The sequence below is a fragment of the Anser cygnoides genome, chromosome 13, assembly GCF_040182565.1.
Source record: "Anser cygnoides isolate HZ-2024a breed goose chromosome 13, Taihu_goose_T2T_genome, whole genome shotgun sequence".
NCBI lineage: Eukaryota > Metazoa > Chordata > Aves > Anseriformes > Anatidae > Anser > Anser cygnoides.
In genome coordinates, this window is record NC_089885.1 from 1,524,520 (window position 1) to 2,630,818 (window position 1,106,299).

General features: G+C 38.8%; 2 protein-coding genes and 2 long non-coding RNA genes across 24 annotated transcripts; 2 read left to right on the plus strand and 2 right to left on the minus strand.

The window, feature by feature from the left end:
- Positions 1 to 35,443: 35,443 nt before the first annotated feature.
- SH2D1A (SH2 domain containing 1A) lies at positions 35,444 to 51,534 on the plus strand. Of its 2 annotated transcripts, XM_013185225.3 has the most exons (5): positions 35,444 to 35,644; positions 36,018 to 36,285; positions 48,514 to 48,577; positions 49,976 to 50,111; positions 50,423 to 51,534. In XM_013185225.3, exons 2-5 carry the CDS (start codon positions 36,149 to 36,151, stop codon positions 50,479 to 50,481), a joined length of 396 nt encoding a protein of 131 aa, XP_013040679.1. In that variant the 5' UTR covers positions 35,444 to 35,644; positions 36,018 to 36,148; the 3' UTR covers positions 50,482 to 51,534. The 2 variants fall into 2 exon arrangements, with proteins under 2 accessions (XP_013040679.1, XP_066861351.1); XM_067005250.1 differs by lacking the exons at positions 35,444 to 35,644; positions 36,018 to 36,285 and adding an exon at positions 36,292 to 38,509.
- Positions 51,535 to 53,959: 2,425 nt separating this feature from the next.
- TENM1 (teneurin transmembrane protein 1) lies at positions 53,960 to 902,237 on the minus strand. Of its 18 annotated transcripts, XM_067005240.1 has the most exons (39): positions 902,057 to 902,237; positions 876,100 to 876,171; positions 832,683 to 832,751; positions 800,163 to 800,260; positions 766,899 to 766,955; positions 747,989 to 748,090; positions 747,056 to 747,145; positions 571,148 to 571,252; positions 302,161 to 302,439; positions 273,865 to 274,125; positions 212,992 to 213,232; positions 199,606 to 199,844; positions 188,542 to 188,694; positions 183,085 to 183,284; positions 181,422 to 181,632; positions 177,834 to 177,935; positions 176,502 to 176,696; positions 172,965 to 173,165; positions 157,052 to 157,237; positions 155,818 to 155,841; positions 153,314 to 153,460; positions 141,360 to 141,576; positions 134,386 to 134,505; positions 132,368 to 132,629; positions 128,937 to 129,204; positions 122,945 to 123,088; positions 118,006 to 118,255; positions 117,051 to 117,071; positions 112,654 to 112,886; positions 101,708 to 101,862; positions 84,124 to 84,490; positions 81,825 to 82,335; positions 77,187 to 77,359; positions 73,944 to 74,179; positions 67,592 to 67,888; positions 63,087 to 63,474; positions 61,193 to 62,413; positions 60,541 to 60,683; positions 53,960 to 59,184 (listed from the first exon to the last, which is right to left on the minus strand). In XM_067005240.1, exons 9-39 carry the CDS (start codon positions 302,375 to 302,377, stop codon positions 58,426 to 58,428), a joined length of 8,142 nt encoding a protein of 2,713 aa, XP_066861341.1. In that variant the 5' UTR covers positions 302,378 to 302,439; positions 571,148 to 571,252; positions 747,056 to 747,145; positions 747,989 to 748,090; positions 766,899 to 766,955; positions 800,163 to 800,260; positions 832,683 to 832,751; positions 876,100 to 876,171; positions 902,057 to 902,237; the 3' UTR covers positions 53,960 to 58,425. The 18 variants fall into 18 exon arrangements, with proteins under 18 accessions (XP_066861341.1, XP_047926533.1, XP_066861342.1 ...); XM_048070576.2 differs by lacking the exons at positions 747,989 to 748,090; positions 766,899 to 766,955; XM_067005241.1 differs by lacking the exons at positions 747,989 to 748,090; positions 766,899 to 766,955; positions 876,100 to 876,171; positions 902,057 to 902,237 and adding an exon at positions 834,286 to 835,874.
- LOC136791881 (uncharacterized) lies at positions 103,028 to 118,161 on the plus strand. The gene is made up of 3 exons (XR_010834866.1): positions 103,028 to 104,199; positions 109,945 to 109,998; positions 118,028 to 118,161. It is a non-coding gene; the product is annotated as an uncharacterized lncRNA (long non-coding RNA).
- A 152,712-nt stretch (positions 902,238 to 1,054,949) lies between the features above and the next one.
- On the minus strand, positions 1,054,950 to 1,100,196 carry LOC106038607 (uncharacterized). 3 transcript variants are annotated; one of them, XR_010834823.1, is made up of 7 exons: positions 1,100,037 to 1,100,196; positions 1,099,712 to 1,099,844; positions 1,064,712 to 1,064,825; positions 1,062,930 to 1,063,033; positions 1,061,632 to 1,061,719; positions 1,057,688 to 1,057,943; positions 1,054,950 to 1,057,368 (listed from the first exon to the last, which is right to left on the minus strand). It is a non-coding gene; the product is annotated as an uncharacterized lncRNA (long non-coding RNA). The 3 variants fall into 3 exon arrangements; XR_010834822.1 differs by having other exon boundaries at positions 1,054,950 to 1,057,943; XR_007165814.2 differs by lacking the exon at positions 1,064,712 to 1,064,825 and having other exon boundaries at positions 1,054,950 to 1,057,943.
- Between the last annotated feature and the right edge of the window lie 6,103 nt (positions 1,100,197 to 1,106,299).

Below are 1,106,299 nucleotides of genomic sequence, written 5' to 3' on the forward strand. Positions count from 1 at the left end.
TCAGTTGCAATCATTGAATGTGTACACTACTTTCCATTCCTTTATCGTACATCTGATAAGCATTCTAAGCTTAATTGGCAAAACAGTAAAGTAATTGGGGGGGGGGGGGGGGAGCGGATCTTGACATGTTTTTTTGCCTCCCACCCCACATCCCCATAGCTGCTGTGCAGCTCTGGCTGTATGTTGAAAACTCCTTTCTGTTACAAGCCTTTAAAGGAGTCATGTAAAAATCTTACAGGTAGTTTTTCTAATTCTTGCTAGTGTAACTCTGGATGGGGTTTTCCATTTCCTCACTACAAATGTTCATTCCTGTCTCTAAATTTTGTTGTAAGATCAATAATATCTTGTGGAAAATGGTTTTAGTATGTCTAATTTTTATCACAAGAAAAAAACCTTCACTATTCAATGTAAAATCTGTTCTAGTTGGACCCCTTAGTACAGATTGCCTGTAAATGAAAGAAATATGATTTTTGAAAGGATATGTGAGAAAAATGTAAAAAAACAAAACCACTTAAACAGAAATAAAGGCTGTCCTCTAGTTTACCAGAGAGGCCACAGAGAAGGTATTGACACAATGAAATTCAAAGGAATAGTCTTTAGATGTTCTGTTAAAAAATAAAGTATTTCCTGATATTAAACAACCAAAGACAATATGTAAGAGGGTAATGATTGCTGCTGTTTTTTGTTTTTCCCCCCTCTGGATGGTGCGTTGCTGATTCATACAGCTTGTTAGGGCCGGTAAATCCCTTTCTTCTCTAAGCTCTGTTTAACTAGATAATAGCCAATTTAAATATATACTCTTCTCTGTTTTCCAGATTGCTTACATGTATATTCATCCTAGCACAAAACTTCAGGGTACCAGTACTGTTAACTTCCCACTCGTAAAATATTTACTGCTGTTTTTGAGATGGTTCAATTGATGATGGCTTTTTTGCTGCTTTTCAACCTATAGCTACTTGACTTTTTTTTTTTTGGCCTGCATAATGTCATGTGCTACTTTCTTTGAAGCATTTGTCAAGCCTGTCATTTTTTCAGAATTATTTTGCTAAAATACAAATTGGTTGGTTCCTTTAAAAATATACTAATTCCTGCTTAAATGTTTTGACTGCTTTAGTTTAACTTTCTTTAATCAATTTATGATACTGAAATACAACTTACACTATTCACTCATTTTACGTAACTCTAAGTGGTTTATAGTACTGAGATTGTTTAATTTCTGGTATTTATTGGCATTTGAAAGGGGTCCTATCTTTAGAGGAGAAAGATGATACATTCTTGGAAAACAAGGTAATGTAGGACAATATCAGTAACGAATTTTCTATTAAAAAAAAACAACACACACACAAAACAATACTGGTCAATAGTGTCTGTCATTTTCCTTGCCTGTCTTTTGTACTGCTCGGCTTTCCTGAATTTCTTAGAGCAATCAATAAATAAAAATAAATAAAAAAATAAATCTTAACAGATGAACTGTTTGCCGTACCAAAATGGTAGGTGTGTGCCTTCAAATTAGAGATTCAACTGCTTTATTGTTCTGGTTTTTGTTGCTACTGCCAGATTTTATAGATGGAAATCATAGTAGCAATACAGTGGTAAGTTATAAACTGTGCACCCAAAATGATCCAAAGCTTGTTAAAGAGTCTTGGTAGTTGTCTGACAGAACCCCACATTAAAGCTTTTTTATTATTTTAGAGAGTATGTACACTACTTTACAGTATAATCATGCTTCCCAAAAATGTGTAGTTCCTGCTAAAGAATTTCAGAGTGTATTTTGTCTGGAAAAGAAGAGGAAAGCCCGTGATATTTTGCTAATATTATTTCTGTCTTTACAAAAAAAAAAAGCACTTGAAATTTTAAGAGTGAAATAATAAATCCTGTGAGGGTACCCTCAAATACAGAAGGGGATGTGATGTCAGTAGTAGCTTCATTAAAGCATTCAAGTTACAAAACAGAAGAGTTTGGAGGAAATGCTTACTTAGCCAGATGAAATTGTTTCCTGTGTCAACACACAGGTTGGTGCTGGCAGGGCTGTCCTGTCAGCAGCTGCTTGTTTCAAGTTTGATAGACATATGTGGAGTGCTCTTGAAGAAGCAGCAAATGTCCCACTTCCATTCTGTAAGAGTGTCTCTGAGAAAGCTTTGTGCTGGATGTTGTTAGCGTTACAATGCCTTTGTCGGAATTTTAGCTGGGATGATGTGCTTGTGCTTAGCCCTTCTCTAGACTGCTCATTCAATCCCTTTGAGCTCAACATCAGTGCCTTTCCTTGTGCCTTTCTCTGTGTTGCGTGCAACAGCTGCCAGCGGTGTGGACTCTGTACCATCATTACTGCAGCTTCTGGCTGGGTCAGTTGGCTCAGAGCTGTGGTATGGGTGCTGGGGCTCCATCTCAGCTTTCTGATCTTGCTGCTCAGCCCGAGTATTCGATAGAGCGCCTTAGAGTTCGAGGACGATGTCAGCAACTCCATGTGAAAGCTCTTGTTATTTTACCACACCATATGGCCATTCCAGGAAGCCATGCAATTTGCTGCTGCTTTTTAAATAGCAGTTAAACCACAGTTCTTAAGTGACTTACAGATCTCTTATTATTTTAACACGCTCTTCACAGGTTTATATTCAGTTTTCTTCTTAGACTGTTGAGCTCCACCGAAAGGAGAAAAAAAAAAAACCACATCCACTTGTTTTTCATATCATGAACAAAAGCACTTAAAGATGTGGCACATCTTATATTTAGTCTGCTCTTTGTATTTTTCATCTTAAAATACTGAGCTTTTACACAACTGTTCTTACATACCAACTGACAAAGCCCGTCTATTCATTATTTCTGTTGCTGGCTTAAAATCTTCTGCATCTTGAAAAGCAGAGTTTTTATTTTTTTTTTTTCCCTGATCTGTTCCATTACAGCCAGGAATTGCAGTACTTTATGAAGGCCAGTATGGATTAGGGCAGTGGCTTTGACGCTGAAACGCTGTCTTGTCATTTTCATCCTGTTGGAGGTACTGATGGGGTTACAGTTGGAGGGCATACTATGTAAATACTCATAGCTGGAGAAGCCTACATGCATGTTTGGATTATCAGTAGCTTTCCTTGTTTAGGATTTTTTTGCTCATTTCAATAGTTTGTACGTGGTGAAAGCAGCTTGTTTGAAGTGTCACGAAGCTAAAAGGAACAGATGTTCTATTTAAAGTTGCTTTCATTACAGATTCTTTTTTTTTTTTCTTCTACCCTTGCAACACTTCATCTCCCACTTCAGAATGACTTTTAACTTGCATAGCTCCCTAGCTCACCTGGGCTGGATTTGTAGATCTGACAAGCAGCGGCACTGTGTAGAACAGTGAGACTCCTGAGGAGAGAATTTCAGCAGTTTGCATTGCCTTCCTTTTTCTGGGTTTTGTGCTGCATTTACCAAAGAGAACATCTTGTTAATGTTTGCTGTGGTGTGATACTCTTTCGTCACAGATTGTGACAGATCCACAGGTACTGTGGATTTACAATTCACATGCATCATTTCTTCATATGCTGTTCTTTTTGTCTGCAGTATTAGGTTTTTAGGTTAAAATCTATTATTAAAGTTCAAAAGACGACATTTAGACATTTGTTAAATCCATGCCCACAGGGAAAGTTAGATTTTATATTATTTTTTAAAATTAATTAGGTTGTTGTTCATCTCTTATTCATTAACAAAGGGATGGTGTGTGGAGTGATCGATGTAACGAAACCACACCACTCAATGGTGTATAATCAAAAATGTGTTGGCAGGATGGATCTTGCAGGTGGATAATGATTCCTGTTCTACAAAACACAAACATATGTATGCACAAATCCCAGCATCACATCTAGCTTAACCAGTGCTATGTGGATCCAGAGAACAAAATACTCTGAGCAGCCACCACGCTGGGGCCTGGCTGACAGCGTAGTGATTTCTCCTCAGGCTCTGCCTTGTACATGGTATCAGATGTGTGTGTGGTGCCCACCCCGGCTCTGAAGGGGCAATTAATTTATTATTCCTACATTAGTTTGGCACCAAGATGCCAGTGGCCTTGCCAATCACGTTACCCTGGGTCAGCCACCTTCTGACTCCCAGCAAAATGATTACCGATAAAGTTGCCTCTGCTGTCTAGCTCATTCTAAATTGATACGGGTGGTCAGCTTAGGTGGACAAATGCAGACAGGTCTTATGTGCCTGCACAGTGAGATAATTCATTTTTCATCATAAAAGTGTATTATGGAGAAATAACGCTGGTTCTGGGCCAAGACTTTCAGAGTATTATATTTGAGGAATAAAAAAACAAAGTTTGCTGCATCAGCACAAGATCCACCTCTTACCCATGCAGAGGGAGAGGAGTGAGGACACTTCCAGTAGCGACATTTTACTTGAGGTATGTTTTCCAGAAAGCTCATAAGAGTAAAGTCACCCTAGCTCATTCCAATTTAATTTTCAAAGAGGTCCTCCAGCTTTTAAGTGTCACTGCTTTCATTCTACCCTCCCAGCGTGAATTTAGAAGGGCCCTCTTACTCCACTTGTAAGGTGGTGCTGTAGGTAATGGAAAGTGCACGAAAGTGTTTGTCCTGGGGTATTCAAGAGAGACATTCAGAGGAATCTGCTTTACCAAGTCACCCTCTTTAACCTGCATACATTCCACAAAATGATTATTTTCTGAATTTAAGAACAGTGATGCTTTTAATGATAGGCTTTTTCCTTACAATTTTAAGGTACAAAGGAGAGTGCACCAGGAATGTGGACTGAATAATTTTGGGATTTGGACAGAATGATTTGGAGAACTCTGTCTTTCAAGGCAGATGCGTGTTATTAGGTAAACTGATGTTCGTGGTACAGCTGATTACAAAGAATTCTGCTTTCAAAAGATGATGCTAGCAATTATGCAAAGTAAAGCTCAAGTTAGAAATACCATGCAGTTCAAATCAGTGCAAAGATATTTTCAAAGTGATGGCTTGCAGCTTTTGAGGAAGTCAAATGGAAGTCTTAATTCTGTTTCCATTCTAGTACGGTTTAAGGGTGAGATTCACATGGCTCTGAGCATCGGATATGGATCAATAATTTGTGATAACTTATTAATTGAACTTGGCCTCTTAGACTTTTTCAAACATTGGGTGTTTTTCCAATTATTTATTTCCAGTGCATCTATCCCTTGCTGAGCTTAAGGAGTTTTTGCCACTGTTCTGAAATCCAGGGAGTTTTTCTAGTTATCTTTGGTCACCATTGAGGATGGTGGTGTTTTTACATATATATATATATATGTATGTATGTATGTATGTATGTCCTGTTTGGAGAGTCAAGGCTTTCTAATGATGTTTTGGTATAGCTTGTAATACCTAACACAGTAATGAGTGAAGATAACCTTCATATTAGCATCTCCAACCAGACTCAGTAAAGCTGCAAGTATTTGTTTACAACATCCAGTGTTGTTACAACAACAGAATGTTATACAGTAACAAGATTTTTTTGTTATAACATCCAGCCTGCTTATAATTTTTAATAAGATCAGAGAAACATTGGTTTGAAAGGATCTCCAGAAGTCATCTTGTCCAGCACCCCTCTGAAAGTTGGGCTGTCACATGCACCAGTTTAAGCCAGCCTACATGTAGTGACTTTTTCATAGCTGAGCCTTAAAAACTGCCAAGGTTGGCAGCTGCACCTGCTCTCTAAGCACAGGGCCACGCTGTTCTCCTGGTTGTCTTCTAATATCCTTGCTGAGCCTCCTCAGCCTCAGCTTGTCTCTCTAGCCCTGTTGATATTGCTTGCCACAGCTGGGAGGAACTTGACCGCATTGTGTTTGGCTAGCTGAGCTGCTGTAGGCTTGACCAGTGTGCCGGGCCCGGTTACGTTCGTCCTCCCCCCATGGCGCCCTCCCAATGCCCTGCGTGTGCCCTCGGTCTGCTCCGATGGAGAGCCCAGAATCTGACGCTCCCTTCTAGGCTCATGAGACCTCACCAGAGCAGGCAGGCCACTGCGAAGAAATGGAGGATCGTATTTAATCTGCTCAAACCAGGATCAAGCAATTTTTATATCCAGCTGACTCTCAGCAAGCACTTCCAGAATTATGAGGCAAATATGCCTTATTGTATGTCCTGTTAATACATGACCACTTTAGGGAGTATTTAATATGCTGTCTGTGCTTGTGTAGTCACTTAGAGAGTTGCTGTGGTGGGATGAGTAAAGTGTAAAAGATGTGGTGTATTCCCTTAAAACAAGCTGATAGTTGGAAAAGAACTGAAATCAGGAGATTTTCCAGCACAAAAGTGGCATGCAGCACAGGAACTTCACTGGGAATTCCCTAGTAAGTAGACTAAGGTATAGATGTAATCCTGCTGCAACCGTATCGTGGTGGGGCAACTGTTTTCTCAGTGGTAGTGGTGGTTTTAACTTTTGGTTTCACGTGGGAAGAATGTACTCGTGGTAAAGGTATATCTGAGACCGGGTAGGGAGTCAAGATGCAGAATGCATTTCGTCTGTCTTTACTGTTGTGGGGTTCTCACTGTTGCTGTTCCTCACTTCATGTCCTTCTCAGCCTTTTCTTAATGTGCTGCTTCCCCCAAGCTACACCTGGTGATCGATCCCATGCAGTTGTGGGCTGGTAAACCCAGGCAGCTAGTGCAGAGCCCCTACACCTCCACGCAGGTGGTTCGGGTCTCTGGGCAAGAATTGCTCCGTCCTCCTGGAGCAACTATTGCTGCTGCACGTGCTTCATAGCTATCATAGCCTCTCGGACAATCTCTCCTTCTCTGTCACGTGCCTGCAAGTCTCCACAAATCTCCACAAGAACATACAAATAAGCAGAGCTTTTCACGTTGCTTTCTGGTTAAAAAATAAATAATATTTTTTTGAAGAACGGTCATCATAAGCCACTTCAGGGTGAAAGTAAAATTGATTAACATGGCTCTTTATATAGAAGAGTAGTAGAGATGAAGAACATACCCTTCTCAAGGTATACGTCAGGGTCTGCACAGTGAGAGCAGAGCTGAGGCTTTTCATCTGTTTTGCAGACTGTGTGCATGGACTTTCAGCCCAGGGAATTGTCCTGGCCAGAGGACAGCAGGAGGATGTGTGTGTAGGTTTCTGCCCAGTTCTGGAAGGGCTGGTTTCAGCACAAAGTGCTCGATGCCCTTCTCCCAGAACAGAGCTGTGGTGTGCTGTAGCAGCCTGAACCTCTGCCAGAGGCTCTTGCCCTTCAGCTGGTGGAGGATTACTTCTGTGTTAGTGAACAAAACGGCAAGTGCTTGCAGAGCCAAAAGGAATTAATCGGTCAGTTAAAGTGGGCCAAATTCTGTGTATTAGGAAAATATTAAATTACAGAGCCTCTAATGGAAATAAAGAGTGAGCAGAGTATAAAGATAAATGTTTACATGATTCTAGTGGCTAAGAAATTTCAGAACAGGTTGTACTTTTCTATACTGTCAGGATGTGATTTACAGATGTTCTGGTTTAGATGTGTAATGGAAAATGTTTTAAGTGCTGGACTGTCACTGAGGTGAAGACTTCCTTACTTACAGCTGGAGATAAGGCCATGTAAGTGTTGTTTGGTTTCTGGGAAGAGAGGACTTCAAAGTTTCTCACATTTAGCCAGAAATCTGGGGAAGAGAGAAGTTTTTTTCAGGCTAAAGTGCAACGTAAGTGCAGCTTAATTTATTCTAGGGCTCACAATGGCACAGAAATGTGAGTGGTGATGCATTACACTGTGCAGATATTCTTTATCTCCCCTTGTAGATCCTCCAATTGCCTGATAGACAGACGCCTGTGCTCCTGCAACATAAAATGATCTACTTCAGTATTGTGGTCATCTTGCTGGCTTTCAAGAGACCCATGGGCACCAGAATGATTCCTTTAAGAGACCTGAACCAAACTATTAATTCCATGCTCTTACTGTAACGCCTTCTGGGGAAGTATTTGGACTCATTTCAGTTCCTTATGAACACACATTGTTATGGATCAGTGGGTTTTGAATGCTTGCTAAGCTTCCACTTCCATCATAGGGAGCACTCTCACTGTTTCTTCTACATGTTCAGCAGGAATTTAGGACAAAAGTTCTCCAGAAGCCAGCCAAATCCAACTTCTAATGTCTTAATTTCCTTTTTCTTTTTCTTAATTTCCTTTTTCCTTTTTTCTGAGGTGTCTCATCATGGCTGTGTAATTTTTCAGCCTGGAAGATACTGATTTTTTTATTATTATTATTATTTTTCCTTCTGTGTCACTGGCTGGGACATCTCTGGGCAGCAGGCACTGCAAGGTGGGGAACATTTTGGTAATAAAGAACCTGCAAACCATTTAAAGCAATAACATGAGAAGCCAGGTGGCTAGTGCTATATATTAGATGATGAAATAAGATATACAGGTGTGTTGTTTCATTAATAACAGTCACTCAGTTCTTTTGAGCATGTGGATGAAGCTGACAACCTATCCAAAGAAGTGTTCTCCACTCTTACTGCCTTACTTGGACATTTCTTTCCTTAAAACTGTTATAATTTCTTAACTCATTGGCATGTTGTCAAAAATGTTCTTGTGTTCATAATTTGAATACTTTTAAGCTGGAATTCGACTTCACATTCAGCTCCTGTGCTGTTGTCAGGATCTACCTGATGCCACCTCCTGCCCCAACTTCCAACTAGTCACAATTGATCGGTAGCATATAAAAGAAGCATTTGGCTTCTATCAAATTTGGTATGCTTTGCACTAAATAATAAATGTTTCTGTCTCCATCCCCTCTCAACTGTAGTTAAAGTCTATTTGGTGCTATAGGTGGATTTGTTCTAAGCCAGAAAAAAACTAGGCTGCTCTTCCTCTCAGTGAGGCATCGTTGCAGCAATGAAAAGTAATGTTAAGGGAAGCCAGGGCAAAACCATTTCTTTCTGGGCTGGCAGCATCCCTGTGTACGCAGGGAAGTGCTGAGGAGGTGGGTTTGGGCTGAGGAGACGCAGAGATCACTGTGCTGGAGGCGGACCAGGAGCAGCTGATGAGCCGTGATGGGGCAGCAGTGGGCATCCTTAGGGGCAGCAGGGAGCCTGAGGCCCAGGAGAGCCCTGGGAGGACATCTCTGGTGGAGGTTGTCACGCTTGGGGTGTGTTCAAAGAGCTCCTCTTGGTGTCCATCCTATGCAAGATGGTGGGGAGTGCACTAGGAAAGGTTCCTACTAATAGTTCCCTAAGGATGGGCTTTCAACCACCCCACTACAAGGATGAGTTTTATCAAAAATAGGCTCCTCTGTGGTTGAAGTTGCTTAACAGAAGGCTGAGCTGTGAGAAGCACAGGGCAGATGTCCGACTTCCAGGCATCTCTGGTGACAGGATGGTGTCTGAGCAGTTTGACAGATTTGCCTGAATTGTTACAGTGTGCTGCAGTGTTAGTCAAGTCTGTGATTCTCAGCAAGGCTGATGAAACCACATGAAGCATCTCACCTAAATTGTGGTTTCCTAATCACCTCTTTCAGTGTATCACAAAAGACCACTTTCTGCAGCTTTTAAAAGTTTACGTGTAAATTTAAGTCAAACCTCATCATTAACAAGTGCCACACGTGTGCATCTGAGTAACAACACCATGTCTCACAGCCAAGCTCTAAATTTGGATTTTGCTTCCCAAAATATGGGTACATGCTTACAAAAGCAGTGGGTGGGGGGGCTTGAAGTAGATGCTTTTTAGAGGTTCCTTCCCACCCAAACCATTCTGTGATGCTGTGGTGCCCGTGGTCCCCCAGTCACTGCTGTCATTGCCCCAGCCTCCAGCAGCCCCCCTGGCTGGAGATGTACAACCTGAGGACAGATGGACATGACAGAGGGGCTGAGGGCAGAGGGAAAGCAGAAAGTTCACCTGGCAAGCTTCATTTATGAGCCTTTGGAATCCTCATTGCTGTTTTCCAGTGAGGCTCTGTGAATAGCCTCTATAAATAAAAGAAGGGAGGAGCCTCATGGGTTGTAGACCTGTACAACCAACAGGTTGTACGCCTGTAGACAATGTGGTGTGAAGTGCGGGACTGCAGGGTGAGCTGTGGCCTCGGCTGTGTGTGTGTGTGAAGGTCTGGTGTGGGCTGGGGTCTTCTGCAGAGTGTCTGGGGGGAGCTGGAAGTGGAGAAAAGGAGAGATGGGAGCCAAGCAGGGGGAGACAGTAAGGTATGGGTTAGAAAATAACATCATGGAACAGAGGGAGACAAGGGGGATGTGTCAGTGCCAGTCAAGCTGTTTGTCTGGCCATGGAGTGGAGCTGCACAGGTCCCGGGACAAGAAGCCGTAAGAAAAATGAACCTGCCAGCAAGCGGAGAGAAGCAACTGAGGCAGAAGCCGCTGATGCCGCTTATAGTCTGGGCTTTGGAGGAAGCTGCAGTGCTGGGTAGAGAACCTGAGGTGGCGAGGAGGAGGAAGTGGCAGAGCTCCATGGACACCTGCGCCATGAGGCAGCGGGAGCTGCTGGTGGGACCTGCGGCTCCTGCCAGCGCCAGAGGGTCTACGCTCGTCATGGCTGATCAAATGCAGCTTTTGGAAGCTGCGCCGCCACAAAATGCTGGCTCTGCAGGGCCCTTGGTGTCGGCGTGGTGGTGGCTGAAGGCCCTGATCCTTCCAGCAGCAGGCAAATGTGGGGGGGTGGCCTAGGGCCATGGACAGCTGAGGAGGCCGTGTTGTTGTGGGCCTGGCAGGGCCTTATCAGTCTGCGCGTGGCAGTGAGGCCGTGGTGGGAGCCCCTTGGTAGGGTGGAGGTGGGCAGGTCAGCCCCTGCCTACTACCAAGCAGGCCGGTACATCACCCTTCACCCCACAGGTGTCCATCTGTCCATCCCATGTGATCCTCTGCAGGTGTCTGTCCTGCTTCTTGTGCCCCAGCATGTGAGAACATACAGCCTTCTCAGCGCAGGGTCCTACTCACCTCTGTGGGCACTGCCCCGGGAGGAAAACTGCTGTCCTCTTGGGCTGTCACAGAAATCTGCTCAAGGGCTTCGTGGCCCTTCCAGATGGGGCTGGGAGGAGGGGGGGGAAAAAAAAAAAATCTTTGGGGGAAAAGCATTTCCATCTTGGTACGGAATACTCCATCCTTCTCAGGTGTTTGCATAAATGACGTTTTTTCTGTTGCAATAAACCTGCTGTATCTCTGAGATCTAACTGAAGTGGTCTGAGCTGGGTCACTCATTTAAAATATATATGTATATATATATATGTATTTATATATGTATATATATGTTTGCACTTCTGTTTCAAACTGTGTTCAAAGCAGCAGGCTATAGTGATGGTAATTTGTGAGCGATTACTGTGTTTCATCACTCAGAGCTGTCTTGTGCTTTTATACCAGGTTTTCAGAAGGACCCAGAACCCACTTGAGGACGGGTTTTTAGAAGTGTATCCTCTAATTCAAGTAAAAAGCAGAGGAGCAGTTGTATAAAGATTATCAGTTCAGTCATGTGCTTACGCCAAAGAAGCATCTCTTTGAAAACCCAAATACCTGTTCATCTTCAGTCAAAGCTGGTAGTTACTGATTTTTTTAACTTTTAATTATTTTAGTATCTAGATGAATATTTTAATAATTATTTCCTGCCTTTAAATGCTGGGAGAGAAAACACGCACAACACTGCTGGTGGGAACATATTGGGAAAGAAATGTGACTTGTGTCTGTGTGCCTGGAGAGGCCAAATTGCAGTGTGAGTAAGGGTTTGGGGTATGTGAACCTGTCCCTACACTCAGGGCTCTTCCTGGTGGGTCTGAATTTCTACCTCCCAGGTGGGCCACGGTGAGGCCACATGCATGGGGGCCTTTCTGTAGTTTAACCAGTTTCTCCTTGCAGTAATGCCCCACGCTGCTATTCTGGAAGGAGCAGAGGTGTCCTTACCTTGCACTCACCTTGATGAGTATGACCATCACTCCAAGATCTGGTGTCACAGGGGTTTTGCCCCATTGTGCTTGTGGTGGTGTTTCTCTTTTCATGCTCTTGGGAGAGGCAAATGCTAAAAGTAGGAAACCAACCTTAAAGCTAATCTTTAAAAATGAAGTGAAGGATAGATGGTCCTGACCCAAAGGAGCGCTGCACAATGTCATCCTGGGCACATCCCTCAGTCCGAGCCAGGCCTCTGGCAGCTGACCTTTCTGCCCCTTTACTCCACAGACAGCAACAAATGAGAACCCAAATGTGGGGACCACTGCTTCAGCCCCTTTCACCCTGACCGATGCCCTGGGGGTTACCACCCCAGTCTCGGTGCCGTCTTGATGCCACAGTCACAGAGTGAGCAGTGCTGGGCTCCACAGGAGTGCTGAGCACGAGCCGCTCCCTGCCGCCAGCACCCATCGTGGGGCTGGAGCACGCAGCGGGACGCAGGGTGTTTCACAGCACTCCTGCTCTGACTGATGGCTGCAGATGCACGCAGGGGGAAGATCAGCAGCTCAGCTGTCTGATTAATATGTAAATGTACCCAGCTATGTGTGAGTGCTCTTAATGAAGTAACTCACGCTTCTGCCTCCATATATCAAAGGTGATTGATGGAAAAAGCACTTTAGGTGCCTGATGGAAAGCACGAAAATTGTTTTTGTCGACATCTTTCCTTTAGAAAAAAAAATCTGTAGACCTAAGGCTGAGATTTCCTTAGGGAGAAAAAACAACCCAGCCTGGGTTTAATCTAAACTAATCCAAATTGTTGGCCGCACTCCTGCCGTATCTGTAAATTCTCAGATAGGGATAATCCATCAGGATCTCATACAACAATCCACATGGTATCTTAAATAAACCTTCTCTTTGGCTGTGGCTTGCAGCTGACACCTCCCGTAAGTTACGTGGTGGTGTTTTATGAGGAGGGCTGCAGGCTGAGGCAGGTGCAGTGGGGAGGATGGGAGGCCCAAGCCTCGTGGAGGACATTTCTTCTGCATGGCTTTCCCAACCCATTGCACATTGCACGGCAGTTGCTTGCAGCAGGCCAGCCCTGCATCCTGCTGGGCAGTGCAAGGGCTCTGTGAAGTCCAAACCCAGCAGCAGCGAGGGGTTTAGAGCAAAGAGCCTCCAGGCAGGGAGGGAAATGCTACCGCAAGGATGTCACCTCAATGTGTGCCCTGTTCCTGGCCAAGAAGGTGCTGCTGGAGCGCAGGGCAGCGGGGCTCTCCTGCGGCAGCCCCAGTGACAACATGTCCTGGTGAGGACACCCCAGGGACATCCTGCCAGCAGCACTCTCAGACAGAACGCCCTTTCGTCCTGCCCTAAAAAATGCTGCCTGTGTTTCACAATCGCTTTTTGCAAAATAGAGACCATTAGCCTGGAACTAGCTGCAGGGCCAGGGGGAGACTTTGCAGTGGCAGTAAAATTTGGCGAGATGCTGCAAGCTGAGAACTGCATAACATCTGCTCCCCGGGATGGAGCTGTAGAGCTCTCGATTGCTGCAAGATCTCACAAAGATAAAATGCATTATGTTGTGCTGCCGTCAAAGGAATTTCAAATACATTCATCGTGCTGTAGCTCTGCGTGGCTTCCTCCCTGCTGCCGTGGCAGGGGCTGGGGGCTGGTGCTGCCATGCTGCACCCTTGGCTGGGTCGGGCTGGAACCCTGCTGGTGGTGTTGGGTAACTGAGCACCATCGCTCGCTCAGGTCTCAGTCCTATGACTAGCTGTGCTGGTTGCTTTATCCCGTCCAAACGCAGCAACCTAGATGCTCACTCCAGCATTTCAGGTATTTCTGTTTTGTTTTCTTCCAGTTCCTCTGACATGGGAGAGTCAGCTCCTCGTGAGCTGACAAATAATGGTTTATTGTATTCTGGATGACAAATTAGTTTAAGATAACTATTAGGCAGATTTTAAAACTTTCAATGCAAATCAATTCAACTAAACATGAAATAACACTTCATAATTCACACAGAGAAATATCTGCTTGTGAGGCTAATGTTTTTGAACAATGCTCCCTGTGAGGATCACTTACTCCATGCTACAGCAGTGCACGGCAGTTATGTGCTGTCCTGGGACTGCTTGGGCTGGTTTCTCTCCCTCAAAGCCTGGAGGGTTTTCCTGGTCTTTCCCCTGTGCTTTCCCTGATTTTTCCTGCAGTGCTTCTCCAGGCCTTCCTCCTCGCTGTCAGCTTTTTGGCGCATGCCACTGGTGCCATTCATGTTGTGTCCGGAGGGCGTCTTGGACTAGGCTGCCCGAGGGGAGACGCTGGTGGTACAGCCACTGTGTGAGCGGGTCCCCGACACTGAGACAAAGGGTCAGGATTCTTCTTCTGCTTCTCTGTAACAGCAGGAGGAGCTGGCAGCTTCAGTGCCTTGATCCAGACCCGCATCCTCCCTCTGTATGGTCCCGTACTGCCTGCTCCCTCCCACGACAGGTGAGCAGAAAAACCAGCCTGCGCTCCTTTGGGCTGCGTTTGCTGCATGCAGGGCTGCTCTTCAGTATGGAGAGGAAAAAAGGCGGGGGAAAAAAGTCAAAAATCATTCATCTCCCTGACAAATTGGTTAAAATACAGTGAAGGATACAGCTTGTGCTGGACAGACGGAGGAGGCTGGCCCACCACAACATGCTTTTGTCTGCCCCAGCTGGGAGACACCTGCACGCAGTGCTCCCATCCTGCCCAAGGAGTAGGAAGGCTGGTGAGGTGGGAAGGAAGGCTCACGGGGTCAGGAGGGAATGGCCACAGCTGGGGGGCTCGGGCTGGCCTGGAGGAAAGGCAGGCTGGGCCCCAGCCTCTGTGTCAGAGCTCCTCACTCATTTTCTTCCAGTGGCTATTCAGTGTTTCTGTGCAGACTGAACTTGAAGAATTTCAGAAAAAATGCTGTTATTTAAGGTTATTGTAGCTCTCAGACCTAAAAATATATATATATATGCATATAAATATATACATGTATATGTATTCACTTTGCTGTCATGTAACAGGCTATTTGTGTAATAATAATTAACCAAATTTTGACTCTCTCTGCTATTGGTATTCAGCCTTTTACAGCCATACCCAGATCTTTTATGGTGTGTTTTTTTTTTTTTTTTTCGTTTTCCAACCTTAACCAATTTTAAAGCCTTTTAATGGCAGCAAGCATGCACCTCATCTGCTGTTTTCAAGCTGCAATTTATGTTGTCTCTCAGCAGCATTAATTCCAGCACCCGAGGTGGGAGAAGGGCTTACTGCTGCCAGGCTGATGAGCAGGACGGATCCGCGCTGTTTAATTAGGAGCAACAGCCGCTCCCCGCAGAGCCGCTCGCGCAGCGCCGGGAGGCAGCCTGAGTATTTTCCTTTTCCACTCTCTCCATCCATGGTATTGGGGGTGGGACAAACACTTCTCATAGGAAGGGGAAAAGAAGACAAGGAAGAAGATGGATGGAGCTCGAAACAGGAGGACGTGGCAAATAATTTGCATATCATTTAGCATTTGTGAGAGCAATCATAAACCACTTACAGGAAGATGACGTGCAAGGTCTGCCTTGTCAGCACAGCACTTTTAAAACACTTCTCTCCTTTCCAAAATAAGTTCTCCACAGTTATTTTCCTTTGTAATCTAGGCACATCCAATCTCCTTCCTAGGCTTTATGAACTAGAATTTGGCATAGCTCTGTTTCATCTGTTCTGCTAAAAGATGGATAAATAAATACAGCCTTATGAGGTGGGACTGGAAACTCTGGAGTAACAGGCTGCTGATGAGAAATGAGTCTAAATGGGGATGGAGGCAGCGGTCAGGTGTGGGCTGGATCCAGCTCGCCTGCCTGCAGAGACTGCTGGTGGCAGAAATCCACCTAGCCCTCCTCTTGGACATCTCCATATCCCAAACTCTCCTATATTTGAGAAACCAAGTTTTTCTTTCTTATAGAGAGGAAAAGGATGCAAGCAGAGCTTAGTGCTTTTCAGAATGTATTGGGAAGAAAAGGCATTTTTGGCCAATTACCAGCTGAGCACTGCAGAAAAGCCGTCGTTAATGCAGAAAAAGTATTCAATAAATGCAGAAATATGCCATAGATGTGTCGTGTTTGGGGATATGTGTTTTGGCCATGGTCATACCATGGGATGGAGAGTCCCACAGTGACTTCAGGCATATGGCATGGCACAGTGTGGCCACCACTGACCCCTGTATGGGGCACCGGCACCAGGACTGGTGCAGCTGCTCCCCAAACCAGTCCTGCTGATTGTCAGTGGTGCTTGGGTCATGGCTGGGCAGCGAGGAAAGCACAATGCTGCTGTGCTGGGATCTGGAAATCGGCTGGGGACATCCCAGCTTGACACCACTGCTAGACAAATATGCGGCAGCGCGTGCCAGGGTATGGCTAATGAAGGATGGAGAGTTATTCCATCACTGTAGAGTTACAGAAAAGAGCTTGATATCTTTTTAATGAGATTGCAAATTAGACTGCTAAAGCTAATAATGTTGTTGTAATTTACACAGATATTTGGTTCTTCGAAGTTATTGATTAAGGATTTAGAATTATATGAAATTAATACAGTATGGGCTGAGCAGATTTCAAGGTGGCTGGCTTATAATCCTCGCAACACAGCTGCAAACAGGGGAGTAGGAGGGCTTGTTTTGTCCTGGTCCTGAGGGGGCTCAGGCCTTGCTCTTTCATGATTTAACATGTCTGTTGGTGGTTTGGGGGAGAAAATGGAATGGTCATAGATGTCATTAAGCCAGAAGAAAGGTGGAGAACAAGGTAGTAAGTCACCAAGGCTGAGCATCAACGGGTTGCATCTTGGCACAAATAAACAAGGTTTGTTTTTTAATAAGGTCAAACATCAAGTCCCTCATCTTGGAAAGCAGCAGCCGGCTGGTTTGCAAGGCAGGGATTTCTGCCCAGACAAGCAGGGATCAAGGGAACAGCTGGGAGATTATGGAGAATTAAAGCTCTTCGTCCAATGTTGTAGCCTAAAGGTATAGGAATAATTTTGTCTGGATAAAGAGGGTAATTGCCACGTTAGGAAAGAAACACAGTGAAAATATGACGTGTGAACATTCCTGGAACACGTCCACTTCTGGATGTGCTTCAGCCTTGCAGGGGAGGCAGTGCTGGGAGCAGGGGAAATCACAGACACCAAGGGGCTGTGCCCTCTGCCCCAGCCTTTTCCTCTTCTGTGGTTGCTCTGTGAGAGCCTGCTGCAACTTTCAAGCATCAGAAATATTTTAAAACCATCCTCTTTCCTTGGGGGAAAGGGGGCATCGCAAACAGCCACCACGTTCCCTGTGAGATCAATAACGCCCTGCAGGAAACTAAATCGTCCTTTATTAATCTGATGAATTAGCCTGATACAGGGAGGAACAGACCAACAGCATGGAAAATAAATTCATGCCCCGCAGCAAAGCTTGTCAGCTATGGAAATGGAAGCATCTTTCCTTTTATCCATAACAAATAATCTTGAAAGTTGGGCTGGGAGACCAGAGTGACTACTGAGGTTTATCAGTGCTACGTGGACAGAGAAACTTGCTTCTCTTCAAAAAGCAATTACACAATCATGCAGAGACAAGCAGTTCCCCGCTGTGCTGCTGGATTAGAGAGCTTGAATGTCTTCCTCCTCTTGTTTTAAGAGGGCCTGATTCAGCAAAGTACTTAGTACTTGTTTTAGTATCAGAGTCCAAGGGAGCTTGGCTTTAGCCTTGCAGAATCAGGATCATGGAAAAAGAGGAAATGAAGTGGCACCCCCTTTCCATCTGGGATTGAAGAAAGCACAAGCAAGGAGCAACCAGCAGCAGCGCTGAGCAGGGGGGTGCAGCCTTGGCTTTCTGTGAACACGCTGCACACCAACACAAATTACTGTCTCTCTCTGAAAATGGCATGATTGAGCTGTCCCTTGCAACACGTGGACAGCTGTGAGAAAGTCTCTGCCTTGCTTTCAGTTGCATCGATTTAGCCAAATCAGGGCTGGCTATTCTGCAAGCACAGGCTTAGTCTAGAGTTTAGGAAGGTATTTTTGAAGGAAAAATATTCAGTTTGACAACGTGGAGAGACTCTCACTGTGAATCATGCCCCAGTTTTTCTTTTGGGAAGGACAGAGGACTTCTCCACCCAGCTTAATTTGGCTGCTTCCTCACTTACAGCTTTTAACACCTCACACTGATGTGCTGGCTATAATCTCCATAGCCCCTAAAAACAGACCAGGTCTGCAGCCAGCATCAGGGCAGGTTTGTGCGGACAAAGGGGAGTTTTGCTCCTGCCACCGTGTCGCCTCTGCAGTGCTCACATTTGCACACCTACTGGTTCCCTGGTAAAATAAGGATCAGCTCTTGTGCCAGAGCCAGGACTGCTGAGATGGCAATTCTTCCATCATTTACTATTTTCTTAGAAATAAGAATTCCAGATTTTATTTAAAATGACAAGATTTCTCAGTTAAATTTTCAGAAAATACTTCAAAATTTTGATTAGGTTTGGAGGGTGTGTCCAAATTTGAAAATGGTTGGACATGGCAGCCTGGATTGATGGATTTGTATTTAAAACTGCCACCAAGTGTGTGTGTTTGAAGGCCTAAAGGTGCCCTGGGAGATTTCCAGGCAGGGAGAAGTGTCTGGATCATGGTGCATTTCCTCAGGAGAGCTAGGGGCTGCATTTGGCCCACTGAGCTTCAGAGCCCGAGTCACAGACTGAAATACCAGGGTCTCTATTTCAGCTTTTTTTCTTTCCAACTCGCTTTTAAATTCTGTTTGGTAGAAGATACAAATACACAAATGGTCCCCTACAGTCACTGGGTCTGCAGATGCCCATAGACGTTACTGCATCGGAGGAAGGCACTTTTGCATGTTCAAAACCCAATTCGAATGATTAGCCTCCTGCAAGGGTGATGCTTTGCTCATTTCCCAACCCTGTGGGCAAATATGAATTTTTTCAAACCTTTAATCCAAACTCCCTGATAAGATTATGTAAATCTGGTGCGATTAGGGAGGTTTTTAAGCTGTGATGGGGATATCATGGTCCTCTCCCATTCTGTGAAATTGCTTTACAGCCAGGCCATAATAGCAATGACAGACATGCTTGATTGAGATTTGTCTCTCAGTTAATATATGGAGTCATTTGCAAGTGAAAATGAAGAGCTGTGTGTATCTGTTAAACTGGGGGTACACTGAAAAATTATCCTTTTAATACTGAGTGTGGAGATCCCAAGATGTTGCTATAGGAGTGTACTTCAGGGTTAGAGTCTCTGGAAGCTTCTCATTATAACGGTGATTTATTTTTTATTCCCCACCCCCAAAGTAATATTAGAGATTTAGGAGCATTTATTTCAGGTGATAGTGAAAAATGGAAGATTAAGGCAGGGTATTGAGAAGGGGAGTGCATCAGAGACGGGGAAGATGACTCATTTCTCTGATGCACGGGGTGAAAGCTTAACTGAAAGGGTGAAGCTGGAGTTTTATTGTCAGATCCTGAAAAATGACATTTCAGCCTCTCAGGGGAATTCTGCCTGGGCTCTGCCATGCCAAGAACCATCTGCATGTGCAAGAGCAGTGAGGCAGGGATGGTGGCCCTCACAGCAGGACGGGGAGGAAAGCAGCACGATACATGTCCTGGAGGACCTGGATATTCCCTCACAGGTGGGGATGAGCCAAGAAGTGGTGTGGAAGCACAGGGAAGGGTTGTTGTGCCTCCCTGCCAGGTCCCAGTGCCATGTGTGAGGCCGGATCCATTGCTGTGGTGCTGTCGGGGATTTTCTCCATGCAGGCTGCGTGTGAGGGCTCACGAGGCCTCGGTGCAGCAGGGCGAGGAGCTCTCCTGCCTGCCAGGCTCCCCTCCTGCCTGCCAGGCCACTCACGGGCAGCGCGGTGCTAACGTGGGCCCCAGCACCACTCGCTATCGATGACGACAACTGGGGGTGATGACTCAAAGCGGAATATCACAACATGAGGCAAGGCCGTGACTCCACCACCAACCTCGCTGCCCCTGCCAGGAGCGCGGATCTTGCCCGTGGGTGCTGGGGATGCCTGGTGGGCAGGTCGTGCCTTGTCACGGGGCGATGAGGGCTCGCTGTGGGGCCTGCCCTCTCAGGGCACACCCAGCCTGACTGCGTCTTGAGAAAGAAGAGGAAGAGGAGGCCAAGTAAAAGAAGATGCATCATGATATATCGACTCATTTTCATGCCCAAAGCCCGTGTCCTCAGGCTCCTCGCTCTCTCTCCTCATACTGTACTCAGTTACGTGCTGAGTGAGACAGTGACTAATGGAAGATCTGATCACTGCTCTGTGAAAATCAATGGCGAGCCCTCCCCGGTGCAGGACCAAGCTTTCATGAGGAAACTGCTGCTTGTGAACTAGCAAAGTGCGTGGGAGAAAAAAGAAAAAAAAAGCTTCTTAAAAGTTCTTTGCAGTGATCATTTTTTAAATTCAGAGGCTTGTGATCCAGTCCAAGTGGAAAACCATAACCTTTGCTGAGGAGCAGGCGGTGGAGGGTGCTCGGTCCCGGGTGAAGGTTTGTGAGGTCTAGTGCTGGCCACGTTCCCCTCATGAAGGGAGAGCAGCGCTCCTGTGAGGGACGGTCTTTGGATGATCACTGCCCGGGGCTCTTCAGAAAATCACCACGTTTTGCATTAAGGGCAGCCTTCCTCATATAGTACATTGCTGCAATTAATTGCCTTGACACATGATTAGTACCTGGGGGCAAGGACAGGTCGCTCTGTTGATGGGGCTGGGATGCGTTATTAATTGCATAAACTGGCTTGGCATCAAAGGACACGAAGCAGCGGCGGTGGTGGGTGCTGTGGTATTTGTGAGAGCTCAAGAGATTTGTGGCTGTGCCATGCTCCTTTGCCATCCCGGCATTATTAAGATTCCCTCACTTCAACTGTTAAGAAATTAGCCTTTAAACCTGCCCCCCAGCATGTCAAGTCTCTATGTTTCTGTGCAGTAGGTCTTTGATCTGTTCTCCTTTGCACAGAGAAGGTATTCAGCAACAGGCACAGCATGGGGAGCATCTCACGGGTAAGCAGGTAGCAGAGGAGGGGTTAGGACAGGAAACCTGAACTGGCTGACCCGGGCTCGTGCTGATGGGACCTGATGTTCTGCTTTGAGGCTTGGTTCTATTTTCTGCTGAGAAGTCATTCTGAAAGGAACTAAGTTTGTGAAGGGTGTTACAGGATTTAGCAGAGAAAAGTTAAAAATAATAATAATGCTCATATGGTATCATTTATTCTCTCCGCATTCCATGTAGATGAAACAATTTTATAGCTATTGTTACACTGTGCTGGATCCCTTCGTAGTATTAATTACCAGAAAATATAATACAATTCAAGCCTCACATCCTTCACTAAAATGAACCCTAAAGTATTTCACTGCTGATTATCACCCGTACATACCAATAAGGCTGCTCTGGAGGGCACTCAGGAGGCAGCCGTAGGCGGGGAGGGACGGCAGCATTACGGGGGGGGGATCACAGCACCTGTAGGATCCTGATCTCCTGTGGGTGGGGGCCAAAGAAAAGTCAAAAGAGGCAGGTGGGTATGTGCACTGTAATACAGCATGAAGATGGGGCTAAATCTTAAAGTTTTTTTCAGACAGCTGTTATTTGTGCTACGGGGCACCTGCAGCATCTCTGCTAATCAGGAGGCAGCCCCATGACCTGCAATTTATTAATGTGACTTCTCCTTTTGTCTCCAGACTGCACCAGCTCTGTTGGCAGTGGTTGAGGCTTGCACACCTCTGTCTTGTGTGAGTAGCTCACCCACCCTTTCCTAACCCCGTCTCGCACATCTCAGCTGCTGGTGGTGGGGTCCAGCACTGCCCTCGGCCTCAACACAGTGATGGGAGGCTGGCCTCACCCCTGGCCAAGCGGCACAGCCTGCTAAAATTCCAATTCCTCATTTTGACAGCATCGCTCTCTGCTCTTATTACATTAGCACTAAAGATTGTACGTACAACTTTTTAGAGTGACACCTAAAGGGAAATATGGGTTATGCTACACACTGTTATTAAGTGCCTGAGGCTCCAGCAATCTTTTTTCCTGTCAGAATTGATTCATTAAGCAGCATATGGAAGTATAGAAGTGGCTTGGATTAGGTTATATTCCCCTTGCTAACTAGATTCTAATTTTTCTTCTTTGTTTTTACTTCCAGTGTTTTGCGTTGTCATAATAAAGAACAAATTGTACAGGAGAAAAAACACCAGCTGAATTTTAGTTTCTTGGCTCATGCATTTCTAGGGACCTGTGCATTACACTGGACTGACTTCTATATATTTGAAATTCAACATGAAAAACTTCCGTCTGAAATTTATCTTGAGTTATTCCAAATTTCAAATGGAGAACAAGCACCACAAATTTAAGCACATTAAAGAGGGGCAGGCCAGTGTATTGTAGAAGGTGCACAGATGTCCAGAGACTAGAAAACTTGCATGGAAGATTAGGAAGGAAAAGTAGAAAGATAAGCCAGATATAGAAAGAAAATGGAAGGAAAAAAGCATCATAGGAAATATTGAACCATATACTCCCTCCCCGCTCCAGTGAAATCATGCTGCAGATGTCCAGAGCAGCCCTGCGTTGGTTTAGCTGGTTTAGCTGGTTTATGCTGGGTGTGTTTGGAGGTGTTCACATGTTCTCTTCCACCCAAAGTGCTAAAAGGTTGCAACACCTTGGTTTTCACGGGGCCAAGCTCTGCACGCTGTCATGTAGACGTGCAGAGCTCTGTTTTTTTGGTTGAACATCTCCACGTTTGTGTCAAACCTCATAGCACCAGAATTAAAAGCAAACCAATATAAACCACAACACATAAGAACAAGGTGTGCGAGCTGCTGCTGCGGGTGGCCAGGGGCATGCAGTGAGAGGAGTGCACGGGTGGTCACAGCACGTAGCCAAAATGTCATCTGGCCCTGTGGTCTTGGGGTTTTTACATCTCACTGAGTTTCACTCAGCAGAATTTTGTACAGAATTCCCTAGGTTTCTCATTTCTGCTCTCCATTGTACCCTTGGTAACAGTGCAAGGGGAGAAATGACCAAAAACCTCATCCTACCGAGCAGTTCCTTGGGGCCCCACCACATGAGCTCTATCATGAAAGTCTTTTTTTGTTATTTTGTTTTAAAGCCGGGGCTTGGGGAGCTCTGCATAGTTGGAGTTTGGCTGGTCACCGTGGGCAGGTCATTGTTCCGGCTGCTTGAGGTGCTGCAGGTGTGCCGTGCTGCATGCAGCAAAGGGTGGCCTGCTGGTGGTGATGGTCCCTCTGCTCTCAGGTGCCTGTGTGAGGCCATCTGTGTGCAGGTGGGTGCCTCGGCCTCCCATGGCAGTGTGGGGGCTCCAGGTTTGGGACTCAGTGGGGAGGGAGGGCAGCAAGACCGGAGGGAAGGAGCCAGGTGGGGTTCTCCTGCCCACATTGACTACGTGTGGTCTTCCTTCCAGCAGAAGACTTGCTCTACAGCTATCGCAGATGAGTTCTTCCTTCAGCTGAAGCCCCACGTCAGACCATGCGGTGCCTCTTGCTGGAGCGGTGAGTGGCTCAGAGGGCATGGCACGCACAGCGTGTGCCAGAGCCTCGCTAGTGAAAAACAGCAGCCCCGGGGGGGTCACTGGTACAGGGCACCCCATGACACTTCATCACCCCCCCTGCTTTTACTCGCATCCTGAATTTTAAACACCCCCAAGTACTAATGACTTCAGGTCTGCTCCTAAAAGAAACCTGAGAAGATTAAAACTGCAATAGCAGTGATAGACTCATCTGTAATAAAAGTCAAGGGCCCCGTTAACCAAATACTTCATTTCTTAATTCAATTTAAACCCTGCTATGACAAATTCAGTCTTTTGAAGCAGACAAAAAATATTTTCAACTGATGATGTATATTTTAATTTCATTTTAAAAACATTATGTAAAGATACAGTAATGACAAAGAAAAGACGTGTGTGGGTGCTCGGGGCAAGCCTAGTGCAGGCACATTCTTCAAAGTGAATTTATTACCATTTTCACCTGTTATGTTAATCATCAGTCATGTATTTTATTATTGTTAATAGTTAATTTGCATACTAATATTTATAGTTGCTCTGGCCCTCAGAAGCGTGCTGGGGCTCTGGAGAGCAGAGGGAGCCACCCGCACACCCACTGCAGCCACGATGTTCCTGGCTCCATGCGGGCAGGGGTGAGCTCTGTGTGCGGGTGGCAAATTCTGCTGACATCAGAACGGGAGAGTCCTGAGGGCTGGCAGAATTCCCTGTGTCAGAATTTCCTGTACCATTGCTGGTGCTCTGGTTGCAGATGACCCCTACTTTATTAACTTGTTGTAGGCATTAATTGGTGAGCAGTTTTCTGGTTAAAATAGAAGTTGAACCTTTGAAGCAAATGTATGGGACGTGACCTTTATATCTCCTAGTCACTGTCAGGATGTGCTGAGTGCTCTGCACCTTGACATTCAATAAAGTAATAAAGAAATGAAATGTACTAATGTAACCTTTACAAAATAGTTAAAATGATAGTTTAATATTTAATCTCCCAATATAGTGTTAAAGTAAGCTCAATAAACCTTGGCAGTAAATTACATTCAGAAGGAACTCAATTTAAATAACATTATGGTTATGATAGTTGGCAAATTATGTCCTAAACTGCTGCTTCAGGGAAAAAAAAAGAATCCAACCAGGTTTAGGGTGGGGCTTTTGACTTTATTCAATTTTTGTATACTAATGGAGCCACTAATCAACATTTGATAGTTGATCTGGAACCTTAGGTCCTTTCTCCCCATATCTCCTGCCTGGACAATCAAGAGGATGTTGTAGACGAACATCTTTTAGCAGCCAGAGCAGATGAATCTTCTGTATTTGAGGCACAATCTGGGTTTCAATTTGTCTTTACAAAAGATGTGCACACAAAAAGGACCCAAAACGCACTGTATTAGGGGAAGGTGAACAAATGAAACAAATGAATGGGTTCAGCAAGATCATACGTTTGCCTGAGAGCTGAAATAATTTCTTGTTCTTCATGTAAAACAGCACGGGTTGCTGGATGGGCATCATGGCTCGGGCTGTAAAATCAGGCTAAGCTTGTACTTGTTGCAAACTGAAAGTGCTGCAGACTCACATGTATAAATGCGTGCTAGGTGCTGGAAATATGGAGTGACAGTGCTATGGGATGATTGAAATCTGTATATGAGCTTTAAGTTCTTTAGAAATGTGTATACAAGACTACATGTTGCATTTCACATGGAGGGATCTTAAACTATTTCACAACACATTTTTTAGAATTGTTTTACCGGAAGTGTGTTTCTTCTGCATTTAGTGGTGATATAGCAGTCTTTATCCACTGGCCTGGATGCAGTTTTGATCTTGGTTTTACCTAACTAGACAAAACGTGCTCATGAAAGTGAGGGACAAGCGCCCAGCATTGACTGGGCTGGTTGCTTCAGTCCATGGATGATATCAGCTTTCTACTTGTTCTCCTGCAAAATTAAACCCTTCTCTGCTTGAGCTAGCCTTTGATTGCTTGTAGTGCTGAGATAGTGTTTGGACAGAGACCATAAAAGTACTCTGATAAATAGGTAGGGGTAGAGAAAACACTCGTGCCTCCGCTCTGCTCATCTGGCTGCAGGGTGTCATGGTGGAAAGGGACATGTTGTCTGTGGCAGGGAAGTGCCAGGGTTGCTAAACATCAGGAAAAGATGCACTGGTGCCGTCATCTCAGGTATTGCCGGAGGACTGGCTTTGTTTCTTACAGCTGTCTGGAGGTTTCTGTTTCTTTGAAGCTGAGGACAGCACAGTGAAGGTGTGGGAGGTAATGTTCCGTGAGGGGAAGAGACGGAGGAGAATCAGGGCTGATGCTGAAAGGGAAAATGGGCTGAAAGGAAGGAAACAGATCTTAACTTTGGGCAGTGAAAAGTGGATGCACATTGCATACTGGTGAGTGCCATTTTCCAGAGAAATGGTGCTCTCTACGAGCAGTTGATCTGGATTGCACTACTAAAGGTTCGTTGTGTTGTTCCTGATGCTGCTCTAGGCTTAGGTAGTTTTGTATTTTCTATGGAAAGAAATAGCCTGCTGAATGAGTTTTACTGTATAATTTTCACTGAATGTAATTTAAAAAGGTTTCAGTATAACAGCTTTTTATGCCTCAAAGCGAACTGAGAACCAAGACGTCAACAATTAGTGGTCTAGTTTCATGTTATTAGATTTCCACCCATCACGGCAGCAGCGGTTATACTGCACTAACAGAGCACCAACTGTATAGAACAAAGCAAAGATAATACCTTTTTTATGGTGGTACCATAAATGCTTTGTCTCTGCATACCTTTACCATTGGAAGTGAAGAATGACATTTAAACACGTGTGAAGAGAGCATAATCTTACCTCCACAAGGGTTAATTTCACCTCCTTGTGACTGAATAGGAAGATGGAGACTTTTGTCAAGCATCTGTACTTTCTTCTCGATTAAGGCAGATTACAGACGCTTAATTGGAAGGGGTTTCACACCTATGGTGATACTGTTATTACTGTAAAATTAGCCAAGTGTAAGGCATGCCTGCATTCCTACAGAAGTAAGACAAACTTGCTCTTTCAAGGGGGCACAAGTAATAAGAAAGGGGTGGGCTAAAAATGTGATTTACCAGGAAACTCTCTGGCCCCAAATTCCTAGAGGTTCACTGGTTTGTAATCCAGACATGGCTCAATCAAGGGACAAGTACACATCTTGATTTTCTTTTCTTCTCCAGGGGCTTGCCCCTTTTTCTGTTAAGTGAAACATGCTGAGTGGTATCTAGAGTTATCTCATTTCTGTTACTTTTATTTGCTTTTCCTTTTTTCACTCAGTAATTTTTCAGCTTTTCAGTTAAAGTATATACATGCTATCACAGAGTAAAGAAGTTAGTTTGACATCTCTGTAATTTTAGTAAAAAAGGCAACAATTTGAAAAATTTATTAAAAAAATATGATGACCTAAAATCTGCCAGGAACATCCCAGTGTTTTTTAGAACTGCTGGGTGAAAATATTGCAGCAAGAATGGTGAAGAATGAGTTTCAGCAACAGAAAAGGCAAATATTTAATGAAATATTTATGCAAAAATAAACTAAATGAAGATAAAATCAGAATATATTTTGCTTAAAAATTTGCTCTAAAACACCTTGGTGGGGGAAAAAATATCTTATTTGATGAAGAGCTCTCTAGGGTAGAAAAAAAAAAAAAAAACACGGTAGTTTTCTGCTGGTTTTAGCTGTCAGATAAGAGCAGGAAATTGAAGTCAAACACCTACATTTAGCAGCAAAAGAACAATGTGCTGAGTCCATCTGTAAAGGACCACCTGACACGGTCTGAGCGGCAAAGGACTGGCACCCTGTCCTCACCATGTGCCAGCGTGGGTTTTGGCTGCCCTGCTGCTGCTGCGTTGCTCCTCCTGGTGGGCCGGGATCTCTCTGGTGGGCTGAGGTCTCTACAGCAGGCAGGTGACTGCAGCCTGGTGCCTGAAAAATATTCCAGAACACATTCCTCTGTAAGCAAGGCCCTAACGTGTTTTTTCAGACAGCCCTAAGTGTGTTTATGAATAGCTCGTAGTAAAAGCTTCCATGGAGAAAAAGCAATTAAATCTTACTGGCCCGGTGTTTATATTTTATGGACTACAGGTTGGAAAGTCTGAGTGCAAATCATTCAGACACGGCTAACATCCTTGCAATAAGGGAATTTTTGATAAGCACTGGGCAAAAAAAAACATTTTTTTTTCCTGTACTGCCAGAAGTGAGAGGACTCAGTTGTGTTTTAGAGGGCAGTTCCCTTGGAAAAAGGCATGAGGTCCCAGGGAGCAGGGAGTCCAACCTCATCCAAGTGAGGAGCTCAGGATGAGGCTGATGCCCCCAAACACCATCAGGGTGCGTGGCCACCATCCCCACGGGAGTCATGATGACTACACACAAGTGAAACAGGACTCAGGTGTGAGGTACTTCATACCCTGCTTTTAGGAGCTGGTCCCACAGGGACAGCGGCCTTGCAGGTGCTCTTTACCTCAGTGGGCACTTGGTACCTATGTCAGGTAGGCCTGCTAGCAATTTCTCATGGGTGTTATGCCATGTCAGGCAGCAGGTTTCATCTCCAGGTTCCACTTCTGCTTTGACACTAAGGAGGATGACACCTTTGGTGCCTTGAGCCTTTTCCTACTCCTCCTGGCCATTGCCACTCCAGCTTGGGTGTGAGCTGTGGGCCACGAGACCCATAAGAGAGGCAAAGGCTTTCCTTTCAGACTCTGCATCTTGGTGCCAGTGGCATTTTTATTTATCTTAAAATAGAGTAGCAATCCACCACACACAATCTTCTGCCTCTTGTCCTGCTTGTTTACCTCAGCCCTGGCATGGGGGTGTTCAGCCATGCTTTTGGGCCACAGCTTCCCAACCAACAAGGCTGCCAAAGCATGCCAGTCAAGGGGGAGCAGCTTTCTGCGGGCACTTGTGTGACAGTGCTGGCTCTCATCTGGTACTGATCGAACGCAGTGACCTGGATGTATGTGACTCCTCTGCATCATCTGGCCTCCATCCTGTTAATGTCCAGCCTTTGGAAAACCCACTTGTGCCTTACAGAAAGGCCTTAAAGAAAGGCCTTAAATGCACAGAGCCATGATAGGAGGAGGAAGAGCCTCTCTTGGCTTGGCCAGCTCAATTCCATTTGCTCTTTTCTCTCGCTGTATTTGATTTAGCCTGCAATCAATAGAGAAATTAAAAGGATGTGGGTTTAGTCCACCCACAGACTTTCACTGTGCTGCTTGGAGCCGCTGGCTCTGCAGGGATCTGCTAACCTTTGCCACAGCATGCAGCATGGGCCGGGGCTAACCAGCAGGCAAATGCTGGGTAGTCCTTGCCTAAAGATCGCTGTTCTCCAAAAACACTCGCTTCCTGTTAACTGCCGAGAAAAGTTTCACCTGCACAAGCTCTCGCTACGAGCAGGACAGTTCTGTTGGTTTCAGTCAGAATGGGATTAGCCCTACAAATCATTTCACTAACAATGTGGCTTGTGATATGATGATGCAACCTGGCAGTGAGTCCAAGACAGGTCTTCTTTCCTGGGCTGAAGTAAAGTAACTCTACTGCAGTCCTTCATCGGTGTGAAAAGATACAGATTAATGAGGGAGTTTTTCAGGATCTGTTAGAAAAAAGAAATTTTATACATGCAGGTATTTTAAAATACATAAGCACCATGTATGTGTGTATATACTCATGCCATCAGTTCTGTTTTTTTAAAAGTAATTTTTTTTTTTTTAGGACAGAAATGTTGTTGTTAATTGTTCTTGTTGTTGCAGTCAGTGATGTAGGCCAGAAAAGCAATCTGTGCCCAAAATACTAAGGTAAAACTTTCAAAGAGTAGTTAGTATAACCAGAATTTGTTTTTTTTTTTTTTTCTTTTCGTTGAGATTGTGTCTGCTTTGCTGTCAGCCTGGCTCGTACCATAAGCATGCAGTGAGATGCACGGCTCGTGTGCTCTATGCAAAGTGCTTGGAGTGGATGTGTGCATGTGTTTTTCTGTACTGAGAGCAATACAACATCACTGCTATGGATTCTGAATGATTTATGAAATGAAAAATCTCTCAGTGCAAGGGCGAACAAATGCAGGGTTGAACTGGACTATTTGCTTTAACATTTAGTTTAAAACTGGTTAATAAAGCACCTAGAACCAAAGAATTTAAGAGAAAAATATCTATTTGTATATTTTCCCTTTGTGCTGTTATAAGTAGACTTATCGCTTGAATTTCAAAATACTATACAGTCCAGATAGAAACAGGAATGTGCACAAAGCAGTTTTATTTTGCCATGAGCAATGTTTGGTTTCAGGTGAAACAGTTTGCAAGTCACCAAAATCGGTACTAGCGTATGAGGAGGTGAGCACAGTTGTAAAAGAAATGTGGATTATACAATAAACCGGTCCCATTGGGATCAAAGGCTATGTCCTGAATTCTGTATTTATGAAACTTCAGCACGCTGTCATTTCCCTCACCCTGTGCGTGCAGAGTGGTGCACTGGAAAGGAGAGGCTTCATTATAGACCAGAGGTTTATCCAAGGAGAGCAATTCAGTGTGTGCCTGCAGCTCCCATGTTCCTCGTTGGCATCACGAGAAGCGGTTGGGCACTGCTGAAACAGATACCAGACAAAATAAAAATACACAGACAAGATGGGCAGAAGACTCTTTACCCTGTGACTTTTAAGAGTTCAGCAAAGCCTATCAAAAAAAAAAAAAAAAGTGAATATTTGAGAAGTGACTTGACTCCAGAGAATAAACACTTACAGAGGGGAAAGAATTATGGGTACCAAAGGGCTTTTTAACTTAACTCTGAAAAGTATAACGAGAACCAGCGGATAGAATCTGGAGCCAGACAAATTCAAATGGGAAACATGACCTACATTTTTAATAGTGAGTGTGATTAACCATTGGAACAAAGTACCCACAAAGTAGTGGATTTGCTCCTCCTGATGGCTTCAAATCAAGACTAGATGCCTTTTTGGGAGATAAGCTTTAGTCAAAAATAGTTATGCTTTAGTCAAACACATGTTAGGGGGCTCAGTATAGAGGTAATTGGAGAAATGTAATGGCCTGTGATATCCAGGAGGTCAGGCCAGATGGTATAATGATCCCTTCTGGTCTCAAACTCAGTGAATCTCAGAATGAATATAAATGCTATCATCTGGATGTGCATTTGAAATAATTGCAGGAAGAGATTAGACACGCAATTGCATATGGTTTGGAATTGATAAACTTTCCTCCCCTCCAGAACAAAAGCCCTTATTTATGCCTAATTACATGGTGCTGTTGTAATTCAGATAAATATCCATTAGGAACTAGGGTAGGATGTCAGCAAATCAATTTTAACTACTGTGCATGTGTGTCATGTGGAAATCTAGTTTTTAAAGCTTTTATTCAACTCCAGACTTGCTCGCATAGGAATATATCCAGGAAGAGCTCCAGAGTGGACATTTAGTCCACCCGGAGAGTGTCATTATGTGATTTAGCCCTGTCGACTTTGAAGTTGGTTCAGCTAAATCATAAAGACGTGGAGGTCCTGGTCCCCAAAGCAGCTGGGTGCCTAATCCTCATGACTACCCGTGCATTGCCGAATTTTACGGGAAAGGGTTGTTGAAAGAGTAATAGCGGAAAATAAAAAAGTGCAAGCTTCTATGAGTAGTGCTGTTCATGCTGACATTATCGTAAATGGCATCTCTGCTTGGGTAAGGCACATGCACCTGCAAAATAGCCAGCTGTTGCACTGCTTCTGGAGAAAGAAGTACGAAATAGTAACTGGTAAGAGAAACCGCATTAAAACACAGATAACTTTTAATATGAATTTCATCATGTTATGTAGCTTTCAATTTTAGTGTTATCTTGCTCAAAAAACAATCAGAACAACAGCACAGGTAAGCTGTGAGGCCACACAGAGGAAATAGCTTTGTTAAAGTTCACTGAAATGTCATCATTTATGGTATGTGTGTGTTTACCTGTGCTCAGAGGACAAAAATTGATGAGTATAAAGAATTTCATTCATAAAGGTCCATAATCTTTCGGATTCTCAGTCTCCCCCATAACCAGCTCCCACCGACAGCACCAAACATGCACTTCCCAAGTGATGAGAAAAATCATTTTTTCAAATTCTGAGCTCTGTACAGAACTCTACACAGCACCTAATGTTCCACTGCAGGAATTAATATTGCCGGGTGAGGAATGCTCCCCTGGGCTATCTATTTATTTTGAAGGGGGCAAAAGCCTGGATCTGCAACCTCCCTCACACTTACCCAAACATTTGGGTAGTTCTGTGACAACTCAGTTTTATAGGCTGGCCTTTCTCTAAAGTGAGTGAGATGTGTCCAATTTATGCATCCTGGAGTATAAAGCTTGGAACCTGCACCTGAATCCAAACTTTATTTATTATAACTCTCTAACTTTTTTTTTTTTTTTTTTTTTTTTTTTTTTTTGTCCTCCAAGCAACACATATAGAATATCACAAGTAACATGAAGGCTGCAGAAATGTATGCTAATGTGTAAACCTTAAGTCAAACTTTCCTTGGATTCTCCTTCTGTATCGATGCTCAGAGACCTGTAACACATTAGTTAACTATAGCCTGCTTTTTTCAATTTCTCTTATTTCAGCTCAAAAAGGTGACATGATAATGGTGACTCTGCAGGTACTCTGTAGTATAACCAATGTTTTACTGAATCTCAGTATTACTTTCTTATTTGAATAGCAAGACTGTCTGCAAGTGCTATTCTATACAGTCATTCTGAATATTTTGTTAGATTACACTAAAAATGAAAGTGACACGAAATAATGAGAATCACATTTAAAGTTAGATGTGTTTTAATGTGGCTTTTTGCCAGTTAATTCTTTTTAAAAAAACATTGCAATAGCTAGTGATTCTGAAGGTGCTTTTTCAGTACTTCTACAGAGATGGCATTTATGATAATACCGCTGTATCAGCAAAACTACCAATATAGATATTTTACTTTTTATCTTGATTTAAAGGTCTTTATACAAGGCTTTCCTATAACAGTACTGCAGCAGCATTAATTTCGTAAAGGTCCTGAAGGTCATTCTTATTTTCAGGCAATTAACAACATCCAAGAATTTTAATGATGCTTTGCATTAGTGTTATTATATCCAGAACTGTTACAAAATTCAACAATCTATGAAAATGTCACTGCTAGGTATGAAAGAAGCAGCTCATCTGAAAATGAAAACCAGCTCCAGTCTTTGCAGGTGTTCAACAAACTTGAAGTGATTTAATTTTGTCTTCTCTACCTCCACTTCTCAGGCACTTCTACAAGTTCCGGCACCTGAAATACCATCATATTTGATTTTTCTAGACAAAAGAAGTGGTTAGATCTAATTATTTAAACTTAAGTACAGCATTTGGTACTGTGCCATATGGAAAATTATTAGCTAAAATAGGAGATGAGTACAAAAATTGAAAAGTGGATAACAAAGTGAGTAGTAGGAGGAGAAGATCAGTTCTGAGGGAAGTAGTGAGTTTCCCAATCATCAGCCTTGGGACTGATACTATTTAACATTTTTTTTATTAATGATGCTGGCATAAAAATAAGTGTGTGCTACTGGAATTTACTGATGGCATAAGGGAGGGAGGTACTGTCACTGCAGAGACAAATAAATCTCTCATTTAGGAAGAACTGAGTGACCTTGAGGACTGGGATAAGATAAATTGGATGAGATTCAGAACGATTGAGTGCAGGATCATGCAGCTGGATCTTGTTAACCAGGTTTCTACTACACCTGGGTGCTCAGGGGAAAGAAATGACTAAGGTGGGGAAAGACACAGACCACGCAAAGCAAAGGATTTTCCCTGGGGTAATGAAATGCATCAGTAACACTGTATGAAGCACAGGTTAGATTGCAGCCCGGATAGTGTACACTGTTTGCAAATGATTCACTTCACACCTGGGAAGCTACCAAAAAAGACGATTAGAGTGCCCACAGGAAGGGAGAGCCTTAAGTGTGACAGGAGCTTGGCAAAATGAAGTCTGATGGAGGCCACTCTAAATACTGCATAGGCATAAGCTCCAGGCAGAGAAAACATCTATTTAAACTAAAGGACAACATTGGCACAAGAACAAATGAGTATAAATTGGTCATGAATAAATTTAGGATGGAAATTGGAAGCAGGTTTCCAAACAACAGAATAGTGATGTTCTGCAATTGCTTTCCAATGAGAACAGTGGGAAAAACAACAACAACAAAAAACCCTGAACTACTTTTAAGACAGAGTATAATGAGTTTCTGAAAGGGATTATATGATGTGTTTGGCTAAGATAGCAGGGAACTGGACTTGATGGCCCAAGAGGTCTGTTGCAGTCCTGTCTTTCTAAGCCTGTTTTTCATGGCCAAGTAATTCAGAGCACTGTTAAGTGCTTCCTTTCCTTCATGTCTTTTTTAGATAATTTTTCACAGTGTGCTGCAAGCACTGCTGGACTGATTTAGTCAAGGACCAAAACTCTGTTGTCCAGCATATGCTGAATACTCTACAAACCAAGCAAGAAAAGGGAGTGTCCAGCATCCTACAGGGCCAGGCCTGGGGTGCTTAAAGAAATCACCAGTACCTTGTCCCAGAAACCAGCATTTCATTACATCTTAAAGCTGCATATCCCCATAGACAATATAGCTATAAATGGATTTGTACAGAAACCCTGGCTTCAGGGTTTGGCCAGTGGACTTCTGTGGGTTCCTTACCCACAAAAGCAAAGTTGGGTGTTTACAGCTCTTTATTTTTCAGTAATAGCTTCATCAAGCAGCTGGGAGGATGTAAGCTGGCCTGGTAGTACAGTGACTCCCTTATTAAGAGAGTTTCTCGTAGTCAAAAGTTTTATGATTTTCTACATATGCTTCAGTTGAAATCTGATGAGTGGGAAAATGAGACCTGCAGCACTGGGTGACTCTGGCTGTTTTTCCTTTCCAGCTAACTACACACAAACTTTTTATGAAATCAGCAATTAATAACAAAAATAGGTTAAGAAATTGAAAAGTTAGATGAAATCCCCAAAAGTACAGGTAACTTAGAAAATGAGAAAAAATAGGCAGTAGATTCACAAGGGAACAAGTTCTTTGCTTACACCTTGTCACTATCCACATTAATCACATTTGCAGTAGGCAGTAGCTCTACTTTGTTGTGCAAATACTTTAACAACAGATTTTAAAAAATGGGCAGGATAGCTGAGTCCCTAGGTTCACATCAATGGGGTAATGAGCACTTGTGTTACCAGCCCGAAGAGCCATAAACATGGCAGTGGAAGTTTTCAGTCCCTCTTAGGCTGGGTTTTTCCAAAGCTGTCTCAGTCCTTTGGTATCAGGCAGGGAGGCTCGCTGGGGTGCCCCTGCAGGGAACACGGTGACACTGGAGCTTGGCTGTAGGCGACTGGGGTGCAGCACCCACCCACAAGCTGCCCAGTGACACAATGGCTGCAAATGCCCATCCCTCGGGGGGAAAAGCTAAAAGTAATTTGAAAAATGTATTTTTAAGGGAAAACAGTATCAAAGGTCAGAAATGAAAGACATGAACTTCGAAATGGTCAAAGAGAAAATATTTAAATTGATTCAAACTTAAAAGGAGCAACCCTTATTTTATTCTTTAACTATTGTTTCTTGTTCCTTAAGTGTGTGCGGCTACAGAGAGTTTTTTTTTTACCTATCCTAAACTTCAACCAGGACACACTGTTTGGTGAATACCTCAGTAAGATGATCTTATTTTACCCGGTCCCGTCAGCAAGCTCAATTCAGAATGAATCAGTCACAAGCAGCGATCACAAAATCATTGTATTTTTAGTTTGGTCATCCTCATATGCCCAGCTGTGAGGACATGGCCAAACCAGGGATGAATTCAGCCCTAAGTATGTGGCAGCCTGGTGGGGCTGGCCTGGTGGAGGGGCAGGGCCACCTCAGCACTGCTCAGCTCCAGCAATACACTCAGTTGGGTGGAAATTGCTTTGGAATAAAAACTCACGTTTTCAGCCTGTTTGCAAACAGACCCGTGTGCAAGCCCAAGAGTACAGGGGCTCTCAGGTGACAAGCACGCTGAGGAATATATGTGTGACCACAGCAGCTGAGATAAATAGCTTTTGCTCAGAGGTGTCTGGATTTCGGCTGCCTGCATGTGCGGGTGACAGCAGTGCCGATGGCATCAGGAAGGATGTGTGGGGCCTCCCTGCCCACGCTCAGGCTGCCTGCCTCCGAGCAAAACCAATGAGCATTAGCAGTGGTTAAACACCACCAAAGCCTACGAAAATAACTCCTCATTAGGTAAATCAGTCAGGGTCAGCCTTTCTGGACACCAGGCCGGCCGCTGTGGAGCAGCGTACCTGAGGACTGAGGTGAGTGGCCTGGTGGGGCTGTGAGGCCAGCTTGCCGCCTTTGGTTTCTTACCCTTGTGGATTTCACAAATAAGAGGTTAAAAAACACATCCCTGGTTCGCAGAGGGCCTTCAGGGTCCTGCCTCGCTCCTCTTTGCCCCTGCTTTTGTTCATGCTGGTCACTGCATCCCATCTTGGCCGAGCAGGGAGCCGCCTGGGAAGAGCAGGCCTTGAGACGGTCCCTCAGCATGTGGGCTGCAATGCTGCAAGGATGTCACAGCCTGCGAAACAGCAAAATAAAATAGGGGCAAAGGAAAGAAAAAAAAAAAAAGCCATACAACAACACGCCGACAGAAAGCAAAGACAACGTGTTCGTTCCTCACTCTTCCCTCAGAGCTATCTCGCCCTGTGCAGAGGCTGCAGAAGTGTGAACACATCCTGTTTACATCTGCCGCCCGGCTGGCGCGACGGAGGGGAGCGTGCGGCGGAGGAGCCAGCTGAGGTGCAGGGAGAGCCGGCCCTGCCATGGAGGCACTGCCCATCTACCACGGGAGCATCAGCCGTGAGGCCGGGGAGAAGCTGCTTCTGGCGGCGGGCACTGACGGCAGCTACCTGCTGCGGGACAGTGAGAGCATCCCGGGGGTCTACTGCCTCTGCGTGCTGTGAGTGCGGGTGGACGGGCAGCGGTAGGGGTGCTGGGGACACTGCGGATCCCAACCTGGGCATCCTTGGCGTGGCGTGGTCCCATGTAGTGAGTCAGAACAGTGTCTGAACATGGAAGGGCGGGTGAGGTGCCATGAAGGGCTGAGCAGCTCGCCTTTGTGCCTGCTATCTTCTGCTCCTCCAGTGCGCTCATGGGTGCACCCACAGCATCGCCAGCATCACCACTTATCGGGGAGAGCAGCGCAAAGCGTTTTGTCACACAGAGTGTGCCTTTGCTTTGGGATCCTCTTGGTCAGGCTGGGTGTCCCGTGAGCCATTGGGCTTGGAGTGAACTACCTTTAAAGTACGCAAAATACGAAGTGGTAATATTTCATCATATAGGGTGAAAGGTAAAATATTTAATGGGATGGTCTGTCAGAGTGGGGATAGAGAGGTTTGCTCAAGAGAACTGGGGTCTGTAAAGTCATAGAACCTCATTTTAATGAGGCATTTTAATTACCCTACTTTTGGCATAGGCAGAGGAATGAGAAGTCCTGAGAGAGACCACTGTACAACAAATCACCATAGCACCAACGGAACAAAGATGTGTCTGCCAGAGCTGCACAGACTGATGAGTGTCGCGTTAGTAGGAGAAGAAAAGCAAGAGAAAACTGTGTTAAGGCCAGAAAGAAAATAGCTAATGGTGAGCAAAGCGAAAGGGCACTTTGGTACTTCGAGAAAAAAAAAAAAAAAAAAAGCAGAGGAAGAGTCCTAAGTCAGGTTTTCCCCAAAGGTCTTGAATACATTTCCAACAATATGCAATTAAGCCCTGGGTGAGCATTATTATTCCCCTGTTGTAGAGCAGTAAATGGAGAGATGCAAGAAGGTAATAGGCAATCCAAAAATACACCACCTTCTTTTAGTGAAAAGTCTTCATGGCAGAAGATGTATTCTTTCTTCTCTCATGAAATCAGGTGAACCAAGAGAGGTGCCTCTGCTAACAAATACCTCAGCCCTTAACAGCTAGCTGAAAAATGGGACATAAGAAGCATCTTGAGTTAAATGAAAATGCAGTAGACATAGCAAGAGGTAAGGAGTGCTATGATTCCAGTGATGGCAATAGGCAATAAAAGCAGAATCTGTTTTAAATAACCATCAGAGGAAATGGTGATATATCTCCTTTAACACTCAGAACTCAGTCAGTGCAGGTAAAACACCAAGGCATTAGAGAAAGGGTCAGGCAGAATGTTACAATGCCGCATAAAATAGAGAATCCTAAAATTAAATCCACCGTTAGTCTAAATCAGGCTGTAAGTATATAACAAGGTTTTTCATTTGTGCGCAACAGTTAGGATTTTTTGCCATGTTAGTGGTAATTTATATCTTTAGGATGAAATTTCATGAATGAATTAATATATATATATATAATGAAAATAGGAAGAACAGAAAGGATTGCTAACTACAGCAAGCTTTGGAGAAAAAGATAAAAGACCAACCTAACTGTTTCTGGAAATTATGGACCACTCATGTCTTCATGTTATGTCACATTCAAACATATATATGCTAAGCAAAGGGGAAAAGCAAAAAATATTACTGATGAATGCTATGCAGGTTTCTTCTGGAATGTAAAACTTTTTTATTTTTTTTATATAAGCCACAATGTATGAGGGAAATTGTCAATATCATCTTGGATAAATCCAGATTTAAAAAGAATAAATGAAAAATATTACAATGAATATGGTCCAATACAGACAGTAAGGTGGCTGAAAAATGGTAGAGTTAAGCCTTGGCTTGAATGCTCCCTAATATTTCAGTTTAGAGTATTATGTAAGAAATAGCGGATACAGTAAGCAACGTATCACACAATAACTTTGAAGACAGGTATCATAAAAATATCAGGAAATGGTCTCACACTGGAGATAGCAATGACAGCTTAGAGAAATGTGTGCCATAAACTACAGAAGTGCTTTAACAGGCAAATTTACTAAAGCAAAGCACTTCGGTAGAGAGTCTGGAGGAGCAAGTACAGAAGGCATTAGAGATGTAGATACGTATTCAGTGGAGGATGCTAAGCCTGGTGTTGGCAATGGACCAAATCCTCCAAATTCAAGTCTGAACAGCATGCACAGAGATGAAACAGGTGACAAGCACATACGTGCATGAGAGCTTTGGTAAAAACCAAGAAGGAAACAAGCAGTTGCTGTATTCACTCTTTATTAAAAAGAAAAGAAAACAGAAGAAAGCGTAAGTACCTCTCTGCTTTTTCATACTTCCTAATAGATAACAGAAATTACAAGGAATAACAAAATTATTCAGCAATTTACATTTCTGTTCAGAATCTATGCTGATGATCACTCTAGAAATACCTAGGTATATCAAGTCTCTGCAAAACATGTGTTTACTGGAAGTACTGAAGCAATTTTAGAAACCTGAGAAACAAGCCTGGTGAACCACTAGGTGTATTGCAAAAAGTATCTCAGCTAAACAAAAAAAATAATATCTTCCCAGTGAAAATTTCTAACAGCAGTGAAAATGTTTCATACTGACGGTGATGTTTCTATTGTTCGTAGAACAGAAAAAGAGAAAACTGTTCCCACTTTCCAAAACCAAAACGCTTTCAGTCTGTCTTCTTTCACCTCTCCCTGCACTTCCCTGGAGAAGTAAGACAAAACAAATCTAAGAAACCCCAGCTCCCCAGACCCCAACCATCTTAAGCATTTTATTTTATTTTATTTTATTTTATTTTATTTTATTTTATTTTATTTTATTTTATTTTATTTTATTTTATTTATTTTATTTTATTTTATTTTATTTTATTTTATTTTATTTTATTTTATTTTATTTTATTTTATTTTATTTATTATTTTATTTTTACCATGGGGAAGGGAGAAGGGACTTGACAAAACTGAAATCACAGTTCCAATAATGAGAAAAGAAATTTTGGATGACAATATTTGATCAGCTTGAACGACACAGGTGGTTGCCCCGCATGTCCAGCTCCAGGTACAGCATTTAGAAAGTCCTGTGATTGCCTTTGCATTGCTGTGGCTCAAGCAATGCCTCCCCTTTCTGAAAGATGGTGTAAGTTTGTGATGCCAGCCCCCACTGGGCACTCCCAGAAAGCCCTAACATATTTTGGCAGTCTTTGAGCCTCCTAACACATGTAATAAGGGCAGCGGTGTTCACAGTCAGGTTCACTCACCTTTTGCTTTTTCAATTAAAAAGTGGAGCCCTGACCTTTAAAAGGGAGAAGAGTCAAAGACTTCAGGAATGCCTTGCGACTGACGCTGATTTTACAGGGCAAGCATAAAAGGGACAGGTGGTAGCATAAAACCTGACCTATAGAGATGGGTAACTGCGGCAGCAAGGCCCCTGTTGTCAGCACATTTATCTAGAAAACTCTGCTTTCTCTCTTCTTTGTTTCTCCTGAAGTATTCTTTATCTTCCTTGAGTGCTGCTTTCTGCTGCCCCAAGTCACGGTGTGCCTGATAGTCTTCAAAGAGAGAACAGTTTTTGGTGTGGCTGTGGCAAAACATAAAGAACCCACTTTCAGAAATATTTTAAGACCACAGTTAAACTATGCATGGAAGAATAGAAGGGTTTTGATTTGGACTAGGGTCCCCTGGGGCTCTTGCAAACAAAAATGCTGCCTGCATCCTTTGGCAATGCTTTTTTGGCAAGACGCTTCCAAGATCTTTGTGGTATGGATACCACTATTAAATTGATAATACATACTTTAAGGATGTCATTCATTAGTGTTTGAAAGTGTCAACGGAGGAGCAGGATCATTTCCTGAAATTTGTTTAGAGTTGAATAGAAAGAAGATTTTTGCTGTTCCTTACAACAGGGATAGAAGAAACGTGTATTCTTTAAAAAAACAATGTACACATTTTACCTGTAAACATGCTACATTCAGCACTCTGAGGTTTTAATAACAGCATACAATTGTTACGGGAAGCTTTCTTTACTGGTACAGTTTCCTTGTTGCTCAATATCCCCCTTGATGTTTTCACCACCCTCAGAAATCCCTTGTGCATGTTGCTCCTAATGAAGTCAATGGGGGGACACAGGACACGATAACAGGGGCTAGGTTGGGAAGCAGCCTCTTAAGCTGTGCCTGAAAAATGCATGAATAAAATGCCTGAGAGTACCAAAAGCGCCACTTTCCTTTACAGATATATGAGAGCACATGCAGAAACAAGCAGCTCATGCCTGAATTGGCAAAGATAAAGCAGTTGTAGTTTGGGTCTTAAGATTCATATACTTGAGCATGCTTGGCATGTTAGTAGTTGTTTCAGACCCTTAAATATTTCTCAGTGAACGTTCAGCTAAACATGACATACTTGTCAAACTGTATGTTCAGATCGTTTGTTTGAAATCAGCCATTCATGTGCTGTGCTGCATTCAATTTGCAGGGAATAATCAAAAGCTGGAATTGAAAACTGTTTAGAGCTCTTGAAGCAACGGTAATGGCAGTGGGGATAGGCTGCAGTCCCATCAGACTTTTACGTAAGCTATTTTTTCTGTCACCATAACCGCAGTGCACAAGTTCAGGCAACGTGCTGAAACTTTCTGATGCGGCAGATGTATCAGGTGTACAGCATGAAGGTGTGATACAGGATCACGAGTCAGCTTTGGCTTAGCATTTCTTTTGTTTCCCATGTAATATGTTTGATAGAAATGGCAGAATAATTGCATTTATTATAACACTGCACATAATAATCATCATCATTTAAAATGTAATTTGGAACAAAAGCTTCTATCCGAGGAGGAGCCTCTCAATTCAAGGTTGCTGGTGTAAATACCATGCACTATTTTCAGCTTTGAAAAAAAAAATTTTACAGCACAGTGGAGGTATTTCAGCTCCCTGCTCATCAGAGTGAGCTTCATCTTTGCCGAGAAAAACGTGTCTAATGGCCTTCAGGTATTCCACTGATTTTCCTGGAAAGATTTTAGAAAGGTAGACAGCCTGAAGGGTGGGTAGTCACTATGCTAACCAATCAGTAAATGACAGAATGAGTTAAATTGTTAGATGACAAAACCTAGATTAGCTCTAGCTTGATTTTCCAGGCCTGAGTTTTGAAGATTTAGTTCAAGCAGTGATTTCAGGTCCAGGGATTTTATGGTCAGAACTGTGCCTACCTTGCTCGGAGAGAAACAGGAAATCTAATAATGAGCTACACTGAATCACTCCCAAGCAAACCCAGAAATGTTTTGTAGAAATATGAAACTGTCATTTGCAGTGCTATCAACAGTGTTTTATCTATTGCAGTTCTTGTGAGTTTGGTCTAAAATGAAAGAATTTTCACCAGAAAACCTTTTATCATAATTTTTTTTTTTGCCTTGTGAGGTACTGTTCTGGAGGACATAATTATTCATGAAGCTTAGCTACTGGCTAACCATAAAATAAGCTCCTTCCTTTTACTGTCTCAGATTTGAATCAATTCTTATTTTATTTCCAAATTTCAAGAAGCTCCTGTTTGAGGCATTGCTTTTGGCTGGACCACCTTCTACCAGAGCATCATACCTGCTCAGCAAGGCTGCACACTCTCCCAGTAGGTAAATCAGCAGCTCTTCTGCCGATTGTCAGGAGTGCTCGAAAGGTGAAGATGCTGACAATCTTCCACAGAAAACTGTGTATACATAAACTCGCAGGCATTTCACAAGACTTGACATGTCCGTTCAGGCTGTTAATTTCAGAAGAGAAAATCAAAAGAATGCGTTTCTTTATCATGCCCTAGCATCACGGTAGCTCACCCTAGTAGCAGATTCAGTATCATGGGTAAATACCAGAAAAGCATTGGTAGGGGAATCAGAAGTGTAAACTCAGGGGGGTGTGTATAGAGTGCTACTGTGAGTTAAGCTACAGTAACTCTGTCAGACTTTTTGGACCGTGTAAACACTGATTTAAGCTATTTCATTCACTCTTGCTGACATAGAGCTTGGGTCTTGCATATCAGCTCAATGCGAGTGCTATTTCTTCAGCTTGGGTTAGCTGATGGGTGGTAATTGCTAAGTTGCTGTACCTTGATTGTGTGTCTGAAACCTAAATAAGGCAGGAACCAGGCCGCTTGTCAACCAGAAAATGCAAATTCCAGGACAGACTGAGGAGCTACAAGTTTAAACAGGATTTTCCCCTACATTAACTAACAAGACTCTTTGGCCTTTCCATGATTCATAAACCAAGCAGAAACATAACAATTAAAAGAGGAAAAAGAAAGCACTTTAAGTGGACGGCTGACTTCAACTGTTTTGTCTTCTCAGTGGCTGCCGCCACCACCACAGCAGGGAGGCCGTGCAGTATGGGCTGGGGGTCCCCGACGAGTACATGGCGAATACGCACAGGCTCCTGACACTGACGCGGGGCTCCCCTGCTCTCAGAGGTTGGGTGCTCTGGCAGCCATCTCCCACCTCCGCAGCTACTCCCATTGCCCATGTGCCCACACCAGGGTCACCCCCTGGGATGGGGTCACCTGCCTGGGCTTGGTCCCTCCAAGCAGGAATTCAGGAGCAGATCTGCAGCCCAAATACTCTGGGTGAGGCAGAAGCAGCCGTAGCCAGACCCTCTCAGGCTCTTGCATGCTGTTTGCTATGTGCTGCTGAAACCCTGCTCTGAATACAGGAGTAGTGATTCCCCCATGGGCTCTCTTGCAGCACTCATCTCCATAGTATGACGTGGTGTGTAAACATTATCTCAATTTGTGAGATGAAGAGTTTGTTAACTCTGTTTCACACATGAGAAACTGTGACACAGGATGCTAAGGGCTACAGTACCCTTTGGGATCTCAGTGCGAAGGTGACAGGAAAGCATTTTGATAATACCAGGAGTTCAGCTGTATGGCCTGCAGACTTCGCTTGCATTGCTGAGGGCTGTTCCCTTGTTTCTTCTTTTGCTTCCAAATCACCCATCTTCACCCCTCCTCACCTCTGGCTTCTCATGCGGCTCCCAGTTGAAGTCCCCTGAGGCTTCACCTCCCTTCACCCTCTTCCTTACTCAGACCGACTCACTCAGGGCTTCAGTTTTCATTGCTGTTTCCCTGTCCAGCTTGCACAGAGGCAGCTCCCCATCTTTCCTTCCATAAAGCATTGCTTCTCCTACCATGTCGCCTTTCCTGGCACTTCCCCATTCTCCATACCTTAGAGAAGTCTGAGGCAAACACCCCAGAGACAAAATTTCAGCCTGAAGGGCTGAGACGTGACAAAGTTATAAGCTGAGTTTGGGCAGTATGTAATGCTCTGGACCTCTGTTCATAAACCATACCACTGGCTTGTCCCTAACCAATTTCATAAAGGGAAATTCTCAGGTAAGTCCAAGACGCAAATGTGCCAGGTAAGAGGAGTTTACTAGTACAGTGCAAAGACATCAGAATAAGTTATGTGAAGAGGGAGAAATTGATGCCATTTATTGCTGACATGGCTTTCCCCCTGTCTCTCTGTCTTTCTCCCTTTATATTTGTTCCATTTTGGAACCAGAAATGAATACAAATTAGTTTAATAAAATTTCCCAACTGAGATACAAAACATTTGGAAATGATTTTAAAATACACCATGCAGCTGAAATGTCATGGTTAATTTTAAGATGCAGCATGCAGCTAATAACCTCTGGCTATTTCAATGGTGCAGAAGATTGTAATTATTCACCTGTTAAAGCAAATGCTGCTTTATCAAGTCTGATCACAGTTGAAAAGGAGGAGTGGAGAGGACAGTTAGACAGATGCTGTCTCAGTATGTCATCTGTGAATGATGCCTTTGTAGCTCTTTGGGAAGAATTATCTAGCTATGAAGAAAAAAGCTATCATACAAAATGGACTGTTTCCTGTAATAGCAACTTTTTTGAGAATTTCCTTTGACAAAGTTTTCCCAGTTATGGTATTGCAATGGGGACAGTGCTAGAAGAGTTCCCAGCTGGTATAACACATCCTTTCACATGGGGAAAGAAAAAAAATGTTAAACGAGTTCAAAAAAGTCATTAATGGTAACCAAATCACTGTTTCCTCAGTGCTATCCAATATTATTTTCATAGCAATGGATGTTTTCTTCTTGCCCTCATCACCATTTTGGCATTTTTTGCCTTTGATCAAGAATCTATGGGGCACCATTCATCATGCCGTTAATTCATGATTGCTCCCATCCCTTGTGTTTCACTGGCGCATAGGAGGAGCTTTGCAATTGTGAGTGAGGCTTGTGGCAGTCCTTGGGCAGAGTGAAGGGATGTGGGGAGCCTTCTGCTGGATCTTTCCTGGCTGTAAGGAGATGCTCATCGTCCAAGAAATGCTGGGAAGCAAGTGTCACCGTGAGAGTGCTCTCTGAAATCCTTTTCTCAATTACATCTGTCCACCTCCTGCTGGTTTTCTCCAGCAAGGAGACAAATTTAGGTCACTAAACTCAGGTTGAGGTGGATCTGGCCTGCATCTGACCAGGCAATGACCTCAAAGCAGGTCTGTGTGAGAGGCCCCAGCTGATGAGTGCCACCCAATGCCCGGCTTTTGGTTATAGCTATGTCTCCACACCACATACAGGAATATTGTGTCACACTAGAAGCCTTTATTTCTGTCATGAATTGACTAAAATAAAGAAAACGGAGCTGTCCCCTAATGGTGGCTGGGGATTTTCTTGTGTCTAAGCTCCAGTAAATGCTTTTTCCTGATGTATTTTCCTATTTGGAGGCAGTGTTCTACACAACCTCAATTTTAATATTTAATTTTTGTTTTTAAGAAAAACAGCTTGATCTGCCTTCATCCCACACTGATCTCAGTAAATGTTGGGTAATTTAAATCATAAAAAGCTTTTTTGCAGGAGGCTGTGCCCATGTAGCACTGAAAAGAACTTTGTATACCAAAATCATGACGCTCAAGCGTGGAAGGTAGAAAGCACCTTGAAGTGGTAATGAAGTAAGTTCCTGCTGTTTAACAGAAAGTTTTGATAAGATCACATTCGTTAGGAGAGTACTTACCAGAAGAGCTGCAACTCATTTTGTGGAAAGAAAGACACCAATGGAAAGTAGCAAAATGGGAAAATCTAGCTGTTCATGTTCTTTACAAAACGCATCCTTTGTGCATTTCCTCAGAGAAAGCAGGCGTGGTGGGTGGTGGGCCTGGGCCATCACTGTTCTATTCTGTTCTGGCTTTGTTTGCTGATGGCTTCAGAGCCAACAGATGATACCATTGTGTTTTTCAGCTTAAGTGCAGTAAGCCCCCTTCATGCCTCACATTCTTTCCTCTTCTGGGAAAAAATGTAGATTTGTCAGATGAGTGCAGAGCTCCCACTTGTGCTTGCAAGGCCGTGATAGGAATGTCATACCCCTCCCGTATTCCATGCAGTGCTCAATAATTCCATGTTCCCAAAGTCTTGCTCCTTTCTCTGTATCTCAGGGGCTTTTATCTGAGATATTCTTTGAGTTTTCTCTAGGCTTAGTTGAGTTATTTTATAGTTGGAACTCTTTTTATACATGATAGGTGTCTACTGCATAGCTCACCCGTCTTTGTCCTGAATGTTACTTAATCTGGCCTTTATTTTTCAGCTTGTCTGGCTTACTAAACCCATTTGGCAGAGTGCTAAAAGCCATCAGACATTTCAGAGTCAGGGCAGCACCCCAGCCCCTCAAGCAATTCAAGTTATGCAATCTCGTAGGAAGAGAAAATGAAAGAAACAACAGATGGCAGCTTTCTGGACAACTGAGCCATTTCTGGAAAAAAACGGATTTTAAAGAGATTGAAGCAGTTGGCAGGCTTCAGGATAACCAAGAACAAGGCCTGGTAATATGCAGGGTATTATAAAAACAGGAGGCAAGAGAGTGAGGTTTAGATTTTTTACAAACTGATCCTGTTTGTTTTGAGGCTTGAAAGAAAAAGATTGTGGAGCTGGTCAGATAGCTGCTTCAGAGAGAAGGGACAAAATGCCAAGGTGCCTCTGGTATTTCCCAGCACACTGTGGGCTGTAAAATCCTAGTTCCAGTAACCACGGCTTAGCTGGTGATCTAAGTGCCCAGATGAAGGAAAGACCCTTGTCATTTTCAGATAGATAGGGCTGCTCTTGAAACACTGAATACATAGGCTCCCAGAGGTTTTAAGAAAGGACATGATAGTACAAGGTTGTCTAAAATGGGAGACTGAAATCCCAGAATTGTAGGGGTTGGAAGGGACCTCAAGAGATCATCATGTCCACCCCCCCTGCCAAAGCACGTTCCTTAGAGCAGGTTGCCCAGGTAGGCGTCCAGACAGGCCTTGAATATCTCCAGAGAAGGAGACTCCACAACCTGCCTGGGCAGCCTGTTCCAGTGCTCCGTCACCCTCACATGAAGAAGTTCTTTCTCATATTGTTGCGGAACTTCCTGTGCTCCATTTTGTGGCCGTTGCCCCTTGTCCTGTCCCCACAAACCACTGAAATGAGGTTGACCATATCTTTTTGTCTCCCACACTTAAGGTATTTATAAACATTGATAAGATCCCCCCCTCAGACTTCTTTTCTCAAGGCTGAACATACCCAGGTCTCTCAGCCTCTCCTCATACGGGAGATGCTCTAGGCCCCGTATCATCTTCGTTGCCCTCCGCTGGACTCTCCAGGAGATCCCTGTCTTTTTTGTGCTGGGGAGCCCAGAACTGGACACAGTACTTCAGGTGAGGCCTGACCAGGGTGGCTGCATTGCCATGGGACAGATGGGAGAGCAGTGCCGTCCTTCTGTATCCTTCCCTCATTCTGCAACCCCAGTGGGTTTTTCACACCAAGGGCTCTTTTTGGGCCCCTACAAAAGTCCCCAAAGGGCTGCAGCAGCTGGGCTTGCTGGGGGAAGCAGAGGCAGCTGCTTTCTTCCATAGGTTCCCAACAGGTGAGCACAGCCAGCCAACTTTCAGGTCCACATGGCAGCAGGCAGAAAGCCATGTCTGTGGGGACGCAAGACGAATTGGTGCGTGAGGTGGTGATGTGGTCGCACCCAGAGGAGGCCGGCGCCTCCGCTGCTGCACGGGGAGCTTGCCCCCGCAGCAGCCCTGACGGGAGGGAGAGGCGGCATGTCACATGCCTCCGAATGTCATCGTGCTGGGAGTTGAGCAGTGGCGGGGAGAGCTCACAAATCATGACAGGGATTTTCTCTCCTGCTTTGTGGGGTTATAGCAGTGTGACAACTGTTAACAGCTTCCTGCTCAGGTAAATTATACCAGAGACCGCTTTGCAGAGGTTGCTTTAATGACTTTTTAATAAGAATTTATCCAGGAGCCGTGACATGGAGCGTAAGTAATTGCAATCATACGCTATCTGTGTCATTGATGGTTTCTGCTATTTTGTAATAACTACTACAATACTGTGTATAATTGGAAAGAAATGTATTTTGTTGTTGTTTTGGTTTGTTTGTTTGTTTGTTTGTTTGTTTTCTAAAGAATAAGAATTGATCCTGAAATAGTGAACAGTCCCTAAAATCCTGCTGTGTATTCATGTAAATCTATGTAAAATAATACATGGTCTTTTTTATCTGATACCATCTAAACTAATGTTGCACCCATGGAACTACCGTCAGTTCTCTCTGCTTCTGAGTTAAAATTTGGTTATTGGTATAATAATCTACCATATAAATTATTCACTGTATTGGGTTCTTAAAAGAAGCAGGACTGAGTCTGGATGTCAGTATGCCTTATGCTGTTAATGTATGACTCCTTACTCTTGAAGGAGTCAAATTAGATTTGAAAAGATAGAAGATTTCACACTCTTATAAAACTCTTGTCAGTGTTTGAGAATTAGGAATGTACTCATAAGGCAAAAAGTAATTTACCTGGATTTTGTGGTTCTAGCTTTCCAAATAAGTTACATTCATGTTATTGCTTCTGGGAACATCTGCATTTAAATAAATCATAGACCAGCAAGATTATATGCCAATAATTCACATTTTCTTTTTCCTGGCAAAGTATGCCCGGTGTTTGTCCGTAAAAGGAGGTCACTGAAAAAAATAAAATAAATAAAAACACTGAGGCAGGAATCAGGGCATTGTCACTTAACCTGGAATAACTGAATATTGCTAAAAGAGATCTGAGTCAGACCAATTCCCTGATCCAAAACCCAAAAAAACAAAAAACACCAAAACCCACCAGTGCGATGAAGATCGCATCTGGTCTGTGTCTCAGTTTTCTATTGGCCTAGAATGTTTATGGGTGAGTTTATTGTTAAGGAAAGGTTAGCAGATGAACTGATTCCCCCTAACAGAGTGAAACCTAGCAGTAGAAATGAGTAATAAATATCTGTTTTTTGTTTGTTTTCCACAGGCATCAGGGTTATGTTTATACCTACAGAGTGTCCAAGACAGAAACTGGGTCCTGGAGTGCTGAGGTGTGTACTTCTCTTTTTCTCTTCCAAAAACTTCTCTATCCTGTTTAGTATTAGTATTGATTGAATGAAATATATTCAAATTATTCATGTTTCTGCAAAGTCTGATTTTCATTGAAGGTAATGATCTTGAATGAGCCCATCACTAAGATGTCTTGGTGCCGCTTCTGACAATTTTGAACTCATAAATTAATTCCCTGTTACTTTTCAGCTATTGCATAATGCATTAGTGCATTATTTTGCATCATTTTAAATTACAAAAATATTGTGTTTTTATAATTTGACAAGCACAATCAGTATTCAATTCCCTTCTATCTCACATACCATGAACACCAGCATATTTAAAGAAATGTTTTTCAATGTGCAGTTTTAAACTTAATTTTTCTTCAGATTAATTTATCAAAGGTGCAATATGGTATATATGGTAGCCAAAACTTGTTACAAAAATCTATTTTCACACATACGATAAGAAACTGGTAGTGCAGGTGCAGCGTGACACTATTTGCGATAGAGAGAACAATTGAGGTTGTTGGAATCTAGATGCTGGCCTTATTTCTTTTATGAAAGTCTTGTTCTTTGTATGTAGTCAGCGTATTACTCCATAATTATATTTCTGTTTGCACCTTAATGAACACCGATATACAAACATAAAAAGTTGCTAGACAGGCATAATGCCTTGGCCATTGTGATAACAGAAATGGCTGTAGTGCTCTGGTGTTACACAGAATCAGGTCAGGGAATAAAACCAACTCACATTACTGCAGAGTACCTAATGATCCGCCTCGCCCTTGGGAGCGGGAGGAAGATTTCACTCATTTATTCCTGTAAGGCCTTGGGAGCAAACCCTGAGGGTTTGTGCTGCCCAGGAGGGCTGGGACAAGCAGTGGTGCCCAGACAGGTGCTGGGACCCCCAGGGCTCTCTGACTGCCCGGGGAGTTCCCTGAGCAGGGCTGCAGCCTGGCCCTGTCACTGCAGTGTCTGGTGTTTGGCCTGCTACAGCTCCTCCCATGACCTCTACTGGCTTTCTGCACATGAGTCTTAGGCTTTTCCTGGTTGTGTTGAGGAGAACTTTATCTGTGTTTCACAACACAGGTGTCCAGAAATGTGCCTAACAAGCACCACAGGCTCTGGGTTTCTCTTGTTGTGGTGATTAGAAAATTATCCCTCTTCCAGCCTCCTACCTCCATGGCGTGAAACCTCTCCTGGTGTGGGGAGGCCGCTGTGCACTGGTGTGGGAGGAGAGCACCCACTGCTCATTAGCTTGCTTTAAGCTGGCAGGCAGAGGGGGCTGAGGGAAGGGCTCGCTCCATCCCTGGATGTAGTTGCATTTCTGAGGACAAAGCTTCTGCATCAGGACCCTGAGCACCGCCGTCCCCTCATCTCTCGCCTTTGGCTTCACAGACGGCACCTGGGGTTCACCGGCGGCTCTTTCGGAAAGTGCACAACCTCATTTCAGCTTTCCAGAAACCTGACCAAGGCATCATCACACCCCTGCAGCACCCAGTCGTCAACCACGCAAAAGTTGCATGTCCCGCAGGTACCCACAGGGAGACTCAGCTGAGCAGGGCCCTGTATGGTGGGGATGGAGGTCTTGGGCCTGTTTGCATCATTGGCCTAAAGGAGCCAGCACCAGGGCACTGACAAAAATGTGACTTATTAGGGGCTGTCAGTGTGTTCAGAAAAAATTTGTATTTGAGTGATACTCTGGTGTATGTATTCCTGAGTGATACTCAGGAGGTGGCTACCTGCCCTCCCCACCACTGTGGCTCTTGTAGGGATGGTTCATCTGATCTGTCCTTTCTCTTGCAGTGTTCATCCTTCTGTATTTTTGTGATTATTTTTCTTTAGGGAGAAATGACAGCCGTGACTTCTACCTGCAGCCAGCACGAAGCCATTTCCCAGAGTGACATGACTGTACCTTCCAGTACTGCCTCTAGTCCATGCTCTAGAACAGAACAAGCTATACGATAGTAAATACAACTCCGTGAGTTTTCCTGTAACATTTGCAGAAATGTGTTTCATAGTTTTTCTATCTCAAGGTTTAGAAGTTTTTAGTTTCAAAATGTTTTGATTTTTTTTTTTATGAGCGAGAAGACAAAAAAATCAACTACTAAATGGTGTCATATCTTTTTTTTTTTTCTCTTTGTAATCCTAAGTGCAAAATATTTTCTCACCTCAAGACTATTTCCTCTGTTTTACATGACTTGACTTTGGACTCTTCTGTGCTTTGTTCTGGTTGAAATTTATGCAAAACTGGGCAACGCCCCTTCTGTAGGCTTAGAAAAATGGCTTATATTGAGGTGTCCTTGCCTTGAACACAGACTTGCTGTCTGTGTGACTATCATTCATACAGGGCCAAAAATATTCTGGATGTGGCCCCAGGAGGATCCCCACTTCTCCCATCATACCGGGCATTCTGTAACTCACCAGAACCAGCCAGCACTGCCTCCATATACAAAATTTATAGTTTGTGCGGACACTTGAAAGCTTTAGCAATGTGCTGAGTAGATGAGAACGAGTAGTGAAGAACATAATTCTTTGGTTTTTAGATATTCTCTGCACTTGAAAAAAAAACACCCACTGCATATAATTTTTAAAAAATAAATTATTTTTGCATGATATTTTCTTTTCTTTCCATATTGTGTGTGTTTGTATGCTGCTGCTGCTGAGCTCCTGTGGGAAAGGTTTACATCCACAGCACTTGTCAGCTTGCAGAATTGGAGCACTTGCTGTTTAAACTCAGTGTCCTGCCTGAACTGTCAGACAGTAGGCAACATTTGTAAACAGACTTGATGTCCTACAACCCTCTTGGTTTGTGTCGTTGTTAGTCATGCTTTAACTAGCTCAAATGGTCCTAACTATCAAAAAGTGTGATTCTCCTGCACTTCTTTCCAAAGCACAAGACTACAGTGACTGCAAATGGATGACAAAAATATATATTAAAAAAAAAAAAAAAAGAACCACAACCAAACAACATCTGTAAACATTGTATAACCACTCATAGGGTGCTTTGGATAAATGTTTCATGCGTATACTTCCAAGTTCTTCTGTGCAGCTTAGAAGACTGGAACCTTGTGCTAATAGGTAAAAAGGTTTTTACCTATTTAGCAAAGAGCTAAATGGGCTGCCGGCATGGGCATTCAGCAAGGTTTAGCTGCTCCATGCAGCATTTATGTTTGGATTTGAGAAGGTTGGAAGTTTTTTTTGTTTGTTTGTTTTTTCTTTTTATTTTCCCCTTCCTATAAGTGGCTGCGTATGAGAGAGAGAGAGAAGTGCAAGCAATAAAACATTCATTTGAAGGACAAAATGCTCCTTGTAAACCCTCAACGGGAATAAATGCAATAAATAAACAGTCCTGTGATAACAGGAAGCAGTGGACAATGCTGTTGCAAATTTGTGATGCTTGTAGTTCATTACTCAATGTCTGTCTAAATTAAGGCCACATTTCATTTGTAGTGAAATGTCCTGCCTCCCCTCCCCTTCAAATCATATTTTACAGTGTGTGTATATGTTTTGCACTGTGCCTCCTTCTTACATATGCTGGCTGGTTGAAGCAAGGGCTTTGTCTTAATACAGGGGCAGATCCAGAATTCCAGGATGATTTACTCTTTAATAAAATATTTAAAAGCTTTTTTTTTTTTTTTTTTTTTTTTTAAAATTTGTTACATAATTCAGCAGATGTCAGCCATGGTGATTCTGAACTGAACATTACCAGCACTGAGCGCAACATCCAGCACCAGCTGGTTTTCTATCGGGTGTGCTGATTGAATGTTTTACTCCTTTTCTGTGCCTTGAAGGTTTCTGGGCTTGCTGTACACCTGCAGCGGATGGTCTGTGGCTGCTCCTGGTTCTGTGCTCCTGCAAACCTGATGCAAACTGACCTGCTGCTGTGTAAGCAGAGTGCGTGCCCCTTGGGCTTCCTGGCAGAGCCCCTTTGCTTTCCAAGTGCTGTGTCTGGACACAACCTGGTTCAGGCTGGCCTCTCTTGGGACAGAGGAGCCAAGAAAAGTGTGCTTGGAAGTGGCAGATGATTGTGCCATGGTGATAAATATGGTGGGGAGCACCGTGCCCAAGGGCTGTTTCCTGTGGAAATGTCACAAGCCAAGGCTGTCGGTGCTGCATGGTGCAAATCCTGCAGTGCAACAGCAGCTCTGTGGTGCAGTGAGCTAAGGCTAACTGTCTTGACTATGGGTGAATCCAGAAGTGCATTGTTATTTTTAAAAAACTACATAAAATAGGCCAGAAGATGCCATTTTTTTGTTTAAAGCTGAGAATGTTGTTTCAGTTTCTGATGTGAATTATTAAGACAGAAGCTTGTTTGTATTGTTTCTTTTGGGTTCCCAGGAGTCTGGAATTGCTGTAGGCTTAATCAAGGTGCAAACAGTCAGAGAAGTTCATGCTACCCATGGGACAAGGAGTTGGCATTTGGTTATAGGAACAGTAATATGGAAATTACTGAGATTTCATGCATTGACTTTAGTATGAAAATCTACAGGTCCTTTAAAAAGCAGCGCCCCATTTTGTGGACACGATTTAATTGGGAAACATCTGTAGCACCTTTTTCCTTCCCGCCAGCTCCTCTGGGCTCCGCGACACTGGGACGCAGCTCCCTTGCTCTGTCCTGTCCTCCTCCAGCCCTTGTGCTCCTGCCTCTGCCACTGGTTTGGTGGCTTCAATGGGGGCTCTGTGTCCTGGCCTGCCCTGGCACAGGTGATGCTGCTGCTACCTGCAGGCTGCTGCTGATCCCCCTGCTTCAGCCTCTACCAGACCCTCCCCTGCTCCCTGGCTGGGGCAGGGACAGGCTGCCTGCAGCACTAAACCAATACCATTGCCCGGGGTATTATTTTTTTTTCCATGTCCACTACAGCAGCCCTTCAGCCTTGCTTCTTCCTCATCCAACACTGCCCTCACACTGGATTAGCACCCAGCCCAGCTGCTCCAATCTGATTTTCACCATGTACCTTTTCCTTTAGCCTTAAACACTCCTCCTGCCCCTCCAGTTTGATCTCTCCTCCTCTGGGCTGCATGTGTTATTTAAATTTTAATTTATTTATTTTTTCTTATGTGCGTACACACAGTCATTCATCACCACCTATTTGAAGGCGGCCAGGAAATCAGAGCTACTGAATGTGCAAGATGCTTCAACTGTGCTGCTCGTCCCCTACCACCACTGCCACCTTCACCCACGCAGTTCTGGGGAGCGCAGAGGCATTGAGCAGCATTTTTTTAATGCTCACATTTACTCTGATCAAGTTTAGGAACTTGTATGCAGAAACAGGCTGTGATTTTGCAGGCAGTGCTATCAGCGTTATATGCATGAACTTTGGTGAATCAGAAGTATAATTAGATATTGCTGGCAACACCCTTGCAGCTTTTACATCAAACAATGCTGTTTGAAGCCCTTATTTTACTGTACGCTTTTTAATGACACACTTAGAATATCCCAAATACATGGTGTCAACAGAGACAATGTCACGTGTTATCAGTTTGCACCTTTATTTTTTAAAAATGAAATAGTCAAAGTACTTTCTTTTTCAAATATCGACACATAATATATTAACTTTCAATATTTACAGCGTGTTGCTGGGATGTTCTTGTAGAAAATGCATGCTTCTGGCCTGAAACCCAGAGCAAAATGCATCAGACCATTTAACTGCAGCCATGTAACATAAACCTGTACAGTATCCAGTCACTATTCAGCACAGGAGTTAGAGCAGGAATAAAAAAATTGGGACCTATTGTTTCCTAGCAACAAGGCTGAGGCTGTTATAACACAATTTCTGTAAGATTAGAACCTCTAACTGGTGTCAGACAGAAACTGAACATCTTGGCATACATTGTAAACATTTTACTGTTCATGAGAAAGCGAAAAAGGAACATTACTTTGACATATATCGTATGCTATGCTTCTCTTTCTCTTTTATTGACACTTCTGCCTGAAGAGTATGAAGACTTTAATGTGTTATCATGGTTCATACAAGTAAAATACTGTCAAGGACACAATCTGATATACTAACATTTATTAAAAGGCTAAAGTCCACCACGAGATCTAAGGAAAAACCGGTAACTGTCGAACACGTTTCCTTAGACAAAGAATGGCAGGCGATGAATGCCCGGACACATCCACATGCGTCGGACGCCACCGTTCCCCGTTTCTGCTGAGAAGTGATTCTCCTTAAGGTTGGGACGCGTCTGACCTGTTAATGGTTTGTGTCAAGGACAGGTTTGAGTAACAGTCAGCATTTGCCGGGGAAACCCTTACGGCTGGCTGCGGCAGCCCGAGCCGAGCACCACTGCCTTGGGCAGCTCCCCAGAGCAAACTAATGCCTCGACAGGACTCTGCCCATCTTGTTTTCCTTCCGCTGAAATTGCGGCTCCTTTGCCTAAATGCTTTTCGCCTCGGGATCTGTGCCTTGGCTTCCAACACCACCAACCACCCGAGACAATTGGCAGGGACTGCAGGGCAGAGAGTAGCCGCCACTGAGAGGACCTTGAGGAACCCAAACTAAACGGCTAGAATGGGTATACCCGGTTGCACATTGACCAGTTCATATACAGTTATTTGGCTATGCTCTACATATATATCTATATATATATTTATACCTTTGAAATGTTATAGACTTGCTAAATAAATATGAAAGCAAAGGAAACATTACGTGTACACACATTTTGGCTGTCATAAAAAATATAGCATGTATTTCTCATGGTAGGTACTTTGCTACAGGATAGTGTGCAATAGTGGTTATTTTATTATTTTAATTTTATTTTATTTATTTCGTTTCATTATTTTATTTTTTTCCACTTTCAGAACCTTGTTTGCAGTGCAGAATGCTAGCATCAAATTATCTGATCTAAAGAACAATACAAATTTGCATGCCATTATTTTTCCTTTTTGCTTTTTCTCACTTGGGTCTCTAGGCTATAGTGCAAAATAATAATAATAAAAAAAAGCAAACAAAAAAGGAAAACAACAAAAAAGGGAAACTACAAAACAACAACACTCAGAAATTATTCTAACTACTAGAAAAAGAAAATGGAGACTGAAATATTCCCTGCCTCCATCTGAGGTTGTTCAAGAACAAGATGGTCCAAAGCTATTTGCTATAGTTACAGTTCTCACAACTCACTGCTGGCTGGCCCACATGGAGCTACAACTTCAGTCTCCAGTGCTCGTTTATCAATACAATTTCTTTAGCATTGTCATCTCAACACAACATTATTTTTAGCTTCCTAAATTACTGACACTGTTATGATGAAAGCCCTTTTTTCTTTTGTAACAGGGCCACGTAATATCATGTAATTCTTTAGACATCCATATTCTTGTAAGAAATATTGTTCAAAAATGTCCACCCAGGAACTGGAAAAATGCCGAATTGACTTTCAGAGACAAACACGTTTCACTCTTTGACCTTTTGGCATAATATGAGAACAACAGTAATCAAGGCAGTATTAAAAAACACAGCTGTAGGTAATACAAAGTGCATTTCCTGCATATAATACAAATATAACTTTCAGAAACTAAAGGCACAAGCTAACTAAATATGTATTACATACTAGAAATGCACAGTTCAAGGTAAATCTAATAGCTTCAAATATTTGTTTATAATGGATATTTAAAGCAGTTTGAAAATGATACGTCATTAGTGAATTGCAAAAAAGTATAATTGCTTAAAATATAAGTAAAATAGACTCTAATATTTGACATCTTGGATCAGTGATAAAATACATCATCACATTTATGAATGCACTCTCTATATACAATTCATAAATTATTTTTCCATTGATTAAAAGCATATTAGAGGCTCAAGGATTTGAAGGTCCATTTTTAGGCTGGTGTGGAGGTATTCAAATTCTCCATGATTTTTATGGAAAATTGTGGCAATCAGAGCTGTCAAAACTGGATGTCATCAGCTCCAAATTCTGTACAATAGTTAATGATGAGCCTGAGCAAGGTGTGTACATGCAGGTTTTGGTCCGCAGGCCCCCCTGGCTGGGGGCAGAAGGTGGTTTTGGGTCTGGCTCTCACCCAGCCGCATCCTGCACCCCCAAAGCTGCTCTGGCTCCCCGGGGGAACAGAGGGAGTTGGGGAAGAGATGCTGGAGGCACAAGGCTGAGACCTGAGGCCAAGCCCTGGAGGATCCAGGTCTCAGGTTCCAGTTCAGGCTCATCCCTAACTTTGGTACAGTCTGCTCCACCTGCCCAAAAACAAGGAAAAAAAAAAAAAAAAAAAAAAAAAAAAGGAAAAAAGAGGAAAGAAAGGAGGAGAGAGAAAGAACGCACTTTGTTGGCTTCAGGAAATCTGAGCAGAAATTGTTTCAATATATTTACTATGTCTGTTTTGTTAGAAATGTGCAATAACATCACTGTTACGGATACACAGGCTCTATAACAAGACTTCTAGCTTCCTTGGAAAGTCAGTAAAGGAAATGTGGTTACCCATCCCTCCCGTGTGCCCGCCCCCCACCCAAGCTAATCAGGTCTTTTAAAAATGACAAGCGAAAAGAAGGATCACCTACTCTGCTATGAAATAACTGTGCCAGCAGCACATGATACCTTGGGAAATAAAAATTTCTGCCCATGCAATATAATGCTTTTCTATGTGCTCTAGATATTGAGCTGGAAAGTGAAGAGTTATCCCCGAAATGTTCTACATTTATCAACATATGTACTATCCACACTTAGATTCATCAACTCCCAACCCACCAATCTTCTTCAGACTCCGAAAAATACAACGGGATTATCAATTTGAGATGAAAATAACATGATGCCTAAACCCAACACCACTACAACTTCCAAATGATCTGTGAGAAGAAGAGTCCTGGCCCAGTGACTACAGGCAGGACTGATCCTGCACAGCTGCATATTGCTGCACCACGCGGATCCTCCCAGCTGAATAACAGAGGTTGTCCCAAAAGCACCGAGATGAAGCCCAATCCAGAGCATGCCGACATCAGGGGGAAGACCCCTGTTGACTACAGTGCTCTCAGGGCTGTTTTGGACATCTCTGGTACCTGGCTGAATCCCAGCTGTGCAGTGTGACCCCACACCCCTCTGCAAAGAGGATCTGCAGCTCCACTGTGTTGCTGGACTCCAGCACAACCCCCACACCAAGGCAACCAGGAGAGAAGCCCCCGCGTGTGAATGGAGACGCAACATGGTGTTCTTCACTGACTGAATGAGAGGTGGCCATGGCCCAGCAAAGGCAAAGCTCATATGGTACAGCCTTTATGTGCTGTATCCATAAAAATACTTACAAACTGTCTAATAAAAGTTGGGTTTTCCAGGTTAGAAAATCCCTTAGATCACAGCTGTGACAGATGACACGCGCAGGGTTGGTGAGCAATGACAAAGTTTCCGTACACAGTCTGGGTTTTGTATGCAATCCCTTGAACCTATGGGAGATCTCAATGGGATGAAACTACCCAGTAAATACAGGCTGCAGAATCGGGCTCTGTAACCTTTTAAATAATTGGTGAGTTACTAAATCAACAACAACAGAAAAGAAGTGGTGTTTCTTTAGAAGAAGGCAGAGCACGCTGCGCTCTCACCTGCCCCGCTTGGATGCGTGCTCTCACCCCGGGCTGTTCGTGCTCTCATGCAGCTATTAGCTCTGCTTCTGAAAGGTTTGAATACTGCCACACAAGAACTAAAAATCTCCACTGTCATCTCTCAAAGAGTTAAACGAACAATATTAAAATACCATCTTCTGTCACATTTAAAGGCAGTTGGATATGTTTTTTTCCTCTATATTTATATATACAGAGTTCTGATCTAGAAAAACCAATACAATAAACCATTTTACGTTTAAAAACAGGCAGTCTTTGGTGACGCAAAGGCAGAGATTTTCTTTGTTACCTTCTGCCTATTTCACTCTGTCTCATAAAGTGAATATTATTGGCACTGTCAGAAAGTTCAAGATACTGCTCCACTGACAAAACAAAATATCCATCGTAGCCTTGTACCCGCCCAGTGCTTAGAAGCTGTTGTTTCTCTCCGTCTGTCCATGCCCTAATCCCTTCTTCCCCTTCCTGCAGCCGTCTCTGCTCCTTAGTCCAGGCCTGAGCCACGGCTCTCTGCCTGGCTATCTCTAAGACATGGTTCTTTTCTTCTTCTACAGTTGTTCCATACCGAACGTTAAAGCACAGCGCGCCGTGCTGGAGCTGTATGTCAGCAAAGCGTCTAGTCCTCCCATTGATCACAGAAGTCATCTGCGACACTGTGACGTTGACGCCATTCTCCAGGATGCGTCGTCCTCCGGTGTTGCCGATTACGGCCAAATCTTCCTCCAGAGACCCCAGCTTGATGAAGTAGTGCGTGTCTCGGCCCTCTATGGTGAAGTGCAGGTTCTCCAGATAGTGAGCGTTGTTGAGGATGGCAGCGATGCGCCGGCTGTCCTCGTTAGCCACACCGATAATGTCCGCTGTCACTATACCATCCTTGATAGCAAATTTGATGCCTTTTCCAAACACTGAAGGAATAGCTGCAAACCTCAGTTGCTTCATGCTCTCATAGCACTTGCCATCACTATACCTGGGTGTCATAGGAAGTTGATCCAAGGATATAAAGTTTCGGAGTTGCTTTTGTAGCTCACACTGAATACCAAGGATAGTCTGGAAAAGAAAATACAAACAAAGTTTGCAGGAGAGGAATATTGTAGTTCTTCATGGTGTGTCACAGTTCCTACCAATATCTCAGCTGCTTAAAATGGATCTCCAATTATTTCACAAAACATCTTGCACATCTACAGAGCCTGGGTATTTGCACAGGCTTTCTAATCACCTACGGTACCACTTTCTGTCTCTTGGACTCTTTAGTTTCTAGAAAACAAGTGGAAAACGTGTTTATCACAAATGCTGTTGTCACACTTATCCTTCCTTTTTTCTTCCTCCCCTTCTTGAATTGTCACTCTAATGGCTGGTCTTTCAACTTATAGGCAAGGGGAAACCTGAATTCAAATCTGTACTCTCTCACATGATTGTAGGCAAATCACTAGGTCTCTGTGTGTCTCATTATGTCTTCTGTAAAACAGCAGTAACAGTTTTATAGCCCATTCTTTAAGGAAAGCAAGCTGTGAAGGTCTCAAGATACTAAAACAATAGGAACAAGGGAAGTTCATCAGATCTGTACATCTTCCTTTCCATTGTGGCTAAAAAAAAAATCTCCCTCCAACTGTCTATTTGTCTTTTAACACTATACCTATCACAATAATCTTCCTGTGCCTTTGTAATAGCTCCTTTAATATCTCAGTGATAATTTTGCCTGGACATGCTCCTAAATCTGGAACCAGCTCTGACTCCCCAACCCTCTGCACACTCTTTATACTCACAACTCGTTATACTTCCTTTTCCTGACTAAATTAGAAGAAGGCATCTTTTCTCTCTCTCTGTAAAATTATAGTTCTTTGTTAACAGATGCTCTTATGGTTAAATGCAAAACACAAACACCTGCTCAGAACATCCATAGTCGGTCCTGTTGCAGTTACATTGATTGCTAGACCCTGTGAGCTGCTGCATGTCTCGTCTTAGTGAAAACAAGCTCTGGGGTTTGAGTTTTACAGACTCCTCCACAAATCCACAGCAAGGTTTCAGTTTTCCTGCAAAGACTATGCAGAGAAACAGACTTGTAAAGCTGTTTCTACTCTTGGTGATTTTGGCTTCTTTGCTACCTATGGCTTCTTTGCTATCAAAGACAAAAAACTGGTGTTTTAATTCTTTAATTCCATAAAACTTTTGCAGTTCAATTTGCGCACAAATGTTTTATCATTTTGCTGTGAAGTTTCTTCACTGTGTTCCTAAAAGCTTCTCTTTAAAACTCTAATCTGATGCCAGTAAATAATGCTTAGTTAGACTATTATTTGCCTTGTCTATCACGTTGAAAATAGTCACATTGTTTCCTTGTTAATCAGCATTTTCTAATCAAATTGTTTACTTCAGAAATAGAAGCAGTTGAACAGAGTTTATGCTAACCTTTCCAGGATCCCACTCTTGGGTTTTTGTTTGAAGCTGTAGAAGTTCATATGTTGTCCCCAAAGCTTCTATCTCTGGTTTTGGGAACCCAGGTAGTACATTGTGCAACTGGAAACCGAACAGCTCTAGCCAACTTCCAATGTCTACAAAATAAATGAATAAATAAATAAATAAATAAAGATTCAGGCAATGAGACATGTAAGTCCTAGAAAAAGTGAGTGTAGTCTACAGAAATTCAAGCTATGCAGAAATAATGATTTCACATCAATTTATGTTTTTAGTACTGGTTATAGCATTTATTTCAGAAAACAAATTATCCGATTACAAAGCATAGCAATACTCTAATCGATTGTGTACCCACTTTCTACTTATAATGGAAAAAAAAATAGAATTATGCTGCCTCCATTCTTCCCCTAATTTTAGCATCTAGAGAAGAAGCAGATGCAGCTATTAATTATTTTAGTGATTACTAAAAGACTATAAAAACAGACGAAGCTCTGTAAGTTGTTAGCTACCAAAGAAATAACTTTAATATATCTAAGACTAGAGCCAAATACTAACTTTGGATGTATATAAAGGACTTCTGGAGTATTAAATCCATATCAGAATCTGACCAAAACCTGTATTTTTGTAAGAAATGTGTTACTTTTACCTGTTGTATACTTAGCGACATCTTGGATCCTGCCAACTGGGTAGTTATTTTCAAATGAGTAGAGATTAAATGGTTGTGGGACAGCATTCAGGTGTTTCCATATGTGATGGTTTGGAGTTGTCCACCGACCAGCAATGACATCATAGTCCCGCTGGCCCAGATGAACCAATTTAGTGAGAGAATCATAGAGCCCTCCATGAAAACCAATGATAACCTGGAAATCTGGATTAGTGTCCTGGTAGATCTCTCCATATGGCGTGTACAGAATTTCTTTTATAACTTGGCCCCGACTGCTAAACACTGCTAGAGGTGTTCCAGTGTTATCACAAGCAACGTAATATTCTTCCCCACTGCTTAATTCCATTGCAATGAGATGACCTTGAAGATCATAATATAGGGATGTTATTTCTGAGCTAGTATGATTGTACAAGTGAGTAACTCTTATTGGGTTGGAGAGATCAGCATAAAAGAACTGTAGGTGTTGTCCCAGGCTTGATTTGCTTGCAACTCGTCTTCCAAGACCATCATAGCAGTATTGCACAGTCCAGCCAGACACTTTGTTGTATGCTTTGTTCAACAGACCATTAGAGTTGTACTCAAAGATCTCATTGCCTCTTTGCCTGAGAAAACCATCTTCATCCATTTTATATTGAATTTCTCCAAGTCTGGTAATGCGATCTCTAAGATCGTATCTCAGAGGAGTGAGGCGTGCGCTGTTTCCATGGCTCAGCAAGTTGATGTTGCCGTTAAGGTCATAGCTGTAGCGCCACTGGGTTTTATCATTCACAGACACAGTCTGAAGTTGACCATCAGCATCATACTCGTAAAAATATCTTGTTATATTGGCATCCACACCTACGCGTATATCGCAGATCACCATACGACCCATATTATCATACTGAATGGTCATCCAGTAGGCAATAGACTTGAGAATTTCATACTGTACTTCGATCACCTGACCGTTGGCACTAAAAATTTTGGTATGCTTCATCACAGTGGTGGTTATAACTTGGTTTAAATCATAATTAATCACACTGAATTTCCCAAATTGTTCTGTCCTGCCAGAGACATCAACATAACGGTACAGATCAATGGGCAGAGGTGTCTCGTTTATCATGGCCTGCATACTCGTGACACGGAAATTGTTGTAGCTGTAGTCAAATCTGGCATTTACAAGCCCTTCTTCACTAAACCTGAAGATCTGGCGACTTATAAGTGGACCTGTCCACAAGAAACAGAGGAAAGAGGAAAAGCAAGAAAAGAAATGAATTATGTCCATAGTACACTTTACAGAACTAGCACAGAGAAGCTATGAACTCAAATATACCCTTCTCTTATTGCTACTTGACCATCTCAGACAGTACATTAACTAAGAGTATGTTAGATTATTCTCTCACAAACCTTTATTAATGTTTGCTCTACAAAATATTTGTATTTTATTAACATTTGTTTAAATGAATGCTATTTTATTCATAATTATAATTCCTTTTTACTTACAAGATAATTCTAAACTGAATTTATTTTACATGGTGATTTCCTTCCTCATATAAATAGTCCTTTTGAATTTATGTTACATTATGGTATAAACAGGGAAACTTGCAAACACAAACAATAAACCAACTTGATTTAGTATTTAGCAAATATCCACACAGTGGAATAAAAACAATCAAACATTGTAAGCGCTATTCCAAACCAAGCAATAAAAAGAAAACTGTATTTCAAATGGGACAGCTATATATGCCTGTGGACACAGACATAGACATATACACACATTTTTTTTCTATTGAAAAATAAAAAATAAGATCTTGTAGACATAAAAATAATGGAATTTCATGCCAGGTAAATGCAGGATCAGGACCAAAAACTTTAGCAAAGTAGATACAGTTACACAAACCTGTTTGCCTGTATCTGATGGTACAGATGAACCCATCATGCATTAAGTGTATGGTTTTAATAACCCCAGAAGATTCCTCATAGGTAAATGTGACTTGAGTAGTATCATAAAGGATCTCGGAAAGCCGGGACTGCTTGGTGTACTTGTAAAGGACTCTGCGACCTGTCCCGGGATACAACGTTTGCAGGAGCTGTCCATCTCTGGTGATATCCTGGATGAAAGCCGCGGTGCTGTCCGGCGGGGTGTAGATGTTGCGGTAGTACCCAACAGACAGCATGGTCTGCAAGGCATGGCGCACCATGCTGGGCATGGTGACCGAGAGCAGGTAGTCTGACTGGTCGTACTCGAAGATGTAGCGGCGCTGGCTGTGCAACAGGAGCATCACGGACTGCAATCAAACAGGAAGGGCAGTGTAAGTGGCTGATCAAGCAAATTATTATTCATTCATCTGGTGAGTACCTGAAGATTAAGGAAATGCTGAAACAACCATCCTCTCTTGTAGGTTGCTCTTACTGTCTGTGTAGCTCTGGGTAAAGCTTTCAACTTCAGCAGACCTGGCCAGCAAGGTGGCATAAAGCAGAAGGAGAATGATAATAAGGCTAGAGGTAAGGACCCCCAAACTGGAAGGCAGATGTGGCTCTCAGTGCCATTTCAGCCTCATGCTGACTTGCCATGTTGCTTTGAAATATTTAGGTCATCCTCCCAGGAAGCTAAAACAGAGGGAACCTCTTCTTCAATCACAGGTAGAGCATCTGTACCAACAGATGTTTCTACAGGAGGTGGAAAGGCGAACCGTTCAGTGGTGTGTACATGGTGTTTAGCTTTTATTGGTATTCTGCATGGCTCTAGCACAGACCTACCCCTTCTTCTGTATGTCTTCTATGAAATGTACACCACCCCAGAGGCCCCAGTATCCCTGTGCTTACAGAAGGATGAAAATGGTCTGCAGGTTTTTTGGTGTGACTACTTCTCTCTCTGTTTTTGAATGTTTAAAAAGAATAAAATTTCTACACAGGTACTTGATATTTTGCCCTGGGTTGGTTAATTGTGGCTGGTCAATGAAATATGTTTTTCTTTCCTTTTTTTTTTTTTTTTTTTTTTTTTGCAGATGAGTATGCAAGCATGGCAGACATTTTTCTTTGCAAATGTTTCTGTTTGGTTTCTGTAAACCTCTCCACCAGTCCCGTGCAAGGTCACAGCATGCAGCATACAACCCTGCTGGTGAACAGTCACTGTTGAAACAAGCATAATGAAAGCACAGAGTGAAAATGTATGGGAGAGCTTTGTGGCCTTCCTGCATCCCTGGTGAGTGGCCTGGATGTTTCAGAGCGCTGTGCATCCTTGCCCCAGTGCCTGAGCTCAAATGGAGAGTACATCCTGAGGAGTTCTGAGCTCACGGCCCTGTAAGCAAATTTGTTGGGCTTTTCTAAACTGAGACACCATGCAAAACAAAGTTTTACAAGGAATGTGTGATTGTGCTTTTTCTTAGAGCATTGGGAAAAGAAATCAGGAAAAAGGCTTTTTTTTTAATTTTATTTTTATTTTTTCCTTTTGCCTCCAAACTCCTCAGCGGGAAGAAAATATCGAGTGCTCAGCCCTGTGATGTGTTAAGCAACTTTGTTTGTAAGGCACTGTGCTCTGACAAATAACCAGAATGCTCATTCAGAGGAGAGAAGACAGGCTAAGCCCGGACCAGCCTCTCTTGCCCCCTGACCTGTAATGTGCGTGCCCTCCTGCCCTCCTGCCCTTGCTGATGGGCACCCGCCACCTGCACTCCAGCCCAGGAGCCCCAACACATCCCAATGTGTGCCAACAGACCTAGACACCAGGCTTTTTCCTGATCGCTTTACTGCTGGTCTGCCAAGCACTTCTAACACACACGGAGTTTATTTTAGCTTCACCTTCAGTCTACAGTCCCCAGCCTGCAGTAAACCACAGGCTGAACTCTCTCCTAGCACTGATGTGACACTGCTCTCTATATACTGCTCCCAGGCCTATTTTTAAACTGTCTGCCATTGAGAGAGTATAAATAACAAGATCAGAAACATCTCTAATATAATTTTAGTGCCCCTGTGTGCCATTTTACAGCACTTTGTGGCTTTTCCACTTTTGTCCAGGATAGTAAAAGCCTAGACAGTAGAAGGGTTGGAGACTTACTGTCCTATCTAGCCTACTAGGGACACTATAGAGAGAAAACAAAATTAATTCCCTATTCATCCTAATAATATTACAATAGGTTTTTGCACTATCTGCACAAATTGGATCCTAATCGTTTTAAAGGATTTCAGACGGGAGCTGGTAAAACATCCAAAGAGCTGTCATGTTATAAGAGCAGCCAAAGCCTGGTCAGCCACGTAATGACTGAGGTGACAACATCAAAGCCAGTGGCAAGAACTGGGGGCTCTGCTGGAAACAGGCAAGTGCTGGGCACGGCCACTAGATGTCATTTCTGTCCAACACACACACACAGCTGCTCAGCGAGTTTGTCTGGAGGTAGACAGCGGGATTTGAGATGTAAACTGGAAGTATTCAGGTTTTATAATACCATCAGCTAATTGAGGAGAGCGACCAAATCAAGAGAAGCCCAGTGTCATCAGTGAGAATTAATTCCAGTACTACCATCACAGGGCTCTTGAAAACTTACTGGGACTAACCCTGGAAGGAGGAGAGCTTTTAGAAGACATACAATTAACTCATCAAGTGGTAATAAATGGAAAAGTAAATAACTAGGAGTTGGAAGTGAACTATATAATTGATTTTTTGATAAAAGGAATTATTGGGTCTTATGAGGTTTCAGACAACATTTAGCAATCATTACATAATTAACACAACGAGCTATTGACTTTAATGGGCCACAAAATGATATCTCAATGTCTAATTTTGACAGTGAATTCATCTTTCTTTGGCACAAGTAACAAATTGTGAGGAAAGCACATTAAATAGCTGGGAGATTATGTCCACGGTGTGTATGGCTTTCAATAATTTAGTGACAAATTACAGTATAAATCAAGCCTGACGCTACCTGAGTCAGTAGGCTTTTGTCATTTGCTCCTACAAGATCAGGATTTGTCCACTTGTGCAGAATTCCAGAATGACAGGTTTAAATCATATGGCTTTATTTATAAGCTCATCATAAGCTATGAGCAAGCAAAGTGTTTGGAAAGATAAAATGCATGCATCTTTCCAAAATTACGGTCCATTAGGCCCAAAGAAAAAATAAAAGATTCCAAAAGGCACGTTGCCCAAATATTTGAAAGCTGTACTAAATGCCTGTTTACTTGCAATTTGAAGAAGAGCATACAGATAAAAGGAGCCCTGACAAATTTATCTGAACCAAACTTCTGAAGCTTCCAGGGTTTGCCAATCTTGTTAACAAGTGCAAGAACCATACTGCATGCAGACAAGGAAGGAATCACATTTTTATGGATCTTTTTTTTTTTTTTTCTCTGGGTTAGATTTAAGTTGTTTTGAGGATCAGGCTTACAAACATTCAAAATAAGTATAGCAAAGTTTATCTTAAAAGTACACATTTGGAACTTTAAAATATATAACTAACTTCAAAGTCACTGGATTTCTTGTGTGTAACACCCCCTATCAGTTTTACCTCACCTGCCCCCTCCTATCCTTTCCCTGTGGTTAACAGGTGCAGAAAAATGTTCTGCAAACTCAGGGTATAATGGATAGTCACAGATGTTGCTATTTAAAAAAAAAAAAAAAGTTTTGAAGGACACTGTTTGAATATAATTTCACGCTGAGTTCTGGAAGCTTTAAAAATACAGGTTGGCTTTTTGGATTTGAGAGACGAAATAACAAATGAGATGCTTGTACAGACAAATGAGATGCTGTTCCTGAGACACAGCATTTATGCCGTCATTTCATGACCACACACATGAATGAAAATTAGAATACTCAGGTAATTTAGACATGAAGTCACTATAAAAGCAGGGCAATAACTCATTTCATATTACTTTATGGTTTTTCCCCCAAATGGGCATCATACATACTAAAGTAATCTGTCTCCTCAAAGTATCAGTCCATTTTTTACAGCACAGCACTAAACAGGTGCTAGCTTGCACTCACTGGTGCATAATTTTCGCTTAAAAGTGTGTTTTTGGGGATGAAACAGTTCCATTTTGATGACTTATTTCTTTGACTACTTTATACAGAATGGCAAAATGTTTTTCAGTAGTTGGGAGTGTCCTTTGTTCACTTGCACTTGGAGTGAGACAAAGAAGTCATTTTACCTACCGATTAAACAGATCCGAGCTGCTAATAACTTTCTTCAGAATTAAATTATGACAGGTTTGAAGTGATGACTATAGGTCTAAGCACCTCCAGACACATTTTTCTCTGGTTATTGTAATTGCATGCATTTTCTATAAATCTTATATACTATTGCACAAGATAGCATCATAACATAGCTCACAATATAGTATCTCTTAGTAATTGCATGAAGAACAAATATTCTTGCCTTGGTAAAATGATCCACTTCTAAAATGACTTACCTTTTCTAAATACGTGTAACTCCATATTTTGCCATCTGCCCATGTTCTGGAAATTATGTTCCCACTTGGATCATACTCCATTTTCTCAGTCCAGGTTCCTCTTTGGATATAGGTCACTAATCCAGAGTGTGAATAAGTGATATTGACCTCATTGTATTTGCTGATGGGCGACCACAAAACTGGGCGGCCTGTCTGGTCATACATAATCCGAAGAGTGAATTTTCGATGATCATCATAAATCTTTCCTGTTCTGGTTACATGGTCGAAATCAATGGAGAGCAGATTTCTATTGTGGGCCTAAACACAAAGATACAGGAAGGTAAGAAGACAACGTACCTTAATTACATATGACAGAAACATTTCTGTGTCAGTTCTAATCAAGATGTGCAATGGCTTAACAGTAGGACTGAGAATTTAGGGCATACTAAAGGCAGAAAAATAGAAAAACATTCAGATGAGAAACAGGACCAAGAAACAAAATGCTGTCTGCGTTCAGTGTTACATCATATAGCTGGACACTCTCTATGTCCACACACTAAACTTTCATCGCCACTCCTCTTTTCCTAAGCTTTTCTTCTTTTTTCTCAAAATTCATCTATAGACAGACTTTGATTCCAGCCAAGGACATGTAGTTAAACCCCAAAATTACCAAAATTAATCCTAACTCACCTTCTCTCTCTTAAGCTCCATTAATATCAATAGGTCAGCTGCTGCTGTGGGATAGCCCACGCTAGGTCGCATACTGATGCCGAAGAGGGAAGAGCTGTGCTTGCAGCTCCCAAAAACCCTACTCACCAGTGTCCTCACACTTCTTCCCAAAAGCAGCCTACTCCCAGAGCTTGTGAAAGGCAGTGGCAGAAGTGCCTGCTGCCAGCTGTACTCCTTGCTGCAGCTCTCGGAGCACATTTGGGACCTGCAACATTTGCTAACGTTATTGTGTCCTTTGGCAGTGGAACAGGCTGACTGCTTCGACCTGCTAGTGCTTGTGGTCCAAAATTCTCGATTAGAAATGAAGCTCAAAGCTGAGCCATACTTCTGAAGACAAAATACGTTTATCCAGTGCTTTCATCATTCAGTCACTGGGCAGTCACTCTTAAACTCCATTTAAATCCAAGTTATAATTTAGAAAACCATATAACATTGTTCACTGACTTGTCATTTTCAGATCAATGCCCAATGTGCTCATTGTATTAATGGACTGCATTTTATCTAATCACTTGTATTAGTCTATTCCAATTAATACATTCCTTACAGCAGAGATGATGTTAGTTCAGGTGTTAGCACTGCACAGCACAGCGCTTGCTCCTTCCTGAGACCTGGAGGCATAGCAGTAAAGTAAATGGTTAAGAATACCTGTTTAATAATTCAAGCTGTGATCATATGGTGGTTGTGAGTAGAAAGAACTTTATTTTTCTTTCCTCTTTCTGTTTTTAGATACAAAATAATTTAAAAATCTAGAAGAAGCAGGTGTTCTTTCTTCAACTACCATTCCTGTGGTTTTATATACATACATGTCTAACTCTAATACTGTTCATTTACAATAGCTGTAAAATACCTATATACCCCTGTAGACTGCTGTAACTATTACAATTTATGCTCTAATGATAGCTAAGGAGCCCAAGTAAAATGTGATGTTCAGCTCAACTATATTTGCTTGTATATATGTTTATGATAATATATTTCTTTGCAAACTTATTGCAATTTCTGAAAAAAAAAAAACAACACAACAAACCATCAGCCCTCTTGGTGGTAAAATAACTGAGAAGCAAGCAGAAGATATACTCTGGCTCATATTCATTTACTGTCTATGTACATATTTAATGTTCTTATTGCTATTATTATTATTGCCATAGTATGCAGCTAGGAGAAAGGAAAGTCTTGAATACAAATTGCTTGCAATCTAATTTTCAGGAATGATATAACAAATATGAACGAAAATCACACAGAGGCAGAATTAGCAGTAAAGAGGATAGCAGCAGTATTTAAAGGCTCATGCAGTTAAAATAAGGTTTTTGGGGACACCATTACTTCCTTTATATTCCATATTTTATGTCTCATTTGTTTACTTTCTTATATTAGATTTAAGTTCAATTTAACACCCTTCTTAAGGCAAGATGCAATGACACATGGGTAGCAGGCTGCATTTCAATGCTGTCATTGAAATGCTGATTTCAAATTCCAGTGGCTTCCTAGAGATGGCTCCTCCAATGTACATGCAAGTCAGTAAGGAGCCCCTGTGACAGACTGGAGCTCATGTGCTCAGTTACAAGCCAGTAAAAACTGGTTCTGAAAGCAATATTGGGTTAAAATTTCAGCTGACAAAAATAGGGAGAAAATTCAGCTGAATTCAATAATAATGTTAGTAGTTCATAAAAAGATATATCTATTATTTATTTTTAAACATCCTTTGGCTCTACTTCCATTGATTTTATGGCCAGAAATTTTGAAGATGTAAATAAACACATAAATGTGCACTTCTCTTGACTTTCATTCTCAAACGTAAACTGTCTAAAATGTGAAATCAGATGAGCTGATTGTGTATTTCCCTGTCTGTGTTTTCACTTGAGTCAACGTAAACTGATACATAGTGGCTGAGGATTTGACCCTATCATTAGAACTTGCTGCAAGGCTGGTAAATAAAGGGAGATAATTTACTAAATATGATAATAAATAAAGCTGTCAAAGCCTATATCTACAGGACTTCTGACTTGAATTGAGGCCAATGAGTTACTTCCATTTTTGTTATTAAAAAAAAAAAAAAGGTAAAAACAAGACTGGCCAAGCATTCAAGCTTTCAATTTTGTAGATACTCAGTTATAAAACCTGGATGGCATCCAACACCAAGTTCCTCTAAGTTATGCAAAAGACAGGAGGGAGCAGAGCTGAATTCCAATCAGTATATTACTATGCATCATGCTCATTGATTTTAACAACAGCTTTGCTTCTTTTTTAGAAGTCAATTAAAATAGCAGTTCAATTGATAAAAAAGAAGTCTTGCTAGATTAAGATTGATGTTAAAATGCCTGATTGTACACAGATTTATTATTAATATAAAATGCATACATGCCTACAGACTGTTTTATATACTTTCAGAAAGCGCCAGGGCTGGCAGTTCTGCACTTCAAGGAAAACTCTGATTAATTCCTGTTTCCCACATTGATTTAGATACTGAGATAAAGTTAGATGTCTTTTCTAGCATTTCCGTTAACTTACTCATTTCTGTTCGATTTAAAGAGTAGGGAATTCACACCATGCAAAATTTCAACTCTTTAAAACACAACATTTACAGCGTTATTCAGAACATGCTACCAGTGGCTTCTATCCAAAAATTTTAGACATTTTATACTAATACAGTGACATGACTTTAAAATGGTTGTTAATTGCAATTAAGAATTAAAAATGTTAGGAACTGGCAGAGAAAGAAAAGCTTTCATCTTTTCAACTAGGTCATCCTTCATCTCATCCCCAGTTACCTGCCTTCTAATTTATACCTCTTAGCATTCAAAGCCATTTTATTTCAGTGACGGTATCAGGACTGATCTTTAAGCGACATCTTTAAACTAGATTTCTATTTTTTTCCCCAGAAAACTCTTCCATTGTGCTTTTTTTTCCTTTTTTTTTTTTTTTTTTTTTTTTTTTTCCCCTTTAACTAAGGGCTCCTAAAAGTCTGCTCATTTCCACTGAGAACTGGTCCAATCCCCGGAGCTTTCCTTTACATACATTTTCAAAGTTCAGCATAATTCTTTTTGCCCTACATTGCAAGCTTTCTAACACACGTCCTATTGGGCCAATCATGGCATATTAAGTGCTTAACAATTTTATTTCTAAAATATAACTCGCTAGAAGTTTTCAGAAGGTATCAGCAGAACCTTATCCAGGATAAGGGCTGCTATCGACGCTACATTTTTTTTTCCAGCAGTACTCAAGGATTCGTCAACAGCAAGCATTAAATCCCCTTCGCTATTGGCTTACTAATTCAAACAGAGAATAAGATGGTATTTTTGCTCCTGATGCCCTGCATAGTTATTTTAATAACCAAGTCACCAAGGAAAGACGGTGTCTCTGGGTACATCCTGCTGCTCCTTTGTCTTCCTCCCCAGCTAGACTGCCACAGCTCCTTACACCTCCACCAGCTCCCCACTCCATTAGCATCCCATGCAAACATCTCATTCCTAAAGCTGAACTCCAGGACCCACATATCTCACCTATCCTCCAAGGTCCTTTTTATTGGCAACAGCAGCCTCAAAAGTCCATTTCTCCCTTTCTCTTGTGCTTATTTGCATGGTGTATCCCATGCACAGAATACTTCTCCTCCTTTCCACTATGAAATCCTCACATAATGTTATCCCACCAGGTTCCCTCCATCTTTTGTCCAGGGGATTTGAAAACACTGTAATGTGGGCAAGCTGACGTCCTTCTGGGTAGGCAGGTACACTCCATAAAGCTCCTTTGATCGTGGTAGGCATGAAGGTTGGTTTCTTTCTGGTAGGTACCAAAAGAAACTTACAATTTACAGAAATAACGATGCAATGATCAACTCCTGTGATCTAGTGGATACCTTTGGAAGGACAGAGAATATAGGACAAAGGCACACCAAAGTCATTCCTACACTGCATACCCTCGCTGGATGGAAGGTGAAGGGGGAGGAGGAGGAGTACACAAGTGCTTTTATGCACCAGCAGACTGACCCAGAGGCAGGTCAATCAGCAGAGCTCTGCATAGCTTCAGGTTTGCAATATTTCACTGAACATTTTAAGCCTTCAGACAGAGTCCATCTAATCCTGACCAATTTGTGCATTTCCTCCCCAGGAAATTTTTTTTTTTTGGCAGGCAATATTAAGGATCGTGCAGAAGCAAGTGAAAATGAGTTAAAAGATCTGGCAATCAATTTCAACAACAGAAAATATAAACTGCATAACAGGAAAACTGCAGGATGAAGTACTTTAAAATGTAACTGTGATGAACCACTTGGCCCTGGCAAGGTAAGCAGAATAGATGACTGACTACGACCTTTCCGTTTAAGACTTTTATTCGGCAAGACCCTTAAAAAAGTATGCACCGTACAGTTACTTAACCATAAAATCATACAGAAGTCAATCGATTAGGTAAAGTGAACCATGGAGGTCACAGCTTGAATCCTGCCATTTTAACAGCACATCTTTGCCATTGTAATAAGTTCAGCAACCTCTCTGGACAGGGCTAAATGTGTGTGAACTAGGATAGAAAGGAGGCAGTCAGAGGATGGGAAAGAAAAAACCCACAGAGCTTTTTTGCACTTGCAAGATCCTCGCAAAGTAATTGTGACTGCCAAGTCTGAAAGATGTCCTTTCAAATGGTTTCTTTACACACGGTAATCAGTCTGGCCATATCATCCAAGCCTTGGGTTTCTGATTGATAAGCACAGTTGAAAACCAAACTGACACACTTTTAAAATAAAAAATACATGAGATATGATAACCAAAAAGAAATCCAGAGATTTAAATAACTATCTCTGTATTTTCAGAGCTAACAGATGTACCTTCAGAGATAATACTTATCCAGACCTGCTGTAGTTAATAATGCAATATTTTAAAGGCCAAAATTCGCATCTGTACTACTGGTACAGACATTTTATGGAGTATTCATGTGAAAAACAGAATGGATTTCATAAAAAACTGTTCTGCAAGGTAGCAGTCTCTTTGAGCCTTAGTGTTACCTAAATGCTGAATGTTGACCATCTGTCATTGTAATCTGTGAGTTCTCCTGAAAATAAATATACACTACGTATGCACTGTTAAAATCATTCTTATTAGAGCCATACGGTAACCCAGCCAGAGGGTGTGAGGGTGTCTGAACATATGCGGTGCAGGGCAGAATCCACAGCCTGTCTGGATACATGCAGAGGCTCTAAAATACCATGGCTTGCAGGAGATGCCCTGGCCCAACACCCAAGGTGTGCCCCAAGAGATCCTCTGCACTGGGCAGAGGCTGGCACCTGTTATTTCCCCCAGCACAAAGAGGGTAGTTAGATCTGAGAGGCAGAATCTGGCTCCAAGTCTGCCGCTGTGCTGCAGTAACTACACATTGTCCTTTGCTCACAGCTTCTTCCTAAGACATACTTAAGTTCTTAGTTGAAAAAGAAGAGGAAGAAAAAAAGCAATTATGTCTTGAGGTCAAGTCTAACAACCAAAATCAAACAGAGATCAAACATCCTGTCAAGCGTTGGAGGAGTTTGGTTTTGAAATTCATGGCTGGGGCCCACCATTGATACAAACTTTCCATCGCACTTCTTACAAAGTAGAACTTTTCAACCCAATTTTAGTTCAATGGCTTTCAAAGAGAACACTGCACTTTACACAAGAGGAAGCCTTACCCTTAGCCTTCTCTCAAACGTGGAGATATTGCCTTTGGTCTGCTCCCTCCTTTGCCTCCATTCAATGAGGTTTGAGTTATGCTCTCCAGGAAGGGAGATATTGCACTTCCCCAGAGTGGGGCTGACGACTCCTGCTAGGATATGAGGCTCCGTGTTAAGTGTGATTTCCATTCCGCTGGCAAAGGTGACTCTCAGAGACCCATCTGGGCTGACCCGGTAGATATTCTGCGTGTTATCTGTCAGAAAAACAACAACCCGAAACAGGGAACAGAAAATTTCAGATCTCCAGCTTTATGAAACAAACGTCAGGTGCAATGTCAAGCCTTGTTTGCCCCGAGTATACAGATCACTGACCAAACACCAACAGCGGTGTGATTTTTGGAACCTGGAGGTCTTCACGTGTCTTAAGAGCTTTTTATTACATCTGTCCTGATGATTTCCATTGTGAAAGTTCCCTGCAGGAGGAATGAAGAGTTTTTGCTTTTAGCCTAACAGTACATAAACTCACGGGCTGGGTTTTGATCACCGATATTCTGATGATTTTAACATGTTAGGATCTGTTAACAGAATAGCTCACTGCTTGAATGAACGTAAGGGGTATCTTGAGATCAAACAGGAAAGCTGTTTTCAAAATGTCTTAAGATGATGGCCAGGCTGCTGTTCTGCCCCTTTTCCCTGTATCACTGTACTAAAACCTTCTCCCATTCCCTGTTAGCAGCAAGACCCTGAGGCAGAGGCTCAGTGACAGCCAGCCACGAGCCCGTGGGCTGGTGTGAGAGACCCTCTGGGAGAGACCCAGTCGTTGGCAGAAAATTGAATGGCCCAGCAAGGGTGGCACAGCAGGCAGCTCCAGAGGCTCAGCACTGTGCTGCAGAGGGCAGCTGGGATGACAGCTTATTCCTCCTCCAAACACGGCCAGAATCACACTGAGGGTCCACAGCAGGTCTCCAGTGAAATGATGCAAAGCCACACAGTCACCATACGCTTCCTGCCTCTTGCCTGTGCACTGTAATGCCTTCACTGCAGGCACAGCTCTGCCACACCGCCTTGCATTTGGCACAGGGAAGGGACATGCACACAGGAGGCTACTGTGGCTCAGCTGCCGGGGGGGGGCACTTCTTTATGAATATGTATGTTTAGGGTTAAGGGACAAAGCCAGTCTCACCTTTAAAATGTAACTGAGCACCTACCAGCTAGCGACTTTTTTTTTGTGATGCTAAGAAAAAGCATCTTTTTCTTAGCTGTTGCACACCAGCTGAAGTAATTGGGCCAGACCTTCAGGCGCGAATATATGGACAACAGTTGGGTATGTCAGAAAGTGAAGATAATAGATATTGCATTAAAAGAGACTTTTTGACTCAGAGGTAAGGATACAATGCCTGTTGTTTATTCACGGATTGCTTCACAGTAGTTTTACAGAGATATGGAAATATGCAAAGTATATGAATTCATAAATAGGATAGGTATAATAACAACTATAGCTGTTCATTTCTTGCTCTGCTGGTAGTGTGCTAGCTCACTGTTCTGAGACACAAAGCAGTAATATCCCTTCTTTGAGAAGCTTCGTATTTAAGACAAACATAATTGGGCAGTCAGCAGATGATGCAGAGAGCAGGTGGGATCACTTGGACAAAGCCTAACAAGTGATGCTGCAATATAATATAACATAATTCTTTCCATTTATTCAGTGTTGTCTCTGCAATGCAGTAGTGAAGAGGGATGAGTGAATATCTTGTGAGTTCTTCCTATTTTTTCCTCATACAACTAAAGCTGAGAATGAAACACATTAGTGAATTGCTCCGAGTTACAAAGCAGACCTTCTCTATAACAGGCCTGCAAGAAATGCAGACCTATTTCCCAGCACCAGCTCCCAAAGCTTCTTCCCTTCTCGTTGAACAACCCACTTGCTACAGAAAAATTAACACAGAGGAAAAAACAGATTGATTAAACTATGTAAACCCAAAACTTAGGGGATGAATCTGCACAATCTGAAGGAGGACACTGCGGCACTTCCATTAGGCAGAGAGCAAGTTCTTCTCAAAAGATCCAATACACCAGCAGACTGAAGCTGCCAGGGAAATACATGTGCACAGGGGTTGAGTTAAAATCTCAGTGCTGAGGCAGCCACCAGCAGACATTGGTCATGCCTTCCTCCTTCCTACGAGCACTGCCACCAGGTCACAGCACTACCAGAAAGAATGGGAGAGGGTGCATAGTGAGGGAGGAAGGCAGGCCACTTTCTTCTATGCTGGGAACAACAAGCAGCAGCTGTCTGCTGAAACAAGAATGGTGTCCACCCGCTGCAGCTGCCTGGCTGAGGCTGAAACCCAGACAGAGGGGCAACAACCTCCCCACACAGACACCTACACCCGGACAGACCTCCTGAGGACTGAAAGAGCTGCCCAGACCCTCAGTTGCAGGGAACTCCAGAATCTGGAAGTTCCTCTAGGGCCTGAAGACAGAGGTGGGTGTCATGGGTGACAGTGTGCCCAGCTGGACAAATTTTTTAAGCAAGTTCCCATGCTGCAAGAGGAGCTCACCAGGCAGCATAGGATCCAGGAATCCAGGTGAGAGACTGATGCATGGCATCGTACTAAAAGAAGGGAGATTTACATTAGATGTTTGGAGGAAAGTCTTTACGCAGAGGGTGGTGAGGCACTGGAACACGCTGCCCAGGGAAGCTGTGGATGCCCCATCCCTGGAGGTGTTCAAGGCCAGGCTGGATGGGGCTCTGGGCAGCCTGGGCTGGTGGGAAGTGTCCCTGCCCATGGCAGGGGGTTGGAGCTGGATGGGCTTTAAGGTCCCTGCCAACCCAAACCATTCTGTGATTCTGTGAATTCATGGCGTTGGCCAAACAAAGCATTTCAGTGCTAAAACAACAGCGGAGCAGGACACTTTTTGGTCAGTATTTCTCAGAATAACAAAGCTCAGTGTATTACGGGTCGGTCCAATTCCCCTGAATACTGACGTGGGAAATAGCGCGTAAAGCATGGAGCCTTCAGTGATTTTAGTAACTGGAATCTACCAACGGGACTTTTCTAGGAGGAAAAGCATTCACTGGTGGTTTGTTCCTAAAAGGAACCCCAGGAGAAATGTAAGCAGTATCTAGCTATTTGAACTGAAGCAAGGAAGAAACAAATGAACTAATTTTAGTGTCTTTTTGTCAAACAATTAAGAATGCAATAATGTTCAGAGTTTTAAATGTAATTGTAAGGGAAGAAATAATAGAAACGCCTTAATTACCTTGTTTTAAGGTATATATTGTAGAGGTAGCTGAGAAGTTTGTGGCTGTGATCACGTTCTCTCGGTTTGAAGTATCAAGTTCCACTCTTGTCAGTTTTTCAGCATCACTGTGGAAACTGCTGACTTCCCCAGTTGGGAATGTCGCGTTGGTCAGGTGGCCATTGGAGTCGTACCTGCAGCACATGATGTTAAAGTGAGCCACAAAAATACATCACTGTTGTCTTGTATATGCTACTACAATAAAAAAAAAAAAAAAAAGAAAAGAAAAGGTGGGGGGGAAAGTATTGTCAACACGTTATGAAAAAGTCAGTAAGTAATTCAAAACCTCTGGAGCACTGTTTCTAACGTGTCTCTTCAGTTCCACAGATAAACAGTTCGTTCTTTCTGATGGTTCACAGAGAAAACAATGCAGAACAATGGTTGGTGCTTGATACTGTTCCATATTAATGCCTCCGATCTTCAAAATCTTATTGATCCAAACACATCTTTACTCATCCAAGAGAGCTCACTGATACTGCAGACGTATTTGCATGAGTAAAACCAACCCATGTTCATAAAATATAAGCCTACTTGTGCAGGTAGGAAAGCATAATTAAGTTTTCACGTTTTATTAACTGTCTCCCCTCACTCACAAAGCATTCCTCAGCTGGTGTATCAACTGGCAAAGCCCCACTGCCTCCAATGGGGAGCTCTTCCAATTCACATCAGCAAATGAGCTGGCCATGTCTTTCACTTTCATGTGCTGGCATCCTTTCTTTGGGACCCTTATTTACCCCTAATTACTCATAGAAAATCTGTATGCCACAAAAAGTATTGGTGAACAAAATCAGGAATTTTCTTTTCCACCCGATATAATGAAAAATAGAGCAGCTGTTCTTTTCAAATGAAACACTGGAGAATGAACGTATCGAACATCTTGCATTTTTTTTTGACAAATAAATTCATTAAATGTTAAATACAATATAATCTTTCTCTCTTTCACCTCTTCCTGCTGTCATATATCACGCGATTTCCTCGCATTCCTCCCTCGTGCCACTCTGTGCCAATTGACTGGGTGCCACACCCAGTGATTAAAACTGATTCAGAGCACTACTTTTCATCGTAAGAAAACTCTGTGAATGTTGGGCAATTATATTTCATTTACTGCTTGATCAAACAGATATGACAGCTTGCTAAGTTACGTGAGTCTTCTACCATACCACAGAAAAATCCTCAAATCATGCATTTTTAAGGTGTAAATGCAGACAGTTTATTGGGATGTAGCTGTGCTTATGAGTCAGGATGCACCTCTGCTAAGGACCCACTTTTGCTGCTGGATGCTGCTAATAATGAGATACACAACTCCCCGTGTAGCTGAAAATGGGAATCATAAGAATCACACAATATCCTGAGTTGGAACAGACCCACAAGGATCATTGAATCCAACTCCTGGCTCTGCACAGGAGCACCCAGAAATACAGAATCATAGACTAGATAAGGTGCTGAACAATTAAAATGAGGCTGCAGAGCACATGCCAAGATGGTCCCACTAACTTCAAGGAGAACGCTCAGCTAAGTGTCTCAGTAACAGTGTGACCATCTACAGGGCTTTTTTATTCCAGATTGCTCCAAGAAACCAGCCCTCTGAGGACAGATTCTGCCACCTTTCACATGATGAATAGTAGCACACTTGGACTCTGTTCTTATAGGGAAATGTCCTACCCATACTAATAGGGGCAGAATCATGACATATTTCTTAATGTTAATTTGGTGCCCAGTTATGCCACTGTTAATCATGCCAGTGACTCAGATAATTGCATTGATTTCAGTACTCACATGAGGAAGTGCTCACCAATATTAGAAATGCACGTTTGGGGATAGAGCTTCACAATCTATTTGCATTTCTGTGTGTAGAACAGTTAAGAGTTGTATCATTTCGAAGGGAAAGTGGTCTAATTAATTTTTTCAGAGAGGGTTGTTTCTTGCAGGTGTTTTCTTGTCCTTGATTTAATAGAGGCCCAGTGCCCCCCTCCCCTTTTATGGCTTTAATGATATAATATTAAAAAAATAACAACCTAGATGACTGAAATTGTACATTAGCTATAATTTTATGCAAGAGCTCTTTCAGTACTTCCATTCCATCAGATTAGAGTAGATGGATGACAAGTACTTTTGTAGGTGGTTTTCTACCTCTTAATAATCTCCCTCTGTGAGTGAATCTGACATCTAGGTAGATGTTCTGAACAGTCCATTATCTTTGCTCATATTCCCAAGTATGTGTGATATGTGTTGTTAAACAAACTCATCCCTATTTCAGCTTGACAGTGCTATGGGTTGAACTTTTGGATGTGAATGCAAAACTTGTTTAAACAGAAAAGGTGATTCTAAGCAATTGGAGAGTTGCTCATACGTTAATCCTCTTGGCTCCAATACTATGTTTATACATGACTTGAAGCAATTCACATCTAAGTTACCCTTACCAAAAAAATCTAATTTTTAAAGTGAAATCAGGTGTCAGTTCAGAATGCGACCTGTCTGGAAAGAAATGTTTGCTTAAAGGATGACTAAGGACCATCATCCCCTATGACCTATTAACAGCAAAAAGGGAAAACCAAGTCCTGAAATCCCATCTATTCAGCACAGCATTCGTTATAGTCAATTGTCGCTCTGACTGCAGCAGCTTGGCTGACACTGGTATCTCAACCACTCAGGAAGTTGTAATATATTACGAAGATGACTTGAAATATTGGCCTGAACAATAAATATTAATAATATGACTTCACTATTTAATCTTGCTGTTATTTTTGTAACGTTAACAGCTGTAATTCTGTTAATTCTACCGACTGATCTAGATTGGTAGAAGTACACGGTCACGCAGTCGGTACAACTGAAAGGACAGTGTCTTTCCAAGTATCTCTGCATGAAAAAATCAGTATTACATACAATGGCAGGCACCTGCAAGCAGGCAAAATCCTTTAAAAGAAAATCTCACTAAGCATGAGTCCTACTTTAACAAACTACTTGCCAGAAGACAACAGGCATGAGCAATAATTGTCTGAAAAGGTTTACACTCAGGGTCTGTTGGACAGAATAAGAGTACTGATATTAAAACCACTGAGAAGCACATGACTGCACATAATCTGCTCTAACAATCAAGGCCCTGCAACAATGCATGTTGTTCAGCATTTTAAGAAGTAATAGATGTGACTTGGAGCTACTGTGAAAGCTTTTTGAAAGTGTCATTGGTCCATGGTCGGGACTGATCCCATCCTCAGGTAGGGATTTAAATGGATCAGTCCTGGTGCTGAAGTTATTCCAAGGAAGCACATATTTGAATTAAGTTCTGCATATAACAGGTACCACTCTTCAGTCAATGTTTAAACAGCACCAGCACAACAGTGAGCTTTGTATTTTTGCACAATACTTTTAACTTCTAACAGTAGGTGCCTGATAATGAGACGGGAACCAGGAAGGCCCTGTATGGTTTTGTTTTCCTGCTTATTGTCAAAAATGGCCCTAATTGCTTATACTTAGATCAACTCTGTCAATTCAGCCTGCTTTCGGCAGAATAATGGAAGGCAGAATAGAAAAACATTCCCTTGAATAACAAATCCCATACTCTAGGCAGCAGTTTTCTCTGCTTTTATCCTACTTGCAGTTTAATAAAATGTAATTCTAAAAAAAATGTAATGATGGTGACTCAGCTGCCTCTCCAGGTGACTTATGCAGTAACTTATTTCTCCTCAATGTGTGTTCTGTTCATATCTCACCTGGACGTCTTTTCACTTTTGTTTTTGACCATAAACTCCCATGCCCTACAGAAAGCCGGCATAATTCTCCTGGAACTGTGAACTGATAGTGCAATGTTAACATATGACTTCCATCAATCACTTGTCACATCCTCTAACAGGGATAATGACAATTAATTATAAATAATGAGAAATACTGATACTTCACACCTCTTTACGAATCAAACGTGAATTTTCTCTTGGGTTGCTCTCTCTTTGGGACCAGTCTGTGATGTTCTGACTGTATCTTTACTGTCTTGTCTTGCTCTTAAGGAGTCCTGTCAAATGTCTCAACCTCTTGCTTGTAAGGCCACTCCTGACACATATCCTTTTGCTATTACATACCTTTTTTTTTTTTTCCTTTTCATTACATATCCTCTTCCCCTGCTGACAGGACAAGTCCACTCTTGTGTTTGAACATTCCTTCCACTGAGATTCTAAGTTTCTTTTGTAACACTCCCTTCTCCTATGAGTATAGTAATTTTCCCTTTTTTGCCTTCCTCAAGAATTTTGCAAATCTTTGATTCATATCACAACTTGCCTCTTCTTCTTTAGATACCAAAAATTCCAAAACCACATTTGCATTTAGAGAAACAGAGATTCACAGTAATGAAATATGAATGACGTATAATTTCAGGCAGTTTTTTGCTACATATAATGGGCACTATGCACAGAGCTTTTACATATGACAGGCACTTAAGAAATGATAGTGTTTCATATTGTAAAAGCTTGTACAACAGCACTGCTTGTCCTTTCTCATACAGTGTTAGTAGCAGGGCGTCTTCTGAAATTACTAGAACTGACTCAAAAAAATTCAATGTTTGTTTAAAACAGTGTTCCTTACAACAGGCACTTAATGTCATGGACTTACTCATACACAGTTGTCCATCCATTTTCATCGCTTTTGGTTGCTAGAAGTCCTGTGTTTCCGGGATATGTCATCAGAGCCAGGTTGTAGCCTTGGGCATAAACCCTTTTCAGAACCCCATTGCTGCTTATGGTCAGCCAGTACACCTGGCCGCCCGGCACCACGACCCACAGGGGTAAGCCGCTCGTGTCTCTGCGGATGTGCACTGAATTCCCATTGCTGCTGGTGATCGTGCCGATATCCCCTTCACCGCTGTAGGTGAAATTGTAAATATAGTCCCTCGTGATGAGGTTCAGTGTGTGCAGGTGGGTGCCATTGATGGTGAACTGATACAGTTCTTGATCTGCCGGTGAGGCAATCTCGTACATGTTCGTGTCACTGAGGTGAGCCTTGTTCCGGCTGACTGCACGGATGCGAACATTTCCAAGGTCTGCTACATACAGCGTGTCATCAGGAGAGACTGCTAGGGAAGAAGGTGCTTTCAGCTTTGCATCTTTGGCATATCCACCATCACCTGTGGGAAAAAATGGCAGTTTCAGTAATCTGTAATGTCTGTATTTAAGCTGAATCTCGAAGCCTGCCACACTGCTTCTCCTCAGGATCATTTACTTGTCAATAAAATAGTATCTTCTTCCCATTAACTAAACCCCCATTGTCTAAAGTTGGTGCAATTCTAGATCAGTCTAAATAAAGACAAACTATAAATTATCTAATTTACATCATTTCTGCTAACTCCAAAACCCTGTTGCTCAGGGAAGTATTGCATGGCAAAATGTGAAGGAAAAAAAATTATGACAGGTAAGTTTTGTTTCCTATTTCTTGCCTGTTGGTATGTAGTCTGAATAGAATTGTGATATAAATAAAACAGAAAATAAAAATCAGTAATTTGGTTAAAATGACAGTGAACCAAAGATTAGTTTGTACTTATTAAAAGCTCACACTACAGGAAAATAAATTATAATAGCCAAAAAGGGCCTTCAAAATCACCCCTTCTGATATTACTTGATAATTTACTTGGTATATATAAAATACTGTGTATTTCAAGGTTCAGGGAGGATATTTGCATGACTGTGGGCTGTATATGCATATCTAAATGACTTTACATGGCCAGGATTTTGTGTAACTAACAAGAAAGCATATTAAGCCTCACTCTTGGAGAACAACATGTTACTGTTTCTATTGCTCCCCTTCTCCTGACCGAAAAATGCAATTTGATGGAGATTTTCAGCATACCCTTTGCTGCCTTGGAAACAGACAAATTAGCTGGTCTCTCTGCCAGCCTGACCCTGCCTTTCACCAACCCAGCACTGGCACAATCATTAGATTTGCCACAGGTTTTATTTTTTGAACTGAGGGGAGATTCCCTCAATAGGAGCACTGGACAGCATCCTATTCAGCCCCGGTCAAACAGAGGCGTAACTGAAGCTGGCAGCTTGTGGCAAAGCTCATGAGACTGATTAGGAGCTCTGGGTCAGGAACTCACCTCCCGTGGAAGACCGCTGACATTTTTTTTCTCTCATTTCTTGACATACTTAATGTTTTCTTGTCAGTAATTTACCTTTTGCTTGAAACAGGGGGCTTAAGAATTATGATGGTATTACGAAACTGAACAAAGTAGTTCTTGGAGATGACAAGATGATAACATACCACATTCCTCTGTAGATGGGAACACTCTCCTTTGTTCTATCATTAAATACATTTGTATGAAAAAAAAGTCAAAATTAGTTTTGTTGCATTTAGGGGAGAGCTGTGCTGCTGAGAATGCCCAGGGGCGTGGTGTGGGTCTGGGACTGGTGGGCCCAGTTTGAAAAGCACAAGGAAGCAGACATTTTGAATAACATGTGCTTGTATCATTTAGCTAGGTGTGCCGTGGGACACGAACAATGGGAAGGTGTGAGCTAGTGCTTTTCACTGGATGTGGAACATTCTGGTACTCTCTGTGGTGAAGAAGGCTGCCTGATCCAGTAGCATTTAGGTGCAATCTGCACTGGGGCTGATACCATCTTCAGCATGAGTAAAGCTGACACAAAAAAACATACTTGGAGATCATTTTGAATTGTGTGTAATCTCTGTATTCAAACAGGAAAATCTAAACCCACCCAGAGGTTCCAGTGCCAACTGAAAGACTCACATCTCTGCACCCAATGGATTAAACAAAGAGCTGCTGATAAGGTTTTCAGTTTTCCAAGAAAACTGAACTATTGCTTAGTTCTTCTTCCTTCTGTCACTTTGCTGGTCTGCAGCTGTGCTGGAAGGTCTCAACAGACCAGGGACAGGAAAAAAAAAAAAAGTGTTGTCTTACCTGAAAAACAGTCACAATTAGGATCAATCTTGCAGTCACAATCTGATGGGGCTCCAGCGATTACGGAGATCTCACCGTTGGTTGTGACCTGTTGTATACGGTTGATCTTTCTTTCATCTGTCTCTGCAATGTAGAGGATCCCACTATGAGACACAGCGATGGCTCTGGCTGACTCCAGGGTGGAATGGATGGCCACCTTGCTGACAATGAAGTGGTCGATGCCCGGCACCTGGCAGTGAATGGGGCGCCCTGCAATGATGCGCACGCGCCTGTTCTCAGAGATCTGCAGGACGATGTTGTTGTCCAGGATGTACAGTGAGTTGTCTAGGGGGTTCACTGTGAGGTCTGTTGGCCACTCTAGCCGCACCTGGGAAAACAAATTGAGGGGAAGGCAGGGAAAAGAAGACAAGAAAAAAAAAATGATTACAACAATAAGACAATTGTGTTCAACCATCTCTGATGACCATGTCATCAAGGCACTCAGTGGATTTGCCCACTGCTGCTATGCTACTATGGGCTACTAATTGTGTTTGGCAGAAAGTTCTAAAAGCATACTCTTTTCTGAGATCCAGCACCAATATGAAACTAAACTTGATTTCAAAAGTAATTTTGCACCCTCTGAAATGTATTTGCACAAGTCCATTAAGGACGGAACTTTATTATACCTTGTGCACTCATGCAAATAAAAGCATACACTTCATGTCACGCCGTATCAGCCAGAAAATTCTCCAGGTCTGAGTGTTATTGTTCCAAGGCTGCAGTCAACACTGGCAGAGTGGAAAACAGTTAGAGGTTGTCAATGTCCTAACACTTTAATTGACCGTTAGCACAAAAGGAAAATGACATAGTAGGAGAGTACGACACACTGCCACAATTTAGTTACCAGGCCAGAAACGTTAATAAGACTGATGTGCCATAAGAAATACAAGCTCATTAATTCTTTGTAACACAGTAATACACCAATATATCAGACTTCACATAATACAGTAGCTGAGCCATAATTACTTATAAATGATTTTGGTTTGTCAATTCAATATTTCAGTCATGGATTAAGGAAATTCTTCATACTTAAGGTGAGCTTTTTGCCTTTTTCCATGCAAGTGAGAGTACCAACCAAGCAAAGTTTCCAAACTGCGTTGGACGAGATGCTAGAAGAATGACCTCACTCGCCTGATGCTTGTTGCATCAGGATCTGGAGGAATATAGCATGTTCCCAGTTAGAGGTGGGGCAGTCTGTCACCCTGAAAGACAACTGGTAGGGAGGCTGCTGTCTGCAGAGCATGCTTGCCACAGCTTCAAACTCCTCCTATTGAGAAAGCTCAGTAAGTGGTGGACTGGGAAACAGCAACGGAGGACACTGGTCCCACTCCCCAGCTAATGGCTGATGGAGGATTTGGGCTGCAGCTTGTCTGTGGAAAGGTCAGAGAACAAGTGAGTTGCAGAGATTGCAAGACAGTCTATTTTTGTCTGAGGGTGCTTTGCTTGTTATCCTTTGTGAAGAGATGGCTGCTTTTATCTGAGTGGAATTTTTCTGGACTAAATATTTCAGCTATCAGAAGAGAATAAATGCCAGGCTAAAATGCAATGGATTTATATGCAGTTGTCACAGAAGCTTCCACTATTTCATTTACCGATTTGGTTGCTTTTTTTTGTTAATTTTTCCACTGCACTAATTAAAAGATCTATGAACGTAGAGACCGCAGATGCTAATACAATGCTCAGTGCTGCGGAATAACATATGGCGGAGCGTGTGGCCATTGCAAGCCACCTGCTCGCCTGGGGTCAGCTCAAGCACCAGGCTGAAGGCCAAGTCTTTGCCTTTCGCGAGCATCGGTATTTCCTGAACAACCTCATTTCCACGAGTACATTGCTGGTTTGATAATTGATGCTTTAATAAAGTGAGGGCACTGTGGCTACTGTGTCTTGCCCTGCGTGGTTACATGGTGCGCCACATAATTACGAAGGCTCACGGAGTAATCAAACTCCTCCTCGTGCCCAGTCCATTTTACTAGACAGCATAATAACTGGCATTAAGACTAATGCTGTTGGGTTCAAGATCTCTTCTGAACCAGGTGGTAGAGTCATTCCAAATGATGATAAATGTGGTGAAACTGTTGGAAGCAGATTCCTCCCATAAAGGTGCTGAATTCTGGGCGTGTGAGATTGCCTAGATTTCACCCAGTGTGTTAAGGCTGCTGTACACAGAGCTGCTAGTTAGTGTTTTCCTCGCTTCAGCTGAGAGCTCACTAGGAAGCTGAACCCTCTGCAAGGCTATTTGCAGGAAATTTGGAAGAAACACATCTGCAATGTACCTTTAATGCTGAACATTTGATTGCTCTATCAAAGCAAATGGATTATTTTTAATAGCAAACAGACATCCTTAACTGCAGTGCCTCCTTCACAGATCACTTTGCTGTAAAAATAATCTTTGATTAACCATAACTAGATTAGTAGTGAGAAAAACTTCGGGCTGAAACTACCTATTTTTACCATAATGACTCTGCATAACACCTGCCATGTCTTAATACCTGGTTTTCCTTCATGGACCAGGCACGTTGTCTTTGCCCCAGTGACTAAATTGAATTCCTCCCACTGTGAAGGTATGTCTGGTGTCTTGCAGATAAACAGAGACTGATTTGGACCAAAACAACTTTTTCTCTGATAGATTTGAGGCTGATTTTGTTTATTGAGGTAGAACAAGCTTTTATGGAAATGTCCATTTCACTTGCAGCGTGGTGCCTACAACCCACGAAGAGGTTGAGCCGTAACAGCTGTCATTATCTGCAAGCACATTTGCTTTCATACTGATCACTTCTGTAAATCTAGCTGCATTATGATAAAAACAGGTAAAATTTGAGCTGGGGACATGTAAATAATTCTGGTTACTACACCTGACCTGTCACCTAGCTTTTTGCAAAGCTTGCAGAAGGATGGCTACAGCTTCTCACTCCTAGGTTTAAAGCAGTCATGGATGTATTAATGGTCTAATCCCAGGTGAAATATTAAAGCTAGCATGTACCTGTCTGGAGGCTGCAGCATAAAAACAGCTGCTGCTCACTGCAAGCTCATGCTAGTGCAACCGGAGGGAAAAAGAGGCCAAATAAAACAATCAAACATAGAAACAAATACAAAATGCTGAGCATTCTCAATCTGAGAAAGAATTTCACAGATTTAGAAAACCATCTGTATTGCTCTTGTCGGGATGTAGCTTCATGGCATCTTAAGCCTGTGTGAGCTGGGGCTGCTGCCGTCTCACCTAGCCCTTCTCCCCCTGCAGCCCCCACAGCAGGACTGCTCTTTAAGTGCTCCTGCCGTCTGTGGTCACACGTTGCTGGCTAAAAACTAATCACCTCAATCAGCTTAAGCTGAAGTGTAAGTGCACCCTTAGGTTCACTGTTACCTTAGGAAGTCACTGGTTGTTTCTTTTCTTTGCGAGCAAACCGCCCTCTGGCAGATTTCTGTGACCAAACCATCAGTTGTGCTTCATTCAAAGCCAATAAACATATTACGGAGAAGCACTTAAATTCTCATCTGATATGACTGTGCCTATTAAAAAGTTTTTCCAGACAAAAAACTCAGTTAGGGTTAGAATATTAAATCAGTTAATGTATGTTTAATCTGAAGCAGAACTTCACAAGCCCCCGTAGAGAGCCGTCTCCCATATATGTATTTTTTTTATAACTAAAAATTGTGCCAACCACGAGTGTTTTTTCTGATACATGATGGCTTCTTTTTTTAAGCAGTGTACAGAAATGGCATTGCGGATTACCCCGTTATAAACAAAGAGACAAGATTTGTTCAGTAGCAGTCAGCACGTTACTTCACAGATCGAAATTTTCAGGTGACAATCCTGTTTTAGTTCACCGGAGATTGAGCATATGCAATGGAAATCACTGCGGAAACAAGTGAACCCTTGAGCAATGAGACCTTTTGCATATAAGTATTAACATGTCAACTTTTCTGGGAATTCAGCATTTAACTGTCAACATAAAGGTTCCCGTTATATCTAATAATCAATGTCTGGTTTGAGAAGTGCAAAATTAACACCTACTGGTCTGGCTTTCTAATACATTTTTTCATGTCAAGTGTTCTGGAAAACACAAAGTGCACTAAGATGATTTCAATTTAAATGAATTCCCTCTGGGAGATCTACATTTAGGGAGATAAATAGCTCTCAGACCTGATTGATATTTTTTCCTTTCTTGCAAATATATTCATGTGTTTGTATAACTATCTACCTACCTATCTATCTGGTTTTGAAAACTTGAAATATTCCTCCCATAGTAAAGGATTAAAATTAAATAAATAATGTGAGTTTTTTTTGCAAAGCAGCATTCACTAATATACTTCTTGAACATACACAAACACAGGCAAACATTTCAGTGTTAGTTTGTGAAGAATACCATTTTGCTTTTGGTTTTGACCATATGGCTAAAACTTGTGCACGTTTTTCACAATAATTTACAACTGTGGCATTTTTGGTGTTATTTGAAAGAAATCAGATCAAACATACTCTACAGTTCATATCAAAGTAAGAAAAGTAATGAGGGAAAAATTTATCCTTGTACACAGATGCAGATTTCAAGAGCTTAACTGTTCGAGGTGCTGGGGTAAATTTCACTAGGATAAACTTCATTTATCGTGGATTAAAAGAAGCTGCACAAATCCATAAAAAGGCTCCACCATTGCTTTGATTTCTTGCCATGCATTGCTTGTATGTTTTGATTCAACGTCATGTAGTAGCATGAAATTCATGCCAAAATTTTTTTGATAGTCCTGACTGATGGATTACTTCCTATCTGTACTGCTCAGCATCAAGCACTTTTATTTATGCTTTGTGTGCGTTCAGCTCTACGATATGCATTCGCAGACCTGATCACCACCTCCTCCATATTTCTCTGTTGCTGCTAAATTCGTTTTCTCATCTCCTCCTATATATACTCACTTCAGCTGCTGTTTCCAGTCCTACCCGTGTTTCACACCACAATGTTATTCTAAATGGTGTTTTACTGTTTTTCACTTTTCTGTCTAACCCCTTCACTTTTCTTCTCCTTCCCTACGTGAGAAAAGGCTTGGAGGAAGGACTTGCCCAGGTGGTCCATCAGGGATGAGCATGTAGTTTGCAAGGCTGAAGGAGACTGGTTCTGCTTCCCTGAATGTTTTACAGGATGTCTCACTACATATATTTCTCTCTATTTTCTCACAGTTGACAACCACAGATATTTTTTCATCATCTTCTGTCAGTTTGATCTCACTTCTGGGCTCTTTCTTTTGTTGACACTGACACTGTCAGCTCCTCTCAGCAGCTTAGCTTCTTCCTTAATGGCACACAGAGCCACAATTCAGCTCATGCGGTCTGACACAGGGGAACACTTCCCCATGGTGGGATTACAGCTTCCTCCCACGCTGAATGAGCCTTTGTTTCTCATGCTCCTGATGCTGCATATTATAAAATTCGGAATTATACAGTTCAGCTGTAGCAGCCCCTGCTCTAAACTTTACAAATATTGCTTTCTCTGCGTTCATCGTTCCCCAGTGCAAAACCCAAATAAATGAGTTTTGCAGCCCAACGACCGCTTTTTTCTACCCTAGGCTGGGAAAGCAGCTGTGGCACATTTACAGATGCAGCTCAGAGGTTTAAGGCCACCAGCTCCCCGGGATCATGGCCCGGGTACTCTGCCTGCCAGCCTACCTCTGCCGTTAATTATTTCCAGTGGATGAGGGAGCAGCGGAGGAGCGCAAATGCAAGGACCACACCACCGGTTTTCACTGCTCGTCTTCCTTTGCTTGCCACAAGCTTCGCTGTGCTCTGTTTCCAGCTCTCTTGTTGTTTCATAATTTCTTATGATTTTTTTTTTTCTGTTTCACAACTTCAAAGACTGTATGAGGAATCTTGGGTCTACTAAATTGATAGGAAGAGTTGATTTCTATGGGGACAGGTTTCACGCTGCCTTTATTTAGTAACAGAAGATTATCCAGAAACACATAAGCCCATTGACTATGAAAATCAATGGGACTTAGATTCCTAAGCCATTTAAGTCTGTTTAAACATGGTATCCATGGTTTATACAGGTTATGAAAAAAATACTTTCTTAAACACCCAGAAGGAATTTAAGAAGTATTTCTAGCTGGCTGGTACCTCTGAGAGGAGGAATCTGAGACTCTTCAATTAAAATGTCTGAAAATAGACCATGAATTTAAATCTAACCCAAACGTGTCCTCAGTGCTGGAGTGGGAATAGCTGTCCTCCAAACACACCTCTACAGTTAATTTGCATGACCAAAAGGAGGGAGAGGGAGTAGCTGGAAATCCAGCTAACAGGACTATCGCTGCTGTCGCTCACTTTCTAACTTGCACTGCCAGGTACTGTGCTGGGAAGATGAGATGGCACAGAAGTAAGATTGCATAAATCTCAATACCTCTCTCACTAGTTTTGGCCTCATCTTTCCATTCTGGGTCCAGAATTTATGGATGCAGAAAGCCATTGTGCTGCCAATGCAGAAAAGGTGGGAGAAAGATCTTGAAAAGCTTAAACTGAGACAGTAATTAAAAGCTGTTTGAGAATAGTGAGAGGTGGGACCTAGTATGTTGCAATGTCTTTTGCTTTCAGTAACTCCTGAGGTTTATGAAAGCATCTAGCCTGAAAACTGAGAGGAAGAGAATATACACCGAAATGAAATTTCCAAAACTGAAAAAAACTCCAGCTCACAAAGAAAGCAAAAACCCTCCCTGAGAGCAACACCAGCTGCTGTGAACACATCGCCCAAATATTCTGGCTCTGCCCTGAACACTCAGTCAAACTCAAGACTTTTTTTTTTTTTTTTTTTTTAAATTAAACCTTCCTACAGGCTTGTGCCCAGAATTCTGTGATTCTGTCTCTGCAGAATCGTGAGCTGTGACGGCAGTGCTACTCCTTGGGCAGCTCTCCCCTGGCCCTGGGGATAAAAAAATTTCATGGATAAAAAAATTCTAGGCATGAAAAGCAATTGAAATAATTTGAGTCCTTACTTTTTCAGAAATTATCATCAAGATTAATTGTTATCATAACATGATTTTCTGCCATCGATTTTTCACAAGTATTTACACAATAGATACTGAAACTGAGCAGAATCAGTGTAATCCAACTAGCTGTCATCTTGCATTGAAAGCAAATGCATACTGCTCTTAGGCTTCAAACAGCTAATAAAAGTACTTAGGCATCCTGCATTTTGCAGAACAAACAAGAAAACTGTACGCCTTGCAGAAATTCTACGTAACTATCATTTATATCGAGTAGATACTTGCATGAAAACTCACTGGAGAGTATTTGATCCTTGTCTGAGACTATAAGCAGGCATTCTGTTTTAAATTTTTGTCAGCTAAGGGCATTGGTTATTGCTGTGATGCATATTTGGATTTGCATTATCAGATTGTGCCAGAAAAGCATACAACGATAAAGTTTAGAATGATAAAGTTTAGTTCTCAAGAAAAATCCAAGATGTATTCAGAAAGGCTTTCAACTTCTCTAGCAGATCCTGGATCTCAGGTTCTCAGTATTTTCTAGATCTAGAAAGCAACAGGAGTCTCTCTACACAGTGCTAGATTTAGATACTTCTAGAAACTGTTTTATAAAACTTTTATTTTCCTTTATTCCTTAAAACCCAAAAACAGTGAAACAAATAGTATATGTTATGAATCCTCCTGGATGGGAGCATGCAAAAATCATTTCACAATGAAATGACTGGCTTACGACTAGGCTACTTATACCAAGTTTCAATCATCTGACCTCTCCTGATTCCCTGAATTTTTGACATACCCTTCATGAACCATTCAACGTGCTTATTATAGTTCATGCTAGGAATAGCAAAAAATGTTGGCTTTGTTGTTACCATTGATATGGACACAGAAATCTAACTCTGAATTGGCAAGAAAAATTGAAGAAGAAACACATATGGATGGAGGACGTAGAGGGTTTTACATCATATCATCACTTTCTCCAGTTTTCACCAGAGATATCTACATGCTGTTCAGTTTTCCATTTTGCTTTGAGCAGTTGATTGAATGGCTACTGAGTGATGTTCAGATGCTTATGATTTTCCTGCAGTGTGACCTACATTGCTGAACTTCATGAATTTATCCTCCAAGGCAGTGTATCATTTTGCAAGCCGTTCCTGTCCCAGTGGAATCTATCAGCAGGAGATGAGGCCCAGTTTGTAAAAGCTGCATGTCCTTCAGACATTTTTAGCTAATTTGTTTGCAAATGTGAGCGCTATTGTCAGAGTAACATATTGCATAAAGTGCTGCTCTCTGTCATTCTGTTTGCGTCTCTCTGTGCCCAAACTTGAGAATGCACAGCTATAAATGCAACCTCTGTATGGCATGCTACAAACGGATACAACCAATTTCTGTCTTTACATTTGCTTTTTTTTCACCCTCCACTAACACAGTGCCTATTCATTCATTTTTACTTGGCAGAAACAATGGTAGAAAAGATGCTGAAGCCAAGCCAGCACCATGAAGAGGAGAAATCAGGTGTTCCTCACTGCCATCTCCCAGGCACAGCCCCTTACTTCTGTGGTTGCCACAGCTTGCTTATGTTTGACTTCAGCAGCTTGTAAGGATAAATCAGTCCTAACAGTAATACTGGAGATACCGCTAATACCTCCAAAGCAACACTTCTCGGTACTAAAACCTTTTCAGCCTTTGTTTATAACTAGCTTTGAGACCCAACAAGTACCCAGACAGCAAGGGAACACCACCCTCTAGAGTTCCTTCATGCTGCCAGGCTTCAAAGTCCTGCCCTTTGTAAGCAGTTATTATTACAGGGTTGTTTTGACAGGATCTACAGACTTTCAGGTTCCCCTTAGCACCTGGAGCAATTTGCAGGCCAGACTGATCGCCATGCTGGCTTTTCTGAACCCCCTCCCAGCAGCTGCTGTGGTGCAATGCTTTCAGTCATGCAACCATTCCCACACTTGCTTTTATAGTTTCAAATGCAGCAGTTTGCAGCTATGTAAAATTTCAATGACCTGACAATAGAATTAAATGCCTACGTGTTTTTATTTTTCACTTACACTGGTTTTATTTGTTTAATTTCAGTAAGCTTTCACCTGACCTGCCACGGAGAGACCAAGAGTACAAAGCCCAGCTCTCACTCTGGTAGGACAATCTAACTGACTTAGTGCAATAATTTCTTTCCCTGCAGCACAAAACATCTCTGAAGGAAGCACACCATCACCTTTGGTGACTGTGGGCCTCAAAGCTCTCTTGTATTCAAGCTCCAGACTTATTTGGTCTCCCTCACCCTAGTTCTGCGCAACATCTCAAAATGCCCAAAGCAGAACACACTGGGCAACCTGAAAGATTTGGAATAGAGGCAATAAAGCCAGCTCCAAGTGAAGTTATTCACTTTATAACACACAAAACCTGCTGCATCTGTGCCTTTTACTCCACAGATTGTGTTGGGTTGATTGGTGAGAGGACGAGAGATACACACACTCAGTACCAGCCCTGACAATCTTAGAAAAATGGCTGAAGTAGTAATCACCTCCATCAAAGCACATATTTCTTAAATTACAGGTAGGCATTATTACTAGTGGATGTGGATGAACAACTGGATTGAAAGAAAAGAAGGGACACTGCCTACTTGGCTTGCCTCCACATGCTTCCACCAATACCTACATTCCCTTCTCATCAGTGGGCTTAGGCTCCTGGAAGACAGGGACTGGGCTTTCACTGTCTGACTACTACTCTGCAGGACACGTGAAAACACATATACATACATGTATGTATATAGACATAGTTATATGTGCATATATAGGTATCTATTAAGTATAAATATATTCTTCATGCATACATTTTGTCCACTATGTCTCCTCAACAGATGAAAAAATCAGATATAGTCATGAATGTATCTCAACCATAGTCATGAATGTATCTCAACCCACCGCAGATTCTCACCAGCCTGGCAAAGCTGCACTAAAAATTTACAGCAGCGTAATTCAGCAATGCAGATACAGGACCTCTGCCATAAATAACTCATCACCAGACTCCATCATGCTGAAACCATATTAATCAGAAGATATAATCAAAGGCTACTTGTGCATACAAACTAAAATGTGAAGCAGCCAGAGGAACTGGGTGCTTGAGAAAGTGACAGGAGAACCTCAGAACTAGCCAGCCCTGGTTGCACCCAAGAACACTGACACAGGGCTGAGCTGTTACCTTCTTGCCAGCCATCTACTTCTTGCAGGCATTTCTTCTTGCAGTTTGTCATTAGGAAAAAAAAAAAAAAAAAACCATCTGTGAATAGCAAAAAGTCAGATAAAAATCACAAACAGCAGTCTGTCAGGTCTTCTCTTCACCTTGGATCACATGGAGTGTACAATGCTCCATTTCTCAACAGTGAAGAAAAAGAATGCGATTGCTGAAAGAGCTGATTAAAATGTACATAGTATTTTTACTCAGTAGTAATGCATTATTTATGGCAGATAATTGAAATAAATTGCTGTTCTACAGGTGACCAATAGAAGAAGAGCACTTGGGACTTTAAGGAAGAAACTGCAGCATGACTTCATCGCATGGTATCTCGCTTCTATAACTAACATTTCAAATTCAGTGATAGAATAATTTGATTAGAATATAAATTAGCTGTGATGAAATCATCCTGCTTTCTGTTTGATATTCTAAAAATCACATTATACACCTACAAGTCTGATTCATGAGCTCTCGCAGGTTCTTTTCCACCTTAGGTCCTAATCCTATGAGCCTCCTTTCTCTCAGTTCCTGTTAAAGGGAGGGTACTTAACCTCTCCTCCATCCCTGGGAAAAGATTATTTCATCTTCTACCTGAAGATCCTTTTTTAAAAAGGTTTTCAGCTTGTTTTTTTCTTCAAAGTATGGATACTAGTGACTGCTTTTTCCTGCATATGCTATTATCACTGGAATTATTTTGTACAGGTTTCTGGTTACCAAAGACTGACTACAATTATTCGAAGGGGGCTCATTTCAGAAAAGGTTTGAAAATGCCTCCATAGAGGCTCTGGCCCTGACCTGCTTTGGTCTGTCCTTCAGAAGCACATACATCCTCTTAGGATAGTTGCTCCCTGCTACTCACTTGCCACCCACTACCCTTTCAATTAAGCTTGGCAAAGCACCCAAAGAGAAGCCCTGGTTCCACTGAAGTCAGTGGCAAAACAGCTGCTGATTTTGCTGGGGCCATGACTTCCACTCTTGTTAGTTCCTCTGGTACTCCAGCAAGGCCAGAGAAGAAAGGACAAGAAATCAAGCAGCGGAGTAAAAAAAACCAGAGGATAGGACAACTTTATACTGGAAAAAAAATAACAGCTTTTCTGGACTACTTGATACATCAAGAATTAGAAAAAATAACAATAAAGCTCTGGAAGTCTCCTGTGAGGAAGACCACAAATAAAGGGCTAATAAATCATCGTTTGTGCTTTGTGTACTTTCTGTTCGGCGATTTCAAGCATACATATAAAACATGCTTCTGCAAAGCACTGAGATACACAGCGCAAGGATTCTGAATATTTGAGATGCATTAGTTATGCTTAACTAGAAGAGCGTGGCAAACAGCCTCACCCAGGTAGAGGACTAAAAGCAAATGAAGAGCAGTAGTTTTGCAATGCTTTGGTACAGTGAGAACCAAGCTGCTGCTTTTTGATGGCATGTAGCTCTCTAACACAATGACAATACTAAGTACCTGGTGTTAAAACAAGACAAGAAGAAAGCATTTTTTGCTTTCCACTTTTACAAGAATGCAGTTTAAACTGTCAAGTTTGTAGAGAAACTCCTAAAAAGACAGCGTGTGGTCCTCCAGCCTGTAATACTAATGAATTAATTGGCTCTCTGTAATCCTGCAGTTGCTTTGTGCTAACCTGCTCTCACCCTGGCTTGAAAGTACTTCAGCCTAGAATCATTTGGGTTTTCTGCCGGCAGCTCACTCCCCCTTCTTCTACCCACTCATCAGATCATGTTTCTGTCTTCACATTTTCCTTTCCTGTCTCCAAATGCACCCAGGGAAAGTCCTGTTCAGGCTGCTTGCTCCTATGAGCAGCCCCTCACCACTGCTCTCAAGTGAGGACACCGTGTCCTGGCAGCTTTTTGTTCTGCTCAAAAGGCTTCCACAATGCCACTGAAGCATATTGTGCCTGCGCAGATGCTGGTGGGTAATGCCTGCAGCTCTTGTGACTGCGGGAGCAATGTCAGTGTTTGCTTTGTTGAGAAATAAACTACATTTTAAAGCGATTCTGCTCATCTTAACTACCATTTTGCAGCATTCTGTTGCTCACTTCACTATTTCATGGAGGTCTTCAACAGAACTACTTACTGCTCTCTCCTCCGCACCAGTCATTCAAGGCAGGCTGCCCAGGACATGGCATTCTTGCCATGTGTGTGTCCCTGTCCAGTCACTCCCCTTTAAACCCTACTCTAGAAATGTGCCTTTTAATTTGACCTATGTAAGCAAATTGCCCACATAAGTAACGCTGTCACATTTTTACGAGGGAGCAAAACATTTTGCAGTGTCACTGAAGTTTATGTGAAGCAACACGATATAGATGGTTCCCTCACATGGCGAACTGCTGAACAAAGGCTGATGAAGTGCAAATGTCAAGAAAAAGTCTTCAAACCAGACCTTTCATTTTGGAACACAGCAGTGACAGTTATTAACACCATCAATCAGGCTGGAGCTATTGCTTTGGCACAGACTCATGCCTAGTGGGACTGACATCAGCTTGAGAACAAGGCTGCGGTTACAGGCTAAGAGAAAGCTCTTGGGATTCATTTTCTGTTGCCTTGCAAATGTTTAGTCTCTCCATTTGCAGGGAATGTGCTCGAGATTGGTTTAAACTATTCCCAAACACTAACTGCGCAGATATAAATGACTCGAGGTTCACAGTGGTGGAAATTCAGCCCACATATTTCTCAGGGGAGGAAAGATAGGGGACAAAATTGCAAGATGGTCGAAATAGCTCCTAATTCCCTCCTCAGCTCTCACCACAGCAATGGAGGCAGAAGAGAAACAAAGCTTATCGCTCAAGCTGAGGTGAAGTGTTTTTTCCTTTCACACAAAGACTCCCACAATGTCAATATAACTTCTATGATCACTGGATCTAATGAAGTCCGTTTTCTTAAGGACTTCTGTCTCATGGCTGACTGACTTGGGAGTTTAATAAGATCCAAGCACCAAATGAAGCTTCTCCTCCGAATGGGGCATTTATTAGATCCCGAGTGGAATCTCTGGAGTTTAATAAAAGAAAGCTCATGCTGCAATATTTCCTTTTGAAAGGGCAGTTTAGGTCTTTCTCCTGCAACTGGCTTAATATTTTTTATGGAACTTGTAGGAATGTAATTGCTGTGAAGGCTGGTATTCCTCTGCAAATTTGTTGGAAACCAGCCAAAGATTTTGATTTACTGGGAGGAAAAGAATACTGACAGATGGACAGACAGACATTCCCACACAAGCAATGCATTCTCATTTGTTATCAATAACTAGGCTAAAAATTGTTATACACCCTAGGGATGCAGCAAACACTATGAAAGTGGGCACATCTGTGGCAAAAAGCAACCCCTTTGCCTTTGATCTAGACCAGAACTGAATCCAGATTCATCAGGCAGCGAAACAGACTGAGGATCCCCTCTCTTCTCCTTCTTTCACTCTCCACCCCAGTCTCCTCCCTTAGTACGTCTGCCATGGCTTGTGCCCAGGAGGCTCCAACACAGGTCCTGCTGTGGGGTGACCACCCCCAGCCTGCCCATCGCTGGTGCATGTTCAGAGACCAGCCAGCAGGGCAACAATGTGAGAAGTCAGTACGAGTATTTCAGACCAAAACTTATGTCTGCGATTTAGAGTGCCTCTAATAGTCTTTCTATCCAAAGGGAATTGAGAAGTTAGGTGCTGTAGCAGGTAACTTTGTTCTCTTTGGTTGGGCTTCTAAAGGAAATTTTTGGTAGAACATAAAGCTATGAGATGAATCAATCCATGGAACCTCCAGATTAGATGCAAATATATAAGGTTCAACACGGGTTTACAGTTCACTTAACTATTCACTTAACCTACAACAAAACAGCTTTCAAAGAACTTAATTTGTTCTTTGGGAGAATGGGAGCCATTCCTAGAAGAAGCCAAGGACCAAGCTGCAGAGGCAGTCATGTGAAAAGTCCAGCATTCAGATTCTGGGTATAGATAAGTGAGGTGAATATTTAAATTCACAAATCAAATGAATACCAACATCCCCTTTTGATATTCTTGAAAAATGTTTTGCCTTTAAGGTTTAGCTCTTGCTCATGTGATGGTATTCAGGGTTTTGTGGACAGCATTTACACATAATATGACCAGCTCTACCACGAAGGAAGCTACTGGATAGCTAATCCTAATGTAAGTGACTGCCAAAATCCTGGCACCTATGGTGAGTGCTGAGGATATACACACATGTAAGGCATATTCACAGATCTGGTTCTGAAAAGCCATATTCTTTCCATTTTCTCCTTATTAACTAACCGAAAAACACTAAAATAATTGGACTTGCATGGCGCTGAGAAGAAAAGTCATCCAAGTTTTGTACATGCAGAAATAGCACTGAGAACACTAGCATACCATATAAATACCTCAACCTAATGTCCTTTTCCTTCTAAATTCAGATTAACACCCTCACAGTGAAATATGAGATCAAAGTAATTACTCAGAGTTTGGTGCTTTATTTGCCACAACACATAATCTTTTCAACCCCAGCTGTCCTTACCCCCACCCCTCTCCTTTATGAATGCAGAATACTATGCTTAAGAATGAGAAGGCAGTGAATAACAAACACAGAATGATTAATAAGAAGTGTTTCTGTCAAAACTGATATTGGAATAAATGATTAAACCCGTCATAATCAACTCATATATTAAACTGAATGCCTTAAAGTGAAAGCTTGTCATTTATAGTAGTTTTCGCAATGGGCAGTTATTCTATGTGTTTACTTCAAGAGTACATTTTTGTATTTCAGTAAATCAAGAAATATTGATTTTGAGCAAGTCATTGATTTTATTGTCAGAGCAAATTTAGCTTTGAGAATTGATTTTATTAACCTATTTCATAAGTCCCTCTCAACACACAATTTGTGAGCAACCCACATTCTCTTGATGTAAATGCCACTTGTAATTTAGCCAAAAAACAATTTAAGTGGAGATGGCCAAACTCATTTTTCATTTATGTTTATGCCATTCTGGAAAAAACTCAGCAGTCTTGCAAGGATATACAATTGTTTCTAAGTGAAAATATCATTCCCTTATTTTCAATGATATAATTTCAGATTAACAAACTTGACTTCAATGGGATGTGGTTATTTCATAGAGTTTTCTGGTTATCAGCAACAATTTTGGAAAAAAACACTACCAAGCGAATTTGATATACCTACTTTTCAGAACATGCATTCTGGACATTTATTTAGCATCTGTGTTTTACTGGGTACGTGTAAATAGTCAAAATTCTGTATTTTGTGAAAAATTTCAATACAAAGAATCACTAAAGAACCCACAAAAGACCCTATCCCAACTGAATGCTGATGTCCTAAGAGCAATATGAAGAATTTGTTTTATGACATGCTTTTTCTTATCTATGATTTTGCAAAAGTTCTTTCTCCATGGCATTGGAACTATGTTGTAGAGTAAGGTAAACTAAATCTTTTTCTGGCAAGTAGCCAGACCACCATAAAACAGGATTTTAGGGGACAGAGAGATTTAAAACTTTGGTATGTTTGATTTCAGCCCCAAAAGTTTACCTTTTTAATTTCATTTTCATTTTAAAAATAAAACCATTTTATTTCCACATTTGCCAGACCCCCTGTTGTAAGTTATTTGCTAAAGGGTGTTTGCATTTTTTAAAAGGCATTGAAAACCATCAAAATGAAGCATCACATTTCAGATTTAGTGAGACATTTTGTTGCTGCACAAAATGAGGAAAATGAGCAACATTTGCACATAAATTGAGAGTCACATGTTATATGACCAGGAAAAAAATTACGTGTACAACCCTAGATACAGATCACAAGGAGAAGGCAGGGAGCAGACATTGCACCTGGCACTACTTCTTGCACCTCAGAGATCTCTCATCTGGTTACTGATGCCCCCGGCAGATGTTATGTGTATCCAAGAAGTGAGTAAATATGCTTCAGGCATCTCTAAGTTCCATGAAGCATCACTCCTGCCAGCAGGACTGTAGCAATGGAGCTGAGAGTCACAGTGCCTCCATCTGAGGAGCACGAGTTGCTTCACTGGGTTCCTGCTTATGATCTGCAGGACTGACTATCCTGCAAGAAGAGGTGCCGGAGCAGAAGCCAAGGTGCCCAGAAACAATATCACCTTAAAACAATTAGTAGGCTAGTGTGAGATTGGGTTTAGCACAGCTAATCCACTTGACCCTGTTCTGCTTTACATGGAAAAATTACATATCTGCTGGACCAGAGAGAATAAGGAGGCTTGTCTATCAGTTCCCCTCCCTGCATTTCCAAATACTTAGTGACATGTGAAGTGGAACGAGGACATTATTTTCAATTTTGACTCTAGCAATACAATCCCCAAGTGCTGCTGTGATGGTAGCATCATATTCCATTGTTTGTCCCTGTGAAATTTGATAAAAACTACCCAAAACATTGACCCTGTATTCCACATGTATGTGATTACAAGATCACAGTAAGCTGCTATTATTCAAATACTACTCAGAAACTAGGAACAAGACCTTGCAATTGTTATACAGCATATTTTAAGTGATTTTGCAATTGTGAAGGATTGAAGAAAGGGCAGGGAGAAAATGAAATGTAAAATAACTGGATCCTGGTTATTAGCTTACACAGTCCATAATATATCTTTTGTATGCTACATGAATGCTTAAAGTTTTCTTCAAGTACAGCTTTTCCCTCATTTTGAGTCTGATCGTTATTGGCAAAGGCCAACCCCTTCCTTGTGCTATCTACAAGCATGGCTCACTGACTAGTCAGGAGTACCATTTATGTTTCTTCATGTTTATCTATATATCTTTTTTAGTATAAACTAGAGAGGCGGTAAGTGTGTTTTAGTCCAATTTCTTTTACACTGCTTTTGAAATAAGAACTGAAAAGCACTTTGAGAAATGTATTGAAATGCAGTAGCTTCACTACAGTACTGCTATTTTGTAATTACTTACTGTAATGCTCTTCCATGATTTAGAATAGACTTAGATGTCAACAGAATATATATTTTTTCCATTTAGTAGTTCAAGCAAATAAGTCTGAATGCTGGACTAAAGGAAAGCACTCTAAACTTCTCATAAACTCCTTGGAAGCTGTATCTCAAAGTAGCAAGCAACTTTCTAAAGCAGTATATATTCATTATATAAGCACCTCTACAAATTCACATGCAACCTCCTGGATAAAATCAAGTGTGTAGTTTTGCATTTATATAATACACCTTATAATAATAGTGCGAATGGAAGATCCACTCCATACTGCGCGGTTCAGAATAATCTGATTCATCTGGCATATTCTGATATATAACTGTTGTATGAGAAACCAATCCATCTGTCTCCACAATGCAGAAAAGTGACAACACATGAAAACCAGGTGTCTACCTGAGTGATGTCCATTCCAGAGTCACAGCTCAATGGCTGGGTTGATGTGAGGCCGTTCGAACCTATTATTGTTGTGATCACACCGTTCTCATCAATTTTCCGAATCATGGTACCGTCAACGAAATAAATAAATCCATGCTTATCCACAGTGATACCTGGATGAAAGGGTAAAAAAAAAAAAAAAAAAAGTGTGTTAACATCGACATTTGCTGGATTAAAAAAAATGTTTCTTCTCTTAAGGCTCTGAAAATGTGATGATTAAAAAAGTATAAGTCAATTTTTTTCTACCTATTACTTATTTGAGGCTTATACAAATTGTATATGGGAAGATCCTATCTTTCCAAAGATCAGACTCTCTTTGACTCACGTAGAAAGAGGGAAGGTGCAAGGAAGAAACAGAACAAAGCAGCAGATGCTTTTCTTGTAATGTATATACATAAAATTACGCTCTTCAACAACTTCATGGCCATCATCACAGAGTGGGAAAAGATTAGCTTTTCTAAAAGCTTATTTTCCACTTGATTTTTCTTCATTTTAACTTTCTTCATTCTCAAGCAGAAGCAAATTTTTTGTATTACTGTATTGCGTGACTTACTGGAGCATTTGAGCAAGTAGGAAGCACCCACAGAAAGCGAGAACAACTTTTGCAGTCTGGGGGTTATACATACCAGTGGTACAAAACAGGCTCTGCTTACCAGGCGGAAGGAGTACCTGTGCTGCAGAATGAATTGCGGTGCAGTGTTGCCCAAGACACAGTCACGTACTGAAAACAGTCTCATGGCAACACCAGGCTTCAGCAGGAGCTAGTGCTGCTCTGCCACTGCTGGGTCTGCAATAGCTTTAGCACCACTGCATGGCAAAGGAGAGGTGGCCCCTGAAACAAATGTGAGGGCTCTGCAAAGGAAAGTTATTGGTCTTCTGTATTTCAGTGGGGAAACTAAGGCACAGAGTGCTTGCTGTCTCCCACTGGCAGTGCATGGTATCCGCTGTGTCACAACCTGTGCCTGACCCTGGTCTGTCCTAGTCTAGCACTTTCTCCCCAGTTCTTCCTGAATTCAATATTTGTCAGACTTTTCTATATTGCATGAAATGTAAGATCTTTTTTTCCCTGAAACGTTGAAAATAGCTAGAAAAGCACTTCTATTCATGTTAGGTTTGTGAAATCTTTTCTACTGAACCCGTTCCATTTCTTGCTTTAAACTACTTCATAATTTCCCATTTAAAGTTGCATAACTTTGCAATTATAGCAGCTGCTGTGCACAGCCAAGCTATTTTAATAATGAATTTATGTTCTGCTACACAGAAATGAAAGGCAAAGGACTTGAACAGATGGTTTGGACAGTGGCTTATATGGTTCTTGATTTTTGTCCCCTGCATTTACCACAACTGAAGGCTGCATGTTCTCTGAATTTACAAAACACTTGTCTGCACGCCAGTTTAGGATATCACACAGCAATTCCATATGACATTATATAAGAGAAGAAAAATAAATAAATAAATAAAAAAGAATTCCCCCACCTCCCAGTCCCATTTCCTTATATTTAATTTAATTTCTTTAAGTACATAGGAGCAGCTGTACCTCAGGATGAGGGGGAATAAGCAGTGCAGGGGACAGGGGCAGGACCAGGTAGCCCTGATGGGCAATACATATCCTTTTGGGGCTGAGAGGGGGACAGTGTCCCCAGACCCTTGTGTACATCTATACCCAGCAGCTGGAAATGCGTTTGAGTCTATGGGCTGTCTCTTAGAGTGTTACCACCCAGTGGCAGGGCCCCAAAATAAATTGACCATGGCCACTTTTCTAACAGAGAGTGTGAATAATGTCAACACCAGGTTCTACAGAGAGGCCAGTAGGATAGCGAGAGCTTGCCTCTCCCCCATGACAGACGGTTTCCCTCCCTTGCTCTGGACAAGGGGGCTGACGGTCTTGTGGGGCCAGGCCTCAGGCGCTCCCCACCACAGCACCCCGCTCAGGCCCTGCTGTGCTTGGCGTGATGTTGAGGCAGCGTGCAAAGGCCTCCTCACGAAAATATCCAAAGGCCACAGCTGTTAAGTTTTTAGTGCCTAGCACTCCTACTAGGTCCAGTTTTCAGGCTATCAGCATAGTGCTGCTAGTTGAAATTAATTGTTTGAAATTGGGGATACAGTGTATTCATCTGGCTGCAAACTGCTGTGAGAAGACAGATACTCATTGCCCTATCTCCTTCTCCTCCCTGGACAAAAAACACCTCTGGACTGCTGAAGCGCCACAGGATACAGAGTAAGGCTACATCAGTCTGTTATGTTAAACTGCTGATCAGTGAAACATCAAATTCTTCAGGAACAGAGATCACCTGGGGGACTGAAATCACCTGGGGCCATTCAGTTGGAAGGTTATAAAAAGGAGGAAGCAAGCACTCACATTTTAAGGGCTGGCTTCCTGTGAGTTCCTGAAGTGTCTATCTGGTGGTGGTGCCCTCAGGGGATTTTTGCTTTTTCATCAGAAAGCTAGGGTATGTTTAGAAACTTCTGGGTGACTGGCAAACTTGTCTGCAATCTGTTTCTAAAAAGTTAAATCATAGCCCAAAAGGCTGAAGGTTTGAAGGTGAGCTGAGGGAAAGGGTGTGTCTGAAAACCAAAGGGGTTTGTTCTGGTGTGTGGGATGAACCATGTGTCCCAGTTGCTGGGAAGGGCTGCACCCCATCTGTCTCTCCCTCGTGCTTAAGAGACCCATGTATACAGAAGGCTAGGCTATGAGGTGCCAGTGGGTTGGGGCCTAGGAGCCAGGTCAGACACAAAGCCTAGATATGCAAAATAAACTGTAAAATCTCTTGATGCAAATGAGTTGCAAAAACTTCCAAGCTAAAACTCTGACTGAAGCAAGAAGAAATCCAGTCTTATTAATGACTGTGTAAATAAGGAATTGGTTTTACAAATCAACCATGTGAAAGTGACTGTACCTTCAGAGGTGGTCTGCAGAGGTTTTCCTGACAATTATTCCTGAGGGCTCAAATTATGACTTGCAGTTTAGCTTGTACATTTGTAAATTTTCCCTTTAAAAAATGAGAAGGGTTATGTTGACACCCCCAATGCAGTGTGGGGTCACAGAACAGGCAGAGCCAGGGCTCTTGGGCACCTTCTGTGGGGACACTCCAGGTCCTTGCCATCCTGCCTGGACTCTGCACTGCTCTCAGCAGCTCTAAACAGTGAGGCTAAAGCACGCTAATGGATGAAATGAAAGAAAATGCAAAAGGTGCTAGTAAGCCATGCTAGGGCTTCTTGGATGTGAGGAGGTTGGTGACAAAAATCTCTTCAGACTCAGCCTCCTAACTCTTAGTACTTTCTTGGTAGTCTCTTCAAGACTCCTTCTGAGGGAAGAAAGAAGTAGTCATGCTGGATTACTGTGATGTGGATGGTGTAAGGAGCAAGGAACACCTTATGTGAATGGAGCTATGATTGTTGGGGGTGTTTTCAACCTTAGTGATAATGCATTGTGGAGCTATATCACATGGGGTATATCAGACATAGCAATACTTGATGGGATTTGATTTGCTTCCCAGTGTAGCTCACAAGTTCAAGTGAGAAAGCTGATGTGTGTGGGACCTACAGCACAGGTGTTGTCTTGGGGCCTTGCCCTGCAAGGGGAGGGAGCTGCATGGGCAGCAAGGAGCTATGCTTCTCACCTGGGCAGCACAGCCAGATCCATGCCACAGATAACACAAGGCAAGTGCATCTTGTTGGATGCAACTTCCCTGTGAACAGATAGCTATATTGGCTTCAGACCAGCCATTATATAAAAGTCAAAAATTAAGCAGCACTGAAAGATGCTTGGTTGTGTTGCTGAATGGATTTCAAATACCGACTGTATAAGAAAACCACAGATCTAGCAATAAGAGTACATATTTGCCTCTCCAGCCATGGCAGAAAGGCAATCTATCTGCAGGGGAGTATATATGCCAGTGGGGCATAAACAACTCCAGGTCTTTAGTGTTTGAACTAAAGGCAATAAATATCTGGTACTTCCTAATTAGCTAAGTTTCTTCAAGTACCTGAGTATATATGTTCAGCAATGAACTAGTGCTTTCTCGTGTATACTAAAATTTTATCCATTTGAAAAAAATTACTTATGTATTTAAGTCCTGTTGACAAATGCCAAATATGTCATCTGTTAGAAAACAAAATACAGATTCGTGGCTGAACTGTCCCAATTTATTCATTATTACAGTTGGGTACATTAATGTTCCTGTCACATCTTGCATGATGCCTCATATAATCTGTACTCCAAGAGCTTATTTTAATCCTTTTCTGATGTACAGTGTAATACAGAATTGAATCACATGCAGCATTTCATTGTGTTTAATCACTGGGGAACTTGGAGAGGAATCATGCACGTGCCAAGTGTAATGAATAGCTCTGAGTGCAAGTTTCAACACTGCTCACTCACTGAGTGAGTGAAAATGGTCTTTTTTTAGTTATTGCTTTTGTTTGCACTGAGAATGAAATGTGGTTTGTATTAGGTTCTCAGTCTGGGTCCAGTTTTCTAAGGAACTGTAGCACCAAACTATGTCCACCTGCTCCTGTCTCTGGGCACAGATGTGGCCTACTGCACAAATGACAATTAGCTTGCTTGGATGTAAGATTCCTCCTTAAACACTGATACCTGAGTCATGGCAAAGTTAACAGGTGCAAATATTTAGTCTTGCTCTTTGATTCAGAGCTGAGCACAGCCTGTTTTTGAGTAATGTGCTTGTACTGAAGTACAAGTTCTAGTCATGTTTAGTCACTGGGACTGTATTACATAAGACCATAATTTGTCCGTGAATTTAAAACAGTAGCTCTTATGATGGTTATAATCATTGATTACAAATCATAGCTCATTGTAGATTCGTAATTAAATTAGAAAATATGGATTAAAATTAATACAGCAAGTTCCCCATTAAAACAGATTATTTTTGCCCCACATCATAGCCCACACTCGCATTTTAAGAGACTTTTTGGGAACAAATCTTTTTTTTTGAACATGTTAATGAAATGAATAGCAGAGCTATATGATGCCCACTTGTGAAAATCTACACTTTCTTCTCGGCTAAAAACTGCAAATGAGTATTTTACATTAAATTCTTCAGAAGTTTATTTAGAAGTTTTCATATACGAACATCTAAAACTACTGTTGAAGATGGATAAAAGAGAATGCCACCTTCTGCTGAAGAAAGACTGTATTAAGAAAAGTTGTGATTCTCATAAAACTTTTAATAGGAAGAAGTGAATCAAATTGGTTAATTACCATTTTATGGTTGGTAAAAGGGCAAATTACATGCCATCTATTTCTAAACTTCTAAATGTCTCTGGTGCTTTTAATTAAAGCTGCCATCTAGAAACTACTAAAGCAATTTTATGCAATTAGTTATTTATAGGTTACCATAATACACCACTCAAAATATGATTCAAGTGATTTGCAGTCTGGTGCTTTGTGATCTTTGTCATCTTTACTTCGTTACTGTCTCAGTACTAGCAGCAAAATGTTTAACAATTCTTTGTTGGCTGGAACATGATTTCAGTACTAGTGCTTCAGTGTTGTTCTCTTTGGAGATGCCTAACAGCAGAGCTGGAGCAAACAGCATTTTAACTACTGACTGAAAACATCCTGCTTCTGGTCTGAGACGTGATGACTAGGGTCATACTTATTGCTGACGACAGTTAGCAGAAAAGCAAATAATGTATGCATTCAGATGAAGGTTGGAGGAAGTTTAGGAAAACCTACTTTCCAAAGAAAGTTCACTTATGTTTTACAGGCCTCTGAAATCATAGGTAACTAAGGCAACTGGGGGAAAAAAAAAGGGAATATATTTTGCTGAATCCAAAATTGCATGAGATGAATTTTTTGTTGCTTTTGATGCACAAATGACAATCATTTGAGGCTGAAAGTTGGTTTATTCTTCTTACTTTACATGGTACTACTGAAACATCTCACCACATTTTGCTTTCCTTTTTGAATTGTATAGGAGGATTCAAAAGCTCATGAATTTGTAAAATGGCAAAGATTCCTGAGTGAATAGGGGTTTCATTACATGTGGCAAGGGCGTCTTGTTTTCATGAAAGGCTATATTAAGAATTTGGTGTGCATCCTATTGAAGCCAACAGAAATCTTTTAGCTGAGTAGGATCAGGCCGTAAATGGCTTACTGTCATTTGAAAAATGTAAAGGTTTAGTCTGAGCAGTTTTCTTGCAGCTTTATTTACTTTAGCAAGAAGCGCTGCAGATGGTGAACAAGAAGACTGATTATTTCAGGATGTAAGCTGCTGGGGTGAACGTGTTTTTAAAACCATGATTTTTTTTAGTAGTGTTTCTTTAGTAGAATAATTTCAAGCAAAATGAATAAAGCTGTGTTGCAAAACTGATTTTTAGTTTAAGCTTCTATTTGTGTTGCTAGTTCATGGTCATACATTTGAGTGGAAAAAGCATTTTATGCGTGGGATTTAGAACTTCAGCCTTTTACATTTCCCTTGTGCTTGCTTAAAGGTCACTGCATCTGTAGTGAGGTCACTGCACTGTATTCAGGTAGTCTGTACTCAGTGTGCAATTCTTAATTTCTTCTGCAGGAGTGGCTCTCCACATAGCTTGCACAGATGTGTGAGCATCTATCTTCCAGGCCTAGAGTCTGGTTTGGACCCAGGAGTCAAAAAGCAGACACTGCAGGGCTTTAGATGCTTAAATCTTCAGATTTAGTGCTTGGGCTTCCATATGTTCTAAGTCACTTCTGTACCTTAAGGTTCAATCATTGGAGGGACTTGGTGGTTTAAGAAAAGTTACTTAGCTTGTTCTTCCACACTAGCTTTCCTGTGTGCATGTTCTGAGGCTGCCTCAACATACAGTAATTTAAATCAGATGTTAATCTAAGTCACTTTTCTTGGTGTACTGACTGGAAAATACTATCTCAGCAAAAATCTGGTAACTTGTTTGTCTCAGCCTCTCTCTGCCTCTGTCAGTTAAGCCTGGAAAGTTACAACTATTTATGTCTGGTTTCAGAACTGGTTTCAGAAAGGCAGGGTAAGTGTTTAATGCCTTTGATCCAGGTATTGGCTTTTCATTGTTAAGCAGAACAACTCCCAGGTATTTCTATTAATTGTAGTGCTTACTGCTCCAATATTCAGTGACTAATCTAGTAAAATCAGGACACTATCCCTTAGTGCCTTATTATAAATATTAACGCAGACTGTTCAAATGATAATGTTGGTGACTAGATATGCCACAAATACTTTTTAATCAAAAAAATTCCCCTACACACCAGAATTCCCCATCCCAAAATTAAAATCTGTTGCTTAGTAAAGTTCAAGATATTAGAATTCAGTCAGTGATTAATATCTTGTGTAGTTACTTCTTCATTTTCAATATCTTCTTGTGTAATAAATGTGTTCAGCTTGTCACAGCTCTTATTTTATGTTCCCACCTTGTACCATTTCACATTTTGCTTAAGTACTTGGTCATCTATTACATGACTCATTAGTCTGAGTTCTATACAGAATTAAAGGAAGTTGCAGTAAAAATAATATATTGAAGTTCAAGTTTCAACTACATCACCCATGCATGTTTAAAAGCATCTTTCAAAGTCAGCTCAAACACAATTGTGCAAGATGGATGTTCGCGAAGCCCCATCTCTAGTCCTTCATAGAGAAGTGGGAACAGACCGAACAAAGCCCCACACATTTGTTAACTGCAAAATGAAAGCTGGGGTAAGATCAAATCTTAATTGACCAGTGTGACTTCACGATGTTTTACTGTCTGGTATTCAATCCTGGTCACTTGGCAAAGACAGCCTTGCCAAATAATGAGAGATGAAAGCAGCTGAAAGCCTTAAATAGTCAAAAATCTATGAGACTCTAAAAACAATACTCCAAATAACAAAAAACAACCTACCTACCAAAATAGAAAAATCCGAGTTCAAAAAAGTTAAAACAGCATTTGAAGCAACTTTCATTCAGAAAAATAAATATATGAATTTCCAATTGCAGACTTCTGAGGACTTTACCAAACAGGATTAAGTTTCACAACAGTGTTACACAGTAGGTATTTCTAATCAATTTTACAAATGGATAAACTCAGTCATATAGATAAGCCTCCATTCAAAGTCACAAGCAGGCAGGAGCAAAAGTAAGAATACAACTTCTGAGGAGTAACTAACCAAGGTGAGACAGCCACTAAGCAGTTCCTTCTCAGATACCAACCTTTCTACCACATAACACAATTGTTATTTATTGCAGAAAAAGGGAACGTTTGGAACAAAAATGAGGCAGATGGAAAAAATGGAGCCAAAAGTAAGTTCTACATCAGCTTAAAAATAAATGTTAATGTTGCATGGTCACTGAAGAATGCATTTGAATATATTAAATATTTTGACAATTACTTTGTCTTTATCTGCATTATGAGGTATACACTTTTGGATCATAAAAATCTCAGATGAAAAGTTACATTAATTCATTTAGTCCTGTGATCAAATACTACATAACGCTGTGTTGCTTTGTGTTCAAATATCTTTAGATGTGGATAAGATGTTGCTGAATCTCTGGACTCACCAGAGATTCTTTGTCAGTTTTTCCTGTCTTCTAGAAAAAAATATTTGCATGTACATTTTGAATGCATTTTCAGTAGAAGTGTGACATCTTCTAAATTAATAATTACTCCATTAACAAACAAAATAAGTGATGCAAAATAATCACCAAAATATATTTAAGTATATATACGAGTTTTTAATTTTTTTTAATAAATACCTAAATCTATAGGTACCAGGCAACTACTTCCTACTGCTTTCAAGGTTACCCAGTGTTTTAGTGTAGAGGCAAACAAGGATGTGCATTTGTAAGGCCATCATGATAATGCACAATTAATAGTTTGTGCTCTGCTGGTGGCAGAGTTGGTGCTGCATTATGCTAGGCCCTGCACAAAAAGGGAATGTGCCAGTCCACAATTCCTTGAAATTAAATCTAAAATCTAAATCTAAAACCCAGAGCACAGAAAATGACAAACAATTTCAATTTAAACTGATATAATTTAGATTCTTAAATCAGCTGGGAGCCATTACCTGAATTTGCCAATGTACGAGCCATTGTTAGCTTACAGTTAATTTTTTAATTTTTGCTGGCTGCCCCAGCACTCATGAATTGTACTTTTTATTCCTCTTAATGTCTCTGTGATTAGCACCTGTTGAAGAAGCCAGCTATGCATGAATATTTTAAAAGTAGATAGCATATTACGAATTTTCAAAGATATTTCCCCAGTAAGAAAGATGAAACCACTAATTATATTGTAATTTGATATGATCAATTGTAATAATACGTTGATTATTTTCCTGATAAAGGATCCGAAAATCTTTTTCATCTATTTTTATAATTGATTCATAACATTAATAAGCTTCCTGAAGATCAACATTTATTTGCACTTACCTCTCACATAACTTCCATCATTAAAGACATGTTGAGGTTGTTCTACCAATAATTGTGTCACTTGCTAAGCCTTAGAACAGGATTATTTGCTTGTCCTAGAAATGTTTGTTTGTATATATACATTTGAACTTCCTACTGCTACACAGCCTTCCTTCATTAGCTCAGGAAAAACAATCAAAACTTCCTTAGAGCCAGTCATTAGGAGTGAGCAGTGTGTTAGAGGGGGGGCATGTTAAAAGCCCACTTAGGCCTCTGCCACTGGAGCTGTTGTTTACCCTTTGTTCCAGGGATATTACTGGGAGCTGATCAGCTGCTTTAGAGGACGGAATCCAGACATTTTATCTCAGTTCTAATTCAAACTGCAGTTCTAATGCACACTACAAGGAGATTAATTGTGCTGCTAGTGAGGATTCAGGCTTCATGTGCATTTTGCCTGTGACAATATAGGATGTACTCAGAAAGGCTTCAGCAAAATGCTTACTTCAAATGGAGCAGGTGAGATGCTCGTATTTTAGAAAGTGAACTTAATGAGGAAGGACAAATGAGATTTCTCAATATACTTGATCTTACTAGCTGTTTGATTTGAAGAGCCCTGACTTAAAATGTGTAAGCCCCACTAACATTACCACAGTCATCCAAATACATAAATAAAAAAACGGACTTTACAACAACACTATTTGCTTAGAAGTTAAATATAATTAAATGCTGACACCTTGCAACAGAAAGTTAATTAAATAGGAGTGCTGCCATACAAGAAAAGAGTATTTATAATCACAGAATGGTGTGGGTTGGAAGGGACCTTAAAAACCATCTAGTTACAACCCCCTGCTATGGGCAGGGACATCCTCCACTAGATCAGGTTGCCCAAAGCCCATTCAACCTAGCCTTGAACACTTCTAGGGATGGGGAAACAAAACTATCTGGAAAATCCGTTCCACTGCCTACCACCCCATAGCAAGGAATATCATTCAGTTAGAATCCCACCTAGCCCTCCCACAAAAAGGGTCCAGGACAGAATCGTTTGGGCAGCCCTAACCTTATTTTGGCAGCATCACTCAGGCTGGGTGTCTGCGTTTTTTCTTGCCCTGAACCCTAACCTTACACACTGCCCAGGTCCAACACAATCCCACGTAGGGCTCCCAAAAAATTGGCCAGGACTGAAAGGTTTGGGCAGCCCTAACCTCACTTCAGCAGCCCCTGTCACACTGGTGCTCTGCTCTTTTCCTCTTTCCAAAACCTAACTGCAGCTCTAAACTGAACCCTAGACAGTACTCAGGTCGAACTCAAACTCCACTTAGGACTCTCACAAAAAGGGAGTGAAAGAATTTGCATCCCACTTCAGCTGATTCTAGTCAGAGTGTTCTTCATATTCAAAAGATGAATGAGCTTTATAATATTATTTAGCTTTACTATGGTTAATCACATCATATCACCTGAGATCAGTTTTTGCATATCCAGTTGCATCTGAATTTCTAAGTAATGTAGGAGGATGAAAGCTGATTCCCCAAGAAGTTTAAATACTTTTCTTACCTCTTGGACTGTTGAGAGATGCCTCTGATGCTCTCCCACCGTCTCCACAGTGACTCTGGTCAAATGGAAGGCACTGATCACCTGTTCCTGCCACCACATCAGCATTTTTGGCCAGATCCTTTGTTTCAACAAGTGATTTTGCTTTGTAAACTTTTCTGGTGTTGGTATCTGACAAGTAAAGGGATTCTGACACTGGGTCAACAGCCAAGTAATATTTATGTGCAGGACTTGTACTAAAAGAGAACAGAAGACCATCAAAGTTAAATTGTTTTCCTTACTCATCTTTGGTCATGCTAGCCGGGCACTTGTATTCTCCTACTTATCTCCAGGTGTCTTTTCAGTGATTTGGGGATGGGAAGGTGTAAGTGACACCAGCTATCACGGTGCTCATCCGAGCACCACTGTTGAGGAAGAAGGAATCAGCAGTGGCCGTAGGGCTTGCTCAGCCAGCTTGGTGTCAGGTAGAGAGTTTATGCAGAGAGTGGTATTGCTGTTGTTGGTCTGGCCAGTATAATGCTAACTGGATTGACTTCAGCTTATTTAATAATTACTACTTCCAAAAGCAATGTCATTTTTTCTATATTAAGTCTTAGTAGTCTTGGCACTGAAAACAAATCTATGACTTGCAGCAAAGTGAATCACTGACTGTTCTGCATGGGTACTAATACCCACTCTTGGTTATTTTTATCTGTTTCTAAACCTTAGGAAATATGAAGGTATGAAATATGGTGCCTTAATTCATGCTGACTGTATTGTCAGGAGCGAGGCAGAAGGCCAAGCACTGTCAGTGCAACTAGGCATGAATTAATGCACCATAATTCATGCACTGAAGTGCCTTATTGAGCTTATAAAATGTTATTTAAAAAAATATTTACATACGTTAATTGAATGGTGAGGATCATAAATTCTAATCAGAGCACTGGGCTGCATCTTATTAGCAAGTAAGACTTTTTGTTTCTTTTAGAGTACAGAGTTAATTTCCATTTTGAGGAAATCACCTAGGCATGTGGCACACCACACCAGTGCCCCAAAACTCATGAGCCTGTGCTGCAGTCCTGGTTATAAAATAGAATCAAACCCTGGATAGGTGTAGATCCTTCAAATCACTCAGTCTGTTACTGAAAATGGAGGAGATGGGCAGAGGCAGAGATGTGCTCGCTGCTTGGCAGAGCATCCAGGTCTCAGGCAGTACTTTTACCACTGCAGAGTTTCTTCTGGGGAAGGAGGTGATTTCTGACTGTTGGCTGTGTGTGATGACCTTCCTGTAACTCTTTATGGAATTGTCCTATACAAATACACTCAGGTATTGCTATGCAGATTTGTAAGACTGATAAATTGCTATCTTTTTGTTACTGAGTTGTGCAAATGTTAATACCTTAACACTTAAGATTGCTGCAACAAAGTTAAGAAATGATATTTACTTCTCTCATATTTGTCAGTCTTGTTGTATGCTAGGTTTGGCAATGATCTTCTGCAGACCCAGGTTTTTGTGCCACCACAAATCAGGAAAGGAAGAATTCAGACAGTACAGTGCTGAAGAACTGGTAGAGGCTCCAGGACAGATATGTAATGCCTGAAGTAACACTGACTTATTTTGCTGACTAGATTCCAGGTTGATGTAGTCTCTTTAAATATGAAGCTTTTGCTCGTTTGAAGCAGATACTAAGCTTTATTAGTCATCTATTAGACAGCTCTACCTTGCTAAGCAATGTTGCAAGCAAATGTAAAATACTCAACGTATCTTTTTATTTTATCAATATGAGTACTCTCTCTATATAGCTAAGAAAGAAACCTCTAATGGACAATCAGTTGAAATCTTTATTTGATTTCTTAGCAATCAGGCCAATGTTGTACCATGGTAAATGTGACAGCTTGGGCCTATTTCATTGGTCATTCTCCATTCAAAAAGGGACAAACAGCACCTCTGATGATTGGGTCACAAGCTAGACTAGCTTAAAACTGACCTTAGTCATAAGCTTCTACAAAAGATGGGGATATATAAGCAATGAGGTATTTCTACAGTTGGGGAACAGATGTGACACCCAGTCCAAGGAAATTCAGGGAATGAGAGAGGACCACAGTATGATGCAAAATGAATAAGTGGATGAGCTAAAGGCAATTGATGCTGAATTGCATATCACCATTATTATAAAATTGTTTGTTAAAAACACTGAAAATCATTTATGCTCTCTGGAGTGATCTCTGAAGAGACTGACCAGCTAAAAGATTACTCTTTAATAAAATACTCCCATGGAAAAAGTTGCAAGGAGAATTCACAATGTTAAATAAACATCTTCTCTGTCATGCAGAAACTGTAGGGAACCAGGGGTCATTATATACCCTCCTTGTAGACACATTTTCTGTCACACTTGCCATTACATTTAATAGACTGTTTGTTAAAAAAAAACAACTGTTATCTATGCTTAAAAGCCTTGAATACTGAAATGTTTACAGAATTTTAGTAAAAACGGAAAAAAATCAAATTCTCCTCATCTTTGCAGAAGTTTGCAATCAAATCTAAATCAGAGCCTATTTAAATTATCCTATTAAAAACTACAGGAAGTAGCCTAGGATTTATGATGAATCTTTCCAGAAAAAATGGTAACAGGCCTGTAGTACAATTTATCCCTGTAACCTCAAAGTCTAGTTTTCCATTTGACCAGTTATCAGATGCCTTTCAATGCCCCTAGATCTTATTAAAATCTTGAAGGCAATAAAATTTAGAAAACCACATAGGATGAGTCGTTTTTTAAACAGTCAAAAAAACAAGATCAGTGTCTTCTGTATCCCACTCTCCAAACTACACTTTTTTTTTTTTTTACAATGTTTTCTTTTTCCTGGCAAAGCCTTTTTTCCTGCTTTTTTGGAGACTAAAGATTGTGTTGAGGATTTGGATTTTGAGCCTTTTCTTTCTTGGCCTGTTACATAACAACATCCAGTTGTTGCTTCCATGTGTTTATGTGAGCACCCTAGAACTCTCCAAGACGTGCATAACCCAGTATTTATCCTTGCTGTGGCCTTTACAGAACAGCACAGATTGGGACTGATGAGTGCTCCTCCGTACCCTCAAAGACTGCAATAACTTCAAGTTATTTCCTCAGGTCTTCCATGGATTTTACTTGGGTAGGATATGGATAGAGGCAACTATGATTTTCTGGTTAATAGGACTGGGGCACTTGTATATTTTCACAAATAGAATTAATTAAGGCTTAAGCTTATCTAAAAAATTATCTAAAAAAAAAACCCAACAATTATAATGTGTAGTTATTTAAAAAAAAATCTACTTTACAAAAGAAACGCCCAAATTAAAAACCTGACTGAAGTTCTGAATGCATTACAGAGTAAGTACATTCAATTTGCTTCTTTTCATTAGTGTACAAAGATACTGATCAGGTTAGTATAAAGGCAAAAGGAAATGATCCTTCAGTTAAAATATAAAACCTTGCACTAGGAATTATTCCATTTTTATTAACCTTTCATTGTAAAACATATGAAATACATCTTCTATAAGCAGGCTGGCAAATAACCTATAGTATTCAATAGCATTCTAGTGGTTACACCAAGTAATTCTGACCAGTAATCTCAGCCCGCAGAACTTATGTTCAGTCCATGCAGCACCTCCTGCTATGCCATGCAGTCATTAGCTTAGCTCATTTATCTCATTTATGTACTTAGATGCCAAGAAGTTTGTTTCTAAGGGTACACAGCGTCTTGGTGCTTCGCTGTCTCTTCCTAGCCATCAACGTCATTTCTGCAGGTGGACTGTTACAAATCCCACAGTCTATTGCAGAAGCCTCGTGTCCAACACTAATTCTTACTTTTTTTTTAAACAGCTTGCATTGTAATGTCAAAATGTTTAATAGAAATGGGAAAAGTAACTTGCTTATGCTGTAGCTGGAGGAAGCAAGGACCAAGCTGCGATGTGCTGCCCTCAGCTTTGGGACTGTTGTGCTCTTAGAGCACCCCTCCATAACTAAGGCAGATTTTAAAGTTCAAGTATGCTAGAACCACTAAAGCACAGGCTCTTGGGGGATTCAGAAACCATTTTCTTATTCCTTAGTTGCCAGACCCCAGTTTGCTTGGCTGGCTATATCTATGATCATATGAGCATAACATGAAAAGCATAGGACAGCTATGAATAGCATTCCCAGCTTGCAGGTTCAAACCTCTCCATTGCTGCTTGGTGATCAGCAAACAGGTTTTTTAGATCAATCAGTTGATCAACTGATTTGATTCCCTCAAAGGGAACAAACCAGATCACCTTAAAGGTGAATTTGATTTACATTTTTATTTATGAAATTCAAAGTGTTTTCCTAAATAAGAACTTCTACTAGTCAGGTCTTTTGTAAGACATGTTCAACATGTTTCACTTATTACTGTTAGCGTTTTTTACTCACCTGTGTCTTGTGTCTCTATTCCTAGTAAGACAGACCGGTTCAGGTTTAAAAAAAAAAAAAGACAAGAAATATTAGTACTCCACAACACTATGTTCTTTGTCTAACTGCTGTATACAAATAAAACATTGTTTTTCCTGGCATTTGCTTCTTTCTCTCAAAATCTGTTTCCTTTTCACCACCCACCACCTTCACATTTTCAAGTTCATTCTGAACAATCAACCCACAATTTCATTGCCTGCGATGTTAGCTAGTTAGAAATTCATGGGTGCTAAGTAAAAGAAATTTAGTGCATCGGTGTCCAAAATCTTTCCTGCCTTCCCCTATGCCCTGAAAGGGAATCCAAAGCAGGAGTCAGTTGCAGGGCAGTTGTTAAGAGTGGCACTGGCCCAGTCTGGGACACATCAGTCTGCAATGCCAGGTTTGCTCATCTGCTTAAACCCAGCCAGATCCTGTTACAGATAAAGAACAATTTAATTGTATTAATTTCAAACACGGTAAGTCTGTCTGCAGCCGCAGTGCTGTGATCTGATGTGACACTGTGAATATTTGCTATTGAATAGGGGTGGGGCATTTTTCTAAAAGCTTCATGGAATTTGAAACCTTTTTGGGGAAAATTGCAAGAAAAGCCCATATGAGAAGGGGATTTTCAACTTTTTTGCGGGATTGCATGAAAATCCCAACAAGAAGAATAATTAGCTTTATTAATTCTGTACTCTGTAGAAATTCATTATGCAAAATCTGTTCTAAGCGCCTCTTAGGATGCCTTTTTAAACTGATGACTTGAAACAATGCATACATTTTCTGATGACCAGGTTTGACAGTCAGTGAGACACGTGTTCAGGAGGCAACCAAATGCAGATGCCTCTTTAAAGCACAAAGAAAAAATGTAGTTTTCATAGGTGTATCATAGCCAGGGTAGGGAACACTAGCCAAAGCTAACCATATTTTTTTTTACCTTAATTCTAATATGCCTATAGAGTTTCCAGAGGGAAAGATCCGTCTGACAAAATTGAAGTCTCCGATGTACAAACTCCCGTCAGGCCCAGAAGCAAGAGCAACTGGGGCAAAGAGTTTATTGTTGAGTGCAAGACCGTTGCAGTTGGAGCAGGAGACACTCCTCTGGTGTCCATTGCCCATCACAGTGGAGATGACTGGCGGCTGCTGGGAAATGAACATGTTTTCACCATTTCCTTTGTGTACAATTCCTAAGGGGGAGGAAGGGGGAGAAAACAGGAGACAAAAAAAAAAGCAGATGTATAGTGCTTAAACTATTCTGCAATTTGGGCTTTTGAAATCCTACAGAACAGCAGATTGGCAAAATTGCAACAGCCATCAGATCTGTTGAAGGCTGCGTCACAGGGCTCCACTAATCTCTTCCAATTTTGTTCAGTCCCAAGTTTCACCATCGCTGCTTTGTCGATTAGTGGTGAGTGGCTATTTTAAAAGCCAACATCATGAGGAGAACTCATGGTTACTTAATGCTCTAACAAATTGACTGTTAATTGCAGTGCTGTCTGATTTCTCAGGGATTACTACTTTAATATTCATTTTATTCATAAATTTTTATTAGTTAGCAGAGGAATTTCTGAGGCAGTTTGAATATTTAATTAAAGGAGATTAATAGCAGGACTACTATGCATTTTTCACAAAAGAGCACTGAGTGGCAGTACAAAATCAATATTCAAATGTAAATGTGAGTCCTTCATGGTACATAAAAATGGTGCAGACTGCAGCAAAGCCAAGCTAGAAGTAACTCTGAGGTACAAGCAAATTTCTTACCAATAGGAATATATTACGTGCTGCCATAAAGTTTAAAACAACTTTCCAACATGTCAGTTATTTCAGTACTGCTCTGGGGCATACATTATTGACTCTTCCCAGCTTTTAGGTTGTTAGCACCAGACCCAGTGCAAACATGCATTTTCTCAGGTAGATATCTGCAGTGTTTATTTTAAACAGCAAAGTAATAATATATTTAAGAAGTACCTTTTCAATGGCATATTATTGTAAAATTTTGACTTTTTCTGAGTGAAAGTTGAGCATTAAAATTTTCATATTTCCCTTAGAAATCCCAGCATTTCATCAGGAAAAAAGTGGCATAATTAAAGGAATAAACACAAGGGAATGTACTTTTGGAGGACTCTTCCTGATGCTCTGAGATTTGGGGTGCTGCAGTAAGGATACATTGAGACACTTCAGTGTTTTCGTGAAGTACAGTGGATGTATCTGTGTGTGTGCTGTCTCTCTCCACTTATGTAAAACTCTTTTTGTGGCTCTCAAGTAAGCCAAATTAAAATTCTCAGTGGAATTATATGTGTTACCACAGCTGTTTTCAAGAGAGTTCTATTAAAAAAAAATCTGAACAATGAAGGACAGAATATTTGTATTTGGTTGAACATTGGCTTAAAAAAAGGGCAACTTAGAAATATGCCAGCAAAATTAATGGCAATATCCTCCCTTACGCGCCAGATAAAAATACAGCTAAATGAAGATGCTGCCCTTTGTCTGAAATTAACAATGTAAAGGTAATCGTTCAACTGCCTCATACAAATGCCAGTAAATAATTAGGGCTCTGGAGAATATCTTTTGCTGTCAATAAATGTAAGCATGTACTTAATTTCAGGCTCTCGAGCTGCTGCTTTAATTTTAGCCAGTGCTGTGTTGCACTGGGGCTAGAATTACTGTAAAGCATAAAGTCCCTTTAAAAGTACTCCTCCTTCCCACAGATAAATAAAAATGGAATCAATACACTTGCCCATCAGAAGAAAAATTTAATTCAGAGAATACTCTGAAAAATCGGTTAATAGTGCATTTGCTTGTATTCAGCTGCGTTTTTACAAGGACTTCATACAGGAACTAGCATTTATGGTATGTGTTCTCCTCTGGATTATGAGAAATACCCTGAAGATCTTCCAAACTGACTGACGCCTTTCTCTTAGAAAACATTCAACTCAGATCATGTCATGAATTGTAAGGGATCGACCCTCTGGACTGAAGGAAAAGTAGAAAAGGAGTTCAGTATAGCTGAGAAAAGGATGGGATCCTCTGTCAATGTGAACTTCATATTGATGCAAAAAAGTATACATTTAAAATCTTTAGCTTGCGGTGACAGCCATGCATCGGAATACATATTTTTCACATCTAAACTGCAAGAATCAGATTTTTTTTTAGCTAATTAACATGTAGCACTAGAGCATTGTTTTTAATTGGTACGGTTTCTGCACGTCAGTTCTTGTCCCTCCAAAGCTTAGACTGTGCTATGAAGTCCAACTCTGTATAATTGTATCTATTTATTCCACAACTTTTCTATTCTATTTATTTTGTAACCTCTCTAAGAGGAATAGCTTTTATGGAGAGGGAGATAAGCATAGCCACCTCGCCCCTGAGCAGAAACAGCGCACACATCAGCAGAGCTGCTGGAAGCAAGGCTTAGTGGCTGAAGTTAAATATAAGTTCTTCAGGACTAGTTAACTCAGCAAGCAAAGTGGTTTTAGTCTGAAAGCAAAATTGCAATTTGCAACAGAGAATTTTTAGAAAGACATTTATGTTATCGTCCAATGCTATTTCTGTAGTTAATCCAGTGACAGTGTTTCAAAACTGGATAAATTTCATGCTTCTCAGAAGTGCAGCTCTCCATATGTACAGAGAAATGCTTTAATTAAAAATGAAAATCTCAATATATTCATACTTGAGAAGGCTCTTCATGCTTTTCATTTCACTCACAGCTGCATGGAGATAAGTCTGAATTGTGTAATTCTAGGTTTGAATCATATTCTTCTCCTCATTATAAGTATGGTTTATTTATCTGAAATCAACAAGCAGTTCACTAGTTTCAAAATCAAAAGTGCACTAGTTACTTTTATCTTTTTTTGGTGATAAAGTTGACTATTTAGTTTTGCTGATTTACTATGGGCCTGCAGGCTGCTCTGTTAGGTGTGTACTAGCTATGATAGTCATCGTTTGTCTGTTCCTAACTGCTTTTCTAATTCATATATATCTGAGCGAGGTGTGCACTATTATGCATAATAAAGCCTATTATGGTCATGAGAAACAGGCAAGACACTGCTCTGCCTGGGCTTTGTGCTCCTCGCTGGAGATGCCTACACATGCAACCTGTGCACAAAGTGAGACTCGCTGACTGCAAATCAAGCGTGTGCTTACACCCTGCCCGGCTGCATCTCTGTGCATAATGGATGAAGATCTGAACACCTTCCCTCCGATTTCAGCCTTGACCATGCCCAGCGCACTGGGAACACATGAGGAAGAGGAGCGTGTATGAGAGGCTGCACGTTCGCCATTCTCGCTGTTGGGCTGGGGAAGAGGGCACAGGCTTCAGATTTCAGAGGAGGCGCTGTGTGGCTGACAGGTCACTGCTCACCAGATTTCCTGAGAGGCTGTGCCACACAGCTGCGATGGGCCAGTAAGCAATTTGTCACCACACACCCCGTGCTCTGGTTTAGCCTCACTCGCATTATAATTGTCTGTTTTACAGAATCTGAGAACATGCTAGTGCCTATAGGGTGAATGATAGTAGTAACCACTGCAGTTAGCAGATAGTCATATAAACTGGACTTAGTGCCAGCAATTTATTCTTGAAATTAAACTATGCAAGTGGTAAATTGGCACTAAGGAGGAGGCTATAGGGCACACAGTTGGGGGCTGAGCTGACTGAGGTCAGATTTCTCTTTGTGTTAAATGTCAATAGCTGGCATTTAAAAGAGACAATCTATACAAACCAATAAGACAGGGCATGAAAGAACTGCTATTTAAAATGTCAAACTATTTTAAATCAAAACAGAAATCCAGATAATTTACAAACTAAATCTGACCTTTTGTATTTGGAATATTTATACTGTAGCTGTGCATTCAACAACAGAACTTGTAAAAACCTGGCAGACATACATCTGTACATGAATCTTCATTACAGAAGTTTGTAGGTGGAAACAGATTTCAGTGGACAGACTCCCAGTAGGAAAAAATTGAGAGAACTTCACTGAATCCAGCACTAGAATGATTTCTGTGATCTGAAATCTGACCCCAAGTATCACAAGCAAAGTGAGTTATCTGTTTATCTGCAAAATCGTATTTTTTTCTAGTTAGCATCATTTATAAGTATTGTTTTAATAGTTTAATCTCACTAAGACTTAATTCCTGATTAAAGAAGTTAGGGGAAGAAAAAAAAAAAAAACACAACAAACAAACCAGGAATAAAACAAAAGCGATGAAAAAACAGATTCAAGTCTCCATGCTTGAAGAATCTGTATGCAGCATTAATGGTGTGACATAAAAAGCATTTGCAGATTTTTTTCTAATGCTTTGATTGGATTTGAATGGATTGCTTGTCCCAAAGAGTAACTGTGCTTCTCTGAAAAGTGGGCAGCAACAAAAGCTTCTGCACAGTGGACTGGCAAGGTGGTTTTAGAGTGCCACCTCTCACTCAGCTGTTCCATTTCCATGCATGTTTTGTCTCCCTAGAGCTGTGACCATCAACACTGCTACTAACCAAGGTTAGTCATAGGATGAATTAGGAATGTAGGCACTTCACTGAGAATATAACACACCATAAACTGACCTAAAATGTAGTACTTCCATACCAGCAGTGTGAAAACAAACCTAAACGAGCATGCCCTTTTCCCATCCAAATGACCAAACTGTCCAATCACCAAGCTAGTGATCACAACAGTTAGGGATATTAGTGTTTAATACCTGGGAGCCAGAACATTAAAAATATGCTTTCAGATGGCATTTACAGTTCATTTCTCAATAAAGGATGGTGCACATTCAAAGAAAGAGGATTAAACATTAGAAACAGTAATACTGAAAATCTGAACAATTAATTCCTTTAAAATTTGTATTCTTCTTCTGTGTGGCCAGTTAATAAAGTAAGGACTTACCACTTTGTGGATTTAATACATGGTGTTTGTTTATGGACCAGCCTCCCAGATTTGAAGCATCCATTTCAAAGCCTTGAAGGATTACTGTTCTTTTCTCCCACAGAATAAAATCAGGACATGTTTCATATTCATAACCCACGGACACTGTAAACAAATAATTAAAGATCTATCAGTTTAGTTTTTTCTCTGTGAACTACTAGGTAATTTTCATTCTAGGTTTTGATATTCACCGTTCAAGTAATGATGTCATTAATTTACCTCTGCCTGATTGCTACTGTCAAATGGAATTTTTAAACAGAGTTTAAGAGATTAGTATGTTATTACAGCTATGGTTACTACAGTTTCAAAGCAGAGAACTTTGTGTTATCAGTTATAGATTGTCTTAAGAACATAAATCTCCTCCAATGACTTCTGATTCGATAGTTTATTGTATTTCTGTGAATTATCTGAGCAGTAGCCTAAATAGAAAAACAAAATCCAGGTTAAAACAATCTGGCTTTCTTTTTTGCTAAGTGTGAGCATATTGATATTAAATTCTCATAAACTGGATATTTTTGAAATGTAGCAATCTTTAACCTAAAGATCATGCTGTAATTATAAGGGCTGTAGTTGGGTAGAAGTGGATTGCCAAACTGAAAGTTATGTTTTGACATTAGATCCCAGAAGTTTGATCTAGGAAATATTAACACGTTTTAGCCTTTCCAAAATAAAAATGCCTTCAAAAATATTTTAAGATGAAATACAGAAATATTTTAAGAAACACTCTTTTCCAACATTTTCAATATTTTCATCTCATCTTTTCTACCTAGCAGTTCTAGGTATGTTTTACCTGAACCACAAATAGTTTTAATATCATCAAAATTCTCTTACTGGATTCAATTAAAATATTTTGACCAGCTCTATAGTATGGAGCATTTTTGTTTTTAAGATAAATCTTGTATGCAAAACTGAAAGCTGTTCCTTACATCAATTTTACTAGCAGAGCTGCTTCATCAATTCAGCAGAAAGAACCTGCTTTTGCAGCTAAACTTTGACTTGTAACAATCATATCTCAAGTACTGTACATACTGTACATTTAAAACTTATAGGTTTCAGTCTGGATGCTCTGTTCAATTTTTCACTTCCAGGAGCGCTTTTGACTAAAATCTGCAATCTTTCTAGGTGACTCCCTGGTCTGAGTGCCCAGCTGCGGGCATGGAGCCTCCTCCAGAACAGCCACTGACCTCCTGTGCTGGGATGAGCCATCAAGGTTCAGTAACTGAACATGCTATTTTCTAGGTGTTAATGCAGGGAGAAGATAAAGGGCAGATTTTTCCTACGAAGCAACTTCATGCTCACCTACACGTTAGCATCTTTACTCCATTCATGCACTTAACACGTTCAATCCTGGGTCAGCTGTATATACTTGAGAAGAATAAAGACCTATAATACAGTGTCACTCAGCCTTGCTAAGTGAACCATCACAGACCCACAGGACAGACCTTCAGCTGCTGTAAGGTACCATGCTTTAGGTCAAGGGAGGCATAACAATTTTCACCAACTGAAAATCTGTGCCAATGGATCTACAGTGGCACACTTACCAGCACTGCAGCTAACGCTGTAAAGTGCCTGCTATTCCCTGCCTATAGTGCCTGCTATTCCCTGCCTATAGCTGCTGTTTCTGAGCTGCCAAATACCCTCTAGAGATTACAGTCCCCTTTCTTAAAAGTTCCTTCTTCCATGCTCGCAGTTAGTGTAGCTGCCTTTTTGTCCCTTCCCATCAGTAAGCGACACTTAGACAAACATTCACTTCGTATTTACAAATATGTTTCTATGCATACTTATATTTAAGAACAAAATCTATTCTGCACACTAAGAATTTTTGACAATTTAGGCTCCAAAAAGGAATTTTGGAGTAATTTTAACACCGGATGTCCCAAACCATCTAAAGGAAGGCACTGGTCTGCCATCCATGAAAATTTCCTATCAATTGTTTTGCATGCAAAATAGTCAAGGTGAAGTGTAACAATTTTAAAGGCAGCTAAGCAACTACAGTGCTACTAGAAAAATAAATATTTTGTGTCTGGCAGGTTTTGAAAAACACTGTGATTTTGTAAGTGAAACGACAATCTCTACTTAACCTCATTGTGCGGTGTTACTTTCTGGTTAAATTCATTTATAGCCCTTTTTTTTAGTTGACTGAGATTTTACTGCATGAAGGAGAAGAACTGTACTAGTTATCTCTTTGGACGTTAACAGCCAACAAGTGCAGTTGCAGCCTTAAAATGGATTTCAAAAGATTTACTGAAATCATCTGTACCAAAAATCTACACTTTTCACACAATTTTTAGAAGAATCAAGAATAATCTGTTAGTAGAGCCAGCATATCATGGTTTAAGGGCTGTTGCTGTTTCTCCTGCTGCTCTTCCAAAATACAGGTTAAAAATAAAAGACATGATTAAACACGACAGTGACCTCTACTTCAACTTCTCCTGAAGTATTTGTACTTATCAGCATCTTACTCTGAACAATGAATATAAGGAACTCAGCTAAAGTAATAAGTAGAATAATAAACTGAGAGGACCTAAGACTATTCTCCTCAAGAGTTTATATTTGCATCCGGAAGGGTAAATCCTTGCATTCCACTTCCTCTTGCTGTGGGGAATTCAAGGACTTTCAGGAGAAAGATTGAGCATGTAGGGAGTTATACAGGAGCATTTACTGAGGTTTCTATTGAAATCTCTCCTTTTTCTATGTTAGGTTACAACAGCATGCAAACTATACCATGAAGATTTTGTGGCAACATTCACGAGACCTTATTTTTACTTAGAACAAAAAATTGATACTTTATCATTTCTCCTGTTACTTTGAGAAAAGAAAATGGCCATGTGTTAGACTTCTGGAATAGATTAAACACCAGCTAACATTTTCTATACAAATTTAAACAAAACTATTTTTGTGTTGAAATATGCTCAAACTCTCCTTTTCTGTAACTGGTTACACGATCATTTCTGTCAGTAATCCTGAAGAAGAATAAAGATGTTTATAGTAGTTATAAAACCAGAGGCAGATGGTTGTAGTCCTGAGTTCCAAGACTTCAACCTGCTGCAATTTAATTTAATTAAAATGAAAATTTGAACAGAATGCATTATTAAATATTGGTAATATACTGGAAGAGAAAATTATTTTGACAAAATTTATATAATGGGTGCCGATAAAGGTCCCTGAGTACTACAGTGTGTCAAATTAAAGCTTTATTAGAATCTAACAAAGCATGCTAAAAATGCACTTAAAATATAAGGATTTTTGTCTCTATTTTGCAAGAAGCATGGTTAAACTAAACTAAGCAAAAGAAAAAAAAAGCACCAATTAAATAATTAAAAAGTTGTTACCCAGCACCATTGTGTAAGCTTTATTCATATTTAAACATATAACTCACCTGCTTCTAATTTGGGAATCTACAAACATCTACAGTCTACTATAACTACAGTATCATTTAGAAGATGTTATGTATTTGATTTGAGTTGTTTCGAATTCCAGGCACATACTGGACCTGATGATCATAAGAAGACTCTTAAATGATGGAGAGGGAGCTGGCATACCTAACTTTTCCATCTCAAAAAGGTTAGTGTTAACATGTATTGACAGACCCTGAATACAGGGCTTGTGTAAATGAGACAAAGAAAGCTGCAAGTGGCTCCTGTGACATTGCTGGTCCTGCCTGATCACCAGTGGGTGTCCTAAAAGGCATGCTGGAATTTTGCTGTATTTCTGGATTTGCAGAAATATGTATGTACAAGTCTTACGAGGAACGGCTGAGGGAGCTGGGCTTGTTCAGCCTGGAGAAGAGGAGGCTCAGGGGCGACCTCATCGCTCTCTACAGTTACCTGAAAGGAGGCTGTAGAGAGGTGGGGGTTGGTCTATTCTCCCACGTGCCTAGTGACAGGACAAGGGGGAATGGGCTAAAGTTGCGACAGGGGAGTTTTAGGTTGGATGTTAGGAAGTACTTCTTTACCGAAAGGGTTATTAAGCATTGGAACGGGCTGCCCAGGGAGGTGGTGGAGTCACCATCCGTGGAGGTCTTTAAAAGACGTTTAGATGTAGAGCTTAGGGATATGGTTTAGTGGAGTACTTAGTGTTAGGTCGGAGGTTGGACTCGATGATCTTGAGGTCTCTTCCAACCTAGAGAGATCTGTGAATCTGTGAATCTGTATATGTGAAGGCAACAACTCATTTAATACCTTCCGTCACTGCAAAGTACAAGCAGAAAGCTGTATCTGTAATGAGCTAGGGCTGGATTTGCCCCCGAACAATGAGGTTCCATGAGATGAGCTGAAAAGGATGCTTCTGTTCCCTGCCCCATACCAAACCCAGGGGTCCAGAGCGCTGTGTCAGTGCCAGCACCTACTGTCCCCTTTGTAAAGCTGTCCACCCTTCTGCATATGTGATCTGGATGTGGTAGATTGGAAGCAGGTGGGATAATGCAGCAACTCAGGATGCCTCGTGCTAAAGGTGGATTTGATCTCTTTAGGCCAATTGTAACGTGTGAGCTACAGCTGAAATGAGAAGACCCATGCTGCTCCACTAGCATTCAAAGCAGATCAGGAAACTAAAGAAGCTGAAAATTTATCAATTATTTTCTGGTTGCTTCAGTTTTCAGCTGAATTTGTTCCTGATCTGGCTCATTTCATGATCAAATGTATGTGAATGGTGGCCCAAGGGAGAAGGAGGGAACACAGGAACATCCCCTCTGGCAGCAGCCTGTGCTTCTGTCTGTTTAAATAGGCTGTGGGACCACAGCCCATAAAATAAGCTCCTTGTTTTCTGGTATATTTCTGTGTGCAACTCATGATGTAAATCATACTCTATTTTTGATTCTAACATTATCCTTTGCTGACAGCAATGGCTACATCTGCACCATTCTCTAGGTAGGAAAGAAAGTACTATCATCCTCCTTTCTCCCATCTCCTCTACGCACAGCTGCTTCACAGCCTACCTGTCTGGGAGCACATGATAACAGGCAAGTACAGACGTGCTGGGAGCTGCCAGAGCTAGCACAGCCTGGACGGCACCTTTTGTCTTTGCATGGGCCAATTTGTAGGCACACTAACTGCAAGGATGATGCAACAGGTCCTTAACAAAGCTTCTGGCTGCCCCTCAGCACTTAGATCTCTGGAATGAGGTGCATTCCTTGTGAGGATGGTTGGCTTCATGTAGCTCTTGCTATTCTTATTTTACAGCCTGATCCTGCCAATGCTTCTTGCTATAATCCCTCTGACTTAAAAAGCAAACCAGAACTGCTAAAGAAGTGAATAAGGCTTATCCACAGTACTAAGCTCCATTGATAAAATAAATAACCTTGATAGAAAGTATCTGTAGAATTAGTCCATTAAGGAACATAACCCCAGAATCAATTAAAAGAAATAGCAGGTCTTTTAGAGACCAAATAATGAAATTCATGACAACAATGGCTGGCTAAATAGTATTTTCACAGACAGCTTTTCTGTTGCAATTCTCAAAATTGATGCTTGTGCTGCTTGCTAAAAAATGATGAAACGTGGTATTTTTCTTAGAAATACTTTTAAACAACAAATCAAGAAGTCTTAACTGTTGGGGATATGAAATGTAGAAAGAAAGGATGCCTAAAAGTTAGAATTTTGTAAACCCTAAGTGGAAATGACATTTTAAATGTCACAGCCAAAAAATGACAGAACCAATGACACATCAAAGGTCATATTCAAAGTAACATTCAAAAACAAAGACAGCTGAATATAATGCCGTTAGTACATAACCATTCTCAGAGGGAAACGGGGATTTGCAAATTGATTAAATTGGAAAGACGACATCAGAGGAACAAGAAAATAAATGTTCCTAGGAAATCACATGGGTCACCTTAGCTAAAGAGGCATTCGATGTAAAAACAATGCAAGTGTGGTAACAAAATTTATAAGCTCTATTTTCCTGGCTTTGTGCATGTTAGTGCTTCTGCTTATATCAAGGTAATTCTACATACCCATAGCCTCTGCCAGACCAGAAACCTTCTGTCCATATATATCTGTCTTATTCCAGGCAAATGTGTATACCAAATTGGCTGCAGCAGGAAACCATTTCTGAAGCAGACGTCCTTCAACAGCAACTATCAGATGTACTTTTGTCATTCCAGAAGGGATGGTTGCGTGTGTCAGAATAATGCGCAGCAAAGTTTTATATCCTGGTGTTCGACTGCTCAGATAACTCAGCTTCACAAAACTCGAAGGGATTGGGATTTCCTCCTGGACCACCTTGGGAAAAAAAACAACAACAACATGAAAACATCATTATATCTATAGCCAGGAAAAAAGCACAATTATGTTTATTTGTAATAACAACAGATGCTTACTTTAGTTTTCACAATCACGATGTGAACACAGTACCACTTACAATGCTGATCTCTTTTGTGTTTATTTGAGCAATGCAGTAGCCAGGCATATTACAAAATGTCCAACAATGAAAACTTAATGGATGGCAGTCCATCTATTTCGATAAAGAACCTCTTCCTCTAATTCTTTATGTTTATCTACTGAGGAACAAATACTACCTCTGCGGTCATATAAGCATTACAGCTCTTAATGCTCTCTATTATTTGGTTTACTTGATGAGCGTTGTAAACCCAAATGCAATCAAAAACAATTATATATATATATATTTTAAATATGCACACACTTCATACATTACTTTGTGATTTGAAGACACTATCCTGCTTTGGAGGCAATAACTCTAACCTGGGGAGAGCTAAGAAAGAAAACAAACCTTCCTGCTACAGCAGTTTCTGCACAGAAGTGCTGGCAGTAAGGCTAAACTCCAGCCAGAAGGGGCATGGTCTAAGAAGGCACAGCATCGGAAACCTAACGAGATAACTGGTGACACACAGCAGCAAAGATGAAGCAGCATGGGCATCCGTCATCTCGCTAACAGGTGAATGCCCAGGGTGTGCAACGGAGTTCACATCCTGCAGCACTGCTGTCAGTGCCATTGTCTGAATCACTTGGATTCAAGCTGGCGTGGCTCGGCCCACGGTCGGGTAGTATCAGTTCCTGGCTGCAATGAAGATAAGCCCTCGGCAATGAGAGGCACTGCAAGACTGTGAACTTGTGTGGGAAAAAGAGAAGCTCGGCCTTGACCTTTTGAATGATGGACCTCGGAGCTACAAAAAGGGAGCTAGCTCTTGCGATCTCGAGAGAAAGGAGCTTTTATGGGGATGACTGTGATGTGGAACAGACAGGAGAAGAAAGCGGCTTCTAGGAGGATGCCAGCACAGTCACTCAAAACCCACTGAAAACCTTAATAAGGTTAATGATTTTAGTCTATTTCAGTAATAACAAGCCAACCTGTCACAATGTTACATTAGTCAAGCTTGGAAAAACACAAACTGTTTTGTTTATATTCCCGTTTTCCTATCATTCTTGTTTAACAATATATTTCTTCACTTTCCAAATACTCGTATTTACATACTGCAACAGTATCACTGTCATAGGATTGCTGCAGTACAGCTGGAGGCCTGCCAGTGCTTGTTGTTTCAACATATGAAATGTAGTGTTGCCAGGGAAATCCTGCTCCCTTTATTGTTCCTGATTTGCAGTGTTCCCCTTCTTTCCTGCTGACATCCCAGCTGCCCCCTCTGTCATGCATTTGACATCTCTTCTTATTTTTAATAGAAAAGCAGGAAGAAATATTCATGCATTAATACATGTTAATGTGTCTCCTTCTCCTATTATTCTAGGTTATTTTTCATTCTTTTCCCAGTACTGTACAATACGAGCTGACACTCTAAGGACCCTCCAGTGCCAAAAAAGGGACTGGGATCAATTTCTCTCTGAGTAGACTGCATCTTTGGGTACCTCACTTTTCAAAAAAAAAAACAAAAAAACAACCAACCAAAAAAAAAACCACAAGATGACCTCATGTGAAGGAATGTAACCCAGTTTTTTCTTACTGATGCACATCAGTTATTCTTAACTAACATTCTTAGTGCCACTCAGTATGTTCTGTGAAGCAACCCTGTGGCCATCAGCTGGCTGAACCACGATAATGTTTTTACAGGTACACAGATGTTTAAACATCACGGAGTTCAATCAGAGGTCTCTTACATGTAGAATAAAGACCCTTCATTGTTTTCTCTTCAACACTTTGAAGAGAAAAAAGTAACAAGGATGGAAATATTCATATCTGTAGATAGCCTAAAAAATACTCTCCATACTTGCTTAGTGAAATTAAAAGAGAAATCAAAAGTGGTCTTATTGCTTGAACTCTAACTGTTCAAACAACATATAAAAAACTGTTGGGACTCACGTGATCTGAAACAGGTATAGTTGTATTGTGTTGGGCATACCACTTACATAACCTCTTTTAAGTCCCAAATAAAAGACCAGTTAAATGCAAGGTTAATTACAAAGTGGTTCTAAACACTCAAGGGAGTCTCAAGAAAAAAAGACATTTAAATATATACAACCCAAAAGATCATGTTCAAATTGCTTTGTGTTGGTGTGTAGAAAGTAGTAAAGACAAGCAGCTAACATATAGCTGGAGATGCTGTTGTAAAGAACTAGCTGTGAATGGATGAAAAATCCCTTGGAGTCTTCATAGGATATTGGGTCACGTCTCACACTGATGTATGGTGAAGTTGCACTGTTTATCTATAACTTAGGAATGGTTTTGTGCACCACTATAAATGAATCGTGATTTCAATAATAAATCATGATAGGATTCCCCACCTCCTCCTTCTATTTTGAGGTAAGGTATAACGTATCTTAAAATATTAACAAAATATAAAGTAAGTGAAAAACATCTTGCATAACAGTACTAAAGAGATCTACATTGGTGTCATTGTGATAAGTGCGTAACATCACAGCAGTTAATTGCTCACTATTTGCTACCATCTTTTTCACAGCAGCGCTTTCAGAACTTTCTAGGAACAAAGGGAAGACAAAGGGATACATCACGTCTACAGTGAATACTCATCATACACCATCTCTACAATTTAGTTTTAAAGCCTGAGATTGCAAATTTTGAATTCAAATTGTAAACACTGATTTCAGTGATTTTTTTTTTTATTTTTTAGCATGTGTGCATTTGGTGTCTACGTGTTTTTGTGTTCACGCATATGGAATAGAAGTCTACATGCCTTGGGCAGAAATGATGATCAAAACTGTAATGATACCACGATGATATGAATAATTGGGGGATATGAATAATGGGAGGCAAATTTAACATAAATGCATTTGTTTGACTTTCAGTGTCAAAATTCATTGTTACTTGCATTATAACCAAATGTTTCCATGCTAGAGATGTTTTGTCACCATTACCAAATAATTTTGTAGGTTTCATTAATTAAGTCAATAGTAACTTTTAACATTGTCTAGAACTTGTTCAGCAAACAAATTGTTAATTTGAAAGTAATTTCATTACCTGTAGCTCTGGAATAATGGTTCCTCTTTCTGGACAGGATCCTCCAAATGCTGTCAAGGGTGAAGGGAGTACAATCGGATTTGGGCTGATAAAACCACTGATGTCACAAGATGGTATGTCTGACTCCGTTCTTTGCATCACAACTTTGTCTACAATGATAAATCTATTCCAAGGCAACCAAAGTGTCCTTTTTTCAGATATGAAAGGAGATCTGTCAAAAACTAGAGTGACAGAGATGCCTCCAACAGCCACAAGGTCAAAACTGGAAAAGACAAAACAAAATGCTTTGTTTCTTCTTGTTTTATCATCACATTTCCACAACTTTCAGTGCATCACAAAAACATTATATTGTTCATTATGGCCCTTAATTTACCATGTAAAATCATTCAAGTATATCTTCCTGATGTCCCCTTAGTATTCAATGAAGAAGATTTAGCTCTGTGCTTTCTCCCTGTATGCATCAATAGCAAGGTATAGTACTTCACTGTTATTTTTCCCCTCTCTCCTCTATTTACCAACCAGAACTGATATTAACAAGTCATCTGTAACAAAAAAAGTGTGGACCCAGTCACTTTGGATTATACAAAAAATTCCTGGCCAGGAAAGAGATGTTTATAATCTATGAAGGTACAATACACAGGATAGGTCTAACATCCTGGTAGGACTTTTCTTTCTTAACATATTCTTTTTCCTTTTTCTAAAAGTTGCAGGAGAAAAAGGTTGAGTACACTGAGCAGGTGACCCCTCTGTGCAGGACATGAAGAATTTTGGGAAAGATGCCGATTAATTGCAGTGAGCACTGAATCACCTCTTGTAAGTAAGGCAGGTGATCTGGGAGCTACCATGAAGAACCTTTGCAAATATGGGCTGCAAAGCAGTGAGACACAGAAGGCAAGATATACATGGTCTCAATTTTCTGAGCTTCTGACATCCACAGTCAAGCAACAGAAGGTAATATGTAAATAGATACTTCACCGTCTGTATTATTGGATGCATCTATTATGGAGACTTTTGATGGTAACAATCTGTGATAAGAAGTCAGACCTAATTATGCATATCTCATCGCATTTCCCAAATGACACCGATTATATTCACAGCAAAATACAGGTAGCATATTTTAATGCAACAACTATTTCCAGACTAGAGTAAATAGGAAATGGTAATTATTAACTTTCAGTAGTGCGATTTGAAAGTCAAGAAACTAAGGTAAAATAAATATGCATGCTCTTTACGATTATAAACTAAGGCAAACAAATAAACAACAACAACAAAAAACCCTGTAGAAACAGTGACAAATTATACTCTTTCCCTGCTGGAAGATAGCTTCTGACTTCTTGTCATTCACAACACAGCCAAGAGAGATGAAGTCTTACGCAGCCTTTAGCAGCTTAATCCAACTGAAGTTCAGGAGCAAATCATGACCCTACTGCCAATGGATCATGAACCCTGGAGTGCAGTACAGAACATATAGGAACTTATCTCTCTGAGAACTCATCTCAGTCCTGCAAGGTTGGGGAAGAGAAAAGAAGATGGAATTGTGCAGGACTAGCTGCAGAGCAGCAATTTAACCATTCTGGCTCTGGGAGGAGTCTGTTCCCACTTTTACTTGTATGGCTCGGGTGATCAGCTAAAGGAGTTAACTTTGTTGACACCTCAATAAACTACTTGCAAAATTTACATCTGAAGACAGAAAAAAAGAGGGAAGACAGGGAGTTCTCTGGAAAATTCAACTACTGAAAATGTCAAGGAAGTGCTGGTACAGCAGTACTGTCAGAATTTGACTCCAGGTGTTTGAATGTCACTAATCTTGTTGCTGTACATTTTTTTCTCTCTTCCCTTTCTTCTGTGGTTCCTTTACCACACCAAGCTCTAAATAATTGTGCTCCCAGAGCAGAGGGTCAGATGCCATCCTGAGTCCATGCTATGAACAGTGATCTCCATGAGAATTTGGCACATGCACATGTGGTGGTAGATGGCCCTAACTATAAAAACATTACACAGTGACAAAAACATCTCACCTTCCATCTTGTCGACTGATGGTGTATCCATACTCATTGTGGTGTAGGAAACTGACATTCACTCCAACCAAAGGTGTTCCATCTATTGCTACCACCTGGCCTCGAATGACGCATGCACGCCTGTAACAAAAAGAGTAGGGGGCAACATGTTAGACACATCAACAGGGTGAGAAGGGTACTGACTTCAAAAATGGTGCTACACTTTCCCAAACAGACAGAACTACTGTGATTTCATCATGACTTGATTTTGAAAGAAAATTCAAACAAGCCCAAAAGATTGATTTGGAAAACCATTATCTCATGAAGAAGACACACAGGCTGTCCTATGAATCGCTGGTGTATCAAGAATATATTTCCATTTCTAGCCATATTTCAGGACACCATTTGTTCTGCCACTGAATACCAATGCAAAGGTTTCACTGATAGCATGATTTAGCTTGCTGCAGCTCTAGTGGTGATGATTTGTGAAAGAAGAGAATGAAACCTCATTCTCTGCTGCTAAGAATAGGGCATTACTGTCTGTTAGAAAAAAAGCTGAACTAATGCGATAAGGCAGCAGTGAGACACATGGTCTTTGTTGAACTTCAGAAAATTATATAGGTAAATCTAAAGAGCGCCTAAACAGGCGTAGCATATTTTCTGAATCCCCCATCACAGGTTGTGTCCTTTTAAACTTCCTCTAGGACATATCAGACTTGTACACTCTTTCCAGCATAAAAATCTTCCCATTCTAGTATAGAGGTTGGAACACGGCAGCACAACAGAATGCATCAAAATCAAGAGGCAGGAAAGTGAACTCATTACTAAGTGGGTCTAATTGAAGGCTGACAGAATCATAGAAAATAAGAGCTGAAAGGAAGTACAGGACTTTATCTTGTCCATTCCTTTGCCTCAGGTAAGATCAGCTATACCTACATAACTCCAGACAGATGCCTGTCTAACTCTATATCTTCACCAAGTAACCCATTCCCATGCTTTTGTGCGAGTGCTTTACTCATGGCAACTTTTTCATACTGTCCAATCTAAATCTGAACTGTTGTCCTTCAAAACTGTTACTTTCACCCTAGAATGGACGTGGTGAAGAAATTATTCTCTCTTTCGCAGCTTTGGCATTTTATGTATTTGAAGACTGAAACATAAAGGAGACAAATCTCACCAAGGATGAAGAATAATAAGTGAAATACTCTCATGGTGCAGATTAGGACCTAGGGGGATTTTCTAAGGGCTTACTTACACAGATACATTCCACTAAAATACCTTTCAGCATTTTGCCCCATGCCCTCAGGTACTCTACATTAGTACACTTCTGCTGGCTGCAAGGATTCAGGTTTTGGGAACTAATGATACAATCGTATCATTTCCTGGAAATATGGTTTCAAATAATGAAGTGAGCAATGTAGTCAGAATCCTTTTGATAATGTTAAGATGTGTAGGGTTGAAAACATTAGGATGCCTATAGTAGCCACTGTTACTAATTACTATAAACAACACATTTAAACATCGTTATGTTGCCCTCTCAAGTTGAAAGTTCACATTAGACCTCAATAGACACACCCTACCTTTGTGGAGTGAATATGTATTCTAAAGAAAAAACTTAACAGCTCCTCAAATGAAAATTATTTAAGAGTCTGTATGTAAACTTAAGAAATATCCCTTGAGAGACTAACTGATCATGAAATCATGTACACAAGTTGGAGACCATAAATTTCTGAACGTTTTGACTTGTTTCCTAAGATCCAGAGCCACTTGACAGAACATTAATTTATCACTATGATATCACCAAACGCAACTGATGGTGACAAAATGTAACCGGTACAAATTAACCCCTTTGTGAGTACATCATTCACCACAGTCGCTAGTAGGAATTCTGTGCTCCCAAGACATCAGCAAAGGTGCTGAGAATTCCCAGAGGAATGGGAGAAGCTGCATGAACACAAATATGCAAAACAGAGCTCCGATGTACCACCTTTTCGTCTTCTGCATTAACTAAGTTGGTTGTGCCTCTCTTTGTGGGCAAAACTTGCTGCTCCAGTGGAGGCAATGAAGCTCTTGTGCATCTCAACAGACTCACAAGACTCACTGAAACAGAACAGCCAGGTTCAATTACTCCTTGATTTATTAGAATAGAAACTACTGATTTCTATTTTTTTCTCATGCTTCTGTCATCAACAGACCTGCCTTTCCCTTTCTAATCCCTTTAATTAGTGCACTCCATTTGTTTAAAAAGCGTATTGGTCTGAGAGAGCCCTTAGAGTCATCATTATTTAGTATATTATTCTAGAACTCCTGTTTGTTCATTCACTGATTCTTATTCCACACAAACCTGTCTTCTGGCTCTACTCCTTCCTCATATTTTATCAAGCACACAGATTTGTGTGATAACAACTCATCAAAGTCTTCATTATTTCATACACGGTCTCTTTTCTCTACTTACTCACTTCTTGTTATTCATAAATAATATTAAGAGACTTATCTTTCAACTTTCTTGCTCTTTATTCGTCATATTTTACAAGCCACACACATTTACAACATGTGATAAAGACTCATAAACCTCATTATTCTACATTTATCTGTATAGAACTGTCTTTCAAATTGTTTAGCTTTCAAATGTTCCAAGCCTTCCTGTGTGTTGCTACATTTGTCCTCATTATTTACTGTCTTTTTACTACCCACTCAAGTCGAAGAGTCTTTACTCTTTGGCCTCTTCTTGAATTACCAGCACCTACTAAGTCTCCAACTAGGCATTTGATCAGAATTACTTTTATTTTTTGCATTTACTGCAGGCATTAAAACCTTTTTCGGTTACTTTACAGCCGGCACTTATCCCAGGGGCTCTGGGAAGTAACAAACCACCCCCAGGTTGCAGCAGGCTGCCTCTCCTTTCCCACTGCCCTGATAGCTCACAGAGTGGACAGCCGGGCTCTGAAGGGGAGGCACACTGGCTTGCGGAGTCCCTGCAGCTTTGCTGCTTGCAGAAGACTTCACTTCATTCCTTTTCTTGCTAGAGCTTTTAGAGCCCTTTCCCTGCAGTGATGTCACTTTCAACTCAACCTCCATTTCACAGTTTCCTTGCTTCATTGTTCACCCATTTTCTAGATGAGCCTTGGACCTTTGCTACTGCTCACTGCTTTTCTTAATTTTAACAGAGAAACCTCTTAAGATCATTATGTCTCCTTGATGTGCTGTTTTTTCCTCTTTTATTCTCAGCCTCTAGGACTTACTCTACATACTTGTGACTGGCCTGCTTTTACTTCTCATGTGTGATAACAGCTCATGCTATCTGTCCAACAGTCACTTAACTTGCATAGACTGCATAATCTTGGACTAAGGCTGCCCAAATGTTTTAGCTTTATAGTGAGTGCAAAAATGTCTTTTCCAATTTAGAGCATCTGAGAAGGAATATGTCCCTTATAAACTGCCTTGGTGCTTTCAAATGTATTAAAAATGTTTCTAGTCCCCTGGTACGTTGTACTAAGCCTGCAGCTCCAGAGGGAGCAGTCAGCTTTTTGAGAGAGAGCAGAAATTCCTCCGGGTTGCAGGTGGCCTAAAAAAAGTAGGATTTCTCTGTAAACACTTCATGGGTCATTCCACGTGTAACTGAGGAGCTCAGCTCTGCGAATGTCTGATCTCTGCCATCAGGCAGTTTGTTTGACATCTCTAATTTAAAACATAAATAGGAGTTTAAAATTCTAGATGCATTCTTTCACTGCTTGTAAAGCATTTTATTATTCCGCCACCATCCTGTCTTGCTCTACTACTTATTTGTTATTTTTCTGCTTTTGTTTTGTGTGCTGAGTTTCCAATATTCTCTGAGCACCTCAGGCTGAGACATTAGGCTCAGATGTGGAACTCTGTCAAGCAACTTGTGAATTCGCAAGTGTCACATTACCAGAAGATGTCATTTACTGTATTACATTTCTGATTAAAACCTTCAATCAGAGAAATTAAGCTAAAGGCTAGTAAGGTACATTCATTTCTTCCTGCTGACAATGTTGCTGAAAGCAGCCTTTGAAGGGTAATTAATTCAGTACCATGCACTGGACCCCTTTTGTAGGCAATTTGCAGTGAGTCAAATAGCTTGCCAGCAGCATGCATTAAAAACACTCGGCAAAGAAACAAGCTGAAAACCTTCCTGAGAAGGGAAGTTGATAAAAACATTTTAATCCGCTACACTGTGCTACATGCAGTGGGTCAAAATTATTCCTAATAATTCCTAACAATTAACAATATTAACAATTCCTAACAATATTAAATGTTTCCATTTATTCAGAATTTGTCTAATCTGCCTTTAAGCATGTTACTGTTTAGGTTGGGAGCAAGTCAAAAACCCCATACAAATGACAGTTTTGACCTAAAAAAAAGCAAAATATATTTTGAAAACATTCAGTTCCTTAACATTAATTTTGGTCTATGCATTGAGCCAACACACTGACTATGTTGTAGAAGACAAGTGTTTAAAAATTATATCTAATCTAAAGTCTAAGATGCAAATGCAAAAGGATAGATATCCCAGCAGTTGTCAGAACAACTAATTTCAGTATGTCAGGTGATGTTGAAAATGCCAGGATATGGCAGAGACCAAACACGGTCTGTCTGAAGGACAGAGATATCTTCAGTGTTTTTTTGATAGCTTTCCCAAAGCCATTCAGTATCAAATTGGCTTTATCTACAGTGAGATTCATGCAAACATCACCCATATTGGAGTTTCACTGACATACGCTACAGTAAAACGCTGCACAATGTCATTTGAGTCAGAAGACTGAAAACATCAGATAGATGCTTCTTCTTTAATCCTCCTAATGATCTCAGAGACTTGCAAAGGAGCTTTGCAAAATTCTGTAATTGAGCACCAGTGGGAATGGATGCCAATGCTCCAAAATAAATGAATGGTACTATTTCGTCTGATCCTTCCAGTGCTTCTTGTTGAATCACCAGTCTTTTAAGTGGCATTGCAGGCAGCCAAGAGTTAATATTATCTGCATGGAGATGACTTCTTCAGCAGTAGCCAAAAGGAGATTAAAAAACCCAAGCATTCTTTGGTCTTTACCAGATCAGCAGGATCACAGATTTCTGACGTAATTACTGTAGTAAATGTTGTCTTCCTATGTTTTTTTTTTTCAATAATCTTAACTCCCAGGAGATGAACAGACACTAGATGACAGCCAGATTGACTATGTCAGAGTAAGATTTCTGAACAGAGACAGCACAGCTAAGCATTGCCTCCTTCTGAGACTCTGCTTATCTGTCATCCTTAAGGAAAATTCTAGCTGTTTTAATAATGTTTGACTTATGGATGAGCAATTTTTCAACAGCCTGGAAGGCTTGAGGATCAAGCGAAGTGTGGACCAACGAACTCCTTAGGGTGCCCAGTACATTGCAGATTACTGTTGACAAAACCCAGGAGACATGGCACAGTGCGAGTCTCAAGGCACTGTCCTCATTCTGAAGATACAGACAGCCCCATTTGAATCACAAGGATCTTTTCAGCAAACCAACTAATTTCTTTTCTGTGGGAGGAAATTATATCTGGGGTGTGAACAATGCACCAACCCAACTATAACTTGTATTTCTTTGTATTATAAAGTCTGAAGTATCAAACCATGGCGAAGATGGGCTGCTGCTCACACCCAAGCCTTCAAAGCTCTCGATTCTCCAAAAGCATGCCAGACATAAAGGTAAAGAAACGAAATACTCAGAAAAAGCTTTTAAATCCAAGTTAAATCCCATCAATGATAGCTTTAAAAGATCAGTTCCTTATATCCATAAAAGCACGCTGATGGGATTACTTGCAATCTGGCTGCTAACATTTGCAGTGTCACAGAACACTGTACAGGTGACTTGAGTGCTCACCTCCTTTGCGAAAACACCTCACTGGAAGGCATTTTGATGAGGGAAATCTTTCACTGGTGACTTGTACTTTAAACTGCAGTCTGCCGTGCAGCGTGTACAGCCATCCAAGAATCTTGTACCAGGTGCAGTGGCACCATTCCATTAGCAATGTACGCTCCGAGAGACCCAGCATTGTCAGGTGGGTGCTTTTTGTGTAGTTCATTTTCATGCCCTATTGTTCTACATATTTATAATATCCTGTTCCATTTTTAATAGTGATTAAATGGTTAGGTATTTTAGACCAATAAGGACTGTTTACATATTTACTAAATTAAAAATGAATAAGTTACGAAGACAGAGTGCACTGAATTTGTGCACAGCTATGGAATGAAGTCGAGGTTGCAACCTAAGTGCTATCTACTGTGCTGTGAAAAAAAAAATCTTATGCCCTTATTACTGGAACATGGTTTATCTAATGTATAGGCCTAGTTGACAGGGTAATAGTTAGGTGATGTGGATGATTTGTAGATCTCTTTGTCAGCATGTAAGTTAGAGCTTCCCAGGTGAACTACAGCAGAAAAGCTTATATGTCCCTATATTTCAAATGTTCAAGAAAATAGGTGTTTCCAGGTTTTCGAGCAAGTAAATGCCCCTTTCCTATTGCAGTCTTTTCCTGTTAAAGGGCACGCCAATTACACACTCAACAATCACACACTACTGTTTGCATGACAGTTTAAGAAAAATTTGCAGCACAAAATGGTAAACTTCACACTGTTCTATCCATATACAGTTAAAAAAAAAGTTTTTTAATTAGATAACCAGATTATATGTAAATAACACGTTAAATAACACAAACTCTGTTGGGCAGAAAGGTGACTAAATACAGCATGTATGAATCTAACTCATCTTTCTGCTTCCTGCCCTTACACACATCTACAGCACAAATACCTGAACTTCATCCCACTTATTTTTCAAGTACAAGATGGATTACCTTCCACAGCAGTCAAAGTTTTGTTAATGAGTAGTAGTGTTTGTTACCGTGACATTTTTATAATCTAGATGGGTGATAATGGGAATATGATATGTAAGACTCTCAGTAGCTGACTTCAATATTTCATTGCTTTTATGTCTAGAACAAACCTTACCTGCTCTCAAATGAGATATCTCCTGGGATCACATGAGTGCTTTCCTTCCCAATAAGGAATCTGATTCGATCATAAAAGAGCCTTGGAGGATGCTGAGAGAAAGGCGGTTGGCTGTGTTGTATAAGGTCAAGGGGATCAGGCGAACCCTGGCAGAGAGGACTTGCATAACAATTGTTTTGCTGACAACAGTCAGGGTCTACACAGTCTGTCAAGCCATCTAAAACAGAGAGAATAGAAACTTCAGGAAATTGAGTGATTCTGAGAACAAAGCACAGTGTTTGCTACTGGAAAGCACAGGAGGTATTTAATCAATTGGAAGGCATGCTGATTATGACACATTCAAATTCAATAAGGCATGTATGTACATGCTTAATTCCGGGTGGGTGTTTCTCTCTAGTCATTAACACTGTATCACCTCATAAAGTCCCCACAGAACAATGACAAAACAGAAGCTCCGAACTAAGGGACTATGGAAGAGCAGGACTGCACTACACACTTGTTAGTCCACCAAGTGCATGACCCACCCTGTGCAGCTGATCTCTCTAATAGACCTTCACTACCCCTACTGTCTGTTCACACCTGTGAAGAATATTCGCTAACCAGTCTGCAATAACGCAGTCTGAAATGTTGTCCAAGTCTCTTAAGCATCCTTACTGTAGTAATAATGATAATAAAAAAGATCCTTGTTGCAGTTTTCTGACTTTTATTTTAAGAACTACAATAGTTATATATGTGCTTTAAGATGTTTATTTTCATTTATTGGTCGCGATACTAGAATGATCCAAAAAGGCAGAATCATGACTATAGTCCTTTTGCAGCTGTTGATAAACAAACCCCCACCCTGATGCAGGCTCTGTCCCAGTGACCTGACAGGTACAGTCTTCTCCATGGATGTTTGCCCAAGGAAAGCAAATATGAGAAATGAAAACAAACCTATTCCTCCTCCCTCCATTCTTCAAGCATGAAAAACAGGAGAAATAATTGATTTTTCAAAAATCTACATTTCTTCAGGGACAAACTTACAGCTCTCTTTGGGGGTGAAAGTAATTTACTTAAACATCCAAATTTTGTGATTAGAAGAACAGTGAAGCACTGAAGTAAATCTAAATTAAGCACCTAAATAAAACTTAAAATTGGACTATTGGCATTTAATTCCATCTATCGGCAGCTTAGATGTCCAAATTGCCTAAATTACATACTCTACCAGAAACACTCAGACTTAATAAGGTACGTTGAAATGCCCAACTATCTCCTTAAACATCCATTTTATGACTTACCAGTTGCTAACTTCCTTGGACTGACAAGCACACTAATGCATATAAAGCAAGATTAAGGCATCATATCCTTTAACCTTCAAAAAAAGACATCTCTTCTTTGTATTTTTAACAAGGTCAGTCTGTATGAGTGTGGAGTCATCATATCACTGTACGGATTTCCCTTGTGTTAAAATTGGAATGCTACAGCATCAACATACTGTCAGACATTTTCACTTCAAACTTTGACTTTTCCTGCTCTGTTCATACCAGTGCTTTGTGTCTATAAAACCCTACCTCCTCAGGGCAAACTGCATTATCAAAGAAGCTTCTGTAGCTTTGTCATTGACTTTAATGGGTGCAAGACCAACCCTCAGACAGTTCTGCTCTTTTCTCAACAGAGCACACTGCCCTGTGTGAGTACTCAGTAAATAACAGCATAAAATATTCACTTCGAAAGGAAAGAAAAAGCCCTTCAACTGAACAAACAAGTATAATGAAATGGGCTTTCCTGGAATCTGAAAATCCTTGCCTGACCTTGAACAAGGTGATTGTTTGGCTAAGCAAAAAATATTAACAGATCTGTCCTACTGCAGCTGGGAAATCAGATAGAGCAGGCTAGTTTGTGTAATGACGAGCCAAGGCAACCGTAGATAGCTAACAGCAATAATCTGAGCCCCTCAGGTCTAGCAAAGCTGGCATAGCTACAGGTCAGTGCTTCTGCATTCCCCCAGTCCTGGAAGACAACAGGCATATGCCAGCACTGGGAGAAGAGCTTCACAGGGTAATGTTGAGTTTATTGACTTTCAGTGTAGTAGTCACTTTATATTCAAGAAAACCTAAAATACTATTGAGATCTGTATGAAATCAGGAAGCTGAAACAATAAGGGACCTCCCGTTTAAACAAAGCCATACATGAAGCAGATGGAGTTAGCAATATAAACCAGGGGGCTTTCATTGTGTCCTGACAGGAAAAAAAAACAAAAAAAGTAAAAAAAAAAAAAATTTTTTTTGGAGGTTGAAACCTCAAAAGCAAGCTTGGAACTGCAAGGAAAAAAAAGTCCTCATTGTTTCTCCTTTTTTTTTTAATCCAAGGAATGAGACACAATATTCTTAACAAGTGAACTGAAAAACATCAAATTACTACTATGTTCTCAAAGTCTGTAAATATTAAAGATTTCTACCAGACTTGAAAAGACGATGAAGGAAATAAAATCCTTTGCTTTTACTCTGTACTTATAAAGATCCCCATGGAAGCTCTGATGTGGTTAGGTGTAGCCACTCAGGATAGATCTCTGCTGGTGGAATGGAGCAGTGACAAGTCTTCTTCAAGGAGCCCAGGTACTTTCTGGAAGGAACTAACTTCTAAAAGCTGACTGCTGTCTACCTGGGAAATTTGAAAAACATTGGTCGGGCAGAATAAGTACTAATCATGAAAAAGACATACTTATTCCAGAATAACAGCATCCGTGGGGAAGCTATTTTGGAGTAATTTATTCTGCTGTAGCTACTCTGATTAATTTTTTCCTTGTCAACAAGCTATTAGATGTGGGAACTTAGCTGACCTGATTCTCTCATTTATGTAAGAAGCAGAAGTGAAAATTCACAGAAGTATTAGAATCTGAAGATTTCCTTAGAAAAGAAATAGATATTGAAATGACAATTAAACACTTTACAGTAGCTTCCTCTAATGGAATCCTCATTGTCTTTTGCATTGGTCAACAGCTTACATGCTTGGCAACAAGCACTCTGCATACATGCTGTATACATAAAGAAACCAGGCAAAGGGGAAGCAGTTTTCCATTTTCCAGCCAGGCTCTATTTTCATCTTTTCTTTGCAAAATGACTATCTTACAAACTCATACAGATTCTGCTAATGGAGTTATTTTGGCTTCAATTACTTGCACCTGGTTTCATCTGCCTCTCCAGGCTCTCAGGGCTATGAAAGGGTGTTTCCCTCTAGTGAGGGTGTGAAGTCCCAGAAGCCTTTCTGAATAACCCAGGGTGGTACTTGTCCTAACAGCACCATGAATTTATGTACTGCAGCTATTTAAGAATTTTTAACTAGAATTGTCACAATAGCACAACTTTAGCTTTTTTTCCAACAATCAAACAGAATTTAGAAAAAGAAAACAGGTTGTGTAAAACTGAAAAATATTTTTCACACTTTGCTGAAGTAAAAGAATAAAACACCTACTTTGGGGCCAATGTGGAACCCTTATTCCAAAATAAATTGTTTGTTCCACTTTAGGCTCATTGAAGCCTTGTTTTAACTTAGAGGAATTAAAAAAATCTAAACCCCCCAAACAAACATTTCACCTTGAACACATGCACATGAACTGTTCTGAGATTTCTGAACAGAACTATTCCAGTACAAATTATTGAGGGCATCTTGTTCCAGCCTTCGCACATACATAGCTTGTCTTATTTGGATTGAGTAATGCAGAAAAGTGAAGATATACAGGTTTAAGCCTCCGGTTGCAGAATATTTCCTAAATCAGATATTCCTGCCTCCTATAAATGTTTTCTTTAGCCATTATCGGGCTGTTTACTACCATAATTCAGCATGATGCCCATTAAAAGAAACTTGGTAAACAAACTGGTACAGAATCACAAGTTACATATGGAGGCAGTTTATGACAACACAAATCATGCTAGTAAGTGCACGTGAGGATACCATTTCCAACAAGCCAATCATATTTAAAATGAGATTTTTAATCCAGTAGAATAACCCAGAAAAAAAAAATCTTGTTTATAAGCTATAGAATCAAACTCATTCACTTGCAAATGCTACAAATGCCTTATTTTCAATTCTCAACCAATGGTCACATTTTCTTTTAGTTAAGTTTTCATATCAGGAACCAACTATTAAAAGCTCAGTGTGTTAAGAAAACAGAAGGGTTGCTATTAAATCTCAGGAGACAACAGTAAGGAGTATGAACAAACCACTACAAACAGCAAAAACTGTAATTCATACAGCAGGGGAGCCTGCATGCTGGAATTTTTCCTGATGATTACAGACAGTGCATCACAGCATAGGTGTAGGCTAAAATTATTACAGGGGTGTAAATGACTTAGGTTTGTTATTACTGTTTTTAAAATTTATTTTATATAAAAGGCACTCAGGGACCTTCACAGTGATTATATAATAAAGTGATTCAGATTTTGGTGAAAAAATTTTCAAATTCATGGGACAGCAAGTGTTACAGTTTCACAACTTCCAGGTACCTTGTTCTGTATGCAAGAGGTAATGACAGACCTTTTTCTTTTTCTTTTTTTTTTTTTTACAGTAAACTAGACAATCAAAATATTTTTAATATTACTGCTAAAATCAAATCCACAAAGACCAACTTGAGGATAAAAAGCACTTCATAGAACTCTTAAATAATTTAAACAACTTCAAAGAGAACGCAGAGCATGCCAAAACAAGCTGCTCTCTTTTCAGTCACAGCACTCCTCCCTGCACTGCTGTAGCAGTGTTAGGAAAAGATTTTCCCATTTCCTTGCTGGTGAAGAGATCCTTTTGGGAAACTTTCAATAAGGAATTATATTATTATTTACCGTGTCAGGAATTCGTGTCAATGTAATCACACAATGTTGTTCAACAAACAATATAAACTTTCTTGGTTACACAGGTTTTTTGGTATTTAATGTGGTGGGAAGAAGACACAAATGTGATGAAATGAACTGTATGGAGTTCTGTGGATCCACTTCTTCCTTGGTTACTCTCCAAGAGCCTAACTATTTGCTGACCAGATTTGGGCAAATCACAGAGTCACAGAGTCACAGAATCACCTAGGCTGGAAGAGACCTCCAAGATCACCTAGTCCAACCTCTGACCTAACACTAACAAGTCCTCCACTAAACCATATCGCTAAGCTCTAAATCTAAATGTCTTTTAAAGACCTCCAGGGATGGTGACTCAACTACTTCCCTGGGCAGCCCATTCCAATGCCTAAAAAACCCTTTCGGTAAAGAAGTTCTTCTTAATATCCAATCTAAACCTCCCCTGGCGCAACTTTAGCCCATCCCCCCCCAAAAAAAGAAGCATTCACACAACCCCTGAGAATTGGCAAGAGCTGTTTTATTGCCGGGACATCTTGCAGGCAAGCCTGCAGGATGTCTGTGGTGTTTGGTTGCTCCAAGCTAATGCTTGCGATGGAACCTGAGCAGCGAGTAGGGGGGCTCGCTGGGCACTCCTGTGATGCTGTTGCTGCTCTCGGATGGCAGAGCACAAAGGCATGCTGCAGGAGTCCCAGGTCTCTTCTGGCCGAGGCGGATCCAATTCCATCCGTTCCTCCACATCTGGTGGATCCAGCTCCATGGGCTCCATGGTGTTGGGCAGAAGGCTAAGCCAGCCCTTGCCCGAGACTGCCCAAATGGGATGTCTTCCATCAGGAATGTTCTCAGGCCAGGGTGCCGAACCAGGGGGTCACCCAGTTCCACACCTCGGTCCCATGCCACTGTCGGCTTGATTTTCATGCATGGGTCCGAGGCTGCCATTTGGCTTATGGCCATTACTGGGTCCTGCACTGTGTCCTGGACTATAGGCACGCCTCTGCTCCCTGCAGCTGTCTGCCTGATGTTCCTGACTTCGCCCCACATCACCGTTGCTCCTATGGTAAGGCCCAGGCTCTGCAGGGTCCCCCAGGCCATTTGGGTTGCCAGGGAGAAAGGCTGCCCCTCGGTCACAGGGACTGCCCTGCACCTCCCATCCTGTTCCCTGGGTTTATTTTTAACACTGTTTTTTAAGTAATTTCATTCAATTCTTTACAGAAAAGAACAGAAGCAAGGTGCATCACAGTAACAGTATTTTGTATGAGAGCTTTCCATGCACTGCACAATACTTATATTAAGTCCTCAAGAAATTAAAATAACAGTTGGAAAAAGAAAAGGTATTTTGTTAGCTGTGGAGTCATCCTATTTGCTAACAAAAAAACACACTAAGAGAAAGACCATGGAACAAGTCAAATATTTACCTGGTATGAATATCTCTATGCCACCTACATCTCAAATCCTGGCTTTCCTAGTCTGCTCATCTACCCTTGAATTACTTGCAATTCAGGGCTGCAAATACAGGGAATGTCACAGTAACGCACTGCTGAAAACAAGTCGGTGTTCACAGTCAGTACAGGTTTTCTAGGTGGTGGAACACCACGAGGACATTGGAGAGGCACCAGGGAGATCACCAAGAAGGAAGCAAAGAACAAAGCAGTTCCCATTGCAGCAGCATTACCTCCCCCAGCTCACCAGTGCAGCCTGCAGCAACTTTCACCACAGCTTCTTTTCTACTAAACCACCGAGACGCTTTATTGACCGGATAAGGAAATGATAAATTCAATTGAACTCTACCTCCCACATTACTGGCTTACTTCATTTAATAAACTACCCCTATCATCAAATGCTGGCAAGCAAAACGTACATAGGAGTAATATTTAAAGTTGCCATTTTTCTACTGTAAAGTTCAAAGAACACACTTCTCACCTCTTCAGGCTTTGTCACATGTGGAGAAGGCACTGCTAACTAACCTACTATTAACTACAGTAGGTTTGAAGTTCTGTAGTTAACACCAAAACCAGAATGCTACAAGTAGCAGCCTATATGCTTATGCTTTACTTGCATATACATATATGCAGACATATTCACAAACACACGTTACTAAGAAACACACATGCTCACTCACATGATAATTAGAACCATCCCCAAGCAATATATTGTATTTAGTTTTAATAATACCAATGCCCTTCGCTTTCACTGCTTCAGAGCGACCCAGCAGTGCCCGTGTCAGTGCTGTATCTCTCCATACAGATCCCAATGAACGCAAGGTAGGGATGGAGCTGTGAGAATGAATATCTAGAACATTTTCACAGAAAGCAAAATGAGCTGTAAGTTTCTCCCTTTGGTAAGCAGATTTTGTTCTCTGAACTCCTTATGCAGGACAACATAAAAAACTCAATACCAGAACTCTGAGCTCTTGAGGGATTTGGGCTTTTCAGTAGTTACACTCACACAGTCAATTGCTGAACACTACTGTGATTTGTGGAAAAAAAATCCACAGGAGTCTTCAACTTATATTTGCTTGCTTGCTTTTACAGTTTTCAAATAAGCATTAAACAATGCCTGTGCCAACTTGTTTCACCGCAGGCTCAGTTAAGCCCAATTAGGGTTGCCAGGAATCTGAGCAAACTGAATCAAAGAGGAACTTTGGAAGAGACTAAGCAACGGCAACATTAATGAGACTCTACTGCTTATTTGTATGCATTAATCCAAGCGGCTTCTCAAATTTTAGCCGTAATACACAACATGCACCAAACTGTGAAGCTGTTAGTGGAGAGCGCTGGTGTTGTCTAAGGACAAACCCACCGTTGGGTCTGTGGAAAGGCTGCACAGCTTTTTGTTCAATGGGCACTAGTGGTGTTTGGCCTTCCATACACAGGAGACTGCAAATATATCAGGGTATGATTTTCAGAAACTAAGCATCCCTGGGGAGCTCTCACTGCTCAGCAACAATGAAAACCATTCCCATCAGTATTATTTATATTGTGTAATAATAGCATATTACTTATATATGGACTCAATATCCCTGTGATGGATAGGTTATTAAAATGCCAATGGATAGGTCAGGAATACATCAATATTTTAGCAGCGCTGGCTATCTACCAAGGCTATGCTGAATCATATGTTTTCTTGTGCTTGGAAAAGCCTGGAGAAAGCTGCAATAACTGTCGGAAGTGACTGAAGGGATATTTGGAAGGGAATTCAAAGCCTGCAGTAAATAGTATTTTCCTTAAAAACAAACAGTCAATATTGATTCATGAAAGAAAAAGAAGATGAAAAGTGATCCAAGCAAACTTAAAACAGAGACCAGTACCAAAGAAATTAAAGGGAATGACAGGCTGCACCTTTGAGCTTAAGACAACAACCTGTACGTGCAAGAACAATGTAGGAAGAGTATCTGCAGGGGGGTTGACAGGGCGGTGGGCTCAGCTGCACGCTGGTGCCCAGCACCCTGCACGTCCCAGTGCTCCGCCTCTGCAGCCATGGGACATGGATGCTCATGTGCACAGAGCTCAGCAGAGCATTTCCAAAATGTCTCCTTCAGCTACTGAAGCTACCAAAGAGAGTCTAAATAATGGCAGAACAGGAGAAATGAGCTGCTCAAATGAGCTGAATGCTCATCTTATAAACTGAAAATGAAATCACGTCAGTCATGACAATGAACGACTGAGAATAAGAAATGGGGAATCCTGCAAAGCTGAGGAAAGCCATGGCGAGGGAAAGGCATACCCCACTGCAAAGGACATCTTCTCGACATCATGGCATTATTTAATGGACATCACCCTGCTAACAGACTGCAGATGTACTCCACGAGAGCAAGTACAAACCATGTCATCGTACATCTGTTATAATTCTAAGACCTTTCCAATGATATTTGTACTGATATTTGAGCAGGTAAACATGCCCTTAAGTCTGCAAGAAGGAAAAAGCTAACAGAGAGTTATGAGAGGGAATGGCAAAGACAGCTCTGGTACAGTCAGGGCACGAGTACTGTGCATACTAACAGGGCTCTGAAAGAAACAGTGCTCTCTCTCCCTGCTCAGGAAGGTGTTTCTGCATGTGTTTAACCTCACCACCACGGATAACTCAGTGCTTCAGCATCTGCAGAGCTGGGACCTGTGAATACGCTTGTGGCTGATCTTTATAGTAGTGCAGCAGTCCTTGAAAGAAGAAATCAAGACTTCCTCCTTCACAGAGCTTTTGTGCTGTTGCTACAGACCACACAGTAATGCTAACACTTCCTCATGCCAAATAAACGACACTAGTTGATCCCTGCAGTTGGAACTGCTAGAACAAGTGTTCTTCTGTGTTTCTATATTAAAGTTACACATTTTTTCTACCATGTATTTGAATGTATTTTTAAATAGTAAAAATGTTAGGGTTCCAGTCTCTGAAAGTAGCATATAATAAATCAACTGGAAGCTACAGAAAATTATCATGCTGCCTAACTCCTGGAAGTAGAGTTTGTTTGAAGTTATATTTGTTCAACATTACAACAACTTTGTTCTTTGGTTATGACTTCCTCCAAACAAACTCAAAGCACAAAACACCTCCTAAGGACTGATACACAAAAGCTTGATTTAAACATGATTGGAATAAATAAGACCTTTCCTAGGCAAGAATACCATGAGATGGACTGTACGTGGTGCTAAATTAGGTCTGGAACATGACCTTTTGGGCTACATGCTGCTGACTGTGATCACATCGTAACAGCTTCAGCAGCAACTACCTGTCAGCGGAGTTTCGGTAACTCAGCTAAGTGCATGCTCTTAGTTCACCACAACTGCAGGCAAAAACTTAATAGCTTCCATCTTTATAAGCCTAAACGAGTTATGGAGCTTGATGGATGGGAACTCGTTATGCCCCCATAATATTCTCCTAGTCTAAGGCACAACCTCCCGGCAAGTAGGGCTTAACAGATAATGTCATGTCTCCTTCCAAATTTCTGTTTTTATGTATGTATACAAACTCTGAAACACTAGGAATCAGCTTCTGATTTCACATTAACTTAAAACTGGTATAACTCCAATGACTTTAGGGGAATTTTTCTAATTTACACTTATGCCAAATCAGGTCCTATGAACTTCATATATAAAGAGAAGTGGTTTTAATATTTAGATATAATTTCCTTTTCTTATATAAAATTGATTGCGAAGGAAACTTAATTACATTTAGCCCATCTGTAGTTGTCAGATTAATTAAATATTTCTCTCTGCACTTATCTCTAATTGTAATGTCAACAGAGCTGTCCTAGTACATTATGTTGCCATTAATAAAGAAAAAGAATATTACTTTTAAAACCTGCAGTGAAATGATGTTGAGTGTCTGCCTTAAACTGACAAATTCAAGGAGATCTAGAGTTAAGACTGCCAGCTCTTTCAGTAACTCACTGTTACTGCAGAATATAAAGCATAGAAAATCACAATACAGAGCTGTTTATATACAGCCGGTTCAGAGTGTATCAGAAAATGGTTTACACACATTACAGAGAAAACAGAATTTTTGTGGGCAGGTTTAAGAACGTACGCAATTGAGTCACTGGCTCAGACAGCAGGGGAGAGCACGAGACAGATGGGAAAGCAGGCAGGAGGGCAGCAATCCCAGCTGTGGGACCTTGTGTGAAAGGGATACACAGCGGCGTAGAGGAGCCGGGAGAGTGGGCAGAGACATGGCTGTCAGCGACCTTGGAAATAAGGTGAAAAAGGAAGGATGAGAGAGGAATAAGGCAATTTTGAATGGGATTCAGAAAAGAGGATGCTTCTGCCAAAGGACAGCGTGGTATTACAGCCCACAGGATACAAAATCAGAAGATCTCAAAATATATCTGTAAATGAGGAATCATCACTGAGTCAGAGTGTTTCTATTGAGGTCCCATAGTGACCTCAGCTCTTGGCCCTCAATCAAGCTTAGTTTATCAATGACCTAGAAGAAAATAGACAATCATTGTATTAACTTTTGACACGATGTTGGGGCATGAGATCTCACCCAAGACACTGAGATGGTCTGTAAGCGTGACACAGTAAAATAGCATACATTTCAACACATTCCAGTGTACAGTCTAAGGAAAAAAAACATAAGCATGTTTGGGGCAGATGCATTTATACACTGAATGAGAAACCTGCACAGCTCCAGGTAAGGGGGCAGGCCCGCTGTAAAGGATGGTAACAAGTAAAGGACAGGAAAGCAATAGCCCTTCTTGACTGTCCAGTAAATCAAGTGTTCCTAAAAAAGATTGGAAGACTACTTAATCTAAGAAGAGCCATCGAGGAATATTGTGGCTTTTCTGCCACTGGAAAGTTTGAAATAAAGACTGGATGTTTCTCCTGAAAAAATGCATTAGAATGTACTACAATGAACTGCTGGAAATGAGGCAGAAACTAATTCATGAAAGAAATGTGTTTTTCCCACTAATCCTAAAATTTACACAGCTCTGGAATGAATCAAGGCTACAGAGATCTGAGGTAGGGAGCACCTAGCAGCAAATGACCTGGTTCAATTGGTGGAAAAGAGTGAGCGATTATTTTAGCACAGGGCTCTCTTTATAGTGCTTTCAAAAAATTACTTTGCGTTATCTTCTGCACTAGCTTATTCATTGGTCATTCAAATATAGGTCCGGATAATTGCAGGAACTGTGCTGTGTCTCAAAGGTAACATTAAGAAACAGATTAACAATAACAAAAATAATCTCTGAATGTATGCTTTATGTTTGCAAATATATTCACTTATATTAACATAAGAGTAAATTGCGGATGCATTTTGACAGGCATGGAGTATTAAGATAGAGTGTTTTTCATTTGTGTATCCATTGGATATCTCTGTACATGAGGTATAGTGGGTATAGTGGAAAGGAGGTTAAAGAAATGACTTGTTAAAAGTTTTTTTTTTTTTTTTCCCCCAGAAAACATTCAAGTGCTAGAATGATGGGTATGGCATATACATAAATTCTGCCTTGAAGAACACCTAACACACGGGTATATTCCCTCACTGCACTGGTTCAGATCAAGTCAGTGGAGCAACCATCTTGTGTAAACAAACACAACATTGTTATTCTGTGATAAAAAGGAAAACGTACACCAAAACTACAGACTCAGGTGGGAATTGAGGATGTGACAAATAAACAGAGACATGAATTATGTATCATACCTCCATCATTGTCCAGGTTATCTCCACACACCATTTCCATGACAACGTTACATCCTGAGCCACTCCAGCCCACTTGACAAACACAGTGCCATCCGTTCTGATCAAGAGTGCACCTGCCATTTCCATAACAGAGACCTGGGCAGCCATCTATAAGAAGTAAAAAAAGCAAAAAGCAAAAAGCAAAAAAAAAGCTCCTTCATCATGGAGGAGTTTTCTTCTCATTTTCTTCTCTTCTTTTAAAGTTGCAATTATTCAGTAACACTCTTTAATGTAGGATTACACTTGCTGCCTTCCAACAACAGCTACACAGATCCTTTGCAAGCCATTCATACTCTTAGCTAAATATGGAAAAATCCCCATCCTGGTCGCTCTTTTTGCTTGCCCAGAAATCACTTCTCATTGAGAAATGAGGATTTTTTTTTTGAGGATTTTAGCATGTGCACATGAAAAAAAGTATGTAAATGTGTAAGAAGTTACTTAACAGCCCGCTGTGTCCATCCCTTTCTCTGTGTATGGAAAGATGTTGTATAACACAAGAGAATGTATATACATACTATACTCAATGTTGCTATCAAAGGTATACATGGAAAATATTATTTAAATGACAAACTGGCATTTTGGAACATAAACCTATACACTGCAGGGAGTGGAGGTGATCTTTTTATTCTCATCATAAAGACTGAGCTGAATGAGAAAAAGGCAACTAGATTTATTCTACAATGCAGTAACTCTTCCTACAGAAGGAAAACAAGGGAGCATTTCCTTTCGAAGTCCATTTCTACCTCCTTCACGTTACAGCTGATTCAAATATGACAAACACTTGCCCTTTAGTGGCTCTGGTTCTAGATCAAAACTGGAGCAGTGACTGCAGCATCCCCTGGATTGTATGCCTTTAAACTCTGAATTAATAGTAATTTGGACGTTTTCAGCTAGATCTCTTGCCTTCTCACTGAGGAATTGTCTCTTGGATGTGTACACTCATGTCCTGCTTTCATAGATTAATGCCAACACAGACATTTGTCAAATCCTTGCCATATCACACATGGAGCCAAAGGACAATGGATAAAGCCCAGAAATAAGCTTAACAATGCAAGCAGCATCCCTCCTAAGTGTTCTCCTCTCTCTTTGGTAGCATGGATTTACAGGACTCGAATGCTCTCATGTACTTGAGAGTGAATATTGACACTTCGGTGTTACCAGGGGGAATTTGTTTTGAGGAAGAAAGAAAAGGCCTCAGAGATGCTCCCACAGGACTTGGAAGAAGCTGACCAGAGAGTCAGAAAATATCTGCAAATGATCTGGTGGGTTGCAGCTTAAATACCAGAATGTAGCACATTTCTTAGCAACTTCACACCAGACACATCATCTCTCGCCTCCTCTGGACAGTTTATCTACCACATCTGCAAAGAAGGAGAGAGGGGAGTCTGAGCCTCCTGCTAGGAGGAGCTGGAGACAGGTGGCATCATTTTGTCATGCTGGAACTCTGGAACTCACTGCTTTAAAACAGCATGAGGTTGGCAAGCACCTGATATACCATAAACCCCTATTATTTGCCTCTTTTGTGGAGCTGGGAGAAAGGATGGGATTTGAAAACTGTTCTGGGTAAAGAGGATGTTTTTCCACTTCAGTTTACTGTCCTGCTGAGTTAATTTATTTCTTGTACACAACTATATTTTGCTGCTGTGTGTGGTTGTCATCTAAGACTATAAATGTAATCAAATGAATGCCTACATGATTTTATTATCATCCTCTAATTCTGAAGAAATGAATTAATAAATACATAACAAACACTCAGCTCTTTTTGGAATATTGGCTAGTTTGATATTTCAGCTCGGAGCACTTTGGTAAGGGGTCAGTGTGCATCATTGCTCTGCACAGCATGGCTAGGATGGAGGGACTGCTGCCAGGCTTGGGGAAGGTACTCACACTGACATGACCAAGCAGGACCTGAGGCAAGGCACAGAAATTAAATGAACAGCACCAGGCACAAAACAACATAAATTTTAACTCTTGTATCAAATGATTCGAAGAGAACTATATCACATCTAGCCCAGCTAGCTTTAAAAAATGTGTCCTTCTCTATCTGTGGAAACTTCAAACACCACTGACAAAAAATATATATTTTTTTCTTCTCACAGAAGACAGGATCAACATATTTTTTTCTAGCAAGTCCTCAGGTCTGTCATTACTTTGGAATGGCAAGTAAGAGCAAAAACCTGATTTACCTACCATCAGATGGCCACATGAAACATGCTTATATTGCAAATATAAGCGTGCTTGTACTTTGCAAATGAGTTGAGCACTTTATTCGTTAAAAACTACACATTTTTCTGTAAATCTCTCTCTGTATATACATATATATATCTTCATGAACAAACATTTGATCTATTTTGGCAAGTTAATAGTACAGAAGCTTGGACAAAACAGATAACACAAAACATTCCATTCCCAATACTTTTGTAGCTTTTCATTATTCTTTTGTAATGCTGATATGAAAAACTTACCTCGAACAGCATCTAAGTAGTGAGCTTAAAAAAGAAAAGAACAAAACTGAGATGGATTGAACTTCTGTATCAAAATGAAAATATAGAAACCGTTTGCTTATGGCTTGCCACCTGTTGGTTAGACATAAAGTGTCTCCCTCGTACTGCAGTCATACCTATTCCTACCACTGTGATCAAAACACACTGCGTGCAATGTGATTGTTCTCCATTTGATGACAAGCATGCAGAGGACAGCTTGGACCCCTCATGGCAGAGCCTACAATGTGAGTAATAGGGACGGAGCTCTTTTTCTCTTATTATAGATTTGTTCTTTCTGGATCTGCTCTACACAACCTCTACAAAATTATGCCATTTCTTCTTCACAGATTTAAATCTATCTAGATTTATCTATCTTTATCTATCTAGATATCTATCTAGATATCTATCTAGATATCTATCTAGATCTTTATCTATCTAGATTTATCTATCTATCTAGCAAATCTGATTTTGTTAATTCTAGAGCCATAATGGAAAATTAATTATCTTAATTATTAATTATATTAAAATGATAAAGATTAAGCAATCTACTTTATTCAAGAAGCAAGCCTGAAAGCTTACGCTGCTTATTTCTGAAAATTACATACCCTATGTGTATAAACACTTAAAATATTAACAAATAATATTGCTGTGGGCCACTTTAGAGAGGAACACTGTTAGATTTTTGCAAAAAAAACCCAACTGTTGCATTTCATTAGAAATATAACTATTACATTTGTACAGTAGAGAAATTACTTTTGAAAAGATTTGAAAGTTTTACCTTATTAAGAGTATTGTTAGAAGCCAGCTATAGAAAAACCACCTCTAGTAATATGTAAAATATGTAAATCCTCAGACATGAAGGCAAGAGATTTAATGCAAGACTTACTTAAGCTGAATAACAGCTTCATCCCCTCACACCTTCTATTTCTTAAACATTTTTCCCTTTTTCATCCATGACTCAAGTTTCCTATAATGAGCACAACCCAGTGATAGGTTACACACCTAAACTTTGTGTGCTTTAAAAAAAAATATTATTAATTCTTCAATGTTAACTCCTCTAAATAGAATGCTGCACTGAGTTGCCACTCCGTTCCCGATTCTGGCTCTCTGTTTTTCCAGAATGTGACTTAACTCACACTGGTGGCTCTTGCAGATCTTTGTATAAATGGTTAAGGCTTTATTAATTTTATTTCTAGAGGTAAAGGGAAACCCTTACCGATGGTGCAGTGGTCCCCTTCCCATCCAGGGCTGCACTCACACTTCCCGTCTTTGCACTGGCCATGCTCAGCACAGTGTGAGTGGCAGGTACGCTCCTCGCAGGTGGGTCCCACCCAGCCCTCTTCACACTGGCATATCCCTCTTGAGCAGACCCCATGGCTGCCACAGTCCAGGGTACACAGCTCTGCAGAGGATTACAAAATACATAAACAAGCAATTTCATATTGCAAATATGCTTTGCACTGACACGAAATATAATCACTTCTATATTAACACCAATCATCGGCTGGATCAAACAGGGGATTTTGTTACCTGGTAGAGACCTTACACAATCTGGCTGCATCCTTCTTTAGCAGTTACTTGTCAGGTCATTTATTTGCTTGGGCTGGGGACTGCAAATGATGGTTTTGCGCATAGGAGGGCAGTGGTTCTCAAACGGACCATCAGTGACACATTCCCAGGACCCACTGGCTCATTTCTGAAATCTCTTATAAACTCAAACACCGCCAGTAGGATGAGTTAAAGGACAGAGTGGCCTGCTAAACACATAAAAGCAAAACAGTCTTTGAGGTATTCAAATGTCTATAGTGATGGTAAAATGGAGTTCTCTTTCAGTAGAAAGAGCTACCAGGAAGGTGCCAGCACCCACAACCACGGCAGCGTACCGCATCATATGACTTGCAGGCCACCCACAGCTCTGCCTAGTTCTGAGACAGCTCTCAAGGTCTTTTTCTGTCTTTTTTTTCCTTCCAGGCTGTCACCAGTCACCTGCTAGGAAGGCCAAGAGGCTGTTTCAGGGAGCCAGGAGCACCTCCTGCACTGTGCTCTGAGCAATTCCCCTACCTGGGCAGAGCGGAACGGCGCCTACAGCGAAGTGGAAAAAAGTCCTGAATTGTTTCAATACATCACCATATGCCAATTGCGATTCTACTTCCACTTAGACTAACGTTGTTCTGCGAAAAGAATGGCTTCATTATAAAAGGGTTCTGTGCAGTTTGAATTTATTTAGAATAATTAGTGTCAGGAGACAGAATTTGCTTGTTATTCTGCAATTAACCTGCCACAGAAACGTTTCCTCCTTCTTCCTCTTGCAGAGCAGCTGATAGTACAACAAGTGTGAGCCAAATAACTGTGTCTGCTCTGATTTCAAATGTCAGCGTTACATATTTAGTTGTGGAAAGATTCTTCCCTTGCCAGATCTTAAACAATGATCATTTATATCGTGGAACTATTGTATATAAACATTCTTAAAAGCATTTGTAGTGACAAATGCTGTCACTGAACATACCAAGCCAAGTTTTTAAAGTTGAAATTGAAATCTGATCAATTCTAATCATTTCAACATAAAGAGGAAAGCAGCACAGAAACTGAACCACACCATGACACCACACCATGACAGCGCAAATGTGCCTGGGCTCTGTCTCGAGTTAGGTCCTGGCCCCTCTTTTTGTTACCAGCCTGGGCGATGCACGGAGTGCAATTGAAAGATTTGTGAGGGGCAAACTGGCAGAGCGAGGTCAAACTCAAAATCACTTTCAGAAGCTCCAGATGTGGTAAAGAACCTGAGATAAAATACAATGAAAGCAATTGCAAAGTAGTGTGCCTGAGGAAGTCATAATCAACTACATAAAAATAATTAATTTTACTATTCAGACAGGGACCCGAGTTATATGGGAGTGCCAGATAAACACAATTATCTGTTGCTATTCCCACAAAAGAGTAAATTATATGCCCTTTTGTATGTAAGACAAGGAAAGAGACTGCTCTGCTACACTCCGCTACAAAGATGCCTCAAACGAAAAATCTCTGCTGAGGCTGGGGAATTACACTCTAGAAAGACTTGATTGCTACCTGCTGATCATGTATTAATCTAATCCGTCCTGTCTTGGGCCATGTGCCTTCAGGTACCGGGCAGGATTTCTTACCCCTTGCTGCATAATTTGGCTTGATATTTTTATTTTGTTACTTGTTTGGTCCATGGAAAGCTGGGAGCGTGCTCAGAGGGCAAAGGACTGCAGAGGAGGACTTGCTTTGGTACTTTCTTGGTATTAAATTCACTCAAACACTTCCTGGTCCTAGGATCAGGAAATAAACTGATCCCATGAGGTCTGGGATCACAAAAACATCTGCCCCTCGATCCCTGCCCCTTGGCCAGCCTGGCAGAGGACCACTGGCATTACTTTGACTTACCTTTACAGCACAGGGCAGAAGCAAACTCCTGAGAATTAAATCTAACAAATTACCAGCTGCATCAAGGATTTAGACTGCTAGAGGGATGCCTTTGATCTCTCCTGATCTCCCTGTAGTTCATTATAATTATAGCTTTTGGTATTTTACTCTAAGTGGCACAGATTGTTAAGAGGATTTTAAGAAATGTTCTGTGGCTTACACTATAAGTGGAGTAGTGGGTTTTTTTTTGACCCTTCTGGATTGAGTGCCTACTAGTGTTGTGCAGTTGTGGGACTGGCTTAGTTCAACCAATGCCAAAACTCCAGCGAACACTCTAGGCATCAGCGCATACACATGTATTCATGGCAGTGTAGGCTGGAAAGGTTGAAGTGGAGCAACTAAGTGATACACAGGGCTTCTGATCTTGTCAGCAGCTCGAGCAGCTACCTCCACTTCTCTAACTGTACATATATCAAAGAACCAGCTGCAGAAAACCCTGAACACGTTCCCATACCTGGCATGCACACCTGCCTTCCCTCTGTCTGTCTACCCAGCAGTCTGATCATGACATCTGCATCGTCCAAAGGAACCAAAGAAATAGCAGCGGGAGGAGATGAAGGCACATCCCTACTATGGGGATGTAGACCTTGAGCACATTTCCATTTTATAATCCAAGGAAATGGACTTTACATTTTCTTTACACTTTTCCATTGTTTTCCCCGTGTTTTCAGCCTAATTTATCTACTTCACACAAGGAATAAAATGTTTACACACTACTTAAGCCCATGAATTCAATTAGATTAATAAACTGGAGATGAAAGACTTCCTCTCTCTTCAAAGAACATCCTAGACCACTCAGTACATACTGTAAGCACCAGATTAGAAAAAAAAAAAAAAAAAAAAAAAAAAGAAAAAAAGAAAAAAAGAAGTGTTTAGTTTCTTAGTTTGGAGCAGACACTTTTCTCAGTCCCCCTAGTCATCCAGCTGCTCATCCTTTATGGTCACCAAGGCCAATTTTGAGACTTGTTTCAATGACTTAATACAAGGTTTTAGAAATGCTGTTTACTGTGATAATGCTGTCTTCTGCCAAGCAAATCCCAGATTCTCCCCAGACTTCCCATGAAAAGCAAGGAAACCAAGCCTAACATCATTCTATTTATGCCATGGTAGTACACACAGCTTTAATTCACAACTGATACAAATAACTAAGATTAAAAAAAAAAGTGTTATTAGTTCAGGTTGTCCTGTTTTTAAATGCAAAAGAATTCCCGTAGATAAACAAGTACAAAAATATCTGCATAGTAGGGAGTCACGTTAGCATCTGTGTTTGTACCGAGAGACTGGGTTTCCACAGTAAACTAGACACAATGAGACACTGAGTGGATGTTTACCATGTAGGAAACAAAACAACAACTTGAAATAGGTAAATGGCTTCAACATAAGCTGATGAGGTAAAAATTCAGACAGCATTGAAATCAGACAGTAAGTCAGACATCATGCAGCTGCTCTGCTTGTTGGAGCATCTTCCTCTTTGTGTAGCAGTTAGCCCTATAGGATTCATAAGCACCCCAAAATGCAGTGGGTGCTCAGCAAGGAGTCAGATCAGCAAGGCAATGGCTTTGAGCAATGGGTAGGTGCAGCAGCTGAGCCACTCAAAGATTCCACCTCTGCTGGAAACAGTCCTTGCACTCCCCCTCCTCTCCACCCATCTTCTGGCTCCGTGGGCTCTGTCTGGAACTTATTATCTGAAACTGTGGTGAGCTGATTCATATCATCGTACTGGCAGATAATTATTCACTTTATTTTTATGGGTTAATACCTGACAGCTTGCTGAGCTGAATCAGCCCACTGAGGGATCAGAAGAGCAGCACAGGTAGGGGAAGGGAAGAGATGCAGATCCCAGCCTGGATGGGGACTGCCCTGCTGAGAGCCACAGCTATGCCCCCAGACAAGACTGCAATGGACAAGAGCAAGGGGGAGGTGACTTATTTAAGGTAACGAAGGAGGCAGATGACAAGAGATTACAATTCGGATTAGTAAAGGGGACTCTGGGGAATATTGTATTGCAAGCCTTTACTTATGCTTTTAGATCAATTGTCAATCATTCTCACAGTGCATGGTGCAACACACAATTGGCAAGTCCCTCAATTGGTGGTCAGGTTTGTGGACTTGTGTAAAAGCCTTCTCTCTTCTCTCCTGCTCCTGCCCGATGCCTGCCTGAGCTCCAGGCAGATCTTGAGCGCTTGCAGAGAGCTGGAGGCTGCTCTGTGGCCTGGAGACCAGCTCTGCCGTAGCTGTGAATTTTCTCTGCTCTCATGAAACCAACAGAGTCACCCTAATTCACACTAATTAAGGGCCATGTTTCAGTTTTTGTACCTGTACGCTTGGCAATCAAACCCAGGTTCTCTAAGTGTAGAGCTGGAAAGTTAATTTCCTTATTTAAATAAACCTCAGCTGTGCAGATTGACTGCGAGCAACGTGCTGGCAAATTGCTGGAAGCTGGCCTCAGCCGACCCCTGCAGTTTCTTATAGACTTTCATGAAATACAGTATTTATCAAATCTAAAATTCAGATTCCTCAGACTTAAACCAATTAATGAATAAGACACTTAAAAAATGTTCAACTCAAGCAGTCTGGAATCTTTACTGACATGTCCCTAATTCTGAACGTTCATTAATTTTCTTGGAAGAAGGCAAATGCGAGCTGTGAAGCATTATTTGTACATATTCTTGAGAATGAGACAAATATGTTGATCATTCCTGAGCTAATCGAAAAAGCATTAAAAATTCACTCCACACTCATCATTTTAATTATGTAAGTCAACAATAAGTTCTTTTAAATGTGTTTTATAATAAGTTTCTACTTATGTGATATGAAAAGGGAAATTAAAGCTAAATATTTTATAATTTGCAATGATAAGGGAAGATTTTAATGTTAATTCAACATGTTTCAGGAATAACTCAGAAAATCATGCTACGAATACCAAAATATATGTAAACAAAAGGGGTCAAATAATATGAAAACACTTTCATTTTACTTTTTTTCACATTCAATGGTGAGTCCTGTCTAAACCCTTAAGTATCATATTCATAACCTTGCTATCCATTTTTTAATAAGTGGATTTCCATAAAGATTAGAAATTAATCTAACATGACTTTCACCCAATATGCTTGACTGCTGGAGGCAGCAAAAATCACCTATCCAGACCTAATAAAGAAAGTTTTTTCAATTTAAATATACATTGCATTTAATAAGCTTGCATGATAATTTCAACAATGTTCCTGAGCTTTTTAAATTACCTTCCCACTGTGTCCTGGAGACAACTCTGTTCCAGCTTTCATTTTCAGCAACTGACTTTATTAATATAAATTTTTACACCATAAAAAAGTCCCAGATTTTCAAGTTTTGAAAGTTTCAGAAGCACTCGAGCTATTTTTTTCCAGCGAAACCTAATGGAAAGCTGTCCCCAGTGGTTACCTGGCAGAATGCAGTACAGAGGTTTAATGTGGATACCAAGTTTTACAAACCTGTGATACGAAAACGTGCTATTTTTATGGCACAGAAGGTGCTTCCTCCAGCGAACAGAAATAGGGTTTCTGCATGCAGGAGGCAGCAAACGTGCATTCCTGAGCAACTTCTGCTACATGTTCTCCCTGTCCTTCACACTGGCAATCAACACCTCACAGGAACTTGTGTGAAATTTGGTATAATCAAAAAAAAATCAGCATGACAGGTCATCGCTGAATGATAGACAACTGTTTGTAACAAAAAATAAAGCCTCTACTGTCAGAATACTAAACTAACACGCACAGTCCCGACTTGTATCTATGCACGCAACACAGTTTACCTATTTTAATGTAAATTTAAAGATGATAGTGCTGCAAAGGACTTCATGTGATAATCTCTAGCCCATCCTTTTTCCAAATTCAGTCATAACTGGCATCCCTTAAAAAGCTCCCATCAACAGAGGACCTACAACAGCACCGAGTAATCCATACCATCACCAGACTGCCCTGACAAATATTTTCTCTATCTAAATTTCACTTTTTTGCTGCAATACTTCTTGTCCTTTTGTCCATGGATCATATGCTTACATCTGATAATGGAATTAAATATTAAAGGTCATCTCGTAATATCCCAGCAATTTGTCCATTTTGAATTTATTTTATTTGAATGACTTCAAAGCAACACATTAATATTAATTATATGAACACTAAAACTATTCCATGGAATTTATTTTCACACACACCTCCAAAAGCATTTCCACAACCATTTCCAAGGATTCTGCTCTTGGACTAAGTTTGACATGTGTCCACCCCAGTAAAAAGCACAAAGATGCAGATTCACCTTACCCAACTTGCGACATCAGTATCTGAAATAGTTTTCTATGGAAAATCCAGATCAAGTTCAAAACAGCAAAAATATATCTTGCCGGTAGTTTTATTAACACATTAACACACAACGATGACATATTTCTACCAAAGGTTAAACTTCTCCACACATTGTTTCATTTCAAACCTTTTTACTGTAAGCTTTATGCAGTGAACCTTTTTGGCATGTTGCTTCACAGATATCCAACTCCCTTTCTTATCTTCTTAGCACAGCCCACAACACACAAAATTAAACCCCTGGAACTAAAATGCCATACCCTCGCTGTTTGTTACTCAGGATGTTTTGCCATCAATCTAGTGCTGATTTTAATTGCTTTCTGGAAATAATCCTACCATCATCTCACTGAACTTGGGTCTAATGCATTAAGTACTCTATAAATAGCGATTCTGGCTTTGAGTATGAATGTTGCCATTAACATTATTGTGTACCTCCAAATATATGAATGTAATTTGATTAAAAAAAGCCCCGTAATGTAACTTCTGATAATATTACACCTATTCTGAAAGTATCTTTTCCGCACTGGGGATCCTCAATGTGCTTGAAAATTTACTTCTGTGAAAAGTAATCAGCGAGCAGATAGAAAGGTCCAAGAGGCAGATACAGCAGAGGCAGGGGGGAAATGGCAGAAAAACTTTTTCCCTTTCTTGGATCTTTTATCACATTTCTTTTTTTCAGCTTTATTTTTCATCTGATGAAGAATATTTTCTTCCTGATCCAAATCCAATTTGTATATATAAAAAACCTCACCCTTTATCGATTTCACTGTGGTTAAAAATGGTATTTTTACAGTGCAAAAATCTAATCAATACAATCTTATGAATCTGGATTGGTAATGGTAAACACACTAACAGATATTTCATTTCAGGGAGCCAAAGCTCTGCAAATTGATACCACTGAAAAGAATTACTCATTTGCCACTGGGTATATCTCTGTTTACCCAGCCATAGTATTGGTGTAAAGCAGAATACAATTACACTGTGCTTGACACACAGGGGACTTGAGCTGCAGAACCTGTCTCCTCCTTAGAGATGATACAGGTTGGCAGGTCAGATAAGGCCTTTGTGGGAAATGTTTAAAATAAATGAAGAGAAGTGCAACCTAATAGCAAGGCAGATTAGACTGACACAAGGGTGAGGAGAACCACACAGTACTCTGACCAGCGCTCTTTTTTTTTTAATACCCTGTTTCCCAAGTAAATGTTTCCTTGTCAATTTTGGTCCTGTTTTATAATTTGTCTCCACTATTTGACGTCAACTTGTACATGTTGTAAAGCAGCGAAATTACAGTCGTCACTGGAGAATCATACTCTGACTAATAAGCTCTGAGATCCTTTGCAACATACTGAGAACCACAAAAGGAAATGCCTCGCAACATCACCTTGTCTGATATTTTATTTGATCAGGAGACTAGTAAGAAAAAGCAGTCCAGAACAATCTATCCTGAGCAATAATGAATGAGATGAAGGCTATGAAAGCTGTGCCTTTGTGTCCACTCACAGAGGAAAATGCAATCCCCACTTCCTTGTGCTATAAAGCAGTTGTATAGGGAAATGGGAAACCTGTAGAGTAAGTAACAGACTGACAAGAAACAGGATGGGCACAAGGCAATATATGATAATGATGAGAAATATGGAGAGCAACCAAATGGTTTTGTAGGGAAAAAGGAAATGAGCAAAGAGATTGCTCAGTAGGTACATTTAATAAAGCTTCTTCACAGGCACAGCCTGAACTAGTACAGCACCAAATGAAAACACAGATTTTGAGACAGCTATTTTCAGCAAAGGTTCATAAGATTGCGCGAGTGGATCAGGGTACATCTTTATACAAGCACCAAGTCTTTCATGATAGACAGAAGTATTAACACAAAATATGGCTCTGCTCACGGCATAAAGTTTTCACAATTATTTAATTAGTAAATTTGATTAGTAATATTCAGTGAAGTAGTAATGATTTATTTAAGCACTGTTTGCAAAGAGAAGGCACCATCTTTAATTCACTGGCTTACAGGCCGACCTTTGAATATGAGTCAACTCACAAAAATTGCCCCAGTGAGTGCTTGCCTCACCCAGGCCACGTGTTCTATATGGTAGATATATCTGCTGACTTCAGTAATGAAGATATATTTTACTTATAATACCGCCAAAAGGTTTAAAACACTGAAAAGTTGGGCACTGATCCTATTTCTCAATATATTGCAGGAACATCTATCTTGATACACCTGTGTAAAGGCAATGGCAGCTCAAGAGCAGCACAGATGCCCTTGTTGACCAAACCAGACACAGAGCTGGCCACATGAAGGAAAGGGGACAATGATTTGCATAACTGAAATCAACATGTCAGGATGGGTGTTTCAAAAGGACATGCATTCATTTTCACAACTTCTTTTGCAGTGAAGAGCCAGATTTTATCAACAGTCAGAAATAATAGATTGAGTAAAATAAGCCTTAGGAATATTGTGTTCCCAACAAACAATTTGTACCACAGTAGAAGATTAAGAGGAGAAATCAAAGGCCATTACCAGCTTCTGAGCAGCACCTCAGTTTCACAATCACAAATAGAAATCAGCTGAAGAGGCTGGAATTGCCTCCTCTCTTTTTAGCACAAATGAAGAGTTTCTTGGGCATATTCAACAGCCAAGTGTACCAAGTCCTTCCAACAGACGCCGGGAATGCAGCCTCAATTAGCACAAGTCATACAGTGCTCGACAACTTACTATGAACCCTGCTTACATGGGCAAAGAGGAGACAATTCTACGTTCATTGCCGTGTTTGTGAAGATGAGTACAGAGATGAAGCAACTCCCAGCAAATAAACCGTAACTTTCTCTGTGTCAGCAGCACACACAGAAATAGCAACATGCATCTGGCAGCTGCTGTTCTGCTTTGTTGCTGCTCAAGCGAAGACGCAGCTCATGACTTGCATTTTTCTGGCACCAGGGAGAAGCAGCACACTGTGCGTGCAACCCTGGATTTTAAGGGAGAGCTGCCATCCTACTCAGCATCCCTGGCACAACTGCAGTAGTGCTTTGTAGATTTTAAGAAGTGAAAGAGTGGCCTTCATTATTTAGCTCTCCCCTCTGTGCTGCACGTATTTTTCACTAACTCACCACTTCTCCCCCTTTCCTCCTCGGCCATGCAAACACAGCTTTGCTGAGGCAGCCCCGTCATCCCCAGGCACAAGGAGCTCCAAGGGAAGCAGCCCCTCCACTGCGGCTCCTCGCTCAGCACAGCTGCCGGGCACACAGCCTGGCTGTTTGGTAGTGAGGAGCATGGGTGACCAGAGGTGGAGCTGAAAATAAAATGTGTCCTGTGAACAATTTGCTTTCTGCAGTCCATCAGAAAATGATTTTGGATCACAAGGTCACAGATAACATTTTAATAATCTGTTTGTAAAATGGCCAGAGCTTCCTAAATTGAAGAGCAACGTACCTGAAGGTATGCTGCAGCTACAACACACAAGGAGTTTTTGCTCTATCAGCCCTAAAAGGGTCTTGCATAATTACAGCAAGCCTAATTTTATTTAAAAAGTGTTACTTGAGCCTAAACATTTAAGCAAAAATCCTTGCTTAAAGAGGGCAGAGACCAGGAATTCCTTAGACGTCTACATATATTAACCTTGCAACAATCTACACAATCAGAAAGTTTAAAAATGCAATATGCAGGAGAAAAGGTTTCCATGATTTTGACTTTTATCAATAGCAATTTCTTATTTTCAAAGGTAAGTGAAACTTACAGAAAGACTGCTGGATAAGTGTATTGAAATGCAGCATCTATTTTTGTAGAACTCTTACCATGACAATAAAAAAACATTTTAAATATCTGCTTTTCAGGGGCCTATGCAACACATTTTGCATAATAAACGTTCTGAAATTCACTGAAGGACAAAAACTCTAGCTGTCCTAGTGCGTTTTTGTGCTCTTGCTCTAGTAAATCCCATCTGTGCTTTTCCAGCTGTGAGGAAGAGAAGCTGTCTCCTGCTATGAGCTCCTTTCTTTCAATACTAGTGGCATGGCTAACTTGTCAGAGTTTAATCACCGGACTTAGCTTAGCAAATCAAAAGTTGAAGATTTTGTAAGAGATTAGTGCTCTCTTGTCCACCTAGGCCTTTTTTATTTTCCCTCTGCTATAGCATCTACAGCACGAGCAGAAGCTTCCCACAACTTCCCTACTTTATAAAAGGGTTTTTGTGGAGCATGATTCTTTCATATTCATAATCTCCATCTTGATATTTTCTTGCATAAAGTGTTCTCATAAGTCCTTCCCATATGATATCCTGTTAGTTGTTTTACCACAAAATAGATTTTTGTATTAGATGGACTACCATGTAGGTGATAAAGGTGAGATGCACAAAAGGATGCAGGCACCTAACTACAACTTGAAGTGTCTAAATCCAAAATTTAGATTATTAAACCCTTTGCTCAGTTTACCTCAATCTGGATGTGCTTAAAACACTTTGGCACTTGAACTGCTACTAAAATCCCACATATTTTCCATGTTTTCCTACTAGATGAACACCTAACTGAGATCATACAGCCTTGTTTCAATCTCTCTAGTTTCACAGTCCACAAGATCCTTACAAAGTTGTTATCTATAGCTCCTAATCAGCGTTACCCTCAAAACAGATCTACTGGATTAGGCCTAGCACAAAACATACTGAGGTTGAAATTTCCTGCACACAATGGACTCCCTATATAGATGCTATGTTAAACACAGAGAGGAAAAGCTCTGCCAGCTACCTAAAAGGGAGGACAGACAGGGCCATAATGTTGTTGCCACAACTGTTCACGTACCTTGCTCCTGGACAAGGGAAGAGCTCCTGGGATAGGAGAATCCAGACTTAGGTCTGGGGATGCCACCCAGGGGAATAAGTAATACCTGCCTGTGGACAGACCAGGTTTCACAAACCTGATTTAAGTAAATTATGCTTACATTTGAATGAGGAATATTTCTACTAATTGCTGTACAAGATGCAGACAGCAATAGATTACGGATCTTAATTTTCAAGAAGGAAAAGGGAAGGAAAAAGCCATTATTTCTGGCATATCCGCAAAATAAGCAGCAATCAGTTGAAAAACAACCCAGGCTTCCTCACTGTATCTCTCATACCCTTGACTTACCCTATTTCTTAAATCAATACATGACTACATCAGGTCTTTCTGGTTCCCACTGGACTGATTTCAACATGTAGGAGAATTAATTTTTATTGGAGTGCTTCTTCACTGCCTTAAATTTCTCATGTTTTAAATTCTCCAGTAACACATATTAGATGTTCCAATCACTAACTACTAAGTTTTTAATAGAAATCTTGCTCACCAGACATCTTTTTGCAAACTCTTGCAACTCTACAGGAGATACAAATCAAACTAGTCACACATCGCTTTTTTTGTTTTAAATGAAATATACAGTAGTAAGAAGAGTCTTTCTACAATGTCAGACAACATACAGCAGGGGAAACTTCAATCATCCTTTTAATTAGCTGAGCAGTAATAATCAAAGCTCCTCACAAATTAAAGAAAGAGGACAGTTAGATGAAATCAAGTAAGTCCATCATTTCTTCAGAACACAACATCAAAGGATGATTATAGCGTAATTTAAAAGTTCTTGAGATTTGTCAGAAATAGGGAGTAAAAGTGCCAACATGGAAAAGAACAGTCTACAGAAAATGTAGGATAGGTTACCTCACATATGGAAGAAATTTCAAGGATACTTTCACTACTGTGAGTTGTTTGTAGTGAATACCCTTGGCCTTGGCAAATCAGAATGACTGACACCCATAATTTGCAATTTCCTAAACCTGAAGAGTTTTCTGATTGCGATGAAATGGTTTTACCTAATTATTTTTTCAAGTTTCAGTTTTTGATGTTTAATTTTGAAATCAATTTGAGATGTCTTGAACTATATTAATACACTGTATTATGCCTTCATTTCTTTTTGAAGCACTTCACTTTAAAAAATGCATACTTCTAATGATTTTTAAATTACTCTACTCTGCACATATCAATTTACAACAATTACAACATTTTGCATTTTTCAAAGCACTTCAGTTTTAAAGAGGTTTTATGCTTTGCAAGATACTGAAGGAAGAGGCTGCTGATCCATTTTTACCCTTTGTAAAATTACCACCAATCTTACTAGAGAGCTTAACCAAAAATAGATATGCTAAATATATACCATCTACATATAATCATTTTAGGATGAATGTTTTTGTGACTAAGAACTGCCAGTATTCTTTTCCTGATCATAATTAGGTTGCTTCAGCGGTATAAATGGATTCAGTGGAATTATGACAAATGTCCTAGAGTAACGAGGACAGAAACTGGCCTACTTTGGCTGAAGAGTCCAGAGAAATGAATACAGGACAGGATGTCAGAGGCATCAGCTCTGTCACAGATCTGAGAACAGAGGGTGAGTTTTTTCCTTCAATTTGTTGATGATGCTCCTTCAGTTTGCCAGTTTCCCTCTTCCACCTGACAATGAGTAGTCAGTATTCTCAAGCTTGATTTTGTCTTTCTGAAACATACTGCCTATTTTCCTCAAAGGGAAATGACTCATTAGCATCAAGGGATTTTGGATGACAGTCTATAAATAAAGCAACAAAGACCCACAGACAGTAAGTAGTAAGTTGACTATACTGATATGCTGGTGAGATTAAAATCGTGTACTATCAGTCTTCCATCCTACTATATTATTTTGCCCTGAAGTCTCTTTTGATCACCCTCTGACTTCTTGTCCCAGCTTCATCACTGCCTACATGAAAAAACAATAATGGGTAAGAATGTGGGGGCAGTACCAGGCTAGGAAGTTTTCTTGTAATATTTTTTACCAGGGTCCCAAGGAGGCAGCAAAATTCCCTATACAAGGTGGGTCTGGTCGGCATATCAGGCCCTCTGCTTCCCTCAGAAGAGTCACCGATGACAGTAACTCACCTTTTTTTTCTCAACAGAAGTGGTTGTGATGTGAGGGTTAGGCTGACCACACTTTTTTGATGCCTCCAACATAGATAGATCATCATCTGCATCACTGTTTGACTGTCCACAGTCACATATCTATTGTATAAGGGCACCCGGGAAGGTGAGGTAGGCCGGGAGGTGTTAGGCCTGCTGCTCTGAGCACAAACCTGTCTCCACTTCCCACCAACTCTTCAGTCACTGCCTTCTGCCTAGTGGCGAGAGGGCAGAGGACCCTCTGTGTTGTGTGTCGTGACTGGCTCATACCCTGTCCCAGGGATGGCAGAGTACAACTCCACCAGCTCATCTTCTCAGGTTCTCTGACCCACCTGAACCAACTCGCCTCTGCATGGAGCTCTGCCATGAGGCTAAACCGCTCTTGTGCCTGGGTGCACCTCCTCCAGGTGTGTTCACTGCTGCCCTCAGACACTGACAGAAAACCCGGGCACGCCCTGACCCGAGGCCTAGATGGCCACCTGTCCCCTCAGGAGCTCTGTCTGGGCAGCTGCATTGGCTCCTGTGGGCACAGGGGATGCAGAGGACACTTTCTGCTGGGTGGACACCATGACTGGAGCTCCTTGAGAGCATACGGCAATGGCTGTCTGAACTGGCCATGCGAGGCTGCCCTGCTCTGCACCTCCTGGACTGACACCCCACGGTCCCTAGGGCTGTCTGTGGAGGTGCATGGGTGGCTGTGTGTCCCCCAGAGGGGCTCTGTGCTCCCCAGGGGCTCCTGACTCTAGAAGCCCTGGTAGGCTGTGATCCCCACGTGAACATGCCCGCCCCAGGGCTTGTTGTGTGAGTTGCCATAGGATGCCTAAAGTACGAATAAACTAAAACTGTGTGAGGAAACTAATGAACAAGATAGTATGAGAGACATCAACATGCCTGCCAGTGGTCACAAAACCCCACTTCTCTGATAACACAGAAGACAGTAGGCATGCAGAGGGGTATTTTCCCCACTGGTTGATGCAGGTAAGAAAAAATAAGTCACTTTTCTTCAAGGACTTCATCAAAACAGCTTTGAAAGTAAGACAAACGTGAGAACTGTGATCCCAGCACACAAGATAAAAGCTTCTTTACCACAGTTATTTATTTTAGCTTTGTTCCCTTACTTAGTATGTAATTGCCCCACACAGCTGACTCGACAGAACTGTTGGAGTTTAACAGCTCTCTTTGAGCTACAGTAACTTCATACTAGAACAGAATTAATTTCCATATTTTTTGAGGGAAAAACAACTAGTAAATTGCTAGCACCTTTCCTAATTATTTGCTTCATCAATGGAAGTACTATAGTACTACTGTCCTTTAGGGAATATTTTTAACAAATAATAAAATACATGATAAAAATGAAAGTAAGTGAGGTTCTGCTGAAAGCCAGTACAAAGTCTGTTCTTATTAGAGCAGTACCATATCTAACAGTTGCAGACTGAAATTACAGGTTTTAATTTTGGAGTAGGGAATGAATGCAGGGTCTTTGTAATAAACACTCAAAATTATCAGCAGGTCAATATTTTGTTGCTTAAAATGTTGTCATGAGGTGATTATAATTATGGATTGTAAATATCTGAAAGGAAATTTATACTGGTACAAGTGTTCCTTTGAATGATGATTTCTGAGAAAAACTGATGACTTGGACCACTAGTTGTATTTCACAGTATTCAGCAAATCTGTCACTCGGATCTACTCTGTACTGGGATGTGTTACTCATCATCTGAGATTCTCATTTTGTGGGCTTCAGAAGAAAAAAAGTAGTACGTACTTTAGTAATGATATGCTCCATTACAGAGTAAAATGTCCTGAGTGCACTCATTTCAAGAAAACAAAATGTAAACGTACAAAGCACATAAAAAATCCATTTCAACTCTTAATCAAATTCAGTGGGATTAAACTTTGATGGTCCTCTAAGAAAGAACAGAGTTTTTATCTCAGCATGAGAGAATGGTTGGCCATTCCTGTTTAAATATTTTTGACAGAGGTTTCTTACTCATGAGTCACTGGATTTTTTTATATCCTCCCAGTCTCTCTCAGAGTTGTGGATTCCCTCAATGCATGATCCTGATAAATGCTCAACATCTCATGAGAGAATCCTGCTTAACTTCAATCGAAGCTAGGAGCTACTTGCAGACTTGCAGGACTACCGTTCTTGCTGTCACACATCAGGCAGTCGGCATTCTTGTTGCATAGAAAAAGCCATTTTACCCTTGTCAACAGAAAACCAGTTGCTGCCAAACCCATAGGTATACCTCCGAAGAAATGGGAGTGCAATGCCATAGCACCCCTGCTTCATCCCTGTGTTGTTTTTCAAATTAACACCAGCACAGCAATAGTAACTACTTTCACAAGCCAAACAGAAAGCCTAAGCTTTTAATAGGCTTTACTGAAAAAGGAAAATCTCCAGCATACCTGTTGAGCAGTCTGAACCCGTCCACTGCGGCTCACAGCTGCAGAGTCCTGCATCCAGGAGGAAGGTGCCGTGCCCTGAGCACTGCTCCTGGCAGACTGGCAGTGACGTCTCGCAGTTCACACCGCCCCAGCCCGCGGAGCAGTGGCATTCCCCTTGAACACAGACACCGTGGCCCGAGCACATTGGATCCAAGCAGTCCTCTGGAAAGCAGTGAATATACAGTTTAGAGCATTAAATTTGCACCCTTACAGGGGTTTCCTAGTGACATACAGCATCAGGGATTCAGATTAATTTGCTGATTTTTGTGCAAATACTCCAACTGAAATGATGTTAACAAATGCACATGGAAAAATAGTCCATGCTAACATCTCTGCAAAATTATAAGCTAGAAACAAGGCAAAAAGCAAGTGCATAGACTGGTGGAGATCATATGATTCTACTTATCTTGGATATTGTCTAACTGTTAAAAAGCAGATTCCCTGGACAGGTCTATCGATCTTAGTCAGGGAAGTTTGTGTTTCAGTAGCAGAGCTGGGAAAGAACTGGAGCAATTAACAATTAAATTTCTACAACTGTACATTGTGTTTCAATTCAGGTATTTGTGCTCTATGTTTTATTCACATCTGGGAAAAGATTTATTCTTTCATGTTTCTCTGCAAAACTATCACTACAGCTGGGAATCTAATACAAAAAAAAAATAAAAATGGTCATCCACTAAGCCCTGAATCGTGAGTCTCTGAATACTCACTGTAAAGAAATCTCATACACTCATAAAAAGTATGTGCTGGGCAATTGCAGATAATGAACAGATTCATAAAAGTCATAACGTACTGATGAACAATTTGCAAACAGACAAAGAGCTAAATTTGTTCTCAATTTGGATTAAACTATTCTTAGTGAAAAATTCAGGAGCTCTGTAGAAGAATTTAAATCAGATGGTTAGTCCTGCATAATCAGTATATTCCTTCATCAAGATCCAGCATTTCTTTAACAAGACAGACTTTGAGGAGAACACAGCCTGCCTTCTCTGGGGGCTTCAGTAAGACTGCGGAGGTGGAGAGGAATTTGTGGGGTGTTGGAGCATGCAAAACAATTAGCCAAAATCCTATTCGTGTTAGATCGTGCTTCAAACTAATGTTAAAAATGCACTTTGGAAGTTCTTGTATGATTTTTTTTAAGTATTAGCCCAAGTACTGTGTTAATAATTAAATTGTAAACTTAACAAAGTGTTCTATGTTACACAAACGAAGAGATGTTCTGTTTCAGTAACAGCAGGCTAAATACTTCAGACTTAGAGATTAAGAGCATCCAGTTTACAGCACCTTTTGACCTAAGAATAAAGAAGAGATGCTTTATCTTTGAGCTGCTATGCCACTAGTTCAAGATCTTATTTCAAGATTTATTTTGTATCTTTTTCAGCCTTCCAGGCTTGTGCACAGCACAATGTAATTCTGAAAAAGAGGAATCAGTGTTTCTGGACAAAGTATATCTTGCTAAGCACAGGCCAAAAATACTTGGCAATTTCCTCTTATCCTGAAAGACAGCTCTTGATTTTGGCGATCTTTGAAAACTGAGTGACTCTACAAACAGGTTAAAAAGCATCACTTCTTTTACTAATGATAATCTGACAAGATGAATTCAAAGGATGCCCATAGCAGCGAATACCTATAGCTACTGGTGTTCCCTGGATAGTGCATCTGTTACTGTCTGCTGTGTTAACAATATGGCTATAATATTAAACTTATATTTACACACAATAATGTAATTCCAATCCCTGACAGAATTACTTCCAGTAGTGTACAAGTTACATTGCACAATACAGTAAACTAAGCATTCGTGTCATTGCACACACTATTACAATAAAAATCCTCTGTACAGGTTTGTTTCATTCACCCTGTTTCTACATGATTCCACTTCTATTTTTAAAGTTTAAATACTACTTTTTTAAAAAACAATGTTTTCATGCTCTTAGTTTCAATAGCTGTCTGAGTACATTTATCTCAATTATTTTTTCAACCATTTTGCAGGACCACATTATCCCAACAAGCAAAGTAACTGTAAATGGCAGTCAGCTTCTCACCAGCTCCAGGCTTGTTCAATATCATGGCCTCAGTGAGTAAATCTGTGTATTACTTGCTTTTTCTCATTTGGGTTTTCTTGGTTTTGTCCATTTCTGAAACTACCAACAGCTGAGAATGTAAGAAACATTCTCTTGATCCTCCCTTTAAAAAACATATCAGGTATGTCAAATCCATCAAATCCATCCTGGGCATTTTTCTGATTAGAGAATTCAGGCCACATAAGAGCTTCCTTTGTGTGCTACTCAGAAGAATTACCTAAAATCTATATAGCACGAAGCACAAAGTATGCTGGCACTAGCTTCAGGCTAAGGGGACTACTGAAAAATCATCAAATCAGGGCAAGCATGAAGAACCGCTCTGCTTTCTGAGGCTATGCACAGGGGAATAAAGCCGTAGCTGATGAGCTACCTCAGAAACGCTAGCAGCCAAATAACAACTGTTTCTTTCTGTAGATGAGGGCAGAGACACATCGGTACTATAAGCAGCTGAAGTACAATTACTTGTTCTCATAATTTCCCACTTTTTATTAGCCAAGCTTTAAAGGACACTGGTTTAGTACCCTGAATATAGGCTCACAGTAAAAATGACATATGACAACAGAATTACACAGCATGCTCTGCTAAATTGAAACTGCTTGCTGCTCTCGTGGCTTCATATAGTCTGTACATTCTTCGTGGAAAAATCTAAGATGCAACAGAATGAAGAAAGGGAAGAGATGATTACGGTCTGCTGATTACTTCGGAGAAATCCTAGATCTTATTTTGTTTAGATGATCTTCTGACTGTCTTACCCTTAGCTTTTGGCCAAGTGAAAGAGTCTTTGACGGTGCACACTTAAATGACTGAGGTTTCTGGCACCACGAACCTGGTGATGCCAGCCACCCCTCCTGAAAAATGTGTCTGGGGTCTGAGAGACAAAAAGCAGAGAAGAACCAGGATGGTCTCACAACTTGCCCCCAGACAGGGAATCCTTGCATGCTGATAAATTTTTCCTTGGAGGACTGAGTGCACTGTGTGCTGGAAGTTTCAGCACTGTGTGCTGAAAGGCAAAAAATTCCTCCTGGTTCTTGCCATTGAGATTCAGTGGAGGGAGGAAACTGAAAGCCTCCTGGACTGCACAAGAAACTCAGCATTTCAAAGGACTGCCCTACTGATATTACTAGATATTCTTATTAGCCAATGTTAAACACTTCTAATCTTTTAGAATAAAAATGTGAATCTTGGAAATTATGTGATCAACTCCCACTGACTGTCACTGAGATCTGAAAGCCTTTATCTTTGAATATTTTCTATCTTAACATTCCTTTCACGAGGCTTTAAAAGGTGCTTGAAAAGCAGTATTGCTTCACAGTAAGTTTCTCACATCCATGTGAGCTCTTAACTACCTTAAAAAAGGTTAGGAGATTAAAGGCTAAAATCAAACCCCCCCAACCATAAAGAGGGAAACTTCACAAACCTTCCTCACAGATCTCTCCTTTGTATCCAGGCACACAGATGCAGACTCCCATGATACAGGTGCCATGGCCAAAGCAGGTTGGATCAATACACTGTTCTTCAGGAACATCACACTCTGGTCCTTTCCACCCATTTCGACACACACAGTGACCTTTCTCATATTCTCCATTTCCACTGCAGAGCACTGGACAGGAATCTGAAGAAGGTAGATTGGCCTTTTTAATGTACTTACATACTTATATAGATTAACATTTATTGCATTTATCATTCTGTAAAATCACTTTTCCACTCCAGCCCTCCCAATCCTTCACTTGAAGGTTGTGACAGGCTGAAATCTTTGAACTAGATAGCACAACAGTAATATAGGCATCCTAGTGCCCTCAGCCTGCTTTATTAACATACCTTAATTTTGACATGAAATGGGACATCTTGGAAGACAAAAATTCCTCTCCTTGATGGGCCTTGGGAGAGAGTTTGCAGAGTGATGCCTGCTTATCATTTTCTGTAACATTAATATTTGTTCCCTGTAACCTGAAGCAAGATACTGCCCTTTTCTTTTTCTAAGCAGACCTATCACTACTGAAGTTTTAGCCATTACTGATCTAACCTAGTGATGCAGAAGGTTAGTTTTACAATCCAGTACATATTTCTGAGCTAATCGATCTTAAAATATAGACAATCCAAAACCTGAGGAAACACCAGAAAAGAATGAGAACCTCCATATATAATATTCAGTGGATGATGGATAATACTAATAAAAATAAGCTCGCTTATAATCTTTTTAGCAAGATTTTGCCCCAAATGCTGGAAAACTCCAGTTTTCTCTAGAAAAAACACTAGTTTTCATTAGAAAATCTCTAGTTTTCTCTAGGAAAAAAAAAAAAAAAGCCTAGTCTCTAGTTTCTCTAGTTTTTACTAGTCTCTAAGTTGCTTTAGTTTTCTTTTCTAACCCTTTTCAATTTAAATCACATTTTACTGACATTTACTGAGATGTGATGTATTCTGAAGTGAAACGGATTGTCAATTTTAAATAACTGTAAACACTACACTCAACTGACACTTATTAAAAAATATTTTAAAATCACAGAATGGGTGCAAAGAGGGATGGAGAAATCTCTTGACTAAAAGTCGGGGAGAGAGAAGTAGTTGAGGCATCTTAACTAAGTACAGCATAAAAAAAACTTTCTATGCCTGCACTTGTACTGTATTTGCCATCTGTCTGGAAAAAGGAATTTAATCTCCTTTAATCACTTTGAATCTTTGTAAGCCCAGCAGTCACACACCATAATAACGAACCCTGTCCTGTACATTAGGTTGGCTGTTATGAGATTACCTTTTGCACAATCGGGACCAAGGAATCCTGGGAAACAGTGGCAGTGCCCTGAGATGCATTCTCCATTCCCATTGCAATTAGTAGAGCAGTCATCCAAAACTTCTATTTATTCAGAGAGTTGTGCACAAAGAAAAACACAAGTTGGTTGAATTTGAAATGAACGGCATCTTCACCCCGCTCTGCAGGACACACCTCAACATACAAATAGATGCAGAAGCAGAAAAAGGCCCATTTCCATTCATAGGGAGAATAAAACAAAATTCCTGTTCAAGCAGCTTACAAATATTAGATTTTGTCTTGACAGCTTTGAGATAACAAGTGCATCATTTATATTACACCAGAAAGCTTTTAAAGTAAGTGTTCATGTAAAATTTACCACCATTAAAAGCACTGCAAGAACCAAAGTATTTGCTGAGAAATGTCCACCTTAAACACTTTCTTTTATTGTTGAAGCAATTTGTTGGAAACCTATTTATAGAGTAAATTGTCTTCCATGGTATTTGTTTGAACCATGTGAATTGAATTCTTTGGGGGAGGGTAGGATTTCCACTTCTGTAAAATAAGATGAAAAAAAGTCTTTTATAAAGTGATGAAACTCAATGCAATAATGGCCTAAGAACAAGATTTGAAGAAAAAAAGAACATCTTTGATTCAACTTCTTGATCTTCAACTTCTGCATGTTTCATCGTACGGCTTTGGATAGCAAACCACTTAACCTTACATGTTGTGGGGCCGGCTCATGTCTGTATATTTGTTAGCTGTTCTAAATCTACATGCATAATTCCTACAGGAATTCAGTGGATTCACTGATTTAGATGGATTTCATGTAAAAAATGTGAAGTAAATTCAATGCTAGGATGCTCCCATGCAGAGTAGGTTAATGTCATGGCAGCATTTGGACTGAAGATGCCACAGCACCAGCAGGTTCTTTGCAGGGTGGGAGCAGGGCTGAAGAACAGTGGGAACTGAGCAGCCTATTTTACGGGCATAAACACAAATAGGCATGTACAAGTACCTTTGCCTATCAGAAGATGGGAAACAGCTCATTTTCCACAAAATAAAAATTTGGGGGAAAAAAAGAAAACATAGATCCTTGTCCATGGCAAGTGATTTGGGAGGCAAAACTTTTCTCAGGGAAGTGCATACCACTGGACTATTTAATCTAATCAAATCTGATATACTTTTAAACTCAAACTTTTCAAAGGATGGGTTATAAGCTTATCCTACAACTAATATGAATAACCGAAGTAAGTTTATTTTAATCTTATTTATGGGCACTTGGACAGATAAGTACTGGTTCCTCTTGAAAACCTCTACTGATAATTAAAAACATTCATTTCCTTTCAGACTATTAGTTTATACCAAAGAACAGGCATTTGATATATATCTGTTCATCAGATATTTACAACCTAGACATGGATGTTTGTTTCAAGGTCAAATAATCTTTTTTTTTTATTTTTTTCCCAGAAGTAAGTTTTTTCACAGATATGCTGCTCATTATTAACTTTTACATATTACTGTTCATTATCAGCTCTTCTCTTTTCTATGTGTACACTTGCCTGTCTTCTCAGTTTTTTAGAATCACATGATAAATGATCCCTACACTGACTTGAAATGGAGAATTAATGGTTTGAACAATTCCCCCGGATGCAATGTCCAGTTTGGGCCAGCCTTTATTCAGGCTCTAGACATACTAGAAAATACTCTAGACACGTTAGATTTTGCAGGCAAATAACCCCCCATCAGGGAAAGCGTGATCAGAGGTTTAGTTAACAGGTCAGCAAAATCAAACTAGTATGCCACTGACATCCAGAAACTGAAAAGACTACCTAAGAGGTGCTCATCACACAGCCCACACCGACATACAGCAGAGACGCATGCAAGCTTTTGCTATATGCTGACTACTTCAGCCTGTGTTCCTGGTTGATTCCTTTGTCAGCAGGGAAATAAACTACGACTCCAGCCCTAGACACTCCCCAAAGTCTGGGGTAAGGAGCATTGCTCAAGGATCAGAAAATGATCAGTTTTTGTTTTTGTTTTTAAATTTTTGTAGTCCCCCCCAGATAAAAACAAGAACCAGTGTGCAAAGAAAAGTATAAGAAAATATACAGGCCATGAAAACACAATAGCTAGCAGTATTTTCAAATCCACCAGCAGTAGGTTGTTGCAGTATGAAACCTCTTTTTGCTCAATATGTCTTCTCATGGACATTTCTCAGATTAAACGTAAGGATTCCTGCCTGCCCTGTGGCCCTCACTACTTCCCTCCATAAGACCCAGCTTGTTCTGCTTATTGGCTGGAGAAGGGATAAACACCTTCTTCTTCACCAAATTTAACAGGAACCTAACTGAAACATTCAATTGCATTTAGATATATATATTTTTTAAGATGGTGTGCTACTTAATGATGAAATACTGTTTATACTCCCTTGTATAAATACCGCTACAGTAGAAAAAAAATCTGCTGTTACAGTAGAAATAAACAAGGGGGCAGATCTTTGGATTCTGATCTGGACTGGAGTTTGGCCAGGTTTTATGCTCCTCATAGAGCATCTGTGAAGATGCTCCATAAATTGCTTGAATATTATTTTCTCACATGACGTTGAATAATGGTATTTCTCCCACTTGTAAAAGATTTACTTTTCTACACAAAGCAAATACGAACTTTTAAACAAAATATTCTAATTGCAATTCTACCTCATTTTAAAATATTTTTCCTGCAAATCCTGCACCAGTGTTGGTATTTGAATCACTGTCCTGCTCCGCAAGGTGTTTTTACCATCAAGTAAAAATAGCATTCAATTGTTCTCAAGAGCAGATGGCATGTCCATTACTAGTAAAGACATCCTGCTAAACATATGGCAGAACAGGTTAACTAAAGGGCAAAGTGGTTAAAGTCTTGCAGCAAACCAAGACTGTCATAAATACAACACTTCACCTGAAATGAAATTCCAAACAAACCCTATGTGTGAGCACTTCTCCGCAACAACACCTAGAGTTGCAAACATTTGTCCACCTTTATTTATTAACGAGGCAACAGGGAATTGATATCCCACCAGGGCAGCCTCCCCTGTATGTGCCTTCTGAGTTCCAAACAGAATGGTGCAGTTGAACAAGTGTATAAAACAACAGCAAATACCCATCAAACAACAACAACCAAACCCACAAAAGCAGCCTTTTAATTTTCTAACTGATTAAAATACTGAAATATGGACCAAAAGGATGGATAATTTTTGTAGGATTTATGGTTCCTGTGTAAATAGAGAGGGCAGACATATTCTCTTTTGCTTTGAGCGAAATAACACCAGAAATTACTCAGGCATTTAAACTATCACATAAAGATTTTAAAACACATGACAACTTCACACTTAATTAATTTGCTAACACCCATCTTTAATACATGAATGCTGCTATTTGCCTAATATTGGCATAAACATGAAGATACTCCACTGAGGTTAATTAAACTAAACTGAAATAAAACATATTTAAGAGAATATTTAAGAGACACTGTAATCAACATCGATATCTTTCCAAATGCAGCTTTCCAATGCAGTAATCAGAATAACAGTTTTACTGTAATTGTTCTTACCAATCGCTGTGGTTAGTACAAACACTTGCTCCATTTTCTTTCCATCGTTGTAAAATGCCATATGCCAAGCTCCTTGATCCATGTACTCGATGAAGCCTGTCTCTTGCAGTGAAGTTAAGATCAGATTCCTGGGAGCTTGCTGTGGCTCCTCTGAGTTTTTTGGTTCCTGTTTAATTAACTGCTTTCCATCCATCAATTTTACAAAATCAAACTGAAATAATAATGAGCAACAATTAACCACCTAGTAAATTTTTATGGAATCTACACTGCACATCTCGTTCAAACAGCAAAAAGCAGCTGAAATCTTGAGAGGAATTGCCTGTCTGACTAAGAATGCATCAACATGGATAGCAGTTGCATATAACCTGGTCCATGTAGTTTCAGTTCCTTATTCCATATAGAAAGCGTTATGGTAGGTCAGAAATCCGGCATCAAAACTTGCTTTTTGCTATGGCAGGTTAAATTCAGGCTTGTTTCACTAAATGCAGCAGGTGTACTTCGACATTATATCTCTTTAATGGGAATAATTCCAAAATTCCCAAGCTGTAGTGTCTTGCTTTATGCAGTGATTCATCTCAAATGCCAAAAACAGATTAAATAAGCTATTGTTTCATACCAGAATTTTCAGTGTTTGTTCCTTAGTATCACTGTCACATATCAAAACCTACTTACACATTTTATTTATATTTAATTTTATTAATGCGATTAAATGACTACTTTGTGACATGGAAACAAGTAATACTTAATCAAGTCGATGCCAACAACTTCAAGAACAGTTAACTTGAAAGCATCAGAGAAGACATAAACCTTTCTAAAATTTCTGTTTAAGAAATGTATATATTTCTCTCTTTTTTTTTTTTTTTTTCTTCTCCAGGCATTCTCCAGACTGATTTTCAGTAAAGTTCAAGTTCAGCTTGACTGAATACCCAATCAAAGCCAACGACAGCTAGAATCGCTTATTTCTAAGATCAAACCTCTAGTAAATCATTGTTGAGATTAGACTAGATGACCTCCACAGGTCCCTTCTAAACAATCTTTCCATGATTCTGTATACAAGTTTATCACATATGTTGTAATCCTGCTATAAGACAGCATTTCAATCCATTGAAATGATAGCTTCATATGCCAAACACAGCAAGCAAAAAAAAAAAAAAAAAAAAAAAAGAAAGGTTGAATGTGACCAGCAATACTGCATATTCTTAACACCTAGCTAGGTTTTCTCCTGCAATATCCCCAGCAGTAAATGCTCTGAAATAATCTTTGTATCAGAAACTAACAGGTTTTTTTCTATTATCTCTTTATACTGACTGTAGTCTGTAATCTGTTTTGATGAATTCCTAGAAAGACTAAAGCATTTTCAAATGATCTAGTATTTCACCCCACTGCCCCCCAAAAGACAGCGTGCAGTTGTCCTGCCTCCCACAGCCACATGGCAGTATGCAGAATGGCTGATCTTGCTGGTACGACACTGCCCCTCCACTGGGGAGGGCATGGTTTGGGGGTGTAGCTAGACCTCAGTATAAGAATGGGATAAACAGACTGCTTTCTGTGGTTACAGCCAGTTCCTTCCTTCCTCCCTGCTTTAAAAGTGTGTTGTGAACATTAGCATCCACTGCTGTTTGAAACTGTAAAGCATGATGCAATTAGCATTATCACTAATTACCTGAGTGTGAGTAGGTGGAATGTTTCTTCTGCCATAAATTCCCAGCAGAGAATCCTTCGCCAGTGAAATGTTGAATTTCAGGTACATGGGGTGATGTATGGTGATCTGAAAGCGCCAGAATAAACCGGGCGGGATTGTTTGCATAACTTGTGCTCCAATCTCAACTTCTCCTGTGTCGATGGCCCGTCCCTTCTGAAACACTAATTTTCCAGAAACAAAGGAAACAACATGTTGCATAATCACAGTTGGTGAAGATACCGGGTCATGTATAATAAATAACCTCTAAACTGAGGACATTTCACTGAAATCATTGTATTTTTTTATTCAACTAATTGAAAAATATAAATAAACTGCGTGCAATATTTACCAAAATAGGTGTCACAGAGCTTTTTTTTCCCCTGGAAATCTTGGAATGCTTTACTGACTGCAAAAAGGTATTGGTGCTGCTGTGGAAACCACAGACTTTACATCTACACGTATCAGCTGTTAAAACAAACCCCATTCGACTGTGAGTGCAGAGAATACACAGCGGGACAGCTTCCTCTGGCACGGGTCCCCGGCCACCGCCGAGCAGGCATTGCATAAGCTACACAAATGGACACCGGCGAAGACAGAAAATCCATCAAACCTGGTAGGTCAGAGCCCGTGTCCATGCCTGAATTTCTACTAATCACCATTCCCAACAATCATATCGTGGCAATGAAAATCTAGTCCTAGAGAAATAAAGAACATCTGTTTTTGCTTGGACTTTCTGCATAAAAGCCTAACAGGGGCATAAGGATAGGGAGAGGCAATCTAAAGAGAATACTGGCATCGTTTTGTAGTGCCTAACAATACATCTGCAGACATCTACAGCATATAACTTCAACCATGGCTATGAGAAAGCTGAAAGAGAAAGGGAAATGGAATGTGTAAAGAAGCCATTGCCAAACTAAATCGGAGCTGGCTTGCTTTGCTGGCATGTATCACTATCTTTATCTATTTTAATGCCTGCCTGTGATCAGCATCCTGACATGCTGCAAGCCACAGACCCAATCCTGCTAACGTCTGACATAATTCCACCCTAAGTTCTGCAAAACCCTCAAGCCCATTTGCAAACTTTCTCTCAACTAGAAAAAAGAAGGAGAGCATGCTACAAAGGAGGAGGAACCAAGAGAAGAAGATTGAATTCAGCAGCCATAGCCATTTATGTGTCATTTCATTCCATTATGTGGCGAAGGATAAAGAGGAGCAATCAAAGTGACTGGAGCCTCACCTTTCACAATAATGCATAAAAATATCCAATGCAACATAATGCCCAGGAAATTTTATAAATTGCCTTTGGAAATGAAAACAGCAGTAGCAAAGCTAGGGCCAGATTTTTCCTAAACATATTAATAACAGAGATCCTCAGTGGGATCCTTCATTGGCTTTAACTAGTGTAGGGAGTACTTAGCATTCTTAATGAATAGAGATTTCGTTTATGAGGCAGGAGCAATTCTCAGGGTACTGGATCTTACAGCTTTACAGCTGCTTTGTGTCACCAGAAACAAAGCTACAGCAAGAACCAGGAGCTGACTTTTAACACCTTACCGCATAAAAGCATACGTTTTTAGAGCACACAACTTTTCTTAAACTCTAAAAAACCACCTTGAACCTTAGCACATAAACTATCTCCAAATCACTGCTTTAGCAATGTTCAAGGTGAGACTACTTTTGTCCAATTTTCTTTGTGATTCAAGTCTTCCATGTGGAGTTTTGAGTAGAAATTTAAACTTCTAATGTAGTTGGGAAAAGGAAGTGGATCCCTCCCACCGTGTGCCACGCATCAGATCCCGTTGGCTGATGTAAATTTAAAAACCTTTTCCCCTATTTCCAGTACTCCAGAGATATTAAATCTTAATGATTCTTTGCAAGCAATTACCCCGGGTTAAGTAAAACACTAAGGAACTTTTTGGTGATATTGACACATGGTAATTAATGTGATTCAATTACAAGATGGTAGAGCACTAAGTAAAAAGTCAAGGATACAGTATCATTTTGGAAGTTAATGGCATTATTGGTCTGCGTTCAAGGTCCTTTAAAATGCACTAACTGCTTTTGAGTTTGTTGAAGTGAGAAGGCCTGGTTCTTATTTGAAAAGAAAAAGCATCAGGACTTTAGTCGGGGCATACGCGTCCTTTGAGGAAGTATTTTCATTAATTGGTGTTATCGGATTATGCTGAATAGCACGTTACTGTTGCTAGGCTCAATACAACGTATCTCTGAGAAGTTTTTCCACATTGGGATGAAAATTTTGTCTTAGTAATTATTTTATGTAATCTTAAAAAAACATACATATACTTAAGATTTCCTATTATCTCATTATATCTGAAAGAAGTGCATGCTGCTGTTCACAATGTTGACATGAAAAAACACGTATTATCTACCACCTACTGAAAGTAGTACTCGCAGCACCCCTACCTTTCAAATACTATTTTTTTCAGGTAACCATACAGCATGAAAAGCTGACTGTAAGCACTGTGTCTGAAGTGCATGCTTTCATATTCAGTGAGCCATTGTGACTCCTTTATAGAAAAAAATAATTCAGCTCTGTTTCTTTGCTTAATTGAATCAAGCAGGTATTTGGCCATACAGGTAAGTCATCTGAGGATATGCTATTCACAGACTATCTCATATACTTTCTTACTCTTTCTTGGAAAAGTCTTATATAAGCTTTTAAAATTACAGTGTTGCAATACAATTTCTGCACTTGCTCTAAAAACCTTTTTCCTATAACAACATTTTTCCTATGACAAAGTCTCATTTAATTACCTACATTCAATTCCTAGTACAGCTCCCAGTCTTACCAACTGGTATTAATTTCTCCCCATTCTTTCTAAGCACACTTTCTCTGCGGTTCTAAAACAGAAGATAGATTCCTAATCACAGGTTTCTTTTGGCTTCAAGAAAGTAAAACTGTGAACAGCATGGTGCCAATTATCTTCACAAGGAAGTACCCATATGCTGATTATTACTGATCCTGAAACAATCAATCTCCTTGTACTCCCCTGGTAAATATCAGCATCAATAGGACGTCTGAGTTTTTAATCACATTGCTACATATTAAAATGTTAACTCATAGCCATGGGTCACTGTGTCATAACATGACTTCTTAAAGAAATCTGACTTGCTGGTTTATAAACTTGATTTCCATTAAAAGATAAGTTAAAATACATGCTTTCAAAGTCTGGGAAAGCATCTTGTGCTGCTGCATAGAGTTGGGAAAATGGGAGGTCACAATATCTGACAGTACTTATTTATCCCTGTGAAATCACATTAGAGGCTTCAAGTTTACAGGCGAAGTATCAACTTTCCATGGTACGCTGCTGAAGTGCCATTTCCAAGTCCTCCTTCCCAGCACATTAACATGGAATATTTGGTACAAACACGGGGAAAAATGACTTATGTATATTAAAAGGGATGGGAAGGAAGCAAGGAAATAAGGGAGGCAGGGAGAGAGACATCAGAAGTTAGTCAGATCCAGAAAATGCACATACCAATGCCTGGTCCTAAGTCCACATTGCTTTTCTTATGTTTTCTCAAGTGTATAATTCTTATTAACATACCCTGGATTAGCATACCCCAGAAAGTGGAAAATGACAAGTCAGACAACAGGCTAGCTATATTCAAGACTGATCTCTGAAACTGCTGGATAAGCCCTCAGTGAAGAAGCTCTGGCGTCACAGCTCTCCTTGTTTTAGTGCTTTGGGGGAATCCTGTGGCTACGCATGACATTAGGATTTCTTGGGGTGAGGGAACTGTTTTTTTCTGTTGTTGTTGGTGGTGGTGGTGGAGGTTTTTACCTGCTACATTGAGTTCTCTATTGACTCACATATGCTCTTCTCTGTTCTCGAAAATCTAATTTTTAGGATCATGTTTTGATGTTTTTCCTGTACCTCCTCCTTTGGAAGCCAAATGCTTTGGATGAGCTTTTATTAAATCTGTAATATATTGACAAAACGATTTAATGCAGTTTAGAAGAACTACTTGAGATAGTTTAGACATTTTCCATGGTGTACCAGGACAGAAATACAAAAGCGTGTAAAACATTTACTGTAATTCACTATCAATCCATTCTAAGAGAAGAAATAATGGATAACAATATCATTGCCTCCTCACATATATTTCTGTTGCTTATTTATCTAATATGATCTCTATCCAGCTGTGCCACATTGATTTGTAAGACTATTGACTGAGATGCAATTCTCCTTCTGGAGGGACTGGTACAACCACGTCCCACCTTGTCTCATATTTAGAGTCATAGATCTTACCTGGCAGACACAGAATCATCACTGCTCTGCTACAAAAGTTGAAAACTCTGGAAATCTCCCATCATTGCAGAACTCAGTAAAATTTTACTTTCCTCCTAATAGCTGAAAAAGTAGAGTTCACGTTCTATTCCCATTCACTTTTCTCTGATCTAATCCATTTGATTTATCCACTTTTTCTGCATACCATAAAAAGAAATGGGATGGCTATCTGCTTTTTAGGGTCAAAAATCATCGTTGTGGTGTTATGTGGTGGTCAACGGGAAATAGGTGTTATGTCTTCTAGCTAGTATTGGGGTAGGTGAGCTAACAGCATTGAACAATGGGACTTGAGAGAAAGGAATTGTGAGTCCTCTCAGCAGCCCTGCTCTGTTTCACGGTGCTGGCTGTACAGTCCGCTCCTTTCCTTTGCCAGCTCTGGCATGTCTCTGCCCCTTCAGAACAGCTGGTTCATCAGCTAAGACAGCAGAAAACTATTCACCATTTCACCAAAGCCATTTCCTGCCAACAGTAAGCTGAGGTGCTTTGCTCACTCCTGAGACAATTCCTGAAGCAGGCACGGGGCCACAGGGAGAGGTGTTGTGGGCTGTCCCCCACTGCCAGACTGGCTCAGACATTTTCTGAAACCCCAGGTGGTTCCTGCAAGCTGATTCAGTACGACTGGTTATGGCAGGATGTGACAGGATGCTGTATTTTAGCTTACGCCTTCAAGAACTGGATGTCTTTAAAAGCATTAGGATTTCTACCCTTCTGCATATTCTGAGCTGTCAGCACAAAGATTTTCACTTTGCTAAGAGTGACTCTGGTCTGCAAGACACAGGCACAGCAATGAGCCCTTAGCACAACTAGGGGACATGGCAAATATGCTCTCATCTCTCCTGTCTTAAGACAAGAGGCAAGCTCTTTGATCTCTCTTCTCTACAAAGGAAGGGCAGTTATTTTGCTATTGAACATTACCTCTTCAATGGCTTGGGCCGGTTGCTCATTTCAGTGAGACTTCTGCTAAACGACACGATCTGGATATGGGATTTTAATACCTATTTTCATTTTTTTTCTAGAGAAAATAGATCTTGAATTCAAAATACTCCCAAACTTTAGCAAATACAGAATCTGAACCGTAGAAATGTTTAAATATTCCTGCTTTGTCTGTCTGCTTCTTCACACATACCTTTTTTTTCTGTTTTATCAGAAACTTTTCCTCCAATTGGCGAGTAAGTAGTATCCACGGATTCTGTTCCTCTATTTCCTTTGCTAACTCCATTTTCGTACAGCTGCCCTTCAACAGGCTGTAGTTGCCAGGTTAAACCAAACAAGTGTACTGCTGCAAAAAATGAAGACCAATTAATTGATGTCTAAGCTACAGCACCTTCAGTTACACTAAGAAAAAAATGCTACGACCCAGTTTCTGCAAAGTCAAGTATTATTTAGTTCTGTTAGCAATAAATCAGAATTTCAAGCATTCTAATGAGCAATTTACTATTTTACCTTAAAACTCAATGTTTAATTAGTTTCCACACTTTCTTTTGGAGCTCAGCCAGGTCACGGTGATGAATTTCTAGAGCAATTAATGGAAATACTTGCAATTAAAAGGGTAACAGTTGACTGCCTTAAATATTGTGTGACAGATTCTTATGCTGCATCAACCTCCCTCAATTTTCAGCTGTCACGGAGCTCAGAGTTTGTTGGATTAAAGCACAGCCACCATGCAAATCTTCCACCTTTCTAACCCAGTTCTTAGTGAAATTGTGCCCACTGTATTCCCAAACGTTATCACTTAGATCAGTTTGAACATTAGTAAAAACACTGACTTCATAGATTTGCCCTAGAATTTCGTTGCAGACTAAAAAAACAAAAACAAAACACCTGGCTTCAGATCTAAAATATATGCAATTAGTTTGTAACACGTTATTGGAAATATCATTTTTATTTATGTATGCATTGGCAAATCTAATAAATTAATTCTTTTACAAATTTATCTCCATACATGGGGGCTGCTGACTCCATTTTGGCTATACAGCCATTCACTTCTTCTGCTTGCCTTTCTGTTCTTTCTAATTTGAGGCATCGAAACCTTGTAGGAGAAAGACAGCAACAGAGGATCTTATTTTAAGCATACTATGATAGTATTGCAGTCATTCTAGACAATTAGACATTCTAGAGGAAGGCTTATTCTTCCAAGGAAGACATTGCCTTAGCACTGAAGTAACTCAGCAGGGAGGACTGATGACCCACTAAAAGGATTGAGGATACTCCCCACAGAGGAGCTGAAATCATCACAAAAAGAGCAAAAACTGAGTAACAGACTCTTTAGCCACACACAGCATTTTGCACTGAGTAGGATCTGCCCACAGTGGGAGCCTCAAAGGCAATAAATCTGCTCTTCCTGAATTGGGTATGAACCTCAGAGACTCTCAAGAGAAGTAAGTGGGATCTAGAATGAGGTCTTGCATTGAGAAAGTACATTCTTTTCCTTTGTACTATTTTAAGAAAAAAAATCTTGATATAAATAGGAAACCTACAGTTCATTATCTATTTTCTATGTTTGCTCCCAAGTCTTGCTTGCACACTTAAAAGATAAAACTATAATGCAAAAAATCATGCCTTCAATGGGTTCCTGCAAGGCCTTGCCAAACTACTACAGGAATGCAAAGCTGCCAATCTACAATCATTATATTCAGATCTGTGCACTCCTGGATCACCCAGCATAGATACATGATCCAAATCAAGCAAATTACAGCATTTCTATTGCATTAGTGAGGCGACACTGTCAGAATTTGTGCCACATTTATATTTGTATTTAGCACTGCCCCAGCACCAGGTCTGAAAGACGCACCACGGGGCTGTAAATTCCCAGTCCCCAGAAAAGACGCTAGAGGCTTACTCCAGTGTTAGTGGAGACTTCTCAAGCTGGACACTTGCTGGATTGCTTCATATTCCATGGACTTGAAACGATCAAGGGACTGTGCTTATACTTTGAAAAGGGGCTTGCAGCCAAATCACACAGACCTAAGCTCTGATAGTCAAGCTTATTAATGCAAGACAGATTACTTCTCCTTACAGAAGGTACAACAAAAATCTGTATGCCTTGACATCTCTAGAGGAGGCAGCTCTTACTCCTGGCTTGAGCTTCTGGGCATTATTATGATATAAAGAGTTAATAACAACAGAAAGGAACAAAGTGCAATGGGACTGATAACTAATGAATGTACATTTCTTTATACTAATGCAAATAATTACATGAGCACTTGAAACAGATCAACACCAGGTGCAAAACATAACATAAATAAGCTTTTAGTGGTTATACAATCATGAGCATGTTCTAGCTGCTTTCTTATGTTATTTCCATTATCACTATTATTCATTTCCTAAGACAGTATTTGCATGTGCTGCAGAGGGTATGTCACCAAAGCAAGGGCTGAATATGTAATGCACATTTTTCCTTACTATATGTATTTTCCAGATTACATACACTATGCCTTTTGTCATCCATTCGCACCAATTCGAAGAGTTCCTTGCTTTGCCTTCCCTTCAGGCAGGGGAAGTGCTGTTGTTTTTATAGCTCGTGCCAAAGCTTGGCAAGCTAGCAAAGCTGTTTGTATGCATGTTTGACAGTCTGTTTTCTCCCTGAGAAACACCAACTACATTGCGGAGATGGTGGTCTCTGCCAGCCTCAGACTCTTGACTTCCGGTCTGCGGGAGATTACATGTGATATTGGTAGTCATGCTTCACATTAAATTACGTTCAAGACCGAGTATTTGAACAACACAGCACATGGCTGTGAAAGTAAGATCTACCTGAATTAAACTAAGTAACTACTACCACTGCAGAAACCTGGTCATCTTGCAAAGTTAAAATAAATCTGACTTTCATTACGTTAGCTATCAAGTTGGTATGTATGCAAACTCTAGCTCTTGACAAATTACCTTTGGATCCAAGTATAACTCCAGCAGTAAAAAGACCAGGTACCACAGTAAAGCCATTAATTCTTAGAGTTACCTTTTTCAGAAGTTAACTACAGGGAGTGATACATTTTTATTTAGCAGACACAGAGGCTTAGCTTGCCTCTTCTTTTTCTCTGATACTTTTCTTTTATATAAGGTAAATATTATTTATACAAAGCCCTGTTTCCTACAACATACATACATCGTACTTTAAATATATAGATATTTCACCAAATAAGATTAAAGAAAATTTTCAAATCTCTCTCTCTCTCCCAAATCTCTTAAGAAGTAAGTAGGCATGTACTGAATTCCATTAAAACCTCAAAAGATTTCTTTTGAGTCATTCTTTCTGATTTTTCCAGTACATTTCTGGCTTTTGCTGTTTTCCCTTCACCCAAAGGGGCACAGATAGAGCTGTGGAATTGAACAGTGGGCCACCGCATTATTTATCACAGCATAAATCCATCTGTAAGATGCTCAGCTCTAGTTCCCATGTGTAGCACACAGGTACAAGACCCTACTCCATAGACCAATTAGAAGATGACACCAGACCTCTGTCTGAGATTTGGTTTCTGATCAAGGTATCAGTCCTTTCTTCAAAGTTTAGTCTTCTGGACTGATGTTTATATAAACAGAACATAACCACAGTATTTTTAAGGGTTGGTTGCTGACTAAGAGCATCAAAATCCATCTTTACAACTAAAGATGCGTTACTGGAGGCAGCTCAATCTCCCATAAAAACCAAAAACAACCCTCAAGGTATGATGAAGATACTGATACTACAGAAAAAGCAACAATTGCTTTGACTGTGGCCACCTGGCATTCCAGAAAAATTCTACCATCAGATACCCTGTATTGTGCATCACCTAAAATACCTCAACTACTGGTGGGGTGCCTAAGACCACTGGTGAACTGCTACAGTTTCAAGCAAAACCAAAGACTACCAGGTAAGTGGAGATTTAACCAGCTTGTTAGCAGCATCAGTATGCTTCACAACTGCAAAACTCCTACTTAAAGCTAGGAAGGGCTTCAGTGAGTCACCAGGAGAATCAAACTATAATGTCCCCTCATCCGGACCTAACACAAGCCTCTCGTCTGGAAACTGAGTACCAACACTGTCACTGCTGGTAGCGGCCACACTTCTTTACCTGGCATTCCTGAACATCCCACTTGACTTCTGTTTCCTTGATTGTTCCATCTTACTGCAAATCTCATCTGAAAAGATATTCTTTCCTGGTTGCTTGAACCTCCAGCATATTCACCCCTCTGCCATGACTTGATCCCTTTGGTATTTATGAGTTGCATTCTGCCACAAGCAGAGTTGTACACTGCTCTCACTGAGGTGATTTGGAGGCAGGCAAATATATCTGAAGGCAAAATCTGACCCTCTTTACATAATGTTTGGAGATAGAGCTTATACAATGGATGCCACCATACCTGTGTTTTATTGGATAGTCCTGTTTAATTCAAGGTTTCAGATGAAATTGTAACATAAGAGTGGACATATACTTTTTTGTTTACAGCATGCATTATGGATGTTAGTCTAGATGATAAATTTGGAGGAGTCTGTATTCAGTGGAGCTAAAGAGAATGGAGGATACCACATGAACAGCATGAAACTAAGCTTCTCCCTCAGTCAGCCAGCTGCAAGGGGGAGATGCTCAGGGCAGCTTGAAATGGTCAATCTCAAATACAGAAGGCTCTACCTGCAGTGCAGAGCTTTTCTTGGCTAATTTATTATGCTTCTTAGATAAAAAGTAATTATTAGGTATAAAACAGATCTCTTGCAGAAGAAGATAAATTAAAGACCTGTATCTTCCATCCTACCTATAATTTTCCTTCATAGAACAAAGACAAGAAAGGCTAATATGGCTTTATGCTGTCTAAGGGATTTTCTTTGTCCAGGGGCAGTTTCTGGTTACTTCAGGTTGCTGCTGTAATTGGAACAGTTGGGCTCTGTTTGGAACCAAAGCTTGGGGCTTTACCTCTGAATTAAATGAGCAGGTTGCTTATTTTGTTCATCACCTAAATAAAACCAACTGACGCTTCCAGATAAAGTAACTCAGTCCCTGCAACTCCGCAGCATACTAAGGTAAATATTCACAAATTTATAAGCATTTCTTTTTCTTCAGAACTCACTTTGTAAACTGGATTAACCCGCCATCTGCTACAAACCCAATGATCTAATTTAATTTATTCTTATCTACCTTCTGTGTAAGCACAGCTTGTCAACTCCTGTGCTACATGTTTGGCAGAATATGAATAAGAGGCTTGGCTCCAGTGCAAAACAGACTCTCAGTAGTGAGGAGATGTTAGAAAAGTCCTGTGCAGTTAAGTACTTATCAACCCCCAAGACGAACTTCAGAGGACAAAAATCCTACAAATGTGAAGTCTCTCCAAATTGCTGACCTCTACTAAAGACTTCTGTTTAGCTTTCTGTGCTGTTTCCAGTTATTTTGGAAAATCTCAGTAGATCATCCCCCTGAAGCCTACCCCGCAGAAGAGCTGTAGTACAAACTATCTCAGCAGCTGACTACTCTTTCTGCACCTGCTCTGACGAAGTGCCAGAGAAATATTTATTTTCTCTAGCTGCTAGCAGGTTCAGTTTATAAAACTGGATTTCGCTGTGGCATGAAGCCCACGGTGCACAAAGTTCTTCAGTTGCAGCTGGGCACTGTAAAGGTGAATTGGTATAAAAATACCCGAATACAACTAAGAGTCAGAATCGAGGTTCTGATCTTGACCTACAAAAAGGGAGTTCTTTTGCACGTTCATTTTGTAAATAAAATGCTAACGTCATTCTGCTCTAAGCAAATCTGAAATTTTGAGACCGTTAACATTTAATTCAGCATAAGAATCCTTGTTTCATTTTTATTTTTTTATTTGTGTTGAGGCACTACATTATTCTGGACCATCTACATATCCTTTCACAAGGTAAGGATTTTTCCACATAGTTGTTATATCTGTCTCAGCTCAGGAATTCTCCTCTATCTCAAGCAGTCTTCTCTTTATACACAACATATTTTTATACCTGAGAGCAAAAATAACCACCCCCCCTCTCCTGCAGTCCTCCTACTCAGACATATAATGACCAGCCTGGTTTCACTTTTCATTACTAAGCCATCCGTTAGCCTTAGGAACAAACAAAACCTAATCTCAGACAATAGTACAATGCTGTCAGACTTCCCCCTCAGCGTACTTAAAGACCTGTGACAATATCAAGCTCATCAAAAGGACCCAGGCTCCCAGAGAACAGAGGCCATGGTTTCCAGCTGTGAAACCCTGATGGACCTGTCTCACCGAGAGCAATCTCAGTGATGAGCTCAGCAGCATTACAAAGAGTTGCACATCTGCGTCATGGCTTTTACTTAGACCTGAACCATTTAGCAATGTGTACCATACCATGATACTTTTCAGTGTGAAATCAGCATATAACCCCTTCAGCCTTTCCCACATAATTTCTAGTTCTCAGAGTTAAGGATTTATATTTTTCCTACTGTTTTATATTGAATAAAGCTATGTAACCGATATTATAAATCTATGCTGTGAGATACATACATCCCCTAAATTTGGCCTAGCCTTTCCCAGTGCTGAAGCCATCACTCTTCTGCCTTGGACAGTGCAAGAAATGGTAGGTCACAATGGAAAACAGCAGTGAGGTTTTAATTTCTTCACCCTCAGTATGAATATAATTTAAAACCCAACACCCATCTCCAGTGCATACTCAGAAATAGAGATAATATCACAAAGGATAGGGACAACTTCACTTTCATACTTGAGAATTCATTTGTGTATAAAATAGTCATTTTGTAGTCAGGCATGGTTACACCTAAGAACATGGCATCCGATTTTCAGAGGCACAGAACATTTGCATCTCCCGCTGAAATCAATAAGAACCATAGGAGTTCAGCACCTTTAATCAATAGGACCAGTGATTTGCAAGTTCAAATCAGCAGCTGATAAAAAAGTAAGCTATCATGGAGAAAAATCCTACTTACTAATGAGCTAAAAATGACTGACTAGATGAGCAGTCACATCATCAAACACTGTGTTGTTTTTTTTTAAAGAAAATGGCATGGTATGAAAACTGCAAAAAAATATTGTATTTCTTATTTTATCTCTTGTATTTGCCTTGTATACTTTTAAATTTCGGTTGAATTTCTTCTTTAATTATTGATACCTTCCTAGGCTTTTATTACAATGAGATTAAAAAAAAAGAGAATATTTAGTACACCACTCCACAACGGTAACCTATTTTATACTGTTTATACTAACACAGACCAATAATAGATGAACAGAGAGACAGAAGTATTGACTGCATTGAATCAAACAGATATGGTCTCATATTTTGTGAGATAATTAGGAATCTACGTTATAGACTTGACTATAGCCTACAGTTTGCTAGTCCTCATTTTACTTACCAGATTTGAACGCTATTTCAAAAGTACTTCCTAGTACTGTTAAAGAAATTTCACTTTTCGTTTCCACACTGCCCCTTTGCAAGGTGTCATCTCCATAAATATATGTGAGCCTAGACTAGAGACATGTATCCATCTCAGTCCTTTGAAACGCCTCATGCCAGAGAAATACACATCAACAAACAGCCAGAATTTATCTGCTTCTGTTTTACGATCAAAATAGAAAACCTTTAAGGCAGCTTATGTAATATGAATATGAAATACTTATGTATTTCAATAATTTTCCCTATAGTAGTCAGATTTTTTTTCCAATATGAGCACTGATTTGCAGATTTGCATAAATCTTTAAAACACACACAGCTCGTATGCCCCCAGACACAGCGAGTGCTAGCAGGCAGACTGCCCATTCCACATTTCCATTGCACGAGTAGATAACTTGTTTTCCCTAGTCAGTCTTTCACTCCAGTGGCAATTTCACTCTGCCTTAATCCAGTGCTCTGCTGGCTTCAGAAAGCCCTGGATGGGCTCCTGGGAGCCACAGGTGAAGCTGCCACAGTGCCTGGACACACCGAGGACGTGCCCCAGCATCCCCCTCCTGCTGGGTGACACAGCCCTCACCTGCCTTACTGACCTCTTTGTGGGAAAAGTTGAGCAATGGGCCCCAGGTTGGCATGAATGCATTAAAGTTGTCAACATATATGAAAGTATAGAAGAAATATAAAAGCATATATGCTTTTATTTAATAGAAGATAATTCAAGACATTTATGGTGAGGAGACCAAGCACATGCACTATGAAATGAGCATTTCTTGTAGTAACTACTATAACTCTAAAACCTATTCACAGAAATTACTCTTACTGAAGTGAAAATGTGTTTTACTTGATAAACTAAATATTATGACTACAGATTTTCAATAAATCAGCTGTTATACAACCATTTATGAAGTTCTGTAATTTCCTTACTGTCCATGTAGTAGTCAGATTTATTTCAGCATGTAGCAAATAATAAACATGCTGATTATAGAACAAAAATGGAAACAGATTTTTTTTAAACTGACTATTACTTCAAAGGAGAGAAAATACAGAAGTATGTGTTCTCAAGTAAAAGCTTCTCTACTGAGTCTTGCTGATAACAGCGAAAGGCTAAAAAATAAAATAACAAAAATATTTTGATACTTCACCTTTTGACTGAAAAGAAATCACAGCTTGGAGCACTTTGGTGCAGGTTTCAGTTCATCACAAATACAAGACTACTTGCAAATTTTTGATCTGGAATAAGGACTGGATTTCCAGGACTTTGTGAATGCTCTAACTTGAGGCTGAGATCTGGATTTATTTTTGACAGTATCAAGTTATTTGTTGCATCTAGCAGCAGTGCGAGATATTTTAGAAAGTGCATTTAAGTTACCAGGTAAGGGGAAGAAAAATCTTAAATTTTGATCTATGTTCAATTGGCCAAAAATCACAGATCATTATTGTTTAATGCAGACTATAACATAAAATGTAATGTTGAAAACAACTCTGCCTTTACAAACTTGCCCTTATTCTTCCCGTAACAATGATGGAGTTGATCCCAGGTAAGTCTGCCCCTGGGATTATTATGAGTTCTGTTTTACAACTTAGACCCAAGTCTGTAGTATTGCTCAGACCTAACTCCCTTTGTCATTAAGGAAGCCCTCCTGGAGGGAGGAATGAGGGGTCAGACCCAGTGGAAGCATGGTGAGCAAAGTAATTGCTGGAGTGAATTTTAACCTCGGTGTTACATACAGTTTGATTTTGTATATTCAGCTACTCTCATTTGAAACATTCACATTTAAATTCTGGACATGGAAAAATATGCAAAATATGAAACCCTACAGAGCAACCAAACTTTGAAAATAGTTTATATTCTGTTCTTCATACCTAACAAAATTGAAGGAATTAAGGTACCTGACTCATAAGAATGGACCATGAACACAATTAAGTATTGCACCAATCAGAACTGGAACAGAAGATATTTAATTTGCGAGAAGCTAGCTAATACCTGCATTTGCAGAAAAACTTAGTAAACTGAATAATTTCTGGGGCAAATAAGGGCAAATAACTGCATCTTAGAAAATCTTTTAAATTAGAATTTCCGGTTCAGATATTTAGATTATGCTATTAAAAAACCCCAAACACTAGAACTACCAATAATTTGTAAAATTCAAAAGTACATTAATTTTACCTAGTTCTGCCTAAATCAAGAAAACACGTTATACTTTTATGTTACCAAGTTAAGAGAAATACAGACGTGTCTACAAGAAGTTCATATAGAGCTTTTTAAATTAGTGATATGGAGCACCTGCAGCTTTCTCAGGCTGATGACATATAGCAGAACATCTCAAAAAGTTACAATTTTTTCAGTGGCAGGCAATCTAAGCAGGCAATGCTTCATCCAGGTAAAATTGAAATGGCGTGGGTGGGACATATACGTATCAAACAGATGAGGCTGCAAAAATTATATAGCCAGTCCTAACTGAGGGCATATGCTCACCAGCTGTTATGTAAATCTGCAATTAATGTAGCTTAATAGATCCTCAGGTGCTATCTAATAATCATACACCAGAAATGATCAAATCTGCTTTCCCATCTGCATTAGATCACGATGTCAGGAAAAAAAACCCTCCTGATGAGCATCTCACTGAGAATAACAAGAACTTTGTCACTATGGGACAAAAAGTACAGTGGGAAATATAAGTGACTGGAATTTTCATAATTTTAATCATAAAGATGTTTATTCAGGGAATACAGAAAACCAATGGTTGCTTTTCTGTTTGGAGGTATACCTCAGTATCTCCATACCAGTTTTACCAAGTATGACCTTCCATGTAAGCCCAGAGTTATTCCCACCCAAGTTATAAGGTGTTGGACAGATACTTTGGCTCCTGCTCATCTGAAAATTGGCAACTAAATCAACAGAGTGTGTGTGTGAAAAAATGCATCACATTAGCAAAAATTCATTAGATTTTCACGTTTATAGAAGCCACAGCCACACTCTAAAATTCAACAAAATTAAAGTTCCATAATATTTTCAATTCAGATAGAAATTAATGTTCAGCCAAAATGCCATATAGTAAGTCAAAAAGATTTGCTCTTCCACGTACTATTTTAATCACAGTGACTGCAAGCCCACCTTCAATATATCTACCTTCCAAAAAAAGAAAAGGAAGGAGTTTCTAGCTATTGTGATAAATCCTGGCAACCTATCATGATAACAAAATTGCAAATTTACTTACCAAAAATGAGCTTGAAATTAAGTTAATGCACTTCAATCTACGTAACATTTTTCTGAAACATAAATTCAATACAGGGACAGCAAAATATATTGTAGAAAATGTGGCTTAAAATGCTACATAATTTTAGAGCTAGTTGCAAGTCTATCCAATGAAATGCATATTAAAGGGAAAACAGGAAAGATTTAAACTGTGACCAGATTGAAGAAATGAAATAAGGTAGCCAAACAAAAGACAACGTAAAGTTACCAATATTTTTTCAGCATAATTATATAAGAGCAACAATGTTGTAAGCCTTGATATGAAAATCAGATGTTTAATTTAAGAAAAATATCACAGCAATTAAAATCAGTAGGAGTCCTCTATTAGTATAAACATATCATCTTGAATAATATTTCTTTCTCTAGTAGACAGTAGTGAGGTTAACACAGTAGAAAGTTATTGAGAGCTCCACATTGTATTCAACCTCTGGCCAACATAGCATTTCGCTTGCCAGAATTTACAAAGGACCCACTGGCAAACACCACTGGTAAATCACAACGTGTGTTAGTGTAAAAACAAGCATGACAACAGAGCAGAAAAGGTAACAATTCAGCGTAGAAAAGAAACAGAGGCTTACCGATAACATAGGCTAGCAACAATGCCAGTGTAACTGTAATGGCAGTAGCACTCAAAGCAGTGCACTTCCAGTTGCAACACCTGTAAGGTTTGTTAAAAGTGAAGGCAGGTCTGGAAAATGTACTTCTAGGAAGAGGCCTAGGAGGTGGAGAGTAAACAGTATTGGATGTTAAAGGGTAGTTCTGACTGGCTGCACTGAAGATAGCTGAAGACCCCGATCCATGTTTAAATAGGAAATGCCTACGAAAAGAAGACAAAGAACCACATTGTAAAAACCAGTTTGCACTGTAAGAAGTGAAAGGAACTATTAAGCATTGCATGATAAATATTGCATGCAGCATATGGAAAATATAAAAGACAGGAAAAGGTATATTTGAACATCCTCTGTCCTAGAAGTATAACTTTCAGTGAAACAACACAAACGCATCCTAACGTCCCGCCCAGGATGTCCAGCAGCACGGAGGACTTGGCTTTTGGCAGCACCGTGCCCAGGGCTCCTCCAGGACCCGCAGCCCTGTGCACCTCATCAAGGCTGTGAGCGATGGGGGGACTTTGGCCAGCAGCACCCACCCTGCCCACAAACACAGCCAGGGGTGTTCATCTCACCAGGAGGACACAAAACATGCAATGCCACCACCTCTTTGAGTATTTGTTTTTTACTGCAGAATCTCTCCAGAGAACAGTGATCCAAAAAATAAAAAAAAAAAAAAAGGAGACTACTTAGTAGAAAGTCAAAGCTAAATTTGAAGGATTTTAGTTAATGTATAGGCAAGTACAATTTCTTTAGTATTCTTAATTGAGCTATTTTGTGAGCAGTTTTTCTTCAAATATTTTTGCTTACTATGGTGACTCTCATCATACCAAGAAAGAATTCATTTGGGGAGCTATTTCAGCATGGGCTGCAGAACTCATTGACTTCAAGGAAACAAAGCGAACATCTCCATTAGCACAAAAATAAGGCACAGAACGTGCCTTGCAGTACAGGCACTGGTGCAGAAACACAGAGTGGTTAACTGTAGGAAGATGGACGATATTTAGGACTGACAAGTGCTCCCCAAGAGGATTAGGGAAAAATATTTAACTTTAAACAATAATTTACAACATCGTGTGCTCAGAAATTGTGGCAGAAAGAGACACATCCAGGACTGATCACACCAAACATTCTTTTGAAAACCAGTATTTTTTTGGCCCCTCTTTCTTTTATGTAAGTGGTCAAACTTCTTGAGCATGCTCTTTTCTGACAGATGTGCATCTAGATCTCCTGCCGTCTAGATCTAAGCCTCTCTGGGAGCCTGTTAGCTCACTTCTCTGCCTCAACCCATGAGGTCAGAGGTGAGAAGTGAAGGGGCAGAGGCTCTACACAGCTGGCAAGAACAGCCCTGGCCATAGAGCTGCCACTGGAGTATTGCTTCCGCCTGAATCTCCCCAGCCTTTCTGTTTAACCAAGTAGCTCTGACTCAGAAAGGCATTTCCTAGAGAACAGAATTCAGCTCCCTGGAGCTTTGCTGTGGAAGCGAGACGCTGCTGCGAAACAGCGACCCATTTGCAGGTCAGGTGTTTTGAGCTGAGCCCCGTTCTTGCGAGCTCCAGGCTGAGTAAGAGCATCTGGGGCTGCTGCTGCTGGTTCCTGTACAACCCATATCCCCATTCCTCCATCAGCAGAGGAACGTGGAGGTGCTCTGTGGTCCTGGGCAAGCACCACCATGCCATATGTGCTGGGGCTGCCAGGAAACATATGTGGATCAATCAATCCACGCTGGTCGAATTTCTCTGCTGCATTCACAGTGGGATGTACACAGGATCAAACATTTAAGAGTATGAAACGTGATTACACTGTGACATTTGACTTTAAGAATATTGTAAATACATGTTCCTGGAAAGGTAATTGCCAAAAAGGTGTAATGAGTATGATATTATGTATTTCCATTAGAATATTTTAAAAGAAAGGTTACAGTTCTCCAAAATGCCAGATTATAGAAAATAAAAAGGTATTACAGGGCAGTTTTATCTTTTAAAAGGCCTTTTATTCAGGCAGTTGCATAAAAAAGAAAGTAAACGAGAACAGTGGTAAGCTTGCTGTTCACAGTGCCTACATATCAGGATTGTTCTGATGAACCACGAGAAGGAAATTTTGCGTTACCTGTGCTGAGTATACTAGTTATTCCTGCTTCATACTTCTTGCACAAGGAAACAGCATTCAGTCAAAAAAAAGAGGACAACTGCACTTGGCTGAGTATAGCACCCTGCAGTTATATTAGGCTCATTCTAATTTCCTCTCCTTTTTCTATAGCTGTAGATACATATATCATGACCCTTATTTAATAGATGGCAATGCTCTGAACAAAGTAATGTTACCTATAAACATTTGAGTTCAAAAATGCTAAATTCTAATACAGGAACATAATAAACTCCAGTGAAATACCCTGTCTACAGGACTGTATAATTCTGTTTCACTCCTATCAGGCCATCAGAATACAGTTGGCTATTTTGGTTTCAATGCTTCATTGTCACACATGAAGGCTTTTGCAAGTACATGAGGTCTTTTTAGTCAGCAGTTACAAAATATGTAGTCACTTAGACGTTCAGTAGAAAAGAACATCACAGCAAAATTCCTACTAATATTTGAGGGAGCAGACTCATCATATAAAGTAGAAAATGTATTATTATGCATACACATATAAAATATATATACGTATACACATACACAAACGCACACATACAGATTAAAAAAATCATATATTAACCAGTCAATATTCTTTAATTGCCTTCTGAAGACGTAATGTAAAAATCCTTACTTATTTGATAATTTTTCCTTTAATTTTTTTTGGAAATTACTGCAATATGGTCTGATATTGGCAGCACTGATTGTCCTTTATGGTGCATAGCTGAAAGGTGTGAGAGTAAAGGCAAGGAAATGCTGAACTGAAAGTTATCAAGTTACTATTAAGGCTCTAATAGACTTGCAATCAATAGCCAGGAATATTTTCATTCTCTTGCACAAGGATTTATAAATGTGGCTTCATAGCCTGATGGTAAAATACTAGGGTGCAGATGGATTACTTTAATAGCAGAAGAGTACAAACAAGCTGGATCCAGCTCATACCCTTGTAGATAGATGACTACGCTGACACAGAGGAGAATTTACACTGCTCTAACTTGTTCTAATAAAACTAAGATTATGGTGCAATGCTACGCTGATAGTAAGCTACCAGTGAAATAATGTTGAGAAAATGTTAAAAATCACAGTTGTTTATGCATTTCATTTTTTTTCTAGGGGAGAGTATATCGAGTACCCAAAGACATTTCTATAGAATTTGAAAAACACTAGTGGCACAAAGACAAATTTCCAAAGCTAGACTACGACTATGTTCTCATAAACACAGACGACTACTCATCTGTCTAAGCACACCACTGTTCCCAAAGGACATTAGGACACGCTAAACTGTTGCTATCAATTCTATAGAATCAGGCTCTCTAAAGAGGAAAACAATAAAAATCGCAGTTCAAAAGTTTATATGTGACTGGTATGTGCTTTAATACTCGATCTAAGAGAAAAGCTAAGGCATTTTTTTTAACTGAAATACAAAAAAATCATAGAATTTTTAAGAATGATTGATAAGACTATTCATTTTAAGTGAGGAAGTTCTAAAATATTCACAAAAACATCAAAACCATTCATAAAGATGAAGACAATATTCTTTTAAAAAGAGAAGTACAAGACATAATCTGCAAAGCATCTGTTCGTGAAATAAAGTCACTTATTACACTGATAATTCCAAGACATTAAAATATTCAAGGCTCAGTAATAATTTCACCATCTAAAAAACACAGTTGGAAAATACTAATTCTTTTTAAAAGTAACCACAACGTCTATCTACCTATCTGTCCATTTGTTCATCTTGACAAAAATTCCAAACTCTGAACTCTTTCAAAAGCAAAACTGACAGAAAGGAAAAGACTCTCCCAGACTCACAAAAATCATCAACTTGATCTGGAGCCAAAGCCTTAATGAGCTGCTTGCAAACTTGGGTCATGCTCCCTAAGACACTACAGCAGCCATCCAGCCCCTTGTGCAGGAGGCATCGACTGATCAATAGCGAGGTGTAAATCTGCTACGTTGACATGCCCAGTAGAGAGATAGGGACCAAGGGACGGGAGCTGCTGGGTAGTTCAGGTGACATAAGGCATGAAATCAGACCTCTTAGTCCCGCTGATCACAGAATAGCTTGCTTTCTGTGAAGATGAATGTTCATGGGGCTCATCTAAGTGCTGTTTTTCAGCAATAAGAGGAATGGCATATAACTCCAAGAGTAAAACTCATAGAAAAATGATGAATTCTCAGCTAGGAGAAGGTGAGAGAATGGGAGTTCATTTCTTTCTTTACATCCTTCTCTATCTGGATGTTTTGTTATATACTTCTGGCTTCTTCTCTGGAGTGGTAATGCAAGTCCTGTAAAAGCTACACATGAAGCAGCATCCCAAACAAATTTACGTAAATAAATAATTCTATTACAGAAACTAGATTAACCCCACACAGAATTCCTTAATTAAATTCTGAGAAAATATTTTGATATCCCAGTACTGTAGTAATGTCCCTCAGCTTTGTCGAGGGCTTGATACCGCTTCTCTAAGTTCTATGCATTTGCCCTGTGCCTGGCACCTGTAGGCCTAGAAATCCACTTTCATTTGGACCTACAACACGTTTTCCTTCATTTTCATTAAAAGTTACAGATTTGTAAGAGGAAAAATGAAGAACAAAATAAGATTTGAAAAGCAATCCACTGCAGGAGTTAGGAAAAACACAAATGCCAGAAATCTTGCAATACCAAAAAATTAGTCTGCATTTCTCCTGGGTAAACCAAGTAGATACACATTTGTACCTGTATCACATCCAAGAAATAGTTACTAAAGCATAATATATTACTACTTAGCTAAGTGATAGGAAAGCTAAGAAGCCTCCAGTTTGATCATGTAAATTTTTCAACTTCTTTTCAAACAGTTCTGTAACTGTGTGTTTATATATATATTTAATTGTATCTCTATACCAATGCTTAAGTAGGCAATTGAAATAAAATTTGATTTAGATGTCAAAAGAAGTGCAAAGGGATTTTTTCAGAGGCGTAGCTGTTGAAACATAAGAACAATTCTGATTTTTGTGAAATCCAGAAAATATGTAAAGATGGTAGCCAAAAGGAATTTGGAACTGAAACAGTTGTCCTACTTTGGCAAATATCAAACAAGCCCACTGTTAGCTGACTCTTCTAAAACAGTTAAAACTTCCTGTGACACTGGCAAGAAGCAGAAACTTGCTCTTTACTGATTTTTTATCTATTCTATTACATACAAGAAATGGGAAAGGGAGAAAAAAAAACCACACAAAAAACACATGAACATCTAAACGTAGATAATAATCAGATAGTTAGTAATAGTTAGTAATCAGATAATTAGATAATAAACATCTGTTTATAAACTATTCCTTTATCTCCCATACTCAGCAAACCATTTAGCATAAAAACAAGGCAGCTATGCTAAGGGAAAACAACACACCTATTTGGCAAAAGAAGATATATGAACCATACTGTCTTCTTTAAAATCTACCCAGCAAAACTGTATGGAAATTATAAGACATGACTTATAATTATAGTTAAAATCAGACCCATAATTTTATCCGGTGCAATGCTATGCCCTGTTTTATCTTTCTGCTTACAAGAACCGTAGGAAAAACAAAGTTCAAGTGTGAAAGAAGAGGGAAATGGCCATGAACAATATTTATCTAACTTATTTTATCATTCTATTTTTATGTATATAATTGAAATACATTTAAATCCCACCAGGGCATTGTATTTGTGAATACAACCGCTTTGTTAAAATTTCCTCTTTTGAGTGGGACTTGTCTTTTGAATCATTCACATAGAGTTGTTTCCCTTTATTCATTCTTAGTTACTTTACATAGTGTTTGAAAACCTAGCCCCGTGACTCTGGACGTGAAAGGATGTACAGAGAACCTGTATCCCTTACTTAGTACTTCAGTACAGCGCAACAACAGTGACACGATGATGACTCACTGGTCTGTCGTTGCTGTAGGCAAGCTAAGTCTGCTAACCAGGTGACTAAAGCTCCTGGCAGAAATCTGGAACAATAATTCTATAAATACAGGATGGTGCCAAAATCAATCAAGAACAGCTTCTAATACGGAACAGTTGTCTAAAGTACAATTGTCTTCTGGTTTCATTGACTGTTTAACAAAAAAAGATAAAAACTACCACACTGAAGGCAGAAATTACTCTCGTATAGATCAGTATGTGCTTTATCAGTATGATACACTTTGACGCTGTTACATTAATCTAGTATTTTTAAAAAATGCTTTTCTGTGCCTTAGGACTTTCCTTTTTGCTACAATTCAAGTGACCTCTGAGTGAAACTGATCTAAATACACAGATGTTAGTGAGGCAAGGAAGGAATAAGGGAGCTTGTGGTTTCATCTATATTTTCAGTAGTATATTAATTTTTGTCTTGGAAAATCAAAATAGTACTTACAATAATATTTACATAGTTTCTATAAAGAATAGTATGTAATACTTGCAGAATACTGTAAAACCATGAAACAAGAAAGAAAAATTACTAATATTGTGATTTTTTTGCTTATATTCTGTGGTTAGAAGCATGGCTTAAAACAGATAAATGAACATGAGATAACTAAAGTAGACAGAGCTGCCCATAGTTCTCTTTGCCATGAATTTCCTCCTGTGGGTATTCATGCATATTCCAACTGAATTTATTACCAGAATTTGAGTCTATGTCCAAATACCTGCACTCCCATGCACATGGTCAAAAGCCAAGGTGTAAAGTGACAAATGCCACTCACTCAACAAATTTTACTGGATGACAGGAGCATATTTCCTATGGAAAATACTATCTAGTTATCCAAAACAGATTTCCTAGAAATAGCTATCCAGAGAACAGATACACATTTTCAGGCAATAACATTTCACATATACTTTTTTATCTTAAAAATAAAAAGATAAGGTACTCTGCAGATCTATGACCCTTTCTACTACTATAGTCTCTGTTTTCCAAATCAGCCTAGACCTGTTGTATTAATATGTAATTATTTTTCTCTTTCCAAATTTATACTCATTCTCTTTCAGTTTTTGTAAATGAAAATACTGGTCTTTACAGAAAGCTAACAGGCCTACTTGCTTATTGCTGGCCATAAAATAACAACATGTCTTTAACTTTTATTTATCACTTTCTATACTATTCCATTACTCAAAATAATGAGCAAAGACTATCTGCAGCATGATGACCCAGGTTACTATAAAGCTGCACAAAGACTTTTATACGTACAAAAACATTTATACATACGAATACTATCACACTGTTCCAGGGAAAGCCAAACCAGAGCTTTTCCCAAAGAAAACTAACAGTTATACACAAACAATTTAAGTCGCCTCATTGGCCAAAGTGACTGGATCTCAAATTATTCAAAAGAAGGACCCTCAAGTACCATAGCTGCCGACATTAAAATTGTAATTCATTGTAGCTGACAAATGTTTACATTTTTATTTCCATACAGGATGGTATCTTTCCTGCATTATTAAAGTTAAGGTCATATTTACAGCTTTTATTTTAAGTTCATTGTCATATTTACCGTTTTCAATTCATCTTTTACAGTTTAGAAGTCTTAATTTATTTTTTTTTTTTCTGTGTAGTGGAAACACATGGGACTTGGACTGGATTTAAGCCCCTTGCCACATGTTTGTTTTTTAATATGATCAGCTTCTCTACAGGCTGGATTTATTGTTTAATTAGGTAGAAAATGACTAAATACAAGAGAAATGTCAAAACAGCAAATACTGAACAAGACTGTTGGAAGGAAGGATCATAAATGAAGCTCCCCCTGCATTTATATTTTTGGAATAACCACAAGTGTGGTTATTTAACTCAGGAGAAGGCTCCATTCACAAACAAGTTCCTAATGAATTGCATTGCTCAAATAGTAATTGTCTCCTTGCTTGGTGGTTTATGATCATCAACACCTGTGTGCCTCGGGAGCTATAAAAGCCATTCTGTTTGCTATGGAAACCTTGAACTGGGAAAAAAAAGGAAGGCACAAAAGTGCTTTCTGTATCTCTGCATTGGGGGTAAGATTCTCAGGATGCTCAAATAAGAGTGCAAGGAGAACGAATAAATCTTCTTCAAGAGCTCATTCTCAACTGCTTTTGTGCGTGCACATTTATATATATGTATTTTCTGTGATTATTTCTGCTTTTAGCCCTACTTCAGCTTAGACCGAGAGTCAATATGCACAGGTTTTTGTAGTTTGAAAGCCCATCAATGTTCATTTTGAAGGGCACAAATAATTATGAGCTTGATTAAAAAAGAACAAGGGAAAACCATACTACTGGAAAACCATACTACTGAATGTATCTCTTGCTAAGTGATAGTTGCTAAGACCTCCCCGGTTCTAAAAAGTATCATAAACAAGATGATATCTTTAGGAAAACAGAAACCCAGTGCCTTAAATAGGCACCTTAAATAACTATATAATACAAAAAGGAAGGACCTCATCTATATGAGGAGCTAAATACACTTCTTAACTCCAAAACTGTCTAAGTCTTTAAGTATTTAAAGACATAATCAAACTTTAGGGCTCTGAAATATTGCTGAAGAGTAACTAAAAATCACAACTGCCTTGAACCCCAAATACTTCTCCTATTAATCTAGTATTTTAGTACTTCAAAGTTTTATAGAAATTAATGATAATTGAATCTCAGGTTCATGGTCTGGTACCTTACTGTCCCTTTAGAGGAGCTATTACCATGGTGATAAGATTGCTTAAATTAAGCTGTCTTCTTCACAGTATTTGGCTCATCGCCAGTGCATTGAAGGGAGATTTCAGTCCACTCAGCACAGCATTAACCTTACTGCCAACACTGCTAAATGGGTTAGGGGAACTAGAAAGAAATTTGATTTAAAAAAGGAAGGAACAAGCAAATATGTAAAACACTGAAGCACAAAACAGGACTAAAAATGAACATATTGATATAAAATCAACATGAGGGAACTTTTGATATTTAGACAGAAAAAATAAAAGATCTAATGGTTGGGTGATCTAAATGCAAAACTTAACTTTCCTCAAAATAAGCACATCCAATGGTTTATCCATGAGGGGACTGTAACATACTGTAAGGAGCATCAGGAGTAATGCCAGATAATAATCCATATTTGATGTTATATTTTTTTTTTCCTAATTTGGGAATTAGATTTAAGTGAAAACAAACAAATAGCAAGCACCAGAATAGACAAATGCAAAAATGCGAGATATATGGAAACAAACACTGAGTCAACTAACAGGGCACAGAGAAAATGAAAAACACTGCTTTGAATTGTCACGATTTAATACATACTGCATAAAATGCAGTAAGCTACGTTCAGATGGGGCTGTCAGAGATAATGACAATGTATTACACTGTAAATCATAAGATTTGAAACATTAGAGCAAAGTACCTATGAAACCTGAAAAAACAATTATTTTAGTGGAAATGGAGAGAATAGGCAATAGGTTGCGAGTACTTTATTCTGGGGGCGTAGAAAAAAATCAATTTACATAAGAGCCCAATAGCATTATCCTAAAAAAGAGAATTGATGTTTCCTGTGTTTTTATGTAGTGCGAGAGATCCTTGCAGTCTTTTTCCAGCCATACTTACAAATTAGTTTTCTGTGTGACACAATGAAATTACTGCATTCTCGTAAGTCATTTTAATAATGAATAAGTTGTTTTCAAAACTGTGTGCATGGATACAGACAGAGCCTGCATCTGCATTTGTGGGCACGTTGCAGCGCCCAAGGCTTCAGCACAGTCAGCCAGCAGCATGAGCTGGGACATATCCTGCAGATCCAGTTTTTCTCCAATTTCTAGAGGTACTCTACGACTTGTATTCTGAAGTTTTAAGGTGTTCCTAATTCCTGTGTTCATTTAGGTTGTTTACAATCACCACCAGGCCGAGAACTGGCCTTGGCAATGACAGAGCTCGAGACTGGGCTTGGCTTTACCAAAGGCTTGTGTGAACTCGAACAAGCCTTTGCCACTTTCCAAGTCGGTATCCTCAGTGAACAGTTGGGCCAGAAAGTCGAGTCCTGACATGACTGGTTTGTGGATCAGTCCATGCATATAACACCTCTAGATGAAGCACTGAACTGAGCTCCTGATTTGCCCTTTTCAATTAAAATATAACCAGGTTTTACTCTACAAAAAACCTCTTAGAACACAGACCTCATTAAACATCTCTACTACAGCCCCTTTCACCTAATGTAGGTTTCAAAAACCAATTGTGCACAAATACATCTCTAATCAGAGTATGTTAAACATTTTCAGAACTATAGAATTTTCTTTTACATAAATATGATGCATTATCTTCATAAGCAGCCTCATAAACTTGCTTCACTTCTCATTATCTGGGGTGAACAGGATTTACAGTCACACGATTAGTTCTAAGGAATCTGTTCCTGCCTGGAAAGTGTCTCATACTACGTGGCTGGAGCTAAACCATGCAAACACATGTGCAGTTTGTGTATTAACAGGAGATACAGTTGGATAGAAAAGCTGAACATGTGCATTCTCATTTTTGCCCAGTTATTACAGTAGGGAATAAATTACTGTCTCTAAATCTTCTTTTTGATTGCAAATGTTCCAAATTAAAAAAAAAATCTGCTTGGACATATTAGTATGCACATATTAGGTAGATTTTGTGCTATTAAAGATTTAGCACAGAAATACAGCTGCCATTGACATGTTTCCCTTTATTTTGCAGGATTATTTTTAACGGACAGCTAAACATTAATGCAGGAGGAAGGCAAGAGAATCCAGATATTAGGCCAAAGTATTTGTTCAATTCTGGCTGAATCACTCCCTGTTAAAGGCAGAAAAAACAAACAGCGAGCCCTGCTTTTTCTCTAAGGCTATGCCATGTACTAGAGACTTCTGAGAAGTGTTAATCACAGATGTTCTTTATTACAAAGCTCCCGTGCTGTATCACTTGTCTCCACATACACTGCAGGTACATCTTGGGAATGGTCTTGCAGATTCTACTTGCAGATTATGCAGCCTTTCAGCCAGCTTCAGGGGAGGCTGCAGCGAGCTGCTGGAGGGTGCATGAAATCAGCTGAAACAACCACTGAAGGTTAGGAACGTGGAAAATTCCCAGTTAGTGAATTGCCAAAGGGTTGCCCCTACTATGGTTTCCAGTCTGAAAAACGAATCCACTGCACAGCCCTTTCATCAGTATCCAATTATATAGATTATAGAATCAAGTAGATATACAGATATTACACTAGAAAATGTACTTTATGAGAAGTTTCAAATCTGTAAAAATAATAACAAACAGAAAAAAAAAACAAACACAGAAGTGAACACTTAAAATTGCAAAGTATTTTTCCCAGCAAGGAGGTTTGAAAAGAAAATAGTGAATAGGGATGCAGAAGAGCTAAATAAGATCTATTTTAGTGTTGTCTGAAAACAATCAAAAGGTACTTAGTGGGTACAGAATGCCTAAGGAGTAGTCTTCTGTGTAGCAGACAGTATAGATAGATAAGCTTGTGACATCATGAATGGCAGACATTTATCTTTATAAAGATTATGTAAATAGAAGCTCTGATTCCAACCATCTATTCAATATTGATTTTTTTAAAGTGCATTTAATAAGAAATAGAATTTCAGTGATACTTGAGTATTTGCATTTGAAATTTGTACTTTTTATTATTTTCAATGAATATTATTTCACCATTATTCTGTTATCTGATTTTTGTTCTTTTTGTCCTTAACTTCTCAGTTTAAATAAGTTAAATATATTCTCCTTTGACTCAATTTTAAATGACAAATTTCTGTTCTGAAATCTGGACAAATGTAGTTAAGAATGAATGTAATACAAGTATTTGCAAAATTACTTTCAGTTTGTCTGTCTGATTTTATTTTGAATAAACACAACGAGATGAAGAACTAGCTGAACTAAAATTTTGTTCATGTTCACTTTTGGAGGAAAAGTTTCCATCCTCCTTCATTCTTTTTGTGATTTGTCCTTAGGACAAATAAAGAAAGCTTTATTGCAGAATGAATCAGCTTATTCCTGAATCCCAACTTAACAGCCTTCAGAGAAGAAATACTTAATTTGACACTTCTAATTAGCAGCAGTTAAGTGTTTAAAGATGTATATTAAAATTAAATTATGTAATAAAATAAAAACAAACTTCCCATAAAAGAAAAAAAATTAGGTCCCAGTGATTAATTGTGATAAATGGCCACTGGACGTGTGCATTAACAACAAAACACTTCTATGCATATTGCCTTACATTCTGTAGTTCAGATTAGTTGAATGTCAGACATTCATCTGTGTGTCACCAACCACCACCTTAACAGACAGTTATGCACCTCCTATGTTTGACAGTGCTAAAAGCTAAAGGAAACCCTAGTCCAAACTTGAAACTCTGCTCACAATAAAGAGGAAGAAGGTTGTTCAAGGGCTTGTTTTAGGGATAAAGTCAGCAAACACAGCTGTAGTTAAAAGCCATCAAATTAGCTAATACTTCACAGGAATGAAAAAGCTTATGGTCAAAGACTCAGAGGAAGCTGTGCATGTACCTCTGCAGGCAGAATTTTGGGTTCTGAATCACAGGTTTGCTGAATACATAGCGTATTTGCTTTCCATTATTTTTCAGAACAGAGTATTAGTGTAAATTGTGGCTGATCCTGCAGTTGAACCCTTCCTCCCTAGTTCCCAAATGTAAGGCTCTTCATGCTCCATACATCTCTTGGACCTGTATCACTTCTCTATTATCAAATGATCATCAAATGATGTTCTTTGTGTACACGTGCAATAACATGTTTAAATATGCCTTGAGGGAAATATTATTTTAGTATTATTTAGTATTATCTTAGTATTATTTTTATTACATCATTTCTTATCAACAGGAAGCCAAATCCTGAACAGTGACCTACTCCAGGAGTGTCAGAACAAACCTTCTGTTTGTTGATTACAAAACGTCCCTGGGAGAATGTGGGATGGTCATACAAATAGAGGAGTACAAATCTTTGCTGCACACACCTCTAACATACTTATGTAACCTATGCACCTTAAGAAAATCAATCTCTTCCCAAACTTTGCAAAACACATGCTTTTACAAGCATTGACAATCTAGATGAATCAATTAAGAACGATCTTGCATGGCTACACTATATGCCTCAAATCTAAATGCTTTGGCATGTCCCGAATGACGACCTTGCATTCCCCACCATCTTCACATACCAACATCAGGCCTCCAACCCTTTTTTTTTTTTTTTTTTTTTTTTTTTTAACATTTTTAAACCTGTATAGAGCAGGTTGGTACATACCTGGTTTCCAGCGGTATGTTGCTGTTCAAGACCCAGCTGTTATGGAGATGCACCGAATCTTGTGTACTGGTGGGGGGAGTGGGGGCAGCAGGGCTGGGCTGGCTGCGGGTCGTCATTGACCTCCTCTGAAGTGTGTCGGCTGCCGGCGGTGGTTTCCTGGTGCAGGTGCATGCATGCGGTGGCGGAGGCGGCGGCGGCAGGGGTCTGAACGTGAACTGGTTGTGTGGGCTCCCCGGCATGTCTGAAATGACACAGAAGGGAGACCCATAGGCTTATTGTTTTGAAAGGACGGGGAGAGCATGAGGATGATACAGCATTTGATGGGATTAGAGCATTGTGCAACTGATCATGTTATTAACTCAGGTGTCTGTAAAATGTTGGTGTGGTGCGAAATAATTTAAGGTGCAACACTTTACTGAAATGATGAGTATTAGACACAGATGTACCCTCCAGCACTGAAGTTAGAGCAACAACAACAACAACAAAAAAAAAAAGTAGAAGAAGATATAACCTTCACTCAATTTGTCATAGGATTTTTTGGGGAGGAGGTTAAAGAACAAATAAATCAAGTTGACATTGAATTGCTGCACAGATACCAACTGATTTCATCGGGTATAAATCTCATTTAAGAAGAGCTGCAAAAGAAATAGACACAGTACAAGAATTATTCTCTCACTTAAAATCAAGAAAGAAAATAACTGAATAATTCCTACCGCCTAATAAATACCTTCCATAAAATAAGATCAATGCATTTCTACTACTCTGGTACTGCATTTGTTAACTGAGCGCTGGGAAAAGGCTCTCTGAACGACTACCTGAATGATCCAGATACCTGGAGAAAAGGGCTCGTGGCAGCGTGCGGGCTGGCAAAGAGCTCCAGCCACAGGAGAGGCTGGGATGGGTGATGGGTATGTGATGAGCAGTGCATGGGGGGCACCCATGGGCCTGCCCCATGCAAATACAGAAGATGCACATACCGTGCAGCGGAACTTGGAAGGGACGATGAAACCGTGTTTGTCTCCCACAGGAGTGTCCAAGACCTCTCAGTGCAGCATGAGATGCGGCTATGGAGAATAGAGGCAAGAAATCCCTTTCTAAATGAACAATAACAAATAATTTGCAAAGAAGATGCTGATAAACATTACTGCTGGATTGGGTGAGCTGTGAAGCTATTAACCTGAAACTCCTCCGGCTAATTTCCTCCAGCCTAGTATGTCTTAATCCCATTCCTACACTCACCCTCGCTCTCCCTGTCCCCTCAGCCAACATCCAGTTGCATTTGCACAAAACCAGCTGGAGCAGAGCTCTGATGAACCTGAAAAAATTCCCTGCAAGGAACTACTGCCGCCCTCCATTACAACATGTGCTTTCTTCAAATTATGACATGGTTTGTCTTCAAGGTGAAAGATGAAAGCGTGCCCTTTCCCTTCTTGGAATGGCTGGCAGGAAAAAAAAGGAAAAAAAAAAAAAAAAAAAGCACTTTTTTCTCTGTGACAGCCACAATTTGCCCCAGCTGGAGAACCAAGGTTGTTTAGTGCTCCACATAAGCTCCTCTGTGCTGCAGTAAGCAAAGCTGTCACGGATTTGGCCCAGACTTAATCCTTTTAATTTCATTGATCTTTTATCAAGGCAGTATTCTTACAGTTGCATTAAGGTTTACACTGCAATATTAGTTTGCATATACCAGAAAAGCATTTCTAAGCATATTAGAAAATTGGAGACCTCAGTAAATTAAATCACTGGAGTCAACAGTCCAGAGCTCTGAAATAATCTGCTAAGGCACTTTCATATAATAATCTCAGTAAATCCTGTATCCTGCTATTTTAGAAGGGAAATCTACCAAAATTTTGGACATATTATTTGATGTCCAGCATCCTCTAGTATGTGATCAGTGACTTTCCCTTACTTAGCGGTATCAATCTTAAATGCACTCTACAGAAGATTTGCAGGATTACCACACATCCTATCATTTGCATGACAAACCATTTTAATGGTTGTACCTCTGTCCCATCAGTTAGAAAATTACTGATCTTTGCCAGGAACACAGTCAGGCACTGCAAGGTACTTCAAAAGCTCTGTAGTAAATGTTGAGCAGCCAAGGTGGCTGCTTCTCTAGGTAAATGGGAAAATCTCTAGGATCTGTATGGCAACACACCTCTTGAGTTCCTTTCTTCTCCTTTTACTGTCCCTGTCCTGTCGATAGCGTGCAATTACCTGACAAATAGTCTAGTTTGTTCCATGCAATAGACTGGTTCTGCTTTGTGAACCATGAAACATTTCTGGTCAGTAGGGTACCTTGTATCTCTCAGTGCTATTTCTCACAATACTTTAATGCACCAGATTTCCTGGGGGATTCCTTTTTAATTATCACACTTGTCACCCCTTCCTGCAGCTCTTGGCATCGCAGGAAACCTCACATCACATTCTGAGGTATTTTGGTGATTTAAAGACAGGTCTTCTGCATCAGCCCTTCACTTCAATGAAGCGTAGCAAAGTCGTCAAGCAGAGAATCTGGCCTGAGTTTCCAATTAGTTCTTACGGACTTTCTAATTTAGTAAACTTATTTTTATTTTGCTCGAAACTAAGTCTACATCCCATTAACTTTATTTTTATACCACAAAAAAATGTTGCTTGGGATATAAAACAGCATTGTATCTAAATCTGCATGCTCACGATTCTTCAGGGCTCCGAGTAAACAGTAGACTGTAAAATAACTTCATGCAAAATCATTCAAAGACCAAAAAAGAAAGAAAAGAAGAAAAGAATTACAGAAATTTGTCTAAAATTTCCAAATTTCCAAAGTGCACAGGAGTGCTACAGAAGTTAACTTAGCTGTGAATTTTTACCCCACTGCAGCATAACGCTACCTACCCATGACAACACCTGCTTTTACGTGGAAAAGCTGCTTACAATGTTCAGATTTTATTTTTTTAGACAAAAAAGTTTATGTATGTTTGGCAAATATAACATTATTTATTTTCAAAGTGTTTATTGACACGTTAGAAGTTTCCATTAATCTAAAATTCTAGCTACTAACAGGATTTCAGCTCAGAGTTTACATTTACAATAATTTGCTACAGATCAGCTTCTTGGCTGAGCAACATGCAAAGCCAGAAGAGATGCTCCTGGGCCTCAGTGTTGGTCTTCTCATGTGGAAGGGGCACTGTCCCCACCCACACTTGCATTTAGCCCTCAGCCCCATTTTTTATTTTTTTTTTTTTACAGTCAGGAGGGGCAGTTTAGAAAATGTCTAAATTCATTCCCCTAAAAGTTGATTGTTTTAGAGTTCTCCCATCTCCACAGAGCACATCCAGAACTGTTAATGCTTCCTGAAGAGATAAATAGGACATTTCTGCTTTCTTTGCACTTCTTTATTGTATATCAGATCTGCTTTAACTCGCACGTTGCCCATCCACTCCATAAACTCCACTTAAACTTCTTTCAATTCATTTTTCTAGGGGTTTTATTTCATTCTTTGGTAACAGTGTTAATTTGTTCAGCTTTTTTTCTTCCGAGACATCTCTCAAACGCAAGGTACTCACCCCAAAGGAGACAATGCTGTACTGGTGCTAGCTATAAAAGACAAAAACATTTCTGGTAATTCTGCTCATTTGAAGGGTTTCTACTTGCTCTTCTTTCTTTGAAGCTTGAAAGGGGGAGTTGTAGTTTTGTCCTAAATGTTTTTCTTTGGTTCTGCCTCATTCTTTTGGAAGGCCCTTGATCGATACTGAACACAGGCTGCTCCATGGCAGTGGAATATTGCTTGGTACCTCCAGCTACGGGGCACAGACCTGAACAGCCCCTTTTCAGCTGTCAAGTTCTGCTCTTGCTTTTTCCTTCAGGGGAACACAACTACTCAGATCCTTCTTTTCTCCTAGACACCCGCTTCTTAGTGAGCACAACGGTCACTGACTTGGAAACTTCCCCTCCTCAGCCCCATTTGGTTGAGTGCTGCCATTCTCTTCAAGAGCTCCTGGAGGCACAAACCAGTGGACAACATGAGCATTAACTTCTCATTCTCCTTAAGAGTCATGCTAAAATGCCTTCATAAAGATGCAGCGGAATTGCTTTATAGCCTGACAAAAATGAAGTAAGAAGCTTTATCAACTAGTTAGCTCCCAATAAAATTATTTTTGAAAATAAGCCAGGACTTTTGCTAAACCTTTTTCCTAGCAGTTCTGAAGCACACTTTACTATACTTTTCGGATCCACAAAGAAAGGGTAATTGAACTGTTTTATCATTCACTGACAAGTCTACAACAGCCTGCATCAGTACTAAGTGAAGTATATCAAAGAGAATATATTAAAAAGTAATGAACCTTAAAAGGTTTGCATCTAACCTATAGTGCTTTTGAGATATTTTAATTTTTTCAGTTCCTAAATTCATTATTTATTGGTACGTTTTTTTCTACCAGACTTGTCTCAGCTGAGTATGAATTAGCTTGCAAGCTGTTATTTAATGAACTAAATAGCAGCACATGTTCAGAGATTTTCATTTAGTTTACTATTCTATGGGCATACTACTACTCAGTTACAAACCAAGAGGAGAAGGATCAAGCCAAGAGCACTGTGCACAATTTACGTAAATGGGCACTGAAGAACTGGAAAACGTTCAGTGCAGGGAAGACAAAGGATCTCAATGCTTAAGACTACAGCTAAAAACACAGAATAAAAAATATATATATATCAAACTTACAATGAGGGTTATGTACTGGGTTTGGGCAGACAAACTGAGACTTACATGCAGGTCCCACTGTTGCAGAGTGCTGGCTCTGCTACATGTTAATACACTTATTGATCTTTACACCCTTTCCTTCCATTCTCAATTTGATTTTATGAGACTACATCTTTAGACTTATTTTTTTTTCTATGTATGCCCCAATGACCTTTCCAAACCATAATTAGTTGTTGTCTGTCTCTGAATTCCTTTTATTTTTGCTGTGACATATTTTGAGAAAAGGTAAATATGAAAAATATTTGTATATGGGACTGCTCTGTTGATGTATAAATTTTTGTTCCATTCAATAATCCGTTTTGCACTTGCTCTTTCTGACATAGCTCAGTATTTAGCTGGCTTACCTTACGTGTAAAATGCTTTGCTTCTAGCACTTTGCCAGACCACTGGGATATGAAAGCATCCAACCAGTACCTTTAATACCAATTTACCATTATAGTTTTGCTACATATAATTTCTTTTTTTTCCACTCAGTCTTTTGCAGAGTAAATCTTCCAGAACATAAAATATCAAACATCCCTAAAGAATTCTACAAACCACATGGTTTTGTGCAAAATAAAGGTTACAATTCAATGAATGCTTGCAAACTAAAGGTCACATGGACTCAAAGTTCACATACTAAGGAAGAGAGATGTAGAGACCTTCAGAGACCAGCCCTACTGCCCACCACAGGCTGCTGCCTTGCACCCACGTGCCCTGAGCTCACCCCCACCAAAGCCAGCTTGCCTGGGTGAGATGGCTGGGACGGTGCCGGAGAGCCTGATGGAAGGAGGGAACAATTAAGCAATGTGGATAACCAAGGGGCTCTGGGCCCCTATCAGTACAGATGCAACTTGAAATAGCCAAGTATACAATTTTATACCACACCACCACTGTAAGAGTAGAATGAACCCTACATATCGTTATTTAGGGGCTGTGCTGAAAATACAGCACTTCACTTCCAAGGAGAAATTAATGGAGGTCTTAGACCATGTATTTTGAACAGCATCAATGAGCATAAAATACATCTGGATTTACATTTTATGATATCAAACAACTTTATAATACTATAACACTCAGTCCAATGTGTTCATATGGATCCCATTAAATGTTTCCATGATGTTCTTAGTACTACATATGTTCAATTCACTTGAATCCCTTACAGTTATACAACATACATTAACAGCTTCCAGCTTATCATTTGTGGATCATTTTAACACAAAAATGGTAAAATAAGAATTCTAACAGTTTCCTAATGCTAATTCACTTCTGCTACTTTTCTTCAGGATATTCAAGTTGAGCCACATTTAGAAATGAAATACAATGGCAATTCAACACTTTACACATGCAAGTAACATTTATGTTGAATGATGTATGGTTTAACTATACAGCAAAAAAAAAAATCTGTATATAGGCTATGAGGAAGATAAGGACTTCTTATGAACTATTTGCAGCACATCTTCTTCTATTTTTACATGAATACAATAGTCAAAACTTCTCGTGTAAGACCTAAGTGGCTATATTTTATAAACATTCATAATGAACTTAATTCTAGCAAACTTTATGAAAACATAATTAACCAGTTTTGAACACCAAAGTAGAAAGAAAAGCTTGGAGCATTAGCAGCAGATCTCTATTTAAAACTTTTTTGCCTTACAGAAGTAACTATTTCCTGTTTCTTTAATTCTGTTTAATATACTCTCTTGTGAAAACAGTGGTATATTCAACTAAAATTCTTTCTGAAGTCCATATGTATTTAGGAAGATCAATATAAGCCTGATATTTTCCCATTATTATAATTTTCATTTTTGGGCTACTTCAAATAAACAAATGCTGCATTACTTAAAGTTTACTAGGAAATCTTTGGAAGCCAAACAGTATAAATGACTTTCTTATCTGCATATAATATTGATATTTAATATCAATAACTTAAAACTTGTAGCAAAAGAGAGTGTAAGGAATTTTCATTAGCAGGTCTTCTGTATTTGGGCAATTGCTGTTGCACATCAGGATGGTAATGCTGCTGGGCTCCTTTTCTGGTAAGACATCAATTAGTAACATGACAAAAGCAGGAAAAAAAAATACTGGAGACTTCACAGTGTTTTGGAAAATAAAAAACAGCTTCCTCAGAAGTGTTTCTGCAAACAAACTGTTCCTTTGCATAGCTGCAGAAAGACGTAGGAGATTTTTTCAGGCAAAAGAATGGAGGTTTGAACTCATTAGGGAAGGAAAGGCAGTGATTTATCTCTAGGGAACTGTCACATGGCAGCTCTTCCTAACTTTGCTGATAGGACGCATTTAATAATATTCTGCCTTTCAAGATTCAAAAGATTCTGGCATTTGTCTTTTTGTCTACCATATGCTTAGCTTGTCAATTTTTACTGTGTAAAATTCTTGAAATAAAAATAAGACTGATACAGTTTTTTTTTTTAGGTGTGTGTGAGGAATTGTTTTTCTTTTCTTTTTTTTTTTTCTCTGATGATACAAGTGTTAATATACTCAAACCAAAAAGAAGGGTTTGTTGGCTGAAAGCAATCTTTTTTTTTTTTTTTTTTTTCCCAGCTGTATCAGCTGGTGCAATAAAAGACATTACCTTTCCTGACAAACTTTCCCTCACTTAGAGGCACTTATATCAGTAGACCATTAGGGCTCTAACAGCACTACTCCTCCTTAATTAACTCCATCATTCAGTGTTTTAACTTGGGAGTCTGACTGCTGAAGTAGAATAATTTTGGACATAAACACTGTGCTGTAAGATGCCATCTCGGTTCTGTAGTTTGTAACCAGCAATGAGCTCCATGTTATAATGCTGTGTACTGTGGACAATATGCAAGTTTTAAATGTTTTCATGCAGAAGCACCTGACAATATAATCATGCTGATGTGTGTTCATAAAAAACATAAAACACACACAAGAAAACAACATTGCCAAAGGGAAGAGTAGAACCAGAGCTCCTGATGTGCTTTTATTCTGCTGAATTGCCTGAATTACAGCTTTGCTCTCTAGTACTTCATATATCTATAAACACCAGCGTACTCTGTAATATTTATGTGAAAAACATTATCACATTTATGTGAAATGCTTGCGTATACATCAATTAATATGACAAGCTAGGAATGAAAATCTCTTACTCAGTCCCTTCATCTCCTCCATTGCAGGTGGAACAAGAGCGCACCTGAATGGATCCATCAGAGTCTCTCAAATCCACGTCCAGTTCAGACAGGATTTTTTTTAAATCACTACCGCGAGTTCTGACACAAGACAGGCCCATTGGTGGGGGAGTCACAGAGGTCAAGGGAAAAACGTGGAGGGAGAAGAAGCGAAGTGCTGCGATTATGATGGAGACCAACCAAGAGAACAACCTAAACAACTAGCTAGGGCTTCCTGTAGTTTGTTTGGCAGATGAAGCAGCTACTGGTACAATTAACATCACACCGCGTTCATAGCAGTGCAGACTGACAGCTCCCAGCCAGCTTAAAGGCGGTATTTCAGGAGAATGCATAATTCCTGCCTTTACTTAAAAGTGGTGGGTTCAGTCAATATCCCGAGTTGTACCTTCTGTCAGTGGCAACTCATGGGGGACAGTACAATCACTATCCTAAAACTCTGAACAAAGTGAAGGAGATTATAGCTTACACAGTAACCCTATCATCCAGGTTTACAAAAGCCAGACAATTACAAGTAGTCTGGCAGCAAATTTTGATGACCTTAGAGGTGAACAGATTTTGATTAAAGAGCAGTTTATGATTGGTAAAATAGGCTGCAAGCAACCACGGCTGTAAAAATTAATGTTTCCCCAGTTATTGATGGTTTTCGGCAGTGATATATATTCAAGTTTTGGCCTTTGTGTCATTAAATTCATTAGCTGTGAGGGCTTTTTAAAAGGGATCTGTGGGTAATGGAATTAGGGAATATAAATCATACCAAATACACAATGTATTTAGCCCAGTGGTTCAGTGGAAATATCATAAATACAGACATATTAAGCCACTTTGTTAACAACCTCTCCACAAGAGATGATAACCTTGCCCGCCTACCTCTTTCCTGCTCCATATGTGTTTCTGCTACTTTGCAGTGTTTTCAGGAAACTCGACTGCTTGTGGTCAAGCCACATTACAGGCCCCAAAAATGTACAAATCCCTGCACCATTTGAGCTCATCGCACAGGGCTGGCCAAGGTGAGGACTCCTATTTGACTACTTGCCTCCTAAAGCCTGAAGTGCCTGAAGACTCTGGATTCATGGACAAATCCCAGCTTCAGCTTCTTCTACCTCGATATACAAAGGCCATGAGACACCTGATGCCCTGCACTCCAGATAACCGCATCAAATCCAGATTCCCAGCATGTCTCCTGCCATTATTTTGCAGAGCATAATTGAAAATACTCAATCTGTTTTTATTATCAACAACACGTTCAGACACAGAGGCTTGAAGCTCTTCTGGCTCACTCAGTAATTGTGCTTCTATCCCCATGTACTTACTTAATTTTAAAGACAATCCTTTTAGAAATATATTAATAAGGGAGCATTGGGAGAGATACAGACTAGTTTCCACATTCATAATATTCTGAAGAACACATTTGTATCTTATACAAGAAAATGAACTTGTCTTGTTCTATCCAATAAAACAGTACCCCCATATGTTTTTGTTATGGAGTTCACACTGACATCAAATTGCTTGATATGAACATCTTCACAAATATGTTCAGTGACTATTTTATGACTATTGGGAGTATTAAAAAAAATATTTATCTGTGGTTATATAGAAACCCGGGGGGGGGGGGGGGGGGGGGGAAGAGCTGTCAAATGTATAGTATGTAAATATGCTTCATGTAACTGTGGCTTTATATGCCAATGTGCATATATCTTAAATTCAACTTCATCAAAATAATATTTAGTAATATTTTTATAAATAAATGCTTTTATCTCTTCCTGAATACATCCATATACATTCAAACTAGTCAGATAAATTAGGAATATGATCCATTACTCTTCCTGAAGGTAAGAAGAGACTTTGTCTTAGTAGAGGTTAGTTTTAAACATAGCTGACGAATTTACAAGCATCAAATATGTGTGCTTATAATCAGATAAGGGATATTGATGGCGTTTTTTTTTTTTTTTAATCGCAAGTACATGTGGCTCCTCCCATCCTACCCTATGAGCAGTATAATAGATAAAATAATTTGCAACTAATATATAAGTTGTAGTAGGACATCTTTTGGTCAACAACATTATCAGTTCCCTGTTGGTCAGAGCAGAGGGCTCACAGGAAACCCGACTGTTTCCTTCAGCTTCACTTTTATTTTCCTTCACATATAATGTCTGTCAATGATCAGTTGACAGCTTTCTTAAAGAAGAGTTAAGACAAATTACAGTTTTAGAATATATATATGCTCCTTTGAAGTTTCATGACTGAAGATGAAGAATTTTTTAAACATAGAATAATTTTAAATTTTCTTTTAATTTTAAATTTTCTTTTAATTCTTAATTAAATAGAGAATTATTGTTCCAAATAAGAGAAACATTTTTTTTTCAATACAAGAAACGTGAATCCTTAGCTGTAGGATAGTTATCAGTGTCTTCTTAGTTACCCTTAGAAGTATGGGGAAGGAAGTACATTTAAGAAGGAAGTTGCATGTAATTGCCAGACAGCACAACAGAAAGGTATTTGTCACTCACCTAAGGATTTTACATGGCATCCAGATTACAATAAATTAGTTAAAGAATATACTTCTGTGCAGAATGACCTGACTGACTACATCTGCCTTTTATCCCTAGAGGTAGCTAGCAAGGTCCTGTCCCTCTCAGCTTAATCCATAAATAAAAGAATTACTTTTACAAAAAGATCTATTCCTGCCATTGATGTTTGCTAACATTTTATTTAGGAATGTTGACACTTCTCCTATAGTACTAAGCTTGCTTGGAGGAAAGACAATGTTACATGTGTAACTGACAGTAAACAAAAAATCGATTATTTTTTTTAAAGAAAAGAAAAACCCCTGTAGGGAAAGACCAAATCACAACACACAAACACTGAATGTAATGCCTGAAAATGAATGTAGCAGCATAGGCACAAAACCACAGCCTTCAGGTCAGTCTCTCTAATGTATATTTAGGCTTTTGCAAGCAAGCACGTAGGATTTCAGAAACACCAACAGGCTGACACCGCTCCACTGAAGCAGAGGCTGTGCCCTACTTCTCCAGAATGGTTTAGGACTTTTAACGCCCCCCCCGCGCTCTTAAACACCTTGGAAGATCTGAGGTGAGCATTCACCAAGTACCATTCAGGCCACTTCTGTATAAACTAATTTAGACAGATAACTTTAGGAAATGAGCTTTGACAAGCTTCTCCCGTTACTCATGCTCAACTTCAAAAGGAAATCTGGTGCAATTCAAAACTAATAAAGATGACATTATTTACTGCATTAATAGGTTATAGAAGTTCTCTGTGGCCATTTTCTTGGTTAACCTCGATGCATTTCTAAGGTGCTTTTCATTCAAAGCTTATCTATATGCAGTTCTTTAAACTCTTTGTAAATAAGACACGCATTTTTGAATATTACTAGAAATTACACCTATAAAATATCGAATAAAACCTTCAAAACAAAAGCATAAAGAAGTATCAAGGGTAACATACTTTTTCATATGAATCTAACCAACAAAGTATTTTAATGAGTGCACATCTATTAAGAGAATTCTCAGGATGCTGTAATTATTATTCATTTTCTAGAATTGTTTCACCATGAAGCTTTATGCTACTATGGGGACTTTAATGTTTATGTTTTGTGACGGCTGCATTGACTATTAAAAAGCAATTTGGCTGACATTTTAAGTCTTTTGTTGCCAGTTTTAATTGGATTGTTCACCAAGCATCAACTCCCCCGTCAACTGCAAAAATTACAGGCCGACGTCAGTTTATAGTAATGACTGTTTAATGATTTTATCCTGTCAGTATGCCAGCTTCATATGGATGCATGCATGATTAGTTTCATATCAGGACCTGTAATTAAATAATTGAAACCTAAACAAAACAGAATACCAAAGAGGAACACATATTTAATAAAGACTCAAAGAGTTTTCAAGACACTTGTTATTAATTAAAAAATAATGTTTTGAGGACTAACAGTGCAGAAGTTGGTGGTAAGGGAAGAAGTTTTCTGCATCTTTTCCAAATCCAGGGCTACAGAAGAAATTTCCCTTTCTGTGATGCAAAATTTGAAAGCTCACTGCAGTAAGTCTTATGGTTTTTAAAATTGACTCAACATTGTTCAGTATTCATTATTAGTGATTTGTATTGGCTTTCCAGACTACGCAAAGCTGCTTTTATAATAATAATCCTAAAATACAACAATAATTATACTTCCACTGAAACTTACAGTGCTTACAATCAAAGAAAAACAAGCCCAAAAACATCGCAGAAATGCAGATTCTTGAAAGAAAAACAACTATTATTTTTCATTCAGTTCTGAATCCCATGCCAAACTCCTACATATTTCAGAATTTCTAAGAGTTAGAGCCCCAAATAGCTTTACAAAGATAACTCTTTGAAAAGGATAAATATCCATGGAAGTGAAGCCAGACTCGATGACTCACAGAGCAGGGCTGTGCCTCCTCGTTCTGCTGAAACAGAGTTCAACAGGCTGGGGGCTTTCTGGAGAACTCCACCGCTTATGGTTTTGGCCATCTGACATGGATAGTAATTTTCTGAAGGCATTTAAACTCTTCAATGTTGAAAAGAAGTTGGTATTTCACACGTTTTGACATCTATAAAGTTGAGGGAAAAACCACCATCCAAGGAATAGATTTTCAAAGGGTTTTCACTGTCTAACTAACAAGCACATCTCTGGTACAAAATTTGGGATAGGGTGCCTACGAAACAGTGGCTCCATAAACTGAGCTGGTAAGTTTATGGATTCCCATTAAACTTAGACCTCAAAGGTCAAATACCAGACTTTATCGTGTTATGCATTTGGTAAGTATTCAGGAAAATTTCAGCAATTTATAGCAACTTAGAAGAACTTGCGTTCATCTGTTTTCAGGCTTGACTTTTATAGGCTATAGCCACCTACTAGAAAATATTAACCTACTGGAAAGTCAATAGATTTTCAAGATTGCTTCATTTTTATGTACAAAAAGCTGTATTCCTCACAGAATCATTCATTTTCCTTTTATTGCCATGATGATGGCCTAAAACCTGTTCTGACCAAACTTTTGAGCAGATGGCTTTATTTGTAAATTTAGGGGTAAATTGAGGACCCATTTCTTTTCCCAGTTACAACAGCACGATATGGGATTAACTCCATTGATTTCAATGGTGCTATTGTGCCTTGGGTTTGCTAGCTGTAACCAGAGAAGCTAACAGCCCAACACTGATAGGGCATATCCATTTTTTATATAAATATATGTTTCATATATAATTAGAAACAGGAAATTTGCCACTTCAAACCCCCAGCTGTGGAGCACCACACGACTCTATTCCATGAATGGGGCTATTGCATTTGTGATTCAGAAAGGGATGACCACCGAACCACTACAGGATAGGTTAGCACAAAATTTTAAATCTATAAATATCAGGAGGGCCAGGAGAGGTCTGAGAATGGACCATGCATCAGCAGATGAAAATTTACACTGACAAATGCAACGTACCTCAAACTGATTGCTGAGGTCTACAATAACTCTACGTACTCAGAAAATGGACCTGTGTTATGTCTGTGAGCAGCTCTGTGACAACCTCTTTGCTGTTCACAGCTTTACTAATAGAATGTAACAGCATGGAAATTAAAGCAAATTGGACAGAAAATAAAAAGACAAATAATGCTAAATTATTACATATACATGAGGCAGAGTGTGTTGTTCTATTCCTGACACTTTTTTCAGAACGCTTTGGTAAAAATAGAAGGGATTTTACAAACAGGTGACTGGATTAATGATGTGGAAAACCCACTACGTCAGGAGACACTAAACTGACTGTGTAGTTTAGAGACAAGCAAGATGCAAATGATGGAGAAACAAGAGAATTAGAACTCAATAGGTAACCAATTATTCACACTCACGAATAAAATATGATGGGTAACTAAAGGAAACTGTTAGGAGACATTTAAAACTGATAAAAGGAAATACTCTTTTTTTTTTTAAAAAAAAAAAAACAACATTTAATCTAGGAATTTGTTGCTACAAGCTATCACTGAGACAAAGAGGTTGTGAGTATTTTATGATTTTACGTGTAAAATTTTATACAGATAATTATTCATCCACACAGATTAAGCAGGCAATATACACACAAACCTAAGTATACCTAAGAATAAAACATAAGTATAAAGAGGAAGCAGTTTTATGTGTATATTATATATACGTATCCTTTGTGCATACAAAAAAATTCCACTGAATTCAAATTACAATGGAAAGAATAAAATTTAGACTGATATTTGCTCAGTTTCTTTACAAGGCTAACTTTTTATCACCTTGAAGGATTTCATTTCATAGACCTTAATATAACAACACGGAGCAAAACTGCACTCACTGCTTGCTTCCCGTCCCAGCCAGAGAACAAGAACCAAATTCCAGCCATTGGTGATTTTTCTTCCTATCTGATCAGGTCAACCCTGTTCTACTCAAAAGACATTTGGGGAAAACAAGAAGAGTATGTCATTTACTCAGCCAACTGATGAAAAAAGTTTAAGGCAATCCATTCTCGTGGCTGAAAAAGAACAGTCTTAAGTCTTCTACCACCAATAATGCAAAACCTAGGGATGCAATACTTGATTTGCAGTTCTCAAAGTGAGCTAGGTATCGATACTTACAGTAGCACTTTGAAATTCACCGTACATAAGGAACCTACGAAACCACTTCTATAGGATTTATTGTCCAGAACAGAGAAGCAATTCCAGCCTCGTTCTGTTCCTCATTCTGATGTTTCAATTCTGATTTTGATGCTTACTTGCAGCCTTCTGAAATATATGACTCTTAGCAAATACTGTAAAGAACCTAGCACAGATTTTGTGAACGGTACCAATGGGAATACTGCACTCATACCCCAATGATGCAATAACCATGTAACAAAGTACTCTATGACAAACTCATCTCCCAGTACTGAATAACAGAATAACCAAGGAAACTAGGACAGAACAAATAGGTTTTTTTATACATTTCCAGTGTGCTCTGTCCACCTGCCTTTCCCTGTTACAGAATATGCAGGCTGAATGCAAACAAGCAAATGTATCACGGGGGTGGAGGAAGGCCTTAGCAATAACATGCTATAGTTCCCTTTTGCTAAGGAGGGTGGATAGAATGGGTGAAGATCAGAAGGTAGTTTCAGCTTATGCAATTTCAAAATGACCTTTTAAATGTAATTATTAGAGCAGAGTTGTAGCATTCAGCTGAAATTGAACTCTTTGGAATTCCACACACTTATGAAGCAGAAATAATGAAGAAAACTGCATTATATATATCAAAAAGCAAGAACCAGTCAGATACAGTTTTCTTCCTCCTCCTCCTGTCTGGTTTTTACAATTTTGCACTAACAGAAAAGCAACACACCATATATCCATCAAAATAAAGCATATCCTATTGCAGGAAAAAATACCCTGCTGAAAAATGTACGAGTAAACATGTCAGTAAATCGGTTCCAAATGAAGAAAGAAGTACTGAGTACAGAGATATAGGATAAGACATCTGTATAGTACTTCATGGTCCAAATTGAGATCCTTGGGATGAAAATTTTGCCTGTGGTAGGAAGGAACACCAGATGGCTTGCAGAGACACTCCAAGGCTAGTTTACAGCCTATAGTGATCTCCAAAGCCCTAATTCTGTCCTTTTGGTGAAACAGCAAAAAGGAGAGAAGGGGAAGGGCAAAGATCTGTCACCAGCTCAGTTCTGCAGCGCATGTGCCAGCACCCATCCCGGCCCTGCTTTCTGCAAAGGAACAACACTGGTGCCAAAGGGGCTGTGAAGACAGAATAGGGACCATTGGCTGGGACCATTTTGTTCTGCCAAGCCAAAATTCACCTCATCCTTGAGAACTGATAGCACAAATATGATTATATTGCTATGTGATTTACACTAAAAACATTGCTATATGCTACACATGACAACACAGCTAATGCAAAAACAACTTTTACTTCATGAGACTGAACTAAATGACCAAACCTGTAGTTGACATTTATTGATCAGACTCCAATGTTAATACAAAGTAAAAAGGCTTGGGAAGTTTATCCATTTACTGATCAGTGATTCATCTCCTTCCAGATGATCTCTGAGTGTGGCAGCACTGTGTATGTTTGCTTTCCTTACCTTTCACTGTGAAGTATTAGCTCCATTTAACATGCCATGAAGGCAGCACTGAAATTACTGTGCTTTACCTGTACAAAACTACTTTCTGCTGCTTTCAGAATGACTCTACTGCTCTGAAAATGAAACAAAACAAAAAAGCAACAAACCAACAAGAAACACCACCACCAAAAAAAACAGACCCCATAACAACAGCCACAAACTTCATGTCTTTTAATTGAGATGAGACCTCCTAAAGCTTTAGTCAAAGAAGAATCTGTTCTATTAGGTTGAATTAGCAGAGAATCCTTGAATGGCCAACGTTAAATTTTGTCCATTAAATCACTGAATACATGAAATCACCTGGAAGATTTCTGGCACAGACTCTGTGAATGATGAGAAAATTCTGCTCTGCAGGCAGAGCAGAACCACACGCAGCTGCTCTGTGAGCACATACAGCGAGCACAAGCACATGAGGTGCCAAAAACAGGGTCAAGCTCTTGTCCCTGGGGCACAGCCAACTCTCTGAGATGCTCCCTTCCCAAAAGTGAGATGCATGGATGAAGTGAAACGGTGCCTTATTTTGCTTTCATATAAGGCAGCTGAACACAAGGGAACTGCAAAGTGCATTCTTGCTGGGCACAGCAACACCGTCGTTCTCCCCTAGTCTCTCCCGGTGCTTCCACTGGCGCAATGAAGCTCTTGATTTTCTGTCCTGAGTTCTTATTGTCAAGCAAAACTGAGCAATGAATGAGGACGTACTTCAGCTGACAGGAGAATTTGATTTAATATTCCTGTAACACTTTGAACATAAGAATGCACTACGGAAGTCCCAAGTCTTATTAGGCTTGGCAATAGCGAATGCAAGGTGACAGCTTTCCTAGACTTGACAGTATTGCTCACCAGAAGACTCCAATGCATATAAGCATAACCAGGCACCGCAGATAATACTTAGGGGTAGAAAAGAATGGAAGCGCTCAGCCTTACAAAGCTAGAAATCTTACAAAGCTAGAAATCCCGTTCTTACGGCTTTCATCTGAGCACGGGAGGCTCAGCTTTATTTGCTCTGCCTGACACAGAAATGGGACTTGGATCCAAGGCGCTCATATCAGACACCTACTGCTGAGATGCACCAGCCCGCATCCTTAAAATTTAGTTAGCGGAGGGATTTGAACTTGTGTCAGTCACATAACATAGGAGTCCCTGGCTACTGCGCTACTGAGCAAGTCAGTGTCTGTCTCACTGGTCCAATAAATATTTGATTATTTATATGCCCTGAAGTAGCTCCAAAGAGATCAGGAGAGAGAATGAGAAAGACAGATGACTAATTGCGTACCAGGTGCTGGGATATCATTTTCAATCATCTTCTTCCCCATTATTTGACTTTCCAGGTGAGTACCTTGACAAGTGCCTTGCCTCTGTGAAGCTCGTGCTCAGGTGAGGAATTTCATTTCGAAACAGAGAGCACTTCTTTGGGGAAATGTCGTTGGAATTGACACATTTCCTGAAATGTTTGGGTTTCAGCACACTTGCAAGGATATCTGATTTTGGATTTTAAAGCTCTGCCATAGAAATACAGGCAACCCTTTGAGGCGAGCCTTAAGTCACAGTGGAAGTCTTCTTTTTCACAGGCAGCAGCCGGAGTCGCAAGCAGAGAGGACTTCTATGGTGAGATGAAGTTGGCCTCATGCCTGCCCATCTGAGAAGGTCACCAGCTCTTCCTCTTGTTGTGTCTTTACCTACCAAAACCAATGCAAATGAAACGAAGCCTTAAGATAGCCAACAGGATCTTGTTGATTTCAGTGGAAATTGAGGAAAACTTGGAGTGTGTCATCTCAAATCCATTTAGAACAGTGAATAACTAATTTACCAGTTTTTCTTCATATATAAGAGAAAGACTCCATGAATTCTGAATGTATCCACACACTGCTGATGCTAAAAGACAGGCTAATCTACTACAGAGCCCAGTAAAAGTCAGATACCCGGCAATCTGTCTCTTTGTCAAGCAGTGCTCCCTCTAATCTCATATAGGAGAGATAAGAGAGAGCATGGAAAACTAAAAGGAGAGCACTTTAGCCCTTTGTTTGAAAATTTCAATAGAAAGCATTTTCAAAAAAATTAAATGGGTTCTATTCAAATGCAGCACGAAAGAAAATGGTGTCTAGTTCAGGCTGGGCACGGTGACCTGCCCCAGTTTGTAGCTGAACAAAAGCATAAAAGCAAATGATACAAGTTCCATTTTGTTATCCAATATTTCATTAGGGAACTAATTAAACAGGCTGCACTCAAACGCAGCATATAAACAATATTACACATAAAGGGGAGCGTTTCTGGGAAGATATTAGCTTATAGCACTAACATAATTTTTTTTTTTTTTCCAACAGTTAGGAACAAAAAGCTTTTTCCCGTTACCTCATCCTAAGTAGTTTTTCAAATCAAGCCCATGTTCACACTCACGCTGTCACTGATAATGGATCTTGTGTCAAATAAGAAGAGAGTAAAGGACCTGATAATAAGTGCAATTATAAAACATCAAAAATGGTAGATCAAAGTGGGTTTCGTTTATTCCACTGTGTACAGTCACTTCACAGCTTTTCTGTGTTCCTGTCATGTGGTCCTGACAGGACATATTAATTTGCTCCATTATCATAGCAGCAAGAATGGCACACTTCAGAAAGCAGCTGACAAATGCAGCTCCTCATTATTACTCTGTCTTACTTTTATTTATTTTGTTTATAAAAACACTTTTTAAATTTCCTTCTCCTGAGACTCTCAGGCATGACGATAGCCTTCAAATGGTTGATAACCTTGTGATAAACAAAAATCAGGAACGGTCTCAAGCCTTCTAAGTACTGCCACTTTCCAAAAAAACAACTGAAATTTACAGCCTGCAACAACTGTCAAACCCAGTAGTGAGTTAATATTAGAAGAAATTGAAAAATTCACCTAAATATTCCCACTCTAATTCATTTTAGAAGAGTATCCATTTTCTGAATATTTACTAAATTCTGTGTGGGAATTACAGCATAGATTGGTAATTTAACATACAAATTGCGTTTGAAGGAGTAATAAAGCACAGGAGAGAAGCAAAGCTCAGTTTCATTCTTCCTGGCTTGCCCCCACGGGTACCGTGATTCAACTCTTAGTGTGGCTGCCCAGGTTGATCACGGCCGTGATACTTAGAGGCTTCTCAAGTGAAATGTGCACAACAAGAAAAAGGTTTTACAGCACTTTTCCATGGGGACAGATATGGATAGAGGCTTTGAGCTGGTGCTCTCCTCAATAAATTATGCTTAACTTCCCAGATATTAAAGCTCGCAGGAATGTTTGCTTTTGAGCCTATCACAAAATGTTGCAGCTGCTATTGCTAACGTGCAAAGGAATACACAATTGAGCCAAAGGAAAGCAGAACAAGAATCAAGCAAATTGCATAATATAAACAATCTTATGCAAAATCAAGTCCTGAAGCAATACACTGTCATACAAAATTGCACACCTCTGCTGAAGTGGGTAAATTATAACAATTTGCACTAAGTGAAAACCTAATATTTACACTAAAAAATGAAAGCTATTATATTCAACATGTACAATTTCATAAGAAAATTCTGCTACCTTGAATTTAAAGTACACTCGCAAAGTATTGACTTTCATGACTAGTTTGAAAGGGTAACTCGAAATTCACTAATGCAGTTGGCTACAAGGTGGCTCTACACAGTTGGAAATAAACCGAAGTATTATACCATGCCGCCGTCACAAAGAATAACTACCTTGAATATTAGTATAAAAGTGGATGCAGCAGTTTCATATCCTATCATGAATATTATGGCAATGATGCGTAGAAGTGATTTACATCTTCATTATTTCTAGACTGTAAGAATCGCTACTGTGAGCACTTTGTAGAGTCATTTGCTAACATTTAAGCAAGTTATGATTAATGCAATTTGAGTAGAACGCATATTGGACAGATAGATTATAGCCCTGCTGATATTGTATGTGCAATAATTAGTACTGTGACAACAGCTAATTATTTTTAATTTAAAAGCTGAAGGATTTTATCTGCAAATATTGCGCCTGTAGTTAATAGATCAGTCCTTTCCACACCCAAAACAAGGTGACAGAAATTATGCATTAAGTAAATGAGTAATTTCTTATCAATATTTAAAAATAATGTAGTGCCAATCAATAACAGCACTAGACATTTAAAGCACTGCTGCTAAGTATTACTGAAAAAAATAGTATATAAAGTACCCACATCATCAACTCACCCAGGGTGCTGCTCAGTACAATGAAACTCATTAAAAGACAACTGAAAACATAAAAACTCCCTCCTTTAAATTCCAGAGAACTAAGATACTAGCATGAAACACTGCTCCAGCTATATGGAAGACCATCTGTCTGCATAAGAACTGAAGAAAAAGATTCTCAGATGGACTCAAACGGAATTACCTCATTGATTTTCACAGTGGTACTCAAGAACAGCATGTCTAAATAGTATGGCCTGCAGTTAGCATCAGGACCTTACTTCCCTCCTAATAGCCAAAGTAATGTTCTGTATAGCATGAACACATACACCGAAGAATTTAGATAGCAGAACACCAAGGAAACTGTGACAAGTCCATTTAAGAATGAGCAGCTGGTTTGTTTCAGACTGGAAGTTTTCAGTTTAAAATATTTGAACAACTCTGTGACTTTAGGAAAGCTGATTTGGAAGCCTCCGAGAGAAAATTCCTAGAAACTGAAAAAGAAAAAAAAAGGTGTTTCAGTGGCACATGCAGATGCTGCACAACATGCAGCAATCCATAATGGGCAATGAAGTACCTATTCCAATACACCACACCATTCAGCTGCTGGTATAATACGGGAGAGGCCAATAGCACTGGGGAGACTGTTTCAAGCATTAATACCTGCTTTTTCTGCCCCTGGAGAGTCCATCAATCACCAAGCAACTGATTTGTGCACAAACTATAGCTACTGGCGATAGTGCTGCTTAGCAAAATCTAAGGCAGCTTGCCTCTGCACTAAAAGACTCCAAGGTGTGGGCCTGAGATGCTGCCAAACTGGTCAAACCCAACATTTTGATAGCTTAAATCAATATAACACCGAATGCAGTAATGCAAACGGTATTTTTGACCCAACTGTTCAGAAATAATGAAAAAAGCCCCAGTAAACACGTGGTAAAACTAAATTATAAGATATTCTCAAACCCATTTATCCATCTCCCTGGAAGCTCTTTGAGAACCAAAGAGAACCATTTCATGCTTTTGCACAACTGAGATGAACACTATTTTACTTGAGAAGAAAGCCGAAATCCTCACATCATCATGAGTGTCACCTCCACATGTTCCTAGGGGAGCAGGCAAAGATGGGGAAGGCTCTGCTTGCAGACTGGTCCAAATTTTAGAAGAATCTTGGGCATACTCTACCTATATCATTCTCTGGGATTGGAGCAGCATACTGATTTTCTTTTAGCCCTTCCAGCTTTCTGGCAATACAGAACATTAATAATTGATGTTCCATTGATTTGGTTATTTTCTTTCAGAAGTTGTACAGTTCTTCCACAGCTAAGAGTTGCAGAATGCTCCCCAAAGCATTCGTTTTTATCATTACTCCTCTGACTCACTTCAAATCAGTTTATTAGTCTTAATTTGCACCCTTGTGTTTAACATCAAGGAAGTTACTTTTTGATTGATTCTGAAGAAACAACCCTTAAAAACAGAAACTAGCAAATCAAAGCTTTCCCAACAGAACAATATTTAAAACTTAGTGATACTAGAACAAACTTCTTGGTTTCATTTACTTGGGTGGTAATTGCTCAGTGCAACAAAGAAGGCATTTCTAATAGAAGACTCACATCCCCAGATCCTTTAAGTGCTTTTGGTATCAGATTAAATATTAATACAAAATAAACTGTACTACTATTCAACTACTTAGTGCATTACTTTCCTATAAGGGATCACAGTATGAAACAGACGTAAGACTGATGTCAATATTAAACGTACTCAGCTTTTCTGTAAGTTAGTGTCTTTACACAAACAGAAAGGGACTCATCTTTTGGCCCCTCAGATTTTCTGGAACACCTACATCTCAGAATCTTCTGAAGGTGGAAGAACTGGTCAGAAATGAAAATATTGTGTTTTATTAGATGGAAGTTCCATTACATTAAGAAGAGAAGAACTTAAGAAAGCAGTCAGATAACTGCACCTGAACATCAGTCTATTGAGAGATCTGAAAAGCCAGCAGAAGCAGGCTTAATTTCAAGGTGCGCTGTACAAGTGAGAATACAACTCTTACAAAAGATGCACATCTTAATTGTATTCCTGCCACAAACATGTATAAACTCGAACATCACAGCAAGTACCTTCATCTGTTTTAGTCAGAATCCACTGTCTTTTGCCTCACGGGGTGTAGAATGAAGAAACTCCAAGATTTCAGATACTTGAAATGAGTTCTTGAGAGCACATACCCAAAGAAGTAGCAAAACTTCCTGCCACAAGTAGAAAGTGAGACCTGATATGTGAGATCAACAGCAGCTGGAGAGGTCCCAGGGTCAAAGATTCTGAAGCTGTAGAAACAGGCGGGACAATACTGGCGCACCACTGCCCAGAAGTGGCATCCGGCTGCTCAAAACTGCATGTGCCAGTGCTTGCACTGCCTTACATACTGTTTTTTCTCTGAGAAGTGGCACCTGATAAAAAGTATCTTCCTTCAGCAGTTTGTGCACAATTTGGCAAACACCTTGCATGCAACATTTAGACAGCATGCTACAAAATGCGCTTACACCTCAACCCCAACTACTGCTGGGCAGGGAAGAGCTCTGTGGCAATGGAAGAAGGTTCCTGGAGGACCTATGAGGGACACCAAGACCATTGCAGAGGTTTCTGTGATGTAGCCCAAGCAGAGTCCTATATAGTTTAAAGAGTGCTAATCAGGATAAAATCAATATTAACTTGTCTTAAGCTCAAACGTGCATACTAAATTAATGGGACAAAACCAGGGTATTGCAAACTGACAGGACAGCCTTAGCATGAAGTACACTGTCAATGAATAAATCTAGTGAAGCTTTGTTTTGAAGACTAAAATGGACTTACCAGAAGACTTACCAGGCTTCTAAATAATCTCACCACAGTAATCGAATTCCCTAACTGATGAATATGTATATGCATATTATCAACTGCATAAGAGAGGACCCCAGTTTCCCTGTGATCAGTGAGTTTTGGAGCATGCCTCGTGTCCTTTAGATATACAACATACAGACCTGAGTCACACAAGGTGATTAAATGCAATCTGACCAGAGTTCCTGTTCCTGCATTATCATCCAGTCTCTTCTCCACACATCTGAGTATTCTGAAGCAAACATCAGCTTGAAGCCCTGTAGTAATCAAGCCTGAAAGTGGTAACAGATGCCTAAAAAAGGAAGCTAAAGTAGTAAAACTCACAAAAAAAGTATGGGTGGCACAACTGTATTCCCTTAGATTTTAACGTTTCTTTTAAAATCATAACTGGCACTAATTACACTATTTACATGTTAATGAACAACACCTGGCTTCAGCTGGATATAAAGAGGTTGATAACATTTTCCTCTCACCTTAGGAACAAAGAATCGAACATGTACATTTTTGCAGAGATAGGCTTGCCAAATTTAAGGCACCAATAATTAGGGCAATGTAAAAACAATTTCACTTATTCACATACTCCAACCAAGTGCAAAGTTACATTCATTCTGAATTATTAATGAACTGGGCTGAAACTAAGTACGAAACACACAGGTATAGGATGGAAATAAAATCAAGAGACAAAACTTGATTAGAGCACCTGTTTTTCAACCTTTTAAAAAAAAGGACAGACTTATCTTGTAGATAGGATTTAAAAAAAGTATTAAAACAAACAAACAAACCCAATTCTGGCTGAATAGATAATCTCCTATATTACCCTTATAATAAAAGCCAGTATACTGCAGGATTTACAACGTCAAGCACCCTCAGACAACTTCAACAGTGAGAATAACAGAGTAGTGATGAAGCTCAAAACTTCTGTCTACCTTGTTTTTAACTGAAGAACCATCTTCATACAGAGTTGACCTGGACCAACTGAAAACCACATTGCTTCTTACTTTTGTTTAATCAGCAATCCACTTCCAAAACAGCTACTCTAAAAAATATCCAACTTAATTTGCTTTCTCTCTTTTAAACACGCGCTTTTTCAACAAAATTACAGATGCTATACAAGCACTGCTCCTGAAAATGCTCATTTATTCTTGCTAACGACCACATCTCTGGAATTTATTTCACAACACCAGTTCTTCAGCATCTCACAACTTGAAAGCACAACAAAAGCCAGACAACTAAATGTTAACGTATGCCTTATCCAATTCCAACGAATCCATCCTTTTCCAACTAACATTCACATTATAGGACAGCCTGAAGGATTCTACCTGGCTTCTGTAGATCAGAGAAAATACAGTCACTTGGATGTGATGTAGGGAGCTGTTTGTCCTGACTGATTCCTTAACCATTCTAACAGCATTTATACAGTAAATACATTTAGAAAGTATTTAGCTGAGGTTTAATTTTTAATTTTGTTTTACTTCAAAAACATAGACATATCCTCTTGAACAGAAATATAAGTAACATATAATTAGCTACATGTTGTTAATTTCATGTTGTTTTAAAAATACTGCTTTAATTGTTGATTTTTCTTAATGTTCTACTTAGTAAAACTCTAAGCATTATTATAGCTTAAATAACTATTGTCCTATATGGTATTTGTCAGAAAAAAAATGCAGAAAAGCTAAAGCCCTTCAATACCAGTATTTGGTATAAACAACCCAAACCAATCTGCTATTACAGACATGCAGATAGCATTTATATGTTAGAAAAATATTTGCATATTATAAAAGTTAGCTTATGTCAATTTTATTGAGAATAACTAAATATAACTTTATTTAACAGTATTGTATGCCACAGAATAAAAGCAAATTCTGCAAGGCGTAAGTCTCACAAATGGAACATAACCTGAAGGACTTGCTCTGATCAGGCTTCGAACGAAGGACAGGAAAAGAAGATACAGTTAAAAGAAAGGGCCAAGCCCTGATGGAAGAAGAATTGCCATGTTTAATTTAGAAAAGATGTGTCACAAGTCCAAAGTTACATTTTAATAGATATACTTCAATTGGGGTTTACTGATAAGTTTTAAGGACCACAAATCATGATGCATATAAAAGAGAGATAGACAATATGGGAAAAACCATGGCTCACTCGCTCTTTCTACCAAACTACTAGGAAATAGTACGACCTGTAAACAGGGCTTATGATACAGTAATTAATAAATACACAAAACGACATAGATGTTGGAGGGAAAATAAAGACTGCAGGAGCAAATGGAGAAGGCATAGGAAGAATTTCTATAATACCAGCTTTAGTAGAAGAAGATGGAATGAAGATGGCTTTGGTAGAAGAAGAAAAAAAGAAGAAAGAACGAAGATGGATGAAATAAGTAACCAAATGGTAGATACACCACTCACACGCAACATGAAGGAAAGTTCCTCAGCTCTTACCAGCCAGAGCGATCAGCTTTCCTGGATGCTTCTCCAAGGGAGATGCTTTTAATGCCACAGGTAAGTTTGGCTTTAGGTTGTACCTGGGACACTGAGAGTTGAGTGTGCCTCTTAGTTTTCATCCTAAAAAGCTGTGAGTAGCCTTTTATTGTCTCTGCAGATGATGAGGTGAAAGCAAGGAGAAAACCGAGGACACTTGTGCAATTAATGTAATACCTAATGAGGAAGGTCGCTGCAAAGTCATCATTACAGGGACAAAAATACACATTAGCAAGTGAAGACCTACAGTTGAAAAAAAAAAAGACTGAAAAAAACACAAGCAGTTCTGACAGTCAAAATTATCTAAATTTAGCCTTTTAACAACGAAAAAGGCCACTGATTCCCTATGTACATCCTTCCCAAAGACACTTAAGACTTCAAATTTTGCAGCTCCATTTCTCTCCAATGATGAGATAAAGAAATTGTGCGCCCACATGAACACCTGAGTGAGACCTTTGTGCATACACAGAGTGACAACATCACTGACTCTTCTGCATCAGTGTTTCGTTCCTCCTCTGGCGTGCACTGGCTTTCACATCAGCTGTTTCCTCTCTCAAGTAACAAACACATCCCAGCTCAGCTCATGCTGATCAAAGCTTTCCTCTTAAACATGATATAACCTTTACACCAATAATTTTTCCAATAATTTCATATGATAGGGAAGTTATTTCAATCCTGTTGCCATTTAACACAATAAAACGTATTATTGGCTGTGAATGTTCATTTACAGAAATACAGACATATTTCATAAAAAACAAACACAAAAAAAACCCACTTAATTTGCAAGTAGCCTGTTCTCCAGTTGTCTGTTACATGATTTGTTGCATATTACTGAGTACTTGCTAGAAAAGCAAATTAATGGGCCTGATTCCTCCACACAGATAAACATACAGACAGTTCTAAAAAGTACCAGTAGAAGAGGTGTAGAAACACTAGACTAAGGCAGGGAACAATACAAATTGTATACCATGCTGCTGGAAAAGGAAAGGACTAAAGTCATTTCTCAGCCAAAGGTTAATTTTAAATTTTGTACAGATATCTCATAAATACATGTACTAGATACACGTGCAGCCATACCCTCTATAAAATAACGCTGTAGAAACTTATGCATTGTATGCATGGGATAATTAAATTGTTGACAAAAAACCCTTTCATTCTTACTGTGATTTTTAGTAACAGGATTTGGCAACAACAGCAAAAAATATGAAATGCAATCTTCATGAAACTCAGAGCCCCATCAATCAACCAAGAAAAAAAGCCCCACAACTTTATGAGAGTTCAGGAAGAAAAATCTAAGGCTGCAGCAGAACATCAGAGGCATTCTAAAAGGTGTGCGGTTCCCCCAGGTTTGGGGGGAGAAAAGATTGAATGTGAGATGAAAGGCAACATTTCATATAATATATAATGACACAAAAAATAGTAGTTATGTTTGTGAGAAATCAATAGGGAAAAATAATTTTGAAAATAAATAGGAACTTAAGCATTCATGACAGTGAAACAGAATGACAGAAATTAATTACAGTTAAGGGTGACACTCTAAAACGAATGCCTTTGCAACTCACATCTGAATCTACCACATTTTATAGGAGAGAATTTTTTTATCTGGACAAATAGGTACAGATTTAGCATTTGAACTGAATTTCTCACTTTTTGTCAATTTAAGTTATTGCTCTTTTATTTGTTTGAATTTTAAAATCATGACTCATTTTGAAAATTTCTCTTTTTTTGAAAGCTAAAATTGTATTATACTTATGGTTACTGAAATATTGATTTGTAACATAGATCAGCAAACGCAAGTGCTGATGCAGCTTCTTTCCCAAAGGAAACTAGAGCCAGCAGTGGTCATTACATACGCTTAAATCTGACAATGGGAGAAGTACAATTTTAATATTGAACCAAGTTTCAGACTAACTGGGGATAGTTGGAGGCCATCAATTTTTCTTCACTGTGAAGCGAACTGTCTTTGTTAGAAATTCTCTTCAACTTCTTCCTCTTCATAAACAACAGACCTTGCTGGATGTTGTTTTATGCCCTAAAGCACCTCTACTTATTTTTCCAATTGATACTTTACAGAGTACAGCATTTCTTTTTCTTTGATTACTCAAGTTATTTTTTCTTGCTTATGTTGTTTAAAGTAGATTTACATTTGGAAGAGAAAACTATGTTCCTCGCTTCTGTACATTACAATTTTCTTATATCAGAAGGAAAATACAACTCAAAACCATGAAATATGTATGCTCAACTATACAAGAACTGATGGAATAAGGAAAAAGATCCTATACAGCAGGAGTTAAAATGTATATATTCAATTTAAAAACCAAAACCAACAACAATAAAAAAATACACAACAGGATCTTGCTTTGGCTCTTTAGAAAATTATTATTATCTTAGAAGTCTAGATTTTGTAGCAATCACATTCAACTAATACCACCAAGGTGATTTAACTGTTCTCATTATCTTGCTCAAGTCTACCATTTCCTAAGAATGCAAATCTTTAAGAAATTAGGTTAGCATTTTGAAATAAGGGCTCAGAGCAGCCTGACAACCCGTATACCTAATAGATTACTAACTGTAAATCAGATTAGATGGGTAGTATTTTCCATCTTGAAACCCCAATTTTCCTCTTATGATGTTAGTCATGATGTTTTTACAGCTGTACCTTTAATTACCCCTTCTATCACTTTACCTATTCATGAAATAAAGCTTGCATCAGTAAATATCACGAAAAATCCTTGTCTGACATTTTAAAGTGACTTTTGAATTTAATATGCATTTTTTTCCATTTTGTTTATTAATAAGGATTGAGGTAACTTTCCTGTTATTAATACGATTTGCTTTGCCATAGCATAAAATTGCATATGAGGTACCTATGTACAAGACAAATGTGAATCAGAGATGGTTTCATGTCCCGGAGCTGCCATGTTCCACAGAAGTAAGGGACAAGCTGGCAGTGCTCCAAACACCGTCATATCTGTTTTTCCCAACTGACCTTTTAAAAAACCACATCAGAATAGAGGCCTCATAATAGTTAATCTTGACGATCTCTCATGGCAGCGGCAGAGACAGTTCCCAGCTTCCCAAGACTTATTTATATTACATAGCATCTCTTCCCAAGTCAGTCAGGTGCACTTGCATGGCTCTGTTCACTACGAAGAAAATATAACAGTTTCTTTGACTTGGGTGATTTTAGTGGGACAAATATTGGATAAGCTATGGCCAGAACTTAGTTCCATGGATGTTACCCATGTCCTGTCATACATTGAAAGCAGCACTATTGATTTCAGATGTATAAAACTTTATGCAAGCTTATCTCGCTTGCAAAAATAAAGGCCTGAATCTGGAACGAGACATCAGAGAGGAATTATCCAGCAAAACTAAAATGTATGTGTGCAGTAAGTGCCAGTGAGGCAATGACAGCCAGCTACAGAAAGTGTCCAGCAACTATCTGAGCAGTACCAGGGAGCTGGAACTCTGCACTCAGTCTCCAGTAGCCACTTCCAAACCTTCGGCCCTAACGTGGTTGTGGGGGAGGAGAAAGGCCGAGTGCATCAACGAATGTAACTGTTGAATATAAGAGAAAAAAAAAGTTAGGTTGATCCCTTCCTTTCTGTTTCAATCGTGAAAAATAACCTTAATGAAAATAATTATGACAAATGTTGAACTTACAGGGGCAAAGCCCAACTTGCATCAAAAGCCAAAGATAGGGCTAGATTCCTCCATGGTCCACCTCTCAAAAAACAAAGGGAATCCAAAGTAATAAGCTGATCTTAAAAATGGTAACATGGCAGTATGAAGAGTAAGCTTTGTTAGGGTAAACTGTATTTAAAAAAGAAACTTCATTGTATGCAACTTACTAGTAAGGAACACAGTCAAGCCTGAAGGTGCTGCATGAGCTTCAGATGCCCCAAGTGAACCCGCATCTTACCGAGAACAGAGCTGCCTGCACAGGCAAAGTGCAGTCAGGACTAATGCTGCAAAACTGAGCCTGTAACGTTTTACACCTTGAGGATCTATTAGGCGAGTCAAATCTTCCTTCAAGTGTTTACAATTTTATTAGCTGTGCTAGAATAGAAATAAATTGAAATATTCAACAAAACAATGAAATGCAAATCAAACCCTGTTGAAAACAAAATCTACTCTGCCTTCCAAATGCAACTTTGTCAGTACATGTTGCTACAACTCTATTTTTTTTGTTTATTTAATGCCTGCCAACTTTTCAGGATCCATCAGCAGGTCTCCAACGTGCTATCAGCTATCACATGACAATTAATAAGCCTGCAAACAAGCTGGATGCTGTAAATTAATTTAGCATGAATAAGAGAAGTTGGTGACATTGCTTTAAGCTCTTACACCATTCACCCACCTTAATAGTGAAGGTTTAGCTGCCTGGCAATTTAAGCAAAAGCGACTCAGAGAAGCCGTAATTCTTGCTTTCCCCTCTCTGCTTACTCTGCTGGTCCTGGCCCCGCTGTGCAGTTGCATTGCAAACAGGTTCAGGGTGCTGCATGGAGAATCAAGCTAGAAAAAACACTGATTATTTTTGTGTAAGATGGGGACACTGGGCTAGCATCAAGGAGATGGCAGGACTGGAGCAGTCAGCTTTATCTATGGTGTAACTGCATTTCAAGAGCAACAAAAGAACAGCCTCAGGGAAACGTAAGAGCATCCTTCCCACCCCAAACCACCACCACCCAGTGGTGTCAGTCAGAAGCCTGCAAACACCTAAGAATTGACTTCTAATCATGTCACAGTAGTTGAAAATGTATTTAAGAACTAAAATTGAAGAAAAAGCATCAAAGTCAGCTGGCACATATGTATGTGATTATTCAACTTCATGATGTTTACCAAAGGAAAAAAAATAAATTAATTTAACTGAACCACAGACTACCTGCGGAATAAAGGCTGATAGAACCTGAACCACAATTAATTACTATGTGAGGTTGTACCTTTTCTTTTCCCTTTCCTCCTGAGCCTTCTCTGCTATCCCATTCACTATGCAAATACAGACGGAAATAGGTGGCCTCATCCTGTAAGTGTTTTACATCAGCAGAACACCCGCTGAAGTCAATCGCAGCTTTCTGTGCGTGAGCTGGTGAGACAGGGACCCTTTGGTAGAAATAGTTTCATAAAAATGCATTTTAAAGGAAGATGATTTCTCTTTATTTAATCATCTCACTACGTATTCTTGTCATCCTGGGCAAACAGCCAGGAGCAGATTAGGGAAAAAAAATTCTGCAATAGTAATAAAACACATGAAATTGGTAATGCTATGATTCAGCCATTTTTCCTACATTCCCCAAATACGAAACAACACATTTTTAGTCTGAAATGGGCTCTGTTTTGTGCTAAATGCAGGGAAAGCCCTTAAGACTTCTCTCTTAAACAAAGACTAAAAGTTGCAGCTATCATTCCTATTAATATGCTGTAATTAAACTCCAGTTTTGCAGACCTGTTTGAGAAGCCTGCAGTGCTTAGGGGCCGGATCTAGCTGCCAGCCCTGGAGCCGCAGCTGTGCCCCTGGCCGAGCACCTCCGCACGTACACAGCGAATCCTCCCTGCTCCCTGCTCACGCCTGGCCTGGGGCTGACACTGCCAGCTAGGGCACCCATTAGTGCCAACTGTGGTTTTCTGATAGGGAGCCCATATGGCTAATTACGAGCACTTAAACGCCAAGATCCCTTATTAACCAATTCACTTTAGAACTGCATAACAGCAAAATTAAGGTAATGTATTTCTAATGCAACAAAGTCTTCCTCTCATGTCCTGACCTTTCATTCATTTGGGAAGATGTTCTGTGAGAACCAAGTTCACACTGTATGTCTTCTTGGCAGCATCTCTAAGTATGCTTGTGAATATTCAGACAGGTGTCAGCTCAGGGAAGCTGCTGCTTGAGCAATGTTTGGTGGTTGAGCAACGTTGTTTGGTAAATGCTGGGTGGAACAAAAACATTTCCTATACGCTTCATAAATGAAAAAACAGTGGATCACTTTAATAGCTCATCTAGGATCAAAAGTGCACAGCATAAGAGAGTGTCTTGTTTCCTACAACATTTTCAGCAGCAGCAGCAGCACTAGTTTCCTTTAAGGCTGGCTTCCAGAAGCTCCATGCTCTTCATAGAGCATGGAGCTCTTCACTCTTCATGCGTCTCATAGCAACCACTTTCCACAATTATAGATTGAATCTACTTAATCATTTGAGCATTAAAAATTTGGGGCATCAAAAATACCCCTGCTCCCTCTGCCATGTACCCACAACACATCTTCACTGCCGTTCATGCTGTGTGTGGCCACTCACTCTAGCATGGCATTGAAAAGCATCTCTGTGCTGCAGGGAGGGCAGGCACACATGGCTGCATGGCTCAGGAGCTGACCACCCAATGCAGTGCTGGGCTGCTCCTACATACCCGTGTTATCGGTATGAGGCAGCAACACGTGGGAACTGTGTAATCTGTGGGTCACCTACAAGATTTCGGTGGATCACTGCAAAAAATTGCCGCCAACCTTTGTTAATTCTTATTTTAAAGCTCGCATTACAACTTTGAAAATGTACCACCTCCAAGTACGGAACTTTATTAAAAGTTATTTTTGGTATAAAACTACGATGCTAGTTCCTAACTATTTTACCTTTGCACACATACATACATCTAAAAGTGTACTCCAGTAACTCACTACAATGCTTGTACAGCTCCTCAGACAAAGAAAGAATTCAGAGTACTATCACAATTATTTGAAGCTGGCTTTTAAATAACAAAGACATTTGAACTACAGCTTAACCAAACAGAATAGTTTGTGCATGATGAATGCACTCTACTTGTGATGGAAACTGTGTGGTAAGGGAAAACAATTGCGTGTCTGGTGACAACAATTTCTGAAATGACAACTTAGTAAGAGAAAAATTTCTCATATTCTAAAGGCAGCTTCTCCATGAGTGCAGAAGTTTTTCCTATTCACAAATATAGAGTAGTAGTATTTAAAGTTAGTCTCCAAGTGTATACAGGAAGAATTTTCCACTTCTTAATTAAAATAACACCAATATATGGACATTCACATACTTGATTCAACGGTTTTGAATCTAATAAGAAGTCTTTTCAATTATTAACTTAATCTCGTTGAACTACTTTAAAATATGTTAATTTGGTTTATAATCAAAATGCATAGCTCTTGGTGAAGATCATCAGACTGTCTCAAGTCTGGTAACTTCTTATCTACCCAGCTGGAAGCCAGGATGCCCTCCAAGTCAAGAAGTGCCCATTTTCCCCTGCAGGCACTAGAAAGACAAGCATTTCTAACTCCAGTGGATCATAACAGATTACAAATCTATCACTATGTCACTGGAGTACTGTGTCTCTTGTACTTAAATGGCATGGGAGAAAAATCCTCAGGCAGAGGAAGAAGTTTTGCTTGTATTTATAGATCTTTTTCTGTTACTTTTACAAGAGCATTAACTAATAAAATTAAGAGAAGTGGTGTAGATAGACTTGGTGGTAGCCCCATCTGTTCTTCCCTGATATTATTAATGCATCACATCCAACCTTTAGGAAGACCTCAAAGTTATCTGAAGCCCCTGGAGTTCTGTGAGAACTGTATATTGAAAACCTCTTACAGGACACCTTTTAAAAATTATTTCAGCAGTCTGGAAAACATAGCAAAAATTACAAACTGAAAAGATTTAAGCACTACCATGAAACTGTTAAGTTGGAAAGCTGCAAAGCAGGTTGGATGGAAGGAAGCATTACAGCTGATAAATTTCAATTCCATATTCTAGAGGAACATAAAGACGCCACAATCAACTTTGAGCATGTGTTCAGAAACTGTATTCCTCTTGAAGGAAAGTATCACAAAACAAAATGTAAAATCACAGACCAGCAAAACAGAGGTGTGAAATAGGAGAACCTCTCTTTTCTTAAATAAACTGTGCAGGAGAGGAAGGAAAGAGCCTCAAGGTTGAAGGAAGGCCGAAGACAGAAATACAAAGACTGGTTACTTCCTTCCTGAAACCTGGACACTGGGGAGAAAACAAACCAGTAAGAAAACAAATTCCCCTCCAGACCTCTTTTCAAAGGTAGAGAGATGTCAGTGGGTCTCTGCTCTTCCCTCCAGGACCATGGCTGCGTGCCAAATAATGGTGGAACAGTTGTTGTGAACCCTAAGTCAGCCCCTTGGATGTATGCTAAAACCTGCAGGAGCAGTATGCATTTGTTCACTAGGGTATTAATTTGTAGCTTTTAGTAACCACACAACATAGTGAATGAAAGATTTTCAATTTCTAAGAGCATAACAACCAATAAAACTGAAGATCAAAGATGTTTTCTCCATTTGTCTGGTCACTAAGTGGTAGCACATGTTTATTTTCATTAATAATTCAAGCTAATGGAAGTATTAACTTTAAAGAAATTATTAGCAAAAACGGTGCTTTCTATAGGAAGCACAGCCAGTAGTATAAAATATTAGTACTCTTGGGAATAATTACATTGATATTCATTAAATGCATCTTTTCTGAGGGCATCACTGTAGATAAAACGGGTTATTACATAGCGTTCTTTGCAATTTAAGTGTGACACTGCATGGAAAGATAACATTTAGCTGAATCACAATTTCAGAATGGGAGCAGGGTAGGACGGGCTGCAGCTGAACTACAGGTAAGTTCAGATGTCTTGGAAATACAAATTAAAAGACAGACAGTTGTTTTCTTTCATTTGATATCACTCTCCTCCATACACCTATAGAAATTTTATTACACCAAGAATGAACTGTGTTTTTTTTTTTTTTTCCCAAAAAATGTTAAGACAGGTTCTACAGGATACTGTATTTCTCTAGCCATCAAACACATATTGAAACAAATTAAGATAATGCAAAAGAAGGATTCATAATCCCAAAATTAGATTGTGTGTGCCATCCACACTCATTAATAAAAGAGATCTCTTCGGTGCACTTTGGATAATATCCAATTCAGAAGGAAGGAAATGCCGGGCGGGATTTCATGTAATGCTCCAGCAGAGCAGCTGAGTTATTTGGTGTGCAATCAAAGTGACTGTTTGGTGAATGTTTTTAGGCTAGCAGAATATTTCAAGTAGCAGACACTAATGAAATACATTGTAATACGACCGTTAGTTCACTGACTGTTATTTAAAATTGAAATTATGGCAAACCATAACAACCACTGTGAAGCTGAAAATAGACAAACAACAATCACATTACCTGTAAATTAAATATGCCTCAGGCTGCATATCACATCTTTTACTGAATCAAGATCTATATGTACACACACATTCTTAACACTGTCAATCAATTATTACGCACTGCATGCAGAAATTACATCAACCAATGCAAGAACTTACAAAGCAAGTCAAAACGAGCTTCCGAATGCAGTACTGCCCAACTGCTATGGCACAGGCTTTACTCCAGAACTAATCAAGCATATCCCTCCAAATCCAAACCAGACAAGGAAGACAAAACAACAACCAGCAAAACCTGCATCACTCCCAGAGGGAACATCCACCTGTAAATCCCGCAAGGGGAGCCGCTGCCCAGCTGCTCCTACAAACACATCCTCAAGCTGAGCACCCAGGGACCGTAACCCACAAACACATTTCCATTGCTGAAGCAAGCAGAATGGGAAAAGAAAGAAAAGCTTGCAAACTTTCCAGAAAAATGCCACAGTGGCATGGTAATTGCACATATATAGCAGTAGGAATGACAATACTATCTTAGGAAACCCTAAAAAACTCACAAAAGAAGCTATCCTAAAGAAGTTTCAATTTTATAATGGACAACTCTAAATATTTGCTGACAAAAAAAAAATTCAAACTTACAAAGTTTACATTTGTTAATATATTCTTTTAAATTTGATATATAATGAAAATTTAAATCCATCCTCCTGTAGCAGGAAAAAAGAAATCCAGAAAATACTCCAGGGTCTTCCTTCATAACTTCCTTCACACTTCATTTACAACATTAACTGACTGTCTTTGAAAAATGTTTTTAGCAGGGCAAGCATAAAATCTTTGTACAACTCAAGGCTCTGTTATCGTGTAGAGACAGATACCCATCTTTTGCATACATGGTGATCCCATGTAGTCATATCCCATGACTGGAAATGCCAGAACTCATGAGCTGACATACATATGCATTCAGCATATGCCCAGGTGTGCACAAATGACAGGGCATGAATCCATCATTTTGATCAAATCACAAATGTCACTCAAATCAGGACCATGTAACAGTGATTAAGCTGGAAGTTTTGGGCCAAAAGGGTTGCAGAATAAATTACTTATTCAGGGTGGTATGGTGCAGACCACAAATTTGATGTTATGGAATGTAAAATATCTCGGATTGTTTTTGAATGCTTTATTTCCAGTGAAAAATTTTAGGCAGCTGGTTTATTAGGCTCTTATTCTAACCTTCTTGAAACATTCCTTATTGCAATATGAATTTGTTTTTGTTTTTTTCCCCCCGGAAATTTCAGCCATTCAGAATTAACCTCTCCTACAAGGTATCTACCCCAGGGTGTTCAGGGAAGTGGGGGAGGGTTAGTCAGATTCACCCATCCATCTCTGAGAACAATGTTAGGGACAATGTGTTTTACATATGTTGCTGGATCCTTTTCCTCCACTATGTTCCAAGGCTCCTAAGCTGTTGTTAGAACAAGAGCTTTGCAAATTGTCATAGCATTAGCCTTTCTGTCAGTCTCGCATCCAAACCAAACGCACAAAAGCCCTCAGAGGCCTCTGGGTGACCAGAAAGTGCTGGAACCACATTGTAGAGAGGCTGAGAATTCATCAGCCCAGGGCGACAGCAGTCAGACAGGGGTCTCTGCTCTCACTGCTACATCTCCTTATCCAGCAGGGACAGCGCTGGGGAATGAGTCTGAGAGCCAGAGGTTTCCTCCTCCTACACTTTTAAAGACCTCAGCTAAATGGTGCTTAAGCATGATGGAGAAGACAGGCAGCTGAGGCAGCTGATGTGAGCTCCTGCAGAAGACAGAGGATGTGATGAAACCATCTGGACAGGGATGGATGGGAACCAAACCAGGGAAAGGAAATGGTTAGAAACAAGAAGCTTTGGTAATTTTTTTTTAAAGTAGACAAATGCAAAAGGAGAGAAGGTGGGAGAATATGAGAATTATTTTAGCAGGAATAGTGAAATCAGGCCTCTTGGTTACTGCTATGGTAAGAGGACTAGAATCTGAATGCAAAGCCCAGAAAGAAGAAATTAATATTAAGTGGGAGAAAAAGCCTGGGGTAAAGCTCAGGCTTCGGAAGAAAGTGATTGGGACCAGACCAGGGAAAGAAGCTTCAAAGAAGGGGGAAAAAAGCAATATATCGATTTCTTTTCCTCTCAGTGTTGGTTTCAAAGAGATGACAGCTTGCTACTGCTATCAACAGTTCTTCAGCTCAAGTAGTGTAAATCTTTACATTGAACCTAGATGTTAGAAACTGCTTAAAAACCAACTGATGCCACACAATAATTTCTTATTTTGCCTTTTTATAAACATAACCAGCTGTAACAATTCAATATGAATTTTTAGTATTATATTGTACTAGTGTTTGAAATATTCTGAAAAAAGTCAGGTGTTGAGCATTTCTAATTAGATGGCCAAGTTTAGCAGGTTTTTTTTTTTACTTTTATTTGTATGTATGTGAATTCACCATCCACAAAATGGAGGTAATACGCTCATCATTTCCCAGTATCATTACAAATAGAAATACATTAGCATTTGTGAAGTACTTAAATACTACAGTGATAAGCACCACAGAATTGCCAACAGGAAATTAATATTGTTGTAAGAACAAGGTCTGAATAGTGGTAATAAATAAGGCAACTCTATACATTGAACAATGAAAATACATTAAAATATTGAATGGCTTGTCATCACATTGCCATAGTCTATTCTGTACACTCAATATGTGAAGGATGCTGAGGGAGAGGGCAGGAACAGAAAAGACAAGCAGTGCCTGAAACACATACACATACAGTGCATACACACCTTTAATTCTGACACTAGAAATTTGTTGACAAGTAGACTTGCTATTCATAGAATAATGATCAATATCATCACTGAAAGAGAGCATAAATACAGAAAGGCAGCACTGTTCACAAGAAAAGGTAAACAACACCAAAAATGTACCTTTGGGCAGTGAGCAATATTCAGTACTGCTGTAAAGATTAAGGTTTAACAAAGGTGATGACACATGGTAAAATTTTTCTTGCTTGAATCTCTTAATTTATATATGAACATTTCTTATAACTGATGAACACGGGAACACATGAGTTTCCTCTATTCCAGATCCTTTTCTCTCTGCACGTACATCTCCACACAACTACAGAAGATCATTTCTCCAGCTTCTTCAGGAACATATTTTGTTTAATTTCATAGCATAATAAATTGCACAATAATGCACACTCCTGCTCATTCACCTATTCACTCCTCTGTGATCTTTGTCTATATGAAGAATAAAAATAATTAAGTATAGATTTCAGTATTTGCTTTAACAACATGATGAAACAAATTCTGCTCTCAAATAATTAGGATTTATAGAGCAGGACTGAAACCTTCTCATTCATAAAATGTATGGATTACCTAGCATACAAGCAAAAGCAATAATAAATTAATTTAGTCATGTATTTACAAAGAATGAGTGCCTTTACCATGATTTATTAGTAGCACATTTAAGCTAATTCATAACAAGGCAGCCACACTAAGGACGACGATGCTAGCAAAGTGCTTGCCCTCTGGAAGTAACTTCTAGAAAACTGCAAGATCACGTTGGTTCCTATTTTGGCGGCTCACTCACTACATGCTCAATCACATAGGCATTCCTTGGGTAAAAACCCCAGGTCAAACAAATGTTTTCTCCCAAGGAAAAAGCCAGAAACCAAATGAAAGTAAGGCTAGTTTCCAAACAACAAGTCTCCATCGGCTCTGCCACTAGCTCAGAGCCGGACGGAGCTGCTCAGCAGGCTGCTGCTTCCAGCTCGCGGCGTGAACTGCCTGTCTCTGATCGCTGCGCTCCGCAGACAAAACCAGACTGACGTCTGACTCGAATTGTGGACCTCATTAAAAAAGTTCTAGGCCAAGGGTCATTGTTTCATATGATTTAACGTTGATAGGGCAGTCATGACGTATAACGCTCCTGCGTTGGGTAACAAAATGCCTTTGGTGCATTCCTCTGCCTCACTGGACTCAGCTATGACAAAAGAAAAGCTGCCTATGAGGGCGATGGATAATTAAAGGAAGGTAGCCAGTTACATACTCCAAATGCTTGTGTAAACTCATTTAAAACACTGACCCGTGGCAGTAAAGTTAACGTACTGTTTAATACTCACATTTCAGTCCAGTCCCTCTAGCTCTCAATTAGCAGTGACAGCACCTGATTTACAACGTTTCACAGCGATTTAATTTTTTTTTTCACTGCGATCAAACTAGTCACATATCAGGTCACGGATAAGAAACATTGTTAGTTTCCTTCTAATGAAATACTCTGTAAGGCTTAGATGAGCAGAACTATTTCTTCACATTAGTTTTAGGTTCAAGGTTTTTTGTTATGGAGAGGTTGGTGCCAAATTTCTGAAGTAAAGACGGAAAGGATAACAGAAAACGTTCATTGTCTGTATCAAATGTTTGGCAAGAAACAGAGAAATGCCCAAGATATTTACAAAATCCCCAATTCAGATTTTTCCAAAGCTAGTATTGGGCAGAGCCTGGTTCTGACAAAGGAGGTGAAAAGTAATCACAGGTGAGACAAACCGCACTGACAGACATGCTGGGGATCAGCCACTCAAAATGCAAAGTGGGTTAATTAGCAGTGTCCACTCTTAATCAAGACAGAAAAATTAAATCTGCTTGTATCCACCAGACTACAAACTCCAGCTGAGCTAGAAGAGCCAGCGTGCTTGAGGAGATGGAAAACTTTAATAGGAGACAGAGCCTGCCAAATATGAGAAAAGGAAACCGTGATTAGTAGTACCTCGTCAGGGGAGGGCAGCGATGCAGTAGGATAATGGCAGGAAGATTTTGATTTGGTCTTGGTACAATTCAATTAGATTTGTTTTTCTTTGATTTCTTCACTTACACCTGTAATAAACATTTGTCTACTTGGGATATCCCAAACACCTTGACCCGCATTCTGCCTGAACTCCCCTTCCCTTACAACTGACTACTGCACAAGTACTTCTCTGCTGTTTTGGCATTATCATTTTACAAATGGATCCTACCAGCTCATTCCCAGATGTAAAGTCTTCAGATTCAATAAGCTTTATGTGTAAACAACAAACTGAATGGCCTTTATCCTTCTTTGCCGATAGAAAATTAATTTCTTAGTGTTAATTTTTGGGGTTTGGGCCAGTTGCCAAATGTATAGGGCAGCAGCTAGAACTATAGACAGTATCACACAAGTCAGAGATGGAAAGATCTATTAGGTTATTTTCTTCAACTACAAACTGATGAAGAACTACAATCAATGAATCACATGCCTGTCATGTCCTCTATCGTATATACTCAATTGTGTTGGCTTGTTTTAAACAGCTGCAGCCACAAAACCTCCACCACTTCATTTATTGCTTCATACTACTCTAAACAGACATGTTTGAAAAATGTAAGTCAGTAAAAACATAATAGCTTTGACAGAGCATGAAGCAAAGGAAGAGCCGATGTGCCCATCCGATCTCATCACCTTCACTATCAGAACCACAGCTTCACATAGTGACCCCCACATTAGCCCTAACAATGCAAGGTTTAGCTTACGCATGTTTTGAAAAACATTCAGTCCCTAAGGGCTCCAAGTGTTCTGCTTGGCAAATTATCCCCATGCTGAATGACTAAATCATTCTAAAACTAGATTTTATTTCTTATTTAAATATCTCAGCCTGCAGATTACAGTTACCAAGACCGCATTACTGGTCTTTGCCTGCTAGCAGACACATTCTCCCATTTATTCCGTACCATACTCTACGTGTACCTGACACCATTTGCCTCTTAGTGACCTTCAATATTCTCCTCCCTCACAGTCCATACCTGTTTCAGAGTTATTACTGCCCCCTCTTAGGTGTCACTTGGCCATTCTCGATATGTTCAGAGCTGTTAAAGATGACTAACAAATCCCGAAGACGTAATGATATTTTGCACTCCTCTGAAAATCTCTTCACCATGATACACGCCTGGTGTTGAAATGCTCAGCACTGACTTCTCACAGGAGTCTTAGCAGCATCTGCCATATTTCACAGACCCCAGACAAGACCGACATACACAGGCAGCCCAAGGTAGCACTTGACTTGTTGGCTCCAGTTGTTTCATTTACTGCCCCTTAAGGTCCCTTTCAGCATTACAGCTTTTGAAACGAGATCCTATTCGATGTTTTATTTTTGGTTACTCTCCCCAGCACTGAATCCCATTCAATCTGCTGTCTGTCCTTCTGGATCTTTGAAGTCTTCTGCATCTACTTCTGTGTCAGCAATGATGTTTATAATATCTTCAGTTTAAATATCAGGTAAAACGCACATTCCTGATATCTTTCACTATAATTTTTCATAGAGATCTACATCCCTAATATAGATACCGTGGCATGCTACAGTTTTTTGCCCAATTCCAATATTAAAGAAGCAGCCAACTAAAATAACAGTATTGTAAGAAATATCTGTATTATCTATGCCATGATTGAAAAAAATATAATAATTTCAAAAGTCAAAGTATTATATTTAAATATTTGCAGTAATTAATATTTCTAAACACAGACAACAGCAATACAAAGAACAAACATCACTTTTAAAGCCGTGCTCCACTTCCCCATTTTAACTGCTATAGCTTCTAGGCTGCAAAAGACTACATGGGAAACAAAGATATAAAAAAAATAAAAACTTTAAAAAAATCAATTATGCTTTACATAATTAAAGTTTTCTTATACAGAAACTAAACTTTTGTGCAAATTCTGACTTGTTACCATCTTAGGAACAGATAAGGAAAGGATAATAATGAAGTTCACAGTTAATAACCAAGTCCTGTATCTAGGAGCTTTATGCATATTATATGAGGCCCAGAATGAACCTGTGCAAGATAACAGAGATAAAATAATCAATATATGTGTACTGCTTGGGTTCTTCAGAGGACTGTCTCATATTTTAACTATGTCTGTGTAACGTGAAGCCAAATAAGCCTTGATTTTGATGAGAATCTATTAGCATTCTTGTAATACAAGGAATAAACATCGGTGCCTGGAAGCAGTGTTTAAGAGATTAGCGAACTGCCAAATGATAAGGTCATCACTGCTAACTAAAACCTTTTCTCATGACCTGTCTCTATGACAGTCTCCTATTATAATTAGGATTTTGTACTTTTTGTATTTTTTCCTACTATTTCATTAACTGATAAACTTCATTGTGTATGCTGAACACAGGTAAACATTTCCAAGTAATACTGTACAAGCTAAAAAGAAGAGGAAATCCTGTGTTATGAGGACAAATACAGTATTTCCAAATGCTTTAAATTCCATCCAGCAGAATTGAAGTAAATATAGCTCTCTCATCACTACAATTTGTCATGTTTCAGCCTCCAAAATGACAGCTCAGTGAGACTGGGCATTCTACTACTACTCTATTTTTTTTTAGGATGACTATAAATTTCAGTCACACCAGCTTATCATGAAACTGAGGTGACCCAGAAGCACGTTACTAACCAATCCCCCAGGTTCCCCTAAATCTGCAGAAACAAGCAACATTTAAGAGGAAAGTCCAGGAATTAATTCAAAGATGTGAAGTTAAGAAATGTCATTGCATTTGATAGGCATTAAAAAACCAATCAGGTTAAATTAGTAGAATGTTGTTCCTTGTTATCCTTAAGGAAATAAAATGACGGATCAGGAAAAAAAATGCACAGAAGTATTTGTCATCTGTTTTCAGGTCACTATCTCCATTTAAAGCAAAGCTAAAGAAAGTATTTGTAGAAGTGATTTGATCAGCTGAATAGTGAGTGAGTCTGTAAGAAAGACTTACTTGTGGCAGAGAATTTCTAGGTAAATTTATCTTCTTACTGTTTTAGTCACTCATTTGGAAGCATCTAAAGACGGGTCCAAATCTGAAATTACCAACACACAGGCTGCTTGACCTCAGTCAGCTAGAGAACTCCTCCAAATACAACTATTCTTCATATGAACTGGAACAAATGTTCAATCACCCAGCCAGCTGCTCTTTGGGGTGTTTGCTTTTCTTGTACCTCCACAAGGATCAATATATATGTTGTTGGGATTCATCCCAGGGTGCTTAAAGAGCTGGTTGATGTCATCGCAGGACCTCTCTCAATTATTTTTCAATGATCTTGGGAGTCTGGAGAGGTCCCAGTAGACTGGAAGCTGGCAAATGTTATGCCAATTTTCAAGAAGGGTAAGAAAGAAGACCCTAGCAATTACAGGCCTGTCAGTCTCACATTAGTGCCTGATAAAATTATGGAGAGGATGATCCTTGAAGTTACTGAAGCACACCTGGGGGACAATGCAGTCATTGGTCCCAGCCAGCATGGGTTCATGAGGGGTAGGGCCTGCCTAACAAATTTGATTTCCTTTTATGATAAGATCACCCATCTAGTTGATCAAGGGAAACCAGCTGATGTGATCTTTTTGGACTTCAGCAAAGCTTTTGACACGGTTTCCCATAGGATCCTACTGGACAAAATGTCCAGCATACAACTTAACAAAAACATCATACGATGGGTGAGCAATTGGCTGACGGGCAGGGCTCAAAGGGTTGTGGTAAATGGGGCCACATCAGGCTGGCAGATGGTCACTAGTGGGGTCCCTCAAGGCTCCATTTTAGGGCCAGTCCTCTTCAATGTTTTTATAAATGATTTGGATGTAGGACTAAAAGGTGTTTTGAGCAAATTTGCTGACGACACCAAACTTGGAGGAATTGTGGACTCAGCTGAGGGTGGAAAGGCCTTGCAGAGAGATCTGGACAGACTGGAGAGCTGGGTGATCACCAACCACATGAAGTTTAACAAAAGCAAGTGCCGAGTCCTGCACCTGGGATGGGGCAACCCTGGCTATACGTACAGACTGGGCGACGAGACGCTGGAGAGCAGCTCCACAGAGAGGGATCTGGGGGTTGTGGTTGATAGCAAGTTGAATATGAGCCAGCAGTGTGCCCTGGCAGCCAGGAGGGACAACTGTATCCTGGGGTGCATCAAGCACGGCATCGAGAGTCGGTCGAGGGAAGTGATTGTCCTGCTCTACTCTGCGCTGGTGCGGCCTCACCTCAGTACTGCGTGCAGTTCTGGGCACCACAGTACAAAAAGGACATTATACTGACGAAGATGGTGAAGGGCCTAGAGGGGAAGACATATGAGGAGTGGCTGAGGTCACTGGGCCTGTTCAGTCTGGAGAAGAAGAGGCTGAGGGGGGACCTTATCGCAGTCTACAGCTTCCTTGCGAGGGGGAGTGGAGGGGCAAGTGACCTCTCTCCGTTATCACCAGTGATAGGACCCGTGGGAACGGTGTTAAGCTGAGGCAGGGGAGGTTTAGGCTGGACATCAGGAAGAGGTTCTTCACTGAGAGGATGGTCGCACACTGGAACAGGCTCCCCAGTGAAGTAGTCACTGCACTAACCCATCTGAATTTAAGAAAGAAGAAGTGATTGGACTGTGCGCTTAGTCACATGGTCTAAACTTTTGGGTAGACCTGTGTGGTGCCAGGAGTTGGACTTGATGATCCTTACGGGTCCCTTCCAACTCGGGATATTCTATGATTCTATGATATGCAGATAAGGCAAGAAGGGAAATATCTGAGCAAGTCTGATTTTTGAAACACCCACTTTTCAAATTAATTGAAATTTTGATGTAACAGTTGTGCAAGTCAGACAAAAAAACAACAACAAATCTATCAACTGAGATGCACAAACTCCATGCTTTTCATCTACTTACCTTTTCCTTTGAGTAGCAATTGATTTCAGTGCAACCACTCACGTTTGTCACGCATATAAATGTTTCCAGGACTCTAACTTTTTAAGCTGCTACAAATGGCAGATGTACTGAGCTAGAGCACATGTATTTGCCACCTACCAAAACCAGCAACACAACCAGTCCCAAAACTCTCTTCCTAGAAGGCCATGCAGGAAAAGTTTGACAAAACCTTCAGGAGATCTCTCTCTACAGGTCCTCTAGTTCTCCAGGGATGATTGCTTCAGAAAATTGATACATACTTTTTAAGAACTAATTTAACACCTCATGCTCCCACTTCTTGACTTGCATCAGCTTTTTTTTTTTTTTTTTTTTTTTTCCAGCTTTACTAGCACACTGGTACTAATGTTAGGATTCAAGCTTGAGAATATTTTCAATCACAGACTTTACCAAAACCATCACAGGAATGCATTTCCCTTACAGGAAGTAAGAAGACTTTTAAGAAAGGTGAGGAACATGAGAAGGAGCAAAAGCAGCAGGATGAGAAGCTCCTGCCATGTATTTTTGGCAGCTCTGCTCTACATCTGAACTAACCAACTACTCTTCAAAGAGCATTCAACTACTATTTTTTTCCTATGGGCATAGAAAACTGCAAATTACATCATTATATAGTGAAAGGACAGCAATGACAGGGATAGCAATACAAGAGACTATAGATTTTGGTGATGGGGATTTCTACAGGGAACTGATGTCAAAGACTATCATCAAAACATGATCTGAGCTGGCAAAGCTAGCAGCCAAACATCTCCGCTTCATGGAATGGCCTTGCTGGCTTCCAAGCTGGCTGCAGGTTCTTCATGTTTTCACATTCTGACTTCTAGTGCACATTTCCCCAGAGGGAACCTACAACCTGAGCCTGGCTGGATGTCTAGAGCCTGGATCAATTTACCTGAGTTCACAGTCAGGAATTATGTTTTGTTTCATGACTGCACAGACCTAAAGCCTTGGAAAAAAATGATCTGAAGCCATTTGAAAGTAGCAATTCACTGCCATTTTTTCTTAACAGAGGCTTCTTACCACAGATTTGATCATGATTCAGTACCTCAACAATTCCTACCAAGCATGACAGAGAAACCTAACTAAAACCACAGGTTTCTGCAATGTGAAGGGATATGTAGTTTTTTTCTTCTTTCTTTCTACTAAACAGAAGATAATCAGTCTTTCTAATCTATTATAGAAGCTAGGAATGAACAAATAATTCAACAAAGACTTACACAAAAACAAAACAAAACTGACACAAAAAAGCAGTTGATTCGGACTATTTACTTATTGTGGCTCTTTATTTAACATTAGTAAACATTGCTTAAATTCTAATGTAATTGCATATACATGTTTTATTGTGTTTATAACTGTTATTTTTTTTAAAAAAAAGCATTCAGTATAAAACAGTCTTCCTACTTCTTTTTTCAGATATTTCTGCTTTAGATTTTTTGATGGTATTAGTCACCAACCAATTTATAAGTTACCTACGAGAGAGCTCAAAAAAATTCAGCTAGAGTTGACTGGTAAAGTACCGAAAATGCATTTTGATTCTTTATTAAAAGGAAATTGGGTATCACAAGAGTAAAATGGTGATGCCAGCCAGGAAGATATTTTGAGACAAAATGCAGGAGACTGTCTGCAGAGGAAAGATGTAAACAAAAATAAGTGACTGAAATAATGTGGATCACTTCAGACACGGATAAGAGGTACTAGGGATCAGAAATGAATTATTATGCTCTAAAATGATCCAATAAAAATCGAACTGTAGTGTAGTAATCAGAAAATGTATTGGAAAAAATATAGGTTATAAAAAGAAAAAGGAGCTTTCAAGTACTGCAGGTTATTAGCTACTATAGCAAAATCTGTATCCAGGCGATTATAGTCCTAGCAAAATATGCACGCAACCAAACACAACTGAATTTGCTGCTCAGGAGGAAGTGAACTATAAAAATCATAAAGCTAGAATGGAGACAGAATCACAGGCTAGAGAAAAATAATCAATGCAATCATCAATAGGACTTTCGGGATAACCATTGAACTGACTGAACATGCAGCCACACAGGCTTGAGGAAGAAGGACTCAATTATATATTTCCCTACGGGCAAAGACAAAAAGATAGTTGTAGCCACACTGAACACATGACAACAAAGCACTTGGGCAGTGCCCCCTTTTAGAAAGGATAAGCTGCAATTCTAAATGTGAATAATTACAGACACAGGCAGAAACATTTGGGCTCTGCTGCCTTCAGCACCATGCCACAGGCAGGCTGCAGCTGTGATGCCAACCTTCACACGGGGTCACCTGCGCTTACTGCCTACACCTGCTGGTCCAGACACTTGTACCAAATGGGAAGCAAGGTCTTCCTCTACTGACGTAGTGAAGAAGCACTGGAACAGCCCTGTTCTTACCGATTTCTGAGCTTGGGATGAGATGTACTGAGGATTTTTGAAAAAGGCACAATCCCCCTTCTAAAATATTTTGATGCTTAACCGGTGCACAGAAGAGATGGGATGCAAGGGCTTCCCCATGGAAGATCATCTCTCATATTCTCCTCATATCAAAGCAGATCTCAGAGGGCTGCAGCATCCTTTACTGCACTGGCAGAGACACAACAACAAAATGCAGCAGGGAGTTGGCAGAACACCAACAGCTAACTCCAAATGCACTGACTACATACAAGTAAACACACGCTGCTTCCAGTGGAGGGGGCATCTTCTGCAGACCTGCAGCTTCCTCCTCTCTCACTGCACTGGAAAAGGCTGGCTTTTTCAGTCACATTTAGGCTATGACGATAAGAATGTTTCTTGAGAGTCACAATAGCACATGAAACCCTGAATAAGTTGACCATATTGTTGCACCATTCCCCTAAAGGGAAACGTGTATTTTAACACAAAGGCATAGCTTTTCATTTCTGCTGAACCACTCTGAATGAACTGCTACAAGCTGTACATCACCTTATCAAGATATGACCCCTGGCTGGGCCTAAATTAAGCCTTTTACAATTATACGAGGAAGGCAACCATCATTGTAAGCTGGGTGTGTATTCTCCACCTCTATTGCAACCTTTCAAAAGAAGTCTCTCTGACTATAAATCACTACCACTTCATCACTTCATCATTACCACTTTTCTCACAAAAGGGAATTAGGTAATATTCTGGCCTGTTTTTTTTTAGACTTCACAGCAAGCATCCCACCCCTACCTGGGATTAGCAGCACAACCTAAACCAGTAGCCGTTTCTGGCAATGGGACGAGAGAATGTGATCCATTGCCACCCCTGCGATGTGGTGGTGCTGCGATCAGTGAGATCTGGCTTGTCCAGACCAGCAGCCAGAAAAACCACTAAACACACCACTAACTTGTGAAGGAGTTTGAGAGTCTGCAATTGCAGCTGTCACTTAGATACAATCTGCTTCTAAATTTTCGTGGTTAAAATTTTCTGGTAATCAAAAGTGCAAGCATTCATAATTTGTTTTATCATAAATATAAAGAAAGCAAATTAAAAGCCTCTAGTGCTGAGCTATAAATACTGTATAAATACAGATCCCATTAACTACTACAGGTCCACTACCAGCAAGCAGCTCTGTTGTGTGATCCAAGTATCCTAAGTTCAAGCAGATTCAAATCACATAAGATTCAAGTAAATTACATCAGATACTTTCTGACTGTGCAGCTGGATTTATCTGTTTATACCAAATATAAAGAAAAAGCATAAATTCAAAGCATGCATTATGATTCCCCCATTTCAACAAACAGTAAAATACTCGCTCTAAAAGAGTTTAACGCAACTGGGCAATAATAGAAAGTTTACTGTCTCAAAAGCACTGTTTGGGGAAAAGTTAGTAAGGGGGATGTTCTCAAACCAGAAAGGCCACTTGTAATTGATGTTGGACAGAGCAATGAGAAGGACACTTAAGTCTAAACAACACTCACCTTGTCACTTGCAGCAGAGTGACAGTGTGGTGGAGATGAAATCATACAGTCATAGAATCATCCAGGTTGGAAAAGACTTCTAAAATCATCTAGTCCAACCTTTCGATCCTATGAGCAAACACACCACACTGCAAGGAAACCATCTCTTTTAACTTTTGTTTCATTAAAGAAATAGCTTCACCCACTCCTACATGAAGCATACCTTCGATTCTACCTTGGCCATGGTATGTGTTCAACAGGAAGTGTAACGCTATTTTGGAAAATATAAAAATAAATCACAACAAAATATTTCAAGCCCATTTACAAATGTGATTTCATTCCAGCTTCAAAACAAGTGGCATGCTTACTAAATCGATGTAAACAAGCCCAAAGCAACATTCAGTAATGCTCATTATGATGACTGGATTCAAAAGCCAAAAGAAAATTAACAATTCATCAATAACATTCAGCTGTTTCAAAATATAGCCCTAAAATGAAACTACATCGGCTGCATGAAACTAGAATCATACTCTGCAGTATTATTGGACAACCAACACTAAAACTGTATGGTATTTTCAGTGAAAGATAAACAGAGAAAAAGCCCAGTGGCTGGAGTCACAGAAATTCAAAATCATTGATATTCATGTGTTCAAATTTGTATAATGTGCTTATCATTTGGGGATAGGAGGACGTTTAACAGATACAAACATTTCTCTCTTTTAACTTGGCTTTTGTTAAAATAGTGATATTTTCTCTTCTTTTAGATCTAGTACACCATGCTGTCTTGATTACTTTTCTAATGGTGCCAAAGGAGATATAACTGTAGGGCATATATAACTGAAGACAAACCACACTAAACACTATATACAGCTTAGGAGCAGCCTGAACTTTTGTCCCTTGGGTTTCTTACATTCTTTTGGTAGCTTTTATAAAGGATTCCAGTGGATAAAGCTGAGCAACTCTGACCTGATCTCCTAAGCCATCCTCACTTGCAGTCATCTCCTCCAGTATACAGGTCTTTTAGCAAACTTGGTATCACAGTACATGAGAACCTCAGGATCACTGACTTCCCCCAGCTCCTTTTCTGGAAACCACCCAAGGTGAAGTAACACATTTACTTTAAAACATTTGGCTTCTGCTGCCAAAGGGCTGCTCCTGCTCCTCTGTACAGCCACCACATCCCCTGTTGAATTGTTATTCAACAATCAGATGCAGACACGTGCTGCTCAATTCGGTGTCAGCGCTGGGAAGCACTATGTAAAATCTCCATTGCAAATCATTTGGAGTAGAAACTTAAGATAAAGAAAAAACACTGGCAACATAATTAGTCATCAGAATATGTGAATCTAATTAAAATATTACTCAAAAACATCTGTTAGGGAGAGGAAGCAGCCTGCAGGAATTATTCAGTGCTCCTAGACCTATATTCTAGAAGAGTTAATTATTCACTTTCTCTTATGCTCATATTACAAAATAAAAAATGGGGGAATAGAGCTAGGTACACTTGAAGAAAACAAAATTAATATCTACAATACTTCATTTCATTTCCTATGAGCTGCATACAAAAGCAAGCTGAAACAAGCAGTATTCATCTGCATTATTCTGTATAAACTAACCGTAATTTCATATACAACTTCCCATTCTTATCTTATTCTCTACTACAGAAAGACAAAATAGTCTAATACGTTTGTTTTATCTTTCATTTTTAGAAGACTGTGGAGGTTACAACCACAGAAAGCAGCCACTTTTTCCATTTTCTATGTTTCTTCGAGATGGTCTGACCAAAGCTATTTGCTGGTATTAATAATTCCCATTTGTAAGATGAAATATGCTAATATTTTTGATTTTGAATAATACAGATTTATGCTGATCTGCATCATACTCCCCAACAGGAGATGAAATACTAGCAAATTTGAAAATTGAAGATAAGAGTTTCCTATGTAATTTAATACACAATGAATTAAATGACTAAAAAAATTAAAAAAAAAAAAAAAAAAAAAAAGCCTGAATAGGAAGAATGAGCAATCTTTGTCATCCATGGTAGGACAAAATAATAAATTCTTAGAAGTTCTCCTATTATCAAGAAAAAAATTCTATTTAGATTAAACCTTGCTAAACCCTAAAATGATAATTTGTCAGTATTCCACTGTTCTACCAATGCTGTACTCATTTGCTAGATCCCTTACTTTTATCTGATGGTATTACAATGTGAAATTGCTGAAAAGCATCTTGCTAGGGGAAATAGAAGCTCTAGATATCTCTGTATTGAAATCCATGTCGGTTGAGGGTGTAAAGAACCACACAGAAGTAAATTCATTTTGTTTATCTAGTAGCCTTAACTATAATCTCCTCTGATCGGAGTTCCCAAGTTTTCTTGTTAGCCTTGTTTTGAACTAATGATGTACAACTTGCAGCTTTCAGCACAACATCCTAAACCTTGATTAAAACCAGGTTTCAACCATAAGGAACACTTGCATGTTAAGACATATAAGCAAGAATTGCTTATATTTCCAAATAAGTACATAAAAGTGAAAGTGCCAGCATTAAACTGTAATAAATATTTTACTCCAAATGAAATACAGATAAAATGACTGCAGGTTGTTTCTGCAAAGCAGCCTTCTGATCTTCAAATACATTTTAAACTTTAACCAAAAAAGATGAGAAATAAAACATTATAAATTTATTAATAAAACAACATGAATAAACCATTGGGATAGACGTGTCTATTGTGTAGAATGGAACTGTTCCCAGCCCAGAGCTGCCCTCATGTAGAATTCATGAGAGATGTTCCAACCCAGAAGTATTTGGTTTTAGGTCCCCTTGTTCTCACTCAGGGTGCCTAAAGGAGGGGTCAGATCCTCATGCTTCTGCACTGCAGCTCCCCGACAGCAAGCAGGGGCAGGATGCCTCTCCCATCTCCCCGCTTCCCTTGGTGGCAGCCTAGATAACTGGGTTCCCAAAGAGCAACATCATTTTGCATTGTAAAATATTTGTGGAAATACTTCCCCTGCATTCTCATTTCCATCCGAGAAAGTCAAAAGGATTTAAAAGAAACAAGGAGCAATAATTTATATCGCTACAGGCTCCTTAAGCCACATTCACTGTCCCTTCTGCATAACACAGGAGGAAAGCCAAGCTTTTTTTTTTTTTTTTTTTTTTTTTTTTGAGCTCTACAGCCAAGTTACTCATCTCTGGGATAAAAATTAGACCTGACTGCTCTCCTCAAGCTTCCCTCCCTCCCTGGTTTGAGCTACCATTGAAAGAAAACAAAACTGCAGGGCTAAAAATATTACACAAGCTTGTGCAAATGCACAGCTACATTTCGCTCTGCTGTGGGCAAAGGTCATCTGGATTACAGAATATCGAAAATACATCTGCTACATTCTATATATTGTTTCATTATCTTTAATGTAAAATCATTATCTTTAATGCAAAATACTAAATACTGTTTGATATTTGTCTTTAAATTAGTTCATTTTGCTTATAAGACAAATACAATAAAGGGAATGTTTTAACAACACTGTGTCCTGATTTTAAAATACCATATGTGTAAAGATTAAAACAACAGATAGGCAGATGCAATACCCATGTCAGTCAGCGAAAGCAATGAAGACAGTCATTTTAAAAGGCAGAATTTTCCCCACAACACTGACAAACAACAACTCATCATTAGCTAAGTTTCAATACACAAGCAATTTCATAATGGGCTTAAATACCAGGGGCACAAACGCAAGAATTCCACGACAGTGCTTACAGAAGCACCTCACATTATACAAAACAATTCAGATGACTTACACGCTTCCTCTGAGACAGGAACATTCCCAAAGGACCCACTCTGAGGTCAACAAAAGCATCTTACACTCTTAACAAGTCCAGCAAAGCAGCTGCAATGTCAGAGTATACTGACTCCAAAACTCCTGCAAAAAGCACCGCTGTGCTACTGCAGAGATTCATGCACTGCCTTTGACACTGAGGAGGCTTCTTTGAAACAACAGTAGAAGCAAGCAATATAAATACTATTTAAACGCTAAGAGAGAAAAAACATGACAGAAGCAAAAGAAATCTTTTATTAAGGGAGGATCACTGGCCTGTTTCTGTCAAACATCCAAGAGCATCATATATCAAATACGTCACAAGCTATAGCAAACTCTGAAAACTCAAGGAATTTCACAATGGGGCTTTGTATTTTGTGCAAGTTCTGTGGTTGCACAAATCCAGTAGGTGACTAAAACGATCCAACAGTCATCTACAGCCACGATTTCACAGGCAATCCTTGCCACAATAGAAAGGCAAAGTAAAGCACACTAGGAGTGGAGAGGAAAATATTAAATGACATACACACAGTGGGATTAAGACTGATGTTTACCTTTATATTTTCAAGGCTATATGCACGTATTTGACCTAACTCTTCTACCTGCAAATTAGTAACTCCATTTCCTAATTGCACCATTGTAAATAGAGAGTGGCAGGACAGCAGCTAATAGAAATACTTCAGACAGCCTTTGTTATTACAAGCAAAATTCCTGCACAGAGAATCACATGGATACCTCTTCTCAGAGCAGGCATTGTTATTATAATGTAGCTGTTGGTACTAATTTCCCGGAGAAATGAGAAGGTGAGCGATCAGCCTAATGACTAGCTTGTTTACAAAATACCAGTAAATAACGGCAACATTAATCCCTATGCTCTCCATTTCTTGCATTAAAGTACAGGACTTTTATGAAGAGCTAAATTCAGGTTTAATTTAAACAGGTGTGAATTCACAGTAGGTCTATTGACACATGCTATAAATTAAATCAGAACCTTGTCCTTAGTTAAATCCTCCCCATGTCTGAGTAACTACAGTAATCACAGAGCTGCTCTTCTCACACAGCAGCAGCAATTCCAGTATTTCTTTTACTAATTGAGCATCTTTACCCCTTTAACAGACACAGGTACTGAGCCTGAAGTGCAAAGAGGTGACTTGCCCAAAAGTCAGGCATCTACCCAGCCATCAAAGTGAAAGACCCACAAAGATTTAGGCAGAGGCAAAAGCTCTATTAAACGGGCCACTGCTCCCAAGGTACAAAACACACACTTGGGTGACTTACAAAATATTAATCTTACATGTTTCTATGTCATTAAACTCAGCTTTGATCTGTAGCCTTGTATGGATTTATAACGGAAAGTGCGTGTTATCCAGCTAGAATAGAGGAAACGAATTCTGATATCATCAGAATTGATCTATATTGACGCCAGTGAAGCTGTGCACGATTTAAGCTGGCATATTTCAAATCAAAACTTAGTCCCAGGACTGAGAATTAGGGACCATGTGACACTTACTGATTCGCTGTGTGAACACGGGCAAATACCTCATCAGTGTTCCCCATTTCCCTTCTACTTATACATGGCTAATCTTACTTTGCCTTTGCAGTCAGCTGTTTAAAATTATTGATATTATTAAAGTTTATCACACCAACTAGAATCTGATCCTGGACACTGACGTTGAGAAAGAGCCTTCCCAATAATTTCTGTGGGAAAAAGGAAACAATTTTTTTCTTGCTTTGTTTTTAAAAAAACAAGTTATTAAAAAAAAAATCCCCTGGCCTCAAGCATTCTAAAGCTATATCCCATGATCAATCTAGTGGTATTTCAGCATGTAGTAACACCTTAATTTCTAGCCTGCAAATCTGAAAGACGCTATCATGAACTATAGCCAAAGTCAAGGTGTCATAAAATAATGCAGCCACAGGAATTGAACACGAACCCAGCTCCAAGTCAGAGGGTGCATTTCACACTACATGGTGTGGGAATAAAAATGTTGTTTTTGCAGAGTTACATTGTTTAAAGGTAAGGAATGGAGTATTGAGATATGCTTGCAGTGATAAGAAAACTTAGCAGGCGACCTTGTAAAATGCAGACAACCAGACTCCTTAGAACAATTAGGTGAAAATCACGGTGTTAAGTCAGATAAGTGAAGAAACATTACCACTTCAAACAGTAAAAAAGTCAAAAGAAATCTGAAATTTAACAGGCCGGCAACTGAAGGCCAGGCATTGTCTGTGAAGCATCAGATAGCTTGTGAACGTGGATTACCCACTCAGTGGGGAAACAGGGGAGGGTCCTGTCATCAAAAAGTGTATAAACTGTGTTTTGGAACCAGTAGGTGCGCTCCTGCTTGTGGGACGCCCGCCACTGCAATCGCGAATAAATTACTACTTCACTGAGATCTTCGCCTGAGCCTAAGTTATTGGCTACGGAGTGTTTCTCAGAATGGGACTCCAGCACTCTGCTGCTGGTTCTCTCTACTTTAGAGAGAAAGTCTATCTAATTGCATAAACACATCTAAGTCTGTTTCAGGAGTAAGCAGAACCTAGCACCTTATAGCAATCTGACAACCTGAAATAGGCTAAAAATTGTGGTGTTGGAGAAATGGCTTGAGTTTCTTACTAGAGTTCAACTGAGATGTGGCAAAACAAAAACAAAAAAAAAACTTCTTTACATCTGCACAGACATCCTGTAAAGCAAAAACCCAAGAACTGCATGAGCAATTCAGTGGGGAAGAGGATAGAAAATGGACTTGAGTCTTCTTTTCAGCTCACGAGCTAGAGAGGGATGCAGTTCCCTGTCATACCATGTAGTTTCAGCTGTATGTTCCAAGACCACCCTTTTTGTAGATCACGGTTGTGTCCTCTCCCGGACCTTCTACACCAGAAAAAGGAAATAAAAAAAAGAAATATGCCAGCTCAGTATTCTGGCAGACTAAACCACTGAACTGAATGTTCTGATATTCTACAATGACAGATACCTTTGTTTTAGTGAATTGAAGGTAAATGCACTCTTCTTCAATGGAAGAAAGTAACTGTTTTTAATATTGTTATTTTGAAGCATTTCTGTCCAGAATTTATATTCACGTACCACAGAGTAGCACTTTTCTAGTTAAAATAGAAATATTTATACTATACCACAGATAAGCAATGATCCCCATGAAATTGGTCATTCATTACTTGCCGTTAATATATATTTTGCTTAGCCTCAGGCAAAGCCTCAGGCAGTTTGTGCACTAATAGGCTATTATTAGTTGCCATTAACTTTGACAACACTAATTTAAATGGGAATGTTGGTTTTTCACACAATCTGTTCAATGCTTTCAAAACAACCAGAATATGTTTAAACAGTGATAATGACAAGAGTCAGTATGTCTATGAAGGAAAATAATCCTCACATAAATTCTCTTATTTGAATAGTCAGAAAACATGATAAAGCACACCGATTATGATCAAAGTGCATTCAAGAGAAAAGTGACAACCTCTATTAGCTACTTGGAGTAAGAAGGCACTGTGAACTATATAGGCCAAAGACTAAAAACCAGAATTTTTTGACCCAGTACCTCAAATTTCCTAATGGCACTAACTATTGGTATAGTATGCTTAACTTTTTCCACTAGATCTGGGTTCAAGTTTACCACATATAACATTTTTAAGTAACCTGGTCACTGTTCATCTTTCTACGTTAGAAATATATGTTCTCAGAGTAACAGGCTTCATGGAGGAGGCACATACCTTGATTACTGACACGTGGGGCTTGACAAAGATTTAAAAAAAATGCATCAGGTCATTTTTATACCTATAGGGATAAAGATCCTAGTTACACCCACTCAAAACACTGGTCTCACAAAGACCAAGGATTTGAAGCAAGGGTTGTGTTTTGTCTGTTCACCTGTTCTTTAGAACACAATTGTTCTGCAGAACTACAAGTATTTTCATCCGGAATGATGTAAGTACAGACCTACTGGCATTCTGCACCTCCGGAATAAAAACAATCTGTCTTTGATGACCTCAGGTAGATTAAAAAAAGAAAAAAGTTAAGCTCAAGGCAGTGCAGGTCAGCTTTTGTCTCGTCTGGAATAATTCCTATTTATTCAATCTTCCGATTATGTCTGCACAGTAGTAACAGCAATATCAAGCAGATCTATGCAAATAACCATTCAATTATCTTATTATACTACTTTTGGCTCTCAAACCACACAAGAATTTTGGTCAGTCCATGCTACCTCCTTATATCCTGATTAGCTTAGTCCTTTTAAGTTAGTTCAGCTTGTCCCTTTTAAGTGAGTTTGATCTTTGCTCTAAACAGCACTGCAGGTACAGATATATCTTGCGTCAGGTAATGTGGGAATAAAAATGTTGTTTTTGCAGAGTTACATTGTTTAAAGGTAAGGAATGGGGTATTGAGATATGTTTGCAGTGATAAGAAAACTTAGCAGGTGACCTTGTAAAATGCTGACAACCAGACTCCTTAGAACAATTAGGTGAAAATCACGGTGTTAAGTCAAGTCAGATAAGTGAAGAAACATTACCACTTCAAACAGTAAAAAAGTCAAAAGAAATTTGAAATTTAACAGGCTGGCAACTGAAGGCCATGCATTGTCTGTGAAGCATCAGATAGCTTGTGAATGTGGATTACCCACTCAGTGGGGAAACAGGGGAGGGTCCTGTCATCAAAAAGTATATAAACTGTGTTTTGGAACCAGTAGGTGCGCTCCTGCTTGTGGGACGCCTGCCATTGCAATCGCGAATAAATTACTACTTCACTGAGATCCTCGCCTGAGCCTAAGTTATTGGCTATGGAGTGTTTCTCAGAATTTGGGAGCTCGTCCGGGATCCAGTCACCTACCGGGGAGCCCCACCGCCGCAGCAGCAGGAAGGCATGCCCCGCTGATTTCAGCGGTCCTGTGCATCGACGGTGGCGGTTCTGCGGAGAGCTGACAGAGGGCCCGAGACTGATTAAAGAGGCAAGATCCATAAAGTAGTGGGAAAGGGAAGAAGGTAGGCACTCCGGGTTTAAGAATTGATCCGGTAACTCTGTGCACAGACCAAGGTAAGAAATATTAAGTATTGCCTTCGGGGTCGGGTGAGACTCTGTGTGATGTGTGATGTGTGATTGAGACGTACTTTTGTACGAAGCGAGTGTGGAGTCCTGATCCACGGTTCCGTAGCTCCGCAAGGGGCTTCCTTGCGTGAGCAAGGAAGCTACTTCCTTCAAGTAGCTTCCTTGTGTGATAGCAATATCAGGGTTCCCCCTGCATTCTCTACAGCTATAGGTAACCGTACAGCTTGCCTCTCACGGCAGGTTGTGAGTGCTACCCGGCATCTGGGAGAATTTGCCTTGTGCACGAGGACCTTGAATGCTACCAAGGACTGGACGGGAAACTGCTCAAGACTTGAGATCCCCAGGGCAGATCTCTGGTGGTACTGTGGAGGCAAGATCTTACGGTCCACCCTACCATCTAACTGGGGAGGCACTTGTGCACTTGTACTGGTTTTGGAACCAGTAGGTAGGCTCCTGCTTGTGGGACGCCCGCCATTGCAATCGCGAATAAATTACTACTTCACTGAGATCCTCGCCTGAGCCTAAGTTATTGGCTATGGAGTGTTTCTCACAGTAACATCTGCCTAGAGCTTTGAATGAGTAAGAAAAACTCAAGGAATATCTTAACAGAATAAAATTTGAGAAAGTATATTTGTAGATCAATGTAAAGCAAAAAAAATCCTGAGAACAGGTTTACCAGAGTCTACACATTTGGCTGCCCTAGTGTCATCACAGAGAAGCTATTCTGCATGTGTACCAGACACGTGCTCACAGAGCAAAAAAATAACACGGCAAAAATCAACAGACCTTTTCAAAATATAGACAGTAGTAGCAATTAGTTTTCTCAAACAATGCAACAACTGTATCTTCCTCGTTAATTTTACTCCCGTTTCAAGTTAACTGTCTTCACATGCCATTTGGATAACCGTTCTAAAGCCAGAATTTCTGAACATCTATTTTTACAGCAATGGCATGGTATCACGGAATCCAGCATTTTGTGAGTTTCCAGCAACTGCTCTAATGTGCTCAACCAGTTTCACACCACAGAAGTTGCTGGTTGGCATAAAGAAAAGTCTACTTTCACGGCAGTAGCTGACAGGGATAAATGTAGCACTTGTGGCTCTCTGCTAAAGCACTTTGTACAAATGACTGCATAAAAAGAGAAAGATTTGTCATTTATTACTTCATTTAAGTAGAGATTTAAGAATGTCTGTGCTCAAAGAATGCTTTGTTACTGAGTGCCAGTCCAGATGGAAAACGCTGCTCTCTGGATCAGAATTCTTGACTGTGAACTTACCTGTGAAGGTCTACACAATATAAATGAATATAGCTTGAAATACTGTCTTCAAATTTATCCACATTAACTTATAAGACTATAAATATAATTACTCAACTCCATAAGAAGCACTGATGCCCACTCTGTTTTTATCCTGCCCCAAGACAACTAAGATTTCAAATAAGCTTGTGGTCACAGTTTCTCTCTCTCTTCCAGCTTAATTTTGCATTCACTTTTCTCTCCCAACTGCTTTGTTAAAAATTATATTCAAATACCTAACCCATAGAATCATTTTAATTAAAAACTTGTTATAAAGCTTACAAAGATCCAAACAGTAAAGCTACATGCAGAAACACCACTCAGTTCTATTCTAGGTCATGTAAGAAATGTGTTTAAATTGATTAAATTCATTCTGTAAGAAAAGCATTTAGAAGAAACCACTCCATTCTTTGTTGATGAAACCTAATGCTTATGTCTCCATCTTAACAACCCTTAACCCACGGATCCTGCAATGCACGATGAGGAAGGTAACAAAAGCATTTCCTTTACTACCTACAATAATTTTCATCTACAGCAAGATTGACATACTTAGTGCAACTTGTATGGCTAGCAAAACATCATGAATACCCAGCTGCACCATTGTATTCAATACTGAAATACATAACTTGGTTGTATGCTTAATCCTGATTCAGTATGTCAAATTCCCAGCCACCTGAAACATAAATGACCATGTGCATTTCTTAGTCTGAAGAGTAAAAGCATGCACATTCCTTTCTGAGATAACATTCCCTTTAACCATTTCCATAGTCCAACTGATTCTAGACAAGCCAGATTCAATTCCTTCAACCGTCATCTAAAAATTAAATGCCTTAGGAAAACACAAAAATAAAAGTAAAACAAACAACCCCCCCACACAACAACACTTTACAGAGGATGACTCCTACACAAAATTTTACAGAAGCAGGATGCTACAAGATGGCAGGCATCTGCTGATCTTCATGCAAATAGGGGGTGCCATCTGAAGATTAACTGGTTCTTGCAACATGATACAATGTGATAGCACAGAAAACTTAATCCTCAAATGAGTATTTCATTAAAAAGGAGTTGTGCCCTATAACCTTTTTTTTTTTTTTAATAAACTCATGCTGATAATCTACTGTCTTTGAAACTCTATTGGACATTATCATTGGTATTGATATATAAATGAAATTATATTTCCAGGTTCATATTTAACAAATGAAAACCCCATATTGTAACTACAGAATGGACATTCATGAGTGAACTCTTTCATGTTATTACTACAAACTTACTAAAATATATCACTGTCAACACTGAAGTGTCATCTGCCACTTTCACTGTTTCTCTGGTCTCTTAACCAGTAAAAACAAACAAACAAACAAACATACAAACCAAACTACACTTATTTAACTACATTTAACTATTAACATGGTTAACCACTTAGTTAACTACATTAACTACACAGAACCATAAAATATCCTGAGTTGGAAGGGACCCACAAGGATCCTTACGTCCAATTCCTTATCATCGAGTCCAACTCTGACATTTAGCTACTAAACAGAAATTGAGAGATGAGCTAAGCTTGTTGATATCAAGATGATAAAATTGTTTACATATTCTTACTATTACAGTTAAGGAAACATTGAGAGCAGATTTTCATTGATTATGATGCATTGAGATAAATAATTTGACTCTTTTCCCCTTGTTACTCAATTTAATACATGTTTTGCCCTCCTAAAACATAAGTCAAACAAATAAACAAAAAAATCCCGAAAGAGAATGAATACTTGAAACAAACAAACAAAAACTAAAAAGTACTACTGACCCAGAAATCCCCCCTCCATATCCAGAGGAACATAGAACTGAGATTTGACAGAGATATGCTCAGCCTGCCCTGTTGATTAAGGCATCTTAGGGCTTAGCCTAACTCTTGAGACTTCAAGCTACAACCAGAAGCCAGCACATGCAGGATGGATTGCACACAAAACGTGTGATTTAAGCATACAGCATAGATTTATTTTAGAACCTAATGCATAGGCCACTAAAATAAAGTGATAATCTCCCTGTTGCATAAAAACAGAGAATATAGGAAAGTAATTGCTCTTTAGAATAATGCATTTTAACAAAAATTTGATCTCATTTTTTGTCTTATTTTCCATCTACACTATAAACACAATCCAAATACTAAACAGTCTTTTCAACTTTCATATAATATATAAACCTAAGGAGGAAGGAGGGAAAAAAAAGAAAAGAAAGGAAGAGAAAGGAGAATAAGAAAGTTTCAATGAATTACTACTTCTAATCAGTACATTTGATGCATTTCTTTATTACCATTCTCCCCATCAGACTTCCTTTCGTGGTCAGTGTCAGTCAGGGACAATGCTGAGTTTGCCCGGCTTGACAAACAGGAGCTGTGCTCTGATTTCACCCCCCTCATCCACATCCTCAGGGCATGATCTGGCGATGCTCCACCTTCGGTTTCAGTATCCACATCTGAACCCACCTCTACTGGGTAGCTGTGCTCAGATACACCATGTAAATCTGTTTGGTAGCCAGAGCACAGAATATGGGGAGTCTCACAGAATTCCATGTCTGGAAAAAAAAAAACAACAACACAGAGGTGTTTAGGAAAAAAAAAGTGAAAAACAATGTACGTTTGGTGTTCTTTAGGAGAATCTGTTTTGAGAATTAATATTGTTAACACTATTAGAACCCTTTTTTGGTCAATGACTCACTCTGCTATCTAATCTACTAGAACATAATTCTTTAAGAGTGCAATTCTAAAGTATGTAATACTGTACTGCAATTGTGTCTTTGTCAGATAGAAATATGTGGCAAAATGTGTACACGCCCACACACAGATAGCAACATATCAATTTACAACTGAAGTGAGTTAATATCAAAACCTTAAAAATACAGATACTTTTGTTTTTTGTCAGAAAAGTAACAGTTTTAAAATTAATCTCACAAATCAGAAAGCTAACAGGATTTTATCATAAGATAAAAGATATCATAAGCACAGAGAATTTACAAATATAGAATTTACAAAATAATGTCAGAAATATTTGGTTAATCACAGAAAACAAAGAAAGGCTACTTACCATTGACTTGCTCTTTGAGAGTGCTGTCCTTGCATATTCACACCAGTGGGTTTTGGTTCTCCAGTGCTGGTGAACTACAGGAACTTCCTAGAAGAGCAGTGACTACTAGGACTGTACAAGTGCCATCTCATGACACCAAGTGATCAGAGATTTGGGAGAGTTGTACAGTGCTCAATACTTCAGTTATTCTCATTAAACACCACAACTGTAGGGCAATCCAAGGAAAAACAGAAGGTGGACAGGAACCATAATGTGAATATGCAGAGGAAACATTCTCGAAGAACTACAGGTAAGTAAGACACATTAGCAAATTATAACTTTCCTTTGAGGTGGCCTCTGCATATTCTCACTTGTGAGAATCCAATTACCAATGCAACTCCCAGGGAGTCAGACAAGGAGTCCTAATTAAATAAGGATTACAGAACTGCACTCCCTAATTGAACATCAGACCTGGGATGCCATCTTGAGAGACTAAATACAATATCAGACACACATACAGTATTCTTTCAATTTCTAGAGAAGAAACGTCAGAGACGAGGGTCATTGAGAAAGACTGAGGACAAATATTTGCTTCTACTGTCATCCTAACTAAAGCCTCAATTTGCCAAACTAATCCACTTACCAGCCAGTGAAAGGAACGGTTATTATTTTAAGCATGCTCTCAGAAATAACTAAAAGCCCTGGTATTTTCTTGAAGGCGTTGACCAAACCTACGAACCAAATGCTAAGATATAACAGACTGAAGTGGCTCAGTTTTCAAGTCATCTACCTCTGTACATGGGCTGGCTTTGAGCTTGGGCAATTGCAATGTGTTTCCTAGACAGCAGGGAAAGGGCGGACAGCAAATAGAAAGAAGTAGCCGTGGCCTCACTTTCCTGTGCAAGAGCCCTGAAGGTCATCCCGGCTCCCTGGTGTTGCTACTGCAGGGGCCAGCCCATTGCAGCAGCACTGACCATTACCGCTCCTGCTCCTCTCACGCCCCAGGGCAGCCACGGCACCCTCCACAGTACCCGCATCTCTTCTCCAGGCTCACAGGAGGAGGACTTGATCTCAGATCTCCACTTGGGAAGCTGCAAAATCCTTCACTAGCTCTGTCTCCAAGTCTTTCAAACGCCTTGACGCGGGCTCTGAGGTTTGATGGAGATGGTTAGGAGAAAGCAGCTGAGATGCTGGGAGGTGGCTGCACAGTTTCTGCACTAGAGGGAACAGCTGGCATTTGAGCAAGTATCTCTTGATCTACGTCTCCAATGCCATCCTCGTTCATGTTGTCTGGGACCTGTCAAAACTGTCCCTGGGCTGCCTGGCAGAAGGAAGGAAGAAGAGTGTTTCAAGGCAGAACTTGGGGATGCAAATGCAAACTGAGCAGTTGGGATGATACTCTATGCTGGATGCTGGTTCTCGATCCTATCCAGATGCCTGCAAGAGAGATTTGAACCCCACTGAGACCCTCTGGAAAAAACTCTCCTTCCCCTGCGGCTACGACAGTAAACACAAAACATTCAGTCTCCAGAAAAGCCTTGCTTTTCTGAGATTTTTGAAGCTCATTGGGCATTGGAGACACATACACAGAGGCCATCTCAGAGCAAGTTACTGGATATAACTAAATGCAGCATTGTTCATATAATAACTTGTAACTCTCATTTTAATTATGTATTATATACACAATGAACTAGCTCCACTTGGTTTAATTAGACAGCATGGACCAATTTTTTGTATGACACGAACAGTGCAGATATTGATGCTGGACACAACTATCGCAGCTGAATTACATTCCTAGCTTTTGCTTTCCGTCTGAGAACATAAATGAATAAAGCCACCTTTATACAAAGTACAGTTCCAAATGGTATGTGGTCACTCTTATTTTTCTTGACCAAATCCAAAAAAGGACATGTATATAACCCAAATAAAAACCAACAAAGGTGCTAGATGACTAACCCAGCGCCTAGTATCAATGCAATAAAGAGTGAATCCCATAAACAGGCTGGTGCTGTTCCACCCTGACAGGACTGAATTGTTTTTTTAAGAGGAGGTTGTGGACACCACTAGTTCACAAACATTTTCTATTAACAAAAAGTGAGTGAATGCTCCCTTGTAAAATAACTGATTTAAAGTTCTGCTTAAATGAGTTAAGCTACTATAAAAAAGTGACAGGAGCGTCACTCCACATTCTGCCCTCTAAATCGTGCTGGCCAGTGGCTGGCACCAGCTTGTCACACGTAGGGGTCACGTCCACATCGTCCACTCCAACAGAAAATTCTGATGGTTAGCACACGCTTTAGCAAATAACATAAAAAGGAGGAATAAATGGATACTGCCATTTAAAGAAGTATATTATAAAAAAAAAAAAGGTAAGATTTATCTGCTGAAGTCATATAAAATTCAAAGAAAGTAAATTAGACTAATGCATTTGGACAAGTGTGTTTAAGAAGACTAGCAGGTCTGCAGTGCTCCTCATAAGAACTGAAGGGAAAGTATTCCCAAAGAATTATGGTTTATTGATGTACCTCAAGAAATACTTATATTGAAAAACACACTTATTTATAACCTCATGGATGGAATAAGAACCAAAAGAATTAATTACCAGACTTAATATTCACTTACATTTTGGTCGAGGCCCATACTGCAGAAATAACCTCCACTGGAACAATTCCCTAATACTTATTTAATTCTCTCAAAAAGCAGCCTTATTCTCATTTTCAAACTTAGATTTCTGTGATGCACTACAGCAAAGCAGCTTTCTCAGGTTATGTCTCTCCTTGTCAACTAAATAACAACATGTGATCTCATGAAGCACCTTCTGAACCTCCTTCCCCTTCAAAGCTAATTTTTACTTATTTTCAGCAGCAAAGAAACTTTCATGTAATTGCAAATACTCTGGAAACTTCATGAGCCATGTCAGCTGATGCCAGGCCCTCAGGGAGCAAGGATGCAGGCACTTCCCTCCGTGGATGTCCACCAGAGGCAGCCTGCCTGCCCCCAGCAGCCTGCAGCCCACAGTCTTGCCATTTGCAATTGCATATGCCAGTGGGAAAATTCATCCCAGTGAATCTCACAAATGCTAATTAGATCACACATGTTTAAGAAACACAGAATTTACCCTTCAGTCTATATATTCAAAATGTAGCAGCTAGCATTTTCAGTATTTAGCTATTTTTTTGGCAGAGAAAAATAAAGTGACTTTTTTATGCTACAACTCATAGCCAACCACAGTCCAATCAATATACTGCCTTAATAGCCTATTCCTTGAGTATACAAGCCTTTGTAGTATTTTAACTCCCATGGGCTGCATTTTCTGAAAAGCACTTAGTGTGCCAGGAGTGTCTGGTTTAGCCTGCATATCTAACCTTGTTACCTAAAATACTACACATTTCCACAGGAGATAAAGTTCAAGTGGATTTATGATAAGATTTAGTCTTACCAAAAAGACAGTCACAAGAGAAATGAAGGAACATTAATACGAAATTCAAGTTTTTGCATGAACTGTGGAAAGAGGAAAAAAAGGCTTCTGTTATGAATGTATATGGAAGATCACATCAGAATATTCAACTCTTGAGCTTTGTAGCCATTGTAGCTGAACTGTTAAACGCAGGTATTTTATCCCTGACTTTCATTAAGAGAAATTGATATAAAACATAAAAGAAATATAAAGGAAAACAAAGAAAATATAAAGAAATGTCAAATATTTTATGAACAGAAAATGGAAAGAAGGCTGGGTACATTACAAAAACTCGTCAGCGTTTCAATTAACAGATCCCTTTCTTTCTACTTTTCTACTTTTACAGAACTTAGTTTTCCTGGGGAAAAAAAAAGATCTTTAGAGAGGAGCAGTTAAAGAGAAGTTTGACTGCATTAGACAATGGGGCCTTTGCTCTTCTTTAAGAAGTTCAAGTTGAAACAAGAATGATGTAGCTGAACAGGCAGCCAGCTCTAACACTGCTCCTACCAACCAAGAGCTACTGAAAACTTCTGCCTTCTCTCTCCAGATACACCCACCCACTATTTGGGATCTTACTACAGCATTAATTTAACTTCCAGTAGAGTTAACATCTTAACTGGATTTTCATGTGTGTACAAAGCACTTATCCCAGGGCGCCTTCAGGATAATCTCACTGTCCTTCATACCTGCCAGGTGCACGTACCAACAACGTGGGGCTCCACTCTTCACTTGAGGATTTCTGCAGACCTTAGTGGACTTGCAGGACTTGTGGAATTTCCACATTGCTTCCGTTTGCCAAGAATTTTATTAATTTCAAAAAACTAACTAGGGGAGTAGTTATTTTTTTTTTTAATAAATAAATATTTAAAATGATAATTAAAAAAAAACAACTGTTCAAAAGGAGATGAGCACAAAGAACCATCCTTTCAAATTTCCATGCTCCCTTATGGAAAAATATAATTTAGTATAAATAACAAAATGACAAATAATAATACCTATTTAAAATATTTGATTTATCTGTTTAACTAGAGAAAGAACTTACAGAAAAATGGACAATTATTATAAACTGAAATAGTTTGACCAGTTGCTATTGCATGCCTTGTATGAACCCAAATAAAGCCATTTGGATTTCTATATTTTAAAAGTCTCCTTGAATATCATTGATTCAGAAATGTATTTTATCCTTAAGTCTTGGTATAGGGTTCTTCTTATTCTGAGAAATCTCCCCACCCAAATGCACACAAAATCAGTTCTCCACATGGAAATGTACAAATTGCTCTATGTTTGCTAATGCAAAACTATAAAGGAAATTTTGTGCATTAACTTGGGGGGAGCCTGAGTAGCTCTGAGGGACGGAGAAAATGTCAAAAATGTCAGTGTATTGGAAGTTTATACTATATATGCTAGTTATATAATACTCATCTGATGCCAGTCTGCTTTTTTTTTTTTTTTTTTTCAACACTAGAGGTTATTTGAGAATACCAGGAATGTCACTCTAGGAAGCAGATCCTATGGGAATAATCTGAACCAATTTGGAAGCAATTCCACACAGTCAAGTCAAATAACATACATTAACACAAATAGCATCACAGTCACAGAAGTTACCAAGCTAATGTCTGAAGGAATGATAATACGAATGCAGGGGAAAAAATACCCCAAACATGCAGTAATTGAGGTTGCTGTATGGCATGGGATTTTCCAGTACTACGTGGTGAATTTCACACTTTGAACTACCACCAACAGTTTAATCAGCGAGTGCATTTCATATGCTTCAAAATGAGAAGGCAAGGCCAGCTAATCGTGGCAAAAGATACTCAGGAGGAGGAAGGAGAGAGGGGAGGAGAAAGTAAATCAAATGGGGAGAGAAATTCACGTCCAGTTTTTGGAGCAATACATATGCACCCTCCTAAATGAGAAATTTTGAGGGCTATTGAGCACTCTGCTAAATTCAGTGTGTTCAACAGCCCTGAAAATTTCTCATTTCTCACTTCAGCACCATGGTTTACTGGCTGTACACTGGACTTGAGAAGTAAATGTGCAGACATTTTTAAGTCTGTTTTATAAAGTCATTCATGTGACATAACCTGCTAGACAACTCAGTGAATGTTTTTTTCTGTGTGTGTTCACATTTGATTTAGTCGAAGTTTCCATGTTGAGAACACACTACTTCTTTCCTGGGACAATATTATTTAAGGACATTAAACTTCAGTAACCTTTCATATGAAAATCATTGAGGAAGAAGTAAAAAAATCAAATAATTTGCAAAAGCACTTTACACTGATTTTTAATTTTTTTTAAACCACTTATCACTTGCTACACTATTATCACAGTCCAAAACATTCAGCTGCATTTATTTCAGAAAAAAAATAATCACATAAATAATCCGCATATAGAAGATATCATTTGCGTTTTTATACTTATATCAAAGGTACAGTATTGCACATTTTATATTACTGTATTTCAACTTTTCCTTACATTCCAAGATCAGGTTAGATGAGGCCCTGAGCAACCTGATCTAGTGGGTGGCGTCCTTGCCTATGGCAGTGGGGTTGGAACTAAATGATCTTTAAGGTCGCTTCCAACCCAAGCCATTCTATGATTTTATGATTCCCTTATCTCCATGCTTTATTTTCTTATATAAATCTCCAGTTACCACCAGAGATGCTAGAAAGTTAAAAATAAAAGTAATAACAAATATGGAAGAATTAAAATGGGAATCAGAGTCTGCTATAACACTGAGAAATTTCATGAAATTTGTAGATTAGGCAACTAAGGGATTACAAAAGAAGTTTGCACTTTCACAAAACTCTTAGGCTTGTAAAATTTACGAGAAGGAAAGAAACTATTTCTCAGGTCTTTCCCCAGAGGAAGCAGAGGATGAGGTTCCAAGCCATGCCTCACAGCAAACACCCTTCGAAGTCTCTTCAAACTAATTCTTCAAACATAGAAATAGGGCAGAAGCAGACTGGCAGGAGTAGACTGCACCAATTTTAAAAATGTGCCTGGAGTTCTCAGAGTGGATTTTTTTTTTAATTACTATTAAAATCAACACGTATAAGGAAATGTAGTTCTCAAATTTTGCATAGTAATCATCCTAATTTTAGGAAGACATGGACAAACTTTCTTTCTTCCAAGAAGTGGAAAATCTTTTTTGTAGACGACTGGAAATCTACAATGTTGGAGATCGCGTTTTCAAGAGTAACTAGCAAAATGTCAGAGATAAGGCTTTTACAGATACAATGTGGATGCAGTAGGTCTCAGTTTAACTTAGAAAGAAACATTATAATTATCAGACAGGCCAGGAATTTAATCCTTCAAGTTCAAATACATCTTAAGTATTGCTGGCTAATGCCTTCCCTGTTCTTAAAGTGCAGCTTTATGATGTAAAATACTTCCCTTTACACAGAGTCTGTTAAAGAGAAATTTCTATTGCAGGCACTCATAAATATATCTCCTTTAATGAATTTTGGAGTTATAAAACCATAGCAAATGCCAGGAGTTAGCATTTAACCTAAATTTCTGATAAAAGAAATGTACTTAGTCTCAAATAATGACCACACTAACTCTACCCTATTAAAGGCAAGAGGGAAAAAATCTAATTATCACAGACAAGAAAGAACCTCAGTATCATTTGTGAGAATAAATGACGTTCTTATAATGCTAGAGTTGAAATAGATTTTGGAAAAGTTGCCTTACAATACATTCAATTACAATTTCATTTTCCATATGCAAAAATATATTACAAAAGAAAGAATTTTCAAGAAAAAAGATCTGTTGTTTCCAAAAGGTGCATTATAAGAGATGCATTTCTATTTTCTTTCACGAATTTTAAATAGTCTCCTCGGTTCTGAAATCATTGGTCACTTACAAGTTCTGGCATTTGTGTATGTGTTTAAGGGAAGCAATTCATAATAGGTCTTCTTGTCATTAAATTTTCAAAATTAAAGCTGGTTATAGTCTTAGCCTGTAGTTTTATTTATTTATTTATTTTACTAAAAAAAAAGAAAAAAGACAAGACTTTTATGAAGTACAGCAAAACTATGAATCAAGTAATCTAAAAAAAAATAACTAATGTTTCTCTTTAAAAGTTTCGTATGAATTAATATTCTTCCTCACGATTAACAACAGAAAGCGAAGCAGTGGAGTACTGATAGCTTTAGTCCTGTCTACTTATAACTTAACAGGCATAGATAATGCAGAGGTTCCAGCTTGGAAGCCTCTTTCTCATTTAAGAGAAGAAAGATTGACAACTTTTTTTAACAGAGTATAAATTGTATACTACCAATTTTTAATGTGAAATTATCCTCAGATTGTTGCTACATATCTACAAACTTCTGGAAGTAATTTCTGAACACAATTACATTTAAAGCAGAATCACTTTCATTCAAACATCAATCTTAGATTTCATGACAGGTATTGCTTTCTAATAGAACTCAGGATGGAAATATGAAATTAATTTCTACCAACAATTTTGATTCTGGTTTGTAAAACATTTTAAAAATACAAGTTTTGTTTCTAAAAGTACTTAATTTGTTTCCTTTTAAAATTCGAGAAGAACCATTGATATGCTCCGTGAGCATCAAAGCCTTTTTTGAATAAAAAAGTGTAGATATCTGAACAATTTTAATTGGCTTAGAAAGTGTTAGAAGACAATATATTAAAAATGAAGAAAGCACATCATAACTGATTTCCTTTACATTCCTGTAAATCCAGAAAAAATGTCTGTGATGCCAGTGGGTCACATAAAGAAGATAGTATGTGGGCTTCAGGTCAGCACAACTGTCTCACCTTGACTTTCACCAAAAGGTACAGAGGTCTATCGTCACTTAAAATGTGCTTAAAAGAGAATCTATCACCCATTTTCCTTTTAAGTTAGAGGTCTGACAGTGTCCAGAGGCAGGCTGGAGTGGAGGAAGGTGGTTTGTGTCACCCTGGGTCACCCAGCGAACACACTTAAGAGTTATTTCAGGTCTGAAACAACACAAACGGGAGCAAGGGTTCTGTAGGACTTTCATCCGCTGACAAAGTTCATGTTCCAACTGACAAACCTTAAAAAAACCCTGAAAATTAGGAAGAAGTATTTGCAATAGAGGGGGGGTATTACAGTAAGCATCTGGAGGTAGAATCCCTTGAAAGGAACGGGTGAGGCGTAAGGCTCTCCCCAGCACCGGGCTCTGCGTTCAGCAGACAAAAAACAGGAGATCATTCACTGCTGTCACAGTCCTGCCCCCACAGGAACAGGAGAAACAGAGGAGCAATAGCTCCTATCACCCTCACCCAAACAAACAAACCTCTGACAGGATTAGCATATGTATCCTTTCCTTCTTGTTGTGAATCTGCTGGAAATTCAGGGCAGAGAATTTACCAACAAATCATAAATGAAAAAGCTGCTAGTGAGAGAGAAAAGACAGCAGCATCAGGACAGCTTTGTAAATCTTGACAGACACTTGCTGGCTCTGAAGGGTGAACTATTTGTTGTGATTTTTGAGAAGTCAAGAAACATAACAAACCAGAACAAGTATTACATAGCTCTTTAGAGACATAAATATTTGTCTCTTTCTTTTTTTCTTTCTTTTTTTACATTGGTAAAAGCTTGACAAACTCCAGCCTGCAAGCTTCCAGCATCACCAAGTGCGCTGGTCAGAGGACTTGCTGCCAACCAGCCCCTTTGTACCTTAGGAATCAGCAGTGTAAATGCTGTAAGCTGAAAGTACATCTGATTCCTCTCTCAAGCACCCACAGCTGAAAAGACTGTCAAATGGTGACAAAATTTGAAATTTTCATCCACCCTTTTCTTGGTGGAATATCAAAGATTGGCAGAAAAATATACCTAATTTTGTACTTCTTTATATATATAAATACATGAGTGTGAAATATTACATATACATAAATACTGACACAGAACTATATAAATATAGAATTATACGACCTTAAAATAACTAAACTTGAAAGGATTTTTGGCAGCCTGTTCCCATTCTCAGAGCTAGGCCAAGTTAGATCAGGTTGCTCAGTGCCTTCAATGAAGAGTGTCAGAGCACAACAAAGCATTTTAAAACCATCTCCTAGGTGAGGTTTTCAAGAGACACCAGGTTATGCTCTAACAATAAAGCCAGAAAACCAACTTTATTTTCATGATTTTGAAAATCCAATCCACACTGATTCATTTTTCACTGTTAAAATATCCCATTTCCCTGTACATTCACTAACAGTTTTTAACGTGTGATCACTAAAAATCAACTCAAACTGTGAGACACTTCCTACTTCTGAGTTTAGAACAGTGAAACTTTGAACTATTTAGGATTGCGAGTGCACACATTTGCACTTTTCCCCCCCCTTTTTTCCAGATCTTTGAAAAATTTACTTGTGGTGTACCTGATCTCAACACATGAAAATCTACTAGGGATGCAGTATATACCTTTATTTAGATTAAACACTTAAGGAACATTTAGACCAAAAAACACACTCTTCTGATTAATCCTGGAACAAGAAAGGGAGAAAACGTGCATGCAAGCTCTTCAGTACTTCCATTCACGTCCAATTACATCCAGCTGCCAACCTGACATCGATGAGAACATATGAAAGACAACTTGGCACATCCATTGCATTTGATTAGCCAACTGGGGATACAGATTGTAAGTCAAATAACCCCTCTTTCCCCAAAAAGATCTTGAAGGGTTTGTCATCAAATGTTCCATCTGATCAAGAAATGGGAGATTAAACTCCCTTCAAAAAAAATCTGACCATTTCTGCTCCCTTCTTTTTTTGAGCGTTCAGTTTACCATAGGGATTTCAATAACAGCAGTTCAGATGTGAAGGTCAGCTATGCTGCAGTTTAAGTAATATTAAAACAATTTAAAGGAAATAATTGTTTTTGTGTATCTCATTTTAATAGGCATGATCACAGAAACCATTGTCCAACTGTTTAACTCATATCCCTCCATGATCTTTATTAGATTTTTCTAATATTTCCAGATATTATTTCTTTACACTACATTCCATTAGTAAGTTACTTAACTTAAAAAGACTCATATTCTCATATTAAGATGAAATAAGGTATCTCAGCTGAAAATGGTGGAGTTATTGCAGGTGTGCACACCCAGAAAATACACTGTGGTAATCCTGCTTAAATATCACCCAGCATCATTACTATTTAAGTTAAATAAGCTGTTCTTAAAACATATTTCACCCTAAAATGCACATCACGGTTATGAAGAAAAGATGAAAATCTCAGCCATTTATGTCAACATAATAAAGCTCCTAAGCATATAATACCAGATCTACAAAATTCAGGGTCGTTAAAGTAGAGAAATTTATCACAGAAGGGAACAGCGTACCTCCAATAACATTTTTCAAAATTATTCCAATAGCATTTGTCTTTATGCTGTTAAGCTATTTAAATAGGTACTACAACATGCCCAATTCCCTGTATGTTAGGAGGGATATTTGTTTAGAATACCAAGATCTGTTTTCATCTCCTTTTTCCCCTCAAGATTTCACAGTATCACAGTATCACAGATTTCTAGGTTGGAAGAGACCTCAAGATCATCGAGTCCAACCTCCGACCTAACACTAAGTACTCCACTAAACCATATCGCTAAGCTCTACATCTAAACGTCTTTTAAAGACCTCCAGGGATGGTGACTCCACCACCTCCCTGGGCAGCCCGTTCCAATGCTTAATAACCCTTTCGGTAAAGAAGTACTTCCTCACATCCAACCTAAAACTCCCCTGTCGCAACTTTCGCCCATTCCCCCTCGTCCTGTCACCAGGCACGTGGGAGAACAGACCAACCCCCACCTCGCTACAGCCTCCTTTAAGGTACCTGTAGAGAGCGATAAGGTCGCCCCTGAGCCTCCTCTTCTCCAGGCTGAACAAGCCCAGCTCCCTCAGCCGCTCCTCGTAAGACTTGTTCTCCAGACCCCTCACCAGCTTGGTCGCCCTTCTCTGGACTCGCTCGAGCACGTCTATGTCCTTCCTGTAGCGAGGGGCCCAAAACTGAACACAGTACTCGAGGTGCGGCCTCACCAGAGCCGAGTACAGGGGCACAATCACTTCCCTAGACCTGCTGGCCACACTGCTTCTTATGCAGGCCAGGATGCTGTTGGCCTTCTTGGCCACCTGAGCACACTGCTGGCTCATATTCAGCCGGCTATCAACCAGTACTCCCAGGTCCTTCTCGGCCAGGCAGCTTTCCAGCCACTCATCTCCCAGCCTGTAGCTCTGCTTGGGGTTGTTGCAGCCCAGGTGCAGGACCCGGCACTTGGCCTTGTTGAACTTCATGCAGTTGACCTCAGCCCATCGCTCCAGCCTATCCAGATCCTCCTGCAGAGCCTTCCTGCCCTCGAGCAGATCGACACACGCACTTAGCTTGGTGTCATCTGCAAACTTACTGAGGGTGCACTGGACGCCCTCATCCAGATCATCAATAAAGATATTAAAGAGGGCCGGCCCCAGTACCGAGCCCTGGGGGACTCCACTAGTGACCAGCCTCCAACCAGATTTGACTCTATTCACCACAACTCTCTGGGCCCGGCTATCCAGCCAGTTTCTAACCCAGCGAAGCGTACACAAATTTGTAGAGCTCCAAAAGAGGGAATAAGTACCATCATTCCTGTACTTTACCAAAGGGAATAAAGGATGAGAAGAATTCCAAAGCACACCAAATCAAAAGACCTTGGTACATTTTCACAAAGTTTGAGGAAGTGCTGCAAGTCTCTGCCATCTGTTGCCAAAAACATATCCAAGCTTTGGGAACAATGCCACTGCACTGAGAAATACCTCCAGTGTTTTTATGGGGGTAGGAGCACTTGGCTGCATTTTTCCTAGCTCTAGACCTCCTAGCTCTAGACCTCTTCAATTCCCTTGCCCTTTCTTAACATAAGTTCTAATTGTTTTGATATACTAAACGGTTTATTTGGGTACATAACACTCATTTTAGCAGCTATTCTAATCGCTGACTTTGAAAACACCAGCCCGGGGTTTAACCACATAGCATCTTTACCTTTCACAGAGACACAGCCATCTAATTGATACCTAGCAATAACAAGCCACTGACAGGTAAGCATTAAAATGTGATTGCTCTCCTTTGAAAATGAGCAGGCAAGCACCTGCTCTTCCTAATGCAAATCGCAGATAATATTGCCTATCCAGGAGTAAAACAAAGTCCCCGTTATCAGCAAATAAATGGGCACATTTGTATTGCTAATGTCTATGAATGGCTGGAAGGCTGGCTCCCTAACATGGGAGAGCTAGAAGCTGGTAACTAAACAATCTTGTTGGACAAATTTCCCAAAAAAAAAGGAAATTAGAAAATGAAATAATTTGTTTGGGTCTTAACAGGCTGAAAAGTACAGGAGGAACAACCCACAGTATTGGCGTTCTGCATAGACAGAGCTTCTAAAGCTTCCCGGCATCTGCCTTTGAGACGTTTTTTGGGTGGAACACAAAATGCACACCAGTGGCCTCCATCCCTTGTGCTCTGCTCTCAGGGCCCACAGCTCAGCAGGGGGAAGCAAAGTCTGTCTGTGCACCACAGTTCCTGGTTCTGCAAAGCTGCTGCCTGATCGATGAGCTTGGGAGAGCTAAAGGTAGGAGCCTCCCCAGCAGCTGACAGTACTCTAACCCAGGGAAAGTGAATGAAACCAAAAGAGCAAGATAACTCACTACCAGATTAGCCTACAGCAGCCCTGGAAAGTCTTCCATGCCCTGAAGGTAGGCTTGCCACAGGCAGATAAGCAAAGCTCAAGTTCAGTACTGCTGGAAATGCTTTGTGCCTCCTTATTAAAAAATTCACACAGTTGGAGGTGAACTAATTGAGGTGGTGGAGACAGTCACACAGAAGGCATTTAAAATGTAATTAAGCCACGATCAGAAAAGGGACACAGAAGGGAGAAAGCACTCAAAATAGAGACTCCAGGGAAATACCAGATTCAAGCACAAATGAGAGCAACTGTGTATTGAACCACAAAGACATTTCCATATACAGAGAAGAAAAAAAAAAAAAAAAGGAAGTGTGCAGTCATTTTAGATAACTTTCATTAGCTTTAATGTGCCCCATAGAGATAGGTGTTCTGACTCGAAAAGGACCCTATCCTGCACCTGAGGGATTCTGAACCACACAGGGGATCGCAGAAGAACACTGCAGGATCAGTGTCTTGATTCCTTTGGCTTCATTCTGTAGAAGCGTGCTTTGCTTTAGCTCTGCTTTTTGCTGCTCTGGAAGGATTGCACCAGCCACTGTTTCATGTAGTGAAGAGCACAGCTCATGCGTATACAACTACGATATAAAGGAGGGGAAAACAAACAAAAAGAAGAGTAAAAATGTGTAATTATAAATATTACAATTTTGACCTCAGACATACAACAAACATCCCTTTTATGACAAAATCTGCAGAATAGAGAGGCTTAAAGTGAAAGCCTACAGAATTTAGTCCCTATTTCCCTTCAGCTTTAGCTGTTTTACAGAAATAAACGCATCAGAAAAAACACAAGCTACTACCTAGCCTTGTAACAAAAAAGGAAATGCTTAAACATCCTTTTCTACGAAGCTTTCTGTTATCTAACAGTTTTACATTTAAATAGACCTTAAAGCTCCTTTCCATTGCTTTTTCCTAATAAATTTGTTTCATGCAAACCTGCTGAGTTCAGTCTTCATGAGTAACAGTGTCCCTATAGGGCACAAGTCCCGTGTGGGTTTTGCCTTTCTTGGTGTTATCTACCATTCAGTACGGTCTCATTTCCCTGCCAGCTGCTTCACTATTTCCCAAGCTGTACCACCTCGTACTGTGCCTGATATGAGACATGGCAGTGACAGCACAAATAGGAAACAACCAGCACAGCCAAGCAGGACGACTGGCAAAGGCTGCAAGCAGTATATCGAGAAGTGGCTGTGAGGAAAAAAAACACCACACATTTGTTTGTAGAAGCTTAAATCACTTCTCTCTAAAAACATAGCAAGATCCTCTCTGACTGTACTGGTCTTGCAAAGCAGTCTGACTTATTCTGGTCAATACACGAAGAACTGATCAATGAGTTAGGATGAGATGCCCTTTAATGGCAGAACTTACAGTGGAGAGGGGAAGAAGGAAGAAAAGGCTTGGACTTAGTGGCTTTGAACAGGAGGAAGACTCAGTACCACCAATGATGAACAGGGAGTTGCAGTGCTGTAATGAAGAAAGCGAGCACAGTACAAAGAACCTTTTTCTCCGTGCTAATAAAAGATACTCCTCTGAACCATCTTTTCTACAAGTACATTCAGAAGAGTATGTACATCATGCATCAATGAAATCTTCCCTCATCTCTCTGGTTTATTTCACTTGAAAATGGGCAATGCACAAACAGCAAGGAACAAATGGGTGGACTCCATGACAGAAATTAGAACATCAAGTGAAAAGCAACCTGATGATGCACTGCTACAGAAAAATTTAAGAGATACTGGCCAGAAAACTTCACAAATCAGTGTTTTTCTGTTTTATAGACCTGCCTTCTTGCTTAGGCTAGTTTGCTAAAATTACAGTAGGCAGATTTGTTAAGCAAGTTTGAGGATTTTTTTTTTTTTCAAAATGATACAAACACTGTAAAATTATCTTGCATGTTGCCAAAGACGCCAAGTCAGTAAATACATCACTTGCAAAGCACCTATTACTGAAGTCTGACCATTTCAGACACTGACTGATCTCTTGCCACTGCTGCTGCAGCTACTTTTAAAGTGTAATATATAATTACACAAAAGAAAGACAACAACCTTTATATTCATTTTTTTTCCCCTCCTTGAGCAGGACTTAATAGCCATTAAAATATATTTTATGTATATAATTCATTTAAAGAGACCATAAAATTAAACTGAAACATAGGTACTTGCTAGCAACATTATTCCAACTGGAAGTCCAGACCAATCCATTCCTATAGCCAGTTTAAAGACTGACTTTTCTTTTAGTACCTATAATCATTGAGAAAAACTTGAAAATATTGGAATATTATGTCTGAACACTCTATTGCAATACACATTCTAAAGTGGAGCACCAAGTTCCAGCAAAGCATCACCTTGTTTCTGCCCACTGCACTCTTTCTCCCCATTCCGGTGTGCAGTTTAAGGTAGCACGTGTAAACATGAGTGGCAGATGCCTCTTTTTCCTTTTCCTAGAACATCCACAAGTGTATAAAGGCAGTGTTTTTTAATCCTCATCATGGTCATCTGACCCCATCTGATACCCTGGTGCTGGAGCATTAGTAAAGCATGAGGAACCATAAGCTTCACGCTGCCAGAACAGTGCCAGAAATGACTGGTGGTGTGAGAAGTTTGGTTTGAGTGGAGCTGTTCGGGGATGATGATAATTATCTGTCAAATGAATATTCATCACACGGGCAAATCCAAGGCTGAGTAATACTTCACTGCAGAGCAGGAACAATGCTATGGAGAAGTTGGCCAAAGCAGACATGGCTCGCTCTGCACTGAGCTCTGCTGCAGCTGTAGGATATACAGATGGGTGCCAGGAATTCATGAACTGGAGAAACAGCCTGCAGTAAGCAGACCTGTCCCCTACGTTAGTCTTACCAACAAAGCAGAAAATACAAACCAGAAAATTAGCTAAATAAGCTTTTATATCCCTGAAGGCATGCTCAGCCCTACTGCAATAAATATGTTGCTTCTGTTGTTTCTGGAAGAAGTAAATAGCATGGAGGTGTCCAATGTCACCCTCTCCTTTTCTCCCCAACTCCAACATCTCCTGTCACAGACCATCTTGTTTATTTAGAGTAACAAAAATTTTCAGAGGCAGCCATTTCAAATGTACAGCCTGTCTGCTGATGTCTTTGCTAGTGGCACAACCCTCCGGCTAGCTGAGGGAAACACCTGGCAACTGACTCAGAGGAACAATAGCCACCACGGTGTGACTGAAGGAGGAGAGTTTATTTCTATTTATGAGCATTAAAAAAAAAAAAAAAAGTTATCAGATTCAAAAAAGCTAGAAAAGGTTTGTGTGCCAAAAATCCACTACTCTTTTTTAAAAGAAATTGCATTGTGCTATGCCGCTACTACACACATACCCTTCTGTATTTATACACACATTCGTAGTAAAGTATTTGAAAACTATCACAGAAGCGAATAATAGGACATTATTGACAAAAATTAAAATTAATTCCTGCCTCCACCACCCGAACAGAATAATTCAATGCATGTAGGGCAATATATGATCCTTTGATTCCTACTAGAAATAATTACATAAACATGAACTTCTTTAATTTCTTTACTAGGTGGGTTGAATGTCTGTACCAAAGTTACATTCCAGAAGATCAGATTACCAGTGTCCTGATCTAATTTTTATTTTTATTTTTTAAAAAGTTCTATTGTTTTGAATACAGCAGCATAAGAAGTTATTTTTTTCTTTTTCTTCACGCCAATGGATGGTGAAATAAAGAGGTCAAGCCAGCAAACATCATTAATTTTATGCAAGTGTTTGAAAGGAAGGAAAAAATATGTTCAAATCTAATCAAATGTAAATATTTTAAACAATATTTGGAGATTCTCTTTGATCAGAATTCAAGAATTCTCATCCCTTAGAAAACTGAATGCATCTTTCACAGGCCATAAAAAGATGTCTGAAGAAAGAAAACTACATTATTTCCTGAACTTTTATTGTTAATTATATTTCTAGTTATGAATGGTTACCTGTATTATTTACCTCTTTCAAACAATATTGAAACAATTGTGCAAGCCCCTTGATCAAATGCCAGAGGTACAGAATTCTAAAGTTAATCAGTGTAAGTGCAAGTAAGCTTCTATTTTTTTGGAATCAGAAAAAGAAAACAAGAAGCTACTACCTAAATCAAATGAATTAAGAAACGAACATAACAGTGAATGATCATTCACTATGTGATATGAATTTCCATTTCTAGAACTTTTATATGTAACAAAATCTACTTCTGGGCTACATTTTATTAAATTATGCTATGTAGAAAATCTCACATGATTTTTTTTTCTGTAATTTCAAATGAACAGGAATTCATATTTTTACACACTTCTAAACACCAACTGCTTTCATCCTTTTAAAATATTTGGAAGCGAGGGAGCCTTAAGCATTTCTGGCAATTATTCTGCTGCTTATGTTGCTGTCCATACGAACTGTAAGCAATGAAAGCCAAAACCATCAATAATGGAGAAAAGCTAGAAAGCTTAAATAAAACTCTCCCATAAATCATGTAGTTTAAGCACACTGGGCCATATTATTCTCTTATTTTGGTCACTTTTAGACCAGTGCATCTTCATTTGTATAATAAAAGTAATCGTAAATTGTGTCTGATCAAGTGAGAAAGAGTGCAGCAAATCCAAAGAATAAAGAATTCTCCATTCAGTGGAAGAATTGAAATAAATTTAAAAATCAGATGAAAATAAGAATAGATTAACCTCAGTGAGCTCAGCTAAATCCAACCTTGTCAACAGAAGTTTTGCAGACTATTTCATGATCTACAGCATTTTTTTCTCAGTGTTTGAGAAGACTACATTAATTTTTCATTTTGTGGTAGCCTTCTAAAGGAAAAGGCTACATATTTTTTGCAAGTGCAAGGATTCAAGCAGGGCCCCTCTATTGCCTGGCTACTTGTCCAAGAGGCAGCAGCATGTCCTTGGGTGCATATCATGCATACATACTTCGTGATGCATAGGGATGGCATCTACAGGAAAGTGTAATGACCCTGGACATCTCTAGGATTTTAAAGGTGATTCGTTGTTCTTTATTATTTGATTTCTATTATTTTAATTCTACTGTTAGGAAGCATTCTAAAAATTCCAGGAAAGACACTTTACTAAGTAAAGTACTTTAAAGACTGTTTGATCATGAAATATAGCACTCCCATTTATCTGCTTTGCAGGGAAAGCTCTGCAGAGTTTGTACCACACTTCTGTGTTAAGAAAGTGCTCACAGAAGGGAGGTACAGAGTCCTCTCCACTGCCAGGCCTGCAGGAAGGATGTTTTTGGCACTTTGGACTCAGAGACAGATTTGCCCCGCTTCCAGGGACCATGGGCAGCACAATCTGATGCTGCTTTTCTGCTCTCAGACAGGCTACAGCTGGAATTGTCAGTACTCGCTGTTTTATTGTGTAACTGATGCTTGGGGTGGTGAAAGAATCAATCTGTGGTGTTCAACATTACCTTATTCCTTTCATGCTGTTTTTTCCATCAGAGCTAAAGACGCTTCATCCACTTGCGGAACATTCCTAACGAGTGGCAGTCAGCAGGAAACTGATTTTTGAGCAGCTTCCAATAAAACTGAAGCTTTGAAAGAAGAACCTTAGATTTTAAATCACATCCACAATTTATTTCACATATAATGCCTTTAGAACAAAGTTCAAAAGTATTTGAGTCTAATTCTCAAAAGAAAAACTAATTCAAGCTCTAAATGAGTTAGAATACACCCATCCTGCTGCTTAACCACATTCCCAGCAATGTTACCAACTCGCTGAGCTACTTCTTGACAGTTCTTTATTTCACAAAATCTTCTGACAGATATGTATGAGAAACCCTAGGAAGAAATGTTATTTTGTTTCAGCATCTGCTCTATAAATGAACATAAGCAAACTAGACTTCTCGTTCCAGAAAATAAAATGGTTCTTTGTTTCAAGAGTGACATAAAAGACACAGCAAGAGTACCTACAATAAAATGGCTTGCAGGACAAATGCAGAGCTGTTCGCTTGCTCCCATGTTCTGTAATACTTGCTTAGCCATAAAGTCCTTATGTTTGTTCATATCTTTTTTTTTTTTTTTTTTTTTTTTTTTTTTTTACCTTACAACAAGTCATGGACACTTAAGTGTTACAGGAAGAGGTACTATTAATATAACAAGAGCGTTTTGCAGGTATCATTTCAGGCTCTGAGAAGCAGAACCCCAAGCCAAAGTATGCAACATATTAACTCAAAAGCTTAAGCCTCTACTGTAGGTATTCCAGTAGTATTAGGTACAGGTTACTGTAAGGATTGCTATATCTTGGTTTCTCTTACAGTTACTCTCCCCTTCTGAGTTTTATTTCTATGATTCCTGGCATTTTATACCATGGAAAATTGGTGATTCAGAGAAGAGAATGGGAATTAGGATTGTCTTTTGTATCTGTACACTGACAAATGGATTGTTAAGCTTGTGTAATGTCTAGAGAATGCTTTTTTATTCCTTAAATGAGATTTGTTAGCAGGGGATTGGAAACGCGCTGTGATCCTTCTCTCATTTATTTCTTTTCTCAGTAGTTTTCTCTTGTTTTTCCCCTTTGTCAGATATTCACTTTTAAAATCAAAAGAATTACTGATGAGAATGAAGCTACTTTTGATACTACAAGGCATTTTTTTTAACTAAAATGATGGTACACACTGTGAGGTTGGAAGCAGCACTACAGGAATGGTGCCAGCAGGTTACAAGGTTTTGTAACACATTTGAGATCCTGTAAGGGAGCACCCACTCCAGTCTTGGGGGAAAACTCTCTTTGTACATTGAGTTTTGCTTGTGTACTTTGATTTGATGAGGGGAAGGAAAAGTATTCCCTCCATAAGGTTTTAAATGAAGCCTCAAAATGCAGTTTCCTCACCCCAGTTATTCCAAGGAGAGAAATTTCCAATTGGCAAATCAAGAAAGACCGTCCTGAAGAGGCCTGAAACTAAGTGCTTCTTTTCCTTTCCTTAGAGTCTGCAGATACTCCCCGTGCAGAAGAGACTGCTGAAGTCCAGGCAGCCGCAGGGAAGTGCTCGTCACACTGTTTTTCTCTGGGAGACAGTAACATCATCATCATTAGACCACAACAAGCCAAAGAAAGCACAGCGCAGCACAACAGGAATCCGTATTTTTGGGAGGGAATACAGGAGGAGACAACGGGCTAAAGCTTTAGGAGTGTGGATTCTTTTACTCTGCCTCACATGTAACCTTTTTTTGGGGAGCTTGAAGCTCATAAACACTCAGACCAGATGGTGTAACACAGCAACACGAGATGGAGCTTATTAGCTATCACTTCTGTCCATTAGTGTACAGGCCAGAAACCTGCAGGACCTCTAAACCACGCTCTGCTGACAGCTGAGTCCCTTTCACAAGGAGAGTGCACGGTACAGGCTGCGTGTGCATCATCACAGACACCGCTGCTGTGCTGTGCTTCAGGTTGCTGCTCTGAAGTGCGCAGGTACAAAAGCTGCTTCAATTAACTTCCCAGGAGACTTTCTAAATTACTGAAATAACATTGCATACAACATTAAAAGGCTAAAAGTTATATGTCTGGCATTTACAAACAAGAGACCAGAACCTGATGATACGAAGTACCTAGACGTTTTTAATACAAGACCTATCTAATAATAATGTATTACCAAATAAAATCTTCTCTATTTTCTTAAACGATGGAGTTTCCAGGAGATTGCTCACAAAAATAATTGGTTTCCTTTGTAGTTAACCTGTTCCTACCTTCTCCTTCCAAACCTTGGGAATGCTTCGTTCCATGATAACACAATCACCTCCCACAACATGTCAATATGCAGCTCTAAACAAATTACGCACTTTAAATTAAAAATAAATAAATAATTATAAATCCCGCCCTTCAATAACCCACAATTCTCATCATACAGAAATCACTGGGAGCAGAAGTAAACTAGCACCCAAGGTATTCAAAACTACCTCACTTCTACAAGATTGCGTAGCAGTGATTCTTCTAAGGGAGATTTTTCCTTTCCATTTTACATTTTTCCTTCTCCTTTTCAAAACTACTGATCTCCCCTCCAAGTGCAAACATTACCATGTCCTGTCTACATGTCAATAACCATTCTGATGCTCTATATTTTGACAGTCTTTATTCACTGAATAATACTGTCAAGGGCTCTAAAACATGCAACTAGCAGGTAGGAGCTTTATTGAACTCTTCTATCCTGCTCTGTCCAACACCAGCTCAGCATCGACAATACTTGTGTGCTGCCTTCTTAATACCAACCAGAGTTTGGGAATGCCCCCGACACAACATTTTCCCTTCTTACACTGCCTTCGTGGAAGTTTCAAAGCACCAAGTCCCGTATTCATGCGGATAAGACTCAGCTTTCCAAGTTTCAGTAAAGTTATGCCAAATTGCACAGGCTGTAAATATGAGTGTCAAGTAATCAACTGTTCCAAATGTCTACTAGAAATGCCAAACCTCACAGCCATTCTGCTGGCATCCATCTCGTCCCAGAGGGCTCCTGAGACCATGAACTTAAGCTATGCTTAACTATTATTCTAGTGTTTTATAGAAGGGAAAAAGCTGATAAAAATTGGCTTCTTTATCTTTATAGGTCATTTAAAAATAAAGTAATAGAAACAAAGAGCAAGTGCTATATACAGCCCAAATTCTACTCTCCATGGCTCTGGTACAAACACGAAACAGATCTGCAGGCCCAAACGGATTTACATAATTCTTAAATCAGAGAATAATATGGGTATTATGTAAAAAGCTTTTGCTACTTTGCAGATGAACAGAAAACACCATGACATTTTCCTGACAGGACAATTTCTACCCATCCTTGTCAGCATGCCTTATATTTATGTCTCTGATGGTAAATAAAAGTGTTTTGACTGGTCACATGAAGTTAGAAGTAGCATGTGTTTAAATCTTCCTTCCTGGTAAGCTTAAATTTGCTGAACTGTGAAGCATAACAAAGCAGACCACCGGTTCCTGCCCTCCACATGTAGTTTCTCCTTCCTAGGGAAAGAAATTGCTATTCAGCACCAGGACATGTCTGTTGCCTACATATCCGCATCTGAGCTGCAATGCTACGGAGTGCAGGAATGAGAATCTGATGGCAACAGCAGTGAGCTAAAAAAAATAAATCGGGGATGAAGCAGAATTGGGCTCATGCTGAAGAGACATTTGTAACCTACACCTCTTCGTGAAGCCCATAGGCTTCGTTCAAGGAAGATTTTGAACATCAGCTTGACCTATTTACCTCTTGCTCCTTAAGACAATTTCATATAACTTCTCCAAAACATCTACCAGCCTACAGCTCTTGTCCTACAAAGATGAGTTTTCCTCAGTTCTTGAACTAAAAGCAGAAAACGTAATTCTTTTGTGAAGCACTCTAAAATGTCCTTTCCCAGAATACAAGCAATGCTGACTTTTTCCAGACAGATTTACCGGAAAATGTTTGCTGTTGGATTCTCTTCCTAGGAATAAATCCAGTTTGCCTTGCCCATAATGCAGTTCAATGTATCTTGCCAGGAAATACACATTTGTCTAACCAGAAATTTACTGCCATATGCTCATTTTGTTAACGATCAATAAACTTGATCATGCCAATGACTCAATCCCAGATGCTTATCCTATCAGGGATTCATTCCTCTAAACCAGTGTTTTCTACAAATCTATAATTAGCCTAAAAGCAATAAAGCCTTTGTAGGGCCAATATTTGTGGAATACAACTCCTTTCATATTTACTTTGATGGAAACACAGAAAGCTGTAGAAGAAAACAGTTTTAATGATGTAAACGTGTCACAAATAAGCTCAATGTGAAAATGTGTTTGGTACATTTGTGAGAACTTTTTTCCTCACAGCCAGGTCCATCAATGAGTTTTCTAGCAAGAACAACATTTCTGATGTTTTTTGCCTTCTCTACCCTATCTCTTTCAAGTACAAAACACTGTGTTACCAATTCTTCCAAGAGTTAATTTACTATGTTTGCCAATAACCACAAGCTATATGATACTGGGTCTGCCAGGAAATCACTTCATAACATCTTCTTGCCAGGATGAGATACTGTAGATTTACATATCTTCAGATAAACAGGAGTTTGAACATTCCAGTGATTAAAAAAATGTATTTTAAGATGCTCTCATTATACAATTAGCACTGACTCTTCAGGAGAGAATGACACTGTTGGGAGAGTTTTGTACCTGTTCGTACGGAGTTCTTAGGCCAGCAAACCTTAACTCATCTTTGAACAGTCTGTGGTGTCATTTGTTAGGTCTAAATTGTCTGCTAACTACAAGGTTCTGACACAAATAACCCCAGAGATGCAACTGATCTTGTAACGCATGCTTCAGGATGGACATCAATAGTAGACCTCAGGAATACCATATAGAAATCATTGCTTAAATGATCAATAGATTAGATTAAGATCTAGATTAAGCTTGTGATAGATTAATTCCATATTGGCTGCTGAGTTTTTCTTTCATATTGCTATCTATTAGATTTGTGAAAAATGACTAAGAAATCTTTGAGGAGTTAAGATTTGAGATAAAACTTCAGGAATTGCAAGGAATATAAGAATAGTGCAAAAGTTAAGTATTTTGTATTTGGGTATTGTTTGCAATGTTTAAAACCAAGAAACTTAAAATTTCCAAGATCACATAGCTTTTCAAACAAAACTTTTGACATGAAAAGATGTTTTCAAAAATACTAGCAATGTTAGTCAATACTGCAGGATGTATCTGAGACCTCTGTAAACATTTCCTTTGAGTTCACGCTATGCAGAGTTCTGGTTTATACAGATTGTCTATATATGCAAACACAAATACCCACGCATCATAAATTTACATAACCTCAGATTACAATCAAAAGTTTTCATAGAAATAAGTCCTGAATATTGGCAGTAACAATGAAATAGTCAAACTGCTCGTAAATGAAACGAAACAAACAAAAACCTTCAAGAAATTGCTGAGCTGTATCAATATTTTGAGCTACAAATCAATGTAATTCTGAAGCTATTTACTACGTTCAGAAGTGCCCAGTCTATTCCATATAAGCTACTGTGGTTAGGTAGCAGAATACAATGTCTTTATGGACATTAATACAGATACAAATTCTTCCAGTTTCCATAAACATTTAAATTAATGATTCTTTTCACAAAAACAAAATCAGCACAAACATGTACACCTATGTTTGTTCCTGGTACAAGCTTCTCTCTATTAATTTTTTATTCTGAAGTGTTCTTCTCACATTCCATCATTAGAATTCATGTTTGACTGCTGTCTCACTCATCACCATTATCACTGTATTCATGACTGTTACTATGTGCCTGTTTTCTCAACTATTCTCACACCTTTCATGCATGAAGTTCATGGATTTTACCCTAATTTTGCAATCCATTAGTTCATCAATTACTGGGTACTATTTCAACTGCAGCTTGCAGCTACAGAAGAATACCTGCAGATAAATTGGGGGTGCCCCTTTAACTTAAAAAAAAAAATAGAATTTTTAATATTTAGAATTTTCTCAGCCTTAAGTCTTTCTTCAGACAATGATAGTCTGAAGCAATTGCACGCTATAGCTTTCTCCTTGCAGAACAATCCTTTTTGAAAAGAGGGACCATGGGTTTTCTGGTTTTGTTTTACATTCCAAGGATGTGCCAACCATGAGAAAAAGTTTGCTAATGATTCTGAGGAGGAACTTTAGAAAAGAATGCATAGAAAACAAATTCCATATACAATTTAATGGATTTGTGCCAGCTGCATAGTCCAAAACAGAACTTTTTTTTTTTTTTTAAACCTCTCAATACTGACTGAGCAAATATCAAGAATCACCAGGAACTCTGGCTGTCCTTTTGGAAACAGTACATTAGAACTGCAATTAAATCAAACTCTGGCTGCAGTCTGAAATTTTACACTCAGCTTTACAACCTTCTTTGCTTTTGCCTGAATTTTGAACTCAACACATTTTACATTTCAAAGCAATGATGCTTGCCAGGCCAAACATTTGGGTTCAATTTGTGGCAGGACAAATCTATATGATTTAAATCAACACAGAGATACAGAGATGAATTTGTGGGAAGCTGAACAGATATATCTAGCAGTGCAGTTAGTAACTCGGTTGCAACAAACTGAATTTGTCAGAGGACAAAACCATGACTTCTAGCACAGCAACGTTTGACTGCATCCTCACAAACCAATATACAGGTGTATGTTTTAAAAAAGATCTTTTGTGCTCAATAAATATTACTTAACAACACACAGACCTAGACTTAATTAAGGTAAGAAGATGCCTCAAGGTAAGCAAGTATTTAAGCACTGCCCTATGTATTGACAAACTACTGCACTCAAGAGCTTTGCTGCAAAAGTAGGCATCAAGCTTCATACTCTAGTTTGAACCGGTACAATACTGCATTGCTTCTAAAAAGGAAAATACAAATGCTTGTAAAATAGAAGACTTGAAAATTTGTGTGATATCTCCTAAAAATTAATTTGCCTGGAAAAATCTTGGCCCATATATTTCCAATAAAATCATTTTACAACGTGAGTGTAAAATACTTAGTATGCTAAAGCATCCATCTGGTTCCTAACACACCAGTCCTGAATAAGTGAGGTAAGTTCATGCCTGACAATTTCTTGCAGAAATGCACACTAATTTGTTCATTTCTCCAAAATTATTAACATGATTGCTTTCAGAGGCACTGTTCTGGAAGAATAAATTCAGCATAGGCCGCACAGACTGGTTTCCTATGCCTGAGCAGAGTGATCACGACCCTTACATACTTGTCCGAGCTGGTGGAGCTACAGCTAGCACGGGTCCCAGCAGCAGTAAAGCTCTGTCCTCAAGGAGCTCTTCAGAGGCCTGACAATGCAGAGGCAATGCTTTCAGTGCTCGAGTTGTCAGGAACAAGGTAGTTGCTTTAAGTAGGTCTACAAGTACATTTGCATCATCTCCAGCACAGCAGCACAGACACATCTTAGTTAACCGAACTCTCCTGACAAGTGCAAGATCATTTGTCATGAGCCAAACATGATGGTGAAGTTTTCTACAGAATACTTTGTTGAGATTTGTATTCGTGACTTCTTCCTTCTCAATACTGCAGTTTTGTAACTCTCTGGAGGGACCATATATACATGTATGGAGGCTATCTCTAGCAGTGAGCTATCATTTCTTTCATGAATTACAGGTACCTTCAGACAACATCAGCACTACAAATGTAGCTTGATTCAGAATATCTGCCATAAAACCAGAAAGACTATAAGAGCTATGTAGCACAATCATTCTCATTTTTTGCATTAATTTACACATCACAGAGGAAACAATTTTTTCCATCTTCAAAAGCGTATTTGTGATTTGCTTGTCAAAAAAAATAATTTAATACTCAGAAAATTTGGGAGAGACTTGGCTGCCTGAGGAGTGGAAGACTTTTTTTTTTTTTTTTTTTTTTAAAGTAAGTACAGAAATTATTAGCTGAGAAATAGTGGCCACACTAAAATGGATCAATTTAACCACTTCCTTGAAGAGCAGGCAGGGGTTGCTCAGAGATCTTTTATCTTTAAGGGGACAGACTGTCTGCTTCTGACAAGTACACCAATTCCTAAAAATACTCTTCTTGCACCACCACCCTGCCTGAATTTGTGATGGAGCTAAAGGCAACAGATAAGCCACTTGTCTGTACAAAGTGTGTTAAATGCAGCATATGGGTTACCACAAGAAGCAGTCTATCAGGGAGTGCTGCAGTAAATTCTTCCTATTTCCTTCCACTTCAGTCAGTTTTCAGCCTATATCTGTATCTAAATGGTAGCTTTTCCTAACCTTGGCTGCAACATCAGAAGCTCTCAAATGTTTATTCTAGACTTCTGTCCATATCATGCAAAAGGCTAAAATCAACCAACCAACCAAAAAGAACTCAACCACCTGCTTTTTTCTTACAGGACACAATAATTATTTTCAGTTTTACTCATAAAGCTTTATATATTTCAGGTTACTTATAAGATTACAGATTTTGTTAAGAGGATTGTTGCATATGAATTCATTGCAGACATAACGCAGAGATAACCTACAAAATCAAAGTTGATTTTGTACCCAAATCCACACAACACATGCAAAGGTAGTAAATAATTAACCAGGCAATGCTAGTGAGAAGAGTAGCCACTCCTAAAGAAAAATTTATCTGTAGCTATCACGTGATGGTCTGCTGTATGCTACTTGGTCCATACTGCCACAAAAGCACTTCTACTTGAAAAAAACTCCTATACTTCTAACATTGCAGTATGGTTAAAAAAAATACAGTAAGAAGTGTGTTATCACCACATGCCTCTGAAAACAAAATGGCTCCTTGCCTGCTGACATCATTATATTGCTTCATAGTGAGTAATCAAAAAGCCATTATTGTAATTAGTAGATAAAATAAACGATTTACCTTGCGTGGATTGGTCAATGGTTTTTCTTTTTCTGCTCTGACTGTTATAATTAAGTCTTAGCTCTTGGCTATACTCATTCAGAGTTTCTCTTGAATCGTAAGATTGTCTTTGCTTTCTGCCATCTTCGCTTTCATCTGAAGAACTTGTGTAAGTTAAATCCACTTCATGTTTAACTTTTGACAGTGGCTGGTAGGGTTTGCAGTCCATCTGCTCCATCTCTTATTAAATAGGCTCGAAGTCATGAAAACGAACAACTGGAAATCCTTAAGGAAATAGTCCTGGGGAAAAAATACAAACAATAATCAGTTTCAGATATCACATATAAATATTTAGCTCTCAAAGGCCCAATTTTATTTTTAGTAGATATGAACCAATTAAATTGTATTTATATCACCACAACCAAGGAAAGAATCTGCATATGTCTGATTTTACTGTCTTGCTCTTTAAAAATGATATTAAAACAACAATAACTTCAGAAACAAACAAAACCCCCATATCTTAAGTACTATCGCACTACACCAAGCAGTAATCGTGCAGTTATTGCACAGAGTATGTTACAAAACCACCGATTAGGTATTAAAGCTAGGATGGAACAGTTACTACTTCTCTAAAGAGGTGGATGTTTCATCAAGTGAAAATAACATCTTAATGTCTTTTAAAATATGAAGTATAGAAACCAGGAAGTTCACTGTTTTGAAGTACTCTCCTGTAAATAAAATGACATTTAGTGAAGAATAATAGGCTTCACAGTTTAGAAAACCATCAAGACTTAGTAAAAACAAGTATATGCCCCTCTGCTACTCCGCGAGAGCACACAGTAGTTCAGAAGGAGGACACTGCCTTTTCAGATTGTGTGGACATTTCAAGAAGAAGCTTCCGCCCTGCAGCACAACCCCCTTTTTCCTCCACATACCGTCTGAACCCTTACTGACGTGGGGGCCACGCTGATCCTCAGTGAAACCTTCCAAGATGCAGCTTGCAGTTGGGAATGTCATTGAAATGATGTTCAAATCCAATATCATTATAAACAAGTGGGCTGCAGATGCACATGCAACCTGTGCACTTGCTCTGCAACCTTGCTTTCATGAAGCTGTTCCTATCTCGCATTTTAATGTCAACTCTGCGATGAGATGACAGGAGTGCATGGAACACCTTTTACAGCAGAAGTACAGTTCACAGACAGTTAGCTCTGGTAAAGCAAGCTTGTATTTTTTTTTTTTTAAATTTTATTTTAACTGATGCTATTAACTTAGAAAACTAAACATAACAAGAAAGGCAGCTGTAAATATCAATGCTGGAGGACCAATACCATAGAAGTTCAGAGATTTTGCTTAACGAAAAAGCAATTGCTGACAGCTTTGTAATGATTATAATATCAGTGGCAGAGAGAGGTAATTTAATGCCTGATCTGGTACCAGCCCAACTGCCCCCAGGTGCACCAGGGACCTGTAACCCCACAAGTCCCCAGCTGCGAGCGTGCTACCTGAAACTCCAAAAGTGACCACAGAAAAAGAGAAGAGACAACAGAGAAACAAAAACATTACAGAAAGCACATTTTGTTAGAGGACTACAGAGATGAATTTAACTTCTGAAATTGACTGAAGTCTTGGAAAACCACTGATGGCAGCTGTTACTGTGTTCCAGCACAGCAAAAATTCATCTCCTGCTTGCGTGGGCTCCCAGTGCTTGTGAAAGGATTGGCACCCCGAGCAGGAGTGGCAAAAACACAGTGCATAGAGCAAGGAGGGAATAAATAAGGCTTCTGACACAGCAACAGGAGCACAAAAGCCAGGCGTGCTGATCCTGGTGGCATGGCAGAAGGGGAAAGCTCTGCAGTGGGGTCAGTGTGGTGAGCCTGCCCTGCTCTTCCACCCGCCACGTGCAGAAAGAGGTTAAAGACATGGCTTTGCTCAAAACAGACTCTCGGGGAGGTTTATCCAGTTGTTTAACCTGAGATGGAATAGCTCTCCAGAAACAAATGCAACACAGCATCTGAATAAAGAGTAGCATGTATATATTGTACATATATACATGTATATATAAAGTTCAGATCTCTTACACAGCAAAGTCGGTTTCAAAGCACCCAAGTCAATTAAAGCTCCTCAAGAGAGAAAAGGAGAACTAAAGAGCCAAGCTGAGCAAGCTGCCTGACTGCCAGAGACAAGCTGGCGGGCAAACGTGCTGGGGTTTCAACAACAAGCTCAAGGTTTCATGCTCAGGATTGATTGCACTGTATCAAGTTGGTGTTAAGATGCTTTTGTAGACAAGTTCCTACTAAGTGCTATTTGCTTTTCAAAAGCTATTTGCCTAAATAATTCACTGTTATTTGCCAACATTTCCCAAAGAAGTACTTACTTTATGAGTTGCTTTAATACTCCCACCTGCGATAGAAGAGCGCAAAGGTGCCGTGACTTAGAGGCACAGGGTTGGCTTAAAAGATTACCTGATGGCTCTGTAGAGATGGTTACTGACAGGGAAAAGCCTCCCCATACATCCTGTCTGACACAACACATGGAAAAGATGCTGGAGAAATCAGGGAAAAATGAGGAGGAATTATAAGGGCCTCTACCAAGAAGATGCAGGAGACAAGAGAAATTTTGCCATGGAGCAGCAAGCGCGAGGTGCCTCAGACACACGCAGTGCGTCCCTTTTCGGAAAGCACAGCAAACCTGACAAACTGAGCTCATCAGGGCAGTTTTAGAGCACACTGGTGTAAAATAACAACAATACAAAAAAAAAAGTCAGAAGGAAGACCAACTGCAGCCTGTCCAGCCAACTCTCCTCTTCCCACCCCATGCCAGTGCCACTGGCACCAACAGCCCGGAGCCTCGGGTGTCACGGGAAGCTCCAGCCTCCTTCCACATGATGACTGTGCTTGTGCTTCTTTTAGTTTTCTTTAGGGCATTAATGTGCCATAAAGCCACAACTACCTGGCCTGATGTGAAAGGAGGTGATAAATCATTTGTAAGAGCTGGAAAAATACTTCATAAAATTTTTCAACACAAAATGCTTTTACAAACCAGGAACACGCAGCAAAATACTGACCACGTCTTCAAGCTTTTCCACAGCAAGAGATTCCTTTAAATTTAATGAATGATGGTGAGTTATGGTAAGTTGAATTTAAACACTGGCAATCAAATACTTGACCTTATTCCGTATTTTGTTTGGAGAAAGACAACTCAATAAACAACAACCCAAAATGCTGGAGTAAACCAGGAATTTAAAGAATATTGCCTGGATGTTTACAAGGGTTTCTTCAAATAACTGGCCTTCAAGTAACTAAACAAAACACCCAGATGATCAATATCAAGTTGACCTTGTCAGCAAAATAATAAAGTCTCATCAAAGCTTACAGTTCCTCTAAGTGACCTTTGAATGAGCGTCTTAATGCTCTCCTCCTCACAGACCACTTTTTTGATCTTTTCATTAGTGTTCTTTCATTGAAATGCTTAACAGAATATTTAACGAAATATAGTTTTTATAAAGATACGTAAACATGTTACACTTAATACATAAAATATAGAAATAATGCATTTATTTAGGCGCTAAAACGCAGATAATACTCAACCATACTTTAAAACAGATCACACAGTTTACAATTAGATTTATGGAATACATAACTGATTTTAATTCCCAATGAAACATTGTTTCCAAAACCATCAAAAAGCTCTATTAGATGGGAGAACACCACATTAAGTCATGGAACTAATACAGATGTGTATATGGATTTACGGTTTTAATGTATGTTTTATGCATATGTTGTTTTAAAGACATGTTGTACGTCTGTTCAGAAATGATTTTCACATTCCACTTGCATTAAAACCCTCTTACACCACCTGCCCATTTTCACGTTCTCCGCAGATCAGGATCACAGAATCACAGAATGGTTTGGGTTTGAAGGGACCTTAAAGACCATATAATTCCAGATCCTACTTGCTTAGAAACACAACAAAATCAGGACAGCTGTGGCTTACCAGACAGCCTATGCCGAGGCTGTTTGCACATACTGATCAATAGGTATTTTATGAGAAAACTCAGGGTATGCATCTATACTGCACAGAAGCTCTGCACTCAAGCACAGGAACGCCACAGAGATCACATCACTTTAACAGAGCTTTGTATAAAATCCCATCGGGATGCTCTGATCGGGTGCCCATTTCATAAGATCTCCATACTGACTACCCACGACCAACCCCGTCAGATCACCAGTGGTATATCCAGATGGCTACCAGTAAAGCCAGACTTATTTAGAGATCAGGAACAAGAATATGAAGCACTGTAACCTGTTTTGGCCTCAACTGAGCATTAGGTCCAATACTCACATACTCCAAAATACATAGAATTAAAATTAAAATTAAAAGGTAATTGCAGTTATGATGCTGAAATATAACCAGGAAAGAGTAATTGTTTGCAACCTAAATTCAGAAGACAGCCTCATGTAATTCCATTTCGCACTCTCAGAGGGCTGTTCTATCAACCCCACCTGCACATTTGCTCAATTCCCTCACACATTTCTTTCCATTCAACATATACTGTTATCTGAAAGTTAGCATTTGCTTATTACATCTTCAGACCACTGATTTCTGAAAATGAACAACTAAGCAGAAATTGCATCGCTGTATACCTGAAGGCAAAAACAATAGTGCTGTTATTCTGCAAGTCTATTCTGATATATAAAACTATAAAATACAAAAGGCAAAACAAAAGCAAACACTCCTGATATAAATCTTTGAGAAATGCAATACCAAGAAGAAAAACAAACAAACAAACAAACAGCAAAACAACAAAGCAAAACAATCTTGTGACCTTGTGCAGACCATCAACACTATATCCCTCAAATATTTGTTTGGGTATTACAAACAAAGGAAGTCCTTTCATCCTTCAAGTTCTACATTTTACAGAACAGTTATACACATAGAGAAGGATACCAGTCAAAATGCCCGAGCAGCAATAGAGTAGGAACAAATCAGTATCTAGATGGTGTTTGAAATCAGACAGCAATAGGAAGACATCTGGAATGCAGAATGGAAGCAGATACCACTTTTCACTGGAAGAAAAAAAAGTCATACACTAACCAAGAAAAAGTAATTGAAGCAACCCGCAAACAACTGAAGAAAGACTCAGAGGAACTTAAAAAACAAACAGAACAAGAAGCAAACAAAATTTACGCAAACGTTCTTAGTGGATTGTAAAATAGAAGCACATCAAAAGATATTTGAAGGCAATGTAATGACATACGAATCACTGAGTATGATGTGGCCAGTATTTCTCTGTGTATAAGAATTGGAAATATTGAGACAATGAAATATTCCTGCCTTAAAGTGGACTACATCAGACATGGAAGTTCAAAAAGCAGCTTTCAGGGAAATACCACAGGTTAAAAACGCTCCCTAGAGGGCATGTAGTTTTAACGTATGGATGGATTACACTTCTCCATACATTTTTATGTCGTGACAGACACTAGAGGAATAAGGTTCATTTTCACATCTAATGGTCTTCATTTAAAATTAGTCAAAGTCTAATTTAATTCTAGTTAACAAGGTGGTTCAGAGAGTTCTTCATTTTATCAAAAATTTCACAGAGAAACCACTAGAGAATAAAATCATAAAGAAGGTAAGTCAGGTTGTGGCAGAATGTGACATACAGCAACCCTGACAGTGAACTGAGAAGCATACGTTATGGCAGCTACTCAAGTGCAATACCCAACTCTTGGCCAAGACGCGCCTTCACTTTACTTGGAGAATCACCACTGACTGGAAAATGACACAACTCCCTCATGCTTGCTTTCAGAAACCAGCCCTTTGATGTTAGCAAGCTTAGGTCAATGGGGGTTCAAGCACAAAAGATCAGGCTCTGCTGCCGAGGGATGAAGCACATCCATGACTCAGGGCAATACATCCTGGCCGGGTTCAGAATATCCTCTGAACTCTAAGTCTTTCTGGAAAACTGTGCTTTAGGTAATACAATTCCCGGTCTTACCGCGGGATAACTCCTGGTGAGAACTTTCAATTTCAAATAATGAAATCACCATGAGAAGTGTTGTAAAGTATCTCTGCATCTCGAAGCTTCATCTGGGAATGCTGCAGAATGTAAAGAAAGCCTGTGTTTAAAACTAACCGAGTGCCTGATGTCTGCTGATGCAGTACAGAACACACAAGAACATCACCTAATGCCTTTGCAACTTTCTAACTACTTCCTAACTGCAAAGCGGGGATGATACAGGGAAAGAGGTAAAGGAAGTTTACCCTGTATGAAAGTGTAGGTTGAGTTTATGGCATCAATATTTCTATATGGATTCTGCAAAAATCATTTTTCACTCCAGGGAGTAAAAAACATATGTATGGTCAAGGTTGTATTTTCTTAGTAAAAGATGTTTTAAAACGAGACTAGAAAAGGGTCATTGCCTTTCACATTCAAGTATGCTTGGGACAGCTAAGCTTTCTGCCACCACACAGGATATTTCCAATATACACCAGACACTTGTTTGTACTGAACGTATCCAGATGAAGTAATAAAATTCTCCTCAGTGGAAGCTCTGGTTGCTCTCCACTGCCATGGTTATTGTTTTGCAGTCAAGGGCAAAATTTTGCATTTTTAAAACATGAAATTAGGAGACTCCTTTTAATAACTGAGTTCTATGAAAATATAGTTTCACTTGGATTTCTTCTGAACTAGAGGTTAAAAAAAATCATATTTTTAGTGTGTATAAATATATGCTATATACATTATATACACATGCACATACTATGCAAGTGCTATCATTTCTCTAACAACAGAACACAATAAACTGCAGTGTACATGTACTTATGTGTATGCCAGTAGAAGAAATGGCATCTTAACTTAGTAAACAAGTATTGTCTTTTGTGAGGCATGCTGTTTTAAAATACACAGACATAGAGGAAATATTGTATTCATTTACATGTGACAAGAAAAACGGAATTATTTTTTGGCTATTTGATGATAACGAAAATTGTATGGCCATCAAATTGAGACAATTATTGCTGTGTCTCTTTTCCAACTGTGTGCTTAATTAAGAAGACCCAGTAAGCCCTAATTAGCAACAATGTAATTTTTAAAACCCAATTTAGTATCTGTGAGATTACAAAAACTGAACATAACATGTTCCATTCAGATATTATTAATTTCTTGAGATACCAATTTAAATTTTGTAGTATAATAAGGTCAGCGCATGAGGATAATTTACAATGCATCAATACCATGGACCATCTAAGAAAACAATTAAAGCATTAGATTGTTTGTCACTGATACTAGTTGCCTTGGCAATGGTGTTTGAAATATCAAGCTGAGAATTTTGTCTCCATTCCCATTTTTCCTGTTTTAAATTAGAATAAGGAAAGAAGCCTTAATTGAACAAACAGACATATTCACCAGAGTACTTATGGACATATCAAAGCACAAGGCCATGTTTAAGCATCATCATACTTGATGAAACAAAAGCTTTGATCAGTTGACATCACAGTGAACAAAAGCACAAAAAGGGAATTTTACTGGTAGAGGTTATTTCTTTCTGGCACTGTTCTTATGTTTTCTTTCTCCTGTCTAAGAAAGATCCTACAAGACGTCATGGAACATTCCAGGGGGCCTCAGAAATTTTCTTTCCCACTTAAAGAACCAAAAAAACCTACCAAACAAAAATCTCTGAAACAAAATGCTGAAGGTTCCCAACTCAATTTTGCCAGCGGGACACAATATCTTAAATATTATCAGAAATCTCTGTAGTCTTGCTTACTCCTCAGCTTTGTTGTGGCTTGCTCATATCATTGACAGTGTTTTGGGGAAGGAACTGCTTCTTCATTTATTTTTGCTGCATTAGGACTTCAAGGATTTCTAGAAGCAGCACTGATTTAGTGTCAGGTTTGTTTCCAGTATAGCCTAAAATGTCAGAGCACTTAAATTAGGCATGTGATCTACACTTTAATGTCTAGCAAGTATACAAATATTCAAACAAGTTATCACAGCAGCTGTGTAAGAAGAACTACTTATGAAGCTAACACTATTCACTACACACAGAAAATTAATTTTTCACTCTTTTCCTAAATACTTGGTTTTCTTAACTTTTGCTCTTCTAACTCTAGGAAGAAATGCCATGAATTACTGTGCAGTTCTGACATCATCTAAGTTAACGCTTAAAAAGCTATTCAGGCATTTGAAGTGTGTATATATATATATATATATATATATATATACGCACCACCTTCATTTGAAGTATCACTCTGGTTGCTATTTGCATGCCTGACACCATCATGCCTGTGAACTCATCTTACTGCTCCTTTTCTTCTTGCTTTGATGTCTGCCAAAGTATTCAGTGTCTTCAAGTGCCACGGTTCTGACAAGCAGACCCTCCCAATGGACTTGTAATATATAGTGTGACTTCCAGAAGTGCTATTATTTGAGCTGATGTCAGATCGATTTTCCTCCTGTTCATGATAATGCTATGATCTTGCAGGGTTGAAATTACTGCTGATTTATGCCTTGACGCAACCCCTCGAGAACTGGCTTGTATCAGCATGTCACCTATGAAAAGGTACATTTGAATCCTCTGAGATCTTTCAAGTGGAACCTTTGTTCTCATTTCAATAGAGAATCTTTTGTAATGGATGTTTGCTAGAAATTTCTCCTGCAAGTACCGAGAGTCTTCTGTAGTGCAAACTGGAAATATATTATGCTTCTATCCATTTTTACCACTTGTAAGTGTTGGAGTCTTCTTGGCAGAGACAAATTTAAGATAAGTTCTCCATCCACAACCTTATGCTTTTTGCAAATTGATTATACCATTTTCTTCAGCACTTCATGAAGTGCAGTAAAATATTCTGCTGGCCCTGGAGAGTAGGAACGTTCCCCATCTTTGTGTCTAAAGGTTCACCTCCACAAGGAAATGTCACAGACTAAAACCATACAATTATGCCTCCTGTGTTCTTGTGCAATTCAATCCCTTTATGTCACGGCATTCTTTTATTTGGACTTAAGAACAGGAAATAATTTCCTCTGTTACTTGAACATTGTTCACATTTTTACATATTCTGCCTTTCAACATTATGGACATTTTTAACTTTCTCACTACAAGTAGCCCCTTACCTGCATCTTAGTAAGCATTGTTTTCCATAAAATGTAGCATCTCTTCAGGAAAAAATCATTAACAGATATACAATGATTTCATTTTTAAACAACTAACCTTGCAAATTGCAATTGAAATCTTCTCACCTGTTTTTAAAATCAGTTTCTGAAATTTTATTTATTTATTTTTTTTCTTTCCTGTTGGTAGAGTTAATTTAGCTAAACTAATTTTTTTCTTTTTGTGTTCAACTTTACCTCCGTGATGGAAGACAGAAGACAGACATGGGGATGTAGCCATTTTTCTTATGGCTTCTTATAAAGTACAATACCACACTAGGGAAAACATTTCAGGTATATAAAGATACAATGATAATTCAGACAGAAGTTCAATGTTGAACATGAATTTGCTCAACTATCTGTGAAAAATACACTGCAACTGCATTAAAGCACAAGCAAGTTAAAAAAAAAAATAAATTCCTCAGCCTCACTAGAAACTGGTCATTTCCACTCAGAAATACTTCTTCAAACCAGGTGGCTGTTGTATTTACTAAACCATCACTACATAAAGCACCTTCTCAGTGGGGCCTCTTAACACTTCTAGACAGGATAAAAAGCTTTTCAGTGAGGAGTTACTGGCCAATTCCTGTTTGCCATGTCTTTTTTTCAGTGTAGGTGCTGCTCATATGGATATTGCCCTTTCTCCGAATTTAGGCACAGCTATCAACAATAGGCTTTTCCAGAACACTAGAGGAGGGACTGAGGGCAACAAACTGTTTGGAAACTGGTATTCTGCAACAACTAATTTTGATGAACCTCCAAAAACACAGTCAATGGCCTCTGTGTCCCCAGGGACAACCCCAGGAGAGCAGGATGACCACAACCACCCAGGTCCACCAGCTAGGAGGAATGAATCTGTGCCACTCTTCGCTTGTTGGAATAAGCTCTCAAAAATCTGAGCTACTTAAGGCCGTGTATCATATACCTGATACACGAGTATCTCCGGTGATTACCCTTCCACAGCACTTGCAAGAACACATTCTCCTTAGCCCTCACGTAACCACTCCATTTAGCTCAGCTTGCTTTCTTCAGTTGAAGAATCATACAAAGAAAAAGGAAAAATGGAAGAAACAGACGTATGTGGCTTTTATCTGTTGCCTTTACACATATCTATGCATACACACATACACACAGATGTGTGTGTATGTGTGTATATATATATATATATATATATATATATATGTACACACGCTAGCAGCCTTTAAAAAAAAATCAGAACCATTATCCCTGCCTTAATATTAGGATCTGCTATTGTCTTGGTGAATCATTTTTCCTTGGGGACGTTGTGTGGATAACAATTCAGCTCCTGTTAATTTTATTTACATTGGGAAAAGTAGGAGGACTGTAATAGACGTTTAATGTGAAGCTCTGTTTCTTTCATGAGCAAGTAAAATGTCACTTCCCTTTCCCAAAGCACCAAGAAGCTCCTTTTACTGTCACAGAACACAATTATATGTTAGTCTGCTAACTCTGCTGTCTCTTTCCAGCCAACAAGGCAAGAAAATGACCTTTCTTTAACCTATGGCTGAATTGCATTATATTCAGTTCAGTGAACATCCTTTTTTATATTCTCCCATATCAAGTGCCTTCTTACTGAGGTTAGGAGATGGGCACCTGCCTTTCACAACTGCCAGTGATCTCATGCTTTCCAAAAAAACCCTTTCCTTTCAGGAGGGATGTTTACTCTCATCCCACTCTTCATTCCCTGTTTAGCAGTGTTTGTAAATACCTGAAAATGTTCAGAGCTGGTAAGAAGCCTCTGCCAGAAGGATGTGGTTACTGGCTGCTGCTCTAAAATGTCAGGAAGAAACAGCCCACGTACACTTACTCCACATCTTGCAGTGGTCTTGTGCAGGATAATGGTGCTCTGAGAGTCCCCACGTTCCTCCTCCACTCTGCAAACTGCATGTCTTATCTGCCCAGTTTTATGGGTAGCTCGGTAGGGAAAGGAAAGATGGTCCCCACTACACAGGTATCTCAGCTGCGCTTGGGTTTACGTGCACAAAATGCTTGGGGAAGCAGAAGAAAGTAACTGTGACATTAATGAAGTAAGCCACTGCTGATCTGCACAAGAGAGCAAGTCAACAGCGAAGGATTTGCGAACATGATGCTGAATGACAAATATCATTGCTGAAGAAAATTGCACCGTACAGCTGTAATGGAGTGTGCTGCTAGAAAATTAAGAAAGTTCAGAGACAAAAGAACACCGCAGAAATTATTATATATACACAGAGCTCGAGTCGCAAGTCGCCACAGAAATAAGCTGCCCTAGAAAAGCACTCAGCATCAGTAGATCTGCAGAGAATTCCCTGCCTCACATGTTGTAAATATTCATGTTAATGCTTCTAGGTGAGCAGCTTGAAGGTTCGGCAATTTGGCATGTGACAAGAAGTTTTCTGTCAACTGTTATTAAGGATGACTCAGATTAATCTCCCCTCTGCCTAAGAAGGAAGGTTGAGTAGCTTAAGGACACCTTCCTAAACGTTACCATTTCACCAACATGCTGTTTGTTATGTTAACACTGCAGGCACTATTAACATGGAGGTAAAATGTGACTGCAGATGCCAAAGGAGACAGGCCAGTGACATGCATTGCATCAATCTCGGGAAGATCTCTGGCCTCTTACAAGCTGAGCCCTCAGTTACTGCGATTGCACTGCACTGAAAACAAATGGGAGAAAGCAAATGCTCAAAGTAAGATGAAATGGTCATTTCTTGTTCCCTAGTAAAAGACATCTCAGTATATAGCAGAAAGACCAAACGAAGTCCTGTGCCTACATATGGAATCACTCCATGCCCAAGTAGTGCTGCTTTGTGAAATGCCTGGGGCTACACATAGCTAGGGCATTCCCAGAATCCCATGAATAGGAACATCGGTCTACATCAGCAATACAAGGAATACTTGCATGTGAGATGGATGTCCTATGCCAACCTTTAAAAGGACAAAACTTTTTTTTTTTTTTAGTGAAAATACAACGCAGAATTGTCTAAACATTTGCCTACATCAACATCTTTACCTGTCAAGATGTTTTCTTTGAAAATTGACACTGGCTTTGGAATTTGATGTAAATTAAGGTTAAAGATCTCCATTATCAAAAACAGGGAAAAAAAAAGTGAGAAATAACTGCATTAATTCCTTTTAAGATGACCTAATAAAGTACAGGCTTTATGGCCACCTACAGTACACTGTATAAATATGGAATAAAGATGCACTGTCCATAATAAACAAAACAACCAAACAAAAAACCCACCAAACCCCACCACTGTAGATGCAATCCGTTTCCTAAAAGCACAGGTCTGAATATGCTCCTAGAGCGCGACTCCTGTCACTGCATTCCCTTAGTAAACATCTGGCTCTCAAAGGGTGTGTTTTGTTTATGGTTTTTACAAACACACGCATATTTTTGGCTTCAAAAATAGTACAAGTAGAATTGTTTTAATCTATGCAAATTTTTACTTTCTAGGGAAAAAATGCAGAAATTCCTCCCACACATAGAATCTAGTTATATTTTTATATCTCGGCTTTATAGAATTACATGGAACACAAACCTGCAGGCTGAACACTAAGCATTAGCATGAAATTTGCTACTAAAGCAATCATTAAAGGGTCTATTTCTCATTTCAGCTCCAACAATTCCCAACCCCATTATTAACAGACTTCCAGCTAAGCTTTGATCAGGACTGGAGACCTAATCATAGTTAAGATACACACAAAAGAAACCCTTATTCTTTGCTGGTACATACAGCTCTTACAACAGCTGACTTTGAACTACGCGTGGTGATGATGTCTCCAGAAATAAACAAGGATAGAAACGAGGAGGTTCTGATTCTGCGCTGCTCTGTGGTGCTCTTCTGAGAACAGCAGGATCCAGTCCCTGGGTGGACATCCCAGCCAGAGCACTCTGAAGGAGCAGCAGTTATCTTTCCAGTGGCTTCAGCTGATCTGTATTTAGGGAATGAGAGCATTCCCTAAACGAACGTGATAGAGTGAGTATCATATCTACAAAAAGAATGCAATAGTCAACTTATTACTGGAAACAGCTGAATAGCTGGAGGAAGAAAACCTTGTTTAGCACTGAGAACTGTTGAGAATGAAGCACCATTTCCATCCAGCTCTTGTCAAACAGCACAGCACAGCACCTACCTAATTCTGCCCATCTCACACTCAAAGTCCTGCTAGTAAGTGAAATGCATTGGGATTTTTTCTTGCCTGAAACAAACACGGGTATAAAGTCTAAGTATTTAAAACAACTTTGCAGAATTCATCCTCTTTTGCTATGTCAGCATTCTCAGCCCAATAATCATTAATAAGTATGTGCTATGCTTGTCAGCAAAAAATGTCTACGGGAAAGAACAAAGTAGAAACTTTATACTTTTCTTTCCTCTTGTGTTTCAGTTTTATTACTTTTTAAAAAAAAGACAATAAAAAGCAAACAAATGAGTTCAGTTAGCATTATTGCTAACCACTGAACGTTTGGTAAGCAGACAATTATACTCCATGTGACACACTGAAAAGTACTGCTCTTTGGTTAGACTTGTTTAAATATAATGTATGCTTTAATAAAAACAGAAACACAACAACTCCTGTTCCAGACTACATTGTAAACTACATATTTGTAACCTCCTCACATCCACTGGTTTATTACTTGATAGTTTTATAATTTATGATTGGAAAAACGAGCTCACTAGAATTACAAACGTATACTGTACAGTAAAGGTCATCCTCAGCATTACCATCTTAATATTGAAAAATTAAGTCTGAGCAAATGCAGAGAAACTCCAGGAGCTGCAATATTCACCACCTTACTGACTTCGGAAGTTAGAGGCACGTTTCCTTTTGCTGGTGGGAGCCTGTGCCAGTATGGAGCGTGCGTGCTCTGAACTCTGTCGGGAACTGCGCTGATGCACAGCGGCATAATTGAGCTCAGCCTCCAACTGCACACGTTTAGCAATGTAATGTGATTTCTTCTGTTCGAGTTAGAGGGCTAAGATAACCATTACAAAAGCACTGAAACACTGACAAAACCTGTCTTATTAGCAGTTTGAGCGGGTCCATTTTACAACCACAGATGTTTGCAGGCTGAACTACTTCAATAGCTTGACTTCAAACCATCTTAAGCTGTATTTCAGCTCAAAAGTAATTTGGATAACAAACAGCATTAGTTGAGTTTGGAATTAAAAATCCTCCTTAATCTATTTGTGACAAGGGAAGGAAAAGAGAAGTTCATATTCTAGTGAAGGCGTGGGGCACACAAGACTTTAAAAAGTGAATTCGGAATTTATACGTTATTAGGATAACATCCAAATGCTGGAGATCTCAGATTAATCAGCTGACCAAAACACCGAGTAAATTTATCTCCCTGATGAGTTTAAACAAAAAAGTAAACAGGAGAAATTGAATACTTATAGCATAAATAGCCAGGGTGAAATGTGGAAGGTAATCAACATTATCATATTTACTGAAAGTTAAAGACTTAAATTAGTGAGTACCATGTGTTTATCTACCTAATTTCAGCTTGCTAACAATCTAGCCCAATCATCATTTTCCACATCAAATGGTTATGAGAAGTAGTCAATAAATGTTTAATAATGAACAAACACCTTTTTACATCAGACAAGCAACAAAAACATCACCTTTTTACATCAACAAAACCAAACCAAAACCAAAACAAACACCTTTTTACATCAGAACAAACAACCAAAACATAACACAACATACAGTTTCATTAGCTTCACACACAAAAAAGGAAAATGGGTCTGCATGGGATACTGCTGCTTATAATAAAGAATAATATTTTATCATAAAATTGGGTTGTTTGCATAGAAACGGTAAGAAAGCAACGGTAATGGCCATTTAGTGATCTCTGCGTGGCTGATTTTAACAGTATTAGTTTGGATTTTAGCTAATGAATATTAATTTTATTATCACAAATTTAACTGATAAACTGAGAAAAAACATTTGTAAAAGTTATCTTACGCATTTAAGCATCATGCAAATATTGAAGCACTCTGAGAAGTATCCTGCTCAGAAAGCACGAACCAATAGAGAAAAAGCATAAGAAATGATGACAAAATCTGGAGAAATCTGTCACTGACACACACACGCAGCTGACTCCCACTGCCAGGGCCATTACCATGGGGACACCAGTACTGCACAGCCTGTATCGTGGTCCCTTTTACCAGGTCTCTATTATTCCAAAAACATCATTAAAGAAATGAAGAACAGTTCTCCCAGCTGCCAGTTTTTCAGTTCAGCACCCGCTCCTCTCAATTCCCAACCGGTGTAAGATTATTTCTGATTGAGTCACGTTAAGCGCTGAACTCCACGGTCGGTTTAGATTGTGTAATTCAGAGCTCCGTCAGCAGGATTAGGCTGATCTCAGCAGAGATGCACAAATTCCTAAGAAGTTAAGGTCTCCCAGATTTAAAATAAATAAATAAGGAAGCCCCATTTTTTAATCAACAGAATCAACAGAAACAGCCTAATCAGATTAAGGTTGTGAACTCTGGACTACCACAGTGTTTTCCAGCAGCTCAGCAAGCTTAATCCACAAGTGGATAATACGATACAAAGCATTGCTATTAAATATTCCCTTGGAAGACACTAAACCTATCATTTCGGTAGCGGAAACAAATATCTTTGTGAAATCTAATAAGAGATTTAACCAAGATCTTTAAGCAAGCTATCAAGGGCTACAACTCTTGCCATGTTAATCCTTTTTCATTCCGCAAACATATTTCTTTGGGTATTCAAGCTCAGTGTCACTTGAAATAAGATAACTAAATATTTCACTGGGAATATATTAAAGTCTTCCCTTCTTACAGCAACTTGAACTAACAATTAATTTAAGAAACTATATTTCAGCACCCACATTTCCAAGACAGGCCAATTATCAAGGGCACAAAACTGTTTCTCCTCTGCCATGGACAGTTTGTGATTCACGCAAATTTCTCCAGAATTTCATGCTCCATTCTGCATCTCTCCTTTCATCCCAAAGATACCATAACCCCTTTCCTCCCACTTCACAGAAGGGTGCTCTGCCTTTGAGACTGCTGATACGACACCGAGGTCTGACCATAGGTCTGTTTGAGGTCTGACCACAGGTCTGTTCGACGTCTGACGATTCACAAGTATACAACAGATTTTTCAAAAGTATGTGCATGAAATGTCACCTGTCACATATTACCAAGGAATGCTAAATTTTTCCACTTATTTTTATGGGTAACAGTAAATTATAATGCTGTATATTCCTAATAAACAAAATCAATTCCCTGAACAAGCTGTGTTAGAAGCCAAACAACTTCGGGGCATACAAGTAGCAAGGTTTCCCACTACTGCATCCACAAACCATAAGACAAGACTCAATGTAAAAATATTGTTAGTGCCCAACAAAAGAATTCTTTCCATGTTAACTCTTCCTTGAGTCACTTTCTGTGAAACATTACTTTAAAAAAAATATCCTTACTTATCCTTACTTGTCTTTATCCATACTGATTAGTACTGGGGTGAAATAGTACAGAATCATTTCAAAATACCCTTTCATTACAAGTGGCTTAGTGTACACCAAGTGTGATATAACTTAGATTGCCTAATTAGCAAAGGTCATCCCCGTAGTCTAATCTTACTGGGTACGTTCTACTTGTCAGTTAAGCTTGGATGAACACACACAGTTAACAGATTGAGCAAGGCCTGCATATGTTTCCTATTAACTCCTGACAAATGAGAGATAGATAAGGCCATACAGTTCTCATGAGCTGTGGATTTTGACATACTGGTACCTGTACAACAGACTGTTCACATCGTCATGCAGAAATTAAACCTCTGCCATATGATTCAATTCAGTCTGCAGCTAAAAAGCTGCAAATTACAAATAATCACAAATGCAAGGCCATTCTAATACGTGACATTTGCCATACAAATAAAGATTTAGGGCCACCTAAGTAGTCCAAAGCTATCTACCCATCTATTTTACAATGAATACACAAAATCATACTTCCCTGAACTGAGTAGCAATCTCTTTCACCCACAAGTTTATTTTTTGTAGCTCTTTACCCAAAAACCTAGAAGTGTTCTTCTCAGTGCTGCGCTCGTGTTCCTCATTTGGCTTTCCATGCCAATGCATGCTCTAAGTGCCTTCCTGTTCGCGCTCAGCCCAACTGCTGGTACAGTGCCTGTAGATAGCTCAAACAGCTGCATGCTGCTACACGTGTTCAGAACAAGTGCTAACGTTCCACATTTCAGCTACCATACTCTATAATAGAGGTTAATTTTTCCTTATGCTTCACCTGAAAGAGTGACAGGAACTCTTGTCTACCAGCCCTGAGATTTATCTCAGCCCCCTGCAGAAAAGCATTAAAATTTCATGGCACTGAAAAAAGCTAATCAGACCATTCAAGCATAATCCTGCTCAATTTACAATGAAATAAACTATGTCTTGAGAACATGCAATTTTGGAATAGAAACGGATAATCTTTGAAGGCTTCAGAGTTTGCATTTTGGTATTTGGATATTGCAAAATACACGGTAGTCATTGTTCCTAAAGTACTCTTAGAAACAATACAGTCCTCCCACCACAAAGTTCAGGGGACGGAGAAAACTCACGTGTGGCTGTGTTTTCTTACCCCCTAACCTGGGGACATCCTTAAACACAGAGCCCCAGGTGACAGGAAAAAGAAAGCAAGCAGTAACAGAGAGGTATCATGGTCGCTGTTTCCCCAAGGGGGCTTTTTAGAGAGTAATTGTCAAATAAAAGCAGTATTTAATATAAAGTTGAAAAGGTTTAAGATGCTACTATCCAAGAACTGTTCTGGGACAGACTTCTCCCGGGACTGATCCCTTGGAAAGCAGAGGTCTTTATGGACAGCAGGACAAGGGCTGCTGCTTTTCTGTCTGCACCTCCCTGAGCAGAAATACCATGCTTATGCCACACTCATGCAGTGAGCCTGAAGCTTCTGGAAACATTAGACCTATCCTACCCACACCACACAGTCAATCCATGCACATGCCATGAATCCAGCATCTTCAGATGCGTCAGGCTTGCCCGCTGCACAAACCCCCTGCCTGGGACATGTGCTGGAGGCTTGTACATGCACAGCAGAAGCATCAAGGATTCCCCAGTGAAACCAAACAGAATTTCTGCAAAGAAACAGGAATGTGGCAGGGACATAGCCCCAGCTTGTCCCTGCTCCCCCACTGCTCTGGGGTTTTCAGACTGACCCCTGCAGGGGAAGAAGCTCGCTCATACCTGAGACATCACGGGCTGGATTAGTCATATGTTTCACTGCACACCTCCAAAATCTGAGGGCATATCCAAGAGACGAATGATAAATAATGAAAAGAGCCCTAATAAAGAATAAATGTGGATAGCAAATTGCTTAAAAGAATGACACATAATTGCCCATGTGTATTTGGAGGTAAGGGCTATGCAAATGATACTGCATCGGTCATTTTTTTTTTCTAACTGTAAGACAGTACTCACATTCTCCCATTCATTTTTCACAGAAATGCTCTGAGTATTGGACAACTTCTGATTAATTTTCCTTTGCTTTCCAAAAAAAAAAAACAAAAACATTTTTCTTTTGAAAAAAACAATCCTCTCAAACAGGAATGTAAATTAACCAACTTCTTATTCTCCAACACTACTCCATAGACCAATGCAAGTATCAGATTTAATGCCGATGGGTATTTATTATCCAAATAAATTTGTATCAATCCTCAGTACAATTAATGGAGAACAACTTGACTCTGCACACATTTTTGAAGTACAGCTCAAGCAGCCATACATTTATAAATCTTGTCTCAATTTATTTAACTGGTTATTTCACTGTTCAAATCGTCCCTATGAAAATTACATAGATAAGCTTGAGATGTGCACACCAGACACATTCACTCCTTCGTTCATCAAAGAGATGCCACTGACAATGGGCTCATACATCTAAGTTATGTAAAAGCATCAGCAGCTTTAGATTTCTTTGATAATGTTTATCCTCTCTTGATTTCTGAAGAGCGCCCATCACTTTATAGCCCCGTGCCATTACCAGAGCCTGTAAGAGCTACTCTTCTTCTTAACAGTACTCTCAGTTCCTTCGCCAGTCTCACCAGTAGGAGGAGACCTGAGTTATATTGGAAAAAAAAACCATACCCTGAACATCTGTGTGAAGTCTGAATTTCCAACAATAGGTGGCAATACTGTTGTGTGACATATGAAACATACATGTTTACGTGCATGCACACGTCCAGACATTTTCTACCCCACTATGCCATTTTTTTGATACCGTGCTTCATTTTTTTTCTTTCAAATGTTACCCAATGCCATTTTTCAACACCATACAAGTAAAAACTGTCTGGTTTGTCTGCTTTTTACAGAACAGATGGATCATCTTGACACTTTATTTTAGTAATTCTCCCTGACAAACTGCAAACCACACCAGTTGGACAAGGAGGCAACACGTGAATTGGTATATGGTCAGCTGGGTAATGTGTAACACGACTGCTCCATGGGAATCTGAAGATTTTTCAGGCAGACTGAAGAGTTCTTCCTGGCCCTGGTGGAGCCTGGCTGTGGGGGCACGGGTGGGATTTCAGGGGTCCAAATATATCTAAAATTGCAGTGGCATGCAAAAAAAGTCCAATTTCTGAACAGAAAAAACTTTAAACACGGCTCTTCTTTTGGTGCGTCTTAGGTTGAATCTCAAATCCAAAAGTGATCTGGAGGGGCACCGTGCCAGTTGGGGGTATAAAATTGCTGCTTTATGGAAAAAGCCCCTAAGGTAGCATCAGGGCATGGGATTTACTGGAGATCAGAGACCAGCTGTGGGAAACCAGAAAGGGAACCTGTCCCCCGACCCTGCTCCTGCCCTGCCAGAGCTCCCAGGAACATGCAGGGGCCACCTCGCTCCTCACAACGTGCTCTCCGGCCAGTAAACTGCACCCTCTGCTTGTGCCCTGACACCTTCACAGCAGCTCACCATCCCTCAGCACAATGTGCTAATTAATTCTCTTTCCAAATGATATATATATATTTTTAATTTTATCAGACCAAACACGAATAACACTTTAAAGCCTAGTGCTGCTAAACCTACATTTCTGTATATGCTGTTGGTCTATAGAGTAAAGCTAAAGCTTCAAAGAGACAGGATTATACAATGAGATAGCAGCTCAACACACACAGATATTCTTTTGTTATTTTCTGAACTACATTCATCATCTTTTTCAGCAGGAACTTCTTTTTTTTTTTTTTTTAACTAAAGAAAAATCCAGCAGTGTATTCCCGACTGATAAGAAATGAATTTGGGTGTCAGTGCAACAGGGAAGCTGTAGAAATTTTGATAAAAGCTCTTTCTGGGCAAAAAAAAAGAAAAGGCATCAAAGAGGTTATGTCGGACAGTGTTTCAGATACCATGGTTACAGCTGACCAGAGAAGAAGGCTTTCTGTACTACTTATCTTTGGATACTCCGTTAATTTTCAGTTTAACAGCAATGTCACATGCTGGCTAAGGTTCAAATATGATAAAAGAGTCATATAAATGAAAGAGAGGTACAGATTACTTAGATAACATTAAAAGCGGTATCATAATTTAAACTACTTCTAATATTATGAGGACAGTTAAAATCCATCAGGACTAACATCTGAATATTGTACAAACTCATGCATTCACGCCCATACATACAGGTATATCTCAATACACACATGCCTAGACCCACAACCCAATTTTTGTCTCAAGTGCTGTTTCTGCAGTGCTGCAAAACTCTCATATGGGAGAAATGCTTTTGTTCTAAGACAATGCAATAAGACTGAATAAACGTTTAATTGATACCATAATGCAAACATCTCCAGACTAAATCACTAAACCTCAAAACACACATATGTGCATACAGCAGCAATATTGCTGGTCAGCTTTAAAATGGGGGTGAAGGAGGGTGTTATTTCTAACTGTCAGTGATCTGCTCAACCCCACTTCCATCTGGTGAGAAATATTTTGTTTGTTCATTTAAAAAATGCCACCAAATTTAAGTCTTTCCTCTGTCTTTTCTCTTTTTTCACTTGTTTTGTAAACACTGATACGTATGATACACATGCTGAGATGGCAGCATTAGCTGGCCCTCGGGCCACCATCTTTATTGAAGTTATTTCCATGTTTGCAAATAATGAAAAATGATGGCTGTAGGACAGCAATCGTGATACTTTGTGAAAACAAAGCTTGGGTAAAACACATCTGTCACAGGGAAGCCATAGGGGTTTTTTGCAGTCAGTCTGCAAAGTTCTCGTATTCCTTGCAGAATCTATTCAGATTTATTCAGTTTTAGTATGGCCATTTGTTTATTTTTTGCCTCCTAGGCAAAACAGCCAGACAAAAATCAGCCTGTAGAATAAAAAACACATCTACATTTTCCCCACAGGACATATTTGTGTTCTCGTGCACCCCACCTTCCAGCATAGGCAGACTGACCTATCTAGTTATTCCTGACCAGAAAGCTATCAGTGGTAACTTATCAACAACACCTAGTAACAACCTATTAAAGTGACCCTACCGGATTATCATTCATGAAGGGCTAGTAAATTCACCATACACTTACAAATATTTTCCCCATCTTATTTCTTGACTGCAGAGTGAGAATTACGCATTATCCAGTTATGAAAAACATCATTAGTACCCATTCAGCAACTCTCAAAGAACTACACGTAGTTCAGAGGTGTCACGGTAAAAATAAAAATATTCCTCTATACAAAACATTTACAGAGGTGAACCACATCCACGAGGTGACTGCAAACTAGTCACTATTTTACAAAAGAATCCAAAGTTTTCTAAGCGTGCCATAAATCTACATAATGTCTTAACTGCTAGACTTTCCTTTTTATATTTAATTTACCTGAAAATGCATAAAATAACGTATCACTAGACAGCTCTTTACTGGCTATCCACCTGAAGGTGCTCAGGAGAGTTAGCCTAGCAAAAAGATAGCAGTAATTTACAGTCAATAAAAAGACTCAATAAATTGATCATCTTTTTTCAGAGTGATCCAGGAACTAATCAGATGTGCTAAGTCTCCATTTCTGCAGGTCTGCTAACACACATTTCAGGATGGGATGAAGATGGGCAAAACAATTCTGCAGAAAATCTGCTATTAAGACCAGGCTTGTGTAAAATATACAGAAGCACTAAAAATACAGGTGAAACACTACATACATACAACCGAAGGCAGGCACAGAGAACAGCTCTAGAAATAAAACAGTGATTAGAATATCTTGACATAAACAGAAGTGTAAAGAATAATCACCTTAAAATACTGCATGCTCATATTTACTCTTACAAAATGAAGTCTCAAGCTCTTGGAACAGAAGACAATATTCACAGTCCTAACTCCAGTAAAATTTCTTACAGAAATGCCATCAACGATCCTGCTATATAAACTCAGATTTTGCAAATGAAGACAAGTCTCTTGGAAAAAAAAAAAAACAGATAGGAAACATGACAACATTTCTATGCAGATTCTAATATACTGATTTGATTTTATCCTGACATAACTGAGCTGCCCTCTTGTTCCTTTTCAATTTGATTAATCTAGCAAGATCTGCCTGTTTAGAAATAATCACAGCTAGATTTCAATTGATGCACCTTGCATGCCAGATTGTCAGAGCACTAAAAATTTAATTGATAATAAAGATAATATCATTGCCTTGCATTTATATAGCACCTTTCATGGTGAAAGATCCCAGAGGCACTGTTGACTTACAGGTACCACCAAGGTGGAAATGTGATTGCTGTTTGCTGCCACGCAGCAAATGTGCTACAAGATGGAACACAAAATGAAATCACCCCCCAAAGTCCAGGATTCTCCTCTACTCCCTGCCCTGAGAGCTCTGATCCCACTTCATAACTGGCATTAGACAAGCAAAAATAAAATTTAGCATTCATCCCTTTTTTCTGTCAAGATATTTTGATTGAGAGCTGGAAAAAAGTGCAAAAGGGAAAGATACTTGACTTTTTCTTCACAGTAGTTTGACGACAAAGATCTTCCAAAGCACAAGATACCAAGATGAGGAAATTTTCAGGGCGTGTGCCCACCTGGCCTGGGTTTCCGAGGGCCTGGGTGAACGGCTGCACCTGAGTCTTCACCATTACAGCTTCTGGAGGTGGTGACAGGACCAGAGCCTCTCAATTCCCTCCCTGCTCAGCCCTGTCCATGTGCAGGGGAGAAATACAGCTGAGCTGTGCTTGTCACAAAAACTTCGAAACAGCTCCTCAAAAGCAGGGATCCTCTCCACATTCGAAGAAAAACACAAAATCTTCTGAACCCGTTCAATGTGTTTTCTAGCTGATGGAAGAAGCACATTCATCTCGTCTCTCGTGGCTGAAATACTCACTGCCTCAAACAGGGTAGGAGAACAAGCAGCCCTTTTCCCGTGTTCTTCGGGCATACCTTAGTCCACCAATACTGAAAGCAGTATCAATGTCTCCTGGAGGTTTCTATCTACTATCGGACAGCAACCTGCTATTCAGAAAGCAGAAGCGCCAGCCAAAGCCTGATGACCAGCTGCTCTCCCAGACAGAAACAAAGCCAAGATTCTGCTAAAGTCATGAGGGAAGAAATGAGCCTCAGCAACACTGACGCATAAATCTCTCTCCAGCGATGAATGGTAAACAGGCATCTGTTCTCGTGCTCCTAGACCTCCCTACAGCATTTAGCATTGTGGATCTGAGAGATGGCAAGGATCCAAAGAACTGCACTGAAGTTATTTAAGTCCTTTCTGAAGGCACATACAGAAAGTAAGGATGCAAGAAAGCAATCTCAGCAATGCAAACCTCTCCTCAGAGGAATGACAGAGATACAGTCTCTCCATTTATATTCAGGACAATACGAACTCATGCAGCAGCAACAGACAAATGGCACCGAAGCCCAGGTTGTATTTATCTCATGTAAGTACACAGACATCCCCCAAACCAGAATTCTGTAGTGTTCAGCTGCAATCAGAACTAGAGATTGAATCTGAACCCAGATTCTTTCCAAGATGAAACACCGAACAATATGCAAACCTCCGTCCTACAACTGATGGCAAATGTCAACCACAGGCATCATTGCTTGGCCAGTACAGTTCACAGCTTCTGCATTCCTCACGATCTTCTTGTTCCCAGAGTGCACTACTGAGAAGTGATGCTTCTAGTTTACTTACTCTCACCACTTAGCAATAAAGTGTTTGGTATAAATAACCTAAATCCAGTCTGATTTCAGACAGGGTGGGAAACCTTCCAGGAAGAGCACAAGTAGCTGAAAAGTCAGCACCTACTGAATCTGGCATCAAATAATTTAATTTTACCTCTCAACTTCCTAAGTATGATGAAGAAGATACTTTTCTAAGCTCATGACCTTGGTCTACACACATATGCATACATAAATTGTTCTTTGGATTACAAGGAGAGCAAAAGGCAGACATCGCATTTCTTGCCACCTTGGAGCATAACATTACAGAATACTTCAGAATATTTTTGTAGTTTAAGAAATTGTTAATTAAGCGACCATGATTAAATTTCTCTCATATCTGTCTGTCAAGTCAGCTTGTTTTGCCAAATGAAAGAAAAAAGAAAAACTATTTTTTTTATTTGCAGTTAAAATATCAAATTGTGTTTTTCAAAGGAAGGAACTTGTTCCTCTTTAATTTTTTGTAGGTTTTAATGTATGAAGGCTACAGCAGACACTGTTTTTTTTTTTTTGTTTGTTTGTTTTTAATATCCAAATTGGATAATTGGATCCACTGGATCCATTTCATCCACAGAATTAGCTTCCACCTATATCAAAACTTAGCAGACATGCCAGTGCTCTCATCTTCACTTTCTACGTTGATACAGTCTATTTCAACTGAGTTACTGTGGATGCTAAACATGAGCCCCAGAGTGGATCCACTCTGTTTTCAATGGAGACAAACAGCCATTCAAATTTACATCTTTGTTGCTGAGATCAGAACACATCTTCATTTTCTATTTTGTGTTTTGATATTTTTCCATTTATTTGTTACCACCATGTATGTCATGGGGAAAAAAATAAAAGAAAAAAATACACAAAAACTTTGTTATTCAGATAAAAGCAACATATGGATATATTTTCTCATTTATGCTTACAAGAGCAGATGTTTCTGGCAACAGAAATACTTTTATGGACAAGCTGGATATTAAATTTGGAGGAGAGGGAAGCTATTAGTAGATTCAGATTAATTTTATTGTTGACAAATGCCAGGCAATGCATTTATACAACTGGGCTCTAAATAACATGCATTTACTCAGGAGAAAGACCTTACTATTACCACAGACAATTTAATGAACATTGCTGCTTTCATATCCTGACAATGAAAAATAACACAAAAATACTAGGGTGCACTAAAAAGTGAAAGCACAAAGTAAATGACTAAATATTCTGAGTGACATGAAGCATTCAGCTCATGCTATGCCTTTTCCTGCAATACTATCTTACTTTTTCTATAGCAAAAGGGAGATGGATTCAGAAACAGGTAATGAAAATTACGATTACAATAAATATCCTTCAGGTTTTGAACCTGTGTGGGTGTCTTAACTGCAGCTATCAAGTGAGGATTCTGGATTTGTGGGACTGTGCAGTATTGATCACAAGCTAGTTCACTTTTCTGTTCAGCCATAAATCAGACCTGTGGCCCAAAAAAAAACAAATAAAAACTGAAATGGAAGTCTAGAACGTCACTGAAAGACGATGGCAAATTTCCACCCAGATCAGTGTCTCACAGTTCAGAAGTATCTCTTTTGCAAAGAGAGCCCGAGAACTCGTATCGCTTACCTATTCTCGTTTAGATATCTAGAAAGGACAAAGTCATTGAAATATCTCTTGGGATATTCTGAAAAAAGTAAAAGGCTCAGCTTCCTCTTGGAAGCCTGTTATTGCATGTGCTGTGTTGTAGAGGACACTGGAGGCTTCGGCAGACCCATTTTTCTGGAGCTGCCCTGAAAATTTGCATCTTATGTCTCTCCTTTCTCGGTGTATTTCCACAAGGGAAGCTCAAAGGCCTACTTCATTGTGCCAGCCCTGAGGCCTGATCGCGGCCTGTACCTCAGTGCGCCACGGGCTTCTGGCTCCACAGCAATGAACCCCTCCTACAAAACTATGGCTTTTTCCTCACAACAGCCACTTTCATAGGCATTTCACTCAGCTTGAGTTCTTTTAAACATGTCTGAACTCACCACAGTTTCCCAAACTATAACTGAAAAGGTTTTCTTTGCATGCTTTAGGCTTACAATTTTCTCTCTGAAATGCTCTTTCCAGATCAGTCCTCACCTGTATTCGGCCCAAACATGCACATACAAAAGCAGGCAGAGTGCACCTCAGGCACCCCGTGCTGAGCATAAGTTCTCTGGGACTAAACAGAATGAGCACGAGTGTTCCAGAACAACCGAAATAAAAGCATCTCTAAACTAGTTTGCTTCCAAATATTCCATACGCAGAAAGTAAACACATGCATGAAAACAGGAAAACCAAACTGAACAAAAACATTCAGAATTTCTTTCTCTCTGTGTGCACATATGCATGGAAAATGTATATGAAGTTTTCCTCCTAGACCAGATATACCTGAAATATCCACCTAAGAGCATTGCAGTATATGAACTTTTAGTGACAAAATCAGAAAAAAGGAGTTTGCCTTAAAATTGCTATGTCAAAGACTCACTGCATAAAATCCAGAGGTGGTGTCTTCTTTCCTTTATTAGCTCAGGAGCACCAACAAGTCTTCACACACAAATAAACCTGTGTGAACAATAACTTAAGATAGTGTATGTACAAATATGAAAGACTGGCTTCCATAGTTGCTGGCATTTCCAGTGAGAGGAACCATTGCTTCCCTACCAACAAGTGCCAAGAAATGAGAAAGAGCAATACATTATTTATAGGTAAAGATAGAGAAACCATGGAGATACCTGGCCGAATAGTTCCAGTCATTTGGAGGGAAGCGAGAAGGTTGCAAAAATTAAACAGCTGCACAAACAAAATTCACTCAGGTGACCAATAAGGGCTCACAGAAACATTCACCTAAAAACCTGAAGATATTTTCACAGATTCTGGTAAAATGCTGATCCCATTTCAGCTCCAAGAGACTATAGTGTCTACGTTGACTAAAGAAAACTGCCTACCACGACCACAGGACTTGTTTGACTTCAAACACTGATACAAATATCTCTAAAACAGTAATGCAGCATTACTTTCATTTTTATAGGAGTTACTAAAAGGAATTATTTACAGATCAAAAATGATTAAAAATAAATCCTTAAATAACTGCATGCTAACAAAAAAGTTAATGTTTTGCTTTATTTTTTTTTTAATTTATTTAGAAAATGTTTTAATATGCCACAACTTGCAACTTCTGTGAAACACAGATTTATCAAACACTTGGGCAAGTAGGAAAAGCTCAGCTCTGCAGTTCAAATAAGAATACATTTTGGTGCTTGTTGTAGAGTCTGACTGAGAATGGACTGGAAAGGATGCTTCCCAAACATAACAGCCTCCAGCAGAAAATACTGTATTACACTGTTGTATATCTATTGCACATTTCTTTTAAGTCATGAGATATATTATAGACCAAAGACTCTACAATAACATGTAGGCAAAAACCAGCTCCTCTTCTAAAGCTGCACTGTTAGAAACTTTGAGCAACAAAAGCTATAAATTTGAAAAATCAGCAAAAAGAATGTTCTGAAGTTAAAACCTGAATATGAGAAATGACAATACCCAACTATCAAAAGCTCAGAAAAAAAGATCAATGGCCAACCTCAGGAGCTATATTTAGCTCCACATCAAACCTTGCTTAGTCTCCCAATCCAAGAACTCTTTTGCAAAGAAGAGTAACAAGAAATTGAAATCTTCCCCTCTTACACTACACCGGTAAGCAAAGACATATGCCAGGTATAGGTGCACCGTGCATGCATCTGCAGCATTTAGAGATGTGTAAGATTAAGGTACACATAAATAATGTATTCAAGAGGCAAGACAGACTGAAATCAATGGGCTAGATGCAATTCTGGGAGTAGAATGCAATACCCTTGCTCCATATTTGAGTAACAGAGGGGGTGTTGTGTAAAACATTGGCAAAATGTAACATCTTGATGCTATGGACTTTGAAACCTTGCTAAAATGCCAAGGAAAATTCTACTTTGTAAGCACTATAGGGAGTCTGAGTAGACTGTCTGTGAGGTGGCATCTAGGTCTATATCTCAACATTTTATGGACAGACACCTGAAAACCTGATATTTTAGAACAGGGAAACCTACAAGTGCACAACCTGAACAATTTTAGTGTATTCTGCAGTCCCTGTCAAGTTTGCAGAAAAAAAAGGTTTCAGTCTAAAAACATTTATCATTATTTCAAAATAATGTCAAGAAGTTCTCTAAAACTCCTCAGTCATACATCATTCTGTGTCCTACAGAGGATTCAGGTGGCAAAAATTGAACAAAACAAAAAAACAAATCCACTTTTTCTGATCTGAAAGATTCTAGAAATAACACTATATATCAAAAAATGGAAACTTTAGAGATGGTATCATAAACAAACAAACAAACAAACAAAACAAAACCTTTATTCACCAAAAGTGAATACTTTAAAATATGATGTATTTCATGTTGCTTCATCTGGGAGTGCATTTTGCTCTGGGATTTTCAGTTCTTTCTGTATATCTTCACGGCCAGAACTCAAATCCTGACTGAGCTAACAATAATTACCGTGGAATAGTTTCTGTTTAGCTGTTTTGCTCTCCTTCAGAGGCAGGGCCTCTGCCCAGCCCTTTGCTTCAGTTTCACCCCAGTCTTTCCATATTGCTCACTGGACACTTACAGGCATCAACTCAGACCTCTGCAATCCAACAGCCTCCAATTTCTTAACCATGGAGTACAGATTAGCCGTGATGGCTCTAGCCCTTCAGTTACGCTTCTCTTTCATTCTCCATGTGTGGTACTAGATACTCACATTTGAGCATAAAGCGAAGCTGGGAGATGCATATCCTGAAAATACTGATATACTTTACCTTCTCACTGCACATAACAAATGCATATATACACAGGTACTTATATAGTAGCGATGTGTCTATGCATGCTTCAGCGTGAAGTACTCCTTTTGTCTACTCCATAAACTTTCAGCTCTACTCCACACAGATTTCTATCCAAACAAGAAAATGATGGTCTGAAAGACATCATGGACTTCTACGTTTCCTTAGCTGCCATATTATCTTGTTTTTGAACCATAACGTGAAAATCAAAATGATGGTACATAACTAGTATGCACTTAAGTTTTCTCCTTATAATGTCACCAATCACTGTCCGAAAAATAAACCTAATCAGAAAACTGATCTCAAAATCAATACAGGATTAAGCTACTAAAAGTCTTTAACCTTAATTTTTCAGAGAAATCAGAGGCAGACCATCGAAGTCATAATGGTACTGAAAGTCACATGTTATTTGGCTCTCTTGGAAAAATCTTTCCTTCTTCCTTTATTTCTTAAAAAGTAACACATTTTTAAAAGATTGCAGCCCCTTTGTTATACACAGCATCTAATACTGAAGCCTGTGTTTCACAAAGACAATAATGCATTCAGGATAACATCCATTCCAATCTGTTGCAGAAATCTCAAAAGCTTTCCATTAGGAGAACCACAGAGGTGTCAGAGCTCCTACAGCTGTCGTGGTATCATTTCCTGCTGAGTGCTCACCAGTCTTCTGCCTGCTTTTTCCGATGATTTCCCTTCTGCCCAGGTTAGCTGTTAGGGCTGATAAATCAGATCACAGTTGCTCAGCTACTTTCTTACAGCTTTAGTATTGCTTGCAAGGCTACGAGACTGGAAATTAGGTTCATATTTTTATCTTTGCAATAAGGCGATAATATTGTATGCATTATAGGATTCTCTTTCACAATTACAACCCCATTAATGTTGTGCTAAACTGAAAACCAAACAGGAACCCCTTCACCCAAAACCCATAGCTTGATCTCTTCCAGAATAACTTCAGAATTCTCTTATTGGGCGTGACTACAGAGGAAGTTTTTCATGGTCAGGCAAAGGACAGGGGATTCTGCTCTTTGTACCAGGATAATCCTCCTATATAAGCCTTGAAAAGATCTTTTATATTTCCACCAATAAAACAGGAAAATATTTGTCCTGATCCTCCAGAGCGGCTCCATCCCTTCAACCACTATTTACAGCTCCTGGATGCTACAGTTGTAAGCTTCATACAGGTGCCTATTAAAGAAACCCAAATGCAGGTTTTGGAAAAGACAGGTGCAATGCAACACAAAGCTCATCAAATCAGTTGCTCTTGGGGAAGTTCACACAGTGATATTTCAGGGTGTTCAAACTGCACCAAGAACTCAGCAAGTATCCTGAGCTATCTGCAAACCTACGGAGTAAATACTGCCCCCATATAAACAGTAAATATTGTCTATTTATTAGTGACATCTTGATTTTAATTTAAGAATCACCTTGATATCCAGTTGCTAAATGCATTTGTTGTTCTGAAAACATTTATCTAATTAATATTTTTCCGACTCCTGTCTGAAAAAGATTTAAAAAAAAAGATTTGAGATAAAGCTCTAGAAAAGAGAGTAACTCTTTGAGAGAATTTCAATACAAAGCATCACAAACAATTCTCTGGTAATTCACGTGTGCACAAGAGGAGAGAACTTCTCAATTTTCTTTTTAGCCAGCTGTACTAAACCTTACACAGACAAACAGAAAACTCCAACTCCGTTGCCTCTGGCAGAAATAATGCCTCAGCTCTCTTAGCACCATCATCCCTTTGGTGTCTGGATTCTAACACGGCTCCCAAAAGCCGATCTCCTCCCCGCACATTAGAGGCTTATAATAACAGACAACCACAGCGTGACAATGGTGGAGGGAAGCGTGTTAGATGGGGCAGAAAAGAAAGACTTCATTGAATAACATGGATAAAAAGCACCTCTCATACAATGAAGTAATTTTTCTTAATGTTTTAAATAAATGCCGCTTTTCATTCCTCCCAAATTGCATTTATAATATAATTAGATGATTGCTGGGGGCTTCATATAGCTGAATTATAGGGTGTCTCTTCCACATGAAGGTTTGTGAAAGAGTCTCTGTGCTTCCCTTTATATTTTTCTAACCACCGACAGGGATACTCACAAGGCATTCTATAATTCAATTACAACTATCCTCTGAGAAACATATAATTTTATAGAAAGAAGATTTAAGCCATCATGTATCCATTTTTTTCCTGTTATGAAAGCATTTGTCTAAAGTCTGGTATTAAATTTAAATAGGTCTGAAACAATCTTAACCCAATAGTTTTCAACTGTGTCATTTGACAGCTGTCAGACTGGCACAGCCACCCCGGGCTTACTTTTAACTGAACTTCTGTATGGGCTACGTCCACATAGAGCATTCCTGTATGGAAAACATCACTCGTGGAGTTAATGACGGGTTGTGTGTGCGTGTAAATATAAATATAAGCGCTCATTTCAACCGCTATGAAACTAAATTTTACATACACACACTGAACTGATGCAATGCAATTTAACTATAACATCTCGTTCTTAGCTGCTGTGCTAATATGATACCCTAATTATAATAATAAAGTCTGAGCCAGTAAGAAAATATCATTACATTATCAAAATGCTTCCACATCATGTGCGTTTTTCCAGGCACAGAAGTATCAGCTTATAACAAACCAGGAAGTACTTCATACATTTTTTTTTCTTTAAGGAGGGAGACAAATGTTGATTTTAGCCTAAAACTAAAATAGTACTAAAAGGACAAGGCCCACTCAGTTTTCATATGCTTAGCAGCAAAGGAAAGCCTAACTAGTGCAAGTAACTAGCCCAAATAAGGTCTACATGCCCTGATATACTAACAAAATATCCAAAAACTTGCAAATCATGGGGTATTTACAATGACTGCATAGCCTATAGCTATGCTAAAATTTAAGATGCAGAAGGAAAATAGGTTTAGATTTGCAAATCATACCCAAAGTTACTATCCATTATTTTTACTCAGTATCAGCTAAATGCCAGGACTAAGTTTCTCACGTCTTTTATTTGAAACCCATAGCAAGCATTTAAAAATAAATCGTATCAATGTACTTTATATTACTGTTTAAAAACCTTAATCCAGAATTATTTTCCTAAAAAATCAATAGTTTAAGATATGACTTATATTTCATAGTACAAATATTCTATGCCTCACAAAGCTACTACAAAATTATTAGAAGAAAACATTTTAAACTTGATCTTCAGCTTGATCAAATAAAAGAGGATGGAAAAATGAGTAAACTGTGAAGTAAAAAATAATGCAAGTATTCATAAATACACAATTCTGAGAAGAGCAAAAGAGAGCAAGAAATCTGCTCCCAGGTCTGTAATGCTTTGACACTGATAAATCTCATCCCTTTAGTAGGGACGGGACAGTTTGCTCACCCCAGAGTAACCAGGGCTCTCTAATATCAGGGACTCCTTGTGGCAGGCATTTGAATTTTTTTCCAAGTTAGAAGGGAAACTACGCTCACCTGGCGCTTATTATAAAAACCACAGATCTGGAAGGAAGGATGCTCACTGTTGCTCAGCTTGTGCAGTATACCAATGGACTTAGAGCCAAATTCCAGAAACAGGTAAATAACATTTGTGTTCTTGACAACGTGCCCTTGGTAAAGTCTTTTCTGATCTAGTATCTTGCAGTTACTTTAACCATCAAGCCAGAGAGCAAGAATTTTCACCATTAATACAGACTGTTTTGCTTAGACATAACAAAAAATACTTTTGTGTATTTAAGCAATCACTTGTGGTTTCTCAGATGCCACCTGAAATGGATTCTGAAAGCCTCCCTGGGGCACAGAACCCCAGCTGTACCATGCAGGGAAAACAGACCCCATGCATTTTCAAGTCATCTTTGCTTTAAGTTTGTTTTAGCACTTTTGAAATCTGCAGCCTCAAAGCAATCTCTGACTCATCTCTTTCTCCAGCAAATTCAAAACAAGCCATCAGAATAATTCAGCTGCACCACGGCAGTTATTTTCTATTTCCTAGAATTTCAAGCATGACTGCATGGCAGCCAATGCCAAATGCTGATTTTTGTAAGGGTAACCACTAGCTACCTAGGGAAGTGAAGAAAGTTGCCAACTGACATATCATATTTCATCTATCATAATTTTTCAGCTAAAGCCAGGAAGGGTTTCTAAAAAGACAATCTAGACAGTGCTTCAAGAGCTTCAGTTTCACCTAACTCTCACAGTTGACAAAAAATAGGTCTTTAAAGCTCTTTCAGACTTCTGATTAAATCGAGCAGATACAGTGAGCCAGCCCACAATTATTTATCCATGAGGATGTTTTCTGGATCAAGCCGTCTACAATGGTGTTACAAATGGCACTGCAGTAACATTGGATTGATACTTAGAATTAGAGGTGAATTTATTTACCGTCATTTCGCAAAAGAGACTGCATTACCATAACTTTCAGCACACAATACAATTGTTCTGTTGTAACAATCTCAGCAATAAACATACTTCTTGTATGTTTTGTGCAATTCAGCAATGAAAACATCCAGAGTTTTGTGCAAATTCAACAAACATAATATCCACAATAACTAAAATATTGACCTAAATCAAAATAATTCCAACAGAAAGGCATTTGAAATCTACGATGCAAGCATAAAGAGAATTAAAACCTTTGCCAACCAATCCATATCTGCATATTCCAATTTACACTGAACAACAAATATCTCATGAACTTCACATGAGTAAACAGAGAATAAACCATTTCACAGGTTCTGCAGTGAGTAGCTACTGTTGCACTGATTCTCAAACAGAGATCAAAAAGCTTTATAGAGAAATAAGAAAAAGTCAATATTCTAGTTAGAATATTAACGCTGTACCTGCAGATGCAGACAGCTGTCGATATTTTACATTCTCTTTAATTTGGATGATTGCTGTTCATTAGCAAATTTGGGTGGTATGCAGTAATACTCAGTTTTGGTATTGCTTTCCACTTTTTTTTTTTTTTTGCATTGTAAACCAGTACAAAATATCACATTGATAACAATCTGAGTTGTAGTTTGAGCTGTACATAGAAATAATGTTTATTTCTGCAATGAAGGCAGTCCTACGTAGTTTAGCTGCAAATACACTTTCATCTGAATTTTGTCATTTAAGGAAAGCTGTCCAGGATGCACCCCTCTAGCTTCCGGCTCAAGCAGCACGTTCGTCTCTCCACTCCGTCACATGCTGCCCATGCGACCTTGCACAAATCACTTTTCAACGTGCGAGACGGAGATAACAGCCCTTCTCTACATCATAAGAGTATTTGGTGGATAAATATTTTAAGGAGTACAAATTGCAGGGAAGCTACAATCAGAAAAACTTTTGCAGATTAGTCTCCATTTACACAACAACCCATTGTCAAATTCAGGTATAGCAGGAACAGGCAGACGACCAGGAAGAATTATTTCTTTTCTTGGATTTCCAGGTGCCTCATAGCAACAGCAACTAGTTTAATTTTGTGAAGATAGATATTGTTTTGACACTTGTGTACAAATCAATTTGTTGATGCCTTGAAACCTGACAAGGCCAAGCAGTAAAAAGGGAGGCAGACTGTCCCAGGTGGACCTCCGCTTCCCACTCCCCTTTGCTCAAGGACTGACCAGGCTATCAAGTGCCTATCAGGTTAGCAAGTGCCTTTATTGGCCTCGATTTATCTGGGACTCACTTATTTCGAATAGGTCCAACCTCCCTGCACTTGCAGCTGGGACTGCACAGAGGAAACACAAACACACACACACAAACCAAACAACAACAAAAAGATATTTCTCTGGATTCAAAAGGTAGCATCGTTAACCCAGGAATGATGGATTTATGATGAATCCTTGGATTTATCTTTGCAACTGGTCAGAGCTTGGCAGCCATGTCAGGCCTAATGATAACCCAGGTCCAGTTTTGAATAATTAACATAAATAAATTTATCTGAAGAGCTCTAGTTAGATCTCACGGTCTACCAACAGAAAATAAGCAGGAGTATCCCAGATTTTTCTGGGGCATAGATGTATCTCTAGATCCATGGAGAACAGGTCTTCACCACCTCCAGTTTGTGATGACGATAACAGACACAAATGGATTCTGTCACCATCCTGCCTCCGGCTGCGGTCCAGAGGGCACTTGACACATGTAACAAACCTTAGTATTTCACTTCCTTTGCTTACATGACAGGGTCACAGATATGCTGGGCATTTTCCACTGTGTCAGTACTATAGCATACGAATGCCTCCTTAACAGGTGACTGCTTACCCCAAGATATCTTACAGGCCATCCAAGTCATCTGTGTGAACACCAAAGCAGTCCATTACAACGACTGAAATGTCTTTAAAGATAAAAATGCATTTGAGAAAGATGTAAAAGACGTCAAAACCATGCTCCAGATTTGCTACCAAATGCCCTCCCGTGGTTCCGCATTTCCTCTGTGCCGGGCCCCATGACATGGAGAAGCATTAGGTTGGATGTTGTTGGCGAGCTGCCTGGAAATCCACTGCTAAGAGTAAGGACTTGATCGCTTGATGCTGCCAGAAAGAACCATGGGCTAACATAGGGAGCCAACTTGGATGGAGGGAAAAGATTAGTACGAGGGAAAAAAAATAATGGGATAACTCACCATGCTACAGGCCTTTAAAGAGAAACTTGCTGGAAAGAAAATACCACATCAGGTTTGTTTCTAATAAGAAAGTGAGATTACGCTGGGGAGCCCTGAAGAGGAAAAACGCTAAATCTTTGTGACACTGATCCTTGGAACACAGCAGAATAATACATTTTAATACGGTGTTGAATTTTAACAAACTGCAAAGGCCTTGTTAAATGTTAAGTGAAGAAACAAAAAATTATCATTATTTTCCAGTTTGTGAATTCCTCATAACTGATTTTTAAGAGGGAAATAAAATACACTGATAAAAATGTAGTAGGCAAGTGAATCAGCAAGGATCCTGACAGTTAATGAATAACCAACAAAAAGGCATAAGCATGCTCAGATTGCTGTTGTGACAAGTCATATCTAGGACCAAGCCAAACTAAACAGAATTCCTCTACTTTCTATGTATAAGATGTCTTAAAGAGATAAGAAAAGATAGTTTTATTTCTGTGTAAATTAAAACTATTTTCAAGGGCAAATCTCTTACATGCTGTAATACTTCTATGAATATCACACTGGCTATGTTTGCAGAAAAAAAAAAAAAAGGAGTATACAGCATTTCTTTTAAAATTCCTCATTTACAATTTTCCTACAGCTTCCAAGAACGGTCAAAGACTAAGTAAAAAATAACTGCTCTTCTATAGCAAGCATACAATTAAGGCAGTATTTGTAACTCCAAAGATGTCAGTGTCCGCTGTGCTGAGTCTCATTTACAAGCCTTTCCCTTCCCAGAACACAACAGCCCATTCTGATTGCGTAGTATCCACAAAAATGACTAAATATTTAACCAAATTAAAGCAGATTATTGACAGAACAGATTTTATGGGGCTTGACACAGCTAAGGGCACTTAGCTTATCAGGAACCAGTAAGAGTGGGAGATTGATGCTAGGAGAGCAGCGTTAAATGTGGTTAGAAGTCAAAAAGCTGTGTGGATGCTGTGGGCTTCCTGGACACCTCGGTGGAGAAGGCACTAGGTGGTGACACCACACCTACCTGCCCAGGGACACGCTCTTCCCATGGGAGCCCACCAGACCCACGGTGCTGACGTCTTGGGGCTCTCCCTGCTCCCCCAAAGCTCTGCCGAGCACAAGCACCACCATCGAACCCACTCTCACAGCCATCCCTGCCCTGCTCCTTCCCCACCACCTGCTTGGCCACCCAGGAAATAAAAATCATCAAGATACCTGAACTGAGCTTTTACTCAATGATAATCAGAAATCTCAGTACTGCTGTACGTGGTTCGTAACAACCACATACATTTTTATTTTGCTGCCAGTGTAAAAATGAGATAAACTTTGCAATCTACCTGATGACAACAAGGAGGAGGTCTTTGAACAGGACTACAAAGTAATCTTCAAATAAAACGAACAACAAGGAAGCATGCCTCAAAACAGGTAGATCAAATGCTTTCATTAAACTCACACTAGTATTCTTTCACAGATTCATTTGTTTTTGACAATTAGTTGATGATAAAAGCATCTTCCAAATCTTTCAAGGAGTAAACATAAGAATAAAAAACTCAAATGAAATTCAGTAAACTTCCCTGCCCCACCATCCACATATGGTTGAATCTATGGCAAGCACCATGGCACCTGGTCTGCAGCAGTATGGGCTCGCTCTACGCAAACAAAACAAAATGCTTTGAATCCAGCAAGCCTCCCACTCACTTGTCTCCTTTTCAGTCCCAGAGGTTCATCAAATCAGTCTATGACAGATAAGCGAATCTAGGTAGGAGGAAATCAGGGCCTGTTTTCATACAATGAGAACAAATAAACACAGGACTGGCCGGCTAAGAATCCGGGGGCAAAAACTACGATGAAACCATAGAAGTCAGTCAAACAAGGACTTCAGTCAAGCTGTTACGATGTTGTTATCAGCATTCAAGAAAATATTTGTGGAAGTCCAAGGCAAGGCTGCATTTACAAGGAACTAAAAATTATGTTTTTGTAAGAATGGAACAAAATACTTTATTCTGTCTCTATTCCCAAATTTACCAACTGTATCTAACAATTGGACATGTAAAACTAATAAAATACATGCCATTTAACATATGTCTATCATCAGGTATAAAAGCCCATGAAGTTAACACCCCACAAATTTGACTGTTCCCAAAGACAATTTCCTTAGCAAATATTAATAACTTTGCCATCATGAATGTCATGATTATCACACTCACAAATTCTCTTGGAGAAGATGCTGGAAAGCATTACTATAACTGGGAACACATTGACAAATACACATTACATTTTGGAATGGAGATTTTTTTCTGTTTGTTTTACATTAAGCAACAACCTTTGTAGTCTGCCCAGAAAAGCAAGCCTATAAAGATAAGAGCAAATAAGCTGCATGCTCCCTGCTTGCCACCTCATGCCATCTTTTTGACTATTTAAAGTCCTTGAAACGCATGGCCAGACTGAAGAAAATGACTTCTTTGTATTTTTCTGAAGATTTAAAATAAAACCAGAAGTCTAGAGAAAACGTGGGGGAAAAAGTCAAAACAACTACTGACTACTACTGCTACAACCAGCCATTTTAATGATTTCTTCCCAGCAGCAGTTAGATAAGCAACAATTTGAAGAGTTTGTTGAAAAGAAAAACTCAGAAGAGGTAATAGGGAACAGAAATGTTTAGGGGGTTAGATCTATCATACTTTCAGAGTGCTTATACTCCTTCAATACAAAACCTGACTGGGAACATACGCAGGAAGGAAGATATCAGCCATGAACATCCAGCACTCTCCTCTCAGAAGCTTGGACTGGAGCCCCAGTCCTAAGCCTAAGATACTAGGGGAGGGAGGATGGATAGGCGGAGGGAAAAAGTTTCATCCAACTCATAATGAAACCAACTGGAGTGCTGATTGTTGAGTAGAGGGTGAGTAATTTCATACATACGTAGCACAAAAGTAACACATTAACATTACAAGGCACTTCTGGGTGCCGTGAGCTCCGCAGAATCCATCCCTAGTAAGAACTGAGCTTATCTGTAAACACTTACGGGAATATTCTGGGACTTGTGCTCTTCTGAGTTAGAGAAAAAGCACCCAAAATGGGGGAGAAAGACCATGTGCCTATTGCACTAACAGTAAAGCAAAGCACAGGCCTATTAATGACAGATAAAATAAAACACAACATCATTGTTTAGGATGGCCATTTTCCCAGAAATATGATTGTGAAGGGAAAATCAAGTGTTCTATTTCATGTTCATTGTCACTGTAATATATTGTAATCACATATATATATATATATTTATCACTGAAGCTTAAATGGAAAGGAGACAAGGAAGAACTTGGTAGAGTTTTCATTTCAAAACTATTCTTCTTGGCTTTCAATTACTCTGGAAATATTCCGTTGTTTAATAAAAGAAGTAAAATAAATACTGATACATTATTCTTCAATAGTAGAAAAAGAATCGGTTAACCAGCCTGAACCCCAGCTGGCTGGATTTGTTATGTATTAATGAATTTCAGCTAGTAACACATGAACACGGTTGTAAACTTTCCTTCAACCCTCTTCTGACTCTTACCCAACTCAGACTCATGCATTTATCACAAGATTCCTTGAAACTATAATCACAGCCTTCACTGTTGTTCAAATTTACCTCCTCTTCTCATTGTTATCAGCCTTTTCCCATTCTTTGCAAGTTTTTGAACAAACTTTGACATTCACAGACTGCACAGCCTTATAATATTAGTAGGAAGATGAATAATCCCCAGTTCTTTTATTCTTTAGTCCTCTGCCCCACTGAGGGGCAAAGAGAGCAAGGCTGAGGCACATCCTTACCAACAGATGCTGTCTCCCATCTTCATTCTCACTCCACAGTTACAACACGTAAATTCCTAAGGCATGAAAGCAGCTCAGACCTCTGATCTCTTTGCCCTATGTACCAAACAGCAACACTGCATTTTCTAATTCAGTGTTTCGATTAAGGTATTCACAACGTTAATTACTTAAAATAAGCACAACTAATTCAGTGCACTCAATAAACACACACTTTTCTAACTGTTAAGGCCAATGAGAAAAAGACAACTGGGCCTTTCAGCTGTATCCCAACAGCTCAAATTTAACTCAAGCATCCAGTGCAAGCTAACACATAAAACAGCAGCGATACTGGGATTTAGACGACCTTTCTTTTATTCACAGCACTGCTGTTTAATCAGAACATGACAAGGATCAAGGCACTGATTGGTTTTATCCAAAAGCCTTAACTACCAGCGAACAAAGGGGCACAGACACCTGCATTAGCAGTCATCTCTGATTTAAGCATAGACATGGGGGGGGTCAACAGACAGGCGTCAGCACTGCTAATCTGGTTCTTCTTCTAGATGCAGCAAGTCTACAAGTGGGCCGAGGTGACTCAGTGATGTGCCCACAGAGCACACAGGCTGGGCCCGTGTGAGGCCCCTCACCTCTGTGCTCCACCTCCTATGCGTGCCAAGGTGGAGCTCTGGATTTAGGTACTTTCAAGAAATGCCCCAACTCAAAATGCTGCTGGAAAGATAACTAATATTTATGGTTTTTCTTAGAGAAAATTATTAGCTGCAGCTGGGTATTCTGGAGGGAGAAAGAATCCTATGAGCACTGAATGTGGGTTTAAAGTATAATGAAAACACCTAATTTTGATGTTAAGCTGGCTGGTCACTAATTTAAAAACAAAAAAAACCCAACCAACCAAACAAAAAAAAACCACAACTCCCTACAAGAAAAAGCTTGACATAAAACATGTTGAAAACTGACAGGGCTATTCCCAGAACAATTATATATATACATAAAGCATTAAAGAAAAATATAAACGAAATAAAAAAACAATGACAACTACGTAATACAAAAGCTGTAACATTTTTTTTGTTTGGAAGGGGCCTCTGCAGATCCAGCATCCTACTCAAAGCTGGCCCAACTTCAAAGTTTGATAAGGTTCCCCCCAGCCTTATTCAGTCCAGTTCTGAGACTCTCCAAGGATCCTACAGCTTCTCCAGGCCGTGGGTCCCCAGCTCCTTCAGTGCCCTCAGGAAGCCTGTTTTGCTCATGTTCCTTGTGGCCACCAGCCCTTATCCCGGGGCCGTGCACCTGAGAGCCACCATGGCCAAGTGGGAGGCTGCACGTGACAGCCGAAGGCAGCCTTCCCTCTGTCCTTCCTCACCTGCTTCACACTGCTCCCACTCCTGAGCTACCACCGGATGCTTATGGAAGTTCCTGCCTACCGGTCTGCTAGCTGAAAATACTATTGAACAGATCAAAAATGTCTTCTTTTGCTGCTTCATATATTGCAGGCCCAATCTGTTGTCTACTAACTTATTAGTTATAAGAAAAAAGGATGAAGCCTTCCTTGCTCTGTGATTCCTGGCAGGCTGATTATTTTTGTCCACCTGAATGATTTTCTTTCATTTTTTAAGTAGGAGTGGATGAAGGTCTGTAAAGTATTTTTATTTCTTCATAACACTCTGTGTTGTCAAAATGTCTCTTCTGATGAAAAGGACAAAATCAGGTATATATCACCAGATCTTGCACCTAACAGATTTGGCCTAATAATAATTAGACACAAGTGTGTATTTATAGGTGCATATATAAGTACAAACATGACTCATTGCATATGGGTGAGATATCTGTTATCTCCTCTTTGACTATCAATCTTTTTCCACAGAAATACAATAGAAGAGTGAAAAGAGTAATCCAGATCCAACTATGTAAAATAGGAACTTATTCCTAAAAAAGACTGACTATTGCAGTCAAACCTGATAAAATATCTCAGCCCACCTCCTCCCGAAGCAGAACCAGCACTGCAATTAGATCATCATTTCCAGCAGCCAGTAACCGCACTGGCATTAGACCTCCTGTTTACAGAGTAACCTGCCTGGGGAGCAGCTCTGGGAGAGCTCCCAGTGGATCCACAGTGAATCCTACAGGTCCACCAACTTGAATCACTGTACGACTTCACCAGTGAAGTCTAGAGCATACAGTAAAAGCAGGTTTTCCTTAGTGACTGAGAATTACCGTAATATTTTAGCTACATTTCAAGACACACACAGAAATTTACTGGTCAAAACCATAATTAATTCTAATAAAATGATTATCTAACAACAGTAAGGTTAGGAAAATGCTTAAATAATGTTTGCAAATAACAAAGCAAAATGTAAGTAATATGTTAGAAAGAGTATTCAATAATATAACTGCAACTGGGACAATCAGTAGGAAGCCCTGAAAAACTTATTTCAGTGTCTACAACCAACTAGCTATGGTGTTAAGTGTACAGTGCAAAGAGCTGTTGACAAAGAATAGCTTTTTTATTTTAAATTTACAGTAAGGTAAGCATTCAGCCAGCAATGAAATCCCATTACCAGCAGAGTTACAGAAACAGAGCTTGCTGCCACAGTGAAGGGCCAGAGGTGCCACGGGGCAGCCCTGTGCCCTGCTGCTCCCCTCCCCAGGATGTGGCCCCTGGTGATGCTGCTGCCACAGCATCTCCGAATGCTTTAGAGGTGACTGGATTCCAGCAGGTTTGGAAACATAACATCACACTGCTAGGAATGTTTATCAACCTCAATGAGAAAAATTATTCTGGCTTGTAAAAATAGTTAATCTTTCTTTTTTAATTCACTAGAGCAGAGTATGGCAGAAGATTTTGCATGAGACACTAATGACAGACTAAGAAAACTAAACGAAAAACTTTCTACCTCATCTCCTCAAAGTACCTCCCTGTATTTCCCTTCATTTTTTCCAAGGAAAAAATAGGCATCTGAACACAAAAATTGTTTTCAAGCCACTATTTATATCATCTTGTTGTTGTAGAGAGAATGCCTTTCATGTGTTTTATATTCCATACCCTTTGGACAGATGGCTGCAGCCCCGACTGCAGGGCCATGAGGATAACAGGGGGCCAGGAAGACCGTACAGGTGCAAACACAGCACACAAAACACAAATTTAGCCTGTGCTAACGGGGATGTTATTGTGTCTTTCACAAGCCTGGAACAAGGTCAACCCACTTCAAATCCCCAAGAGCACATTAATAGCTGTATGTATGCAATTTACAAATAGAATTAATAACGTGTGCACTAGAGAAAACACAGTGTTTATAGGAAATGTAATGCACTGCACAGGCTTTTCACACACTGAATGCAAACACTGCCTTACCAACCAGGAAAGTGCTCTTTCCCCTTCTTGCATTTAGATGAGCAACTTGTTAACGGTGCAGTGAAGCTCTAGGACTTTCAGCAGTGCTGCAGGAGGAAGAGGCTTAACGCTCCCTTCTAATTAAATTAATTAGTAAAACCTGGAGAAGGGGAGAGGACAAAATTTTAATCTCTATAAAAACCTAAGCAGGGGTTAGGCATAAGAGAAGTTGATACATCCAAATCAACAACCCCTTCCCAGGACAGCAAACCTGACAGGCAGGGCTCCAGTTTTCATAAGGTTATGTGGCTACTAACTCATCAGCTGGGCAACATCAGGAGAACGAATTCTCTTCCCACAGGAGGCCTGGTTTTCTGTATTCGTGTTCACCCCTCCATAACAACTCTCTATTTCTGTTAGTATTATTGGTGGTTCTAGCAGAAATTTCAACAGAACTGGTCCAAAAAAAATGGTAACCCACCACTACAAATGCAACATTCCTTAAATGCAACATACTTAGTAACTGACATTGATCAATGTTCTGAAGGATCCTGCTGGAATTTAGATATGGAACAGAATGCTTCTCTGCAAAGTCACCCTGACTGATGAAGCAGTCAGAAAAATATGGCATGTTAAGGGGATGTTTCTTTGACATCCGGCGGAAGAGGAGCTCCCTTTCACATCTTAGCCCCTTCTCTCCCGAACCAAAATATATTCAAACAATTCCTGCGCTCCGTTTCTCACTATCAATCTGGCAAGCTGAGTAGTAAATGCCATGGTACCATATGGTAGAAGACAGCTGAGATATAAACGTGTTGTGTAATGTCGGTTCTAATGAGTGATAGAAATAAAACTCAGAAGAGCTAAATATCTGGCTGAAGCATCAAAAAGCATCGAAAATTCACAGTTAAAGATAAAAGCCTATTTTGTAGCCAATGCCAAATACTTCTGAACTGTAATACTGTACCTTACAGACATGTGGTACCACTTTTGCTCCCTGAAGCAGCCTGACTAAAACAAAAGACATATTCCCCAAAACTCCCAGTGATGAGCTCAGTAATGCTCTCAGCTGTGCCTAATTGCTCAGTGCTGCTACAAGAGAAAAGGAATATAAACACATACATTTATCTTTCTCCATGTGAGCACAGAGATGAATGGAAGAGAGAAGAGCTAGAAGTTATTTTCAGGCTCTTCAGTGCAGTTTATCACATATATAAAAATTCAGCTTGAAAAAACAGATAAAGAGAAACAGAGAAACACTTAGCATTTGAGAAAGCGTAGGTTTTAAGACATCTCAAACATTGTAATTATACTTTTGTTCAACATCGAATATATCACTGACAATCCAGGCCAGAGTTTCTTCCAGTGCTAAAAACACAGCAAGGAAAGTTCTGTTCCCTCTCCACTTTTTTTTTTTTTTTTTTTTCTATAGCTCCAGCTTTCTAGGCTGGTGCATTACATGCAGTGCTGAAAGAAATCACTCTTGGCCATCGTGTGCATTTAGCTGGTAACAGCAACTCGGGCTTTCAAGCCAGCTCCCTGGCACGGCCCCCTCACTGTGCTCCGTGCTGCAGCTGGGCACAGCATGGCACAGCCCAGGCTGCTTCTGCACGAAGCTAAGCTAGCAGCTAACCTGAACGTGTACCTCCATGCCAACATGGGCACAGCCATCATGAGCTCTGACACCATCCACTACTTCAGTGGTTGGATCTGACTTCTTAGGAAATACAAATATTTAAGACTGGAATACATTAGATTTCACCCTCTGGATTACTGACCGACACTTTATACAAAATTTTTGCAACTTAAAATCATAGTTTCAGTCCCAAATGTGTGCATTTACTGTTCCTGTTTAGAACAAAGTCATAAAGCTTATGTAAAGAGAGAGTTCCTGTGTCAGAAACACTACCATGGACAGCAATCTTGACTTCATGTTCTGGTACTCAGAATTTGGCCGTTCATTATTTCATTATAAATGACACCAAACACAATTAGCCACACTTTAAAATTCAGTAAATTTCAGTGAAATATCTGAACTGTTACAGCTTGGCTCAGAATCACTAAATAAATACTGCTGAGGAGACGTATCCCTGCAGTTTTGCTGCCAGGTAAAAAGTAGAAACAAGTTTGGAGGATCCTGTGCCACTGGGAGAAGAGCTTTATGCTCTGGCCCTAAGCTCCAAAGAATGTATCAAGCATAACTGCAGAGTGAAGGGGCAACAAGGAGAAGGCAAAAGAGTAAAATAAAAGCAACAGCTTCTCCACAACATGTTCTCTTCAAACACCCCGTATGCCTAGATTAACGATGCACCAAACAGCAATAGCTTTCCCTTAGAGCCATCACTTGAGAAGAATTTGCAGACTCCTCTCCTAGCAGACACTGCACATATAAAGTATGAGTGATCTGAGTCAAACGGTTTACAAATCAAGAATGAGGCAAGAGACAACAGATGAATACGGCAAACAGATGGGAAAAGAAAAAGGAAACAAATAATGAGACAATACTGATTAAAGGCAGCCTCGGAACATAATCTGAAGTGACTGGGGTTAAACATTTTGTAGATATTTTGAGTGCAGAGCTCTACAAAGGCATTCGAGGATGATGAACTAACTTGGCAGACATTCATGGGCAAAGTTTTTTGTTGAATAAAAGTGACAGAGGTGATTTTCTAAACACTTTACTAGAGGGAAACAAAGCTTTGCACAGGTTGATTTGGGTATGAGTTGTCTCCTGTTCTAGGCTACAGAGACTGAAAAAAGAGAAAAGTCAACCAACTTACATGTGATGAGGCAAAACAAGTGACTCAGAGTAGATGCTGGAATGACAAGCCAGAAACCTAGTTTTTGTGGAACAGCTTTCAATGGCCATAAAGGGAACGTGATAAGGGAAGCCTAGAGAAAATGGCCACAGCGGTCAAGAACAACAGAACAAGGTTGAGATTTTCCCTTTCAGATGAGTGATTTTATCTCAGAACGCAACTACAACAGCACACTCACTTTGCCAGTGTGGGTCAACCAGAAGTAATAAAAAAAGGGCCTGCTGCAGTGCTGAGCCTGAGCTAGTAAACTCTGCCAGATGCCTTTAGGCAGAATGCAATAGCAGATAGGAAGAAACAACTGCTGAACCTGTATTGTCAAGACTGCCTGGATAAAAGTTGTTTGAGGAGAAACAACAATAAGAGAAGTTAGGGAAGGCAGTGAAAACTCAGCTGTAAAGGTAAGAGGAGGAGGGATATCAAAGAAAGGATTAGAGACAAGCAGATGATCAGGAAAGGGCTGAGCCATGAAAGTCCAAGGAGGAAAAGGATTTCAGGAATGAAATGTGGTATGAAATGTTAAGGGCATGCAATGGCTTTCAGAGGATAAATGGGTTTTGTTCTGACCTTTTCTTTGGTATTACTGCCTAAGCAAAATAAAAGTCACTCAGCATACCACCCCCAACTACCTTTATAGGACTCCTAACGAACTACCAAAACACTCGGTCACTTGAAGTCCTCCCAATGATGTTTCTCCCAGTAGCTCCCTACTTCCAAAAAATTTTAGTAATTATTAGACTTCACAAAAACAAGCTTGAGAATGTATTTGTATTCGTACTTACAGTTCCTAGGAGCACTAACGTGGAAAAACAGCAACTGACAGGACATAAAGGCGCCCATCCCATTCAGCTTCCAGTGACCTCAAACACTACAGAACGACTACACTGGTCCTCCACCATGGGAGGATTCAGCAGGAATTCCACACGACACTGACAACTATATTCTGTCACCTGTATAGGCTATTTATACCCAAGAAGGAGTAAAATAAGTGAAGGCCAATGATGTTGCTACATAAAAACTGAGGAGCAGTATCAGCCCATGTTTTAATGTTTTAAGATATCTTTTTTTTTTTTCCTCTCCATACTGTGAACAGTGGGAAATAGACTTTGAATTAAGGGAGTGGAGAGCAAGACTCAAACTACGAGATGCCTTTGTTGCTTGAGCTGAATTTTATTTTTTTATATATATATATGTACATACAGATATGCACACACATGCAAATAGATGAAGCTAAGTTTCTTTTCTTTTTTTTTTTTTAATAAAAAATATAATTAATATTTTATTTTCCACCCAGTTACTCTCCTATAGGGTAGGAGTGCAATGAAAACAAAAACACCTAACCCAATACTGGCCTCAATATCTAATTGTCCAACCAATTTGTCAGGAGTGACTTGACTTTTAAAGGCAAGAAGACGCTGAACCTTATCCAACTTTGTTAATTAATAGCCTCCCTAGATAAATTCCTTCTTACTGTTGTACTTGATTACTAAATCTCTCTGCTTCAAGGCAACAGATGGCTTGAATACTTCCAAAATTAAAAAGTCCAGGACTGTCTGCGTTACGACAATCTAAATTTAGTCAGATTCTTAAGTATCAATATTATTTTTTAATTGAGAAACGAAAAAGCCATGGATAGCTGGAAAATTCACTCTTGCAAATTTCTGAACAGTTACAAATTCAGAAAATTATTTTTATTTTTTAAATTATTTATTTTATTATTATTATTATTTATATCAGAAAGTTTCAGGATAGTAATTTGTTGACCAGCACTCAGAATGTAAACAAAAGCACCAGATCCTTGACGCCAAATCTGAAACCGCTAAGAAAAAAATGGGCCAATCACAGCCTTCTGTTAAAATTGTTCATCGCACATTCTCCATCATAAGAAACTGAAAACACTACAAACCATCAAGTTTTCAGTTCGGTATCTTCAGTTGCACGTCCCACTTTTAACTGCTTCGCAACAGAAGGAGACAGCCCTTCTGAACTGACCTAGATTAACTGTATGGTTTAAACGAAGGCTACAGTGACCATTTTCTTTAGGTGACTGTACCCTGGAAGACTGTAAACACACACCGCTTATTTTCTCCCATGTCAATGGCATTGTGACCTAAGGGTCACCAAAGTCAGCACAAATCTTTTAATTGATTTGAAAGTATGTCTTCTGACCCTCGTGTTGCAAAGATGTGCACAGACAGATCCTTGCTTCAATGACTACACATTTTTTTTTGTAGAAGTAGGGCTACTAAATACAGTGGCTGATTCTTTGCAGCAATTTTGTACTTCATTGCATAAAGTAAAAGGTTTCTTTATCAAATTACACTAACCCCATAAAAGAAAAAATCGAAGTTTCACAGGAATTAGCGTTTCAGAAGCCAAGTGCTAAACAAACAGGTAGGGTATGAGAACTCCTGGCACAGAACGAAGGTCAAGACTGCTCATGATAGCAGTTTTGAATATATCACCTCGACTCATTTATTAATGATTTTATAATAAACTTTAAAGCAATATTCTTATAATGCCTGTTTTTAACTCTGTTCAATTTTCCTCTAGTGTTTCTCATATCCCATGCTTTGTATCACGTTTTAAAATGTTTTCAAATCTTTGAAATCATTGGGCTTGAGACTTTTCCGATCACTTCATTTTTCACTACAGTGTTGCTTCTGACTGCATTGTGCTTTCTCCAAGATTAAGGCACAGCAAAGAATTCATCAACATTTCTATTACACTAACTTTTTTTTTTTTTTAATTTCAATTTCCAATCCATTCAGAAGTGGCTCTTCTAAGAACTGAATAGAAGGACCATCAGACCTTGGGGAGCTGAAACTCAATTAGAACTGCGTGTCCACTGCTGTTGGGGGAGGAGCTGATCTACATGTGGAAACCCCAACATAAAATCCTCCATTGGTTTATGGAAGAAAAACAGCTTTAGTCTGTTGAGATAGTCACTGTGAGAACATAAAACTTCTAATCTGGATTTTAATTAAAAATGGGGAAAAAATGCACTTTTTTTTTCCCTTAAATTTTCCTAGAATGCACCTCGTTATCCCCAAAAGCATGGTATAAAATCTATCATAAAATAAGAGTATTTATGCACTGCTGCCAAGAAGAGTGACAGTTTCCTGACAGTTTTACAAAACAGATTCACAAAAGAAAAAAAAAAAAACAAACACCAACACTGAAATTGAAATTTGGGAAACCAAATACAGGTACTCACAGTTACCTATCTGACTACTAAAAAAAAAAAAAGGTAAAATATTTGCCTAAAACATTACCAAATTCTTCACATGCAGTTATTTCCTTCCCAGAAGGTGCAGCTGTAGAGTTGCCCTCGACATGCAGGGTGTCCTGCCAGCCACATGTAAATACAGACACGCTGGAGTCCCACTGGCACCTCGGGTTTCACCGTGCTCCTACGAGCACGGGCAGCATTGAGACACTTGGTTTTCAAGAAAAGCTTGAGTGCTGCAATAAGCGATCCCGATGGGATAGTACACTCCTGCTTCCCTTAAACTCAACTGTCTACTGAAAGCGAGTCTAACATTAAAGGGACTCTGGCACTCTGCAGGAGAGCAGGGATTACTTTTCTTGTAGGAAAAAACATCCCAGCGCTGGGCAGGAACCCCCCTAAGTCCTGCAGCTCCTATTTATAGGAGCAGCTCCCCTGAAATGTGGGAAATCACAAGAGACAAAAACACAGGCTCCCTCCCACAGCTATGATCAGAGACTGATCCGTTAAGTTTGCATGCATGAAGTTACCCACGTGCGCTGAAGGTTTGCCCTTCATTTAGAAGAGTGTATGAACCCTTTTGGGCTAAGTTTACTACTTACAACTCTTGTTTTGATTCAGAAGTCAGTAAGCCAACAAAATTACTTAATTATTTGATAACGATGTAGCTGTGAATTAAAGTAATAGCAGCTCTAGATAGTTTGCTATAAAATAGATGCTCAGAAGCCCTGACATGATTTATTTAAACATAAATTCCTAAGTGCATGCATATGACAAAGTATGTAATTCAGAAGGACACTAGATATACTCAGTGAAATTATTTCTCATTTCAATTCACTTTCTGCTGTCCACATATTTAAACATATTAAAACTTACTTCATTTTATGTCTGCATGCTTAATTTTCAGAGATAATTACTGCACACAAAACTAGTTTAAGTATAATAACAATAGACTATCATAGTTATCTTGCCATTTATTTGAAAATACATTATTCCAGGAAGACTCCTCCTGTGTCACATTTAATTGCCTTTGAAGATCCTGCCATTTGAATCTGTCTTCTGGAACATGCATTTCATCATTACTTTTTAGCCTTGTTACATCAATCACCACAACTGCTACAGAAGATTTCTGGGCTGTGAAGTGATAATTTGTTCCAGCGATATTAATGAGGCAAGCAGTGGTCTTGAGGGAGGTGACAGCCCATTGCTTTACCGACAGTAGCAGATTAAGGTGTTGCACTATACGTGGTTTCAAACATACACCGGAGCCTTCCAAACATCGGGCGTTACGTCTCACGGTACTTTTGCCAGCCTTAGTACCAACTACCCAGGGGGTGCCGGGGCGCTCCAGCTCAAGGAAGCCGCACCAAGGGTCGGTGGCACGGGGCTGGGAGCGCCACCACTGAGCCAGAGGGACATGGGCTGTTGGTGCTGCGACGGCATTCCCAGCGTGTTGCTGCAGGAAGCAGTGCATCTGGAAACAACAGATGGTCTGCGTTTAAATGGGAGCGAATCGAGTATTTTAATACCCACACATCTCTAATTCAGTTCTACGAGTTTGATTTCTGTGTTTTCTCAGATTATGGAGTGTTACAGGACCTGTATGACAGGCTTTATCCATATTACTGTTACTATCAACATTGCCAGCTAAAACCCTAATGTTGTACTATCTTTATCTGTGAACTCTGACTTAGCCATATGTGCACTTCCAGAAAAGCAGACTTGCTCTTTAAAACAAAGCTTCAACCAGAAATTTATATGAAATAAAATGCTATTCATTACAGGCCAGATGCTCTACCACCCTGACTCATTCATGATCACCTATTTAGCCTTTTGCACTTACTTTATGGTATACTTCCGCAGGTACACACGGTTCTACAAATACAGTTTTAATAAAAGAAAAAAAAGGAGAGAGAGAGAGAGAGAACGACTCAGGAATCCTTTACACATATCCTTTTCATATAAATGCCTCAAGCTCTTAACTGATTTTTACATGAGAGCTACTTACAGGCTTTCTAAAGAATAATCCTAACCGTGCATGATTTACATTTACACATTTTGACTCAAAGGAGGAAAGAGGATATGGCCATCTGTGTAGCTTCAAAGCCTTCTGTGGATAACAGCTAGAACTACCAGCTCTCCCAGTTACTAATGCCAGATTGAACCATTTGTAACTGGTGCATAGGGAATGGCTGGCTAACAGCTGGAAGATAAGCTTCTAGAAATAAGACTGCACACAATTTTTAAGCAGAAAGCACAATTATTTTCTTGATTATTAATCTCCAGCAGATTCACGACATGATAAAGATGAATGAAATGCAAACCTTTTACAAATGCTTGAGTTCTCAATTCTGTGCATTCAAGGTATTTGACTTTTGACCATGACACAACCTAAAACAGATTTAACAGGTATGTTATACTGCAAATACTGCTATGCATATTATACAGATCTAACAAAATATGTATTCCCTTGGAAATACAAAGACCAGCTTCTTACAAATGGCTGAAATTGGAAATTTGTTCAAGCATAATTAGCCCTTATGCCTTGGTAATATAGAGGTCAGCATCTGTTTAAAGTAGGATTTGACATCAGCTAAAGCATACGGATAGGAATCCAAACTCTTTTTCTCGTTAAAAATACACCATTTAATTTGGCTCAACTCAGGACGATTAGCAATATGTGCTCAAAGAAAAGCTTACAACTGGAGCAGGCAGTGTTGGCTTGGGCAAAAGTGCATGCACAGAAGAGAACCCAGAAGCTCATAAAGATGGCCTCTATACACCATGCCAGACTCCTGCTAATGCTATTAGCTCTTCATTTTCGTAAGCACTCAGATATATTAAGTAAAACCATTCTGCCAATAAGAAACATTTAACAACAACTGCATATAAATAAATGAAACATCTTATCTCTCTAAAATACCCAGAGCCCTATTCTTCAAGCTTTCTAGAAATAACCGAACTCCCCAAAATAAAACCTCTGTAATGTTATTTACACCTAAACATTACCAAAAGCAGTTAGATAAAATACTCAGTTGAAGATGAAAGACATACGGCTCTGATTTGTGGTTTAGAAGAATATGCAATCAAATGCATTGCCAGATCTAAGGTTTATACAGATACTGAACTGTAAGGTTCAAAGAATGCTGCAGAGTTCAAGACGGATGTTAGAGAAGAGATTTTAACATTAAGTCATAGCCTTTTCCAGCAGCAGTCTTAATAGAAATTAAAACAGACCCAAAACCCCAAGCCCCATTACCTTAACATTCACCTCTCTAAAGAGAAAGGGTGTATGCACAGAAGTTACTGCACAGAACGATAATTCATCGGTTTGTACTGATGTACAGAAGGTGCTGCAACCAACATTTTAAAAATAACATTTTTTTTTTTATATATTTTTTTACATTTGAAGAATTTTCAAAATTTTTCTGAAACCTAGTAAGATACCGAAAACAAACTGAAAACTCATCTGGTAGCCAACTATTACCATCAGAAGGAACGTTAAAATAGCATACATTTATCTAAATATCTTTTCCCATAAAATTGGGAAAAGGATATCAAAGGAACCAAATACAGCACATTTTTCCCATAGTAATATACAATTTAAAACTTGCAGGAAATCAGGAAATACACTGCTGTAACTTCACGTTTCAATAGGACTTCAGTGAAGTCATCTGGAAACAGGAATGCAGCGGCTTGAACTTTAAGACTTCAAGATTGGATTTAGCATGAACCTTTAAACAACAAGCAAAAACCTCCTTTCATCTAACTGCCTTGCATATCCTCATTTTCTGTGCTTAATATTTTATGTATGATCTCGCTACAAAACAAACAAACAGAAACCTCACATCCAAACAGAGCGCATCAGTGCCTCCTGCTAGCACACAAGTACCTTCTGTCCAGTGAATATGACCTGGATGCTCTGATAACATCAGACAGCCAAACATCTTCCAGAGTACTGTTACTCTGTCATGATATAATAGCACATTTGCTCACAGCTTTCCCTGCTTCTACAGAAAACAACCAAGAAATTAATTCTCCGTGCTGGTGCTGGTACAACGGAGTGCACAGAATCCCTCCCAGTGGTCACAGATGTACAAGTTCACATGTGCTTCAGTTTTAGGTTTGATTTAGCAGGACCTTCTTGGCAAGGACCTTGCCTTGCCTTGCCTTGCTTTTGCCAAGGCAAAAACCTTGCCTTGGGGCTCTTGATAAAAAAACCCTTTCATGCTTCCAGGGCACAGTGTTAGATATAAAAATGCAAACATCACCAGTTCTACAGAGCCTTCCTCTTCCCAAGAAACCAGTAGAAACAAGGTGGACTTTAGTACATCTTCTCTTCTACTATTAACATATTCATATAATGCTTGCACATAAAATTTACCTTGTTTTCTAACGTGCTTTTTATTAAGAGGCTGGCAAGATTTTGTTTAATTACAGACTCTTCTTTGTCTATTCAAATAATGATTCAAATTTTGGAAAAACTGCTTTGCACTGTAGCTTGCTTCTGGTTAATTTAAAACCCCATGATACTCTATTTCTTTGACTGTCAGTTTGAAAAGCAGCATAAGCTAGCCAGATCTTTCTTCTTTCTTAATAGGACAGTTTGCATGAAATATGTAGAAGAAGAAAGGAAAACAGGTGCTTTTTTTTTCCCCTTTGGATTTTTCATCTGGGAAGAATATACTTACCAAAAGGTTTGAAGAATATCAAAGTAAAACTTAGATCTTCAGCTGCATAATATAGTCGTTTTCAGAGGCTATTGTTTCATGGCGTGCTGAATATAACAATATTAAAATGTACTTAGAGTGGCACTGCAATTCACCACTGGTTTGAAGGCACAGTAAAGCAACAGATGTGGTTACACAACGTGGAACTGTAATCTGCCTAATTCTGAGAATTTGCCAGCACAACTTCACCTCAAAATTCAGGAATCAGCATAGCTTCTAGGAAAATTATTATTATTATTTTAATTAAAAAAGGGGGAGGGGAGCAAAAGAACTCCTACTCCCCTGTATTAGACCTATTATTCTACAAGACACCTTTGAATCAGAGCCATTGTTTCCCAAATTCAATATAAACAGAATTTTGATATATGGAAATTTGTAAGGATTCAAGTGACTTAAGCTGATGTAAACAGACATATACATGATTTCTAAAGAAGTGCTGTATTACAAAGAGATAAACAAAAATAACATCTATTGCATTAGGAGACATCCCACATACACTCACTACTTAGTGTGCTGGGACTGGCTTCCTAGGACATGAAAGGGACATTTAGAAATTCGCACAATGATAATTACAACTCTCCCATTATTTTTCAAAATGGTGTGTTTGTAAAACTACCATTAAGTAGTAGTGTACTACTTAAAGTGTCTAACTTTTCAATCTCTCACAAAGCCGAACTAGAACACTGAATTAACCAAGACACGGTCACCGAATTTAGGCTTGTTTCACCTGCTAGATCTGTACACAACAACAACAACAATAATAATAAATAAACACTTGAAAATAATCAATATGGTCACCACAAGAGGAAAAAAAAAAAGGGGGAATTTGACCAGCTCATAAAAAGGCTGTTAGCCTGACAACTCCTAATGGAGAGAACTTAGTATGTGTGGATCCTTCTGAAACTGAAAAAAGGAGTGTTTTTCTGGCTAACCACAGTATGCTTGTCCATTAGCAAATAAGATTAGCCTCCAAATCAGAAACACAGCCATTCCCAGCAGAACGTTACACGACTGCATATTGGAGTTTTCCAGTATTTCTTTTGTTCAGGCTGGAGCAGGATTCTCATCACAAGTGAAGGTTAACAGTAGTATTTGAATATGCTAATTAAATCTTCTCCGAGTGGTGATGTTATGTTAATTATTTCACATTAGAGTTAAATATTTGGGGAAATAAAGTTTTTATTTTTACTGCTCTGCTGTAGTATCCTACTGTAACTTAGCATGGTGGTATAGATACGAGGACTTCATACACAGCTAACCAAAATAATAAAACAGAAGTTTTAAAGAATTTTTTTTTGACTCTTGCAAGTTTCAAAATATTCCTCAAAACTAACACAAAATTATGTGCAAAATTATTGATAGCTCTTCATGCTGAACAAAAAAAGGTCAAATACTAAGTACAACTAGCAAATCAGTCCCATTCCTTAGCATTCTTCTAAAGAAGCTACTTACATACTGACTAATGTTTTTTTTTACAGATAAGCAGACTCAAGTGTTTGTTTCCTTTGTGCAATATTTAAGGTTTGTTTAGTCTAAACAAAACCCGATGTTGTTACAACACACCAGTTTCTAATGCATATGTATGGTTTGCCTCCCCTAAGCACTCTGTAATATTCGACTATAATGTATTGCACAAACTCATATTCACCCTATACTATTTCATTATATGCAATATTAATACAACTCATCTTTTCATTAACAGGACTGATAAACTGATGCAATGTCAAGTATTTTTATATACGAAAAGAGAAAGGAATTAAAATTTGCCATCCATTTTATTACAAAAGCAAATAAACATGTAGAAGCCATGAGGTATGCATGCCTTCACAAGACAGAGTATTGGTCCAGCTTAAATTACGTATGGCTCAGTAACTGAAGTAACCTTGCACTGTATCTTGAATCTATCTTAAAGGGGGCTTGAAAGGAAGCTGCAGCACTTTCCTCTGTGAAAAAATCACTGTGGCTACTACAAAAGTCTGAGAAGATCTTTCGAACTTCACGCTGGAGCCACAGCACTGGGTAGCAATTGCAACCAGAAAGAGCACTGCTATGAGAGCGAAAATACCGTTACATTTTGCCTCATAGTCTTCAACTGCTGCTTAAAGTCTGGGTTACAGTAGTTCCACTTACGTTAATCTATAAATAAAAAATAAATACAAAAATATTCCAGTAGTCAGTTACAAAACAAACCACATTTTGAATAAGAAGAGCCATTGACAAAGTTATTCTCAATTCATGTCTTGGGGAATAATTCCATTTTAACTTTGAAAGCTTGGATACTTTTGGACTAACTGAGAGCATCTGAAACGCTGGGTGTGTTCATCAGAACTTCCAGCAAACAGTGCCTGGAAAGAGACAGAGCAAAGGGCTGTGGGGGCACCACCTAGAAGCACCGCAGCACCACACCTGCCCCTCGTGCCTCCTGCAGAGTGAGGGCGGCTTTTCATGCCCTGACACTGCACACACAGTCCTCCCCGGGTTTCAGCCAATTCTCAAAGGTCTGCTTTAATATCCCTTCTCTTCAGAGGAGACAGCAGGAATTTAACAGGTATGGGAGGTTTACAAACTGGAAAGCAAAACATCAGCAAATCCTAACACCCTTCAAATCCTAAAACAAGCTTCACCTCTTTAATAACAAAGCAGTTTAAGTACCCAATGCATAATAACAACAAAACATTACTTCTTTTTCAATGCAAAAAGTTTCTTAATCCGAATACTACAGGAAAATAGATTTCCTTTGAACAATTCTTTCTTTTTGTATACTCATTACAATAGAAAGGCAATAAAGAAGATTTCACACATCCTCTTATAATCACCACGAGAAGATTAACAGCAATGTTCTTTTCCTCGAGACAAACAATTCACCTGCAGAAGTTTGTTTAAGGAAGTACTCTTTATGAGAAACCATAGTTTGAAATATATGAATTAAAAAGTCCTAATTTTCTTCTGCTGGAGTAAATACATATTTTATATGCTATATTTGCTCAAAATAAAACAGTCATATCATACCCTCTCATTACAGAATGAGAGATTTTGCTAAAATGTGTCTACAAAAAATCAGATAAAAAATACTGCTGTACATTGCCTTCAGTCAACAGGGATGATTAATCTAGCAGCTGTTGGTTTTTACCAAAAACTAAGCTGGGAACATATTTCAAAGACAAAAACTTCCACTGAAGCACAGCATGCACATGGAAAGCATTCGAACCCACCTCCCATCCTCATTTGCAGCCATTTCCTGTGTCACTGATAAAACTGGTGAGGTTTCCGTAAGAATTGAAGATGAACATTACAACAGCTAACAATAACAAGTCATTCTCTGCATCCCACTCAACTGATAGCAATCTGCTTGGCTATATAGTAAAGCTACATATAGTAAATAAAGCTGGACTTTAAGCATCACCTATAAGAAGACCGCAACATTTTCCACTCCTTGAAGTTAAAGCTAATAGAGAGGCATGACCACTTTGCCTTTGCCATTTTAGAGCAGACTTAAAAGAGGCCAACACAGCAGCGACAGGAGAGGGAGGCCGGGAGGTCCTACAGGTCCTCTCCTAACCAGCACTTCAGCTGCAAGGTCCGAACTATGAGTCAATCAAATATCTAACCTAGAAGAAATAAACAAATTATTACTAGAAATGATTTCAGGTCTCATTGTTACTGTATTAATTGAACTATTTAAATACATAAATACTTGGACTTCCAGATATGGCAGACTTACTTAAAAGAATGGAAGATTATTGTGATTTCTTTCTTAGTTTTTTCTTAGTCTCTTAGCTAGCATATGTACAACCAGTATAAATAGTTTTGCAAGCAGGTTTCTTCTCAAATCTCAGTGAGATCACTATTTCTGAAAAACTAATTAACTTCATTCTCTGCACAAGTTCTATAAGGTACTACTCTTTATTAATAAACATCTTAATCATGGACTAGCACAATGATAAGAAACAAGAAGAACATTGCCACCTAGCTGTTTCTACAGTGACCATGTAAGATGGCATGTTCAGCTCAAGTCCCTCAAATACTCCAGAGAAAAAATGCTCTGAATCAGCCATGTGTGAAGGGCTACCTAAAAACAGGGGCAGGAGTAAGGCTCTGTCACTTTTATCTTACCAACTCTGGAAGCAGCTGGTAACAAAACATGTGCAACAAAAGCCTTTAAAAAAAAAAAAAAAAGATTCAGTACAATCACGATTTGGTGTCTGACACCATTATTTTTTATCAGTTCTCGGCACAAAGTCAACCAGACAAACGTACAGGTATGTACAATGGCATTTGTAACTTAAACAGCGCTGTGAAGTTCATGCAAAGCCTGGAATATCCATCTGTCTGTAAATAGCTCAATAGCGCCAATGGCCAGATGTGTTTCTCCAAAATATATTTCCTGGCTATTTGTTTTAAATACATTTAATGAAGGTTACATTCGAAAAGAAGTCCCTGCACGATTTACCGAGCACAGCTGGCTCCACACCTGCAGCGTAGTGGCTTCCCAGGCCGTTCAGAATAAAGCAAGCCAGCCGTAACCAGCATCCCAGCTGCCCATGCCGTTATTTTCTGGGTACGCTGGTGTAAGAAGTGACACAGCAGGAGGGCATCTGTGGTGAGGTGAGAAGGCAGCAGCACAGAGCTGGCGGACTCTGCACTCTTCCACAGCCTCAGCTGGTCTGCAAGAAGGAGCTGGTCGGATCGCACACAGTAGCTTCTCTGAAGCTCTTCAACCTCAAACACTAATTTTGGGAAGCTGTGGCTCTGAGTAAACAGTCAGAGAAGTGGGTGAAGCTTCTGGACAGCTGCAAGGCTTCAGACTGTGATTAGAACCCCCTCCTATGCACATGTCCATCATCTTTCATCTAGAATTATGCCGTTCTCTGAGGGATAGGCTTAGGCTGGACCTTGTTAGGAAATGAGATGTGGCAGCACAAAATGTAGAATTTTACAAAGTTTGCCATCAGAACCTGACAAGTGAACCTCTACCAGCTAGCTGCTGGTTACCTCTAGAGCTGCTCCTCAGCCATGCCAACCACCCAACCCCCTCTTGCCTGACCTCCCTGGGGCAGGCCTTGAGGCAAACAACTGCAGATTTCAGGGTGTGCTCCCCCCTGGCCGATCCTCCTGTCCTCCCAGAGGGGCCCCAGGCACACAGCCTCCAAAGGAAGCCACCGGCTCGGTGACTCCGGTGGAGCACCTTCATTTCCAAGGTCTTCCCTGCCCATCGGCACCACGGCACGGCGAAGTAGGATGCAACAGGCTTGCATCCCCTCACCATGTATCAGTTAAATGTGAGCTCTTTAATACCAGTATTTTCATTATAATCTAGGAGGAAATAACCATTTCACAAAGAAGGAGGGTGGGGGAGGACATTTAATACTTTGTACTTCATTTGAAACACAGGAAAATAGAATATTGACTGGGATTACATACATTTATTACAGGCCCAGCTAATTATCAACTCTTGCTAAGCTAGCACACTAAAGACCTCTCACTGCAACTGCTTCATTAGCCCGGCACTGCAGTATGACTTGGGGCCGCTACGAGGATGCATGTGTCCATTATTACGTTCAAAACTACATGTAAACTTGGCCAAACCTTATTATTACATGCCAGTGGAAGAAATAACTATTCAACATGAAGATCACATTGGCACAATAAATATTTAAATATGAAAACAATCAATCCACCTGGAATTACTAAAAATGGGAAATTAACTCAGCTGCTGTATAGCTATGCCACATATCTAGTGATATACAGCAACTGATAATCATCCTGATACACTTACAGAGATTAACCCAGAAATTATATAGAAATTAATACAAGGTTTTCAGAATACGTATCTTTTTACAACAACCTGTACAAATGGATAACAATATTCTACCAAATAAGGTGAATATGTATGAAAATCAAATAATATACAAAAATATGGATACTTTATCCAGTGGATGGATACTTTTTCCTAAACAGGAAGGAAGCGCCCACAAAAAGACCAAATGGCCTAGGCAGACAAAGCCAAAAACTTTGCTTTGAGCTGCCCAAAGGACAGCACTAATTTGGAAAAAGAAAAAGCGTGTCCCAGTAATCCATGTGGACGCTGTTTTGGGATGTTTTGGGATGGAACACGTATGAAGAACTTGAGCACCTTAAACAAATAAAAGTTAAAGCACTCGGTATAACTATCACATGCACAATCTTCTTAACAGGAAAACTGCACTGTTTTCTCCTCAGTGTCACTTGACTGAGAATTTATACCTTCATCAGAAGAATACATATAGAGTGCCATTATTACGTAGTAGAATTAGCAGCAATTATTATTTGTTTGACAATGGCTCAAGCTCTACAGAGCTTAGCCTGCAATGCACACAACCCTCCACCCCAAATTTTGGTTAATGTTTCCCCCCCAGTATTTACACTCTTTATTTAGAAGTTTATCATTCACATTAGCCATCAGATATTTCTTTCTGTGTTTATCAGACATGAAATCAAGGTAATAACTTACCCAAATAAAGAAGATTTGCATGACTTCATTGGACTATCAGTCCCAGTATTCCCTTATCATACTTACGAGTTTATTGAGTTAAATTTGGTTGAAATTATTCAAAGATTTCAACCTGAAATTATTCCATCAGGTGCCCAGAACTTCCATGAAAAAACTCCCACCTGGATGTAGACAAGTCTAACCAGTGCTCCCACACCAAACGCTTCTCTCTAGCCAGCTTGACAAACCCATACATTCAGAGCAGCCACTAAAACCACAGTCACATCTGGCAAGTCCGGACCAAGAGAGGTAAAGGAACAACAGAAGAGCAAGGATTCCCTGGAGACCACAGGAAGAAACTCAGCCTGCTCTTGGGTATTTTTATGATGAGAAAAAGATCATAGAATATCTGTCAGTATCAGCCGTAACAGAATAAGACACAGTTTTCAGGAAATCACTCCTATTTCTTTTGTCTTCACAGAGAACAAGTTTTAAGAATTTATTAAACTGTATTTAGTTTTTCTGCTTCAAGACAGGAACCTACAAATAGCTGAGCAAGTGTCTCACTTAGCCCAGCACACAGCCTTTCCCCCTCACAAGTACCTACTTATTTCAAAAGGACACAGGAAAAAAATACACAAATCAAAGTTCATGTCTTTCAAACAAACGTGTATATACTTGAATATATACACACACGCATGTATTATCAACCAAAACAATGCAAAGAACATTGTGGTTTAAACTTCTTTCCCAACATGACAGAAAAAATGGGCACTAAAAACCTGACACACTACTCACGTAATTATATTTATTATCACGTAATTATATATATATTATATTTATTATTTATTATACTCACTAGTTATATTTATTAAATCTTTAAGACCACCCATGCAGTATTGTTACTGATTCATAGTTTCTCTAGGCCACATGGCCTTATTTCTTACAATCATGTCAAGTTGGTTGAGTCTAAAAGTAAGGAAAAAATACCAGACCTTAAAAAAAGCAAATAATCTGAATTTCTAAAACTGGTAGAGTATTACAGTCTCACACAAAACCATATTTAAAACTTTTCAGTAAGCTCAACCCTAAAGATAAAAATTAAACACAATACAATGTAAGGTAACTCTGCCATTCAGGACTGAATTTCGATATTAAAGTGTTTCATTTAACCAGAGTCCTGAGACACAGCTGGAAGCACCCCAGGAACTGTCACACTCCTGCTTTCAGGTTTCCAGTCCTTCTCAAGAGCTCTACACAAACAGCAAGAAACAGCACAGGGGGTTAGTGGAGTTATCTGTTGATACTTCAGTCATTCTGTGGGATTATTACAGTAATAGTTTAGTGGTTTGTTTGTTTTTAAGACATTGTTCTATGATGTTTTCTTCATCAATTTTGACTTAAAATAGCTAAATGCAGATAGAATTAAAAAAAAAATACTTGTGTGTGCTGCTATGTTTGTGGATGAGTGTGCATCTCTATCTGTTTATTTGTGAATATGAACATATGGGTAATCCAGTGCCATGAAGGAAAAAAAATCCTGAAAGATAGAAGGGAAGCAGCTACTTGCAGTATCTATGGTACTAAGATGCATTTTGCAGAAGCTGCTTTCCATCAGACTGAAGTACCCAAATATTTTCCCAGAGTCCAAGACTAAAATGCAAGACATAATTGTCACTGCAGTCCGCTACAGCAGGAATCTTAGCAGCCATACATCTAACATGGGTGTATCCAGAAAACAGGAGTCACTGTATGAATCCTAATTCTTCCATCCATGAAGCACAGTATAAAACTGCTGAAATTTTACTATGAGTTGGAAAAAAAGAGCAGATAAAAAGGGAGGCTCTTGCATTTAACTCAATTTATGAAACAAAAAAGGAAACAAACATCAGGTATAAAAAACTACCAGTAATCTCCTTCTATAAAAACAATATTATTGCTGACACAAAATGGAGAGGAATAGCAGCTGAGAGATGCTCGTAAGCAAACAGAAGGCTAATGAGAACGTGGGCCATTGTCACTTGTATAACATACATTTAAAAGCTGAAAAAGACTGAGAATACCTTTTACAGTTCTGTAGGAGGGCTTTTTCTAATTAGAAGTGAGCCAATGTCCTTCCCACCAAAGTCTGCCAGAAATCAGAACTAAATATTTGCTTATTTACCAAATATTTATTTAGTAACATTAAAAAGAAAAGGAACTTCAATCTAGAGGAAGACAACTGCTTTGCATTTGTGTTCATAAATTTCAGTCCTAATGTGCAAGTGGTAACAGAAGTGTAATAAGTAAATTCTCTCTCCTTTTTTAAACCACATTTAACTCCATGTAAATGAATCTTTTCTTCACTTCAGGAAAAAGTAATACTTTATTGAAGGCGTACACAAAACTTCATTTTCCTTTTAGCTTAAAAAAGGCTGTTATCTTATATTCTTTTTCCTCTAAAACCAAGAAATAGGAATGAAACCCCATTTGAAGAACACCGCTTTCCTAAAATTTAAGCCTTTGGAGTTGTAAAGAGAGGGTCAGAATGGACTACAGACAGATTATTTCTACAGAAACAGAAAAATGAGGTGTAGGTGAATGAGATGGAAAAGTATAAACTCTTTCCTTCCATGTCACCCAAATTTCTAGTACATAATCACTACAATTTATACAGCAAAGACAGTAGGGGAAAAGAAAGTCATAGGAACCACATACACTTTGTGGGAAAAGGACATTTCGGTCTTTTTGAAAACAAGATCCAATGAGATGACACAGAAAAGAGAAGAGCCAGACGGAGCTCTGGCTAGAGCTCCTCCTGACCAACTCCTCCTCCTGACCAACAATCCCAGGTGCCACATCCAGCACCGGGCTAACAGCAGAACCAGCCTTGCTGCAATCTGAAGGAAGAGGTACGAAAGCATCACTAAAGGACTGTCACTGTACACAACCTGGAATGAAAAAACTGATTGTCGGACTTCTGATGATCCCTGTTAGTCCAAAGTACCTTTTGTGTTAGTTTGCTTGTGCCCAAGTTTAAAAAGATGCCAGGCAAATACCTTGGGTAGTGTTCCAGACAATTACAGAGTCCAAAACTTCTGGGTTTCTTTTAACATCTACTGATTTAAAAATAATGGTTCTTTGTGACACTGTCACTAAATAAAACACAAAACACACTACTGAAAATCAGGCACCCGATATTGTTTTAGTTATTCCTACATACTCTACCTAGCCACCAACAAACTGTACTGTTCAACACTCAGCACAAAGGTTTCCCCAAATTAAAAGGCAAAGCAGAAAGCAAGGAAAAGTTTGCCTTTAAGATGGGGCTTAAAGCACAAGTGATACATGAAAATAATACCAGGATGACTCAAAATGAGAGTATGAGAGTACAAATGACATTTATCATTGTCGGGTGGTATATTTATTTTAAATTGGAATATTATGACAACTGAAAATAAAGTCTGTATCTATTTCCAAATTATGCTGGAAAATCATTTCAGCTGTTGTTATAAAATCAACATATCAATCATTTCACAGTAATTCTGAACTCAGTTCAGCACCAATGCCAGCTATATTATTGATGGTAAGTATATCAAAGTGCACACACTTTCACTTTGTGATCACAAATCTTCACTATTTAGCAGAAGTATATCCAGTGCCCACAGGATATGCTGTTTGAATACCAAACTACAAAGTTCATTACAGCCTAGGAAAAAACAAGGAAGCAGTTTGACAGACTGGTCTTCCTCTGTGAAACCGTCTGGTGAACAGGAGTTAGACCATGATGAAAAATCTAAGAGCTATATTCAGAGCCTTCCCCTAACTTCTCAGAAATTCTTGAACAAAATATTTAAAGACAGATTATTTTTAAGGCATGTAAGTGCCTAATTCCCATTAACCTTTAGGTTCCTTAGCCTCTCCAGAACAACTTGCAGGTAACAACATGACTGGCATCCAATTCAAATTATGAACACTCCAACAGCTCATTAGCATTTGTAAAGAACACTAAGCTTGTCAAAGAAAAGTTGCCACGGATGGAAGTGCAAAATATTACTGTTAATAAAGCAACACAGCTCTCTCATAAATAGCAATGAAAATAAAGAATTAAAAGGAATCCCGTCTACAAGATTTGCAAATACTAACACAAGTGCCAGAAAACGCAAATCACAAATAATATGGTATTTATTGTTTTTCCACAAATATTCAATACAGGATTCCAAGGATGTTTGTTGTATTCCATTGCAAAGTGTCAATAACCTTCCTTCCTGTTGAAGAGAGCCTCTTGCTCAAACTGATCCATACAGTGACTAGAACATCATGGGGGGAAGCATACAAGATACCCCAAAAGTCCAGCTTTGTAAAGCTGCAAAGACAGCTATAATAGCATAAGTCAAAAATGCTAGTAAAATTTTAGGAGTAACAATATAGTAATACAGAGAAGTCAATTAGGTGGACAACTATGGAAAGAAGTATAGAAATTAAAGGAAAAAAAACTGACTAACAAGATGGAGGAGGACAAACCCTGAGCAAGACTTGCTCCTCACAATCACTAGCGTGGGACTGAAATTGTTCCTTCCACATGCCTTCCTGTGTTCATAACGGCATAAGAATCATTTAGAGTATTCCTCCATACAAGTTGAAGCTATTTAGTGCTTGTCTTAAATAATTACTAACCTCGTTTCAAACGCTAATGCATGAGTAAGTAGTTACCACACAATCCCTAACGGGAGTTTTGCAGTTCCAGCAGAAATACCACAAGACCAGCCCTAAACTGCCTTCGTGACACCCATAAAGTCCCTTTCGTTTTAAGATGAGAAATAACAGCACCAGACCCTGCAACACAACAAAGCCTATCTGCAGTCTTAGAGTACACTGGTATCAAAACAGCAAAAAGGAGGAAAAATAAATGTCAAGGTCCAGCATAGCCATATGTATACTCAGTAGGATTTCCTCCCATGTGCCCCCCCTCCCCAGATAAAATTGAGGTTGGCCATTGAAATTGGCTTCAAGAACCATAACGCAGCCATTACAGAGTAGATTAGAAACAGAAATCCTAATGCAGTGGCTTTGGAGAGGTGATGCTTCAGAGACGGGCCTTACAACAGTGCACTGCTTACCACCCCTGCTCCATGCCACACGAGTGTTAAGAGGCACTTGCCACATGAGAGGGCTCACGCTGAAGTTGAACAGAAGGGCTTGAAGACAAAACAGGACAGAGCAAAGGAGCAGACAAGCTGAGGGAAGGCTTGCAAAACCCAGAGGCAGAGGTAGCTGGGCAACCCTCAGGGCTGCTAATCCTAGGAATGCACAAAGCAAGGAATCAGCGACACATGCTTTTAAAATTAACTGCATGAATAATTGTGAAACGGTCTAGATATCGTGTGTGAGAAACACTCCGTAGCCAATAACTTAGGCTCAGGCGAGGATCTCAGTGAAGTGGTAATTTATTCGCGATTGCAATGGCGGGCGTCCCACAAGCAGGAGCGCACCTACTGGTTCCAAAACACAGTTTATACGCTTTTTGATGACAGGACCCTCCCCTGTTTCCCCACTGAGTGGGTAATCCAGGTTCACAATCTATCTGATGCTTCACAGACAATGCATGGCCTTCAGTTGCCAGCCTGTTAAATTTCAAATTTCTTTTGACTTTTTTACTGTTTGAAGTGGTAATGTTTCTTCACTTATCTGACTTAACACCGTGATTTTCACCTAATTGTTCTAAGGAGTCTGGTTGTCTGCATTTTACAAGTTCGCCTGCTAAGTTTTCTTATCACTGCAAGCATATCTCAATACCCCATTCCTTACCTTTAAACAATGTAACTCTGCAAAAACAACATTTTTATTCCCACACCTGTGCTGAAACAGCAGCAAATTCTGGTGATGATGGCACAGGTACGCCAACAGCACTTCCTGCTGGATAGTTCCTCTGCTGAACAAGATGTTTGGCAACGTAAGCCTAAGTTTCTGGCATAAAAAGTATTTTCTGTGTTGCGTGCTAAATACTAGGTGCTCAAGAAGAATAATGGGAGTAGTGTCAGTGACCCTCAAAACAAAGAGCAGAAGTTCTCTGGCATTTTTTTAAATATATATTTTTTTAATTTACATAGATGTGAGGCCTGTGAGCTGCAGTATGTTGCACATCATGTAAAATCAAAAGCCTGCAGAAGTTAGGGCTATTTGCCTGGTGTACCTCTCAGACAAGTTACTACTGTGTTCCTGAAGGCTCAATACATATTTTTTTCCTCTTATCCAAACCTGAAAAATATATTGACATTCTTTTATGTTAGAATAAAAAGTTGAAAGTCTACTGCCTCAAGAACTACGCAGATAAGTCTTACCTTTAAAATTCCCTTAGAAAAGGGGCTTTAAATGCCAGTCAGTCACCTTATCATTACCAACTGCAGCTTCAGTTCTATCAGGCAACTTGAAGAAAAGATGAAATTGTACTGCAGCAACCAACCTCCCCATGTCTTTCTTATTTATTTGTTTTATAAATGTTCAGAACCACTCGTTGCTAAGTTCCCTTCACTCATCCTACAAACAGCTTTCAACCTTTTACTATGGAAACATTTTTTATCTGACATCCACTGAAATTCTTTTGTCTATACAAAGGAGAATGAACTGGTTTTAATTAATTTTTCAGTGAGATAAAATTCCGGGCAAATATCTACACTATCTGGAATTCAAACTGACAATTGTCATCTCAAACACCATTTGTTAAAAAAATAATCTCTGGGGGAATTATAGTCTTTAGCCAATGATATCTATCCTTGGATTTATCATTTAAATACATGGTTGTTTATTTAGGGGTATGTTCTCTAAATGCATGTATTTATATTTTATAAATACGTGCTTGTTCAGAGCAGAGGTGTATTAACAACAGGGCACCCGCATTAAACAGAGCCCTGGTGTGTCTGCCATCACCTCTACAGTCAACCCAGCAGTAGGTAAACCAACCACCCCCCCGCCCCGATCCTGATTTACAAAAACAATTGCCTGAGGACCTATAGGAACTTGGAAGAGATCCACTGTAACATGTTACCATCACACACAAATACAGATTCATATACCTTAAAGGACATAAGAGTTCATATAGACATATAGAGTCCAGAGCCTGACCCTACAAGCAGCATTGTTAAGATTTTCATTTCCATAGAGCAGCATACTCCATCTGCTTTTCCAGCCATTTCTTGTGTTTCAGTTTCAGTGACCATGTCAGATAATTGCAGTCAGGAAGCACCACAATGAACTAGATCATGTATTTTTTTGATCTGGTATGGCAAACCCTACATCTGACCCTAATTTTATCCCCCTACCTATGCAAAACTGTTTGTTTCCCTGGAGCAAAGAATTTCATCTAATAGCTCAAAGCTATCTGGGAAATGGTTAGGGGAAAGAATTAAAATGGATCTCTTCAGTCTTTCAGTCACGACTACAAATGCAGAACTGGACGCCTGTTCAGTACTGCAGGTCTCTGGCCCTAAAACTACTCACACCACCCCAATCTCCTTGCAAAGGTTCACAAGTTGTCCCAAGAGCTTCAGGCTTCAACAAAGCATTTACATGTTTCTTTTGTTCTGTTTATAAGCAAAGACTCAATGTGATAGTAAAATCATGCACTGAGTAGATCTTTAAGTAAGCCTTACTTCCTTGGAAGCCTAGTAGGGTAAAAACCTACACAGTAGTAGGGTAAAAAACTACGCAGTACACAGTTGCCCATATACCTGCCTGCAACAGATGATGCTTTACAATCCTGCCACCTCAGAATCCGCTCCTACCCTGTATTTTTACTCAAATCTACCAGCACGTTCAGCTCCCAGGATAACAATGAGGAGCAGAGCTCCTGCTTTGTTCTGCAGACAAAGCGGACACCATATTTAAGTTTTTTTTTCCTTAGGAGCTGAAACCATAACAGAAGACAAGCTTTGTTAACAGTTTATGGAAATAATCTTTTAAAAGTTTGCATGCTATACAATTATGTCCTAAAGCATTTTGATTTGAATTTCCTGTAGTCATAGTCTTCTTCATGGTACTTAGAGCCATCTTCTCCTCTATTAACAGCCTTCTCATCCCACAGCCCTTTTATGCTGCAACACTAATCACTTGTGCTTTGGAAGGGCATTTTGCTCAAATGCGAACAAACAACTTCTGTTAATAGGAGTGATTCCACTTGAGTCTTCCAGTGCCACAATCTGAAGGCAGCAAAGACATTTCTGCCCCCCAGGCGAGGCAACAGAGACGAACTGAGAGAAAAACTTCGAGGTTTACTTCTTAATTATGATGAGCTGCCTGTAAATTCAAGGCATGATAGTCTTGAATTGATCCCATTCTTTGTCACTGTAGGAAATGAGTACTGAAGTGGTTTCCGGGTATCAGTTTATAGTATGAACAGACTTACCGGACTGTAGCACTCTCTTTATTTCTAAAATCCCATTTCCACCTTTAATTATTTCCAACTTTGTCACTTATAAGATTCCCATTAGTATATATATATATATTTTCTGAGGAATATCATCATTTAGTCTTGAACTCATGCTCCAAATAACAATGCAGAGCATTGGTAAGAGATTTGCTCTCCTCCTTCAGACTCCCTCATACTCTTCATATGAAATCTGTGAAGCAGGTCACACTTCATTTAAAACAAACAGAACTCCTGCACTTACCAAAATGTAGTTTTTCCCTTAAAAATCACAGCAATCTCAGCTGATGATGGATAGATTGTCCAACATACCTTTGTAGTTTTCACTCTAACAGAAGACAACAGTTGCAACGAGACTCGGGAAATCTCAAGCCCTCAACGACAGAAAACAACCCTCACCAGAACACACAGGTGAGCCATCAGCTCAAGGAAATTGCTCTCATTTGTTGTGAAAAACTGGAATTACTTTCCTACCTACCTAGCTACTAGACTGGAAGTTATTAGCAGTCCTCTTACAAAATACGCCCATGTGTACCCATAAGTAATGATGTTCCAGTAAACAAAATAGAAAAATGCCTTCCACTTCCCCTTTCGTCTTCAAGTTTCATAGCACTTCTAAGAGCAAAAAAAAGTTGTTTAAAATGGTGAGAATTTGTGACACTGAAACTCAAATGCAGAATCCAAGACAAAATGAAGCCACCTAAAGAAGAGAACAAAGACCAGCACAACTCCAGCTGGAGCAATTCACCGTTGATTTATCAATGCATATCACAATTTAATGCTAGTTCCAAAAAAAGCTGTCAAGTTTGTGGATGTCACTGACACTGTTGCCACGAATCTTTCCATTAGCTTTCACAGACACAGAAAATACACAAAAAATTATAGATCACACTGTTACCCAAACTCAAGAGCTAGTGGAAGAGCACATACATGTCACTGCAAACAAGCAGTTCAGCGTTTGATTACATCAGTCAAGGCAAATTTGGAATTGTTCACATCTGCCAAAAGCACTTCTCTATCAAGAGACATCAGCAAACAGGCAGCACGGATCTGCCTGCTGCAGCCCATCTGGAACACAGCAGCAAAAGCCACCCGCCCTTTCTACTGCTCCAGCTCTGCTGCTGCACTCCACAGCCCCACCTCACCTCTCCTCTTCCTTCTGCGCTGTTTTCAGATCACCTTCAGCATCTTTGCTTTTGCACAGGCCTACAAATGCAGCTGTTTTCCTTCCCTTCCAGTCTGTTTCTCACCGCTCCTTTCTCCCCCAGGCTCCTCTAACTGATGCCCAACCTGAGCCCACAGCTCTTCTCACAAATAAAAACAGGAGGTGGTTTCAGAGGACAGACAGCAAGCAATAACACTCTTCTACGAGCATTTTCCCTTTGTGTCCCATGATTTTCACTCCTTAAATCTCACCTGTTATTTCCCTTGCCTTTTTTTTTTTTTTTACCTTACAAACACTTAGGAGAAAGGGCCACTGTAGATTTTTCATAAAGTACTATCACATGCAGAAGAGGAGTGTTATTTCATTGAGGCTTTTCATTTTGAATACGTACCCGTTTGTGGTACACAGTGCCAAAAAAAAGCATTCAGCCCTGATTTAAAACTCTTCCTGAAAGGTACCATCTTCATTTTCACATGTAGGAAGTACAAACATACAATAAAAATAATAATAAAAAAGAGAGATCTAGAGAATTTTTTGTTCACTTTTATTTGGAACAAAAGACAGCTACTAGGGGTACCCTGGTAGCACTGCTGTGCCCCTTCATACAGAACATTAGGTCCCCAGTGACTTCATTTGGGAGTACAAGCCAGATCCCTAATATTCTTCTAATGCAATATTTTTAACTGATATGGTGCTTATGCTTGCAGAATGTTTTGATGCATTTACATTACATTTCTGATTTAATCTGCAGCTCTACACTTATCCCATAGGTGTGTGGTAATCCCCACTGTTAAAAAGGCAAAGCAAAACAAAAAAGCTGAACACACACTATTTAAGCAATCTATTTTAAACAGATGTCAGAGACATATTTTATTATTCCTAAATTAGGCCATTGATCAGCAAGATGATGAGCAAAGAAGAAGATCTGCTAACCTAAAATGTGTGACTCTTATTTACACTGCATTTCCAATCAATAAGGTAAAAACATTACTAAAATATGAAGTCATGGTTTAGATTTACTGCTCCTTTCCATGTTCTGGAGTCCACCATCATTTCGCACTACAATTGTTTATACTTCATAATATCCTGCCTTTTTACGGTAACAGATTAGTACTACATTACATACGCAGAAATGGTTCCTGTATGGTCCGAATTAACAAGGTTCAACATTTTAAGCTGTAATAAAGGTTCCAGGCTTCTCTGGCTGGCTGACAGCTGTATTCTTGGTCATTACCCCAATACTAGTTCACCCTGTATTCAGGCAGCTGTTGTTATGATGAAATAAAAGCTTGCAAACACTTGCTCACAGTTTTTTTCTTTTTTTTTTTTTTTTTTAAAAGAATAGGTCTGCAACAGAAACATTTAAAGTCCTTTACTTATCCACAAAAAAGCACATGTGGAGGAGGAGTGGGCAATACCAATTTCTCTTGCATCATTCCTGCATTTGACCTCGAGTAATTTCTGTTAAACATAACTTGTCTCCATCTGATAACAATAAAGACAGTACATCTAGCATCCAGCATGATGATGTTCACTGAAATGTCAACAGTTACTCATGAAGAATGGGACTGGAATGACTAACACTTCAAGGCCCCTGTTTGTACTGCCTTGACGACTTAGAGCACTGGAGGAACAACTAATGATAAAACACAACGCAGCCAGAAGTCTGTGAAAAATTCTGGGTGCTGAAAACTTCAAGCAAATTTTAACATCAGCGACACAGATGTCTATCTTGTAGTACTCGCCTTCTGAGAATTCCGATATAAAATCACTTTTGTATTTGATTATTCTCATCAATTTGAGCTTAAGGCCTCAGATTAGTGTAACAGCACGTGTACATACATACAATACTACCACTACTGCTGAATACCCAAACATCAGGCTATAGGTAAAGCTATACAGCTAAAAGCCCAAAGTGCTACACGGGGAACATGTGATGGGGCTTGAGAAGCTGTTCCTTTCACTACTCACTCAAACTCCAGAAATCCAACATTTAAATAATTCAGAACATAGAAACTGTCTTCTACATCTCAGTTCCCCTCCATAACGCCCCAACCTCATTCCCAGCCGTTGAATCTAACCATCCCATTCATTCTGATTTTGTTCTGCTCAAGAGAAAATGGAAACAAGTTCAGTTCAATCTAGAAGCTTCAAAATCAAGAACAGACAAGGCTTTAGTGCTATTGGCCAGCAAATTTGGCAGAAAACAATTTCTTCTTTCAGTCTAACTGGAGCTTTAGCCGTGAAACACTGAAAACACTGGTAACATACTGACATGCAGTCAGGATCTAGCAAGGCTGGAAAGAACTGCACCCAACTAACAAGCCCATTCTGTGCAGAAGGGCAAACTTCCTTGGCTCAAGAAAAGAAGGAAAATGAAAACTTACTTCAGACAAGAAAATAAGGTCTGCTCAGCAACATGAAGACGAAAAATGTCGTGTCTTCTCGCACAGCAAAACGCTCATCACAAAGTCGTCTGTCATTTTTTCCCCCGGGGAACTTTTTATGGAGATTAATTTCTATGCCTCATTTCATTATTATTCAGGAAAGTGCTTTAGATTTCCTACCCAAATATAACACTAACAGTTAAGTTACAAACTACATTCTAGGATGCATTTCCCCCACCATTTTAGAACTCATTTCAGCTTTTTAAACACCTTGAAATTGCTCTCAACACACAAGTTACAATAAAGGAGTTAGCATTTTTCATCCTTTGGATGGTATTTTTTCCTGACATTTAATTAACCTTGTATCGTTAATATTTCAATTTCCACTAAAGTTACATTTCTGCTGTTTTTTTGTTTCTCAAACAGGTTTTTAAATTTATTAAAGGGACGTTAAGGTAAAACCAATGGCATTTAATGCAGTGAATTAACTGAACATGTAACACCTACAAGCTATTTCAAAAGCAGAGAAGCATCTAAATTACATCTTCTGTCAAGTGTAAATACTGGTGACATTACTGTGCTACAGAATGCCAACTGCAGCCATAATTTATACACAAAGATTTCCACATTATATTAAACCAAATTTTAAGTTGGATAAGAGCTTTCAAGCAAATACCTTTCAATAAACAGAGGCCAAAACATCAACAAAGAAAAATACAGAGTTTTTCCAAAGTTTGACAGTGATAGCAGACATTAGCTTCATCCATGTGAACTAGCTTTGTAAGCCTACCAGTAGAGATGTATGTATATTTTAAAAGGACTAATATTTATGTAGTATTTAAATGTCTTAATTAAAGCATACACTCTCTCATCATAAAATGCAATGGAAAATTCTCAAGAACAGACTTAGCCAAGATGCCAAGATTGGAACATGACTAGGACCTTAAAAAGCCTCTCTGTTTTACTTAAGCAGCATGAAAAATCTTATTGTCCTTCCAGTAGAAGAACCATTTAACATAATTTCCCTCTTATTTTATTCATGGAGACCCATTTACACTTTGCACTTTTATGTCCCTGTCTTAGCTAATTGTTTGACTCATGCAAAGCAGAACCATAGTGCGATGCAGCGAGGCTGGTGCACAGCTTGCAGAAGGAGGCATCGCAACATCTCCAGCACAGTGGCTGAAACACGCTACAGCAGTACTGTGGAATAATTGCACAAATATTACTACACTGTACCCTCGGCCAAGAAATAATAGAAGTAGTTGGTACACTGGGGGGGGGGGGGGGGGGGGGGGGGGGGGGGCAAAGTCCATCTCTAACTGATTTTAATAACTTTGAATGTGCCACTTACCAGTGCTTCAATGAGACTTTTGACCATTCAGAATAGCTCTCTACCTAGGAAAACCAAGACGGAGCTCTTGGTGTACGGTATCCCAGCATGGTGAAGGTGTAAAGGCACTCAATAACCCTGCCCTGGTCTGGCAGAGCTACCAGGGAGGCTGACATGCCAGTGGCTGGCTGATCCCATGGCACTGCAGAATCGCTGACATGCCTTTGGCTCAAGTACTGCTGAGACTGAAGCTAGAGTCCCACCATCCTGTTCTCCAGAGGGATCTCCATTTAGTCAACCACAAACTGGCATCATACCCAACATAAGCACAGCACTGGTAATGAGTGATGGACTTCATAATCAGCTACATCGTTTTGAGATGTAAATCAACCTCTGTAAGGGAACAACAGTGTTAATTTAAGGTGAGCACACCTAGGATTCTAATTGGCCCTACACAATAAAAATCCCCCCAAATTCAAAATGTAATATTCTATTCCTTAGCCAAAGCCATCACAAGTCTCATCTTCAACACGATTTCTCAAGCGCAGCAAACATTCCAGTTTTTCAGACAACAACCTTTCTTCTTGTTCTCGCTCAGTAGAGCGGGCTGAAGTCAAACACCGGAATCAACACAAAGGGCTCAAATTGACTCTACAGTTTTTACATCGTGGCCTGTACTGGTAACCTCTGCATGGCTTTCGCATGTGCAGTGTGTAATAGAGCAAGGCCAGGACTTGCTAAGAGAGGAGCACGCAAATGCCAGGAATGGGAAGCTGCCGACTGGTCTCAGAGGTGAGGCAAAGCCTGGCTGCACCTCCCCTCTCAGCCCCGCTGGAGCTGCAAAAGTGTTTCTATGCCCAGTGCGTTTGTCACCTGGTGACGGTGACTACTATGCGTAAAATTGCTTACACCAGTCTTTCCTGAACCGCAGTATGTCTTTATCCCATTTTCACTAATTTCAAAGGCAGAAAACCCTTTAATTCAAATCAGTGGGACTGTGATTCTGGCTTTAGCAAGAAAGCAAAACTGTATTAAAAGTCTGTTTGGCTTCATGAAAACAAACTTGGTTTTCACTACTTGTCCTGCACGTCAATATCGCAAATGGAAACAAATAAACATAAAACATGAAACAAAACTCTCTCAATGATTCGGTAGTACAGCGAAAATAAATAATATCACATACAGAAGCACTGACTTTTTTTTTAAAAAAATATTATGACCAACAATTTCATAGCAATAACTAAGCCATTAAAAATATTTTTAGAATTACAATATATCCGCTTCCCAAGTCTTCTATGATTGGCTTCAGTTACTGAGGTCCCAAGAAGCCCAGAACCATTTACTTGAGGGCAGTGGTTGGGATGCTGATTTACAAGCTACCGCTTGCTGCAGTTCCATTAGATTACCGCACCGGGCTACCACGCATTAGGTGTGGTGACAGCTCCTGTACACACTGCTAAAGGCAGTAAATACAGTTTGTACTAAGAATAAAACACGCTTCCTAATACCTACGAGATTCATTCTGAAGCTGTATCGTGTTCCATCACAACATCGGGCTGGCTGGCTGAGTCGGGCAGCTGCGTCACTGAATGGTCCCAGCACTGAATTCTGCAGTTAGGTACTGATAAAAACCTCTTGGTAAATTCTGACATAATTTGGGATTTTTTATTTTATTACATGTATATATATTTACAAAAAGATATTACTTCTTTAGATATTGGCCAAGAAAAAATTTAAAAATGCTTTTGAAACTTTTCTAGTTTTTCATTTTACATCACCACCAAACGTGGTGTTTCTCAGTCCCAATTTTTTTATTTTCTTAATTTGTTCATGAAATAAACTTCAAATCATTCCTGGTTTTGGTTCTATTCTCAATTTTCAGGTAAAGAACTGGCATTGGACATAGGATGCCAGATCCTCCTCCACACAAAAACAACAACAGAAAAACAGGAAGAAGAGGAGGAGGAAGAAAAGAGAAGAAAAAAAGAGAAAACAGAACCTTTTCCCTTAGTTTTACCATATGCACTGGACAGTTATTTCTCTGACCTGGAGGTAAGTGCTTAAGATAAGTCTTGTTTTATACCACTTGTTTTTATTAAGAAAAAAGACAACCAAAACAAACAAACAAAAAAATGCAACCTATAGCTTCTATGCTTACCACAAAAAAAGTAAATTGCCAAGCAAAGTAAGAAAACAACAAATGAACAACAAATAAATAAAAAATAAGAAACCCAACATAACTCAATTGCTAACAGCACTGACCTTGTTGATATATTATCTAAATGAAGGCTCAAAATAGCAGTACAGTAATTTATGGTCATCTCTTGCATACTTTACAGGCTTGCATTCAGGAATGGAAACATCGACATATAAAACAATTTCTCCTGGTCTGTAGCTGATACTCTAGAAAGCTTAGTATGAATTGCTCAGAGTAGCTCAATACAGCTCACATATGCTTTGTGACTCCAAAATTCAATTTTCTAACTCGTAATCAACTACAAAAATATTACAAACTGAATATGAGCAACATTAAAAAGCAATTTCTTCTTACTATTGACTACTTATCAACTGACAACTTAGTCTGTTGAAATTAAAACAATTGGTATATTTTATGGTGATTGCTAAAGCTGCTGACCATAAGTAGAATTATTGTGCTTTATAGACTTAAAAGTCGCTTAATCTAAGCAGCCAATTTAATCCAACAGTTCCAAAGAAAGACGGCATAACTTTAAATAAAGTGTGCTAATGAAACGCTAAAAGGTTGCGCAATTGAATTATGGTTGAATTATGTCCACATTAACTCTTCCCTCCAGTATGTCTGCAGAGATAAGAATCCGCTCTGGATCCCCAATGAAACGGCACAGCACGTCACAGAAATGACGGCTATCTGTCTGCATTTACAGAAGCTCCGATGAAAGCCATCTCATCCCTTTCCTCTTGCTCCCTGCTCAAGCTATTAATTAGGGAAGCACATCGGGATCAGATCCTCAGCTTCACACTCGGTACGACTTCACCAGTACTCTGTGGACATGTGCCTCTTTACACCTCTCACCTAATGCTTTAGCTAATAAGCACCACCAAACTATTAATGCTCCAAGCAGTGTGCAAGGTTCAAACAGCAGCCAGTGGTAAAGGTAAAGCTCCCACCCTCATCTGCATGTGCTGCATCTTTGGGCATTTTTAATAACCAAAATAGCTGCTTACTACTAACCTTTACTCTTTTACACATCAAAGACGTTAGGTCCATGCTGACTCTGATTTATTGAAATCTGTGGAATTTACAGAGATCTGGAGTACAGCTAATGGGCTGACACAAGCACAAGTGTTATAATGCAATAATTACACTGTAATAGAGGTTGGCTCTCCCACGCTAGCAAGCGTGCACGAAAACGCACTGTGCAGATAAGGAACCCTTCACAGACACCACATTATTGGACAAATGCTAGAGGCATCTTTTACAACAATATGCTGAGTAACTTGAGAAGATTTGCTGTACCCCAGAGAGTCCCCATGTACCTAAAAACTTCAATAATGACAAAAATTCTGTTCTGTGCAAAAACCAAAAAGGTCATCTTTGCCGAGAATAGCAGCTAGCCTATATGCTCTAAAATCCGTCTTGTCCTAGAAGAGGAAAGATCCAGGATTTGACTATTACTTTGACTACAGGGCTTTTGTTCTGTAACTAATCGGTCACTTCCATTAAAGGGAGAATGAAGAAGAAACAATACCAGGCTGGCCACGGGTAAGATCAAAGTTGTGAAGAAAACAGCTGGAAGTGGAACTGCGTGGATTTCAATTTGCTGAAATTCATGAAAGACCAGCGGGGCTAGACAAGATGATACAGAGCTCTGCAGAAGAGCTAACGAGATTTTGGATAAAGTGGGAGCTGTGAGAAAAGAGCTGGAGAAGCAATTGAGCAAAATGAAAAGAAATTAAAGTAAGGTTATAGGTGCCTCTATAGCACGGGCGTGCAGGTGAGGGATATTCAGTGGTTATGGTTTAGAAAGCACGTCAGGTAGTTACGGAAGAACTAGAGCTGTGAGCATGGTTCTGAGATGGAAGGGATCAGAATTTTGTGATGATAAAATACATAGAACAAAACAAATGCGAACAGGAACGGATAAGCACTGTGCAGAAGTGGGAGTAGGAGGAACCTGAAAAGGATCAGGAAAATGCCTCTGGTGTGTTTTCTGATTTTTTGCTTCCCCCTACTCAGCACTGGTTGGGAGCAAGGAAGCAGCTGTTGAAAAAGAAGCACCAGGAGCACCTGTCTACAGGAAGGCAGCATGATCTGCAGGAGGTAGGAAAGGCCCTGCAGCTGGTGCTGCATGGGTGTTGGACAGACTGAAAGAAGGAACATGTGTATGAGGAGTAAGGTATTACTGCTGGGGACGGCTCCAGGAAGCAGCAGGAAGGCTTCTACCTGGCCACTGGGAAGCCCACGATGAGCAACGCCTCCTCTGCCCCGTGCCTTCCCAGGACAGCCCCTGCTCCAGCTGCTGCCTGACGCCGTCCGTGCAAAACGAGCCCCCAACCAGGCAGGGGCCCACAGCTCAGTTTGGGTCCCACAACTGCCCACCCATCACCTGTTACCACGGAAATGAGAGAAACTTGGGAAGTTGGGTTTACAATAATTAATATCTTGATTTAGCAGGAGAAAAACTAAAGTAATGGTAGCATTTAATTGCAGCACTCTTGGAAGGAGTGGTCAAGTTACTGACACATTACTCAAAGTGAAGTCAACGCTCATGGACGCCACCCAAGGATCTTCACCACCCAATCGCCCAACTCTCAGAGTGTCTGCAGTTAAGGTGACCCAACTCCGAGGTCTTTGGCAGACCAGGCACATGCACAGGCTGCAGTCAGTAGTCCATTAAGGGCTACTTAAGCCACAGGAGACCTCTCTTTCAGTAGATGTTTCTTTAGAGGTCACTTTGATGCGCAGCAGCCTCCCCTGCAACCCAAGCATCGTCTCGCAGCCTGTGGGCATTCACACGAATTATGCTTCAACCAACCAGCGCTTAGAGCGCAAAGTGATGCAGGAGTAACTGCATGGAAACGTCATCCAAAATTGCATTCCAAAAACTGTTCCTCTACCTACAGTCCTGAAACCGAGCTACAGAAAGGACTATTTGCTCACCACCCATTTCAGATTTAAAAACTAACATTTCCGTAATAGAACCATGAACTCTTCAAAACACGTCAAAACGCTGCCAATTGTTGAAGACGGAGATCCACTCAGACACCACAGCAGAATGTCACACCTAAGACCCCAAATGCCTTTGCTACACCTCAAAAAAAAAAAAAAAAAAAACCCTAGAAAAAAGATGAGTTTATGGACTCTTCATAACCCTTGGCAAACATCTGTGTGCACTCAGTGAAATAGATACACCCAGTGCCCCACCAAGCTATGGGAAAACCAGAAAAATACATCTACAGTTTGGAACAAGCAGCAATATCTACTTAACAGAGTCTCTGAACTGGAAGGGTGCAGTAATTGCTCATCAAGGTTACAGAAAACAAGAACTGCTGGTTGAAGGCTTCCAAAGCAAGAAGCCAATACCAAGCCCAACTCAAAATGGTCATTTTGATTTCAGCATGCTTCAGACAATGTTTAACCAGAAGGGATCTTTTCCCTCCAATCTCACACACTACTCACTTTCTAAAACTCAGAAACGAGGAGAATTTTGTACTGGAAAGTAGAAAACAACACAATAGCTTTGCACGGTAGCTTCAGCTGAAGAGATCAATACTCAACATATATCTTTGCTTTTTCTAAAACATAAAAATAAAAAATAAAAAAAATCACTGCAATAGAAGGAATGCTTGTTGTCAATAATACATGGGCTGAAGTTCAAATTTGTAGTGTAGAAAAAGTATTAAAAAAAATACAAAGCTGCAGCTTAGAACCCTTTAAATACTGTTCATAGTATAAATAAAAAGCGGTAACAGAAGCACAATAGAAACTGACTTGTTTTCCCAGCACTGAGTATTTAGTAAACTTTTCTGCAGTTGAGTTTTTGTGTGTCCTCAGTATTTTACTGAAAAGTTTAATGAAAGACGGGTTCTCATTAAAAAAAACACCACTACTTGTATTCAAGTTTTTATAGGAATATATATGCATATATGTATTTCTCTAAGTCATAAAGAGTAGTTGCAACAGATCTTGTTCTTAAGACCTGTGAACTTCAGGTGAGGTAACACCACTGCAGATTCTCAGCCTTCCTCGGCCCCAAATGCCCTGTAAAGTGCTTTGGACACAGGACCACCCAGGCAGGAGGAGGCGACCAGCAGGATGTGGCCCCTGCGGCGGGACTCGCCCTGACTTGGTGCTTTCTGCAGTTGTGCGGTGCCGAACATCAGCTCTGTTCTGCTGAAACTGTGAAACGCAGCCAGCAGACGACAGACTCCAGATGAGCAGGTGGCAGACGAGAAAGCAGAAACGCCTCAAGCTCCGGCACAGGCCATCGCCTGTTTCTTATTCAGTCGCTAAAGCATTTAAAGTCCCGCTAGAACCATAGTGAGGTGCTGGCAGACACACTGAGGGATGCCAAGACAGGGCACACTGTTCCCCAGTCTGTAAAATGGGGACGGGAAATATTACTAATCACATGGAGATGACTGCTTTTCCATAATCAAAGCCCTGAGCAAACAATTAGGTAGGTGACATTATTGCTTCTGCATTTTTCAAGTAGTGTTTTCAGATTACAGTCATTTAAAAATCAAATTTGTACCATTTGGACCTGACGAGTGACGCTGAGCTAACGTCCTGCCTGCTGCAATCAGCATCGATGCCAAGGCTCAGCATTTCCTACCTCCGTAAGAAGAAAGTAGGCACTTACCTGGTCCCGAGACGACAAGGCACAGCAAAGCCGCTGCGTGTCTCCGCACACGCGTGATGGCAGGCACATGTGTGTGCAGCCGAGCTGTGCCTGTTTTTAAAACCAAGCCCTCTCTGTTTTTAAAAACTACCATTCCAAATTGTAATACCACATCGGATGAGCAATAATACATTTCCTTTGCTGCATCTTTTCTCATGTGATGCTGCCTTTATAGGGCTCTGAATACATTTCAATAGCTTTTTTATATATAGCCATCAACACAATGCATTCATTTGCTTCCACACCTGACTGCTCTGAAGAGGAAAAAGCAGTAATTGGCATTCCCACGTTCCTAAGAGAAGTTTTCTTTTTTTTTTTTTTTGATTTATATGCATCATTTACATGTTCTCAAACATGGCAAGTGGAACGCACATCTCTCTTTAAAAGGAAAGATCTGTACTTAAGCGCATTAATTGTAGTTATCTACCTCTTTTGAAAGACCAGCCATTCACAGCCCCAAACCCCTCGGGAACACGTTATTCGGAAAACTTTTAATCATTCCCTGAAACACACCCGTGCCACAACACGCGCAAGATAACACCCACGGCGATTCCTGTATCCCCAAGCCGATACGAGCTCCTAGAAGCGAGCTGGATCGCAAATACATCAACCCCTGTGGACGATTTGCTCGATACGTGCCGGAGAGGGGAAAAACTGATTAAGTTATTAAGGAGCCGCCGCTTTCTCTGAGGAGGGGCGCTCCGGGGACAGCCCACGGCTCTGCCTGGCTCCGTCCTCGCAGCACGGGGAGGCCGCGCTCGGCATCCCCGTTCCCCTGCTCACAGCCGGAATACGGCCACAGGGGTTCGTCACGGCCAGAAACACTCGGAGGGAGGGCGGCTGGGTCGCCCAACCCCACCGGCATCGCCCTCAGGCACCGTCCCCGCGCTCCGAGCCCGGAGCGGAGCCGCCCCGCGGTCCCCGCCCGCCGCTGCAGCACCGGCCGGGGGCGGACAGCAGCTGCCGCCCGCACCGCGCCCCAACCGCAAAACAACCCCAAACCCACACCGACCCCAACCGGCACCCCCAAAACTCCCCCCCTTACCCCCTGAGGTTCCCCGCTCCGCCGCCGTGAGGCGAAGTTGGGGAGCCCGCGGCGCCGCTCCCGCCTCTCGCCCGAAACTTACCGAGCGCGGCCACCGGGCTCAACTTTCAGCGGCGCCCCCGGCTCAGCCCCGCCGACGGCTTCTCGCCCCCCATCGCCTCTAGGCGCGGTGCCCGCGTCCCGCTCCCCGGCGGTAAATCCTCATTGCCATCGCCCCCCACCCGGAGCCCGCTGAGGGGGGCAGCGCCGGGTCCCCCCGCCGCGGCTCCGCCCGAGGTGCGAGGGGAAGCGGGGCCGGGCGCAGCCCCGCTGCCGGAGCCGCTCCTCTCAGTGTCAGCGGCACCGCCGCTCGCTGTCAGGGTGATGGATTTTTTTTTGCCTTTTTTTTTTTGCCTTCCCCCTTTTTTTTTTTTTTTTCGGCTCCTTCGCCGTTAATGAGCATGCCCGGGGAGATCCGCGCAGGCGCTTTCAAAGCCGCCGCGCCTCGAGTCGCCTCGCGCCGACCGCAGCCGCGGGCTGTGAGGGGAGGTGGCGGGGCCCAATGCGGGGAGCTGCCGGCGCCTCCTCACAGCCCCTCAGAGCCCCCTCAGAGCCTCCTCTCATCCCCTCGCAGCCCTCTCACATCTCCCTCACAGCCCACCACAGCCCCCTCACAGCCCGGGAAGGGGGTCGAGGGGCTGCCCCCGCCTGAGGGAGCGGAGCAGGGCAGCGGAGCCCCCCCCGGCGGCTCTCCCCGCCTTCGGCAGGACGGCGGCACGCCTCCCGCTGAGGTGATTTACCTTGCGGGGCCGGCAGCGGCATCAGAGGTCGGGGCGGAAGGAGAGCTGTCGGTTCGTCGGTGCTGCTGCCGTTTCCCTAGCTGAGCTGGTGAACGCGGGGGTCCCCGGCGGCCGCCCCCGGTCCCGGAGCAGGGGAACATCTCCGTGCTGTCACCATGTAGACGCTGGGTATCCTCAGGAGGATACACACAGGCGTTAAGGTGATTACCACCTGCTTTTTTGACATATAACAGTCAAATCTGCATCTGCAGTTATTGTAAAGGTTTTTCTTTTTCCAGAAGAATCCAAGGGACTGGGAATAGTGCGCTTCCCAGCCTGGACCCTGCCTATCAGGCGGTCTCCAGCCTGAGCCCATGTTGCATCCACACACCTGTCAACCCCTTAAAAAACCACTATGGTCACCTATGTTGCTTAGCCTGTGTATTCAGCAACAGGGGACACAAGAATAAATCTGCAACTCCTGTTATTTCTTTTCGTATAAAGAAGGCGTAGGATGTCCGCATAGATAACTTTAAGTCCAGTTCCTCTTCCTACTCTGGTCCAGGGATATATTTCACTTAGGAAGTTGGCTTATGTTGTTTACATAAATATTTGTAGGAAAAAAATTATAAAGGGAACTTAAAAACTGTTTTTTAAGTAAAAAGAAATTACGATTTTGCCAACAGAATGTGTTGCAGTGCATACATAAAATAGAATTAGCCAGGTAAGGCCATCCATGATTCCAACATACTGCTAGTATGGAAATTTTCTGTCATTTTTAATCTTTGCTCTTGGACACAACCCTGCTCTGAGTTTGCTCCATCAGAGAAATAACATTCAGGTGCCTACAAGAAATCTTACTGAGTCATTAATGTCTTGGTCCAACAGGTAAAATGCCTCCAAGATAGGGTTTTCATATACAAAACAACTTTCTGCTAATGTAATTAGTTTCTAGGGCACACTGAACAGCATTAAAAAGATGATGAAGAAAGCGGCTCAAAATACAACCCCCTTTCCAAAATGTGTATATTGGAATTTGCATAAATATGAAATGTAGATGCGGTTTGGAGGCTGTAACCCAATTCTGAGAAATCTTGTGAGGTTATTATAGTAATTCCAAAGATAGCCTCCTTGAAAAACAAAGGATGGAAAAGATGGGAAGAAGGATCAAGTCTTCAAATCTAGCATCAAAAAATGTTGTTTGCATGAATAACAAGGTTAAATACTGACTTTGTACCTTCCTTTCTAGAAGATAAATATTCACTTTTATTCTACAGATTTCTAAAGATGCAAATGCAAACTATGTAAAATGAAGAAGTTGGTCTAGTCCTTCAGAAGGAAGTCTCCTTTGAAAAACATTTCAGAAATCTAAATCTGCCTCTCCCTAAAGAAAGCACAGCTGTAAAGATCCTGAGGTAAATATAGCGTACTTTAGGAAGTACATTTTCTCTTTCTTGGATTAAAAGTATCCTACGCAGCAGAAAGGAAGTCTTGAACTACTGCCTATACATTACTTCCTTAGAAAGGCCAAAAGTAACAAACCAATGCATTTCTTGTGAAACCTGAAGCCCTTAAACAAACGTCATTATGAACTGAATCTGAAAATCATCCATTTCAAGTCAGAACAGTCATCTGTCAAAAGTCTGTCTCAAATGTCTGTGACTTAGTTCCAGTAGGTGGAATAATTCTTCAGCAATATAGAAGAGTCACGAACAATTCTGAGTCTAGAGGAAAGAATAAATTTTCCTTCCTAGGAGACGTGGTTGTTTTGGTTTCTTCTCTCTTTGGATAGACTTTAACATTTGCTTTTCATTAACACAAAAATGAGATGGTACAGCTTGAACACAGAAATAGTTCAAATCCAAAACCAGAAGGTGGTTTAGAATGAAATTGATGTGTTAGTCAAAGAAACAAAGCAAGGCAGCTGACCAGTCCAGGAATTTTTTATTTTTATTTTTAGGTTCTATCTTATTCAGCTAAATATTGCCTCGCTATTAGTGGACATAAAGATCACAAATTACTATTAGGGCTTCTGCCTGCAGTGCTTTGAAGTTGCCCATTGTACTCATTAACACATGGTAGCCATAAAAAGATTGTAGTTTCATCAAGAAAAGATATAAAAAGACTAACAGTGAAGGTGGACGATCAGCCATACCTTTGTCTCCTTAAACCACTACTGAGATAAATGAGCCAAAGTTGATAGTCTTGATAGTGTAAAATCATTGCCAGATATCAACTGGAAGATCTGGCATATACAGTAATTTCAGATACACATGGGATGCTCCCTAGTGAGTTAGATGTTGGGAAACCAAAAAGGTCTACTTTGAGGACCATGCAGGTATTGCATGTTAGTCCATGAGAAAGATATATTGGAAGGTGTGGTGGTTCAGGTTTGCTATATGCATACTCCAACAGAACTAGGCGCAGATTCCAAAGAGAGATGAGACCAACTGGATGATGAGAGACTTTCTTGTGGAGGAATTATCCCTGTAGAAAGAACAGTCACAGATTGTTCCAAGAATCAGAACACTGATATTTGTAACTGGAAACAAGGGCCCTTAAGCACATAACACTTTAATGTATCAGAAGTGCATTGAGGGGAAAAAAAAAAAAAGTATTCTAAGCTGGCTGAGAAGAAGATGATAGATAAAAAATGGTTAGATACACTGGTGCCGAATGGAACTCCCTTGAGTGAAAATGCATGGAGTTTTTTTAGTATTGCAGCTCACTGCACTAAAAGTTTTCTTGGAGTGGCAAAGGATAGTATCTCTAGTGCACAGCTGCAGTAATATTCAGTGCTCCACTGATGCCTAGGACTGGCTTTACACCTTCTGGCTAGTTCCAGTTCAGAAAAGCTTCCAGTGACTCAGTCTTTTGCTTTATTGGTAACAGAGTTATGCTGAAGCACTGGTTTTAAAGTATCATTGTGCCTCCTGTGGGAATAGAGATTGTTGCCTGCATTACAACAATCCCTGGTGAGACCTGAGACCCAGCTGCTGGTCCCACTGCTGAGCAGGACCTTTTCACCCCCCCCAGGATAGGGTGTCACCATGCTTAGAGGGGTTCTGTAATGTGATTCTGAGAACAATTTTGACAAGCTTCCTATTTTTGGCATCTTATTCTTACAATCAGATGAAGTCCTCAAAAACTTATCTGTGAACTTTTGGGGAATTTTCCTAGTCTACGTGTCTGTTTTCTGGACACAGTAGACAGAAAGGATAAGTAAAAGCTTAAGAAAGGATAAGATACTTCCCCATACAATTGAAGTGGTTGTCTGGTGTGCCATTTATGGAAATCACTCCTTCACACAAATAACAGGTTTTAAAAAACAGAGGTGTGAAGTCAGCCGGATTCCTGTACTGTTTATGCTATATAACAGTTTGTTTGAAATACAAGGATTGACTTGTTTTGGTCTTTTCAACTAAGAGTAAACTACTCGGAAAAGGAGACAAAACATTTACAATAAGTCCCCTCATACTGGTAATATACTGATAGAAAACTATGCTAATATGAAGGGCATTGAGATCCAAACTATCTGCCAGAAAGCGACAGAAGGAGCTGAGTAGTAGTAACGTTGTCCTGCCTTTATGTAACAGGCAAAACCAAAACAAAACCAAAAAAGAAAAAGTTATTTGAGACTGACTCTGAAAGGACACCACTGAGGAATTTCTTCTTTCTTGCATACATCAATGTGGGATCCCAAGCATATGGTAAAAGCTTAAATTATTTTTAAAATCCTGTTGTTTACACCTGATAAAGCTAATGAGGTTGATTCATCATTTGTAGTTGTGCACGGTGGTTTTAGAACATTGCCATTTTTTTAAATGATACCTTACATCTGTCTGATGTAGATGTTTATGAGATGTGGATAAAAGCATGATCAAAACTACAAAATTCTAGCTGCACCTCGTGCTCATTCACTGTGAGAAGGCACAGATCATTACAGAAACTGAAAAGTAAAGGAAAATCAGGATCACTTTTTAATAGTTTTGAATATATGATTATATATTTTTATAGTTATGTTCCTATTGAACAGGAAAAGGATCCATTCCACTGAAGTGACACACATGCACAGTCTTGCCCTTAGTCTGGGAGTAGTCAAATTTGTAAAAGATTAAGAAGGAGAAAGTGATGTAGGAAACAGCTGAAGTTTTTACTTTCTGGACCAAAAGAAGGGTCCAGAAAGGGAAATTTGTTCTGCTATTTCACTTTCACTGAGAAGAATTGAATATTTTAAGCCAGGCTAAATAACATAGACAGAGAAAAATATATATGAATTGCAATCCTGTATTATTACCAGCTCCAGGCAAGAACAATTTTTGCCCCAGACTGTCCACCAGAAACAGTGTGTCACAGTAGAGCTAAGAAAGAAGTAATTGCAATTTTTGATGGAATACCATTCTTCAGAAATGTTACCCCAAGAGACAAGAAAATGACTAAAGAGACATTGATATTTTGAAAAAGAAATGTAAACCAATGTATTTTGGAAGTCATCTTCATGAAAAGTGTACCAGAACAGATTTGTTTACAAAACATTTTCTACCATGCAAAAGACTGAAGAAAGAAAAGCTGCCTTGTGCCATGTTTACAGGCTTTGGAAAAATAATGCGTACCTACGATACTGACTACCTCTCTAAGGCTTTCCATCATTGCATGATGCCTGTCTCCTTTGCTCACTTTTTAAATTTTCAAAGAAAACACCTTCATAGTTTTAACAACCTCGTCTCTCACATTCAGAAAGAACTCCTGTACACAAGTGCAAACCTTTTTTCCAAATTCACCTCTAAACAAACTTGTTCAAAAGATGCCTACCAAAAACCTGGCAATAATTAAGCTGTTTGTGTGCTATGTCCACTGCCTAGCATGTTGACCAAAACTGCAAACTTGTTTCTCAGTAATTTCCCATCTATATGGATGTATTGATTTTTGGTGGTTCTAAACTTATGACGTCCAAAAATATGCACCTTTTCCACAAATATGGCTCCCTCGTTAATATGCACTAGAGAGAACAAAAGTGTTGCGATTTTAATGGCTGAAGAGGGGTGTTACTTATTATTTTCCTATCACATGAACACAAGGTGGTGCTACTGCTCCTGTCACCAGTACTGATTCTCCTCTTGCCCACTAAGACTTACCTGAGCGATGGTAGCTGGTGCACAGCAGGTCTACCTGATATTTTCTTTAAATGAATTAGAAGTAGTAACGGCCAATAAAATAAAAGAACTCGTTTAAAATTAGTATAAACACTTGTTTTTGCAAACTGAAAAAAAAAATCAATTTCCAAGTGAAATAGAGAAATTCTTTGTTGATTTGGCTTGAACTGGACAAACGGACTGGTTGTATGTCCTGTTTCACTTCACAGACCTTAATGAAAATGAATTCTAGGTCAAGAAAGAAAGAAGAAATCTTAAGAGCATCAGTATTTTTTCAGTTCTTAAGAAAGAATTAAAAAAATATACATGAAACTAACAAATATATAAACAAGTATTTTCCCAGATCACTGAAAAGAGCTATAGATGAGAAAAGATCAGTTTAAATGCCTTCCTGCTTTTAGGGGGAAATCCTTTGGTACTGCAGAAAGGTGCATCTAACCTAGAAATTTAAACAAAACAAGTGATGAAAACTATTCAATAAAATTTTTTATCCCTGAATATGAGTACGTGCTAAAAGAGGTTTGAGTCTATCAGCCTACTTGTTAGAGTGGAACTAAGGTAAAGCACTTTTCAAGAGAGATTAAACTTCCAAAAAGCAGACATCATTTCCTTCCTAAATAAAATAATAATAAAACTTCTCATTGCATTGAAAGCTGACACTGAAGAAGATAAGGAGCATAAAAAACAAAGTCATGTTTCACAGAGGATTTTGGATTGATTGTTTCAAACTCATGGTTAGTCTACAGTGTAATTCATTTCATAGGAACGAAATCATAGGAGGAGATTTTTCAGATACAGTGTACAAAGTCCCTTCTTCCACATTTCTTGTCAGGTTCATATGATAATTACCTAATTATTGTGTTTTACATAATTATCATGTTAGAGAGCAATTCCGACTCAGCATTGTGCAGTATTTTTAAGGCATTTGAAAGTGAACATACTTTATGAAATATCATCTACCCAACCTGCTGCTTCCTTTTCCCATTCCTTTTTATTACATAATACTCCCCAGTGTTCCTTCTGCTTTTATTTTTTTCTTGTATTTTTGTGCTGATCTCTGTTGCTCATGTATTTACTTTTCCCTTAGGAAAATATACAAAAAGCAAGACCTCGATATCTTAATCTTTGCAGCTTAATTAGACATGAAAGTAACTCTGGCCTCATTAAGAACTGTCCTAAAGCAACAGGTAAAATAGAATCAGTTGAGTTTGAAATCGTATCCAGAGATCGGCTTGTCAGGCAGTCCTAGTTGTTAAAGAAGCCTGGGACATAGCTAATGCAGAGAAGAGAAAACTAAATGCTTAGTAGAAATCTCAGCGGAAGAGACAACTAATTAGAGATAATTATACACAGATTTCTTGCATTAAAAGTGCTTTGAAACATAAACATTCAAATTTTACTTAGACTCCCCAAGTGCTTCCCAGGAGGCAAGCTTGCAAAAAATACCTTTAAATGATGTCAAGCACTTTTAAACTAAATGACTAATTTTTAAGGGCCATCTCACTGAAAATTCTTATGCCTTGAATTTTCTTGTTTGCCTCCAGTTTAGCAAGAAACAGTAATAAAGTTTATGGTCTAAGTTAGTATCCTAAGTGCCCTATAACGAAAGTAATCAAGCATCACAGTCCTGATTTGCTTCCATTCACTAGCAACTTCAAAAGCCAAACCCAAAATTTACTTGATGTGAAGACAGAACTCTTCAGAACTGAGGCCTAAACTATCAGAGCATTGATAAGTGACAAGAAAAAAAAAAAAAAAAAGGATGCTACACTGAAAATGTATCATCTATAAGATTAAAATAAACAACTTTATAAAAATCTCTATTAAAAAGTCTATAAAATGGGCAAATTTCTGGAATATTTGTGGAAAATTTCCAAAGTCACTGTAGTAAATTGCACCTTAGATGTCTTCATCCCTTAGACACCACTACGTATACTGGAGCAAACAATCTCAAATTGTACAGAGGAACTCCATTTTTCTTTCAATTTTATATCCATTATCAACATCGATTGCCTGACCCCCACAAAATCCTCAGGTCAATAATATACCTGTGTGACTGGTTAGTATACCTTCTTTAAGATAGTATCTTAAGATACCATAATTCACAGCAAAAACTTGTTTGATATTTTGCTTAGTTATCATTCAGGTGCCTAGGAACTTCTGCATCTACTGATTTATTCAAGATTCATTGAGAAGTTCCAGTTTTTCATCTTTTTAAATATTGACAATTTATACAGTTCATTTTGGAGATACAGAAAAACACAACATTCCACATAGTTGCCTGTCAGATTCTTTACCTGATTACTGAATATTCATGGCAGAAGAACATTTAATGTCTATTAACAAACCACAAAACGGCCAAGAGCATGCACTCGGCAAGTTTGCAGATAGTACCAAGCTATGGTGAGTGGTCCTTACATGTACCAGGGCTTGCAGGAACCTTGTCAAGTTCAATAAAGGAAAAAGCTCCCCAGTACAAGAAAGACATGGATTTACTGAAGTGAGCTTAGAAAGATGGGAGCAGACAAGAGGGAATAGTCTCATATTGGGACGTGAGAAATTCGAATGACATATTAGGAGGAATTTTTTCACCATGGGATCATCAAATATGGGAACAGGCTGCCTGAAGAGACTATGGGTTCTCCATCTTTGGAAATATTCAAACTTAATAGGACAAGGCTCCAGTGAGGGTTGGACTAAAGATCTTCAGAGATGCCTTCCAATTTAAGTTATTTTATGATTCTAAAATTGATCACTTTTTTCATTACACCAAAAAATAAAATAAAATTGCAAAAACACCTGCATATAAAATCTTCCACAACCTCTATATTTACAACAAACTATTCTAGACAAATTTAAAACCAAACCAAACCTATCGTTTCAACCCATTCTTCTGGTGAGATAATCGTCCTGAATATCCACAAAAACAACAACAACAAAAATTCATCCGGAAACCTGAACTTCAGCACTTCACTTGAACTTCAAAGGGTACAGTTTACATCACCACCACCCTTTCAGTGAATTACTGTCTTCCATTAAGGGTCATTACTATCAGTGTACATTTAAAGAGGTGGACCACTCTAAATCAGTACAAATTAAAACATTTAACTGGCCATAACAATAATGCATGTCATGGCTTAAAGCTTTAAAAGGAACAGTTCCTTTGGAATACAAATCTAAATTGTTATTCACAGATTCACAGATTCACAGATTTCTCTAGGTTGGAAGAGACCTCAAGATCATCGAGTCCAACCTCCGACCTAACACTAAGTACTCCACTAAACCATATCCCTAAGCTCTACATCTAAACGTCTTTTAAAGACCTCCAGGGATGGTGACTCCACCACCTCCCTGGGCAGCCCGTTCCAATGCTTAATAACCCTTTCGGTAAAGAAGTACTTCCTAACATCCAACCTAAAACTCCCCTGTCGCAACTTTAGCCCATTCCCCCTCGTCCTGTCACCAGGCACGTGGGAGAACAGACCAACCCCCACCTCGCTACAGCCTCCTTTAAGGTACCTGTAGAGAGCGATGAGGTCGCCCCTGAGCCTCCTCTTCTCCAGGCTGAACAAGCCCAGCTCCCTCAGCCGCTCCTCGTAAGACTTGTTCTCCAGACCCCTCACAAGCTTGGTCGCCCTTCTCTGGACTCGCTCGAGCACGTCCATGTCCTTCCTGTAGCGAGGGGCCCAAAACTGAACACAGTACTCGAGGTGCGGCCTCACCAGAGCCGAGTACAGGGGCACAATCACTTCCCTCGACCTGCTGGCCACACTGCTTCTTATACAGGCCAGGATGCCGTTGGCCTTCTTGGCCACCTGAGCACACTGCTGGCTCATATTCAGCCGACTATCCACCAATACTCCCAGGTCCTTCTCGGCCAGGCAGCTTTCCAGCCACTCATCTCCCAGCCTGTAGCTCTGCTTGGGGTTGTTGCGCCCCAGGTGCAGGACCCGGCACTTGGCCTTGTTGAACTTCATGCAGTTGACCTCAGCCCATCGCTCCAGCCTATCCAGATCCTCCTGCAGAGCCTTCCTGCCCTCGAGCAGATCGACACACGCACTTAGCTTGGTGTCATCTGCAAACTTACTGAGGGTGCACTGGACGCCCTCATCCAGATCATCAATAAAGATATTAAAGAGGACCGGCCCCAGTACCGAGCCCTGGGGGACTCCACTAGTGACCGGCCTCCAACCAGATTTGACTCCATTCACCACAACTCTCTGGGCCCGGCCATCCAGCCAGTTTCTAACCCAGCAAAGCGTACGCCAGTCCAAGCCCCGAGCAGCCAGTTTCTTGAGGAGAATGTTGTGGGGAACGGTGTCAAAAGCCTTACTGAGGTCAAGGTAGACCACGTCCACAGCCTTTCCCTCATCCACCAAGCGCGTCACTTGGTCATAGAAGGAGATCAGGTTCGTCAAGCAGGACCTGCCTTTCATAAACCCATGCTGACTGGGCCTGATCGCCTGCTTGCCCTGCAAGTGCCGCGTGATGACCCTCAAGATAATCTGCTCCATGAGCTTCCCCGGCACTGAGGTCAAACTGACAGGCCTATAGTTCCCCGGGTCTGCCCTCCGGCCCTTCTTATAGATGGGCGTCACATTGGCTAGCCGCCAGTCAACCGGGACCTCCCCTGATAGCCAGGACTGCCGATAAATGATGGAAAGCGGCTCGGCCAGCTCCTCCGCCAGTTCTCTCAGTACCCTTGGGTGGATCCCATCCGGCCCCATCGACTTGCGCACATCCAAGCTCTGTAGTAGGTCGCCAACCATTTCCTCATGGATAGCGAAGGCCACATCCTGCTCCCCATCCCCTTCCACCAGCTCAGGGCACTGGGTGTCCGGAGAACAACCAGTATTGCTGCTAAAGACTGAGGCAAAGGCGGCATTAAGCACCTCAGCCTTTTCCTCATCCTTAGTAACTAGGTTTCCCCTCGCATCCAGTAAAGGATGGAGATTCTCCCTAGTCCTCCGTTTCGCGTTGATGTATTTGTAAAAGGATTTTTTGTTGTCTTTAACGGCAGTAGCCAGATTGAGCTCCAGATGAGCTTTGGCCTTTCTAATTTTCTCCCTGCACAGCCTCGCTACATCCTTGTAGTCCTCCTCAGTGGCCCGCCCTTTTTTCCAAAGATTATAAACCCTCTTTTTTCTGCTAAGCTCCAGCCGCAACTCTCTGTTGAGCCAGGCCGGTCTTCTTCCACGCCGGCTCATCTTTGGGCACGTGGGGACGGACCGCTCCTGTGCCATCACGATTTCCTTCTTGAGGAGCGCCCAGCCTTCCTGGACTCCTCTGCCCTTCAGAACCGCCTCCCAAGGGACTCGGCCAACCAGCGTCCTGAGCAGCTCAAAGTCAGCCCTCCGGAAGTCCAAGACAGCAGTTTTACTGGTCCCCTTCCTGGCCTCGCCAAGAATAGAGAACTCTACCATTTCGTGGTCACTCTGCCCCAGACAGCTTCCGACCACCACATCTCCCACCAGTCCTTCTCTGTTTGTGAAGAGAAGGTCTAGCGGGGCACCACCCCTGGTAGGTTCACTGACCAGCTGCGTCAGGAAGCTATCTCCCACGCTCTCCAGAAACCTCCTAGACTGCTTTCTCTGTGCCGTGTTGTGTTTCCAGGATATGTCCGGGAAGTTGAAGTCCCCCACGAGGACAAGCGCCGACGATTTTGCAACTTCTGTAAGTTGCCTATAAAACTCCTCATCCGTCTCCTCATCCTGGTTCGGCAGTCTATAGCAGACCCCCACCAGGATGCTAGCCTTGCCGGCCTTCCCGCGGATCCTAACCCACAGGGATTCAACCTTATCATTCCCAGCCTGGAGTTCCACAACATCAAAAGATTCTCTAATGTAGAGAGCCACGCCACCACCCCTTCTGTGCTGCCTGTCCCTCCTGAAGAGCCGATAGCCAGGCATTGCAGCACTCCAGTTGTGGGAGCGGTCCCACCACGTCTCCGTGATGGCAACCAAGTCGTAGCCTGCCTGCTGCACAATGGCTTCCAGCTCCTCCTGTTTGTTACCCATGCTGCGTGCATTAGTGTAGATGCACTTCAGCTGGGCCATCGCCTTCTTCCCTGGCCTAGCCATTGTTTCCCCCGGCACAGCTCCAACAAGCCTTGTTTGAGCCCCGTCCCCCTTCTTACCTAGTTTAAAGCTCTCTCTATGAGCCCCGCCAGCTCCTGGCCTAGGATCCGTTTTCCCCTTGGAGATAGAGACCCATCTGGGGCCATCAGGCCGGGTGCCGAGTAAAGCTCCCCATGGTGAAAAAACCCAAAATTTCTATGCTGGCACCAGCCTCTGAGCCACCTATTAACCACATGAGCTTTCCGTGTCCTCTCCGTGCCATCACGTGCCTCCGTGCCTCTCCCTTCCCCCGTAGGGATAGACGAAAACACCACCTGCACTCCCGCTCCCTCCACCAATCGTCCCAGCCCCCTATAGTCCTGTTTGATGGCCCTGAGGCTTCTCTTTATAACTAGAAGTGACAGCTTGGTACTACTCATGACAATAGTTTGAAGCTAATAATAGCACCCGTAACAGGTTCATATTCTCACTGTTTATCTTATTCTCACTTGCTAACCATCAGAATGCACTAGCTGCAACAATGGGGTAGAGTCAAGCAAAGAGTAAAGTGAAGCACGGACACCCAATCATAGAAATCGTACTACAATGAAAATTAACATTGCAGTGGCTATAGGAGTGTCAAGAAGCAGCAATGAATTTTTAGGATTTGTAGTGCCAGTCAAAAACAAAATAGGAAGAATATTGCGGCCACCTCTGTTCTGACAATGCTTTTAGAGCAGAGAATATATATATATATATATATATATATATATTTCTAAGAGGCAAACTTCAAGACGGAACTGAACTGGAGAGCTAGTATTTATTAGACAGCAAATACTAATTGGTCATCGGAAGCTGCTTGGGTCTTAAAGCGTTATAACATATAGATGATAACTGATTGCAATATTTAAGCTGTTTGGGGGTGCCAGGTGCACAACACTAGTTTCCACAGTTTTCAGTACTTTTTTTAACTAAAGGTAACGTGATGAAAGTGTTAGTATTCAAGGCTGCTAGTTCTTCTCTGCTAATTTACATTTATATTCTTAATGTCTAGGTTGAGCCTAGGGAAATTTAATACGTTATTTCATTAATGCTAACTTCTACAGAAATCCCAATATGCACAGAAGTTCCTAGATTGCAAGACTAGTTAGACGAGAATGCAGAAGGAAAACATAATTGCTGGGTGGTTATGATAGTTAAATATGTACTGTCAGTTTTGACTTCTGAAATCCCTATAGACATAAACCTACTATTCTAAGAGTTAAAAATATAAAATAACAGTAATGAATTAAAATATCTTTCCAACATGTTTTAGAAAACATGCTTGTTTGCAAATATGTTTTAAATTGTTAGTGCATAACAATATCATGTGGCTTTTTCAGGCAATGTTTCTGTAAAATGTTAGATAATTTAATCTCTCTTCTTGGCTTGTGAGTGGATGGCAAATTACCAATGTGCATTTTAACAGTTCGATTGGGTTACGTTCTGGCAGGCTTTTGTGAAGTGCTGCAGTTTTACAATGTTAATGCGGCATTAACGTGCACCCATTTACTGACCGTCATCAGCACTGTGCAGAAGGTTCTGATACAACTGCTTTAAAAACAATCCATTTAGAGATCTGCATGCAGAAATCTTGGTCATAGGCAGAAATCCCAGCATGTGTGTAAACACAGAACTGGAGTCACTGACATCTGTCTAAATTGGCTATGTAACTCTTTTCCTGCAAAGCTGAACACAACCTGTTTTTAGTGAAGTCATACCAAATCTACACACCTGGATAGGCACTAATTAGCTCGGGATGAATGAGATTTACTGCTTTTGTTATACAATGATGTAGCGCTATTAGGTTTGCAATTTATGACAGTACATAAATACAAAACACAAACTTAAGTTTTGCCTCAACCCTATGGAACCTACCTAAAGCAAATCTATTCAAAAATACATAAAGCATGTTTGTTACAAGTGATCAGAAAGTTCTGTTTTGGTCCAGTTCATATTCATCTTGCACAGATAAGACTGCACCAGTACAAGACTGTAGAGAATCAGACCTAGAATAAATTAATTAAAAATTATTATAAAATATGCATGGGGCATTTATATAAAACCATATTTTCTGCAAGGTAATCTCTTATGAAATTTATAGTACAGTATATCACCAAAGAGAGAAACTGAAGAAAAGGTTAACCGCTGAACTAATTATAAATCCAGATATATATAATTTAGTCTCCTAAACAGCATCATGCCCTTGCGGTTTAAGTAAGAAGTTATAAGGGAAATACTCTTTTGGAACCTATTGGTCTTTTTTGTAATATTTATGAGTATACTAGTATTTAATTCATTATTTATAGGTTTCTGACATGCATCTCATTTGTTTGATATATAATTTTTATCAGCAGTACTTTGCAGACACACAAGTACTTCAAGAAAGCAGACCGTAATGTAAATCTGCAATAGCCTTTGGGAAAATATGTTAAGTATGTAAACCTGACTAAATAATGTGCGGAGATATGGGACACTATGTTAAACTTACAGTTTTGCTGTAGCTGAGGTAAAGTTTAACCTTTGTGTTATTCATCCTAACTGCAAAATCTTTAATTGTAATTTTCACTCTAGAGCAATGGTTAAGAAACACAGCCTCTTGAGAAATAGAACTGAAATACTCTAGAGCTCCGCATGGTCCTTTAACCTAAGGTTTCATTACATTGTTTGCACACTGTTTCACACTGATTCTACTGTTCCTAACCAATCCAGCTTAATATGTGGTATAAAAACTGATGACTAGCTGAGAGGTCAGTTTGGGTGAATTACATTCAATTTACCTGTTCGTACATTGATATGTATATACATAACAGGTAGCTGTAAGGTAGCGTAGAATTATTACTGCACATCTTATGGTCTACAACTAGAATATACATAAAGAAGCTCTAATAGCTTTGAATTATAGAATTTGGGATGACAGGACCTTAAATTAAACCTATATACTATTTAAAAGAGACTAATATCTGTCTGTGGAAATGCATAGGAACTGTTTTTGGTGTGAGCATCAATCAGATATATCAATTTAAGTAGAAAAATATAGAAATACTATGACTCATGAGGAGAAATAATAGTGAGATATAGTCCTAGTTGAAAGATAAATGAAAAAAGCACAGTAATACTCTTTGAAATTGTGCTTTGCAACACCACATAGCTAAGCAGTATGCATCTGACCAAATTTTTACAACTGAAGATTATACCTTCTGGTTTTAAATGCATTTTCTTTCTCCTTCACATATCTTGCATTACTCTGTCATGCTTCTCCATTATTTAATAACTTCACAAAAGTTGTTGCAAAAATGGAATAAATTTTTTTGAAGACCTCATCAAAGATAATTATCCTTTTGCTGGATAACCTATCATATGCAAAAAGAGTTTCTCTTCCATGAATCTCTCAGTGATTGTGGAGAACAAAGAATTACAGGCATTTATGTACTCTCAAAACTAGTATAAGTGACAACTAGTCAAGCTTTTCAGTAACTGCAATGGTTTTCAACCTTTTTGGAGCAAGATTCACTGCTGACAATCTTCCTGAATCCTATTCCCTCAGTCCTTGATGGAGGTGAGAAGCAGCAACACCAGGACTGCTTGGGATGCAACCTGCAAGGGTCAAGGGAGTTACTGCCCTGAGTTGTGCTGGAATCAATCTTGGCAAGAACAGAAAATAGGAAAAAAAAAAAAAAAGGAAAAGAAAAAGTCTGACCTGCCCTGTAGCTACTTGCTTTCTTCCTGACTGATGATGTGGGAATAATGCAAAAATGAGTAAAGTCACTACGTCACTGGGATGCACTGACTTGGGAACAAGCACTAAATTAGGTCTCTGCAAATTAGGTTCTACTCCCACTTTGAAAACCAGACCATATTCCGGACCTCATTTTTTCATTTTTGAGAACAACACTGACCTTTACAAAGAGCATTAGTCTCTGCTAATGAAATGTACGTAGTATGACTGCGAAAAGGCTCTATTGGTATTGTGTGGAAGAACAGTGGAGAAAAATGTGATTATCAATCATTCTAGAAATTTAGAAAAAACGTTTGGTGTATTTAGCTCTATGGATATATATATATATATGGAGATATATATATATATATATATAAAATGTTTGCTGGATTCTTTTGAACCAAGAAAGTAAACAAAAAGCAATTGACAGCAAGCTATTTCTGATACATTAAAGTTTTTACTTTCCGACATGACTGGAAAGATGCTTTAAGAAACCGTCAAACAAAGCCAAACTTTGCCCCTGTTGATAAGCTCACACAGGCCTCCCATAAACACGAGCATTAAATCTTTAACTCATTACCTCTTTCCTTGTTAGAGGCTAAATGATACTTTCCATTGTAAGAGGAATGAAGAGCATGCATTTTCTGAGCTGCTGAAGCTTGTTATTGAAATTAAGCTTTATGACACTGCTGTTTTCCATACTTGGCCCCAATCTATTGGATTTGTGTGGGTACTTCCAGAAATAAGAAGGGCAAATGTCAATGCATTTTCAAAAGCAAAGGGAAGGAACTGGTTGTTAAATGGGCTGAGTGAAGCAATCTTCTAGAAAGGACACCTACTAAAAGCGATATGGAGAAGAGCTTGTCCTAATGTGCTCCTCTGCTTCTGTTACAATGCAGTCCAAGCTCAACCATGTCCTTTCCTCAAACATTTAATACCTTTGCATCTCTGTGGTTTTCATTAAGATTGATTCCTTTGAAAAGACTGGGTGGCAGGGAAAGTACCAGCCCCTTCAGTGTTTATGAAGTAGCAAGGAAGTACTGCCTCTATTTTCCAAAGAATTCTTGTCAATTTTCCTTTCAACATGTTATAAACCATATTGATGTGAATGCCTGCTGAAGTTACTCAGTCAAAAAAAGTAATTCATTTCAGTAGAATGATTTCTGAGGCACATCAGTGCCCTGTAGACTTTCATCAGATTCCTTTCTTCACATGAAAAATGAGTACATTTCTAAACTGCAATTCTAAATATTGAATAAGGCTACTGATATCAATAAGTTTGATCATTCAAGACGTGAGCTTACAAAGTGTTGAACACTTCCTCTGTTGTCATCAAGGTACAAAGTGAGAGCGTGTAACCCTTTCTATGTAGCATGCAGCACTTTGGAAGATTGGACCCTAAAGAAAGTGGACTGACTGTTCACAGGAATTAATGTAGAGACATAGAAGCCAAGATGTTACATAAACCCACTATCTGACCTTTTATATTATTTAGATATCTTAACTTAGAAAGATATATTTAATTTATATGAAAGGCACTTTCAAGCCTACATCAATAGACATTTTTTAATTTAGTTATTGTTGTGGTTTAACCCAGCTGGCAGCTGAACACCACACAGCCATTTGCTCACCCTCCCTCTCTGGGATGGGGGATAGAAACAGGAAAGTGAAGCCTGTGAGTTGAGATAAAGACAGTTTATTAAGACAGGATGATAATAATGATAATGATAATGATAATAATAATAATAATAATAATAATAATAATAACGTGTACGAAACAAGTGATGCACAATGCAATTGCTCACCACCCGCTGACCGATGCCCAGCCTATCCCCGAGCAGCCGGCCCCCCACCCCGGCCAGCCACCCCTATATATTGTTTAGCATGACGTCAGATGGTATGGAATACCCCTTTGGCCAGTTTGGGTCAGCTGTCCTGGGTCTGTCCCCTCCCAGCTCCTGCTGCACCCCCAGCCTGCTCGCTGGCAGGACAGAGTGAGAAGCTGAAAAGTCCTTGGCTTGGTGTAAACACTGCTCTGCGACAATTAAAACATCAGCATGTTATCAGCGCTCTTCTCATCCTAATCCAAAACATAGCACCCTACCAGCTACTAGGAGGAAAATTAACTCTATCCTAACTGAAACCAGGACAGTTATGTATCACATCTGTTATATAGTGTTCATATTCCCTTAGATCAAGGAGTTTGCAGCTCTGGATATTTAACACTTCATTAACACACAGTATTAACATGTAATATAATAACCACAGACTATATTAACAACAATGTATACTTTATAATTTGTCAAAATTCATTTAGAATTAGCAACAGAGGATGAGCTAGGAAGTAATTATATTAATTATGGCATGGCAGTGAAAAGCAGACAAATTTTAGTTTATATACTTTGAAGTCCTGAAAAACTAGTACATTAGCTTCATATTTTCACATGACTACAATGGAAATATAAGAAAGCTGAAATCAGGTGTATCGTTACAACCCTAGGTAGCTCTGAAGTTTCTCAATATTTTACTGTGTGCTAATTCTAGAGTAAGAAAGAAAAAACAAAACAAAAACAAGCAAACAATCAAAAAACAAAAACCTAATTTAGTTTTGAATCCAATCAAGTTTTGTTATTTAAAAGCCAAGTGAAATTCTGATGGGGATTGGCCATATATTTATCTATCTGCCATAAATCTATCATCTTGGAGCATTAATAATTCCATTAAGAAATACTCCATATTTGTTCAGCACTTTGATAAATGACAAGCGCACGTATTTGTGAATTAGGAATTTTCTTCTGTAAGTTGATTTTAACATACATAATAAGTACTTTGATTCCTACAATTATTTATCTCGCTTCTTGATTTTGTAGAGTTTTCTTCTTCAAGAAGTACATGCTTTCAGATGGACGTTTTGCTGTTTTGCCTAGGGTGTTCTGATTCATCTTATTCTAGTGTGTTTTCTGTTCAGATGGTTGTCATGAATCAAAAATTTCTTTTCTTTTTATCAAGAGCTTTCTCTTTCCATAAGGTATAATTTTATTTACTTTTCCCCCTTTCTTTTGCCCTTTCTTTCTGGTTCTTTCTGATAATTCATTTAAAGAAAGCAACATTTTATTTAATGACATTGTAAACCATCACTGAATATATTATTTCAGTGTAAACTATTTCTCTTGAAATAGAAGGAGAATTGTAATCCTAAAAATTCTGTAAAGTCAATGGAATAATTTGATTGATTGAGAAAAAAAAATATCCTCTCATTTCACTAATCTAGATTGTACAAATCAGATAACAACACATCAGGAAACATTTATGAGCCTATTTTGCAGGTGCATAATTAAGGGCCCATAGAGAGCTAAATCTCCAAAAATCTCATCTTAAATCATTTGCCTGGGTTGCCTGTTCTTGCTGGACAGCATTTGAAACCACATGTTCCACAGATTACAGTAGCATTGGCTGTGCAAAACCCCTCTTCCTCTCTGCTGTCCTTCAGAATCTTCTACATTACAATTTCCAGATACTTAGCAGAAATCAGTAATCACTTTGCTCATCTTCAATGCCTGAGATTTCAAATGTAAGATCAAAGTACATTTTAGGACACAATGGACTTTTCTTCTGAGGTGGTGTTAGCACTGCAGCCTTTAATCAACAGCATCTCAAGTTGTTATTGTCTTCTACAATTTATATTATAAAATATATTATACATACAGATGGTATGAGTATATTTTCCACAATGAAAGCATAAAAAGAAGGAAATATTCTACAAATGTGATAAAATTCCCAATTTACATTAGAAAACATACCATTTCAAAATCTAGCATGTAGAGTATCAGTAAAAGATTGGAGTTATCTTTTCCAATCCCAGGTGGAAAAAATCTTATTTTTCCATGCTGCACAGGCAAGCTAAAGGGAGTCATTCATAACTGCTTTATAAAGAAAAAAAAATGATGAAGTTGGGAAAAGGTGAAAAACTCTATGGTTAAGTAAAGGACTAATGTATTTGCATGACAACTATAAGATTTTAAAATGCAAACATTTCAGATCAGTAATGTCAGGTGCAGCTTTTAAAATAAGCTGATGTTATGTATGTATTTTTAATGCAAGAGCGTTACAAAAAGATGGAGGAAAAAGATGAATGAGTAGAATAACAGAAAAGATAAAGTTCAAGCAAAATCCCCTTTGGCCCCTTTTCCCTGTACTTTACCCCCAAGCACACAAACAGAGATGAAAATTCCAAGAAATTCTAATAAAAATGGCAGGAGTATCTCTTGTAAAATTAATATATTGTAAAAAGGTAACAGGAAAGAAGGCTATTCACAGAATCATAGAATATCTGAGTTGGAAGGGACCCACATCGAGTCCAACTCTTGGGTCCCCAAAGGACCACCCCCCCAAAAAAAAAAAAATCAGACCATGTGTCTGAGAGTGTTGTCCAAATGCTTCTTGAAATCCAGCAGGCTCAGTGCTGTGACCACTGCCCTCAGGAGCCTGTTCCAGTGCCTGACCACCAGAAAACATAAAGAATGAAACAGAAAAGTAACAGAAAATATAGTTTTAATAAGTGTTTTTAAAACAGACAGGGTCTGTAAAGGGAAAGCAAGATGACTGTTCGTGTAAAAATAGCTGTCTTTCTTAAGGGACTGTGATGGAAGAGTAGTTATAGACACACTTTTCTATGAGCATCCAACTTTCACGAGACTTCTGAGCTATGACCTTTAAAAATGTGACAGTTACTACACTTTCTACTATATTAAGAATAAGGAATTTAAAAAAAAAAAAAAAGTTTATTGTTTCCTTATGTATTGTTAGAAGTCAAAAGGGTGTATTTGTGCATGACAAAGGCCCCAAATAAGAATTTTTTTACTTACATAATAATATTATGTCCCAAAGTATTATCAATTTCATTCTCACTTTAGCAATACTAACCTTTATAATTTCACCAAATTCCAAACCTTCATACAAAGGAATTCATTGGTACTACTATGCGTTATGTGGAATTGATTTAATCTGGGCATCTCAGAAAGCAAGCAACTCTGAAAAAGGTTCCTTAAATAACATTGTGGTATTTTTATACTTCCACAATGATTCCAGATTATATTCCTTTATTGTAAGTAAAATGGTGTATGTTTATCTGGAACAAAATTAATTTTGTGGTCCAAAGATCAACCTCTCAAAACATCATATCATAATCTACCCAGAGATTGTAGAGGAAGAAAATGACACATCATTTATTATTTTATAATCCCACTGTTTTAAAATTATATCACCAATTTAATCTACCCTTATGGAACACTATTAGGAAGGAAATATTTTATAATGAAAACGTTTAATGTAGTGCATGTATTTCTGTTACTAATGTGAGAAGTACCAAGGCTTCTACTTCAGCAGGAAATTGCAGAGCTGCACATGACGGCCTACATTTTGAGAAGAGATTTCAGAAACATCTTTATATCTTGGATTTTCATTCTGTGAGTTTCTGTGTTTTACACAGAACTCTGGCCTTCGCATAACTTTTCAGCTATGAATTATCTGGAAAGAATTAAGCAAGAATCAGCAACTACATTTCTAATCCAATATCCAGAATAAAATTCAGTTCAATCTTTGAGCTTTTGTTGTTCTCCTAACTAGGAGAAACGTGGCAAGAAAATTATTTTTGTCACTGAGATATGCACAGAAAGCAGTACTGCTGAGTAAGCAAACATCACATTTGTAATGACCTGGATATGCTCCTGGATTCATAAGTGGCACATAATAAAATGTATAGCTCACCAAAACAATGGTTACTTTTAAAGTGACATTCTTGCATATACCACAGTTTCCCTTTAGTTTCTGAACAGTGCTTTGTCTTGCAGTTTGTGTTCCTCTTGGAAAACCCTGTTGATTTGCAGTACCTCTGCAAGTTCTATATATAACCCATGTATTGTTCACACTGTTTGCAATTCTACTGCCATGGAAGATCTACAATATGCAGATCTCCGTCAAGTTCTCTACTACTTACTCCACTTTTCTTTTTTCAAAGTGTTTCTCTTATCTGATAGGATATAAAAAAGAAAAGGCATAGCAGACAAGGAAAGCTTTATCCTGGCATCCCTTTACAACACATGTGAAAATATATGCTCTTTGATTATTTAATTTTATACAGAAGCTGATCTGCTTATTACAGAATTTTCTACTACCATTCTCTGCTTGCTGTCTACTGAAGATATCCAATAAACTATTATCATTCATTTCCATGTAGAAAGATACTCTTCGTAGTGTGGCTTCAGGTATGTAGACTACATCAAGAATAGGAATTTATCAGTGTAAAAAAGGAGCCCCTTTCTTCCTAAGAACTGGTGAACCTCATCTCTGATAACATCTTTCAGTTTATGGCTGGGATACAGGCTCATTTTCTTCTAGTGCTGAAAGGAGCCATCCATCTCGGCTCTGGGAGCTGCACATCTGCACCCTCAGGTGGAACATTCTGTCAACTGGCTGAGGCAGCTGTGATGGAAATTTTTATGCAGAGGACATTTCAAATACAGAGAAGCAGCACCATGCTAATATCAGGCATAAGCATGACTAAAGCCACATGGCTGGCATAAACATGCCTTGCTTCTACGTCTAACAATGGTGTGCCACCACCTCAGATAAAAAGAGCCCTCCACATACAGGTTCTTTCTGTAGGTTGAAATGTACTGTATTCCTTTTGCTGCACAGCAGAAGAATAACTGAGAAAAAAACAAAACAGCTGTTACTGTAACATGCAACTAAAGTTAGGAATTCAGCAATAGTCCAAAGCTCCATCATTCTCACTGCAACTATGCCAGTTGACCATGAGCTGCCCATATCACAGCAATGCTTGGAGATGTAGATATCCACATCATTAACAGTATAGTAACTACTATTAAAGAGGCAAGGATTCAAAAGGAGATAATGAGAAACTTTATCCTGATTTGTAAATAATGACACTTCAAGGTCCTGGCATACTAGTGTTGAGAAAGCTCCACTGCTGCAACCTGTGCTATGTCAGCTCTTCAGAAAACATGCCTTTCAGTGCTGCAGATATAGACTTCTCACAGCATTAAAGTTTACTTTTAGAAGATAACTATATCATCTGAAATATGCTTAAATCTATAAATATAAATAAGTCTTTTAGCCTGATATGGTGCCAATGAATACTGAGGAGTGAATATCATTTCATTACTCTACTCAGCTTATTCCTTTTTGTTATCTAAGAATTCTGATCTGTACTCCTTTACCCTTACTGAATGGATGTTCCAGGATTCACAGCATTTGATGACTCCTGCTTTAAAATCTATTTGTTATATCTATTGCTTCCCCCCCTAAATTTGTCATCCATGTCATTATCATGGAAGATATTACACTGCAACCCCAAGGTAAAAAAAGAGGACGAACAATACTGAATTGTTTTGCAGCAATATATTTACATAGCTTTTTCTCCAGTTGGCCAATGAATCACCCAAAATTAAGGCCCTATTTTGCTGCATGCTGAGCACAGCAGAATAGTATCTTGGGCCTAGGACAACCTCAGGCAAACCCTTCATGCAGGTATGAAATGAACAACTAATAAGGCATTTTCTGCCTTTTATTATTATTATTATTATTATTATTATTATTATTATTATTATTATTATTTACTGGTTTGGAGGCATGGATCTCTATGTGTAGACATGAAAAACACAACTGAGATGCTCAGCATAGCATCTCCCCTTCCTCCATTTCTAGCACTCCACCTACGTCTCCAGGCTCCCTCTCATGGTGCTTTCTCACCTCTTGCCTATCCCAGCATCCCATAAGTAACATAAAGTTAACTGACAAATTAATTACATGCCAGAAAGCTGAAGATATCTTCACACACAACGAAACCTTGTCTGCAACGCTCTTTGAGAATAGCCCTGTCTGCAGCACATACTTCAGACTTTCTCCCAGTCACCTCAGCAATGTCTCTCCGTCCATCAAAAAATAAGGCATTTCTGAAACTGTACCTCTGTGTATACCTCAACTGCTAGCATGCTTTTGATTGATTCAGTGATTTTGTAAGGTGGAAGATTTGGTCACAACTGTTTGTAGTCCAACATTACAATACTAAAAGTGTCAGCTGTATAAAAATGGATATAGAAAAACAATGAATGAATTCACTACTTTTCGAAGTATTTGAAATATGATTACACTTCTTAATCAGCATTATTTTTTCTAGAAGCTTTCAGATTTTGATGATATCAGGAGATGATCATAAAATGAAGAGCATCCAATATGAGGAAAACTGCTGCAAAATAGACTTCTCCATAAGGACATTTCACAAAGAAAGAAAAACAATTTCTTTTTGTCCATACTTTTCCGATAGTTTATTTTTTTTAAAAAAAGATTCCAGCACAGTAACAATATCTAAGATGGATGATAGTGACTTAAATTTTGATTTTTTTTATTAAACTACATCTCAACATTAATTTATTTTGTCCTTAGCTTACTGCAAGCTTTGTGGATTCCTTTTAACTCCATCTGTATACTAATGGTGTCACATCTGTTTTCAGGTTTTCAAGCTTGCTGTTAATGGAGAATTTTTCTGACAGTTTTGTACAGCATTTTCCATTTTAGTTGTAATGCTACTGACCTAAGACTTTCCATCATGCACTAGAAAGGTATTACTAGTGTAGATCTCTGTTTCTTTAGAAAGATTCATAATATTCCATGCCAAAAAATTCTCACAGCTATGGAAAAATTACAGTTCCTATTACAAAAGACAAAATCTTTCGAGAACTGCTAAAATTAACATGGGTTAACTGAACTCTTACTAAAATATTACTGGAGTATTAGCACTAGCATTTAAATAGACTGAGTTTTATGGAATAACTAAGGGGTACTTTTAGATAGCCAGCCTTCTAAGCTGGAGCTTTAATAACTCACAACAGAAAATTCATGTTCTTGTACTATAAAATCTGTTATTAATAGTGAGAAACAGGGATTCAGGAAGGACTTCTTCCATTTAATCCAAATACTCCAAAAGGTGATTTTAGATTAATTTTGACAAAACATTTGGCATTTAATCTAAATGCAAAATTAACAATGAAAACTTTTATGCCACTGCAGACTGAATATAAGATGTATATGTGCATTGTTTGAATCAAGTTACAGGGGACATACAGCAGTAATACCTATTAACACTAACATTTGGATTACATGAATTCTCATGAATTGTCTTAATGGGGACAAAGCTAAAATGTGCCTTCTATTTCACATTCTACCATAGAGATACATTGGGGACAAAGCTAAAATGTGCCTTCTATTTCACATTCTACCATAGAGATACATAGGGTCAAGACCTCCAGTTGAAATAAAGTGTTGTGCCTATTCTTAACCTCTAAGGAATCCACTGAGGCTTGGTCACTGAATATCTGGAAAACATACAGAAACAAGCAGATGCCAAAGATTCGTAGGAATAAACTCACTACCCTGTCTACAAATCCTAAAGAATATGAAAGAAAAATCAGTGAGTAGAAACAGAGTCTCAAACTTTTTATGTTGGAAAACCACATGCAAAGATCTAATTCAGCTCCAAGTGTCAGGCTTAACTTTGAATGACCTGATTTTGGCCAAATGTGTCACAGCTTTAATGTTATTTAAATGTACGGTTTCTTTGTCTGTGAATATTAGCAAAGTCCTTGCTGCTTTAGATAAGCAGATGACATTCCATTCCTCTTCGTTTCCCTCATTAAAGCAACGAAGTTGAATATTAATGAGTGTGGAGAATTATGTTGTCATGCATGTTAGTCTAGAAAATATAAATTCATCTCATAAAAAAGTCAAAGGATCAAAGAAGGTTTTTACTGTTAATTGGAAACAAAGTGTCAATGGTGTCCTGATTTAAAGGGTGTTCAAGGATGATAAAGCAGTTTTTGTTGTTGGTTGGTTGTTTTTCAAAAAGAAAATATAATTAAGGTAAAAGTTATTATTAGTACTTCTTTACTAAAATCCTTTACATTGCCTGTGGCATTCAATGTGGCATTCCCAATGTTCAATCTAATTTCAAAAATAAAAAAATACATTTGCAAACTTCCTTCAAAATTACTAAAAGTAGTATTTTTATAGCCAAAAGCACTTTAAACATTGTGGCTGAAAGCATTTTAAATATGGTAGTTTTATATACTTCTTTTAAATCTACACATTTAATGCAACTACCACATTTTCATTTTTCTGTTGGTAAGTAAACTTAAACTTAGTGCATTTCCCTCATAGGCGAACTAATTGTTAGACAGAAAATAAGAGAGGATCACCTCCCCATTTTGGATCCTATGCTCAGCCCTAATTGCAGCAGTAAAAATTAAACCTGGGATGTGAAACAAGCACAGAAACACTGTATTTCTTGCACATACTAAACATACCAGCATAACAGACTGAACTTATACTAGCATGGAATATAATGTTAGTATTTCCTCCGGTTATAAGCAATATTACAGTGAACACACTCAGCACTAGTACAAACATATCTTGACTGTTTATACTTCACTAAGTAACTTATATGAAAGAGCAAAAGTCTTTTACAGGTCAGAGAACAGACTATCACAGGAGTATAGACAGAATAATTTTATGTTAATGTTCTCTCTAATTAAATGCAAAAACTGTAAACTCTATGGGACAGATCTCTAGCTTTTCTAACTATGCCTTTATACAATGTAAGGTCATTTGTATGCCTTTCCTTTAGCATTGTTTAATTGCAGCAGTCTTCAGCTATGTCTTGCAAAAGACTTCTATTTATTGTAGCATCTGTAACTACATGCTAATTCTTATTTCCATATAAACAGAAATTTGCTAAAGAAACTGAAAACCTGTTATTTAAACTAACACTGAAAGACAATGATGAAGTCAAGTGAATATTGATAGTACTATCTGAAACTCTTCTGGTCATTTTATATGATCTCTAAAGTTACACTTAAAAGGTTACAGAGTCAAATACTTTGGACAACCAATTAAAATGATTTTTTTTTTTTTACAGTGACCAAGCTATAAAATTGATTATCATCAAGACCAAGTCCAAATAAAAATAGTCCATATGTCCCTCCACATGCATCAACTGAAGTACTGAAATACCACTATTCCATATTACTATAGTATATATTACTATATATTAGCATGCTAGTTACTAATACCAACAAATAAGAACTGAAATATAAGTGAGAGGTGATATTACAAAACATTGCTGCTCAGAACAGACTTGATTTTTTTTCCCAATATTAATAGAATTTACATGATTACAAGTACAGTGGGTACCATTAAAATTTTAACATTTGCCACACTCTTGTCATTGTAATTCTGTATATATCCAAGGGCAGTGAATTTGGAGGTCTTTAAGCACCTGCTGCATCAATATAAATCGTACATTATATTTCATCATAAAATAATTTGAATGTTCTGCTGACAGGATTATTCAGCTGGCTGAATGTGCTGCCATTATTATTCTTTGAACATAGATCTTCTAGGGCTACGTCAGCCCAATGGACGTCTGCATCACTATTGTTAAAACACAGGAATTTGTTTCCAATTTTAAAACGATTCAAGTCTACTCCTTCCATTTGAGACCCCAGCAGGAATCCTTCCCTTCATTGGTAGCCAGACTAAAAATGTTTTCTAACCAGCCTTCAAGTCCTTAATTTGCAGCGTATATTTATTATCATAGTTTGCAGGTGCATGAACAATTCTTAATGGTATCTTCTACATTTTACCCATCTATATCTTCTTTCCCAGCTGCTGCTATGCTGTACACCACATCCTCCAGGAACTCTCCCCAACAGAGGCACATATCTCTGTCACCAAAGCCAGAGGGGAATCTCATTATGTCTTACAGGAGAGGAGACACTGCCTGCCAGGGAAGGACAGTGGCATACACACATACTTGCCAGTTCCTTGCAGTATGAAGTCACATTTCTTGTTTGCCGATCGAGCAATTCCAGGAGACATTAATGTTTGGCACTACAGTTTCCACAGAATCACTTTAGATTATCAAAGCCAGAAAAGACCTCAAAGCTACAGAAAATCTTACCCTTATTTAAAGCTGTCAAGACTGGCCAAGTCTTCTGGTCCTCCAGTTCTGGCATTATGACCTGCCTGTTTGCCTATCCTGTAGTCTGGTGAGCAAGACATCATCCCTGCAGACTGGATCTCCTTAGATTGCATAGAAAATGTAGTCTAGTCTCCTATTATTTCTAAGTGTAACAGCCTCACCATGGTAAGAGAGACCCAAGGAATCTTACCAGGTAGAAGCTGTGAAAGCAGCTCGTCAGAGGTTTCTCAAACACCTCACCCTGCAGTTGCAGCTTTGGGGTGCTGGCTCAAGGCTGACCCATGCTCTGGCTGTGCTGGCAGCTCTGCCAAATCGCTTGAAGCCAGCACCACAGCGTGCTCCCAGGAGCAGGGCCTGAAGTTTGCAGAACGACAAGTCAGTCAAGAAAGTCTCCCCTTAAAAACATCCATATGTGGAGGATATTTTAGGGTATGTATACATGAGCAATCCTCCCTTCATCTTATAGGAAACTAGACATGAGCTACTCACTCAGCTCTCAGAAAGAGGACTTCTGTGTCCATGCTTGGGTGGGGAATACCCTTGTGCCTATAAAGCAATTCAACAATGGTCATTAATCCCAGCATGACATGAAGTAATATCTAATATGGTTTCAGACTGGTGAAAAATTAATCATTTTTTCTCCTCCCCATTTGAGATGTGAAGGGCAAATCCAAATTGGAGAGCTTGGGGAATGCATGCTGGGGAACAGAAGCTTTTAGGTTTCTCTTTCAGTATGAAGAGCACTGTTGGAGTAAGTCAGGGTTGTAGAGGGGGCAGGGATGCTCACCTGGCTCAGGCTGGGTGAGGGCAAAGCCAGTGAGACGTTGTAGCTCAGACATGATTGTTCTGCCCAAACAACCCACTTTGTCATGTAAGAAATGAGGCAGAAACACCAGCTTTCTGATAGTTGCCACGTGTGCTGCAGTTACATCTAGATTTGTTAGGATCCCTGTAGGTCTACCTACCCAAGTAGTAACAAAGGTTTCAGCACTGATGTCTGATCCTGCTAGGATGTGCAAATTTTCTGACTTCTCCAGGAGGGCACTGCTACCTCCTTCTAAAAGGACCAGCCTAGCTGCAATCCTTTGCTGGAAATGCTTTAAAAGTTTTGACCTCAAAATGACATAAATATACTTTTCTATTAAGCTCCAGTGAAAAAAGTAACAAAAAAGATAGCCATTACCTGAACAAGAATATTACATTAACTTCTTCAATTACTTCCTTTCATATGCTTGCTTAGATTTAAATATATAATTCATAGGACAGTGCAGTTAGAAATGTAAAAGACCTGTTTAGGTCACCTAGTCCATCTTTGCCAGCACTGCATTATTTTCATCACTATTCTCAATCTTCTCTTTAAACCTTGATAATCTGTAAGTTACGTAGGGTTTTATAAACGGGGTGCTTAGCAGAAACATTATTTGCAGATGATAATCACAAGCCAAGGAAAAACAACACTGCAATGCACACGGAATTTATTGATTTGCTTTTGTCCGGTGCAAAATGGCTATAGCTAATGGTACCAAGCTATCAGCAAAGTCAAGTACAACACAAGTATACAATTCATGGGTTTTATGCATTTTGACTACAACATGCTACACAGAATTACGATTACTATTTGAACTGGGCCTAGGAGAACTAATTCATGCCGGTACACTGAACAGCAGAATCATGCTGTTGTGAAATTCATTCTACAAATGTATCTTAGAACTCCCCAGCACAGATACTTTGCTATAGAAATGTGATTCGGGATGCGTGAGTGCATGAGCACACAAAGGAAGGCTATTTTTGGAGATACTTATAACAACAGAGGGAGCCTCTGCAGCCAAGTAAGACTGCCTGTCTGTTACGTTAAACTCACTTAAGGTGAATTCAGTGCTCACTTCCTTATTTTTTAAAGTGAACATAAATGTAAGAGCCCCCAAATCTGCAACTGAATGACAGAAAAGCAACTTCTTTCCCACCCCTCCCCCCCCCCCAAAAAAAAAGGAATACAACAACACAGGAAATATGCTGAGAGCTGCTACTTAGACTGAAGTGAAACAAAACTATTCCCCGTGACTTGCAGAAAACCAAAACCACCTCTAAAAAACTCTCATGGATACCACAGGCTTAAAGTGGTGAAGCAGGACTCGGAAAACCCTAAATCAGTTGTTTTATATTCTTACATGTGTATATATATGGGTATATACACATATATATGTATATTTAAGTGTCTTGTCTTATTATGAAAGAAATGTTCGACCTGGACCCTAACATTGGTAGACTCTTTTGTTCAGTCTGAAAAGCCTGAAACAAATGCCTCAGAGCTTTCCGCACTTCCTCAGCGTAGCAAAGACTGGAACTTAATGAGAACATTTAAAACATCGACATTGTCAACTGCTGTACCTCAGAGCATTTTCAGAGACCTGTGACTATGGAGTTTGCCTGCAGTCAGACAGAGTGACAAGTCCTACAGTGAGGAAAAGCGAAAAAAGTGCTGTCTGGAAAAGACTGCCTGGACAACATAAGCTGTGTAGAATATAGATTTAACGTTCAGTTATTTTGGTTACTAAAACCTCTACCTTTAAGAAAACAAAGAAAAAAAGACATTTTCCTACTTATTTTGAATACTCTAAAAACCTCCTTTGCCTTTTTCTCCAAGCCATAATAGTCTCTAGCCAGCTGTCAAAGACTCTAGCTACAAATTTCCAGCTTTTATCTATCTTTTTGGAAACAAACACCTCTCCAGTTCTCTGTGGAGCACTCTAATTAATGAAAGCTCATGCATTTTTATTCTGCATAGTATATAAACCTACTTACAAAACAAAGCACAAGAAAGTTCATCACTTCACTCGCAGACTGAATTTTCCAATTCTGGAAAGCAGAAAGGGTAAGATCAGTTGGCAGATTCAGGGCACGGGTTGACAGTCAAGGAGGGGAAGAGGGGCCCAAACTGATTGTGCAGTTTCTGTCTCAGAGGTTTTCGAGACCCAGTGATAAAGCTCTGAGCTGCCTGGCTGGTCCTCATAACTGACCCTACTTTGGTGGGAAGCTGGACTCCGTGACTTCCCGAGCTCCCTTCCAACCTGGCCTATCCTATGATCCTTTGATTTTTTTGCTTCCATATTCAAACTTGCTTTAAAACAAGAACCACCAAACCCAAGAAAAACAGAACAATTAAAAAGAGTGATATGCAGACTCAGTTATTGAGGGTTAATAGAACTCAGAGATTACCTGAATACCCTCTTGAACAGCTTTGATCACCCATGCCGTTTCTAGGTCTTTTCACTTCGTGATTACAAAGTCCTTCAAGATGTAAAGCACTCCATTAATTGAATGTATATTTGTTTTTCCTGTATTTATAAGCTACTTGAGGAATCAACATAGACACAGTTTACTTTCATGACAGTTACCTGTTAATTTTGTTTTGCTTTATGGAGACATGCAACTAATTTGAATGTTCTGGGGTGATTCATTTCCTTGTTTTATCACCTCAGGCAAGTCCCTCCTATTAATTCAGGACATTGAAATCCCAGCATGCAAGGGATTCAGAAATGCTCCACTATATATTTTGTGTGCAAGTCTACAGTCTGAAGTTAAACTAAACAACCAGAGTGCAAAGATACAGAGTTAGTGTGCAGCAGTAATCAGGCTTGTAACTGGGATTCTAAACAGAGATGAGAATTTTCAAAACATACAAAAATGTAGAATTCCCTCCAGTGTATCTTTTATAACTTATGGTACAATGTCATTTATTTTAAGTTTATTCTATCATTTCAGTTTTAGTTCAGGAAGAAGAAAATACTTAGAAAGATGTAGTCTCTTCTCTAGTCTTTCATTTCATTTATTAACATACGTTCATCAACACCAGTTGGTATGCTTCCTGAAAAGTGCAAAATTTCCCAACTGAACACATGCCTCATTCCCACTGCTGAACTGTATCTACACTTGGGTATGGATATCCTGGCAAAAAAAAAAAAAAAAGCTGAATTTGTAAATTCAGTAGCATTGTTTTTCCCCCACTTTCTCCAATACTACTACCTATGAGATGAAATGCATCCAACAGTATCGAAGTCCATGACAACAGTTCTGGGAAAAAGTAAAGCAGAATACTACATTTGATGGAAGAGCAAGAAAAACTAAACAGCATATTGGAATGTGATGAACATACCTAGCTTAACGTAGCTTTAGTAGTGAAAAGTTTCAGTGGTGCTTTACTGACTGCAGTTGTTGAGAATCTCAGCTCTTCCACCGCCCAAGCCCTCTTCCCCAAAGGCAAGACAGAATTCTTACAGAAACTTTTTTTCTCCTTAGTCTGTTTCTTGTAAAATTACATTTTGCAGCCTGTCTATCTGAAGTGAGAAAAAGGAAACTGTAACAGAGGGAAAGAAGGGAGAAGATTGCCTACATGTAAACTGATTTTTCTCCCAAGATTCTTGCAGTAACTAAAATAATTGCTTAGTTTTATGAAATCCAGAAAATCCTCCAAGTAACAGTTTATCCCTAGCCTCACAGCAATACTTGAGAAGCACCGGTGGAGGCTGAGCCAACTCCCTTGTAACTTCTCCTGATGTTACAGCCCTGAATCTTGCACGTTACCTCATATGAGTTTCTCTTCAATCGAATACTAAACTGACTCACATTTACACTGTGAAATCACACGAGACTTGCAGGTCAGGATGGCAAGTCGTATACTCTGATATGCTCTTCTACATTTATTGTTTCAGAAGCAGACCTTCTGACACTCGTCACAGAACTAAAACCTGTTTTATAGAGAGTGAAATTCTACCAAAGACTGAAAAAAATAACATTTTTATTTCAAATGACCTCACCCATAAGGTTTCAGATGAGATGCAAGAAGCAGCTACAGTTTTTACTAATTAGTTAACAATTTTTCAGTTTGCTTGTTACAGTCAGACTATGACTTACTACCTCTGGGCAGCTACCAGATTAAACTAGATGATACATTTGAAAAAACATGTTTTAACAAAGGTAATTTTATCTGATAATTTTATGCTTCATGAAAATACATAGCTATGTTAATGCACATAGATTGATTTAGGCAGAAATGTTGTAACATTCAATGTTTGGTAGATACCTAACATAGGGGCAATGTGTTGCACTTTCATCTCACAAGTATAAGAGAGTTAGTGCCTTAAAAGCATGTTTCTCTCATAAAAAAATGATCCAGCTTAACTTGGGATACTGATGTTCCTGTGGCAGATGATATCAAAACACCTTCTTGGAAAGACTTCCAGACCTTATGACGTTGACTTGAGGACAGAAGAGATACCTGAAAACAGCAAAGCCAGGTACAAGACCACCAGACTGCAAGTATGCCCTTGAATCTTTTCTCAAAGAGAGGTTGCACCAAGTTTTCTCTTGGAATGCACCAGGAGAGCTGACTTACAGAGCACAGGATATTAATGACTCAGTAAAGAATGTGAATGGTGGGATGAACATGGTCTTGAGCACAGGCTCAAACCAGGTCCTCTATCACTTTGAAACATTTAGCTCCTGAACTGCTTCCTAAAGATATATTGTGCATGCTATCCATGTGCTGATGTGCTTATTACTGATGTGCCTGGATTCATATAAGCAGAACTAATGTAGACTGTGTGCCTTGGATTTGACAATCTGTATAAGAAAAATAAGGTTTAACTAAAAACGTATCTATTTCTGACAAGAGAATGATGGATAGAGCCACTTTATTTACCTCAACAGAAATATCTCTGTTGATTAGCTTTGTGTTCGCAAAAGAAAAGGAGCAGTGCACATCTAGATTTATAAATGTGAGGTGAAATATTGGATTTTACACTGGAATGTATAATTTCATAGATTATGAGTTTTGTTTAATGACTGACTGCAAAACTGATATTTTGGTGTTTAGCATTTCAGTGATTTATGGTCTTGTCAGCAAATTTTTAATATGCTTTATGTGCACAGATGTTTCTGCAATTGTGACATGCTATAAAAATTCACAGTGGTCAAAGGCCCTCTGGTGCTTTTCATGTCAGGTCTGTGGCAGAAAAGTCAGAGGACTGTGTAGCAGAGCTGCAATGAATAGCAGGTAGGGATTGTTGGTCATTAACTCAAAGTTTCTTATTGTTAATTACTTATTGTTAAAGTCATCTGACAACAAAAACAAACAAACAAACAAACAAACAAGAAAAAAACACCTGTACAAAAAAAAAAAAAGGTACAGACCTTGCTTTCTCATACCTAATTTCAGGTTAAATTGCTCTAGATAAATGGAAACAGTTTTAATTAGAGGGAAAAAAACAATCACTCAATGTCTCCTTGTAATTATTTTCTCAATAGAAAAAATCTCTGATTCCACAAAACAAAAAGGCAGAATTGGTTGGAATAAGTGGATTTTATGGGATTCACGAAGATTTCATAAGGTACTGGCAGTGTTGCTCTCCACCTGGTTTGGGGTCCATCAGGATGGTGTGGATGAACCCACATCCACAGCAATGTTGTATAATACGGAAATATCTGTACAATCTCTTGACACACATTTCTGTAAGATCTGAATAAAATTAAACATCAAAGCACCCTTAGCTCTCAAAAGCAGCATTCACTAGATCCCAAGACTCCTATTCTAAAAGCAAAATATCCAGTCCTTATTTTTTTGTTTGTTTGTTTTTAGGTTTATTTTTATCCTTCTATTCCATTCCGTTCATATAATTTTCAAAGTTGTCTTCACTACCTATAACTCTGTTTGTGTTAAGTACTTTTGCCTCATCCTAGGCCTAAAAAAGCAGCAGAGAATTGTGATATTACATTGTAATGTGGTAAACTAGGGACAATATAGTTAGCTTAGGTACCTGATTGGGAATTTATATCTTTCCTCTGCCTTCCTTTAAACTGTTTTTCAATCATCAGTTTCATGTTTTGTTTGACAGACCTATTTTCAGTCTAACTGAGCTCATTGAATTGCAAAGGAAACTAATGAGTATGAGCATTGCATTGCAACTCCCACAGACAGGCTCTTCCAACTGGATGCCTAGCTGCCACACAAAACCCTCGCAAAACTCTACCAGATTTCTTGAATAACAGCAGTGTATCAGAACAACAATAAACTGAATTAAAAAAGCTCTTCCTTCACATATATAGGTGAGAAGACAAATAAACGAAGCTACATTTAAAAAGTTGAGAACTATTCTTGCAGAATGTTTGGGAAACAAAGCCAATATACATCTAAAATCAGCATGTCTGCTATAATCTGTTGTTAGTGTAGCTGCTAGGAAGCAAACAAAACAAAACAAGAATCGCATCATTTTCCCCCCCTACTGAATTTTTTGATTTATCTAACACAGTAATATCAAAAGAACATTTACAAAAGAAAACACTGGTGAATTTCATCATGATCCTACTTACTGCACAGCATCAGCGGGTCTGACCACTGCATCTCTGTCCATTCCCTGCACTTCCACACTCCTCCCTGGAATGTGGACCACACACAACTCTAAAGCTCAGCCAGATCTAAGGATACGTGAAAAATCAGCTGTTAATCTCAAGAATATAAGAAGTCAATGGCTCTGGGATATTGCAAGTATGGCCACATCCGGCCTGCCTTGTAATTAGTTGAGTGCATTAACAGTGGATTTCAGAAAAAGTAATTATTCCTGCTTCTGAAATAGTTTTTGAAACTGGTTATATAAGAATATTAGAGAGAAGCAATACTGTGAAGTAAGGAACTTTTCTTTTTACTGTCCTATCATTACATCTGACTTCATCACTTATCTTTTATAAAAAGAAAAAAAAGCAAGAAATTAAGCTCAAATTTAGCTGTGAAAAACAGACAAGCCTTAAAAAAATACTATGAGTAGTCAAACACATGGCAATAGATTTTAGCTCAACTAGAACATGAACAAACTCCCATATGGTAGCATGAGCAATCATGACCAAAACAAGACTATACATCTTGTACATGGAATAACAAACAACTATGTTTTAACAAAAAAAAAAGTCACTGTTTTATTTGCATTGAAAATATAACTGTTTTGCTAGAAGTTTAGCTACAGGAATTGCTGGATTACTAAACATAAAATGGCCTTAACCAAGCTGATTCCAGGAGCAAGAGATGATCACAAAAAGCTTATATTCTTACTTTCTGTAGAAAGCTATTAATTGAAATGGTGTAACAGAAAATGTTTTCTGTGCATTTCACTCAATACAGACACAAGAATAGTGCTAAGTTGGAATTTGGAGAAAATAAGCCAGACTGTAGGTGAAAAAGGGTATAAATCAACACAAATTCTGACATTTTCCCTGAGTACATTGAATATTCCTCCAGAAGTCCAGGCAGTGAATGATATATGCTGCTTCTACAGAGTTTAATACTCTGGGTCCTCTGATAGCTGTCCAACCACAGCAGGGTTGCAAAGCAGAGAGGTCCAGTAGAATAAGCTCAGAGCATAATACCTGCTTGCTTGCTGAAGATCTAATTTGCTGGACAGCCCTAAAGAAGATATCTTTATTTCTTATATGCAAAAGAGGAACGGGATGGCTATCTGACCACTACCAAAAAGCTCCCTTACCTAGCAAGCCTTTACAAGTTTCAATACAAATGCATTTATACTCTAACACTATGCTTAGTGCACAGAAATTGAGATGAAAATATTTTTTTTTATTTTTTTTACAAATGCTAACTTTTCTGATTTTAATGTTATGGCAAATAAACACTAACACAAAAAAAAAAGTAAAAAAAAAAAAGAAAAAGGCAAGAGCACTTATGTGATGTTCTGTCCCCACAAAAGAATCCTCTGCAATTTTGGTGTATTTTCCCAACTAACTTCTACATTGCTAGCCAGGTGGCATATCTGACCTTAAAGTCTCTTTCCAAACAGCCTGCTGTTGCTAGTGCAGTAGAAATTCAAATTATTCCTTATAGAGAAATAGGTTGAATCAACATTCAGACAAGGTACTACACCTGTATTTGTTCAATATTAATGACAGTTCTGCCTAGTTCAGTACTTTACATCTGGCTCAAAGCCATTAAAAGGTAAGTCAACTGTACAGAGTATCACCATGCTAACTAAAGATGTATGCAGACCAACAGGGCTCAGCCACGGTGTCAAGCTCCTACCTGTCAAGCAGCACGCATAATCCATCTCCCTTTATCAGGGCATAAGATGAGTTCACGTAATTCTGTAGTTAAAAACGTAAGTTTCCTTAAAAATTATCTCACTGTATGCTCATACATTCATCAATGTATTAAAAATACATAACTCAATATTTTTCCTATGTTCTGCATTATTCTTACACTGTATGAAACATCACAGAGAATTTCTGAAGTGCACATAGATAGAAAACTGCATCCTTAATTTGCACTGTAATCTGCTACATACTTTTTAATTCAATAACCAGAACTGCATCTCCTCACTGAATAATGGTAATACCATCCACTAGCTAGCATTTGGAGGTTTTCATTTCCTCCATCTCAAAGAACTTTGCAAAGAGATGAGTATCAGTATCCTCACTTTTGAGGCAGGCACATAGACGTCTCAAGTCCTAGTTCAGTGTTCTGTCCATTACATGAGCACTACTAAAAGTAGCTGGGTGCCAAACAACAGCACTTATCTTCCAAGGAAACATATACAATGCCTCTTATGTACAAGAAAGGACAGCTTCAATCAAGCCAGAGATCTCACAATGTGTGTTGTTCCCAGTATAGAGCTCTAGGTAAGAGCTGCATGAGTTTGAGTAGCCTTTGCACAGGCAGTGCATGTTTGTAGGCTCACAAGGTATTAGTGCATTTCCAGTGGAGCTCTTATTCTGATACTGTACAGTCAGGAGATGATTATGGCATTGATAATTATACCAGGAAGGGAACTAAAATACCATAAGACTGCTGGTCAAACTCACTCTTCATCCTACACATTGCATTTCAACCGTTGGCAATGACTATTAAAATCAAAAAGTGACCCTTGCTGACAACTCATGCCAGCCATAAAGAATACATTGAATAAGTGGATTCATAATAACCATGGAATCTCCTCCTTTAATTTCTCTGACCAGTATCTTTCGAAGTTGAGCACAGGAAAACTGCATGCAATAGGTTCTGAATTTGTTAATAATTGCTTACAATCAATTTAATTTTTCCTCTCCCGCCCTTTTTTTAATGCTTTAAAGGTCATTCTAAATGACAATCACAATTAGAGAGATTCCTATGGGAGCTTTACAAAATATGTATTTTTCTTTCTACCTGCCACAAGCTGCTGTATATTAGATGTGATTTAGAGAAATTGGGCTGTTTGCCAATAACGAACTGGAAAGAACATCTGGACATGTGCAACACATGCAAATTCACTTCTAGCAAATCAGTCTGGTGGTGGTGAATCTTAGTTCGCTTCTAGCTAGTTTTTGATTTGTGGCCAATCACTCTTGACCTCTGCAAAAAGCCAGAACATTCCTCTACTTGTAACTTTTTCAGCGTACACTTCTTGTTTACCCAGTCATATCAGATTTTAACACAGTTTAAGTTCCACTATAGATAAGATATATAGTTATTTACACTAGTTAAATATAGTTTTTCTATGGATACATATATATATATATATAATATATTACTCACAATATTAACATCTACATGACCACAAATCAAAATAGATAGTTAATGTAAAGTATGGCACTTTGTAAATAAAATAGCTCAGCCTCTGGAATTCATTGTTCCTTTTTGGAAATCACGCAACACATCTGAAGTGGCTAAATTCATCCCCACTGTCAGTGTCCTGAGATCAATTGTGTTAAAACTGCACTGAAGTATAAAGTTGTACCTGGGAGGCTGTGAACTCCATTTGGATTTCACATTAAAGACCTAATCTTTCATGGTTTTTGAGGAGTCCCATGCCATGAGTCCTAATGAAAGTGCTCAGCATCCAACAGAAGAACTCAGCCTGCTACAGCACTGAACCCTATAGGCAGAAAAAATGCTTGTTTTACTGGAAGTGAACTTCTAATCCACAATATACTTTTGACAGGTACTATGTTTATGTATGTTTAGATCCTTTCATAAATTTTGAAACAAGACCATAAAAGAACCAAGTCAATGTGTATGATTTTGGGGGTTGTGCCTGTGTATCTTCCACATCATTTAGTCATCATGGGTCAATGGACAAAGAAGAGCCATGCTATCCTGTGAAGGTTAAAATATACACTAATACACATAAATATTTCTGAGGCAAAAGTATAAAATACAAGGATTTGAATATAGCTAAAAGTATAACTCCATGGATATGAGCTCACTGAGCAGTATTTTTCTTATGGGATATTTTGAGTAACAGCAATAAAATTGTAAACCATGAAAATACAGTATCTTAATCTATAAAATTAGCACAGCTAAAATTGATATATTTTTTTTTCACGCCGTAACATTATACAAGACTGGCAATTCTAGAAAATATAAAAGGAAGTAAGAGAGACTTTGATCAAACTTAAGAGTTTCTATTTTTATATTTAAGAGACAGCACTTGTGATACTGCCCATAGTTTATACAGAGCACTATGCTGAGAAGTATTGGGCAACTGCTCTCCAGACTCTTTCCATTTCTTTGAAAGGCAGAACATCCTAGTTGTCAGAGACAGAAGAAGGTCTGCCACCTGAAATCTGTTCCAAACAACAGATACAGTGATGCCCTCCTGGATTTGCCTTCATTTCAACAATGCTTAAAGCAGATGCTAAAGATAATTTAAATGTGAACATTGTCATCCGTTTTGCTAAAATTACACAATTCTTAAGGCTAAAGAGTGGCTGGGCATTTTTGTTTCTTGAAATAGGATATCTATTTATAAATTTCAGAAATTCTACAGCCTAGCAAAGTAAGAACATCTAAAGCAATGTGAACATCTTAAATGTGTCCACGGTTCTCTCCACTATAGGTTTAATTCTGCAGGAAGCACACAAGATTGTTATACTCTCCCAGATGTGCACAACATTACCCTGAAATTCCAATAACACATCAGAGATGGTAGCATCAAATCAGTGTTCACTAGCTCCATTTCTTCGTGAACACTTTCTAATTAGTAAGAAAATAATGCAGGCACGTGCCTTTGATGTGTCAACACAGCTGACTCTGAGATCAGGGAGAGCTGAGATTATTCCCTACTTTTGATTTTCAGCATGACTGCAAATTTTCCATTTCAAAACTGGAAAAGCTCCTTCTGTGTTGCACCAGAGCAGAAATAAATTTGCCCTTCTGGTTCTATATAAGCATCAGGGCAAATCATCAAATTTGTAAGATGTTAAAAATCAAGTGCAATCTTTATACCAGCAATATTTTTCTCATGACAGAGAATCGTAATGCTGCTAGTGGAAAATATACCATTGAAAGTCCCGGTAACGATTACTGTCTGATGCTGGAGAAGCTCAGATCTGTTCTTATGGTCTTTATATTAGGTCTAAACACTCAGCTAAAACTTTTTTCCTTTCCTTTCCTCTTTTTTAAAGCACATCAACTGAGAAAATGCAAAAATAGTTTTGTTTGTCTGTATAAGTGACTTTGAAAATGCACATTTTTCTGCCTTACACAGTATAAGTAACTAGATAGATGAAACAAGAGGTTAGCAAAAAACAGGCTTTGAAGAGCTTCTCACAATACGCAATAGGCTGCAAAATTGTATTCTTGATAACAGTAAAGTGTATCAGCTTGAGCTCATTTCTTTTTTCCTGTTCATTATCTGTCTACTTCCCAAGAGAATATTTCAGAGATTAGTGTATAATTATAATCAACAGTTATTTTATGAGGCCTACAAGACCTCCCTGAACTAAATGACTTTTCCCTTTTAGTTGCAAGCCTTTCCATAGCACTAGCAATTTTTTCTAAGCGGTCAATCATACAAATTCAGATAATGAATAGCAATCTCTGTTAATACTGGGTTCAGCTGCTTTATCAAGTGATGAACATATCTTATGTAATATGTTTTTCCATGTGCTGTTACTTCTATTTTTGATATTTTGTTATTTTTTATCTGAAGTGAGAAGTTTGTCTCTGATGGTAATAGATTTTGACCAGTACTGTAGCTGTACTTTCTAAAAAACACAAACACACTCACATGGAAACAAACAAAAAACCAAACTCTTCCCAAAACAGAACAAGAAAAAGTCCTGAAACATTTTGTTACTTCTGTGAGCATTGTATCTTCCTTTTCATTATTTTCCTCATTACTTGAAGGCTGCATGCAATTCAGTACTACGTAATGGCAAAGTGGAAGGAATATTTTCAAAAGAATTTTCAAAGTTATTTATAGCTGCAACAAATCAGTGTACTTTTAAAGGAAGTGCTAGCAGGGGACAATTCCACTCACAGCCTCAATTTCTTTTTACAATAGTTCACATTTTTCTGCCTTAACCCTCTGACAGAATATAATAAAGAATACTCTAAAATAAAAGAAAGAAGTGATACTTCAAGCTTTGCAATGAAAGACATCAGTTACAATGCTAAATGCAATTGTATATTATATAACTACTGGACATCTCTGCTTTTCCCTGTGAATATATAGTTCACAAATTTCACTGATACCGATTACACTTCATAAACCAGACAAGTTAATAATTCCCAATTTAAAGCTGGGAAGCATGTCACAGCCTTGTTTTTTTAATTTCCACTTGGAGGAAGATATGCAAAGAGCTAGCACTCTGAATATTAGACAAAATACAACAGATGGTCACAGAAAAAAAATGAGGTCAGAATAGGAGTAGGTGGTGGATTTAGAATACCAGGAGCCAAAGCACTCCAAGGTTTTTGTTGTTATTGTTGTTGTTGTGACTGCACAATACAGAGCAGTAAGGATCTGAGGCAGAATTACAATGTGGCTTCACAGATGTTTACAGAAAAAAAAAAAAAGCTCCGCCCCAAATTCAATAGTGAGCATGAAAGAGAGCACATAGCGGAGCATCCCTTAGCAATCAGAGGCAGAAGCTGGCATCCCAGTAACTGAAGAAAGATTATAAGCACAGCTCTGGATCAGCCATCGCTCTACCTATCATGCTTGAACAAAAGCACTGTGCAGCTGCAAGGTGGGAAATGAGATGCTGAGCTTGAAGGTGTTACTTGGAGCAGAAGGGGCTGTTAAGTAGAAGGTGGATGGAGAAACAAAAGTTCTCCGAGCATTTCTAGAGCTGAAATGGATCAGAGCAAGTGAAGACTAAGCATGGGGTAAAGTTGTACTAGCTTCCCAGCAGCACAGCACTTGGGGCTTTTTTTTTTTTTTTTTTAAAATACTTAGATACATATTTTATCTTTTTTTCCTCTCTCAACTTCAATTCCCTGAGGAGAGGAGAGTTTCTTTAACTGCTGTGTCTACACTTAGATATATTTATTTAACATAAATATTAATGAAGTTTGTGCAAGCATAGACTTAAAAAAGACAGTATGGAAAAGGTAGTAAGAAGAAATCACTAGAAAAAAAAAAGTGAGCTAGGTAAAAGCAGTGTATTATAAATAGTACTTGCTCCATATAAGCACAATGCAGCTGGTGAGATTTGCTCATACAGTGAGCATTCCTGCCAAGCTTCTGTGATTATCTCTAATTAAGAAACATTTCTTTTTAAATTAAAAGATTCCCATGATCACATTATTCACCTTCTTTAGTTTGCTCTGTACACAAAAAAACTGTTGGACTGGAAACATCCATCATTTACTTAAACAAAAAACCCACAAGGTGTGTGTTAAAATGAGATAACACATGCCCCACTAGCCTCAAATGATCCAATAAAAGGACTATCTCACAATACCACACTCTTGGAAATGTCTTATTGTGATAATGAAACGGCACCAAAGTTCATTTTGTTAAAGAAAAGCTGTTTTCATCTACATACTCTATTTCTGCATGACTGTAAGTGAAAAATATCCAACATTCCTATTATTCTGAGGTGCAAGCAGAGAAACACCCACTGAATTATTTAATATGAATATTAACTGTGTAATGTAATAATATCTGATAGTTATAAAATGCATTTTATATATATATTGACCACATTGCTGTGTACCAGCAAGACATTCATTGCTCTGTCAGTTTCCAGTAAAATTCTGGACAGGAGACTGACACTCTTTCTGTATTAGTAAAATTGGTAATACCACGGAAGGAGGAAAAGAAATCACATTTATTTATATGTCTGTAAACTTTTTTCCAGAGATCCTTTCTACTGTTATTACCAAATTCTTTCTACTGGACAATTACCAATATTAGCGATACTAAGTTTTCTTATTGTGCATAGTGTTCTAAAATTAATACTTGGAGACAACAAAAATATATTCCCTGTCTAGACTATTGTAACTAAGAAGCTCGGAAAGTAATGAATCACTGCAAGACAGGAAGAAGTTTTGACATTTATGATCCTGCATATTTTAGCCATTCATCAGAGTACATATCAAGGGCATGTGCCTGTACAGTAGTGGTGGAACCAGACATGAAAGACTTAACTCCTTCCAGCAGAAGGCCAACCACATTATTCCCTCCTCTTCCTTTCTTCTCTGACAGGTGGCTAAAACTGAGAAACTGATGTTCTAGTCCAGCTCTATTGCCACTGCCAAAGATTACTTCTTAAATCTTTGTTTCAGCTTCACAATTAAATAGGAACGAGTAATTTTTCATTTTTGTAAATGATTTTCCTTCCAATAAAATTCCAGAAATTAAAGTGCTTAAATTGCCTACACTTCTACCTAGGGAGTAGAAAAAATATTAAGTACTTTGGAGACTCAGTAAAGGCCACCTTCAGCTTCTGTCCTTCAAAAAGTAAAAAGGCTGAGAGGAACACCAGAAAAAAATAGACTGGAGGAAATTAAAAAAAAAAAATCTGAACCCACTTCAGTGCTATATCTGAAACCAAAGTAAGAAACAGTGACCAATAGCTACAAATTTTCTTTACCAAGTTTTATTTTTTCCCCTCACTGTCTTCATATCTGACAAAGATAGTCATTAGGGATACCATTAGTTCTTTATTTTGTCTGTGAATATTAAGATAATGGAAGAAATTGGCTAGTCAGTTGTGAAATATTATAGCAATAAAAGTCTTTGGTGGAGTATGAATCTTCTTCAAAATAGTACAAGAGTGTCAATAAATGAAGAGTAATGTGAAGATCGCTTATATATTTATTCAGATTGCAACATTTATCAAAGTCGTCAACATTTAATTGGAGTTAATATACTTGCCAGCTCTTCTTTCTACTGTACAAGTTTGTTCATATATTTAGGGACAAAGTTCTAGACTTACTGGTTTATATTTTAACTCTTTTTGGCTTTTATCTGCCATCTTTAAATGTATACTTGGACTATACCTGTAGCACTCCTGTGGTGGGCCAGCTGAGCTGCTTCGTTAATGCACTGACACTTGCCATAGTGGGCCTGCATTTTAACAAAACCTCTCTTACGTCTTAGAAGTAATGCAAGTAAAAAAACCTAGAATTTTGGAATTTTAAGTCAGTAAAAACACTTCATCTACATATGTTTATGGACCATTGCTTTATGTTTATGCAATAGTTAGACAATTAGCATACTGGCTTGAGATACAACTCCACTCAGAGTCTTTTGTCGAGGCATGAATTTGAGGGTTGTTTGAATTCGGGAATAAATCTAAGTGTCTCAGTTACCCCAAGCACCACGTTAACTGATGTTGGGACACATCCAGCCACTCTGCGGGGAAGGGACTGAGGAAACGAGGCTCCCCCAGAAAATTTGGGAACAGTGTTTGGTGATTGCTCTGGCTGTTGCAACTAACCTCCTCAGAGCTCCTCTGAGACTGCATTGAGGAAGGGTGGCACCTGGATATAGGTGATAGAAATGTACACACGTAGCAAAGCCAGGGACTTAAACAGGTACAGCAGGGCTGCAGGCAGACCAGGAGCTGTCTGGAGCTGCTCTGCAGGCAGTGCTGCTGTGCTGTACGAGGGGAGCCTGGTGTGCAAAAGCTGTGGGGCCCACAGCTGGCAGGGCACAGCTGCCAATGGACAACAAATATATGAACAAATTATTCCTGAAAAGACATTACAGAAAGATGACTTGGTGACTGTATTTTACGGGAATTCACAGACCTACTGGGACACTTAGATTACTGATTTTTTTCCGTGGATAGATTCCTTTTAGAATGGTAAAACGAGTGATTGGGCATTAATGTATGCATGCAGATTTCATGAGGCTCCCTAACCAGCTGTCATGAAATAGTAATGCCATTTTTGAATAAGGGAAATGGTGAACCTAGTGGTCATTTTAACTGCTGTCAAATTGCTTGACAAAAAGTACCTACATGGTACTACATAAGATGACTTTTTACAGCAGTTCATATTTCAAGCCTGAATTTGTAGTAGTGGGAGCAGGATTCCTAAAAAATCCTCAAATACACTGTAAGTTGTAAATTCCTACTACACTGTAAACAGGATGTGTTGTTTACAGCTGTTTAGATCCACTAAGTATCTGTGGATTTGCTTCCTCAGCTCTAGCAGGAACTTACTGGTTATAACTCCCTGCCTTGTTCAATAACTTCCAGTAATTATCATGAAGAAAATGCAATAAATTTATGTAATAGACTGCCCCTTTGCTATAATATACAATGAGAAGCAATCAATGCTCCTTACAATAAGGAGAAGAAGTACAGCTGTGCTTTGTTTTTATAGCTTTGGTAATGCAGCTTTGGAAACCACCAGAGGGAGTCAAGTGAAAATCCCGTGGTCAGAGTCCAGCCTGGCAAAGAATCGCTCAGGGCTGACGTTTTACAAACTGGCAACACAGCATTGGTTGCACGCTTCTTAGTAGACTCCTTTATTTGTTCACCCATCCAGCAAATACAACGCCCCCATGACTTGCTGCTCTTATCTCATACGCTTGGAAACAAGGAAGCTATAGGAATCTTTAAAGTAATCAAACTTAACCATTGGAAAGCGCTTACAAATAAAAGATGTAGGAAGATGATAGCAAAGTACGTACTTTTGCAGTTACCAACAATAATCTTGGAAAACAAGATAGCTATATTTAATCATGGTTTTAATATATAGCTTTACTGTAACTTAAATCAAGGGGCATTTCTGAGGCTTTTCTAGTTATGCTTAAAGTATAATTACATGCTACATATCTCAGAAAGTAAATGAAAGCCATTTCTTGGTGATTTGTTATACATTTCTCTTTTTTTGCCTCTGGCTAAGTGAAGGCCAGGCCTCTAAAGAGTTTCAAGTATAATGCACAGTGAATATAAAACAGTCCATTAATTGGGATAATAGGTCCCGGCATGTAATTGCATTGCTAAGGTACTATGGATAGCTGCTGAGTGAAATGGTATTTATTCAAGGTTGTTAGTCACCCGTGGATAACTTTATTTGTCCACTGGTGCTTAAATAAATGCATCATCCATCAGTAAGAATTCTTAGGAAAAAAAATAATAACAAAAATCATTATCATGTTTCAAATTATAAAAAGAAACTGTATATAAAAATTGTTGAACAATAGTAAAATAAAGCCATATCATGCTGCAATTCACTTGTTTTTCTGCCAGTGGACAGTAAAATGTCAAAGAATCAGAGCTGAATGGTGAGTTTGCATGCTTACAATATTTTTCCTAGCCACTGAGCGCATTAATGATATCTTAAAAATATTTTTTCTAATAAGTAATACTAAATATGTTGTAGATTGTTACTATCTAAATAGAAGAAATACATTCAAATAGTACGTGCAGCACTAACAGAAAAAAAAAGTAGATATTTAACAGTGCTGCATATATAAGTAAGGCAGCACATTTTGTTCATGCTATCATTTTGTAATGATCACTAATCCCTGAGAAAAATCAGGAAAACCAGATCAGACATACAAAATAGTAAAACATAGGCATTGCTTGATCACAGACCATCCTCAATAAAGCTTAAATAAGACAGAAAAGACCTACAAAGAATTCACATTGATACTGCCAACAGCTTACCTCAAAACACCTTCGTATTTCATGTAGTCAAAGGAAAAAAATATTATTTAGCATTTGATTTTATCTTGAGCTACATAGGCAAACATTCATTTTGAAAATCCTATCCTCAAGATCTTATCTTGTCATACATTCCTTCTGAACAGAACTAGATTTCTAATATACAAGGGATACAAGTTTCCAAACAAGGTATAGAAGGAGACAAATAGATCAACTGAAATAACACTGCCTATAGCTGCAACAAGTGTTTCATTAGTCATACTCATTTTTTCTAAGTAATTGTCATCATAGTTTGACTGGGATCATGATGCTTGATCTCTTGGGTCCACAAAGATATTCTTTTTAAGAGTCATTCTCAGCTTTTTAGACAGCTACAAAGAGAAAACCTCTTTTGAGTTCAGAAGCATAGCATAAACCTACTTTGCTGTTCACATCATGAGACAGCTTTGGCCACGTCTGATCTCTGTATCTCCCATTGACTGCAGGACACCAGCCTCGCTGCCTCCCCGCCTGCATGGAGAGGATGGTCTCTCTCTGTGGGAGACCATCCCATCTGTCATGTGGCTAACCCTGCCAGGTTCACCCGTCTCCCAGGGAATTAAAGTCAGAGAACGGAGCAGTTTGATAAGGAAGAAACCCATTTTAAAACTAGTTTACGTTTTTAATTGCCTGCCTTCCTGATAGATACATCAAATTCCACAGGCAGCGGGAAAAAGTCCTCCCAGCTCACAGAAAGGGTTAGTGGTTACATCTAAATACAATGCTCATCAGTGACACCTGATCCTGCCAACACATAGGCGTGCCAGGAACTTTAGATATACAAGTTGTGGCAGTAATCTTAGAGAGGTAACTCATGCATTAAATTAAACACATATATAGTAAGGGGATTAAAATGTAGCAGCACTGTCTTTTCCTTGAGATTCACATTCGAGGACTTCAGGAAGGTGTGAAGTTTTGTCATAGAATATAATACGACAGAACAATAGGTAGAAAAAAAAATATCCAGTCCTTTCTCAAAGACTCTGTCCTCAAAGCAAGATTTACAATTGTTCCTATTAATTCCACAATCCACATGGGACCTCACTCGACCTCACTGAATATTAGTTTACTTCCACCTCCTAGACCAAATATTCCCAGGTTTATCAACTGCACTTCTGAATATGCTTCTATGTTATTTCCTGATATTTCGGCTTTTGTTAGATGACCAAATTTGGAATTTAGGGAAATTTGGCCTAATGATTATTCTATATGAACTGGTTTATAAATTTCTATTTCATATTAAATGTCCATTTGGATACTTTAGCCTCTATTGCTGCTACACAACGAAGTAAGCATTTAACACTGAATCTGTCAGTAAGCATGTATTGACCATAACTTCCTAGCTATCACCTAACTCAACATCTAGTTCAACTACACTTAACTTGTGTAACACTCCAACCCAGGAGCACCACTTACCAGTTAGATGTATTGCATTTAATTTTCCACCTCCTGGTCCGTTCATTTAATTTATCAAAATTATACTGTAAAGCAACTACAACCATCTGCCATTTAAACAATCTATTTACTTTTGTATCGCTTGAAATATTTATTGTCTTACATGTTTTGACTTCAACTAATAATTGAAATACTAAACTGAACAATTCCAACAAAGAACGCAGCTTTCTGTGCCATACTATATGGTTACTTATCACTATTCCGTATCATAAGCATCAATCCCATGTTCAGACAGGTTATACAAAAAATCTGTTGCTTTCTTTTTCTGAAGTTTCATACTTTCTCAAAATTGAGAAATATCAAATCTTGCATTTTCTCTTTTTCTATTCACTTTTAAAGAAGTAATTTACTTGCTTAATATGATTCACCTTTCAGAAATCCTTGCTGACTCATGCCCTTTAAGATGTAATTTTCTAAATGTATCCTTTTGGCTATTTTTATTGGCTATTATTATAAAATAATATATATATATATTTTTGCTAGCATACTAAACGTATCACACTTAACAGGGCTCTAATTTTCAACCTGTTGATGGATGCTGTCATTTTAAGAACAGTAAGTAAATTGACAGTTTTTAACCTCCTGGAGACTTTGGTATCAAAGATGCATTAGAACAGTAAAAATTGCATCAACAATTTACTTTTACTATAAAGTATAAAGGATAGGTATAGTCTGTTGCTGTACTATACTTAATTTTAGGTTGCCTTAATATATATATGTATTTTTTTTTCTAACACTTCTTCAAATATTTGACATAATACTTTTCTATGTTAGCAATGTTACACAAAACATTAAAAATTAAACTAAAAAAGCACACCGTCACCCCCAACCACCTGAGAGAATACCATAAAGAGAACACTTATTAACACAACTATCCTTATTAAAATTTTTGGTAGTCCCTCCGATGTCACACAGTTTTCTGGCTTACACTTACTGTACTAAGTTAGATGGAGCCCTGACTTGGGCTTCTGCCTGGAAATGAGGTGAAGAACAGGTGGTAACACCTGTTTCTTTCCAGGATACTTTGGAAATGCATGGTGCTCTTCCAGCATCCAAAATATGTTTCTGAAGGACTTCTGACACTTCCATTTTACAATCATTCCTGCCAGTATTTAAGTATGTATTCAAGTGCCAGCAGTATCCTCCTCTCCTTCCTTGTGTTTAACCCTTGATTCTATTTACAAAGATGGATTGTGTAATTCTGCCTTCATTTTACTAGGCTAAACAAGTACATACTATTATATAAAACGCTTTAACTTCTTTTTATAAGATAGATTCAGTTTGCTTAATCATTGTAATTGTGCTTCTTTCCATCTTTTCTGATTTAAATCCATTTTTCTTGAACAAGGATGACTAGATTGTACTCACTATTCTAAATAAGATTAATGCCCTCAGCAGCCCTCATTTCTCTCTATCTTTTGGAAAGACTTCCCATGATCTTAATGGACTGCATTTATTTATTAATATCTATCACACAGCTACAGAAGAACTGAATTACCAGAGCAGTCTAGATTAGCTACCACTTGCAACTGAAAAATCTCCCAGCATTCTAATGTCAAATTCTACTCAATAAAAACTGTTACTTTGGCGTTTTGAATTTAATGAGGTATCCTTTGATATAATCATACAAAGTTACACTAGGCATCAGTTTACATCTAAATTTTTAATCTTCAGTAATTCAAACTGTACAATATTCTGCAAAAGATAATCTCCTTTCAGAATTAATTTCACTTTTTTTTTTTTAAGGTCTTTGTGTACAAGTTTGAAATTTGCTATGAGTGAAAGGGGGAAAATGGCCATCATCGCAGAATTTGGTATCATTTCATTCTCTGTTTTTCTCTTTCATTTCCACTCATTTTTTTCTCCACTTTTTCCCAAATAACCTGCAGCAATACTAGCTGTTAGAAAACTAAAGACAAAGCAATAAGGCTGTGTTACTGTTACACAGAGAGAAATTTCAAGTCAAAGGTAGTTAAATAAATCCCTTTTTTCTCTCCTTTTTTTTCCCCCCCAAATGAATTACTAACATGGCTAGTACTATCAAGTTTAGAGTGAGAGGAATGAAGAATTGTTATTGAAAACCATATATATTTAATACGTGACATATACACAGGAGAAAGAAAAATTATAGGTTAAAAGCTTCTTTAATTTATTTGCCTAATTCAATGAGAAACTTATTTATTCTTTATTCTGGGCAAAAATATTTCTTTAAAACATAAAAAAGGTCTTGAAATGGTGAAATTCAGAAATAAAAAGCTGTGTATGTTCATTATGAAAGCCAACAGTATTTAGCAAAGAAGCAAAACATTTGTTCTAAACACCACTGAATAAATTAGGTTTTTAAAGGAATCTTCAGAACTGAATTCACATCATAAAAGAACCATTCTCTCTATAGAACGCTACACCCTTATCTTAAAATTTCAGCACTTTTAATTATTTGCCATTTATATTTATACCAAGAAATACTAGAGGAAAACAAACACATTACAGGTCCTATTGTATGAAATTGTAGTCCATTATGGTCCACTCCTTCTGAAGAATTTCCTGTTTAGCATACAATATAGCAAGCAAAAAATGCAAATGGAAAAGGCAGCGTTGTAAAAGAACCCAACTATACTATTGCATAGTGCTGCTAAGTTATTCAATGAAGTTAACTATTTCTGGAATAGAACGACATAAAGCAATTAAGATTCTTTTACACCCCTCTATTTTATTGCAACAAAGAACATACTGAACATATTACTAAAAACTGCTAGACTACATCATGTTATAAGAAACCTTTATCACAAAATAAGATTAGAAGTGTCCAATCGAAAAAAATATCACCCAGAAATCATCCTATCCTAGAAAAGCCTGGCTCACAATTCCAGGACTGCACTGTATTCTGGCTGTTCTGTAATTTGCATGAACACAAAACACATAAAATCATTCCTCTACTTTTCCAAATACACATTTGAACAATTGACATCAGTAATCACAAAAGAAGAAAAGGGTAAAGTAAAAGCAAGTGATATGTTCAATCAGGAAGAGAATTTTCATTCATTTGCATATAATTTTCACATTTAATGCTCTCTAAAACAGAGTTTATCCTTTGACAGGGTAATGTCACTTCATATTTTTTGAAACCTGGCAAGGAAATAACTCAAAGGAAGTCTTTTCCTATGGCATTGCTTTTAAGAAGTCATCCATACAGTTTTAGAATTCAAATATATAACACAACATGCCTCCAGCTGCTGGGTTTGCTGGGGGTTTGCTACTTTTGGTGGGGTTTTCCATATCCTCACAGGAGAAGCACGTAGCCCAGAATTTCTAGGCACCCTATGAGATATTAAAATTCAGCTAAAGACTGCAATAAAAGCTAATCTTACACCTTAGACTAACACTTAAAAGATAATGCCTTTCATATCTCTATCCTGCTCCAACTTTCCTATCACAGTTCATTTAATATAAAGAGAATAATTCAACTTAGAATTCTTGAGCATCAAGCTTAAGTCCAGCTATTAGCAAAGGAAAGCACTTGCATAACACACTTATGGACATTAATATATATATTTCTGTCTGTAGAAACCACATTTTTATGATGATTCTCATGATCACGGCCAACCAGGACGCTGTCTACACCTAGTAGTAGAGGAAGCAAAAGATAGAGCTTCCTCAGGAAGAGGACATATATATGAATGTTAAGGCACCTCTGTTGACTTCACTCAGGCACTTCTCATCACTTAATGATGGTGTACAGTCATTCAACACAGTTGTTTTTCTTTCTTTCCTTTTTTTTTTTTTCAATTTTTATTTATTTAAGGGAGTCAGCTACATCTCTTCCAGAAAATACTGTTCACAAAATACAAAATAATATTTCAGATCTTGGGATTTACTTGTAAAATGTAGTAACATTTTTTTTTTCTATGAAAATGTGTTGGATGCACAATAAATAATGGACTTAAATTGTTTGGGTAGATGTGAAATACTAACATGCAGGATCTCTCGTTTCGAACAAAATTTCCTTTACTTGACAAGACAAGAGAATAATTACACTGAAAAAACCTCGTGTATGGAACCATTTTAGTTTAATAAACCCATCACATATCAATAGAATTAGCATACACATCATCCTGTATAAAAATCACTATCAAGTGACACGTTACAGACTTCTAACCACAGTTTTTGAGTTTTATATCAGTGCAGCTGAATGCCAGCTTCCAGTTTCAGATGCACACATACACACACACGAGGCACAAACCCAGCACCCTGTACACAATGCACCCTTGTCCCTGCTATCACACGTGTGCAGGAGGCACAAGCAGCCTTTGGGGATGCACGCTGCCTCTAGCCTTTTCTTAGTTGATGAAAAGTGACACCCCACCCACCCCTAAAATTGTCTCAAAACCCCCGAGAATGTAAACTGCCTGCAAGCCACCTTTGCCCATACTTCCCTCTGTTTCTTCAGCAAACAATGACATGAGACAATAGAGAGACTTGATCCAATAATACGACCTAAGTAGAAATCTCTCCAAAGGCAGGAAATGAACATAAATGCACAGATGTCTTATAGATACCTGAGAAAACATGTCCCTTAGTTCTTTTTTTTTTTTTTTTTTAAAACTGATTTCTAATCTTTCATGGTGCAAGCATACCTATTCTCTCAGCATAAGTAATTATAATAGCATCAAGAAACAACGAAGGGAGTACTGTATTCCTCTGTGCTGCTTTAAGCATATTGAGAAACCTATTTTAAACAGTGCAGGAGCCCGTAAAAAAATTACTGGTAAACTTATTTGTGGTAGGAATTTTAGCAGTTACAGGGATTCATAATGGTTTCCTTTTGTTTCAACAGTTAACTGAAACTGATAAACATTCTAAAAATCAGAAATACAGTTTATTCAGTTGAAGACTGGACATAAAAAAAATACCCATCAGGTGTCAAAAGCATGAATTTAGACTGGAAGCAAAAAAATCTGGAGTATTCCAGATGCTAGCGAGCAATTTTATGTATACATGAGGGCAAGCAGCACACTAAAGGGCATTTCAATTTTAGCTCCTAGATTTGAGTGAAGTAGTTGGGAGCATCCATTACACTTGAATGGGCTCATTGCAGCTAAGGAGAAGCCAGTGACACATGTAATCCCCAGAGTAACTTTGACGAGGACAGATTACACGAATGTTGGTTTCTATGTAGGAAACTGAACTGAGATACGGTCCTGCCCTCTGATACAAGGAGACATAAGCACAGTACAGGTTTTTAGTTTATGAGAAACAAACGTAAATCTTGTTTTGTTTCTACAAATTTTTGCACTGTATTAAAAAAAAAAAGAGGTTTAAGGTTGAACTCTGCAATGCAAGCTAGAAATTCACAAGATCAAAGTATGTGCGCATGTATTTATAAGATTTCATAATTAGGTCTATGAACTGTACATGCAAGGTCTTTCCATCAAGTTACTGCCTCCCTCTCTTTACCTAACAAGTGTTAGAGCAGAGATGAACAAACTACAAAGGATAGTAAGATTAAGTATCAGACAACTATTGGAAAAAGCTGTATTTCATCTTTGTTACATATAATGAATAACAACTAAAAGTGAACACAGGGTTTGTTATTCTTTTTTTCTTTTAATGACAGAGAAAAAACAGACATGACCCTGACATAAAAGCATATTGCATTTTTTTTTTTCACCTGTCACAGCAAACAGTGTGGGAATGAAATCTCTGCTCATCTGCAGCACTCCAGCTTTCCCATTGGCAACCCACTGGATCCTCTCAGGCCTTTTCTGGTTTACACCAGAATGCACAGCTTGCTCTGAATCCTTGATAATGCATACGCTAGCTTTCTTAAGTGCTAGTTAGCTATGGGTTAGCTAATAAATTCACATGCTGATTAAATGCGGATTTAGATAAATCTGTTAAGTACTGTTTAGATGATTCAGGAGCTGCCTAGATGACCCAAATGGATTTTGGTCTCAGCACGGTACTAGCAGCTAACCACATTTTACAAGGAGTGTAAGGTATACGCTATGCTTGAAGAAAAAAACTATTCCTCACTATTTTTGCTTCATACTGGATGGAAAAGAAATCACAGGGGAGGTCTGTGGCATATCACATGCTTTTGATGTAATTTTTCAAGGATTTATTATCACAAAAAGCTGGAAGTTGTATCTCCTTCCCTAAAACACTTGGACTGTTTATACTAACATTAATAAGTCACCAGCAACTTTGTTCTTTCCCTCTGTATGTCTGTAGAAACTTCTTGAAAAGTCTGAGTAGCAATACGAGCCCAGCAATACGATTACTGTATTGTGCCTTGACATGATATATTCTATGTTTTCTTAATAGTAGAACTACAATATGCACTTAAACAAGTTGTTTGTAAAAACTGATATCAGTTTTACTACAGAATGTCTTTCACGTGATTACAAAAGCATTGATTATTTCTGCTTTTTATCCAAAGACCTGCCTGGTGTCTTTTATGTAAGAATATAAATATATTTAATGTATTTAATGTCATAGTAGTCCTCAAGGTAACAGCTCTATTTTATGGGTGGAAACTAAAATACAGAAGGGATAATTGATTTGGTCAAGGTTCCCACAGAAAACAATGGCAGTGTATGGACCTGAACTCAGTCTCACAAAGTTGTAGCCTAATGCACCGACCGCAGTTACGGATGGCAGCATAAGAAAATGGCATTAGAAAGAATGCAACATAAAACACATTTTAAGGTTCTCTCAGGAAAAGTACATTACATTTTGAAAAAGGTTGTTTTACTCCTTGTAAGGGTAACATATAAATTTTCATTGGTTGTAGATATTTAAAAAATGTGTTATTATCAGTTGAAGGGCATTTCACTTTTGCCCAGACTGACTTCAACACAGAAAAATCGCTAGGAAGCCCTCAGAAAGTTTCAAGATTGCCTTCTTTAATTTTCCCTGTTAAAAAGTCTTCACCCCGACCACCAATACAGCCTACTGAAGTATGTGTGCTATGAGTTATATGGAGAACCATCTTCCCTCCCTGCCTCTGCATTGCAAGTGCATCCATAGCTCAGTATGAAGTCTGAGAAGAAGAGAATCCCCAAACCAATGTTATGGAACATGAAAAAGAACTGTTTTCCTCACTTTTTGAGCATCTCTTTGGAAAACATGACCAGCTCAACAGCATGTTGCACTTAGGAGCAACAGATTGGAGGTGAAATATGGCCAATCGCTTGATGGAAACTGGAGCTGGGCAGTGTTAGGTAGCAGGAGTTGCCCATGGCAGTCAAAGGGGAAGCTTCAGAGCCGTGTTTCCTTTTCACATCTAACAAATCTCTTCTGAGCATGTGCAGAAACTTTTCAAAGCATTAGTATTTCACCAGCTATAGATGGATTTTCACAGAAATAGCAAAACTTATTTCTAACACAAAGATTTCCCTCCTCCTGCCAAATTTCAAGCCTCTGCTTTGTAAAATGTAAATCAAAGTGGAGTCAGACCTTCCATTTTCAGAATCTCTCTGAATTTGCCTTGACAGTTTCCTGCTCTTTAGTGAAATAAAAATGAATCATCTGAGAACTCCTGACCTACACTGCAAGTTTATTTTGGTTATTAGCTGTTTTTAAGATACCTGTTTTTTGTTTTCCATATGCAGTCAGTCTATCAAAATTAAGAAACTATTTTTCCAGCTGTATTAATGCAAATATTTGTTGGAGAAGAACATTTAGAAACAGGAAAAAAGAAACCTTTCTACAGCATTTCTGACAAGATGCTTTCACAGTAAAGTTTTTGAGCAAATTTAAAGTCAAATCTTTCAGAAAAAAATCCTTCATTTACAAAAAGGCATATTTATGAAAAGCAGAGATGTTCAAAGATTAAATCAAGTGTACATTCATTATGGATAAAGAAAATATGCCCATAAAGACACTGATGAATGAATTCAGAAGGCAGGAGAAAAGGACAGGATACAAAGTCTTTCTGGCTTTGAGATCAAACACTTGGCATAAATGGGATTAAAACAGAAAAGGGATGTAGGTGAAAAACATAGAATCACAGAATATTACACGTAGGAACGGATAATTAATCCCTTGATAAGGATCATTGAGTCCACCTCCTGGCTCCACACAGGACCACATGGTCAGGTCATGTGTCTGAATACACTCCTTGAGCTCTGTCAGGCTTGGTGCCGTGACCACTGCCCTGGGAAGCCTGTCCCAGTGCCCGTCCACCCCTCTGTGAAGAATCTTCTCCTAACACCCAGCCTGACCCTCCCCTGTCCCAGCTCCATGCTGTTCCCTTGGGTCCTGTCGCAGTCCCCAGAGAGGAGAGCTCAGAGCCTGCCCCTCCGCTCCCTGTGAGGGAGCTGCAGGCCGCCATGGGGTTGCAGCAGGGCTGAGCGGAGCAGTATGATCACTTCTGGCCAGCCAGGCATGGTTGGCCCTCCTGGCTCGTGTTCAGCTCACCTTCAACCAGAACCCCCAGGCCCCTTTCTGTGGGGCTGCTCTCCAGCATCTCACCCCTGAGTCTGTACGTATGGCCAGGGTTGCCCTGTCAAGGGTGCAGAATCCAGCACTCGCTCTTGTTAAGCTTTATGCATTTAGTGACGGCCCAGCCCTCTAATTTGTCAAGATCTCTCTGCAAGGCCTCTCTACCCTCAACAGATCCTCGCAATTTAGTGTCATCTGCAAACTTAGCATACTTTCAAGTCCTGCATCCCAGGCAAGTATGAAAACATTGAAGAGAACTGGCCCTAAAGCGGAACCCCACTTGTGACTGGCCGCCAGCCTGATGTAACGCATTTACAGCTGCCCTTTAAGCCCGACCCGTCAGCCAATTGTTCACCCATTGTGTTATCTATTTGCCCAGCTGTCTGCTGGACATTTTCTCAAGAAGGATTACTGTGAGAAACAGTATTGAAAGCTTTGCTGAAATTCAAAAACATTCAAGAAATATTACGAAGTGGATGCATACAAATAGATATAGATAACCAAAACATTTAGTGAGAGTTTCTGTAAGGGAGATTTTTTTTTTTTTTTTTTGATTTGTCATATAAAACAGCAAAATATTTTTCCTGTGTTTTTATTATGCATTAACTCACATGAATTAAAAACACTAATAAAAGGGAACAGTTAATTGAATAAAATAATGCTGTTTATTTCCACTTCACATTATAGCAGCGTGCTCTCTTTTGCTGTAGGAAAAATATGGAAAAGAGTCTATCTTTTTTCTAGGTTTGGGAATACAATCAAACAATAAACAAGCATTCTTCTAGCAGTTTATGCTTTTCAAACCACTGAACAACATTAATATTTAATGTATGAAACAGCCAAATATTGTTAGAGATCCAAGACAGGAGAGGTTATTTTGTTTGCTAAAGACCACATAGCAATTTGGAAAGCTAAGCTGCAACTTTGGATGTTTTTGTGCCTTTTTTTTCTTTGTGTGTGTGTATAATTTAACATCTCAGTTTTTGAGGTTGGTCCACTAATTTTCCCATGGTCCTCAATGTAAATTGAGGTATTTGTTGAGAAATTTTCTCAGCCATCAAACTGAGACTGTTGAATCTTACTCCTTCCTGCCTTGCTTCAGCCCGAAGTGTACACCTCAACCTCGCCGCCCTTCTCCTGTCTTTTCTTCCATTTCCCTCTCTTCCATTTCAAAACCAGGAATGATATTTGAAAATACTTTATATTTTTTCCCTCCTTCTTTTCATACTAACGTATCTGCACTGTCAGTATCCTTCCAGTCCACTGTCTTTTCTTCCACAATCACCGTATTTTCCTCTCTTTTCCTGCTATCATTATTTAACTACTTCTGAGGCTAATCTAGCTCCTATTAAAGTTAATGGATGCCTCACCATTAACATCAGTGGAAGAAAGATTAGCCTCTAACCTCTCTACTCTGTTTAGTTCTTTCAGAAGAGAATTCAACTCTTATGGCTCTTTATTCCTTACTTATATAGCTGTCAAACATATGCAGTATATTCCCCCCATTTCCTTCATTTCCTTTCCAAGCTTTCTTCTAGTTTCTTTCTCCATATTAAAAGTCCTTTTTTTGTTTGTTTGTTTTTTTTTTTTTTTTTTTTAAATAATATTTGGAAATGACTGTCTGGAAACACCTAAACATGTTCTTGCCACAGTTGTTCATTTCTCAGTGCTTGTATATGATATATGATATTATAGAAACTCTCAAGGAATATAAGAGAACTCTATGAACTTCTAGGGAATTGCACAGGTACAACCAAGGGCAAAATTTTGGGCTTTAACAGAGCTGGAAGCCACAGCAGAATACTTTATGGCAAATACAGCATAGTCACAGATAGCATTACAGTACAGCTTCAGTATCTCTCATTGTATGTATCCATAGCAATTAATACCACAGCTGTCAGATAAAATTGGCCTGGATTTTTCCCCTATCAATAACCACAGTGGCATGCTCATGCTGCTTCATTCTGTCAGTATATCTTACCTAAACTTTTTACCAGGTACTTTAGGGACAGTCTTAGCAATGTGCCAAAGGCATCAGAGCTAATCTTACTGATGTGTAGCACTGTCTACAGTGGGCTGAATTCACATAATAAGTAAAGTCACTCGACTGTGTGCTTGGAAGAGCTGGCACTAAATTTTACTTTCATAATAGCAGAGCAAAAACAAAAATAAAAACATTAAAACAAAAATAGATTACAATAGGATTAATCATGAATGTAAATACATTTTTGCAGCTTTAGGGTTTATTATGTAGTCTTGATTACAGTTCAGTTTTAGCTCTGTTTCTAAATTTTAAAACATAAAAGAGAGATTGACATCAAAGTCAAATATATTTTCATAACAAGGTAAGGATTTCTGAGTGTAAAGAAGCAAATCTGACCATTGAGCATAACTGGGCACATTTGCAGCAAAGTAAGATGGTATGGTTGAGTTTTTTTTTTGTTTTGTTTTTTTTTTTTTTTTTCCCTTAATGCACTTTAGGGATTTCAGAGAACTTACACAACAGTTTCCATTATACAGATCATGTTGTGTGTGCTGCAATACCTATTCTAGAGATAGCAGCAGAATTTCTAAATGAACACTCAGGTTTCTTAGCACGTTCATCCTTAAATAGTATTTAAGAAACCACAGTTATTCAACAAGTTAAAATTAATTTTACTTTGCTTTAAATAACAAGTAACAATCAGGAAAATCTTTCCCATATATCTACAAACATTATATTTTTAAAGTTTTGAAATAATTGATACAGAGATTAGAGTTAGGTAGGTAAAGCAAAGTGGGCTGGTGAATAAAATAAGGCTTGAAGATGAAGTAGGCCTGGCATTACCTCCTTGATGAGCCAGTACTTTTGCAAAAACAGCTGGAGAAGCCAAGACACCAAAATTTGAGCATCACAACCAACCCCCAGAAACCCTCTATGAGAACTAGCTACAGCTCTATAATACTGTTTTAAAGCTATCCGCAAATGTCCCTCTGCAGTTGGAAATCTCTGCCTCTGGTTTTCAATTGGCTATCATTTCCTTGTAACTATGGAATCATCCATCTCTTTCTGTTGAGCAGGTCTATTTATAATTACAAACTCATGGCCTTTTCTGGATGAAATATTCATGTAAACTCCAGTGCCAAGCTGCACTTATACAATAGTAAACTGCAAACATTATCATATTAAAAGCAATTCAGCAACATGCTTCATGCCAACTTAATAAAAATGTCATTTTAAATATTGTTTAGGAGGACTAGTCTAAAAAATTTTACAATGCAGGATCCCAAAATGTATTCAGGAGACAGTATATCTTGAGAAAATGAAATCAAAGTAAAAGGAAAAAGGGTTGAGTTCAGATAAATAATTTCCAGGTACTGGCAAGGTATTGTATTTGGTGAAAAATATCTGCTGTTCTCAATTGCTAACAAAGACCCAGTACAGGTAATCTACACTTCTGTATGTTTGGCAGACTTCTAACTAGTCATTAGATATACAAAGTAAATAAAGGTAATTTAGGATTATTTAGATGGCAATTGAAAAGAAACGCCTATAAACTTATTTGCTAATTTGTATGTATACCGATTTGAAAGATTTGTAAAGATTGTAGAAATCTTTTAAATCTGGTTGTTACTCAAACTGAAAAGCATCAAGTATTTTTAATTAAGTAATATGTAAAATTAATTAAAGAAGTACGTATGCAAAAATAAAAATCACTTACATAGTGCAGACGGATTCTAAGATTGATACGGTCACATATCTAGCTTCATTAATGAAATGTTCAGAAGTAGCATCTTATTTTTATTCCTATTCTGAGCAGAAGTGTTTAATGGCAGTAAAACGTAAAGTGTTAATGGCACTAACATGCAAGCAGAAATTCTAAAACTGAGGACTAAACCATTAGATTGGCCAAAGGGGGAAAAGGCACTTGGAAATTGTATTTCTAAATAATAAAGGGTTGTCCTGTCACTGTGAAAAATAGGGTAAATTTGAGGGAAACCAGAATGATTTTTCCTCCTGACAAAATAATAAAAAAATAGATTAAATGAAATATGTCATTTTTGACACTATTAACAAAACTAAAAGTAGTTCAAATGAATCTAAAACACCATTTACAACATGAAAGTAAAAATGGTGGCCCTGGGACTTAGTTTTACTTAGTACCTAGTGGATATGGTCCTGGTTTCTGCTTTATTAAATATTTAAGTATTTTATACAACATAGCAGAGTATCAACAGTAGAGACTGAAAACAACTTGATGTGAATCACTCCACATATTCTCAACGAGCATTCTATATTCAGATTTTCCTGTGAGATTACTGCTGAAAACTTGAATGCTTTTTGGCAGAAGAGGAAACTGAATCTGCCTTTCCCCTCCAGGCCAAGTAAACCCCACGTTGTTCTGCAGAGTACCTGGGGATATCTCCAATTCTTTATTCTTGTTCACCCTGCTCACACCACACAGTACACCTAAATAATCTCTTCAACCACAGGTACTATTTTGTGCTATTTTGCCTTTCCTTGTTATCCTCACTCAGCATCTGTCCCCAATATCAAAATTTGCTTTCTTTTTATCACTATAACACAAGTGACATCCATAGAGCTTCCACAGATCTATGCAGGTGTTAACAAAACTGGAAATAATCTTTGTCTATCTTGATAAATTCTTTTCTCCTCTTGGAAAGGGAAATTAGAGGACAGTCAAAGTAAGGAGGAAAAGAGGAAAAAAATTATTTTCCTCAATTATCCCTATATTCTTCCAATGGGAAGAATGTAAATAAACTCATGTCCAGGGGGAAATAAAGCAAGGAAATTAAAGGAAACAGATTACTGACAGTAAGGTCCAATAAGCTTACTATAGGGCAGTGTTCTGCTCACATACTCCAGCAATTCTGTGCTTATTTTTGAAAACATTTTCTTTCGAAGCAAGCAAGAGCTGTACACATATAACCCCTAATTATTTGTTGGCAGGGCAATTATTTGTCCACGGGGAATCCTTTCCTGCTCAAGGTGGTGCAGAAAGCCTGCAATGTGTGCTGACATATATTTGCCAATATTCTAAAATTATTTTCATAATTGCTGTGTTCCAACAGGTTTTACCTGTAGGAATTTTATTTTCAAAATGTTTAGACTATTCAGGCTTAGTGGATACCTTCTGTATGGGAAGAACTTTAGATGGATGATAGAAACTCCTTTTTACTAGTCAGCACACCTTCCTAATTTATGATTAAAAATTAATAACTCCATCTTTTCTCTCCTTTCTTCTTAAGAAAAAGATACAAATCACTGAAGCTTTGCTACTGAGATTTTATTATATAACAAAAAAAACCCCATAGACTAATATTTTGTAAATATACCACTTTCCACTTAATTTCTTTAAACTATATACTACCATTGCAACATTCAGCAATGCTCAACACAGCTTTCTCTGCATCAGTCACTGAAATCGCTGTATAGAAATTCCTTGACAGCAGAAAGGGTTTACTACAATTATAAAGTAGCTCCAAGGATTTCCACATATTGCAGAGTGCTGTAGAGTTTTGTTGAGACAAATGCAATGCAAAAGGTTTATAGTTCTGGGGTATTGACTGAATGTCTTTTCAGATCCTCAGAAGACATTATAGTACTTAATCAATAGAGAGAGATTATATTGGCTATAAAATCCAAACAGCGTGGTCTTCTAACTACTGCCACATGCTATGTTTATTACTAAAAAGGCAAAATATATTTATTGGTACTGCACATTATATAGAGAAAGAACGATTCACAATTACTATAAGACATTTGGACCATTTCATTTAATCTGGAATACCCTAACTGGGTAACAGTATCAGTATATGTACTATAAGGGGAGGGGGGGCATAAATAGGCTAGGTTAATTCATACTGCAAGGTATTTATGTACATGTATGTGTGTGCAGGTGTGTTTGTCAGCATTAATCTAAAAAAATCTGTGGACAACTATAATTCCACATCTAAATTTTTCAAAATAATTTTCACCCTATATTCACAAGCAGCCATCTGTTACATGCCATTATCAGTGCAGCTAACAGTTATTACGCTGTGGATAGATTACAAGCAAAGCAACAAAAGATTGAGACTGAAATCTACACAAGTTTTTACAGGTTGTCCAACATACTGCATACATTTGAACCAAGAAATGCAACAGCAGTTATTTAGACCAGGATCATGGTGTCTAAATACAGAACTGAAAAATAGATTACTGCCCATACTCGTCGTATGCAATACCTGCCACCCTGATGCTATACCATTTTCCTCTTTGCATCCTTTGCTCTGGGTGCTTGGTAGAGGAGCTGGCTCTGCTGTGAACAATTGCTTGTGATACTAATTGTCAGCATCAGCAGGTATTGACTCAAGCTGCTCTGATTCAATCCCAGGTCTTATAAAAAAAAAAAAGTATGTGATTTTCACAGTCATCCAAAAATCAGCTTAAATCCTCATTAACTTGTTAAATAAATAAAGTGACAAATACGCATCAGTTTTACTTGGGCCATAATGAATAAAGCTGTTCACACTGAGCTCTGGAAAGGCAACTTTGGAGGCAATATACTTTCACTTGGAAGGACTCAGAAGTGTTTAGGGGGAAATTATTGCATAGTGCTCAAGCTTCACATCATTTTCAAGAATACTAAAGGAGCAATGCCCAATGAGGTCAACTTAAAAATTGTTTACTTCACTGGGTTTTGAACTAGGCTTCAATAAATTCTTTTTATAAAAAGTCTTATCACACTGAATGTGTAAGTCGGTAACAAGACGAGAGGGAAAATTTTATTATTAAAGTTATGATCTTTCAAATAAAGCAATGAATTATTTTTTTTTTTTTATTAATCTCTACAGTTTATTTTAGATGGCTTGGCAGCTTCTTTGAGTTTATCAACATTATTATGACTCCAAGGAGCTGAGTATACTTTGAACACAAATTGATCTGTGTATATTCACTACAGGTTCTTGACTGTTGTATTAATAAGAAGTGTTAGCTAACATAGTTTAAAAATCAACTTACGGGCTTGCTGTAGGCAAGACCCAAATGAAATGCATACAACTTTGTATAAAATGCTTGGTGGTGAATACTGAATTTCTGTATTGTTTTATGAACAAATCTGTGTGTGGTGAAAAAAAAACAAAACACCACAAACAACACCATACCTCCCTTCTCACTGAATTTGGCTTCAGAATGGTAAAAAGAAATACAAACTGCAGGTCTGCAAACCCTGCTGAGTTCCACACTGAGAGCAAATGGAGACAAAGCCAATGGCTGGTACCTTCTGGGGACTTTAATGTGCATTTTATTGCTTTTCTTTTCTTCTTTTTTTGACAATACAAAAATAAAATACTGCAGCTCTAGAGGTCTATTCACCAGAGAAGTGAATTTCAGCAAATAAGCTCCTGAAACTCGTCAGCCTCCTCACTTTCCCACAGAAAGCTCACATTTTACCTGGGGCCTGTCTGCATGACGCAGACTAAGTCTAACATAATGATAAGAATAAATCTAAATAGTGCCTTCCAAATCACCAGGCCGTTGGGAAATTCACACTTCTTGTATGAAAAAGCCAACAGACCTACTCAATAAAATGCCACTTTACTGACAATACCAGTAAGTTGTCAAGTTCTCTTCCCAGGCATGATTCACAGAGAAAGTCACTTGTCTACATACAGGTAAAACATCTTCTCTTCTCTTCTCTTGTTACTGCTTGAAAACTCTTCTCTTGTTACTGCTCGACTGTAACAGAGTCATAAGAGAATAACTGGGATCTTCCTGCTCAAATTTGACCTGTTTCCCATTTTAGATTTTTTTCCCCCTTGACTGAGAAGAAAAACTGGTGGTGGTGATGATGTCAAAGTTGCTACACCATCTAGTACGGTCTTTAGGACTTGCATGTCCATATCATCTCCCAGTAAAATTGTTCTATAGAGTTTTAAAAGATTTGCTTCCATAGGTGATAAAAGTAACAGCTCAAATAATAAGTAATAGATATATGTCAAAGCATATAAAATGATTGCATGCTCCACAAGATCAGATGAACAAAAGGTATTCCTCTTCTAGAAATAAATTATGTGCAAACAAACACACATTACTAAAGTTTCAGAATCAAGCACTCAAAAATTAGGAAGCATCATGATTTGGATAGGCAACTTTCATATATCCTACGCAGCTCATAGTCTCCTTGTGATAAACCCCCAAATTTATTTTCCTGCAGAAATAAATGCCCTCAATCAGTGCACAAGATGGGAATAAATCACCTTGTGATACTTGTTCAATATTATGTTTTTATCCCCACTGTTTACTGTATGGTGTCATGCCTTGTTTGTTGTATACTATTCAAACCCCGTAGACTAAATGATTAATTTCTTCAGAGCCTTTCTGTGACACTCATCAATACAGTATTTAGGTCCTTCACAGCACATTCATAACAACCATCTAAGATAAGTGCATATTCTTATTCTAAAGAGAGGTAATGCCAGAAATCTAAAATCTGATTTAGTGTTATATTCTACATTATATGTCTGAGGCAGAGCAATTTACTTCACTCGTAGACGTGAGGTCTCGGCACCGGTATATATTACAGTCCCAAGTCAGATGTCCATAAAATACACAGCTAAGGTAAACTCCTTATCAAGCGTTGGTTTAGTAACCAGCATAGCATTACTGTGTGTCAGGAGCACAAAGAAAACGAATTCTCCAGGTCACTAACCATGAGGCCATCTTTTTTCTTCCTGTAACACCCTGCCTCATTCACTGAAACCTATTCAACTGCTGAAATAAATGAGACAAGGGAACCAAACAGTTTTTACTTCTGCAGAAATCACTGGGCCACAAAACGCTACAGAACTGGAGCTTTCTAGAGGAGCATCACTGCATACTCCTGCTCAGCTCTTCCCTAAACACCCCTTTGCAGAGGATATTGGCCAAGATCAGCCCCTTCCTTGACTCAGAAAGTACTTCCTTATGTTTTCTTAAAAAACAATCAATCAAACAAACAAAACTTCCTTATTGGGCCAAAACTCCCTTAAATTCCCTTATTACAGGCCGCCATCTTTGCAACCATATAATATACCAGTACTTGTAAGGAAGTATGTCCATCACATAAGTCCAAGAGCTGTCATGTTCTCTGTGGACCAGTTCTGGAAAAGGATCCAAAACTACCACGCTGGGTTTCAGGCATTTGCTGACAGCTGAAGAATGGGAAAATTCAGCTATTTCATTCACTCTGCTTAGGTGCTACTGAGGACACAGAAGGGAGAGTTTTCCTTACATGCTCTATCTCTCTCCTGGCAAGACCTACACAATCAAAAGCTGCAGTTATAAAAAAAAGTCTTGTTTGGCTCCAGGGCTGGATCATACCCACTGTAAATAAAACTTCTACAAAGTTAGCTGCAAAAATGAAGTCTGAGAAAACAGAATTTACCAGAAAGTTTTAAAGTTGATTTAATTTTCAGAGTTTCATATTAAATATTCAACAACAACACCCTGGATTTAACAGCCACTCTTCCTCCTGCCTCCTTCTAGGAATATTTGAGGATGGCATTTATGAGATGTCAGATTATCTTTTAGTTGAGCAAACCAATATATTTTCCCCTTGTCTCATTCTGGACATGTATAGTATTTTTTTCTGACATTTTTTAAAGCAATTTCAGATGGAGGCAGACAGTTTCTATGTACAAATTCAGTGTGAGTAGTTTAAGAGTGATACAGATGCAAAAACTAGGTCTGATTTTGGAGCTGGGTAACACTGAGTTGGGGGGTGCTTTCTGACCCACTTACAATAGAAAAATGATGCCTGTACATTTGTCCACACACTTGGCTTCTCTTTAGATTGTCACTAAATTATACTGAAATTGACATTTAAGCTCTTGTTTATCAATATTTAAATCGTTTTATGGAAATTTGCAGAAAAATATATGCAGCGAGTTGTGTTTGAAAATTCAACTACAGAAAAAATCCTGGAATACAAAGAATTCTGAAAAGTAGTAATATTTTACTTAAAATGATGAATATTTCAGATTAGTTAGTGCAACAGATGAAAAATGTATAGAAACTATTTGAACATCACCAGGGAACATTTATAGAAGTACAATTTGTCAAATCTGACTGAAAAAAAACACAGGGGCAAGAAGAGGGAGAAAGAGGAAAGGAAAAATTTGCAGTTTGGTTTGTTATTTAAAAATGTCAGTTATTTTTTCTTGTCTTTTTCATTATATAATTAATAAACTATTCCCCCCCCAATAAATAAGTTAATAGACTCCACATTTATTTCTCTCCCTCCCCCCCCCCCCCCCCCCCCCCCCTCCCCCCCCCGTTTTTCTTTTACTCAGAGTGTAAAGTTAGGCAAATATTATTCAGGAATGAATGTGGCACAGTTGTTCTTAGGATACCAGAATCAACTAGAGGATCTCTTGAGACCACTTTCAGGTCTAACCTTCTATGATGAGCACTCGGAGACATCTGTAATGTGATGCATCTTATCAATCATAAAACAAATGTGCAGACCGCATAGCAATCATTATAGCACTATTTCTCGGCACACAGTCACTCTAGTACTGGTATGTTATTTAATTGTAATGTGATTGTCACTCTAAAAGAAAAAATGACACACTGATGCATGAACTTTTTAAAATAAAGTGCAGGAACACAGTCTAGGAATCCCTTACTCCACAAGCCTACTGCTTGCTATTGCCAGTATTGCCAAAGCAGACATCATTATCATCTTACAAAGCACTAAATGTTTGAAGGACTTAGATTTAAATATATGCCCAAAGAGAGCATAAAAGAAAATCGTAAGGAAAACAATATATGAAAAGTCTTGCATCAAGCAGTAAACAACAGAATTTGTATAGACTAGCATGCTAAAGAGAAAATTCTTTTTTTTTTTTTTTAAATAATTCCAAGTATTTCCTCACATGTTTCACAGTTCTTGTTGACACAAAGAACAGTATTGTTTTATCTCCTTACCTACCCATTCGTTCATGATATAAAGCTTTCCCTACCTCGGTTACACCAGCTCAATCCATCACTTTGTCCTAATGCTGTCATCAGAGCCATGCAGTCTCACTCCATTTCTACTTTATGGTACGGCACTGATTCACGCATCTTAACCAGGCACTTTCCTCCAGAGCTCGGGGAGTGTTGCTGGATCTGAGTCCAATGATTTCAATCATTACACAGGAAAACAATGCATGCTATGCAGATGCCACAAAAGAGATGCCAAACTGATCTGGCACTGACCTAATTTGCTTACATTTACCTTATGATTCTTTACTGACTGTAAAGTTGTCTGTCTGTAGCATATTCTATATTAATCAGCCTATTCATTACGGCCAGCCCAACTTTAATTACCCACTATATACCCAGAACCAATACAAGGCATGTGTGGAGTCTGAAAAGAAAAATCTAAGGAATGTATTTCAATAAAACCCAGAAATTAACATTGATAACAAACTTTCTCTCATCTATCTGCACTTCTGGGAAATGGCAATGAATTTTCATGCACACACAGTTTACAGAGCAAGAAAGAACAGCTCGTAAGAAATGTGTGGCTAATTAACATCAATGAACAGCTAATTATGAACAATAAACATCAGATAAAGAGAATCAGACTGCAAAAAGAAGTGGAGGATGCAATCTGATCACATAAATCCTTGAACAAATATTTTAGGGCAGCAAACACTAACAGAAGCAATTAACTATATGCTGCAAATTTTTCTCAGGTCTGTACACATTTCTTTCCTACAGCAGCATCTCACCTCAACCCTGCATCTTCAGCAGAGTAGAACATTTTTTTTTGGAATGGTCTTTCAAAATAACTTCTAGCAGACCTAATGAGTGTTGAATTATATCAATGGGTTTCAGTTTCTACATCATTAGTCTGGGACTATTGGTGGAATACTAAGCTGTACACTCACTGACTTATTTTTAAAGTCAGTGAATTAAAAATAAAAAAAATGTTTTATTCAGGAGAGTGTCCCTGTCAACCAAAACCATCTTTCAACTCAAAAATTTATGCTTTTCTCTTCTGGTGAAACTGCACATTCATGTGCAGTTTGGTTAGGTGGTTAACCTCAACGTATGGCTCACGAAGTAAAATAAATGTATTACGAAGCTAGTAATGGCTTAATACTCAGGGACTCAATGATACAAGACACAATCAAAAGACAGAAGAAAAGCTGCATCTATTTTTCACTAAGAATCTAAGAAAACAGTGTAAATGGCTTTGTTGTGACCCAGTGAGCCAGACACTGTCATAGTAGGATGCTTTGGTAGCTTGATGTGCTGGCAATGGAAATGCTTCACTGCAAACTGTCTGGATACCCACAGTAACTTGAAAAATATGCAATCTAAATGCTGTTTGCTGAGCTATGCAATGAGTTTAGCACCTTTTTTTTTTTTTTTAAGAATACATGCATTAATGAAATAAAAACATAACTGATTTGTGTTTTCATCAAGATTTCCAAAGACCAATGAATATAGACACTAAATATGTACTTTTAGATATGCAAAAAGATACATTGAAAATAGGTTGTTATTATACTTATCCATATTGTATGAGCCTAGAGAAAATTCACTTTTACCCTTCAATAAATATCTTTCATGGGAGCACTGAGTATGCTAGTGCTAATTAAACTGTTTTGATATAGTTTGTGGTAAGACCAGTAGTGGTAAAATTAGCATCATCTTCCAGCAACCACCAAAGACAGGCTGAAGAGGTAAAGTATTTTTTTTTCTGCCTTTTTTTCTTTTCTTTTTGTAATTTGAACTGCTATAGTTTTACCAGTAAAGCATACTTGTTACATAAGGTCAAAATGACTTATTTATTTGACTTTGGTTTTGAAGTCAGACATGAAATACGTACCTACTGAAATAAAACCAAAACTAATTGCACAAGGGAATTACTAAAATATTCTGTAGTTTTCATCTATGTATGGTGCTGACCCTATTGAAATCGTAAGCTAATAATATCATTTGGGGCAGGCACAAGTGACACCAACAGAGTTTATCACTTCTGTAAACTGTGGGCCCATTACCTGAACAATCCCTGTTATCCCTGGAGAAGACACCTCACTTGCTCTCAGGTGAGAACATTAAAGCCATTTCCTACCCTTAAAATTTGCATTATTCCAGACATATCTCACCTTGTCTAGTTAGCTGATGACTAAAGATGTCATTACATTTTCTGTTACAAGGACTAAATATTTCTGTTCAGGCCAATAGTAACAGCACTACTCGTGTGCACATTGACATCTGAGTTTTCCTCTCGTGACTTAAAAAAGTCTTTACAACGTTAAGTATTTTCTGAATGCAGATGGGAAATCAGAAGTGAACAGAGTTTATACAACTTCCTCCAGATCATCTGTAACTTAATAAGAAAAATAACACCAAGACTTGACCAATTTGTGCCTCATCCAGTGTACTAACACAAACTAATTGCTGTTATACAGAAATGCTTAGAAACCATCCAAAGACTAAAAAAAGTGGAAAATAAAAAAGAAAGGATTTGGGCAGAAATAATGATAAAAATAACTGAAATTAAGATGGATTTCAACTTATTTTTTGTAGTTTACATCATTTTGTAAGAAAGAAAGAGCATGAAAGAGCATATAATACTGCCTTGTATTGTCTCTTTTAGCATTAAATGGCACTGAGAATAATTTATCGATTATAGGGATTTTCATTCAGTTGTTTATACATCCAGTTTTTGTGATGCTTTAATCAATTCCATAGTAGCTATTTTTACTGAAAGAAGGTATCAAACATGACACTGCAAAGTGAGCAGACACAGCAAAAAAGGTCAGTCGTTTAGGAGGAAAGGTTATGTTTATATCAAAATATTGAAATTACAAACATAAAAGACCAAATTAAAAGAACACCTGAAACTGCTAAAAACCTAATATTGCTATGGATCTTACTATGGTGTGCTGAGGTCTCTCCAGGTGCTGTCTTATATCCTTGCCCAAACCCTCTGAAAATGTTTTCTCCTTTGTGCGCGTGTGCACGCACACATGCATTTCAGTGTGTTAAGAAGCTCCCTTTCTTAGTATTTCCCCAAATACTCTAGAGATATTCTCCAGACTACCTTTCTTTCAGGGTATTTGAAAACTGCCTCTTTTCCCTTAAGGCAGCTGTAAAACAGAACACTTGAAACCTTATCCAAAAGTTTTGGAGGACTGAGCAGATCAGAAAGCAATGTTTCATTTTCATTTTGTCTTAGTCCATTACGAGATTGCTAAGGCAGTAAGCTACATGTAGCCAAATTGCTGATTTTTTTCCGAATTAAATTCTTTTTTTTAACCTCTTATTATTACTTCTTTTAAATGTCCTAACATGTAACAGTTAAGAAGAATCTTAGACAAAGAAAATGAAGAATAAAAGAAATGATCAACACTTTGCTTGACTCAAGAACAGCAAAACCCTTGAGTCAAAATGGCCTTTAACGCAATATTTGCAAGTCATGACCATGTACTACTCCATTATTTCTGTATTTCTACCATGAGATAAATACTTCATATCTATAAGCATGTTAGCTAATGTACTTACTTGAAACATTAAAATACTGTGGTCACTTGAAAGAGAAAGAAAGCTACTTTTTCAGGTGTTAACTTGTAGTAAAATACCGATAATATTTATTTATAATTTAATCAAAGCACAGATATTTATGGTGTGTAAATGCTGATGCTAGTTACTAAATACATAACGGTAGGGTTGATGCCCACAGCAATTCAGATATTTATAGAAAAAATGCAAGCCAGCTTGGCACATATAAATGGACACACTTTCAGCAGCTGAAAACCATAAATATTGCTGGAAGTAGCATTCCACGGGATTCTAAATAGCTGCTAAGCCATTACTACAGGTCAAACACGAATGCAATCAGTTTGAAAGCTTTTCTGGTAGAATTGTTCTGTGCAATGATTGGGATCTGAAATAAGGATCCCCCAACTTTTAATTAGTTTTAACAATTTAAAAAAAAGTGTCAAAGTCCCAGTTACCAATTATAATAAATAGTCATCACTGTTCCAGGACGTTTGCAGGTTATTCTAATGTAAATTTTTCTCACCTCACACAGTCTTACACCCTTCCAGCATTATGATATGTTCTTTTTCACTTTTTTAAGTAAAGATTTGAAAATTTTGTCGGACATTTTTTTAGCTGTACATATCAATTCTTTAAAGATGTGGAACCTATTTAAAGGTGTGTGCAATTGTTTAGTGTTACACTTCAGGGAGATGGATTAATTGGCAGATTGAATGCAAGACTGTCAATACTGCAGTTAGTGGATTGATATCACTCCAGCATGCCAAAGACAGGAAAACAGGAAAAACTTGGAAGTGTAAAATTCTAGTTGTAAACACTATTAGCGTCTGAAGGCACAACTGCACACTGCACTCCTATCCCCAGGATCTCCTCACATCCTGCTCCATTTCAGCAACAAACTGAAAGTTAACTGCAAACAGAAACCAGATCAAAATTGCATGCTAAATGTAACTGCTTAGCATTCAGCTGAAATACACAATAACTCAAAAAATAATCGAACTGCACAATATTGAGAATAATTTTATCTTCAGCTTTTGTCTCTTTATATGGATGCTTAAGAATGTGTGTAAATATGCAGAAGGTGCACAGAAAACTTATCTATGAACATCAGAATGCTCATGCATTAATTATAGATGTATATGTGCTTAATCCCTTCTTGGTAAATAAGAAACTTGACAAGAAGCATCAGAAAAAATCATAGCACCCTCGATGTGCTAGACTGCTGTTTTGTTGCAGGGTACTGCAGAAATATGTACCACAGGAATTATAAATGATATGTGCGGTGCCATAAGGCAACTGTCAATCAATTTCAGGGACTTGAGAAAATCTTGCCTTTCTTATGCTATTGATAAACCCTGACCTTCATATTGACTCTTAAGCTACTGTAAAAGCTCTCAGTAAAGAATTGGCATACGCTCTAGAGAGTGGGTAGGTGACAAGCTATTCAAGCAAACTGATAGCGTGGGAGCTAATACACAGAGGTTAAACCATAAACTATTTCTTCGAAAGTAGCTACTCATTTGCTCATGTTAAATACAAGCTTAAAGGCCTTCTTAAGAAAGTACAACAAAGAATATTTTAACTCATAATGCAAAACTGGTGAAGTTCTGTATTCTAGTGTTTTTGCTTAATCAAAGGTTGTGCTTATGCTATTGTTACTGGCAGCATTACTGCTTCTCACATGCTGTATTTAGTGGAAAAAAAAAAAAAGAAAAAATCTTCACAACAGCCAGAAGCAACTAACAATATGTGAAGCATTACTGAATGGCTCTCTGATTCATTTTCAAATGGAGACAAACTTAAATAAGCTTGCTGCTGATCCTAGGGAGTATTGCATAGTAATCCTCGAGCAAGCATAGCCAAGTCAATCCACAGCAACACCCTGCACAATGCAGAGCTTTTACCTCCCTGAGCAGCAAAATGGGTAGGCAGCCCGTGTGGCACGGGGTGCTGCAGCTCTCCGGGAAATTCTCGTCTGCGGTTTAATACTCTAAATACCTTGGGAACCTCTATGGCATCAGACAATAAATACTTTATGTCTAAATTCATAAAGCAATGCAAGTTCCTGCAAATGTAAACATATGTGTGTGGACAGTGTTTAGATGAATGAGTCCCGTATCTGCCCACAACACCACTCTGAATATCAAATAGGTTACAGAGAGGCACACATTAAAACACAAATGGCTTACCCACTGCCTCCAGTGCAACACTACATTTCACCTTCCCGCTCCTCCACCTGCTCTAGTGCTCTAAAAGACATTTCCTGGCAGTCAGCAGCCACAAACAAGCCCCGAACGCTGTGCCGTTGTCTTAATAACAAGCCCTATTCCTGCCTGGCAGCCTCTGATAAATAAATTGTTAGAAGCCATTGGAAGTTGGACCAATACAAAGAAACATCACCCCAAAGACATATGCACGTTAAATTTTGCAGAGCAGGAAACTGCTGAGAGAGAAATGGCATTGTTAGCATAGCACAGCATCCAAGCAGCTGCGCCTGGGCCTTGGCAGTAGCAGTGAAACGTCAATAGAGTTACTCAAAATGTTTCAAAGACTCTTAGTATTGCAAAAATAACTATGAATACTACCATCTAAAAATACAGATGTAATTCGTGCTTGCTCCCTTCACCCTCACCCTCAGCTCCTTAAGTTGCATTTACATTTTCCGTTTGTGTTTTATAACTTATGGTGCCAGCAGAACCTTTGCTGTGAACCATAACCACCCTGTGTTCGCAGGTCAGATTTACGTGTCCTTGTATAATTAATTGTATAGTGCAATTAATTAAAAAAAATGCAAATTAGTAGACTCTTATTTGGACTATATAGCAGATAACATGTACAAGCCCTACAGATTTGTCTTCCAGTGTGCAGTCACTGGATCATATCAGAAAGCATGTGTGCCACATTGTTATCTTAAATTTGCTGATTTTGTGCTAGGGGTGTGTGGAATCAAAACTGTTCAGATCAAGGTATATGTTCCCTTGAAATACTGTGAACTGAAGCACAGGACTCTGTCTGTTTAAAATTAGAAAAAGTCATGGTCAAGCGATCATATAAATGAACTAAAAGTTGAATGATGTGAAAATCACTAAGATCTTATTTCACTCCAGGCTTCCAAATTCTGCTTTAGGAATAAAATACCAGGAAGAGAAAAAAAAAATGAACAAAGGTAAAAAGTAAGATCAAAGTTTTTGCAACAAAACACGAACATTTTCTTAAGATGTCACACATTCTTTTACTAAGATAGACTTCAAAATCCATCTACTTTCAGGTCTTTGGTTGATAACTGGAACATTTTAAAGAATTCTGAATTACCCTGCAAATATTCCATGCAGCTCTAACCAGAATACTCACCAGTTCTGATTCTCTCTTCTATGGCAGATAGCTACATAGCTTTTGGCAAGTGACTAAGAATGAAACTTTGTCTACTAACATCAAAGGGTATTTCAGGGCTACTTTAAATGTGTGTAGTACTTCGTAATCTGATTCTTTTTTTTATCTACAGAAACACAATCAGAAATGTCTCAAGTGTAAGGTTTTGTAACATCATTTGTAATTGACATATAAAATCATATTATAAAATGCCATCTTTTCAGCCCCAAATTCTAGTTGCTCTAGTAAATATATACTTCGTGAGCATTAGAGATCACTAGATTTTTTTTCTAATTACATTTGCAAGTAATTAATGCCATTGCTGCATTCCTGGATTTGTAGTATTCCCTAGATGTCCCTATACTGAGTAAGTGGGAAATGCTGTGATAACATAATCTAATTGCAAAGTCAAATTGTAAAGATTTTTAATAGCAACCACTCTATAGCACTTTTAATTTTCTGTCTGCTTCATGAACATTAAATAATTATTTCTCACATCACCCATGTGAGTAGATTACACCACTTCTGTCTCTAAGCTTGGTACATTCTCATTCTACCGTAATGTCGAACACGTTACGCTTGAGAGGCATGTATTGCAGAAGCAGAGGCTGACTACCAGTGTTTCAAATGAGTCTTGTTATTGAGTTGTATACCTTCCTAGCATCATCCACGGAAATTTATGTTACAAGATCTAACTGCAGTACCAAATCTGATTTCTGTATGCAGAGAAGGTTTGAATGAAGATCTTTTCAAATTAGCAGATGAAGACTGAGTGGCAATCTGAAGCCATCTGCTATACTCTTTTTAAATGTTAGCTGTTCCTATTCTAAATACCTGCTATATATTTTATAGTGTTATCACTAGGAGCCAAATTAGGGTCAAAAACCTGATGGCACAAGAAGAAAGGAACGCTGTAGGACATACATGAAATAATTGTCACCATATGAAACCCTCTCACCCTCAACTTAAAATATATTCCTAATAGGAGAAATAAGGTTGTTCTTCTCGAAACCAAGTAAAGGATGGATCTTTAATCTTTCACAAGTCAATGACAATTTTATCAGCAAAGGGAGCTATGCAAGACTACCCACTTTTTCAATGGAGCAAAACCTTTTTAAAGCAAACTTCATAACAATTTGCTGTGAGAAGGGCAGATAACAACTACCACTGGTTGCCCAGGATCTCAAAAGAAATGTGGGCCATCGCATCCCATTTTGTGTGGGAAGAGGGAGGAGACGCACAATGGATTATCTCCAGGAACTCCGAAAGCTTTCCTTCAACACAGCTCATTTTTTTTCCTGACAAATGTCTCACAAGCAAGTAAAATTTCCTTTGCAATTCTACCTGTTTCACTTCCTATATAACTATCATCGATGTAATTCTTTGATTGCAAAATCATTGATATATTTTCTAAAATGACAAATTATAAATAAAGGGAGCCAGTGTAATAATTTACTTTGATTTCCTGAATGACACAAACATTGGATTCCTTGAAGTATTCTTTTTGTGAATACAGTGAGCTTTACAAAAATCTTCCAGTCTTGATTTAAAGCTATCGTGAGTTTTGGAAAGCTCTTCCAGTGCTTAATTCTTTTACTGGTAGCATTTTTATTTTTTTTTGCCTGTTTTCTCCACTTTTCAGTTCAGCTAAATTCTGTTCCCCAAAGTTCTTACTCTTGCTGTTCTTCTGTGAATGCTGAAGAGGACAGAACTGGACCCCTTTGGAGCCATGTGAATGAAGTAACTGATTTGTTAAGAATTTCCAAAGGAATATATTAATCTTTCACAACGAAACTAATAAAGAGGATGGAAGATGTGTCACACACATACAAGTTAGGGTTACATATGACTTCATAAATTGCTTATAATTTAATGGTAAAATCCAGATCAAGATGGAAGTTAATGGTATAAGAGAAAGTTCTGGTTGAGGTTAGTACACTTTTCTCTGAGATCTTACAATATTTAAGTCAAGTATATCTTATGGTATGGATAGTTTGCTTTATATAAAATGCTGCAAGCACTCAGTCTTTAACATTGGCTTAGAAGTCTTTTGTTTCTGTCCATCAAAGGAAATTTTCTTTCTGAAAATTACCTGGACAGAAGCCTAGTGAGCCTTGTCTGGTGAAACATGAAAGATTCTCTGTCCATTTAGATAACCATCTCTTGTTGTCTTTCAACAGAGTTCAGACAAACATAAATGTATCAAGTTAGGAGGGAGAATAAAGTGAAGTCATAATGAAACTAGATTTATAATGTGTTCTAGTCCTTTCAAAGAGAAACGCTTGAAAAGGGAACTTGAGGAAATTTTTATTAAGAGGTTAATGGGTTTGTCAGACTCTTAAACCACTTTGCCAGTAGACGCAATGAAATGACAAATTGAACTATAAAGAAACATGCAAGAAATCATTCTTCACGCTAAGTAGCGAATCAACAGTTCTCATCAGTTTTTGCAGTGTTTTGTAGACTTGGAATATTCCAGTGTATGTTCTGGACCACCAGTATCCTATGAGAGTTTAATAAAAGAAAGGATTTTCTTCACTTTTTAATGCTTATCTGAGACGACTTTCTGTGCTGACCAGCCATTTTATCTATCCATCACATTTTTCCAACAGCGATCTATATTAAAGATGTGGGAGACCTCTTCAACAAAATTAAATCAGAACAGGAGGAATGCAAGGGGGGGGAGGGGAGGGAATGGAGTGGTGGGAGTAAAGCTCCAAACTGAGTCATTGTAGGTTTAAGCAAATACGTAGAATTTGTGTATCTCATATATGTGAGATACATGGGGAGTGCCTGTATGCAAGTTATACAATAGGAAGATTTAAAATATATTATACTTTTATGTCTGCTATTTCATTTTTCTACAATTATTTTAGAACAGAAAACTTCAACATATCAATACAGCAAAATTAAGCAAACTAACCTTATTACTCAAAACTGTCTGACAAAGAATAACAATAATCTATTCAAACCTTAATGCTTAATGCAATCGAAATCTTCTGAGCTCATTCAGGCCATCTGTATAACACCACCTCTTCCCTCATTCGTGTTCAATGATTAAGTCTTTATTTGTAAAACAAGCTCTTCAGGTCTCTCATTCAACTTCTGCCATACTTACACTGCCCTCTGCCCTTTGGTTGTCCTTTCTCTTTGGATTCTCTCCTATGTTTCATTTCTGTCCCATTTCTTCTGTGCTCTTTTTCCTGCTCCCAATTCTGTTCATTTTTCTGTATGTTTTCCTCCTCTCCATTGCCAAGTCCTTTCTGATTCCACAATTTTTGCTAATTAACCATCACAAAATTCCTATGAGACTCACACTGAATGACAGTGTCTGATAGATAGGTAAAATTAAAGGAAGAAAGTCTAATTAGTTTGACCAGGCCCCTGGAGGATTCAAAACCTGAGGTGCTATCAGGGCATAGATATCCCTTAACAGTGTTCCTCATTCCGTAAGTAGAACAGTCACACAAGTATATACAGCTGCTGCTCTGGGACTCTGCTATTCTTGGCGGCAGCTTGACAACCATCTTCTACAAAACTACCATTACTCTGTGGTTCTCTCAAACCTGTACAAAGCCATAGTGTGGGGAATTTATGATTTTTTACAAGGAAATCAATATGAAAACATCTTGTGTGATTATATTCCATACTTAGGGTTTTCAATGGAAGGACTGATAAATTACTTCTAAAAATGGAATTTCAGTGCCAGGGTCTGACTACTAAAAACCACAGCAGCAGAAAGGAGGTCGAGTTAAAATAGACATAGACTGTGTGCAGGCCAACTTCGCTTACACATCTGCTATCAGAATAAGCTTTTAACGAACTTTCACTTGCATGGGAATGTCATAGGTTTGATATGGATAAGCAACAGAGAAGCCAAGCAAGAATAATTTCATGGAGGAAAGACCCAAAGCTTACCAAGTATTATTCACATACCCACCCAACGTGCCCATGTAAACATTTCTGCAATTGCTTTGTCACTTTCCCTGACTGCAGGGAATATGATGTATAACAAAGGGACTGATTTCACTCAGCAAATCCAAAAGATTATGGGATGGAATGAAACACATTGTATAGCAGGTGTCATCTTGTCTGGCAAGGTTAATTTTTAATGACAGTATAGCAGATACAGGGAAAAAAATACTAATTTTTATCTGCAGTGTAATGTTTGTCAAGTTATGATACTTATTGCCTGTTTTCCTCATATTTTGGGGACATAGGAAAACAAAATAGACTGAACCTTTTATTCTCTCAAGAGTATGAGAAAGATAGCCAGTGCTTGTACCTTCATTTCAGATACCCCATCAAATGGTTGGTTAGGGAGCAAAACTCATAATTTCATAAGGGTAATTGGATACATTTTCTTCTGTTCAAGCAAATTGCCCCCTGGCACAAGAATTTTAAAATCTTTTGGCAGCCGACCTCCCGACACCCATCTGTGTTGGAAATTAATTTTTTGCTTTGGGGTATACTATATTTACATATTTTGTTTTTATTTCTCAATATTTAATCTAGTGAGAAAAGAGACTCTTCAGGCAAGCACTAAAACTTCTCAACTGATTTTTTTTTAAAGGTACTTCTCCAGAAGAAGTTGACCATACTCATACTATATAGCCAATAGGCAAAACTGGAACAGGCTTTACTTTTATTTATTAGGTAGGCAAATACTAATTTTAAGACCACCTATTTTTAAACATCCATTATTTATGACATTAAGCTGCAGAATATCTGATAGTATTTGCTACAAGCACAAACTGATGACTGTTATACGCTTGTAATTTGTGCCAGAGGAAAGTTTAGGGAATCTGCATGCATGGTCTCCTAGCAACATTGAATTCCTGTTGTTTTCACCTATTTTCTTTGTTTAATATAAGCAATTTATAAAAGCGATCTCAGCTACCATAGCACTGGATATGAGCACATACTTATCCTGCCTAATTTCATAATTTGGTTCCCCTGGCTCCCTCTCTAGCAATGGCATGAGGGACACTCCAGATTGTAAACCCTAAGGTAAAGCTGTAGTTAAATTCAGTTGGGCTGATTCAGCTTTCTTGGGTTGCTTCTGGTCAACATTCATCTTGCAGTTGCAGGAATATAATGGAATATAAGGAACAAGTTTTACTTTTGTACTGGTGAAATTAACTTTTAAAATTGCATTTAGTGCTAAAAAAAGTTTTTTTTTTTTTTTAAAGCAAGAAGTGCAAATTCTTTGAAAGTAAAAGCATGGTTGTCTAAATCAATAGTGTGCTTGAAAGGATTTGCTACCATGAAATGTCTTAGGCCCCCCACACTTCTTAACATAGAGGTACGTCAGCATGCAGAGAAACTTCTTCATATTAAGTGCTACATGCACAAGAGAGAAACACACACTGTAAAAGCTTGACCTGTGTTGTAGGAAAATTGCACTTTAACTATTACGGCTAAGACAATAACCACTTTAAAAACTAACAAAAAGTACTCAAGGTTATGAAGGGCGCAAACTACGAAAAACAAAGGTTATTATGATTTACAGAGCTGACACAACTCTAAAACCATAAGTAGAGAAAGCAAATGCGACATTTCAAAGGACACATGTTGTGAAAATGATGAACTTCAGGGCATAAGCTTGTTCCCAGATGAGGTTTGGAACAAATTATTTTCTTCTGCAGCATCTGGCACTGTCTACTGCCAAAGAAAAGGATACCCAAGAAGCTGAGCCACTGTTCTGCTTGGCAACTTCTATATTCTGACTTATTTGAGGAGGTGATACCTGCATACCCTGTATGAAGCATACGTGACCAAGGACAAAAGGAAATTCTGCCAAAGGATGCACATCAGAAATTACCCATTATTACAGACACAAAAGGACAGAATAATTCAAAGTGTTATAAATAAAACATGCCTGAAAAATAAATTGCAGCTGTGAAATACATGAGCACTGTGAAGTTGCCTATGCATATGTGCATTGGCTGTCTAAATGATACTTATCAGCCGAATCTTGCATCAGCCTCCCCAGGCACACACAGATGGACGTAACAGCCAGCACTCATGTGGACAGGAAAGCACGTTAGCAATGTCTGAAGTGCATTTCCTGCAGTGTGCCATCACTGAAGTGTGGTATGGTTCCACTCCAAAATTCCAATCAAAAAGTGTGAGAGGCATTAAAACAACTGTCCCCCAGAGAAGACAAGGGACAGTGTCCACAGATGATAACGCAGTCTTGACAAGCTCAACAGAAGGACCAGGAGGTAGGAATCAAAACTTCCACACGATGGCCAGACCTGGTGGGAAGTGACGATGCTCCTTTTGTGAGTTTTAATCCTTTCTCCATCACCTCATTATTTCCTAAAGGGTTAACAATTAGTTTCAGCTCAGCCATTTGCTTCCCCAGTCCTACAGAACAGGAGGTAGAGGGGACATAGATGTCTTGTTTCAGAGGTGTCAGGGCTCAGAAGAAGGTGGTCAGGGCCAGGCAGGGCTGGGCTCGGCACCACCAACCTGTGCCTGCAGCAGTGTCACAGGCGCAGCTTGCCCTTGGAGGCACAGCTCTGGCATGTGAAAAGCATCAGATGGTAAAATGAATGTTCCCCACCAATTTCTCTTTCTATTTTTGTTTGTATTGGATATATTTTAATTTCCCTCATTCTCTACTTTCTGGGTAGCGTGCCAATACTTCACTCTTTGTACGTCATGTTTCTGGCAGTCCTCATCCAAACTTTAACCCCTGTTAGGCCAACAGTGAGCCTTTAAAAGTGGATCAGTGAATTTGCAGGAGACAGACATACTATAGGGTCTTTTTCAGCCTTCTTCCACAAAGCCCTGAGCATGTAGGGGGATAAGATAAATTACTGCTACATGTCACGTGTGTGAAATGTAAGGGTATATCAGTAACTCTTTGCTGGAGTCATTGAAGGTTGAGCAATAACAGAATGGAAGCAAACTTCAGGCTGTTTGGACTGGTACTCACCAGCACCTAAGAACACAAGGTAAGCAAACAGGGAGAGGATCCTTCTCTCCTGTCAAAACACATCCCTGAAGGAGTTGAAAAGGAAAACCAGTTTCAGTGTCAGTTCATCTAGAACACAGCTGGAATGTGACGCAGAGCAGGAAGTACTCTGCTAAGCTCTATGATGAAAGTAAATTCTCTGCCACACAGCGAGAGCAGATGTGCTCATTTTTGGATGAAGAAGAGAAGAACAGTTTCAGGATAGCCAGAGCAAAGCATTCCAAAGGTTTTCTGGTCAAAAGGGTTCATTACAATTACTTGCTGTTTTGCATAAGACAGGCCATAGCATTTTGTTGGGTAATTTCCACATCAGCCCCTGAAACATGAAAACTAAACAGAACAGAAAAAATCATGACCTAAAGAGAAATTTCTAGTTATACACTGGAAAAAACTCATCTTATGACATATACAATTGCATGACTGCACCATATTAGTATTTTTAATGAAGTAACAAGGCTGGAATTCCTGCTTCTCATGATAAGGGAAGCAGAAAGAAATAAAAAAGTAAATACACCTTCCTATGTAGCCAAACCAAAGAAATATTCTTTGTAATATCTTCCCATGCTGGCATTATGCTAGGACTCCTAAAAGAGGGTAGGAAAATTCCTATTTTCCAAAAGATGAACTTCAACAATTTCAGAACTGTAGATGCGTTTGGTTTACGAATGAGATGTTCAAAAGGCATTTTATACAAATCTTAAACAAAACTGTGTAGAACAAAAAACAGATGTGTGATGAGGAATGAAAGCAAATTTCCCTCTGAAAGAATAGCTGTATGCTATGCCTAACTTAAGTACTCTAGTAATTCATTTGCATTTTCATAGCATTTATACCCATAGCATAAGCCCCCAAAATAATACAGAAGGAAATTACCATACCTGCTGCTTTTTGCAACATTTGTTCATGAAAAAGATTAGGCTTTTACTAATTCTTCAATATTTTAACAGTCCCAACACCCTGCTTCTTTCAAGTAGGAGAAAACCATTTATTTGGTTTTGCTGTATTGAGTATTTTTTTAAAGAGGAGCAGTATACGCTGCCTGTCAGTAACATAATTATTAGATAATATTCCTGAATTTTAAAGTTATGAAAAAGATTGATTTTTTGACCAATCTTCACTGAAAGAGATAGAACAGCTTCTTTGAAATAAGCCACATAATCAGATTTGCTTTAGAGCACCGATTACTGTACTTCACACTCAAATAAAAGCCAAAGAATAATTTATTTGATGTACTTGTTAAGCTAAAAATGCAGAATTGACAGAATATGGAAGTTCTTTGATCTTTTGAAGGTGTTCAATATAATCTCAATGCTTCCTGATGAGTGACAATTCATAATGTTCTAAAAATAAACCTCTATGCAAAGATTTTTATTTTTTATTTATTTTTTAGCTTTAAGCTTTATGCTTTCATTATGTAACTGCTGCTTTGAAGATTTTATTTTTCTTATTTAAGCAACATACTTTATTCTGATCTCAGAATGCTGAAATAGGTTTGTGAAAGGGGAACAAAGTTGACTCAGATCCTTCTTACAGAAGATAACATTCAAAATATGACTAGCAGGGTAAAGTTCTCATTTACTTTCCTTTTCAAAGATGATAAAAAGTGAAAAGAGTCAAATTGGGTTCATTGTTGTAGTGTGTAGGTACATCTTTCTGAATGTCAGGTTCAGAGTCAGGCCTGCCTTCTAATTTGTCTCCCATTTCCTATCCTCTTTCACCACAAAAGCAAAATTGTGTGGAACGTGAAGAGAAATTACAAATGGCACATGAGCTTCCCCCTCACTCATTTCCCAACACATACACCGCTAGTTCTTGGCACCTCCTAAAAACAAGTCAAGATTTTCTTAAAAGTACAGATACTCCAGCGTCAAAACTGACAGGCAGATTCACCCTCACAAAATTTTAACAAAGCAGCAAATTATTTTTGCCAACTAGAAGAATTTTTAACTAAGAGACAAGCTGCTTCTATCACTTTCTGTATGTATAGAATTGAATCAAGTTTACGGTGTCTCTTTAAACTGCAAGACCATTGCTGACTTCTAATCTGCAGTGGACAAAAAGATTGTTTATTTCAGGTTGCCCCTAAAAAAATCAGCAGTAGAAAAGAGGAATCTCCAGTTGGTATGCAGGCTATACTTTCTATCTCAACAAAGTCTGCATCAAAACAATTTGTACAGAGCAGCCGGGTTAGCAAGATAATGGGGGCAAGACATTCAGCCTAGCTGAAAATCCATTTTCATGTTGGTAAGAAAATGGAGAGAGATTGTATTTCACAAACTATTCTTTATTTCTTTAACTACACTTTGAATTTATCCCCATAGGAGTCCCTGATATGAAACAATTCTGTTAGTGCTGCATAGTTGGAATATGAAGATTAACTCAAATAGAGTGGAGAGGACCAGGCCATTCACATTCAACAGTGAAAAAGGTTTTAATGAAATGATCTGAACATAATTTATGGTAGGGGAGAGAGATTTCCCTGCCTGTAGCAGGGGGATTGGAACTAGATGACCTTTAAGGTCACTTCCAACCCAAGCCATTCTATGATTCTGTGATTTTCATTTTCAGGACACAAGATTTTCTTACTCTTATTTACATAATTCCTAATGTTGTTTCCCAGAAGAAAAGAAAGGAGGCAAAAAGCTTTTACAAAATTTGAGGATTTAGTTATATTGTAGAGAAAAAAAAAAAACAACAAAAAAAAACAACTGATCAACCATGTGTACACAAGCATATGATTCCAGACATATTTTACATGCATGTAAACAATTCTCTCAACATCTAAGATCACGATATGATATTGGTATTTAAAAACAAGTCAGCGTATCTGTTTTTCCCCATCTTCTTGGATGCCTCAACTCATATATAAAGACCTTTAAAATATTTTCATTACATATTTTTTTAAATCAACACTAAAAATGGCTTTAAGCAAGTCATATTTCTGGTTGGTATTATTATCATTTAAGCATCAAGAGATCGGAAGATACTTTCAATCTACGATTGCAGCAAAACACTGAGTTAATTAGGGTAGGGAAAAAAAAGTGATCTGGTATGTTTACTGCTTTTGACTTTGCATGATTTTATTCTGCAATTCCAACATCTCATGGAAGAGGTAAAGAGGTAACAGGGATATGATTTACTTAAAAGAAGGTGCCTCAGGAAGCAAGTAGTTCTGTACACAGTTGCGCTAATGAAACCCATTTTCCTCAGCCTATTGTACACCTAGCAGCTGAGCAGCAGCTCTCAGCTTCTCTTCCTTTCCTTGCCCGTACTGCATTATGCTCCAGCCATCCCTGCTCCATCCCTGCCTTCCTCCAACAGGTCACCATCCCCAGAACCATGATACCTGCAAGCCCCACTCACTCTGAAACCCCTTCATGGTGTCTTCGGGAAAGCCTCTCTCCGAGATGTGCATCCCAATGGAAATACACCCTAGAGATTCTTCCTGGCTCAGGCACAAGCGTGTCCCAGGATCACCCCCACAGGCTGGGGGACAGAAGGCCTGCCCCAGTAAATGGGAGTCAAGTCAACACTTTATCTCGCCATCTCCTCGGGACACTTTTCTCTCGGACACCCCAAGCCAGGTGATCGGCTTGTAGCAGCATCACACAGCAGCTGGCCCCCGGTACCCGCATGTCCTGTAATTCATTTCATTCTGACTTCTGTTGAGACATAGCTTTCAGAAGCTGCTTCAACTGCACCATGAAAGGACACATTAATTAGATTCCTAATGTAGTGTCATGCCATATTATATCAGCTTGGCTGTGCTTTCTATTCAGATAATCTTTGTATTTGTATTTTTTATGCTTTTTGCTCTTTGGCCTCCTTGGCATTCATGCCAGAGCACCAAAATAAATGTCTTTTTCAAGTTCATACTAAAACAAAAACTCAGTCTTTAAGTAAACTGTAAAAGGGGCACTGGTGGCTTAAAGACTCAGCTGCACATCTCTGCATCAAACATTAGCAACAGAAACAATCTCTTCCCATGATTAAGTGCTCTCACATGACCTTGTAAGCTGAGCTCATGAGGGATTTTGTGAAAAACTGTAGTCTTGAGCATGCAACAGTGACTAAATTCCTCACAAATCACATATGATTTACATAAATGAGTGTCTCAGCTCTCACACAGCCAGCACTAGACCTAGTTACTAACACATGAAAAATGCACTCCCAGACTTGGCACACAGCTTCTGCAGCTGCCAAATATACCCCCTGTGAGATGAGAGCAGTTGATGAGGAGGGCAACACAAACATTTTCAACACTGCTAGCGACAGGAAGAAGAATGAGAATTCTGTTTATGTTGTTAGAGATTTTCTGATCATATTAGTAATTTCATTATGCTGTTCCTAGAGACCAAACCTTTTAGAATGGTATGGAGCTCAAAAATGCCTGATGAAAATTGCTGCTATAAATCAGACTCACATCATGTTAACAGCACAGGAATTATATGATGTCACAAGAATACAGGCACACCCTGTAGTTAGCATTTGAACACCCTTTTGGACTCCAATTCACACAGGTGAACCTGTTCACATCCCATGATTTTATTCTAGAATTTGTTCTGGTGTTTGACTTTTCCAGGAGACCACCACCCCATGGGTGCGCTGTGCTTGTGCTTCAGGCACACCCCGAAACAGGGTGATGGAGCAGTGGTGGACAATAAGGACATCAGAGTGAACAGGACAGCTCAGTCACAACTGGGAAAGGCCCAGACTCTTTGAAAGCTCAGAAAGTTTCCAACTAGATAAAGGAATATCCAAAAGGGAACCTCAAAAATCCCAGTGGAATAAGAAAAATCTAGGACAAATATTCTTTGACTATTCAGACGCAAAAAGTCATGATGGTGTCTTTCCATAGTCAGGTTGAGAGAGGGCTGAAGCAAGGTTAGAGGAATGTTAACAACTAATCAGAATATGTTTCTAAGACTTTCTTGTGCCTTTTTTTTTTCCCACTTGTCCATAATAATATTTAATTTCTTTATTTGGATTCATTGACATTCTCCTCTATCCCTCTCTTTGATATAATTTTTTTTCTGCTATTCTTGTACATAGTCTCTCTGCCCAGCTTCAACTGCCAGATGATCTCATCTCCTGTTTATCAAATCCTTCAAAAATAAAAATAAAAAAATCACCTTTTGGAGGCATCCCAAACCACTTTTCCTTAAATGACTTTCTTTAACAGCAGAGAGCTATTGTGACTTCCCTACATCTATGGGCAAATATAAATCCAACCTGAGTAGCAAAAATGACTACAAAAAACTATGTACCATTAGTAAGCCTAAATAAATTCTGAGAGATGCATATACATTTAGAAAATTACCTGCTTGAGCTCTTTCAAAATGACTTCTCTTGTGAAGATGTGAGCTAAGAGCAGCTTAATCATTAATGAAAAAAAAAAAAAAAACAAAAAAACTCTACCACCATTTGCACCATTTGTAGCAGAGTAATCCAATAACTTGAGTAAAACTATGATAAGAAAAAGTGTGATGACAAATACGCATGTATTGTTTACATACTTGGACACTGAATCTTCAATAAATGTATAAAAAGTACTTCTACCAATTATCACTGTAGCTATATTTTTCTCGTCCTTACCACAATCTTTGTTTCTACTTCAATTATAAGAAAATCAAAAAATGTGGGTTATTATGGCTATTACAAACTCTTATTTGACACTTGTGCACTCAACTTCAGACTTCCAGTTGTAAAAGCTGAGAGAAAAGCTCTAAGATAGTAAATAATTTTGATAACATTGTTTGTTGTGAACGGACTGTGAGAAATAGATGGTGTTTGTTTCACTTTTGTATCTTTATCCACTAAAGGGTAGAGAAGAGAATAGTAGGATATCAACAAAACAGCATAAGGAAAAATAATGTTTAGTTTTACAAACATATCTTGGATTTTACTTGGAAAGCACACACACATGCACACAAAAGTAATGAGGCTTGGCATCCAGGCAGAAGTCAGACTTGGGAGGGTAAGTCTGAGTCTTTTCCTTTGTTTTAAATGGAGTCTCACAACCAGACTCCAGGGATTTCAGTCTATGTCCCAAATGCAATTACGAAACCAAGGGACTGTGTCCAGTGCCTTTAACAGAAATTGGAGCAGACCTTCTGTAAAGTGAAATACAAACTGTTTGCTGACCTCTCTCTTTTAAACCTTAATGTTTTCACTCAGACACATTTTTAAAAGGGAAGACAAAGTGAGGTTTTACTTTATCTAACTAAACTGTGCTGTCTGCTCCATAATGGAGGAGAGATGTCAGAACTCTGTATGAGAAAAGGAAATCTCAGTTATCAATACTAACTCACAAGGCACGGGAAGATTCCATTTGGGATTTTCTTTGTATTGGTTGTCCTAAGAAAAAACATCCAATCATCCCAAGGGAGAATGAATTGATTTCTTTTTGAGATATCCAGAATTCCTTTGTGGTACAAGATGGGCAAAGATAGAAACAGACATTTGGCTTAATCTTTCCTGTATTTTGACAGTCTACAGCAAAAGTGGCAGACAGGATTTATCTGGAATACAAAATTCTCTCATCCTGGACAGGTCAGAAGTACCACTCTTTGTTAGTTTTCTAACTAAACCCTGTTTTGTGGATGCTATTAAAAGAGAATATCTACAGCAGGAGGGTAGGGAATAACTGCAGCACTCAACACAGGAAGGGAAAATACAGACTAGCTGATACACTGAATATTATTGCACAGAGAACATTAATTAGATTTGTTATGATACACAGGAGCTGTTCAGTAGTCTTCTCTCCTTGAATTGATGAACTGGGACATCATTGCTGAAATGCAAAACAGTCCCCAGCATCTCTATGATAAAAATTGCTATAGCACATCCCAGAAACTGAACATTTTAGCATGGCACCTAAGCAGAATGCATTTGAGTGTGCTTCAGTTGGCATGCCCAGATGAATCCAGGTAAGCTTCCCACAAAATACAGAGAAGTATTTAAAAGATTACAAGAATTTTGTAGAGGAGGAAAATAAAGAATTTACTCAGTAGTCTGTAGAAAGTCTCAGTAGTCTTACATACGGCCCTCCTATCAAAACTTTTTATTTATTCATTTTACCTGTAGTATTTCCTAATTACTGGGTGCCTGAAAATTCACTTGGCCAAGGACCGTAAATGTACTGTAGGTGTACTTCAAACTGCTTTAGAACAGTCTGAGCAACGCCTCTGTTATAAGTTGCAGTAAATACAGCAGGGATGCATCCACTGTTTGTCAACCATTACCTTATTTTGGTGTAACAACGACTCTGGTTTCTGCTACTTCTTCAATATCTCTCTCTGTGGCTAGCACTGGTGTAATTTTTCATGGTATTGTCTCATTTTACTTTCCTCCTTTTCTTCAAAATCACGAAAATTAAAGGTCTTACCAGGGTATTTGTACCTTGGTTTTATTCCCAGAGCCACTCTCATAAGCATGGCGTACTGTCTCTTCTCTGTGCTGTGCCTTAACCTTACTTCTTGACAGCAACAGATTTCTCACTACAGTGCTGTATCACAATCAGCAAATCCTTGATTCTGGTATGATGCAAATCACTCCGCACTTGCAACACAAAAGGTGCCCTTGCAGCTTTTCTTGTCCAAGCAATTAACATCCCATGATACTGCCAAATTATCTTGGAACTCAACTTTTCGTGTGCAAACAGAACAAGCAGATTGTCTGACGTGCTCTTGGTTCAATTCCTTATAATAAACTCCCTCCCCCTGCCTCTCTCTTTCAAAAAAAGGTTAAGATAAATGAAACATCATAGAGAGAGAAGTGAAAGAAAAATATAAAGAGATATTGCAGATATTCTGATGTCATGGATTATTATGGTATTTTGAAACTATTATTATTCATCCTAATATAAAAACAAAATACATGGTGGATAAAATGTCCCAATGTTATCGACTGTTGCATGGTTTATCCTTGTCCTGGAATGATTCTACGACTTTGCAAATATCATAGCTATATACTAAAATCATACACAGAACTATTTGATCCAAAGTTTAATGGATAAAAAACAGCTTACTGAAGTGAAACGTTTTTACTTGTCAGCTTGTGTGAATAATACACAACCCATAAACATTGTAACACTGGTGATGTAACCCATTAAAATAAATGCCTTTAAAGGTATACATCAGGTAAATAGCTATTCCTTTGGCAACAAATATAGGACCAGACCTTGGCAATTTGTATCATGTAATTTACACAACAGATTCTTCTCCTTGTTACATTTCAGTCTTCTGTTGCTCAATGTGAACAGTTTCTGCTCCCAGCCCATAAAAATTAATCTGGACTTTTCAGAGAAATACATCGTTGACGCTCTTCAAAAAAGAAGAGTTGCTTTTCAGGCAGAACTACATAGACCCTTGGTTCAGTTACTACAGGAGATATCACTACAACAGATCCTTCATAATACCGGTTACTTATTTTGATTGTCAGACCGTCATATTCGTCTTATGTTCATAATCTAATTGTGTATATACCCCATTTTATAGAGAGGCTACAAAGTAGCCAAGCAGCTATTTAGGACTATGCAAATATATTCTTTATCAGTTTTACAAAAGTGTTAAGGATACATACAATCATGGAAACAGTTGACATGTAAGATGAAGTAAAAATAGGGACACCATATGTCAGCACGATATTGAAAAAGTATTCCAACACACAAGAAAGTACTGACATACGTAAATATCAGAATACAATAATATCTGAGCATGCAAGACTGGAAACACTAACTGCAATTGCTAAGCTAAAGACTGGGTTTAAAAATCCAGGTTTGTACATGTATTTGGCCATCAAGTACCCTTCACAGAAAGTACACTGGATCTGTCAGCCTCACAAATCCTCCACTTCTACCCTGTGGAAAACTGATTGTCATTCTTTTGACTATTTACAGTCCAAAAGCATGTGGAAAGCTTCATTACTGCCTTTCAATGACACTTTAGCAATAAGGAGCAGTGAAGAGACAGTAGATTGCTCCAGCTTGAAGAGAAAAGATAAGTAGATTTATGTCACACTTTGTTTTTGCAGCTTGCAAAGAGTTATATAGCCATATAGAGTTATATAGCCAATCATTAAAGAAAGAAAGAAAGAAAGAAACAAACAAACAAAAAAACACCCTTAATTTTATTACAGAGGCCTCGATCGAGATAATTTCTTTCAAACACAACGAGGACGTTGCAGGGTCTTGAAATGCCTCCTTTTTCTCCATTATTTTTTTTAAGCTTCTTTCTTTCATCATGTCAATTTGTCCTTTATATCATGTATAGCAAGCAAATATAATAAGCTTCTTTTGGAAAATCAGGCTACTATAAATTCAAGCATTCTTTATATAATTTTAGGAGGAAAATGGTTAACATGTTTGCCTCATGACTTGCAAATGAAAGAAAATAATAACGCTTAGCAAAAGACATTAGAAGAACACATTCACCATGAATCATACTGCCCTTGAAGGTGCAGCTTAAAAAAGCAGAGAAATAGATTTGACACCACTTGGACTTGCAGCTCGGACATGCTGCATTAAACTGTTCAAAATTAATTTAATCTGAGCATGGAGAATAATAGCCTCTCAGTTCAAGGTTTCTGATAGCAGTAATTTGCACTCGAAAGTACTTCCAAAGGGAAAGAATAAATGAAGGGCGACTCTCCAAAACTGAGTGAGCAAATGTATTCACTAAATGAAAGCCTCTTGATCACCCTGTAAAAGAGCATTCAGGAAAACGACACATTCTATATCATTCTGTGGGTTAGGAATTTTTTCTTCAAACTGCTCAGCTGCTACAAGGATAGACACTGCTCTTCCTGGGCTGATGGTGGGATAGGAGCCTACTTTCTTAGGATTCTTGCATTTTAACTCAAAAGCCACAAGACCCATTTGCCTAAGAGACAAGCAAGTAATACTGGTGTAATCTAAAATCCTCAATTCACATTTGTAGTAAAGCACAGGCTACCTGCATATAGGATATTGGCAGTTCACCTTGCTTTTCCAGCAGAGGATTAAGAGCTTACTAACAAAGTGTTAACACTCTAGCCCTTTGAAAGTTATTTATCAACCCAAAACTTTGTTTACGTTTCAGAAAAGCCATATTCTCCACATTTGTATGTTCATAGCTTTCATTTCCATTCACCATGCCTGTTACTGAAACCTCTTGGTACCTGCTTCATTTCACATTCAGTTCCCAGGAGGCAGTGTGATCTGATGGAAGAGGGACAAGACGTGGTGGTTCTCTGCTCTGACATAAATGTAATTGGTGTTTTATAACAGCATCAACACAACAAAAACCGCCCAGGTCATATGCGGTAACACACCAGGCAACAAAATGGGGAGAACTCATTGCTTTCATAAATATACCCGTGCTGATGGATACCCACCCAATACAAGAGATCAGGCAGGCAAGTAAGACAGTACCTTGCTGTTAGCTTCTGGCCTTTGTTATGACTTCTCCAGCCTAAAATGACTGTTCCAACATGCTCCTTAAGTACAAGAGCAAACTCTGACCTCTCTCAACTCTGAGATTGCTGGGGGAAACTGCGAGGGTAATCACTGGGGTCAGAAGTTGACAAGCAACCTTATAAAGATAGTGCTATAGTGGAAACAGGGGTGAGGGAAGGAGAGGAAACTGATATTGCCAAAAGATGTAGAGTTGGCCCAAGCGAAAGATTTTACAGCTTTCAAATGTTTTAGCTTTAATTTATGGGTGGAGAAGAGGAATAAAAGAAAAAAAAAAACCACTAAAAATAAAAAAAAATCAGCTTTTCATTCAAACTTCTGATTCTTTCTAATTTAATGTTCCCACCCCATTTAATAATTAAAAAGAGAGAAAAAAAAAGTATTCAACTGCTGGTGCCAATTATCTCTATACATTAGTGAAGCAGACAAGCCAAATTCTCTAACCCCAGTAGTTCATTATGGAGTTCTAGCAAGGAAGCAGTGAAATGAATGTATGTGAGAGCCTTGGCAGGCCTGGGAGCAGGTAGCAATGAGGAGATGACTCAAAGCCCTAAGCCATGTGTTAGGGTTACCGTTATTCTGCTGCCTTTCACTCTCATGTGTTTTACCTTTTCAGCTATGTTTCTGAAGGAAAAAGACAAGAATATGCTTAGGTCTTCACACGCATGCACCAACATCTTGATTTTCCTCCAAATCTAGCACTCCTAGGAGCCATATCCTATGTAAGAACAGCATAAAGCAAACCCTGGGCTTAAGCAATAGTCAGTAATAATAATTAATAACATCCTGGCTAGGCAGAGAAGCAAGGACAATGGTTTGCAATACTGTGCACTGACAGCTTGAAAGACAAACTACAGTCAAAGAAAAAAAATCTCCAAACAAGATGAGTTCTTGAGTATCTTTCCATTCATTTAATTTCCCCCCTCTTTCTTTTTCCTTTTTATTTTGTAAGAATCCACTTTTCTGCATGGGCTTAGCGACTATAAGAAACTCTTAGGAAGAGACACAAAGAAAAATTTTCATCAAACACTGGGAGAGTAAATAATGCATCAGTATTCAAGTTTCATTTCCAGTCCCACAGTTGCATTACTTTTGCAAATTTACAACAAAGAAAGCCAAAAGGTCTTTTTAAATTCTCTGGTATCGCTTAATTTCTTCTGAATAATTTACCTGCCACTAGCTGTTTGTTCTATAGTAATTCAAAGAAAACTGGTTATATCAAAAGTCTAAAAAAATGAAATGGGCTTCTACAATATATTTAAAAAGTTAAAATAAATTGAAAGCCTTCAGGATATTACAACTCATACACAGCTGGCATGAACAGCATTGCCTTCAGAAGGCCAGAACTAGTCTAAGTATGATGCTTCTTTTATCTCTTATCGGATCAAAACTGGGAACTAGACTGTGAACTTGCATTATCTTTATGAAAATTATTCTCTGAAGAAAATGCAGGATGCATTTCCAAGTTATTCAAGTCTTGGAGTGCTCATACCATCCAACAGATTTCTTCAAGTGTCTTATTTTCTAATTCTCCAGGATACTTAACGCCGAAAGCTCAATGATTACAAAAGGGAAGAATATCTCAAGTTTTAAAATTTTGCTCTTTTGAGCACACGGCCCATTTTGTTGGCTAAGTCAATTTTATCAAACTCCATTTGAAGTACAATAGTATTTAACTCTTGACTTTGCAATGAATAGCATACCAATAGTTAAGTGTGTTTATGGAAAAAATACCTTGCAAGCTAACAACTAATTGATGTTAGGAAAATAATGAAGTATATTATCCCATAGTTTAGTTCCTTAATATTGATAGCAGAGCACATCAAGAGAACAACAGATCAACAATTCGACTCATACCTGTCTTACAAAACTCAAGTTGGGTCATTCAGACACTACATTTAACAAGGGAGAAGCACTTTACCACTAACTTCAAATGGCTTTTCGAAAATAAAAAGGCTTGCCTATGATAAGAATTAGTGCATAAAAGAATGTGGGTTGAGGTCAGGAATACACCTTTCAAGAAAAGAAGAATGGAACAATAGCAACCTACAATTTTAAATTCAATTTAAGAAAATATCATGAGTTACAAGAGGAAGGCCAATTTACACCAATCCCATCTTCATTTTGACACAATGAATGAGTTTGTAGAGTTTGGAATATCTCTAGGGCAAAAAAGTAAAAGTGTTTGGTTTTATAACATTTTATAATATAAATGGATTTTTAATATTTACAGTTTGCAGAGGTAAAAAAAAAAATCAGACAATGACTAGATATGACACTTCAATTTTGTTAGGCCATAAAGTTTCATGGCACTAGTACATTTGGAAACTAAAAGCTCTAACACCTTTGTGAAGAACTGAATTTTATAAAAGGGTTTAGTTTAAACATTATGTCTCTGCTTTAAAAGGTAAGTGCAGGCAATTAACCCGTTCAGTGACCTCTGACTGCACATCCAGCTAAGGAGCTCCCTCATGGCCCTGTACGATTACATCACATTTTTTAAAGATGAACAAAGGAACCTGGACCCAGGGTTCACACAAGGTTTATGCAATCAGGAGATTAACAATTTTTGCTTCTAGAAGAAAATCTTTCCATGGGAAAGCAAGATTATATATAAAATTTCTGTATGTTTAATTCTGAGTCATCAGCTTTTTCAAAACAGTCGTGCAAGAGGCTGCATTCCTTATGCTAGGCACAGTGGCAGGGGTGAGCTGCTGCCCAATCTCTGCCCCACATCCCTCCCATTGCACTGGCGTAAGTACTTCTCATAAACCAAAATCAGAAGCCCCAATATGCAAACCTTTAACAAAATCCTTTTCTTAAAATGAAGAGATGTTAATTGATTTTCAGACAGCAGCTATCAACCACAGCATTTGAGGAAGCCGAACTATCAACCCTTAAAATGTTGGTGTTTTTTTTTTTTTTCCCAGTAGAAAAATATTCTGGGGGCTGAAAAAATGTATAGACATTTACTTTCTAAAGTATAAGATGGAGAAAATTAAAATTCCTATCATGATAATAATTCACAATGGGATAAGCGTCTTTGTGGAATAGCACATCAAGCTTTCTGTGTTCATAAGCTTACTAACAAGCAAGTTGATATAAATTTTAAAAGTTCATGATCCGTTAAAAAGTAGGCATCCGTGCAGAATGAAACCTGGGTGTGGGAACTTGCCCAGGGAACTTGAAGAGTTATATCCCTCTGTTGAGAGAAATATCAGATCACCAGTTACCTACTCAACCAAGACCAGACAGAACTGCTCCAATTTCTGGTGATTCCACCCAATCTATAGACCACTAAGTATTTCCGTGAATGAGCAGTGAAAAACAGTTTGTTGATATGGTAATAAAGTCACAGAGACTGACGCATGCAGGAGGAAGCAGAGAAGCTGAGGTGAGAATGAAAATTTACTTCTGGCACGGAGTTATGCAGAGAACTAAACAATCCACAAACCTCTAAAGCCCAGTCAGGCTTGTACCCATATATCTTACTATGCCAAAATTTTCACAGTTGACAGAAAATTGATTTATTTTTTTTTTAACGCACTGCAAGTATTTCTCATATGAACTGCTAGTGAGCACAAATTACAAAGTTAGAAATAATTGAAAATAATATAAAATTCTGCTATCAAGTGACAAACTACTATTCTTCAACTTGGCAAAATTAACATCTCTATGTACTGAAAGCCAATTGACCACTTCCCAGTACCACTCCAACAGCAGTGAAGCCCCTATTTTTTAAAATAGTACTTGGGGGTCTCAGGAGCTTTGGGGCACCTCCGGGCTCGTTTCTGAATCACAGAATCACAGAATCATCTAGGTTGGAAGAAACCTCCAAGATCATCTAGTCCAACCTCTGACCTAACACTAACAAGTCCTCCAATAAACCATATCACTAAGCTCTAAATCTAAACGTCTTTTAAAGACCTCCAGGGATGGTGACTCAACCACTTCCCTGGGCAGCCCATTCCAATGCCTAACAACCCTTTCAGTAAAGAAGTTCTTCCTAATATTCAACCTAAACCTCCCCGGTGCAACTTTAGCCCATTCCCCCTCGTCCTGTCACCAGGCACGTGACAGAATAGACCAACCCCCACCTCGCTACAGCCTCCTTTAAGGTAACTGTAGAGTGTGATAAGGTCGCCCCTGAGCCTCCTCTTCTCCAGGCTGAACAATCCCAGCTCCCTCAGCCGCTCCTCGTCAGACTTTTTCTCCAGACCCCTCACCAGCTTCGTTGCCCTTCTCTGGACTCTCTCGAGCACCTCCATGTCCTTCTTGTAGTGAGGGGCCCAAAACTGAACACAGTACTCGAGGTGCGGCCTCACCAGAGCCAAGTACAGGGGGACAATCACTTCCCTAGACCTGCTGGCCACACTGCTTCTTATGCAAGCCAGGATGCTGTTGGCCTTCTTGGCCACCTGAGCACACTGCTGGCTCATATTCAGCTGCCTATCAACCAGTACTCCCAGGTCCTTCTCTGCCAGGCAGCTTTCCAACCACTCTTCTCCCAGACTGTAGCGCTGCTTGGGGTTGTTAGGCCCCAGATGCAGGAGCTGGCACTTGGCCTTGTTGAACTTCATGCAGTTGACCTCAGCCCATCGGTCCAGCCTATCCAGACCCTCCTGCAGAGTTTTCCTACCCTCGAGCAGATCGACACATGCACCTAACTTGGTGTCATCTGCAAACTTACTGAGGGTGCACTCGATCCCCTCATCCAGATCATCGATAAAGATATTAAAGAGGACCGGCCCCAGCACTGAGCCCTGGGGGACTCCACTAGTAACCGGCCTCCAACTGGATTTGGCTCCACTCACCACAACTCTTTGGGCCCGGCCATTCAGCCAGTTTTTAACCCAGCAAAGCGTACGCCAGTCCAAGCCACGAGCAGCCAGTTTCTTGAGGAGAATGTTGTGGGAAACGGTGTCAAAAGCCTTACTGAAGTCAAGGTAGATCACATCCACAGCCTTCCCCTCATCCACCAAGTGTGTCACTTGGTCATAGAAGGAGATCAGGTTCGTCAAGCAGGACCTGCCTTTCATAAACCCATGCTGACTGGGCCTGATCGCCTGGTTGCCCTGCAAGTGCTGCGTGGTGACACTCAAGATAATCTGCTCCATGAGCTTCCCTGGCACTGACGTCAAACTAACAGGCCTATAGTTTCCCGGGTCTGCCTTCTGGCCCTTCTTGTAGATGGGCATCACGTTTGCTAGCCGCCAGTCGACTGGGACCTCCCCTGATAGGCAGGACTGCTGATAAATGATGGAAAGCGGCTTGGCCAGCTCCTCCGCCAGTTCTCTCAGCACCCTCAGGTGGATCCCATCCGGCCCCATCGACTTGCATACATCCAAGTGCTGTAGCAGGTCGCCAACCATTTCCTCGTGGATTGTGAGGGCCACATCCTGCTCCCCATTCCCTTCCACCAGCTCAGGGTACTGGCTATCTAGAGAACAACTGGTCTTGCTGCTAAAGACTGAGGCAAAGAAGGCATTAAGCTCCTCAGCATTTTCCTCATCTCTCGTCACTAAATTTCCCCCCGCATCCAGTAAAGGATGGAGATTCTCCTTAGCCCTCCTTTTTGTGTTAATGTATTTATAAAAACATTTTATCTTTAACAGCAGTAGCCAGATTGAGCTCCAGATGAGCTTTGTCCTTTCTAATTTTGTCCCTACACATCGTTACAACATCCTTACAATCCTTCTGAGTGGCCTGCCCTCTTTTCCATAGATCACAAACCCTCTTTTTCCTAATCTCTAGCCACAACTCTCTGTTCAGCCAGGCCGGTCTTCTTCCACGCCAGTTGGTGTTTGGGCATGTGGGGTCAGACCGCTCCTGAGCCTTTAAGATCTCCTTCTTGAGGAGCGCCCAGCCTTCCTGGACTCCTCTGCCCTTCAGAACTGCCTCCCAAGGGACTCTGCCAACCAGTGTCCTGAACAGTTCCAAGTCTGCCCTCCAGAAGTCCAATACAGCAGTTTTACTGGTCCCCCTCCTGACTTCGCCAAGAATAGATAACTCGACCGTTTTGTGGTCACTCTGCCCAAGACAGCTCCCGACCACCACGTCTCCCACCAGTCCTTCTCTGTTTGTGAACAGAAGGTCCAGCGGGGCACCTCCCCTGGTAGGCTCACTAACCAGCTGCGTCAGGAAGCTATCTTCCACGCTCTCCAGAAACCTCCTAGACTGCTTTGTCTGAGCTGTATTGCATTTCCAGGATATGTCTGGGAAGTTGAAGTCCCCCATGAGGACAAGAGCTGACAATTTCGCAACTTTTGCCAGCTGCCTGTAGAACTCCTCATACATCTCCTCGTACTAGTTTGGCGGTCTGTAACAGAACCCCACGAGGATGCCTGTCTTGTTGGCCTTCCCACCGATCCTAACCCATAGGGACTCAACCTTATCATTCCCAGACTCAGTCTCGCGTTCCACAACATCAAAACACTTTCTAATATAGAGAGCCACACCACCACCCCTTCTGTGCTGCCTGTCCCTTCTGAAGAGCCTATAGCCAGTCATTGCAGCACTCCAGTCATGGAAGTGGTCCCACCACGTTTCAGTGATGGCAACCAAGTCATAGCCTGCCTGCTGCACGATGGCTTCCAGCTCCTCCTGTTTGTTGCCCATGCTGTGTGCATTAGTGTCGATGCACTTCAGCTGGGCCATTGCCTGCTCCCCCAGCCCTGACATTGTTCTCCCTGGCACACCTCTAATGAGCCTTATTCCCTCACCGTCCCCCTTCCTACGTAGTTTAAAGCCCTCTCACTGAGTCCTGCCAGCTCCTGCGCTAGTGTCTGTTTTCCCCTTTGAGACAGGTCTATCTCCCGCTCGCACTCCCTGATGGCCCTCAACCTCTCCAGCCCCTCCTTGAGCTCTGCCACCAGGCTGAGCAGGTTGTCCACCTGCTCCTCCTCACAAACCCATAGCTGCTGAGACAATATGGTTGATAGTGTGGTGTACGTGGATTCCTTACACAGATGAACTTATTTTAGAAGGACAGAGAAACAAGAAAATAATTTTTCTATTTCAGGAATATCATCAATAATATAAGAAACAGAGGAAATATACCTACTTTTATCTCCATGTTACCTACAGATAGGGTAAGAGTTGGGTTAAAATATGCAGATTAAATAAATGAAATAAAAAAGCAGATAGTACATGTTTATGCCTTCAGATAGTGTTTGGCCTTTCTACCAAAACCAAGCAAATTTTGTTCTCTGAAAATGACACAGCTGATACGGACTACTTGGCCAGACCAAGAGTTGTAGAGTGTCAGTACTGTGGACTACTTAAGAAACTAAAAGGTAATGGAAAAAAATATAAAAAATAATCAACTCTCTGGTAATATCATAGCAAAACAGTAATGTTACTTTTGCAGAACCTCTCAGTTTAAAGAAAAACTGAATGAAACCAAAAACATGAACTATGAAAAGTATTAAACAAGCAGATGGTGTGAGAATAATTTGGGAAGCTGATATCCAATTAAAAACACTGCCTAATGACTGACAATGCAAGGGATTGGTGGCATTTGTTATGTAAGTGGATACACTGTGTGTTATGCTAGCTGAAGACCAGCTGCAATGTAAAATTGCAGAAAGGAAGCAAAAGGAAAAGAAGCAAAAGCAATTATTGCAGAGAAGAAATAGAGCAGAAAAGTGGAAACATGGAATTGAAATGAAAACATGGCAATCAAGCAAAAGTAGTAGGAAGCAAAATGAAAATATTTTGTTTCCAAACAATTAATTAGAAAACTAATTTAGGATCTTTATCAACCATATCTGAAGTCTACTGGATACGGATCACAAACTCATATTGCTATTATTGTGTTAGTCACCACTCTTTTATTAACTCTATTACTTTACATCATCCTTTGTTCATGCGCTTACCTATAATTAAGGACCTCTCTTATGCTGCATCTTTTTAACAGTCCAAATCACCTTGAAAAGGCTGCAAGCTGAAATACTGACATGGCTCTCAGCACAGGTATCAGATAAAGGTTTAAGAACATCAAATTAACTGTGACTGATTTCAGGAAGGATCTTTAGAGAGCACATCTGTACTTGACATCATTCCAAGCCTGGTTAAGATCTGACAACGTACGTTTACCTTGCAGCATATCTGGCAACCCTTGTTAATCTTCCCAGGGCATATATGTCACCACATTGGTGATAACACATGAACTGCATTTTAAGAAGCCAAATGTCATCTCTCTAGAGGCCTTTTAGCTCTTATGAGAATGCTGATGGACAATCCTGTCCTCTCGCTCTGCCCTGTCTTGCCCTCTCAAAGTCATTAGCACCTAGAAAGCTCGGAGAACTGCAACTCACAAAGTTTTCTATTCAGAAACTCTCCCAGTTGACCAAATATTGGTGCATCTTTTGTCAGGGCTTCTGCAGAAAAGCAATCTTTCAAAATCTTTCACCTTCCTACTATCTCAAAAGAAATATGCTATAACATATATGGCCAGTAAGGGCCAGTAATTACTTGTATAAAACATTGCCTTTTACTAGAGTTGCTCTGTTTTTTTGGATTTACTTCCATCTTTATTTAGTCAACATTTACATAGTAAATATCACTCCTGCACATTCAGATTTATTACCATCATTTTTCCTTGCAACTATAACAAAGATTGATTTAATCTCAACAGCATTAGCCCCTTGCTAACTGAATACTGTGCTGTTTTCATAAGTCAGTAACAAAATTCTTTATGATAGCACTGTTTACCATTCTGCTTTCTAAAATACTGACTTTCATAAAACATAGCTCATTCACTTATAGTTAACACATCTCTTACGCTAAAGGATCAAAGATGATGGGAAAACAAAACAAAACAAAACAAAAACAACAACAACAAAACAGAAATATTTTTGCCGCTTCTTTGAAGGATCATCTAGTGAGTTATGAGCATCCCTCTGCTAAGAACTCTAAGGAGTTAAATAATTTATCTTTTCAAGTGCACCTGAATTAAATGTCACTTTTCTCATTCAGGTCATGCAGTATCAATTTCATCAAAATTAGAGCATGCACTCAACAGTGTGTTGCTAATGACTGCAATCATTACGATCCTTTCATGGAGCATCGTGTATAGAAGTGGCTTTAGACTGCAGCTCTCAGAATGAACAGGAGGTCCCTTTTCTGTCTCTCTCTTTTAAATTTCTGTCCATCTGAAAGACACAAATCCATCTATTAGGGTACTTAAGGAGAGAGTCAATTTTTTGTTTCAAACATGTTTCTCACTGCAGGGATCATTAAATGCTTGGATTCATTGATAAGATGGAAGGATTTATCAAGTTTTCCCTCCTGAACTTAGATCATCATTGAAATTCTTTTCAACTGTTTTAATTACGCTTTCCTAGCTGAACCTTAACCACAGGACTAAATCACCATCCATTTTCATCTAACCTGCTTTCTCAGGACTTTGAGAGCAAATGCCAACCCACATATTCATATTTGACAGAACAGGGTGAATACAAACACATCCTAAGATAAAGACAGGAAGACGTTAATGGTGTGGAGGTTTGACTCTACTAATACAAGTGTTCCCAGAGCATCTTTAGATCTTCACTGAAATCCCAGATAACAAGAATTAAATAATTCTGACAAAGCTGGCATGTGATTTATGGCATATGCAAAATACTATCATATGCAGGGGTAGGCATATGGCAGTATTTTGAGATCACTAACTGAAAAAAGACTGGAGAAGCACGGTGAAAGAATGAGAAAGAAAATTGTGTTTGGTTCATATTACTGTAGCATATTAGACTATGGTGACTTCTCAAACTATTAAGAGCTGATTGAGTTGTCATACTGTGTCCTCCACGAAAAACCTAACTGTAAAATTGCATGGTATTTACTTTTATTTATATAATTGACATTTTTCAAGGAGTGTAAAATCATGTGTTGGGCAGAGGTTTATACCCCAGCAAAGACATGAACTGAGTTTCCTGGAGTCTGTCAGATGATTCACAGCGTATATATTCAGTTCCTCAAAAAAGGAAAAATGCATCTATCAAGGAGTATGACAAGATGATATTGTTCTAGTTTGGAATTGTCATTATGGATCCCTGTTTAGCTCAGCTACCTTCTTCTACACAAGTTACTTCTACCCTATTCTTCAAGATAAAACAAATAATATATCCTATTAAATACTGCCATAAAGTGCGTTGGAATCTACTAATACAACTGTCCTGTCCTGTCAGTAGATTAGTGAGCAGTGAGGACAAATCGCTAGTCTGTGGGAAACAGTTTCTGTGCCTTTTAGAAAAAGATTGGGCCTAAAAGTGGACAAAATCTTTAAATAATTGACTGAAAATAAAAAGCAATTGAGGTCCAGGTTTAAATTTTGTGGTGTTCCCGATAGCCTAGAAACCCTCAATTTCAAGTTAAAACACCTCTTGCATCTCCATTTCATTTTGAAAGTCAAAAATGAAAATATTTCTCATCTTGATTCTCTGTATTTCTAACCATTTCTAAATCTACAATTTTATAGATCACCAGAAACACCCATCAATATATTTCTGCTTCAAATATACATTGCATTTGACACACGGTCTCTGCCTGAGGAAGGAAAGTCAAAGCTACACAGCGAAAATGAATTATGGAAGCTTAATTTTAAAGACTAATTTTTCATTTGCTAGCTCGAGATTATTTTAAGTTCACTTTGCATCTTGGTATGATTCCAATACATTCAGGAGACTTGTCAACAGGATGGTTAGACATATGCAACTTAGATTAGATAACGAGAGCTGTGAAGACATAGCAAGAGCAACCCTTGAGCATACCAAGAACCTAAAGTACTTACTGAAACAGTTAGCCTGGGCTGATGTTCGCACTGTCATTTCTTCACCGTTACCAAAATAGATGAGATTCTGTCTTGGTTATGTAAATTTACTCATGCAACAAGAACTTTGTATAGAGATGGAGCTTAACAAAACACGGAGAGTTTTTCTGAATTTTAAAGCATTTTTTTTTCCTGTTCAATATATTTGGTTAAGTCCTTAACAATTCAGAAGTGTTTAAATTGGCTAAATTTGAGTGTGTATAGAGAAAGTTTCACATCATAAATAATGCAGTGTTCCAGCTGTTGATGCACCAAAACAGTAGTCTTTGACTGGGGTGAGGCAAGGCACAAATCACTGCTGGATTCACCAGCTGGGCTGAGAGGTCCCCACGCATTAGCTCTGCATAGTGCAAAGCATACGGCTCGCCCCACGACAAGGCAGTGGCTGAACTTTTGTGCACTCCTGTCCATCCCTGCACTGGTTACACCCAACTGTATTATAACGCACACCAGAAAAAGAAGTATTTTGCCATTACAGTCATTATCTTTCCTAGGATGGGTTGCAAGTGCTGCTATATTGGTAAATATACAAGAGGTCCCTATAGGTAAATATAAAACCTCAGATGTAAGAGATGCATCTGTAATGCTTCTGTGATCTAGCAGGTACACACCGATATAGCTTGAAATAACTGGCTGCAAAACAATACTGATGGATTGCCACCATATTTGCCAGCTTCTGTGGATTTCGCAGCCAAGTGACTTAATTGCAAGCATAACCAATACCTGTTATTATTAATGTTGCACGTGGATAGAGAATTGTATTAAGATGAAGAGACTTAGCTTCTATGTACTGGACTCAGCATCCTTTAGTAGTATAGTTTCTGGTATTTATGATGAAATCATGTTTAGTATACATCCTGAGTAATATATTTGGTTTACAAGCTTAAAGCCTGGAACAAAACACTCAGATATTTATCGTCTCATATTAAAACTATGCCAAATCTTCTGTTTCAGCTGAACATTCAGCAGCAACTGTGATAATAAACAGCAAAAATAAAATAGTCTGTAGTATGATTTTTGTTGACTAGATAGCTGTCTTGGTCTGACTATTCTTTATTTTGAGATGTCTAGATTTCAAACATCTGTATTTGTCATCTCAAATCAAACATTTCTCTGATCTTTGGGATGTTTCTAAATTCCTTGGTCTGTTTGCAAGTAGGTGGCATGCAAACCTTTAGTCATTTTTGCAGGCTATCTCCAGCTTAATATGAATCACAATTTTCTTCCAACTCTTTTTCTATTTAAATAGTATATTAAAAAAACAAAACAAAACAAAACAAAACAAAAAACCATTACTAGTTAGACCAAAACTTTGGAAACAGACTTGTTTCAAAAATCAAAATATTATATTGACTCTCCAAGATCCTAAAATTAGGTATTTCCTCATCTTAAAGGGCAAGTGGGTCCACACTGAAGTCAATGAGACATCACGCATTTAAGAAAGGCACATAAAGAAGAGCTTGCAGGAAGGTGGTGAAGGTGTACCCAGAAATACTGTTTTAATGCTATTAAAATTCTACGGCCAACCATTCTCTGTAGTCTTCAGTTAATCATTGATTTTCACTCACTCAAACTAGAATTAATGTTTAATTGTACTGTTCCTTTCTCCACAGCTTTTTAACCTGTTAATATTTCATACTTTTTTTTTTTTAATTTCTAGGCAGATATTTTTCACAACATTTTCTTATCAGTGTACTCATGCTTATATTTAATATAGGCATATTCTCTGTGTGAATGTACAGTACCTGATCTGAAAAGTGGCATCCATGAGCAAAAGTTCTTGCACTGATCCAGTCAATAAACAGAATTCAGAGCAAACACCAGATTATCTGTTTTATCATGCTCAGAAAGCTGTGATTTTAAACAATATTATATTGATTTACTTCTGTCTCTTTGTTCTTTAAAAACTATTGGGTGAATTCACACAATACAAATATAAAATAAATAAATTTCAATAAACTGATCTACTTATGCATACTTTAAATAAAAAAATAAATAATACATTCTTTTTTTTTTTTTCCTAGACGCAGCTCATATTTCCAGGGGCCATATTGTTTCAAACTGTGCTCCCAGATCTCAGACTATTTCTGTGCCTGTTATTGTGCTCAAGTTACTCCTACTTATTACTGACCTAATGCTATTAATATAACTATTGCTATTGACATTCTCACTAGAACATCATTTTGATCACGACCTGCTGCTATATAGGCTGTTAACAAATGTCTGCCTCAGGAAAGCAGTTTCAGGGACAAAAATACAGCTTGTGCTTCCTTTATCTGCTCTGTCAAAGGAAGCAAACTAAAAGTTAGCCCAGCATTCAGTAGGTCAGCTCTGGGACTGACCTTCTTCAATTTTCTTGTGTAGCTACTGCTTGCATGGTTAAGAAATCCAAAAAAAATCTGAAAATGATCACATACACAGCTCAAGAGGCACACAGAGCAGGAAGAATACAATCAGTACAGCCCTCAGCTTTATCAATGGAAATTCCTGTTGTATTTGCAATAATCATCTCTGGATTAACCCGTTAATAAGTTTGTGAAGAAATATTGAAATAGAAGATGGCCACTGCTTGTGGAACTAATAAAATTATTGACTGTGTTCTATTCCAATAGAAGCTAAGTGCTTCAAGACTTTCCGAAAGACTCTCACTTTACAGAGCAATTTGAACTGCCTAGAGACCAGTTTCCACACTGTTTTTGTTTTTGTTATTTCCCCGGCCACAATGGAACTGTCAGCTGTCAATCCATGCTGTAAAAATGTTCCTTGGGGAAAAAAAATATGCCCAGAAATCATCTTTAAATTCTATCTACTGGTGTATAAAAATATTTTTAGAAGCTAAATGAAGCACATTTTTATTCCCGGAAGCACTGGCACCTTCTTGACCTTTATGATGCTAATTGGGTCCAAACTCTGCAAAGCAGCTACAGGTACGCAGCTTGACTTCTGAACAGACACGTTCCAGTTCCAGCTGAATCCACCTAATTATCCTCCAAATTAGTCAATCATTTAGCATTCAGCCAGCCATACTCTATGAAGTCCTGACTATTTAATAAAAAATTAAATGTGCATGCAAATATGAAGTGTACTAAAAAGCCATAAGTAAACGTCGTTCTGGTAAGAAAAGCTCCAGGAAAACATAAATCGTGAAGACTGATACAAGAGAAGGCAATAGATCACATCCTCAGCAAATGTCATCTGACTTTACTCCAGCTTGCCTTCAGCAAACCAAAGGATGAAGCAGTTCAGGAACTGCTTGATTTTGTTGACCAACTAATACATAAATTCTAATATTTACTACATCTTAACAAAGCACTGACAGTCATAAACTTTGCAATAAATGCATATCTTATGTATAACACATTATTAATTTAGAAAAAATGTAAGTATTGAAGTACTGCAATTTTTAAGAAGAAAGCTCTGTTGAAGTACTTTATTGCATGCAGACTGTATTTAGAATAGGATGTTTAATGCAAAAGCTATGGATTAGATAAGAACACGATATGGAAAACCCTGTTTTCATGTAAGAAATGTCTAAAAAATCTAAAAAATGCATGCCTACACACTCGTTCAATTTCTGGAGAAGATGTATGTCCTCTTTTAAAAAGGGGAAAAATGTATGGGAGGGAAATTTGAGAACTTTACCCTGAAACTGAAAAGAAACTGAAAATTGGTGGACATCTAGGGGGACATCATCTATATGTAGCTCATGGAGAACAGCATCTAGAAAAAGCTCCAGTGAGGAGCATCTTCACTGTAATTTTGGTCTCCTGTGGCTCTCAGTCATGACCTCAGGTTATGTTTCCTGGGATTGTTGATCCTAGGAATATAAAACAATTGCTGGCATCTTGTATTTCATCAGGACTCTCTTAAATGCCTACCAGGATGGGTGGACATATTCCTCAGCAGTATTGCTGCCTGCCATTTCCGAAGTAGAAATAAACAGAACTACTGGAGCTGCAGGTATAGTGTGAAGCAATGAAAGGGTTTCTAGGACCAGGTGAAATAAAACTTGCATATGCAGCCTCACCTTAGCTATTTCAGAACTTGTGTGCATAATTTTTGCAAATTAAATAGCTGTTTTATGTCAGTTCTCTCTCAGAATCCCTAATTCCTACTCCCATGTTTTAACTAGTAGTCTAAAATGCACCAGCTTGCTGGATAATATGATATGGAGTTCAAGAGCTACTTGATGTTTAATCAGACTGGGTTAAATTCTTTTCTTTCAAAGCGCCTAGCAAATCTGCTGCTGAATTTGCTATCCTTGCTATTCATGGTATTTATAAATATTTGTTGAAGGCAGATAAACTTATCCCTTTCTTCATCCTCATAAAGCACTCCAAGAAAATCCTAGGTTTTAACGATTTCTTGAGCAGAGCAACAAATAGTCTGTGACTAGACTTCTGTATACAAAAGTTCTTTTTGAAACTGCTGACATGAAGTGAATGTAAACTAGATATAACAAATTTTAAGACCTCCGCTGAGATTTGTTCTTTGACAATTGACAGAAAGACTCAAAAATTAGCATTTTGGTAAAACCTTTATTTGTTTAGGATGCCTCTTAGCCAAAGAGACTGTCTGTACAAAAGGATTAACCTATTGACAATGACTTTCCAAATCCAAACTCATTGAATAACAAGTACTGAATGTGTATACCTTCCTAATGCACCCACAATTCACAATGAAGCAGGCTTTCTTGAAAAGATCAAAATGCACAAAGAGCTGAATTTCAATAGAAAAACATACAAAAAATTAGAGCTGAATAGAATGGAATATATTTAATGGAAAAAAAAATATGGAATTGAGTGCATTTTGAATACCTAAATGAATAAAAACCTTTTAAAAAAGATTTTGAAAGACTACCTTTGCAGGCCTGTTCAGTTTACCTGTTCTGCCTTCAATTGCCTGTGCCTTAAATACCACATCTAAACTTTTCTCAGTTTATCTACTATATATGAGCTTGCTTATTAGTTTAATTATTTGAAAAGATCAGGAAGTAAAGTAAATAGCGCAGTATCCTAATTACTTAGACAAGCGTATACATGCATTTTTATTTTCATGTTCACCATAGGTGGATGTCCCCTCTGGGCAGGCAGGTTTAAAAATGTGAAATGAACCATTAGACTTTATTTCAGCTTTCTCCTGAGGAACCATTTTCACTATGTGAGGCAGGTACACTTGAAGGGTCATTTTCTGAACTGATTTATAAAGTTTTATATAAAACTGTTTTATATATTTTATGGAGTAAATTGATACAAGTTGCCTATTCACAAAAATAATTACCTTCTCAGAATGCCTTAAGATCAGTTGTAAAACACTTTTTTTTTTTTTTAAGATAACAAATGCAAATGAAGCAGTTGAGACTAGGCATCTGTCAGTAGGCTGCAAATATCATAATCCAAGCAGTATGTATATGAAAGTTTTTATAGAGCAAGGTGAAAAATGCAACAGAATCAAAATAGAACATTGTGCTCGTAAGAATAAAGTCCTGACATTACAGAAACATAAGTTTCCCTTGAATACTTCTAGCTAAATTTTCTAAAGCTGCTAAATTATGCATGGAGCTTAAAAGTCATTTTTGAAATGTTACTAAGGCACCTAGTTCAGGTTTGGTTTCTGATAAGTGGATAAATCATGGCTGAAAGCAATACTTGAGCACTAAAGTCAATTTGAGGCTTATGAAAACTTTTCCTCGTAAGTGTAATCCTACAGTTTTTATACATCCTTGTTTCTCAAAATTGCAGATCTTTCGCTACCTCCAACCTACATGTGTCAGGGCAGTTAGATCTTGTCCCTCACCACCATAGCTGTATCATTAATTCTGAACTGCTCTGAATTAGTCCAACCTGTTTGGTATTTTATGGTGCTAACAGTGATGAGACATCTTAAGCATACAAAAGTGGAAAGGACATGAGCCCCTAAATGGAAATGCTTTCAGGTTTGTCAATCCTGGAAAGATTTCATGACCTGCCCTGTTGATAAAACATGCTTCCATCTGCAGAACACTTCCTTACTTGCTCTCCTGATCAAAGAGTAATGCCAGCATTTCACATAGTATTATAAATATGAATAACCCTGAATCTCATTTTGGCCAGAAGATTCTTATTCTGGTGGATGAAACCATAACCTCAGCTGTTCAATCTTTCTCACTTCTGTGTCAAACAGCAGCACTAAAATCAGTTTTGAGTTTTCTGCTATCAGGAAACCCCAAATAGGATAGCACGCAGCATGACATTGCATTCTCTTGATTAAGACAGGCTATTGTAAAGAGAGCAAATTTGTCCTATACCTTGTCTTTTAAGAATTTTAGAATCCACTTCTTCCCCTAAACTCCTAAATTAAAGGAAGAAACAAGCAATCAGCAAACTTCAGCCTGCTGTCAGTTACAGGACCTTCTACAGGACAAATAAAATTCACTCATGTTTTAGGCTTTCTCAAAGATATCCTAAAATGAGAGTGCGTTGAAGAACCAATGGTCATCGCATCAGTTAAGCCTCATCACCACTTACTGAAAATGGAACTAAAAATTTAATCATGCTTTGTACCACTTTCCTATGTAGGAGCTACCAAAAGACTGCATTCCACTGCAAGCACCTATATTGCTGGGCGGGGGGGCAATGATGGAGTAAATGCGACAGAATCACTTATTGTTGTGTTACTGAAGGTTTTGAAAATTGAAAAAGACATGCATGATAAAAGAACATCTACAGAAAAATATCATTACTAAATATATGCCACAGTGTCCACCAAAAACAGAATGCTAATGTTAAAAAATAAAAAAAGAAGCAGCACCTTATTCCACCTATCAAAACACAGCATTGAAATATGATATAGCAGATGACCTCATTAAAATTGAGGCAGCATTCTATTGAAATCACAATTCAATATTCTTAGAGAGGAGCTTGAAATGATGCATCTGTGTGTTTGTATATATAACTACATTTATAGGTGCGCATACACTTTTATACATGCGTATTTAATCACAAGTTTGCCCTTCAGAATATGGAATGTTAAATATGTGGGGAAGAAGAGGAGCTAAAATGATAGCATTATGCAGTAACTCGTATTTTCTTGTTTTGTAACACAGAAACCTAGATCTTTATATGCAAAATGGGTATCGTGCAGCACAAGCTCTGAAACGTAAACTGCTCAAATAATCAGACTGAAGCGGTCTGATTTTCAGAAATGTGATTTGGAACAGAAAAGCTAAAGATTTAGAAGATGACTATTGCAGTGTTAATATATATGTGTCTGTAGATCATTCAGAATATTTCATCCAAAGAATGACTTTCCACTAATACCAGCTGAGACAAAGAGAGAAATTTAATATATGGTAATGACTACAGAATGAACAGACGTAAAACCCATTCTTAGCCATGAAGCACAAGGAAATGACAATGTAATAAACCCATGCAATACATGTTTGAGAACACCATATTATTTCCTCTGTTATTTGAATGGCATCCACCATAGAAGCTCCAAAGACCTTTCCAAAGTTCTGAGAGTATTGTCAGGGAGAAATGCTTATGATAATTTTTGATGTATTACCATGTAGGGTATCTTCTTTTTTCATTCTTCAAAATTGATCACAATTGTCAGATGCAATTGTGACAAAGTCAGTTCTAAAACTAACTGGAATTACCAGACAAAATGGAAATATCCATAGATTTTTTTAAACTATGTATTAATTGACTTCTGCCTAACAGTGTATAGCAGGAAAAAGACCACAAATTCCTTTATTTAAGGGCAACTGCATTCACACACAGTCTTACTGATATCAGCAAATGCCCATCTAATTCATGGGGACCTGTGCCCCAAATTCACAACTAAGTTACAAGTTAAATCTCTTTAGGCTGTTATTTTCTTCCTGACGGCTCACTTTAAAAATGCAGTCTACAAACAACAGATATTAAAAACAGAGAGTTCAGTAATGCAGCTTTGGAAAAAATCTTTGTTTTCTTAACAGATGTTTAAAAAGTAATTAATCAAATCTTTTGATTGAAAAATTAACCATAAAGCTGTAAAACTCCATGGCATTTAAAAAAAAAAAAGTCAGTAAATAAGCTGGAAAATGAGCTGGAAATTAAACACATGGATAATATTTTAATTGTTAAAGGCTAAATACCTTTAGAATAAGGCCCTTTTAACTTAAAGAACGTGTTCATGTGCATGTCTAATTGACCTCTTCTTATTGCAATCATTGCCTACTCAAGGTAAGTCAGCATGGTTTTTGATCCTAGATTTGTTTTCATGTTTTGTTACCACATGAAAAAAAAATGTTTTCCTTTATTTTAAAACCAGTGGAATTGATTAAAAATTATCCTCTATTCTTGCCAATTAATAAATGCTTTTCAGTAGTTATAGGGGTAGTCAGTAGGATTAGAATCATTTAATGAAATTATGAAAAAAGGGTTTTGTCCTACTGGGTAGGAATTTTTATTTTCTGTGTGTATTTAAAACATGTATGTACAACTCCTGTCATATGACACTCTGTTTTACTATTTTCTATTTTAACAAGATCTTCCTCTGTCAGACTTTTGTTTATTTATGATAAATCAAAGATTTATATGGACTGAACACACAGTGTTTCTGACCCTTTGAGAGCTGTAACTGCAACTACTAGAGAGCTGTTGCAACACTGCATTTAGAGCAGGTCAAAATTGTGACACAGTTGAACGTGTTAACTTTTTCATTGCTTTCCTGATGTGGCTCAATGTGATTTTCCCTTTATTTTGCTTTTCTATTATGGTAGAACAGTTAAAACAGTGTTGAAGTTGAGTGTCAGTGCTGAAGGTCATGCTAGATATTAACAGTCACATCACAACCAACTGTTCACCAGATGAGGACACATTATTTTCTTCTGTGTGCATCTCACTGTGTCCTCTCTTTATGGATTCCTAACTCTGATGAGTCCAAAAGCAAACCAAAAAAATACAAAATACTTCAGCTGCAAAGACTTCCGTTAACATCTATAAGCATACAGGTTTAATTCCTATGCTAAAAATAAGCACAATTTATTGTAAGAGGGCTTTTTGTTTTATACAGGTAGGACATGGGTAAGTTCATTGCGCGTGTCTACAACAACGCAAGAAATATAAAAAAGATTCAGACTACCTGGTTTTATTTGCGGGTATTAATAGGCATGTCAGAAACTTGGTAGAAGGAAAACAATTAGTTGAAAACTCTAACGTCAACAAACAATATATAGAAACAATTGAGTAGATCACTCTGCTGGAGGAGAGCTGCTCTGTGTTAAAAAAAACTTAGGACCAAACAAAGTAAATAAGTTACCTGAATCAAAGATTCAAATTCCAAGCTTAAATAGAAAGAAGATTAGCATTAGACCTATAATAGTGACAACCTAACCAGGGGCAACTGAGCCTATGAAATCCTAAAGCAGATTAAACTGCAAGGGCAGAAAACAGAGCAGAACTGAGAAACTTCGATTTTTTTGAGGCGGACAAGGTAAACGTCACAAATGGTTGTTGGTTCTCACAACAATTTTACTTTTATAGAGAACAACTTTCCCCAGAGACAAGTATTGGGATTTTTCTATGCAAAACAATGCATATGTTTGTTGTTCTTCTGCACCTCTGTGTCCCTTTTCCCATCTTTGGAGGTCAGGAAACTCAACTTGTCCAGGCATACAACTGAATACTGCTACAAGAGGTAAGGCACACCACGTAGACTAGTAAAATTAACTAGAAAAAAAAACTGCTCTAATTGCACTCTGACATAGGAAAACCAAGATGACATCTAAAGAAAGTCTGTGCACAAAGACATGGAAATAGTTCTTTCTTTGGGTGGGATTTAGAACTAGTGAGTCACTGAAATTTGGTTTCAAGCCAAAGCTGTAGCCTTATGCTGGCATACTGGATATTGTTATCTTCTCCAGTTCTTAGTTAACATATGGAAGGGAGCTCAACAGCATACAAATTGGCTAGAAAGAGAATAAAATACATAACAAGATGATCTTACTTCCCAAGGAGGCTAGGGGAATATTTTGCTGCAGAAGAGGTACACCTTGATGCACTCCACTGAAAATTTGCTACATTCTTTTACATTCACGATAGTGCTTCAAGTACAAAGAGTGAGATAGAAGTAAGGTGTAAATCATAGACTGCTTTGGATTGTTTTATCTAATCCTTTACATATATATTAGTCACACAGTAAAACAGAGATGTGATTTTCCTTTGTCAACTCTAACTAAATTTTAACATTATGTAAAGAGACATCTGTTCTTTAAAATAAAGCTAAAAAAAACCAAGCTTCTTTTACTACAGTATAACATAAGATTAAAGGATATTGTTATAATTTTGCTTTTACTTTATTTGCTTCAGCATCATCAAGGTCTAAAAGTAGTGAATTTCACTATGACTAATGTGGCAATTAATGTTTCTTCAAAGCATAGATACCATAGCAAGAACCAACGCACAGCAAATCACCACTGTTTATATGCAGTGTGTTTAAGGTAGCTACTCCCTTTACAAGAATTGCCTCCAATGTGGTCTGATTACATTGTTTTAAAATATCAGAAGCATAATGGCACAAGAAAAATATGGTTGAACAAGAACACTTGACTGCAAGCCAGATATCAAAATCAGGTACTGAGAAAATATCTCTCTGTTGTCCGCAGGAATGTGTTTTTTTGTTTTGTTTTTCTCCCCAGTGGAATTATTTTATTTTATTGGTGCGTTTTATTTTTACTAGGAGTTTTCTAAAATTAGGAGCTGCATTTATCTACTTCAGTAATATCAAGAAAAGATGGGGGAAAACTGGAAATGTCCAAGCAAATCAGACTGCTTCTGAAGACTTAATGAAACATCACTCAGTAAATATAGAAATTTCCCAAATAAAATAAGTAGGAATACATCAACTATAAGATCCAAAATACTTGACTTGCCAATAAGTATATATTAATTTATAGGAATATGGTACAATGCATGTTGGTACACTTCCATTGAAAGTCAGACTCCAAGGCTATACTTGCGAATATATAACCACTATACCATGAGATTTTATGTTCCACACACTGTAACTGAAGACATCAAATACCTTAAACTGCTCATGTGGGTGGTATTTACTTCAGGCATCAGGCACCGAAATTTGTACAAGGTTACATTATAAAAAATGATACTCAAAAGCTCTGAACCTCTGAACAAAATCCTTAGATATGCTGGTGTTGTTTCACAAATAACTGATAACAGAAGCAGTCTTTTTGAGATTATGACAACAGACATAAATACAAAGTTCCCGAAAGAGAACAAAAGAGGCCTTCAATCAGATTTGAAGTTCTTAACTTTACATAGACAAAGTCCAAGCTTGTACTCCTGTCTGGATGAAGATGATTTTAAATCGGTGTAAAAATCTAAAGATGGGGTCTAACAGTTATACTTCAAAATGCTACAGAAATGCTATCAGGGCTTCTAAACCCATGATCAAGAAAAATATTATCATGGTTTGAAGGTTCCACGCAACAACAGAAAACAACACTGCTTGTTTAGTTACCATGTAATTTTCTGATACATTTGGGATAGTAGAGAACATAAAGGAAAAATAGAAACTGCTCATAATTCTTGTCAGTGTTATGCATATGCAGCAAAACAGCTCTCCGGTTTAATCTTTATTTTGCTTTTCCCTGGACAGAATGCAGACTGTGCAGCTTTCTACACACAACAATATTGCATGATAGACAGAAAAAAAAAATAATTTTTACCTTCTAGGATTCTTAGCAGTGGCTGTTTTGAAGAGATGGGACTTTAACCTAATATGCAAGGGGTTGATTCAACTGAATATTAGATTTGCTTTATTGTATCCAGAAAAGCTACGTGCTTATTTTGAGGATAGGTCAAAATTGTTTGAATTCCCTCAAGGGGCTTTGGATTTTTGAATGCTGTGCCCAAGAATACAAATGAAGACAGAACTTGAAATAACTGTTTTTTTCCCCTTGCATTTCAAATGGTAAGAATAAGCATCAGAAGGTCATGCATTAGACATATTTTATAAAAGGTATGTCAATAATAGAGCGTACCTTTTACAGTCTGCTTATTTCTGATGAGAAACTACACGAGAACCCACATCATTGGCCAAAAAAACTCCCTTCTTAAGTAGAATGCAAGAAAGACAGATGAAGGACCAACTTTTAGAACAGTATGTCAGTTCTCTCTCTAAAACAGTCTTGAATGACCTTGGGCATCAGTGCATTTAGAATGTCTCCAAGTTCTAGAGCAGTTTCTTTGATTTATAAACCCGAAACTTTTCATGAGGAAAGGTAGAGCCCTTGCTCATCTTGTAACCGAACATATACACTCTAAAAATAGCTCTGCCTTTCTTTCTTACCTACTATAGACCCCACAGATTAATTCTGTGATCCTCAAGAGGTTTGGGGAGCACGGCTCAAGGACTATTTTTCCAGAGGTGTCTATTTCAGTTTGTCAGTATGCTTTTCTAGTTATCATTTAACATCATTTCACGTTCACAAGAAAAGAAGGTCAGTCTTTGGTTAGTTTATAGCCCATGTCCAACCAAAAAGTGGTTGTAGAGGCTGGGCACCTCCATCCATTGTCTCACAGAGGGGAGGTGGGATAATTTCAGGGGCTACTTTGGACCTATTCCCCTGCAATCTTTTGGGGACAAGCCATTCAGTCACCTTGGCATGTGCATTTCAATTATCACAGTACAAAAGTTGGGGGTATTTCACACCATCTGGTACAGAGAAAAAAAAAAAAGTTTTTCCACTTTTGTTTCATCAAATATTAGGTTTGGGGGGATACTGATTATTGGCAAGCTTTAACATAGAGAAAATTATACTTTTGTTCTTTTTGTGACAAAGCTGTTGTAAAATCTAGTGGAGCTATAGTGATGAGGGTTTCTGTCCCGTTACATGACAAGTATCTGTATGAGGTGACAGCCTCATTTGGCTGAAACAAAACTCTGTGTAAGCCAATTACATGTGGTAATTCAGTCTGGGGGAAGATCAACTTCAAAGTAAATCATCTTTAATGATGAGAAGACTTCTAGATGAAACATTTCATTTAAAACTAGAAAATTCTTGTAAAAAACTAGTACTATTCTTTCACTTCGGTAACAAGAATGCTTTAAGTATATTTTAAAAACTCCTTAATTTTTGCTAGATAATATTGACAATTAAAAAACAGAAAGCAAATTGTACATGTTTTCACATTACAGAACAATTTAAGATGTTGAGTAATTAGTGTCATACCTTCCGTATATTAAAAAGTCTGCTTTAACTGTGTCAATTGTTTTCATAAAAAATCAATTGAAATGCATTAATACTACTACTGACAGTAAATCTAAAGGGTTTCTTTATGTTTAATATGCATAGTCCATCAAAGGTTGGAGATAATTTTCTAAGTGCATTTTTCAAACTACAATGAACAAAATTTAGTAACCTACCCAAATTTTCTTTAGAATTCTAGCAATTTAAATATAAAACAACACAGACAAAAATGCTTCTAGTGCATTTTCCTAAAAACAAAGATCTATCACCTTTTCTGCAAGATTGCAAGAGCTCTGAGAGAGAGAGGCAGGTGAGTGTTGTTATTACCAGAAGTTTCTTTCCATGAAAGGCAGAAAGTCTTTGAACATCTATTTATGTATGGATAACTTGGCCAATCAGATCAGTAAAACCAATACTTTTTAGAGCCTCCAGTAAGAAACAAGTGCTTACTGCTTAGAGATGTCTGACAGTCATTGAGAATGAAATTAAAATGAATCAGGCTTTATTAGAAGCTTATTTTAGTGACTTTCTTCTTCTGGATTAACACCTAATGGATTCTGTATTAACACTATATATTTAGTGAACTTTCTCAATAAGCAATTTCAAATTCATACTCTTAGCCTTTGCAACAAATTTATTCTTGCATGAGTTAAGGATATAATTTCCACCTATGGCCTTAAGTTTTAAGTAGGAAGATCTTGTGCTTCTTTGTGTGCTAAAATACCTGAAATTATGTGCCTTCATTAGAAATACTGCGTTTGTTGTAACATATATTCATGGCATCTTCTGATATTCTTGCCCAGCCCTTGTTCTTTCATAGAGCCTTTATTTCTAACATACGTAACAAAAACCTAAACCAGAAAAACCACTGCAAATCTATACCGCCTACACACTGTCTCCATAAGGGAAAAAAATGGGCATACATTTTTCCTTTTTCCCTGTATATATGGTAGCATCAGTGTATTTCATAAATGGTTTTTGATTCTAGCTCTGAGTGGAATAAATGTTAAGTTCCACAATTACTAAAATCATTCCTTTGGTGAGTAGTAGGAGGAGAAGCACATGCTCTGGGAACTTTCACTTACTGACAATAGGATTTTAGGGAGCTGAGAACAATTGCTGCATGAAAGCATTGTCGGTCTTAGCTGTATCTTGAAAAATAAAATCTACAAAACAAACCACTCCAACACCTCAACAGTAAAGATCTGTCAGAAGGAAAAATAAATCACATCAGAAGCCAAAAGTGAAGCTGTACTCAGTGCTGCTCGCTAGCACCATACAGCTGTCCCCAGGGTGGGAACTGCAAGCGCATTACAGTATCACAGTATCACAGATTTCTAGGTTGGAAGAGACCTCAAGATCATCGAGTCCAACCTCTGACCTAACACTAAGTACTCCACTAAACCATATCCCTAAGCTCTACATCTAAACGTCTTTTAAAGACCTCCAGGGATGGTGACTCCACCACCTCCCTGGGCAGCCCGTTCCAATGCTTAATAACCCTTTCGGTAAAGAAGTACTTCCTCACATCCAACCTAAAACTCCCCTGTCGCAACTTTCGCCCATTCCCCCTCGTCCTGTCACCAGGCACGTGGGGGAACAGACCAACCCCCACCTCTTTACAGCCTCCTTTAAGGTAACTGTAGAGAGCGATAAGGTCGCCCCTGAGCCTCCTCTTCTCCAGGCTGAACAATCCCAGCTCCCTCAGCCGCTCCTCGTCAGACTTGTTCTCCAGACCCCTCACCAGCTTGGTCGCCCTTCTCTGGAAGGCTTGCCATTCTCAATGGCAAAGCTGAAAACTTCTCATTCCACAATCGTGTAATTCTTACCACCAGCCAGTTACTCTAACTACGACACTATACCAAAAATGACATGCAAAAAGATGTTAAATTCTGATACAAATAACAAAATACAAATTAATTTCATGTGGATGCTGATAAGAGTTTCTTCATGGCTGTACAGCAGGCAGGAATTCACAGGCACCAAATGAAAACAGCAAACTAACTGCTATGAACCACCATTCAGTCGTCATTGGGAAAACAATGTCTTGCAGTATGTCCAGTGACTGAAGCAGTTATAGGTCATAATCCAGTATATAACTAACAATCATGTGTGTGATAGCCTGGAACCTACAGAATTAAATACTCTTAGTTCAACAAGTATGGACCTGCCTTTCTTCACAGGCTATTTTGAAGAACTTATGGTGACACGTTTCTGAAATCAGTTCACTTTTTCCAAACTGATCTTCTACACAGCAGAATACAACATACCCACTGGGCTTAGCTAACAGGGACTAGCCACTCAAGCACAACATGCAGTTGCTCGCAGCTCCTTCACATGCTTGTTTTCTCCACCCACAAACCATTTAGACAATAGTCTGCTGGCAGAGATTGGACCACATGATACGAGACCATGTTGTGGTTTAACCCGGCTGGCAGCTGAACAATGGGGGAGAGAAATGGGATAGTGAAGCCTGTGAGTTGAGATACAGTTTATTAAGACAGGGAAATAATAATAACAACAATAATAATAATAATGGTGATGATAATAGTACTACTACTACTAATGCGTAAGAAACAAGTGATGCACAATGCAATTGCTCACCACCCGCTGACCGATGCCCAGCCTATCCCCGAGCAGCCGGCCCCCCACCCTGGCCAGCCACCCCTATATATTGTTTAGCATGACGCCAGATGGTATGGAATACCCCTTTGGCCAGTTTGGGTCAGCTGTCCTGGGTCTGTCCCCTCCCAGCTCCTGCTGCACCCCCAGCCTGCCCGCTGGCAGGACAGAGCGAGAAGCTGAAAAGTCCTTGGCTTGGTGTAAGCACTGCTCTGCGACAATTAAAACATCAGCATGTTATCAGCGCTCTTCTCATCCTAATCCAAAACATAGCACCCTACCAGCTACTAGGTGGAAAATTAACTCTATCCTAACTGAAACTAGGACAGACCAGAACTTCAGGACTTCAGGCACAGCAGATTAGACAAATACTAAAAATGATCAAATCTTTACCCATCATAACAGCTCTCTCATCTCCGTTTCTTTTCTTCCTTGCCCCCCCCCCCCCCCATCAAATTCCAGACCAAGCGAAGCTGTTTTTATTTGTAACTCTGTTTAGTTATTTTTCTCGCAGTAATCCACTCCAAGCCTAAAAATCCAGGGGAATAGCATTTCTGTCTACAACATGCTAATGCTTAACATTGTACCCACACAAGCTTGAAATAGTAATTACTGGACAGAACCCTATTAAATTTTATGAAAATTGCAAATTCTTAAGGGAAATATATAGATCTCTCAAAACATGTTAGAGAAGCCAATATTTCAAAGGTCAAAAAACATCCTGATGGCAGCCACAAAGTTGTTCCGGCATCACAATACACTGGCGCTGGTACCCTGTGTGATTTGTCAGGCAGAAATAAGAGAATTTGATAGGAGGTACAGGAGACGTAAGAGACAGAGAAACACTGGAGCTACAGTAGGATACAGGAAAGGCTCCACTAGAAAGCTCATAATTCTTCATAATTCTTTTAATTATGACGAACTTGCATTAGACTTTCAAGAGAAGAGCTTTTAAGCTAGGATCAAAATCATTTAAAAGTGCTATAAAAAGACACAAGGGATTCATGTCCAAGTTTCCGAACAGGAGGATTATGCACATGCCAGTAAAAGGACTTAATATAGGGATATCGCTTTGATGGATGTAAGGTTGTTTCATATTTTGTAACAGACACTGCTGTACTAGGTAACAGATATTAAACTGTTTTCTGTATGCCATTCACTGCATTTGCCTGGAGTTTTCCTTATTTACTGCATTGGTTATATTTTAACAGCTTATAGAAAGGTAGAACAGCGGAAAATACAACCTCAGATTTTCAATGGCTTCCACATTGCTTCCAAATACATTTAAGCAGTGGATTTCAATCCCTAAAGTGTTAAATAGTTTGTACTCCTTGGACCTCTGTGACCACCAGTTCCCTCATGTTTACAGAACTGCTTTCACATAATGACCCCTATGCTTAAAGCAGAGATTGCCTAAAGCAGAGTATTTTGGGGAAAGGGCTTTTGACTTTGTAATTTACTTTGCTTTCTCCAAAGGTTTGCCAGAGCTTGTTTCTGCTTTTCTTCCAAAATGCAGCTCTGAAGGTAAGCATGAAAATAAGCAAACATAGTGCTATTTTGGTAGGGATACTAGGAATGTTTGTTTCTATATAGGCCCAATTTATTTATTATGCAGGTCTTTACTGTATGCTCAACTTTGTAAAAAGAATGCATTTTAAAGTAATCAAGTACTTGATTTTTCTATAAATGTTTTAGCTGCAAAAAATGAAGTCTAAAATACATTTTAAATATTTTATAATTGACATATAAGATTAGCAAGTGTGAAACCCTGATATTCCAAACTTCATTTATGTGCAATAGAATAACAAGGATTGCAGCTGCCGAGCTATTTAGCTACCGAGAAACTGAGGTCCTGGCCTCCAGGCAGGAAACCAAATGAGCCCCTGGACGCTTCACAATTCACTAAAACAGAGTTCCTCTAAGGAATTATTCTTACAAAGCCAACGCTCTGCTGATCATTCCCTTTCACCAATTAAATCAATAGAACCACTTAGAAATACACACACAAAAAAATTTCTGTGAGAGGTAAATGGAATTTATATTTCACAGCACGAGCAGTAAATCTGAGGAAACAATAAAGACGGCACGGCTGCTAGGAGCAGGCTATTCTTTCACAGACACGGTGTACACAGTTCAGGAACCTGCAGGATAATGTATTATTTTCTACAGTTTAACAGAAAGGCAAAGGCAATGAAACAGGCACTTATAGCCTTCGCTTTCTGGTACTGCCTTTTTGTGGAGACAACACTCACTGCGCTGTGCAATACAGCGTGCATCCCTCTCATCGTTAGATTCCAGGTTTCAGATGCTTTTATTTCAGCTGTTGAAACAAAGATTACCAAAGAGGTAGGATATCAACACATCTTAATTTGTAAGACTAGGGGGGGGAATAAGTTTTGGTTTAGCTTTTGCAACAGTATTTACAGCTAAGATTTACATGAAAGAGGACAACAAACACTGAAATAAATAGAACCATTCTAGTTAAAAGGAAGTTTAAATTTCAAATTTTCCAAACCACTGTGAGAGCCAGAAAAAATGAATTACAAATGAATATATTCATTTTGAGTACTATCTTTTGCATATGAAGTATCTAGAAAGATTAAACACAATAAATTTGGGGAAAATATAAACCTTTTCTGACATTTATCTCAACATAAAAAGGCATTAGTATGGTGGCAGACAAAGCATTTTTTCCTTTGACAAAAAATTCCATTAAATAGATATTTTTTATATACATCGTCTAATTCCTTTAGCATGGCAATATGATGTCCTATATGCTTTGGCAAGCTATTGTATTATTTATTATTACATTTGCAAAGGGTATTTTTGAAAAAAAAAAAAAGGTGTTTAAATTCACAGCTTCTGGTAAATAGAAAATAAACTCAATATGGAAATTCAGCAAGTCTGTGAATTATGCACAGAGCCTTTTGAAGCATTGCTCAGTAATTGTAAAAACTGTAGAACTGACCATAAATAAGTAAACTCCATAGTTCTCCTACTCCCTTGCCCACAGTGCACAAATAACAATCTCCCTCTTATCTGCTCAGAGTAGGAATCAAAGCCTACTGTAGGAGCACCATGGATTGAATCATGGTTTTAAAGGCTTCCTTATTGCAGACATTTATTAATACCTGTTGGGTGATTAAATAATTTGGCTGTTGCATACTAACAAAATCTGTCAATAAAAGAAGTGAGATGAAGGAGCCGATATTCACATTTTCTGATGCTTTCTTCCAGAATTTTGCACAGAACTGAGGCAATCATGCTAGATTTACTCTCTAAAACTGGGAAGCTCATTCCACAAGTTGGTCTTGTCGAAATGCTGCAAGTTTGCCAGAACCCCTGACCTCACGGGCTTTCAATCAGGCAGTGATTAAAGAACCCATCTGTTTATTCACAACCTGATCGAAGTCTCTGAAACATCTGAGACATGACACTATGGGAGTCCAGGATTAGGTTCCTTACTGTACCACCTTACACAAAATATCTTGCCTACCCAATCTTTTCTTTATTTCTTAAAATATTTACCCCAGGACTGATACTCATCTGAGGAAGATTTTGTGTGAGCAAAGCGTAAGGCCTGCATTAGAGGAGACCATGACAGCTTCCCTGCTATTTCACACTTGGCTTTATTTTAGCTGATAAGAGAAATAGTGACTAGGTAGGGAGTGAGGACAAGCTGCTGACTTAACCAACATAATGGTCACTACCTGAAAAAACGTTCAGGCTGCACTATCTGTGGCACAGTTATGGAACACTTTGTTTAGAAACTGAGTGATAGAAGCAATTCCTACATAGAAAAGAAATTCAGAATTTACAGAACACATAGAAAGTGGTAATAAAGTGACCTCATACATATAGGTTCTAGGTAGTATTGTTTCTAGGTTGTATATATAAAGAACAATTTTCTGAGCATGGGACACTGCAGTAAGGACTGCCCAGTGATGTGTCTGTGTTGGAAATATGAAGGTCATTCACATTTTCATTCAGATAAAACTCTACATTTATGAAGTATTATCTGCATCTTTTCCCCTTGTTCTTTAAAGAGATTAGATGAACATAATCCATTTTGTCTAGGACTTTTGTAAAGCTACTGCATTTATTCAGAGCAAACAAGGAGTCAGGTTTGCAAACAATCTCGGTTCTGTGAAGACACGTTTCAAAGTTTTAAGTGCTATGTGGATATCCAGGAATGGGGTTTGCACTATGAGGAATCTGGAGGCTTAGGCTATAAGAAACATAGAAATGGTTCCTGACTTATGCAAAAGCTGGAATTCACTTTGGGCAAAAATCTTACAACTATTCCTATTATTGCTTCATTAGAAGACAATATGTAAGACAGGAGCAGGAGAGCAGGAAGATCGAACTCATCAAGCTAACCACAGAGCAAGCTGGAAGGCAGAGGAATGGAAGTCATGGACAAATCGAAGAGTTCATCAGAAAGCTCAGCACTGCTTTTAGGTCCCATGACAAAAAAGAAAAAAAAAAGAACTCTTATACGGGGTTATACAGGGGACACACGGTGAAAGACTGCATTAAGTGGGGATGTGAACAAATCTATTTCCTTTAATGCATCACCTACAGTAATAGTAGAAATGTTTGCAACCTAAAGTACTCTCAGTTTCTTTCAGAACCTGTGAAGTGTAATACAGCGGAAACTAAGTGTCTGCGTAATCTTCTGTGCCACTTCCAGTGAGAGCTTTTAAAAGGAGTATATGAAACTTTTTTTTTTTTTTAATACATGTGGGAAATAGGAAGCAAACCCTACATGAACATAGCTGAGTATGCATTGTGCCTTACTTTGAAAATCTGGAAAGGTTTTCAGCGTGGTGTCTTCATAGAATGCTCACTGAGACTACCAAAGGTGGTTTCTGATACTGCCAGGACGTGTAGGACTGTCAGGGATCTAAGCTGGTTATACTCAGAGATGGGTACTAAACTGAACGTCCAGTGGTTTCTAATCCACACAAACAAAATAGTTATCCATAAATCCACCCAAATGTCACACAAGTTACCAACATTATTACGCATTTCCAAACAGACAATTTTAGTATCTTTTTCTTAGCACCTTAATGACTTTATAAATGACACAGAAAATACATTAGTATTTTCCTCTCTTCATCTGGAAAGACATAATTTAAAACACAGTATTTTTAAAGCTGAAGATTATTTAAATTGAAAAGATTTCTTCAAATATAGCCTAAATTTTAAACAACTTCATTACATAACAATTTACCACAAAACTCATACAGGAAGATTTTCAAGCAATTTAGCCATAAATACAAAACAATATGGATCTAAAATGATCTTAATCCATGTATGACACAGATGTGAAAAAGAGAAGCGTATATTGATTTATGGACATTTCCTTGGCCAGGGAAATTTGCGAATTCATCAGTCTCGACTTTCGGTTAATTTCCTTAAAGATTAGGAATAAAAAATAAACTCAATATTTTATGCATCAGTAAGCTCAATAGAGTTAAAACGGTGAAATGACAGGGATATAACAAGGGGAGAGCACACTTCGAAGAACAAAAGTATTTTCAAATGAAGATGTCTAGAGCTAATCTATGGTACTGCAAAATACGCCCCAATGGATAAAAATAATATAGCACGTGTCACCACCTTGGCTTTCAAACATAGGGCAGTCTGGTAAAATGAGTTGATGCAGCAGCGTTCTCTGCAAAATTGGATTCAAATTCTGCACTACAACACAAAAAAAATTGATTTTTTTTTCTAGTTACTATTTTTTGCTATACTTATTATAAATGACTGCATAAATAATCCTTGGTTTATGCTCACAAGAACCGTAAGAATAGATTTATAAATACGCTATAAATGAACTTTAACTCATGAAAACTGAACAGAAAACAAAAGAATGCTACTCTTACAAACAATCCCAACTAATGTAGCTATCTATCCCATCTAAACAGCATTTTCAGAAACTCCCTTAAGAAAATAACACATCTTTAAAAATACATTGCAAAGCTCCTGCCACTGAAACATACGAATTATACTCTATTACTGTCAGCATTAGGACAAGCATGCTATTTATTGATATGGATAGGTTTTTTTTGCACAGCTAGGAAATGACACATTCCAAGAAATATTGTGATTTTTAAGATTAAGTAATTTTACTGTGGCCACTGCTGCTGTGGTGATCAAACGCACCACATTCTAGCTGATGAGAACTGCTTTTAATGGGGCAAAGAATACTATTTCTGTGGGAAAAAAAAAAAAAAAACACAAAAAACACATCTTAAAGATAAAATTCTCATTCTATTCTAAGGCTTTTTTCATGAAGTTGTGAAAATAGAAGCCTAATATATGCAAAATTGTTTTCTGAAAACTGACACAAAAGCTATCAACCTTAGTTGACAGCTCTCAACAAAGGTTACAGCTTGAATAACTGGTAAAGAAAATCACAAATATGACTTAATATACAGTCAAAAATAAGGAAGTCACTTTTAGAAAATTATAAGTTGATCACAAATTGTTCACAAAAATAATTAAGATATATATTATTTACTATTTTTCAGTGGAACATTGGATAAAATGGTATCTGTGTGTACTGAATAAGCACCTACGCTGCACTCCTGCCATTATTTAATTGATAAATTGTGCACTCAGGAAATGATCACTTTTTATGTCAGAGTGCTACGAGTAAGTGAAGGCGGTGATGACAAAGGGGACAGATATTTTTCTCCCTTTGTAATTTTGGTTTGCTAATACCAGCGTTCACTAGATTTACGAAATCTGACATCATTAAAAGCTCAACATTCCCCATAAATCCCTCAATTTAGAATAGATTCAAAAATTGTTTATGTCTTTCTACTGAGAGGCTTAGTTATAAATGACTCTGAAATTAATATATGAACTTTACCAGAGGCTTACACTCCAAAGTCAATGAAGCAATGCCTGAAGCATTAATAGCAGATGTTCTTTCAAAACCCTACTTTATTCAACTGTTCATTGTCCCTGGTATCCTGAACCCATGCTGTTGACCCTGTTGACCCATGATCCAGTCAAAATGAAGCATGTTGCTAAAGCATAGCTCATTTATAAGGAGCCAGTGAAGGGATGAATGGAGAATATTTCCTGTGGTTCAGTAGTTCTTCTGAGAATATAGAGAGATGGGTTTATACTCTCAGGCAGAGAAAAGAGACAAAATCTTTGATTCTTTGGAAGATCTCCTAAATACAAAGGTGTGTAAAATAGGGCACTGCCACCATCAGTTTTAAACAACAACAAGAAGCAAAAGTGCCTTGCTCAGCTCTTTAAATCAAAGGACAACATCTCCACCTGTAGGATTGCATGCTGCTGGTCCCAATGGGACAGAGACCGCCCTATGGGGAGTGGAATTAAAAACTTGTCTGTTTTCAGCATTTCCACATAAATCAAACACTGTACAACTGCAAATACTACCTTGATATTATCTAGGTCCTGCTCATATCAAAACATGCCCGTACTTGTGTGCAGTGTACCAGGTAGTTAAATACACAGGTTACACAGCCAGGCTCCTGCATTTTACTTGATAAAGATTGATCCTGGATCCATCCTTCTGTGAGCAGCCGAGACAAAACAGACCTATGCTACACCATACAGTCAAGGTTTAACTAAAGATTTTTGGTGTGACTCTGAATGAAACAATCTTTAAAACTCATCTGAAGCCAGCAAAAACTGTGCATTTTAGCATCTATCAGAGTCAGGACCATAGGTCAAAGGGTGAAGAACTACTCTGGACACAATACAGCTGAAAAGGTAGAGAACAAAGTGCCAGAGACCTCCTCAGCTTAATACTTAATTGTAAATATTAAACTAAACATTTTTCAGAGAAATATTGATCAACAAGTTAAATAGGCCTGTAGACAAGTTACTCAAGTAACTTTGGAGTGGTAGCACCTGAAAGTTAACAAAAATATACAGTTTACAAAACATTTGATTAGGTGATCAAATGCACTTTTTCATTGCCAGCTACTCTGGGCACTAGCACACACTGAATCTCCTTTTTATTTTTATTAGCAAAACCTACCAGAGCTATCCAATCCAGATCAATATCTCTGAATCTACACTCACAAAACTTGCATTACTGAAGCACTGGAGACTGTATGAGATTTCCATACGTACTTCTCTGATCCATAGACTAGTTTCCATGCTTACTCACGCATAAAACTTTTGTTTTGCATACCAGTTTTCCATGAATTTGAGAAGGTGGATAATATTGGCCGGACTGTTCTACATTCCTTCTGCTGACAACCCAATGGACTGGTGAAGTCACACCTGATGAAGAAGTTGCTTAAGAAGCCTTTAAAACATTTCTCTAAGATGTGTGCTGATATTTGAGTTGGCCAGCCTGTGCACAAGGACAAACTTAGCAGGCCTTCTCTGAAATTGAGCTAAAATTCCCCATCTCAGATGGGAAATGGCCAAGGGCCCAAGATTACAGCAATGACGCTTGTTACAGCACCCGCTGGAGCGCTCCTTTTCCCTAAGCTGTGGACTGATGAGTTATCAGCCTCATATGGACAATGACTGGGGAGAAAAAGACTTGTTCCTAAGTCAATTATTTGAAAATAGAACCCGTAATGTGAGATTTACTGTGATACTGTTAACTTTGTAGTGAATTGAAATGTTTGTAGCATCTGTAAAATTGACAGATTGTTTCTCATAGAGCTGACAGTTCAATAGCAAATACGGCTTTTATGTGCAGGAAAGCAGCAAGGTCAAACAGCTGCAAAGGGTATACTAGAAACACAGCTGATTTCTGGGGGAATAATGCATGCAGTGGAATTTACTATTTGTTTCTTTGAAAAGAGAGCAGATGTGAAAATATCCCAAAATGTCATCCATTCTTTTTTTTGCGAGCTTTATGTACCTAATATCAACAGAATGGCTAGGAAAAAAAATACTAGGTTTTGGGTTTATTTTCTACTTTTACCAGGTTCAGCAGAGACAAATCCCTTTCAAGAGGATTTCACAACCTAAAATATATGCTCAGTTCCTCCCAAATGTAGAAATAGCATTTGGTTGTTCTGCGTACCACAGTGAGAGCTCAGCAATGACCCAAACAGGAGAGGCAACTGTTCTTCTGTTTTTCTACTCAAGCATAAGATAATTTCAAGCTGGGAGAAAGAAATGGCCATTAGAATTTAACTTTCACTCCTTTCCCTCTATGTCTTCAGTTCGTGCTTCTATCTTATACTGGGATAGAAGGCAAATATAACTCTTTGGAGAACACATTTCTCTATTGTATCTGAAAGTACTGTAAGTTACTCAATGTACATCTCCATTGAAAAATTCACTGGAAAAAATGCATCACAAAATATAATTAATTGTTGATTTTGAAATTACAACAAATAGCATTTGATCAGCTCCTGTAAAGAACCAAGAAAAGAATGCAAGTTCATGATACGCGACAATTTAATGATAGCTCTGACTGTGGCTTGTCATCACTGAAGAAATATTAACTGTTAATGTTAACTGTAAAACACAGGTAGCTTGTCAAGCCAAGAAAGCTGGCTTGACTTCAGCTAGTGCCCAATCAAACACCCTTAACTGAAATGCTAAGAAGCTGCTAAATAAATAAGAAATCTGACAATTATTACAGATCTGTTTAATTCCTGGCTTTGTTAGTGTTCCCATGACCTTCAATGAGGCATTTAATCTCCTTCTGTATCAGACCTTAAATACTTGTCTGAGAGTGACTATGGGATACTAAAAGGCATAAATAGCAAAATAAGAGCAACATAAATTATTCATGTTTTATCAAAAGTTTGCCTCCAATTGAGTGAGTAAATAGAGCTTTTCAGTTGGAATTACAATGTATGTTTAATATTTTCTTTACAATAAATTTGTTTTATTTGCTAACTGCTTTATGTTCCTCAAACACCAGAGTGGTCTCAACCATTCTCTTCCAGGTCATTTATGATGAAATTACAGTCCCACGTATCAAACTCAGAACTTAAATACCATTCCCTAATGCCTCCTCAATGCAAACTGCTCTCTTCAAGGTAGAAAGGTTTGTCGTTTTTTTAATTTTTCTTTTTTTTTTTTCTTCCCTAAATCCAGAAAGTAATCAAAATCTGAGTCTGGGAATGCGGTGCAAATGATACCATCCTGAGGAGTAGGCCTCAAAGGATGATTTTTGCACAAATGTAAATTAGAAAGACAAGAGGGACAGCTCTCATCTAACAGTTTCTCATCCCTTCCCACACAAGAACCCAGTGAGCAGCTGCCCTTCCAGCCTTAACCACTGCCTGCAGCAGTAACCACTGCACCAGATGAAGACAGGCAGAGGAAGCTCCAAAAAGCAGGCAAGCCTGCTGCTGGTTCACAATTTTGCCGATTTGACTGCTTCTCCCTCCCATTTCTCTATACCTTCACCTAAGTTTCAGCCTCAGGAAAGGGGGTCACGAGCAGAACTTTGAAAACCCCTAGAATACTGCTTTGCCTTTTTTTTTTCCTTCCCCTTTGCTCAACTTTAAAGACGTTAAGACAAAAAAATGCGCTAACAAGTAGAGAGCAATAAGTCTCTTTTATTATGTAATTACGTATTTTTTAAAAAATTATGTAAAACCATTTGGCAGTCAACTTGAAACAAAGTTTCACAGATTTATCCCCTTACTTAAATAACACTAAAGAGTCATTGCTCCACTTAGTTCATAATGACAGGTCAGCTGAGCCTCCTCTCGGTGAAAATGAAGCTATGAGTTCCTACAGCAATGTGCGGGCTGTAAGCACTCAGGATTGCTTGGTGCAGAAAGCACAAATTAAAAAGCTGATTATACTCACACCCAGTAACCGAACTGCAGTGCAATGACAGTAAAGTATTCCCCCTCATTAAAATGCATATAATTAATTTCAAAATTGTGCATGTCTAATAGGATGCCTTGCTATTTAAAGAACCTTAACTCTGCCATGATGTCACAAAAATAAATTCATGGAACTTCTTTCCTATCTCATTTAACAACAAGATGCAAATGTAACTAATGTTTCCCTGGAAATTGAGAAAAATACCAGCACAGTGCCTAATCAACTTTGGTAATGTTATGGCATTTATCACCAACCGTAAGGGTAAAATAATTTCTGCAAAATAAATAAGTACTTCTTGTGGCTTGCACTGCACTTTAAGATAACTTTCAAACTGAGAAACATTTTTAGCTAGAAGATGAACAGATTCGGATTTCACTTTAATCTTCCCGTAGGTATTACTAGGCCTGATCCTTACACATGGTTCAGCAGAGGAAATGTATGAAAGTAGCTTCAGTGAGTGAAGCGCATATATCAAATATATATGATTAAGTAACATAATCATATTTTTGTATTATATGAGATTAAATGCTTCTGAATCTAAAGCAGTTGCAGAAAGTTGAAGTAGGATATCTAGTATTAACAGTACAAGCTCTACCTTACTGCTTGATTTTAGCAAAATAAGATATCAATTGCTTCAATGAGCATCTTACATGCCTAATATGTCACAGACAAAAATTCCCACTGCTAACATTTCTATTACAGATAGCCTTACTGAAATAATTTCATATCTGATAAGAAATTCCCCTGGTCCAAGTTAAAAGAAATTCTGCACAGCAATAATTATTAGTATGCAATAAATGAGGAACAAAAAAAACCCACACAACATATAAGGTACTATTTATCTCACTGTGTATCTGACACCAACTATCAGCAGACCATTCTAATTATCACTTCATAGAATAAACTATTCATATAATTATTCATATCCATAACTTATGACATCTGTTTAAAAACAAAACAAACGAAAAACAAAAAAGCAAATAAAACAAAAAGCACTGGAAGATATGGATGCATTTTTCAGATGTTCTATGAGGAAATTAAGCCAATTGTTTATCATAAAGAAAAGGAGCGACAAGTTAAAACAATTGGGATATGAAAGTTTTAGGACTACTATATGCTTGAAAAAGGTGGAGAATGTAAATTCTCTGTAAAACTCTAATGTATGTAAAACTCTATCATTCAAGTCCTTGGCACTGTGGGATCATGCAGTGTGTTTCCGTAGTTTGCTAGTTTTTTGTTTTATTTTACTTTTTATTGGGTTGTTTAGCACTTGTCAGGGTCCCCCCCCACCCCATTCTCAAACACCCATCCCACTGATGTGTGGGTGGTCTGAGCATCATCATGATTCAGTATGTGGTAGTTCTTGATGATATGGCACACATTTAACAATCAGTTTCACTCAAAATCTGTTGTAGAAAAAAGAGGCTGGGTATCCAGCTCCCCTGCATTTCCAGACAACTACTGTACAAGCAGGCAGAACTGCTCAAGAGAGTCACTTCTGGCCAGGAATTGCTGTAGGGTTCTAGACAGGGTGGACAGTGCAGCTCTTCCTAAAAGAAGTAAGATTTTATTTCTGGACCTCAATCCTAAAAGGAGCCTCCAGCCCTCATTTTCATCCAGGAACAAACAACATCAATATATTCATCAACTAACGTATATTAACATTAATAGGTTTAAAATAATTCAGAAGTTTAGCTCCTTGTTTTTACCAGATACAAGGCTTTCTACAATTAAAGAAGATTCTGTACAAAGCATGAAACAGTTTGAAAAATACAAGCCATGGCACTCAAAGCAGCCTCAAAGAATTCTGGAGTAACCTACAAGACCTTTTTTTATGAGATCCTGAAATGAGGTGAGAATTCAGATTCTCCTGCCAGTACAAGAGTCATTACCAAAAAGCTGGGATCACTACTTTGCTTGATTGAAAAAGAACTTTTGGATGGATATAAAACTCAAAGCCATAAATCTTTAGCATGAATTTTCAATCAAAAATAAAAAGCCGTAGTGCATAATGGTATTATTTCAAATAAATAACTTTAACAGAATAATCTCTTTCTATTGAGATGCTAGTTGAACGTGTCATTTAGCACTGAAACCTTAAATACCCAAAAACGATTGCTTGAAAGTTACAGACAGATAGATCAATGTTTTTAAAAACTCTTGTAGTTGTGCACTTGAACAGGAAGCCATGCAACACTTCACCACTTCTTAGCCACAAAGAAATGTTCCTTCCCCTGTTCTGCTACAGCTTTTATCACTCTGATTTCACCCAAATTCATCATTACTTGTAGTTAAGTCTTGACAATTACTGCACACCAGCTTCAAGTCTCAAAGAGTGAATGATCCCAATGTTCTCTATAGAATTTTTAACTTCAATGGAACATTGAAGTTAACATAATTTCAAAACAATCCTCTCTAAGTTGATTGATTTTATCAAACAAGTTTCAGTCTGCTTGCTACTTTCCTGACTTTTCAGCTCAACATTACTCAGTAAACTACCTTGTCATATTCTTATTACGCTGATTAATTCATCAAAAACAATGACAGTCTTAAATGTGCAAATGGAATGAACTCTGGTGCCCTCATATTTCTTTGCAACCCCTATTTGCTTGGGCTACTGAACATATGTGAGGTAATAAATCTCAAAGAATTGTTTATCAGGAGGTGTTGTAGAGATCAACCTGGAAGTTAAGCAAGCATATTCATCTTGAGATAGAAAATCGCCACTAAGCTCTTAATAAAGGATGGCTTGCTAAAAGGATGCAAGACACGGACTCCTCATGGCTCTTGAACAGGAGACATTTACTGCCCTTTTTCACTACTACATATACTTTCCCCGTAGCCCCATGCGCTGTCCACGCGCCTGAATCTGCCTTACAATTGGTTAGAAACCCTCAGACGCGCACCTTGAGCCAGCCAGCGATTGGCCACTGCCCAAAGCTCATATTTAACACTGTAGCCAATTTACTTTATCTCGACCTTGCTCAAGTTTTTGGTTCTACTGCTGTTTTACTGATTACCTCTAACTCAGGGACGTGTGAAACAGCACAAAGCTCCCTGCAAATTCCTTTCCCACAGCCTGCATCCTTTGCTCCTGTATCTTAGTGAGTTTACCAATGTGAACGGATGCTCTGGGGAAAAAAAAAAGTTCCTACTCTAAAATGATCCTCCCTTCCCACCCCTAAATCTAAAATGAAAAAGATTTTTATTAGTTTACCAGAAAATAAGAATGAAGACTTTAGAAGTCTATTTAATTATCAATGAATAGTATGTCACTTCAACTTTATCATCATGTTAACATGATAACACTGTTACTAAAAGTATTTATCCAGCCAAAATATTTTTTGGGGTGTTCTTTGCACAACAGGAACACATAGCAGACGACTCTGCAAGGGAACAAGAGTAAGAACCAAGCTTGGTTGAACAAAATTATATATCCAGCTGGTTTTTGTTTGTTTGCTTTTGAAAAAAAAAAAAAAAGAGAGAGGAAAGAGAAGGGAAAAAAAAGGGGAGAGAGAGGAAAAAAGAGAAGTAGAAAAGAAGGAAAAAAAAAGAAAAAAGAGATGGGGAAAAAAAGAGAGAAAATATAGCTAAGAAGGAATGCCTTGTATTCAGTACAAGCAGAAATATGTTGATACCTGATGGTTCGCCATATATAACACAGACTCCAAAGTTGAAAAGCAATTTAAGTTTCCCAATTAAGTTCCCTTCTCTGTTATTTTAGGTAGATTGAACTACACCAGTTCAGACTGCCTAGAAATCCCTATGCGTTTGCAGCAGGCAGCATAACGCTTCTTCCAGGAAAGAGTCTAGACTGTCACCTGCCCAGTATTGCTCATATGAACACCATAAAGACAGCATTTAGAAGAGATAATTAACACAAATTTAAACACGTTCCAGTAGGCACACAAATGTCTTCTCAAGTAATATAGAACTACAGTAACACACTGCAAGTCAAAATCACACTGCTTCCTTCTTATTATTTTCAAAGACTTGCTCAGCTGTGTCCTTTGTCTCCTGAAGGCTAAATCTTACTCAACTATTGAAAATTCAGTGTCAGGGAACTTGATTGTTCCCCTCTGTCTTTAGCTCTCTGGTCTCTGGGTTTATCCTGAGAAACACATTCTCCAAAGACTGAGTTTCTGGAGTCTAGTAGTTAGCCTACTGGAATCAGTGCTTAGGCTTCTATTGACTTCAAAGGACTTCAGATCACATCTTTGCTTAGCCTGCAACTCATCAATACAGAGATGTCAAATTTTATGAAGTCTGTGATTTAAGTTAGCTAGTTTTGAAAAGCACTCTATTATTTGGCAGTATGAGACAATGGAAATAGCTGTACCAACCACAGAAAATTTCAGTTTGAATCAGATAGCTTCAAAGTGTTATCATTTAAACTGAATTCCATTTATTTATTAAACATCTACTAGTCTGCAATTAAAAAGATTCAGACTTTTCAATTTATGGCACTATTTTCTAGGCAGGCAAATAAGAAAATGAATAAGAGGTTGCATTTATGCACGGTCTGAGACTACAAAGAGTTAAAATCATTTGAATGATGAGAAACATCAGAGTTATACTGGCTAGAGACAACAATTCACACTGCCAAACTCAGGCTACAATCCGTCAAGATAAGGAAGGAGCTCATCAATTTTGGTGTTTGTCATCACAAGCTGGCTAGGCTATACAGCTCCAACGTGTTGCATCATCTTCTGACAGGATGGAGAAAGAGTAAAAAGCCTTTATATATATATATTCATAATGTGCACATAACTGAAATATATATACTGAAATTTGAAAGTAATTGTCCCTAAGCAGCTGGTGTGAAGGCAACCCAAGGAAAAAAATAGGAGAATCACTATCTAATCTATCATTTCCATTTCTGTTTTCACAAATGCTATCACATGGATTTGGTTAGAATAGATGTATGTTGTTAGAGCACACAGACAAAACAGAGGGGCAGAGACACTTACGTAGAAAAAGGCTAATGTGCCTTCCTGCATTTAATGGTATTTAGGATATATGACACTTTGAATGTCAGATATATAAATATATAAATCATAAATTTTATCTTCCTTTATAACAAGTCTGTCCAATCATAGAGATGGTTAGGAAGTTCCTAAACAAGACGCTCTCCCCATGAGTTTCTACCACTGATGCAGTGCTATGAAGTAGTATTGGAATGCTAAGAAAACTACTGATTGAGGAGTTGTCTCTGCTTGCAAATATTTTTGAGTATATCTATTCAAACAACTTTAAACAGATACCATATTTTAAAAAATGAACATAAATTCTGGTGGAAGCTTTTGTTCAAGTAAGCAATTTAAGAACACTGGAAAATGTTTGAAGAGTTTTCACCACTGGCAAAGAACTATGTAATGCCTGACAAATCCTACACTACAAGAACACAGTTGAAACCACAGAATACCCAATACTACCATATGGGGAGTGTGGAATTCCTTCTGTCTCCTTTGCTGGGTCTCTGTTGGCTTAAACAAAAATTAAAACAAAACAAAATATAAAAAACAACCAAGTCCTCATGATACAAGGTTAATTTAATTATTCACGTGCATCAAGAGATTACCCATATTTTGGCTAAAGAGGGAAGATTTAATACTTTGAGTGAGGAGAGAGAGAGGGGAAAAAAAACTGTTTTTATTTTTCAGTTTAATAGAACTATAACATACGAAATTAAGTGTGTCATAAAAGTAGCTGCTCTTATCTTTGTCATTTCATATTTTATCATTTCAAACATGCTATAGTAATATCTGTGTCCTTATTCCCTGAATTAGGATCATCACTTCCTTAGCAATTTCCTAGAGTTCTTTGGAAAGTAGAGGACTATTTTCTCATGGACTGCTAGAAAATATTTTTAAACCTAGTATATTTGTCTCAGATTCAGCTTCAGAATTGTTAAAAAATGCTGAGCGTCCCATCACAAAGATTACACTTTAATGTAAATTGGAAATTGCCAGGCAGTAGACTCTGAAAAGAGGTCTTTTTGAGAAATTTGTGAGCACATCATTTAATATTAAATTATTTTATTTGAATTCTCTTTTAAGAGATGATCCTCCAGAAGTTTCAAATTTCTGTAGACCAATACACAGTACAGGGCACAATGATATTACAAGAAAGTACAAGAGTTCGATCAGCTTCATTTGAGCCAAATTCTGACAGAGCATTCACTTTTGTGGGTGGGCGGGCACTCTGTGAAGAAACACTTCATAAACTTGATCCAACTCAGCTAAAAAAGAATGTACAACCTTTCCTTGTTTCCCCTGTTATTTCTTTGTCAACCACATTTTGTTCTCAGATTTGCTCTCTAATGAAGATGAATCTGAAAGCCAAATTAACCATCCACATTATATGGTATCTCAGTCTATTTCTGCAACTGGCATCTTAAGCTTGCACTAATTTGAGATATAGACTAACTTGTTTGGAATACTCTAATAAACCTGTTGTTCTTTTTCTTTTTTTTTTTCCCCAGACACCTGTTTTGTTGGATCACACTGTCTGATCTGTGAATTAAATAATTCTGCCTATCAGCTGACTACAAAGATCCAGCAGAAATGTTAAATAGCAGAAGATGAGATCAAACACTGATCATTAATAATTTGTTAATTTTCATGCCATATTCAGGCTACATCCTAGTGTTTTTCTTCTTCTCATCCTTCACTCTATGGTTATTTTTCACTTGAAGGGTTTTCAGGGCATCAGTGCACAATGCAGTTGTACCAACCCAAGCTGAATCACAGACATATTCATTCTCTTTTTCATTATTATTATTTTTTAATTATTTTTTGCTATAGAAGGATTCTCATTTGGAAGAACTGCAGTCCCTACTTTTTTTTTTTTTTGAGAATTCTTTGCAATCCCTAGGAAGGAATTCACTCATGTATTTCTCACCAATAAGATTTCTAATGAAGGCAGAATTATTGTCTCCAATGAAGTTATGATATGTCTGTAACACTTAAACAAAATATGTCCAAAGGTCATGGCAAAGCTAACAGTTTTAAAATAAGATGACATAGTGCTTTCAGGATTAGGTACCCAATTTTCCCCATTTATCTAATGGATAATCTGGAGTAGAGATGATATAAAAAAATAAATGAAGGAAAAGGAAGGAAAAGTTTCCAAGAAACCGCTGAGAATGTCAACATATTTTCAAACAGAAGAGTGCATAGGAAAAAAAAAAAGATTTATAGAGCTAAAAATACTGCAGCTTCTTTGAAGAAAGACAGAAAATGAAAGGACTTGAGGTATCTGTAAGTAGCATATATAACTGCAGTTAAAGCAGTAAAAAGGAAGTGTACTTAATTTTAGTCTGCATATTCGTTAGTCGTCCATTCAAGCATAAAAGTGGATTTTCTGCTGTAGCAACAGTTTTAGTTTCTGTTTTTCATCATAGAACTAATTAAAAGTAGAGATGGGTTGAACTGCTAAGGAAAAAATATATGTGTGGGTATATTTCAATTTTGGATTATCCGTTAAGACATATAGGACTTACCAAATACGGTTCATTTCTACCAAGTTCAGGCCTTTCAAGTTCAGGCCTTTCAACACAAAAAGCTCCAGAGTTTGCCTGAAGCAGACTTCTGCAGAGGTAAAATCCCTGAAATTACCCAAAATATACTTGTTTTTCTTTTCATCATGACTTTCTAAAAATATATATTTCTTTTTTCTCTGAGAGTTTATGAAAGACAACATTCTAATGTAGATTTGCCAGGAGGAAGCGACTACTAAGAAAAGATCTATAAAATATTTGAGACAATTTTATTAAATGCATACAAAACCCCTTTGCAACTCCTAAAGGCTTGCTTTTAAACTCCATTGCGCCACATTCCTATTTAAGCACATGTAAAATTAATGGAAACATTTCCTGATGTAGAACTGTGTGCAGCCAAAATGTTTTAAGATCTAATCCAGCAAACCTTCTATTTGTTTACTCAGGCATACAGGTGTAATTTGAAGCATTTTCAGGAAGAGTAAATGGGAGAGATTTGGTGTAGTAGATAAGCCATATCAAAAGTCAAGAGAGATTTTAAAAATGAAGATAATGGATGTGTGTAAAGAACAGTTGCCAAAGACTTGATAGAACATAGACCTGGAGGCCAGAAGATGGGTTAGTGAACCATAACTGTCCATGTTGCATTTTATATTTTAAGGGCATATGGCACATGGGTATTCTCACCCCCGGGCTCCTGCCATGATGTGCTGCTGGGGACAGGGAACCCCAAGGTGGCCAAACCTGGGATGTGCTCCACAGACCAGCACCAGCCATGTGTGTATTCTGGGTGTTCTAACACCTCTGAGTTGCAAGTACTTGAAATGTTCATTTCAAGAATACTCAAGCCATATTTTACTCAAAACAGATGGAATTATTTTCAGGTTGTATACTTGGATAGCGCACACACCTGATCCTCACCTTTTAGGAAACAAATGATTTGAGTGAGCTCTCTCCTCCTGAATGTTACAGCTGTCACGGTAAGCTAGGTTTTCAAAGTCCTGCCCAATTTTTAATTAAAAGATGTGAATGAAAAGCTGACACTCAGTTGTGCCTGAGAAGATTCTTTTACAGAAGATGTTGTGTTATAGAAGTTGGGTGTTAATTTGACAATTAAATATGTTTCTGGTGTTCAAGTCATGCAGACAGTTTGCAATATTCAGACAAATATTTTGTTACCTACCATAGCATTTAAAGTTCAAGGACGTTTCTCTTAGATGCCTGCAGCCTAATAAAGTTATTTACATTTTGAAGAAACATGCATCATAATCTAAATCTAAACATTATGAATAAATAGTTCCCTAACTAGAAGTGCTTACAAAGTAGGATTTTTTTATTTTTTTATATTTTTTTATAAACCTGTAGTTCTCTATAGCTATGTTTGCTTATATATGCAAAACTTCTTGGTATGTTAATTGCTTTATTTGTCATTGTTATAGATTGTTACTATAACAATTACTACGAAGATGAATGCTTTTTGTCATAGTTTGACAAAAAAAGCTACGCAGATTAAGGCAACATAGCAATTAAAACTGTGGAATAAAACAATAATTTCTTCCACAAAGCATATTGTTTTAGTTATACGTAGGATCAGTTACAAACTTATAAATGCACATTTTAATGAGCAATTATCATACGCCAAAGAGATTAAGAGAAGGATCATGTACTGATTATATCTGAGGAATATAAACATGCACAGAAAGAAAAAGCTGGAATTCTGAACCCCTGAAACGGAAGCGAAAACAACTTCAAGAGACATAGTGAACTGGACATGACTGATGAGAATCAAATCGATTTCCCCAATTTCATTTACATAAAATTCTCTTTTCAGTACAGGGTATGCCCATTAATATCTACTAATGAAATGAAATCTTCTCAATTATCTATATTTATACAACTGTTACACTTGCTGCTGATCAATAATGGTCACACAGCAGTTAACATTATTAATGGCCTAGGGTAACTGTCCAAAGCTTAGCTGTAAATCTGCAGTAAGTCCAAGTAGGAAAGGATAAACGATGGAAATATAAACTGAAAGCAAAGGAAATTAAATGTTCTTTTGTTTTAACATAACACTAACTCAGAGTGGTTACATGACACTATGCGCAAAGTTTTAAGAAGGCTAGATAGACAAATAACATTTATTGTTATGCAATATTGAGACAGATCAGCCTTTAAACCTCCAGCAAGAATATGCTTCCCTTCTAGGGGTGGGATCATCCAGTATGATTAAGCCTATGAGTCTTTTACCTGGATCAGCACCACGACTTATGCTTGAAAGGAAGATGACAGAGCAGATACATTCGTGGTCTGATTCAGAGCAACAAAATCCTCTGCTCTTTCTCAAAGCCTAAACATCAAAAGTTTTATGGGAAATGAAATTCAGGGCTTACTCTTAATTTTTGTAGTTCAACTATGTATCCCAAAATAGATTTAGAGAAAGGTGTATGGCTTTATTTAATTTCCATATTTATCATAGTCATGACAGTGATTTCTTTAGCTATATGCCCAAGGAAGGAGTGTCATACACATAATTAAATAAACAGACACTCATGCCCAGCAATATTTTGTGTGGCAGATACAAATTGAGGGCCAGATTAGAACCTTCAGGCAAATAGTATGCCAGGTTAACACAAATGCAACTTTATTAACTCGAGCTAGGAAATAACCGTCTAACACAGCACATTCCTTCCAGCAGAAGTCAGATTTACAGTCCTAGGAGGATGAAAGCTGGGGCCACGCACAGGCTAGTGCCCATAGGCACTACTAACAGCTACCAGGTCCCCTCACTAAAGTAGTGCCACATGTCAACTAATAAAAGAAATACCTTTGGTGCATTTAATAATTAAGTTCAAGGCACTTTCAAACAAGTGCTTTATTGGCTAAAAAGTTGTATTTTTAATTCCTCTAGCAGAGGCTGAATTGAATGTATATTTTAATTTAACCTATGATCCAATTCTACCAAGTAATCACTTGATACATTCTTCTAGCCATTTAGGGCTACCAATTGGTACAGAAATAGTTTTAATCTAAAGCCTTATGGATTTTTTTTTAAACCTTTTTCAGCTTCTTAGCTTAAATTAAGCTAAAGGCTTGTAGACACAGAGTAGTGCAGCCTGATTGCATGTAGCATGTACAATCCATGAAACAATCCCTTGAAATAATTTAAAGAGACTTGTTCAGGTGGAGTCAGGTCATTAGAAGTCTGACTACACTGCAAAATGCTTCATTGTGTTGCCCATCAACACTTAACTCCGTACAGTGTTTGCAGTTCTCTCTGAACTTTGCTTTACTTTGACTCCCCAGCTCCACTCAAGCAACAGCAGCTAAACTGAAGGTTGACTTGAACACAAGGATTCAAGTGACCTTGGTCCATCACCACAGAGTTTGGGATGCACTTTCAGGGGCAATTAGATTGTTTCTATTTGGAGAAGAGATTTGAGTCTTGATTCAGGCATCCCTTGCACATAATTAGCAACATATTAGAAACCTAATATTGTGACACTTTCCAGTTCCCTGCCTCCTTCCAGCTGGTGCATCATTCAAAAGAGCTCCCTTGTCCTGCAGTTGTCAAGGTCATATTACAAGTTCTTGGTCTGGCTGCCAAGCTTCCTCACTACATCTTTCTGTATTCATCCTTTCCTTAGCTTAAAGTCTTTTGTACAGACTTCTTGATGCCACTTTTTGCATTCAGGTCCTACACTTTCTTGGTTTGCATGGATCAGTTTCTCCTGTAGTCTAAATATCACACCTGATTCAGGTGATGATTCCCACTGCTCTGCTGAGTGTCAGTAAATGAGCTTACTCCTTACTCACAAACATACGTGCTTGTGTGTGTATACATACCAACTCCTTTACAGGAAAGATATAACATTTGCTGTTGGTGTCCAGCACCTTCACTATTCTCAGCCTTAAAAATACCTGACAATTAACTGCTGTGAAATTGTTTCCAAGAAAATACAAATCTGTGTGGCTCCTCTGTGATTTCCCAGCTTGCATGGTGACCGCCAGCCAACTGAGGAGAGACAGAATGTCTCCAGACAACCTATGAATGCTGGAATAACAACTTTGTCAAGTGAACAAGGGATGAGAGAATCCCATTAGGTTACCAATGACTATTTATTTTCCCTAGTGGCTCGAGGGAAGGGTGGGAGATTCCTCTCATCCTTTATGCCCAGCACACAGCTCAGACTGAAGTACTGTGAATTAGTTTCCAGCCTGCCTTCACATTGCAGGCACAGAGATTACTAGTCCTAATGATCAAGTACATTTTACACCTTTTAAGTACCAAGTGGTAGTCAAGGATGGGAGATTTAGATTTACATGAGCTAATTCAAGCAAGATTCTTTTTCATCTATTCTTACCCTAGGGAAAGGTGGAAATTGACTTTCACACCCTTTAGCCTTTCTTCCAACTTCCTGAACATCTATTTTACTAGCTATACAAGTGAAGGTGTCACTCTTGCTGTATGACAATTGCTAAGTCATCTCCCTTTCCAGTCCCAGTTCTGTAAAGCAGAAATAACTGCTTAAACAACCTCATGAAGGACTTTGAAGTGTGTGGACAACCTGTGCTACAAGAAACAAATGCTAAGAGAGACAAATAAAGTATTATTTCATGATTTAAAAAAAAAAAAAAAGGCATTATGCTAGTAACCATCTGAACCAAATGAAGACCAGGCCCTCTACATTAGAGAACGAAAGGCCCTCTTTGACCTCACTGCAGATACCTCCCTCTAGGTGAGACAGATGCAGATTAGTGCTGCATGTATAAGGCTGACTTAGGCTGACTTATTTCCAAACGTAAAAACAAAAAACAAACACGCCAATTGATAAATAATTCTGTCTTTAAGAAAAAAAAGTTAAAAAATAGGGTGCTGTAACAAAGTATTCAACTTTTAGGAAATGAAGCAAGTTACAAAGCTTCAAAACTTCTTTGGGGGTTGGAAATTCAACCACTCTACTTTCACAGTTCTCTGTACTTAAACCAGAAAGATCAATATGCACACTGGGAAGAGCAGGAGGAATGATGTTTTCAGTTAAGTCATGGCAAGTGGTATCTCCACAGTGAAAACAGAAACAGTTCCCACACAAACTACGTGGTAACTACAAGGAACTACACTCGCATGCTTTTCATGGATACTATACTGCAGCTATGCCCTTTTCTTTATGGAATGAGATGAATGGTTTATTGAGCTTTGTCTCCTCTTCCCTTCCTATTGCTCCTCCTCTCTTCCACAAATACTTGCACATTCCTCCATACCTTCTGGACAGTCTAGTCCAAGCTAGGTTTTAATCTACAGGACTACTCCCACAGCCTTCAAATCATCTTGAAGGACCCTGCAAAACTCCAGCTGTACATCACATCAAACCATGCAAAACGCCAAATCATCTCTACAAAACTTCTGATTAGGTCAAGAAGATCCAATAAACTGAGTCTTTGGGATTCCAGTATAACAACTCCTTTTACTGAAAATATTTTGGAAATTAAATTCAAGCTGGCAAGCTTTGTGAAACCCAAACAGCTAAAATGGGCCAATCTACTATTCAGATGAAAGTGAAATATGTGCACTTTTGTTGTTACTGTTCCAGCAGAGATTAAGCAATTTTCTGTTGAACTGTTTATTGTTCAGTATTATGATTTACAATATGAGCTGTGCCAACATTCTGAAAGAAGCACCAGAAGAATCTTCCTTTCTGTGCCTTTTTTAATGAAATAAAACTTTCCCATAAACACTGAAAAATATAGGAACTGAGAAAGCTCCACTGAACTCAGCATCTGCAATGCCTACTGGAGAAGACAAAACAACCTACACAGACCTCACTCACAATGAAATTCAACTTTATTCTTCGTACTGGAAACCAACCCCTCACCCCCAGTTTAAAAATATTTGCCTACCATTTTGTCATTACAATCTTTCTGTGCTACAGGACCATTACTTGTCACTAGCTGTGAAAGAAATGACTGCTGCTGAGTTGCATAGTCCATTATATTTTTACATATAAAGAGAAATACAACTGGAAAACACAGGACTGCATTTAAATGTGTGTAGCAGGTACAACATCCCAGCAGGAAACTGGATTTGATGGTGAGTACCAGTGATAGACTATTTCCTGTGGAGGATATCACAACATAATAGAGTAGCAGTTGAAACAACGCTTTCGGTAACACATTATACTGGCTTCATTTATCTGTTCAATGAATAGGAAATCTACTTAAGCCCCAGTGCCAAGATATGCTATTTCTTCTTCTTTCAAATGCATTTTTCACGTTGCCATACTACTAATGGAAAATGTGTTACAAACAACAAGAAATGTATTTTATCTCACAGAACGCTTAATTCATGCAGTGAAGATTTTAACTGAAGTTTCTATCATTTGAGATATGAAGGACTTTTTTTTTTTTTCTCTCTGAAATTTCGTGACCACTTTCAAATGATGTATTCAGCACAAGTTAAAAATACCTATATGCATCATGGCTGTCTGTCAGCAGCACATAAAACATAAAAAATGCCTTTTATTTATTGCATCTGTCACCAGTTCTGAAAATGGTGGCCAGTAGTGGCAGGCTACTCCATGCATCACTTCATTTGTATTCTCAAATTTCAGTAGAGGCCAAGAATGCGTATTTCCAAACTCGATTGGCAAGAAAATTGTTCCCAATTTACTGTGCTGTGACCGTTAATCATGGTGAAACATAACTTCATCATTTCTGTGCTTGACCCAAGCAGCACAATCTAGCTGGGAGCTGGCTGCCGACTCACAGGGTACACCTCAACATGCTCCACTCACAGCTGTCCGCTGCCAAACATAGCCAGAAGGAAGAGCACACTAGGTGTCTTTAGTGTAAGGTGGCTTCCAAGGCCTTGTTAGATACACATAATAGCATTTCTGGAAATAAAAGGAAACTAAATTATAGTTTCCCAAACTATACAATGAAACCTATCATTTTTTCATGTTAGTACAGTCCCATGCATAAATGACAGAACTGGCTTTGACTCAGTACCACCCACAACTGTAGGAATGTCCTCTGAAGTGGCATAAAACGCAGGATGTGAAAAACTGTATAATGTTATCCTGTACAAATATTAAATTGTATTAACTTAACAAGAATATTGAGCAGAACGAGCAATGATTTCCTAATTTGTAATCACTGAATCATGTCAGGGCAGAGGCACATTATGTGGTGCTATATATCACCATCAAGAGTTACACAGCTTTAGTTTAATTGAAACAACATAGGCAGATGAACAAGATTTGCATTTCTGAATTAGCTATTTTCTATATATTCAAATTCAAATTACAAAACCTTATGCAATAAACAATTTATGTGATAGAAGAGAATCAATGATAAAATCAGAATTGATGGATATTTATAGGGGATAAAACATTTTGAAATTTCCTGTGAGGGAAAGGTGTGGAAGGCAAGACCACTACTATATTTATTTCCCAGATTTACTATCTATTGAATAGACTCTCTCTTAAAAGACACACAGCTATAAAAGGCCACTCTTCTGCTATGACAGCACTCTCTACGTTACACTCATTGATGATTTCGCTGGAACAAGAAAACATTCCTGGTACTATTATAGTAAGAAAATGATGGAAAATAGCATTGTATTTTGTTGTTTACGTTCATTGTTGATATCAAGCAACATTCAGAAATCTTTGTGGCCTTCCAAGTTTACTTGTTCTTCAGATTTCCTTCTGATCAACAGGTTCAGGTGATCCAAGTAGCAGCAATCAAGCTTTTTAGTGAAAAGATTTTAGGCATGCTGCCCCAATTCACATAAAATTGTTTTATTTTCAGTGCTGCATGGCTGCATTTTTTGATGGCATAGAGTGCTATGAAATAAGTTTTTGTGATTTGTGAAGGGCATAGGCAATCAAACACAACTTTTATGTCATTACCACTGCATAAAAGTATATGTTCACTATAACGTGCCAGAGCTATAGGAAATGCCAAGTAAAAGAAAAACAATGTTTGATTGTTTACTCACTCCATTTATCCCACATTTATGTGAAATAAATAAAGGAGCTATAACAGGCCTCCAATGGCACACCACATTTAACTCTTGCTGTTGAAAAGCTGAAACATAATAGATGATTACCAGAACATTTTGGAGAAGTATATGCTATTTTCTTTCCAGTACAGCCTCTATCCCCAAACACTGCAAAAACGTACAGAGGAAGATATTTAAGAACATGTATTAAGCTCATATGCGTTTTTTATTATGCGTTCTTTTGCAGTCAAAAATATGTTTTCACTTAGGCAAATAACCACTGCTACGTTAACGTTCTGACAAATAACATCAATTTGTTCTTTAGAGCAACAACAGTTTGTTCTTTGGCCTATTGCAATGGGAGACGGGATTGTTTAGTATCCACAGTGGTAACTATCATAACCTGCCTGGAATCCTGCAGGTTCCACTTCAGTTAAACATATACTTAATTGCACTTAAGTAATTGCACTTGATTATAGACAGCAGAGAAAAATGCAGAGTTTCTGGATAGGTTTGTCATATATTTTGATATTAGTCATACAGAAGATCTTACACAACACTGAACTCAAAGTGATTGTTAACGTGAGCAAGGGATATAATTTTTGACACATGTATCTTGCCTCGAGACACAAGGATTTTCTGAGAAGGATTAGTAGGTTAAGAATCTACAACACACCAGCTAATGCACTGTGACTGCCTATGTTTGAGCTCTTACCTGTGGCAAATGTGAGTTATGTTCCTCTTGGAGGAAAGGGGCAGCTACCTAATCACATTATCCCACACACTGCTAAACAGAGGAGACTTCATAACTTAAGACCTTAGCTTATTGCAGTGTAATTCTTTTGGATGGCTTTATGTTTTTATTCAGAATTTTGTCTCCTTTAAAGAAATCTTTACACACTGTAATTGCTTTCTTATTGTTAACTACAGTGCTGCTCTTTCTGGAACCTTGAGTCTCTAGATTTCTCATTCAATCCAGTTTCTTGAGTTTAGAGTACACCTTCCTTCCTTAAATGTTTAATTTTCTACTTTTTAACTTAATTCAAATTTCTCTTGGTGTATCATTAGACAGAAAGAACAGAAACATACAATATTCTTTGCTCTGCTGTTCCGTAATTTCTACATAACTCCGTTGTGTTCCAAAGATTAGATTATCTAATATTTAACAACATTTCCATCTTTTCTCTCCTTTCAGAGGTGTGCCATAGATCTTAATAATTTTCTTTCTTGGTTATATTTATTTTAGTATATATTTATATATATCAAAGAAACCCAGACCAGAAGAGAACATAATAGCACAAGACAAGAGTTACTGTATAACATTTTTTTTTCAGTGGTTCTGATTACTTCATCTAGGTTTACTGAAAAAAAAGCACCATCAAAATCAGCTTAAGTGTGTGGACTACTACCTCACTAATGTTACCTAGGCCTTTTTTCCAAGGCAAAGCCTTGTTATAGTTATAAGTAGGTGATCTGTTTCTCCACCATGCAACCCATGCTTAATTCACAAAAATGGGAATTTGTTGTCCACATACAGCTTATTCACTAAGTTTGTCAAAAATTTCAGTGGAACCTATCAATCTTCAACAGCACTGAAACAAAAGCTGCTTTCTGCCAAGTCTGACACCTCACCATGTTCAGATGAGAAGTAAACCTATCAGGTAATGTTGTTTCTACAATATACTTCAGGTCTCTTTACGTTAACTTTTTGGCACGCTGAAAACTGTCATTCCATTTTTTGTTTTCAGTTTTAGCCATTTTCTAATTCAATACCATACTTTACCTTTCATCCAAAATCATTTAAAAGCTTTGGCAAGGGACCTCTTTAAATTGTGTCTTCACTCTCTATTATCCACTATTTGATAGATAAGATAGGCACGTCTTTTTCTTAAACAAAGGCGTACTAGTTTCTTCCATCAAATATAGATATTTGCAAAACACATTTTTAATTAAAGCTTGCTATGTATAATTTAATAAAAATTCCTCAATCAAGTTATTATCATAATTGACAAGAATTAAGTCTCAAAAAGATAAGCACAAAACTGAGATAATTGAGATGGACACAGCTTAAAAATACAGATGTAAAAAATCACCACAAAATATGAGGACAGTATAAATCAAGTTCCTACAGTGACTGAGGTTCACCTGAACAACACAGTATGTGCCTTGAGAATTTGGTTCAGATGTTTGGAGATAACATAACCATGTTGCTACGGTAACAAATGTGTGTTTTTTTTTTTTTTTCTTGGAAGAATAAACAGGCATGTAAAACCAGTACAAAATTGACAAGTAGTATCTTGATGCCCTAGGGCTTTTCTAGTTTATATATCGCACTTTGCATAGACGCTTGATATTCATCTTTCACAGCTGATTACCTCTTTCCACATTTAAGGATTCCTTTAGAAAGCCATTGTGTAAAATGGAGAAATACCTAAGGATTCGGAAGGAAGAGCAACTTTGGTAGGGAAGGCAGTGCTACAGTCCTACTCAGCTGCTGCATCTATGAGCGAAATGTTGAGTGTTTTTGTCTAAAGCACAACAGAGAAAATGTCAAAGCAAAGCAGCCTGTGCATAAGGGAATGCTAAGTCATTACACAAATAAAATAGGTTATTGTTAGAACTGTGAATATTACAACAACAACAACAAAAAACAACAACAAAAGGATAAGATTCCATCTTTAAAGTGAATTGCCCTAGAATCTTTACCCCTTTTATGTTCATTCTCTGTGAACTGTGATATTTTATTTGCATGAGTCTTCTTGAAAAGTATATTAAAATTACACTATAATGGGAAATTTCAGGGTCCAGAGAAAAGTTAGTTACCACCAGCAATCATTATCCCAACATTTTGTCAATTAAAGGAATTAGATGAGTTTCAGTATAAACATCTCACTCCACACGCTTAGGCAATACAAGTTTGGGATCAGATGACATTGTACTACAGCAGCGCTTTTCACTGGTGTCTCACTGTCAGGATTTATTCAGAGAAGGCAGAAACTGAAGAACTAGAGGCTTCCATTTTACTTAAGTCAGCTGCCCTTTTCCACTACAACCTTTTCCTCCCGTGTTTCTTTCCTCCCATACAAGTGCCTTCCTCCTCCCAGGGAAACAAGCACTGAATAAGGATTCATAGAAATTTGAACACATTAAAGATTTGAATCAGACATTTATAATGTGCTATTTAGTTATAGGTCTGAGGTTTTTATTCCCTATGAATCCACCACTTGCACTTCCGGGAAATTACCATCTTTCCATTTACTTTCAGACAATTCAAAGCTGCTTTTGGGGAGTGAGGTCAAAGGCAGAAATATAATTCTCAGTACTTCCAACCTGTCCACATGCATCATCACTGTGAAAAGAAGAGTTGCTTATGGTTTAATGAATAGTGTTCAGTGCTTTCCCAAGCTAATGAGCACTGCTAGGTCATACTTTAACACACCATTTGCTGTCAGAGAAGTCTAATTTGGCCACGGCAGTCATTACTAATATGGTGACAGCATGAAATGGGAGTGAAGTAGCGAGGCATGATGGCAATTGCAGCATGTCATAGAGCAGGAGTTGTGTGAAGGGCTGAGCATGGACATGAAGAGCAGATGACTGAATTGATAAGAAGAGCTGGGAAATTAGGATGGGAATTGGAGAGAGGAATGGGGACCTCTGAGATGGGGGGATGATTACATTTAAGAAGAAGGGACAGGGGCTCTCCTACAGCTGGAGAAGGCTGGAACACTAGATAGAACCAGGAATTTTATGTCAGGAGGAAGAGAAACAGGAAGTCGATAGGAAGTGGGTGTGGAAGCCCCATCCATGTCTGCAAAAGTGAGGGGCTGCCCTTTTGTATGTGAGATGTGATGACATCAGAGATTTCAGGACTTCACAGGGGTAAGTCTAGGGCAACGCTACTTGTCATCCAGTTTGGCAGTGGGTATCACACACAAAAATACCAGGACACTCTCACCATCCTCTCTCATTTAAGTCAAATGCTCTCTTATTTTGCTTTCTAAAGTATGGCCTTGACTGAAAATTCTCTCTAACCACAAAAATTTGGGGGAAAGCAGAATGACAACAAATCACTGGGAAGGAAATTGAGACTGCAGTCCGAAACAATCTGCATGACTGCAGAACACTAGTGTGTAAGCTTTCCATATTCAAGGAAAAAAAGACATCCAGAACTAAAACCAACATTTTAAAACATTAAAATAATGCAATACAAAAATAATTTTTCTGAATACATAATATGTTTAAAAAGACAGAATAGTTTGAAAGCGATGTCCTAATACAGCTCATATTGTCTTACAGTGGAATTGTACCATACTTCTTCACCTGACAAATAAGCCTTAAATTAGACATAATTAATGCAAAACAACCTATTTATGTAATAAATATTTGCATGAATACTCAAAATTAAAGTTCAAGTTTTTGCATTCTCACTAGATACACAATAATTTTCAACAAAGCTTGACCTGTTTTATCATCAGCTACTTGACATCTGCCACATGCACATGTATGACGTGGAGCTGTACAATACAGCATTTGAAGCTGTTGCAGTCATTTTAGCAGCTGAAAAAATGCTGTACAAAACTCTGAGGTAACACAGAAGAAAACAAAAATATTTAACAATATGCAAAACAACTGGCCACCAAACGTTACTCGTGTAGAGAGCTACAGGTATTGTATCATAATCCTGACAATTACTGTTATCATTTGTCACCTTCAATTATCTTGCATTCAATAACTGTTCTCAAGAAAAAGACAGCGAACAAAACATATCTACGATAGTTTAAATTAAGTAGCAAATTTTTGTACATCACAGAGCTTCAACAAGCTCTCAGAAAAACAGTGCCCAATATTGGAATCACAGTGCTAACACAGCCAAGCTTTTATCCTCAGATACTAACAAAAAGGGACTTCTTAAAGCTCTTCAAATGCCTTTTCCCCTTGCACATCAACCTTATTTCCTCTATGTCTCAGAAATAATCCTTCCACAAAACAGTTCATCTAGCTCATTGATTCCTTTGATACTATCTGCATAAGTCATTTTTACTGTTTTTGAAAGAGAAAAATATTTTAAGAAAAACGAACCTAATTAATAATATTAATAACACAGATTTTGCTTCATATTCAGAGGTTGGAATAACCCAAAGATATCCTGTTTGATCTCTAAGAGGATTTTGTTGTTTTATAAGCTCTAATTAACTCCAAACCTTCACAACCAAGCAGAAACACCAATAGGAGGAACTTGTCCCTGCATGACATATACCAGCTTACTCGGAAGCTGGGAATTATCCACAGTCTTGGGGAGCTAATGGAAGCAGTCATTAGCAAAAACAAAACACAGTTCTGTACTTTTGCTCTCCAGTTTCTTCCCTTTTTTGCTGTTACATGGAACACTTACACTGCAAGTGCCCTTGCTACTAACTTCCCATCTGAAACATTAATTATCATTAGCAACCATTTATGATATCAAAACATTATATTATATTTAAGGCTAGTACAGTGTTGCAGAAATAAATGTAAGCTTATGAAATACGGTTACTTTTTAATACAACAATTTCCACAGCTTTTCAACAGCCGCTGAAAATAAAGAATGCCCTAATTAGAACATTGTAGATTCTTTTTAATAACCTTTGGAAGAATCAAAATAAACTATTTTTCTTAGGCTGATACTGTGTGGTATGTTGCATATCATACTTAAGGTGCTGGTCATTAGAGAAATATTTTTCATACATTATGTCTACTCTCCAGTTTAATAATGTCGTAAGTTGATTTGGAGTGCAATAAGTGAATTGAACACAAAGAACCGTTTCTAAGTAATTACTACTTTTTTCCTCTAGTTGAGTGTGAACTATATAGGCACTTGCATGTTAGAAACCATACCCGAGTTTCTACAGATCGTGCTCACTGATCCCTGTCTTGTGGAGCCCTGCTCCTTCTAGTAGCAGGAAGCATCGGGGCAGCCACATCTGACCTGGTACCGACAGATCCTTGTGAAAGGTCAGGCTCCTGCAGTTTATTAAAAAATGGAGCAACTGACAGCATTAGGAAGCAGAAAAACCAGGATGAGCTGAACTTGTTGATTTGCTTACATTTTATCTAAAAAAAAATCTTGTGTCACAAAGACATGTTTGTATCTTGGAGACCTACACGGGATGAAAAAGCAGACCTCCTGAGTAGATGAGCAGCTCACTGGTGTGGCAAGCTATCAGCAGAGTGCAGGATCGGCCAGGCTCTAATCATTCTTAGCGCCTTGTGCCTGGGCTTTGGATAAAGATACCACTGCAAATAAATGAGTCTTCTCCTACAAAATGAAGCAGGCTGCCTTGGAACAGTCCCAATTTTCCAGAATGTCTTAGCTTCCATTATATGCATCTGATCACAGAAATTTAAAAACAGTGAAATGCCATTTCCTTCAGTCTTAAGGTTTAGGAAAAAAAAAATCTAAATGTCCCATCTATCAAAATAGTAGGAGGATTCTATATTTCAAATAACCTTGATACAGATGGAAAGCAGCAAAACAGCTATATCTCAGGTTTGAGAAGAAGCATCGCATTACCATCACAGAGCTGACAAGAAGTGACAAACGTTTGCTTCATCCTATAAGCTTGTTTAACAACCAGAAGGGAACAAAATGTAATGTGTCTATCACAGGCATGCTGTTCGAGATTCATGTGGTAACTCACAATTTCAAATACAGAATTTTAAAATGAAAAAAATGTGTGTCCATTTCTATTAAACTACTGCAAGATGCAAACTCATTGTGATAGCCCTGTCATCCAGCCTTATCCCCAGCTCCCAAAACTTGCACAAAGGATGTTGCAATCAACTTCAGGATGACACAGAATCTCCCAGGCCCTGACAACCATAATCCTTTGGTAAGATAGGCTTCTTTATCTGTAATGCTATCATCTGTTGACAGAATTGATGTGATGCCACATCAAGGACGGCATATAATGTGAGCCAGATATAGATTTTTTAAAAGTTTTCTGTGTGTGAAATAATCTGGTTTAGGTATTTCTGACTAGTGCTGTAATTATTTGAAGCACTTATGACAAAATGGCATAATTTTTCAATATAGCAACCATAATTGCAAGGTGACTAGTCAAAATAATTGTGATTAAACCACTTTCTAGAATCCATTTAGATGATGATAATGAGAATAACACAGTCCAGCTACTGACATTTAGAACTCCTGGAAACATTTCAAATGCCTCAGGAATTATGTAGATAGAGAAATGTTTTCTGTTTTGATTTTGATGTTACAAAAGTGTTTAGTACTGCTTTTTCCTGTAGACCTGTCAGTGAGAGACTCCAGCTTTGCAGAAGATGTCCCATCTGTCTAATATTACTGTTCTGCCCTGTATATTCTGGAAGATACACACCTTTCCTGCTGTCATTTTATAGCAACCCGGTCCCTGCACAGTATCTTGGATGTTTGCAAGATAGTATTATCTAATGTGCTTTACAATATTTTTCTTTTAGGATTTCTCACATCTCACCACATTTAACCATTTATTTCATATATGCATTGCTGTTAAGGACAAAGAGGTCCCCTTTATGGTCACCCACTTCAGCCTCCTGCATAATGCAGAACCAATAATTCAGGCTGCTGGATTAAAAATAGTATTATAACTACAGTTTATCTTTTAAAAAGACATCTAGCTTTGATTTAATGACTTAATGCATCAGCAACTCCAGCACGTTCCCATAAAAAGATCTTTCTTCTTCTTTACCAAGGGGCGTGGTTGACTTCCTAGGATCGATTTATTATTATTATTTTTTATCATGCCTTTATCTGCTAGTTTAGAGATTCACTTATGTCAAGATCTTCTCTCATGCATACATCTCTCTCTCTATTTTTGTTTACAAGAAGGTATCCTTTCTCTTCAAAAAACTAGAGGGAGACTTAGCTTCTTATTTTAAGATAGATCATTCTTTTATTTTTTTGAATCCTTTCAGATTTCAACTTTGTTTTGAAAATATGGCGTCTTTATGATTTATTTCATGTTGTACACACATAGTAAGTGCAAAGATATTAGGTCAAAGTAGGTGCTTTAAAGATGACCACTAAAACTACCTCTCATAGCTATCCTCTCACACAGGGATAAGCCACTTCAGTTATCTAGAATTATATTTTCAAGAGTACATTGTCACCCTTCCCCTCACACCAACTTCCCTCTCTGAAGTACGTCAAAGCTTTTTATGCCTTGAAGCATGATCTTTCATTTCAATAACGAAAAAAAGCTGTGTTCTATGTACCCAACTTGCAAAGTGATCTAAACTTTTCTGTTGAGTTTTGCCTTTATGACATTATTTTCTCATTCCCTCTTTGAGAAGGGCTTTATCCTCTGACCCAGCAGTCAAAACATGTACAAAATTAAAATAGTTCTTCCACTTCCTCCCTCTTCAACGACTAAGCAAAACTAATGTTTCCACAACGCTATAATTAGTTCTCTATTTTCAAATCAATCTTGAGCCCATATTTCTTTTCTACAGCTTTTAAATAGATATTAGTAAAGTTCTAATACCTGTGGTGATATACCTGTCTGCTTCTGAGAAGCAGTAAAGATTATGGCTGGAAATCCTTGTTAGGTCTGTTAGGTCTGTATGCAACCACTGTATCAATGAAAAACAAAATATACATATGCATAGGGGTCTGACTCACAAATTCATCTTCAGCATGGACTATTTATATTGGACACACTGATCCAAGTGCAACGTTGTTTTATGGAGCTTCAGCACGTTCAGATTATCTATCCAATGTACTTACTGAACTCTCACGCTCCTGACAGACTTATAAGGCTGCAAAAGAAATATGTCCACCAAAATGCACCCTTGAATGTGGTAGGGCAACGTGCAGTAGATCATTTTAATAGCGATTTGGGACTCAATGTCTTCTTGTATTTAATAATGCCAGCTAGTGTTATAGAAGAAATAATGTGCTTGAACTTTGGAAAATGCAGTTAAACGTGTGTGGCACCTCCAGAATTTCTTCCCTTCTACCTAAAGCCTGTTATATGAGAAGGCTGGGTTGATTGGGTTTTATAAAGCTATGACAATTATCTGCAGAGAAGGATGAAAACACTTATCCCTGGAGCTTTCATAATCCAGTTAAAAAATAATAATAAATTCTAGTTTCTCTTTAATTTGAAAATACTTAAGAGCCTTATAGACCTGACATTTCTTAATCAGAGCAGAACTACCCTTTCAAGCTTGACCCTTCAACTAACTCCTATTCTCGCTTTCCAAATCAACTCTGTCTTGTAAGGAAAGAAAACAAACAAACACAACAGCAGAAACATTTCACAGCAGTAAGCCAGCAGAACAGTATATAGACAGAACAGACATCAGGGAACAACTTCTGAGACCATATTTCCTACACTTGTATTCTCAGTCCTCTGAGGGTAGGTCCCTCTGGCATCTCCTGTGAGACCATTGCCAGAAGATTATGCTGTAGCTACTCGTTAGCTATTCAGGCATGACTGGGTGACCACCCAGAGCATTGCTGAAGGTGGTTGTATACTCCAGGCACTGAGCTGAGATTCTCTCTTCCAGACAGCTACTGATTGCCACAAGATTTCTCAGAATTTGTATATCTTGTGTTCAGCTGAAATTGGGCACTTGAGCAGAGTAACATGCCTGCACCCTGAAAATGTTACCCAAAGTACTGAACATCTGCAGGAGCGAACACCTTCTGCAGCTGAGAATCTTTCCTATAATATTTACTATTTAAAAGAAAGCCTAAGAGACGTCTGACCTAAGAGGCAGCTATAGATCTGACCAGCATAGCTAACTCAGGGAAGGTTGCCCTGTGTCTTTACACTCCCAGATCAGTACCCAAAAGCAACTGAAAAACTGAAACACTTTTCTGAAGTGAACGACCACTTGCATTCTGCAAAAGTCCATGTTGCCAAATGGCATCACAATTTGGATACTTTAACATTGTGCTGGAGGTGAACACACACAATTATGGCAGAGTCCGCATTAGAAAAGAACAGACATTCCTTTCACCCACATTACTTCCGTTACTTCTGCTCTTGTAACCAAGAACAGTGATCCAAAGACAACTGAAGGCAGTTTTTGTTTTATTTGTTTTTCAAAGCAGTACAAAGTAATTTCAACAACACACACACACACACACAAAAACAAACAAACAAAAAAAACCACAGTGGCAGCTTGTGTGAATGTGCCTGGTTGATTCACATTACCTATTAGTGCCACTTCTATGTTGCCTGAACAAATACCTACACAAGTGAGACAACATAACAGCAGACTAAAAATGTATTAAAAGGTGTCCAGTGTAACCAGAAGATAAATTCTATGTAGAAACACTGATAAACAGTCTTCGGGAAGAATATGAAGGGAAAAAGCAGAAGAAACTCAATCATCCAGAAATATGTATATGGTTGCTTTCAAATTCAAGAATGAGACCAACGTATATTAAATGTCTTGGGATAGCAGTGTGTCACACCAGGGACTTATTTCTGACAATCTGTTCAGAGGAAGTAAGCAAATAAGGTTTTCTTCTTAAAAACAATTGAAAACAAACAAATAAAACCAACAAAAACAAACAAAAAAACCCACAACTAAACCAAACTAACAGAAGGTGCATGCCAAGACAGTGAGCTTGTAAAAATAGTTGTCTTTCCCATGTTATCCTCCTGGAAGGACACATCACTGAGATGCATTTGCTTTGCTTTATTTCAAAAACAACTTTTAGAGGTATACGGAGGAAATTGCTCTGGGAAGGGCTACTGTAGATTTGATTAGTGAGCAGGACCAAATTTCAGAGTAAACAGCCAATGTGGCTGCCTCAGGAGCACTTTTGTGATCTAAAAATCATAACAGCATCCTTAAAGTGGAGTTGCAAACAATTACTATGATCAGGCAGCTTATCTGGTTGTTTTTGTGTGCCAACATAACAGATCCAAAAATGCTTGAATAATTTAGAAGTATTCAAGTTGGCAGATCAAATGTAGCCTACTCTAGGAAAGCCAGTCTTGGAACTTGTAACACCTGAAAAACTACTGAAGACAGGTAAAGGGCTACAGAAACTGAACAGGAAGCACCCGGAAAATTGCTGGGCTTCCTCTCTAACTTTTAAATCCGTGAAGAGCAAACAATGAAACAATCGCTTGGTCAAATAACTAACTAGTCTTTCTGAAGCTAATTATTCATGTACAAACATGAAGTGTTCATTTGATAAGAAAAGTTGTATCAAACTTTCTTGATATTAATAATAAATTTCCATTTCCAAAGATCTTTTCTGACAGGAAACGTTACAAACCTGATTAAAAGTTCCTGTTTGTCATTTTTTTTTTCCTAATGGCTACCTCATTATCATTGATATCTCTGCCCTAAATTTGTTGATCTTCAGCTTCCAGTTATAAGATTTCTCTTAGCATATATTTTCAAACCCTTCTCTGCTAGATTGAAGGCACATCTGTTCGGCATTTTCTACTACGCTGACATTTAGTAAAAACCGATCAACATCGTGTATTTGATAAAAACTTAAAGACTTAGTTTCTTGAATGTTTTCTCTATGAATTGCATTTTCTCCTTAATCTTTACTCCTTCTCTTTAATCATTCAATTCTCTGAGAGTTTCTATATTTTTTAACATTCATCTTGAATTACAGACACTGGAAATGTCTGTACAACACTGCTGAGAGCAGTATTGATATAGAAAGTCTGAACAGGATTAAAAAATTATTAGGAGTCTGAAAGAGAAGGTGCTTCTTTTTAAGAATCACCATCATTAGAAACTCAAAGACAAATAAGAAAAGCTCTGTCCAGCTATTTATTCCATATGTAAATATAGGTGTATCTTGTTATCAGCAGCATCCTACACTTTTGAGACATTTAACAATATTTCCTTTAAAACCTCTAACCAATATCACTAATTCAGAGTGTGATCCTATAGCAAAGGGTAAAACCCCAAACTAGGTGAATATGGATATTAAAGTCTTCCTAATACTCACTGTTAATTCATCACTACCATTTCAAGGACACGATTTAGGATTACATCTAATTAAATCCTTATTAGTTCAGTTTAAATCACATGGCACACACTGAATTCAAAATTCAATGATTTTAAGGGAAGGTACCTTCCTAGCAGTGCTTTTTAGGTTTTGATCTCTCATCTTGTTCCAATTCTATAAAGGAAGTTCAGAATTTCAGATGAGCCTCTTAAGATGAAAGATGTGCTATTAGGACTGTGTCCAGCTCTGGACCAATGAAAGAGGAAAACATGAAACAATAATCTGCAAATTTATTTTTCTTTTCTTTTATTTTTTATTCTAGCAAGGGAGAATCATTTTCTAGCTTTTTTCAAGCACTTTGGCTTCTCATTAAAAGATGTTTTGCTGCTTCCCCCCCAATGTAGGTACTTTCCTCATTTTTTCCTCTTGTACACATTTAAAAACAACATGCAAATCTATCAAAGTTCAAGATAAAGATTGCTTTATCTGGGGTTGGAGTATTAGGGTAGATCAGCTGAAATAAATTTGTTTAGTCTCAAATGGAATAAATTGGCTGGCCATGGCTTTTAGTTCACTATCCTGGTCAACTAAGTACTGCAGTGGACTATTTTATACACAGAACCAATCCAGCACAAAGTGCTTTGAAGTCAGTTACTTACAGCACCTGAAGAGGAATGCACTTAAAGTCTATTTATTTATTTATTAAGCAGATGTACAAATGTACAGACGACGTACACGAGAAAGTAAATGAAGAATCAGTGAATAAAGAAAGCTAGCATTTAGATTTAGGAGGTCACTTTTTGTCTGCAGAAAGTGTGTGCACAAAACACGGGAGGAATGTAATTCATTGTCCTAAACAGAATTGTCACCATTTTATTGTTATCTTTCAATCTTCCATAAACTCTCTGGGAACCTGTAAATAACAGCAAACCATATTCTGTTAGTGTCATTTTAGAGAAAGATTGATGTATACTCTCCTGCACTAAATACATAGCAGAGATGTCACAAACCTTTGTGAGGCCACGATTTTTTAAAAGTAGTATAGAAAAAGTGGTGTAATCATTCAGAATTACACTGAGCTCTATAGTCTTCTATTACAGTAATTTTTCAATACAACATCCCATCCCTACTTTTAAAGCACAGTTGCACTCAGAAGATCATAACAGGCCTCAGATAATAGAAATAATACTGGTCATTGTAATCCCTCTGACATGAGCTTGCCTAGCAGTAGCCAGAGTATCCTCCCATTAACTTTCCATTATACTTAGCGTCATTTTTGCTACTGCTGTGCTATTACTCTCAATATGCCTCACTGCAAAAAATAGCATCTATATCTTACAGTAAGGGATCAGCTACACATCCAAGGAAAAAAGAATGTCGTGCTCAAATTTACCTTGTAAACAGAAAAGGGAGTACGCAGGGAACATAAGAAACGTATGGTCCTGCATTAAATTAAATGACTTGAGCCCTCTAATTAAGTAGAAGGCAGGCAAGGTATGAAAAGACACAGAAATGAATCATCTGCATACAAGTGAATCATATGGCTGATCTCTTGGATTTCTATCAGCTGGCAGAGTGATGAAGCCAAATAAAAAAATATTTCCTCAAATACAGACACTGAATGAATTTTCTTGTTGTTTTATTTTCATCCCTCAGTAACTGATTAAGTAAATTCTTATGTGCTTTCACTATGATAAGTTATAATCAGTAGTAGTACTGACTCAACTGAAAGCACTCATCAGTAGAGTGAATTAGGTCATCACTCCCTGTGTCTGTTACTCTCACCTATCATTAAAAAATAAGGCCTTTTTTTTCTGGTGATGATTTAACGAGTGGAGCTCCGAAGTGCACTGTATGTTTTTCATTTTCAAATTCGCTTCCTCCAACCCCAAATATTTTTGGAATAGGTGCTTGTTGATTGGTATGTTTCTTAAAAGTTTATATGCTCTGTGTAATAACACAATGACAGACAGAAATGAAATGGAGACTAAATTGAATTTTGAAACAAACACTACTTTTTACCACTCTGCATGGGACTTTGTGTTGCCAGCTTCTTGCTTCTTTTTCCTCACATTGCAAGTTCCTTCCATATATCTTATTCACGTGAAATGGTTGCATTTTTGCTGGTAATAGCAAGAAAACATAGACTAGGAATGCAAACTTGTTTTGTAGCATGAAAGGTCCATTCAAAAGTATTTGGCCAGGACTCATGCAACTTCATTTTTACAATTTCCCTGTATGGCTCCTCCAAACTCCTAGCCCTTTATTCAAGCACATGCACACCTGATGCAAACATTTATGGGTTCATAGGGAACAATCACAATTTACATCACCTGACAAGCAGTCAGACATATGCATATATTCATATCAGACTAAACTATTTAAAAACTATTTCTGTAATTAAAGAAAATATGATTTGAAAATGTAATCTTGCTGAAGGAATAAGATGTATTTATTCTGTCTGTCTCATACTCCTAGGAGAGACTGAGCTCATCTATTTAAAATGGTGTGTTTAACTTCCAGATTTAAGATGAACACAATGTTAAGAACACACATTTTGTTCTCATTTCTAAGATTTCATTCTTTGGATCAAACCTGTGTCCTCCTCCCTTTTGTACAAGACATTGCATATCATAGTTGCTACTAGAAATATATAGTAACAAATAAATAATTTTTCTTGAAAGACTTCAGGAAGAATGAATTGAGAAATCTAATATACAAAAAGGATTGTTGCACTAAATGCCTAAATAAAAAAGTACTTCTATTTCTTCTCCTACAGCTTGACTCATACAGGCGAAACACATCTGAAAGAAAAAAATACAGATCCTATATACACTCAAATTTCAACTCTCCCTTTTGTAACGACATAGATGCTAAATTTATACTTCATAACATGTAGGCAACTAAGATGATAAATAAGTTGTCTAATTCTTAAGAAAAAATATTATTTAAAAAAATAATTCTGAAAAATTAGACCTCAAAAAATTAAGCTGGCCAACTGCAGTCTTCATGAATGTAAGTTGATCTATTTGCACACAAATCACTTAGGTACACAGGAGCAAACTGTTTGCAGTAGTACCTGTTTGGATATGCAAAAGATGCCTATGTCTACAAAGATTACAGTCATTATTAAGATACCCACACATTTGGCCACGATTTAGATAAATGTTGAGCAGCAACCATAACTTCAGTTGTTTTCTCTTATTTTGATAAAAATTCAGGATGTATCAAAACCTTAAAATACATTCAAACCCACTGAATTTTATTTGAAGACAGGTTAAGTATACAGGTAAGGACTGGCTAAGTATTTCCTTAAAGATCTCACAGGTAGGCTGAAAGAGAGCTTATGCTATCCATTATCTACTTGCATTATGGCAACTCATTTCACATTTGCATATTCTGTTTGTCAAACAAGTATCCAAATATATAAAGTTCTCCCTTCCCCCCAAGTATGTATTATGTGATAGCATACAGTCACTTCAGTATGCAGCTATGAAAACTAGGAACTTAAACTGGAAATAGAATGTTAAAAACCTGGCTCATATTAAATTCTATCATTAAGTATAATAATTTGCTTCAGTCCATTCATCTTTCATGTGCCACCCATTTCTCTCCCGCCTCAATGACCTTCACTATTTTTTGCACACAAGACATTTCTATTACAAATCCACACTATTGCCACACAAGACCAAAGAAATACAGTAGATGCTACTGATCTCAGTAAATCATCTGATATGAAAGAGAAAATATCAGTAAAATATCGTAATGGAGATAAGGAATGATTGCAAGTACAAATGGAGTTGCAAAATAATAATAAAAAAAACTGTGTTGAGAAAAGGGTAAGATTTTATTCCTCAAGGATCAGTTTTGGACCCATTCTGTAAAGCATTCTCACTAATAAATTCTTTTTCGATAAAAATAGTGTACTGACTGAATTTTCTGATGAAACAAAGTTGGAAGAATTTTTTAATGCAGAAAAAGTTCAGGATATCATACTGAAGGAACTACACATCCTTAAACATTTCTGTAATGCAGACAAAACAAAGTTCAGTAGTGTAAGAAAGGCAAGGCTAGAGAATTGGAAACTGTTAGCAAAAACTTCTGCAAGAGTTGAAAGATCATGAAATAGAAAATATGAATGACTAAAAATCTTCAGGTGCTACATGATTAAGAATGAGATGACCAAATGTAGAGCCACAACACATCAGTCAGTGAGAGATGACTGAAGAAAGCTCAGTAGACACACACAAGTATTAGTTTACGCAAACTGTACTCCTGTGTCTAATTCATCACACATATTCAAGGGATAGTGCTGCAAACTGAAACTAGCTTCAGAGGTAAATTCCCCATATGATCAAGAGAAGGGATTCTTAGCTTGAGCAAAGATGACCGGACTCTCTCATTATCGCTCTAGCAAAACCAAAGTCAAGAGGGAAAGGCAAAGATTCACTCTGAAGGCAACCTGAAATCCCATAGTAGAAACTCAAAGCACAACTAGGTTTCAGATGACTTCAGAAGACACCTTTTTACATGGTTTCAGTTCTTGTAACAGAAATTTTCTGTCTCTGCTTATAGAGTGAAAAATAATTGCCTTTGAGGTACATACTTGAAGATCCAGAGTATATAACTGCAGAGTTTTGTTAGCCGTTTACATCAGCGGGAGTATGAAACAATTTCTATCTCCAAGCCAGGAGATTAGGAGACCTTATTATTCTTTACTCTTCTTTACACTTCTTACTGTGTTGTTTTTATAACACTTCAAAGTCCTGAATTACAATTACATCAACAGAGAAGCCCATCACCATATCTGCTTATTACACCCAATTATAGAACCTGAGCTGCCTTGTTAAGGTATTCATTAACCTTTTCAGAACTTATAATAAGAAATCTAATCAAATAGAGGTGGTAGGGTGCATTCTGAAATGAGAACAGTTGTCATGTACAGTAAATTTTAATACCCTGACTTTTCTTAAATTAGCCAGTTTTATTAAATTGAATGAGGTGAATTTCTTTTAATCAGCACTAGCTCTACAAAACGGGAATTATTTTGCACTGTAAAAATAATATATATGTCTGGAATGCACGTTATAGACTATTTTGACTTTTACTCAAATTAAAGGTGCAGACTTTATTAATTTTGTGCCAGATAAATTTGCATTCTTAAAGGAATTGCACAAGCGATTATAAATAGACCTAATTCATTTCTTTAGTATTTATTGTTCCAGAAGTACATTACATGCTTAAAAATAAGTAGAAATTGAAATGGCAGACAGTTTATAAAGTCATTTTACCAAAATAATTAGTAGTTACCTTGCAATATTATTTTAGTAAATAGTCCCCATGAGATTAGACCGGGTGTGAGCTGAAGCCAACCAGTAGGGGAATATGTTGCACAGTGGCCTGTTAACCTAGACCTACTCTCCTGTGAAAGACAGTCTGGTTAAGAAAGCTGAAGGAACAGCTCTTTGAGAGGGATGGGTGAATACACCAGCTAATTAGATCAGTCCCCTGAAAGCTAGGACATCTGGGATCTAGTCTCTGGTCTAAAACTTAAATATTCTGTCTGAAATGGTACAGCTTCAGGAGGGAAAACTAAGAGAGAAAACTAAGAGAGACCTCTGAATACAGACTGACACGTTATCAATATACTTGGGATAATAAAGGAATTATTTTGAACTTTTGTTCTGAAGGAAGTACGGTGGATTTGGGCCTATGTCTTGTGTTTACCAGAGGTGTATTGTAACTGCCAGAAAGTATTTTGTGAACATAAATCCTCATTGCAATTCTAGCCTTTGGCTTTTACTTACAAAGCTTAAAAATCAGCATAGTTTCCTTTCATCTCTCTCTCTCATTTTTTTTTTTTAATCCTGTCATTTGCCCAAATATTGTGTTGAACACCTGAGATTTTTCTTTCCTAAAGTTCTTTCAACTACTCCAGATAATTTTTATTTTTAGACATCACTGAAATTTTAATAATCTATTCAAGAGTACTTGTATCTCCTCCTTCCACAACTCTTATATCTCCAGTATGTCATTCCTGGATGTGGGAGGACTCACATGAAGCAGTTTTAGGACGAATACCGTGGGCTCTGTCAGAAATGACAAACTATATTTCTCCCAAGATTTTGTTCTGTCTGGTTTCTTCACATGCCTTTCGTAGTTAGCACCCTTAGGGGGTTATTGATTTCAGTCTTACGGAATTTGGTTGCTGTTCACACAAGTCTCAATCCTATTTGGAAGTTGTATGGCAATACTCATAAACCTTATGCAAATCTGATCTGTTCCATAGTATCAAGCCAGTTTGAAAAGAACTATAATTGCGCATAAAATACCAGATAATTTTAAAGCACTGCTAACACTCATGTAATTGTGTACACTGACAATGAACTCACTACTTTTTGAAGCTCGTTCATATACTGTCAGCAACACTCAGTGTAAAGATGCAATTTTATAGATAATCCAATTGATAAAAATCACAATCAGAGCTGTACTTGCCCTGTTTGGATACACAGAAGTAAATAGAAAGCTTTATCAAATATGTAACATTTACCATAGGTTTGACGAGTTGGTTTCTACCTCCTCATATCAAATCCTCATAACCTGTCTTAATGATAACAGCCAGTTAATCATCAGTAATTATTCAAGGGATTATTTCCCATGCATAATTACAGTTTTTGGTTCACCGATTCTCTGTAAAATATTGGCCTATAAAAGCCCCTGTTAACCTGACCTTGCTGTAAAATACGTTATTAAATGACTAAAGCTATTAGTGAAGAGAACTAAAGGCCAATGTGTGAAGGACAGAGACAACTACCTCCATGTTTAAATATCTCTGTAAGGAGCCAAGGTCAGTTAACTGATTGAATTCTGAGTCTTATCAGCAGTTTTCTTGGTTAACCAGGTATCAGCAATTCTGGAGCTGAACGAACAAAAAGTTGCATAAAATTTTAAAATTTAATTCAAAATAAAAGGTTTGTGGAAACAAGCAATACGCTGTAAATTGTATTTGTATGATATGATTGATTCCAGTGCTGAATTTAAAAAAAGATCACTTGAATTAACAGTCCACTGAACAATTCCAAACAGGAAGCTGTTTAATGGCTAGGAAGTGAAAGAGTGCAATAGAAAGTAAAGGGAAATATCTCTGTAATAACTGTAAATACGTCTTTTAGACACTGTAACATAAAAGTCTCCATTCTAGCTCGGTTACTTCCATTGGATATGCTCTCACTATGAGATGAATAAACCTACTACACTAAGACCTGAAAATGGAGCAGCATGGCAGGATCTCAGGAAGTCTTGGATTTCATATCTATTCTCCGATCCTCATATAAGTCAGCTAGTGTCAGGTTCCAAAGGTTTTCAGAAAGAAAAATTTTTGTTTGTTTTTTCCCCTTTCCCAGTGGATATATTCTTGACCATGGTGCAGAGAAGTACATGTTTCCTGGACATAACTGCATGCCATAACAAAACACACAACCTGGAGGAAGAAAATGTTTTTGAAGCATTGCTACGGAATAACCGCATGATCCATTAAAATCCTCCCTCCAAGTCAACATTAATACAGAAATCTTACTTTTTGGCATCTCCAAACATGTTATTTGTGTAAATACATTTAGCGTCAACATCTGATAATAGTCCCATACCAAGGTACTTTAAATAATTAACAAAAAATACTGCTTCTGCGTGCGAAGCCTTGAAGGTGCAAAATAACCTGGATAACAGGATAGAACACAGTCAGTGACTTTGCAGGAAACACCAATTTGGGGAAAAATGGTCAATATGCAGAGCTGCTACTCAAACAGACATTGACAGCCTGGAGGATGGGGCTGATGAGGACCTCATGAAGTTCAGCAGAGGAAAATATCAAGTCCTATGTTTTGGATGGAACAATCCCCCCCAAGTTATATAGGTGTGTGGCCAGGTGGAGAGAAAGCAGCTTTACAGAAACGTCATGAGGGTACACTGGTGGGCAACTTGAACCAAAGCCGTCAGTGTGCCCTTGCAGCAAAAAGGCCAACTGCATCCTGGGCTGAATTAGCAAGAGTGTAGCCAGAAGGCTGACAGAAGTCACCCTTGGAGCATGGGAAACTCCCACTGGGTGTAAGAAATACATCTTTTCACTATGGAGGTGGCCAGATACTTGAACAGTCTGGAGATGCGGAAACTCCCTCGCTGGAGTTACTCAAAACACCTGTACAAGGCCTTGAGCCAACACAGGCAATAAGCCCTGCCTTGAGCACGGGTAGCACCAGAGATAACAAAGGGTCTTCCCCAAACTAAACGCATCTGTTGGGGAATATTTTAATAATCTGTGGCAAACGAGTAGATCTTATCACCCTGAGGGCTGCTGTTCTGCTCATTTACTAGCACGCAGTGTTTGCATTAATGACTTTTCTTTGCTAACAGTAAGTTCCATGAGTGCTACTGGGCTGGTAACAAGTCTGTATTAATAATTTTCTAAACTTGGCTACTAAAATGTAACAACTTTCTAATAATAATTTCTCAAACTTACACCAGATGGTCACTTCATTTGTTTTCAACAATGTGGCTATTATTCCTCTGCAATCAAGAACACACTTCAAAAGAGCTATTGTGGGCCCATGTAAGCATAGAGTATAAAAACCTAGGAAAGTCTACCATGACATTTCTACCACCAAACTCTCACAATGGATCTCACTGCATGCAATTCTTTTTCTGGTGCTGTATTATTATTTATTAGGAATCAGATTGTGGTGCAGGTTTAAGCCCTCTTTGAGTTAAAAAATATATATATTTTTTTTTTTTTTGAAGGAAATTAAAATAGAAAGAGTACAAAAAATAAAACAACATCTGGAATGTAGCCCTAATACATGACCCTGAAATGCATCAAAGACAGATGCATTCTCTGGAAGCAAAAGAAAAGCATTGTTTACATTGGTATGGTTTGTAATCATTTTCATTTTATGGGTAGTTCTGCTACTTCAAATACAGAGCCTCTGGGCAAAGAAAAAGCCTTCCTCAAAGCATCCTTTTCTTCTCTTGTGCTCTCAATGAAGAGACAAACTCTTTTGACTACATCCTCCACTGAACAAATGTTCTGCAGTGTTCATCACCATCAAAAAGAAAATGAAAGACAAAGGTAAAATCCTTCCCTTTCGATGCATTTGAGCAGTAGCTTTGCTTGTAGAAGTTGTCAATTTTCCTCCATCTCAGTGCTGTCTGCCTACCTCTGACCTATCACTCCCTCACATCCAAAAGCTGAGTTTCCAGTCCCTGGTGTTTTACAGTACTCCTTACCAGCTTGTGCTCTTCTGTGAAAGGAAGACAGACTAAACTCTAAATTCAGAGTGAGCTCATGTGGAAACAGTTCGGTGCCATCTTGAGTCTTTTTACATGAAAAATTGCTATTTTTTTTTTTGACTCAGAAAGTTGCAAATCTGAAAGGAGAAATATTTCTACATAGATGAAGTTGTTTCTTAAAGAAATGTTTCAAATTGAATTAAAAAATGTTAAATAATGCAAAGCCTGTCTTTGGTGACAGCTCAAGGGATAAGAAATGGTTTTAAAACAGCAAAGCTTTTTTTTTTTTTTCCTTTTTAAGTAGAAAAGCAGTACGCACTTGGAGAGACTTGGGGATGGTCTTTTACAACAGAGAAGTTGCAAAAAAACAATGCCAGTCTCTAGTTTTGCTACTAATCATGTTGTATAGTGGATGAAAAACACACTGAGGGGTGTGTGGAGTGTCCAAAGAACCACATTTGAATATGTTTTTGAGACTGATATCTGGAAATGAATGCTGACTGTACATCTTGGAGGAATTTGTACACAGCATTATAATCCAAGTTAAGCTTGGAGACTGTCATGAAAATTAATTTGTATTCAAGAGGTAATTCAGAGTTAAAAGCATCTTATCAAAAACCTATGTAATAAGTTCATTCCATATGTCTAGTAAACGTTCATCTATTCAACTCAGAGGTACAATACAAACGTTCTTGGCATCACAAACGATCTCCAAGCAGCAATGTTGTGCCCTGTATAACAACTGCGCTCCAGAAAAGCAAGCAGCGTATAAAAAATATCTATCCGTACCTCCTTCTGCCCCAACACCTTCCCCAGAAAAAAAGTTAAATTATTTGCAATAATTTGTTCATTTCTGCTTTGCTAATCATACAGCTCTGAACACATCAGAATTTAGTCCAGCTAATATCCATCTGCACGAAATACATGCTACTAACAGCACGGCAAAAGGCAAGCTTTATGGATAGACGTATGTGAAAGGTGTTTTTTTTTTTTCACTCGGCAAATCAGGTATTTGCAAGTCAGCAACAGCAGTAGGGGAACTGTCAACAAAGTTATTTAGTAGATGGCTAAAGTTAGAGCCAGAAGTGCACAGTGATGGTTTTTTATGTTTGTGATAACTGACAAACATTAAACAGAAGCTGAAGAGGTACACCTGGAGCACAGTATGAGCATAAATGAGTACACCATTAGGTTTACTTTTTTTTTTTAAACGATATTCACCTGAAATTGAATTGACATATCAAATGTGCTACCTTAAGAGCCTATGAAAGTGAGTAGCTGAAGAGACAACTACTCTGACACTTAAAAATTAAGCAGAATTGCTTGTAAAGCCAAGGCTGCAGAGCAGTCATATGGTTTGCCTGGCATCTTTTGAAGAGGATGGCTGATCACCAGCAGCAACCATCTCGGCGGAGAGAGACTGGGACTTTCTTTTGACAAGCGCCAGGATACTATGCTGCACTGCATATGGATGCATGACTGGATGAATAACTGCTTTCTGGCAACAGGCAGCAAACACCTGTTCAAGGCAATATGCTCAATGAGTGGATTTAAAATCTCCGCTTCCCAATTTCTGGTAAAGATTCCAAACACCTATCAGGCTCTTCTGGGACTGAAGAATTCATCCCACGTAACAGATCACTGCTGCTTTTGGGGAAAAAAGTACAAAAAATGAAAAACCTTTGAGTACATAGCTTCTCACTTAGTTTCAATAGTGATCTATTACATGTTCAAAAATAAAAAAAAGCAGAATGCAAACTTATTAGAACAGATTTTTTCATATGATCATATATTTTTTCAGCAACTGATATGAAGGAAAAGCACCAACTAGTTTGATCTATATGACTTAGTTTTCTGAAAATTGGAAGACTGAAAACTGCAGCAGAATCAAATAAACTTACAAGACCCTGTCTACGTGATCTGCAGTTAGCAGTCATTTTACATCCACCTTTTAAAGTTTGCATATACACATTTTATATGTCCTCTCCAGCAGAATTTCACATAACTATAGAAATGCGGGCAGGTGTAGGAGAGAAAAAGACATTGTTCTGTCCTCAGCTGTTCTTACTCCCTTCCTTCTGGAGAAGATAAGAAAATCATCATCACTATCTAGGGGAATCACTTGTCCACAGGGATGGCCATGGAAGTTACTTTATGCAGGAATAAAAAGTTAAGAAGTTCTTTTAATTCCATCCATGAATGAGTGAGGCATGCCTGAGTACTGTCATATTAAATATTGCCCTTTGGAAATTAAACAAAATGATTATTTCATCACCGTGTGAATTTGTTTCTTATGGTCATGTTATAGAGAACTAAATTGTAATCTTCCCTGTTTTTGAGCTGAACTTATTTTGAAAAAAGTCACAGTACAATAATCTCCTGGATAATCTTAATGCTGATATATAGGTACAGCAGATGGGTTAGAGTGTTCATAAGTAAATTAAGCTTTATTACTTTTTCTTTGTATTTGCTTAAAGCGTATTTGCGAATTCATAAAAATAATTCCTCTGGCTAAACACACTTTTTAATTAGCTGATGTTCAGTGATACAGAGAAATGTAATATCTGTGACAAGACTGGTATGCAATTGCTCTTGTAACTCAGTATCTGCATTGTTGCTAGGGGATATGTTCACATCTTATCTGGTTTTCACCATACTAAGGCCATTTCTAATGTTAATATTAAGGTTACCATGTACTTCAGGTGAAAACAGGTTTATTTGCAGTTTAGTTATTTATAGAAAAAACAAATTCCAACCAAGCTTAAAACCGTGATAAGTTATGAAAGCAGACTGTGCTGAAGTTTAGAGTGCTCCATAGATATAACTGTCACCTTTCCACACTTCCAGATAATAGGTAAAAGACACACTTCTTATGAAAGCATCTTCTAATAAGAGGTCAGATTGTACAATGAAAGCATTCAAGAACTCTTATCCATCTACTATAAGATTTTCACTTAGAATTTGGAGGTTTTTAGTTTCATTTTGCAAAATGGTTGCTTGCTTTGTACTGTTAACCTGTCTCTGCGGCTTCAGAACAGACTTTATGCATGCTCATAACCCAAACGTTTTGAGAGTGAGAATAACTGCAGTTGTGCAGCACTTAAGTAAATTTAGACAGATTTTCAAAAAGTATCTAAATAGAATAATGTATGTGAGCTGGACTCTTCAGAACGGTGGGCATCCTGGTGGGCCTCCTCTGAAAATGCATACCAATAATCACATACGAGGGTAGAATTTTTAGTCTAGAAAGAAAATTGCTGTTCACAGATGTTTATTTTTTATTTTTAAGGAAAAGTTCTAGAAGTGAGAACTTACAAAATGAGTTATTTTTATTCTTACTGTGTTTCTTCTAATTCTTATAGTTATACCTTTTTGCAGAAGCCATGCAGATTGCCAGTGACATTTTGTTTATGAGTAATAGAAACCAAAACTGCAAAACAATTTAAAATTGAAGAAGCCTCCGTGGAAGTAAGTAGTTATCTCAAAAGAATTATTTCATGCAAAGGTAATAAATCTATTCAGTAAGCAAACAGAGAAGAAAAATAAAACAATAAATGAACCATGAGCACATGAAGCAATAAAAATTTAGCACAACTGCCGTCTAAGGCAGAAAAATAACTAATCACAGTGCATGAGAAAAAAACATTATTAGGAGAGTTTCAGCTGCTAATGGTTGTAAAGAACGTTTTTAGGCTTTCTATGCAGAGAATCACTTTGTTGTTGATGCACAACAAAGTTGGAATCCTGTATGAAGTTTTCAGGTTCTATTTGAGAGCTGCTACTCTACACTTTCAGTTTCGGCCTTTGCCCTGTATTACAAATGCATGAACAGTTGTATATGCAGCTTCTGTATACAGTTGGTACTAGTGGCACCTAACTGCGACATGTTACAGAAAGCACCCTAGAAAAGGAAGTTTAATGATCAACAATACGTTCTAGCAACAAGAGAAAGGAAACAGCAACTAAAGCTATCAGTGGTAAGTAGCAGAAAAACTGAAGTCTGTACCTCGGACAATGAAACAGCAGCAACTTCACTTATGCTCCAAAACAATGCAGACAGCATGAAAAAGTACTTGCTGAAATATTTAAAGGAGATAGCACAGAGCTAAAGATAAGCATTAGTCTTGACTGAAATTCATGCTGATCGTTAACGTAAGTCAAATTCCAATTCTTATTCTTTAAGTGGTGCTTTAAAATGCAATAATACATAACGGTCATTGAGATTTGTGTAGACATGATCTAAATTCCTCACCCACTTTCTAAAAATCATTTCGTATATAGCTTCTGAAATGTACTAGATGTTTGTAATCTGTATGATGCACTGAAAATCAAGTTAATAATGGCTGTAGTAGAATATTTCTTAGAAATATGTTTCATTAATCTGAGAATAAAAGCTTTTCCTTCTTCCATTTTATAGAAGGCTTGCTGTAGGGACTGAGAGACTTCCCAGTGAAAGTAAGAGATACTGTATATTTTTGGCAATAGACCAAGGTCACTAAAAGCAAAACCAATAACGTGATGACTAGATGACAAGGGTAGTTTTCTTGCTAAAAAAATTAACAGCAGGATTTCCTATTTTCTGCAAGAAAAGCCATAATGACTTCCCTTATTCCACTATATGAAATGGGGTGAGACAGAAACCAAACAACCAAACCTGCTCCCAACATTTACTTTTAATGAAACAAACAGATAATTTGACATTAGGAAAATGTGAAACCCTGAACATTTGATAAGGACATGATTGGCCTGAGCATAGGCGTCCATCTAAGGAGAACCAAAAAGATTAAATAGGATGTAAATCTGGCAGCAAAGCAAAACCTAGCAAGAGACTCAAGAAGGACAAATGTGACCCACAAATAAGGCAAATATTTTAAGGCAAATTACTCTCCGGTACACATTCCACCTGCTCCCTCCTGACCACACTGCCACTTTCTTTTTTTCCCTTCCCCTCTTGATTTCTTCAAATCAGAATCAGATGCTTATGTGGAGGATGAGCTAAGTAATATCAGTGTGAACAAAATAAAATACAAGGGTACACAGTGTAAAATACAATAGCCTCTGATATACAGGAAGCTAAATTAGATTATCTCATGATGCTATTGTGCTTCAGACCAGGAAAGCTGACACTTAAATCAACAGGAGCTCTTTTTCTGAGCTCAAACAGTATTAACATGTTCTGCTATTGCACTCAGCAGAATTCAGTTATGTGGACGTCAAATAACAATCTCCTATGATATCAGATTTATAGTCAACATTTAAGATAATTAAAGGACAAATGTTACATTCAAGGCAGAGCTTTTCTGATCCCAGTGCTTCTGTTGTCACGTGAGCCAGAACCAGAAAGAAAATGCCCGGTATTGATAGGGTTGTGCTATGAAGTAATACGGCACCTAAAATCATATAGATGTTAAAGTCTGACTGTATTCTACTGCATGCTAGGTAAGAACATCTCACAGCTAAATTAAGTAACTGACAAATCTTTAAATGCTTCAAAAATCCATTTGATTTTAAATCTGTTTTGTGTCTCAAGGCAGCTCCTTTGCTGCATTTGTTTTGGGCCGTGGGTTGGGGATTTTTAGTGGTGGTTTAAGATTTGGTTCTGTTTGTTTTCAAAGATGTGTGTTGAAAATGCTCTATTGTTGCCATTGATGAAGTATCCTCTCTATTTCATTAAAAATTAAATAAAGACCCAGGGGGGTTCAAAGAAAATGGATTTTTCGTTTTTCTCCCTTTTGCTCTTGAGAATGATTTATGAAGTACAAGTGCATTCATAAACTAGATACTGTACCCTGGAGAAAATAAACCAGATATTATTCAATTGTTAGTGGTTCACATTATAAATGGCCACCACCAAATTTTACATTGTTTGTTGAAATCATTTTTAACCACATAACTCTCACTCAAACCATGAAAAATTGGATTGAAAATGCCCCATTTATCATCCAGATCAAAACTTAAACTCGCGTCTCTTCCACAGTTACACCCCAAATTATACTGTCACATTTTATTCCGTTCATTAAAAATTATGAACATATTGAAATACTACGTTGTTACCAAAGCTGGTCTTTTGCTTGCCTGTCAGACTGAAGAAGCACATGAACTTGTACCATCAGGTAGTATTCCCGATTGCACCTGCCTTGCACCACTTTCCTCTCCTCTGCCAGGAAATTTTTACCTGTGTGGGACACTGCTACACCAAGGAGTGGGATGAGAGTGGGAATTTCATACCTCTTTGGGATCTCTCCCTGGTGGGGGCAGGATCACAGCATCACTATTTTCAAACAAGTTTCTGGACGAGAGAAAGCCTTGTAAAATTAGCTGTGCTGCTGTCTCAGTTACATGTGCTTTTCCAGTTGTCCTCCAAAAATCTGTAATACCTATGTTATTTTAAACAACCCGTGAACCATCTATGAAAGAAATGCGAGGGAAAGCATAAGGACGGATCCTTAAACTAACAACAGCATTTGTCAGCAGAGCTGATGCCAGCAGAATAACAATTTGTCTGTACCCACAGGGAGGGAGCAGGACTGCCCTGTCTGATGCTAAGGCAGACATGAGCTGGTGTAACATGAACATGTACCCCTGAAAGATCCTCTGGGTCTTTGGAGTAGTTGAAAAAAGACCAGCTCTCCCTTATACCCTTTCTCAGCATATAATTTCAGTGGTGATCTCTGCACTAGTTATTATTCATAAGCCATCCCAAAAGAAGCTAATAGATAATGCCACCTCGAAACTGCAGCAATTTAAACAGAGATTGAACAGGAATTTTGTTGTTGCTGTTGCCACATGCACAGTCAAGAGAAATTGGTTGGGTTTCTTTAATGGATCGGAGATTAATAAACACAGGTAAAAACAAAGTTTTAGTAATTTTAGAAAAAATGGTTTAAATCTTAATGAGAGCCTATATTACCTTACAGTCTTGTACTGTCTTACTGTTTCAAATAACACCACAGACAGACAGCAGCTACACGTACATTTGAAGTTCAATAAATAGCCACTGGCAGTAAAACTGCAAGGAACTGCACGCACACAGCCTACGTGCTACCTTTTCACTCGTTCCCAACTTCAGAGCTGCAGCCACTGCAAAAAAGCTTTCAGTCCACGTTCATTGCATTGCCCTACAGAAGAGCATCTCTGAAGTTTAACTGAGGATGAGACAAAGAGTGCATTAAGCACTCCATTTTTAGGTGATAAAGCAAGCCAGCCCATTGTGTAAATATTTGCTAGCTCCAGAAAAATGTGCAAGGAGCGTGGAAGGGAAAAGTGATGAAACTTATCAAAGCTGCCTGACCTGGACCAAGTTAGAGGCATTCCCAGCTTCACGACACAGGGTTTCACTGAGCAAAAGAAAGGTGACAGCTCTTCGAGACCACAGCTCAGGCATGTTTGGTAAACTGTGGAAGCACTGTCACATATGAGAAGCAGGCATTTATTTAAGGTAAAGGTCTAAAGACACCCACTTTGTCACACCAGGGAGGCTGTTCAAATGCAACAAAATTAGCTGTCTAGAGGAGTCATGCTCCAGACGGGAGCAGAAATACCAGCAAGAGCCTCTTTTCTCCTATTAACGAGACAAGTCCACTGAGAACCAATCAACCCTGACACTGCAGAGCCTGCGTGAGGATTGTTTTGCACTAATAGACTAGAACAAAGTAAATAATGACTTTTTAGTATTCTGGAAGCTCTCTCTAAATCACAGAAGGCTCTAATAGCATTGTTACACATTTAAAAATAATATTCACGTTTCAGTAACAGAAAATGTTGGGAATGATTCATAGCATAGGTTTCAAAGCCTTCCCATCCCCCCGGCATCAGAAAATAGCAAGAAGCTGTTATAGCGAATGCTTTTTGCTTTACAAACACGATAGCTTTTGTTTAGTGCCTCACCAGTTGGCCTTTAAACAATTACTGAAATAGCATTTTTAAACTGAGCACTAAATTCAGCTCAGTATTTTAAGAAAAGCAATGAATTTGGGAAGGATGCAAATCCTTCAGTGTGCTTGTATTTCTTCCTCCGCAGAAGCCTAGACCAACACTAGGCAAAAGCGACGTGGCTGTTTGCACGTGGATGGAGCAAGGATGCACCTTCTGCCATGTCTGCCTTATTTACATCTCTCTAGAGCTTCAGACAAGCATCAGTTTGCCACCACTCAATCTGCTGAACTTCTCTGGCATGCCAGCCACAGAAAAAGGGCACACACTTTTCTAGAAAGAGAGGAATAATTCGCATTTAAATTACATTATGTAAGTGTTGCCTATATGACAATATAGAATCTAGGTTCATTTGTAACTACAAATTTGGTAGCATTTCATGAATTAAAACTGGGCCCAAAAATACCGTGGTACATGGGATTACACTGAACACAGCATACAAGTAAAGACTAAGAAAGTGTGCTGTACTACAAGAAAAAGACAAAGAAATACTTGAAAACTGGCTAAAATCAACTGCTATCAAACTCAGAGGATTCTTAAAGCAGTGCCTGAGCATGTCCCAGGTGAAACACTGCCAATGCACTCTAAGGTATGAGACAGGCTGGTTTCAACAGAAGACTCATGGTATTTATAATGGACATTATTTGTAAATACTCAATAGCAACTGCTGTATACCTACGCTGCTATCCGTGTATATTATAACTGTCTATCATTTAATAATGATACCATCTGTCTTTTCACACTGTGTGACTATTTCACATGTCCTTTCTCCAACAGTCATCACCTTTTTTTTCCACTTAATACCAGAAGTCTTGGCTTAACTGATCTTCTAAAATAAGCAGCCAAACGGTCATCTGTTATACTAGGTGAAACAATTAAGTTTATCAAGATGGCATATTTGAACTGTAACTGTGCACCGATGCAGTTGTTTAGAACAGGAATGCTAGAGTTTCGTCTTTAAAAATCCTATCCAACCCAATTCACCCGTGCTTACTTCTATTGCAAGCATGCCATTAACAGATTCTTCCTCCAAGCTCTGTTAGAATAATATTGACTAGAAAAAAATATGAAAATAAAATAAAAACAGTCTAGAAAATACAGCCTTCCTCAGAATTTCCCCGTTAAAGCATGATGTTCCAACAGACAGACACAGACCATGGTAATTTATAGCCACAGCCCATACACTCTTCCCTGCACCCTCCTCTCCTCCCACCAGATCCAGACACTACATTACCAATACTCCTTAAAAGCTGGCTTTCAGCCTGGATTCCACTGGCAATTAAACTACTACATTGTGCAGATTTATATAAGCCAAACTAGACATAAATGAAAGCAAATACAGGAAAACCAATAAATCCCATTAGCAGGGTAACTCAAAATATAATTGCACAATGGCTATTAAAATTTTCCACACCTCTTCCATAAGAGATAGCATCTAATATATCAACACCTGCTTCATATATACAGGAAACCGACAAAGCTGCAAGGGATGGGGTTTAATTACTCTATAACTTAATTAACTTAGAAACTACACAGAGATAAATTATACAATGCAGAACATCATGTAGCTCAAAAAAAGGTTCTTCCCTCACAACATTATTAAAAGCTTTAAATTACTATTATTAAAAGATAACTGTCTCAGACTCAGCAGTAATTAGAGGCCTGGGCCCTTTGTGTCACCCCACTAAACACACAGTGCAGATAACAAACAGGGCCTGCAGGAAGGCTTGGCTGGGTCTTCTGACATCACCGTCCTCCTCCCTAAACCAAGGAAATCCCTACAGGAGGAAAACTCTGTTCCTCATTAAGAACATCTTCATCAAAAACCGCATGAGTCAGGAGCTAAAGCAGCGTTTGCAGCTGTTTTTACCCAGGCAGCAGAGTACCGTCCTAACACACTGGAGTACCCCTCTAATTAGTCCAGCCTGGTAACTCAGCTGCAAAGTTTTGTTTCCCAGGTTCCCTCGGAATCTAATTAGGGTTGTCATCACCCTGCTAATCAACACTAATCACACACTAACAAGGAGGCTCCTTGGTGCCGGCCTCTCCCTCGGGGAGGTGCAGGTTGCACTCAGTTCTCCGAGCCCTGAGCACAGGCGAGCTGCCCCGCACGAGCAAGTGAGCCTCCGAAGGGAAAAAATGCTTTCATAAGCCTTCCAAGGCAAAAACCCATCAGGCTCCATATAATAACCATTTCCTAAATGGTGGTTGCACGGCATAATGATCCATGCTGCACCAAAATTAAATGTATACTCAAAGACTTCATTTGATTTTCTTTCTTTTCTAAAAGGAATATAAAAGACTAGATATGGGATTTGATGAGCCACAATGCTTGAACAGAGCAGCCTCAGAATTAAGAAATGATATCCTAACAGTCTCATAGTACTAAATCACCACGATCAGAATACTGCAGACAGCACAAGCAGCAGTTACCATCTGAGCAGTAGCATAAAATCATTTGTGTGCGGACCAGGAGGTAGTTGGTCTGTGGTGATGGGAGAAGAAAAGCCCTCGACAACAGCCTCACATCCTCCTGCACGCGGCTGCCTTGGGTACTCTCTCCTTACCATGCTCACAACGTGCAAGCGATGAGGCAGGAGAAGCAGGGCCACCCCCCAGCACCTGTTCTTCACTCGGGGTTTGCTGTCGTGCCGGCAGCAATCCAAGCAGAGATTGCATTGTTCCTGTGATATGCACTGCAATGCTGCGTGGGGGAGCATTGCTAACACAGTAAACACAGAGGGACAAATCCCCTTTCTGAATTATGCTGGCTCCAAAACGGCTGGATCCAACCCTAAATCTCCCCATTAGAAGGATTCACAATAGGAAAAAGGGATTTTCCTGTGTTTTCAAGACAGATGTGTATGACCAGGATTAACAGAACTATCCAAATGATTCTGAGAATTACAGTATCATTTTGTTTATAGTAATCATTTTGAAATCTTTCTTAGTTTCAAGACAGAGGATACAAAATTCAGTGATGATGCAGGCCCACACCATTTTTATGTTTTAAGTACTTGAGTAAATGTACATGAGGTATAAAATCATATAGCAGATCTCTTTCACAAACAGCTTATCATCCAACAAGTTAGGATAGAGATTCAGCGAGAGCATGTGAATGTGTAAGGGAGATTATGATGGCTCTGGGAAATACCCCAGAGTGTAGGGACATAAAATGGTAAAGAGAAAGCTGTTAGAGAAGTATGGGATTATATGAGAAAAGAGGCAAATCTTAAAAGATGAAAACCTAATTGGAGAAAATAGGCAAAAGGTAAGTAGGGTAGATTAAATGAGCTAAGAGAGAAAGACAAATTATGTCAGGACTTTGAAAGATGCTTTAACTGCTGAAATCTGATGCAGTCAAATTCAGCAATGGTGCAGAACCCCTTACAAAGAAAAACTAATCATGTCTAGAGTTGTGGGAATGGAAGATTTCTCGTCAGATCTCTACAAAACAATTGTCAAGCAAGGTGAAAGACAGGGAAAGAATAAAGAAGAGGCAGAATTTACCTGTATTAGAGAATGAAAACCATAAGGTTCATGTAAAAATGGGCAGGAAGAAAAAGCAGGTAGTATGTAAAGCCTGGAAGGGGAATAAAAAGTGCAGCCATCAATGGAAATCAAGAAAGAGGTAGCTGAAAAGTCCAGAGAAAACTTAATGAGAAGTCCCATTTTGAAAACATAGCTATGTAGTCACACATTTACTTTTGAACTGTTTCTTTTCTTCATTGTTTCTTTCTTTTATCTTGGTTTTAAAGTAGCCTGTCAGTATGGTCTCCAAGTGTTAAAGAAAAAGCATCACTTGTACGAAAGAACTGAGTCATTTCTGGAGTCTCTCAGATTTATTATTATTATTTCAACAGATACCTTCCTGCATTAAAACAAATCATCAATATCTAATTGATAATGTATTACATCTCATCTGTCTTTATCTCTATTTGTTCCAGGCAGAAAGAGAGAAAACAATACCATACCTATAAAGAATGTTTTATCTACACGCGATCTCCCTCTCCTCCTCCATTTCATTTGTTAGAGTGAAAATTTTCATGCTATACTCCGCAAATACATGCTATATTGTACAAAATTGATACTTTAGCCTTTTTCGTATTCTCTTTAGGATAACATGAGCCTAGTGTTTCTGCAGATATATTATGAAATGATTGATTCTGCAAGAGCATTCTTTCATACTTTTGAATGTTTTAATGATACAAAAATTAATTGAGTTTGGAAATTTCCATCCTTTTCTCTCTCCTCTCTCTGTGGGGAACATGTTTTTTTTTTTTTTTTATTAAAAAAAAGCAATCACATTTCAGCCATTAGTGTTCTCACTGAAATTGCAAAGCATCACACTAAATGTGCCAGCACCCCTTTGACAGACATATAAGAGCACCTACTCGCTAGTGCAATGCAAAAAGTTAGTGATTATATATACTGAAGTGATTGAGACAACGACTCTAATGGAGGAAAGAAACCTTGATTAATAACAAGTGCCACTAAGAGAACAGATTGTTTTATGAGGAATGATTCACAACGAAAGTAGCAATAGGATATGTCCTTCTCTACTGGCTGAGAAGTGGCAAGAATAAAAATGCAGACGCCTGAATATCAGTAACAATTTTTCTAGAAGGATTTCTAAAATAAGTTTCTAGAATACAATTTCTCCTCTCCTTAATTTACAGGCTGCAGATGTATCAGAACATGTGTTACTTGCTTATATGTTTCTGGAAAGCTCTTCTATATGCAGCTCTGTGCTGCGGCTTTCATGGTTTGTACTTAATGCATGTGAAACTAAAAAACATGCAAGGTGATTTACCAGAAATCACTGCACCTGTATTTTAAGTTAGCATACTGTTTCCATAAATTAAATATCACACAATCTCTGAATTATGGAGGTTGGCAGGGACCTCTGGGTCCCTCTGGTCCAACCCCTGCTCCAACAGGGCCACCCGAAGCAGGGTGCCCAGGACCACAGCCAGACACCTTTTGAAGATCTCCAAGGAGAAGACCTCACAGCATCTCTGGGCCACCTTTGCCAGGGCTCCGTCACTCACAGAATAAAGAATTACTTCCTGATGTCCAGGGGGAACCACCTGTTTCATTTTGTGCCCATTGCCTCCTGTGCTGTCACTGCGACCCACTGAAAAGAGCCTTGCTCTGTCTGTCCTCTTTGCACCTTCCTTCAAGTGTTTGTATGTAACAGAAGCATCCCAACTACTTTTCGAAAATGTAATGGAGCAGGTGGGCTGTACACGTGTGCACACAGCGTAAGCTGTGACAACCACCAGTAAGTCTGGCATCACCAACAGCAGACAATGAAAAAACATCTGAGCTGCTACAGTGTGCAGTTCTGGACATAGACCTAATCAACCCATTCCATTGCTTCTATTTAGTTTTTTATATATAAATTTATACTTATTAGAGTGGAATCATCATAGGCAGAATTACTTATTTGGTGCATATTTTCTAATAATCTCTGGGGAATGAACAGATCTGCTTTCTTAAGAACTACTGTCCCAGCCTCTGTAGTAATAAAACTGACCAAATATATACATACATTTTTTTCTCTGAAAAGATCAAGATTATTTGCTCCACAGCAAATTGTTTCAGATACGATATTAGCATACAGAAGCTTGAGAAACTTATTTTGTGGGGAAAAAAATCTGAATGCAAATAAATAATTAGCCCCACCCTACTGATTGATAGTGTTAAGAGAGCATCATTTACAGACCAATACCTTGTAGGGACAGCACTAGTTTATGTTAAGAGCACAGTAAACAGCTGAAGTTAATGATGGAATATTAAAGAATTTGGTAAACAGACTGCAATTGGCACATTTCTGATGCATTAGGCTTTGCTCTGCAGAGCACTCGAACACTCTGGCTCTGAATCAGCAGAACACTTCAGTGTCTTAACAGTATAATTATACCAATAAGTATAAAAGTCATTCCTCCATTGATTTTAGTGGTGTGACTCAAATCTAAGCACATGCTGTAAGTATTTTCCTGCATAGTGACCTTTACTGTCCATCTAAGCAGGAGTGTACTTTTAATTCTGTTTGTAGCTACTCCTGACTTCAAACTGGAGCTGTACACATCCCACCAACATCTCTACATTTTATTTTGAAAACAAGGTAATAGGAGTCTTTCCACCACTCTTTAAAACAGAGCTTTCTGCTGCTGTAATAAAACAGACCAGTAAGCTCAATAGAATGGAAATAGGAATTGGGCAAAATCGATATTGATGACACTGTATTATTAATAAATTACCTTCTGTGAACTTTCCATGAATTATTAAAGCAAATAAATCCTATTTTCAAGTGTTATAGATACCAGATAATTTATAAATATGGGATCACTGAATTATAATTCAATCTTTTCCCTGATCTCTGTATTTCCATTTCCAAATTGCTTTTAAAATGTCCATGTGGTATTATTGGCTATAGCTGTTTATATATGAATTGGATTTCTCCTGCTCCAATGCACTGTTGCCAAGCCCAACACAAACCTGATGCACTGCAGGCACCACAAATGGCTAGTTACTTATCCTGAATCCGTGCTCTACAATGAAGTGTTTCTTTGCACCACTCTTTACAAGAGGACAAACACATCCCCTTCTACACCAACACTTTGAGTTATTCCTGTCCCCCACACCTGGGAGGGCAATGAGAGGGGAAGGGCAGGTGAAATGTAAATGTGTCTGTCAAGTACTCAAAGCACAACTTTCACTGGTAAGTAACCTTTCTTTCTTCTACAAGTTCTCCTGCACTCTAACAGCTGACGGCTCCCAGCAGCTCTCCTGCCATCAGAGCTCTGGAAGAGGATCTCAGAGTGCTCAGAGTACGCAATGATTACAGCAGCACCCTGCCTAAGCGAAGCTGGGGGTGGCACAGCACTGAGCAAAGGCACGGCTAAGTGTCCAGCATGCCGATGTCCAGGAGCTGTTGCCTGAACTCTGGTAAAAGGCACTGAGAGAGGCTTGAAACTCTCCGTTCCTGCTTGTACAGCCTGCCTGCACGTACACAGAAATCCACTGGACAGATGCTGTGCAGAAACTGCAAATTTTGTACATCCCACTAATGGAAACTAAGAGCCTGGGTGACTGTAGTGGGTCTGGACCTGTGCAGCTGAAAGCCCTGCTGACACCAGGGATGTAAGATAAAACATCTCCCCAAGGGGGTTCTGGAGATGTCAGGGAGACCAATCACCTGACATCTCAGATTTACCCAAGTCGCTGGCCCTAGCCTTCTTGATACTGTAAGGAAGGAGCCACTCCGCTAAAACAGTATCAAAATTTCCAGTATTACTACCTAGAAATGCGTTTTATGTTTAAAACATAATGTAAAACCTCCTTAAATGAAGGAATAGAAAACACAGGAGCTCTTTGGCTTCTAAGCCTACAGCGAGCTTAATGGAAAATACTGTGTATTGAAATGATCTATTTTTATTCCAGCAAAAACAATTTCTCTTTTCTGCCTGCTGTGTTTCAGATACAAATCAAAATAAATCTGCAGTAATTAAATTAAGAGCTTACACATGCTGTTTTGGTTTGTTTTTGTAAAGTTTTTTTTCCATACTTGATACCTCTTTATATTTTTCAGCTGAATTTAACATGCGTACCACAAAGGACAGTACCACCAAGACAGAGGTATGTTAGCACCGTTCATATTTTCCCACCTACACACATCCTGACCTGTAGCAGCTATTCTTTTAAGTAGTGAGCTTCTGGAGTTCAAAAACAAAAAGAAAACCACATACAAAACCACCACAATAGTGTGAGATTACTGCAGCTCTAGTTTTAAGATTTGGAAGAATGCCTAACAAGGATTAGGATGAGATCAGTCTCCTTAAATAGTTTTATCTAAATCTCTGGAGGCAGAACTTGAGAATATCATGCTAACACAAAGCTAAATAAGTTACTATCCAAGAGAATCTCCAAATAATTTTTCTGAGAACAGAGAAGAGTTGTAGTAGAGGTTGCTGCAACCACAGAGAAATGATCAGAATATTAATTCTGATGTTATCTTTGCTCTTAACAAAATCAAATGATCACTAAAAGACATTAAACTCTTATGTGTAGTCTCAAGTAAAGTTGAACTTGGACTGCAATCTTTTAGTGAGCGCATGCTGTCGAGGAACAGAGCAAATGCTGCCCTCCTCTGCCTCACTGCCCCGACCCCAGAGTGCAGCGAGGCTTGGGTGTGCACAAAGGCTCAGAGCAGCAGACCTTGAAACAACCATCCTGCGGCAAGCCCGTGCTAGGACTGCACCAGTGTTAAGAAGAGGCATCTTTGAGCTCTCGTGCCTAAAATGTTCCGAGTTCCTCTAGCAGTGTGTTATTTCTAGCCTTGCTGTGCACTGACAGCCTAAGAGAAGGACAATTCAGTGCTGGTTCCCTTTTAAGCAAGGCAGCATTCAACAACCACAGCAATGTTCAAATAGTCTGGGGGACTACTGTTTGGTGCCACAGGCCCCGCTTGTGCTGGAAAACATTAACGAACCAGCCAGAAGATAAAAAGAACAGGATGTGAACACTTTTGTGGAAGTCTAAGTAAGACATGCTAAGCAGAAGGCATATATTTAATCGCTTATTGACTTTTGATGTCTACGAAATACATCACAGAATCACAAAACGTACTCACATGATCCTTCTAATACTAATAGGAGCACACACTATTTACTATATGTATAGAAATGGTAAATAGTGATCAGCTTTATCTATTCCAAAATACACTTTATCTGTAAAATTATGGCATACAGGCAAGAAAACAAAAATATATTAATACCCTAAGCATCTCTGGTCCTTGGTCAGCATTGATATCTACTGAATTATTCATTTTATCTTTCCTGTTACTGATTCACTGGTTTATAAAACATGTTGGAAGAAGTAAGAAACATCTCTACCACATATGTGCTTTTCCTAGCCTAAACTCAGATAGATGATTAAGCTAAGTTAATACATCAGTGATTTCTAAAATGAGACTTCAAAGATAGTAAAATAATTTGAATTGCATAAGGATACATTTTTCTTAAAGGACAGAACTCTGGATGATTGCAAGCAACTGTCTCCATGGTGAGTTACTGAGAAATTGCACTGCTGGAATCCTATAGCAACTTCTACTTTTTTTTTTTTAATTTTTTTAAATGTATGTAATTAAAGGAGTAATGGCATTTCACTGCTTGATAGTTCCAGTTCTAAGAACCGTTTTAATTCTGTCCTTAGTGTTTTGTTATTATAAGTAACAACAAGGAAGATATGAGATCACGATTCAAAAGACAGGGTAGACGTGCATGTGATTTACAGTGCCAGGCAAGGTGAAACATGTCGCCTTGGCATTATAGATTGCCATTGATAACAAATGGAGTTTTTGTTGTACACAAGAATAAAGGATAAAGCATACAACTGTCTACTTTGCTACCTCGAAAACTTACACCAACTATACACATATCCTGGAATTACTATGACACATATTGCTAGCACATTTGTAGCCTGTGAAAGGTGGAATGAGGTTCCAGTAAGACAAGTTAATGAGACTCGCCAGGCACTTTCGGAAAATGGATAATTCAGCAGCTCTGTCCTACATTAAGCCATCTTGGCTAGGAGCGGTAAATACAGATTAACAGTTTTATATTAATAGACAGAGGTAAAATTTGTAACTGTAAAATTTGAAAAAAATACATAATGCAGCAAGGAACACTGCACTTAATATATTTTACTCAGAATGGGGAAAAAGAAACTGAGAAAGAAAGAAACAGCCTGTCAAACACAGCTAAGGCTTTGCCATTTGTAGTTTGAGCAGCTGTTTATTCCTCCTTGTCCTTAATTCACAATTATTTGTCTAGGCTTTCTATAGTGTAAAAGAGATTGAACATCAAACACAATCATTGCAAGAAAGTTTCTATATATAGGCAAGGTGACTACTGTCATTAGAAAAATGATTTTATTCTCAGGAAGTTGAACAAACTTTTATTTCCTCTCCAGTTAGTGGCTTTGTTTCCTTTTCTTCAGATTCTGTTAAAATTTACATCAAGTTAATAAAAAGCTCAAGATGGACCAGAGCCCTGATTGAAGAATCAAAACTTTGTCTCAAAAAGAAGACTCCAGACCTGGGAAGCTGCAACTCATGAACATTTTTGGAAACAAAACTTCTCAGGTGTCGAAGAAGGTCCGCAGAAAACAGCCCAGCACAGGGTTGGTTAGTTTCCCCTGCCATAGTGTAGCTGTTATCCATTTTTATCTCAGTTTACAGGTTCCTAGGACTGATTGCTCAGGAGCTTACTGTAACACTTTATTAATGTGTGTGAATTGATTTCACAACCTTAAACGAAAGTGAATAGAACAGTATTGTTGCAAAGTATTTTTCATTGATTGCCTAGAGATTCCCAGCAGTCTCCTATTTCACTACAGCAATATTAATAGAGAGTCTCTGATATAAGAACCAGTAGAAATGAACGTTTAAGATCCTCAGAGTGAACCATCCACTATATGGAAGAGAACCCTCTAGCATTTCAAACAGCATTATATCTGAAATAGAAAGTGCGAAGCATGCTTTATCTTTTATAGCTTGTAAATCCAAATGCATCTTGAAAATTTGAATACTTTAAATATGCATTATACAAATTATCCAGGAAATCACATTTCATCTTGAAGGCCTGTAATACTATCAAGACTTGGCAATGGCTAGGAGCCGTGCGTTGACATATATTGCACCCTCTTAAGGACTTTGCTGCAGAACCCTTCCCTGATTGTACAAGCTAACAGGAATTAATAAAATAGCAATGTAAGACATGGCTTATAAGAGTGATGTCTAATCATATACCTAATATAGCTAATAACAGAGATTTCGTCCATGGTATAATGTTTGTTACTGTTCAATAAGAACAATAAGCTGTCCCATAAGTAAAATAAATGTTTTTTTTCTATTTACAGTTGAAACTGCAAATGTAATAAACCATAAAGTACACAATGCCTAGCAACCATACATACAACAATGCTTTATGGGCTTAAACATAAAAGCTATAAACTGAAAATAAATGTTCCTATTGCTGCAAGATTGAGCCCCTGGTTTTGATATCAAATATTAGCATCTTACAAAGAAACAGGCACACCAGCAGGAAGGCAGTCTGATTTCTAGAGTGGAACCCTGCATTCACAAGTTTTCTCCTTTGTGGATCTTCCCATCTTTAAAACACTTCTCGAAGCTTGCCACATTAATTAGGTCTGTCTCTTTCATAGACTGTCCTGGAGGAGCTTACTAAGTGGCCTTCCCCCAGGGCATATTAAAAATCTTCTTTTTTTTCCCCCTCCGCACAGCCAAGTATTTTCACTATAATCTCAGGAAAGTAATTTTCTTTCAAAACTTCCAATTAATACCAGTCATTGGACTTAAAAAAAAAAAAAAAAAATCAGTCAAAAAATTATCAGGTAATGGATAGAAGCGCCCAGCCATCTCACTCATATATGTTACTGTAATCATATAAGCCTTTTTTTCCACTAGAAACCACAACAAAAATTTGACCATTTTCAGTACTGATAGGAGCACCAATTAAAAAGCATACACAGATAGCACATAACTCATTTCAGGTGCCAGTTCAGCATACCATCTTTTTAAAACATCATCCACACTCATCATCGTAAGGCTTTTAAGTTGTTAACATACCTCAGCAGGGCTCTGAAGAAGCAGGAAGGTTCTCAATATGTAAAAGTTAGTTTATTAAACAAGAAAATATTGAAGAATCTCTAAGGCATTAAATTTGAGATATCTATCTACTGAAAGAATAGCTCTGAAATAAAAATATAAGACACCAAAAAGAAAGGTGAAGACCTACAGATGGATCAAGAGAACTTTTTTCAAATTCCATCAAGAATGGTTTAAGTTTGAATTTTTTTTTTAAATGGACCCTGTCTGTAACTAGTTCTATATATGGACCCCATTTTCCTCCCATAAACAGTGCTAAAAATTCGTTTTTGAATTATATAAACGTTTTTGTTTCATAATATTTTCCAGTCTTAAAGACCAATACCATGAGAGCTGTTTTGTAGCTACTCAGCAAATGGATTACTCAAATTCTGTAAGATCAAATATTAGTCAAAATGGGTTTCTGTGACTGTCCCCAGCTTTTAGCAGAAATGATATCCAAGATGCACAATGCAGAATGCAATTGTGCTGTAAGGCACAGCTGCAGTAAGATGGGATTCAGAAACCGTTAGATTATTTGGCAAACCCACAAAGATTTACACACAGCATGTCCAACAATCTACATATGTCAGAGTAGTTTCTGATAACAATTGCACAGAAAATATTTTAGGAATGCTTGTAACAGCCAGTTATGTATATTATCAACTCTATGTCTGGAAGTACAACTGTCCCTCAGTGAACATGCTTTAAAAACTACACCTACTAAAACCAACTTTACTTATGGCTGACAGCACGCTCTGACGATGCCAGTGAGATTTTTCCAAGCTAATGATATCCTTTATACAGCTAGAAAAGAAACATTATAAATGTTTTTCCTGAGAGAGACTGTAGGTAACACACATGCTCAACAATCCCAAACCAAATGCATGATATTGTATTTCGAAAAGCAGAGAAGCCAACAGGCTTTCTAGACTATCGGTTTTCATATGAGGCGGCTGAGTAGCCACCGAGCCTGAACTGTACCGGCTGGGATGACTTTTAACCTGGCCCATGGCAGAAATCTGAGAATGCAGAAAGGACTGAATGGGGAAAATGGGAGTGAGATCCTGATATTCTCTTTTGTTAAACATCAGCAGTGACTACAGAGGTGGCCACTGCAGGCTATACTTTCCATACTCAAAAAAGGCTCATGTTTTTCAGACCATGTCTCCCTTACATCATTATCCCATCATGGCTAATTAAATCATTGTACTACTCCTCTCTGTGTCGTGTCACCTCTAGTTCTGCCTGTCTTGTTGTATATTACTGCAATCCTAATGACATAGCACAAGTAGTCAGTTCCAGGTACTTCAGAAAGATCCATTATCAACAGCAAAGGACATCGTAGCTCTAGGTGCTGAAATGGGAAAGTCTTTTAATACAGCACCCAATACCTATGCATATCTGGAGAACATAAATCTGTACTGACCTCAAACTGAATTTTAAATAACTTCAGAATTGTTAATTATATTCATAAGTTTAGCATCAAGATGTCAAACAATCTTTTAAAGGAGTCCACAGTGCAGAGGGTTGCATTCAGCAATTCCAGAGCTCCTGTTCCTATCAGTCACCTGTATCCTGTGGCCACATCAAGAGTAAACCTCTCAAACAAACCACCCAACCTTCAGCACATGCAAGAACATAATGGTAGTTATAGACCCTTAGTATTAAGATGCTTAACATGAACCTATTTAGCTCTCAACAAAATTTTTTAATGTCATTGATCCTGGATTTTTTTAAAGCTACTTTCTGTTCCTTTGACAGATGTGCTATGCTGCATTTCATTACTTTCTCTCCTTACCTCGTTCTTCTTTTGTTTTAGATAAGTGATGAGGCTTTCGGAGAAGATTAAGCACTGGCAGGCAAAGCAATGGCCCAAACACGGTTTTAATTGGAACCTCAAATCCTGCGGAAAAAATAAGAAATTAAACCATTAATAATTTAACTTTACTAGCAGAGTGAGTCCATGTATCCTGTTTTAGGCAGCTTTTAAAGTATTTCTTCGCATTTGATTTCAACAGGTACAAAATGTATTAGTCAAACCACATTAGAAATAAAATCAAGATCTCAGTGAGGTACGCACAGCTGCTTAGAAGTGCTACCCCAAGTAGTTCTCACATAGGCATGCAGTCTACCGAATACTAGTAATATGTCAGAATTTACTTAAGCCTCGTGTCTGTAAAGAAAGCTTTCTTCTCTAACATCTAAAAATCTTCCCATTATTGTATAACATGTATAGTATTTTCCTATGCTGCTACAATACACTCTTGCCCCGCGAATGCTTGACAGAGTGCAACCGTTATATAGCAATATGACTCAAATGCAACTAAGACATAATGCTAAACAATTCAAGCTTCAAGACAAAAGGTAGTGAAAGAAATTTCATTTCTGTTGAGATTGGCAAAGGCTCTAAACATAAATACCTCCATAAAAGTAAACCATAAAAGCAATTTTTTTACAGAGTCAGAGGTTATGTGTTGCAGTATTGGGCAAGCGGCAACCAAATAGCCAACAAAATGAAACAACTTGGCGTATGAGCAGCTTATTTCTGAAAATGAGACGTTCTTGCATTAATAATTTTTCTTCAGGTATATGTTAGAAAAAAATCACACATACTTCACAAAATACCTTTAAACTTTTTTTCTGAGAAATTTATTTTGTATTTTAAAAGACCCTAGGCCAGGTTCTTATAGAGAGTAACTGGCATTGATCCAATGATTTTGGTGGATCAGCAGTAAGTTGTACAAGTAGCTGCTAATCCAACCAACAGAGTTGAAATTGTCTACATTTTCAAAGGCACGTCAAGGGAGGAGGTGGCGTTTCATTTTCTTACTTGGCTGTTATGGACAGCAAGCATAAATAAACTTAATTTGGGATTAAAATTGAATTTATGGCCCATGAACCTCAGCCACACCAGGCTGCTGGAATTCAAAAGGCATTTCGTAATAGGCAACTGGTTATCATTAGGTGTATTCAATTACATTATTACCATTATTCAGTGCAGTAAATATATCTAAAGCCTGTGTAGAAAGTGGCATTTGGAGCTGCTGTAAGAGCATGTACTCACAAAAGCACCTTTCAAAATGATAGTTTGGATGAGTAGTGCTTTTATATTTTATTGTTAAGTGAGGGCTGCAGGCTCTCAGGGTGGGGTGTGTGTGTTGAAGTCTAAATAACTAGAACAGTTGGCAATTTAACAGTTTTATTATTTTTGTAATTAAAATTTCTTTTCTGGACAACCAATTTACTCAAACATTTCTCTGAATACTCATCAGTAGAGTTTCTTCAAGCACAGAGGGAATTTCTGGTCAAGATGAGGGTAAGAGAAATAGAAAACCACAGTTCAAGTCTGTAGCCTGACCAGTTTTGGAGAAACCTTAAAATCTTTCCCTAAATAATGTTCTTCTTTCGGAATTCTACTCAGGATCCAAGTCCACATAAGTCCAAAGCTTTGGTCCACAGTCTGACTACGTAGTCTACAGTTTCCTTTCAAGAGTGTCTACCCAAAGACAACACCACGTGTACGTGATAATCTGCTTGCAGTGCTCCTTGGGATTGAAAGCAGCTGCACTTGCCTTGCACGGCACAGAGATTAGGTTTTGTCCTAACAGAACCTGCAAGGACAAGGCTACATCTCCCTGCATCATACTCATCTGCCCATTATGTCCTCCCAGAAAGCAGAAGCGGGAGATCACAGCACTGATGCACCACAGAGGCCGTGCAAGAGCCAGTGCAGATCAAGCACAGTTGACGAAGCACGATTAATAACCTTGGCACTCAAGCAAGTCTGAACACAGTGGTTCAGATGAGTCTGTATCATGTTTTCCAGTATATCTGGTTGTACTCCTGAGTTATCAAGGCCTTTTCCACCACCCAGGTTTGTCAACCTTTCCTCACCCGGCTACATAACAAAGAACAGATAGATGTTATCGCTTGATTAGGTGCAAAGTCAGATGAAACTGACTCAGTGAAAGTTGCCACGGGTGCTGGGAATGAATTTTAACCTAAAGAGATGGAACCAAAGCAGAGGCAGCCTACACCATCAGCTTCACACCAAAAGTCCTGCTATTCATATAATGATAGACTTGCAGATTTCTAATGTTCCACAACTGGGAAGCAACTGATGTTCAACACCAGCAATTTAGCCCTAGAAATTTTTAGAGGTTTATAAAACCGCTTTTTCTCCAGAAATTCAGAAATGAGTTTGAGGGGAAAACAGGACATTTCTTCCTGAAAACAATTTTAAGTCTAAATATCACTCCTTCACTTCTTTCTCTATCAATAAATAATTTTCAACATAACTACTGGGCTTTTCTACATACATTTCAAAAATATCTTAAACTGCAAGCTCTCCAAGCAGCATAGCTCCTTTTAGAAAAAAAGAACATTTAAGTCAGTCATTCAATAAATAGCTATTCAAAGGCATTACTAATGTTTCACAGGAGGCAATTTTAGAGCCTGGTGTTCTAAATGAGGCCCAGGTACTAAGTCTCTGCCTAATTTAAAGAATGTATCTATTTGTCTACGGAGCTATAAAAATAACAGATACAAAAATAACAACCACAATAGCCATCATTATAGTTTCGTAGCCAAGCCTGCCAGAAACAAGAAAGGACAATATCTTATCTCGAGCAGTAAAAACAGGACAGCATGGCAGTTTGTCCCCCTCTGGAAATGTGAGAGCCCCCAGGGCACACAGATTGTGTGCTGCACGTGAGGCACAAGAACACTTTGGCTGGGATCCATGAGAAGGATAATTGAACAAAAAAAATAATCAAAATCGTTGAATAGTTTGACTATAAACATACTAATTGATGCTTCAGGCACAGGAAATTCAATAAAATGGTGAAGCATACAGTAAAACAAATCTCACAGCGGTCTTCAAATTAATTCACATTCACAGAAATATCATAAAGATAACTAAGAGAGGGGAATTAACTCCATCTGACTAACAAACTCCATTTATTTAGAGAATAACCACGTTGCTTGATTTACTGCCAGCACGTCCTTTACTGTTCCACCAGTTGTACATGTCCACTTGCTCTTATTTTACATCAACCAGATTTTTCAGTATTTGGAAGAGGGCCACGCTTCACCAAATCATGATGTACTATAATATTAAATTTATTCTAAGTTTGCTTTACCATGATTAATATGTGCTTGGAATGTAACAAGAGAAGAAATGTCAGCATTTCCTCCACAGCATGTGTTTGTGTAAGAATATACTTGAAAGAAGTATGTGAGAGCCTGACATGTCCTTGGGGTATGAATAAAAGCTTGTAAAAGAAAATATTTCAAAAAAGACAGCTCTGACTTTAGCCAGCACTGGGGACAAGGGATATTTCACCTAAAACATGTCAGTCATTCATAGGTACAGCTGAAATCATACAGAGGACATATTTTAAAACCTGGTGATTTACATAGAAACCCCAAGCCAGAGACACCCTGTGGGTGACAAAAACGACACAAACTTTAACTGTAGTTTCATTTTTCATAATAACAGTGAGCCAAACTTGCTCACTTCAAATTGATAAAACTAAATGATAAAGAAAACTACTATTTTTGGGGAAAAAAGTCCAGGGTAAGAGAGAGAAAACTCCATGTAGAACATGATTCCTTAGCGGAGAAGACATTTCCCTAGGTTGTGCTCTATCTAATGCCACATGCGGGCCACACTAACTCAGTTCTGTAGGAAAGGACTGAATTTATTCAAAGCTATTGAGATTTGTAACATATATGTTTTAAGTAAAGCTGACTTTTAATTGGGTCTATTTCATTAAAGATATTATTTCCTACGCTTCAGAGTCTGTTCCATTTTTGTGAATCCCCTTATTTCCTTTCTGACAGCGAGACAATTAACCGAGTACAGAGACAAATCCAGCTATAACTTGCAGTATTTCTTCTATGTAATACATAAAAAATTTACACGAACTCTCATCTCATCCAAAGTTATCATCAACAATTTCTTAAAGAAATAATAATAATAGATTGATCGAAGTGTGAAATCCTAATATCTGAAACATGAAATCTCTCTCCGTGTTGATCAAGTCCAGTTCCAGAGCCTAATTTTTCTTCTGCATGGATGATTCAGTATCCTAGAAGTTCAGGACTGAAGTTAACACTTTCCAATTCTGCACACTGATCCTGTTTCTCTCCTATGTATGATAGCTGGTGTCTAACGAAGAGCATACGCTACAGCCTCAGTAGGAGCATGGGGTGCTGCTCAGACCCTGAACCCCTAACCATTGCTAACCAACTATGTTGACGATTGTCAGCTTGCAAGAATTAAGTGTCTTTGAGACCTCTGTCTTCCCATGAAATTCACTCCAAAATAGTGTCAGAAGTAAACAGGCGAAAACAGATGTGCATAAAGCATAAACCCGGTCTCCTTAGTAAAAGGGACCAGAACTACATTGCGTAAGAGACATTTTCCAACTGGAGTGAGTAAACTACAAGACCGACCAGAAAACTGCATTGAACTGTGTACTGAGATACTGGGAATGGATGATTCCTGCTGCTCCCCAACAGTAATAATGTAAGAAGGTTTAAATTTGAATCAAAGGTCCCAGATGCTTTAACATAACATTGAACAGTCATCTCCTCATATAACTAATTCTACAACAGGAAACTTGGTATCTATTCTCAGAGTGATGCTTGCTGTTCCTTATAAACCAACTCCTAGCTTCCATTTAGCGCCTGCTAGCTGGGGTTTTGTTTTGGTGTTCTGTGTGTTTTGTTTTTCTCTTTTTGAATGTTGAATTGTGTAAATAGATACAAAAGAAAACAGGAGATTTGTTTTATGCTTCCTTTTGTACGTTTATCTTTTGAAATTAGCTATAATAGTGCCTTTGTATTAATAACAAGCCCATTAGCGACAGACAACAGCAATTAGGAGATAGTCTCTTTGTCTTTATCAAGCATGAATGTCAGCTGAGAATACGCAGAGTGGTTCAAATTGCATTCTCTAGTGTGGAGGGTGTCATAATTTTGACAAGGCAAAATATGCAGGGTTTCCTGACAGAAATGAAAGCTCCAAATACTGTCTTTCTCCAGCTGAGGGAAGATGTTTACAGACAACAAATTTAACACTAATAAAGCAGTTAAACCTCTGAAGGCATTTTTCTAACCCATGAATTCCTGATTTGCTACACTCAGACATCCTCTCTCTTTAAGCATCTCCTTTAATTTGTACTGAAATCTTCTGTGCCCTATTCTAGCCCATAATAGGTCCGTCTGTGGACTCTCTTTAAGGCCTACAAGGTCACTGTGCTTAAGGATCTTTCTTCTCTGCGCCACACTATTAAGATTTTCTATTAGTTTTCCAGCCTAGACGGAAAATCAGCCTCTTGGAACAGACCATGTTCTGGATGCTTATTCCTGAAAAAACATCATTTTTGGTTTTTGAACACCAAAACCTTTTTTATTAACACGTGAAGGGCTGACTGAAAGCGGGCTTTCTGCAGTGAGAGACATGAAAAGGGCTGCTCTTTTCTCTTTCCCATTCAAAGTGCTTATGTCCTTCTTTCTTAGAAATATTTTCAATCTTACTACTATCAGTAAAACACCTGCTTTCAATAATAACCATTTAATTCAAATTTTGCTTAGGCTGCATCCGGAAAATAATTTTCCAACAAATAAATTGATTTTATTAGTTACTTATCCCACTCTGTTATTTGCTGTTGTGACAATCTAAACAGTTATGCTGGTTCCCTACCCAAAAGGTCTCAGCATTAGCATGTAATTACTTAGTTAAGCTTCAAATTCATTTGTTGTTAGTTTTGTTCCTTTGAATAGTTCCTCATTAAGTTATTGCAGGGAGCTGTGTTTGCAGAGCAAAACAGAAAAATACAAGCTCTTTATTGAATTCTTTCAATACCCCCTTTTTATCTTTAAACTAGCCAATTAGCATATTAATTAGATGTAGTACTCACAATTCTACAATTAACTGTGGGCATCACAATCTACTGATTTCGAGTAATGCCAGCTGTACTTATATCCTAACATCTTTACTTAACTTTGCTCAGATGACATGCTACAATACTAGATGTTTTTATTTTGAAATACATCTTATTAATGGTAAGTATCCAAGTGGATTGTTTTTGGACTTTGTCAAAATTTTCCAGTCCTAACAAATAAACATCAGGCTCATTAATTAGCTGAGAAATGAAACCCAACTGACCTCAAAGCTTACTCCTTTTCTATTTTTACTAGCTTCTACTTTTTATTTCTATTATATCTTTTATTTTGACTTCTCAGGCTCAACTGCTTCTCCTCACTATTTCCACAATTCCAACAGAACTAAAACCTTCACAGACCAGCAACACCTTTGAATGAGAATAACTATTTGTGAACCAAATCCAAAATATTTTCTACTCTGATGCAGACTGCTGCTTAGGGACATTTGGGCATTACCAAAATCTCACTGAGAGCACCCACCACCACTGCCAAGGCTGGTTTATTTCTCCCACTTCGGTTATTAACATTATACCCAGCATAGCTGGAATTACTCCAATAAATGTAACAAAATTGAAGTTTTTACCTTTCTAAGCCACGACTTAATAGCTGAAAATGGAGAAAGCATGTCAACGGCTATTCTGCACGTCCTGCAACTACGCACACTTGAGATACTGGATATCAGCGTGTAGATGTGGGTGCAAGAGAACCGAGGAGCACATACCCTCTCCTGGCACTACCCTGCAATTGAATTGTGTCCACTATGTTGTCTGAGAGCAGCTCCAGGCCTGCCTGAGTGGTAAATAAACAAACAAGTAAATAACCCCCCCCCCAAAACAGCCAGTGCAGACGCACAACATTTCTGGTCTGTTAATCATGCCTTGTCCTGCAGTGATTTTTGGAAATCGGTCTTCCATAAATGGCTGCGAAGTTGCTGCCTCATGACAATCTTGCTGATCAGGAGAAAGGACAGCTGTTGTATGGCACCAAGAAGGGAGACTGCAGTCCTGGTTAGCCCCTTCAGGAGCTGTACAAAACAGAAGGGGGGAAGAGCAACTACATTCCTCATCCCAAACTGTGTCTTCCAAATGAGGCTCAGCTGGGAATGGATGCTCCATCTGGGGCTATTTTTGAATATAAACAAGCTCAGTAATAAATTCATAATGGAAAAAATTCTCATTTACAGCAAAATACAAATATTCTGTGTTTGCGGGGTGAGTACACCACGGGTTGGTCCACAGCGGTCAAAATACTTCTGACAACCAATAAACATCTGATGACAATTTCAGTGTAAGTGTTTACATTTGCTGAGTAAAATTCATCTACTAGACCCGCAAGGTCACACTTGCTGTAGCTAAACATTTTACAATACAAAGAATTCATTTAAATGCAACATTCTGGTAATGCTCTCATAAAACTACGGTAGCTGAGATCTGTCTTTTCACATGAACTCAAAGGGACACAAACATTTATGGCCCAAGTCTGATAGCCTGAATACAAAATGCCTATCTAAATAGTTATAAACTGACTCCATCTAGAATATTACAAGATTGAGGACTATATGGGTGACTGCCCTGTAGAGACAGAGCTGCTGGATTGCAATTATTCCTGAGAGTTTCCCAAACATAAAAAGCCCTGTTCCTGTATGGTGTGATAAACACCAGCCTCGTCTGCAGCACTCCCTTCCTTCCGCTGTCCTCTGGACTTGGGCAAAAATCCAAAGCAATTAAAAAAAATGAAAAGATAAATTACAGGCTGCCCACTTATCAGATTTCTATCTTTGCAAAAGCCTATTGATATTAACAGGTGTTTATGAAGTCACATATATACTAAGACAGTATTTCAAGCTGGCTGCGGCCTTGCAGGAACGTACATAATGTACATTATATTTTTGAGAAACCTGGCAGACCTGGGCATTTCATATTCAGTTTCATATAGACATTGATGTATTGAGTGATGTACGGTGCGTATGCTTTGCATTTGTTTGAAATATCTCTGACAAGTAGATATTTTTGAATTAGTGATCTAAAGATTTTTTTGATGATATAATTATGAGCTTGAGGCTGAATTTTCAGAAGTGAATTTGGTGGTAGATTTGCAATTCAAAGAAGTTACTTAAATTAACAAAAATGCCCTAAAAGAACAGCTGTCTACCTGACTGATCCAAGAAAATGAACACTGAAAATAAACAGCTGCCCTGTAGAAGACTATGTGATAAAACTAATCACCCTTCGCATAATGTATTTATTTTCCCCTGTGCTTATTACAGACTCAGTGAACCTTCAAAGCTATAAATATTTAAATGTAACAGACATCCCAGGCATGTGAGTTCAAGTGACAGTAGCCTGACTACAGCAAATCCAATCCAGAAATCACTAGGTCTGGTAATTATATAACACTCCACCATTTTTTTAATCCATTATTTTTTTTTTTTGGTATACCCATAAAACCTATTTAAAAGACCTTTCCGGTTAAATCTGAATGTTTTCCAAACAAGAAAAGGCTCAAAGCCTACAGCTCTCCATATCATCACAACAACATAATAGACGTTGTAGAGATCAGAAGGATGTATTGAAAGTCACTAGGATAAATATCCCCAGGTGCTGTACTTCATCCTACATCCACCAAAATCAAGTCACTGAGGTAGCCAAGAAATGACAATATCCACTAGCTGAGAAGTCTGAGCTACATTTTTTCCACTTCCAAAAAGCCAGATGAAAGCGTTGACAAAAGAAAGGATGCCTAGTAATAATTTTGGAGTGCAAGCTAGGGGATTAGCTTTAGATACAGTTATTTTCATAGCTGTGAGGACTCCGCAGTCGCAACCCGGATTAAGACAGTTCACAGAGTCCCAACTGGCAGAAACCGCTGTGCCACAAATGAAATAAACTGAAAACGAATCAATTTTCCTCTTACTGTGTCCATGTAGGGAAGGAAGGTGGGACGTCCTTTCCTTCAGACCTTTTTTCCACTCCAGCAATTTGCAGAGGCTTCTACCATTAGAATACTCTCCACAGCACCTGCTCTTCCCTCCTCATTCCCTGAGCAGCAGGCCCTACCGGGACAATCCAAAAACAGCGCCAGCAAGTTCAGTTATGGCAAAGGGCACGAGAGATAGCATCTAAGCAAAGCTAATCCAACTATCCATCACTTGCCTTGCTTTACGGGCATGAAACATAGCTTGGTCTGATTTATGAAGGAATCTGTGGTGTCCAGAAAGCCTCTTTTGGAAAGTGTGATTTGGGATGCTGTCTCTGACACTGAAGCAAGCAGAAAGCTATGACGGCTACGGAGGCAGTCCCTGAACTAAGGCACCATGGATGTACCCTTACAGTTTCACCCATCCCCACACCATCTAACTGCATGAAGGACTTTCTCCTTAAAGCACCTGGCTTCCCAAGCATGCCAACCCTGCTGTACAATGAGCAGAACGAGCATTTTTCTGTTCTCAAGGAGGGAAGAAGCTCTTCTCTCTCCAGAGTCTCAAACTCAGCAGAAGAGATGAGGGAACCAGGCTGACACCTAGACATACCCTCTTAGGTGTAACATGCAGATGTCCCTCAGAGACAACTGAACAGCTGTGTGGTTTGTCACACTTGGCATTTTCCTTGTATCCCTGTACAGGCTTTATCAGAACCTCTCACAAACAGTGTGGGATTCTTTTTGAGGCGTGTATGCTTCCACTAACCCTTCAAAATCACACCTGAGAGAAGCTCCAGTCCCCACCCAAGTCAACAGGAGGCTTTCCACTGATTTTAATGAGAGCTGGAGGTTGCGGTGTCAGCCCTCAATGAGGCCGTTTCTTCCTTTTCTAATTCCAAAATTGCCTTGCACAGACTGTCTGGAAGGATATAAAGAAGATTATCAACAATATTCTGAACTAGCTTAACCTAAAAAAAAGTATTTATTCTAAAAGGTCTCAGTGCACTCAGATGTATGACATGCTATGAATATTCAGTATGGCCCCCTCCCCAGTAACCATTCTTTGCAACGCTACTTTTACTAAAAGCCATTTTGATGCAACGTATAGAAAAGATAAGACTTCTTACACAAAATAGGATTCACTGGAAATGCTTTCTAATGACATTTTTATACTATGTAAGCTATCCTGCCTGCATTCTGTGGCTCATCCTATATTTGCTGCTACAATACGCTCTGCCGTGCTGCAAGTTAAAGAAGGACAAATGTAGCCATCCTCAAGCCTGCATATAGAAATATACTTTTGCAATCAGATGACCCAAGTGCTTCTCAATCCTGAAATATTTAACTTGCATACCCTCACTGTGCTATCAAAATCATTACACATTCTTTAAAATTAATAAAAAAAAAAATCTTAAAAGACCATTAATAAACAGGCACGAGAGAAAAGAATTTTTAATAGCTCCTTTTAATTGTGTTTATCTCAGTGTGAAACCATGTCAAAAAGCCTGCAGCAAATGTATTTTGTTAAAAGTACCACTTGCGCAGCAGGCGCTAAACATTAGAAAGCAAGCTTGTCATTAGTGGGCTACAACTGAAAAGGCTACTAAGGCTCGTGTAAGTTATTAATACATCTTAAAAATGCAAGACAGAGATTAAACTCCTTTTACACCATACAAGATTTTAATTCTACTTTCTATTCATGTTATTTAGCTCATAACGCCCTGGCTTACATCACCGGTAGAGATCCCTGGTCTGCCTTCTTCCCCATGTGAAATCTCCACTGCTCTGCCCCCAGCCTGCTTCTGGGGCTCCTGGATTTTACTTGTGTGTTTATGCAAATTGAATTGGTAATTTTGCTTGTTTTCTCAGATTATTTATATGGTCAATAGAGTATAAGAGATGAGAATTTTTTACTTAAATCCACTGTGGTATTTGTGACTCCTGGGATTTCTGCAGATGTGGTTTCAGGCTGCACTGAGCCAGTTTAATGCTGAGCTGACACTGCAAGTGGCAACTCTGCTCGTCTCCAATTTCCCAATCCAATTCATGTCCAACCAAGAGCTGGAGTCAGTTGGCTTATCACATGAAATGTTGTACTCTTTCAGGGTTATTTTTCCATAGGATCAGCCACACTACCAGTACAGAAAAAACGGGAAAGCATCAGGAGCACCAAGGCACAGCGGAGGAAGCAGGCTTCTATTTTAGGCAGTAAAATGCCAGTAAATCAGTTTCCTTTAACATGGAGCACGAATCACCAAATCTGCCTGTTTATAGAGAAGGGCTGAAATCTAAAAGAGACCGGTGTCAACTAGTAAGTGCATGTACAGAATCCCAGTGGAGGAAATGAGCTACCTATTGTATAGCCTATTTAAAGCCTTGACTGAATTTGTAATTCATTCATTCGCAGCTTTCCACCATGAACAGGCAATACACAGACACAATGCAACATTTTTTTCCCGTAGGTCTTTGAAATCTGACAGAGAATAAGAAAGAAGAAATATGAGAGATCCCTTGGCAACAGAGCTATGATCAGAAATTGTGTTACTTTAAAACACGAGCAGGCTCTCACCTCAGCAGGCTATAGACTCTCAACCACCAGCTGCATGGGTCAGCGCACATGTTCATCTACCAAGCTGTGAAAAGAACTTCTGGGGGTTAGAAGCCAATTTTGTTAGCTTTATTTTACTTACAGAAGATTACTCTTATTCTACAGATGACTTTTAATCACAAAAATGTACTGAAAAGACAATGGAAGGCCCAAAACACAATTTCATCCAATTTTTACAGTTGAACATATATTGATACTCTCCAGTATCATCAAGGGTTGCAAAACAAAAGCTGCATGAAAAATATTTTATTCTGAAGTATCCACAACGTTGGTGCCATTTCCCAAACTGCAGCACCCTACAGACCGGAATGGTGCTTGGGCTGTTTGAGCATTGATAGCTGCCTCCCTAACGTGTTTGTCACTCGAGGTTTAGTGAAGCATAGTAGACACATAAACATAAGCCAAAATTACGAACTTAAGTTTTTTCTAAATAAGCTTTAGGAAAGGCAGCCTCTGGGAACGGCAGAGTCTCCCTCCCAGCTGGCCCTGCAGGGGATGCTCAAAGAAGGACAACACGCGTGCACCACGGCATGCCGGGTCAGAGCCCTCCTGTGGCACTCTCGCTGCTGCCCTCTAAATGAAGCTTAAGGTCTTTCATTTTACTTATAAAATCTTAATGCCCAGGTTCCTGCCTATTTGAGGGATCATATTTTCCATAAAATATGGTATTACAGAAAGCTTTCAAGCCTGAAAGCCCTTTCATTTTAAGAGACTAGTGTCAAGATATTATCCATCATACAACAGAAGAAGGAGACCACAAGGTGCTTCTCTGTTTCAGTGGAAAATGCAAGTTTCCAGCAATAAGAAAACATTGTTTTCTTCAGAAAAATAGGGAGTGAGGGTCGGCAAAGAGGATGGACAGGAATTAGAAGAGCCAATAGAAAGAGTAGGACAGAACTGCAGAAAAGTGTGTAATTTGATATTTTAGTCCAAAATAGAACATTTCTTACCCATCTCCAGCCAGCAGATCACTTTGCTTTGATTGCTTAGGTTGAATTTCTTATTTTTAATAACTGATATAACAAGATCTCGTTTTGCCTTAATTAAAATTCATTGTCTTTGGGAAGGTGTGGATATATATATATTTAATATTGTAAAACAATTCCAAACAATTATAGTAAGTCAAAATGAGGGAAAGGCAACAGAGTGCACAACACTGTCAGACAGAATTGCAGAATACAGGAGACAAGTTCTTACTTAGGGCTTTCTTGAAGGATATTAACCACAAACACCAGTTACCATTTGAATACTTCTCCCCTCCTACTTTCAGAGTTTAGTCAGCTACAAAGAATGAAGAAACTCTCTCGTTCCAGTTATTCTATCCCAGTTTCATTAAAAAAACAACAACAAACAAACAAAAAACTCTCCCCCACATATCAAAATAGGTTTCTCATATCTGTCCCTCTGCAATCCCTCCACCCAGCTTTACATGTGAATATCAGTGTTCTCGACTACATTAAACTCTTTAAGTACTTCAGTCTTTCAACCTTCATGAGAGGCTTTATCAATCACTGAATTTTATAGGGAGGATCCCAAATTTTGATACAAATGTTAAGGTTGACAGATTAAGGCAAGAATAAATAAAACCAGTACATTATTGCAGCAAGGATGCAGTCAATGTTGTGTAAAATGAGGTGGTCTGTCTATTTTGAATTGCTTTAGGAGCCTGGAAAACACGGAGCCATCCTTCCGAGCACGGTCAAGGCCCACTTAACATCAATATTTATGTATTTCTAAATAAATCCCAATAAGACCAAGACTTTGTTGAAGTTACGGGTTAATTGCCTGTGAATATAGGCTCTACGCTTTTATCTTTAAAATGATTTGCAGAAGTGCTTGGGTGAAAATGGAACAATATTTTCATGTTATCTCAGAAAAGCACATATCACACTAAGGCTGTTCTACATGTGAGTTGTTTGAATCTTAAATTTGACAAAAGCGCGAATACCAAGTGCTCAACACCTATGGAAACCTCACCTGTGTTTCCCTCCTTCTAGATAACTGAGGTAAACCCCATTGCAGCAGAGAGATGGGGGCTCTTCAGTAGCTGACGACGGCCACATCTCGCGGACAACACGTGAGCAAGAGGCGAAATTTCACGACAGAGGTTCAGCAATCAGACAATTTATTCTCACTTCATGGAGCCCAATTTTCTGTCTTATTGTGCTAAATCAATGGCTCGTATTACAATGCTTTATGCCATCTCACACCGTCAAATGTCCCTGTGCTTGTGTGGGAATCGGTTGCAATGGGATAAAGTCTAAGTCTCTCCTTCATTAACAGTTAAGCACAAAGAAGAAAATCGCTACAGGTATTAGCTCTTTAAATACAGGCATTCTTTCGCGCTAATCAGCTTCTTCTTTTTCATTTTATTCATGATTAATATGGAGGTAGGGACTTTGTGTGTCACATCTGTCAAATAGCAAGGTTCTGACCTACTTTGCTGCTATAATAAGGACAATATTCCCTCTACAGAGCAGTGCAATAAAAATCTTCCCTTCACTGCAGGTTTTTGGAGGGAATAGTGATAGTCTTAAGTAAAAGGAAACACTACTTGGGGAGAGAAATGGATGGATATTTAAAAAAATCTCAACTTTGAAAAAATATCCCAAAGAGACATTATGAAAGCTAGAATAAATCACCATCATAACTCCCCCAAATACTTATTTGCCTAAAACAGGTAGAGAACCTAAAACTAGACAGATGCATTGACATTTTTCTTGACAGATTCATAACCTTATGGCTCCCAAAACTTTAATGTTCAATAACATTTCATTAGTATACTCCAGTGTATTTATTACTATGCATTATTAATACAGATATGTGCCTAGGAGATGTACAGTTTGTAATTATTTTTCCTTTCAAAACATAATAGCTTCACACTGGGCTTGTTGCAGCTACAATATTTCATCTCTGAATGCTCCTTCAAACATTCCGGGGCTGTGACAGAAATTTGTATTTGAACAGAAAAGCTGTCACGAAGGTGCTATTGTGCTATCCATCACATTTTTAATCCTGACCATACTTAGATGTTAGTGAAGCTATCTGTCCAGGACACTAAACAAAGATTGAAATTATGCCTTCCGTTCTTACACATCAAAGCCGCAAAGTTAGACCTGTATTCAGTAGGCCTGTATTACACTATTAATTTCCTATTAGTTCTCAGCTATGCAAATTCCAGCCATGGTGTCACTGTGGTTTAGACATGCAACCTTGATTTCGGCATCAAAAAATGGAGCCTGTCACTTTTCATAATTTTACAGGAGATTCTACAAATGTAAATCCTTTTTCATCCTGTCATCCTTTTATGTCTTTAATGAGTTTGCTCACTAACAGTGCAGAATCTTAATTTCAACATTCAGAAATACTGTTACTATAACTTTCAGCATCTGAAGAAGCTGCTTAATTGAAGTGTAATTTATACCTAGTTTTAGAAAAAGCAATGACGTTTAGATTTTCAATTTTCTTTTTCCTTCCCTCCCGTTTACATTTCACATTCCTGAAGAAAAAAAGTTGCAGTTTAAAACTGAACTGAAGCTTCTAAAACAAAGTCTTTAATCAGGAGCACATTATGTACTATAACATGATTCCTTAGCTGTTAAAATCTAACATTTGTAAAAACAAATGGCACGCACTTGACAGGCAAATTACACATGGATTACCATTTGTTAAAATTTCATCACAGAAAATAGTTTAACTGTTGGGGATAAGAGCCAAGATCAACCTGACAAGTACTCTACATGAAAGATTAGCATATTCTCTTCCAGAGGTTTATGCTTAATTTAGATGCATCGACTTTTTGCCACCATTGCTGACCTTTATGTCTAATCAAAGTCCCTTTGAATCCAAATCCCCAACCTTTTATCTCTCCTGACAGCTTTTAATTTGAAGCCTTGTAATAAAGTCTATTAAAATTCAAAATGTATCTGTGTTTAAGGCTTGGTTCGCTTTGCTGGATTTTCAAATGGGCTGATTACAGAGACACCAAACTTTTCACTTTAAGATTTAGACCATGCTGAAAGAGCATTTGGAAGAAGAATCAACCTAAATTTTTAGTTATAATGCACAAAGATTGTATATATGGCATAACTCAAAATAAAAATATCTGTAAGTAGCACTGAACACAGACATAGCGCGAGTCGGGACATGCAACTGCATTCGTGTTAGCGGGCACGGGCAGCATGGGTTCAGTGTATCAGCCTGGGGCAGGACAGGCAGCGCTGTTCTGAAGTAAGTTATTACAAACTCATTTACACAAAAAACACATGCCCGATATCTACAATGAAACATGAACACAAGTTAGATTTCATATCTTTGCATGGGTACTGGTTATAGAATTAAACAAACAAATCCGAAAACCACCTCTGAATAACTGCTGTCCCCAGAAAAAGGGCATGAAAGCTCAGTGTTTGCCCATAAGGGCTCAGAGGTCTCTCCATAAGGATCTCACACCAAAATAAGGAGTCTTGTAGCTCTGAGAACAAAACAAACAAACAAACAAAAAAAACAACAGCAAAAGAAACAACAACAAAACAAACACCCATCTTTTGGGAGCATCTTGTTCCCTTTACTATACACTATTTAAAGCTCTTGAATTTGTTGCAGAACTTCTGTTCTAAACACAATATTCCTTAACTGCCACAGACCACAGATGGATTTAAACCTTGATGTTTTGTTTAAAAAAATGTTAATACTTCACAGCTGCTTAAAAGGCACAACTTCTCACATCTAATTAACTTATTCTGTAATCCCAGCCCGGCAAATTATGCCTCACCCTCATCGGATGCAAGTGAAATGCTGGATGAGGCAACGAACTTCTGAAATACAAAGAAATACAAATCGATGACACCAGCTCCACAGCTGCACTGGAGAACCCAGAGAGGGTATTTGCGAAGTTAGCCTAGCTAAATACACATGGAAGAGAAATGACTGCCTTCCTCTCAGCGCTGAAAGCACCAGGAGGTTGCAGGTGCAAGTGTAGCTAGGCTACACTTTTATTTTCTCCTGTTGTTATTCTTCCTCTTTATGGTCTCTTTAGAACATCCTCCTTTCCAAAGGCTGATAACTAAAAATAAGCTGAACATCTTCCATTGCTTCAGCTGCTTTCACAACATTATCAAAAGCTTTCCAAGCAGTGCCTCCAGACAGATGCTCCTCATCTCCCAGTGCCATTTTCTGGCACTCTAGCTGAGCATTTATTGCAGATATACTCAATGTCACCCCAGCTCAGCTGTTTCTGCCTAAAATGGCTGCTGCATCATCCACAGATTTTTATTTTTTAATAGAAATTGGCTTATATAATTTATATACTTGTTTGTTGAAAGCAACTGTTTTGACATCATTTAAAACTTACTTGTACCCACACTGTGTCATTAGGGAAAAACGTATGCACTTTGCCCTATGTCCTTGACCATCAACATGAAAGTGAAAATTTCTCTGATCCTGAAATAAGCTACAAAGACTTGTCAAATGAAATTCATATTTTAAACTTACTTTTCCTTGCACTTTTTTTTTTTTACACAACTATTAGCACGTTATTTTCTTTTCCGTGATAATAATAGCTAGGTTAACAACAATAATTAACAATTACTAGATAGGAGGCTTCTTATGTTTTAAACTTGGAGTTAAATATTTTAACTTACTTTACTTTTTTTTTTTTTTACTTTAAAATAGAGTTAAACATAACTTTACCTACAAATGAGTAAGAAGATAACTAAAAACTAAACTTCAAATTTCAAAGATTTGTCCCCATAAAAATCATCAAGTATGATTACCCTAACCAAAGAAAAGAGGTAAAAGTACATTAATAATAAACAATGCACTTATAGACTTAGATTCTGTGGTGATATAAAATCTCTCAAATCTACCAGAAGTTGAGATGTCTACAGAAATGTAGAATTCCTCAGATCTTAACAAAGAGAAAACAACACAAAACCACTCACTTCTACAGCTGCAGAGTAAGGCTTTGCAACACTTTAAGATGTTCAAACCACCACCAACATAAGCAAAGCAATGTTTGCCAAACACTGTTTGGGTTTTACAAATGACTAGTCAGTCTATTTGACCTGAATTCCCTGGGTTATTTACAAGCATTTATGCAAAACTCACTGCATGCTGTAGCCAGAAATAAGAAAAATGGGACAAGATGATGAGACAAGCTGGACATAATCATCATTTTAGTAATACATCATTCCTCTGATGCATTGCACTGAATTGCACATTCACTTTTTTTTTTTTTTACATTGTTTGTAGGTTAGCATTATTAAGAGAGCCCTACTGCTGATTTTCACTGTGATTTTAAATTGGTTTGCATAATGCCCGTTTACACAGATACACATGCAAAACAGTGCTGCCTGGGTTTTAGCCATCCTGCCTATGATTCCCATCAAAGTACCCATATCCTGCCTCTGAAGGAAAAAAAACAAAACAAAACAAAACAAAAAGAGCTCTCATACTAGATGGTCATTAATTTGATTCTGTTCTCTACAGGATGCCAGAAATAATAAGTTTATAAATGTAAATAAAGTGAAAGTTACGATACTGAAAGTACCACCACCAATTTCAAACACGCTTCAGAATAAAACTTAAAGATCTGCAATATGCCACAACTCCAAGCAAAAAATTACATTAATATAATTATCCATACTTCAGGGAGATATTATCATTTTAGCTAAGTCAAAATGTCAATGAAAACAAAAGAAATTGAACTTTTTCTCCTTCGAGGTTTCCAGTATCTCAGGGGATAATTTCAAAAACTCAAATGCAATATTCAGTGGTATATTCAGCATGGTTAGGGACAGAATATTTAGTATTCAAAGTGGACAGATAATTTTCCAAAAAGCTGGTTTATGTACAAGACTAATCAAGATATTCATTTCCCACATCACTTAAACTACGAAGCAATAAAAGAAGTCTAATGGTTAAGCAGCAATAAAAAGCTTAATGAGCCAAATGATACTTTCTAATGCCATTGATTTGCATTATGGAGGGGAAAAAAATTTTTAAAAATCCCACCAACTTGAATTTAATTCTCAGTTGAAATCTAGCTTCTCTGCCAGGAGAAAGAAGCTGTGGGGTTAGCTTATATTATATAGCCTTCCAGGTCTTCAGGAAGAAGGCAGAGGGAATACACAAAGCTGATCCCTCGTCTTCCCAGGTGGGGCTGCAGCCAGTGAGCACACGCTCGTAACAGCAGCTGGTGGAAGCGTTAGAAAATTACTTTTTGAATCTCACACCTGTAAAGCTAAGATGCAGGACTGAGCCTGGTAAATCTAAATCAGAAAAAAAAAAAAGCCAACTACCTGATGTCCAGAGCCATGTCTCACCGTCAGTGGTGGATCTACCCGTGCGGAGCACCTATATACTAGGAAAGGTTTTCCAGGACCACTGCCCTTCACATAACATTCCTTATTTGCGAGCACTCTGATAACATCAAACTAATGCCAGAACAAGAAGTGACTTTCCTCTATCCTCAGTTTAGCTCTCCATACTAAGAGGTTTAGAAGGTACCTAAAAACAGTCTATCTGCCACTCTTTAATTAACAGCCAAAAAGCATATTAAAAAAAAAAATCCCTTGAAACATGCATGCAGGAGGCACGATGTGCTATATCTGAGAGGCTATTCAAATAATGAAAAGAAAACCTGATGAGATTTTCTATATATTGTCAGAGATGTCTTTTGTCAGTATTAGAGTCTATTTGAAAGAAAAGAGCTTTTCATGACTGGCTTGAGGCTTTGCCAACTCAAGAGTCTGCACCATCTCATTTTTGAAAAAGGACCTGGAATGACCATTGGGAGTAAGGTCTGCGAAAAGAGCTAATTGTCTAATTTATCTGTAGAAGCCTTTCAGGAGATGAAAAAATAATAATGGTTCCACGTATTTAAATACCTCATTTGGTGATCTCCAGTGCACACGTTTTTAAAGGGGGGAATGCTCTCCTGAGTAACAGAAGGACCTGGAGCAATGACTTTAAACTAAAAACCTAAAAAGCTAAATTTCCAAGAGTAATTAAATTCCACTGAAAACTGAAATCAAGTTAGTGGCTTGGCCTTCTTAGGCAAAACCTTTAAGCAAATAAATAAATAAAGAATAAACTTTTTGAAAAGCAGTCTTTACTTTCGCTGCATTATTTTATTTTCACTTTATTTTTTTAAGTGATCATTTACTACGAGATTCCCCTATTATTCTGATTAGGATTCCAAGTGAGCTAATTCCACAGTCATCTGGCTAAAGAGTACACTGCAGAGACGCCCATGGGATTTTACTGGTTCAAGCTGGTCTGAGCTAAGGGGTTACCAGCTTGCATTTCATTACAATGGACAGTTATGCCAGAGGATATCTTTGTAGAGAATGTGTGTTGATGATTTTCCCAAGCTGATCGTGAGGAAGAGGTCAAATCATTCTCCTTCAACATTTACACTGCATTTGTCACCATCCAATTTCAGCTCTCGCGCAAACACAAGTCTATTTCTTAGCACAACCTCCAGGAGCAAGAAAAGCTCTCTGCTCCTTCTGCATGACTGTGGAAATGAGAAGGGAAGTTTTCTCAGAGGATGTAGGTCATAACTGTACGTCCCCTACCATCTGGTCCTTGAAACCCAGAAAAGGAAGCTGAGTATATTGCATTACAGCCATCTCCACTGACAGACGGTCCCTCCAGGACCGTAACTAACTGGTCAAGTTTCGAACAACCTCCAAACTTCTCTAAGCGCGACTGGAGCCACAGATGTCTTATACTGTCTGGCTCAAATAGGAAACTCTAACCATCTCCTTCATCTGCTTCCCCTATTACTACAGCTAATCTAATGCAAGCATTTGTGTTCAGAAATCATTCCTACCTGAAACTCAACTATTTTTTTCATGTAATCCTCTTAATCAGCCACAGAGCATTTATATATTTAATTCTAGACTACATTTGATGATGGTTAATACTTTAATTAGCTATTTACACATGGTAAAAATTACAGAAGTAATTAAGGATATTCAGATTAATTAAAAGCATTAGGTAGTATTAAATGTGAGAGAACAGATTTTAATTAAATCTTCCAAGCATTTTTTTTAATCTCTTCTGTTGATAAATAAACTGTAGTAACACAATTGTATCTCAATCAGATAGCTTTGCCCCATCCTCACCCATAATTTTTTTTTTTTTTTAAAGCCAGGGGCATTGCCTTATTCTTTGCTGTTCATTAAAAGCTATCTATACGGACCAACTTTCTTCTCCCTCCATGCATTTGCTTTACCAGTATTGATATGGGATGACTGGTACTAAACTGAACCCATTGAAATGCTGCCTTAGTTTCACTGTGGCTTATTTGCACTCTTCTAAAACAGCTGAGATGAATACCTTTTAGCCTGCTATTCAGAGAAAGAACTCTCCTTTATCTACTTAAAACTCAGAAGAATCCAGAGGACTGTAGATACCCCGTGGATTCTAGCATCGCTCTCCAGGCAGTCTGCAGGCAAATCATGGAGTCAGAGATGTGCTACCAGAGAGGGGGCCCCAAGCATATGCTTGCACCCGGGGCAGTACCAAAGATGTACGGTGCAGCAAAGGCTCCACCAGCAGCTGGTTGAGCAAGCTGTAGCAGGGTGTCACAGTGCACAGCACAGGGAAAGGCTGGCAGCCTTGGTAGGTCTATGCTGAATCATCACTTGTGGGCTGAAAAATCACATGGAACACGAAAACACTAGGATGAAATATCAGTTTTGGGATTACCTTCACGCACAGACTGTGTCCCAAAACATGAAATCTACTTAGCAATGGTGGGCTGAAAGATCTGGACAGCCAAAAGGAAAAAATCAGCAGCTAAGACTGGAATCCCAGAAGAAAAGCAAGAGACTTGCAGATACTATAGTATTGTCTGGCATCATGTCTGGTGAACGCCACCTCCACCCACAGAGCTGCCCTGCAGTTTGCCAGGTTAAGTCACCAGGAATAAAGGCTGTGATATTATAAAGCAAGCATCATCGCAAGGTTACTTAGATCAAGGAGTCTGGGATGTTGGAGCGTAGAGAGAAACAAATGGTGTAATTATTTACATTCAGACTACTAATAAGGTATGTGCTATTAAATCATGCAGCTCTTTTCAAAATATCACCATGAAAGCCAGATGACTGTTACATTCATTCAGCATTCCTGCTGTACATATGCAAGCCAGAGTAGGATACCCAAGATCTTCACTCTCGCTCAACAAATGAATCATCCACTTGAATGCCAGTGATGTTTGTTCCATTCCCGTATGTTCCAGAACAGTTTTGTCCTACTTTTGTGTGTATACAGAATTAGAATTGTAAGATGTATCAAGTTTAATCTTTAAATTGGTTTTATTTACAACCTCTAAAGTTCCTTGATTATTTCTAGTAAGGTTTGCATCGATGTTTGCTTAAATTATTCATGACATTTCAGTTGCATCATTGGGTGCTTCAAAGTAAAACTCAAAGTAACTTTTCTTTCCTGAGAACAAAGATATACGCTCCTTGCTCTCAAGCAGAAATTCACACAAAGATGAAAGAAATGTCAAGAATTGTTAATAAACAAATTTGTGGAGTAAATTATAAACAGAAATATGTTTTCTATTTCTAGTGGGAACATATTCTGTCTCTAAAAATGCCTCCAAACCCCAATTAAGTGTATCCAATTAAGGTAATACTTGATTTATCTGGGTCAGAGCTCAAAATTTTTGCCGCCTAAGTAGCATCTGAATTATGTGCTCCCCCTGCGGCTGGAGGAAGTCGCGCTGCCATCAGGCAGGCCCAGAGGAGCAAAGTGCCACTTGGAGAACTGCTGCACGCTGCAGGGAAGATGCTGGTGCCAGACAGCGCCTGTCCCCAAGAGGTGCAGGGACCCTGCTTAGGGCTGCCCTGCCCTCCCCGCCCTCTCCAGCCCTAGCCTTGTGGGGCCAACAAAGGAGATGGGAGACAGCAGGGACTGCCACCTCCATCATGTCCCCATGCTTTTCCTCCCCCCAACACATAGATTCACTCTTTTTCAATTTTCATAAAGCATTAAAACAAATGAATCTACATAAAAGCATGTAACAACAGTATTTCAACATTTTCATGCGTCTCCCCCCCTCCCCCCTCCCTTTTTTTTTTTTTTTTTTTAAATAAAAAACATATTACAACCTGGAATTCCTGGAATTTGTCACCCTAAACTCCTGGTCTTATTTTCGTTTTCTGGCAGCAAGACAAATATCACATTTGTGCATCACAATGGAAGAGTGGGACATTATCAAACTTCTGATTTAAAGCCTTGAATTAAGACATTAAATCAAAAGCTTTTATTCTTTCAGTAAATACACACAATGACAATTTTTGGTGAACGTAAGCAATGACATTTATGAATGAAATGCAAATTCACAGTAAACGGATTAACTATTAAATTTCACATTACAAAATTAGTGGTAACATTTATTTATTTTCAAAAATGTCCTGCAGAACAATGTAAGAAAAGCATAGATTTATTTTCACTAGAAATTTAGCTTCCTCAACAGGTTTCCTCAAGTGCATGATTAAGAATATTTATGTTATCACAACACATTTCTGATTTCACACCAAATCATCTGAAATGTGAAGTTTCATATGGCTTAGAATCACAACCAAGTGGAAGTGTATAAAAGGCTGCCAATATTTGCCTGAAATACTGCACTGTGACAATAGCAGTTGATCCTGATATGCAAGTGAAGGAGAGCATGACTCACTCAGATAGGTGATTTCTTATTCCACCAGGAAGAATGTGGTTAAAAAAAAAAAAAAGAAAAAAAAAGTTTGGACTGAGTACCTTCCTTGAAGGAGGATTTCATTGAAGGGCAGAAAAAAGGCAGTGTTAAGCTGCATTTCCCTTATCATCAGCTTCCACATTAGAAAGCTAAGCAGCTGCAGTTTAAAATGAAAATTCTGATAAGAAAACAGATCACTTTCAGGACACCTTGTATCCCTGTTGAGTCCCCCTACCAGGTAGCTGCTCATCAGTGCAGAAGAGCAGAAGTGAAGGATACAACGCTCTGGCACTGCGACCCCAGACGCACTGACTACAGCACTGACAAAAGAGCCCTGGGCCAAGTGCAAACCAATGTTTTGCACTTCAGCTCGGCCAACAACTTCAGCAGTTCTGCAAGAGGACAACTTAAAGGAAGAGAGGGCAACAGAGATAAAGGGTTACAGCAAGACATTTCTACTTTTCCATTTCTTGTTCGCCTTCCTTAAATTTACCAAGGGAAGAGAAGAATCATCGCAGGGAGGCTATTATTTTTAGTATTTTTTCCATTAGCTCAAGTGTGAATCATGTTATCATCTATCACATCGATAAGAGTGGGTGAAAGCCTTAGAAATAATATTCACATTTTAAATCTACAAATATTTACTTTCGTTATGGCAATGGAAACAAGGAAGAGATGCAGTGAAAACATATGTTAAGTTGTTAAAACTGTTCAGGCTTAAAGAGATATCAAATCTTGGCAAGTGCACATAGATATCTTAAAAAATAACTATTATTCTATGTTAAAGACCTAGAAGAAATGGTCTGAAAAGAGAAAGACATCTGCTAGGAATTATCTGAATAGAAATAAATGACTAATGATGTAAAGCTAAGGGGACAGATGGTCCACACTTCACAAGCTCGCTTGAGATGCAGAATGAGCTCTAGTCGTTCTTCAGGGCTTGACTGGTAGAACGGCACGCTAAGAAGCTATTCACATTTGCTTGAAATGTTTTGGTAATATTTTCTTTCTAAATCTCTTTTTTTAGAGTACTGTAATCCTAACACTTATTCGCTTCTAATATAATCAGAAGATAACCAAAAAAAGTATTAAAAGGTTATAAGATAGCCAAAGAAAAAAGGTGAGGCTGGAAACAAATTTAGTTCTTAAACTACACATCGTGGGAGTGAAAACATCCAATAAACTAAGACTTCCAAATGTAGAGATTGAAGAATTTTACAAGGCAGTATATTAACATTTCTTTAAGATGCTGCTCAAAGATACTCTTACTATCTTACAGATCAGTGAATTTATATTGAAATAAGCATGCTCTTTTACCTATGTTTTAGACTGGCTCTCCGTGACATACAACTTCAGAGATGAAAACCACCAACCTAGTTAAATTTTATTACAGCAGCCACATTCTCTAGACACAGTCACACTGCAAACATTGCCAATTAAAACTAGATCATTTGACCTTCATCTAGCTTAGAAAAAAAAAAAATTAAGAGCTCTGCACACGGAAGACAAAGTTTTATTTATTCTTCATAGTTCAAAAAGCCATGATTCTTTGTGCTCTTCAAGATCTTGAACCAACACAAAATTCAGGAATGCCCATTAAAGCAAGTCATGGGAAGGGATGAACTATCTTTTCTAAAACCAGAGACTTTCTCAGGGCCTGCAAGTATGGCAGAGCTGAAGTTCCACCAACAAAAAGTTAAATTGTTTTTATGTTAGTGTTTCGGATATCAAATTTATTTTCCTGTTTCAGCTTTTTCAGCAAATCGTTTGCAAATAGTACTGTGCAGCAACCACTAGAGCAGGCTCCTCAGAAATAAACATCTTATATCAGATCTTTTGTTCCTGAACTCTGCCTTGTGTGAAAAGGATAAACGTGTCCAAGAAAAAAAATAAATAAAAGAAGACATAAGAAAATTCTGCAAAGCCTAAGTTGTCATAATCTCAGAGATAAAGCTAAATAACATTTTACAACAACCTTTTATGACAGGAGATACATTAAGTGGAATATTTTTCCGGAACATGCAGTGCTTAATGTTAGCGCTGTTTCTTGATACATGGGTAGGGTGGAGACCTCACAGTCACTCATATTGAAAAAGCATTGGGGATATATATTAAATGACTAGTTCTGCTCCACTAAAGGGAGCTTATTATAAAGCTGAGGAACCGTTTCTTTTGTTGCCAAGACAAATATTGACCAAATCAGCAGATTAAAAGCCTTGAATTTTCAGACATATCAGCTTGACTCCAGCTATACTGTATTAGGCACTCTATGAACGTATGTATTAGGATACATCATCTCATATATTCACAAACTCAGTAGGCGTTTGTCACAATCTGTACTAATAACATCACTATTCAACCGTTTTTAAGGATGCTTCCCAAAGAAAAAGTAGAATACCATTTGTTGTTGCTGCTTGACCTTTGAAATGCAAGCCTATGCATTTACATGACTAGCTGTCAAGGTAAGAAAGTTGATCTCATACCAAAAGCATTCCCAGACAAACTAGCTTGAGTTTGGGGGGGGGGGGGGGGGGGGGGGGGGGAAACGACAATGATGGACCCAAACCTAAACCCAACACCATCCTTACCCCTTCACTGCTCCCTTTTCCCAGCTATAAATAAATAAAGAAGTGGGGCAAAGCAGCAAGTGAGTTAGCAGCCATTCACCTGAGCAAGGAAGAAAAAAAGTCTCTCCCTCTCATGATTTACATGCTTGGCTTTACAAATTTGGCTCTGCTTCTGATGACACATGACGCAGCTGTAAACAGCAGTCCCTGTTATCTGAACAGGTCCATATCAGCTCTATTTAATAAAGCAGGAGTTACGGTTACTTTGTCTCAGATTTGTACATTTTCTTTCTCCCCAGAGAGCTCTTGGGTGTGATGCTTTCTTTACCTGGAATTACTCCAGAGCAGTCACCTACCATTTGTTCAGCTTCTGGTTCTGAGCTGGCCCCAAGGTGGTTAGGTGGTAGGTCTAAAAAAGTACCTCCAAGCTCCAATAACTCCACTCTAATTAATTAGGGATTTTGAGGCACAAAAGGGATGCTTTACTTTTAACATTTTTATTGAAACAGCTGCCCTCTCAGATAGTTGTCTTAGAGGAAATCCTGGGCAAACTGTACGCTTTCAGCTGCCAGATCTGACATTTCAGCTTCTCTTCTACTCTGCAAAGTGAATCTCATTAGGGACCGCTAAGGGTCTGTTCTTGTGCCATGGTTTTGAGGGAGTTTTTGCTGCACTTTCTGTGATTTGACAGTGCTAAGGAACATTGAAGTTATGATCCAAATAAGGAAACCTTATAAACAGCTTATGAATAAACGCGGTAATAAAGTGATGTGTACAACAAGTAAAGCCCTAGCTTGTGAATCATAAATGATGAAAAATCAGAGGGATGCAGCTCCCCAAGTCACAGTAGCCAATGCTGTACACTTCCATTTTTCAGGTAAATAACTACGACCTCATTGATTTCCTGCCAGGAAGGCATTATCTTTGACCACATGATCAAACACAAACAGAAGAGGAAAAACAACTTTTTCAGTAGGAAAAAAAAACCCTGCTAATCCTAAGGTTTCTAAAAGAGATGGAGAACGAAACTCCTCTGGAAACCCTTAAATTGTTTTTATGCCCTTACTCACCCCCCATGCAGTAGAGAAAGGGAAGTATATTGTGCTAAACCTTAATTGGTTGTGCTTTTTATTCTATCTAGCGTAGACTAAAACTTGAAACAGAATCAAAACCTGCACAGTTGTTGCTGTTTCGGTAGCGGAAACCCAACCACAAAACACTCTCTCAAGCCTCCTGCGCAGACCCCGAAGCCCAGCTTGGTGCAGCCCGGCTCCTCAGCCCCTTCGCCTTCCTGTCAGAAACCTTTAACTCAAAGGCTCTTTCTAAATAAAAAGCCCTCCTCTATTGGTCTGGACAAAGGTCCCTTTCAGTCCCTGGTAGGATGCACTTGAGATGCTAACAGGCTTTTCCTGCACCTGGAAGGCTTTATATCCCCGCTGCCTCTTTTGCTTTCATCTCTTGCATGACAGCGGCTTCCCTGGACTGAAGCAACAGAGCACTGACACGATTTTGCTCTCCTCACAATATTCATAATACAAGGATGATGACTGCATACACACTGCTTCTCAAAATTAACGTCTAAAGGCCTGCATTGCAAACAACTGCCCCTGTTCCCAAAAAGAACAAATTTCTAGGGCTACAGGACTGGAAAGCCCTTTAGGGGTTTAGCCCTTTAGAGGTTCTCATGCACTGTCTGAAGAGAACTACAGTTTTTAAAGACTGTACATTTCCAGAGGTATCACTGCTTCTTAGCCATCAGAAACACCTGTGCCATTTTTAAGTGATTCTATCGAAAGAGTTTGGGCTACAGGGAAGGGACTGCACTTGGGCACCTTTGGATGCAGTTGGGGAACTTGCACTTGATCCATGACAACCTTCCCAGCCCTAAGGTAACTCCTACAAACTGCCTTAATGTAGCAAAGTATTAATGCAAAAGTGTTCTACCTACAAAGCAAATGTTATTTAATTAAAAACACCCCCCCCCCCCCCCAAAAAAAAAAGAGACAACTTGTCTAGTAACAAATGGAAAACAATCAGCATTAATAACTTCAATTGGTCAATGGTTTATCACTGTTTATTATTACCATGATACAATCCAGTGATTAAAAATCTGGGGGAAAAAAAAGCATACCTTAGAAACACTCCTTCTTACAAACAGCTATAGGTTGTTAATAGGGAGTCTGTCATTTCTAAGCTGTTTAGCCCCTGTCTCTTTCCACGCTCCCCATTCAATGAGATTTGACAATGCAGAATTCAGCTGCAAACCTGCGTTATAATGTGAGCAGGCTGTAACATTGCACTATCTTCCTTGAGGCTAATCACTTTATAATGAGTTTAGTGAAAAGTACCTATGCAATAAGTTGTAGCTGACAGCAGCCCAAGGGAACCTCTAAGTGCTAAAAATTAGCTGCTGAGGGATGTTGGATCTCATCTTTTTGAAGATAGAAAACAGATTTCTTTCTAAAATACATGCAGTTTAAAGTAGACATAAATCAAACAGATGGTAAAGAATTTGTTTTGCTATGGGCTTTATCCTGTTTTTATTCTTTCATCCTTATGAGGTAACATACTTTAAAAAACGAGAGTAAGATTAGTCATCCTGCTAGAGATCCAATTATACCCATTTGTGACACTACGTATTTGGGACTGAAAACAGACGTGCCTGTGAATCAACTTGCAGTGGTGAACTAGACAGCTAAAGTAAAGACCTCTGCTCACTTCTCCAAGGACAGACACTCTGGGGACGCAACTTGTTCCAGGCAGATCCAAACAGGGCAGAATTATGCCTTTCCCCCACCCCCCTGCAGCCACAGCTCTTTATGTTGTTATATACTGCCAAAACATTGTTTTGCCACCCAGAAAAATTAGTAGTTATCATTATTTAGCATTTTACACAAAGCTAATTTAGCTGGGCGATCTGCGATTCTAAAAATAAAAACACTTTAATGTTACAGGGCATGAAGCTAGGGAGAAGTTCAGCCCTTTGGAAACCTGGGCTATGAACCATGGGAATCTCAGAATAAAATCACTCTGAGATGAAAAACTGGTAATATACACGGATACAGAATTACTGAATTATAAAAATATTCATTCTTGCATTAAAATACCACTTTTGCTACTGAGATCACCAAAGTGAAGGACATTGCACCTATCTTTGCCAATATCTTTTCTGGGTGATATGATAATATATGTAAAAACTACTAGGGAAAAGTCCAGATCTTACAATATCTGTTCAGGAGATTTGACTAATGTAAATCAAGGATCATAGAATCAAGGATATTGAATAAATCAGTTTACAGACTATTCCAACACGGTTAAATGAATAAAACCATAGGAAGCTAATTCCTTGCCTATTAGAACATTAGAATTAGAACATAGAGAAATGCTGTATGTAATTCCACCCCAGCCTTTGTAGAATGAATGCATTTATCAGCTGTGTAAGGTTTGCTTTCTCTAATCTATCATCTACAAGCAAACACTTATTAATCACATCTGCTTAGGAAATAACAGATTGTTATATAAATCTAACACAAAGTGTACAATATATGTAATTTAACAGAACCAGATAGCCCGCTACTCAGGTGTTAATTGTCAGATACAGACAACAACACATAAATGTAGAAAACACTGTGAATGCACGTAAAATAATCATTCCAAGCTCCCTACTAACTGGTATAAAACTGTTGTGCTTTGACGTGCTGACATACTGTAATTACACTTGATTTACAGCGATATAGTTAACCTAATTTGCATATCTACCTGCATTCATAAAACACCTACTTATTATACGTTACTCCAGGTTGCCCTTTTATCAAAATATTTACAGAAAATAAGCCCACAACTATTAGAATAATTTATTCTTCCTTAGTGTATTACAAGGGTCAGACAGTAAATAAAAACACTTCCCTTTTGCACCATGTATGTTATCTTTCACAACTGTTGAGAACACAAGTAACTCAACCTGAATTTTAACACTTACGAATGAGTGACTTGGAATTTAATCAAGATTAGTCTTATGTCATCAAACCCTGCTGAGATAATGAGAAAAAAACAAACTGATTTAAGAATTTACCCCCATTAATTTTTCTTTTTTTTTTTCCTCATTTATGGTTTTCAATGAGATCTGAAGATGCATTTTCAGAGGCACAGAAAACCTTTAAAAAGCCTGACAACAGCTTACTTTTCCAGACCCAGAGCATTCAAGATAAGCTTCAAATATGAAATGCTGGCTGCTTATCTGAATTGGAATCCACACCCAAACCATTTCAAGTGAGTCATTGTATCTTGCAGTCTTTAGGTTGCTTTAGTAATCGGCAACACAGACTTCATTTGGAGATGGGATGAAAGTCATAATTCAATTACAAGGATGACTGCCTAATCCACTAAATAAAATGGACATAAAAGGTAAAATAAACAGAATTCCCACCTTATTTTAATGAGATGCTCTGTCATAAAAGAGGTAAATTTAGTCAGTTTACCCACAAATAGCTGTGGAAAATGTAGATACTCATTGCCCAAATCCAAATTTAATTGTAGCATAAATTTAAATAGAATGTACTGAGTTACAACTATGTTGTAGTAACTGAAAATGTCACTCATTGGTGCTTAGTTAATTCTAGCACAGGGAGAAATCATATTTGAATAATGACTATTACTCAAACTCATAAGTACTCTAGGTAAAATACTGCCATCAAATAACATAGTATGAAAACTGAAAAAAAAAGCACATCCTATATTGTTACAACTTAAGGCAATAATTGGTGCTGGAAATATTTACTGCCAGAATTGATACTGTATTTAAAATCTAGCAAGACGCACTATTGCTAGTTAAATCAACATAAATTAAATCTCAAAAGTAGAAAGATAATAGTTATTAATTTAACATTTGAACAAAGGGTAAAAAGTGGGAAAATAAACAATAATGAAACTAATTTGGTAATGAAGAACCTAATATACAGGGAAACTGCTGTGATCTGATTGCAGATACAAGTAAAACAGTTTAAATTCCTTTCAGTACTTTAAGATTCTATTCAACACGCTGGATAATTGTTTGACAAGATAGCTAAGCTTCAGTCTGAGGAAAGCAAGTATATACACCCATAGTAACTTAAGCTGACTTCTCTGAGGTTGTCAACCTGTCAAAATCTAGTAGCACATCTCAGAGCATGGCTCATGCCCCTGTATTCAATATTTGTTTCTGACCTATTGAAATGGGAGACACTTTGGAATCTAAATACTGCTTCAGATCTGCAAGCAGAAGCACAGAGACTACCAAATTGGGCACTGTTTCCAATAGCATTCTGATAAACTGTTCCAAAGCTCGGTGAAACCTACCTTCATGGCACAACTTAGAAACGAAGAACTGACCCCAAACTTTTGTATCAAAACCCTCTCATTTCATCAGATTTCATCAAGAGCTTCGATATGTATATTTGTCTAAATAGCTTTTGTTCAGCAAATGTATGTTTTAAGTTGCTGTTGAAAAGTAAAACCTTCTCCCTAGCTGAATGAGACTTTTTGCCAAGCGGAGCAAAAACAAAGTGACGCCCCCTCCTACAGCTCTTCTGGGTGCTCTGTACTCTTCCCTTCTTTCTCTTTCCCAAGTCTATGTTTTTTGGCCCTAGATAACTTCTAGACTCAGCACCTTATAACAATGACATCTTTTCCTAGGTTGCACCTGCACCAGGTAGAAAGACTCAGTTTTGCTCCAATCCATTTCTTGTATTCTTCTCACAGCTCTATCAGAAAATTACTTTTGTAAAACAGAGGCTAGTCACAGTGTATATGTGGTGCTTGACCTTATAGGTATAAATCTCCTCACCAGGAATAAAAAGAAACCCCTACCTTATAGCTTTAGAGGAAACAATTCTTCTCCTTGGACATCAGTTCTCAGTCTCAAATTAACTACATCATTAAAGTTGATGAGAGAATGTGCCAGCTGGACAAACTGACTTTTGCTAATTAAAAGCATTACCATAAACCTGTATCATTTACTCTCATACAGGATGAAGATGACTTAAGAACTACATCAGAGTCTTTATTTAGGCTTCTTACTGCAAATACAACCATCAATACCATAATTTATTTTACAGTCTGCATATACTTAGACTGAAATGGGCCTAAACAAAAGCAACCAATTTGTCACAGTCCTGGAAGTAAGCAGATGCCTAGATGTTCAAAAAGATATCGGACAAGTAGTTCCTTCAGGATATACACAGGGATTTCCTGGAAATGCATACACTTTTTACAGGAAAAACATTTCTATAATCTGCTTTAAGATGGAAACTAAACCTAGAATGTGGAAAAGAGCAACAAAAATAAAAACACCAAAGCCAATCAACACAAACAAACAAAAAACAGATGACAAAACCACAAAACAGTTTGACTTTCTGCTGTGATGAAATGTCTTCCAAAAAAAAAAAAAAGACTATGCAAAAGCTAAAGAATTTGGAGAAATATCCAAACATTTGAATTTATGCTTTAACTAATCCAAAAGCATGCATTTAGAGGGATGTGCACCATTAACCAGTCAGGGAAAATAGAAACCCAACATTATATTAGAGTTCCAGCAATCATCACTCACTTTGACATGAGCTGTGGTTTCAGGGAGCATATTTTTTGTTTATCTGCTTTTCGTTGTTATTTTTTGCTATGTGGGGATGCAAAGTACTCTGACAGCCTGTTGCAAAAACATTACAAAAGTCTGTTTATGCTATCACCTCAGTAAGCGAAGTTTTCCTTTATTGCAGTTGCTTCTGCTTCACTGTTATATAAACAGACTTCAATAAGTTTTTACTGCAGTCACGAAAAATGCCCTTCGAGTACAGTAGCTATCACAAAGGTGCCAAAGGGATGGAAGCAGGTTGGGGATAAAAAACAAAACAAACCAGTTAATAGACAAAAAACATTAGCATTCTCTATTGCTGTTTGCAACTGAAAGAGACTGTACAAATGAATGCTTTATGTGACACAGAATAGGTGGATTTATTGACAACACCCCATAAAAGGCCAGCGCTTCAAAGAGCATTTCCTGGTGTCTGTCACTAAATAAATAATATCTATAAATTCTTCCAGGTTTAAATAGAAGGGACAAAACCCAGTGTTATAATTACAAGACAAAAAATATTAAAATACACTGTTCACCTCATGAATAAATACATATGGAGAATCTCACACTCGTATTTGTTGCTGGTACAGCTGTTCCCAGGGGGGAGATAATAACTAGGAAGAAACTGAGACTTGTGCTCTCAGCAAAAATGGAAAAGTTTATGTACTGAAAATCAGTTAGATAGCTGCATATCTTTCTTACAGGAAAACAATGCACAAACAGGTCAACGTGTTTCGCCATCTAACCACCTCCCTCAGGACCCAGCGAGCAAGGCATTGGTGGCAACGCAACCATTTTTATTTATTTATTTATTTTGCAATGGCGCACTAATTTTGGCATACAGCTGAAATACTGCAAGCATTCATATGTTAAAAGGTCAAGAGAAGACCCGTTTTTATATGGGGCCATTTCTGCATTGCACCAAGTCCCCTCTGAAGGAGGCTATAAAGATAGAGATTTCCTAATCTGAGAACACTCCTTGCGAAGATGAAGTGCCAATACACCGAGCTCCGTGCTGCAGTGCTCGAAAAGTCTGCAAAATAAGAGGTGTGCTCACACAGATATTGGCATAAGACAAGTTCCTGGGGCTTCAATTTTGGTAAAAAGTCAGATGCTATCACTCAAATTAGAATTTGTGAAGCTGGCTTATTAGATATCTGCATACAAATACTAGGTCCCTTATCGAGTTCCTAGCATCAAAATGCCCTCTGTGGGTGTGTGAATGAGAGATAGTCTGTTGAACTTTGCACCTATTATTTATAGGTTATAACAACTTCTAATAAATTTCCATCTTTAGAGCAATGTAACTTATGGACACTACTGGACACGAGTACTTATCTCTCCATCTTGAGTAAGTACAAAAATGACAGTATGAACCCATTCTTAGAGGCAATTTCTCAAAGGATGGACAAATAAATGGAAATTCAGTTTCACAGAAAAACTAACAGCGGAAAGTTACATGAGCTCAAATCCTATTATTGTATCATTGAAACTAAAATTTAATTATTTTTGCAATACCTTACCAAAAGAGACCTCAATCTCATGATGTAATATCCTTGTAGAGATTATGTTCTCAATACCTGAACTGACACAGTTCACCCAAGTTAAGTCTTGTTATATTAAAAAGCTGTTCTGTAACTGAAAAAAAGCAAAACACTTCTTTTAATCCAAGCAAGAACACACTTTGTTACTGAATAAAGACTATTTTAATATCTAAAATGCCTACAACACACTGCTTTGTTAATTTATGAAAAAACCTCCTCTACACCATCCTCTTTCTTAATGCCTATTTATCCAACATGAAACATGCTTATTTTTTCATCACTAAAAAAAAAGTAATACTAGCTTTTGTGCCTTTTCTTCATTGCTCTAAGCTCTGTGTTAAAAAACAGTGTTCAAAATAAATAGAACAATTACCCTGTTCTCTCTCTGTGTCTCTTCCCAGCCACAGAATCACTCATTAACAAACTGAAGGACTTACAAACAAACCAGTAGCCTTCTCTTGACTTCCAGCTCCAGGAAACACAGAGATTTCACCTTGCCTTCCTCAATCACACTTCTCTGCAATATGCTTGGAGTCAATCTTTCCTTGCACTGTTTTTTCCACAAGGCCACTGCATCTTTCCATCACCTTCTCTAGAGCTAGGAGTAAGTAGAAACTCTGCTTTGGTAATTACTGAATGAGGTGAGAACACAGGTTATGTGTTGCAGAAGTGGAATCCTTTGTTTACAATATTTAATGTTATTGAAGCCACATCAGCTGAGCTTATGCATTCAAACTCTTGTGAACCACTCCTGACAGTCTCGCACATGATTTACTTATTACCATCTATTCTATGCTCTATGCAAATGCAGAATCAAAACACAAAAAAACGTTATTTTAACATCAATAAGACTGGTTTCACACTCCTTCTAAAATAAAGAAACAAATGAACATACCTGAAAACTGTTTAAGAGATGTTAAAAACAGGATGAATGCTTCATTCAATCCTTTACTTAATAAAGGTTAAAATCTGTGACTTCAGTTTGGATCATACCCTTAAAGTGTTTAACATAAGAAGGAGTAGATTTGTTTGGCAAAACAAACAAAAAAAACATTTCTTCTTGAAAAAGAAACGTGTTCACATCTGAGCTTTTCAAGAAAAATCAGAAGAAACAGATCTCAAAATGCATATGGTCCAAGAACACCAATCTACAAGCACATTTGTGCTGATGTCATTTATTTTTGTTGCATCTGTTATAAAACATACTTATGCATGCAAAAAATATAAATTACTTTTAAGAGTTTAGACCTGAAGTTATTATACTGTGAAAAGATAATACCAAAAAACAGACCTATTTTAATGTAAAATTTCAAAGTCGCACAATATTAAAGTGGTATTGGTACGTATTATTATTGTTCCACTCTTATTATTTTGCAATATTCCAAGAGCCAAATTGAAGGTTATCCTAGCTGCTTTGTCATCATTTAGACCTGGCAGCTCCTTTTTGGCCACACTCAGTGCCCAACTGACAGTGAGAGGGGCCAGCTGCAGCTATGCTTTAGTTGTGGAAATCATCTCGCAGTCTCAAAACTCAAGCATTCACCAGCATAGTCGTGGAGTAACAGCACTGAAGTAATACAGCTCTGCCTCAGTGCATCTCAGGCCTAACAGTGTACAGAGCTATCATGGACTATTTCAATTTATAAAGAATCATACAATCATAGAATATCCCAAGTTGGAAGGGACCCATAAGGATCATCTAGTTCAACTCCTTGCACCACACAGGTCTACCCAAAATTTTAGACCATGAAGACCAGAAGAAAGAGTCAGGCAAACGTGTTGTGAAAAAAACAAGAATGGGCAACTCCGGTGCTCACAACTGTTTTGCTATTTATTGATTGTATTTTATTTAGTTAAAGAAGTTTATCGACCACTTCTGAGTCATCCCATACCTAAACTCCCTTTTCAGGAAAAAGAAAAAAAGAAATGCTTGAAAAAAATCCCTGACAGCAAATTATAATCTCTTCCATGTTACCCTGTGACAGAGTCACTTGGTCACCGAAGCTCGTCACCCAAGCTACAGATTTGTGGAAAAGGCTGCCTGCATCTCAACTGTCTGAATATTCTACTCTTTTTTTCTCTCCTGATGATAAGCAAGAACATTTTGCTCGACTGTCTGTATAATAACAAAATGCCACTGGAAAGTCTAAGGCAGTTTTACACTTACACTTTTACAACAAATTAGACAAAGTGTTGTTGAGGCCAGGCCCCTGTGAGGCACTGGCTTGGAGGGACTCACATTTACTTCCACTGTTCCAAGTAAGTTAACAGCTTTAAGAAAGTTAGCTGGAATCAGCTTTAATTTTTAGCTGTAACAACAATGGAAGTCAATATACCAGAAAAAAAAAAAAAGGATTAAAACCAACCAAACAAAAAACCAATGAAACTTGGAAGGAAGCTCCTGTTTTCACAAACATGCGGTCTACTGACCTTAAACAGATTTTTAAAAGGTTGTCCCTTCACCCTTAAAACTGATTAGCATTCACTGGTAAGACAGGTCAATATAACAACGGTTCAATGATCTGGATGAGGGCGTCCAGTGCACCCTCAGTAAGTTTGCAGATGACACCAAGCTAATTGCGTGTGTCGATCTGCTCGAGGGCAGGAAGGCTCTGCAGGAGGATCTGGATAGCCTGGACCGATGGGCTGAGGTCAACTGCATGAAGTTCAACAAGGCCAAGTGCCGGGTCCTGCACCTGGGGCGCAACAACCCCAAGCAGAGCTACAGGCTGGGAGATGAGTGGCTGGAAAGCTGCCTGGCCGAGAAGGACCTGGGAGTATTGGTTGATAGTCGGCTGAATGTGAGCCAGCAGTGTGCCCAGGTGGCCAAGAAGGCCAACAGCATCCTGGCCTGTATAAGAAGCAGCATGGCCAGCAGGTCTAGGGAAGTGATTGTGCCCCTGTACTCGGCTCTGGTGAGGCCACACCTCGAGTACTGTGTTCAGTTTTGGGTCCCTCGCTACAGGAAGAACATGGACGTGCTCAAGCGAGTCCAGAGAAGGGCGACGAAGCTGGTGAGGGGTCTGGAGAACAAGTCTGACGAGGAGCGGCTGAGGGAGCTGGGCTTGTTCAGCCTGGAGAAGAGGAGGCTCAGGGGAGACCTTATCGCTCTCTACAGTTACCTTAAAGGAGGCTGTAAAGAGGTGGGGGTTGGTCTATTCTCCCACGTGCCTGGTGACAGGACGAGGGGGAATGGGCTAAAGTTGCGACAGGGGAGTTTTAGGTTGGATGTTAGGAAGTAATTCTTTACCGAAAGGGTTATTAAGCATTGGAACGGGCTGCCCAGGGAGGTGGTGGAGTCACCATCCCTGGAGGTCTTTAAAAGACGTTTAGATGTAGAGCTTAGCGATATGGTTTAGTGTAGTACTTAGTGTTAGGTCGGAGGTTGGACTCGATGATCTTGAGGTCTCTTCCAACCTAGAAATCTGTGATACTGTGATACTGTAACAATTGCTTCAAGTTATGTTCTTAGTGTAACCCTTGCTTGTGTTAAAAAAAAAAAAAAAAAGCAAGGATTTATTTTAAATTACATTATTTATTTACAAAAACAATCATCTCTGAGATGATACAATAGATAATCTTATATTTATAGCAGTTAGAGGTGGAAAAAACTCAACTTCAAGGCATGTACTTAGAAATTCTGGATTGACACTACACATTTATTGACAAGCATTTCATTGGAGCTCAAAGAAGCGGCAGGATTTCATGCTGCTGATGCGTATTAGCTAATCGGTTTGTAAAATTATGCATGCCTTGTCACAGAAAAATGCCTCATTAAAAGTCCTTCAGAAAAATCTTATCTCTGGATCATTCCTGAAAAAAAGAGGCTAACAAAGACGTGAACGCAACTTCATGTACAGACTGTTCGTGTCATCACACAATCCTTTGAGCTTGTTCAGTGGAAAAGTTCTTGTAGCAGATTGCTGATGTAAATGAAGTTTGCCTATGTGTTTTGCAGAAAATCTATGTGGGTTACTGAAGGTTTGTGTCAGATTTTTGTCCCTCTGGCCCCCAAATCAAAGCTTTGGTTTCGCATAGCTCTGTGGAAGAAGTTAAATCACTTTTTCAATTATAGTCTAAAATTCTTTTCAGAGAATCAGCCAAGGGTCTACAACATTCACATCCTTACTTCACAAGTGATACAACTTATGTAGCCTCCTCCATTCATATCCATTGAAATCCAAAATGAATTTGAGTACTATGGTTTATTTGTGCAAGACAGCTGAATAATCAGGCCATGTAATCTCAAAAAAGAATTTAAGAGCCTTTAATGTATTATTTTTTTTGAGACAGTTTTCTACGCTAATTTGGATTTTCCCTATTAGGAGGAGCTTAATTAACATAAAGAATTAAGAAACCAATAATACATAGAATACACTGGCATTTCATCTTGAAATCCCTTTATTAACGTCTGATAAGTTTATTCTGAGGACAGTACTTCTTGAGTATTTTATGTTTTTTCAAATAATATTACTCAAGAGAATACTACCCCATGTCAGGCTATAACAGAGTATCACTCTTCCAGTAGCAGCAAAGCAGTTTTCAAAAGGAAATGTCCATAAAAAATGTATCTGATAACAGTATTCTGCAACTTTTTATTCATCAATGTGAATAACATAAGTTGCATTTTTAATATAACTGGAAATTAGAAATATACTATTTCTGTATGCATGTCTATTTGACTGCAATGATCTGTTCAAATCTGAGGCAATCCACTTACTAAGCTGTTGTCAGATTCTGTTTTTATATTTATTACAGTGAGTCAAGACTCCAGAGATGTCATGTTTACTCCCAACAGATACACTTAAAATGAAAAGCTTTTCTCAAAAATTCTGTTTCATGAGGATTTTTTCACTAATCTTTATCATTAAAAATTGTTTAAGAAGGCTATTATATTAAAAATTTTTTACAGAGGTTAGAAAAGAAGAATCTTACTTCCATCCTTTTACCGCTGCCCACTTAAAAACATACAGTGGGAACAGAACAATAAGGAAGAGGTTCATTTCACACTTAGCAGGATTCAAAATGAATAAATATTTACCACGGTTTCATTTTAAAAATGCAAAGGACACAATAGACAGACATTCTCTTGGTTGACACGTCACAGAAGATGAAAAACTGAGGGAAGAACCAGAACGTCAACTGCAACTTGGGACAGCTTCCGTGTTAACACAGATCGATTCAGTAATAACGTCTTTCACGTCTTTAAGAGGAAAACACATTAATCACAGAATCGTCTAGGTTGGAAGAGACCTCCAAGATCATCTAGTCCAACCTCAGCCCTAACACTAACAAGTCCTACACTAAACCATATCGCTAAGGGCTACATCTAAACGTCTTTTAAAGACCTCCAGGGATGGTGACTCAACCACCTCCCTGGGCAGCCCATTCCAGTGCCTAACAACCCTTTCAGTAAAGAAGTTCTTCCTAACATCCAACCTAAACCTCCCCGACGCAACTTTAGCCCATTCCCCCTCGTCCTGTCACCAGGCACGTGGGAGAACAGACCAACCCCCACCTTGCTACAGCCTCCTTTAAGGTACCTATAGAGAGCGATGAGGTCTCCCCTGAGCCTCCTCTTCTCCAGGCTAAACAATCCCAACTCCCTCAGCCGCTCCTTGTAAGACTTGTTCTCCAGACCCCTCACCAGCTTCGTTGCCCTTCTCTGGACTCTCTCGAGCACCTCCATGTCCTTCTCGTAGCGAGGGGCCCAAAACTGAACACAGTACTCGAGGTGCGGCCTCACCAGAACTGAGTACAGGGGGACAATCACCTCCCTAGACCTGCTGGCCACACTGCTTCTTATGCAAGCCAGGATGCTGTTGGCCTTCTTGGCCACCTGAGCACACTGCTGGCTCATATTCAGCTGCCTATCAACCAGTACTCCCAGGTCCTTCTCTGCCAGGCAGCTTTCCAGCCACTCTTCTCCCAGACTGTAGTGCTGCTTGGGGTTGTTAGGCCCCAGATGCAGGAGCTGGCACTTGGCCTTGTTGAACTTCATGCAGTTGACCTCAGCCCATCGCTCCAGCCTATCCAGACCCTCCTGCAGAGTTTTCCTACCCTCGAGCAGATCGACACATGCACCTAACTTGGTGTCGTCTGCAAACTTACTGAGGGTGCACTCGATCCCCTCATCCAGATCATCGATAAAGATATTAAAGAGGACCGGCCCCAGCACTGAGCCCTGGGGAACTCCACTAGTAACCGGCCTCCAACTGGATTTGGCTCCACTCACCACAACTCTTTGGGTCCGGCCATCCAGCCAGTTTTTAACCCAGCAAAGTGTACGCCAGTCCAAGCCACGAGCAGCCAGTTTCTTGAGGAGAATGTTGTGGGAAACGGTGTCAAAAGCCTTACTGAAGTCAAGGTAGATCACATCCACAGCCTTCCCCTCATCCACCAAGCACGTCACTTGGTCATAGAAGGAGATCAGGTTCGTCAAGCAGGACCTACCTTTCATAAACCCATGCTGACTGGGCCTGATTGCCTGGTTGCCCTGTAAGTGCAGCGTGATGACATTCAAGATAATCTGCTCCATGAGCTTCCCTGGCACTGAGGTCAAGCTAACAGGCCTATCGTTCTCCGGGTCAACCTTCCGGCCCTTCTTGTAGATGGGCGTCACATTTGCTAGCCACCAGTCGACTGGGACCTCCCCTGATAGGCAGGACTGCTGATAAATGATGGAAAGCGGCTTGGCCAGCTCCTCCGCCAGTTCGCTCAGTACCCTCGGGTGGATCCCATCCGGCCCCATCGACTTGCGTACATCCAAGTGTTGTAGCAGGTCGCCAACCATTTCCTCGTGGATAGTGAGGGCCACATCCTGCTCCCCATCCCCTTCCACCAGCTCAGGGTACCAGGTATCCAGAGAACAACCTTCTTAAGGAGTGCCCAGCCTTCCTGGACTCCTTTGCCCTTCAGAACCTCCTCCCAAGGGACTCTGCCAACCAGTGTCCTGAACAGCTCAAAGTCAGCCCTCCGGAAGTCCAAGACAGCGGTTTTACTGGTCCCCTTCCTGACTTCGCCAAGAATAGAGAACTGAACCATTTCGTCGTCACTCTGCCCAAGACAGCTCCCGACCACCACATCTCCCACCAGTCCGTCACTGTTTGTGAACAGAAGGTCTAGCGGGGCACCTCCCCTGGTAGGCTCTCTAACCAGCTGCGTCAGGAAGCTATCTTCCACGCTCTCCAGAAACCTCCTAGACTGCTTTCTCTGGGCTGTGTTGTGCTTCCAGGATATGTCTGGGAAGTTGAAGTCCCCCACGAGAACAAGAGCTGACGATTTTGCGGCTTCTGCCAGCTGCCTGTACAACTCCTCATCAGTCTCCTCATCCTGGTTTGGCGGTCTATAACAGACCCCCACCAGGATGCTTGCCTTGTTGGCCTTCCCTCTGATCCGATCCCATAGGGACTCAACCTTATCATTCCCAGCCTCAAGTTCCTCAACATCTAAACACTTTCTAATATAGAGAGCCACACCACCACCCCTTCTGTGCTGCCTGTCCCTTCTGAAGAGACTATAGCCAGACATTGCAGCACTCCAGTCATGAGAGCGGTCCCACCACGTTTCCGTGATGGCAACCAAGTCATAGCCTTCCTGCTGCACGATGGCTTCCAGCTCCTCCTGTTTGTTGCCCATGCTGCGTGCATTAGTGTAGATGCACTTGAGTCGGGCCATTGCCATCTTCCCCAGTTTTGCCATTGTTCCCCCCGGCACAGCTCCAACAAGCCTTATTTCAGCCCTGTCCCCCTTCTTTCCTAGTTTAAAGCCCTCTCAACGAGCCCTGCCAGCTCCTGGGCTAGGATCCGTTTTCCCCTTAGAGATAGGGACCCGTCTGCGGCCATCAGGCCGGGTGCCGAGTAAAGCGCCCCATGGTCAAAAAAACCCCAAAATTTCTGTGTTGGCACCAGCCTCTGAGCCACGTGTTAATCAGGTGGGCTTTCTGTGTCCTCTCAGTACCCCTCCCTGCTACTGCAGGGATAGATGAAAACACCACCTGCACTCCCGCTCCATCCACTAACCGTCCCAGTCCCCTAAAGTCCAGTTTGATAGCCTTCAGGCTTCTCTCATCAATATTATCACTGCCAGCCTGGACTATCAAAAGAGGGTAGTAGTCAGAGGGGCGAACCAGTTGGGAAGCTTCCTGGCAATATCCCTGACCCTGGCCCCAGGGAGGCAGCAGACTTCCCTACGGGTAGGGTCAGGTCGACAAACAGGGCCCTCAGTTCCCCTGAGAAGGGAGTCGCCTACAACGATTACCCTTCTGTCTTTCTTGGTGGAGGCAGTCTTAATGTTCCTGAAACAAGTCCCTCTGCTCTAAGGAATGCTGGTGAATTAACAGTCATCCCAAAGTACATAATAAATACCTTATTTAGGTCAAAAGGTCTCATTACTTCCCAAACCTTGTTTGAAAATCCAAATCTAGCTAGATTATTCTCCCAAGAATTCAGAAGAACAAACGTGTCTTTCCATGATGAAGTTCTACCACCTCTAGATACTGTCTTGCAGGAAACATTACGATGAAGGTACACACGTCCTATATCCAAACATAAACATTGATCTCAAGCAATATCAAGAATCAAGAACTGAGCACTCAGGTCCCATTTTCTATTGCTAGTTTTCTGTTGTTGTTGTTTTTTTTTTTTTCTCCCCGTATTCCCTAATTAGTCCCTCTTAACAAACCAACAACAAATCTTCTTAACTAGTCATATATCTTACATTCATGATTTAAACAGAATCATGTAAATACATTTGCAGAGATGAAAGACTCACTGAGCACAAAAAAAAAAAAATCCTTAACCCTGCCTACAGTAGCAGCACCCCACCTGATCTGTAGGTACCAACATCACCTATGGTATCCCATATTTCCTGCAGCTTAAGACATGCCTTCATCTCTCATCACTGACTTCCCGACGATGCTTAATTTAACACATTAAAGTCCTGCTTCAGGCATTCTTGTTACTTATGTTTTGCACAATGGAAAATATTTAGCTTAGGATGCTGCTGAATGCTGGATTAAGTTTACAGAAATCCAAATGTTATCCTTCACATTTTATTGCTGTCAGGCAACACAACAACAAACCATGGCAGAAAACCAGACCATACTGGAAGAAGCTCAGACCTGCCCCAGCCACCAGCACTGCCATACAGAGGAGCTGCCAGACAGCTCCCCGTTTCCCCGAGGCCACTAGTGGCGGTTCTTTGGCTCTTAATTTTTCCACCTGATTGCATCTCCATAAAACATGGCATTTATGAGGAAATGTCCCTCTCCTCCCCTACCTGTCTCTTTCTCCCAGCCGTCATGACAAGAGGTTATTCCAAACTTGTATTGAGCTAATACAACTCTTAGATGCAAGCAAGCACCAAGTATGCATTAGACTACATATGTTATATAATCACATTTTAGCAGAAATTAAACTGCATTTTTACTACCAAAGTCCTCAGCCTGCCAGTTTTGCCTTCACAATGCTATCCTTCAAGGAGATTTTAAAGAGATGTTTGCTGAGCTCCCCAACACCTTGGTAAGGTTAGGCTTTCAGAAAAAAATAGCATAAAATCTGTACAAAGTATCACTTGTGCCTAACCTCCCACCCTACCCCAACATCTATTACTAATTACATGCCTTCTCCTATAGCTTTTCCCTTTCCCTTTTTTCATTACACCAAAGCAGGATGAAGGCCAAGAGGCTGGCCCAGATAAGCCTCTGGTCCTGTACAGGCAGAAAAAGCCAGACACCCATTAAATCCTGTCTTTTGTTTCACGCATGTATCGAACGGCTGCAGAGCCAAGGATTTGGCTAAGGAAAAGTCCCACAGGCCCCTTTGCTTTCTGAAGTTTTCTTCCGCATTTACTTTTAACTGACATGGGAAGGTCACAAGGACTTTCTGTGGCGTTGCTGCAGAGTTGAACAGAATCACAGAACATTTCCTTTCTTGATCTCATCTCTTAGGCCTCAAGAATCATGCATGAGAAGCACCAACTACACACTGGAAAATAAACCACACCCGATACAGACAAAAGCCAGACGGACGAACTGAAGCTCACCAAGTCTCCAGGTGGGGGTCTGGCACTGAAACCTGCCCTCACCCATATGCAATCCTTTAAGCCACCAACCTGATCCAACCCCAGCACCGCTCACAAGGTGGAGGCACAGCAATAAAACTCCTCAGAGCACATCCAATGAGTTTGGATCTCAGAATCAATCTGGTCTAAGAGTTGTGTTAATGGGATTTTGACCGCTGTCATATTTTTGTCTTGGGATGAAAAGCAGCTCTACTCTTTGTGGACAAGCCTGCAAATACGCAAAGAAGCTGTTTCACTGGGTTCTAGGAGATTATCTATGCCAATATGATCTATGTCGACAGAAATAACTCACACATTAAATATTTACAGGAAATGAGCTTGTAACTTCAATTAAACTGTTTTTTGACATTCGTACACTTTCTCCACATACAAGCCAGGAGAGATACCTGATGCTTGTCTCTACAGGGACTCAAATACTTTAATAACCTAGCCATAATTTTCTGAAATCAAAGGATAAAAATTGGTGTTTAATGCACCTTGCGGTGTTTAAATACAATGAAACTAGTTCCTGAAGAAGAGGAAGTCTTGATGAAGACCAAGGGTGCAGGTAGATGCCTGAAAGGATGCTGCAGCCTGTAGTCATAATCTCTTGTGTGGTTTGTACATCCATAAATGAGTTGTATAATCACTCCTCTATTTGAATAATCCCTCCTTAAAAAAATATATAATCTTTTTATTGTGATCACAAAGCACAGAAGAAAATGTGATAATAAGCTGAGACTATTACTTATCTATTGCAATTCACAAAACAAGAAATTAGGTAATTATGTTAATGAGATAATATTTGCAGCCCAGAATTTAAAGAATTATTATGCAAATCACATCATGAATAGGGAAAGGAAGCAAAAGAAAGGTTTATGCACCAAACAATTGTGTCAGAATGCACACACCCTATTGAACTTTAATTTGAATGAATGCAGTTAAATCATGTATTTTCATACCTCTCTAAACATGAGATACAGCATGCTCGAATCATCCCACTACAGGTAGTAGCCATGTAAGTCTGAAAAAATGCAGGCTGCACTAAATTAATTTCAAGTTCTTTTTAAAAACTGACCGGAGTGGCTAAGCAATATTGCTTTTTGTACACTCTACCCAAACCCTCCATTTTCATCAATTCAAATTTATACCTAGATGTTGATGCTTTATCACCACAACACCTCCTCCCTTCAGATTCTGCAATCAGAATGCAGAGCAGATGGGCAGCAATGCCCAATGAATAAAAAGTCACAGATAAGAGTAGGTGCATGGATGTTCAAATGATCCTGTGATAGAGGGATAAGTGTTAACTGCATTGAGAAAGAAGAACGCATGCCTAGGATCTGAGCCCAGGGCTGAGGGATGAGAACAGCAGGTTTTATTTGAAGTTACTTTGCTGTCTTCCCCGGTGAGCTGGAGCATATTCCCCCCCCCCCCCCCCCCCCCCCCCCCTTACAGCTCTCCCTCCCGCAGCCAGGGAAGCTCCTCGTGCAACAGTGCTCGAGTGCCGCATCAGAAAATGAGAGGTGAGGAGTTGTGAAATCCTCAGATTTAGGTAATATTCAAATACAAATATTTTAATAATCTTTCACTGTGGGATTCTAACACGCTGACTTTTACATAGCTTAGAAGTTCAATGACCTGATAAGAAATCTCCAATAAATTACTGCACTCGGCTAACCTACTGTAAGATGGCTGAGCTCTAAAAAGAGAATACTTCAGCTAATGGAAAAATATCCTTACGCTCTGGGAGTGCAGCTGTGGAAACTACATTTACTTGAAGGTGTTATTCCACAGCTAGACCAATGAGGCCATGAACAAAACCATACCGCGGTCCTCTTTAAAACTGTAAGGTCAACACATTCATTTCTCAGTTCGTTAAACCATGATCTCTGTTGTACTTATTTTTTTTTAAAGCTATGCTGATGAGCCAAGGCTAATTCAAATGACAACGGGAGAAGAGCCAAAGAAAAGTCTGAAACCAAGGAACTGCCTGACCTTGAACAGCGTCAGCAGCGGGCCAGGCTGCCGACAGAGTAAAGCTGATGGAAAATGCGTAATGTGCCCAAATGGACATAAGTATCTACCCCAAACAATGCTTATTGATTATCTCATTACTTCAGCACTTGTCCTCCTCATCCAGCAAAAAAGTTACACCTGGGGCATCTCAGCCTTTCACAAAAAGGAAATCAAACAGAATTTACCGTTTCTTTAATGTACGACTGACTCTCGTAATGAGGAGGAGGGGACTGTGATCTTGGGAAAGCTTTTCTCATTAAACTGTCAATTCTGTGTTTCTAAAAAATTGATTAAGCGAGCTACGTTGATGATCCTGTGAATTTTAACAACTTTAAGTCAATTACACCAACATCCCGGCACAGTTTCGATACTGATGCTGGGATGTTATCTTTTACATCGGAATGAAATAGTCTCAAAAAGCCAGGGCCAGGAGAGAAGGATGTGCAGGTACAGAGGTCAGCTCTCTTTACGCAGCCGTCATAAAACACATAATTGTTTAAAATATTTTACAGTAAATGGAACGAGATCACTTAGAACACACAACAAAGCATCACTTTTCAGAGCCTACAATTATTGTGATGCAGACAGCATCTCTTCCTGCTTCGACTGCGAATCAGATTACATAATGGGAAGGTAAAATGGAAGTCAGCAGCACAAAGTCCAGAGCTACGTGCTATTTTTATCTTCTTAAGCTGCAAATGATGCAGACTACCACCACCACGATCAGGAGTCACACACATCCCCCTAAGTCCCTGGTTGAGGAGTGCAATATCCATATGCCCTAGGAAAACCTAACCATGGGAAATATGGAAATAAAACCAACAAAACAAGGGGAAAAAAAAGCAAAACACCTCAAAACAGTTAAAATGTCAGAATTAGTCCATGAAGACAGGCTGAAATGGATTATCATGGAGCCCTTGACTTATGGTCAGTCACTTACTACCTTTTGCAAAAAAAAAGAATATATTTTCTCTTCTATCCCTGCATGAAACTTCTACCTGTTGAATTTGCAAAACTGTAATTACAAGAGATCCATGTTCTGTTTATGCATTTGATGTTTCCAAGACTGTAGGCAGAGTGAGATCTATTTTAGAGTTAACATTTTCATTAGTTTAGAGACCATGTTGTTGTGGCAATGACAAAACATCTATTTTCATGGACCACAGCCTTTTATGCAACAATTGTGTCAAATCAATGTCATAAAAGTTTTTGTTAGTTGGGTTTAGTTATTTTTGGCCATTTTAATGCTCAGGAAATTATTCTTAGGGACTGAGCATATAAATTTCCATCTTGTTTCAATACTTTTGATAAACATGAAAGCTTCATGCTGTACTTGACTTTTGGAGAGAGGAGCAATATGCTGGGTAAGGTACAGAGCTTTTAAAAACAAACCAACAGTTCTCTGCATTGATTTATGAAGTTTCAATGAATAGTATCTATAAAAGCATATTTTCTACACCCAGTAAAGACAGAGTTCAAACCCCAGCCCTATGTTCTAGACTGGCTACTGCCCCAGTATTACTTCATACAATAGATGTCTATACGAGTGATATTTTGCAGAAAATAATAGACTTGTATGCCAGATACAAAGCAAGATTTCCTTGATATATATGGTTTTACTACACCTGCCTTACAAATAATGGCTATGTTATACTTTTTGCACAAAGGCATTCAATACTTTCTACTTAGAGGCCAAAACAAAAAGGGATCAACACTTAAGACTTCATTCTCTACAGAAGTATTACTTCTGGGCTAGACCTTTGTGAGGACTGAAAAAATGCCATTCTGTGAGCATGACTTCAATGAAATTATTTTATTATCTTCAGATTTTAATTACAAACTCCACTTTTGGAGAAACATGAGAGCACAGCAGCATGGAAGAGTGCCCGGTGCATTAGATGTGGGCAGGCTCTGCCTCCCTGCCGTAGAACCAAGCCCAGCGAGCGCTGACCTAGTTTGATGACTTTTCTTCAGCATGTATTTAACCTTAAGCACTGCTGGGCTCTGTGCAGTCACTGGTCATCAATGGACACTGCACCAGCTTTCAAGCACTCGCTAAAGTAAGACCAAAGTATTATTTTTGCCTATTCTCAAAATTGTGCAAGGATTTTACACTATTAGTAGTACTTAAGCAGCTATTGCTAGGGATAATGCAAGGAAAGAAAGTATCATCGCAGGTATTAATTGCATTCCTATATATAAATATATGTTAGAAAACAAAGCTTTTTATTATTCTTCAATTAAAAATAAAGATGACCAATATAAGTAGCGTCTGCCTTGAAAGTATTCTTATACTAATCAACTTTAGTCTTAAAACAAGGTACATAATCGCCAAGTAGTTTACTGCTTCAAGTTAGTAATACATAGACAAAACCTGTATGAATCAAAGTATAAAAATGAAGAGTATACCTAAGAATAATTATTATTTTTTTTACACATGGACATTTTCATGGACATCTGACATTTTATTTTAAAAGAAATTAAAGCACTTGGCACAAAAGCTCTTGTGAATGGTTACTCTGCTCTTCTATCAACAACTTTCCATGTCTCAGTGGGAAGGATTTTTTTCAATTTACCAGAACACGAAAGATAAACTAGCATACACTGTATATTAATCACAGCTAACCCTAAGTCAACCTTATGACAAGTAAATTGATATTCCAAAGTTGCTACTTGCTATGCTCACATTTCTGCCTTTCCCCCTAGTGAGATACTAAATTTTCATCATTTTATTTTTAGTCCAAACACTTTAAACTTTCCACAATAAACCCCATTCACCAAATCAATTAACTTGTTCAATTTTTAATAGTCAGTGGTATTCTGTAGTTTTAAAGCAGTTCTAGAGGCAAATTCTATGAAGGCCTACATTTTTAAGCCCCTTTTATCGGATTGTTTCACTGCTGACCTCAGGGACTTTAAAACATCAGATTAGAGCTCGTGAATTCCAGACTTGTGTTGATAAAATTGGATTCCTCAAAGTTTGACCTGTGGCAACAGTTTTGTTTTGCTTTGCTCTCTTCCCCAGCGGCAGCAGTTTTCAGAACAAACGAAATACACAACAGTCAGTGAATGACTGAACGGATGCTGCACCAAATATTGTCACAACAACACTCACATGGTAGGAAAAAAATATGATGACAGTTAAAGGGGAGCAAAAATGATTTAATGGCATTCATTTTCTCCCTCACCAGGTTGTCCATTGGTTCAACGCCGGATGTGAGGCATGTTCTGCTGATAAATCAAACTCGCCTACATTAATCTCTAAAATGAGAGCTGCTCAAGCCCTTGTATACTCAATAAGGTTTCTTTTTCCTTCTGTGAAATCTTAGGGACCTTTCAAACATTTCCCAGTGTGGGCTGGGCAGGGAGCAATTCACTAGGGGTTAGACTTAGTTCACCTGTGAATCCCAGCAAATCTGCTGGGGACATAAAACTCAGACAATGCGGCATCTGCACTGCCGCTCTGTGCAGGAAACATGGTTTCTCACCGACATGCTAAAGCTGCCCATTTCCTTGATGGCACTGGGAATTATGCATTTCATACAAGGCTGAATTCCGTCTTCCTATTATTCAGTATCGTTAGCAAATTATATTTTAGCCTTAAATCACGGGCTTAGACTAGCAGAGAGGGAAAGGTGATTTTCCCTCCCTACTTTCCCCCGTATGGTTTTAGGCAGCCACAATGCATTTCACATTTATAATTGCTCGCCACAGATTCTTTTCAACCTTTTGAAATCCTTCCCCCAAGAAGCTGAATCTTTTCTCTCAGAAATCTTTCTCCTCACACCGTGTAAATTTAGGATAGCTGAATTCCTGAATAGCTTTTTTAAATCACTGCTGAATTCCCAACGTCTAATACCCTAACATCTAATGCTTCAGCTTCCAGCTGAAGATGAACTGATTTAGATTACAAATAAAGCACACAATTTTACCATGTGGATAATCAAAGCTTAGAACAATTTACCTACAGGTGTACTGAATTCTCTGTCGCTCAAAGTCTCCAAATCAGCATTCAATATCTTTTTATAATATAAGCTCTAAATCAACCAGGGACTATTGTACCTTATGTAAGAGTTACTGCAGGAATTTCTGCATTACACAGAAGAACAGACCAAATGATCATTATAGGCTATTTAACCTTAAAATCTGTTAATAATTTATTAGAAAACTCACACAAGAGCCCCATAAGCCCACATAGTTATCATGTGGAAAGATGAGAAGGCAAACCTAAAGCAGTAAAACCCTTATAAGTGAGAACAGAACAGGGAGGCACAATCTGGATAAAGCAAGTTTCAGTTAAGAATGGCAACTCAGTTAAAAAAAAAAATCCTTGAAAATAGATTACTATTTTTTACAGGTGAAAGCTAAAGAAACCAAAACAATAACCCTAAAGTAAAAAAACACTCATTGGTCTTGAGAAACTGGGGGAAAGCTGGTTGAGCACAGCCATTGAGATTGGCCTTTGTAGCTCTCACATTGTGAATAAAGCAAAATTTATTAAACAGGATTATTGACAGTGATTTATTAGCACTGACATTTAAAAAAAAATCAAAAAGCAGCCAAATGAATATCTGCATATTAAGCAGGTTGAGAAAAAAGAGCTTTTATGAAGAAACAAAACAAGGTAAACCCAAGTTTTGCAATGTTGTCCGTGGATATCAATTTTCATTAGCATTTTATGGAAAGTCACCTTAAGAAGGCAATAGCACTGCTGATAATTCTGATTTCTTCCTGCTTCTTCGCTTCCCTTCTGAAGTGTCCTCACAGACTAACAGAACCAGTGACTTAGGAAACGTGCATGAATCTTCAGCTCTCAAACACATTTACTTATGCATTTACTTATGTGGGGTACATTCTTTAACTCACTGACAACCGACTCTGAAGCACCTAGAGTCTTTTTTTTCAAGTGATGCTTGTCTGATAAACAAGAAAGCGATACAGAGAAAAGCAGCTGACCTGCTGAGTGAGGTGTTCCGGAACACCGTGGCACAAAGTTTGGTAAAACATGTCAGCATAAATACTTCTCTGAAAAAGTTAATGGACAAAACATCTGGAATCTGGGTGCATTTCACTGATCTCTCCCCTTTCCTTTATTAAGCCCCTATTACAGAGCCAATATGACACTGATTCTGTTACAGAACCACCAACAGCAAACTTCTCGATAGCACCATCAGATTAAATTGATTGCTGATTTCTCTAGAACACGGATCTGCTTTCCTATAGTTGGAATGTATTATATATTATTAGTCCTCTAGCCTGCAATATTTTTGAAGTAGATATTCCTTAAATCTATAAATTGATCTTTGTGCTTTAAGGTCCTGCTTTTACTGCTAGCCTACAAATATTTCTACACAACCATGGTTTTGAACCATCTAGATACCCCTCTCCCCCTCCCCCCCCCCCTTTTTTTCTCTTTTAATTGAAACAAATAAATAACAGCAAGCCTGCTGCACGGGCAATGTTTAAAGCACAAAGTTAAATTCCAACTCAGAATGGAGGTCAGATAGGCTGTGAAGTTTTAAAGTGATACCTGCCACCCTGGTAATACACCTTCAGCCACAGGGCAACATGTAGGAATAATTCAGTTCCCATTTTTGAACTCTGGCTACCACACCTAAGGGAAAGAGGTGGTTATATTAGGGTGGATGCTCCCAAATGTCATTTAACATTAAACAAAGTTAATGAAAAGCTCTCAGAAGGTCATTATCTGTATGCATTTACGCTTTGAGAGAAGGAAGCAGATGACACTTCATAGCAAGTCCATTTAGAGGCATCAGACTGTTGAAAGCTCTACTTTCAAAAATCATGGCCAGCACGGCTAACACTGGGCACACACAGACTGCATTTAATGTCATGCAGTGGCTGAGTCCCTTCACCATTCTTGCTACTCTGATTAGAAAGCCAAAATTAGATACTGTAGAGATTTACCCAGTATCCTGTACTTTAACATTCCTCACAGTACTTGAATTCGAGGCAGGGTTTAGTGCAGGAGCAGCAAAATAGTTCACCAGAGGGTGAGAGAGTTCTTCAGTTACGATGTAACACCCACCCCCAGAGCTCTCCTGCATTGTATATATTAAATAGTACTGAAGAATTTGGTTTTATAACATTAACAATTTATTTTTTATTAATAAAAGTGACATATAGGTCTCTTTCCAAGTTCTCTAAGCAAAAAAACGCATCCTGCATCATTAATAGTTTTTTCTGAGGATGTTGTAGTCTTGAGAATACACAACCAGATACTACCAATTTGGAGGCTGCCACCTAATTATCAAAATGTAAGGGCATAATCCTAGGAGAAAAACTGTTCTTGCAAGCAAGTGCCAAAGCCGAGAGTATTTCTGCTGTAACTAAGAATATTTCTATTAGGCCACCTGATCCCTCTAAAAGATTCTCCTCTTAGCCGGATCTTGCCTGAGTTCAGGTAAGACTGGCCTCTCTCCCAACTCTTCAGGGGAAGTTTTGGCAGCTCTATTCCTCCCTTTCAGAGAAAAAACATTACATGCTACTAATATTAGCTTTCACAGTTTGGGAATATGCAAAGTTTGGAAAACACAAATGTGGCTTTTTCTTCTCAGATCAGCTAAATGGCAAATAGAGGTTAGTATCTGCCAGAAGCAATGTATTATTCTGTATTGAAATAAAACCTTCATTTATTATTTTTCAGGCTGTAACTACTGTATCCTGCAAGTCGCGTTCAATTCAGCAAGTCACTTGAATATATGCTTACAGTTAAACTAGGTTTCATAAGGCTCTATTTGATATTAGGTATGTACATCACTGAATATGGAAAATGCCACTATATTACTTGGCTGGCCCATCTTCTGTACCCTCTAGGCTTCTTAAGATCAGTTATATTTAGGTGGACATATACTAGTAATGCAGCACTTAATACATAAGATATTATAACTTGTCTTTATTGAACATATCATCATCGAAAATTCTTTCTATTAGACAGTTTCTGCAGAGATACATACTAGGACCAACGCAACATTCAACCCTTCATTCTCAAGAAATCAAGGGCATAAATTTATCCTGGGCTACACAAAAATTCAAGTGACTGGGGACTCCTGAGCATCAAGCTTCCTTTGCAAGACACACCACACTATGGAGTCATCTTATGGCAAAAAGACTTAAGGGCAAAGTAATTTCTATTAATACAGATGCCAAAAGGATCAACAACAAAAAAACCTTCAGATATCAGATGTCCAGGTTCAAATGTTGTAAATCGGATGGTAATTCCAAGAAGGCATTCTGAAAATAATCAACCAGGGTGCTTAACTCGCAACAAGTACTGTTTGTTTTAAAAACCTGAATATTGGAGAAAATAGTTTTTACTTCCCCCCCTCCCCCCCCCCCGATGAACTCAGTATTCTGCTCATTATACCTAGTATTTCACTTTCATTTTCTTAAAGCACACTTCTGTGTTATACAGAGCTGCACCATTAAATTTTCATATTCAGTGGCCTTGTAAAAGCGTAAGAAGCACACAGGAAGACAGTCTGCCTTTGAGTGCCTCTTCTGAATTAATCAGTCAACTGGTTTCTGCTCAAGTTTCAGCTCACAATTCTAGCAAGTTGATTATGGCAGGTTTGGGTTTGCCTCACTCTGCTCCTGCCACATGATAGTAACAAAGTAAGCCCTGCAAATTAGTAAAAGTCAAAATGGAAAAACAGTACTTCTAAGAAAAAAACAGCTCACATGGATCCTCCTCATTATCTTTAGTTACAGAACCTATCCTAATGGTTTTCCCAAGGTTCATATTATTAAGATTTCAGTGTGCCGAGCTCTAACTCCTTTCTTTTTCTATTACATAAAGGGTGGAAAAAAAAGGGGACAATCAAGGCTCAAAGAAAATATATTAAGTCTCCCACCTGACATGGCCATTTCATCTTGTGTGTAGGAAGAATGGAGCTTCAGATGCACTGTCTTTAGGGAAATGGGATGTTACAGATAGAAGAAAGGGTATCCAGTGCATGGGGAATTGGAAAACTAAATAAGGCTGGATTGAAACCTTAGCCTGAATAAATAATCACGGGATCTTATCTTTTGCATGGGTTAAAAAACTTTTTCCTCAACATAGAGAAAGGGTCCCCTGGGATGCTCCTGAGCCCCATGCAATAAAAGATGGTCTCTGTGAAGACAGAGTGACAGAGGTGGAGATAGGCCTATGGAGCTGTTTCTGTTGCATACTACCACAATAGACAGCACTTGCAGGCAGGCTTTTTATTGTTTTTTCTTCTCCTGTCGGTGAAATCCCATATCCAAACTAGAAATATTTAGAGAAAACCAATTATCTCTTTTCTTTAATCTTTGCTGTACTTCCCCCCCCCCCTCCCCCCCCCAATGAACACAACATGCACCTGATGATCACATTATTACAATACTTTTGAACCTCCAGATCCTTTATGGTCAGTGTTGTAGTTTCCAAAAGATTTAAGGTTCCCTTTAATCAGAGGAATATCTCATGATTTTTAAAGACCTGATAAGGAAGACTACCACTCTCATTTATCTCCTAGCTATCAAAAATCGTCCTATAAGGCAGAAGAAAGAGCAGATTAAATTGGGTACAGAGGCAGGAGCATCCTGAAACGTATCCCTACTACTCAGGAAATAAAGAAATCTTAGACTTTCTGTCTAGAGGCCACACAAGGTTCCTGTAAGGCTTATTTTGTCCCTTATCAACTGTGAAACACTTTAAGATCCTTGAGGAGCAATCACAACAGTAAATATTTTTTCATTACCAAATCCGTAGTGTATATGATTAGACACTGGGGTTGTCTGCTGAATTGTAGGTAACTAATCTTTATAGAAAGGGTGCCTGAACTGTTACTTGTTGATACCAGTCGCTCACATTCACATCACGTAAATTTGATATTCCCTCTATTTTGGTTGCATTTCTATCGTGGCACCAGCTTTAAAAGATGAATATATAAAACACTGACAACTTGCTATATTAAAATGTGGAATAAGTAACAGCTTGATTTTAGTTAAATCTATTTTATTTAGGCTTCAGCATATTCTGTAGATTAATCTACGGACTTAACCCTAGTAAAAGAGGTGGCTAAGACCTTCCTGATGATTACAGTGCAATAACCCAATACCCAGCTGTTTAACTATTAAATTCTCAGTTCATTCTTTTTTCTTAGCATACTTATTAAAAATTGAAACCTCTAAAGCAAGCTGTCAAATTTCTCACTGAAAACTCCAGAAATATATTTACTTTTAACAGGAAGGAGGAGTACGTTGGTCAATCTTGGAAATACATACCGATCTGATCAGAAAGCCAGTGCTGAAACTGATTTTAAGCGTGATGAAGTCCAAACTGGTAAAATTGGGGTTAAAGAGTGCTACCAAAAATTATTTTGCATATAAAATATAGTTTCAAAGAGAAAATAAAACGAGGTATAATTTAATTGAAGCCACTAGACTATTCTCTGCAGTATTGCTAATGTTCATACAATCAGTTGGGCAAATAAGGAAAACTCACTAAAAATGGATGAAGTTTTCCAATAAGTTTTAAAGCATTTATCTCTTTTACTATGAATCATGTGTAGAAGTTGCACAGGTCTCCAAAGTACCATATTTCCAAAAGCTAATTACATCCATGCCAGATAAAGGAATGAATTAAACACCACTTGGTTCATCCATTCGTTTACAGAGAGTTTATTAGGGAAAAAGGCAAAGCAACTGGATTACAAGCCAAATCCCATTTCGTTTCTTTCTGCAGCAAAATTCCTGTTTATTGGGACTCGTTTGTCTTCAGTATTTCATTTCCAACAAAGTCATTGTTAAAAAATAAAAGGCCCCAGCTTAAGCCAGACAACATTCAGGTCTTTATTGCAGCAACCATATTCTCTGAAAAGATGGTATTTTCTTCTTCCATAATATTATTTATCCTGTAGCACACAAAAATAATCAAGAGATATATATACAAGAAATATGGATCAGATGTAAAAAGATACAAGGACCAAATTTCCACATGCGTTCTTTCCACATGCATGTTCGCAAGCTACTGTCAAGGAAGAATAAATATGAGAAAATATACCTAAATAATTATGCCAAGCCAGTTGGTCACAAGTTACCCCTACCCCTATCCATTATAAAGTGAATGTATACACCAATGGCTATTGTATACTGAAAAAAGATGCTTTGATGCATTTAAAATGCATCATTTTAAAATTGTCAGCCCACACCTCCAGTTTTGCCTGACCAACAAAAGATAAATGCCAGTGACACAGTAATGTGCAAATTATAAATAAAACTGTAAAAAAAAAAATATATTAAAACATTTCCATTGAGAAACCACACAAATAGCAATACACAGTACAAGAATTGTGGTATTTTTAAGGGAAATATGTACGTGCCCCTATGGCATAATGTTGTTAGAAAGATTTGTTTTTGAATTTAGTGCTGGAATGGACAAAGAAAACCGTTATTGGGCAATACTGCCAGGAGATTACATTTGAACTGTAAATGGCATCAGCCCAATTATAAAAGGAAACTACTGGAAATGTTCTGTTGTTGATACGGCAGAGAAAAACAATGTTTTCTGACATTAAAAGGAATACCACAGATTTTATGCATATTCTCTGCTGTGCACATAGCACGGGCACATCAGGGTTGCATCTAATAGGGTCTTGTATAAAAAGCCTTCATAATTATTTTTATATGGAAACCATTTTTTTACTTCTCCTATGCAAACTTCCCTTTTCACCTCACAGTACACTGTACTGATTTGTACCCCACATTTCCAAAGCCACAGCACCTACCATAGGTCATGGAGGCAGCAAATCAAAGACAACGTGGGGCTTCCAACTGAGGAATTGTTTTTCAGTGGAGACCAACCTCATCTGCATGAATTAAGTACTAATGAGCTAAACGGGACTGAGAGACTAGGGAAAAACAAAGTGGGATGATTTCATAATAGCATCTACATGCACTGCAGAGCAAAACAAAGGAACTCATTTATTAATATTTTATCGATTGTTACATAAATAGAAAAGAAAAGCATCAAGTCCAGTGGATAGAGTTGGCGTAATAAACCAAACTACACAAGCCACATACTGCCTTGGCAAAAAATGAACAGAAGTGAATCTGTAAGTAGTGAAAGACTCACTTTGAAGAGTCAGGTCTTTTTTAAGATGCCTATCGTTAAATTAGGTAGTCATGTGTCACTTTTCACTGGACTGAAAAAAAAATACAGCTTCTGTGAGCAGCAGGACGCAGCGGCTGCACCCCCTTCCAGCGGGGGTTCTCAGCCCCCAGCTGTCAGAGCAGCATTGACACAGTGCTGTGTAACCGCAGCTTGCAGGCAAGTTCAAGATTTAGTTTTAGCTCTTTTTCCAGAGCTGCCCATTTAGCTATTATCTCAGCAACATGCAAAATGACTACAAATCCTTATATGCAACAGCTTCACGTAGAAGAGCCTTCAGGCTTGTCTTCTGGCGACTCTGCAGACATTAAGGCCCGGTCCCACTGCCTTTATTGTCTGACACAGCGACAAATCTCGGTGTGTCCAAGTGTCCTTGAGGTTTGAGTGAGTCAAGCATCTAAGCAAGTGGCCTCATTTTTCAAAATCTCAAATTGCCTTTTTCACCTTTAAGAACCCCCCTGCTATTACCACAGAGCAGATCCTGACAGACTCTTTGCTGATGCACAGGAGGCAGCATTTTAGAAAACCTTTCATGCTCCATGTTTGGATGTGTCAGAATTGCAGTTCCAGGAGGGAAAGAATATGTCACAGCAGGAGAGGGAGGCATTTTGAACCACCACAAAGGACTACATCAAAGCACGTCCTTTTCCAAGGCGCTAAGTTGTGCTGTGGCAGGAACGGGAGGAAGGAGACTCTGCTTCTCTGAGCAGACGGAGGATTAATGGAGGGCTGTGGCAACAGATCATAATTTCGTTGCATGCAAACCCTTGGAGAGAAAACACTGATCATGGATCTAATAACAGAAGCATTAATAAAGCATAGAAGCTGATCGCAAAAGTGTACAAACATTGCCCAGATGAATCATTCACTAGCTTGCTGCACAATCAGCATATGCTGGGGCCTGGCGTGCCCCTTGCACTGCTCCTGGAACTGCCCCTCGGCATCCGCCCGCAATTAACAGCCGGCCACTCCTTGACAGGAGACTGCAGTACGAGCACGCCAGAACCTCAAAGCGCACCCCACCGCCTCGCTATGCTGGCAAACCAACTTTAGAAGAACTCTGGCAATTTCTGCATGCTGAAAATGTAGTGAAGATGCACAGCTAGGGACGTATCTGCTAGTTAGAAAAAGAAGTTTATAGAAATTTTTTACTTAACATTCATCTTGAATTACTTTACAACAAATGAATAAAAACAACAATGAAAAAGGAGAACTACCCACTAAACTTACAGTGTTTAAAACTGGAGATGGAAGTTGATTCCAGACTCAGGCCTACTTTTAAGTGATTTCTGTGTAAGAGCATCTGCCTAACACAGATGAAATATAAACTTTATGTTGTACTATTGCTAATTAGCAAAACAACACCTTCCAATTTGGTATCATTTTTTTGCAGTGTTCTAGTTATCTACAACAGGATCTTTCTACTAACTGAGGACAGACGGAGATGACTACCACTTCTTCCTTTCTGCGCAGTGGGGAACTTCTAGGATCAGAGGCTTCGTGTGGACGAACACTGCCAGCCAGCCACCTTGGCACACACAAATCCTCAGTGCGTACGATTCTGGTTTTGCTAGAAAGTCTATTACAGTTCAAGAGGTGGGAAGAATTTGTCTTCTGCCTTCAGAATACATCGTTTGGCACTGATGCTGTAGGATTTTTTTATTTATTGTAATGCTTTCAGGCATAGATAAATTACTTTCAAGGTAAACATTGATCATAGGATAACTTAGAGAAAATACATAGCACTAAACTAAGCCAATGTAAATCTTAAACCTGTGCTTCTGCCAAACCATTAGTTAAATGTGCTTCTCACATCTAAGTTGCTCTTCAACAGCTTGCAACAGCTATCTTCTCATGGGAACATCTCTCTTGTTACTAACGGAAACGCCTGGAGAACTGGTATTTCACCATTGCACTAACAAAAGACAGATGACATCAAGTAGGGGAAGAAGTTACTGTTCCTCTCCACTACTGATATCAGATGGTGGATGGAAAGAAAGCTTTTGTTACCTTGAGAAGGCACCTGAGCTGAAACAGATAGAAGATCCTGTCGCCACTCCCTGCACCACTGGGTATGATGTGGCAAGAGAAGAGTATGTGGCAGCAAGCAAGGAAAATGAATTAGTAATACCCAATCTTTTTGTGGGAAGAACGAGAAGCATTCCCAGCAGTAAGACAGAGATTTTCAAGGCCCTCAGCACTGGGGTGTTGAATCAAACCAGAAAGTTATGCGAACAGGCACCCCAGTTTGCTCTGAAACTTTCAAAGTGCAAAGCCAGGTCTCAAGTTCTGTTCACAAAGCAAATACAACCAAACTTCAAGTGGAGGATTTATGATGTAGAATGACAGCATACTGACTTGCTGAGTTTTAACATAACTTTTTTCTTTAGCTGCACTTCCCACGTGAAGCCTGTACATGTAACCCATAAAGCCTATGCTCCTGAGAGGCTTAGCAGCACATCCTGTTGACGCAGAGCACAGGCAGGGCAGGCATTTGGCTTAAGCACTTGCCCATGTAGACACACACTCTTACAGCAACCTGTATAAAGAACTAATAATATATTCCTCTCTCTCTCACACACACAGTTACATAATGCCACTTTTGGTCTAGTGGACACCAGAAATAAATAGAGCAAAGCAATAACAAATGCAGACTTTCTCCTGAAAATACCTATTTCAAATCCCAAGTTACCTAATGTTTACTGTTTAAAAAGTAAAAAAGAAATGCAGAAGCCATAGAAATCATTTAAAAATTAGTTAGATAATTCTTTTACAGAAACAGTTTTTTTTTTTTTTTTTTTTTTAACTTTAGCTATAGCTGTTAAAATGGGCAGTCAGCTGCAGTAAAACTCTGCCACAGATATTGGATCATAGGATTTAAGCCCTTCCTACCACACCTCTTCTCAAAATGCAACTGTAATGGAAGAAACACCAAAGGCTTCTGAGAGGATTTTGCCTTTGCTGAGCTGTCAGAAAAATTGTGCCTTAATTAGTTTTTGCGTCCATGATAGTCCCCAACACCTGCTCCAGCAACACCTTTGACAATGGCGTGTAAAGTCCTCCCGTGCACTACAGCTGGGGATTTCACAGTTTAAAATTGTGAGGACACAAAGCACCTATTGTCAGGTCTGGCCTGCAGTTCAAGGGTCAAAACAGAGGATAGAAATCACAACAAGATCTACTTCTAAACAGAAGCCAGGAAGGACATTGAGAAAAATCCACTTTAACATCGCCTGTGTTCTCATCCTATACAGGACACAGCACTAGATTTAGTTCTTTCCTAACAAAGAATACACTATCTAGATAAATCAAAAAATGGGTACATAAGCTCAACATATCAAGCTCTTCACATATCATATAACTGACAGTACAATAGATATAAAAAATACTGTAATTTACTCTTGTCAGAAGAATGAAAAAATACACCTGAGTCTCTATTTGCTGAGCTCTAAGTCCATTCTCTCACTGAATCACATGCTTGCCATTCATGCTTCTATCCACAATGCCTCTCATTTTGTTTTGTTATTAAAAATAATAGCTAAAGAAAGAAGAACAAACAGGATATATCTGGCTAGACAACAGACATAAGTTTCCAAGAAATGTGAGTAGAGAAAAGATGAGACAAAATAAAATTTAGATTTCACAATCTTGACAGCATGACTTTAAGCTTCCTGTTACAAAGGCATTCGAGATCACACGCACACTTTTGGAACAAAATAAATTCAAGTTTTGCTATATCCAGACATTCATGTGGAACACAGCCTTCTGATCTACTGGTTATCTTTGAAATCTGCCCCTAAAGGTAAAGAAACAGCCCAAGCTATTGAAATATTTCACGTAAACCAATTTAAATATAGATGGTGAAATACACTCTTGTTATTACAAAATTAATTTTGGAATAGCAAAAATAACAAAAGCTCCAACGCTCCCTACAACCAAAGAAAGAAATGCTTGAATAGAAGAGATGTAAAGAGCATTTCTTAAGTAACAGACTGGTCTAATCCACTTAAATTTCACAAGAGTTATCTTCTAGAATCTCTTTGCAATGCTAATATACAAACTAAATAAAGAATACAGTATTATCAGGGCCAATATGCATGTGTTATATGCAAATTAGTTTGAAAACTCCTAAAAAGTACTTGTATAGTTCATGCAAGATGAACAGACTCCTCAAAATAAGGTGAAATAGGGCTGTTGATGAGATTTCCAGGAGGTGCAGTGTGTTAGACCGATAACTGCTAATTTCTGAAAAGGCTTCAGAATACTCCAGGAAGAATACTTTTGGAAAATTAATGTCTTCATAAAAACATGTAAAAGCAATAAACCCCTGAGATTAGCAATAGAGCATCTGTTAAGTAGTTTATTTTTTATGTTAGTAGAAAGTCTGACAAAGAGGTCATGCCAAGTTAGTATGTATGTCACAAGTTACACTACGTTTATTTCTCTGTGAAGCATAAAATATTTACTATACTGTAATATGCTGCTGATATTAAATAATTCCATCAAAGCCAAGACACACAAAGGGGGATTTGCTGATTTCCTATGAAAATACCAGCATAAATCGTAGGTTTCTGTATAATTATCTAAACCAGCCAAAAGACCTCATATGGTTTCTTCAGGCCTGTTTCTCAAGGCAAAAATAGAAATGGTGCTTCTTCAGGGAGAAATTGCTCAAATACATAGACATTAACACTGGCTTTCAGCTCCACATAACCTCATTAACTCTATTGCTACCCTGAACAAGGACCAAATGTTTTCTCAATTACATCAACCCAAACTGACTCACAGGTAATAATGGCAGTGTAAATATAAGAAAAGAGCCCCATTGCACTAACTGAGCACATGCGTATGACTTTCTTATTTTACCAGTCATTAAACAAACCCTTTCATATCAGGATGCAGCAGGAGCTATGGAAGAACCATCACTTGGACAGAGGCAGTCACCTGCCAGAGCTGTCTAAATAATACAGGAGGAAAGCTGTCATGCTTGTATACCCCAAGGAATTTGTAAACTAAGGCACGCACCATACTTTTCAACACCCTCATGCTACTTTGAACACAGTTCTTTGCTAACCATAAAAAAAAAAAAAATATTTTGCTTAGATCTAAGTACTCATGTTTGTCTTCAAACACCAATGATTTGTGGTATAAGCCTCTCACACTGTCAATGCAGTAGCTGTTTACGGCTACTTACTGTTGATAAACAAATAAGTAATACAGTCAACACCAAACAGATTAGAAATTGTTTCAGATAGTTTTCTGCAAATGGTCACTTTCAGCATAAAAAAATGACATTGAGGAAGAAAGTAACATTTTACTTCAAAAAATTATCAGCCCAATATTCATTGTGAAAGTACAACAGTAGGGGACATTGAAATTTAATGTAATTATAGTGGTTATATTATGAAAAGCCTACCACTCCATTTTATTCATTTCATTCGTACTCCCATGAACTCCTTTTCCAGAAGGAAATGGAATTTTTCATTTCTGTGTACTTGTGGCTGATTGTGTTAATGTAAAGGCTAGTATATAATCAATACCACTTAACATTCTTTTCAATTTACTACTTTATTACTACTGTTCTAATTTAAGCTACCTTAATAGCTAGGATAGACTGTTTTACAACCAACGTATTCTGTTAAGGATCAGATAAACCCGGTTCAATTAAAAAAAAAAAGTTATGGCTGCATCAGACTTACCTGTTAAGAGCATATATGAGCATTGCCTAACAAAGTTGCCAGGTCTCAAATTTTATCAGTTCAGACTTTCTGCTGCCTTTAGCACTAAAGAGAGATGTGGCCTCTCCTAACACATCAGTCATCTGCCATATAGCACATTTCCGGTCCATGTTGTAGATTAAACGACTGTGAGCCTCAGTCAAGCTCAGAAGTTCTTTTTCAGAGCTGTGAAAACAAGGAGCTTCCAAAGCATGAAACAGAAAGAAAATCCTAAAGTAATCACGAAAAATATTACCAAAATCCAGAGTAATGCTGCTGCTACACAAAACTGTGCAGACCATTACCTGCTCCTTCTGAACTGGTCTTCTCCTTTAACATCTCCTGTTTGCCCTCTAACAGGGCTAGGGACAAGTTGTCCTTGCTCTCTGTGGTACATTAAATCTTCCTGGAAGGAAGTTAAAACAATTTAGACAGGAGAGATGACACAAAACACTCCATTCTTTTCGTATTCACACATTCAAGCTATGGATTGACTGATCAGGAGGATTCATAGAAATAGTTTCCTAATTTTCAATATCAATGCCAGCTTTTTCTTCCTACTTTCACATGCTCAAAAACTTTTAAAGGGCAAGAAAATAACCACTTTTTTTTTTTTTTAAGTGAATTTGAAATGCCCTAAATGCATTTTGACTGACATGGTTAAACAAGTACTGCTACAGCACACAGTTTATTTTGATAATGGTAAAGAACCATAGAAAATACTGCATTAGTCTTTGTCAGATATAGAAGATCTTTACCAAGTTGATCAGGCCTTAAGTGGTTAGCAGGAAGACAAGAAATGCAATAAACAAGCACAGATTGAGGAATCGTTCACAAGGACTATGATCAATCCCTTCAGCTGCATGAATGATCAAACCATATCCTTAGGCAGTGTGAGACAACTTACCAAAATAATTGTTTCAGCATGAACTAGTCTATTCAATGATAGCAGGAGACAACACAGTAATTTCATTAAAGGCTACTTGCAATATTCTGTTATAATTCAGATTACAAATAAAAACAAAGAGCTCCCAGAGAGCCTAATGCCGCTGTGTTCGATGTAACCTATACATATTACGTCTCTAATATCTAACAAAGTTGTAATTAATTACAGTCTAACTATAAGACAAAATAACAAGGAGATGAAAGGAATGAAGAGACCAGGCATCAGAGAAAAAAACTGGTGAAGTTTTGTGACCTGTCTTTCATTATTGCGCATTCAAAGCATCTCTCTCTTACCCCAAACATTTAAGCACCTTTTGCTCTCCAGCAAGACAGGCATATTAGGTACATGTGTCCTAGATTGAGAAGCCACTACAGAAAAAAATAAATCTTATAATGAGAACTTCACCTTCAATTCTAGGTACTTTGTCTGCTATAAAGGGACACAAAACCTCTGATTCAGGTTCATTTGAAGTCTTCAATGCGGTCACCATTAAAGACAGTCAGCAAGCTTCCTTTTGAGCATCTCATTACAAGCTCCAACAAAGAGATGAAACCCAGAACTCATCCGTATAAAGTTTCTGAATAAGGCTGCAGTTACCTGACCACATAGAGAAACTTCTTAACTCAGAGAACTCCTGTCTTCATCTCTTCCCAACACTCCCTCAAGCTTTTCTAGGAATGATTTTACAGGGGCAGGTGCAAACAGTAAGCAACTCCACAGAACCAGGAACACCCCAGAAGTACCATAAACCCCACATTGGTCTGCAAGCTTTGTGCTGCTCCTCTAAGCAGATAGTCACAGAGATCGAGACCCTGCATTAGAGGGACCACAAATACCTAGGTAGCCCAAACACAAAACATGAAATTGGGAGTTTTAACAGCAGTTCTGCTATGCATCTCAACCATCTCCACTCACCATACGCTGGCTAAGTTTGCAGAGTGGTTTGCCATATGCAAACTGTTCTTAAGGAAAATGAACTGGAAGTGCCATGCAAGGATGAATCAATTTGCTTCAATCCCTAAGGAAGACATGTGGGTCCAAAGCAATGAGCTGTCTTTTGCACAGCTTCAAAAACACGTTGGAAAGAATACTGGGGACCAGACCAAATCGAGTTCAAAGTAACAGAGTGGAGGCAAAATATAGCACAGTTATAGGGATCTCAACATCAGCTGTTGTGATCTAGTGAACTTTACAGATCTCCTTTGTTCCAAAGACTCGTACCTTGGAATAATAAAACAAGCAATGAGGTAAGAAGTCAAACACGGGACACAGAATTTATTACTTTTTCCCTTCATGATTTTTCTTCACAAGTCTTTCAAACAAAAAAGTCAAGGTATGTCTTAAAATCTTGGTCCAGCACCTGCATTTAAAAAGCATGTTCAGCCCTGAAGAGACGGTATTTCACAGCTAGTCTACATTTTATTGAAGGACAAAGTTTACTAAAGATAAATATTACATACTCTATAGTGGCTACAGTTTTGTATCTACAGACAACTCAAGTCTGAAGAAACTCACTAGGGGTCTCAAAATTCACAGCTTATCAGATTTAAAGGCACGGCAAGGGACTTTATTGTACAATTTAATAACTTGGAGTGCTGAGACCAAACGCAAACGTAGTTTGTATGGAGTAAAAAATAGAAACAGTTAGCCCTTAATTATGAATGGCCTACAGAAAAGACCTGTCAAAAATTTCTAACAGCTGTTGAAGAAAGAAATGATTTTTACAGGTCAAAATCAAAGGTCCATTGAATGGAAAGCCCTGCATGTCATGGGGCTGTACTGATTTGCAGATTTGCAATGAATTGTTGTTCCCCACATGAGCCAAGGAAACGGACTGCTCCCCGCATGGCCCCTGAGGCAATGTGGGGTTTGCTGCAGCAGGCAGAGCCAGGGAATGCCCGCAGCGCACGCCTAGATTTTAAGTTTCTGTCATTAACACTTGGGATCTATTCATGTGCAGCAACTGCAGGTAGAAAAGGGTTAGGGCCTTTGGTCACATGAGGAGAGATACATTGGAAGGGGGCAGAGTTAAAACACTTTAAAAGTACAAGGAAGGAATAGACGCACACACGGTTTATAAACGGTAGTCCTACATTAAAATAAAGCAATTTATCAAAACCAAACTAAAGTTCATTTGTTTTGTATCCCACAAATAGCTACCATACAACGCTGTCATTTTAATTATGCATCTGGGATAACAACCACCCATGAGAAGTCTGTTTCTTACACGTAGCTGTTTACACTTAAATCTAAAAATGCAAGTCTGATGCAGCTACAGGCTAATACTTTATATTTTAAAAAAATAGCATTAAGATTGTAGATGAAGCAACTTTTTTCTGTAACTAAGCACAAATTTTTATCTTAAACTTTTGTGATCAAAATTGGTACCTGTTTCACCACAGTATTTGGGGTGCTGACGCACTGCGGCCTGCAGGGTGCTGTGAGGACAGGCCGCAGCTGCCCCAGACCTGTCACAGCAGGTGCCAACAGCCCCACCTCAGGCCATGACTGGGCTAATCTGGTTTTAATTGGCAATAAACTAATTGTCCCCAAGCTGAGTCTATCTGCACATGCCAGTAACTGCTAAGCCATCTTCCTGTCTTCCTCTCTACCACAGACTTTTCCACTTTGGTTTCTGCCCAACCTGCTGAGGAGGGGAGGGTGCGGCCCCGCAGCACCTGCCAGCCGGCCATGGCCACCACACACCAACATGGAGGACGCAGGCTGGTGACACCCTCATTAGAGCCTTCTCTTTGCAGGGCAATTCGTGATCCATGTACCTAATCTCAATACCAAGCCATGGTTTTGTTTCTTTCCAAGGTCAATATCTACATAAAACTATTTCTGTGCTGTATGAAATCATTCATATGGAGATGACTCCAAGAGAAACTTTGCAGACAAGCCTACAGTACAGTGCTTCATCAGCATCCTTTCATTTGTTCAATAGTAACTGATAAAACAGTAAAATCAATTTAAGCAATCATAAGAGTTAATGCACTCCACTGGGTATTAGCAAGCATACCGGAGTATTGTACACTAGAAATTAAACTAGGCTTGCTGCCTAGGACAGAGGGACAAACAACATTTTAAAAATCCCATACTCCCCAGCTAATGAGCTTTTAAAATTTAATTTATAGCAATTCTATTTTTACAAAGGTGTCCATGTTTAATTTTTTTTTTTAATTTTTAATAATATGATCATTAACCTAGAAATGATTTACTTTTATCTACATTCTTATTGCCAGTAGAAATGACTTTGATTGGTACATGAAACCACAATAATGCCATAATGAAAAATATGAACCTATTTTCAAAGTCTCTTCACACCTGTTTCCTAACATTTTAATTTATTTTCATACTTTGTTCATAATGCTTTTATCTTCACCTTCACGGCATTGTTTATTTATTACAGTTAAGTAATCAGTGTTGTTATTTTCTAATCCACTGGGTTGTAGTATTTTAGTCTCCATATAAAGTGAAAGACTAAAGACTAGTGAGTTAAGATCAGATTATTAGAGTACATTAGATATTCTGCATAATTATGGGCCCAGTGGAAGGCTAAAAAGGATAATGCATTATAAGTCTCATTTACCGGGGGTTATTTTTTATTACATAAATGAAGCTTTCCTTATCTTAAATTGTATTTCACTAGAATTCTTGCTGAGCTTGAGAACTGTCAGCCCCTTTGTTTACAATGAATGTTGTTGCACTTCATTGTGTGTCAGCAAAAGGGTTCTGAAACATAAGGACTCTCCGGAAAAAAATAGCGAGAAGACCTTCGCAACTAAGGATCCAATACTTTATTACTTGTCAAGAAACATCAAAGCAAAATAAATAAATTAAAACAATGCACCACTTTAGTGAGAATGGCAACCTGTCATATAAATTTAATCCCAAGGATTTAAATTGGTGTTCCACAGTAGCATTAGAAAAAGAGAATCCAATTAAAATCATGCTGGATTCCAAGGACATTGCAGTATTCACTCTGCTTCTGTCACGTAAAATAAATTTAGACCTGATTCAGTGCTGAGTGCAAGAAATTAGATTCTGTAATGATCTATTTCCTCAGGTATTCTGCAATACTACCTTAAAAAAAATACTGTAAAACAGACAAAGTTAGCTGAGCCAGGAGATGAAGGCCTATTTATAAAGTATCTCTCATTATCAGGTAAATCATCTTCAGACCCAGACATCAATCTCTAAATCCATATGCAAAACTGAGCCTTAAGTAGCTTTCAATGGGTGGGACACAAAGAAAAAATTAAAAACTACAGGGCATGAACAAAGTGTAGCTCGTATTTTGTATTTAAAACACATCTGGGCAACAGGAGGAAAAAGTGCCTATTTACTTTGTCCTGGCTTCTGCAGTTTGGAACGGAGTGAACTGAAACGGAGGAGAGCAGAGCAGCCTCCTCCCGCCCTGAGCCCAGACGGGCACACAGGGACAGGATCCAGTCCCAGCACAGCAGCACTGGGCTGAGGGAAGGAAGAAACGGGGCAGAAACAGTTGTTTGCAGCATGAGCACACTCAGGGAGAAGGGCAAAACCAGTAGGGAGCAAGTCCAGTGCTAACCTTGGGAAGAGATGAAGCGGAGCAAAGCCAAGGAAGTCCCTCAGAGTTGCTATGCCAGTGGAAAGGCCATCTGGACCTAATCTGTGACTACATGGTAGATAGAACAGATTTATTGACAAGCTTTGTTATTCCATTTTACTCAGGCTCTGCTATTTACAGAATTATCTTGTCTTAATTTCTAATTTGATGTTCCAGCAAAGGACAACCCTAAACATTGGAAGCTTTGCATAGTTTAGCATGTTCTTGTCAAGAAAATTGTCATCCTGAAATTTTATAGTTCAGTTTATACCCATTGGTCAACTCATTTCACAGCCCAGAAACACCATCACAGGGAGTGAAGTTCACCTAAAGCATTACTCTACATTGACTTCGTTTCTTCCTCTTTAGCTCCTTCTTCACACTGCTAATATAGCTCTAAGCTAGTTGGATGTTGAAGCAACACCCAAAGACACTGCCTGTGTTATTGTGACTAACTGACAGCTGAAGGTATCCAGGAACAAATTACCAACTCTACCTTCTGCACCTCCAAAATGAGCAGCATCGGAAACTAAAGCACCACTCTTCTGCACTCACAGTGTTACAAGTGGAAACAGTGACCCCTCCCCTCCAAAAGTATAAAACTGTAAAATGGACACGGGTGAAGACAGGCACACACAAGCACTTCTTAAGGCTGACACAATGTCAGACTTACAATTTTTGCAGCAGCTTCCTCCTTCTATAAGGGGACAGGCCATGCGGCAAGTCTAAGTGCTCAGAGCCCACCAGCAAAAAAAAAAAAAAACCGCCCACGCTGTGACACCACTGCATGAACAGTTTAACAAGACAACAGCACGCGGCATAGGATCAAGAACCCAATGTCTATATGGATGTAGGTGTACCAAAACAGGAGGCTGTATAGCAGGATCTCATGTTATGGGGTACAGGAGAGCAGACTTGTCACTAAAAGCAGGAGATAATACCAGAGACATAACCTTTTTTCTTTCTGTAGGATTTGAGCAAACCTAGACTCACTTTATTCAAGTGGGTTACAAATTAGTTTGCTTAAGGGTTCAGTCACACAAGCTGGCTCTGAGAGTTATCGTGAGCCTGGAAACTATCTAGTTCCATTTGAATAGAACGATACACTGCTTTTGAGTCTAATCTGAAATATGCCTGGATGAGCATGAGGTAGACTTAACGACCTTACTTTGGGGAATTTCTGATGCTGGCATCGTTACTGCTGTCAGTTTTCCTTTTTGCCCTATAAGACATAGTTCTAAGCTTTACAAATCACTCCATGATTTATGCTTTTGTTTTATTCTCCTTGAACACCAGTTGCTTCCAATGTAGCTAATGTGACTAAAGGCCCTAGCTAACAATTTGATATAATTATACATTTCCCCATAGAATCTCTCAATGTCAACTCATATTTTAAAAAATTAAAATAAAATCACTTAAAATACAAGCATAACTTCAATTACAGGAAAAAAATTGTCCTAATAATTTGTAGAAACTTCACTTAAGAAAGCAGGTTGCTTTCATTGTGTGTATCAATTAACAAGTATAAAATATGTAAAGCACCAAGTACAAGTAAGGTTCTTCAGTGCCTATATACTTTGCTTAATAAGTAAGAGTATTGATCTTTTCTAACAGTTTTTACCAACAGCCACAATATTTTGCTTCTTTGTATAAAAATAATTCAATAGCCTTGTGCCACATGGAAAAAAATCTGTACCTTCTGCACCTTTTAGAAGCAATGAAATACACTTGAATTGTTTCCTATACATAGTTCTTCTAACAATTCTATTTTTGCAGATTGCAGTATCTGTCTAGCTCTATAGTATTTTAATGAGGTCACAAAAGCAGAAAAATCCAGCGACTTTTTAATCACAGGTAATGTGAAAAGCATGCTTTCGATAGAAATTCTAATTTCAGATATGACTGTCTTTTGTTTTTTTTTTTTAGGCATCTGAGAGTAAGTATAGTACTCTTGCATTCCATGCACATTTCCTTAATAAACTGGATTATGTATAGTAATGAATGGTGCTGAAAATGTTTTACCACAACCACCAGCAGAACATGTCTCTCAAAAAATAAATCAGGACACAACATGTATGAAAAATGTATTTTAGAGCATTTTCATTACCAAATTTTTTTTTCCTAATAGGTGATTAATTTAGTCATTGTTGAAAAGTTAATTATATAAAAATCTAATAACTGTTTTTCAATACAAATATTTTGCTGTCAGTTCTGAAGAAGTCCTTAGGTAGAACTCTGGCTCCTGATGAACTGAAACACAGCATGATTTCTTTGATTTATTAACACTACTGTGATGACAAAAATCCATTATAAGAATGCTACTAATGCAGCAACTTAGAACATATAATTTCCCTCAATAACTCAATTTCAGCATAAGGAAGATTCTAGTTTTTATTGTGCCAATCTATTACTGCTGAAGTGAAAAACCTCTTTTCTTTAAGCGAGTCTCTTCCTTTTATCTGCACTAACCTTTTTGGGAGTCTCAGGTCACAAATGATATAGCCTAGTGACCCAAGATTAGTGATCAGTGAAAAAGAGGCTGCATCTCTCTTCTGCCTCCACCGAGTAGAAATTCGACAAAGAAGCGCTTAGCAGAATCTGCAGGTGAAACAACAAAGTCTCCTTTTCTGTGTGGGGAGGGGAGTAAAGCCCATCTTGCAGGGCTTAGCACTGGGCAGACTCTGAGCTGAAGCCTCTCAAGATCATGGAAACTGAGTCTTTGTTCAATTTTAGTATCACCACGAAAAAAATGCACATCCTAATAAATATATATTTACATAACTTCTTAAAGCAAGGCTGCATGTGTAGAGACAGTGGACAACAACAAAAAAAGAAAACAGTTGCGTACACCACCTCACTAAAACCTTGTCAGACATACACCAGTTTATACTATCTGATGAAATGGTGTTTGTAAAGACCTGAATACAAACCCAATGATAGAAAATCTACAGTGATGCCCAGATTTGAAACGCGATTAATTTGATGGTGACTTTTGAAGAAATAACCGATGTTATTTAAGATAAAATACCAAACTGCATGAATAGTTCCGAAAGCTTGGTTTATCTCAAACAATTGATCTGGATATCTTCTCTAAATGTACACATAGTTAATTGCTTTGCCACTGTACTTTATGCTAGAACCACAGCAAAATGGAATAAAAGAAAACTGTACTCCTATAATTTACTTATAATCATTCTCGAATCCATTCAGACTCAAATTTGAAGGTTAAGTAGCTCCGGAAACTTGAGCACTTGCAGCAAAATACTTCCGAATAAGTTGGAATATGTGCTTTCATTACTTTTCTAATAATTTCTTCTGTTTACTCCTTCTGCATTGTATGAATAAGACAGGAATACAGAGAGTAAGTCAGGTGATTTACTCATATTCCCATTGTCTACACCACAAACAATTTTAGCAAAGCATGGCAGACAGCATGTTGGTATTGATTTCCTTTTCCTGGTTACTGTTGTGAAATATTCAGTGTGTTCTACAGTGATTTAAATGTTGGAAAAATCTTAGGGATCACATTTAATGAAGATGACTTCTAGTTTGGTGTTAAGATGAGACACTTGTTACACCAGTCTCAGGCTTTTGTAAAACTTTCCTTGGCATAGTTTGTACTATGATCACAGTTCACACAAATACCAAATATCCTTCTCTCCTGGAAGGAAAAAAATTACTTCATCTAAGAGTTTTTGTTTGTTTGCCTTTTTTTTTTTCATTTTATAATCTTATGAAACTTGTCAGTGTGCATCTGAAACCACTTTAGTATTAGGTCCCTGTGTTAGATCAAAGCTGCTAACAAGAAGCAAATGGCAGAGGGAAACATTCTGAAGCACCAGGAGATCAGGTGAATTGACTCTAACCAGAAACCATATATTGCCCTACAATCTTGGAGTTAGATAAAGCTGTAATTTTATAAGTACTTAAATACATCTGGAATTTGCCATTATACATATTCATGTACTTGAAAGACCATTATAAAGAGCATAACACTACTCCCCTCACATGGTCAGGATATACAGAAAATATCCAAGGGCCATTTAGATTTATTTCCAACACCAAATAGCTTCCTTTCCACATACCTGTCCAAGTAAATTATAAAGGATGATGGAAAAATGAAATCAATCAAGTGCAACCCCATATGGTCAACAACAGTATAAGAAAAAGATACAGTTTTGCATCTGTTTAGCTGTTCCTTAAAAAGCGTGTTATTTTTTGCTTAAGAGAAAAACATGATTTCCAACTTTACAGGTTGGAAATTTGAAGACATTTCTTCTCAGAAAGAGCAGTCATGCATTGGAACAAGTTGTCCAGGGAGGTGGTAAAGTCACCGTCCCTGGGGGTCTTTAAGGAAAGGTTGGGCCTGGTGCTTAGGGACATGGTTTAGTGGGTAGTGTTTGTGGTAGGGGAATGGTTGGACCAGATGATCTTGGGGGTCTTTTCTAACCTTAATGATTCTGTGAGGAATGCTTAAACATCTCAATGCTTATCACATAAGCCATGTTGTTAATTGCCTCCCCTATTTGTGGATGTAAATTGGATTCCAGAATGATTATTAGCACTATGTTACATCTCCTTTCAAGAATTTCTATTGCTTGCTCTCCTGCAGAAAGTTATCCAGTTACATCTAATAAATCACATCAATGACCTCATATGCAAATCAAAATAGTATGAACATTTTACCTATGGGCTGGCAAATACCACAAAGTTCATTGCTACATCAGTTTCTGTTGAACCATAAAACACATCAACATTTACTACATGGATTCCAATTTTTAAACCTTTAATAATATATTAGTCATGTCCATTTTGAGGAAACCAAATGAATATAAATGTAAAGACCTGAAAGAGAATTTCAAATAATGATTGCACGGCTAAGCACTGTAACATGCAAGATTCATATTTTATACGTAGTCACTTCTTCCATCAGAAAATATGATTTATAATTTAGAAGTTGAGTCCTATTCTCAAACTATTGGGGTCTTGCATTATAAATCTGATGCACAAAAAAAAATCTTTTTAAAACAAGTTCGTATAGACAATGGTCAGATAAAGTCTGACTTCAGTGTGCACAATGGATAATTCTGAAAATATAATTATGAAAGTACGCTGTAATAACGTAGAAGTAAAATCCAAAATTAAGGATGTCTGCAAGCACAGATACTTCAATCAAGTTACAGTATTCCACCGCAATAGATTCTTTATGACAATATTTAGCTAGAGGATTATTCTTGCCTTGCATAAACAAATGTAAAATGGGTCTGCCAGACTACCACACATGAAAAAGGGAGTGCTCCTGTCCCCTTCCCAGACTGAGTGCTTTAGTCTGTAGGGATACAGCAGAGCTACTTTTCATCTGAAATTATGAGCAGTCCTTTCATGGTACATCTCATATTTGAAGACATTGCCAGATGATAATTCTGATGAGCTACCTTGGTGCTGATTCCTCCTTTATAATGCATTGTAACGTTACACCTATGGTTCTCCAGAGCTGCCTTCCACCTCAGTGTCAAGTGCTAGAAAACTACCCCAAACTCAGCTCAACTCTCCAGACTCAGCACAACTTCACTAGCCAGCATCTTACTCTTTCCTACTCCTGTTTTTCATGTTCCTGTTGGGCTGTGCCAGGTGGACCACACCAGAGCTGGAGATCACAGTGCTGCAGACCAGCCAGGGGACGTGCATCTATCTGCCAGCAGGTACAGAGGAAAGCTTAACGACTTCAGCTGCAGCCTAATCCCATGGCCTGAGGAGCAAGATACAGGAATGGCACTGACCTTCCCATATCCAGCCAGGAGAAAGCCAAGAGACTGTTTTTGTCAGCAGTAATGTACATTTATGTATAAGTTACTGCAAAATATAATGGGGAAAGAAGAGATCCTATAGAGAGCTAAGGAACTTGGAAGAGATACTACAAAAAGCTAAGTCATTCTTCCTCCAAATATTTGGACCACGTGGACCCAAAGTCACTTCTGAAAGATAAAAGCAACACTCTCCATATTTCCAGAATTACTTGGTTTCTACATAGAGAACAAAAAGCGCCTTTCATGAAGAAAAAGGGAAACAGGCCCTGGCCTGGCCATTGTCTTCCCAGGATAAGAACTTCAATTGCAGATGCTGCTGCTTCAAGGACAAAACAAGCTGTCACTGAGCCTCACAGAAATTATCTCTTTCTTGCTTTCTCCTCTTTTGGGGGTTCATTATCCAGTGACCATACAATGAAAGTAAAGCAAGGCATTAAAAGCCTTAAAACAAGTAAAGCTAATCCCAGTAACATCCTTTGGGTGTTAGCTCTGCTGACATAAGTTAGGGAAGAGGTCAAAAGAAAAAACACTATTTATCTATTAGCTTCGTTTCCTAAACATAAAAGAAACAGGCTTCTCACATTTCCACAGTGATCAAGAGGGTAGTCGTATTCATAAATTTTTTGCTGGTTATAGTTTTTTGTCTGTGATGATAGTAGCCTGATAAACTCTTAACTTACTCTGTGCCTCTGAAGCCTTATGACAGGAAACACGTTTTCAGAAAAGTGTGCATTTTAGCAACATTAATAGATTTGAAGACAACTTATTTTTCAAAGCACCCAAGACAGCTCAGCAATTATCTTGTTGAAAACTGAAGTCTGATGACAATTAAACAGAACACCAGATGTATAAAGTGACATTCTACTCTGAAAATCATTCAGCAGCACAGTCAGATTTAAGTACTTTCCATAAGGAAACCACACAAGTACTGCGAAGAACTTGCAGAACTTTGACATTTAGGGGTACAAAACTCCTGAATGACTTGTGCCATGTGGAGGGTCAAATTTTAAAACACAAAGTAACCGAACACCAGGGCAGAATCCATTAACACCACAAACATCAAGAGGCTTTCCAAGCGTGTTTCGGCAACTGTTCAAAGCTATAAATTCCACATCACATTGAAGTGTTCATCAAAGGGAGAACAGAACAGCCTTTAAGATGCAATCATTTCTAGTTCTTTAGTGTTCACAATGTAAGCTCATAGCACTGCTCTATTTAAACAGCTGCAATTTTGTCTTCGCAGACCTCAGTGGTATTTATATGATGATACCAGACTTCCAACTCAGTAAACAAAGGCTACATTGAATGCTAAATCGCAAGCCAGAAACCAGTCTCCCCCTCAGGCACACATGCTCCCTGCCACGCCAACCCCAAACCTTAGGGACAAACTGAGGAGCAAAATGGGGTATCTCCAGTTCCATGACGAGTGGTGCATCTTGAGTGCTCCTGCTAAATGAGGTTACATCTTGGAATCAGACTTAGGTACGAACAGTCTACCAACCATGTTGGATTATTATTGAAAGAAATGAAAGATACTTTCTGCCTTTTGTGCTGCTGCAAAAATAAACTTACTTCTATTCTAGCGGAAGTACCATGATATTGTGTTCTGGAGTGTAGCTCTGCCAGTATTGCCCAGTTATGAGGTCAGGTCACAAAGACAGGAAGATAGGCTTACCAGAACTGAGAACTTAAAAGTTCAAGACTTTAGAAGAAGCCAAACTTCTTTAGTATTTTGTATATATCACATTTTCAAAAAGGCATTTAGCATAAACAGGAAGATTAGATTCTCTTAGCAGTGTTTATTGCTTTTTTTCTGCCCCCCCCCCCCCCCCCTTCTTTTTTTTAAAGTCAGAAAAGGTACCTGTGCGGTCAGAGTACTCCAAGAGATTAGCCTTTAATGAAAAATAAATAAAATCATGCCACAAATTGCTAGTACAACTGGGAGCTAGAAAAATGTTTTCTGGCACAAAGCAACAGGGTACTTTGGTGACTGCAGCTCTCTTCAAAATTCTGATGTTGTTGAATCTGTTTGTTACAACACCCCACAACACAACCTAGAGTGATTAGGTACCACTCTAGTTTCCTTTGTCTAGTTTTCTTTGGACCACTTTCCCCTGAAGCGATTCCAAGTGCTTCTGCCATCACTCTTACTGTGATTCTCACACTCAAAGAATTTGCAAAACACTGCAATTCTCTGGAAAATTGTTGCATCTGGGCTTAGGGCCTGGCCCCATACCTGTTCTTACTGTTGGTTTTTTTTCCATGAATTCCACTTAATAACAGTTCTTTTCTTAAGGAAGTCTTGAAATATTATAATACTACCTCTTGGATGGAGCAGAAGATTATTCATACCTAGTTTTCTTGTGTATACAAGAATTTACCTTTCCTTCTTAGTCTCAAATATTTTCAAGACCATCTTTTTTTCCTTCAGTCCTAATTTTCACCTGTGGAACAACTCCATAAAAATAAGGCAAGAAAATATACTAACAGGAATACCAAAAAACTCTCACTGAACAATGTGAGTGCTCAGAAAATTTCTGGGAGCCCAAGTCTGTCTATTTGTCTGCTGCAGTCGCTCATTTGGAATGAATCAGTAAACACTGATAATTCATCCTAGAGGCAGAATTGTAATAAGGCTATTACAACTTCACTACTTCTCAGCCATAAGTAAATAAAACACTTTTCCTCCATGAAATATCCTTATCTGAGGAAGTACAGAGAACTAATCCTCTCTTTGATCTTTGGCAGATGCCAATAACAGCAGAAAATCTGCAGTGGGATGTACATGAAAGAAAAAGCCTCTTAGGAAAAATATATAACTAGCCCAGACAAGTGTTCCAGGTGCAGAAGCCCATTGTAGAGACAGGAAGAATTAAATGAACATTAAGAAATGGATGCAAAGAAAGCATCCATAAAGCATCTTAACATGGATGACCCCATCAAGAAATTAAAGAAAACAGCCTTTTTTCCCACCCTAACAGAAAAGGGAAGATACTTCCAGTAAGTGAAGAAGGATGCATATACTCAGGCTTATCTCCAGAAGTGAGTGCATCCAAATGTGCTCTTCCTTCTCAGATCAGCAACTAAAGGTTACTCTCATTATTTTTAATAGATAGTTTTACTATGTTTATATCTCTAAGAAACATAACCTAAGATGCAGAAAGGCTGATTATAGGATTCAATAAATATATGTAGAATATATATGAAATGGGAAGTAAACAACACACAAGAAAATAGGTTTTTTTTTTTTTTTAGAACAAAATTTGGACAAGAACTCATTCCTGGATTGTACTTCCCTGTTGGAAATGCAGTTTAATTTTACAAAGATCTTGAAATAAGCAACTATTAAACATTAATTTGAGTATTCTCATTCAAAACATTATGCTGAGAATACTTTTGCAAATAGATGCACCAAAATAGAACATTAAATACAGAAGAGCAGTAGCCCACATTAGTTATAATTCTTTCAAATGATGAAAAGTAATTTTTTTGCCATTAAAATGTTAGATCTGATATGAATTACAGTGATGATCAGCCCTGAGACAGCTGAAAAGCTAAAAAAAAAAAAAAGCACTGCTAAAACAAATTGTGAGTCCTGAGAACACTGATCAACCGATACTTGCTATGATTATGAGTTCAGAAATAACTCGGTCTTTAGGTCATTTTAGAGTGCAGTATTTCTCAACTGCAAACCTCTGCTGGCTCCTAGGAATGGAAGATGCTACAAGAAGGAAGAGGAAAGGTGATGAGCATATCTAGATGAAGCTCAACGCCCTCTGACAACCCATTACAATTGTTTAGTGGATTTCATCCATGACATTATCTTTTGGTACAACTCTTAAGTCATTTCATATGAGAACAGAGATTCAGGGAAACATTCTCATTACAGTACATCTAGTCTGTATTACTAGGAAGACTTTTGTGAATGTTAAATTCATCTGAAATAGCCAACACACACACACACACCTCTTATTCTCCAAGATGACCTTATTCTGGATTTAAAAAATACTGAAGAGGTCATGTAGCGTACCACATTTTTATTCAAGCAACCAGTTCAAAGATCAGGCTTTTGTGGATTTTCTTCTGTTAAGGGGATTTTTTATTTTTTTTAATCACAGATATATATATATAATAATAAATAAAAATATATAAAAATAAAAAATAAAAATAATAAAAAATAAAATATATTGCAGTGATAATTTGTTTTCATGAGCTCAAGCACAGATTCATGTGGGGTTGAGAGGTTTATTTTTATTCATAGCTCTGTTTTACACAGCATCAAATCCAGAGTCTACTCTAGATCTTTCCTGGAACTAAATTTTTCAGAACTCATTCAGACTTGGTCTGGCTTACGTGCATCTGCAATAAGTTCTCACATTCAGTCTCTTCCACCTGCACATCTAGTCAATCTTCTTTCTCAGCTTATTACTATTAAAAAGTATGCTTTTATTTTGAATTGTGAGATGCACCTGAGCTCAGGAGTAAAACCAACATCAATTCATAAAAACACGCCTGTCTTTTGCATGTTTTCAGAAAAAAACAGTAGTTACGTTAACTTCAATAGTTTTTTTTTTTTAAATCAAAACCACACTACCACAAGTGAAATAAAGTATTCCTAGATTTTAAGTCCACAGAAAACTTCTGTGAAGCTGAGATTAGTACATTAGCATGGTTATGAAGCACATACCTAAACATTACAATTAGTAAGTGTTGAATTATTTAACATACTATAACTTCCAGCAAGTATTACTTTGCCTTTAATACCTAAAACAACCTGTTATAGCAAAATTTCATACACTTATAATTACTGTGGAAACATGCATACATTACATATTGAGGATTTGATCCTTTCTAACTTTTCTCAGCCCATATACTTCTACTTTATTCATAATTACACGGTACTTAAACTGAATGTATTTGGAAATAAATATTTAGATGATTATGAGTGACCATTCTGAGACAGACCAAAGTGCATCCAGTCCAGTATCTCAAATTCAACAGCACCCAACAAGCTACATCTGGAAAACAAGGTGAGAATAAGGACACTATATAATGACTTTTCAGGTTTAATCTCCCAGTACAGCTCCACTGTAGCTCAGAAACTTCCTAAGCCAGAGGTAGCATTTTATCACTGTGTTGCAGTGAAACTAAATGTGTCAGAATCCAGCCCAGAGCTAAGTCCTACAGTCATTAGCCCAACATTCACAGCCACTCCATACAGAGACAGACAAAAATATACTTGTACATGTGTTAGATAATGGAATAAAAATCAGCTGTTGGACTTTTTCTTTTTAAATCTTCCATTGAAATATTTTAATAAAGTATTTAGAGAGTTTCAAAGGAAACATTGTTACTTTTCTTAACCTGAAAGTGAAAAACCACAACTCAGTCTTATTGCTATGTAGGTGTGTGTACACATTTCCCCAACTCCACTGGTATTCATACACACCTTATGCATATATATAAGTATATCGAGTCCCCCTCTAAAAGAAATGCGTATAAGTAGTTTACTTCTCCACATGCGCTGTTACCCTTTGTAAGGAGTTATTTTCAAATTTGCAGCTCATAAGAAAAATAATCCTAGATGATTAAACATTTGTTTAACATTAAACATGTTAAACATGTTCTAAGCTACGTTACAGAATTAACATTATCCAAGTTGGTTCAATGCATAATTCCTTATCAATGATTATAGCTACAGAAGTGCTAAGTCAGGACCCCATATTTTACTTCATTTCAGCTGATACTGTACTTCAGGATTTGTGCACTTCAAAACCATCAGCTGCTCCTAGATTGCCATCTTTTCAACCATTATTTCTCAATTCTTGCTTTCAGTGTTGCAAATTCTTTACTGCTGCTTTTCCTTGAGCATTCGTAGATAACACCCCATCTTGAATTATGTGGGTGAAAGACAGGATTGGTAACAGATTATTTTAATGCTGTTACGTTAACAACAGTTTGTTGAGATTAAGGGGCTGTCAAAGTTATCTGGTACGAGTTTAGTCAGGGATTGCATTCAGAGGTTATTCTGATTTAACAACTACTGGAAATCTTTGACAACTCTTTTAATGCTTAGTTTAGTGATAGAAAAAGAACTGAGGGGAACTCAATTTTTATTTATCATTAGAACTTGGACAGTTGATATTGTGCTTTCACTGTTGTCAACTCAATTCATTATTTTGTTTTGAGCACCAGGTATCTCCAATTAACAATATTTTTTTCATATACCCGGAATCACTCCAGAGTTAACTGAAATCAGTGAAACCTACAGGATGTTTCCCAGTAGATTGTGAAGCGCTCAGATATGAACACTGCAAAAGCATAAGCGCAGTTGTCGACAGCATCGTGGTTATTTATGGACATCACAGGGTTACTTAAGGACACCCATCAGAGGAACAGGATGAATGCACAGCACTCATCTAGAAAGACCTGGGGAAAAACAAAAGTAGATTGGTGTTAAAAGTTAAAAAAACAAACCAGAAGACCAAAACATTTTTCAAGGCTGAAGCCATGAAAACACAGACAGAATCAAACTCTGTCAGGTTCACTATGAACATACAGACAGGCCAAAAATGTTTAACCCCAAGTCTGTGGGTCCAGTAGATAATCAGGAATAAAAAAAAAAGCCCTTGAAGACAATGCAGTATCACAAAAAGCTAAGAGTCTAGTAAGATTCAAGAAAGGACAAGGAGGATGATCACAAAGGAATGGAGTAGCTTCTATGCAAGGCATGATTATGTAGCTAGGAGCCCTAAGAGTTTTAGTAAGAGAAGTAAATGGTGATATGACAGACAACATTAGACCCAAGAGATATGAATAAGAACTCTGCTCCCCTAAGCTGCTTAGCAATGAAGGGGCATCAAAGGGGGGCAAAGAGGCAGACCACAAGTTCAAAACAAGCAGGAGATGATTCTTCACACTGCATATACCAATGATGTGGAACAGCTTGCCACAGGACACTGAACCGACAGACTGAAAAGCAAACTGCACACTTTATAGAATAAAAATCTGTTTAAGTTTAGCTGTGTAGAGACCACTTGCAGCTCAAAGTTCCTAGGACAATTCGTTGAAGAAGAGAAGAGTAGCTTGGGGAAGCATCACTGGCTGCTCAGTCCATCTTAAACTTTCTTGATCATTTGCTTCGGGCAACCATCACAGACAGTACACTGGGTCAAATGGGCTGCTTCTTATGGTCTTGTTTTTACATGCCAGACAAGTGTAAGAGTAACAATGACATTTGTGTTAAAGAACACAAGTTCATATACAAATATTTTACATGCTTCTTCAAAGCATGGAGGACATAGATAACACAGGAGAAAATTGTCCTACTTGCCTTCAGTGAATTCATCTCCTGGTTGTGTTATCTGACAGAAAGCAGATGCAACCAGGGCAGCTGGGAGGAGGAAGAAGGAAGAGATGTACATTTTCCTTAACTCACAGGGCTGACCTTTACCATACTGCAAGTTCCAACACTTTACGAAGACAAAAACTTAAGACTAAAGCTCTCAGAATACTTGCAGCCTGTTTTGAATCTATTTTTTTCCAGCAAGTCTGAAGATGCTACCTTGGGCAGCTGATCCTATGATTCTGAGTGTTTCCTAGGCTCAGGTCACAGCAGTGAGGCATGAGCTCAAGTTCTCAGATCCTTCAGCACAGAGAATTTCGTGTTTGCACCTCATCAGTAATTACAATGTCTATATGCATATTCAGAACTCATTAGCTATCAGTAGAGATTTAAAATACTGTTTTTAGCAGTTAACCTTCAGTAAAATTCCATCTTTTCTTTCACTTTTTTTTTTTATTATTTACTCTGAAGGAAAAACAAAAGAGGCTCAAATATTTTACCAAAGTTTTTCTTGCCTTCCAAAATAATGGAAGGAAAGACATGAGGAGCCCAGAGAATCTGACAATACTGGAACTTTCTGAAACGAGGTTTTGCATATCTCACTTGGCAGCTGGCAGCAGAATGTGACAAATGAGAATTCTCACTCCAAGCCGCTGGCTGCCAGTCATGAGTTATCTTATTCCTTGCAGTGAGAGCAGGCCACAGGAAAACAACAACAAAAAAACACAAGCAAATAGGCCAGACATACAGGGAAGAGACTGGTAAAAAGTAAAAAAAAAAAAAAAAAAAAAAGGAAAATTTGGAAAAAAATCAGATGATGAATGCAGTGGCACTTCCACTCTTGGTGCTTTACGTAGCATTGAGAACTCTTGTGTCACATTATCACAGGCACTGATGAAGGTTACACAAAATTAAAAACGCGGTCTTTGCTATAGGCATGCTTTAATTTGTTCTTCAGTCCATTTGAAGTGTGTCAACTTTTAATTGTTCACTAAGAGGAACTCCTGACTAACTGCTCATTGTAATGCAAGGCCTATAGCTACGCCCGAGTGGCAGTTATCAGACAGTCTCCTGGTTGTGACACTACTGACTTCAGAACATGCTCTGAACAAATAAACACTTTAAGCCAAACCAAGCTCCCTCAAAGGAAGAGTTCAGGAGAAAAAGACAAGAGACATTGTTTCTCGCTTGTGTTCAGTGTCATGTATGCTTTTATTCTTTTTTTTTTTTTTTTACTGGATTTTAACTACCTACTGTCAAGTTGGCACTCCTCCCAAAGAGCCACCTCTTTTCCAGTCTCTTAAACATCCACAGACTATTGATTTGCTCTTGGAATTTAAACAAAAAATCCTACTAGCTCCACATCCTGAACTGGAAATCAGGAACCAACAGAGGTCAGAGCACGTAGCAGCAATTTCAGAACATTATTTCCTTAAAAGAAGACATTGCAAGAACAGAGGGAAATGCTTTCTACATCTGGGGAGCTGGTCTGAATATTACTTTCCTCACCTTCCTCCAGCACCGTGATGCTGTTCATCCTTTCACACGGCCTGCGTCTCCTCTTGCAGGAAAGCAGGCTGCCAGGGGCAATGCCTCTCACTTGCTGCAGCCTTGAAGCCATCAGGGTTAACGCTCAAAAGGAGGAGTGCCAAAACACAGCAGACCCTTTGTGGCTTTTGGTGGGTGCATGCATTCCCCTGCCTCCCTCTTAGCTTAGGCAGAGAGTCAGTCTGGCTCCAAGCATCTCCAATCACCTGTGCTTAAATTTTCATGCTATAAACGTGTAGATATTTTTATGGTTAGTTCCACAGAAGTCTGAAGAAGCAACAGATAAAGAAACAGCTAGCACCACCACCTATTGGTGAAAACGGGTAATTATAAAAGTTATTAATTCATGTTAGGTCATGTAAATTTAGATTTGTTACTTTTTCGTACCTTACGGCAGACACTGTTTATTCAGAAAGCTGGGTGAGTATGCTTAAGATTAAATAAAGCCATGAAAAAGAAAGGTGGCTTGTAAAAAATCACCACTTAGGGAAGTAAGTACTTAAGCTTTCTATAATCTTTCTGAGCAACAGTAAATGAAAGCTGGGAGCAAGATGCTATATACACATGCAGTTTCTTAGACTGTTTTTCAATTTTATTATTTGGCTTTACTTAAAATTTAGCAAGACTTGAAAAAGGTTACTTATTATCAGAAACTACTACAATTACAATTCCTGAATAGGATTTATGACTTTTCAGGCAATTTATAACAATAAAAAGGAACTTTTTAGAACATGAGTTTTAGAAAGAAAAACAATAATGACATCCAGTATCTTCTTAGTATCTTGCAGTTGTGAGGATTTTATTTTTTAAATTATATTCGAGTAAATCTTTGTAATCTTAGATTATAGAGCTAGGATAGTTTTACTGAGTCTTAACGATTCCACATGTGATACAGTACTAGCCCTCATCATACATAAACATTTTTGTCTGGATTAAAAGAGCATGACTTTTTTTTCCTCCAGTGACACTATTATCTCCCGCTTATCTTCCTGCTCTTAAAGACTGTAAGGAGAAACTCCACAGACGAAGAGACGCCCCAGGACAGGGCTGATCATTTCAGACAATACATACCACAGGTTACTATGCTGTTTACTTAAACACTAAATTTTGCAAAATGCTGTTCATTGAAAATAGGGATTCCTCTGGTATTTCTTAACAACGTGAGTTATAAATAATGAACCTAAGCATTTCACATAGCAAAGAGAAAAGCTGTTTGACTGACATCTGAGGTATAATACTTGAAGATCTCCTTAAATAAGATGGAACAAGAGGTCTTGGAAATGGATCCTTCCAGTAAGAGGAATAATAAAACCTGAGACAGTGCACTTACCTAGACACACACCAATTCACCACTGCAGTAATGGAAGAGATGCTTGTAAGCACTGTTTTGAAAGATTAGTTCATTAATAAATAACTTTAGAAGCACTTCAATAAAGAAATTCTAACTGACAACACTTGCCTAGGATCCAACTGCTTAGAACAAGATGCTGCTGTGTGTTAAAGCCTTGCTGATGTCTAGTGACAGTTCTGTACTTTTTCCCACATAATAATATCTGAGAACACCTTGGGTAAAGGAACAGAACAAATACTGGAGCTGCTCATGTTCACAGGCAGTAAAATAGAGGAAGCTTTAAGGCATATTCCTTGGATAACTTCTTCCACAGTAAATCAGTTTCCCTTAGAAGAAAACTATTTCAAAGAGACAGAACAAGACATCAGATATGAAAATTTTCAAGACGTTACCAAAATGAATCAGTGCATTAAAGACAGGCAAGAGCCTTTAAACGAAGGAAGGTCTTGCTTGGTCCTTGAAAGACCAAGGAACTTAACCCCCTACCTTCAGGGCATGATGGAAATCCCTGGGACCACTCCCAATCACTTTCTTTTTCATCACAGATTTGAATACAGACAACTGTACCCAGCTGAAGAAAGTCAAGATTCTAGGGTTAAGCGAACATATGGTTGTATCTATTAACTGTGGTATTGGCACAGTTTAAAAATGCCATTACAGAAGTGTTCAGATTTTCTTGGATGAATCTTAAAAAAACAAAAATCAAAAATGAAAAAAAACAGAAGACAAGAACAGTCCAGTGATCATTTTACATGCAGAAATGGATTTCTGATGACAACTTAGCCACCTACCTTGGGTGTTTGAATGCATCTCCCTACGGTTTCATCTGACAGCCTACAACTCCTGTACTGTAAGAGGTGGCAAGTAATGGATTTTTATTATGCTACAAAGTACAGTGTTTGATTCTGGATTTGTCTTCTAGTAAACTCCAGCATTAAGTTTTGCCAAGCCACTGCTGAGTAAGGGTGACCATTTACATTAAAATGCCCTGGGTCTTTGGTCCTGAGTGACCTTAGTCAGATCACACTATTTTATATGCAAAGTTGGGATTCCACACACATCCCCACCCCCATATCATCTTACATATCTACAGTGAAATTTATTTGCTGCTTTATTGTTTAGTCTCATGTCCCATCAATCCTAAGAGGGACGTGCAGGAAACAGCCAATTTCACTGACGTGGTATCACCGCTAACAAATCCCATCACCACCCCCAAAGCAACCTGCTTTTGCAGTGGCATACAGATATTTTTAGAAATGCAGACCTCAGCATCCACTGCCTCCCCTTTTCGGTCTGAACAAACACAACCACACAACTGTGTCTTGCATGCAGGTTTATATATACTAATCAATCAGGCTGATTTTAATTAATCCTAATTGTCCTATTAAGGTTTCTGGCTAACAACAACACAGCAAAAAGGATTCCCTAAGCAGCCTAATTGACTTAATCAGCTCCTTAATAATCCTTCTTCAGGCCTTTAAAATGAACTAACCTCTACTTCATTTTAATAAGCATATTGAAGAGGAGGATAAAACTTCTTGATTCTTGGAGCCAGCTTTCATCACAGCAATGAAGAGCATGGCAGGCAACAGATACGTCAGGATCCATAGACAGAGAAGGATTACATTAGAAAGATGGCACCAGATTTCCTCCAGGCATGTATAAGCAATGGAGAAAGTTTAAAGAGCTCCAGCTGCATTTTCCCAAAGGAATACCTGGGTTTGTAATCTTCGATTACAATTGCACTTGTTCAAGTATCTTCAAAGTGTGATTGAAGATAGAAGTAGGTATTAATATAGTCATGAATTAAAAGCCCAATAAATCAAAAATTCCCAAGTTGAAGTAGTGTGTGAAAAATAGCAAGCAACTTTTAGAATATTTTTAGCACTAGTTTTCTGGCAGTTTATACATTTAGCTGTGGGTAGACATTTACAAGTTTGGGGGGAGATAAAGCAAGCTAAGTGCATGTGATTTGGTTCTGACAACGATTTGTATCCTACTTTGTAGGAACGAAAAAAGCTCACTTTTTCAAGTAGTTTTGCATGTGCTAAAGTCACATCAGCTTTCAAGAACTGTGTGGCGTACTCATCGTGCATTTCCCCCCATTGCTCTTATTTGTAGAGCAGTAGGAGTATTCCTGGCACTTGACAGACAAATGAAGTGAAAGGTTCCTGATCTCAGAAGTTTATCAGATTGGGTTTTAGGTCAAGATTTTTCACAATCATTAAGTATTTAAAAATGCAGATGAGCCTTAGCAGGTTTTCAGAATCACCTCTTATTTTTGTGCACACTTTATAAAGCATTATATAGAGCATGCAAGTACATGAGATACATGCCCTTCTCTGGCTCTATGTTTGCATATCATACACAAAAATAGGACTTGATATTCTCTCATTATTTCACTGAAGATAGCAAGATCAGTACAGGGATACTAAGAACCTTCATTTTAATTCATACATAATCTGGTGTAGTGTAGCCTAAAGTTTTGCTTCTGAACCTAGTAAACATTCATTTAAGTAGCCATTACTCCCTCAAGGACTTGCACATTACCTGTACATTGCAGGTCGACAGAGTAATGAAAGGTCAACTGCAAAAAATACATGTATAGTTTTTCTTTCACAATTCTGATTTATTTAACATTTTAAAGTATATTAACTAGGGTTATCTGGATTTAATAGCTCACTAATAATGAGGAAAAAAGCAAAAGCAAAACCAAAACCACAATAAAACCCCTATTTCAATTATTTGCCAAAATGACAAGCTTCTTTTTGGCCTTTCAAAGAGGAAGACGGAATTTTCTTTCTGTCCACCATCAGTTAGATTCAAAAATCTACTTTTTCAGTAAAACCAACATAATAGAAAACAAAACACAAAAGCAGAGCACAGTCCCTGAGCAGTCTGTTCTAGCAGACTGCATGAGGCCATGCCAGTCAGAATTCAGAACTCCAAACTGCATCCACAAACAGCGCAGTATGTAGATTAAATATTACAGTGCTCCTCTCGTTGCAAGGGTGTTTCTTCAGAGGAGAACCTAACTTAGTATGTTTTTAATCCAACAGTCAAGACTATGCAGTGAAGGACGAGGTGAAATTCAAATATTTTTTGTCTTTCAGCTATAAATTTGAAAAAACATTTCCGTTTAGGCATTTTAAAAGTACTTAGTCTTTCAACCTCAGTTTGATAATTACTTCAAAATGATATGACAGTATAATTCCTTTTTAAGACGCACAAAAAAGATATAGCATGTTTAGACTTTCCATACACATGCATATTATCCAACTGCCGATTAACGTTAAGATTTTAGATGTGGTCACAGACAATTTGTGCATGCACCCCTTCTAATATATTTTTAAAAAGTTGAGACATTTTACATCTAATTAGGAAGATCATTAAAATATAATTAATAAATTTAAAGTTGATTGCTTTTTAAACCCTCTATTCTCTAGTTTTGCCGGACGTAATGGAAATAATACATTTCCAAGCTCAGTATGCTTACTGTACATTAATAGCCCACAGAAATTCAACATTACATTGCCATTGAAATGAAACTCCTGTAAGTATGCTACCATTCTTCCATTCAATAAAGGTCAAGCTGTTAGTTGACTGTCATTAGGCATAGTCTCTTGACTGCTTAAAGGTTATATAAATATTAAACTTTATGAAGTCTGCTAGGAAACTTTCTTTTCAAATATCTTGCCATATCATTTTTTAAAATCTTTTCCCAGAAACAATTATACAACATAAAAGAAAAGCACCTCAACCTCTTGGGAGACAAGTACCCGCTTTTCCATAAATAATAGCTTTTTCCAAGATCCTATTAAGCAAATAAAAGGATAGAAATCTTAACTAAAGGTGATTATTTGTACACTTATTAAAAACAAACAAAAAATGCTATGACTTTATTCATTTATCCAGACTCTGAAAAGTATGGCTTTCATTATTAAGTTACAATAGATCAAGATTTACGTTCACACTAATATCGCCCTCATTTCCATTTATATTAAACTGGTATTTGGTGTTTTTTTTCTTTAAAGGAGAAACATGAATGAACAGAAACTTGCCCAATGTGTGTGTTCAGCTTGTAACTTGCACAATAGCAAATTCAATCTTGTTAAGAAGCTGCTTCTTCTATTGTAGAACTTACTTGAATTGCAAGTTTGAATCTGCATAGGCTAAGCCTTTATGTAAAAGAAAAAAGAAATTAGGAAAATGGAGCTTTGACTTGCACTAATAAATTGCATATAACTGGCTCATTTCAAATATCCTTTGCCCATTTTATTACAAAGCTAGGAAAAATGCCTTCCCTTGACAACAGGAAATGGAAGTTCCTCTGACAACACCAGAGGAATAATAGTGAAATCACACTTCCCCCTCACTCACACACACAATTGCTATGGCAATTTGTCACCTGAACATCTGTCCTTGATCAGGGAAAGAAGTGGGAGCCAGCACTCCTGGTGTGATGCCATGGCCACAAGCAGTTACTGGGAAAGCTATTCATTGATCCTTAATTGTTCGCCTGACTTCTACTCCTAGCCTGGCTACTCACTTGCTCCATATGGTCTTCAGCAAGCTGCTTATAGTCTGTTTTCAACTTTTTGCAACTTCCCAGTTTGCAAAACGAGTGAAATAAAGTAGATTCTCATTTCCACAAGATTCCTAAACCTCAACATAACCGTAAGAGTAAAAAACCTGCTGAAACAAGTTGGGTGTCTTGTAAACCACACTGATCTTGAACTAAGATGCTAGCAGGCGGAAGCCACCCTTTTCTGCTACCCTCAGTAACAAAAAAAAAAACTGTTCTTCAGTGAGGCTCACCTATATGTGACTAATTAGGATGTGCTATTATTGAATGGATCAGGTAACATTTTTCTTGTTTATCGACTCATTAAAATATTTAATAAAAGCATTGTTCAAGATTCTGGTTACTTCTTATTTTCTATGGTTTTGGCTGAAATTAAGTCTGTTTATCATTTTTGCTATTGACTGTGTTATTCTTGCAAGTAAGAAATCTCTTCAATTCCTCACAATTTCATCTACTTTATAATCACAAGAGGGGGGGAGAGGAAGAGGGCGTTTAGAAATTTGTCAGAACTACAGATAGGGAAGGACTGGCTTGCCAAATCAAATATGATTGCTAGCAACATGACTTTTTTTTTTAAAAATAATATGCTTTTTAATTATGGTTACTATGCTGTCACTGAAGGGGATATATGTCATCTATAACCATCAGTTACAAAATTCCTCAGCATGTGCAGAAGATTCATTTTCTAATGAAATAAGGAGTATTTAGACAGGCCCAGTCAGGCTAGAAATGAGTTATCTTAAGTTAAAGCAAAAGTAAATACATAAATTCTTTCCTGTGCCCAGGAGCACCATTGAGAATTGGAGTGCTAGATCATTAATTTCTGTGAATAAAGTATGTTCTAAGTGTTTCTCCAAAGGAGTTTTATAAAGATTCAGGGGTCATTAACATAGAAAGTTATCTTTTCCTCCTGGAAAGGTGGCACTTTGGAACTTGCTTCTATGGAAATAGCTATATGAAGAAAGATAGGACCAAGTGTTAAAATAAATAAATAAATAAATGACATTTGCTTAACCATCAACTTCATGTTGTAAGCAACACAGCAGGACGATGAAACTTTCACTTTTTCTCTGATGCAAATATTCCAATATAAATCCACAGGAATTACAATTCATTAACTGCGATATAAATTCCCAGGTCCCATCAGCTCACATCTCTGCTGTTTAACCCTCTAAGCTGGTGTTAAAGAATGCATGAAGTAAAACACCCAGCTGAAGCCCTGATCTAAAAGGTGTTGCAGGGGACATTTGCCTCCTAACTTAGTATTCTGAAATGATTGTCAACCTACAATTATTTCCCTCAGCAATGAGTTCGTATTACAGAAATCAGGAAGAACGCTGTCTTAGGTGCATTCTGCATCCTCTGCCTCAGAGCAATTACCAGTGGCCTTCCCTGAGAGTTTGCAGTTACAGAAAAAGACAGGAAAACTATATGGTAAAGCCAAGAGCGGATCAACTGCCAAGAAGCTTAACAGTATATTGAAAGGCTCTTTCCAGCAAGTGAGATACTACTAATAGTTATTTTGTATAATTAAGCTTTTAAAATCCATTAATAGAAATAAATTGTAATTCAAAAGCACTACAATTTCTTTTTAAACTTCTGAAAACAGAGGAGAAGAGAGCAAATTTGTGCTTAAGACCAAGAGGGAAAGCACCTTTCCTGAGAAAACTAAGGTGGCATCAACATGGTAGAGCTCATTTTCATTAACAGAAAAGAATGGCTACAATAATTAGGCAGTGTTGCTGCTGGAAGGGCATTCACTGTTTTACATTATAACTGTAAGACATCTTAAGAAATACCTGACTACTGTTTTTTTTTTTTTTAACCAAGATTTTACTATTTTACATCCTACAGAAATATTGTTCCCTACTCAGATGAAAGGGCCTCTAGATTTTTCCTGATTTCAGCAGTATAGAGTGTGTCATTAGGAAATATGTCAATTGCTCAGGTGAATTTTATTCCATTTTCTTATATTTTAAGATCTTAACCCGAGATCCCCAAGTATATTTCTACACTGGACACAGTGATATCAGAGACAGCAGCTGCTTCTAACATTTCTGCTCCCTCATAGTAGTTTTAGGAAATTAATATATCCTTCATTGCAGTGTTTAATCATCTTTGCTCCTAGGTCTAGCAAATAACCGCATGGAAATAGTATATAGCACTACAGCAAGTGCTAAGTATTTCGTATTAGTAGTAAGCCATTTACACTATCCACATTCAACAGTTATGTGCGCATAAGCAGGAATACACCAAAACCATGTTGTTCAGCCACAGAAAACTGGCCTTATAATTAAGATCCTTCAGGACCTGTAGCTACAACCCCAGCCAGTCAGCTGTAAGACTGCAAACAGACCGCAATAAAACCAACTATACCATACATGGCTTACCTAAAACAAACAATCCTTAATCACTTGATATACTCTTCCAAACATTGGGTCAATTATCAAAGTTGTTATGCACCACATCTGTCAGAGCTACAGAAATAACTCAGTTTTCCTGTGGAAATATCAGCTCCAAAATTTAATCATTAGATCTCGAAAAAATAAATTGTTTTTAAATGCACAACACCAACACATGATCAGACAACAAAAGAGTTTAGTGAAAAAAACAATTACAGCATTATGTTTATTTCTAAGACTAAAGAAAAATCCATTGCAAGATGAAGACTGGGAAGCAACGTAATAAATTGGTGGAGTAATAAATGGGCCTGGAGTGGGAAACAGAAGTGGTAACATTTTAGGCAGCAGCAAGTCTGCAAGAGACCCTTCCTAAACACGTGAGCTCTCTGCAAGGAAATAAAGTGTATTATACAGTACAGTTCATTTTGCATCTCAAGTGATCATGGTTAAACAATTAAAATTAGATTTTGCAGTACTTGTTTAATTTTTCAGTCTAATTTTTCTAACAGCAATAATTATTTTGTTTCCTTCCAAATTTCCATGCTAGAAGGCAAAATTATTTCTAACAATGAAGAATCCTTTCAAGGTAAAATTCTTACTATGGAGAAATCAGAACTAAGCGTGGTAAGAGTTAACAATTTCTAAGTCTGGAAGGGCTTGTTGACTCCTGATGACATTTAATGACAACAGGCAAAGTGAAATCCCCCCACCTGAGAACTGTTTAAAAAAAATACTGCAGACTGACAAGATCAAGATCTATTATCTCTTCCAAATGAATTACCTTTGTATGAACGTAATATTTAAAGAGCAGAGACAGACTTAAATATTGAAGTTTCTGTAGCTACACCACTGTATCTTAAAGGATGCAACCTTTACACAAACATTCAGACCAAAGAGACACTGGACATTCTGTCTCAGAGGAGACAGAAGAGCTCTGCAAAAATCTGTTGGGATTGCTGGGAGCTCACGGGGACGATTGATGGACTAAGCAGTAGTACCAAACACGCTATAGGTGCACACTGAGCTCCCCCATGAACACTCCTAATTCCTAGAAGGAAGGTATTGTAGGAGATAACTCATCAACTTCAGACATTTTCACATAGCAAGTTTATGTTGGTGGTTAGCACACTAAACTCAACATTGCTTATTAATCCCAATTATAAATAAACTCTAATTAAATGCTGCCACTGCAGTTACTTTTTACCATGAGGCAGCTAGCATGTTGGAATGGGTACAAAAATTACTATTGATATTTGTTGCCTCTCAAGAACATTTGGACTGTGTTTACTTAGTTTGTAGTAGACGGAATTTTATTCTCATAGTTGTCAGAGCTACACATTCAAGTAAAAACGTGAAAGTTAATCTCACCAGTTTATTGCTTGTTTTTACTTGTTCAACATGAAAGTAACATCGATTCTTTAACTGGAATCTTTGTTAGATTAAGTACCCAAAGAGATCCCAGCTGAAGTGCACAGCACTCTTGTCCCTGCTGTGGGACTATCACAATTAAAATCTTGCAGCTACTTGCTTTCTAACCAAAGTACACATTTAGAACAACTACATGCAGGCAACAGTAAAAAGTTGCCAGTTTTAAGTACAATTTTTCTCCTAAAAGCAAATTTAATAACTTTTTCCTACCATATTTTCAAAAGCATAACTCTAATGGAAGAATATTACACTTGCTATTGTAAGATTCTTGATTAAAAGAGAACTGCTGCAGTCAGTGATTTGCAGTGATTTATTCGGTGATATGGAGAATTAAAAACTTTTAAAACTCATTTAGTGTACTGCAGCTGACATATGATTGAATATTACTGTAGAACCCCAGCTCCCAGAAGGCTTACTCCATACATTTTTATGTTTTCCTATCATATCTTAACCACAGGTCTACCTTGTTTTATTTTCCCTGAGCATGCTCCGAACATTACAGGTAGATGTTTTATATTCAAGCAAAAATGGAGAAGAGGCGAACCCAATTACTCCGATCCCCATCATTTAGTTTGTCATCTATGATGCAAAGCACATAGTAACAAATTACGTTAAAGAAACTTAGCAATAGTCCCTTGTATTCCCTTCCAAAAGTTGTGTGCGTATGTTTTGCTTTACCCCACACCAAACACCTGGAATATTTTCCTGTGCTACAGAATTGCAAAAGCCTATCTGAAAGGCTTACTTGTGAGAAGGAACTGACATGGAAAAAAAAGTCTTGCCTCATAACATCATATTTTATTTTTGCCACCGTTTAAAATATCTATTAGTTTTGATTAAATACACTGAAACGTCATTTAAATTATATACACAGCTTAACTAAAAATTAACAAAGATTTTGAAGATCAGTTGGGAACAATGCATTGATATAAAAATCATTAAGAATTTATGACAAGCAAATATTTATTGCAAGTTATCTTGTCTCGCTTTGTAAAATAATGTATACTTGTATGACATTTACTTGTGATGTGTTTCTTATTTTCATGTATTTTAACTATCCATTTTTATTTTTAAAAAATGTGATTAAAATTTTGTATAGCAGCCTTTGAATTTTATTTGTATTGAAGAATAGTAATAATACAGGCAAAGCTACACTCTTAAGTTGTAAGGTTGGTGGTAGAATGGAATTGTTTACCAAACTGACAAACTTAATGCTGACCTTGAAAATATAAAATTAGGCACAAAATTGCATTAACCTCTGAAACACTAAGACTTAGCAGGACACTGTTGTGGACAATACCAAAAAGTTACAAGAGCCAATTGCAATACAACTAAGAAGACCAGTGTTACAGAATTCCTTTAAGTTGCAAGTGAATTTGGAGTGTAGTTATGGTGAATGAGCACTTTTGCCTTCTATGCAAGTGAAGAATGTACCAACCACCCATCTTCTCCTCCCTCTTCCAATTCCCCCATTTGTTTTTTTGTTTGATTGTTTTTTCCCCAGAAATAACAGTTATCATAATTGATAATAAGTAAGGGTCAAATTCATAAGAACACCTCCTTTTGACATCTGGAATTTCTCTACAGTTGAAGTTCACCTAAGTATCTCAGTCTGATCAGAAGCCCTATATTTCTGCAAAAAAAGTTTGCAAGAATATTTATACCTAAGGATTTTTCCCTTATATAGGAGCTAAAGAAGACAGCTGGATTTGTTTCTTATAGTTCTGTACCATTGTAGTTACACATCCTAGTTTCCTAATTTACACATACTGCCACACAACTTCACTGTAACTTCTTGCCTGTAAGCCACTGGAAAGTATTTTCTTAAAAAAAATATAAAATTAAATTAAAAACCAGTACCAATATTGCTCCTCTGACCGCCCCCAACTCCTCAGATAAATTCCTTAGTTATTGCCATATGAATGAATTAATGCTTACTAATTCATGCTTAAATGCTTTTGCTGAAAACAAAAGCGCACTATTACCATGTCATTATTTTCTGTATAACAACAAAGAGCTTCACACTTGTAGAATGCAACAGAGTTTATGGGAAAATGGCATCCTCAAAGAAAATGAAGCCAGGAGAAAAATGAAGGGGTTTTATTATTAGAGTACATACTACATACTACAGATTTGAGCAATCCCTGAATGTGATTATAGATTTAAAGAACACAACTACATAAACTAAGGGTTAGTTAACAAAATAAATATTTCATGAGAAATACTTTTTTTACCTTTTTAAATCACTAGCTGTATGACCTGACCACTTGCATTGCTTTAGCATCAAGACAGACCATCTTATTTAAAATCCTCCTGAATAGACCTGTAAATATTTCATGATTAAATTTCAGTGAACTGCAAGAGAGAAACCTGTTAACATCTTGCAGAAAAAGACTAAAATACATATGCACAAATATCAGGAAATGAGAAGGATGCATAAGGAAACAAAAGAATATGGAGAAGCCATAAATTAAAAGACAAGGGATTTTTGTTGTTGCTGTTTACAGTCACTTTGGTAACTACTTCTGCGTATAGTAAAAGCATAAGTGTATTAAGGCTGTTTGCAGCACAGAAAATTGAAACGTTTTAGTTCCCTCCACACAAAATAAATAGCACCAAACTTCTATAAACCAAAGTTTTCTCCTACTCAGATATTTTGATATCAACTTTTTATTATGTTTTAATCCTGATTCTGCTGATCATCTTGCATTATCACTTTGTAGTCAAACATGCATAAACATAGGGTGCCAAGCTCTTTTACTCTACTGAAACTGAAGCAAAAAAGGACCCAAAACGTTCGTTTGTCATACACAGTAAGGAAGTGAGCAATATAACCTTATTGCTCTCGATATACAACCAGCACTGCAAGTCCCTATACTGCCAGCAAGCTGTCAACAGGTGCAATCCTTAGTTAGGAGATACACATTACAGCTTTTCAGTTTATTTCCACCAGATGGCAGGTGAAAGTTTGATTTCCATATACAAAACTCCTCTAACAAATTATAATAGCAATACAGCTCTTGAAAGTGGCATCTTGATTTGCTTTTACTGAGTGTTTTGATTCACTCAGAATCAGGCAGGTCGCTGCAAGGTTTTGGCTTCTGGACTAGCAGTAACTTAAACTTCAAATTTAAAAATGCATCAGTTATTAGCTTAAATAAACCAAAGCATTCAGATTACACTCTCTTGGAAAAAATAAGACAGATGAAGAAAGCTAGTATATACCAGGAAATAGCACATTTCTCTACTGAACAATTTTAAACACAACCAAGAGAGTAAGAACACAGTACAGTTCTCCTCCTCCACCGTATTTGCACAATTCTGGCACTGAATCAACTCTCACAGTCTCATTCTCCTTTATTTTTTTCCAGTTGTTCCACATTTCTAATTCAATCATTATTCTTAAGAACAAAGCCATCACAGAAATACTCTGACAGTACCTATCTTCCTGGTTTGGGTAGACTTCAGAATTCAGTAGGATGAACCAGAAAGCTTGGTTGGTAAGACCTTGGGTCCAAGGCCTCAACCCTGTAAAAAATTAGTTTTCTCTGTCCATACAAAACATCATTGAAGACAAAAATGATTCAGACTTGCTCTCTTAAGAGCATGAAAGCCTTCCAGCTGGTGTAGGATCAAACAACTCAAATAGTTTTCTTACACACATCAGCATTTCGGATCTTCCAATCACCTCCACTTACACACTGCAGTTCATCCCGAGGAGCAGTCCCAAGGGCATGAAAGCTGTACTGTTCTCAGATGAAACCATGCCAGGAGAGCATCCAGTGTGCTGCAGCCCTCAACAGGCACTAAGCCTGCACAGCCAGCCAAGAACCAAGCTGAAGGAAAATCCCTGCACCACTCATATGGGGATGGTGACTTCCAGTACCAGCTGCTTCACCCAACAGCTCCACCTCACCTGTGCTACCTTACTTGCAAAGGTATGCAAAGCCCTAAGCAATTAACTGCTAGATATTAAAGTGAGCCACAGGTTTTGTGGTTTAGCAAATTTTGTGATTTAGCAATCCTTACTAGTTGTGCTGCCTGCATTTAAGTAGCCTAGAAAAAATACAAATAAAAAGTGATATACTTAGCCTTCTCCGAAAAGGGAAGTGTTTGTAACAAAAATGCCAGGGTTATCCAGAAATAAAGAGCATTTCTCTTGGTAATGGAGCACCTGAAATATAGTAGTTCAGTCACTTTTACTGAATTTTATCTCAATTCTCTACAGCTTTTCAAGATTTGACCTTTATCTCCTCTCTTCTAATACTAAGATAATTCAGAAAGAGAATTTACAAAACTCAGGACATAGAATGGACAGTTACCAAGCTGCTAAAGCCTCAACCAAGCTCAGCAATCTGGATTTATTAGCTTCTGGACACAAAACATTAATAAATGTCACCATTTAATTTCCAGATAAAATTAAGCATATCTGTAAAATAGATCTATATCACATCTAATACAGTTTAATTATAGTAATCTACACAGAATAGTATATTTTTAATCTCAATGAGAAAGAAGGGAATTACATTCAGAAATCCCTGAGCAACAGGATTCAAAAACATTCCTTAGTTTTTTACAATGTAAACTATGAATTCGATAGTTATATATGTGTTTTTATATTTCTTACAACTCTCATGCTAGAGCTGTCCTGGACTTCACAGAAGTGTAGCATACCTTAAAGGTGGTCTACATCTGGCTGAGTTTACTAAACTATTAATGTTTATCATTGAAATATTTTATCATGGCATGGTATTTATGTGATCTATATAAAGCACCTTTGCAAAAATGCTATAGGGTAAACACATAACTGTATACTTCATAATTTGAAAACAGATAATGTTTTGACTTATAATTTTTGAATTGTAATGAAATATTTTTATATTTCCTCTCATAAAAAAAGGTAGAACCTGACTATGCTATTTAAAGGTTGCCTTTTCAGCTGGAGCTTGAACTGAATTAGTCTGATTAAACCCCTAAGCAACAGGCATCAGTTTCTACATATATTTATACAAAGCAAGGCAACCTTAGTTTTTTTTTTATCATCACTGCTCGTGTTTCAAAAAAACAAAACAAAACAACAAAAAAAATTATTATAAGTCAGATTCTGTAGAAAAAATTAAAATCATGAAAAGAAACAGAAATCCAATTTACTGTTTTATATTTACATGTGCCTACATACAGACCTGCTATTACAACGGTGAACACACATATAACAAAGAGCTCCATTTCTGATTGTAAGCAGAGAAGAATAGGCACATCAAGTGGCACAGCTAAGCAGAGACCAAATTAGGAAATTTGCAATGTAGCACTGCATATCACCAGTTGGTGAACTGGTCAAAACTTCTGTTATCAGTTTTTAAACTTCAGCTGATCCATAATACCTCAATACCACTCCTAACACCAACTGAGAGAAACATAAACAACTTTTCCATCTAAACTAGTTTCTCACAGAATATCCAGCTAACCTTGAGTCTCAGGCCCTGCCAGCAGTACCTGTAGTTGGGCTCAGGGCATCTGATAACCAGGAGAATGAAGACTTGTGACAGGCTTGCTCTGCTTACACACCAGGATTCCCTATAGAGTTGAACATCTCTGTGCAGGAGACAAAGTACTCCTGGGGTGCTCCAGGACTGAAGAATTCAATCTTGGCCTGGGGAAACAGAACTGATTATCTTTTGTTCCAAGAACACAGCACATCCTCTCATACTGACTTCCATAACGACCATGGAGAGACAACATCATCTAGATACCAATCAGTTCTGCTGTAGCCATATCTCTTAGAGAAAGGAGGACAAAACAAAGTTCTACCTGATAGTCACTTTGCTTAATGCACTGTTACCAGGTGCTCAGATAAAGTAGTGATGTGCAGAGTGACAAAAAGAAGGTACACAACAAAATACAGCATGTCCTCTGTATTATATAATTAAATGATGGGGGACTAGTGGAAAAAACAACAACAAAACCAACCACTGCTTTACACTCCCAAATTCACCTTTGCTTATGTCCTCCCTTTCCCCTTCTGTCTGCATACCCAGGCTATCCTACAAAATAGCTTAACGTTTAAGACAGCTGTTTCACAGAGTTTAAAGAGGCCCACTCAATTATCCACTTTGCCAAACATTTCAAGCACCTGCCTGCCTGCCTATCTCACATTTGGTCAACTAGCTGAAAAAATAGCTGAAAGCTATCTGCACCAGGGGTCCTGATCCCTGAATTTGAATTTGAAATTTGAAGCACAAAATTACTGAGAGGCAAAGGGGTGTTTTTCCTAAAACACCACAGTTGTGTACCTCTGCAGCCAAATGGACGGTTCCGTGCCTGTTAAGTATGTGAGTTAAACTGCTGCTGTGACAGCTCTTGTTGCCAAATGAGGATGCTTAAGGACGCCGTATCACTGAGCATTAATGCTCTGTAAACAATGGTAGTCATAATCCCTCCTGTCTCCATGTAGGGCGGAAAAGAAAAGAGTCATGTTATTTCAATATTAAACAAATAGAGGAATTACCCCACCTGCCACTCCTTTTCTAACACAAGCCTCAACCATCCTACAAAAAGTTTATCATATGAGCCAGGCAACAAGCTTCAAAATGTGCCAAATGAGATGGTCCAATCTCAAAATGAAGAAAATGTATCAACATTTGCACTTACAATCACACTTATGTCTGACTCCTGTGGAATAGAGGTGAAGAAGAAACTTGCGGAAAGACGCAGCTGGTCTTTTGCCAGGCCATATTCCAAGCAAAGTCAAAAGTGAGAGAAGATGGGAAGGAAGATGGACAAATGCAATGAAATACAGGTGGCAAGAATACATGGGAGCTGAGGAGACAAGCAGGGCAGAATTTTTCATTTTTTAGAAAAGGACAAAAATATTGTTTTCAAACCAAAACAGAAGAACCATCAAGGTCTGAAAGGTTTAATTAGAGCACTGCAGCTCCCTTGAATTGCCATTTTCATGCTTTACACCTGCAACTTAATGTCTGCTATTTCTGCGCAGCTGTGCAGTGCAAAAGGTGAATGAAATAAGCTTTCCTGGTAATACAGACAGAATCAAGATCCTTCTGCTACTCTCAGCCCCAGAATAGGGTGATAGCTCTGGCTGAGAGGAATAGAGAAGTGTGGATGCAGCCCCCAAGGGAAACCCCACACATGGCTGTGAGTGGTTCACGTACCTGAATCCCAGCTCTCCAGCTGTTATTTGGTGCTCAGTTATGCAGCTGGCTATTTAAGAAGTGTGCACCAAACTTAAAAATTACGGTTCAGCATTTTTAAGAGAAAGACGCATTCCTAATAAAGGAATCAGTCACATAAGAAGTTCCGATTAGACTTGAGATTATAGTGGAAAAGGAATTAAAAACTGTAGTATTACAGTGATAGTTTTGTTAAATAGAAAACACCTGTTTGAATCATAGAGTAAGTGGCTTGTTTAAATTAATGTTTTCTTTCAGCTGTAAATAATGTAGTTTAGGAGATAAGCATTTTTTTTAATCAAAAAGATTAAAAAATATTTTTTATCAAAAAAAAAAAGAGAAACATTTGAAAATTGTTTGTGTAAACATGCCTCACTACAGATTGAAACCAAATCTGATGAGAATCCTTCTCAGGCCCAGCAACAGCAGGATGATTTTTTGTACTGATTAGAGCTGGAATTTAGTGCTTTTAATCACTGTTCAAGAAAAAAGTGTCTGCGCAAAAACTACCTGCACAATTTCCAGCTATTAGCCAACTTCCTACTCTTTAGGATTACTTCCTGCTCTATTTGATTACAGCAAACGCAATGCTTGCACCATTTGTTCTGGCTAAAGACAAGCTTTTGCCTGGTTGCAATGCAAAGTGTCAAGGAAGGTAAGGACATTTACAACTGCTTGCATGGTCCATGTGTTAAGCCATGCAGATTGCAGTCTGGACATTTGGATAGGAAATCACTGTTCCGTCTGCCAAAAAGAAACCAACCTTATTTGGTGCAAGTGAGCACAAAGATTGCAACCTCAAAATAACACAGGAGGGAAGGTTCACCAGCATGCTGAATAGCTGCTGCGAGCTACACCCCGAAAATTCAGCTGGCAGACAATAATATATGGAATCAGCTGCGCTAAGAAAAAGGAACACATATACCTACTGGTGAAACTGCCTGCTTTTTCAAACTAGGTATCTTGCATTTCTGAGCAGTACCTGATGAGACAATGAAACACTGGAAAGTGCAATTCAACAGAGATGGGTGACTCGTTCAGCTGGATCTAGAGAAGACACACAGTTATTTAGCAATCAGCAAGTTACATTGTGCACTGGTTTGAAATTTGCTGGTGTAGCAGAGAAAATGCAAGAGTTAGATTTATTTTTGAAGTGTGGTCAAAGATGAAAACAAAGAATTTAGTTGAGTGGAGAAGTAAACATTGCTGAATAAGTTAAAGACAGAAAAACCTATTTTTCCAAGTTTTCTTCTAAACTGTCTGAAGTAGAAGACCATATTGCTTAATTTCTGTATCAATCACACTTATAATTATTTATGACACTTTCAGCCCATTCATATTAGAAAGATATTCTTGTAAATTAATATTAGAGGGCAAAAAGAAAATCTGAATTGGAAGAGCCAAAATATTTCCTCAGCTATACTGATGGCAAGCAACATACTCTCTGGGATATGCAGTATATACTACAGAAAGTCATAGTGCCTCTCTTCGGTCAATAAAATACAGAATCATTACTCTGGTAGTAACCCATAAAAATAAAGCCACCATAGTTAGTCGATCACTAAAGTTATCTTAGTCTAATCATAGTATTGTAAATCTTTAGGAACAGAATGACCACACACAACTAGACCATCTCTCTTAAATGCTACAAGAACAGTTCAGAAGAGGAAGAAGAAAAAAACAAAGCATGTGAAGCTTGTTCTTTTACAGGCTTTTGTTTCATTTTTGATTCAAAATGAGCATTTGGACACCTCTTGACTGAATAACAACCAAATCATAATGATCATAAATCAAAGAGAGGAACTACTTTGAAAGAAACTGCCTCATGGTAAGATTTTATATTTGAAAAATAACAATCTGTACTCTCCTTCATACAACCAGAGCCATTTTCATTGAGTTTCATTACACTAAAACTTGACTTTACATGGATCGAAACAAAACCCGTAACATTAAATTGTATTTTGGAATACAGAAAAATACTAAAGAAAATTCATGAGCAATCAGAAAGCCAAAGGGATAATATTAATAAGAAAAATGTGAAAAACCCCATAATTTATCTCATAACAATTGAATGCATTCTTAATCAGTGACTTTTGTTATAAGGACAAAGGAAAATGAGAGCATCTTCCCAAACGAAGATCTCTATTCAGACTGCAGACAACTCAGTTCTTAAAGGCTGTGAATATGATTTCAGTAGTCTCTACAAAAGCACATCGTACAATCTGTTATGCATCACAATCCTGGCAAATATAGAATATTTGTCTATGCTGTGGAAAATTAGGGCAGAAAGATATCAGAGAAGATTGTTAAATACATAGATATACTTTAAAATATTCGTATGGCTAGCTTAGACTAAAATTTGTTCTTTAGGCTGCTCACTATTCCCTGCATCCTAAAAGGGTATATTGCCTTTACCAGATGAAAGGAGCTCATTTCTGCGGTCAGTTTTAGAGGTTTGTTTTCTTGTTTTACACAATGGATCAGAAATTCTTCCCATATTCTGTTTCTGCTCCCCCAGTATACAGCTGAGAAGTTAGAAACAGTTGGAGGGACATGAAAATTGTCCGCAGTAAATACAGAAGTCAGTGCAATTTCAGTTGCTTATGCCAACACTTAATGTGCTCTACAGTCTTGGGCAATAAAATCTCTGGGTGAGGCACCAAAAAAAGCTGGCTAGAAGATCAGTTCCCTGTGAACTACTTTTCATTAATCCATCTGCTACCATATTGCAGTTACACATTAAAACCACTGTATTTGTTTTAGAAAGGAGAAAACAAAAGACAAAATGTATATGAAAACTCACTTTTTTATTGTTTTCCCATTCTGTATCCTGTATTAGCATTCCTCCTTCAAGTGACTAGGGTGTAATTTAATATGAATGGAGCAGTACTTGGTTCAAAACTGAGGTTTTGTTGCAAAGTAATTAGACCCCAAATGCACCCAGTTTCCAGCTAGATAAAATGCTTGGTAGCAATTTGGACTCTGATTGAACTATTTTCTCACTTAAAAATCAAAATAGGAAACATATTAGCAGAGGAGTAGAGAGGAAGAGACCAAGTAATTCACTGTGATATAGACCTCATGGTAACTGAAACTTATAATTATATATGAAATGGAAGAGTTAGTACAGCATAACTGTCAGGCTCTGTAACACAGGTGGGTTTGCTTCTTCAAGATTTCTCTCACTTTTTTTTTTTCCCCCCTCTTCATCAGCATATTAATGCTCTTCATCATCATTCTTTGGCAGTGTGACACATATCACATTCCCCATCCTTCTGAGCATATGGTCTGGAACTATTCAATAGCTGCAATATGATGATTCCGGGCTGCTGAGCGCAACTGATTGGCACATTAAACTGCTGTGAGACTCTTATCTGGGGCAGACAGGATTCTTTCCAGTGTAGTCCTAAGGGGCCCTCAGTAATGAAAAATAGTAATTCTAAGTCTTTTCCACCTGTCTGTTGCCAGGCATTTTAAAATGGAGTTTCAATAGTTTTTCTTTCCCCATAACCCTTATTAAAGCAAATCAAGTGTAAACCAGAAGAACTTGGAGAGCTTCGCTAGAGACCCTGCAGTTATCAATTTAAGAATAGGCATTTCAAAGCTTATTTAGCCTTACTTTTAACACTGTAAGGCAGCCTAGTGTACAAAAGATGTTAATACAAAATGGGTATCAAATTAACCAAATAAATACAGTAGCAGAATTTTTGGTTTATATTCAAATATAAATTTGAATCAATTTTACTTTTAAATCAATAAAGGATAAAGAAAATAATTATTTGTTTTGCATATAAACAAGAATAAGGAAATTGAAATCTAACTGAAGATATAAAATTTACCAGATATAAAGAGATTCCTTCAGCTACTGCAGCCTGCTCTTAACTGTGATAGTAGTGGTAAGCATGCCTGCTCTTGCTAGGAATGACACTGAATCAGGCATTTCCTTCTGATCCCCATTTCATCATCCAAAGGAAAAAAATCCGCTTCTGGATTCATGACTCTTTGCAAAACAAGGGAAAGATTTACTGCGAATAGTGATTGCCTGAAGAATTACTATAGGAATCGGATAATGGTATTATGATCTAAGGACAGAGTTTTTGTGGCTGACATAGTGGCAATTTAAATGGTTTTACATGGATTGCTTTTTAACTCAATAAGATAATACTTCACTTTCTTTCATCTACAAAACTAGAAAGACTGATTTTTTTTTTCCCATCTTTGTATGTTTTATTATGTTTAGCCCCTTAAACAGTGGCTACATTGTTCCCTTCCAGGAAATAATGTTGAGTTCCAAATAGATATAAATGTGTACAGGACTAGCAAATACACCTTCTGCAGTAGTGCCCCAAACTAGATAAATGGAGCATCACTAAGAAGTCTTGCAAATATTCTCTATTGCTTCACAAATTTTATGCATGCAGTTTTCTTATTTATGTTTCAAACTTTGCTATCGTTTCTTGCAGTGGAGGCTTCACACCTCTAAACTCTAAATAATGGTTTCTAGAAGTTTATGAATTTGCTGCTGTCTGTCACAGCCTTGCAGCTTACACAATACAGATACAGAAAGGATTTTATTCTGTCGGATTCAGCCATTAATACTACACAAAGCGTTGGAAATTACAGTTCTTTCTTTTGAGGTTGCAAAAAGATTCCAGGGAGACTTCTTCATACACAGGTCCTCTATACAAGTGTTGTTAAAATTTGCAATTATTCCCCCCTTGCAGGGATTAGCTATTACCATTTGGGTTTGAAAAACTTCATCTCAGAGGAGAAGCAATCACTTCATTTTAAGGCTGCTACAAATAAATCTCAAGCAAACCTGCTGTTTTCACATAAGGGGTAATATTTCAACGAAATGCTTGTCTTTATGCCTCACATAAGAACTGCGTTAACATTTGCATTCTTCATGGACCAACATTTTTTTTGACATAGTTTCCCATGTTGATGTTTTAGAAGTCCTATTTTCTCCAGCAGCACTGTACGGTGAGGTTCCTGCAATGTGATTTGCATTCACATTGGTAAAACTGAATTCTATTCAGTGGTGATATATTAAAGCAGTTGGATGCATTAACGTTCGTACAGCTCTCCTGCTGAATGTTTGCAAGACCCCTTCATTTCACATTTTTCTGTAAAAGATAAAAACACTTCTTTGGAGAACTTGAACAGTGGATTCTTGCAGCGTAATCTGCTGTCAGAGACAGAGCTGCAGCAGCAGCCTGCCACAGGATATCTCAGATATACAGCTGAACATAAAACTTTTTGTACCCGTTTCACCTTCGTTCATGCTTCTTCTACATGCTTTTCTATGCAATGTAAGAAGAGACAAGGAGTTACTATCATTGTAGAGACCAATGTGATGATAATTTGAAGTGAACCGATGATAATTTGAATTGGACTTCCTATTTCACGTAGTGGGCACAAACTGTAATTTGTTGTGCTCATAGGGAAGAAACAGGAGGTAAGTTGTTTCATTAGATATACTAGGACAGAGTATTGCTGTAACTAGATAGCCTTATTCAGCTGTCTATACAATAAAGCAGTAGTGTACTGAATTTATACCACGCTTCACATGTCTAATCAGCTATCATGTCCTAGTCTACATTTGGAGAGAGCAGTAGTACGGGTCAGAATTCTGCAGTAGTTCATGTTCTTCTACACAAAGGCATATTTCACATCACTTGTAAGATGTAGTTTTTCAAACAAAATAATAAAAATTAGGAGTGGCTACAGTAATCCCAAGCATTCAAGACTTGGAATATCTGTGGTAAGTACTAAATTTTTCAAGCAATATATACTGAGTGCCTTCTCTCCTAAATGCCTATTAAGGGTTGCTGAATCACATATAAAAGTGAATAGAAGACCTGTTTTATTAAAAAGCTTTGCTGACAGAGTTGTAAAATTATCATTATTGATCTTAATACATTTTATAAAATGATGTCACTGAAAACCAGAAGCAAAACACAAAACATTATCTTTCTTTCCAAGTGTTGAGGAATGCACTTTCCTGAAGAAAGTTCTACATTATGAACATCCTTATTTATAATGAATCAATTTTTTTAATAATTACAGAGGATACTGCAATTTGAGGAGGAGGTATCACGGTTAAATGAAAGCAGAATGTGATGAAGGAAAAAGTCTTCATCTTTATGGCTTCTTCCCACTCAAATCTCAGAGATGTGCTCCTCTTCCCACCTTGACTAGGTATGATGTTCCCTGAAAGACTTCAGAAGGTATTCTTCCTCAAGTCAAACAGTCTGTCATTAGCACAAAATAATCTATACTGTAACGGTCTTTAATTGCCTTTAATTATTTTATATCTGAATTACTGTACACTGCAGGACATTTAAAGCCATAATAATAAAATACCTTATTATAGTGGCTTATTGAAGTACTACTGGGCTTTGACTTCTGGGAATCATTCTCAAGTCCAACAGTGACTGTAAATCATTCTGATCTCCACCATGTAAGTGAATGGGGATATTGCATAAAAAACCTGAACTTGTAAACTTTAAAACATTAATTCCTACTGGAACCAAAGGCAATAAATTCCATCCCTCATCCTACTTGGGTTAGGATAAAGCTCCAAAAGCAAGGCAAACATCAACTATGGCACAAAATCAATGCTTGCTTTTCTCCTTTTTTCTCACAAATACAGTATTTGTGACCCATAAAATCCCTGGAGCTAGCCCAGTAAGATAAGCACTGCTGCATAGTTATTAATGTTGCTTATACACATGCCATATCCAGAAATCACAACCTGAAATTCATGCTTTCAAATCTGGAAATGTTTTAGGATGAGGTTATTTCTTGAAAGCCAAGAATAAAGTGGCATCCTAACCTCAGTGAGATCTGAAATAGTAGACTGGTCATTAGAAAAAAATGTTTAACATGTTTGCTAAAAGCAAATGAGTTTTAAAAAAATAAAGTCAACATATTAGGGGGATTATGGGGATTTTAAAAGTATCCAGTACTAACATTAGTGAAGAAGTTAAACTCTGAACAATGACAGTATTTTCTGAGTGACTGTGAGCACGGTGCAGAGGAGATGCAGAACTGTCATCATGCAGGTACGGTTTTGCTATACAGTTGGCACGTCATCAATTTTACAAATACATCAACGCGAAACGGAGGACTAGGGAGAATCTCCATCCTTTACTGGATGCGAGGGGAAACCTAGTTACTAAGGATGAGGAAAAGGCTGAGGTGCTTAATGCCGCCTTTGCCTCAGTCTTTAGCGGCAATACCGGTTGTTCTCCGGACACCCAGTGCCCTGAGCTGGTGGAAGGGGATGGGGAGCAGGATGTGGCCTTCGCTATCCATGAGGAAATGGTTGGCGACCTGCTACGGAGCTTGGATGTGCGCAAGTCGATGGGGCCGGATGGGATCCACCCGAGGGTACTGCGAGAACTGGCGGAGGAGCTGGCCGAGCCGCTTTCCATCATTTATCGGCAGTCCTGGCTATCGGGGGAGGTCCCGGTTGACTGGCGGCTAGCCAATGTGACGCCCATCTATAAGAAGGGCCGGAGGGCAGACCCGGGGAACTATAGGCCTGTCAGTTTGACCTCAGTGCCGGGGAAGCTCATGGAGCAGATTATCTTGAGGGTCATCACGCGGCACTTGCAGGGCAAGCAGGCGATCAGGCCCAGTCAGCATGGGTTTATGAAAGGCAGGTCCTGCTTGACGAACCTGATCTCCTTCTATGACCAAGTGACGCGCTTGGTGGATGAGGGAAAGGCTGTGGACGTGGTCTACCTTGACCTCAGTAAGGCTTTTGACACCGTTCCCCACAACATTCTCCTCAAGAAACTGGCTGCTCGGGGCTTGGACTGGCGTACGCTTCGCTGGGTTAGAAACTGGCTGGATGGCCGGGCCCAGAGAGTTGTGGTGAATAGAGTCAAATCTGGTTGGAGGCCGGTCACTAGTGGAGTCCCCCAGGGCTCAGTACTGGGGCCGGTCCTCTTTAATATCTTTATCGATGATCTGGATGAGGGCGTCCAGTGCACCCTCAGTAAGTTTGCAGATGACACCAAGCTAAGTGCGTGTGTCGATCTGCTCGAGGGCAGGAAGGCTCTGCAGGAAGATCTGGATAGGCTGGAGCGATGGGCTGAGGTCAACTGCATGAAGTTCAACAAGGCCAAGTGCCGGGTCCTGCACCTGGGCTGCAACAACCCCAAGCAGAGCTACAGGCTGGGAGATGAGTGGCTGGAAAGCTGCCTGGCCGAGAAGGACCTGGGAGTATTGGTGGATAGTCGGCTGAATATGAGCCAGCAGTGTGCTCAGGTGGCCAAGAAGGCCAACGGCATCCTGGCCTGTATAAGAAGCAGTGTGGCCAGCAGGTCGAGGGAAGTGATTGTGCCCCTGTACTCGGCTCTGGTGAGGCCGCACCTCGAGTACTGTGTTCAGTTTTGGGCCCCTCGCTACAGGAAGGACATGGACGTGCTCGAGCGAGTCCAGAGAAGGGCGACCAAGCTTGTGAGGGGTCTGGAGAACAAGTCTTACGAGGAGCGGCTGAGGGAGCTGGGCTTGTTCAGCCTGGAGAAGAGGAGGCTCAGGGGCGACCTCATCGCTCTCTACAGTTACCTGAAAGGAGGCTGTAGAGAGGTGGGGGTTGGTCTATTCTCCCACGTGCCTAGTGACAGGACGAGGGGGAATGGGCTAAAGTTGCGACAGGGGAGTTTTAGGTTGGATGTTAGGAAGTACTTCTTTACCGAAAGGGTTATTAAGCATTGGAACGGGCTGCCCAGGGAGGTGGTGGAGTCACCATCCCTGGAGGTCTTTAAAAGACGTTTAGATGTAGAGCTTAGGGATATGGTTTAGTGGAGTACTTAGTGTTAGGTCGGAGGTTGGACTCGATGATCTTGAGGTCTCTTCCAACCTAGAGAAATCTGTGAATCTGTGAATATATTCTTGATATTCCTATTAGTCTGCTCTATGACCTTGTGCAGACCTCCTCGCTGCACCAAAATGTCTGCACCTGAAAAACACAGGCAGCAGGGCTCCAGCTGTACGCTGGTATGAGTGACCTATGGTTGTTTGGTGCATTGACTCAGAAACATGGATTATCGTCAAAGGACACAGAATAGTGCATATTAAGCATTTTTATTATTTGTTGTGCTGTACATATAGCACCTCCTGTTCCCAAGGTCTGGGTGTTTAATGCCATGTAAATGCATACAGGAGAAAGCCACAGCCCAGACCTTGGACTGCCCCAGTCTAGCTGCAGTACAGCAGCAGAAGTGGGGAAAGACTTGGTATTCCCACAGCTGAGGTTCATACTCTGCTTTGACAAGCCATCATTAGGGCTTTAATTTTTTACCAGCATAAGCAATCCACCTGTACCATGGCAGCAGGACTAGGAAATAGGCAGCACTATCATGTCACAAAGCTAAAGCCAACCCCCTTTCCCTCTCCCCCTATCTGGGGGGGGGCATCTTACTTGTTGCAAGACACATAGCACTTTCAAAGGGCACATCATGACTACTTCTAATCTGATGATAGTCCAAGTCATCTCCCATGAGGTAACAAATTTAAATAAAGTACAGCAAAAACTAAAGACAGTGCTTTACAGGAACTTCACTGGAAAACAAGACAGACATGGGAACCTCTGGACAGACTAGGGAATTTCAAGACAGACTACTAGACATAGCATCAAATAATTAGCCAGTGGCCTCACATCTTCAGCTGGTATTTGTAGTGACATGACAGAATATAAATCACTAGAACATTTGATTCCAAGGCATTTTTTTTATGCCATATAATGCCATATTTTATCCATTTACTAAACTTTCACGTTCCTCATCCTTGTGATCATCATCATTCTTTTCCCACCATCAGGCACCTAAGGCAGATGTCAAACAACTGCAATCCTCACTACCACAGGCTGGTTTTACCATCAAATCTCTTCTGTTCAGATATAACACAGGCATTCTGTTAATACTGCGTAACGAACTGTGCCCTCAGCAAGCCCAATTATTTTATTACATTTTATCTTTCATTAATAGCTTGTATTAAAAATTACTTATGGAGAAGCCAAGTAAACATAGACTTTGCTCTTTGGAAGAAGAAATGTTTGTTAAATTTGTTGGCATATGCCTACCAAAGCAGCACAGCTGAGACTGATAAATAAGAATTTGATTAGCATTCAGATTATAACATGTCCATTCCTCTTCATAATGACAGTTCAGCTGAGACTGTGTTTGTCCATTTTCAGAGATGAATAACTGTGGCATTTAGTAAAGAAGTGAGGAAACCATGTTTGGTTTTTAATTTGCTTTAATGACTTTCTTGGCCATGGTTATTGGAAGAAGAGCCTAGCCAGCTGCCTTTATTTCCCCTTCTGTCAGATTATGATCTCTTTAAAAACAATACTTGAAAATGGCTTTTCGGAACAAAATTCAGAAAGTCCTACAGAGCAGCTGACTAACAAGACAAAGAAATTGTGCCAGTATCACTGAGATAAATTCAAGGTATGTAAGCAAAGTAGTTTCAGCAAAATGATTTATGGTAAAAACCTGGAGAAAATAATTTGTCCTCAATCTTCTTTATAAATAATTTGATTTACGTTAGTATGCATTATAGCACTAGGCTCTTCTTTTTCTCCCTGTCCTGAGGCATGAGGCGTGTAGTGTTGTTAGACATATTTTCAAGAATACGTTGCATTATGCATACACAAACCACAAGTAAAGATAAGGAAATGCTTTTTGCTGTAACAGGCTCTGCATACCTGTACTTGTGTACCCATGAGGCGCACGTGAACTTGACTGCTATCAGCGCTGTAATGCACATTAGACAGAAAGTATGTTTCTTAAAAGTGGGCTTGTATTAAAAAAACTATAATGAACATATTTTTCTTTGGAGCACTGCAGGAAGGTGATATGCCATGCCATTAAACCATTCTGTCTCTGTTCCTCTTCATCACAATGAAGCAATATTTCCACAGGTACTGTTTTTCTCAATATTCTTATTCAATTTAGTAAGGAAGTAGTAGGGGGAAGGTTAGCAATAATTTTATGAATAGATAACATTATCACATAGTAAGATACACAAAGTTGAATTTGGTCTTTCTGTGACTAAAGAATGAGAAAGAGAACGTGCAAGAAATCTTAGATTGTGTATGCTGAGCAGAATGAAAATCGTCAGTTCCTAATTTCATTACTGTATTTATATGAAATGTTTGAGATTACCTACTGGTTATCACCAAAATCACTGATCAGAGGATATTTCAACACTGTTCTTCAGTCTCCTTCTCCCTTCCACAAACTTCTGGTTTTTATTCATTTAATTGTACAATATGGATTTTAACTCACCTATACTACGTATTCAAGTAATACATACTAACATAATTCAAGCTGAATTTCTCAAATGCACCTAAAAGCTATCCCATTAATAGATATTTTACTAGTGTGTCAGAAAAAAGGAAGCAAGTTTTACTGAGAAGCTGAGCTTATACATTCAATTGAATCATTTCTTTTGCATTGCAAGTGTCCTCAGTTTTAGGGGTGGCAAGTTTATATGGGAATGGACTTTCAGCTAAATGGGAAACTGCCCAAACTGCATACTACCAACAAGGTACCTGAACATTCTAAACAACAGTTTGATGTTTGACAAGAAGACAATCTAAATTCTAGAAACGTTGAGGAATGTGTGTGGCTTGGTAAAAGTCACAAATCAGAAACTTAAGAACTGTATCTGAGAACATTAAAGCAGCACACGTAAGAGAATTCATAACCGCACACAGGAACAGCTGGAGTCTACTCTATTTCAGCACTATGGGATGAAAAGCAAATAATGCCAAAAATCATTCTTTGGTAAACTATTTAAGGATTCTCATTTTAAAGTAACTCAATGGGTAGTCACACCTACTAACTGAGCTATAGACATAGCCTGATACCCATGACTGATGAATAGAAAAACCTTAGCTGAATGTACTGGCAAAATTATTCCCTGCAGCTTCCAACCCTCTTTCTGCTGCACAAATGGCTAACTTGAAGGGCTGCAAAATACGGTATGGTATTTAAATGTGTACTGAAACAGTGCAATGAGGGCAGGGCAAAGAGCTGAGGCCAAAAAGTTCATTAAGTATCTCAAGCTGGTATCTCTGTCATACAGAGTAGTAAGTAACTGCATAATGTAAATTAGTTTGTATAAACATTACACTATCCAAAGATCATACTTTGTGGCATAAGACAGTGGCCATCTAATTGATTGCAATAGTACTCTTGTGCAGTCATATAAGATCCTATTTCAGCAAAACTTCCAAGATTTAGCAAAATATTTGAGTTTCTTGACTATTTTTTCCTAGTGAACATGTGGAATGCATCTCTGTGCTGAGTTTCAAAAGGTTCCTAAATATGATAATTGTAGTGGAGAATTCCCAAATGGCACTAGATTCACATTGGATAAGAATGGGCAAACAACCTTCCTAGTCAATGAAGTATTTGTTCTACATTCATGTAAGATGTATTCATAACAAAGTTGTTCAGATGGTTCAAAAAAGTACCCACTTTACACAATTTTAACCTTTGTAATGGAAATCAAAATATCCTGCATATTAACAATATGAACCCAAGAACTTCTACTATTCCCAGACTAAAAGCTAGGAGAGTAGCATAAGATTCTGCTTAGGTTTTACACAAATTCTTGTGTTAGTAGGTGCTCTTAATGTTAGAGTACATCTGGTGTGAGTGCTATTAATGGGCTAAAATTTGGACAATGTTCAGAAGCACATTCATTGTGTGGCTTTGCAACTTGTACAGAGTATCATATCCACAAGCAAGCATCCTATATGCATATTGTGCAACCTCACAGACAGGCTTCTAGACAGACTTTAAAAATTACATTTATTTAATGAAGGTGAAAGCTTTATAATCAATATATTGTGGAGATTTTGAGGGGATGGGTGATCTCAAAAGAACTTGCTTCCAGATCTTATCTTGCTATTGAATTGCATATGTCCACGTGTTTTATGGCTGTGCAACATCTGACTGTATCATCCCAGAATAATTGTTGCCTGGATATTTAATGTGTTCAAGTGATTTGACCGTTCCTTTTTACATGTTTTTGACATATTCACCCTTCATTAGTATTTTCTTTTCTTTTCTTTTTTGCCACGGTCATGACAGGCTTGACTGTAAATTAACACTCTAAATAGTTTCCTGAATTCTCTTTCCTTCTGTGAGCTACAACTAATTTTGCATGCATTTCGTTAAAGCCTTCATAATTATCTTATCTCCCCAACAGCTGTAACACAGTAATAATGGCTTACAGCTACTGGTAAGGATGAGGCATTTTTTTCCCCCAGGAAAAGCAGAAGATATGGAATACTTGCTGCTCCCAGCAGGTTTCCTGGGTGCGGTACATATCCCTTGCGTGTCTGCACATGCTCTCCTATGGCAGAGACTTTTCTACAAACTGTTACAAATCTGTAAGTGATGAATACATGATGAGAATGTCATGGTGGTAGATAAGAGTTACAGTGAAGACATTAAAATAACAGCTGTCAACTGCTCTCTTATCCTTGCTCTCCTGACTTGAAATTTCACAACAGGGGAGAAGGGCAGGCTCCACCAGTGCAACCCAAAGCACAAGCAACGATAGCCCCTGGTGCTCTGAGGAAGCATCAGCATTCAGACCATCAGCATTCAGAGACACAGTGTAACGCCTACCATCCTGCTCAGGCAGCTGTACGGGACGTGTGGCACAGGGAGCAGGCATCGTGTGCAGTACCAGCCTGCCTCTCCTGCCATGCCTGGGTCCGGGGACTCCTGCAGCAGCCTCTCTGCTGGAGCTGAAGTTCCAGCAGCTCAGCTCAGTTGATGTGATGCTTTTACTACAGGTGCTCTGCTTGTAATCACACTTTGCCCATTCAGACGGAAAATCTCTATATGCTTGATGATTTTTTTGGTGTTTTTGCCCATGCTTCAAAGAAATACTGCAGCAAGCTCTAATGAAAGACACTTAAACAGTGTCCCTGGGACAGACTCAGAAAACATCAGTCTTTCTTAATAAAAACATATCTGCAAAGTATACTTATGTCTATAGCATTACACATTAGAAGGATGACTTCTTGAGCTTATATTTGCAATAATGCATATATCTCTATAACTCAACATATATTCCCAGCTGTCCTGTGTTCCTGAATTTAATATCACTTGGGTTACTAATCAGATCCTCAGATGATAAAAATCCTGATAGTTGTGTTGACTTTCTAGAGCTATATGTATTCAAACCAGTCCACAAATGTAGTTCCACAGGTATCACTGAAAACTCATGTGTGGGCTTAAATGTGCAGCAATACAAAAATCACTAGTACATATCCTCTGTTTTTACATATTTCCTCTTGCCTGGGAGAACTTGAGAAACAGAAGCTGCAGTTTCACATGTCATACTTTGAAACAGAACATCCGAGTCACTCAAGAAAAAGCATTTTTCTGATCTGGATCCTGACACTTCACAATTGCAGCACGTAAAGATGCCCTAGTATTTCTGCTGAGCTGTCTGCACTCATCAGACACATTGAATTGACTTGTCCCCTCTTCTGCAGATTCAGTTTGCCAAGTGAATTCAAAATGAGAGAGAGAAAGGAGGAAAAAAGGGGGAGGAGGAGATTGCAGCACAGCTTCATAGCATCTCAGTCATTAAAATGGCACAGTAACTCCAATATTCTTAAAACAGGAATGTGGAGCAAGCAGTGATACAGAATTCCGATCCAAGACCCAGCACTGCCATGGCAGTATGTCCACGTGGCTCGCCCAGTACATCACAACTTGGATGTCAGGTATGTAGTATCAAAAAACATCACTTGCTGAAAACTGTTACCAAGAGATACCTTTCTACTTTCTTTAACATTCACCCTTCATTGCTCTCTCCTTGCAAACACTTGTTAAAATTTTCTTCCACTTTTGAGAAAGATGAATTGTATCTGAAGCAACTAATAAATAAAAATATACATATAAATTGCATCAGATAGTCAGAGACAAGTGCACCTGGACATGGATTTATTAGCAATACACGACTCTCATCACACCACTTAAAATTCCATTTTCACCTACCTAAGGGTGTATTGACATGAATGTTACTTACTGCTAATAAACACCCCCAGGCTGTACGCAATCTTTATTATTATTATTATTTCAACTCTTTGCATCTAATCCTGTTTCATAACAAGAGTTTCTGAAAGGTGTTGTGTTTTAACTCACATAGAACTTGATAGAAACTGGGGATATCTGAAATAGGGTCACTTTTTAAGCCCCTACATATTTTTTAACCCATATTAACATTTTCAACCTACATTTTATGTATTTGCTTGTATAGTTGACCAAGGAGAAGAAAGGATAGTATGGACACGTCATAATAATCTCTGAAATGGCCGTGTCAGTTTAAAAACAGCAAACAAACAAAGACAAACAAACAAAACAACCAAAGAAAGGCCTTTGTAAAGGCCTTTTACAAAAGCCTAATCATCCAAATTTCACATGGACAAAGTGGAGAAGTGGTGGTAAAGACAGGCTAACTTACTGTTAAGTACATAGAATAGTCGAGATTAAACACTTCAATTTTTCATTGTTCTGCAAGATCAGAATGACCTTCAGAATGATGTTCTAGAAGTAGTCCTCCATGTACTATTTTTTTTTTGGCAGAGATGATTTCAAATAAGACATCCTGAAGAAGCAGTATTCATCTGGCACCACTAAAATCTTTATTGTCTTCTTTTATCTTAGGTCAGACAGGCATCAACATTCCTATTATTTTACTTTTACTTATATTTATTATTATTATTTTTTGCCCTGGTTCTGGCTTAGTTACACTTAAATCCTTATGACTCCCAGTGGCAGGGATGGGACTGCTGAATTACACCACAGCTTCTTGGGTTTTACATTTAAATGTTATCCAGCTACCTCAAAGTTTGCTTCCACTGCAGTGAGATAATGAATTTCAACAACTGGAAAGTAATTTTCATTTAGAAATGAGCTCACAGCAGTTGATGATCCAGTTCAAAAAAGTGTTTGTTGAGGGGTTGGAGAGCCACAACAGAATGTGTCATTATCTTATTAATGAGAAAGAAACTAAGCAGGTGTTGAATACTTACTGGCCCTAAAAAGGAAAATGTAATAAGCAGCCACCAGGCATAAAATACCTACTTTGCAGTGCCAAGTTATCTATCCCAAAAGGTAAAAGACAAACTCCATGAAGATATCATTAGAAACCAATATTTTAAAGGTACGCGACTGATGAGGAGGAAAGGTGGCTGAATATTAAAGCCTAATTCAAATGGGTTAGAGTGATAACTGTTTACTTCTAAAGGATACCAACCTTCTACCTAGTTTTTACTAATTCCAGTCCTCAGTATGGATTTTGAGTGATAGAAAAATAAAGACACATAACCCTCTCCTCTACACCTCCGAAGAGGAAAACAATGACGAGTTGTTACTGGGAACCTTATGCTATTTATATATCGAGTTCAGACACTGCTATCTTTGAAACAGTCATTAAGGCACAGTTAAGTGAAGTGACCACATTTCCACATGCCTTCCCCTTCAACTCTATTTGCAAAAAACTGCAGGTGAGAAGGAGGCTGTTAACAACAGATTCTATTTGTGTGCACTTTGCATTTCAGTACGAAACAAAAGGGCACAAAAGTACACGAAACTTTAGCAGTGACACCTCTGTCCTGATAGCCCATAATATAGTGTCACAGACCTACCTGGGCAGTGGAGACCTTTGGTCTCCACCAATCTTCAGATTCAGGAGCAGCCTTGCTAGTAAGGCAGAAGACCAGGAGATGACTGTTAGGTTTACTCTGGACACCAAAGATCTTTTTTTTTTTTTTAAGCCTACTTGTTCTTTGTGCAAGTAATTATGCAATCCACCAAGAGAATTAAAACATTTTTTATTTACCTTGTCAGGTCACCCCTTCTCTTGATTATAGGAAGGATAATCCAGAAGCATCAGTCTGCTGCCTTCCCAGTAGAATAAAGGTTTACTTATTTTCATCAAGAGAGACAATGTTCCCTCATATAGCAATTTTCTTAATGGTACCTATATTGTATTCCCCTGAGCACTTTGTGTCTGGTATTTCCTTTTGCCTCCCTGCTCCCTTTCCAGCTGTGGCTGATGGGGACTTGCTCTTGGAAACAGCTGTGAGTTTAGGACAACAGAAGCCCCTTGCATATACAAGTGATAGTCTAATGGGAAACATGACATAATTTGTCTGGAGTAAGGTAAGGCAATGGGAAGGCTGCCAGGTGTCTGCATGAGGAGACATGCAGGGATGTGTCAGGGAGGAGGACTGTCCTTTTCCTGAGAAAGGAACTGTAGGGTTTTCTTCATTACGAAGAGTGAGGCCTCAGATGCCATTCCTTCTGCCTTCCAAGGACTGGAGTTTAATTTTAAAAAGAAAAGAAAGCCACAAATCCTTCCCAGTGATAAGACATTAAGATGGTTTGTATGCAAACAATGTCTTTGCCTTAGTGTGTTTAGAGAGCTGGAGCCCTGAGTTTCCATCTGTCGGGAATGAGGGGCCCATATAGGTGCCCATTTCAGGGGAATTCAGCATTCAGCAGAATTCATCTTAAAAACAGGTGGCATTGTTAGGCTGCAGGGCTGTCTGCTGATTTAAGAGACCCATAACATAGCTACAGCTCACTAGATTCCAACAGCAATGATCAGGGTCCTCTGGGCTCACATTTGGGCTTAGCCTTCCAAATGGACTAAAGGAAAAACTAAGCCCAGAGCTTGCACTGGAGCTAGAGTTATCTAATACCATCAGTAGCATTTATAGGGGAAGGGAAGCAGCAGTGATAATATGGAGTCATAAAATATGATTTCAATTTGAATGTTTGCCATGTTTGAGTGAAATCTTCACTCTTCCTTTTAGTATGTAAAAACAATTTATTTTGTTGTGATGAAACTAACAACGTTGCTCCAAGTAAAAAAGGATTTAACAACAAAAGAATTAGCAAGTAGTCTTTGTTCTATTTGTGAAAGTGTTGGAGCTTTCTCCCTGTATTTAACAAAATATATGCATAGCACCACAAATGTTGTTTGTCAGTTGTCAATAAAATACAGTAATAGACCAAACAATAAAAAGGAATAATGACCCAAAAGCATCATAGTTTTGCAAGCTAATCATTGGTGACAAGCATAATACATTGACCAGAATAATGCCCCAAGGTTTCAGGTTCATTCCAATGTCTAATACATTTATGAATGGCAGTGGGGTAAGCAGCGAGGGAGCAGTATTTGCAAATATCAGAACCAATTCAGGAAAAGTGGTGAAGAAATCAGGGGGAATTTTTCCTTGCTGGGTGAATGGGCAATGGATAAAGAAGTTCAATGGGAAGGAAAGAACTTAAACTATTTTCACTCCTTATAGGTTTGGACCTGTTTTTTTGTATCAGGAAGCTCAGAGAGAGCCTCTGTTCAGGCTGTTATCACATTAAGATGCATTAGGAATGAGCAGAAAATGATGTGCAATACATTCTAATTCAGCCTCCTCTGGAATGCTATAAGCTGTACAGAAGAAGGACAATAAAAATAATACAAGCATAGAGAAACTTTCACACGAAGAGAGACTGTAAGACTTAGACAGTTTATCTTGGAAAAGAGACAAATAACGAAGGACGTGAAAAGGGCATATTCAAAAACAAAATGACAGAGAAGATAGATCTGACATTACAATTCCACACACATCATAAAGCAAGAGCAAAAGGAAAGTTAATGAAAATAAAAGATGGTCAAACTGAAATCACTGAATAAATGTTTTCACTGTGCACAATTAGACTGTGTAACTCCTGGCTGCTAGGTGCTACAGATGCCAGGATCTGCATATAGGTTCTAACCTGTTCCAGTTGGGACTGGGCATTTGCATAGAAAAGAATACTGAATAGGAAATTAAACTTCGTTCTGTAGGGTTAAATGGATATCTAAGTAGGGCAGTTCAAAATCTGACCTCAGGGATATGAAAATATTATTCTACATGCACCTGCTTTGCAGTTTCCAAAGTATCTGCTGTAAGCCTCTACCAGAAGGCAAATTGTGAGCAAGATGGACCGCATTGGTATAGCACTTCATGTCTGTTAATGATTAACTTTCCCAAACAATTATGGTTTTATACATTTTTAAACACTGTGTTGTTCAGTCTCCCCTCCAGCAGACACTTTCTGTACCAGAAATGACTCCAGAGGAGAGCCAGAATGTCTGACTCCTCAGACACATGGACCTGCCAGCCTCAGAAGCCAACACAGGGGGACTTTGCTGCTGATGGTTTGGCATCCCTTTTTAGGCCTGCTTTTGAATGTTTATCCTTCCATCTATCTGGGCTGTCTAAAACCTGTCTTAGCATATATTCTGATCCTTCTGCAAATAGGTACATAGTATAACACTCGCAGGCAGAGGTCTGAAACTCGAAAACAGAAAGACACCAAACTGTGAGGAGTTGCACTATAATTACAAATTACACATGCCCCAAACCATACTCATATGCATCAAACAACATTAAAACTCCTCATTAAAAACAAACAAATAAAACAAGTATTTCCACTGACTGCTTCTGATTGTTTGCCTTGGCTACCAGGTTTAAATCAACAGGACTGAAGGGAATTGGTCGCTGCTGTTTTGATCCATTAAAATACACAAAAGCCCCTCTCCCTGTAAGCAAACTCAAAAAGAAAAGGATACAACCTTCCAGTATTTTTATGCTTCCAGTTTGTTTGCTATGGTGCCAGAGCTCCTCTTTTTTTTTTTTAAACATGTTGTTTCCACTGTAGTATAATACAGAGAAAAATGTGATTGCAGAAATAAGTCTAATGATCCTGCTGCCTGATGCCTGAAATTACTCTCCAAGAGAAAAGGCTTTCACTGGAAACACATCATTTCAAATTTCTTCTCCAATGACTTTGAGAACACCTCTTTCTCAAAGGAACTGTGGATAAGACATACACAACAATAATGTTATCCTGGATATTTGTACGTTGGTGACTACTTTCCACTGCATCAAAAGGCAGAACATTAGTATAACAAACCAAACCACCAAACAAACAAACAAACAAACAAAAACCACCAAACAAGAAAAACTAACACTGAACTGCTCAATCTTTTTTGCCAAATTAGAAGATGACCCCATCTACCTGTGACTTCTGCAAAGATGTTGTGTAGTGTTTGGGTAACAGTGAGACTGATTCTCTCTTCTTCTACAGAGCCCAGACAGCCATCAGAAATGGGGGGGGGGCCCAACTTTTTCATTCTTGCACCAACCAGCACAAAGTACTGCTTTCAGAGAATAGCTAAACCCAAGTCTGTTGCTTCAAGAGAAGTCCAAAATGAATCCTGCCTACTCAAATGAAAAAAGCAGCCTCCTGCTTTGCCAGCACAATATGACTTAGCTCTCAGCTCGTCCTTGCAGGAAGGTTTAATCAGGAAAAAAGCAGCTCCCCAGTGAAAGCGACATTTTCAAATGGTCCACTGGTTCATTCTGAATTAAGGCTTTCATGCTGGAAAAACTGAATTCATCATTTTCAATTAATTCTACTTTCATAAAAATGAAAGTGACTACAAAGGTGAATTATCACACAGCATAATCAAAATATGGCTTGGCATCTTAGTTGATACAGCTTCAGTTTACTGTGTAGCAACTAAACTTTAAACAGCAGCACATTTGAGATGGATTGTCATCATTATCTATTCAACTGGACACAAAATAATTTGTTACAGTCACTTGGTTTTATCATTACTTGATATTGAAAACTGACAAGCATCATAACTCACCGGCATTTTGAAATCTCTTCATATTTTGATCCTTCAAAAATTTGTTTTCACTAGGTAATCTAGGTCTGGTCTGCCAGGCTAGCAGTAATTAGTTTCATAAGTGTATTACTATCTCAATGTCTCATATGGCAAGAATGAAAATGATGAAGGGGACCTGTCATGGTTCAAACTAATAGTTTATCCAACCTCTTTGTGAATTCTCCGAGCATATCCTCCTCAGCTGCTACACTTCAAGCCTTTTATCTCAGGTAAATCACATGAAGCTTTCAGACCAGAAAGTGCCCTCCTGATTAACTGTTCTTATCAGGAGGGCAATTCTCAAACCTTATTTATTTTTTCTACCATCTAGAGCCTCCTCTGCATGATATATTCTGCCCTCCATTACTGGTGCGGGACTCCTCAAACTGTGAGTTCCCAATTCTCTCTGTGCCTGGGTCTGTGCTGCCAAGGCCCTCTCTGCCCTCCAGCCCCCTCTCCACCTCTCCTGGTCTGCCTCCTCTTTCTCTGCTGTGAGCTGGTCCATTTTGATGTCTCTACTTTAGTGTACCTGCAGGCTTAAACACTTCTACCCCTCGTTGCTCAATCCTGTCCTGGTACTGTTATACTCTGCTGGGTCCAAACGAGGGGCTGGATTTGGAGACTGTTCCAGCAGGAAACTGGAAATGCTTTTTTCCCAAGTGGGATCTGTTCCTTGATCCTAAACAACAGACAGTTAGATAAACAAGGAAGCTGATGGCAAATGCAGGTGCTACTTAGGGTGGATGGAAGGCTTGTTGTTGCCACCACTCTCCTTTTATCTCAGCATTCAAAACAAGAGAGCCCTGGAGACACCTGACAAACCTGCATTAGTCCTGATCCCTGGAAGACCTTATTTTTAAGTCACACAATGTGCTTTGGCCTTTGTATCTACTTACTTGGGCTGACAAATTGCCAAATTTATACATAAAAGCACAAAAAAATAAAGCAAGCATTATTTTGTGAACGCTGATAAGTTGACAGCTACCTGGCTCCCTTTTTCCTCCTAGAGTCACTAAAAGGACTCCTGAATCACTTCATATTCAGTAAACACCTTCTGATTATTCAGATAAATGTATAAAGTATATAGCATTCATAACTTCAACATATACAGATTAACATTTGAAGAAATCATAGAATACATTGTCACTTTAGAACCTATATTTTCCTTCTGTTTTTCATTCAAGCAGCTGTGGAAATCCAAAGTTCACTTGCCATACTGCCAGGAAAATCCCCAAAAGTTTGTGATACATTCTGTATTGGATGATACTTCCCTCTAGTGTGCAGTCCTTGTAAAACCCCTGTGATACCAAACTCCATTTTTCTTAAAGTTTACTCCAAAACGAACAAACAAAATATAACAACAAGAAAAGTTGCAAAGCTGTCAAGTCTTTAAAGTATGACACCTTGTGAAATCATCTCATTTGTCTTCAGACTGCAAACAGAATTTGGTTCTAGCATCTTTTCCATCTTCTGAATAAAGCCAACATACCCAAATACGATAGACCAGCTATGAAGTTTAGGCAGAAACTTAACAGTGCAGGTTATTTTCATGATGCTACAGAAAACTCACAGTAATTATCATCTAAGACTAGTACGAGATGGTGATCAGTAATATGCATCTGATTACTCCTTTGATCCAGTAATCTGACAATTGTAATACAGTACTTTGTCAAAGTATGTCAGAATTTGTTGTAGTCTCACTGAATAGGGGTGATGATTTCAAGTGAATTTTCCACCAACGTATACTTAATTTACAAATCTGCAATGAAGTAGCACAATCGTTTTGAGCATTATTTGAGTCAACGTACCATATATATCTTGCTGACAATCTGACTTTTGCCAAAGTTGCAGATAACTGTGAGAATAAGCATTCAAGGAGAGATCTATTTTTGTCAGTTTAAAGAATAATTGGGCTTCTCACTTCCTCTGAGTATTATGGGGCACATTTTCAGAACTAGCTACTTAAGCTGAGCATTCAAACCTCACATTCACATGCAAATAAATAAATAAATAAATGTTTCCTCTTGGACAATCTTTCAAAATTTTCTTGGACAAAACAGATAATTTTTTTCTCCCAAGGTTCTATCTAAATCAAGTGTGAATGCATTATGGCCACCTGCCTTTTGGCCATGAGAGAGGGCAGAGACATGGAATTCTTGATGACAGCATCATTAATGGCCACTGCCTTTCCCTATCCTCAAATACTTCCCAGCAGAGGACTCATTCTCTTAAAATAAGGATGTTATTAATTATGTGTAAAGGCTGCCTTTCTAGGAGCTAAACAGATTGAGGTTCGTTTCTCCTTCTCAGTCTGCTTCTATGAGCGACTTGCAAATTCCTGAAGAGAAGTCATGGGACTTCTCTTAGCTCCTTTTCCACCAAACACGCCTGTCAACCAGCTGCATCTGCTGCAGCAGCTCTTGGAGCAGGACAGAAGCCATGCAGCTGCACAGTTTTGTTACCTGGAGAGAATCAAATTTAAGTAAACAGCTTTGGTAAGTACCATCAACACTGGTCTACCTAGAAAAATGCCAAAGTGTTAACAGCAAGTATGTGGAAAGGAACTGTACATAGACACATATGTATTCTTTTATTATTGTTATGCAACTTGAATTTCCAGGATCCCCAAGAAATCTAGGAACCCTAAAACATAAATGTATACACTACTAGGAATGCCTTAAGGCCATCTTGAATCATATTTTGGAAAATATCAGTAAGATACTGTACCTTAAATGAACAATAATCTGTATCTGAAAATATATGCCTGTATATATAATGTATCTGAAAATATATGTATTTGAAAAAATATACCCTGATGGTATCCTCAGAACCTGATCTCCTTCTATGACCAAGAGACTCGCTTGGTGGATGAGGGAAAGGCTGTGGATGTGGTCTACCTTGACTTCAGTAAGGCTTTTGACACTGTTTCCCACAGCATTCTCCTCAAGAAACTGGCTGCTCGGGGCTTGGACTGGCGTACGCTTCATTGGGTTAGAAACTGGCTGGGTAGCCAGGCCCAAAGAGTTGTGGTGAATGGAGCCAAATCCAGTTGGAGGCCGGTCACTAGTGGAGTCCCCCAGGGCTCAGTACTGGGGCCAGTCCTCTTTAATATCTTTATCGATGATCTGGATGAGGGCGTCCAGTGCACCCTCAGTAAGTTTGCAGATGACACCAAGTTAGGTGTGTGTGTCGATCTGCTCGAGGGTAGGAAGGCTCTGCAGGAGGATCTGCTTAGGCTGGACCAATGGGCTGAGGTCAACTGTATGAAGTTCAACAAGGCCAAGTGCCGGGTCCTGCACCTGGGGCCTAACAACCCCAAGCAGCGCTACAGGCTGGGAGATGAGTGGTTGGAAAGCTGCCTGGCAGAGAAGGACCTGGGAGTACTGGTTGATAGCTGGCTGAATATGAGCCAGCAGTGTGCTCAGGTGGCCAAGAAGGCCAACAGCATCCTGGCTTGCATAAGAAGCAGTGTGGCCAGCAGGTCTAGGGAAGTGATTGTCCCCCTGTACTCAGCTCTGGTGAGGCTGCACCTCGAGTACTGTGTTCAGTTTTGGGCCCCTCGCTACAAGAAGGACATGGAGGTGCTCGAGCGAGTCCAGAGAAGGGCAACGAAGCTGGTGAGGGGTCTGGAGAACAAGCCTGACGAGGAGCGGCTGAGGGAGCTGGGGTTGTTCAGCCTGGAGAAGAGGAGGCTCAGGGGCGACCTTATCGTACTCTATAGGTACCTTAAAGGAGGCTGTAGCGAGGTGGGGGTTGGTCTATTCTCCCACGTGCCTGGTGACAGGACGAGGGGGAATGGGCTAAAGTTGCATCGGGGAGGTTTAGGTTGGATATTAGAAAGAACTTCTTTGCTGAAAGGGTTGTTAGGCACCGGAATAGGTTGTCCAGGGAAGTGGCTGAGTCACCATCCCTGAAGGTCTTTAAAAGACGTTTAGATGTTGAACTTAGTGATATGGTTTATTGGAGGACTTGTTAGTGTTAGGTCAGAGGTTGGACTGGATGATCTTGGAGGTCTCTTCCAACCTAGATGATTCTGTGATTCTGTGAATGGAAACTAACACCAGTCTAGTACATGGAGGTTAACAACCCTATTTCTAGATTCATCACTACTACAGCCTTCTGTGTAACAGAGATGGGTGTAATTTTATCTTTTCAGACCACTTTTTACTACTCACACTTGGGTGTAGTTAGGCCAGCTCATCATGTAAATTCAGCTCCCACTCCCTTCCATTTTTGCCACTTATTCTCATTTCTGAGATGAATTTCACTGCCCCTATGTTTACTGAAATAGTCCGGGTTAAAAAGAAACCTTTAAAAACAACAGCTGAGAAAAAAATAAATGAAAAAAAAGAATGCATGGCTACTTGGCGAGCACTCAGGGAGAGGGGTGAGAAAATATTCAGGCAATTTTGTTGCTAAAGAAGTCACATGTACCACAGTCATGGGTATAATAGTTCTTTCAGGTAGTGGCAACACTTGTTTAAACAACGCCTGGTGTAATATGGCCTCAGCTACACATGGGAGTCCAAGGTATTGTAATACAAATGATTATGAACTAAAAGCAAATATACTATTTAATTCCATAGGGTTTCTTTCCTGTTCCTTTTACTTTGGTGGTATTATTTCACCACCAAGAAGCTAGGACTATTGAGTCCCTAAGTTATTTTTTAACAAAGTACCAGAAATGTTAAACACTTATCTATGCATTAAATACTGAAAATACTGGTTTAATATAACATAAGCTATAACACGATAAACTACATTTGAACAGGTATATCAAATTCATTGTTGATTTTTAAACAAAATCATATATATATATATATATATATTTGAAACACAGAAGTCTGTTAGGGTCATGCCTGCAGATAGGTAGTACAGAATTACTAACTCTACAATGACAAACTGTTTAAAAATCATTATACCCTACTTCACATGCTTACATTTAAAATCCTATGGTATCATCATTAATGTATTTTTCAAATCAGTTTCTTAAAAAGAACCATGCTCAAACTTGTAATTGTAATGAACTTATAGATGCCCATCTGTCTTGTTTTCTATCCACTCACAGTGTTTTCAGCCTGTGGCTGTGCCTGAGGCAAAGTTATATCATCTTGACACAAAGAAATACAAAGTCTTGCCTTGGAGATTTCCTTTGCTTGCAAGCAGCAGCACTGTAAAAGCCTCAAGCTGTTGTAATTAAAAATGTATCAATTAGTTACATAGTTAACGAAAGGAGAATGACCGTTAAGAATTCTTGTCATCGATACAGCAGGCCTTTCATTGTTTACCTGGGCTTGTACTTTACAATTACTGATTAACATGCTATGCTCCTTGCAGAAAAAGCATACCAAGTGGTCTTAAACACCCCCCAGGATTATTAGACTATGAACCCTACAAACTCCTCGTTACGTATATATTTAACATGCATCTCAACAGACATCAATTAACACACAGATTTTCTGACCACTGCTTTGGGCAGCTGAGTACAATGTCTGTCTAGAAATGCTAATGTCAATTTAATAACAGACATGAAATCGAAATTTTAATTAAAGAATGTTATTATTATTATTATTTGATCCTTTTTGGTATGCATACAGATGTGGAATATAATTAGAAACATTGTAATTAAAGAAACAATTAGGCACAGCAGGCTGGTATCACAAACATTTAGGGTAATTTCAAGCTTTTACCACCGTGCCACATTAGCAAATTCCCTCCCTCATGCAAAGTTTACTCCACAAAATCACCAACTCTAGCCATTTAAAATGAATAAGACACATTAACCAGAGCATGAAATTTTATCTCGTTGGGAAGGGGAATACAATAATTCCTACATAAATAAAAACCCCAAAACCAGTTCTGCTTGACTGTAAGCAAACAAGTTCCTTTTTATGGACAGTATTCTTTCATTATAATTAAATAATAGACTCTACTCACTGCAAATAATTACGGTGTTAATTTCACTACATCGCCTTGAATAGAAACTGAGGTAAAACTGGTCAGTGTTAATCAGTCGCCCTGGAGGAAGAAAGTGCTTTTTGACAGACTTGCATAATGGATGAAACACAAAATGAGATCACTGGGAGATGTTTGTCCTAGCGGTGCAAAGTTTGTAACTACAACTAAAAAGTTTCTTTATAATCCTACCTTCTTTGCATGCACGAGCAACATACGCTTATAGAAAAATTCAACAAAGGAGAGTTTTGGTGGTTGTCAGCTATTTAAACCTGTGCTTACTTTATTATGCTAATGAAGGCCTTAGTCAACAGACTTTCACCTTAGGCAATCTTCAGTAAACTAAATTAATAAAACATTAGAAGAATGTGTAAAATTTCCATTTGTTTATAATACACATACAAAGTACATAAACTGAAGTAATAATTGTTTAAACTTAAATTAGAAAACTCTAAATCTCAATATTTATTTTTTTCTTTTATTATGATTATATAAGTACTACCAAAATTATATAATAAAAAAAATCAGAGCTGTAGAAAACTGTAGAAAGCAAGAACATAGAGACTTTGTCACAGTGAAGAAAGAAATTTGGATTACCTGGCAGGTAATACAACCTGGCGTTATCAGAAGCAAGATAGTAGAAAATCTAGAGATGGTCTAAAGACCCAGCCTTGGAAGTAAAATTTTCACCAGAGGGAGAGTAGGAGAGTCTTCCTGCTTTCATTAAGAGGTTCTGATCAGATTCCTCACAGCTTTTGAGAGACACTGGGGTGTTTGCCCTATTTTCACGTTTCATTAATAGGAACGAAAAGGAGCTCAAAAACATGAAAATGTTCTTTTATTTCACATATAATTATAAAACAGATTCAGAGCAAATTTCCTAATACAAAATCAGAATGTGTTATTCCTTCTAATTAGAATATTTTGTTTTCCAATATCTTACATTTAAGGTTAAGATCTTTTAGAAAATTAATACTGAAATAATAACAAGCATTCTAGGGGAACCTAGCCTTTCTCGCCAAGCACTGGAATGTGAGCCCCAGCTATATATATATATAAAACTGGAATTAAAGTAGTGAAAGAAACATGTCGAAGTGCAGCTCTTGTCCCAACCATAAATTTGATTCAGTAAATTGAATTACTCTGCAGAAGTTGCACAGCACCTGGTGAAATTTTTTAATCCAGCTTTAAATAAATAAACAGAAGGAAAACAAAAGAATTTGGAGATATTTATCTCCATGCCCACTGAACATTTTTTTCAAGGCTTCAGCAAAGATTTGGATAACATTTTAATACTTTTAACTGATGTAAATTCACCCCTTGCTAGTAGCAAGTTTATAAGGCAAGACTGCAACATCTGAGAGATTCAGCAAGAGCTGCACAGGCAGAATTTCACAAATTTTGTAAAAATTTTGCAAATATCAAATCTATGGCATGTTATGAGGAACATAATAAACTAATAACTTTCTATGAATGGCACGTTTATCTGTGAGGAGCAATAGAATTTACTAATTTGTAGCTGGCTTTTAAGCACAGGCAAGTAGGACACATACTACATCCTGTGCCATACCCTTTCCACTTTCGGTTTCTTTTTCCACCCTTTTGCATGGTTTTCTACCTGTCTACAAAGGTACGCATCTGTTACCATCAACACCTAAACTGCACATCAGTGTTTCTGATGAAAAAAAAATAAATGTCATGGCAATAAGAGAATGTTTTGAAAGCAAGTCAGTTTGTCAGTAAATTATAAGCTTCATTATCATAAAACTCTAACAAATTGAACTCACATCTCATTAACTGAAAGCACAATATGACTGCAGCAATATTCATCTCCCAGAAGAGTGCTTATCTATAGGAAAAAAAAGATAAAAGTTTTGCTGAGAGCTGCCACTAATGATAGCATTAACTTTATTTATTAAAGAATGCCTGAACATTTCTGAAAATACATTCTTCCACCTTCAACTATGCTGTTCTGATTAAGTAAAATACTGTATTAATAAATTATATGAATTTTAACTTTTCTCTATCACAGGACTGCACTTTAAATTAAAGATGGAAATAGGCTTTATCTTAGGTTTTATTTTCAGTGGCTTGCCACTTTCCAAAAGAATAATCTGTAAATTAAACTCTCTCATGACCTGTTGTACTCTTTGGGCATATTCATAAGGAATATTAAAAAAAATATCACTTGGCTTGGTTTTTATTTCTAAAGATATTTCTTGTGCTTCTATAGATTGTTGGAAACTTAATTATAGAAACCACTGAGAAATGTCTGCTCTGCAGTACTTGAACAAAGCATTACAAAGCTAGCATTAATTAATGAAGGCAAATATTATATTAAAATTTCCAATTAACTTCACACTTCTTATGAAAGAAATCATTTGATGTTCTCAACCGACACACTCATACTGCTATCAAGTGAGTTCCCTTAATTGTTCAATAAAAAAATATGCTGCCCCATGTGAAAGGACAAAACCACAGATTTCAGCAGATTTTGAAATTCCATGTCCTGCCACAGCACATCTGTATGCATGCTGCTCTAAGACAGCAATAGAAAAAATGATCTTAAGTCTATGACAGCCTTCCTCCTGGTCCCTCAACTATATATCTTGAGGTTTTTATGAAATGTGTATTGCCAAAAGTCCAAGTTACTTGCTTTGATCTGGGTATCACATGCAGAATCTCCAGTTCTGATACATACAAAACTCTTCAGACAAACTGTCTTCAACCATCAACAACTTGTGATGGGCCATGCAAACATATATCCCTGGAATCTCAAAAATCACACTTTTACCAGTAGATTTTTTTTTTTTGGCACAAGAACTGCCTGTCATTGAAAGAAATTCATCTTGAAGAATACAGAATATGTGGAAGATGGAATTCTTAGGTGATATTCTGATGAAATTTGTTTTTGAAAACATGCATATAATAGAAAAGTTTACAGACAAAACATTAATATGAATACATATTGCAGAAAATGACTAGCTTTGAAACTCAAATAGCTGTTCTTCCTTTACTCAGTAATGAGGTCAGCTTGCTTGATTTTCTCCTGTGATGACAATATATTAAATTAAAAAAAAAAAAAGCAATTCTGTTTAAGTATCATGCAAGTCAGTGAAATCCTATTTTAAAGTTGTTTACTTTCCAAAAGTACTTCAGGCCTCAATATTGGACTCCAGCTTACAAAAACAACAATAAAAAGACAATTATGAAACTCCGATACCAAAGTGAATGTTATATAACTGATTATTTATTCTGAAATTAAAATATCAACCCCACGTAGCGAAATCAACTATGCGTTATTTAGAAATGACATTGGAGAGCTTGAACTGGCAAATATATATGCAATCTCTGAAATCCTTGACCTCTGAAATTATTTCAAATCAGATGTTGTTTACCAACTACACAAAACTAGGGAGACAGCAAAAATATTTTATGAATGCATTTATGGTCAAAGAGGGAAATAAGAAATACAACTGAAGCAAAATACTCTGTCTGCAAAAGGTTAATGAACCCACCACTGATGTAAATCAGGGCAAAATTAAATCCCTGCACTAACAGATTCTTTCTTATTTGGTGCTTTTCTTCAGCCCCTGTGGAGTTCTCTCTACACCTGATGCCGTGGCTGTTATTTATGCCAAGTCACACCGCACCATGCAGCTGCTTGCCAAAAAAAGCTTGGTTAGATGAATAGATTAAAAAAAAATAAAAAAAAATGATGGACTACTGTCTTATTTTGAAAAGTCTCTCTGAAAGTGTAAAACTAACAGAAATCAGGAAATTTTAAGCAATGTGAAAGCCACAGATGCTGCTAGGACTGATACACTGAGCCTCTTGGGAGGCTCTGGGCAAATCAGTCCATCTAGTATCCCTGTTTCTTTCCCTACAGTTTGTCTCTTGCTGATATTACTCCACATGTACTACTGCCAAGATACAAACCCTTGCTTCTGCTTCTCCTATTATCGTTACCTGTAGATGCATAAGTGGAAAATGTAGAAAGATTATATTCAAATGTATTTTCTAGATCTAAATTTTACTAAACTTTAACCTCAAGAATCAAGAGAGCCCCCTATACTAACAGTGTCTAAAAGCTCTTCTTCTTCCATTTTATTTTTAACTCAGAATTCTCCTTCATTCAAAATATTTTAGTAATATTAATATAGTTTATATTAATCATAACATATGATAAATACAAATCACAATTTCCCTAACACAATGGAAGTTTAAGGAAAAAGCCTGGTTTTGCTCAGTTTCAGAGAATTATGTGTTTTGTTTTGTTTTCTTCTAGGTACTTAAAACCACAGCTATTAAAGAAAAATCTCTTGGTAGATCTTCCCCTTCTCTATTTCCAAATTATCCAAATATTTGGACAGCAAACTGGGAAACACCAAGAAACTCAAAGGGATAAAATTTGCTTAATGATGCACAACACAATTTGCATCATTTTTGTAGCTGTTATACAGATAGATCCACCCCAAGGAAGGACCGAGCTGTAAGTGAGGCTGTGACTTTGACTTGCACTCAGTGGAAGGACAGCACCTAAACAAAACCTCTCCCAGACCAGATGTTTACTATTCTATAATCAATGCAAAATTAGTTTTAACTCGTATTACTGTGAGGGGAAGCCACTACCTATGCCATTCCTGGCTTATCAGCATGATAATGTTTTGACAATACTGATAATGAAAGGTAATTTAGGGTGTTTTTTGAGGCTCTGATTGTATAACACTGCAAATAATTTCAAATACTGTGCTTAGTAAAAAGATTCGAGCTAGAAGATGAGCTGAGGCAAAGGTATTTAAAAGATTATTTTTAAAAAAGCTAATAAAAATGAAGGGCAATCCACAGCACTTATATTTACTAAAAAACCCACCAAATAACATTTTTGTTCTTGTACCTATGATATATCAAATATTTAATTCTTATATTTACTAAATAAACATTTGGATAACTTTTTCATTCTTGCTACTTTTTCACAGCACCCTGCACACCTAGCACACATGGACGAGGACATAAAAGGATCTGTGGCAGCAAACCCTTCCTATTCGTACATAAGGATACTTTCCTGGCAACACAACTATGTGCACAGCCCAGCTATCCACAAGCAGAAAGACCCAGGATCACACTCCACTCAGTCTTTCGTTTTGGACCCTGCCTGCCTCTGAGATACTATCCCAAATAAGTGTTCATCACACTTCTAATACTTCATAATCTGTTACATGGGTAATTGCTTTCAGGATAATTTTAATTAAATATCAGGATAATAATAATAATAATTATTGTTATTATTATTATTATTATATAAAATATAAAAATAATCATAATAATCAAATAATAATCAGGGTAATTTTCATTAAATACCTGAAGTGTGGGAGACAGAGGGATTTGGCCAACCTCTTTTCAGTGGTTTGTGGGGACAGGACAAGGGGTAACGGCCACAAGATGGATCACAGGAAGTTCCACACCAACATGCGAAAGAACTTCTTCATGTGAGGGTGACAGAGCACTGGAACAGGCTGCCCAGGGAGGTTGTGGAGTCTCCTTCTCTGGAGATATTCAAGGACCGTCTGGATGCCTAACTGGGCAGCCTGCTCTAAGAAACCTGCTTTGGCAGGGGGGCTGGACCCAATGATCTCTTGAGGTCCCTTCCAACACCTACAATTCTGTGATTCTGTGATAACACGTCAAACTTAGATCCCATTAAGTTATTGTATTAAACCTGAACAACATTTACAAAAAAACCCTCACGTTTGTATGATGAAAAGGGATCAGTTTGTACCAAAAGATCTCACCAAGTACCCCAGAGTATTTTTATTTTACTTCAGAAGACTCTACAAGTTAAAATCCAGCCCATAGCCCAGAGAAGCTGTGTGTATATTACAATGAATAATAAATACATTACATTGGCACTTCTAAACTTTCCTGTGAATAAGCCAAAACACATAACTGCATTTTAGCTAGGCTAAACAAATATAATTAGTTTTTGTTGTAGAAAGTTAGTTTGTTTAAATGTTGTAATCCTTGTGCTAAATGTAAGATAGAATTTAATTTGATGGCACCAGTAAATATTTCAAAGCTGCTTCATCAAAGCTACCTAACATAGTTTTCCTTTTTCTCTCCTGATGACTATTTTACTTTTACATAATTAGAACCCTTTACAATTTTTCCTGCTGTTTCCTCCAGCTTGGTTAACAGACCCTCATGGAGGAGAAAAAAAAATACTAAGAAAGAAAGAAAGAGAGAGAGAGAGAGAGAGAGAGAGAAAGGAGCGAGACTTCTACTGGTCTGTGCGACCTATTTCTTGGTGTGTATACATTAGATTTATATGCAGATATGACATACAGAAGAGGAAAACTAAATCATGCACCTGAGCTTTTGGTTCATATATTTTAAACACCCATGTAGCTCCTGGTAGATGGTTTAGCCACAACCTCATTGATTGAGGTCTACTCTGTGCTTAAATCCTCAGCATTTTTAAATTCAACATGTGATCTATGACGGTAATGGCTTTAGTACTTAACTGACGCAGAAACAGGGTTTGATTCAACACACGCATAGGAAACCCCACGGTCTTGAGTATTATTTGATAGCTGCTATGCCACTAAGTGGAAGCCTCCTTACCTTCTTAGTGTGTTTAAGCACATCGGTTACAAGTAGTGAATACACTAGTTATCTTTAATATTTCAGGGCTGAAGTGCCTCAACTTTAAGCATCTCTGCTACACACAAATCGCACCATTGGATGGGGGAGAGAGTGAAAAGACACAGATGTGTCTGAATGGGCGAAAGCAATTCACTTTCAGAACTTCTGCACACCTTGGACACCTTACACAGGGATGCCAGACATGAATCATGACCAATCCAGTATCAGCTGTAGGTAAACCATGCCAGATCTTCTGCTAGCTTTGGATACTGCTCATTAACATCTGTAACAGCCAATTCTTTTTAGCTTTTACTAACTACACAGGGAAAAGAAAAGAAATATCCTTAACTTGGGAGAAATTAAAATTTATGCAGCGTCACTGAGGATACAAGAACAACGCTTAAATGCCAGTCAACATGTCCCCAGGCTAGATGATCTGACTGGCACCTGGTGTCTCTATATGCACCCAGGTACATTTATCTGTCCTGAAAGTTTTGTGGAAGGAGTGAAAAGCAGAAGCTCCTAATTCTGCTTGGCTCTTTACAAACAACTGATTCTGGAAGTGCTTGTATTCAGACCTTGCTAGCTGAAGTGACATCTCACTGTTGAGCTTTTATGGAACAGTCCCTGTCCCGAACAGTTAGGCAGTAACTAAAAAATGTAATCGATTGGGAAAGGTAAGACTAAAATAAAGAGAAATTCACTTTTTCTGTACCTCTGCCTACCAGTGCATCTTCTGGGACATGCTGCTTTTTCATCCTTTCTGAGATCTTTTTCACTGAGCCATAGGTTGATTTTGAATAAGCACTTCCAAACTTTTCCACTTGGAAGGGATGAAGAGTGTCATCTTTAAGCCTTCTCCTTACAATTCTGCCCATATTTTCCATGGATCAGCAATCCCATCTCAGGAGTGCAGAACACAGACCTTTTTGTTGATTTAGTTATTAAGGTATGGTTCTCAGCTCATTGGAATCCATCTTACACTTATTTGCTTTAATCATTTTCAGTGTTAAGAGCAAGACCACATTTATGTTTCTATTATGCTGTAATTTACTTATTAACTTTGAATAACATAGTAAAGTACAGAGCACTGGTTGGCAAGAGGCATTTATGAAATATAAAGGGAAATTATTGTTCCTTCAGAAGAACATAATGTCCCTCATCAAAGGCCTCGAAGTCAGAGCCTAAGTACTAATTCTTGTCTAATTTCTTTAAATAAGATCTGATGAATCTCAATCCCTTCAAATTAAAAAACACTTAGAAAATGGGCTGGAGCTGACTGTAGCAAGGTGAAAAACAATTAAATCTGCCACTACATTCTTAACTCATTAATATGAATTTACACAGTACTGCTAATGCGGGAGGGAAATGGTCTTCTTTTTCAAAAAGATCCATCAATGTGCCAGTTCCAAGTATCTGCAACCCTTAGTTCCAGACGCACACAAAAAGTTCTGCCATTAAAGAGGGTTTTCATGCTTTTCAGTTGGCAGTCAGGCATGTAATTAATCAATTTCTAAATGTTGATGTAAATGCTGGGTTTTGCATGTGCATATTTAACATCCTCAAACACTATTTCAAAAATTGGACCACTCAAGTAAATCATCTCTAAACTGCTTCTGGTTTGTTGGTTTGTCTCCTACACAGCAGTTTTAATTTTACATGCTGATTTGCACTGAATGCTTTGTTTCTGTGCATAAATAAATAAAATGCACAAAAGTAAGAACAATCTATTTCCATATAATGGCAAACAATTTCAACACAAAACAGCTGCCTTCAACTGACATTGGACCTACGTTGGCACTTCAGAACAGAGGAAACATTTTTGTGTTGTCCAGCTAAAAGCATATCTAATAAACGTGTTTTCTTCAGTTCTCTAAAAAAAAAAAACAATATGAAGAAATCAATTTGTAACCAAAAGACAAGATAAACACACATGGAGGGGCAGCATGACATGCCCTCTAATCCCTCATAAATAAGGAAACAGACCTTTTGTCAGCAGTGATTAGAAGGCAGTTTTACCAAACGCAAATGACAGCAACATAATAAGACTGTGTAATTTAACAAAGAATTAGGGCTGCTCCTTCGGGGTGGACTTCCATCATTATTTCAATTTTGGGCCTCATCAGCATATTTTCTTGCATCTTGAATTATAGGTAGTTTATTATGCTTCATCAAGCAAGCTGTTTATCTGAGCATGTAAGGAAAAAATATTACTGAAATTCTTTAATGTATTAAAACCACTTGGTCAAATAAACGTTCTCTAAAGCAACAGGAAACAGCCATCACGTTTCCCTGACTTACCTAACTAATCACCTGAACACTCAGTTTTTCCCTTCCATGAAACTCCATATCTAAGTCAGTTTGTGAAAGATGTAATGTTGATTACAACTTGTGGTCACAAAAAGGGGAGTGCCATGCTATAGAAAAGGAGACAAATGCTTCCAGCGTCCTGTCTGTGTGGTAGGTACACATGTTGCTGTAAGTTGTAGACACTAAATGGAAGGAAAGGAAACAGCTCCTATGTCTAGGTAACATGATTTACTGCTTTCTTAAACTCTGACAGGGAAAATGACATCATCCAGTTATACAGGGCTTGAGACTTAAAAAAAAAAAAAAAAAAAAAAGGTTAAGAATATTAAGCATCAGAGATGTCAACTCTTTAGACAGAAAAATATGTCTTGGCAAGACTACCTTATACTTAATGTAGTGAACAATGAACAAATGAACCTCCGTAAGCATTTTCTCTTTAATTTTCATTTCAATATGGTTTTGTTTGCCTTTATTTTGAAGTGATATTCTATCCAGGCATTTCACGCAAGCCAGAATGGCAAGCTTCTATTGTGCAACATAACCTGTATTCATTTAAGATGCCAGAAAAAGTCCTATGTAAATGCTTGAAAACCAAATCCCTATTACTGTGAGCCCCAACACTCTTAATAGTGTGGCAGGACATCATTCCAACCCTACTGCTCTGTGTTGTCATGTAAATAACTTTTCTCCTTCTCTTGAAGGTTCCTCCGCCTGCTATGTGGGTATAATAATTACCCTTTGTTGTGATCTCATATATCTACTTTAGAGAGTGGATATATAACAATGGATATGTTATGTATTAAATGCTCTCTCTAAATCTTTACATGCTACCTCTCACCAATCTGTACCCTTCCAGTTCCAAACAAACCATACATATCACAGTAAGAGCAAGAAAGAAGCAGCTAACAAATACAATTAGCAATTTAAAGGGATGCCTGGAGCTATCTGGCTGCTGAAGTAGTTGGTATTGATTTAACTAGAACCTTCTTATCCTTGACTCAGCCAGCTTAGTATAACAGAGTTCAACCTTTCTCTTCTTTGACCTTCTTGGCCTAATAACAGCTAGGTTTCATGTGAGCACAGGGTAGCTGCTGACTGACAGCAGCAGTCTTTTACTCAATCACATTCCCAGCAAAACTCTAACGTGGACATTTCAAATTTTAAAAATCATTTATTATTTACTAATTAGAAAATTCCAATCTTGTTTCTTAGCAACACTGACAAAACGAAGCATGTGCACTGTCCCAAAGTAGCATACACACACGTGGCATTAAGCCACATCTGTTACCAGATCTTTTGTTTTTCAGACTTTGCTTACAGGAAGAACAATATTTTAGGCTTAAATAAATACAAAAAGCATTCTGGGATCTGCATTGTATATAAAGTAAAAATGACAAATATTAAATGGCACGCTTTTTGTTCCACATAAAGCTCATTGCAAGAAAAATGTACTGTTTTGGCAGTAATGCAAATTTTTAATTGCTTCACTGTTATTAAGAAAGAGTAAAGATGTACATGTAAGATGTACATGTAAGATTCCCAGCTGGAATGTCAACACAAGCCTCAAAATAGTTCAGCAACACTGGAATAATCTCTGAAGTCATCTTGAGAGGACATAAAGACTCATTACAGACTAAATTCTCAGCTGTTTTTTCTGGCAAGTCCTCAATTTTTTACCTACCCAGCACTCACAAAGTCAGATATTTTGCTCTCTAATTGTCCATATTTCTCTCCCTTCATCAGGAAGGATTTAGAAATTACACTAAACTACTCACATTTTACTTCCTTCCCTTCCCACACCAACATGACCAAAGTCCCACACGTCCGTATGGGTAGATTCTGGTTTCTTGGGGACTGAGATGGAGAAGTGAGTCCAACTTGCTGCCAGACTGCTTGCAGGAGGGAGATTTAAATGACATTAAAGTACATAACAAAAAGGAGCTCACAATGAGGACAGTGGAAACCGGAAATAATTAAGAAAGATTTTAAAGATCCATGAAAAGAACACCAAGTGATCACAACAATCCTTTCTAATGCCAAATTGAGGCTGTAGGGAAAATCCAATATACAAAATCAATCTGCCAGAGCATCAAAGATGTAGGTAGAATAGATACAGAATAGCATGGTTTTGAGTTTATTGGATTCTCTGGTAAGTCTGTGAGGAAAGTAGAGTTATAATCCTGTTACAGAAAGGTAAGCATGGTCTCAGGTATATCTAAATTGCAATTGGAGATGTGAAGAAGGTACCGGTAGCGTAAAGCTGATTTGCGTCTCACGATCCTCGACATATACACTGCTAAAATCTTTAAATGAAAAGGGGCTTCTGATTTTTCATCTTCAAATACGAGGGCAGCACTACCATAACTTCACCACTCAGTACTTAAGTATGTAAAGTTATTTTTAAAATCTTTGGCATTTACACATATAAAAAGTATTTTGTTAGTGCCTCCTACATTTGCTTCCATCTGTAGGAATTCACAGAATCACAGAACCACAGAATCATCTAGGTTGGAAGAGACCTCCAAGATCATCTAGTCCAACCTCTGACCTAACACTAACAAGTCCTTCACTAAACCATATCACTAAGTTCAACATCTAAACGTCTTTTAAAGACCTCCAGGGATGGTGACTCAACCACCTCCCTGGACAACCTATTCCAGTGCCTAACAACCCTTTCAGCAAAGAAGTTCTTTCTAACATCCAACCTAAACCTCCCCGATGCAACTTTAGCCCATTCCCCCTCGTCCTGTCACCAGGCACGTGGGAGAATAGACCAAACCCCACCTCGCTACAGCCTCCTTTAAGGTACCTATAGAGTACGATAAGGTCGTCCCTGAGCCTCCTGTTCTCCAGGCTGAACAACCCCAGCTCCCTCAGCCGCTCCTCGTCAGACTTGTTCTCCAGACCCCTCACCAGCTTCATTGCCCTTCTCTGGACTCGCTCGAGCACCTCGATGTCCTTCTTGTAGTGAGGGGCCCAAAACTGAACACAGTACTCGAGGTGCGGCCTCACCAGAGCTGAGTACAGGGGGACAATCACTTCCCTAGGCCTGCTGGCCACGCTGCTTCTTATACAAGCCAGGATGCTGTTGGCCTTCTTGGCCACCTGAGCACACTGCTGTTCCTTCTTAATTATACCAATCTCATAAATATCAGAAAGATTTAGAAAAGGTAGCTGGATATTGCAAAGGAATATCCTATTGTACTATGCACATTGTGAAGTTGGAAGTTACTCCAAAAAGTGGCAGTGGTTAGGAATGATATATTCAGCAAATCAGTTCTCAGCTCCTTGCTGTCAGGAGACAGTCCCAGCGTGATAAACACTTCCTGTATTTTCAGACCTCAGAGCAAATGAGCTGGGAATCATTATGAACATCAACATTATTTTTTCTATTACCTGCAGTTTTAAAACCTGAGCCAGCCACAGACAGTGTGTCAATAACATCTTTCTAACTATCTGGGTCTGCAGATATTTTATACAGGGCTAGTAATGACTTTATTTCAGGTCTACAAGCCTGATCTCATGATCTTATTTTTACTCATGTTATCCATAACACTTATTCACATTTATCCACAAATGCCTCTCATGTGACAAATGTTACGTTCTAGAAGACAGAATCCAGCAAAACTAGCACATTTAATTCTCCAGCTCCCTTGCTGGATTCTGTTATAGTTTAAAATCTTTTTTTTTTTTCTTTTTGTTTTTAGAATCATAGACACTTACAACACACATATCCAAAGGAGAGGTCTTATTAGTGTAGTGAGAATAGGTTAAGGATTTTCTCTCTTAAGCTTGTTACAATCATTATCACACAAAGAGATTCATGTTGTGCTGTTTATTATTTATAGTTCTCATTATATTCTTTGTCACAAGACTGCAGCATCAGAATTTTAATGCCTCATATATTCTGTGGAAGATAATAGTAAAGTGTACTACTTTGACCTTTTCAGTGTCCCATAGTTAGATTCATTAGCCATTCCTATTCTCTCCTATTAACAGCATCAGTAACCTGGGAAGAAGAGGTAGATCGAGTACCCAATCAAGAACCAGAATATTGAAAAGGTTAAAATCTAGATTTATAAATCTATTCAAAGTTTATAATCCTTTTCAAACGATGGTTGGTATTAAAATTATGTCTCAGTCTTCTGGCAAAGATTGCAGCTGGAACACAACTAATGTAAATAAGCTACTTATGTTAAATTTTAAGATTGCAGTCCTTAGCTCTTTAGCAGAAGCCAAAGGTCAATGAGCTCATTATGTTGTCTATTTGTCATCCACCACCATCTGCCAATTTCTGTCCAGGTTACTGGTACAGTTAGAGGAAACACAGTAACCATTGCGTTGCATTGCATAATGATGAGTGCCACTTACTACTTGTAAGACATTTCAAGAAAAATAAATTGAGTAACATACTTCCATTTCATTTTGCAATAAACAAGATTTTCAAAGAAAGCCAAAGTGGCTTATACACAATTATTTCATGATCAGCCAGTATCCTCAGATGATTTCTTAGTCAGTGTTTACTGCACAATAAGACTAGACTCTTGAGTACAATAGGAAGACATTCCTATTATAACAGAGATAATGATGCTAATAGCAAATGAAAAAAATATGGGAGCATAGAGACAAAAAAGTCATTCACATCACTTCCATTTTACTACTGCACACTCACAATTTAAAAGCAAGATTATTTTGAATTTCTTTAAAAGTTAAACAAATGGTAAGATGGAAATAAAGCTGTATCCTTTATGTGCACTTGCTTAACTTTAAATATATCACACTATGTACTATTGTACTGTTGACTGTAGCATACAGGAGATTCTACAGTTCAATAATTCCCTAAACTAATAAGAATGTTATAAAAATTAGGTTATTCTAAAACTCCCACAACTGCTGTATTTCTTAGTACAATATAGCATTCTAAATGGAAGATATAAATAAAAAATATGAAGTAAACAAATTCTATAAACTCAGAATTTCTTAACTTGACTCACATTAAAATTGGGTTTTACTATGCATGCAATGATAACCGAAAAGAAGTATTGGACATTATCATTGAAATTAGCTTTGTTAGAGCAATAGAGCCATGGAGGATTTACTTTCTGCTTCAAAGACTTTGCCATAACAGACATTGATGAGTTTAGAAAAAAGAAAAAAAAGAAAAAACCCTTTTTTTTTTTTTTCTCTTTATGGTTATCTGAGAACTTATTTTATCCCTTTTTCCACATTCTCAGCATTCTGTAGTTTAACAATTCACAGAGGTGAAGCTAGGAGGGATATACCTGTTTTTATTCAATGCAATCTTCATCAAGCAGCCAATAAATGTGTTTTATTGCTCTTCCCATAGTATGCATTATCACCTCCCCTATGTAAAAAAGGCCATGTATTTTGATCTCTTATAGTCACTCAATAGCTAATCAGCAACACATACCATTATAAATGTGCTGAAGACAATGCATAATGTCACAGCCTAAGTGTTGATTATTCCTTAAAAAAGAAACTTCTATTAGTAATAGGTCACTCGTGCAGTATAATGGTTAACTCCAGGCATAAATTATTTTTAAAGCCAAATATATCTATATAGTAGATATTTTTTGAAGATGATCAATAGAACATAACACATTCACACAAATTACAGGATAAAAATGGTTTCCTGGAGCTACCCTCATTCCCTCCTTTTTCATGAAATGAACAATCTCAGCACAAACTCCTTTTATGTTTGCAAATGTTTCTGTACTATTTTTTTTTATTAATAAGTTATAATACTTTCACATAATGCATTAAACACCTGTATTACTATGCAGAATGCTGCAAAAATATTTTAGTCATTTAATGATGGCACTAGTATTTTATTTTGTGTAAGTCTTCTTCACAATGCTTGCACTGCATTTGGCATCCCCAAATGCCAAGGAATTTGCCGCCTCTCTTGGGACACTGGGGTCCCAGCAGGTGCCCCTCAGAGGGAGCCCTCACTAGGAATTGTCCCAAGACATCGTGCAGAACTTTCCATGCTCCGCTTTCAACCACTACAATAATTTCTGAATAGTTTAGTAACTAGCTAGAAATGAAACTATCTAAATGACAATCTTACCTGGCAAACTAGCCTAATTAACACGGTATTTAAACTGAAAAAAAATGAACAATGCATCTGTTTTCTAGAGACGCTAAATTCTTCCTGCCTGCCCACAAGGTTTGTGTTGAAGGAGGTTTCAAGGGCTTTTACTCTCCAGTTCCTCCATAGTACACAGGCTCCATAAAGATGTTCCCACTCTTCCAAAAGATGTGGGGGAAATACATGGCAAAGTTTTCAACCAACCTCACTCCTAGAGCTTCTAAAGAAAGGCAGAATCAGAAATGTGTGTGCCCAAACTCTCATGTATTTATGTACACCCCTGTATTTTCTGTTACTTTCCTTCCTCAGTACTACAGAGATCTTCCTCCAATGTTTAATCAAGAGAATATTTTAAACAAAATCACAGAAAAGATGAGCCATTTTACTGTATCTCTTACAGCAGTTTACTCAGATTTTCTCCTCATCACAACAATCATGTAACTAGAAAAGAATCTGGAGATAACAGTGTTCAGTTTATATTGCATCTTTGAGAAAAGATAAAATTAACTTGCTTTTAAGTTATTACAGAATTGAGGTCTAACTGTTAATACTAATTTTTCAACTGCATGTATTTTCCATTTTCAGAAAAATAACAAATATTATTAAATATATGTATTTTAGAATATGGACTAAGTCCAATGGCATTGTTAAATTTCACATTTTATACTACAAAGAAGAAAGATGGTAGATTTATACAAAAACAGAAAAATGTTACTTAATTTTTCCCCAGGTTTTCAATTATCCTCATGACATTTCTGCAGAATCTTTCAGGTACCTGTCCCTAAGACACTACACAGATGTCAGTAGAGATGCAAATACTTTAGAAATATTCACAGGCAGTGTGACGTAAGGGGTTATATTTCAAGCATAGTTTATGGAGGGAAAATATACCATCATTATGCTGTTAAAGAAATTAGAAGCCCTAATATAACAATTAACATATAATTGCAGTATCATACTATGCTGCATACTAAAATTGCAGGGAAACTGGAATTACGAATGAGGCCCTTTCCTCTTTGGAAATAGGTATCACATACGTTAATAATATACTTTCTGTGCACTAAACGAGTTTCTTCCTTTGTTTGCCACACTTTCAAAGGCATTATGTGGCACACAACTGCTTAAATGTAAATCCATCAAGCACTGCAGATCTATTCACATTTCAAGTGAAGCAACTTATTTAACAGTTTCTCAGGCAGTGTCTCTTGGGTTTAGCTGCAGGCAGGAAATGAAGTATAATTAGCACTTTTATGTGGCATTAACAAACAATCTTGTTAGTTCATTACTTTTTAATATTTGCATCAGTCTTCTGAAAGCAGATTAAGACCAACTGTAATTTCCATATGTGAGATTCAGTGACTATAAAGCTCAAAGAATGTTCACTTTAATCAAAACCACTATGATGTCTTCAGTTAATTTTTTCCCAAGATCTTTTTGCAAACTTGGTTTTATGTGAGTGAAGCTAATCTGAAATGTTCGTTCACTTGATTCTGTTTTTTCAGTTCACAGATATGCCCAAGGTCATAGCGAAAGGCTGTGAATAACAGTACAAAGCTGAATCCATTTTTTAAAGAAAAAAATGTAATAATGGTAACTAAAGTGCTCAAATGTAAAAAGAGCATAGACATTCTGAATTAAAGATAGGTCTGACCAGTCAAGTGATCAATACAGGCTTCTCAATCCTCTATCTATAGGAATACACAAATCCTTAGGCTTTATTTGTCGCTACAGTAACTGATGCTGTTGACATTTGAGATCTTTTTATATGGATTCTGAGGACCACAATCCCAAAATGTCTGGCATATGTGCCTTTGTGGTGTTAGGTAAAAAAACAACTCTAATTAGGCTTACTATGCATGCTAGAAATGAAAACGTAGTGAATCAAGTCATCTAACGCTCAGATTACACAAATATGCATGGTTCCCTACAACATGCAATAGAGAGAAAGAATATCAAAGACAAAAAAATCTTTAAAAATTTAACCCTACATTAATGCTAAATAACAGCTTTCCTTTTTAATTGCAAATCTTTTAATTGCAATCTTGCAAAACAAGATTGGTAACACTTGCATTAGAATTGAAAGTGGCAAAATGCTATTACAGCCTCTGTAATCCATGGTTTCTGTTTGCTTGTGATATCTCATCAGCTTTGATCATAACCTCATATTATAGAAGATGGGCTTTTAGGACACACTATATGCCTGTAGTGACAGAGAACCCCAAAAGGATCCATTTTAAGATTTTCAGGTTCAAGCTTTACGCTGAATCAAGGACTTTCTGTTCATGATGTTTATTAATTAAGGGCAATATGTCATTACAAGAAACTTACTTTTTATGGCCAAAATCTACATCTTCGGTTAGTTCCTTTTTATTCTGAGTTGCTTTGCCCCCTGCTGTACAGAGAGTTAAATACTACAACTACCTTCAGATATATCTTCCTATTTTCAGGAGCTAGCAGTTTCAGCTTCACAATCATTAAAATTCATGTTGTAAACTTTTCATTCCAGTTTTAGTCATAACCTAGGACTTTACTGTGCTACACGCTGTACACAAGAAAACAGAAACATGGGCTAACAAAAGATGGAAAGGAAACAATAGGTCACAACACCTTCATCAGCAGGACAGGAAATAACCCTTGTGAGAAAGGAATTTAATGACTTTCACAAGTTTGTAATTCTCTCAGCAATGTTGTCAAGGAGAAAGTGAAGGTGCATGAAGAATTATCTTAACTGATATTTACTGGATTTTTTTGGGGGGGCTGTAGGCAGTATTGAGGAAGAAAAGTACTTGTTTTTAACTTTAGCAGGAGAGAAAAGTAGCCTTAGTAATACCTAATCACAGTTGAAAGTCAATTTACCATTCCTGTATGAGAAACATGAGGTAGAACATGGTAAGACTTCCAAACAAAGATGTTTATCCTTTGTCCTATGCACTAGAACCAAATAAACCAATGTCTGGCATGGCCTGATCATAGGATATTTTCTAATTAAATTTGGGTTGTTTTCATTTAAAGGGGGTACTTCTGTTGATCCAGACATTTCTTTGTCCAAAATACTGGGTTCGGTTTACTTTCATCTCATCCCAGGCATATTTATATCCTTTTATACATTCTTAGCAGGTTTCGCCTGTGACCAGAGAGAAATTTTCTCAAGTTAGCTATGACGTCTGCTCCTGAAAACTACTTGGAAAAATGTGGTACCTACCAAACCAAAAAAGCAGCATGCTTCAGACAGGTTCTATGTATACACACCTATACACATATATATATACTTTCAAACTTAAATTAAAAAAGGATGAAAAATAAAAACAGAATAAAATTAAAAGCAAGACCAAACCAACTCCTATATCCTGAAATGTAGCTCCCCAAACACTTCTAGTGGCTCAACTAAATCAGTGTGCAACAAAAACTTGAGGCATTAGTCTGAAGGGTGGAATGGGGAGGAATCTTATTTATCAACCAGAAGGCACAGCAATCAAGATGTGATGACAAAAGCCTGTGTAACAGATTCACTTATTCAACAATTCAAACACCAATGCACTGCTGGTTTTTTTTTTTGTTTTTTTTTTTTTTGTTTTTTTTTTTTTAAATACAGAGAAGGCTGTATCTGAGCAATCACAACTGGATGCAAAATTCAGTAACTGGGCTATAATGAGAACCCACCAGATTCTGTTTTGGGTGAGCTTTCTGTCTCTACAAACGCTGGTTATGAATGGTGCCACAACACAAAGGTAAATTGTGGTGAGCTACAGTTACAGCATTGGCTTGAAACAGTTAAAGTTGGTCAGGCAGCTTCAAAGTTCCCTATACTATGGATTTTAGCCAGATCCTTAATGGCACTTGAACATTTTTATTGTGTTAGCATTATGTACTAGCATATTAAACATTTACTACAGGAGCTTTCTGGACATGAGGTGAAAGACTTGAAATACTACTGAACATCTCTGAAGAATTCTGAAAATTAATACATAGAGACTGGATATATCATGACATTTCTAACTTCAACCTCCGTGTCAAATGAAAGTAAATTGTGTTACAAAAAATTGTGTTACAAAAATATTTTCTTACTTTCATTTAAAATACACCACCCTGTTTGAATGTCATATTTTGTTTTATAGCTTAAATTTTCTGTCGAGGGTGGCAAAACAATGACTTTCACAATGTCTACAATGAATACAGTAGCAATTTGCTTGATTAGTTAGACTACGGTCTCTAGATTTTCAAAACATTTTGAACAGCATATGTTGAACTCCTGACAATTTGGCAAGCTGTATTATAACGGGAGGTGCTGTTGGCACTCTCCAAAGTCTAGCTGCTACTCAGGCACTTAGATGTAAGCTGAACTCTCTTAGTCCTAGCTGCAGATGGTGAACTTTTGAAAATCTGGCATTACATTAACTTTCTGAGCACTGGTTTCATTTTTATACTTACAAATGCAAAGTTATTGCAATGGGAGAGGACTCACACATGTTTCAGAGCCTACTGTATATTATAAGAACAAATAATAATACATTACAGTCTTCAAACAAAGTGAAAACACAAGGTAAATGAAAGCCACGTACTCTACGCCCTTTCTTCTTAAAATATTTGAAATGTGCATACTTCAGAGTACGGTATGTTCTATTTAAAAACTATTTCGTACATCATCTTGCTCTTTCCTAATATCAGCAGATGAGCTGATTTTATAATCAGAGGCACTGTCAGCTTGTCACATTCTGCAGTTCAAAATGTCAGATGCACTGTAAACAGGCTCAGAGTAAGCCAGACACTTCAGAACAGAGAGACTGCATGCTGAGTTCGGATGTAGAGGATAGATGAAGCTTCTTTATATTACACAGAATAATACATGAGCCAATAGTTGTTATAAGGGCAAATTTCCTTTGAGGGATTATGATGAACAGGGATAACTGTGGGCACTGAAGTACCTATCAACAGAGCTCTAGCAATTTCATTCCTTTCCTCCCTGAATTACACTCTTAGAAGCATGTATGCTGTACCACGATAAAGAATCTAAAATATCTGTATATTTCAATTTCTTATATATCAGTTTGGTTAGTTCCCCACCCCCATACAGTTTAATGGTAGAGTTGGTTATTGGTAACCATTTGAAGGAGATTAAATTCTATGCTGCCATGAGTGCAAAGAGCAATGAACAGTCTTGTCTATCTGGGGAGGAATCAGGACGAACTTAAGTCCAAAGAGAATGCCATTTGTTGAAACACAGTACTCATTTCCATGTCTTCAATTTCTGCTTAGGTAGAAAGGGTAGCTTACTTTTTTCTTTTTTTTTTTTCCTCATGATATTTCTGCCTAAAAGTTCCCCAAAAATGTAGATTTCACTTTAAAAACAAACAAACAAACAAAACCAACATTTAATTTAGAGGTCAATGAGAATACATTAGTGGAAAAGCTTTTGCTAGAGCAGAAAAGTGAACTAGACAAAACCTGTTAGAATCAGAATAACACCAGCAGCAGTGCACTATTTCAATGATTACAGTGCTGACAGATACATATTACTTTAAAAGTTTTTATCATAACTGTAATAAGCCCAAAACATTTTAATGATACTTTCCTCTGGAATCAAACAATGAAGTAATGAAAGAACCGCAACTTTGTTTTTGGTATGTGAAAGAACATCTCTAAATCAATCCTCATGTATTTGTTAGTGATGTTTTGAACAGACCATGGACACCACATTCACATACAGTAAGTCTGCTAATTCTCCCACAGGAGTGATCCAGGAACAGTGATGAATTGATGAATAATTATATCCTAGACAAAAGCCAGACCGCCAAAGACTGGAAAACAAACAAGCTGAGGTACCACCCCTTCAAGTACCTTTTCATTTACAACAGGCATTGTGAAGAATGTAGGATGGAGTCCATGAAGGACATATACCAAAAACTCTCCCTCTGAACTCTGCAACCCTCTTCATTAGCTGAAATGGTGGGGAAGGCTGGAAGGACACACAGACACACATGAGGAGGTCATAATTTCAAGGCGCATTTCATTTGCATTACACAGGCCAACCCACACTTCATGCAGAGCCAACATATATGAAAACATACACGGCTCAAGTCATTGCTCAAAACACTGCTGTAAGCAATCTCAGCAGTCAATCTGTATCAAGACCTCTTTTAACAGAGAAAAATAAATTTTAAGTAGGAAAATGTTATTGATCCCTTCTGTCACTGTGGTCACTTTGTTGTGTCTTTTTCAGTGCCTGTAGCCTTACTCTGAAAACATTAGCATCAATATAATTGTTTTATTCTACTGGTCAGATCTATTGGTGTCAATGCCAGCAGGTGCCACCGACTAAGGCTGCATTAACTAAGCATCCCTCATGTCTTTTTGCCAGGCCCTGAAGGATTTCCATCAAATGTTTTCTCCCCAGAAAGGATTTACACAAAAGACCATTCTCACTGTTTTTGTTGACCCCTGATTTAAAGCCAAAGATTTTTCAAGATTCTGGCCAGTATTTTAATTGTGGGAAGGCAGGGAGAGAAAGAGAGATCAAAAGACAAGATAAGTGATTCAGAACAAGAGGTGATGGGCACAAACTGAGAGTTCCCCCCGAGTATCAGGAAGCGCTTGTTCACTGTGAAGGAGACTGAACAGTGGCAGAGGTTGCCCAGAGCAGTTACAGAGTCTCCCTCTTTGGGGAAATTCAGAAGGTGTCTGGACACCATCCAGGGCAATCAACTCTGGGTGACCCTACTTGAGCCAGGGTTTGGATCAGATGATCCCCTGAGGTCCCTTCCAACCTCAGCCATTCTGTGATTCTGTGCAAGTGCTACATAATCTGACTACATATTTCTTTTCATTACTTATATATATTATTTATAAAACCCCCATATCATTTTGCCTAATTTAAAAATAACTTTTAGTTATTTAAATTCTGTTTTATAAAACATTTGTAGTCATCATGACAGACACCCTGATTGTTTCCATTCTGAAAACAGTAAACTGTAGTTCACTTATCAGATCTTCTTCCTGGAGGCAGTATATGTATATGTGCTAAAAAAATGATAATTTAAAATTAATTTAGAAAACCTTTCAGTCAACCTATGCTTAGTAGCTATACACACCTAAACTAATCTCTAAATCACTGTTATCTACAAAGCTCTCTAAGCTTGAGACAACTTGTTATACTGTGAAGGTAAAACATCAGATTTCCATTGCTTATCTTATTTCAGCGTATGCAGTCTCCCGTTCTTGTTTTGGAGGAATTTTAGAGGAATTTAGAGGAATTCAAGATGGAAGATGACTGATACCACTAGATCATACAAAAAAAGCAACAGAGTGGGTTGGGGGTGGGTCTCAGGCACACAAGGATCTGCCATTAAGAAAACAGAGAGTGTAAGATGAAGGTGGTGTTAGTCAATGAGATTTAATGCACATAATAAATACCCGAAGATGAAGGCTGCTCCGTTCAGCCAAGCAGCTACCTACGCAGAATGGTTCAGGACCATTAATGGTGATGACATACAGTAACAATTCTGACAGACAAGCTACCTGTTGAAAAACTGCAGTGGAAAATACAGGCAGAGGGAAACTATAATGCTTGAATCAGGCTTGTACCTGGACAGTATCCAATTGTAAAAAGAGGCAAAGACAAATTTAGTATGTGGCTACAGAAAGAGTAATATCTGAAAAAAAAAAAAAAAGGAAAAAAAAGAGAGAGAAATATAGAAGGAAAGATTTCTAAATGTAATAATCATTTTTTTTGTATTAATTTATTTGTTTTCTTAAGGTACTTGATAAATTCTTGATAGGTACTTTGATAGGTACTAAATAGGTTCTTGATAGGTACTAAATTCTTGAAGGTACTTGATAAATTCATAAGTGCAATAATGTCTGCAGGCTAGGAAGACTAGCTGCACTTAAATGCTTACTTTTGCACTGGTTCAAAGCTGGTGGGTGGGGGATAACAATAAAACCTCTTTTACTTTCTCCATATAAACACATACCACTCTCTTTTAATGTTAATACTGAAAATGTTACTGATACTTACATTGGATTTTTTGTTCTGTTTGAAAATGTTGCAATATCCAATTGGGCTGCCATGATTAATTAACCCATCAGCTGTGTAACAAAGATTGCTAGATGTATGTTACAATTTCAAGGATAACTTCCACTTCTCAAGGATCTCAAGCTGATTTTTTTTTTTCTGCAGACAAGTGGTCTAACTGAATTTCAATGAGCTAAAAATCAAGTCTTTTAGACTTCATAATTTTTGTAAGTAGTTTTCTTTGTGACAATCCTATTATATTTACACATTGTTCAAAATGTTTTACTTCACATCTGCCCAAAATACAAGTAATCTTTTCAAATCCAATACCTTAACTTTGAAAGCTTATGACTATTTTTGATTGACTCCTTTTTGCTTTAACTATACTGACAATGGAAGACTTGGAAGCACTTCCAAGAGTCTATGTCTTTGTTTACATCTGAGCCATTTTTAACCCCACACGTGGGGTCAGGATTGAGAGTAGCCAGGGTTGCCCTGTCCCAGGTGCAGGACCCGGCACTTGCTTTTTATAAACTTCATGTGGTTGGTGATTGCCCAGCTCTCCAGTCTGTCCAGATCTCTCTGCAAGGCCTTTCCACCCTCAGCCGAGTCCACAACTCCTCCAAGTTTGGTGTCGTCAGCAAATTTGCTCAAAACACCTTCTAGTCCTACATCCAAATCATTTAGAAAAACATTGAAGAGGACTGGCCCTAAAATGGAGCCTTGAGGGACCCCACTAGTGACCATCCGCCAGCCGGATGTGGCCCCATTTACCACAACCCTTTGAGCCCTGCCTGTCAGCCAATTGCTCACCCATCGTATGATGTTTTTGTTAAGTTGTATGCTGGACATTTTGTCCAGTAGGATCCTATGGGAAACTATGTCAAAAGCTTTGCTGAAGTCCAAAAAGATCACATCAGCTGGTTTCCCTTGATCAACTAGATGGGTGATCTTATCATAAAAGGAAATCAAATTTGTTAGGCAGGATCTACCCCTCATGAACCCATGCTGGCTGGGACCAATGACTGCATTGTCCCCCAGGTGTGCTTCAATAACTTCAAGGATCATCCTCTCCATAATTTTATCAGGCACTGACGTGAGACTGACAGGCCTGTAATTGCTAGGGTCTTCTTTCTTACCCTTCTTGAAAATTGGCATAACATTTGCCAGCTTCCAGTCTACTGGGACCTCTCCAGACTCCCAAGATCATTGAAAAATAATTGAGAGAGGTCCTGTGATGCGTCAGCCAGCTCTTTAAGCACCCTGGGATGAATCCCATCTGGACCCATGGACTTGTATGGATCCAGGTGGAGCAGCAAATCCCGCACACGTTCAGGGTCGGTTGGGAGTTTGTCATTCCCACCGTCATGGTCCTCCAGCTCAGGGCACCCTGGGTCCCAAAGCCCATCATCAGTGTTGAAGACAGAGGTGAAGAAGGCATTAAACATCTCTGCTTTGCCTATGTCATTGTCTGTGAGGAGACCTTGCCCATCAAGTATTGGACCTATGTTTTCTTTCGTTCTCCTTTTTCTGTTCACATATCTAAAAAAAACTTTTTTATTGTCTCCCACAGACATGGCCAGCTTCAACTCTAGTTGGGGTTTGGCCACGTGAATTTTCTCCCTACAAACACGAACAGCATGCCTGTATTCCTTCCTCGTTGCCTGACCCTCCTTCCGGCAGCCGTACACTTTCTTTTTTCGCCTAAGCTCCAGTAGAAGATCCCTGGTCAGCCAGGCTGGCCTTCTGCCCCGCCTGCCTGACTTCTGATATTTTGGAATTGCCTGACCTTGTGCTTTTAGGAGGCAGTGCTTAAAGATTGACCAGCACTGGTGGACGCTAATGCCTTCAAAAGCAGTTTCCCAGGAGACCTTGCTGGCTAGTTCTCTGAGCAGCCTGAAGTCTGCTTTCCCCATATCCAGGGCTGAAGTTTTGGTGGCGGTTTTCCTTCTGTCACCATAAATTCTAAACTCAACCACTTCATGATCACTATGACCGAGATGGCTGCCAATTGCCACGTCTCCCACAAGACCCTCTCTGTTCTCCAGCAACAGATCTAGGAGGGCATTTTTCCTAGTTGGCTCCCTTAGCACCTGCACCAAGAAGTTATCATCTAGGTGCTTTATGAACCTCCTGGACCAGCCGCGTGGTGATCCCAGTTGACATCTGGCAAGTTGAAGTCCCCCATAAGGACAAGGGGAGTTGATCTCGAGGCATCTCTTAGTTCTGCAAAGAATAATTCATTGGCGTTGTCGTCCTGGCCAGGTGGTCTGTAGTAGACTCCCATAACGACACTCCCTTAATCCTTACCCAGGAACAACATCCCTTAATCTTTACCCAGAGGCTCTCAACTTTGCCATCACCAACTTGAAGTTCCACACAGTCCAGCCCATGCTTCACATACATTGCCACCCCACCACCTCGCCTACCCTGCCTGCCCCTCCTGAAGAGCCTGTAACCATCTATTGCAACACACCAGCCACAGGACTCATCGCACCAGGTTTCGCTTATGCCGATGATGTCGTAGCTGTGGGACTGGGCCAAGACTTCTAGCTCATCCATTTTATTCCTCATACTGCGTGTGTTTGTGTAGAAGCACTTCAAATGCACCTCCCTACATGCAGCACCTTGTGGAGCTGACTGAAGGACCTCACTAGCACACAGTCCCTCTGATTCTAGAGCACCGTCCCTTAGCTCATCACCAGCGTGCCTGGTTTTATCCCCTTCCCCCTTCGACTTTAGTTTAAAACCCTATCTATCAGCCCTGCCAACTCCTGAGCAAAAATCCTTACCCCTCTCTGAGAGAGGGCGCATCCCATCTGGTGCCAGCAGGCCTGGTGTCGCGTAGACCTTCCCGTGATCGAAAAACCCGAAGTTTTGCCGGTTGCACCAGTCCGGAAGCCATGTGTTAATGTGATGAGTCTGTTTGTCAGCACCGATCCCCCCTATCGGAAGGCAGAGGCAAATACAACCTCTGCCCCTGATCCTTTAAGTAGTCGCCCCAAAGCCCTAAAGTCCCTTTTGATCGCTCTCGGACTTCTCGTTGCTACCCCGTCATTACCAGCCTGAAAGACCAGTAGCAGGTAGTAGACGATGGGCCGTACCAGGCGCTTGACTTTCCTAGCGAAGTCTCTCACACAAGCGTGAAACTTGATGCTTTCCATGATGATAGTAGCAATATATGTAACTAATGGTAGTTGTTAACATTGCAGTTTACTTTTAAGCATGCTTTCTTCTAAGCAAAGAGCTTACTTTTCTGTATCTCCTAAGTCAGTGATACCAAGGCTTATTCTCCAAGACATCATATGTACAGAAGTACTTTGCAGTATATTCAGAGGTGCAAGCTACAGTCTGTAATCCAGTCAAATAAAAGCTTTGTAATGCTGCATCAGATCAAATATTCCCTAGGGCTACATGCTGCTATGTGGGGAGAAGAAAAAAAATGTTTCTCCTACATTTCTGTGTTCCTTGGACATCTCTCCAATTGTAGGTAATACAGTTTTGCCACACAACTACAAGCTGAGTGGGAGCAACTTTCTTGATGGAGCGATGCATTATTCACGAGGAGAGAAACAGAGTGAGCCAGCTCTGAGCTGCTAAGTTGTTTTGTTCCCTTTCTGAGAACAGTGCTTCAGTTTAACAGCTCCCTTGCTTGAAGATTTATCTCCTGGGCCTTCTAACTGGCTCTGTCCAGTCTCTTTAAAAAACAAAACCAGAACAAACAAACAAAAAACAAATACAACAAGGCAGTATATAGTAGGAAGAATCTTGGCTAAGCACATCCATCCTGGGAAGGATGAACTATCTTAGACACCTTTTCAGGATCATTTCTCTATTTTTTTCAATGATTTCAAAGGTAATTTCTATTTGGTATGGGCAGCTTGACAAACACAAAGATTCAAAGCAGAGGCAAATGCTAAGATTCAGCTTAATATTTTTTCATGGAGTTTAGTTACAACCACTAAAAATTATTTATCTATTCCTGAATCTACTGAAACAAATCAAATTCCTAGTCAACAAAAAAAGCCTGCTTACTTGCAAAAACCTTCACTCCTGAATAAAGTTGCATGAAAAGTAGCCTCATCGTTGGCCTAGCCAGGGTGCAAAGAATATGTGCAGTCATATTCAAAACCTGGGGCTTTGTGCCAACTATCGCTTCTTTCTCTATACAAAATCAGCCATGCATTGTAAGGAAATAAGATTCAAAGCTAAATCCACATTTTGTAAACTGCATTCTCTGCAGTGTGTAAGCCAGAATTTAGGATCTTCAGGATCTGAAAATAGAGAAGAAAGTTTGATTTTTGTAATAGTATCCACACTTTGCATGTTAAGTCCAAAGCAGATTTTTTTTTTTTTTTGACTGGGGTGGAATGTGGTGTAAAATGTATGAGAAATGCTTTTTATTCCAGCACATCCATCACAACTATTTAATCATCATAAAGTCTCTATCTGCTTGTGAAAACAATTCCACTATAAGTGAAAGTGAAGTATATGCACAGAAGCTAAAGAATAATTGTAAATATGCATACACAACCAAAATCTAAGGTTTTCATGAACGATTTAAGACGGAAGTAAGCTTAAGCAAAGTTAAAAACAAAACTTTCTGGAATTCAAATATTTAAGTAACCATCCACCTCTGCACTGTATTTCTAAAGCTTTGTGTCTTACGATTCCTTATGCTAAGAAGACAGCCATGCCTAGTGACTGCAGATGCTGGCTTGTGGAACCCCAAACCCTGCTGCTTTTGGTAGTAACTTGGCTTATTATTTTGGCAAGTTGATAAACCTACTGTACTTCAGTTACCTGATCAAAATGATGGTTTGTGATTATACTGAAATCTATGCATGAAAAGAATTTTACCAGAGTAAGGAATCATCTAAAAAGGATGAAAAGAAAAAAAAAATCATATTTCTAATATATCTCTTACAAGCATAAAGCAAGAATAATAGAGAAAAAGAAAAATTTATCTCTGAACACTATCCTTCATATTGCAGTGAACTATTGTAATTATCTGTCTGATAAGTATTTGCAAGGCTGGGATCCAATTTAACAAACCAAAATAGCACAGGTGAAAATGATAAAAGTTCATTACCTCACAACTACTACAAGATCCAGACAGCTGTTGTCTTGAACTCTATGCAAGTTTGCAAAATCTTAGAGAAAAAGCATGTAGTAATGCCATTGCACCTAATATACTGACAGACAAAAAATATTTTAAAATAGGTATGGAGTTACAATCTAGTATGGCAAGATAAAAATAATAATTAAAAATTGCAAGCTCCAGGTGGCATCATGAATACAGCAAATGTGAATGCTTCCCCCTATCTCGTAACACATGAGTTGTGGAAAGGATAGAGAAGGGAAGGAAGGGGCAGGACTGAGACTGGTATGCAAGTTCCCCATCCTGCTTCACAGTGATTACTCAGGACAGATAAATTTGTCCGGCATCCTTCTGGTTGTAGGTAGCATTCAAGACAAATGCCTCTTGCTATATACAGCACTCTTGCAGCTTTACCAGGTTTGGGGAGAGGGTCATTTCGGTTAGGGAACAGGAACTGCTATGCTCCAGTGAAAAATTAATACAGAGTATCCTGAAAAGACACCTTTGCAGTTTCTCTCTGTTTCTTCTTTTGGATTTTTTTCTGCACTTTCACTTTATATAAAGTGCATGGCAGACAACTACTAGTACTTAATCTAACATAAAAGCTGAAAGACAGAATCTTATAAAATGGATGCACTTATTTAATAAGTATTTTTTCTAGAAAATACTATTTACCAATTGAGAGTGATCAGTACCTAATGCCATGATTCTAACCTTGTTTTTTTTTCTTTTTTTTTTTTCTTTTTTCCCATCAAAAAATTATTTCTTTATAAAAGAAAATAGATGGAGTTACTTCCCAGAGGATCTTTTTACTCTTGAGAATAGATATTGGTAGTTAACGGACCACTGGATGCAATCTTTTCTTTATATACATGAAGCCAATAGAGGTCCTATCAGAAAGAAAAGAATTCTAAAGGAACATAATACAAAAATGACATCTGCAAGTAGATTTTCACTGCCTGCATTGCTGGTGGAATTGAATAAATTTAAATCCCCAAAAATTGACAGCTTCCCATAATCAAAAATCAAATAACCATTAAAAATATCATTAAAAAATAGAACCAGAGAAGCCAAATGGGTATGCCTCAGTGTGTCCCAGTTCATTTACTGAAATTTAGTTCTGAAGACATGAAATAAAAGGCAGGTTAAAAAATTTAAGACTTGCAAAAAAAAAAAAAAATGTTGAGTATGACTTTCTGGGAATTGAGTATGGCACATCAGATATTCTCCGGTTCTGTTTGTGTCAATTTTTATTTTTAGCTTCCAATATTTAGGTGTTCCTTTCTGTATTTTCTGAAATGTAAAATTAGAGGAAAAGCAATGCAATGCCCATTTATGTCTCACATTATTACGGATTTAATGATGTTCATAGTAATTACCAGGAATTTCAGAGGCAATTATGAGGCTTGAAAGGTTTCATAACGTTGAACCTATTTAGATTTTGTAAAGCCACAAGTCAGTATTTTATTATGTAATAAAAAATAAATAATTATTTGGTATCCAAGTTGACAGGGTATGGACACAGACACACATACCAACACAACATAAAATATCTATGTACAAATTTCATTTTTATGCCACAGTACATGTAATGAAAACTAACACTGTGGTAATCGCTTAAATAATAAAGAGAAAGTCACTTTCACTCTCTTTAAATAAATACATACATGGTTTTCCTTACATTTGCTAACAAGCAGAAATCTGGGAAGAGCCAGCATATCCCCAAAGCAGAAAGAAAATGAGGGCAAACATTTGTTATTGATGTAGTGATATGCTTTAAAACAATATGGGGAAATCCTTGACAAAAATGAAAGCAACGAAACCAATCCCAATACAGAGGGGCAACAAAGTCTATATAGGGTTCACCACAAGGGTTGAATACCTGCCTGCAACTTTTGTAACTGCAAACATAGAATACTGAACATACAAAATTGACAAAATACAGGAGTCACATATCTGATGCATCCTAATGCTTCATTGGTAACAGGGCCGTCACAGACCACGGCCATGAGAAACATAATTTCTTTTGGAATCATGAGAATGTATTTTACTTTGGTAAAACACATCAATTATGTTCTCTTGGCACATAATGTCACAATTAGCATATGTTGCCACCATAGACAGCTACTTGAAACACATTCAAGTAGCTGTACCATCTTTTCTTTCAGAGTGGAAAATGAGATTACCACAAAGTACAGAAAAATGCGTCTTCAATCCATTCGCTTCCTTTTTTCTTTAAAGCCAAGTTTTACTCACCTACCTCGTCCTCAGGAAGTACCACGTTTGTTTTTAAGGTAGGACTGCTCAGTCCCCTGGCAGGCTGTGGGGAATGCAGACAGGTTTGGTTGGTTGGTTCTGTCTGATGATCAGCAGCTATTACATTTGTCATCACCACATTGCAGATGGAAATCATTCTCCTACAACCAGACCTTGCAATTTTAACAGGAAACTTCACCCCGTAAGCCATTTTTAAGGAGTACTAGCAGACTGGGACAAGACCACAGATGACAAAATATGTCTCTCAGGTTACATTTAACCTGATTAAATAAGAACTGTTTGTCTTTATCCACTCCCAAAAGCCTTTGTGGAGCAAAGACAACAGATGTTTGTTACTACTACTAGTCACCTGCTGTAATTTAAATTATCAACCAGACAAAGAAAAAACTATTATTAAACTGCACAACCCAGTAAGGCACACACTGAGATGTTAATGATAATCTATATCTTAAAAAATATTAACCAAAAGTTGGGCTCAAATTAGTATTTAATTGTTAGATTCAACATCTGAGCATACCAAGTGATTGATGAGGTTGATATGAGCTTCTATTATCTTACTCATTAACACTAAATTTTAGAGAAAGATTTCTTAATCAGAATGAAAAAAAAAATAAAAATCTGATTTGAAATATTGAGGTGTCTGCCTCTTAAAGCTCTTAGTTTTTTTTTTTCTTTTTCTTTCTTTTTTTTTTTTTTTTTAATGCCTCAGGAACATTTTCCTATAACAACCTCAGGACAAAACAAAATGTACATATTTTCTAAAACAAGTACACTACAATCTTATCCTTTTGCATTGCTTTTAATTGTGCTAATTTGGTAACTAAGTAGTACTGAGAAACAGTTTTCATGGTTTTCAGTTTTGTGTTGCTCCCATCCTACTCCTCACACCCTTGGTATTTTGTTTAATAATTATATTTTTATTCACGTATTTCTAAATTTGTGCATTATCTGAAGAAATTTTAAAATACATAATTTTTTTAAAGACTCAGGGGAAATATGATAGTATATCACTACTATTGGGTATACCCATTCTGCAACAAGAAGAAAGTGGATCTCTTTCATTAAAAGTATCTCCCTTTCATTAAAAAGTATCTCTGTTTTTCCATAAGGAAAAAAAAAAAACAGATTTCAGAAATTGATTTTTCCCATAAAAATTCAAAATACTTTTATTTGTATATTTTGCTCCATTATAATCTGGTTTATTCCCATCTCAATTCTCTCATCACCACTATTCTTTCTAGAGTGTACCTTTTACCAAGTTTCTTTATCAGTCTCTGTCAAAATTACTGCAATAGTTCCACAGTTTTGTGCCAAAAGAATTTTTGACAAATTTGGACTTTTCATTGAGAAGTTGAAATCTTCCGTGGATAAAGACTCACTTTCCAACTAATTTCTAGTTATTATATAAAAAAATGAATTATTTCATTGGGATGTTTGCTGTCTTCAGGATCCAAAATAAATTTTACTTGCACCATTTAAGACATACACCATTTTGCATTTACTGGCCAAAAGTAGATTCTTTCCCTTCTCCATAAGCCACAAACCTAAAAAATGACCCGAAATTTCTGAGAGTTTACCAGCCCAAGTTACTAAGCAAAACAATCCTGGCAAAACTGAGCCCTTTAGGCTTTAGGAAGCACAGCACTGCATGCAACCTTAAGCTCATGTTAGTTACGATAAGATCCTGTTACAAAACAAAACCAAAATATCCTTCATCAGATATAAATATTATTACATTATCTAAGAGAGTTCTGACAACATTATAGATTGTGTGGAAACATATTCCTAGAAACTTCATAGAGATTCAGCTTTAATTAGCCAGTTCACTTCTGTGCTCATCATGACAGGGAAGAAAGGGGAAAAAAAAGAACATAAGACACAAAGACAAATCCATAGGAGCAGCAAGTGAATCTGGATCCTGATGCTTTTTTCCCTGACAACTTGTTGTGCATTTCTTTAATGACACATTTTTGCATTTACATCTAATCAGATAAAAAGAGAATTAAAAGTTGTTTCAAGCACTATATCTGCCCTTGAATCATTCTGACAAATTCTGTGATTTTACAAACACATTTCTTTCCAAACATCTTTCTCTCTTTAGCTGTTGTGCGAAGCAATCAGACGTAGACCAAACAAACTGAAAAAATGATTTTCATTTATAATGGTGTCTTTTGTAACAATGATAGGTTACAGAGTTATTAGACAGAAATATGATGCTTATGTAGAGCATTAGCTTGAAGTTGGATATCAGTTCATTTTCCATTTATCTGCAAGGGGGCTGGAGAATACTCTTGAAAGCAGCATAAAAAATTAATCTTACTGGGACAGTGGCTATGCCACCATTGAGTATGATGAATGGAGCTACGGTTTTAAAAGAGATCAAATGAGTGGATTAGCATTCAGTTAGCTTCACGTATATTCTGTTCACCTTGTGTCTACTGAGATCAGACTAAGTGGACTTGCCAGGTCTGAAGGACAAGACACAAGAGACAAGTGATGGCAATGCTACTGCATCCAGAGACCATATCAGCTACATGGTCAATTGAACACTTCCCAGGGTGTTTCTGCAGAGCATCAGCCTTTCAGAGAAAGCTGAGATGGCTGAGCGAAGAGGCAAAGCAACAATCACCGCTGGAAAAATAAGCCTTTCAGTATTTCTCATTAGTCATATTTTTCCTCGACATTTTTAAGTTTTTACTTGAGTTTTGAGTTTAATAGGATGTAAAAGCCATACTTTTAAGAATGGGATAGTCAAAAGATTTCTGTGTTTGGAACCAGCTGCTCTACTGATAAGTGAAGAAACAAAACATCATATCATCAGTTGTGGTTTTTATATATGGAGTATGTAAAAGTCACTCTCAGTCACACTCCCATGACAAAATCCAAAGGTGAAAATCTGAAATTCCACAGTCATGACTCAGCGAGCTCCAGTTTGTGACACAATTTTGTAAAGTCACATCTCTGGAATTCACAAGTTTCTAGGTCACTCTCGGATTCTTAAAAACTAACCTGAACTAAGAAGTCATGAAAAGAAATAAAGATTAATCATTAGTTTTTTTTGTCTGTCTGTTTGTTTGTTTGTTTTCTGAGATCCTCACAGTCTAGCAGCACTTGCTTTATGGAGTTATCAATAACTTTATTGAGTTTACTTATTGGGGATCTTATTAATGTTTAGGGGATCTTATTAATGTTTACAAATACCTTAAGTGTGGGAGACAGAGGGATTTGGCCAACCTCTTTTCAGTAGTTTGTAGGGACAGGACAAGGGGAAATGGCCAAAAAATGGATCACAGGAAGTTCCGCACCAACATGCAAAAGAACTTCTTCATGATAAGGGTGACGGAGCACTGGAACAGGCTGCCCAGGAAGATTGTGGAATCTCCTTCTCTGGAGATATTCAAGGCCTGTCTGGACGACTACCTGGGCAACCTGGTCTAGGGAACCTGCTTTGGCAGGGGGGTTGGACCCAATGATCTCTTGAGGTCCCTTCCAACGCCTACAATTTTGTGATTCTGTGATCAAGTACTGAGATTCTCACCTCCTCTGCACTGTACACTTTGACGTATTTATCTATCCTGTGCCTTGGCTTCATTTTGTGCTATGCAGCAGTAAGAAATGTATGAACCAATGGCTTCCAGGTAATTCAATTAGTTGTTTAAACTAATGCAAATGACTATGTAATACAAAATACGTGGGAGAGGTGGTTTGATTGATTTATTGAGGAAAATGAGAGGTATTAGCTACTTATAAAATGAAGAGAGTTTAACATGGTTGATAAGATTGCAAATTAAAAATACATTTGCAAAGAAAAAGAAAGGGGAAAAGAACAGAGCATCTACTGAAAAATGAAATTAATCAAGCAAAATCTAAATTGATTAACAATTAGTAATACTCTCAGGACTTAATAAACTTTTTAGGGTGGTGGAAAGAGTCAACATGGTTTCTATGAATTTAAGCTCAGGACTTGGTCAGACATCTTAAAGTAAATGAGATTTTAAGTCACCTAATCATATCATGCCTACAACTACACCGGTACTATCCAAATAGCTAAGAAACTAATGTGTGAATTAATAATAAGTAGTTTAAAACAATTTAGATACCTGTAACAGATAGGAATTAAAATAATCTCTAAATTGATTAATCTAAAGTTCTAAATAGTAGTACTAGACTACTACTACTACTAGTACTAGTACTACTACTACTACTAAATAATAGTCCTTTCAGTGCCAGGGAAGCTCATGGAGCAGATTATCTTGAGTGTCATCATGCAGCACTTACAGGGCAACCAGGCAATCAGGCCCAGTCAGCATGGGTTTATGAAAGGCAGGTCCTGCTTAACGAACCTGATCTCCTTCTGTGACAAAGTGACACGCTTGGTGGATGAGGGAAAGGCTGTGGATATGGTCTGCCTTGATTTCAGTAAGGCTTTTGACACCGTTTCCCACAACATTCTCCTCAAGAAACTGGCTGCTCGTGGCTTGGACTGGCGTACACTTCGTTGGGTTAGAAACTGGCTGGATAGCCAGGCCCAAAGAGTTGTGGTGAATGGAGCCAAATCCAGTTGGAGGCCGGTCACTGGTGGAGTCCCCCAGGGCTCAGTACTGGGGCCAGTCCCCTTTAATATCTTTATCGATGATCTGGATGAGGGGATCGAGTGCACCCTCAGTAAGTTTGCAGACGACACCAAGTTAGGTGCGTGTGTCGATCTGCTCGAGGGTAGGAAAACTCTGCAGGAGGATCTGGATAGGCTGGACCAATGGGCTAAGGTCAACTGTATGAAGTTCAACAAGGCCAAGTGCCGGGTCCTGCACCTGGGGCACAACAACCCCAAGCAGAGCTACAGGCTGGGAGATGAGTGGTTGGAAAGCTGCCTGGCAGAGAAGGACCTGGGAGTACTGGTTGATAGTCGGCTGAATATGAGCCAGCAGTGTGCTCAGGTGGCCAAGAAGGCCAACAGCATCCTGGCTTGCATAAGAAGCAGTGTGGCCAGCAGGTCTAGGGAAGTGATTGTCCCCCTGTACTCGGCTCTGGTGAGGCCGCACCTCGAGTACTGTGTTCAGTTTTGGGCCCCTTGCTACAAGAAGGACATCGAGGTGCTCGAGAGAGTCCAGAGAAGGGCAACGAAGCTGGTGAGGGGTCTGGAGAACAAGTCTTACGAGGAGCGGCTGAGGGAGCTGGGGTTGTTCAGCCTGGAGAAGAGGAGGCTCAGGGGCGACCTTATCTTACTCCTCAGGTACCTTAAAGGAGGCTGTAGCAAGGTGGGGGTTGGTCTATTCTGTCACATGCCTGGTGACAGGACGAGGGGGAATGGGCTAAAGTTGCATCGGGGAGGTTTAGGTTGGATATTAGAAAGAACTTCTTTGCTGAAAGGGTTGTTAGGCACTGGAATAGGTTGTCCAGGGAAGTGGTTGAGTCACCATCCCTGGAGGGAGGTCTTTAAGAGATGTTTAGATGTTGAACTTAGTGATATGGTTTAGTGAAGGACTTGTTAGTGTTAGGTCAGAGGCTGGACTAGGTGATCGTGGAGGTCTCTTCCAACCTAGACGATCCTGTGATTCTGCAAATACATATTTAGACCTTTCTAAGCTTACATCATTTGAAGTTAAATGAAAAGCACTGAGTTCTTCCTGATATTACTTTTAGTTCAGCTTCTAATATCATCATTAAAAACTATATATTTAAAAATATTTCTAGTTTGAAAAATTCATACTGTTTAATATCTAATGAAATAAGCTCTTCAAATTTATTAATGGCAGCAAGGGTTTTACAAATTAATTTTCAGTCTGTTTTTTCATTTTTTTCTACGTCTTTTTCTACCTCAAATATTTTCATGTAGCTATTTTTCTCTCTTCTTCACTTACTCCTACATGCACATGAAACTCGTATTTCTTTTGAACGTTACTATCGTTATATATAAAATAAACTGAATGACATCCAAACTCTTTACTACAGGGATGGCTGTTTTTTTCTAACACAATATGAATTCCAAGAACTATTTCCTGCATCCATTTCATACTTTGGGCCAGATCTAAAGGGAGCTAAGTCTTACTAACACAGCTGAGGAGACAAATGCATAGTAAGGACTTCTGCTGCCATGTAAGGTTGCCTTCTTGATTTACAGGATACAGGATATCACGGGATATCATATGCCATTCTATTCTTTTTACAGTAGTTTTGTTGTTGTTGTTGTTTTGTTTTGCTTTATTACAGTGTGACTGGACTGAGCAAGGTAGGCAACAAAACAAAAATGCTGCTTTAAATACCTCATAATGTGTTGTTTTTTTTGTTTTCTTTTGTTTTTCAAAGCAAGCAAGTGACAGGAACTGCAGATGTAGAAGCAGCATGATAAGTTATTATTAATAAGTTATTATGCAGAAAGATGGGAATTAAACATTCATTCTTAAGAGGGTGGCTTATATTAGATGCCTCACCATGGCAATGTTATTATTTATAGTGGCAAATAGTCACTATACAAATAGACAAATAGTTTACTAAATAGTCATTTTCCATTTGTAGAAGCAGTAAGACTAAGGAAGAGCTTCTGCTCTACTGGCCTAGGAATCAAGGAGTAAAGGCCTTTTTTCAATTGTTTCAGAAGTGTTTAATATCTTTCTGGAGAAAAATGGCAATTTTGTAGAGAGATCTGCTATGGTTGCCAAAGGGCACACAGCTCCAGCCCCAGTCAGACAGTGGGCTGACAGGCGGAGTGCCACCTTCAGGTCTCTGGCAAGATATATGGCAAGATGTTTACATCCTCTGACAACTCCCCTTTTAGTTGCTGGATTTTTGAATAATTACATATATAAATCATGCACTTATTTCTGTTTTCATGATATAGTGTATATATATTTGTATTCAATGATATAATGTGGAAGTAACTCTTGAAATGATGATGCATGATGTTTTAAATTATTTCTTGCTTATTTCCAAGATGCATGTGCTTGATAGAATCAGATGAATTGATATCATTTGATATATATTCAGAAATAATGATTTTTCAAGAAAACGCAAGCTGAAAAAATACTCCTACATAAATTATTCCAAAAGTATTCTTAATTAATTTTTTAAGTGCAAAAGATATAATAGTCAAATGAGCACAAGAATGTAAATTATATTTATTTCATCCTATATTGAAATATTTGGGATTATAACAACATCATTTCAGAAGACAGGAACAAAATATATATTCCAGCAGTGTATCGATTTTCACAATAAATAAAAACAAATTTAACTATGAAGGAGTTGATAGTTTTCATTTGCAGTACGAAATTCAGAAATAGGGTCATTTCTACCAAATGTCTTTATTAGGCTCAGCTGAAGTTATGGAACAACCTTGATGATGGTTTCTGGATGATATTGGACATATTCAGTATTTTAAAGAATTGACCCTTCTATGATAAAAGTATTATTATATGTAATTTTCTGTATTTTCAATTTTAACCTACTATACTCAGAACTTTAAATGCGAGTTAAATGATGTTTGCTTGTTTGAAGAAAGCACCTTTCTCTCAGATATTTCATGCAATATGCAAGTCCTGGAAGTCAGCTGCTTTAAGTTTCTGGTGGAGGCCAATGCCAGGATTGAGAACTCAAGTATTGGTTTATATGAACATATCTGTAATGAACTTGATGGTGCAATGGTCCACTGCAAAACTCTAAGAACTTCCCTTTCTCTATTCTCTCTGAAGAGCATCACATGACAGACCTTGGAGCTCTAGATAAGAGCTGTTTCATTTGCTCACTAAACACAAATTTAAAATAATGTATGTATTTAACCTGTTTAATAAGCCAGAAAAACATTTGAAGAATAATTAATAAATTAATGTCATTCTTTCCAAATGCACAACAGAACTTACCAGTCTTCCATTCTGTGAGGTCAGAAATGCTTGATAAAATTGTGTGTCAAAATTATTTACATAGTAAAAACTGGTACTCTGAATTCTTACTGTGTTTTCTAAATAAAACATAAAACACTAACGGCATGGAAGACTACAACTGAGGATTACATTTACATTCTTTCACAGTTATTTGCCAGAAGATTACTTAAAATTTTGAATATTTTGGAACTTTAAATTAGTTTGTTACAGTTGCTAAATTTGCAGCATCAATCATAGTACTTTGAAATGCCTGTATGGAAGGTGGTGCATCAGCCTTATTTTTTGGGAAAAGTTTTTTGCTTTGTTTTGTTTTAATTTACAGAAAAGTACAGTGCTGTTATGGCAACGGTAAAAATAATGGAAAAAACCCTTGTTGAAATAAATGATGATTTTTAAGGACTTCAGAGACTATACATAAAAAATGTAATAAATTTTCCTTATTACAAATGTCTCAGAAATAGAAGAGAAATCATAAGAGATTGTAATTTAAATTATAATTTCATTTTCTCAAAAACATATTTGATTTTTTTAAAATGTTTTTGTCAAGTATAGATTGCTAATGTTTATGTGCTTTTAGGGAAGACTTGTAGAAAAACAGCAAAAAATGAGCTTATTCAGCTGGAAAAAAATAGCAGACAAACAAACAAATTCTAGTGCATGACTGTCAGCGTCAACTAGGTATTTAAAGACTACAAATTGGCATCTGCATCAAATGTTCTGCATAACTGTTTCCCCATCCTTACATTTACATAACCGAGGTGATAGAGACAGGTGACTACACAGCAATACTCAGTGTGGAATGGGACATGTCTCACTGTTCTCAACCAGTTTGCATGCTGGCATTTACTCATCAATCATTATTAATCTAGGGGGTTTGCGTGAACAGAAAATGACAATTTCTAGTAGCAGGAAAAAAAAAAAAACAACACACATGTTCTCTAATGATTGATGTCAGTTGACTGAAAGTTATAGCTGTTCTGATGAGAATGGGCTCCTGAATCCCAGGGATGTTAACCTCCGAGTAAGTAATGCATGACGCACCTAGCTAGAACTAGAGATGAGCAAATAGTGCTGAGACCAGGCAGGAAAAAGATAAACACAAAACAGAGTTTGAGTTAAATCCAAATAGTATACATTGATGTGGTTGGACATTTGAGAAAGAGAAGGGATTTGATTGACCAAAACTACAATACACTTCTCTCTAGCAAAAAGGTTTTGTTGCATCTTTCTGTAATCTCATGATATTTAAAATGCTTTTAATATAATTTTTAAATGCTACTTAAAACTAAAAATTAAAACATATCCATTTTAAAATGTTGAAAGAAAACACTGCATCCTTTCTGAAATAAAATGTTTCATTTTTAAGTTGAAAAAATATTTTATATTTCACAATTTTTCCCTTTCTTTTCAGTTGAAACAGTTAATACGGATTTGAGAGACTTTTCAGTCTTTTTTCAGTCTTTTTTTTTTTTTTTTTTTAAATTCAATAGTTGAAACCACTTTTTCTATGCCTTTATAAACCCACCACTGATGCAGGCCAACCAGCCCTAGGTATGAGGCTGGGGCATCCTTCAAGGGCTGCTGCCCTAATCCTTGACTCAGACAATTAGATTGGATGACAGCAGGCCTGACCATAACATGTTGATACAAAGACAATCTAAAACAAGTTAATTGAGCAGCTATTAATTGATATTTTCAGTCACTACATAGCTGGCTGATGTAAATTTCAGACTTAGGCAAGGGTTTCTTTTTTTTCCTCTTTTTTTTGTTTCCTTTTTTATTTTTATTTTTTAACATTCATTATTGAGGTTTAGAATAGGATAGAGGAACATTTTAGTAACAGGAAAAAAATATAACTTTTAATCACTGATCTCACCTATCATAAGCTAAATAATGCAGAAATGCTAATTTAAATATGCTTTCACTTCTGTGCAGATTGCATTGCAATGAGTAAGTAACAGAGTATCCTCCAAAGAGCAATACACTCTATCACAAATCTCAAGCTATATTTCCTCCCTTATTTTTAGTCCAAAATGTGATTCCGAAAAGATATCATTAAGTTATAACACCTTAGTCATTTTCAAGCCCCAGGCACTTAAGGTGCTGAATTTTAGATTGCTTTTTTATATTCTGCCTGTGCGTTGCTTCCTTACTGTATGTTAAGTTATTAAAGCTGTCTGCTCCAATTTCCCCTCTGCTTAGGAAGACACGACAGAAAGATGAAAGAGACTACCTTTAATCTTGAAAAGCTAAACATACCATAAAAAATGAAACAGTGGAAACTATAAGGAAACACTGGAAACTAATAGTGCCTTACCAAGGTAGTTTACAGCATGTGGTCAACGAAATTATACTAAATTAGGAGCATAACAAAAGTCTGGCTCTGATTCTTCCAGAAATAAGAATGGTTAACCCTGGGGGAGATGGTTTCAATATAGTAATTAATCAATAAAAATGTAGTCTGAATCAATCTCTGTTCTCATAGCTTTTGGTGCTTATATTGAATTGTATCCTGGCAATATTTTTATCTACAACTCTTGCTATCTTAGAAAAATAAGGAAGGTCTGGATCTCTATTACTAAATTACCAGAGGGTACATTGCTATTTGGAGTTGGAAAGTGAGGTTGCAGTATGTAATCTTACAGACTGTTCCACAATAGATGGTGTAATTTAGAAGGTAAAATGAAAACAGCTTTTGCATATATTTGTTCAAATAAGAGCCATCAAGTGCCATTATGTTTTGTTTGTTCTGCATAAATATGTATCTAACATATACTAAATCTATGCAGCTAAATTTCAGCAGAAACAGCAAAAAAATCATCATCAGCAACAACAAAAGGATTTTAACCCAAGCTCATCTGAGGAGAAACCTGTAAACATTTATGTTCATGTATTTACAGCAGACTAGTTCCAAGCCACTTTGATATAAACGGCATTTGTTCAGCCACAGGCCAGGAACAGTACTACGTCTTAAGCCCTTTTGCTTAATTGGAAAACTGCAAACAAACCATGAAATCAAACTTCTCAGCCAAGAGTTTGTACATATTTCATAGGCTGATGCTTGCACTCCCACAATATTTCAAAAGAAATATTCTGAGCCATTAATAACACCAAAGGTAAATAAAATTGAAGATTTTAGAACAGAAAAAAATGCACTCAAGTGGCTCATTAAACTAAACACTCAATGAGTTGGCGTACCAGCCTGTATCAGCTTGAATGGGCTCCACGCTGAAACAGCCCAAGGCCTGGGTACCGCAGTGCCAATCAGTGTGATTGGTATCATGGAGTCAGGCCCCGCGTTGATACAATCACACTGTGAGACACCGAGCTGCACTACCCAACAGTCCTACCAGGACCAAGGTAAACACTGAGTTCTTCTGAAAGCTAAGAAAGCAGTTTTAAGGTTTTCCTTGGAGCATTCGTCATTAATGGTTAACTGAGCCTGTCCCCCTTTGGCTGCTCAGTAGAGCCTTTAAAAGGCATGATGGCAGCGGGTTGCTTAAGGCCAAGGGGAATCTCTGGCCATTTCTCGAGTGCTGGTGACAGAAGCATGGCTGATTTTATGTGAGATATTTGCATTAGTTTTATGCTAACAGCTTATTTTTTTAATGTTAGGGGAATCAAGCTTTGCGAGACAGAATAATAAAGCCACATCTTCCTCAGTACGGGACTATGGCTAATTGCCCTTCTCCACAGAGGTGAAAACCATGGTAGCTCAGATACCTCTGTAAAACAAGAGGAGATAAGCAATAATTTGAAAGAGGTAACTATTTCAAACATATTTATATGTCCACTGGTGGTAAATTTACTATGTAATTGGTGGGTGTTTCTTCAGACTGAGATGATTATTATTTAACAATTCTACCATACCATTCTCTTATTCTGATGACAATAATAATAAATAAATAAAAAGTTTTGCTTAGCAAACTCTCAGCATTTTCCTACAAGCCATCTTTGACCCCATGTCAGTGCTGATGGCAATATGTTCCAGAATTTTCTCTCCAATAACATGGAACAATCAAGACAAATTATTTTACTGCACTGCCAAAGCAAAATCGAAGATGTCAGCTCCTATTTGTATTCCACAAGCAGCTCATCTGGAAGATCTGATAGGAAGATTTTCCTTTTAATTAGTAACAGAAATGCTGATATGAATATGCTGTAATTACATAGGATAAAAATCTACCCATCTCATGCTGCACAGTAATATATAATAAATTCAGTCTACTCTGAAAGTCAGCTTAAAAGGCAAATAACTAATAAAGACTAACATGCTCCCTGTGTCATATAAAAGCCAGCACATAACAGAAGGTGGAGCAAAAAGGAGAACAGTAATCAATGTGATTACAAATACATCGTCTTTGCAGTTAGCCTTTTTTCTGCCTTTGAATGCATCCACTTGTTCACACTGTCTTCCTATGTCTTCCTATTTCTCTACCCCACTTCCGAAAATATAATAAAAGCAGTAAGAATAATAATTAAAAATATAACTTGCAGACATAGTACAAACCCTTGCCAAGCAAAGAGAAACTGATTGAATCCATATATTGATAAAATAGGATTTTGCTAAGTGTCCCAAAAATAGGTTTTGGAAGGAATCAGATGCCTGTGTAATTCTCTTAACTGAGAATTAAGAAAGCATACTTACTTCAGAAAACTGAATATTCAGTATTATTCTGAAATAGACTCTTAAGTAAATAGTAAAGTAAGTTTAGTAGAAAAATAGAGAAACGTGCTATGGAAGAGAAGTGTATCTAGTCTCAACGTTTCCATTTCAATTTGACTGGTTTATTGAGTATTAGTTGCCTGTTACTTGTGTTAACTTAAAGGAGTTATTCTGGATGGAAACGCTTATGTACTTTCTGCCCCAGAGGAGATTTATTATTATTAATACAGCAGCATAGCTGAAAATGAAAAGTTGATATTGAGTACATGCATGGTGGGAGACCATGGAATCCCTTAAGAGTACTCAACTTTTTTTTTTTTTAATAAAGTAAATTCATGTTACTAAAAACAAAAAAAAGTCGCCCCAGCAAAAACGTATTCTGCTTACAATCTGTCTGGCTGCTGAAAGAGGACAGAGCAGTTGTGTTACCATCATTACCATCACATTTTTGCAGCAGTCTAATAAAGGACTTCTTTTACTGGGCTCAAAACTACCAACGTTGGTTTGAATTTCCAGTGTGCACACACTTACCTCTCTAGATAGCAAGCGAAACACCCAGTGAAATAAGATAAGTCGTGTCTAGATACCGACAGAAATCACCAGCAAACTTAGCTGCATCTTACTTGTTGGTTTCTATTAAAACAGCTCAAAGCAAGGCTGGGTATTTTCCAGTCCACTTTACAGTGGTAATCAGAAGTGCATTATTTTGTTAGTTTAGTGTTTTGAAAATGTAGACAGAACAATAGGGGATGTACAAAACCTCAGCTTTGATAATGTTCTTCAAACCTCACTTGCAAAAGAAAGTAAATTTTCACATAGCAAAATCCATCAAATAGTCAGATTGTGTCAACATCAACAAGTCATTAGCTCATCTACAATGCTCCTGTAAAGATTTTACATCCATTCTCTGCTGAGCATTCGAGAGACATAATATATACTTTGCTGATATGGTTAAAGGGAAAATTTCAAGCATCTCAAGTTAGGTAAATTTGGTGGAGCTTGCAAGGAATGGCATATGAAAATGATTAAATTATCATGATCATGAGCAGAGGATAAAAATGCTTAACGTGTGGATAGATGAAAAGAGAAAAGAAAAGCAAACAGTGATCTTATCTCATTTCTGCAGTACTTCTGAGGTTGATTTAAATATAATCACGAGCCAAGCAGACATGGATTTGCAATAACAGCAAACAAACAAACAAAAAATCTGTATCTGGAAAATAATAGTCCAGAGACAAACAGAAATTTGATTCTTGTTTTTATACAGCTTGACTATCCATTTTCAAGGTTACCTGATGAATTCCTGATCTCCAGCACATGGCATTCAGTATTTTGTGGTGCATGCCTGAATTTGGGTAAGCACATTATATATAAAATGATCTAGAGAGACAATACAAATGCATTTGTGTTCCCTGTATGTAACTTCTTTCAGAAGTAGAAGCTCTCCACAGTATTTTCCATTAATCCTTTACAAAGAAGAGTTTCAGAAGACCTCCCCATTACAGTAACCTCATTCTTCTGGTTTCGCACTTTCTTAAGATTTTTGGAATATGTCAGCCTGAAGGATGTAGGAGCTTCCTACAGGCAACAGGCCTAAGTATAGGGAGTTTATCAGCAGAAAAAGCAGAAGCAGAAACAATGGCTGACAGATTTTCATCAACTGTGTTAACCTTCAAAGACGTTCTCATTGTGCACTGACAAGCAGCAAATACTACATAGAAATAAAAGCAAGAATCCAACCATGACAAGCAGCAAAATTCCTATGCAAATTATAAAACAAAGTTTGAAAACCATGAAGTGATGAAGAAAAACAAATCCTGTTTCCCATGTGACAGAGATGCATGAACACCGTTTTAAGTATGTGGCAGGAAGGAAGTAACACAGGAAAGGAAGAGAACGTGATGATGAGAAAAAGATTTCTACCTATGTAGCACACTTTCACTGTCTCTGTAAACTAGTCTTTTGTCATCTGGTAGAAGTAAGGCATAATCTACAGATGGATCACACAGCTGTGTGTATTTGGCTCAAACGTGTGTCAGCTTTTATTTGTTAGCAAGTCAGCCAGCAGGCACATGTCGGGAAGGCCTGGGATGGGATCGATACAGACGTATGTTAAAAAGAGCAAGTGAAGCTGCATGTGGGTTGTTTGCATCTACGTACTGCTCTGTGCATGCAGTGTGCCTACTGTAACCATTGGCTGTGCACTGCTGTTTCTCTTGTTTACTGAATTATCTGGCTTGCTCTGAGAGTTGATGTGCCTATGTAACAATTTTTAGAAATAATCCAGACCCCATTTTCATGTTAAGACTGAGTTCACTGAAACTCCAGGACAGTAGGACAAGATAAGAGAGAATGTCTCCTTTGGATAATTTCCCTTCAGCAAAGACAGCATATTATTTTTTTAAAAATATATATAAATTTACAATTAATTACTTTTTATCCATCATCTATGTAAAATATTAAATCATGTCTCAGCTTTTAGTTGTCCTGGTTGTGAACACATAATGAGAAAAATAAACACAAAAAGCAAAAAAGAATAATCCAACCAGAGAGTTTATCGTTCTAGGATGCAAGAAGTGTGTATGTGATAAATGCTGTAGCACCAAAGACCAATAAAGGAATTTATTTGAATCTGCCTCGATATTTTCATTATGTATTTCAGTCATATTTCAGGTCCAAATATTTGAAAATGGTGCTGAAGTTACTCATTCATTTTTTGTTCTCTGATATTTCAGCAGGACATCAAATTTCAGTTTAAATTATTTTTATACATTTGAGCACTTAATCTGCTTCAGTAACTGATCTTCCCTGAAATGTACCATAGTGAATACCAAAACTTTATTTATTTATTTTTGGTGAAAGAAAGAGATCGGGAGCAATAATCCCCACATTTCCCCTCTAGAATAAGAGAAGGGAATAAGAGTAGTTTATTCCTCTTGCGAAGCTCCTCAACTGTGCAATTCAAGATTGTCTCAGACTTATTTTTCAGTACCTATGTTACACAGTAAGGTGCCTCTGAAAGATTGTTGTCCTCACATATGTAAAGATGGCAGCTCATCATCTTATTTGCAAGGCTCACAACATTGATCTTAAATTTCAGGCTCCTGGGATGACTACATGAGTGTCTCATATTTAATTTTAGATAGAAATTTTATGGTTGCAAAAATCTGGGAAACATCTGAAAATGCTAATCTGCATTTAGCCAAAACTTCAAGGAATATTAAAGTGCCCAGATTTAATATTTTGGAATAATTATTCTGTTTTGAAAGCCATCTCATAGCTTTTGAGATCTAATTCATGATTTTTGAATTCTTACAGTATAAAATATTTTACCTACATATAAATTATTATGGAAATCCCTGCCAGAAAAATATGGTCTGAATTTAGTTGTTTCACCTAAAACTAATTTTGTAGCTAAAATTACGAAAACAATATTATCTATTTATTTCACAAGAGAATTGTATAGAGATCAGAGCCCACATTTTACTAAGTTCCTTATCAGGTTACTATATATACACATTTTCTGTGCGCTCCCCTTTTGCCCCCCAAGCTCCTTCACTTCTCATCCACCTTCCTTCTGTACATTTCCTGACACACCTTGCATTTAGTCTTCTCATTCTTCCTCAAAACATAATTGCAAATCTGAGGAAAAGAAATAAAAAATAATAGCAAAGCTCCATATGCAGCAATTCAATGCCTAGCAACCTGTGATAGACCGAAGGAAGAAATCACAAATTATCTGCAAGAGGCAGTTGGAACTAGGGCTTGGGGTAAACAGACACACAAACAACATGTCAGCCATGATAAAGAGTGTAAATTTGAACAGATGTCACTTCCAGAGCAGCAGCAGGCAGATTAAACAGAATTGGCTTTGGATGAAATCCAAGGAAGAGCAAGAAAATATGATGCTTTTGCCCTGGGCTCTCACAAAAATCGAATCACCAGAACCTCTTTTCTTTAGTAATCACAACTGAGCCAGGTTAAAGAGCAAGAGACTTTAAGAAAGCCAGTTTAAAATTACACTGATTACACAAACATATCCATCTGTAAATATTTCCTTTACAGACATAAAGAAGAAAAAACACCTGCTAAATAAGCAGTCTTCAAGTTATAATAATTTATGGTAGTATCAATTTCATCAACATGCTACTAGTGCTTAATGAATCTAGGCCACGTCTGAGGAAGAAAAAATAATGTTTAAACTCTCTAAAGGAACAGCCATTACAAATATTTTGTCTGGTTACTACTGTTTTATGCATGTGTGTTTTAAATCTCTGCTTCTGCAGAACTGATACTGCATGTATCAGTTTAGCAAGCATAAAGTACACCAATAGAAAGAGAGAATACATAAGAATTGAAACCCTGAGACAAGGAGTAAAAGACATATCTACTTAGATTTCCCCTAAAACTTTCTAAGTAATTTTTATTCTTTCTCTTCAGTTGCATCAATGTTATACTTTACAAATCCTTAATGACCAGCCAAGTATATCCATGTCTGTAGCACATAGATTTATGTTTTTTGTTGGTGGTTTGGGGCTGTTTTGTTTTTTTTTTCTTTTTTCTTTTTTCCCAAGGATGTTAATGTCTCCTTGGCATTGAATACCAGAGAATGAAACAAACTTTATTTCAGGCCATAAATTTCATGAAGTCATTACCAGAAGAGTTCTGAAGTGTTTCCTTCGCAAGTGCATGTTTATTACATTAATTTTAAATTCTCTTGACAAACGCAGAAATAAATGCCAGTAGATTGTCAGCTGTCCATGTTCACAAACACTAGAATTAAGAAAATCATATCTAAAAACAAAGAACTACTCCTGAATTAATCTATCATAAACACCACTATTACTTTGGTTAGATGGTAATAAAGAAAGAAAGAAAACAGAATTTTGCCAAATTGTAAAACAAAAAAAGAAATCACAGAGGTAGAATATCAAACCAGTTGAATTTTCGATTATTATTACTGAAATGAACTCCATCACGTGACCCAAGATTACTCCTCTGTTTCCTTAGAGACCTGCTTTCAGTATGGCCCACAGAACAGCATAGCTATTTGCATGAAAGCAAAATGAATGACAAGTTATTATTTCTATAATTAATTAATATCAACTTTCCTAGTTAATGTTAAGCTCCATGTGGAAGAGATAAAAATCACACACTTTGTTTAATATGCACAACAGATGCCATTATATTTCCACACATCTGAAAAGCATTTTCATATTTGTAAGTCAGTATTTCAAGCCAAAATGTTGCAGAGCTTTTCTAAGTCAATAATACAAGCCTACAAAATTAAAATGCACTACTTGTGTCAAACACAACAAAATCATTGTTTATTTTTAAGGTGATAATAAAAAAGATTAATGATACTTCTGGATAATGAAACAATCTGCCACAAGGCAAGCTGCAGAATATAAAGAAAGGCTCTAGCAACAATCCTAAGAAAAACTTCAGTTTTCTCCCTAACACATTAAGAAGTCCCTTTTATCACCAGGTGACATTTTCGCATTTAAAAGAGAGTTGATTTTCATGCAGTGCTTAAAGGTCAAACAGTTAATCTACCTCTGTAAGGAGAGCATTTTCCTCCAATAAGATTTCTAGAGGACATCAAATCAATAAGAGCCATCAGACTCTACAAGAATAAAACCCTTCAGTGTTCTCAAGACAAAAACTTATACCAGTCCCAAAGAAACTGGATCCAGCCCATGAAAAAAAATCAGACATCACACAGCATGAAAAAAAAAAAAAAGTAGCAATTTCTATAGTTTAACACAGATGTAAAATATCATTAATACAGACGAAAAATCTTAATGTGAAACCTGGAAAAGTATCAGTTTCATCATATGTATTCACTATGTCTTTTCATTTCTAAGTGGAAAAAAAATAATAAGTTGTTAAAACAACAAAAAGTTGAACTTACCACAGTATGATGTACTGAAATTTGGACTGGCGTGTTCTTCAGCTCTCCTTCAGTTCACAAGTCATGTGATACAAAACCCTCAAGTTTCAACTGAAAGGGAGAAAGAGAGAAAATGGGGTCCCCAATGAGAAAATGGTCGATCTAGCTGTATGCATACATCTTTGTTCAGTTTATTCAACATAATAAACCCATTTCTTAGCTTCCTAAGAAAACCACCACTTGCCTTGCATACAGTGGCTTAAGAAAGTTCATTGAGGACACCTAAAATGGAAGTCAAATACTGAATTCTAGAAACTAAAGACAAGTAATCTCAAAAAGGTATTTGTATTTGAAATTCATTAGCTTGAAAGAAGGGTGCTTCTGAGCCTACCATTTTAGAATGGGATTCAAAGAATTGCTCTTACATTGCTAGCTCTGACACAAACTTAGACAAGAGCTCAGGTTTCTCATTTTTAATGGAACTATTATGATGAGGGTAATAATATTTTAAGCCTTTTCCATAGACTGGGAACTCCTCAAGATAGTGACTGTGTCCAGATAGGAACCTCATATATAAATACATATTTTTATGTATACATATATATATTTATCTCACTTAAAGACATCAGGCCCCTCTGTAGAACAAATGGAAGGAGTAGAAAAAAATATAGAAATAAAATGATAAGAACTGCTTTAAACTAAAAGAGGGGAGGTTTAAATTAGATGTTAGGGATAAATTAGTCCCTCAGAGGGTGGTGAGGCACTGAACAAGCTGCCCAGAGAAGCTGTGGATGCCCCAGCCCTGGAAGTATCCACTGCCAGGGGGGATTGGGCTTTGGGCAGTCTGGGCTGGTGGGAGGTGTCCCTGCCCATGGCAGAGGGTTGGAACTGCATGGGCTTTAAGGTCCCTTCCAACCCAAACCATTCTGGGATTCTATGAACTCAAGTTTTGACCTTCGCTATATGTGCAAGACTCTTCTGTGCTTGAAAGGAAGAAGGGCTGGGGATTACGCAGAAGTACTGAATCTTCTGTGTGGACTGCTGTGCGGTATCTTTCTGCAAGCACAAAATAGCACCATTTCTAGTTTTTGCTTCTGAAGGAAATTTAAAATATGAAAGTATAAAGAAAACAGAAGGAATGAAAAGGTTAAATAAAGGTAAGAGCAAATGAGAACAAAATAAAAATCTAGTGAAATACAGACATAAAAGAGTACATTGTACAGAAAGTACAAGAAAATAATTAATTTGTTGGAAAATAATTATGCAAGCCATAGAAAAACAATTAATCTGCCTGGTCTGTATTCTTTCTTGAGGAATTCACCTTGACAGTGACTTTGTGATTTTTATCTGAGCTTTATATTGAAGTTATAGTGCATACATTTTTAATTTTCATTCCCCTTTCAGCTACTCTGGGATAAATTTCAATCAGTCCTCTGCCTAGCTTGATTTCAACTCCAGGAATAAAAAAATCCATAGTGTATAGGCTTTGATGCTTTTTGTTTATATGATAACTACTTTTAATTACCATTTTGTTTGCCAGGTCTCTTCAATGAAATTTAAAATGCAATTATTTTCCACTCAGTAATATGCACAGTAATTTGAATGATTTATATTTTGATATAATTAAGGTAAAGCTAATCATTACATATAAAACATTTTTGAAAAACTCCTGACAAAATATTATTATTTATTCTTGAATTCTCGCTTCATTCATCATTCATTTCTAAACCATTCCCAGCGCTTTTATGGCACCTAATGATCGATTTTATGGTTATTAAATGTAAAATTGTTAGAAGAATGTTTCCTAAACAAACCTATCTCTCCAATTATTTTAAAATACCTGGAGCAGATTTTTTTTTTTTTCGTCTTCTAATTAATGCCTTTTGCTTCTCTACACAGTCATCCTTGTCTTAAATTTTCACTTAAACAAATTTAACTGCACTGAAGGAGAACCAAAACTTCAGATCCAGGCCAGAGAGAGAACACAGACCGGAGGAAAATTGTGTTTTCCTTTCTACATCCTCATCACGCAGCCACCTGTCAACATACACACAGTTACATTGAAGTAACCACAGCACACCTCAGTCCTCTTGTAGAATAACCCCCAAAGCAGATACCAGGTTCATGGATGTCTGAGATCTGAGTTAAAAAAGGACTGTGAGAAAGACATGAAACAAATGAACATATCCCAGATTCCAGATGTTTCAGGAGACTGAAGTTTTGGATATGACTTTGTTCATAATGGAAGAGTGAATACATGCTTTTTACTAAATACAGCACAGTGAAAAAAAGTCCGTCATGCATATAATGCAGTCCTTTATTTCTAAAATCTTTCAGAAAATTATTTATTTTTCAGTCTTGTCAACTTACTTGCATTGTAACCTGTCTTCTTCACAAGTGCATTTTGCACTGCAAAAGACTAAAATATCTTGAAAGCTCATAGCACAAAAAAACATGTTTTCTTTTCCGGAGCTTCATCAAGAGAGGTATTCCAATTCCACCCTTTGATCATTTTAAGCTCTGCCCTTTGGAAAATTTACAGAGCTAAAATTTGTAACTGAAAGCATTCATGGATTTAGACTAAATCAAGCTGACAGTATTTGCTCTTTCCTCAGATTTTCAGCAGTCCAGTCCCAGGGATTAGGGGTGCAATTCCATAGGATTGTAAATCTAAATTTTTGACTGTCTCAGTCCTCCCTTCCTCTCTATCCCTCATCTTCTCTCCGTGATCTACTTTTGCTCAGTAAGCTTCCTGAACTGGCTTGCCACGGGATCGCTCATGTTCCTGCTGGATTTAGATGAGTTTAAATTACTCTTCCCTCCCACCTGCCCAAGCTCTAGGTTCCTCCTCCCTCCCTTTCAGCCAGCACAAGTAATTATCAGACCAGAAGACGAGCCAGACAGAGGAGCAGATTCAGCTGAAAGTGCCATTAAAGATATCCCAAAATCAAGATCAGTTTTCAGTCTTGTGAACAATTAGGCATGGATAATGAAACAAGATAATCTAAAACCAAACCACTAAAACAGGAAAAAAATCCATCCTTTTTAAACACCATAAATTATAAAATATTAAACTGTAACAGAAGACTCATTATATAAATATATCTCTTTCCAGGTTTACAAAGAAAGTCAAAACAAATTTCTCAATTAATGGATTCTTCAGTGAATATCTAGGCTTTGTGAGCAACGTAATATAATCAATATCAAGTCATCTTTTCTTGTCAGGAAGTTAATAGGTATTATTAGCACAGTGTTTAGTGAAATTTTACTGATGGAAAATAGACACTACAAGGGCTAATTTACCTCTGATAATAGTATTTTTTCTGATGAAAGTGCCAGAGAAAATCTGCAACATAGAAGTCTTTCTTCTGCAAGAGAAAACTTAGGTAGAATAATATAGAGACAATGCAGATGTTTGCTTTTGAATAAACAATGAATAGAAACAGAGACTGGTGGATGAAAGCACAGAGAGGAAAAATGAGCGTATACCATGGTTTCCATGGTGGTTTACTCCCATAATGAAAAAGAAAGCTAAATCACCTACATCATCTGAAATGGAAACTGTTTTAAAGATGATGTGATCAGGTGTCCCAGAGGAAACAGTGGTCTCCTTGAAATCATTAGTGTCCTAGAAACACGAGCTAAAGTGTTAAAGCTGTATACCGGAGGAATTATATTCTCCTGCTTCCTTATGCCCGTACAGTCATAAAGCAGTTATGTCTTATGTAGTTACAATTTCACTAAATCCACAGCTCTGTTTTACCTGTCTCTTTCACCAAGAACTACTGAGTTGTGCAGCTAAAGGAATCAGTAAGACCATCCTCTGCAGCACAGTCTCTTTGCATCTGTTAGCACAATTCAGCGGCACTAACGTTTCCTTCAGTTTTGGAGGCCCTTGCTAGACCACCACGTAATCCAGCAGATCCCAGTCCCCCAGCCTGCCCATGTACAGGGCTGCAGGCAGACTCCATGTAGCCCATAAAGCCCATCGGTGACGCCTTGCTGGTGATGCCAGCTGGCAGAGGGCGTGTGATGGTATGAACAATCCCTGTGAGATCTGCCTCCCTTCTGACCTGTAAGAGCCACATCAACAGCTGCAAATTCTATAGTTACTCTGCTAAAGGCTGTGGTGCTGCCGAGGGTACATCAAAGCAGGGTGTCCTGGCATATATCCCTCCACCCCCAGCTCCTCTAGGTCAGTCCCAGCATGAAGGGGGTGGGACAACTGTGAGTCTAACAAAATAAAGAAAAACTGGGAAGCTGTGATGCCAACTGGCTGAGTAATTGTGAACAAGTGCCTTCTCCTTCCTTGGCTTTGGTTATGATATTGGGGGCTCAAATATGACCTCTCATTTATGTTTACTTAGGGCTCGCCCTGTAAAAGGAAAGCAACAGCAACAGATGACTGTGAGTTTTAATACTAGCAATAATTTACAAAATGATTAGAGATGAGACACGACATGAGTTGCACACTATGAAAAGAGAATGAGATATCAGCCAACAAAGCCTGAAGGTTGGAATGCTTCCAGCACGGATTTAAGTTGTGTCCATCACAGGGGGACCAACACATTATGGCAATTTCCTATTCAGTTTTGGATTATAAGAATTTTGCATGGAGCGTAGATTTTTCTGTAATGGTTCAGAAGGGCAAATGTGACTTAGCAAGAGAAAAAGGAAGGCAGTTCAATCACCCCATACATTTTCATAAGATAAATTTATTAATTATTTGAGCCTATTTGCTGATGAAACACAGCTAGATATAAACAAGATGTAGGGAGACTTTTCCATCTTGCTGGCTAGTCTGGACAACTGAAAGTAAGGTTCAAAAATGCCCTCCTAGACAATTTACCTTAGATCATAAAGTTGCTTCCCAAACTGAAAAAGCAATGAGTAAGACATGCACAGTAACTGCCCAAACCTGTCATTACTCTACCTTCAAGAGGAAATGGAAGAACCTCCTTTCCTGGTGCAGAAAAACATGTCCTTTCCCATTGCAGACAAACATAGAAGTCATCCAATGGATGAGAAAAACCCAACAGACTTAAACTGAATGCTTCTCTCACCTCACCCATCTGCAACTAAGAGTTCGTGGTTTCAGCCCTTAAACATGCAAGTGGTTCTTTCTTCTGCTAATCTGTCAAAGCTGGTTTTTGACATCAGACTCCAAACCTTCCAAATCAATAAAGGCCATGTTTTTGCATATTGTCCATAATAATAAGCATTTGTATTTAAATTAGTAAATGACAACAGAAGAATCAGGCTCTGAAATCAGACTACTCACACGGTATCAGTGGAACTGCCCTGCCCCTAAACCTACAATCTGAATATTTACTTCTTTACTATTTAAAATACCATGTACCATGCCCTGCATCCAGCCTTCAAGACAACTTCACTAAGGAAGCAGAAAACTACCTTTTCACTGGAGCAGATAGGGAATATCTGATTGAATCTTGCCCTGATGACCCTAAAATCTCTTCTAGCACTTGCATGGAGTTATAATTGTTCCATTTTCACATGGAAAGCCAAGTACAGTTAAAAGCATGTACGCGTAATGCACAGAGGAAATGGAACGAATGTTCTGTTCCTATGGTCCAAAAGGAGTCCTACAGCAAATGAGATTCGACCATTTCCTGAGAAATCTATTGTATTAAAAAAAATAAATAAATAAATAAATAATCCACAACTGCCTCAAAACCTTACAGGTCCCATAAAAAAACAAAACAAAACTTGAAAAACAGCTTGATGTTATTTTTTCCCCATATTTGAATGCACAAATTAGTATCAAAAACATTTCAGCTATCACTGCCTGCAATACCTCACAGCAATGACGTTAGTGTGCTCACTTAAGATGTTTCTTCTAGTTTTAAAGGTCATCAGGGTTTAAGAGGTATGTTCTATACTTAAAAAAAAAAAAAAGTTTCCTCACATTTTAGAGCTATTACTGGATCTCATTATATTTTCCGAATATCAAGCACATCTCTTAAAGTTTACATTAAGTTTTAAATGAATAGAATTTTTAAAGGTCAAATAAATAATGAGGTATCTCACTGCCACAGGAAATATATTCACTATTTTGCCACAAGATTTTCTAATTCAGTTACTTCTGGAAGAAAATCCTTTGCTGTATTGACTTGTTGCATTAAATTCTGATCATGCTTAGCCTTACAGAATATACAATACAAAACCATGTTAGACAGAAGCGTAACAATATCTGTAGCAATGCTTTGCCCTTGATAACCTCTTCTCAAAAATGAAAGTGTGCTGAAATATTTAAGACTACCACCAGCATGAATCCGATGCATCCTACAGAGTCCCCTTTATTGTTGCTTGTTCATTAGGTGGCACAGTAGAGAGTGAAGTCTGTTTCTCGCCTAAACTTCCAGAAGATACTGAATTTTTCAGTGTGGCTCCACAGGTTAGTTACTTTACCTCAATATTGAAAAATATACTTGAGTAGCAGTTGTTATCAGTAGCATCTTTGTTTTGATTTGTTTTTAGTAAACAGTAAGTTACCCAAACTTCTAGTTTCCATGCATGTCATCATTGTACAATACTGTTTCGTACCAACTATTTCTAAGACCACAAATATATGGTCAGGTTTGGACATTTGTTAGTCGATTGGCATATATTTTATTGACTTGCCTCTCTTGAGGAACCACCTCTCCCAGGTATGGACACATTTCTCTTACACAGTGAAGAAGTTGCTCCTCGTTTCATAGCTTGCATAGAGTTGGATTAGCTTGCGGTATCTTTTAGGATGCTATGAGTAGCATCCAGTTAGGATGCTATGAGTAGTTGAAGTGCTTTGACACTGAGGTCTCATAATTTAAATCAAGTTTGGAGGAGCCTAAGACCAAAGTTATTTATGATATATAAGAATAAACAGATGTGAAGGGAATTGAAACTTCACTCCCTCACCCCACAGGCTAGAGGCTGGGCAGTTCGTGGCTTGCATATTCTGGGGGGAATTTTCTCTGACTCCCTTGTGAGCTGTTGTATTATTCTGGAAAAGTAATCCAAATTCAGATCTGAGTAATTCTTTATTAAAGACTCGAGTTTTTGCTGTTGTTCAGTGTAAGCCTCATTAAAAAAAAAATATCACAAATCTCATCAGAATACTCTCACCACTGAGACAGTTAAATATTCTGAGGACAACTGCATCTTTTTGTTATTGTTGTTAAACAAAAACTAGGCAAGTACCTAGATTCTTTGGTAAGTCAAATATTAGACTGCACAAACAGTTTCACCATGCAAGGGGCTAAGTACCTGTTGGACCAGGTTGGTGCATCTCATCCTTTCTCTGTTCCTTCTTTTTCCCCTTCTCCAGAAACAACTCCCTGCACATCTGAACCAGCACCTCTGGGTAATTGCTCAGTAAGAGACCAACGATTGTGTTAGGCTGTAGGCAGTAAGCATTTCAATACTTATTTCTGAGAAACTACTGCTTTGAATATTAAAAATGTATATCAGGGAAAAAAAAAAAAGTCTTGTGATTAACAAAATTGTCATGACATAATACACTTATGAAGCACCATAACCAAAATCTTAATGTGGTTCTCAACTGAACTTCCAGAGAGAGGTTTGAGCATTAGAAACTTGAGACCAACCCCAAACTAAACCTTGTCCAAATCTGTGGTTTAGGATGAAAGGCAGAAGGCCTGCGGTTAGAATTCTCACCTCTAAGAGTGTTTAGGTATCCTGAACTTGACAGCCTCATAAGCTAAATATGCTTTAGCTTTTACTATCTATAACTTTTACATTTTAATACTTCTAGTATAGCTATCTAAACAGCTTAACTTTCATAAAACTTTCTGCTTGCTAAAGCTCTCTGCTAGCTTTACAGCTGGATAAAAAATTTAATTCAGCTTTATGTTCTATTCCCTCCCCCCTTTTTTTTTTTTTGAATAATTATCTGCAGGAAAATACTTTCATGTTTTGTTTCTTTGCCATGATTGTGTAGAAGAGCCTTGAGGCAAATTAGAAATATAATAATCAATAACTGAATTTTATTAAGAGATTGAATTTAGATAGACATGCAAACTGAACAATAATGTAACAATTTATTCCGCTACATGGCTTTCTACATAAGATTTATTCAGAAAGACGCTGAGTGAGACAAAAAAGTTCATATTGGTGAACAACAGCTTTTTTATTTTTCTTCTTTTTTTTTTTGACTACGTTATCGCATACCAGAGATGACACTTTCAACCAATTAAATAAGACTTTTTATAACCACAAGACTGACTATCCTAGAATCTTGTCATATAGCAACTTCTGAGAAGAATCAGAACTTATATGAATGACTATATGACTATACACTGCCATTTACTAAATTATTTGGGGGATGGTACAGAAGGAAGAGCAGAAGAGAGATCCAGTGAAAAAACACCTGTCTTTTTCTATATAATGAACTTTAATGAATTTGAAAGGGAAAAATGTAATCAAATTATTTAAGTGACTAAGCAGAAATAACACATGAACACTTCTGGCATTGTCATATCTACAATAAATATCAGTATACTTAAATATTTTGGTCCAAGTAGCTTGACAAAAAAGAGCACAACTGAAGGTTCAAGCTCTTCGCTTTTGTGAAATTACTACGGTACAGTCTAGATGCAGGAGGAGGGCTTCAACAATGCCACAGGAAGCTAAAAATCCCACACATTTTCAAAGCAGGCAGCTTGCACTCAGAGAAACTGCTTAAGGCTCAGTCCAGCACCACCTTTAGCTTCTAGTATAGCATGAAGAGTCTCTCGAAGAGGTACCAGATCCCTGATGAGATCAGATGAGCTGGACTGATGTGAGGACATTAGGAAAAGGAGGAGATGTAGCAAAGGGCTTTACCCACCTCACCCAGAATACCGTGCCTTCAGAGGCACCCTGGCCTCCAGAAGACTTGCTGGTTCTTTTTCATCCCTCCAACTTCTCCAGAACCTGCTCTGCCACTACTATAAAACTATACTTTGCCTATGAGTCGTTCTGCTTTGTTGTGGTTGCCCTTTTCTGCACTGAGACAGTCCTATAGTAATTTCACAACAGCAAAGGGTTCAGCCTTCAGTCAGGCTCTCACTGACACAACACATTTAATCACAAGAAAGTTAAAAGAAAATATGCAAAGAGGTATTGCCTTTCCTCCTCTTTCAAGTCTGAAATAAACATGAACAAACTGTCTCACACTACGCCAGACCTGTCTAAATAGATCTGTATCTTTGGAAGAAAAGAGCTGATGCAAAATAGGAAAGACATAAATTGAATTAGATAAATAAGCCCCAGAGAATGTTGATTTTATTTTATAACCCAAGTGATCAAATATATCAAAGAAATTCAATCAAAAGAAAGGTGTGGTTTGAGCTAACATTTCTTTGACCTTTAAGAGTCTGTGATTAACAGAAACTTCATTAAAAGTGCAATTAATGTCTGAATGCTTAAAGGAGTTTCTAGGTGATCACATTTTAAAAAGTTTTAAACTAATGTCATACAAACCAGTGATGAATGTTTGCTACAGAGCTTTCTCTCTAAAGATGCTTAAACCATAGACAACTTTCTTTTCATTCTAGGAGTCTCTGCCTCAGTCCTTTCATATTCTCACTGTGCCAGACATGATGGTAGCCACAAAAATGACAGACAGTATTATCCAGATAGTGGTGACAAGGGAAAGTTTCAAGGAAGAATATCATAGAATCATAGAATGCTCTGGGTTGAAAGGGACCTTAAAGATCATCTAATTCCAACTAATACATAGTTATTTTCTTAGGAAGATCTTAGAGCGATGTTTCTTTCTGCCATTGTTCCAGCTGAGCTGTTTCACCTACGGAACATCATTGCATCAAGCAAATACATCCATCCAAGTGCATCCACTGTGAATATTCTAAATCCTTTGTTTCAACTAAGGGACAACTCCATGTCAGCACGGAGCCTGCATTAGAATCATTGGAATTGTGAGGTAGAGCTATCTGAGATTAACTTCTTTAGCATATACTAATGTTAACTGCTTACTTGAATTTTCAGATGACATTCTATTAAATATTGAGTAGTACCATTAGGTAATCATAAGAAAATGCTATTTTTTTTTGTGAGGGCTTGAATCTGGTACTTGAATATAAGAAATATTCATTGATTTTTTCTATTTCCTTTAGATACTTTTCAGAAATATCATTGCAGTTCCATCTGCAATGTTCCACATTTAAAGCATTGTTATAGTATACAACCTGCTGTATGCAATGCATTTTGTCCAATTTTTCACTTCCAGCCTAGAAAACTCAAAGCCAGAGCTCTGACACATTAGTCACACAATCAGCTAAATTAGGCTACTCCAGTTGGTTTAACTGGCAACTTTCAAGCATGCAAAACAAAACAACAAGGTTTTAATGGTTTAAAACCTCCAAAGTGGATCGTAATACAAAATGTATTGCTCATCAGCTGGCATAGAAGGCAAGGAATGCCATATGCTTTCAGTTTCATTTGTGCTGTTTGTCTTTAATACTAAACCCTAATGCAATACACTTTCTATTACTCTGCCATGTCAACCTTTTTTTATGTGTAAGGGGGTCAGGAAAACAAGAGAATACTGGTTTTGATAATCACAAGCCAATACAAGCTCTACTAATTCCAGGGCAGCTGAGAGCTATGGAGTAGTAAATTACATTTTTTTCCATGCGTGAATTAAAAGGCCCGTATTTAACAATACAGTCAAAATACTTGTTTGGATGGCTACCTATATGCTTGAAGTTACCTTTTAGACCAATTGGAAAACAAAACAGCAGTAAGTCAAAAATACAGATGAGCAACTCAAGTTTTAAAGTGCCAATGCAATAGTTGAGTCCTCCATATGTAAGTAAGGTTAACTAGCAGGTGGAGAAGGGAGTTTTCTGCCAGAGAGCACAGCATTGATGGATACAGGAGAAACACTTTTTCACTTACAATAGGGCAAGTGCCTTGGTGACAGTGCCTCCCCACACTGCAAAGCAAGCAGTCAGCACTGTTTATGAAAACCAGGTCTCTGTCTGACACTATTCCAAAGTTCCCATATCCCTACCAAGCTGCTGGTGTTTGCTTTCATCATGTTCAACACCCCTATAGACAAACAACAGTGTGGGGGAAAGCAACACTGAGCATCTGTGAGATTAAACTTAAGGCAAAACACTTCAGTCATAACCACATTATTAACAACACTACTATTGTCTTTGAAGTCAAAAAAGAAGAGGAGACAAATAAAATCAAGTCAATTTTTGAGGATCCTTTGCCCTTATATTATCCTTTCAACCACCAAGTTCTTTCCTCTTTATAAGGCAGTGGAGGTTCCTTTTTAATGACAAGGTATTTTCATAATGGTCTTGTCAATGGCAATAATAACCATCAAGTGACTTGAGCAACATCAGAATTTTTCCTGTATCTTCGTCATGATCCTGTCAACTGTGTTTTGAATAACTGCTGATCAGGACACCCCCCCAAAAAATGGAAGAGCTACAATACTGGCCATTCATTTAAAACCCTTCTTCTCTTCTCAACTTCTGGTTCCTTCAGAGAACTTATTTCTGCATGCAATTCTGTTAGTCACCTGACAGAAGGTATTATATTGCTTCCTTACTCCCCTTACTATTTGCATAGAATTTTAAGTACTTTTCCGATTCTATTGCGATCTCTTTTGGTCCTCCATCTTCCCTCATTGTGGACAAGTAATATGCTGCAATATGACACGATAAGAGCTCAGAGAAGGCAGCTTGCCAGCTGGCCACTGTCCTGGAAACTCTCTGGGAGAACAACAGAAGGCAGCAAGCTGAATTACTAAAAAGAAACATGGGTGAAGACAGAAAATGCAGCTTCATAAGAGATGCTTTACAAACTAAAGCAGGAAAGAGAATGTATTGGATAAATCTGATGATCACTGAAGGAATGGTAATCTATAAGCGCACCTAAAACTCCAGACTATCAAACTCCAGAAATTCATTTTGAAACAGAAAAAGAGCAACTGCCTGGTGAGGAAACTGGAAGAGATTGCTGATCACATCCAGTTCTGTCTGTTTGGATGATGGAAAACTTGAAGATATGCAGCTGAACAAGGAGAAAGAAGAGTTAAAAAGTCAAGCAAATTTTGCTGAAGAAGAGCACATTAATTATCTTCTAGAGAGAATTAAGTCCCTGCAGTCTTAAAACACTTTAAACACAGTTTCACTGGGAGAAGGTCAGAGAAGCAACTGCTTTGTTCTCAGTTAAGAAAAAACAAACCAACCCCAAACAAAAAAACGGTAAAACCCCAGGGAACCATATATTTTCTAAATTGTCTGTTTTATTTTAGAAAAAGCAATTAGAAATACAAATTAAAATGCAATTAAAATACAAATCCCAGCCCTCCTTCATGTATCTGTGAAGTATTCATCAATTCAATGACTGTATCTGTCAAGTATTAATATTTTCTAAATAAAAAGCATACCATGAGCTAAAAGTTTCTTTTTGGGGCAGGGAATTTTGTGATCTTAAATAAAACACTGGTCTTAATACTTACTCTTGAAGCTCATGACACAGCATTCTCTGCAGGCTTTACAATCTTCTCTAGTGCCTGCTTTAAGACCACTATCTAAGAATGATTTCACTCCATGTAAATGTGCTAAGGCATAGATTAAAGTTTAATTAACCAGATTAATGTTTTTCAGTGTCATCTTCGCAGGGAAAGCCTATCTAACTGTAGGGAAAAATATTTATATAATTTTAAAATTAAATTTCAAATAGTGAAATAGAAGTATAATTCTAAGTCATTTTATTCTTAGTCCTAAACTAACAACAGTCAAGCCTACACAGATGAGAAGCCTTGAAAGGTTTTGATTTGCTTAAAATTAACCCAATATTTATGTTTAAACTAAAGTTTAAAACTTTTTGGGGGGAAAATAAATTAATTCTTGGTGTAAAGTCTTCACATCTGTAGAATTTATCAAGACCTTGGCAATTTTTCAACAATCTTCAATACCTTTAAGTGAACTGCTTTCACGTAAATATTTACACTTGTGCTCTGAACTTACCTAAGCTCAAACCCTGTGCAAGTGTACAGAAGTTGTTCGAGAAGCACTGAACATCTGAGGTCTGCATGGACCTATGATGATCACAGGTTCATCTAGTCATCTATAGCAGACTGCTCAGGACCACGTCCCATCAGATTTTGAGTAACTCCAAAGATGGTGACTTGATAACCTCTGGAAAACCTATGCCAGTGCCTGACCACCCTCACAGTAAAAAAAATCTTCTGGTTTAAATGGCATTTCCTGTATTTCATTTTGTTCCCAATGCGTCTTGTCCTACCAAGGAGCACCAGTGAGAAGAGCCTAGCTCCACAGGTGTCCTGGTTCCAGTTAGGACAGAGTTAATTTTCCTCCTAGTAGCTGGTAGGGTGCTATGTTTTGGATTAGGATGAGAAGAGCGCTGATAACATGCTGATGTTTTAATTGTCGCAGAGCAGTGCTTACACCAAGCCAAGGACTTTTCAGCTTCTCGCTCTGTCCTGCCAGCGAGCAGGCTGGGGGTGCAGCAGGAGCTGGGAGGGGACAGACCCAGGACAGCTGACCCAAACTGGCCAAAGGGGTATTCCATACCATCTGGCGTCATGCTAAACAATATATAGGGGTGGCTGGCCGGGGTGGGGGGCCGGCTGCTCGGGGATAGGCTGGGCATCGGTCAGCGGGTGGTGAGCAATTGCATTGTGCATCGCTTGTTTCTTACACATTATTATTATTATCATTATCACTATTATTATTATTGTTATTATTATATTCCTGTCTTAATAAACTGTCTTTATCTCAACTCACAGACTTCACTTTCCCGTTTCTCTCCCCCATCCCAGAGAGGGAGGGGGGAGAGTGAGCGAACGGCTGTGTGGTGTTTAGCTGCCAGCCGGGTTAAACCACAACAATAGGTCACTATCTTTCCTCAGGTATTTAAACAGATTGATAAAATCTGCCTTGTGCCTTTCCTGCTTCAGGTTAAGCAAACCTAGCTCTCAGCCTCCTCCTGTACGGCAGATACTCCGCTCCTTCAGGCAGCTGGACCAGCTCAGTATGCCCACATCTTCCTTGAACTGGGGTGCACAGAACTGGGCATGTTGTTCTAGCTGTAGCCTCACCAGTGTATTCAAACAGTGCATATATGTTTTTATATGCCAGAACAATGAGTTTATGGATAATTTATTGAATAATATTCACAGTGGTTCAACTTACAATCACACTCTCCTGCATTTAACTAATGCAATTAAAAAAATCTTTTATCTCAACTACTTCTGACTGCAGACGTGAGCTGAAACATTTTTTCTTTGCTTTTAGATGGCACATTTAGTTCTCTATTTCTGCTCCAAGACCCCCCTTTTTTACATCTTTGAGAGCGGAGTTTCTATTATGCATGAATTCTGCTTTGCTGACTAGCTTCAAGACTTACATTACATGAAGTGAGATTTTTAGCCCTGGAAGAGAACAAGCATCATCTCTATTTTTTTGGCAAAGAGCACAAGCACTAGCAGGTGCTCCATTTGTTTGGCCTCCAAAGCAAAAGCCAAGAGGGATCAGCAGTGGAATCTCTAGGCATTTAAAACTTCCAAATTTACTAGCTCTTCAATAATCTGCCACTCTAGGAGTAACCCCAAAGTTTCAATTCTGCCACTGTTCTGAAGAGGAAGAGATTGGATAAAGAATTCACATACTTCCAAGGCCATTCCCTGATTTGCAAACCTTTACCCATTACCACATTTATACAACAGACTGAGCATTCAGGAGCCATCTGTTCTTCAGTCTGCTCCCTGTATTTTGGGACCACGGACCTACCAGAGCAGCCATCACCCACCTCCTACCTGAATACGGAGAACTTGCATGCGCTACTCAGATCTCTGCAGCCAGCTGCTGCCTCACCTGAAATGCTCTGGCAGTTTGAAACACAACTCATTTCTGGGAGCAGAAACTGATATGGGTTCAGAATTTCCTTCTCCAGGGAAGGGAAAGAAAAAAGTTTGACATTAAAGCCGGTCTATAATTCAAGTTTTGATTATATATAATCACGCATCTGTGTCTGAGTGACCTGGATCACTGTGAGCGAATTCTCAAGAGGAAGCTAAAGCAAGCTCTGGAAATTCCTTCTTTTATATTATCAAAGTACTTGGAGTAAAACTAAAATTATGTCTATTTATTCACTGCCAGTTTCCAATTTCTGTAAATCCACAGAAGGTTTTGTAGGTTACTGTTACTCTCATGAAAGTCCATTTCTCCTGCTAGTCTCTCAGAGAACATCTACTTATCTCCATCCAAATTTAATATCAGAGCAAATCTTCCCTAGTATTGCCATCATTTTATGATATTTTGACATTTTTCAGGATAGCTTAGGCTACCCCAGTCACAACTATTCTTGGATATGTTCAGTTACAGAATGAATATAGGCAGCACTTAGAACTTTTAGAAAGATTTCCTTCCCAGAACAGCCCTCTGAAACCACTGGGGAAACCTGTAGTCTTGGGGTTTTGTTGTTATTTTTTTAAATAACGCTAATTAATTCCTGAGATCCTACTTCTTGTTAATCCAGTGCTTTTAAACATTCGATGGATATTTTAGCAAAAATATTTTTTCTAGTACATGTAGATCTAAAACTGAGAGAAAATACTTCACTCAGGAAGAGACAGTAGCTTTTTGTTCATGCAACCTAATCCTTCTTTACTAATCACTGTGGCAGCCACTGAACAGATAAACTGAATCTCTCATGATAAATTAATATAAACATATTAACTCCTTTGATAAAAGATTTATTCTTCAATCTCAGCAGAACTGGGAGTTTCTAGTATCCCTCAATGCTTCCGATGGTGTGGTTAGTTTACTTGCCACAGGATTTTGGGGCACTTTGTATGCAAGCCATCAAGAGAAGGTCCTCTGACTGCATTTTTTCATGTCAGATCTCATCACTTGGACAAACACATCCCCTGAAGTGAGAAGCCAGGAAACTGTGAGACCACTCCAGTGCACCTTCGGATCCCATGCTTCAGCACAGCAGCTCTCAACACCAAAGCAGCTTTCTAAGAACAAGCTAGATCGGGGGATCCCTGATAGAAGGATCCTTCTTTTCCTTTCACCTCACTAACTACTCCTGTTAACAGCTTTCTGAGGACAGAAATTATGAAATGCTTTACCAGGCTTTGCAATATACAATGTCTAATACATGGATTTCAGCTGTCGGCCCATCATGTTACCACCTCCTACCCTACTCTCTCTGTCCCTTTTCACAAACTTCAATTTGCTTTGCCAGGAGGAAAAAAAGATGTCAAAAAGAGAAAATGAAAATACTGTTATGCTACCACATAAATATGTGATGAGCCTGCATCTCCAATACTGCATGCAGCTCTGCTCCCCTCCCCAACTCAGCAAAATAAATAATAATAATAAAAAAGTAATAAAGAAATCATCAAAAATGCTGATGAAAAATGTGGAACTGCTTCCAAACAAGGAGCAATTAAGCAGACTAGAATTCCTCAGCTTACAAATCAGATGCCTGAGATATGCTCTCTATATGCTTACAATCCAGTTTATTGCCAGGCCACCAAAGGAGTTCAGTAGAGATGGGGCAAGAGTCCCCAAAAAGAACAAAGATTCAGCCATTCTAAAAATGCACTTTGAAATCAGACTTTTTTTTTTAAATCATTTTTTACAGGCCATGCTATTTCATGACATTTTATTTCCTTAATCAAAATTATATGCAGTATGGTCAGTTGCTTTACAGCCAAGTCCATCAACATTATCATGTTTACCATTACAAACTGCCATTCAGGAAAAAAAAAAAAAATCAAGTCAATTTTAGAAGAAAGTCTCTCAGTTAGACAATGTTCAATTTCATTCGTATTCATCTACTCGCTTCTTTGCTGTTTGAACCAAGTATTGGAGTTACTTTTAAATGTTGGATACCTTGGCAATACCAGCAGTCCTATAAACACCCCAGTCAGCTCATGTCCATCACATTGGCATTCACTCAGTGTCCAATAAGTACTCTTAAACTATTTGATAGATAAAGTAGCACCCGATTATTTGAACAAAGTTGAACTTGTTACAGCTTCTTGGCAAGCTGTTGCAATGAACAATATTTAATCAAACATGTATTGTGTGTATATACTGTAAATATATACAGCACATATATTTTCCTCCAGTATGAATTCCAGAATTTTCATAATAAACTAGTACCTTCATTAATATTCCTTTGTTCCGAGGATCTTAAAAAAATGTTGCTATGTACAAACCTTAGATTTCTTTTCACTTTATCAATTTTTCTCCGTAGTTCCTTGTCTGAACCATGCATTTATTTCTATCAACTTCCCACTCTTTACATTTGTTACAGCATTTTTAGTTTTTTGTTTTTTCTTTTTTTTCTTACAAATGCTGTAGCTCCCTTTCTAAACCAGATTTTATAGTATAACATATTAAATCTCTTAAAAATTATATTAACACACTCTGCAAGATATTTCCTAGAGGGACTTGAGTGCCACACAAAGCTCTGAAAACACTTTAATTAAAAGGAAAAACTTAGTGTTTTACATTTTAAAATCTCACAATGATAAGAACACAACTTTTAATGAGCACTAATTCATATTAACATTTTGTCATATAACCAAATCCTTTAATTTAATTTCAGTTTATTATAGGTTTTATAGATTTTCTTTGCTTTCTTAAGTCTGTTTATTCTCATCGGTTCATCTTTCTAATGAAGTCACTTTAAGAAAATCAACTTTTGTCCGATCTTAGTTTACAAACAGTAAACTATAGACAGAGCTACGGACTCACTGAATTAATGAAGCATTTAATAATCTACTGTGCTGCCTTTTATCTAGAATACAACTTTTAATGAATACAATCCCTAGATTGTTTTATTTCACATTACTATGGATGCGCATTGCTTTGTACACAAAATAGTTCAGAAAATTAAAAGGTGCTTACTGAGAAAATTGTATAAACCTGAAAATAAAAACATACAATGAATTAATAAATTGAGTGCTATGAATTAGTAAGAATAGTATAAGATCTGGTGTAATGGATTTACCATTTCACCTCTTCATTTATCATTTTTTTCCAATCTCATTTTGAAAAGAGTTCAGCAAAGTGCAAATGTCTGAAATTATTTTATTGGGCATTGATTAAGCTTAATAAATATTATTTGTTTTGAGATAGGGCAAAGTATATAGGTATATACCTACAATGTAGGTATAATTCTACATGCACCTCTCCCTGTTTTGGAGGAATGAAGCAGTGGCCTCATACAGTAACTAAACAGAGCAACCAACACAAATCATCATTATTACTTTCAGAAGGAAAGCATTTTCAGTCTAAATACCTTGAAATCACCGTAGAAAGCTAATAAATTACTAAATACTGTATTACCAGTTTATTTACCATTTATTACAGCTGCTGACTCAGATAGAGCAGGTGGCAATAAACAAACCCATCTGCCATCATATGCTATATGACTGCAGGTAAAATTAATTTATATTTGGGTCTGGGAATTATTAAAATCAATAGATATATTTTTAAAGATTTTTTTTTTCCCCCTAACAAAATATTTAATTTCTAAAACATAACCTTTTAAGAGACCATAAGAAAGGTCAGGTGAAAAAGAAAACTATTTGATGCTGGAAGATCCTGAGTGGACTACGGGCAATCACGTGGTGAGGCCCACACAAATCACCTAACCACAACCTTTCCCCAGGGACTAGACAAGCAAAGACGAGGGCCTGCCAAGAGCAGCATGGGCACAACTTAATTTCACTCCTGGAGATTTCATTCTCGTCATAGTCACCTTGGGTAAGATGAATCCTTAGTTTCAGAACCACCACAAATGGACAGGTGATTTTTTGCCTTCCTTTCACACCTACAAGCTCACTATTATGATCTCACTTAATTTTTACTGGTATTTTCTTCCCAAAAAAGAGGCAGTTATGTGTAGCCCAAGTCAATTTTAATGCTCTTTTAGTAACTGTTTCTTATTCGAACTACACACAGGCCTGTGGTTTTGCAAATGAAATAATGGATTTGCCATATTATAAGCACAAAATACAATTTCTACTATTAGGAACAGAGACCCTTCTTCACCTTGAAGTGCTTAGCTACAGGCACTAATCATTTTGTCTAGTTTTTCAAACAGAAGTATATATGTCTTTTCTCTACTTCAGTACCTTTGAGCTATGTAGTGTCTGAAGACTTACTACAGCAAGCTGCTAATGTTGTATGAAATTAAAAATTCCTATTCAATGCATAGAGAGATTATTTTGTGCATTCACTATGGCAGCATTTGCTCCAAAACTCAACTCAAACATAAGTGAAAACTATGTAAGAAGTTTCTCTGTGCCACTGATAAAGGAGTCAAATGCTGGGAGAAGAGTTCATAAAATTAAGGAAAGCGTGCTGAAAAACAGACTACCATCTATTCCTGGTATTTCTTCCTTTCAAGCAGAAAGGCTGACCAGGCAACAGAGTGCCTCAAAACAACATTAATTGATGCAAAAAAAAAAGAATAATATTTAAAAAAATAAAATAATATTGGAATATTATATTATACTGTTGCTTCATTCACTGCTGCAGGTATCTATTAACTATCTATATATTAAATATTAATTATTCAATTTATTAATCACTAAAAAATAGAAGAATTAATTTAGTAACGTGATCCAGATAGGCAGACTCCTGTACGCACTCCAATAGCTCCGTGTGTCTGGCTGTGTAACTTGTAACACTAAGAATCAAAGACTTTTAAGACACTTTATGCTTTGGTTATGTGTAACAACAACAATAAACAAACAAAAAACAAAAGCACATTAAAAAAAAGAGGGCAAAACACATCAAAACACATGATGACAAGCGTTATTCCTTACCTCTAAAAGCATTATTAGCATGCCTGGATGGCACTTCTTCAAGCCCAGAGGGTTGATCTACCAGAACAGGAGTTTAGTACAATCAGACAGATTTTACTGTGAACATGCTTACACTAAATGACTTAAATTTTCTTCAGTAATTAATGACTTGAATCATACCAAATGTTTTCATTATACTGTGTAGGTCTTTCACAAAGCTATCATAAAAAATTAAGTTACAAAATTGCATACAAACACTTTGGAAAAATGCTTTGGTGTTCCAGTGCCTTTCTAATATAAAAACTTCATATGAAAGCTCTACAAATTTAAATATTTAATTTAACCATATTTAACCATATTTAACATTTTCTAGGATTAAACTATTTCTTCCTTCATATCAGAAGTGCTTTTTTCTTGACATCTGACTCTGGTCACTAATCAGTTGTACATACTCAGCTGATGGGCAGAATTCCTTTCTATCCTGTTTCTTTTATCATCTATCAGATTCAATATTTCTATTCAATCCTTACGACATAGCTGAGAATGTCCCACGTGAATATTATAGAGACCACAAGATTTGAACGCAGCTGATGAACAAGTACAGTTATCCCAGGTTATCAGTAAAGGAACTGTACATGGCACAGGCCACAGGATTTCAGGCATACTGTAGAACAGACCAGACATATGAAAAATTAATAATTAATAATAATAATAATAATAATTTAATAATAATAATTTATGAAAAATTTTCAGCTTGAAAAAAAAGGAAAAAAAAGAAAAAAAATTATTAAAAAAAAATCCTAATTCAATTCTAAGTAGACTTAGCCTTTTCCAAAACAATTTTGTTAATAGCAAAGAGTTATTAATTAATATTAAAAGTTCCACAGTCTCACTGTTATTTATGCCATGGTTTGTTTTTTTGGTCTCTCACAAGCCAGAACTCAGGAGTCTGAGTTTTCCGAGCGGTACTCAATAGGGCCTGTGCTCTTTCAACCTAACTGCATGCCCCAGCCACCAGTAATGGTGGGATCTTACTGCAGTTAATGCATTCACTTCTTCCCACAATCCTCTGTCAGATAATCCTCACTCATATCATGCCCTGCCAGTGCCTTATTATTGCCCCAGTACTTTATTTTCAAAGGTATTTTTCAAGATTTTTTTCCTTCTAGCCCACAATTTTTTCCCACTAGTCCATGCCCAAAATATATAGCGTTTCTTAGATATCTAGAAAATAGCCATCACCTTTAGCTATTCAGATCTGGATATCACCTGAAGGAGTCATGTATTATTTTTAATTTCCTCCTAGTGATTCTCAGAAACGAGTTTTTAGTTATTTAAACTCAAAACCCTGTTGACTGTTGTATATGACAGTCCTATATATGATCTTCCCATTGTCTTAGCAACTGTTTTGTCTCAACTTATACAAAGATCTACTTTCCTTCTGGTTTCCTCTCCAATGACCCTTCATACAATATCTTACGCTCTTCCATGAAAGCCAATTGACCAACAAAGTTTACTGAAAGGAAATACTGATATCAACCAAAGAAGCAACATTAAAATGTAAAAACTTTCCATATCTGCTTTTTATGGACATTTCCATTGAGCTGACATTTGGTTGATACACAGAGCAAGCTGAATGCATCTCTGAATATGTGAAGACAGGAAAATAACACACAAATAGAAGATAAGGAATTACTATGGTGTTCTCAAAAAGGTAAGAGCATTCATCAGACTCATTTTAGTCCTCTGGAGAAACATTAGAACGGATAGTAAGTAAAAATGAAGATGATAAAGGAAATAAAGAAATAGAATCATTTGGAAATAACCACAGCCTTACAGAACTATGCATTTTGAACACAGGCAGATGAAAATCACAGGCCTGACCTTAAATGTAACACCTTTCTTTACAGATTGTGTTATTTGTATTAGACATGTCAATCAAATATAGCATGAATTTATTTCAGTGGCTGTGAAATTTGTTTAAAACTTAATACAGTCTTTCTTTTTCAAAGCCTGAATGCATTTAGATGGTCAACTACCTGTGAAATTGATTGATTTTGCTTGTTAACTGTTCACGATTTTTACTTTTAGGAAACCAATCCCCCCCCCCCCTTTTTTTTTTTCCTGAAGGGCAGGTAAAACCAGCCCTTCAATATTAACAATATTAAATCATGAGGCAATTTTAAGGCTTCTTTTACACTAAGAACCTCAACTGGAAGCACTGACAAGCTTTATGCTTAATTCTCCAAATAAAATTCTTAAAATATTGGCATTATTCGTTATGAGAAACTAATGCTGGAAATTATGAAATCCAGTTCTGTTCAACTGGATTTTTTCCTCAAGCAGTTTAAAAACCTGGGTTGCCAAACAAAAAATGGGAAGACAACAAATTATTTTGTCAATATGAATGATAAAGATCATGACAACTACTAATTATTATTACTGTCATATGGAAATGATGCACAGCCCTGAAAAATGCTCATCAACCACCGTATAAATATTAGGTAAATTAGGTCAGAAAGACATGTTTTTTATTTATTTCCCACAGCTTAGGGAAAAAAAAAAAAAAAGGAAGCTATAACTAAGATAATTCCATCTCTGTACAGCAATAAAACTCCAGGTTTTAAGTCCTAATTTTCAGCTTTCCTTCAATCCCTATAATGAACAGTTTCAAAGGTACAAATAGGAGTGAAGGCATTTTATGATTAATTACATTTTATGATTCTGATCTCAGCTAGATAGGTCTATCTCATTGTGGCCATGTTTCAGATGCAGTATTTTTATGATAAAACAACATCAATTGCACTCATATCTGCAGCTCCAAACTGGGAAGACTGGACTTAAAATTCTTTCACTACTTACATGTCTTTAAAGTAAGTAACTTCAATAATTTTTATATTCTTTTTATCATAGTCTTCAGGGTGTAGAGGAAAAAAGATATCCAATCTTTCTTTCATGGGAGACTTTTAATAGCAGCATGTAATTATTTTACTGTATTTACTTATAGAGATAAATGGTACAGTTGGCTGAAAGAAATACCAACAATATACAGTATGCATACTAGGTGATAATGCATGCATCATCTCCACTTAGGTAACCAAATTCATTTGAAGCTGCAGGACCACTTGTCTCTTCCTCCTGAAGTCAGCAGTTTGAAAGGCTGCATTTCTTCATTTATCATAATTAAAACTATTGAAATCATAAGTGTAATTCCACTATTATCAACTAAATCAGTGATAATTTAGTACTTTTTAAGGTTGTCGTTACAACATACAGCTTAACCCCCCCAAAATTAATGCTAAATGTTATACCTGCAATAGTCCATCCTGGTCTGAAAAATCTAGTCTAATTTTTATATCTTTACTTATCACTTTTAAGATGTTAGAATATTTTTAGAAATATTCCACATAAGGCTATGCAACCTCCCAGAACTAATGCAAAAAATTGTCTTTACTTTCTAGGAAACAATCTCTTTTGTGTTTAGAAACAAAAGTGGAAATATTCCCAGAACCCAGTTTTATGGTTTATTGTATCCTTTCTTCTGTCCTTTCAAAGACAACAAATGTTTTTAGGAGCAGTCAGTTATTTGGCAAATATTTGGCAAATAACTAGAAAAAAAAATTATACTCCTGTGCAGTATCACAATTGATACTTTAACCTGTAGCTGGAGTTCTGCATAAACCGTATCATAAATCATCTTGGCCTCTGATTTCACATTTTGTCTTTTGGTGAATATGATGGGTTGCACCATCTTTTCTTCAGGGTTATCTGGAGACCCACTCCTATAATAAGATCTTGTTTTCAGTTGCTTGTGACAACACTGAATATTGGCTCTGAAAACCCTTGATTTCCAGACACCTGGGCACCTTGGAAGATGCGTGGACAGCAAGGCCAAAACTGAGGTAAAGTGTCCCTGGAGAGCCAGGGGCGCCATGGTAGACTTGTACTACTCTATTTCTCTGTTATCACTATTAACCTGAAATGCACAGTCAAGGCTTCAACACTTTTCTCTGCCAAGGCAAAGATGACTTACTGCTTGCTAACAGTTACCTGATGAGGCATAGCAGCAGAGATGTGGGGCAGATGTAAAGATTCCTACCACACAACAGCGCCTTGCGACATGAAGCCTCAGCACGTGCAGTGGGCCTGCAAGTGAGGAGAGTCCTCTGCTCTAAGGACAGGCCACAGCTGCCTCAGGCCTGTCCCAGCCGGTTCCAGAGGCCCCACCTCAGGGCCAATCTGGTTTTATTTGGCAACAAACTAGTTGTCCCCAAGCTGAGCCTCTTTACACATGACAGTAACTGCTAAGCCATTTTCCTGTCTTTACTTCCACCACAGCTTTTCCATTTTGGTTTCTGCCCAACCTGTTGAGGAGGTGAGCGAGCAGCTGGGTGGTGTCTGCCAGCCAGCCAGAGATAACCCACAACACACACACAACTGTTTGATGGTTTCACAGTAGTTTTCTTCATCTAGGAAATGACTAAAGGCTGTGCTAGAGAAATAATGTGATCATAAAATGGTACTGACCCTGAAAAGCTTGAACCTAAAATAACTCTAACCAACCACTGCTTAAGGTAGAGCATCAGCTGGAACTACCTGAAGGCAGTGATGCACTCAAGGTTTTCCGTAGTGGCCTCTTCACTAGCAAAAGCCATCAATTCATATTACATTGGACTGAGTAATATCCAGAAAAACTTAAGACAAATATATATATATATATATATATATATTAGTTCCGTAAAATTGTGATCAACAGGCCTCAAATTTTCAGGCATGCTGACCAAATTAATTACAGAAATCAGTGTTAGCAAAATAAAAATTGGAAATGTGCTAATTTTCTTAATCCACTAGAATACACCTAGACCTGTAATCTATGCTAAAGTCATTCCTTTCTTAAAAATAAGAGATATATAGTTTGAAATATTCAAGTGTTATATTGATAAGAAGTCAAAAATTAGTACATATGCACAATACTTTTTCAGATTACCTTCTGTATTAGGAACAAATTGGTCTACTCTCAACACCTGTGCACGTGGCATCCAGCCCTCTAATGCCCTTACTAATGCCCAGCAGTAACAGTGGCAATGGTTACCTGTCCCCAGCCTCTTCCCCTTGCAACATGTTTCTCCCCATCAGTAGTCAATCAAGATCTTTTTGCTCATCAGCCTTGAGTTTCATCCACATTAGGTGCAGTAGAAAAATTGAACTAAATCAGGAGGCATTTTATTTCTTTTCTTTTAAACCACAGACTCTCAAAGAGCTTCCATGTATAGAAATGGTAAACGACCTCATGCAGAACTCCGCAGCACTGCATGAGTGCCCAGGCTAGCTCAGATATTGCTCTTATGGCACTGGATTGTGCCATGCAGACCCAGCTTTAAAATAAATGGATGATATGACTCTCAAAGCCTGAACCCAACATGCATGATTCCCATACAAGACGCAATTCCCACTAAAATAATGTACGCAGTCAGTGAGTCGCTTAAGCTGTGAGCTTAAACTGGCAAAAGAGGAATCTTAAAAACAAACAACATAACACAACATACCCACCTTTCCAACTTTTAAAGTCAGGGATTTATGCATTAGTATAGAGGTCTGCCCAAAGGCAGGTAATTGCAGTTCCAAGGCCTCAGTCAGCAGCTTCTTTACATTTGGGGGAGATCACAAACATACAGAATAATATATAGGTCAAAATACATTTTAATAGGCACACGGTTCACAAACACTCCTGAAGTATGCATTAGCCATGGATCAAGTGATACTCTGTATGCATTCATTGCTCTCTTGTTCCAAGTTACTTTTATAAAGCCAAATCAGACATGCCTTTTATGAACACAGCACTATTAGAAGGGCAAGCCCACCAAGTATCAGTATCAATTTTAATAAAAATATCATTCATTCAGTCAACAATTTATAAGAATATCTAGGCTATTATACGGACCATAAACATCGTATTAGTTTAGCAGCTGACAGTTCATTTTAGTGCATTCCGTGTGCTCTCCATTTTCTTTTTATTGTTTAATGAATGAACATCATGGATTCAAACACTAAGAACTCTATTTTCTATTTCCCTTAGATTATCAAAGGCCATATAATAACATATAAAAAATGTTAATATTCTTATCCATTAGTCATGACTTGATAGAGGAGGATGAATATCTTATCACACTTAAAATAGATGGCTCAGGTTGTCAGCAGGAACTTGATTAGTTTGCAAAAGAAACTTGCTCAATTTGTATGCTTGTGAGACACACTGTCAAAGTTCTGTAAGATTAAAGACAGATGCCCCACTGGAGTACACAGGCAAAGATAACGTACACATAAATGTACCATCAATCCAGACAGTTTCACATTTTTCAAAAACCACAGCCTAATTCAGAAAAGTCTGAATGCTCTTCGCCAAAGAGCAGTACCAGTTCGAGTGCTGTGCTGAGTATTACCACCAGAGAGATTTCTCACATGAGATTTAGATTGACTGGCATCCTTAAATATTATTTTTACAGTTTGAACTAAAGCAAGGTAAACTTTTCTTATCATGAATATGATAAAAAGTACACAGAAGTTATTTGGGATGAGGAAATCTTTGTTCCAAAGGATGAGAGGCAAAGTGAAACTGCAATAAAGTATATTATTTCATACCCATGTTCTCACTTTCACTTATAACAGCATTCTAAGATAGCTATAATAATAATTCAAGCAAGGCTTATTATGGACAAGCCTCTACTCTTCACTGTGACCTCTACAGAGCCTGCTAAAGTTATGCCTGTGGTGACTTATGCATCAGACAAAATATTTCTGATTGATTCATTCTGATTAAGCAGAGGGACAAATGCAGAGGTAACATGGATGATGGTGGAAAGTTACACATCAGTGAATGTAATGTCAGATGTCAGGCAGTCTTAATCTAAAGGCAGCCATGCTAATATAATTTATGTGCCAAGATGCTGGAAGAAAGACTTCTATTTGAAGTAGGGATACTCACATTAGTACACTTCTAGGTTGGTATTCTTGCTAAGCCAGGATGCCTTGGCATGTAAATAAACACCAACCCAGACTTCTTACATATCTGTTAAGTCATTAGTTATCTGTACAAATCAATAAGCCCTGCATCAGAATACATCTAAGCAAGTCCAAGCTCATCAAGTAGAAAGTGTTGAAGGAAAAGTTCAAGTTACAAACAATTTCTCTTGAACCACCTTCGAAACTCAACTTGAATATACTGAATTGAATAAGTGTAGACAAGGTTTATAAAAACATGGCATTATTAAGTACTCAGTAGGGAAAAAGACACCTAGAAACTTCTTTGTGTTAATAAAACCTCTCTTATTCTAATCAACTAGTTTGATTGTACATACTTGCAGCTAATCTATACACATCCCCAGTTTCGTAAAAATCTTTGGAAAATACGCTAGCAGTAATAACAAAAAATGCAGTAGAGATGTTTAAGAACACAGCAAGTTATTCACTATCTTCCTACTGGAATACTTGCCAATTTCTAGAACAATTGTTCTAGTTTAATTACCAGTAGGTTTAAGATTTTTTTTTTAAATCAATTATCAGTACTATGCTTGCAGAACATTTTCTAATATTTTACAGCAGTAAAACCTAGCTATTATTTTAAACAACATTGGGGAAGCTTCAGACTATTCAAGAGCAGAACAACCATTTTAGTTGTTCTTTATATGAATGAAGATAGAGATATTTGGTGGATTATTTATTGTCTATAAAAATAGAATTGCTCCATTCATTTTTCCTAGCTATATATAGAGGAATTATCTCATCATGTATAAAATGTGTTAATCTCACGCAGCTATACAACAGATTTTGACTTGCTGCATGTGTCAAACACACAAACTGTGATCACATGTTGCTCTATCACATACACTGTTCTGCCACCATGGTCCCTAAGTTACACATCATGCAGTATAGGTATTGCTCATTAATAAAACTGCTAACATTCAGACAACACCAAGGTAGTCAAGAATTTCCATTGTGGAGGATAATGAGCTTAGAAGTAAGCACTGCTACTTATTTGGCACCCAGAAGCAGATGGAACTGTCTTGCCATCTCATGAGATATTAGAATATCCACACCCCAAAGCCTGTTAATAACATCTGTTAATCTAATTACAAAGATTGTGCATCTGTATTAAATGAATTTCTAAGTCAACTAGCTTCCAGCACATCTATTAGGACTGCTATCTGAAAGGCTGACAAATTATTTTTTTCAACAAAGAAAAAGAAGAACAAAAACAAACAACAAAGCACTGCACCTGCCAGGCATTTAAAAGTCGTTATGGATCAAACTACTATTTTTTTATTAGGATACAAATGTTCAGCTTTTGTGTATGACAACAAATATAAAGTTATCTAGAAAAGTCTTTAAAACTAGCATTCAGATTTAAAGGTATTTCAACATAGTTTCAGATCTTTCTTACTGATTTCTGTATTTTCCTTTTCAAACTGGCTCTCAGTTGAGTTTTGCAGTTGTTACTAATGATTTGCATGTGTGTGAGAGGATAAATAGGCATGGTTAATTATCCAGTATCTGGTGAGAATAATGTTGTATCTGTTTCATCCACATGTATCATTAAGAAAGACAATTTCATACCTAAGTCTGGGCAGTTGATTAAGATGAATCATCAGATCACTGAAGCTCATTTTACCACAGTTATTTCAAAGGGCTCTGTCTGACAATTTCAATACTTTGGGTTAGCACGAACTTATTTCAACAAGCTGTTATGAGGAGATAATTCAAGAGCAGAAAGCCTAGATTTTTTTTACCATGAAATGGACGATGTTGGTGGAGAGAAACTATCTCCATATACTATCTGTAATATGCAAGTGTTAAATTTTATTTCACAGCATTTCTTTTTGAGAAAAACAATTAAATGTCTCCACACTAAAGCCGGTAAGACTATCACTTCCTGGCTAAACACAGGCATGCTGTTAAATTAATCTACATTTATAGAGGATTCATCAATACATTGAAAAAGAGCTGGCAAACCTGCACTATTAAATTTACTACATCTGAGCCTACTACAGGTACTTTTGTTCTAAATGAATGGTTTAATTGTAGTCTCCAACACTGCCACCAAGCCATACAACTCCTTTTGAAACAAAGACTCAGTGACATTCAGTGGTAATCACTTTGGAAGGAACAAATCCAGGACAGGTGGATTTTTGCCATTGCCCTAATACCTCTGGTGTTGTTCACAGTTCAGATTTGACCCAATTTTTGCTAACAGGAATAAAGAAACTTCCATTTTTTATTTACTTTTAGCAGAGTACAGCAATTTGAGAGTAACAGTAACTGCGATTATTACATTTGATGTGTGTTAAGAAATGATCACAACTGAAGGTCTTGAACGTCTTCCATAACTATAGCAGGCAAACTTAGTAGCATCTTTATTGCCCACAACACAATGTTTGTCTTAGAATTTTATTTCTAGATTAAAACTAATTAGCATACACTGTGCACTGAATTTGCATTAAGAAAAAACAAGACTGAAGAAGTAAGTAAGTCTTGCATATGGAGTGGAAGGTTTGCAATAACACTCAGTTCTTGTGGGAACTGTCTAGCACTATTCCCAAGGAAGATGAGTTTGCTGACAAAATAGGTTTAACTTTTTCTGGGGAAAATTCCATGTGCTTCATCTTATAAATCGCTATCACCTAACTAATCTGATACTAGGGAATACTGAATGCCTAAAAAAGAGCCTGAGAGTTTAAATATGGTTAAGTACAATGGACACACAGCAAGAATTCAGCACAGAGAGGGAGCTTCAGGGAATAGCTACGATGGGGAGATCAACACAGTGACATTCTAAATGTCTATGTTTGAAGAAGGGGGAGGAGGAAAAAAAAAAAAGAGAGACATCCTTAGAAGTCCAGTATATCAAAAATTAGGCTACTGGCTACATCAAAGAAATTTGGAAGTGTTAATGCTTTTTATCTAGCAAACTGCATGCAATATTATAAAATCTTATGGTATATGAGGCACAATTTATAGTATCTCTTAAAGAGTAATATAATCAAATGGATAATGTTTTAGAGGCAATCTATTCCATGTGCATTTCCTATTAAATACAGAAATGAAATCGTTCCTGTGTTATGATGATACAGATAACTGAACTATGGTGTGGCATAGCCATTTAATAAAGCTTTCTATGAATCGTACTTTTAAAATTTAGAAGAACACCTCCATCTGCTATTTAGGGAAATATTCACATTTCAGATAGCTAAAGCATAAGAGAGTGAAGCACTACTTGAAGATTGCTTTTTAAAACGTTTTCTCTTAGGTATTTTCATATAGATTCAAGAGAAAACACAAAGGAAAGATAATATCCAGAGGAAGCATAAGGAAATTCTGTTTTTCTGTGAAATACAGGGCAGTCTGGACTTTGCCTATGATCACTCCATGATATTTCTCTCAACCCCTGGAGTGTTTCTTAGCACCTAAATGATTTCAGGCCATCACATCGCCTAGACCACAAGATGCCATCACTTCTCCCAGTTCTCTGCTGCTCTTTTGACTGGTACACAGTTACTCTGCGTCAAGGAACAGCAAACCAAAATCCCAAACCCCAGGCATGAGCAGGACTTAAAGATGCAACAAGCTGCCAATCACTCTTTAGCCAATTCATCAACACACATTTAAGCCCAACATCAATATCCATTAAGATCACGTTTGCAGTATGAGTGGGTACTCAACAGCATCAGCCCAGACTGTAAAGCCTAGTGCCGGAGCAGGATTCCTGAAAACAAGGCACTACAATCCATTGCAATCTAGCAACCATGGATAGCTAGTTAGCCCTCTAAGCTTGTATTAAAACCAATCAACCAAACAACACAACTATACATTATTGGCATTATTAACATCAGAAGCAAACTGAAAGGTTGCTCATGATCTGAACATTTGAAGAAATGCCAGACAGGTGGCAGTTCTGAGAAACCACTGCCTCCTTTTACTTCCCTCTTATGTCACTTCCTATTAAATCACATAAGCTCCTGGGTTGTTTCATGTTAGAAGAAATAGTGGTCATCTGGCCTGATAATGCTCACTGGCCTTCCAGGGCCCTGCAGATGACACTGGCTTACACATGATTTACACAGCATAAAAAGGAAAAAATAAGAGCACTGAAATACTTTTTAAAAAGCATTTTTCCTTTTCTATAAACATAGTGCTTTGACTACATACATCCTACAATATTAAATACATTCGTTGAATCCAAATTAGTATTTTTTTTAACAGAAAAATAAAGGAGAAAAGCAGAACACACACTTTGAATTGTAAGACATCACCAAAGATGGAAATATTTTTCACTCATTTTTAAAAGCACCAAACCAGGCTTTTATTTTTTCTTGTAAGGCTGATAAAATGCTAAGTGCTGCATTTCATATATCTCTCTGCATTTAGTTACAGAACAACTGTCAAGGCTCTATGCACTTCTGAAAAGGTGATGAAATTCCACTTTTTGAAATGACCATTTGTTGCAAAAGACACTTCAACATTTTCTATCTCTTCCTCTATATAAAACTTATTGTTGAGATACCAGATATAAATAGACTTTGCTTTGTACACTAGATGCTTTTCTCTCATCTTTTCTTCTTCCCTGTGATTCTGCCCACTGAATAAGTACTTTGCTGAAGCAATTCAAAAAGTGCAGTGAAATCAAACACTGTCCTGTCTCTCTACTTTTAAAAATAATGAGGGCTGGCTATAGTCTTCTAATGTTTCCATCTATTGTGGTTTGCCATAATTTTTTTCCAATATTTTCATGTGTTATGGCTGATTACAAGCTGAAATCTGAGTTTGGGATTATTATTCTCTTCTAAAAGTCAATTAAAATTAAATTTTTATTAAAAAAGGAAAAATGAGTCCTCGGTATACATTCAGGTAGTCACATTTGTCAACCTAATATGCGAAGCCCCATTTGAATGGTCTTCCAGTTTAAAACAAAACAAAACAAAAAAAACAATCTCCTGAGGTTACATTTAACTATTACTTTTTCATTCCTTCACCCAAATAAATAAATAAATAATCAGAATTCCACAGACCAGATAGTGTCAAAACAGAGAGGAAAGAAATTAGTCACGTTAAAATGGTTCAGGTAAGGAAAAGGTAAAGGCTTCCACTCACCCTGAAAACAATAGAAATCAATCTGAGTTAGAGATATGCTCTGCTACGTTAGCTTTCCATCAAAGAGGACTGAGGACAGCAAATTGCACATGCAGTTATGTCCCTTAAAATTTTAAGAGCTCAAGCTAAATATCTGCATTGAGAGAACATCAGCATTTAGCATATTCACGGTTCTGATAATATTATTTAAAGACCTTCTCCAGTAGGCAAGACATAAAAACACATGAAAGCTCCTGACACATTGCTGACTGTAAAACACCTTTGACTGCAATCCCTAGTATGCTTCCTACATAATGTGATTTGGAAAACTGATATGCAAACATAACCTAGTACACATTTACATCACCAACATGACAGTTTTCAAATATTTAATGCCAAAAACTAGCAGAGGCAAATCTTAGGTAACAAGATTCACGTATTATTTAGTAGTTTTAGACAAAATGTGAATATTGCACCAAAGGTAACTGTTTTTTTCTAGTTCTGTTATTATAAACATTAAAAGCACACCACTGCAACATGAATACATATGAATTCAATGTAAGTGAAGTTTAAGATTTAAAGATCAGAGTACATACTGGAAGAATTTTTCTGAAAGTAATTATTTTTTGGAAATAAAAAATCCTCTTCACATTTAACAGATTAGAATGCTCTTGCCTTCAGTGATTGAGACTTACCTACCTCTGCAACTGGAACTTGGCAATTGATATCCATTCTCCTGCTCCCTAATATATGGTGTGTGTGTGTGTGTGTGTGTGTGTGTGTAAAACTCACATTACACGTTTTGTTTTGGTGGTACAAGCTATGTTTTATGCACATGAAAAACAAAGAGAGATCTCACACTACTGTGGTTTCTATTAGGCTGCATCTTGTTAGCCAAATACCTACCTGCTGGACCCCTTTCTAGCTGGGACACTGGGGATGGAGATCTAAACCAACCAAAGCATCTAAATGCCTTTACGTGTCTCTCGCTACCTCTTGTAAATTCCTTTTCTCAATATTCGTATGCTCTGTGCTTTTCAAAATTTCCTTCTGTAGCCCACATAGTTTTCTTACTCATTACATTCTTATGCAAGTTCTACCTCCATTTAACGTGTACTTGCTAGCTGCCCATTTTTCATATTCCTCATCTTAGATCAGATGCACATAACTTTGTTCCCACTATGCTGAATGGAATTTTTATTGTAGTTTCAGTAATATCAGCCAAGTACTAGGAAAATCTTTTAGAAGAGAGATTCTGCTAGTTCCTAGAATCTTTGCAGAAATGTGCATATTTTATGAATGCATACCAGTAAGAACACTTAAGACTTTTCTCTGCCTTCTGCAGAATTGTAGCTGTTACATTCTTATCTTTCTGGGATTTGTTTCCAGACTGTGAAAATTGTTGCATTTACTCCAGTAAATAATCCCTGCTGATTTATATAAACTGACAAATCAGCATATACTTCTTCAGTTGAGTCATCTCTGTTACAAAGATCTGTTACTAATAGATCTTCCCATAAGCTTTTAGTTTGTTCTGATAAAAAAATGTTATTAATAATGCCATTATGTTCAGTATGGGGGTATAAAACAAACTAATATTCTGCACTTCTTATTTTCTATATGGAGCTGGATGATGAGATTAATAAAGAACATGTTTTAAAAATTATATAAAATGCATCCTACATGTCAGATTTAAGCAAAGACTTAGAAGAGGGAGAATGGACTTGTTGTTTCAAATTTTTTTTCTTGATTTCTTTTGGATGCTGGCCAAGATACTGGGAGAACAACAGCTGAGTCTCTCAACCATGTTAAAAATTGTTCAGCATAAATTTCTGGGAATAGGATCAATGTTTGAAACAGCCAACACGGTTAGCAGCATTGTGAATAAGCTGAAAACATGACACTTGGGGTTTTGAAAATATATTTTTTTTCTATACTAGAGACATGTAATTTCTTGGTATTGCTCTTGCTTTGAGATCCCTAAATATAAATATTTTTACTGGAAAAATAACAAAATGAAACCCAGTGCATGATGTTTAGTGAATGCAGCTGTATTAGAAGAAACTCAAAGTTATGTTTCACTTGTTGAGATTGGAAACTAAAGGCCAGGCACTTATGTTCAGATGCTCATCTCCATGCTGAGCATAAGCGTCAAGGGTTTTTGGTTTTGTGTGTTTTGTTTTTTTTTTAAACGAACAAACAAAACCAGTCACCAGCCTTATCTGTCTATGCTAACTGCTAGCCACTTGTGAAATGTCGTGGTTGTTGTTATTCAGAAATAATTGTGCTTGCTCTCTTCTGCCCCCATCACCCCATTCAACTCTGTCTCCTATGACCACTCAATCTGAAAATGCTACATTCTCGTACATTATCTGAGGAACAAAAATACTTTATCTGGGCTTACTGCTTTTATTCAACACCCAGAACAATCTATGTCTATTCCTTTAAGCTCCTTGGGATGTGAAAAAATATGGTTACATAAATCTTTGTAATCCTGAGGGGCGGATAGCACATAAAGAGTTTACTGGTGTTAGGATTAAGTCTAGTGTATTACAGTGCAATCTTTAATCTGCTAAAATCTACCTTGGCGTTCCAAGCTGTTTTGTGCTAGCAGATGAAGCTTTGGAAATAGGACACAGCTGGCAACACTGATAGAGAGAAACACCTTAGAAAAGGAAAAAAGAAAAGAAAAAAAGATACAATTGGTGAAGCTGCTAATGAACCAATTTGCCACTATGGCTTGCACAGTGTTTTTTTTATGATGATGGAGGGTGATGGAAGAAATCCTTGCAACTGACACTAGGAAGAAAAAAAATCACCAAAGTTGGACATGATAGCATAGTCAACACAGGAAACTGCAAATGTGGAGCAAAACCCATCTGAAAATGTTGTGCAAGACATGTGCTAGAGTCTTGCTTGGTTTTGAGATTCATTGATCCAAACAAATGTAACAAATGTGTCTTAGGTAACCAAGAAAAATGAAAAACACCTCATGCTGAAATAGAGTTTCTGTTCTCTTTTGATAAAACTGTATGAAGTAATAACATTGTTGCAGCCATGTGCGACTTCAGAGGAAAACGTAGAAAAAAGCTATTATTAGGCATATTTCTAAAGAATGCCACAGTTCTGCTACTTGGACCTGTCATTTCCCAATCAAATATTTTTCTGTTAAGCTACGTGTGACCTCTGCTGAGTTTAGAGATTCAACAGGCCAAAAGCACTGCTGCTCAGCAAAGACCTGACTGCGACAGAGATGCCGGGCACAGATGTCTGGCTTGGCAGCCTTGGCTAAATCATTTCACCCGGTTGAGTCTCAGTTTTCTCAGCACTGCTGTGTGTTCAGGAAAGCAAGCAAAATGTAAATATTTAAGTACTACTGTGACCCACAGCATTTAAATATGGGATTAAACGATAACGTAATTAGGGCCTTAGATAGTAAATACAGATTATATGCTTATGCTGTATCTGGCAAAGAGACTTCCTTGCTCCTTTTCTATAGCTGAACCCTCCTAAGCACAGGAACATCACAGACTGTAGCAACAACAACAAAATTAGGAGTGTCCTTTAGCTCTGAAGTTACACTTAAATTCTGAACTGGAAAGCCACCATTTTGAAAAAATTTAAGTTTGAGCGTAACAAATTATTAGACAACAGCACAAAATTCTGCATCTTCCTAGGACATTTCCATTAAACATAAACGAGATGCATATTTTTCTATATCTGGGATTGTTCCATCTGTCCTCGTCAAGCTTTAAATATACTAGAGCTCAATAGAGCTAAATATAACCCTGGATACAAAGAATTATGTTTATCTGATAAAATTATGTAAATAATCCTGCACATAACTGATATTGATCAGTATTTCTGTTAGGTAAATTAAATTTTAAGGCAAACATTTCCAGCATTGGAAGGAAGAAAAGGCAGAAAGTAATCATGAGACTGCAGAATACAGAAGATAGTGAAGTAATACAACTTCCTTCTTATTTAGTAGTTTGCATAAAGCACTACACGATTGTGAACAAATTAATCTGTAAGTGTAAGGCATTACACTGAATTTTACAGATAAGGACATTAAAAGCCTTTAGGAAATGCTTAATTGAAATAACTGCCACGCTTTAATTCCAAGAAACTTGCTTCAGTATGATAGAGATTTAGCAAACACCTAATGAGAACAAACTTGATACGCCCCAGCGCAGAGAATCCCACGTGCACTCTTCCTCAGCTTCTGCTAGAAATAAACTGCTTTGAAATGACATCTTCAGTGTAAACGAGGGACACATTAAGAAAGGAAAGAAATTAATGATACACTGTCCCATAGAATACACAGAGTACATGCAGAAACCATATTCTTTAAAGCTGCCTCTTAGCTAACTGCACAGCTTTCCATGGCCAAAAAGACTTTCCCTTTGTCCTTTCAGTAGTTCCGAGTTTGATTTCCAAATCCAAAGGTTTGCTCTCTTTAAAGCACGAGTAACTGTCACCTATTTTTCCCCTCCAAGACAATAAGTTATTAAATAACTCAGGAAAACCTGGCACAGTATGCACTGTGACAAACTCAAAGGTTTTCTCCCAGAATTGTGTTTCAAGGAGAAGCATCACTGTTTCCTCTTCTGCATCCTGCCATCTGCCAACAGAAATCTGAATGCTTCAGGTTCCCTACTAAACATCACGATCATAAAAAATTATTTCGATCTTCTGTTCTTGTGCGGTCATTTTTGAGCAAAGTGTCTGGCATTTAACCAATTGGTCTTTTCTGCAGTAAAGGTCATACAAGAAAGAAGGAGAGTGGGATTCTTCACCTCCAATTATCCACATCTCAAGATGTTTTTATATTGGAAGAATTTTGGCACATTTCAGCTATTAGGACATTCCTTTGCCCAGCACAATACAAAAATGATGTGTTTCTGGAATCAATATCCAGAAGTGATTTCACTAGAAAAGAGTGGATGGAAAGAATTTAAATATACCAGAAAAGATGGCCAGTAACATCCCTCTGTAACATGCATGTTGCCTATTAGGAGGCATCTAGGTCCTGTATGGGCACACGGTTTGCAGTCCAGCTGTGTGACTGCCCAGCCAGATGCATGTCACCGAGTTGGCTGGACAGATGCAGAATGGTCTGCATTTTCCCTACCAGATATCCAGCCTGGTGTGTTATCACAGATGACTTTTTAAGAGATCTGTCTTAACCCTGATGGTCTACCACCTTTGACTTCCTCTGTAAGACAGGGTTATGTCTCAAAATACCATGATATTTTAGAATACCATGAATACCATGAAATACCATGGTATTTTAGATTTCTTGCTTACCTAGTTTTGGAGGACAGAGTATCTGGGATGTTTTTAGGATATTCTGTGAGAGGGGGAAAAAAGGAAGGCAGATGGCAGACTAATGGCTAGGAAGTAAAGAGCAGAAGAATGAAGAATATTGTATTAACAGCAGATGATGTCCTGCTGTTATAAATTTGAAGTGTTTTTGACATCCACCCAATCTGAGCTGAGCCTACCCTGCACAATTTTGCCGAATCTCTGACATTCTCTGAGCTTTGTTTTTGTCTCCTTCTCCTCACAGTAACATCTTCACTTTCAGATTAATAAATAAATAAATAAATAAATATTTAAAGAAGGGGTTGTTTATGTAGATAACATGCGGAATTTCAATCTAACATTAGGTCTCCTTTAATAAGAGATGTTATTACATATTATTTTATGTCTTTATTATGTCTCATTACTATATTTCTTATTAAATAATATATAGAGATATAAATGAAATATATAACATATATCTTGAGTAATTAATATGCTAACATATGCTATTATGAGTAATAAATGAGTACGCTAAGGTGATAAATAGTGCAACTGCTTAGGCAGTAAGTAGGTGGCAGTCTGTAAAGAAATAAAACTAGACATGGATTAGCTTCTTCTGATATATCTGCCTTTAATATTTGCTAATTTTTGTTGTAAATGAATTTGATAAGTGTCATTCTATTTATTTACTAAACAAAGCTACATGCACTATGCCTATCAGTCTGCACTCAGATAATATGACAATGAAAATAATAGAAACATATAGCTAAATGAACTCACTTCAAAAGTCTACAGGAAAAAAAATAGTATATAAAGTTCTGTTAAAGGTTAAAGTATGACTGGCTGGGTTTTGTGCAAGCCTTCCCAAAACCTTCCCTATTTCCACAAAATCGGAACATGAGTATTTTCTCTCATGTCTTAGCAAAATAAAAACGATACCTGCCATAGCAGCAGAACCAACTATGCAGATGTAAAGCGATTGAATACCTCTCAGTAGATATACAAATGCAAACGTTTGCCTTAGCCCTACAGACGTGAACATTTAAGTTACGCTGCTTTGCATTATGTTAATAATTTCTATCCTAATTGAAGTCACAGGACATATTTGTCACCATCTCCAATGGAACTCACATTTCTTTAATATATATTTAGTATGTATAAAGTTCACTGATTTCACTAAAGCGTTCTTAAATTCTTAATGGGTACTTTTGTTTCCAAGGCTTTTATGAAAGGTGAAAAAATCACCTCTCTGCATATTCATAACAGGCTACCCCAGAAGAATTAGAACTGCATACATTTTGAAAGAGTGTTCAGTTGTGGGTGGGGTTAAAGCAACTTCGCATTAGTGAAATATCCTACGGTGGCTTTCATTATTGATTCTCTGTCAACATCACGTTAGTTCTTTTCTAAATTAGTTCTGTGGCATGAACTTGAAAAAGCTCGTGATGTGGAGTCCACAGGTTCATTCTAATTGCTGCTTTTCCTGGTGGACTCCACCAGGCCAACCTGTCACTCATCAAGACCGTTTGTCTGTGAACAGACTTAATTAAACACCTCAAATCCAATTTCTTTGATCCTTTCCACTACTAAAAAAACACTCACTCCATCAGCTACGAAAAATTTTCTAAAGAACTCCCCTCCCCTTTAATATGCTCATTGGTATTATTTTTTTTTTTACTGATGAAGAAATAGAAAATTCAAAAACAAGGAAATTAATTAGGAAGGGAAAAACAAATAGTTCTAGACAGCAACAACAACAAAAAAGTTAAATTCTAAATATTTAGTAGATTAAAGAATGATCTACATCTGTTACACATCTCTTCCATTTTCAATATCCAGTAGAGGCTTGACTTGAATATTAATTTTTAGTTATCTTCCCTCAGATTTTACCAGGCCTTTTTTTTTTTTTTTTTTTTGTAAAAGAGGGAGGCATTTTCAGCATCCTTTTTCACATTTTAAATATATGGCTCACTTGTAGAAATGGTTCAAAGTGGAAGCACTTCAGGTATAAATATGAAGATTTTCATAAGAATAATTCACAAGCTGCTTTTGCTTCCTTTTATTAACAAGCATTCTTGCAATTTAAACTTTATTAAATTGTTTTCAAATTACATTCACTTGTGTCTATTATATTGTCTCACTTGTGTACTCTATTACTTTGCATTTAAAAAATAGATCAGATCTCACAGCTTTGTAACAGATTATTCTGCATTTGATGGCTATTCACACTGCACAATCAACAAGTACACAAACTTCGTGTGGATTGCTGAGAGTTATAATTTCAAAGGATTTCTTGATAATTAATTTATTAATAATGAATTAATCCTACATTGGGAAGTAAGTTAAATTGTATTTCAGAAAATGCTGTTTCTATAAGCACTTTCATGAAAGATTACTAGTTATAGCTCTTTTTATTGTTGTAAGGTCTTTTATGCCTGGTAAGCTAGTTCTCTCTTCTTACTGACAGTTAAGTATTTTCCAGAGTTTTATGGCTGTGCAAAGGAGACCTGGTCTCTGCAGCCGTGTCTGAAGAGCAGCTCCTACATGACAGATACTTAGCTGCGTAAGTAGTATTTTACTACTCTAAGCAGGGCTGCACTGACTTACACTGGATAAATATTCAGCCCAATCTCCAAATTTGGGCTGTACTTTGAAAACCTGTGGATTCATACCCTATCCCAAAACAGCAGAGAAACAATAGCTAATTTTGATTAGCTTGTTATTTTGTTGCTTTATCTGTTTGGAATTTGGGAATACAAAGTTTATATCACCAAGCCAACTGAAGAAGAAATGCACTGAATTTTCAGAAATATTTTGAGCTTCTAAAAGCAGTGTTCAAATATTGTCACAATGGTTTCTGCCATTAGAATTTAGATTGTTCATGCTGTAAAAGTCTAAAGACTTATTTTCATGCTTGGTGCAGCAAATAATATAAACCTCTTAGAATACAATAGTAATCAATCTGGGAAAGAGAGCAACATATCCAAAACAGTGCATACATCTGGTCTGTGTAATGCCATGTTCACCATTCCATTAAGTTTGTATCACTTTCAAGAAATATAAAGTAACATGACAATGTCAAAATAAAAATAAATAAAGGCAGCAAAATAACATAACATGATTGATCTCTGATGTCAGGATAGCCAAACTCAGCCCTGTGTCACTATAGCTGCCATAACATCTACATCCTACAAACGCACACATTAGTTCTGTATAATATTAGTAAATCTTTCTGTATACAAAATTTATTAACCATACATGCCACTGTGCCTGAAAAAAAAAAAAAAGTAAACTGTTTCTCCTCAATACAATATTTTACATGAATGAAAGATACTTTCCCTGAAATAAAGGAGCAGAAGTGCCCAAATTAGTCAGGATTCAAAGTACCATTGAAGGTGATGGTTTTGATGCACACATAAAATACAGTTTGTCTGATATTTGGAGAGAGATTGGGCTTTCTCATATTTCAAATATGCTTGCTTGGCAGAAAGACAGAATTGTGGATTTGAAAACTAAAAATACCTAGACTTACAGTATCAGTCTGCTCTGTAGAACCCTTGTGGTGACTATCACTCTTACTATTCATTGCTCCCATTCTTTAAATTCTGCTTTGCATCTCACCAATGTACTTCTGAGGGGCATCACTGATATAAATGCAGTTTCTCGGTATTCAGTAAGATGTATTTGGCAGCAATACTTTATTTTTCTAAGTGTTCTGGTTTATTAGGTTTCCAAATACCAGTTTTTATTCTGGGGAAAGTACAAGAAAGGGAAAGCAAAATCTTAAAAATTTACCTGCTTGATAAGAATGTAATTTAGATAACCAGATAAGGGAGCAATGTGTATGATGACAGTGCTGTCATACTGCATAATAATAATATTAAAAAAAAAAAAAAAAAAGCCCTACTGAGTCAGAGCAGATGTCCACCTGGCCCACTATTCAGGTTCAATGAGTGAAGCTACTTAGGGGCAACACACAAGCCTGGCCGCTTTCTGTGGTTCACTCCCTTATTCTTCCCCAGAATCACAGTTAATATTAAGGTGGCACAACCTGTCCCACTTCCTTTGGCATCCTTTCACAGACCTATCATTTGTGAATTTGTCCAAGCCCTTTCTTGATCTGCTGCTACTGTCTGCCTTCATAATCTTCAGTGGCAGCAAACTGTAGAAGTTTCCCACCCTGTATACCTTGTGCTGAGAGATGCAGTGAACAGCTCTTCCACGGTAAATTTATCTACCACCCTGATGATTTTGTGACCTTTATCTCATTACTTCCAGTCACCTTAGCAACCACTGAGTTTTTCAACCATCTGGCCCAATACACTCCTTCCTTCAAACACATGTTTAAGCCTGGGAGTTGGAGCACAGGATTGGAGCATTGAAAAAGTGTGATTATAAATATGAAGACCAATGACTAGATTTAAACCCTATGATGAATTATATTCAGGGAAAAAGAGAGAAGAAAGCTAGCCAAACAATGTGTTGGTCTATTATTTGCACTTGTTAAAACTCTGTCTATGCTAGTGTTAGTGCTTTAGAGACATTCAGAGAGATGCCCTACTTTGCAGAGGACACTGCAAAAGGTGTGGACCCCAGGCCAAACGGTGCTATTACAGCTTCATTAGTGATGCCCAAACTCTGAAGTAGGTCATTCAGACCAGGAAAGACGTGGGTGACAACCCACCTTGAGAACATTGTGAAAAGGCTCAGGTAATTAGCATGTGCTGAACTCCTGATGCTTGGCAGCACAAATGACAGCTAGTTTAGAGATAGCCAAAAATCTATGCTTTCAAGAGAAAATGTACCAATGTGATATTTTTTTGTCCTTACACGCTGCTGCCACAATTGGTACTCAGCAATTACCACCTTTACCTTATAATTTGATACCTTTTAAGCTCATCCTGACTCAAAAGATTTATTATTCCTATTTCAGACTTGGAATTAGTAACAAAAAAGCAGTATCATTTCTGGAAATATCAAAACAGAAAAGACAGTAGGGAAAAATCAATCTATAGGTAAATTAAGATCAATTCAGTACGTGGGTGGTCTCAAGACTGCCAATCCAGTAATAAGTTCCAGTTCAGGATCTTCTGTAATTACACTTGGAAACTTTTTCTGATTACCAAGGAGAGCAGAGATCAATGTGTAGAACAAGCAAGACAAATGGCACAGTTTATGGTTTTAAAAGAAGCAATAATTCCCACTTTCATGCTTTTTTGCCTGCTAGAGTAAGGACTGAGAGGTCACATTTCCTAAAACCCTGTTTTGTTTTCTTTTTTTGCATGCTCCCCTTTGGTAAAACTACAGAGTTGGCTTTTTCTGTGCTGGTACAAAGTTGATTAGAAATAGATAAAAACCATTCATTAAAATTTCATGAAAAATCTTTGCACATATATTTGTATATAAAATATTTAGTTCTCTTGAATTTGAGTCTGTTTCTCCTATTAACAATCCATTATGGAAACTATGTACAAATGTAATTGAAGTAGAAATCTCTTCAGAGTACATTATACTTTATTGTTTACTAAGCTTTTAAGTATCTTCAGACAATTAAATTTTTATGGGGGAATGTATTAATTTCCTATATTCTTCTTAGAAGCACTTCAAAAACAAAACAAAACAAAACCCACCAGATTTGTTTTAGGGTTTACTTTTCCTAAATTCCTATTGCCTATGACAGAGACTTCTAAATTAGAAAGTAGTACAGAGTTAGATTTCTGTTGCAGTCTCTGTTCTCCACTCTATTCCAGTTCTCTCTCAGAACACAAGGTACATTTGAAAGTTTGAAGAATTGTAACATCAAACTTATCATGATGAAAGCTGAAAACTGGCATTAGATTTGATTCAATAAACCAGAGTTACAAGAAGGTAGAAAGACCCCTGAGCAATGCTGTAAATTCCATGTAGACTCAAACCATTCCCATTCACTTTGCACTAGTACTCATCTGTGTTACCAGTCTTACCTCCCAATCCACTCGAATTTTCTGACAAGAAATAAGCGGAAGGACACAGAGTGAGGACAGGGAGAGCTAGCTAACACAGCCAACTCTGATTTCCATTAGTATTCAGTGAGGTCCAATCACCGAAGGGTCTTAAATTTAGCTGACATGAGATAAGAGGGAAGATCCTCACAGGTATAACTAACTAAAAGATTGGAAACAAAGAGCTGAAATAAATAGTCAATTTTCTCAGTGAAGGAAAGGCACCAGTGGAATCCCACAGGGATCTTTGCTGGGGCCTCAGCTGCTCAGTACATTCAGGACTGATCAGAAGAAGAGAATGGAGAGGAGATTAAGTTTGCTGCTGCCACTAAGTTTTTTAGGGAAAGAAAAACAAAAGTTGACTACAAAAAAAGAGTTGCAGAAAGACTCTGTGGCACTGAGTGATTGGGGATAAAATGGCAGACGACATTCAAACAACACAAATGTAAAGTAATGAACTTGGCAAAAAACAGCTCTTACTACGTATCCAGTGATTGATTCTGAATCTACTACTACCCCAAACAAAAGAGATCTTGAGCTAAAATAATAGCCTTATGAAAATGTTAGTTCAATAGCTCAGGAATTAGTATTAAACACAGGAAAACCTCAGAAAGTATAATGCTACCTGGCAAGTCAGTGTTGTGCTCACATCATGATTGTCATGATGTCATTTCGGCCCTTTCATCTAACAAAAGGATATAGTAGAATTTGAAAAAAGGTGGACAAAGATGATCAAAGGTAACCAAATAAATTCCACAGAAGGAAGATCTGTATGAGCTAGGACTCTCGATCTAGAAAAGAGTTAACACAGAGGCAGCTAAAAATCACAGGAGGACTGGAGGAGGCAAAGGGAAAGTCAGTTAGCTGCCTCTTCCACCACCAGACAGCCTCAACTGAAAATGTGCAGGTGGAAACTCAAAATTAAAAACCAGGTGGGTAATTCTTCACATAATGCAAAAGTGAACTGTGGCATTCCCTGACACAAGATATTGTGAATGCTAAAAACTGAGTTCACAATTTCTGGGGGGAAGTATTTGCAAAAGAAAAACCTGTCAGGATATTAAAAACAAAGAGATTCAAGTAGCCCCTTTTCCTCACATATCGGGAAATTGTTCAATGGATTTATCACCAAGGGTCTCCTCCTCCTGTGTGTTCACTGTTAGCCCACTTCTGACCTGGAATACAGACCTAGACAGGGCATTAATCTAACCCACTGCATGTATTCTCGTGGGCTCTACAGAAAGGTAGTCATCATGTTCAAAAGCTTTGTAGCATCAGAATCCCAAAGGTAGCAATTTGAAAATCCAGCAGGACTAATTCTGAGCATGCAGTGTTAACTATGCAGTCTTCTTCAGCAATTCTCCTTAGCTTTTATTTTAAAAAGACATTTCTAGAAACAAACACATCCATTTTGGAGGACAGATCTCCATTCGTGTGGCAGGTGGCAGGAAGCATTTAAAATGAGAAGAAAATAACAACATGCCCACTAATAATTTCACAGTCATCAGTTAATTCAAAAGTCCTTTACAAGAGAAAAGAAGATTAATAATTCTGTCCTAGACATGAGAGAAATAAATGGAGAAGCTCTACAGAAAATCAACCTAATTTAGTGTTTCAGTGTTCTATACATCAAACAATGATGTCTCTGAGGACATCAGGTAAACTTCAATGAGAGTTAGAATAGGGTTTTTACTCTATATATTATAATAAAAGTGTGTTTTTCTCCTCTGTTCAGAATGGTTTGTTTCAGTCTTACAGCTAGCCTGAACTGCAAGAATTGCAGCAAATGTGTCATGAAACTCTGAAATGTGTAAAACAAAAACAAACAAAAAACAAACTAAAATAGATGAAAAAAGAAAATAAAGCTGCATCTTAGTTCACCTATGCTACTAACTAGAATGAATTCAAGCATTTATAAATGATCGTTTCTGGAAATCTGCAGATCCTGTTTACAAAGATGTGTTGGTGGTATTTTTTTCCTTCCCTCATGAATTGTACTTAAAACATTATTCACCTGTCTTCCAGTCCCAGGAAAAGAAAATGAAGGCTATAGTCTTATAAAATAAGTGTGAGTTTGAACTTGAAGACTGTTTGAGCTACATATTTTCTACACAGTTGTTAAAATCTTAGCAAATTTATTTTGTTTTAAGGAGTCTTGCTTTGAACCTTTATGCATGACATTTTTTTTCTAGTCAAGACAAAATCACGTAAATTCACTCTTAATGATTTTAGGGTTTTTTTTTTTTTAATCTTCACGTTGGGAATTTGATGATATCTCAAGCTCTTTCTTATGCAGTCTGTTCTCTTCACTGAAAAATTTTGCTGCATATGATAAACAGAAAACAGTACAAAATTTGGTCGCTCATCTGTATGCTTATCATCTAAAAGTCAGCTTCACAGCATATGCAATTTTTGGTAGCAAGAATCTAAAAGCAACATCTAAAGTTGAACACTGAGCAAGGGGCGAATTTAGCCCAGTAAATATAGACAATTATTTCTCCTCTCCTCCCATTGTAAGATTAAAAATAAAACAAAACAAAAATGAAAAAAAAAACCCCTACATGTTAGAATTTTGAGATGGCCTTTAAAGGTTATAGTTTGCCCCTCAAAAAGGCAAGAAGTCTGATAATGTTCTTTCTTTCTGACTTAATGTTTCTTTATTGTTGTTTGCCTTTTTTTCTTCCTTTTTTTTTTCTTTTAAAGGGGCCAGAAAAAATCCAGCATAGTTTAGAATAGGTAAATCTCTCCATCAGTCTATGAATAATAACCTTCTCTGTTCAACATGTCATCAAAAATTCAGAGTCTTGATTTTAGGCTCCAGGCAACAGCTATTCTATTTTCATAGTAACATTTCTACCTGCAGTTCCACTGACTTTACAACAGCCAAATCCAACAGCTAGTACACTAAAAGTGCTGAACAAAAACATTACAAAGTTTGCATCAATGTTATACAAGGGACAACATAAAAGTAATGGAATATATATTGAAATTAGCTGAATTTAAAATTATAATACCCAAAGGCCTTTGGCTACCCAATACACATCCCAATACAAGCCAGTAGGATTAGTAGGGTAATAGGCAATCGAATTCTAATGTGGCAAGACTGTTATCTCCAAAGCAATAGCAAGAAGCTAACTTTGGGACGCAAGCACAAACACGGATAAACTAAGATGGTATAGCATTCCCTTAACTTTTTAAACAGCCTAAAAGGGCATTGTCAGGTAATCCTAACATAAAGGCTTATTATCATGCAGACAGTGCAGAGATCAGTCAAACCTCTCTAAGTCTTGGCCAGTGAACATCACTGAATTTTGAAGATGATTCATTTTACAGATCAAAGCGAACAGCTGCTTGAAGGAGCTCCAACTAAGTCTATTAACATTCTTTTTCCTGGGAATCTCTTTTTGTATGAAGCTCAAAATCCAGCCAAAGTCATCATGTATTCGGATGATCAATGGATTAGAAATATATATGGCACTGAGATAAGTGCTTGGGAGTGACAAGAGATGGGTAAATAAGGAAACTTATGCTGCTCTCCTATTAACACATTTCATGTTATATTCTAAGGATTCTAAGGAGCTTAAAAACAGATGGTTATGCCAGAATTTTGCAGAGTAAGAAGAATTTATTGCATTACTAAGAGGAGTTTAAATTTTGCATGCAAATCCTTATGACAATTGATTCACAAGCATACTTCACCTCTCTGTTGTGGTGCCCTCATTGGCATTAATTTGTGTTTTTCCCTTATATCTGAGTTAGGCTGGAAAAAAAAAAAAAAAACACGACTGCAGGTAAAAGATTAGAAAAGAAAGAATTAGAGTTCCTTTCCCAGCATTAACCCTGCCCTCATTAATTTATGGATAAGGTTGTGTGGCTCAACAAACAACATAGGCATTAGCAGTTTAATGAATAGATACTCAGTATTTTCTTGCACCCTCTGATACTTACTGTACAAAATGCAAACTGTAAACAGAAACATAATAATTTTGTATAGGTTTTTCTAGAGCACTCATCACTATAATGCTTTTCAAGGTAAGGAACTTAGTACTTGTTGAAGAAGAATATGATATTAATGACAGTATTTTAATTTATCAAACTAGAGAAAAAATCTGTGGGATTTCAGTAATATAGCTAGCTGATTTCAGAGACCACACAACATCTGAATTAATACTGGTGATAAATTATTTCACAGTAGAATTATTCATACTTGGTAGAAAATTAAATTTTCATATTATGATAAAATGTTAAAGAAACAGTATCTCTTATCTACACCTATATATGTTCAATGAAATCACAGAATAGTAGATTTTCATCGTGTTTTGTAGTGTCATGAATTCTACTTTATATGTGGGATAAAGTCATGTTGATCATTTAGTACATTTACTACCTCTGTTAATGTTATACAAATACTACCACTGCTCAGTAAGAGAACTTTGAAGTGAAGGAGTGCTAGAATAGATGCTCATGGACAGTGTTATTACAGAACACACTTGATGCAACTCTTTCTACCCAAAAATTCTATATTCAAATTTACAAATGTATAGATTGATTCATTTAAGACTTAAGTCATTGTATAGTACAAAATTTACTAGTAAGTTAACTAAGCATAAATTATCAATTTTCTGGCTTAATCCAGATTTTGGTAAGCATATTACATAGTATAATTTGTTGGTCACAAAGGTCAAATTTAAGATTAGTCACAACTTGTCACAACAGGAAATGGCCAACATTAAATATAAATACTTCACTTTCAGTTGTACATGCTTCCCCCCTGCTCCTGACTTGATAATATACCATACAAATAACCAAAAAGGTTTAGATCCCGATACAGTTCTATCAAATAAACTCTCAGATTGCATGACGTGAAGTGCTTACCTCTTATAATGGCATTGTGTTTTTAACCTCGAAGAAATGAACCACAGAGGATACATGCAAGGTGTTTAGATGTGTCATTGCAGATTTTCATATATAATGGTTGCATATCACCATTTACCACTTTATCACCAAAAGTATTTCCTTGTTGTTGTTTTCTTTATTCTTGCAGAATAAAAATGGTTTTTAAATATATCCAGTTATTAATACTATGCCTGCTGAATAACATTTTATCTGCTAAGTTTGTGAAGAATTTTGCCTAAGTGGGAGATCAAATACAGTAAAAAGTACTCTAAAAAGTATTTTTAGTAGACTAAAAGTCTACTCTAAAAGTAAAGTTAACTAAGTAACTGCAGTCCTTTAGTCTTAGCATGAAGCAAGAGCATAAAGGGAGAAAAAAGCTCTTGACATTTCACAAACATGACCATCATCACTAACATACAGACAATCCTCCTCCTTTTGCAGGAATACAAAATAAACAAGCAGGTCTTAGAGACTTTTCGCCAGCACACAGGATACTGAGATAGACATTCGACAATGTTAATTCAGCAACATTCACTTGACCAAAATAAATTGCCAATTCCCCAAATTATCAGAACTTTAATCTGTATACAGAATTTATTGCTTTTCTTTTCAGACAAGTAAATAAGAGAGTGAAATCAAAGTCAGAACATTTTCTGCTCAACTTCAGGGAGACACATATATGATTTTAACTAAATAGTAATTGATTTAAAAGATAAAGTTTAGCATTCATAAATTACCAGGAAAAATAATGGCATATTCTGATCAGTGCAACTCTGTATATCTTAATTTAAAAATCTTGTCTCTGTACCTGAAATTATTGAACTTTTCTGTACAAAGTTGCTAATAACTGTACCTATAACTTTTTCTTAAGCATACTTTTTGCTAAAGAATGAAACCCATTGAAAAGCAAAGCTCACGAAGTACTGAAGACAATGTGGGACTTTTTCTTGGGTTTCATAATTAAGGTGTCTGGTTAATGGGATTTCCTTACTGAAGAAACAAGTAAAAATTGATTGGGATACGAAAAGTGTGGAATAAAATTTAGTTTAAATGGCTTGTTTTCTAGTCCTTGTAACAATTTAACATGGTTGTAATATTGTTATTTTTCTTTTTCCTAATAACTAAACCACTCACTTGAAAATGTGAAAGATCATGAAGGACTTTTAGCTTAAGGCGTCTGTTAGTCGATCAGTTTTGCTTTACTAGGTAAAAAACATTCTCAGTTAAAAAGAAGTTTTCTTCTATGTTATAAACACCTCTTGAGAGAGCAAAGACATCGCTACAATTACATTTGACCTTTGCTTCTTGAATTCCAGGGAAAATAATCACGATTCATAGAGTTAATTAAAAATACACAATGCTGCAGAAAATTGAAAACTGTTTGAAAATAAAGAGAGAAAATTTTATTCAGTAAGTAAAGCTCCAGGAGCAGCTATTTCTTAAATGATTAGAAAAAATTTAAATATCCCTGCTGTTATAATTATAGTAGTAATTATTATTCTGCAATTTTCCAAATTTTTCTCTTGAATGCCATGGTATAAGCCTTCTGTAAAAATCACATCTGTTGATAAATTAAATGTTCCATAGACTGGCCTGAAGTGGAAGTCGATATTTTCCAAACATGATCTTAAAGTGCTTGTGAACATACGTATATAGATAAACAGTTTGTCCATGCCCACCTTGAAATGTAACTATTAGGTCTAATGTAGACCCCAATGTAATAAAAACACTAAACTGTTTGCTTTCTCTTACAAGATTTAAAAATATATTAATATGAATTATCTATCTGCCCATTTGGGAAGGCTCCTAATTCTTTTATAATGTTATTATAAACAACGAATCCTAAACTAACAGACACAAGAGCTACAGCCAGAGGGCTCAGTCGGGACTGGGATCTTGATAATAGCATTCACTAGATAAACCAGAGACAGTGCCTGTCAAGGAAATTTATAACTGCATATTGTGTGCATTATATCAAAGTGCAGCATACTCATAGGGCTTTAATGAGGAAGTAAACAACAGCGAGGGTCAGATCAGGAGGCTGCAACATTCTGCTCTCTAGAGGGAAAATAATGGTTGAATTAAATCCTCTATTTGGTAGCAGTGCCACATGAAGGGACGTATTTTACTCTTTAAACATATAAGCTGTTCTGGAAAACCATTTCACAGCTTATTGTCACAGAGGTCTTCTATTGATCGCAGCAAAAACAACATTGTGATTGATCCTCCTTGCCTGTAGTATTTCCAATATCCTCATAAACTAAAAGTCTATGTACCTTTTATGTTGAAGTTAATGGGATGGTATGCTTGAGCCTAGGTTACTCAGTATCTGTACAGTTTAATAGAACAGAGTCCAACCTCTTTATGTCTACTGGTTTTACTGTAAAGGATCAGCAGACTACTTAACTAGTATTGCACATAAAAATATTGCTTAATAATGCTGTTTAGATAAACCTATCACAATATATATACATCTCCACTGAATCATACTGATTTTATAAGTTTTTCCATCCTGGCCTTAGGAGTACAGTAGCTGTCATATTTATCACCTCAGTGTTCAATGCCATCTTCTGTTATTTCACGTCTTGCCTCCTTTTCTATCAGGCTGTGCTCCAGGTCCTATGGTTATGTTTGCCCTTGAGCTTCGCTGTGACAACTGGGAGGCCATTATTCCTCTTAAGAGTTCAGCTCTCCTGTTGAGACATGTTCTCTGCAAACATACCATCTTTTCTCTAAATAAAACAAGTCTTTGCCTGACAGAACTTATCACATTAGCATGTAATTAAACCAGAAAGGGAAATTTAGAGAGGGAAAAAAAAAGAAGTATACTATGCAGTTAGCAGTAAAGCAAATTTGCTCTTAGACATCTTGTGAAATTTGTAGTTCGTTCTCTGACCTGATGTACATACACACACTTCTTTCTGTTCCCATGAACCATTCTAGAGAGACATAAACTGCCTTTAGGTGTGCCACATCAAATGTTTCTAGAAGATAAGAAAAACCATCTCCATCAACAGCGTAAGGCTAACCTCTTTGTCAGGATCTCCACATTTTATGATACTTTGGGCAGCAAGACTGAGAAAATGAACTGCACATTGCAAAGCCACCTTTTGTTAAGTAAAAGGAAGGAATATAGAAAATGGAAGAAAAAAACAGCTAACATTTCCCAGCATAACGGATGAAGTGGACACAACATGAATTAGTTATTCCAGTAGCATTACCTAGAATTGGTTCTGAAGGGAAGACAATGCATTTGTGTATATGTTGCTGATGCCCCTCTCATTGGGTATGTGTATTGTGCTCATGTATCTACCTGTATTAGTGCACCCTCAAAACATCCAAAAGCAAACACAAACAGTAGGTACAGCTCAGCCTTGATTGTAATGGGAAGGAGCAAGGCAGCCATAACTTCATATAAGTTATGTGAAATTACATATGGCTTCAGTATTTACCATCTAACCAGTGTATGAGAGGCTCTTTAATTTCTTTCACTCTGTCCCTCAAAAATCCACCCCTGTACGCACACATGGAACAATGACAGTATAGATAATGAAACTAAAGAAAGGAAAGATGAGCTGTGCAGAGATAAAGAACAACACTGAAGTCAATATGGAGCAGAATTATCTTCAGTTTTACCATAAGTTAATGCCTTTTATTGAATGAAAGACTCCCTGTAATTTGAGGACTGTTATGCCAACAATATAACAACTCCTGAAGAAGTTACAGAAATGACAGGAATTAATTTTGCCCTGAAGCAAACTCCTTCACTTTCAAAATTTAAATCCAGAGGTGAAAAAAACACAGTACTCCTCAGCACTAGTTCAATTTGTTTGTTCATTTATTTTACCGCTTCATTTATTTTTTTCCGTAAAATCTTATTTCGTCTAAACCTTGCAATTTTTAAATAAAATTGAAACAATGTCCCAACCTGTTTTTCACAAACTAGGTATGACAAAGACCCCAAATATTCCTGTTAAGCAAGAATAAACTCTCAGAATTGGCAAACAGTCTACAGCTCAGTCTTCATTATTAGTTTAACTTGCAGAAAAAGACAGCTGTAACAACTCACCCAAATATTCGTTGGCCCTCATGAACTTTTTGGGGAAGGTATTATGTATATTTTCAGTTTTTCTTGTACCTTCTACAATGAAAACAGCAGACCCTTCACCAAGCACAAACTACAATTCTCAGGAAAGAGGGTTGTGCCCATTCCCCGCTGTTTGCAAGGATGGACAGTCATAAAGAATAAAGAATAAAAAATATCTACATGCAAAGAATGCACTCTTGAGCAGCAATAGGCAATGCTAAATGTGCATATATTATTGCTAAAATGGCTGGAAAAATGGCTGTAGAACTGACTAACTTCAGGTCAGAAAACAATCCTTTTAATGTAACTTCATTGTTGGAAAAAAATGTATTTGGAATTTAGAATAAAATTAAAATATGTATACTTTATCCACAATTGAGCAAACTTTTCCAACCGGTGTACAGAAAGAAATCTTTCTGTGAACATTCAATTAAATTCCTGATTTTTTTTCTGTTTGACTATTTTGTATGCATACTTGGAAAGTGAATCTTACTAATAATTTTGCTTATATTTTAAACTTGATTCTGAAAGCAACATCCATTTCTAGAAAAAAAAAAAGTAGATAAACTTGCTGACCTACAAGACCAATCCAGTTCACTCACAACAAATTCTGAGCAGAGTCTTTGCTCATAATGAGCTGTATGCATACAAATAATCTGCATTTTAAGTGTTATTTAGAGTAAAACTTTAAATAAATGCAAGGAAATTTTAAGTTCTATATAAATCAGCCTACAAGGAATAAAATATTTATGAAATACTTCTCTCTAATAATTCACTGGTTTATTTTTTTTATTAGTCATTACCCATATTTTTCCCAGACTTTAATCTGATACCATACCTCTGACAACCAGATTCATAGCAAAATGTTGCTGCAGACGTGCCTTTTAAACTCACCTGATTATTAGTTCCACATGTCAGTTCCTTTCTGGAGACTCAAGGAAGCCTCTCCATCTCCTACATACTTCACTGAAGAGTGTGACAGAGCTGTGGTGCTGGAAAGGAGACAGATGGATAGAATTTTATTCAGATCTGAAAAACTATGTAGGACTTGCAATAGAGCTCCAACGCACAACCGAGAAGATATACTTAAAGAAGCCATTTTAACAGTAAATGCAAGTCACTCTTCTAATATAACTGCTTCAACATTAAACAGCTTTGCCTTGTCAGAGCATTAATGATTTTTGTGACCCTCTAGATTCTGCAGTAACTTTCATTTCTGCATTTATTGTCTTTTACAAATACTTGTTTTTAATAACACTGGAATATAAGAAATATTTAATAGAGAACCAATGTATGAGGTGCTATAAATAAAGACTCTATAGTGGATTTTTTTTCTTTCACTGAGCAAATATCAAGGAAAAAAATCATATCTCTTCTATGTTGTAACAGGGTAAATCTAATATAATTTCTGATCTGCACAAGTGCAGCTGCAAAGTCTAGGTCCCTCTCTGCTACTTCATAATGTGGACTGTGACCCTTAATTAACAGATTTGGACTTGAGCTAAGGAATATCAGTTTATACAAATTTTCTCTGAGAAAGGACTCTCCTGCATTAATAAATTCATATAGCACAGATTAACTAGGCTGCAAAATATTTAAAAATGGTTAAAGGTAGTCATTAACACAAACTGCTTGTCTAGGATCAGGCTACTTTACAATTCCCTTCTACCTTCAAATGTAAACAAGATTCAGTTTTCCAACTTTGCACAATTTTTTGATTGTTCTGTGTTTTTGTTTTGTTTCCACGCGCATTAAAATACTGTATTTTTCATGCTATGAACATAAATGTATTCAGGACAGCTGCAAAACATTGCACAGAATTACTGTCTTAAAGCAGGCACTGATTTCAAGCAGACAGAACACTCATTATTCCATCTAACAACCAGCAGAGCTAAGGGTCAGGGAAAAAAAAAAAAAAAAAGACTAGATAAAGATTCCAAATGCATTACTTTATTTCAGCATCCCACTTTAGTGGGAAAATAAAATGTAGGTTCATCTACATCAGAAATCATACATAGAGACAGTATATAGGGAAAATAAATTCAATAAACAATGTGAGAAATGTATATTTTTGCCATCTTAACTTTGATAAGTTTATTTGGCATGCAAAAGGTAACACAGCTTTCACTAAGATGCCAAGTTGCAGCATATGCTTTGCTGGCAACCAGTGGAATACATCCAGTGTATGGACTGGCTTTTCCTCCCCTTAATTTTAGTCAGTCCCACAAAGACAAAAAAATACAGTCTGTTGGGCCAAATGATACTTGTCTTCTTGCCATTGAACAATAATAAAATTTCATTCACAGAAATAACATTTGGGTGACTGCCTAATATAGATTGCCCTTTCCTGGATACACTTTCATGAAACCATACAAAAAAAAGCTCTGGGTCATCTATCAAAACTGTTCCCTGTTGAGTCTTGCAAGACTAGACAATACTGGAGATGCTAAAAGAAAGCAAAGACTGAAAGACACTTGCACCCACAATTGCCTTTGCAACCATACCCTTACTCATGTCTGAGTAGGTCTTATGCTCTTGCTTCCATTGCAGCTTCGAAGAGGTCCAGAAAACACAAAAATTTAAATTGCTTTTGCTCCAGCCAAGGAAATCTGTCAGCATTTTCTCTCAGAAAAAGCTGGAGCAGGGGTGGCAAAAGAACAACTTGATATTTTTTAAATGAAAGGCCTCTCTTCAAAACTATCATAGTATTTTGCTTAAGCTATTTCCAGAAAGCATTTTTGAATTTTAGCCTGAAATGGAATTTCACTTAAGAAATATTGGAAAAGGTCAAACAAACAAACAAAAAAATAAATAAATAAAATTATTTCTAGGTCAAATTTCATAAATCTGAAGTGATATGTTATAGATTATTTGTTAAATTTTTCTGTTCCAAACATCCAAACATTTCCATTTAACCACCCACCCCACCCCCTAATCAATTTTTTCACTCAGCTCTATTTCCAAGGCAATTTCCTAGAGGTCAAGTTAGACATACATAGAATATACATCATTTTAATCTGAGCAACAAACTATAAGACATGAAACAGCTAGTGGAGACAGTAATTTCTCTCTACAATTGACCTTTCAGTCCTCCTTCTATTTCATGTTTCTGTTTAATCACATAGCTAAGATTATTCCAACTCAGCTACTCTCTAGCTATTTTACGATTTTTATCAGATTTTTACGATAGTTCTTTTCAAATCAAGCCTGACAAAGTTCAATTTCATTAAAAAAAATCCTTGAATTTTTCGTCAGATTTAAAAATAACAAGATCCCACCACGTTCAGAGGTAGTATGTCCTTTGTTATTCTATAACCACTTTTAAAGTAGTTTAGTCTAGTTATAATTTCAAAAACAACATAGAAATGTAAGAAATTAAATGGATCACTGCTGAGATGGCCATTATTTCTCCATAAATACAATAAAGGAGCGATCGCTGTTATAAACTTGTTTTAAAAAATCCATTCAAAATAAAATTTGAAGCATTTTTGCTCCTATTAAGAGAAACCTTTTTGCCCCCATTATGAAGCATTTTCACAATTCACGTGGGAGGAGACACGATCCAAGAACAGCTTAACTTTACTCCCAAAAAGTTGACTAACACACTTTTTTTCTATCCTCCATCAGAAATTCTGTGTGAACAGCTGCGCTCATAAACAGAAGACTGAGACTTAGAGAGCCTATAACAACAAATTTTGTAAATTTATTAAGAATTGATTACCACTGATTAAAGTGGTACCTTACACTAAACACAACATTGTATAATCACAGATGCAGTTTTATAACTTTTCATAGATATAATTATGCAACTTGATTTCATCATTTTGTCCTCAGTCAGGAAGTAAAAATATGTTTTTATGAAGGCAGAATATCAAATTCAGGTTTTGCTGACTGTGTAAAGATGAAGAAGAAATAATCAAGAAATACGTTAGCTGATTTGCCTCTGGATTTTCCTTACCCTTCCACCCGTACAATTTGTACCACGGTATGAGATTTTATCAGTGTTTGTCCCCCGTATTTCAAGACTGTCCATTGTGCCAGTATTCTCATTAAAAAATAATAAGTTATTAATAACTTATTTTATTATACTAAGTCTTTTCTTTAGCCAACAGACTTGAACATACAAACTAGAAATGATCTGGTATCATGCAATCCCCCTGGGTGAACTGGCAGCAATGCATGGATCTGTGGTAGGAACGTAGTGTCCAGATATATTGAATATTACTTTATCTGCTAGACATCCTGCCCTGGGCTGTAATTAAGAAACCTAGTTCCTGGTTCCAACTCAAGACAAGATATGTTCATACATCAAGAAATCATCTCTGTGTATTAAAAGGCTAGTCACAAGATTTTTTTGAAGTTTGATAATCTCTTATTAGGAAAAATAACCTAAAAACCATCAGAAAATAGTTGTTTGGTACTACTGTTCTCTTTCCAGAAAATCATGTTTTCACTGAAACAGACCAGCAAAGTGACCAACTTGAAATCCCAATGGTCGAAAACTTCTTGCAAATGATGAAAAGCAGTTATTTTCTACAGAAAATAAGTGTTTTCCCATTAAGTATTTACCATTCAAAGCTCAAATACCTTTCAAAACACTTCAGTGGGATAATTTAGCTACCACTGTTGTGAATGTGTTTTTTTTTTTTGCAGATGCAAACGTAGGTTTACATCATCGAGAGAAGAGAGCGAGCTCTGTGTCCACAAGTGACCCGCAGGAGGACTTCTCCATAACTTCTGAGTCTGGAAATGGAAAATGTATTCCCAAATGCTTCGTTAGCCCACAGTATGGTAAAGTATTTAACCTGAAGTCCACACCACAAATAATTGCCCTTTTAAACTGATAGCTTTAAACTAATAAGTCTTCACTTATAACCCTGATAATTTACTATGTAAGGTGTCTTATTTTTGCATTAACTTTCATTTTTTTCCAGTATATACCATGAAGGAGTTTGTTTAACGTTTTTGAGGGAGAAAAATCTGAGTTGAAGAGTCATCGTTCCGAGTTACTGAGTTACAGGATGAGCAAAGAGCTGCCGCACGGATCACTGTCCTCTGTGCAGGAGGTCTGCCATATATCACATCTCAGCTGTTTAAAACAGGCATTTTGACTCTGCAGCCAAGTCATCTTGTTTGTAGTTATATCTACATAAGGGTCTGAAAAAGTCTTAGGAGCCAGCTATCGTGATACTGCCCTGGTTGGTTAGATGTTTCTTCCTGACTGTATGTGCTCTGTAATATTCAGGGAAATGGGTTCCTATTCTGGGAGACACGTTTGCTCTCTAGAGCAAATCTGATACTATTGGCTTCATGCTTTTATTTTCATTTTATTTTACTTCTGCAAGTCTCGGTTCAAAGGACAAAGTGCGGTCACAGGCTGGGTGCTTTGGCATAAGGGGGCACATGTAGAAATTTCAGCAGCCTTACAGCTGATGGGGACCTGACAAACCAAAAAGAAACAGAGGTACACACACACATAAGTCCCATCTGGCATTACCCAAGGATATTCCCACTTCATTCTTTAGGAAGGAGAAGGAATAAAGAAGTTCTGCAGACAAAACAGCTTAAGAAAGTCAAAATGATAAATAGATTAGTGTCTGCTCTTCTGAAATTTTCCATTCACCGCTGATGAAAATGAAAATATGCATCAGTTAACTCTGATGGGGCCTGTGTCAAAGCACAACCCTGGCTGGACCCTCCTGGCCTTCAGAAACTGATCATGAGCCAAAGAGATCTGGTAGATCTTCAGTACCCGATTACGTCGGCAGCTCTTCACTCTGAGTGCATAAGGAAGATGAATATGAAGAGAGTTTTTGAAGAAAACACGGCTTACACAGGATTGATGCCCCTCACCTCCTTGTAAAGCAAACATTCAGGAGCTGCAAGTTAGTCACCTGGTTCCTGGGTAGCCTGGTAATTGCCTTCCACCAGTGAATTCCCCAAGCAGGGCAAGTGTCAGGCTACCCTGACTGTTCAATCACATATGTGCTTGATAAAGCACACGAAAATACAAGAAATAAAACTAAGAAGAAAGATGGAAAATACCCTCCAGCTGAGGGTGAGTGTTCAGCTTTCTTTCGCTGTGTCAGGAAAGTAGTTCACTTTTCTGTTTCCAGGTTTCTTTTTAACATCTCTCAAGTCCTTTCTTCATTGTATTACCTTCATTTTATATATACTGCCCAATAACATATCACATATTAATATTAAGCTTCAGGGCAAAATCCTAACTTCTCTGAAGTTAATAAGTGTTCTATCACTCAGCTTCCTGGGGCCATAATTTAATTGCTGGATGAGATATGACCAGTCTAAAAAATATGCAGGTGTCATCTCTGTAACTAATATACTCCAAGGTAAACAAAATCATGAAAATAACTTAGTATTAACACTATTAACCTAGCATTCCTTTAGCTCAAAAAAGGGCTTGTCTTCATTAAAATTACATCCAAATATAACTTATCAAATTGGCAGATCTCATTAGTTAGATTTTGCCTTTAAAATCTAATCAGCATCATGGTCCCAAATCATTTTTATGCTCCTTCCTCACCTCACTACAAAAACTGCTATTCTCAACTTAATCAGTTTTACTACTTAGTTATATTTCATTAGACACAAAAAAGCTGCAAGAGTGGGGCAGTCTATTAAAGAAAACATTAAACCTAGAGCTTGCTTTCAGAGAAACAAAGTGTTCTGCCGGACCCCTAAGAGAAGAGACTGGACAAAACAGCACTCTAACAAATTTAGGAACTGTACCTTGCTATTTATCATTAGGCTTAAAATGCATTCTGTTTAAAGGAGCTCTCAAATTCATTTAAGTGGAATTATTGCCAGTGCTTAATTAGAGAGGCATGTTTATTTTTCCTGCTTGCAAACCCACTAATTCAACAGGAGTATCTCAGGTATGCATTCATACCAAAGTCTGATCATTTATCAACCTGACTGAAAAAAAATACCACTACTAGCAAACAAATGAAAAAAAAAAAATTTTTTTTTTGGAGGCAACAACTACAACAGTGAGCAAAATCCAACGGTTCTCATCTTGGTTTGAAGGCTATTAGATTACAGAGCCAACTTGGAATTCCCTCCCAACCCAATTAAATGAAATTCACAGGAGCTTATAGGAGACACATGTAACTGTTTTACCAAGCAAATCTCTATTACTCTGTTTTGATGTTCCTCTGATTACATAATACATATGAAAAGCTGACCAAAATATTTTTGTCTCACAGCAAAAAGAAACTGTTCGTTTTTTGTTCAGATCTACATCACAATTCTGTCCAAATGCATCTTGTATAAGAAAACTTAAAGAAAACTATAGAGGTGGTTAATTCAAAACCTGAAACCCCATAACAATACTGTGGCAAGACATTATTCCAATTCAAATTGGTCTGAACTAAGCGTGGTACTAGATTAGTAGCTTGAGCTCCATGAAGCTTGACACCAAGATTTTTTATAATAATAGTGAGAGCTGCCAAATGCTTAATTTGCACCTCCTTAAAAAGGCTGATTTTCTAAAAGCACCGAAGGTTAGATGAAAAATCAGGGTTCTACGTGTTGGTTTCAGCTCATCACCTGCAGACTGCATCATTCTGTGCCAGTTCTTTCGTTTAAATCCTTGCTTAAGTGTCCAGCTGTCTGAGCTAGACTATCAGTAGCAGTGTTAGGAACACTGCATTTAAACTGAACATCAAAACTCAGTTCCTGGCTTCTCACATGTTAGGAGGAAAGTCACACATCATTAAATCTAAACTTTAACTAAGGCTGAGCCCTAAGGCACCTCCCATCCACACTGCGACCCCCTATTTGAGTCTCTGACCATTTCCCAAAGCTCTTTCTCAGTGCTGGTGCAGCAGAAGCTAGGGTCTGACTTCTTAGAGCTTGTCCTAAGTGAAGATTAAAACGATGAGGCACTTCAGTTCATTTCAGTGTGGAGTCCATCTGATAGTTTAAAAGGTCACTGAGTACTAGTTTTGGTCAACTTGTTTGATTTTGCTCTGAAATAGATAAAAGCATTCAAAACTGTCCCTGCGTCACAGCTGAAGGCAGAGACCAAAAGCCACATGCAAAGGAAACTGCCCAAGGCTACTCTTACACAGGTACCATCTCCAAAGCACAACACACAGAGAAAGAAATTTAGGAATCAAATTACCAGTGAGGCAGGGTACGTGGTCCTAAAGCCAAAGCTTAGCTACCACACCTGCTGAAGATCTGGGTCCCTTTGCTGCTTGTACTGTGTCAGCATGTGTTGCTGCTGTGGACACAGTGACAGCGACATTTGCCCAGCCCAAACCCAATCTAAACTGTGTACCAGGAACAGATTTGCAAGTTCACATCAGTAAGACTGACCATGTGTCATCTTTGGCATAAGTCTTCTCCATTCAATTCTTTTACTTGCTAGGAAGGAATACATTTTCCTCATCATCACCATACAGAAGTGAGAAAAACTCTACATTAAAATAGCTCTTACAAAGGGCAAAAGAGATCAGATCACGGTACTGCTTGAATACAGGAGAGACTACATGCAATATAAACTTCAGACATGTGAGAGATACTGCTGATGTGCCTGCTGCCCAGGAAAAATTTACAGCACCAATGTTGTATGAATCAGTGTGATGGTTGCTGTCAGCTACAAATATCATCTGCATATTACGCACCTACCACATGCAAAATACTCCCTCAATGATCTTATTAAGGAGGCTGTGCCATACATCAAAACAATGTTATACCTACAGCAGCCTGTAGCTACTAAATTATGCCCTTCCTGCTTATTTTGTACACAGTGAAAAATGACACACTTGTGGGTAAACTTGTTCATTAATTCTGACAGATAATTCAGAATACATGCTCGATACCACAACTTAAGTATCTAAAAGCTGTAGAAATAGAAATGTTTTAAATGTTAGAGAAAAAGAAAAAGAAAGAGGGATGACAACATAATTATTTGAGCTACACAGAATTTTAGATGGGTAATAATTAACTGCGTGGTGAGCAGCTGAGATGAGTGATAGAAAAATCTCAAAAGCTTTTTTTAGTATCTAAAAATAAACGGGTCTGAAACAGAAGAGAGTTTTGCAACAATCACTCTTGAGTTTCCTTCTTCCATCCAGACTCTCCTATGTACTTCAGTATCTAAAAAGCAAAAGAAGCTGGACACAAACGTGTAAGAATTGAGGACCAGCCTGTACTTGTCCACAGCCTTGAGATAAGCGTTCATTAAGATTAAGGCCAACCTGGGCAGGACAGCCTCCTCATTCCTACTCCATTAAGAATGCCCAAGTCAGAGGCTGAATGGAGAAAGAAGCCCCCGTCCTGCCAAGCATGGACAATAGGGGGCCCAAAAGAGATGACAGCAGCAGCAGAAAATCCACAAGATGAGTGTTCGCTTGCATGCCAGAAAGCAGCTGCAGTTTCACCAAGAGCTGGGATGTGACAGAACAAAAGCATTTCCTGGAAGAGCTTTGTGCCATGAACTGAACCGGCTCCTCAGGAACCAAGTTGATTCCTCTCCACATTTCTTTGGCTGTAAAAAAGCTATGCATAACCCACCCTTTCCCACATTTTTCAAGCAGGGCCAATTACATTGTTCATCGAAAGGTCAGGCCAACACATATGGCATGCAATTCAGTGCAGTAAACATGACAACATTTATCATTAATTACTGTAACCCTCAAGTGAAAAAGTAAACGTAAATAGTTACCTACAAAAAATATTTCATTTTCTATAAAAGGAGTGGCAGTAGATGCTCACTAGCAACAAGTTTATGTACATGGTTGGTGCTCCAGCCAGCAAATAAAGTAGGCAATTACTGCTACTGTTAATGTGCCTGACTAATTTCTGGAGCCACATGTCGAGTGCTTTGCCCTTAAGGTGGCTTGAGCAACTGGCCTGTGTTTTAACAGAGAGAACCATATGCAACCAAAGTGGATCTTTCAGGAGACGGGCCATGGTTCTAAATTGTTCTTGTTGCCAGAGTAGCAATTGCAGTGAAATGGAAGAAAAACAAGTACACACCTACTACATGCAGATGGCTAATAAAAATTTGGGGTGCTCTTTCAATACAGAAATTTAATTTAAAAAGACACCTACATAACAAATGCTTGGACATGTGGTCTCGTTTTATAGAATGCTTGAAGATCTGCTCTCCAGTTCAGTAGTTCAACTGTTTTTTACTTTACTGCCTATTATAGGCAGAAGTTTCACAATACATATACATCCAATACTTAACTTTTATTATAGGTTATCAGACACATTCACGCTATGCATGCAGTAGGTATTAACTACTAATGTGCCATCTGCAAATATCATAATGAATTTGTATGTTAAACATCACAGGTTTCTGACCCATCATCGTTAGGTATAGAGTAGTCCTGATGAAATTAGCAGGTTACAATATCCAGTAAAAACATATCTTGGTCTGCTGAGGTTTACTCATGCCTGCAAATGTCTGCTCTTGTTTTGTACTTCCATCTGAAGACAAATATTTCCATTTCCTCTAAAACGTTGACAGGTGAATCAGTGTTTCAACATTAAAGTAGGTCAGCCCATGTTGCATTATTCAGTGTAGCAACATGACACTTCTAAATGATAAAATATGGTCTAATACAAATTTGAAGTGATACAAGCATATATCTGCTTTCTGCAGAAGAAAAGTTGCTTTAATTTGAAATTGTCCCTTCTCTATCTGGAAGAAAAATGTAAAGTTTTACAAATCAATTCTTTTTGCCTGCCTATCCTCTTCATGCTAGTCAATACCTGGACAAACAGTCGAAATGAGGACAAGCACATCTGCTCCAAGGAAGCACAAGTGACAGCTGATTTAAAGGAGTATCATCAGCTTCAAATATAGACAAGTAAAAGCAAAAAGAAGAATCAGGTACAACAAACTTCTTGGAGTCTCCCCTACCGATTTAGGGAGGCATAACCAAGCCATTTACTTTATTTTAAAATGCTTTCTCTCCCGTTTCTGTTTGAAAACTCATACCCCTAGGGAAGTCTCAGTGCTCTACATCATCTATACACAGAAATAATAGTCAGCGGGAGAAGGAAATGAAGTAAAGCTTGCATGTCACCTGCCTAATTTGCAATAATTCTGCATAGCACTTTTAGTCACAGGAAGCTGGATATTTTCAGGAAGTGTTTATCAAACGATTACCTGCCCTTGAAAACAATACAGAGAAATCAAAATTGTATCTCTAACAAGAAATCAATAAAATTATTTAAACCAAGAAATGCTGTTACATTTTCTTATTCGAACACATTATTCTGTCACAGACTGGTGACACCATGCACCTACTCTAAAGTTTCCTCCATGGAAAGGAACGAGATTGTTAAGGATGCAGACACAGACCTTAGCTTAGCTCAAGGTGCACTTTTCAGAACAAGAACCAAATTCTTGTACACTTTCTTTTTTCTTTTTTACTCATGTCCTCTGCATAATTTAGGGAATTATTTATGAATTAGAAAGATCACTGGGTATTTGTGCACAGGCTCAAACAATAAACTATGGAGTACCCAGCCTGAAATGTCATTTTTTTGGGCATTGTAGAAAACAGGCTCCACATGCTTGTTCATCTTTATGTTCAAGCAAATATACCAAAATATACAAGAAAACATCCTTGCAAATGGAACAGCCCACGATCAGAGCTGCAGCTGATAAGATGGAAGAAAAAGCCTAGAACTTCCTCAGCAATATTAGCAGAGCAAACAGGTGTGGATTTATCCAAGGATAGAGAAGGAACAGCGAAGTCTGTTACAGCAAGGTCACCTCCTCACCAGCAGCGTGGTCTACTGTAGTGGCTTTATTCGCTTCTGACCCTGAACAGATTCAACAGCAGACAACTCAGCCCTTCTCCACCACACTTCATAAAACCTCCCAAAAGACAAAGGGCTCAGAAGTGACCGGAGAGAGGGCACTTAGTCTCCAAATGTACAACAGTTAACTCACTGTAAAGGCCAAGCTGATGTCAACTGACATTTCTCTACTAAATTAACTGATTACAAAAAGGCTGTTTTGTGGTCATTTTTTTTGTTTGTTTGTTTGTTTTCCCCATTTTTTGGAACTTTTCAGATTATCAAAGGAACTCAGAAACCCTCCAAGCATGTGGCTGAAGGTAATACTCTCCAACAACTCCACTCTAGATATGTATACACCCAGGAGCACACTTTGACATTTTCTGCACAAAAGGAAAAGATAAAAAGACTGCTGTTGGCAGCATTAAAAAATTTGGCCAAACATGTGAGTGGGGAGGCTTGGTTCTGGCTACCAACACTAGTTTTCCAACTCGTAGAAATTAAGGGGAGCAAGGAATCTAGCTGAAACGATAATGAATAAAATCACTGATAGTCTTTCTCTCAGTCTTTCCCCAAATCACAAATACTTTCTTTTCCATAAGCTCATTTACAGCACATGCCAAATAACCCAAAGCACAGTATGACAGCATGTATGCTCCTACATGCTGTTGATACCACACTGGTAAAGACAATAGCCAACTATTTTGATGGCATGGATTTCTATGGGTCTGCCTTCTTGAACATGAATTCTCCACACTTAGCTTAATGGCAAACAGGAGAATAAATATCTACTAAAACTTCAGAATCACGCCTCTGCATCATTTTCTTCCAACACTCCTATCAAATACCTACCTACTCGAAACCACAAAGATATTTTAACTCTGACCATGGTTGTTAGCTGCACTGAGATCATTCTTTTGTACTTTCTGATCAACCATAACTGAATACATTTAACATGTGAACAGGCTTCATTGCTCTGTCTGTTCCAGTCACTGTATTTATCACAGAATGGCTCTTATTCATTTTTTTTAAAGCAGTTTCTCTTTCCTTTAGTACACTTATCACAGTAATTTAGAGACTCAAAACATCCTATTTGACCAGCACATTGTCACACAGCACCAGAGTGGGAGCATTTAAAATGCTCTTGACAGCTCTTGCTTCCATCCAGGTAATTCTAATTATGTTGCAGAGCCAGATTCCCTCAATATTTATGGATTGATATATACTGTCATCAAAAAGCATGGATGAACAGGTTCAGGTTCTGTTTTTCCAAGCAGGAGTTGGCAGTGTCTGCACTGGAAAATGATAGCATTTGTTTGATTCCACCCCCACCCCCCCCCACTCTGGTTTTGTTAGTCCTCTTTTTTTCTTTTTTTTTTTTTTTTTAATATATATATATATTCTTCCTCCTCATTTTCCTTCACTAACAGTAGGGGAACGTATGGCACAGAACAATCACCTCCTCACTGAAAGAAAACTTATGATAAGGTGACATATCAGTTACTAATTTTAATTCGTTTGTTTTTATTGTGTCTTGAGAACACCAAAACAAGATTGTTTTTCCAATTAAAGTGTGAATCTCCACAGAAAACTGACTAAACAGTGACACCATGGGGTGCCTTGCCTGTTCACGTTAATTAATTTTCACCTAAAATTACATACCATGCTAAGCGTTCCAGCTTCTGCCCCTGTGTAATTATTCAGGGGGAAACAAAAAGGGGGTATTTTTCACTTGCCACATCACTAAACAATAGGAATCAGGGAGCAGTCGGAGTGTAACGGTGATGGCAGCTGGACAGCAAGGCCCAGCCCTGGGCGGATGGCGGGCTGAGACGAGGTTTGGGAGCACTGAGGAGATCTGGAGGCCCTGCCACAGTGCCACAGACCTCGGCCTGGCAGGCCAGTGCTGCTCCAGGCCAAGGACAGCTCTCATCCCCTCCGTGTGCAAACTGCTCCTTCACGTGCGCTTTGAAACATCCTTATTTTTCACTGCTGTTGATGCTAGGGGATGCTAACCCATAAATAGGAACTTTTCTCTCAGGAGCTCAGCTCATTTCTCAGAGTTGTAACCTCTGACCGTGCCGTTACCGCCCGGGTGTGAGGTGACAGGGCTGGAGCACGGCTGGCATTAAGGCCAGGAATGAGGCTGCAGGAGGCCCCGGCCCTGCACTGCAGCTCGCCCTGCACAAGGGGCCTGCAGGCACATGGCTTGGGCACGTCCAAGTTCAAGTCACCACTGTCACACACTGGAGGGTCCCCTCCAGAAGGATTACATGGAAGCAGATTTTGTTATACATTATATTGTTTGTAGGTCCCCTCATTCTGAACTATTCCAATTACATGCTAGTCAGTGACGCTGCTGTAATGACTTATTATTTTCTCCTGAGGTATCAGTGGGTCCCCATGCTGAACAACTCTGTGGTCAGGTTCTTACATTTTACACAGACATTGAATAAAAACTGTTTGATTGCTTTCTAAACCGATCTAAACCAAAATAGCAAAATAATGCTGAGTGCATATCAAGGTGAGGATGCTGCAATGGATCTAACTTCAGAGACGAAGTTGTTAAGAGTGATCATTAAAATGCTGTGACAAATATACAGAGATACATTTGTTTTCCCATTTTTTTTTTTTGTTTAAAGCACAAATTACTTGCATTCATTTTCACTAGGGAAAAAAAATCAAGTCAGAAATTCAGTTTTAAGAACATAAATTAAAAGATATTTCTGGAGATAAAAACTGAGGTACAGATGAAGTTCTGTGTTTTTAAAAACAATTATGATAGTCACATTCATATCTGACCCATTAATTTAAAGGTCTGTTATAATTATGGCTTTGCCTGTAAACTCGATATCTCTATTTCAACTAATTTACAAATCCAGAACTGAATTAATATTCATTATTCTAATTTTAGTCATATGAATGAATCCCAAATCAAGACTTAGGGTCACACTAGATTTGGCATTTTACGCACTAACATGACCCCAAAATCTCTAACACATCTTAATATGCTTAAACATAATTAAAACAATACAATTAATAAAAGATAAAGATAATTATAAAACAAAAGCAGACTGCAAGATACTTTTTTTTCCACAATAGCCAACTGTTTTTCTCATTGTTCCTGATCTTTTTTTTTCCCCTCTTTCAATGGAATTTTCAGTTCTCACTTGCTTAGATGAGAAAAATGAGGTCGTTTTTCACAAGCTTCAGAGGCATTCCTCGTAGTATGCCTAATCCAATCCTTACTTTAACAAGCTGGACAATTTTCTTCAAACAACTCCAAGTTCAGTCTGTATCAGAAGTTGCTCCCCGTGCCCGACCTTGCCCTGCTAAAGTAAGTGGGAAGCTTGGTACTGACCTCAGTGAACCTCAGATTTCATATACTGCTTGAGAGGTCATGAAAGTTAAAGCTGAACCTTGAATTTAGTGATCCAGTTAAACCCAGAAAATGATCAGATCCAGTTGAACACTTCAAATCTAGACCCTGCCTCTAATGATAAGAAAAAAACAACCTATCCTTGTTCTGACTTCACACCAAGAAATATGAATCCAAGCTTAGTTTGCAACTGACACCTTTCAATTAAAGCAGATAAACTGTGAGAAAAGCACCCATACATTCAGAAATGCCGTCAACCAACACACCTGAGGTGCCTATAAACCATGATGTCGATACTACACAGTACCTTCCAGATTTTCCTGCATTTAAGTTATAGTCCATGTGGCTAGCTGCTTTGAATATCTCAACTCTCAGGCACCAAATATGAGACATGTCATATCAGTTCTTTGAAACTAGATGCATTCAAGAGGTCAAAAGCTGGGTATGCCAAAAAGGGAGGCACTCAAAGTCATTTTGGAAAGGTGTGCTTTAGATCAGGAACAGACAGAGTAATATTGAAAAAAAGTTATGTTAACTCTTTCATAAATGAGGTTCACTCAAGTGGGCTGAAAAAAACATCTGCCCCAAGGAAATGAAGTCAGCACGCTGGTCATGTTCTGCCCAGAGCTCATGTGTTTTGGGTGCACATCTCTAGACTCAATGCCCTGGGTTATTATTTGTTTTCTGAAACTATTCTCCAAAGTGTTTTTCTGAAACCTGTGTATCTGGCTTTCTCAGGATGACACAATACTGTGTGAGACATCATGTTTGATTACATCAGTCAGGCTGCATTAGGCTATGTCAGTAATGACTGCCAACTGGACTGATGTAACTGCGTGTGACACACCATCACATGGGTTCCTCATCCCTGCCACATGAGATGGATCTGGGGGAAAGGAGAACAGGAGAAAGGAAAATCTAATACAAAAAAGACAGTGAAGTTAAAAAAAACCTGCTCCTGTACTCCCTTTCAAAACCAAAATTGTTTGAAAACCTTTCATTACATTAGGGACTAAAATAAGAATAATCAGGTGTAAAATGTCCCTGCGGTCAGGTGTGCAGATGTCTTTGTTGTGCTGAGCGTATCTTTTTAAAGAAGAGTATGAAAACTGCAGGACAGAGCCATTTTGCATGTAAGGAAGTAGTACTGATTTAAAAGCCTGCACCATCACACATCCAACACTTCGAGAAGAATGCTCTCTTCTTTAAGAATTCTGTGTATGTGAGCACAGCAGGTAAAGCAAAGCAGTCTAACACTTGGACACTTCTGGAAAACTGTAAAAATTAGGTGGATCCTTAGGGTTCTGGTTACAATTGTACGATTAAGTATGAAAGTATTATTAATCTGCCAGTCACTAACAAATTTCTAAGAACTCTTCCTGTGCCCTTCTGATTCTTTTAGCACTGGCACAGGACCAGCAAAAGCGTTTGCTTCCCTCGGTGACTGACAGGGGATTACGGTCCGAGTATGCCCAGACTGCAGAGCAAAAGCCAGGAAAGCTTGCAGTAAGAGATCTTTAAAAGCCTCAGTCTTTCAGTACTAATGTAGGCTTCACAGATGAGATTTAAGCTACCTTCAGCAATGCCAGCATTACAGAAGCCAGCATATTATTTGCCAGGATACATCCTCCCCAGCCCTCAAAAAAAATGAGGCAGTCATGAGAATCCAAAACAAATCAAAACCTGGAAAGCAGCTAGGACTTTCATATGGTACACAGCAGGGAAACTAAAAAAAAAAAAAAAAAAAAAAAAAAAAAAAAAAAAAAAAAAACCACACAACTTATTTAAACTTCTTTCAAAGCAGAACCCCTTCTTAAATCCCACATGAAACTGAGACAAAAAAAAAAAAACTGACTAGTAACAAGCATAGAAGGGTCATTTATCCTTTTAACTTCCTACCATATCTTTTTTTTTTCACGGCCACTTGGAAAATTCTCATGGCCGAGCCCTGAGACAAGCTAGCTGTATGGGAGCTGTCACACTGCTATTTCCAATATTAAGCACTTTACTTGAATTGGCAGAGCCACATCTTGAGCAGCAAGATGAATCTGAGGCTCTTCATCTTCCAGCTTTGCCTCTCTGCTGAAATTACGCGAGGCATGTTGACATCCTGTGTACCACCAGTGCTAGAAATTGGAGTTACCTAACAATTTGTGTGGGCTGACACTCACCTGGCCATAAGAGTTAACCAGCCTCGTAGTATTGTAGCAGAGGAAATCACACACAATCAAGTCACACTCACCAAACTAAATCTGAGTTTACCCTAGTGAAGGTTCACGTGAGGACAGTAGCCCCCCTGCCTTTTCTAAGGCAATAAAGCTTCAGCAAAGGACTTTGGGGTTTGACAGCACCCTGCACATGGAAAGAGTGCAGCACTACCAGCTAAATTAACTCCTATTAATTAAATCCATTACAAATAGCAGGGATTACAACCCAGGTAATTCTGGGGAAAGATAGCCTGTTGTTGTTTGCTGGCCAGTTGCCTCAGCAGTTGAGAACATTGAGACCTACCAAAACAACTGTCACGCTGTGCCTTGCAGTGGCCAGAGGAAAGTGAAGTCACACCCACAGAGAAATGCATGCCACGTTCCAAGCCAACATATTGACCCTCAGTAGCCAATCTTCCATCCTGCTCTCTGCCAAGTGCTCAAGCCTGGATTAGTTTTAGCTAATGGCCCAGCTGCAGGGGTAGATGTGCCTGCCAGCAAGACCATACGCTCAGTCGGCAGTGCGATTCACAGGGAGGGGAAGAAGACTGCTGGAGTTAAAGGCATCTTTGTTCTGGTTACAGCAGTACAGCTGACAGGACTTCTACCCTGTCTATGAATTCCTGTGTGCAGGTCTTTAAGCCAGTCTTTTGGGTCAGCAGGGACTCAACCATACATAAGTAACAGATATAAACTTTAAAGAGTGCTTACCATGGGGGTAAAATAGAGTGAAATATGTTTTTATATGTATGGACAAAAATGAATCCTTTAAAAAAAAAAAAGATTGACTTATATTAAAGCATTCACTTAAAAAAAAGATTTCACAAACATGGAAACACCTATTCCAGACTACAAACACAAAGGCATTTAAATAAATTGACCGTGCTGAGCTTTCACCTCAAAGGCAAGTATACAACGAGCAGAAGAAGAAATAATTGGCCAATGTCGAGTCACACAGGTACATTTGAAGGTCCATCTCCATCCTCAAACTCCATTTCCAAACGCATCCGAGTGTTCTGATAAAAATCAGCCCTCAGTGTAAAAGAGGAAGTGAATGCATTTTTCCTTCATTTCAGCCTTATCTCCGAAGGTCATCTCTCCCCCCAACACATTTTGCTTGCAACAGAAAAGAGACAATATTTTCCATGATGTTGCCTCAGTAAATTGCATGAGTCAAATTAACTTGCGTGTCCATTTTGCACAAAAAGTTTTCTGAAGCCTAGAGCTCTGTACAAGAGAGTATGTATAAATTAACTGTCTTCGGAAGGATATTATGTGAATATTGAAACTGGGAACTTGGTATGCAAACTTTAGCATTAAAAAGCTGAACAGAATGCAGAGCATAAGCCCATAGATGGAAATACAATTTACTGCAAATACCTTTATATCTCATGCAGAAAAGTTGCATTTGCCACTTCTCCAACTTACACTCTGCTGAATATAATTAGAATTACAGGATATCCCTTGCTGGACTTCCAGTAGGAAAGGAGCTAGTGATATTTCTAACTTAAATTGATCAAACTTCAATTCTAACTTCTGATTCAAATTCTGCTTTCCACTTTTATAACCAGCCTCAGAGAAACAGAGTTTTCAACAAGTCTAGTTGAGTACCTAGTTCCAGTGACTTTCATCAAACGCCTTCTCCAGGACACAGCAATTCTTCCTGCTTTCAAGAGCTTTCTCCTGCCCAGCACAGTCACAAGGCTATAGGCACAAGGATACTAGCATCTGATACTACCTTTTTTTCAGAAATTATTCTTCTGAAACACCGAGCATCAGCCTCGCAAGCATCATAATCCAAATTTAGTAATTTCCAAACATTACCATTTCACAATTCTTCATGCAGCTCTTTCTGCAGAGAATGTACAGCAGGCTTAGTCCTTCTGTGGCTGCCCCCATCTTTGTCAGCTTAGCAGCTGAGATTCACTGGGGGAGTTTCCTAGTCCAGAATTTTAAAAGGAAGTTATCAACCCTGTCCAGAGTACATGATGATCTAAAGAGAGCATTAAACATGTTAAACAGTGGAGCAGAACTTATTCTCTAGAAAGGCTCGTGCTAGAAAACAAATTCATTGCCACTGGTGCACATATTATAAATGAAATTGTGAAGAGTTAACCAGCCCAATGACACCTTGATCCTAGTCCTGCCCAACAATGAGCAATGAACACAGACGTGGCTGAGATGTCTGCCTGGAAGCTATCCTCTAACCCAGATGACAGCAATAGAAAAAATATATTCAAGAGCTTGGCATCTGAGTCTTGCAGCTGTCAGAGCAGAGTGGCCACAGGTGTTACTTCCAACCACAAAATCCACTTGGGAGGGAGAAGGCAAATTAGAGCACAAATGCTACCAGCAAACCAGGGAGAACAGGCAGACAAGACAAACAAACAAACAAAAAAAACACCTTACAAGTGCTACCATAGCAGCTTAGATGTCTTCTGCCTATATGTATATTGTGATGTAGACACGGCAAAAAAATTGGTAACCTTAAACTTGAGCATGTACCTTGAATGCAGGTGAGTTGGCACCTGCCAAAAACAAACAAAAAACAACAACACCTTAAAAATAAGGGGGGATTAATTTTTTTTAAATATATATATTTTTTTTCAGAACACTGAATGACTGCAAGAAAAAGATAGAGTGGTTTGCTTTTTTTCCCCCCTCGGTGATTGCTCAGTGATCTGGAGATGTACCCCCTTTCCTATTCATTTTTCTTCTTGCTCTGTTTAGGCCTTCTCCTTTCATCCCCATGGTCAGCTGTCATTTCTCATTATATGAGCCATCCATGCAAGATGCTGCTTCTAAAAGTGTCACCCTTACTCATGTCCTTTCTACTGCCACGTAAATATGTGCATGAAACCTAGTAATGTTAGAGGTGAGTCTGTAAAAATCTAGGTATAGGCTTTAAAGCTCTGCTACCAAATTTAATAAAATGAGGGAATTCAAAAAAAATATATTTAGGTCCAGTTTATAATTCTCTTTTTCTTTTTAAAAAAGTATGAGACTATGAAGAAGGAAAGCTGTAGAAGTAAGTCATCATAACAAATTTTGCGTTGGCTTATCTTTTAATAGCAGATTTAACAATTTAAGCCAGTGAGACACAGTGAAATTGGTCCAAATGCCAGCTCTTTATTTTATAAGCACTTGCAATCTTACGTTTAAGAGGTCATTTAACTCAAATTCCAGTGAATGGCTGCACAGGGACAATGATATCATACAGTCTACAAACACCCTGCATTTTCCTCTTGCTTTTAAAAAGAGACTGTACAAGGCAATATCCAGTAAGATTTTTACCTTGAATTTTGTCTAAAAAAATAAAAAGAAAAAAGAAAAGAACACTATTCAAGTTACAAAAGTAAACAATTTAACCATTTTTCTAATGAAATATGAATTTCTGAAATGCGCTTGCTCTCATTGTTACATGCAGCCTAATCCATCAGTAATTACCAGCAGCTGGAGCTGGCTTGCAGCGAAGTCATGGTTCTAGACACGCACAAGGGAAGATTCCCAATTGATCTTTCCACAGTTAACTCGCCTGAACACAAAAATATTGCGTTAAGACAGGAAGGCACAGAGTGCAAGGGTCTGTGAAAATAAAAAAACCTGCTATCTATAAAGGCCAAGGAACTCATCTAAACTTCCTAAGGTTACAGAATGAGGGTAATGGATCACCAGCAGCATTCATAGCAGAAGAAAGGTCACTCCCAGTGAACCCCAGTAAAGTCATTCCCTCCTCTCTCTTTAATTCCCTCCAGAATACATTTGCGCATAAGGTGGAAAGCTTTAACAGCAGAATACTGGAGAAGTCATTGCAATGGCACAGTTCTGCAACACAGAAGTGAATTGAAGGGTTTTACTGCTGCAACCACAGGAAGATGCAGGTCTCAGCTATCTTCCTATAAGCTGCTTACTCAATCCAGGAGTGGATTTCACCAGTACCTCATTTTTGTGCAGATTTTAACACCTTTCCCCACACCCCTCCACATCTTTTTTTTTTTTTTTTAACGTAGAAATCCACACAGATCAGTAAGAGAATTTTCCTTGCAAAAAATACCTTAATAGCAATAGAAAGCACTACTTCAATCATGTGAAGTTTAAATAAAAAATATCTGCTTTTCCAGCAACATAGTAGATAAAGATTTTTTTTTAAATGTTATCAGATCCAAACGTTTTAACATCTAGATTCGTTTCCCTTTCCCTTTGTTCCCTTTATTTAGAAATAAATCTGTGATAATCAAATATATGCACAATGCTAATTGACTTGATTCCTTAATCCAAACAAATACTGAAAAATTAGCTAAATCCCTTCCTATCCAGCCTAAAAAAAATAAAAAATAAAAACAAAATAAAAGACACCTTTGCCCCAAACAAAACAGCTGGACCTAATTCTTCCATGTAGCCTTCTGAAAATACAAGAAAATAGTTGCTGTGTAACCACATCACAACAACTTTTAGATCACAGTCCTATAAATATGTGGAACAGGACATGGTTTAAGTGCCTTAGATTTTTAACTGTGGCGTGTTCGAACTATTAAGGCTAATGATATAGTTCTTAGAATTGTAAAAGTGGTATTCATGGAGAACTTTCTACAGCTAAATAAAAGAAAAGGCTAATTCCCCTAGTAGCCTATACAATTGGTCTCAATATCTATTTATTCCAAAGCCTTTGCATTTAGGAATTGCACTTTGCAACTTAAAGTCTTGGAGCACGAGATGATTTACTCAAACTGAACAGCTGATGCTGATGTTTAGCAGTTATTGTTTAGCCACTAGTTAAATTTCTTACCAGGGTGATGGTTACTTGATGTGGGGGTCCACACTAGGACCACACTGTCACACTTAGCGATAATGCAGAAGATCAGATAAACAAACACCATCCCAAGGACCATGGCTCCTTTTGGGTTTTGAGAGCCCCTACTCTGCTTATACATGTGAATTTCACTAGGCATCAAAAAGATGGATAGCAGCTAATGATTACAAATTTTTTTCAGTACACTGCTAGCACTTATGATTCTATATCTGTAGCAGAGCAAGTACCAGTGCTTCAGAAAATATAGAAGTTAGCGCGCACCAGTTTTACAAACTCTATTTTTAAATACCGATGGAATCTTAGCATGCAACTCATTTAGGTGATTTGTTATCTAATATCACCAGTTTGCAGCTAATAGTGCCTAAATACATTAATTGTAAACACATTTTATCTACATGCATGACACAGCCCAATTTAACTTCAGTAAAAAAAAAAAAAATAAACTACTTTAATGGAACAGTTATTTATTATTAGATTTATTTTACATGGGTATGTGAAAGTATGATGAATTGTAATAGACTTGCAATGTTGAAAACCATTTACAGCTTTCAAACAGAAGGAAAAAAAACAGGTATTGTTGTTGTGTCCATTAATGCCCATCTTGAGATAAGAGACTGGCTTTCATTAAAGCCACAAAAAAGTCTATCACTGCTTTCCTGTCTTCGTTCTCTCCCCCTCCTCCACTCCAAGTTTAATTACAGACTGCAGCACAAGTTTTTCAGATCTGATGCCTGACAGTGAAATGGAGAGACTATTAAAGCATTGTATCCAATCATCATCCCAACTCTCGATATAAGTTAGTTACAACCTACAACTTGCAAAGCCTCCTATTTCCAGTGACTATGAACAACGGACTAAATGGGGTACATTCTATGAACTTACATCACCAGCCTTTTCCAAAACTCTAATGTATTCTGCCTTGTCCAACATCTTTTCAGTGAGATGAATAGAGAGATCTGAACTACAGAGGCATCAGGCTCTGCAAAAGCCAGATGGGCAATTTAGAAAAATGGGGAATGCAGGAAAATGTCAAGGTAGGGCTGTTCTAGGAAGGACATGACTCATAAAACTCAGGATTTCCATACATTCTCTAGTGATATAAACAACCATCTGAAAATATAAATGGTAAATACAGAGGTCCCATCACAATGTACTAAGCTCCATCTTAGTGCAACAAGTATTTTTTCTGGAACAACGTATTTTTAAAAGTAATGTCAGGTGTTTTCCTTCCTGTCCCAATGCATGTTTTTGCATTACAATATGAGTTTCTCAGCCCCAATGTGATGGGACCCCAACCTGACAATTAGCTTTAAAAAAAGAAAGACTGAAGCAGCCTCTGAGAGTGCATAGACCAAAAGACGGAAGGAAATATGGTATTTATGTTCTGTTACCCTCATGTCTGCCTTGTCTTCATCATGATGGGAAGGACTATTACCTGTCACTATTGGAGATAACCTAGGGATCTGAAACATCCATGTAAGATCACATATAGTCATTATCGTGAGAGTTAGTAACAATTCCCAAGAATGCATGGTTAGCAAAACAAATACCAAACCACCATTATCTATATAATCCCCAGATAAATTAAAGTTTATTCAATTCATAATTTCTGTGACTTATTTTTAATTGTAATTTCAAGATTGTTATGCTCATGAACAATTACTAACCCAACGTGGCTTTCTTATTATGTTTAAAACTGTGTTGATCTTCTAGGAAATATACCTTCTGTTTCATAAAGCTAACTACTTCAGATATTTAGATACTTTAGATCTATTAATTACATTAATAGGTAACTAAGGCTTCAGTAAAACATTACTATGATAATTAAGGACTAGGTACTTCAAGGTGCTAACCATTTCTCTAACCAGAAAAAATGGTACGATGTTGATGTAATTTATAGGATACTTCACTGCCGCAATGTGGCAACGCGTGACACTGCATATCTCAAAAACATTGTTAAAAATGTTAAAAACTTGTTAAAACTTGCTAAAAAAAATCACAGTCAGTCTAGACGATATCATTAAAAAAGCACCCTCGATTTGTTTTCATGATGGGACATTCATATCACAAAATATCGAGCAAAATTCACAACTGAAGTTCATACAGCTGTTTGTTTTTACACCTGCCTGCAACAAAAGATCTTCCTCAAACCTTAAAAAATCACATTAAGTAACAAATTATAATTTCCTTGATGACCTGTGCTCATTAAAATCTATGTTATTAGGTAGGATTGCTGTCTTGATGTCATTAATAAAGACATGTTATTAAGCCACTTTACAGTGAAACTAACAGCAACTGAATAATTTTTCCATATTGTGGAAGTGGATTAAATACCAATTATGGACAGATACTGAATTTCCTGGAGTTGGATGGGAGATTTGTTGCTTGTGTTCAGGAGAGCAGGACAACACCCTGCATGCTATTTGTGTTTTAAAGATCAAATTCCGTGTTCATTTAAAAGGCCATTTACTGCTGTGCTGAAGATTTTTAGGAATCTGAAAATGTGCCCAGTGATATGAAGCTGTACAGGAGCCTCTGTTCATGTGAAGCTTGGGTAACTGCTTTAGATTTTGTGTATGCTTTCTGTATTTGCTGAAGATAAACAACTCTCTAGTCAGACTTTGTCTTTATGAACCATGACTAAATGCTATGCTCAGTTTCAATTTACCAGATGAAGGCCCTAAAAATGCGTGTTTTTTTTTTTTCAAATTAGTTTTTTTCTTTGTTAGCATTTCCATTTGTATTCCAGTGTAGGTGAAATTCATCAGCTAAAAGGCCTCTAAAGTACGCAGGCCCAGGTCATGAGGCAGATAGCATGGAAAGAAAGATAAGCTGTAGGCAAAGCACATCAGCTCCCAAACAGCATTTGGGAAAGCAGTCAGGTGCTCTCCATGTCCCCCTGGGATGCAGCAAAACTTCAGCATGACACAGTACAGTCAGACTGCAAAAGCTAGCCCATCTGACTGTCAGAAATCAAGACCACTGTAATTCTAAAAACAAAGACCAAAGACCGCCATAAGGTTTGTTAGCTCACATATTAACCACCAGTTTCCAGCTAGCAAATCAAGAAATATTTCACAAGGTGAAATTCAAGCTCATCTGGCCTGGTTTAATTTGCTAAACTAATGATGCCCCTAGACTTTATTGCAAGACTAGCAATTAACTATTTTTTTTCTTATGTAAATGAAAAAAATTAGCTTGGAACAAACCAAACCTGTGATGTTTTGTTTTTTCCCCTCACACACAAGGAAAAACATATTTGACATGAAATGTTCCATTTGTTCTAACGTAAAACCTAAGGACAGCTTTGAACGTAACCATCCAGATGAAGGAAAGTGTGATACATAATATTACACAAGTATATTGTTTCTGATCATATCTCTCTAAATGGCTGGTAACCAAACTCCAAGATCTTCAAAAAAATTACTAACTTTATGCATGTCCAAAATGTCAAAGATTGCTTTGCATGTGGTGGAAAGGGCAATGGAAAAGCACTTGTGTCTGAGGTGAGTCTCAATAACAGAGCTGCATAGAACAACTAGTGAAAAAAAAAGTCTCCGGGGGGAAAATCATGAAGGAAAGTTCTGTTATTTATTTATTTATTTGTTTATTTTGGCCAAATCCAGAAGCAGTACACCTGTACCTTTTCCTTAGGATCCCTCCTGAATCTCACACTGCATTTCCTCAGTCCTCTCCTTTGCCTTTCTTTCACTTCTTCAGATAAATGTTTATGATCTCATTGAAGTGCCCTCTTCCTTTACTCTCCCACTCTCTATCTTTGCTCCCAAGTGTCTGTCCTCTATTACCTCTGGGCCCTTACTCAATTTCTCACCATCTATCATCTCTGCAGAAGTCTTCCCATCACCACATGAGCTTTCCAATATGTAGTTCTAGAAACTGTGTTTCTCCAGCATCTCCTTGGGAAAGCCTGCCTCCATCTTATACTATACACAGCAAAGCTGAAATTTTCGTATTACCTACAATTGGGGTTATTATAATACCGTCCCTCCTTATTACTTAAAACTTAATTTCTTTTCCCTGGGTTTGTTTTGGTGGAACTAAGATTTTCCTATAAACTAGAGATTGAAAATGCAAGAAACATCCTTGTACAAATCATCCAGGAGAGTGAGTTTGCTTGGCTCAGATTCCCACGCCCCTTTTGGGGATTCCCATGAGTTTCATCAGCATTCACTGCAGGCACAAAGGACGCAGTGTGCTGGGCTCTTTGTAGGACCAGAGCCAAACTCCAGTATAAATGACTACACAGTTCTGCAACACAGAAAATATATGTATGAAGATCTGAAACCCCCAGGACCTAGATAATTAATACATATAATTAATATTATGTTAACATAGGCATTTGCATGTTTTCTGAAGTATCATTTGTTTCTTTTTTATACTGATTTTCAAGGAGAGACTTAATATTTGATCGTTTACCCACAGAGGATTCTCTAACTATAGTATCTCCTATGTGCAAATTTGTTTACAATGAGGAACTCATTTGTTTTAGGGCAGAATTGTTGATAGCCTCCAAAAACAAATACAATATCTGACTTAATAAAGAGATTATATATCTAATGGATTTATGAGGCTATAAAAAATATTAAACCCATGAGAACTCAGCTTACAGTGGCTCATAAGTGTTATTTCCAACTGCTAAGTTAACATTTTATGGTATCATTATGCAACTTTTTCAGTCCCATTGGAGAATTTTTTCTATTCTCACTTCTCAAATGAATAGCCTGAAACAATGTACTCCCAAACTGTTCCAGCTGAAAATCTTAAAACACCCTGTTGAGAATCATAGTTAGGTTATTATCTCTGGAAAATACAAACATTTGCCTCCCAAAACATCCAGGGATGCCATATTACTAAACAGTTATTTCTTATTCATCTTTCAGCTATTTTATTAAACCTTTATAAAGTTATTTTCAAAACAGACAACTGAAAATGAAGCATTACCATGTGTCTTATTGTTAAGATAAAGTTCATGAAAAGCACAGGGATGATTAATTGGTCTTTACTTAGAATGTGATTGAAAGGTTTTCTGCATCTCTGTTGTGTCATGGGGAGTGAATGCAATGAGGATTTCCACGTGTAGCAGGTATCCTCTCACGGCAGTGCCACTGGTCACTTTACTGATTTGTTATCCTACTGCACTAGGAAATGCTCCATTTTGGAAAGATGCACACAAAAATAAAGAGGATATAACAAAAAAAACTACTAAAACCGGCTCAATTTGGAGACAGACCTTCAGCCAACAGGAGAGGGTTTTTTTTTTTTTTTTTCCTTTTTCTTTTTTTGACAGGATTTCTACCAGACTAGAAGCTAAGTGATTAATGCAAAGTTATGCTTTCTTAAAAATTGGGCCATTCTTTCAGCTGGACCCTTCAAAATTTGAGGGCTTGTGTGACTTATTGCCAGCCTCAATCTAGCTGCAGCACAGGTGAATCCACACCTGGGAATCTCAGTATTTCAAGCCCCATGGGGCTGAGAAATTATTACAAAAGAACTGAAAGTAAATTCAGCATCTTCTCACAGAATTATGTAATAACGTATCAACAACATTAAATAACAGAAATTTTAGGCACAAAAATCTTAGCTTCAGTGTCCGGCGATACAAAGAAATGTTGCTATTGAGGCATCTTTTTTGAGGAGTCAAGTTCCTAGTCAGAACAGAGTGACAATATTATCAGATTGCAGAATAATTTGGGTTGGAGGGGACCTCAGGGGAAATATGTTTTAATAACCTGCATCACTGAGGTCAGGCTGCTCAGGGCCTTGTCCAGTCAAATTACGAGCATCTGTAAGGACAGAGATGGCACAGAAAGCTCTAGGCAGTCTGCTCTGGTGTTTGACCACCCTCATGGTTTTCCTTTCGAAGTGGAATCTTCCATGTTTTATGTTGTGAGTCTGACTGTCTTCACATTGGCTTCAGCCATGGTATTATTCAACTCTTCTGCATTTTAAAGTGTCAGATTTTGAATACAGATGTGTCTTTGTAGCGTTGTACCGCTCATATCAAGACCCTGCTGCCATTGCCACTACAGCCTTTGGCTTTTGTTGGAGCACAAATATTTAGAGGAGCACAATGTAACAGGTCCTTAGTGAGAAAGTTCTTTTCTGTTTTGGCACTGTCTCACCTGGTAAAGGCATGCACTGTGCTTCCCTCCCTAGCAAATTTTCCATATTGTGTGACAGTGTTAGACATGCACAGAACACCACCTGTGAGTCCAAATCCAAAAGCTAATTTTATGCATTAACCTGTGGAGCAATAAAATATCTATTGTCTACCTGGCAAATTAAATTTTAGTGCTACTGAGTCTATGGGGGTTGGACTTCTGATAAAGCCAAGGTCTCAGCCAGTGCCCTATCTGCTACCACTTACTCAGAAAGCTACCTGCAGCTCAATATCGTCTCCCCACAAGAAAATTCAGTTCTGGCTGGGACAAAGATTACCAACTTTTATGGGAACTAACAGAAAAATCTTACACAGAGCCACAGAGCTCCACAAATTTCTCATTAAAGGTAATTAAGACAGACACAAAGATTGAGACAGAAATAACTTGATAAAGCTTACTAGTCTGAAGTTTGGAATGAATCACACTAGATGATTTCAGCAATCCTTGTTTATAAACAGAAAATTAAGAAAAAAAACGAAAAACAAATCAGTAAACAAATATGGGCAAGACCTAATGAGCTCCACCCCAGGGATGATAACTGTTGCAACAGTTTATTGTCAAATAGAAACCATGATGTTTCCCTTAAACACAATGCCCAGTCCTGCTGTGAGGGCAGTAAAGGGGATTTTGGTCATTGTTTTCAAAGATAACAACTTCTGTTCACTTCTACAATTTATTTGAGTAAAATTAACTGCAATCATTGGATTCTTATTGCAGCAACTAGTAAGGAGATGTACAAAACCAAATACATTCCAACATTGGCCACACCTCGAGTACTGTGTTCAGTTTTGGGCCCCTCACTACAAGAAGGACATGGAGGTGCTCGAGAGAGTCCAGAGAAGGTCGACAAAGCTGGTGAGGGGTCTGGAGAACAAGTCTTACGAGGAGCGGCTGAGGGAGCTGGGCTTGTTCAGCCTGGAGAAGAGGAGGCTCAGGGGCGACCTCATCGCTCTCTATAGGTACCTTAAAGGAGGCTGTAGCAAGGTGGGGGTTGGTCTATTCTCCCACATGCCTGGTGAAAGGACGAGGGGGAATGGGCTAAAGTTGCACCGGGGGGGGGAGGTTAGGTTGGATATTAGGAAGAACTTCTTTACCGAAAGGGTTGTTAGCTATTGGAATGGGCTGCCCAGGGAAGTGGTTGAGTCACCACGCCTGGAGGTCTTTAAGAGACGTTTAGATGTAGAGCTTAGTGATATGGTTTAGTGGAGGACTTGTTAGTGTTAGGTCAGAGGTTGAACTAGGTGATCTTGGAGGTCTCTTCCAACCTAGACGATACTGTGATTAATTTGTTTTCCAAGAATATTATTCAGAAGTGTTTTTAAAAAACAAAAACATTTCCTGAAATTAAGTATAATTGTTTATAAGCTACAATCTTTATTTCTACTAAAATTGATCTAGCCCTTATTTTTTAGTAATGCCATGAAAAGCCTCCATTGCAGGTGACTGTTTCAGGAATACAGTAATTTCCTTCTCTGAATCTAATAAGGTTACATGCCACTGTTACTTCAGGATGACATATAATAGTCCTCTTTTTTATTTTTTCCAAATTATTTTGCAATCAAAAGTTTCCAAATAATTCCTCCCAGACATGGAAAAATTACAGCTAGGAAGCCAACTTTCTATGCTAGTTTTTTTCACCTATATCCATACTTCTGATTCAATCTTTTAAGATACCTAATTACATTCCGAAGTTAACTTTGCATTTTAACAGATTGTGTTTTGCATGCAAGCAATGCAGTTTATGACCTGTTTACATTTTAAATCTTTTGCCCCTCAATGTTTTAAAAGAAGCCATAAAATTTGTTTTCTGTTACAGTGCTGCAGGGGTCTTGACATTTGCTTTGTAATCTGTCTGTACACTAAAAAAAAAAAACTCACACATGCATCTTCTCAAAGCTTATTACATTACTTCAGCATTGAGCAAAGAGGGTATATTTTAAGTATAGCCACACATTCCACTGCCTTCAGTTTTGATTTACATTATTATTCTACACTTTAAAAGATTTTGAGCTTGTAAACAAGGTGCCAAACTCTAGGGCATTATGCTGGTGCAAACAGATGATCAACAAAAAGAATCAACTTTAAAATACTCTGATTTGATGTAGAAATGACAGACTGAGGTAAATTGAGGGGAAAAAAAAAAAAGTAGTTTGTATTAGGCTGCAAAGAAGCGATTACAACTCAATGGGGGAAAAAAGTACAATATGAGAAGCTTAAAAAAACCTGAAAATCACAGAAGTTGGTCTGCCAGAGGTCAAGTCAATAAGAAAGAGTCTAACTCCAGGCCCATACTCAATATGTCAACTTCTACAGAAAACTCAGAAACTGACTTTCTTCAGAAGAAGCATATGTCATTCTAAATTTAATTCATTCACTTCTGATCATAAAACTGAAAAGTACAAAAACACCTGCAAAATGTGCAAGGAAACAGAGGTTTGAGCACAAAGTCAATAAAAATGTTCAGGAAGGCACATCTCTGCAACCACCAGCAAGCTGCCCCACTAAAACCATACAGCTGACTACTGTCCCCCGCTGGTTTTACACACAACATGGGGCTTATCATAAGAAAACATTAGGACTGGGCATTAGTTTTATGTCTGTGATGCAGAAATAGCAGGGCTAATGCAAAGCAGTAGGATACAGAGAAATAGTTATGCCTGTATAGATCTGCTGGAAAGGAAGAAAAGAGAACAATATTGCAGTCATTGATCCTCACTTGGCAGGACAGGGTCAGAGACTCAAATATTTTGTTTTATGAACTGATTACAGCACTCGTGCTTTTAATTTTTTGGCATTAAAATTTCATAAGAGCTTTAATGTTGACTTACTGCACATTTACAATAGCCACACTGATACCATCAACCACGATGACTCTAAAAGCTTTTTAACAAACTATATGGACTATAAACTAGCCTTGACAAAGTAGCCTTCAGAGACTTTCAAATGCAGTAATGTATGCTTTATTAGGGCTTCTTGCTAATTCTTCATGTCAGTCTGAAATTTAGGTTTTCTTTTTGTTAAACTTCAAAGTTTCTAAAAAGCTGTGTAAATCAGGTGAGGTGAGGACTTTTGGGATTGGTTTACAAACTTCTCATAGGTGCTGTAGCTCATATTACTTCAGTTTTCATTGAATTTCCATCAGTATCTTTCAAGATGTACAACAATAAGCTAGAACACAAAATGCTCCGTCCACCCTCCTACGTACTACGGAATACACTATGTGTATTCTGTATTCAATTAAGTACTGTATTCAGTTGTTTCCCCCCCCCCCCCCCCCCCCAAATTTTGCCTCTATCCACGTGCTACTGATTCATGAGCAGCTTCTGATTTTCTTGGAAGAATTATTTTTATCTCATCTTCCTTTACAGCTAATAACTTAACTGCAGGAAATTTGTAGTTTACCTACTCAAAATTCATACTAAGAAAGTTAATTCCATTTGGAGATTCAGTTCACGTGATATTATTTCTCCTCCCAAACTGGATTAATGTAATTATTTTATTCAGTATGCAAATACCCACATTTAACACAGACGATTTTGACTTTTTAAATTTCCTCCAGTTTCTTCAACTTTTCTACTTGCTTTCCACTAACATGGTCTTATGTAGAGGAAAAAGTCTTTTTTCATTATTTTATCATTTAAGTAATATTTGCTAATTAAAACTAACCGTAATAATCACAATCATAATTTCTGTAATTTGCATCTTGACAAAAAGATTTCTTAAAAATACATCACAAACCAGGAACAATATGTTTCAGATTTTATGATTAATATATATGGATAGCGTAAGGCAATCCTCAAGGAAACTGAAAGGGAAAGATGAAAAAGATAAATGTATTTTAAAGCACCCTTAATATATAGTACCCAATCAACTAATAAGAAGGCTGTCACATTAATCAGAACAGCTTGAAGCTGCCCCATGTAATCTGAATCTAATAAAAACGGACAATCCCACCACTTAATTCAGGGTGTACAGGCTTCATCAGAACTCAAACCATGATCCTTGATTTCTCCAATCCACTTCAGTCAGTCTACATCACCTTCATCAGTCTGAAGAAGGTTATGACTACACCATCCCTGCCCATGGTAAATTACTGCCAGAGAAATGGTTTCACCCAGGGCACTTCATACCACATCAGGTAGTGCAAAATGCTGCCTCAGTAAAACCTTTGTTGGGAAGATAATTAATGGGCCAGAAACAAGGAGAACCCTCTTTGTGTATGCTGCTGCACTGCATATGACCACAGATCACAATTTTTTCATGTAGATATGTCACAGGTTTGAGCAGTATGAAAAATAAGTCAGCATACTTTAGCTTTCAGAAGAAAAAAAAATTTAAATTAAATGATAGTTTACTATCGAGTTGACAGAGGATACTTCTCCCTCTAATCATAACCACTCTGTTTGTATATAAACTTTTTCTCTCCCTTCTCCCCCCCCCCCCCCCCTTTTTTTTTTTTTTTTTAAGTATTTCTTGTTAATTATCCCACAGGATAAGGAATGTACGAGCAACATTACAAGTAGGATATTTGTTCGTAAATGGGATTGGAAAAGGCAACTGAAAGACAAGTGGAAAGGTGAAGAGTTGAAATATCTGCTGGAGTCTTGTTTGTTTAGATTAGCAACTGATTACCACTTGCCCACATCAACTGCAATCAACAGTACTTATATTTACCCTTGGCATTTCCTTCTGAGCTATCAATCAAACATTTCTTTCCGGTTTTCATGTTAATGTCCTCTTCTAATCTCCAATATATGTGCACTTAGTCCCTAATTTGACAACACAAGTATTATTAAAAGTAAGAAACACTCAAATAATTTAGTGAATATGGGTGAATTTTTGTTCCTGATTCAAAGCTTGTGCTCTCCTTTGGAGTTTAGCTGAATCGAAGCTTCATTAAGGTCAAAATTGCTCCAAATACTTGAAAATTTACTTTTCTAATAAAAACTAATGGAGAGTATTTAAAGACTATTATTCTGTGTGTAGCAATAAATTATCAAACCCCAGTTTGTTTCCTGAAAATAATGTTTTAACTGAAAATACACTTACAGAGCTCGAGCTGTAGATCCATCAGCTCTTCCTGACAACTTAAAGATGTTTCATCTTTATGAGCAGCCTCTAAATGTGAAAAAAGTGTGCAGATTATTAGTTTATATTCACTACAAAGATTTAAAATATACACTCATGCGTGATTCATTTCTTGGGATTTTTTTTTCTTTTTTTTAATAAATTCCACTAACCTATTTCAGCAACTATTTAGTGCTGCTGTCCAAATATGAGCGTAGCAGAACCTACCATTCTCAAAGACTGCAAGCAATGCTAGCGTGTTTCCCAAGTACAGCAAGTACAAGACATTTCACAGGAGAGCTGCAGTGTTTGCAGCTGCACGTTTACATTGCATCTCTGGGTACACAGACATAACCTCTAGTTTGACCAGTTCTTCCAAATGAATTGCAACATGCAAAGAAATTTTCAGTGAGTTCCTAGTATTGTCAGAATTGCCTCCTCATTAGTATGATAGTCAGCTCCCGAAAATGTACTGAATTACTATTTTAAATACAAATATACCAAACTTTCAGACAGATAGAACCTTATGAATGACTTTTCAAAACCTAAAAGGCAGGCAAAGACTTTGCATTTAAATTGATTTTTTTTTTTTTTTTAAGGGTTTCCTGAAAAGCCCTATTTTCACAACCACACTTAGTGATATCTAGCAGGATACCATAAAATACGGGTAGCCTGGAATAGAACGGCATTCATTTACATACAGATGAGCTCATTACTATTGATTTTTTTTTATCAGCCTTGATTCAAAATTTGAAAGATGTTTTATGAAACTACATAAAATATTAAGCTATGGCCATTCTGTTATCAGTGTTTATCATTACTAACTATTTGTACAAGTTTTTACCTGCGTTTTAGTAACCATCATTTCATATGTTGATTTGAATCAAAATCATCCACCCTCCAAATCTTAATCTCTGTTAGGAAGTATTTACAAGTATAAAGTGCATTGCATTGCCTTGTCATGAGAAGTTTATGCTATAATATGACAAGCTACCAAAACATAAGCTCATATTTTAATGGAACCAATATGCTACACTTTCTGTCAGGGAGATGTGTCTTCTACCTATCACTTGAACCCACATCAAATTTATGGGCAATCTGCAGAAACTTCCTTGAATAAATGTTGACTTCAAAAGGGTTGACACACATCTTTTCAGAAGCCAGTTCTTAATGAATTTTTTTTTTTTTTTTTTTTTTTTTTTTTTTACACAAACATGCACTGGCTCAGGAGATGAACCATTAAGAAATATCAACCAGAAGGATGCTGCACACCTTCAGTGGTGTTGTCAACTCTTTCCTCTGCAGAAGACCACCATAATTAAATGACTGTTGATAATTTAATATGAAAACCTTAAAAGTTATCCAGAAAAAAAGTGTGTGTGTGTGTGTGGGGGGGGGGGATTCTATCCTAATGCAGCAGTACAGACTCTGGAATGTGTGCAATAAACTCGACCACAATGTCAAAAATTATCCCTAAAGAAGTGATGTCCTCCTAAGCTGACGTGGTGTAACTGAACGAGGAGTCCCATGCCTCAAACAGCAAAAATATGATGCTATGAATGTAATGAGAGGTAAAGGTACTCACACTGTCCAATTAGTGCCCTTAGTCAGAAGCCCCCAGTGATGACCCGTAGCCCCTCATGTCACAGAAAGCCCAGCTCCTCCTCTTGCCTCACTTAGGTCTGTCCCTCACCTCACACCCTGCACGCTGCCACTTCGATGTACTTTCACCCTGACAAAAGACAGAGTAAAGCCTTTCACTGCTGTGAGATCCAACTGGCTTAAGCAGCGATTAAGCACACAAAATCAAAAGATGAACAACGCAAAACAAAACAAAAAAGCTTGGATTTGGCCACATACTGACTTAAAATAGCCCAGCTTGAGGGCCTAACCACAAAATTTCAGCAGGATTTCAAAAGGTGGTTTAGACACCGACACTGTTTTTTCATGCCAGCTTTTGATTTTTCTAAAGGCGTGGCAGTGTACAATCCTATTCAGATAGCTCTTGGATTACAACCCTTCCCATCACTGAGCATGAATTAATAATTTCTGAAGTGGCAGATTTTAGTTTAAACGTTGCAGTGCATTATTGTTAACATTACAGCCTCTGAAACTGCAGATTGTGTACTATTGTTCAAGAGTTTCCTTCCTGCAGAGTTTTTGGAGGAAACGAGCGTTCATGAACAAAGCTTTGCTAATTAGCTCGGAGCCTGCCTGTCTGAAGGGGCCATCAGTAATGAAAAATGAGACGCAATCAGCGAGAGACTTTAGAACACAAGAAATTGGCAAGAAGATCACAGCAAACCAAAACATAATTGTATTCTAAATATTGCATCAGCTTCAAAATTAAAAATATAGAAATATGGGAAAATTCTTTAACACAGATGATAAGCATAATTGGAAGGTATAGAGAGTTGATTAACACATTCAGACAAACCCGTTGTATTTGGAATACATTATTCTTCTCATGTGCTGGTGGGTAAGTATCTAGCTTTCATTTCAACACTTTTTTATGAATTAGCCACGCTAGAAAACCATTGAGGGTATCAGCAAAAACTCACTTGAAATTCCATCTTTTGCACTTGAAATTTAGCTTATACAGACTTGACTGTTTGTCATTGAGATCTCATATGCATCAAAACAGAACATTACACCAACAAGAGAGGTTTCTGCAGTGCTTAGCAGAACATTCCAGAGCAAAAGCAGAGATCTACCTCTGCGGAATGAAAGATGTTTTCCAGATATTACATTAAAATATTGAAGCATCTTCACAATAATATAGCTTGTAACTGATAAACCACAAAAGGTATATCAAAAGTCCAGCTTTATAATCTGATTAATAACGACTATATAATAGAAACACCCACTCCAAGATTAATCAACAAAATGATTGCAAACTTTGAGCACTGAGGACACAAAGCATTTAACAGTGATGCAGTTTATCATAAGGCCCTAATACACACGCAATCATTCAATTATGTCCCAAATTGTTTCCGAGAAACTGTTTATATTTACATGAAATGCTAGGGTTATCTAGACACCTAGACAGATTCTTCTAGGTTGTCTTTTTTTTTTTTCCCCCCCTATGCTAAATTTCTCAGTAGAATTACAGAAAAAAAATCTCCAATAGAAGGAACTTGTTTTTTTATGCTCAGACTATTCCCATAAGAGAGATGTGTTATCAGAATCTCTGCACTGGAAATTAAAATAATTCCATTACATTTAACTTTCCAAAAACATTTTCTTTGAGCCAGGACTGTTGCCCTTTATGAATAAGCCAGCTAGAACTTGGACTAGGCTTTAAGAGAAGACACTTTCTTTTTCACTGTACCTTATATTTCAGTGATGTCTATACTCACTCCATGTTAACAGATGTGTCAAGGCAGACATCCAAAATAACAAAAGAAACTATTGCTGTAAATATTCAAGTTCCAAGGAGAGAAAAAATAGTTGCTAACAAAAAGTCACATTTGGATTCTTCAGAGAAAAGCCACAGGCATGTATCAACATTTCAAATATTTAATCGAAGCTTTACTTAGTCTTTGTAAACCTGTCAAAGTTTGACTGTGACTAATTGTCTGGGAGATCACTGATAATTTCATAGAAGTCATCAAGGTCTATTGCATAAACTTCTACATGGAGTTGGAAAATCTATATTAGCATGAAAGAACATAAAATCTTCGATTTATAAATGGTTTGGGAATAGACAGAAGACGGAACTATTTAATAAAATACATACACCTATATAACACAGAAAATAGCTAATAATGTACAGAAAATACTTCTATGAGAATTGAAGGATTTTTTGTTTGTTTTTCCTGAAAGTATATGGAAGTAAGGAAATTGAGAGCAAACTGTGTACTATAAAGTTTATGCACCACATGTATTTTCTATTTACAACTTTCTGGCTTCTGTCATCTTTTATTTCAGAGTCATTGTGTCAGTTCTTTCTCTTCTGAAGGGCACAAATATTGGCTTGCCCTTCCTATACTGCTAGCACAAAACAACAGCCCCCAGGCACCAGGAACTATTTTCAGAAATATCACAAAGCAGTATTTATGTACATGTACACACACAGATGCATCATGTATAAGCACCTCACACAACAGGTCATTAAATTGGATGGAAGTGACAGAAAAAAAAAAGAGAAATGAAGTAGAATCAGTAATCCGTTATTTGCTTCATGCAGTGGTAACGTACTACAGAGCATTTCTGTAACCATGAAAAAAATCATAAAAACTGGACTGTCTAAACCTTCATGAGTCCAATGGGTTATTCATTTGACCACTGTCGCTAATTGTTCAGACAAAATGTCTAGTAAGATACAGTGCACATACATGTGCTTATTTTTTCAAACAGGTATTCCCAAGCAACTTGCAGGGAATGCATTTTACTGTATATACAGTTTGTAGGGCAACAGCAACAATTTTCAGCTGAGCCAAACTTCTGGACACTAAGAGTCCATATTAACTAACAGAAAGCTCCATGCAAAACGTAGCAGTCATTTTATCATGAGAAGATCCTAGTAATAAAAATAATTAAAATACAAGACAACATAAATGCACGTCTTCCAGGGCACTCTGCTGTATATTTCTGCTGTTCTTTGTATAGCCAGACTATTTTATAGTCCTCCACATCAGAGACAACACACCAGACTGAACAGATCACTGCTCTATATGGAAACTCAAAAATTTCTGCAAAGGAATTTTCCTCCACTGGTAAAGTAGAAGCACTTGGGTTTATCCCACAGGACCCAAAGTAACCCTGGATACTTTATCAAAACATTATGATATAAAAAAACTTCTAGCTTTCATGAAGAATGATACTGCTCATACTAATACCATTAGGACACTTTTTTTTCTTTTTTCCAAATGGGGAAAAAAAAGATTTATTTTGATTTATCATTGAAAGAACTTGTACAACTGGAAGAGATACATATGAGAAATAACAATGGAAATCATTTGATGATAGTAACATATTTACTAATTGCTTCAATCCACAGGAAGCAAAAAAATATCCAGAAGTTCCTGGCTTTAATCCCCTTCTCACATCAACTTTTTGTTAATTAGCTATCAAGTAAACCTTTGTACATTATGCTTGTACAGTCCTCTGATATTCTGGTTGTAATACATAAACAGTTCCTTTTGCTTCCTTACGCCCTTTGGACAGAGTCTTCCCTGAGTAAGTATGTGGAATAAATTGAGTGTTTTTTGTGTATTTGTGTACTCAGTCATACTAGGTGGAAAGACCAATTTTTTCTATCTATACTCAACAAGATTACCTTTCCTGCGAGGAACTGAACTGTTCAATATGAAAGTAAGGAGAGCAAAAGATAGTTTGCTGTAACATTGTTTTGGTTTAGGTTCCTCATGAGGGTTGATCACATAATTCTGCTCTGCCTTTTCATTGGAAATCTGCCTCGAGTCTTGAGGGAAGCATGCAACTAATCAAGTATGTGCATGAAACTACTGTTTCCAGTAACACACTGCTGAAATTTAAATCAAAATTCATGCTTAATTTCTACAAAAGGGCAAAGTTTTCTGATAAAGATACAAGAAGTTTACAGCATTCTTACTCATTTTCTGAGCATTTGTACATACATTTCTAATGTTCACTTTTAGGTTAAGATAGGTTGGTTTGTTTAATCCGTGATAAACCTAAAGTATAATTCCACAGAACATATTTTGAATAATACAGTGCAAGGTCATCAAGAAGGCTAAATCTTCAAAATGAAAGTTGTTAGCAGGGAATATGCTCTTTCTTCCCCTCCAAACAGAGATTTATCATCTTGAACTAGTGCAGGTCCTTGAACCCTGAAGACAGGGAATAATCCTGTTCATATTTTTGTGCTCTTAGGGTTTTTCCTTTGTGGGTGTGTAAAGTTAATCATTTTGTACTATCCTTTTTGGCTAGCATTACATTTCTGTTTCAATCTTCAGGTATTCCCTCCAAAATGTTGCTGGAAATAAAAGGAGTTATTAAACATAGGACATAGTGACACTTTATGTCATGCTGACCTGATTTCCTGACCCTTCTTCATGTGTTATGACATTAGTTTATCTTTCTAGTATCCACCTGCATTATTTGCAACTGCCTGATTATCTAATACAGTAACACAGTACTTCCATGCACAAGAGTCTTACTTAGATTTAAATGCACTGTAAAACAAGTATGAAGAGGAGAGATCATACTTCATGCAAAACTTCGATATCACTATAAAGAAGAAAAATAGCCTAAAAATCATTAAAAATGAATGAATTAAAAGATTATAAATTTCTTTCATGAACTAGTGAGAAACATTCTAAGTATTTTATTACAATAAATTACTTCATATTTTAAACAAAGTGCATTTTTCAAGACTGATTAACTATTATACATGTTTAAAATGTTAGCTAGACTTTAACATATTTAAAAAATAAACTATAGATGTCTGCTATTGCTCAGTGTTTGAAATCTTGAATTTGGATTTTAAAAAAAAAGTCTTAATTTTTGTTTGAACTTGCCAATATTTGCCAAAATGTTTACAGTTCTTTCAACACAGAGAAGAGATTTAGAGCGGGTATGAGCAGTACCTGATTTTCCAGCCGTAGTCTGTTTCATATTCTTTTTTTCAACATTCTAACTACGTGCTATGGATTTGATTTTTGAACGTACAAGTAACTAATGAGGGAAAAGGTCACATCAGATAAGGATTGGAAACACACCAGACTTTTAATCTGAGAAGTGACAAAGCAGAAAACATATACCTCCTTCCCCGTAATGCAAATCTTGATTTTTTCTTAAGTGCACTCAGGAGTATCATGAAATAGGAGACAGCTGTACAATCAAGCAAGTTTTCTTACTTTCTCTCTGATGCTTTTTTTCCCTGCACTTACATCCCTTACATACCTACAGCCCACTACTCCTTGCTGATTTAATCAAGTTGCACTAGGAGAAAAAACATTCACAGAACACAAACTGATTGCAGTTGTATGAAATAAGATTGTTACTTTCAGGTTTCTCTCAATTTTCAATATTAGGTTCCTTTGTGTTTAAGTTTCTTGCCTTTTTTTTTTTCGTCATTTCATACATTTAATAAAAAAGATTTCTTTCTCTGCTGAAGCAAATTCTATCCCAGAGAAAGTAAAATTACACATAAAATTAGAGTCACTAATACATTCATACATAAGAGCCCTAACATTTCCTCTAAGGACTTTCAATTTCATTTTTTAGGAAATCACAACAGGCGTTCAACGTTGTAAGACAACGTCCCATGGAGAATCCTTCACCTTTCTTGTTCTCTTCAGATTATAGTTACTGTCATACAAGAAGTCTGATTTGACAACTACTGTTTGATTTTGAATGGGAGGAACATGTTTATGTACACCCAATATTTTCAAGTTTCCGCTATGTTAATCATGTATAGCAAAAATACTCCACCAGAATCATGGAAGTAGAAAGGCTTTATTCTGTAGCTTTTATTTTTTGGAATTGCAAGAACAAACAAACGGAAAAAAAATACACTGAGAATACTTCCTAGGAGATGATGATTTAGAAAGGACAAAGTAAGAAAGGCTGAGCATGCCTGCTGGCTACACCAACTGCATCCTTTGTATGTGCGCCAAGCCCCTAACACCAAGACTGAGGTGTGGAATATTCTTACACCCTGACAAGGCCTTGGGTGATTTGAAGAATACACAGCTGAATGGAACAGCTCATTTCTTTAAAAATATCTTGTTTTACTTAAACTGATTTGTCTCTCTTCAGCTAAGACCCCAACCACTGAGATGGATAGACTATTCCTTTTGAAATGTCTTTCAGATAACCTGAAATTCACAGCACATTTCCTTGATATTTGACCTATTGTATAAGGACTGGCATTTAAAATCAAGGTTATGTAAGTCATGAATTCCTGAGATAATATAAGTACCTTTAAAAAAAAAAAAAATCAAATCTATTTTAGAATAGGGTTCTTCTAGGAGTCCGGGGTGTTAAGCTCAAACCCTAACATAGCTCTTATTAAGCTCAAAAGAGGTTTATTCAGATTTTTCTTGCCTCAACAAGTACAAGCAACAATATTTCCATTTACAGATTAACATTCTGCAAGCTATTCAATAACAAGTTAAATGTAAATATGAGCAAACCCAACTGCAACCCAACTAGGTATGTCCTCTGCGGAGGTATGGATGAGTTTCTCTATGCTGTCACAAAATGAGAAAATAGCTCACAGATCCACACATGCAAATCCATAAGAAGGCATGTTTTTAGGAAAGTTTTTGTGAAAGAAACATTTCATTCAGATATACACAACACTACCTGCAGCCAAAAGTGCAAGACTCGTCACGCACTAATGGTTTCTGAAATGTTAATAGCTCAATTAAATGAGAAGGGAGAACTGGATATGTGGAAAGGGACCCATATTTTCAAGCTGTATGATTGAGACATGCAGTACAGCGTACATCAGTCTTTTCTCAGGTGCTTAAAGGTTACTGTAACCACTGTGTAATAAAACTGCCAAGTTATTGGGACACTATGTCCCAATATGGTGATTTCTCTCACCAGCCCTGTTAGCAGCTCTGAATGCTTCAAACTGTAACACTGAATAACAGGATTACAAGAGAAGAGACTTATGTAATATCTTTCACCTTGGAGGAAACTCTGCACAGCAAACCTGGGCAGTTCTGTTGGAAAATCTCTTTTCCTTTAACAAAAGATCCTGAAGAATTCAATAACATCTTCATCAATGTGGAGCCATAGTTGCCACGGATGACCTTAGTCCATTTGAAAACATCAGGTTTTCTCAAATTCAAGTTTAGTGACTGTATTTCTTTGTTTTGCCTTAGGTCTCTGCTACTAAACAATCCTAATGCACAAATAGTCACGTTTGCTTTTGAAATATTCTGATTAAAATAACATACCAGCACCCTGTTCCACTAAAGTAATTTAGCATTTGCCAAATTTTACTAGCATAACCTTTTCCTAAACTCTTCACTTTTAAGCATATGCTACAATCTTACTGTTCACTTTTAGTTGTCCAAAATTAAATCTACACTTTTACCTATAGGGCTGCTGAGAGCTCCCATGCAGCAAGACCATCCCTTGCTGCTAACACAGTCTACCATGTGCAGATTGGAAAAGAGGCCTGATGGGAACACACATGCCACCTTTTCAGCAGGTGGAACCAAGGAACTAGAACTTAGCCTACCAGCTTATACATGCACAATCAGCACAACTCTGCCAACTCACTGCAGGTGATCCATCAGTATCAGAGTATTGGTACCATACAGTTTTCTCCACTCGCTCACTTGGGCAGACCAGTTCCGACACCAGAGAACCAACATTTTACTTTGTGACACTTAAAATGCCACTTGCATGGACTTCACTGGGAGGTATTTCCATGCAAATGTAATTCTAATAAAATGTTTGCCATTGAGTTTTAATTAACTCAAAATTCCTTTGGTTGGTCATACTAAAAAGAAAATATCTACATGAAATTGATTATATATATATATATATATATATATGCAACAGTACTGCTAAATTCTTTACCTAACGCATCATCTCTCTTGAATAATCTTATGCTTAGGCTACCCTGAATTTAAATCTAAGCCAAAGCCACAGTAAGAACTTTATACAAAGTAAGAATACAAAATTCATATAAATAAGAATAAGCAATACTTTCCTGCTTACATTTCTCTGAAAGTTAAAACAACCAAGTTTACTCCCCAAGGCAAGTTTAATACGTCTGGGATTTCTAAATTACCATTTCTTAGGTTTAATACACATCCCAGAGGAAATGAAAGAAAGTTGTCTTAATGTATTTCAGCAGAGAGGTTGCTCCCCTGCCCGAAAGAGCATTAATTTTAAGGCTCTGCAGCTTTCTAACTTCCTTTTCCTCAACAAAGGACGATGATGAGGTCACCCAACACAGGTGCTTGTCTATCTCCTGAACCTAAAGTCAGCTGAGAGTATTTAAGCATGTTCTCACGTACTTTAAGGATTTTGTAGTCTTTAGTAAGCATCACTGATTGTCCTGATTAGCTGGTTGAGAAAATTGACAAAATGCACACTAGATGCATCTATTTCTGTTTTAATAAGATGGATAAACATGACAATATATAGTTCATAGAAAAAGCAGAAGCCCTTACCAGCAGGTAGCACCTAATCTCCCATTCAACATACATCATTACTACAGATAAAACAGTTAAACATTGGCTCGCTATAGATAGAAAGGTGGAATTATTGAAACCAAAGCAGCAGAAAAAAAACACACCACCACCAACAAAAAACAACACAAAACCCACACACATTTTAAGTCATCAGATAGATAGTCTATAGTCTGTGGGCATATGCAGCCAGTGAGGTGACCCAAGGCTGAAGGAGAGGGATGGGGGGAAAAAAGAAGAAAAAAAAATATGAAAAAAACAAAACAAAACAAAAAAACACCAGAAGCTTGGAAAATGCAGCTAGGTCCACTAAGCACAGAAGTTCTAGAATGTTTTTGTTTTATCCTGTGATGGGGTTTGTTTGTTTGTTTTTTAATTCTAGCTGTGAAGACATTGACTGCAGAGCTAAGGTGAAAAATGCCATCACAAAGCAAATTAGGCATCATTTTGCCTTATCTAGCCTTGCTTTCCCTTGAAACAAATGCTTGAAACAAACAGAGGCAAGACAATGAAGTACATACAATTCAGCATATTTAATGCAGTTTTACCTGTAAACCTCCAATTTCTCCAAATGGTGCAATATTTACTTTTTTTTTTTTTTTTACTTTTTTTTTTCTTTAAAGAAGGGAAAATCTCAACACTTCCATTTTAAGGATTTCTAGAAAGGCTTAAGTAGTATTATAATTCAGAAGTAAGTCCCAAATAACTTGTTTTGGCCCTACTTAAAGTAACTGGAAAAATTCTCAGGACTTTGGGTTTAGCTCCTTGCCATATTTGTTGCTTTTCCTGAAGCTGTAGCTGAGCTGCTGCCACCTCCTCACTACTTCTTTAGTTAAACTTGGACCAAATGAGAGCTAAAAAGTTCTCACTCACTACTCAGAATTAATGCAAGGTATCTACACTTGGCTTCTCAGTAGATCTGGAAACGGTGCAAAATCCCCTTGTGGCACTGCATGCACCCAACAGACCTGCAAGGGTTAATTTTGGTTCTAGTTCTTTCTTGCATGTGATCAGTAATGGTCTTACTCCTTTTTATGAGGTATATTCACCTAAACAAAACATTTATGTTTATCAAAATTACATTACTGGCCTTACAGGTGTTGCAATCAGACATGGTAGAGTTATTACAATTATCATGGCTACATACTGTGGCTCAGCTATAGCTGCACAACACCATGCGAATCCTGGCCCGTAACAACATCCTTTCATCCTCTTTCAGCTAGATTAAAGCAAAAAACAACCAGTAATCACATCTCTATCAAAGCCATATTATAATTCTACCATTACTTTCTTGAATACCAAACTTTAAAAAAAAAAAAAGTCTGCACTTGTTTCCTCTCATCACAGACTGATTCTTACAATGAACTACAATAGGGCTGCACCGTATTTCTTTCACTAGAAGTCAGAGAATGCCTGAAAAAGAGAATTCTTCCAAGTACACGCCTTGATGGACACTACAGAATTCACCCCTCAGTTCAGGTTTCATGGATTAGCTGCTGTCAAGCTGCAAACTCTGATCAAAGCCTTAATTGACATAGCCAGGACATTCACAATGCTCAATGTGATTTTTTACATGACATTAAAAATAATAATAATAATAAGAGAAATTTCACACTACATATTTCCATGCCCACAGTTAGATTTAAAAAAATAAAAATAAATTTAAAAATCTCAAGATGCCAATGAAATCAATGGCAACACTGAAGAAAACAGACATGTACCTCCACTCACTAGATTAGATCAGATGACATTATTTTTTTTAAATCTCTTATTATCCCTTTTCTCTGGAATTTGTAATACATACTTACATGCAATATACATGTATATACATACATATATATATAAATACACATATAATTGTGCTTTCAAAGCTTCCTAAAGCTATTCAGATGCTTAATTTCAAAAGAAGTTTATATAGTTAAAACTATGCTAGTCATGATAATTTAATTATTTTTCTATTGATATTTTTTACTACTGCATTTCACACTTTACTTGATTATTTATGGGATATTGTAATGAATTTCTAGTGCTTTATTGCATTTAGTAAACAAAATAGCAAATTACGGAAGTAGAGCAATAAAATTCAGGTGATTTAGCAATAAGGCTGAATTTTAACTAAATTATGGGAAGATAGTTTTGAAGATGCTAAAAGCAGGATGGTTTACTCAAAGGCAGCAAACAGTTCATTCCTGTCTGGCAAAAATGAAGAAAATGTTCTAGTAGTTTCATCTGAATTAAAAAGAAGAGGAAAAAGGAAAAAAAAGCAGAAAGTAATTTTCCCCAGCAGAATTAATACAGATTACTGCATATTGTAAGGTAGTTCTGGGGAGAAAATGAAAACGAACATTCCAGCAGATTCCCCTGCTATCAGCATTTCTTCAAGCTTTCATTCCCCTAGAGAGACATTCACAAAACGTACAAGTGATGATGGTGGAAAAAACCCTCAACCCCAATATACATAATCCAAAATGTCTAAAAATATTAATACATGCAAAATATTTATACAACTCTATACAGCTATATTTATACAGCTTGCCATTTATGTATAAGTTAGAAGATTTTTCAGATTCATATTCCCTTTTATAAGATGCTTCAGATCTGTAATATTGATACTGAATTTTTAAGGACAGCATTCCTGGATTTGCCATTACTTGGGAAAACTGCATTACCAGATTGCTTGAGTAGCGATGTTTCGTTCTTGGCTCAGGTACCATACACTGGCTCTACCTTGGTTCGAGTGTCCTGGTGGTTCTTTGCTAGACACAGCCTCTCTGGCATTACAACCCAACTCTTCCACCACAGGAATGGGGTCGTTTCCTCTGGACAAATTCACTTTTGAAATTCCTAAAGAGGTCAGTGGCTCTTCTCTGAACCACAGGAAAGCTCTTCTTGTATTCTACCTAATTAATAAGCTAATGTCTTCTCTTTAGTTAAGACCTCAGCAATTTGGCTTCCCTGCAACATATGCTGATGGGTCGGGTTGTCTTTGGAGCGTCTGAGCAAGCCAGAGAGCAGAGCAAGCAGACAGATTAGGCTCCTTCCCTCTAAATGTAAATATGGTAATATCCCAGGAGAGTAGCCCATGATAATATAAGGCATGTGCACACTCTGTACAGGTATCACTCTGCAGGCAGTAAAAGAGTATCTATAATATACTACTTGTTATTCCTTGCTTAATATATATCTAGTATTCAGTTGCCATATACTCAAACAATTGAAGTTTTCCCAGAAATGAACTAAGTTCTAACAAAAAAAAAAAAACTCAACTATTTCAACCAAAGTCAGGGTGTCTTCATTCTAAAAATAACATCTGCTGCTATGGCAAATTATATGCAAACCAACAATATTAGATTGTGCTTTTTTTTTTTTTTGTCTTAATATTTATTTTTCTTTCTCTCTCCAGCCCTCTCTATTATTCAAACAGACATTCCAGTTTACTTCAGCCATGGAATAAAATCCCTGGGTTTTGTGAACCTAATTTACTTTCATTCTAGATAACAGGAGCATGAGATTATTTTTGTTATTAGTATCTCCCTTCAGCTTTCTGAAGATAGGAGTAACAATTTAAATATGATGTTTCAGAAATACCATATTCTCCTGACTACACTAAAATAACCCAATTAAATAGGAAGACCAAAGGCTTTTTGTTGCTCATGCAATGACATTGTGGAGCTTTTATTCTCTTATGGAATATAAAGGGGAACAGAAATACAGCATACTATGTGGTCCAAGATAAAACAGACACTCTTCTTCCCTAAAAAGCATGCACCACTTGCAAAATGGTGCACATACAGTGAATGTAATTTTTAAAACATACATCTTTTTTTCCTTAGAACTAGTCCAGGTAGTGTGTTAACTTACACAATTGATGCATCCACACGTGAGATGGAGGATAGAAAGCTAGCAACACCGTGATCCAATATAACACAAACGCAAATGACAAAGTGACAGTGATGACTGAGATGACAAATGACAACATTCATATTAATAAGCGCTAGATGACATTCAATCACTGTTCAGTCCTGGCTACAATGAAAGATAATACAATGTTTAAGCACAGCAGCAGCAGAGAGATGACAGTGTGGTTTTTTAACAGCTTCCACAACTTAAAAAGTCAGCGGGAAAGGGACAAGGTTACACACATCTATAAAGATCTCCTGGAAGTGCTCCCTGTGCAGAGATGAAATAGGTTCTTACCCTGAAATGGAGGCAAGAGAAACCTCTGCACCTTCTACGCCACCCCTTCAATGCAGGTTTTGCAGATTCAAGTCATGGCCCAAATTGCTCAGCTGATCCCGCTCTGAGTGGGGACAGCAGGGCTCACAATGGGAACATTCAAACTCCCCTCTGCTCCTCGTTACCTCCCCCTGCCATTGCTCCCTCTCTCCCAGCCTCCCCACAGGGAGCTACAGCATTTATTTCAGCCCCACTGCCAACAAGAGCACGGAAAAATCCTACCCTTTCTTCAAAGTGGGTTACCTTTCCCCCTCTGGGAATAGACCCCATGCCAGCCCCAAACCATTCCATGGTAGAGCTCCCGGGTGCAAGCCCACGCCGTGCCCAGGGAACGACTAAGTTGGAGGAGCACTTCCCAACACCTGGCTCTGCTTACAGTGACAGCACAGGCACAGTCTGGTTGTCCCAGGCTTGGGAGGGCTTCTCCTGCTATGTGCAGGAGTGTTACAGCTGCGGCAGCAGCACAACCTCTGGCCAGCTGAAAGGCATTTAAGTCACACTGACATATTGACCCACTAGGCACAGGCTGGGCTTTCATCATCAGGGAGAACCACATTTCCCAAGAAAGGCATCGGATAAATTTAAACCTAACTGGAAACTCAATTAACAACATATGTAGGCATAGATTGATAACATTAAGGATCCAAAACTTGCCACAAACATCAATAAATTCAAACACTATGCAGCTGGCTCTGGTTTCCACTGACATGTGCACACACATTTCCCCAGTTAGCCCAAGCTCTTCAATGATTATAAACCTTTCCTATGCTCTGGTATTGTATAGCGTATCATCAAGCAATTTTTGCATATGGCCACGGAAGCCAAATATTTACTCTGTTACTTGTATTAGCAAAAGGTGTGTTGCACGTAGCATCTTTCATGCACAGGTAAATATTATATACAAATTAACTAGGAAATATCATGAGCTAAGTGCCACATTTTTGCAAAGTAAAATGGAAACATACGCAAGCAGCTTGCATTAAAAAAGAAATGGGATGTACACTTTTTTCCATAAAAGCCAGGAGATACTCGTTGGCAGCCAAGGGATTTGCTATTGCAAAAGGTGGAAAAAATCAAAAGAAAATGTTGACTAAAAGAATGAACTGCAATGTTCTGTTTGTTACTGCTGATGGTTTTTACTGCAGTTATTTGAAGACTGTGATAACCCAGACAAATCATAATTTAGGAACACTGAGGCACATACACTCCAAAATATTAAAGCAACATATATTTTGATACAGAGTGTTTTATCACCTTCCCCTGTAGAATTGCTCATAGCACATCAATAGAATAACAAAACACTTTCAGAAAAATGCAAGAAAAGAAAGCAGGAAGTCTGTAGGAAGTTACGATTTTGTTGAAAAGCTGCTAATAATCAGGTATCTCAAGTAAAGAGTTCAGCCTGTGAGAGCTTGCTATTTATGTTTTGTTTCTTTTGTCTCCTCTCAACTTTTTTTTTTCCTTTTTCCAAAGGCCCAAATGGACATCATGATTGAAAGAACGACTAGACTCTGGCTCGACAAGGCATTTACCTTATACCTTCAGTGCAGTAAAAAAAAAAAAATAAAAAAATGTGCAAGTAGTGTGTGGCTAATATACAAGATGGCACATTCGAGTCTCGGTAAATGCTTTGGTCTCACGTTTGAATTTGCTATGGTCTCTCTGTACTTGGAGCTTTGCAAACAGAGATTAACCCCACTAACAACGGAGTAGAACATGGGACATCGGGCAGGATAGGCAGCAGAGTCTCATACAATGCAGCAAAATGGCTCATAAAGACTGTGGAAAAGAGCACCCAATTGTCCATGGCTGGACAAGTGGCCAATATGCTTAGAAAGAGATGCTGCAATGCACCTAGGGGATGTGCAGCTACCCCCTGTGGCAGCTGCTGCAGTGCTGGCTAAATGCAACGCCTTGCACTGCAGGAGGGCTTCCCCGCTGAGCTGTGCTTGAATGCTCACACTATAATGCATATGCTTTATAGAGCAAGGCAAATTAGTGAGACAGTCTGTTTTCAGATTAAGCTTTTTCCAATAAAATCTATACCAAAGGATCCAGTCCAATGCCATTATTACATAATTCCTTGTTGGCAGAAGAGAGTCCTCTAGGTACTTCCAGAGCTCTTTCAAAACAACAAAAATGTATATGTATCTATGAAACATTGATGAATCAAGTCCTGCCGTGTCTGAGTAAACATGCAATTTGGATTTAGCGTAATGTTTTCTGAATATTCAACAATCAGTTGATTGTGGAAAGCACTTAGAGTTTAATAGCCGTATTAAAGCAAAATACACTTGCCAGGAAATTACTCAAAAAATTCTCATGATGTATTAGCAGGTATAAGGATGTGGTTTCTGACAATATTTGAGTTCTCTTCCTCAAGAACTGAATCCTCTCTCCTTCAGTGAAGATCTCTCCTCCCTTTTCTTTTGTATTATACCAAAGCCCGTTATATTGAATTAAAGATATGAACAGCAGTACTAAAACAGCATTTGAATTTGCCATAAACATTGGGGCTTAATTTGACATTAATTTATACTTTTTCTACCATATAGCTTCGAACTCCAACAACAAGAAAGAAGGTTTCTTTAGGGATATATCACTATTGTCTATGTTCTTTGCCTCACAGTTCTTCCAGCACTCATGGGCCTTGCTGGCCACAGAGATTAGGGAGTTCTGCCAAGGTCACTACTTCTCCTAGGACAGAAATTGTTCCTCTTTCCTGCTACTTTCCAATGCAGCTGTTTCTCTGTTGCTTATTCCAATTCACATCCCCAGCCCCTCTCTGCCTCCTGTTCCTGTTTTGTTCAGGCTGCCACCTCCTGGAGTGGCTGTTTAAGTTTACTGCCTGCTAACATCTGAAGAAGGTACCTTCTGTGCTGTTCCTTCAGTTGCACCTTCCAGACTGTTTTTTGGAGTGGTTACATCCCATAGTACGTCTTTCCATCACACCATACCTGTGTGGATTTTTCCCTTTGGTTCTGCTAAGAACACTTATTCCAAGCCAAGGTAAAAGATTCAGAAGCTACTAGATTCTGAGGGGCTACATACCACAGTGGGTCCAATAAGATAAATGAAGCACTTCCAATAGGACAAAAATGCACTCACAATAGCTGAGAGAAGTTTTAACCCTTAAGAAAAACACATTAAAACAGAGATGCAGGAAGACACAGGATTTTGTTCCACGGGCCTTTGGACAGGGCAGCAAAATCTACAAGTCAGCTTCGGCTGTGTGCACAATCAGCACCAGTCCACCCAGCTATAAAAGCCTTCTTGAGGCTGCCACCCCAGCTGCTCTTCAGGCAAGCTCTATCTCCCCAGGCTCATCTGCAGGCACTCTCCATCTCTTCAGGAAGAGAAATCAGAAATTGTTTTTCCTTACAAAAGGAAAATAAAACAAAGATACATCTCCTGAATTTCCTCAGTTGTATTAGATCACAGTTTAGCTTTCAGATACTATACATTCCATTCGTTTGTACCAAGAAGCCTATTTCATTTAAAGAACTGATACTAAAATATGACCACTAGTTGCTGGGAAGCATACAAGTCCTAACGTACTCTATGATGACTCATAACTGTACAAAGCAGCCAAATTTAAACCCTGAACAAAGCCTTCTCATTGCATGCTCAGCCGCCTGAAAACTATTTGCATTTAAACAGATTATTTCATCCACTTTGCCTTAAAAGCAGATCAACTCAATGATCTTTCCCACCTGCTCTGTCTCTCCTATGATTGCAATGCAGAGGTATTCATGATCCAGAATCTCAGCTCTGTTCCAGAAGATTTTAGAGATCTGCCAGTTTCTCATCCTCTCACTAGGTTTACATCACTCAACAATTCTTTGAATTTTTTTTTCTGCCTACCAAAGAAGAATGCTAATAACCAACATCTGAGTACTCATTTGTGCTACGCTGGCATATAAATCCACAGAGAAGATGGAAGCCTGTTGTCTTCATAAATTTCAGGAGCATTGCTCCAGCTGGGTAGGCACTATAGTATCAGAACATTACCAGAAAGCCCCCAGAAAACAGTATAAAACTAACCTAATACATGCGGTGAAGAATGTATGAGGAAAAAAAAAATCATTTTACATAAATACAGTCAAAACATTGTCATGTCTAAGTGCTTGGAATGCTCAGGAAAGCTGATGAGGCAGAACAGCCATGGAAACATTTTTTCCTGCTTTTTGGCAAAGGCAACAGAGATAGGAATTTTAGACCTAACTGATGAGTCCAGTGCGATACTAAATCCAGCCTGTTAGAACTAGAAAATAGCTTTTCATGTTGATGGGATGAATGCATGATAAGCTGTATGGGATCACTGCAAATTCAGCACGGTTTTAAAATTGAAAACTATCTTGAGATGTACAGCACAGCTGCCTAGACTCAGACACAATACTCCTGTGAGATACTCGGTGGTGGTTAAGGATGAATAAAAATCACATACGACTGACAAACTTCCTACAGAGAAGGATGCAATATGTCTTTTCATACTCCACTGAACCATGTAGTAGAAGTATGCAAAGATTGTGTTGACAATTTGTATTAAAAATTTTCCTTTTAAATATCACTTGTTCTCACTAAAACTGTAGTGTATGTTATCTATTACCTCTCAAAAGCATGTATAAAATATAAAGTAACTTGTTTTCTCCCTTATTCTCTTTCCGAGCCATTAGGCCACTTATCTACTCTCACTGCTGTCTTTGACTAATATCCTATTATTAGACTGCTACTACATTGAGACTTTTATAAAGAGTTTCCTCTCAGTGCTGACTGGGATCAGTCAAGGTGGTAATTAATTGTAAGCACAACTACTTCATTTAGGTCCTAATCGCTTGATTGCAACAGTGCAGCACATGTTTGTACAACTAAATGCTGTCACTTTTATCTGTAACTCGTTTCATACATAGAACTGTAGGTGCCAAACTCCAGGCTATGAGTTAAATCTTAATAGAAAACAAATCTTAATAGAAAACAAACAGCAAACAAACAAACAAACAAAAAAAAAAGAGGAATTGTTAATGGGAATGCACCGTTAATCTTTGAAGATGCTATTCTAGGACATGCTATTACTTCTTCCTCTCAAAAAAAAGGATTTGCATGGAACTGACTTTGCTTCCAGCTGTGGGGGAGTCAGCATGGCTGGTACTGGTCTGCTATGAGCCTCCAGCAGTGGGGATGTGGGCAGGTGGATGGATACTACAGATGTTATAACTGGAGCAATATCGAGTCCATCTCTGACTGACAGACTCTCAAGGAATCCTAAAATTTATACAGATTACAACAGCAGCCAAAAAAGCTCCTAAAGCCTACAAATCTGGAGCAAGCATAGGCAGCTTTAAACCCATATGTTTAAGTAGATTAAACAAAATCCATATCCTTCCAGTCTAACCAATTTAGCCGAGACATCTTGGGGTTGTAGAGAGATAACCAACATTCACAAGTTGCCGTGCATGTACCAGTTCCCAATGCTAGTGTGCACTGCTGAGAAGGAACTTTGCAGGTTCTTCAGCTGTGCTGCAGTGCACTTCTCAGGGCACAAATGCATGCTCTGATACATAACAAAGAGGCAGTCCTCACAGCACTTACTGCAAAAAGATGTTCCTAAAGGTTATTTTATTCTATTCTTTCCCCTCATCCCCCAGAACAGCTATTAAGTGAAGGACATTTCACCCAAAGGATAGACTACTGTTTCCTTCTGTACAGCTAAAAGTCCATACTTAAGGTGTAAAAAATATCAATCATGAAGGTCTTTTTCATGACTGTTGCCACATCAGCATGCTCTATATCTTTTCTACTCAAGTGATTTAATTCACCTTTCTATGCATCTATTCTTCGGAGTTCACAATCTATTTTCTACTAAGTAGCAAGCTTACATTTATTAACTTTATTCCATCAAAATGCAAAGTTGAACACTTCTCAAATGCACACTTAACTACCACCATTTAAATACATCCATATTAGCAGACAAGACCCCACAAGACCTTTTTTTTTTTTTCCAAAAAAAAGTACAAACAAAGCCAGAATCTAGCTACAGGATACTTTTAAAATTATCATTACCATTCTGTGGAAAAGAAGGGCTTGTTCATCAGCCTCCCTTTCATGAGGAGGAAGAGATCAGTCTCCAGAGGAGCCCGACTTCCTTATCCCCACGTTGATCTGCTGCCTCAGCTGTTCTATGGAGACCTTGCTAACAGCCTGAGTGTGCACGGACACGTAGAGCATAGCAGATTAGAAAGTTTTGAGTGAAATGGGCTGTGGTGCTTGCACATGACTTCTTCTACTGAATATCTAGCAGGGGGTTAACAATAAGCACAGAACAAGATGATACAACTGCAAAGAAATCAGTTTTGTAGCTAGCCTTGCCTCTAAAGAGAAGACATCATTCTTATCTTGTGGGAGTGCCTTTTACAGCCTATGTCCTCCCCTCAGGACCTAAGAATTTTCCCTACTGGTCAACTGTTTCATTCTTTTTCTCCACTCATTTGTTTTTCACCAGCTTTTGTCCAGCTATCAAAAGCAAATGGTCCACCACCATTGACCACATAAGCATTAGGGGTGTTTCTGAGGTTTTGTTTATCCTGAAAGCATGAAATCCCACACTTTCTTTCAGTAAAATGTATAATTATGTAATTATTTGTACAATTATAACTCCCTGCTCCTGCAATGACAGAGCAAGAAAAATGGAAATTAAAAAATGTTGTGTGGTGTTTGTTGCTGTTGTTGTTTAAAAAAGAAAAAAAAAATCAGATGTAAAACCTGAAACCTAAAGTGGGGAACTTGCTTAGTAAAGGTTAATCAGCAGACCTTCAGGTGAGAGAGAAAGAGCCTTATTCAGTACTTCACCCTCTCAGTTTCACCATATCAAAAATGAATAATTCAATGTACTCAGCTACTAAATGTGAGACTTGAAAAAATGGGACATTTCCTTTTATAAAGGACATGTATCCTAGATCAAACAATACATACAGCCAAGAAATAGGAGTACCACTGTTTCTAAGGCAGGAAGTACCATTGCATGAGTGATGCTACCGCTCAGCAGTTTGCAGCAAGCAAACTACCAGGTACGGTTCACAACTCTTGTTCTTGGCGCTGCTTGACCCCCATACATGTTACTCAACTTTTCTATCTTGATTTCTTCATCTATGAGTTGCATATTAAAACATTTTGCTGTAAAAATCAAGAAAATGCTCTGTTGAAAATAAGCATTAATAAGTTCTAAAACCAAATATTGTAATAAAATAAATAAATAAATAAATAAACAAAACCCAAAAGGATTCTCCTTTTGTCATTTACATAAATAGGCAAAAGAACCTGCTTCTTGTTTTATATGGAAAAGTCTCTGGATGTTGCTTTCAGCAGGAGTCTAAGCAGCACACTCTCATAACAGCTGCCTCTGCTGAGAATGATGGATATCAAGGGCTGAATAAAACATACTTTCTCATTTCAATACACTATATTTTTAAAAAACTTTTTTCCTCTACCAATTGGAAAATCATTCCCACACCCTTGCACAAATCATTACAAGTTAAACCTATTTAATAATAGCTTGTTGGACACAGCTGAAAGAAAAATCACATATGAGGCTGAACAAACTATCATTTTACGAGAAGATATGGCTTTCACTTGATGAGCTATATGCAAAGTAGTCATATGGGAATCCTCACTACACTGTTTTGGGATTAATGTTACTTCACTCGAATTTTAAAAATTACTTTACATCTGTTTGATATCCTTTACAGTCAGCCTCCAGCAGCTGAGTATGATTCATAGCTGAATATGCCAGCACTTATTAGCCAATTACATGTAGTTCATGCTTTCTTGTATATTCTCGCGTTATTTATTCTTGCTGCATTTCCAAAGTGACCTGCAGACCACACTAATATTTAGCTCCTAAATCACAGCATAATTTTTCAGAAATGCTGAGCTTCACAACTCTGGGGAAAAGCTGCCGCTACCTCACATTAGATTGTCAGCCTCCTACATGACCATGCAGATACTGCAGATGTACTTTCTGCACCCTCACAAACAGAAGCACCAACATACTCTTTATGATGCTGTATTCTTTCAGTTATTACAAAGTATTTATCAATACAAACCGTGATATCATTATGGATTATTTTACAGTAATCATATTTTTCAAAGTATTTCTATAAAGTAGTAAAGTGTACTTTACAGGTATTACTGCAGTATGCTGGTTGGTGGTAGGTGAATTCTTAATTTAATAATACATATGTAAGCTTAAACAAACCTGAACTTAAATACAAAAACTGTTTGAAGGTATTTATAAAAGACTGTGTGTTTACACAAGGCCTTAAACATTAATTAAAACGACTAATGTTAATTTTGCTAAAATGTATTTTGAAATTACCTACTTTGTAGTGACATTAGAATGCTTCTTCACAGGATTTTGGCTATTAAATGTTTTGGTTACTTCTAAAATCTCTCTTTAGCATTACAACTGAGTGGTAGCAATACTTGACAGTGAAGTGTGACACTGGGTATCCATATGCAAAGTTTAGGACACCAAACACAGCCCACAGCCCCTAGACAGCAGGAAGATTTTTTTTTTTTTTTTTTTTTTTTTTAAGTCCCAAACCTAAATGATGTCAATTAAAGTATCACATGGCTTAGTTATGTTGGGATATTGACTTCAACCATTGCTACAAAATAAATAAATAATAAAGAATCTTGGTTTAACCACTTAGCAGTATTGAAAAGCCTGGTTTATGCAACAGATCACTTAACAGTGTCTTCTTTAAATAATGATCACGTTGGCAGAAGAAAAAGACTTAACTCTACTACTGCTTCAGCCAGCAGCTTTATTACAGCTAGTCAAGCAGTACACATCTTATTTGTAAAAGAATATACCACAGTTTGTGTCAAATATGTGTAATGGATACATTAAGAACACTGTTAGCTAAAAAGCAATAAAACAGAGACGAAGGATAAATTCAGTTTATCATGACTTTCCATGCAAGGACCTTAATTTGCTACCTTACCTGACAATCTCTGGAACCTGTCTTACTTCTATTCTCCTAGTTTTCTATTAACTTTACTACTTTTCTATTTAACGTTAAGAACTACAGTGGAATCAGCTACACTGATAACAATTTAGAACTCACTATTGTTTTTTTTTTTTGTTTTTTTTTGTTTTTTTTTTTTTTTTTTTACAGAAGGCAATTTATTGTATTAGTTATCTATGTGTCTGGTCGACAAAAAATATAGCTATTACAGATAGCTTCCTAGGAGGAAGCTTGAGTCAATGTATGACAGCTTATACCTTTAACATATAAGCTCAAGTCTTGTTGTCTTTTCTGTCAGGTAAGGATATGGCCATTTGTATCTGCTCCATCACATAATCTCTGCCTCTCAGCAGTGGTCCTCACCCCAGTCTGCTGTATCTTGCAGGCATATAATACTACATTTAGTTGTCCTGTCCCTGGAGTCCCAAATTCTTATCCTAGAACTGGCTGCATCCTAAATGAAACTAGGAACTTCTAATAGATCTAAGAACAATCCATTTACCCTTTTTCTCAACTACGTAAGTCTTGTAAGACTTAGCATTAAGCCTTCAGCTTTGGCCCTAACAATACAAAATCCTTCACCCTCAGGCAAGCACAGAAAACCACATTTACCCAGAATCTACCAGAACCATTCACTGTTAACAATACTCTCCCTCACTGAAAGCCAGTAAGACTTTTGAGCCATGAAGTAAGCCTGAGATTTATTCCAACTCTAAAACTAGCCTTCTCTGAAGCTACTGATAAGCTCTTCCTTCCTGCTGTCTTTTCACCCCAGCTAGACTTCTAGAATCCCAAACAAAAACTCTGGATTTTTATAATCAAATTACATTCAGAATCTGCAATATCCTATGGCCCTGACATTAGTCCAATACCTAAACACCAACTCAGGGCATCCTACACCAAAGAACAAGTGTAATTCATACGCTAACATCACCAGCTCCTCCCTCAGTCTCCAAAACTTTCAGGACAAGCCCTGCAATCCTTGACAATGACATTCAGTGCATACCTGAGGCTTACACAGAACTTGAACTAAGCCCCATGGCATCTTTGGCCCAAATCCTAGCCCTTAACTCCCAAATCCTAACTCTAGATTTGCACCAAGGCAATGGATTTCAGCCACAAGGCATTATTCCAGGCTTATGGACCCTGCAGGATGGAGTGATAAAACTTTTGCCCTGAAATTCAAAGCGCTAAGCCCAGAGACTCCTTCTGGCCACCCAAACACATCAGGAACCACTAGTGACTTGATCGTAATCCCAAAGTCTTTCACTATTACCCTATTTCTTTCACCTTTTCCATCCCAAACCCTAATGTCATGGCCAATATAAAATCAGCCCTCCCCCACAACACCAGGTGACAAGGGTCTACTCATCTCTAATGTAAAAAGCAGTAAGATCAGTTTACAAAACATGCACTAATCCTAAACTGAATCTGAAGAAGAATCCTAAGCTTTATTTAACATTAGGAATTCTTCATGGTTATGAACCATAAGTTTTCCATCAGTATCCTCACTGGACTTCATCCTATTTCTGTCCTAAGATGTGGTCCAGAAAAGTGATCACCTGCTCATCCCATTTAAAGGATGTCACAAGGCATTCTTAGGACTAGGCTTTGAGATAGAGCTTGGGAAAGAAACAGCAGGCCTTGATTTATTAGTTGATCTTGCAAGGCTGCAGGACTAAACATGAACTGTGTAGCAACAGTAAAATAAATAAATAAATGTTACTATTATTTCTCAGAAGGCTGAGCAATGCTTATGGTAGAGTTTGAAACAGGTTTGAATTTACTGCAGAGGACAAACATTTATTGGTGGATCTTGAAAGGCAGTCTGAACTAGAATGAGTGCTGGTGCAAGATGAGACAGTTTATCCTTAGCTTCAAGCAGACATATATCCACTAGCCTGTGGTTAAATCTAGAATTAAAGGTGATTTGGGAAACAGAGGTTGAAGATCAAAATTTACTGCATACTTCTATACTTGTAAGTCTTCTGAAATCCAGGAATAAACTCAGCTGCTCAAACACCGCTTTCTCAAATGCCAGTCCCTATCTTACTGTTAACTTTAAACGTACCCTTAAAATAAATCTTGTGATTCTTACTCACCCGCACCATAAGGCTTTCATTCCACCTAAACCAACTCCTTCATATTAAATCCTACAAGATCCAGAAACAAATGTAGCTACTGTCACTCTATAGTCTCCAATCCTAATCTTTAACATAACCCCAACCTTATTTTTAGCATTGTAGTGAAGAGACTTTACACATCCTAGAACTAAGCACAATCCATTTATCCTACCATATATCAACTCTCAAAATCTTGAGCAATTTGCCTGATTCAGGAAAAGAAAAAAGAAAAAAAGGAAAGAAAAAAAAAAAGAGTTCTTCCACCAGTTCCCCATATTGCTGTTCTATATGTTTTATAATTAATTTTTACTTTGTGGTTTGCATTTATGCATGTATGTGTAAATCTTGAGGGGGTCTATATAAAAATGCTATCATTTCTATAACCGACATAGGTGTATATAAAGTTGGAATGGTTCAACTTTTAACAAAATGATAGTCTGTGTTTTTAATGGAGTAATTAAAGTAATTGATAATGTAGAGCATTAATTTGCTAGCTTGAAGTGTTTTTATCTGAGGTAATGAGGATATTTGAACTTCAAATGTTCTGAAAAGACATTGTGGAGTCATCCAATGTTAAAGCTTAAGTTTCTTAGAATGCCTCCAAGACGAAGCTCTTATAATGATGCAGATGGCTTTATGCTGCTATTAATATCCATGTAATGTGAATGCAGTGCTAGCTAACAGAATACAGTTTCCTAAATATACATGCTCACTTATCTGATAATATAAGTGGAAGATATTAAAGAATGAAAATATACATTTGAGAGAGCTGGTTTGAAAGGTCTTTTCCGAAAATGAAATCCCTTCCAAACTTATTCATCAAAAGCTGAAGAACTGGTGAGTATATGAAATCGCACTGTTTGAATATTTGTTTGATTCAATCCAGACAGAATACAGTTACATGTTGGCTGTTTTTCCCAAGAAAACATTCAACATTATAATAACTAATGTTTTTCATGTGCCTTTTCTGGGTTTCAACCTGATCATGAACTATTTAATGGACTGATTTTTGACGCTGAACTCAACAGATATTTAGTCAACAGGCACTTATATATTCCTTTGTTTTATTTTTAAAACAATGATGCAAAGGATAATGAAAACATCAATATGCTTTCTTCACCTTGGTTCGAAGCTTAAAATTATCTCTTTAAATTCATTGTTCAGAACAAGGAGCCAGCAGCAGTTCAGTTCTGCAAAACAGCATACGCAAAGCAACTCCTAGCTGACTCACCCATTATCACGTACCCATTTGGCTTGTCAAGAATTTTGCTGCTACCTGGTCTTCAAACAGCTATTTCTATTTAGATATGAATGAGAATAATTCAGGCAGGAATAAGAATATTCATCATTAATTATTTTTTACTGTCTTAAATTCCAGTTTACCCATCAAGATACAGCAAATGGACCATGAAAAATGGCACACTACAAATAAACAAACACTCTAGAAGCACGTAAAATGCATATAAGAGCTGCTAAAGTGGGGAGAGTACAGTGATTTATAAGCTCAGGAGTGGCATGAAGAAGATGAAACAAGAACAAAAGAGAAGACAAAAAGGGCAGCTGGACTCCAGCAAAGGAACTGAATTTGAACTGAACCCCAGGCAGTGCACAGTGCAGAGGACAGAACTCACATTGGTTGGGGTCAGCCCTGTGTATATGTTGCGTTTGGTTTGATTTGCTTATTCCCATGTCTTTTTGTGCTGTGTATTCAAGGTGTAGGTGAAGCACACAGAGGAGACAGAATTTCAACTTGCAGATTTTCTTTTTCTTTCCAGGCTTCGACCAGCTAGCAAACACTTCATTACAACCTACCCCATTGACATCACATACTTCCTTTTTTTTTTCATTTGAAGATGTTAATATTTTAATAAAAAATATTGTTTATTAGCCAATGCAAGCCCAAATATTTTAAAATAGTAGACAATGAAGAAATTACAAATTACTCAAACTTATGTAGTGTCGTATCTTATGATTTTTTTTGAGGCAGTTTAAGAACTTATGATTATTATCATTACTATTCGCCTGTTGGAGAAGTAATAAATCTACACCATGGAATCAGCAAAACAAACCTGTGTAACGTAGGACATCGGACAACTGTGTTAATTTAAACCAGTCAGGAAGGCTGTTTAAATTAAACTGCTGGCTTTCTCCTATAGCAGATGAAGTGGATTTGTATAATGCTCCAATCCTAGTAGTAATTCAGAGGGGAAAGTCTCAGACTGTAGCGCACAGTTTCTCAGTGAACCTCTGGCCATAGCCTCAGTGTTCCTTGTCCTCAGCTCACAGTAGTTAACCATTGTGCCCACCTCATGGCCATACAGCCTGATCCTACTCCTCGCTGCAGGTGCTGCTCAATGAATACAATGGATTCCGGGACGCCAGCACAAACATGCAATTCCTATTAACTGAGACTCATAGACACAGTTATCTAAAATTCATGCAACAGTATAGGGAACTTTCAAATTCACAGAAGTACCTTTACAGGTAGTAATTATATTGAATGCATTTCTGAAACCAATTATGTGGGAAAAAAAAAAAAAAGAAAAAAAAAGAAAGAAATATGGAATTACAATATTAAAAAATCACCAGTTGAAGATCTAGCATATACCACTGAACGGTCATGTCAACCAAAGCTCTGGCCCAATGGTTTCTAATCACATTTTGACTTAAAAAAAAAAAAAAATAATAAAATAAATCTTGCTCTGTTGTTTGAAATGATACCTAAAAAAAAAACACCTTATTCCTTTAATTTCAGAATTCCTTGTATGACATTAAATTGAAAACATGACAAAAGTTTGAAGTCTCAACAAAACAAGAAAACTAATTTTGATTGATATCTAGCATTCTATGAATATAAAAAAGGATATCAGCAAGTCTGTCACCATTCTCATTCATTCAGTAATAAAATAAACACAAAGCAAAACACAAACACATATTCTTAAAGATGAAAGCCAGATACACATTAAAAAAAAAAATTCTCTGTTTCTTTGATTCCACTTTCATTCCAGCCTTCGTTACTACCTGTCTGAACATATTAGCCTCTTCCCAAGGAAACATTCCCAGCTTAGACAGACACCATCCGAACAGACACCACTGAAAAGAACAAAACACAGGTTTCCTGTCTTCTACAGGCTACATCCGTCCAACTGATCAGCATGACTACTGTGGACAAGGACAGTCCTTTCTTTTTCTTAACAAGACATAAGGAAGTACTCTTTGCAACATTATTTCCTTCCTGCTGCCCTGAAATACTGAAAATAAAAAAGCAGGATTCCTGTATTTTACATTAAGTTATGCAAATATGCAAAAATCTCTTGTTTTGTCTCACAAACAGATTGTTGTCATGCAACGAAATGCCAAAGTGTCACCATTTTTCAAATCATATACTTAAGTAGTTTTTCAGTTCATGAAAAAGAACTGTTTTACAAATTAACAGAAATATGTATTTAGGGTTAAAAGACGTAATTTTTAACCACTATCTAAAAATGTCAAGACTTTCTAAAATACATATTTAAAACATTACAACAGACATCTTTTAAAATGAAAAATCATTTTAAGCTATGAAAGCCAAATGATTCCTATAAACTAAGATGACTATATGAAATTAAGATGACTATATGAAATATTTTCTGCATTCAAAAAATAACGTCTGATAATATACATCTTTGGGATGGCCAAATCCTTACTTTTTGCCCAGTTCTTTCAAAGGTGAGCTACTCAAAAACACCTTTGGAATTCAGATCAAATTCTACTTTGATTTACTTTAAAATTGGTCTTAACAGCACTTTGTAGGTCTGGGTAGGTAGCCATGCTAGCCATAAATACAGGGCTATGGCAAACACAGAGCACAACTGCGGTAGCACAGCATCCCTCAGCAGAGTAGATTAGGTCAAGGAGAGCACTGCCCATCTAGCTGGGATATCTCAGTGCCAAACGACATGGTGGTGTGCAGAAAAAGTGCTAGGTACCTAAGTTGCTTTCAGAAAGATTCAGATACTGAAAATTAGAGGCCTAGATGACTTTTGAAAGTCAACAACATTTGCAACTCAACATTTCTTACAGCATGGAAATATGTCAAGTGTTTTAAAAACAAGAGCAGACTCCCAGCAAGTGATCATACACACGTATCATGGCAGCAGGTGTGCCCTATCAGATTTCTTGTGCCACTCTTGCAGTACTTGGTCATTATTTTTGCACAGTATATTACTTCTCATTAACCAGCAGTCCTATTTTGAAACCCCACAAGCCTGCCTAATTAAAAAGTGATTCTCGGTTCCTTTTCACCTCACCTTTGGTAAACTTTGCATTCATTACTCCCTCAAATTTAGAATAATCAGCAGATTTGCTGCTTCACGTTTGCATTCTGCTGCCTGGGCCATTCATGTAGATTAGAAATAGGGCTAACAGGTAACTCTTACAAGAACACAGTCAATTCTCTCTGCAGATAAACATACCAAATTAATCCTGTCTTGAGTACGTGTTTCCTACTATTTTAAAATTTCTTTACCTATCTTCATACTTGGCACTCTGGCTTTAAAATACATCCTGTGTGGAAACCTGCCATGGGGAACAAAGCTTTATGTAAACCCCAATGCTGCAAGCGCCACACAATTATAATCTAAGGTCAAACTGCTGCCTTTATTTGCACATAGTTCCATCCAAGCCAGCAAGTACTGTGAAGGAAACCTGTCTGTGCAGTTTTGCAAAACAAAACCAGGCTCTGTTATACGAGAAGCATGGGAGGAGGACAGCAGCAAGTGCATGTTTAACTGCACATTTTGTGAAGAAACCCATCTACAGATGACATGGGTTACATACAGCAAGTCAACAGCATGGGGGAATCCCAAGAAACCTTCTGGAACAATTGTGTTAGCACTACAAAATATCACTTTGCAGGACAACAGATGGGAAGTGCAGAGATTTTTCAATGAGCAACATAGTTTGGAATAAAGAACCAATTAACATTGTACCATATTTTTTTTTCATTTTTTGAAACAAAATTATCTGACTTCTTAAAGAAATATTTTAGAATGAGTTGTTGGAAGGACAGTAAGTGACATCTGTGTAGATGTGATATATACTGTAAGTATCATAATGGATAGACTGAATACTATAAAGAAGCTACATGGGGCGACAACAGAGATTGACTAAACCACTTCTCCCCTGCATTATATGTCCATATTTACTCTGGATTTTTTCTCAGGTTCACCTTTATTCAAGCTCTAAACTTGGTAATTTAGGGACTTGACTCCTCATTGGTTCTAGAACAGTGCAAAGAGACATGAATTGAGACCTCATTACACCAGGCTTTGGAGATTATCCAGCTTTGAAGACTGCAGGTAAGGTGCTTCTTGCCTGAAGAAGCTACTGCGAGATGCCAGCCCTACAGCGACTATTAGAGCTCCATTGGGGTAGCATGCATAAATGCCAGTGTACCTGCACACAGCATCCTCCTCACACTGGAGGATTAGCAAGGACTGAATGAGAAGGAAAAAGAAAAGAGATGGCAGTCCAGTACAACTACAGACACCAGAACTAACTGTTCTCCTTCTTAGGAAAGCCTGCACCCTTTTAAAACCCCATCACATTCAAGATAGCAGAGGCCAGGCTGGCTTTGCACATTTGCTCCTCTCCGAGGTCTGGTAGCATTAGCAATGCAGCTCCACCGCAGAACTCGGATGGGATGGCCCAGCAGTGCTTCTCTGACACTAGTTTCAAAACAAGCACGCTTTGCATTTCAACCACTTGGTTAGGGTGTCCTGCAAACTTGCCTTCATGAAAGTCCTGAGGACCACAGGGCAGTTCCTAAGTATAATACAAACAGATTTTTAAGTGATTTTAAATGTTGATATTTAATACGGGATATAAATATAATAACTACACAAAACATGATTTCAATTTCTGACCATTAGTAGTGTATGTTAAATAACATGTTTAAAATTGAAGTAATAACAGTGTTTATAGACAATTTTCTGAACCAGTAGAGTTTCAGTTGCAGCAAACAGAGAACTGCGATGTTTGCAGGCACGTTGGTAGGCTGTGAAATTTAGCTAAAGGAACAGCTAAATGCCATATGATACTACTTTTCAATGCCATCCATACGTTTCTCAGTCTGCATAAACATGTTTCCTTTCTTTTAATATTCTCACAACTCTTCAACCAGCTGCTAAGTAGTAATGCTTCCCATTGGTTTCTCAAGTCAGCAGCTCACAAGAGAACATCTGTATTTACCGTCTTTTGCTCTTTTTAATCTGTACTGATTACAGGGTAAGTGGCTAACATCTCTCTCCTGTTCTTTCTCCACATTTGCTACCAATCTCCCAGATTTAAAAACATACCTAGATGATTAGTCCAGTATGCTAATAGTGTCAGAACGTAGCTACCATTTTAAACCTTGTTCTCCTACCTCCTTCTGTCCTAAAAAAAAAAAAAAAAAAAGACCTCACATGGCATGCTTACTCCTGTAATGTAAAAATTGTTTTCTCAGGGAAGATATTGTGAAGTCAGTTCCAACGCCGCTATGTACAAAAACATCCTCGGGGCACAAGTGACTGACAAACAGGATCAGGTGGCATGAAAGGACAACGTGTCTTTTGTAGTGGCAACGTTTTCTATGTGGGCATCGAGGCTTAGATCTCCTGAGGAACATGAGTGCCATGCTGTAGCGATTCTCAGACACAGCAGATGCACACATGTACAAATTTCTCATAACAGAATATATGTCAAAGACAAAGCATTCAAATAATCAGGCGGTTTCAGTTCATTGCAGATTTTACCAAGCAAAGGACCAAAAGTCAGCTACGCTGTCATCAGTACAACTCCCTCTAGGACATCCAAAGTAAAAAGGACGCCAACATGCGAGTTGTACCATGGAGCAGCCATGCTCTATGTGTACTCACAGTTATTGATCTTCTTGTTGCTGTGCATGGGGGGAAAAAAACAAACAACAACAGAAAAACAACTAGAAAGTGCAACTGAAATCTTCTCTGAAAGGTCATCATATGCACAATCGGCTATTTACATTGAAAATACTGGAAATATCAATTGGGCTGGAAAGGAAATAGAAATGGTTAAGGTTGAGTCTTGTATTTTAAATACAGGAGATGTAAAACTGACGTAGCACCAGGGAAAAATTTGAGATAGGTAGCACAAGAACTCAAGAGTACTCTTTTTTATTTAGCAAACTAAATGAATGCTTTTGCTGTTGCTGACGAGGCACACGTGCCCCCAGATTTCCAGAGAGAGCTGGGGTGATGACACTGATGGGTAAGACCTTAGGAACTGCTGTAGGAAAACATACTCCCCTCATTTCCCTGTGGTTCTGTAGAAAGCCTGGCCATGGTCCTACTCCTTGGGCTCTGCAAGGACAGTGTCACGTTCAAAGGCTGTGGACAAGGGGACAAGGTATTGGCTCAGCCTTTGTTCTTATCAACTATTGTAGCCAAGCAACTGGCAATAAAACCTGCATTATGTCCTACGTGCAAAACCAAAAAAATTACCTTCTCTCTAAACACATCTTACATACAAGAAAACTGGAATGGAGTGCTATTTTCAAAGTAAGACAGGCAAGCATATTTGTACAAATGCTTTTGCAAGGTGTTGTTGAAATAAACATGTGTCAATGTAACACCTTTTTTTTAGCATCTCAGCTAATTTTACTCTTGCGGAGCTCCTCGGCCTATTTCTAATTTTAAGGAGTTCTCAAAGTTCAAGACAGCTCAGAAGATTCTAATTTCAAAAGCAAAATGTGTGTTAACAGCAAAAAGACCAGATGAAACTATAACTACTGTATATGCTGACTGTAGCAACACTGAAGTCTGCATTTTATTGCTTTGACTCTGATCAAGTGCATGTAATCAATGAGAATTATTACAAAAGAGTTAGGAAATAATTCTGAGGATACATCAAAAATGCAAAAATTTGAAAGTTAGATGAAGTTGAGATGGCTCTATTGATTTTGAAAAGGTTTGTAAATTACACAGAAACATCGCCCTGTTTTAAAGTGGATCTGAAATCTTTTTAAGCAAGCTCTATTATTATACACAGTTCCCAGTGCAGCATTTCCTTCTGTGAGCAGACTCATTCTTAGCTCTTAGCCTGCTATGTGCGTGCTTGTTTTTGAAAGTGGGAAAAAGGTCCTGTGTTAACTAATGCCAGATAACTATGGTCATTCTCTTTTGGAAGCCTTCTAGACCAGTATTTTAAGGAATATAAGCACAGACTCAGTAGCTAGTTATCACCCAATATTATTATTTTATTTCTGAGGAAATTTCAATGCACACTGAGGCTGAAAAGAAGGTATTCTACTAAACCTACATAATCACTACCACAGTAATTGCCACCAAATTTGTGACCTAGCCAGTATGTTACTGTATTTTGTTTTTCAAAGGTTCATGCCAATGTTTTATTGTAGTTTCCAGCTATGTGAATTTCCCTATATCAGGCTGAAATCTTATGCAACTTAATAAAATAAATAAATAAAATCACAGTATCCATGAGATCCATACACAACTAAGCTTTACTAAGTCTTGCAGTAAATCAAGTCTACATTTTGAATTTTCTGTGAGATCCAAAGAGAACCAAATAACATAGGTGTCTAGCTTTCAAAGTAAACATTTCACAAAGTCTAGTCTAGAGGTTCTATGCTTGATTAAAGATCATAGCATGTCCTGAGTTGGAAGGAGCCCACAAGGATCACCAAGTCCAACTCCTGGCTCCACACAGAACCATGCAAAAATCAAACCATATGTCAAAGATGTATGACAGTCACAGGAGTTTTGAAGTGATAGAGGCAAGAATAGAATAAAGTAGGGAATTTCCAATTGAAACTCAAGTATGTACATGAGTAGGTGTAATCTAACCAACATCCTTCTCTCTTTTGGGGTATTATTGTAAAATACTCCATAGGACCCAGGCTGAAGAACGTAAGGTTCTGTACTCTGATGTTCCCACCCTGAGCCTTCAGCCTTTCACAGGAACCAGTGAGGTTCACTGTAAAGCACTCTGTCTTATTTAACTAAACAACGAAGAGTTGAAGCAAATTGAAAGTCCTAGACAAATTAAACAAATAAGTATACAAAAATGCAATAATCTCCACAAGAGAAAAGACAATCTACCATTGTAAGACCAAGTTTAACTGAGTCTGTTCCCAATCATCTATGTCAGATCATTCAGAAATCAAGCATACTTTGTGTTTAATGACATAGACAACAGACAATTTTAAGAAACAATTCTTCAATCTTCTGTCTGATCTACCTATTTAAGTAGTGATAATATCAAACAAAACATCACGACTCTAGTATGTTCTTATAAAACACTGCTATTTTGCCTTAGGATTAGATCCTACTGAAGTACATGGGACAGGTCAAAAAGCTTGCAGTAGGACCAGTGGTATGTATTTAAAGATCAAAAATTGGACTCCAAACTCTGCAGGTAGGGCATTTTTTTTTTCCATTTGACAATAGATATTTATGGTGATCTAAACACAACAACATCTTACAATCAATAATTATGGAATGAAATAGGATGAATAACATCGAGGCTGACTATCATTTGCAAAGAGTGAAATATTTTAGTTAATATATGTCTTTGTTTGGCAATTTGACTAGTACTAAGCCTCCTGGCTTCTGCAAATAGACTTTTTTTTCAGGGCAAGAGAGTTCTTCTAAGCTGCTTCTCTGCCCCTTATAGTAGAAGAGAAACAGAGAAACAACATTGTAAAGAATAGTCATTTTCCACTTCACCTTCGAGAACTGTCTCCAAGAATTTTCCTAACCTGTAGGAGTTACTGGATCATCAATTACAGCCAAATTTCAGTACCTTTAAATTGCATGACAGAACTGAGAATGTTACAATGAAGTCCAGAAGATCAGTAGCACAATACTTCACTATTGGATGATTATGGTGGCTCATAGAATAAATTTGATCTGTGTGAAACACTTAAAATACACTGAAGCCATATAAGTAGAATGAACATAGTTTTTCAAAAAGGTAAATATAGTGCTAATATATTATTTGAAATTTAAATGCCCTAATATTTAATTACTTCATTTTCTGTAAACACAGCACAATTATTATTAAAGGGATTCAATTATGATTACTAAAAATATTACAGGTAATTACAGAAGACCTTAATTGTAAAGATGAACTCATCTTCACAAGAATAATATTTTCCCTATGTATTGAAACTATGCCTTTATTTCTATTAACGAGGTGCATAATAATGACTCTGGCCATTTGAAAACTTAAAAGTCTGTAATTGAACAATTATTAGTGTCACACTGCCTTAAGGGCACTATTTATCAAGAGATTTACATGATGGGCAATTATATCCACTCAGCCTTGAAGGATAGATAATAATATCTTCTGATGGAAACAAATTACCCTTTATATTTCATTTTTGAAAAAAAAAAGTTAGAAGTTTAGCATCTCTATTTTATTAGTTAGATGTTCCATACTACAGTCTTTCAGAAGACTTGCTTTTCTGCTACAGTACAATAAAATTGCCAGCATCAATTCATTATGTTAGTTACCCCATCATACAGAGGAGGTAGGGGGAAAAAAACAAAACAAAACAAAATTTTAATTCATGTCTTTGACCTATGATGTTTCTTTTGTTAAACTTTCATGATGTGAATAGTTTTGTAACTGTTACTTCTGAAAGACAAAAGAAGCTTAATAAATACACAAAAGATCTTCCAACTTCTGCACATATTTAATTACAAACTTACCCCTTATTATTTAAATGATTACTTAAATGTCTTTAACAGATTGGCATGTTAAAAAATGCAGACATCCAAGCCTTTGACCTTTCTTTCTTAACTGCTTTTCAAGTCTTCAAGAAGTATAGACATAATCCTCGCCCCTCTTTCCCCAAATGTAGCTTTATCTCTCCCAAATTTATGAGGGGGGGAAAACAAACAAAGAAAAAAAAAAGCACACCATTGTAATCACCTCAAATAAGAAATGTTATGAGTGGACTCATTTTGTAAGGTCCAGATCCTAAAGCCGGGTAAAAAGAACTTTATGAATATAAATGCAAGATTTCTAAATGCACAGGATTTTTCTTTTATTTTGTGTTGGTTTTCCAGCTGAGGCTGACTAAGTTCAAGGAACCTGATTAGACTGAGCAGGTTGTGATTTGAAGGAGAAACACTTAAGTACAGGAGCTTCAAACCCTGGCAGGACACCAATCCAGAGCCTGAAGGATACCACACAATAACGAAGGCATGTAGGTATGTTTTTCCCTCTATCTAAAGTGCAGAGTGATTAGTTCTGGAACCATTCATTAAGCCTTCACACTGTGTGCTTTAACTACTGCCTGTCTCTGAGGAGATGAACAACAAACTGGCAATCTTGCGATAGATTTTTAGATCAGAAAGGTCCATATGTCTCCTTAAAACATTTCCAACAAAAATAACCAACTTAAAACTTGCATGGAAGGCCAAAACCCAGAAATACAGTCTGCCACAAGGAGAGCAGAGTGATCTGCAGCATTACAAACATCCCGTGCTTTACTCCAGAAAAAATAAAATCGTGCTGTAACCAGTAGAGCCATCCTTTTGTGGTAGATAGGGTAGTGTCTAGCAGAGCACTGCCTAGTACTAACACATAGCTTATTTACTACAAATAATCACAAGCTAGATATAATTAGGACATTAATTATTTATTACATCAAGATTACTGTGACTGTTCAATGCTTCACAAGAAGATAGGACAGTCACTAGCCACCTTTTAAGAAGGACTGAAGAGCCACTTTAGGCATGAAAAGAATTCTTTCCCAGGAAGTCTCTGGGATCTGTCACTCTCATTATCTTTGGCAACCAAAAAGAAACGAGAACCAAGGCTGTACATTCTGTTTTTGGAAGACTTAATCCATGTGCTTCACTGACACATTACTATTATCAAAGCCTGAAATGCTCTTCATGTGTTATTATTTGCGTTAAACAAAACACAGTGGTAAACACTTCATTCTTTTCACAAATTCTGTTTCTGTCAGCTCAACCATTATTGTTTTCTTCTTGTCAAGTTTCAGCAAATAGCCTGCTAAAAAGCTATCTGCAACTTAATTAAAATACACATTATTAATGTCATGTTTATATGGGAAGTCTTTGGCAAAATAAGTAGCCTCTAGCTTTTGAAGGAATCGCAATTAAGTCTGTCAATATGTACTAGTTGCTGAAATACATGAAGAAAACAAGACTAAGTGAAGCAATTTGACCTGCTTCAACCACATCTGCATAAAATGGCATTTCACAGGGTATCTGATCTAGAAAACTACCAATGGATTAATTACCAGTAACTGTCAGTTGTGAGACATAATGCTAAACTAAAGGTGCTAGATTATTTAAAGCTGATTTTCTTTAAACAAAATAGGTAAAATCCTGTCTTGATTTAGATACATAGGAACTTTAGCACTAGTTCCAATATAAGCATATTTTCTTTGGATTACAGAAGATGTAATCCTAATATAACTACGGCACTAGCAGTGGCTGTTCAATGCCCAGCTGAAAGCACCCCAGAGTTCCAAGTTTTGTTTTGGTTTTTTTTTTTTTTTGGGGGGGGGGGGGGGGGGGGGGGGGGATTTTTAATAACTGAAAAGTCTGAATATTGTAAGGGGAGTTTCAAAATTTATGTTGAAGAAACTTTCCTTTCTAATAGGATTGCTCTCAGGACCGTTCCACATACTACCTTTCAAATATTTCTAAACTACATATAGGGTTAAAGAAACAGGTACAAAATTGCAGAGAAAGAGACCCACCCCACATTAATTTGCAACCTGTTTTAGACTTCTTGTGGTTATCAGTAAAAAGCAACATCACTGAAAATCCTTTCTCCTCACCAGTACACGACAACACGTTTTGCCTAACGTACTTGTACTTGCCTTCACCTGGAAGGGGAACCCTGGGGAATGAAATGGAGAAAAAGCTCAAGAGGGCTTCTCCCCCTGGGGATGTGCTCCTGGGGGCAGGGGGGGCCTCAGCAGCTGAGAGGCTGCGCCAGAGCACTGGGGATGGTGCACACTCACCTGGTGGGGAGCACATTCAGGAGGTGGATTAAGGAGGTTCTTCAAATGGGTTTGATTAGCCAAGTGTTAGAGAACAGAAAATCAGTAAGAATTTCCTTCTAACTCAAAAAAAAAACCCTCTGAAATATTATCCAATAGGAAATTTCTTATATATATATATATATAATGTTATATATACATAAACATATACAAGCATCGACCTGTCAGTATAAACATTAGCAAGCCAAACAATGCCACTGTTTGGGTACTGTGCATCTCACACCAGCTCCACCATTTTCAGTTTGGGCTTTTTCCCCTTTCCTCCAGCAAGACTGATGAGAAGGTATATTGAGGTTTGATTCAGTCAGCGTTATAATGAATGAGGTCAGGAATGAAAAACCCTCAGCATATCTTTCTCAGCCCCCTACAAAGTGGGGTCACGTAAAACGGGCAGGTGCACACAGGTGTACTCAATGGGGAATGACCAGAGAGGCAGGGAGAGAGGCAGCAATGAGGTGTCGTTAATGAACTGTTCTTTTCAAGATCCCAGTAGACAGCACTGCCTGTAGCACAGATAAGGTTTACCAACCACAGCTGAAGCAGAGGGAAAGAGGCAAGTTGCAGAAGTGCCCTGTAAGCTCATGAAATGGAAGCACAATGGCAAGGTAACACAAGCACAGTCAGACATGCGGCACTCCCGCTGACCGCATGTGCCTGATAGGTCTATGAAAAAAGTTTTTCTTCATCCACTGGCTTTGTGAATGCCAACATCTAGTTTTATGGTTTTGAACTACATAAAATCATAAATGTTATTAAAAAATGAAATTATTATGCAATTTAGAGTGAATAAAACATTAAACCACTGGCAGAAAGGCACTTAAGTAGAACATTTTTGAAGCAGATTCAGTGTTTCTTTTTTTCCTTTTTTTTTTTTTTTTAATTTTTAAGAAAAAGTGTTTGAAAGCTGGCATTTCCATCTGAGCTTTTGTTATTTTGAATTCCCGTACTGGTCTGAAAGAAAATAAACACCAAAGCTTCCACTGTTCCCTGGGATGGAAATCCCAAAAGCTAATCTGCTCCTTTGTTAATAAATACATATCATAATAACTGTACTGGCAAGAATTACAGATTGCCTACTAAATTTTAGATGATTTAATATTGTCTGTATCTTACTGTTTCTCCACATGTGTACCAAATACAGGATAGAGAACAGAACTCTCATTCATTGTGACCAATTATATCTTTATTCACCATCATCCCTTTTTTGGGACATAAGAAAAACCATCTATACTTAAGGCAATTCTGATTTCTTGAATAAAATAATAACTGTACAATCTTTTTGTTTGTTTTTATCTCCAAACCAAAAACTTCTTGATATGGAACATGTTTGGAATTAATATAAGAGTGGAAGCTGACAACTGCATCCAACCTCACAAAATAGCCACATTAGCAGGATGTTTCCAGTAAAGATAATTAAAACTGTGAGCATTTAAACAGTGTTAACAATAAGATACAGAATTTTATAAGCAGGGAAATGACTTGTGATTCCATTAGTACTGATTTCAAATGTTTTCAGACTCAAGCCCTTCTTACGCTATAATTTCTATCAGTGCTGCGATGCACAGCTGTGACAAGTGCAGGTCCCAGTTTTTCTGATATAGATATAGCCAGACACGAAATGATAATGACTCTCCAGGTACCTTATGTAATAACACCCATGCAGAAGTTTTCAGAAACTGTGAATACACTGAAATGTCAGAAAACTTGGGAAAATCATAATCTCATCACAGTTTGGTATGACAGTAGCAGAAAAAAAATGATTTTGTATTTCCTGATTTATGAATGTTCAGGAACGATGAAAACACCCGCAAAACTCTGCCTTATGAAACAAACCCAGGGAAGCTCAAAACACATATTTTTCCTTAATGTTTTCTTCAAGAACAAACTCTTGCAGCACATTAGATGAAATTCTAAGACCCAGTGAATACAATGACATAACTCTTACTGATTTCAACAGAGAAACAATTTCATCTCAGGCTCACTCATGACGGCCAATACTCGTGTATTCCACAAGCTACTAATAGTGCATGTGACTGCTCAGAAACAAGAGGGATGCAAGACGAACCTTGCAGGGATCAAAAATGTGGAATAAGATGTCATATACTTCAAAAAATACACAGTAGTTAGATTAAGTATTAAATATAACTTATTAAGTGTTCAAGAACCATTTGATGATAAAACACAATACTCTATATTTGCAAATACAAGATAGGATTCTGGGGTTAGAAACAAGCAAGTACCTGAAATACCTCTAAAAAGATGGAATCAGTGCTATATTAGTTCACACTATAGTATTATTCAACGTTTTTGATAATATGAGATAGGAAACCATTTTATAATGAAAGATGAGGTGACCTCTGAGGAAAAAAAAAAAAAAAAACAAAAAACCCTATTTAATGTCTTTTAATTATACTTCATCTTTATATTGCCCCAGTCATGGGGCAAGAATCACTTGGCAATGGAAACGTATTTGCTAGGTGTGGGGGAAAAAACATGGAATGTGAGTAGTACAAAAATTACAGTAGATTAATGTAAATAAAGACAGAAAATTAAACCTATATTAACTGTAGATGATTAAGCTTATCAATGCTGAGATGTTACCAGAGAACAATTTCAAGCAGCAAATAGACAAATAATTAATTTGACATTTTCCCACTTACATTATCCAACTATAGGCCCATACTATTAAAATAACAGTAAATTAACAATCACAATTTCTATAAGTTGGAGCATTGCAGAATATAAGAGTGGAATGCATAAAACACACCTTGCTAGAGCCTATTTTTCACTTAAATGTTGGATCGACATTTTAGTGTGAGTAACTAATGGATAGATATGATCAAGTACAAACAAAGGCTTCCCTCTCTATTCTCTGTTATGAATTCTGTTTAACTGTAAGAGTCATTAAAAACAAGAGAGTCATTAAAAACAACCCCCAAATTATTGAAATTGCCCAGGTAAACAAAGTCATCATAAATCAGAACAAAATGAAATATTGAAGCACACGCTGAAATTATTATCCAAGAACAACTCCAACAAGCTGCCTCTGATTACTGTAGTACCCACTTAGGAACAGTCTAGGTGAAGCCATAAATGCTGAGAATGAAAAGCTTCTTTTCTTGCCAAAGTGGGTATCGACCAAAATCGTGCAATACCCCAAACACTAGTTCAGCAGTAACTTAAAAAGAATCCTTAATCAGGTATCTCTTTCTCTTTCTTTCTTTTTTTTCTTTTTTCCTCTTTTCCTCAGATTGCCTGGTTACAGATATCCAGTTGCAAAAGATAACTTACAGCTTTAAAGTTTCGTTTTCACTAGTAAGAAAAAGTAGAAAAGCTTTCAGAAGAAACGAAGTATTTCACTTTTATTAAATGCTCCCTTCAAAGATATATTCACAGGAAGGCAAATTCCAAACTGTGTTCATGCCTTGAAAAACTTATACTAAACATTTTTCACTCTACCAGAAGAGCAAAGCAGATAATATTTTATCTTAAAGAATATCTGACGGGCCAGACATTCACCTTTTCTGAAGTATGTATTATTCTCTATGGGAGCAAAATACTCTTTTTTTCTCCATGTTCTAAAAATGTTTACATCTCCTCCCTATAATGAATTAGTGCAACAAATACTTCTTATTTCCTAAAAGGAAGACAGGAAAATTATAGGCATTAGAATATTTCAGACTGAGGAATGACTTGACTGAAGTGATGTTTGAGATGAGACAACTGCCTCAGGTCTCTGAGCTGTAGGTCTACTTCTATTTTTGTGCGAATGTTCTAGGCTATCAAAAAGCCCATTCTAACACAAAGCTATGAAATTACACTAAGTAACTTTTCAGAAGTGCTACTCTTATAATCCCATGGAAATACATGAATTAGAAACGTTTTATAATGCTAAGTACATAGAGTCCAAATGCAGTCTATTCACACGCACAAATACATACTATTAAAAAAAAAAAGCCAAGTATCTATCTCAGTGTTGTTGTAACAATGAATGTAAGCAACATCAAGTAAAAAATAAAAAATCTGTTTGCAGTAATGAGCATGCTTAAAAGAAAGGAAAAGCAGGACCAAAAAAGAAATAAAGAAATGCTCTCAAACGTCCTCCCACACACACAGAGAATGGTCAGGCTTACTACGCCTCTCTGATTTCTCAGGGTAGCTCAGTGTGCCGAGTGTTTCACAAAGCCCAGTGAGACAATATGCCTGTTCTCTGAATTACCCTCATCACTCAAAAGGTACAAGCTGTGTTTTATTTGGTATGACAACGTTTAAGTGAAAAGCCATAGAATGACTGGTAAGTGGGTTTATTGGATATTGCAACAAGTGCTTAAATATTTGGATTATGCCTCAACCTAAATCCACCAGTAATTGCTTACACCTTAAGGCTCTAAAATAATTCAACAATAAGCTTTCAAGTATCCTTGAATAAACTCCATTTCTTCTTCATCTCTAATATATCCATCTGCTTTGGGTTCTTCACTACTTTATGCATTGTGTGATAATTTTATCTGGCCTATGCAAATTCAATGCAGTCGTATGCTTCTGGAAGCATTTCACATCCCTTTTGCCCAGTACACATCTAGGTCAGAATGGGATCAAACACACTGTGGGCTGACAAGCATGTAATTGTAGTTTGTTTTGGTATTTATAGAATAAAACTACCTGAAATTAAATTCTTTCTTACAAGTGGAAGAGATCGGGCAATGTTTGCTCTGCATTATCTGAGAAGTATTTATAAGCGTTCAAAATCTAGAACAGGGACAACCTTTCAGAAAACCTTGAGACTCAAAAAAGGGTACTCACATTGTGGTGACTGACAAGGGAAACTAGAATCACTCAGCCTATGGAGGGAGGCTTCTGGCTAGAGGAGATATGCTGCAAGAGAAGAAAACTAAACTCAGATTAAGTCAATACACTGGACTTCATTAACCAGTGAGATATTTTTCAAGCTTCTTCATTAATAGGCACGTATTCAAAAAAGGACAGAGTTGTCAGCGGAATTTCAAACATTCTAGAACACGTCCTACATAAATGACACCTTTTATAATTCAGGAAAGGCAGGTCTAAAGCTGGACTGTCTTTCTATTTAACTGTCTGATTCGACTGACCTTTAGATTAAATTTGCTAGGGTAGATTTCCCATTAATATTAAATGATACCCAAAAATTTACCTCTGAACTCCACATTTGGATTTCTTTGGGCTCTTGATGATTTATGTGCTCCAGTTATTTACTTAGCCTATTAATACAAAGATACCTAAACTAGTATCATGACCAGCCTACCAATTTCAAAACTAGCTGAATTTTAATTACTTACGTAATACTGAAGACAAAACATTTTATTAAATGTTCTCAAGCAAAACATATATCTTGAGCCCTTGCCACATATTTCCTCTTAACAAATAAACATACACATGGTCAGGGTGGTGGGACAGCATGATCCTGCTTCGGAAGGAAGTCATAATACTGCAATCAACATTCCCTTAGACTCGTCATCCCACAGAATTCAGCAGAAAGTCTTTCCATGCAGTATGGAAAGAAAGGATGCCAACAAAATGTCCATGCATACATGTGGAGAAATAATGACAACTGAAGAACTACTTACGGGTGTGCTGGGAAGCCCCACATAGTCCCATTAGCAGTAAGTGATGCTGGTGGAAAGTCTGTCTTTTCTATATTCCACAGCTGTATGGCCAGCCAAATCTGAGGACCCTGCCAGTAATGCCTGCATGCTAGTTTCTATACTATCTGAGAAACTCTCAGCCTCTGTAGCATTTTACCATGTATTTAGATAATGCATGCAAACTGAAATCCAAAATTTTACAGGAGTCAGTAAGTCAAGAGGTTGAATTTCACAAACAACATGGCATACAAAGTATATGCAGAAATGCACACAAATAAAAAAGTTGCATTTCCCTATGAATACCCATCGGTTAATTTTATTTTACAGAAATTAAAAGTGAGGCCTCCCAAATCCATGAGATAGCTACCCTGGTCATTTTATTGACAAGAAATATAAATCAAAGAACAGCTCAGCTCAGCAGCTCAGCTTGACAGAAGCTTTGGGTTACAAGCAGAGAAAAAAAAAATAATATAACTCATCCAGCATGTAATCAATAGCCTAAAAATGACACCCTAATGCCTTCAAAAAATAATAGATACAAGTATAGAATACTGCATATTTATTTCAAGAAGTCCCTTGGCTCAGTACCAATATATTAGCTTTAAGGCAGTATTTTAGAAATTATTTATGCTTTCTTTCAAAAGAATAGGCTACACGTTATTACTAGCATACAAAACACACTGTTTTATATTTCCTGTACCTGGTAACAATTCTAGGACACAGGACTTTTCAAAAAAATAACCCCCCCGCAAAAGCAAACAAACAAACAAAAACCCTGCAAGCTAAATAGCTCTGTTTGAATTACCATTGTGTTTAGGTTTCAGTTAAGCAAATGAATTTCATAAAAACCTTAAACCAATTGATTTCCCCCTTTAGGAATCGGTCAGAGAAAGTATTTTTATGGTGGACCTTAGGCACTGAATCATGATTAGAGAAGCAAGCAAGCATCAAAACTTTCACAGTACCACAAGCTATTTTCTTCTCTCCTGATTCTTAGACAGTTATTACTTTTGACAACGAATTACAGAGAAATATTCCTGTAGGTATTTGAAAGTACGGAGGCATTCATTATTAACAGATTTTTTTTGTTCTACCTTGGTAAAAATATTGTGTCAGAAAGTACCTCTCAGGGAGCTTGAGGGAGAGGAGAGAGAGGCTGGACTTCATGTATGTTGTATCAGAGGTTTTAAAGATCATCCAGACTTTTTTTTTTTTTAATTCATTATTTATTTCTACTTTAAAAAAAAAAATTTTTAGTGACCGCTGATGAACTTCACATATTTTCACTGTACAAGTAATCTACAGAAACACTTGCCCTGATGTACACAAGTAAGCTTGTACCTTCACAGTAGAATACATAAATTTATGCACATTATTATATATATTTTTCTATTTTGCAGTATGCTGCAGATCATAATATACAAAACTTCAATTAAATTATGTGAAAAATCACTTTTTTTTTTTTAAATCTTATTCTAACTTCTGTTTTCTCTGAAAACTTGAGGATATACATAGATGTTTCAAGTATTTGGTAGTATATATTTTTTTTCCATAACTATTCTTATCAAAGCTTAGTGGTGAGAAAATGTGAGGAGAGACTTACCACTTCAGCTCACTGCCAGATGGACTATTCCACATACCTCTTTCCCACAATAGCATTAACTTTAGTTGATTCACTTAGAATATGAAACAGTGATTTTGGTAGAGGAGGCATGAGCCAGAACAAAGTAATCTGAGAAAACATCAGGTTCTTTTACAAGAACAAATTGTAGCCTGATACATAATATCTCAAGATTTGATGGTAAATTTTCTTCTCAATAAGTGTAGCTATTGGATCATTTACATGACTGATACTGAAAAATGGAACCACCTGCACTTGGGATGAATGTTTTAGAGTCTCACTCTAAATAGGTTAATGGAGCTGCTCTTTGAAAGTTAGTTAATAACACTGTCAAAAAATCACACTAAATTCACACTATTGTTTTCCAGCTATTGCTGGTAAACAGTTTAGGAAAACTGTTATACTTATCTTTAAGTGGGGATTTTCAGGTATATATATAAAAAAAAGGCATTAAAATAAAAAGCCTTACATTTCTTGCAGCCCTTAGGAAGGTTTCTTGTTCTCTAATCTGAAATATTTTCATGTTCATAACATGACAGGCACCTTCACATCACGTTCCTATTAGAAATAAGACCTTAATTTGACTCATGTAATTTCAAATCAATATACTCTTCCAAATGAGATAATGTGCCCACCGGTTTTCCTGCTACATCCACTTGTGCAGCATGGGCTTTCACCATGGCTTAGTTACACTAATCAGGAGTTCTGTCTGTACCCCATATCAAAACAGTTTGTACAATAAATAAATAAATAGATAGATAATATTTCAGGATTCTGAAAACTACTTGTAGATGCACAGGGCTGTCAGATGTCTCATCACAACGAATATGATTATGATTCTTTTTCCATCGCTTTCTGACAGAAAGAAACTGAATATCACAGAAAAGAAGTCCTCAAATTATAGTACGTAATTTGTAGGTATATAGATTTATGCAGTAATATGATAAAACAAATGCTTATTTTACCCTTGAAAAGTGTTTTGATTTGTATTTTATAAAGAAATTAAACAACTGTTTCATCAGACAGTTGTTCATATTACATTAAAGTGCAGGAACATTTAACATGTACAGTAATGTTTATGATTGTACACCACTTTACCAAATGAAGAAAGAAGGAGCACAAAATAATGCAACTAATTCTAAAAAAAATAACCTTATATTTTCTTAATCTGTTATGGGGGGAGGAAGGGATTAAGTCTCCAAAGTCATTATAGGTATATGGTCCAAAAATACAGTCACAACTAGGCTTTATAGATCAAGGTAATACTTTTTATGAGACCAATAGGTTTGGAAAAAGCAGACAAGTTTTTTGGCACACAAGTCCTAGTTAAGGTCTGAAACAAAAGGAGAAAAGTATAAAGCAAACTGTAATTAAGATATTGAGAACAATTACTCAGAATATCATTAAATATGTATTAGACTATGCAGGAGAAGAGGAAGGTGTACCTGGGGAGTCAAAGAGACTCAGCAGGGAGGAGAGGCGGTTGCCTTTCAGGGGCAAGAGCTAGAGATAATTTATACCTGGTGGAGCAAGGTGACCTCCATAGCCGGTGGGGGCAGGCAGGGGGTGCAGGTAATGGGCCAGCAAAATAGCACCTCCAGTGAGTCTATAGCTTTTGGTATCTACTATGTTATGAATTGGAGTTTCTAGACTTGCAAAAGTATTTTGTAGGTCATTCTTTAATTAAGTCAGAGCAGTTGCTTCCAACCTGAATTTTGCTTTGAAGTTTGCTGCTTCTGTTTCAGACCTGAAGAACTACTTCTGTGCCTGAGAGCTTATCTGCTTTTTTTCCCAACTATACTTAGTCTAATTAAAGATGTTACCCCTACCTGTAAATCTCTTAATAAGCAACTCTATGGATTTGCTGATGGCAAGTGCAAGAGTGGATCATTCCACTGCTATCAAACCAACAGGGAATTAAACTAAACATGCTGACATGTTATTTCTTCATTTAAAAACACAGTAACACCTTTTCCTTTCTAACAAGACTAAGACTTCAAAATGCTGCCCTACAAGAACATAACATTCTTGTGCTGTCTAAGGGACCAGCGAGCTCATGCTGTAGTGGCTGCAGAACAACAAAGAAATGTAGTTAAAAACCTCTTTGAAAGTTTCTCTGGATTGCAGTTGTCACAAACACAGAAAAGATGAGATAGAAGAAGTGACATCTGGAAAGAGTTAAAACAAAGCTGAACTCATTGAAGAATAATATGTTGTTAGTGAAATGGAATAGGACATAAAATAGTAATGTTGTTGGACAAGACAAAGGGAGAGTAAACTCTGAGTTGATTGGCATACTGTTGAAGAGGTTAGCTCTCCATGTCCAGTACATATTCCCTACAGAAGATATGCAGGAATGCAAATCAAAGCAAAATTTTTTCACTCTTGGGATTTAAAAACTTCCATTGAAGTATCTATCTTCTCTCCACTTTAAAACCAAAGCCAGAAGACTCAAAGGGCAAAACAAGCAGATGGGAAGTTGTGAGTGACGTGAGGAACAACTGAATTGTTTGTTGAAGCGCTGTACGTACAATGATGTGCAAAGATTTAAAATGATGAAGGGAGGCTATTGAGCTCACCTGAGAAATTCTACCATTAAAGAGAATCTTCTCCACACACCTCCCAAAGAGAATTAATCTGTTATTAGAGAACAGATATTTCATAATTTCACTGAAATATCCTTCAGAGGCTCTCAAACTTTCAGTGCTAACAAATCACTGGCTTTACTGCCTTGGTGGGGTAAGGGTGGGGAGGAGAATATACAGATGATCAATTATTAAACTCCAAAATAACAGCGACATGAAGCCTAACGAATATTTTTAGGTAGTTATACAGAAGATAAAATGTATCAAGGCTTTATCTACTACTTGTGTGTGTGCGTGTGAAAAAGAGTTAAGCAGTCAAACAATAAAAATGTAAGTGTATGTTCAAGGGCACAGAGCACAGGCATGCAGCTAAAACCCAATGCACTAAAACCCTTCTGGAAAATCACCACACCAAGTGTACACAATGAAAGACATCACAGAGAAGACCAATAAAGCAGCACACATTTCAGTGGTGACTGTCTCTTGCAGTGTGGTATATTGAATCCCTATGAATCCTTGCACACTACAACATAATTCTCCCTCTTTCTAGAATATGACTGCCATATACTCTGAGTTCAACAAGTCAAATATTCATTGTGGCAATTTGGAAAAGTTATTACAGATTGAATCTCATGAGTCACGGGCTCAGAGGACTTCCTAAAAACAGCTGATGTCCCTTTTTGGCATGGTAAAGAAGTGTACCAAACAACAGCTGCCACTGGTCACAGTGAGCGTGCTGTACCATGGCTCCTGAACTCATCTATCACTGTTGCTTCATCTCCTTCTACACAATATGTTATTTATTCTTTCATCTAAAATAATAATTAGAAAATCTGTGTATTCATTCTTCATATTTTCAGATATTTTAAATCTTTAACTTGCATAATTTACGGATCTAATCTTTACAAGAGTAGCCCATGCTGCCACTTCTCCTGCTAGCCTTTCTTCAATAAAAATACATAAATAAATAAGCACTTCATTAACATTCACTTTGTGAATTATTGGGTCAACAATGGCTCAAACAAACTCTGGATCCCCATATGCTATAATTTCTCTAACATTTGGATTCAGACAATACAGTCTGGGTGCATCATTTCTTTTAGTATTTATGGGAGTCCCATGTGTTAATTTTCACTTAAACACAGCAAACTAAGCTTGTGAAATGGTTAAAGAAATGCACTGTAGAAACCAGTGATTCCAGAATAAGAGCTGACAGTGCTGACTTAGAGTACTGTATTAATTTGAAAATGAGCAGGAAAAAATAACAATGCATGATTACCATTCTTACTTGTCACATATTTATCACATAACGTGCATTAAACACCTTTGATTGCCAGGTTAAATAACAACAACAACAAAGTATAGCTACCTTCTCCATTCAGGCTTTCTATTAAAACAAGAAAACAAAACAAAACAGATGCAACTCCAACCACAAGATACAAAATGCTAAGAAGGTGATTGGATAAAAGCAGTGCAAGTGATAAGGACGCTGTTTATTTTAATCTGAACTCTGGAGCTTCTCTGCCATTTTCTTTCCTCCTATGAGAATGACCGTTCAATATTTTATATTACAGGTCAAATGCAGTTTCAAAAAGAGGTGAATGAAATTCAGCAAAAGGATTCCTTAGATAAGATTCCCCAAATTGAAATATGCATACAGTGTTATGGCAACACCTTAAGATGGTAGGCAGCAGAAACTTAGTTACTGTGTCTCGCCACTGTAAATACTGACAGACACAAGAAATAGGATCCTGACTCTACCTACATAGAAATGAGCATTGACCAAAATATAGGATCAGTTCCAGCTGCTGCTTGGCCACACGCTGAGATAAGAGAAGCCAGATGCAAAGTCCCTGACTTGCATACACTAAGAGAGGCGAAAGCCAGATCATCCAGGGGATCAGTGCCCTTCTGGTGAAGGAGCTGGAGGCCAGCTGGGCCTACTGTGACTTAAGTAGAGGCAAGTGGATCTCACTTGGTTTTCTCTGCATAGCAACTCACGTCCCTTTTATCTGGTACTAATGCTCATTTCTGGTTCCTTTCTTTCCCCCTAATCTACACTTGAAACTATTTTCCCTACCTTCCTTGCTTGCACACCCACACTACAACAGGCATTGACAACTTTGATTTGATCTGTGCCTTACACAGCTTCACCCATCAAGGTGACTAAATCCTAGTTTGCAGGTCAGTTACTTCTTTCTGGAGAAATCAGAGTTAAACTCAAGCTGCTGATGAAGTGACTTACTTGCCTGTTTTACATAGTTAACTTTTACCAGAATTTCTAGAACATATCCACTATGACTTGACAGATAAAAAATAATTTCTCATGGTGTTCTCTCAGGCACATCTGTCCTGTTATTTATTTTAGTCAGTGTTGCTCCCATACCTGCCTAGTGCAGAAGCTTCTGTCCCTTGCTCACAAGGGTCTCTCGTGCATGCTTTTAACAGATGTCTTCCCATAATTGTCATCTGCATGAAGCCCCAGTGAGATGATAATCATCCCTGCAGCTTTCAGCTTCCTCTAAGAATCTTCTCTCGCTTAAAACTTCTGCTCAGCCTCACAAAAATGAAACTCTTTTTAACAACAGAGCCCTTCTGTCAAGCACGTTCTCCTGATTTTAAATTTCATCCCTTTAATGAGTTTATAAAAACATTAGCCAAACTATCTTTTGAAAAGACTAGTGTCTTTGATCCACACTTCTCTGCTACAAGGCCTTCTTACTAACTTTTGAAAAAGTAAAAACAAAAACAACAACAAAAAAGAGCTACAACAACAACATGAAACCTCACAGTCTTCAGCACAATAGATGCAGTAATCTCCAGATGTCAGTTTATCGACCACAGGACTAGGGTCAGATCCCCTGTTCTCAGAAAGGAGGCATGGAAATCCCTGTATGTTGAGAACAGAGCAGCCCTGAAGCACACTAGGGCATGCATGTGCTCACCCATCTTCAGAACTCAGGATCCTTCCTCCAGGCTCCATGGAACTACAGTGATGACACGCAGTTTCCACCACAGTCTAAAACTGGAGTACTCACAAAAGAAGTTACAGAGCTTAAATCAAATCCTTCCTCATAGCCCAAGGGGATTCAAACCATTATCTCTTAGCTTTCCCAAGAATATCCTGACCATTGGATCATGGTGTTATCTGCAGCTGCAGGTAACCACACACCCTTTACAACCCCTATTAAGGTTCTAACACATGATCCAGAGGAATCCCAGGCTCAGCACGGACGGGAAACAAACAGGAAGAACCACCCACTACTCAGTAGAAAGAGGCCACCTCATGTTGTTGTCCCTCCTCTCTTAATTCATTGATGTGCGACCCAAAAACAACTTTGGGAGCAGGAACTGGAACCGCCAACGTCATTGTGTCTCTCCTCCAGATGACAAGATTCAAAGACTAAATTGCTGAGAGCCGGGCTGGTGCCGTTGCATGCACAACACAACACCTCAGAACCTTCCAGGCCAAAACAGAGGTGCCTGGTAAATTTAGGCCCAGTAAATACATGGTGGCATAGGTGACTGTGGACTACTGAATTGCCATGTTTAAGTGCCAGTGCTGAGTGTTTCTTCATTTAGAGACCCTACTTTCTACTACAGTGTTTCCACTGCTTCCTATTTCCATGCTATTTCTCAAGCAGCGGGCCCTAATTATGCTCTCCTCTCTGAGTGCCCAAGCTGGGTAACTGTCTAGCTCTGGAGAGCTAGATTAGATGGACCCACTCTACTACGACTTGCTTCTTTTCTTTCTATCATCTCACTAGGAAAGATGCATCATATTTTGCTTGCCATCTTTGCTCGGTGTTTACCCATCTGATCATTGCTGCAAAAACACCTGAAAAAAATCACGCACAGAAAGATCTCTAAGGAGCAGAAAGTGTTGAAGCAGTCTGTGATTTTAATCATTAGCAATATAAATGCTCAAACACATCTTTCTCCTGTCCTATTCTCCTTACTTTCCAACATAAATGGCAGAGATGCTCAGTTTTAAATCTAGTGCAAGGTACCAGATGTGCTAGACTAACAGCACTGAAGCTAAAGAATAGTATTTGGGTAAAAACAACATATACCATATTAGCATACCTCTATGCCCATATTTTAATTTTGTAGAGTTTTATTGATGCGTGTTTCTCACAGAAGATTCACCATGTACAATTCAAGATACCTGGAATCAGTTTAAACACAACACACTGTGAAATCACTGAGGGCTCTGCACAACAGAGGTAGCTTGAGATATACTTTATGGAGCTACAACATAAAAGCAGCCTCACTAAAGCCAGCTGGAGAGAAAAACAAAACAAAACAAACCACAAACACATTTAAGCATGTATTCAGGCGTTTACTAGACTGGGGACTACTTCTCTATTAGAAATGAAAACAACCCCAATGTGAAGATGAGTATTAAGTCAAGCTCAATATACTAAATACACATGGCATTTTGGATTATTAATTCTTTCTGTAGCAAAGAGAATAGTCACAGCATAAGACATGATTGTAGAAAAGTTTTAGAGGTGGCCTGGCTAATATTCTTGAATGTAAGGTCATGTACAGTGAAAGAGGAAAGCATCACAGCTATTTAACTCTTGGCTGATACCTTAAAACAGCACAGAACTTCAAGCAGGACTTAGCCAATTACCAACATCAAATTTATCACCTTAATAAATGACATGACACATTAAGTATGAAAGCCCACTTCAAACTGGACACTTCAAAGAAAGTCATTACCTTCTGACTGCCCGTACCAGATACGGAGTCTATTTAATATTATATGATTGTCTCATCCGGATTTTTTATGGCTGTGTAACCATCAGAAAATCCACAAAGGGGCTAATTGTCTGGATTCTTGTCTACATTCTTATACTTCGGATTAAGGTGCAAAGGTAGATTATTATGAAGGCAATTTCTATAAACCCCTGGTAGCACATGAGGAGGAGCACAGTGTAAAAAGAAGTCTGCAAATTTTAGTTTTAGTTTCTCCTGCTAAAACATACAACAGTATTGCTAAATGTCCAGACACTAGGACTAAATATTTCAAATGACTTAAGAGTGAAAGTTTAACCAACAAAGGCGGCATTTATACTTGGGGAAATGAGTCTTATTTAAAGTTAATGGCTGTAGGAGACTAAATCCATTTTGAAAACAGGACTTTGAACGCATTTAAGTGAACAGAACTGAGTTAGCCCTGCTTCTGTTTGGACAATACACCACGGAAGTGATGCATGTCCAAAAAGCTCCTATTTTCTGTCAGGCTCTAGCTGAGCCACTGCAGTGTGTGGGTGCTGCAGCAGTGCAGGGAACCAGATGAAGGGCCAGGATGGACCAGTTAAAAGTAAGCTTAAAGTTTAAAAAGTTAATCTGCATAAGCTACAATTGATCCCTACTATTTTTGCTGCTCTTTTATTTGGACTCATTCATCTCTGGTCACAGAAAAGTTTTCAAAGAATTGGATGTCCTCTTGTGTCCTTCATCACCAGGGGAGATACTGGTGTAACATTTTATCATCCTTAACCCCCATATTACCACAACCTTTTTTTCTAGTCCTTTCTTACAGTCTCTCTCTAAACTGATCACACCACAGCCACCCTTACGAAGGACAAAGCAAAGAGTCTGCATATCAGGAAACAAATGCATAGCTTACAGCTAAAGCCTGAAGACTCAGTTCTTAGGGATTATCCTACTTCATTGACAGGTTACTGCCGCACTCTGCCATTAACAGGTTACATTGACACAGACACTATATAATGTATGCCTATCTTTGCATGGGTTAGCTCTTTACTTGCCAGAGGGCAAATGACTGGTGATGGAGAGCTTTCTTTTACTTACCCTATAGGGACTATTTTATTTTTAAAATGCGAAGAACTGTTCAGGATGCTATTTCAGACAAGCTGACACTTGGAGATCCCTCTCTTAAGCTTCCCCCTTATTTACCAAGGGACTTGTTAAAAATAAAGAGAAGAGATGTTAGACTTTTGTTCCAGGTATTTAGCTTGTCCTATCAAAGGAACCCTTCGTTTCAGGATGCCTTTGTTGCTGCCGCCTCTGCCTCTTCCTGTCCCTGACATTACTGCATGTTCTCTACCAAGGGACATCAGTATCTGAAGTGATAACTGGCAAGAAACCTGGCACACAGACAAAATCAATATCATTTTTAAAGACTAAATTGAGAGGTGGCTATCAAAGGAACTCTGTCTGGAGGTAGAAGAAAATAGCTCCTCGTTCCCTCAAAAAGAATGCTTGTGAAAAACGTAAAATATAAACTAATGATTTTAAGTAAAGGCTAAACTAAAGAGCTTGATTTTCAAATGAGTGAAAAAGGAAGCATTCTGACTAACCAAATGCCAGCCATCTAGAGTTCAACAAAGCCAGCCCAGCCTGTGCCCTGGATTAGATTTATCATAACATTAGCTCATCTAATTAGGTAGCATGGACTAGCAAAAATTCTACATGTTAAAATCTTTTTTTTACTCTTTTTGTCCTTTAGTTCACATTTTATTGCTGATAAACAATAGTTCATAAAAGACCCTTTATAAAAACCTAACTTCAATTTTAATACTCATTCAAAATGAAATGAGTTACATCAGACGCTTCCTAATTTTTCAGCTGAAGGTTAAGTGCTATTTTTGTTTGCTTTGCTAGAGCAGTAGAAATTGTTAACCCTGATCAAGAGATTCCTTACAAAAGACTGTGCTCCACCAGCAATGAGCTCCAATAAAATTCTCTACACTCTACACATGCCCCTACACAACCCTGATGCAAAGCTAAGTTCTTAACTAGACTTGTACTGTGCCTTTGAAAGCAGGACTTCACTGCCGACAGATGATATCTGTGCTGACTATGGGTCATTGAGCTCTCTGCATGTTTTGAGATACCTAAAGCAGCACATTTATTTCCTAGGTTTCACAGACACAATATATAAGCTGCGTCTTCCTGAACTGAATGGTTGCAAACACACTCTCCACAGTAATTTGTTCTCCGAAATCATGACTCCACAAACTAATTACTTATTCTGTCTTCTAACCTAAAGCTAATTTTTTTTTTCCCCCACAGTGCTATGAATAAGGTTTAGCAGTTTACTTTGTTGCTTCAACTCTTCCATTTATAGAAACCATCTGTAGATAATGAAAACATGTATTTTTAAAGCCTACTAGAAAGCTTATAAAACAATATTTAAAAAAAAGTTTTAAAATAAAACGTTAGTTAAAAAAAAATACAAAACAGAAAATACATAAAAGATTCTTAAACTCCTCTAATCACCAAAATGGCAATGCTAAGGAACATCGCACTCATATCTATTTATGCTCTAACTTCCCCTGCATCACCACAAATACAATCATGAAATTAGTACTTTTACCAGGTCCACCCCTGGCCTCTCTTTTATGAGATGCAAAAAATTTATAAGATCAAAGATGCCAATTGTATTCCAGCTCAACAGATTCTGCTCTTGCTCAAGTATGAGTAGATGTACATGACTTTCTATACTTATAGATAGCTCTGAATTTTTTTTTCTGAATCATAAAAATTCAACACCAGAACCACTGCATTTCTGTTCAGTAGTCTCCTCAAAGCTGAACACCATACCTGATACAGAATGTAGTAATTCAAACCATCATGTGATTCAACAACAATTGCTTGGGTATTTTGCAACACGGTGGAAACCCTATCATTTGACAGACAGCAAGAAAACTTATAACTGTGGTTTTGGTAATAAATGATGGATTAAAAAATGGACTAAAAATTTGTAATATTTCTGTATAGCCATTTAGAAGATACATTTTAAAAATATCATTAACATTTTAAAAGAAAAGATAATGAAAACTATTATAAGCAGAATTTTATTATAAAATGTACTAACTCTCTGTATCACACCTTACTGAACTGTCTTGCAACTGCTTCCACGGAAATCTTAATCCCACACATGGAGAATACCACAAACTTTACAATCCCTTGGTTATAACTGAGCAAAGTGAACTCGTGCAATGAGTGTCACTAAGTTCTAATTGTTGCCTGTAACTTGTTCTGAGTAGGAAAAAAATAGCAGTCTGGCTGAACTTGAGGCAATCACATCATGCAAAGAAAATGTGTTAAAAACAATCAGATTGCAATGTGGCTCAGTAGTAAAAGGTATGTATACCACGGTGACTTCAGCTAGCAGTGGTGTTCAGCAGTCTCAAAATCAGAACTGAAAATCAGCATTGTTTTAATGCAATGGAAATTTCCACAGGAATCTTATTGCTTTTATTAATTCCAACACAAGCTTGCCTCGTGTCTGGGAAGTTCACTTAGCAGTTCAAGCACTCAGGTATATCCCATGCTGCAGCAGTTGCAGGGTTTGAAAGCAGCACCATCTAGCACACAAAGAGATTCAGGGCTATTTCAATTAGCTTCAAAATAAACAGAATTTCAGCTTTCTCAAAATGACTTGAAATTCCTATTTTGCTTGGCTTAAAATACACAATTGTTAAACTACAGTCTTTCTTTTATTATTATTTCATTACCTCTTGCAATATGTGTATTCCAGGGCCAGCTGCTTTTGGGAGTCATTTTAACATTTCAGCATTCATATTTTTTGTTGAGAAATGATAGGCTAGTCTAACCTTGCCTAATAGAGATTTTTAGGAGAACCATAAAAGTAGTCATTAATCATATCACACCTGAATACTCTCATAGAAAATTATCCCATTTGAAGGACACGCATCTTGCAACCACTTGAACACAGGCAATTTTGCTCACAGGAATAAGCCAGCAGGACTCAGGGTGGTATACATGAAAATAATGCCATTGCATCTTCAAGGGTTCACTGAATCCTCACCTGTTCGGTGCCTGAATGTATCTCTGCCTGTGCCCGGACATCCCAGTTTGAAACCAAACAGCCTGCAGGCTGTATCTGCTGGACTGTTTGATGAAAATTCAGCAGAACTGAACAACTGGCCTCATGTTCTGAATAAAGCTAGCTGTAACAACTTAGAGTAACGTGATATTCTGTGATTCTGTGTGATAAGAGCCTCATTCCCATATGCAGAGCAAGCCAGACGCTGAATCCATAGTGAGTGTGAACGCAACGTGCTTTTGCTCTGCACTTTCATGCAGAGTACCCAGGGACATACTAGCACTGTACAAATTCAGTCATGGAAAGATAATAGAATACTGAATCTGTATTCAGAACCTTGTGTTTGGGGAGACTTAAAAGACTGCAGTATATTCTGCTTAGCTCTTTCGTAGGGAATGAACAGTGAAAATTTACCTAACAGACTGGAAACACTATGTTAATTTTCAAGTAGCAGAAAAAGCACGGCCCAACGTACCCCACCTCTGATGCCCCTCCCTTATATTGATAAGGTACTGGCCCAGTGAGAGGGGACAGTCTGGTTGAAAACTAATCGCATTGTTAGCAGGGTTCATATGGTTCAACAAACCAAGCTAACTCAACACATAACCTCGCCACTTCTCATTAGATAGCAGGAACACCCAGCTAGAGAAAAATTTCCAGCACAACCTTATATCAACCTATCATGGAACAGCACAATGGCTTCTTTTGCCTACTCTAATACCACAGTTTGTTACAGCTCTCTTTTAATCTATTATTCTCATTTAAGTCTTTGGGATAGTGCAAGAAGTCTGCTCCTTACGTTATCAAATTCCCATGTAAATTCCTAAGAGAAAAGGCTAAATAGGTCCTAGGCCAGTACCCAAAGTGACTTGGGCAGCTCTCAGAATCTGTCTCGTGAAGAAGGTTCTCTAAACCTCACTGTGTTTGGAAAGACGCCCTGTGTCCCCTTGCTCAAAGGCATCGGGAATTGCCAAGTACTGAACATATTTAAACGTTTGGGTCCACTTTCCCCCCACACACTAGTACCCATTATCAGACTGTTATAGAATGGAGATATAAGTATATAAATAAAACTCCTCTGGTAACGGTTTAGGTATTTAATCCTTCAACCTTTCATCTTTGAGCTATCGTTATTCATGTCGGGATCTCTCAGCATGTGAGTTACAGCAGCTCAGGTCCAGAAGGAGTCTGCCCCTTTAAAATGCATCACTTCACACTGAGAAATGACTTAGTGGTTTTGGCTCTATTTTTTAAATAATGGATATCACAAGTTGCTGTATCTTACATTAATGCTAATGGGTAAAATTCTAAGCGAACAATTTAGTCCTGCTTCAACTCCCTCTGAGATGAATGAAAAAAACTTTGTTCTGTTTTCAGTGAAACAGGATTGGGAGTTCAGTTCTACCTCAGGCCTGGCTCCTGCAGGTTTTGCACGGAAGTCAGTGGGAACTAGCTTGAACAAAGATTAAGGACCTCAAGATCCAGCCTCATAAGATCTGAATCTCTCATTAACAGGATTAGGCCCTGTCCTGGTTCCAGTTAGGACAGAGTTAAGTAGCTCATAGTAGCTGGTAGGGTGCTATGTTTTGGATTAGGATGAGAAGAGCGCTGATAACATGCTGATGTTTTAATTGTTGCAGAGCAGTGTTTACACCAGGCCAAGGACTTTTCGGCTTCTCGCTCTGTCCTGCCAGCGGGCAGGCTGGGGGTGCAGCAGGAGCTGGGAGGGGACAGACCCAGGACAGCTGACCCAAACTGGCCAAAGGGGTATTCCATACCATCTGGCGTCATGCTAAACAATATATAGGGGTGGCTGGCCGGGGTGGGGGGCCGGCTGCTCGGGGATAGGCTGGGCATCAGTCAGCGGGTGGTGAGCAATTGCATTGTGCATCACTTGTTTTCTTACACATTATTATTGTTAATACTATTATCATTATCACTATTATTATTATTATTGTTATTATTATATTCCTTATATTCCTTATATTATTATATTCCTGTCTTAATAAACTGTCTTTATCTCAACTCACCGGCTTCACTTTCCCGTTTCTCTCCCCCATCCCAGAGAGGGAGGGGGGAGGGTGAGCGAACGGCTGTGTGGTGTTTAGCTGCCAGCCGGGTTAAACCACAACAGGCCCATACACATTACTTGAATGCTGTTGAGAGAAAATGAAACATTTCCATTTGACTGATTCATATGAGATTTGAAGAAGAGGCCTATTATTTGAGAACAATATCAGAAACTACATTACAATCCAATAAAATATGAAGACATATAAAGAAGTCAGTTCATCTGTATATTTACCAAAATAAAACTTATTTGCAACTTATATGTCTACCAGCTCTAGCAGACAAATAACTTTCAAGCTCCAGCTATGGCATTACAAGCTCAAAGTTAGTAATACATTTTATCTATTTAATGCAGTAGAGGAGGCTTTGTGTACCTCTCCATTTATTAATTGAAATGCACAGTGAGGCTACATGAATAATGAATATTAAGAAAAGACACCTGCTGCCAAGGGTTTAAGAAACCCAAACTCTAATACAAACAGGTTTAAAATGCATTTCTGAGCTTTTCCATTCTTCCCAACGTGACAACTTTGAGAAGGCTCCACTGAGCAAAATGGGTGCTGCTTCCTTTAAGGTTCACTATTTAATTTCTTCTGACATTTGGAAATTTTTTCACTCCATTCTGCTCTTTCTCCTCTTTGTTATTTGTTAGACTCACCTATTCCTTTCTTGTCTTTCATGTCAGAAAATAGATGAAATGATTTGTCTCATCACAGTAAAAGAATAGCTCATACTGTTTTTCTTTCAGTTCTGGTTCTCTATTACTTAACTGCAGCCCTGGCTGGTTCTTTGTATTACATTTTCCATCTTGGGAATTAATAAATTAAACAGAACAAAAATTAAATTAGACTTGGCATGCTTGCAATAGCTTGTGATTTAGGTACTTCCTCACATCAAATTGAGAGGGAATGTTTCAGTATCCTAGGGGAGAACAAATGGGGTGAATACCTTGAAAGAATTAAAATTTGTTAGGAAGATGGAAATAATAGGGAGCAACTTCGGAAAAAGATCTGAAGGACAGAAATTTTATTTTTTTCAAAATCTCTTTGAGAAAGAGGGAACCATTTGATCTACCCCAAGACCTCTTCTGAAACCTGGCACGCTGAGAAATATCAAACTATCACATACTTTCTGACAAGCTGATATCGCTTCTACCCGCAATTTTCATTTTTAACTCCAAGTAGGATAAAGAAAGCATCGGTTTTATTGGCAATATAATAAAAGTGAAATTGTGCCAGACTGTGACGGACTCTAGTTGATTTTGCTTGCTTTCAGTTTGCATGACACATTTCTTTAAGCACGACTGGGTCAGGGCAGTTCCCTGGAAAGACGTGGTGATTGTCCTGAGCAACATCTGATAAACCTGAGGGAGACTGAGCCACAGACTTCCATACAGGATGGCACAGACATGAGAGATGGTCACAGCGGGGGCAGGAAGCCTGCAAGGAGCACTCAAACCTCAGAGGTGACGGAAAGCCTTTCTGAAGGCTAGAAGGGATGAAGCAGTTTGCCACAACTCAGGAAGTCATCAAGTTTACTGAACTCAAACCTGGAACAAAGGACTTGCCTGCAAAGTTATGGAGATAACAATTCACAACCCCTTGCTTTCCTAACTGGTCATTTTGTGGTGTCTCTAATAAAGGAGTCATTCTTCCTATCTCATGAAACACTCAGGTTTCAAAGTCTTTCAGGAGAACACATTAAAAGGAAAACATCCCAGTACAACGGCCTCAAAACGTCTGACTGATTCAGCACTACCTCCTGGCGTGACAAGACATGGTTAGAACAGAACTGCATCACCAAGCCCGATTTGTTCTAACAAGAAAACAGCAGATCGTGCAATGACTTATTTTACTCGAAGCAAGCGTTGGGCCTATAAATTATAATGAGGAGACTGCACTGAATAATTTATAACAAATATTTATATCAAATGATTTGCTTTATTTTGCATTCCATTAACACATAGCCAACTTTCTCAAAAACTTCTGTAATATGCATCTGATCAAGATATTACTCTACTTCATGTTCATTTATTTCCTACTTGTTTATAGCCTTAATAAAAATTCCAATAGTGCTTCTTAGTATCAGCAAGTCATATCAAATGGTATTTTTACCTTGCTGATAGCTCATATATCTGCTGTTTCCATGGGCTAACCAGCAACCCCCTTGACATTCATGCAGGACAGCAGAACAGGTTGCCTGCGCACAGCCCAGGAGGCCCTAAGTCACAGTCTGGCACAGCAGCCTCAAGTGCTGGTATAGGTGATTTTTTAGAATATCAGGTCTGAGAGCAACATTTGAGACACATTACTTGTTTTGCAGCCTTTTTTGGGGAGGTAGCTGCCACCGAGAAGTGGTGGGTACCTGGAGGTAATAACGCCCTGTTGTGGCCAGGCAGTAACCCCAGCAACATTTAGCAGGGGTGGCTGGTCATGGCTATGATTCATCAACAGAAAGCACATCTCTTATCACAGCTTACGTGTTCATGCAACAGTACTGACATTCTCAAGGAGAAAGCATGCCCAGGCATGAAACTAAAGGAGAGGAGGCAGCACGTAGTGCACTTAACAGGAACAGTTTAGTTTGCCAAACCTGTTTTCACCTTGTCATAAATTGTAAGTTCTCATGCTAATCAAGTAAATTGGAGCCAACTCAGCATAACCCCCAAAATATTAAATATATAACTATCGATCCAACAGAAAAGTATGTCTTTGAGTTTTGACTGAAAATGAAGTCTAGTTAAATTGCTTGTGCCAGACAATACTTGCAGTCAAACTGAGTAGTATGTCACTGCTCTGCTCTCAGGAATAATAGCACAAATGTTTCAAACCCCAAATCTTAATCAGGTTAAAAAATATTCAAGTCTTTCCATGCTATATATTGAAGGAGTGTCACCTGCCTGCTGACAACATACAAACTGATGCACAGTATTCAGTGGAAAGGGCTGGAGAAAGGAAGAAAAAACAATGCTGGCCCAAATATTCAAAATTACATGTTGTTGAGATACAGCTTTTTTCTACCAATTAAAATGAAGGAACTATTCTATCACCTTCTCTTCATGAATTATTCCAGTTTCAAATGCCTTTTTCAATTATTCCTGAAAGCAGGACTGTAACCCTTCCATGAAGACACCTCTTCCTGCACTGACCTGTACTGTCTTATTTTTACAACTAACTGGAGGGAATACATGTGTTGAGATGGTCACACAAAGCTAGCCTACCGGCAGACATGATGGCACAGCAATCAAGCGGGATTTACTACTGCAATTCACTGTAACTGGGGCTATAATCACAGCCCTTCTTTTTCCAGCACAGCTAAGAAAACCATAAGGTGATTAGCTGTTATTTTTTCACTGTTTGCTTTGGGTTCCAAACACACGGGGAACTGTGCTGCTTCTCAGATCAGACACTCAATCCAAGCAGAGTCTCTTCTACGTGAATACAGCCACAAACAAAATTGAACCACAATATTTATTTGGCTTTGGGACTGGCCTGCTAGATAATGATCGAGATTTTTCATGGTAAATGTGACTAGTCAATGAGAAAAGTTAAATAAAGATATCTCCGTTAACGAGCAAAATTGGAATAATCCATTACAAAGCACACTCAGCTCTTCAGACCCTTCATTATGGAACCTAAGAGGTCATTTGATTAAAGCTGAACAGAAACATCTATACATCTTTCTTTAAAAGGCTCACTGAGTATAGTGCATTTAATAATGTTAGTTATGGTTGGCTTCTAGACCCAGATCTAGTAAGAGTTTTAGCACTGCGATTTCTAGCCCTCTGGGATGAGCCCATAACCCTGCGTTAGGTGCAAAGACAAACTATGCAACACACAAGAGAGCACAGACCCTTCAAACAGGAGTAAAAGCTTCAGGGATGAGAGCTTTCTCTTACCAGAAGAGTCACTTAATTTCGTATAGGAATAAATCTTAAATTTGCCCTTAGATATATTATCTAGAGCTGCATTGGGATGTTTCTGTCTGCGTGGCAATAGCTGCAATAGCCAAAGAGTAGTATCCATCTTTTGAAGAGCTGAACAGACTGGCACTTTTCTTTTAAAAGACTGCTATTAGTATTAAGGGTTGTCAAATAATAGTCTTTATCTAATTTATATAATTAGATCATTAGCCTGGAGACAACTCTACATGGGGAGATGTTAAGCAAGAAGGAAATGCAGCATGTTGAGTTGCAACTAAGTGGTGCTGTTAAAGTTTATAATTCTGCCCTCTGCTTTTCACCTAATCCTATTTTATATCCAGCCCCCAAGGGTATCAAGTAGCTGAGGAAAAAAAAAAAAAAAAAAACAGAAAAAATTAAAACCCCTTTTATTTATCCAACCCAGCCAACCCAGTCACAGACATTAGTAGCTGAAATCCCTTTGCAGTAACTGTCTAAACACTGAACTTAATTTTTTTCTTTGTTAATCAAAATGGTCATCTGAGAAATAGCAATCATCTTGAACACTCTCTAAAGACTACAGAGGAATTATCCTAAATTTAATGAGTGCTGGATAAGTCCACAGAGCATCTTCATTTTAATTTATGAAATTAGTATTTCATTTGCTGACCATTAGTACGTGGTTTTGTTTTGTTGTTCCCTTTCAAATCACTTTACATATCCAGAGTTAATTGATGTGTTCATTAAAACTGTATGTCCGTAAACTTCAAAGAAAAAGCCATACAATATCTTAAAAATATCCCGCTTTTTAAAAACATTACATGTAAAGGTATTTATTGAATTTCTGCAAGACTGAAAATCCATTGCCAAATGAACTTTGCAATTTCCACAACATAATTTAGTTCAAATACTTAGGCACTAATGCCCTTATAATTTTGCCAATTAATAACTACTGAAGAACTTTCTAGAAAAAAAGAAGAGTAACCTTTTCCACTTGGCTCAACATGTGATTCTCTGCAATCTCAACAGGAAGAAGATAAACAAGATCTACATTTTAAAGAATAAGGTTCTATGCTTTTTATTAATAATTGATGGATGCAGTTCTATCAAATTTCCTGTGAAATTTACTGAGCTGAACAGAGTAGTTGAAATACCTGTGAATCAATCTGAATCAATCTGATCTGAAGCTTCCTTTCTCATTTGGAAAACAGAGGATTATTTTATATATAGGTTTAATCTTTAAGGTCCATTCCAACCTAAGCCATTCTACGACTCCATGATAACGCGATTAGCTGTTTCTTCCCAAATTCTTCTCAAACTACCTTCTTTTTAATAAAGTGTGAGTGAAATGTTGGCCAAACTGGGTAAAACAAACAAACAAACAAACAAACAAAAACTGACAATTCAGGTGCCTGAATTTCACCTAACATTTTGATACATATTAGTGTTTTGTGATCAGAGAATTTCATTATCATTGCAAGTCATAGCTTCTTTAATAAATAAACAAACAAACAAAAAAAACCTACTGTAAAATAGGAAGGCATCACTATCTGCATTTTAACAAGGGGATGCAAATGCACAAACACTGAAGTGAATTATTTCTAACCTTCCTTCCCTCCTTTGACGTTCAAATGCCTCAAGGCCATTGGCATAACCTAGTCATCCCCTGGCATTTTCTTCAGATTGGCACTTCTGCCCATAATGATTGAGAGTCTCTCAAGCACCTTCTTTTCAAATACTGAAATTATATTATATTCACTCCCACAACAAGGATTCTGAAATCATTCATTTGCTTACCATTATTACATGGGTTTGTTGTTTTTGTTGTTTTCTAAATCACTTTGTATATTCAGAGTTAATGCTCCAGTACCTAATATACCATACAGCATCACTAGTGATCAGTACTTGTCTGCAATGAATACATGCATCTACTTCAAAAGCAACATACCAAACAGCGTGTTTCTAGATAGTGAAATAAACTACAGCCTTTGCAAATTCTGCAAGATATTAAGATAGAAGGAAAAGAAGGCTATGAGGCTATGACAACAGCTACAGTATCACTATCGCATACATGTGATAGCTGACACAATAAAGAGCTCAGTAACTCCAATCTAACCACAACCACAGAAGACAATGACAAGTTGTAAATCACTTGATTGGTTTTCCAAGCCAGCAACAGTGGGTTAGGGACAATGTATGGTCAACATACCTAGAAATGGCTAGCTAACTAGAAAAAATACCCGGGGTATTCTATCAAATCAAAGATATTAGCAAATACTCTCATGATTATTTAGAGAGATGTAAATACCAGTAATATACTTTGCGCAAAAACCTAAGTATTCGAAACTCCCAGTGTTCACTCCTGTGCATTGCATGTTGCACCCCCTGCGCTTTTTCCTGTTAAACGGTAGTGCTCTCTTGAGGTTAAAGTCTATCTCAAAAGTGGGAATTTCCCATTGACAAGTGGGAGCATGATGCTTTTGAAGAAAAAAAGATGGAATATGATTTATGAAGATTTAATACCATTTGAAGCAACTCACATCTATCTGACTTAAAGGAGAGCCTAAAGGAAATTTAGTAAAGAACAAACCTTAAGTCAATCTGACATTTGCTGTCCTGTGTGTGAAAAAGCATGCCTTGTAAATATTAGGCTTTATAGCTTTATGAGAACCCATAATCAAAATTAATATAAAAGTTTGTTTTGTTTTGCTTTTTTTGGCAACAACAAAATCCTGAACAGGTTGATCATTTTGGTTCATCAAAACAGACAACCCCTATCATTATTTCTAGAAAACAAACACAGGACGGAAAGCAGACATTTAGCTCTAGCTCCCAAAACATCAAATAGGGTGCAGCTGCTATCCCAGTGTCAGAACTTGTCTCAACATTAATCACACTGCTACTGATGAAAGATCTCACAGGATCTTGTTTTATTCTAAGTCCGTGAGGTCCAAGACTGTTGTCCTCTTGTCAGCTTTCAATAAGGACAGACCTAAACAACAGAAATAGAGGCTGAATACAAAACTATTCCCAACTCTTCACTATCTTCTGCTTTTGGTGCTTCAATACCTTGTACAGAGAAGGGCCAAACATGAGACTGTAGTTCAGATTTAGATTCTGAGTTCCTAACAAGTCTTTATCATTATAAATGTTGAAAGCTCTCCCAAGACTATCAAGGGCAACACTGTCGTATCTTCTGCAAAGGATAAAATCTTCTCTTTGAATCTGTGCCACTTAATTCGATTGATTGTTAACTTTTGTTCAAATTCTAGTTTAGATGAGCATTATCCTCAGATGACATTCTCAGAAATGCAAGGTTAGACATATCTGATAAATTAATTCCCTTTGGATGTTATGAACTCCCTTTTCTTGCAGGCCTCAGCTCTATTAATTACCAATGTTTTGCTTTATGAGCTGACATTTGAAGCTAAACTCCGTTATCTTTTTTCATGTGAATTGTGAGACCCCTGAACTTGTGCAGAGCTCACCAACTGTGTGCAGTACACATAAAGCAATTGCAAAAAGGAGAAAAAACACAACAGACATTCCAAATATTATCCTCTAAAAGAAAAAGAAGTCTGGGACAGAAAAGGAGCAATGGAGACTGAGTACTAGAAAAGGTGTTACAATTCATAAGCAAAATTAAGAAAGATGTTGAAAAATGCCCAAAATGTGACACAGTAATTCACAGCTCGCATATTGTTTGAACAGCATGACGACTTTTATATTAGAAAGCAGTCTATCATTGATACAAAAGTGAAGGAGAAGATAGGCACTGAGAAGACACCTTGTAAGTTAACCAAGACAAGTCATTAGTGATTTAGGAGAGGGCAATTTCTGTTTGGCTGAGGAGAGACTGCAGCATTAGCAGGTCCAGAGAGACCTGTTAGTTCATCCAGATAATAATGCTGTCTACAGATCCCACAAGGAAACCTTAGTTTTGTTCCTTGGATATTTATTTTTTCTATTTCCTGTTTGCTAATATGCTGACTTCTCTTGGGATTGACGGATTATGAGTTTGTTTGTTTTTTAAACAGATTAAATTCTTGATACAAAAGACATGAAAACATACTGTGCTGTAACTCCCCTAGTTTTCAGTGAGTATTAATACATTTCAAGCTTGTGATTAATTTGGTTACACATAAGACTTTAAAAAACACAATGTTTTTATTTACAGGCCATATTCTCCCATATTCTTATGGGCGCAAAACCACATTAAAACAGACATTTTTGAACACCTATTAAAAAAACAGTAGCTTTCATTAATCTAATGGAGGAAAAATATGCGTTTTTTAGTATGACCAAAAAAAAAAAAACTGAAAAATGAGGTGCATTTGCCCTCTTATTACATTAAAACTTTATCAGTTCCTTTGGGATGGCGTTTAACACTAGCACCTGTTTTGTCGTGCCACATAACCCGCCTGTGTCCCATCAGATACTTCCTCTAAGGGCAAGCAAAATACCGCGTGAATTCTGCGATTATTTCAAGGCTGCTGCCTTGTGTGAAATAGGAGACATACACAGCTCAGATTAACCTAGGGCTCCTATATCACTTTGAAAAGCATCAAGCTGTGTAATGTTGTACGTCAAACAGTAAAGAAGCCAAATACTAGTGAAATATTCTTCTTGCCAAGAGAATGAACTGCATTATTTTCTTTCTTAATAACAATTTTATGGAAGTTACCTTTAGCGTATTATCTTCAGGTCTTTGCTACCATCAGAGAAAAGAGAATCAACTACAACAGTTTTAGAAGTGATATTCCTTTAAAGTAAATTGATTTCTTAATACTTTTTCTGTCAGAACGGAAGTTATGATAACGTTATTAAAATACAGGCAAAATCTGTCCATATGGCATTTCTTATACGAGTATGACTGCATGCAAAGAATTCCTCTCCCACTACACAGATTAGTTTGTGATTTTAATGTCAATATTTTCAAATAAACCTTAAAAATAATCACTAGTGTGAATAGCAGAGAGGTTTGGTAAGCATTCTTTTCTTTTTCTCGCCCCCACATCCCCCACACAATGCCTATAGAAAGACAGAACAGACCCCATCCATCTAAGCAAATGGAAATACAGTCAATTCACAAGATTCAGCCTGTTTGTTCTCAACTTTCTGCATGTATCAGGTCAGATTGTAAACTCGTTATGGTGAAGAAACCTGCCATGCACATCTCACACATCAAAGAGTCATCAAGCTTTCAAACTAGGCACTTAGCTACCCAAAATAGCCATAGCACCATAGGGCTCCTCCTAGGCCCAGTTTACGTTGCTTCTGGAGTGGTGTCCCTGGCAAACCACCTTGGGGACTTTCAACCTGCTGCAGAGCTGTCTTCACGCTCTTTGGAGAAAAGCCAGCCCCACTGTGACCACATGCAGCTATTTCATAGCGGGTTCCTAAGATCAGGAGGTGTAAAGGCAAGCACACTGCAGCCATGAACGGCGGCTGTGATATGGGTGATGAACGGGTGGCCATGCCCTGCTAACCCACCTTCACCTGCTGCTGAAAATCTGTGGTGTAACTGAATCTCCTGTGTCACCTCAGGCATGCTTCTCACATTTGATAATGAAAATAGCCTATGTTGCTGTGAAATTCTCTTAAAACTCATCCTTGTTGCTTAAGCCATAGCAAGAGCTGGCTGCATAAGGACTGAGGGAGACACTGTACTTGGCTGGTTGGGAGGGGGCTGGCTGGAGAAATACTGTGCTTCAGCAGGCATTTTAAATATTTTTTTCTCCTTCAATGAAAAAAAATATATTTTTTCTTTTATTTTAGGGCTTACTTTCCAGCCATAGCAAAGTATTATGCTCAGTTTTCATTTCTTCAATATTAACCACTCTTGGTCATTAGTAGGAGATAAAACCTGCCTTCAATTATGCCGTACGCTTCGGTATTCTTTTTTACCACATTTACTTCCTTCTTACACAGCATAAAAGCGCTTTTCTTTCAGCTTTTCCTCACACCTCCACAGACCCTCCCCCCGCCCCCCCGGTTCCCGCCAAACCCCTCACAGCCGCCCGCCCTCCTGTCAGCCCCGGCGGCGGCCCCGGCCCGCTCCGCGTCCCGCAGGCTGGGGCTGGGGGCTCAGGAATGCCATTTCTGTTCTCTTGTAAACGAAAGCGGTTGTACGTGCGGCTGTGTCCCCAACCCCGGCTCGGGCCGGTGTTTGTCGCCGTCTTTGTGGACTCGGGTCACCTCACAGCCGCCCCGCGCTGGAGACTGCGGGGAAAACCCTCACAATAGTGTTGCTTCAGGGGAAGGGGGATTTCAGTATGAGAGGGGCGACACTTTGGTGGAGAAGGGTTTAAAAAGGAAGACGGGGAAAAAAAAAAAAAAAAGTTTAAAAAGGCGAAAGGAAAACGGCAGGAGGGGCTTCCTGTCAGCCAGAGCTGTTGCCCAGGCAGGGGCCGGCCATTTTGGAGCACTCCCAGCGTCTGGGAAGTGGCACACGTTTCTTCTTCAGCTCCTCTGCATTAGAATCGCTGTGAATTATGCCCTGTTAAGAGCTGTTCAGAAGTTTTGGAAACTGGATTTCCAACAGGAAGAAAAAAAAAAGTTGAAAAAATTGCCTGGGGAAATGAATATCTGGTTGTTCCCCACAGTTTGACTGGCAGAAACAGAGAGCTGTGTTTTCCTGGCCTGTTGGGCCTGTAGGGCTCGATTTCTTCCCCCACATACAACACTTCTGTAAAGAAATAAACCACCAGCTCCAGTGAAAAAGTATTCTAAGAATTGTTACTGATTCTACGTTAATGTAAAATTTTCATAAAGCAAAGTACATAGAATGTTGTGAGGTAGAAAAACTTCTGCTCTGAGTTAAGCTACCTCTAACTCAATTTTTCTTTCTAATGGTGGAAACGTTTAAGTCAATATTTACTCATTTTTACTGATGAAGAAGCTGCCTTTAAGTCGTGTGTAAAGCTTACTTATTTTTCTGCCTGGTATGGGGAAATGCAAAAGCAGATACGTACACACTAGTACTCTTAACAAGTTATATTACATCAGACATTTCTCCTTCTGACACCAGATTTTGGATGGTCTGCTCCACCAGAAAAGCCTTATTATGGTCCTGATCCTGCAGGACACACAGTGCTTTCTCCTTCCATTCGGATCAATGAGATCTGAGAATGCTGAGCGTCTCCAAGGAGCCTCTTGATACTTCACAGAACTGTGTCTAAATTGACCCACTGCTGGTCCTGAGGAATTATTGTCTACAATACAACATGAAAGAAAGCCTTATTGATGACTTGCGGTTATTGAGATGTTACTAACCCTCTCAAAATGAGTCACTCTCTAAGCCTCTAAGGAGGAGAGAGGAAGTCAAAACAAAGAACATAAAATAATTTTAGCTGTTAATATTTAATATTTTACCTTTTTCAACCCCCCTTTACCCTGTTCTCATGCTAAAACAGCCGGGATAAAAATGACTTTTATTGTTCTTTAGGGAGACTGTTTTGTTATATTACATCTGTTCTTTAAACCCACAAACCCTGGAAGCTGCAGAAGCAGATAAATCTCTTTGTCAAGAAGACATACTCAAGGTTCCAGGGACAAAACTGATCTTTGCCTCATGGGTTAATGGCATTAATAATTGCCATTTTGCTAAGTCTAAATGTAAGAAGCCTGCTCAGACAAAAGAGTCAACCCTTCAAGAATGACTATCCATGATAAATTTTCAAGAGCAATGAAAATTGTCACTCTGCCAGCTTGATAAATTATAGCCCCAACTGGCAGAGCCATTTGCCTTGCAGTAAGCACAAAATGACAGATCTTTGCTGAATACAAACTATATGCTTGCACCTTTCACAGCTGGTTTAGCTTGTAAACGCAGCAAAAAGAGAGGCTTTAATAAAAACTGAAGGTTATGCACAAAAAAAAACGTTTCTCAACTAACTGCTTCTCTCAGTTTAAGGACATTTCTTTTATATTGGAAAGTAGTCTTGAAAGAAACCCCTCAACTGTCTATGGGATCATGCTCTAAAATACATTCACAACTACACAATGGTAGTTTCTTCACTGAAATGATTCAACAGTGCAAGTGCAATCATTTCAAGGGGAAAAAATGGTATTTTTAGTATCACCTTAATATTTACGACACATACACATCCCTCATGTGAAGAAGATACAAATCCATATTGAACTGCATTTAAAAATAAAAATAAATTCAGCTCCATTGTCTAACTGCTGATCCATCTCCTCAATCACTCATTCTAATCTTCAAATCATTCAAATCTAAGAGCATTTTTAATATACATTTAAAAAAAAAAGAAATTGCTTTTTCAGATATGCTTAATTCTTGTCAATAGGTGGAATTCCTTCTCAAAAAAAAAAAAATCACGCTTGCCTGAAGCCATTTTGCATAATATATTCATTATGCAAACACTGTAACATTGATATGTAATGGCTCTGTGTTGCTAAAAATTGATGTTTTATGCCTTCAGAAGGAGATTTCTACCTACCTGACACAAGCAGCCATTCTTAGTTCTAAAAGTACTTTGTATTAAATAAGAACAAATGTTAATATGTGATAACTACAGACTACTTTAGGGCATATTTAAAGATTCTAGCTCTCCTGAGCCATAGAGAAGTCACTGATGACTTTACTACCATACCGTTTGATAAAGAAGAACTTTAGAAACTCCATCCAACTTTCTTAAAATAAATATGTCTGTAATAGGCATTATAATGGTCAAGAGAGGTTTATTTTAAAGTCATTTTATTTGACTTAGCCTATCCAAAAGATCAGATTTTGTTTTCTTTTTAAAACGCTACCTCTATCCAGCATATCGTGTATTTTGGTAAAATGTAGCTTCAAGAACTGGTAACCTTTTGGTGTGTTTAGACACGTTGACTTCAAAGAAACCTCTAGCAGCTCTACCTCGCAACTCTGGATGTGTCTGCATAGCTGTCGTACCACTATGGGCAAACATGCAGACCACCTTGAAAAGCGAGAAACACGTATTTAACTGGAAATTCTGAATGTATCAAGCACTGGTATTCCGTAATACCCTGATCTCTGACTACTTAATAATAAATAAATAAATAAATAAATAAATAAATAAATAATAAAAAAGAAGCTTTAGAAAACAGAAAATGCCCTTATTTAACAAAATGGGAGAAGTATGGAAGAGTTTTAAACACTTAATATCTTTGAAAGTGGTAAATAACTAAATCAATGTCTCATCTCTTGGCAAGTTTTATGGCTCAGGAAGTCTCAGTAGTAGGGTTCCAAGTGTTTGCTACACCTATTTATAAAATCATAAAGGTTGGAAAAGGCCTTGAAGATCATCTGGTCTAACCATCACCGTACTACCAATGTCACCCAATAAACCACATCCATAACCACCAAGTCCAACCTTTCCTTGAACACCCCCAGAGATGGTGACTCCACCACCTCCCCGAGCAACCCATTCCAATGCCCGACTGCTTTTTCTGAGAAGAAATGTCTTCTGATTTCCAGCCTGAACCTCCCTTGGCATAACTTGAGGCCATTCCCTCTTGTTCTACTACCACTAGTTACCTGTGAGAAGAGGCCGATCCCCAGCTCCTCACAACTTCCTTTCAGGTAGTTGAAGAGAGAATAAAGTCTCCCCTGAGCCTCCTCTTCTCCAGACTAAACAACCCCAGTTCCCTTAGCCACTCCTCACAGGACTTGTGTTCCAGGCCCTTCACCAGCTTCATAGCCCTTCTCTGGACACGCTCCAGGGCCTCGATGTCCTTCTTGTAGTGAAGGGCCCAAAACTGAACACAGCACTCAAGGTGTGGCCTCACCAGAGCAAAGTATTAGGGGGACGATCACCTCCTGGTCCTGTTGGCTATGCTACTCCTGATACAAGCCAGGATGCCATTGGCCTTCTTGGCCACCTGGGCACACTGCCGGCTCACGTTCAGGCGAGCATCAGTCAGCACACCCAGATCCTTTTCCTCTGCACAGCTTTCCAGCCACTCTCCGCCAAGCCAGTAGCACTGCATGGGGTTGTTGTGGCCAAAGTGCAGGACCCGACACTGAGCCATGTTGAAGCTCATCCCATCGGCCTCTGCCCATCGACCCATCCAGTCCAGGTCCCTCTGCAGGGCCTTCCTACCCTCCAGGAGATTGACACTTCCCCCCAGCTTGGTGTAATCTGCAGACTTACTGAGAGTGCGCTCTATTCCCTCATCCAAGTCATCAATAAAGATACTGAAGAGGATGGGCCCCACCACCAACCGCTGGGGAACACCACTGGTGACCGGTCGCCAGCTCAATTTCACTCCATTCACCATCAGCCTCTGGGCCCAGCTGTCCAGCCAGTTTTTAACCCAGCGAAGAGTATGCCCGTCCAAGCCATGGGCTGCCAGCTTCTCCAGGAAAATACCATGGGAGACCATGTCAAAGGCCTTGCTGAAGTCTAGGTAGACTACATCAACAGGCTTTCCTGATACACCCAAGGATGCTGAGGGAGTTGGCGGGTGTGACTGCTTGACCGCTTTCCATCAACTATCAGCGTTCATGGTCATTGGGAGAGGTCCTGGATGACTGTAGACTTGCTAATGTGATGCCCATCTATGAGAAGGGTCATAAGGGGAACTACAGGCCTGTCAGCCTGGCCTCGGTGCCAGGAAAGGTGGTGGAACAGGTCATCTTGAGTGCAATCACACAGCATATGTGGGACAACCCAGTCAGCATGGATTCATGAAAGGCAAGTCCTATTGACCAACCTCATCTCCTTTTATGACTGGGTGATGTAGAGCTTACAGACATCCATGTTCTCTCAATACAGCACTTAATATGCAACAAATTTTATCAATTATACTTTATTTTCTTAGTTATATCCTGTCAATAAAGTGTGTTTTCTGGTCTCATTTTACAAATAAGATTATAGTGAACTTACCTGACTTCTATAAGGCAGCAGAGGAAGCCTGCATCAAGCCAACAACAGAACTACTGGGTTCTTAGACCTGCTTGCAATCCTGTTTTGGGATAACTAGATGACGACATTCAATAGGACTCAGTATTTTGGGAGTTTATCATATACACCACATGTAAACAGAGTAGAAAAATGAGGTAGGGGATGAGTAATACCAGAAGGTGGGGGGGGGGGGGGGAAGAAAAAAAAAAACTTGTTACAACGATGATCCCCAATTTTCTGGAAACATTTCACCATACTTTTAAAGATTTTTGCCCTGCGTGTATATGAAATTTGCCTAGAAAGAAAAGAGTAGTTTTGAAGAACAGAAACATACGCATTGATTGCTGAAGTACTTCGGCCTTTGATAGTATTCCAAAAAAGTAGAAGAATGGCATTTCACAGCCTTTTATGCTAAGGCTAGTAACAAACCAGGTAACATTACAGGGATGTGGTGATTGCTTTGAGAAAGTGCCAAGAATGCATAAAAAAGGAAACTTTCAGTGATTTAGTAGCAAAGATTGGGTGAAGATATCAAGCATAATCAAATAGATTTCCTTCTGCTACAGTCATACTTATGCATTGTGCTGAAGCTACCTATAAGACAGTATATAGTCTCCTGGGTCACTTTTCCCATGTTAGCCCCAGAAGAACTGTCTATATGCACATTGACTCATAGCATCCTCTACCTTTCCTGGAACTTCTCTTTGACAGCACATTAATGAGGTTAATTATTTAACACCCAGATAGCTTTTTTTTTTTCTTTCTTTTTTTTTTTAAAGGCAGCCAAGTGCTGCACAAGGCAGTCTTGCAGCCTACAGCTGAATACAGGTCTACATGAAATTTCATTTATCCTGTGATCAACCATCTCCTGAAACACAGGACTGTTTCACAGTTCTGGCTGCTATCATGAATTCTACCTAAATTTGTTAAACTCAAGAAAGCTGTTGTCTTGTAAAATCCTCATACAGGGATGTTGCCATCATCATAAGCATGATTTTATTTAGAGATTTACATTTACAGATGCATATGAATTGAGAAAAGACTGGAAAGCTGCTTTTGAGAATTGTACTGAGTCTAGGCTTTTACACTTCTGTGTTGTAGGACACATTTCCTTACAACACATCCCCAAACTCACTTGAAATGTAATTTCCTCTTAGTAAAAAGATGTTATTAATTTTAGCTGTCTCAGTTTTAATTATGCAAACTGTGTAGATCCAAAGAAAAAATGGGTTGCTGAGGTGGGGCATCAGATTAAATTATGACCAGTATTCCAGTATATTATCTTACTGACAACATACAACACATAGGGGAAAGTACCATAGTTCATGAGGACATAAGTAATTATCACCTTACAGAGAATGTATAATAATACTCTTGACCCACTCCCACTGAAAATAAATTAAAGATTAAGTTCAAGAATGACGTCATGATGAAAAAAAAAGAGAACATGTATTTTAAAATGCATACAAAACATGCCACAGAAAACCTAAGATAAATAATGCTGTAGGTAATGATAAAAGTGAAAATAAGATAGAGCTTTCAAAAGAGGGAAATTTGCAGCATGGTGAAGTGTGTTTAGATGAGGAATCATGTTCAGAAACATATACCAATATCGCCTCAAGAGTAGCTTGACCTCAGATCTTTAGAAGTACAGATAACAGAACTGCTGTCCAAAGGGAGAGTTAATGGTTATAGCACGTTTGTTAATCAGGGTAGCATATGAAATGCTTTGGAACAATTCTAGACATTGTGGTAAAAATGGACACAAATTACTGTGGTTAGAGAAGGGCTAAAAAGATAGATCAGGGAAAAGGAAATGACTGTCCTAGAATACTTAGATAACCTATCCTTTTTGGCTTGTAAAACTGAATGGAGATAGGATAGACTGCTCTCCTAGAGCACTTCTATTTGAAGTAAAGACCAGAACAGAAGACAAGCTATTTAAGCTGAAGGACAATTTCGTCATAAAAAAAAATAGGTAAAAATGAAGCACCAAAAAAAAAAAAAGTATCTTAGAAAAGAGAAGGCAGTTTCTAACTCCAACACTTGAGAGTTCAAAGTAGCCCTCCAAAGGAGCGGTGAGCAAGGGAAAGACATCTAACTAATTTTAGAAGGAAAGATATATGATGTTGCTGGCTGAAATAATAGGATACTGTGACTTGACCCAGAAAATCTTTTCACTTCATACATTTACAGTACTGCCAATAAAAGCAAAGAGAACATGCAGTCAACAGAGAAAGAGGAAAATGGGGAAAACATCTAGGTTCTTGACTGAAGTGAAAGCCTATATTGTACAGGCCGTTAGAGAAAGAAGATTCCTCCTTGCTGTTCCAGCAATGAAGAACTTTTTTTTTCCCCAATGGATTTTCATTCTATCTGAAGTTTCTCTCACTTCTCTCATCCCTCTATCCCTCTTCCAACAATATTATAGCAGGAATTTTTAATCTGAAAAAGTCAGATAACTGCATGGTTACCTAAAAAAAAAAAAAAAAATTATCAGTGGAGGTCATTTTCCTAACCAGTGAAATGTCAGACCACACACAAGCCACAATCTACCTTTATTTATTTTTAATTATTTGGAGTACTTCTTATGAACTAGAGAGCTGAATGTCCTTTAGCCATAACACCAGACTGGTTGACAAAGATACCTGAATGACATGCTCCAGACTCTGTATGTGCAAGTAACTCCATGGGCAGTGTGACTTCCTAAGCAGAGAGCTAGGAAAATGCTCCTATAGATTTAATATAACAAAGTTTTCTGGTCACAAGCTAAATAGATACCATACATGACATACAGAAGAACTTCACTGTAGTAGACTAATAATCCAGGCCAAATTGTTACATTTACCAAGAAGAGCTTTTCTTCCCTCACTTCCAGTGCTTATCTTTCTTATATTACTTATCCAGCAGATCAGTTTGCTTAAAACGTAGCTTTCTTGAGTGAAGAAATAAAACTTTGAAATGAGAATACAGCTGTTTTATAAGGAGCATAAGGCTGATCACATGCAGTACAGAGGGCTTGACTGCCCACAGGATAAAAGGGCCTGGACCCTCATCTCAGCTCGAAGCAGAAAGAGACGTTTGCCCCCAACACCCACGGTGCCACCAACCCCCACAGTGTCCCTGGGTAATAGATTTGAGGCTCTCAGGCAGGAAAAGGAAGAGGTTGAGGGTCTGGACAGTAGTCCGAACCCAGGAAGCAACCCTGAGAAGTGTGTCAAGATTGGGGGAAGTACTGAGCATAGGGATCAGGGCCGGATGGGGCACTGCATCACAACCAGTGCCACAAAAAAAGGAGAGTCTTAGTGATCGGAGACTCCTTGCTGAGGGGCACTGAGGCTTCCATTTGTTGCCCAGATAACCTATCCAGAGAGGTGTGCTGTCTCCTGGGGCACGTGTCAGAGACGTTAGGAAGGCTCTGCCACAGCTCATTAAACCGGAGGACTACTATCCTCTTATTGTCATTCAGGTTGGATCCCAGGAAGCTGCAACTAGAAAAATGAGGAATATTAAAAAGGACTTTGCATTCCTGGGAAGGTTGTTGAAGGGATCGGGGTGCAGGTAGTGTTCTCCTCTGTCCTCCCGCCAGGTGACCAGGACCCAGAAAGAAGGAGGAGAATGGGACAGGCGAATGACTGGCTGAGGGGGTGGTGTCTGGACCAAGGATTTGGGTATTTCAATCTTGGGCAGTCCTTTGAGAAGCCGGGTATGTGGGCTGCTGACAGACTCCATCTCAGCAAGTGGGGCACAAGTGTGTTGGGGAGCAAGCTCTCTGGGCTGATTACCAGGGCTTTAAACTAGGTTTGACGGGGGAAGGGAGGGGAGCTAAAAGTGACAGGGAAGGGCTGGGGGAAGTTGTCTCTGCTGTCACTGTTGAAGATAGTAGGGAAAAACTTCTGAGTTGTCCCATAGGATTGTCTGAGAGCTCCTCAGAGAAGATAATGATCCCGATACCCTGTCCGGAATCTTCTTCTTGCATCCCTCCAGGGGTAACTGTGCCTGCTGCTTCCTTAAAGTGCCTGTATACCAATGCGTGGAGCATGGGAAATAAACAGCATGAGCTGGAGATCTGTGTTCGTTCACAGGGCCACGTTGCGATCACAGAGACATGGTGGGACAGCTTGCATGACTGGAATGCTGTCATGGAGGGCTATGTCCTTTTTAGGAAAGACAGGCTGGGGAAGCGAGGGGGTGGGGTTGCCCTTTATGTGAGGGAGCAATTAGAGTGTACCCAGCTCCACCTGGGGGCAGGTGAAGGACAAGTGGAGAGCTTGTGGGTGAGAATTAAGGGGTGGGCTGGTATGGGGGACACTGTTGTGGGGGTGCACTACAGGTCACTAGATCAGGAGGAGGAGGTCGATGAGGCCTTCTACAAGCAGCTGGTAGTAGCCTCATGATCCCGGGCGCTGGTTCTCATGGGGGACTTCAATTATCCAGATATCTGTGGGGTAAGCAACTCGGCCAGGCATGCACAGTCCAAACAGTTCCTACAATGCGTTGAAGACAATTTTCTGATGCAGGTGGTGGAGGAGCTGATGAGGCAGGGGGTGCTTCTGGACCTTGTCCTTACCAACAGGGGGATGTGAAGATTGGGGGCAGCTTGGGATGCAGCGACCATGAGATGGTGGAGCTCAAGATGAAACTTGGTGTAAGAAGTAAGGCTAGTAGCGGGATTGCTACTCTAGACTTTTGAAGAGCCAACTTCAACCTCTTCTGAGACCTGCTTGGGAGTATCTCAAGGACTAGGTTGCTAGAAGGCAAGAGTGCTTGTGAGAGTTGGGCTACATTTAAACAGCACTTCTTCCAAGCTCAGGATCGGTGCATCCCTAAGAGTAGGAAATCGGGGAAGGGGGGCAGGAAACCTGCGTACATGAGCAAGGAGCTCATCGATAAGATCAAAAGGAAGAGGAAGGTCTATCAAATGTGGAAAAAGGGCCTGTCCTCTTGGGAGGAGTATAGAAGTGTTGTCAGGGCCTGCAGGGATGCGACGAGGAAGGCTAAAGCCCACCTAGAGATGAGGCTTGCAAAAGAGATAAAAGATAATAAGAAGGTTTTTTTTAAGTATGTAAACAGTAAAAGGGAGACTAGGGATAATGCGGGTCCCTTGCTGAACGAGGGGGGTTTCCTGGTAACGGGAGGTGCCAAGAAGGCAGAGATACTGAATGCTTTCTTTGCTTCAGTCTTTGCTTCAAGGACTCCTTCCACCCCCCCCCCAGGACTCCTCAACTCTAGCGGGAGGAGAAAGGATCTGGGAGATGGAGGGCTCCCCCCTGCTTGATGAGAGAGTGGTTCAGGAGCATTTGAGTGGGCTCAACACACACAAATCCATGGGTCCCGGTGGGATGCATCCATGTGTGCTAAAGGAGTTGACAGAGGTGATCGCTGAACCACTCTTTATCATCTTTGAAAGGTCCTGGAGAACAGGAGAGGTGCCTGAAGATTGGAGGATAGCCAATGTCACTCCGGTCTTCAAGAAGGGCAAGAAGGAGGATCCGGGAAACTACAGGCCAGTCAGTCTCACCTCTGTCCCTGGAAAGGTGTTAGATGTTGTTCAGGATGCCATCTCCAAGCAATTGGAAGAGAAGAATGTTATGAGGAGTAGTCAGCATGGATTCACCAAGGGGAAATTGTGCTCAACCAACCTCGCTGCCTTCTATGATGGCATCACCAGCTGGGTGGATGGGGGGAGAGCAGAGGATGTCATCTACCTTGACTTTAGCAAGGCTTTCGATACTGTCTCCCATGACATCCTGATAGCAAAGCTGAGCAAGTGTGGGATAGAGGAGTGGGCAGTAAGGTGGGTTGAGAACTGGCTGACTGGCCGAGCTCAGAGGGTGGTGATTGGCGGCGCAGAGTCCAACCGGAGACCTGTGACTAGCAGCGTTCCCCAGGGGTTGGTGCTGGGTCCGGTCTTGTTCAACATCATCATAGACGACCTTGATGAGGGAATAGTGTCTGCCCTCAGCAAATACGCAGATGACACAAAGCTGGGAGGAGTGGCTGACATGCCAGAAGGCTGTGCTGACGTTCAGCGAGACCTGGACCAGCTGGAGAGATGGGCAGGAAGAAAACAAATGAGGTTTAATAAGAGCAAGTGTAGAGTCCTGCACCTGGGAAGGAACAACCGGACGTATCAGTACAGGCTGGGGGACAACCTGCTGGAGAGGAGCTCTGAGGAGAAGGACCTGGGGGTCCTGGTGGACGACAGGTTGACCATGAGCCAGCAGTGTGCCCTCGTGGCCAAGAGGGCCAATGGGATCCTGGCATGCGTTAAAAGGAGCGTGGCCAGCAGGTCAAGGGAGGTGATCCTCCCCCTCTACTCTGCCCTGGTAGGCCTCACCTGGAGTACAGTTCTGGGCTCCCCGGTACAAAAAAGACAGGGATCTCCTGGAAAGAGTCCAGCGGAGGGCCACAAAGATGATACGGGGCCTGGAACATCTTCCCTATGAAGAAAGGCTGAGAGACCTGGGTCTGTTCAGCCTGAAGAAGAGAAGACTAAGAGGGGATCTCATCAATGTGTATAAATACCTGAGGTGTGGGAGACAGAGGGATTTGACCAACCTCTTTTCGGTGGTTTGTGGGGATAGGACAAGGCGTAATGGCCACAAGATAGAGCACAGGAAGTTCTGCACCAACATGCGAAAGAACTTCTTCACAGTGAGGGTGACGGAGCACTGGGACAGGCTGCCCAGGGAGGTTGTGGAGTCTCCTTCTCTGGAGATATTCAAGGCCCGTCTGGACGCCTACTTGGGCAGCCTGCTCTAAGGAATCTGCTTTGGCGGGGCGGTTGGACCCGATGATCTCTCAAGGTCCCTTCCAACCCCTTCAATTCTGTGATTCTGGGATAAGCTATACTCCTGCATAACGTTTCTGTGGAAGTCAGGAAAGTATTACTTTCATGATGTCAGATAATTTTCCTAGACTCTACAAAATATGTTTTAAATGTCAGAGAGACAAACACAACAGAAACCCAACATCCTATTGCATTGGTTGATACTTTTATTAATACATCTTCCACATGCAAGTTTTGCAAAGGATTTTCTTTAATGATTTTTCTTTAAGGTAGAGTCTTCTAGACAGCAATTATGTGTGTACTGAAAAAAAAAAGATTACAAGAATAAGTTGTGAAGCCAGGAAGTCCATTATGGTCATTTTACTGGTATTAATGTCCTCCCTCCTTTTCACATTTACCATTTCTCTGATTTCTCCATAATATGTAAACAGGAGCAGAGGTGATTTTGTGTTTTATTCCAGGCCACAAATACTAAAATGTCTAATCATAAAGGGCTGAAAATACCTACTTGGAGGCCTCATTAATCATACACCTCTACTGATACCTGTGTTTTCTAGTCAGTTCAACATTTACCATCAGTTTGTACAATTCTGTTGTCTCAGACAAAATGCTTTACAGCATCAAGTCAAACATTATGTATGGTTGTATTTATGTTACATTTATGCTGTTAATTTAGACAGTAAAATTAGTGTCATAAAAACAGTGTTCTTCAATAAGATCAAAATAAGTTTGCTTGTGTTGCCATTGTTGAGTTATTTATTTAATCAAGTCTGAGTTGTTCCTTTTTTTTTTTTTTTTAATGCCAGCACCAGTCTGGCATTCCCACTGTTATCACGGCTGTCTACCTTTAATCTTTATAAAATATTGTTGCAACATTTCTTCCTTATTTCTGGCCTTCAGCATCTGTTACCATACTAAAAGCTGACACTTTCTAAGCCAAATACTTCTTATCAAGGGGAAAAATAATTCAGGCTCTTGGTAGAACATTCACTCTGGTCCTGACATTCTTACCCATTTGGATCAACTCCAGAGAAGAGTAAACTACAGAACACGATGTTCTTACAGTGAATAACTCTCTGAGTAACGGGAAAATAAAAAGTACTTCCAAGAACCATATTAAAGAAGAGGTTTTTTGGAGCTCTGCACAATACTGAATCGTTAAAATTTTATTTGGGGTTTGTTTTGACTCCTTTATGAAATATTTTTATGGTCATGTAAATCTTCTATAAATGACCATGTCCTCTATCTATTAAAAGTAACTCTATGTCAATAACTTGGATAGACCTTACCAAGAACTGAAAGAAGCTTTGTATTTGAAACAGTAAAAGACCATTGCATCAATTATCCAATACTTAATTAATGGCATGGGCAAATAAAACTATGAATATGATTATTACCTTCAGAAGACAAGAGAGAAAAAAAATTAAAATAATACATGGCTTCAACGTGGCTTCACTAAGGGCAAATTGTTCCTGACCAATCTGGTGGCTATGATGGAGTGACTGCATCAGTTGGCAAAGGAAGACTGATAGATGTCATCTACCTGGACTTCTGCAAGGCCTTTGATACGGTCCCACATGACATCCTAGTCTCCAAATTGGAGGGAGATGGATTTGACGGGTGGACCATTCAGTGGGTAAGGAGTTGGCTTGAAGGCCGCACCCAGAGACTGGTGGTCAATGGCTCTGTCCAAATGGAGGCCAGTGATGAGTGGTGTCCCTCGGGTCTGTCCTCAGACCAGTACTGTTTAATATCTTTATCAATGACATAAACAGTGGGATCAAGTGCACCCTCAGCACATTTGCAGATGACACCAAGCTGAGTGGTGCAGATGATACAACAGAAGGAAGGGATGCCATCCAAAGGGAACCGGACAGGCTTGAGAAGCAGGCCCACGTGAACCTAATGAGGTTCAACAAGTCTAAAAGCAGGGTGGTGCACCTGGACTGGGGCAACACCAGACATGAGCACAGACTAGGAGAAGAACTCATTGAGAGCAGCCCTGCAGAGAAGGACTTGGGGGTTCTGGTGGACAAAAAGCTTGACATGAGCCAGCAGTGTGTGCCTTCAGCCCAGAAGGGCAACTGCATCCTGGGCTGCATCAACAGAGGAATGGCCAGGAGGTGGAGGGAGGAGGTTGTCCCTTCTCTACTCAGCCCCGGTGAGGCCCATGTGGAGTGCTGCATCCAGGTCTGGAGCCCCCAGCACAAGAAGGATGTGGGGCTGTTGGAGCGGTTCCAGAGGAGGGCCACAAAGATTATCAGAGGGCTGGAGCACCTATCCTACAAAGACAGGATGAGAGAGCTGGGGCTCTTCAGCCTACAGAAGAGAAGGCTCCAGGGTGACCTCATCACGGCCTTACTGAAAAGTGTCTTATAAAAAGGATGGAGAACTCTTTACTTAGGTAAATAATGATAGGACAAGGGGGAATGGTTTAAAACTAAAAGAGGGAAGACTTAGGTTAGAAGAAAATTCTTCCCTCAGAGGGTGGTGAGGCACTGAACAGGCTGCCCAGAGAAGCTGTGGATGCCCTTGGAGGTGTTCAAGACCAGGTTGGATGAGGCCCTGGGCAACTTGATCTAGTGGGTGGCATCCCTGCCTATGGCAGGGGTTGGAACCAGATGATCTTTGAGGTCCCTTCCAACCCAAACCATTCTGTGATTCTATAATTCTAATACATTACCACAGATAATCTTTCACAGCTGGAGGTGAGGATTTAACAAGAGCCTACACTTTAAATAAGGTTGAGAAAGGTGACACACTGACACAATTGCTATCAGATGACTCTTCCTCACTATATGTAGTCAATACTTTAAGACCATGTGATATCACAAATTTTAATCAAAGAAAATATCTGGTATTATAAAACTCAAAGAGGAGGTGTTACTTATGTGTGGAAATACTAATTTCAAAAGTAAAACTCTTAAGAGCTACAAAGCCAGACTGTGATGGTTTAATGATAAAATGAATGTATTTCAGATTATTCAGAAATTATTCAGATTATTCAGCACTGTTTTAGTATGTGCTTCATGTACACCAAGTAATAATTAAAAAAAAAAAAAGAAGAAAAGTAGGTTTATCTAGACTTCCATTTAGAAAGCAGCATGTTGATGTGCAATATTCTATAAACTGCCAGTCATATTCTTGAATGCACAGCTCAACAGACCCTGACAAAGTTCTCTATTTTCATGTCTTTCAAGGAAACTTGCTAATCCCATAGCAGTAACTAATGGAACAATTCATCCTATTGAATTAATAGACCTCCTACAGAAAAAAAAATCTTTAAACACAAAGTCAAGCAAGGGAAGTACCTTCACTTTTTAAAGTGAATAGCTGATTTAGAGACAGTATCTCTTGTTGCACAAAAGGAAAGCTGATGTATTTAGCTAACATTCTGAAAACTGGATTGGATTATGATTGTTCACACCATCAAAACCAAAAAATATGTATTAATGTTTTCCTATGTTTCAGTTGCTATCCTTACCATCACGTGTACTTTCCAAAAACCCATTTGTGTTCTGATCTTGTAATTTCAGAAACTGGTTCATGCTAGTATTTGGATCTTACGAAGCTTATAGAAAAACTACAGTTACTATCAGTTTTCTTTTAAGAAGGATCAAGTCATACTCTGACATTTGTGAGCACTTAATGTTTTTCACTTCATTCTCGTACTAATCTTTGGGGGAGCATCTTCAAAACAATGCTTGTATTTTTTTTCCTTCGCCTTTGTACATGAAATCTTTCATGAAAATCCTTTCTATTCTATTACCGGCAGTACTCCCAGTTGTCTAATTTCTGTTTATTATATCGATATTATATAGCTGGATGTTTTTTCTGTTAAATGATTACAGTTGCTTCTGTAAATTTCTTTTAGGACTCTCATGCGAGTGAGCACAGCCTGTTAGGTTACCCACTGTGCTTAAACAAGGAGCAGGTAGTCAGTCCCTCCCGGAAAGCAGGAGGAATTTCAGTTACCTTCTAACTGCATCAGCAACAAGGAGAGAAAAGAGTTTTTTGTGGGGATTTTCTTATGGTGTATCCTTTTGTTAAGAAGCCAATTTCTGTTAATTTTGGGACATATGTAAGAGTATCACACACAGTCACGTACATATGACCATATCCCAGAACTGCAAGTATCACCCTTAACCCCAAATTAGTAAACACACAATTTCTTCTTAGTTATGCACTTTAAGGAGTTCTTTAAGCTGAAAATATTTACAGTTTTTGTTTTGTTTTCCTGGCCTGTAATGACCACTTAAATTTCTACTATACAATTTAATTTTTCACTTTAGTTGAACCACAAAATGTCAGCTTGGCTATGGAGGGAAAGAACCTAAGTGAAAGACTGCCCAACTGCTCAACACTGATCAGGAGAAAACAGAGTTTAGGGGTCAAGCCCAAAGGTGATATATGGCACAGTATAAACATAGGTATATACAGATCCATATAATAATTCAAAAAAGAGGCATACTTTACTATTGCTTTTTTGCAATCATTTCCTTGTATCTTCCATAAATTATCCGCAATTTAGATATCCTATTTTATCTCATGGTGTGACACCTAGCCATTCATTTATGTTCCTTCTTGATCTAAAGGTATTTGGACAGAATTTAGCTAAGAAACTAGAGGAAAAAAAAAATGCAAGCTCAAGCCTGAAGCAGTGAAGTGACGACAGTGATCCTTACTAGACAGTGATGCCAATGGCACATGCAGCACAGGAATTTCACCAATAGCCTCTTTTTGTGGCCTTTTTTTTTTTTTTTTTTTAAATTTTAAAACCAAGTCTTGAAAAATTATATTGAGGAACGTAACTGATTTTCAAGTGTTTTTGAAAACCAGAAATTCCTAGTGCTCTGAGATTTTTAGTCAATGCCCTCTTCAGGTTTGAAATTGCTTTAGTACTGCTTTGTTACTCAGAATAAATGTAATGAAAGTCGCAGCAATTTCCTCCTTATGAAAACAAACCTTCTACTAAAAGCAGTAGGAATTTTCTCTGTTTAAAAACATATGCATCACATCTCAGTCCAAAATCCCTTCTAATCCACACTAACCCACTATGAATCCAGTACCCTCCTGTTGGTAAATTACATTTTCAAACTAAAACTGCATTGCAGATAAAAGTACATTGTCTGTTTAATAAAGAGGGCAGAAAGCCATGCATGGTTTTGATGGGTTACACGACTTAAAACACACATTAATTTATTAACAATATGAATGCTATGCACATAGTAGGCTGCAATTATCTTCAGGAAGCAATGCACTTTAAATGAGAAAGTTCTTCACTGCAAGAATACACATAATTTACTATAATACTGGAAAAGTAGAGATAAGCATGCTCCAGAAAGAAAGGATCCCTGAATGCTTTCAAGTTCAGTCTGGAATTTATCTAAAATAAGGTTTGAAAAATTAGGTTATAAGTACAAAACAAGATGTGTTTAGTACATTTTATTAAGAAGCTTATGAAGTATTACTTTCAGTTAAGTTTCCAATAATGTAATTAAACCCAGCACATGTTCTACCCCATAATGAATTGCAGCAAAACATGGTATGCTGAAAACTTAGGTGTGGACAAAATGTACTTACTATATGTACACAGGATTATCAAAGCAGAGACAAAGAAGTGAAAGATAATTGTTTTAGATAAGGATCCTACGGAGAATTAAGCAATGAAATCACAAAACTGGGTCAGCTTGCAATTTGGAAGTGCCTGTAGTTTGATGTACTCGACAGAAGTGAGGATCAAAAGCTGAATTTTATACCCAAAACCAGGCATAAAACCTTAATAGAAAATGTCAGGGTGCAAATCCAGTGCCTCGCCTTATAGCCTAGGTGTTGGCAGGGCTCCTTTGACTCAAATGAAAAAAAAAAGAAAAAAGAAAAAACTTAAAATGAAAAAAAATAAAAGATTATAAACAAATGGACCACAAATCTTAAAAAAAGAGCCTGCGAATAATAATAATAATAATTTTAAAGACGTTCTCCCCATCAATTATTGAAGGTCTTTTATATCTGTGCATCATCTGGCTTGGTTTTTATGTGCCGTTGTTTAAAAATGTGAACAATGATAATTTTGGAAATGTAAAAGAATTTTCTTCCTGACATTTTCTTCCCTCCGTTAAAAGGCATACCTTGTTATTGAAGGAATGCTTGCAACTCGTCAATTGCTGGCAAAGAATTACCTATTTAAAAGTGGCCCTGAAGATTGTTTGGAGTATAAAAAACACCTGAATAAGCAAATGAACTACAAAACATGATGGAAGAGAAGAACCTTAGCAGCCACTAGACTAAACACTATCACTGCAATACTCCGGACTGAATCCGTGGAGGTTTTCACGCAAAAGTAACAGGAAAAATCAACTTTTGTGATCACTTTATACTTTGCTTTATCCTCCTGTTATTGTTTCTCCTGCCTTGTCCTAGGGCCATGTGAACAGGAGGACACAGCCCGTGTAACTCAGCAGTTTTAAACACTGGAGGGGGGTAGGAGGGCAGGGAAGAGGATGGTTTCAACCTCAGAGATAGCTCCAAATACCTGCTTATTCTTTCACTTGATTTTGAAGCTGAGCATATGGTGGTAATGACGTTCGAGAGCCACCTTCTCATAGAGCACCCTTTTTGCACCGACCCGTGGAAGGTTCTTGGCGGGTGACCTAGTGAGGTGAGGCGGGTCTGAACAGCCTGATAGGAGCAGCAGCATGGGGACATGTGCTGCATGCTAGCTGACAACCATCTCCACTTGAGAGGCAGCTGCTTTAACAAGGAGGTTCCCTTAATATAATTAAGGCTAATTTGGGCTAGCAGTTTATGCAGCAAATTGTATAAATCACAGCTTAGTCATAAGGAGTCAAAATAGCTTCCAATGCAAACACGCAAGGATTCACATTTTGCTTAATTTTATTTCCATTATGGAAAAAGCAAATTATTTATTATGACTATAAAATTACAAAAGGGAAAGCTTTTTGCTGAAGTCTGAACCTCAGCTTTCTGCCACTGCAACACAGAGGGCTAGGACAACTGATAAGTTCAATTCAGCCCCATGCCTGTGGTGCACTGCTTGATCTCATGCTCTTAATACAACTCTCATTCTTCAGCCATGACGATTACAGTAATCAGCTACTACATATAAAACTTTTTAGTTTCTCTTCAGTTCGGTAGTCTCTATGTTTTTAAAGCCCATAAATAAGGAAATGTTGCAGTGGACTGAATGCCACTGTCATGATGAATGAGGCTTGCATTTACACTACAACACTGACAGGTGAACTGAAGCAGCAATAATGATTTATTTTTTTTTACCCCTCCCCTCATTCTTAGCACCTGGTGCTTGAGGGAGACAAGCTAGCACAAGAACTGCAGTTTCATAGTAAGGAATTCTCAGATCAAGGCAAATAACAGAAGTTATTAGTACAAAAAATAAGTGAATATATCAAAAAGGATCATTTCACAAGTAAAATCTGTTTGGGGTTATTTGTCACTGGCCACTTCATTTGAAAAGTCTCCTAGATTTTCATTATTTCTAGAAAACAATGCTATACAGGGAAAATGTGGATTTTTGAAACTCAACATTAGATCAGTTCATGTCAGTAGTAAGACAATTAATTGACTAGCACGCTGCCAGGTCTCTCTGAGAAGGAAGTAACGTAATATAACGTAATTTTTCCAAATTGGATTCTAAAAGGATCTAATTTCTTTGCAAATAAATACAAGAGGAACGGGAAGGAGTAAAGGAAAAAAAAAACCACAAAGGCAGAAAATAAACATTATTTCAATGGATCCTGGGGTCTAGGGTAGCCCAGTGCGCTGTTTGCAGCTTGCTGAGGATGTATTCAGCTCTCCCCTCTGAAGGCTGCTTGCACACTGTCACCAATTATTATTGTGCTCTGGAGCTCAGCAAGCTGCTAAGTGTCTTTTTAGCTACCGTTCGGTAACCTTTCCAAAACTGACCTTTTCATTATCATTTCACATCACTCTGTTGTGTGTCATAGAGACACACTTTTTAATGTCATGTTTATTTCCACCGGCTCTTAAGCTTTTTGTCAAATATACTGACTTACCATACATTAAGTGAAAAAGAACAAATTAATCTTTCAAATATACATAAACAAATAAACAAAACACATTTTTTTCATTCTCTTTTTCGGGATACCATTGAACCATGCTAACCACTACACAGTGTGTGAACATTATTGCCAATAGCTTCATACCATGACCTCAGACTTAGGTCTAGAAGCAATTGCTGGTTCACCTCAGAGAACAGCAACAAGCCCCCTTCCCAACCAAAACCAGCTGGAAATCCCAAATATCTTCATGGGAGATTGATTCTCCTAACAGCTGTTAGCATTCTGATGCATAGGCGCTGTTGAGCTCTCTAATTCCTTTACAGAGTGTGTGGGGTTTCTTAAAATGCCTTAGAAATAATCCTCCTGTGAAAAATCCTGTGGAAATGTGAGATGAGTGTTGGCAAAAAGGTATACTAAACAAAATTGTAATATGAATTTCTGTTTCCTGAGGTAAAATGCTTTTGACAAAATTCTTAGGACTGAGGCCAAAATTGTGGCTTCATCTGCATGGTTTTGTAACAAGTTGTGCGCAACTGATCCAGATAAATGGCTACTAGTTATTGGTTTCTGGTAGTGTTAGACTGCCACGTGATTTGCATATGTCCTTCCCTATTGCTGCAGAAGGCTTTAAGAGCAAACAACAGCTATCGTGTACTTTGAAAGTTGCAGTGTCCATCCTAAGCTTTCAAAAACCTGGCATCGGTACCCCTAAAATCTTCACAATTCCTCTAAAACACAGCACAGTACCCCCAGGCTCTAACACACATGAATACATTCTCTATTTTTCCTTTTACAAAATATATAGAAAAACAAATCTATGATGCCTTAAACTTTGATATCCAAGCTTTGAAGGAGGGCATACACGAGCACAAAAACCCCACAGCAAATGTAAGCTTCATACACAACAATTGCGGAAAAATAACCTTTTGTACCCATATTTCAAGTATGATTAGGATGAATTCAATGCATGTGTTGAATATTTATGTACATAGCTTCATCTCCATCCACACGTAACTTTGGTGTAATCACAAGTACTGAAATTAATGTTCAAATGGAAAAACAGAAGCCTGGCATTCATCATTACCAAACAGTGCTGCAAATTTAAAAGATAAAACAGGTCCACCTAACTAACTCGATATCAGTTCACACAAATTCTCACCAAGACCAAGACCTGGATGCATAGATCAGTTTGACGGTTTATATTTCAGTGACAACCATAGCCTCGGTATCTAAACTCTGTGATAACTGAAGGACCGGGGTGTGCGAGCAGATAAGGGTTATTATATAAAAAGATTCTATGGTTACTTAGATAGTCCTTCTGAAATTAATTACGTTCTAGGTATAAAACTTTTAAATACCGAACATTTATCACAGCACAGATCCTTCTACCATCAATCACTTTTAATGCCTCTTGCCTTCTTAAAAGAGGTTCAGAAGATGTCATTAAAATTATTTGAACTTCTGCATTCCCCATCTCGGTGAAGTCACCATCTTCTCATAGCAATGAGTTTCTAGAGATCACTTATGTCTGAAAAAAAGTGAGCAGTCAGTGGATACCTCCTATCTCACCTGGGGGGTTTTCATGTTTTAGTTTCATGTTTCTCATACATGCTCTTCAAATACAGCCTACCCTCTCATTCCCAACTCTACATTTCCTTTGCTTCCCTTTGCCATACGTTGAAGACTATGTGCCTGGATGGGTCACACAACTTATTTAAAGATCTGCTTTTAGGTCCTCTGCCCAGAGGCCTATCAAAAAATTGTTGGTTACTCATGCTGTCCATTTTCTACCCTCGTCCCTCACGTTCTCAAACACTTGTCTAGTCTCTGCTTCCAACAGTGTCTCTGTGTCCTTGAATCTTTTTTTCACAGATTCCACTAGTTTTCAGGCAACACTTAACGTGCAAACAAATATTGTCAAGCACCTACTTGAGGGTAATATTAGTTCTTCACCTTCTCCACACAGTTTTTTTCATTAGCTCCTCCACTTCAAACACCTCAACTCCTGTATCAATGGCCATCTCTTTAGAGAAAAGAAAGGTAACTTGGCTTCCATCAGCCCTCTCTTGCCTCCTCACTGCAACCAAAGAATAGAGTCACACATCCACTTAACTCCAAGAACAAGCTGACTGCCACTAAATCTGAACAAGTTAAAAAATCTCTCCAGGACGAAGTTAGATTTCAGTGGATGAGCCTAAACAAAATACGAGTTGAAAAGTTTTGATTCATGTTCTCTTCTTTTATTACTTTTAGAGCTGAACAAGATTCGTCAATTCTTTATAATCTTGAAATGATGATTGTTCTGTGTATATCCACCAGGCAGTACTTAGAGCCACGTGCAAAATGGAACAGCTCTATTTTACACAGCAGGACAAACAAAGCCAGATATTACCCCTTCCTATTAGCTCCACCCTCAGACCAGTCACAGTCAGAAATGGCTTTGCTTCCAAGCTGCCTTTCTCTCTTTCACTTGCTTGCTTCCCACAACAAGACAGACTCTTCAAAAGCTTAAAGACAAGATGCAGTGACAAATCTGTAAAATCCCTATTTGTCATAGCCATTTCCTTTATGACAGTTTTGGAGCTAAGGAAGAAAGTAATTACAGAGAACTCTAATAGAAGCTTATGAATCAAAAAATGGGTTTTTGGTGGTAGCTACAGTTTTAATTCCCCAGTTATTTACTGGGGAATCAAAGGATAATAGTTGTTTAAAACAAAATGAAACATAAAACCAGTTGCAAAAAAGGGGAATCAACTTTTCCATCTCTCCTTCCATTATATACAATTGTCTCAGTAGATTCCTCTTGTCCAGGCTCTGACCTTTACATCTTTTAAGTTCCCCACTCTTTCCTTGCCCCTCTGCCCCGCAGCACAAGCTCCCACTTTTTATGCTTAACAGCCCATGCCATTGGTCTCTTGAACATCAGACAAGCGCCATCTATTTATTCAAATATTTGACAGATATTCTTTTATTCAGAATTTGTTTGCTTTGGTGGCTTCTTGGGGGCAGAGGAATACATTAAGCAGCAAGGCAAAGCATTGGATTTTTAGCAGAGTCACTGTTTCATCGTAGTAAATTTTATTTCACTCATCTCTGTATCATGCCTAAGGCAGTGCAATTTTAATCTACATGTGCATTAATGCCCTCGAAGCATAAAGACACCTGGAAGTGTTAAGCATCAGGCTAAAAGAAATGAAACATTGAATTATTTGATACGCACCTCAAGTAAGGAACAATGAACCATCTGGGGGCAAGCTACAGGTAGACGATCTGCTCTTTATCATTACCCGTGAGTCCAGATGCTAGCATTGTTTAGTCTAACTCTACCTCGGCATCAGCAGTTTCATGTTATGCAGTGCTCCAGGCTATTAAAGCTTTGGAAGAACATACTGATACTATGCACCTGGAATATCTAAATGGGAGTAGTGCAGGTTGTTTCTCTTGAATATAGGAATCACATTGTTTATAAGGCACTACATGGCTCCTGGTCTGCGTCTGGGCAAGCACGTGACTGCTTCACCTTTTGCTCAACAGCAGAACCAAAGACTCAGTTACAACCTTAGAGATAAGATGAAACTAAAAGAGTTTCAGTGGTACTCATCACTAGAGACAGAAATTCATTCTACCAAAAGTCAGTATGGAGAAAGAACATGGAAAACATTGTAGTGCCTAGTGGTAAGAATTATTTTGAATTTTGAAGGATTTACTGAAGAATAAGCAGTAAGCTAGCATAGGTCTTATACATTTCCATATACAGTTGAAACTCTGCTAAAGATATATTGATGGAGTATTTCTTTCTAAGAATAATTAGGATAACGCTTCTTTTATGTATTATGAAAACTTTGGATTTAACTCTGGTCTTTCACACACAACATCTTTTGATGGTGATGGGAGGAATAGAAGAATTTAGACATTTCTCCTTGCAGAAATGTTTTGTTCCACCACCACCCCCCAAAACTAAATATCTACAACAACATATGTCCCAATGGATTCCTACACAGCTTTGAGACTCCAGTTCTATATTTAAGTGGCTTCTAATGATGAGCTGCTTACAGATGCAGAATATGCACAGTTTTTGCCCTCTGTGGCTCACCAGTCATGTCAGAAGGAGCCTAGGACAGAGAGAGAAATGGAATAGACACAGCATAGACTTCTTGTGTGCAGCAACTTGAAATGTGCTGGGGCTTTTTTGTTGTTTGTTTTTTGTTTGTTTGTTTTCTTTTCTTTTGTTTAAGGATTTAAGCTACCCAGCACTACATTTCCTAAGTCAGATAAGATGAAGCAGTCAGCAAAGGTGGTAACCACAGCCAATACACAGGTCAGAGGAAACATATCACATATGTTCACAAATACCATTTATGACTTACTCTAAAGGAATGTTGGAGTTGACTTTTACTGAGATGCTGCATGTTATTGAATTCAGAAACAGGGAAGAAAAATAATGCTAAGAATTTAGATTTCTTAACCTTCAGTGAATCATAGCTATCTTCATGGTACAGTTTATTCAGACAGTCCATCATGACCACAAGTACCTTTAATCACACAGGGTTTAAAACTACTTTCAAGTCACCAATACACCTGTATTTGTAGATACTGTTTTTGTAGATACAGTCCCTTTCATACAGACATAAGGAAAGTGTTTACATCATGCAAAAAAATAATCATGCCACAACTGAAACATGCACATGCAGGGGTATAAGACATAAATACATTGCAATAATCAGAAGTCAGTATTATTTATTCTTGTAAAAAAAAAAATAGAGGTAGCATTTGCTTGCAAGCTTGGATTAAAAGATTTCCTCCTGCTCTCCAGTCACTGTCTGGCTCTTCCATGGAGCTGTGTTTCTGGTCCATGCCAAATACTCCAGAAAAGGGGTAGGAATGCTTTCTGGCAAGGCTTCTGCAAACCATATCACAGCCATGTATGTTGCTCTGCTGTACAATCTCCTGAAAATTCTTATTAGCAGTATATGTTTTATGCTGACTTCCTGGTATCTTAATGAAAAGACTTTATTAAAGCAAAACTGTATAAACATGAAGAGGAAGAGCTGTTCTCCAGCAGTAAATAATTCCTGTTTCTTTGCTTAGCCCTTTTACCACTTAAAAACTGTTACTTTTTTATGCCTCAGGCAAATAAATATTGGAAAATTTATTACTAAAACTGGTAGATAGTATAGCTCCCCTAGTTATGCAGTACAATTTATGCTGGTTTAAAAAATTGGGAGCCTGACTGTGAAAATTATAAATGGTTTTAGAACACGTTGCATACATCAATAGATTTTATTGTGTAGAGGTACTGTAGAAGAACGGATTTCTGAGTTCATGGGAGATCAACTGTGGATTCTGTAGTCAGGATCAAACCAAATATAGACTCTGGATTAAGACTGAGCTATTCACTCAGATCCAAATGGTACATGTAGTTTCTCTGAAAGAGGAAATGACTATTCAAGCAGTTTTCCCCTTTTGCAGGGAATTAAGTGAAATTCTAATTCCTTTATTTGCAAGTCAGAGACACTCAGCTGTCTACAAGAAACATCCAAAGAAAGCTTTTGATTTTGGTAATTCGCCCCTTACATAAGTGAGGCCTGATGTACTCCAGAAGAAATTCAGAAGAAATGCAATAATTAAAAAAAAATAGAAGTTCAATTTACGGTATCAGTAAACTAGGTATGGACAAGCAAATTTAAATGACAGACTTAAAATGAGAGATTGACCTCAGTTTATTCAGCTGATATGAATTAAAATGACCAATTGTCAACACATACTATATTGCCTTCTGTAAGCCCAAATACAATGAGCTTTTTTCCTTTAGAAGGTGCTCAGTTTTGTCCTAGCTCCAGCTAAGACTTTACAACACCCCAGGACAGAAAAATAAATAAATAAATCATAGCTAGTAATTCTTGCCAAAAAAAAGTCATAAAACAGAACTAAGATGGAAGAATTATTAGTTCCCACCCTGCTCTACTTGCTGCTTATGCAGAATTGTTCCCTAAGGCACATTATGTAGTGTTTCATCCAGACTTATTTTAAGTGTTCAACTCAATTTCAGCCATGAAACTTCAGCTAACGAATGATCTCCTTTGGTTTATTTTTATCACATTCTCAAGTATGCATTAAAATTAGCATAATTGATGGTGTAATTAAAGACGTCAGCACAGCTCTGAATACGGGGTTTGCTAGTTAACACGTATTCCGCACCAGTTGGATGTTAGAATACGATTTTCCTCCTAGAAGCTTTCAACCAACATGACACTGGATTAATTTAAAGACACTTAGTTCCTGAATTATTAGCCAACAGGTTACAAGATTTATTAGCCAACAGGTTAGGACTAGAAGGTGTTTTGAGCAAATTTGCCGACGACACCAAACTTGGAGGAGTTGTGGACTCGGCTGAGGGTGGAAAGCCTTGCAGAGAGATCTGGACAGACTGGAGAGCTGGGCGATCACCAACCACATGAAGTTTAACAAAAGCAAGTGCCGAGTCCTGCACCTGGGACGGGGCAACCCTGGCTATACGTACAGACTGGGCGACGAGACACTGGAGAGCAGCCCCACACAGAGGGATCTGGGGGTTGTGGTTGACAGCAAGTTGAATATGAGCCAGCAGTGTGCCCTGGCAGCCAGGAGGGACAACTGTATCCTGAGGTGCGTCAAGCACAGCATCGAGAGTCGGTCAAGGGAAGTGATTGTCCTGCTCTACTCTGCGCTGGTGCGGCCTCACCTCGAGTACCGTGTGCAGTTCTGGGCACCACAGTACAAAAAGGACATTAAACTGTTGGAGAGTGTCCAGAGGAGGGCAACGAAGATGGTGAAGGGCCTGGAGGGGATGACATATGAGGAGCGGCTGAGGGCACTGGGCCTGTTCAGCCTGGAGAAGAAGAGGCTGAGGGGGGACCTCATCACAGTCTACAACTTCCTCGCGAGGGGGAGTGGAGAGGCAGGTGACCTCTTCTCCGTTATCACCAGTGATAGGACCCGTGGGAACGTTGTTAAGCTGGGGCAGGGGAAGTTTAGGCTGGACATCAGGAAGAGGTTCTTCACCGAGAGGGTGGTTACACACTGGAAAAGGCTCCCCAGTGAAGTAGTCACTGCACCAAGCCTGTCTGAATTTAAGAAGCAATTGGACTGTGCGCTTAGTCACATGGTCTAAACTTTTGGGTAGACTTGTGCGGTGCCAGGAGTTAGACTTGGTGATCCTTATGGGTCCCTTCCAACTCGGGATATTCTATGATTCTGTGATTCTAAGATGCTGCACTAGCTTTTAGAGTTACAGTCATAGTCTCCTATGTGATGTACGTTTTTCCTTTTGAATGGTTAGAACACAATTCAGCCTGCTCCGGTTCCACATATCCATTTGTGTATATAAATCTGATACCAAACATGAAGGTAGACTCTCCCTATGCTTTTTTAAAAAGTCTACCAGTACTAGCACAACAGCACAACCACCTCAACAAGCACAGCAATTTCCAGATGCCTAAAGAGGCATCAAAGCTTAAGCAGCTGCCCTTAAGACTTCTCTCTTTGAGGTGTGACATTAGTAGAGAAAAAAGCCATGGGCTCCATACAGCTGTAAGTGAAGTGACAGGCTTCCACTTCCTTTTCACATGTGCTCAGTGCCATCGGGATTCTAGGGACCAGTGCTGAAGTTCAGTTAAGGCTGTTAAAGTGACCTGAGGAATTAAGTTTATGAAAAACACTCCCACACTCCATACCAGCGAGTTTGTGTTCTTTCATTTATGCCCTCATGGACTTGGAGCGACAATTATCCTGCTTCAAAGATTACAGCAATTCCAAAAACGCTCACAGCTTAATATTTATTATATTAACATCTTAATTATATTAAGGCCAGCACCCATTTTACAGTCAACTGTTGGACTACGCAAAATCTTTGAACCTGATTTCAAGTATCCGATGTTCTTACACCGTCTCATCCATTCAGTAAGATGTTCTTGTACTGTCCCCATATGCTATGTAACACAAAGCTGTTGCTAGCCTCAAAAAAAAAAAAAATTGACCTCAAGTTCTCACTCAGATTAATTCATGCTGGTAGCATGCTTTTGAAAATGTTGGAATTAGCAAAAGAAGTGATGAGGTGCTTCTAAAACAACAGCTCCCATTATACTTCTCCTTTTGTACCAGAAATTGCACAGCTGATAGTCCTAGCTCTACAAATCTGCTTGATTTCAAAAGACCTCACGAATAAGTGGATTCTGAGGAGTGTTTTGTGGAATACTGCCTCAAGTGTATACTCATTCAGATAGTCTATGATATAGTTATACCTGGAATGGTGTGTTCCAAATTTATGGAGAGGCCTAACTTCTATAAGTGAATTCACTACCATCCATGAGTTGTCCTCTTATCCTGAGATTAACTAGAAAGCAGACAGCAAAAATATTAGAATAAGATATAAAACAGTTCTCATTATTCTAATATAAAAAGCAAAGGTAGAGTTGGAAATGACCAAAAGGACCAAGTATGTTGGTCGCAGTTTGAAGTGCCATCAAGATTAGCTCAAAACTATGCCTCATTTGGTACAAAACAGAGCTGTAGGATCTCCCTGTGCTTGATGATAACTGCACTAAGAGAAGATTTTAATCATGGGTGACATACAAGAACAGTGAGTTCAGTCGCAAAAGGGAGAACTATTTCTGCACTTGTATGCAAAATTTAAGAGCTCTTAATGAGAATTAATGGAAGGCATCCATCTCTAAATTGTTTATTCAATGAAAGATGCTCAACTTGCATGAAGCAGAAAGGGAAGTTTCATATCCGTACAGTTCTTCATCATGCATGAGTTTATGGCTTTATGTTCAAAAGACTTGAAGGAATGACTTGTGTTTCAACATAGCGTGTACATATGCTAAAAGTATATTTTTAAATACAGCACCTGATGTTGATTTCTGATATGTAAACCATGCAGAAGAATTTGTGCCTGTGATTTGGCACAATTCCATTATCATTTTCCATTTCATTCTTTCAAATACTCCTCTGCTGCATTTCATCTACCTTATAGATCTTCTCCCTCAGCTTCCTTTTCATGAATCCATTACAAGAGATACCTTACCTGTTTTATACTTCAAAATATCTTTGAAACAAAGGGAGAAGAAGATAAAAGGATAAAAAACATCAGAAGCAAGCCTTGATAACGAGGCAGACTTTGAAGCTTTGATATAAATACAGCACAATGCTCTTTCTAACAGATTTTTAATTTAAAATCTCACATTAAAACAGAATAATTACTAGACCCAGTGGCAATGCAGGAAGACACATGACTTAAGTGCATATCTAGAGAATGCTTCTGTGGTATTGCTTACTTTCCTGCTTCTTTTACTTTAATAATATTTCAGCTATATAATTGTTCTGGCAACTACTGCCTGTAAGAAGCTTTTTCAAAATGTAATCAGTCTACAAAATTGAATTGGTCAAGCAGTACAAGTTATATCAGGAAGTACACTTTGGCAAGATATGCTGGAGCTGCATTTGAATATAGTTTACTCTAATCCAAATGCATGAAGTGACAGGTTCATCCGCAAGTTCTTGGAGATCAGAAAATTTAGTGCAAAACTATTCCCACAAGCATTCCATTATGTAATAGCAAAGCCCCTTTTGGTATTCATATTCTCACCTGAAAGTTAATGACAGTCTAAATGTGATTTGCAGTTGGTAGTTATTAAGAAAACATCACATCTCTCTTGGTAACGAGAATTAAGAGCATAGGCCATGGAGGTCATGAGTTTTTATATAACTCAAAAGCAATTATAAATTTATTTGAGTTACCTTGGATTACTTTAAAATTAAAGCATTAATGGATTCACATGTAAGGTAATATTTTCAAATGAATCATGATCATTTGGGTGATAAAGTCATTTGGCCAACAAAAAAGAAATGGAAAATGTCACGTGAGAAGAACATGAATGTAGCAGACAAGGAGCTCACAACCTACTGAATTGGGACCTCCACCATGGTCCATTAACCTCAGTGCGCCAAATGACTGCATGCTTAAATTGACTCTGAATCACAGAGACTCGAAACGCAGTCTAATTAAGTAGGAATTATTCAGTTAACCTATAAGGAAGAACTTATCTCCTAGGGAGACTGAGTCCTAAAGAATCTAGGTCTAATTTCAACAGGCATGGATATCTATTGGGTTAGTTCATCTAGATTTACTGTATTTGTCTCAGGAAGATATCTAGGTAAAAGATCTCTAGGTAAGAGATCTAGATCACTTTAAAATGTCAAGCCTACTCATTTCTTAAGGCTTTTCAAAAATCACAAATGCATTTTGAAATATATATTCTCAAAATGTGCATGTACATACATAGTGTACCAATCTAATATAAGCCTAAATCTCATTTACTTGTAAGTGTTGCAATACCAGTAGGTTTGAGTAGACAAGTGCGTAGGCAAATCAGTTTTAGTTTATTCTGTGTTAAATGAAAACAGAAAGCGTGAAATGAGTTGTAAGAAGAGTCCAAGTAAAACTACTTCATCTACACTGCCTTTACAGCTATAAGTAGAGTCAAAACTCTTAGTGTGTGTATGCATTTACAGTCATCAGATACTGGCATAATCCAATATTATGTAAACTTATCTTTCTATCTGCAATTCTGGATGTGAATGAGAAAAAATGCCTGAGAATAATACATACAAGTTGGAGTTAACAGCATCAAATAATGAGAACGACAAAGTGAAATCACTGAAGACCTGACTGAGTGACAACTACTGACAAAACTTTGGAAGAAGAAAGGAACGTGGAAGCAAGGAGACAAGGAAAAGTAAAAGCATTTCTAATCACTTTCACTACGTATAAACCAATATAATGCTTAAAAATAACCAACATGCTATCATCTCATGCTTCCAAATATGACTTCTCAAAGCAGTTTCTAGTGTGCATTCTGACAGCCATGAATCAAAGAGATCTTCTATTTGGCATTAAAATCCAGAAACCAAATTGTACACTGCCAGCATAAATGTACCAAAAGTAGTGAGAGTCTGAAGGCAATATGTCAACTTATCCACACAGTACTCAAAAATGAATATTTTGTTAAGATGTGTGTCGCATAGACAACTGGGAAATAGCGTAAAGGAATATAGCCCTGCTAGTGAAATACTTCAATGTAATTACAAATCTGTTATCCATCGCTGTGGATTACCTAGTGGTCTAGCACACCTTCAATGGACAGATTTTTCAACTTATTTTTTAACCTCCATAACAGGCCAATGCCCTACCCATCAATTTTACTCTCCCTTCCAGATAAATGAGGCAATGACCCTATTAACTATTTCCTTGAGCAGCTACGTGACGGCACAGCACTCGCTTTGCAGAGCCTGTTACAAATACAGCAGTGATACAGCCTGACAAGCCACTTGACTGCATGTTATTTAATGCTCAGAAGGCCGCTAAGTGTGCGGTGAAATTTGTGCTCATAAGATAAACTAGCCAGCACTGACAGTTGTTTCATTCAGTGGGTAAAGAGAATTCTCCGAGGAGGTTACCTAAATCATCCGTGCCAATGACCCAGCGTGGACAGAGGAGAAAAGGACAGAAGCAGGGAGGGCACAAGGGGTAATGCAGGGAGTTACAACAGTCTTGAATCAGACATGTTAAATAAATTCTGAACTCCAGTGTGTTTGAGGGAGGTATTCTGGAGAGATTGTGAAATTCCCAATGCAGTCAGAAAAATCTTGAAAACAGTTTTTAACGTGGCTCCATCAAACTCCTCTAAGCTTAGCTGAATGAGGATCACAGATCCAGTTTATCAGAGGTAACTGCAGGAATCAAAATTGGCAGTATTTCTTATTCAAAAAATGCTATTACTATGCCTCAGACAGCTTTCAGGTCAATTTAGAAGAGCCGAAGCACCTTCAGCATCTCCCTTGCACAAAAGTTTTACAATATTTTGAGATTGCTTTACAATAGCCATTTTTCTATGACATCACTACAGTCACAAATACGCATAGATACCCCAAGCACATCTCAGTTAAATAGCTTGAGGTTGTTGGTACAGAAGGCTGAAAGCCTGTGTTTTGTTTTTTTAATCATCGTACATGAGCTTTGCAGTGAGTGTTCTGAGGAATAAGTCTTTGAACACCCATCTGAAACAGTCAATACTTGCATCATTTGATTGCTTTCCATTTTCTTTTGCCCTTCTGAAAAAAGAGTTTTTATTTATTTAGTTAAAGAGCATTATGATGAACCTGAAATAACAACAAAAATAATATGGCTAGCACATCCGGGACATTTCTTATAAGGAAGCAGATGTAGAATACCCCAGGATTGATTCCACTTGGCCATTTATAACTGCTGTTTAGAGAAGTCAGAGTGGAAAATACGGATAACGAGAATGAAGAACTGTTGCTCTCTAGTGCCTGAAAAAGTAATCCCTTGACAAAGAGCAAAGAGATACTGTACAGGAAAATCAATTAAGTGATTCGTATATCTCTAGCATTTACCTTTAAGCAACATGATGCATTTCATGGTATTCTTAACATTTTGCTCCAAGATAAAATATTTTCAAGAACCTAGAACTACACAAAATCAAAACAACTTCTTTCAGTCAATCATGTTCCAACCATCTTTCAAATAACTCACAGATAAGAGTTGAAAAAGATGACTTGTCAGAAGCTAGGTTGCAGTATTTCTGTTATGTGATTGCATTACAATATTTACTAAAAAGAATGGATTAGTTTTAGGTCATTCTCTTTGAATTTAGTATTTATTATGAATAAATTATCATGGAATTTTAATGCATTGGACTACTTCATGTATATTTTCATTTATGTATCAGAGTACAAGTGCAGAAAATAGTACATTTATCCATTCTTATGGCATTAAGAACATAATCTCCTTGCTCTTGTAAGCTGTTTTCTTCTATTTTATTTATTAGTTGACAGTACTTTGCTTTTGTATATTGGATTGCATCATTTGCTGGCAGAAGATGAACTTGACATAATTTTAACTACTCTAGGCTTTTACTGTTATTGTAGTCAGCGCTCTGCTTATTTTCCCAACTCTGAAAATTATAATGCATTTTAAAGTAAAATTACACTTCCTTTCTCAAAGCTGCTTAAGCATTACTCTACAATTACCCTATTTTAAATATACTGCCTCTGTAGCATACTCCCAAAGATCCGTTAAGACATTAACTAATGAATCACATAACATATCATCATGCCACGCATTTTGGTATTTTTATGCACTTTGAAGCAGGCCCCAGAAAACCGAGGACAGAGTCCTCTTGTTATGCAAAGCCTTGTTCCAAGACCAGACTGAAATGGACTCCTGCATTTATTTAATACTCCAAGGGTTTCACACAGCTCCTCTGCCTTTCTAGCTTGGAGGCCTTGCTCTTCAGCTGTTAACCCTGCCAGGCCTTGCATTGGCCTGCCTGCAGGAGTCAGGTCACATCTCATGTCTTGGGCTTTTTCCCGAGGGGATGGGCCTGCAGACCCCAAGGAGGACCATCAAGTCGCGCGGAATTTGAGATTTCCTACTTAGTGGAGAGGTGAACCGTGAAAAGGTCAACATGCCCAGCCTCGGAAAGAGGGCAAAGAAAGAGAAGAGGTGCTTCAGCCTCACTAGCACAACCTCCCACTCCATGGGGATCATCCGGACGTCCAGGCAGACAGTGCTGGAAGGGGCTGGCTCTTACAATGCAGCCCCCAGTAGCCGTAACGCCTGCAAGTGTTCGCTCGTGTGACAATTGGAAATGAGCTGCCATACTTCATTGTGAATGCACTACGTTTGGGTTTTCTCACCCTTAGAAGGGAGCTAAAATACTAGGTAGAGCATTGCTTTTGACCTTGGCAGCATTTGAAATAGTCTCCTGATACTAACAGCAAGTTCTGGTCTGTTGTGTCCAGCAACAATGAGCACTACCTTAAAAGAGCACATATCGATTCTGCTGCCAGTTGTCAGCCCTTACTTATTCATTTCACAGCACTACAATAAGATCGGTGCTACAGCCATGCCACCCTGATCATTGGAATACACACTACGATATAATACAGACGGTGACACATTTTGCATTTAAGCAACAGCATTACCAAAAAAAAAAAAAAAAAAAAAAGGGATAGCTCAAACTATTTCTTCCCTTAAGATTGATGGTAACATCAAATAGGTAAAGTCTAATTGGTCTTACTCTGGTTTTACTGGAAAAGCACTACAGCCTGAAAATATTACCCATGTTGTTAATGCAAATGAATTCAGAAATTTAAAGAGAAAATATAATTATTAAAAATGAAATTTTAAGCAAGATCATTAGAAACTACTGTTTATTATTTTCCCCATAGAGCATGCATTGATCATATCTATGCACTATGGGCGACTTTGACTGATTGCAATCCTAGACCAGTTATGAAAAATCAGAGTATAAATAACCACAAACACCATAAAAAATAAAAACAAACCTAACCATGAAAGAACTGTTTTCAAACCTCTGTACTTATACTCTCCCTAATGCCATTAGCCACTGTTCAATTGATATATAAGAACGTCTAAAACTAATGATTTTTGTAAAGACAGAAAAATCATAATCATTTGTGTATTTAATTTCAAGATAGTAAAAGTCCTTTTTCAGGATCAAACCATTAACACCCTTTCCTAAGCAGTGCAATAATGCTATTTACAAGAAACCTTGCCAAAAAGAAAAAAAAAATGCATGAAAGAACTGAAAGAGTTTGGTGTTATCTCCCTTGAATCTTTCTAGGTTTTAGTTTCATGATTATATTAAGTCAGCTATTACACCTTTGGATTTGGTAGTCTTCAGCAGATTTAGGTTTTTATGAAATTATTTAATCACCTTCTGAATCTATATAAACTTTTGCATCCCACAGATTAAACAGCACAGAGAATTAGAGTTTAAAAATCTTGTTGAACAAACTTATTTGCTCATTCAAGTTCTGTCCCTTAATGATTTTATTTGTAAATACCACCCTCCTTCAAGGAGTTCTTTAGCATAAGAAAGAGTGAACTCACCCTCAACACACTTGTCTTAAGAATTATGAACAGAGCAACTCCTACATTTCCCGTTAGTTGTCTCGTTCCTAAACTGCTCCATATCTTTGATCGTCCCCATTTTTACGCCCATTCTGGCATTGCTATTTTTGACGTAAATGAGGATAAGATGAAGAAAAGCACAATCAAAACGTACGTGCAGGTGATAGAATAGTTCACTACTGTCCTCTCTGTCCAGCCTCTCCTCCACCCCCAAGCTACCATAACAAAATTGCCATTGATGACTGACTTAGAAAGTATCTGTATCTTTTTCAGGCTATAAAGGTCTTACAGGGAATTGTCAGCCAATCCCTAAGCAAAGACCCAAAGACTACCTAATATCACAAAGAGTTATTTAAAAAAAAATTCCCATGACTCTATGATCTAAGGATCACTCTACACAGCATGCGAATAAACAGTTAGTTTGTCACACCCTGTGCAAGAGCATGCTAACAAAAAGGCATTTCCATATGGATTTAGTGCTACAAACAGGCAAGATCGTGCACCAAGTTAGACTACTTTCTGAATCCCAAATACAGAGCTGAAATACTTTTCATACCAAATTATTGCCATTTTTAAATGAACATTTGAAACTGGAAACAAAACAAAGGCTAATCTAGACATTAGAAGCACAGGGGTGCATGTTGCCTAAACTCAGAGGCTTAATCTGAGCAGCTCATCTCCCCACACCCCACACAGAGAACCGCAAAAGCCTGACCATCCAAGAGAGTCAGAGAACCAGGCTCCGAACTGCGAGCAGCACAGAGGATGCACAAAGAGACAGAGACAGGGATGATGGAGCTGTGACCATACCCAAAGCGACACCTGAGTGGTCAATTCAGAAAGGCGAGGGTGACAGCTCCCCAGGACAGACAAGTGGATTCGCTGGAATTAATCAGACACAGATCAGATCAAGAGCAGTGCCTTTTGACACGCTGATCCTTTGTAAGTAGAGCATGTAAAGACCTCTCTCAAACGACAGACCTCTCCTGTGCAAATGTTGAGAGATTAACATCTCTAGAACTGCCAAAAGCACAGACAGAGTGGGAGAAAATGAAGAGTCATGAAGTTATCACACGGATTCATTAACCAACTGATTGGCGCTTTCCCATTGCTCCTGTCATGAAAAAGGACAGGAAGACAGATTCACATTTATCTTAAACACTTCATAGCAGCAATTCTCAGGGAAAGTACTTCATCTCATCTCTGAAAGGTGTCTAGCACTAACATATTTTGAAGATAGCAGGTGCTAACTGCAGAGCAAGCAACTTTTATTAAGTACAGACTTACTAAGAAAACTTAGCATTTGCCACAGTATTTTTGGTATTTCCATTCTTAGTATAAGGAGTACAAATACTGAAAGTGCAACCACTAAAGATTCAAGTATTAAAGAGAAAGAGCGTAAAAACTCAGATTTCCTTTAAGCACTTCTGTTTTGAAGTTCAAAAAAAAAAAAAAGTAAATCGCATAGAAATAAGACTGAGAGATTAATTAATACTTAGTTTCATCTGCTTGCTGAGAGTTGTAATCATTAACAAAAATTTGCTGTAGCAACATTTTATACCAAAACTAAGATTACAAATCACCAAGATGCTCATTTAATAACAGGTGGTTCCTCAGGCTAAATTCAGTATTCTAAATTATTTGAGTATTGCTACAGTAACACAGCATTTACCAGTACATAATTCATACTGTGTTCTGGACAACAGCTTTCACAGACAACGTTCCTCTGCAGAGTATGCTTCAGAAGGCAAGTACTGTCATCTATTTTACCTTCAGTTTAGGTTCTCAATTCAGAATAGCCTAAGAGCATGAACAATGAGATTTTGCATCAAGCACACAAAAAATGATGGGGCATTAACACATCAGCTATGAAGATCCTACAGTTACACCACTATCTACTGGTAGATGTTTTCTCTGCGGGCTGTAGGAACCCATACAAGCATGTTAAGAAAAGTGGTTATTGATAAGAAATAGGTTCCTTGCTGTGATTTTTCCCTAAATAGAAAGTGACATTTTAGAAAACAAATACGATCGGTAATTACAGTTTTTATATTGCACGATTATTCAGTGCCTCCAGTTAACTGCATGGTTGCATCTTACTGGATGCTGCAGAGAAGTCCACACAAAGTAGTGGCTGTCTATTAGAATAACTTAAAACCTAAACAGGTGACAAGAACCAGGAAGACAATACAAGAAAAGTCTACTGAAAGAAACACACAAAAATACTGAATGTATATGGAGAATGCTTACTAGAATTAAGCAATGAGGAAGAAGGCTCTGAGAAACAAAGAAATAGAGCTGAGAATCACAGCTCTCCTCCCTGCCAATACCAATGTGCAATTCTGCTTCGTTTCATCTCCAAGGTAAATGTATCGGTGTGACAGGAGCAGATGCCACAAGCGCTAACCTAGCAGGAACACTTGCTGTAACAAAGGAGAGAAGCAAACAAAGGAACTCAACAGCAACCAGTGCAAGTAACAGTTTCTGCAGCAGGCATTACCCTTTTCACTCTCCCACTTTGGGGCAGCACCACAGCCTTTGGTTTTCCTACTCTCAAAGAGCATGAGAAAAGCGACCATAAGGAACTGCAAGCTTTGGGGTTAGTCCTCTTGCAACCCCGGGAGCACCCAAGTTCAGTACAGCAGTAAGAGCAGCACTCCAAGTTACAAATAAGTAGCCTGATGTACACTGTTGTGCAGAGTTCACTTTTTATCTGTTAGACACTTTCAATAATAAATGATGTGCTTCAAGAGGGTCAAGGAGAGTTCTCTTTGAAAAGCCCAAGAAACACCTTGATTGTTGTCATGACATTCCTTCTTTTCTGCCCTCATGGCTATTCTACATTTCATTCCCAGTAAGAATTTCAAATGCCTTAACAAAAAATGCAAGAAATTGGATCCACTGAATGTATTTTTAATGTCTCTAAAAAGATTAAAAGTAATAAGGTATATTGGCATTTGGCTGCAATCCTGTTAATATCTCGCTTTCTCTCTCCACCTGCAGTTCTGCAACGTGACTGTTTGGTGCTGGCAGCTGGAGGACTCTGGTTTAAACCTGACACTGATGTTGTTGGTTAATATGCGACTACAACTAAGACTATCACTGAAGCTAATATAAGGCCAGTCTGTCCCAGTCTTACACCTCTGGATGCCCTCAACAGTACTGCTACACCTTGTTACTGGGCCTTATTTTTTCCCTAGTTCAGTATCAGCATGGCTTATAAAAGTCAAGTTTCACCACAACTATCTATTCTTCACACCTGCACCAAAAATGATTACTTCAAAAAGCCCAGGCTAAGACTTGTGTCTCTCTGAAGTAGGACACTTTATCCTAAATCAATTCAAGCAAAACTCTGTGAGATAAATTTATATGAAGTTTGTCAGCTGTGTGATTCAAGCTATAGATTCTTAATAGAGAAGAACTGAAACCCTTTAAGAGGCACAGGCAGAGATTGTGAAAGGTGTGAGAAGAGGTGGCAGACGTGAGGAGTCATTTCGATTGCTTCAGTCTTCTGTAATCATGCGTTTTCCTGAAACTGAATGTACTGGAAGTATGTATTCCCTAATCAGTCCTTTACAGTGCTTAGTTTTTCTACATGCTGCAGCCATTCTCTATATAATGCTATAAAAAAGTAGAAATTCCACGCTTCAAGAAAGAATACTGGAGTTTCAGGTTTTAAATTATTACCTTCTGAGTACTTCTCCCCCAAGCCAAGGCTCCACTTACTTGCTACCTCTTCTCACCTATTCAAGCTGCCAACAAAATCTAGTCTGTCTTTGCAATAGATATTTTGAGAGAATTGTGGATTTGGGGGCTCCTGGGTCTTTGGGTCTGCTGAAGAGATAAATAATATTTATTTTCTGAAGACGATGGGCAAGGTTTTTTCACAGTAAAGGAGGAGTTGTCTTGTCACTGGAACCGACTGGTCTAGAAAATATGGATAGAAAATTGCTTCCCACTACAACCTCCAGTTTTAAAAGAACTTGAGCAGAATCAACCTAAGAACAAAAAAATCAACAAAATAAAATAGAACATTCTTGAATAAGGCTACTTTTAAGAAATTCCTTCCTTATCTTCAGTCACACATTTTAAAAGACACTATCTTGGCTTCTGTTGCTGACCTAAAGACTGTCCATTAACAAGGTACAGCCAATAATTCAGCAGAAAAATCAGAGACAAATAAGTCTTGATACTGAAGGTGAAGAAGAAATAATAAAGAAATAATAATCCAGTGAAAATTCAAGATGAGTAGAAGAAAAGAAAAAGGAGACACCAAAAGAAAACTAAAAAAAAAAAAAAAAAAAAGGCCTGTACTTGAGCATGGTGGTTCTAAGAAGTCCCTCTTGGCAATACTAGTCTGACAATAAAACCACAATTTAAGCCTGCAATTACCATTTGACAGTATTGGAGGAACTTCAGTTATTATCTATTCTCAGAGCTACTCCAGTACCCTCAGGCATTGTGGAATAATAGGATACATTTCTATTGCTATCTCCTGGATGTATGCACACAGGCAGGGATCAGAGAGATGCTCCTGCATCTGGAATACAAGTATTCTAGAAGTGAAAGAATAAAAGATGTTCTCCCAAGGTTACTGGGCTTAAATTGATGTGGATCCCAAAGTGAAGCCTTGGGAAGGAAGGAAGGTAATCTTGTAGCACTACACAAGAGCTAAGTGAAGTCAGAAGATCTGTTTTCTGGGTACTCCCAGCACTCCTGTGCTCCTTTGTTGACTCCAGCCACTCGTTGCCCCCACAAGAAGTGAAGTGTCAGCTGCAGAAGGGTTCTCCTAACCCAGGAGAGTCTCCTGGTGAGATGGCTGCTTCCAGCCCACAGCACCCTCAGATGTGCAATGATGGTGAAAATAGCTTTGGTGAGATTAAACGTAAGAGGTGGCAAGACAGCCTGTGGAGACCACATTCTTCATGTACCAAGAAAACATGTCCAGGCTGGGTTTAAAGGTAGCCTTAAACAGACAAGTGTGTGATTGCAATCTTCTCTTGACACAGTAACAGCACTGGGCACTGCTGAGGACTAGACCAGCATACAGTTTGCATATTTAGTGGTTTTCAGAAAAAAAGAAAAAAAAAAAGTAGTTTATTTTTTTTTACTTTACTGTGTAATAATTCTTCTCAACCTAAATTAATATTTAAAGGGATGATCTGCCATGTTTGTGTTGGTCTGTCTTTTCCTATTTTTCCCACCTCCTTCCCTGTTCTTCCTTGTCCAAGTTTTTATCTTCTGGCTTTTTTTGTCTTCTTTCTAGTTTCTCCTTTGCCTTTGTCACTTGAAGTTTCCATTCTTTTCTTCCCAGCCAGCTCTCCCCTCCTGTACTGAATGGACCATTCAGACAAAGCACCTCCTCCTGTTCTGTGCTCACTGATTTCACACACCAGAGATGAGATGTTGCTTTCCAAAGTACCAATTCAGCTCAGCAAGGGGAAAGTGGCTAAGACCAAGAGCAGCAAGAAATTAGTATCATTTCATTATGAGGCGAAAAAAATAATAAAACCCTACAAAGCTAAATTCAGATTAGCAGGATGGGAAAGAGATGGTAATTTTATGGGAGTCTATTGATACATTAAGGCACATTCTCAAGTAAAGGACAGTTTACACAACAGGAGTTCAAGCTTATCTTTGTTCTATTTGCAATTAACACATGGCCCCTGTGGATCTAAACAATGGAATTTGGGAAAATCAGATTAAAGTAGATTGATACCAAATATTTTATCCAAACAAATATGCAGGTAGATGTTTGCAGGGTATGTCTTTACAGAGAGAATAAATCAGTGAAAGTAGGCTGCATTATCAGTGCCATTACGACACTGCAACTCTTTCCAGTCAGACAACACTGTTCTAGCAATTTACGATTTATGCTGATTTCTCCCATCCTCATTGCAATCCAAGTAAATCAAAATTGAACCACACAAGAACCTTGCGGTATCTGAATTACAGAACTGATTTCAATATTGACCTCTCCTTTTAACTGCTTGGAAGCAAGACCTAGAAGTGATTGCTCTTGAGGCTAGCTCCCTTTAATCACAGGTAGGCAGGTTAGATTTTCCCTTTAAGAAATAGCAATTTCTCCACCTGGAAGACCAGTTAGATTTTCTGACTGCTATTCAAATTGGCTCTGGAATATCAAGCCTCTGAACTCCAGACACCTACTTGTTTCCATCTTAAATATATTTACATTGGCCTTTAACTTACTGTTCACCTTCTGAGAAATTTATTTGGCTGAACTAAACAAGACAAAGTCTCCTCATTCCTCCTCTTATGAAAGGTTTCCTATTCTCCTAAGCATCCTACTCAACTTTCTTCCCACCTGTTCCAATCTGAACTCCTCTGACTTAAGAGCAGGCAAAAAGAACTATTAAAAGAATCATATATTCTGGTTTCTGCAGGACCTCATGGAAAAGTAGTTGCTATTTCCCTCACTAATGCAAATATCTCATCCAGCACAGCTAAGATTTTATTTGCCCTTTCATTGATGTACTGCATTGGTGGCTTGCAGTCATCCTGTGACTTTCTCCTACTCTGTCATATCCAATTAACAAGCTCCTAGCTTATAACAGAAATATATTGTTTTTGTGCATGATCTTGCACTTTGTCCTATTGAATTTCATTCAGCTACTATTACTGTAGCCCTCAAGGTCATCTTTCTCTTCCTGTGTGGTATTCCAAACTCCCTGTGACAGTGCCCACAAAACTTTGTGGGAATCAGAAGAAATGAGCAAAAGCAATTTTTTTGTCAAAGGAATTGTTGACATTTTTAAGCAAGCAATATCTGGAGCAATTCTTGAAGGACCTTTATGTAACCCCACGATAGTATTCTTTGTGTAGCTTCAGTTAGTCTCCAGCTGATTACAATAATGGGTATTATTACTGTGATGACTTTGAAAAGACTTGAAGCAATATTCAAGCTGACATCAGTTTTTTCTCTCTGAAGAACTACCATAGGTTTCACAGACATCTGAGCTGTTTTACTTACCAAGGAATCAGATGCTTTGGTGGAGGGAGAGAGAGCAGATCTTTTGCATTTCTGCTGATATCCATACACTGTCTAAACCAAAGCAGTTAAAGTCTCATGGCAGCATAACTGTAAGATAAATACAATGTGCAAATCTAACAAAAAGACAAATCTATCATTTATCATCTTAGGGCACTTGGAAAGTAAGTTTAGAATAAAACTGTGTGGTCATCCTAGCTCCAGGTCACTGGGAAACTGAAATATAGATCATGTTGATGAACAAACCAGTGCAAATTCCATAAGAATGGAGTGAGTCTTCACCGATCTCTGGTGATTTTTTCTGGGGGGTGTTCCAATGAAACATTTATTTTTCTTGCTTTTGAGCTTTCCAGTTCAAAGGATTGAATGATGATCTATTTTGAGAATAACTGTTTTCATAGTGTGGTGGTTTGTGGGTTTTTTTGTTTGGTTTGGTTTTTTAAACAATACAGCTTGAAAATATTTAGAAGATTTGATTGATACACATAAGGACTTCAGAAACATTAGCTACACAGGCAGTGATAACAACAGCAAAACTGAAGAGTGGAAAAGGGTATTTTTACTCCATAGCTAAGATATCAAAAGCACTGAAACTACTTGTCACTTTTGCCCTTGGTTTGTTTAAGCAACCGTAAATCAATATTTTGAATATCAGAAGTCGCTATCTATCCTGAAGAAAAATTTAAGTGAAACAGTCATTCTCCTATTACGTGTTGTAAAAATAATGAATGTGGAAGCAGGTACTGCTATTGTGCTGCATAGCAAAAGCCAGCATCCCTTGGGAATCATTTGTTCTTTTCCCTTCACCCTCTCAGCATCCTTTTTCCTTTAGGAACATGCAGGGAGGGGACAATCTTTTACCATGGCCTTAGATGTCTCCTTCAATACTCATTCTGACTACATGTTGTTTCAGGAGGACAGACACATCTACACTTATCTTCCCCTTTAAGCCCCAGCAAGAATCCACCCAGTTGACACCCTCGTCAAGATGCAGGGAGTACATTGTGCAGATGTATACACTAATTCTTAATACCTCTTCCTAAAACATCACAGAACATTTAAGAAATTGAGTTCCTTTAAACATGACATTCGCTGGACTCTGTTGACACATACAGTTATTCCTAAAAGTGTAAATGTAGCTACAAAACATTCCTAAGTAAACATGTCAGCTTCATCAACTTCAAGTAAAAGCGTAATTAATTGATAGTAAAGTGGAAGAATTGGAGCTCTTCCCAGAGCCTCCCAGAGGATTCACTCGAGTCTAATAGCAAAACTTTTCCATTGTCACAAACTCCAAACACAACAGCCCAAAGGATTGTAACATGAACAGATTCTGAAAATCTAAAGACTTAAAGGCAGGTACAGAGCTCTTACTTTTTTCTCCTCTCCTCTGATTTGTTACATTGTTCATAGGAATAATTGGAAGATTTGCCTTGACACAATTTTAAGACCTAAAAAATCATTTTTGTGCATACTACTACATATTTAGTTTTTTTAATAAAGAAATATTACAGCTCACTGTCAAATTGTCAGAAACAATTTTAGAGAGGAAAGCCACATGAAGACAGACTGTTCTGGCTGCTATGGCAGAAAGACTCTCAGAGCATGTGTCCTACTGTAAATCTCTCAAGAATTGCAAGAGTCAAGGCAGTAAAAATGTTTAATGTCCTGGACTATTCAAGCTAGTTCCTATGAGCTCATTCTATAGGACAGTTGATTTTTAATCGTGCATTTCTGTAAAGAATCAAAATTAAACAGGCTTAAGTGACAGGGACTTGGTATTTTCTACTCAGTAACCCAAACCAGTAATTTTTAACTAACACATCTATCATTGCCAATGCCCCAAAACATTCTGATTTTTCTTTTTCTCCTGAAGGCATTCTGGCACCTAAGCCTGCTTTTTGCTTAATTTTTATTTGTTTTGTTTAAGTGTACAATTCATCAAGTGTCAATATAAACTGATCTTGACAAAACCCACATACACAAGAAAAGCATTGATTAGCAATCACTTGTGCTATAGGCACAAAAGAAAACTGGGTTGCACCATACACTAAGACTAGAAGTACATAAACTATAGGCAAGAAATATTCTATGTTTGTTGTTTGAAACAACTGTTGACTTGTTTTTTACCCTTCTATTGTGGAATTACAACCAAGTTGGATTCAATTCAATTCTGAGGATAATTACTGATAAATTCTTTGATGTATTCTTTAGCTAAGGAATTTCAAGCAATGAAGTGTAGTGTACTCAAAACCTGTATATCTTCAGAATTCTAGAAACCTAGAAACTTCTCTAGTGCACCTGAAATTCATTCCTTAGCCAGGTTTACAATATGTAGATGTGGCTTCTCTCACACGCTTGTAAGCTTAACCAAGCCCCCATCACCGATCCTCACCCCCTTGTACCTAAACAAGCCCCCCAGCGAAAGCTGGGTGGCATTGTTATTCCTGTGACTGGCCCAAGTACCAGACTTTTGCACCTACCAAGTGACTGGAAGTAGCTTGCTGCATATTGTGAGTATTCACTTCATGAGGCAACAAATTACTACCCAAGGTGCCAGTACTGCAAACCCAACTGAACTTAAGTCGTCACACTTCCCTACACCGGCAGATCACCACCAATAGCAGCTTCTGCAACTAAGCTGACAACAACTGCATTTGGCCTACATCACCCAACATACCAAAGATGCTATTACAACAGACAACACTACTAAAGGGCATGGCTTACAAAGATGTTATTCTCACATGATATTATTTATTGCCTACTTTCAACCAAGTATTGATCTCTGTACAGTACCTGGAAACAATGGCAGTCCCTTCTTTAATTTGTAAATTCTATTCAAATTATACTTCAAGAACCATTTGGGAAGAATTAGTTCAATTTTATTTATTTTTTATTTTATTTTCCTTATTTTTAACATCTTGAAAGCATCTAGAGAGTTCAGTGTCTTACGAAACTAAACAAATACAGCAGCAGCCCAGATGCACCCCAGGAGGCTGGCATTACACTCGATGCCAGGTAAACAAAATGACTCTGGCATGGTGTGCCTGGGAATAAGACGGAAGGATGGACCAAACCAAGTTAGGAATCTCTTGTTGAGACCACCATACATTTTTTTTTATTTTTTTTTTTTTTTCAGGAAACTCTGCTGATGAAATACTTGGGCAGTTTTCCTGTTCAACAGTGAAAAAGATTCACGTGCAGCTGGTTTTCTGTGTGGCTACAGAGGCACCCAAGGATGAATACTGGGTGAGAAGTCCAACGCAGCTGATAATTCAGCTCCAAGCAGTTGACCTTTGGTTTCTGTTGCAATAAAGTCACACTCAACTGCTTGGGTTTCACATCAGTGCAACATATAATTCTGCCTGAATTATACCCACTTACGTTGATACTAGATAATTAGTTTATAGTAACGCACCAAAGAACAATTAATTGCAAATATTTGTGTACTTAAAGTCACAGTTTATTTGAAAGCCAGGCACTGATATTTTTACCTGTATGTGCTGAGTAGTCTCTATGCTAGTTTCTGGAAGATCTACACAAAGTATTAATAATGTGTTACGTACTATACTAAGAAAAACAGTTTGCATCTTACATAGTATTTTTTCTTTTCCTAGCAAGAGGATATAGAAGTCTGCCATTCATTTCTGCAGACCTAAAGATTTCATTATGTTACGTGCTGGTTTGATGTTAAATCTAGCAGATGTTCTGTAGGCAAACATAAAGGTACTAGCCAGTCAAGAGAACATGAGTTTGCCTCATGTTCACCAAAACACTGATGTCAGTAGCTCAAATGGATATGTACACCAGGAAAACCTACTTCATTTAAACAGCTGTCATTTTAAATAAATGCATCACAAATTGTACAAGTTTACTGATTTATTTATTTATTTTTACCTTTACTGCTTCTCTTTAATGATGTTTGTCTTCTCCGAGAGCTTTGCTTTGCACCCATCTAATTGACATTGAAGTGAGGAACAAGCACAGGAAACAGCCAACAGCACAACCATTTCACAAAGATCAGTTCTTTCTCAGAATTACAGTTGCTTACATTTTCTTCTTTACTGATAACTCCCAATTGCTATACACCTTGATAGGTAGGGTGCTGAACAGAGAGATCCTCCTTCTCCCCACCTCCTGTACATTTAACAATAAGTTGGTTTACCCAAAGAGGTACTTCAGAGCAACAATTATTATACCAATCTAACGCACTATAATGTAATAAAAAGATCAGTCTCCCATCTCTCTACCTCCGTTGCAGCTCTCCAATAAGGAATCTCAATCCTGAGAAACGTTACCAACCCTGGAAAAAAACATCAATCTTGGTACTGCTTGGTTACTTAAATTCAAAAATAAGCTCTTGTGAACTGTACAGAGCATGGTTTGTGTTTTCATAAAACATATACTAAATGCTAGCAAGACTTTGTGTTTTCAGAGTTTAAGCCCATTATGGTAAAATATATATATATATATGAGTATTTGCGTTTGGAAAGACGGTATCATTTTTTGTACTTGATAAGATTCAGACTAAAGACTCCCACAAGTCAGTGTCTTCTTTTATTACTATTTTTCTAAGTTACTTAGATTATATTTAACTTTTGAGGTCTCTTTTCTTCTGCCCACATTGTATTTGGGACTCATTAGATACTGACCTAAATCCATCTCCCTTCATTTCATTGTAACATGGCAAGTTTTGTGATGGTTCTAATCAACCCAGTAGAGCTGCCCACCTCAATTCCATTAACGAAAAGTCAGCTCAGGGTGTAAGCATGCACGTGTTATTGACTATTGCTGGATCAAACAAGTAGAGTACACACAGATAAACCAGCTATGGTACTTTAAAAAGTAACAATGATACGTAGCTTGTTTCTCTCTCTTTCTGCAGCCACTGAAAACCAAGACAATGAAATAGAAAATGAAACATTAAACAATACTGGGACTTCAAGTAAACCTGTTAAAATAGCAGCTGTTCAGCTTCCTGTTTATTTTCTTGGTCTCCCACCATTCAGCTTTGCTTTTGGTGCAGTTTTGAACTCTGAACCAGGCTGAGGATAACAAGAAGACCAAAACATCCAAAACATTTTTTTTTTTTTTTTTAACTAGTTCTACCCGTCCTAAGAATGACCTACAGCAGAAAATTTTCCCCATGCTAAGCACTGCTTGAATCAGGTTGGGAATAAATTTCTATCCAAAGTCATAATTTTATTTATACAAAAATAGTCAGAGAAGTCTTTTTTTTTTTTTTTTTTAGAATAACAGTATACTAAGTAATAAAGTGTGCTAACAGAAAACGCAATGAAATTTCAGAAGAAAAAATAGACAAACACATTTATACCTACTGCCTTGTAGGTATTATAAATCCAGCTTCATAATGACAGCTTTTCCATGTAACATCAAAGGATGGTAACGGAAGAAATTAGTGAGTCCCTAGCTACTAAAATATATAGGGCAGATAAAGAAAATATGCCACACCTAACACACAGGTGGAGCAAATACCCACCTCAGAATTTGCTCTTATTTTAGTTAACAGCCAGTTTGTTAGAGCATTAATGGTCCAGCAACCAACAAACCAGCAGTTAATAGCTAGTAATGATTGGTTTCTTGGGGATTATTGCCTAAATAAATCTCAAAAGTTTTGTGCTGTTAATAACTCACTATTTTCTTAAAGTTGGCAGTGAAGTCCAATGGTAGTCATGTTAGTCACTTATCCAGCCCCACCATTAATTCTGATCCCCTGCATGTATAGAAAGCAAAGTACAAGAGTCCCTTATCTTCAAGTGTTCATCTGTAAAAATATTACCAAACACCATGACAGTGGGCAAAGGGATGCTCTGCTCCATACTCCCGGTAGAAAGAACACATGCCTGAGTGTGGACCTGTCTGTTCACCCTAAGCGTGCAGCTCTTGCGCCTCAAAGCATACCAAGTTGTTTTTTTTTTTTTTTTTTGAAAATCCTCTTGTATATATTTGCAGATTCATCATAGATTACTGGAACTGTGTTTAGTATTTTGCTTCCAAAAAACAAAGAGCTTGTTAAAATTAACTAAAGTTATATCAAAAGATAATGGCCACTCTGAAGACCCATAATAATACAGGATTATATCAACACCTAAAATTTCTTATACTACATCTTGATAGTCCTCATACTAATGACATACTTGATTGATTAGGTATGATTGATTGAAATCTGCCTGCGTGATATCTTAATGACAACAGTACTGCAGTAAAGTCTCAGAAAGCACCAAGAAACATCAACTACTTTTGCTTTTAGAGAGAGAGACCTTATGTTTCATGTGTCATCATATGAGACCCTACCAACAAACCTGAGGCTTCCTTATCTTATTTCTGATGGCACTAGGTGACCTTGTTCTGTATCACATGGATGCTGGAAAAAAAAAGTCACTGATAAGGTCTGGAGCCAGTAGAAACCAATAGAAAGGTAGGGAGCCTTGGTCAGAGGCACTAAAATAAGGGGGTGCCCACTCATCGTTATGTGACTACTAGGGATGCCAGCAAGCAACTCCTCTGGTAGTCAGATCGGCTTATTTTTCTGATTAATAAACCCTATCATCACAAGTAGCACCATTTTTTTTTTTTTTTCTGAGAAATCCTAAGATGTGTGTCTGATCTACTCTTTTAGATATTTAGACATCATAGATTTGCTAGCTGTGACTCCTGAACTCCTGAGGAATCTCATTAAAAGTAATAGGATTCCCCAGTGGGCCAGGGCCAACCCTCAAACCCCACCGAGCTATCTGTAGAAAAGTAGTTTCCTCCAGGGCAGGGCTGAAGCACAAAAGGGATTTCTACTGCCTGTTTTTATAAGTGAAACAAGAGTTTCAGTCATGAAGGAACCAGTGGTTGTTCAGCAGGGTTACAGTAGGGTGAGCTACAGGTAATGTAAAAAGAGAGATTATTGAAGTCAAATTGATAAGCTACAGGGTAGTGTGTCAAAACAGCAAATCTACATAAAGCACCACTTGTGTGAATGGGAGTAATTTGAAAACTCAAATATGCAGTATGCTTCAAAATAGGCAGCTGCCAACACATGTATTTAACGTGAGTAAATGAGGCATAGAAAGGTAGAGACCTGCAAGCAACACGAAGCTGAGAAGAAACCTATATATTCTGATGCTCAGTTCTCTGGTGTTTGCAGTGTGAAAAAGAAGTAGTAAAAACAAAAAAAACCAAACACCTGAAACGAAAGTCAAGATATAAGGCCTGAGTCGATTCACCAATTTTACTGAGAACGTATGAGGATTTAACGTTCTTAGGGATAGCATTTGGATTGGAGGTTAAATGAAGAAAATTAAAACAAGCAAACAAATAGTTATCCTTTGCCTTCATCTTCTCTGAAACCCGCATTTTATAAGTTTCTGAAATGCATTAAGGTGTGTTCAGCTTGCTACCCACTCTTCTTTAAGGCAATAATTCACTTCAGTATTACATCAAATCATACTCATTAGAATAACAGAAGGACATAGATATCATTTTCTTAATCACACAGTTCATATATCAAGAGAAACTGAAGTCAAGGTGTCACTTTCCCATTCCAGTTTTCTTCCTATGTCAGTTTCTAATTGAATCAGTACTTTGTAAGTGTGAATTCTCCCAAGCACTGAATTTCTCAAAGAGATGAAATGGGTACAACTCTCCTCAGCTGCTGCCAGCTCCTCTAACCAACCCTAGTCACTAGCTAGATCTCACCTCTATTTACAGCTATAACTCTCAAAGCCATTTCTTTTTTAAATCTACTTCGGTTTTAACTCTATCAAATATAATTCTCAATTTACAAGAACTGTTTTTTTTCAGTATGATCATCAGAAAGAAGACTATGGATTTACATCTCCTCAATAGCTTTTTGAGGGATAAGAGTCACAGGATAGCCCCCTATATATTGTTTAATGGTCTTTCTGCATAGAGGAATTATATATAGGAAGAAGTTGTGTGGGTATAATCATCACAGAGAGCTCTACTATTATCAGATATTTTGCTTTTTGTTACAGCAGTTGTGCTTAAGCTCTGTTTTAAGCAATATTTTCAGGTTTTCCTGCAAGCAACAGAATCTTTAGACATAGCATCCTTGCTCATGCCACTGCTTACACTTTAAAAAATATATATTTTTTTACACTTAATAATTCACTGTTACTGGTCTGATTTACAGAAGAGAATGCTAAACCTTGCAAAAGTTTGCCGCAGATTCCCTTAGTGCTCAGAAGAGAGTGACTTAAATTGATCAAACTATTAAACTTTTAGAGCCCCACAGACACCACAGTGCACCTTGCAGGATCAGCTCTCTAAGCTCTGAACTTGTGTCTTCATCACACACAACAGCTCCTTTTGCTTTTAATGAACTTACCAAGTCACATGACTGTCACAATACAGAGATTGAACAGATGTAACCAAAGCGTTCATTCACATGAATGCACACAAATACAAAATACTAGGAAAAAAAACACTGCACAAAAGGATCACAAAGCTTGATTGTAGGATTTTCTCCTCCTCCTCCCTTTCCCCTTCATCCTTCTGCAGTACTAAGATGGATAAAACAAGCAAATATGACCAAAGGCTTCATCCCACCCCAGACCTCAACCATGGCAGGACATACCTCCATTCCTGCACACTCTCCGAAGGCAATACTGTAAAGCAAATATTGTAACCAGCTCACTATAATCATTACATTCATTTATTAGCAAAAATATTAGTCTACCATGCAATACATAGCTACCTCAAGAAAGTTTAGAAAAGTCTTGATATAATATATATAATAACTATGAAAATATAGTAGACAGCTGTCAAAATAACTTGGAATATGCTAAAGTATATCTGCTTACTTTCCAGCACACAAAGAATTTATGGTAATAAGTTTTGGAAAGTAATACAGCAGTGTTGCTAAAAATGCAGAGCAGCTGTTTCTGTTATTATAAGATGGTTAATTTTTACTCATTTGTGACATGGTTTTGTAGACAGGGAACAGCTGCAGTTTCACCCAGCTGCATCCTGATGCTAAATGCACACCTCCAAGCAGTCAGACCAAAGTATAGATTGCTTTACTTAACAGCGCTAAGTACCAGTGCCTTTCCAAGAAATACCCTGAAGGTCATTGGCAATTAAAGCTCCCCAAGGTCTCTTTCACTCGGGGAATGGTGGCTAACAGACACAAGGTCTCCAGAAGTCAGCCACCACATAGTAACATAGCGAGTAGTAACTGAGCTGCATGAATTAAAGAGGATGTTGAAAGGGCTTCCTACCTGGTACAAGTTGCTACTCCCCCTCACAGCCTGGAACCCTAGATGCTGGCTCTTCTCCTTAATTGCTGAGATAACACGAATTTCTCTAGTAAGAAGTAGGAAAAAAAAAAAAAAAAAGAAGAAAGGTTCTATTGGCTGCTGCCTCCTCCTTAAAAAGGTTACTTCAAATGCCTCTCTTGCTCCCTATTTATTTTCTGTCCCTCCCAGAAGAGCAGTTTAGAGGGAGAGTAACGGAGTGTTTATCCTGGCTCTGAGGATGCACGCTTGTGCGATAACTGCCTGCTCCCTGCAGTATAGCCGGCATGATGTGATGTGCATACTAAAGCAGTTTGCATTAGGCAAGGCTTAGCAGAGCCAGCTTCCCAGTCTCCACCTTCTGTATCACAGAGCAAGCCTGCTTCTTCGAAAACAGCGGGGCTGTAACAACAAGGCGATCGGGCTCTGGTTATAGGATAAATGCATTTTCTTTGAAAACAGTTTTTAAGGATAAGGTTGTATTTATGTGTCACCTCACCTGTGAAAACACAGAAGGAGCTAAGACTGAAAACACAATACAGTCACACAAATGTGTAAAAATCCCCTATTATTTGCTGACAGATGATACTAAAACCAAAAACTAATAAGACATCCCCGGATAGGAAACATTTATCTGCTGCCTTCTATCAAATAGGCAAAGGACTAAATAAATATATACAGCCCTGAAGAATACAGAGACTTAAATGTCTACAGGCTCAAAGATAAATGCGGGATTTTTACACACTAGAGTCACGACTGAACAATGGCTACATTATTATTACATATACATACATTAGAATTAGCTCTAAAGTACTACATTTATTGTAAATCTGAATAAATATTAGAGAAAGGATCAAGCTGTAAAACCCTAATTTGGATTTTGAACAGTCTAGAGCTCAAAAGTGCCTGAATCTGGGGATTTGACTCTGGACTGTCTGCATTAATATCTCACGCACACACTGACAGAAGTGTGCAAAAATACTAAGACCATACATGATGACATGAAAAATCCCATTTGTTGCACAGGAGTACAAACATGACAGTGAGTGCTAGTGCATGAGCTGCTTATACTTTTTTTTATTTTAAATCCATGATTCAGTCCTTCGTTATGAAGCATTTTCAAAATAGCTCATTTCTTGTCTGCAGGGGAGGAGCTCAAGATGGATCAAAGCTTTCGGGCCCAATTTTTCCCTTCTGAGTAATGTGGTAGCCAAATGCTTACATGGGTGTGCAGTGCTGCTTATTTATGCCAGCTGACTTTATTATTGAGCCTGCTCACAACATGTTTCTTTCCCGCATTTTGTTTTGATTTTCTTGGGCTTGCTTCTCTCCCGCGGGGTGAAGGAAAGGTTCAGTCAATACAGCTCTATTTCCATAGAAGTAATGTTGCTGCCTGCTTCTCAGCGGCTTTCCAGTAATCACAAACCCACAGTTAACAATGAGAAAGGATGTAAAAACATTGACCGTCTTGCATGAATTGCCATCAAAAACACCACATGGAGTTATGTCTCAAGTTGTTGAAAAGGATACGTGGATAGATTTATTTCTAATGTGCCTATATGTTTTGCTTTTTAGAAAAAAAAGCAAATACGTTGGCTGTCCAGCTTTTGGCTTTTCTGGAAGACAGAGGACTTAGGCTGATACGTCCGTCTTCCCGTGTGGGAAAGGACGTTCAAAGTTTTAGCTCCTCTTTAAAACACCTGCAATAGTCCTCATTTGCTTATTTTCACCTACCATAGTAAACACTCAGCTATTTAAACAAGAACTGAGAAGGTCGACAGGGTAGGACACCAAGTAACAATTTTGAAACCCAATTTAAATCCTTGACTTCTCCAGGCAAAGCTACAGGTACACAGCTTGTCCTCCACTGCAGTACCTCAGATGGGAAATGCAGAATATTTAGACAATGAGTCTAGTGAGAGTAGGATAAGAATATTTTCATTCATGATCCTGAGAAAAGAAAGTAAGTGAAACGCAGAGAGAAAGGATTTTTATGCATTCATAGGATGCCAGAAGAGGAAGAAAAACAAAACCAATCCCTCACAACAGCAAAAGTTTGTATACTATGACAAAAACAAAATGCATGCCATGTGGCTCAGCACAAAGTAACAAACTTGTCCATGCTTTAAAACAGGATATCCAACTGCTATTTCACACTGCTAACTTGAAACTTCCCAAGTATACACTGGATCTGTCTACCAGGTGCTATGCTACAGGGGAAAGCAACATTTTCCTCTTAGCCACCCTGATTCGGCATGATTTCCCAAGTCACCTGCCAGACAAAGCTGGATCAGTGAGCATCTTGCTGAACTGTCTGGGCTCTTCACCCAGCTTGGATGGTGCTCAGGCTCCCAGGAGAACAGATCAAGGAGCAGCCATGAACACCCAGGGACACTGCTGCCATCCTGCCACACCAGACTGGCTGTCCTAGTGCCCGGGGACCTTGCCTCAACTCCCGAGATAGCCTGATTCATTTCAATAGCCACAGACTCTTTGGCTTATATTTCACTTTTCTTTAACTACTTTTTTCCCCCCCTCTGTGCTGTTTAACTCCAGCTTACCTGTATATTTATAAGAACACCTCAGCTTTAGGCGACTGATCTAAGGGAGCCAGTCTTAAAGTTCGCACCTCACGCATCCTCATCTTGCACAAGAGTGACGAGGACAGCGCATGGTGTTCCAGCAAAAAGCTGAAAAACAATATTAGCATACCTTCCTCTCTATTGAAAATAATTTTCAGTGCTTTTAAAGATCACTTTTGCCTTTTTATTGTTCTATCACTCTGGCAACCATAATCATCTTATCAATTTGTATACCAAAAGCCTTCCCATTGGATGAGTTCTCACCTTACAGCAGAATTTAATGTTAGGATTTCTCATACATATGGATTTATTTTTCATATTAGTCAGTTTTATTTCCTTTTATTCCTGCAGTTCTTATGCTTCCCCCTCTATTTTGTGTATGATGTTCTAATACCCCTTTGTATTGACAGTACCTCTTATCTTTATGTGCAGCAGAATTCATCAGCACATCATCTATACAAGGATCATTCTTGAAAATATGCTTTTAATTGGTCCCAGGACTGATTCTTGATGAATTCCACTAGTACATTTCCTCCAGTCTATTACTTCCATATATTATGCAAATAGTCTTCAAGCCAGAAAAAAAAAGTGATTGGATATACCTTAGATTCAGAAAAGCCTATTGCGTAGTATTGCTGCTCAATATTCCTCTCCACAGAATCATACAGAATAATGACTAACTTTATACCTAGGCATCTAGATAGTGAACTCCCCCTTCATTTGAATGGTCTGACTGAAAATTCTCAAAAATTCGTGTAACTTTCTGTTAAAAGCAAATCAAAAAATGCCCACATGAATCCTCACTACTATTTGAGAAGTGTCTATAGACCTGTTTCATAATTCTGTAATTAAAATCTAAAGTACTTAAAGCATTCATGCTATCCATACATTGGAAATTATGCACAAGTGTGCACAATTCACGTGCACATAGATGGTCCACAATAATACATCTGTACTATTCACAACAGCAAGCACTGAATCCTCACAAGCTTACAAGATTAAAAGATGACAGAAGAAAAATACTAGTGAAAGAATCCATATCTATGTGTACCATTGAATCTACTAAAAGATGTTTTTAGTGCACTATCAATTATCAAGCTTAAGACCTCTATAGTCAAAATTGATTCAAATATTGTCACCTTGGATATTAATGATAAGAAGTCAGAAGAACTTGACCGTTCCTTCATAATTTTTTAAGACCTAGCATATCTTGACAGATATCTTAACAAATATCTTCAAAGTAATATATATCACACATCTCAGTGTGTATAAATATGCATGTATATATTTACAATACTGCTATTGCCATTAGATTTTCAGTAGAGCACTTTCCTATCCACAGACATTTAAAGAAAGCTTGAAAATAGCGTGTTTTATATATAATTGCTGCCAGGAGTTACTCAAAAGGCTAGCAACAAGAAAAAATGAGACTGCCTGTTGCCAATTTTAATACAACCTGTTATTCTTCCCGTCCCATGACAGACATGAGCTCTGAGTGAAGCAGAAGTAACATTTGGCTGGCTAAAAAATCTTTACAGACAACTCTGCCAACAGACATTACACATTAACATTGACAATGTCTGATGTTCATTGTGCAAACATTCTCCTTGTGTTTCAAGTTGGAGCCAAAAGATATTTTATGGCTTACATAAAGTTTAGTGGCAACAGCAGAGGCATGTTTTTATGGACCAGTACAGTAAAGTCCTACTGTTCCTGAAAAGGCTGTTGGGAAACTGCTGGCAGTCACAACCTATTGAGAAATATAGATATTGAAATAGAGAATAAATTATACCTGCCACCCTTGCACTTTCCAGGATGGACACAAAAGACCACGCTCTATACAGTTCTCTGAACATTGATTATGACTTCCCACAGAACTTGAGCTTACACTTTTGAAGTGGACTCAAAGATTTACAATAAAACCAGTTCCCACTGAAGTCAAATTAGGGGTTTGGGAGGGGCAGGGGCTAGGAGGAAGCAGTCATCCAAAGAGTCCAGATTCCTTTGAAACAAAAAGGTCAAATGCTCGCCCAGACCATCTAAAGCTGACAACTACACAACTGGACATTAACAGAAACACAAAGACTTTTGAAAGGCATTTTCTGCCTTATAGAACGAATGCAGAAAAAGCACATACTCAAAATGAAAATGAAGTCATCCAAAGATACATTCTTACAAATTTAAGTCAAAAGGTTAGTTCTAAAATATAAGGATTATATATTATTCATAGCAATCTTCATATTACTGTCTTACATAACTTAGTGTTACTATCTTATATAGCTAGACTTCAATCATCGCCTACCAAATTGTGACACACATTTCAAACATCTTAGTGTTTCTTCCCTTATTAGTGTTGGCAGGTGCCACAGTCAAAAAAATGCTCTGTACCTCTCTGTGTATAACTTTGTGAAGTCTTATTGTAGAATGGTAATATCACCATTCCATGGCAACAAGCTTTGTTGATGATAATTTCATTGCATGATAACCAGGCAGGCTTTACACGTCAATGTAAATAGAAAACTGGAAATAGGGCAGTGCCGCAAAGCTGATCTCACTCCTCACTTACTCCAAAGTGAGAGGTGCTTTGAACAGGGCCACAGTGTGCTGGTCCACTAAGGTAAGTCTGAGACTGTTTTAATTTCAAGCCAATAACTTCTCAACATCCAGAGCTCTTCAAAGAAAAAAAAATAGCCTGCAAAGATATACTAGAGAAGTCTGCTTAGTAACTGGCATATGACCAGTATAAATATTTAAGTGCTTGCTACTCATTAATTAAAAAAAGATGGGAAAATGTCCCTTTTTGTCTCTCATATTGAATTTGCTTTTGCAATAGGTAAATCTTCATGCTTCTTCATTAAATAACAGCTATATTTGAAAAGAATGTTCCTGTTCATTACCTGACAGAGCTTAAGTGTAAAAAGGCTGAAAGCCAAAAAAAGTGCTCCATATGATTAGCTCTGATTCTCTGTTCTACATAAAGATCATCATTAAAATGAAATCATCATTCACTGTAACCAATATAATTCAATCCAACTGTTAGAATTCGCGTTTTCTCAAACCGTGTATTAGGGGAGCGATCCCATCTCCTCTGATATGCATTTTTCTAGGAACATAGACAAGCAGAGTACCCAACTCCCATTACATTTGGATGCAAGCCACTGGGAGATAGGTCAAAAACTTTGCACAGATTACTAGCTTCTTTGATCAAGAAGTTATTTAAACGGTGTTATTTAGTGGTTAAATATTCAAAATAGAAATAACCATACTGTGGCTTCACAGGATTTCTTCTCCTTTTTTAACTATTTAGGAGAACGGTACGAAAGATCTAAAGCATCAGAACAAGATAGCACTTTTTTCTTCCCAGGAAAGCTAATATATATTTAATAACAGAGCACTAAGAGAGGGACACTCATAACAGGATGAGAAATATTAAGGTGTTTCTCTTGTTAAGTAGTGAAATATAGCTATTAAATCGTTAAAACCTCTGTAGTGCTTAAATATGACAGAAGAAAATTGGTCCCAATGAGATGATATGATCTTGTTTCAGTCTTTTAGAATGGTGAACGTGGACAGAAAGATTGGGAACTTGAGTATTTTTTTCAATGAAATTTCAGGGCATATCCACAATTGCACTGAATCAATTTTGACTTCCCAGAGAGATTTATGCAGAGATGTGTAATACAGCACATTAATCCCCTTGTGTCCCCAGTGGGGAAACACATGCTTATTCAACAGCACTAAAAAGAGAAAAAATGGCTTTTCAGACATGTATTTGGCCTCCAAAACCAAAATGAACAGTTTGGATAATAGGAATATTTTCCCTGAAATAAAAAAACAACATCCCCATGTATGTAATGGTACAGCTACATACATCATAACACGAAGGGACCGCAGTTTATCATTTTGCCTCTGCCTGGGTGGAGCTCTGGGCACAATGTGACCAGGACACCTGAAATGTTGCTTTAGAAGCTCGCTTTTTGAGCCATGGACAGCTGGCCAAAATCTGAAGCAGATCTGAAGCTGATCAATGCTGCTCATGGAACAAGGCACAATCAGTCCCTTGATTCCCAAGGCAAAGGGGATGGAGAATAATGTTTTAAATATTTCCAAAGCACAGAGTTTCCTGAGTTTTCTTTTCATACCAGTTTGTGTCTTGCAAATTGAAGTAGCTTCCCAATAGAGAAGAAAAAAGTAAAGAGAAACCCTGCATTATATTGTTTTCCCTATAAATCAGTGCTATAAAGAGATGATAGAGTATCTGTAGCCTACAAGGCACGCAGAGTGCACCATCTTTCCTCTTGTGCATCTGCTCAGCCACGGTACAACCATGAGACATTAGCAGATGTTTCTGAAGACAGTAAGAGCAACAGTGAGGTACCAGGACTCAAAATGGTCACTTCATCAGGCGATTAAGAAGGAGCATTGCTCAGACTTCAGTTTAAATCACCTGTGTACTACTGTTGATACACATCAAAACCTTTTCAGATAGCTTTATCACCACTTCTGCATTTCTGTCATTACACATATCTATACATTTGTAAAAGCACGCATACTTCCTTACAACGGAATCCTACTCAGCCACCAAAAATGAAAAATATCAACAAATACCATTTAAACTCTAGTTTTATAGACCCAGACAGCCTTCAGCAGCTTTACCGTTTACTAATTCCTTTAATAACCTTATTTTGCAGCATCATATGTTACGGTTTATGACTTCCTTTTTAAATCAGGTTGTATCACCCCAGAGGAAACAAAGCATCTACTCCTAGCAGTGTGGTGAAAACAGCACAGCTGGAGAAAACTAGTAATCATGAGACATTATTACTTCTCCAGCAATTCTACCACCAGTGGCTCCACAGTGCTTTGCTAAAGCATCAGGCTTTTTTTTTTTTTTTTAATTAACTCCAATTATTTCATTTTTAATAACGGCATCAGAAATCGTATTTATGAAATTGATTGTATATTGCATCTAAGAACCTAATACCAACCCTGAAATCTTGATTTTGTACCTATTTTCAGAAGGTGGAGGGTATATTTCCGCATATTTAGTGGATATTTTATTGATAATGGGCTTGGGCCACATAGGTAACTGCAAATACTTTCTAAACACTTCTCCACGTATTACGCTACCCATGGTGGCAGGAGGACCCATTTTAAAGTAGTGTTTGAGACAACATAACATGTTTTTTTATTCTGATTCCTTATTTCAGGTTCCTCCACAGGTAATATTAGGGTGCCCTTGTAAGAAAGTCCTGACTCAGTGACCTTTGCAACGAAAGATAAGAATTTATAACTCATTGCAGAACTAAATCAAAAATACTCATGTACCTTCTCCACAGTCAGTAACGTCAAAGTAGGTCATAAAACATTAATAGAGGAAAGTGAAATTTAATTATACTTAAGACTTAATTCAATATCCCTGGTATCCCAAGTATTTTATTCTTATACTACTGGTCAATTTAACTTTCCCTTCTCCTCTTGTCTTTTCACCTTTTTTGCTACTTTGAATATAATAACCAATGCAGAACTTGTCAGGCTTTTTTCACATTTCAGGTTTTTTTGGATTAAGTTTTGTGGGCTAAATATTTTCTTTGCCCTCCAGATGCATGAGGGAGGCTTGTAGCTTCCCCACATGTTAAGAGACACAGAAAGCTATTTAGGAATTTAGCCAATTCTCTTTTCTGCAGAAATACAGGAATTCAGATACTCAGAAGCAACATGTTGCCTCCATATATTCAGGAATTAGTGGAATGGAGCAATTCTTTTAAGCATATTGGATTTAATGTCATATCTTTTCGTACTATGTTTTCTCTTGTGGTCCTCCTACATGAAGCATCAATATCATCACAGAATTAATATTGTGAGAAAACTATTTGACTTTACTGAAGAAAACTAAATTTTAATCAATATAATCCAAATCAGTGCCTCTGTTCCTTGTTTTCATTTCAAAATAAAATGAAAATGTGTTCTCATGGGTAGAGAATTATTATCTGTAGAGGAGAAGCATATGAGCTGATTCAACACAAGCGAGTGGCAGTAGCAGACACCTCAAGTACTCTTTCAGAAGCCCAGCGGAACTAAGAACTAAACACTTTTTTTTCTTTAAAGAGAACAGGTTTTTGTATTTTTATTTTTTTAAGCAGGCCTAAGGTTATACATAGCTCAATTGAATGAGAACAAGTCAACGAGCTACTAATACTGGGAAAACAACAGAATATGGTTGCCAGTGCGTTTGACTAGCAGGACGACCACCTCCCTTTCCTCAGCACAGATAGCAGTGTTATTCACAGAAAAGCCTGGGGAACGGGGCCTCCCACAGAGCCTGGTGTCCATCCACACAGGCTAGCAGCATCCAACTGAGGTACTCATGCCAATGCTGCCCATCTAAACGCTGCACATGCTGGAGTGCAACTCACAGCAACTCCCAAATATCAGACACTGCACATCTGAAATATGCTGAGAAGCAGAGCTTGGATCTGATTTATTTACAGCTGAACCCCATGTTGTCATTTAGTTAGTGGCCAACCTCTCTGGGCAAGGAGAAAAGACCCCAACTTGTACTCCACTGTACACAAAAGTAGTTTATCACACTTCTATACCATAAATGACAATACCATCTTCCACACCATCATGACTTGGGTAATAAAGAGCCCCCTTTTATGGTCTTTCTGCCCCCCCCCTCACCCCCCCCCCCCCAGACACAGGCTGGGGACTTGCATTACATTACATTACAACACATGCATAGACCTAAAGACTTCTTTAGGTCCATTTCTGAGTCTAAGAAGCACCTGATCCATTGCACTCTAGTCCTCACAGTTTTTAGGAGCTGCTTAACTAATTACACCATTAACAAGACTATTTGTTTTCTGAGGTCAAGGTGGCAGGACAGCACATGAGTAACTGCCTAGACCGCCCCATCTTTCCAGAGGACCTATGCAGCTCTGTTTCATGTTGCTGTCAGTACATTTATCAGCTATACTAAAGCATTCGGTGATTTTTCATGCATAAACAGTTTCTACAGAGTCACCATACACAGAGAATTAGAAAATAGTAACTACCTATTTTAAAGACTCTGTAAACTTCCATTCAAACAGAATGCTGAATTTGCTTACTCTGTCTTGGTGGGCTTTCATGTTTGGTTTCTGTAACCCTCTAGCAAATGAAGATGCTTGCAGAAAGTACTGAAACGGTAAACAGAAACTTAGATGAAAAAACAAACACCAACTGCATATGAAGGAAATAAATGAAGCACATTGTAATGTAAAGCTATACCATCTTATCAACCTTCCCCAATTAAGAGAGATTATATTCTCCTCTTCGAACCAATAAAAAAGAAAAGAATCAGGCAGATCAGCTAGTCCAATAGAAGACACAGGACCACAACACTCCAGCATTGCTCTGTATCATGAGACAGGCATTCTTGCATACACCTTTCAATCTCTCCTCTGCCTACCACAATAGGTTTGGTGATTTTCCCACATAGCAATAGCTCATACCTCAGGATCCTAACCAAGTTTTATAAAACGCCCAGAAGGCACCTCTCAGGAGGTGGGGATAAACATAAGCTACACAGGAGAAGCATATTTCTCCCTGCTACATAGAAATGGACTAGCAGTCCCTGCCAGTGAGAAGAAATCCTAAATGGCTTGGAAGTAATGATTCTAATCATTTAATTTACACTTGCCGTTTCTGTTCCTAATTCTGCCTTTCACCAAGAGTGTATCCCTTCTTCATTGTTAGTATGCAAATACTGTCTCCGTTTCCTCATATAGCTGTATCATTGTTATACTGTAAGATATCGTACATTAATGCATTAGTTTGCCTACCCTTATTTCGGGAAATGAATTGATCTGTGCCCTCAGCCTAGCATGGCACGCTACAGACCTAGCCAACAGATTACACTATCACTGTGACATTTTTCCATCATACCACTGTGGGGGCTTTTCCCACCTGACTCTTTGGAATACGTGAAATTCACGCATAGGGAGAGAATTTACAGAATACAAACACTCATTTTGAAATTTGCCTGATTTTTATGCAAATCGCATAGAAATAATGCTGCATAACTAAGCTAAGAGGCAGTTCCAGAGCAAACCTTTTGTCTGAAGCCTGAAATTGCATGCACAAAAGACTAAGCAACAGAATATATTGTACACAAGTATCTATATTAAAGGAAGTTAGCATGGAAGCCAGGTGTGCTTAGCAAATAGACCTAGTTGTTTTTTTTTATCCTTTCTTGATAAATGTGTGGAAATTACAGCAAATCCCCCCCGCCCCAATATCAACAGACATGAGATAAAACCTCAGTGTTGTTACGCAGCAAGCAACAGCATGAAGTATATTCCATTTGGATTTGATAAACTGTATGTACTTCAGACCCAACTAAAACACATCTACATCAGGATTTCAAAATTATACCAACACAACAAAATTAAAAGAAAAAAAAGTCCATTAAAAAAAAGATTTTCATTAAATTTGTTCATCTAAGTGCTTCCACATCTGAAAACAGCCATAAAGAAAATGTCTCCAAGTTTGTCTCTTAGAGGGACTGGGAATGCTTTATGAGAGCCACATGCTTCCTTCTCAAATATACACTGTATGTACTTATTTAGCTGTACTTGAATAATGCGTAGAGCTACAGCAGTGGGATTGGAAGTTGGCTGTCCCTGCTGTCGAATAAAGCAATAACACCAACAAAAAAAAGATTGCTGCTTTCCTCCAGAGAGCTCATACAACAAGACAACAGGTGGAGACAGGAAAAACAAAGGGAGCACCAAAGCCTCTGAGAACATACTTCTCAGTGGGGGAGGCAGTACTGATACTAAATCACCTGCTGCCTCCGTGTTGTCAAGTTTTGCAGCCTTTCTAGCACAGGAGATCTCAAAGGGAGCTGTGAAGCAGGATGCTTGCAGATGTTTACAAAGAGCTTCTCTTACGTGAGCAGAACAGAGGAAAAATGTGACAGGCTTGTTTGGAAGCACACACAGGCAAACACGGCACTCCAGAATAAACCTGTTTTTATACACCTGTGTTTGTATTTGCTGTTAACCAAGAGCAATAACTTGGACTGCTTGTGTCACAAGGGAACTTTAGCACACCTTTACTTACATTAACAATTATCAGAATTGCAATAGTTTTTATCATAAATGATCTGTTCTTCCAGAGGAGCAAAGAGAAGTGAAATGAAAAGGAAAACTGTTTACCAAGCGACTATGTGAGGAGCAGCTCTACTAATTCAGGGAAGAGCAAAGAGCACATTTCTGCCAGTTTCCCTGACCCAGATGTAGATGACAAAAGGCATTAGCAAACCAAAATATTACCCATCAGCTATCACAAACCAAGAGTCCTAAGAGCTGGATTTGTGTGTATGTGCCAGGAGGGGGGAGAAAATGTGCCTGGTGAGAATAATCAATATTATTAAGAGTTATACTCATTCTGAGATTCATCCCCTTTATACCACCTAAGTGGCTCAAAGGGGCCTTAATCCAGTCCCAAACTGCCAATAGAGAACACCCTATGAATGAAAACTGCTGCAACATTTGTGTTGGGCTTTGATCCTACAAACACCACAAGATGAGACACATACCAGGAGGACAGAGCTCTCTGCAGCTTCATCTCCCTATCAGGAACCACCTCTGAATTTGCAGAGAGCACAGCAAGCAGCCCCAAATACCCTCAACTCCATACACATCTGAGAAAACCAGGTACTGTCTGCCCAGCAGGGATGGGGCAGAGTGATGGCTGCGTGCAGCCTGAAACTAATTTTTGGTTGTTTCAAACTGTACAGAGCTGCATGCTTACATGATTTTATGATCTCTCCCTATTTTTTCCCTCCTGTGGAATTCCTAGCAGCTTCTGACTGTACAAAGCAATGCTCCTGAGATGAAGAAACAGGCTCCACTACAAATTTCTCTAAGCAGGAAATCAGGAAATTTGGAAGTCTCATGCCAAATTTGAGCAGGAGTCTGTTCTCAGCATCTTAACTCAGTCTATGGTTGCTGCCAAAAGCCTGTCTCTTCCTAACTGCAAGGAATAAGTTCCCAGAAACATGATGGTTTCTATTGGTCATCAAGTGATAGAATGTGGATACTCTGTGTAGCACACATCCCCAACATCCACACAGTTGGCCAAGCGTGCCCGAAGATCTCAGTGTGATTACTTGAGTTTCCAACTTCATCACTACACACCTTAGAGGTAGTTAAATGGCACAATAGCACTTTTTTTCTTTCCATTCCAGACCTGTACCTTAAGAGAAGATCAGTCCTCCTTTGATGGAAGAGGGACAAAAATAAAGCTAAAAAAAATTAAAAAAAAAAAAATCAGATAACAGAGCTCTTGGTAAAGTTTGAAACCAAGAACAGCACTCCTTTATAGCTAGAGGTCTATAATAAGCTCAAATTCTGGAGTAATAAAGAAACTAGTCAATGTTTCATTCTTTAATTTCTTTAAAAGTCATTTAGAACTACTCTACAGAGTAGATCCCAATTTTAACCCCGTGTGAAGATAATGCTGTTGACCTACAGCCAGGATTTATCCTGTCAGAGTTTGCTGTAGTGTGCGTTCTGTGTGTATTACTTCCCCAAACTGCAAATACCTCTTTGCACTTAAGCAATGGCTGCTGGCAGTTATCCAGCTTATTTCTATGTCTGTGCTCCATCAAAGCTCAATTACCCTGAAAACTTCAATAAATGTTACCAGGATCTCTGCCACAGTTCTTAGAGGACATGCAAGAAGATTGGTTTTTAAGTAATATTACTGCAATGAGAAAAAGTAACTGTGAAGTCACATCTTTTCCAGGGTAGGGGGTAAGCAAAAATAAAAATCTGGTGTGGGAAAACATATTAAGAATGGAATTTTAAGTGCATCTTATAATGAGAGTCACTGTTTTTCTACATATATTCTCTGCACTGATTTCTGAAAGCACTTGGCTTTTTGGGTTGTTCACCATACTGTAGGTACTTTGTAATGGTACAAATCATTTGCTGTCCTGTTTATGTTTAAGTAGAGAGGTTGAACACGATACTAATTCATTTTTATCAAAGAATACCAAGAGGAAAGGAGAATAAGTACAAAATATTAAAATGAAAAGCACTATACAATAGTAATATTGCAGGGGAATGTTAAGTATTTGGTGATGGCTAGTTGGTGCTGCTAACACTGGAGGCATGGAAATCGATGTTTTTTGCAAAAACACCTGACAGAACGCAGCAATTTTTGTGACATCCCAATGAGCCTTTGAAGCCACATTTGCAAGTGCAGAGAGGCAATGAAGGGTAGCCTCGAAGCACACAATGTGGCAGGCTACCACAAATGAACAGCCAGCCTGCAAGGGCTGTACAATAAATCTGAGCAAATAAAATTGGAAGGAATATGGCTGCTGGAAATCCCTAATGCATTCCTCCCAAAGCACAGCCATGCAGCCAGGTATATACTTTGACTGCAAAATAGAGAGATGAACATGTTTTTCCTTTAGTTCTGTTATGGATGAGCTACAAGGGAGCGGAGCTGAGACTCTCTGCAGGAAGGGCCGGAGCTCCACAGGAAGCGCTTACTGCTGCCGAGCCTCAGAAATGAAAACAAGCCCATCACCCTCTGGTTTTACATACTGACACAACCAGCTTTGCAATGACCAGACCAACACGAACAGTTTCTCATGTGAATATTCATTAAAAATCATTTTTTAATTTCATTTTTAATCATTTTAATCATTTTTAAAAATTTGCAATTTTTAGCTGCTCAGCTATCACTGAGCTAATTACAGAAAAGCTCATGTAGCTTCATGCTAATTCTACATAGCCCATATTCCTCCATCACGCAAAGTCCAGCAAAAACCTGTTTTGAAACAAATATTAATGTCTGAAGAGTTCTACCAATGGAAAAAACTACTGCTGCTCCATAAAACAAGAGACTTTGTACATCCAGGCAGTATATGCTGTATAAGATCCTGAAGCAAACCACGTGCTCCAGTGCCTTAATTTTAAACTGAGAAAACTGACATCCACAAAGACATTGATCCAAAAACCAACAGGAGTGCTCAGTGGTGTAAAAAGCCTTAGAAAATTGCCTTATCCAGAACATGATAATTCGCCTAGGGTTAACCATTAATTTGAACTATTAAGTACAGTGATTGTGGCAGCTACAGGGGAGCCTCTCACCCTGGACAAGGAACCTGCCCCTACAGAGGATGTATTGGCTGCTGAAACCTGTGTGCACACCTACCTGTCTTCCCTCATGAGTTTTATATTTTACATTTGTGCACTTTTATGATTCAAACAGGCCAAAAGTTCGTCCTTGTTTGGATAGTCCCCCTTGTCAAAATTTATAAGTAATAGCTTAACATATGGGGTTTAAGTTCTCTGGTCTGAAACATTTTTTCCTCTTTGAGAACAAATGCAGCCATAAATCCTACAGAGACTAATAGTGCATATACCACAGCTGAAGATTTCCACAAAACCCAAAGGCCATGAAGTTTGCCATATTAGATTTAAAACCGGACGCTTTGCAATAACCTGTGTTTTAACAGTGCAGGACTGAAATTCACTGTGCACGTGCTTTTTAATTTTTATTTTTAAGCCAGAAAGAAGCTGATGCTCCAGGCCTTTAAAATATGTATTTTAAACTGTTCTTAATATTTGGTCTCCTAAAATTCAAACATTTATAGACATCCTAAGATTTTACCAAAATAGCCATCAGCACCCTGAGGGTACTAGCAGGTCCCCGTGACCACAGCCAACCTTGCCAGAGGCCCTCCCCAGCACCCACTTTAGGGTTATGGAATCATTAAGGTTGGAAAAGACCTCTAAGAATATCTAGTCTAACCTGTAACCCAGTACTACATCCACCACTATACCATGCTACTAAGTTTTAAGTCTACACATTTCTTGAAGACCTCCAAGTACAGTGATTCAACAACATCCCTGGGCAGCCTATTCCAATGCTGCACAACTCTTTCAAGTAAAGAAACTTCTCCTAATAACCAACCTAAAACTTAACCATGTGTGTTCGAAGTTGTGTCAGACCCTGAAGGCAGCCCTGGCTCTGCCACCTACCCACAGGGCTTCCCCCTGCTCATCCTCCCCAGGCATCCCCACGCTTGCTCGTCCTTGGCACAGAGGAAAGGTTTCAGATGCTACAGTGTCACCCCAGTACAGAAGGACCAGCTTTGCTACCCTCAAAGCTGCCCAAGCTCCAGGCAGACACCCCATTACCCGGTCTCTTTGGGCTATCTTTGCAAGTTCGATGCTAGAAGTTAAATAGGGCTTTGGTTCTGTACAAAGCTCTAGTTTTTATACAATATACTGCTCATCTTGTGCCCATTAAGTAGCAGCTGACTGGTTGCAAGGTTTTAGAGCAGATAAAAATTTAGAAAATGCTGGGGAGAAAAAAGAGAGCAGCAAAACCAGTTATGGAAAATATGAAATATCAATACTATTAAATGGAGTTGCACAAATTTGAGCTATAAAACAGAGATACCTCTTCTATACCATTCAGCAAACATGTCATTTTGCTGTACCCAACACCCTGTAGCTTTAAAGAAAAGATTCACCTGCCCTGTTTCAGCAGTATTTATACTGAGTTTTGTTTCTAAGGATGCTGGTAAAACCCTCCTTGGGTACAGTTTCTCTCATCAAGTGATGTCCAAGCATGCAGAGTTTGCAGTTGTTTGCATTTTCCTAAAGAGTAATACCATGTTTTGACCTCCATCTCCACTCCAAGCTCCAAACTAACCCCTGCATTTCTCCTGGAGAAAATACTCTGCTTAAAGTATGGATAGACAAATATGACTACTCACAGGTTTGCCAACACCAAAATATTTCAAAAGATTAATTTTGGGTTTGGTTTTGAAAGCATGAAAACAAACATGGAAATGCTGAGAGTAACAGTACTTTGTCATGTTCCTCTGTATATGGAAAACATGAAAAGAGCCCAAAGGCTCTGCAATTTATGGCTGCTGCCATCACCTTCCTGGGGTGTCACAGAGCAGCCTTGGCACGCAGGTGCAGCCCAGTGGCACCCCAGCAGTTAGCAAAGCACAACACGCTCAGCTCATCCTTCCCTCCCACGCCATTCAACAGCCATCTATTGTTAAGGAGCTTACAGACAAGAAATGATAAGAATAAGAGTGCTTCCATCACATTGCACACAGACAATAATTTAGAATCAGATGTATTAGCAGATAAGAAAAATATAGGAAGTCCAACAGCGTCAGATTTCTAGATGCTTCACATTAAAGTCATCAATCAACTTAAAAACCTAATAAAATTCGTAAAGGAATCTAATTATCTATAGTGCCCATTCAATTATAAAACAAGATGAAGAAAAAAATGACAAAAATAAGACTGCTGTCTTGTGTTTACTGATCCATCTAGGGGTTGCTACTTGTATGCATTAAATTAATATTTTCCTCATGCAGATAGCTGGAATATTTATTCCAGACACTGAGGAATGTAATCATTATTTAATAACAGCAGTGAAAACCTTGCCAGCACAGGAAGGTCTTATTATCCACAAATTCTTAGGGTAGATGTATATACATGTAAAGAATATATATTATGTGTGTGTATATATATATATATAAAATGCAGTTTTGATATGTTCTTGTGGCTTATCAGCTATATAAGAGAAGTTAGTCTGGCTTCTAATAACAAATGAAGTCAAACTTTTCTAACAGAGCTCATTCTTAAATGTTTATTTTCTCCAATTCCAGAGGGTAAAAATACAGGGTTTCATCAAGGTTTTCAGTAAGTTGGTACTTCAAATTTACAGATTTGGGTTGCTTATTTTGGAAAGAACTTTCCATAAAAACAACAATAAATGAACAAATAACAGAAGACCACTGCAACAACAGAGTTGGTCAGATCTAGTCCAGAAGCCACTGAGAGTGTGTTATTGTGAGATCCTTCCTCTTCCTTGAAACCAGTTCTCAAGAGTGCTGAGCTACCACAGCTTCCATCAACTGCAGCTTGATCTGTGATTTCTCAGCATCATTAAAGAAAAGAAATCTCTATTTGGTTAGACATTGACGAGGATTTAGATTGTTCTGGGTCATTAGATTGACATGAAGGAGACTTTCAAAGGTAGATTGAATCTATGGTAAATGTAACCCCCAGTAGTTTGATATCTTCTTTGACTGATGTGTTTTTTAACTTGGACCTTGTCTATTCTTTAAGCACAGAGCCATATTAGTTAACATGAAAAATCAAATGACCATGTCTGGGGAGATTGAAATAGCACTAAAAATACTGAACTGTCCAAGTATACTTTGCACCTTCGGTCACTCAAAAAGTAAGTGGTCATATTTAGAAAGCACTAAGAATAACTGACTTTACTTGTAAATGGTAGCTTTTTTTGTTTTTAAACCTGTATCTAGAAACTCACATATTTACACATTTTAACTTGGTGTGAGGCATTTTGATGTCACTAGAAGTCAGCCAAATTTCTGAAAGAGGTATTTTACTAAAGAGCAAATCCCATAAAAGAGAAAAGTACCTGAGCAAAAAATAAATGTGCAGTAATCATTAACAGACTACTGCACAGACAACACCACAAAGATTTGAAGACAGAATGAAGTAGATTTATTGCCTGCAAAGACAGCATGCGTTGTTGAAACTTGAGAGTTGTGAGCCACAATCAGAAGCTCACAAAACTTGCAGAAGTTTAGCCTGAAAAAAAAAAAAAAAAATCAGCTGGCATATCTAAGCCTTTTAACAGTATCCAAATGGCTAATCCTGAGAAATCGGACAGGAGATATCCTGGGAAAATGTTTTCTTAGAAGAGAATTCTCACCGAGTAGAACATGAAAACAAGATTTCCAGCAACACTTCAACCACTGCTGGCTGAACTCGTAAGGTAGAGATGCAAGAATGTGTAAGCAAGGGACCAGATCAGACTTCTGCAGTACTCGTTAGAATGCAGCTGGGTTTCTTCAGATAGTAGTGCTGTTTGAATTACCTTCTCCAAGTTCTCCTGAACTTTCTTGCCAGGTTTTGCTGCTCTCCGTGCTCAAGAGAAGTCTAATCCCAATGCTGCACAGAAAAAAAAAAAAAAAAAAAGAAAGAAAGAAAAGAAAAAAAAAAAGAAAAAAGAAAAAAGAAAAAAAAGGTGGCACCACTCACATACCACATTGCCATACATTTTAAGTGGTAACTGAGAGGCAGTTACTTAGTCCCCTTTCTGTTTCTGGCTGCCTTAATTTCTATAAGGCAAATATCAGTTCCTTGGGCACTGTTACTTTTCTTCTACTTGGCTTGGGCACTGAGAGATTTAAATTCAGAGACAGAGGTTTCTCACGAAATGAAAAGAGTTGTCATTTGATCTCCAGATATAGATATCTAACCTAATGCAATCACCCTGGAAAATAAAGATCTGACACTATGTAGCTACCATAAAGAAACATCTGGTGTGATTTAAAAGTGTGGGTATGTTTACTGTTTCATGCTTCCTTCTTGACAGTAGAGTTGACTTTTCAAAAGTAAAGTTGACTTTTTCCTTACTATTTGCATGAGTGTTAAAGCCCCTTAAATGCTTTAAGGACAGAAAAATTAAAATAACCTCAGAAACCTAGCGGCTTTTAGGCCTTGAAGGGCCCTCCAAAAGTAAACTTAGGGAGAACATTGCCAAATCAGCCAAGGTTCTGAAACAAAGTAGTTCAACATGTGTGATTCTTTCATAAGACCAGATTCCGGATAGGCACAAAGTCTAAACTCCGTGTCCTGCTGTGTGTCTCTATCACAGAAAAAAACAAATGTCTTTGACACTTCTGGGCACTTTTTCATTTAGCAGTCTTATAAAACTCTACCTCTGAACTTGGCTCTTGCCTGTGGTTTTCATGAGAACCAAGTTTACCTGATTTCATTTTCATTTTAATTAGGAGGTAATATTTGATATGGCTTGACAACATAAAACTCACTGCAATACAGTGATTTATCTTAGACTATAACACTTTTCACCAAAGCCTATTAATGTCGCTATCTGTAAGCCAATTCCTCAGGTTGCTTAGAAGAGCAATAACTTGGAAATTAAATCACAATCAGATATTCTAAGCAAATGATTTCAAAATAGAATACATTAATCAAAAATATATAATTAACTGTAAATGCAATAGAACCAATTATTGTAAATCCTAAGGATACAATTACTTTTAAAAGGCAGTAAAAGAGGAAGGGAAAAGCAAATTTAATTTTGATAGATTTTATTCTACTTGGGCACAAAATGTGGAAAAAATATCAGTATTTTCAAAATATGCTTTATCCTGTTTCCTATAAGTTAGGAATTTTGCCTTTGCTCAGGATTTGTGCTTAATGCTTCTTGCAGTGTGCCCATTTGGGGATATATACCTCTCCATCAAGCTCAAAAACTGTAATCTCTGTCCTTCCCATGAGTCCCACTGGCTGCATTCTTGCCTCCTTATATTTAAAAAAAAAAAAAAAAAGAAAATGAATTTTAACAATATCTAAGTCTGTATCTAGTTCTGGGATAGTCCTGCTACACTGAGAGGCTGCTGGATTTCTTTGTTATACGTGTCTTATGTACCCTAATCTGCAATCACCGAGGGGGGAAAAATACTATTCTTAAAACTATCATTCATTATCCTTCTAAGTAAAAATCAATTCATTAAAAGCAGAGTACAAGAAGCAGTACTGAAATCAGTGATTTAGAAACATACAGATATATCCTGAGCGGTTGTAGCCTTGCTGAAATATCTTGCCTCAATCAAGTCTTCCTGTACATACACACAGCAGTCATACAGAAACCAAAAGAACCAACACTGAGTTGAAGTCTTAGTTCATTCCTGGAGGTGGTGTCATAAAATGAGTTGTTTTTATTCTCTCCACTTCCAACATGTTTTAATAGTAATGAATACTAATGCAATATCACTTCTTGATGGGATTTTTTTTTTTAATGATACAGAGCACTTTAAAGGATTTTTTTTTTCCTCTCCACCAAGTGTAATGGTATTTTAATTATGCAGTTCTAAATGCTCAAGAACTTTAATGAGGAATTTGATAGACTAATTGAATGAGATGCAGCCAAATATAAAAACTTAAGTAGATGCTGTACACGCTTTACGATTCCTGGCAAAGGTGCCTGAAAAATGCGTTGACCCGTTTATGCATCATCCTCAGTATTTCACTTTGCTGTATTACCTTCTACATCAAACAGTCCAACAGATGACAGAGAACAAGAGGATACTAATTCAGTCACAATGTCACCATCTTCATCTGAGCACTTGCAATATAGAGGCAGCAGTTCTGCACATCGGGGTGACAGGTTTCATTAACGAACAGGATAGGCAACTGTAAGCAAATCTACTTATAGGCTTGCACTCCATCACAAACACATTAGGAGTACCTTTTTCTTTAAAGCAGCTCTGTCTTCCCTAAATTTGCAGTTTTTAGAGGCCTAACACCATCACTGCTGCAGGTGGGAATGCATGCCAGCCTCCCCAGCAATCCAACATGCCCTCCAATGGCAGTCCTGTAAAGTAATTTGGTCTGTTGCTTCTTACTGAGAGCTGCTCTGATTACAAAATGAGTGAATGATAATTGACAGTAAAGCCATCCTTACCATTTAATATTCATTATTACACATTATTACAACAACACACCTTATTGAAGTGCATTGCTTATTAAATATGAATATTCAAATAACTGCATATTTGCTAATTTACCCTTTCATTCTAAATATTCAGGATGTGTGCAGCACAAACCGAAAGTCTTCTGTTTATTTAGATATAACAATTTATTCTTGTGCAAACATTAGTTCACCTTCCATTGATTCACCTTCCAAGGAAAGGTATTTCATACTCAAGTTGTTTTAAATTTACTTTCATTTCTGATTTCTTACAATGCAGCCCCTTTTACCTAAAAAATTACACTCTAAAATGTAAAACAATTTTGCCTTCAATGCTTTTTAGGATAGGCAATTCTAAACAAACACTGAGGAACAGCTAGGTTGTCATTAAATCACTAATAAGAAAGACTGATTTTAACCTCACAGCACACATGTTCTGTCATACAGAATGCTGCATCTCCCACAGCAACCAGAGGCAGCTGCTGGAGACTCAGCATATCCTATAATGGATGATCATGGAATAACTCACTTTCTGGGGGAGGTTTCTTTTCACTTTGCAGGTTGCCCAGCAGTCAGATCTGTGAGGGTTACGCTGTCTATCACGCCCGTGGACATTCAATAACTGTATAAATACGTGGTCAATGGACTCCATTAAGAGCTTACTATTTTGTGGCAATGAGTTCTATGGATTAATTCAGCATTTGGTAGAAAGTAGGTACAATTAATTTGTAACCTAGCAATGTGCTCAAGTTGCTTTTGCTGGCACTACATCTGACCTGCCTTGCTAATTTGTTTGCATCTTCGTGTATATTTACATTTGTTTACAAGCTGTCTAGAAAACTACTAGCAGTACCTAAATAATTGTATTGCTAATGATAATTAGGACTGCATTGTGCCATACTGCTAAGTTTACTGAGTAATAAGACTTACATCAACAGCAAAGTAAAAGATAAAGCAAAATGCTGTGTCCAGGCCTTGAGGCCTTAAACCTTGTTATTAGATGGCCTGAAGCAGTGCTTTGCAGTTTTCAAGGCCATTGCAAGTGTTCTGCAGCCGGTCTGTAGATGGTATGTGCTTTGTAATGTTAAAAAAAAAGTGATGATTCACATAAAAACCTGATATGAGTGATATACTGCAGGATGACAGACTATTTTTAATATAAAACTCCTGAGGATCACCGGCTTAGAGAATCATCAGCATAATTTTAGGAAGAAATGTGTTGTGTGCATTTGTCTTTGTACACTTCCCTCCACGCGTCTATCAGCTAACCCAAAACAAAATGTCAGAAATCTAATGTCTCAGGCATTTCTAACCTTGGTACACATATAAACCTAGGAATCATCTACTGAGGCGATGTGTAAGTTGTCTTGTAGATGCTCTTCTCCACAGGTGTGACCTTTCTTCCATGAACCGGGAACATTTGTATTAATGACAAGTATAACACATCTACAGCTTTCCTAATGTGCTCCAAAACCCAGCGTATGCTTCTGTGACTGAGTGCAGTAACGCAGAAGCTGATGCAAATAAGCTCATGCTACATCCTAAATAACCATCTACTTAATATGCATATGCCATCCATCTATCAAAACAGGCAGTTTTCAGATAAACTGCATTTGGGCAGCCCATGAGAATTAAGAGCCCAAAGTGATGCTCAGGTCCAAATATGAAAATTATCTCTGTTGCATTATAAGATCAGGGCAGTACTTATCTCATTCTGACATCCACAAGATACTGCACTGAACTGAGATTCACGCCAGTGAAATTCGGTGTAATGACCTGCAGGAATTTGTGCTTTTTCATTGAAGAGATTGCACTGAGTTGTACCATTACTGCAAATACAATTCTAAGCTTTTCTGAAGATTGTGTTTCAATTTTGAATCAAGTTCTGTGATTGAGCCTAGCATTTACAAAAGGGTGTGTATACCACAAGAGTTTAGATGTTAACAAACTGATGTTAAAGAAAATACTTGAGTACTTAATTTGAAAAGGGGAAAAAAACTATAGGCACTGAAATTTTGTCCAGTAAGAAATTATTAAAAACCTCGTCTAGGAGATCCATCGAAGAGTCCCACTGATCCATTCTGTCCAGTGGCCAGATTTTTCCAGAAGAATCTCTCATTATTTGGCCTTTTTTTTTTAAGTGTTGTTGATTGCATTCCAAATTCCTGTAGATTTTTGCTGTAAGAAAAATACTTGCTGCAGGACATCAAGGCAAGTTCCTGTACTTGGTGCCATGTTCTAAGGATCTATGGGGCTGAAGACACATCTCGTTCCTTCTCCAAAAGCAACCTTGTATGTTTACATTGACTTTACACTTCTGAGGGAGCATATGTAAAGGGCACAGATGAAATACATTCAGCCATCCTACACTTCCTAGAATTCACATTAAACTGTGAGAACACAGTTAAAAGTCCATGCCAAAGAAAACAAAAAGCCGGTGCCTACCTCAGGCTGACAAAACTATAGAAACTGAAAACGAAGGCTGCCATGCTAGTGTGTATTGTACGCACACAAGTAAACCTGTTCAATACAGGTTTATTGAACAGGGTTCAATAACCCTTATTGAATAAGGGTTATTGTCATGGGGGACTCCCTTTTGAAAGGGACAGAGGGCCCAATATGCTGACCGGACCCAACCCACAGGGAAGTCTGTTGCCTCCCTGGGGCTCAGGTGAGAGACTTTGCTAAGAAAGTCAAGCACCTGGTACAGCCCACCGACTACTACCCACTACTGGTCTTTCAGGCTGGTAGTGATGAGGTAGCAATGAGAAGTCCGAGAGCAATCAAAAGGGACTTTAGGGCGACTACTTAAAGGATCAGGGGCAGAGGTTGTATTTGCCTCTGCCCTTCCAATAGGAGGGATCGATGCTGACAAGCATACTCATCACATTAACACGTGGCTTCCGGACTGGTGCAACCAGCAGAACTTCGGGTTTTTCGATCACAGGAAGGTCTACGCGACACCAGGCCTGCTGGCACCAGATGGGATGCACCTCTCTCAGAGAGGGGTAAGGATTTTTGCTCAGGAGTTGGCAGGGCTGATAGATAGGGTTTTAAACTAAAGTCGAAGGGTGAAGGGGATAAAACCAAGCATGCCAGTGATGAGCTAAGGGAAGGTGCGCTAGAATCAGAGGGACTGTGTGCTAGTGAGGTCCTTTGGTCTGCTCCACAAGGTGCTCCGTGTAGGGAGGTGCATTTGAAGTGCTTCTACACAAACACACGCAGTATGAGGAATAAAATGGATGAGCTAGAAGTCTTGGCCCAGTGCCACAGCTACGACATCATCGGCATAAGCGAAACCTGGTGTGATGAGTCCTGTGGCTGGTGTGTTGCAATAGATGGTTACAGGCTCTTCAGGAGGGGCAGGCAGGGTAGGCAAGGTGGTGGGGTGGCAATGTATGTGAAGCATGGGCTGGACTGTGTGGAACTTCAAGTTGGCAATGGCAAAGTTGAGAGCCTCTGGGTAAGGATTAAGGGACGAACAAATAAAGGGGATGTGTTGTGGGAGTCTACTACAGACCACCTGGCCAGGACGACAACGCCAATGAATTATTCTTTGCAGAACTAAGAGATGCCTCGAGATCAACTCCCCTTGTCCTTATGTGGGACTTCAACTTGCCAGATGTCAACTGGGATCACCACATAGCTGACACAAGCAAGTCCAGGAGGTTCATAAAGCACCTAGATGATAACTTCTTGGTGCAGGTGCTAAGGGAGCCAACTAGGAAAAATGCCCTCCTAGATCTGTTGCTGGAGAACAGAGAGGGTCTTGTGGGAGACGTGGCAATTGGCGGCCGTCTCAGTCATAGTGACCATGAAGTGGTTGAGTTTAGAACTTATGGTGACAGAAGGAAAACTGCCACCAAAACTTCAGCCCTGGATATAGGGAAAGCAGACTTCAGGCTGCTCAGAGAACTAGCCAGCAAGGTCCCCTGGGAAACTGCTTTTGAAGGCATTGGCATCCACCAGTGCTGGTCAATCTTTAAGCACTGCCTCCTAAAAGCACAAGATCAGGCAATTCCAAAATATCAGAAGTCAGGCAGGCGGGGCAGAAGGCCAGCCTGGCTGACCAGGGATCTTCTACTGGAGCTTAGGCGAAAAAAGAAAGTGTACGGCTGCCAGAAGGAGGGTCAGGGGACGAGGAAGGAATACAGGGATGCTGTTCGTGTTTGTAGGGAGAAAATTCACGTGGCCAAAGCCCAACTACAGTTGAAGCTGGCCATGTCTGTGGGAGACAATAAAAAAGTTTTTTTTTTTAGATATGTGAACAGAAAAAGGAGAACCAAAGAAAACATAGGTCCGGTACTTGATGGGCAAGGTTTCCTCACAGACAATGACATAGGCAAAGCAGAAACTTTTAATGCCTTCTTCACCTCTGTCTTCAACACTGATGATGGGCTTTGGGACCCAGGGTGTCCTGAGCTGGAGGACCATGACGGTGGGAATGACAAACTCCCAACCGACCCTGAACGTATGCGGGATTTGCTGCTCCACCTGGACCCATACAAGTCCATGGGTCCAGATGGGATTCATCCCAGGGTGCTTAAAGAGCTGGCTGACGTCATCACAGGACCTCTCTCAATTATTTTTCAATGATCTTGGGAGTCTGGAGGTCCCAGTAGACTGGAAGCTGGCAAATGTTATGCCAATTTTCAAGAAGGGTAAGAAAGAAGACCCTAGCAATTACAGGCCTGTCAGTCTCACGTCAGTGCCTGGTAAAATTATGGAGAGGATGATCCTTGAAGTTATTGAAGCACACCTGGGGGACAATGCAGTCATTGGTCCCAGCCAGCATGGGTTCATGAGGGGTAGGTCCTGCCTAACAAATTTGATTTCCTTTTATGATAAGATCACCCATCTAGTTGATCAAGGGAAACCAGCTGATGTGATCTTTTTGGACTTCAGCAAAGCTTTTGACACGGTTTCCCATAGGACAAAATGTCCAGCATACAACTTAACAAAAACATCATACGATGGGTGAGCAATTGGCTGACGGGCAGGGCTCAAAGGGTTGTGGTAAATGGGGCCACATCCGGCTGGCGGATGGTCACTAGTGGGGTCCCTCAAGGCTCCATTTTAGGGCCAGTCCTCTTCAATGTTTTTATAAATGATTTGGATGTAGGACTAGAAGGTGTTTTGAGCAAATTTGCTGATGACACCAAACTTGGAGGAGTTGTGGACTCGGCTGAGGGTGGAAAGCCTTGCAGAGAGATCTGGACAGACTGGAGAGCTGGGCGATCACCAACCACATGAAGTTTAACAAAAGCAAGTGCCGAGTCCTGCACCTGGGACGGGGCAACCCTGGTTATACGTACAGACTGGGCGACGAGACGCTGGAGAGCAGCCCCACACAGAGGGATCTGGGGGTTGTGGTTGACAGCAAGTTGAATATGAGCCAGCAGTGTGCCCTGGCAGCCAGGAGGGACAACCGTATCCTGAGGTGCATCAAGCACGGCATCGAGAGTCGGTCAAGGGAAGTGATTGTCCTGCTCTACTCTGCGCTGGTGCGGCCTCACCTCAGGTACCCTGTGCAGTTCTGGGCACCACAGTACAAAAAGGACATTAAACTGTTGGAGAGTGTCCAGAGGAGGGCAACGAAGATGGTGAAGGGCCTAGAGGGGATGACATATGAGGAGAGGCTGAGGTCACTGGGCCTGTTCAGCCTGGAGAAGAAGAGGCTGAGGGGGGACCTCATCACAGTCTACAACTTCCTCGCGAGGGGGAGTGGAGAGGCAGGTGACCTCTCTCCGTTATCACCAGTGATAGGACCCGTGGGAACGGTGTTAAACTGAGGCAGGGGAAGTTTAGGCTGGACATCAGGAAGAGGTTCTTCACCGAGAGGGTGCTTGCACACTGGAAAAGGCTCCCCAGTGAAGTAGTCACTGCACCAAGCCTGTCTGAATTTAAGCAGCGATTGGACTGTGCGCTTAGTCACATGGTCTAAACTTTTGGGTAGACTTGTGCGGTGCCAGGAGTTAGACTTGGTGATCTTTATGGGTCCCTTCCAACTCAGGATATTCTATGATTCTGTGATAATACGCAGTGTCACCCACTCTGGAATTACAAGTAAAGGATCAGATCACATCATCAACAGCTACCTGGAAAGTGCTTATGATGTTCAGATGTTTATTTTTAACTATTAGATGTATACAGCTCAAAAATGCCCCATCTTGTGTTAGACTGTTACTGTAATTAATGCCTCACCTCTGGCATGATCAGAAACCCCTCACAATCAGCACTGATACCTTGTGCTGAAATAAGATGCATCTCTGTGCTTGCATCAGAAATGGAATAGCAATTCTTATTACTGATGCTACCAGCACGATGCAAATCTGAGCTCTTCAGCATACAACTGTTTTGCGTTTTTTCTGTTCTATTTCTTGATGTGTTTCTTTCCATATAAATTACATTTTTGAGCCTGTGTGTATTTACATGTATAAATATACTTAAGCACGTATGTCCTGAGTAGTTAGGCAGAAATAGGGATCTCCAGAATTGGAGGATGCTGGGGTATTACCAGATAATCATATTCCTAGGAAATCAAACACCAGCAGTTACGCTTTGTACCTTTAAAATACTCCAGGGCTTGATTATTTTATGATAATCACAATCCCTGCCATGCCTTATTACACAAATAGTCATCTCAGACTGTTTGTGAAACTGGAGGAACATGACCTATAAAGTTTATCTACTGCAGCAGTTTTCTTCCTTGGTGATTTTGCTGTCAACATTGCATTAATCTATGTCTATTTTTGAGCAAGACACAAACAGCATTATCATGGAGAAGACGACACAAATGTTAATGAAGGAAACAAATCAGCTTGTGTTTCTGAATATAGGATTGCAGGACGGAAGAGATCAATAACTATGCTGTTGGTCTCTTAGCTCACCCATGACCCAAGACTTGGCAAGACAAAAGGGCCATCTTGTGGACCTACTTCATATCAAAGCTATTTTAAAAAATAAGCATAAATAAAATATGAGATTATTATTCAAGAATTAAAGAGGAACTAGTTTGTCAGCTAGCAAGTAAATCATGGTAAATTTATGAGAAAAGCATTCTCATATGATTTAATGAAGAACAGAGTTTTGGCAGCATTTCTGAAGAGCATTAGAACAGAGTTCACCTGACAAGCAAACGCCGCATGGGTACCAGGATGAGGAGGTGTTGTTACAGTCCACCTTTGCTATGTTTTCAAATTCAAATGTTTGCTTGATATTCTCACCTCTCATCAGTCTCTCCAAAGTGCTAACAGCCACTTCAGAAATTAAGATTTATGAAAAGGCATTTAAGAAAAGTTTACCTTTAACACTTCAGGCTCTAAACACTTCTACTGACACTAAGTCAAGACATAAAGGGTCTCCATGGCTTCATCACAATCCAAAGTCATCATACAACTCTGATCAATGCATTATCAAAGCTTTTCCCTGAAGATCCAGGTTGCACTTTTTTTTAAACACAGCATTTAAACCTCAATCAGATAAGTGCTGAGCCGACTCTGCTGCAGAGGTAATTGGTAGACAAAAAAATAGTAAAAATTGGTAGACAAACTGATTTAAGAACAGAAATTCATTTTTCCATAAGGAGTGCAGAATTTCTGAGTGCCTGGATTATCTGGTGAACACTTCAAGTGACATCCACTGTGTGGATGCAATACCAGTTATATTACTCTGGGTATTGCCAGTGCATCCTTACGCTCTACACAGGATTAGGAGCAAGATTCCCACATATCTACGTTTACTGTAAGTGCATTATGCATTACTAATTATGCATTTTACATGCATGGAGATTATCTGCAATAATCTTTAATCACTTGCCATACCAGGATCACAGCACAATTACGTTACTCGAGCACTTCACCAAAAACATGAAGTATGGGGGAAATAACCAGTACTCTAAATGGCAACATCTTGCTGCAGGCACCTGGAAAGCCAGCCCCATATCACTGCTGTGCCCTTCCACATGCTGCCAACACTACCCCGGCCACTCTGTAGGTGTCCAAGCAGCTGCTCAGTGCTCATTAGTGGACTCTCCCGCTATGCCAGGTGAGCGCCCTGAGAAGCTGTGCTCTAACTACTGCTCCAGTCCCAGCTATCAACACCACAGTAGGTGTAATGCAATGCACAAGCAGTCTGGTAGGTGATGTGCAGCATGCCTTTAGGTATGGCTAGCAGAGGTCAAACAAATACTGTGACAGTTTCAAGGGTACTTGTTTTAGCCACACTTTCTTGCTCTGTAGTAGCTATTTCAAGGTGAGTAAAAGCAGAAAACACACAACCTGCTGGCTGTATTGTATGTTCCATATTTTCAATGCGTCCCTCCTACAGAACATCCAAGTAAACATCCTAATTTTCTGTGTCACATTCAATACCACTCCAGCTTAACAAGAGGAAGGATACAGCTGTGACATTATCACCCTAACTTTCCATAAGTTACCTCTGCTGTATCTCACTACTTCTTTTTTCTTCTATGTAAAAACAATACTCTTGGAGCCCCCTGATTACTTCATTTCTTTCCAATATCCCTTTATGTTAGGCTTAAAAAAACAACTTGAGAAAGTTCAAAATGCAGTTTTTCAGTGCTATAGCCAACATCTGTCTTGTAATAGTCTGTTCTGCATTCCAGCTGCCCTACAGAAACCTGCTATTTTGTTATCTTTGCCTATGGTTACAGTGCAAATCACTCCTTCCTTGAAAGCACGAATAAATCTTTCTAGTGATGCACTATGTCAGAATGGCAAAGTGTTGCTGTGACATTTTGTATCCTACTTAATTCGAAAAAAAAAAAAAGACAATTAGAGCTTTTAAAGTGAGCATTACATTCTGATCTAGCCTGCAATTTACCCAGGAACTCTTTGCTTCCAAAACACGAATTTCACTCTTTCTGGTCCCAGCACTGCTATATTCACCCTAATGCCCAGGATATCTGACGAAATAAAAACACAGCCCCCACAAACATAGGCCATTTATCAGGCATGTACATAGCTGACACAGATCTAAACAAAACAGTGCTGGCAACATTCAGGTGCAAGTGAAAACATTTAGGCATGATGCACATTTAGTAAAACCCTTGAGATAATTATGCTATATCTTCTATTTCTATGGAAGTCCCTAACCACCGAGATGGGGGAGGCAGACTTAGCCTGGCTTTAAGTGTTATTTGCAGTGCCAGTATCTGTGGAGTTTCCAGATCTGGAATATGGGAAAGACAGACACTAAAAATCTCACATTATTATTAGAAAGACCTGCTGCGTATCTATTGCAATTACTTAAAAAAAATCAAATCTAAAACCTGAGGTATCTTAAGCCTGTTTTCTAGATGACGACTGTCATGAAAGAAAAATTAAAATTCAAGAGCAATCAAATTCTACCAGGCTCTATCCAGTAACTTTTCAGATGCTTAGCAGGATCCCATGCCTGAGGTTAAATATGCCTGCTTTACCCATTTCAATCCTCCAGCAACTTCTGGAACCACTGACCAAGTTCAGCCAAACCTGTCATATGAGTAAAGATCTCTAAGATTAACTTATAAAAAATAATAATAAAAGATTAAGTACAGGAGCCCCGTTCACATCAGCTGTGGGTCCACATGCAGTTGGTCTGGAGTCAAAATGCAATTTACTTCTTGCGTTCACCATAATACAGGAGCAAACAGAAACTAATTTAATAGAAATTAGGGGATACAGAACATGACTGGAAATGCTATGGGGAGGATGAAGTTGTAAAAGCCATGGAAGAGCACAAATTTCTAGAGACACGAGTAAGGTATAAGATGAGGTATAAGATGCAAACCTGTAGGTACAAGCATTTGTTAGTCCTGCTGCTCGTGCAAGTTTGCTCCCTGAATGTAAATTCCTACACACCATATGTTGTGCAGATTTCAGTTATCTCAGATTACTTTGGGACTTTCATACATCCGTTAAAAGCTTTAATCTGTGCCACACAGAGCCTGTAGGCCACTTCTGACCCCATTTCAGTACTCTTACAGGTGATTTTTCAATGGCGAGTTTGCCAGACAATCTACATTCATGAGGCTGTTAGTAGTTTTGAAATCAATATCACTACAGCGAGCTGCCTTCCCATCCTAAAAGCTCTGTCACAGTTATGGCTGGAACTCCTTTTTGTCGGATTAAAGCTGAAACTTGAAGTTGATCTTCAACCAGCATAAATCATAACCTATATGGCACCAGTGAAGTTTTAACTGCTAAGAACAGCTCAGAGCTTCTTCCTCACTTTCCATGCAGCTTCATTTTGCCAAGGTAAGGAATTTAGAGGCAAAGGCAATGGACCTTTCATTCTCATCTTCCATCAGATGTGAAATTACTGCTCCTATTCCACTTAGGGAAGCATCATAACGTAGCTTTATAGACAAAAGTGGGTAAGGACTCTCTCACACAATATGAGCACCATTACTCATAAAAAGTCCCCAAATGCCACGTGAATCAATGTGTTTCTATTCATTCTGTAATAGTTCATTCTGCAGATCGAATGTTGTTACTGCCATAGGCAAAAACCTGGAGAAGTAACTGACTATCTAAAAAGGGGTGCGCATCATGAACATTTGAAGGTTAAGACTCCTAAAGATAAATTGCAGGGCTAAGGTGAAACTGCCAGCCATAACACAGTTGAATTTTCAAAGCACTTCAAGTTTCTCACTCCCTTCAAATTCTTGACAATTTCTCAGCAGTACTATTTAAGGTGCTTTATCCCACTAACTTCCACATAACACTGAATGCCAGGAACGTTGTTAAACACCTGTTTAATTGTCCATTGCCAAAAACTGAGTACTGATGGCATTGATAGGATTAGCTGGTAATATTACAACATGCCTTTGAAGAGGTATTTCTTGCCATCAACTTCAAACCCATATTTTATAGACATATTTCTGTAGGTAGACTCAGGAGGAGTGCTTACGATTAGCTAATGGAATAAGTTCATTCACTGTTTCAGTTAAAAATTACTAACTTGCAAGTATGAGTTAATCTTGAAGTCAGTTTGGACACAGAGCCTCATCTGTTTTCATCATAGCTAGGGTAAAGGTACCCTTGTGCTCCACCCTCCCTTGCTATCATATGATTTCAACAGGGGACTTCTGTGCTGCCTCTTTTTTTTTTTTTCTTTCCTAAGTACTGAAGAAGCCTAGCAAGATGTATGACTGGTCTCTCCAGAAGAGATTTTTTTCTTGCATAAATTTAAGATAGTAATATTACCCTGAAGTCTGCGGAAAGCCATGTTGAAGAGGCCAGTTAATTTCCACTGAGCATCATATATGACCTCCCCCTAACACCCACCACTGAAAGCCTTAGGTATTAAGCTCCATCAAGCCATCTAAATCACATTCTCAGCTGCTGTCCATTAGGCAATACATGATGTCCTCCCTTCATGGCATGCTAGAGACAGTTTTTGCAGTTGCACGTTACCTCCTTAGAAAAAACTCTGAAGGTACATATTTTTGCTGCACAATTAAAGCATCAAGTCTTGCTGGTGCCTGCAAATTCTGTCAAAGACATATTTCAGATTCTACTCCCTCCACTTCTAACAAAATCCAATAGCATTTTGCTTACTGTATGCCAAGTTAAATAGCTGTAGAGATACTAGGGGTTTTACGATAGACTGTGATAGACTGCAGCAGATACCATCCTCTGCAGCCTCTCAGTTCTGAATGTGTTTTATGGTACCTTCATAAGGGGCAGTAGGTTTGGCAGTGACCCACATGTTTTCTCTGCATACCCCAGTTTCTTTTAGTTACTTCAGATCAGCACTCACGCATGCAATAAGACAGAGACAAGAAACGCTGCTTTACTCATCTGGTTTGAGCCTCCTGCTCAGAATGCAGTTCTGCAGGTTGCCTACGGCTTTTCAGTATCCTCCGCTGCCCTGCCGCTCTCCCATGCGCTGCTTTGGATCAATTACTCCAGTCAATAACTATTTCTGAACTGTTTCATTTTTGCATATAATGCACTATTTAGTCTCTTAACACATCATTTAAATTATTTCTGAACTGACAAATTCAAGAATTGTCTCATTTTCTCTTTTGATCCTCTTCATAAAAACAGATATGCTCTGCAGATACCAGAAAGGTAATTCTGTACACCTTCCATGATCTCAGCAAATGTTTTGTCTGCTGATTTAATACCAGCTGTTAAGCCATACAGCAATTTTTAAGTTTCAGCCCTCATTCAGCTAAGGAATGAAGTTCTCATTGCTGATACCACTTGTTATAATATATTGTTCCAATCTCCTGATAAGGATGAGTTGTCTATCAAGCTATCAACAACCACGTTTTCTCCAGTCCTTCTGAATTCCCCTCTATCCACGCAGTGTTTGCCATCCTCATCCTGTTTAATCTTTCTCTGCTGCTACATTCTTGAATCAGGCTTCCACATGCACTCTCTTGTCATGTTAAGAAGAGACACAGACAAAACTGGATTCCAAAACCTGTACCAAAACTCTGAATAAATACAGAGTGAGCAGACACAGAAAGATACTTCATAAGAACCTAGTGTCTTCTACCAAGTAAATAGAACCATCAGAAATTTATATGCTATTTAAAGGGATATTAAAAGAGTAGCCTGACCGGGTTTTGAAGACCCAATCATCATTTATAAATATAAACTGATATAAATATGAATTTATAAGTTTGTAAATCACATTTATAAATACAAATTAAATTTAATTCAGAGTCTGCACTTACTCTGAAAAAGAGATGGTCATATTCATGAGAACTGTGTTTGAGACACCAACCGCACATCCTGAGTTACATTCGGCAAAAGCAGCTACTAAAGGTTTGAATTGGTGCAACATACCTGCAGTGGGAATAGCTTACTGAGAAAAATCAGGACTTTCTGAACCACACTGGCAATATTGTCTGTAATCCTGAGAGATGGCTAGAAAAGTATTTACCACTGTTTATCAAATTAGTTAACAATGAACAAAGTTATAGAAGTTTTTCTTCCATCCGTGCAAGCCACCCATAATGATTTCTCTTAGGCTAAAAAAAAAATTTAATAGAAAATTTGCTGAAACATGACATACTGATTCAACTTTCTTAGAAATGACTGTCGCCCCATCCCCTTAACTAAACAAACTTTTATTTTAAAAAAGTTTTAAGGTCAAAACAGTTATAATAAGAGCTTAAAATTTGGATGGTGTGTCAAAAATTAGTAGATTGCTTAATTTAAAAAATAAGACACTACTACTGCCTTCAGAAAATGTTGATGTTAAGTTTGTTTTGAAAACAAGGATACATACAGTACTTAGGAATCTAAAATCAGCCCTTTCAAAGTACCTCTTTTGAAGGAATCTGATAAGTCGCAATTTTACAAAGTCATTTTATGTGGGATTTAAATGTTTTCTGAGCACAAAAACGTCATTGCTAGTAAATAAATTAGTTTTTTAGAATAGCGATAGATCTAGGTTTAATTTTGAAACTTGGGATTGACTGGGTGAGCAAACAAGTGGTGTAAGTTATAGACTGTATATTTGGGGCTACTTAAGATGATAGATCATGGCACACAAAAATGAGTTTAAAGCCACGCGTTACTCCATTCCAGGAGATTTTCAGCTGTAAAATTTATCTGAGAAGAAATTAGTGTGAAAGGCTAAATGGATGAAGTTGCTTGAAGGATTATTAATTCCTTTCTGAGACCAAGAGATAAAGTCTACAAGAGGCAGATAGAGTAAGCGAGGGACTTGTGAGTATGATGCAACAAACTTGTGGAAGGAAACACAAGTGAGAGGAAGAGAGAAATGTTGAGATTAGGCAACAGCTCAGCTCAGACAGCAGAAATGAAACACGTATTGAAGATCTGGGAAAGGAGCATTGGAGGACAAGGAAAAGCAAAGACCAGGAAGTAGCATGACAAAAATCAATTAGGAACCTAGATAAAATGTTCAATTAGATCTTAATAATAGCTTCCTCCCCACCCCCCCATCTCAGTTTGTATGTCAAAATAATAGGAAGAGACTGAGGTAATACATAACCATACTTGTTTAACAGAAGGCATTTGCCTCCACCCTGTCCCAGGGTTCCAAGATGCTCAGTGCCAGGAGGGCAGTACCAGTACTCAGTGCAATAGTCACAAGTTGGGCATAAACTTGTGTACACATCCATAGCTGGCATACAACACCATTATTTCTCTGATTTGGAAGGAGCTGAAAATGAAGAACTTCTTCCCACAACAAATGCCCACCTGTTAACAGAAAAAGAGACTGGGAACTCCCTTCAACACTTTGTAAAATAGCCAGCTGGAAGCGATTTATTTCCAGCAAAGAACAGGTAGCCAGAAAGATAAGAAACAAGAAAAAGCTCTCCCAACAGTAGTCTCAAGCTGTAGGATCTCCAGGCATAAATGTACTGTCTTTGCTCAGTGTACCCAGAGATGGGGAGAAATACTGCATTCGCTGCAAACTTTTTTAATGGAGAGAAACTCCACTGAACACCTCTCCAAAGGCAGGTCCCTCCAAAGCTGAGCTTCTAGAACCTATCCATCACATTTCCATACATATCTGTGTTTATCTAATAGGAAATCTCTACTCCTAACACTCATGTTGAAAAGGAGAAAAAGGAACTTCATCATTAAGGCTGCAGATCTTCACAGGACCTTCCTTTGAACAGAGCATGAATGAATAAGCCAAGAAAAGAAAATAGGAAATGTATCTGAGAAGGACCAGAAGACAGACAAATAGACCCACCGTAAGGTACCCTTCAGGAAGAACTGGACTGAGGCCAATACAAACACTATATTGACATCACTTTTGTTCTTCGGGATAAAAAGAAAGCGTCTGTGTCATACTGACATTACTTCTCAGTATCAACCAAACCACTTACCAGCTAATTCAACATCTTCGTAGAGATAAAAATGCCATGGATTAGACTATCAGCAGAAAAAAATAATGAGGATTTCATCCTAGTGCTGTCTTAAATTAAGATGTTCAGAACTTCTTTTCCCCTACCCATACACCTGTGAGTATTTGCAGGAACAGAGATTTTTTTCTCCTAAGTCATTCCACAACCTGACTTGCACATATTTACCCCAAATCAGGTGGAGTGTCTCTGTTCCATAGGAAATGTCACTGTTAACTAGCAATTACCCCTTTAGAAGGCAGAAGGACCATCACTCCTAGGAACACAGTCCCAGCCAGGTAGCTATACACAAATGAAACAGGATAGAAGGAGGGTTTACAATTTACAGGTAACTGCAAATGCTCTCAAATTAAAAATGTGCTAGTGGGTAATAGGAAAACAAGAAAAATGAAATATTTCTGTTGACTAAAAGCAAGACAGCATTTCACGGATCTTTCAACTTCGTTTCAACATTGAGAAAACAGCATTATATAAACAATATAAAGCTGTTTGTAGTGCTTAGAAACCCCTCAGATCCAGCAAAGTTTGCACTTGTCTGTGGGGAGTAGTGGAGATCTTTGTTTTCTCCATCTCTACCACATCATAACACTACAGGCTGGGAAGTCAGAAGTGATATCAGGAAACACTTCAGCTAAGCAATCATATATTTTACTATTTATTCGATTTTTTGTCATTTGCTGATCTTGCTTCTGGACCAGCATGGTTAATCTGTAAGAGCAAACAATAACTGATATTTTTAAGGCATCGAGACAAACCTGAAGATGGAAAGTTACTTGAGATTTTTCCTAAAACTTTACATTTTAAACAGATCATCTGCAATATTGAAGTGTAGGAAGCAAGAACTTTCATGTAGCAAAAAGAGGCAAAGCAGAAAAGTTACATACTGGATTCTTAATATTGAAAAAAACAATATTTTGATCCCCCAAGGATAAAACAATATGAAATATCTCTTCCTGATATTTCAATCACTTTTGTCTATATTTTTCCTAAGGTAAAAAAGTAACACTTCAGCTAGCAGTCACTGAATGAAACATAAGCTAATATAACCAAAAAGGGAAGAGGAGAGAGAAAAACTGTGACTTTCACAGAGCGATTGGCTTGGGCAGGAGGGAAGTGAAGAAAGGATATAGACAGTGAGATCCATTTCACTTAAGCCTCACACAAAGGGCCCATAAAGGAAGGAAGGAATTACAAAGACATGGTTTATTGACTGTTCACCACTGAGATAGAGTTTTCCTGTATAAATTCTTCCTTAGAAGGTTAATTAAAAAAAGGTTAGGGCCCTGATCTGAAAACCCTTTATTCACTAGCGTAATCCTTATTCACACAAGGGATTCCATTGATTTCAGCGGACAAGGGATCGCTCATGTGGCTTAAGGTTTGCAGAACTGGACCCTGTGGTTTTGAGGCACTGAAAAATGGGAATGCTTTCAGGTAACAACACATGCAGCCTAGGCACAGCAGTGCAGCTTAGCTTGAGTACAGGAGCAACACAGAGCTCCCTGCACTATCGGCTAACTTTTATTACAGGAGTAATTACCTAGTAGTAAACACCTACATTAAAAACCAACACGCATAAACACAAGACAAAGAAAGATCATTAGATAGTTTAGACTGGTTTATTAGCCATTAAGTACATCGGCATGTTGAAGTAACACCCCAAACCAAGAACGCCTCTCATTTCTGCATCAGAACTGGCCGCATCCCTGTCAAGCCCAGGGCTGTAGTAGGAACAGGACATCGGTGCGCACCACAGCACGTCTCCCAGCTGCCATGGATAGCTGTTGAAAGCATCAGCTCCTCACAGCGCCCCCATGAACTACCACAGTGTCAAGATTGGTAGCAAATATAGCTGGAACCCTCTGCTCAACAGGCAAATAAGCTTCAAGTAATGTTTACATCTCATATCCTATTCACAGGCCCCCCCTTTTTTTTCCCTCCACAATAAACTTGCTTCTTCTGCTTGCCTCACTGTCTCTTTATATATTCCAACTGTAAAATGCACAGGAATTTTATCACTTCAGCCTGCGATGTGTGCAAAAACAACATGTAAGGATGAAATCAGGTCTGTAGCATAACATCCACATACAAAAACCCTAATCAGTCCTACATCTCTTGGCTTCTGTTTGTTTCAATTCACTCCCTCATTTTACAAGTTTTGCAATTTAATTTTAATTCCTTATTTACTTCCAAGTAGCTTTTTTTCAGGTTTATAATAATACGGTCCTACTTCATCATTCATCACTGATGATCCTGAAGAGGGAAAGCAGTGGTGACAGTGAGACCACTGCTATCCGCCAGGCAGTATAACCACGAGAAGTCAGTCCCTGTATTTCCTAAAGGGCAAATATAGAGGGATTGAATGAAAAATGGACCAAGGATAGAGCAAGACACCTGTGTTCACTGTGTACATGCTTAATAAGGCTCTTCCATACATCACCACTGGAACGGACAGTCACATAAGAAGATACTTTTGTGTGTGATAGGTGCCTAGACTTCTTAGGGAAATTAAAGATATTACATAAGAAGAAATGTTGTACCTTATGTGCTAGCACTTTTAACATTAAAAAAAGAGGATTTTGGAGGAAGCTAAATGGTTCATGGATACCAACTGTTTTGTAAGACTAGACCTTATGTAAAAGATCTTACATAAGAAGAGCTTACATAAAGATATCAACTTAATCTATATCAAAACTAGAAAAATACTATAATAGTCACTTTTAGGAGTCCTTTAATGTTACAGGGACAGAAAATCACCCATAGTATTAATGAGATAGCAAGTTTCCACTAATAATTACGTACAGAAAAGCTGTAAAATGCTCAGGCACAAGCCACCCATTGAGCATACACAGAAAATAGAGATTCAATTCCCTTCCATGATAACATAGTAAATCCAGGGACACAGGCTACTTACAGAGATACAATAATCATGAAATATATATATATATAACATAACATTGTTTCCTTCAAATCTCCTCAAACTTAAGTATAAAAAGATAAAAAAAATAAAAAAGTAAATAAAAAGGAGTTAGAAAAGAGTCACTCTATGAGTCCAGGAAAGGTGATGCAGGGCATGGCTTAGGGTAAGAAATCTTATCATACCTTTTGCAGCCAACTCTGAAGAACAACACTTCAAATGCAGAAAGGCCCCTGGGCAATCAATAAGTCCTCATGAAAGGAGAGCCAAGGCGCTCAAAGCTTCCACATCCCTGTGGCTAGCATTACACCTATCCTTTGATGGCAGGGTGATCCATGAAAACAGCTGGCAGCCCCCAACACAGTGCTGGTGCCACAGAAGTGAAACACAACAAACCCCACCACCCAGATCACTGCAGCACCCCCTGAAAGCCCCCAATACCTTCCCCAAGGCACCACCCCAGCTGTAGGGGCTTATAGCATGCCTACAAGGAATTCACAGGTATTGCCCCTTGCCTGGTAAATTACCACAGGTTCAGGTAATCTGTGGGTGAGAGATGCCCTGAGTCAGCGGTTCCTGGTGTTTAATTGCCCTGTGTAGATTCATTCACTCAATAACCATGTTTCTTTAACTCTACAAACCTTCAATATCCAGAATATCCCTAAACAATGGGCACCACAGTTTAATTAAGCTTATGGAAGAAGAAAAAGGAAAAAAAAAGTGACTTTCTTCTAGGTTATTTTATTCTTTGAGTTGTATACCCGAGATGTTTACAAGGTGCCCCGTAAGAAAACCAGGAGCAAAGTAGCAGAGCTAGAGCAAGCAAGATGGGCAGGAAAGCTGCTGAGCTGCTGTGTAGGGAGCCTCATGGCACCTTCCTCCTGGGGAAGGAGCCACAAAACTACTGACAGGCACGGAATAAAAGATTATAAAACTGTAGCGCAGTGCAAAGAAGATGAATAGGAAGTCTTGCTCTTTCTCTTGAGATTAAGGTAATACTAGAGAGTCTATATTATTTTACATTCAAAACTGTTGCACCTAATAGCAAGTGTGCTGTCTTCTTTCTATAGCTGCATTTTGGGGAAAAGTATTTGGGAGTTACAGCTCCAAGAGTAATCAATGGCTACAAATATGCCTTACGATAAATTAAAAAAAAAAAAAAAAAGATGTAAATCTATTTATTTATTCATATAGAAGGTTTAGATGCTGGCCACCCAGAAGCCAGCACGTGGATGGGAAAGTTTTCCATTCTAAAGAAAACAAAAGCTTTGCAGTCACAACTCAACATTTGCAAAGTGAGAAAAAAAAGGTACATGTTTTTGCCAGTGAGGGTAGCTAATACCCAGGGTACCTACATGGATTTATTACTAGTTAAATGTTAAGTATAAACTTTTTTTTTTTTCTAACAGACAGACTTTGGTTCAAGTATTATTATTAAACCAGTACCAGGAACTAGAGGAGGGAAATTTTATGGTCTGTATTACAGAAGAGGCCAGAGAAGACAATAATCCCTTCTGGCCATAATATATATCAGTCTGTGACTCTATTAGCGTAACTTCAGTTTCCAACATGTACAGTCACCAGTGACAAACCTCCAGTGGAAAAATGTTGATAGCTGCACAGGTGTTAGAATAAAAAATGGTGAAATCTGTTTTTCTAGCTGGGAACAGAAGGTGGATTATGTTGGAGGTATGTTTGATAGTTATGAACACCAGATACAAGACGGTGTCATTTAAAGACAACTTGAGCAGATGGATGGCAGAGTGTGTGCACTGTGAAGTGATGTTAATTGAATGGCCTGGGATTATGTTTAAAAATCTTAAAATGAATCATAGGAAAACAATTAAAGAAGCAACTACAATCTGCAGATTCCAGGGCCGCCAGCTGGCCTAGGAGGTTGGATTGAAGATACATGAAACACAATTTCCCCCTCCTGATTTTCACATAAGAAAGCTCAAGATACAATGTTCTGTGTATTTCTCCAGGACATTAAACCACCGTTCTTGATGCAAAGCAGTTTTTTGTTTTATAATAGCTTTCACATTGGCAGGATCTCAACCTAATTTTATTTAGAACTGCGTCATTCCTGTAAGCAAAACATCAGGCTGTCAGAGCAGAGTTTCCTTACATTTTGTCAGGATAATTTGAATGAATGGGCTGCAGAGATGTGGGTTGCTGCCACCTCTTTGGAAAGAGCTCTGACACAGTGATATAAGTATGACAGACCTGGTACTGTATCTGTTTTGTCTGCTGCAAAGACCACTGATTTACACGTGCGGTGGGAGCAGTCTGGATTCAATGCACACATGCTGTGGAACTGAGTTTCACTGTGCAGGTGGCCAGAAGTGGCACACACATACTGACGCTGACCTCAGGTTTTCAGCCAGAAGAGCCAAATGGGAGAGCAGTTTCCACCTCTGTGTTCTTTTTATCAAAACCAGTATAAATTTAAGCAGTGTCCCTTTCGCACATCCCTATCCTTCTTCATCCACTCTTTTCCTCCCTCCATCACTATTGCAAAGGCAGATTGTGGCCTTTCCTGGATATCAGGAAACGGTTTCTCACCAAGTGAGTGGTCAGTCCCTTCCAAGTTGGATATTCTATGATTGTCTTTTACTAACAAAACGATACACAAAATTTAGAAAAGGGATCAGATGTTCAGCAGTACCATGATAGTAGGGTTCAGCTGTGCAGACTACTTACTTCTCCTGTAGTGCTGTGGCCAGGACCTGCCTTCTGCAATCATTTCTGCAGTGCTCTCTTTCAGTCTCTTTAGCACTAGAATCCCAGTGCACCTTGAAATTATTGAAAGGCTCGGCTGATTCTTCTGCATTTCTGGGGCTGGTAACAGGTTCTTGTTTGTACCAAGCAAAATTGGGAAGGAAACAGCACTGTGTTGTAGTTCTTTTGATGACAGAGCATCTGGCACTTTGGAAAAAACCTTGTGGTACCCAGGGCCACTGCAGAGGATGGAGATGCTCCATCCCAAAAGAAGATTTACATGACAGCTTCAGCAGCCATGGAAACCTTCCTTCTGTGAAACGCTGAGAGGCACAAAGAACTCCAGCTCTCACAAGATTATTAATATCATTTTGTATTGAAATAATAAACCAAGAGAGACTGAATGTAAAATAGGTAACCAGTAGTGTGGTTAGAGTATGATTTCTGCATTTATTATGAGGGAGCAGCATTCAGAAACCATCACAAGGGCCATGGCCCCACTTTGAAAGTTAATTCTGAAAACTGCTGTTCTTAAAAGACAAATTGAGCTGATGAACCTTCTGCCTTCCTTGAAATCCTTTCCTTGTAATATCAGTGATTTTCTGGAAGGACTAAGAACAGCATTTGGTTTTCCACGTGTCTGATTTCCAAGTTACCGAGAGTTATCACCCTGCATTTACTTCCTGTTCTAACTCCAGAGATGGGGTCACATGTGAGATGTCCTGCCTACATGATAGAAAACACCAGTGGTACCTCTGGTACCACTACATTGTACCTGTTGGGAAAGTGACTTTTCCAGTGCCCACTACAGTAACATCTTTAACCACTACATATTTCTTCCAATCCATCAAGTGCAAACTTCAGTACCAACTTAATTTGGAATGGCTCAGATTAAACACTTCCACAAGCTCCAGCCCTCAGTGTATTCCCCAAGCAGCCATCAGCACTCACAGGCTGTCTGCGCTGCTTCACAGCATTCCCATCCAGAGCGCCTCTGCTTCAGGAGATGCACTCTGGGGACTGTTAAGGCCCTGATGCCTCTAATAGCTCCAGTAAGAAGCAGAAATAAGTATAAAGAAGAGAGAGAGAGAAGCATTTGGGTGCATTGAGCATTCAGGCAGGTACTCAGCTGCATGTGTGGAAATAGTGTGGAGAGGGAAGCTCAGCTCCTTGTCACAGAGTATCTGCTGCCCAGCAAATGGCACAAAATCAGGCACTCACCTTCCTCTGTCACACAGTAATGTGTCAGTATGCTGGTGGGCGACGCAAGAGAAGGGGATGTAGGGGTGTCCAATGCTGGACTGATACCTCTTTCAGCAGCACAGGGTCTGCAGTCCCCAGCAAAAGCAGTGCCCTTTACTGGGCAATTCTTCATTCTGTGGGAACAGGAAAAATGGGGAAACTTTGCTTTTGGGTGGCCTCTGGAGATAATTTATCTTTGCTCACAACATCAGTAGATCTGCTTTACGGGACATGTGTTTTTTAACTTGCACCCCATAGAGGAGACCATCAGGCAGGATTGATAACATGCCATTTGGGGAAGCTTATTTAGCATTTACTAGGGCGAGGGCTGTGTTAGTGCCTAGATCTCACCCCTTTCCATCATCGCCTCACAGCGGCACAACAGGGAGAACAGCACAAAAACAGTGAAACGAAAAACATTATCCAAATATTTTGAATTGCCACACTAGTGAATTGAATCCCAGTTTGGGCTAAGTTTCATGAATGTTTCTATTTTTCATGTAGACTTTTAGTTGATTTATTTCAACAACAGTCTCAGGTGGACTTTACTGAGGTTCATTCACCAGCAGATGTGGGATTGCTGTTCTCATACCTTGGCCACTTGCACTCCTCCTGGCCATCAGCCCGGGATAAGTACTGCAGGGGGAATTCCTACACAGACTCACATTCCAGTCCTGTTTTGTCTATTTCCCAAATATATTCTTGAAAACATGCTTTCCAGAGGGAGTATTTATAGAGGAGCTAATAAAAATACTTGAAATATAGAAGATCAACATTGCTGGTAACTTTGTGGGCTTTCAAACATGCCCCAAGCCAGCAAAATATAAGCGTGTATTTAGAGAGCATTCAGTAAAAAGATGATTGCAAACTTACAGCAGAAGCTGGGGTTAAAATCCTCCTTTGTATCTCTGAAAGGCCCGCGAAATGGCTGCACTGGGGACGGAGGTGTTATTATCATGCTTTTAAGCTTCTCAGATGCTTAAATGATATGAATTAGAAGTGTGCTTTATTTCCTGGAATATCTTGAAGGTTAGCCAGCTTCGTAGCTCTCCTTTCTAGTAACTCCAGTGAAAGCAAAGCAAGTTAACGCTTCTGAAAAGCTCTGCCTTTCCAGAAACTGAAGGGCTTTCCAGCCAACGTGGCAGAGGCTGGGGCTGGTGACCATGTAGCCACGCCCCAGGCTGTGGGGATACCCTGTGGCTCTAGGGGCTCTCCTTACCTCATGGGCAGATCTTGCCTTCCTCCAGGCAAACCTGAGACTTGCTTCTGGTGTCCACATCACCCCAGTAGAGCACTGCTGGCCCTGAACACAAGAGCAGGTGCTACAGCTGCTGCCCTGATAGGGTCTGGTTGCTCAAGGCTAGCTCTGATCTGGACTCCCGCTGCTGGGGAGAGATATGAGAAGCCTGGGCTGTGTCCCTGCCCCTAGTTTCAAGAGGAGTTTCTAATCTTAAGCCCTCACCCGAGCCCCACCAGGTGCCTCACTGGTCCTGACCCCGCCTTGCAAAGTCTCCACCTGGGACCTCCATGATGCACTCACTACCTGAGGCGGCCATTCCCACGGCCACAGAGCAGGCAGGGAGAGGGAGAGGAAGGTTTCAGACACTGAAAAGCCACACAGCCTGCAGAGAAGTGCCCAGGATTCCTGCAAGCACCTGCTCCAAAAGTCAAAATGTTTTTTGGAAAGATGGAGATGTGCTGAATTATCTCAGGGGATGGATTAGATCCACACCCTGGCGCAGACAACAGGGCTGCAGGGTGTTGTGAGGAGAGGCCGGGGCTGCCCCAGGCCAGTCACAACCAGTGCCAGCCGGCTCCAGCAACCCCACCACAGGGCCAAGCTGGATCCAGCAGCGGTGCTGGGAGCACTTCAGGGAAAAGGGATTTCAAAGAGGGCAAAATAGTGCCAGCAGCGAGGGGGGAATCGTGAGGAACAGTCCTGAGGTCAGGGCAGGAGGGGCTCTAGGCCAAGGGCTCCTGTGGCCTGAGGAAAGCCTGTGCTGGAGCAGGGGAGGGAGGGCAAAGAGGAGCTGCCCCAGGCTCACCACAGCCCTGATCCTCATCCTGCTGCTCTGCTTGGGGTACAGGGGAGGGAAAGGAGCTGGCAGTGATGTTGAGCCTGGGAATAAATGGTCACCCCCTTTCTTTTAAGGGTGCTTAAGGTTTTGTTTGTATTTCTTACCATCCAACTCTTACTTTAATGGCAATAAAGTATTTTAATTTTCCCTGTGTCAAGTCTGTTCTGCTCACAACAGTAACCAACCTCCCTGTCTTTATCTCAACCCACGAACCTTTTCCCCTTGATTTCTCTTGCCATCTCGTTGAGGAGCGGGAACATGCAGTGTCTGGCCCCATGACAAGGAAACACCTACTGTGATGTTCCCCAAAATAGCAGGGAACATTGCTGGGGAGAGCAAGGTGACTTCTGATTAGATGAAGGAGGAGCTCTGTTAGCTACAGAGCAGCTCTCAGACAGCAAAGCAATACTTTCACGTAGGAAATAGCAGTGGCCAAGCCACATACAAGCTGCAGGGAATTCCCTATGAGCTGAAGCAGGAGCCTGAGCTGGGGTACAGCAGCGCCTCCAAATCTCAGCAGAGTCCTTCTCCCCTCCAGAGTGCAGACAGCAGTGTTCAGCCTTGTATTTGTTCATGCTGGTGGTTAAACACTACCCACAGATCCGAGGGAGGTGATTTCAGTCAGCAGACCATGATAAATCATGTCATGTGTTTTCACTGACAATTTAAAGCACTTACACTCTTCACTTGTTATCCAAACAGAAATGACATTTAGTCCCAATAGGAGTACTGTGCATTTACGTCTCTAGACTACATCCTTATATGGTTTTAATACCAAAAAGGCCCATATTTTTCCGATAACCATATTGTATCTTTGAGGTATTTTTCGTCATGTCATATTGTGATGAATCACACAGTGCCGTGCCCATTACGTTAGGGAAGCAGATATAAAACAAATGTTGCTCAAAAAAAGGGGAAATGACACATTTATAAAACTACATATTAGATGTACTCTGTTTCAGCATTGCTAATATGAAGGTGCTGTTTTCCATTGGATACAGACTGTGCAGTCTGCAGGCATCTGTCTCAGCACCTTACAAACATGACTTCCTTATAGACTAACTCTCAAGTTCCAGATGGATTTTTTTAAGCTCAGGTTTTGAGAACCTGGGCTTTAAAACCATAAGGGAAAATATATTCTCTTACAATATCAATAGGTGAATCAGTCTGGAAAGACTTCTCCCTTAGGGATCTGAAAGCCATTATACTAAATTTGTGCTCCATAATAAAAAATGCATATTTTTAGAATAAATCAAAACCATAAGCACTTTTCTCTTCAGTTCTGTTAAGGTGAGTGAGGGTTTCAGGTGGCTGAATCCAATGGTTTGAGAGTTCAACAATAAATCACAGAGATATCACACAAAAAGCACCCTCCTATCCTTGCATTCCTAATATGTAATCAGCTGCTTGGGAAAGTTAAATGGCACTTTAAAAGACAAAAAATAAAGCACCACTTATCTTCTTACTCTTAAAGGTAATACAAAAAGGCAGATACCCAATCCCTCTGTTGCTTTCAAAGGAATATTTATCTTTTTCTTGGGCAAATGTGAGCAGGCAGAAATTGACTGCAGGTCGTGTGTGACACAGCTTATACATCTGATTCCGTATTATTTCTGCAAGGCATAGAGTAGCTTCAGGATGTAAGTATAGACCAGACAAAGAAAAGTGTAGTCTTTTGTCCCCAAAGGAGACAAGACATCTACCATTGCGTAAGAGAAAGTCTCACCATCAGTCTTGGTCCTTTGCATTAAAATAATAGCTGAGATTGTTAGGTTGTTGCTTTCCCACTATGTAGATGTGAAAACTAAGTTTGGACATACTGTTGCCCTACACAGCTAAAGAAAAGTCAGTTTTGAACATAACTTTTTTTTGTGGATTTTTTTTTTTGTATTCTCTAAGCTCTTTGTTGCTGCTGCTATGCTTTCCTTGTTCTCTCCCCTACAGTTCTGCTCTTGCTTTTCATCTCCCCTCCCTTTTGATCCTCTCTTCTTCTGCCTTTATATTTTCTCTTCACGCTCCTCCTCCTCTTTCCACCTCTATCTCAATTTATTTCTCCTGCTAGATCTTTTTGTTGTCAGGGGTTTTCTTACTTTCTCCAGAAATGCTTGATTCCTCTAGCGCTGACAGGGCTCCCCGTTGTCTCAGGACAAGAGGAGCTCAAAGACGGTGTTTTAGGTTGCAGAGGAAGGCTGCCAGGAGTGAAACTCTCCTCCAGAAGAAGCAGAACGAGCAACAGAAAGTCTGAGGAGGGTATAACACATACACATGCCATGCATGGTACTTGTCTACTCCTGGAGCAGCCTTAAAAGTGTTCTTGCTGTTAGCAATGCTTAGCCTGGGGTTTCCTGCTATCACAGCTGCAGTAACCAGAAAAAATAATAAAAAAGGAGGCAAGTTAGTGATGCTCAGACACCAAGAAATACAGAATACACGAGGAAATATGATAGGGTGATAACGCTGCCAAGTTTTTCAAGCAATTCTATTCTGCAAACAAATAGCATCATCTGTAAAGTGAATGGGAGGCACTAGCTACAAGTAATGAGCCCTCATGCAGCGGGATTACAACGTGACTGCTACTCCTCTCCTTGTAAGCTATGCAAAATCCCAACTTCAGTTCTACAAGTGTCAATGTTTTGATATTTGTTTTCTTAAATTAATAATAAAAACTGAAGCAATCAGCATAATCTAGAGGCTTTCTGAACAACTTTAAGTTTGATAATGTGGAAATTATACATTTCTTTCCAAGGCCCCATTCAGCCACTGATACTCTTTTCAGCTAGAGGACAGTCAATGGTTCTGCAGGACCTCTCCCCACACCTCTGTGGCTACCCCAAAGCACTCTGTGCAGTTCAGAAAAGAGTCGATCCTGCTGAAAGCTACTGGATATAGTTTTAAAAGTTTATGTTAATATTTTAGCCTGCTGATGAAGAAAAAGAATGAAGTATTCCTTTCAATCTCCATTCCCATTTATATCCCCCCATGTTAGGTGGATGTAAATACATATATAAGCAACAACAACAAAAATACTTTAGCTCTTTGAAGCAGATGAAATATTTCAATTCAAGACAAATTTTCTCTATGGAAAAAAATCTGGAAATTTCTGGGAAAATTTGAGACGCTACTGGGGCCAAAGTCCAAAACTCTAAAATAAACTCTTACAGTTGGAAAGGCAAATCCAAACATGTCCTTTCTTTCTGCTCTGGATGATATACACTCCTTTAAGCCTACTTTTTCCAGAAGCTGTGAAAATGTAATATCTAAAAAGAAAAACATTTCACCACCAAACTCTGATAATAAGAAAATGAAAGAAGAAAAAATAAAAACACAGTCTTGATGCTAACATTGCTCAATGAACTAACGGAGGATATTCAACTACAATCAAAACAAACATGGTATAAAGGTCATATGTATGGTGTAAAAGACAAAAGCATCTCTCCTCCCCCTGGGGATAATGAACCCAAAGTGACTTTTCCTCCTGTTATTCTTACAATCACTTCCAGAAAGCTCAGGTCCAGCGCCCACAGAATTAAAAACGTTCAAAACGTCAGGGAACTGCCATGATACACTGGGGCTGATTTTCATGTAGACAAAAACCCCTTTCTAGTGACTTTAAAGATATGTTTTTTGCACTGCAAAAACACTTTAAAGTAGCCTTTGCATGAATCAGTGTCAGCACTATGGTCTTTAATTGATTAAGATGCTGGAGGGTCTGAAAAGAAAATGGTTGTACTGTAAAAAGCACAGCTCCTTCAAGGTGCTAAAACCTAATGAGTTTTTTTCCACTTGTTCATTCAGGGCATCTTTTGTAAAGCCTCCTCAGCTCCACTGCAGAGCTAAATGGAGGTGGCAGAGAAAAACACTTTAAGCTGCTTAATTATTGTTTCTTCCATTGAACATCAAGCCCAATTATTAGATATTTTTTCCCAAAACTATCTGGCCATCTCTGTTTTTTCATAGATGTTCTGAACCAGAGGATAGGATTCTGACTGAATTTATTGTAAACTGGTACGTATTTGGTAGTGATTCCCTACTCACCACATGAGTATGTTGTAACTAGCAGTCACACCAGGTTCCCCATTCTTCCAAATTTATGAAAGTTCAAGTTAATCTTTTTGAATGTGAAAGTCCCTCAATAAATCCTTTCGCTCGTTCCCTCTCAAGCAAGGCCTTGTAATACAGTAGCCTTGGTCTAGGGTTTTCATGCCCCTGGTAAGAGGCAAAAAAAAAAAACAAATGAGAAAGGAAACACGCACTTAAGGGGGAGATAAAATAAGGAGGAGAAAAAATGAACTGACAGACTGCAGAAGAATAAATTGTGGCAGTAATGACCAGAAAGTAAAAATCCATTCCCCCCAGTGTTTTTCATTTAAAATTTCACTCTCCTGATTAAAACTTTGTAAATAGTAATTATAATCGCAACAATATTCATAAACAGATGTTTTTAGAAATGCAAGTGACTTCACAATTCAGAAAATACATTTATGTGCCACAGGGAATTTAATCTTGGAAAACAGAAATACACCAGACTCCATTTCCAACATAATATAGTAAATCAGTACTGGAAGCAGTGCTTTTTTCCCCCCTCTCTCTCTACTTATTAAATATGCTAATGGAGATCAAAACCTATTATTTACTGAAGACTATTTCTTTTGTATTGCATTTGTATTCATAAGAACCTATAGAGTATATTTAATTTAAAGTCATTTTATTAGCATAACATAAAACTGATGCATAATTATATGAACAAAAATAAAAATAGTTTCTATTAATATCTATATGCAAGTATCTACAAATAATTCAAAAGGTACATTTTGCCTTTTTTTTTTTTTGCACACCCTGGAAAGGAAACATTTGTCTAAATCAGATGCACTTCTGGTAAGAAGAGCTTTCATAATTGTCATTTGTTCATGAAATACAACATGAACTATTGTTTCTGTGAGGGTAATTGGGTGTGGATTCTTTTCTATTTCATATCATGAGATACTACTAGAAATGATGAAATACTATAGATTCTAAAATGAGTATGGTCACTTAATTTTAAAGCAAAGCAATTACTGTTCTATTACCAGGTATTCTGAATCAATATCTTGTCTTGCAACTTGCACTCACATCCAGAATAAATCTATAATATTACAAGTAATCAGAAGTAAATAGCAACAGAGCAGAATAGATATTCAACAGGAGTCCTTGGGTATAGTTTGTGTAGGTTATAGACTCAGCTAGGCCAGCAGTGAAAATATAGGTTGCTTATCGGTCTTCCAAACATCTCAAAATATCAAACTTGCCCAAGGATATACAGAATTGATGGAGCTTCTGGAAACAATAAACTATATTTCATCAAACAAAGAGGTAATTCTTACTTTATTTTCAACAGCTCGAGTTAGTCCCTTTGACATCAAAGGAACTAATAAAGCACAAAAAGTGTGTTGGATTTGACCTGAAAGACTCACACATGCTTTTATATACAAGGTAAAATATTATTGGTAATGGTAAGCCTCATAGCTGAGTTTTTGACTGCTTTTTTTGTTCTTGATTTTTCTTCCTGCCTCTACATGTTGAATAAACACCATATTGCTCTCATTGCTCACTGACTAGAAAAAATCTCTCCCTCTCACCAGGAAAAATAACAGGATCCCAGTGTTTTCTTTTAGTAAAAACTAAAATAAAGAAGATGCATAATTAACAATTAGAAAAGCGATCACTGCTACAACTAAAAAAACAACGGTAGATTAGAAGACTACTACTTTTTCCCCAGCAGAAAAAAATTTTTAATGCTATACTTGTTTTTTTAATTGGTGCTTTATACATTAGCACTTATAAAGTTCAAACATCTGATTTTTTTTAATACTTCAAAATAACACAGGGCTACACATCTCAAAGCCCTGCATCATAACCTCTACTAAATTAAACCTCCTTGGGCCCTCTGAACCCTTAAAGCAGGTAAATGCCGTCTCCCCTACAGGAGCTGAAGCAGGGCTACCAGAGGTAGGGATGCTTCACCCCACTCCCATGGCAGGAGGGCACATCCAGGGGTGCCACGTTGCATTAATCACTAGGCAGTGTGGTCACATAACACCCAAGGAAACAGGCTTCTTTATTGGAATTTGGAATTGCACGGAGCAACATTACAGCCTGGGTTTACTGGGGAAAGTCTGTGCTGTGTGCATTCAGAGCAACACCTACCGAGGAAGTGTGTCCAGTTCCTGCTCATTCTCCTGCATGACATAGCCAAGACTGCAGAAACAGAGCACTGTGAATTTTATTTATTCCTACCCAACAACTTTTCCTATTCTAGTCATGTAAGCACACAGAAAACAAGAAGAAAGGCGTATGTATCACCAAGAATCTAACCAGGAGCTAACCCACGTTTATAAGGTGTGTGCTGCTATTTCCACATCTCTACATAGGCCATCTCCCTGCTAATTCAAGTAAAAGAGAGGTCATGGCTAGACGGTCTGTGTTGTTGCACTCAAAACAGGTGGACAGCAGGTAGAAGGGGAAGAAGTTTGCTCAGACAGCATAAGACTTGCTCATAGGTATGTTCCCATCACGTAAATATGCATTTAGGGGGGCTCAGTTTGCAACTGGCCAATTTGAACATATTTTAAGATTCTGATCAGTCTGGCTTGGTTCACGTGTTTGCTCCTTTTCTCTGCCTCTAATATAGCAGATGGCCAAAATGCAGGAAGTTCTGCAGTGCTGGTAGGGAAACTGGCATTATACTATGCTGCAACTTAAATCTACAATTAAGGCTATGTAAATAGTGCTCAAACACTGAAAGATATGGCTTAAAAAAGCAAAGTGAACTGGTCTTTCATACCTGACATACAAGGTGGTTCTGAATATTTGCAATTTAATCAGGGAAGCAGTAAAGAAAAAAAGATGGGGCCAAACTTTCTCATGTTCATCCAAGAGAGGAACCATCTCGTCAGATACCTGTAATAGTATACCTCAGGACATAAGCAGAAATTAAAGGGGTTTGTTTCAGATAAATGCTCTTTCTTCCTTCCAACCCTACTGAAATCCATTCTGTGACTCTTGTCCTGAGGCCACCTCCACAATTTCCCTCCAACTGGAGAAAGATCCCTTCTTACTTGGAGGAACTAATTCAGCCAGAAAGCAAGGCACAATCCCTATTTATTAATAATCACCTTAGCCACAGTCACACAGTCCAAATGCTCCTTTAGCATCTCCCTCCCTCCCTGACCACAATTCACCCTCCTAGGCTGGTTTCCTGTGTCCCCAGACAACCTGCTTCTGCACGTCTGCAGCATGTGCAGGGCATTTGTCTCCAACAGGAGGAAAGCTGGCTTTCCTCCTTTAAATCCAGCCCCTGGGGACAGGCAACAGACTTTTTTTTTTTTAAATAATAAAACAACAACAAAACCCACAAGCATAAGCTTGGGGATGATTCTAGTTTACATTCAACACTTAGTATTGCATGTTATTTACTGATGCTATGTAACGCCACATACCCATTACCTCCAAAATGAAAAAAAAAAAAGGCACGGTCACAGCTCATGGTGATACTTCCCACATTCAGCTCTTTAAAAAGAAACTTGTCATACCGTATGGGAGTTTAATTCAGAAGTTTGTCACTGAGGCTGCCCGAAGAGTGACTTTCCAAACAGTATTTCGACAGCACTGTTCTAGACAGTGTCTGAAGTAAGATTATAGCGTGTACCCAAGTTGTCAGCAAGTACTAAATCAGTCTGCCAGCATTTTTAAATGTATGACATTGTGCTCAGGTCCATCTCTCTTTCTGGAATTCCTAGTCAGAGGGAACAAAGCAATTCCCTCCTATCTGAATTCTAGGAGGACATCAGAGAACTGTGGGCCACCAAGAAAAAACATCCTCCTGATGGTAGCCTCCTGTTGATGCAGTCACAGGTTAACTCACCTCTTGAATATTGTAGGAAGTAAAAAATGGAGCTAAAAACTGCATTTCTAGGAAGATTCAAATGCTAGTACATGAATATTAGCAGTGCTGGTGTCCACAGGGATTTTAAAGAGTGGTTTTGAAACAATCTGTGCATCCATAAATACCACATTTTTCAATGAGCACAGGAAGTCTGCAAAGCTTTTTGTGCAAAAAGCAAGGTTAAAACTCATTAGAGCTCACATCAGGCATTTGATGGGCTTTACAAGCTGCCTTACTGTCTTAAAGTGAAAAATAACCGGTAGAAATTGGTTTATATTTTTAAGTGTCCTGGATTTTCCTTCTAGCCAGAAAGTAAAATTGCCCCACACCAGACCTATATTCCCCTAGTAATTCTCCTCTCATCATTTTAAAAGTATGAGTTTTGACAAGGGTTATAAAGATTGCCATTAAACTCTGCTTTTGAGGGCTGCAGTGGAGTGCTGGGGAGAAGGTAAAAATAGTGAGGATTTGGACCATACTTGCCTCCATCTTAGAGGGCAGAAGGAATGATGATTTCTATCTCGAGATCAGGTTTCACACTGGGATCACTTAAACATGCTTTGTAACTAGTCCTGGTCACTGGGACCGCATCTCCCAAGAGCTCCTCTGGATAGTATTTGCCTGGGGTGGAGGAGCCAGGGAATTTTCCCCACTGCAATCCTCCCTGCTAAGGAGAGCCAGACTTGGGGTTGTTTAAGGGATATGCATCCTCCCAAAGTTTTGTAAGGGACAGGCTGTTAGAGAGGGTGAATTTATTTCTAAAAAGTTAAACTGCTGGTGGATAGGCGCTGATCTAGGGGGTTTTAATATTTCTTAAATAAACCAGGAAAATAAATAACTGCATAACAAACAGTAAGCCTCAAGCTGCAGTTTATGAATAGTGAACATATCTAGTGAAAAAAATTTATTTAAAATACTAAAAAAAAATTCAAGTGCAACATATCTTTAAGGTCTTAGATTATTGTTTCCTATTAAGTGGAATTTACCACTTGGTTGTGAACTGCACTGCAGAGAAGATGTGGTGCAGAGCGCAGCTGAAAGCTCCCAGCACCCGGAGTGTTTGGGAGATCAAAGGAGCTGACTGGGGATGTTTTGTACTTCTGCAATTTAGGCACCTCAAAATAAAAGCACGGTGGAGGAAATTCTGCTTTCTGCAGGTATATCAGTCTGACAGGCATCTGAAATAAGGCAGAGTAACTGGGAGTGTAAGGGAAGAAGATGCAACCAAGAAGAAGAGAAATGCAGACGGGGTTCTGGTGCTTGCTATTTTAAAATCTGACTCAACGCTCTCATGATCTCTTTGGTGAGGAGAGCTTAATGTACCGAGGCTCCAGGCAAAGTCACAACTGAAAATTTAAAGTAAATAGGATACAAACCAAACTCAACAACATTTCTGCTGTGATTAAAAAAAAAATAGAAGGAATACAAACATGCCTGTGTATAAAGTATGCTATCTCTATAAACATGGGGAGAAAGATCCCAAAGACCAAGCCACGCAAGGGACATTTTGCTGCAGCAAAATCCTATAGTGGGGAGCATTGGGAAGGGCTCTGGTTAATTTTATTCTGGAATTCAAGGAACTAATCTGTATGATGAATCGTATAACACCACAGGGTCTCATTACCACAGGATAACCCTATCCCCTATTGCTTATTATCGAATAAATAAGGGCAGTCAATCAATCCTCTGTTTATTTATGTAATTAATGCAAAACTCACAGGATTAGCACCACATTTTGGTAGATTTTATTACCTTGGGGAAGGATAAGAGTAACAACCCCTATGAACTGCATTACAACCCGCTGATTGTTTAACACACCAGGTAAAAGGAGCAAAACTGAGCACAGCAAAACAGGATTCAAGAACCAGATGACTCTAAACTGAGCCCTCCTCCACAGGAGCTGTAGAGCTCTGAAGTAGCACAGACCTGGCCAAACTGGAACATTGGGAAGAGCTGGAGGAATTGTTGGATTTTGGGATGCCCAGAATCCCAACAGGCACACAGAAGCTGGAAGCAGTCCAACGCTCCTATGGACATATTAGCAGGAGAAAAAACTACAATTTCCTGGTCCTCACACTGCCTAGACTCTTCTAACCTGACTGCAGAGAAGACCTCAACACCTTCCTCCTCCTCTCTCCTTCCAATCTCTTATTGCACAGCTCTTCCCATTATAGCAAAGTCATAGGTTGGCTCCCACCTAAAGAAATAATTTGCCAGGGAGGAAAACTTGTGAGATTAAAACCTGTGAACTAAAATTCCCAGTGTACGCAGGCCCAGATTAAGTTTTCTGTTTTAATTTTAAGAGCTGTCAAGAAAACTACAAAAAGAAAAATAATGTATACAGAATGAAGTTAGACAGAAGAAAACAATAAAAACATTATTGGTAAAGCAAAGCAAAACACTAATAAAACATTTACAACTCCTCTGTAATTTTTTAGTTCTTTTATCTGGTTTGGCACATGAAAAAATCCTTGAATTTTAATTTGGAAACTGACTGTAATTTTTCCTATATTCGGTAGTGTCAGTACACAAACCTGTTTGTACAGTTTACATTGTCCTTTGTAAAACTAAATTTGTTTCAAGGGAACTGTGGATGTGATCTAAATAATTAAGCAAGAGAGTTGTGTTAAATATTTAGAAAACATGTATTGACATTTTGATATTTTACTGTACTGCCCTATTAAAATTTATGGTAAGAAAGATTCTGTTAAGCTTCTGAGACACTAAGCACTAAATAATCCCATGGGGAGAGGAGAGGAGGGAATTTAAGTACTTCCTTGTAGCTAGGCTGTCTCCAGAATTTTCAAGTAAGCAATACTACAATCCCATTTTCATTCAAAATTGTTAACACTGATTGGATGCAATGAAAATCATTTTGTCTAAAAAACAGCCATCTACCCAGACTTCATGAGTCTGCAAATACAAAGAATTCGACATAGATACAGCAGCAACTGCTGTTCTGTCTAAATGTTCCATCTCTTTACTTCTAGACTTGGGTAGAAATTAAGAGCTGTACAACTTGGATTCATCCTATACAGGCTCAGATGTTGCTTCACCTGAAGCACATGGATAAGAGAAGGGAAAAAAAAGTCAGGATAGCTGAAAAGTGAGGGAGGGGCAGGTCCAAGAAAGGGGAAGCTCAGTACTATTTCATGGAAGTAGTAGTAAAGAAAGAGGAAACCTCCAAAGTTACTTATAGCTGAGAAGTGAGCTCTTATTTACCCAGGTAACAGTTGCATTAATCACGATTACCATCACCAGTCAGATGAAGACAAAAAATAAATTAATTAATTAAAAAAAAGGGGGGGGATTTACTGCAGATTAACTGTGGAAGCACAGCAGACACTTGTCCTAAGTTTTCTGATTTATTTTAGACAGAATCTTTCAAATATCTAATATAAAGTAACCCAAAGCTGGAGCAATCACTACCAGTGTAACTCTACCATCAAAAGCAGTCAGATGGTGGGACCTTAATGACAGCCTGAGAATTCTGAAATTATTTCTTAAAAGTTAATGTTCATACTGTTTCCTTGACAATTTTCCCTTTGGCTAGCGATAGAACTGACTCCTTTTCTTAATTACTTCTGTGACTCATTTGCCAAAAAAAAACATTGCAAGAGATGCTGCTTCAAGATGACAAGCATCTCAAGATGCCTGAAAATGTGTTTTGCAACACTGACAAGTGAGATTAAACAAAAGGTTGTGTCAAACAGTACTAAACAGGTCTGGGAGGGTCACTCCCTGACTTTCAGTTTCTGACATTTTGTCTCAAATTGCTCCGTTTTTTCTTGTTTGCACTCTGCTGTCACTAGAATGCTATGAAATGTGTCTTTCTTTTTGACTACAGCTATTTAATTTCATTATTTCCCATTCTGCAGCTATCTCAACCACATTGCCTGTACCATAGTTCCTATACAGCAGCCAGCTAAATTCCAGGCATCACAAGATCACTTATAATTTTATATAACAGAGTCAATTCAATGACAGAGTAAGAAGGGACAATTCAGATTCACCAGCATTTGCAGACCAGAATGTCCATTTCATATCTGTATTGGGTGAACCTCGGCTTCTAACTCACCCTCAAACCTGTCTGAATCACGCTATTTTAAATCAGTAAGTAAAATCTAACATAAAATTTTCAGAATTTAATGCACATTAACTATCATTATACATAAGCCACATGACAGTGTTTATGTTCCCAAATTAGCAACTGTGCAGGCACTTTCAAAACAACAGCAATACAGATGTCAGAGGGACACCTCTGTGCCCCAAAAAGCAGAGGTCTGTGATTTCAGACACTACACAGTCAGAGGAGTTGACAGTTCTTTTCATGAAGAGCTTAAAATTAAAAGACAAAATTCATATATAAAGAGCACTGAATGAATGAGGGTTGCTTGGATATTAGGTTGCTTAAATACACACAGATAGACACTGTACCAGCAAAACAGTGCTCCTGCAGATATTGCCACAAAAATGTTGCTCATTCACATAACCTTGATTTTTCTGGAAGTGTTAATCATTTGAAACTCAGTCACAAAAGTGCTAGAGGAATACAGAAGCAGAAATGACAGAAGGTTTAGCAATTTTGTTTTGTTTTATTTCAGCACACATGCTAATGGTTATTTTGCTGTATTTTCTCACCTGCAAGAGCAAATATTTAAAAGAACTTGAGAAAGAGAGGTCTTAGGGAAGTTGTAATTAAAATCACATGGTGAGGGGTGTAGGGAGCTTTGTGGAGATGAGACAAACTCCAAAAGTGGATAAGGCTTAAATTTTAGGATTCCATCAAAACAGTTAAATACTTTTTTAATAGGCACATGGAAAAATTAGTAGTCTCTGTTTCTACAGAATAAGATTAAACAAAACAGCTCTTTAGACTTTTTTTTTTTTTTTAAATACATGTGTTCTGTCTTCATGCCTGCAGCCCAGGTTTAAGAAGGCTGCAGTTCCTCTTTGAAGCTGATGTTTCCCCAAGAGCAAGCTGAGCTGTGCTGCCCTGCTGGGCCTCCAAAGCCACTCACGTGCTTATTTCACCCATCTTCAAAGCCCATGTGAAGAGATGTTAGGTGCAAGATCCAGCCCAGCTTCAGCATCCACGTGAGGGTGTCAGAGCTGTTGGAGGGGAGTAACTGAGCACAAGCTCTCACAGCAGACCATCCAGAAACATTTTTTATTAGCAGATGAGCCTTATCCATCTCTAGAGCCTCAGTCTCATCTCTACAGAGCTACCCACACCCCTCACAATGAGATTTTAGCTTCAGCTGCCCTACCTTCCCTCTTCCTCCAGCTTCTACAACAGTCTTTTTCCCCTAGAGAGTCCTTGTGCAGGGCCACCTCCCTGTGCCACCTCACATAGCTATGAAACCCACCTGAGATCAAGGTCTGCTACCCAAGCCAAGAAAACACTAGCTTTTTTCTCAGCACAACCTAGAGAACCAAAAAGTCTAATGTTTTAAACACTAGTCTCATCTTTTCTCTTAGTTATACTGATTCTACAGATAAAGCATATATATGGGCATTTATTGCACAGAGAAAGAAAACTCCAAAAAAAAAGTGTGCCAAAGGTAACAGCTCCAGGCATGTACCATTATACGCATAACATTAGAACACACTTCTAGACATATTGACATTCCCCTCACAATACAATTCATATCAAATAAAAAAATCCCCTCATACACTCCTGTATCCTCTGCACATCAGCCCCCTGCACAGCAGCTCCCCTTCCCAGCTCACTCCTATACAAGTTCCATGCTACAGCATTGCATCTCAACAACCCAAATACCAAAACGGGCAATAGCAGGTAGGAGGAAGAAAAAGCACTTTAAGAAACCACAAAAAAACTTAAGACTCCACAGCCTTTAATCATTACCAAGTCCCTGTGCATACACCAGTGTGAGCAATATCCCCCCCCACCCCCAAACTACTGCACCATTAATTCCTGCTATCACACCTACCTGCCTTACTATTAAATACCACAGCACACAGTGTTAGACTACATTATCTCATTAAGAAAAATGGGCTTCTCTTACATTTATGACAATTCCTGTGATAACTGAAGAGCAGCTGAGTGCTGCTGCCTGGCTGGCTGAAGCACAGCGGCTGGGTCTATTTACACTGCTAATGAGCCTGGGATCCTGCCTCCGCTTTGCCTCTGATAAAAGTTTCAAAAACCAAGTCATTCTCACAGGTTTATTCAATGCCTGCTAATTAGCTAACCCAGTGCAATTAATCTTAGAATTAGAAACCAGTTGAGTGTTCATTGCTGTTTAATCAGATTATTAATAATACAAGCAGTCTTTTAATTATTCTTCCACAGTAGTCCTCCCTTTATACAAACATGTTTTGACTTTCAAAAAACACTTATTAGGACCAAGTTATTTTCCCCCAAAGTAAAGTTTAAGTAACCCTGTCAATTGCCTGCTCTGGCTAGTGACATATCTCAAATCAAATCCCGCTAGATGTTCCTAAAATGTTCTGTATCTCCTGCAGACACTTTCAGATTCACTGAAGATTTTCTTTTTGAAAATTAAGTTCTGGTGTGTGATGCCATTACTTAATGGTATGAGCAAAAACACTCAGGCTTTCCATCCAAATTCAAATATCTTGATGCCCCAGGGGAGAACACAGAACATAGCAAACGTGCATCATCTGAATGAACTGCACTGAGTAAAAAATAAAACGCAATTAGAAAAAAAAATCACTTTCTGTGGAAATGATCCACCAAAATATACACAGCAGTGGAAGCAGCATTTGGCCTGAATAAGGGCTTTTCCCTGAGGATGTGACACCAGCTGGATTAAATCTCCTTCACCTTTGCTGCAGTCAGAGGGCGGACGCAGGGCACAAGGCGATCCCACGGGCAGGAAGCGCTCCACACAGCCCGCAGGGGGTGTCCTGCATCCCACCCCAGGCTCTGCAGTGCCCTGAGCCTGTGTCCTGATGACTGACAAACACTCATAAAATAGCTTACATAAACCTGAATTAATTAGCTCTGCATAAAACACAGAGATCATTTGCACCTTGCTGCCTCTTCGACCAAACGCAGCAAGTTATTAATGGCCATACGCAGCAGTGTTTACTGCATGCAACTTGCTTCCAGAGCTCTTATCCCAAAGAGTTTTTCCTCCGTACTTTTTAAATATAGATGAGTGGTTTTTCAAAAATGGTAGAATTATTCAGTTCTTTGTTATTGATAAAATACTCACAAAGGTCGCAGATGCAGCACTTTATAGATGATAAATACTCCCAACAGGAAAATCCACTGACAAAAAAATACTGTGACCTTTTATCCATTGCAAAATGATTTCCCAGGCAGTAACAGCCTCATTTTGCTTCCTTTTTTTTCCCCCCTCCCATGAACTTCAAGGATGTCTTTTATTAGTCATTGCAGGAAAAAAAACCCCAGCAACACAGCTAGGAATATTCAGCAAGAGTCTTACGATAATTCTCATAACAGAAAAGAAAGCAAAGCACTGTTCACAAAGAAAGTAAGTGAAATAAGGATGTCCTTCACAATATTATTGCTTTACTAATTATACCACTGACGTTCTTATATTCTTTACTGTGTAGCCAAGATGTGCACCTATTCCAACTGTTTTTCTGTACTCACATTCATGCATTAATGTTCATACATTCATCCACATGCACCTAAAGAAAACATATGCAGCTACATATTATTTGCATAGAAAAGGAAGAAAGTAATATTAAAATATTATTTTTAAGCCAAACTCAGAGCTTTTAAGGCCCTAAAAGCAGGTTTTCAACTGCTGTAATTTGACAATGGGTAAAGACACTGCAGATGAGTGCTGACGGTGCTGGTTTGTTACTCCATACCATCAGGTGTACTGTATACGTGTACTGTACATATTATTTTATAATAAAAACTCATACATGCTCAGGAGTGCTTTACAATGTTAACAATACCATATTTTGAATCAGACAAGTATCATTCATAGCCTTGAATCTGACTACAAATGCTCTGAGGAGACAAGGAAAATATTTTTTATACTCATCAAGAAACCAATAAAGTTACTTAAATTAGTTTTTCTATAGATAACAAGACTACAGTGCTATGGTCTAGCATTTTAAGACACTGCTTCCCAGTATGAAACCCGGAAATGTCATTAATAAAGACCTAACCCAAAGCCCAGGAAGGGTTATTGCTGTGGAAGAGCAGAAGCCCAGGCAGGTGACAGCTCCGTGACCGAACCCTGCCCACAGCTGGGATGCACAGCTCACACCATACACACTGAGGCAAGGAGAATTGATTTGGAAGTACTAGCTCTCTTACAGATTCATTCCTGCCAACATGACAATCAACTGTCAAGTGCTTCCTAACTAGCATCAGAAGGATTCAATGGACTTGCCTAGATTTTCCCATGAAAGGTTTACCCTGATATTGTGCCTGATTGTTAGGCAAAGCCCAAAGACTTTTTTTCCCCCCAAGATAACATGCACGTATAAAATTTCCACCAATTTCCATCTCTCTCTCTGACAATGAATGAGAGTTCAGCTCTGCTTTCTCTCTTTGCATCCTACACAACATGTGGGGTTGTATTTTTCTGACTGGTTTGAGCCCTAAGAGACTGTAGCATCACTGTTTATGAACACCAAGATGAACAGGAGCCAGCAGTTTCCCTAGAGGCACTAGGTTTTGAGACAGGGCTACTCTGAATGCAGTGATTTTTGCTTACTGCATTACAGTGGAAACATCTTTTAATGCATATCCTTTGGGTCCTATGTTCCTGTAACAGCTTTATCTCTTTAACAAAATTAAGTGCTCAGTCTTACTAAGCAATCACATACAAATTAAGATGACCTAATAATCATTATTTTTGACTGACTGGCAAGGGTTATATGGCTGATTTATTCATTATTAGTTACAGTTTCCGTAGGTCTTCACTCTAAATTCTGGTTCCACACAGTCATTTGCGATATAAATACATTATTTAAACAGACTCAGACTCCTACCAAACCCTTTACTCACACACGTCAATCACTTGCATTTCTTTGCTGACTAACAGGCCAATGTACTCAAGCCAAGGCTACCTACACGGATAAGAGAATGCAGATCCAGACTTTTTTTTCATGTTTTATTTATGCAGACTTGGGGTTACTTGATGTTTAAAACATTGTTGAGACATTTCTCTATAGCTATTCTATTTATAATCCATTTATATAAAGGATGGTGTTACAACATCATGTTATTGCAGGAAGAGCTTCTGGACTACTGGGATCACTGTCACTGAAAGCAATGGATTATTTGGCTTCTCCATGTGTGAATTCCCTCACTGTCAGTGCTCAGGTTCACTTGGAAGACATTTGTGGATTCTTCAAGCTTCACTTTTAATTCTCCACTTGAAGAACAGCAGTACAAAGCATCCACAACAAAACCTGGCAAGAAACTTGTAAATTGAACCTTAGAGAGATATGGGTCTGTAGAGAGCAGAAATAAACAAAGCAGCTGGCTATGGCAGGGAAGTTCTTTAACTCTAATTTCTCATCCGAGTTCATCCCAGATGGCTATAATTAGATTCTTCTAGAGAGACTGTGGGGCAATATATATTGGCATAACCCCATAAAAATGAGAAGACTCTAAATACCAGGACAGAGATACAATACATCTGTCAAGGAGAAAATATGCTTGGACACAGCATGGGCAGGAGCTGCTGGAGGGCTCCCCAGTCCCAAAATGCCTGCCCAGGAAGGGAGTCAGGGCTGTTCATTGCATGACTGCACCATGAACAAAATCTCCTGGGGGAACTGGCACAGCTTGGTTTTGCCACCCACTCATGCCATCTCCAGGCTAGGGTTAGAAATACAGCAACTCTGGGCACTCCCCTCTAAGATTGATGTGCCTTAGCTGTCTTGCTGCACTAATGTCTGGTCTGCTGAGATTATGTGAGGCTAGAAATCCCTTCTTCTTATCTGCAAAACCATCTCAAGGTAAGATGAGCAGACAGCAGCACATGTGTGATCCTAGAAATCCTAACCTATTGTGGGGTGAGGTGGTATCTCAAGACATCCTGCCTTCCTCAGCAGTCACTAGGTGGAGGACTGGTGGGGAAAGTACTACAATAACACAGAGATGATGCCACTTATGCAGCAGTGTATTTGTTATGATGGAGGAGAACACATTCTCAATGGAGCCTGAAATCTCAGTGAGATTCAGCCCAGAGTTACACTTCCACTTTTGGTGCCTACACCCAGGGCTGCAGCAGGGGGATAGAGTACCTGCGTCTGCTCCAGAGGGAGTGAAGGAGGCAAAAAATGAGGTAGGAACGCTTCCAGGACAGCTAAGAGCAATGCTGATGAAGCTCCTTTTCAGGGAGAATTTCTTGTCAGAAGTGCCGAGCCATAGCTCACTATTTAATGCTCGCCTGCAGGGTCCCTGCAGCAGGTCGTACCCAAACAGCACCCTTGGGGCAGTGGTGGGGAGGGCAGAGGGCAGCAAGGCTCTGAGGAAGAGCGAAGTCCAAGTTGCTCCAAGTTTTCTAATAGTTTCAATAATACATCATAGCCACAAGTAAAGCATGGCAGAAACTCAATAAAACTGAAGGGGGTTGCACAGCTTCAGTTTACCTGATTCACTTCTCCACATAACAAATTTCTGGATCCGACCTCACAGTGGTAGATGATGCTACCCCCAAACACCTCTGAACACCCATCCACACCTACCGCTGAAATGAGGAATGAAATTATGAAGTTACCACTTTTTCCAAAGTACCAAGATCAGGAAACCTGCAGACATTTGCAAGCTGAAGGTGCTTGAGCTGAAAAGATGAAGAGGGAGGAGGGCATGCTCATTCTGCTCTGCAAATTATTCGGAGGCTCATCATTAGCGCTACCTGCAAAAGATGATCCTACTGCCAACAGCAAGCAGTCTGTATGCAAATACTCCATCCTCCCATCACAACCAGGAAGCCAAACATTTGGAGCCCTTTGCCAGGGAAGCAGTCATAATAGGCACAATCATAACAAGTTATATTATAATTGGAAGCCATGGTACAATAACCTTAGATGAGTGATCAGTGCTTTCAAAAATGGCCAAGGAAAGGAAATACATCTATCTCCATATACTTTATTGAAGTCTGATTCAAAGAGCAATGTTAGTGATTTAACATAAACGTAATACATTTTTATAATCCTTATCAAATGTTCAGTCACTAGATCAGCATAAAGCACAGCTTATTAAAATGGATAAGAAGGGGATTATGTGATTCATATTGTCAAGAAAGGAAATGTATTTAAAATACAGGGATTCTTTAATCTGTTGCTCAGAAGGCACTGCACACATTGCCAGCAGAACAATATGTGTGCATCCAACTTTTAATCACACAGGTCCTGACAAAGGGAATAGTAAAATGATTCTTCCTAGCACACAAGATAAGCTTTTAACAATATAATCCTGATTGCATGTCAAACTTTGATGATTTTAGTTTGGTGACTAACATAAGTATTTAACTACGCTTTGCAACTTATAACAACAAGGCTAAGATTTCAAAGAGTCTAAATGCTCGTTCTAAAATTTTGCATATCTACTTGGTGCATATCTAGTGTTTTCTAACAAAGAATTTTATGTGCTGATCTGCGACTTGGCATGCAAATTGAACACAAAGCTTATTTGAGCACTCATGAGTAAAGGCTACTTTCAATTTTTCAATGAAAATGGCTCCCAAATAGAGACAACTCTGAAGAAAGCAGCCAAATATTAACTGAGACCTTATTAACGAAGCTTACAATGAAATATTTTCAGTTCACAGTTAATAATATTGAATAGACATCATGAAAAACATAACGGCCTCAAAAATATTACTCAAAGGTTAGCTTTATTCAGCTGTGGTATCTGTAAAAATATAGGCACAGTGAGACACTTCGTTATGGAGCATTCTTATCAGCATGAAAATTAGTGTTGTATCAGATACACATGTGATGAACATCTAACACCCACTGCCAGGTGTTCAGCATGGGAGGTGATCATGCTGTCACCATCGTAATGATCTTAAGGGGAACTGTACACAGTAAACAATTTCTCTGAAAAAAAAAGAAAACATTCTGCAAAAATGTAAAGGAGGAGGAGGATTCTCATCCTGGAAGGAGTTGAACCTGCATTGCCAAACTTCTCACCTGATGAGGCAGTGATGAAGTCTCTGGACAGTCAGATGCATGTACAGTATTAAAACGTTCTCTCCAAAGAAGCTTATAAAAAGTTGACCAGATTCTCACCATAGACTTTCTCAAAGGCTTTGTTCAATAAAGGTTTTCTTGTTAATATTGTCACAAATTGACTCAGTCTATGAACTGCCAGTATCTTGTTAGAGGTACCAAAACTTATAAAGTTTATTTCTTTTGCAGAAAGAAAACTCAGCTTATACAAAATTCCTTACCATTTGTAACTTAGGTGCTTGTTACATACTAATAATTTATCAATGACAAACATGCTTCCCAAATCTCTTCTAACAAGTAAGGTAAATTTACTTTACAATTGTGATGAGTTAGTAATGTACTCTGTATGTATGCACTGATAAGCAGTTAAAATGCTTAGCGATACATGTGTATATAGGGTAAACAGCTTTACCATGAACCTATACACTCAAGTTCAGAGAAGACAGACCTGAAGAACATTATCGCTTTTAGGTTTCTCCAAAAACCCAGTACGTAAACTCTGAAGACAATGTGCCTGGATGTACATAGGCCTGAAGAAGTCAACAAGAAATGTGGATACCTGAACATTTCAATATTGACTGCGGCCAGATACAGGGTAAACTGGTATCATGCAGCTTGACTGCTTGCTCTAGGACAAATTTTCTCTGTAAGTTGTCTTCTGCATGTAGGAATCTTTCTGGATGTCTTCTGCATGTAGGAATCTTTCTGGTGACTCACTGCAGCCATTAATTATTGCATGGCAGAACAGAACTGCAGGTCAGAACTTAAATCGATTTGAAGCAATTACTGACACTACCAGAGGATCCTACAGAACAACTCAGTCAATAGTAAAACTGCCTTTTCAGACCCAGGGAGGAGGCAGGTATAACGAGTACATAGGTGCAAGATACGTAAGATAAAATTTTTGATGATATCAGGCAGCTCCCCTTGAACATTTTTCCTACAGAAAAACATGGACTTGGCTTCTCATGTATATAACTGATTTATTTCTGGTTATACAAACACACGTGTACATACATACTGAGAGGCATTAGAATAATCAGACTTGTTTTGGCTGTATCTTGACAGCTAACAGTTTCTACAGTCTGAAAATAATGAAAACTGGTTTATATGATAAAAAAATTTAACGGGTAAGACAACCTACCAACCAAAACCAGAATTCAGAGCCTGATATGAGGAGCAGTTCTGGTTCTTCCTATACTCAGCACTGAGTTTTGACTTGGAAGCATGTTTGAAGAGAAGTTTGTATTTTCCACTTGGTATTTTGGGACAGAATTACCAAAGCCAAAAGTGAGAATGGAAAAAAGCTGAGGACACCACAGTAAAGAAAATAAGAGAACCTGAAGAGATTTTTGCACAGGGAGAGTATTGCTACTTGAACATGCCAATGCTTTCACACTGGGTCTGAAAATGATCTTGTGTCTTCAGCAGTTACATTTGCACTTAAATACTGTTTAATCACAGGATCTGTCTTATGACTGGGAGAAAATTAAAAGAGTGCTTTCAATTCACATCATTCAGGCAGGAATTAAAAAGTAAAGACAATAATAATGAGTCCTAACAAAATTATACCTTCCTTAAAGTGAGGTTATAGCAACATATTATCATTAGATGGTTTCAATTTTTTATTACATCCAGAAAATCAGAAAAATGCAGCACAAGTACTGAACCTTTCTCAGGAAGAAATTTATGTCAATGGAAGTACTTAAGCCATTATCAGACACAGAAGCCTCACAGTGCTGCTCTGCACAAATCCAAGAGCAGAACAAATACAAGCAAGGCACTAGGTGTAGGTCTGTTGGAGTACTTAGCTTCACACCCGCCACCATAAGTTTACATAAACTTACAGGGAATCTATTTTTTTTCAGATAGTAAAGCCCAACAGAAATACAAATACCTGGAACAAATTTAACTGACATGGCTGACACTTCTGACCAGACAAGAGATCTGTAATAGTTTTAATGTACTTTGACCTTTCAGTATCCTAGGGCTGATGGAGCATGGGTCCAAATATAAGTTCAAGTCTTACTCACAAGTCTTAGGCACAGTGCAATTTGAACTGTAATAACTATTTCATCTTCTTTCTTTAGCATTAAAGCCAGTTTTTGTTAAGCATACTTTTAGCTCTTCCCAACAAGATACACTTCCATGACATAAATCACTGTAGGTTAGAAAACCAAATTAAACAGCTACATTTCATGGTCTCTACAGTAAAATCACTGCTTTTGGAACATTTTACAATTCTTTTTGCATGCTACTCACCTGGAGTTAGTTCTACTTTTGCCCTGTTTCTTGCACAAAAGCAGCCAACACAAGGAATGCTGAACCAGCCAAACCTGTCTTCAATTACATCAGTTTTGCCATTTATTTAATCTTCGAGAGATTTCTCCAGGTAAAACATTAGACACCATTTTTACTTATACCAATAAAATAAATTATTGCAGGGCTATTTTATTCTTAAATATTGATTTTAAAAAGGGAATGCATGAGTTCCTTGATAAGCAGACTAGAACATCAATCATGCAATTTGCTCTGACATTGGGTGAGATACAAATACTTGAAGGATGAAAAAAGTGGGGATTTCTGAAGGTGGTAACTTGTTGATAAACGCCAGTGTTATCATAGTGTATGAGTGAAACAGTGGCCAACCTACCTCAAATCAGTGCTGTTTTCATTGCAAGCCAAAAAGTGATGATCACCAGTGACCAAAGCAGTACACAAGGTCCTAAGCAGGATTCCATTAAGTGAATCACTTCAGTGTTTACATAAAATATGGTAGCAATTTTCAAACATTATTTTAAATTGAAAATACATATTATGATAAAGCTGGAACATTCTAATATTTCAAAAGAGGCTTTGAAAACAATTTGGAGTAAAAACAGATCCAAAATAGATAGCAATAAATCTTGAGTTTCCAAGAGTCGATACTCTTTTGAAGAATCAGCACACAGTTCTTAGAGTAGGTCCTCTGTAACCTTGCTATAAATTTGATTTTGTATGTTTTATTCATTTTAAGAGGCAGTATTAACCACATAATTATTGTTGTAATTCATTCCTTATGTTGCTATGGATTAAACAGTAACTTATCTGCAGTAATTATGCAATAGGCTGTAACTAACTGAAATATGAATACTGCCAGTTTGTCCCACTGTGTTTCAGTTCTGCTACATAATTGTTAATGTTCACAACAGTGCAGTAATTGAATTACAGAACATTAGCCACATGATTATTATAATCATAAACTGCTATCAAATGGAAGACTGAAATAAGGCTCCAAACACTGAAGTTACAAAGTTCATACTGAAAAATGTTAAGACACTTATTTGAATTAGACTACCTTCTCAAGAAACTGAGCAGATGCCATTTGGGTTGTCAAACTGGAGACTTCCTCACAGATCTAGTGGGATTCATGTGATCCAAGGTCAGCTGTCAGTACATTTTGAGCCCAATTTTGGCAGATGTACAGTTACCATCATGAAGAGAATAAGGCATTACCAGGGAAGAATTCCTCACATTCAAAGGAAGGTGTTTGAGATCCTGCAAGCAGATTCTCCTTAGAAGTGTTTCTGGTGTGTGGTTTTAATTAAATCCCCATCTTCCTGACCACTGAATCAAGGTGGAGAAAAGTCTTTTGAAGCAGGACTCACTTCTTCACGGGAGACATGTAGTGAAGATTTTCTCCGTGAAATTAAGTGTTCATCGCCTTCATTAGGCCATGCATTCATCCTTAGCTTCCCTTACTGGGATACACAGAAGTCTTAGCTGCTTTTTTTTCCCATTGTATCAGTGTACAAAGATAGTTATCTTCTATAGCTTCCTACATTTGCTGCAATTCAAACAAGGTCACCAAGGCCAAAGAGACTGTCAGCTCGGCTTCTGAGGGCATCCTGGTTTCATCTCAAGCGCTGATTTTGATTTTATGTCACTTTTTCTAACCAGGAAGATTCTGTCACTGAGGTTCACAACTTAAATGTGAAATTATTCTTATTAGTCAATTTGTTGCATGTTCTCTTTGTTTTGTGTGGGTTTTTTTGTTTGTTTGTTTTTTTGTTTCAAGGTGGTCTAAATATCATGCAGTGGAAGATCATGACTGAGAGGACGGAGATAGTGTCTAAAAGGGCTTCTACAGTGATTTATCCAGAATCTTTGCACTAACCAGAAAGAGATTTCAAGTCTAGACAGGCACATGCAAAGGCCATGCAATATCAGTCTGGAAAGAACAAATGTGTAGCCTACTGGGGCTTTCTACATTTGGCACCTCCACGTTGTACTTCCACCTCTACACACCTTTTGTGAGCTCTTAACATGTGAAGCTGCAGATCATTTGTGGTGAACAAAGCCCTAACAGATTACTCATTGTTAATTAAATAATCTGATTCTGTCCACTGAATCTAATGCATTAAAGTATTTAATGTTTGTTTGGTAAACTGCTTTGCTAAATGCTCCTTTGACTTTTATTGGTAATAAACATTAAGCATTTATGGTCTGTGAAAGCAGTTTCACATCTAGCTTATGCTGTTACTATTTACAGTTTGTTAATGAAATACTATTAACTTGCTTCAAACTGCAAGTTGTTTTTGTTCTACTCCTTAACTTTTATTATATAGAGTATATAGAATAAGTCAATGAAAATCACATAGGCTGTAAGCAACAACAGTACTTGTTACAAAAAACTTGCGCTATCAATGCAAAACACATTTTCAACTAAATAAAGCTCCTACTAGTATTTTTTACTTTGATTCCTGCTTATTACAAGCACACATTGCATTCAATTGCACTTGCCCACTCCCAGCCTGTGCTTCCCATGAAGGGGGGACACCACTCCCACGAGTTCCTGGAAAAATGGCATTTGAGATGCGAATGTGGGAAGCCTAGCTCAGTCTGAATTAAAAACTTGTGTGAGATAATGGCTACAGCTCTCTGACGTTAGTAGCTAAAATGTGCACACTTAAGAAATAGAGTTTTCCCATGCCAAAAATTATGCATGTACTCCTTTCTTTAAAATACCTCAGTAGAACTCTTGACGTGTTCTTGAAATTTGGGAAAAACTGCCTGTGCGTGCAAGCCATTTGTGTTGCCACACAAAGCAGGAGATGCATTTCATCTGTCGGGGTATAAAATATAGTTTTCTGCCACTGTATTTGTGTCCTGTCTATCCTGCACAGCAGCAAACAACCTGAGTCTGACCCCCTGCTAGAAGGGGAAGGTTGGGTTCTGTATCCAGGGAAAGAAAAAACACAGACATGGAGCTTCACAAGGTAGCTGCTCTGCTTTTGCATCTGCATGAAAGGAGCTTTCTTTGAATGTTAGACATGCATCACAACCCTTCTTACTGAATATAACTTCTAATCATCCCTTCTGTTCGCCTGCTTGTCCAGAGTTCACAGGAAGGAGCACGCTGCCCAGACATTTGTGTATTTACCTCATAACATGGATTTTTGACGTAAAAAGAGTGGGCTGGTTTGGTTGTTCTGATACATCTGTTTCCTGTAAAAATAACATTATTGTGACAGTGCCGTTCTACCTAATGTAAGTAGTAATAGGGTGATTCATTATTCTCCTTCGGAGGTATCCAATTTGTGGTAAGAAAATCATGAAATAAAAATCATGAAATAAATGGAATGGCAACAGTTCCAGCTGTTGTCTGCTTAAGAACGACAGAACATCTATCAAGCAATGACTAATTCGCAGTTTTGGAAGAGCTGACATGTAAAGCAGGCCCCAGCTAGCTGCAGGGCAGGGACTGGCTAGCGAGGCACCTGTAGGCCTCAGGCAGGGCCCAGGCCCAGCTCAGGCTCAGGCCAGCACCACCACTGAGGCCAGCAGACGCCAGCACTGGGCAGGTGTGAGCCCTCCACTCCTACCGGGTATTTAGAAACTTGCAAGTGTTTGGTCTGTCTCTTAAAATTCCTCTCCCGTAGGATAAAACCAGCCCCCTGGCGCAGCTGAGGAAGCTGACAATCAACCAAGCAGGCAAGGCAATGAGCAGCACCAAGGTTATGCCCGTGTCCAAATTAACTCCCTGCACTAAAGGAACAATGGGACAGACCCAACGGAGGGGCACAGACCTAAGTTAAAAAGGGAGCGGCATCTTTGGGCTGCCTGGTGGGTGGCTTCACTGACATTTTAAAAGCCTCCAAATCCACATCACCACTGGGCCCATTCCAAGGGTGAGCTGCAGGATACTCCCTGGGTCTGAGCGACTGCATGGTGGTTTTATTTTTAAGTCCTTCTTGTTTAATATTGATTATGGTAGGGCGCTGTAAGGTTAACAGCATGAAAGTGTGATTAACATACTGGTGGGTTACATTTTATCTTTGGAAAATAAACATTTGTATGTGAAAATTTTAATCATCATCTATACTACTATGATGAGTAAGTGTTAAGCACAATGTTGAGAAATTTTGATTTTTGACTCAAGTTATACAATCACAAAAAACACAATCCTATCCTACCCCACCACCAAAATCCAGGCAGGGGTAAGCTAAGAGATGGCTAGAAGAAGCTAATCTATTCTTAACCTTGCTTCATAAGTGACAGCAAAATTAAATGGAAGCAATCATGAATCATAGGAGGATCAGAGCTGGTTAACTAATTGGCCTATTTTCTGTACTGTCAGAATCCTCTTGAGCAATTTTCCTCAATTATAACTGCAAATCAGCATGTTATTTCCTCCTTGCAAACTATGCATTGCTTAAGGACTAACTAGGTGTCCCAGGATATTTCCTGATCTATTGCTGGAGACCAATTCCCACTGTTAAATAATTACAGGAAGTTCAGAGTCATATGTTGGAAGAAAAAAATCTATTTTACCTATCAAGATAAGGCAAGTGAAAGCCTTAATTATAGCGAATAAACTTGATTTTTAATAGTAGGCTTTCCTAATACTTGGGGACTTTTGATCAAAGCGAGGGACAGCCTTAACAGAATATACTCAGCACTTCCTCTTCAGATATTGATTTCCCTTCAGTGTGAAGACTATAATACTAAAACTTTGTCAACTAGAGAGTCCACTTGAAAAAAGGACCACAGTTATTCATTGCTATTGTTCAGGGGCATCAAAGATATGATTAAACTTGCATGCAATTAGAGCAATCAAAATAAAGGCAGTTGCTTCTCTGCTGCATCTCTGGCTGCTAACTAATTGCACAATTTACATTTCACCTGTTACTTTTATTTTCAAGATGCATTATGATGTCTATTTAGTTAACACCAAACTTCCCTCACATGAAATAACACTGAAAGGATGGAACCTTATCTTTTCCAAAGGACAAATAACACCTTAGAGAGACCCGTGGGAAAAAAGCAAGGTGACAGAACAATTGACACTTCTAAATGATATTTAGATTTTCTCATTTGATGCAGACAACAAGAATGCATAAACAAAACTGATCTGGTATAAAACAGAGAAAAAGTAAGAAATTACTTTGTTTACTCACTTCAGAGCAGCGCTACGTGGGATGACAAAGTGTGTAGGCTTTTCAGGTGACAGGATGGAAGAATCATTGTAGTCTGGTGGGACCATGAGGAACACAGCCTTTGCTTTTTGTTTGTTGGTTTTTCAAAGTCTTTCCCACTGCTAGCCATATGCCTGCTCAGGGGCTGAGCTGGATTTGCTTTCAGAGCATACCTTCCAGCTCATTAGTAACTACAGGCTCATTTTCCCTGGTGACACCTGTGAGGGGTCTTTGCCCATCTTTCACAAATACTTGACATTAGAGAAGAATTATTTTCCTGTAGATAGTATACAAACGTCCTTCTTTGCTGCTTGAACTAAGTTTGCGTTTTCAGCATCACAGGTATAGTTTTAAAACCCATCCTGTATCACAAAAAAAAAATACTTTGATATTGGAAATGCTTTCATCTCAGGTAGTCAAGAACTAAAAAAAAATCCAGAAAGTATTTATGAAACAGCTAAAAATCTTTACTTCATCAGTCATTTAAACTTTTCCAAACACTGCTGTCACTGTAGAGACTATTTTAAAGGTAGGCAGATAGCTGTAGACTAGAAGAAACTATGTTTATTGGAAGATCATGAAGGAATACTAGAGATTAAGGCTTCTTAGCATCAGTGACTACAGTTGCTCATACCACCCAGCATTTTGGGTTGTCACACAGCAATTAGGACAGTCTACCCAACAGGCTCTGTCATGAAATAGTCTGGAAACAGCTAAACAACAAGCAGTATCTCCACAAAGATTTTCTGAATTTTTGCTAAAAAATGGTACAAGTGCTGGATGATTATTTAATATTCTGTTTAAATAAGAGTTTGTATAGAGAGATTTAGGGAGTCTTTGTATGTAGTATAAAGATTCTACTCTGCAGATTATTTGAAGTTGTACTTCAAAAACCTCCAGTAGTTTCTACAAGTCATAGAAATATTGACCACATTTCTCAGTACTGCATTGCTTCTCTCTAACAGCATCTACAGCATCTGAAGGTCTGAACTAGCTGCATCATTCATGTTTAAATAATCTACTTCAGGTGGCCTTGATTCAGTAATTTATAGTGAAAGCTGTGGGATATTCATAAGCTATATTCAAGATAAGTGGACAGGGTGAAAAGTGTTTTTGCCTTTACCTCTTTCACATAGAAATGTTCATCTGAGGTCAAAAAGGAAAACAACATTTGAAGACAGAGATAGAAATGATGCGAGAGATGCTTAAGCAAGTGTATGATCTGCCTATCCCTTCCTGTCCTTCAATTGTGCTTTGGAGATGAGCCATTGCAGCTCCAAAGCAGCAGCCTGTACTCAGCTGTGAACCACAGCATCTCCTCTTCTCTTTTGCCTGCAGGGAATTTCAGATATGCATAAAAAAAAAAAAAAAGGCAAGCATAGCACTATTGACTTCAGCAATGTTTTGCTGGTAGAACAGAGCACCATTTGGCTTCAAGCAAGAGAATGTGAAAAGTATTGAGAAACCCCCAAGGAGAGCCTAGGATTTACAGCTCTCCAGCAAAGACAAACTGACAGAAGGTTAAGCGATGTCGTTTCTAAAGCACTGTTTGGTGAGTGTAGCTACAGCACTGGAAAGGAGACACCTTGAGCCCAAGCATGATAGATGTACAGAATGGCAGTATGTATGCTGGGAAATTCAGACCTATAATTGTTTAGAATTTACCCCAAATTGTAAGAGTGATTTGGGCACCAATACTGTCTCTAGGCTCTACATACTTGGCCAAGAACTAAGGCTGTTCAATGGATGCCATTTCCTTATACCCCCATCAGTACCTCCTTGTCTAAGTGACCCATGCTTACCTTCACACCAGGTTACTGGGGAGAGCTGGGAAACCCCTACAGAAGGGCTGATATTTAGGGAATACAGTCTTTCTATTTGGGGGACAAAAATAGAACAGAAAGAGGCATTTGCTGTAAGAGACAGATGCACACTGAATTGATAATCCACAGCTTAGATGTAAATCAGGACACATGCTGCTGGGATTTTGATTGGTACTGCAGAAGACAAAAACCAGAGCTTACCCTGAACAGTATTTAAGCTCTCTCAGATTGGGCTACTGTATCATACGCTCATTTTAATTATTTCTCTCTTCATTTATTAAATGTACTTACAAATCTGTTGCCACAAGTATTTTTTGTGAGCATCAATAGTTCAGTCCCGCACATTAGCTGTATGATGCTACCAAAGCAAAACTGATGCCAGCTGACGACCCCACTACCTGATCAGGAAATAGTCTTCCTGGCCTCTGTTATTGCCACATATACTCATGGCCCTGAGAGTACCAGCAGTCCCTAAACACCCTGAGCAGCCTTGGATGGGGCCTCTACAACAGTCCTCACCCGAGCCATGCTGCAGGCAAACTGGTGTCTGCTCAGCTCTGATCCTGGCTGGATAACTGGACTTCCTGGCTTGACCTGAGACCCAGCCCATCACCTTATTTCTCTGATGATCACCGGGCTGTTAACAGGACATGCCACTGTCCTCAGCCCTGTTCTGAATGGTGCTGTGGGGTTGTGCCCTCATGGATAAGGTCACTGCCCCTACCTGTGCATGGCCACCCTTGGCTTCTGGACTGCCGTCCTTCATGGAGCAGCCCCACTCCTGCTGCTCCCTCTCAAAGTACCCCCGTATTCCTCCCTAAAAAGGCTGCTTTTTGCATGGTGTGAAGTCAAGAATATACGACCGATGTGCATAATGACAGCTATATACAGTAGTGATACAATTTTTAAAAAAATCTATAAATGGCATCACCTTGCATTAAACTTCTGACTTGAGGAGAGCATGAGGTAGACTTGACATTTACATCTATTCAGGTCAGATATTTAACACCATGTGCTCCAGGTCCCTTTCTTCCCGAGGAAAGGCTGTTCTTCCTTAATGAATGCATGTGCTCACTTTACATTTTCCCAAAGCCCGAAGTGGTTCAGTTTGAGCTTGGCTGATATCCAGCTCAAGCTGCACAGGAACACGAGATGACTGTGAATACAGTAATCAAAAATGTAGAGTAAGGAAAGGTACAGTGCATTATCCCTTAAAAGAAGAATGTGATTTTGTTGCTCCCCCTTCCCTAGTCTCATACCAATGTGGTATCAGTGATATTACTTCTATTCATGCCTGCTATGGGGAAAAAAAAGTAGATTAAGTGCACCCAAATCATAACAACAAAATACAGAAAGCTTAAAGTAAGATTATGCACTTACACTGGTAGCCTTTTTGAATTCAAGAATAAATATGGATGAGTAAGCTCCAAAATTAAGACCTGAATTTAGGAATATGTATGCCACATGAAAGAATGAACAAAAATGCAACCCCTCACAGCAAGACAAGCAAGTAGTTCCCTCCACCACCCTCCTTCCCCCCTTAGAGATTCAGTAAGGTGATCTTTTTTGTTGGTATTTGGGTGAGGATTTAGGGATTATGTTCAGAGGCTTACAGGTGACTTCAGAAGAAACTAGATGCCTGAAAATTACCACTGTCAGGCTTACAAAAAATCAACATCACTGTGTTGCATGCCAGTAGGTAGACTAAGTAAATTCAACTTGAGGACACTTGGGATTAAACTTGCCTTTTTTTTTAAGCCTGACCACAGTCTCATTTAACGTATTTATTACTTACATGGCTGGAAACCAGGGAAATACATAAATACACAGAGCAGAACCTCAATATTGCAAAAGACCTGGACAGCAGAGGAGCTCATTAAGCTACTTCATAATGTCAAGTTCTGCATCTCTCAGCTCAAGAGACTGCTCTTCTGGAGCTTTCTGCTGGGCTGAAGCTTTGCCACACCTAAAGGAGTTGACACAACGTGCACAGCTGTGTTGAAAACAGAAGAAAATATTTAACATGAGAGACTTGTCAGAAGCAAATCCCAGGTACTCTAAGTGCCATCTCTTCAAAGGACTGATAGAGACTAAAGTTTCTGTCTGGAGCCCATCTCCCGTTCATCTCCCTGCAAGACTGCATGGAGCCTCACTTCATCTTCAATACTCTAATGAGTTCTTTGATTTTATTAGATGTTCTCATTGATTTAATTTAATGATTTATATATGGCCTATACTCTTAGTGATTAGGTATTTTTTTCTGCTGAAGGTAAGACAAATTACAAAGACAACCCACAGTGGGTCACATAAAACAACCACAGCCATCTCCAAGGAGACATTAATTGCCTAGTTGTGGGAACAAAGTAACCAAAGAAATAATACAACAAAACTCAAACCAATTAGGGTGCTTCACATTATGGATTGAAACCCAAGGACCTAGGAAAGTAAGAGAGAACTTGAAAAACAGCTAAATTGGTGAGTCATTTTAATAACAGACTGGCAAGTTGGGCACATGGGGCTGTTGCAGCAGCAAGTTCTTCCAGCTCTCAGGCTGTCTGGTTCCAGATGGGAACCAGGGACAGATGCAACAGCGCAGGTGCAAGGGGCTCAGCCTGCAGCAGCCTCTGCCAACTCCTCACCACCCTGCTTCGAAGACCCAAATTTCAGCTGTCCTCTGAAACAAGATGGAATCAACAAAATCATTATTTCCCCAGGAAGAGACCAGGTACTCCAGGAGAAATGGTAAAATGATGTTTTCGTTTCAGAGAAGATGCTGTGCTTCAGTATACAAGAGAAGGAAGAGAGATTTAGCTCTGATAATTGGTAACTTGGCACGAGCAATCCGAAAGCAGGAAAAAAAATATTCATCTCAGATAATTTGTAGTTCAGCATGAGCTTTATTACACATGGCATTAGAGGAATTAGCATTCCACTAACAAGTGGAGAAATAATTCTTTGGGAACCACCAACTGTTTCACTATTACTGGTTAACAGGCCTTCTTAGCTCCATCTGGACAGTGGCCATACCTCAGCTTGCTTCCAAGGAAGTCGTCTCTGTTTCTTAAGCAACAATTTTTAAGTACAATCATTATTACATCAAAAGTAAAAAGCAGAAAGAATTATCTTATGTATTGTAGCTGGTAAGTTGGGGGATTCACTTAACAGCTATGTTAAAGTGGAATGAAGGTTATGAATGGGGCAATAAAATGCAAATGCAGAACCTGTTCAACATGAGCTGGAGGCAACATACCCACTAAGCTCCAAGAGGAAAGAGATGTGAAGGTTTCCCCCCAAACTGGTCCAGCCTGCACGCTGTGCTCTGCCCTCTTCCAGCAGGAGAAGTGCATTATTCCCTGGCAGAGGGTTTGAAAGTCATAGCCACCTTAGACAAGAGGATGGCACAGTCCTGCTGCCCGTGCTGCTGCTCAGGATCCCCACCATACCACGGGCTGGTGCCCAGCTTCGCCACTGCAGAGCTCCCCTCCGCTTAAGGGATGCGATGGGCTTTCATTACAGCCTGCCAGTCGTTCTGTATTTTTACTACATGAGAACTCATTGAAAAGAAAATACCACTGTAATCACAGGGAAAACCACAAATACAAAAACAAACAAAAGGCAAAACAATGCCTGCAGGAGGCACCGCTATTCTGGTGCTCCTGTACAAATCCAAACAAGAAGCAGATGAGGCGGGAGGGAACAAGTCTGCAACAGTTCTCCTCTGTGCACTGCCATCCCTGTTAATATCAGCAGCTATTTCTCTAAATTGTGACTCAGAGGGATAATTAAACTATTGCTGCTCCCGTGCTCCCCACAGAGCAGCGCTGCCAGCCTCCCCTCTCCCTGCACAGCAGTCACCCCAGGGAGAGCTGCGCAATGCTGCAGCCCCGGCCGCATGGGAGGCACCTCAAATATATCCCAAAGTCAGCAGTGTTGCCCGCCTTCTGCTACAGCTTTCCAACATCAAAGCTGCCCTTATTTCAACATTTACTCAAGAACCACTGAGGTTATAGCAAAACTGGGACACTCATAAGCGATAGGAAGTTTGAATGAGGGAGATAAATGATTAAAAGTGCTCATGGTAGGAGTAGGTACTGTCTTTTCAGGAAGCACCACGTACTTACATTGACCATTTTCCTGCTCAGTGGCCTATAAATAATGTCACTGCAGGCTGCCGCGCTGGGGTGCAGTAAGGAACTCCTCTGAACGCTGCGCTGCTGGTATCGCAACATCACCTGGGTACAAGTCAGATAACATCGCCCAAAATACTGCCACACAGAGTGATTTTAATTTATTGAAGGGAAGGAGACTGCCCATGTATGCCTTTCTTTAAGAATTATCAAATCTGTTCAAAAGGAAGTTTCAGCTTAGGGGGATAAATGATTAAGTTCTGCTCAAGTTTCTCTACTTATTTTCATTTATAAGAACATCTGTGCTTCTTTTTTTTTTTTTTAAAAAAAATCACTTTCTCCACTACTTATCATAGGGCAATCACAGGTCAAATGTACCCAACAAAACACAAACAACCCTCTGCTGTGCAGCATAATGAAACTCAGCGAGGAACCAGTCATCAATGAAACAATCAATAGCACACATCTGAAGAAAGCAAGGAGGTTGTAATATCATCTGTACGCCTGGCATTAGCCACTGATAACATTAATCCCTAGAATTCTGCTATACCATATCTTTTTTCCCCATATACCATTAAATATCATTTTTTCCCCCAAGAAATAGCCAAAGAATTAATTATAAAGTTGATTTCAAATAGTGCTTCAAAATGGAAATTAGTCTAGTGTTTAAATTAAGCAGTAGATTGAAATGGCTAATTGTTATCAGCCCAAAAGAGAACAAGCAAAAAAAGTTTGGGAACATTTTAAACCCCAGCTGAACTCATGCCATGAGAATGAAGTCCTTGGACCCATGAATGAAGCTGTCTTGACCCATCCCTTCATTTGCCTTTCACGTAAAATGAACATGATTCGGATCCTGCTAATCTGGAGATGTCACGGCGTAAAAACCTGCCCACATGAGGAAAGGACAGCAAGAGCGATATCTTCATGCCATGCTTTCTTGCTCTATGCAACCCTGGGCACATAACTCAAGAAAAACTGCTTGAAATTTGTGCCTTCCAGAATACCATCTGTTGAATGCCTCTTGCCCCGCAGGAGGCTGGAACAATAGGTGAATCAAAGGCAGCAGGAAAATCAGAAAAAATCACCCTGTCAAGGGCAGAGAATGGGAGCTGAGAGGCAGATACCAGAAATAGCCAGAAAATGGAGATTATTTCAGTAAAAGGAAGAATTTAATGTTTTGCAGGGAGAGATGATAGAATAGTGAAAAATCCCAGACCAGAGCACTTCGTCCCTCTGAAGCATCACTAAGGTATTTCTAGCCTAAGATGTGCTCTATCAGCCAAGCTGAACTTTATTACTTCCAGAAACGTGTTGGATGTTGTAGTTAAAACTAACAAAATATTGCTTTATCACAGAAATAAAGCACAATCTCTTTACCCAAGAAATTTTCAGAGAAGAACTTTATCTTCTTGGCTAATAGCAGAACTGCACCCACAATCCCTACCATGGTGTCCTCAGTGAGGTCATTCTCCTACTGCTTCTGGATGCAAAGCTGAGTTGCTTTACCAGATGATGCTCATGTCCCACAGAGCTCCCAGTCTCTCCTCCTCCAGCCCCTGTTAGCAGAGCACAGAGGGATGGTGTGGGGTTTCTGGCTGTGCTTTCCTAGCCATTCCTCATAAAGCTTCATAAATAAACTGGCTCTATCACTCAAGTAAATCTACAGCAGTCATATCGATTGTCTTAACAGAAAGGCTAACAGCATTAAAAGTGGTAAAGCAGAGACCTGATGTACTGAGGAGTGTCAGAAATCAGTTCTGCAACCTCAGCTCACCCCTCTCAGGACACTTAGCAATATATTAGGGTTTAAGCATGCTTAGTTTGTCTTTTACTGTTCTAGAACAGCAATTTCCCTAGTCAGATCATGAAGGACTGTGGCATCAGCAAAAATTACCCACCAAACTATCAGGTATGATGGGGACAGGTTCTTCAGCACCCCAACCCAGACCTGTTCTCAAGGGCACAAAAGCTCACCTGAGAGGTGACATTTTGCTGCCAGGCTCCCATCTCCCTTCCAAAGCAAGCAGGAAACCATCATTTAAGGATGTACCAACACAGGCCAAGTTGTAGTTTCTCCTGAATTCATTCCCAGAAATGGCTGAAATATTTTTATTAAATACTCCTAAAAGAGGAGCATGTGATTCAGTAAATACCCAGCCAAGAGAATGCCAGACAGGATGATTTACACCTGTCAGAGCTACCAGGGACTGCAAACAGGACCTTTAAGGGAGAAGCAGGAAACCCTGGTTTCTCACACTTCACTACAGATACTGCCCTCACAAGCTGGACAGGCTGATCAGTAAAGGAGCCTCAGCGGTATACCTCATGTGAGCACAAATTCTGGTATCTAAATGAATGACCATTTGTTGTGGCCACAACCCTTTGCTACTCACTGAGCAGTAAGCATTTGGAGCAACAATTACACAAAATTACAGGCCAAAATATTTTGTTATATTTGCTAATAGGAATATATTTGTACAAATGTACATCTGTTCAGGGTTAGCAGGGGTCCCCAAGCCATTGTCATATTTGGCTTAAACATTACTCCACAAAGATTCACAGATTCACAGATTTCTCTAGGTTGGAAGAGACCTCAAGATCATCGAGTCCAACCTCCGACCTAACACTAAGTACTCCACTAAACCATATCCCTAAGCTCTACATCTAAACGTCTTTTAAAGACCTCCAGGGATGGTGACTCCACCACCTCCCTGGGCAGCCCGTTCCAATGCTTAATAACCCTTTCGGTAAAGAAGTACTTCCTAACATCCAACCTAAAACTCCCCTGTCGCAACTTTAGCCCATTCCCCCTCGTCCTGTCACTAGGCACGTGGGAGAATAGACCAACCCCCACCTCTCTACAGCCTCCTTTCAGGTAACTGTAGAGAGCGATGAGGTCGCCCCTGAGCCTCCTCTTCTCCAGGCTGAACAAGCCCAGCTCCCTCAGCCGCTCCTCGTAAGACTTGTTCTCCAGACCCCTCACCAGCTTGGTCGCCCTTCTCTGGACTCGCTCGAGCACGTCCATGTCCTTCCTGTAGCGAGGGGCCCAAAACTGAACACAGTACTCGAGGTGCGGCCTCACCAGAGCCGAGTACAGGGGCACAATCACTTCCCTCGACCTGCTGGCCACACTGCTTCTTATACAGGCCAGGATGCCGTTGGCCTTCTTGGCCACCTGAGCACACTGCTGGCTCATATTCAGCCGACTATCCACCAATACTCCCAGGTCCTTCTCGGCCAGGCAGCTTTCCAGCCACTCATCTCCCAGCCTGTAGCTCTGCTTGGGGTTGTTGCAGCCCAGGTACAGGACCCGGCACTTGGCCTTGTTGAACTTCATGCAGTTGACCTCAGCCCATCGCTCCAGCCTATCCAGATCCTCCTGCAGAGCCTTCCTGCCCTCGAGCAGATCGACACACGCACTTAGCTTGGTGTCATCTGCAAACTTACTGAGGGTGCACTGGACGCCCTCATCCAGATCATCAATAAAGATATTAAAGAGGACCGGCCCCAGTACCGAGCCCTGGGGGACTCCACTAGTGACCGGCCTCCAACCAGATTTGACTCCATTCACCACAACTCTCTGGGCCCGGCCATCCAGCCAGTTTCTAACCCAGCGAAGCGTACGCCAGTCCAAGCCCCGAGCAGCCAGTTTCTTGAGGAGAATGTTGTGGGGAACGGTGTCAAAAGCCTTACTGAGGTCAAGGTAGACCACGTCCACAGCCTTTCCCTCATCCACCAAGCGCGTCACTTGGTCATAGAAGGAGATCAGGTTCGTCAAGCAGGACCTGCCTTTCATAAACCCATGCTGACTGGGCCTGATCGCCTGCTTGCCCTGCAAGTGCCGCGTGATGACCCTCAAGATAATCTGCTCCATGAGCTTCCCCGGCACTGAGGTCAAACTGACAGGCCTATAGTTCCCCGGGTCTGCCCTCCGGCCTTTCTTATAGATAGGCGTCACATTGGCTAGCCGCCAGTCAACCGGGACCTCCCCTGATAGCCAGGACTGCCGATAAATGATGGAAAGCGGCTCAGCCAGCTCCTCCGCCAGTTCTCTCAGTACCCTTGGGTGGATCCCATCCGGCCCCATCGACTTGCGCACATCCAAGCTCCGTAGCAGGTCACCAACCATTTCCTCATGGATAGCGAAGGCCACATCCAGCTCCCCATCCCCTTCCACCAGCTCAGGGCACTGGGTGTCCGGAGAACAACCGGTATTGCCGCTAAAGACTGAGGCAAAGGCGGCATTAAGCACCTCAGCCTTTTCCTCATCCTTAGTAACTAGGTTTCCCCTCGCATCCAGTAAAGGATGGAGATTCTCCCTAGTCCTCCGTTTCGCGTTGATGTATTTGTAAAAGGATTTTTTGTTGTCTTTAACGGCAGTAGCCAGATTGAGCTCCAGATGAGCTTTGGCCTTTCTAATTTTCTCCCTGCACAGCCTCGCTAGATCCTTGTAGTCCTCCTCAGTGGCCCGCCCTTTTTTCCAAAGATTATAAACCCTCTTTTTTCTGCTAAGCTCCAGCCGCAACTCTCTGTTGAGCCAGGCCGGTCTTCTTCCACGCCGGCTCATCTTTGGGCACGTGGGGACGGACCGCTCCTGTGCCATCACGATTTCCTTCTTGAGGAGCGCCCAGCCTTCCTGGACTCCTCTGCCCTTCAGAACCGCCTCCCAAGGGACTCGGCCAACCAGCGTCCTGAGCAGCTCAAAGTCAGCCCTCCGGAAGTCCAAGACAGCAGTTTTACTGGTCCCCTTCCTGGCCTCACCAAGAATAGAGAACTCTACCATTTCGTGGTCACTCTGCCCCAGACAGCTTCCGACCACCACATCTCCCACCAGTCCTTCTCTGTTTGTGAAGAGAAGGTCTAGCGGGGCACCACCCCTGGTAGGTTCACTGACCAGCTGCGTCAGGAAGCTATCTCCCACGCTCTCCAGAAACCTCCTAGACTGCTTTCTCTGTGCCGTGTTGTGTTTCCAGGATATGTCCGGGAAGTTGAAGTCCCCCACGAGGACAAGCGCCGACGATTTTGCAACTTCTGTCAGTTGCCTATAAAACTCCTCATCCGAAGATCCTTGAGGCAGGCTCCTAAAGCAGAAAGCACTGGCCAGGTTGCACCAGGGCTATGTGCAGTTATCACCATCTCAGAGTTTCAGCCAGCCCCGCTTCCCCACTCTGTTTTACTAGTTTCCAGAAAATTTGCATTGCATTCTTAATACCCTCTCGGTTATCCAGTCTCCAGAGCACCTCACATTAATAATGGATCCTCTCTGAGGACAGTGAAGCATTAGGGAGATCCCCCAGGCTGGCGTAAACAAAGGATGCCACAGGCTTGGAGAGCCTCACAGAGCTCAGAAATTAATTAATTTGCTCGCATGGGCAAGGGGGGTTCATTAGAATAGCTCTGCAGGCTCCGGATGGGGGTGGCTGCCCTTGCTGCTTGGCCTGGATCCACCCCACACGTGACAGTGGCTTGAGGCAGTGCTCCCATGTCTCTCCTGGTCCCCACTCACCTCCTCCTGCCCCAAGGCAGGAGGCGGCAGCAGCTCTCCTGAACTTAGGGGGGGAATCCCAGCCCAAGTGAATCCAGGGACAGCGTTCTTTTCTAAATGATAGCATAATATCATTTTTATAATAATAATAATAGATAACTCAGAGTAGAATGTTGTCTATTATTCTAGCAAGCCATTTGATGCATTATTAATTATACGAGAAATCTAGGATACAATGCATAATGAAGTCGAAGCAATTAAGCACAAGTTTTTGCACACATTTAGAGAGTCACCCTGCGTACTTCCAAGGTAGAAGGAAGAGTAAAGTGACAGGCAGAGCTACAGGGATATGATGCTGCTCAGGGTACATGAAGAATAGACAAAAAAGTGTTCAGAAGTCTATAAATATGTAGCTAAGGTAAAATAAGTCAGAAAAACCATAATGTTCCCAGGGTGTTTGGTTTTGTTTAATCGTAAGGCAAGCAAGTACGATATTGAACAGAGAGAGAATTAGGAACCGAAGCAGCAAAGAAGAGGTCACTATGGGAACAAGCCGTCCTACCCAGAGCAGAAAGCAGTGCTTGTTTGCCCTTACTGTAACCTCATTAGCTCTGTTCTTTCTAACTTATAATCACAAACATAACTTTAACCAGCATTTGTATTATTCATAAATCAGAGTTCCTCTCCCCCACAGAAAAAAAACATGCATACTTGCAAAGTGAAAGATATAGTAGATATACATCTCAAAAGAAAGTGACATCAGCTATAGGAACCTCCTATGAAGCATCATACCTGAGCTGGGGCAGGTTCTTGCATTGATTATTCAAGGACACACTAAGAGAAAAGCCACCTCCCCGGCAAGGCTACCCTACTGTAAAGCCTAGAAATGAGTTGCCCTTTGCTTTGGGCTCATTACATTTACCACTGCCTGCATCAGAGAAGGTGCCGTAATACAAAGCAGGAGAATATGGACAAAAACATGCATCCACCACCATTCTGGCTATCGCTTTTCCCTCTCTTGTTCATCTTACCTGTGATTAACACTCCCCAGAGAAGCTAACCTCAGTATATGCAACACACAGCCAACTCCTGACACCCCCACACCCCTCATGAGCAAGGCCCACACCTTCAGCAACCCACCCACCCCAGGAGAAGCCTTTATAAGCTCCTCAGGCAAGACACTCACATTCATGCCGTGCACATGGGCCTCATCCCATCATTTCCCTGCACCCGCACCCAGACACCCTCACTTTTTCGGGCCAGCCACCAGCAGTCAAGTTCACTAAACTTTCACAGGTGGGGAAATAGGAGCCTCATTCTTCCTAGTGCTTCGTGTTTGCCTTATAGATAAAGGAGAGGAAGTCTGAAGTTGTGCTTTACACAGCAAAACCTGATTTTTTTACAGGGAGAGCGAGAAAGAAAGGCTTTAAGCTAATAGCAGCAAAGGGAACACCAACGAAAATTGTTCTAACATCAGGAACAAGGAGACACTGAAAACTTGTTAAAGGATGCAAAAATCATCAGACATCTTCCTGTTTACTAGAGGGGTATTGAATGAATCCTTTGGAAATGAAGCTCCCTCCACAGCTGAGCAGACCCCTGTGTGCACAGCCCTCTACCAAGCACTCTGACTAATCTCTGTTAATTCTACTTTAATAACAAGCTGGCAGTAAAGGTGCTGATACTAATTGCCGAGCGTTTCTGTGCTAAAATCAATCCTTAACACTGACCACAATAAATGAGTTAGGCTTTCATATAAAATTCATACTTAAAATAACTATGAATCTTCCTAATGTGTCATTTGACATTTGTTATTACTTGGCTGTGGACTGGCTTTGAATATTTTATGAAATATTTATGGCAGAAGGGGATATGGGATTCATAAGAGCAAGACACATACAATATGCTGAAGATTAGTGACAATTACCACAAGGGTAAAATTAGTATAATCAACCATCACTTCCTTGTGAAAAAATGCAGCCTTAATTGGTGGCAGGTGGATATTTCTTCCATTTTCGAACTGCACTTTGTTGGGACTGATTTGCCTGGTTTTCTTCACTTTTGTAGGATTAAATAAAATTCTGTTTAAACATGAACTTTGGCTAATTAGCTCCTGGTAAACAGAGAAATGTTAGGTTCTCTTTCAAGAAACACATTTTTAATTCCTTTTTTATCCCCAATAATTTGTCAAAAGAAGAGAATAATAATTACATGCTTAGCGTCCCACTGATGTGCAACAGATTGCAAGCAGGTAACAGTGGACTTGGGGAAAGAAATTCAGGTTGTTTTGTTGTCCTTGCTGGAATGGGGATTGAATTCAAAACGTTTGATTAAAAATTGTTGCAGAAGGTCTGCAATTAAAAAAAAAAAAACCATGTTTATTAACTGGTCCTCTGTGATTCTCTCCAGCGAGAGTGACAGATCCCACTTCACAGACAGAAACACTGAGCTGGAGGACATCAGCTCTTGCTGTAGTGTTTCCAGAGGAAGCTGTGCTTGGGACCTTGTGTATGTCCTGTATTGGCTGGTGCTGTGCAAAATGTTTGCAACCAGGTATCACAGAATGGCTCGGGTTGGAAGGGACCTCAAAGCTCATCTGGTTCCAACCCCCTGCTACAGGCAGGGACACCACCCACTAGATCAGGCTGCCCAAAGCCCCATCCCGCCTGGCCTCGGACTCCTCCAAGGATGGGGCACCCACAGCTTCTCTGGGCAGTCTGCTGAGTGCCACCCCACCCTCTGAGCTCCACTGGGAGCCAAACCGCTGCAACTTTCATTTAGTGTGGAAGAAATTGTGAAGTGGTGTTTTGTTGAAAAGGCTTTTCAGACTGAATGGAAATTCACCTCATTTGTGCGACGCTTGAGACAACGCACACACCTTGAAGAGGTGCTGCTTCTAGATTTATACGTGCTGCTCGTGCAGAGGCAGTGAAAATAAGTCAAAAACTGCTCTTGTGTACATCACTGCACCAGCCGCCGAAGTCATATATTTAACTAGGGGCTGGAGCTTGCCTTGCGTAGAGAATCTGTACTTACAGTCCTGCAACAAGGCATTTCAAAGGATGGCAACAGCTGGAGGACCACAAAACACATGCTGGCAGACAGACCTTGGTAACAAGGACCAAAACCTTTACTTTCAGCAAAGCTCCCCTTGCCCACCAAACCAGTGTTTCTCATGCAAACACTCGAACACCCGTGATTTCGTTCTCCTGAAATCTCCAGGGGTTAGATGCTTCAAATCCTAATGGGATTATGATTTAAACACAGTGATGTATTTTGCATACTAACACCATACCTTAAGACATTTTGTTGTTTTTATCTAGAAGCAGACCTAAACAGCTGTCTCTTGAGAAAGAAAATCCATATACATTTGAGCAAATAATAACTCCTTTGGAGACCCCCAGCTTCCTTTCCAAGCACATCCATGCAAGGTCCATTAGCATTTAAAGGGACGTGAAGAGGGAGCGATCTCTCAGCCTGTTCCTTTGCTGTTGTGAATATCCCGCTTGCAGAAATGTTAATGTTTTTTATGTGTTACCTCCATCTGCTTCAATCTTGTTAAATTTAGGTGTGCTATTTATAAATATGAATACGTTTGAATTAGTATATGTTTTGCCTGTTGCTTAGGTGCTATTCATTTTCTTGGAGCCAGCACAGCTGTTCTTGCATTCATTAGCAAAGGGTACTTTTTACTTACTTTTCGAATTATAAGACCTATTTTTCGTCCAGCACTGCTGTTTGGTACTGTGGATTGCTAAAGGCCTCCGCAGATTTAAACCCTTGAAAATGGGGTGCGTAATGGAAGTGCTGGCACATCCTGAATGCCGCTGCCGTGAGCTGTGATGCTGCACTGAATGGATTGAGCCACACTGACCCTGCAGAATAAAGGTCCGAACGCCTTGAAATATAATTTCAACAACACAGTTACGGGGTGATACACTGCTCGGATTCAAAATAAATTCTATGAAATGCAAATGAGCCATTGGAGGGGATAAGTACAGCTGTAGAGCTGGGAATGGCTCACAAATCAATCAGCCCAGGTGTGAACAGAATTTCCAGGTTGGTTTCCTACATATTTTATTTTTGCGTGTTTCTTTGAAATTGAAATCCCTCCATTTGTAACACCCTTGCCCTTGAGTTTTCCTTCTCCTCTGAACATCTTCCTGATCCCCACAGCCCGCTTATTCCTGTTTAATGGCCATCCCTCCCTCAATGTGCTCCTCCAAGGCACTATGGCCCATCCAGCCACCCCTCATGCCACTGGTTTTTGTCCCTAGCGTGGCCACCATGGGCAGAAGCTGGGTCCCCAGAGCTCTTTCACCAGCTCTAAGGACACGGCAGCCCCCATGTCTTGCACCTCCCACCTGAGCAGGGCCTGCAGACCCTGCTCACAGGGCAGCTCAACCCGAAATGAAGTCGTGGTGTGCCCATACCTTCAGAGGAGCCCCCTTCTTCAGAGCTCATGGTCGGTGAGATATTTTACCGTTGCTAGTGTGATTATGTTCCTGTCAGTAAGCACTACACCTGAATGCGTTTTTCTATGGAGGATGTATAGACAACACCATACACACTTGCCGAGGCCTTTGCTTAATTACAAAAAAAAAAATGCAAACCAGGAAGCCTCAGAGGCATCCTGACTTTAGTAATATTCACATATGAGAACAAATAAATGTGGATTTTTTGGATGATATCCAACTGAAACATCCCGTCAGTTGATGGTTTCCTATTGAATGATGAAACCTTGTACCAAAGTAATTTTGGTGCCACTATTTAGGGGGGAAAATACGATCAGAGAAGCAGAGGGAATGGACGCACCCACAGGCTGCATAGCAGACAGCAATGGAGACACTCCTGCCCCTTGTTGTGCTCACCTCCCACTGTAGGGCACCCCAAAAACCCACTGGGGGATGCACCAGGGGGCAGAACCTGCCCCAAACCCACAGTCACAATGAGGTACTTTGCAGCGAGCACCTGGTGGACAGGGACCAGCCCTGATCACCTTCCCAAGGCAGCGCTGGAAGCGAAGGGGTTAAACGTGTGGCTCTTTGCAGTTACATTTCGCTTCTGGAAAGCTAGATTTTTGAGATACTCATTAAAAGATGAATTCAGCCAGTGTCCTTGAGACAGTTAATGAGATATGCTAATTCAAAATAAATAGGTCTGGTATGAATTCTTGATAAGAAAACATCTGCTTGGATCAGTTGCTCGCTTTTAGGGGAGGTAACTGGGTCTGAAGACAGTGAGATGCGATAAGGATCGTGCAGCCATCTTGAAGGCAACATTTTAAAAGGACTAATTGTTTTTTGAGTGGGCCCTGGAATAAATTTCTTCTGCCTGACTTCTTTCAGAAGTAGAGAGTGAGAACCAGGCCTGTGGCCAGGAAGCCACCAAGAGGAGTAAAAAAGCCTCGATGGCCATCAGAGCCATCAGGGAGCAATGCTGGACTGGGGCACTGCATTTTTCCCAGACAGATTTACTATATCTGGCAAAAAGAATGTGTTTTGTTTTGGTTTGGTTTTTTTTGTCTGACAGTTACCACTACAAGGAATGACAGTGAGCAGCACCCACATTCACCATGTGACAGTGTGGGTGGCAAATGGTGCGGTCCTGACCTTGGCAGGTGAAGCAGAATGGCTTCATGATGCAGATGGACACATGGATCTGGGACCCAGAGTTGCTGCAGATTGTATTCTTGGCATTTTTTTTGCCTTCAGTCAGAGCAATGTATTGTTACACTTCTACGTAGACGTTCCTGCACCATCCTTTACAAAGCAGCAGAATTTTAAAGTAAACTTCTTGAGAAGTTTAGAGAGGTTACATATTCAGAGGTTACAGGTACTACCCTTTCAAAGTTTTCAGATCCAGCCATTTGAATTTTTTATTTAACTCTATGCACCATATGCTGCTATAGGTTTTAATTGTACAGAACATTCCCAGGCAGTGTCAAAAACCTACTGAATTACTGTATTTAATTCCCTGTACTTAATAATGCAAAATGAGGATTTTCATTGGGTGGTAATCCTGCCCAAAAGGACCGGCCAGGGTGTTTGGGGTACATGGCAGTGCTCACAGCACCCCATGACGAAAGCTTCAAATCCACTTTACTCCCATTTTTAAGGTAGAGTTTGGCACCTGTGTTTATTTGTGACAATAAAGTGAGAGTTTTATAGCAAACAGTATGCACGGACGTACACTTGGTTAGTTGTGCTTATGGAAGATGATTGCCTCCTTCTCAGTTATTGCTTGCTGCTGCAGACGGCTGCTGGACTTCATGAATAAGTAACACAGGTTCTGTTACCCTGAATATTTTGTTCAAATGCTGTAAGTACCAATACACAGTATATGAAATTTAAGTAGAAGTGGCACAAAATATCCTATATAATTAATGAGTCCCAAAACCATAATGCTGGTTCGAAACTCTATGCATCGTGTAAAATGGGAACAAGAAGACACTACATTTGCATACGTCTATAAGATTTGGAACCAGGGCCCAATTTCAAATTATTATTACCAGGTATTAACAACCACTTGCCTTTTATTCAAAAAAAAAAAAATCAGAATAATATCTCCAGCTGGTATAAGTCAGTAAAACTTTAAAAGCTTCATCATATGTACCATTTATAGATGTTCAGAGACTCCATCCCTATGAATACATCTCACTCATCAACTGCATGTGCTCAAAGGAAAAAAAAAAACACTTAAACACTTCACACTTTTTTTTTTAAGTTACCAAAGGCTGAACTTTACTGCATAAGGGACAACAAAAGTCAACTTACATCATGATTGCTGACTAACTCAGCACAGAAGGAAAATCCATCCTGCATTACTCTTCTTTACATCGTATAAATTGTTTTCTGTCTTTAATGGGTGGGTTAATAATCAATCATTGATGTTTACATACTTCGCAATTAGTCTATTTTACAACCTTTAGAGTCACTTGGAGCAATGTCCTTGTCATAATAACTTTTAACTGCTGCAGCCTGAGAAGCGGAGAATGGGGAGATGGTGTGTGAGGGGCCAGGGCGGCCGTGGGATGGTGAAGAAGTGAAGCTGAACGTCCTGAAATGTGAGCAAAATGCCCTTCTCTCCCTTCCGTTCCTAAACGGCCGAGGATTTCCAAACCTCTCTGCGTTGCTCTGCACAGTAACTGTGCTGAACTCAGAAGCCAAGTCAGGGCTTTCCACATTATTTCTGGGTGACCGATCCAGAATCGCTAATCCTCGCAGATACCTGTGACATGCGGCTGCTTGCCAAATCCTGCTGGTGTCTGCGATGACATAATAAACTGACATTTTTATGTATGTTTTATGTCTTCTTCTGATGCATCTGGTGGATATGATTTTTCCTTTTTGCCATAATCAGTCAATCAGAGAACAGGTACCTTTCCATGGACAGGAATAATGCACTGACACTGCTTGACCTCAATACATTAAAATTTAAATTACCCTCTAGTCTGCTGTACGAATCATATTAACTGGTCCTAAATACACACAAAAAAAAAGCAGTACAATAAAACTCACAGAATGATAAATCACTGAGCCTCTTCCATATGTCAGTAAAAAAGATTGGATAAGGGGCTCGAGTTTACTTTATGAATGTTTATAAATGCTAAGACTTTTTTTTTTTCCCTCAGAAAAACAGTATAATATTCTAAATTAAGAACACATTCCTCTCTGACATTTCATTTGGCAGCTCTAACCACAGCCTGGGTGGAAATCAATTTGTAGCAGCTATGAATTGCTATTTAATTTGAGGGCATGCACAGCTTAATTGAGAAAGCGTGTTAGAAGTCGACAAGGCAGAGTCGCATCCAGTAACTTAAGTTTCCCGTGGCAAGCCCACGGTAATCCCAGGATCAACCTGTAGCACCTTTATTTCAGTATTTAGGCACACAGTGCCAGCAGAGACTAATTGTGTTCACAGGGTGAGCTCCCACAGCAGAAAGCTGCAGGGGTACAGGCGTGAGCTCCGCTCTGCACCAGCCCCAGAGAGATGCTGCAGATTTCATCACTTCCCTGGGTACGGGCATCTCTGAAAGGAGGTGCATGCTTCACTACATAAATGTTATTCTGGTCCCATTGCCTGGATCCTTCCTATTCTGATCATTTCAGTAAATGTGTATAGAAGATGAAATCATTCTCCAGTGGTTTTGCTTAAGCTTACCTATTTACATAGAGAAAATGGTGACCTCTGTATGCGTAGAAGTTTTATTACAGTTTATTAGCAAATAACTACATAGGGCACCATTCTGTTTGGCTTTTTTTTTTTATTTTATTTTATTTTTTTACCTGTTGCCAAGCTGTGATTTCCAAGCCAGGCTCACCTGAAAATATACTATGCAATGTTCCTGGCCTTAAAGACCATCAAAACCTAATTCCACTGAGGTTTTTTGGAAAGTCTTTAAACATCAGCAGCAGTGGCTTTGGTTTTGGGCAGGTACCCCAGAAACTCTCAGGAGATGGCTATGGCTGTGGGATGACCCACAGTAAACAGGTAGCTTCTGATTACCTGTATTTCCACGTACCTCTCTGGATCCTGTTAAATTGTTTGTGTCAGAAGAAAACGAGGCTGATGAATGCAGTCCCAGGACAAACTCTTGGGTTTTGGAATGGGCCAGGCAGTATGACGTGTCAGGTATTTTCCCAAAGGCTCTCCAGTTCAACACCATTTCTCCTCTGTCATATTCCTGCTCTTTCATGTGCTCAGCATATTTTCAAGGTATTTGCTGCAAACGCATTTTAGACTCATCTTGCTATGTTGAGTTGCTTTATTGTAACCACACTCAGCTCTACTGCATCACTTTATTAAGGAGCAAAGTAATTATCAGATTTCCCAGTCGAGCTGATGCATAGCCACCCCTCACACATGGCACACAGCTCAGGATTAAGGGAAAATTGCACAAAGCTGGCAGGGCAGCGGCCAGATTGGCATCATTAGCACAGTTTAGGTTTTTTTCAAAGTTTGAGTTAACAAACCACAATACAGCAGCACACACACAAAAAAGAAAAGGCTTGTGGCTTGAACCCTGCCAGATGGAATATGGAGACAGCTCAGGAGAACTTGCCAAAAAATGTGTGTACGTGCACATGTGTGCAGAAACCCTTTATAAAATCAAGCGATCTCTTGAAATTCCTCCACTTTTAGAAGCTTCAAATCAAATGTGCTTTCATTTGCCAACACCAAGAAAAAGTTATCAGCAGATACATTCGCATACACATCAGTTCCGTGCAGCTACTTTTACAGACTCTTTCCTATACATGTAATGCACATTTCTGCTTCTGAGCTGATCCCAGTTTTGACATACATATTCATAATTGTACTGCCTGACAAGGGCACAGATAAATGCTTTCATGTCAATATATTAGCTTCAGGCCTTCCACGTTGGCTAATTGCCTGTTCTCTGTAGTTGGTCAGCTAGTCATAGGACACTGCTTCCATTTTAATTGCATGAATACAACTTTTTAGAATAGCAAAAAATATATATATTAATTCATTCAAAGAAATAATAGTTTATGAAAGACCAGTAAACTCCTTACATAAATATTAGTGAATTGGGAACCAAACCCTCCAGGTCCTCCTGTAACAGACCCAAACCTCAGCCTCAGCAATCTGAAAACCTGCAGCAATCAGCAAAACTCTGGTGACTCAGGCAGCTACAGCAGTGTACACAAGCTAAGAGGGTCTGAACTTTTGTTTCTTCGTGCCTCCATTGTATTCTCCCATTGTCACAGCCTTCTTACATTGAATACGTGTTAATTAACTTTAATTAAGATAATTGCATCATCACTATTCTATTCACACTTACAATGGTATTGAAAAGGTTCAGCTCCTTTAGATTTTTGCTAATGAAGCTAGTTCATGTAATGAGCCAAGTAATATTGCCAGGTCTGGCATCAGGATATTTTTTTTGGACAGATTTAGAAAATTGGTCATCTCCTGAAACTGAACAAAGGTGAAAATCTCCATATTTTTCAAAAACTGGGATATACCTAAGTAGATATCTAATACAATGCTGAAAGGGAACACATGGAAAATGTACATTAGAGCAGGTAACAACAGAAACAAATGACAAAAATTACAATAATAATAAAATACTTTTTCCAAGGGATTACATTTTGACAAGCACCAGTAATAACCTTCAATTTCATTTAGCCATAGATGTGTGAATCGACTATTTTTAACAGGTATAAGCCCTGCACAGGCTGTAAGATAAACCCTTGGCTATGAAAATATTTGCTTTAAATGGGCTGGGTGGGCAGGAGGCAGTGCTAGGCTCTCGTTGGACTCTGCTCTTGGTGTCCATTGGAAATCAGTTTGGGCTTCATTCCAGGGAGCATCTTCTGGCCTGTTCTGATGTGCTTTTGCCCCAGAAAATCATCCCATAGCTATATGGTTGTGCTGTAATTGGTACCCCAACAACTGAAGTACAAAAGGGAGCATTTAGAGCTCGCAGTATTGGCTCAGGATTACCAGCTATCAAAAGTATCCCCAGCTTTTGGGTTGGAGCAGTCTGGGAGCTGCAGAAAAGAGCCTTAGCAAGAACCATTCCCCTCTAGTCCATAAATAATTATATACAAACCTCCTAATGACTTCCATTCCTGTTTATGTTATTAAGTGGTGCAGTGTTACAAAAGGGGTCCTGTACCGTGCTGCAGTTCTGCTCGGTGCTTACTCAGTGCTTATCCCTCTCACACTCTCAGATATGGATTAAGCAGACCCGCGGATGTTTCTGCAGAGCACAGCTTTAGCAAAACCAGCAGTGAATTAATCACTGCAGCAATGTAATGTAGCTTGGCACAACTGTATTATACCATTGCACTCTTGTGCTGTAGTTAAGGCCCGTCAGCAATTTCATTACCAAGTCATATTTTTGGCTGTTTGTAACTTTTACAAAAATAATAAAAGCATTTATAGTGGAGGCTTAATCTTTACAGTATCTTTTTTTTTTTTTCCCCTGGCTGGGAAATGTAATGATGTATATTCTATGTGGGCATGTCAGTACAAGTCATTTCTTCATCTACATAAAAAACTGCTGACTTCTGATCCTTATATTTTCCTGTTATTTATTGCCATTCTTAAATATATTCTAATAAAGTTGCAACTTATTGCAAAACTTTCATGGTGACCCAGTAGTATTAACACAAAATCATGTTATACAGGAACTCAGTAAAGCTGGGAACTCAGAGTGCATTCTTGTCTGGGATAGAGATGATATTAAGCTGATGATTACTGATGAAGACTTTCCCCTTGACTTCACAGATGAGGTATGTAACATAGCAGCCTTAAGCATCATTAAGGAAAGTTTTGTCATGCCAATAAATAAGAAGGATTTCATCCCTCTGCACAAAAAAAATGCAATGTAAATCCAGAGTAATCATGGGAAGAGCTTTGAAGCTTTTAGCATCTAAATTGATTAAGAGCCCTGCTTTCCATTTGCTTTCTATACAAAATTATTGTTATTACCTATTATGTGTTATGGGACAAATTCTGTGATGAATTGCAAGCCTAGAAATCCGAAAATAATGTAACGAATCTTGGTGGACTGCTTTTGACTCACTCCGGTTTAACTGGGAGCAGTTTGGCCTCTCTGCCTTGAAGATTTAGGAGTACAAGGTATTTTTCATGTGCCGCTTGAGATTACAAAACTCAAATCAATTCACAACTTATGCACCATGACAAAATCCATCTATATATTGTTTTCTAAACAAAGGAGCGCTTTTAAAGGTAGCAATTACAGGTAATTGAATCTCTAATGGTGATATGTAGGTCGATTATAAAGCCCTTCCCTAAGAACTAAGCAGAAACACATGGAATAGCTTGCTTTTTATTTATTTTCTAACATCTTTATTTATTCTGAGATTTCTACACCTGCTGAAGCTGACTCCATAATGGCTTATTCTATTGCAACACTGATGGGAAAGTTTATTAATGGTTACTTAATTACAGAGTGCCCCAAAGTTCATTATTAATGTAAGAAACTAGGATAATTAGATTAAATGTTAAAGACTGAATTTATGCTTCACAGTATCTAAACATGCAAAATCTGCTCAAAGCCAGAAGCTCTTCATAGCACAAGTTCAGCACATTTCTAACAGAATATTTGTTACCGAAGCAACTTCCAAGCCTAGGTCACCTCCTTCAATGAGTTCCATTAGCTGGCACAGCTTTAGCTGCAGCCTGCTCTCAGATCTCTATATAAAGACCCTTCCAAAGAGGAGACTTTTCAACAACAATAAACACAGCAGCAGGTTAGCAAGAGAAAATCTGCAGCAACATCAGTTTGTGCTAAAGCATCCATTCTGATTAGTTGCTGGCCAGGAGCCCCAAGCTATTTTTCCGTTTTAGCAAAGCTTTTTCAATTAATATTCTTTCTATCATTACTGTACAAACAAGGGCAAGTATCTCATCGGTTTAGTCCTCAGACTTCTGTCACCAGGTTTATCATGGAAAGTTTAGCATGGCTCTGGTGTTAGACTTTTTTACAGCTGCTCCTCTTCATCACAGCATACAGCTGGCTGGACTCCAGCAGGTGAACGAGAGGGAGCTGAGACCTGCCTGGTGTCAGCACAGCTGATGCTTGAAGAAAAAGTATAATTTAACAACATTCTCCATTGTCTATTAAACACTTGATGCTCTATGATCCCAGCAGAGCGTGCTTGTTTCCCATACACCCAGTGAAGCTGTGTGGAAAATCTGGGGAACCTGTCCTCAAAGTTAAAACATTTTGTTCTGTTGTGAGGACTCTCTATATGCCTCCTTACCAGTCTCCCAACTCCAACATGAAAGTGCTCATGAAAGTGGTTTTTCTGATAGTTTTAAGCATTTTCCCTGTCATATTCTTACCCCCATGGCAGGATATTTTTACCCCCATGGATATTTTACCACGGATGGTGTCCCCCATGGGCACATGGAAGTTCCCATGCTGGAGGTACGCAGCTAACCACACCAATCGCGAGGCTGTGCTTTCAAACACAACCTGAGCAGGCAGTCCCCATCTGGGAGTCCCCATCAAGCCATACAGCAAGGCAAGAGTATGGGCAGGAGCAAACTGTTGATATTTACTCTTGGACATTTTCAGCAGCTTGCCTGAGGACCCTGGAAGAAGCCATCTTCATCAGCACCACCAAAGAGGTCCCTGAATACTGCCACAGAGCCCTGGGGATGGTCTGACCACGTGCACCAGCCTCCAGGGAAGCCCTGGACAGAGCCTCCTGCTCCCTATGCCTCCCTGTGCAGAAGCCCCTCCAACCACGACACCCACGGTGGTCGGGCAGAACCCCAGAAGCAGCTAACAGGGAGCAGTCCTGCCGGTGCCACCAGACCTGTGTTCGGTCCCAAACTGAGCTCTGGAGGGGCCAAAGTAACAACAGCCTCAGGCAGTTTCACTGGAGCTCAGCACTCTCAGCCCACCTGGCACTCAGGGTGTCACAGAATGGCTCAGGTTGGAAGGGACCTCAAAGATCATCTGGTTCCAACCCGCTCCCATGGGCAGGGACACCTCCCACTAGATCAGGTTGCCCAGGGCCCCATCCAACCTGGTCACAGCCTCTCTGGGCAGCCTGTCCAGTGCCTCACCACCCTCGGAGTGAAAAATTTCCTCCTAATATCTCATCTAAATCTCCCCTCTTTTAGTCCTGTTTGATTTCTTCTGTAGCAAAAAAAATAAATAAATAAAATAAAATAAAATAAAATAAAAACACTAAAAGTATTTACATCATTTTGAAAGCATGTTTAAGGAAATCACTAAAACTGTTTGCCCAGATCAGAAAAATGTCACCTTGACAGCAGTTGCACATAGAGACAACTTCCATATTACTGTTACTGAATAAACCCACATGAATTCCACAGTAAGGTTGCAGGAAACAATCACAGCTTAACGTTGGCAAGCGGGGCTATCCTGTCATTTTGCGGAGGATGAAGATCTATACGAGTATATTTTGTCTCGGGAAAGGATGAACAGGCACCCACTGTGTTGGCAGCCCTTTACATTTTCTGGACTACTTTTTACCTGTGTAACTAATGCAGACCCTAATTCCCAGTGCGCTCAGATTTTCATCAAAGCAGTGAGTGCCTTATGCTAGTGAGCAGCATGTAGCAGTCAGGCAAATGTCCTAATAAGAAAAATGCAAGTTCTTTGTCTGTGCTGGAGAAACTTCATTTCCCACACCTTATAAATGGTTCCTTTACCTTATTCATGCCCAGAGGTGGAAATAGTTCTAATACACCATAACTAAAAATCTCTCCTCACTCTGAAAATGCTTCATGTATATATATATATATATATGATACAGCTCCCACCCAAATAACACTGTTTACTGGCATGAATGAATGAATTCCCTTTTGAACCCATTTATTATTTTTTGTCAGCACAGTAACGCCCTGTGGCAATCAGATCTGCAATTTCATTACCTGTTGGGGAGAACAGCCCCTCCTTGTAAAAACTGTTGCCTAATATTTTCATTGGGAAATGTATTTCTCCAGCTAGAGTTTTCCTAAATTCTCTACTTTACAGACAGCAAACAATTCGTTACTCACAATTCACTTCCATAGTTTTGTTGGCTCCTGTTACATCCTACCTGCAGCCATCCCTTCTCCATTTCAGAAAGCTCTAGTCCAGTCAGGGTTTACTACAAGCAGATGCTGTTTCATATTTATGGTCATACTTGTGGCCTTCTCGCTGTCTTTTCTAGGTCTCCTACAGCCTTACGGAGATAGGGTAAGCAGGATTACATGCAGTATACATATTTATCACTGATTTATCCAGTAATATAATACATGCTTTGTTCTCTTAGTCTCAGAAACAGCAATCAAATTATTCTACATTAGGAAGGAATTACTGTGATCCTGTAGAGTTTCTTTGTCCCCTTCCTCCCCCTCCCTTTTTTTTTTTAATCCACGACTATAGGTATAAGTTTGATTATCAGATTCATCAGATGAGGAAGAGGAGCTGAGGTTCTTATGAGGAGGTCAGAAAATCATTTATGCCTATGGTGTGCAAGAAAACAAAGCTCTTCTGGTTTGTACTTCTTCAAGTCCACGTAATCTAAGCCTCACCCAGCATGCAAAACAAATCCCCACAGGGAAAAGTCCCTTCCATCCCTGTAAGGAAATCTTTGGCTTTACCATAAAATGCCTGCAGGGTTGCAGTCTGCATTGCTTGTGCTGTGCTCGAGGAAAGGCAGTTATGCATCAGTTTTCAGTACTGTCGATATGACATTTTTCATCACTACACATCTATTTATAAATAAAACAATTAATCCAGTCTCGCAAAGACTTGAACAAAAAGTAACTCTAAGCATTGAAGCAGACCTATTAGCAAGACGCAATGCTACACATCTACCATGACCACGAGGTCCCTGCAACCAGCTACCAGGATGCAGCTACCCAACTGGCCTGATTCCCTTCTTGTTGGAGTTGTCAGCCACTAGGGGGAAAATATATATACATATTTTTATATATATATATATATACACACACACACATTTGCACACGCTCATATAGAAATATATATATATATATTTTTTTTAAATCTAATGGATGAGGATTAGGACCTTACAGGTGGTGAAGAACTCACTGTCAGGATGTCAGCCCTGAGAGCACTCCATCACCTATAAGTATTCCTGCCTGGACAGTTTCTTTCAGAACATTAAATGGTTTTCACAGTCCACGCTATTCTGGATTTGTGACCTCCCAGGGAGCAGGCAGACACACATACTTCTCAGTTAGCCCTTGCTTTCACAGGATCCAGCAATAATCATCCTCACCAGGGAGCACACCAGAAACAGAACAGCGGCCTGCCCAGAGGAGCCACCACACAGACAGGCTACCCATGCCCCTAAAGAGCTTGGGGAAGGGCAGAGCACAGACCTCACCTTTCTCTCAGCTGTAATAAGTCAAGGTAAATGTGAACATATACACAAATTCATTTAGTCGCATGTAAGTCATTAATTCATGCATAAAAGCACTGTAGTATATTAATTCAAATCGACAGTGTCAAGGCCAGTGTCAATACCCCCTACTTCTCTTTCCGAAGGGAAAGTATCAGAGCTGGTACATTTGATTTCAAATTCTATCTACAGAGCTGTATGGATTTCAGATAGGTGTGTTTTAAAACCTCAGAAAAATACTCCTTGCACTTGTTTGTCATGCTTGAACAAAATATGATTTGAATGAGAGAAGATATGAAGCCTGCCAACTAATATATTTATTGTTATAGAGAGGAAATAATAAAGATAGACATTATGAGGAGATAATACATGGTAGGCATTATAAACAGAATTACAGAGAAGGGATATTGAACTCACTATTTGATGGGAAGGGAGGAATGGCATATACATGTCAGAGATCTTTTGTTAACCCCTCAGCAAACATAGCTCTATGCTGCCCCACCAAGCAGCAGTAACAGCAACACGTGGACCCAAGTTCTTTACAAGGGTTTCATAGTTCATTAATAATACCAAAGGACTTGAAAGAGACGTTTTTCCAGTGCAAGAGGAAAAGAGTTCCCTCGCAGCGCTCCATCCCAGCGCCTCTCCTATGCGTCATTTTACGTTGACTTCTTCCCTCTCGCACCTCGGGAGTAACCAAGCAAAAGTGGATTTTCACACTGCCTCACAAGAGGGAGATAATCATGATTTAATTCCTCACTCTCCCAGCTCTATTTTTTTTTTTCACATAGTTTTTCTAATAATTGGATCAGCTGAGAATTGGAGCTTTCTTCCCCCTCTCATTTCTAGTAACCAGAATCACATTCACCTTTTTTTTCTTTTTTTTCCTTTCTCCCCAGAATTAATCCCCTGGAGATGGGAAAGGTTTTCTGTTGTGGTTTTCACTTCCATGTAAGATTTGAACAATCACTGGTGAGTTAGCTTTGACAGGCGTTAAAATATCTTGGAGCAGGCTGAACATTCATATTGATTAACTAATACATGGGCAGAGTTTTTTAGAACTGATTGTTTTTCTCTAAGCGTTTTAGAAGGAAGTGGAGAAAATGTGCTGCATTATCAATTTCTTTCTAATCCATTTTCATGTACTATACTCCGTGTTCATCTAGTTTAACTACTAAGCTGTCAAAGACCAGAAAACAGTGAACAATGTAGTTATGTGCTTATTCAGAAGACTGAATCCCTCCATTGCAGCTGTTTATTCATAATATAATTAGGCAGAAATAACAGCTTATGTAAAACTTAATAAATTCCCGGGAAGGTCCTAACTGATTAATATTTTTCTACCAGCCTGCCTGATAGAAATGCCTTTTCAAAATGGAAAACTTTCAAGTTTGCAATTATTGGTGTCCCTTTGCCTCATTGCTATGGCTAAATAGTATTAGTAAATACAAGCCAAAAAGATTTATCTGGTAATCCAGATACATGACTTGCTGTGTTTTATACCTCAATTGTGACATGGTTTTCAGTGAAAATGCTCAGTGTACGAGGGGTGCAAGATGAGACCCCTTTAGGGGATAAAGCTGAAAGCTTCAACAGTGCCTTAAATTCACAGATGCCAACAATTTAGCAGGGTCTGATCCTACTGTTGAAGTACTCATCATGGTTTAAAAAGATGAGACTTCATCTTAGGAGTGGTGAAGGAAGTGTTTGTTTTGATCATTAAAGTGAATTTTAAATGGTTCAGTGCAGAGATAGCCCATAGCCAACCTCTCAGTTTGGACTCCAATGTGCAGAAAAAAATCTAAGATATTTTGATCCATTTTGCTCATACCAGTGGCAAATTTCTCCAAAGACAAAAATTCTAGGATTTCAGGGCCATGCAGGAATAATGTTACCAAAGCCACCTCCTTCAAAAGATGCTGCATACTCTTTTCTAAGCAAGTACATCCTCTCCTCTTATATGCCAGCACCTGTCTGTAACGTAAAAGCCAATTCCTATTTGAATTGCTAATACCAAATATATATGTATTGCACGGCATAAAAACCAGAGTTATCACTAGACAAAACATCTGTTAGGAGGGTTTGTTTTATTTTTAATATTCTTTGTGCCTGCATGTAAAGGTGCCAAGCAGCCAGTGCAAGGTCTTCTCTGACAAACTCTGGGGCAAACAAACAGACCTGTTTTATCTGTGTTTCACTTTCAGCATGGCCCTCACTAGATGGTGGGAAATGTTCCTTTTCTCAAGGAGAGATGACCTTTTCCATGCTGCATGAAACTCGTTCTGACAAGCAGAGGTGAAGGCTTTTCCTTCCATTGAAAGGTAGAACAGAAACAGTGAATTTTACGGTACTACGCATAACTAATACCTATTTCACCTCGTTCTCAGCACGTCTTACGGAGCAACTCTTTTCTTAGCTTCATGACTAACAAATCCAAAGCTTTTTCCTGTCTGTCATATATTTCCCTTTAATGCTAGTACTGAGTTCCTATTACACTCTAAGGACATCTTCTAACTCAAATTAGAAGTTTACGCTCTCAAGTCGTGTGTGTATTGAAGTAAACAGTTCTTAAAGATTAATTATTAATTTTTAACTCAGGAACATTAAAAAGTAATGAGAGGCTTCTCTGGGCCACCCTTCTGTGGTGTGGTTTCAGACTGCTTCTAAACTTGTTTTGGGTTATTTGGGTTTTCCTCTTCTCAGGACTGATCCAAACAAAACACTTCAACGCACTTACACAAGCCATACAGAGAAATATTTTCACTGAGGCATGTATGGATGTATGACTGTTACACTACAGTCAGTGCAGCAAAGCACCAACTGGCCTTTTTATTTTAGTTTTTCTCTCTAATTTTATGCCTTAAATCATTAAATAATTAAACAACGAGCTACTCACTCTTTATGGCTGCTCACAACAGCAACTTTTAGGACAGAAGGCAAGCAGCAGTAAGGACTCCTGGAAGGACTTGTGTTTCACTTGTACATGAAAGCGAGGAGGAAAATTCTGGCCTTATTTAGGCTAATTTAAGCCTTGAAAAATATCACTGATTTCAATCCTATGCCTCTGGATTTACATTGCCATAACAGATTTTAAAAGTCTCATTTCCCTTTTTTACTACCAAGCAGGCTAACACTGGAGCTAGCATGAACTCACTTCTGGGTTTCAGAGCTCTATGAAACAGAAACCTAGACCAAAGCCATAAAAGAGTTAACAATTCACAAGGATAAAAAGATAATTCAGTGGGTTTGGGAACCACACAAACATTTTTATTTTTTTAATTTGTATTTTTAAAAACAAACTTCACTTTGGAATAGCAAAGACTTTTATTATCTGTAATGCATAATAAAGTCATATCACGTTAAAAGGGTGAGACAATGTCAGAAGAAGCCCTTTGTTTTTATTTCCTTATATATTCCTTACATTTAGTTTTTCCAGATAAGCACTGATTTTTCTTTCCAGAAATCCCTCACTTATTTTTACATTAGTTGAAGTTACGATGCTCTTAGCACAATTTGTGGTAATTTTGTTAATATTAAGCTTTACTACATTACCCTGTAGGTCTTTTGTCAAGTGTGAAGAGCCATTTGCACAATTTAATCTCGAATTTTCAGATATAGAATATAAATATATTTTCCTCTTTGAAATACAAGGAAATGATATAAGAAAAAAAAAAAACAGCTAAATCTACTCAGGTTATAGCCAAGATCCTTATTTAACCCCAATCTACAAATAGATAACTGTACAAAGTGCCCTGGCCTCTGCAGAGGGACATGGGGCAGCAGGAATCCTGCAGTCTGGAGCACGTCCAGCAGCAGCAAGGAGGGGGACGGCTCCCACTCTAACTGAAATTTAGAACAGCCAAATATTTGAGAACCTTTTCATCTCCTGACTCACTTTCCAAGACACATCTGAGCCGCCTACCTCTGTTGGAATGATCAGGAACCCCCCGTCCAGGCTGAGGTACAAACAAGGCTCCAGGGATGCCTGCAGCGTTGGGCTGTTTGCTCACAGCATGCTTCAGGAGCTCCTGGGCCTGTGGCTTAAAACTGCAAACCACAAGGACATTTTCAGTGAAGTCCTGTTATGAGAATAAGAGGTGCTGAAGCAGACCAGTAATTCATACCTTACTGAGCTGATGGCTATCCAGATCTTTTACTACAGATATTTTTCTTACAAAGAACAATTAGATTGATGAAATTTATTTCTAGCTTTTTAAAAATGTTCATTCTTCCAAATGATCATCTAAGTCTACATTTGCACATTTTACTATTAGGAAAATGACTGTGATCCTTTTACTTGGAGAAACTGAAATGCTTAAATAGCTGCCTTTGGCTAATGGCCTTGGCATTTGGTGAATGGCCGTGGGTTATGAGATATGTCCAGCAAAGCAGTGTCTGCAACTCACATTTTCATGTTTGTACTCCACTGAAGGTATCTCAGTTTCCCAATTTGTTCCAAGTTTGACAATGACCATAAATATCCTTCCCCTGTTTGTACATTTACCTCTCCGGGAAAGGAGTTGGGAAGCAGGTCTGGAGTATTTAGGTGGATAGGAAAGAGTGTGTGCACATCCAGCTGTCTCTGTACAAGAGAGAGATGGAGAGAAACAGTATTATAAAGTCACTAAAAATCTTCCAGTGAGTGATTCAAAGGCGAGATTACAAATAGTACAAGATTCTGGAAGTCCCTACAGCACTCTCTGTATTTTAAGTTGGAAGTTTTTCTTAATAAGAGTCTGAAAATGTTTCCCTCTGCTTTATATTCATGTGCATCCCTGTTTGTCCCCAGACAAATTTGTCTTCAGTCAGATCATCATAACCCTTTGCCACGTAGATGACAACTCCCTGCTTTACAACACTGCAAGTAAAGATTGCCTGATCTTAAGGAGAAAAAAAAATACCTGATTTTTTCCTATCAACAGTTTCTTTATTTCAGACCCATAATATCACTTTTTTTTCTTCTTCTTCTTCTTCTTCTTAATTCTGGTCTTTCATCCTTTATCCTGATCATCCTGTTTATCTCTGACTGCGCTGGTGCCTCAGACAAATTGCTTGCACTGGAGAGAAGTTGTCCTGGGCTCTTGGCTTCTCTTCACCAATAGATGTTATTATCTCGTAACTGCGCATTATCAGAAGGCCGGTTTGCACTAGACTGTCCTGATATTTCACCATTAAAAAAAAAAAAAAAAAAAAAGGAAAAGAAAAACACAACAGACAGGTTATTACCCACAGCCAGGGCTTTCTGCTCCCTGCACTATTTTGTTGATGCTCATTCTGTATTTCTATACATTCCCCCTGAGCAATGAACTGGCAAATAAAACTGAAGCTATTATTCCTCCCTATAAAAATCTCACATGCTGCGCACTCATCCGGCTTTCATAACTCTCCTTTGGTTTTCCTACGTCGTGTGATTGGGTGCAAGAAAACAGCTCAATTATCTATTGGACATGGGCACTAATGAAGCCCAGTGCACTCGGAGCTAATTGGAAGAAGAAGTCCAAAGCTTTAATGACTGCAGCCTTAATATAGCTAATAACCAGCATGGCAGCAGGATTAGCCCGTGCCACTCTTTCAATGCTTCCCATTTTGCCCATTCTGGCACGTAAATTCTTCCTCATTGTTACTTGGGGCCGGCTGTGCTGCTAATGAATGGGGTTTCTCTAGGTTCGATGTTCAGAAAAGCAGCGGACTGCTCTGTGCAAGCCCCGGACACCGAAATGACCTTCCTTCAGAGCACAACATCCGCTCCATCTGAGGGATGTGTGCTCAGAAAGGCTGGTAAGCAACTTGCTCGACTGTGATGCTCCAAATTGTCCGAGTCACACAGAGCTCCTGGAATAATTGTGGCTACGTCCCGCTTGATTTTTCTTGTAGCTCTCGGGGCAATGCAATTAGTGGCAATACGAACATTAATTGACCTAACCTCTGAATCAGAAAGGCGTCCCCACAGAAGGGCTGAGAGTGACAGCCCTGGAGGAAAATTTCTGACATTTCTAGTTTGTGTTTCCACAAGCAGGTGAGGAAATGAATGGAAATTGGGCTGTGGCACCAAGTGTAGAGGTCCCATTAAAAAGCCCTGGGGAAATACTTTCTAGGGCCATTAGTAAGCGTGCTTTATGTGGCAAGCAGTCTGCTGCTCTGGTGAATGGATGCTTTTCATGCAGAGTCAGGAGGATCCTTTGTTTATTCTCTGCCAGGCTGTGTGCCATTCTCAGCTGTGCTTTAATGCCCTCTGAAACACAGCTAGCAACAATTCTGCTCCCGAGGAACAGGCCTGTTCCCTCGCTGAGGCATGGTGGCTCTTGTTTATCAGGAACAAAATGGTGCTAATAATATATGGGGTTTCTAAAAGATGGCATTTCTGGCAAAAAGTTTACAGCTTAACCTGGAAAGAAGAAAGGAGAAAACTTGCAAGCAAAACCAACTGTCATTCTCTTCAACCTGTTCGTATTCCATGTAACCTATGAAACACGAGCAATCAGAAAATAGCCAAATGTAAAGGCAAACAGCTGAGCAAAACCAAGGTGAAGTTATGACAGTGCCAAACAATCCCACACCTGGGAAAGAGACAGAACAGGGAAAATTGTGTTTGCTCGGGAGCGGACACAACTGCTGGCACCAAGCACGGTGCAAGGACCTGAGGTCTGCTTGTGTGCTCCAGCCTCTGACCCGCAGCCAGGGGCAGCTCCAGGCCCCAAAACCCAGGATCCTATCACCATGGGGAACAAGTTGTCATCATCAACCATTGATACAGCTTGTAACAACCCCCTTAAACATATATATATGTGCAGCTGTGGGGCTACAGGGTGTATGTGCATCACACACACACAAAAACCTCTGTGTTTTATCTGAAATATGTATTAGTGCAGCATGGAGCTTAAACTTCCCGCAGCTATCTACAGCTGCGAACTTTCAGATCTTGTCTAAAGGGATCCTATCTTGCCATTACTAAACATCTGATGTGGTAGAGCTAAGACAGCTGAAAATCAGATGAGGAAGGTGGCTGGACAAGCTCTCTTCAAAGAAAGAGACCTCTCTTCATGGTCATTGGGCTTGCAAACCAAAGTGGCCAGCAAACAAATCAGCACATGCAGGGCTGAAAGGAGCTTGGTCAGCTCTGTCTGCCATTCTATATGATGGTTTTAAGTGTCTGAACACACTCTTTTGCTGTCACACTGACGACTAGGGGAATTTTTCAGGTCTAATATCTGTCCTCTCTCATAATCAGGCAATTTGGAGGACTGGATGTTCCCAGCACCACCATCCAGAAGGGTTAATGGGGGTTTAGCAATGGGAGCTTCAAATAAAGCCATGTGTGACCATCTGTGCCTTGCTCTGCATGCGTGGCAGGCAGCAGAGGTCTGGGGACAATGTGCTATGGCCCCAGCGCAGTGTGTGAGCTCCTGCCTGCCCAGGAGAGTTCAGGGGGGCCTCTGCAAGTCCTTGCTCACTGCCTACCCCTGCTCACTTCACCATTGGGTATTTCCTTCCCTCTGCCACATGCACAGTGCCACCATGATGCTGACAGAGCCCAGAGGAAGGGGCAGCAAGAGATGGGCACAAGCTTCTCCATCCCAGCAGAGCAAGGAAGAGGAGGCAATGGGGCTGGGGCACTGGGGAGGCACTCGGAGCAGATGCTTTTCCCTCACCAGCTCTGTCCTTCCCCACAGAAGGTGCCTCTGCCACCCGTAACTGCCCTTTCCACTGCATGACAGCTTTTGGCACCTCCTTTAGCCAGCTAATTTAAGAGCCTGGGTCCGTCTCATTGGGTACTAACAACAAGTTGTAGTTAAGTGACATTTTCTATGCTATATTAAACTCTTTCAGTCAAAAAATATCTCATTGAAAAATCAGGAAAGAAGTCCCCAGGGCTATCATTATCCATCTGCTTTCCTAGCAACTTCAGGCAACCACGAGGAATTTTAAAATAAATCTATATAGGATGCCTCCTTCTCTCATGCCCTTCATGTCGTGCACTATCTTCCACATCACCCTCAGAGAACACGAGGATCGCAGCCCCCAGTCAGTGAGCAGTGTCCCCAGCCAGCAATGGGAGCAGCAAGCTCCTGGGGTCTCGGGTACCCTTTGCCTATGTCCATGCCTGCGCCGAGCTGCTCCTCACCGCCGTACAGAGCTCTTACCATGCGGAAGGCACTTAACATTTTGGGCAGGCAGATGAGAAAATAGCTGCCAGCTGATGCACAGTTAAACACAGACAAATAGAAACTATTTCGGTTTCCCCAGTGATTCGTTTTGGGAGGGGCATTGTGAGGATTTGGGTTTTTCCAGCATCAGGATGGATTTTAACATGACCACGACATGCTTTTTTTTAGATAAAAGCAGGATTTCAGTTCCATTCACAGAAGAGTGCTTGTAGCACCCAATGCTGCTCTGGAGGAGGTTGCAAGGCTGAGGAGGGAGCAAGTTAACATGTTTTAGAGAGGTTAAGAACAGAGTAAGTTATCCAAACAGCCACAGCATCTTCCTCCACTGACTATGTAGGCATCCCCTTAAGGCAGCCAACTGAAGCTGGGCAGCAGCAATACTCTCCCCTTGCAGAGCAGAATGTTTGCAGGAAGAAACTCAAAGGACCAAAGCAACCAGAACTGGGTCACCAACAGCTGAGCACAAAACTGCTGAGCCTGAACGTGCCCCCGGTTGTTCGCTGCTGGGCACAATGGAGTCCGGATGCTAAATTCAATTCTTCAGACAATAAAGACAACAGCAGCTACAATCCCCCAAAGTTTCTTTCAGCTTTCAACGTTATCCACTTATATGTTTCAAAAGCAAAAAGGAACTGTGCCCCATTTCCTATTATGCTCCATGGCTACACGTGCTCACTCACCTCCCAGCAGCAGGCCTTCGGCGATCCTGCTTAGGGCAGCGGGGGATCATTAATCTTTGCTTCTCGGTTACTTAGCTTCAAGTCCAAACTAAAGTCAAGACAGAGCATTACTTGCACAAATACTCAAGTACATCAAAATTCAGATTTGAACAGCATTCACTTGATATTATCACGTTAACAGTTTTACCATCTAACTCCAAACACAAGTGAGAATAAAGTTATAAATAGACGCTTAAATGCTCCTATCAGCTGAGGCTAATCAGAAGTCATGGAAGAGAGAGAAGTCATTGCCTTTTGGCTCAGGATACAAAAGCTTTCCAGTTAATTGAAAGATCACTCAATTTTTACATAGCTTCCCTACCTCTCCACTGCAGCCTCCGAGGTGAGGCAGCAATGAAATCAGAGCACACCAAACCACTAAACTTTCCTTGCACAACTTTCTGGGTTTAATTGCAGCCTATAAAAGCATTGGAGTTGCTGCCACCTATAGACAAATGTTAAACACAAACATACATTTCTTGGGAAAATGGAAGTGCAATCTGACAACAAATAGATCCTGAATATCCTCATGTAAATTAAGTGAGCACAGACCCCACCATTCTTGACACTGGGCTTTGTGCTAATAACCCGTAGGTGCTCACTGAGCCCTGTTTAACATTTATGTCACAAACCAGAATCGGCTGAAAACACCTGACACCTCGCACTGGTCCTTGTGTTGTCAGAGCTAATGGAAAAGAAAAACCAGATTTCAGTAACATACTGGTTACTCTGCTCAGCGGGTTTAATCCATGATGAAAATGAATTACGGTGTTTTAGCTCTCTCAAATAGCCAAGTATGGATTAACCTTTGATTTAGACTTCAAGATGCACAAATCTTGTTGTGCAGGACTTAGCAGGACAACGTAAGATTTTCTGATTGACTCACAATAGCCGTGCATAGATTATTTAAAAGTACATTACAAGCTCTTAGGAAAAGAGATTTTCAACTAATGTCCTAGAATAATGAAAGAGTCCTTTCCTTTTTTCTTGCATATTATACCTGTGTCAGCCAAACAAGTGCAGAATGCAGCCATTTGCCAGAGGTAATAAATACAATTCTCAATATTATTGCAAGACAACACCAGGATAAATTTCATTGTTATTTCCACTGCTGTTATTTCTATAATGCATAAAGTGATGAACAAATATCTACTTCATATAAATCACCACAGGATTATCTGGAATCTCTAAAATCTACTTTTAAAAGAAAAAAAAAAAAGATTTTTTTTCAACCTCCCATTTTTGTTTCAAATACATACTGGGGAGTCAGAAGGTCAAAATTCTCCGTGATGCCTGACTTTTCACAGATGCTGAACATTTAATACTCCATCCACGATCTTGGGATCTGAGGCCCCTGTAGCATCTGTAAAAAAAATGAAATCTGAAATATCTGAAATAGGACACACAATATCCAAAACTTCCGAAACAGAGCTGATGTTTAAAAAATAAAAATAAAATCCTAAATTGCTTTGCCTAGAACAGAGAATTGGCAGACAGCATGACACATTTGCCAAGACAAGAATTCTCAGCTAAGTATTAGTTTCTCAGATCTGAGAAAAGGAATAGATCTTAAAAATAATAATAATAATTGTGAGAGATGAAAAGACTTTAAACTTGTGCTGTAGACATGATTTCTTTGTCTTAAATTTAAAGGTTCAAGAAATCACAGTCTTCCAAACTCTTTGAAGAACACTGAAGAGGAAAGGAAATTATGAATTGTTTCATCTTCCAGTCCTTCTGAAATGGAGATGTGCTTGGCTATGAATAGCTTCACTTTCTCCCCATTGCTGGAAGCATACCTAGCCTGTGACTTATTCTGGAAGAGCAAGGCAAGAGCATTCTGACAATGTTCTAAAGAACTACCTTGATTTCTGTGCTTATAACAATAAGAATATTAATGGTCAGTCTAAGTGAGGAACTAAAGGAGCTGGAAAACAAATGGGGAAAAACACTGTTGCTCAGAAAGTACAGGACAAAGGGTAAAACAATTATAAAATCACAGGGTAGGTGGTAAAAGGAGTATCCCTGGTCTCAGAAGCTAGAAGCACTCTATTCTCAACCCAGGCAAAATCTGTTTTATCCATGTGGCTTTTCTGCCTGTTGGCAGCTGCTTCCATGAGGGTCTGCACCACCTCGAGGAATCTCTGTCCCAGGAGCACACCAGGTCTCCAGGGACCAAGTCCCACTCCAAATCCCACATGCCTCACAATTGACCATACCTGCTGGCCCCAAAACCTTTCTCCAGCACCAGGGGCCACACTCATCCAAAACTCAAGGCTTTGCACTGTATTGCCATGCAAGTTTCCTTATTCTGGGAAGTACCAGAGGTATATTAAAAACTGCACTGTGCATCAGTAAATGCATTATTTTGCTCATCAAAGAGCCCAGAACTGTTTCAGTAGCTTGGACCTTACTCATTTATAAACATTCAGCTAGTTCCTTCAGGATGAAATCATTCATTTTCCTATTGACGATCATCTTCTACCATGTAGTTAACAACACAGTTAATTCCTTTATCCATATACAAAGCACACATACAAGTCTGAATCATTAACAGCACCACATGTTCAGTTTGTGCAAAATATTGTAAAATGTCACATTCAGACATTTCCCAGCACCTCCACTTCAATGAGATGCCGGCGGCATCTTTAGATAATTTTTAAGCATTGAAGGGATTGGGGGCAGGCACCTCCTTCTTCTAATATTTTAAGCACTAGGCACATTATCCAGCTCCTCCCCACTTCTGCTGCACAGCCACAGCAGTTGAAATTCATTTTGGGGGGACTCCACAATATTAATAAAATGTATTGTCTTTTACTAGAACATGTCTGCCATGTCCTAGTGCGTTTCTAAGACTCTTGTTGTCGCAAGGCAATAAAAGCTGGCTTGAAAAAACTCTTTAATGCCTATCACTTTGTGTGCAGGTTTTATGCTGTGACATATCTAGCAAGTTTGGGTAGGCTTTGAACTACTGAAGTTTCGAACATCCATCAGCTCAACACTGTTGATGATTTTCTTGATACAAACATTGATGTGCTCACCATGGGAACCATCAGAAGAATATGTATCTGAGCTTCCTATTTATGAAGGCAAGATAGCAGAAAATTTTCCAGATGTTGGGTTCAGTCCTTTATTTTTTTGTTCTCTCTAGTCTCCTGTTGATTTAAAAAGCAGTTTCAGTCCTTTAGAAAACAGAAAATGAGGATGTAATTGTGGAATACATTATTCGACTACAAAGCAGCTAGCACTGATCAAATGTAATCAAAACTAACCTAGAAAATAATTAAAATAATACAGATTTTTCTTGCAGAATAATTTTTATACTACTTATTTCATCATAATAAATAGATTGCTGATAACAGTGGAAGCGTGTGAGGTCTGTAAATTATGGCTAAATACAAGTAGTTTTTAACACGGTGTTTTGGTTAGAATTAGTTTTTTTTTATTCCAGCGATCGGTATCCTGCCTGTTCCAGACCTATTCTGTGGAAACAACAAGGACAGCCCCAGGAAAATTTGTTCTTGGTCAACAGAAAAGAGTAAGAAAATGGAGAAAGCAATGTATTAATGAAAGTACTCCTCAAGTAGCTGTGGAGCTCGGGGGAGGGAAAGGACCATGACAGAGATGGGATAACAAAGAGGGAATCATTCCCTGAGGGAAAAGGAACTTGGTGAGAATAGACAAACTAGAAGAATGGTATTTGCAGATTTCCATCAAATTGAAAGAAAAATCCACCAACTGTTGATGCAGAGAGAAGTAAAGGGGCCTATAGTGCATAAAAGACACCACCCACAAGACGCTCAAAAAGCAGTAAGAAAACAGACATACATAAGGGTTTACTCTTTTCTTGGCTTTTCACTTCTCTTGACTATTTCTGGAAGTCCTTTGAATGGTTTTAAATACCCTCTGCAAAGCCTGACTCTGTTTGATATAACCTTCATTTAGAGACCAAGGTTAAAGCAAAGCCCCTCATGACCAAAGAGATCACCAAATTACATCGGTTTGGACCTGAGGTCCACATCTTCTGCACCTGCGAGAGAAGGCACCAGGGCTTGTGGAAGGGGAAAGTTTCACAGGAGAAAGTAAACAGGTCTGTGGCTGAGCTTTTCCTTAACTACTTCTATTATTAAGGCCATGCACGGTGTTTAAAAGCACTAAGCCTCTCTACACATTGCTGCACAAATGATATATCTGCAGGAAAAGCAGGGACTGAAGAGCTACCATCCAGCTGGTACAGTGGGTCCTTCTGTGACAGGGTTAAAGCATATCAGCAATAAGAGCATGAGTAGAAGGATTACAGGTTGATGCCAAACAACGTGAATACCATTTTATTAATCCCATAGCTCTCGACTCAGTCCTGCTGCCATAAAGGGGGAAAAGACACAGCAAGAAAACTGAAGGAGACTAGAGACCAGTGATCAAATGAAAATATAAACCAAGTTTCACTTGGATGATTTATCAACACAGCTACCAAGTAGCCAGTCCTTACAAGTTTAGTGCAAACTGCATCATGCTGGATGTTTTTCTCAAACGTCCAGTAGCTGAAGACTCGTACCTGTGGGAAAATCCTAGGCTTCAGCGGAGGAAAGAACAAAATGCAACTCTGTTGTTCAGGGCTGCACAGAGCTGTGGAAAACGTCTAGCCTTGGGGCTGTTAGGATACAGAAGTGGAACTAAAGAAAGAAAAAACTAACATTGCTTAAAAATGTCACCTGGTTTCTGCAATCTTGGCTCTGCATGATATTACTAACACCACGAGTACATAGGGATATTTTCTTTTTCCTGGGCAAGATGAGACTTGTTCAGATCGTACCTAAATTTTCACACGCAGATAATGAAACAATCAAATCGCGGTCTCCAGAATATCTTTGTAAATGGATTTTATTTTTTTTTTTTGCCAAGACATTTTCATGTCACTGCATGTCAGTGAGGAGCACCTTGAATCACAGCCACCTACATCTGTCCTCCCTGTTTGGCAAGATGGAGTAAATGTTTCAGTGCTAATGGGTTCCAAATTTTCCAAGTTATCTAGCTTAGCCCTTAAATTTTTTTTCCCATTTTCTTAGTGTGTAATTGCATCTAATTGTACATTTCAAGCAAATACACATAATCACAACGTTATGACATGTAATTACCTAATTGTGATGTATAATTAAGTAAATAGCATAAGAAATTGTGCAGAACTTTAATAAATTTATTAAAAAGAAGTTAATCTTTTCTGCAGCTGACAGAAGACGACATTTTCACCTATAATGATCATAATCAGTTTAACATTTTCTGCTCTAATTAGTGGGCACTCTGCAGGCATGTCCAGAATATACACAACTGAAGGAAAAAACAGCGTGATGACATTTGTGACTTTCTGTATGTATTTGCTGCATGCAATGACAAACATCCTTACGCAGAATTTGACAATCAGTTCTTAGGAAAAGAATGCAACATCAGGAAAATCCATGCCATAGTATACATTAAACATGTTCTGTTGAAAACCTTTAAAAAAAAAATCACTGTAATAGATCTTTTGGTCTGCAGGGCTCAAAGTACGTTACCTATCTGTTGATGTACCACCCCATGTGCAGCTCCGTACCATTAGTACCTCTGTTTTCAGGGAGAGGCAGTCCTCCTGTGGCAGCCCTTGGTCCAGCTCCGTGCCTGGTCCACAGTTTGCTGGCAGGTGAGGCAGCAATAGGGCTGAGCCCACAAAAGCAGGTGAAGGTTTGCCACCCTCTGGGGTGCCTGATCTGCCTTCACTGGACTGATCTTGCCAGTGACCTCAATGCACTGTCTTGTTGTCCACAAGACAAAACGCCAATTATTTTTACAGTTTTCCAGGGGCAATATTTGACACAGATTTCACATCCCAGCCAAGGCAGTATCTAATGGGCTCCTACCAAGGAAATCAATGTATTAACTCACCAGGAGATGGTATTGTCCCTTCTGCCCTTTGGTGTGGTGACACAAGTCTGTACTCAGCACCATTTTCTCATTAGGAGTAATGCTCAGTTTAGGATTTACTCTTCTATGGAAGGAGACTTCAACTTGGCAAGGGAGTTTTATTTGTTGTCATAGTTCAGTTTCTTTGGTATCCTGGGAAAAGGCTGTGTATTACCCAGTTACATGCATACATTTCATATATACCTGGTGAGAATTCATGCATGTATTTCATATACACCCAGTGAGAATTATTTTTAAAGGGGCTAACACACATCTCCTCCATTCTTCCCTGGACCTGTGGAGAGGTTAGCTACCTACACCAACCAAATACTAAACCAACAGGTCCCTTTCACATCATGCAGAATTTCACTTCCCAGGCAGTCAAGCAACACAGGATTAAAGACAAGAAGTGACTGGTAGAATTTAAGACAGGTTCTTACGATACAAAAAAGGTTTGTCCCGTGGTCCTTGTTTATATTTTTCCTCTCTGACAGACAAACCAGATTATGGGCTGATGATCTGTTCAAGATGGTTGGCAAGATATTTCTATGAATGGCTTACTCCATCTCCCCTAGAAAATGTGCAGTGTCATTAAGGTAACCTCCATATTTATGACCTTAATGGTACCTAAGTGATTGAAAGAGGGTTTTCTACATATAGCTCCTTAGGAAAGATCATATGGATACAGCTTTTAGTAACAGCTTTTCCACCTTGCCCTGCTGATATTGACAGTGATTTTAGAAACAACTGATTCACACCCAGGCTTTGGGAGCTTTATACACTTTATGTTTCCTGAAAGCAACTAAGCTCCAAATTGCCCAGAAATAAATTGAATCCACATGTTTTGGAGCAACTCTCTATAAACAGTATGTTTCATTTAGCAAATATTTTGGGAAGTAAGATCAACATGGGTTGAACACTGAAGAAGTGATTTAGAAGATTGTTGTAAACAGAGTAGCTACATACACATAACATTTGACAGAGCAAATATGTGACAGAGCAACATTTGACAAATACAAAGCATTTTTCAAGCCATAAAAGACAGGTTTTGTTTCTCCCTGCATTACGAAAATAAACTGCAACTGAAAAATAGCCTCAATTAACAGAAATTAGTTTTGCGGTGGGTATCTAATTTAAAGAGGAAAATCAGCACATTACACACACACTGCAGCTATCTTAACAAAAGCTGACACCCTCCCAAGAGGGCACGTAATGTAAATTGTTGGCAAACCATCTGAATGTCAGAATGAAGAAAGAAAGAGGAGAATCTGGGATGACAGTAAAAATGATACAATCAACCCAAACACAGACTGAAATTCGCATTTGCTTTGCAGTTCCCAGTTATCAAAAACTTGACACCTTCTCTGTCACACCAGCATCCCAGGGAAAAAAATTAGCACTTCAAACACCTCCACCCACACCATCAAGCACAACTCCTATCCACAACAACCTTATCATTTTTTTTTCCTTTTTTTTTTTTCTTTTTTAATGGTAATACCTCAAACTAGACTGTACTTGGGAAAAAAAAAAAGCTTATGTGATTTGAAAAACAGAGGGATGGCCACATATCAATGTGGTGCTATGACAATGAAGCTTTCCATCACTTTCTAATCCACGTAGACCATAATAAAAAAAAATCTAGAGCAGTTACTGAAAGAATTTGGCTACAACAGTTATAATAATATCCATCTGAGAGAGGGAGAGAAATGTATGTATACACACACACACATATTCTGCAGGACACATTCTAGCTGGCCTTTGGGAGAGAAAAGGTCTCCATTTATACAAGCAATCAAAAGACATTTTCTAGATACGGGGCTAACTGGTCTTTTGTTTAATATAAACACTTTCAAAAACCAGAATTAATCCGGATTTGTTGGTTTAATAAGGAACAAAATCCAACTCACTGATTTAATGCACTAGATTTACTGCTATGTTCTGGCCACATGAAGTGCTGTAAATTGGATTCAGTGAACACAAGCAAGTCAATAAATGCCAGAAACAGGACAAGATATCAGTAAATCCACACCAAAACATTAAAAATCACTGCAAAGTATCTTAACCAGAAGGCAACAACCCTGATTTTCTGCATTCTTTTTTTTTTTTTTCTTATATTTACACCCACCCAGGACAAGTGTAAATTGTACTAAGTCAACAAATAGGACAACATCAGCTTCTCAGGCATGTAGGTAAGTCTACACCAACAGAGAAGCCTGTTCCCACTCACCCTGTAGAGAACATTGCTTGTCTTAGTCATCTCGTCTTCCTCCACAAAGAACATGATGGAACTGAGATCTATCACCACCGTGTCATTAATTTATCAGAAGTATTCTTTTGATCATCCATGATACAGAATTTAACAAGAAGGTATTAAAGGTGTTGCAGAAACACACAGAGTAGTCTACAAATCTGCACCTATCACTGTATTAAACTCTCCTGTACACCAGTTTGGATCCCTTGCAGATACTTTTTAAGGTGAACAACCATAGATGCTCAGTGTGTGATACCTTCCTTGTAAATGCAGCTTTCCTCTCATGATCAAATATCAGGAGAGCCCACACAAACACTCATTTTTGCTTCCCAAGCACACAGGTACAAGGTCCACCACCAAGGTCCACCTACTCACTCCTCTCCTCTTTTGAGGTGCCCAATTTCATTGTAAAACACCATAAAGTCGCCTTTAGTGGCAGATTCCTCTTCTCTGGCAATCCATAACACCCAAGTCACAGCAGGGGAGAAATTTCCTAGAATTCCAAAAGTCTCCTCTACCTCAGTTGGGGAAATTGATTCCCGCATAAAGTGGCATTTCAAGACAAATTTCAAAGAGTCTCACCATTTCTCATAGTGCAACTTCCTAAATCTACAAGGAAATTGGCCCTCTGGGCTTTCTCATGAATGCACATAAATCAGATTTAAGTTTACAAAACTAACCTATTGATTATGTCCTTCCACTCTATGTTTCATAAGATAAAATCTCTGTTCAGTTTGCTCTCTCAGTGAGAGCAAACAGGCATTAAACAGACAATGTTTTTTGTTGTTTCGTGAAGAATTCTGAACACAATTAATCTGGATTTAGATAGTTACATAAGCCTTTGGATTTAGGCAGCATGAGTATTACCAGATCCAGACAAAAATAATCTGTATTTTCCTTGCCCTGAGGTCATATAATCCTCTAGCACATTCAGTATCCTGCTCTGAACATCCATTTCTCTCTCTCTCTCTCTCTCTCTCTCTCTCCATCAGGCCCTTTCCTTTGGTCTTTGCTTATCCTACAATCAAAACAATAGTTAAGAAAGTATATTCTGACTCTTCTTTCCTATCTGATTTTTTTGCATACTGCTTCCTAAATTTCTTTAATCCTTTTCTTAATCACCATCACTTCTGCCTACAAAAGACCTTTCCAGGATCCAGCAGTTTCACAGCATAAGCAGGACTTGTTAGCTCTGTATAATGAGTCTCTGAGTCGTCTGAAGACATTCCTAAAGGAAAGCAGCATTTACTGCTGAATAAAATACAATTATATTTTGCAAATAATAAAAATAGGTAGAAAAGAAGGTTATGTATTGATCCTGTTTCACTCACATACACAGGGTATGTATTTACTAGAAATGATATTCTTTTTTTTTCCCGTTAAGTCTCATCAATTACTAAAGGTGGAAAACAGGATAAAAGCCACACATCCTGAACCCTGATGCCAAAGCAGACCCCCAATTAAAACCCACTTCTCCCTGAAAATGCCACTCCTGTTCCCCTCTCAGCAAGGGGCAAATAAGCAGAACCTACCTTTGATGACTGTTAGAAACTCTTCAGTAAATGAGAGAACTGTGATAACTTGGGATCTAGCCTAGGCTACAAATAGCAATGGTTCACACCCAAAAAAAGTAACCAGAAATATTTGGTTAATTGTTCACCATCACTCACATTCAGTGCATGGTGTGTGGAGCGCAGCGTTAGGTGACAGGGATCAGTGCAGCCAGGATGGGAAACAAATGCACCCACTGCACACCTGCTACAGCATCACAGCTAGACGAGAATTTCATAGCTGCTGTATTCTTAAAAACATACTAGATGTTCAGGACATGGGATGGAATAAAATAAAGCCACGAGCTAATTAGCAGATCGTTTACAAATCCCAGACCCCTCTTCTCTCCAGTGGCTGTCTTAGCAAATACAGATACCAGCAGAGACTTCTTTTTTTATGCTTCCATCCTTTATCTAACTTCGCCTTTCATGGGTTCATTGAAGCAATGTTTTGTAATTGTGTCAAATTAGTAGAAAACCTGAGGTATAGCAATTTGACAATGATATAACTGTCATGATGGTTCTACTTTTTGCTTGTACCTACTCAGGCATAATTAGAATCAAATATCTACCTCTCAGCGTTTCTCTTGGGCTCATCCAGCTCTGAAAGCTCTCAGGCCATTAAGGCATATCAATTAGTAATGATTTTTTTCAGCCCCCAGCAGCCGCCGAAGCATACATTAAAGGTGATATCTGTAGTCAAAAATTTAATGTGCACTATTTGAGAATATCTACTTTGTAGAAGAGAATATTATTGGGGAAACTCATTTGCTTAAAGTTTTATACCACAGCTATTAAAAATATTTTATTTGCTGAATAAATGTCCGGTGAACACTCCCATATCTGTTAAGTAATATTAAGTGCACACAGGTTTGGAAAACACAGGAATCATTAAAGGATAAATGTGGCTGTGCAATAGTCCAAAAGAGCTAACGTTACCACCTCCCAGGCCACTTTTACAACCTTCTTAGTAGGACCATCTTTAAATAAGTCATCATGACCTCAGGAAAGCTACTTTCATTTTTTAGTATATCTATCCAATTGAGTAGATGTCAGAGAGCCAGCTCATTACAAGCACCAGAATTAAAGGGCTGTCACATTCCTCGTAGCTAGGTTAAGTCTGTTCAGTTTGGACTGTTTGGAAAAACAATCCTTTTCATGTCCACAGTCATTTCCAGGCCTGGTAGGTCAGTTACCTCTTGTTTCAAATGCAACTCAAAAATTATTACCCAAGATCAGACTGCAACACAAATATAATGAACAGTATGGACACATATTTAGTGATAAGGTAACAATGGAACAGAAAAATCCCCATATGCAGGAAAGAAGAATAGAAATGCACTCTGTTCCAAAATGGATTAGGAACTGTGTTAGCTTGTCCCTTGTTTAAATGCTGTACAGGTAGTTTGAGAGGTTTCAGTAAATACTGGAGTGAAAACCTGTTCAGCTAATCAGCTAATCTTGGCACCAATTTAATCTTCATAAGCTTTTTTCCTGATAAACACATGCAAGTAATGTCTAATCTAAGGTCACCACAAGTACTAGAAAGGTTTCCACAGGCTCTGAATCAGACTTTGTATCAGAGATGGAAATTAGTACAGAAAATGATCAAAACAGAAGAAAAATGCTGAGGTTGTCTCCAAGGGAAGATGGAAACTTGTTTCCACCTTGCATGCAACTGGAAATCTACCCTGTAGTTGCTGCTCAGTGGCTGCTTTCTTGTCCTACTGCAGGTCTTGGCCCAGCCCATCCTGCTGCATTTCAGGGTGTATGAACATTAGTGAAAACAGGTGGCTTCATGACATCAGGAAACTTAGCCAAAAACCATAAGCATTACTACAGATTCTTTGTATTATGGCTTTGTCAGCTTTCAGAAGAGCTAATCCAGTGAATTCACAGCTTCTGGACCATCTACTTTGACCTTTACCTATGTTTATTTATTTGAAAATACACATACACACTGACCCTCGTAGAAAATGTCACAAACTGATGAGATGCCAGGAGTAAATCCTCGTAGATAGCAAGCATGAACCTTACTATGAAGATAGAGATGCAATTGAATTTATCACTTATTTGAGTGACAGACGCTCTGACTCCTCCTTAAGTGATGTGACCTGTAACACATTTGGAATATAAGCATAGCATTCATTTCCAAGTTTTTATCCTACCGTTATGCCTGTAAAACTATTTCCACTTGAATGTACTTGGCGTTAGTCAAAAATCTCTGGTCAAAAAAAGGTGAAGCAGGATGGAAATGCCATACACAACATTTCCTTTTACCCTCAGCTGCAATGAACCTTCTTGCAGTGTAGCTGACCTAATAATCACTTGAAACATTTGTATAACGCCTTAATTATCTGTATAATCACCAACAAGTCTGACACCAAATTTCTCAGCAGGAGTTTGCAGACTCCTCAGTTAGTTAATGCACTACTTATATGAATCTGAAGGTTCGGTCCCAGCACAGGTCATGTACCTGGTATGACTCTTTCGAATGAGGCCTAATTTTTTTTTCTATTTATTTTCTTTTGGGTCTAAATAGCAGCTCTGCTGCAACTCTGTATCTTTTACATCTGCATGCAGCATTCCGTACTAATGGAGCTCCTTTTTCTCCACACATGGAAATCCTCTAGACCAGACAAGCTTGCCATGAAAGAGTCATTTCAGTACATAGCTCTCCTCATGTCCTGCCACCCCTTCCCTTCCGCTCAGCCACTGTGGTCCTTCCTCCACCACAGTGATGCCTGGCCAGCAGCACTGAACATACCCTTCACTTCTCCATCAGTAGCACAGTTAAACTCAGTGAGTACTGGGGAGTAATCCCATAAGATGCTGAATGAAAGCATATGTGGAAAACAGATTTACATCCCCTGTTTTACAAGCTGGGACTTTTGCAAGTTGCAACCAAAAATAATAGAAGACTTGAACAAACACTCTATACCTCACTGCATTGCTTATGCTTTGATATTAAAGCTTCCTTCCAACCACTTAAAAATATTTCCAAACCAGAGGAAGAAACATACTTGAGCCAAAGTGACAAATAATCCATCTAGCGTTATCTGCACACGTATGCATGCAATAAATATCTACCACCCAGGCAAGTCTACACATCCCCACTCCCTTTTGCAGCCATCAGTCAGGTTTGACCTTTGGTTCAGACCTAAAATCTTCCCATTCACTCTATCTTAAGACGAGCGGCTTCTTCAGGGAATGAGATGATAATGTATCTGCAAAGGGCTGACTCTTTGTGCTGTTGGAGGGGGAAAGTGCCAGTATAACAAATTGCTCCTGTTCAAACCCATCAATTCAAAACAAGCATCTGGAAAACTTGACAAGAATACTCAAATGACCCTTATGTTTTGACAGCTGGAAAAGAGAAAGCACTCTCCGTGAGGGGGAAAAAAGTGTGCTCAAACTTTTTGCCTAGACAGAGAAACACATAGAGCTGTTGGAAACATTTTGCTTCAAAGCCCGTTAAATTAAGCTTTCAGTGCAAAGTATGATTAATGCAGGCAACTGTATTTGTGCTCACAAAACCGTGGTCAACACCACCAGAAGCTGGTCGTGGTGATGGGCAGGCCGAGAATTCCCTCCTCTCACGAATCCCCACTGGTGGAACTGATCACTCCCCACTACGAGAGGAACTTTTGTCCCTCTTGAGCCCTGGCACATTGAAGCTGGGCTCTGCTGCTTTCATCAGGGGAATAGCTGCTGCCCAGTCCATGCGGAGAGGCCACTGAGGATGTCTCCACAATGCACAGACTGCAGTTTTGTTCCTTCTCCCTAGTCCTGCGAAGAGAAACAACCTGAGATATTAAGGAGGGTGTACTATTACAGACTCCATTTCAGTTGGATTACGTTTCAGGATTTCTGGTTTGGTCAAGATCTGAGGCAAAACAAATGAAAACAAAACAGCAGTACCTTGCAACATCAATGAATTCTCCTTATTCAGAGGTTCCTGATCTGTCTTGGTCTCTGCAGATGAGACCTACTCATTACATTGAAACATCTTAAAACTGTTCAAAATGTGACCAAACACTGCCGGCATTTCACAGCAGCAGACTGTGCTGATTCTGTTCCACAGACACTGCTTTGCTGCTGTGGATGGTTATGCACTGTACATCTAGGATATGGGAAACAATTTACACAAACACTGAACTGCCCTGCAGGAAGAAACCAAAGGGAAATTGAGCAGCAAAATCCATGCTCCCACTGCACTCAGGGATGTTGTTTCATGGAAGATCTCTCTGCAATGGTCTTCTTACTGGAAGATATTCAAGGAAATAATAGTCTAAGACTACTCTTTCAGACTAAAAAAAAAAAAAAAAAAAAGGCACTCTAGGAGGCACAGGTTTAAAGAGATGCTTGAACTCCCCAACAGGCAGCACCCCAAATCCTCCAAACCGCAGGTGGTTAGAAGTCCTGCATTTACCTTAAAGATGCCTTGGAAAACGTATAGGCTTGAATGCCAGAAAAACAAAGGCATAAGCCTTAGTACTTTACAGTTATTTGTATAGAAGAAATAACAGAAGTTTTTGAAATTACTTGGGTTTTATTACACTAAAAAATGGTCCTGGTTTTAAATTGTTTTTGATTAAAAGCAGTTCTGCTTGAAGGTACTCAGTAATGCATTCAGTGTTCAAAACCACCAAGAACCGATGCTTTATATATAGCGAACACTGGACTTTATTTTGTTGGGGGTTTTTTGTGCCACAAGAAAAATTAACCAAGTTACATTAGAAAATGGGTCACAACAGGATTTGCAATAAACACTATATACAATATCAGCCATTTGTACAGAACACAGCTGACACACACACAGAGTTTTCTGGTTTATGCCTTACTTCTACGACTCTAAATTGATTTACAACCCCATGTGAGACTCATAAAACAGCCCTAGGCAACTCTAGTCTGCAAGCAGACTATTTGCAACACTGTGAATTTCTCAATTTGCCCATTTAAAAACATTTTCCCTTTTCCTTCCTTTCAATAACAGATTTCTGGAGGGAGTAGGGCGAGAGATGAGAAGAGAGATTTAATGGTTACATAACTCGACACACAAACAAGTGCATCGCCTGCTCCAGCTCCTGATCCTGGAGGAAATCTGTTATTTGACTGGGACTGGGGGAATTACTGCTCTCTGCACACCCGCCCCAGCAAACACCAGTATCTGGGAACAACACCAGCGTCCTGACCACACGGGTCTGACGATGTAAATGTGGCTGTGAGATGAACCCCAACTTTAACGTCACTTTAATTAGAAGAAAGTTCTGATTTTATTAAGCCAGAAGATCTATAAAAACAGCAAATTTGTGTTTACACACATGGGAAGGCTTCCAAAATGAGACAAGGTTGGTCTATAAAGGAGTTTGTTTATTAACCCCACCCTAAGCGCAACCCTCTGATATCAGTAGATAATTATCCATCTGCCAGTTTGGAAATTAGGTACAGAGAAATGGCACAGGGGCTCCCAAGGTGGCCCAGGAAATTAGAGACAGAACAAGAATTTGCTATTCTGATTCTTACTGTAATACTCTTTCTAATAAGCTCCTTTACACTACCACTTTCACTTTACTTTTCTAATGGGAAAATTGCTATGGAGAACATTTTCTGTCAGGCAGCAGGCATCTAGAGACCAAATACCAAATTGCACAATCACTTGTTTTGTTCAACCCCACTGCACTTCGACTGGGGTTACATGGCAAAAGCTTGGAGCTGACTTGCCTCCATATCTACCTGTTCCTCTTGCTGTTACTCTCTAATTTAACACCTTGTGATGGAACAGGTATGAATCCCAGCTCCTCCTCAACACTTTGGCTAGACTGGTAAGCATAACTGAGGTGTACCTATTTTACTCTATCTCTTTCTGACACTGCAAACACAGATCTTTCATGTCCATGTTCTATTGCTTGGCTTATTTTAGGGCCCGATACCAATGAAAGATATACATGGGAACCAGCAAGACGTGACAAGTGATTAATACTGCCACAAACGTTCTTTTTGCCTGGGTAGATCACTCTTTGCAAGATTTTGGTTTTACTTTAGGGGTGCCCTTTCAGTGCTTTTAAGGCCGGGTCTATGGTCTGATGCACCATGGACACAAAACAGAAAAAATACCACTGACCTGTCCTGACAGTAAAACTCCACGGCATGCTGTCAGCTTCCATCCTGGCTCTGCAAACCTGATACATGCTCAGACAAGGTACACAAGCAAGGCTCACAGTGGGTACAGCGGAGCTCGGCAGCTGAGAGTGGCCCACGAACCCCATATGCAGAGGAAGGCCTGCTTTAGGAGGCCGGGCCTGCACCCCTAAGCCCCTGGGCCCACGAGCTGCCCGCTGAGTGCAGTCATTTGAATCCTCTCTCAGGTTGCATTAATAGCCCCGAAAACACTCTGCTGCTCTTTAATTAAAGAAGCCCTTCTGCTTGCCCACAGAACAACTGTTCCATAGAGAATGAAGTAACAAATCAGGCCCAACTGCCAATTCGTCTTTTGCAGTTAGTCATGTGAGGAACGTGACGATGGCAAAGACGAAAAGCCTTTTTTTTCCATGAGTCATAAATTTTGAAGAAAAACCTGCAATATTTCAGGACTGTGGGTTTTGGGAACAAAATTACAGTTAATCATAGAATCATAGAATAATTTATGTTGGGTGGAATCTGTGGAGGTTATCTCACGCAACCCCTCTCTAAAAGCCAGCCAACTTTTCTCAGGGCCTTGTCAAGCCTTACTCACAGCCTTGTCACACAGCTTTACCAAACAGCTGGTCTGCTTTGTACATTTTCTCCCTTTCAAATGACTTTCTCTAGAGAACACATACAATAGCAAATTGCAACGCAGACATACAAAGGCTTCTTATAATGCTCAAGACTCTATCACAACATCTATTTTGAGAATATTTTCAACATGACAAGTTTATTTTTTTCCTTTATTCCCAATAAAACTCACGCAAACATTCCACAAGATTCGATGTTCAAGAGATATCAGGAAAGAGCTAACGAAAGGCTAGACACTGCAGTCCATCAGCACATCACAAGAATTTTTCCTGATGAAGTAAACATTCTTCTCCCCTTGTATGAAAACAGTTTATTCTCCTGATGATTTTAAGGAGAAAATACACCACAGAGTCTCTCCCTCTCCCAGCAGCAGTGACTGCAAAGCTCTACCAACACATCCACCTACATGCAGACCTGTCCCAGATGTGGGAAAGATGTGGGACATGGGGCCAGGTGCCTGCAGCCACCCGCTGCCTGCCCTGGGCACAGCCCTTGCTCGTGGCTCCCTGGCAGCCACAACTGGGAGGACAACCCAAGCCTAAATCTGCTCCCAGATCTTTCAATAATGGTTGTTATATAAGTAAAAGTGGTTTATTTTTAAAGCGTAGCTGCATATGCGTTACATAACAATCCTCGACTCCAATTATTTTTTGCTGCAGTCAGCACAAAAGTCGTTCTTGCTTTTTCTGTCAATTAGACCAAGAGGGAGCTGTGTACGTCACATGCCTGTCTATACATTTAAAAGAGAACCGCTGAAGGGTAATTATAAAGTATCAGATCATGAGGGAAGACACCGCTGGGAGAAGGACTGGCTTATGCAGCATGAGCTCAGGGCTGTAAATCGTAAGGCTAAGGCAGTGCACAGGAGAGAGCGATGCTGCCCCATGTGTCTCCATTTGCTCCCTGTTTTGGCCAATCAAGTCACTAGGAGTCAGCGTTTTTGGAAGAGACCTGCCATGGGAGCCCAAGTGGAAAGTGAACAGCTCTGAAACCACCTCCTCACCTCCCCGTTTGCAAACGTGTGATACCACCACTTCCCTCCACTGCCTTGGGCATATGCATTTAAAGCTCTTTGGGCAAGAATTGTCTCTAATAATACATATGGTATAATGCCTAAAGCTGGCAGTCCTGGTGCTGACTTTGCCCTCCCAGCATCCATGCTATACAAAATCCAAAATAAATATATAAATAAAAAGAGCCCTTTAGAATTTAAGAAAGAAGTCGACTCTGGCTAATTACCAAGAGCTTCCCATCAGGTTGACACACGCCCACAGTGGACGCACTCAGTGGTAGTTCTTTATTTCTGAGCTTTACTTTAATCCCTCCTCATTTCTCTTGTTTCATTTTCAGTTAGTTCAGGATCCTAATGTTTTTGCCAACTTATTTTAATGGGATTGTTAGCATCCAGGAAGCCTTGTCAAATAATCATTACATAGTTACTTTCAGGGCCCCCCACGGATGCTTCCACTTGTTGCTGTGCATTTCTCTCCGCCCTGTTAGCGGGGAAGATATTTTTCTCACTAGGAAAGCATCAAATTAAAAATGTAGCTCTTCAACCCTGTCCTGGCAGCTCAACCAAAGGTGTAGCTGCTCTGTCTGGTTGACGGACCCTTTACACTACTGCTTTGTCTTTGGTAATTCACTTTTACGCATTAGGCAACAAAAGGACATTTGTAAAACTTGTCTTGAGTAACAAACTGAACTCTCTCAGCTACTGAAAATCCACAAACCCACTGCTCTTCTTCATTCAAATGGACGAAATGTTGTTTTTAAATGAGACTTTCAGCCTTTCCCATCTAAGAACATCTCTGATTGCTCACCACCCTTTCGATAGCTATTACTTTTGCAATGGCCAAGCAGCATGTGGCCCATCTCTGGTACTTGACCTGTAAATATCTTCCTATTTTGACATTCCCTGCCACAAAGCTTACACCACAGCATATTTCCTTTCCACATGGTTTCATGGCATTTCTTTCCAGTTTTCTGTATAAACCCAAATCAGAATTACCTCCTATATATTCTTTAGTCAGAAATTTCGGAGGTCACAAAACTTTGAAAATGGAAGTGCAATAGAAGGTAGCTTGACCAAAATCTCAGGAGAGTCTAGCACCCACAAAGTGCCATTGCAAGCTGGTAAAGCCTGGTAGGCAGTAGTTATTGAGATACTTGGAAAGTTTCTGAGATGTTTTCCTCTTGGTGGCTGGGCCCACAACTACTCTCAGTGGTACCCTCGTACAAGAAAGATTAGTGTGTTACTTCATCAGATTTGGTCTGATGCTCGTGTAGAGACACAGGGAGAATCTACCTCTTTTCTGAGACAGTAAACCAGATGCCAAACTCTGGTTTTGTTGCATTTTTCTGGGAGAGACAAATATAGATGGGAACACCGTAACTACCCGGTTGATGGCAGTTTTCACTCCCAAGGGGAGTAAATCCAGCACAGAGAAGGTCAGCAGACATGTCCGAGGAAGGGTTTTGATGCTGCTTTCCAATGTGCCCTGCCTAGGCAGAATTAAAATGCCTGAAGTTTCTCTACCGTCAAAAGAGCTCAAAAAAGAGACCAGCTCAAGCAGGGGATGCAGCCAAGTCACAAAAACACCTTTGTGTGTCTGTTTTTCCCTTGCAGGTCACATTACTGTACGTGGAAACTGAATTATTTATATTCAGACCAGTTTCCACCTAATTAGACATCGACCTTCATTTTATTTTTAGTATCCAAAAGCCTGAGAAAGCCTAATGCACCCTAGCTTTCTACATTAAGGGAAGTCAAGTTCCATTTTGGAGCCCCAGACAGCGCACCCTGCATGTTGTTTGCACTGAATTTCATGCCTGTCCAGCCCAGCAGAAATGCAGATAATTACACTCAATGCAGAATGCATCTAGTCTGCACCAGTCACATATTTCAAGGTGCATTTAGAGTTAATGACAGTAAAACAAATTGCACAGAATAATATCCTTGACAAACTTCACCCCTTTTGGGGTTGGCAAATCATTTGTGAACTAACTTTGATTATCCTGAATATATTTGTTGTTCATAAATATTCCCCAATTAGTTTCAATGAATAGTTTTCAACCTCTTAGTTGTAAACAATTGATAGCTATGAATATTTGTTATTCATTACTGATGTTGTATGACTGGTCATTTTTATTGGACAACTATTTAAAGAGGAGAATAATGCATCCTATTACAAACAGTGTAAATAATAAAGAATCCAAATGACAATTATCAAGTCAAAAAACACTTACCAGAATCCTTGACTCAGAGTTGGTGGGATTCCGAGAATTAAGAAGTCATAATTAACATAGCCTCACAAATCACAACGAACAAAATCATTTTTGTTCATAAAAGTATTCTCAAGCCACTGCTGTTAAGTGTTGTTTAATAACATACTGGGTCAGACATCATGCAACATTCTTTTAAGTGCGGCAGCTATTGTTTCAAATGCTAAGAAAATTTACATGGAAAGAAAAACTTAGTTCAGAGCACTTAAAAATACACTAATGAGTCTTTGCAGAAATAGCTATTCTTGACTGGTTATTACAACAGCTTCACAAGAGGATTGCCATCTTGCATAATTTAACAACACTGTTAAACCTTGTGAAGTAAGCAAATGGAAATGCTTTAATTTTTTTATATTTAGTCTCTACGTTAACACTATTAGGAATTAAAACTATTACAAGGAAACCATTTATTAAGAGAACCTGTGTTCTAAGTTTCACTTGAACAAGCTGTGGTACAGATCTTGAAGCCACGACAAGGACTTTTTTGAACTGATACAAGGTGTAACCACTACACCCTGTTGATCCTAATTCGGTGTGTTCTTTACATGGAGAGCAACTGTCAACAAACTACACAAAAGCATGAGTTTCTTGAAGAACACTACATTAACGACTGCAAATCAAGCACCCAAAAGCTGGAAATGCCACTGATTTTGTTATTGATTCCTAGCTAAAGCCTTCTCATCTAATCTGTCCGCAATATTCACTTGATCTGGGCATTTTCCCAAACAAAAAAAATAATAATAATAATAATAATGATTACAATTAACATCTGAAAATGGAAACTTCGAATAGGATGTATCTGGTAAAATCAAAAAGTGGTATGCTGATCCCAATTATCTAGCACCATCTGTCAAAAAATACCAGTCAGCATGTACAACAATGTGAAATACACACTGTAAAGAGGACATTGGTGCTGACATTCCTTTGACTGGGACGCGGTTTCCCAGAGGGATTTTTTCCCGAGCCTTGCAACTAAAACACAACCATGAAATTCAACACCCCAGCAAAATCAAGCTTCTCTAAATTGATGAATGAATGTGAAAGCAGCAACGTAAGAGTATTTACAGAGGACAACAATAACCTTTTCAGTTAATTTATATCTTCGCCACCCAAATTATGACCTAAAGGCAAGACTTAAAACCAGACCGCTCTGCAGTAGATACGCTGTTCTGTCAAATGAGAGGTCGAGAAAATGCTAATATCATTCATCATGCTAATAAAGATCATCAATTTACAATAGTACAAGAAACAAAAAGAGAATTTTTCATAACTTCTGAAAAAGATTTTGAGGAAAAGTTGGTGAATAAATGACAACATTAGGAATTAGGAATAATCCCAAGTATTTCTGAATTGAACACACTGTGGTCTAGAAAACTGAACAAGGACCCTGGAGATCACTCGCTGGACATGTAACTGGAATTTGCCCTACTGCTATGACAAGTGTCACATAATAACTCCAGAGAAAATTAGAAATTTTCAGCAGACATGTGTGGGAAACCTGACAAATGGGGCCCAAGGCCACACACTGAGGAAAAGCAAAACTGAACATCTGCTCATTAACTGATCCCTGTCCATCATGTCCACCAAATGAGGCTGGGGCTCAGTGTCAGAACATGCTTATTTAATTAAAATCTCATCATCAGATACACAACATTGCACAACCCCTGATTTCCTCATTTAAAAACAAACAAACAAAAACACACTGTGGGCTTGTCTTTGGAAACCAGTAGCTCTTTGAGTATACTTCAGTGTGTAATTATTATAAACAAAGCCTTGTGCTGTAGGAGGAAGCCTAAGCTGTGGAAGCAGCAAAAGCAAATCTTCACAAAGCTTGAATGTCACCACCTTCACCAGAGAAAAGCTTAGTTTTACATCTTCCTATAAAGCCATCCATGTCACTGATTTCATCTAAAAGCTAAGATTAGGTAATGGAAGGGTAAAGTAAAGCTTTGATGTTTAGATTTTAGGTCTGGTTGCTACGAGCACCATAAATTGGTTCTTCAATAGAAAGAGGTGAAGACAGACAATGGATTCATCCCTGAGCAAGATGCCTAAACTCAAAGAAGCCAATATAAATGTACTTCGGCCTGTCAAAGCGAGCCCTGTGAGCTAGATGGGCTATAGAAATGCAGGACTCACCATACATTAGCAATCACAGAGGCACTCTAATCAGGACTGCGCTTTAAACTTTTATCTCAAAGGCAACAAAAAGCGTAGGCTGTGTCTGATTGGAGTGAACATTCCTTGATTTATTTCATAGTGTCCTAAAACTTCATTCAAGGTTCTTCTGCAAAGGATAAAATAAAGTGGCATGCGGTAATTGCCTTGACATCCTTCAGGAAAAAATCAATAATGAATATGACGGAAGGGTCAGGAAAGAAACAGACCCACTACTGGCCTAACTTAGATGGTTTAAATCAAACTAGCTAGATTTGATAAACAGTGAAGTCTCTCTCCTCCCTCTATTTTAGGTGAACTTAGTTAATTACATTGCTCCTGAGAGTGAAGTGCTAATTACGTCCTGGCAGAATCCCCAGGCATAACGGGGTTGACACTGTGCACGTTTCCTCAGGCACTCAGTTTCCCAGTGTGTTGCGGTCTGGACCCTTGCACCCCTGCCCTCCCAAGCCCTCTGTTTCTTCCTGAGCAGTGATGGGCAGTCATGATCAATTATGTGCTGAACAGACATCCCAACCAACTCGGCAGACTGAGAACTCTCGTTGCCTGTAAGAGCAAAGCAATCATGAACCGGGAGGGGTGAAGGTGGGGGAAAAAGAAGGAAAGGATAATTCTGCTGCCAAATGCACAGACAAGCTGAGATGACTCTGATGAACTGTTACTTGTCTTGCAGATGCTGCTGATGCTGGTCTCTAGGGCATGAATGCACTTCTGAAAGCCATAACCTTTATCTTGGACATGCGAAACAGCAAGATACACGGCTTGTATTTTAAATTCCCTGGAGAAAGGGTAAAATCATCAGATGGTAAGATTTCTTTTCAGGGCTTCACCCTAAAGTGAAATTTAATCAAAAAAGTGCTCTTTTACTTCTGAACACTCAGAATTACATTCAGGAAAAAAATATATAAACATAGTTACCCGTGATGGTCAGCACCTCCTTGACGTTTGCATCAAGAGGGAAAACAGCTGGAGATTCTCGTCACCCTCATTGTCCAATGCAAAGGCACAAATCCCTCTACGCCTCTGTGCATAGAGGATTGCTGATTACTGTTATACTCTAAAGAAACAGTTGTTTGCAAGGGCCCCTAATTAATGGAGAGTGATACTGGATACCATTTTCCCAGAGTTCAGATACTAGCAGTATGCCTTCCCTTTGTGAGCACAAAGCTGATGAAAAGCCTGTTCATTTTGCAGCTCAAATACAGACAACATTTGTTCCTCTATTTTTTCAAAATGAGCATATAGTCATCAGACCTAATTGTTTACCAAATCCAATACATTTATACAGTGCCATTCTGGCGCTTGAACAAGAGCAAATAAGGCAGAACTGTAGCACACAGAGGAGGAAAGAAATTGCTCAGAGAATCCAAACGAGCCTTTATTGTACTTCATGTTCTTTCTAAAACACCGTAATCTGGTTGTGCTTTTTGTACCCTATTAGCACCATCTAAGGGAAGAACTTGGGAATCACCTAAAGGTGGCACATGAACTGTAAACAACAGTGAAATCTTTTCACGGTGTTGGAGATCAATGTCAGAATATTTCAATGCAAAAGAGACAAAAAAAAAAAATTTTAGTTCTCATGTGACTCAGGAAGAAAACTGATTAAAGCCTACTAGTGAAAAAATAATTCAGGACAGTATAACATAAATTACCAAGCTCAGATTTCAAATTAAGCTTAATACTCCCGTACAGAAATAAGTAAGAAACAGTGAAGCTCTTTTCCTCCACCATTACCAAGTTCCAAATTTGTGGAAAAGGTGTAGTATGTGGAGGCCTACAAAAGCCTGAAGTTATTGAAGAGAGATTGTGTTTTGTTTGTTTGTTAGTTTTTAAATAAACCAATATACACTATCATTTGGGAATGAGCAGGGGGGCATGTGGTTGTTAATGTTTATCCAATGTAAAAAATAAAGGCTTGGATCCATCATAATGACAATTTTGTGTGACAAAAGATCAACTGATAAATCAACTGGAAAGCTAATATAGCTCAGCAAGTGGCCATAGGTGTAGAAACTACCATCTGGTTGCTCAACAGGGGTATTCACCATCTACGTTTAGACCTTTAACTCAGCTACTAAGTTAGGGCTTTTATATTTAACCAGCTGAGAGTCACCCTGTTCCTAACTGGGATGCACTGGATGGGTGCTGGGAGGTGCCAGGACAATAAGGAGCCCCTGTATGGACCAGTGCCACAGGGGAAACCTTCCACTATCCTGACTGGCCCTGCTGGGAGAAAGAGCTGAGAGAGAAACCATTCCTGAGGAAGACCCTTCTGGTCATGAGTTCTAATATATTTCTTAAATTTTAAACACAAAACATCTATTATGCATTAAGCAATTACAAATGATTATAAAGATTCTTCCTTGTTAAAATAGTTTTACCAATGAATATAACAGTAATAATAATAAATAATATACAATATTATATTTATGAGAATCTGAGCCATGCCAGCTTGGATTTGCAAAATATTTTTCATGCTCAGTTTGTAAAATGAAGGGACAACAAATTGCAAAGTGAAATGACTGGAATACTGACAAGAGTGAAAAGCTGCTGATAAGAGGTTCTTCAATGTTACAAACAATTACAAATTGAGATACAATGACATAACACTAAAACCAGTGTAATTCAGGTTAGAAGTAAGGCACAAATCTAACAAAGATGACAAATAGCCACTGGCGTCCTTTGTGGCATTTTGTGCTGGGATCTCCATCGTGTTCATTTTTAAAGCAGGACATGACATCTTTCCAAAAGCTCTGTTGTGCTTCAATTAAGAATTCATTAATCTAAGTCCCATCAACTATATTATAAAGGAGATCAGACCAAAAGATCACAATGATAAAAAATAAATGGAATTCCTCTTACCTAGACTGTGAATACTTTGTCAAATATCACTCTTCTTGTTCAAACATTAACACTTCCACATATTAATTACTAGCCCTGTAAACTCAGTCACCAGTGTTTATTGAGCTCCTTGTAAATGCAGAAATCTTTATCCATAAACAGTAATAGGGTGATCTATTGCTCACATGGTCATTTCTGGTTTTACCAAAGAAAACGCTCAAAAATGGATTTCCATTTCTAGTACTTCATGATTAAAAATGCAAAATTTGCTTTACGGCCTTAATCTAAAATATTCCTTTCAAATTAGGTATCGTAGCAAACCCTCCCACCCCTGAAGGTCTATTTCTACAGAATATGTAGAAAGAAAAAAAAACACAGATGTGAACGTAGTCTGACTGTATTTGTCCAGACGTCTAAACTTCCATCAAAGGAACAGGCTCAGCTCAATACATAGGCTAATTCAGTATCCCAACAATGTAAAGATAAAGGATGCAGGAGCTTTTGCAGCTAGTCAGAAAAGAAAGACCCAAGATGTCTATGTAAACCACTACACACAATCTCTTGCTGCACATCAACCCATTAATTCACGTGCTTTCCTTTTTATCTGACTCTGTAAACAGCTGCGGATTGCAGACAGTCAGCAGGTAAAACAAAAGAAAGCAAAACCCAAGGGGAAAAACAAGAGACCAAAGAAATCCAACTCAAGAAAAAAAGGAGCCGGTTCAATATGACAATTCCAGTCACTCTCAGAAACAATTTTCACCTGCCACAGTGGCGGGGGGGAACACGGCAGCAGAGCGTGTGCTCAGGTTTGGTTTCCAAAGCCTGTTTCATTCAGCAGTGTTACCTGACTCAGAAGAGAGAAGAACAATGACGATGAAGAAAAAATAGTGCAGTGGTATAAAGGATTTCTAATGGTTTATCAGCCTTTTCATTTTCTGAGGCTTCAGTTCGTATCTACCTATGCACAGTAGTAAACACGACGACAAAGCCATTATCCCCAGCTTGCTGGGGGCTGCATGGGGTGCACATGAAAAGAGCAGATAAGCTGAGCCCAGTTTCTAGGAGGTGCCATTAACAAAAGCAGAACTCGCTTTAGTTTCCCAGCAGAGAGGGTAATACACGAATTGCTGTTTCTCCGTGTTAAACCCATTTGATGTCCATCTCAAACAACACCAATGCTTCTCTTCCCTCTACCTGCATTGCCACTGGAAAGTGCCCGTTACTAGGGCCAAACATTTTCTAAAGGTAAAACAAAAGTTTCTACTACCACATTTGTTGACGGAATAACTGTTCCTGAAGTCCATTTACAGCAGCAAGACTTCAGCCAACTCTGCGCGGTCTGAGCTAACATACAAGCCCATGGCCTCTCCTCCTTTCCCCAAACCAAGTCCTGAAGGACCATAAGAACCTCTCCAGCACACCCAGAGCCAAGGACAGCCTCTGACCATACCCACATGGCACATACCACAATGCTGTCCATCATCACAGTAAATTAAAGTTAAACACACCAATGCATGTGGCTGCCACCTTTCCTGATGCATTGGCCTCCCTTCAGCCTACTTGCAGCCACTGCAGACAAGCTGATCCCTAGAATAAATCTACTGATTCCATTACCTTTGCTCATAGTGAAAGGTACTTTGTGATATATAGACGCTAACACAAAGAAACAGTAAGGAAAACATATCCTAAGAACTCTAAAAAAAATACAGCAGTAGAGAAACATTATGATTTTCACCCTCTTGGTGCCCGCCCCATATCTAGGTTCATTACTAGAGCGTGTACCTATTCAGGATACTGCATGCTACCCACCATATATGACGTTCATTAATCTAAAAAAAGGTATATATTACACTTCCTTTAGGGAACAACTTCTGTATTCATACCTACCTGCAAATTACTAAGAACACTGCTGGTGCTATAAAAATAATAAACTGCAGTAATAAGTTGTATTTGTGAATGCACTGAGGCTTGATCAACCCAATGCTCATGCCAGAGCAAAGATTTCATTTCCACTGAAAAAAGTAGTAAAATATTCCTCTACAATGGGCTCCAGTGAGCTTTTTAGATCCATCAAAATTATGTTCGTCTTTCAAGAATTACATTGGCTTCAAATCCTCAGGTTGCTCTAGGAGCAAGTTAGCTTTGTTATTTTAGATTAGCTTGGACTCACGGTGCGTATCAGCTAACAACTTAACAACACAGATATTGAAACATTTATTTCATGAATCCCCAGATTTATAAAACTGCGTTTGCCTATACACCAACATGGCTCCAGCAAAGTTAATGCATCTTTACTAATTTGTGCCAAAGGGTAAAAATTATTGAGAAATTCTGACCGCACCGAACTCAGCGACAATTTCCATTGGCTTCAAAGCCAAGATTTTGCTTCTTATTTCTAGAACTCCTCCCAGCCTTTTACAGCATCTCCTCTTTGTGTAACCAGAGGATCAGCTTCATCCCACCTCATTTCAGGGGTCCAACCGCTGTTCAATAAGGTCTAATAGGTATTTATAGGAATGAAAGGGGCTGCCTAAGGATGATTCAGCAATTCCAACTCAACTGAACTTGGAAAGTCTCTCTCCCCCTCTCCGTAACATGGAGTAGCTTTGCTCTAGACTGAAGTGAGGAGGCTTGAGTCAGAGAGGCAATGTGAATACTTGAAATAGTGTATTAAGGTTTAAAAAAAAAAAAAAAAAAAGTGACCAGAGAAGGATTCAGAAGAATTGGTCCAGCCTCTAATCAGAGCTGAAAACATAAATGCACAAAAACAACTAAAAAAATGAAGGTTTCAGGATGAGGGTTAGACACAAAGAAGATCCTTTATCCTGCCAGTCCCTTGTTCAGCAGTGCTGGGACAGGTTCCCGGGGCCACGCAGCAGAGGGGACCTCCTTGCCCTCCCTGGAAGAAAGGGTTTCATTCAACAAGAACATTTATTTAACCAAGAGCACGATATTATCTAATAACATTACTCCAGGGAGGACACCCGTGGGCTATACAATTTAAACAGGTATTTTAATAAATATCGTGAATAACAGACAAGGAATATGCACTGGTCCATGTGCTCAAGTAATAGCTCACTTCAGATGTGGAAGTCACTGTACAGCTCTTAGAGACTGACTTTTCCCTTTGATTTATCTAGGTCTTTCTGAAATTACTGACAAGCACCCAAGATGCTCTCCCCAGAAAGGAGGACTGTGGGAGCTTGGATTTAATCACCCCAACCCTTGTGTATGCAAGCCACATACTTACATTTGATGCACGTGCTGTAAATTTTTTCATCAGAGAATATATAAGGGGGGTTAAAGTAGTGCTCAGAAGATACAGCTACACAATTTCAAATCCTATTATTTGTTGACAGGATTTATGAAAGTCCCTCCCACACACTGGTTTGAAAGTTAGGCACCTCATTTCTTCCCACACTTCCTCAGGCATCAATCTATGGCCCTTAGATTGTTGGCTTGCTTAATTGTAATTCTGCAATATTTAGACACCTGCGGAGGGAACACTGCCATCACTTCACATTATTTTTGAAGCCTCCCTGTTTGTTCCCTTTGCTATTCTGCTTCCCTTCCGCCCCAGAACATGTCACAAGGGTGCTGTAATGGGCATGCTTTGTTAAAGCAGTTGTCTCCAGTCACGCAAACAGGGCGATGAGGCTGCAGAGCAGAGCATGCCTTACGCTTCTTCAGGCTCTCTAGCCTTCACAGGACAAAACAGGTTTTCTCCTGGTCACTTGTGAAAGATCTGTTTGGCAGGGACACCAGGTAGTTACCTGGTTCATCCGAAAGCAGGCTGAGCTACACATAAACCACCCTTAACAGGCATTTATCTAAGCTGTCCTTAAAATCAAGCAAAGAACCTCTCTAGGGAAGCACAGTACTTTATTGCACTTAGCATTAGAAAAGTTTTCTGAGGTCTAACCTAAATACCCCTGGCTGCAGGCATGCATAGATACTTTAAGTCTATTACAGCTTCTCACAGCGAGCACTTTTCCCTTAGTGGCACCTATCTATATATACTAAGATGATGTAAATCCTCAGTTTCTTCTTTCCTGAATTAAATTAGGAAAATTAAATTACAGTAGTTCTTCCAGAATTTAACATCTTGTAAGCAAGAAAACAAAGCCTCTTGCCATTCTCATCTATTACTCATCTTAGATAGAAAACAGATAAGGCCCCCAAAGTACCACAGAAGATAAAGAAATCACGCACCTTAAACACAGCTCTTGGATTCTTCCCAGATTTACGTTTGCCTTTGCTATGGTAAAGAAACTTTAACTCTTACTTATTTTGTGATGGGAAACCGTTGGGTTCGGTCAACTAATAATGCCTAATTAATTACTCCCTGTTTAAGCATTGCACTTTGGGGTGTTTCCCTCCTAAACATACTTTGCAGGAATATTTGAAAACTTGACCTTATCGATCAGCAAAAAGTTCCCAAATTTCTGGAGAATTCTGATCCTTTTCTGCAAAGTCCCTGCAGTATACTCAAATATGCTCAAATCCAGAAGCTGAGACCTTGATGAAAATATAGAAGCGGACCAGACCAACAACTGGAGTTCATTTAATATATGCCCATGCATGACTTGGCCATTGACATTGAAGTCTTATTTCCATACAGTTTTCAACCAGCTAGGAACATACACTACAATGATTTTGTCTGGAAATCACTCCCTTTCTGTTTTAGGAATAGCATGTTGTGTTAGGTCGCTTACCTCTTGTATCTACCATAAGAATGGAGAACATTAATTTATCATGACAACAACCTTGTGCATATTTCAAGCTGGCTTTCTCTTCCTGCAGTCTGCATACACAAATTCAGGCTGGCTAAGTACCACGTTCCTCCCAGAGCTTATTTTCTTATCCTGAGTTCATCTCTAGAGTTTTCTTTCAAACAGCTTTCTTGTTTAGAGCACAAAACAGAGTGCTCTTTTCATTCCTGGCTTTCCACCAGGTCACAAAGCATTTTCACCTCATTTTTTAAGTAGGACTTTTAAGAGAAATACCATTTGACTGATTTGGGGGGATGTATTGCCTCTCTGGTTGAGACAAGGGACAAGCACTTGCTCATCCACTTTCACCACAACTTCACCCACAGCCAGTTGTAATCTCTGTCACAGAGATCCTAAAGCATCTGACAGGAACAACTGGGTTTTACTGGGATGTGTAGAGCAAAACCACATGCAAAGTGTGGCCCCTTTGCGTTCCCGCTGAGCTGAGCTGACACACTGCAGATCACAAAGTAGAGTGCTCAGTACAAGAGTGTTTTTTAAAACTTTTACAGATTTTTGGAATATCTCCTGGGAACATCCACTGATGTTCTTCAAGAGTACTACACAAACTTGGAGGAAAAATTACCTCTGTGTCAGGAGGTTACATAGCAATATCTATGGAAAGGAAAGGAGAAATCACTCACCTCACCCCATTTAGTGAAAAAAAAGAAAAAAATCATCACTAGAGAAAGTACATCAAACCCGCTGCCGGTAGCCTGTCACCACATTTCTGTATCTAGGTGCTTCAGACAAATATTCAGGTACTTCATTTCCCCCTCCTCATAGCAAGAGCTTACATGAGAAAGGAGCCTAAAAAGAGCAGCACAGAGTAGGCAGTGATTTTTGTCACCCTAAAGAAATCCTTTTCTTTCTGTACTATCAGTTCAGGCAGAAAAAAACACTGTGCACCATCTCAGCTTCTCCTGATTCACTGCTTTAGGCTGCAGTCCATTGTCTCAGGCAGTCTCCATCTTTTCCCATACTCATTGACAGGAAAGGATGAGGAGCTGCCAGAAAGTCATACTTTGCCCATCTTGACATATCTGCCTTATTCTCTGACACCATTCAGTGTCATCTTTGCCCTTTGTGGCCTTTCCTTTTGAATTTTCTCGTGCTCTTCTGTCACCTCAAAATGCTGTAAACAGGTTTCGACAGAGCTTGAAAATACAGTCTCTGAACCTCAATGATTTCCTTCACAAATACAATGTCTTTAATATTCAACCCCTCTCAACCAGCTTCTGCCATTGAGTAGTCTACCTGTTCTCTGCCATGCTACTGTGTTGGCAACCTTGGTGACAGCAGTACTTTATTCCTAAAACCTTCATCTCTCCAAATCCTGGAATTATGCATTCCAATGTCATGTCTGTTCTTTCCTGTGGGCCACATCTTTGTCCAGTCCAAAGACTTCAAAGTGTATCTTACCTTGTACCTTGCTGGTCTAATGCTCAGTCAATGCAAATATTATTGTTGCATAGATTTTAACAATTTTCAACCACAATTTCTTTCTGTTAATCTGAGAATGTAGTGTTTCACTGGTCCAGAACTGAGTCCTCAGTTTCTGGAATACTGTAGACAAAAGCAGCCAAGAGTAGACCTAAAATGTGCTACAAATGGATTCATTAAAATATCAAGCCAGGTTCTTCCAAAGCACGTTTCCCACAAAACACATATTTTCCCCAGGGCAGCCCTGCCTCTCACTGAACTCTCGCTGTGCCTTACACCCACTCCTTGATAGCTGCTTCTTTCTCTCCCACGCTCGAGTCTTTGATCTTGCTGGTGAGGAAGGAGGCAGCCTTTAGTCAGTCCAGCCTGTCTCGGCAGGTGGTTTCTTTACTACAGCCATCTGTGTGCTGTACCACAGCCAGCTGATCGTTTCCTTCACTGATGCATAATGACTTATTTTGAACCCAAATCCTCAGGAGCCGTATGCAATTGAGCTCTGACTGATGGGCCTGGAGCACAGGAATTGTTTCCAGGTTCCCATTCTGCTCAACCCATGTGCTCCTGGTGGACGCCCGTGTTCATTGGGCTCACAAGAGACTGCTCCATCTACAATAAGGTCTCTGTATCCTCATCACCTGCTGAATGGGAGTGTATTACAGTTCAGCATGCAGAGAGCCTGAGGCCATCTTACTGTGTAGCAGAAGAAAAACAGGAGCACAGAGTAGTGGGACCTTGATAGCAGTATTGGATTACAGGCTTTGAGAAATGGAATAAAAAAAGATATTGAGACAGAAGAGAGGAAGAGACAAATAGATCACATTAATGGAACAGATATATTTGTTCTTGATATGCAGCTTGCCCTAAATAATCAGAATTGTTCTCTTCATTTGTATTTAGTTTGCAAAAACCAAATCTGATTCAAATTACTAAAGAATAAACTGCTTGGGTTCCAGTACAAGGACTGATAAATAGTTGCATTGGTCTTCAGCAGCCTGCATTTTTATCTCCAAATGGCTGAAATCTCCCAACCTTGAAAGATCTGTCTTCATTTCTGAGATTGACACATAGCAATTCCTGAATCGTCTTCATAAGTGTTACAAGGCTTGTTAGAGCAGCACGGCGAGCAGCTCCGCACCCCACTGGGCCCCCGTCTCTACCTGAGCTATCTTGCTGTTGTAAGATGCATACACATCGTACTGCACTGCAGACAGCCCTACCATAGCATCTCTCACACCACAGGGAAGAGGGTCAAGATGCTGCCAAGGGCCAGGAAGAGAGCTGGAGAAGGGTTCAGGGGAGTGCTCCACTGACAGACCTGCATGGAGAGAAAGGGGAGCTGGGAGAGAGGGACTGAGGAGGAGAAGATAAGGTCATCTGCAAGGGCGGCTCTGAACACAGATTTTGACAAGTTTTGATATGTAAAAATTTCCTTTTCTGCAAGGAAAAGAGGCTCGCACTCTACAGTTACACACTCCTGAAGCAGTTTTGCTAGGAGTTACTTTAGTCCTTCTGAAGCCTGGCTTGTTTGATTCATTTCCCCACAAATATATTGATGCGATGTTATTCCCACCACACAAGGGCCAATATAAGGATGTTGTTGCATTTCAGCCTGGTTTGCTGTGAGTTGGTAGGCAAGAATCATGCAGCTAGCTCAAGGCTAGCTAACCACGATGTAAAACACACGCCAGACCATTGCTCAGAGGTCCCCTTCCTAACACCAGGTCCTGGGAACTGAAAACAGTGTCTGCCATATCCTGTGCTGCAGCATCTCTGCGTGACTGAGAACAAGCAGGTCAGGGGAGGCCTCTCAGATGAAGTCTTGAGGAATTTCTTTGCCATTCAGTAGGGTTGAACAGACTAACATCTGTCCCTGGAGGAGACTTTCAGATTGTTCTCCTGTATTTTCTCATTTGTTTTCTCAAGGACCTTGTCAAGGAGAATACTCCTAATGTATCTACTAGACAGGCATATACCCACAGCAAAGTCCTTTTTTACACAATGTATAGCTTTTCTACCTAGTTCTTCCAAAGCCTTAAATACAGAAAGTTAATAAAATAAACTTATTTTTCTCCCTCCAACTGAGTTGCCAGATTTTCTTTCCTCATTAACGCTGTATAATATACCCTTGATTTGCAGCCTTACTAAACTTGGCAAATCTTTTGTAATACAATTATAAAGTTTGGTTTAGAGATGAAACAGAAGGCATTTAACCTGTCAAAAACAAAGTTCAAGCCTGCAGCTTCCTGTATTTCTGCCACTAAAGATAACAGAACTGATCCTGGAGGTTTTTGGTTTTTACATAAGAAAACCTCTGAAGGTTGGGAATTTTGAATAAGTGAGGACTCACGGTGAATATGGCTTCAAATCCCAGCTATCCTGTCCAAGGGCATGATAAATTGCTCTCACATTGGGAGTCTAACAAAGATAAAGGGAAAGGAGTCCTCCCCTCAGTCTGGCATCCTGGTGCTGCTAATGAGTTGTAAGGGTTACAGCAGCAGCCAAAGCACCTACATACCCTCTAAAAGGAGGCTGTTTTGGTGGGAGCAATGCTAGAAGAGAATTAAATAAACATTGTGTCCCTGTCCCCTGCCCCCCTCGTCCCTCTGCCCCCCAAAAAAGAAAAAAAAATCCTCCATGTACATTGCTGAATATTAACTTAGTGTCAGGTCAACCAGTCACAACCTACTGCAGCTCCCTCCCTCCAGGGAGGAAATCTCAATGACAATACTCAGCTGATGACAGTGAAGGATGGATCAGAGGGCACAGCCAGCACAGCACAGCCTTGATTCCCATCCGTTTTAAAAATTTTCTTCCTTTTTAGACTTTACACTTCACTCTCAGTGTCACCAAAGAATTGAGTTTTTCACCCAGATGGCATTTTCAGGGCACAAGCTATGTCAACTACAATATTATTTATCTTAGTCTTAGTCTTATTTATCTTAGAAGCGAAACACAACCCATGATTATTCAGCTAAGGGAGTCCTATTTCTGTTTCTGAACATCTCTCTTCCATTCGCACATGCACTGCAAACACGATCCTTTTTCAGTACGTGCTAGGGCAAATGAGGATTCATTTCAAAGTCATGAAGATAACACAACCTAAAACTGACAAGCTTAAAACTGAACTTTATATTTCTGGGGCTGAGAGCTTTAGTTGCAAACTGATTCAGCACTGAAATTTTGTTGCCCAGTTCTAGTTGTCCAAGTTACCCTTTCTAATCAGATTATGCAGTTAACAAATGCCCTGTTTTATTTTGCAGTCGATTATTGCATTCACCTTGTATTCACCACCAAGCAAAGGCACCTCTGCATGTTATCTTACGTTATCACATTTTACTATTAACAACAGGCTATGTAATGAAGTCAGAAACTCAAAGAAACCCTCTATATAAATAACCTGTAGAGCAAATGGAGATAGAGGGAAAGCAGTTATGAAAATGCCCAAGAAGTCTGTTCTGTATAGAGAGCATGCAAACATTATAGTGTAACACACCTGAAGGTATTTGCATTTGAAATCTTCCCCCCTGTTGGGTTGCTGAGGAGACAAACACCTTGAGCTTCAGGGTTCATGGAGTCTAGTCACAAACACCATCTCAAGCTTTAATTTACAGAACAAAAGAGAAATCGTGGGAGGGGGGCAAAGAAGAGCAGAAAAGGCAGATAATGAAGGATTATTTGTCACCTATACCAAGAGTGAAGTCAACACCTCAGTCGTGGCAGACCTGCCACCAAATTGCTGGGGGGACACAGTAAAGGACTATGCAGCTGGAGAAATTGAGGAGATCTAACATTAGAAACAGGGCAGGCAGCGATGGTGGAGCCTTGTTTTTGTCACAGGTTAGATTTGACTGTGGGTAGCACTTGGAGTGAAATTAAACAAGGAGGGAAGTGTGATATATGGAGTAATAATTCGTGTCAAGAAGATGGTTGATGTTAATAAAGAATGGGGAGATGTGGGAGTGTGGCCATGGGGGTCGACAAGCCCCATGGTTGGTGATAACATCAGACTGTTAACGATGAGGCCATCAGGAATGTAAAGAGTTTAGAGGGAACAAAGAAGGGTGATTCAGGAGACGCCTTGCCGTCTCGGGTTGCCTGTTCTCCCGCCGTTAAGGCATGGAAGTTGCTGGGGGTTTGCTGGTTGCCGGGCAAAGTTGTTTGACCAATGAAGAGTTAGCGGAAAAGGACTGCTGTGGGCCGAATGGTATAAGAAGGGAGCCTGTCCTCAGTATGGGATGCAACACGATATGGTGAAGTTCTGTCATCAATAAAGTAGTAGCAGTTACTGAGCCTAAAAGAACCCTGGTGTCCGTGTGGTCGTTACGCCACAAACGGCACCCGAACAGGGACCTGAAGAAAACGAACAGGGACCTGAAAAAAAACCAGGAACAGGGACATGAACAACAGGAACAGGGACAGGCTAACAGAACAGGGACCAGGACAGGAACAGGGACATTGATCGCGTAATGAAGATGGGTTCAGCCAAACTCAGCAAACCGCTCTAAGAAGCTCGTAGAGACAGTCGCTGGAAATAGGCGCACCGGAGCTGGAAGGAAGCTCAAGCTGAGGGAAGCAGACCCGCGCACACAACTGCCCCTCACTGGCCGAAGGTATGCAGTTGCGTGCTATGGGGAATCTATACGTCCTTAGAAACAAAGACTGTCCTGGTAACTTTACAGCTTATACCCTTTATTAACAATCAGACAGTTTATGATCCTGAAACATGGGACCAAACTGAGGTCAAGGTGTGGGACTCTGCTACTAAAAACGACAACGTTGCGGTGGGATTGCTCGGCACCTGGCGAGCAGTCTCTGATGCCTTGAAGATCCATGTGGGACCACAATCAGAAACGTGTGGTTTGCCAGACAGTGAGGGAGCTGCGGGCTCGTCCACCGATCCCTCTGCTACACCATCGGCCCCCCCGCCGCTACCGCCATCGCAGGCCTTTGCTGTTATGCCCACGGTGACCTGGGCGTTCCTTTTGATCCAGGCCCTGTAGGCCATGAAAAGGAGCCGGATCTGTTTCCCTTCGATCCGGGAGGAATAGGATACATAAGGCCCGAAGGCCGAGTTGCTTAACAACTTAAAGTGAGACATATTGTTCCCACGACTAGCCCTGGAATTCTGCGGTGTTTGTAATCAAGAAAAGGAATGGAAAATGGAGACTGTTATATGATCTGAGAAAAATTAATGAAGCCATGGAAGATATGGGAGCACTTCAACCAGGATTACCAACTCCAACTATGCTCCCCCAGTCATGGACATTAATAGTAATAGACTTAAAGGACTGTTTGTTAAACACTTGCCAGAATTCGGAAAACTTTGCCATGTTTATGTTTCAATTGATACCTTTTCTGATTGTACATATGTATAGGCGTACTTGGGTTTCTTACGATGTAAAAGCAATGTTCTATATATTTAGAAAGTTTGACAGTTGTGTGTGCGTGTTGGTAGAGCGTAGACTCCCCGTGCAGCCAGTGCTGTTTACTTTATGAATATTACTAAATTCAGATTGAGTTGTATCTTCATTTATAACAGAAGGGAATCACTTCAGAAATGGCAAGACAGATGCTGTACATCTACATGTCACAAACTGCATAACAATAGAAAATACCCAACTATCCATGTGGTTGGGATGTCTTTCTACAACACAGAATAAGGTATACTCTGCACACTGCTGGCACCAAGACCCATGCGAAAGTCTCCATTACTGTTTGAACTGACTTATGAGCTATTTTTCTTACAATAGCCTTTTCAAAATGTTACTAATAAAAGCATCTCCTGCTGCTCTGACAACACTCTGCACTGCTCAGTCCAAATCAGACTTCTTGTTCTTGCTGTCTCCTGAACCTTACCCAGCCCCTTTTCCACCTGCCAAGCATCTCTGCATCTTCCTATTCACTCCTAATCTTATGTCTCTCTCCTCTACTACTCCCTTCTCTCCAGGCCACCATCTCTCTCCAGCTTTTCCCACAAAACCTGCTATCTTTGCAACACTATTCACCCATACCACCTCTTCTTCGAGTCTCCCCCCCCCCTTAACACCTGCTTCTAACAGATACAGATCTACTGATTTCCTTTCCAGAGAAGAGTTTGTAATAATGAGCAAAGCCCTCTGATGTTTTGCAGATCTAGTTCCAGCTAGAAAAGCACCCTACTTCTTCCCAATTTCTCTTCTTAAAGGACATGAAAAAGAAACCTTGCTGCTATACAGGGGAATTAGCAAGTAATCTAGTGTCCTTCGCTGTGTCTGTTGTCTTTCCAACATCTTTGGTTTGCATAAACTGGATGCATTTCAGGAAAATAACAGTCTTATTAATTCAGGTTGAGTCTGGTTGGTGCTCAACACGTAGAAGTGAGTTAGCATTTAAAATGTTCATAGTTGTCATACGCATTTAAAGGACTGGCTCTTGACAGCCATGAACGCAATACAGCAACCTCATACTTTGTGACAGCAAGAGTACTTGAGGAAAAGAAGCTGATGATTGCTAACAGAGACTCCAAATGATTATTTAACTACTCCAGGATCCCGAGGTTAAGGTAGAAGCTTATCCATCAGAGTCCTACTCCTGGAGCTACAGCAACACATGTTGGCCCCCTCCAAATTTCCAGTCCCCAAGTCCACTCAAAGTGATTAAAATCCTCCTGCACCAAGGTGAGAACAATCCCCACGTTGCCACCTGCACGCTTGCAGCAGCACAGCACCAGGACAAAAAAATATGTCAGGCTTGCACTACAAACTCTCCTTTCACATTACCTACGTGGGAGGCTGATATTGGTATTTGCATGAGAACTTCAGACACACAGCAGCACTAGCACAGTAATACAGAAAATTAGGAAGTCTGTGCCCCCGATCCTTATAGCAATAAGGACATAAATAGAATTGAGCTGCTTACATAGGCACTTTCAGGATGAAATTATTTTCAGACAAGAAATATTACTTTTCCATTAAGTATATGTACCTAAAGAAAAGAGTAAGCAATTCAAATTAAAACATCTGCCATACCAGCACAGGAGCAGCCTTCTCTTCACACGTCTCCTTTGCCTGTGTTCCCCAGTGCAGCAGCCTCCATTCCCTTTTGGCTGGCCAGGCAAGTACAGCCCAAGCTGTCCCGGGTCCCTTGGACAGGACACATCTCCTACATCACGAGACAGTGCAGGTGATCAGGGAATAAAGCAGAATCAACATCCCTCCACCCTCGTTACAGAGCCAGTGCCCAAACAAATTCAGACCACAACCAGACCTCATTCAGTTCAATCCCCAGGAACACGTGCTCACACACACAGCAAGTCACACCACCACCCAAACCTCCTTCAAAATTTATCCTCACCCTAATTTAATTAATCAGAAAGATATCATCTCGGTCTGCCACACAGGTAGCCAAGGAGGAGGCCAAAGCTGCCTTTTTCTTCTTCAGTTAAAGCTTATTTAAGAAAGAGAAAAACGAGTTTAAGAATAATCATTGAGTTTCCCCTCCTTCCAAATATTACTTTCCACTTTTAGATCGCAGTGTGTCATCTGGATGAGCACCTTATCACTAGCCAACAGGGGAAATTCAGTGTTTGTATTTATATTTGCATTTATATGGCATTTTCATACACTGTATCTCAAACCACTGACAGAGCAATGAATCACAGACCTGGGGAGTGGTGGCTACATGCATCGCAGCAGCAGCACGCAAGCGGTACAGCTGGAAATGCTTTGGGTGCTAATTAATCTTGGCTGCTACTAATTCACAGAGAGGAGAGCCTGGCCTGACAGATTTGGCTCTGCATTGCAGTTTGGAAGGGACCTCAGAGAGACAGCATCAAAAATTTGCTTTGGGAACATCTGACATCGCGTTTCGTTCAGGGGATGGGACCAGCATGGTGCTCTCAAAGGACAGCACGTGCTGTAGGCGCCTGACTATAACACTACAGTGTGCTATGGGGTTCAAGTAACTTCTTCTTTTATTTGGGTACACAAACAGAATACATGTGAACTATCTACTTAGGAGAACAATTGGAGACATACTAAAAACTCACTGGGTATGTTCAGGAGAGGAAGAAAAGGAAAAAAAAAAAACACTACTCAGCTTTCTAAAGATACCACAAAAGCCATAAAACTCAGCCTGCACAGAATGTGGTTCTGGATCTTTGCAAAACATGGATAAGGCTAGCAAAAACAAAGGGATCAGACCAGAGCACGTGGTTCTCATCCCTGAGATGAATCTTTAATTCAAGATGCGGGACTAGAGACAGCACAGATCTGGCATGACCACTAGCAGCAGCAAGACTTGCTGTGCTATGGGGAGCAACCCAGTGATCACGCAATTAATAACACAGCCACTTTGGATGTGCAAATAAGCTTGCTTCCCACGGAAACAGAGACACTTCCAGGGTCACTGAAACTGCCCTGTAATGCTAGCAGGCAGTAATTGCTGTATTCACGAGCAAGTCGGGATTCCCGCAGGACAGTCCCTTTCATGCAACTAAAAGGAGGGGGAGTGTCCCCTAACACCCTTATCCTGTGCCTCCTGCAAAAGGTTGCCCCATCAGGGCCCCAAATAATTCATGTTTCTCATTCCTCATCAGCCCTCGCTCTTGCTGTCCCTCTCATTCCAGCAAACTGGGTAGTACTGCCGAGGCTGCAGACTGCTCTGATTAATTGCTCTCATTACCAGCTCATTTTTAAATTTCCCTTCATTTTAATGCAGAACTTTCCTCTGGAACCTGAACTGCAATAAGTGAAAAGCAGCAAGGAGTACACCAGCAGGATCCAGTGGTTGGCAAGCAATGACCACTTTCCCCAAAGGGAGAAAAAGGAAAAGGCAACCCTTCCAAAGACGGGGTATCGATGAGCAGTTGAACCCAATGCAGACCCGCAGAGGCTGTACAAGTCCCGCAGCATCCCCACGGCCCTTCTCCTGTCTCTGGTGCTGCCGCAGAGGTAACGGCAGGGACTTGATGTTCAGTGAGAGGACAGGCAAATTCCTCTATAGAATTGGCACATTTCCAGTAGGATTTTCTTTGAGATATAGGTGAAAACTGTATAAAATGCCAAGCAGTTCTTAGAGGTGAATCAGGTGACTTGCTGTGACTTACCATAAGCATGGAAAAATAGCAAATATCACTCTTTTCACTTTAACATTGACAAACACACACACTGGAACAGAATGAATGAGAATGTAAACTTGAAAAATTAGGGAAACAGAAACATGTTTTTATCCTGAATGGAGGAAATCTTGAAGTCACTGCATACACCAGTCCAAAGCAATTATTCAAATGCACTACCAGTAAAAGGGTGAATGATGATTGTTCCTTATGGATTGCTTTTAACAAGTGCAATACTCAAGAAAGAGGTATTTTTCTACATAAGACTCGAACGTGCAGGCTTACCCCTCTATTGCTACCATTCAGCTGTACTGGGGTGTAATCAATAATTTAACTTATCTTGCCTTGCCCTGGCAAATTCTGGAGTCATCCTGTTGCTATAAAGAGTGCGTTCAAAGTGTCTGGCTCACGAATTAGAGGTTCTTAACGACTGTTCCTGATTATGGAAAAGGAAAAAAGAAGGTCTGTCTTGTTACTGTCTGAAAGATGCTAACAGAAGAAACAGGAGAAAACTATTCTGTAGTGCTGTCAGTCTTTGAATACACGGATTCAGATCAGCAAAGAGTTCCCACTGTTCCCAAACTTCGCGCTTCATCACTGGTAGAAGCAGATGAAGGACGTCATGAGCCATAGGCATAATACAGCTTCTCCAGATATGAAAATGGAGTTAAAAAAAATCATAATTAAAAAAAAAACAAACAAAAAAACCATAATAAAACACAGGTCCCAAGTCTAGTTCTTCTTCCAGTACAGTTTTTAAAGGCAATAAAGGCATTCAGTATTCTTCCTGTTGCAACTGAAAAGAAATTATAGTTTACAACACAGGCCACTTGTAAAATAATGCTAAATTAGAACAGAGGAGCACCTAATATGATGTAATTTGACACTTATTAAGTACCTGCTGAACTCTAACTTCAGAACTGAGAGATTTTTTGCACTGCATAAAGGATAAGGTACTCCTGTATTTAGGGAAATTAATAATTAGCTGCATGCTCAGTAAATTGCAACTGTATCCCTGGCCTTCCTTGTTGCTGGATGCTTAGTTAGCAGCCATTTAGGGATGATTGACTGTAAAGATCATCGCTATGTTCAGCCCATGATAGCTCAGATAGCCTAGCATTTCTCAGCTGCTGTGCACTGCTTTTTTTTTTTTAAAAAAACAAAACAAAACAAAAACTAATATACCAACTCAGGTTTCTTGTACTCATGCTCTGCATTTCCCCATTTTTAATTCTGGCAATTAAAATTATTGCTTAAAGGTTCACAGCCTGTAAATCCCAAGCTCCCCCATATGTCAGGTTGTGGTTCAGTTCTGAGAGAGGCAATTCCTCCGGAAAGCCCAGTCTGACACAATCAAATGCATCTTGTCAAAGTCCGGCTAATCACAGCCCCGCACTTAATCACATCAGCTCTTTCAGTTAAACCCAGACAGCATCACGTTGGGGGATTCTTGCAAAGTTCAATTACAGCCTAGTGTTCAGGTGACCCAGATCACAGCTGGTTCTCCCACTTGATGCTGCTTTCTACAAATATTCATCACTCATTAAAGCTGGTGTCACAAGTTGATGCATTAAAGTTTCTGAGAACCCGGGCACATCCTGCAAGATGCCTGGCTAGAGATCGACGGCTCGGCTTAAAACTTCCATTTGCAGTCTGAGAACAGCTCGAGGAGCACCGCTGCGCTATAAAGTCAGATCAGGGGATGCACTTATTTTCTGATACTCCGTCTCTCTGCTCTTCGGAGATACAAACGAGCGGAAGAGATTTTCCATTAAAAATTTAAACCAGGTGGAATGCTGTGGTTGTGAGAATAAGGTTGCTCAGAGAGTAAACAGAGGAGATGAGAAACCTCTCTCCGCGGGAAAGCCCGCGTCCTGCGGGGAGGTGTAAGAAATAGCACACCATTCCGCTGTTCTATTTACAGAGCACATGGCTACTCTTGAGAGAAAGGCAACGGAGGATCTCTGCAGACCCTCAGCAGGAGTCTCTTGAGGCGACCAGAGGTGTTCTGCAGCTCGGAGAGCTGTGTGAGAGCAATCCCCGCCGAGCCCAGCAGCAGTCTGCCTGTGCTCCTTGTGGCTAGGACCTGCCGGGGAAAGATGCTGCAGCCTCCGGCCCTGACTGCCGAGCATCAGCACCAGCCCGTTTACCAGTCCTACAAATCCCCATACTTAAGTAAGTGTGGGTTTTGCTGGCTTTAGCAATTAATAGCACTCTAAGTCCCACTAAACAATCAGCAAAAGGCACCATAGGCAAGCACTAAGATGCTCTCATTAAAAACTTCCTACAATTTTAATATTTAATGGAGAAAATACTTTCAAAATATCCAGCTATTTTCAATTTATTCTAACCTTCAAAGCTCACATGCCTTCAAAGAGAATTTCCACTTCTTCTGAGGATTATTATTTAAACCTATTATTATTAAATAATACTAAATCAGCTCATTTTCAAAGAAAATAATTAAAGTGACACTAGGTTTAAGAAGAAGAGGAGGAGTGATCTGATCTTTTAATTAAACGATTAACACTAGTCAGCAACAACACAGAGAAATGACAAAGAAAATGTGACCTTTCTATGTCTTCACTAAGGATGGAACCAGGGCACCGTTGGTCTTATCAAATGGTAAGTTATAGAATCACTCACCTCAAAGATCATTCATAACAAAAAGCTTCCAAATTCTGCAATACTAAGACACGTACAGAATATATATGGAATACATACTCTGCTCAGTGCACAGAAAAAGAACAGTTCTTAAAAGTGACCAAGAGGAAAAAGGTCGGTCTGTCATATTTTGCTAGTATTTGTCATAAACTCTATTAAATTTATTCCTCTGAAACAGATGGACTCTGCGCCAGTGACTCTCTGTCAAAGCCATTATGGAAGCAAGTGACCAAAGTGTTTAGTTATATATTGGATTACTCAGTGAAGAAACGAATACTTAACTCTGGAAGCAGAAGACAGATTGTAGGGCTTCCTTGCCTAGTTGTAACTCCACAGTTATAAAGACAGAAATAAATTTAAAATAGGCATGGAGAGTCAGCACATGAAAGCTAGCTTAGACAAAGGAGTAAAATGTCTTTCTTTTTTTAAGAAAAAAAAAAAGGGAAGGAAAAAAAAATTTAACTTCTCATATTTAGAAATAGATCTCTTTCAAATTGAATCAACTGCACCTAGAGCAATGGTTTAAGATCTTCACATCAGCTTAACCCAAGGAATTTACAGGTTCTGCGTGTTTACACCCTGAATGAAGCAGAGTTCAAAGAAAATTGAAACTTAGTGATTTTTCCTGGCTTTGGGGGTTATTCCTTAAATAAACAATGTAAGTGTCAAGCACACAACGACACTCAAGTATCTGCACTAGCTATATAGTAAATAGTTTGAAACGTATACTACCAAATATATAGGCTTCTTATACAATTTGCTTGTAAACCAAGTAGGTGGCGAGAGTATAGCACATGGTAAGCTGCCTTTTTGTACAGATCTCTGATCTAGTTGTACTTTAGGTAGCACATCTGATCTAATATCTGGAATTTTGTTTTACACATTTTTCTATGACTGAAAAATTCTAAGGCTGTAAATTCTGGCAGTATTTTTTGGACATGCACACAGTGCTAAAAGAAGCCTAAAATGTACTCCTATTTTCTTTGATCATCCCCAACCCTGTTACTAAGATCAAGGGCAATATCAGTTCAATACTTGGGATACCTTCTCCCAAGAGTCTCTGCCCAGCACTAAAAGAGAATAGAACTCAATGATATTGAAACTTTCTCATCACTTTTTATTAATATCCAAGTCATTAAAATCCATGGCCTTGTTATGGATCCAATGGAACTTTTTAAAATCCATTTTAGTGTCAGCTTGTAGCTGTATATAGTTGGTACTCGTATGCTTATTTTGATAACCTATTTTTACATCCTTTATCATATAAGTGGTGTATACTTTCCTGAGGATGATCACCAGTAATTTAACTACAGTAAGCAATATGCACATCTGTATTTTCATAGTAGCTCATAGACCGTATTTCACGTTTTGTTTGCCTTTTTTTTTTTCCTGCCACCACAGAAATAACTTCTCGTTCATTAGAATAATTTCAAATGTAGGAAAACATATAAAGGAAAAAAAACCATTTTTTCATTTAAACCACAGTCTTAGAAATCTGCAGCATATACTCAGTTGTATGTCTTCACAATAAAATACATCTGAACACAGAAGTGAGATGAGCTGTACAGCATCAAAAGAATCAGTTAAATCTCTAATTAGCCAGCTTTGCTGCATCTGACTTCCAGTTTGATTTCTACTGCACAAACATACTACAACCCTACATTATTACAATATTTTCAACTAGCATAATGTCCATTTCATTGACTTCTTTTTTTTTTTTTTTTTAAACTTTTGTAGTTATTCCCATCTAGAGACAAAATGAGCTCAAAAATATAAAACATATACCTAACAATGCTAAAAGCCTGGGGGATTCTCCTAAGAGTCAGACACTGGAGCACAA

What these genes read in the sequence shown, in the direction of transcription:
- SH2D1A (XM_013185225.3), top strand. Translation starts at nt 36,149, where the DNA reads ATGGAGGCACTGCCCATCTACCACGGGAGCATCAGCCGTGAGGCCGGG. An exon ending in GTCTACTGCCTCTGCGTGCT is followed by an intron (nt 36,286 to 48,513) that starts GTGAGTGCGGGT and finishes TGTTTTCCACAG; the next exon opens with GCATCAGGGTTATGTTTATA. An exon ending in CTGGGTCCTGGAGTGCTGAG is followed by an intron (nt 48,578 to 49,975) that starts GTGTGTACTTCT and finishes TTGGCTTCACAG; the next exon opens with ACGGCACCTGGGGTTCACCG.
- TENM1 (XM_048070576.2), bottom strand. Translation starts at nt 302,377, where the DNA reads ATGGAGCAGATGGACTGCAAACCCTACCAGCCACTGTCAAAAGTTAAA. An exon ending in CATTGACCAATCCACGCAAG is followed by an intron (nt 274,126 to 302,160) that starts GTAAATCGTTTA and finishes TTTTTTTTCCAG; the next exon opens with ACATGGAATTCTGTGAGACT. An exon ending in AGGGGACCACTGCACCATCG is followed by an intron (nt 155,842 to 157,051) that starts GTAAGGGTTTCC and finishes TTCTTTTTTAAG; the next exon opens with CTCACTACTTAGATGCTGTT.